Source organism: Rhineura floridana, chromosome 4 (assembly GCF_030035675.1).
Source record: "Rhineura floridana isolate rRhiFlo1 chromosome 4, rRhiFlo1.hap2, whole genome shotgun sequence".
In the NCBI taxonomy this organism is placed as follows: domain Eukaryota; kingdom Metazoa; phylum Chordata; class Lepidosauria; order Squamata; family Rhineuridae; genus Rhineura; species Rhineura floridana.
The window spans coordinates 96,883,520-97,846,020 of record NC_084483.1 but is presented as its reverse complement, the minus strand read 5'-3'; the positions used below and the strand labels follow the sequence as shown (position 1 = coordinate 97,846,020).

General features: G+C 41.5%; 1 protein-coding gene and 1 non-coding gene across 2 annotated transcripts; one reads left to right on the top strand and one right to left on the bottom strand.

Moving 5' to 3' along the window:
- Positions 1-17,463: 17,463 nt before the first annotated feature.
- Positions 17,464-866,254, bottom strand: NKAIN2 (sodium/potassium transporting ATPase interacting 2). The gene is made up of 7 exons (XM_061623744.1): positions 864,887-866,254; positions 459,469-459,606; positions 400,036-400,116; positions 171,499-171,699; positions 50,805-50,865; positions 26,203-26,284; positions 17,464-18,288 (listed from the first exon to the last, which is right to left on the bottom strand). Exons 1-7 carry the CDS (start codon positions 864,938-864,940, stop codon positions 18,279-18,281), a joined length of 627 nt encoding a protein of 208 aa, XP_061479728.1. The 5' UTR covers positions 864,941-866,254; the 3' UTR covers positions 17,464-18,278.
- Positions 105,280-105,398, top strand: LOC133384764 (5S ribosomal RNA). Its single transcript, XR_009762693.1, has one exon. It is a non-coding gene; the product is annotated as a 5S ribosomal RNA (ribosomal RNA).
- Positions 866,255-962,501: the final 96,247 nt, after the last annotated feature.

Here is a 962,501-nt window from a genome sequence, read left to right as displayed (position 1 = left end):
TGGAATACTCAGTGATTTTACTGCCTGTTGTAACAATGTAATGCACTATGCTAGATGTTGTATGATTTTTAATTGTATTTTTACAGACATGTTGTGGGCCACCTGAATGAAGCTCACGGGCAGCTGGTGCTCCATGGACCACAGTTTGGGAACTCATGCCCTAAACAACAGAGATACCAAGGACCCAGTCACTAATAATAGTAAGCAATCATTAAGGCAGAATCCAAGCAGATTTGCACAGGGTATGTTCTGTAGCCCAACTTTACATCCAACATATATGGGCCTGAGGTAGAATCTGGTCACCATAATTTTTAAAGCCCTCTCATAGGCAAAGACATGGAACTAACGTTGATACAAATCTTTCTGTTTAATCAGCATGGTACTGTGTGACGATCTGATGAGGAAATCAGATCCCAAGCCCCAGCTACTCAAAATGAAATGCATGTGGTAACCCTAGGTAGAGCTGCGAGGTAAGTGTTTACAAAGAGATGAATTAAATAATCAGAAGTGAATCCCAAATGCAAGAGCATTCTAATATCCTAGGTTATCAGCAGTAGCCATTTGATGGGAAATGTACTATAAATTATTGTTTTATTTCTTGTATCCTGCCCTTCCTCATGCAGAGTGTATCTGACCTGGATCTTAAATAAGTAAAGAAAACATTACCCTAATCCAACTATATGCATGCATGGCTGCTGGGACTTTGCATATGTAGCCATGGCCAGCAATAACCTAATCAGTTATTTTGGCTTACAAAATAGATGAATCTCTCCTCCTGTATATTTTGCAATCAAAATCAATGGAATATATATGCACGCTATTAATAAATGATGCTATGCTATGCATATGTATTTTGTTTCTAGGGACTGGTTTCTGATTATAAAATGGAATGACTAGATTAAACAAGTCACTAGTTTCATCTAAAGCAAAACGTTGAGGTGAAGTTGGAGAATTGTGCTCAGACAAAAATTCAAGGAATTTTGATAGAAGTAAAAAGTGTTTTGCTAAGGCTCATAATTTTTTTTAAAAAAGAAGTTGCTGCCAAGTTACAACTATGTTTTAAGGCAAGGTTTTGGGAGATTCCTGTTTAGGTGAAACATCGGAAGGATTTCATGACAAGCAAAGAGGTTCAAGAAGACTAGCAAAATTGATCAAGCCAGTAAGATGGACGGACCTAAAAGTAGCAACTTGAGGTAGAATCAGTAGAAGTTGATTACTGTCTCTATTTAAAATATGAGGCAAATAAAATCGTTATTTCAAAAGCAAATATAGCAAGATGAAGAAAAATTTTTTTTGTTTTGTTTCCATAGAAAATGAAATTGTAGGGGTATACATAGGGGGGATCATTTCAGAATCCATCTTGGTGGCTTGAATAGGGGCCCAGCTCAGTGGATCCTAGTTATGGCAGTTGAGGTCCCCTATATTAAGTCACTGGAATGTACTATCTCTAGTAGGAAGGCTGTTCCCTGCCCTCCCTGTACTAGGCAGCCAGGAAGAAAATCCTGGAAGACCTGCAGATGGCAGAGTTCAGGATATGAACATACACACCTTATAATTTAGAGATATTTCATAAGAACATAAGAGTAGTCTGCTGGATCAGGTTAGTAAACCATCTAGTCCAGCATACTGTTCTCAAAGTGGGCTACCAGATGCCAATGGAAGGCCTGCAAGCAGGACCTGAGCACAAGAGCATTCTCCCTTCCTGTGGTTTCCAGCAACTGGTATTTGGAAGCATACTGACTCCGACTATAATTTCCAACCATATAATTTCAGTAGCATTAAGAATTTGGTAATTTGAGGACTTGCCCTAAAATCACAAGATCCAGGCAATTCCAAAGACCTAGAACTTGGCACAACTTGGAGGCGCTGGAGAATAAAGCTGTTTGAAGCCATTCCTCTATTCTGTCTGTGGACCTAGAATCATTACACAGTGTCAGAAGTGCAGATTGAGTAGTGCACTGAATCAACTGGAAACAGTTTTCTGGACATACAGCTAGAAGCAAATGATACGTCTGGAGAAAGCAATAAGGCCTGTGTAGGTGCTATTGTTTAAATTCTTATAAACATGGACGTGTTATAATTGCCATCAAGCCTGCAGTTGTCAGGAGATATTACAGATAACAGGAAAAGGTTTAGACTTCTTTGAAAGAAAGGGCAGAATATTGTTGGAATGTATGAGGTTCAACTCCAACTTGTGGGTTGAGGCTGCATGGGGCTAAAGGCGTAGCTAGAGAAGAGACCTCTTGGTTGCTAGGCTATATCTGTCCTTTGATCTCCTGCTGTCTCTTCCTTCCTGCTAGACTGATATGCAAGGAATGTTGATCTCAGTTCCTTCCCTCCTTCCAGCAGTCTTTCTTCTTTCTCGAGAGGGGAGCAGACACCTTTCCTTTGTCTTTCCTCTCCTCCAAGCATGAGGGCAGACCTGGGATCAGAGTCTGCTGCTCCAAACATAGCTAGTTAGCTAGATCTAGAACTCTTTCCTATCAAACATGTACTTCCAGAATAAAGTAGTTATTTCTTATTTTAAAGCTTAAAGTCTCTGTCTGACTAATTTGCAGGGAATGTAGAATCTTAGCAAAGATTCAAACACACACACATAAGCTCGCTCAATACTCTCCGTTCCGCTACGCATCTCTGCAGGGTCCTACCTCCTATAAAGGTAGGGTCCAGCCTCCTATAAATATAAAGTTAATAAATAATTAACTCTACCTGGCAGCAGAAGAGGCTGGCTTAAAAATAGAGCACTGTTTGTGAGGTAGCCAGGATTCAGGAGTTTGGTGTCTGCCAAATTGCTTTCTGGTTAGTGGGGCACCATCTCCCAGTTAGTTGTGCTTCTCAAGCTGTACTTGGAAGCCACAGAACCTCTGAGCCAAATAGACACAGTTAACTAGCAAAGAGAAGAGGAATCACTGAATCAGTTTCTGGTAAGTTCCTTCTAGAGCTTTCCCAAAAGCAATGTGATTAAAAGTAAAATTGAGAGTGCTGGTAAAGTCTTTCCCTGGTTGGAAGGTAGAGCTGTCAATCACAAAGCAACACTCACTTTCTGCAGCCACTTCCTCCTCCTTTTGGCCTGGCCTTTTTTTGTATGAAGGGGAGCTTCAGGGAGGTATTAAATTGGGTCAGAAAAAAAAACACCCTTCTGAGGTGGTTCTGAAGTTTCTGTACTAACTTGCTTTGCCTTGGACTACTTTGGACTCAAGTTGCCTTGGATTCTGAGACACTACTAATATCTCAAAAGCAGGTTTTTCACCTCAGACCTGTGCCTTGTGTAAGGTCAATGCACAGCCTTCCAAATCAGCAGCAAATGTGAGCAGATTTGCCCTGTCCTCTAAGAAGATGATGTTTTCCAAATGTTTGTGAATGAAACTGTAAGAATAATGAAGAAAAATGACAGAATGCAAACTCTTGAAGACAGACTAAGCGGTATTTGGCTTTAGTAGGTAACTCCCAGCAGAACTCTTAAAATGATTTACTGGTTAATTGAATCAATCCATCATCTCTTGGTGAGAGCATAAATTTGCAGACTTTTTGGTGTGCAGCTCAGAGTTACATCTATAAAAGCACATCAGTGTAAAATGAAGTATGGAATGTATTTATCTAAAAGTACACATGTGCAGAGCTTGGAAAAGTTACTTTTTTGAACTACAACTCCCATCAGCCCCAGCCAGCATGGCCACTGGATTGGGCTGATGGGAGTTGTAGTTCAAAAAAGTAACTTTTCCAAGCTCTGCACATGTGTATAGTTTATTTTACACCAGATAGTGCATGATTCAATTATCTAACTGAAAAGCACTGTTGGCTATACCACCCTTCCATCAGTTCTTGCTGTGTAGGATTCTGAAGTGAGTGGACATAAGGAAATGTACCCCTGGGTTAAGAGTCTGAAATCAAGCCACTGATATTTTTTCTGGTCCGTAACAAGGTGGAATTTGGCAGGAGAACCTTTTTCTATTATGGCAATGTAGAGATCTTGTTGCTTTTCTGGCCAAGCCTGGTGTTTATTGTGCCTCTCCTCATTATTAATTGTGTTGTTTAGTTCTTATTAGTTTAGAAAATTAAGCTTCCCCTCTCACTTCTTTTTTATATCAATGTTTCCTTATGGCAGGGCTCACCAATGTGGTGCCCACAGGCAGGCCTTTGCCTGCAGAGGCCTTGCCTGGCACCCACAGGACTCCCTCACCTGCTGAAATTAGGCTCAAAAGAAGCATTCTATAGTAGCCAACAGAATAGGCGTGCTTGGTAACAATGTGTGTGTGAAGCCCATGACCAATGTCACCTAGGGGCCAAGTAGGGTGTTGACCGAGGGCCCAGGACCTCATGAAGGTCTACAGCGCCTTGGGGATATTGCCACAGACTCTGAGCTTCCTTTTAAAAAAATGTAAGCTGTTCCTTCCCTCTCCCAAGAGAAAAAAAAGAAGCAAAACCTGCCCTGTCTTTCAGTGTTTTCAGCCAGTGAGCAAGCTCAGAGTTATGACTGGTGAGTGGTTTTGGACACCAGGTGACAGGGGTCCTAAAGAGCTGCTGCTTCCAGTTTGCTATCCTGCCTCATTAGCTATTAGTTAGTATTAGTATTAACAGAACACGAATACAGAAGGTATTTTGTGCAAATACTATTACACAGCGTGTTGGTGGTTGTTAAAGACAACCACTGACACGGCAAATGCAAATAGACTAAAGTACAGGCGCTCATTAAAAATTCACTGTATAGTTAATTAACAGTACCACAATGTATATATGTCTATTCAGCAATAAGTATGTAATGGAGCTTTCTCCCAGGTAAATCAAATTTGGTATAGGACTGCAGCAGTCAGGCTAGATTAAGAACGGCTGAAGCCTTGAAACTGTACTAATTTACAGGGAGGGGCTCCTTCTTTGCTATTTTCCCCCCTCCCCCCAGTCACTGCTCTTGCGCCTGCAGCAGAAATCAATCAGGTGAAACTTTGTAACTGCTTGGTGAGGTTTACTCTCAGGTTATACGATTGCAGCCTCAATCATCATGGAGGAGGGGGATTTCACCAAAGTTTCTGCTTGTTATGTATACTATGTAGCTTTTAGCTACATAGTGTTGCTGTTAATATTAAATTTGGTTTCATTCTTGGTTTATTATTATTAATATTAGAATTTATACAGCCACCAATTCTGTATTTGCATAGCACTGGTGGTGGGATGGCAATTCTGAACAATGGCAGGCAGCAACAAAAAAGATATAGCAAGACATATAAAATAATTTTGAAAACAACGGGGAGGAGGAGGAGGAGGGAGTGTGGGCCCTCCAACCAAGGAGTGGGAATGGGAAATTTGGATCAAATCTAGAATAGCATGCTTAAACTGGCCACTTTTATTTTTGATGATGAAAATGCCCCTCCCCAACTTTTTATCTCCAAAAGGTACCGTTTATTGCTAATGGCAGCCACATATAGTTTAGCTACAGGAACCTGAGGTTCATCACTGCCTTTGCTCACTTCCTGAGATACTAGAAGGCCACGAAACATGGCAGATGAGCACCACTCAGCTTGAAGAATCACAAGTTGTGTAGGACTGAGTTATGCATGAAATTCTAAAATATCAAACGAGTTTAGTCAATCAGTGCTAGAGGCTGTATTGCCCCTGCAATAAATTCTGTAGTGGATTAAGTCATATTTTACATTTAAATTTGCTTTCTCTTTTTTAATGTTATAGCTCAGTATTGCCTATTTGAATAATTAGGAGGAGATTTGCTTGGTTGTAGGGGTTAGGATTTAGAATGGTTTTCTATAATTTTAATTAAACTATTAATATTCCATAGGAAGACTGGAAGACAGGAGTTTCAGATTTAGTGGTGAGACCCAATCTGGATATGTTGGAGGTCTTAGGACGTTCAAATAGTAGTATATTTTCAACCAAGGCCAGTTGCTCCCAGAATATTAAGAGACCAAGCTTAATCAGTTTATGCGGTTGAATTGGTTTCTTCTTACCTGTGAAATAATTCGTCTGAGACTATTATGAAGATGACCAGAGAAAGATAATAATTGTAATTCAAGTTCAATTTTGTCCTTTTCTTTCTTAGTTTTATTCACTTAAGCTCAAATGATGCCAATTCTATAACAAAACAAATACCTGCAGAGTTTTCATATTGACTGAAATGCTTCAATGATTGCAACATTTCTTTCAAGAAATTTTGCTAGAATATATTTCACCCCCCACTGTTTTATCTTGGGCAAACTGCAACATTCCTCATGTCGACTGGAGACTATTCTGTAGAATGGAGTTTTTTTTAGTGTAAATTTTGCAAAGTGTTGCTGTACTTCACATATTCACAGAAATAGAAACAAAAGAAAATGATTTCCTATAGGAAACTTCACTAAAATTGCAAAGTAAATCAAGCATATTTAAAGTGACCATCTGAACTATATCAACTGTCTTAATAATGTTGCTTCCTCCCGGCTAAAACAAGATCAGCACAGGACATATCTTCTTTCTATTATTTGGGCTGATTGCAGGTGTTGCCACCACTCACCATATGCTCCGAGACACACGTTACCAAATGCTTCCAAGCTACACAACAAGAGGATTGGACTGTGAAAGACCAGCCCAAATTGTGTTTGCATTTTGATAAATTTGTAGGGCAGTCCAATATCTCAGAGAGGAGGTCAAGTCTCCTGCTCCCCTGGTGCATTCACTATAGCTGCCCAATTTCCCTGCTTTTTAATCCAGGAGGTAAGAAATGGGATCCTGTGCAAGTTTGCTGAGAATGGATTGATCATTTGCATGCTTATTGAGTTCAGTGGGATTTACTCCCCTGCATTCATTCTTAGGATAGGTGAAACTAACTGCAGGGGATGGGGACAGGAGGAGGAGGAGGTAGAAGAGCAGAGGGGAGGAGGGGGATAGGAGCAGGCAGAAGGGGGAGGGGAGGAGGACAAGTTTTATAATTTGCATGTTTATTGAGTTCAGTGGGATTTACTCCCATGCAATCATGCTAAGGATAGGTAAAACTGACCAGGGGGGAGGGAGGGAGGGAGGGCTGGAGTGGGCAGGGGAGGAAGAAGGGGGAGGGGAGGGGAGGAGGAAGGGAGAGGAGAGGGAAAGGAGGGGGAAGGCAGGTCTGATCATTTGCATGCTTATTGAGTTCAATGGGATTTACTCCTATACAATCATGGTTAGTATAGGTTAAACTGACCATGGGGGAGAAGGGGGGAGCAGGAAGGGGCAGGAGCAGATTGGAGCGGGGCAAAGGAAGGGGGAGGGCAGAGCAGGGCAGGTTTGATCATTTGCATGCTTATAGAGTTCAATCGGATTTACTCCTGTGCAATCATTCTTAAGATAGGTAAAACTGACCATGGAGAGGAGGAAGGCGAGGGGGAAAGGGAAGGAGGGGATGGGATGGGGATGGGGAGGGAGGTGCAAAGGAAGGGGGAGGGAAAGGGCAAGAGGGAGGGGATAGGAGGGAGGAGAAAGGAGGGTGGGTTTGATCATTTGCATACTTTTTGAGTTCAGTGGGATTTATTTCTGTGCAATCATGTTTGAAAATGGAAATGGACTGCCTTCATAAGAACATAAGAATAGCCTGCTGGATCAGGCCAGTGGCCCATCTAGTCCAGCATCCTGTTCTCACACTGGCCAACCAGGTGCCTGGGGGAAGCCCGCAAGCAGGACCCGAGTGCAAGGACACTCTCCCCTCCTGAGGCTTCTGGCAACTGGTTTTCAGAAGCATGCTGCCTCTGACTAGGGTGGTAGAGCACAGCCATCATGGCTGGTAGCCATTGATAGCCCTGTCCTCCATGAATTTGTCTAATCTTCTTTTAAAGCCATCCAAGCTGGTGGCCATTACTGCATCTTGTGGGAGCAAATTCCGTAGTTTAACTATGCGCTGAGTAAAGAAGTACTTCCTGTTGTCTGTCCTGAATCTTCCAACATTCAGCTTCTTTGAATGTCCACGAGTTCTAGTATTATGAGAGAGGGAGAAGAACTTTTCTCTATCCACTTTCTCAATGCCATGCATAATTTTATACACTTCTATCATGTCTCCTCTGACCTGCCTTTTCTCTAAACTAAAAAGCCCCAAATGCTGCAACCTTTCCTCGTAAGGGAGTCGCTCCATCCCCTTGATCATTCTGGTTGCCCTCTTCTGAACCTTTTCCAACTCTATAATATCCTTTTTGAGATGAGGCGACCAGAACTGTAAACAGTATTCCAAATGTGGCCGCACCATAGATTTATACAACGGCATTATGATATCGGCTGTTTTATTTTCAATACCTTTCCTAATCATCCCTAGCATGGAATTTGCCTTTGTCACAGCTGCCGCACACTGGGTCGACATTTTCATCGTGCTGTCCACTACAACCCCGAGGTCTCTCTCCTGGTTGGTCACCGCCAGTTCAGACCCCATGAGCGTATATGTGAAATTCAGATTTTTTGCTCCAATATGCATAATTTTACACTTGTTTATATTGAATTGCATTTGCCATTTTTCCGCCCATTCACTCAGTTTGGAGAGGTCTTTTTGGAGCTCTTCGCAATCCCTTCGTCGATCCCGACTTATGGTGACCCTATGAATAGGGTTTTCAGGGTAAACGGTATTCAGAGGTGGTTTTACCACTGCCTTCCTCTGTGGATGAGAGGCAGTGACTGGCCCAAGGTCACCCAGTGAGCTTCATGGCTGTGTGGGGATTTGAACCCTGGTCTCCCAGGTCGTAGTGCAACACTGACCCGAAGGAGGAGCAGGGAGGGTAGGAGGAGGAGGAGGAGGGGATTGGGTGTGTGGGCACTGGGCAGAGGGGAAGCGCCTTTCCTTTTCAAAAGGAAAACATTGTGAACAGTATCATTGCTTTTCAGGGCTTACCTCACTTTTTTGTTCCACAGCAGGCACAATGTAGCCTCCCACCCAAATTTAAACTGAAGCTATCCCTGTCCACATCCACACCAGACCTTTATTTCACGTTGGAGAGTCATGGCTTCTCTCAAAGAAGTGTAGTTAGTGAAGGGTGCTGAGAGCTGCTAGGAGATGCTCTGTTCCCCTCACAGAGGTTTAATCAGAGTGGCTGACTGTTAAACTACTCTGGAGCTCTGTCAGTGGAATAGGAGTCTCTTCTCAACACCCTTCACAAACTGCACTTCCCAGGATTCTTTGGGGAAAACCATGACTGTCTCAAGTGAAATCAAAGTCTGGTGTGGGTGTAGCCTTGATTAGGCAAGTCAAGCAGCTGTGAGTCTGGCTTTCAGAACACTGACAGTTGATTCTTACTGAGCATGCCTGACACTATCATTCAGTCCAATGCTAATTTTCATAAATTAATTAAAAATCAGCCAGACATTTTTTAAACTTTTAAACTGCAGAAGATGAAGGTCAGAGTATGGGGCTAGGTCAGTAATAGGATTACAGGTCCTCTGTGAACATGGCTGGTTTTTAATGAATTTCAACAGGTTATGAGAACTCTGGCGAAGAGAAGTCCAAAAGGGCGCTGGGATTTTTTCCTCTCTTTTTAGACTTTGAACTCTCGATTCTCTCTGAGTGTTTTGTGTATCACCATGAAAATTTAGAGGGTTGTTAAGCAAGTGTTTCTGAGTTCAGGACAATAAATTTGGTAAGGTTTTGTTCTGAAATGAGCTTATGGGAAGCATCAGAATGGCATGGGGGATACTTTCAATTTAACATTCTCGTAGCTGTATAATGACACAAGCCTTTAGGATAGTGGCTATGGCCTTGTTCACATAGAACTTCCCAGTGCTTGTTCAGTGCTTTGCAATTGATTCACAAGTCACTTGATGACTTACCATGTGAACATGTGGCCTGCCTTTTGGACGTCATTCTATTTTGACAGCTGGTGATGTTATTAATTGAGGTATTTTATCTATGATGGTTGTTCTACATATGCAAGTCAACACTGTACTGTGAACTTGTTTTTAGTGTTCAGCTGCACACACATGATGCAAATACAGGGGAAAAGGTACTTTTCACAGCCAGTTTTGTGAATTCCACCACATATCCATGGCTACTGGGGCATTAACATGGGATTACAACAGGCATTGTTGGAAATGTGGGGAACAGGCAAGTAAAATTTGGAGAAATCTCTTGTACTCTTGTATGGACACAGTGCATATGATATATCTCCAACATTTTGTAGATGGATATAGGAAAAATGTTTGCAACACTCCTGTAATCACATCAGTGCCTGAGGTCCTCATTACATATTGCTTTTTTGCCCACTTGTTCTATATTTGTTTATTCTGCACAGTAGCCGGCCCTATGATTTAAAAACCTAGAGGTGGAGGTGGTTCATGCAGTTAATATACTAGAAAAATGTAAACATCCTACAACATATCACCAGTGGTTCAAAATAGACCCCAACAGGTACAGTGCACGAAGTGGGAGGCTATACATGCATGGTACCTTAGTATTCATGTATACGCGTATGGGCTAGAGACAAGAAGCATCCACTCCCTAGATTTAACTGCTAGAGACCCTGGGAGGGAGCTAAAGCCTGAAGAAAAACAATGGTAGCAACACACTAAGAGAAATATAAAGGCATAATTAAAAGGTAAACATAGGAACTTAATAGAGACAGTGATTTTCCAGAGACAGGAACCATAAAATATGGAATGTTACTGGTAAACAGGGACAATTGGAACATATGGCACGTAGGTCAGCTTTCCTACTACCTCCTCAAGTATTGAGATATTTAGATCATAAATAGGTAGCTTTGAATTATGATTATAGTGGTAGCAGCAAGCCATGTGTGTCATTTGTGGAAGTGCATCAGGATTCACTGCTACTTTGCCAAGAGATCAAGGATGCCCATCTGGCCACACCTTCATCTGAATCTCAACCCTTCCTCCAGAAATTCAGATCACGTGGACACTGATCCTTAGGGAAACAGCAGCTTCCTTAAATTATTATTTGGTCTTTCTCTAACAATTTTCCACTATTTTTTCCTTGGACTGTGCAATAAATGAATCTTTTAAAACTTAATATGAGAATACAGTATTAAAGTAAATATAATATTACTCCCTCTTAACAGGGTTTACTTAACGTAGTGGTTAACATTGCTGGTTATTGTAAACCTATCAGATGATTAAATTCACTGATGAGAAGACAAAATAAAAAAGACATATTCTAAATGACACAGAATCTATTACAGTCAGCCTTGTAAAAGGAGACTTGTAAGTGTCAGTATATAATGAAAATACCGGTTACCTATGACTGAATTAAAATGATGTCATGACCTGGCAATTTCTATCCAGTGCTGACACATGCATGTGGAGCACAGCTCAAAATTGCCTTCATGTAAATATAATAGGATTGTTCTTTTTTTGTACTTTTGCTCTTCTGAGAACTGCAATCTAGGAAACTTGTGAGAAGCAGCAGGAGTCCATAAAACACTTGGAAACCTGTATTTTTTCCATTTATTTTTTAAAATGCAAATTACACTAGTTAGTCAAAAAAACCACCTTTTGTTAAAAATACATTCAGAATTAACAAATGACTATAAGAAAAAAAAGGACATTTGGATTGTTAACACTTGCCTTCTGAATATTTGGATTTATAACAACAAAAAGCCCAGTCTAGAAAAATAACATTCTTTGCTGGATTTTGAGGAGGATACAGCTGTACAATTCAACAACAGTATTTCAGATATTCTCACACTACTGTGCTCTAAAACTCTTTCCATGGCAGATGTGACCATTAATTTATTCATTGTAGTAGTCAACAGTCCCAAAATTGTTTTGATGGTAGTGATTTAGCTGCAGTGTAAGCAAGTATGAAGGCCTAATATTGTGTGTGTGAATATATACATAGCAGCATTGTAAGTGCAGAATTTTCATCCCAATGCCTCAAAGTTCTTAGGTTTTGCTCAGAGCTCTCATAGTAGGGGAAGAGGCACTCTTAACCTTCTGTCCTCAAATGCTCATAGCAGAACTATAAGCCATGGTACCTGTAGATGACTATGGTCTTCAGCAACTTTTTCTTCTCACCTCAAGCAGTAGCAACCCCAGGCATATCTGCTGTCCCTCATGCCTAACCTCTAATGTGAGGAGATTTCTCTCTTCCCTGATCTCTTGCAAAAACAAAACAAAACAATACTCAGTCATTTTTCAATTCCACTTTCCCAGGGGCACTGCTAGAGGGAGCCTGAAATACACCTATACAAATTCAGGGAAACAAGCTCTTATCTAACAATATGCTGCTACAGGTGCTGTTGAAAGAGTGAGGGGAGCTCGACTGGGAGTCCCTTTTGTAAGAGCAGATAAAGTATTTCCCTTTTCTCATATCCTCTCTTTTATGTGTGCTTCTCCTTTCTGGACACTCACTGGCTGAGAACTGTTACTGTGTTGCACTCTTGGCAATCAGTGTTAATGCTGCTATAAGCAGTCCTGAATTCTTCTAAACTTGGTTATAAGCCTGAAAAGACCCTATGCAGTAGGGCCCGGCTTTACGGCGCTTTGTTCATGCGGTGGTTTTCAATTAGGGAAAGGCCCCACTCTTACAGCGCTTGTTCCGCTAATACGGCGGGTTTTTTTCTGTCGTGCGCCATTTTGATGTCATTTTCATGCGACGTGGCCCATTATAGTCTATGGGGCCCTGCTTTATGGCGATTTACGGCGGGGGCCTGGTCCCTAACCCGCCATATTAGCGGGGCCCTACTGTACCTTTCATGAAGGTTCTTGCAATAGTGTTGATAAAAACCCATGGGAAATAGGGGAACATACTTGCCTCTTCCCACTCAGCTTTGTTCCATAGCGGATGTTCAGTGTGTTTTTCAAACACACAGGGACATTTGGGGGTAGATGGGGGAGAACATTCTAGGAAAGATCCCTCATGCCTTTTATAATTTGCAGCAAGATGGCTGTTTCCTCGTGGATATAATACAGGCATAGCATTCAAAGGTAGAGAAGCACCTTAGTCCTAGAATGTGGAACATAACATAGACTGATCAAATGACACTGGTTAGCTAGCTCATATTTGCCAATTCTGAATTGAGCCACACACCTCACAAACATTTGCTGATAGGAAGTGTGAGCAAGCTTGGCGTTGGTACTCTCCCATATACATGATTATATGAACAATAAAAATATGCACAATTATTTTTAGTTTTATACAGTTTAGTAAGTGTGAACAAATATATATGTGTCAAACAATGGATCTTTCAAAAATTGTGTAGTTTATTATAACCACAATAGTCCAGGAGTCTGAGATATTGAAAGGCTTGCATTCAAGGGATCAAAACTCCACTCCAGACGTAGAAATCCACATACGTTTCCTGACTTTCTAACATGCTGTACCCATCCCCATAAGTGGAGATTTAATGTCAGTGAGATGTTACTCGACCAATCGTGCTGCTACACTGTCTACATGTAGGCCTATATATGGCCCATGTTCTTTAACCCACTGATGTGAAAAACAAGGTTAAGGATGCCATCTTTACGCATCATATTCCAGACTAATTTCTATCAAACTTTAAAAAGCAGTGAAATTGGGAAGCTATAGTGAATGCACCAGGGGAGCAGGAGACTTGACCTCCTCTCTGCAATATTGTACTGCCCCACAAATTTCTCAAAATGCAAACACAATTTGGGTTGGTCTTTCACAGTCCAATCCACTTCCTGTGTAGCTTGGAAGAATTTGGTAACGTGTCCCTCTGAGCATATGGTGAGTGGTGGCAACACCTGCCATCTCCGAAGATGGAGAATTACATTTTTGTATGTTTGTGGGTATTCTTCTTACTCTGCTTCTTTTCTGTGTTACTACTGTTTCTACAGAGAATCTAACAGAAAATTATATTTCTCTCATTATTCATCCTAGAAATCTGTGTCAAATTTATTTTTATTAATTTCAAAGCCTTTTTATTGGTCAGTGTCATATGATGGTGAAGACTGCCTTTTGTGTTTCAAACAGGAGGTTTTGCTCTTTTTCTATCTTGGGCGCATTGTTGAATCTGAAACTGCAGTTTGATGTAACATCAGACTGACTACAATATGTTGCTACTTAAGCAAAACTTAAGAAAAACAGACTTGGCCTGCCCAAGATGCATGTTTTCAGCCTGCTACGCTTAAACTACTCCACTTAAGGAAAGGTGGGCACAGTCAATGAAAAACATAGAGCACACCTATAATTTTGCTAGAATATTTGACCTCCCACTGTTTTATTTTGTGCAAACTGAGACACTCCTCATGTCCACAGTAAACTATTCTGCAGAATAGTCAGTGCCATTATTCCACAATTGTTTTTGGAGCTTTTTTTAGTGTAGCAAAGTGTTGCTGTACTTCACATATTCACAGAAACATAAGCAAAAAAAAAAAAGATTTACTATAGGAAACTTCACTAAAATTGCAAAGGAAATCAAACATATTTAAAGTGACTATCTGAACTATATCAACTGTTTTAATATTGTTGCTTCCTCCCTGCTAAAACAAGATCAGCACAGCACATGTCTTGTTTCTGTTATTTGGGCTGATTACAGGTGTTGCCACCACTCGCCATATGCTCAGAGACACATGTTACCAAATTCTTCCAAGGTACACATGAGCTGGATTGGACTGTGAAAGACCACCCCAAATTGTGTTTGCATTTTTACAGATGTTTAGGGCGGTACAATATCTCAGAGAAGAGGTCAGGTCTCCTGATCCCCCAGTGCATTCACTATAGCTGCCCAATTTCCCTGCTTCTTCAAGATTGATAGAAATATCTGTTGGCTATAGGTACATTCTTAAACTGCAAAGTTTTTTGCCTATTAGTGAATTTCTTTGCTTTTTAATCCGGGAGGTAAGAATTGGGATCCTGTGCAAGTTTGCTGAGAATGGATTGATCATTTGCATGCTTATTCAGTTCAGTAGGATTTACTCCCCTGCAGTCATGCTTAGGATAGGTGAAACTGACCACAGGGGATGGGGAGGGGAGGAGGGGAGCAAGCAGGAGGGGGAGGAGGGGGGCAGGTTTGATCATTTGCATGTTTATTGAGTTCAGTGGGATTTACTCCCATGCAATCATGCTTAGGATAGGTAAAACTGACCATGGGGAGGGAGGCCTGGAGTTGGCAGGGGAGGAGGAAGAAGGAAAAGGGGAGTAGAGGAGGAAGGGAGGAGGAAGAGAGAAGAGAGGGGTAGGAGGGGAAAAGCAGGTCTCATCATTTGCATGTTTACTCAGTTCAGTGGGATTTACTTGTGTGCTAGCATGGCTAGGATAGGTAAAACTGACCATGGGGGAGGAGGAGGAGGAGGGGGAGGGGAGAGTAAAGGGAAGGAGTAAGCAGGGGAGAGGTGAGCAAAAGAAGGGGGAAGGGGGAAGGGGGAAGGAAGGGTGAGGGAAGGGGCAAAAGGGAGGTGATGAGTGGGAGGGAGGAGGGGAGGGCAGGTTTGATCATTTGCATGTTTTCTGAGTTCAGTAGGATTTACTCCTGTGCAGTCATGCTTAGGATAGGTGAAACTGACCTGGGGGAAAAGCAGGAAGGGGAGGAGAAGGGCAGGAAGGGGGAGGGACAAGGAGGGAAGGAGATTGGATGGGTGTGGGCACTGGGCAGAGGGGAAGCCCCTTTCGTTTCCAAAAGAAAAACATTGTGAACAGTATCATTCTTTTTCAGGGTTTCCCTCACTTTTTTATTTGACAGCAGGCACATGTAGCCTCCCACCCAAATTTAAACCAAAATTGTCCCTGGTCGCATCCACACCAGACCATTATTTCACTTTAGATAGTCATGGCTTCTCCCAAAGAATCCTGGAAAGTGTAGTTAGTGAAGGGTGCTGAGAGTTGCTAGGAGATGCTCTCTTCCCCTCACAGAGGATCAATCAGAGTAGCTGACTGTTAAACTACTCTGGAGCTCTGTGAAGGGAATAGGAGTCTCCTGTTAGCAACACTTCCCAGGATTCTTTGGGGGAAGCCATGACTGTCTCAAGTGAAATAAAGGTCTGGTGTGGGTGTAGTCCTGATTAGGTAAGCCCATCAGCTGTGAGTCTGGCTTTTAGAACACTGACAGTTGGTTCTTACTGAGCATGCCCCGCCCTATCATTGAGTTCAATGCTAAATTTCATAAATTAATTGAAAATCAGCCAGGCATTTTTTAAACTTTTAAACTGCAGATGAAGGTCAGAGTATGGGGCTAGGTCAGTAATAGGATTACAGGTACTCTGTGAACATGGCTGATTTTTAATTAGTTTCAAGAAATTATGAGAACTGACAGAAAAAAGTCCAAAAGGGGTCTGTTTTTTCCTCTCTCTCTTTTTACACTTTGAACTCTCGATTCTCTCTGACTGTTTTGTGTATAACCATGAAAATTTAGAGGGTTATTAAGCAAGTGTTTCTGAGTTCAGGACTGTAAGTTTTGTAAGGTTTTGTTTTGAAATGAGTTTAGAATCAGAATGGCATGGGGGTATTTTTAATTTAACATTGCGGAATGCGAAAAATCCACGATGTCTATAGTATACAGTCACTCTTGTGGCTGTATAATACAATTATATAACTGCTTAAGATTAGGATGCTTGATCTTACATGCTTTACAATTCTAGAATTTACATAAGTTATCCACTGTGGTACATGAACTCCCTCATTATTGTACTGTATAGTTACACCCATTCCACCTACACTATTGTATCAATTCTACTTTACTTGCTTGAACCTGATCATTTATTTTTGTTTTTATAATTAATGTCTATTCTTTAAGCATCCATATTATTCTTTGTGACATATTACATCCATGCAAAGATACTTAAATATGAGGTGGAAAAGGGTGGGGAGAGAGGTGGACTGGTGTTTTTATAGGAACAGACTTTGAGAGTTATCATGGAGAATGATGGTTTTTATAGGCCATACAGAATGCAAATGTTTGGCAAGTGTAGAGAAAAGTTGCCTGAAGAAGACTTGGTGGACAATTTGCTCGTTTGAACAAGAACTTATGCTTATTGAGTACCTGGGGCTGAAACATCCATGTTAGTTTTAAACAAAGAAATGAGGGTAATTCAGGTAAAAAAAAAAAGCCTGAGCAAAACATCTCTTCCCAATGAAAAGCCACTGAAGTGGTTGAATATACAGCTCAAATTCAGAACAAAGACATTTCTAGGAGTCAAGAGTATTTCATAAAGACATTGACCTACTAGTAAAGTTTCCAAAGGCATCTTGTTGCCAACTACATAACAGCACAGCTTTTTTTTCAGCCACGATAATACAGGAAGTTAAGATATACATTCTAATACACAACAGATCCCCCAAATACCACAAAAAAGGTCTTCAAAAATGTTACCAACAGAACTAGTCCCACCCCAACTAAAAAACAGAACGAAACCCCGAAAGAAAGATCTTATATGCAGTAGGTTTTCCTTTTTTAAAAAAAGCTCACTTACATAAGATTTTCAACTGGAATTAAGTTATAAAAGGTAAACATAGTTAATACATACTCAGTTGGCCTCTGTTGATAGAAATATGCAGACATATCTGTCATTAGTAAAAGCCATATTTAGAGTGATTTACAAAAGCACCTAGAGTGCAGTAAATAAAAACAGTGTGGTTAAGGAGCACTGTTTTTGTTATTTCTTTACAGTTATTACTTTTAGTAAGAGTTTCTTTTTTCCTGGCATTTTCCAGTTCCCCAAAGAGCCCAGTTCTTTTAGAAGTATTTTAAAATGTTTGCATCCCAGCCAATCTGGAGGGTTTACAGTAAAGCATCTTTTCTCTGCCAGCGGGTGGTTTTCTTACACAGCCAACTCGGCAACTGCTGAGGAGCAGAGTCTATTACCTGACACAGCCTTAGAAATCTTTTACAATTAATGAACAGCATGGTTGAGCCTAAAGGAAGTTACTTCAGAAAGTCCACATTGAATTTCTCTGATGTGTAACTTAGGATAGGTTAAGGCAAGTATGTACTATACAGCCTTTAGGACAAACAACTTGCTGACTATTGTCTGTTCCAAGGTCATCATGGCATCCTTAGTGTTTATTGACTAAGAAGACACAGCTCCAGACAGAATATGAAAGACCCTCAGAAACAACCAAAATGGATAAGATACGTTTCCTAATTCAGAGGCAGGAGCTGCGGGTGGGGGGGAGAAAGTAGACGGTGGCCAGAAGATGGCACCACTGCTTCTCCTTCTGAACCTTCTGTATAAGAATTTGGAAAATCCAAAATGGGATAGAAGGGATCCTGTGGGCTCTACTTGTGGGAAAATGAGGCCTCTGTGTTTGAGCATTCTTGTTGAATTATATATTGAAACAGAAGAGTTAGGACTTCTTCATTCTTTTGCACCCACAGGAGGCCATGCTGGAATATGTTCTTTGACCAGTCCTTCAGCCCAACCACAGACTTTGCTTTTGTCTACTTCGACCTAAAAAAGGGAGAAAAAAAAGAAAAAAAACTTTGGCATCACAAATGGTATACTTATCAAGCACTTTTAAAGTGATGAGAAGAATCTTCTGTTTCTGCTATGTACACCATGTCCATACTCAGAGTATATGGTGTATACTCTAAAAAATACCTACTCTACTTTTGACAGTAGCAGCGAGAATACCAATCACAGGTTAGAGAGGGGGTGCCAACCATGAGTCTGGGGTCCATCTTTCCGCTCCACAATACTATCTAACAGGTGACTAGCATTGCTAGAGGCTGACAGCCTCACACACCCGTAATGTATTTATTAGGGAGAGAAGCCCCCCTCTCAACTCCCTACAGAACCCATGATAAGTGTGAGAGTGCTTCAGGTCTCCCCCATGCCATCTAAGCTCTATGAATCATTACCTGGATCCGAGTGGCTATAAATTTAAATGGAACCATAGGGCTCACCTTATATGTCTATGAGGGTGACTAGGACAACAGTGGCACTTGTTCTAAATCTTAGGGGTTCAGTAAACTATAAATCAAACAAAATCACTCTAGCATTGCTCCTCTGAGGACCTTGGGAGAAGAGAAAAATGCAAATGCAGTAAGTAAATAAATAAAGGAAGGAAGGAAGCAAAGCTGCTAGAATATCATGGTCTGTAGCAGGCTTCAGAAGTACAGCAGTTCTTCTATTGGGACGACAAGAACATCAATACAAACAATGGACTTAATATAAATGTCCAAATCATAGTACTGAATTGAAGGAAAAAATGACCCTAATGGCAAATAGCATGATTTTTACAAACAATATCTTGCAATATCAATCTGCTGCTTGGCTGTAACAACTTGAGTTTATGATGACCTTCGTGGCCAGCTTGAGTGTGACGTTTTGTTTGTTACCAATGCTGAATGGTTATTTATTAGGGGTTGAAGTTGTGTCGTACCATATATGTTATGATTATGTAGTTGGGAGTGAGTGGATGGAAGTAGTTTTATATCCCCCTGGGTGAGAGCCTGCTCTGGTATAGAACTGGGCCCCTCTCATGTGAGATATGGCAGAGGAGTATTCTGTGGGTGTGGGGCATGGGTCCTTTCGTGCTTCAGAGATGGGAAGAGTATCTTACATGTGTATGCTTGGTAGTGATTCTTTGTATGTGGGCTGTTATAACATTGCTGGGTGCATGCAATTGATGTATAAATGGTTTGAGGTACTGAATGATCGTAGTCATTGTATGGAATAGATGGTGAGTAGCTGTACAAGTATGTATTGTGTTGGTTGTTATTTATATTATACTGCCTTGTAACACCTTTGACTTTTATATTGTGTTTACGTATATGGATATCGTTCATGTATTTTGCTTTGTAAATTAATGGTTTTATTGTTCCTTGTGTATTCTATTGTAAGACGCTTTGAGATCTTTCAGAGAGTAAGCAGTCTATAAATGCATATGATGATTCAGTCAAGTCATCAAATCTACATCTTCCCGGTCTCAGGGATTCTGCTTCATAAAACAAACTGCATTCATTCATCCCATTGGCATTATACAGAAGGGAGATCACTCCATGGCTGAAAGACCTCAGAAAATGACAGGAAAATTCTTCTGTAATGCAGAGCTGTTCTTGAGCAATTTTTTCCAACCCATTGGGCAACTGATATTAAGTACGTACTGTTATCTGTTCTCTCTCTTTTTTAACCAGCATATTTATTGTGAAAAACTGAAGGAGTCTGGCTTTCTACTACCTATTTATGTATGTCTCCTTCAAATGATTTCCTATTCATGTAGCCTATTAGTTTATTCTGCAATTCAAATTATATTTGGCATGCATTTTTAATTATCCATGTTGCAACGTTATTGTTGGGGTTCAGCTATCTTTTACACTATGTGATGGGGAAATTTGTAGTTCGTTGGACTGCAGGTCCTTGAGTAAAATCAAAGAAACAGGCTTGCAGCAAAAAGGTAGGCCTTTATTGGATGACAAGTGTACACTTGGTCAGTCTCCCTCTGAGTGAGTGGAGACCTGCCCCATGGCACTGGTTGCCTGGGGTTTTTATACATTTCAGGACAAAGACTTTAGCATCTACCAATCAGGATTTAACACATCAGTATGACACAGTTTGACATAGGCATTGCAGTATTGCACAGGTATTTGCATAGGTACTGTACTTTCTGCATCATGTTCTTAGTGAATTTGGCAATGTTCAGTACTTCACATAAAAGTATACTTTCACAGTGAGCTAAGCACTCCAGCTAATGAGCTAAGCAATCTAGTGGCTGCAATTCTTTCTACGTCTTAGAGATACCGAGATGTTCAGCACAGAGTTATCAATTGTTTTGAATACAAGTAGTTCCAAACAAACCAGCACAGTCAGGGAAAACAGCTCCGAGAAGAAGAAAAAAGGTTTTGGCTGGCTGCTAAACTTATTAATTTTTAAATTAAACTATTAAAATGTTATAAACCATTATAAACCTTTATAGCTTTATAAAGGAATGTTTTTTGCTTATTCCATATTTTGGCTTCCTCTTTGCCATGTCAAGAACATTATAGTGTGACTGGATGAAAACAGGTTGTATCATCATAGAAGAATGCCATCGGACAATGCCTTGGGCATAAGCAGGGCTGGCAGTTGATCATGCATCAACACACAGAATTTTGCTTGAAGTTTGGCAGATTATGGCAGCTGGTATATAAACCCAAGAGGGATGGACTGCCTTCAAGTTAATCCTGACCTATGCCGACCCTATGAATAGGGTTTTCATGGTAAGCGGTATTCAGAGGGGGTTTACCATTGCCTCCCTCTGAGGCTAGTCCTCCTCAGCTGGCTAGGGCCTGCTCAGCTTGCTACAGCTGCACAAGCCAGCCCCTTCCTTGTCCCCAACTGCCAGCTGGGGGGCAACTGGTCTCCTTGGGACTATGCAGCTGCACAGGTGGCAGGGCACGTAACCCCTGAGCCACTCACTGTGGGTGTGATCTTTAGCTGGCCCTTGACACCCACGAGACACGACCAGGGATTTGAACTCACAGACTCTGGACTACCAGCCAGGCTCTCCTCCCCACTGTTCTATACCAGTTGTATATAAACCCAAAGAAGGGTAGAAAAAACTTCTAAATCCTTCAGAAATAAGATTAATAATGCTTGTAGCTTTCCCATACATTCTACTCAGGGAGAAATTTGTTTGGTCTGCATTTTTAAGTGAACTGACTTAATTCACTCCTCCTGGACTAACACATGTAGAGGACTATAGTTATCCTTTGGATTACATACTTCTTCAGTTTTGCAATATAGCCTCCATCATGGCTCAGGCTCATGTGAACCATCAGGGGGGCAGCTGATCTGGCCCCCTCCAGGCAGAGACTGACCTCCTCTTTCACTGGCCAGAACGTCACCTCCTCCCTCTCAGCCATCCATGTTCAGGGCTCCCTGAAGTGGCTGAACAGAGAGCAACTCTGACAAGGGGAATGGTCCCTCAACAGAGATGTTTTCCTCACCATCGCTCAGAAATGGGGGATGCCCTGAATCAATCTGTTTGCCTCTGTGAACAACACTCAGACCACACCCTTCATATCCAGATATCAGGACCTCAGAGCTCTGGATGTGGATGCCCTTTCAGCCCCTTGGCCACAGGGTCTCCTTTATGCCTTCCCACCTCTTCCCCTTCTCTCCAAGTTTCTCTGCAAGGTCAGGGCTCTCCAGGCTCAGGTGGTGGTGGTGGCCCACTACTGCCCACACCAACCATATTTCTCAGACCCTCTCAAGCTCAGCTCTTGTCCCCCGTGGCCTTTACCCTTTCACCCAGACCTTCTTGCTCAAAGGCCCCTTCTCCATCCCAACCCAGCCTGGTTCCGGCTTCACACCTAGAGACTGAGTGGGGCAATCAAGAGGGGGGGGACTGTCAGACAAGGTTATCACCTCAATATTGACTTCCCATCATAATCCCAACAACAGGATTGATAAACTCTCCTGGAGAGCCTTCCAGAGATGGCATTGGTGCAAGATGGTCTCAGAGGGGGAGATGAGTCTACGGTTCCAGATTTTCTACAAGAGGGCCTGGATCAGGGTCTGGCCCCCAACACCCTGAAATGCCAGGCAATTGCCCTAGGCAGTGTGCTTCACCCTGTTGAGGGTTCTTCCTTCGCAGCCCATCCGAAACTCAAATGTTTACTTTGAGAGGCTGCTCCTTGCCTCCCCAAGGATGTACCGTTTTCCCTCCTGGGACCTCCCCTCACTACTGAGGGCTTTGTTGCAGGCTCTCTTTGAGCCCATTTGATCCATTCCTCTCAGGGAACTCACCTTAAAGACTGTCTTCCTCATAGCTGTCACTCGGCTAGGAGGGTTGGAGAACTGGGAGCTCTCTCTGTCAGAGAAAAGCTCTGCACCTTCCATACTGACACAGTGGGTTTTGCACCCCGACCCTAGTTTTCTTCCCAAGGTTAACACTCCCTTCCACACTGGGAGCAAGTCATTGTCCTTCCAAATTTTTGTCGAAATCTGGTCCACCCAAGAGAAAAGAGGTGGCATAAGTTATGCATTAGCAGAACCCTTAAAATCTACCTCAGATGCACTGAAAATTTCTGATGCTCGAAGTCCTTGTCTCTTACAAACAGGGCACCCAGGGGTTGAAAGTCTCCAGGTCTACCATTAACTGCTGGGTGGGAGACTGTGGAGTTTCAGCCTACAAATCACAATCCCTTCCTCCTCAAGCAGGCATCATGGCCCATTCCATCAGGGAAGCATCCATTACATTGGCCTCCACTTGGGCTCAGCTGACCACTTTCATGAAACACTGTAAGATTGAGAAATACGCATCCTCTGAGGCTGGCTTCAGCAGGTGGGTGCTACAGAGGGTCTTAGCCTAGGTCCACCTCCTACCTGGGATGGGTTGATTACTGGTTCTGTACATCCGTTTGTGTGAGCTTCACTCCTTGATAACAGAAAATAGAAAGCTGGATCTATAGTGAAGTGTCCTTCTGGACACAGTTTGAGGGGGGGCACTTTTCCCCCTCAGGGGGTTTCACTCACCCAAAATCCTGGTCAGGTTAGTTACAGCCCCCCAGGACAATCCTGGTCCCATCTCCCTCTGTTTTTTCTTTGTGTTTTTTATCTGTTCTCTGAAGTTCTTTTACAACTGAAAGTGTTTTAAGGCCAGCTGCTTTTATTCACGGCTTTTTGACAACTTGAAGTAGATGGGAGGGTTTATTTGATTTCTGGCCCGGAGGCAATGTTTTTTTCTAAAGTTTGACCCTGCCTCCAGCAGAAGTTAACCCTTTATGTGTGCTCCACTTCCCACCTACTAGAAGGACACCTCATGGTAGGTCCAGCTTTCCGATTTACTACAGTTTGTTGTGTTTAGATGATGTGACAAGCTGTAGTTAATAATATTTTTTTAAAAGCTTAAGAACATAAGAAGAGTCCTGCTGGATCAGACTATAGGCCCATCTAAAATAAATAAATCTAGTCCAGTGTCCTGTTCTCATTGTGGCTAACCAGATGCCTATGGGAAGCCTATAAGCAGGGCATGAGTGCAACAGCACTCTCCCAACAGCTTCTGAACTCCTTGCAGCCATGAGGGGAAGTGCAAGCACACAAACTCAAGGCTCTCCTATTGTCATTCCCAACACAACCACAATTTATCATGACATCTGAATGCAGCCATTGTGCCCTTCATGCTTTACTAGAAATATCAACAGTTTCATTGCCTTCTGTATATACTGAAAACTCCTTCATGTCAGTGAGAAAGTACAGAAGCAAAACTGCACAGAATTTTAAATGTTCCTCCTGTGTTTCCTTGTTCTTAGCTACAAGCTTCAAAATTTATATTGACTTCTTTTGCCCTACAGCTTCAGCTTTCTTCCCAGCCAGTGTTTGTAAACTCTGTAAATGCAATCAGCTACTCTCAAAGCAGAGGACATAAAGAGAATGGGATAATATGTCAGCTAGAAGGCTCCATATGTTGATGGCAAGGTGTGCTATATGAAAGGAGAAATGGGATTAGAATTGTTCTGAGTATCTAGGAGCCACAGGAAGAAATAAAGTTTTGTAAGCGTACAACACTAACAAAAGGTAAAAAACACATTTCTTTGGGCACATAAGCTGTATTTTGAGAAAGCCACCATATTTCATAAATATTCTGACAGCTGAGCATAATAATAGGATTGCTGTTTGAGGTTTTCACCTTGGAGTAAATTAAGGCTGATTATGTACATTCATCAACAAAAAAGCTGCCGGTAGGGGGGAATCCTCAGGGATAATTGTTTGAAAGATGCTTACATGGAGATGGCCAAATGGAATCTCCATATGAGAAGTTCGCATACCTGTCAATTGCTGGAAATGGCAGTGAGACCTTCTGTGCATCTAGGCCAATCCATGTGCTAAAAATTTAAATCCAAGATTCCCTACCTGTATAACAACATGCCCTGTTTAAAGGGGTTTTGTTGAACATTCCCTATAAAATGCTAAAGTTTAATCATTTGCTGTTACTAAGCAAATGATTTAAAGGGATATATGCCCCCTTGCAATGTTTTCTTTCATTAATTGAAAGCTATAGTTAATTAGGCCTGTTTTAGAAGTGCTGCCTGGAGAATAAGGTTCGTAGCTTTGGTTACCCCTAGTGTACACTATCTAGCTCAGCCTTGTCTACACACACTTGCATTGGTTTTCTATGGTTTGAAACAGAGGTGTTGCCTAGCCCTATCTGGAGTTGCCTGGAATGGAAACTGGGACTGTATGCATGCAAAGCTTGTGCCTCTACCACTGAGTTACAGTCCCTCTCCTTCCTCCTGCCTGCAATAAAGCCACCCAAATTCCAAACTAACCCTCTGATCCAGGGCCCTATGTGCATTATCAGATGTATGTGATCTTCTCAATTTGCAGGGGGATGTGTCTGTACATCCTCCAACTGCTGAAGGGAATTATAGAACTTGGAAAGGGTGAACAGGAAGGGAGGAAACTCCACATATGCATTGGAACCTGCACTACTAACTTCTGGATCAAGGTGAGTACTCAAAAGCAAGTCCAGTTTATTTCAGTAGAATTTACTTTCATGTTAGTGCACTTACTATCACAGCTGCCCACCTGTTAGTTACCTGAAGTTACACTGGTAACAGATGACCCAAAGTAAAAAACAACAACAAAAAACCTCACCAACTTAAATTCCCGTTCATGATGGGGTGGCAGTAGTCTACCCAGGGTCGGCTCCAGGCATGCGGGGGCCCTTGGGCATCAGCTTGCCCTGGCCCCCCGGTAGGTGTGTGTGTGCACGCGCATGCCCCCCAGTCCCCCACACGGCCCCCCTACTTGTCTAGTCTTTACCATTGCCCTTAATGAAGATGGTGGCCACGGTTTCCCTAAGGGGAATGAAGCCTCCGCCACCATCTTTGTTGATGGCACAAGTGCGTGCTACGTGCGCACATCTCTGTCATCAACTAAGATGGCGGCAGCAGCTTCAGTACCTTAGGGAAGCTGTGGCCGCCATCTTCATTAAGGGCAATGCTAAAAAGCTGGCTGACAGGTAAGTGGGGGCATGGGGGGCACAGATCACAGAAGGGGAGTGGAGGGCCCCTTAGTGGCCCCTCAGGGGCTCCTGCAAGTCCGGGGCTCTCGGGCCAGTGCCCAACCTGGCCACCCTTTAGAACCGGCCCTGAGTCTACCTACCTTGCAGGGTTGTTGTTGGTTGGACTCAGCCCTGGTAAGAGAGGCACGGGTTGTGGCTGGCTGGGTTCAATTGCTCTAGGCTTGGGAGTTGACCCCCCGGTAAAAATTCTGAGCATTCTTGACTGGCAGTTTGGAGGGATGGCCTTGCAGGCCAAATTGGGGACAGTATGAGGCCTCATTTGGTCCGTGGGCTGGCGGTTCGCCACCTCTGATTTAAAGACAAACTCTAGCAATCTGGCAGTTCATAGGGTATCTTGCAAGTTAGGTACTCACATATACATAGGCTGTAGTTGTAAATGAGATGTCTTCTGTGGGCCTTGATAGCCGTAAGAGTCAAATCCACCTATGAAATCAACTGAAAAAGGAGGAAAATGCTTTCATTTTTGACATTCTTGGAAGAGAAAGGCATCATCATTTTAAAACAAGCTTCCACATAGATTACATTGGCTAACCTCCCCCTGTCCTTAATAGTTTATTAAAATGGTAGTGATTGATTGTGGAAAATGCAACAAAGTATAGAATCTGCAGGGTAATAGCAGATTTTCATCAGAATGCCAGTCACAGATTATAACGATTTATCTATACACCATTGCTCTTGTTGTCTCTGAGAAGTCCCCCTGACTGGAATGTATAAATTACACATTTATTGGAGGCTGTAAACCATTAATTTGCAACCTCCAAGTTTTAACTGGTTGTGATTATTGTGTCACATCTGCTGCCACACTGTGGTACTATGAGTAACAGATGAAAGTAAACTGATACTCTTTGGAAAATGTTCATGGACTTTACAAGAAACCCATAAATTCCCATCAGTACTGAAGATTGTCTTAGATGGACATCATTAAATTTTGTGTTTCCCAAGGGAGGAACTGCATTGTTTCTTTGTCCCAGCATACCTCTGTGGAAACAGTGAATTTAAATGCCACTTACGCTACTGGTTAATTTTAACATTTTGTGGCAATGAATTCCATTTGCCTTTGCATTGCATAAAGAAATGCTTCCTTTTGCTTTCCTTGACCTGCTTCCAGTCGATTGCTTTCGATATCCTGAGTATTAGCATTCTGAGAGATTCTGCATCAGAATGGTTAGGTTGGGTTTATTGAATTTATGAATCGGGACAACAAAAATGTCTTTGCCTGATGCCAAAATGATAATAAAGTTGGCACCAGATGGTCTTTCTTGAGGAGAAAGATGGGGAATTGCTACAGAAAACACATGTCCTGCTACCCTCTGGACCTTCCTCAAAGGTGGCATGCAGAGAAGGGCCTCAAATGCAGAAAGTCGGTCCTTTAGGTAAAGGAGTCTGTTTTAGGATGTTGTAGGTCTATGGGAGTTGAGCACAATAGAGCAGTTTCAGAAGGACTGATGCCAATGTATACAGATTTGCAATACAGTTCACCCCTGCCCTCTGTCATCCTGGCACACTCCTACTTAGCTTTTTCAGAATCTGTGGTGGTGACTGGATTGAGCTAAAAGTTGCTCATGGCTTTCTTCTTTTCTCTAAACCCCATGCCAATTGCTGTCCTTTCTGCTGGGCATTTTGTCCTGGCAGCACCTAAAAGGTCACTAAAAGTGTCATGCAGCTTCTAAATTCTGATAGCATTGGCATGATATTGAATAAATAAAGCTCACTGACTGGATGACTACAGATGCTCTAAATCCTAAACTGATATATCAAACACCCTGGAGATTTGCTTTTGATCTTGTAAGAGCATCACCACCACTTGGGGCTCTAATTACATTTCTTCTTCAGCAACAAAACTAAAAATGCAGAGGCATAATCCCACTGATGTGAAACATCAAAAGTTTAGATTCACTTCTTTCAAGGAGGCATGATCTTAAATCTCGTGTAGACCAGTCAAATATATTATTTCAATGCGACTTAACTCCTCTGTGTAGAGGATTGTACAATTAGTTTATCAGTAAGCGTGTACATTATTCAAGCATGCTAATGCCTACATATGTAAGTTGCCTCTGCCTATATCTATATTCATTCCTCCTTTGCAGATGGCAGCAGTAGTCTGGGTGCCCATTTTGATATTACACAGTGTCCTCAGACAACAGATAAGCTGGCAACTGCCCACTGCAGCCTTCTAGTTGGAGAAATACTTCACATCTGTTCCTTCCAGTCCAGCTGAAAGGAATAAAATATTATTTGATTGCAATGATCATTTGTTTGTTGTAATAAATATTAATGCAGTCACAGTGTCTTTAGAGAATTCATAATTACCCTGCCCATCTCAAAAGTTGGGGAAAACAAACTCATTTCTTTACAATTCTGCATATTTGACAGCCAGCCCTGAAAAATGGTGAAAATATGGATGAGACTGAGTTATCTGGAAAAAACTTGCTTCTGAGGTGTCAGAAATGACTGTATCACAGGGCTTATTTTGGATATTTGCCAGTGAGCCTTTACCACTACAGAAAGGGGGGAAAAGATGAAATTATGTTATCTATCTAAGGAACTTTGTAGTCTTTATATATACTTTCTCTACAGTTCAGTTCCTTCATTTAGGGTCTGCCTGGTGAGCTGCTAATGCCCCTAAGGGAAGAGAGCCACCTAATGCCACTGCTCATTTTCAAGCCACTGCACATACTCAGTAAAAGAAAAAGGCACGTTTCCCATGCAACAATTCAGTATGTATTCATGCAAATAGTAGCGCATGCACTGATTTTTGCTGAATTGTTTTTTTCCTGTAGTAGGTTCCTCGTGAGTAAACCAAAGCTATCTTCTAACCTCTGAAAATTATAAGAAACAGGGTGCAATAGCAGAAGCTGCTGGACAAAACCCTCCAGGAAAGATGCAGATCTGGTCCGTGCAACTTCATTAAAACATGCCTGTAAAGTTGGATATTGCTATTCAATTTAAATCTATACAAATGTTTGCAAAACCTTTTTTCACAAAGAATGGCAACTATCCTAAACAGAAGGGACTCCATTAGCACAGGTATAGTTGTGGGGCTTAAGAGGCTTCAAAAAGGGTAGTAGAGAGTCAGCTGGAAAAAAACAGACGGGCACACAGAAAGAAAGTGATATAGTGTAAAGTAGCACAATCATTCATCTCATTTTCAGCCAGGAACAACATGGTAGTGAATGCTAACAGAACTGAAAGAAATTGTAAGACTAGACTCATACATCACCCAGCCAGTGTGGAGGCTGCTGATTACTGTGCTCATGACAACACTCCACATGGTGGGATATAACATTGTATTGTTCTCACCGTCTGCATGGAACATCTCTAGGAGAGAACTGCCAGCAGCCACCATGGACATGTAGCATTTCTTTGACTAGGTGATTCATGTGGCTGATTCATGTGATAAGTACAATTCAAGTATGTCCTGTAGTGCAGAGGCTGCCAGGTGGAAGCATTTTTCATCAGCCTCTACATGGGGTAAGTAACATATGAATTGAACTTAAATATCCACCTCTGCAGCATAGTATTATATAGCCATGAGAGTGGCTGCATACTATAGCCAGCATGGATTTTTTACATTCCACCATGTTAAATTGAAAATACCCCCCATGCCGTTCTGCTGCTTCCCATAAGCTCATTTCAAAACAAAATCTTACAAAATGTATAGACCTGAACTCAGAAATGCTTGCTTAACAACCCTCTAAGTTTTCATGGTGATGCACAAAACACTCAGAAAACTGTCAGTTTAAAGTCCAAAACAAGAGTAAAAAAATCCAGAGCCCTGCTGGACTTTTTTCTGTCAGAGTTCTCATAATTTGTTGAAATTAATTAAAAATTAGCCATGTTCACAGAGTACCTGTAATCCTATTACAGTAGGGCCCTGCTTTTTGGCATTCCACTAATATGGCACCAGCGAGGCGATCAGCTGTAGCGCAGGAAGCTCCAGCTGCCACGCTCCAGCTGACAGCGATCAGCTCTAGCGCGCGATCAGCTGTACTGTACAGCTGATCGTGCACTATGTCCCACTTTACGGTGAGTTTCACTTTTCGGCAGGGGCCTGGAATGTATCCTGCTGTATAAGTGGGGCCCTACTGTACTGACTTTGCCCCATACTCTGACCTTCATCTTCTGCAGTTTAAAAGTTTTTCTGGCTGATTTTTAATTAATTTAAGAAAGTTAACCTTGGCATCTATGATAGCACAGGCATGCTCAGTAAAACCAACTGTTGGTGTTCTAAAAGCCAGACTTGCAGCTCTTTGGCTTAGCTAATCGGGGGCACACCCATACCACATATTTATTCCACATTAAACAGTCCTGGCTTCCCACAAAGAATCCTGGGAAGTGTAGTTTGTGAAGGGTGCTGAGAGGAGACTCCTATTTCCCTGACAGAGCTCCAAGAGCCAGAGTCGTTTAACAGTCAACCCCTCTTCCCAGAGATTTCTGGTGATTGTAGCTGTGTGAGGGGAATAGGGTGCCTCCAAGCAACTCTCAGCACCCTCTCACCCTAAGGAGGGGCCTTTCAGGGTCCACTCTGCGCCACAGGGGCCCTTGGTCCGACCTGGCTGCCCTCTGGCACTGGCCCTGACAAGGACCATTTCTCAGCCACCTTCAAATTTTCTATTTTGTTTCAGCTATATTTCTGGAATGAGGCAAAATTCTTTTGGGGGAAAGATAATCCAAGTGGCCACCATTTTCCTTCTCCAGAAAGTCTTGTTCTGTGGTCCTTTTGAATTTTAGGAAGTTCAGAATGGCTGCCACCATAAAACATGGCTCCTCCTTTATCGTTTACTTGGTGCTATCATTATACTGGCCAGCAGCTGAATATACACAGAAAAACTTTTAGAGTAGGTTGAATGTTCCTCTAGGTACTAATTTTATTTGAGAGGTGTGATATTATACCCTTCCAAAGAAAGAGCAGTGATTGAAGCAGGCTCATTAAAAATATAAAGTCACTGTGTGCAGTTCCAAGCAACGCTGTTTTAAAACCAAAAATACTAGGAAAAACCATTTTTTTAACTTGTGTAAAAATAAGAATGCCTTGCAAAAACCCAAAGATGCTTTTGTTCAAAGGCAAACCCAAAGGTTTAAAAGGCATCCCACACCCTCTTTTTTTTTTGGTGGGGAAAGGGGAATCAAAAATTGTTGCAACCACATTGCATATAGCATTCATAGTAGTAATTCATGTGGTAGCTTCATGGGAATCCCATTGCCCCATCAGTATTGGTATTTGTGTGATGGGGAAATGTAATTTCATGACCAAAGAAGTTTACCTGGGAAAAAAAACCTAATAAGCAACTGTACATTTTAGTTTGGAAAGTCCAGTAGTTGCTTTCTGCCTTAGATATCATCTGCATATCACTTCTTTTGAGGATCATTTGGAGCATATTCAGTTACCATAATCTGATCATGCCTAGACTTCAGACTGCACTGGCTTCCACTTGTCCACAGCAAGCAATACCTTTTGGGTCTTTAGTTTTCTAGAGCTACAAGTATGTTCAGTATTGCCCAAGCCTTCAGAAATGTTCATTAACACACAGCTACATGCAGAATCACTGGTCTATGAGGATGGAAAATTTATTTATTTATAAGTATTTATAAACTGCTTAATATTTTAGTCTAAAAAATATAATTAAACCATTAAAATTTAACCTAAAATCAATAAAAACAATATAAAACACTAAATCATATAAAAGCAAATAAAATAGAAATTAAGAGGATTCAACACATAAATAAGGATCCAATCTGATGGGTCAGGGAAAGCCTGGGCAAAAAGATGTCTTTACAAGACTTTTTAAGCAACTGATGCACGTATGGCAGATGGAAGCGCATTCTACAGTACAGGAGTAAGAGCAGAAAATGCCTGTTTTCAGGTCACCACCCTATGCTATTCTATAAGATCACTTAGGCCATTTGGGAAATTCTGCTGTCACAACTAGAATTTCCCTGGACTAAGCTATCCCTGTTCAGAAAGGGATAGTTGGCTACCAATCTAAGCTGATAATAGGTGCTCCTTGTTACAGAGGTCACCTGAGCCTCTAGTGACAGAGATGGATATAAGAGCACCCCCAAACTACACACCTGTTCCTTCAGAGGGAATGCAACCTCATCCAGAACCAGGGAACTCTTTATTTCCCGGACCTGCGAACCCACAAAGTCTCCATCTTACCAGGATTCATTCTCAGTTTGTTGGCCCACCACTGCATCCAGACACTGGTTGGAAACAGTCAACACCTGTCCTGGTTCAGTGTTATGGAGAAACAGACCAGGCTATCATCGGCATACCATACCTCAGATTTCCTAATGACTGCTCCTAGTGGCTTCATATACATATTAAACAGCATTGGGGAGAAAATAGTGCCCTGTGACCCCACAGCACAACTGATGGGGCAGACACATAATCCTCCAACACTGTTATTGGAACCTGGCGTCATAGGTAGGGGTGGAACCACTACAGCACTGTCCCACCAACTCCAAACCCATGGAGACGGTCCAGGAGAATAACATGGTCAACAGTATTGGAAGCTTCTGAGAGATCAAGAAAGAGCAACACATAGTTGCGCTCCCCTTGTTCATATCCCAAAGGTTATTCATCAGGGCAACCAAGGCCAATTCCATATAAAAGCTGGGCCTGAAGCCAGACTGAAATGGGTCAAGATAATCAGTTCCTCCCAAGAGTGTCTGCAGCAAGATTGCTACTACCCTCTTAGGTACTTTACCCCAAAATAAGTTATTTGTGACCAGGTGGTAATTGTCTGGGTCCAGGGAGGACTTATTCAGAAGTAGTTACACTACAGCCTCCAACTTTGTAGAAATACAAAGTATTATTAAGAGCCTGTAATGGATGCATAACGACCTCTGAGAGGAAATATGAAACATGCAAAAACATATATTATTCTATAATAATAATAATAATAAAATTTTATTTGTTAGTCGCCTATCTGTCCGAATTAACGGACACTCTAGGCGACTTACAGCAGCATAATAAAATACAATACACAATTCAACCACATTCATCAATTAAGCTAACATCAAAAACATTACTTAATACATCAAAAACTAATCTAGCTCGAAGTTCCTGTAGGCCTGCCTGAATAGCCAGGTCTTTAAAGCTCGGCGAAAACTCATCAGGGAGGAGGCATGTCGTAGGTCGTAGGGGAGAGAATTCCAGAGGGTGGGAGCCACTACCGAGAACACCCTCTCTCTGGTCCGCACCAGCCGAGCTGTTTTGACCGGTGGGACCGAGAGGAGATCCTGCGTGGCTGTTCTTGTAAGGCGGCTTAATTGGTGATACTGGAGGTGGTCCTTTAGATAAACCGGGCCGAAACCGTATAGGGTTTTAAAGGTCAATACCAACACCTTGAACTGGGCCCAGTAAACCACTGGTAGCCAGTGAAGATCTATCAACACCGGGGTGATATGTTCCCAGCGACGGCTGCATGTAATCAAGCGTGCCGCCGCATTCTGTACCAGCTGGAGTTTCCGGACCGTTTTCAGGGGTAACCCCACGTAGAGCGCATTACAATAGTCTAAGCGAGAAGAGACCAGGGCATGTATTACTCGTGGGAGTAGCTGTACAGGAAGGTAGGGTCGCAGCCTCTGTATCAGATGTAATTGATACCAAGCTGCCCGGCTCACTGCCAAAACCTGAGCCTCCATGGACAGCTGGGAGTCAAGAATGACCCCTAGGCTGTGGACCTGGTCCTTCAGGGGTAATCTCACCCCGTTAAACACCAAGTCGATGTCTCCCAACCTTCTCTTATCACCCACGAGCAACACCTTGGTCTTGTCGGGATTTAGCTTCAGCCTGTTCTCGCCCATCCATCCACTAACGGACTCCAGGCACTTGGACATGGTCTTCACAGCCAACTCTGGTGAGGACTTAAATGAGAGATAGAGCTGAGTGTCATCCGCATATTGGTGACACTGCAGCCCAAAACTCTTGATGATGGCTCCCAGCGGCTTCACATAGATGTTAAATAGCATGGGGGAGAGGATAGAACCCTGTGGCACTCCACAATTAAGAGGCCAAGGGTCTGAAACCTCATCCCCCAATGCCACCCGTTGGTACCTGCCTGAGAGATAGGAATGGAACCACCGTAAAACAGTGCCCCCCATTCCCAATCCCTCTAGGCGGCTTTACAAGATACCATGGTCAACGGTATCAAAAGCCGCTGAGAGATCCAGGAGGACGAGGAAGGTATATTCTCCCCTATCCAATGCCCTCCTCATATCATCTACCATCTCTTTCTAAATCAAGTTTCAGTTGAGCTAGGATATTTCTAGGATAATTTCCACTATAATTTGCCATTTTACACATGGGACATTCCTAAACTACTCCTGAAAGACTTTCACATTGCCAAAATGCTTCAAATAGGCTCGAAAAATCTGAAGGTTGACCCCAATCAGTGCCATCTAGAGAAATGCAATCAAGGTAGGATCATTGTGTCCCTAATAAAATAAGTTATTAGAGGGAGATTGCTTAGGCTAGTTTTTTACTAGGGGGGTAAAGGGATGGTGTGATGAGATAAAAAACCGCTATAAATGAAGGAAACCAGAAGGAGGAAAATTCTGAAGACCTAAAGTGAGAGAGCGCCTATAGCAATCATTTTTAAATTGTCTATATTCAGGGAACCATTCTCCTATTGACTTGGCTGCAGAGTTGCCCCAGACCATCTTATGTGTCACAGAGGATCCTGGGATATGTTCTAGGGTGCACATTCAATTCATAGAGGACACAGGATTGTTGGATGTCACTGTTGCCCATGTCAACTACAAGTGCTCTAGGAATGAACCAAACATCTTTCTAATGTTTCAGATTACAGGGCAAGATCAGATGCGAGTGCAGTAAGCTGTCTTTCCAGGAGGCTTGTCCACCATTACTGATTTCACTGAGTAACCCTACATACACTTTCCAGAAGCCCCAGAGTCTCCTAAACACAGTTTTAAAAACACTGGTTTAAGAAATGAAACAAAACAAGGCTTTGGTCCATCAAATAAAAGCAGAATTAAAATCAAATTTAAGAAAAAGTTGGAGAGATTATGGTCAAAGGGATACATTTTCATAATTACTAGTCCTGTAATAAAAGGAAGCAAGTGGTCAATGATTTTAGCACAAATCAAATCACTGTACTTGAGGATTCATTGATGGCTATGCAGACTGCAAAGATTTAACTATTCTTTCTGGCCCGCTCTGTGAGATCTTGTAGTTTGTCTGCTTATGGCAGTTAAAGCCTACAGTAGTCAAATGATGTTCTAAGGACCCATAGATAAAACCTGAGTGCTTAATTAATGTTTGGAGCAGCCATTTTATGGGAAAAACCTGACATGTTAGAAACTGGCTTCTTTAGAGAAGTGCAACCAGAGGCCTTTTTGGTACCTGGTTCACTTCTGCACATTTATAAGGGCCATGCAGAGAGTCAGTGAATATGTGTGGGTTGGAATAGAACGCAACTTGCTGCCATGATCCCACTGCCCCCTATGTACATTCCCTGCATGCACAATTATTATTATTATCTGAAATGTGCTCATGTGGAAGCATCTACAAATCTACAATAACATGAATTAAGCTTTAGGCAAAATATTTTCTGGTACAGCAGATGCTGTATTTGTTTTCTTGCATGGAGAAAAACATTTGTATAGTGTAAAAAAGAAACTACTCTTTTTGGGGTATATATCAGTTAATGCCTCTGTGCAATTTATCTATATCTATAATAATTTCTCAATCTATATATGCACACATGTAGTTTATGTAAACATTTTATCCTGCTCTGTCTACCAAAGTCCTGAGCAGCTTATATAACGGCAATAGAACAGCATCAAAGATAATAAAAACACACATAAAGGCTAAACATTAAAAAACAGAAAACATCAAAAACACTCTGAATAAGAATGGCTTTCAGTGCCTCTGAAGAATGTGAAGGTTCAAAAGAAGACAAATCTCAAAGATAAGTTGATTCCACAGGGTAAGGGGCCTTGCAAGGTTTCCCACCAGCCAAACCTCCTGAACCAAGGAGACTCTAATCAAAACATAAAAATGTTTAAAGGAATACATACTCTGGTTTGCTCCAGGGAGCCAGTAGGCCAATCTTCCTCCCATCATCGGGTATTCAGCTGTAAATTTTAGCAGGCCAAAACTCAGATGAGAGTTTAAGAAAAAAAGAATTGTGATTTTCTTTGCTAGGCAATGTATTTTTAAATAAATATTTAATAAAGAGTTGGATGCTACTGTAGCTGTTGCTAAACAGCATTAGCCCATTAAATAGTCAAAAGCTATTTTGGGGGTGGATGAAGGGTATGAAAAAGAAAGTGATATGTAGTGGGATATGCATAACTACCGTGACCACTGGGATCCCTGGGACTTCTGTCATCCTCTGGACTTGAACCCTAGTTATGGTGTCTAGGGCTACTGTAATGTAATGTTATCCAAAGGCTAGCTATGGTTTAGCAATCAGGAGTGGATCATGGAATTACATACTCTCCCTGCCTTCACTTCCACCAATCTTTCTCTTGCATGTGAATTATTTTTGCCTTCATCATCCCTGGTTTGGCATTACATCTGACCTTCGCTGAGCATGGCTAAGGATTCTTCTAAACTCCAGTTCAGAAATCCTGACTCACTCCTGATCTTTAGGCCAAAGTTAGCATTTGGTTATTGTTATGTTTGTACCAGATCGCAAAACAATATGAGGAAGAGCAACAGAAATGAATGAGGCAAATTAATCAGGTTAGCAAAATCTCCCAGTTACTACAATCTATTTCCTAAGACAAATATTCTGTTATTAGCTGAATCTACCATTTTTGTTTTTACAGGGCTTGAGTTTAACATTTATTTATTTCTAAAAGGGTTTTTCTTTAGCTGCTTGTGACATTTGCAGCTGTTAACTAGCTTGTTTCTACTGTAGATTCAACTACCATTTTTTAAAAAAAATCTTCATTTTAAAAATGTAGTAAGACCATATGACAAATGAAATAAAACAATAAAATTCATGATGGTCACAATCCCCCTTATCTGCAGTGATCAGGCACTGATTTTAAAAAGTATTCACTAATAGGCAAAAACCTTGTAGTTTAAAAATGTGCCTATAGCCCACAGATATTCACTAATAGGCAAAAAACCTTGCGGTTTAAGAACATACCTATAGCCCAGAGATATTTCTATCAAACTTTAAAAAGCAGGGAAATTGGGCAGCTATAGTGAATGCACCAGGGGAGCAGGACACCTGGCCTCTTCTCTGATATATTGTACTGCCCTACAAATTGGTCAAAGTGCAAACACAATTTGGGTTGGTCTTTCACAGTCCAATCCACTTGCTGTGTAGCTTGGAAGAATTTGGTAACGTGCCTCTGAGCATATGGGGAGTGGTGGCAACACCTACCATCTCCAAAGATGGAGAATTATATTTTTGTATGTTTGTTGGTGTTCTTCTTACTTTGCTTCTTTCCTGTGTTACTAATGTTTCTACACAGAATCTAATCTAGAAAATATTATTTCCCTCATTATTCATCCTAGAAATCTGTGTCAAATTTATTTTTATTAATTTCAAAGCCTTTTTATTGGTATATGTCATATGATGGTGAAGACAGCCTTTTGTGTTTCAAATTGGAGGTTATGTTCTTTTTTATTTGGGGTGCATTAACAGTTGAATCTGAAACTGCTGTTTAACGTAAAATCAGACTGATATATGTTGCTACTTCAGCAATGTTGGAAAAAAGAGGATGCAGGTTTTCAGCCTGCTATGTTTAAACCACTTCATTTAAGGCAAGGTGGGCATGGTCAAAAACATACAGCATACCTAGAATTTTGCTAGAATATATTTCACCTCCCACTGTCTGATCTTGTGCAAACCGAGACACTTGTCATGTCAATTGGAAACTATTCTGCAGAACAGTCAGTGCCATTATTCCACAATCGTTTTTGGAGCTTTTTTTTAGTGTTGCAAAGTGTTGCTGTACTTCACATATTCACAGAAACAGAAGCAAAAGAGAATGTTTTACTATAGGAAGCTTCACTAAAATTGCAAAGTAAATCAGACATATTTAAAGTGAGCATCTGAACTATGACAACTGTCTTAATAATGTTGCTTCCTCCTTGCTAAAAGAAGATCAGCACAGCACATGTCTTCTTTCTATTATTTGGGCTGATTGCAGGTGTTGCCACCACTCACCATATGCTCAGAGACACATGTTACCAAATTCTTCCAAGGTACACAGGAAGTGGATTGGACTGTGAAAGACCAACCCAAATTGTGTTTGCATTTTGACAAATTTGTAGGGCAGTCCAATATCTCAGAGAGGAGGTCAGGTCTCCTGCTCCCCTGGTGCATTCACTATAGCTGCCCAATTTTCCTGGTTTTTAAAGTTGGATAGAAATATCTGTGGGCTATAGGTACGTTCTTAAACTGCAAGGTTTTTTGCCTATTAGTGAATTTCTCTGCTTTTTAATCTGGGAGGTAAGAAATGGGATCCTGTGCAAGTTTGCCGAGAATGGACTGATCATTTGCATGCTTATTGAGTTCAGTGGGATTTACTCCCCTGCAATCATGCTTAGGATAGGTGAAACTGCCACAAGGGATAGGGAGGGGAGGAGGAGGAGGAAGGATCAGAGGAAGGGCAGAGGGGAGGAGGGGGAGGGAAGCAGGCAGAATGGGGAGGGGAGGAGAAGGACAGGTTTGATCATTTGCATGTTTATTGAGTTCAATGGGATTTACTGCCATACAGTCATGCTTAGGATAGGTAAAACTGACCAGGGGGGAAGGGAGGGAGGGATGGAGTGGGCCAGAGGAGAAGGAAGAAGGGAGGGGAGAAAGATGGGAGGGGAGAGGTGAAGGAAGTGAAAGGCAGGTTTGATCATTTGCATGCTTATTGAGTTCAATGGGATTTACTCCTATGCAATCATGGTTAGGATAGGTAAAACTGACCATGGGGGAGGAGGAGGGGAGAGGAGAGGGAAGAAGAAAGGGAGGGGAGAAGGGAAAGGAATGAGGGGGAGGGGAAAGGAGGGAACTGGCAGGGGAGGGGAGGGCAGGTTTGATCTCAACTCTGAATTCTCTCTCAATGTTTTGTGTATCACCATGAAAATTTAGAAAATCTAGAAAATTTAGTTGTTAAGCAAACATTTCTGAGTTCAGGACTATACATTTTGTAAGGTTTTGTTTTGAAATGAGCTTATGGGAAGGATCAGAATGGCATGGGGGTATTTTCAATTTAACATTGCGTAATGCGAAAATCTACACTGGCTATAGTATGCAACCCCTCTCGTGGCTGTATAATTCTGTTATGATGGTGAGATACCAAAATGGCAACGTTTCATCCATCAAAGCACTACTATTATTTAGACATATTTGAAACTCAGCCTTGACAGTTCCCTTAGGAGATGGTGATGGATGTTCAGGGAGTGATAGACCAGGGAATAAGGAAGAAGGAAAATTAACATATAGGAAGCTAGTGACAGCACCACTTTCAGTCTGTGATTCTATTTATTAATATTTTTTCATAGCACAACTATTCTCTTAGGGATTTCCTTAACATCAACTTTATTAGTTAGGAAGGCAGCAATCCATAACCAATTTTCTTTTCATGTTGTGCTTGTTCGGGTATTAAACCAGCCCCTTTGTTAAAAACATTTGCAATTAATCCCTCAAACAAAAGAAATGCAAATCTTACAGTCTCTCCAACCAAAACCCACCAACTCAAGGCCCTGATCGCCATCTATTATACACTAAAATGAATTGAAATTCTCAGTTTGAGCCTAACCTAATTTTCTATTGATAATAGGCATGGATTCCCAGAAGCCCTCCATGCATCTTGATAGTAACATCCTAATTTCCTTTCCTGGTAAATGTTTTAAATAAGATTTTAGCACCAAAGGAAATTAACCTTTAAATTGATTGTAATTATAAAATGCCACCGCTGATTTTGTTTTCAGCCTAATTGCTTGCTATTATTTAAATCAGCTGTACCTCAGCTGAGCTTTAAGTTTAGGTTTCTCACAATTATATAGTGCCAACCAATCAAGGTGTCTTTCTGTCTGTGATAAGGCTGGTCTATTTGGGGCTCTGCAAATATCAGGATGGGCAGAGCAATCTTAACCCAGATATTGGTTAGGTGTCTCTCTGCTGGCAAAAAAAAATCTGCAGGTGGGGCACCTATGTCTGCAAAGGAGGCCCCTGCTATGCCTATGGAAAGCTCCAGTGGTATACATCTCCCACCCGCTATGCTACTATTCACAGTAGTTAACATTAGGCCCTGTTAACAAAGCATTCTGGGGATGGACCAGGGATGATGTAGCCTTAGATCCACTGGATTTCTCACTTCTTCATTCATTCATTCATTCATTCATTCAGTCAGTCAGTCCATCTCCTGCTCTTCCTCCCAGTAGGAGCTTAGGGCACATTACTCCTCCACCTCCTTTCCCTACTGGTTCAAAGACTATATGGTTCACATTGCTTCTGATTTTGTATTGCTCTCTGGCACAGCTTGGAAAAGTTACTTTTTTAAACTACAACTCCCATCAGCCCCAGCCAGCATGCCCACTGGATTGGGCTGATGGGAGTTCTAGATCAAAAAAGTAACTTTTCCAAGCTGTGCTCTCTGGGCACTTCCAGACTGTCACTATCTTCATGTGGGATGCAAGCACACACTGGCAAATTCAGGCTGCACCATAACAGTTGATTGGGAGGTCTTGCACAACAAACCTATTTCCTCAAAAGACGTTCTGTGAGAAGGAAAGTGACAGAAAATGCACTGGAAAGTGCGGCTTAACACTTTGATACAACATTATCTAACCTCTCCAGAAACAAATCAGGATGAATGCTCATTAAGTAACCAACATCATCTAATCTCCCAAACAAATCAGGATGAATGCTCAACAAACAGTTTCTCTAGAAGCACCCTCTGTCTATGTCTCACTTGCTCACTCACAAGATACCTGCCACACCCCCATTCCATGTAGACAGGTGGGAGGCCCATCCCATAACCACCAGCATTGACTAGGATGCTCCCAGATGCTTCTCTATGGGGTTATTAATCTACTTGTCCCAGGCAGCTCCTGTACTCTCACAAACTCCATGACAGACAGTCTTGCAACTGGTGAAGGTACCATAAGGGGCTGCCCTACTGTTTGGTGGGCCACTGTCCAAGCCGCAGGGGCCCTGCTGGAGTCAGTGGTTGACAACCATACACATATGCTTTCCCCTTTCAGGATCCTCCATGCCATCACAGGCTGTTCAATAAAGACTATGACTTTGCCACATGTTTTTGTTGTTGCTAAAGACCCTTTCCCCCCACCCTAATGGGATGGGACTGTAAAGTAGGATGTGGAGCTTGATGGGCTAGGAGCAACAACCCCTTGCCCAGTCTGGCACCTACACAGGGTGTATGAGGTAGTCACTTGGGGATTGGGGGGAAAGGCTGAGGAGGAGTAATACTTCTTTCAGAGGTGCTACATAGCCTATCAGACAAAATGGGGATGGGGAGGAGGGAACTGGTCACCTGGATTGCCAGGAGGATGAGTGGACCAAAAAAGGGCAAATTGGCCCTTGCTGGGTGTGGGTATTGGCTCATGCAATGCTCCTCTAATTGGGTCAAGTGTGCCTGGGTGAGGAGTTATAGCCTGGATTCAAACCTGGGACCCCCTGCATGTAAAATGTTATTCTATCCATTAAGAAGTCACCCTGCATCTTCTGCACTCCTGGTGTTAAGGCTGGGGACGGCAGAAAGACAAATACCCCATGATGTGGAAGATAGCTGTTGCTGTGGCTGAGTTGTTAGGGAGCTGCTCTGTAGAACTTGCAGTGTAAGTTTGAATTCCCTGACACGTTTGTTTTTAAAAGCCAGGCATGCAACACATGGGTTGGGCTTCAAAAATGTACATGCATATGTTTGGTTTGGTTTTCCTATGCTTTTACTGCCTTAAGGAGCCATTTATAAGACCAAAATAATGTAAATGATACTCGTCTCAGAGCATTCTAATTTGTTAGACTGCAAATCCTGCATGATCTTGAATTATTCTGGCCACATGAAATGATACCAGAGAGAGGGAAATGTATGCCAAGGAGAAACATGGATCCAAATAACAAACTGCTTTTCTGACAATTTTGCTGTCTATTTCTATCTCTCTCTTTTGCATCCTAGTTTTACAGCTTTTAAAGAAAGAGTCCAATATTCATTGTTTATTCTCAACAATGCCCTACTGTCTGACTGACTGTGTAGAGCACTTTGCACGACCATTGTGTAGAAGTCTGGAATACCAGCCATGGAGGAGATCAAAGGCTCAAAAGAAGTGTGACATGAAAAGGTTAGGTAAATTTTCACAGCTTTGTATAAACACAAATAGCCCTATTTAGACAACTGATCCAGGGTGTGTGAGAAGGGAGGAGGATCACAGCAACAAGCTGCATATCTCACTCTACTGGGTTCAGAAGAATGTGAGAACCAACTGTATGGACATTAGGATTGTCTCCATGACTGAGGTCCCTGCTATATGCCCATTCTTACATATCGTTTGTGTGTTTATATTATTATTATTTTCATTTATGCTCCATTCTTCAACCAGCTCTCAGGGCAGCTTACAAAAAAGTTTAAATCACAATAAAACAAAACAAAAACAAAAATAGGACAAGAAAACAGCAGAATAAAAGTTTTCAGCAAAATAAAAAAACAAACACCAAACAGCATAAAAACAGAGTACAAAAATGTGGGATGATTTCAGATGGGTGTTTCTCATGCATGCAAGTTTTTTGCAATATCTATATGGTCTCATTGTCATGAAATTGTCAGACTGTATTTTTCTATATTTAATCCAGATTTACCCTTTCCAGGGAGGAAAAAACCCTGTTGCCAATTACCCATTTGTGATAGTTCAATGTTCTGTTTACAACATTAAGCTGCCATCTGGAAGCACTTTAAAAAGCCTGGGAAAAGAAAAAGATATTTGGTGCTAGACAAGCCTCCTTGGGAGAGCATTCCACAGTTGGGGTGCCACCATCAAGAAGACCCTTTCCCTTGTAGCCACCACTATGCTTCAGACAGCTTACATATTCTGCTCCCAAGCCACGAAAGGCTTTAAATGTAAACCCAGCATTTTAAATAGGTGAATGTTCCCATTCTCCTGAATGTGCATATGTCAGGAACAGAGCCTGCTGCCACAATCCCTCTCTCTGTTGCATGTGTTCACTCTCCCTGGATTATGTGAACAGTATGACATCAAAAACTATGTAAATATGTTATCCAGGTTCTGCTGATGTTTATTTGTTAATATATGTCCATATTTAGTAAGTAGAGACGGAAGGGGTAAATAGAATGTTGGGGAGTGAGTGTTTGGTGTGAATGTGGATGGGTATTGGATTTTCTGCTTGGAAGGAGGTGAAGGTTTGTGTTTAAAATTTCTGGAGGTTTTGTCAGTTAGAGAGTCAGTTGGTTTTATTCTGGGGCTTGGATAGTTAGATTAGGAATTGGGGTAGAGGGTGAAGGTTGGTCAGGGTAAGACTAAGATTTAGTTAGTGTAGTATAGGTATAGTGTTATATTGTGTCTGGAAGGTTCAAAATTATCATCTGAAAATAATAAAGTATCATTTTGTTTTTTATTCTATAATCATGCCTATGCTTGGTTATTGCATACCATAAATAAATATCAGGGAGGGGTGAATAAACTGTCTCTTGGCAAATACTATAAAGATGTTTCATTCTGAAACTGGTGGTAGCATTATAGCATAACGGTATCCCTTGAAGGAAAGGTTTGCCTCACATACAACCTAGTGATAACTATATCCACAATGGGTTTGGGGTATACAGAATAACCCAGAGATAAGGGTGGGATACTGTGGAGTGCCCAGCATGTGAGTGAAAATATTGCACACAAAGGTTGGGAAGTGTTGAACTGCCTCTATACATATGTAAAGGGTAGATTTTATTGTATGCAGAGGCAGACATTCCCCTCATCTGCTGCAGGGAGGCAAGGATAGGTGGATAGGGACGTCAGAAACAATGTGTGGGATACAGCTATCAGTTGCTAATTTAAAGATGGGGAAAAAGCCCTTGAATCTTCAGTGAAACATTAGAATGCACTGAATTTACAGCATAAATGCCACAATGATAAGATCTGCAATAAGTTAAAAATATTTGATAAATTCTGATGTCACATACCCAAGACCACAACTTCATAATAGCTATTAATCTTGAATAAGTGACATTCCTAGATCTTCACTCACGGTCACAAATATGGATTAAAGTGCATACTCATAAACATAGCCTGAAAGGCTGGAAGAAATTCAAGTAATTCACATTCTAACCCAGTACTGTAGTGACAAATTCAAAAGTGCAGGGTGCCTTCATGACAGTCACGCCACACCCCTCACTCGCTTGTTTGCTCTCTGTCATCATCTCCACACTCCTTAGTCCTTCCCACATGCACCTTCTCTTACAACAACAGACATCCCTAGGAGCCAATCAGCATGAAAGAGGAGTGTGTTAGCTACTGAGAGTAGTATTCTCAGTGGCTGACTCATCTCCTTTCATTCTGATCAGCTCCAATCAGCAGGAAATGACAAGGAAGCACACTAGAAATTCTTCTCACTCTTTCATGCTGATTGGCTAATAGGACACTGGAGACACAGGGACCCGGATAGGACCCTGCTCCTAAAAAAGTAAGGGGTCTAAGACCTCCTGAGACCCCGGATGACTACACCACTGTTCTAGCCACACTTTCACCCACTCTAATTGTAGTGTGTGAACAGTATGAAAATATATATAAATGGATATCCAAGAAATAGTGAGTATTCCCATCAACAGATCTTGGTATTCAGGGTCCTGAAATATGTTCAGGGAAAAAATTAGCAAGAAAATTCTTATCGATATAAACTAAACAAATTAGAAAATTTAAACATATATTTCTGCCTGATTTTCTACAATCTCCACTCCAAAGCAAGTCCTACTGATTGTAATGGGGCTTTCTCTCCAGTAAGTGAATTTAGCATTACAGTCTTTGGCTAGCTTCCAATCACCTTACTCAGAAGGAAGTTCTAGTATAACTCTTCAATTCCCAAGAAAACTTATCTAGAATTGTAACATTAAGCTGTGCTCCTACATACACACAGCTACTGGGAGTAAGCCCCAGTGGGACCTATGGGACAGGCATTTATTTATTTACAAAATTATTTTTTTATTAAGGCCCTTCACCACAACAGAGTGGTGTGTTCCTCAAAATTTGATTTTGTGGTAGAGATAGGAGATAGAAGCTACACAAAGCACAGGTCATGGTTTCTAACATGGTGACATTAATAGATTAGGCTTTTTTTGTTTATCCTTCAAAGAAAATAAAAGGAAGAAAGCAAAGGAAGTGATGTAGAACCACAAGAGATAACACAATATAGTGAAATGCAATGAAAACTGTAAATTGGATTCTGCCCCCCCTTCCAGCCAAATATCACTGCTTGAGAGAAATGAGCACATTCCCCCAAAGATGGAACTCTGAACACTGAAAGAAGACACTGTGCTGATAAGCAAGTATGGTGTTTCCTTGTCCAATCACATTGTGCTTCACTAGACCACCATGGCAGTGTCTTCTCTATACCAGGTTCTATATACCAGTCCTTCTTCCTTAGGCAGAGTAGAGCTCAGAGGACAAGAATTCAGTGAAACAGCAGAGTCTTTAATTGCATGTAACCTACAAATCCCACCGCGCCGTTGTTTTATTGATGACCCTCAAGAGCTTTTCACTGAGTAACTAAATATTTAATGATTTCCCCCCAAAAAAACAAATTGAATTGTTGCATTCTCCTGACATAAAGCTTGTATTATAGGAATCAAATTGCTAGAGTTTAAACTTATTAAATGAATATTTCAAAGTAATAGAATTATTGTGCAATTTTAAGAAAATGTAGCTCTAATAAGATTTCCAAAAAAACCAAACAAGATGCTTGGGAAAGATTATATCCCATGAAGGAAATATAGGTGTTGACATTTTAGTGGTTTGAAATTGCTGCAGTTAATAATCCCAATGACTTTAGAATAACAAATGCTTTATTATATCAAAATCAGCGAAGAGTGATGAAGAGGAAAAGGGAGCTGGCAACATAGACCTTGTATTTCCCATTCTTTTAATGGTTCTCTGTTATCTCTACTGCATGATTACTTCCACAGAATTTCTTTTTGTTATTTATATCCTATTTTGACAGCTTAGCTCCCTCTTGTTATTTTCTTTCCTCTTTCCCTGACCTTTCCTCCCTCCCTTGCTTCTATCATATTAGTCAGTTGAATCCTAACCCTAACCCTTAAAATAGCATTGGGGAACCTCCAGGCTGAGAACTTAATGAAGCTTGTCAGGCCTCTCCATTTGGTCTGCAGCATGGTTTGGCCCAAACCATACTCAACCTATCCATCACCTGACATCATATGGCATCAGACATGGAACAAGCAAACCCAAATTGAAAAGGTATAATCAAGAGTGCACTCTTCCTTTCCTGTTGCTGGTAGAATTCAGCATGTTTGAATTTGGCACCTTTTTTTTTTGCCCCACCTGCCAAAGTGGGCCATGGAGGGTGGAGCAGTTATGGATCTGGCCCACTGGCTGGATTAAGTTCCTCACTGCTGCCTTAAAACTTCCATTTGCTGTTGCATTTTCCAGTTTTGGTTCATGTAACTTGTTTTGTCTAAATGTTCACCCCAAAATGCCAGGTTTCCACAAATGCTTCCTAAGACAATTCTGGGGATTAATTTGAACGATTGACCCTTAAAACGACAATTTCAGTGCTAGAATGGCATGGTGATGTTGTAGCCCTCGGGATTACCTGATTCAGAAGATGAATTTGCCTAATCTGCAAAGTAATATAAATCAAAAACATTTCCCTTAGAAGTTCTTTTACTGTAGGTGTGGCTTACCTGTGACCCTGTTTTTGGACTCCAGTTCCCATCAGTCCCAAACAACATGATCAATGGCAAGAGATGATAGGAGCTGTAGTTCAACAACATTTGAAAAGCTATAAGTTAGCCATGGGATGTAAAATTAGGTTTCTGCACAAGGGTATGTGTGGATGTGTGTCTGGATACCAACTGCTGCATCCACGTCATCTAGTTATTATAGAGAAATGAAGGTAATGAAGAGATCCAACCTTGCAAACATCATATCAAGGCAAGCATGCAAGATGGTGCATATGTGCCCAGACAAGTCATACCCCTGATGTATTCTATTCTAGTTCTACTGGAAAATAAACCCTATGGATAGCAATAACTGAAAATATATTGGTTACCTGCCCTACACCTTTAAGACAGGTCAGAATGTAAATTGAAACAGACAAAGAAATCAATTCAGACTCTGCACACACTGGCATATTCTCTGCTCGTTAAAATATGATGTTTTATGTTAGATCCTGCACTACTGTTGAGAGTGAATTTCCTCAACACAAAGCCTAGGCTGCATACATAATGTGTGAGAGGAAAAGAGCAGCCTAAAGCAGTGGTGTAGTGATAAATTTTGAAGTTCAGGAATTCATCATGACAGCCTCCACAGCCATACCCCAAGGAAAGTCTAAAAATGCACACGGATATATGGATTCATTATTACATGCATACTCTCTCACACACGTGCATACACAATAAAGCAGCAGCAGTACATGGCATAACATCCAATGTATTAGGATGAGCATGACTGCAATCCTATGCATAGGTTTCTGGGAATAAGCTTCAGTAAACTCAGTGATGCCTACTTCTGACTGCAACTTGTGGAGTGCATTGAACTTTTACAAAGGTCTTCAGCTAGCTGAAACTCAACCTTTAGCTTTTAATTAGAAAGGCAAACGATCTTGCAAAGAAGTGTTACCATTTAAACTGATAGTTTGGATACTCGATCAAAGAAAAAGTAAGAAGTATCCAGACTGCTTCTCTATTTTCTTCTTTCTCTGACTTCCTCTGTGCTAATCTGTTACAAACAAACTTGAAAACCTCATTATCACCTCACTGACTCTAGAGCAAGGAGGATCCATCAACTACCATGGTGTTCTGGCAGATGATGCCATTACTCTTATTTTTTTAAAAAAAATAATCCTGGAACTATGGTTCCCTTCATTATCCCTCCATCACTGCACTCGTCTTAAGATTTGCATGTATTGTTGTTGTTATATGCCTTCAAGTCGATTACGACTTATGGCGAACCTATGAATCAGTGGAGAAATTGGAGGGAAAAATATCAATAATTTAAGATATGCATACTACTAGCAGAAACCAGTAATGATTTGAAATGAATGCTGATGAAAGTTAAAGAGGAAAGCACAAAAGCAGGACTACAGCTGAACGTCAAGAAGACTAAAGTAATGACAACAGAAGATCTATGTAACTTTAAAGTTGACAACGAGGACATTGAACTTGTCAAGGATTATCAATACCTTGGCACAGTCATTAACCAAAATGGAGACAAGAAATCAGAAGAAGACTAGGACTGGGGAGGGCAGCTATGAGAGAACTAGAAAAGGTTCTCAAATGCAAAGATGTATCACTGAACACTAAAGTCAGGATCATTCAGACCGTGGTATTCCCGATCTCTATGTATGGATGTGAAAAAAGCAGATAAGAGAAAAATCAACTCATTTGAAATGTGGTGCTTGAGGAGAGCTTTGCACATACCATGGACTGCAAAAAAGACAAATAATTGGGTGATAGAACAAATTAAACCAGAACTATCACTAGAAGCTAAAATGATGAAACAGATAATCGTATTTTGGACACATAATGAGAAGACATGATTCACTAGAAAAGATAATAATGCTGGGAAAAACAGAAGGGAATAGAAAAAGAGGAAGACCAAACAAAAGATGGATTGATTCCATAAATGAAGCCACAGACCTGAACTTACAAGATCTAAACAGGGTGGTTCATGACAGACACTCTTGGAGGTCGCTGATTCATAGGGTCGCCATAAGTCGTAATCGACTTGACAGCACATAACAACAACAATGAATCAGTGACCTCAAATAGCATCTATTATAAACCACCCTGTTCAGATCTTGTAAGTTCAGATGCATGTATGCTGTACCCAAATTTCATGCATTTTCCTTTATTCTTCTCAACATTTTTTATTTTAATGACAACAGGGAAAGAATTTTGGTTAGATAAAGTGAAACCCACTTGGGGTCTAATCCAGCTAAAGTTTCTTAAATTTCTCCTGTTGAAATCTGTGAAGTTTCATAGTGTTTATGTGTACCCATGGTTACTGAAATATTCTACAATAAATTTTATGTATTCAGGCCATAACTAGATGTCATGCTCAGTATGGGACTTCTGCTAAAAAGGGCAATTCCATGTCAATTTATTTTTCCCTTTTCTATAACATTTAAGCATACTCATCTATATCATGACATCATTACATTGTACTCCACATAAATGGCTGCTGTTGGCAGAGGTTGCAGAAACAACACGGTGTGCATGTAAACATTGGGGAGGAGAAGAGAACTCACTTGGAGCTTCCACTTTCTTGACCCCTATGTAAGACGTAAAGGCTGCTTTCAAACATCACAGTAAATCAGTTCATGGTTTACTGTATCCAAACCAATTGCACCTGCTTCACTCTACCCCATTTGTGCTGGGGAGAAACAAACCATAATCACTAGCTTAGTGTGTGCGAAAGAGGGATTGTGGTTTGTTTCATTCCAAACAAACCACAATGATAAAATAAGGTTTGTTCTTGGTTTACTACAGTAGGGCCCCGCTTTACGGCGCTTCGCTTTACAGTGATTTGCTAATGCAACGGCTTTCAATTAGGGAAAGTCCCCACATTAAGGCGCTTGTTCCGTTTTTACGGTGTTTTTTTTCCGTCGCGCACCATTTTGACATCATTTTCGCGTGACACCTCCCATTATCGTCAATGGGTTTTGCTTTATGGCGATTTCCGCTTTACGGTGGGGGTCCGGAACAGAACCCGCCGTATGAGTGGGGCCCTACTGTAATCATCATGTGCTTGAGCAAAACAAACCACAAGCTCTGGTTCAAACATAATGCTAAACCAGGGACTGTGGTTTGTTTTGACCCAATATGAGTGAAGAACAGCAAAGCAGGCATGATAAACCATTAATTCACATACAAATTCTGCCATCATCTACTTCTGCCCTTAGTAACATGTTTGCTAGGCTGGCACAAATGTTATAAGAAAGGAGCAAGTAAACTGTTTGCAATAGGACATGTAATTTTGATGTCTATGGTGTTTGTTTTTGTGTGGTTAAAATATTTAAATCTATTTATAATGTTTGTTTATTGATAAGTGTTCTTGTAATACAGGAGAAACTGGTCAGTGAAAATGTAAATAAATATAGATATACTGATGACAAGCTGAACCAAAACAATAGAAGTGATTATGTAAAAAGCAAGATCAAAAGAAAACAAAGTCACAGAATTGTATCTATGTAGTTCATTCCACTAAATGAATTGTGTCTATATAGTTCATTCTACCAACAGGGCTTAATGACACAGTTAACCAGGAGAAATTCAAGCATCTTAACCCTCCTCTTTGACTATTTTTTATTGTACACTGGAAGCATCACGAACTAACAAACTCTCTCTGGCTTCACCTCTCTACAACAAAATGATTGCAATCAATTCTTGCCCAAAGTGCTACAACAACCTTAATAGTCAGCATACAGTAGCTTTACTTACAGTATTAGTGGGGCAAAAATTAGTATTAATGAGGATCAATGAGAATTGTACTTGTGAAGTGTTTTTGGAGGAAGTTTTGTTTTGTAACATTTCATTTCAGAAAAAAATAATTGTTTTCTATAGCTACTTTTTTACCATTCCCACCATTTGCTCCAAACAGTTATGCCTTTCTAAGACCAAATATGGTAGGCACTACCCTCCCTCTGGCCTATTTCTGTTTTTACAGTGTGACAAAGTATTCAGAATGATATCGGAGTGGGATGAATGAGTGAGATGGATGATAAAAAAAATAGTTTCAACTGGCATGTAATAAACCTTTATTACTTACAGCTGTCCTCTTCTTCGGTGATACATTTCACAACATAACAGGCATAGATGAATCCTGCCAGCTTAAACAAAATGGAACAATATTAGATATACAGTAAAAGTGGCTAGAATTCTGAACAATGGTGTGTGCTTATAAGACAAAAATAATCTTCTCTGTATTTTGTTTGCTATGAAAATTGCAATTCTTTAACATTTTTGTATATTTGCAGCAATGACAAATATCCCTAATGGCTATATTGGTCTAAAAACTGTTTCATGAGTGGGATAGCTACATTGGATTTCACCCAATGGGTTGAATACAATAGCCCCCTTCCATTTGCAGAAGAGCTTTTGATCCAATGGATCCCTCCAGTAACAGAAGGGGAGATTATTTTTGCTGATCCTCCTACAGAAAATTAGTTCCAGAAGGTGTGGGGAACCTCCAGAACAGTGTGGAAGTTAGTGAGAGGGGGGATTGCAAGGGGATTAGGAGAAAATCACCTTCCCCCTTCCGTTAATAGAAGCCTCTGCTAGATGAAAGACTCTTCTGCGAAGAGAAAGGACTCCCATTCATGGAAGGCCAGCACTGGATGTAATCCCAACAGAAACATAACCTAAATTACAAGTGTGTGGACTCTGCATACTACAGCAACAAATGTGCACATACTATGTAAAAACTTGATTGTGAGGATCAGTAAGCCTCTCAAAATTGTTGATGTGACATAGTGAGATAACTGTGAATCACGGTGTTAAGTAGTTTAGTTTTTCATAGTGTAAATGTAAACCAAAGCCATTCCTTCAGTACATTTCTTCTGAATTACATGCATAACATGGCCAGAAATAGAAACATTATTTGAAGCTGTTCTGTACTTGTGCTGGAAGGGCACAAGACTTTAATCTATCATGGAGAATTCTGGACCTTGTCACCCTAAAAAAAAGAAAAAAAAAGAAAGATATAATACCTACTGGTGGCAAAAAGACATTAGAAATTTCTTTGCTGAAAATTTTCCCAGATTCATTTGCTATCATTAACAATAATTTTAAATGAAAGAAAAATGAAAAAATAGTTGGCAAAGCTTGGTAGAATATTATATGGATTATAAGATTTTGCTCCACCTATTACAGGGAGGAATGTGGTTTCTTGTGAATGAAAGACCATGTTGATCCATCCTTTTGTATTACTGAGATGAGAATGCACACAGTAAGAAGTTATTTGCACCTACATTTCTTTGTACTAAAATGAGTACCACTATTTATGTTTTCATCAGCACTTTATTGTGTGAGCATACTGACAATGATTCACTGTTCAAATGGAGCATTCTACAAGCAGGAGTTCTCCTATTCTCTTTGATACAAGGAGAGCTTCTTATGAGCAAGGTGGGTGTGTAACCAGGTTTACATCAAAATGGGACTCCCCTGCTCTTTTGGAGCTCTACATGTATATCACAGCTACTGGATTGGGCTGATCATTTTAATGGTGCATGATAGGAGAGCTGCATTTTGAATACAGTCCACCAGCTGAGTTCTGTAGAACAGTAGTTCCCAACCAGCATAAGGAGATTCACTGCTGTGGCTCAGCACAGCTTGTCAAGCATGCCTCAAAATAGATCCAATTATAATTGCTCACTGAAGCATCCTCTTCATTGCCATTTCTCAGCTGATCAGCCCTAGATGGGTGTACAGAGGCTGGTTGGCAAAGCAATGGCACTTTCTGACCTTTTTGGCCATTGTGCTGAAAATGTTCACATCTTTCTAACATAGCCATTGGCTAGAGTGCTAAATTAGTACAGCTGTGCAGTGAAAAGGGGTGGAAGACGTCTCCAAGCTCACTAGGCTGAAAAATATAAGAAACTGTTGTACAGTTTTAGGAATAATTTATTTATTATATTACTTAGCTCCAGCTAATGCAAATGTTAGGCCACAGAGTGTGCACTTAGCAGACCTGACATTCACAATTCCCACCTTCAACACTATCTGAATACAGATGTATCAAAAAGTGTACTATCACATCTGAGAGCTGATGATAGCAAGCAATAATAGGGAAAAGAATGCGAAGGAACTATAGCAATATACTGTCATATGAGTCAATTTTTCACAAACTCTGCATATGTTAGTTTATTAATATCCAAAGAGTATACAACTTTAACATAATGCACATCTAAATATGGGAGGGATTACACAAGGTATCCACCTGCCTCCTATATTAATATGCAAAATGGCTAGCATGAATCATTTATTTCAGCTCTTAGATGATGTAATTGTTGATTCAATCACTTCTGAGGCATGAAATGCAATAGTACATTTAGGTTACAGTAGGCCTTCTCACTAAGAGAAAACCTGCCTTCAGATATCCCTTCATGCCAATCACATTACAGACACAACATTGCCATTAAGTAATTACTGTTCACTATCAAGATGCACACCAGATGGTGGGAACAGGTATGGAAATGTGGCTTTCAAAACTGAGGGCCAGATTAGAGGCAAAGACAGCAAACCCATCTCTGTCCAATCACGTATATATCAGGAAATGTGAGCATGGATTCTGAAAGCGAAAGGGGCTCACAGGCAAGAGTGCTGAACCCTCCCTTCTTGCAGCTTACCTTCCCATACTCTACCCCCTTACGTCCTTTTTCATCAGCTGAGCTTCAATAACAGAAGCAAGCTCAGCTATGAGAAAAATGCTTGTGGGAGTAGGGACTGAGGTACTTTGCTTCAGTGTCATCCTGAACAGGCACTTTAGGCCTCGGCGCCAAAAGCTTCATCATGCAGGTGGCAAGGCAAAGCAGAAGGCTTATGCAGCATGACACAGAAAGCAAACTATAGTGTACTCTAGCTACCCTATTGGATTTCGGCTTACCTTCATTGCCTATGAGGTGTAAAGCCTCAGATGTGTGCAACCATCTTATTCTGAATCCTTTTGCATACACAGCCATAAAAAGCAGGCGCTTCTTGGTCATTCATTAGCCCTGGTGAGAACAAAAGCACCCTTCCAAAAGCAACACTGTTTTACTGGTAAATTAATTAGAGCTCGTTTACATGAGTCCATGCCCCCAAATCTGCTCACAGAGCCCCTTTTGCACTTCGTAGTTTTAGGCATTCATGGTCAAGATCAATCTGTATATGAGCTCCCATTTCATTTTTGCACATGGTACCCACCTCTAAGTTTTTACTTCGCTCCAGTGGCTGAGAAGCATGAGCCCAGGCAGCTTCCTTAAACACTGTACTGCAGAAAACCTATAATAACCCACCTTATTTTCTTTTATTCATCTTTTATTTGAGGTAATCCCTCACTTGAAGAAACAGAACTCTTAAAAGTTCTTCCCCATGAGACTGAGCTATTCCGCATTTGTGGGATTTTTCCTAGGATAGGTTGCTCTTGAAGAAAAAGCTTCCCTTCTTTGTCTCCTCTACCTTGTGCCCTTTTAGCAGTTGCTAGAAACCACAGGAGGGGAGACTGTTGCTGTGCTTCAGGTTCTGCGTGCAGGCTCCCCATAGGAATTTGGTTGGCCACTGAACGGAATGCTGGACTAGATGGGCCATTGGCCTCATCCAGCAGGCTCTTCTATGTTCTGACATAAGAACATAAGAAGAGCCTGCTGGATCAGGTCAGTGGCCCATCCAGTCCAGCATCCTGCTCTCACAGTGGCCAACCAGGTGCCTGGGGGAAGCCCGCAAGCAGGACCCGAGTGCAAGAACACTCTCCCCTCCTGAGGCTTCCTGCAACTGGTTTACAGAAACATACTACCTCTGACTAGGGTGGCAGAGCACAGCCATCATGGCTAGTAGCCATTGATAGCCCTGTCCTCCATGAATTTGTCTAATCTTCTTTTAAAGCCATCCAAGCTGGTGGCCATTACTGAGTCTTGTGGGAGCAAATTCCATAGTTAAACTATGTGCTGAGTAAAGAAGTACTTCCTTTTGTCTGTCCTGAATCTTCCAACATTCAGCTTCTTTGAATGTCCACGAGTTCTAGTATTATGAGAGAGGGAGAAGAACTTTTCTCTATCCACTTTCTCAATGTCATACATAATTTTATACACTTCTGTCATGTCTCCTCTGACCCGCCTTTTCTCTAAACCAAAAAGCCCCAAATGCTGCAACCTTTTCTCGTAAGGGAGTCGCTCCATCCCCTTGATCATTCTGGTTGCCCTCCTCTGAACCTTCTCCAACTCTATAATATCCTTTTTGAGATGAGGCGACCAGAACTGTACATGGTATTCCAAATGCGGCTGCACCATAGATTTATACAACGGCATTATGATATCGGCTGTTTTATCTTCAATACCTTTCCTAATTATCCCTAGCATGGAATCTGCCTTTTTCACAGCTGCTACACACTGGGTCGAAATTTTCATCGTGCTGTCCACTACAACCCCGAGGTCTGTCTCCTGGTCGGTCACCACCAGTTCAGACCCCATGAGCGTATATGTGAAATTCAGATTTTTTGCTCCAATATAAATAATTTTACACTTGTTTATACTGAATTGCATTTGCCATTTTTCCGCCCATTCACTCAGTTTGGAGAGGTCTTTTTGGAGCTCTTCGCAATTCCTTTTTGTTTTAACAACCCTGAACGATTTAGTATTGTCAGCAAACTTGGCCATTTGACTGCTCACTCCTAATTCTAGGTCATTAATGAACAAGTTGAAAAGTACAGGTCCCAATACCGATCCTTGAGAGACTCTACTTTCTACAGCCTTCCATTGGGAGAACTGTCCATTTATTCCTACTCTCTGCTTTCTGCTTCTTAACCAATTCCTTATCCACAAGAGGACCTCTCCTCTTATTCCATGACTGCTAAGCTTCCTCAGAAGTCTTTGGTGAGGTACCTTGTCAAACGCTTTTTGAAAGTCTAAGTACACTATGTTCACTGGATCACCTCTATCTATATGCTTGTTGACACTCTCAAAGAATTCTAATAGGTTACTGAGACAGGATTTTCTCTTGCAGAAGCCATGCTGGCTCTGCTTCAGCAAGGCTTGTTCTTCTATGTACTTAGTTAATCTAGCTTTAATAATACTTTCTACCAGTTTTCCGGTGACAGAAGTTAAGCTAACTGGCCTGTAATTTCGTTTGCCACTTTCCAGTCCTCAGGCACGGAGGAGGACCTGAGGGACAAGTTACATATTTTAGTTAGCAGATCAGCAATTTCACATTTGAGTTCTTTGAGAACTCTCGGGTGGATGCCATCCGGGCCCGGTGATTTGTCAGTTTTTATATTGTCTATTAAGCCTAGAACTTCCTCTCTCGTTACCACTATTTGTCTCAGTTCCTCAGAATCCCTTCCTGCAAATGTTAGTTCAGGTTCAGGAATCTGCCCTATATCTTCCACTGTGAAGACAGATGCAAAGAATTCATTTAGCTTCTCCGCAATGTCCTTATCGTCCTTTAGTACACCTTTGACTCCCTTATCATCCAAGGGTCCAATCGCTTCCCTAGATGGTCTCCTGCTTTGAATTCTATTTATAGAATTTTTTGTTGTTGATTTTTATGTTCTTAGCAATGTGCTCCTCAAATTCTTTTTAGCATCCCTTATTGTCTTCTTGCATTTCTTTTGCCAGAGTTTGTGTTCCTTTTTATTTTCTTCATTCGGACAAGACTTCCATTTTCTGAAGGAAGACTTTTTGCCTCTAAGAGCTTCCTTGACTTTGCTCATTAACCATGCTGGCATCTTCTTGGCCCTGGTGGTACCTTTTCTGATCTGCGGTATGCACTCCAGTTGAGCTTTGCCTACTCTCCATGTTTATTATTTTCCTTCAGTTTTAGGAACCTAAAGGGAATGCAAAGCCTTGTGGACACCTTTAAGCCACTCTTCTGCTTCTCCCACCAAACTGGGAGGGTTCACGGAGAAACAGGTTGCTTGCTTGGGAACCATACCATGCAGGGCTCAAGAAAGCCTGTGAAGGTATCCGTACCTTCAGTCTCCCATCATAACCTTGTTGTTTGTTGACAACAAGAGTCATGCTGTTATCTGAGGACCACAGTGTCTGATGCCCGAATCCTTGGAACTGCTGCCTCACCTGTGACCATGTTAATAAGATGTTTACCAACTTCTCCAAACCTTGGAGAAAGCAGTCCTGCTTCACGAAGTCCTACACAGTTGCTCAGAATCAGTCCTACACAGTTGTAGCAGAATCGGATGGGAATGAGAAAGTAGAGCTGGTAGAATGGACTGTACCATGTCAGATTGAACATGGAGGAATGTTGAATGCTCTCTTGCAATTAAAACCAAATGTCCTTCAGGTAGAAAACTAATACAGCATGGACCCGGCAGGGATATAATTTTTCTTCCCAATATATTTGTTTTACTTCCAGGGAATTTTACATAAGGAAAATGTTCAAAAAAGGCACTTCCCCACCTGAAAAATGAATTGGTGCAGTCCACTTTATCACCTCAGAATTGTACTACTTCATTCAGCTGCATGTTTAGACCAGACTTTAGCTAGGTTTCTAGGCAGTATTATTTTTGACCCTCTGGTTGCAAATCTGTCAAGTATTGTAGTATTTGTCTCTGAGGGCCAAACTAAATATTATAATGGTGATGTATGAATTCATCTTCACTTTTTTATATCTCCCCCCACCCCCTAATAGCAACTGTAGGGATCTCAATTTGGAATACAGTTTTTTAAAAGTCCTTTTCCCTATGCTGTTTCCTACTATAAAATCACCCTCCTCCAAGACATATGGACACATCTGAACTCTCTGGCCCCAATCCAAATCCTCCCACAGCTGCTACTGATTGAAAAAGCAAAGACAGTTCTCATCATGGAATTGGCAAGAGACATCTATTTCGCCCTTGAGGTATGTGCGTTTCTAGGCATGCAGATGTCTGAGATGAGAGTGAAGATTGGTTTCATAGTTGCCAATGTCACAAAGGCCCCAATGACTTGCTCAAGCAAGGAAATGGTGTTACTCCCCATGAAGACAGGAATATTTGGGGAGGGGGAAATAGCTTTCAGGTGAAAAATTGCAGGTTTCTCCAATATAGCCTTCTCTTTCAGGTAAGTATCCATCTCACATGCACCAATCCATGTGGACATAGAAGACAGAAAGATAGACTTGCTGATGTGTGGGACATTGTTATAGAGGATAGCATTTATATTCTTGGTTGTATCTTGATCAGTAATACCTAAACGTCTATATTACATCACAGCTAAATCCCACATTAATTTCAAACCTGTCTATAGGAAGGCTTTCCCATTAGCAGGGATGAGAATTCACTGCAGGAGCTAACATACATTGCAGCAAAGAACAGTGATATGTTATTGTCAGCAGGCCATCTCTGCCTTACTGCGCTATTATTCATTTTACTTACATGACAAAAAGATGAAGGGCTAACTGTTTGACCTATGTATGTGCAAACATTGGCTCTTTGATTTATGTTGGCAAATCACTGGATCGCACTTACAGCTCAACCGTCCCAAAAGAGGTCTAAAATTACAGAGATGAGGATATTCTTATTAACAGAGCTTGGCACAGTCCTGTTTCTTGCTGAAATGTCAAAAGTTAATATCTACTTAACTAGCCGACTCCCACATAGCACAGCAAACATACTGTAGCACAAATTGTACATACTGTTGATCTTCTAATTGTTTCCAATTGCATCACCTTAACTATTGTGAGAACTCATTAAATAAATTTCAGAGGGTGATCTTGCTGATTAACAGCATAACTTTATACTAGAAGTTATTCTTCTCTAAATATTAGGGCTATGATAAAACGGAAGGGGTATTTCACAAAAATGAAGCCTATTAATTTTGTGGATTGCAACTGGGAAGGTAAGAGTTTGTTTATTAAATTTGTTAGTCACTTTTCTTCACAAAAGTGAACTCAAAATGACCTACAGTCAATACAGAAATTAAAACCAATATAACAAACTTAAAGAAAACAAAAGCCCACCCCCTAAAAGAGGTTATAACATCAAGAGCCCTCCAAAAGCCTTCCAAAATTAGGAGCCAAATGCCTGGAAAAGAGAAATGTTTTTGCTTGGCACAGATAATGATGGCGCCAGGCATGCCTCTATGGGGAGAGCATTCCATAAGCAGAGACCACCAGTGAGAAGGCCCGCTCTCATGTTGCCACCCTCCACATCTCCCTTGGAGGGGGCACATGAAGAAGGGCTGAGATGCTGACCCAGGGTCTGGGTTGGTTCATATGGAGAGAGGTGGGCCTTGAGGTATTGGGGTCCTGAGCCAATAAGGTTTCATAGGTTAAAACCCAATACCAACCCAATACATGGGGCTGCCTTTGAAGACAATTCAGGAACTGCAGCTGGTACAGTCCCTGAATTGTCTTCAAAGGCAGCCCCATGTATGTGTTGTAGTAATCTGGCTTAGAGGTTACCAAGGCACAGACAACTGAAGTCAGGCTACCTCCGTCCAAATAGAATCATAGATGGGCCAACAGACAAAGCTCATGGAAGGCACTCCTCGCTGCTGAGGTCACTTGAGCCTCAAGCAACAGTAATGGATCCAGGAGTATCCCCAAGCTACACACCTGCTTCTTCAGAAGGAGCATAACCCCATCAAGAGCAGGCCACATCCCCTCCATCCAGTCCAGAGAACCACCCACTAACAGCACCTCAGTCTTGTCTGGATTGAGCTTCAGTTTATTGTCTCTCATCTAGTCAATTACTGAGGTACGTAAGGAGGTATGCATAAAATGGGGGTTTTATTCTCAGATTCATTTCAGTGGATCAGAGCATAAGAATCTATAGTATGGGTGACTCTATAATACAGGCCTTATGCTGATCCCAAGTCACGGGATGGTCAGAACTGGCTTGCTGATCTCAGGAAGATACATACCAACAGAATTAACAAATAATAAAGAAGGTTCAAAATTCCAGGTTTGCTCAGGAATAATCCCTTTAATTAAACAATGGTCTGTGCCCAGGTTAAAGCTCAAGTCAGCAAAAACCACACAAGATAAGGTTTTACACATATACAACTTCTCTGGAGGCTGCAAGTAAAGGTTTAACTCCAGGGCAGGTAGAACAATCAAGTTAAAGGATATTCTTTCATGTACTAAATTGCTGACTAGTATCGCCCCATTTCCAATTCACACTCAGTCCAATGAAGATTCAAAGTACATTAAACTTAGAATTTTGGGGGAGTTAGCAGCACCTCTCAGGGCTTCAACAACTCCCTCACTCTACACAGTGCACTCTAGGTTACATGGAACCACAAGAACTAAGGAAAGGTGAGATCTTTCAGGTCTACCGAAGGTTACAGTACTGGTGGAGCTTTGGCTCACAGGCTAGATACAAAAGTTCCATTCTGACCTAGAGTCTCGGTACATTCTTCAGAAAAGGTATATCCACCCCCAACTCCTGAGTTTCTTTCTCTTTTTCTCTCTGTATGAATTGGTTCAATTTTGAACATTATTATGTTTAGGGTCTCATAGAATAGAATAGTAGAGTTGGAAGGGGCCTATAAGTCCATCGAATCTCTCTGTCTGTCTTATGCTATCTGTAACGTTAGGGAACGGATGACTGGGTAAAGTTAGAAGCTGCTCACATTAATTGTAATTGTAAATGCTGTATTTTTCCTGTTTCCTCTTTCAATAAACCAACCTTTATTTTACTCTGTGTGTGTTTTATTGGGGTTAAGGGTAAGGTTAAACGTGTATAAGAGTGGTGTGTGGGTTTAATTCCAGCAAAAGGTTCCGCTACACTCTCAAGGGTGGCATTTGAGTTCCTAGTAGGTATACATGCATGTGGGGATTCACATGTACATGTGTAACAGGCAAGACATTCATCTAACACATTCACTGCCACACCTGGAAATGTAAAGAAGAAATAGAGCTGTGTGTCGTCAGCATATTGCTCCAATATGCTCCAAATCTCAGGATGACCTCACTCAGCGGTTTCATGTAGCTGTTAAATAGCATGGGGGATAAAACTGAACCCTGCAGAACTCAACACTGAAGGCTCCATGGGGCCAAATAATGCTCCCCAAGTACTACTCTCTGACAGTGACCATCCAAGTAGGACTGGAACTATTGCAAAGCAGTGCCATCCACTCCCAATTTGAACAGCCACTCCAGAAGAATGCCATGTTGATACTATTGAAAGCTGCTGAGAAATCAAGGAGGATTAATAGTTGTGTGTCGTCATCATATTGCTCCAATAAACTCCAAATTTCAGGATGACTTCACTCAGCAGTTTCATGTAGCTGTTAAATAGCATGGGGGATAAAACTGAACCCAACACTGACGGCTTCATGGGGCCGAATAATACTCCCCAAGCACCACTCTCTGACAGTGACCATTCACGTAGGACCAGGACCATTGCAAAGCAGTGCCATCCACCCCCAGCTCAGACAGCCACTCCAGAAGAATATCATGGTTGATAGTATCAAAAACCGCTGTGAGATCAAGGGGGATTAATAGGGACACACTCCCCCTATCTCTCTTGTGACATAGATCATCATACAGGGTGCCCAAGGCACTTTCTGTGCCCAAACTGGGTGTAAACCCCAATTGAAATGGGTCTAGAAAATTGGTTTCAACCAGGAGAACCTGGATCTGGCCTGCAACCACAAGTTCAAGAACTTTGCTCAAGAAGGGAATGTTAGCAACTGCCTGATAACTACTTAACATTTTCTGGATCCAGGGAGGGTTTCTTAAGGAGTGATCTTACCATTGCTTCTTTTGGCAGACATCTCGCAAGCAGGCATTAATTACCTCCCCAACCCAGCCAGCCGTCTCTTCCTTGCTAGTTTTTATCAGCCAATGAAGGGTAAGGGTCAAAGCACATGTGGTTGCCCAAATGGAGCCAAGCACCTTGTCCACATCCTCGAGCCCTACCAGCTGAAACTCATCCAACATAATGGGACTAGATGGTGTTCTGGACACCTCTTGAAGTTCATCTGCTCTAATGTTGTTATGTGCCTCCAAATCGACTACGACTTATGGCGACCCTATGAATCAGTGACCTCCAAGAGCATCTGTCATGAACCACCCTGTTCAGGTCTTGCAAGTTCAGGTCTGTGGCTTCCTTTATGGAATCAATCCATCTCTTGTTTGGCCTTCCTCTTTTTCTACTCCCTTCTGTTTTTCCCAGCATTATTATCTTTTCTAATGAATCATGTCTTCTCATTATGCGTCCAAAGTATGATAACCTCAGTTTCACCATTTTAGCTTCTAGTGATAGTTCTGGTTTAACTTGCTCTAACACCCAATTATTTGTCTTTTTCGCAGTCCATGGTATGCGCAAAGCTCTCCTCCAAAACCACATTTCAAATGAGCTGATTTTTCTTTTATCTGCTTTTTTCACTGTCCAACTTTCACATCCATACATAGAGATTGGGAATACCATGGTCTGAATGATCCTGACTTTGGTGTTCAGTGATACATCTTTGCATTTAAGGACTTTTTCTAGTTCTCTCATAGCTGCCCTCCCCAGTCCTAGCCTTCTTTTGATTTCTTCACTATTGTCTCCATTTTGGTTAATGACTGTGCCGAGGTATTGATCCTTGACAAGTTCAATGTCCTCATTGTCAACTGAAAAGTTACATAAATCTTCTGTCGTCATTACTTTAGTCTTTTTGACATTCAGCTGTAGTCCTGCTTTTGTGCTTTCCTCTTTAACTTTCATCAGCATTCGTTTCAAATCATTACTGGTTTCTGCTAGTAGTATGGTATTGTCTGCATATTTTAAAATATTGATGTTTCTCCCTCCGATTTTCACACCTCCTTCATCTTGGTCCAATCCTGCATTCTGCATGATATGTTCTGCATATAGATTAAATAAATAGGGTGATAAAATACACCCCTGTCTCACACCCTTTCCGATGGGGAACCAATCGGTTTCTCCATATTCTGTCCTTACAGTAGCCTCTTGTGCAGAGTATAGCTTGCGCATCAGGACAATGAGATGCTGTGGCACCTCCATTTCTTTTAAAGCATTCCATAGTTTTTCATCATCTACACAGTCAAAGGCTTTGCTGTAATCTATGAAACACAGGATGATTTTCTTCTGAAATTCCTTGGTCCGTTCCATTATCCAACGTATGTTTGCGATGTGATCTCTGGTGCCTCTTCCCTTTCTAAATCCAGCTTGGACGTCTGGCATTTCTCGCTCCATGTATGATAAGAATCATTATTGTAGAATCTTGAGCATTACTTGAGCATGGGATATTAAAGCAATAGTTCGATAATTACTGCAATTGCCTGGGATCCCCTTTCTTTGGAATTGGGATGTATATTGAACGCTTCCAGTTTGTGGGTCATTGTTTAGTTTTCCATATTTCTTGACAGATTCTTGTCAAAATTTGGACAGATTCAGTCTCAGTAGCTTGTAGCAGCTCTATTGGTATGACATCTATTCCTGGTGATTTGTTTCTTCCAAGTATTTTAAGAGTAGCTTTCACCTCGCATTCTAAAATTTCTGGTTCTTCATCATACGGTTCCTCCATGAATTAATCTGTCATCCTGGCATCTCTTTTATAGAGTTCTTCAGTGTATTGCTTCCATCTTCCTTTTATTTCATCTCGGTCAGTCAGTGTGTTCCCCTGTTGATTATTCAATGTCCCTGCTCTTGGTTTAAACTTCCCTTTCATTTCTCTAATCTTTTGGAACAGGGCTCTCGTTCTACCCTTTTTGTTGTCCTCTTCTATTTCTATACAGTAACTATTGTAATAGTTCTTTGTCCCTACGTACTAGTCTCTGTATTGTTGCATTTAGGGTTCTGACTGTGTTTCTATCTCCTTTTGCTTTTGCTTTCCTTCTCTCTTTAAACATTTTAAGAGTTTCTTCAGTCATCCATTGAGGTCTTCCTCTCTTTTTAACTAGAGGTATTGTCTTTTTGCATTCTTCCCTGATAATGTCTCTGACTTCACTCCACAGTTCTTCTGGTTCTCTGTCAACTAAGTTTAAAGCCTCAAAACTGTTCCTTATTAGATCTTTATATGCTTCTGGGATGTTATTTAAATTGTTTTTTGGCATTATGATTGCTTTGTTCTTCTTTAGCTTTACTCTGATTTCCGATATGACCAGTTCGTTATCTGTACCACAGTCTGCTCCTGGTCTTGTTTTCGCAGAAAGTATGGAAATTCTCCATCTTCAGCTACCAATTATATAATCAATTTGATTCCTATATTGACCATTTGGTGATGTCCATGTGTACAGCCATCTCTTCAGTTGCTCAAAAAATGTGGTTGCAAGAAACAAATTATTGGCTTCACAGAATTCAATAAGTCTTTCTTCTGCTTCATTTCTGTCTCCTAGGCCCCATTTCCCCACAATTCCTAATTCTCCTCTGTTCCCTACTTTTGCATTCCAGTCCCCCATGATTATCAGCACATGTTGTTTTGGTGTGTGATCAATTTCTTCCTGTACTTCTGCGTAAAATCTCTCCAATTCCTCTTCTCCTGTTTCGCATCGGAGCATAGCTTGGATGATGGTTATGTTGATAGGTTTCCCGTTTAATCTCATTGATATAACTTGCTCAGACCTTGCGTTGTAGCTCCTAATTGCTCTTGACACATCACTTCTCACTATTAAAGCAACCCCATTTCTTCTTAATTTCTCATTTCCTGCATAAAATATTTTGTAGTTGCCTGATTGAAAATGTCCCATTCCCGTCCATTTTAGTTCACTCACACCAAGTATTGTAATGTTGATGCATTCCATTTCTTGCTTGACAATTTCTAACCTTCCCTGGTTCATGCTTCTCACATTCCATGTTCCTATTGTGTGTGTCGTACAACTCCTGACTCTCCTTTCGCATCTGTGCGCATCAGCCAATGGGCTTCCTTTTGCCTTTGACCCAGCTGCATCATTAGTCACAGCGCTACTCGTACTTGTCATTTGTTCTTCCCCAGTAGCTCGTTGAGTGCCTTCTGACCTGGGGGGTCTCATCTTCCAGCACTATCTCATGTTGCTCTAATAGTGGAGTCAAATTCCCAGCAGATGGAAATAATTTTATCCTCAAAGTGTTTTGCAAACAATTCACAGCAAGGCACCATAGGTTTCACCACCTACTTTGAGCCAGATTGTAAAACATCCCACACTAACTGGAAAAGCTCTGCTGGACAACACAGTGGGGATGCAGTGGAAACAGCAAAGTATGCCTTCTTTGCCACCTTCACTGCCACTGAGTAGGCTCGATAATGAGCAGTTACTAGTGTTTGGTTACATTCATCTGGAGTTTTTCTCCACTTGCATTCAAGCTGTCTCCCAACTTGTTTCATTGCCCTAAGTTCTGGTGTGTACCAAGGAGCCAACTGGGTGGACTCTATCAAGTGGGAGAGGGAGCTCAGGAGCAATCATGTCAACTGCCCAGGCCATCTGGGTATTCCACAGATCAGTCAGGACTTCAATGGGGTGCCAGTCATATTAGCCGGGAAATCCTCCCGAGTCATCTGGAAACCAGCTAGATCCATCAGCCTCTGGGAGTGGACCACTCTAATACGCCTCCTGTCTCTGCAGATAGGAAAAGCTTCTGAAAGTCTAAACACCGTCTAAAAAGTCTAAAACTTAATCTTCCCCACGTGCAATTTGGCTTGAAAAAAACTTCTATAGCAAGCAGCTCCAAACAGGTGGTGAACAACAAAGGAAAGATTAGGAGAGTTTTAATTAAACTTTCCCCTCGAATTCCCCTTTTACCCTGACATTTTTTATGGGTGAATCTTCCATTCATTTTTCCCGAATTCACATGGATGCTGGTTTCTGTTGGGATAAGCAGTGGGCATGAAACAAACCCAGAAGTGGCTCACTGGGTGGGGCAGAGCTGCTACACTAGTTTCCTGGCAGATAGATCACTGTTGCTTACTGGGAGGGAAAGGTGCAACACAGCAGAGTGGTCAATGCAGTGCAAACTCACTGGCAAGAGTGCCAAATTGGATCCACTGGCATTTTTGCACTGCACTGATGTCCCCAACACCTTGTCAGTAAGCAACAGTGACTTATCCGGTGACCCACTTCTGGGTATGTTTCATGGCCTCTGCTTATCCCAACAGAAATCAGCATCCATGTGAATTTAGGACAAGTGCATTGAATAATCTCATTAAAAATGTGCTTCTGAACAAATGTCCCCAGTATTTTAACTACAGTATTTATCTAATTTGATGATTGAATCAACTCCTGTTTAAGGTTCACCTTGGCAACGTCACTTTCTCTAATCAGTTCAAACATAGTGATGGGCATTCAGTTGCTTTTCCAGAGGGAGTTTGGGCATGGAAAGGAGAAGCACTGACAGGTCAGCCCAGAGTATGAATTTGAAATATTTACATCTATAATGTTTTCATTGAGAAAGTGTATTTCAGCAATGTAGATCACCATGTTTGTGTGAATGTGTATTATGTCACAAGCCTTGAGTTACCTTTCAGATTCTGATAAAAAAGCACTATTAGAAATGAGATAATGAGTCTTTGGGGAAGGTGGAGAGAAGGACCCTATCTCTGCCTTAGAGAATTACCCTAAAGGTAGAAATGCTGCCATGGAAACACCTCTTCCTTTGAGAACTTTCCTGAAACCTCTGCTCTTTTTTTGTAGAATATAATGATTAGAAGAGATGGAATAAGGCATACTGCCTAGATTTAATCCATGTGTCCCAAGTTTTGAGAGAATCCAGACTTTACTGAGATGAAGTAAAAGAAAGGTTTACAGTGCAATCCTAACCATGTCTACTCAAAGGAAGTCCTATTGAATTCAGTGAGACTTACTCTCAGTTAAGTGGATTTAGGATTGCAGCCATAAGTCTATATTCAGCTAAGTCCTATTCAGAGGAGACCCAATGAAATTAAGGAACATAAATTAGTCACATTATTAATTTCACTGGGTCTACTCTGAGCAGGATTAGCATTGAACAACCATCCTTAGTTATATCTGGCCCAGAGATATAACTGACTATTCAGATAAACCACTTTATCATTTTCTCACGTACACACACATATTTGTCCTGCTTGTACACTTTTATTTATTAAATTTATATCCCGCCCTTCCTTCCGGTAGGAGTCCATTGCAGCACACAAAAACACTCTAAAATATCATAAAAACAGACATGTATACTAAAACAAAACATCTTTAAAAATATTAAAACAAAACATCTTTAAAAACATTTTTTAAAAAAAGCTTTAAAAACATCTTAAAAAGCAATTCCAACACAGACGCAGACTGGGATAAGGTCCCTACTTAAAAGGCTTGTTGAAAGAGGAAGGTCTTCAGTAGGCACCGAAAAGATAACAGACATGGCACCTGTCTAATATTTAAGGGGAGGGAATTCCAAAGGGTAGGTGCCACTACACTAAAGGTCTGCTTCCTATGTTGTGCGGAACGGATCTCCTCATAAGATGGTATTTGCTAGAGGCCCTCACCTGCAGAGTGTAGTGATTGTTGGGTATGTAAGGGTATATAAGTGAGTGGGTATATAAGGGGTAAGATGATCTTTCAGGTATCCTGGTCCCAAGCTGTATAGGGCTTTGTGCACCAAAACTAGAACCTTGAACCTAGCCTGGTAGCTAATGTGCAGCCAGTGCAATTCTTTCAGCAGCGGGGTGACCTGTTGGTGATACCCTGTCCCAGTGAGCAGTTGTGCCACTGGCATTTTGCACTAGCTACAGCTTCCGGACCAACCTCAAGGACAGCCCCACATAGACAGCATTATAGTAATCCAACCTGGAGGTTACACTTGACAAAGAGTGTAGCTAACGTTAGCTGCCACATTTTTTTTTTTTACAATAATTTTTATTCAAATTTTCATAAAACATACAAAACAAAATCATAAAACATTCAAAGACAAAAAACAAAACAAAACAAAAATGATTAAACAAAAAAATAAAATGTTGACTTCCCATTTGTCGCAGATCAAATCAGTTGTAGGTCTACAATATATAACAATCCTGTCTCTTAAATTATATTATAAAATCACTTTCCTCCAGTAGTTATCTTAATTAATCATCAAATCTCATAAACATTACTTTATTCTTTCCACAAAAAGTCAAAGAGAGGTTTCAATTCTTTAAGAAATATATCTATCAATTTTTCTCCAAATAAACATGTCGATTAATCCATCTCGTTAATAATAATAATAATCTTATTGTCATAACCATAGTCCAAATAAACATATCGATTAATCCATCTCATCAAAATCTGTTAGGTCCAATAATTTCAATAGCCGTTATTCCATTATCCATATTAATTCCATCTTCCATCTTCAATAGTCCTGTTAAGTCCAGTAATTTCAGTGTCCAATCTTCCATTATCAGTATTCCATAATAATCTTGCTGTCATAGCCATAGTCATATAATAAGAGTCTGATGGGAATTTCCTCTATCCCAAATATTTTCTTGCCATCAATTCTGAATAAGTTGCTGAAATATTGTTGTAAAGTCATATCTGTGTTCTTCTTTTTTACAAAATGCACTGGCTCATCTCTTGAGAGTTTTTCCATTGTCACATGGATTAGCTGCCACATTTTAGATTTACACTTTAATGTGTGAAAAGGCCAGCAGCGACTGCATGGTGGGGGCAGAAATTCTTACTGGGATGGAGAGGGGAATTGGTGAGGCAGCATAGAGCAAATGCACTGGTAGGAGCACCACAGTGTGTTTACTAGTGCATTTGTACCATGTTGACCTCATGGTTGCATCACCAGTCTCCCTCCTGGTAAACAGCAGCACTTGCTGGGAGATACCTTGCCATCCGCTGCTTGAAAACTCTAATAGAGAGTTCAAAGTCTAGAAGAATGAGAAATGATATATGGCATCCATTCCTTTAAAACAACTGAGGCTAAGAGCATGCCATAGGGATGCCACTGACAATAGACTCTTAATGGCCAATCATCCATGTCCCTACTGTTACATCTCAAATTACCAACAGAAGCTCCAGAGGATAGCAAAACAACAAAGGGATTTGTGGCACTAAAGCCTAACAAATTAATTATGGCGTAAACCAGGAATTGCCAGACTGGTACAACGGCACCCTCGAGGTCTTTCCCTGGCACACACAAAGCCTCTACATCTCCTTCCCTACTTAATGCCCCCTTGGTTATGAAATGCTGAAGATGGTTACCTTTTATTCCCTTTGAAAGTACAAGAACAGCAAGAGGTCAGTGCAGGTGGGCCCTGCCTGTTGTCACAACTTCACTGTCCTCCTCCATGCAATTACAAATGTATGGAGGGAACACCCAAACAGGACTAATGACAGAAGCAAATGCAAACAGAAACTGAGTTTCTGGTCCAGCTAAATTTCAGTAGAAAATTTTTTCATGATAAACAAATAGAACCCTATGAAAATCTGAAATATTATTTCCTGTACATATAATCTTACAGCATTGTAGAAGCTAAAAGTTTTCTTTAATCTAGTCTGATACTTCTGGAGTTGCCAAGGTCATCAAGTGCTGTGATCATACTAAAACAAAATCAATATTTATCAAAACACCATCTCGCTACTTCCCTTGACCTGCTTTATGGAGACAAATTGTTTTCATACACCGTCAGAGCTAGGGAGAGACTCTATATGAAAGCACATAATTCTTATATATGCTTTTATTTCCTTTTAATACTCAAACACTAGATTGATTATCAAAAGGAAGTAACTTCATTAAATCAGACAGTCAAGCCAAAGTATTGAGACAAACAAGAAAAGAGAAGATGAACAAAACAAGGAGGTTAGATGAAGGAGGCAAGTAAGAGGAAGCTGTGAAAATGAAGACGAATGACTTAGAGAATCTGGAAACAGGAACAGGCTTTGCTTTCTGTGAAGATGAATAATCTTCTTTAATAACTGTTCTTTGATGCACCACTTCAGAAAAAAAAGCCCAACCAAAAAAATATGAAACACCAACTGGTAACTCCACAAACTCTTATGTGGCTTTCTGTTGAAGTCTACAGTAAGGCTGTAGTGGTTTGTTTTCTGTCATCATGTAGTCTAGCAAAAGCATAGCAATGCTGGTTTGTTATTACAGGGTGGGTGGTGGAAATCCAGAAAAGAAGATTTTTTTAAAAAAAGAGCTATAACAAAAGCATGCTAACTTAATGCAATTGTATTGCTAATCTGATAGTGAATGTCATCTTTTGTATCTTTTCTGTAACTTTATAGAATAGTAGAGTTGGAAGGGGCCTATAAAGCCATCAAGTCCAACCCCCTGCTCAATGCAGAAATCCAAATCAAACCATTCCCGACAGATGGCTTTCCATCTGCCTCTTGAATGCCTCCAGTGTCGGAGAGCCCACTACCTCTCTAGGTAATTGGTTCCATTGTAGTATGGCTCTAACAGTTAGGAAGGTTTTTTTGATGTCCAGTCAAAATCTGGCTTCCTGCAACTTGAGCCCATTATTCCGTGTCCTGCACTCTGGGATGATTGAGAAGAGATCCCGGCCCTCCTCTGTGTGACAGCCTTTCATGTACTTGAAGAGTGCTATCATATCTCCCCTCAGTCTTCTCTTCTCCAGGCTAAGCATGCCCAGTTCTTTCAGTCTCTCCTCATAGGGCTTTGTTTCTAGTCCCCTGATCATCCTTGTTGTCCTCCTCTGAATCTATTCCAGTTTGTCTGCATCCTTCTTGAAGTGTGGAGATCAGAACTGGACGCAGTATTCAAGATGAGGCCTAACCAGTGCTGAACAGAGGGGAACTAATACTACACGCGATTTGGAAACTATACTTCTGTTAATGCAGCCTAATATAGTGTTTGCCTTTTTTGCAGCCACATCACACTGTTGACTCATATTCAGCTTGTGATCAACAACAATTCCAAGATCCTTCTCACATGTCATATGGCTGAGCCAAGTATCTCCATCTTATAACTGTGCATTTGGTTTCTTTTTCCTAAGTGTAGAACTTTGCATTTATCCCCATTGAATTTCATCCTGTTGTTTTCAGCCCAATGCTCCAGCCTATCAAGGTCCCTTTGAATTTTGTTTCTGTCTTCCACGGTATTAGCTGTGCCCCCCAATTTTGTATCATCTGCAAATTTGATAAGCATGCTCTGTACCTCCTCATCCAAGTTGTTAATAAAAATGTTGAAGAGCACTGGGCCCAGGACTGAGCCCTGTGGTACCCCACTCGTTACTTCCACCCAGTTTGAGAAGGAACCATTGTACAATGCTGAGAAACGACAGTATTAAGAAGTATATAAATTGTTGAAATAAATAAAATGCACATTTGAGGGGTTCTGCTGCCCTTTAACATTCCCTTCTCTATGTGTCAAATTACTCTTGTGAGCAATGTCTAAACCCATCCCAGGCCTGAATGTGTTTCTACAACTTAGGGGTTCCTCCTGACAGCTGCTTAATATTGCAAATGGATCACTGAGATATTGCAAATGGCTCATTGGCAAGAGGTCTCATATGCTTTTATATTACTGTTTTACTGATCTGAGGTTGTATTTCTGTTTTAATTGTATTGTTTGTTGCTTTTATGGTGTACTTAAAACACTTAGGGCACAATCTAACTTGTTGGATGCTGGAAGAAGCAGAGCTGGTGGAAGGGGCTGCCACATCCAACCTCCACTCAGGAGCTGCTGGAAGGGGAGGATGCTGGCTGCGCTGGCAGGGCTCAGCAGAAAGAAACAAAACATATTTCTTTCTGCCACCCCTTTTCCTGGCGTACTGGCTGCCAGGACTGAGGCCCACAAGATGAAGCTGAATAGTCTCAGGATGCCGTATAGTCCCCCTGCCCTCTGTTCTGCCCCTGACACCCCCCTGGAACACTCCTTTTTGGGGCCTTCTGCCAGCTCCACTTGCGCAGGTCTTGGTTGAGCTGGCTGTGCCTGGGTGGTGGCAGAGTTCCCTCTGTGGGTGGGGGACTTCTGGGTGGGGACTTCTGCCAGCGTAGCCTGGCGGTAGTGACACCCTTTCTACCCCTAACACAACTATGCCACATCCTGACGCCCATCAGCCCAGCATAACTACCAGGAGGATTATGCCCTTAGAGATAGAAATTCTATCAATATGAGTAAAATTTGATCCATTTTAAAGGGATGCAAAAGCTGTCACGCAATGACTTTTGTTTTCTAGCATTATCCCAGCCCTTCAAACCCACCCTCAATACAAGGAGGGCAAGGAGGATTGTGTCCAGTGACAATGCCCCCTACATGTTATGTGGAAGTTATGAAATGGATGGCGTACATAAGATCAGGAATCCCAAACATGCATTCAACAACATCCACATCTTCCATTGAATAACTGGAGGGCAGGGGCAGGGGCTGCATACTAGCTCTGTTCCCTCCTCAACATGTTAAATGTGCATTTCAAATGTCAGAGCAGGACTCATGTCCTTTGTAGAGCTCTTGCAGCTCCATGGTATACTCCGGAGCTGAGAGCAATGAAACAGCATAGGAGACGGCTGGAGTGCAGATGGAGGCGGACTCCTGACGGATGCAATCATGCACTGGTAAGTGCCTATACTAAGTTATACTCAGAGGCAATAAGGGCAGCAAAAAAGCAATATTTTGCTGCCACTATTAAAGCATCTATTTGCCGTCCAGCGGAGCTCTTTAAAGTTGTCCGTGGGCTATTGTCTTCTGGCCCTAGGGACTCGGTGGAATCCTCTGAGGCCCCCTGTAATGAATTTGCTAGGCACTTCCAGGATAAAATCTTTTGCATCCGTCAGGACTTAGACTCCAATATTACAGCAGTTGAATCGAATGAGGTATCCAGAGCACGGCCTTGTCCTGATTCTTTGGATGAGCTTCAGTTGGTACAGCTTGAGGACGTTGACAAGGTGCTTGGATTGGTGCGTGCAACCACTTCTAAGTTGGACCCTTGCCCCTCTTGGCTAATAAAAGCTAGCAGCCATGGAACAGCCGGCTGGGCCACGAAAGTGATAAATGCCTCATTGCGAGAGGGAGTGGTCACTAGCTGCCTGAAAGAGGCGGTGGTAAGACCACTTCTGAAGAAACTGTCCTTGGACCCAGAAAATATTAACAATTACAGGCTGGTAGCAAATGTCCCATTCCTGGGCAAGGTCCTCGAACGAGTGGTTGCCAGCCAGCTCCAGACACTCTTGGATGAAACCGATTATCTAGATCCATTTCAATAGGGTTTCAGGCCTGGTTTTGGTACGGAGACAGCCTTGGTCGCCCTGTATGATGACCTGTGTCGGGAGAAAGACAGGGGGAGTGTGACTCTGTTGATTCTCCTTGATCTCTCAGCGGCTTTTGATACCATCGACCATGGTATCCTTCTGGGGAGACTTGCTGATTTGGGAGTTGGTGGCACTGCTTGGCAGTGGTTCCGCTCCTACTTGGCGGGTCGTCTCCAGAAGGTAGTGCTTGGGGAGCACTGCTCGACACCCTGGGTACTCCAGTATGGGGTTCCACAGGGGTCAGTTTTGTCCCCCATGCTTTTTAACATCTATATGAAGCCCCTGGGTGCGGTCAGCAGGAGTTTTGGAGTGCGTTGCCATCAGTATGCTGATGACACACAGCTCTACTTCTCCTTTTCGTCTTTCTCGGGTGAGGCTGTCAATGTACTGAACCGTTGCCTGGCTGCGACAATGGACTGGATGAGAGCTAATAAACTGAGGCTTAATCCAGACAAGACCGAGATGCTGTTAGTGGGTGGTTCTCCCGACCGGATGGTGGATGTTCAACCTGTTCTGGATGGGGTTACACTCCCCCTGAAGGAGCAGGTTCGTAGTTTGGGAGTTCTTTTAGAACCTTCACTGGCACTTGAGGATCAAGTAGCCTCGGTGGCACGGAGTGCATTTTACCAACTTCGTTTGGTGGCCCAACTTCGCCCCTATCTGGATAGGGATGACCTCGCTTCAGTTGTCCATGCTCTGGTAACCTCTAAACTAGATTACTGCAATGCGCTCTACGTGGGGCTGCCTTTGAAGACGGTTCGGAAACTGCAGCTCATGCAAAATGCAGCGGCCAGATTGATAACGGGGACCAGGCGGTCCGAACATATAACACCGATTCTGGCCCGCTTGCATTGGGTGCCTATATGTTTCTGGGCCCGGTTCAAGGTGCTGGTTTTAACCTATAAAGCCTTATACGGCACGGGACCACGGTACCTAATGGAACGCCTCTCCCGATATGAACCTACCCGTACGCTACGCTTAGCATCGAAGACCCTCCTCCGGGTGCCTACTCAGAGGGAGGCTTGGAGGGTGGCGACAAGAAAGAGGGCCTTCTCAGTGGCGGCCCCCCGAATTATGGAATAGTCTTCCTGACAAGGTATGCCTGGTGCCGAAATTACTATCTTTTCGGCGCCAGGTTAAAACTTTCCTCTTTTCCCAGGCATTTTAGTATGTGTAAAAATGTTTATGTTTTAAATTTAAATTTTAAGCTTTTAAAAATTGTTTTAAATATGTGTTTCATTGTATTTTATTGTATTTTATGTTGATTGTTGTGAACCGCCCAGGGAGGTTCGGCTATGGGCGGTATATAAATTTAATAAAATGAAAAATGAAATGAAATGAAATGAAATGTCTAAGAGTGCAGATCACTGTTAGATGATATGGTACTGAGTACTGTGTCTACAAGATGTTGGAGGAATCCTTTATGATTTTATTTTAAAATACTACCTGAAGCAAATCTACAGAGGAGCCTGAGGCTGCTGGCAATACTACAGCTGGCCTTCTTATCCTCTTTGAATGTTGCCAGCACCCATGCTTAAGTCTAAACCATAGCTCTTGGCCCTACTCCCCGCCCCCTGATACAGACATCTGCAAAGAGGAAGCCTGACTGCAGAAAGGCTTCCGAGCTATCATGACCCTGTATAAAAGCTTCCTCTTTTAAGACATCCATATCAATTCATGGATGTCTTGGGGGTGGGAGTCATGACTCCATCCTCAAACTGATGACCTGGTCAAGTCTGGGGCTGCTATACCATTGGCTGAGAAACGCGACCAAATTCCAGATACTATTGAACCTGAGCCAGGCCCTCAGGGATGCCTTCCCCAGAGCCTGATTCACCTGAGGAGTCAAATATCACTCTCTCCCTGCCCAACAGTGAGAAGCACTCGCCTTCAGGCCAAGGGTTGGTCCTTTAATGATTCACACTCTTCTGACAGAGGAGCTTAGGAAGGATCGACTGGTTGGGGTGATTCAAAAGACCTCAGTTCACCTGCAGCCTCTGCTGAAGCTACTGACCTGCCTAGCTTCATGGATGTGGATAGATCAGAACAAGGGGGCTGGAAATGTGTGATGTCAGGAGCAGAACCAGGAGGTCCTACTTCCTATACACATGCCTAGCCTTACATGGGGACAGCATAGGGATACAGACCTCTGGATTTTGGCCGGAGACTCTGTTTTTTTGGGGGGGGTTCTCTCTGGGTCTCTGGGTGACTCACTTTCATCTCCTAACTTTCAGCTTTCATAAAAAAAAAAATCTAGGTGGTCCGGTTCCCAAGGTATACACCAAAAGTCAGCCCCCCCCCCAACAACTAGTTAGGTGCTCTAAATTCTGCTCTAATCCTGCCCTTTCAGGGTTTTAACCAATAAGAAGTCAGGATTGTGATTGACAATAGTGAGAGCTAAATGCATTTCAGGTTCTGAGAACAGTTTCCTTTTCCTATTTCCTTTCACATCAGGAATTTATAGCTTTCAGCAGCATAAAGAGTACTTTGTCTATGTAGGATTGGGAATTGCTTCTGAGTAAACATGCATAGGATTTTACTACAACAGAAGATCACAGAAGGATCATGGTAGGCATAAAAGTGTACATGTAAGGTTTTTTTAATTACTTGCAAAAATGGTATATTATACTTTTTATTTTTCAAATAATTTTTGAGCAGAAGTTTTAAGAAGTGTACATGCTTCAGTGTTATACTTTTCTAATTAAGGAGTCAAACAAAGTCTAAATTTTACAGGACTATGGAAGAGAGCAGCTTATTTGTCATTCATAACCTTCCCAATATGAACTTTTCCTGGGAGTAAAACTCAGAGCTTGGAAGATTACTTTTAAAAAGTAATAAATTACCATTATAGTTACATGGCCCAAAAAAGTAGTAATTACTGTTACAATTGCAATTGCTCTGAAAGCAACTGATTACTTTACTTTTCCTCCAAAGTAATCACTACAATTACATTTCAGTTACTTTTAAAAAAAAGTCTACAAGGTGCTGGCCTTGGCTGCTGCCTAAAACAACATTAAAAATAAACAAACACATACAGAGGTAGTAGAATAATTATTTTTATTCATAAGATAGCAATGGTGGTCTCTCCGCTGGTAAGGGTGGTGGGGAGGGAGGCTGAGGCCACTACTCAGATCTTTGCACGTCAAACCAAGTACAACCCCCCCACTCAGCCAGCCAGTATAATCTCTCTCAACCACCTCCCAGACCCTGATTTGCCACCAACTAAGGGACACTCACTCAAGCAAACATTTTCCCCTGAGATGCAAAAAAGTTAAAATACTGCAAATGCAGCACAGTAGCCAGAGAGGGTGGTGGAGGCCACTTTGTGTGCCATGTGCAAACACAGTATTCACACACACACACACACACACACACACACACACACACACACACACACACACACACACACACACACACACACACACACACACATGTTGACATCTTTCACCTCCACAGTTCTTTATCTCCATTCTGCTGCTGCCTCCTTCTCCTCCTTTATCCATGTTCTTGACCTCCAGATCCTTTTCCCCTCCACTCCATTATTCACCACCACTATCTCTTTTTTTAAATAATTATTTTCTCCACTCCACCCCGTCTCACTTGTTGCCTCCTACCCATCCACAGAGCATAAGGAAAGAGTGACACTGCACAGAAGCCCAGTTTGAGGCACAAGATTTTCATCTACAAATCAGAGGAGCAGAAGACTTCCCCTGCTCTCCCCCAAGTAATGCCCAAAAGTAACTCTGGAAACATTACAATTACTCCACAAAAGTAGTAAAATTACTCCTAGTTCTATTACAATCAAAATGTAAAGGAATTACTCACTTGTTCTTCAAAAAAGTAATGAATTACAAGTAATTAATTACTTGTAACTAGTTACTTTCAAGCTCTGGTAAAACTTCAGTGCTAATTCCACATACCTGGGAGCTAACCCCACTGAATTCAGTAGGACTTACTTTTGAGTAGACATGGTTAGGATTGTGCTGAAAATCAATGGGACTTTTGAGTGAACATAAAAAAGGATTGTGTTGTAAATCTTTCTCTCCCCCTCCCATTCTTTTTTTTTTAAGTAGTAAGGCAGGGCTTACTTAGGTGTCACTGCTTTTATTTGGCAAGAAACTAATAGCTATTTTTTTTAAAAAAATGTTCTGCAATGGCCAACTGGTTTTGACAATAAACTATTATATGGTTTGTATGTATTTTTACATCTCCAGTGAGTGTGTATATGGAATATTTCCCACAACCCTGTAAGGTAGAGTTGGAAACCAAGGCAGCTCACAACATGTAAAGCCATTTAAAATCCAATAACTGTAAAACAAATATAAAACAGTTGCAAAACAGCTTAAAGTGGCATGATTCTGAATTTTGGATTGGGTGAGTGAAGTTCCTTATCATTGAATGTCCTGTGCATGCTTCCCTGTCTGAGTGAGCCCCATTGAATACATTGGGACTTGCTTCTGAGTAAACATGCATAGGATTGCACTATAAATATCTTTACAGGTAGTGTAAATAATAAACATCTTTGACATTCATGCTTATATAAATATTTCTTCATAATATGTCTTGATATGTATCTGATTTCACACTATGGTTGTAATTATTTACAAATGTTTATTTCCTCTACATTTTAATTATGCCCTTCTTCCTTGGGGTAGTCATGGTCCCCCTTTTCACCCTCAGGGGCAGGTTAGGCTGAGATATGCTATGTAGCCCATGGTCACCAAGTAAACTTTACAGCTTATTTCCATTTTAATATTTAATTAAAATGATTTAATTCCTCTTCTCCCAGGCATTTTAGCATGTGTTTTTAAATTGCTTTTTAAAAATGTGTTTTTAAATTTGCATATTTGTTTTTAATGTTTTTAATTGTTGTAAACCGCCCAGAGAGGTTCGGCTATGGGGCGGTATACAAATGCAATAAATAAATAAATAAATTTATACGTAGGCAAAGTTTATGAAGTAATGGAGATCCACATAATACATTTAAAGCACATCCAATTTGCATTTAAAGCACATGACTTCCCCTAAAGAATCCTGGGAAGTGAAGTTTCCCCCTCACAGTTATAGTTCCTCCCACCCTTAACAAATGACAGTTCCCAGGATTCTGTAGTGGGATTCATGTGCTTCAAATGTATGTTGAATGTGCGTGAAATGCATGGTGTGGATCTGCCCTAGTATGCTGTGCATTCATTTAAAAGAACAATTTTAAAAGATGCATTTTTTAAAAGGGCTGTAGCTCAGTGGTAGGGCACATTCTTTGCATGCAAAGGTCCAAACTTCAATCTCTGGAAGAGACTATTGTTTGGAATCATGGAGAGCCAATGCTAGTCCATGTCATCAGTACTGAGCTAGATGGTACCAAATGGCCTGACTCAGTACAAAAGAGAAAAGAGACCCATGGGCCACATTGACTCCAAAATTTATTTATGTATTTTATTTACAACATTTATATACTGCTTTATTGTAAAAAACCTCAAAGTGGTTTATAGCAGGAATTAAATGTTGCGGATTGCGTGTGTAGGTCAGACGTGGTTTGAATCCAAAAGCCGTTTAGAACAGGAATAAGACAGGCCAGGCAAGTTTCATGTAAGAGTCTTTACTAGGCAAAGACATTAGAGACATCTTCCTCCATTGACATTTCTTCCCCCACACTCTGAGTTCCTGCCAGTTCCCAGCTTATCACACTCTCAGCCAGCCACTCTGACCTTGATTGTCTGGAACTCTGTTCTCACAGCTTAACCCTTCTGCTTCAGGTTTCTCTCTCTCTGCTAAAAACCTTGTCTGTGAGTCTCACAACCTGCGTCACTGACCAACAGCCCCCACCTGAGACTTACAGACTACAAAACTTCATGTTACAATTATTACATTTTCTACAACATTAACTTTTCATTACAAATACATTTCAGTACATGGTTTCTTACAGTTTCTATTTATTCAGTTCAGTTCAGTTTCTCTTTATTCTTTATTTACACAAGTTTCACAGATTCATGTTTGCTTTTATTTGATGATACATTTACATTTCTTTCTTCAACACAAAACTTCCACATTAGATCCATTGTTTCTTTATCTATTGGTCCCTCTTTTTCCCATTCTACTGGAATTTCATCTGTTTCATTATTCTGTTGTGTAACATTAAATGCAAATCTCTGAGGAGGTTGACCTTTCGTTTTTCTCTCTGATTTCCTGACCGTATCTATTTCCATTTCTTCTTCACTTTCAATTTTACTCGGACCAGCACCACTAGTACTAGGTATTTCTGTATCATGTGTTGTTATGTCTTCACTTCTCAGTCTTTTAACAGTACGTTTGCCACTACAAATTAAATCTTTTAATGCAGTTTTTAATGGAATTTGCTGCCCGAAAGGAATATCCGCAGCTTCCTGTTTGCTTTCACTCTCTAAAATCACTGTTTGATTGTCTCTCCAAGGTTTATCTATCACTTTTATGTTTCTGCTTAACACTACTTGTTGTTTCTCAGGCAACCAAACTCTATAATATGAATTCTGAAATCCCAAAATGCGTCCTGCCTGTGCTCTTGAGCCTAATTTACCATGTCTTCTTTGTTTTACTACATGTACCAAGCATTTTGTCCCAAAACGTTCTATGTGTTTCACCCTGGGTTTTCTTCCAGTCAGTTTCTCATAGGGAGACATGCCTATTGTTCTGTGCATTAGGCGGTTCTGAATATAAACAGTGTATAGAATACATTCACCCCAATAAGTGTTATTCATATCAGCATCTGCTAGCATTGCTCTCAATGAATCCTGCAATGACCGGTTCCTCCTCTCTGCCGTTCCGTTGGAGGATGGGCTGAAGGGAGCAGTTAGACTTTGAATTATCCCCTTCTTTTCCAAATATGTTTGAAATGAATTACTGGTAAATTCACCACCTCTATCTGATCTGATATTCTTGATAACAACCCCATGTTGTGTTTCCGTTCTCTGTATGAATGCCTTTAATTTCTCTTCTGCATCACTTTTCTTTTTCAATAAGAACACATGTGTAAATCTGGAAAAATCATCCACAATCACTAAATAAAACCTTGCTCCACCTTTTGAGCACTGAAAAGGTCCAGCTAAATCCACATGTATAAGCTGATAGGGTTCTGTAGTCGTGCTTTCACAGCTCTTATTTACTGGATTCACAGTCATTTTTGTTTTATAACATACCTCACACTCATCCACATGCTCACAGTGTTTTAACTTCAAATCTTGACTATATTTTGGGGTGTTTTGTATCTTTTGAAAATGGGCGTGTGCTAGTTTTCTGTGCCATTCATGGACACAATTATCATGTTTCTCTTTATTTACTGCTATCCAAGCACACATGTCTTTATCAAGCTTGCATTCAACTATAAACATATTGTTCTGTAATTTCCCTTGCATGCATATTTCACCATCTTTTCTCACAAAACATCTATCCCCTTCAAATGTAACTTTACAACCTATTTGAGCCAATTTTCTCACTGATAGAATGTTATATTTTAAACCAGAAATCAATAATACATCTGTTAAAATTCCCAAATTACTCATCTTCAGTGTTCCTCTCGCAGTAGCGTCCTGAGTTGATCCGTCAGCCAGATAAATCTTCTCCTGCGTCGGCTTTGAAGTGTAAAATAAACTAGAGTCTGTGATTAGGCAATTAGACGCTCCACTGTCAAGAAGCCATTTAGAGTTAATTAGTTTATTGCTCTCCTTAGAAACAAAGTTCACGCTTGCTCTCTGACTTTCAAAGTTTCTGTAATTCCTCTTCTTTAAACAATGTCTCTGTATATGACCACGTGATCCACAAAAATAACATGTTTTAGTCTCTTCCCTGCTTCTTTGATTTCGTTGTTTTTGTACAGACACAGTCTCAGCCTCTTTTAAGTCTATTTTCTTATTTTCTTGTCTCCTACACCACTCTTGTTGAAGTTTCTGTTCCACAAAGTCCAAAGTTAGAGTCCCATCAGGTTGACTTTCCAGACCAGCGACCAGCACGTCCCATTTTTGATCAAATGAAGATAACAGGAGATAAACCATCTGCAAGTCATTATGATGAACGCCTCGATCTTGCAGCTCTGCATTTAATCTACGAAATTCAGCCAAATGCTCTTCCATAGTCACATCATCTGTAAAACGCATCTGATATAGCTTCCGTGCTAAACACAGCCTGCTTCCCGCAGTTTGCTGTACATGCGCGGCTCTTAACCTTTCCCACATCTGATTAGCAGTCGGCTCATTACTCACCAGCAACAGTTGTGAATCTGATAGCCCCAGAGTAATAAAAGCCTTCGCTTTCTCGTCTTTCTTCAGCCACGCTGCTGAAGGAGCTGCCGGAGGGGGGTTTTCCACGACATCATTCAAATCCTCTTTAATCAGAACAGCTCTCATTCTCCATTTCCAGCTGGAGTAGTTTACAGCATTCAGCCTCTCCATCGGCATCCCGGAAGACAGATTTACAGCCATGTTGCCCACTCGTACTTGCCTCTTACTTGCGCTTTGTTTCTCTCTGCAACAACGCCACTTCACCAGCTCTCGAACCCGCTACCACGCCTCATAATCTGGGCCCATAACCCCTGTTGTGGATTGCGTGTGTAGGTCAGACGTGGTTTGAATCCAAAAGCCGTTTAGAACAGGAATAAGACAGGCCAGGCAAGTTTCATGTAAGAGTCTTTACTAGGCAAAGACATTAGAGACATCTTCCTCCATTGACATTTCTTCCCCCACACTCTGAGTTCCTGCCAGTTCCCAGCTTATCACACTCTCAGCCAGCCACTCTGACCTTGATTGTCTGGAACTCTGTTCTCACAGCTTAACCCTTCTGCTTCAGGTTTCTCTCTCTCTGCTAAAAACCTTGTCTGTGAGTCTCACAACCTGCGTCACTGACCAACATTAAAACACTAAAATTATTGGCAAAACCTGTTAAAGACAGGTATTTAAAACCATTCAAAATAATAAAACTAACAATGAGTTAAAAACAGATAAAAGATAATAGCTTCTACATGCCTGGGTAGGCTTGCTTAAACAAAAATATTTTTAGAAGGTGCCAAAAAGAGTACTGTGAAGGCGCCTGCTAATGTCAATAGGCAGGGAGATCCAAAGCATAGGTGCTGCTACATTACAGGACTGATTTCTTACAAGAGTAAAACAAGAACTATGTGGCACCCGTAACATGGAAAACACACCTTGAACTTGGCCTGCTGGCAAATCAGCAACCAGTACAGATTTCAGAGCAGAGGTATTATGATAGGGTCTCACTCATGTCAGCAGTCGTGTCACAGCATTCTGCGCTAACTGTAGCCCCGGGTCAGGTTGTGCTGCATGGGGATTTCTGTGAGCTTGGCTGACTGGCTACCAGGATTTTTTTAGTTTTAGTTTTTGGTTAGGAATTCTAACTGGTGGTAGGATGCTTAGTTTTCTGCCTTACTCATAGGAATCCTGTTGTGGTTGGTATGGTATTGCATTTAAGAAATCATCACTGTCTTTTGTTTTTCTTTTTCTATTTTCATTTCATTTACCTTTATCTTCATTCCCTTTCATCCATAGAAGAACAACAGTGGTTCCATGCACTCCACTCAATCTTCTTAAACCCACTGATGATGCACCTTGTTGTTTGTTTCTTGCCCAATAGCGGTAAAAGAGAATTCACACACTGGACAGCGTGGCTGCAATTGTTGCTCCCAACCTGCTGCCTATGAAGGTAGACTGAATCATGTGTGCTTTCTCTCTGTCAATTATATTCACTGGAATTGGGTTGGCTGATGAAGTGAGTTTATAGCAGCTCACAGGGGAGACAGAAAAGGGTAGAGAATCTTCTTACTCATTTCTCAAACCTCTGTCTGAAGTGATGGGTCAAATCCGTAAAGAAATTTGGATGTTATCCAGGCAGTGGGTTGCCAACCCTACTTGGATATGGATATCTTTGCAGAGGATCCTTACTCAAGCTTTACCAACAACACAACCCAAACTATATCTACTCAGAAGTAAGTCCTATTGAGTTCTATGGGGCTTAGTCTCTTAGTAAGTATGTTCAGAATTGCAGCCTTCAGGAGTATCCATCTTAACTCCCAAATGCTCCCTTCTAACAATCTCCACAACACTAGGCTCCTTTCTTCCTACAATGGCCTTCTGGTGACTGGCCTAGCCTGAGGGCACTTAAACCCTTTTTTCCAGAAGCTAGTTGGCTAGATTAAATGTTCCCTACCCAGGCTCCATCTTTTAGCTAAGATTTCTATCTTATTTTCCAATCAGAGAAATGTTTTTTTATGAATTGTATGCTCCAAGCAACTGTGGTTGATGCTTAATGTATCATGCTTAATGATGTCACCTGGACCCACTCCATGGCATCACTTGAACCCGCCCAATGGCATCACTCAGGCAAGCCCCATGACATCACTTGGGCCTGCCCCCCAAATCTCAGGGTTAGGGATGCTCTCCTGTTACTGCTTGACAGTGCTGGTAAAAAGGGTGCTGCTTGAGAGGGAACTTGCAATTGCTACTGCCACTCCTCTTCCAAAAGGCTGGGGAAGAGGATGTGCCATCACTGCCCTCCCCAGCATTTCTCTTTTGCTGCTATTAGTCTCCTTTGGAGGAGGGAAGAAAGAGCCAGCTGTAATTCCTCTAGTCTGGTAAGAGGACTTCTCCCCTCTGAACTGCATCTAAGCCAGGCTGTGAGGCTCTTTGGAGTGCAGCAAAAGGAGCACTTGGAGCTCTGTTGTCTCTTAGCTTTCTTTCTTTTTTGCTTTGTGCTTAGGTATGTAAATTAGATACTTTTTTTTTGCAATGTTAAACTTATTTTGTTTGTTAAATTGTTGGTTTTGTTCTATTTGAATTTATTCTTATGTTTTGTGCTTTGTATTTTGAATGCTTGTTGTAAGTCTCTTTGGGCACAGCTTGCTGTGGAAAAGTGGCATATATAAGTTTATTTATTTATAACTGTTGACCATTGAACTATACTGTCACTGAGTGTTTTTTTCCCATCAAGTCTGAAAGTGTGAAAATCTATAGCTAAGAGAAGTTATGTCTTTGCCCAGTCTGGGAACGGAGAGTCAAGGCCGTTGTCATGGCAACATCAAGATAGACTGGGAGAGTTCTAGCAGTTATCTGTGTTGAGCTGAGTCTTCTGCATATTGCCTCTGAACTGAGAGGTTGTCTTTTGTATTCACCTTTGGAGACAGATGTACCAGAAGGGGGGTGACTGAAGAATCTCTACATGTATTTACTCTTAAGCCTGTTGGCCTTAATGTCTTAATAAAGACTCTTAACTTAATCTAATGCATCTGAGAAGTTTCTTGCTCAACTTAACTCCAACGTAACGTATGCTGTTTCACGCAACAATGCACACACTTCAACAGGGTTATGGGCCCAGATCCACAGCGCGTTACACAGGAGTAACACAGGAGTAAGTTGCTGGTCTGAACGGCAGACAGAGATCCAGAGGGCAGATTGATCGATTGTGCCAGACAGAGGTGAGCAGGATGGCTGCTGTTAACATGTCTGGAAGCTTGCCGATGGAACGACTTAATGAAAAGAATTATGGCAGCTAGAAGCCAAGGATGCGGGCTTTGCTGATAAAAGAGGATTTATGGGACATTATAGATGGACCCCCTCCGGCGGTACTGACTTCGGCCTGGACGCGTAGAGATCAGAAGGCGCAGGCTTTTATACTTCTGGCTCTATCTGACTCTCAACTGCTACACGTTAGAGATGTTACAAATGCCAAACAGATGTGGGACGTGTTGGAGGCTCTTCATGTGCAACAGACTGCGGGATCTAGATTGTGTTTGGCACGGAAGCTGTATCAAATGCTCTTCACGGGTGAGTGCGACATGAGTGAGCATCTCACGGAATTCAGACGCCTGTTTGCTGAGCTGACAGACCGAGGCGTCGAACACTCTGAACTTCAGAAGACCTATTTGATCCTGGCTTCGTTCGATGGGACTTGGAATAATATGGTCATGGCTTTCGAAGCCATGCCTGACGGAGGTCTGAACGTTGCGTTTATTGAGGAAAAGCTGACCCAGGAATGGCAGCGGAGACAGGAGGCGAAAAGAGCCGAGCTGATGGAAGCTGTCAGAAGCACGGAGGAGAAACGTGCCGAACCGGAGGAGGCTGCCGAAAGCAAACAGGAAAACAAGCAGGAACAGCAGAGGCTGAAGGCTTGTTTTATTTGCGGAGATCAACGGCATCTACAGCGGGAATGTCCAGTCAAGCGAAACTCCAGGGACAGATGTACCAGAAGGGGGGTGACTGAAGAATCTCTACATGTATTTACTCTTAAGCCTGTTGGCCTTAATGTCTTAATAAAGACTCTTAACTTAATCTAATGCATCTGAGAAGTTTCTTGCTCAACTTAACTCCAACGTAACGTGTGCTGTTTCACGCAACAACGCGCACACTTCAACAATAACTATATTTGTATTCCACTATTTTGTTAAAAACATCAAAGCAGTTTACAAGTTAAAAACACAACACAACAACCAGCCAATAAAAACATTAAAAATACAATAAAAATAAAGGTCAACTTTTGAGAAAGGACAGCTTCTTAATTGTCTGCCTAAGCCTGTTGGAACAGAAAGGTTTTCAGCAGGTGTTTAAAAGTTAAAACAGAAGGCCCCTGCTGAATCTCTATTGGCAGAGCATTCCAGAGAACTGGGCCAATGACACTGAAGGCTCAATTTCATCTCCATGTTAAATGAGCCTCACCAACTCGGGGGACAACCAAGGCCGCTTCTGCAGATGATCAGGACTGAGCTGGGATATAAGGGCTAGGCGTTCCCTAAAATAAATAAACCTAATCCATCAATCTTCTCTTCTCCCTGTTCCATCCTCCCCAGCCCTGGCTTAGTGTGAGAGCTGCCAGAGCCTATTACTAAAACATTCACAGACATATTTACTGGGCCAAATGGAGCACATAACAGCTCACATCTCCAAACATGGCAAAAGTACCATGGAGGAGTGTTTTAAAATATAGATTGTGGTTCTACATAGGGAAGAATATAAAGGCAAGAAAACAGTGACTGTTCTGTCAGTTCTTCTCTGGTGTTTTGGAGACATAACCCTTCACAACTCCCTCTCCCAGCCTGGGTCTCTGGAAATGTTACAGAATAGTTTAATCATCCAGCTTTGGTATATAACTGCCTTGGGCAGCTTGAGATTTTCTTATCATTATGTCTCACTGTGTGTCACCTTTTCCAGACAGCTATAGGATTAGGATAAGAAAAATTGGTTCTTTATGCTACTGCAGATCTGACAAAACCACCTACTGCTCACAGGCCTCCAAATAAATGCCTAGCATTTTAAACAAACCCCACCAACCACCTGGATTAGATGAAACTGATGATTATAAATGCTAGGCACTTATTTGAAGGCCTGTGGATATAGAACATCTGCATATTCTGAGGACAATGGAGATTGTTTGCAGAGATATATTTGTGATGGTGGCAAAGAAAACCCAAAGCTTTCTGGTAAACAAAGACAAGCTTTCACAAACTCCTCTCTGCTGACTACAAACTCTTTCTCATGTAGGAAACCTGCATGGTGAGAGATTTGCATATAAATGATGGGTGCCTAGATATGAGTATTCTTTCATCTTAAAATAACAACAGCCTGGCATTGTGGCCACAGGAGGAGGTGAAGGAAAGATTTGTTTACACATTATTACCCACAGGTTCTTCTCCTGATTCAGGCTTCAGTAGTATATTTTTAAAGATGTCAGAAAGTATCCTGAAAAGGCATTATTGAAAATAACAGCACTTCAACAGTCCAATTTTTTTAAAAAAATCCTTTGTACTCTTGCAACTATTTCCAAAAATGTTGAAATAAACATAAATTGACTTTTGAGTAAATGGATTGGCACATGCTCACATGATTCTGTAGTGTGGCGATTATGTTCTGAAATTTTCAGAGGAGTTATTTGAAGCATGAAGATATTATTCAGAATACTAGCTTAAGACATACGAAACACTCCAATAAGATAATTAATGCTGATTTTCACACACAAAAGTAATCATACAAATCCATCCAAATTCTTGAAAAATGGAAATGGCCTGCTTTCAAGTCGAACCTGACTTATGGGGACCCTATGAATAGGGTTTTCATGGTAAGTGGTATTCAGAGGTGGTTTACCATTGCCTTCCTCTGAGGCTGAGAGGCAGTGATGGGCCCAAGGTCACCCAGTGAGCTTCATAGCTGTGTGGCGATTTGAACCCTGGTCTCCCAGTTCGTAGTCCAGCACTCTAACCACTATACCACACTGGCTCCAAATTCATTACAGGTCTTTAAAATGGTACCATGTGCATTGTAGGCTTATAGTTTTCTACTAAGAGTTTTGCGAAAGATTTAATGAGGAATGCTGATAATGAGGGTTTGATAAATATGTGACCTCTGAGACTGTTTTAAAGTTTTTTGAATGTTTTAAACATAATGGATTTAAGATACTATCTTATACTTTGATACTAATTCAATGCTAATATACTAATAAAGAGGCAGAAAAATCTGCTCTATCAATGGGACAATCTTCATTTTGTCATATTGTCACTTTTACATCATTCTCAAAATGGTCGCAGAATTTCTTTATAACATCAGATTTGGGGGATGTAAGGTTACATGTTGCTTCACCAGCACCCGTTAAAAAATTGCTGTCCCAAACAACTGTTTGAGTGGCTTCTGTAATTGGGCAGTCCTGGAGATGGGAGGAAGCACTAAAGTGTAAACATTGGCACTAGAATGCAGCTGGGGCTTTGTAGTCTTGTACAACTACACACAAGAAGCATTTAGCTAGTTAATGGTAATGTAGATAAATGTTTTCAACCTTGAGAAGAGGGTGGGAAGATCCTGGTTGGTGATTTTGAAGAGTGGGCAAAGAAGGATTAAGAAAGCCACTTTGCCACTCTCTGCTCACAATATGCCACTCCCCAAGCTGTTTTTTCATTTTTAAAAATAATAGGGCCTGTTTTCAGTGTAATGTGTAGTTAGCACTTCAGGAAAAGAGCTATTTTAGAAATCCACAGTCTCTGACACTTATAAAGACATAATGGAGAATCCCGTTGGTACTTACTATACCTGACAAGACAGTAATTTGTTTGTCAGGATGTATAATGTGGAATTGTTCTTTTGGAGGGCATTACCCTCAGAGTTTGGTGTGAGAGGACACCCTAAGGGTAAATGGTTGAAAGAGGCTATAGTCTCCTGGGAGATTAATGTGGCAAAGACTTTCAGCTGAGGAATCCAGCAACACTATATTACTGGCTGTGAGGATGACAAATTATAAAGACAGACAATTCTCAGAAAGGCCATGTCCTTAAAATCTGCATCATTCCAGCCGGTTAAGTGGACGAGTTATTTCTGACAGTTTATGAGTCTTGTTAATATGATGTGATGTCTGGGAAAGTGCCAGCTAGGAGGATCCAAGGAAGTTAAAATTAGACCTCAGCCTGTCAGACATCAGAGACCCATTTAACACCAAGTGCTTCAGCTGAGGCAGTTTTTTCTGCTGTGAACTAAATCAGCAATATTCAACCTGAAGCTCTTGGACTTTGTATATCTCCCCATAGTCCTGTAGGCACAATTATTTGTGAGCCAAAATTATATGAAAAAAAAATAATCCAAGTGCATTTAGATAATCTGCTCTTCTTGACTATAGTCTTGTTTCACTTAAAAATATACTCCAACTGATTTTAAATATACTGTTATGCAAGGTCATCAATGCAAGAGCCAGTTTAAGTTGGTCACTGTGCCTGCAGGAAGAAGGAGAACATCGCCACCAGGGAAGGAGAGCCTGCTGTTGCTGCTGCTGTTGGAACACCACCTCCACCACCCTTCCCAGTGGGACTGCTGCCTGGCAGATGTGCCTCCTGCAGGACCAGGTCCCAGGTACCCAGCCAGCTGTGACTAATTTCCATCACCTGTCCCTCTTTGGAGGGATACATAAGCCGGCTGGCTGAGGTGGCCTGGGAGACCCAGTGCCTGCAGGAAGAAGGAGAACATCGCCACCCAGGGAAGGAGAGCCTGCTGTTGCTGCTGCTGTTGGAACACCACCTCCACCACCCTTCCCAGTGGGACTGCTGCCTGGCAGATGTGCCTCCTGCAGGACCAGGTCCCGGGTACCCAGTCAGCTGTGACTAATTTCCATCACCTGTCCCTCTTTGGAGGGATACATAAGCCGGCTGGCTGAGGTGGCCTGGGAGACCCAGTGCCTGCAGGAAGAAGGAGAACATCGCCACCCAGGGAAGGAGAGCCTGCTGTTGCTGCTGCTGTTGGAACACCACCTCCACCACCCTTCCCAGTGGGACTGCTGCCTGGCAGATGTGCCTCCTGCAGGACCAGGTCCCGGGTACCCAGTCAGCTGTGACTAATTTCCATCACCTGTCCCTCTTTGGAGGGATACATAAGCCGGCTGGCTGAGGTGGCCTGGGAGACCCAGTGCCTGCAGGAAGAAGGAGAACATCGCCACCCAGGGAAGGAGAGCCTGCTGTTGCTGCTGCTGTTGGAACACCACCTCCACCACCCTTCCCAGTGGAACTGCTGCCTGGCAGATGTGCCTCCTGCAGGACCAGGTCCCAGGTACCCAGCCAGCTGTGACTAATTTCTATCACCTGTTCCTCTTTGGAGGGATACATAAGCCGGCTGGCTGAGGTGGCCTGGGAGACCCAGTGCCTGCAGGAAGAAGGAGAACATCGCCACCCAGGGAAGGAGAGCCTGCTGTTGCTGCTGCTGTTGGAACACCACCTCCACCACCCTTCCCAGTGGAACTGCTGCCTGGTAGATGTGCCTCCTGCAGGACCAGGTCCCAGGTACTCAGCCAGCTGTGACTAATTTCTATCACCTGTCCCTCTTTGGAGGGATACATAAGCCGGCTGGCTGAGGTGGCCTGGGAGACCCAGTGCCTGCAGGAAGAAGGAGAACATCGCCACCCAGGGAAGGAGAGCCTGCTGTTGCTGCTGCTGTTGGAACACCACCTCCACCACCCTTCCCAGTGGGACTGCTGCCTGGCAGATGTGCCTCCTGCAGGACCAGGTCCCGGGTACCCAGTCAGCTGTGACTAATTTCCATCACCTGTCCCTCTTTGGAGGGATACATAAGCCGGCTGGCTGAGGTGGCCTGGGAGACCCAGTGCCTGCAGGAAGAAGGAGAACATCGCCACCCAGGGAAGGAGAGCCTGCTGTTGCTGCTGCTGTTGGAACACCACCTCCACCACCCTTCCCAGTGGAACTGCTGCCTGGCAGATGTGCCTCCTGCAGGACCAGGTCCCAGGTACCCAGCCAGCTGTGACTAATTTCTATCACCTGTTCCTCTTTGGAGGGATACATAAGCCGGCTGGCTGAGGTGGCCTGGGAGACCCAGTGCCTGCAGGAAGAAGGAGAACATCGCCACCCAGGGAAGGAGAGCCTGCTGTTGCTGCTGCTGTTGGAACACCACCTCCACCACCCTTCCCAGTGGAACTGCTGCCTGGTAGATGTGCCTCCTGCAGGACCAGGTCCCAGGTACTCAGCCAGCTGTGACTAATTTCTATCACCTGTCCCTCTTTGGAGGGATACATAAGCCGGCTGGCTGAGGTGGCCTGGGTTTTTGTCTTTTGTTTTGTTTTTGTTTTGTTTTTGTTTTCTTTTGGGTGCCATTGGTTTTAGCTATGGGTGGGTTCGGTTTTGTTTTATATTGTAGTTCTTGGGTTTTTATGTAGTTTGTATGTTGTATTTTACTTTATCTTGTACGCCGCCTAGAGTGGCCGCTTGTGCGGCCAGATAGGCGGCCTAGAAATAAAATTTATTATTATTTATTATTATTATTTATTTAGGGAACCTTTCTCCAACCTAACCGATTGCACACCTTGGGGGTTTACTCATGTATGCTGATATTTCCTTCTTGTTTCATGGGCGTGTGTGTGCTATTTTGGTTCCAGTCCTGTTGGCACTCTACCACCTGAGTTTGATATTAGGGAACAATGATAAAAGAACATCACAGGAAAGAGGAGCTACTGTTATCTTATCCTGGATGTTCTCTTAGGGGGGAAAGACCTTGCACTAACGGAACCCATATCAAAGCAACCCAAATTAAGTTCTATCAGCCTCAAATACCTTTACCTACTAATTCCTCTGCAATTTCCTCTACATAATTGCTAACAGAGTTGTGTGCAAAAAGCAAATCTTAAAACAGCTGACAGCACTGAGCTATAATGAGATTTTATAATAGCTATTGAATGCACCTCAGAACATAGGAAGCTGCCTTATGCCAAGTCAGACCACTGGCCCATATTGCTCTGGAATGTCTACCCTGACTGGCACTGCCTCTTTCAGTCAGGGGTACTTTAGGCTGCACTTCTTGACTTCTTCCAGGGAATAAACCCCACTGAAGTCAGTGGGCCTTACTTCTGAGTAGACATGTAGAAGATGCATGTAAAGGAGAGGAAGGAGCAAGCAAGCATGCAAGTTCAAAAGCATTGTTTGGCCTATATCGGAATGCAAAGTTAACGTTAAACAGGAAGTGAACTGAACTACTAGTCTCTCACTCACCATTTATGAAGCATTCCTATTGGAAATCATAATGAGTTACTTTTGCAGATTCATGGCTTAGTCTTACGAGCCATGATGCAGAGGCAGAAGCTCATAAGATGCTGCATCGATAACCCGTTGCAGTTTGCGTTCCTGCAACAGTACTCCCTCCTGCCCTTAACCATTTCAGAGAAGCACTGCACATGGCACTTTGCCCTGAATTGGGATGGAACCTTTCCAGCTACATTGTTTGGAATTCCGTTGGGGTTTTGGTCTTCCAGGTACTGAGAAGGCCTGTGCCAATGTGCAGCAGCCAAATGTCGGCTTTTGGCTCTGCCTTGCTTCCCAGATGTCAAATACTTTGGTTCACTCCCCTATATAAGACCTCTAGGTGAGGACTCAGGGTATGTCTGCCCCATCCAATGTTGGTATAGGAGTGGCTTTTGCAGTTCATATGGAATACTATGCCTTATCATGAACATGCTGGTATTTCTGCTGAGGGTGTTGGCGTGTGTTGCAATAAAGTTAGTTTTCTACAAAAGGGGTACTAACCTTAGTGCAATGCCCCCTTACTATTGGATAGTATTGGACTTCATCCAACCCATCGCCTCAATTCTTTTCATCCAAATTTATTGGCACTTTCCCCTCTTTTCATAAAAAAATTAATGTGTGCAGAATCCATCCACCTATTGTTCAGTCTCCATTTCGTTCCTTCCCTCAGTTTTATAGAGATGTTCCTGCCCTTATTTATGTTTTAAATGGAGAAAGCCCAGGAAGGTTAATGATGTTACATATAGCTCAGCCAAAGCTGTTCCATTTTTACTGAGCATTTTTAGCACTGTTGGAAGAAAATGCTTCTCCTTCAGTACTCTTTGTGGAATTGTTCACTTAGGCTGGGATCTAAAGCATAGCTACAGGGAGTAAGTCCTATTGAATCACGGCTGCCCAAGGCATTTTGCTGCCTGAGTCAGAGCAAGCGGTCACTTCCCACCAAGCCAGGGCATGCAGTACCCAAAGCCAGCCAAGTTATTTTAGCATTTTGAGACAGAAAATCCCACAAGCACCTCTTGGTCTTTCCTGGGATTAAAAATACAACAGTTATAAATGTAGTAACTAACAACTTGCTGCTCTTTCATGACACCCAAAATCTGAAGCTACCTCACTCTGCCTAATTGTAGCGCTTGCCCTGTATTGAATTCAGTGGGATTTACTTCTAAGTAAACATGCTTAAGATTGCCCTAACTCTCATTGCTTTAAGTGATGCAGGCCAGAGATTCCCAAACTGTGGCCCATGGCAGGGATGGGGGAGAATATTTGGTAAATCTGATTTATTACCAGATTTTTATATAATCCAACAATCCACATTGTTTTTGGACTAGCATTGATTGCTTGTGGTTGAGGGTGGCTGTCATCTGCACTTTAAAAAAAAATCTGCTCCAAATGTTACATTATTGTATTTGTAATCAGCTTTCCTTTAAGCAGATGCATTCTTAAGTGGAACAAATACTTACAGCGTAAGCATTTTTGTTAGCAATTACCTTACTTTTTTTGCTGAAAAGAAAAGTGAATCGCAATTGCGCAAACAATTGAGAACAAAAAAATGGCAGATTGGTACTGCAAGCCGGGCTGTCAGCATTTAAATGGATAGGAACCAACTACCGAAGCCCATCCCTATGTCCGTGGACCACTAGTGATCCAAAGGCTTCATTCAGTTGGTCTGCAGCATGTCCACATGATATATTCAGATTGATTGGCCTTGGCAGACCACTTAATGATTCTTCTGCTTGTTATAGTAATTGTAATGCACTGTGCTACATGCGGTATTATTTTTAATTGTATTCTATCGATTCTTCTATTTCTTCTACTGTATTTTATTATATTGCAATATGAATTCTATGGAATGCGAATTGTAATACAATAAAATACAATATAAAGAATAAAAGAAGCAATAAAATACAATTAAAAGTCATACAGCATGTAGCGCAGTGCATTACAATTACTATAACAAGCAGAAGAATCATTAAGTGGTTCGCCAAGGCCATAAGCAATTTTCAAGCGGTCTGTTGGGAGGAAAGTTTGGGAACCACAGATGTAGGCAAATTTGACTGGCTGTGTTGCATTGTGACATCACTCAGCTTGTTTATTAAATTAATTTATCCCTTCACACAACCAAAGGGAGTCCCAAAGCTATATCCAAGAGAAGTAAAATATAAAATTGCATAATAAAATATCTAGAAAAACAATACACAGTACTCTGTTGTTAACTAACACAGCAATCCAAGTGCTGGGAAGCTGCTGGATGGGGGGGCTGGTGGAGGAGTAGCCGGCAGAATGCTCTGTGAGAACCTCCTCCCGCTTGGGAGTTGCCTGGCTGAATGCATTCTGAGCTGCGAGAACAAGTTGGGCAGCAAGCTCCAGCCCCAGCTCTGACAAACAGGACTCCCAGGGACTAAGCGCCCCCCTGTAGGCCTCAGTCGCAATTATATATATATAGTACTGTAATATATATATATTACTGGAGTTTGAAGGGGGATTGGGTCCCCTTCTGGGGTTCTGCCCCCACCACACCTCCGAAACGCCCCATTTTCAGGGCTTCTGCCAGCCCTCCATCTACTGGGCTGGCCATCCCTGGCAGAATCCCAGTGGCACCAGCAGGCTCCTGGCAGAGCCACATCTCTGGTGCAGTGGACTAAAATAGCAGCAGCAGGCAGGGAAGAAAAAAAATAAAAAAATAGTCAGCATACAGAATAGAAAAAAAGTGTGTATTAACAAAATCCATTTTTATAACAATTTCCATCCAAAATTATTAGTTTCTATAAAAAAGAAATCACAACAAAATTCTCAGTACAGCTAGAGTGTTAATATGCACCACTTTCTTTGTGTACTTTTTAATGTTTTATTGAACAGTTTTCATTTCTTTTGTACATGGTCTAACTTTCCACAACTGTGCCCCCTCATTCCTCCCTGTCTGAAACAAATAATAATTAAGCCTACCACCTCAAATCTCCGAGTAGCCTATAAATCACAAGAAGGAGAATACACTAGAGGTAAGAAGAAAAATGGTTAAGAAATGTCACGGACAGAAAAGGTGCTTTCTTGGGTGTATTCTAAGAATGAGTAAGTGGAAGGTAGCTCTGATGGCCACAGTTTTGTGAGTGTGCATGCATGCATATATTAAAATGTCTAAGTATGACCTTATTACAGCTGGAGTCATTGCTTTGGCTGAATCCAGGAGAAAAACGATAATTTAATTGGTAGAACATAAGAGAATGCAGTATGACACCACACAGTAGCGTCCAAGTCATGTAACCATCATTGAGAACAGAAAGTATGTGTAGTGGTGTTGAGCCCAGGGTTGATGGACCCAGTGTCCTTCCCGAGGAAGGAGGGGGAAGGCATGAGTTTCAGAAGCCTCAGCCGTTAGGTAGCATGGACGATCCAGCTGTTGTTGAGTCTAACCCCAACCTTGGGGAAGAGAGCGAGTCGCCTGCCCTACCAGTTCCCATGGCTGGTCCTGCCCCTCACTGGGACAGTGCTCAGCCCCCCAGCACTCCCACGGGACTGTTGGGGGATGCTCCTGAGAGAGCAGACACTCCTTCACCAAGCAGTATCTTAGAAACGCCCGATGCTTCCCTGCCCTCCGTTCCCCCGCCTGCCAATCAGGAACCTGTGCTTTCCGATGAGCCTTCGGAGGCTTGCCCCCCCTCACTGCGCTCACGACATCAGGAGAAGCAGACCGGGCAGAAGGGGGCATGTGTGCGATGGAGTGAGAGGTTATGCCCCAAGACCTCACCTATTTGAGGCTACCACGCCCGGAAGTGGGTGCTGAGTCAACTTTCTTCACAAGTTGCAGAGCATGTCTAGAGTGCAGTTAGGGATTGTAGTGAGTTAGCATAGGGGTTTTTATGAGGCGCGCAGCCTTTGATGTTCCATTACTTTAATAAAACAAGAATTGATTGCACCCACGTCTCCGACTGGTGGTTCTCGCTCTGAACTGGACAAGTGGCATGATAAGACTAAATGCCCTGCAAAGCCAAGCCATAAAGCTGCTAATGAGACTTGGCCCTCCAGATTGTTTGACATAGTGTGGAATCTGTTTCTGAAAGCTAGCAGAAAGATAGTTTAATGCAACAATTGAATTCATTCTCATGCAAAGGGAGGGTGAAAAGTCATAATTACTAGCCACTGGGATCTTGTTTACAGTCTGGAGAGCATCAAATACAAAAAGCACATTATGGATTTATCTGAAGCTGAAATGTGTCCAGAAATTCAATTCACAGCTGTATTTACTGAAAAGCTTTAGAAGACAGTCTGCAATGCCCTCCATTTCTAATATTCATTCTTAACACAACTGCTTACACTGTACAAATCTCTGTATCAATTTGGTGTATCTCAGTTCATTTCAAAGGGGAGAGCTTGCATGGTGGCTGCAGCTGTGGCCTCTAGGCAAGGGTTTTTAGCTTAATCACTTCCCTGACAAATATTCTAAACACAAAGAGTTGTTGATGTTTGGGAACACTGGAACACAGTTAGGATGATGAATACCACTTAAGGCTGCAGCAAGTACCCTTTATAGAACAGAACAAGAATCTCTTACCAGTACCCAACTTTTCACTAGCCATCAAGGTTTGTAACGATTTGCTGATTTTTAATAAGATTTTAATTTGCAGGAAGACTATACCATGCACTTCTGAGAGTTGAATTAGCTCTGAATCCACTTTTCACAGACATTCTGTGCATAAACCAACAACAAGATATTTTCCCCATTTTAGTTTAAACCTTAAACTAAGGTTATCGAGAAGTCCCCCCCCCCATGCCATCACCTCATGTTAAATTCTTGTCATGGACATAAATCATTATTTGGCACTATACCCTTCAAGCCACATCCATATGATTTTCTATTGCATGCTAGACAACACATTATGCTTTTTAAAAAAAACTTTTGCACAACTTACTTGCCATATACTGTAAACCCAGGCTGAAGAAAAGGGCATCTGGCATCCTGCTTCATAGGAAGCAACCTTATACTGAGTCATACTATTGGTCCATCTAGCTCAGTACTGTCTACTTTGACTGGCAGTGGCTCCCCAGTGTTTCATACAGGAAGTCTCTCCCAGGCCTACCTGGAGATGCCAGGGATTGAACCTGAGACCTTCTACATGCAAAACAGATACTCTATCACTGAGCTACAGATCTTCTAAGGATCTTGCTAGCCATATGCCTCTTAGAAGCTCAGAGGTAGGGCATGAAGACAACAGCCTTCCTCTGTTGTTTCTCTCCAGCAACTGCTACTCAAAGATACACTGCCTCTGAGCCTGGAGGTTCCATTTAGCTAATATGGTTAATAGCCATTGACAAGCCTGTCCTCCATGAATATTTATTTATTTATTTATTTATTATATTTCTATACCGCCCCATAGCCAAAGCTCTCTGGGCGGTTCACTACATATAACATCCAATATACAATTTAAAAACATATATTAAACTTAAAAATTATACCAAAAATACCTAAACATAATTAAACATATAAACAACTACAAAACTCAGTACTAAAATATTAAATGTAAAATGCATTAAATCGATTGAATATTAAGATGTTATGATGTTACGTAGTGTTCCTTTTGTAACTGTCATCTTAATATTCCACCTGCTTTGCTCAGGGCTTCAGGGATAGGATTCTCCTTGTTGACAAACTCCCTAATTTGAAACAACAGCTTATCTGCAATGATGATCCACTCAACAGAGAAACAGAGAACATGATCAAACCCTGCAACAAGCACAGAAGTCAACTCTGTCCCCGCGTCTACTCAGGCTAAAAGACTAGTGGGCCTATAATAATACCTTTCCTTTACCATCAGGTCCCAGGGCAGGTTGCAATCTAAACTTCTTAAATCCATCTAAACTTCTTTCAAAGCTATCAGCCATCAACATACAGTACTACCTCAGTTAACAAAGTAGATGTGTTCCTATACATTACTTCTTTAACAGAAACTTTGGTACCAGAAGTAGGAATAACATGGAAAAAATAGGGATAGGTTCCTACACCCCTTTATAGATGGTGGGGAATTTAAAGGGTGCCTACCCAGCACCCATCCCCTCCTGCTCCCCTCCTTCTCCTCCTCTGAATCGTATTGAATCCTTCTCTCCTGGGCCCAGGGAGAAAGCAAGAGATCTCTTTTAATACAAAGCAAACACTCATGCCTGTCAGTTTCACCCCTAGCAAAGCAAAGGCAGAGACTTAAGAACATAAGAACATAAGAAGAGCCTGCTGGATCAGGCCAGTGGCCCATCTAGTCCAGCATCCTGTTCTCACAGTGGCCAACCAGGGGCCTGGGGGAAGCCCGCAAGCAGGACCCGAGTGCAAGAACACTCTCCCCTCCTGAGGCTTCCAGCAACTGGTTTTCAGAAGCATGCTGCCTCTGACTAGGGTGGCAGAGCACAGCCATCACAGCTAGTAGCCATTGATAGCCCTGTCTTCCATGAATTTGTCTAATCTTCTTTTAAAGCCATCCAAGCTGGTGGCCATTACTGCATCTTGTGGGAGCAAATTCCATAGTTTAACTATGCGCTGAGTAAAGAAGTACTTCCTTTTGTCTGTCCTGAATCTTCCAACATTCAGCTTCTTTGAATGTCCACGAGTTCTAGTATTATGAGAGAGGGAGAAGAACTTTTCTCTATCCACTTTCTCAACGCCATGCATAATTTTATACACTTCTATCATGTCTTCTCTGACCCGCCTTTTCTCTAAACCAAAAAGCCCCAAATGCTGCAACCTTTCCTCGTAAGGGAGTCGCTCCATCCCCTTGATCATTCTGGTTGCCCTCTTCTGAACCTTTTCCAACTCTATAATATCCTTTTTGAGATGAGGCGACCAGAACTGTACACAGTATTCCAAATGCGGCCGCACCATAGATTTATACAACGGCATTATGATATCGGCTGTTTTATTTTCAATACCTTTCCTAATTATCGCTTGCATGGAATTTGCCTTTTTCACAGCTGCCGCACACTGGGTCGACATTTTCATCGCGCTGTCCACTACAACCCCGAGGTCTCTCTCCTGGTCGGTCACCGCCAGTTCAGACCCCATGAGCGTATATGTGAAATTCAGATTTTTTGCTCCAATATGCATAATTTTACACTTGTTTATATTGAATTGCATTTGCCATTTTTCTGCCCATTCACTCAGTTTGGAGAGGTCTTTTTGGAGCTCTTCGCAATCCCTTTTTGTTTTAACAATCCTGAACAATTTAGTGTCATCAGCAAACTTGGCCACTTCACTGCTCACTCCTAATTCTAGGTCATTAATGAACAAGTTGAAAAGTACAGGTCCCAATACCGATCCTTGAGGGACTCCACTTTCTACAGCCCTCCATTGGGAGAACTGTCCGTTTATTCCTACTCTCTGCTTTCTGCTTCTTAATCAATTCCTTATCCACAAGAGGACCTCTCCTCTTATTCCATGACTGCTAAGCTTCCTCAGAAGCCTTTGGTGAGGTACCTTGTCAAACGCTTTTTGAAAGTCTAAGTACACTATGTCCACTGGATCACCTCTATCTATATGCTTGTTGACACTCTCAAAGAATTCTAATAGGTTACTGAGACAGGACTTCCCCTTGCAGAAGCCATGCTGGCTCTGCTTCAGCAAGGCTTGTTCTTCTATGTGCTTAGTTAATCTAGCTTTAATAATACTTTCTACCAGTTTTCCAGGGACAGAAGTTAAGCTAACTGGGCTGTAATTTCCGGGATCCCCTCTGGATCCCTTTTTGAAGATTGGCGTTACATTTGCCACTTTCCATAAGAAAGCAAAGCTGGTCAGTTCCACCTTTAGAAAAGCCTTCCTTAAATGGAGCTTCATTCCTGGAGGACTGGTTAACTGAGGTATTACAGTACACTGCAACAATAAATTGCATACATGAACTATGTTATATGAAGAAGTTTTTTTTGTTCACCCTGGATTTATTGCCAATAAATTTCATTGGGTGACCCCACGGAGAACAGTCTGGAGTTTTCCAGAAAACATGGGAGTGCCCCAGCTGCGATATGGGAAAAGGTTTTGTGGTCAGAAGAGATCAAGATATAGCTTTTTGGCCAAAACTCAAAGTGCTATGTGTGGTGCAAACCTAACACTGCCCATGCCTCAAGACACACCATCCTTACAGCGAAGTATGGTGGTGGCAGCTTCATGCTGTGGGGATGCTTCTCATCAGCAAGGACTGGGCAACTTGTTAAAATGGAAGGAAGAATAGATGGAGCAAAATACAGGAAATTAGTGCAAGAGACCCTGCTTCAGTCCACTAAAAAACTGAAGCTTGGGAGGAAATTCAATATTCACCAGGACAATGATCCCAAGCACAAGGCCAAAGCAACACTGGAGTGGCTCAAGAACAAAAAGGTGAATGTCCCACAGTGGACCTGTCAAAGTCCTGTTCTTTGAAAATTGTGGTCCACAAGCAACGTCCAACCAACCTGACGACCTGAAGCAAATCTACCAAGAATGGGCCAAAATCCCTTTGACACTGTGTGCAAAACTGGTACATACCTACCCCAAAAGACTTAAAGCTGTCATTGCAGCAAAAGGTGGCTCAACCAAATATTAATGTGTGCGGGTTGAATGCAAACAATGTTTCCATTTTTTATGTTTCTTACAAACATTTCCCAACATAAAACCAAGGTCACCTTACAATAATTGATTCTGAGTTTCGGTGTTTCAAAATAAAATATCATACAGAATGAAATTACAATGTACCATTTGTAATTCAGTAATATGAGAGCATTGGTTTTGCAAGGCACTGTATGTAGCATCAGGAAACTCAAATCTGTTTCCAATCCACTCTATTTTTTTCTTTTTTTTACATTTTATTTCTTCTTTGCCATACAATATTTCTGATGCAACCTGTTATTCAGGTATAAATTAGAACTGTTAAATCTGAAGCTGTTTTCCTTCATTGATTATAATGGAGAATTAAAAATTATTATTTTTTAACTGTTTACAGAAGTGAGTGCAAATTGCAGGCAAAAGAGCTCCTCCAGAGTTGATTAAGCCTGCCAAATCACAGGTAGATCAATCCAGGGGATTTTGCACAGGAAACCTTTAATTTTTTTTTAAAAAAGGTATCTAACTTTTAAACATTTTCTGTCAGAATTTACACGGCCTCCCCTTTTTATGGGATGAAACCTGCCGGATTTGGAATGATAGATGCAGTGGATAATTGAGTTGGAAGGGCCTATAAGGCCATCAAGTCCAAACCCCTGCTCAATGCAGGAATCCGAATTAAAGCATACCTGACAGGTGACTGTCGAGCTGCTTCTTGAATGCCTCTAGTGTTGGAGAGCTCATCACTTCCCTAGGTAATTGGTTTCATTGTTGTACTGTTCTAACAGTTAGGCAGCTTTTTCCTGATATTCAGTTGAAATCTAGCTTCCTACAACTTGAGCCCATTATTCCGTGTCCTGCACTCTGGGATGATCAAGAAGAGATCCTGGCCCTCCTCTGTGTGGCAACCTTTCAAATATTTGAAGAGTGCTATCATATCTCCCCTCAATCTTCTCTTCTCCAGGCTAAACATGCCCACTTCTTTCAGTCTGTCTTCATAGGGCTTGGTTTTTAGTCCCCTGATCATCCTTGTTGCCCTCTTCTGAACCCGTTCTAGTTTGTATGTGTCCTTTTTAAAGTGCAGTGTCAAGAACTGGATGCAGTGCTCAAGATGAGGCCTAACCTTTGCCCAATAAAGGGGAACTAATACTTCATGAGTTTTAGAAACTATACTTCTGTCAATACAGTCTGAAATAGCATTTGCCTTTTTTGCAGCCACATTGCACTATTGGCTCATATTCAGCTTGTGATCAACAACAATCCCAAGATCCTTCTCGCATGTAGTATTGCTGAGCCAAGGATCCCCCATCTTATAACTGTGCATTTGGTTTCTTTTTCCTAGGTGTAGAACTTTGCATTTATCCCTGTTAAATGTTATTGTTTTCAGCCCAATGCTCCAGCCTCTCAAGATCCCTTTGAATTTTGTTTCTATTCTCCAGGGTATAAGCTATCGTTCCCAATTTTGTATAATCTGCAAATTTGATAAGGATTCCCTGCACCTCCTCATCCAAGTCATTAATAAAAATGTTGAACAGCACTGGGCCCAGGACTGAGCCATGCGGTACCCCACTCATTACCTCCCCCCAGTTTGAGAAGGAACCATTGATAAGCACTCTTTGAGCACAATTCTGCAGCTAACTGTGGATCCACCTGATAGTTGTTCCATCCAGCCCACATTTAGCTAGCTTGCTAATCATAATATCATGGGCACTTTGTTAAAAGCTTTGCTGAAGTTGAGATATATTATGTCCACAGCATACCCACAATTTACCAGGGAGGTTACCCAATCAAAAATGTGATAAGATTAGTCTGGCAGGATTTGTCCTTCATAAATCCATCACTGCATTGTTTTCCTGGTGCTTACAGACTGACTGCTTTATAATCTGCTCCAGAATTTTCCCAGGGATCAGTGTCAGACTGACTGGTCTGTAGTTCCCAGGTTCTTCCTTTTTGAAGATAGGGACAACATTAGCCCTCCTCCAGTCATCTGGCACTTCAACCATCCTCCACGATTTCACAAAGATAATAGACAGTGATTCTGACTCTAGGATGCAGTTCATCAGGCCCTGCAGATTTGAACTTGGGGATTAGGTATTCCTTGACCATTTTTCTATCAATCTCAAGCTGCGATCCTGCCCCTTCAACTTCACCTTTCCCAGGAGGGCCATAGACCTCTTTTGGGGAGAAGACTGGACCAAAGTAAGAATTGAGCATTTCTGCCTTTTCTTTGTCATCCATTATTTTGCCATCCTCATTGAGTAGCTTTACCACCATTTCTTTTCTCTGTTTTTTACTATGGAGATACCTGAATAAAGCTTTTTGTTGCATTTGGCATTTCTTGCTAATCTCAGCTCATTCTCTGCTTTAGTCTTTCTGACACAACAAGGATCTTCAACAAGGGCAGATGTTACCATTTTGGGGTGGATAAAATGGAAATCACTTAACCTTTGCTAGTGTTTTGTGAGCAATCAGCCTGAAAACTGGCAACATAATAGGCCCTGGTTAAGGGGGCAATACGAAACTTGAAATGAATAATACAAGTGTGAGCTTACATAAGGGAGAAGCAGGCTTAGCTAAGTAAGAAAAAAGTACCAGGCCTAGAAGGGGAGGGGATAAAGGTTTTTTAAAAATACTAATAATATTGGATAGCAAAAAATCAACATCACAGATAAATCTGTGGATAAAACTTGGAAAAAGCAAAGTAAAACTGGAGAAAAATTGGAAATGAATAACAAACAAACACATACATGCAGCAGTTGTGGAGGGGGGAAATTTGCACATAAAAAGAAGAGAAAAACAGAATGAAAAACAAATAAAATGGATATTGTTGGAAAACAGAAAGGGATTAGAAAACAAAGGAACAAATCACATGAAAAGCCCTATAACTGAGCTGGGGGCAGGCGAAGTGGAATGGCTCTATACTGAGCTCTCAGAAAGCTTGCAAATTAGAAACAAGCTAATACAAATGGGGTGGGGGGGTTAAAGAAAAATAGTGGAATGAAAATAAATTGGTTGAAGTATTGCTTGCTAGGAAACAGAAAGTGATTGGGAAGGACAACTAATAATCCACCGCTGTTGTAAATGCCCAGGTTTCGGGACTTCCCAGGAGGATCACTCCGCCTGTGCTTGCCTCTAGACGAGCTCTCGTCTCAGAGGAAGCTTTTTCAGTTTTAAAACCAGTCAGAAGAGTTTTTTTGACTGGGAAATTTTTCTCCCAGGCAAGGGAGAAACTTAGAGATTACCCACAGAAGTTCCGTGGTGTTTGTTGGACTGGAATTCATTGGAATCGCCTATGAAGGAAGGTAGCCAACAGCGTCGGACGGAGCCAGGGATTACAAACAGGCTCTAACTGATTAAACGAGACGTTTTTTTTTCTTCAAAGAAAAACGGAAATTAACAGGCAAGCATCCTCCTGTCTATTATCATCATTTTGTTATCGTTACTGCAAAAGAGATTTGTCAAAGAGTCAGCAACAAAGAAGCCCTGGCTGAGTTATAACTTTCTCTTTTACATACGGAATTAAGGAGGAAGAAAATCGAAATAGCCTATCTTTGTTTTTTATTGCAAAAAGCTGGCATGGAATTGAGCATTTTAAAGATATAAACGGATGAGAGGCATCTGATTTGAAGAGAAAATTTGCTTTATCTGATATTTGAGTATTATATGTCTGGGACTATTTTTTCTGGTCTACTTTTTTTTTTTGGTGAATCTGCTTATTCCTTATGCCACTAATCATTTGGACGCTGTGAACTAAATTTGTTTTGGACATATAAGAGATAAGGCAGTTCGTGCTGTCTAGAGGGTGATGTCATCTGGCTGGAAGATTAACTCATTTGTGACTGGAAAAGAAATAAACTGTTCTTTGCTTGAGAATAGTGACTATATTGGAATTGAAGGGGTTTTGTTCTTTTGGTTTTAAGAATGACAATCAAGAAGGTGGCTGAGACCCTGGATGTTCAGGAAGGGGTTCTCTCTCTAAATATGTTTCAGAAAATAATGAATGAGATTAAGCTAACGAAACAAGAGCTGGGACAGAACAGACAAGAGATGAAAATTGGATTTGGCAAAATGAGACAGGAGCTGAAAGAAATTCAGGATTCTATAACTGGACAAGAAAAAGAAGATGAAAGAAAGATCAAAGGGAAGGTTCAAGCCCTGGAGATTGGAATAGATTTATCAAATATGGACCTGGAAAAAGATTTGGATTATATGGTTGTGATGGATCCTAAAGACAAATATTACTGTTTGGAATTCAGCGCTGCCCCTGAAGGAATTGGTGAAGAGATTAGAGATAAAGATATCAACGACTCGAAAAAATTCCTGGATTGGAAGGATTTGATGGAACTTGAAAGTTTATAGAATAAATTCCAGATATGTGACAATGGAAAAACTCTCAAGAGATGTGTTAGTGCATTCTGTAAAAAAGAGGAACAGAGATACAACGTTACAACAACATTTCAGTAATACATTCAGAATTGATGGCAAGAAAATATTTGTGATGAAAGAAATCCCTATCAGACTCTTATTATATGACTATGGCAGCAAGACCAAGATTATTGGGTGTGTAAAGATGGAAGATGGAATCAATACTGATAATGGGAGAATGGGAGAAGAGCTATTGAAATTACTGGACTTAGTAGACCTGAAGAGATGGATTAATTGACATGTCTATTTGGAGAAAAATTGATGGATATATATCTCAAGGATTAGAAACTTCTCTTTGACTTTTTGTGGAAAGAATAAAATGATGTTAATGAGATTTGATACCAATTAAGATAACCACTGGAGGAAGGTGATTGTATAATTTTATTAAGAGACAGGTTTGTCATATATTATAGACTTATAGCTAATCTATGACAAATCGGAAGTCAATAGTTTTTATTGTAACAGTTATTAATTTGTTTTGTTTGTTTTGTTTTGTTTTTGAAAATTTGAATAAAAATTAATGATAAAAAATAAAAAATAAAAAAGTAAATGCCCAGGTTTCTACACAAAACTTGTAGAATAACAACTCCATAAAAAACAAACACTTGTTATTTACTTCAACATCCCTTCCCCTAATCAATGCCTTAGGAAAATGATTCACTCTGATTTAAATCCTAGACCTGTCCATAAAATGAAAGCTCTGCCCCTCCCCCTCTCCATTCCTCCCTGTTCAAACTCAGTGCGTTTCCGTAGTCAGCGTGTTTTTTTTAATGCAGAAATTGCTTTATTTTAAATGGCACAATGCAGTGTTTTGGTTTGTTTGTTTGTTTGGACACCTGTCAATAGAATAACTTGGGACTGTAGGGAGTCCCTGATAAGACTTGAGAGACTTTGTTAATGGCTCGATTTGATTGGGGCATTTGAAAACCTCACCAGAAGCACTCCTATTTGCCATGCAATTTGGACTGCATACAGAACCAATGCTATGGCCGTACTACCCTGAACACCCCTGATCTCATCTGATCTCGGAAGCTAAGTGGGGTCAGGCCTGGTTAGTACTTGGATGGGAGACCGCCTGGGAATACCGGGTGCCGTAGGCTTAGTGGAAGGCAATGGTAAACCACCTGTTATCACTATATCCTGAATCTCATTTGCTTTCTCAACATTATCCTTTCAAATGGATCTAGGCAGCTTGGAGATTAAAGGCACCACATGAATACAACTGAGTGAAAATTCCCATGTACTCACACCTGTAACCCTATGCATTTTGTTTGAAAACTCATGAGAATGATCAGTGGTGCTTCAGCTTTACATCAAACTTCTTGTAGTTCTAAACACATTTCAGGTAGTACAGTACTAAAATCACCCTCAGTCTCCTGCATTTATTTGCTGATATTGCAATTTTAAGATTGTGCTGTTAGGCTGTCATCTACAGTATTTTGAGAAATGTAGCCGATACATAATTTAGAAGCCAGTAGAATTTTGACTTCCACACTATTGATGCCATTCTGAAAATGGCATCAAGGTCGGGTTCTTCAGCTAGTTGAGCTTGAAAGAGCACTATTATCGACAATACAATGATAATATGTTCATGTTATGTCCATAATATTCCTAAATCATGTCCATTGGTCTGTTCAGAACACAGTTGAACTGGAATGTAATTAATTTTATGTAATTTTATACTACAGCTGGTATAGCACAGTGGGGAAGAGAGCCTGGCTGGGAGTCCAGAGTCTGTGAGTTCAAATCCCTGCTCGTGTCTCATGGGTGTCAAGGGCCAGCTAAAGATCACCCCCACAGCGAGTGGCTCAGGGGTTACATGCCCTGCCACCTGTGCAGCCGTGGGCAAGCTACATAGTCCCAAGGAGCCCAGTTGCCTCTCAGCTGGCAGTTGCAGACAAGGAAAGGGCTGGCTTATGCAGCTGTGGCAAGCTGAGCAGGCCTTAGCCAGCTGCGGAAGACTAGCCTCAGAGGGAGGCAATGGTAAACCCCTTCTGAATACCGCTTACCATGAAAACCCTATTCATAGGATAGCCATAAGTCGGGATCGACTTTTAGGCAGTCCATTTCCATTTTCCAATTTTATACTGATCCTATGCTTCCTGTGCTAGCTAATATGCATTTCAGAAGACATATACCAGCCAATGCAACAAGGTACAAAAATGTGGTGTTACATTTGGCATGGCAGGCATGGTTCTTTGACATTACAGGCAGTTGCATTAATACAATTACTGGCTTTGGATATTAGTAGGCCTTAATATGTGCCAAGGATGGTCATATCTCTGTCCTGGTATCTATACTGAATGGCAGGGTGCAACCCTTAATGCATTTTGTGTGCCACTGAAACACTAAAGAGTCTTCACAAATAAGATGGGCCCATTAAATGGTTCTTTCCTGCAAGATTATTCCATTATCCCAGGGTTTGATGCTGATTACTTTCATTACAGTTAAAAAAACTTCTCTTGGAGATATTTTTAATGAAGAGAAATGCATTAGAGTCTATAAAGTGACTTTTATTGGCAGGAAACTGTCTTCTTACATGTTCTTTAAAAACTCCCCCCCCTAAAAATCTTAAATTATCCATTTTTTTGCCAGGTTTTAAGGCTGTAATTGATCAGAGAATGGTATTTGCAGATAGTCTGGGATTCTCATGCATCTTTTAAAAATTAAGCACTGGGTATTAATTCTATTGAAGTCAATGGACTACATGTTTACCTGAAGGTTACTTGCCTTGCATAATTCCACAAAGATTCCTGAGTCTAAACAAATTAAATGGACTTATATGTTGTTAAATAACTGGAATGAAATAGCACAAACTTGTTTTACTAGGTGATAGAGCTGGTTTATACACAGGGATGGCAACCACAACACATATTCAATTTCAGACTGTTGACTGTTAGCTGTAATACAGATGCAATTGTTTTCTTTATAGTGCCATCATCATGATTCAGTTTATATTATAGTACCAGCAATCCTGTTTTAAATTCTAATATTTAATTATCAGTAAATTAATAAACAATTTCTCAGTTCTTAATATATAACATTGTCTCCTTGGGCTGCTTTCCTATTTCTTCTCTTTAATTGGGAAATATTTTGAGAACAAACAATGAAATTTAAGAATGTTATCCTTGTGAAAATCTGTCCCCGGCCATTTCCTTGTTAATGGGTTGATATGGCAAAATCACAGACTGTAAAGATGCAGGATGGCCAGCACAACACCTGATGCTTTTGACTGAATGAGAGTTGGCTGAGCCAAAAAGTCCTTAGTCCAAATATTTCCTTGGCTCAAACCCACTTGGTGGTCTGTCTTTTCTCCTCGGCCCGATATCTACAACACGGTGGTAACAAACTGCTCCCCCTCATAGGGATGTTGTAAGGCAGGCTGCAAAGCTCGTAATATGCCAATCTAAAGGATACCTGCAACTATCTCTATATCATGGCCTACCAAGTAATTGACAACCCTTTGCTTTTACAGTCTAAATCAGGCAGGAAAGAAAGGGGGTTTCCTGGGCACTTTGTGAGCGGCCATCTATGGCAGTGAGCTGCATTTGGCTTGGAGTGTCACACATTTGGGCTGGCCTATTTTAAGAATTACTGAGTTAATTCTTGTGAAATGTTTTGAACACCCTCATGCATGATGGTGGTGGTGATGATGATGATTCTGCTTATAAGTGAATCTGGTCACTTATAGTCAGAAAAGCAACTGATATATGATCTGTCAATATAAACCATGTTGATCCAAACGATGACCAACCTGGCATAGAAACAATTAAATCTGATTATCATAAATCCTTTCCAGTAATGATGGTAAAATTTATTCCACTATGAACCCAAATCTCTATGGGGCCAGCATGTGTCCTACTGTGCCAGGTGTTTGATATGTCTGATCCAATTTTCCTCTATTGTAAAACAGCTATCATTGGTTTAAGTGTTGATGTGATTAGTTGATTTGCTTCCTTGCTTGGCAGCTGTGTTCACAGGCTGTTGTCCAGCTTTATTTCCTCCTAAACCATTTCCCCTAGCAACAAAAATTGCACTATTATTAGATAAATGTAAGTATAACAGTGTTATTGTGATTTTACGTTCCTACCATTCGCGTGCTTTACAGTTCTGGCAATTTGAATGACAGGAGAAACTATAGCTGGGTGGTTAAAAATAAGCTTTCCATAGGTCATGATTTGAACTACATCTGAACTGCAGTAGATGTTCTTGTTTGGCATCACTTTCACCAATGAGATGGAGACAGAAGACCGTTTATAGCTGGACTGAGTAATTATTGACCTCTGCCTTAACAAAAGGAAAAGAGAGAAAGTAACCTTGTATTAGGGGGAACAGGAGACAGTCTGGGTGTTGATAGATATGTTTAAGCCGTCAACTGATGAAATAGTGAAAAAGGATTTACAGAAAGTTACAAGATAGAATATTGTCCAGTGATTATCTTAGGATGAATCTCAGTCAAATGTATTGTTCTGAAAGCAAAGAGGACACTGATTAGACTCAAGATAAAAGAGATTTATATTCATAGGGCAGGGTTGAGGAACCTATGGCCCTCCAGATGTTGGCCATTTCCAGATGACCTGCTTAATGAGCATGCAACAGGATTTGTTTGCACAGAGATTAGATGACATTTTGTCAAGCAGGTATTATCCCATACTTTCCAGTGTATTTTCCTAATGCTTTCCTTATTGCAAAAAGTCTGAACTTTCGGGCAAGTGGGTTTATTTTCCAAGACCTCCAAATCACATTTAATTGCACAGCCTGAATTTCCTGCTATGTGACCGAATCACACCTGAAAGCAGTGATAGCCCGGAAGCACCCGTTATTAGATTCCAACCGCCATAATCCATGATCATTGGCCGTGCTTCCTGGTGCTGATGGGAATGGAGTCCAACAGCATCTGGAGGGCCACAGGTTTATTTTTCTATTACAAGATTTTTGTCTTCACCAAAATGGGCACAGGGTAGTTTACAAAAAAATTAAGTAATATAAAACAAAGTACATAATAAGCACAAACATAAAACTTTGTCATAAATTACATAAAGACACACCTAGAGTGTCATAAAATGACTTAATATCAGCCTCTAAAAGCTTAACAAACAAGGGTGAGTTTTTACCTGGCATTTAAAACAATTTAAAGTTGTGGCTTTTGGTGTATTAAGATAGCCCCATGGTTGCCTTGAGTTGGCAATGTGGAGTTGTTATTATTAATTACATTTATATCTCACCATTCGTCTTAGTAGGAGCCAAGGGCGGCAAACAAAAACACTAAAAACAGTATAAAACATCATGAAAACAGACATTAAAATATATTAAAAGATCTTTAAAATCATATTTTTTAAAAATCTTAAAAATATCTTTTTAAAAAAAGCTTTAAAAACATATTTAAAAGCAATTCCAACACAGACTGGGATAAGGTCTCTACTTAAGAGGCTTATTGAAAGAGGAAGGTGGGAGCCGAAAAGATAACAGAGATGGCATCTGTCTAATATTTAAGGGGATGGAATTCCAAAGGGTAGGTTCCACTACACTAAAGATCCGCTTCCTAAGTTATGTGGGATGGACCTCCTGATAAGATGCTATCTGCAGGAGGCCCTCACCAGCAGAGCGCAGTGATCAACCGTGTATATAAGGGATACGATGGTCTTTCAGGTATCCTGGTCCCAAGCTGTATAGGGATTTGTACACCAAAACCAGAAGCTTTAACTTAGCCCAGTAGTTAATAGGCAGTTGACCTGGGCATGAATACTGAAGCTTCCCCAACCCCTTCATGGAGGGATTCTCCAGCATCACCTCTGAGACAACTCTGCCAGTTCAGTCACGGAGGCCATTGAGCAGTGGGGTGAAGGGTACACCAACAGCATCCCTATTCAGTCTCTTAGCCCCAACACCAAGAACAGATCCTCAAATCTAGTCACAGGACAGATCAGCTTCCTTGTGAGGATAGTGGTAGTTTTACGGATGAAAATAAGTGCTTCCCACCGCTCCAGCATGGACTGGAGCTACACTGAATTTCGTGGAGGGGGTGAGTAACCTGGAGAGCAAAGGTGTTCCCATCTCTGCTGCAGGGGATCATGTATCTCCTAAGGATATTTTGGATAGTTAAATTGTCAGCAGAGGCTTCTTCCATGTTCGCTCATCATCTAAAGTGGCCACAGGACCTTTGCAGTGATTGCCCCAGGCTATAGAATACCATCCCAAGTCCTCTTCCCTTTTGACATTCCAACATATCACATATACAATTTTGGAAAGCATTTGGAAATAATTGCTAGTATCTGCTGCTTTCTATATATTTAATTTAGCTGCTACTATTTATTGTTTTATTTTCATTTTGAATTATTTTCATTTTGTTAATGTTATGAGTTGTATAATGATTTTGTTTTGAAAAATATTCTAATATATAATAAGGGCACAAAACATTAACATTTATAGGAACTATAGTTGTGAAAACTTAGGTTTGCATATAGATAAGATTATGTTTACATCCCAACACTTAAGTAGTTCAGTCTAGGATAGGCACGAATCTCAGGGTAGCTCAGCATATGTATATGCATATATGTAAGTCCTCCCTCTGCAGTCCTGAATTTGTTTATACAATCATGATTAACAGATTATTTTCTCCCACTCTGTTCAGGCAAATTCAGTTTTGGATCATTTACAGGTCATTATGTACAGGCCAATCTGTATCAGGGCCATATCCAGGAATTTTATCCTAACAGGGCCCATGAAATAATTATGGGGCACAACACAATGCACACGGGACCATGAGACATTGCATGGTTATATGGGCATTGAAATAAGCCTGTGTGTGAAGTGCCTTGCATTGTGGCTAGTATGTGTGGTACATGTTAAAGAGAGAGAAATATAAAGAGAGAAATATAAAGACCTCTCAGCTACATCTATAGTTAAAAAGCTGAGCATATGCCCCACCACCACTACCCCAAGAGAAACTTCCACAGAATCCCCCCCGTGAAAGAGGCATAAAAAAAGCACTGTCTCTTTCACTAGGAGTGAAGAACTTTGGGAAAACAAGGGGCAAGGTTTGGCACAGCACTACTGAAACTACTTCCTAAAGATGACTAGCAGGTGCAGTATGTGAGGAGGAGTGCCACCACACATCTGGCCTACCAGCAGTGGAGTCACTACTGCTTACTAGGAGGTAGAGGGACAAGGTATCAGGGAGGCTGGTGCTGTATGGGGGTATTGCCAAAAGTGCTGAGTTTGTTCCTCCAGTGGGACTGTACAGCACTGACTTCCCTGCCACCTATCCCTACTAGTAAGTGGAAGCAACTCTGTTGCCCAGATGCCACACATGGATGGCACCACCTCTCCTCAAAGACCACTGCTGGTTACTAGGACTGCAGTGCAGCAACCAATAATCTGAGTGGATTACAATAGCACCTGAAAAAATGGTTTATGAGATTTGCGGAGCAGGTGGAGGGAAAGCAGACTAGTACAATTTGTCACTAATTTGCAAAGCTTTCTTAAAGACATGCATTTTATGCCTTGCTTTAGTTATTCTTGGCTTATCATTCAAAATTATACATCCTCTTTTTTACTATGAGAAAATCTTATAACAAGTCATTTTAAAATCAGCTGTAGCACTTGCCTCTGTGACTTCTTGCCATAGCAGAATACATAAGGCAAGAGAAGTATATTAAACTGAAACAAAAGAAAGGCACTCTCTGTGGCTCACTTGATATCTGCCTGGTTCCATGGTTCACTAACTTCTACCAACGCAGCGAAAAACTTAATCACAAAAGGGGTTTATGCCATTTTCAGAGCTACAAATGAAAAGTAATTGAGTTCATATGCTGTAGCAATGCAAATAAAAAAACACAACATCTCTTTTAATTGTAGCTAGCAGGCTAGGCTTGAGCTAAAGAGAAGAGAATGAAAATACAATAAATCTTAAAGCTGGAATTTGGATATATGACCAGTTCCCTGCCTGTTAAAAAGTCTGGTCATACACATTTAAAAAAGTAATTTAATTTAAACAAAATCAGTCTGAGCTGTGAATCCGAGATCTTAATTTGAAGTGGTTATTTCCCAGATCCTCTTAACTGAACCTTTGACACTAAGTGCAACTTGACTTACTCATAAAATGAACTTGGTCTCCCCCCCGTGTCACTTTCCTCACATTGTCACTAAAAACTAGTAAAATGTAGTTGTGATTCACTTCCACAGAATTTGTAATTTAGGAGAAAAAGTTCCAAATGGTTTCCAGTGGATGTTAACCAGTAAAAAGATTGCTTATATGCTTTGGGAGAACCTAATTTCTTCCTAGACTTTTTTCATAAAGAATAAACTTGAAAACATGCCTTCCCTTTTCTTTCTCATCTGCTTTACCATTAATCAGTAGTACCAAATACGCTAATTATTCTGAAAGATTCTGAAAAAGCCATTAAATAAACATAAAGGAATTAAAATGCAGTATCTCTTTTTAATTGCTTAATGGAGATAAAAGAGGAAGAAATATTACCGTGTTGAAACATTTAGTGGAATTTGTAATGCATACTATCTTTATTATGCGTGGCGTATTCAGAAAGGCATGAATATATGTTTAACCTTCAGCCTGACTTCTGGAGTCCATTTGGATCCCCAGGTGCACTTTTCATTGTGTAATTTACACATAGGTAGACATGCAGTGGTATCCTTCTAGGACATTGTCACAAACTGTCACCCATACAATGTACCCCCAAATTTCAGCCAGTTACCACTTACTGTTTCCTTCTGGAAACAAAAACAAAAAAAAACCACTGGGGCCCAAAAATACCTGAGAAGCCCTGGGTGCAAATTTATGCCTTTTATTGTTTAATTTACACATGAGTAGGCCTACAGGGTTGTCCTTCTAGGCCAATGTCACAAACTGTCACCCGTACAACGTCCCCAAATTTCAGCCAGTTATTACTTACCATTTACCTTCTGGAAGCGAAAATACTGGAGACCAAAAATACCCCAGTTTACTCAATATGCATGGAGAAGGAGCCAATGTATACTTTTTAGAAAAATTCTACCTCCCCTGAATAAATGTTATTTTGCCCAGGGTGCTTTGCTAGTGTCAAGCACACTTGTGGTGACAAAAAAAAAGGGGAGGGATCTTTGGGGTACAAAGTGACCCCATCCTTCCACTGATTCGGGTCCAAATACACCCCCAAGTTAGACATGTGTGATTTTTTTAACAGTCAGGATGAAGGTTAAAAGGCTGGTGGCTAATCTGTAGTTTAATTTAGTGATACATATATATGCATATATATATGCACTATATGAACAATTGAGTTATTATACCTTACTCATGGTGGACTAGTATGTATGTGTAAGCCTAATAGATGCCTCATGTGTCTTAATCCATTGATGATGACATCATAATATGCAAACATCCTAATGAGAAATGAGGCTCAAATATACTAATAACCCAATAAAAAGCTGTTGGGCAATATGAATCTACCACTGGGCTAGAGCAATGTCACAAACTATGCTCCAGTCCAGAGTTTTGCATAGGCTCCAATGAACACACAAATCCCTGTGTTAATACAGATAATTGATTCAACACAGACAACCAACGTGTACTGCACTGATCAGGCATTGACTTTCATCCACCTCCAGCTCTAAAGAAGACAGGAAATCTGTAGTCAGCCTACACAGAAACATTCAAGAGACAAACTTGCAAGCAAAACAAGAATAGAAACTTGGAGCTAATATGATGTATTTAAGTCAGCCTCTGACCCAATATTTATCATCACATTAGTTTGTGATGAGGGCCAGACAAACATTCATGTTATGAAACAATTGTGAGCAATCACCACTGCATGTACTTTCACCATATTCCTTCTTACTCTTTGTGTCACGTAGAATGAATGTTTCCAGAAATTAACTGATCTCAATCTGAGGAAAACTAGTGATTTAATCAATTTGGTAATGGAAATACTGTATGTGAGCGAACAGAAATTCAGCCCCAGAGTTTCATGATGGAGAGTTAGCCATGTGGTTGCCCATAAGAAGGTTAATATTCATACATGCAGAGCTAAGGCTTCAGTGTCACATTATTCTATTTATTTTTAAAACTGATATTTTCTGGAAAAGCGAATACTTTCTTTGGTCTTTCTTAGGACGTAACATACACAATTGCAGGTTAGACGGACAGACAGACTGGCAGATCATTCCAAGCCTTTTGAAATCCTTTCTGACACACAGCTTAGAAACATGCAAGAAGAAACAATTCAAACATTTTGAGGGGGCTTTGAAGGAAGCAGCCCTCTTGGATACCTAACAAAATGTGTGTGCTTTCAGCCTAATTCACTTTCATCACTTTGGCTACAGCTAAATTTGAATGGCTCTCTGGGCCTTATCAAGAAAGGAAAGGAAGACCAACTGACTGTCACTCTCTCTGTATAAAGAGATACAAACTTGTCAAATGCTAGATCAGGTAAGATCTCCCTGATGAGCTTACTGTATCAGAGTTAGGGGGAAAAATTCACTCAACCCCCCATTTTCACAGAGCAAAGGCAAAGGTTTTCTTTTGCTGTCTTGTTTTATGGCAGCATCTGACATACGGTTCTGGTGTTGCTCAATTACGCATTTCTCTTCCACGTCGCTTAGCTTTTTTCATTTCTTTGCCATCTGTAGGCTTTTAGCTCAAATTATGCTTTATTCATCTTTCCACAATCTCTTGTATTGTTAATTTTTATCTTGAGGGCTTCGCGGTGTGTGTGTTTATGCTATTATTTGTACAACACGAATATTTAAACAGTTCAAATCCAAGCTATACAGTAGCTATGGCTTGTTTCTAATGGCAGATAGTAATAATAATAATAATAATAATAATAAATTTAATTTTTGTGTCGCCTATCTGGCTGAAGCCACTCTAGGCGACGTACATATTGAAATTCAACAGTACAATATAAATACATAATAAAATACAGTGCAGTCAACAATAATCATTTTTAAAAGCAGCAATACAGAACAATTTAGGGCCATCAATAGACAATTTTAAAACAATCATAGAGAAATTAGCCCACCCCAGGGATCCCAAAGGCCTGTCCAAAGAGCCATGTTTTTAAGGCTCGACGAAATGTATCCAGGGAAGGGGCGTGGCGAAGATCGAACGGGAGGGAGTTCCATAGAGTGGGGGCCGCCACTGAAAATGCCCTCTCTCTAGTCCCCACCAACCTAGCTGTTTTCGTTGGTGGGATGGAGAGAAGGCCCTGTGTGGCTGATCTAGTCGGGCGGCTTAATTGGTGGTACTGGAGGTGCTCCTTCAGGTAAACTGGACCGAGACTGTATAAGGATTTAAAGGTTAACATCAACACCTTGAATTGGGCCCGGAAAACAACTGGAAGCCAATGTAGATGAAATAACACCAGCGTGATGTGATCATGGCGGCGGCTGTTTGTAAGCAAACGCGCCGCCGCATTCTGCACCAGTTGTAGTTTCCGGACCGTTTTCAAGGGTAACCCCACGTAGAGCGCATTGCAGTAGTCTAATCGAGAGGTGACCAGGGCATGTACTACCAGTGGGAGCTGATGAATAGGGAGTTAGGGTTGCAACCTCTGTATGAGGTGTAGTTGATACCAAGCTGCCCGGCTCACTGCCGAAATCTGAGCCTCCATGGACAGCTTGGAATCAAGAACAACCCCGAGGCTGCGGACCTGATCCTTCAGGGGTAGTCTCACCCCATTAAGATTTAGGTCAACAACATCCAACCTTCCCCTGTCACCCACAAGTAGCACCTCGGTCTTATCAGGATTGAGCTTCAGCCTGTTCCTTCCCATCCACCCACTCACGGATTCCAGGGACTTGGACAAGGTCTCTGCAGCCAACTCCGGTGAGGATTTAAAGGAGAGATAGAGCTGCGTGTCATCAGCATATTGGTGACACCGCAGCCCAAAACTCCTGATGATGGCTCCCAGCGGTTTTACATAGATGTTAAATAGCATGGGAGAGAGGATAGAACCCTGTGGCACTCCACAAGTGAGGGGCCAAGGGTCTGAAACCTCATCTCCCAATGCTACCTGTTGATGCCTGTCAGAGAGAAAGGAACGGAACCACTGTAAAACAGTGCCTCCTATTCCCAATCCCTTCAGATGATCTAACAGGATACCGTGGTCGACGGTATCGAAAGCCGCTGAGAGATCCAGGAGGACAAGAAAGGTGAATTCTCCCCTATCTAATGCCCTCCTCATATCATCCACCAGAGCGACCAAGGCTGTTTCAGTACCATGTCCAGTCCTGAAACCCGATTGGTATGGATCCAAATAATCCGTTTCATCCAAGTGTGCTGACAACTGGTTAGCCACCACTCGCTCAATGATCTTGCCCAAAAATGGCAAATTTGAAATGGGGCAAAAGTTGTTCAAGACTTGGGGATCCAAGGAGGACTTTTTTAGGATGGGTTTTATAATTGCCTCCTTGAGGGCCGGTGGCATTACACCCTCCTTCAAGGATGCATTTACCACCGCCCTGATCCCTTCGCCCAATTTCTCCTTGCAGTTCATAAAGAACCATGATGGGCAAGGATCAGTGAGACAGGTGGTAGGCTTCACCGTTGAAAGTACCTTGTCCACATCCTCAGAAGGAAGAAGCCGGAACCGATCCCACTGAACCGGATTGCAACTGGTCAACTCTGGATCCTCTACTGCATCCACAGCGTACGGAATCGAGTTCTTCAGGTGTTCGACTTTATCGGCAAAGTGCCTTGCCAATTTGTCACAGGAAGCCTTAGAATGCTCCAAGGGTTCCTGAGCGACTGGACCGACCAGGCTTCGGACCACTTGGAACAGCTTCCTGGGACAGCACTCTGCGGATGCAATACAGGCAGCAAAGAAATCCTTCTTTGTTGCCTTTATTGCCACCTGGTAGGCAGCTATTGATGCTCTAACCTGTGTCCGAACATCTTCAGAGCGGGATTTCCGCCACCGGCGTTCTAGTCGTCTCACCTCCTGTCTCAGACTTTGCAACCGGGGTGTATACCACGGTGCTGTCTGAGTTCTGTTCAGGGGGAGAGGACGTTTCGGAGCCACCCGGTCTAATGCCCTGGTGATTCCCTCGTTCCACTCCATCACCAGGGTTTCGACCGGACGACCTTCAGCAGGTTCCAATTCCCCCAGCGCAGTCAGGGATCCATCCGGATCCATCAGGCGCCTGGGGTGGACCATTCTAATAGGTCCTTTACCTCTGTGGAGGGTGTGTGGCATCGAGAAGTCAAAATTCACCAGATAGTGATCTGACCATGACACGGGGGTAAAAGAAATGGCCCCCAACTTCAGAACACTCCCCACCACTCCCAGGACAAATACAAGGTCAAGAGCATGACCGACTACATGGGTGGGCTCAGTGTTACTAAGGTGCAGTTCCCAGGAAGCCACGGTTTCCAGGAAATCCCGAGGGGCTCCAATGAGAGTGGTCTCAGCGTGTACGTTAAAATCCCCCAGTACTAACAGTTCTGGGGTCAACGTTCGCACATCCGAGACCACCTCCAGCACCTGGTGTTTTTTGTGTCACAGACCTGGCATTACATAGCAGCAGTCGAAGGTCGGTAGGAATCCTGCATCCCCCAGTTGACTTCTGGTTTTGGGCAGACCTAGAACAGGGGATGGGTATTACGCATCTATCCCCTGTTCTTCTGAATTGACGTGATTTGCCCCTAGCATCAATCCAGCGCCTGCCGCCCAATCTTGATATAACTTGGCCCCCATCCTTCTCTGTTCCATCCCCCCTTAGTTTACACGTGCCCCTATCCCTGCAGCCTAATGGACAGGCCTATCCTAAAACAATAATAAAAGCAAGACCCACCCTGTACACCCTGGAGACTACCAGCCACTCCTTTAAGACCGCAGTCAAAATAAAATAGTTTAAATCACAACTATCTACTTATATGTGCAAACAACTTATAAATGCAAACATACACACTCACTCACAACACACACTCATATGCACACTCACTCCTCCAATTCAGACCAACACGTCAGACACAGTCCTGCACTCTGTACATGCAAACGCCGGCTCTAGAATCTCTCTTCTTCCCACGGCAACGCCACCCTCGGGAATCCAGATGATAGTGGTGGCAAGGAGGCATGGGCCGCCAATAGAAGCATAGACCGCAACGGTGGGGACGGAAAAATACAGGCCGAGCAGCGGTAAAAAACACCAGCTGCAACAGGAAAAGAAGCTGCAGCTGCAACAGAGCACGAGCCACGACAGAAGACAAACACAGCAATAGCAGCAGCCGAGGGCACAGCCGCGGCGGTGGCGATGGAAAGCACAACCCGCGGCAAAAAAACGCCGCAGGCCGCAGCAGCGGCAGAGTAAAAACAAGCCGCCCAGTAACGACCAGCCACGGCCCCGACGAGCAGTAAAAGCGGCCCGAGCCACAACAAGGAAGAAAGCGGAGCCCAGCAGCGGCGGGACGAAGAGCACAGCAGCAACGACGACGAAGGGGACAAAGCACAAGACCACAGCACACAGCAGCAACAGAACAGCAGAGGCGACGTCAGCAGGCGACAGTTGCAGAACCCACATAAGCCGCAGCAGAAGCGACGTCAGCAGGCGACAGCAGGCAAGTAGGACCCACACAAGCCGCGGCAGAGAGCACAGCCGCAACAACGGCAGCAGAGGCACAGGCCGCAGCACAAGGCAGCACGACACCGGCAAGAAGGTAAAAGGCCTCGCTCATCCCCGGCTTCAATTTCTAAGTCTCCCGGTCCAAATCCAGCCGCTTTCGTCTACAGTCTACAGTCACTGCTCCAAATTTACCAGGGCAGAGGAGAAGTGGGTGACACCAAAAAACATTCATCCGCCCACATACTCCCACAAAAGCCCACGATGTTAGAGTAGATGTTAAAATAAATGTTAAAAGATGTTAAAAGTAAATAAATGGCAGGAGCTCCAGATGCAAGCTCCTCCACCTAAGCCGCCATCTTAGATAGACTGCCTTCATATCTCTACTGAAAAACTTACTTGAGTTTGCAACAGTCTGATTCATTTGTCAGCCTGGCAAATTCAATTATACATACAAATTATGACACTAAATTTATGTAATTTTTGAAAAGTGATAAATGAAGCACATCAAGGGAGAAACCCAAAAGAACTTGATACCAGACAACTAAAGAGTGATTGGTAAGGGGTATATTAATTAGAACTGGATGCACACAAGTGTATCTTTCTTTTTCACATCATCACAGCAAAATGGCACATTGCCTGGCTTGTCAGTATCTGAGAAAGAGCATGAGAAAATCCTCGTTCACAGACTTTCAGTTTGGTAGTTCTTGACCTGTTGCTGGCTTAAAGCTAATTTAAACCACCATGGTCTCGATGGCAGAAGGCACTAGGCATCTGAATGTATGTTTCCTGAATTACAATATATAATACTTGCCCTATTGGTACTGTATTGCTTTCATATTCCTTGACAATTTAACTGCCCCTAAAAGATAGGTCTGTAAGTACTACATGTCTTCTGAAGACCTGTAATATGGGAAAACCCAGTAAGCCTTCAGATTTATTTATTTATTTATTGAATCTATATCCTGCCCATCCTCCCAGAAGGATTGCTATGTCAATGGCTACAGGAAAGCAGCAAATGGGATAAAAGAAAGGGTTTAACTTCAGACTGAAGAGGGGGGCTAACAGGCAGTTTCTCAACATCAAAACAACAACAACAACCCAACCAATTGATGGGCCTACTGAAGTGTAAAAAAACTGAAGATAAGGAGAGCTAAATGATTTCATCCTGTGATTCCTGAGTCCATATCTAGTTTTTTTGTCTTCTTACTGCATTCTTCTTTCTAGATTATGTAGTTGCATCCCTAGAGGCAGCTACTTAGAAAGGATATCTGGCTCAGTTTTTAAATCACCACATTTAATTCATATTTTTCATTTTATATCTTGCCTTTTAAAAAGAAAAATCCAACTTGGCTAACATGATATAGTAAAATTGGTCTCAGCAAGCCTATAGAATGTATCTCACCCTCCTTGGCAGGGAAGTGATGTTGGCTGGTGATAGGCTCTGGAAGAGGAAAGACAGATTGGCTCCTTTTAATTATTTTTACACTGTTAATTTCCTTCTGAAAGCCTTAGTGCACTACAGAAATTCAGGGTTGCTTCTGGATGATACAAGCTGATTCTGGTGACCCATCCATACCCAAAGATATGAAAAAGTTGCTTCAGCACAACACAAAAATGTATGGTTGACTACCATATAAGGCAAGACTTGGAGAAGTACTGCTATATGTGTGTTTAATCCCTGAATACTCTGCTCAGTGTGTGTGTGTGCACTTGTGTGTGCACACAAGCACTGAGCAGTGTTCCTGGATTAAGATTTGCCTGATGAAGGAAAAGAAAAGCTCTTGCCCAGCAAAGCACATTAAAAAGCCCCACCTTGATTTAGAACCTTACACTAGTTTCATGGCTGATATGTCTTGACTGGTCACATTCACCTGTTTTGAGGGTTTGCAAACTTCGTCCCAGTGAGCATCTCTAAATCAAGAGCCAGTTGTCCAAGCTATTCTAAGATTGATGAAGACAAAATAAAGATGGGCAGCTGAGGTGAGGAAAAAATGCAATGAAAAATAGCAAGTTGGTTCAATTGCCTCCAGCCAGTATCAATCAATGCTACAAAAAGAGGTCAGTTTGTGCTTTCTTGCTCCCCCCCTCCAGAAGCTCCCCACACTTCCTATTTATTTACCAATTTTTCTTATTCATTGTATTCCAGGAGCTTCTGACTCAGATAATAAGACAAAATAGAGCATAATAGCAAAATAAGCAGTACAAGACTGTTGAAAACATAAAATGCTGTATATGTGCTGCAGTACCAAAGAAGTTCCTGTAGATTTACTGAAGTTGTGAAGGCTCAGAAGGCATTGAAGGAATGGAGTTCCACAGTTTTGGGTCAGCTACCAAAAAGGTAAAGGTAAAGGTGTCCCTGCACTTGTAGTGCGAGTCGTTTCCGACTCTTAGGGTGACGTCTTGCGACGTTTACTAGGCAGACCGTATATATGGGGAGGGATTGCCAGTTCCTTCCCCGGCCTTTCTTTACCCCCCAGCATATGCCGGGTACTCATTTTACCGACCACGTATGGATGGAAGGCTGAGTGGGCCTCGACCCCTTTTACTGGAGATTCGACTTCCTCCTCCCGTTGGAATCGAACTCCGGCCGTGAGCAGAGCTTCGGCTGCGTTACCGCTGCTTACCACTCTGCGGCACGGAGGGTCAGCTACCAAAGAATGGTAGAAAAAGAGAAAAAGAGGAAGGCCAAACAAGAATTATTGATTCCATAAAGGAAGCCACAGACCTGAACTTACAAGATCTGAACAGGGTGGTTCATGACAGATGCTCTTGGAGGTCACTGATTCATAGGGTCGCCATAAGTCGTAATCAGCTTGAAGGCACATAACAACAACAACAAACCAAAGAATGCTCTTGGTATGTGGAGTAGCCAAGGGGATAATTATTTTATTTATTTATTATATCCCGCCCTTCCTCCCAGTAGGAGCTTGTTAACACAAAAGACCACAAGGAAGAAGGTGGCCCCTGAAGTATCTGGAGCAAAAACAATTTAATGATTTATAGCTAAAACTGAATCCAAGATAACTGGGAAGTGGAGCACCTAGTCTGTCATGCCATCAGATTCTGAACATGACTGAAAGATTTTTGCAAACCTATGGTCAGGGGAAACTGGTAATCACCTACAAGTGAGTCAGCCTCAGCTGTATTATGTCAACAGCCTCTCTCATTCAGCTTCAATAAGTTCACATTAGTCAGAATATTAGTGTCTCCTTATTTTAGTCTGCCCAGAGGCAAAAAGCCACATGTATGATAAGCAATCACCATCACTATCCTTTAAAACCTCCCTGTCAGGAAAAAGAGAAACAGCCAAGAAAATGCTTGTCAGATTCCTTAAATGCAGCAGTAGCAGCAGCTCATAGTCAATGGTATTAAAAGGTTGAGATCAAGTAACTTCACAGTGAGCACAATTTTGCCTGTTGGTCTCTTGGAGATGATAATTGAGCAAGCTTGGATCAAGTGGAGTCTTAACAGCTTGTTGAGAGCTAAAGGTAGTCATGCTCATGTACAAAGATAATTTTAAAAAATTCAAAATGCAAAGTGCAAAATGTAGCTTTAGATATGTCAGTTTCACTGCACAATTTAACTCACAAATCTTACCAACAGATGAGTCTCCTGATTGGCTCAGGGACGTTTGTGGCATATGACTTTTTTTTTAATAAAAAAAACTGATTTCAAGTACCAAGGGGAAGAAGGAGACAGCAGTTACAGGGTGCCTGCTGCAGAAGGATTTGGGGAGTAAGGAAATCTGCTGCCAAATATGATAATCTCTCAGAATGAAACTTATTCTGGAGTGGATTCTGAATACAGAATTAACCCCAGTGTTGACTTCCTTGTGTGTTCTTTCTTTGGGAAGGGTTTAGGGAAGATGGGAAATAAGGGATAGGTCAGAACTATTTTGAACAGAAATAGTGGAAGATGATATGCCTACATAGTACAGCCTCTTATTCTGGAAAACTGCCAAGGCAAATAAATGCAAACTAAGGGTGTTACATAGAGTTAAACAATATAGCACTCACAAGACAACCTGCAAATTATATATTAGGAAGGGGTAGGGTGTGTGAATGTTGACGGGTGGAAGCCTGACAATGAACACCGTCTGCTGTCATCTCATCAGAGTCCTTGACTTTCCCAGTTTAAAAGCAAGGGCCTCCCAGTAGTCACTCAGGCGTCGCTGCTTCCTGCTTCAGAGACTCTGTCTCCTGGAAATAGCCTGTCAGGTCCCATCTGTTTTTTCTTTTGTGAAGTTGCCAGCCTCCTGAGAATGGGTCCTCCATTTCCATCTCCTTGCTGATGCTGGAAAACCAAAAGGGAATAACCCCTCCAATCTGCCAGAAATTGGTTTTCTGATATCAAGGACTTTGCCTCAGGGAGCTGCAATCTACAGTACTTAGATGAAAATTAGATTTGTAAGTACAGTGCTTTCCTTTGTTGTCTTCTTGCAAAAAACCCAGTGTTTGCCTGCTTCTTGCTGCAAGGGTTGAAAGAGCTTAAAGTGAAATAAACCATTAATAAGCAAAATTTCAAAAATAAATATGTATTATGACAGCTGGTATGGTTTGAAGGACAGAAGATAAGTAAACTTTCTCAGCACCTCCACCCTTCCCCAATTCAAATAAAAATGTTTGTTTAGGCCTCAAGTTTTGGGCATCACAATTAGTTGCTATTATACTTGTCAGAACCTTGTCAGAATCATGTGTCCCATTAGATATGGCATAGTCATTAATCAGGCAAAGCATTTCTTCTGATTGGTTTATCAGTCAAATGGCTGTGCCTTTACCCTAACTTTAGTGGCATAAATCTGTATTGTGCTTTAAAAATATGGAGGTAGAACTTTAATTAGGTGATTCAGCTTTTGGTTGTCTGCGCTGTTCTTTTGGTCCATGGTTTTCTACCCACTGCACGGCAGTGGCAGTCTTGGCCATATCAGTTATGCTGACTGACTGCTTGGCCTCTTTCAGCCACTTCCTATTGGGATCTCCACTCCGTCTTACAATGTTTCAACATGACATAATTCTTGGGCTCTTGCAACTGATCCCACCCAGGACCTTACACAAGTCAGCAATATTTATTATCAGGACAGTAATAGTATTTAGCATTGGGTAAAAGATGGCATATTCAAAGAAGAGATCTGCTGAAAGAGACCAAAAGCCTATCTCTTTTCACAATGGCCAGCCAGATGCCTCTGGGAAGCCGCAAGTGGACATGAGGGAACAGTGAAATCACAGAAACATAGGAAGCTGCTTTATACATCTAGCTGAGTATTGTTTATTTATTTATTTATTTATAGAATTTATTAGTCGCCCATCTGGCTGGCTGTCCAGCCATTCTGGGCGACGTACAACATAGGCATATAATACCTAGACATTGAAAATCTAAAAACAATGAAGATAAAATCTAGCCCACCCCAAAAGCCTGCCTGAAGAGCCAGGTCTTAGGACATTGTTTACACTGATTGGCAGCAGCTCTCCAGGACTGCAGACAGTGTTTCTCTGCCATACTTGGAGATGCCACAGATTGAACCTAGGACATTTTCCATGCAACAGTGAATGTTCTGCCATTGAGCTACAGCCCTTCCACAGCCAAGGTCAGATTAAGATAGTTGGGGGCCCTAGCAGAATCCCCAAATTTGTCCCCCCTCCCTCAAAAGAAACACATGAAATAAAGTACCACAATATAAATCTTGTCGTTTCTTAAAGACTAAAAAAAAATATGGTATAAACTTTTGTGGACTACAAAAAATACAATGAGCCTGTGGAGTTTCACAGTTCTCAGCAAAACATGAACAAAAACAATTATGCCAACCTTGATTCACAAAAGGAAAATACTTTGAGAATGTGCAGTTTCACATTTTAAACATCCTTAATATATTATTTTTGCTCACTTCCTGCCTTGGGCTAGTCACCAACTCTCACCCTAACTTCACATGGCTGTTTTGAAGATATAGAAGGAACTAGAAAATGACTGCAAACAGGGACTTAGTGCTCATATCATAGGCATCATGGAGAGAGACAGCAGGGCCGCACGCTCTTGCCCCACTCCCACTTTTGCACTCTGTGACGGTCCCTCCCTGACACTGTGGAGGTGTTGGGGAAAGGACGGCAGGGGAGGGGGTGATAAGCCTACCTACACCATGCTAAGTAAGGCCATGTGACTTTATTGGCCTCTGTAGAGTTTTATTACCACCAATCTGTTCTGAGAAGAATACTGTCCCCCAGCAGTGGGATTCCTCTGTAGAGTCAAAAGCTTTCAATAAAAGTAACCTTTCTGTTTACGTAATGTGAAGCCTTGATCCAACACACTATCATTTCTGGAGTGCCATCTCTGGGTATGTGTAAAAGTAGGTGTGTGTGTGTGTGTCCGTGAGAGAGAGAGAGAGAGAATAGACAACTCCTCATTCCCAAGGAGCTTGGAATCTAAGAAAGAAATACAGAAAACAGGGGAGAAAGGGAGGGAGACTACATTTCCAACAGAGCCATAGATCTTACCCAGATAATTTTTAGAAAAAAACATGATAAAGAGAGCAGTCATGGCAGCGAAATGTGACAATATCCTGAACTTGGTTAAGTGTCATCATTTCTAGGAAGGAGATAAGTCGAACTGAATTGAGAAGTTTATTATGCTTTCCTAGAGCACTGGGAACTGTTTTCCCTGTTGTGGCTTTTAACTATTTGTGTATTGAGTTCATATTCTCAAGAACATGGATCTAAATTTTATGTAAGTTTGAAGGTTCCTTCAAAAATGCCATCCAATCTGTTTATTATTTTATCTGTTGTCTATATCACTAGATAAGACTACAAATAGGTTAGGTTATTTTTTGTTGGGCTCTGCCTAGGGATGGTCAAGAATTCAGCTGAATACAGATGTAGCACCAGATTTTTCAATGCCCCGCATATTCATCTTTGCGGAGTGATCCTGTTTGCTCCAGACTTCAGCAGCTGTCCCCTGACACCAGATTTTTCAGCTTCAATATTCCCTTGAATATATATTTCTTTTTATTTTACTCACAGCACAGCAGTACAGTACTCTCGCTCTCTCTGTGCCACTCCCCCTCCATTCAAATAATCCAAGCTCCAAGTGGGGAGGAAGCAAGCCAAGCCTACAATAGCCTATCATAGCAGAAAACGAGGACTTAAAGGCACTCTCCTTTCAAAACATCAATAATTCCTTTCAAAATATAAATATTAATATTGACATTTTTGGGGAGGAAAAAAATCAGACTGGTAAAATAAATATTTGGTGGAGAAAGAATGAATTTGAATTGATACTGCTTGTTAAATTGACAAAATGCTTTTGAAGTGGAACTGGCCAATGGATCCCATCCCTAGCTCTGCCTGGTGTAGCACATTTAAAGTCTTTCTGACATTGTCCCTTAATTGTCTGGTAAGGTCAGAACTACATTGATCTTTCACTGTGACATGATTAATTAATGTATTTAGGTTCTTTGTTAAAGAAGCGGTCAATATTTATGTATCTTAGCTGATTAAATAGAACTTTCCAAATATTTGATCTCTCCTCGGTTTGGTTTACATATAACAATTATTTTAGACAGTTTCCAGGAAGGTGGAAGAAGACTTCAGGTAAGTACTTCATTATGAACACTGGACAGGGCAATTAATAACATATTTATGAATTTATTTAAAATTCAGCTCATTATCCACCTGTATTGGAAGATTTAGAATTTTAAAAAAATTCAGGGCAGTCTTTTGCATGTTTACTCAGAAATATGCCCCATTGTGTTCAAGAGGGTTTACTCCAGGAAACTGTATTTAGAACTGTTGACTTAAGTATCTGTTTGACTTCTTTAGAAGTAAATATTGGACTTCATTTCTTTTTTGTTCTATCAATTCAGCAACAGAAAATATTTTGACTATTTTGAATAGAAGGGCTTATAACAGAATACAGAATTCTACTGCATTTAAACCCTATGTATTACTTACTATGTTTGTATCCCACTTTTTAGACAATTATTGTTTCCTCCAACAGCTGACATCAATAAAAATAATAAAAAAAGAGAAGCCCTGACATGAAGCTTACAAACTAAAAAGACACAGAAGGGGAATTGAAGGGAAAGATCAGTCCTTCAAGGACAGAACAAAGTGGTGAACAATAAGAGGGCATTTATATAGTATAGTATAAATATAATATATATCCAGTTCAAGCCAGACTGATCTTTCCTTGCTGGTGTTGTACCTTAATAGCAGTTAGTGGCTCTTGTTCCTTTGGTAGATGGATGGGGCTAGAGTGTCCTGTTCAGACAACAGGGCATGTACTCTGCACATTCAATGAAAAAGCAGGGTGTCGGTAATGGGGAGCACTGCCTATGCAATGTATGTTTGTACATTCATAGGGACATTGCAAGCATACATTGTAACATGTGTATGATGGAAGATGGAGCCTGCTATTGTATGAACATTCAAACCCTGTTGTCTGAACAGGTCTTAAGAATCAGAGATTACAAAACTACTATTTTAGTTACTTTGGTAGCTGTTAATGTGCTGTTCTGGGCAGTTAAACCTAGAATACCCATCAAGTCCAATACAGCCCACCAGCCATGTATGGTAGCCTTCCTGAGGCTTGGTAAATTTCCTGGTACTCCAAACCCAGGGCATGCTACAATGTTTTACTTCTATTTGTAGATAACCATGGGGCTATGTAGAACCTCAATAGTGAAATTGCTAATCCTTGGCACTCCTTTCTCATATTATTTGGTAATAGTTTATACTAAGCATGAGATATAATCTACAAACAAAACTAGGAAGAGAAAAATATGTAAAAATGAGATAAAACACCCAAGGAAAATGTCTCCTCCCTTCCTCTAAGGGTGCTCAGAGCACTGCTCCTGGCCTAGCAAAATAAGGCTTAGACCATCATGCACCTCTGCCCAGGCACAGCATCTCCCAATGTTGTCTTCTAATTTATTAATTTATTTTTACTTCAGCTGCTTGGAGGAGGGGGCATAAAATGTTAGGGGCAGGGGAAGAGACCAGACCCATAGGTCTGTGTTTCTCCATTTCTGAACTGGAGGACTGATTAGGAGGATCATTTCTGAGTTCTGCTAGCTGAGCTGCAGCACTGCATGGCTCACACCTTACAACCAGACATTTATGCAGCTCTTTACTCTGGTGTGATACAGCCAAATCTTTGAGATTTTTAGGGAATCTGCTCATCATTCAGGCTTGAAAATCACACAGGATTCGCAAAATGACCTATAGTGATGTTGCTTCTGTTGTACCACTCAGGAGTATGTGATGTATGTGTTCCATAAAGACTGTGGAAAACCAGTGATTATTGAGTTAATCCAGCAGGAGAGAATAGCCAAGGCCAAGGGAGCAGATGTTTCTGGCAAGGTCTTGGTTTGTGTATATAACACTGGAGGGAAACCGAAACCAGTGGGGGGGGGTGCAGTAGAACGCTGAGAGAGGAGTGAGAGAGAGCTGGAATTCGTGTACAGAACAGGCTAGTGGAAATAAAGCCTCTTAAATCTTTCAACTGCCTTGGTTTGTCTGTTCTCTGGCTAACCTGATTCTAGTCTTTTTCTGGGCACTGTGCAACGCTACTTTCGCAGGACAACAGGGGTTATGGGCCCAGCCTGCACAGCCTAAAGCCCAGAATAAAGAAAGTTTCTAGCCGAAGGCAAGCCAGACAGAAGCCTGGAGACGTGGCCGTGTGTTGGAGAAGTGAGCAGCAGTGTGCTGAAGGATGGCTGTCGTGTTATCAGCCGGTATGCCTCTGGAACGGCTCACAGAGAAGAATTACGCCAGCTGGAGACTTCGTATGCAGGCATTCCTTACAAAAGAAGACCTCTGGGAGGTGATTGATGCAGCCCCACCGGCAGCTCCTCAACTTGCGTGGACAAGAAAAGACAAAAAGGCAAGAGCATATATTATTTTGGCAGTGTCAGACTCTCAGTTATTGTATATACAGAATGAAAATACAGCCAGACGCATGTGGACAGTATTGCATGGGGTTCATGTGAGACAAACAGCGGGAAGCAGAATATTTTTGGCGAGATGGCTTTATCAGATGAGACTGGCTGAAGGTAGCTCGATGTCTGAGCATCTGATGGAATTCAGGCGGCTGTTTGCAGAATTGCGGGAGAGGCAAGTGGAGTACACGGAGCTTCAAAGGGTGTACATAATCCTGTCATCACTGGATGAAAAGTGGGACTCTCTTGTAACGTCGATGGAAGCTATGCATGACGCAGATCTGACGGAACAGTATGTGACGGGCAAATTGCTTGAGGAGTGGGAACGCAGAAAAGAGGCCGAAAAGATGGAGCCAAAGGAGTCGAAGGGACATAAAGAAACGTACTTCAAAGACACAGGGAATAGACTGAAAGCCTGTTATTCCTGTGGTGCAAGAACTCATCTTCAGAGAGACTGTGCAGCCAAGCGGAGAGGCCGAGGCTTGCAGCAGTCAAGCGTGCGATTAGTGAGTGGACAGGCTCATAAATCTGAAAACACATTATGGGTGCTGGATAGTGGAGCGACCCATTGTTTAGTCACAGATAAGAACTTGTTTCATACCTTGAAAGCTGTGACGGAGACTGTAAGTTTGGCTGATGGATCTTCACGGGACGTTTTGGGATGTGGAACATTGAAATTATGTAAGCTACAAACAATAATTACAGATGTTTTGTATGTGCCTCAGTTAGAAAGCAATATATTGTCAGTTAAGAAGTTAAATGACATGGGATACGTTGTAACTTTTGCTAATGGGAAATGTATTGTGCAAAAGGGAAATGAGGTCTGTATGCAAGGGAATTTAAAAGATGCTTTATTTGTCATTCAAAGCGAACATGCAGGGTGTGCTACACTTAGGGCAAACAGACAAACACATGAAGGCTGTGTGCATAAATGGCACCGGAGCCTGGGACATGCTAACTATGAAACTATCATGAAAACACCAAAACACAGTGAGGATGTGGAGCTCAAGGAGTGTGGGCAGTTTGTTGACTGTGATGCGTGCAATGAAGCGAAAGCCACAGTAGCTCCAATAAACAAAGAAGCAAAACGCACTACAGACGCACCATATCAATTAATTCACATTGACTTGGCAGGTCCATTACAGAGTTCAAAGGGAGGTGCGAAGTATTTCATGGTTGTGGTGGATGACTTCACACGGTTTTGCAATGTTTATTTGCTTAAGAGCAAAGATGAGGCAGAGAAGAAACTGCGTTTGTTCATTGAGAAAGTGAAAGTGCAACATGGAGTCACTATTAAGCAAATACGCTCAGATCACGGGGGTGAATTCACAGGCATAGCGTTGAGTGAATATCTGGAGAGTAAAGGCATTAAGCAAAACTTTACTGCCCCATGTTCATCGGTTCAGGATGGGACCGCAAAGATGAGAAGTGAGTCATTGCAGGAGGCTACAAGAGCCATGCTTAATGACTCTGAACTGACAAACGCATTTTGAGAAAAATGCATCCTGTACGCTGCATACATACAAAACAGGTTGTTACACAGAGCCCTCGGTATGTCACCTTATGAGAAGCTGACAGGAAAGAAGCCAAGGTTGGCTCACATTGAGAGATTTGGGGCAAAGTGCTGGGTGCACGTACCTAAAGGAAAAAGGCAAGGTAAAATGGCCCCAAGAGCACAACAGGGACGTGTGCTTGGATTTCAAAATGCATTTTACAGAGTGTGGGTGCCTGAGCAAAGGCAGGTTGTGCTGAGCAGAAGCGTAAAGGTTCCAGATCAGGATTGGGAACAAAGCACAAATGTTGAATTGAATGGTTCACTAAATGCACACACACAACAGGAGGTGAAAGAAGATGAAATGCCTGGTATGAGTGGTGACACAGAGAGAGGTGTGCTTACTCAACCATTGAGACGTTCCGAGAGAGCTAATTTGGGGAGGCCTCCAGACAGATTTAAAGTAGAAAATGTCAGAGGCCAAGAATCCAACACAGACAAAGAAACTGATGGTGATACTCTGTACATGACATGTCTAAAACCTCGTGTGTGTAAATAAAGGAAACTGAAAATTGTAACTGATGTAAAAGCAGAATTGTAAAATGCAATGTATTGGATGAAATGTGCTGAGATGTATGTAAATGGAATTGTGGCCGTCTTTATGGAAGGTGGGAGCTGTTGTACCACTCAGGAGTATGTGATGTATGTGTTCCATAAAGACTGTGGAAAACCAGTGATTATTGAGTTAATCCAGCAGGAGAGAATAGCCAAGGCCAAGGGAGCAGATGTTTCTGGCAAGGTCTTGGTTTGTGTATATAACACTGGAGGGAAACCGAAACCAGTGGGGGGGGTGCAGTAGAACGCTGAGAGAGGAGTGAGAGAGAGCTGGAATTCGTGTACAGAACAGGCTAGTGGAAATAAAGCCTCTTAAATCTTTCAACTGCCTTGGTTTGTCTGTTCTCTGGCTAACCTGATTCTAGTCTTTTTCTGGGCACTGTGCAACGCTACTTTCGCAGGACAACAGCTTCCTCTCTTCTGCTCTGAGACTTTCTGACCTCTTGCTTCCTGAAGTACGACATGTGGTCTCGTTTTCTCTCACAGGTTCTGATCTTCTTTTGGGTGTGTCCAGAATACAGTCCAGCTCAGGGTCAGGATATTTCTCTGGCGCTTCCTCTGCTTGGAATCTGAGTTTTGTGAACATCTTACATTCCTCTATTTGGTTCTTCTTTGCCATATCACAAGGACTGGGAAAATGTGTTTGGCCACAGCATGGAGAAGTTCATCAGGAGGGCTTTAAATTGAATCCTAAGGGGGAGGGAGACATAAACTTGGTGGTAATGACTGATGAAGGCTTGTGCACAGTAACGGGAACAGAGAGATTGGGTGTAATAGAGACCAGTAGCAGTCCTCAGAAAAATGTAGTAAGGTAGCCAAGCCATAAATCATATGGTCTTCGATGCGATGCCTGTATACTAATGCGCAGAGCATGGGAAACAAGCAGGACGAACTTGAACTCTTAATACAGGAGGGCAATTACAACTTGATAGGTATAACTGAAACTTGGTGGGATGACTCCCATGACTGGAATACAGTAATTGAAGGATATAACTTGTTCAAAAAGAACAGAAGGAATAAAAAGGGAGGTGGAGTCACGCTATATGTTAAAAATATATATCCCTGTACCGAAATACAGGAAGATTAGCTTGGTAGTTCCACTGAGAGTATCTGAATTAAAATTAATGGGGCAAGTAATAAAAGGAATGTGGTGCTTGGAGTCTATTACTGACCACTCAATCAAGGAGAAGACGAGAATGTAACTTTTGAAAAGCAAATTGCCAATGTTTCAAGGAGGCATGATGTAGTAGTAATGGGGGACTTCAATCATCCCGATATCTGTTGGGAGACAAATTCTGCCAAATACGGCCCTTCCAAGAAATTTCTGACTTGTGTTGGAGATAACATTCTCCTACAGAAAGTGGAGAAAGCAACCAGAGGATCAGCTATCCTGGACTTGATTATAACCAACAGAGATGATTTGGTGGATAAAGTGGCAGTTACGGGAACTCTGGGGGAAAGTGACTACACCATACTTGAATTCTTGATTTTAACAGAAGCGAAAGCTGAGAGTAGCCATACGCACACCCTGGACTTCAGGGAAGCTGATTTTAATAAACTCAGAACAATTGTAAGTATGGTTCCATGGCAAGTCACCCTAATGAGAAAAGGAGTCCAAGATGGGTGGGAGTTTCTAAAAAACGTAATTCGAAAATCGTAATGGCAAGCAATTCCAACAAAGAAAAAAGGGGGGGAAACAACAGAAGAAGCCAATGTGGCTTCATAAAAAGCTTAGAGATGACCTGAAAACAAAAAGGACACATATAGGAAGTGGAAAGAAGGCCAGGCCACAAAGGAAGAGTACAGGCAGGTATTACAGAATTGCAGGGATGGTGTCAGGAAGACTAAAGCTGAGAATGAGCTGAGGTTAGCAAGGGATGCTAAACGCAACAAAAAAGCTTTCTTCAGGTATGTCCATAGTAAAAGACAGAGAAAAGAAAAGGTGGCACAGCTACTAAATGAGGATGGCAAAACGATAACAGATGACAAAGAAAAGGCAGAAGTCCTCAATTCCTACTTTGGCTCAGTCTTCTCCCAAAAAAGGATCAGTGACCCTCCCGGCAAACATGAAGTAGAAGGAGCAGGATTGGAGCTTGAGATTGATAGACAAATAGTCAAGGAATACCTAATCACTTTGAACGAGTTCAAATCGGCAGGGCCCGATAAACTGCATCCTAGAGTATTGAAGGAACTGGCTGAAGAACTCTCAGAACCACTGTCTATTATCTTTGTGAAATCATGGAGGATTGGTGAAGTGCCGGATGACTGGAGGAGAGCTAATGTTGTCCCTATCTTCAAAAAAGGCAAAAAGGAGGAACCGGGAAACTACAGACAAGTCAGCATAACATCAGTCCCTGGAAAAACTCTGGAGCAGATTATAAAGCAGTCATCCTGTAAGCACCTTGAAAACAATGCAGCGATTACGACTTCCGGGAAGGGTGACTTCGCTTGTGCCTGCTTTTGGGACGGGCTCCCGCCTCAAAAGAAGCTTATTCAGATATAAATCAGTCAGAACATTTTTTTTGACTGATGAAATTTCTCCCGGGCAGGGAGAAACGTAGAGATCAACCTTAAAAGCCTGTTTTTGCTGGGAGGACTGGATTTCATTAATTTATGAGATAAGGTCCAGCCAACAATGCCGGACGGACTTCCTAACAAGCTCTATCTGTTTAAGCGATACGTTTATCTTTTCTTTAAAGAGAGAACGGACTAACAGGCAAGCACCCTTCTTTCTATTATTTTTTTTTACTTGGTTTAAATTGTTGCAGCAAAAGGAGATTTGTCAGATTGATCGGCTTTGGACAACTTCTGGGTGAGCTATAACTCTTCTCTGTCATTCACGAAATTAACAGCTTATCTCTGTTTCTGTCGCAAAAAGCTGTCCTGGAAGTGCATTCTAAAGATATAAACAGAAGAGGGATTTCTATTCCTGATTTCTATTCCGAGGAATATTATATTGTCTGGGACTATTCTCTTTTTGGTCTATTTTATTTTGATGAATCTGCTTCTTCACGACGCCACTAACTGTTTTGATGCTGGGAACTAAATTTGTTTTGCATTCTTGAACATAGAGAGATAAGGCAGGCTGCTCTGTTTATACTGTGATGTCATCAAGCCTGGAATATTAACCCAATTGTTGCTGAAATAAGAAGTGGTTCTTCTTTATTTTTGTTTTGCTTTGTTTTCGTGGTTTTAAAAATGGCAATCAAGAAAGTGGCTGAGAATCTGGAAGTAACTATGTTTCAGAAAATAATGGATGAGATTGAGATAACGAAACAAACCCTGCGACAGGGTAGTAAGGAGCTGAAAATTGAACTGAGCAAAATGACGCAGGAGTTTAAAGAAATAGGGGATCCTGTGAGAGAGGAGAATGAGATCAGAGATGAGAAAAGAAAAAATAAAGGGAAGATACAAGCCCTGGAGATTGGAACAAATGTGGAATTGGAAAAAGATCTGGAGTTTATGGATTTTAGAAATAAAATCTACTGTTTGGAATTTAACGTTATCTCTGAAGAAATTAATGAAGATATTAGAGATAAAGTTATCAATGGCTTGGATAATCTTTTGGACTGGAATGATGTGATGGAGTTTGATATAGAGAAAATCTATGGAATTAACTGCAGCCATGTGACAATGGAAAAACTCTCAAGAGATGAGCCAGTGCATTTTGTAAAAAAGAAGAACAGAGATATGACTTTACAACAGTATTTCAGCAACTTATTCAGAATGGATGGCAAGAAAATATTTGGGATAGAGGAAATTCCCATCAGACTCTTATTATATGACTATGGCTACAACAGCAAGATTATTATGGAATACTGATAATGGAAGATTGGACACTGAAATTACTGGACTTAACAGGACTATTGAAGATGGAAGATGGAACTAATAGGGATAATGGAATAATGGCTATTGAAATTATTGAACCTAACAGATTTTGATGAGATGGATTAATCGAAATGTTTATTTGGACTATGGTTATGACAATAAGATTATTATAATTATTAACGAGATGGATTAATCGACATGTTTATTTGGAGAAAAATTGATAGATATATTTCTTAAAGAACTGAAACCTCTCTTTGACTTTTTGTGGAAAGAATAAAGTAATGTTTATGAGATTTGATGATTAATTAAGATAACTACTGGAGGAAAGTGATTTTATAATATGATTTAAGAGACAGGATTGTTATATATTGTAGACCTATAACTGATTTGATCTGTGACAAATGGGAAGACAATATTTTATTTTTTTTGTTTAATTATTTTTGTTTTGTTTTGTTTTTTGTCTTTGAATGTTTTATGATTTTGTTTTGTATGTTTTATGAAAATTTGAATAAAAATTATTGTAAAAAAAAAGAAGAAAACAATGCAGCGATTACTAGGAACCAAACTAATCTTATCTCATTTTTTGACCGGGTAACCTCCCTTGTAGACTGTGGGAACGCTGTGGACATAATATATCTTGACTTCAGCAAAGCTTTTGACAAAGTGCCCCATGATATTTTGATTAGCAAGCTAGCTAAATGGGGGCTGGATGGAACAACTATCAGGTGGATCCACAGTTGGCTCCAGAATCGTACTCAAAGAGTGCTTATCAACGGTTCCTTCTCAAACTGGGCAGAAGTAACAAGTGGGGTACCACAGGGCTCGGTCCTGGGCCCAGTGCTCTTCAACATTTTTATTAACAACTTGGATGAGGAGGAACAGAGCATGCTTATCAAATTTGCAGATGATACAAAATTGGGGGGCACAGCTAATACCGTGGAAGACAGAAACAAAATTCAAAGGGACCTTGACAGGCTGGAGCATTGGGCTGAAAACAACAGAATGAAATTCAACAGGGATAAATACAAAGTTCTACACTTAGGAAAAAGAAACCAAATGCACAGTTATAAGATGGGGGATATCTGGCTCAGCCATACGACATGTGAGAAGGATCTTGGAATTGTCGTTGATCACAAGTTCAATATGAGCCAACAGTGTGATGTGGCTGCAAAAAAGGCAAACGCTATATTAGGCTGCATTAACAGAAGTATAGTTTCCAAATCGTGTGAAGTCAGAGCTTGGAAGTAACTAGTTACAAGTAACGAATTACTTGTAATTCATTACTTTTTTGAGGAACAAGTGGGTAATTCCTTTACATTTTGATTGTAATAGAACTAGGAGTAATTTTACTACTTTTGTGGAGTAATTGTAATGTTTCCAGAGTTACTTTTGGGCATTACTTGGGGGGGAGCAGGGGAAGTCTTCTGCTCCTCTGATTTGTAGATGAAAATCATGTGCCTCAAACTGGGCTTCTGTGCAGTGTCACTCTTTCCTTATGCTCTGTGGATGGGTAGGAGGCGACGAGGGAGGAGGTAGAGAGTGAGATGGGGTGGAGTGGAGAAAACAATTATTTAAAAAAAGAGATAGTGGTGGTGAATAATGGAGTGGAGGGAAAAAGGATCTGGAGGTCAAGAACATGGATAAAGGAGGAGAAGGAGGCAGCAGCAGAATGGAGATAAAGAACTGTGGAGGTGAAAGATGTCAACATGTGTGTGTGTGTGTGTGTGTGTGTGTGTGTGTGTGTGTGTGTGTGTGAATACTGTGTTTGCACATGGCACACAAAGTGGCCTCCACCACCCTCTCTGGCTATTGTGCTGCATTTGCAGTATTTTAACTTCTTTGCATCTCAGGGGAAAATGTTTGCTTGAGTGAGTGTCCCTTAGTTGGTGCCAAATCAGGGTCTGGGAGGTGGTTAAGTGAGAGAGATTATGCTGGCTGGCTGAGTGGGGGGGTTGTACTTGGTTTGACGTGCAAAGATCTGAGTAGTGGCCTCAGCCTCCCTCCCCACCACCCTTACCAGCGGAGAGACCACCATTGCTATCTTATGAATGAAAATAATTATTCTACTACCTCTGTATGTGTTTGTTTATTTTTAATGTTGTTTTAGGCAGCAGCCAAGGCCAGCACCTTGTAGGCTTTTTTTTAAAGTAACTGAAATGTAGTAGTGATTACTTTGGAGGAAAAGTAAAGTAATCAGTTACTTTCAGAACAATTGTAATTGTAACAGTAATTACTACTTTTTTTGGGCCATGTAACTGTAACGGTAATTTATTACTTTTAAAAAGTAATCTTCCAAGCTCTGCGTGAAGTATTAGTTCCCCTCTATTCAGCACTGGTTAGGCCTCATCTTCAATACTGCATCCAGTTCTGGTCTCCGCACTTCAAGAAGGATGCAGACAAACTGGAACAGGTTCAGAGAAGGGTAACAAGGATGATCAGGGGACTGGAAACCAAGCCCTATGAGGAGAGACTGAAAGAACTGGGCATGTTTAGCCTAGACAAGAGAAGTCTGAGGGGAGATATGATAGCACTCTTCAAGTACATGAAAGGTTGTCTCATAGAGGAGGGCTGGGATCTTTTCTCGATTGTCCCAGAGTGCAGGACACGGAATAATGGACTCAAGTTGCAGGAAGCCAGATTTCGACTGGACATCAGGAAAAACCTCCTAATTGTTAGAGACATACAACAATGGAATCAATTACCTAGAGAGGTAGTGGGCTTTCCGACACTGGAGGCATTCAAGAAGCAGCTGGACAGCCATCTGTCGGGAATGGTTTGATTTGGATTCCTTCATTGAACAGGGGAGGTTCGACTTGATGGCCTTATAGGCCCTTTCCAACTCTATTATTCTATGATTCTATGTCTTTGAACTTCTTATGGGAGCACTTATAGTCTACATGGACTTTTAAAAAGTTCTTCTGGTTATCAGTTTATATTTCCTCAAAAGAAGATCCTGCTCTATGTTTTACTTTTCTCACCCGAAGGCAGAATAATGTTCACACTTCCAATCTGCCTTCAAGCAAAAAAGAGAGAGGATGAGGATTCTCACTGTTCTCCTTGTACTGCTCCTTGCCTATAGTATAGCTAGTGTGAACAAGCTTTTCATCTTGTTCACATTTATTGACTTCTGGCTTACTTGTGATTCCTCTTTTGCTTTTAATGCAGTTGCATAAACTATTGTTTGCATTTTCAGCAATTAATCACCAGAATAGGAATATTACTGTTGTGCAGTGCTATTGATTTTAATCATGCCAGATTTGAACTGGTGGCCTAGTTATGGAATATTCCATGTGGTCATTTTTCTGTCATGCAGAAATTTACACCATCATTTTCCTTCTCATATATTAAAATGCTCTGCTAGACACCTGTTTGTTTTCAACTGCAATGAGATTCTAAATAGAATGTCTCCCCCCCCCGGTATGATTCAACTGTTCTTTTGTATGGTCCCTCCTTCCCATCTGTTTGCCACTGGCAGGAAGAAATGTAAAGAAATACCACCTTGAATTGGGAGAGAGAAGTGTCTATCCTCATAGTCAAATATTATTGCTGCCAGATATCATCACAACAGCCTAAATCTTGTCTCAACATTTGCAGCTAAAGCAATTCAGCTGGGAAAATTAAAATGGTCAGAGATAAGATGGCAATATACAAAAGGAATACAGGGCTCTACTATCTTTAAGGAACCTATAAAAGAGGGAACTTAGGCAGGTGCAGCTTGTCTTGCAGAGGAGGGGAAAAAAAGCTCTCTTCTACATAAAGTTTGAGCTGCTCTAATTTGAACCTGATATCCTCATAGGAAACATGGTGAAAATGTGACCCTTTCCATAATGTTACTTTGTTTTTATATATTTTCAGTCAAGGTTCGTTATTCAGGGTCTCTGGAGGGACTCACAACTAAGGACTAATGTAAAGGGAAACAACCTGTAACACTCAAACATCAAGCAATATCCTGTCTTGATCATATATGTTGAGGTGGGGCGGCATTTAATTGACTTTTTGTTCTAGTGCTAGAGTTAACACTAGTGCAATGGGGTTTTCCCCCTCTGATCCCCTGTGTGTGTCCCACACCACTCCCAAATCTGCTCTGGAGGGCTGGTGGAACCCCCAGAACAGATTTCAGGGGCATGCGGGGAGAGGAGGAGAGTGTTCTGTTGCACAAGGAAAAATCCTTGCACAGCTGATGGAACAATCTGCTTAGTGCTACAGTGACTACAAGCTATGGATTATACATAAATGCCATAATAAAATAAACATTAGATTACTTAAAGTTCTCTCTTCCAGACTGCTGCCACAGAATCTCTTTTATGGGCTTCTCTCTAAGTTGCAGAAGTTCTCTTTTGCAGCTTAGTTTTGCTGGCTACAAAGAGGAAAAGTTGTTTTTGCTTTACTGATTGCCGTTTCAAAGCAGTCTTCCCAGAATAGCTCCATAAAAGAAAAGTAAACTTCCAAGTCCTGCTCCTATGAGTTCTGGGCTTTACAGAAAGGAGGTAGCCAGGCATTCCTCATCTAACCACCAGTTCCTGAGGATGAAATAATCTTCCTGTTGTTGGAAGTGGGGCAAGAGCAACTCCTGTTTGGGTTTTTTTGTTTGTATTCCAGAAGGAAAATAGAGTTAGGGTCTTCGAGTTGGCTAGGCTTGCCTACCTTTACCTGTGCTCTTCTCTACCTAACTTCCTTCCATTGTAAACTGATATGCTCAGGAAAACTGACCTGGCCCTTCTTCCTCTGTCTTTTTTGACTGTCCAAGTAGAGAGGAGACATATTTGTTTTTGCTCTCTCTCCTGAGCCATGAAGGCAATACCCACATCTGAGCATTGCACCTCCTACTTAGCTAGTTAGTTAGAAGTAGGTATGCCTTTCCTATCTGCTATGTATTTCTATAAATAAAGTCGCTTTTCTTATTTTACTAAGTCTTAAGTCTCAGTATCTAAATGCAGGGTAAACACCTGCTACTTAGGTAAATACACAGACTGGCACACATGCAGCTCAAACTCTGAGTATCTCTGCATACTTCCATGACAAAGGGCTATGGCAGCCCAGTAAGCTAAACTGAATTGCGAGTTGCGCCTGAAAGCTAAAAAGCCTAAGTACTGTGTGTGATTTTCAAAGAGATCAAAAAGGAGACTTTAGGTTAGAGAAAGAAAAGCAGAACAAAAGATAGGAAACCATAGCTGAAGAATAAATACTTAAGACAAGCATCCCAAGACTGGAGAATGACAATTATGCAATTTGGAGTCTTAGAATGATGGCACTTTTGGAAAGGGAGGCTCTGCATGGAGTCCTGACTGATCCTGAGCCCTCAGCAGCAGATGAAGCAACAACTGCCTCCTGGAAGCATAAGCATGCCAAAGTGAAGTCTCTTCTTATTTCTGCTTTATCAGATGAGGCACTAAATATTTGCATGGGCTGTAGGAATGCTAAAGAAAAATGAGAAAATCTTGAAAAAATATATGAGAAAATCTAAAAATCATATTTATTTATTTATTTTATTTTATTACATTTATATACCACCCCCTAGCTGAAGCTCTCTGGGTGGTTTACAGCAATTAAAAACATTAAAAACAAATATACAAATTTTAAAACACAAAAAACAATTTAAAAACACAAATTATTTTTTTTAAAAAACAATTTAAAAAAACATGCTAAAATGCCTGGGAGAAGAGGAAAGTCTTGACCTGGCACCAAAAAGATAACAGTGTTTGCGCCAGGCGCACCTCGTCAAAAAGATCATTCCATAATTTACGGGCCACCACTGAGAAAGCCCTCTCCCTTGTTGCCATCCTCCAAGCTTCCCTTAGAGTAGACACTCGGAGGAGGGCCTTAGTTGTTGAGCGTAGTGTATGGGTGGGTTCATGTCAGGGGAGGTGTTCCATCATGTACTGTGGTCCTAAGCCATGTAAGGCTTTATAGGTTAATACCACCACCTTTAATCGAGCTCGGAAATATACAGGCAGCCAATGTAAGCGGGCCAGAATCATGTGATGTTTCTCTATAAATTGCTGTACACACTGAGACAATCTGACAGAGAGGATCTGAATCCACATCTGGAGAGATTTACAAGTCTGCTCCGAGAATTGGAAAGATGCGGAAGATCTTTAGATGAACATTTGAAAAAAGTAATACTCCTGGCCTCTCTAAATGAACGCCATTATATCACGGCTTGCATACATCAACAGACAGATCAGAACGTGGATCAGATTATGGCATATCTGAAAGATCAGGACTATAAAGAGAGATAGGAACAAGCTATGTCTGAACAAGCAAATTCTACTGTGGGCAGAAACAGCTACCAAATACAGGATAGAGAGATGAGTCATGCCCCAAAGCCACAGCAGGGCACAGACAAACAAAGGAATAATTGCTTCAAATGCAAATCTCCAAATCATGTTCAAAGAGATTATCCTAGAAGGGAGACAGGAGAAAGAGTTGATTTTAAACAGAAGCAAGCTGAAAGAAAATCAAATAGCCAAACTAAAGTGAAGCATTCCAGTTACTATGTATCTAATGGAAAGAATGATGATTATAAAACCAGATTTTTAATTGATACTGGGGCTACTGCACATATGGTAAATAATAAAAATTTGTTTAAGAACTTTAGCCCTCATACACAGAATGTAATTACAGCATCAGGAGATGTTCTCAGGGAATAGGCACTGTGGAGCTACTTTGCAAAATGCCAGAGGGCGCCAGGGAGCTTGAACTGAAAAATTGCCTATTTGTTCCAGCATGTAAAGATAATTTAATAAGTGCCACTAAAATAATGCAGTTTGGAGGTGAACTGCGCTTATATAACAAAATTTGCCAAGTTTTAGATGGAGAAATTTGTCGTACTGCAAAATTGAAACATAGACTTTTGTATTTGGAATATTTTGAAACTATGCATGCAAATATAGCCAAAGAAACCTGTGATTCTCAATGTTTACATGTTTGTCATCGAAGAATGGGACATGGCAGCTTAGCCAGAATCAATGCTCTAGAGAAGGAAAATTTGGCTAGAGGCATTAAAATTGGACAGTGTAAATCCACAGAAAAATTTGAATGTTGTAAAGTGTGAAACCAAAATTTCCTAAGAAAAGTGAAAGGAAAATTACAAAACCTCTAGAATTAATTAACACTGATCTTTGTGGGCACATTAAAACACCATCACAGGGCAGAAATTTATACATGCTTTCATAGATGATTACTCAAGATATACTATAATGTACCTACTGAGAGAGAAAAGTCAAGTACTTCAAAAATTGAGGGACTATGTCAGAATTGTATCCAACAAATTTGGCAGAAAGTCACAAAGCATAAGATCTGACAATGGAGGAAAATTTGTGTCCAGGGCTATGCAATACTTTCTACATGAGGAAGGCATAGAGCACCAGACTACTGTTGTTTTTACTCCAGAATAAAATGGGGTTGTGGAACACATGAACTGGACTCTTGGACAAATGATTTGTTCCTTGTTGGAAAATGCACAGTTACCACAAAAGTACTGGGGGGAAGCAGCAGTTACTGCCACCTATCTGCAGAGCTGACTTCCGGCAGCTACAACCAACAAAACACCTTTCAAACTATGGCATGTTTAGACACCAAACGTGTCTCACCTTGTATTCGGCTGCAAGCCTTTGTACAGATCCTGAAACAAAAGAGGTCAATATTTGACAACACTGCCATGGAAGGAATATTCATTGGATATTCTTCAACACAGAAGGTATATTGAGTCATAAACCCCCAAACTGATGAAGTTGGAGTATACAGAGCTGTCCACTTTGATGAAGGAAAGTGTGCACACCAGCCAGAAAGGGCACCACACCAAACAGATGACAGTGCAATGGAAGAAGAAACTGAGCTATTCTTCCACAACAGAAGGGATCACAGTAATACACCAGCAGAGGGAGACAAGGAGTCTGAGCCAGAAGAGGCATCAGGGACAGAAGGGGCAGCTGAAGCACCAGCACCCAGATGCTCTGAACTCACCAACAAAGGTGTACCACCAGACAGACTTGCTTACCTCATGACAGATGAACTTCCAGAGCTAGAGACCAGGAAAGAGATTGAAGCCTTACCCAAAGCTGAAGCTGAGAAGTGGAGGCAGACAGCCACGGAAGAGCTGGAAGCTCTACACAAGAATAAAACTTGGACACTGACTAATAATAATAATAATAAATAATAAATTTAATTTCTTCGTCGCCTATCTGGCCAATGGCCACTCTAGGCGACTTACAAAATTATTAAAATACAATTAATAAAATACAGTAATACAATAAAAACAATAGATCTACAACAACAATATTAAAACTGGGTAGGAGGCATTACAATTATATCGATTAACCCTCCCCGGATACCCCGAAGGCCTGCTGAAAAAGCCAGGTCTTTAAGGCTTTCCGAAATACATTTAGGGAAAAGGCATGCCGGAGATCTTGTGGGAGGGAGTTCCAAAGAGTGGGGGCCGCCACTGAGAATGCCCTCTCTCTTGTACCCGCCAATCTGGCTGTTTTTGTTGGCGGGATTGAGAGAAGGCCCTGTGTGGCCGATCTTGTCGGGCGGCATAATTGGTGGCGTTGAAGGCGCTCCGTGAGATAAACTGGGCCAAAACCGTATAGGGATTTAAAGCTTCCTCAACGAAGAAAAGCTGTAGGATGGAAGAGGATATTCAAGAAAAAGTCAGATGCTGAAGGAAACGTTGAGAGATACAAGACAAGCCATTGGAAAATATATCAGCACTGTTACCAGGCCAGATGTGATGGCAGTAGTGGAATACTTGTGCAGAAAAACCAGCTCGCCAACTGAGAAGGACTGGGAACCAATCAAGAGAGTGGTGAGATATCTGAAGGGCACTGCTACCATGAAACTGAAGTTAATAGCTACCCGAGATCCCAAAGTAGTGGGATATGAAGATGCTGATTGGGCTGAAGACACTACAGATCGAAAATCCACCAGTGGAAACATCTTCCACTATGGAGATTCAGTGATCAGCTATGCAAATAAGAAACAAGAAACTGTAGCACTCTCTGCCACAGAAGCAGAGTATGTGTCAGCTTCTGAAGCTAGCAGACAGTTGACATGGCTACTTGAACTGTTCAAAGATTTAGGCATCTCTATACCTGGGCCTGTCGTGATGCATGAAGACAACCAAGGATGCATCAAACTCATGGAGTGAGAAGGGATGAGTTCACAAACCAAGCTCATAGATATGAAGCACCATTTCATTAGAGATACCTCCTGCAGAGGACTACTCAAGATGGAGTATTCTCCAGGAGAAGACATGACTGCCAACAGAAGACATGACTGCAGATGAAGGCGTTGGGCAAAGTAAGATACGGCAAGCTGTGAGACAAGATGGACCTCATGGGCTGAACCAAACACTCAGTGAGAAGGGGTGTTGGAAGTGGGGCAAGAGCAACTTCTGTTTGGGTTCTTTTGTTTGTATTCCAGAGTGAAGATAGAGTTAGGGTCCTCCAGCTGGCTAGGCTTGCTTACCTTTACCTGTGCTCTTTTCTACCTAACTTCCGTTGTAAACTGATATGCTCAGGAAAACTGACCTGCCCCTCCTTCCTTTGTCTTCTTCTTTGACTGTCCAAAGAGAGAGGAGACATCTTTGTTTTTCCTCTCTTTCCTGAGCCATGAGGGCAATACCCAAGTCTGGGCATTGTGCCTCTAACTTGGTTGGTTAGTTAGAACTAGGTTTGCCTTTCCTATCTACTATGTATTTCTATAAATAAAGTAGCTTTTCTTATTTTAGTAAGTCTTAAGTCTCAGTGATCTAAATGCCAGGTAAAATCCTGCTACTTAGGTAAATACACACACTGGCACACACACAGTTCAGATGCTGAGTATCTCTCTATATTTCCATAACACCTGTCTCCTTGCAGACACCTTGTCCATTTGGGCCCGGATGGTGAAAAGTGGGTATAAATGTTTTAAATAAATAAGTAAATAAAGGCAGCTGCTCCATACTTCAGCTCTCTACTGAGCATGTGCAGAAATATATCTCCATCATCGTAAAGTTACACATACACAAATGGGTTAAAAAGCAGCTAACTTCAACATATGCATCCTATAAGAAGGTGCCTGTTTGTTTTGGTTTAGTGGCTCTGACTGTATCCTTTCCACAGCCAACCACTTCTTCACTATGCATCCTCTAATTAAGGGATTCTTCACATACCATGCGGCAGAAAATGCATGTTTCTATGTTCTTCACATGTTATGTTGCAAGAAGCCCAAGCCAATCCCTGGTTTTCTGGCATGTGTAACCCACAGTGGTTGACAAATTGCATTTGCCTAATGCATATATTATATCAGTGCCACCTTAAAAATGTATTGTGTGAAATCACCCTAAAATTCAAGCTTGCCCCACCCCTCAGAGACTGATGTCCGAAAAGTAAGGAAAAACTATTTAAGACATTCAAAAAAGTCATCTGGGATTGTGAATATTCACAGCTGAATGTCAAGTGGTGTGAAAGCACGTAAGGGCCAATCCACATATCAAGCCTCTTTATACGTTCCATCAAATATAAGACACTTGCTATGTGGATTTTTTGGTCTTACTGTTTCTACATCAACAACAGTGGATAGGTGAAAAGGGCATATCCACAGGCAAGGCATTTACATGATTCAACAGAGCCACCATGTGCCATCCATGCTACATGGAAGGATTTCTTAGTGCCAGCCACATGCTGCAGTAACATATGGCAGAGAATATCATTCAGATGTCACAAAACAAGTGTGTGTGTGTGTGTGTAGGGTGGTGGTGGTGGAGGAGAGAGGATGACAAAGTTTTGGAGCATAGCTTGACAATGTGATACAAACACACACATATACATATATGGTGTCATTATGTTACTTAATTTCATCAGTTATTTAAAGCTTGCAATACCACATACTTGATATTCATAGTAATGTGGAGAAAGCTCCATATATATATGGAGAATCTTAACATAAAGAATTTAAAAGGTCCATTTTATGATGAAGTGTACAGACCTGGATATTCTAAATGGCACCCTAGACTAAAGCAGCTAATTGCTTTTTTCACAGCACAACTGTCTTAAGTGTTCACAATGCAAATGGGCTCATATAAAAAAAAATCCAAACACATCTATCTTTTCCTTCCAAGTCTGCTGGGGCGTATTTGACATGAGTGACGCTCGAAAAAAATAGAAATCACCTGCAGCCTATTCAAATTATAATCCAGGAAAGGCGGAGGAAACCCCACAATTATGGCAGTTTTAATCCATCTGCCTCTGTATATCCACTTCAATTCCAATCAGCTACTATGGTCACAGGTGTATTATTGTAGTAAAGGAGATGAAAAATTCTTTACCAAACAAACATTCCAAATAGTAAGATACCAATGTGTCTCAGCTAGCTTATCTCTGCAGCTTTAAAGGCATTTATTTGTCGGTAAACAAAATAAATTTAGGTCATATATTGCCATGTAGCACATCTCCAGTTCTGCATTGTGTTGGAAACTTGCTGAATGAAATCTAGGTTTGCTTCCAGGAGCCAATTTTGCATTATGCATTGCGTTTCAAATAAAGGTAATGCAACAGTGCAAGCCTGCAGTTTGTTAAAGAGCTTCTAGAGAAAGCATAAGTTCACAGTGAATAGCACAACCCATCAATATACAAGCAGCACATTTTCCTATCTGAAAAAGTGATTTTACCATTGCTAATAAAGCAATTTGCAATTAAAAGAACCCCTTTAATTTCACTGTAGTTTATATTTCAAATTTGAATTTGTCATACTGGGATATACTATTTAAAGTTATGTGGTTAAATTATACATATTATAAATAAGAGACTTAAGCACTTAAATGGTACCTACATGTGTTTGCCATATTGAATATTATTTACTGATTAAAATTAAATTTCAGTTAAATTTGCAGGCTCCTGAGATTTCCCAGGAAATGAAAAAGGGAAACATTACACATATCAGTGGGTAATGTATACTTTGACTTTATGTTAGAAGAAACTGGGTTTTCAATTTAATAGTTTGTTAGTTCTGCCACAAAGAGGGATATTGGATTTTTGGCACAATTCACTGAGAATTCCCCAGGCTGGGGAGTAATTTTTGTAAACATTTTAACCTCCAATGAAAAAGCACCACTGCTTTCATAAGTTCTTCAGGAGCTAAACATGCATTGGAGTGGGACATAAAAACACTCTGTGCTTTCCTGTGGATTATAATTCCCCTTTCTTTATCCCCGCCAACAGCATGCCTGTACCTCATGAGCCCACCCTTTTCGACTAGTGCAATATTTTCCAATTAGGACAGGGACTCTAGCATAATGTCTCTCAAGTATTATCTGCTGGTGTCTAATAGATTAAATCTGATTTATTAAATCAAATAGATTAAAGCACTGCTACTTGCCTAATTGGTGTAATTTGCACACAGTTATTCTGCTTGTGATGAATTTGCAGCATTAGGCTTTCCAGGGTTTCAGAATATTGGTTTTGTATTATTTGCCACATCACATCTTTCAATTCCTAGTGGTGATTCCTAAACAAGAGTCTTGTCCTGCTTATGTTTGCAGAACTCTGTGATTAATCCAGTGCATGTGTAACTGCATTTATTTAGTGCAACATCATTCATCCTTGTCTTTCCCTTCCCACCCTTATATCTGGTGTCACTCACTCTAGAAGACAGATTTCTCTCTTCCCTCTTCTGTTACCATGTCCTTCTGGAGACACTTACCTTGTCATTAAGACAAGAAAGTTGCTCCATAGTGTGCCTTTTTGGTTAAATGCTGTTTGTCACATTAGCAATGTACCATTGACAATTACTATAGTCATGTGATAATATGCCAACAATACCTGACTCTTTCAATAAACGTGGTTCAAACCTTAGAGTGCTTCTTAACTTAAGTACAAATTACAAAACTTTTGAAAGGATGATTTCTCTGACTGTATAACTTGATTTCAAAAGATCTGCTAAACCTTAACAGCCAGCTGAAAGTTAAAACTGCTTCTAAACCCATCCCCAGGAAAATTAATCCAGTCCTATCCCGTTCTGATTATGCAACCATAAAGGACATCAAGATTGAATGTGGTCTCTTATTACCAAGCATTCTGAACCTGGTGGTGGACCTTTTGATTAGCAAAGTGCCTGGGGAATAACAGAAATCCAATTGTAACTTTGCACTTCAGTCATCTTGGTGATTGGAGTTTCACACATTCACAACTTCCTTCTAGAACTGCAGCATATGGGTTGAACAGACTAAAGTGCTACTTTTCAGTTTACATTTTGAAGATACTGGATGACATCTGCATTCATCCAAGACATTTGTCCAGGTTTGCAGACATTGGAGTGATTCCTGTGCCTTTAGAAGGTCATGTAAGATTCAGTTCCAGTACTTATTTCATTTTGTTATGGTTAAAAGGCAGGACTAACTGTGTTAAGTCAGAACACTTATTCTTTTGAGAAATTATTGATGTTCTATTACCAACGTTGCTCAATATAACATATATGCAAGCATTTCAGACTAGCCTGATACTAAGCATTCTAGAATAAGAGGACGAAAAGGAACTATGATAAAATCACCTTCTTATTGCCTCTTGATTTTGAGTAACTCTTTATAGAATATAGAACACTCCAGCCAAATATAAAATTGATGCCTGAATACTGAAGCTTGAAAACTTTTGCAGTCACTGGATTTTACCTGGCTGATCTGTTTTTGTCACCACCTGGGTCTATTGCCAGATTCTTTCTAATGGATGGATGTTTGGATGGTTTTAGCCAGTGTGGTGCAGTGGTTAAGGTGTTGGACTACAACCTGGGAGACCAGGGTTCGAATCCCCACATATACATGAAGCTCACTGGGTGACCTTGGGCCAGTCATTGCCTCTCAGCCTCATGAAAACCCTATTCACAGGGTTGCCATAAGTCGAAATCGACTTGAAGGCAGTACATTTCCATTATTTTTTCTTCTGAGAATCAGGTAGCCTCACCAGCTAATACTGAAAATAACAAATGGCTTTTAAAGAGTCCCACCAATTGACACCCAGATTAATAAAAATAAAATAAAATAAACATGCTGTTTAAATCTTCAAGAGACTAAGTTATTTCCTGAAGCAGACATGGAGAGAGCAATTTATTAATCTTGGACAGGTCACAAGGCATTGGCTATATTGACAAGTGCTTTGTATGCAGGAGCAAAAAATCCTAATAATATATACAAAGTCAAATACAGACTTTTTAAAAAAATGAAAGCTTGTATACGTACTCTGAAAAGAACACTGGATTAGGATTTGTGACTCGTGTCATCCACTGGGGAAAGCAGGGGCTGCCAACCTGTGGCCTGATGGCTGCATGTAGCTCTTGGCCTGATTTCATGAGTTTCTTGGCCTAATCCCATGCAGGTGGGGAAATGGGAATCAGGAAGGGAGGGAGGGAGGGAGGGAGGGAGGGAGGGAGGAGGGGGGGAAATGTGAGGAAATCTGAAACGGATGGAGTGAAGGAAGGAGTAGAGGGTAAAAGCCCTCTGGGTGTAATCAGCTCAGACCTGTGGAAAGAGAATCAATCTCTTCTCCAGGAGCATACTGGGTGGGAAGAAGAAACCAAGAGAGAGAGAAAGGGGTGGCAGAAAAAGGGTGTCACTACCCACTTTTGTCTCCACTTGTTGATGGCATGCAAGTCCCCCCCTCCCGAAGCATCCAATGGAAAAGACAAAACAGGAGAACCAGTCTCAAAACTGCTGAGGTGCACTTTTTTATGGATGCTGACAGTGGCATGCAACCCCCAGCAGATTGCATCAGAGGGAATGTGGCCCTTGACAGGAAAAAAAAAATCCCCACTCTGGAATAGAGGGCCCAAATGCCCCTTCAGTTATGAACTCACTCGATGGACTTGAGCTGGTTCCACAACTTAAAATATTAGGTGGTTCTCCCTGAAAGCAGGCATAAATGCCATGATACCTTCTAGTCCAGATTTTTTATGTGAAGCACCTTCACAGCTTCCTGTCAATAAAGGATGCTTCCTACTGGAAGAATTTGCCCTAGAAAAGTTGCTTTTATTTTTGCATGAAAAGTATGCGAATGCACATGCTTCTAATCTATCTCACTTTGTGTAATGTGGTAGGAAGCCAACATTTGTGACAATTTCCTTTGCAGTAATATTTTGATTATTTTTTAACTTACTGAGCTTTTCTATGGCAAAGATCTGAAACATTAATAAAAATTGATAAAAAATAAAAATAAACAAAAGACTGAAAATGAGAGTATCTGGACTAGTGACAATACATTCTCTATCTGTAAAATGAAAATATTAACAATAAAGAATTGTTCCCAAAGCTGTTGTTATACCATAACAGCATAGCATAATGAAAGGACATTACCAAGGCACCAGAAAAGTGATTACTCGTGAGTGCCAAAGAAGGGTTAAATGGATGAGCTGTATAGGACAATAGGACAAAAGACTTCTTGTCTTTTTATGCCCTTCAGCCTTAAAAAAAATCATTATTGAAATTTTATCTATAGCTTTGTTCTCTCATCAATAGATACATATATATGCTAATATCCTGGATTTAAAAAATCAATCCACTGCTACCAGGAATATTGTTAGAAGATGCTTACATTCCACTATAGCACACATGCACTGTCACATTTCCTCTTCTGAAAACATATGGTATTATGTGCATAAAGACCACTCTGGAGATTTACTATAATTATGTTATGATGTGCTTATTGTTATGGATTCGACAGCCTTTCCTGCATTTCTACCTGCTTTGTTTGAGAACAGCTGCTCACTTCAAGCTGCCTGCCGCTGCCTGATTCTAGCAGCAGAGGCAGAATGAAGGAATGCCTGTGTGGGAAGGCAAAGTGACAAGAGAAAAGGCAGACTCTGGATGAAAATCTAGTAACTAGTTGATGAAAATTTACTGACGCTTGCAGCATTATTTCCCCCCCAGACAGTTCTTGAGAGCCTTTAACTGATAGTATTACTGTTGTCATAGTCATTAGTCAACTGTACCCAATTCCCACTTTTGTAGACATGAGAATGAGCTGACCCTCATGTAAAGCTGTCAGCATCCCCATGATATGTTATGGCTGTCCTGCCATAACTTCTAGGACGGGTGGGGAACTTTGGCCCTGCAAATGTTGCCGAACTACAACTCCCATCAGCCCCAGCAAGAATGGTCAGTGTTGTTAACTGTAACTGTGCTTTAGAATGCTTTTAACTGTTTTTTGAATGCTTTTCTTTTTGTTGTTGTTAAATTGTTTTGTTGATGTGTTTGTTGCCCTGGGCTCCTCCGGGAGGAAGGTTGGGATATAAATGCAATAAATAATAAAACAGTAATAATAATATTAACAATAATAATAATAATAATGACAGTAATAATAATTCTGGAGGGCCAAATGTTTCCCACCCCCAATCTAGAAGCATACAGCGCTTTGTTCAGCATCACATTGCACTTTATTCCCACCATCACCACCAGTGGCAGTCAATGATGTACAGCAGAGGTGGAGAAAATGGCAACTGTTTCATGTGGTACTAATTATTATTCCATGTAGTGATTGCCCCTAGGTGTCATAGCAAAACTCACCATGGGTGCATACCATTTTCAGCAGCATATTATGGTGGCTGTAAGGTAGAGCCGTTCTCTGTTATTTATTATATTTATATCCCACCTTTCCTCCAAGGAACTCAAAGTTCTATATGTGGTTCTTTACCCCAAGCATTTAATCGTCAACCCTGGTAGTTAGGTTAGACTGAAATAGAGTGACTCACCTAAGGTCACCACTGAGCTTCATTGTGGGATGGGAGTTTGAATCTTCATCTCCCAGCTCTTAGGTCCAGCCTTCTAACCACTACATTCAGAAGTGTCTCCCCTGATAGGGCAGTACTGCAACGCTAGCTTCCTGGAAGCGGTGTTGCTCTATTTACTGGGGGAGAGAGTGGGTGGGCCAAAGGCAGCAGGAAGGTTGATGTGGTGTGGCCGCAGCAGTGGGAGTGCCTCATTGGCTGTGCTGTTGTGCCTGCAGTGCGCCGTGCCAACCTCCCCCTGTCCCCAGTAAGTGGCACGAACCCTGCTGCTGGGAAGCTAGCATAGTGACTCTGCCCCAGCAGGCGAGCCGCTTCTGACTACACCACAACACTGTTGTTTTTCTTTCTTACTAGGATGGAGAAAAATTAAAAAGCGTGTCAGAAGGGCGTGTCCCATATTGATTGGATCCCAAATCATGTAAATGGAAGGAAGATTAGGCAAGAAGACTTTCCCATCTTTTCCTCCTGCTTCTAGCTCCATGTTTCCATAAAAACCTCTCTGGAGGTTCGGGGGACTCTCTTGAACAGAGACTACTGGAGGAGGGTCAAGCTTGCATGCGCAGCAGGCTGCTGTCCTATTTGGGGCAATTTCCTTCTCCCCCACCTCATTCCACACTTTTGACCCTCCAGAGAGGTGACACCCTGAGGGGGGTGACACCCACAGCCGCCCCACCCTGCGCCATTGCCCAGCAAAGGAGCTGAGAAGCGCTCCGGGTAGGTGCAGCCAACTCCTCCTCCGGAGGTCCGCACCCCCCCGGCACTCCCGCTAGTGACGCCGCTGGGCTACATTGGGAAGAAAGGGATATGAAAGTCCCCTGGCATGACCTTCCTTCCACTTGTGCTTTTTTTAACCTTCACAATGACCCTGTGTAGCAGGTGCAGTGGAGAGACAGTGAATGACCCAAAGTTAACCATGGCTGAGTTGGGATTTGAACTTCATTTTCTCTGTTCAAAGTCAAACACCCTATCTACTGTACAACCTTAGTTCATTTTTCTAATATGCATATCTATGAAGGAGTAGCCTGAATTGTTTGGTAAGAAGCCGAAAGGGAAAGCAAAGGCTGTGCAACTTTGGGGTTAATATTTCCACAAGGGGTTTCATCATATTAGATGCTCTAACTCTACCATTCTTATTCCCACTTACACTGCAGTCCTGAAACCACATGTTTGATCAGGAGTCCATTATTTACTCTCACCATCACCAAAACTACTTATTGTGTGGAATGCCTTCGAGACTGCTCCATAGCAAGTGGTTTTCTAATTGCATCTTAAACTTCCACAATTTTTAATCCATTGACTGCTATCCACAAAATTTGCACTTGAGTTTAATAAAGGCTTTCTCCAGAGAACCATAATTATTTTTGCTATCCATCATTCACTCTTTCCCTGCCCCCACCTCTATATAATACATGCAGTATCTATGTAATACATTCATAACATGTGTGACAAGGGGCAGCTTGGCACGTTATATAGGAAGCATGCCACATTGATGTATTAGTGGTTTGTAAACACCTAATTTTGGGAACTTTCATAGTAATGAGTGAATGCAGATCTAGTACATATTTATATGTGTGGATTCACTGTTCACACAAGTGTACCTGCATTTTCCAAAAAGCACAAAATGCAGGTGCACTTGCACATCCTTGTTTTTTGGGGGGCACTTCTTGTAGTGTGCAAAGATGCCAAAAGAAAACAAGGTTCTTTCTCTGGTTGCTGGAGGTGAGGAGTTGCAGTGGCACAGGGAACTTCCTGGTCTTTCTTAGACATGGACCAGCCAAAGTTAAGCATTCTATATCCTTTTTATTGAGAGAGTTAATCACATGCTTAAATGTTTCCAATAAAATCACCATGACTCAGGCTGCAAATCTGTACCCACTTATCTGGCAGTCAGCCCTACCGAACTCAATGGTACTCATGTCTTAGGAGACACAATTAAGATATTTAAATATCAGCAAATTCTAAAAGCATTGGACAAAATTAAGAAAATTATGCTCTAGAAGAAAGAAAGAAAGAAAGAAAGAAAGAAAGAAAGAAAGAAAGAAAGAAAGAAAGAAAGAAAGAAAGAAAGAAAGAAAGAAAGAAAGAAAGAAAGAGAAATCCAGATTGTAACCTGAGGTTAAATCTACATTTATAAGAAGATTTGTAATACAATCCAATGTACTCTTGCTTATGAGCAAATACCATGGAATCTGTGGTTAGGCAATAATTCTTAGATGAATCAAGGTGGGCAGGCAGTGCCCACCTTGATTCTGGTTGAACTGTTGCTGCATTACTCCCCCTGCTCCAAGGCAGGTTTTGGTATCTTGAGGCAGGAGGTGATGGCAGAGGAGAATGTGAGTGCTACAGAGGCTTGAATGTTCAACTGAACAGTTAGAAAGCTTCAGTCCTTTTCAAGGCAAACAAGAGGGTAATCCCTTCATTAAATGCTTTATGTCATGTCTCTGTAATCCACCCTCATAGCTAACTTCAAGAAAGCTCTGTTAATTATTTTCAGTCCACAACTGCTCTTTAATTTTGTCGCCAACACTCTTAGAACAGCCCAATGCTTTCAGTAAATCTCACTAAAAATCTGCATTAGGACTTCCTTTCAAGAATGGTAGGTACAAGTCAATCCAAGTGAAATGAAGTCCTGAGTTCCCATAGGTGGGTGCAAGGCACCATTCTGCAAGGTGCCTTTTCCAAGGGCCCTTGCGATATGCATGCCTTCCCTCCAAATACAGCCAATCCATCATTATGAAAGGCATTCTGCAAGTACATTATAATAATGATGGACTGCAACGTAAAATGCTAGCAATCTAGGATTAGTCTCCTGGAGCCCAGGGCATGGAATCCATTGCAAAACTGACAAAAGTGTTGAATTATTCCATACAGTTCTCATCAAACCCAATTCAAAATAAAAACTCCTTTGTAACAGATCAAGGGCAGGTTTCATATATGAAATTCTCTTTAAAAAGCAGGGACTTGTGGAGACTGAATAAATCAGACCTGATAAACAATATATAAACGTGTCTACATAAAGAGAAGTTCCTTTTCCAGCATTTCCTCCACTAATGATGTGTTCCTTAATATCACTGTGAAGCAGACTCTCAGTAATATAGTGTGTTCTGAGGCAATGTCACAGCAGCCTAAAGCTGAAGTCACTTCTTTGCTAATAAGACATGGCAGTGTTATTACAGTATCACTGTGTGGTGGCTCATACCATTCTTCCCTTGTACTAATTTCACTCATTCTTGACTGAAGGACTAGTCTTTCTGTGACACCTATCTATATCAGTTAGAATCAATTATATATATATTGACATAGCTAAGAGCTCCACCTTAATGAAATAAGGTGGTTTTTTCCCCTCTTAGCTATGCCCAGTGAGCCCAAACCTGATTATAAAAGATCTTGGTTCATTGAACCTGACAAATTATTGACAGTCTGTTGTTTCACAGAAAACCTTGGTAAGAAATTCTTCAAGATGAACTTTCACTTATAAGCTGCAGATATGTAATGCATACATCTTTCTTATAAACGTCAACATGAAAGTCACACATTTCAGCAGGTTGAGTGCCCAGGATATACAGATACACCTGTTGTTTGAAAACTTCTAGCAGTGTTTGATTGACAGAAGTATAATGAAAATTCCTTCTAGCAAAACAGAATTCTACAATCATCACACATTCTGTGCCTCCACTTTCACCATCTGGGTACTCTAGGTCTTTCTCCCTTTTGTGAAGAGTTAATAGAAAATGGGACCATAATGGCATTTGACAGAAACTTCAGGCAGCAGAGCTGAAGTTCTGACAAATCTGACTTTATTCTACTTTGCATAAAGCAAGAGTCAAGAATTACCCCAAAAGCAAGAAAAATGCAATGCAGTGAAATAGAAGAAATGCCCAGATAACTATGGACCTAGGCACCATCGATGACTAAAAACATGCTCCTGGTGCTTGGGCTTATTCTCCAGGTTTATTCTCCAGACAGCCTTATGGGGGCAGTTGTCTGTTTTACCTCTTCCTTCATGCTTAATCCCAGCCAGAGATTGGGGGAAAGGTCCCAAAGTTAGAGAGCCCTGGCACTTCTCATTTAGGTCTTGGGGAAGAAAAAAAACAGGTCAGAGGGGAGAAGAGTCATAAGCAAGAACAGAATCTCTCACTGGCCAGCTCAGGTCACACCCCTTCCTCCTTCCACACCAGCTTTAGAAGCTCTGGTTAGTTCCTTAGTTTGGGGGTGGATTGCACCCCTGCTTAAAACTGTGGATATAGCTTTTTGCTCTTATCAGAAGCCCCAGCAATGCTCCTAGAATCAGAGAGCTGGAAGGGACCTAAATCTTAACACGATCCAACAACTACAAGAAAACACTATCCACTCCCCCATTTAGCCCATAACGAATCAATCCATACTATGATGTCCATGCACTTGCCACTATCAGTGAACAGCTGCTTGTTGAAGTACAGAGACCTACATTCAGTGTCAGCTTGCTTGCCCTGTTTTTCCCCCCAATAAGAGCTGATTTGTCTTACTGATAAGATCTTATATTTGCATAACCTGCGTTTGACTTCAGGTCAATGAAAACTGAGTTGATTTGAATCTAAGATTCTTAAAAATCACCAGCTCTCCTAGAAATTGCTCTGCTCATATGAAAATAAGGTGATGCTTCTAAATCTAGGATCTGCGTGATTCTGAAGATAAAAAAGTGATGTATGAAATCCCTAAAATAATCTTTGTCTCATTCTCCAGATATGGACCTGTTTGATTAACCCATTTTTTAAAAAAATCTTGGTACTTGCAGTATCTCTGTTATTATTTCACAAGGCCTAAGAATTAGCCTAAGAATACTAGGACAAGAGCACAAGCAAAAAACTCTGACACGTAGGATTGGAGCACCAGATGATTTGAAGCAAGTAAGCCAAGCCATATGCTACAAAAAAGGCCACACACTTCCTTTGCCCCACTAATACAGTCACTAGCTAATTTAACCCAGGACAAAATTCTGTCTTGATTTCAAATATGTCCAGAGCAACTTCAATAGAATCATAGAGTGTAGAGCTGGAAGGAGATCAACCCCCTGCTCAATGCAGGAATCCAATCCGGAGCACGGCCTTGTCTTTCTTTATTGGACGAGTTTCAGTTGGTGCAGCTCGAGGAAGTGGACAAGGTGCTTGGAATGGTTCGGGCGACCACGTCTGTTCTGGATCCTTGCCCATCTTGGCTAGTGAAAGCTGGCAGGGCTGGAACCACCGGTTGGGCCAAGGAGGTGGTTAATGCCTCCTTGACGGAGGGAGTGGTCCCTGGTAACCTCAAGGAGGCAGTAGTGAGACCTCTTTTAAAGAAACCCTCCTTGGACCCAGATAATTTAAACAACTATAGACCGGTGGCAAATGTCCCTTTTTTGGGCAAGGTTTTGGAGCGGGTGGTTGCCAGCCAACTCCAGGCGCTCTTGGATGAAACCGATTATCTAGATCCGTTTCAATCCGGTTTCAGGCCCGGTTTTGGCACCGAAACAGCCTTGGTCGCCCTGTATGATGACCTGTGTCGGGAGAGGGACAGGGGGAGTGTTGATTCTCCTTGATCTCTCAGCGGCATTTGATACCATCGTCCATGGTATCCTTCTGAGGAGACTCGCGGAGTTGGGTGTCGGGGGCACTGCTTGGCAGTGGTTCCGCTCCTACTTCGCGGATCGTCACCAGAAGGTAGTGCTTGGGGAACATCACTCGACACCATGGACTCTCCATTGCGGAGTCCCTCAGGGGTCGGTTTTGTCCCCCATGCTTTTCAACATCTACATGCAGCCGCTGGGTGCAGTCATCAGGAGTTTTGGAGTGCGTTGCCATCAGTATGCTGATGACACGCAGCTCTATTTCTCCTTTTCATCTTCTTCAGGTGAGTCTGTTGATGTCCTGAACCGTTGCCTGACTGCGATAATGGACTGGATGAGAGCTAATAAACTGAGACTCAATCCAGACAAGACCGAGACATTGTTGGTGAATGCCTTCCCTGCTCAGATGGTGGATGTTAACCCTGTTCTGGATGGGGTTACACTCCCCCTGAAGGAACAGGTACGTAGTTTGGGGGTTCTTCTCGACTCTTCCCTGTGTCTCGAGGCCCAAGTGGCCTCGGTGGCACGGAATGCGTTTTACCATCTTCGTCTGGTAGCCCAACTATGCCCCTATCTGGACAGGGACGACCTCGCCTCCGTTGTTCACGCTCTGGTAACTTCAAGGTTAGATTACTGTAATGCGCTCTACGTAGGGCTGCCCTTGAAGACAATTCGGAAGCTTCAGCTGGTGCAGAACGCAGCTGCCAGACTACTGACGAGGACCAGTCGGTCTTCGCATATAACACCTGTCTTGGCACGTCTGCACTGGCTTCCTATTTGCTTCCGGGCGAGATTCAAGGTGCTGGTTCTTACCTATAAAGCCTTACACGGCGTGGGACCTCAATACCTTGTGGAACGCCTCTCTCGATACGAACCTACCCGTTCACTTCGTTCAGAATCTAAGGCCCTCCTCCGGGTACCAACCCATCGGGAAGCCCGGAGGGTGGTTACTAGATCTAGGGCCTTTTCTGTGGTGGCCCCTGAGTTGTGGAACAGCCTCCCCGAAGAGGTACGCCTGGCGCCTACACTTCTATCTTTTCGGCGCCAGGTAAAGACCTTTTTATGCTCCCAGGCATTTTAAATTTTCTTAACCATTTTAATCTTTTAATCCGTATTTTTAAATTTTTGTCGTATTGTGTTTTTGTAGTGGTTTTTGTTGTTGTTTGTTTGTATATGTTTTTATGATTTTTATTATGATACATTGTATTTTATCTTGTTTGTTCACCGCCCTGAGAGCTATTCTGCTAAGGGCGGTATATAAATTGAAATAATAAATAAATAAAATAAAATAAACTTAAAGCATACCCAACAGGTGGGTATCGAGATGCCTCTTGAAGACCTCCAGTGTTGGAGTGGTCATCACCTCCCTAGGTAATTGGTCCCATTGTCATACTGCTCTAACAGTTAGGAGGTTTTTTGCTGATGTTCAGTTGAAATCTGGCTTCCTGTAGCTTATCTATTATTTATTTATTTGATTTATATCCCACCCTTCCTTCCATTAGGATCCCAGGGCAGCAAACCAAAGCACTAAAAACACCTTAAAACTGTTTTACCACTCAGGAGTATGTGATGTATGTGTTCCATAAAGACTGTGGAAAACCAGTGATTATTGAGTTAATCCAGCAGGAGAGAATAGCCAAGGCCAAGGGAGCAGATGTTTCTGGCAAGGTCTTGGTTTGTGTATATAACACTGGAGGGAAACTGAAACCAGTGGGGCGGTGCAGTAGAACGCTGAGAGAGGAGTGAGAGAGAGCTGGAATTCGTGTACAGAACAGGCTAGTGGAAATAAAGCCTCTTAAATCTTTCAACTGCCTTGGTTTGTCTGTTCTCTGGCTAACCTGATTCTAGTCTTTTTCTGGGCACTGTGCAACGCTACTTTCGCAGGACAACAGGGGTTATAGGCCCAGCCAGCCCAGCCTGCACAGCCTAAAGCCCAGAATAAAGAAAGTTTCTAGCCGAAGGCAAGCCAGACAGAAGCCTGGAGACGTGGCCGTGTGTTGGAGAGGTGAGCAGCAGTGTGCTGAAGGATGGCTGTCGCGTTATCAGCCGGTATGCCTTTGGAACGGCTCACAGAGAAGAATTACGCCAGCTGGAGACTTCGTATGCAGGCGTTCCTTACAAAAGAAGACCTCTGGGAGGTGATTGATGCAGCCCCACCGGCAGCTCCTCAACTTGCGTGGACAAGAAAAGACAAAAAGGCAAGAGCATATATTATTTTGGCAGTGTCAGACTCTCAGTTATTGTATATACAGAATGAAAATACAGCCAGACGCATGTGGACAGTATTGCATGGGGTTCATGTGAGACAAACAGCGGGAAGCAGAATATTTTTGGTGAGATGGCTTTATCAGATGAGACTGGCTGAAGGTAGCTCGATGTCTGAGCATCTGATAGAATTCAGGCGGCTGTTTGCAGAATTGCGGGAGAGGCAAGTGGAGTACACGGAGCTTCAAAGGGTGTACATAATCCAGTCATCACTGGATGAAAAGTGGGACTCTCTTGTAACGTCGATGGAAGCCATGCGTGACGCAGATCTGACGGAATAGTATGTGACAGGCAAATTGCTTGAGGAGTGGGAACGCAGAAAAGAGGCCGAAAAGATGGAGCCAAAGGAGTCGAAGGGACATAAAGAAACGTACTTCAAAGACACAGGGAATAGACTGAAAGCCTGTTATTCCTGTGGTGCAAGAACTCATCTTCTGAGAGACTGTGCAGCCAAGCGGAGAGGCCGAGGCTTGCAGCAGTCAAGCGTGCGATTAGTGAGTGGACAGGCTCATAAATCTGAAAACACATTATGGGCGCTGGATAGTGGAGTGACCCATTGTTTAGTCACAGATAAGAACTTGTTTCATACCTTGAAAGCTGTGACGGAGACTGTAAGTTTGGCTGATGGATCTTCACGGGACGTTTTGGGACGTGGAACATTGAAATTATGTAAGCTACAAACAATAATTACAGATGTTTTGTATGTGCCTCAGTTAGAAAGCAATATATTGTCAGTTAAGAAGTTAAATGACATGGGATACGTTGTAACTTTTGCTAATGGGAAATGTACAGTGTAAAAGGGAAATGAGGTCTGTATGCAAGGGAATTTAAAAGATGCTTTATTTGTCATTCAAAGCGAACATGCAGGGTGTGCTACACTTAGGGCAAACAGACAAACACATGAAGGCTGTGTGCATAAATGGCACCGGGGCCTGGGTCATGCTAACTATGAAACTATCATGAAAACACCAAAACACAGTGAGGATGTGGAGCTCAAGGAGTGTGGGCAGTTTGTTGACTGTGATGCGTGCAATGAAGCGAAAGCCACAGTAGTTCCAATAAACAAAGAAGTGAAATGCACTACAGACGCACCATATCAATTAATTCACATTGACTTGGCAGGTCCATTACAGAGTTCAAAGGGAGGTGCGAAGTATTTCATGGTTGTGGTGGATGACTTCATATGGTTTTGCAATGTTTATTTGCTTAAGAGCAAAGACGAGGCAGAGAAGAAACTGTGTTTGTTCATTGAGAAAGTGAAAGTGCAACATGGAGTCACTATTAAGCAAATACGCTCAGATCATGGGGGTGAATTCACAGGCAAAGCGTTGTGTGAATATCTGGAGAGTAAAGGCATTGAGCAAAACTTTACTGCCCCATTTTCTCCGCATCAGAACGGGACTGCGGAGAGAAAAAACAGGTCATTGCAGGAGGCTACAAGAGCCATGCTTAATGACTCTGAACTGACAAACGCATTTTGGAGAAAATGCATCCTGTACGCTGCATACATACAAAACAGGTTGTTACACAGAGCCCTCGGTATGTCACCTTATGAGAAGCTGACAGGAAAGAAGCCAAGGTTGGCTCACATTGAGAGGTTTGGGGCAAAGTGCTGGGTGCACGTACCTAAAGGAAAAAGGCAAGGTAAAATGGCCCCAAGAGCACAACAGGGACGTGTGCTTGGATTTCAAAATGCATTTTACAGAGTGTGGGTGCCTGAGCAAAGGCAGGTTGTGCTGAGCAGAAGTGTAAAGGTTCCAGATCAGGATTGGGAACAAAGCACAAATGTTGAATTGAATGGTTCACTAAATGCACACACACAACAGGAGGTGAAAGAAGAAGATTACATGCCTGGTACTAGCAATGGTACAGGGGAGGCAGAGCCTCAAATACCATTAAAATATGCTTTAAATGAGCTCATTTGGGGAACACACAAAAAGAAGAAGTGAAAGGCTGAAGACCTGGGATAATGTTGATAAATATGTTCCTATCATGTATGTAACCTCGTTTGTGTAAATAAAGGAAACTGAAATTGTAACTGATGTAAAAGCAGAATTGTAAAACGCAATGTATTGGATGTAATGTGCTGAGATGTATGTAAAATGGAATTGTGGCCGTCTTTATGGAAGGTGGGGGCTGTTGTACCACTCAGGAGTATGTGATGTAGGTGTTCCATAAAGACTGTGGAAAACCAGTGATTACTGAGTTAATCCAGCAGGAGAGAATAGCCAAGGCCAAGGGAGCAGATGTTTCTGGCAAGGTCTTGGTTTGTGTATATAACACTGGAGGGAAACCGAAACCACTCTGTGGGGGGTGCAGTAGAACGCTGAGAGAGGAGTGAGAGAGAGCTGGAATTCGTGTACAGAACAGGCTAGTGGAAATAAAGCCTCTTAAATCTTTCAACTGCCTTGGTTTGTCTGTTCTCTGGCTAACCTGATTCTAGTCTTTTTCTGGGCACTGTGCAACGCTACTTTCGCAGGACAACAAAAAATCATAAAAACAGACTTTAAAATATATTAAAACAAAACATCCTTAAAAACATTAAAACAAAACACCTTTAAAAATATTCTTTTTTAAAAAAGCTTTAAAAACATCTTTAAAAACATATTAAAAAGCAATTCTAACACAGATGCAGACTGGGATAAGGTCTCTACTTAAAAGGCTTGTTGAAAGAGGCAAGCCTATTCAGTAGGCACCAAAAAGATAACAGAGATGGCACCTGTCTAATATTTAAGGGGAGGGAATTTCAAAGAGTAGGTGCCACTACACTAAAGGTCTGCTTCCTATGTTGTGCAGAATGGACCTCCTGAAAAGATGGTATCTGCAAGAGGCTCTCATCTGCAGAGCACAGTGATTGACTGGGTGTATAAGGGATAAGATGGTCTTTCAGGTATCCTGGCCCCAAGATGTATAGGGCTTTGTACACCAAACTATGTCTGAGTTTTTTCAGGACGGAAGCTACAAACGGAGGTTTAAAAAAGGTGTTGCAACAAAGCTATAATTTATATTGCCTCATCACAAATGTGGGAAACAATAATTAAGTTAGCACATCAGTGTTGCTTTCTCATATGTGCCCCACAGCGTCATCTAGATGCTGGAGGGGATATGCAGAGCTTGGAATGTACCACCACATGGGCTCAGGAATTTTGGAATGCTGATTTTGACTAAATTCAGTCGATTGTTTCTCAGCCCTTGAATAGGACCTCACGCCTGGCTTTATTAAACTTCTTCTGGGATGCTGGTATCAACACAAACACCAAATTTCTCATGGGTCATTTACTTATGGCTGCCAGGCTAACAATTGCAGCGCAGTGGAAGGACATGAAAGAGGTGACATTACATTACTGGAACCACAAAGTGTGCTACATCATCTTTATGGAAAAATTAACTTTGAAACATAGAGTCTTAGGTGGAATTTCCAAGTCTGATAAATGTATTTCTTTATGGTATTGATTTATTGTTTATGTCAACAACAACAAAAAAGGAATAATCAAAGCCCACTTTCTCATTATACCAGGATTTGGAATTCTTAATTTCCCTTTCCTTATCTCATATTATTGTGCCTGTTTTACAGTTGTACTTCTTCTTGAAGTGATGCACCATTTAAATACATACTTTTCTTGTACAATGCTGCCACCAGGATTCAGTTTCTGTTCAGGAACAGTTTATTTTGGTATTGGATATTTTATAAGGTGGTTTTCATTTTGTTTGCTTCACTTACATTGGACAGTATATATACTTACCTGTCTTTTTGAAAACCAATAAAATTATAGAGTGTTGCAGGAGTGTGTCCCCAACACATAACCCATATATCCCATATTCCTGTAAAGGTTGCATTCCGGCAGCGACATTCTACAAACTGACCTCTTTGCAGCTCCAGTCAGCTGCTGCTTCAGCACTATTTTTTGTTTGAAAATAGTCCTTCTAGTTACGATGATGTCATTATATAATGGCTATAGTCAATCAGATTTCACTCTGTGATGATAACCATAGTCAAACCAAGCTAATTTGTAATAAGGACAAATATGCCACTAAAGTTGCAGATGACTGATGCTTTCAACAGTAACAAACTATTTTGAAAAAGGTAAGTTTTTGCAGGACTTTGTGGAAATATATTAGGCTCTCTTTGCACACCAAAACTGCTGGGTCCCAAATACTCAGCTCATCCCTAAAATAAACAAATTATGCAGTCTGGAAAGGCAAGCATTTACTGTAAAGATCTAGAATAGCTAACTTGAATACAGGATTTGTTTTTTAACAAAAAGGAAAGTTAGTAATGGTATTATTATAATTCGTTTAATGTATTACATTAGTTTCAATGAAAGCAGAGAGAAATTGTGGTCGATACATAGCATGTTATATAGGAAGACACTCAGCAAGATCAATATGAAAATGTCCAGCCTTTGTATAAATTATTATGTTGGTTGTATTTAAGGTGTTAGTGATGATGTATTTACAGTATATGAAGAAAGGACGTTTGAATGTAATAGTATTACTGAATTATGCTTAGCAGCATGCAAAACACATGTAATTACATTTACATTTTTAGAAGAGAGCATCTGAAGGGCAGCAAATAAATAATAAACCTATTTCCTTGGTTCAATTAGCACAACTTAAGACTGTTCCTCTCAAATACTTTTGTTTATTTTATCCCTTGTAGAAGGTGTATGCACACTGGATACCTACTATGACATGAACTTGTGGCACAGAAAGGGACCCAATGGGTTTCAGTGCACAAATTACATAGAGACTCCACTGCCTCTTTCACAACTATGGTTTGGAGATAATTTTGGTTCAGTTTGTATTTTAATGCAAATCTGCCTAGTCTACATTTCCTGAAACAGTAAGTGAACTGAAATGCACTTTTCTGAATTTTGCAATGTAGTTGTCCAACCAAATAATATGTACAAAATGTACTTACAGGGCAAGGTTTACCAATATGGAATCCACAGGTACCAGCGTGTCCACCAGTACCTCCTATGGTGCCCATAAAAGGTCCCCGTAAATATCCCCTGAAAAATCCACAGTGCATGAGAGACAATGTTTGCTCTTCCAACTCGGTTCCTGTTTGTATTGGCTTGGCCTCTCTTACAAACTCATCCCCTTAGACATGCCCACATTTCATGGGATGCAAGGACTTGGGACCCACCCCCATTCTATTATGAACAGAGCATTAAAATGTGTATTTGAAAATAATAGACAAAAATGCATTATATTATGGGAATTAGCTTGTAAAAATATGCCTGTTACAAAGAACAATGTGTATGCAATGGACAAACAAAATGGGGACAAAGTGCACACATTTTTAAGCCTCTGTTTGTTCATCCTGTGAGTGCAGCATGCTATCATAAGGATATAGAAACTGTGTTACTGGATCGGACCAAGAGCAAACTAGCTCAACGTTCCATCGGCAGCCGGCTAGATGCCTCTAGCCATTGCCTGCTTGTTTCAAGCACATGATTCACAGAGGTAGACTGCCTCTGTAGATGGAGATAAGTGAGGTTCCAATTCAGTAGCACCTAATGCGGTGGGGTGGAACTATCCTCCTGACACTGCAGCTGACCTGGATGAGGATGAGGCAGCAGTGAGGCTGGGGCTGCACAGGAACACCCATGGGAGGACAGCATGGGCTCCACTTTTGCATCCACTCAGCCCCAACCTCACCACTGCCCTGTCCTGCCCCAGCCCTGTCCAGGTAAGCCATGGTGATGCCAGTATCAGGAAAGTGCCACAAGCTACTACTCTTCCATTTATATGGCATGTCTGATAGCCATTGACAGACCTATCTACCACAAGGGTCCTGTCTACATAAACAATTATAGCAATCACATAATCTAAACATATATTTTAAAAAATAATAATAATCTGGATTCTTTCACCATCATTGTTATCTAATGGTAATGACTGTTGTATCAGTTTCAGAGATAACTATTTTTGTACACATTTATTATGATCAGCAAGAAAAGGCTGAAATTAACAGTTATCCCTTTTATAACATTTTTGTTTTGACACTGTCAAAGACTGAAAAATAATTAAAGATTAATGGTACCAGGTTTCATGCAAAAATAAAAAGGAGATCGCAAAGTCTATGATGGAGATAAGGAGCTCTTGATAAGTTCTATATTGTACCTCTGAAGTATCCATATGATTATGCATTTTTACTGGTGCTAATAAATCACTGTTCTGATTTTATAGTTTTATTAAGTTTTGGAACTGTTAGTTGATTTGTTTGGTGATGTGTTATTCTCTTCTAGGTGGACTCAATATTCCTGAGCTTTGTTGGCATGTTTTAGAGCTAGGTATATTTAATCTTTTTTTTTTATAACTTGTGATTTATAACTGTAATTTATACCGGTGTCCTGGGTTCTTTGATGCTGCTATTTTTACTTAATTATATTCTTAATAAAGCTGCTTCATATTTACTGGTGTGTGTTCTTTCAGATAAGCCTTGGTACTAAATCCAGCATCCTGGTCTCTTGGGCTACCTGCTACTGAGTAATCTGTTTGCCTAGGCTCCAGGAAGCCGAGAGCCTGGCTTTTAGCTCTTGTTTCTTTGGAATCCCAGGGACATCCATTTTATTTAAGGCAGAGCTTGGAAGAGTTACTTTTTTAAACTACAACTCCCATCAGCTCCAGCCAGCACGGCCACTAGATTGGGCTGATGGAAGTTGTAGTTCAAAAAAGTAACTTTTCCAAGCTCTGATTTAAGGTATGGGAGTCACCTGGCCCGAACTGGTGGACAGAAGAAGTAATGGCAGAATTCTACCCTGCAGGGTGGGTTTTAGCCCTGGTAAATTGGCAAATGCTGTGTGCCTTAAAAAAAATGGTTCTTAGGTGTTTTTGATCCAGTGATCTTGATAGTGACTAGAAATGTACACATTATTCCAAGTGCTTTTATGATTTTTATTACAAAAGAACAATAGTCAACAAATTGCTACAGACATCATCCAGTAAAAGTTGTGGCTAAGGCTGTAATCATAAACATATTTAACAGCCCATTAACCTCTGTGGAACTTCCATCTAAATAAGCATGTCTAAATAAGTCTCACTGAAATTGATGGGATTTAGGCTGTAATCTTAACCTTGTTTGCCTAGGAGTAAGCCTCATTGAATTAAATGGGATTTACTTCAGAGTAGACATGGTTAGGACCAAAAGCACTTAACTTGATTTCAATGAAATTTCAGTGATGCTTTTTGCTGTATTATACATTTTGCGTTGTCTAGATTGTAAAGCTATTCTTAAGGACATGAAGAGTAAAGATAGATGGATAGAAGATATCCATGGAAACTGAGCTGGTAGAAACACTAGATGCAAATGAAAGAGGCAGCAGAAAAACTATCCAACAGACTATGTTGAATGATCCCACTCCCTCCACATATGAACAACCATGTGCAGAACACTGGAATCTTCACTGGATTCCAGTGTAACTCTCCCCACACATTTGTCATCATTGTTGGGCACGCCATTACTATGTCATCAATGCCGCAGTATGGCAGGAGGTGATACCAGGCTGCACCTCACTTGAACAATCAATTATGTTCATCTGCCTAGATCCCCAATGCACATCTTGCTGAGCTAAGCATATCTGTGTCTGATCAGGGCATGGAGTGTGACTGCCTGGGAAACACATAACTTGAGTTCCATGGCTAAAGAAAGGCAGGATATAAATTTAAGTAAGTAAGTAAAAAAAATGAAGGAGTGCTGGAAGGATTAGACTTAAAACAGGTAGGGCCAGCCCTGCCATTAGGTAAAGTGAGGTGGCTTCCTGAGGCAGCAGTTGTGGAGATGGGGAGTAGATGTTGGGAGGACAAACATGGCCTGTCCTGTGTCCTCAGATGCAGTGAAGGATAATGTTCTGTTTGTCAGTACTTTTTTATATAAAAAATAAGGTGCTGGTACTCATACCTTGATAAAAGTGCTGTGAATGCCAGCAGAAAATGGTTCCCGTGGTCAGCAAAAAAAAGAGGTGCTGGTACTCTGTACTAGTGAGTTCCATCATACACACAAAAACCACTGTCTATTGCCAATGATGAAGTAGGATTGAACGGCCTGTCCAATCAGCTTTTGTACATGGATAGGAGGGAGGGTGCCATCTTGCCCTTTGCCTTAGGCAGCAAAATGTGTTTGGCCGGCCCTGAAAATGGACCCACTGAGAAATGAGAGGAAGCTATCAGCATGCTCAGGGGGAATCCAGAAGTTTGCAGAAGGACAAATGAAATAATAATTCAGAAATTCTTAGCTCCCCTCCCCCAAAATGACAATTGAGCATGATCAATAGACACAGAATGTTGAGAATTAGCTGGAAAATAAAATGGAAAATAAAATATCTGGCTGCCACCCTGAACAGGAACACACCTGTTAGAAGGGATGATATGCTGCAACATTTTGCTGCAGGTCCCACTTGTTATTTTGTAATAGTGAGGTAGAACGTAGATTCTACAGCACTGTAGAATATAACAATTCAACTAAAATTTCACATTTAGGTTAAGGTTATCTCCTGAAGTCTTTTTCCAGTACACCACAGAAGTAATTTTTTGTTGTTGTAGAAATTAAGATTCCACGTTTCCAGTAATACCTATGTTACTGGAATGGATTTGTTGATTCCCCCCCCTCACATTTCTTGCCTAAGACTTCAAGGTTTTAGGGTATACTAAGCAAATAACATCTTAGCAGTCCTGCTCTGTTCTGCTTAGTTAGTACAGCTTCATACTGCAGGTGGTACACCACAGAGCTCTACATGAAAATGAAATACTGTGGTAAAATATACCACTGTATATTTTAAGTATATGTTTAAGTATATTTAACATATACTTAAAATATATGTTAAGTACCACCACAGAAAAATAGGAGGAATATAAAGCAAGCAAACGTGTTTACATGAGTAGTAGTTCCGAGATGACAACACTAATTTTCCTCAACCTTTGACTGAGCAAATGAGTCCCTGGACAGGGACATTCACTTTGCCTTGTTTTTAGCTTTACATAATCTTTCTCTCTATACAATAGCAGAGCCATTATGTTGAGTGGGCAGAATCAGTGCTGCTCAGGACTGGCTGCAATTACAGAGAACCAAGGCCTTCTTCAAAACTAGCCTCTCAATTCTAAGCCAGGCGCCTCTACCTGCACTTGGGCACTTTCCCCCAAGCCATCCCCAAGCCACAGCCTTTACTGCCTCTGCTCTGCACTCTCTTCAAGTACTTTTGGCAGGCTGGAATGTGTCCTTGAATTATAATAACATGTCATAACGTGCTTGCTTGTCTTACTGGAGAGATGTGTGTGTGTGTGTGTATAGACACCTTGACTTTTGGGTGTATGGAATGTAACCTACAGTTACGGATGCAAAGATCTGTCTGTTTCGGTTCTCTCAGTTTCTCATTTTTCTAATGTTAAATTCAGTTCTCTATATTTCTGCAGAAATCTGCACATTTTTTTTAAAAAAACATTCTCATGAAAATTCTCCACCATTTTAGCGCAAATTTCTCCAAAGACATTTTTGTAGGCAGTTGTGACAAAAGTACACATTTTTGCAAGCCATTTCTCATAATTTCATGCCTTTTTGCATGTTATTTTCACTCATGTATTCATTTTAAACACACTTTCCCCTAATATATGCATTTTTGTAAATGTTGTTTAGTTGGCAAACTCCATCCCAAAATTCTAATAAATGCGAATTTTGAAGGATGGCTATGTTTTGGTTCTCATGTTGTTTTGGAAACTGCGGATTTGATAAATTCTGCTTGAAATGGGAACTAAATCAAAATTCTCACCCATCCCTACCTACAGTACAAAGATAAGAGTTACATGTCTTTTTTGTCTCTGGCCCCACCTACCATTGGCAAGTGCCTTGTATGGTTGCTGATGAGGAAATGTGGCCTTTGGGTTGAAATAGATTCTCCACTTCTGTTCTAAGCCTATATTGTTTTGTGGCTATGCTGCTTGCAGAACCTGATGGCCTCATCAGCCTATTGTTATAGGTCTCTAAGCAGGAAGAAAGCTTCACTGTCTGCTTTGTGTGAACAGCCCTTCCTTAACAGCTGCTTGGCAATGATACAATGTGTACCCCTGTACCAGTACTCCTTGTGATGGGTGCTGCGATATATAGAGATTCATTAATGTCTCCCATCAGTGCCACAAAACTTAGAAGATTTGTTTGAATTGTTTGTGGTTTACATTTCCCCAATGTCAACAGATATTATTCTTCTGTCCCTCGCACATTTATCATAATCGTGGTTTGGTCTGCAGTTTCTCTGAAATCATATTTATAGAAGAACTTTATTAAATTATTCATAAGAAAACATATAAACTATATGTCATTTCTACAATACAACTTGATGCTTTGGAAAGCCCTGCTGGGTCAGACCCAAGGCCAATCTAGTTCAATATCCTGTTTCCCACCTGTAAATCTTCCTATAGATATTCTTATACTTTCCCTTATGTCACATTTCTGACAGAATTACTATACTATTAAATGATGATCTCATTGGGACAGGAATTGGCATTGTTTTACTAATTATTTCTTTAAAAACCTTCACAAGGTTATTTAACAAGGGGTAGTATCCTTTTAACACCCTTTAACATTTCTTTGTTCACACACTAAATGCTTAATGTGGGGTAGTACCCTTTAACACCCTTTAATTTTTCTGTTCACACAGCATGGAACAGTGTTTCTAATCAACATTAGCAACTAGGAGAACCTTTTATGAAAAACATAGATTTATTTAAGATTGTAAGAGTGCATCTGCTATGAAAGAGTGGAAGAGTTATAATTTAAATCAAGAAAATGTGCTTTTAGGTAATAGTGCTAACTGTGGGAAAAAGCATGGGATCCATACTCTTGGGAATGCACACTGGACATGAGGATACCTGCTGCCAAAGATTCTAGCTGTTAGATCTAGAATGCTCTGCGCAGCCTTTCCCCTATGTGTGTCTGTACAGAGACCACAAAGAGTAACTTTGAGAACACTCCCTCATGTATAGAATGAAGATTCTAACCTGGCCGCATCAGACCTAAAATGGAGTAATTAATTCCCAAAAAGATTGAATGACTTTATGGATACTCCTTATCTGTTCTTGAGCTCTCCTTGGTTCTTACAACAGTAGGGAACATGTAATATTAATCAGAATTTATGCACTGTTCATCTCTTTGAGATGCTGCAAGTTTAACACAATCATTCCCCCTCCTTCCCAGAACCCTCACTATGCGTTGAGAAATCCCTGTTAATTCTTTTATGGTCAGCATTTTATTTATATATGATTTATAATTATATATTTTTCTGTTGAGCATATTCTGTGACATAAATACAGTAACCCAATAAAGATCTGAGTAAAAAAATACATTGGGAAAACATACATGTGACTCTCCATTGTAGTTTGACCCTTCGGCTGTAATCCTATACATATTTACTAGGTAGTAAGTCCCAAACAATTCAAGTAAAACTAAGTAAACATGCATAGGATTGCACAAATAGGCTGCAAAGCTGGCACTGTGTATATGTACTTGTTACATACCTGGCAGATGTCAATTAACTGGCTAGTGAGTTGCAGTCATCTTCCTTGGTCACAATTTTGCAGTTGTGCACAAATGTTGTGTGGAATGTGTTCCTAGCACCCTCATGCCTGTATTCTAAGTCTATAACTCACAGTTATTCTGAGGCACATTGCTTAAAGTTGCATCTTCTACTGATATTAGAATATAATCCTTTAAAAATACCTTATGATCCCATACTGAAAACAGATGCTTGAAACTTAACTAGAGTTGCCAGGTTCAAGGCCTGAGACTGATCCTGTATCTTTAGGAGAAGAGAAAGTCAGCCAAGTGCAGGTGTTCTTGCAACACTGTAATGGGAAAAACCACAAAGTGGAATTCTCCCTTCCCCCTGCACAACTTTTAAAGATACAGAAGACCTCTTGAAGGCCGGACCTGGCAACCAAGAGGTCTTCTGTATCTTTAAAAGTTGTGCAGGGGAAGGGATAATTCCACCTTGTGTTTTTTCTCATTACAGTGTTTCAAGAACACCTGCACTTGGCTGACTTTCTCTTCTCTAAAGATACAGGATCAGGATCAGGCCCTGTGCCTGGCAACCCTAAACTTAACTATCACTTAAAACCTATTTATCTATAGATATATTGCACTCTGTTGGGATATACTACACCAAAAGGTGCGGTAAGAGGAGATAAGTGAATACTTACTGCAAGAATGATCTGTAAGGAACTGTGAGCCACTTCTATATATTGGTACTCAAGAACACACCCTGAGACAGTGATGTAGCGATGGTCCTCTGGTGCCCAGTCTGGGGCTGGGGTCACAGATGTCACTGTGCAGCCTGGCCCATTCTCCATCCACCAAGAACGGTGCATTGAGATATTGAAGGTCAGTATAAGATCTGTTTCCTGTCAAAAGGATAAAAAAATGAATTATGGGCCAAGGCTTAATGTTCTGATATAATTAGATGGAACTGGCATCTGGATCCATGTTTGAAAAGTATGAGAGCTGAAAGAAGTATGGATTTCAAAGTCTCATTCACTCTTGACACAAATTTCAACTGAACTGAATTGAACATCAGTTGCTGGGAATCACAAGTGGGAAGAGTGCTGTTGTGCTCATGTCCTGCTTGTGGGCTTCCCATAGGCATCTGGTTGGTCACTCTAAGAAAACAGTGGACCTTTGGCCTCATGAAAAAAGGCTCTTCTTTATGTTCTTAAAATGTATAGTACGCATGACATGATAATCACTCTTGTCATTTCCTCTTCTGCTTCCCTAAAAATGTTTATATGCACCTCTGTCCAATGATTTTCCTAACTGTTTGCGAGCCAACACTTATTGCTGAAAGCCATTTCCCAAGGCACCATGGCTGTCTCATTTATTTTCAGTGACAACAAAGCCTGCCACCAGCTGGCACCTTCAGTAGAAAGGAATATCTAGAGAAAGAGAATCAACACATATGCTCAGTTGTGCCAAGGAAAAGAAAAACTTCTCATCAGAAACAGTCTCTCTGAATGCAAATCATTCCCACATTTTTTTCAGACTATTTTTATCATTAACATGTATAACATTAAGTGAAGATTCTGAAATAAAAGACATCAATCAAGGGAACTTCAATGTAGCAGAAGACAGCACCCCTACTGTTGCCCTTCACACCCCCAAGTGATCAGCACTGTTGCCTGATTCCACTGATGACTGAAACTAGCTTTTACTCCCTGCAACATCTAACAAGCAATTGCTGCTGTCCATTCTAACAGCGCAGATCACCTTTTAGGTAGTACAAGTATGGTGAGGGCACAGCTTAGGCTCTACATATTAGTAAAAAAAAGAAACAGCTGGTACAAAAAACTCTGGGTTAATTTATTATTGTTCACATCTGTTATTTTAGAATATCAGCATTTACGATAAAAACTTCTATTACTTAAAACACAGCTGTGCATACCAGTGTTTTACATACCACTAATATAGGTGTTTCAAGATGAAATACCTCTGTTACTTAAAAAAACTGCTGAGCATACAACTGGCTGAATGCATTTTTTGTGGACTCTAAAAATGTTTACAATATGTTTACAATAATAATAAGGGACTTCTCCCGCCCTTCCTTGAGTAGTTGCCGTATGTTTTCTGTTTCACATCTGTGTTTCAAAGACTGCCAAGGAAACAGCTGCATTGAAGCAGTAGAACGTAACAGGAAATGTTGATACATGTTGGGCATGTCAATATTGTATTCTTTCTCGCATCTATGTTGAGGATGAATTTATAATCCCACATTCAACAAACAGTTGCTTCCTCTTCAGGACACAGAGCTACATCTGTGCAAATTTTGTTTATTGCCTATGAATATAGTGAAAGTTTTGTAAATCCTGATGATATTTGCAAGCCCTATTAATGAAAATGAATGCATTAACATACATTTAGCATACACCCAAGAGTGAGAAACGGGGGAGGGTGATGTACTAAAAATGCATCTTGCTTGGTATTCTTATGGGGACAGAAAATGAGTCTGGACAAGTTAGGTATGGATTTATTCCAGTGGAAAGGCACAGAGCTGGCTTCTTAAGAGAACTGTTTGCTTAGACAACTTCACAAGTAGCCTGTCCTTGAGAATTTAATAGGAGAAAAAAAATCTGATTGTCATTATATTCTCTTGATGGTCAAGTGGTAGTAAGAATTTCTGCTGAATTTAAAACACCAAAACAGTACATTAGAATATGTTCATATTTAAATTGTGTAAGACATATCTAGACATGCCTCTTCCCATGAATTTGAACTCAAACATTATAAATACATTTGAACTCAACATTATAAACACATGTGATCTGATGGTTTATTTTGGAAGCAGGGATGATTGAATCTGCCCATTTTGATTTCTCTCATTCTCATTTTTTCAAATCTTAAGTTCAGTCCTCCACATTAGTATACAATTAAAAAAAAAAACTTATCAAAAACTTAGTATGTATTTCTGTTAGTATGTAATTATCCCTAATATACACGTTTTTGCAAAGCAATTTCCCCTAATGTAACATTTGTGTGTTCTTTTTATTCATATATATCTATATCTCCACACTTTACCCTAGTATATGTATTGCTGCACACATTACCTAGCTGGAGAACTGCACTGCAAAATTTGGAGAAGTGTGCATTTTGAAGAATGGCTCTGCTTTGGTTTGCATAATGTTTTGGAAAGTGTGAATTAGGTAGGTTCACCTTTAAATGTGAACTTAATTGAATTTATCCTTGATCCCTGTTTGGAAGGCAATCTATAAAGAAAATGTGTCTTTTAGTTGCACATAAGAGACTGCGCAAGGCAGGATAAGGTGTTGGCAAACTGTATGGTTCAAAAATAGTGTGGAGATTATTCATCCCCCCCATACACTCCCCTCAGGCTCCAAGCAAGCCACAACCAAGCACCCCTCAGCTGAGACTAGACCATATAAAATTAGAACAGCTGAGACTAGATCATAACTTTATAGAAAAAGCATATGGGGTGAATTGCTAGACACTAGGAAAGGTATTTTTAAAAACCTACAAATATTGTAATGCCTTCATACAAATCTCTGATGCAATCTTGCATACAGTACTGTGTATGGTTGTGTTGTCCCACCTCAAAAAGAATATTGTACAGGTGGAAAAGGAGCAGATAAAGGCAACTAAAATGATGAGGGGCTAGGGTGAAGTGGAATTTTCCACTCTCAGGGGTCGCTGGTACTAGTATGTAAATAAGGTGGAAGGGGATGGATGTTGTGACAGGATGGGGCAGACAAAAGATGAGTATGTGCATTCATACTTCCTCTTAATGGAGAATTACCTGACGAATCACGGAGCCAGGTGGGAGCGGGAAACAGGTAAAGCCCCTTATTGGGTACCTTGGGACACATGACTGTACATTGTAAAATCTTATAAAAGACCCTCAATTTGGGGAAGAAGGCAGTCTTCCGCCATCGCACATGCTAGCAGGGACTCCTTACAATTGTAAGTATAATAAACAGATGTAAGCTTCAACCTGCCTCAGTGTTGTTTCCTGGACAAGGACTCCATTAAGGAGAAAATTCCACAACAAGGGCAACTCCCATGTGAGAAAAGCGACATTTGGACATTTTAGTTTAGAAAAAAGGTGTCAGGGAGACATGATCACAGTATATAAAATTATGCATGATGTGGAGAAAGTGGAAAGGAGAAGCTTTTGTCTCTCCTTCATAATCTCAGAACCTAGAATCATGCAGTAATGTTGAATGGTGTTGTGATGGGTATATGGTTCCTTCCAGGATCAGAGGCAGCATACCAGTTGCTAGGGCTGCTGGCACAAGTGCACTCTGCCGAGAAAACCAAAGTGGGTTTGAGGCAATAGGTGTAGGAACTACATCTCTCTGAAAGTTGGTTCCATGGAAGTAAGCAAAGCAATAATGGAAAAGATAATGCCCATCAGTTTTTCTACAGGAAGGTCACAGGTTCAATGGTCTTAGAAAAAGGCCTACACAGGAATGGCTTAGCAGCATACTGTTCTGTGACAGGGAAACCGTCAGGGTGCACATATGAAAATGCCCATGCAAGTGTATAGAGAACATTTCTGTATAGAATCATAGAATCACAGAGTTGGAAGGGGCCTTGTAGGCCATTGAGTCCAACCCCCTGCTCACAGCAGGAAATCCACAGCTACAGCATCTCCCGCAGATAGCTGTCCAGCCTCTGCTTGAAGACATCCAGCGAAGGGGATCCCACCACCTTCCTAGGCAGTCGGTTCCATTGCCGAACTGCCCTTACTGTCAAGAAGTTCCTTCTAATGTCCAATCTGAATCTACGTATAATGACAAAAAGCCTTGCATGCTCCACCACTTAACACAAAATTTAATGTATTTTCAGAAGGGCTAAGCTGAATTTTTTGTGAGTTTGAAGGTGGAATTTGCTTGTTAAATAACCAAAAAAGAAAAAAAGGTTTTGAACAGGCAAATGAGAGGAAAATGAAAGTGTTTTTGATTTTTGTGAGTCCTTCACAAAAGTACTGGAAAAGGCTCCAGGAATTCTAGTTTTCTGAACAGGAAAGCTCATGGGTCTAAGGGAACTATACAATCCCTGATAGGATTGCCAGGTGTCCGGTCTTCACCCAGAGACTCCAGTTTTTTGGGGGTCCTCTCCAGGTGAGTTACCTTAATCTCTGGACTCTTAGCTTTCATTTGTTTAAAAAATTAAGTTTCTAGGTGGTCTGGTTCAAGAGATATAAACCAAACTGTCAGCTTCCCCTCCCCCAACTTCTGTTAGTACCGGCTGCTTAATCCCTGCCCTTTCATGTTTTTAGCCAATAAGTGAAGTCAGGGTTGTGATTGACAAGATTTGTTGATCCCTCCAGGAAATAGCTAAACCCACAGTTTCCTTTTCCTGCTTGTCTCACTGCAGGATTTCAGTAAATATATAGCTTTCAGCAGCATCAAGGGTACTCTGTACAGGATTGGGACTTGCTTTTGAGTAAGCATGCATAGGATTGTACTACAACAGAAAATCATAGCAGGATCTTGGTAGGCATAAAAGTGTACATGCAGGGTTTTTTATTACTTGCAAAAATGGCATGTTATACATTTTATCTTTCAACTAATTTTTGAACAGAAATTTTAAAAAGTGTATATGCTGCAGTGTTACAAGTTTCAATCTTACTGGACTGTTGAAGAAGGCAGTTTGTATTAACCATAACCTGTTTTGAAAATCTTCCCAATACGAAGCTTTTCTGGGAGTAAAGCTGCAATGTTAATTCCACATACCTGGGAGCTAACTCCATTGAATTCAGTAGGGCTTACTTTTGAGTAGACATGTTTAGGATTGTGTTGAAAATCAGTGGGACTTTTGAGTGAAAACAGAAAAGGATTGTGTTGTAAATCTTTCTCTCCTCCTCCAATCCTTTTTTTAAGCAGTTAAGCAGGGCTTACTTAGGTGTCACTGCTTTTATTTGGCAGGAAACTAACAGCTTTTTTTTTTTTAAAAAAAAGTTCTGCAAATCCCAACTGGTTTTGACAATAAACTATTATATGGGGTGTATGTATTTTTACATTTCCAGTGTGTGTGTATATGGAATATTTCCAACAACCATGTGAGGTAGGACTGGAAACCAAGGCAGCTCACAAGAAATAAAGCCATTTAAAATCCAATAGGCATGAAACAAGCATAAAACAGTTGCAAATAGGGTTACCAGGCTCAGGGCCTGAGACTGTTCCTGTATGTTTAGGAGAAAAAGTCAGCCAAGTACAGGTGTTCTTGCAACACTTTAATGGGAAAAACCACAAGGTGGAATTCTCCCTTTCCCCTGCACAACTTTTAAAGATACAGAAGACCTCTTGGAGGCAGGGCCTGACAACCAAGAGGTCTTCTGTATCTTTAAAAGTTGTGCAGGGGGAAGGGAGAATTCCACCTTGTGGTTTTTCCCATTACAGTGTTGCAAGAACACCTGCACTTGGCTGACTTTCTCTTCTCCTAAACATACAGTATCAATCTCAGGTCCTGAACCTGGCAAGCTCAGTTGCAAAACAGCTTAATGTGGCATGATTCTGACTGTTGGATTGGTGAGTGAAGTTCCTTATTACTGAATTGCAGTCCTGTGCATGCTTCCCTGTCTGAGTAAGCCCTATTGACTACACTGGAACTTGCTTCTGAATAAACATGCATAGGATTGTACTATCAGCATATTTACAGGTTGTGTAAATAATAAACATCTTTGACATTCATACTTATATAAATATTTCTTCATACTCTGTCTTGATACGTGTCTGATTTCACGTTATAGTTCTAAATTATTATTTAGAAATTATTATTTCCTCTACATTGTAAGTGTGCCCTTCTTCATTGGGGTGGTTATTTATTTATTTATTTAATTTAATATATTTATAACCCGCTCTATTTCAGAAGAATTCAGAGCGGCGAACAGAAACTACCGTATATACATACAAAGTAAAATAACATAATAAAAACATAGTTATATGATTAGTACAACAACAGATTAAAATTTCTAAAACAATCTAAACATTACAATTAAAAGCGTGATGAAATAAAAACGTTTTGACCTGGCGGCGAAAAACTGCAAGAGAAGAGGAGAAGCATACCTTCATCGGTAGGGCATTCCAAAGTGTAGGGGCAACCACTGAAAAAGCTTTGTTTCTAGTACTCATCTGGTGGATTTGGGAGAATGGAGGGATCATAAGACCAGGGTCCGTAGAGGATCTCAGGAGCCGGGAGGGTTCATAAAAGGAAATACGATTCGACAGATAGAGAGGGCCCAAGCCGTGTAAGGCTTTAAAAGTTAAAACTAGTACCTTGAAGTGAGCCTGGTAGCAGATTGGTAGCCAGTGTAGCTGTTGTAAGAGTGGAGTTGTATGGGCTCGTAGGTCAGCTCCTGTTAGCATTCTGGCAGCTGCCCTTTGAACCAATTTAAGCTGCCGGGCTGTTCTCAAGGGAAGTCCTGTATAGAGCGTGTTGCAATAATCCAACCGGGATGTAACCAAGGCATGCGTTACTTTCGTTAGATCAGAAATCTCCAGAAACGGGCGCAGTTGGCGGACCAGTTTTAGCTGAGCAAAAGCACTTCTGGATACCGCCAAAACCTGGGCTTCCAAGGTCAAGGCCAAATCCAGAAGTACACCCAAACTGCGAACCTGGGTCTTCAGGGGGAGTGTAACCCCATCCAACACTGGTAAGTTCCCTATTTCTAGATCAGTCTTTCGACTAACTAGAAGCACTTCTGTTTTGTCTGGATTTAGTTTCAGCTTATTCAGCCTCATCCAGTTCATCACTGCAGTCAGGCACTGGTTTAGGGGCTGGACAGCTTCTTTAGCATCTGGAGGAAAGGAGAAATAAAGCTGAGTATCATCAGCATATTGATGGTATCGAACTCCAAACCTCTGGATGAGCTCTCCCAGCGGCTTCATATAGATGTTAAATAACATCAGAGATAACACTGAACCCTGTGGAACTCCGCATAGTAGTGGCCACGGGTCCGAACAGAAGTCGCCAAGTGAAACTCTCTGTGTTCTACCCTCCAGGAAGGAGCGGAGCCACTGCAAAACAGTACCTCGTAGTCCCATCCCGGTTATGATCCCCCTCTGTTGTTTTCACCCTGAGGGGCAGATTAGGCTGAGAGATGGTGAGTAGCCCATGGTCACCCAGTAAACTTTGTAGCTTATTTCCATGTTAAAATTTAATTAAAATGATTTAAATGCAGGCAAAGTTTATGAAGTAATGCAGATCCACACAATCCATTTAAAGCACATCCAACTTGCATTTAAAGCGCATGACTTCCCCCAAAGAATCCTGGGAAGTGTAGTTTCCCCCTCACAGTTATAGTTCCCACCACCCTTAACAAATGACAGTTCCCATGATTCTGTGGAGGGATTCATGTGCTTCAAATGTATGTTGAATGTGCTTTAAATGCATGGTGTGGAGTTGCCCGAGTATGCTGTGCATTCATTAGTGAATTGAAAAGAAAAAGATTAAAAGATACTTTTTTTAACAAGGCTGTAGCTCAGTGGTAGGGCACATGCTTTGCATGCAAAGGTTCAGAATTCAATCTCTGGAAGAGGCTATTGCCTGGAATCCTGGAGAGCCAATGCTAGTCCCTGTCATCAGTACTGAGCTTGTTGTTATGTGCCTTCAAGTCAATCACGACTTATGGCGACCCTATGTATCAGTGACCTTCAATAGCATCTGTTGTGAACCACCCTGTTCAGATCTTGTAAGTTCAGGTCTGTGGCTTCTTTTATGGAATCAATTCATCTCTTGTTTGGCCTTCCTCTTTTTCTACTCCCTTCTCTTGCCTGGAATCCTGGAGAGCAAATGCTAGTCCATGTCATCAGTACTGAGCTAGATGGTACCAAATGGCCTAAATTGGTATAAAAGAGGAAAGAGACCCAAGGGCAACAGTGACTCAGAAATTTATTTATTTATCTATTTTATTTACAACATTTATATACTGCTTTATTGTAAAAAAAACCCTCAAAGTGGTTTATAGAAGGAATTAAAACAATAAAATGATTGGCAAAAACTGTTGAAGAAAGGTATTTAAAAACTTTCAAAATAACAAAACTAACAATGAGTTAAAAACAGATAAAAAAACATAATAGCTTCTACATGCCTGGGTAAGCTTGCCTAAACAAAAATGTTTTTAGCTGGTGCCAAAATGAGTACAATGAAGACTCCTGCCTAATGTAAATAGGCAGGGAGTTCCAAAGTGTAGGTACTGCCACACTAAACGATTGATTTCTTACAAGAGCAGAACAAGTACTATGTGGAACCCGTAACATGGAGTGCGCACCTTGAACTTGGCCTGGTAGCAAATCAGCAACCAGTGCAGATTTCAGAGCAGAGTTTTTATGTGCTGATAGGGTCTCACTCATGTCAGCAATAGTGTCGCAGCATTCTGCACTAACTACAGCCCCTGGGTCAGGTTGTGCTGCATGGGAATTTCTGTGACCTTGGCTGAATGGCTACCAGGATTTTTTTAGTTTTGGTTAGTAATCCTGACTGGTTATGGGATGCTGAGTTTTCTGTCTTACAGGAATTGTGTTAGGGTTGGTATGGTATTGAGAGCCAGTGTGGTGTAGTGGTTAAGGTGTTGGACTATGACCTGGGAGACCAGGGTTCGAATCCCCACACAGGCATGAAGCTCATTGGGTGACCTTGGGCCAGTCACTTCCTCTCAGCCTCAGAGGTTGGCAATGGTAAACCCCCTCTGAATACTGCTTACCACAAAAACTCTATTCATGGGGTCGCCATAAGTCAGAATCGACTTGAAGGCAGTCCATTTCCATTTTGGTATGGTATTGCATTTTGGAAATCATCTCTGTCTTTTGTTTTTCTTTTTCTATTTGCATTTCATTTACCTTGACCTTACTTCCTTACATCCATAGAAGCAAAAACAGTGGTTCTATACGGTCAGCTCAACCCCCTTAAACCCACTGATGATGCACCTTGTTATTTGCATGACGGTTTGTTACTTGCCCAATAGTGGTAAAAGAGAATTCACATACTGGGAAGTGTGGCTTCAATTGCTGTTGTTCCCAGTCTATTGCCTGTGAAGGTAGACCAAACCATTTATGTTTTCTCTCTGTCAGTTATTACTCACTGGAATTGTGTTGGCTGTCAAAGTGAGTTTATAGCACCCCACAGAGTAGGGAGGAAAAAGCAGAGAATCTTCTTAACTCTTACTCAATTCTCAAACCTCTCTCTGCAGTGAATGGTCAAGTCTGTAAAGATGTTTGGAGCAGCAATGTTAAAAGGCAGGCAGGGCATTCCAGGCAAGGGGTTGCCAACCCTACTTGGATATGGGTATAACTGCAGAGGATCCCTAGTCAAGCCTTACCAACAGCACAATCCTAACAATATCTACTCAGAAGTAAGTCCTGTAGAGGTCTATGGGGCTTAGTCCCTTGGTAAGTGTGTTTAAAATTGCAGCCTTCAAGGTCATCCATCTTGAGTCCTGTGTGCTCCCATCTAACATCTCCACACTAGACTTTCTTCCTACAATGGCCTTCTGGTGACTGGCCTGGCCTGAGGACACTTAAACCCTTCTTGGCAGATGCAAGTAGGCTGGATTAAATGTTCCTTACCCAGGTTCTCTAAGCAGGTGAAAAGGAATGATCCTGTCACTTCAGAAGGACCTGGGAACACCCCCATCTTGCTAAGATTTCTGTCTTAATTTCCAATCAGAGAATTGTTTTTGTTTGAGTGGTATGCTCCAAGCAACTGTGGTTGATGCTTAATGTATCATGCTTAATGACTTCACTAGGGCACACCCCATGACATAACTAGCCCCCACTTGAAATCTCAGGGTTTGGGATGCTTCTAACCTGGCAACCTTAATCCCTGAGCTTGTCTGGCCAAATTTGATGAAGGTCCCTTATCCACATGAATACACCCTTTATATACGTGACATAGATGAGATTATTAGCAAGGCTGAGGGCAGGGGTGTTAAGCCATACATACTGTGGAGGGGAGAGGATACAAAGAGGACTGTATATAAAAGGATTTTGCCTAATTATTAGTTGTCTGCAGGGAGCTTCCTCAGACTTCATCAGACACCCTCAGAGATGGGTAACTGCAGAAGCTTCCTGTAAACTAGTTCAGGGACTACATGATTCTTAAAAGCAGTCTTCTGCACATTTTCTTCTAGTGTCCAGGAATTAAATAAAACTAGATTTCATTTCAGGGCACTGTTGAAAACATGCTGAAAAATGGATGTGCTTCTTAATAAGAGAAGCAAAGATGAGACTAAGAAGGCTGCTTCAGATCAGTTCTAATTTGCAGCCACAATATGCCAAGCTCATATCTCTCTACATGCCACAATTAATTTAACAATGTGAACCCTGCTCTTCCATTCAAAACTAGATTAACCATTTGGCAATTGTGCAATAGAGTGCTGGCTGAGCTAGACTAGGGCATGGATTGACATGTTGTTACAGAGAACATATCTTAGTGGAGAGAATCTCTCTTACTATCTCACATTGAACTCCCTTCAAATGCACAGCAGCATGGAATATGGTAGCTGGTCCCAGAACAGTGGTCATGGTCTACTTTAATGAATATGTAAAATACTAGTTGACTGTCCAGCATACAGACCTGCATTGCCACATTTTTGTCAGTCATCATTTCATTGTATTTGACTAATAGCCATGAGAAACCAAATGAGAAATATATATTACTCTAACAAAACAGTCCAATTTTTGTTACTGTAATATATGTTTCTCATTTGGTTTCTCATGGCTATTAGTCAAATACAATAAAATGATGCATTATCACATTTCCTACTCTATAATATAGGGGTGGGGAACCTTTTTTTCAGCCTGAAAACTGCATTTCCTTATATTTATTAATTATTTATTTAAAATATTTCTATCCCGCCCTCTACCCTACAATAGGGCACTCAGGGCGGCTACAATAAAATCACACACATACTGTATATAATAAAATACACAATAAAAACAGAAAACATTACAGTAAATTAAGATGATTAAAATACATAAAATGCATTATGCACATACACATACAAACATACATACATGTATATATGTGCATACACATATAAGAAAGTGAGAATAAAATAACTTAAAAGACAAAATAAAATATAAAAAGCTTAAAAAAGTGTCAGGCTGACCCATCAGTCCCAACCAAAGGCTCTCCGGAACAAAATAGTTTTTACAAGTTTCCAGAAGACCATCACGGAGGGAGCAAAGCGGGCTTCTTCAGGCAGGGAATTCCAAAGTCTGGGAGCCACAATTGAAAACGTGCTCTCCCACGTGCCTGTCAATCTAACTTCTTTCATTCCAGGCACGCAGAGGAGACCAGAGGCAGATAATCTTAAATCCAGGCTAGGAACATATGGACTTAAGTGGTCCCTTAAGTACACTGGTCCAAGGCCATTTAGGGCTTTAAAGGTCAAAAACAGCACTTTGAATTGGGCTCAGAAACAAATTGGGAGCCAGTGGAGTCGATAAAGCACAGGGGTGATATGCTTCCTGCACCGTGCTCCGGTTAACATTCTGGCTACTGCATTTTGGACCAACTGTAGTTTCCGAATCATTTTCAGAGGCAGCCCCACGCAGAGTGCATTACAGTAATCAAGCCTCAATGTCACCAATGCATGTGTCACTGTGGCCAAGTCAGCTGCTTCCAGGAACGGACGCAGCTGGTAGACCATTTTGAGATGGCTAAAAGCACCCCTGGCTACCGCAGCCACCTGATATTCCAGCAGCAGGGCAGGATCCAGGAGAACTCCCAGACTGCGGACCTGCTCTTTCAAGAGCGCAACCCCATTCAGAACAGGTTGCAACCCTATCCCTGGGGCAGTTTTACTCTTAGCCAGCAACACTTCTGTCTTGTCTGGATTAAGTTTCAGTTTGTTCACCCGCATCCAGCCCTTCACAGCCTCCATGCGGTTTAGGATGAGCAGTCCCACTTTGCCATCAGATGGAAGGGAGAGATAGAGCTGAGTGTCATCAGCATATTGATGGCATTGCACTCCAAATCTCCGGATGACTTCTCCCAGTGGTTTCATATAAATGTTAAAGAGCATGGGAGACAAAATGGAACCCTGAGGTACCCCGTAGGCCAACGGCCAGGTGGTCGAGCAGTAGTCTCCCAGCACCACTTTCTGGGTCCTGTCTGTTAGGTAGGAGTGGAGCCACTGTAGAACAGTGCCTCCTAGACCCTTCCCAGCAAGATGGCTCAGAAGGTTACCATGATCGATGGTATCAAAGGCTGCTGAGAGGTCCAGTAGCATCAACAGGGATGCACTCCCCCTGTCTGATGCCTGGTGTAGGTCATCAAGCAGGGCAACCAGGGCAGTCTCTGTCCCATGACCAGGCCAGAAGCCTGATTGAAAAGGGTCTAGATAATCTGATTCATCCAGGAAAACATGGAGTCAAGCGGCCACCCCCCTCTCAATCACCTTGCCAAGAAAGGGGAGATTAGAGACTGGCCAGAAGTTATTAAGATCCGCAGGATCTAATAAAGGCTTTTTAAAGAAAGGTTTAATCACAGCCTCCTTCAACAATGTTGGCATAGAGCCTTCCCTTAGGGAGGTGTTAATCAGATATGTCAACCAACCAGCTACTCTCAATCTGGCGTATTTAATTAGCCAGGATGGGCAAGGATCAAGTGAGCATGTAGTGGCCCTCATTTCTCCCAGAATCCTGTCCACATCCTCAGGCTTTACAAGCTGAAAAGTATCCATGGAAAAATGACCAGATGGAGCAACGGGGACATCTGGCACAACTGTAATTAACGAGGAGTCCAGGTCAATCTGAATGTGAGCAATTTTATCTGCGAAGTACCTCACAAACATTTCACAGTGTGCAGCTGATGGTTCAGAGTGTGCTGTTGGGCCAGATCCCAAAAGACCCCAGACCATTTGAAAAAGCATCACCGGATGGCACTGGGCAGAAGCAATGGTGGCAGAGAAGTAAGCTTTTTTCGCCACCATCACCACTACATGGTAGGCTCAAAAATGAGCTCTAACCAGTGTTCAGTCAAAGACAGATTGAGTTTTTCTCCATCATCGCTCTAGCTGTCGTCCCTACCATTTCATCAGGCCCAAGGTTTGAGTAAACCAAAGTGTATTACGGGCCTTCCCTGGTGGGAAAGGGCGCTTTGGAGCGATAGTGTCCACCGCCGGGTCACCTCTGTATTCCAGAGGTTGACCAGGGCTTCGGCAGTAGCGCCAGCTATGCTGGGAACATCCCCTAGAGCACTCAGGAAACCATCAAGATACATGAGTCTCTGGGGGCGGACCATCTTAATCAGCCCATCACTCCTGTGGGGGTTGTCAGGGGCACAAAGTCTAAACCTAAACCTAATCATTATAGGCAATGCTCCAGGGGCAACATGCCGGTGGTGAGCAGGGCCTCAAGCAAACGTGGGCAGAGCAACATATATTAATTTTACATGTTCTGTCGAGTTAGCTTATTTACACTCTCTCTCTCTCTCTCTCTCTCTCTCTCCTCTACCTTGGCTAGCAAGAAACATTATCAGAATTCAAGGTTACATTCTAGCCAGGTAAAAACACCCAAGGAGTGTGCAAGGCAGGGCTGGAGTGTGGTATGGCTTGATGAGAGTCGAGAGCACTAGGTAAAGAGCTGCATTTGGCTCCCATGCCAGGGGTTTCCTGTCTCTGCTATGGCAGATATCTGTTAGAGGGGACTGGCAGAACAGGGCCCGTTACTTCTACATACATATCTATAAATACACAAAAGAAAGTGGCTGTTCTTTAGTAAGAAGGGGATGTCTCCAAAATATACTTCAATTCACTAATAGGCAAAAACCTTGCGGTTTAAGAATGCACCTATAGCCAACAGATATTTATATCAAACTTTAAAAAGCAGGGAAATTGGGAGGCTATAGAAAATGCACCAGGGGAGCAGGAGACCTGACCTACTCTCTGAGATATTGTACCACCCTACAACCAGAGCTTGGAAAAGTTACTTTTTTGAACTACAACTTCCATCAGCCCAATCCAGTGTCCATGCTGGCTGGGGCTGATGGGAGTTGTAGTTCAAAAAAGTAACTTTTCCAAGCTCTGCCTACAACTTTGTCAAAATGCAAACACAATTTGGGGACTTCCCGGAAGGATTGCTCTACCTGTGGCTGCCTCTGAGAGAGCTCTGTCTCAGAGGAAGCTTTTTTCAGTTTAAAATCAGTCAAAAGGGAACTTTGACTGGTATAAATGTTCTCCCAGGCAAGGGTGAACCGAGAGATTATCCACAGAAACTTCATTTGGGCTGTCGGTGGCTGGAATCGATCAGGAATTCCCTGGGAAAGAAAGGCATACCTAGCAGCCGAGGACGGAGTTAGGACTTCCAGCAAGCTGGGCTGAAAAAAAGCGAGACTTTTTTCTTTTAAACGATCCACAACGGGCGAGCTTTCTTCTGTCTAATCTTATCATTTGGCTTAAATTATTACAGTAAAAGAGATTTGTTTAAGAATCCGAAATCAAGATACCTGGGTGAGTTACACTTCTCTCTTTTATACAATGAATTAAGGAGGAGGAAAGAAAATTTAAAAAGCTTATCTTATTTTTTATGGCAAAAAGCTGGCCTGAATTTGGAAACTATAAAGACTAAAACAGATGAGAGGCAACTTACCCGAAGAGAAAATCTGATCTAGATGATTATTTGATTGATATATGTCTGGGACTACTTTTTCTTGGACTACTTTCTTTAGATGAATCTGCTGTTCGTGTATGTTACTAATTGTTCGGCGCTGTGAACCAAATTTGTTTTGCATTCTTGGACGTGCGGGAGGTAAGAACTGTGCTGGACAGATGCTGTCAACAGGCCTGGAATATTAACTCCCTTATTGCTGGAAAAAGAAGCAAATTACTCTTTGCTTGGGAATTGTGGCTATATTGGAAATTTGAAGGGTTTTTTCTTCGGCTTTAAGAATGACAATCAAAGAAGTGGCAGAGACCCTGGATGTATCTCTGGAAGGGTTTTCCCCTCTGGATATGTTTCAGAAGATAATGGATGAGATTAAGATAACGAAACAAGAACTGGGACAGAGTAGACAAGAGATGGCAACTGAATTTGGTAAAGTGAAACAGGAGTTGAAAGAAATAAAGGATTATATGAGAAAAGGAGCAGATGGACAAGCAATAGAAGATGAAAAAGAAATTAAAGGGAAGGAGCAAATTCTGGAGATTGGATCAGATATATCAAATGTGGAATTGGAAAAAGATTTGGACTTTATGGCAAAAATTAAAGGGAGGATGCAAGTCCTGGAGATTGGAACAGATATATCAAGGGTGGAACTGGAAAAATATTTGGAGTTTGTGGATCCTGGAGATAAAGATTACTGTTTGGAATTCGGCGTTGTCCCTGGAGAAATTGATGAAGATATCAGAGATAAAGTTATCAATGCTTCGATGGAATTTCTGGACTGGAATGATTTGATGGAACTTGAAAAAGAGAAAATTTATAGAATTAATTCCAGATATGTGACAATGGAAAAACTCTCAAGAGATGTGCTAGTGCATTTCGTAAAAAAGAGGAACAGAGATATGACTTTACAACAATATTTCAGCAACACATTCAGAATTGACGGCAAGGAAATATTTGTGATGAAGGAAATTCCCATCAGACTCTTACTATATGACTATGACTATGACAGCAAGATTATTATGGGTACAAGGATGGAAGTTGGAAGATGGAATTAACACTGATAATGGAAAAATGGCTATTGAAATTACTGGACTTAGCAGACTTGATGAGATGGATTAATTGACATGTTTATTTGGAGAAAAATCGATGGATATATTTCTCAAGGAGTGGAAACCTCTCTTTGACTTTTTGCGGAAAGAATAAAGTGATGTTAATGCGATTTGATGATTAATTAAGATAACTACTGGAGGAAAGTGATTTTGTAATATATTAAGAGACAGGTTTGTTATATATCATAGACCTACAACTGATCTGCGACAAATCGGAAGTCAACATTTTATTTTTATTGTTTAATCTGTTTCTTTTTTTGTTTTGTTTTGTTTTGTGTTTGAAAATTTGAATAAAATTAATGGGAAAAAAATGCAAACACAATTTGGGTTGGTCTTCCACAGTCCAATCCACTTCCTGTTGCACTTGGAAGAATTTGGTAACATGTGCCTCTAAGAATATGGTGAGTGGTGGCAACACCTGCCATCTCCAAAGATGGAGAATTACATTTTTGTATGTTTGTTGGTGTTCTTCTTACTTTGCTTCTTTCCCGTGTTGCTAATGTTTCTACAGAGAATCTAAACTAGAAAATTTTATTTCTCTCATTATTCATCCTAGAATTTATTTTTATTAATTTCAAAGCCTTTTTATTGATCAATGTCATATGATGGTGAAGACAGCTTTTTGTGTTTCAAACTGGAGGTTATGCTCAATTTCTATTTTGGGTGCATTAACAGTTGAATCTGAAACTGCAATGTGATGTAATATCAGACTGATTACAATATGTTGCTACTTAAGCAATGACTGTAGCTGTTGGAAAAAACAAACTTCGCCTGCTCAAGATGCATGTTTTCAGCCTGCTATGCTTAAACTACTCCACTTAAGGAAAGGTGGGCACAGTCAATTAAAAACATAAAACACACCTAGAATTTTGCTAGAATATCTTTCACCTCCCACTGTTTTATCTTGTGCAAACTGAGATGCTCCTCATGTCCATTGGAAACTATTCTGCAGAACAGTCAGTGCCATTATTCCACAATTGTTTTTGGATCTTTTTTTAGTGTTGCAAAGTGTTGCTGTAGTTCACATATTCACACAAATGGAAGCAAAAGAAAATGATTTACTATAGGAAACTTCACTAAAATTGCAAAGTAAATCAAACACATTTAAAGTGACTATCTGAACTATATCAACTGTTAATATTGTTGCTTCCTCCCTGCTAAAACAAGATCAGCACAGCATATGTCTTGTTTCTGTTATTTGGGCTGATTGCAGGTGTTGCCAACACTCACCGTATGCTCACAGGCACATTACCAAATTCTTCCAAGCTACACAGCAAGTGGATTGGACTGTGAAAGACCAGCCCAAAATGTGTTTGCATTTTTACAAATTTGTAGGGCAGTACAATATCTCAGGGAGGAGTTCAGGTCTCCTGCTCCCCTGGTGCATTCACTATAGCTGCCCAATTTCCCTGATTTTTAAAGTTGGATAGAAATATTTGTTGGCTATAGGTACATTCTTAAACTGCAAGGTTTTTTTTTGCCTATTAGTGAATTTCTCTGCTTTTTAATCTGGAAGGTAAGAAATGGGATCCTGTGCAAGTTTGCTGAGAATGGATTGATAATTTGCATGCTTATTGAGTTCAGTGGGATTTACTCCCCTGCGATCATGTTTAGGATAGGTGAAACTGACCACAGGGGATGGGGAGGGGAGGAGGGGCATGGGAGCAGGCAGGAGGGGGAGGGCAGGTTTGATCATTTGCATGCTTATTGACTTCAGTGGGATTTACTCCTGTGGATTCAGGATAAGTAAAGCTGACCATGGGGAGGGAGGCCTGGAGTGGGCAGGGGAGGAGGAAGAAGGAAAAGGAGAGGAAGAAAGGAGGAGGAAGGGAGAGTAGAGGGGAAGGATTGGAAATCATTTGCAAGCTTATTGAGCTCAGTGGGATTTACTCCTGTGTACTGTAATCATGCTTCAAAATGAATTGGACTGCATTCAGGTAGATTCCAACTTATGGCGACCCTATGAATAGAATTTTCATGGTAAGTGGTATTCACAGGTGTTTTACCATTGCCTTCCTTTGAGGCTGAGAGGCAGTGACTGGCCCAAGGTCACCCAGTGAGCTTCATGGCTGTGTGGGGATTCGAACCCCGGTCTCCCAGGCTGTAGTCCTAGGATAGGTAAAACTGACCAAGGGAGAGGAGGGGGAGGGGGAGGGGAGGGGGAGGAGAAGGAGGTGAAAGGAGGGGATTGGAAGGGGATGAGGAGGAGAAGGGGGTGAAGGAAGGGGGAGGGAAGGGGCAAGAGGGAGGGGATAGGAGGTAGGAGGAGGGGAGGGCAGGTTTGATCATTTGCATGCTTTTTGAGTTCAGTGGGATTTACTCCTATACAGTGGTGCTTAGGATAGTTGAAACTGACCTGGGGGAGGGGCAGGAAGGGGAGGGGGAGGGGAGGAGATTGGATGGGTGGGCACAGGGCAGAGCACAAGCCCCTTTCCTTTTAAAGGAAAACATTGTGAACAGTATCATTCTTTTTCAGGGTTTTCCCCACATTTTTATTCTACAGCAGGCACATGTAGCCTCCCATCCAAATTTAAACCAAAACTGTCCCTGGCCACATCCACACCAGACCTTTATTTCCCTTTAGATAGTCATGGCTTCTCCCAAAGAATCCTTGGAAGTGTACTTAGTGAAGGGTGCTGAGAGTTGCTAGGAGATGCCGTGTTCCCCTCACAGAGCTTCAATCAGAGTGGCTGACTGTTAAACCCAGGGTTGGTTTTAAAGGGCGGCCAGGTGGGGCACTGGCCCGAGGGCCCATGGAGCTACTGAGGCCCCTGAGGGCCCCCCGAGGGGCCCCTCCATTCCCCTTCCACAATCCACAGCAGGAGCTGTGGATCATAGGACAGGGGAGCTTCCGAGTCACCCGCCATCCCCCTGCTTCACCTACCTTTCTCTCTGCTGTTTTTTGCAGTGTGCACAGGGTTGCCATCAATCAACACGGCGGCAGAGGTTTCCGTAAGGGGCTGAAGCCTCTGCCACCATCTTGGTTGATGGCAGCAATGCGCGCGTGTGTGTACCATCAACCAAGATGGTGGCAGAGGCTTCAGCCCCTTACAGAAACCTCAGCCGCTATCTTGACTGATGGCAACCCTGTATGCACAGTGCGCACAGCTGCAAAAAATAGCAGAGAAAGGTATGTGAAGTGGAGCGATAGCGGGCAGCTCGGAAGCTCCTGTCCTGTGATCCGCGCTCCTGCCGCAGATAGCGGAAGGGGAGCAGAGGGGTCCAGGGCAGGCTGGTGCCCAAGGGCCCCGGTATGCCTGGAGCTGGCCCTGGTTAAACCACTCTGGCCACTGGAGCTCTGTCAGAGGACTAGGAGCCTCCTCTCAGCACTCTTCACAAACTACACTCACCAGGATTTTTGGGGGGAAGCCATGACTGTCTCATGTGAAATCAAAGTCTGGTGTGGGTGTGGCCCCCTGATCATAGCAGCTGTGAGTCTGGCTTTTAGAACACTGACAGTTGGTTCTTACTGAGCATGCCTGACATTATCATTTAGATCAATGCAAAATTTCTTAATTAAAAATCAGCCAGGCATTTTTTTAAATTTTCAGCTGCAGAAGTTGAAGCCCAGAGTATGGGGCAAGGTCAGTAATAGGATTACAGGTACTCTGAAAATGGCTGATTTTAAATGAATTTCAACCGATTATGAGAACTCTTGACAGAAAAAAGTCCAAAAGGTATCTGTTTTTTCTCTCTCTGTCTTTACACTTTGAACTCTTAATTCTCTCTGACTGTTTTGTGTATCGCCATGAAAATTTAGAGGGTGTTAAGCAAGCATTTCTGAGTTCAGGACTGTAAGTTTTGTAAGGTTTCATTTTGAAATGAGCTTATGGGAAGCATCAGAATGGCATGAAGATGTATTTTTGATTTAACATTGCGGAATGTAAAAAATCGACGCTGACTAGTTTACAGCCTCATCCACTTCCTGTTTAATCCAACTCATGAATCTGTGATTTGGTGCATTTTTGATGGCCTTAGTTTTCTTATATGCAATGTGGCTAGCCAGGAACTGAGCAAAGAAAATAAGATATAAATAAACCTACAGATAGTTAAGTGAAATTTTTATAAAGTGTGTGCACTGGTTGCCTGGCTCCCTGCACTTGACATTTGCTTCAGTTAATATCTGAAATATCTTAACAACAGCCAAGGTGGCAAATTGCTTTGTAGCAAGGTTCCATTTCATAAATATTTTATAAAGAGTTAATAAATAATTGATAGAGGTTACAAGCATATTAAGGATAAAAATGTGCACTGTAGAATACTCTAGCGTATGACTTCCCAAACTCTGACTGACAGTGCATCCTGGGTGGACAAGAAGCAAGTGTGCAAAAGGAAAAGTCCCAGGAAACTTCCGTAGAAACAGATTGCTTCCCTGGCCACCAGAACCTTCACTATGACAACAGGCTAGGGAGAAAGCCAGTGTAGGAGTGTAGCCAATTGTGAGCACAGTGGGAATTTAGCACATTTATCTTCAGCCTATTTAAATGATGAAACTAAATTAAATTAAACGAAAGGAGAGGGTTTATATTCTTCATAGCGAACAGCTGCATGCACCTTTCTAAGAAAATCTTCCCAGTTTAAGAATGGCTGTTAGGTACATCAAAGCCATTATAAGCTGCCCATGGCTAAGAGCAAAGATCTGGCACTTTGAACTCTGCAAGCACAATATTTAAATTTTGTATTCACTAATATGTAGGCTGAGATTCTAGTCCTTGCATGCCCAGAAGGCATGTCTTGAAGACCTTTTTTCTTTGCTAATGTGATAGACAGACAAACTTCTTTGCTAATGTGATAAAGCTGATCCGTAAAAGCTCACTTCAATGTACTCACTTCAATTATTAGCACACAATGCTTTAGTATGTTTCTATAAATGTCTCAGAGTCACATTTCTGTATGAGTATATATGAGCACACACAGTCTAGTCCAAGCCAGCAAATTAATAAAGCAGAATTACTAATACAACACAAAACCAAAGGTTATTAAAGAATACCATATATTCTTCTACAATCTAGATACCTTAACACATAGATATAAAAGAATGACAATTTAAATCTCACCCACGGGGGCTCAGATAAGACTCAGCAACTAGGCAAACTGGCAGCAGCTTGACCAGCCCTATAAGGACTGATAAAAAACTGCATTTGTGATTTCCCTTTTATAGTCTCTCATCTAGATTATTTGATCTGGAACTGCATCACCTTTCTGTTCCCACAGTCTTTCCTCATAGACAAATTCTCACAGACTTTTCATAAACATTCTCATGGGACATTCTCACAAACAATCACCTTTCCATTCTCATAGATCTCTATCTTAGATCTCACCTAAGGTTACTATGGGACATCCAGAGAAACCTAATAAGGTATTCTTCCCGGTGTGTTCACTGTTTATAAGTGAGCCCAGACTTACTGATTTAAGAGCTACAGTCTTGGCTGTACACCCAGACTGCCGGGGGCGGGGGGGAGAATGGGTACAGGAATGCTTGTGTTTTCAAAATACAGTTTATTTAAACTCTGAAGAGGGCAAAACACTTTAACTCTATAGACTTATATAATACATACATTATTAAAATGGGCCTACTATAACCTCCAACTTTGCACCTTGAGGAATGGCATCAAGTAAGCAAAAATAATTATTCATTACATGATGTCAAATAACTGTATCATTGGCATAACTTGGCACATGGGTCTTCTGACAGATTCTTCACCTTCTCTGACATCCTCTGCTTCAGCTGTTTCAACAGACACAATCCAGTCCAAAAGGCTATCCTCTTCTGAATATAAAGCACTGAAAGTTATGATGTCATCTTGTTGCCAATCGGTCTGAGTGGTGACATTGCATGTAGCTGTTATCTGTGGAAATAGAAGCTGCAAGCTTCATAATTCAGCAGAATTTGTACATTTTCAGGGGTCCAATTAGGATTTCTTCTTAAGAATGGAGTTTCATATTCTTGTACATAATCAAATGCAAGGTTTGGGAAATTGCTCATATTAGTAATACACTGGCAATGGGGGTTCATATGGGCATGTCAGTACAGCGTTATGTATGGCATTTATTTTTGTGAAGGAAAATTCAGATGTGACTTCACTCATTACTTCATAAGGTGACCAGCCAGAATAGCAATCATGATGCAGCCCTTCACTGCATATTGCCATAGTAGTTAAGGACATAAAGGAATCTAGAACAATCACAATTTCCCCAATATTATATAGGTAAGCTTGCAGGTAGGAGGTATGAGTTGCATTCTCCATGCTATGCCATACTACCTCTCTTCCAGAGAGTTGAATCAACTGGACTATGACATTCACAGCTCAATCTCTATCTTCTGGTAATTCTATTCTGCTCAATGGAACCAGTCCCCTATTGTTTACAGGTAGAATGGGATTCTCATTGGTGATTAATCCTTGAATCCAGGGCCATTGTCTGTGATGAAGCAGGTACTCTGGACGTAAAGGGTACTCCTGCTAAATCAAGAAGAGAAAAATTAAAGTTTTGGCAAGAGTCTGACTTAATCAGGGCTCCTCCGTACCATCTCTTTACTATGATAAACTCTTTAATAACATTCATTCAGTATTTTTTGTCCATTGTGGTCTCTTGAACACTTGTTTGTAGTTAATAGTCTCTCCCATCGTCTGTCTCATCCCAGAATTTCCTGCATAGCTGGTTAGATTTATATCTCTTCAATCCTTTTTTTCTTGGTCATTTACATATTATTAAGTCATCGCATTCACTATGTACATGTTCAAAACTCATGTCTTACTATCACTGTTTCTTCTAATTGAATGACTTTGGACATGCAGACGCTGTTTACTAGCCTCAGCTTCATTTTCTGATAGATGATGGAGTTTCAGACTTCTTTTTACATTATCTATGGACACTCTTCTTTCTGCTCCTCTTTGGCCTTCAATTACCAGGGTTTGTGAATTGATGACTCTTATAATTGAGGAGATTTCCATCGAGGATGTAGAGCTAGACTCTTGGTAATTCTTCTTTTTTGAACTAATTCCCCTACTTTGGGAATCCAAATTGCAGGTTTTGCTGGTAGCTTTGTAGGCGTATCTTGTTCTTGTGACAATTCATATTTCAGCTTTGTCATCAAGACTAAGCGATCAGCTGAGGAAGCTGGTACTTCCACTGTCTGCTGGAAAGGAGTATTCATTTGTATATATTAAAAATATGGAGTTCTCCCTTCCTTGCTTCTAGGCAAATTATTCATTCCTAATTGCACATCTGGAATTAGGATGCACCACTTTTTAGGGCTATTGCCTAACAACTTACTAAGAGCACGTTTATCTCAAAGACCCTATGTTCCACTTTCCTTGAGCTCTGGGCATGAAAAGGTGCACTGAATTCCCATTTAATACGCTCCTCCTCTGCCCATTTCTGTACCACAGCAGAGGTGAAGCATGTTCCTTGATTTGAGTGCAAGGTTTGGGGAACTGCAAGCCTAATGAAATTGTTGAAAACTCTTATCATGGCATCAGCTGTTTGATGTCTAGTGGGGTACAACCACATAAAGCCAGAAAAATAATCTACACACTAACTCATGGACATGGTCATGTGATATTCGTAGGAGTTCAATATAATCTAAATATATTTTTTCTAGGGTTCTGTGGCTGGCTATATTTTCTATCCAAAAAGAGCTCAGGTTTTGCTCACCTTCAGCTCTCCAGGATTGGGCCATAAAACCTGTAAGAGCAGAGCTCCTTCCTCGTCATGTTTCCATTCACTCTGAGCCACCTGCATGCCTACAGACAGCTCTGTCTCCACTGTAATAACAACAGAGGATACTACACCAAAGGATTATCTACATGGGGGCATTTATTTTGGTAGCAAATAAACTTTTACCTTCAATATGGATTTGCACCATCCACAGTTCCTGCTCAATGTTAGCTGACAATCATTTTTTTCCCATTTACACAAGTAGGGAATTACTGTGGGAAGGATTAGTCTTGCTGTTTCCTTGTGGCCCTGCCTTCTAATTATACATTTCCACTTCCTCTGGTTGCTAGGTGACTGAGCATGCTCAGTCTGTTCTACCAGCTGTACTAGGTTCCTTTTGTTAAAAAAGTAGAAGTGCAAATATCTGTTTTCCCTGCCTATGGTAGGTAAAATACACCTGAAATACAAATCTTTCTTTGAGCAGTGTTACGTTTTTGCACACAAGTTAGGGGAAAAAGAAAATAAAGGCAGCAACATAAAAAAGGCCAGCAAAATTGAGGAGAGCAGCCAGACATTGCTTGTCAGCCCACAGGAAACAAAATGAAAGAAGGCAGGAGGAGATAGTGGGCGTGGAGAGGGGAATGATTGACACACCCACCAAAAAGCATTGGAGCAAAGCATCTGCAACCACTAAAGAAATGAAGTGGAGATGTATTTTCCTCTCCTTTTTGCATTATCAGTGGATTGGGTTACTACAGATTTACAGGGGGAAAACTGTGTGATAGCTTCTGTTTGCCGGTAACATCATGTGAACCATGCAGATTTAAAGGAGATGTGAATAGCACCAAACACACAGTAAATCACTGTGTAGATGAGCCCCAAGCCAGAAAGGCATGCCTCTGACAGTTGATGCAGAGGCCCTAATCTGGGTAGCTGCAGTTTTGATTGGAAAGGAATGCCACTCATAAATACTGTGCATATTGCACAAACTAGTACACATTTAACTTTCTTTAAAGTAAAAAAACCCCCCAATCTCTCTTTCCATCCATGATTCACTAGTTATAAACATAAACTTTGTAAAAAGCGACAACCACAAAGCCCTAAAACTGGGATCTGTAATGGTTCCTATCAGGCTCTGTCCAAACAGATTGGAGAAATATTGCAATTACTGTAGAAAGTAAAAAGTCAATGGAGGCTTAAAAATGCAGTGCCAAAAAGCTAACATTGTGAACATGTCATAATCATCTTCTGTGTTGCTGCTGAAGAATGACAACAGCCACCTAAATATTTATTGCCATTTAAGAAAAAAATAATAATCTTGAGCTTCCAACTGAATGTGATAAAATTCAAGGGCAGAGGCAAAGAATATAATGATTTTAAAATTTTAATGTGTCATTAAAATTAAAAAGACACATTTAAATGTGCCACATTTCCAAGTACAGTTCTGGATGCTGTATATTTTCATTTATGCAAATTGACAAAATGCTCATCCTAAACATTCAAATGACCAGATGTATGGATAAATACTTTTGATACTGTGTAGGGAATGACTGTCCCACCTAACTGGCCCTGATCCACAGATCATCATGTATGCATAGCTTATCCTCACAGCTTTGACAGTGGAAGTAATTAGAGGGGGAGGATGTGGTCTACATAAATTCCCTTACACCAGGCATGCGGACTGGCTTCAGTCTTGCATGGTCAACATTTCTTTCTTTTTTATTAGAATCACTGTGATTGGTCAATTTGTTTTTGTTTTTTTTACAAAGCAAGAATCCATACTCAGAATCTCTTAACAACGTAAGTGTGTTCAGTAGGTACAGGATCTTTTTTAAGAACATAAGAAGTGTTTTAGTGGATAGACCCATCCCACCTAGTCTAGTATTCTTTGCAAGTACACCAGCAACCAGCGAGCACTGGGAGATCCACTAGTGGACCACAATTTATGTTCTGCCCACCTCTCCCCCCCACAATCTAAATCTAATAATCTCTTCTGTGCAGTATGATATGAACTCTAGCTGTGTTGAAGTTCCATTATTTTAAATGATTCTGAACACATGGCTCTGAGACTGAGGTCTTTCAAGGTTACAAACCCTTTGTTCAATCCAGTGATTTCTTACTGATACAGGTGTTCTAATGCTCAGACATGCTGCTCTCTGTATTTCAATGGAAGGAGCAGATGCACACAAGAAGCAATCCATGTGCAGAAGAAATCCACATATGCACCACAGTAGATTCAGTGCTCTGTGTGAGAACATACAGGCCTGGTCCACCCTATGATCTAGGCAAACAACTTGACTGAACTATCTAGCACAGCTACAGTTGTGATGCCCACCTGGTGGCCACTCGGAAGCCTCTTCATATGTCCTGATGCAAAAAGTTTCAAAAATATAGTGGACCTTTGACCATAGTGGTTTGGACTAGGGATGGCAAGATCTGTCAATTTCAGTTCTCTCAGTTTCTCATTTTTCCAGTTATAAATTCAGTTCTCCACATTTCTGCAGCAATTTACAATTTTTTTCTTTAAAAAAAATCCTCACGAAAATTCTCCAGCATTTTGCGGCAGATTTCTCCTAATAAACACATTTTTGTAGGCAGTTTTGATTAATGTACACATTTTTGCACATCATTTTTATTATATAATGCGATTTTTGCAAGTTATTTTCACATATTCATTTTTATGCGCACTTTCCCCTAATATATATGCATTTTTGTATATTTTATATAACTATTTTGTATACATAGTTTGCTTATTTTTGTTGGCAACCTGCATCACAAAATTTGAGTAAGTGCAAATTTTGAAGGACGGCTGTGTTTTTTGGAAAGGGCAGATTGGATATATTCAGCTTGAATTCTGCACTTAATCAAAATTCCAGTACTCCACTCATCCTGAGATGTGAGGAGAAATTTGTTGTACAGGAGCAGCCATTTCAGCGCTCCTGTAGGCAGCGAATACAATGTAGCTTCACTAGAATGAATCCACAAACCCAGCCTGTTCCAGCTCTTTATGTGTCAGCTCTCTTAGATGAGGACTAGAAAGAAGTACACCCAAGCTCGCAACATTGTTAGAAAAGGGTAGCGATGGGAGAATATGTTGATTTTGGTTTTTCATTTTTCCAGTCTTAAGTTCAGTTCTCCACATTTCCACATCAGTTTGCTTTTTTAAAAAGTCTTCAAGAAAATTCATCAGCAATTTAGGGTGAATTCCTCCTATTTGACCCGTTTGTATTTAATTTTGCCTAATATACATAGTTTTGCAAATCCATTTCCCCAAATATAATGCATTTTAATGTTCTTCTCACTAATAAATGCATTTTTATGCACACTTTACCTTAATACATACATTTTTGTACACATTACTTGGCGTTGTGAAAGTCAGAGAACTCTGAACTCTGAATGACTGCTTTATTTTGGTTCATGGATTGTTTTGAAAAGTGCAAATTGGATTTGTTCACTTTTAATGCAAACTGAATTGAATTTGTCTCCCATCCCTAGTAAAGGGGCAGGGGCAGTGAACCTCGCCTCTGCCCTCTCTACCCATGAAGTACAACATCCAGAAACTGGTCTAGAAAGAAGTCTCAGTAGGTCATGCAGCTTATGGAAAGAGTTTGGGAAGTCCTCTCACCTTCCTTGCTCTAGTGGCCCAGCAGCTTCTGTCCAGCTTCTCCCCACTAAATGGTATGCTTCATGGTGCCTAAGGGGTTCCCTAATCTTTACAATGAAGCTTCTGAAGCAGCATTTTCTGCATCCCAGCTTTTTAATCCATGAAAGAAAAAGCTATTCAGCCACCAGCCCTCTCTCCCCAAGGTCCTTCCAGATACTTTTCAGCGCTAAAAGCAATGGACTTTAATAAGAATGACTTCCTGGAGAGATAGCTACAAACAGAACTCTGTATTTCTGAAGGCTGAATCAGTGATTGAAAACTTTATTTAAGTATCTGGCAGACAGCAGATTTACCATTCTAACTGTGGTGTCTGTGTCACTTTCTTAAATTAAGTTTTCAATAGCAGATTCGGCCTTGGGAAATACAGAAATGTGGTTGAACTGTCTCCTGGGGCTTCTTATAGTAAATTTTTTGTTTGTGTTTAGTGCTAATGCAGAATTAGAGGCACTGCTGTGTCAGAGAGCTGGAAGATCGATGCTTTTATTACTTTAAATTGGGAGGCTGGTCTTATTCAATAGGGCTCTGGGTGGGGAAAATGATACTGAGAGCTTCCTTCCTCCTTTCTTCATAGAGTTTGGAATACTGTAAAACATTAGGAAATGTGAACTCAAAGTAGCAGAATGAATAGTATACCACTGGTAATTTAGCAGAATGTGGTGAAATATAGATTTCTTGAAAAGAAGTTGCATTTCTCCTGTAAAGGAAATGTAACAGTCCAACAAGCAATGCCCAAGTATCATTGCTATGAAATTACTAAATAAATAAGAATGCTAACTTTCTGATACTGAATTTATACTATATTGCTAATAAATTAGCTCTTGCAGTGTGATATGTGCTTTATTTGTATCTAGTCCAGTCCAATTTCAAAACCACTTTCTGACTGGTTAGTTACCCTTCTCTTTACCCAAGTCCTAGTAAATACTGCTCAAGAAAGGGGCCTAACTGCACAAAAGCAAGGGACCTTTGGCCTTGCAGTAGCATATAAAAAGGAGGAGGACGTTCTGCCCAAACAATTTCAAGGGGAGCGAGGCAAGGCTTGGGAGACATGCAAGTGTGAAGCTAGTTCATTGCTTTCAAGTGGACTCTTGGTCCAAGAAGGAATGAGGGACAGCCAAAAAAAAAGTACATGAGAAAGGCAGTTGGCAAGGTCCCAGCGACAAGGATCCGAATTTATCAGACTTTGATGGAGAAAGTTCAGGAGATAAGGGGTCATCTCTGGAGGAGTCCTCAGGATGAGGCAGCTGGAAAATTAAGGCATACATCTGGCTCCCTTTCTGGGCCCTGTAGTGTTGGGAGGGGGGTTTGTGCTCACTGAGTGGGATTTATAGTCCAAAGATCCAAATAATCAACAGACATATGGCAATGACCCTAAAATCCTTAAGGGAAAGTATATGGAGATATTCTCCTACACACCAGAAGAGAGGAGGAGAAGGAAAATAGACTAAACTAAAGAATAATTCAGTCCCAGGAGAGGGAACCAATTTTCAGGAATTGGGAAACCTGATTGTTGGTCTTCAATGTCTATCAGGGAGTAGCCGCTTCAGCATACTTGGACAAAGCATGCCACCTTACAAAATACCTGAAAATTGTTTGAAGGGTATATAAGGTATTGGATTCTCAGACATCCCTACATTATGATGAGATATTCTGCTTCAGCACAGAGGGGGACCAGAAATTAGAGGAACTGCAATGTGACTCCAAAGCGTATGTTTTTCCAGAAATCCTCAGTCCCCGTTTCTGAACTCCAATACATTTTGGTCTGTTTTCTGTTAATTTAGCCAGAAAAAATAATAATTCTTACATCTTTGTGACATGTGCTTGGTTCCTTCCCAAGCCCCTCAAGGCCTCATAACCATTGCCACACACTCAGGATCCATTCCCCATCCCCTTGTTTTCTGCAACCTCATCAGCATCCAAGATCCCCTGAGTAACTCAATCCACTCACCACAGTACCATCCCATCCCTGAATTGTTTCCCAGTATGGAAAGCACATAAAGAGCTGAGGAAGTAGGATGGAGTGCTGATAAAAACACAGGAAGTGCAGAGGATAGGTGGTCCTTACCAGAGTGAAGGCTGCAACTGGAAGGGTGAGAGATATCACTGCAGGTATTCTGAACAATTAGGAGTTTGTTTTGGGTACATGAAGGGTTTCCACACAGAGAAGGGCTGGGATCTCTTCTTGATCGTCCCAGAGTGCAGGACACGGAATAATGGGCTCAAGTTGCAGGGAGCCAGATTTCGACTGAACATCAGGAAAAACTTCCTAACTGTTAGAGCCATACGACAATGGAATCAATTACCTAGAGAGGTAGTGGGCTGTCCGACACTGGAAACATTCAAGAGGCAGCTGGACAGCCATCTGTTGGGAATTCTTTGATTTGGATTCCTGCATTGAGCAGGGGGTTGGACCTGATGGCCTTATAGGCCCCTTCCAACTTATTCTATGATTCTATGACCTCCACTTCATAGCATTCTTATGTCAGTCCCTGTGGCAGGAGCTGTTGTTTCTATACCCCATAACAACACTTAAGCTTGTTTCATTTAGAGTATATGGTTAGGTTAGAGCAAGTACTACACTTTAAAACAGCTGTAAACATTTGCTGCTTTCCTGCCCACCAGGCGGCATTTCTTACTGGAACTAAGAGAAACATTTTTAGCCTGGTGTAATGCATACACGTGACAAGTTTAATATTTTTTAACCTAAACTGCACTATTTTAGGTGTACCAGCCTATTTAGGAAAAAGATAAATTTCAATAACGTTCACCCAAAAACATTCTTAATAGACAATAAGGTATATGAGATAACCTACATACAAAATGAATATAAATTATCTGTGTATGTGTAGAAATTCCATAGTGTTGGAAGCTCTGATATAACCTTCTGAAGCTAATTTATGTAATTTTACAATGTCCTTGATTGTTGGAAATATTATACATTATTCTCTACACAGGTTATGGACTCGTGTGCAAATTGAGAATTCACTGTGCTCTATATTACTTGAAACTCCCATCATCCATGGTCATTATGAGGCCACAGTGGGAAACTGTATCTATTATTCACACATCTGCTTTGATAGAATAACATCACGTTCATCTCTACTACTATGTTTATTTTATTTATTTATTGAATTTATTAGTCGCCCATCTGGCTGGTTATCCAGCCACTCTGGGCAACATACAATATAAAACATCCAAATACATTAAAACATTTAAAATCTCGAACTAGAATAATAAAACCTAACCCACCCCAAAAGCCTGCCTGAAGAGCCAGGTCTTTAAGGCCCGACGGAAGCCCATCATAGAGGGGGCATGACGGAGATCATTTGGTAGGGAGTTCCACAGGGTGGGGGCCACAACTGAAAAAGCCCTCTCCCTAGTCCTCACCAGTTTGGCTGTTTTAACTGATGGGATGGAGTAAAGGTCTTTTGAGGCTGATCTTGTTGGGTGGCATTGCTGATGATGCTGGAGGCACTCCTTCAGATAGACTGGGCCAAAATCATGTAGAGATTTAAAGGTCAAAATCAACACCTTGAATTGGGCCCGGTAAGCAACTGGTAACCAGTGCAACTCCTTCAGCACTGGAGTGATGTCTCACCGGCGGTTGCCTTTAATCAGGTGCGCCACCGCATTTTGTACCAGTTGCAACTTCCAGACTGTTTTCAAGGGTAGCCCCACATAGAGCGCATTACAGTAGTCTAGACGAGAGGAGACCAGGGCATGTACCACAGATGGGAGCAGATGATTGGGAAGGTAGGGGCGCAGCCTCCATATCAGATGGAGTTGATACAGTGCCCCGCGGCTCACAGCCGAGACCTGAACCTCCATGGACAGCTGGGAGTTGAGGATGACCCCCAGGCAGTGGACCTGCTCTCCCAGGGGCAATTGTATCCCACTGAGCACCAGGTCCAAATCCCCCAACCTCCCCTTGTCTCCCACAAACAGTACCTCAGTTTTGTCAGGGTTCAGCTTCAGCTTATTCCTTCCCATCCAGCCACTCACCGACTCCAGGCACTTGGACAGGGATTCTACAGCCACTCTCGGTGAAGATTTGAATGAGAGATAGAGCTGCATGTCATCTGCATATTGGTGACATTGCAGCCCAAATCTCCTGATGATGGCCCCCAGCGGCTTTATATAGATATTTAACAGCATCGGGGAGAGGATGGAACTCTGTGGCACCCCACAAGTGAGAGGCCAAGGGTCCAAAACCTCATCTCCTAATGCCACTCTCTGGTGCCTACCGAGAGGAAGGAATGAAACCACTGCCACACAGTGCCCCCCATGCCTAACCTCTCCAGGCGGTCCAGAAGGATACTGTGGTCAACAGTATCAAAAGCCACTGAGAGATCCAGGAGAACGAGGAAGGTGCATTCACCCCTATCCAACTCTCTCCTCATATCATCCACCAAGGTGACCAAGGCTGTTTCAGTTCCATGTCCAGGCCTGAAGCCTGACTGAAATGGATCCAGATAATCCATTTCCTCCAAATGCTTAAACTTGCCTAACAACCTTTGATCCCACCGTCAGTCTGTTACTCAAAGGTTTTCTTATTCCTTATGAATTTAAGCTGAAGCTTTCCAGCTCTGAGAGGTTATCCTTTCATTCAGTACATAAAGCTTTCCAAGCTTCTCAGCCAGTTATTTCATTAGATATGAATAAATTTGTATTGGCCATACACAATACTAAAAGGCTTAGCATGCTATGACCTGGCCTAGCTAACTTTGTCATCTAAACTATTAAGCTTTTATTTGGAAAGGCTGATAATGCCCCATCAGTATTCTGCTCAGAATGTAACGGAATAGTTGTTTTTTTGAGGCTCAGTTCTATAAAACATGTGAAATTAATCACAGATAATGGATCACATGGAGAAGAGAGAAAAATCTGTTTTCCTCTGTTACTGAACATTATTTTAAAAAATAGGAGGTGGCCAATAAGGCATCAAATGGGCTTTCCCTCTGTTCACCCTTTAATGTTTGTCAATGTTTTCCCTTCTTACTCATAATAAGTCATCTCAAAAGGTGGATGTAGTATGGGGAACTGTCACTCCTTTATACCATTAATCACTTCCTTTTGTGATTCATATAGCATTATCATTTCTGATGTCACCGTGCTGATTTCTCTCAAATGCACTTTGTTCTAATGGTTCTTGGAGAATGCCTTCAACAGATTTACTTTTTATCATTGGCATTATCAACATTTTGTCTTGTACTTGCAGTTACATTCTTTAAAAAACACCATATTTAGTGATATTTGATCATTTATTTGTTACAAAAATGTAAAATTGTACCTTGCGGAACGCCTCTTCCGATATGAACCGGCCCGTGCACTACGTTCTGCTACGAAGGCCCTCCTCCGGGTTCCAACTCACAGGGAGGCCTGGAGGGTGATGACAAGATCTAGGGCCTTCTCAGTGGTGGCCCCTGAACTATGGAACAGTCTCCCTGAGGAAGTACGCCTGGCGCCGACTCTGCTTTCCTTCCGGCGCCAGGTCAAAACCTTCCTATTCTCTGAAGCATTTTAAGTTACATTGATCTAATTTTAAAAATGTTTATTGTATTGTTGATTGTATTTTAATATTATTTTGTTATTCATTGTATTTTTATACTATTTTATGTTCACCGCCCAGAGAGCTATCGCTAGTCGGGCGGTATATAAATTTAATAAATAAATAAATAAATAAATAAAATAAAATTTAGGATCCAGCCAATGTGTGCACAAACGTTATAGGCAAATTATAGGGAAAGGAAGAGCTTTCTGTGGAATAGGGCCTATTACATTGCCTTGAGTACAAGGGCAATCTACATAAACTCAGCTAGTTTGGGCAATCTAAACATGTGAAGAGGCAGTTTTAGTATTCGTGACATATTGCCATCAGGGCCATAGTTTGCCTAATACAATGGAGGCTGTTCCACTACGGCTACTGGGGCACAGCCTCCCAAGGAGAACGTCAAGCAATGTTTTTAACCCCTCTCATCTAAAGGCCTCTCTCACAGACATTTTCTGTCAGTCTCCTATTCTCTGTGTCTTTGTTTTAAGGTGAAACTGACCAGCATGTGTCCCTGCTTTGCTATCAATAAACTGATAAGCCTTTGCCTTTGCTTTGTTAGGGTGAAACTGACAAGCCTGTGTGTTTGCTTTGTGTTAAAGCAATCTCTTGCTTTCTCCCAGGGCTAGGGAGGGAAGGATCCAATATAATTTAGAGGGAGAGGGGCAGGGAGAGGGTGCTGGGTAGGCACCCTTTTAAGTCCCTTTTGAAGCTGCCCCATGTTATTCCTGCCTCTGGTACCAAAGTTTTTGTTAAAGAAGTAATGTCCAGGAATGCTTCTACTTTGTTAACTGAGGAAGTACTGTATAGCTATGGCAAAGAGGTTCCTCTAAGCAGAACTATCATGTGACTTGAGAGGGTCTGCCTGTGTTTCGGCCCCAGCTGGGAAGGATCCCACTCCATCCGTTGTTAAGAAGGCTAAACAGTAGCTTCAGTATACAACTTAGTGGGACTGCCATGAAGTCCAGTCCTAGCATCCTGAGATGTTTCCTTGAAGACCACACCCGGACAGCCTTAACAAGGCCTCAGGACTGTGTTGGTTTTCTATTTCAAGGTGGATTCCATGGATCTCCTTTTCCCCATGTTATCCTCACAGCAATCCTGTGAGGTAGGTTATGCTGAGAAACAGTGACTGGCCAATGGTCACACAGTGAGTTTCATGGCTGATTTTAACCCTGCTTTCCCAGGTTCTAGTCCACTTAATATCCCTCTGCCTTATTCCACATTCTGGAAAAAACATGGAGAAGTTAATAAGCTGGGGAAGAGAAATCTTTTCCTATAGGTCTAGAAATGTATGAGGTCCCTTGTTAATACTCCTGTGTGACACCTTTAAGATGAACCAATTCAGGTTGCAATCCTACACATATGTATCAGGGAGCAACCCTCATGGAATTCAGTAGGCCTTATTCCTGAGTAATGGGCAGTTGTGGCATGAACCCACATTATAAACTGTGACAGCACTAACCCCTTCTGAACCAAGGTAAGAAACTAAGGTGCTAAGTATTTAAGCATCCACTGTTTCTTTACAAAGGAGGAAGACAGGGAGAGAACCAGAATAGGTGAGGGACATACAAATTTTCTCCCAACAGAGAAGCAACTGTGATAGCAGGGGTCTCTTCTGAGCCAAAGTAAGACACCTTACTGTTTAGCTAGGTGCTAACTGTTTATACAACTGCAATGCTTAAATGTCCATAGTATCTTTACAAGGAAGGGATGGGAAGAAAACCAGAACAACTTGGCCACGCCCCTGTGACCTCTCACTGATTAACGAAACAGGTTTTTATTTTACTAGCAAAATGTCTCGGCTTCTGCCTTCATTAGCAGCTAACATACAAATGCTGCTACCAAGGTGGCAGTTATAGAGCTTTGCAGATTGAATGCTCAGAGGGGCTTCATTTGCAGAAGCAAAGTAATGTTTGTACTGTTCTCCAAGTCAAGACCATGTGGTGCCAATGTGTCCAGGGAGTGTATCTAGAAGCTCTCCTTCTGAGGCAATGCTGTTGGATCTGTTATAGATTAGGATCCAGTGTTGCTTTCAAAACTGTCTATATGAATGAATAATTGGACTGGTTGATATGTTGCACTAAGCCGAGGTAAGCAATAACCCATGGCTTACCGTAAATGCTGTTATATTGCTGCCGCTTTGCTCTACCCTGTTGGGATCTGGTAAGCCAAGAACAAACCTTGCCTTCCACTCATGGTTTATTTGGAGAAAAACCAACCATCAGTGCTAGTTCACACATCATGCTAATGGGTTTATTTCTCCCAGCTCCAGGCAGGGCAGAGTAATTGAGAAGCATGCATTAGCACATTGCTCTCTGATAGTAAGCCATAAACCATGGCTAGGCTGTGTATATACCATACATTTAAACACAGCTTGGAAAAGTTACTTTTTTGAACTACAACTCCCATCAGACCCAGCCAGCATGGCCACTGGATTGGGCTGATGGGAGTTGTAGTTCAAAAAAAGTAACTTTTCCAAGCTCTGCATTTAAAGCAGATGACTTCCTCAAAACCATCACGGAGCTACAATTCCCATCGCCTGTAATAAACTACAGTTGCCAGGATTCTTTGGGAGAAGTAAAGCTGCTGCTGTTGTTGTTGTTGTTGTTGTTGTTGTTGCCCTTTACCTAGAGGTCCCAGGGTGGGTTGCAAAATTCCTAAAATAATGGCATTAAAAAAAATTAAAAACAACCTAAAACCTTTAAATGTATGGTGTGTATGAAGTCTTATTGTGACATGCAAGCCAGCCCATTACTGGATGTAGTTGTCTTGTAAAATGAATTCAACACTGAAATATGAGTTTTCATATAATAAGATCATAGTTCTTGGCAGGGGTAGGTGGATGGAACACAACTTATATGATATATTTTTGTTACTATGTATAGAAATTAGACATATAAACATTATCTCAATGATAGTGCTCCTATTATGTTTTATTGTTACAATTGTTTTTAATCTTTTTGTAGATTGGATTTTTCTTTGTAACTTACCTTTAGTTTTATTTTTATATTAAAAAGATAGAATACAAAATTCCAAATAAATAAATACTATAGATTTTCATTGATAAATGAACTCTAACGTTTTTGACTATCATCTTAGTGTTGCTCTACTTTTTCAGTCAAGGTAATCTTGCTGTAAGATCAGACACTTTCTTCAACTGCTCCAACCAGAAACCTCGTGTTTTGTTGGGACCAGTATGCTCAAGACTACCCCGGTATGTATGCATCTGTGTGTGTGTCCACAGATGTGTGGGTGTATCCAAAAGCTAGAGGGAGGTTTTCAGTGACAGAATGAGAAGTAGAAAGTGGCAACAGGGAGCACATTTTGCAGAAGATATTTGGGGCTGCTTTACTCTAAAGTTTACATGATCTTTTGCTGTAGATGATGAAATATACCGAATGATTTGCTTTTGTTAGAGAACCTTAGGAGTCTAGTGCCCTCTCCCCTTTATCATAGAAATCACATGCTTGACTTCTACCTCCTCAACTCTATCATTTACTTCAAGAAGAAACAGGTGAACTGTGAACTGCTAATTACAGGCTCCTTCTTGTAGGAAGAGTTGGATAGAAATTTAATAAATAAATAAATAAATACTCAAGACACTTTTCAAAACATGTCATTGTTTTGAAATTCAGATGAACTCTTTGATCATTAAAAAAAAGCAAGAAAGTTAGCAGGTGAAGTGTCCCTTGAAATGCTGTTCCTAGATACTACAGATTAAGATATTACTTTCTAGAAACTCACACATTACAAAGATGGGACAGGGAATATGCTTTTTAAAAAACCCAAAATCATGTATTTTTTAAAAAAGTAATGGAAATCCTAACTGACGTTTTGAAAATGAAATATCATATACATTTTCCTTGTAGTTTTTACTTGATTGTTAATTTCCATGTATAATTCATAGTTTGAATATTGTCTTCCTTAGAAAATCACTCCTTTCCCATTTCTAATTTGCTCAATCCTGCCTGGAAATCACATCTCCCGACAAGGGAACTTTTCCTATTTCCAATTATGTAGGGGTCTGCTGTGATTGCTCATTAGTGTGAATCCCATGAACCCAGAGGTCCTCTCTTATTTGTTTTTAACAGAACAATATTTTATTTTAGAACATTCCATCATACATCTCCCAATATTTTAAAGACCACCTGCAGAAAAACAAAACAGTGCAGAAATAACAAAAAAGGAGATGGATATTCCAACGATCTCTTCGAGTTTATTATGACTTTTCGTGTTTCAGCCTTGAGCCCTAGGACTGAAAGCAAGACTGGTGTAGAAACATGGTGAGAGATTAAGCCCTTCAGATAAAGGCAATTGTAGATAGTAGTTTTATTATTTAGCTGAATAAATGCTCATTGAAAAATGTTTTGAACAACAGATATGGAAATATAGCTCAAACTTTTATGGAAATAATTCACTTTTTCTGCTTACTTCTGTACTCAAATAGAATTCTCTAGTTCTGAATTTCATCACATGGCAAAGACCGCATCCTGCTTAACTGCTAATTATTCTTTTAAAATTTATTTAGACTAATTATTTTGCTTAGTGATTTAATAACAACAGCACTTAGCTCTTTGAATTAATTGCTGCCTTGAGGTATGAATTCATAACCATTGCAAACTCTATTTCTGCAGATGGCTACCACTGAATATATGTAGTGGAAGGACAATTCAGGACATTCAGCACAATCATGTTCTGCTGAAATCATTACATGTTATTTCTCTGTTTCACCTGGGTGTATGAAAACTATGTACCCTACTGACACCATTCACATTTTTGCCAGGAAAAATGCTACCTTTTGCAATCAATCAATCTTTATTGCCTAGCCATAGGCCATTGCAACACGTACAATAATTGGTCATGTATGCACAAATTCAAACATATGGCAAAAGATTTAATAAAATAAACAGATAAATAATTAAAAATTTAAAACCCGCTATACTACACTTGGGAGTTGAGCTATGTGTGCCACCCTTATATTTGCGCTGCGCAGGCAAAGAGCGCTACCCTATATGAAATTGTCAGATCTTTATCCTCCAAAAGAGAAACAACCAGCTCCTGCCGAGACCTTCCGGACCTCCCCGAGCCCATCAGTTCGCTCAGAAATTTGGCACGTGGATGAGCGTATAGAGGACAGTCTAGTAGATAGTGGGTGAGATCGTCCACTGCCTCTGTCCTGCAGATACATAAACGCTGGCTCTACGGGGTCTGGTTGTACCGGCCCGCCAAGACCGCATTTGACATTGACTGGAACCGGAGTGCAGTGAGTGCTTGCCTAAGCTTGGGTGCCAAGGGGTGGGCCAGATAGTTTGCCCTTTGATGGTCCTGTTTTATAGCTCCAAACCATCTAAAAGGTTTGGAGTTGATGATCGTCAGTCTGTCTAACCATTGACAGTGGAGGAAAATTGAATCTTTGAGGGCTGATCTATTACACAGAGCTGAAGCAGGTGGTAAGATGTGATATGAACGGTATATGCCAGAGATCTTGTCTCCCCAGAGCCTATCTCTGCGGGCCAGCTCTTCACATGATTTTAAAATGATCTTGGATTGGGAGTTTTTAGTTTGCTCCCAAAAGTTTAACAATGCACAATGGATATGAGCGCTGATGGGGAGGATACCTAGCTCAGCATGGAGTAATGCCGCTAGGATATTTGTCGGCAGACACAATAGTTTTTTGAGAAAACTGTTCTGGACAACCTCTAGATTACGGAGAAAAGTGCCCTCCCATCCCCAAACCGGCGCACCATAGAGGATCTGCAATACAACTTTGTTGTTATACATTTTCAGGGCCAGGGGGATAAGATTGCCTCCTGTTGACCTATGAAAGCTCAACACGGCGCCACAAGTTCTCATGGCAACTGCTTTAGTGTAGTCAATATGTTTTTTCCATGAGAGGGTGTCCTGAAAAAATAGGCCCAAGTATTTGAAGGAGCGGCATTGTTCGATTTGATGGCCATCCATTGTCCAGAGAAAGTTACGGAGCCTTCTGCCAAAAACCACAACTTTTGTTTTAGAGTAATTGATCTGAAAGCTTTCTTTTTGGCAGAAGGCACTGCATCTTGCAAGCAATCTCTTTAGTCCATTGCGCGTGATGGAAAGCAAGAGCATATCGTCTGCATACAGAAGCAGCGAGACTTTCCTATTCCCGACTGTTGGGGGAAAAAATTCTGAGCCCTCCAATGCGATGACTATATCATTTAGGTAAACGTTGAAAAGGAAGGGAGCTAGCACACATCCTTGCTTTACTCCCTTGTTAGAGACAATGGGGTCTGTCAGTGAGCCCATACGGGCTCACCTTTTGCAATAGATATTGTACATCAGAAGAAACACTAATTTGCACTATTAAACTCTGTATAATAAGAATGAAAGGCCAAATTAGACAATATAATAAATGCATGCATGTATTAAACAGGTCTTATGATTACCTTAGAGAAACAGCTGCAGGGGGTTCCATCAGGATTGGGGCTGCAAAGTATGGAGAATAACCTTTTCCTGCTGTGCCGCAACCCTGGTGAAAACTATTTCCCCTGAAGCTGCAATTTCAGTAAGCAGGGTAGGGGTGGGGAACTGCAACTGGAATCTATTAACTTATTTTTATTTATTAATTTATTAGATTTATATCCTGCTCTTCCTCCCAGTAGGAGCCCAGGGCGGGATAAATAGCTGCTATTTACTTCCAGGGCAAATAGCAGCTTGGGGGAAGAGAGGGTTTCCCCCCCCAACTCATCATGTGTCATGGTCCTAGTGTTGATGGGGCACCACTGTGGTTATTATTTTTAAAGTAAAAACCAGACACATTAAATCATACACATATTTAATGTGTCATCTAGTCTACGACCTGGTGCCATGAGAGTCTTCTGCTTAAATTAAACTGTTTAAGTGTCACATGACTTAAATGCTCTGCTTTATTGAATGACAGGTTCAAAAACTGAACGTTTATTGAAGTAAAATGTGTATTTGTAACACTAATTATATTTCTTTTGATGCTCCAAGCATAATATACATATAATATACATTTTTATGGAACTCTCAGAACATCAGGGCCTTTACAAATGCACTAGGGGTTCAAACTGCCAGATGTACTCATAAGATCAACTGAAATAATTTGCCCTATTCATATTTTGGTATCTGTGGTTTCTGAATGGATGAAGAGTCTAGCCTTGCACCCTCAGTGCCAAAGCATGCACTGGTCATGGTGCCAGCTAACGGACAATTGCATTAGTCTGAAGGGGCCTACATATACACAGATGAATGTGCAAAGGTCTTTGTCGAGAGCAGCCTTTCCCAACCTTTGAGTCCCCAGATGTTGCTGGACTACAATTCCCATCATTCCTGACCATTGGCCATGCTTCCTGGGGCTGATGGGAGCTGTAGTCCAACAACATCTGGGGACCCAAAGGTTGGGAAAGTCTGGTCTCGAGACATGGTGGATCAAGATTCCCATCCCTGTAGAAGAAGCCCATGTGTATAGGACCCCTTCAGACTGATTCTGAATGCCAATTGCCTGAGGGATATGACTGGTGCATATGTCAGGTTATAGGGGGCAGGGCTAGTCTACACATTTTTGACAGCCTTTTCATGCAGTTGGTACTCATTGCTACTGAATGCACGAATGGAGCTAATGACACACAATGCACAGTCTAGCAATTTCAGAACTGTAGCAGAGTCCACAGTTCTACATCCACTCCAATGCAGAAACACAGTACTTATGCAAGGGGGTTTCCCTGATCAGTCCAGTGGAGGACGCATATCTCCATGTTTCTGGAAATATGTAATGATAGATCTCTGTTGTTATCACTGGAGCATGTGTAGAAGGGTAACTCAAAGTGTACTAACATTTTTTGGAGAGTTGCTGCAGACTTCAAACATATTTTTGGAAAAAAAATCTTGTTTTTAATTTTTTTTTTAGTAATAGAAATAAGGGTGCAATGAAGAAAGTTGCGTGGATTTAAACATGATTTTCATTTTAAAAATATATCTTTAATTGGGGGCCACTGAGTTTGAATCAGATATTCTTTGTTTTTCCTGAGAAGCTTCTATGTGTATTCAGTGGTTGCATACTAAACTGTGCACCATGCTGTTCTCAACATGTCCTGCTCTTTGTAGACTGACAAGAGGCTCTGGTTTCTACAGTATGTTGATAAACTGCACTCTCTGTCTCCCTTGATCACATTGACAATTGTATTAACTTTCATGAGAATCTTCTCAAAGGCAAGGCATTGTTCTCAAGGAAGCCTGGACATCAAATTCATTGACAGTTACATTTTGCTTCAAAGCAGGTTTTGGGAATTTAAAGCTATTGCCAAAGTCCTCTTAAGCCAATCAATGAATACAACAAATGTCATCAATTGCAGTTTAAAGCTTCAAAGGAAAAAAAAACTTGACAGATGCAGTTGGTGCATTTTTATTATCAGGATAGCTATAAGTAATTACCTAATTTCCTCCCTGTGACTAGCAGGGTTTTGTTTGTTTTTTGCATTCACTCCCAATTATAATATAATTTTCCAAAGAATGTCAAACAAAAGAGAATATAGGAAAATTATAATATATTTTATAAGCATAAAGAATATAAACATGATCATGAATACATTTAGGCTAGAAATCAGATTATTTCCTACCCATCAGAAGAGTTAAAAATCTATAAGAAAGAATGCTAAAATAATTTTACAGGACAAAGGCTATGACTAAGCCAATGAGAAAGTCACAGAGAGAGGGAAGGAAGTTTAATAAATTTGAGAGGTAAATTTGAGCAGCTGGTTTTGGGTTTTTTCTTTTTGCCTCTCTAGGAACAATTAGTATTATTACTCACTGGCTTTAATCTTTTCAGTGAAGTTTTCAGGAAGCCCTGTAATGTGGGTGCATCCTTTGCCCCCCCAACTCCTATGCTATAACGAGCTTTCACTGTACATGGGAGAAGACTAAACTAGTTTTTCTTTCCCTGACAAACTAGCTTTTAATCATAGGAAAATTATTTTTACATGGGGAAACATGTAATGTGGGTTATAGAGGTACAGTTTGGGAAGTGCTATACCAGAAGCTGAGTCAGTTATGAGGGTCATTTGGTTGTTAGGGAAGCAAAAGGTAAATCACAAATATGTTGCCTTGCTATTTCGGCAACTCTTAGCTGTGTTTAATAATTTAGGTAAGTTATTTACTGAAGTATAACTTCATTTGCAGCTCCTCAAAATTCCCACCATTTTCATTTCATTCATTCATTGGCGATCACTCGTGCCCGAGTAAGATTGTCTTCCAAGATAAGGTCTTTAACAGTGGGTCCGTAAGTGACTGTGGAGGCCAATTCTGGATCCACACAGCATCCCACAGTGAGGATATAGGTTTCCAGATGGAAGATGGTCGCAATGAGGATTTGTTTGACATGCCTTCCACTTAGCTCATTTGTCCTGTTCGCCCTGTATTCGTGCTTCTTCGAAGTCCATAGCACCTTTGATATTAGCCAACCTCCATTTGGGACGTTTATGGGCCAAGACTTCCCAGTTCTCAATGCTCATGTTACCTTTTTTTAGATTCACTTTAAGAACATCTTTAAGAAACCTCTTTTGCTGTCCACCGATATTCCGTTTTCCATCCTTAAGTTGGGAGTAAAGTAGCTGCTTTGGAAGACAGTGATCAGGCATTCAAACAACATGGCCAGTCCAGCGAAGTTGATGTTGAAAGATCATTGTTTCAACACTGGTACTCTTTTGCTTCTTCCAAAATGCTAACATTAGTCTGTCTGTCTTCCCAAGTAATTTGCAGAATTGTCTGGAGGCAGCGTTGGTGGAATCTTTCAAGAAGTTGGGAGTGGCGTTTATAAATGGTCCATGTTTCACAGGCGTACAGTAAGGTTGGTAGTACAATGGCTTTGTAAATAAGCATTTTGGTCTCCCTGCGAATATCCCGATCCTCGAACACTCTATGCTTCATTTGGGAGAATGTGGCACTCGCAGAGCTCAGACGATGTTGAATTTCAGCATTGATGTCAGCTTTTACAGAGAGATGGCTGCCAAGATAGGGGAAGTGATCAACGTTCTCCAACGTCACACCATTAGGCTGGATTGATGGTGCTACAGAGGGACTAGTTTGCACCTGTTGATGAAGCACTTTGGTTCTTTTAATATTAAGTGGGAGCGCAAGCTTTCCATATGCTTCTGCAAAGACATTTAGGATAGTTTGAAGATCTTTCTCTGAATGTGCGGAGACTACGTTATCATCAGCATACTGAAGTTCTACGACAAAGGTTGACATAACCTTACTTTTTGCTTTCAGCCTACTGAGATTAAAAAGCTTTCCATCTGTTCAATATATGGTTTCCACATCAGTAGGAAGTTTCCTCTGAATAAGGTGTAGAATCATTGCAACGAAGATAGCAAATAAGGTCAGAGCAATGACACATCCCTGTTTTACGCCAGATCCAACTCTGAATGGATCGCTCTGAAAGCCATTGTTATCTAAAATTGTGTTGTCATGAAGGAGTCACAAAATATTCACAAATTTATCAGGGCATCCAATTTTCAGAAGGATGGTCCAGAGAGTGGTTCGATTCAAAGGCCTTAATCAGATCAATAAATGCCATATATAAAGGTCAATTCAGCTCCCGGCATTTTTCTTGAAGCTGTCGTGTAGTGAAGATCATGTCCACTGTCCCCCTGGAAGGGTGGAAACCATTTTGAGATTTGGAGAGGACATCCTCTGAGATCGGCAGGAGGCGATTTGCGAGGATACTTGCAAGGATTTTACTTGCAGTAGGAAGAAGAGAGATACCTTGATAGTTCCCACAATCTGTTCTATCACCCTTCTTAAAAAGGGTGATAATTATGGCATCCCTAAAGTCTTCCAGGTTCTCCTCCCTCATCCAGATTTTTTCGATGAGATTATGGTGTAAATTCAGGCCCACCTTCTTTAAAGACTTCAGCAGGAATCCCATCAGGTCCGCTAGCTTTGTTGTTCTTCATTTGATTGATGGCTTTACTGACTTCATCCAAATTAGGGGATACTGCAAGCTCATCTCTAGTTTGTTGTTGCGGAATTTGCGAGAAGACCTCACCAGTGTGGCGTTAAAAAAGCCCCGTGCATCATGAGCATCTGCAAAGTGCTGGATTTCTTGAGCTTTCTTTATCCACCAAGTGTTCTTAAATTCTCTAGTTCTTCTTTGGACCTCAGCCTTTGCATTGGCATAGTTTTTTTCTTAGCAGCACAGTTAATGTCTTTCTGGCATATCTGGAAGGCTTTCCTTTTCTTGTTGATGATATGTTCAATCTCACTATCATTCTCATCAAACCAATCCTGATGTTTCTTAGTTTGGTATCCAATAGTTTGTTCACATGCTGCAATAATGGATGTCTTCAGTTTAATCCAGTGTTCCTTGACATTTTCAGGGAGTTCCGTTGGTAGATGTTTCTTGAGAGTTGTTTGAAAGTAGGCTCGCTTAATAGGATCTTGAAGGGCATGGGTGTTCATTTTACGCCTTGGTTTTCTTCCTTGGAGCCTACGTTGAGGAACAATATTAATGGCCATAGTGGATTGAATTAATCGGTGTTCTGTCCAGCAATCATCAGCACTCGTCATGGCCCTGGTGAGGAGTACATCATGACGATCTCTGGCACGGACAATTAAGCAATCCAGGAGATGCCAGTGTTTTGACCTAGGGTGCTTCCATGATGTTTTAAATTTATTTTTCTGGCGAAAGAGTGTGTTTGTAATAATGAGATTATTGTCTGCACATTTAGTCAGAAGTAGAATTCCATTCAGGTTGCTATTGCCAACTCCTTCTTTCCCAATGGTTTCTGGCCATAAATCGAAATCACACCCAACTCTTGCACTGAAATCGCCCAAGAGGATAATATTATCCTCCTTTGGTATCTCTGTCCAGCTGGTTATAAATTTTTCCTTGATGTGTTCATCAGCATCTAATGTTGGTGCATAAGCACTTAGAATAGTTACCTGCTGGTTTTTGGCAAATTTTAGCTGGAGAGTTGAGAGTCGTTCATTAATGCCCGTAGGAACTTCTGAGAACAGCTTCACAAGATTATTTTTAAGAGCAAAGCCTACTCCATGTATTCGTCATTCTTGTTCAGGCAGTCCTTTCCAGAAGAAGGTATAACCTCCTTTTTCTTCCTTCAGTTGTCCTTTTCCTGCTCTTCGAGTTTCTTGGAGTGCTGCTGTCAATATTAAAATGTCTCAACTTCCTTGCGATTATGGCAGGCCTGCATTCAGGACATTCACTATCTGTATTGTCCAGCAATGTCCGTATATTCCATATTCCAAAGTTCAATTGTCTTTTGCAACCGCTAAGTGGTGACCCCACTGGATGTGGTAATCCAGTCAGGGAAAGAGATGAGGCAGACTATGTTTAGGGCACCTTTTCTAGCCCCCTCCCCATATGGGGTGAGCAGAGTGGATCCTGAATAGGACTGCTCAGTTGTGGATATAGCTGCTGAACTACTCAACTGCCTCGGTCCTTGAGCCAGGATGACAGTCTGTATCCACTGCCCACATGCCGGTCCATGACTAGGGGCTTCTGGATTTCCCAGTCCTGCCCCTGTCATCATTCGCCGATCGCCATGGGACTTTTGGTTTGGTTTGGTTGGAAGATGCCTGTGCGTGAATTTGTTTTATGTGTTGAGATCGGTGCACAACAATCAACACACAATCTTGACAGAAAAAGGCCTTGATCCAATGGCATGGATACCACGATGACTGGAAGTCTTTTATCTGCTGCAACCTTCATCCGCCTACACAGCCATTGTAACATACACATTGCCATCCTCTGCCTGTTCTGCCATTGAGGACATTCTTGAATCGTTCTTTGTCTGGTTTCTCTCCCTTGACCTTACTGCCATGTTTGACCCTGCTGGGAGTACATGACTCCCGACGGCATCGCTCATAGGGTTCATTGGAACACACCAGCCCACTCACCACTACAAGGTGACAATCCAGCGAGGGGTGGTGCATTGGTCAAAATTCCCACCAGTTCATGCTGATAAAGCATATTCTACAAACTCTCAATTCAAAACACTTTTAAACTTTAGAAAATGTGGCTAATTTGATTTCATAGAAGTAAAAATTAGTCTTTTCTTGACCAAGACCAGTGATTTTTTCCCCTCCTTCCTGTACCTCTAATTAATACCTGGCAGCAAAACAGATTGTCATAACTTGAAGCACTTTTGAGCAGCCAAAATGTTAGAATACTGAGGTTATGGACACACTTGCAGCTATAGTAGTTTCACTGTATCTCCACCTCTGTGTGAGACTCTGGGGACAGACGTCAATGATACTCCACCCCTTTTACTCAAAATCTGGGTTTTCTGAGGTCAGATGCATTTTCCTCCATGCTTCACACTGACTTCAAAACTGGTTAATCAACTCGTTGCGGGTTGTGTCCAATTGAAACACTTTGCAGCGTGCGGTCCTACAAAGTCTGACATCAGCAGTGGGGCTGGATGTATTTCAAACAATAAAGATGTCTGCAGCTGGATGCAGAGTCATTTCAAACCATCAGGGCCAGCCCCAGGCATGCCAGCGCCCTTGGGCATCAGCTTGCCCTGGGCCCTAATGTGTGCACACGTGTGTGTGTGTGTGCATGGCCCCCCATGCCCCCACATACCTGTCTCCACTCCCCTTCCCCCCACACCCCCACCTACCTGTCTCCGCTTCCCCTTGAGCTACAGGGGCCCCTCTGCTCACCTTCTGTGATCTGCGGCAACAGCTGCAGATCACAGGGCAGGAGCTTCCGCCTGCCCACCATTTCCCTCACCCCACCTACCTGTCTCCTGTCTTTTAGCATTGCTATTAACCAAGATGGCGGACACGGTTTCCCTAAGGGGATGAAGCCTCCGCCACCATCTTGGTTGATGGCATGCGTGCGTGCTATGCATGCACATCTCTGCCATCAACCAAGATGGCAGCAGGGGCTTCAGCACCTTAGGGAAACCTTGGCCGCCATCTTCATTAAGGGCAATGCTAAAAGGCAGGAGACAGGTAGGTGGAGTGAGGGAATGGAGGGCAGGCAGAAGCTCCTGCCCTGTGATCCGCAGCTGTTGCCGCGGATCATGGAAGGGGAGTAGAGGGGGCCCTTGGGCCAGTGCCCCACCTGGCCACCCTTTAGAACTGGCCCTGCAAACCTTACCCAGACAAAATGGTCCCGCTGCTTTTTAAGGAACTAGTGTGCATGTAGCCTAAGACGCCCCTCCCTCCCTCTTTCTCCAACAGCTAATATTATAAGCTTGAAAGTATAATGGTGGAATCCTGGAAATACACAGGATCTTTAAGTCAATTAACCTTCATGTCTTCAGATCCAATAATTTCCAAGGCCATCTCATGATTTTGGATGCTCAATATTAGTGGTGGATGGGGGGGGTCTAACGTGAATATGAGGGAAGAGTCTGTTGATCAGTTATGTGATTCATGAAAGTGCCTATCACTTGATAAAGGCAAAGTGGGCATGGCTGCTAAGTAAAATCACAATTGCTCACTGAAAGATAGGATACACAGCTATAAATATTCATGACCTAAGCTTCTCTCTCTCTCTCTCTCTCTCTCCCTCTCTCCCCCTCCAGCCTTCCTTTCAATTTACCACAGTCTAAACTCATGAAATGAGTTAATCACATGCACAACTCCATCATTAGTATACTTAAGGGCATGCTTGAACTTCTAGGCATGTACTTAAATCTTGTTTAATGTTTAGATTCCTTTCTAAACAGGTGATCCTAAGTACTAGATTTGCCAGGGAAGTTAACAGGTGGGATAAGGGTCAGAAATTCCAGTATGCTCCCTTTCCACTATTCCTTTATAATTGTTGAGATTAGACTAGCCCTTCTTGCCTATGAAAAAGAAAATCAGCTTAAATACAAGGGGGAAATCCCATTAGTTCCCTACAAAAACAAGGGATCTCTGACATTCTGTTGTTGTTGTTATGTGCCTTCAATTTGATTATGACTTACGGCGACCCTATGAATCAGTGACCTCCAATAGCATCTGCCGTGAACTGCCCTGTTCAGATCTTGTAAGTTCTTGTGGCTTCCTTTATGGAATCAATCCATCTCTTGATTGGTCTTCTCTTTTTCTACTCCCTTCTGTTTTTCCCAGCATTATTGTCTTTTCTAATGAAACATGTCTTCTCATGATGTGTCCAAAGTATGATCACCTCAGTTTCATTATTTTAGCTTCTAGTGATAGTTCTGGTTTAATTAGCAGTCCATGGTATCTGCAAAGCTCTCCTCCAACACCACATTTCAAATGATGATGTTTCTCTTATCCGCTTTTTTCACTGTCCAGCTTTCACATCCATACATAGAGATTGGGAATACCATGGTCTGAATGATCCTGACTTTAGTGTTCAGTGATATGTAGAACAACAGCCCTATTCCAAAAGATTAGAGAAATTAAAGGGAAATTCAAACCAAAGTAGGGATGTTGAATAATCAACAGGGGAACACACTAATTGACTGAGATGAAATAAAAGGAAGATGGAAGCAATACACTGAAGAACTATATAAAAGAGATGGAAGGATGACAGATTCATTCACGGAGGTACCGTATGATGACGGAGACACCGTATGAAGAACCAGAAATTTTAGAATGGGAAGTGAAAACTGCTCACATTTGACTTCAAAAGAGGAAACTTCACAAAAATGAGGGGATTGGTAAAAAGAAAGCTGAAAAACAAAGTCCAGAGGGTCACATCACTCGAAAATGCTTGGAAGTTGTTTCAAAACACTATATTAGAAGCTCAACTGGAGTGCATACCGCAGATCAGAAAAGGTACCGCCAAGGCCAAGAAGATGCCAGCATGGTTAACGAGCAAAGTCAAGGAAGCTCCTAGAGGCAAAAAGTCTTCCTTCAAAAAATGGAAGTCTTGTCCAAATGAAGAAAATAAAAAAGAACACAAACTGGCAAAAGAAATGCAAGAAGACAATAAGGGATGCTAAAAAAGAATTTGAGGAGCACATTGCTAAGAACATAAAAACCAACAACAAAAAAATCTATAAATACATTCAAAGCAGGAGACCATCTAGGGAGACAATTGGACCCTTGGATGATAAGGGAGTCAAAGGTGTACTAAAGAACGATAAGGAGATTGCAGAGAAGCTAAATGAATTCTTTGCATCTGTCTTCACAGTGGAAGATATAGGGCAGATCCCTGAACCTGAACTAACATTTGCAGGAAGGGATTCTGAGGAACTGAGACAAATAGTGGTAACGAGAGAGGAAGTTCTAAGCTTAATGGACAATATAAAAACTGACAAATCACCGGGCCCGGATGGTATCCACCCGAGAGTTCTCAAAGAACTCAAATGTGAAATTGCTGATCTGCTAACTAAAATATGTAACTTGTCCCTTGGGTCCTCCTCCGTGCCTGAGGACTGGAAAGTGGCAAATGTAACGCCAATCTTCAAAAAGGGATCCAGAGGGGATCCCGGAAATTACAGGCCAGTTAGCTTAACTTCTGTCCCTGGAAAACTGGTAGAAAGTATTATTAAAGCTAGATTAACTAAGCACACAGAAGAACAAGCCTTGCTGAAGCAGAGCCAGCATGGCTTCTGCAAGGGAAAGTCCTGTCTCAGTAACCTATTAGAATTCTTTGAGAGTGTCAACAAGCATACAGATAGAGGTGATCCAGTGGACATAGTGTACTTAGACTTTCAAAAAGCATTTGACAAGGTACCTCACCAAAGGCTTCTGAGGAAGCTTAGCAGTCATGGAATAAGAGGAGAGGTCCTCTTGTGGATAAGAAATTGGTTAAGAAGCAGAAAGCAGAGAGTAGGAATAAACGGACAGTTCTCCCAATGGAGGGCTGTAGAAAGTGGAGTCCCTCAAGGATCGGTATTGGGACCTGTACTTTTCAACTTGTTCATTAATGACCTAGAATTAGGAGTGAGCAGTGAAGTGGCCAAGTTTGCTGATGACACTAAATTGTTCAGGGTTGTTAAAACAAAAAGGGATTGTGAAGAGCTCCAAAAAGACCTCTCCAAACTGAGTGAATGGGCAGAAAAATGGCAAATGCAATTCAATATAAACAAGTGTAAAATTATGCATATTGGAGCAAAAAATCTGAATTTCACATATACGCTCATGGGGTCTGAACTGGCGGTGACCGACCAGGAGAGAGGCCTCGGGGTCGTAGTGGACAGCATGATGAAAATGTCGACCCAGTGTGCGGCAGCTGTGAAAAAGGCAAATTCCATGCTAGCGATATTTAGGAAAGGTATTGAAAATAAAACAGCCAATATCATAATGCCGTTGTATAAATCTATGCTGTGGCCGCATTTGGAATACTGTGTACAGTTCTGGTTGCCTCATCTCAAAAAGGATATTATAGAGTTGGAAAAGGTTCAGAAGAGGGCAACCAGAATGATCAAGGGGATGGAGCGACTCCCTTACGAGGAAAGGTTGCAGCATTTGGGGCTTTTTAGTTTAGAGAAAAGGCGGGTCAGAGGAGACATGATAGAAGTGTATAAAATTATGCATGGCATTGAGAAAGTGGATAGAGAAAAGTTCTTCTCCCTCTCTCATAATACTAGAACTCGTGGACATTCAAAGAAGCTGAATGTTGGAAGATTTAGGACAGACAAAAGGAAGTACTTGTTTACTCAGCGCATAGTTAAACTATGGAATTTGCTCCCACAAGATGCAGTAATGGCCACCAGCTTGGACGGCTTTAAAAGAAAATTAGACAAATTCATGGAGGACAGGGCTATCAATGGCTACTAGCCATGATGGCTGTGCTCTGCCACCCTAGTCAGAGGCAGCATGCTTCTGAAAACCAGTTGCCGGAAGCCTCAGGAGGGGAGAGTGTTCTTGCACTCGGGTCCTGCTTGCGGGCTTCCCCCAGGCCCCTGGTTGGCCACTGTGAGAACAGGATGCTGGACTAGATGGGCCACTGGCCTGATCCAGCAGGCTCTTCTTATGTTCTTATGTTCTTAATACTTGGAAGAAACAAATCATCAGGAACAGATGGCATACCAATAGAGTTGTTACAAGTTACTGAGACTGAATCTGTCCAAATTTTGACAAAAAAGTGTCAACAAATATGGAAAACTAAACAATGGCCCACAGACTGGAAGCATTCAATGTATATCCCAATTCTAAAGAAAGGGATCCCAGGGAATGCAGTAATTATTGAACTATTGCCTTAATATCCGATGCAAGTAAAATAATGCTCAAGATTCTACAACAAAGGCTCTTACCATATATGGAGCGAGAAATGCCAGATGTCTATGCTGGATTTAGAAAAGGAAGAGGTACCAGAGATCATTTTGCAAACATATGTTGGATAATGGAACGGACCAAGGAATTTCAGAAGAAATTCACCCTATGCTCTATAGATTATAGAAAGCCTTTGATTGTGTAGATCATGAAAAACGATGGAATACTTTAAAAGAAATGGGGGTGCCACAGCATCTGATTGTTCTGATGCGCAACCTATACTCTGGACAAGAGGCTACTGTAAGGACAGAATATGGAGAAACTGATTGGTTCCCAATTGGAAAGGGTGTGGGACAGGGGTGTATTTTCATAGAATAGTAGAGTTGGAAGGGGCCTATAAGGCCATCAAGTCAAACCCCTGCTCAATGCAGGAATCCAAATCAAAGCATTCCCAACAGATGGCTGTCCAACTGCCTCCTGAATGCCTCCAGTGTCAGAGAGCCCACTACCTCTCTAGGTAATTGGTTCCATTGTCGTATGGCTCTAACAGGAAATTTTTCCTGATGTTCAGTCAAAATCTGGCTTCCTGCAACTTGAACCCATTATTCCGTGTCCTGCACTCTGGGACGATCAAGAAGAGATCCCGGCCCTCCTCTGTCTACAACCTTTCATGTACTTGAAGAGTGCTATCATATCTCCCCATAGTCTTTTCTTCTGCAGGTCTTTTTATCACCCTATTTGGGATTGGACCAAGATGAAGGAGGTGTGAAAATTGGAGGGAGAAATATCAATAATAAGATATGCAGACGATAGCATACTACTAGCAGAAACCAGTAATGATTTGAAATGAATGCTGATGAAAGTTAAAGGGGAAAGCACAAACGCAGGACTACAGCTGAACATCAAGAAGACTGAAGTAATAACAGAAGATTTATGTAACTTTAAAGTTGACAATGAGGACATTGAACTTGTCAAGGATTATCAATATCTTGGCACAGTCATTAGCCAAAATGGAGACAATAGTCAAGAAATCAGAACAAGGCTAGGACTGGGGAGGGCAGCTATGAGAGAACTAGAAAAGGTCCTCAAATGCAAAGATGTATCACTGAACACTAAAGTCAGGATCATTCAGACCATGGTATTCCTGATCTCTATGTATGGATGTGAAAGTTGAACAGTGAAAAAAGCGGATAACAGAAACATCAACTCATTTGAAATGTGGTGTTGGAGGAGAGCTTTGCAGATACCATGGACCACGAAAAGACCAATAATTGGGTGTTAGAACAAATTAAACCAGAACTATCATTAGAAGCTAACATGATGAAACTGAGGTTATCATAGTTCGGACACATAATGAGAAGACCTGATTCACTAGAAAAGGCAATAATGCTGGGAAAAACAGCAGGGAGTAGAAAAAGAGGAAGGCCAACCAAGAGATGGATTGATTCCATAAAGGAAGCCACAGACCTGAATTTACAAGATCTGAACAGGGTGGTTTATAACAGATGCTACTGGAGGTCGCCATAAGTCATAATCGACTTGAAGGCACATAAGAACAACAGAGAGAAGACTGCCCAACAGAATGTGAACCACTGCTCTATCATATAGTTCATAATGGGTTAATATTCTACATTTTCTAGACCAATAGCACATTGCTTCTGTTTCCTTGCTCAAAAATAAATCAAAATGTTGATGCCTTCAGCCTTGATGAACAAAAGAACAAGTTATACAACTTATAACAAGCAGGCTTTTAGAAGGCACTTAAAGTGCAATGTTAGTATTAGCATAACAGTAAAAAATATTTAATAAGAAACCCATTTATTGTGGTAGAAGAATTTTTCCCCCTGAGGTTGATAAGCCCTGTCCGATGCTTCTGCCAAGAAAGGAAATGTTTTTCCAGTGGTTGCACAAACAGAATAAACCAGAGAAATAACATTATTTCAGATAAATGATCAATCTCTCCATAACCCTTGACACTCATTTCAAAGAAGATTTCTACTGGGGTACACTGGGAAGTCTGTCATGCATGTAATAGAATCAAAGAGGTCCATTATAGTTCCAAATTGGTATGATCTCTGTTTATCCCTGAACTCACTTTCTGTAGCAGCAGGTCCATGGCCAGAGTCCCGGTAGCCTTTAAAACCTGACAAACTGGTTTAAGACACCACTGAGAGATTTTTCTTCTTCCCGTGAATACTTTACTCCAGGTGGTCTTTTAGTCTACAAAACTTGAAAATGTTCATGTTACATTAGACTCAACAATGCTGAAGAAGAAATCAATTTTGACTTTGACTTTTATGACAATTCTACACCTTGTGTTCATTTAATCTGCACTTTCCAAGTCTCAATCCCAATCTACCTATACCTACTGTTACTAGTTTGGCACTTTGAATTTGAGACTCTTGGGCTCTTGGAATTTATAATGAACTCATTTAAACTAAAGATATTTATATATCTTCATGTCAAATTAGAGAGCCAGTGTGGTGTAGTGGTTAAGGTGTTGGACTACGACCTGGGAGACCAGGGTTCGAATCTCCACACAGCCATGAAGCTCTCTGGGTGACCTTGGGCCAGTCACTGCCCCTCAGCCTCAGAGGAAGGCAATGGCAAACCACTTCTGAATACTGCTTACCATGAAAACCCTATTCATGGGGTCACCATGTCGGAATCGACTTGAAGGCAGTACACTTACATTTTCACGTCAAATTGCACAGTAAAAATAAAACAGAAAATAATGAACTATGCTGTGAAACAGATACATTTTTAAGGCTGTCTCTGGAATCAGACAATTAGCTGTGGGAAAGCTGATGGAATGAGTATGTGGGCAGTTAGTGTATGATGACTATTCATGTGAATGCTCCAACCTCTCATTGTAAATTACCACCTGAGACATGTCAGAGCATCCACAAGCCATCATCACTATGCATGTAATGTAATGTAATATAGGATTTATAGTGTTGTCATCATCTCCACTGTTCCTCAGAAACTGCTGAAATAATTTCTGTAGAGCAGCAGTAGCCAATATGGTGACCTCCAGATATTGTTTGACTCCAGTTCCCATTAGCCCCAGCCAGCTTGACCAATGGTTGTGTTGATGTGGGTTGTAGTTCAACTACATCTGGAAGACATCATGCTGTCTACCCCTGCTGTAGAGTGATGGTGCACGTGGAAGTGATAATATTCAGAAGCAATCACAAAAGGGAAGTTTGGGGGCAGTTTTTTTGAGGTACATATATCTACTCTTCAAAGGCAAAAAAATGAAGTCTTGGTATATATAAGTAAGCTCTTGGATGTACCTAAAGCCTTTCTCTTTCTGACTTGAAAGCCTGCACAGTTTCATTACATTTACTTGGCCTAATAAAGGAATTGCTATGATGTGGATTTTGAAAGTTCTCTAGATTATGGTCCTAGGATTTGATGATTCTACAAAACCAGGGAGTCTTAAGGAAGAACAAAAGCCTTCTGCAACCTCCAAGTGGGATTACAGACATAATGACATTTCCCTTAAATATTTGATTCAGAGCAACCTACAGTTCATGATTTTTTTTATTTATCAGCTTTGAAATCTATTTCAGTTAGTTCAGCCTATGTGTTTGTTGTGGCAGATTTTTCATAGGGAGTGAAATTTTCACACATGGGCTTATTCAAACGAGTAACTCTCCCATGTGAAAATGAAGTGGTACAGTCCCCATGTGGTAACTATCACATCAATTAACTACTTTTGAATCTACCCTCAGAGAAACACAGAAGAATGATACACCTTTGAGACAATCGAGGCCTATCTACCTAATGACATGTTTAGCAATCACATAGCAGGTTTTTTAAATGAAATACTAGGCACCAGTAGTATTTAGACTCCCTCCCAGCTGCAGTAGTGGGAAAATTAATCCATCCCTCCATTAGGGTTGCCAGGTCGGAGCCATCCAAAAACCTGAGAAAATGGGGGTGGGCCCTAGTGATGTCACAGGGTGGGCCCTAGTGACGTCACAGGGCGGGCCCTAGTGATGTCATGGGGCGGGCCCTAGTGATGTCACGGGGCGGGCCCTAGTGATATCATTAAGCATGATACATTGTATCAACCACAGTTGCTTGGAGCATGCCATTCAAAAAAAATTCTCTGGATATTAAAATAGAAATCTTACCTAAAATAGGGTGTAAAATAAGGTCATTCTTTCTCACAAGCTTAGGGTGATGCAAAATGGAAATGGACTGCCTTCAAGTTGATCCCAGATAGGGTCTTCATGGTAAGCAGTATTCAGACAGAGGTGGTTTACTATTGCCTTCCTCTGAGTCTGAGAGGCAGTGACTGGCCCAAGGTCACCCAGTGAGCTTCATGGCTGTGTGGGGATTTGAACCCTGGTCTCCCAAGTCACAGTTCAACACCTTTAGGGAACATTTAATCTAGCTTCCTTGCTTCTGGCAAGAAGGGTTTACGTGCCCTCAGGCCAGGCCATTATTGGAAGAAAGGAGCCTAGTGTTGCAGAGATGTTAGATGGGAGCACAGATGGATGCTCCTGAAGGCAGCAATTATAAACATGCTTATTAAGGAACTAAGCCCCATAGAACTCAACAGGACTTACTTCTGAGTAGATAGTTTGGATTGTGCTGTTAGTAATGCTTGACTAGGGATCCTCTGCAAAGACATCCATATCCAAGCAGGGTTGACAACCCCCTGCCTGGAATGCCCTGCCCTTATCTTTTAATGTGGCTGCTCCAAACTTCTTTACAGATTTGACCCTTCACTTCAGAAAGAGGTCTGAGAAATGTGTAAGAGAAAGAAGATTCTCTACCCTTTCTGTCTACTCTGTGGGGTGCTATAAACTCACTTGGACAGCCAATCCAATTCCAGTGAGTAATAATTGACAGAGAAAAAACACCCATGGTTTGGTCTACCTTCACAGGCAGCAGCTTGGGAACAACAACTGCAGCCACACTTTCAAATATGTGAATTCTCTTTTACCATTAGTGGGCAAAAAACAAACCATCATGCAACCAACAAGGCACATCATCAATGGGTTTTAGGGGTTTAGTTGACCACATGGAACCACTGTTGTTGCTTCTATGGATGTAAGGGAGGAGGGTCAAAGGTACATGAAATGCAAACAGAAAATGAAAAAAGACAGTGATGCTTCCCTAAATGCAATACCATACCAACCACAGCAACACATACCAAAGGGTCAGCGTAACCCTTCAATTTCTAGGTAGAACTCTTACTAGGACATTAGGGACATTTCTTGGGAGGTGCAGTTCTGATGCCTTCTAGTTTACTTGCTTCTGGCAAGAAGGGTTTACGTGCCCTCAGACTTGGCCATTATTGGAAGAAAGGAGTTTAGTGTTGCAGAGATGTTAGATGGGAGCACAGATAGATGCCCCTGAAGGCAGCAACTGTAAACATGCTTATTAAGGAACTAAGCCCCATAGAACTCAATAGGACTTACTTCTGAGTAGATACGGTTGCAGCCATGTTAAGGACAAGGGAGGACATTCTAGGCATAACAGACAAATAATTGGGTGTCCGAACAAATTAAACCAGAACTATCACTAGAAGCTAAAATGATGAAACTGAGGTTATCATACTTTGGACACATAATGAGAAGACACGATTCACTAGAAAAGACAATAATGCTGGGAAAAACAGAAGGGAGTACAAAAAGAGGAAGGCCAAACAAGAGATGGATTGATTCCATAAAGGAAGCCACAGACCTGAACTCACAAGATCTGAACTAAATAGGACTTACTTCTGAGTAGATACGGTTGCAGCCATGTTAAGGACAAGGGAGGGCATTCTAGGCAAGCAGTTGGCAATCACAATTATACAATTATACAATTACCTCTAGTATTAAGGTAAAGGTAAAAATGTGACAGAAATAAAACCAATAGCACCAGGTTACAAACAATTTTTTTATTAACAAACACTATCTTTAAGAGAACAAAGGCAGGTTACATCACCAATCAATCTAGTCCCAACTAGAGTAGAGACCCACTGAAGCAATGAAATTGCAGCTGGTTTTAGACATTTATCTCTCTTACAAAAGAGAAGTGGATGACATCCAAGGGATGTTTTCAACCATTATAAACATTATAAACAGTATTACTCTTTATAAAAGAAAAACAGAAAGAATGAACAAAGTGCTTTCACTGTAGGAACTGGTGTTAAATAACTAAACAGGCTGAGTTTAGAATTTGTACTTCTCATTTGAAACACAAGCTTTAAGCAACCTTTGTTCTTCCTTCACATATTTAAAAAACTCAGCACAGTTCATGCCAAAGTTTAATTTGACACAAAGCTCTGCTTTAACAAGGGAAGGTAATATACGGTTCCTGTTGTCAGTCCATACATTGCCCATTAGTGAAAACGCTCTCTCCACGAAAGCATTGCTTACTGGGATGGCAAACACTGCACTGACAACCTTCACCAGAATTCTTGATCTGATGCTCTTTAGCAACTGCACCCATTTCTCATCCAGAGGAAGATCAGATGTTCTGACCTCAGGCACAAACTTTTTAACCAGGCAAAGTTCATCAAAAAGTCCATCAACAGCCGAAGCTCTCTGGGAGGTTTACAGTAACTAAAAACATTAAAAACAAATATACAAATTTAAAACACATCTTTTAAAAACAATTTAAAACACAATTTAAAAAATTTAAAACAATTTATAAGCAAAAGTTATTATTAGACAAAAATTACTAAAGAAATTGAATATGGTTTATCAACAATGAGCATTTGACAGCTTTTATAGTAGTGTCAATCTCACAATTAACCAGTATAGTTGTCTAAACAAGTCTACCTTCTGAGACTTTTGGAACTACATCATGCAAGAGACAAAAGTAGGGCACATACATTGACCATGGTGGGGGATGCTGAAGCTGAACTCAACATTACTCTTCATTTAACATGGATTCCACCTAGTTTGGAGTATGGTGAAACTCAGTGGGATCACATGGCAGGTAAGTAAACTGACTCCTTCCTTCCCTGGCCAATGAACAAATTGTTCAAGAAGCAGTGTATCATCATGTTTTGGGATGTTTTATTACAATGCCCAATACTAAGGTTGTAACCATATGTAACAACTACTTTTGAATAAAAGTGGAGAGGATTGAGGTGTATGTCATCCTATGTGCTAGCCTGCAGACTTAAATATGTACTTTTAACTCGCCAACAATTAACTTTAGACCAGAAAAAGATCGTTCAATTTACTTTTTTATGGTTAAAGTATGTAGAAACCGCAATTAAAAAATAAGAAAAAAAGGGGTGGGGGAATGTTGCCAAAGCCATATTGCTCTAATAAAATTATGGCTCTATAAAAATGCAGCTTTCAAACAGGCCAGTTTCTTTCTGTTTTGATAATATTGAACATCTGACAGCTGGTAGTACACATGCTGTCATCATTCAGGGTTTGCAGACAGCAACAGATAACAGAAAGCTTTTTTAAAAAAAAGAAGGGGAGAAGAAAACACAGACTATAGACTGTCTTGCAAAGTTTAATACATGAATTCAGATATGAAGCTAAAGTGGGGAATTCTACAGCCAGATTTAAATCTAACCTGGCAAGAAATAATTAAGTCCCTGGAGGATGGAAGCACTTAAAAACACACAGTAACACAAAGAGGAGAGAAGAACACAGGAGTCCTGCAGAAACAAATCCTTTCTGCCCTTAACTCTACTCTTCTTATGGCCCATGTATTTGTATGGAGGCAGCCCCGAGCTAACAAATCCCCAATTTTAGTTTAAGGCAAGGGTCAAGCACAGTAATACCCCAAGAAACATGCTTTCACCACCACGGCTCAGCCCAGAAATGAAGAAGTAAAGACAGTATCGCCGAGCATGTGCAAAGTTATTTCAATAAACAGCGCTTCAAGCACCTGAGATTAAGTTAAAGAGTTGCAGGTGCAAGAGTGTGACATCCAAACAGGCCCTCAAAGCCTTTCAGCACGCTTCCTTAACAGACGTACCAGAAGTGGGCCGGTCAGCCTACCTCCGAACTGGCTGGACTAAGGAGGAGGAGCTGGCCCAGCCTGCCCTCCACGGCTCCTGCTGAGGCTGAGCCTGCAGGCTGCCGCGTCGGCCCTGTCTCGGCAGCGGTTGCTAGGAGACGGGCGTCGCGGCTTGTCAGCCTCAGCAGGAGCCGTGGAGGGCAGGCTGGGCCGGCTCCTTTTTAGCCCCGGCCGCCGGCTTCACCCCTCCTGCTGTGGGCACCCCTGGGCGGCAGCGGCCGCGATGGGCCCCCCAGCAGCGCCAACAGCAGGAGGGGTGAAGCGGCCGGCCGTCCTTTCTGGAGCTGGAGAACCAGCTGGACTAAGGAGGAGGAGCCGCCCCGGCCTGCCCTCCACGGCTCCTGTGCTGAGGCTGCCAGGCAGGCCGCAAGCCGCATGGGATGGGCCCTGGCCCCCGTCTTGGCCGGGGCTAAGAGGGAGCCGGCCCAGCCTGGGCTCCACTGCCACCCCACCACTCGCCTCAGTCCACCCACGGCAGCGGCTGCGGCTGCGATCGCGATCCCCCCCCACCAGAGACTTCAGCAGCCTGAGCCCCAGGGCGGGGAACTGGCTCTGGGCCAGCCGGGGCTGAGAAAGACGGAGCCAGGCCGGCCCAGCCTAGCCTCCACTGCTGCCACCGCTCGCCTCCACCCACCCATGGGCCATCAGATCACCCTCACACGCCCGGGCCCTGGCCACCTGTATGTTCTCTCTGTGGGTGGTGGCGGGAGCGGGCAGGGGCTGCTGCTGGAGGACTCCCTCCCTCACTGTGTCGGCTGCTCAAGTCCTGCCTGTGGCCTGCCTGCCTGAAATTGTAAAGAGCGGAAGTCGGCCAGCCGCAGCCCAACGTATGCGTGGTCAATCGCGCATGCGTGGCTGAGGGGGCCAATAAAAAGCCAGAGATCCACCTTTTAAATTGAAGTATAGCCGGAGGCCGGACACGGCCCCCTTTTGCCGGACTCTCCGGCAGATTGCCGGAGACCTGGCAAGCCTACCCTCCATGGAGCAATCTGCATGAGGAAAAACCCTCCAATTGGCATGACTGAATGTTTTTCTCCTAATGTTAATTGAGTGGATGGCGGCGTTATTTTTATAGATACCGCAAAGGAGGATGGAAGGATTAAAGCTTCCCTGGGTTTCTGAGGGTTCTTGTGGACAATCTCCCTTCCTGCCATGCCTGTATTTAATTTTTTTAAAACCCATGTCATGATTGCTAATATATCCACAAACCACAAAGAGGGAAACAAATCCCTTTTAGAGTTCTCCCCAAAATCAACTTTAAAAGGTACCCAGCACAAAACTCCTGGACCAGTTTGTCTGAAGTTTCTTACATAATGGCACCTGTCTAATGTATGCTATTTACATGCAAATTGCCGACAAAACAAATAGGGGATATTAAGCAAAAAAAAGGTTGACCACCTTAAACTCTAAAGATTAGAACTCTAAAGACTTCCTTGCAGGAAAACTATTGCAGATATCCTTCTGTAATTTGGCAGTGTTCATCTCAGAATGGGCTACCATGCTTGCAAGTTCAATTTAATTCATCCAAAAATAACCTTGAAAAGGTTATAGATCATCCCTTAGAAAAAACCAAATTTTAAAGGTGTCCAGTAAAAAAAACCCTGAACCTATTTGTCTGTAATTTGGCAGATGTTATCCACCCCAGAAGGGCTATTATGCCAGCAAATTCCATCCACTTCTGTCAAAAGGGGGGGGAGTTATAGTCATTTTTGGATTTTCCCATAATAGTGAATAGGAGAGGATAAAGCTTGTTTTTCCAAATCGGGATTCAGAATAGGACACCATGCATATTGGAACAGCCTCTGAAGTGCTTTCCACTGTCACTGAAACAGGGTCCAATCTTGTGGATAGTGCACATTCCTAAGTATATATACAATCCTATATCCTCTTACTTGGGAGTAAAGTTCATTAAACTCAATAGCACTTATGTTTGAGTAAACATATATGGGATTGCACTGTAAATTGAACTACTTTCCCCAATACAGGAAACTTCACTAAGACTTTGTGAAGACAGAAAGGCTTATATGGGAGAGAGCGCTTGCTATCTCCAGGTTGTGCTCTAAAGAACATGATCAAGGACTCAATTTTACAAATTGTGAGGTTGCCTGAAAGTGGAGAGGGAAGCTGATATTAATCCAATTTCAGAACCAGGCTTTCATCTACAACACTACCAATTCACTACCTACCCATCAATAAAACAGTAGATAAATAAACACAACAGCAGAAGCTGAGTAGACCAGGTTTTTACTGAGTGGAGTTCTATATACATGGCAAAGCTATGTTTATGATTTGTTCTTGAGAGCTTTGAAGCACCATCATATAAAGCCCACAGGGAAGAGCCCTTTTGAGACGAAAACCCTCCAATAAACACAAGTCAATGCCATACCATTTCCCCCACTGACTCTATATTATCTTACCATGCTCGAATTATTCTCCATTTATAGACTGCACTCTTTAAGTTCACATATGTTAAAAGAGCTCTGGAATGAAACTGTTGACTTCAATGGAATTTCAGTGAGAATAAAATCATACAGGTCAGCTATTATAGTCATTATTCTTCTCTAGAGGAGTGTACAGCTTTCAGTCTCAGATGGGCCACCAAAGGGAACTGCAGAGGCCTGTTTCTTACCTATCACACCTCTGCATGCTCTGAAATCCAGATCTCAAGAAACCTGATCAACATGAAGAGGAAGAATGAATGGAGATGTGAAGTACAACAGGCCTCCCATGCCCTACAATACTTTGGTGTGCTGTTCTCATATGTACTTTCCAAGGGTGTGTGTGCGTGTGTGCATGTGTGTGGGGAAGAAATATTGCTATAATGTGCCATATGGGATTTTCACATTTATTTATTGGACTTGTAGTGGGCCAGCCCAGCTATTGGCTTGAAATATGCATAAAACGTGCTGAAATCATTTACATTTGCTTATAGTGGCTTAGCTTATAGCTTAGTACTACATAAGTGGCATAGAGGAAAAATGTTCTCTTTTGAAAATGGGCTTCACCCCTCCTTCTGAACAAAGTAAGTGTTTTGCATGAGAATGTTGATGTACAGAATAAGATAAGATGTCTAAGTAGTCAGCCAACACTCCAGCTGTTTAAGAGGAAGTTCCTTATATGGCAACGTTAAGTCAACTAGTTGTTGACACTGGTCATACTTGCCATCTCTAGGCAAAGGCAGGAGGAGGCAGCAACTGATAAAGCCATGGGAACATGCCTCCTCTTTGATAAAAAAGTATATAAATGGCCAGATTTTATTGTACTCATTACCCTTCAGCTCTGCTGGAGCGGGGGCCCAAAGAAAGCAGGAGAACCATCCATCTATTCCATCCATGACATCCGATGGGTGATGTATCATTACATGTATTTCCATGTAACTTTGTCTCTGTAATATGACTTAGAGTTTAGCTCAGTCTTCCTTCTATTGTAACTTGTTTTACAAGTAACAATAACAAGTAACGTTAAGATGTATTTTCAAAGTCTTATAGTTTGATGTTAAATATCCAGCAACTTATTTCATGCTGATATGTATTCCTGTTTTTCTGTTTCTACAATGATGGCTGCCATCTAGAATGCATTTTATTAGTTGTAACATACATGAGGAGGATTCTAGCCGCCATTCCTTCTGAGCAGGGGAGTCACGTAGACAGTAGTGAATAGAACTGCTGTAGCAGACTGAGTATGTGCCACAGAAACTGATATTGCAGGAATGCATAGAGGAGGGTAGCTAGTATGGGGGCAAAGCATCACAGTAGCATAGAATAATTGGATGAGACCATTGCTATGGCTATGACAAATGTAGGAGTATATACACGTCTGTACCCAACTGCCATTTTTTAGTCGAGTTTTGTACTTTGCTCCAGTAAAGCGCTTTGCTGAATAAATAACCTTAAAACAGGCTTTGGCTTCATTATTGAGTCTCCTCCAAAAAGAACCTTGTCATAAATTCCATGACATACAAGATATTAATAAATAGCATATAAAGACTATTGTGCTCCTCATTGCTGCACACACCTCATTTTTACCTCCCATATTTTGATTTCTGCAAGTAACCAATGGGGATGGAGAGCAAAAGATCTTTTCTAATATTAGGGAAGAATTTAATAAATATAAATATATTTATTTATTTATTTCATTTATACCCCAGCTTTCTTTTATCAAGAAACACAAGGCAACATACATACAGGTTCCCAGGCATTCTCCCATCCAGTCACTGACCAGACCCAGACCTGCTCAGCTTCAGCAAGGGGGTGGCCTCATGTGCTTTCAGAGCATAGCCTCTTTGAATGGAATTGCTATAGTTACATGCCTTCAGGAAAATATTTCCAGGAACCAGCTTAATAAAATAAAATAAATCTCAACGATTGCCTCAGATCATAAGAGGAGAAAGGGGGGAAATGCTGTTTCCTTCTTGGCACTTAATGAAGCTTTAACAGCCAGTCCCGAGTGTGTGAGACTTTGGTCGTAATCAGTAGCGTAGCACAGTGGCAAATTCAGAAGTGCAGGGTCCCTTCATGATTGTCACAACCACATCTCCTCCTTTTTGCTGCTGGGTTGAGAATGAGATCCTTCTTAATGCTTTCTCTCACAACAACAGATGTCCCTAGGAGCGAATACATGTGAAAGGAGAGTGTTAGCTATCGAAGAGAGTCTTCTCAGTGGCTGACTCACCTCCTTTCACTCTGATTGGTTCCAATTAGCAGGAAAGGCCAAAGAAGCATATTAGAGGATTCTTCTCAGCGACTAACATTCATGCCAATTGGCTCGTAGGTTGCTAGAGACATGGTTACCCTGCTGGGACCCTGCTCCCACCAAAAGTAAGGGTTCTAAGACCCCCTGAGACCCCAGACAACTACACCACTGGTCTTAATCTTGGAGGCATGGGTTCAAATCCCACAACTGCCATGCAATAATTGGGAGGGACTTGGCATGTTACTAGCTCTCAGTGCTGCTGCACTCATGGCCCGCTCACAGGCTTCCCATGGACATCTGCTTGGCTACTGTGAGAACTGGATGCTGGACCAGATGAGCCTTTGGTCTGATCCAGCAGGGTTCTTCTTATGTTTGTGTGTCCCCACAGGTGAAATGGAAGTAACAGTGACCTGCGTCACAGGACTGTTGTGAGAAAAATACTCTTATATTTAGAGGGTGGGCTATAAATTGAACTAAAAAGAAAAGTTTAATAAATGGAGGGCAATCCAGAGAAAGCTGAGTATGCAGAATGTCTCAATCCAGGTAAATCAGTTCTCCCTAATGATATACATCTGCACCCCAAGGGTCCACTCCATATTATACTCTATACACTCTACGCCATTCTAACCTATGACTACAACTTCCAGCATCCCTGACCATTGGCCACGCTGGCTGGGGCTGAGGGGAGTTCGAGTCCAATAACATCTGGAGGGCCCCAGGTTTGCCATCCTGCTCTACACCCAGTTCCAATATGCCCCTTGGATGAGGCACTTTGATCAGACAATTCCAGCTCACATATTACAACTCATATCATACACTCTTTCAATCCTCACGTTATCAAAGGTGTTTTCATTCATTCCTTATGACTATGCTGAACAACATTTAGAATTATTCAGTCCCTGAATCTTGAAGCGTTTGCATATTTCAAACCCTGAATAGTTCCCCCCTCTAAAGAGCACTGTAAAGACTAATACTGCAGTCAATTTGGAGTTTTCAAATTTGCTTGAAGTCAGATTCCTGTGTTTCTCCCATGTGAACAGCAAAGCTGTGCTGAATGTGCATTGGATCTTTCATAAGATTCCACATGGAAGTCACTGCATTTTATGAGACTATTTTATTTATTTATTTATTTATTGGATTTCTTAGTTGCCCATCTGGCTGGCTAACCAGTCACTCTGGGCGACGTACAAAATAAGCAAAATAGCATAAAATGACACATCAATACAATAACATTAAAATCCAAAAGCAATGATGTTAAAATCTAGCCCACCACAAAGGCCTGTCTGAAGAGCCAGGTCTTCACGGCCCGGCAGAAACTCATTGTAGAGGGATCCTGGCGGAGATCATTTGGAAGGGAGTTCCATAGGGTGGGGGCCACAATTGAAAAAGCCCTTTCTCTAGTCCTCACCAGTCTAACTGTTTTGACTGGTGAGATAGAGAGGTCTTTTGAGGCCAATCTTGTTAGGCGGCATAGCTGATGATGCTGGAGGCGCTCCTTCAGATAGGCTGGGCCAAAACCGTGTAGGGATTTAAAGGTCAAAACCAACACCTTGAACTGGGCCCGGCAAGCAACTGGTAGCCAGTGCAACTCTTTGAGCACTAGTAGTCACCTGTCACTATCCTTATTCCAAGCAGCAGCATGTTCCAGTCAGTTTGCTCCATAAAGATGTTTTTCCTTCTTTCATCATGCCTAAGCAGAAATGGATAGCTTGACCATAAAAAGGAAGAAAGAACATGCATGCTGCAAATGATGAAGAAAGGTTTTGGAGCTAGCCACATTTTTCAAGGCAAAATCTTATATTCTTTTGAACAAGACTGTTTTATCATTACTTACCCTTACAAAGTTAAGGTACTATTCATAATGGAAAAGGGTACCACAATCTGCTTTAAGGCACAATAAAATCCATTATCAAGAGCTTTTACAGCCATTCTGTCATCATAAACTAATCGTGAGGATTTTCACACTCAGCTGTTAACACAGGAAATCCAGCAATTATTAAGGTAAGGAAAATGAAGCTGAATGTTGGAAAATTCAGGACAGTCAAAAGAAAGTGCTTCTTCACACAGTGCATAGTTAAACTATGGAATTCAGTCCCCCAAGAGGCAGTGATGGCCACCAACTTGGATGGCTTTAAAAGAGAATTAGGCAAATTCATGGAGGAAAAGGCTATTGATGGCTACTAGGCATGATGACTATGCTTTGCATCCATAGTCAAAGGCTTCTGAATACCAGTTACTGGAAACTGCAGAAGGGAAGAGTGCTCTTGCACACAGGTCCTGCTTGTGGGCAGGGCTGGCCCCAGGCATGCCAGGGCCCTTGGGTACCAGCCTGCCCTGGGCCCCTCCGCTCCCCTTCTGCGATCTCTGGAAGCATCCACGGACCGCAAGACAGGAGCTTCCGCGCCGCCCGCCATCCCCCCGCTATCCCCATGCTTCATCTACCTTTCCGTTGTTTTTTGTGGCGCTCGCAGGTTTGCCATCAATCAAGATGGCGGCCGAAGTTTCTCTAAGGGGCTGAAGCTTCTGCCGCCATCTTGGTTGATGGCAGCAATGCGCGTGTGTGCACTGACTAGCATGCTTGCTGCCACTTATTGGATCAACCATTCAGGTGGTCCGTGACATGTCTGCACTACTACTACTACTACTACTACTGCTACTACTACTACTGCTACTGCTACTACTAATATCCTACCCTTCCTCCCAGTAGGAAGGCAAACAAAAAACTGAAACACTCTAAAACATCATAAAAACAGACATTAAAATATATTGAAACAAAACATCTTTAAAAGCATATTAAAAGAATACATATTTAAAAACATCTTTTTTTAAAAAAAGCAGTTCCAGCACAGATATAGACTGGGACAAGGTCTCTACTTAAAAGGCTTGTTGAAAGAGGCTAGCCTCTTCAGTAGGCACCAAAAAGATAACAGAGATGGCACCTGTCTAATATTTAAGGGGAGGGAATTCCAAAGGGTAGGTGCCACTACACTAAAAGTCTGTTTCCTATGTTGTGCAGAATGGACCTCCTGATAAGATGGTATCTGTAGGAGGCCCTCACCTGCAGCGCACAGTGATTGACTGGGTATATAAGGGATAAGACGATCTTTCAGGTATCCTGGTCCCAAGCCGTGTATGGCTTTGTACACCAAAACAAGAACTTAGCCCAGTAGCTAATGGGCAACCGGCGCAATTCTTTTAGCAGCAGGGTGACATGCTGGCAATGCCCTGCCCAAGTGAGAATATCAATATTCATATTGATTTTAATTGTATTTTAATTACTTTTTATTTGTTATAATGTATTATATCATATTACAGTTTGAATTCTGTGAAATACAAATTGTAATGCAATATTGCTACAACAGGCACAAACATCATTAAGTGGGTCTGCCAAGACAATCAGCAATTTTCAAGTGGTACATGGGAAAGAAAGTTTGGGAGCCACTGCTGTAGGTTGTTGCCATCTGACAGACAGCTGTGTCTGGCAGCTCGCCACATACTGTAGAGTTCCGGAAAAAAATGACACCCTGAAAAGAAAATCAGTCAAATGAGAAGGGTTTTCTGGATTCATGCAGTGAGCTTCTCTTATATCAGGCACATTGGTACAAACACCAGAATGATGCATTAAGAATCAGCATCTGAAGACTGTTCCTTGGCAGTTACCATTAAAGAAGTGACCCTCCACTTGCAGCAGCTCTTCCCTCAGGTATATTGTTGAGGTCTATATAAGTCATGTAAGTAATAAACAAAAAGAAGACCTTCTTATTTGAATTGCTTATGAAACCGTATCACGTTATGCTATAATTATTTACAAAAAAGGAACAATACAGCGATTCTTTACCATTTTTCTGTGAAAAAAGGTATTAAAATTATTACAATTACTTCCAATACTACATTTTTATATGTATTTGAAATTTCTTTATAATGGATATTTGAGCAGTTCATAAAACTATCCAAGCTTGTATCGGAAGTGGAAGATAAAGCTGATGTATTTATTATTTTGATGAATATTCCCACTTAATTTATTCGTAAGAAACTTCTACAGTCCTTTTGCAGGTTATTTACTGCTAATCTCTTGCTCAATAAAGTGAAAACAATTAGTACCGCTGACATCTATCATGAAGTACTAATTGTGAAAAATATTACTGAACATACATAATTACAATACTAATCCCTTAGAATATTAATGCTGTTATATTTTTTCAAGATCAATGCTGCATTTGTTTATCATATATTTCTAAGAATCACAATTCATCATTAGACAAACAGTTTTTGTATTTCCTCATAGCTAGCCCATAATATCATTAGTCAGTTGGAATTTGTGGAGGGATGTTATGTAATTAATATTGTGGTGGAGTCCCCATTAGCAGACATAATGGCAGATCCCACACAAAATATATTTCTTCTCTGCAGCTACAAACAACAGAGTTGTCTGAGCATATGCCAAAAACACCTTTAAAACAGAACAGAGCTGGTATACTATTTATTTATTATTTGATTTATATCCTACCCTTCCTCCCAGCAGGAGCCCAGGGCCGCAAACAAAGACAGTAGAAACACTTTAAAACATCATAAAAACAGACTTCAAAATACATTAAAACAAAACTTCTTTAAAAACATTTTTTAAAGGTTTGAAGACAACCTAAACAAGAAAAAAAAGTTTAAAACTTTTTAAAAGGTTTTAAAAAATATTAAAAAGCAATTCCAACAGGGACACAGAATGGAATAAGGTCTCGACTTAAAAGGCTTGTTGAAAGAGGAAGGTCTTCAACAGGCACTGAAAAGATAACAGAGATAGCACCTGTCTAATATTTAAGGGGAGGGAATTCCACAGGGTAGGTGCCGCCACACTAAAGGTCTATTTCCTATGTTGTGCAGAACGGACCTCCTGATAAGATGGTATCTGCAGGAGGCCCTCACCTGCAAAGCACAGTATCGACTGCATATATAAGGAGTAAGATGGTCTTTCAGGTATCCTGGTCCAAAGCTGTATAGGGCTTTGCACACCAAAAATAGAACCTTGAACTTGGCCTGGTAGCACATGGGCAGCCAGTGCAGTTCTTTCCGCAGTGGTGTGACATGTTGGTGATACCCTGCCCCAGTGAGCAGTCTCCAGACAAGAGACCTGCTCTTTCAGAGGGAGTACGACCCCATCCAAAGCAGGCAACTGACCACTTATCTGAACTCAGGAACCACCAACCCACAGTGCCTCCGTCTTGCTAGGATTCAGACTCAGTTTATTGGCCCTCATCCAGCCCACCATCGAATCCAGGCAGCAGTGCAGGGCTTGCATGGCCTCTCCCGATTCAGATGTTACAGAGAAATAGAGATGGGTATTGTCAGTGTACTGCTGACACCTCACCCCAAATCTCCTGATGACTGTTTCATTGCCTGTAGCTCACTGGTGTACCAAGGTGCAAACCGGGCTCCACAGTGCCGGAGAGGGCTCTTGGGGGCAACCTTGTCAAGAGCCTGACATGCCTCGCTGTTCCACAGCGTGACAAGGGTTTCAACAGAGTCACCTGCTCTATCTACTGGGAACTCGCCCAGGGCATTCAGGAATCCAGTAGATTCCGTTAGTTTCTGGGGTAGACCATCTTAATCTGTCCACCACCCGTGCAGGGAAGGATCAGAGCCACAAGTCTAAACTTCACCAGGAAGTGGTCTGACCATGACAATGGGGTGACATCCACCCCCTCATCTGCAGACCACCCCCTTCCTCCATCTGGAGCAAAAACCAAGTCGGGAGTGCGCCCTGCCCTATGAGTAGGGCCAGTGACAACTTGAGATAGCTCCATGGAGGCCATGAAGTCCCAAACTGGAACACTGGAGGCAGCCTCAGCATAGACATTGAAATCACCCAGGACTATTGTTCTGGGCTCCTCCAATACCACAGCTGAGATGGCCTCCGCCAGCTCAGTCAGAGAAGCTGCTGGGCAGTGGGATGGATGGTACACCAGCAAGAACCCTAGTTTCCTGTCTTCTTGGCCCAACACCAGGCGCAGGCCCTTACAGCCAGCTCCAAGACAGAGTGGTTTCCTTGTGACAGAGATGGAAGTTCTGTAGACCACAGCAACTCCTCCCCCCCCCGTCCTTGCAGCTTGTGCTGGTGTTGCACCGAGTATCCAGGTGGGCAAAGCTGGGTCAGATCAACTCCTCCCAGCTCACCCACCCAGGTCTCAGTAATGCACTCCAAATTGGCACCTTCATCCACGATCAAATTATGGATGAGTGTGGTCTTATTGTGTACCGATCTGGCATTAAACAACAACACACACAGTGTGTTAAATGTACAGTGGTTAAAAGCATGCACTCTGAGCAGGATTGGTCATGGGCTTGATGAGAGCCAATAAACTGAGTTTGAATCCCCCGAAAGATGGAAGTTCTGTGTTGGTGGTTCTTGGATCTGAGAATTAGGAGGTTGCCTGTATTGGATGGGGCTGTATTCTCTCTGAAGGAATAGATGTATAGACTGGGGGTACTTCTTGATTCAGCTTTCTCACTAGTTGTTCAAGTGGTGTCACTGAGGCTTTCAGACATGGAGCTTATTGCCTTACTTTAATGTATTAAAATGGTAGTGCTTCTGTCCTCATTTCTAAAATTCCTTTCATACTGAAGTACCTGTTGTGTTAAGGAACAGTAGCTTTTTCAGCCGATATACCGGTATTTCGCGCAACTGTCTTTCACACTACTGTAATGAACATCTTTGTTTTGTTCCTCACCTGTTATACACATGCACACTGTAGTTCTCGATTGCATAGGAGGTCTAAGATTTCATCCCCTCACCATGCAACCCCTTTCCCTTTAGCATCTGATATTTGTTGTTGTTGTATAGACACAAGAGTGTATGTGGGAAATGCTGCTGCTACCCACACCTACGCCTGAATACCGGTACAATTTTCCTCAGGCAAAGTGCAGTGTGAAAGCAGCCTGAGATGGAGTGACTATTTCCAGCTTCAGCTGGTTCACCAGCTACAGTCATTCCTAGGCTGCTTTCATACTGCACTTTATTCCATTATTCTGACGATTTCTCACCTGGTAATTTGCGCATTATATTTGACCTTTCACACGACATACAAGCTAGTTCCGGAAGTCTAGGGGAACATAGTGGAAGTTTAATGCGAATTTTTGTAATAAATAATACCAGCAATAATCCATTTGCAAGGCTGGGAACCCAGAAGGTGCACACTTTTTGAAATGAAAATTGAAACCATTATTCTGGCATAGGTGCGGGTAGCAGCAGCATTTCCCCCACACACTCCTGTGTCTATATAACTAACATAATTTAAAAAGTCAGATGTTAAAGCGAGAGGGCTTGCATGGCAATGGGATGAGATCTTAGACCTCCTACACAGTGGGGAACAGTGCATATGTGTATAATGGGTGAGGGACTAAAACAAGACGTTCATTGCAGCTGTGTGAAAGACCATTGCACGAAATGCCAATATATCGGCTGAAAAAGCTACTGTAACACAACAGGTACTGCAGTGTGAAAGGAATTTTAGAAATCGTGACAGAACTGCTACCTTTCTAATCTGTTAAACTAATGCAATCAGCTCCATGTGTGAAAGCAGCCCTAGACACAGATAACCTGGCCACAGTGCCCCACGCTTTGCTAACCTACCAGGTAGATTACTATAATGTGCTTTACATGGGGCTGCATTTGAACATGGTCTGGAAACTGCAACTGGTACCTAATGAGGGTGCCAGAGTTTTGACCGGTTCAAAGTATGTGAAATGCTCATCCTTTCCTTTTTCATCAAGGAAAACCACAATGTGGATACTAGAGCTGCAAGGTTAATCATCCATTTAATCATCTAAGCATTTAGTAGATTAATTGCTGAGAGCAAATTTTAAACAATGGGCCTGTAAGTTAAGGGGGGTATATTTAGACCTGTTACTGTAAAAGGAAAATTAATAAAAGATGGCCTTTCATTCTAGTAGTGAGTTTTTGTGTTTGCTTATTGAATTGTAAGTTTATTAAATTTTGTTCAATATCTCCAAAAGACATATATTGAGATCCTGGCAATATTTGAATTTAAAATATTAACCAGTTAATTAACATCAGTTAAAAACAGATGATTAGTCAACTAAAACCTCCTTAATTGGTTGAAAGTACTAATAAACACCACAGATATTCCTCAGTCATTATTTTGTGTAAAGTTCAAAATGAACTCTTTAAGCCCTTGTGCTTTTAAGATTTGCCCAGTGGCCTTTACATATATTTAGCCAGTCTTCCCTAATCATCCTAATATGACTCCATTCAAAATTTGCAAACTGTAACCATGAAGATAATGAAACTGAGGATTCTCTTGAATGGATTAATTTTTAACAAATGTTCTTGGTTCTGTGCCAGGCAGTTGTCATAAAGGGGAATCTCTTTCTAAGTCACATTTAGATGTGCTATGTATACATATGCCTATGTGTTAACTCTTCTGCTTCATCAGGGTACTAATACTGTGCCTTTGCAAGATGTGGAAAACATGACTGTAATAATAATTTATGGCACTTAGTTTTAGTTACCAACCACAGAACTATGGATCAAGCAGGATTTTTTAAATGCCCAGAAATTCACGACCGAATCTCTTCCCCGCACAAGACTGGTTAGGACATCCTCCTTGAGTGTTAGACCCCACTGATATAAGAACTTAAAATGATTCATCTTTAAGGTTTTTTTAAAAGGGATGCATACCTTATTTTGGAATATAAACAAATAAGCTGCATCTGATATAATTACATAATATCTTTTCCCTATTTAGTTGAAACTCAGTTTCTCAGGCATTTGCCTTGCTACAGAAGCAGCAGTCCCTTTAAGTCTTTGAAAAGAAGGCCAGCAGGTTGTTCATTCCTCCAATGCTGTCTTCAACTTTTAGCCCCCCATGTTTTTCAGCTGATCTCCAAACAATATCAAATTATTGATCTGCAGTGCAGTGACTGATCCAGAACTCTTCCTTTCCCACATCTTATTACTACTATTTTTTAGGACAGCTCTTGGGGCTGTGAGATGGCACAAACACTAAGCTTCTAGCTATTCCTTGTATGCCTGAGAGCTCTGATGGGGATACAGAGCTCCTATGGAAACTGTGGCTTCCCCATTCCCTTTGTTTTCTGGCAAAATTTTTCATGCACATCCTTGCGTGTGCACTTAGCTATCTATGAAGTGAATGAGATGCTCTTGTTCTCCTAGAACTATTGTGAAGCTTTGGATTGGACTCGTTGTTAGTCTACATGTTAGTCTAGTAGTGGTACCTTACAATTTCAGGCTAGCTTTGGGCCTGGGTTTGGGACAGAAAGACCCTTAGTTACCTTAGTAGATAATCAGGGCAGGTTCCAAAGGGTGGCCCTCCACTCCCCTTCTGTGATCCTGCGGATCAACAGACTCCTGGATCTACTGCTCCTTCTGAGAGCTGGGGACCCTGAAACTCATGCCTTCCCCCTTCCTGGCCTCCGCGGAGGAGCTGAGGCCCAACATCATCCCCCCTCCATGCATTAACCCTTCCCACCCCTGAAGTCGGGGCTTCTCTGGATACACTTCATGGAAGTCTCTCACCAAATCCGGGGCGTGCACATTTTCTGCTGTTTCCCACAAACGTTCCGATGGATCACAGCCCCTCCAATGGATCAGATACTGGAGGCGCCCACGGTGGTTTCTGGAATCCAAAACCTGTTCTACTTTGTATTCCTCTTCTCCGTCCACTAGCAGCGGAGGCACGGGCTCGACCTGTGGCCGATGTGGGTCGGGAGGAGAGTCCTTCGTCAGCAGCGACTGGTGGAACACCGGGTGCATCTTGAAAGTGGGGGGCAGAGAGAGTCTGTATGCCACTGGGTTAAACTGTGCTTCCACCTCAAAAGGCCCTACTCGTCGGTCCTGTAGCTTGCGACACCGGCTAGGCATAGGTAAATAGCGCATGGACACCGACACCTTGTCTCCCACTTGTATGGGGGCCCCCTCTTGTCTATGCTGATCTGCCTCTCGCTTGTAATTCACCTTAGCTCATTCCAGCTGTTTCTGGGGCAGCTGCTGCATAGTGTGAAGTTCTTGCATGAAGTCCTCGGCCGCTGGGACAGAGAGGTTGTTCTGAGGAGCAGGGAAAGCATGGGGATGGTAGCTGAAGTTGGCAAAGAAAGGGGTCTGTTGCGTGTGCGAGTGCACAGCATTGTTGTAAGCAAATTCCATCAAGGGCAGGTAGGACACCCAATTGTCTTGCTGGTACCCAATGTAACACCGTAAGTACTGTTCCAAAACAGCTTTCACCCTCTCAGTTTGCCCATCTGTCTGAGGATGGTGTGCGGAGGACAGTCTTAGTTCGCTTTGCAATAATCTCCACAGGGCTTGCCAAAAACGCGCAGTGAATTGGGTTCCTCTCTCTGAAACCAAGCTGTCTGGCAGTCTGTGCAGCCGATACACATGTTGCACATATAAATGGGCGGTGTCTTGCACGTTCGGGAGCCCAGTGCAGGGAATGAAGTGAGCCATCTTAGGGAAGGCATCCACCACCACCAAGACTGTGGTTTTCCCCTTAGAAAAAGGAAGATCTGTAATAAAGTCCATGGTGACCATCTGCCAGGGGTCCAATAGCGTGGGGAGGGGCTCCAACAGCCCTGCTGATTTCCTCGTGGTGTGTTTGGCTCTCAGGCAAGTGGGAACAAGATCAAACATAGTGTTCCACATCCTTCCTCACCTTGGGCCACCAGAATTCCCGGGTGATGGTTTGTATCATCTTAAAGACCCCAAAGTGGCCTGGTGTGGGAGAGTCATGGTATTGACGTAGAACTCTGGCCCTCAATTCCCCGGGGGGTATGTAAATGGCATCCTGATGGCACAGTATTTCTCCTTTCAATGTGAAGTCCATCTGCGCCCCTTCGGGCTGTGCGGTCAGGTCAGCCTGCTGCGCCTGGGTGAACGGATCCTGTTTCTGTTCCTCGCACAATTTAGCCTCCCAGAAGTCTTGACAGGCCCCAACTACTCCCTTCTTGGGAGGAATAACAAACTGTAGTGGCTTCGGGGCAGGGTTCCCCAAATATTCTGGTTTGTGGGATAGGGTGCCAGCCTGCTTATTCTGGGCTTGGGAAACGTAGTGGATTTTGAAATGGAAGCATGCAAAAAACTGGGCCCAGCGCACTTGCCGTTGACTGAGTTTTCGGGTGGTGTGTACACTCTTGAGGTTACGATGGTCCGTGCACACCTCGACTTCATGCTGCGCCCCCTCCAAATGATGTCTCCAGGCTTCAAAGGCATCCTTGATGGCTAACAGCTCCTTTTCCCACACGGTGTAGTTTTGTTCAGAGTCGGTTAACTTCCTTGAAAAGTAGGTGCATGGCTTCAGTCCACCCCCTCTCTGAGCCGGTTGCAAAAGGAGGCCTCTGATTGCTACATCCAAGGCGTCTGTCTCTACCACAAAATGGCGTGTGGGGTCTGCGTGCTGTAAAATGGGCTTGGTAGCAAACCTCCACTTCAGGCTCTCAAAGGCTTCCTGAGCCGCTTCTGTCCAACGGAAAGGTCCTGAGCCCTTCAGGCAGTCAGTGAGCGGTGCAGTCTGCTTGGAGTAGTTGGCTATAAAGCGATGATAGTAATTGGCAAACCCCAAAAAGCACTGTAAATCCTTCTTTGTCTTGGGAGGCTGCCAAGTGAGTATGTACCGAACCTTCTCAGGGTCCATCTCTACTCCCTCTGGGGAGACGCGATACCCCAGGAAGTCTAATGAGGTCAGGTCAAACCCACATTTCTCCAGCTTCGCATAGACGGTGCTCTCGCAGCTTCTGCAACACCAGGTGCACATGTGCGTCATGTTCTTTGGGGGTGTCTGAGTATATCAAGATATATCAAAATACACAATCATAAAATGGTGCACAAAGTCTCTGAAGATGTCATTCATGAAATTCTGGAAGACTTAAGGTGCGTCCGACAATCCAAATGGCATGACTAGATACTCATACTGCCCGTAACGGGTCTTGAAAGCAGTTTTCCACTTGTCCCCTTCTTTTATCCTCACCAAGTTATAAGCCCCTCTCAAGTCCAATTTCGTGTAAAGTTTTGCGGATTGCAACCACTCCAACATCTCCCTGATGAGCGGCAAGGGGTAACTGTTGGGGATCATGATCTGATTTAGGGCACGGTAATCATTACACAGGCATAGCTCCCCGCCTTTTTTCTTTTTTTTTTCAATTAATTTTTATTCAAATTTTCAAAACCAAAACAATACAAAAAGAAAAAACACAAATCCATAACTAATACAATAAAAAGAAAAATATATATTAAAAAAACTGACTTCTGATTTGTCGTAGTTCAGCTATAAGTCTATACTATATAACAAGCCTGTATCTTAATAGATTATAAAATCACCTTCCTCCAGCGATTATCTTAATTGGTTACAAATCTCATTAACATCATATCATTTTATTCTTCCACAAAAAGTCAAAGAGAAGTTTGCAATCCTTGAGATATATGTCCATCAATTTTTTTTCTAGATAAACATGTCAATTAATCCAACTCATCAAGTCTACTAAGTCCAGTAATTTCAAATCACTCTTCTTCCATTATCCGTATTGGTTCCATCTTCCATCTTCCATCTTTACGCGCCCAATAATCTTGCTGTCATAGTCATATAATAAGAGTCTGATAGGAATTTCCTTTTTCACAGATATTTTCTTGCCATCAATTCCGAACGTATCACTGAAGTATTGTTGCAAAGCCGCATCTCTGTTCCTCTTTTTTACACTAGCACATCTCTTGAAGATTTTTCCATTGACAAAAAACAGGGATTAATTCTGTTAGCTTTCTCCATTTCAAGTTCCATCAAATCCTTCCAGTCCAGGAATTTTTTTGAACCGATAATATCTTTATCTCCGATCTCTTCAATTCCTTCAGGGACAGCGCTGAGTGCCAAACCGTAATATTTGTCTCCAGGATCCATCACAGCCAGGAAATCCAAATCTTTTTCCATGTCCATATTTAATCCAATCTCCATAGTTTGAATCTTGCCTTTAATTTCTCTTTCATCCTTTTTTGGTTTTCCAGATCTATCTTTATTCTCCTTTCTCGTAGAATCCTGAATTTCTTTCAGCTCCTGTCTCATTTCGTCAAATTCAATTCTCAACGCTTGACTATTATTTCTCAGTTCTTGTTTTATTGAGTTAATCCCATTCATTATTTTCTGAAACATGTCTAAAGATAAAGTCCCTTCTTGTACATCCATGATCTTCTTAATTGTCATTCTTAAAGCCAAAGGAACAAAACTCCTTCAATTTTCAATGTCCCAAGCAAAGAGCAGTTTATTTCTTTATCCAGTTACAAAGGAGTTAATCTTTCAAACCAACTGGCATCACACTCTAGACAGCCCTTATCTCTTATATGCCCAGAAGTGCAAAAACAGCTTTAGTTCACAGCGTCCGAGTAACTAGTAGCAGAAAGAATGAGCAGATTCGTCAAAAAGAAAATAGATCAGAAAAAATAGTCCCAGACATATATTACACAAAAGTCTTATAAATCAAAAAGAAAACCCTCATCCGTTGTAATCTTTATAATGCTATTGTCCATGTCAGCTTTTTGCAATAAAAAAAGATAGGCTATTTTTATTTTCTTCCCCCTTAGTTCCGTGAGTAAAAAAGAAGGAAAGTTTTGACTCACCCAGGTTATCTTAATTGCTGGTTCTTTGACAAATCTCTTTAGCTGTATAGATAAGAAAGTGATAAGCGTAGACAGGAAAATGCTTGCCTGTTAGACCGTTTTTCTTTAAAGAAAAAAAAATGGGTCACTTATTCAGCTGAGCTTAGCTAGAAATCCTTGCTCCGTCCGAGCTGCTGGAAGACCTTCTTTCACAGACAATTTGACGAATTCCAGTCTCCAACAATCACAACAAAGCTGTGTGGGAAATCTCACGTTTCTTCCTTATCCAGAAGAAATTATCCCCTGTCAAAAAAGACCCTTCTGACTGGATTTAACTGAAAAAGTTTCATCCAAGACGGGAGCCCGTCTCAGAGGCTGCACAGGTGGAGGGATCCTCCTGGGAAAGTCACTCCCCACCTTTTTTCTTGACAAACAACAGAGGCACCCCAGCCGGGGACTGTGAAGGGCGGATGAAGCCTTTCTTCAGATTGGTGTCTAAAAACTCCCTCAATGCTGCCAACTCTGGCTCAGACAGAGAGTAAATCCGACTGGCTGGGATGCAAGCCCCAGGCATCAAACTGATGGCGCAATCATAGGGTCGGTGAGGAGGGAGCTGCTCTGCTTCCTTTTTGTCAAATACATCCCAAAACTCCTCATACTTAGCAGGTAAAGTTATTTCTTCTGAGGGAAGCACTCCTGCCAATGTCTCCGGTTTCTCCACGGGCTGGCAGTGTTGATGACAGTATTGAGAGGCAAAGGCCACCACCACTTCCTCCCAAAAAATCGTGGTATTGTGCTGGATTAACCAAGGCATTCCCAGCACCACTGGGAACCGAGGCAAGGATGCCACATAGAGTGACAGGCCTTCTCGATGCCCAGGGACGTCTACCTCTAACATCTCTGTTGCCCTGGTCATGCCGCCCGACTTCAGGGGCCGGCTATCTATGGTTTCCAAGGTTATTTGTATTCCCCCTGCTGCTCCGTTCTGGTCCATGTCATCTGCCATGGGAACAGAGTCAAGAAGGGATTGAGGCTGAGTCGAACTGTCCCATTCAGAGTGGGATCCACGAGGCTGAGACACAGGTGTAATTAATTCTTGTTTTATTAGAGTAATGGATACAACTAAAGCAGTACGTTTCATAGAGAGCACTAAACTAACTCACTAGAATTCCCTAGCTGCACTCTAGACATGCTCTGCAATGTATAAAGAAAGTTGACTCAGCAGCTCCTCCCCTGGATCCGCAGGTTTAAGTAGGGAAAGTCTTTAAGAACATAAGAACGTAAGAGGAGCCTGCTGGATCAGGCCAGTGGCCCATCTAGTCCAGCGTCCTGTTCTCACAGTGGCCAACCAGGTGCCTGGGGGAAGCCCGCAAGCAGGACCCGAGTGCAAGAACACTCTCTCCTCCTGAGGCTTCCGGCAACTGGTTTTCAGAAGCATGCTGCCTCTGACTAGGGTGGCACAGCACAGCCATCACGGCTAGTAGCCATTGATAACCCAGTCCTCCATGAATTGGTCTAATCTTCTTTTAAAGCCGTCCAAGCTGGTGGCCATTACTGCATCTTGTGGGAGCAAATTCCATAGTTTAACTATGCGCTGAGTAAAGAAGTACTTCCTTTTGTCTGTCCTGAATCTTCCAACATTCAGATTCTTTGAATGTCCACGAGTTCTAGTATTATGAGAGAGGGAGAAGAACTTTTCTGTATCCGCTTTCTCAATGCCATGCATAATTTTATACACTTCTATCATGTCTCCTCTGACCCGCCTTTTCTCTAAACTAAAAAGCCCCAAATGCTGCAACCTTTTCTCGTAAGGGAGTCGCTCCATCCCCTTGATCTTTCTGGTTGCCCTCTTCTGAACCTTTTCCAACTCTATGATATCCTTTTTGAGATGAGGCGACCAGAACTGTACACAGTATTCCAAATGCGGCCGCACCATAGATTTATACAACGGCATTATGATATCGGCTGTTTTATTTTCAATACCTTTCCTAATTATCGCTAGCATGGAATTTGCCTTTTTCACAGCTGCCGCACACTGGGTTGACATATTCATCGTGCTGTCCACTACAACCCCGAGGTCTCTCTCCTGGTCGGTCACCGCCAGTTCAGACCTCATGAGCGTGTATGTGAAATTAAGATTTTTTGCTCCAATATGCATAATTTTACATTTGTTGATATTGAATTGCATTTGCCATTTTTCCGCCCATTCACTCAGTTTGGAGAGATCTTTTTGGAGCTCTTCACAATCCCTTTTTGTTTTAACAACCCTGAACAATTTAGTGTCGTCAGCAAACTTGGCCACTTCACTGCTCACTCCTAATTCTAGGTCATTAATGAACAAGTTGAAAAGTACAGGTCCCAATACCGATCCTTGAGGGACTCCACTTTCTACAGCCCTCCATTGGGAGAACTGTCAGTTGATTCCTACTCTCTGCTTTCTGCTTCTTAACCAATTCCTTATCCACAAGAGGACCTCTCCTCTTATTCCATGACTGCTAAGCTTCCTCAGAAGTCTTTGGTGAGGTACCTTGTCAAACGCTTTTTGAAAGTCTAAGTACACTATGTCCACTGGATCACCTCTATCTATATGCTTGTTGATGTTGACGTGTGTGCGTTGTTGCGTGAAACAGCATACATTACGTTGGAGTTAAGTTGAGCAAGAAACTTCTTCAGAGCATTAGATCATGTTAAGAGTCTTTATTAAGACATTACGGCCAAAGGCTTAAGAGTAAAAACATGTAGAGTTTCTTCAGTCACCCCCCTTCTGGTACATCTCTCTCCAAAGGTAAACACAGAAGACAACCTCTCAGTTCAGAGGCAATACACAGAAGACTCAGCTTAACACAGATAGCTGCTAGAACTTTTCCCAGTCTATCGCGATGGTTACCATAGCAACGGCCTTGGCTGTCTGTTCCCAGACTGGGCAAAGACATAACTCCCCCTAGCTACAGTTTTTCAGACTTGATGGAAAACAGACTCAGTGACAGTGCGGTTCAATGGTCAACAATCTCCCTTTTTCCCATCATGTCTGTAACTCATTACAACAATAACAACAATACATTTCTCTAATACATATTACAATACAGCTTACATTGCAGTACAGTTCAGAACATCTCTGTACATTTAGCTAAAACTTTATTCAATCAAACTTTGGCTGAACACAAGTAAAATATAACGTTTCAGGATCCATTTCAACCTGTTTATGCATTCCAGGACTGGTCACCACCCCCACTGTGAATCTTTCAGCCGGTTTCAGGCACTAGGGCTTTTGCTCTCTCTGCCCCCCCATTTGTGCTTGTGCTTGGCACAGCGTGCCCAGGATTCTCCATTTCCTCAACCTTGCATTTCTTCGATCTACGTTTCCCACAAATGAGCTCATTTAACGCATCCCTGAGAGGAATATGTGTGCCCTCCACCTTTATGTCTGGATTTGGCTTAAATGTTTGTGATTGTGTGTCATCTGACCCTGTAAGAATGACTGTTTCCCTTTGATCCCAAGATTTTTTCTGAGATTTTAATGCTTCTGCTCAGAATTAACTGCTGTGTTTCTGGACACCAAACTCTGAAATATGCATTCTGAAATCCCAAACAAAACCTTGCTGCGCCCTCGGTGCAAGCTTGCCCCTCCTTTTTCCCTGTGGAATGTGGATCCAGCATCTTGCCCCGAATTTTTGAATGTGTTGTGTTTTCGGTTTTCTGCCAGTGATTTTCTCATAAGGAGACATTCCAAGAGCACTATGAAACACCCTGTTGTGAATATAATTCACATACAAAATCGCCTCTGCCCAGAAAGAATTCCCTAAACTGCAATCCATCAGCATGGCTCTCATTGCTTCCTGAAGCACCCTATTTTTTCTCTCAGCAGATCCGTTGGAAAACGGGCTGTAAGGAGCAGTGAAATTCTGGTTTATTCCCTTACTCTCGAGGAAGTCACCCAATGCTTTGCTTGTGAATTCCCCCCCCTGGTCTGAGTGTATTGCTTTCACAGTGACGCCATGTTGAGTTTTGATTCTCTTAATGAACAGTTTCAGCTTTTGCTCTGCTTCACTTTTCTGCTTCAGCAAAGAAAGATGAGTATATCTTGTAAAATCATCAACCAGTACCATAAAGAATCTCGCACCTCCTCGTGAAGCATTTATTGGCCCTGATAAATCAACATGAACTAGCTGGTAGGGAGCTGTTGTGGTTCTTTCAGCCTCCCGGTTTATTGGTGCAATAGTCATTTTAGCTTTATGACATGCATCACAATCCATTAACTGTCCACAATCTCTTAAATGCATGTCTTCACTGTACATTGGGGTTTTCTTAATCGTGTCAAAGTTTGCATGCCCCAGCCTTTGATGCCATTCATGGACGCAGCCTTGATGTGTGTGTACCTCAGCGTTTAACACAGCACACCCTGCTTGACTGCTCTTTATTACAAACTGTGAATCATTAAGGCTTCCCTGCAAACACACTTGATCTCCCCTCATTACATAACATTGGTCTTTGTGAAACGACTGAAAAATCACAACTCACCAGTTTTCTCACAGACAACATGTTATGATTCAGTTCTGGTACAAACAAACAATCTGGTACAAACAAACAAGTATTCCCAACTTGTCAAATCTCACCAGACCTCGGGCTTCCACAATCTTTTGCGATCCATCAGCTAGTTGCACAAAATCCTGCACGTCTTCTGAAGTGTAAAACAAACTTCTGTCTTTGATTAATATATGGCTCGCCCCGCTGTCAACAATCCAGTCAACAGGTCCTAAATCTTGAGACTTCTGTTTACAAACAAAGTTCACACTTCCCTGCTTCAAGCCTCCTTCCCTGGAGTTGCGCTTGACTGCACAATCTCTTTGAAAATGCCCACGAGCCCCACAGGCATAACAAGACTTCAGCCGCTGCTTGTAATCCTGTTTGCTTTCGACAGCCTCCTTGGCTCTCTGCGCCTTCTGCCTCCGCTGCCATTCCTGGGACAAATCCTGCAATGCGTCCCACATCTGTTTAGCCGACGGCTCATCTCTCACACACATCAGTTGAGAATCCGATAGAGCCAAGATTATAAACGCCTGCACCCTCTGATCTTTGCGCTTCCAGGCCGCGGTCAATACCGCCGGGGGTGGTCCATCTATAATGTCCCATAAATCCTCTTTTATCAGCAAAGCCCGCATCCTCGGCTTCCAGCTGCCATAATTCTTTTCCGTCAATCTTTCCATTGGCAAGCCTCCCCCAGACAGGTTTACAGCCATGTTGCTCACCTCTGTCTGGTACAATCAATCAAGCTGCCCTCTGGAACTCCGTCTGCCGTTCAGACCAGCAACATACTCCCGTGTAATGCGTTGTGGATCTGGGCCCATAACCCTGTTGACGTGTGTGCGTTGTTGCGTGAAACAGCATACATTACGTTGGAGTTAAGTTGAGCAAGAAACTTCTTCAGAGCATTAGATCATGTTAAGAGTCTTTATTAAGACATTACGGCCAAAGGCTTAAGAGTAAAAACATGTAGAGTTTCTTCAGTCACCCCCCTTCTGGTACATCTCTCTCCAAAGGTAAACACAGAAGACAACCTCTCAGTTCAGAGGCAATACACAGAAGACTCAGCTTAACACAGATAGCTGCTAGAACTTTTCCCAGTCTATCGCGATGGTTACCATAGCAACGGCCTTGGCTGTCCGTTCCCAGACTGGGCAAAGACATAACTCCCCCTAGCTACAGTTTTTCAGACTTGATGGAAAACAGACTCAGTGACAGTGCGGTTCAATGGTCAACAGTTGACACTCTCAAAGAATTCTAATAGGTTACTGAGACAGGACTTTCCCTTGCAGAAGCCATGCTGGCTCTGCTTCAGCAAGGCTTGTTCTTCTATGTGCTTAGTTAATCTAGCTTTAATAATACTTTCTACCAGTTTTCCAGGGACAGAAGTTAAGCTAACTGGCCTGTAATTTCTGGGATCCCCCCTGGATCCCTTTCTGAATATTGGCGTTACATTTGCCACTTTCCAGTCCTCAGGCACGGAGGAGGACCCGAGGGACAAGTTACATATTTTAGTTAGCAGATCAGCAATTTCACATTTGAGTTCTTTGAGAACTCTCGGGTGGATGCCATCCGGGCCCGGTGATTTGTCAGTTTTTATATTGTCCATTAAGCCTAGAACTTCCTCTCTCGTTAACACTATTTGTCTCAGTTCCTCAGAATCCCTTCCTGCAAATGTTAGTTCAGGTTCAGGGATCTGCCCTATATCTTCCACTGTGAAGACAGATGCAAAGAATTCATTTAGCTTCTCTGCAATCTCCTTATCGTTCTTTAGTACACCTTTGACTCCCTTATCATCCAAGGGTCCAATCACCTCCCTAGATGGTCTCCTGCTTTGAATGTATTTATAGAATTTTTTGTTGTTGGTTTTTATGTTCTTAGCAATGTGCTCCTCAAATTCTTTTTTAGCATCCCTTATTGTCTTCTTGCATTTCTTTTGCCAGAGTTTGTGTTCTTTTTTATTTTCTTCATTCGGACAAGACTTCCATTTTTTGAAGGAAGACTTTTTGCCTCTAAGAGCTTCCTTGACTTTGCTCGTTAACCATGCTGGCATCTTCTTGGCCTTGGCGGTACCTTTTCTGATCTGCGGTATGCACTCCAGTTGAGCTTCTAATATAGTGTTTTTAAATAACTTCCAAGCATTTTCGAGTGATGTGACCCTCTGGACTTCGTTTTTCAGCTTTCTTTTTACCAATCCCCTCATTTTTGTGAAGTTTCCTCTTTTGAAGTCAAATGTGACCGTGTTGGATTTTCTTGGCAATTGGCCATTTACATGTATGTTTAATTTAATAGCACTGTGGTCACTGCTCCCAATCGGTTCAACAACACTTACATCTCGCACCAGGTCCCGGTCCCCACTGAGGATTAAGTCCAGGGTTGCCGTCCCTCTGGTCGGTTCCATGACCAACTGGTCTAGAGAATAGTCATTTAGAATATCTAGAAACTTTGCTTCTTTGTCATGACTGGAACACATATGAGGCCAGTCTATGTCCGGGTAGTTGAAGTCACCCATTACTACCACATTCCCTAGTTTGGATGCTTCCTCAATTTCATATCTCATCTCAAGGTCTCCCTGAGCATTTTGATCAGGGGGACGATAGATCGTTCCCAGTATTAAGTCCCTCCTGGGGCATGGTATCACCACCCACAACGATTCTGTGGAGGAGTCTGCCTCTTTGGGGGTTTCGAGCTTGCTGGATTCAATGCCTTCTTTCACGTATAGAGCGACTCCGCCACCAATACGTCCTTCCCTGTCCTTCCGATATAGTTTATATCCAGGGATAACCGTATCCCACTGGTTTTCTCCATTCCACCAGGTCTCCGTTATGCTCACTATATCAATGCTCTCCTCTAAGACCAAGCACTCCAGTTCTCCCATCTTGGTTCGGAGGCTCCTAGCATTAGCGTACAGGCACTTGTAAGCAGTGTCTCTCTTCAAGTGTCTTTGGCACTTGTGGTTTGGCCTGTGGTAATTTTGCTCTTCTGAATTTATATCCTGTGCCCCTGCTCTCACAATGCCTACTTCTAGGCCTACCCCTTTTAACATTTCATCATTTCTTTGGTTTTTATCCCAGGGGGGAGGTTTATTCCGAATCGGACCTTTCTCAGCTCCTGTCGGGTTTCCCCCCTCAGTCAGTTTAAAAGCTGCTCTGCTACCTTTTTAATTTTAAGTGCCAGCAGTCTGGTTCCATTCTGGTTCAAGTGGAGCCCGTCCCTTTTGTACAGGCCCGGCTTGTCCCAAAATGTTCCCCAGTGCCTAACAAATCTAAACCCTTCCACCCGACACCATCGTCTCATCCACGCATTGAGACTGCAAAGCTGGGCCTGTCTGGCTGGTCCTGTGCATGGAACCGGTAGCATTTCAGAGAAAGCCACCTTGGAGGTCCTGGCTTTCAGCATCCTACCTAGCAACCTAAATTTTGCTTCCAGGACCTCACGGCTGCATTTCCCCATGTCGTTGGTGCCAACGTGCACCACGACCACTGACTCCTCCCCAGCACTGTCTACCAAACTATCTAAACGACGGGCGATATCCGCAACCTTCGCACCAGGCAGGCAAAACACCTTGCGGTCTACACGCCCATCACACACCCCACTGTCTATGTTCCTAATGATCAAATCACACACTACAAGGATCCCTCCACCCCCTGGAGATATATCCTCGGCACGAGAGGATAGCTGCTCATCCCCCAAGGAATGGGTCCCTTCTAAGGGATCGTTTCCCTCTTCCTCAGCTGGATGCTCTCCTTCCCCGAGACCATCGTTCTCCATGATAGCAGGAGAGCTATCATCGCTAGAGTGGGACACAGCTATAACGTCCCTGAAGGCCTCCTCCACACACCTCTCTGCCTCTCTCAGCTTTTCCAGGTCCTTGATCTTAATCTCTGACTCCTTCTCGAGTCCTGCCTCTGACCTGTCCGTTTCTTGTGATAATGAGCGTGGGGTGACGGGGGGCGGGCGTCCAATGGCTCTCTGAAAGGGCCTTGGCAACAGGCTCAGTGTCAGAGGGAGGTTGCTCTCCTGGAGCCTCCAGAGAACCGCTAGGCAGAGGAGGAGGGAGCGCGCCCTCCGGAGCAACTTCCAACAACTCCCATCTTGGTCTGGGGGGGGCATGCCCTTCTTCAGAGAGAGTGCCATCCGTGGGAACTGACCCTGGCTCCAACTCACTCCTACATCCCCTATCCTGCAGAGACTCAACAACTCCTGGATCTACCGCTCCTTCTGACAGCTGGGGACCCTGAAACTCATGCCTTCCCCCTTCCTGGCCCCCGCGGAGGAGCTGAGGCCCAACAGGTATCTTGTTTGACCCCTTGACCTTTAGCATGTGGTGTCTCCAGGCTCCAGTCTTGTTTTTTTTGCTCTTTACCACCTACATATAACCACTGGGAGAGAATCTTTATGGTTTCATTCTGAGGAGGCTGTAGAGCATGGGTGGAGAAACTGAGGCCCAGATACTGAATGTGGCCTTTCATGCCTCTTTATCTAGCCATCAGAACTCCCCCTACGCTACACACCCTCCTTGGATTTGCTCCATGCCCATCTTGATTGCTTATCCCTGGCTGAAATCAGAACTGAAATAATGACTCTTGTTTGCTTGGTTGGAGGATAGAGTGATGCACATGTGTTTAGAAATCTTCAACTTTTTTGTGGCTAGAGGATAGTTTACTGTGCAAAGGTAAAAGTTACATCAATTACCCCACCCACTTTTGCTTCTGGCTGTACCCACCACTGGCATGCATGCACTAGTTACAACTCGACTGGACCTACTGTAACACACGCTATGAAAACTACTTGGAAAGTTCAATTGATGCAGAATGTAGTTGTTGAAATCTTGACTAATACCAAAGGTTGAGACCAAGTGACCTCTTTATTGTAACAGTTACACTGGCTTGCCAATTTGTGTCTGAGTACAATGTAGTTTGGTTATTACCTTTAAAGCCCTAAAAAGCTTGGGACCAAGCTCCTTGAAGAACCTTCTCTCCCCATGTGAATCTGTCCATCCTTTAATCTCAGCTGATGTGGCCCTGCTATATAGGTCATTGACTACTGAGGCATGATTAGTGGCAACATGTGAGAGGGACTCGTATGTGGCAGTGCCCAGTATGTGGAACTTCCTGTCACAAGAGGTTAGAGCATCTACCTCTTTATTTCTGTTGTCAGCATTTGAAGACCTGCTTTTTTAATCTAGCCTTTGATTCTGTTGGTGTTCAAGTTTATTTATTTATTATTAGATTTATATCCATCTTTCCTCCAAGGGTGAGAGCCAGTGTGGTGTAGTGGTTAGAGTGTTGGACTATGACCTGGGAGACCAGGGTTCGAATCCCCACACAGCCATGAAGCTCACTGGGTGTCCTTGGGCCAGTCACTGCCCCTCAGCCTCAGAGGAAGGCAATAGTAAACCCCCTCTGAATACTGCTTACCATGAAAACCCTATTCATAGGGTCACCATAAGTCAGGATCGACTTGAAGGCAGACCATTTCCATTTTTTCCTCCAAGGAGCTGAAGGTGGCATACATGGTTCTCCTCCCTCTCCATTTTATCCTCACAACAACCCCATGAGGTAGGTTAGACTGCCAGACTATGATGGGCCCAAGGTCACTCAGCAATCCTCTTTAAAAAAAAAAAGCTGTTTCTAATATTGAGATAGAGAGCCAGTGTGGTGTAGTGGTTAGAGTGTTGGACTACGACCTGGGAGACCAGGGTTCGAATCCCCACACAGCCATGAAGCTCACTGGGTGTCCTTGGGCCAGTCACTGCCCCTCAGCCTCAGAGGAAGGCAATGGTAAACCCCCTCTGAATACCGCTTACCATGAAAACCCTATTCATAGGGTCGCCATAAGTCAGGATCAACTTGAAGGCAGTCCATTTCCATTTTCAATATTGACATATGATTCATTAGCTATTTATTTGTTTTAATGGCTGAATTACTGACTAGATTATTGTTTATATAAACTGTTTCGGGTTTTTGATAATTAAGAAGTATATACATTCAATTAAGTAATTAAATACCCTTTAAAACTGACAATGAGGACATTTATTTATTTATTTATTTATTGCACTTGTATACCACCCCATAGCCGAAGCTCTCTGGGCGGTTTACATTGACATTGAACTTGTCAAGAATTATCAATACCTCAGCACAGGAATTAGTCAAAATGGAGACAATAGTTAAGAAATCAGAAGAAGGCTAGGACTGGGGAGGGCAGCTATGAGAGAACTAGAAAAGGTCCTCAAATGCAAAGATGTATCACTGAACACTAAAGTCAGGATCATTCAGACCATGGTATTCCCGATCTCTATGTATGGATGTGAAAGTTGGACAGTGAAAAAAGCGGATTAAGAGAAAAATCTGCTCATTTGAAATGTGGTGTTAGAGGAGAGCTTTGCGGATACCATGGACTGTGAAAAAGACCAATAATTGAGTGTCAGATCAAATTAAACCAGAACTGTCACTAGAAGCTAAAATGATGAAATTGAGGTTATAATTACTTTGGACACATAATGAGAAGACCTGATTCACTAGAAAAGACAATAATGCTGGGAAAAACAGAGGGAGTAGAAAAAGAGGAAGGCCAACCAAGAGATGGATTGATTCCATAAAGGAAGCCACAGACCTGAACTTACAAGATCTGAACAGGGTGGTTCATACAGATGCTACTGGTGGTCGCTGATTCGTAGGGTTGCCATAAGTCGTAATCGACTTGAAGGCTCATAACAACAATTAAATACAATTATTGTTGTTTTTATTATTTGCTTTTTAATCTTTGGCAAGGTAGTTTGAGTGACTCCATTGGAAGGAAAAGGACAGAAATGTTTATTATAAATAAATAATTAAATTAAAAATAATGGAAAGAAGCTGTTGACGAGATAATGGATTAGATGTTTAGCACTCCTAAGACACCATCTACTAACAGAAAAGCTGAAGTAAAGCTTCCACATCATAAGTACATCAAAAGCAAATTATATAGCCAGCGTGGTTTTTTTGGATTCCGCAATGTTAAATTGAAAATACCCCATGCTATTCATAAGCTCATTTCAAAACAAAACCTTACAAAACTTATAGTCCTGAACTCAGAAACGCTTGCTTAACACACCTAGAATTTTGCCAGAATATATTTCACCTCCCACTGTTTTATCTTGTGCAAATTGAGACACTCCTCATGTCCACTGGAAAACTATTCTGCAGAACAGTCAGTGCCATTATTTCACAATTGTTTTTGGAGCTTATTTTTAGTGTTGCAAAGTGTTGCTGTAGTTCACATATTCACAGAAACAGAAGCAAAAGATAATGATTTCCTATAGGAAACTTCACTAAAATTGCAAAGTAAATCGAACATATTTAAAGTGACCATCTGAACTATATCAACTGTCTTAATACTGTTGCTTCCTCCCTGCTAAAACAAGATCAGCATAGCACATGTCTTGTTTCAGTTATTTGGGCTGATTGCAGGTGTTGCCACCATTCACCATATGCTCAGAGGCACATGTTACCAAATTTTTCCAAGCTACACAAGGAAGTGGATTGGACTGTGAAAGACCAACTCAAATTGTGTTTGCATTTTGGCAAATTTGTAGGGCAGTACAATATCTCAGAGAGGAGGTCAGGGCTCCTGCTCCCCTGGTGTGTTCACTATAACTGCCTAATTTCCCTGCTTGTTAAAGTTTGATAGAAATATCTGTTGGCTATGGGTACATTTTTAAACCGCAAGATTTTTTGCCTATTAGTGAATAGAATCCCGTTTGTCATGGCGGCCCCTCAGCAACCTAATTGCATGATGGATCCACCCAGGGGGAACTTCAAAGAGGTTAACACAAGTGTGATGGAGTCTCCTAGGAAACAGATGACACTATTGGTAAAATAGCTTTTATGTGCAACAATTGACCTCTGTGATTTCTGTCCAAAGCAAAGACGGTTGAAAATACATTTTTTAAAAAACAGAACATCCTTGTATCATTATTTTGAAGGAAAATTATTTCAGCAAAATATTGATATTTGAAACATTACAAAAAGTTATACCTTTAATATGTTTCTGAGAAATTAAAACAAAACAAAACACTACTCAATTCATATGAAGGAAAACATTTCATTTTTTTCTGCTTCTGTAGAAGGATTATTATTTAATTTGTACACAGGAGGATACTCTAAATTATATTCTGCGGATAGAGACAATACAATTTATAGCTCAGTTATATGGAACACTGAATTTCAAAATAAATGTTTAACTTTAAATGACTGATACACTTGCACAATGCCATGACCCACAGTATTTCATCAGCACTAAGGGATAACCCAGGGCACAGCATCCTTACTAAAGCTTGGGTAGGAACTGCCACAACAGGAATAACAGCTATTACGGGATGTAGCATAAACAGAGTTGGGTGCTGAAGGGATGAGAAAGTGGTGTGGTATGAGCAGGGTTGTTCCTGCGATGGCAGTGCCAACCTCAAGCCTCTGTGTGAATGGGTCATGACATGGCACAAGTATATCGATCAAACAGGAATGGCTTGAAATTATGGGTGTCTGCGAGGGAGTTGTTGCCTACCCAGGTGAGCTATACTCCCCTGATTCTGAGCGTTCATTTTCTTTCTTTTTTAATAATAATAAAAAAGTTTCTAGCATTTATACAACCCAAGATAGGAGGCAAAAAATACCGTGTCCATTCTCTCTTTCTTTATTTTGTGAGAAATTAGCCTGCTCCTGCCTTTTAGTCTTATTTATTTATTTATTTACTAAATTTGTATCCTGCCCTTCCTCCCAGAAGGAGCCCATGGCAGCAAACACAAACCCTAAAAGCACTTTAAAATATCTTAAAAACGAAAGACTTTAAAACGTATTATAGCAAAACATCTTTAGTAACATATCAAAACAAAACATCTTAAAAACATCTTTTTAAAACAACTTTAAAAACATTTTAAAAAGCAGTTCCAGCACAGACGCACAGAGATGGTGCCTGTATAATATTTAAAGGAAGGGAATTCCAAAGTGTTGGTGCCACAACACGAAAGATCCACTTCCTATGTTATGCAGAACACACCTCCTGTTAAGACAGTATCTGTAGGAGGCCATCACCTGCAGAGCACACTGATCAACTGGGTATAAAAGGGGTAAAATGATCTTTGAGGTATCTTGGTCCCAAGCTGCATAGGGCTTGTACACCAAAACCAAAATCTTGAATTTGGCCCAGAAGCTAATGTGCAGCCAGTGTAATTCTTTCAGCAGCGGGGTAACATGTTGGCGATACCCTGCCCCTGGGAGTAATCATGGTGCCACATTTTGCACCAGCTGCAGCTTCCAAACTAATCTAAAGGAGGTTCATCTTCATCTTCCCTAAAAAGGGAAGGTATTTGCAACCGGGCGGTAGTTGTCGCAAACAACTGGGTCCAGGGTGGACTTTTTCAGGAGTGATTGGATCACAGCCTCTTTCAGGACAGCTGGAACCACTCCCGCAACGATGCATTGAGCACACCCTGGATACACTAGGTCAAACCACCTCAGAAAGCTTTAATAAGCCAAGAAGGGCAAGGGTTGAGGGGACACGTTGCTAGCCACATCATGACAAGCACCTTGTCCACGTCATCAGTCAACATCAACTGAAACCATTCCCAAGAAGTTGCAGCAGATGTTGCACTGGACATCTCACTGGGGACTACAGTAGGTGTGGATGGGGCATCAAAATTGCTATGGAGGTGAGCAATTTTACCCTCAAAGTGCCTTGCAAACAATTCACAGTGGGCCTCTGAAGGGGCTATTTCCTGGCGCTGATGTCAACAGACCACTGACAATACAGAAAAACCCAACGGATGGCTACTTGGGGATGCGATGGTGGCAGAGAAGTGGGCCTTCTTTGCCGCCCTCACTGCTGCACAGTAGGCACAGTTTTACTCATGCCTGATCAGCCTCACAGCACATCTTTTGCCACTTGCACTCTAGCCGTCGTCCAGCCTGTTTCACTGCCCTTAGCTCATTGGTGTACCAAGGTGAAAGCTGGACTCCACAATGCCAGAGGGGGTACTTGGGGGAAACAGTGTATATGGGAAAATATCTCATAAGACATCATGATGTAATGAGGAAGTTTAAGGTAGCATGCCCCTGCATCCCAGCTAGGTGGGCCTTTTTGTGTGCTTTCTCACCCTGCCTATGTAGAATAAGCTTAGTTAGGTAACACAGATGAAGTAAGAGAGGCCCTTAACTGGCAAAAATACACAATGGATGCCAATTGCTTGTTAGTGAAGATGTTTCTCTCACTGCTAAAGCCTGGGAACTTGGCCTTCAAGGCAGGTGCAATGAATCATGCTACTACTAAGCCCAAGGAAACTGACCAACAGAACTGATAATGAAAGGCAGAAGTGTGAGACCCAAATTTAAAAAAAGTATAGCTAAAGTCACAGGTGCAAACTTGCACCCAGATCCAGGAGTTCTTTTGGGTATAAATAAGGCTCCCTAACTCCTGCTCTAAAAGCCTCAGCACAGACTGAGTCCTGCGAGGTGCTGTGTATGTATTGGCCAGCTGGGATCTCTCCCTTGTTGTTACTCAGGGCTTCCAACAACAGAAAGGAGACTGCCACAATTATGAAGAGGGAGAGGGGGCGGATGGCACGAACCTAAATAAGCTCGTATGCCCCGCCCCCTCTAGAAGCACGCCGTTACTGCGTCACCCCAGTCCGGCGCGCTTGCCCTCTCCAGGCATGGAGGCTCAGGCTTCACCCGGGCCGCAAACACGCCCTGCAACCCGGTAAGTCCCGGGTGCGAAGCGGGGCTGTGCTCAAGAGCTGCTTTTATCTGTTTATTGCCTTGCGTGCTGTGAAAAAACCAAATGCTCTCAATTAAAACATTGTAAATTTTCTTTTTTCCACAGGTCTGATCATTTCTTTGAAATAATCCTTGAACTTTCTTGCCTTTGGCAAAACATCGTGTCAAGAGCCTGACGACTCACTGTTCCACAGTATGACAAGGGCTTCAACAGGATCACCTGCTCTATATACTGGGAACTCCCCCAGGGCATTCAGGAATCCAGTGGATTCCATTAGTCTCTGGGAGCAGACCATCTTAATCCGTCTACTACCCCTGCAGGGGATGATCGGAGCTATAAGTTTAAACTTCACCAAGATGTGGTCTGACCATGACAATGAGGTGACATCTACCCCCCCATCTCCAGACCACCCCTTCCTCCATCTGGAGCAAAAACCAAGTCAAGGGTGTGCCCTATGTGTTGGGCCCGTGACAACTTGAGATAGCCCCATGGTCATCATGAAGGCCATGAAGTCCCGAGCCTGAACACTAGAAGCTGCCTCAGGATTGACATTGAAATCACCCAGGACTATTGTTCTGGGCTCCTCCAATACCACAACCTTGACCTAACATCAGGTGCAGGCCCGCACAGCCAGCTCTAAGACAGTGTGGTTTCCTGGTGACAGAGATGGAAGTTCTGTAGACCACAGCAATGATCATAAGATTGGAAGCCTGCAGCTTCAAATTTCTCCTAATATCCAACTCCATAAGATTAAATATTGCCAACACTGGAGTAGGTCTAAGTACACAGTATATCAATTTCACTTTCCCTGTCCAAATTTATTTTATTAGCAACATTTGTATACCTCCAAATAACTAATGTTCTCTGGGCAACAACATATTCCTTTTAGAACAGATTCCTTCAATGTATTTGTTTGAATTCAGGCAGAGAACAATGTGTGACATTTGGCACGATAACTCATAACTGTGTCTATAATTTGGCTCTTGTGTTCAGAATCAAGCTTTCTGATCCTTACCCAATGCCCCTGCTGCTGTTTTTTGAGCATTCACATTTTCTAAATTCATATATGCTCCAGTTTCATTTTCTTTTTGGTCTGCAAGAATAACACTAGTAGTACATATGCAATGAATGTTGCTTTATATACAAACCTTATTTGCAGATGACAGACTGGTACTTTAAAGGAGACGGTACTAGAATCACAATAATCAATTGCAAAGTTTATTAAGTGCTCCTGGTCTGCCAAACCAAAAGAGCCCAAAGGAAAGCCAAACTGCGTAAGTAAAACATATGATTTGTGATTACTAAAACGTAGCTGTGATAGTTCATGGAGTGGCTTGGGCTGGTTAAATCCTGTGCTTGGTAAGCATGGCAAGTCTGCTTTAGTATGTTGCCTGTCAGTTGCTCCTGACACTAGGTGTAATGTTTATTTTATAGGGTCCTTTGGAAGACAGCAAGAGATTTTAACCAGACTCTATTAGGAACTACCTACAGAGTGCTTCACTGTGCTACTCATTTCCATTCTGCTACTAAGCCAGTCAGATACGGTAGACCCTTCTTCAACATGCACAGACTGCAGCTAAAGATGTGTGAAGCAGCCCTAATCTCAGGCTTGGCTCAAAAACTATTTGGAGTTTTCATGTGAATGTTTTTTTTCACAGTCTTCTCTCCTGCAAGCATTCCCTCCATTTCTCCTTCTGCAAAAGGCAGGGGATGTTAGAGAACTCCAACGAAAATGGGAAAAGTGGAAATTGCTGTAGTTTGTATATTTCTCTGTAGTCAAGAACAGAAATCAGTCAAGTGAATACAATTGGTATTAATTCACATCACTGTTTTTATTAAATCTGATGTTTCCTTTACACTGAAATGAATGTAAATTACATATGTTATATAAGTTATGTTAAATAGTGGACAGCAAGACAAATAACATAGTATTTGGCAGAAACTGAATTGCAGTAGAACAGAAAGAATGCTGATTTTGATAAATGTATTTGCCTGTCTGAATAAAAACTGAAAATGACACTTTTTTATCATTAATTTTTATTCAAATTTTCAAAAACAAAACAAAACAAACAAAACAAATTAATAACTATTACAATAAAAACTATTGACTTCCGATTTGTCGTAGATTAGCTATAAGTCTATAATATATGACAAACCTGTCTCTTAATAAAATTATACAATCACCTTCCTCCAGTGGTTATCTTAATTGGTATCAAATCTCATTAACATCATGTTATTCTTTCCACAAAAAGTCAAAGAGAAGTTTCTAATCCTTGAGATATATATATCCATCAATTTTTCTCCAAATAGACATGTCAATTAATCCATCTCTTCAGGTCTACTAAGTCCAGTAATTTCAATAGCTCTTCTCCCATTCTCCCATTATCAGTATTGATTCCATCTTCCATCTTCGCACACCCAATGATCTTGGTCTTGCTGCCATAGTCATATAATAAGAGTCTGATAGGGATTTCTTTCATCACAGATATTTTCTTCCAATCAATTCTGAATGTATTACTGAAATGTTGTTGTAAAGTTGTATCTCTGTTCCTCTTTTTTACAGAATGCACTAACACATCTCTTGAGAGTTTTTCCATTGTCACATATCTGGAATCTATTCTATAAACTTTCTCTATTTCAAGTTCCATCAAATCCTTCCAATCCAGAAATTTTTTCGAGTCGTTGATATCTTTATCTCTAATCTCTTCACCAATTCCTTCAGGGACAGCGCTGAATTCCAAACAATAATATTTGTCTTTAGGATCCATCACAACCATAAAATCCAAATCCTTTTCCAGGTCCATATTTGATAAATCTATTCCAATCTCCAGGGCTTGAACCTTCCCTTTGATCTTTCTTTCATCTTCTTTTTCTTGTCCAGTTATAGAATCCTGAATTTCTTTCAGCTCCTGTCTCATTTTGCCAAATCCAATTTTCATCTCTTGTCTGTTCTGTCCCAGCTCTTGTTTCGTTAGCTTAATCTCATTCATTATTTTCTGAAACATATTTAGAGAGAGAACCCCTTCCTGAACATCCAGGGTCTCAGCCACCTTCTTGATTGTCATTTTTAAAACCAAAAGAACAAAACCCCTTCAATTCCAATATAGTCACTATTCTCAAGCAAAGAACAGTTTATTTCTTTTTCCAGTCACAAATGAGTTAATCTTCCAAGCCAGATGACATAACCCTCTAGACAGCACGAACTGCCTTATCTCTTATATGTCCAAAACAAATTTAGTTCACAGCGTCCAAATGATTAGTGGCATAAGGAATAAGCAGATTTGCCAAAAAAAAAAAAGTAGACCAGAAAAAATAGTCCCAGACATAAAATGCTCAAATATCAGATAAAGCAAATTTTCTCTTCAAATTAGATGCCTCTCATCCGTTTATATCTTTAAAATGCTCAATTCCATGCCAGCTTTTTGCAATAAAAAACAAAGATAGGCTATTTCGATTTTCTGCCTCCTTAATTCTGTATGTAAAAGAGAAAGTTATAACTCACCCAGGGCTTCTTTGTTGCTGACTCTTTGACAAATCTCTTTTGCAGTAACGATAACAAAATGATGATAATAGACAGGAGGATGCTTGCCTGTTAATTTCCGTTTTTCTTTGAAGAAAAAAAAAGTCTCGCTTAATCAGTTAGAGCCTGTTTGTAATCCCTGGCTCCGTCCGACGCTGTTGGCTACCTTCCTTCATAGGCGATTCCAATGAATTCCAGTCCAACAAACAAAACAAAGCTTATCTGTGGATAATCTCTTCGTTTCTCCCTTGCCTGGGAGAAATTTTTTTCCAGTCAAAAAATCTTCTGACTGGTTTTATAACTGAAAAAGCTTCCTCTGAGACGGGAGCTCGTCTCAAAGGATGCACAGGCGGAGCGATTCCTCCTGGGAAGTCTGAAAATTACACTTGTCAATTAAAACATCTAATTTCCATCTGGCATCATAGGATTTGAAAGCCCATGATCCTACCTGGAAATTATGTGGGTTCATGGGGCAATGTGTCAAGATCACAAGAATCATTTTCAGTTTTGAATAAGACAAGCAAATGTCTATCTGCAAGTCTTCCTCATCTGCAGCAGCTGCCTCCTTGTCCCCTGCAAAGAGAAGGAATTGTTGCTGGCAAAGCAAGGGGGTGATTAGCTGCAGAGGGCAAGTAACAGGGGTCAACCCCATTTCAAATTAGTCCCAGAGTTGATAAGCATTTTCAATCAATGGGAGTTAGATTTCACATGGAATTTTTTCAGGGTGTGTGGCAGAAAAATAAATACTCCAAATAAATACACACACATACATAACTAGCATCACAAAATAGGTCTACCATTTCTAGTAGACAGCTTTGGTGAGGCCTGGGTAGATTTGGACTCCAAGAAACTTGTATTCCTGGTCAACCTCTCCATTGTTTCTCAGTTCTTTCTATCCACAGCAGGGGTATGGGATATTTTTCTGGCTGGCAGGCCAGATTGTTATCTCCCTGATCCCTGACACTTCCCCCCACCTCCCTGAAAAATAACCCTGCATGTAACACTATTTCTTTGGCTGTATGCACCTGCTCCCTGTTGGGAACGGGGGTGCACAGCCAAACTGACCAGAATTTAACTCCATCACTTGATGAATGGGGGTTCAATCCTGCAGTATTGGCTGCAGGCACCTGTTCGCTGCTGAGAACAGGCATCCACAAGGCAATGCAGAATTGAACCCCATGGTCCCTCCCATCAGCTGTTGTCACAAATGATGTCAGCTGATTAGCAGGTGGGCATGGTTTGTGGAAAAAGGCCTCACGGGCCAAATTGGACCCTCTGGCATGCTAAGACTGGGTTCCCCACCCCTTATTTACAGTTAGACCTGGAATCAGAACAGCTCACCAATGAAACTCTCAGTTCTTTCCCTGACTTTTCACCCCTCCATCCCTTAATAAATTACACTGCTGCTATAATCAATGTCACAGTGTACTCCATATTTATCTTTAAAACCCCAAGATTTCAGGATAGCAGCATTAGATTACACTTCAAGCATTGTTATAAACTGCTCTAATACCACCACCACCCGTAAAATGAGTATAATAATACTGGGTTACTTTGCACAACTGATGTAACCCCCATTCTCTCATCAAGACTGCTCACTGGGGCAGAGTATTGACAACATGTCACCCCGTTGCTGAAAGAATTGCTCTGGCTACCTATTAGCTGCCGGGCTAAGTTCAAGGTTCTAGTTTCAGTGTACAAACACCTATACCACTTGGGACCAGGATACCTGAAAGATCATCTTATCCCTTATATACCCGGTCGATCACTGCGCTCTGCAAGTGAGGGCCTCCTGCAGATACCATCTTATCAGGAGGTCCGTTCTGCACAACGTAGGAAATGGATTTTTAGTGTAGTGGCACCTACCCTTTGGAATTCCCTCCCCTTAAATATTAGACAGGTGCCATCTGTTATCCTTTCGGCACCTATTGAAGACCTTCCTCTTTCAACAAGCCTTTTAAGTTGAGACTTTATCCCAGTCTCTGTCTGTGCTGGAATTGCTTTTTAATGTTTTTAAAGCTTTGTTTAAAAATGTTTTGAAATATGTTTTGTTTTAATATATTTTAAAGTCTGTTTTTATGATGTTTTAAAGTGTTTTTAGTGCCTTTGTTTCCCACCCTGGGCTCCTACTGGGAGAAAGGGTGGGATATAAATCTAATAAATAAATAACAAATCATTGCAAAAATAGTCTAGGCTAGGAACTGGAAAGCACAAACCAGTGCTTCAATTTGGGAATGGAAGTTTAAATGCTTGGATATTACTGGTATGGACAAACTTGCAAGTTTGATTTGGACAAGACAAGGAAAGGGAAATTCTGTATCACTAATGGAGCAATGGCCTCCCTTTGTAAATTAGTGAAACAGATACCATACAAATATGAAGTTGCAACATTATTTTGGAACAGAAACATATAAAAATGAGAATGGATCAATATTTAAGGTTTCGTAAATATATGTCATGAGCCCTGTGGAATGTTCCTGGAGTGATCAGGAAGAAGAAGAGATATACTGGGACCAGGAGAAGGGCCCAGTGGGTTGAAACACAAAGGTGCTGAAGCAGGTTTTAGCACTTTTGACAGTGACAGCTCCTGCCCCTTAGCTCCAGTTACAACAGAGGGAACACTGGCTGAAGAGGAACTAGCCCCTTCTCCTCCCCTCCCCTCCCTCTTCACCCAAGCTGCTGCACACACCTCCTCTAAAAAAGGAGGATCTTGAAGAGGTGCCACAACCACTGTCACCCTGGACATGCACACAGCTGTGCTGGCAGGCACAGATGGCCTCCACTTTTCCAACTAGGAGGAGTGCTTGCTTGTCCCATTCTGTGACTTCTTCCCAATGCACCATGAAAACTGAGAGGGTTGTTAAGCAAGCATTTCTGAGTTCAGGACTATGTGTTTTGTAAGATTTTGCTTTGAAATGAGCTTATAGGAAGCAACAGAATGACATGGGGGTATTTTCAATTTAACGCGGTGGAACGCAAAAAATCCATGCTGGCTATAGTATACAGCCACTCTCGTGGCTAATAATTTCCTTTTTAAAAAAACAACTTCTTCAATATAAGTGGAACAGTACATTTTCAATTATTAATTTACCAGACACCACAGCCAGGAAATTAGCAACAACTTTACTCTTCTACTGTATTAAAATGGATGGAACTCAACAATGCAACCTTAAGCTGGATTGTAGCCCTATACAAGAAGATTTACCTAAGAACAGGTAAATTAAGCCCTCATGAGCTGTATGATTGCTAACATATCTTGCCAGTATTTTGGAATCTTGTTGCCTTGTTACTTGTTTATTATTATTATTATTTATTACATTTATGATCTACCTTTCTGTCAATCTGTTGGAGCAGTCTGTAATTAAAATACATGATTTCAAAATAAAAAAGTGACGTGTAGGAAAGATGAAAATACTGTAAGCAAATTCAAGTACCAACCCTTACATAAGTTTTCTTCTCAGTTATAGTATGAAACAGAAGGATGATGCTTCATTTTTGCTAACATTGTCTATGTGCCATGCAATCAACCTTCTTTCCTAGGTAAAATGTTTAGAAAGATTAGGATTGTTTTTAATTTTAATTTTGCCTTTGCAAAGAAAATGAAGATATCCTAGCAAAAGCAATCAGGAAAAGGTGTCTTCAGCTCTTGTAGATATGTGTAGGCTTTGTCTCCCAGAAGTTATCTGGTATGTGTTTCACAACATGTCTAAGCACCTGTATAAATTGCTTCAATGGATTTCCACAGAAGCCCTGTGGTGAAACATTCTGCTTTTTAAAAGGCTGTTTCCTCAGAAATCAGAAGTTGTAATTCATATTCCTTTTGCAAAATGCTGTGCACATTTAATAAGGCAACATTTTAAAACCTCACAGAGTAAACAGAATCCTTATTTATTTATTTATTCAATTTATATACCGCCCCATAGCCAGAGCTCTCTGGGCGGTTTACAACAGGTAAAAAAAAAAAAACATCTGGCATACAATTAAAACCTCATATTAAGCAGTTTAAAATAAGTTAAAAATATCAAGAATTAAAACATAATTAAGCACATACTAAAATGCATATTAAACACTACTACTAAAATGCTGAAAATGCCTGGGAGAAGAGGAAGGTTTTTACCTGACGCCGAAAAGATAATAATGTTGGCTTAAGGTTGATTAGAATATGATTTAAGCACATTTTATGGCAATTCAGCTTAATTCCTTCCCCAGAAGTAGAGTAATAATTAAACAGGTTCATGTGAAATTTCATAAAACTAATTCCAGGCTCCCAATTGCAGCACATACCAATAGAGGAATTTTCCTTTCCCCCCCCCATGAAGCCTGAAACATTGTGTGTCATGTGATAATAAAGGACCTGACCTGGTGCCAGGTTCCAGATGTTCTGGTCTATATAATCTTTTGGTCTGCAAAACAGTTCATATTGGCAACCTGAAGGAAAGCCAAATAAAGGTGACAAGGTTTCAGTAGTTCTGCAATCATCATCCACGAGAGATTAGAAGTGGGCAGCTCTTCCTCCTCCTGCCCAGTTTGCATTGGATTGGGTTGGAAATTTGCTGAGCTACTTTCCAACAAATCAGGCAATAGCTTAGCTAATTTCTGGGCCAATGTGAGGCCCCAACACTCTCTTTCCACCCAGCCAGCCTCTTTCACTCAAACTCCACTTACTAGCTGGTGCTTCTATTGCAAGCCGCCACAAGGAGAAGGAAGAAAAGAGGATTCTCCCCCACTAGGATTGCCAGGCTCAGGGCCTGAGACTGATCTTGAATCTTTAGGAGAAGAGAAAGTCAGCCAAGTGCAGGTGTTCTTGCAACCCTCTTCACCCAAGCTGCTGCACACACCTCCTCTAAAAGAGGAGGATCTTGAAGAGGTGCCACAGCCACTGTCACCCTGGACATGCACATGGTTTTTCCCATTACAGTGTTGCAAGAACACCTGCACTTGGCTGACTTTTTCTTCTCCTAAAGATACAGGATCAGGCCCTGAGCCTGGCGACCCTATTCCCCACCTCTCTCTTTGCTGCCTGTATGGTGCATAGCAGACATAAAGGCCTGGTTTCCCTGGCGTATACAGATTTCTCAATGACTATGGCAGCGTCAGTAACCCTTGACAAAGTTAAATGCAGAGGGGTGTGTGTGTGTTCTGAGGATTCAACTCCTCCTGGTTTGCTGCTGTGCAATGTGCCAGGCACCAGAGAGGGTAAAGAGGGGGAGACCGCCCCCTTTCCTCTGCTAGTGACTGCTTGGTTCTTCCAGCGATGTCAGCCAAGTAAGTGGTATTTAAAGGGAAGAGGCTGGCTGAGTAGGAGGGGGAATCTGGTACTCCTTCCTGTGCATTTGCAATGTGCTGATCTCCCCACCCTCTCTCTCTCTCCTGGTAAGCAAAAGCCATCCAGAGTAGGGTTGCCAGGTTCAATCTCTGAGACTGATCCTGTATCTTTAGGAGAAAAGGAAGTCAGCCAAGTGCGGGTGTTCTTGCAACCCTGTAATGGGAAAAACCACCATGTGGAATTCTCCCTCCCCCCTGCACAACTTTTAAAGATACAAAAGACCTCTTGGTTGCCAGGCCCAGCCTCCAAGAGGTCTTCTGTATCTTTAAAAGTTGTCCAGGGGGGAGGGAGAATTCCACTTTGTGGTTTTTCCCATTACAGGGTTGCAAGAACACCTGCACTTGGCTGACTTTCTTTTCTCCTAACGATACAGGATCAGTCTCAGGGATTGAAACTGGCAACCCTAATCCAGAGGTCAGGTAAGCACCATAGCAACTGTTGCAGAGGAACATTTAAAATTCAGCTGGGGAAGTGATAGGAGTTTGTTAATACTTACTTTGTAATTGAAGCAAGCCCAGAATTTGCATTGCCAAGCCTGGGAAGTAGGAGCTCAGAAGCTCCTCTATATTTTCCCCTGGAAAACATTTTTAGCCTTCCTACAATACTATGAAGATTGAAATATTTCTGTTTGATATGCAGACATCCAAGGATCAGAAAACAATGTTCTGCTCTGGGTACAGGGAGATGAACACTTTTTTGTAGTCATGCAGGAACTTAATGAGTCTTCTGGTGCATTAATGGATTCCAGTAACTGTCCCTAATTTACAGGAAGCACTCATAAGTTCAATGAGTCATTAGCACAAAATAAAATCAGGTTATTTATGAGCCACATATAAGCACTAGCCTGGCTGTTGCAGTTGGAAGCTAAATTTGTATCTTATGTCACAATCATATGGGGCAGCAGTTCACATAAATCAGTGTAAGGATTTCCTAGCACCAGCATTAGAGAATAGGTTGGGAGCTTGGGCCAGCACTGGGGCCCAAACATGATCAGAACACTGCAGCATATTCCAGTCATCCTGGAAAATCTGCTACTTTCAGGGCTTACCCAGTTGTTAGTGATTGAACCATGGGCAGAGTAATCCAAACTACAGGAAACCAGGGTAATTTATGCTGGAGTAAATTATACTGATGTAATTTATCCCTATTGCAAACTCTGTTCAGGGGCGAGGCTACTGCTGGCTGATCTGGCCTGAGCCTGATAGAGGGAAAACAAGCCTTGAAAATAAGAGTTTGACTTACATCACCCTTTTTGCCAGTGTAACTTTCTCTGGGTTGCTAGGTCACATAGCCAAGATGAACAGCGTTTGGAATAGGGATTAGCCCTGTCCTACCCACATCACACCCCTTTTTTCAGTATTTACCCCAGCTGAGCCCCAGTTTTGCTGGAATGAGGGACTTCAGCCAGCTCTGCCAGAGATCCACCTATTCCAAACTCCACTCACTATTCCAAACTCTTGGGTTTGGATTGCTCCCCAAGTCCACCTGATGCTATGGCCTAATGATTTGCAGATTTACTTGGCTATGGGTTCTTGCTGCATGGCAGTGCAGTAGGCATGCAATTATGAGCAAAGGATTCATTTGCACCATTTCCCCCTTCTTTAAGGAGGAATCATGCAAACTGGGCCTGTGCACATATAGCTCTTGTCATACTCTAAGAGACTCCTCCTTGATGGAGTCTACAACAACCAGGTGTCTTCTGGGAGCACAATGGCCTTGCTAATGGCATTTACCACAAAAGCTAGGAAAATACATTAGTGTAAGTAAATGTTTAGGAGCCCCTGAAAAATCAAGTCAAGTTTCGATACTTCACAGTAAAATACTCAATATTAACTATTCAAATTTCAATTTGAAATTTAATTTAAAATTTTATATGTCCCCCTTTTCATGCTACCATATTAAATTATAGGCTTTAGAGAGAGCAACCTTACTTCTCTGAACTTTGCTGCTGAAAGGGATTGGGGTATCTGTCTGTCTGTCTGTCTGTCTGTCTGTCTGTCTGTCTGTCTGTCTGTCTGTCTGTCTGTCTGTCTGTCTGTCTGTCTATCTATCTATCTATCTATCTATCTATCTATCTATCTATCTATCTATCTATCTATCTATCTATCTATTAATTATTATTATTCCTGCCCTTCCTCCTAAAGTAGCCCAGGACAGCAAACACATAAACAATAAAACAAAACATCTTTAAAAAATCTAAAAACAATTGCAATAAAGATGTAGACTTTATCTCCACTTAAAAGGCTTATTGGAATAGGAAGATTTGCAGTAGACACCAGAATGACAGGTCCTGTCTAATATTTCATGGGAGGGAGTTCTAAAAGGTAGGTGCCACAGCACTAAAGACCCAATTCATATATTGTGCAGAACAGATATGTTGGGGTTGCCCATCTGTCCACTTCTGTCAGCCTCCATTGGCACAGCCCTTCACTGTAGAGGTCCCCGCTCCAGCTGCCGGATACACGGCAGGTGGAAAGTGGAAGCAAGCATAGAGAAAGGGGGTGGAGCAGAACCCACCATGGATCCAAAGCTGCTCTATTCTCCTGAGAGGAGCTCTGTCTGAGATCCTCAGCTACGCCAACCTGAAGCTGGCATAGTGATAAAAAAGCACACACCCTACCACCGTCCCATTTCTGGCCTGGCAGGTAAAGACAGCAGTGCTTGGGATATGGCAGTAGATTCTCCACATCACTCCCTCCCATCCTACTTAGGATTGTTCTGAGACCGCAAGAATCAAACAAAGTGATGCCCTGATACAGCATTAATAGTGCCAGCTTTATAGTAGTTGCCCTGCAATGTCCAATAAAAACCACCTAGGGACTAGGAACATGATTTTTATGTTGTCAGACCATCTTGCTCAGTCCTGTCTACGCTGATGGTAGTAATTCCAGGGTTTCAGACAAGAGTTTTCCCCCAGCCTTAGCTGGAGATACCAGAGACCAAACCAGGGATCTTTTGCATGCAGAACATATGCTGTGCCAGTGCCACTGACCTACAATCCTTAGTTGCCCCTTTTCCTCAGGGTGATTGTTTGTCCTCCTTTAGTCCCAGACTTGCATTTCTCTTCAAAATGGCTTCTACCATAGAGGCATCCATACATGCATGGGTGGCAAAATGGGGCAGGAGTATTTTTATTTGGGCCTTTGGCTCCAGCTAGAATGCTGCTATACACAAAAACACTCACAAAACCACAGGAAGCTAAAAATGCATATCTAAGTCCACCTGCCTTCATGGTCTTCAGTTCAAGATTTGAAGCTACATAGAAAGGGGAGGGGGACAATTTGGCATTTGTCTGAACATTTTGAAAGGTTAAGGCTTAGTACTGGCAGCAGCACAGAAGTGTTCTTTTCTTAAAACAGAACAGAAGTTGAACTCTTTTTAGTGCCACCAATTTCCCCCCATTCTGGATGGGAAATGGAAGCCACCTATTTTCCCCTAGGATGTCCTAGAAGTCCAAACACAGGTGGACAACCTGCAGCCTAGGGTCACATGTAATCTCCACCCTCAGTTTATGCTATTCCCAATGCCTCCTGAGGTTGTCTGTTTCTTCCATCACTTCATGACACTTAAAAAGTGTCTCCCCCTTTCTGTGTAGTTTCATATCAATTGGAATGGATAGTATTTTGTTTGATAAAAATTAATGGCTTTGAGGAAAATAAGTTTTTCCCGCTAGCTCCCTGAGGACAAATTGGTAGATTTTTGTGGTGTGTGTGTGTGTGTGTGAGCGCGCGTGCATACAGCACATTAAATCAGAAAAGAATTACTTTCAATTGCTTTCCAAAACAATCTGTTGTACTAAGAAAAAATGAAGCCCTCTATATATTTATTTGAGAGTAACCCCATCAAACTCAAGGGGGGGTACTTCTCAGTTGATCTGTATAGGATGGGAAAGTCTAATCTGAGGTAGAGATGTGAAGGCCTAGCAAAAAAACACAAAAAAAATCAGAAAAAAATGGAATGTTTCCCTCCCCCAATTTTTCCATTTCTCCCTGGATCTTCACATCTCTTCTCTGAAGGAGCTATGGTAAAAATGGAAGGCCAGTTTTTATTCTGGATTAATTAATCCATTAAACTTTAGTCTTTGGCTCAGCCCATCATCAGCTCTGGCTCTGCTCACTGTGAGCATACAGACCGTGAGATTACAATGATTACATTGTGTTCTTGACTGAAAAAGATTGTTCATCTCTGACCTAGAACAGCACCAGCAACTGGAAGGACTTTGGTCAGTGCTATAGCTACAGATGGTGGTGCTAACGTGAAGGCTTTTTAAGAAAACAACAAAAAACAAACAAGATCTCTGAACTACTGTCACTACCAATGGAAGTTCCCTGAATGACTCAGCAAATGAATGTTTCAGTTTGTGCACACACAAACACATTCCCTAGATGTAAATGGGGAGGAGGATTTTTGTACAGATTTTTTTATTATATGCATTTATAGCCTGCCCTTCACTAAGCAGCTCCAGCATTACATACAGCATAATGCAACAAATAAAGCTATGTAATGCTTATTATCATTAAGCCAACAATTTTAAAAAAATCTTAAATAGCAATCAAGGCTAACAGCAGAACTGCAATAAGCAACATTCAGATGTTGCATTGGTACTTTTCTTGGCAAACCATCTTTATAAAAGGATTGTGGCCCTGGGAGAGAAACTATACATATTTCTGGGTTCTAAATATATGGCCATCTTTCAGCTAAGAGAAAGGCTTTTGGCGTCGACTTTCTGAAATACAAGTACTCTGATGATAATATACTGCTTATTTGACCCAAGGTTTCTTTTTCCATTAGAAAACTACTTATTTTAAAAATATGCAAAAGAGCCATTTGTCTGAGCCAATTGTCTTTTAAATCAAAGAACCTACAGAGATGTGTCTGGAATGCCTACTGTAAACATTTTCCATTTTCTTTGCCTGTAGAGCCAGTGTAATATCTCCACAAAGCTAATGTAACATTGTGGTTTATGAAGTTGCCCTGGTACACTTCTTGGCATGTTACAGTCTATGGATTTGTTTTTCTGGTGCATCAAATAACAGGTGAAGCTCATATGACCTTTTTGCACACTAGTCTCGCTTTAAAAAACCAGTTTAGTTGTACAATGATCAACTTACTATTCTTAAGAACGAATCTTAAATATTTGAAAAGTTTCTGAAAATGTTATCTCCAAGTATGGTTCTGATGTCATAATAAGTACTCTGTGTTCAGAAGATCTGTGGAACCTGACTATGAGGACTGATTTATTAATGTCTGAAAGGTGGGGAACTTAATGATGGGGGCAGTCTGTCCAGACCAGACAGGAGTTATGTCAAGCAGTCCACTAGCAACTGTGCAACAGCTTAAAAGATAACTGGAATTTACCATATTCTGTTACCAAGAGCACAGATGGGTATTATATAAACCAGCCAAAGGGGAGTAGATAATTAGATTTGTGGCAGAGGGTCATAGCTCAATTGTAGAGCACCTGCTTTGTGCGCAAAAGGTCCCACGTTCAATCCTTGACATCTCTAGGAAGGACTGGAAAAGGTTTCTATTTGAAACTTTGAAGACCAACTGTCAGACAGTGTACCCAATACTGAACTGGATGGACCAATTGTCTAACTTGGTATAAGGCAACATCCTATGTTCCTGGGTGATATTCAGACAATTTCCCCCCTTAATTTGGATAGAAATATTCCTTTGGAATTCTATCAGCATTCAAACAGCTGAAGGGGCAACAGAACTGTATTGGCCTGTTGTCACTCTTCCTCCTCTTGAGGAGGAAGAAGTGGCATCACCACCACTCACCCATCATCATTCTGTCTCCAGCAATTGCTCCTGTCTTTGTAGAAAACCTGTTCATAATATCCTCCAGCAGTACCTAATTGTGGTGACAAAGAGCTGCAACAAATAAAGATGGTTTGGTAGAGAGGGAGGAAGAAGGTGGTGTCTTTCCTTTTCTTCCTCCTGAGACAAACTCAAGGCTGTGAACAGTAAACCAATAAGCATCTCTTGCCCTGCTGATTAGAATCCCCAAGAGCCAGAGGTGGTCTCCTATCCATGTTGAGAAATGAATGTCTAAACTGGACCTTTTATTCTAGAGACTGCTTTGGATTAATCTCCAAGAAGAAAGTTTACTTTTGAGCAATTTCCAGCTCAAGAGGAGGCTTTTCAGTTGCCACTTTGGGGTTCCAGTGTTACATTACAGCATTTCACTGTAAGATCAAATCCTCCAGGACTTATTCATTGACCCAACACAGCAAGAGGGCACAAACCCTTCCAGTTTAACAGGTTTCTAGCAAGGCATCATTCCGTTTATCACAAGCATAAACAGTGATGAATCATTTCCTGCATAGATTGCCTATTCATGCACTTGAAGAAGCAAATCCATACTAGGAGTGTGAAATTCACAGGATTTGTTACTGTGCATCTGCTGTATTGCCCCTATCCTGCCCCAGATTAAAATATTTTTGAGGCAGATATGTTTGAAACCTCAAGAGCTTGAAGCATCTGTTGGGAAAAAAATGTACTTTCAGCCCAAGCGTATTTAAATGACAATTATTTCAGGACAATGGTGATATTTCTGGCATCTTCTCCAGAAAGAAACAAATCGCCGGTTAATTCACTACTTTAAGGCATGCCAGTAGTATGGGAATCCTGCATTCAGTCTGTTATTATACTTAGTCAGGTCTCTATTTGAGTGCAGGCTCATCAGGACTGAGTCCCTCAATGTGTTTTCAGTATCATATAGCTAATAACTATTGATTTCAAGAAAACAGATGAAGCGTGATGGATGGAGAAGACTCTTTTTTCAGCATAGCAGGATAGATGACCACAATGGCTGGAATGGGAGAAGTAAAATGAAATCAAACAGAAAGAAGATGAGTTTATGGAAAGCAGAAATAGGATAGAGATACACTGTTGTGCAAGTTCCAGTACATCTCCACCTCTCTTTTATGAAAATGGGGGCATACAATGCTAGTCAATCTCTGCACCTTTTACATCCACTTGAGTGCATTTTTTAAAAATTCAGCTTCAGACAGATTTTGCAACTGATTGGTAGATCAACCCACTGCCACTCCTTGTATGGCCAATGGAAACACTTTTCTGTAGGCTCAGGCAGAGACAGTGATTGGCCCAACACTTTGTTGTGGGTGGTTCTGAACATTCTGAAGTTAGCAGTGGGGAAAGGAAGTATGTCCATCCAAGGGCAAAATTGTTTCAAAAGGCAGCTAGAAAAACCATTCGTGCTGCTTTTGAAGTGACTAGTGTGCCCGCAGCCATAGAGGAAAAGGTAAAGAAGTGAGATAGACACAGGTTGGGTGAAGCAAGCCTTAAGGAGTTTGAACCTGATGGTGAAAGAGAAACAGAGCGTAGAAACATACCCACTGTTCTGCTGGTTCCAGTGCGTCTCTACCTCTTTTTTCTGAACACAGGGGCACGACATTAGTCAAACCACACTCCCTTTTACTGTAAAACGCAGCATGAGCGGTTTTTTAAAAATCAGCTTCAAAGTTAGATTACTGCAATGCGCTCTACGTGGGGCTGCCTTTGAAGACAGTTTGGAAACTGCAGCTTGTGCAAATTCAGTGGCCAGATCGATAACGGACCAGATGGTTCGAACATATAAAACCGATTCTGGCCTGCTTGCATTGACTGCCTGGTATGTTTCTGAGCCCGATTCAAGGTGCTGATTTTAACCTATAAAGCCTTACACAGCTTGGGACCACAATGCCTGATGGAATGCCTCTCCCAACATGAACCCACCCGTACACTACATTCAACATCAAAGGTCCTCCTCCAGGTGCCTACTCTGAGGGAAGCTGGGAGGCTGGCAACCAAGGAGAGGGCCTTCTCAGTGGTGGCCCCCAAATTATGGAATGATCTCTTTGATGAGGTGTACCTGGTGCCAACACTGTTATCTTTTCGGCACCAGGTCAAGACTTTCCTCTTCTCCCAGGCATTTTTAAACAGCATTTTTTCACAGCATTTGAATAGCATGTGTTTTAACTTGTCTATCGGTTTTTAGGGGTTTTAATATGGTATGGTTTAAATTTGTATACAGTAGGGCCCCGCTTCCCGGCGCTTTGCTTCCCGGCATTCTGCTAATGCGGCGGCTTTCATTCCCTGTTTTAAAGCCGATTTTGCTGCTTTCGTGGCATTTTGCAGCATTTTCGCATAACGCGTCCCATTATACTCAATGGGGTTCCGCTTTACGGCAATTTCCACTTTACGGCGGGGGTCCGGAACGGAACCTGCTGTATAAGCGGGGTCTGCCTGTACTTGTTTTTAATGTTTTTAATTGTTGTAAATGGCCCAGAGAGCTTCGGCTATGAGGCAGTATAGAAATGCAATAAATAAATAAAGAGATTTTGCAACTGATCGGCAGATCAACCCATTCCCCCTCCAGGTGTGGCTAATGGAAACGCTTTGATCTGGCGACTAGTGTGTTCACAGCCAGAGTCAGTGCTGCTGAGACTTCCCAAGGAGCAACTATGATCAAAGTATATGTAGAAAGAGATGATGAAAGACCTCACATATGTAGAAAACTTCATCAAGAGTATGTGGCACAGCCCTCCTCAAATCCAATGAATGTTGGATTCACACGCTTTCCCCCCTTCAGCACCAATTCCTGTCACTATCTTTAGTTTTCTCTGTGGTGTTGCCCCACTATTATTTCCTAAAATATCCCTGCTTTCTTCCAACTCTAACCCCTTCAAGCTGCCCCGAAGTCTCCTGGGCTAATAAATAATTCTGTCCCTTGCTCCCCTTATGCCTACTTCTCCCCACCCCAAAACAATACATGGTGCCACCTCTCTCTTCCTTCGTATCCATCCTCAAAACCAGAGCTTGGAAAAGTTACTTTTTTGAACTACAACTCCCATCAGCCCAATCCAGTGGCCATGCTGGCTGGAGCTGATGGGAGTTGTAGTTCAAAAAAGTAACTTTTCCAAGCTCTGCTCAAAACTCACCTCTCCCATGGAGCTTTTACTTTAAGAAGACAACTGAATCAAAGCCAGGGGATGTGTAAAGAGCATCTGCACACATTCTTCTTCTGCTACTGATATTTCTGTCTTTGTTCTTTCATCCCTGCCTCTCTTCTCAATTCTCTGGGGTCTCCATAACTATAGACATTGGATTATAAGCTCCTGGCGGTAGGGTCTTGCCTGTTTTTCTTAGAAATTACTCTGAAAAACACTAGGTATTTGGTGCAAAATTATTAACAAACATTAACATATCTGGCTGCTAGCGATTGTAGGGTCAGCTCATGTATGTTTGTCTATGAAGTAGATATTGTTCAGGTGGGCAAGAACTCCTCCTCTTTCTCCTTAAACAAGAACAGAGCAGCAACAGGAGACTACTGACCTCACTCTGGTGAACTCAGTAGTGCCCAGTGATTGAACTATATAATGATAGTATTGTTGCGCGCCTCCCCCAATCTCCAAGTGGTGAGATTTCAGGGGGTCCCTGCGCCCATCCAGGGTTTGGTTTCCTTTGGGAAGAAGGTCAGCGGAGACTGCGGTGTCTTTATGAAATATGGTTTATTTATGTACACACATTCCAACCTGAGCTTAGGATGGAGGGGTTCAAGGCATCAGCAGTCTAATATCCAGCTTTTCCATCCAGGTGCAGGGGCATCCTATTGCCACGATGCAGGGAGCCAGCCTCTGCGCATGCCTGCAGCCCTAGTTCTCCAGTACACCCACTTTCAACTCCAAACCCACTTCTGCCCACCCAGGAGTGGGGGGGGAGAGACTCTCCTCCAGTAGAGTTTAAAATGACAAAAGGATCTTCCTAGCCCTTTCACCAGTTGCCAGGGCAATTAAACAGGCCCATTAACTACCTGGCCAGTCTATTTGATTAACAAAGGAGATTCATCTGGCTAGCAGAGCCAGCCTCCCAGGCATAGGATTCCAAATCAGAGGCTGGAAAGGTGACCCACAGAAATCATCCATTCCAGCCCCCCCCCCACGCTCATAACAGTATCTACACACAGTGTACAAGTGTCTTCCTTGGAAAACGGTCCATAAGCTTCAGTTAGTGCAGAATGTGGCAGCCCGCCTGATTAAAGGCAGCCACCAGCGGGATCATATCACCCCAGTCCTCAAGGAACTGCACTGGTTACCGGTGGTTGCCCAGGCCACATTCAAGGTCCTGGCCTTAACCTTTAAGGCCCTTTTTGAAGCCGGCCTCCATTTTCATCAGGGGCGCCGGCTAACAAGATCCTTCTTGAATGGTTCACTTCTTATTCCCCCATTAAGAGCAGCGAGACTGGTGAGGACCAGGTCCAGAGCCTTTTCAGTAGTGGCTGCCTCACTATGGAACTCGCTGCCAACCGACCTTCGCCAGGCCCCCTCCTTGTTCTGTTTCCGTCAGGCCTTGAAGACCTGGCTCTTTAACCAGGCATGGGAGTGGGGTTAGGTTGGCAGTGTGCAGCTTTGGGGGTGTTTTAACCTTTAATTTTTAGTGCTCTCTGTTTATGTTTTTATATTAACTGTATTTGTGTTTTGCTGTATGTCACCCAGAGTGGCAGACTAACCTCTGCCAAATGGGCATCTAATCAAATCTAATAAATAATAATAAATAATAATACAAGCAGGCTATGGGTTTTTTGACTTTTCCCTTATTATTTTGGTGCTTACAAGTATATTACACAGGTCACTCCTATCTTTCTCTCTGGTTGCATCCAATTTATTTTTCCAGTATATTTTATCTTGATTTTCTGCTATGGTAACGAGACAAAACCTGACACAGTAAAGTGAAAGTAGATATTATTTTATGGAAAAAAATGCCTTCCATGTTATATACATACATAAAATCCCACAATGTTGAAAAGGCTATATAAAAAATGCTTCCCTACTGCCTACTAGACAAAAATACTAGCTCAATAGCTCAAAAGCCTAAATGATGCATGAGTGAGACATTCGTGGACTTTCCATGAGTAATTGAAGACTTAAAGGTCCAATTCTGAAACTGTGGTATTTATAAGTCCAATATATTCCATATGTTCTTTTATTATTAACTCAGCTCTGTGACAGAAAAGGAGCATCTAGCTAAATCTAACAAGTCTTAAAGGGTACAAAGCCCAATGAAAGCCTCCATGTTCAATCCCTGGCGTCTCCCAGTTTGGGCTGGAAAAGAATCCTGTCTAAAGTCCTAAATGGACTAAAGGTCAAACTTGGTATAAAACAGCTTCCTTTGTTCCTAATTCTAAGACAGTGCATAAGCTAGAGTTTGCCAGCATGTTTTTTTTCCCCAGTGCCAGGGTTCAGTCTCAGAACCTATGAAGTGGGATGCTAATGTAAGTGCACAGACATTGCTTCTTCTGTTATACAGGGATAGATTCTAACTATCTAACAAGTAATTCTCCATGCCAAGGGAATGAAACATGTTCACTCCAGTCACTTTAATCAGGTCACTGTCCCAGGTGGAATCATTTGCCGCCCTGGGCTCCTGCTGGAAGGAAGGGCAGGGTATAAAATAAATAAATAAATAAATAAATAAATAAATAAATAAATAAATAAATAATATACAAAGGTGTTTCAGTGCATTTTATTAAGTTGAGTGCACAAATATTAATGATGGTAAATTTTCTCACATATTGGGTATTAAAATATGCCACTCATGTGCATTAGTTGGAAATACTTTGGCAGCTGGTAAGGAGTGTGCTCACGTGCAAGTAAGACTTGTGATACATTGTGCCAATTTGAAAGTGACCACAAGTCAGGGAAAGTTATATGCATATTTCAGTGCCATTGATTTGAATGGGAGGGAGCACAAGTTTAACTTCCAACTGAAATCAGTGAGGCTTAAGATGCTTATCTCTGGATGATTTGTATCTAGTGCTCAAGCTACAGACTTCTAGCTTGATCTCTTACAGCCATTTGGTAATGTGACTGCACCAGTTGTTTTTTCTATGCTTTAAATTTATATCCACTATTCAGTACTGGTGTAAGAATGTCATCACACTAGCACTCTTGTGTGCACGCACAGCCAGCTGTGGCTGAAAACTTGCCCTCCCTATCACCCTCTCTTCCTGCAAGTCCAGATTGGCAGGGCTTGTGAGAGCAGAAAAGAACTGTCAGGCATGCGAGCGAGTGGGTGAGAGAGGGTTGAATAGTTAGGTGGCCCGAGGGAAGGCAGCCATCACCGCTCCTGAGCTGGGAGGGAGCCAAGCTGAGGGGAAAGACTGAGGAAAGGTGTTGGCACTGCTGCCATTACCTTGTCAAGAAATGGGCAAGACAGGCAGGCATTCCCTGGACAAAAAGGGAATCATAGCACAGAGACTACCTCACCTAGCATCCCCTCCAGCAGTTCATTTCCCCTTCATCTAGCACAAGCAGGGCCTTGCCTGTTTTCCCTAGCCCTGCTGCAGTCCCCTTTCCCTTCCATTCTATATCACAAGCTGGGCTTCACCTGTTCCCCCATCACCACTGCAGCACCTTTCCTTTCAATTATATATCATCTTATATACATGGGCATGTGCAGAGGGGGCTGCAGGATAGAAACAACTGTGCACGCATGTGTGTGTATGTGTGTGCTCACGTGCATGAAAGAGAAGTACTAACTTGCATAAGCATATAGCCACCAATGTTGTTTCCCCTACTGGAAAATAAATTAGACATTTGAACATTTGAACTCCTTGCCTCAGAAGATGAAAAGCTTGAAGCAATAGCCTACCATTCTGCCAAACCTGCCAAAGTGCAGCTTTTTTTAAAAAAAGGGGAAAGTTTATTAATGTAGGAGGCAATGCAAATGTACTTTCAAAGACACTCCGACACACCACCTCCATTAAAATCAGTAGATGTTTGGCAACATTCCATGTAACACTCTGAAATTTGAGGAAGAAGGCCTTTAGCCATTATCTGCAATCAAATTTAGTTTGAAACCTTAATGTGAGACAGAAAATAGCATTTGGGACATTCTGTTTGCATAGCCCACTTCTACTGCAGGTGTCTAATTGGTAGCGATACAGGTTTCATTAGAATACACAGCAGGCCGTGAAACCATCTAAAATGCCATAGAAGATAAATGCATTTTGTTATCACCAACGATAATGGCAGGCTTTGGGAACTTCAGCTGTAATGCACTGCAGAGAACCCAAGCTGCTTCATGAGGTTCATACATGAGTATGGGAACATAGCAAAAGACAGACAGAAAAGAGACAGAAAAAGTTAGAGCAGAATAGAACAACAGAATAGGTGAAATATGGCAGCCTGTTTAGGGTGCTGAAATCCATCTTGAAAACCACGAGGTATATACGGTGGCCATATGTCCTATTTTACAGAGGACAATCCGTTAATTGAAAGGTTCCCCATTTCAAGTTGGGTTTAACTATAAAGAGCCAGAAGAACAGAGAGAAGGGATCTTGAAATGGCCTATGAACAATTGGCACCTAGACAGCAGGTTGAACAGGCAGGCAGGCCACCTGGTCACAGCGGTGAATCTGCTGTGGTAAGATGAATGGTATTTCTATTTAAATTATAGCAATAATTGCTAAATTTGTAGCTATACATATAAATTAGCAAATTCACATTTTATGCAAATCTGTCTCATCTTTTGTCCTCTTTTTTGCTAATGTTCTCTTTTTTGGTGAAGCGTAAGTGGCCACCCTACAGCCATGTACAGTGGGCCACACTTGTCATGAACTACTGCCAGTTCACATCAGGACTCAATTCCCAAGCCCAGGGCAATTGATCCTGGTCAGGCACAACTTGTGCCTCCCTTACCAGGGATGAGTAAACCAACAGCAACCCTGCAAAGTAAGTAGACTGCCACCACCCCTTATACCTGGTCACCCACTCTGGGCCAAGGAGAAACCCAAAGTGCCAGAAATAGACCTGCCAAGGATTCCAGAAGACAAGAGCAAAAGATACACTCCTTGTCTTGGAGGCTTCAGACAAAACACCCAAATATATGGGAGTCTGTGGCTAATTGACCAAGGTGCTGGATTTGTTGGAGTAAACAAATATTGCATGGTCACTTTAAGGGATATTTGGGGAATATCCCATGTACCTGTTTACCATTATGTAACTTCCTAATGGGTGAGGTTTAGTTACCTGACTTCCTCCTCCTTTGTCCAGGGGCATTTTTGAATATTCTCCATTGCTGATCTTCCTACCTTTGAGAGAGGCTGCATGGTACAGATGCTCTCTCTGAGCGCAGCCATTACTAAAGACCAAGATGGACTGAGACTATTTTTCTTTCATCTAAGGTATAGAGCCTATGTTCCTAACATATGAAAGGTCATAAGTAAATATTCTTTTCTTTTACCTAAAGGATTGTGTCTGTTGTTATTTATATACAAAAAGGTGGGGCTGGTTTATATTCTCATTCTGCTGCTTGTATTTTTACAACTCTGCTAAGAAATAGGACCAACCAAATTAGTTCCTATTTCTGTGTGCATTTTTATAATACCAAACAGGATTCAGAGCCAATTCCCCCTGAACTGAACACACACTGATAAATAAGAGGTAGCTTTATTAGAATAAAATATAAGTGCAAAAACTATAGCAGCAAAATAGTTCCTTAAACCAAACACCCCCAAGGGCTAGGTAAAATACAAAGAGTTACAGTCACAGATAAAAATAACAAAACTATCTAGCCTAATCTATACTTACAATAGAGGTAAACAGCAAAATAAGTTCATGGCTCTACATCTCCCCAGAGATGTATAGCTTGGATAGCAGATGGAACCCCAACATCAGGTAGCACCAAAGAACATTGGGGAACAAAGACCCAGAGTCTGGACCCTATTCTTATGGGAAAATGCCCAGCAATAGCCAGGAATTAATTAGCAACTCAGGGAGTTTTCTGATGATGAAATCTTCTGTAGCTTTCGTGCCTAATGGTCATGCACTCACCAACCTTCCCATGCCAGTTGGCCTTGAAGTACCTGTCTTGGACTGATAAGCAGGTGTTCTAGCTTACTATTTAATTAACTGAATTCAGCTGTGAGAACTGCTGTCTCATGGCCTCTCAGAGGCCCTAATTCAGGCAAGATGTATTCCCCCACAATTCCTTGCCACAGAACCATTTTGGAAACCAGGCATTCTTGACAGCACTGTGCTGGTGTTGCTATGTATAATGGGTGGGGAACTGGATTTGGCTCATCCTCCATGGGCCATTTTGACAAGTGAGTGGGACCAGCTACCTGTCATTGGATTCAAAGTTCAAGCTGCAACTGCAAAGGAAGATTCTTCTTTTTCATCTTTAGTCCTTCCTTGCACAGAGGCTAAGATTGGAGATAAGCCTCTTCTTGCTTTTTTTTAATGCCAAAGAGTCGACAGGGGCTTATCTCTGATCTTAGCACTAAGCACTCCAGCACTAAGATCGGAAATAAGATACCCCTTATCTCTATTCCTAGTAGGGTTGACAGGTTCAGGGCCTGATCCTGTATCTTTAGGAGAACAGAAAGTCAACCAAGTGCAGGTGTTCTTGCAACTCTGTAATGGGAAAAAACACAAGGTGGAATTCTTCCTTCCTCCTCCCCAACTTTTAAAGATACAGAAGACCTCTTGGAGGCCGGGCCTGGCAACCAAGAGGTTTTCTGTATCTTTAAAAGTTGTGGAGGGGGAAGGGAGAATTCCATTTTGTGGTTTTTCCCATTACAGTGTTGCAAGAACACCTGCACTTAGCTGACTTTCTCTTCTCCTAAAGATACAGGATCAGTCTCAGGCCCTGAACCTGGCAACCCTAATGCCTAGCACTTAATGCTCGGATTGGAGATAACAGATCTTTGTGCCTGATCTCATTTGACATCAGATGACTGACAGGTGGGAGTGATTTGTCCTAAATGGTCTTTGGGGCCAAATTTTGTGAGCCAGGGTTGACTCGCCAATGACTTATAATATGGGAGCTATCTATCCTCCCTCAAGCTATTTTCCTCTCTAATCCTCATCTTCACTTCCTTCTTCCTATTCTTCTTCAGTGTCTGCCCCTCCCCACTTTCTTTATGGCTGAATGTTCTCTAATAAAACAAAGCTTTTTTTTAAAAAAAATAAACCATTCATTTTAATAGACATGTCATTTGCAAGAATGAGTGTTTTGTATTAAGATTTTGTGCACCTTTTCCACGATCCAGAAAGATTATCTTAAATTCTCCTTACTTTGAGGTTTAGATCATGTACTAGGACAAAGGGAATGGAGAGGCTAAGAGAGCAATAAAACAATGTCTAAAACACAATGAAGTTACAAAAAGCCCCAATAAAGAGAAAAAACCACTATGCAACAGTTTCACAGTTTCTATAAATTAAAAATCTCAAGTACTCACAACTGTGGGATCTTCTGCTATACTGGTATTTGTGTCTCCATGGACACTCATATATACACACATATGCATAACACACACACTTTCTCTCTCTCACACACACACATGTAATATATACAGATAGTTTAGTAGAAATAGTAAATTTTTAATTTTAGATTTCATTTCTCTTTCTCCTTACCAGAAATTGTGGAATTTCAAGGATTCACTTAGCCTTACTAACAAAACCTGTTTCAAAGGACAATAGTGTTGCAGATATTTTGCCTGCCACAATGTGATTTCTTTCCCAACAGACAAGATTACATTGATGGATGCCCATCAGATGCTCTCTGGGTATTTTATGTATCTACTGGTAGACAGTTCCATTTGTCATAAGCAACTTCTTTCCATACCGCTAGGGAGTTCACTTACATTTCCAATCAACTAGTGTACTTGATGCTTTGCAGAAACTGTCCAGCCATTTACAAAGGTGAGACAAGGAGGTTTTTCAATGATATTTTAGGAAATGGAATGAAGAAACTGACAGTGACCCAATCTGATCCAATTCATTTCCAAGCACTGTGATCCCTGTGATCCATCTTGTGTTTCTGGATATTTGATGCAGGGAAAAAACAACTAAAGCCAAACATCTCATCAGTTATGGCTGGCAATCAGTTTAGAACTAATCACACAGGATTTGGATCAATCAATTACATTTGCATAACATTGAAAATGGGTAAAAATATTTTGGAAGCAAAAAACATATTTTGTTTCTAGATGGTGCACATATATGTCTCAACAAGCCTTTTCTTTGAAGAGGCATTCCTCCTGCATGTGAAAGAAATGAGAATGCCTCTTTTAAGATAGTGCTTGCCATCTGCAGCTTTATAAGTGTTTGTATTAAACCCATAATACTTAAATTTGTTACAAACTATTTAAAAAGTTATTGTTTGATAGCGAATGACTATATTTAGGCTGCAATCCTATACACACTTGAACTCAATGAATCTTAGTTCAGAGTATGGATGAGTGAATCCCACCTCACCATCCTGTGCATAAACTGAATTTCCACCTTTTGTTCCATGTCATATGCAAAAGTAGGATTTAGCTGGTCCTTTTCCCTGTGCAGCAAATTATAAGCTGTTTTTCCCACTGTTCATCACACTTACAGTTAGATGGGTTCATCACACTTCATTATGGAAGGAATCATGTCAAGCATGATTTAAGATTTTTAATCTCAATCAAACCTGTTTCTTTTGTTAAAGAGAGAACCTAGCACATTTTCAATTTGTTGGTAGAATGGGCCTTTTCATAAGGAGCGGGCCAGGCAGAAGTCATTTGTTTCCATAATAGCTCATGGTCAGATATGTCATTTGTAAATAGTAGCATATTATGGGTGAGGTGCCCCAATGAGGCTCAGCCTGTTGAGAGTTGTGAATCCCTTAAAAAAATTGATCTAAACCAGTCCTGTGATTTAATAGCTATAAAATTTGAATCCACAGCTTTGCTTGTTAAGTAGATGGCCTGGCATATTCTCTTTTGGGAGAGTGGATTTGTTGCCATAGTAGCTAATGGTCAGAAATGTTGTTCAGAAGCAGTAAGGTTAGCAGAATATATACGATGGGTGCTTCCAGACAATCTGTTTATTGAACATTTATTCTGATTTGTTTGCATGGAGATTAGACAACATTGGCTATTTAATAAGCATTTATTTTGATATTCTGCAGGGAGATTAGATGACATTGTGTCAAAGAAAGTGTTATTATACACTTTCCAATGCATTTTCCTGACACTTTTCTTCTTGTAAAAAGTCAGATCTTTTAGGAAAGCAGGCTTGTTACACAAGAACTCCCAATCACCTATAATTGTGCAATCTGAATTTGCTGTTATGTGATTGAATCCCACCCCAAAATAGTGACAGTCTGGAAGTGCCCCATGTCATTAAGTTACAAATTTTAAGAGTACTTTTTTCAGACTCCAAAACTACTCATAAATTCATCACAAAAACTGACAGAGCATATAAGACCAGGGGGGAGTAGTTCCAGGGTACACCTCAGGATGCTGGAACATCCAAAATTTGTGCATAAATGTCAAATTGGAGAATTTCTCTGATATAATGAATTTTGAGTAGACATGCATAGGACTGTAGTATAAGGTGATTATTGTTAATATATGTGAAGTGCTAGTTATGGAATGTGTCAGATTCTATTTTCATTATTCTCTCTCAAGTTGGCTGTCTCTCAAGTATGCTTTACAACTATAAAATACACCACTTAGACCCATTACTTAGCTGAGCTAGTTGTTTCTAAAATGGTTATGAGGACATTTCAACAGGAAGTACTCTTAGGAAACATTTATTTTCTCCAGCTGTCATGTTCCCCTTTATTTTCTTATAGCATTCTTTTATTATTTATTATTATTTTTTAAATTTATTCTCCACCTATGTGCAAAGCCTCTATGCAACTGACAATTAAAACAGAACATATAGTATCAAAAACATAAGTTAAAATACATATGTTTAACATAATCAAGCAACAATCAAGGACAAAACCCCACTTCAGCAGCACAAATCTAAACAAAACACAAAATCTCCACTGATTACGGGCCCCTCCTGTCAATGTTGGTCTGTAGCTCTCTTATAGTCCACCTTTGCCCTCTCTAACTGTTCCTTTAACAGCTGCTGCATTGCCTGGAGCTCTTGCACAAAGTCTTTGGCTGCCGGAACGGAGGGGCTGCCGTGTGGGGCAGTGAATGCTCGGGGTGGTATCCCAGGTTGGCAAAGAATGGAGTCTGTTGTGTGGTAGCGTGCACTGTGTTGTAAGCAAACTCCGCTAGAGGCAAAAAGGACACCCAGTTGTCCTGCTGGTAGCTGACATAACAGCGGAGATGTTGCTCTAACGTGGCATTCACTCTCTCAGTCTGACCGTCCATCTGCGGGTGATGAGACGATGACAGTCTTAGTTCGCTCTGCAGCAGTTGCCACAAGGCACGCCAAAACCAAGCTGTAAACTGAGTCCCTCGGTCCGAAACTGTCTGGGAGACCATGCAATCTGTACCCATGCTGCACATACAGTTGAGCTGTGTCTCGTGCGTTTGGGAGTCCTGTGCACGGAATGAAATGCGCCATTTTAGTAAAAACATCCACCACCACCACCACCACTGTTGTCTTCCCCTGTGAGGAGGGAAGGTCAGTGATGAAGTCCATAGTTACCATCTGCCAAGGACCCTGGGGGGTAGGGAGTGGCTCTAAGAGTCCTGCTGGCCATCCCGTGACGTGTTTAGGTCTGGCATAGGTGGGACAGGACTGGACATAGCGCTCCACCTCCTCCTTCATTCGGGGCCACCAAAACTCCCTGGTGACTGATTGCAAGGTTTTGAAGACTCCAAAGTGCCCAGCAGTGGGGGAGTCATGACACTGATGCAGGATCTTGGTTCTCATATCTTTGGGGGGCACTTACATGGCATCATTATGATACAGCATCCCTCCTTCAGCGTGCAGCCCTCTGCACTCCCAGTAGGCTGCTCCTCTAACTCTGAGTGCTTCTCCCGGACAAACGGATCTTGTTCTTGTGCCATCTGCAGATCCTCCACCCAGGAGTCCTGGCACACCCCTGCCACCATCTTTTCAAGGGGTATGATCAGTTGCGGTGGTCTCGGATTCTCCAGGTATTCTGGTTTGTGGGACAGGGCATCTGCCCGCTTATTCTGCACCTGAGGAATGTAATGGATCTTGAAGTGGAAGCGAGCAAAGAACTGCACCCAGCGCACCTGTCTCTGGTTTAGCTTACGGGCGGTGTGGAGGTTCCAATGGTCGGTGCACACCTCAATCTTGTGCTGTGCTCCTTCCAAAAGGTGTCACCAAGTTTCAAACACATCCCGAAAGACCAGCAACGCCTTTTCCCAAACAGTGTAATTTTGCTCTGAACTTGTCGACTTCTGTGAAAAGTAAGCGCATGGTCTCAGACCCCCCCTTGTGCTGGATGTAAAAGCACCGAGCCGATGGCCACATCTGACACATCTGTTTCCACCACAAAGGGGCGTGCTGGGTTTGTGTGTTGCAGTATGGGTTCCAAGGTGAACCGCACCTTCAGCTCCTTGAAGGCTCCTTGCGCAGAGTCAGTCCAGCGAAAGGGACTTGGCCCTTTCAGGCAGTCTGTGAGGGGTGCAGTCTTGTCAGAGTAGTTAGCAATGAACCAATGGTAGTAGTAGAAAGATGAAGGTCTTTCTTTGTTTTGGGCAGCTGCCACATGAGGACGCAGTGAACCTTGCCTGGGTCCACCTCCATCCCGGTGGGGGAAATGCGATACCCCAAAAAGTCTAGCATGGTCAGGTCAAAGCCGCACTTCTCCAGCTTGGCATAAAGATGATGTTCCCTGAGACGTTATAGCACTGCCCACATGTTTTTCTCGTGTTCCTCTGGGGAGTCTGAATATCTGAGGATACAATCTAGATACGCAATCATGAACTGGTCCAAATAGTTCCTAAATATGTCATTCATGAAGCTCTGGAAGACTCCTGGCGACTGGGATAGTCCGAAAGGCATGATCAAGTACTCAAACTGTCCATAACGTGTCTTGAACGCTGTCTTCTACTCATCCACCTCCTTGATTCGTACCAGATTGTAAGCTCCCCTCAAATCCAGCTTGGTATAAATTTGGCCAACTGCAGTCGCTCCAGCATCTTCATGATGAGCAGCAGGGGATAGCTGTTTGGTATGGTGATCTTATTCAACTCTCGATAATCATTACACGGGCATAGCTCTCCGTTCTTCTTCTTAACAAACAGCAAAGGGGCCCCAGCCGGGGACTGGGAGGGTCGAATGAAGCCACTCTTTAGGTTAGTTTCCAGGAATTCCCTTAGCAATGCCAGCTCCAGTTCTGACAAAGAGTAAATCCGCCCTGCAGGGATTTATGGTGCAGTCGTATGGTCGGTGGGGGCGCAACTGATCGGCTTCCTTTTCGTCAAACACACCCCAGTACTCCTCATACTTGTCCAGCAGAATGACTCCCTCCTGCAGTACAACTCCAGCCACAACATGGGGGGGTTCTTCTGTGGCTAGCAGTGCTGATGGCAATATCCCGAGGTAAACACCACCACTGCTTCATCCCAGAAAATTGTGGGGTTGTGCTGAACCAACCAGGGCATGCCCAGCACCACTGGAAAGTGAGGCAGGGAAGCCGTGTAGCATGACAGTCTCTCCATGTGTCTCGAGATTTCCATTTCTAGCATCTCCGTCACCCTGGTAACAGTTCCTGACTTTAAGGGTTGCCCATCAATGGTCTTGATGGACAAGGGCTGCTCAAGCATTTGGGTGGGCATGCCATGCTCCTGACCGAAATTCCAGTTCATAAAACTTGACAAAGCCCCACTTTGACTTTGCCCTGAAGGAACAGTCAGTCAAAGTGGCAGATGAAGGGTGGGTTGCGATGGGAGGGGTTGCTAGCGAGGCCACGGTGCCTGCTTTGCTCCCAACTCTTTGGCCTCTACGAGACCTGGGATTTGAAGTTTTCCTGCACAGGAGCTCTTTCTCTTTTGGAGGGGCATGCTCGGGCCAGGTGCCCCACTTTCCCACAGTACAGACATAATCCCTCCCTCCTGCACTTCTCCTTCTCCTCCTCCAACAAACATGGTCTAGCCCCTCCGATTTGCATGGGATCCACCCTGATGAAGTCAAGGTTCCCACACTAGGTGGGAAATGGATGTGGAGGAGAGGTGTGGGAGCCTGAGAATGCAGAAATTCCGCTCCAAACAGTGATCTTCTATCTAACTATCTGCAAACATAACTGGATCAGCTCTGCCAGGCTGCCGGGTGGGGAGGTGCGCACCAATTCATCCAGCATCTTCGGGCTAAGCCCATTCTGGTAGAAGTACATCAAAGCCGGGTCATTGTATTCCACCTCCTGGGCTAAGACGCGAAAGGAGTTAGTATAGGTCCCCATGGAGCACTTCCCATTTCAACGTTCCTAGCTGGCGGGCGATCGTCTCCTTATGCTGAGGGTCACGAAACATCTCGGTCATGGCTGCGACAAAGGCGGTATATTGTCCCAGGCCAAAAAAAAAAAAAAAGGACAGGGTCATTTCTTATAAGATACGGGGTAGCCCACTTGGCTGCTTCTCCTTCCAAGAGGCTGATGATAAACGCCACCTTCACATCATCATTCAGAAACTCGGCTTGACGTACACGTATATATAACACTGGGCAAGAAACATGGCAAACTGGTCACTCTGGCCACCACAGCAAGGAGGTAGTCCCACTGGCGCCTTGAGTCGGACGGGTGGCACGCCTCCAGTGCCGTGCCTCCTTGGGCAATCAGGGCTCTCTTGAGTTGGGGATTCTGGGTTACTGCCTGGGGATTCTGGACTTCGGCTTATAAGGCTTGGACTATTCCTTGAAGTCCCCCTTCGGGGCTGCCGCTAGTCTCCATGGTATCGGTCATGGGAGCATTGGTGAAGGGGGGTGATGGCTGATTCAAGCTGTCCTGCCCAGAGTCCGAGACACAAGACAGAGACAACGCTTGGTTTAATTCTCATTTTATTAGAGTGATGCTTACGTTCAAAGCAGTGTGCTTCATAAACCTGTCTACTCCAGCTCACTACGTTCCCTAGCTAAGCTACCTAATTAGTTTCTGCAGCATGTGGGGAGAGTTGAATTAGCACTGGAGCCTGGGCAGGCACCTGCTGAAGTAGGGAAGGTCTTCACCTGTAAATGATGGCTCCTCTGAAGTTCCATCCTCTCAAGGACCCTTTTCTCTCGCCATCTTGCTCTGAGTGAGGGGGGATGAGCCTCCGATGGCCCATCTGATAGTGGGACTTCGATAGGCAATGGCTTGACTTCAGGGAGCAGGAAGCTGGTTGGCTGTGAAGCATTTGAAGTGCCAGGTGGGGATTCCAGTGGGGGCATGGTCGGTGCACGAGAGGGGTCGTTTCCCCAGGCGAAGCAGGAACTGCCTCGATGGGGGGGCTTGCCAAGGGAGTCTGTGGGCTGACTGCTCTCTCCCTTCAACACTCCCACAGACCTTGTCCTCATCTGACTCCTCTCCCTGAGCTAAGTCCTAGTGCGCCTGGGGCGCAACAGATTTTTTAAAATGGTTGTTTGCCTGCTCCTCATAAACTGGCAAAATGAAAGAGGTTCCTTATGGTTCAGGTGTTCATTACAGTTCAGGATCTTGTAGATCCATTTGTTAAAAAAAATAAAAATTTAAAAAAGTAAATTCAATTTGTAATAATAATTGTTTGAATAAAATGTACTTTTAATAATAATAATAATAATAAATTTTATTTGTTGGTCGCCTATCTGTCCAGGTTAGTGGACACTCTAGGCGACTTACAATAATAGAGAGCAGTACATAATACAAAATAAAATACAAGCAAACACAATCATAATCAATTTAAAACCAATTTCTATTTAAAACCTTATAAAATTAATCCTCCCCAATCCCATAGGCCCGCCTGAATAGCCAGGTTTTTAAGGCTTGGCGAAAACCCATCAAATGTGATAATTTTATGCCAAACTAACTTGTACATAATAACATTTTATGTTCCTGAAGTAACAAAGTGATGTTCAATCTGTAAAAAGTGCATTTTTTAAATTTTTCTGAAAATTTCCTTTTTTTCTAGAAAAAAAGTTTTTTTCCCCATAGCCTCAAAATTTCTGGAAATTTTACATTTCTAGTTGGTAGTAAGGTGGGGAGCATCTGAACACATTATAAAAAGCTTCAGAGTCTTGCTTTGTATTGCCTTCCACCATAAGGTGCTGTTTTTGAACTACAAACTTGTAAGCATCTTGGGCTTTACATTATTTGATGGTATTTTAAGACAGACTCCTTATTGATCTGGTGGCTCATGATGGAACTTAGGGAAGAAGATATCACTAAAGTATATAAGGGCAGGAAACTTCCCTCCTGTCCTATCAGCTTTCCATGGTTGGAGAGTTTAATGCAACAAGTCGTTTTCCACCAGTATTCTGAAGAGGTACAGTTTCATGAGAATAGAACATGATTTCCCCCCACCCTGAATAGACTCTTTTTTTCAATTGTACCCATTCTTTCAGGTTAACAACCAATTACAATTAACTCATCCACAATAATCAAAAGAGCAATAATAACCCAAGTTCAACACCTTGCTGTGAACTAGATTGCTTAAAGTAGTGGGCCTTTTAAGAAATCCCTTAAAGGCATAAAGGACAGCATAATTGAAAACTGTATACGTTTTTAATTAAAATCAAGCTCCTAACATTTGTGATGAAATGCATATCTGAAGTTTTATGGTGGCATCTCTTTTATAAATTAAATGCAAGTGAAAATGTCACAAAGCAGAAATGTCTGCTGTGCTAAAGGTCTCAGATCAAAGATTAAGAATCACGATTCTTTATACTCAAAGAGATCAAAACATTTTTAATGAAATGACAAATAAGCCCTATTAATATATGCATTCTCCCCCTCTGATTTTTTTTCCTTCTCAAGCCCTGTAAGCTCAACTTTTTAGTAAACAAAAAAGTGAATTTTCCACTCCACATTAATTTCTCAGCTGTACCAGTTAGCTGCTAAAAGCAACAATGCTTTGTGCCACAGATCTCTAGATATTTAATTCAGACTCTGGAGTAAATGGCTGAGATTTTGGCCTTGATTTTAAACTAGAGCTGGACTGCATATTTGCCATGTTCAATAACTGTCCTATCAAAATATACCCTTTTGGAAGAGATCTGTTTGCTGACTATGTGGATCCTTATACTGAAACAACATTTTTGTTCAAATAAGCACCTGTAGAGCATCGGTTAGTACAGCATTTTTTCAGAACGTACTAGGTTTTCCATGCTCCAAAGACATCATGTGTCCTCCAATTGCAAGAGTGTATTATTCAAGAATTAATCAACGTCAGTATGATAAGACATTGGTAAATAGCATAACATATCCTTACAAGTAGGAAACATAGTGGTACGTTATATCAGGTGCTGGCAGACTTCAGTCTTGTTGAAACAATTTTCTGCACACATTCTGAACCTAGGAATTTGTTTTCAGTACCAGAACTGAACTGAGCTCTTTCAAACAAAGAGCTTTCTTCATCTCAGCAGTCTAACTTATGTTGGAAAAGTTGTTTTGTTTACAATTAAACCTTTGGGAGTCAGAAACGCTTCTTGATCTACGACAATTCATCAGAGATCTACTTGTTCATAATGATCTGCCTTCTGCTCAACTCTGCATTATATTATTATACTCATTAGTATCAGCAGATAAATCACATGGAGTGAGAGAGCAAATGGCATGCCATGTTTAAACCAGCATGCAACCACATCATGGTAATAGTGTTGTCTACTTTTCAAAATACAGCAAACATTTCAGATTAGTAGTGTGAATGTGGATTTATATCCACTAGCCATTGATCAGTCCTTACATTAGTAAAGTAAAACATCCTTGCATGGAACAGCTAGGGTAAGAAAGGGTTTTGTACCATATAGAGAAACCCTCACAGTCAACTAATGCAGAGAGAATGAAATAATGGAGGCCTGGGCTGGGAGAAACCACACTCTTCAAGCCTAATTTTTCCCCACCATGAATCTTCTTATAGTGAAAGGTGCAGGCCTTTCACTATCACCCTGAGTTCTTTTGGATTAGATAAATAAGATAAATAAAAGGATCATGATGAGAAGAGACTGGACTTTGAAGTGTTGGAGGCATTCAGCTCCTCCAGACTAGGGGAAGGTGCCAGTGAGGGTCACGACTTTGGCTCTATGGACCCTGGTGCTGTAAGATCTGGTTCAACAGGCTCTAACCAATTCAGGAGGCTCCTGATCATTAGCATCAGGTTTAGAGCCATGAAAACAGTTTGGCTCTGAGCCTCCAACTCAGTGTCCTGATCATTGCTGGACTCTGGGGTCATGACATCCCCTCTCTCATGGTGATGCCCGCATTTTGCTGCCCCAAGTTTCTTAGAGGAAGAGAGCACCTATGTAATGTTATATGATCTGGGGTTCCAGGACGAGCCCAAGATATTTTGCTGCCCCAGGCAAAGAACAAGCCCCCATTTCACATACAGAAACTGACCAGAGTGGCCACTGTCTTATTTCAGCACTGGTGGTGATAAGGCAGCATCCTCAGCCATACTTAGGGGCAGAAGGCTAGCTGAGATGGCAGAGGGCAGGTTATATGGCAAACACAGCTCTGTCCTCCAGAACCTCACCACCACTCTCTACTATGCCTGGTGCCTGATGGCTATAATGCAGCACTGCAGCTCTTGAAAAAGTCCACCCTTGACACATTCATTTGTTTGTGATAACTACCGCCCAGTTGCAAGTACTCCCTTTTTAGGGAAGGTGATCAAGAGGGCTGTGGTGCAACAATTGCAAGTGCTCTTGGCTGAAACAGATTATCTTGACCCATTGCAATCTGGGTTCAGACCTGGTTATGTGACAGAGTCGGTCTTGGTCACCCTGATGGAAGACCTTTATTGGGAGAAGGACAGGGGGAGTGTGACCCTGTTATTCTTACTTAATGTCTCAGTGGCTTTTGATACCATTGACCATAGTATCCTTCTGGGCTGACTTGGTGAGATGGGTATTGGAGGCACTGTTTTGCTGTGGTTCCAATCCTATCTCCAGGATCATTTTCAGAGAATAGCATTGGGTGATTATTTTTTGGCCCCCTGGCAGTTGTGCTGTGGGGTACCACAGGATACCATCTTGTTCCCAATGCTGTTTAACATCAATATGATGCCCCTTGGGTCATCAGGAGAGTTAAGGTATCACAGTATGCTGATGATACCCAGCTCTATTTCTCTATAACAACTGAATTGGGAGAGGCTGTGCACATCCTGGACCAATGCCTGGACTTGGTGGTGGGCTGGATGAGGTCTAATAAACTGTGTCTGAATCCTAGCAAGACAGAGGCGCTATAGGTTGCTGAATCCCCAGTTCGGATAATTGGTCAATTGCCTGCTTTGGATGGGGTTGTACTTCCTCTGAAATAGCAGGTTCATAGCCTGGGGGTGCTCCTGGATCCACCTTTGTTGCTAGGGGCCCAGGAGACCTCAGTGGCTAGGAGTGCCTTTTACCAGCTTGGCTGATAAAACAGCTGTGGCTGTTTCTGGACCGAGATAGCCTGACCATTGTTGTCCATGCACTGGTTCGATTACTGGCTGGATTATTGTAATGCACTCTATGCGCTCAAGCTGCAGTTGGTGCCAAATGCGTCTGCACAACTGCTCACTGGGACAAGGTATTGCCAACATGTTACCCAGCTGCTGAAAGAATTGCACTGGCTGCCCATTAGCTTCTGGACCAAGGTCAAGGTTCTGGTTCTGGTGTACAAATCCCTGTGCAGATTGACTTACCTGGAATATACTCAGTCAATCACTGCTCTCTGCAGGTGAGGGCCTCCTGCAGATATCATCTTATCAAGAGGTCCGCTCTGTACAACATAGAAAGTGAACCTTTAGTACTGTGGCACCGACACTTTGAAATTCCCTCTCCTTAAATATTAGACAGGCGTCATCTCTGTTATCTTTTTAGTGCTTATTGAAGACCTTCCTCTTTCAATAAGCCTTTCAAGCAGAGGCCTTATCCTGGTCTGCATCTGTCCTTGAATTGCTTTTGAAAATATTTTTAAGTTGTGTTTTCTAATAAGTTTTAAAGATGTTTTGTTTTTATGTTTTTAAGTCTTTTGTTTTTAAGATGTTTTAAAGTGCTTTTAGTGTTTTTGTTTGCCACCCCAGGCTCCTTCTGGAAGGAAGGGCAGGATATAAACTCAATAAAAATTTACATATATTCTTGTGCAGTGAAGTTTACTCTATGAGTTGCCCCATGGAAATAAAAATGATTGATCAGAAGCTAGCTTGCCTTCAAAGCAATTATAATCTTACAGTAAAGGTTGCCACAAAGACCAAAGACACCTTCATCTATCCTCTTATTCATGCTAAGGATAGCTCTACAAATGTAATTATTATGATGAAATAACCTTGCTTCCAAAGACCTAGGTTATTAGACATGATTGGGTTTGCATACGTAAATGCAATTATTTCCTGACTGAGCAGAAAGATGACCACAAACCAGAACTCAGTATATAGGTGCAAGAGAATTTTATTCATCTCTACTGTAATGGTGTATTTCTAAAAATATCAGCAAGATTCAAACTAGTAATAATAGTACAAGGGTGTATACACCATGAAGAGCTAGCTGTTAGCCAAGTGCCTTGGCAATGTTTCTGTTAGCCTAGACAGAAAATTTCACTTATCCAATGCCTCTATATATTCTTTCCTCTATTAGTGATCTTGCATGATTGAGTGCCTATCAATTTGGACATGAAATGGAGTCACACAAAAATAAGGGAGTGGTTTCCACATACTCAGGGAATTTTTTGAAGGAATGCAGTAATATAGAAGTTTGTAAATTAAAAGAAAAAGAGCATTAAACATTCCAAAATCAAATGGCTCAAGAATGAACAAAGAGTTTCCAGGGTTCAGATCATAAAGACAATAAAATACTAGAGCAACTCAAAGAATCCACAGTAAAACTGCATCTTCGAATGTTCCACAGAATTGGCTGTATAGGTTCTTTTCATGCAGGTAGGCATGGTTTGTCTTCTAGACCCTTAATATCTTTTTTACACCTGTTATAAATCTTTTCTAGCTTGCCAACATCCTTTCTGAATTCTTATGATGGACATAACTAAGCAAAATACTCAAAGTGTTCAGTGTTCCACAATAACTTGATGCTTTGTAAGAAATGACTGCTTTTGTCTAGAGACAAAAAGGCATCTGGATACCATCACCAATCTTATTAATTATCCCTGGGGGTGGTTTTCAAACCTGCCTTCAGAGAAACTTTCCCACATTGACTTTTACTATTTATTTATTTATATATAGTTTCATCTACATGCACAACACTTTACAAAGTAATGAAGAATATCTCCCTGGCCCAAAGAACTTTCATCTAAAATTCAACACAGGGAAAACAACAAAGGAACAGAAAGGAAGTGGGGGGTGGGGTCAAGAAGGGAAGAATATATGATTAATTACTTTGGCTTCATTGTGGTGGGGCACAGGAGCTAGGGGATGGTCCCAAAGACTTCAAGAAAAAGGTAGGCTGTCTGCCATGGAATTCGAGTGCACTGCAGAATGTATGTGGGCACATTTATTTATTTATTAATTGATAATTAATATGAAGCATAATCAGGATACTGTTTAGGCCTAGCTGACAGCCCAGATGCCCTATAATGCAGCCAGCTCTCCCCAGTTGCACATCTAACAGGGAAGGTTGGTAGTGGTTCACTAGCTGTCTTTCAGTTAAATGTATGCACCATGACTGGCCTTGTTGAGAAACCCCAGGGCTTCTTTGGAAACCAGAGTTCTAGCAGTTATGGTCAAATGCTCCTTTGATTTCTGATATACACTTCAAATGCCGTGAGAATGTGTTGCATTTTAAATGAATTGCATACTCTTGTATGCTTAGAGCACCATAAATGTGAAAAGATTTGCCCAAAGGTATATTTCTTTTATTTTTTAATGTGAACCAACAGCTGATAGAAGCATGTTGTCTTAAAAGGGTGAAATGCTACCTTTCACTGAATCCAGTTGCATAAATATTTTAGGAACATCATAAATGTTTGGGTAGCATGCTTCTGCACACGATAGCTTTAGTTGCTAAGCAAATACGTATAATTTGTATTTGAGCTATGGGAAAGAATTTATGTGCCCAATGGGGAACACAGCATAGGGAAGATGCAGCAGGATAAGTAAATGATATTTAACAAGTGACCAGCTCAGTGCTCCAGCTAATTTTGAACTTTCTTGTTTAAGTTCCTCAAGGGCATGCTTTAGCATTCAGTCTTAAGAAGCATTAGTAGAATCTCTTATTATTTCCGTCGGCAAGCATGTCCTGTCCAGAGTCACTTAGATAATCAATGTCAATTTATACTAGAGAGAAGTTGCACAAGCCTATGAATCCATTATGGAACCTGCTTTCAGAGAACAAAATTACAAAATTCAAAGCACGATATATAACCAATTTCTTTGTACCCAACTACTTGTGTTTTCATAAAACACAAGCTCCTACTGGGAGAAAGGGCAGGATATATAAATAAATAAATAAATAAATAGACAAGTGAAGACAGAATTTTCAGGCACCTAGAAACTTTTTGTAAGGTGGCACTTTAGTATATCATTATATGGACAAGAGAGAATATGATACAGAAAAATGATGCCTTAATTCTAGAAATATTTTGTCAGTTTTCCCCCTCTATTTGGGTAGGCTGCCTTTGAATCTTCTGATGCCATCAGGCTGGCTCAGAAATAGTGAGAAATGTAATGGACAAGGAATCAGACCCTCTGAAGAGGGGTCTGAACACACAGAGGATGGGCAAGGCTGGGGGCAGGAAAAATACAAGAGGACAGGAGTGGGAAGCAGGCTAACTAGAGGTTTGTGCATATTCATTCATGTAGTGGAAAACCATGGTGGAACTTTCCATCAGTAAATGGGCAGCTGATAATTGGCAATTCTCCTTTGCAGGTCCCTGTACCTCCATTTCCTTCAAAGGGCTGGGAGACTGGAATTGTGTGGGAAGTAGTGAGGGGGGGGGTGAAGAGAGGAAAAGGTATTGCTGAAGACTGACCAGAACCCTGTTCTGCTTATGCAAGGCTCCATTGGAACTAAAAGCCTTCCATCAGAGGATGAGTACTAACTGCATACAACCCACTGAGTTTAGTGTGACTTACTTCTGAAAAATTATATAGAATTGCAGCCTTATATTGTAGTTCAAAGACATGCTTCTTGGAGTAATCTCCATTGAACTCAATGGGGCTTACTTCTGAGTAGACAGGCATGGAATTGCACTGTTAGGGTACTTTCACATAATGTCTGTGTCTGTATTGGTCCTGATCATCCAGGTGGTCTGTATTGGCCCTGATGATCTAGGTGACAGATTGGGATCATCACCAGAGCCATGTAAATATAGTATTTGCTCTGATGTGTCTTGTATTTAATAAAAAAGGGCCCCCACTGTATCCAGATAGTGTACTGGGTCATATTGCCTATGGCTGATCCATTAAATAACCCAAGGCCTGTTGAAGGTCTTGCTGATTAGTTGCCAAATCTGCTGGGGTATAGCTGGCCAGAGCTGGTTTGGTAAGCAGCTTTCATAAAATAAATTGAAAGCATACTTAAATATGTTCCCCACTACAATCCAAAACTATATGCAAACACTACAGATGTTTGCAGAAATATTTACAGTGTGTAAAATCTGTTTAAACAGCAGAGACAACACTACATTAGCTTTGTATGTATATGAATTTTTGACATGGCTCACTTATGTGGATTATGTTGTCCACTCGACCTATGTAATTTACATTTCATTTGTGTACAAAGGAAAACACAACAGCAGCTTTCTCCTCTTCTCACCTGCTACTTAACATCCTTACATATCTATATACGATAAGCAATAAAAGGGTGAGGAGGTATTATTTGTTTTTCTAGGATTTTCCTTTTGTAAGTTACTTCAGTTGGAAAGTTGCCTGCACTTGACAGCTCCTTGTAGGACTGCAGTCTTTTTTTTAAAATGACATTTCTAGACTGCTTTTCAGCCCTTAACAAGGGCACCCAAAATGGTTTACAATACACTAGAACAATAAAATCGTTAAGCAGTTTAAAACATTGGGTTGGATTCACATTTAGTCATGCTTAGGCTAGATCTATTGAAATTCAATCAGACTCAAAGTTAAAAACATTAAATATAACTTATATTAAAAACAAAGAGTGCAGATAAATTTAAAATGTCAATATTCTAATTAAACACTAAAAAGTTTTTTACTGTCTGCCTAGAAGCCATCATATATGGAACTAACCTAATTTCTTTTGGGAGGGAATTCCATAACTGAGGTGTTGCCACAGAGAAGGTAGAGAGGTTCCCACCAACTGAATGTTCACAACCAAATACTCTCAACAGATGGCTACCATGTCAACAAATGTTAATGTGAAACCATGAAGTTTGGTTGTTTGCAAGTTATGGCAGCAGATGGCAATGCTCAGGACATAGTACATGAGTGGATGCAAATGTAATAAGTGATATCCGAGAGTGTTCACTCTCTTAGATTCACAGTGTGATTGCAATCCTTCCAGCATTTGGCCTTCTGTTGAGCATTTGCCCACAGAAGCTTCATTAGCTGCCTGGCTTCACAGGAACCTAAAAGTGTATTTCCTCTTCTTGCTGGCTGAGGAAGCAGATATTTATTTGGCTTCCTGCATCTTCATTAGTTATATCACTAAAGCCCACAACAGTCCAAATTGGTCTCCTATATTAGCATTAGCCACTTTTCTCTGCCCCTAGGTGAAGCTACTTTCAGATAAACATAGCCTCTCTCCACCAAGACAACAATGAGACAAATGTTGCACACACGGTGCTCTATAACACAAATAGTGCTCCATTAAACCATGCTCTGCAAATCAATCAGTCAGACAATGCTGCAGCACAGACCAAAGACAGACTACAAGGATCTTTGACTCTTACTTAGTAACATCAGAGCAAGAAGAATCTAACTATGAAATGAAAGAGTTGGGGACAGGAGATCATATCACAGAGCTCTTCTGAGTCAGTGGCCAGCAGCTATCATTGAAGTAAGGCTCAATCCCAAGAGTGAAAAGGTACACAAATATGTAGATACTGAAACAGACACAATGCCTTCTCGTGATTAATGCTTATATGACCAGTCAGGAGCAAGTAATATAAGCCCATCAAGAAGTGTTCCTTACAGGATGTAGACTACACAAACTTCTGTTTCTACAGCACCAGTACTGGATCTCTGGATACTTTTTTTTGTAGAAAGTTATATTGTACTTTGCCACCACTTTCAGCCAAATGCTTGTCCTATATCAGTATGCAATAATAAGGCTTTAGCACAGTAAAGAAGTATTAGATTCTTTTTTTAAAAAAGGTAACTGAAAGTTGCCTCAGTTCAGACAGTGAAACTTTTTATTTCAAACTTTTAGAAAAACTACAAAATTCTTCCAAGTGGAATAGCTGCAATTTTCTGAATAACCATATTTTTTACAAACATTATTAAAATATAATTAAATTAGTTTAGTGTCCTTGGGTCATTAAGAAAGCCAGTTTAGTACTGGCTTTCTTTTGCTACATAATACTTTAAAAAATGAAAATATAAAAATACTAATTCAGTGGTTGTGGTTACTTTTCAATTAAATTGAAAATACAATGTAACTTCAACAGTAGAAAGCAAGCAAGCAAGCAATTTTCTTACACCTGAAAAGGGGTGGGGACCCTCTTTTTGTTTTAAAATCTAGTGTACACAAAATACAAACTGCTTTTCACTCTACTTAATACAGTTTGTCCTGAAAGTTACAAACAAAAATTTAAAACAATTGTTGCGATGAGTAATCCAAGATTTGAGTCCGGCAGTACAATCCTGAAAATAACATTTATCTTCAAAGTAACAGAATCAATGTAACATAAACATGTTTAATATTGGCTGGAACATGCACATAGATTGTTAGGCTGGTTTTTATGTTACTCTGGCAGCAAACCATACCATCACTGCTCCTCCCTTCTGCTCTTGGGTAATGGCACACACAGCAGGAGTGCATGCTATGACTCCTTCCCATGCCAGAGTTGAAGCTAGTTGCCCAGGACTTGATGTTGGTGTGGAGATGAACCACAAAGTGGTGTCTTCTCACCTAATCTGGGGCATATGCCAGTTGCTGTAAAACTTAGAAGGGGAGAGTGCTCTTGTGCTCAGGTCCTGCTTGCAGGCTTCCCACAGGCAGCTAGTTGGTCACTGTGAGAACAAGATGCTAGAATAGATGGGCCATTGGCCTAATTCAACAGGATCTTCTTATGTTCTTATCTCACATTATCCTGGCAGTTTCACACTGCCAGGGCAACATAAATACCAGGCTTTGGAACGAAGGCAGCAAAAGCTTAATCTAGGTGTGCAATTTGTCTTAAGGCAGGGCAAGTATATATCACTTTCAATTTCTCTAGTGCTAACCATTTCTCTAGGTTCTTTATTCAAGTGACACAATCATGGAGTACCACTTCAGGCCACTTACCCTCTCTAGCCCCTTCCACCTGAAAAGAAGCTCCATCTGTCATTACTTCTCTAAGAATACTTTGTAAGTAAACATGCATACAATTAGAGTGATTCCCCCCCCATTCATTTCTGTGGGAACTGTTCCAATAGTTCCAGAAAAGTCTGTAAGAAAGCATATCTAATTACATTTAAATAAGTCCATCGAGAGTACTAAACATACCAGTCCCCAGACTGTTTGCAAATATTCAGCAAAAGACTAGGTCTTACTCCAGATTAGAGGAATGGAACAGTCTAAAAATCCTTGAAATACATTAGGAAAGCTGTGAAAGGATCCTGGCAGAGGCCATCCACTATGTTCTTCACCTCATCACCCACATTTGTTGATAGCCTGTTTGTACAAAACTAAGACTGCAATCTTAAACATGCTTACTAGGAAATATGTCGCACGGAACTCAGTAGGACTTGCTTCTGAGTAAATGCTCAGGATTGCTCTGCACAATAGATACACAAATCCTGTCATGTGGAAGCAAGTAAGGAATGGTGTGAGTATACATGTGTAAAGTCAGCATGGTGTGTATGAGAAAGAGTTCTTTGTCCCATTTTTAAAGTTAAACATTACCTTGATTTCAGTGTTAATGATCCCCATATATCCCCACTCCTATGTGTTTGTGCATTGAAAGGCATAACAATCTAAGTGCTTAGATTATGAGTATCACAAGGTGGTCAAGCACTGTGATGCAGTACTCAAGATGGATGGTCTTGCATCACTCACATAATATATATGCTTATTTAGAAAGTCAATTCTTGACTGGTTTGTTTTAACTGAGCTCCCAGAATAAAGACCTTTTGCCTCTGAAAAAGTCCCTGAGAGTTTATTTCTAATAGGCATTTGCCACAACCAAGCTATCATGTGATAGTTACAGTTATAACATCATAAACATCATCACATGAACTGATCCTGAAACTTTGTTTTACTGAGGAGGAAAAACAACACCATCTCACTGATTTTGATACTCCTCAAGACTAAATGTTTTGTGTCAGGAATATAGTCAGTATATAATATATTCTTGTTCAAGACCTTCCCAGCGGCAATTCTACTTCTGTTCCACTGAAGAGAAATCCCCCCCCCATTTTCAGTATCACCAAATGGCCAATATCAATCTGTGATGATGACATAAAAAACAACTGAAAGGCAAAATCTCAAGGTTGTTAGGAACGTTTATGTAAACAATGTTATTAAAGTAGTACCAAAAAATCATTTGAGAGCTGGAAGTTCAACCTTCATTCTGCATATGTATCTCTGCAGACAGATATAAAGATATAGATCTGATATTAATAACTTGGAGTGGAAAAAGAAAGGAAAAGTTGAGGATGGTGAAATTATTATTATTATTATTTTATTGACCCACATTTTCATATTAATACAAAATAGCTGGGGCAAAAAAAAGGGAATAACCTTGCAAGGAAATAACATGTTCCAGTCTGCTGGCATTCATTCTTTTCCTGACTTAAACATTGCTCAAAATCGTAACTCATGACCCAAAACTAAAAAATGTTGGTGAAGGTACATCAGCCCAATCAAAATGTCAGCATACAAACTGTGCTGTCTTATTAAAGACTTGAATTTTAACAGTGGATGAGACAGGTTAACAACAATGCCTGTTAAATGACTTCAAGCCATTTTAAAATGTGGGTATTTTAATACAGTGGATCTTCCTCAGTGATTCATATCTCCACACATTTTGGCTAACCCTGGTAGCCAACCAAGTGGCTCATCATTTTTGTTGTTTCCTTTATTCCTTATTACTAACAGATATAGATGTTATGGATGTGTAGCAACCATAAGATTTGCCTTGTATCTGTTTCTGTAGCAGCCCAGTCTACTACAGATCTGCTCTTTTTCATTTAGATCCGTTATTCCAGTCCAGAACTTACCTCTTAAATTTGAAGCTCTGTTTCACCTTATTGACTATAATGGGGAATTTAAAAATGACGATAACTTTTTTTTCCTTTTCACACATAGATGAAATTCGCAGGCATGGCTCCTCCTGAGTGGATTGAGCCTGCCAAATTTCAAGCTGTGTTTTTTATGCACAGATCCTTTAATTTAACTTTTTATGGAAAAATTCTCTACCCATACTATTTAACATCTACATGAAGCCACTGGGAGCTGTCATCAGAAGATTTGGAGTGATGTATTATCAATATGCTGATGACACCCAGCTCTATCTCTCTGTTCCATCTGAATTGAGAGAGGCAATTGAGGTGTTAGACTGGTGCTTGGAGGCAGTGATGGGCTGGATTTGGGCCAGTAAATTAAAACTGAATCCTGAAAAGACAGAAGTGTTACATTTCCTGAGTTCTCACATTTGGGGGGTGGGGAGATGCTCTGTTGTGGATGGGATTGCACTCCCCTAGAAGGAGCAGGTTCACAGCTTGGGGGCACTTCTGGATTCAGCACTGTCCCTGGAGGATCAGGTGGCCTCAGTGCAGGGCCAACTCCAGGCATGCTGGGGTCCTTGGGCATCAGCTTGACCTGGTCCCCCGGTGGGTGGGCGGGTGTGCGCACGTGCACATATGCATGCACGTGTGGCCCTCCCCATGCCCCCCCTACCTGTCTAGTCTTTACCATTGCCCTTAATGAAGATGGCGGCCACGGTTTCCCTAAGGGGAATGAAGCCTCTGCCTCCATCTTTGTTGATGGCACACGTGCATGCTACGCGTGCACATCTCTGCCATCAACTAAGATGGCGGCAGCGGCTTCAGTACCTTAGGGAAGCTGCGGCCGCCATCTTCATTATGGGCAATGCTAAAAAGCCGGCTGATAGGTAAGTGGGGGGTGTGGGGGTGCAGATTGCAGAAGGGGAGCAGAGGGCCCCTCAGGGGCTCCTGTAGCTCCAGGGCCCTCAGGCCAGTGCCCAACCTGGCCACCCTTTAGAACCTGCCCTGCCTCAGTGGCTAGGGGTTTTCCAGCTCTATCTGGTTCACCAGCTCCAGAGATGACTTGGGCATGGTATTCCATGCTCTGAAGTTAGAATCCAAACTTCTAGATTGGATTATTGCCATGTACTCTATGTGGGGCTGCCCCTGAAGACGACTCAGCTACATTACTGGCTGGGGTTGCGTTTAGAACTCATATAGCCACTGTTCTAAAACAGTCACATTGGTTGCCAATTTATTTTTAGGCCAAGGTCAGGGTGCTCACATTAGTTTTTTAAAGCCCTAAATGACTTAGGTTCCAAATATCTGAAATACCATCTTCCTTCCTTACTGACCCTCTCAGGTTGCTGGTGGCCTTCTTGGTAGTTCTGCTGCTCTCAGAAGCTGGGATCTGAGTGGCCCAGGAGAAAGCATTCTCTGCGGCAGCCCCTAAAATTATGGCAACTCCCTTCCCACAAAGGTGTGTCTGGCAGTGCTGAAGAAATAACTCTTTACCCTAGCTTTTGGTACCTGAGATGCATATTTTTAGGATCTGCACTATTTTAAGTTTGTGATTTTAAGTTGTTTTAAATTGTTTTTAACAATATAATTTATTAAAGGATATATTTTTAATTGCTTAACCAACCCTGGGGCCTCAGAGTGAAGGGCGGGATGACAGCAATAATGATAATGATATCTCTATATTACTAACATATATATGGAAACGTTAGGTTCTAACAGGTTTGGATGCATGACAAAGGCAGTCATTGCACTAATAGACCTATAATCAGAGAACCTATGAGATGAACATAAGGCACCCTATATTTGGCAATAAACAACCTTCACTTTTTAACTACATGCTAGATTTCCAAATCTAAAGGTTTTGGAGTTTTTTATTGCATAACTTCATATATTTCATATTGTTATATGAAAATAGGAAATAATTAGGCGATTGTCTTCATGATTTACCATTTCTCTATAAAACAGCCATCATAACTTTGGTAGGAAAGTCAAAAGACCCATACTGCCTAGTTAATATTATTGTTAAACTTAATTGTGGCAATGTCTATGGATTCAGTGCATATGCTTGTTAAACACACAAGAGAATTGGAAACAAGACAACACCGTAGGAGTCTTGGCTGACAGACAGGCAGTGAGCATTTTAACTAAATTAAATCTAATTTTTATCATTAAATCATTAAATTTCAGGAATCTATTATCACAGCATTACATCTTTTCGAGAATTCAGGAGAGAGTTTATTTTGATGTATTTGGCATTAATCATAATTTTCTATAAACACAAATGATAAACAACATAAGCTCGGTGGTGGCAATTTAATTTTAGGAAAATACTTTACCATATCTTCTTGTAATTAACCCAGGAACACAAATGTGCACCACCATCACTCCATGGGATGGCTCTCACTATTCAAAAGAAGCGTAGGAGAGATGAGACATATTTTGATGGGAACAACATTATTCTTATTTTCCTTTCAAAACCTTTCAAAAAGGCTACAGCAGAGAATTCATTGCTTACAGGATTTCAGATCTGTGCAGAAAAAGATTAAGCATGAGAATAAAACATGGTTTCTCAATATGTAGTGAAAATATACTGAAATGAAGTTTACGAGAACCTCAGGCCAGTTCACACGATTATGTGAGAACATGGGCACAGTTAATCTATATAGAACGTGACACATGGACACCCTAACAGAGATCTGTCCCAGCACAGCAGACATGTTTTTGGAAGAAATTGATCAGGTTTGCAGTACTCCAGATCATGAAATTATCACCAGAATAAATAAAGGTTGTCTTCTCATGGTTTGTAGAGATCAAAATGATGGGTTATGCTCAAGAAAAATATATTAATCTTATGACCTTTATTAAAGGTATGATCCATCCTCCTGCAGAAGCAACTATTCGGGTAGGAGCAACTATGGATGGATGTGGCAGTCTAGCAGAGCAATCCAAAAGATGACTAAGGGCTGGCTGAAACCTACTCTGCTAACACAGAGGAGGAGTGCCTAGTATGTTGGTGAAAAGTCTTGCTGTACTACCAGTGGTAGAGGTAGTTAAGCCCAAAACAGGGTACATTAGGGTAGAGGAACAGGACAGCTCCCTTATACCCACCCAACATGTCCATGGACCAGAACTGAAATGGATCAGGCAGTCAATGGGAGGGAAAAAAACTGTGAAAAGGAAGGAGAGAAAGAAGAAAAAGCTGTTCCATCTCCCATCATGGCTGCACTGGAGCACCAGGGTTTTTGATATGGCCCAGGAATCATCATGGAATCTCCCCTCCCCCCATTAAGACTGCAGCTTAAACCTGTTTTGTAGCACTTTTTAATAGGTTTAGTATTGTCTGCTCTGTTCTGATTGTGCAATAATGTGCAATTTTACCAAAATGTTAATACAAAATTCTTATTAAAAAATACTTATCAGGTGGTCCAAGGGTGCCTTTTAGTATCTTTTATATTTTTATTGTTATTCACAGGTCATACCACTGCAAGTGGTCCCCCCACAAATCATATTCTTTTGTTATTTCAACATTACAATTCGTAACAAATTAATTAAAAAAACAGAAAAGAAAAAATGTAAAAAGGAAAAGAAAAAATAAACAGAACTAAGTTAAATTAATCTGCAAACTATAAATTACAAACAGGAACAGGTAAAAACATAATTCCATGTACACAGACAGAAGATTTTTTCCATCTTATTCATTTAAAACGTTACAGGTGTGCTGAATTACCTTACCAATTTATTCCATGTATTCAGGGAATCAGTCTTTACAATTGATTATCTGACCTCATTTCTTATTTCCCTTTTGCATTTACCCAGTTACCACAAAGTTCTATTCATCTGTGCCATATTTCTACAGAGACGGAGGGTATTGGGTACCTGTCTGTATCATCATTTGTATAAGAAATAAAGTCCTGTCATATTGCTAAAAATTGATCTTGCATAGTTTGTCCCTTAGATGCCCTCAGCTTGTGTGATATTTTCTCTAGCAGAGCTCTTTGCCAGATCTTCTCATACCAGCAGTCTAAACTATGCAGATTGAATATCTTCCAATGCTTCACTTTCAGTGCCCTTGCAGATGTCAATACATATGTGACCAGCTCTTTATTTTTTATCTCTCTATCAGCACTGATGAACAGATTCAAAAGAGCCATATAAGGGAGAGAAATATTTTAATTATTAATGAAATTTTTGAAAAGACCTCCCAAAAGGTTTGATAGCTTTGGCTGCTGTTGGCACAAGTGTTCCTGCACACATTCAAAACAGGGGGTACAAGTACCCTGGAAGTGATGAGATAAGATGACGTGCTTTCCCTCCCAGCAACATTGTTTGGGGAAAAAGAGATGGATACATGGGGGCAGTTCCTCCCCCCTGGAATATTCTCCCTGAGACTTATAGCACTCTCCCAGGGATATTGTATGGGGACAAAGATGGCTGCAAGCTAGGCTTTCTAGCTGCTTGAAGTGGCTAACAACTGTAAAAAATGTAAAAAATTATTAAGAGACAGCCCTTGGACAATCATATAAAATATATTCAAGAGCAAATCCTGAAAGATTATATTCGGATCCATTAGTCAAGGAGGTGCAGATCAGGTGAGATCACTTCAGAATTTGAACTAAATGGATTCATCAAATACTACTGAGAAATTCTCATGAGAAACATGCAGATTGAGGCTCTGAGGGAAAAGGAATATCTGAAATTTCTTATCTATTTTTTTCTCCATGTCTTCCCACATTTTCTTCAGTTGTGACCACATTTCTGTTTGAAACTTCTTGAATTCATCTTTAAGATGAAGTCTTAAGTTTTCATCTGTCAGTTGCATAAATTCTAGCTTCTGGGTTTTCTTCTACATGGGTCCCCCCATTTTTCTAGTAAGTATTCTACTTCCTTGTTCTTCTTCCAATAATGTAAAAGAACTCATTTGTCCCCCCTTAGCTTTTCTAAAACAAACTTTCCCCATTTGTTTTGTCTTGAATTTCCATTTAGCTATCCCCCAGACTCAATTAGGAAACTTTACCTGATGTCTTCTTAACAAATATTCCACTTCATTTCCCCTTAATAATGCCAATTAAAAAATCATGTCCATTTGAATTTCTCCCATACCTTCTTATCTTGGTCAATTCTAACTGTCCTTTCCACATTCTTTCTAAGCTCTCAGTTTGCTTAATTAACTGAAGAAGAAAACAAATAAAAAGTCAAATGTATAATGCAACCAACTTGTCAATTAATCAGTTAGTAAGTTACATCTATTATCAGCTGATTCAGTTTTTTTTGTTTATATTATTAGATAGCAGAGAACAGCCAAAAACTAAAAGAAAATCCAGTTTCATACTTTTCAAAACAGTTCAGCTTAGTCCTTTTCAACACATTCACCATATCTTTACTTTCAAGTTATTCTGTTATCACCATTTAATCATAGTCTTAGAACTCACAGCTTTTCAAGTTTTTTTCCATCCCATTGTCCAAATATTCTCAAAGCTTTTAACTTAATGTACAATTTTTCATTGCCTATTGTTGAACCAAGACTCAAAGAAGAACTGTTTCATTCCTTGGTTCTGTCATGAACAGTTGGATCTATATGCAGTTGCTTCATGGAGGCCATGGAGAATGCTTGGCAGGATTGGGAGAATGGAGAGGGGTTTGTAGGTGTTATGGAGGGGGCTGGGGAAATCATGGGGGAAGTGCTTCCAGAAACTTCTGGCTACGTCCATGCCTAATGAGTAACCTTGCTGCACTTTGACAGAGTGAGAGGAATCTTCACTGGCACCCAGCCCAGACTTATCCTTTGAACAGATAGACTCTAATGAACTGACTGGACTCTTCCAGAGAGATAAGAATGAGGATTGTTTGTCAGAGCCTGAAATGCATTTCTCCAAGGTTGCACAGACTGGAGAAAAGATGGCTTCAGTTAAAGTAATTTGCATCGCTTCTCAGGAGAAGTCCTCCCGTCTCTTCTAAGACTGGAAAGAACTACATTTAGCTCGGCAAGTAAAGTGCCCAACCACCTCTCTTTTATTTGAGTGTCTGGGCATGATAAGGCCATTGTGACAACTCTCTGTTGCTGCTTGCATGCCCAGTTTGCACCTGTTCTGCATCCTGATATGCCTCATATGTTTTGATGTTTCATCCCGGTGCTCTGTTAGCCACCCTGCATTCCAGATTGGGGGAAGGGTAGGATACATAAAACATGTTTAAAAAAAATGTGGCAAATGACTGAACCAAAGCCAGCAGCCTTCACACTGAACTTTCTGGACTAACTCAACCCACCCAGGCTGGCCACTGGAGCCTCCGGGTGCTTCCTGTTCTAGCTGATTTTGCTCGATAAACTAGATCTTCCTGAGCTTGGGCTCACTACGAAGTAGCAAGTAGCAAACACTTAGCTCCCACTGCAGTACTTCTCCTCCCCAACCTGATGTTATTGTTATTGTTCTTATTATTGTTAGACTGCTTCAGAACACAAAGCTATTGAAGTGGTGTACAAGATAGAAAGAGAATAAAACACAAACACAAGCTCTAAAAACAATACAATCATTTCAACAAACTCTAAAAACAAAACAATTTCTCAGTTGCAAAACTGATAATACTAGAAATGACAGGACGCACAATTTATGGATTGTGCACAAGAGTTGGAAACATGATTTCAAAAATATGCAAAATTAATAGCTGGCAGAAAAGTGTAGCATATAATTATATGGAAAGTTACACAATATACCAAAACAAAGAGTTCATTTATTTCAACATTATTACTGTATTTAGATTTCTTACCTGTCCTTCACCATAAGGTCTCAGGGTGGGTTACAACAACAAAAACAGTATAATTTAAAACATAATAAAACCAACCAACCAGTATCTTTTGAGTTGGATTTGGGTGTTTTACTAGCTGGCATAGTTACATGCAATCACTGATCTAGTTATGAGGTCTTGTCCTTTATCTTTGGTCACTGAGAGAAGTTATTCTTGGGACAGATTGTTGGCAGCTGAAAAGAAAGAGGTTACCACAGCAGCAACTTCAGTAACTCCCTTCCAACTAGCATCCCTCTACAACCAACAGCCGTTTAGTGACCAGGAATCATACTGCTATAAGGCACATACAGTATAAGCATATTAGTGTAAGGAGCACCCAGTTACTAGGGGCTTACAGCTACTTAAACACAACTTCTGCAATAAGCAGTTAATGGACCGATCAGTTAAAACAACTGGTGTGTGGCAATGGAGCTGCTAGCCAGTTACTGAGAGATGAAAAGTGTTAGTTGGCCTGATAAAACCCAGAGGCCTTAAGGTGATAGAGAGAAACAGCTGTGGGATGAGTTACATAACTACATTTCATTACACTGTGAAATCTACCCACCCTCTTAATAATGCCATATGGAGAATCTATGGCATCCCCAGATGTTGCTGGATTGAAATGACTATCAGCCCCAGCCAGCATGGCCAATGGTCAGGAATTATGGAAACTGTAGTCCAGCAACATCTGGGAACCCAAAGGCTGGGAAAGGCTGATTATTACATATTGCGTTTGATTATCCAAACGTATCAGATTTGAAACTGGTACACTCTTATTCTATTTAGCATTGGGGAATAAGGGATGCCTCTGTGAAACTATCTTGTACTTTTTTCTGCTTTAGTATTTATTGCATTCTACTGTCTTATTTAAAGTGTTAAGCCAAATGTTCAGCCCAGGCCAGATCAACCGTATTCACAGTACCATCAGCATAAATTATGCATCTGACTACAGCTAATTAAATCCAAATTAACATCAGTGGAAATTATGGCTCTCTGCTGATTAAAGCATTCTAGTCAATTAATTGTATGAGTTTTAGGCTAAAATCCAGTATCACTTACCTGAGAGAAAGTCCAATTGAACTCAGTGGGACTTCCTTCTGAGTAGGCATGCATAGAATTATGCACTGCAATCCAAATCCCACAGCAGGGCTTAATGAAGCAGCAGAACTACCACCACATCCGAAGGCCTGCTGTTCATGCTGATCCAGGCGGTAGGTGGGGGCCAGGCCTGGAGATGGTGCAATGATAAGGCCCAGATTGGCCCAATGTGGTCAAGGGGCTGGCTCAAGTTCCAGTGGATTCAGACCAGCACATCTCTCCCCTGCCCCCAGCATGACCTGTTCAAAGTATAGTAGGTTGCTATAACTGACAATCAGCTAATAGCAAACCTCTTTGAAGGTGCACTATCAGTGCCGATCAGCTGTTGCAGCAAGCCCCTCTGAAGTCTATTTGCAGGCATGGTTTGGATTCAAACCATATCTGCAAATGGACACTTTTCTTCTCAGATATATGACATCAGGTGTGGGGCAGGTGCCCGTGGTTTGGAGAAAGCAGCCTTACAGCCAAATTGGAACCCATGATGGGCCAAATTAGGCCTGTGGGCCAGAGCTTCCCTACCCCTGATTTAACTGATTAGTCAATTAAATGTTGCAGCCCTACTTAAAATATATGGAACGACTACACATTGTCTGTCCAGCTTAAGGAACAACTTCTACAGAGGCTTTTGCTCTGCAAAATGCATATATGGTAAATTGTGGCTGGCAGTTATCCACTTGGTCACTAAATATTATAAATTGCAAAATGCAATGCTTCTCAATACAGGAGCAGCTTGCAAATATCTCACTTAGACTTGATAGGTTTGTAACAAGGTATGAACAACTTCTATGCATTATAATGAAGTAGAGCAAGAGACCTCAGAAGATGATTTGAATTGTGTCCAAAATATGGATATCTGTTTTCCTCTGCAATCTGCTTAATGCAGAATGTATTAGTAGCACAGCTCTGAACAGCGGGGCTTCCCTAATGAAGAAGGATAAAGCTGGCTTTCAGATTTTTTTTTAAAAAAATCCTAATTGGATTTACTACCTTTATCTATATTCAAACTGCTACTTATTTATTTTTAAATAACCCCATTCTGGCAACATTTTATGTACCCCAATGGCACAAGAGCAGATCAAATTCTACATTAACTGCCAGCTGTAGTACTGCCCTTTTTAGAAGAGCAAGAAACAGAATGAAACATGAGAAAACCTGATTTTTCCTTACTTTTCACAGTTATACAAACCCGTCAATAGATTATTACACACTCCCAATACTCTTCTTGGTAAATCATCCAGTGTCTTGCTATCATTTCACCCAAGCCCACAGCGCTGTTCATCAGATATTACAATATAGAGTCTTTCAAATATATCAGTGTGGAACCAGGTAGAGGATTAATATTCCCCAAACAGCGGATTTTATAGCAAACCTCTTTTAGCTAACCCAGGATTTGGAACCCTGTTGATTAATCTACTGTCAATAAATTCATAATCTCTGATACTTATCTGATAGTGCAATCCTATGTATGTGTTTATTCAGAAGTAAGTCCCAACATGTTCAACAGGGCTTACTCCTAGGTAAGAATGTTTAGGACTGCAACCTAAATCATTTTTTAGTGGTGCTTGTAAAATTCCCCTCCTTGATCCTTCTTCATAGATTTTGGGGTTCCAATCCAAATTACCTAATCCGATTTGCAGAGCAGCACTGAAGTATTAGTGATCTGCCATACTCTATTTTTGATTGCTGAATTTGTCCAGACTGCTTTACATGTGCAGTTTGCCAGTCTTCAGTCTTGATACTTTGATTAAATCATATCACAGAAGTGAATCTTCATATAATTTCATGATTGCATCAAGATTTCTTGCATTGTGGTTTAATTCACTCGTACAAGTGCAAGAACACATGGGTACTGATTAAATCACAATGTAAATAGGGATCCTTGAAGACATTGTGCAATGACAATCAAGATTCTTTTTTTCTTTCGCACTATGATTTAATGAATATGCATACACATTCACATTGTTGGTGTACACAGTAATGTGCCAGTAAAAGGCTTTGTACCTTGCTCCTTGAAGTTAGCCTTGTAGCTGATGGACAGCTAGCGCAAGTCTTTCAGTAGTGGCAATGTTATGCCTTGGGAGCAATCAAACTGCTGCATTTTGCACTAGCTGCAGCTCCTGGGTCAATCTCAGGGGCAGCACCTCATAGCAGCACTCCAATCTGGAGACCTCAGTCATCCATGACTAGATCATGGATGAGGGTGCTGATCTGGCATGCATCACCAAGACCAGGTTGGGCAGGTTGGGAGGAGCAGACCAGCTATGCCCACCCGGGTATTTGGTGCAGCATCAGCACAGGCTACAGAGATGGAGAGATTGTGGTGTAGTCCATGTAGTTGATGTAGTCCACAGGTCTACCATCTCAATCCCCAGGAAATTCCTCTGTCTTTAAGCTGGCTGTAGGGGCCTGTATCTGGTATACAGTAAACTAGGGTTGCTGCTGGTGTACTGTTCACCTTGCTCCCCAGTGACTTCTCTGACCAAGCTGGCAGACAGAGGAATGTTCATTCTGGGTGACTTCAGTATCATTGCTGAGATTGCATCTAGTGTGCTGGCTCAGGACCCACTGCCAGATTTTGCTTTGAATGGAATTCTACAGCATCTTTCCTTAAACTCTGGAAAGTATTTAATATGTATTTGTTTGCTTGCCTGACTATAATATTTGTATTCCAGCTTTCAGCATTTCACTACCAGGAAGGCTTACAGCCTGTAACAATAAAACCAAATAATAAATACAGTTTTAAAAAATCACTTTAAACTGCAAACAATAATAGCAGCAACATCAGATAGCATCAAGATAAAAAAAAATTAACAGATGGCCAGAATCCAAAAACAATATAATAAATTATTGTTTAATGCTTAGGCAAATAGGATGGTTTTGACCTGGAGCCTGAGAATTGGCAATTATGGTGCCATGAGAACTTATCTGGGGAGGATAGTCCACAATGAGAAACCACCATAGAAAAGTTATTTTCCTTGAATGACATTGGCCTAACTGTCAAAGGTGGGGTGGGGGCCACAAAAGAAGTGTCAGAAGAAGCTATTAAAATGTAAGCATGTTCATGTGGGATGTCTTTCTTACACTCCAGTCCCAGGCCATTAGTCAGAATGAGGCTTTTGAATTGTGCCCAGCAATACATTGAAAGACAGTGAAGAACCTGCCCTAATGTGTTCAGTTTGGCTGGATCCTGCCTTGCAATGGTTTTCTGTACTAACTGAAATTTTCAAACAGTCTTCAAGGTAGCCCCATCCATAATGCATTGCAGTAATCCAAACTTTATGTCATGGGGCTTCTGGTAGAACTCTATTTTATTATCATTGTGGCTGTTTCTTTGCCTTTTGACACACACTTCTAGTGACTTATGTCCTTGCCATCACCTAGACTGATAAATCACAGTGTCAACATCCATTTACTGTCTGCCAGTCATAGATTGGTATTCCTTACTCTCTCGGATTTGTTGCTATTTTCTTGCTATTTATCAGGCTGAAACTGATAAATTTAACATGAATGTTGACTTACTTGAAACAAAAGCATATAAAACACAATTGATTCATTTAAAAAAAAAGAAGGGGGAAAGGTTTAAATGTACTAATTGTGTACATGAAGTATTTGAAGGGGGGAACCATTAATGTAATGTTTGCATAGCTTGTATGAATAGATTTATTGTATTCTCAACAATGGTGCATTTGTTTAAATCTTCCTCAGGAACAGAAATGGCAAAATTTTCCAGGCATAATCATAATGACAAAACATGAAACGTTTTGAGCTCAACACAACTCTACCCCCTGTGTTTGCATGTCCTGCTGGATGACAATATTCATTCATTCATTTATCCTGGCAAGGTCTTGCTCACACAATTTGAGTACACATGAATGTGGTTTTAACTGTCTAAAGAAGAGAACCTGTAAATTTGCATAATTCTTTAAACACAACTTAGAAATACATCTATGAAATTAATTCTTACCTATCCAGACTCTTTGGAGGAGAAAGTGTAATTGGAAGAAATTTTATTAGCACTTCTGTTCAGTTGTTTGGTTAAAATAAATAAATAAATATCTCATCTTTACTTTTGTTATGTTTATATCCTGCCCCTTAAAGCAGCTCAGAGGTGCACATGTGGGATTCCCAGGCAGTTTTTCCTCTGCGATTCCCAGAGGTCATTGGAAAATAATAGGTGAGTGGTCCAATTAAGTCTACAAAAGTTTCTAGCCCACATCCTTTCCTATCAGCCTACACAATCACATTCCCTATGTTAACCACATGTGGCTCAAAAGAAATCAAAGTCACCATCTTCTGTAGTACTTTATTTCCTGGTCATGTGGGCATTGTTTTCACTCTTCACTGGCAACTAGACAAGTGGCTACCTTCACTTGGTGCAATATACACAATTTTAATTGTGTATTTGTTCTGTTTAATAGTTTTATATTGCCTGAATTAATTGATCTGATTATATGTCTGTGCAAGGTGTATTGAATATATATCAGCTCAATATATAGTTTCACCCCTCAATACAGAGATTTAGGAATCACACTTTAGTTGGTACTGCCCAAAGACTCATGTGGGCAGTGGTATCCCCTTCACAACACTTTGCTAACGGGATTATCCATCAAAGTTGTGTTTTCTGGATATAAAGGCATTTTAAAGTTAATAATGGAGAGAAGATATCCTTACTTTGGCGACGTAACTTTGAGTTGAAGTTTTACATTTCAGCTGAGAAAAACATAAAACCTGTAAGTTTTGAATTTTGTTATGAATTTTGGAAAATAACAGAATTTCATCCAAACTCTAAGAAGATTGCATTACAATAAATGTTAATACTAACTAGAGTAAATAATTCATTTGAATGAAGAGTCAATTAAACCAGGAAAAAAGTTCCTAGATACTGAATGGAGGTATGGAAGATGGGTGGAAAATAAAGGAAAACTTCTACGGGTGTAACTGACCTACAGTGAAGGATTCTTGATCCTTAAGGTTGGCCTATTTATTCATTTATTAAATTTGTATCCTGCTCTTCCTTCCAAAGTAAATTCCCCTATGCAAGAAAGCAGAGGAAAACCCTCTTTAAAATTTAAACAGACATCACGAAGGGATCTTTTCCCTTAGGATCACTTTACATGTAATGACTGTTGTAGTATAAAGTCTTCATGGGATGTCTTTACCCAAAGTTGGAGAATGCCGAAGCAGTCAGTTTCAGATGGCACCAAGAGGGGGATAATAGATGAAGCCAGGAAGTGGTGTCTGATGCACTAAGACTTTTTAAAATGTTGGTCCTAGCAGGGAACACTTCATTTCAGGGAGTAAAATATTTGTGGCTAGCACTGACATTACCATCGTATTTTCATAAGGGAGCCATATGTGTGAAGTAGCTTCCTCCCAAAGTTACTATGTCAGAGAAAGCACTTGAAAATCATCCTTTGAAAATAGTCTACAGCTAGGAGATGGCTCAGAATCATTTCTTGTTGGGTGAATTCTAAAATTGTGGCCATTGGGTTTTGTTTGTTCCCAGATTTCATGGAGTGAACTTTATTCCATCCAAGCCACCTTCTAACCATTGTTTTCTGTACAACACTGTCATAAAGTCTTATCCTTGGCCAGTTCAAAACTTCACAGGGTTCTGATGTGCACATGGAGTGAGTAAGGGCTTGATAGTTTGATGCCATCGGATGCTTTATGCATGTTGAGAGACTGTGCATGTGGAGTACTATTCACCACAGAACAGTGGAGCTCTAAATATACATTGGAATGCATGCATAATGAAGCTATGGAAACAGAGCGGCTCTCTACTAATATGTGAAGACGAAATTCAATAAAAAATGCAAAGGCTACTTGAATGATGAGATTTTACCATGACAGAAGAAATTAGCTGCTTAATTCAGGGCTTCACAATTATTCTTGGATGGACAGTTTTTAAAATTGTGCATTTCCAGCCTATCATGGCTTCAATAAAGGTTTTCATCCAGTTGAATAATAAATGCAGTGAAGGCAGCAGATTCAGTTTTGCTATCTGTAGATCCATATAATCACTCTTCAGGCATTTCTTTCCCTATCAGACAGGCTTCAGTCACCTTCATTTTCTCACATTTCCAGCTCAGAGCTTCAGGAGGAAGCTGTGCATGCCACTGTTAAAGGAATTGTTCAAGACTTCATCCATAAATTTCTCTTACAGAGCAAATCTCATCCTTGGAGACAACAAAAAAAGTAGAAACTAGGCACATATACAGTTTAATGCTGATGTTTGAAGTTATTTATATTTAAAAGTAACTGCTACAATAGAAGCAGGACATTTTTTCATGATATAAAAACAAATAATCAAAGGAAGAAAACTATATCAAGCACATATGAATATATCTGTGGGAAGAAACTAAACTGAAAGAAAAGGAATCTGGAAGTCTTGTTGAAAAATAATAATGCAGGGTGACCATTTCAAGAAAAAGTTTAATGAAATAACGGATATGACAGTACACCTACTGACCACAACTAGAATGAATGAATATAAAAATAGACATTTGTGCACGAGTGCTTGAGGCTTGGGGCAGATTCCAGCAGCACAGTCTGGTGGACACTGATGGGGTCCACATGTGCAGTGAAACAAGCCACAGGTTACACAGCAAGTCCAATAAATGTATTATACACATACGTCCACTATATTGCATTTGTATCATGCTGTGTTCATGATGAACTGAATCCAAGGTATTGTTAACTACCTGACATTGTGATCCTCACTGCTTTCTACTACAGAAATAGAACTTCAGTGGTTGGCCTGCAATATAGGTTATTTTCTCTACACAACACCATATTTATTTAACCATCTGCCATTCTCATCACAAGAATTTAATTCATTTTCATGGGTGATCACTCGTGACCAGGTAAGATTGTCTTCCAATATAAGGTCTTTAACAGTGGATGTGTAAGTGACTGTGGAGGCCAATCCTAGATCCTAGAATCATAGAATAGTAGCGTTGGAAGGGTCCTATAAGGCTATCATGTCCAACCCCCTGCTCAATGCAGGAATCCAAATCAGATCCACACAGCCTCCCACAGTGAAGGACATACGTTTCCAGATGGAAGACAGTCACAATGAGGATTTGCTTGACGTCTCTTTGGCCTTGTCTGTTTGCTTCTTCAAAGTCCATAGCACCTTTGGTAATAGCTGACCTTGAACTGGGATGCTAATGGGCCAAAACTTTTCAGTTCTCGATGCTCATGTTACCTTTTTTTAGATTAAGAACATCTTTTAACCTCTTTTGCTGTCCACCAATATTCTGTTTTCCATCCTTAAGTTGGGAGCAAAGAAGCTGCTTTGGAAGACGGTAAGAATTAACCAGTGCCAGAACTATTTAATGCTAACAAGCAGGCACAGTGACTATTTTTTAAAGTTTGCTACATTCCACTCCAAATGTATCTAGACTACCACTGAAGTGCTGGCTATTTTTTTTAATTATAGGTCCAGAAAAACTGGATTCATATCCCAAGTGAAACAGTAAAATTGATAAAATACTTCAAATGTGAAGGTCTGCTACTCAGTCCCAAAACTATAATATTCTAAACCAATTATATAGTCCAGTTCTATCACAAGTTTAACATCTGTGCATGGACACAAAAGTAAATCCCACTATAGTTAAAATGAAACCTACTCCCAAGTAAGTGTGCAGAAAGGCTGCAGCTGAAATGTTTTGTATTATTATATAGTTATAAAATAGATACTTAATTTTTTATTTTATTCTTCTAATTTTTGTGAGCTGCTCAGAGAATGCATGTCATTTGGCAGCCATAAGAGTATAGTGAATAAAAAACAAAATGAGCAGCAAATTCCACATTTCAAGCATTTTTCACAGCAAAAATAATACTGGGCCTTGATTTACATGACTTTCCAAAGGATTACTCATATTGGTATTTGAAATTATCAGTTCAAAAAGATTTTTTTTGTCCAGTTTTCATTTTGAATCAAAGAGCTCAGGTTATGTTGCTTCTGGATGCACCTGTATTTATTTGTTCTTGAAGGCTTGCATAACCTCCTGCCATTTGTCTTGTTAGATAAGCTGTTGAACAGCTACATTAGGATTCAAAAGCTATGTTTCAGAAGATATCACAAACCAAATTGGTCAATAAAGTGTATTAGAAGAAAGCCAAAAGTATCCTGCATGGTAGTATATGTATGTGCACAGGCTAAGATCCAAAGAACTATGTAACTCAAAGATGGGAAACCTCAGGCCCAGAGGTGAATTGCAGCCCTCTAGGCCACTCTGGCTGGTTCTTGGGACTCCCCCAACGCCACACACCCTCCCAAACCATACTCATCACCAGCCCTGATTTCCACCCTTCTTGAGTGTTTTTGTGCAGCATGTTCTTGAATTCTGACAATGCTTTTTGGATGGTGGATAGAGAGAGATGTGCAAATGTGAAGAAGCTACCTGAGTGTTCAAAGGTAAAATTAACATTTGTGAGTCTGCCCACTTTTCCCTCTGGCCCTGCCCACCACTGGCATGTGACCCTGGGAAGGTTGCCCAGAAAGGAATGTGGCCCTCAGGCTGAAAAGGTTTCCACACCTCTCAAGTAATTGCTAGTCAAAGGGGAAGAGACTATGTTTCCTGAACAGTTCACCCCAACCCATGTCTCATGGCAAACCTTTTTTCAAGTGGAAGGTAGTTTCAAAATGGTAGTCTTCTACTAAGAGTGAAAATAGTCATATCTAAAAAAGTCTTACTGGGTATGTATGCCTAAATTAGCTCTTTGGACCTAAACTTGCAATCTGTAATTTAAAAGGATCCCAGGTGTAGCCAATGTGGTATCCTCCCTGTCCACTGGCCATGCTGATTGGAGCTGATGGGAGCTGAAGTCTACCAACATCTGGAGGACACCACATTGGCTATACCTAGATTAATCTATTACATAAAGTAAATGGAGATGAGATTTTGCCTTTCTAGCCCTCATTGCAGATACCATTTCTAAAAGCATGTGTTTGCTTCTCTCTCTGGACAACTTCAGATGTGACAGAGAGGTGCCTTGCACATTCTTTTCCGATACTTCTCCATTACAGAAGAAATTAGGGTCTAGCATGAAGCCACCACTCCCTTATCGCAGTGCTCACAGAACAAAGTGGTACAAAGGAATACTATAAGGTCTCTCTCTCACTCTCTCACTCTCTCACTCTCTCACTCTCTCACTCTCTCACTCACTCACTCACTCACTCACTCACTCACTCACACACACACACACACACACACACACACACACACACACACACACACACACACACACACACACACACACACACACACCCTCTTTATTTACACGTACATACTTGATGACTTGAACTGAATGAAAGCCCCAGAGCAACCAGGTGCAGTAGCTGGGCAAACTGTGGACCAGGTGAGCTGTTTTTTCATCTCACCCCTGAGAGCTGCAAGCTGCAGGACTGCATCTTCAAAGCAGAGGAGAAGCTGCTGGCAACATTGCCAGAAGGAAAGCCCCCTCCCCCCCATGTCTGCTTCAGATTTTATCCAACAAGGTTTACCTCAGTGAGTGGAGGATTTAACTGCTAACCTACAGAGCAAGCAGGTGGGCAGCTGGATTGTCTGAGACTGCATAAGCTGTTTTTTCATCTGGCATCTGCTGCACTAGCAACAGGGAAGAAACAGCTAAGAACCTCACCAGCAGGATCCCCACTGCCTGTCTGCTTGACAGCTCATCCAGCAGTGATGGGGGAGGGGAGTTTAACTGCTGGGCTGATGCAGGTGGTGGTGTTCCTAGTGGTAGTGACCCCACAGGGGGTGTGGCCCCATTGAGGTGATACCCTTTGAGGGTCGTAGAAGGGCATGGACAACCCCTCTAACGCTGGAAGGTGTGAATCTGATTTTTGTGTTTGTGCTTTTCAGCGGGGACTGCGGTCAATAGGTGGCTGGTCTATATAGAGTGGGTTCAATCCACTGGTTGGTTGTCTTAATATTTGCCCTGAAGAGGGGCTATGGGAACATATGGGGAGAGTAAGGGGGCAATTACAGTGGTTATACGTGTGGGGAATATTGCTTTGGTGGGACTAGCTAGCTAAGGGGGATGCGGTTCAGGCAGTTAAAGGCTGTATTGTGTTCTGGTCTCTCCCTCAGCCAGAGGGAGCCAGCTCTTGGGCCTGCAGATGCTGCTTCTAAATGCCAGATTAGTTTCTAGTATGATCTCCCACACCCATAATCTGATATTGGATCTGATATGGGATATATAACTGAGACCTGCATAGGGAAGCAGAGAGGAGTTAGTCTCTACCACCTGCCCACCTGAGTACTGAGCTCAGTATTAGGACAGACTCAATGTTTGCTGGGTGGGGATCTCTCTGTACCCTATGGGAATTCATTTTTGCTCCAGGCTTCCTGTTTCACTGAGTACACGTCTACAGTATGTGTATCTTTTGTTGGGTAAGCAGGTGAGATTGGGGATTCTGCTGGTGTACTGTCCACCCTGCTGCCTAGCAATCCCCATGCCTATGATGATACTGGTGACTCAAGGATGCAGTGTCAAGGGCCCCTAGGCTGTTGGTCCTCTGGGATGCATCTTGCACAATTTTCCTATGAACTTCCTCTTCATCAGGGCCAGGGCCAGGGCCAGGCAGCAGCCAGGTTGTGCCATGGCTGGGGGCCCCTGTGTCCAGAGGGACCCTTGAAGGGCCTTCCTTAGGGTGGGAGGGTGGCGCTCCCATTCTGTGATCTGCAGCAGCATCAGGTCATGCATCCCAGCACTGCCACAGATCACAGAGGGGCAGCTCCAAGGCACCCCTCCAATACAAACAGTGCAGGCTTCAATAAGCCCACCTGCATGCCCCACCTACCTCTCCTGGCAGTGTAAATGCTGTGCATGCATGTCAGCCATCACCCAAGATGGTTGCAGGGGCTTCCCTAAGGGGCTGATGCCCCCGCCACCATCTTGATTCATGGCAGGCATGTGCTCTATGCTTGCATGTCATTTACATGACACGAGAGGCGGGTGGGGCACGCGGGCAGTCTTATTGACCCTGCACTTCCTGTATGGGGGGGTGTTGGGTTATGGCGCCACAGGCCCGGCGCAGGCTGGTGCCCAAGGGCCCAGTCATGCCTGGCACCAGCCCTGCCCTTTATAAACCATCCTGATCCAATGTAAGATATTAGAGCCAAATTAGATGCAATGATACAAATGTTGCTTTGGCCAAAAGTAACAACTACATGTCTACCTCCCCTCTCTGTAATGTCTAGGATAATTTATCTCAAAGCTCTAATGATACTCACAGAAGGGTTCTGTCAAGTGTCAGGGTTCAAAGAACGGGTAAAAGAATATATAAAGATGGTGATACATGATCTGATTTCAACTAATTCAATATATTTAGCTGGAAGTGGTTGATATGTTTTGAAAATTAATTGTATCATAATTTTGAAAAGCATGAAAAAGTACACATAACAGCTTCTAATTTATAGATTAAGATTCTACATTTCTTAGCAATAGATTCTCCTGGTAACTTTCACTGATCTTGGCAGTGGCCAAAGGGGAAAACCACCTTTTAGGATTTTGAAATGATTGTCATTGCTGAACAGAGACTGAGAAGACCAATTAAGCCTAATTGTAATAGATTATGAGCTGCTTGTTAATTCTAATGGGCCCCTGCTGCCTATCAGGTAATAACCCCAAAGTGCTGATCTAATTGTGGTTAAAACTTCAGGTGAGATTTAAAGTGACCCTGCATACAAAAGCCTGGTGTTCCTGCCATTTCCCTTTTATTAAACTTTTCAAATTTACATACACAATTAATTTTGTGGCAGTGTATGAAAGTATTAATATTAATATGGCTAACAAGGCTTGTCTTTTTACTGTATTATCAATTTTAATCCAAGCTGGGCTATTTCGGCTAAGATAGAAATATAGGAAGGATATTACAGGAGTTTGGGTGACCAGTAGTTCTTGCACATCAAGGCAAATCAGGACTGGCTTTAGGGGCTGGTGAACTGGGCGGTTGCCCAGGGCACCAAGTCTAAGTGGACGCCAAGCTGAGCTCAGTGGCTGTGTTTGTTTAATGTACTGTCTGCCGTGACCTAAGGTGGTAAGAAGGAAATGTCTGTAACATTTTTTCAAGGTTCTACACATCGTTTTGGTACTAACTACAAAAATGACCTTCAGCAGCTTCAAAATATGCTTCTTTTTCAATTCCTGCTTTGATGTCATTTGGTACAAATTAGTGGAACTCAGCTTCATTTTGAGGCAATGTGATCAAGCACAACACTTCAACACTATAAACACTCTAAGCACTATATAAATAATAATAAAATAAAGCCGTAAGCTGTAAAAGGTCAGCTGGATACCTTTTTATTTATACCTTTTATTATTTTTAAAGATAAAAATAATGGATATTCTACAATAAAGAATGCTTACCAAAAGATAGGAACAAAAACATTAAAAGAAAAACCTGTGATTGTTCTGCTATGTTGCACGGTGAACTGCCACTGTTCAGATTGTGGCTTTTTGAGGTTTGGTTTGACCGTGTGTGAAGGCATTCCTCAGCCCTGGCACTATTTATCCTGAGGCAAATAATCCATTTATGTACACATTGTAACTGTGTATAAAATGGAATATGGTTAGCAATGTTTACTTATTTGGAATAATTATATCTCACTTTAGAGGCCATCACAGTGGCTTACAAAAAACTTCCTCATAATAAAAATCACATCCAAGTTTGCTATTAGGGACTGAAAAATGATAGTGTTCCTATGATGTGAGGGTTATTCAGGAGACATTTCCTGCCTGTATCATTGATCTTCCTTGATGTTGCCCTTCAGCCTTTGTCTATTAGGCAGCAGAGCCTACTGATGCTTCTGAGGTTGTGGAGTGGGGCTCAGCCATAACAGAGGAAAGTCTTCCTTCATTGGCAGTTGGCAATTGCCAGGCAATTTTCCCCACTGATGTTCTCTGAGGCAACAGAGTGAGGTTGAGGAGGTGGATCTTGTTTATCCCATGCTGGAGATAATATCTGTTAAGTGCCTGTTACGCATGAAAATTATAATGCTTAATGGGTTGGTTGACAATTTGGCAAATGCTCTTATACAACTAGGATTTCTTTTGATCCCATCTCAGCAGTTTATAATGCTGAATGTATTTTTCTTCCCAATAGCTTAGTGAGACAGCCAATCCTGCTCTAGCTTTTTGGAAAAAGAGAAATGGAGGCATTGAAAAGTCGAAATTCACAGAGGATACTTCATACAGAGCATGGGAGTGGACACCAGATAATGTGACACTGGAGGCCCTTCTTTCATCTTTTAAACAGCACTCTCTTTTAGCTCAGATTGGCTTCTGCACAGTGTAGATTTTGAAGACATAATCAATGACTTTGCAGCAGCAAAGACAAAAAAAGGTCAATTGTAAGGAAAGGCTCCTGCTTTGTAGAACTCATTGTCATTTCATCTGATATTAGATACATACCCACAGTTTTTTTAAGCACCTACTTACATTTCTTTTTATTCTGGTATCTTCTAGTGTATAATCTGCCACTATTTTATTACTGCTGTTTTAGTAGTGGTTTTTCAGAATGGTGCATCATTCAGATAAGAATATGCATGTGTTGTGGTATACAAATACATCTGATAAAATACATAAATAAATATTAATTCAAAAAGAGGCTTTCTTTTTAAAAAAATGCATTTCTTTCTGGTGGAGGAGGGCGCTTTTGAGGAACTGCACCAGTTTTCCCAACCAACTTAATCTGCCCTTATGCACAGCAGAGAGGGAGAAAGAGAGGTATTGAAGCCCAAGAAGCAATCACGTCTTCTGGGAGAATAGACTCCAGGAGGTAAATATTGGTCTGGCTTAGATGTAACCCTAAAACACAGTTTAGCATTATTCATGCTATGTTGCTTAAGCCTCCCCTTTCCCCCTGTGCTAGGCAGGAGATCAGACGCATTCACTTCAGGGTTAAAATAATCAATTTGTCATCATGTTCTGTGGTTAAAGTTAGTTCCTGATGCAGGCTTGTTCCAATAAACTATATTTTAGCATTTAAACTAATCTCCATATCTGGGCTTGGGCATAACAGCAAACTGTGGTTACTTTAAAGCAGGAAGTGGATGCTTCCAGTCTCCCTTCCTGATTTGTGCTGAAGGAAAGGGAAGGTGGGGGAACATCTATGCCTGAGGCTATGGGCACACTAGTCTCTTCAAAAGCAGCCAGAATGGTTTTTTTGGCGGCGTTTTGAAGTGACTCGGCTGAGGTTGTCAGGTCAAAAACATCCCAAACCCTGAGATTGCAGGGGCTTGCCCTAGTGATGTCATGAGGGTGTGCCCTAGTGATGTCATAGGGGCAAGCCCTAGTGATGACACAGGGGGTGGGCCCTAGTGATGTCATAGGAGCGGGCCCTAGTGATGATATTAAGCATGTTATATTAAGCATCAACCACAGTTGCAAAAAAAATGTCTGATTAAAAATTAAGATAGAAATCTTAGCTAAATGAGGGTGTTTCCAGGTCCAGCTGAAGTGACAGGATCATTCCTTCTCACCTACTTAGAAAGGGTAAGGAACATTTAATCTAGGCGACTTGCTTCTGGCAAGAAGGGTTTAAGTGCTCTCAAGCCAGCCCAATCACCAGAAGGCAATTGCATGAAGAAATGTTAGATGGCATCATGCAGGAGTAAAGATGGAAGCCCTTGAAAGCTGCAATTCTAAACACACTTACTAAGGGACTAAGACCCATAGAACTCAACAGGAATTACTTCTGAGTAGATATGGTTAGGATTGTCCTGTTGGTAAGGTTTGACTAGGGATCCTCTGCAACGATATCCATATCAAAGCAGGGTTGGCAACCCCCTGCCTGGAATGTCCTGCCGCCTTTTAATGTTGCTGCTCCAAATTTCTTTACAGACTTGCCTCTTCACTGCAGAGAGAGGCTTGAGAAATGAGTAAGAGTTAAGAAGGTTCGCTACTCTTTCCTGCCTACTTTGTGGGCTGTATAAACTCACTTTGACAGCCAACACAATTCGAGTGAGTAATAATTGACAGAGAGAAAATACACATGGTTTGGTCTACCTTCACAGGCAGTAGAATGGGAACAGCAGCAACGGAAGCCACACTTCTCTTTTACCACTGTTGGGAAAGAAACAAATCATCATACAACCAATGAGGTGCATCATCAGTGGATTTAAGGGGGTTGAGCTGACCACATGGAACCACTGTTGTTGCTTCTATGGATGTAAGGGAGTAAGGTCAGAGGTAAATGAAATGCAAACAGAAAAAGAAAAACAAAAGACAGTGATGCTTTCCTAAATGCAATACCATACCAACCACAACAAGATTCCTATGAGTAAGGCAGACAACTCAGCTTCCCACAACCAGTCAGGATTCCTAACCACAAACCAAAACTAAAAAAATCCTGGCAGCCACTCAGCCAAGGTCATATAAATCCCCATGGAGCAAAACCTGACCCAGGGGTTGCAGTTACTGTAGAATGCTGTGGCAAGATTACTGACATGATTGAGACCCTATCAGCACATATTACCTCTGCTCTGAAATCTGCACTGGTTGCTGATTTGCTACCAGGCCAAGTTCAAGGTGTGTACTCCATGTTATGGGTTCCACATAGTACTTGTTCTGCTTTTATAAGAAATCAATCCTTTAGTGTGGCAGTACCTACGCTTTGGAACTCTATTTACATTAGGCAGGTGCCTTCTTTGTACGCATTTTGGCACCAGCTAAAAACATTTTTGTTTAGGCAAACCTACCCAGGCATGTAGAAGCTATTGTGTTTTTTATGTTTTTAACTCATTGTTAGTTTTATTTTTTGAATGTTTTTAAATACCTGTCTTTAACTGTTTTGCCAATAATTTTATTGTTTTATTTCCTTCTATAAACCACTTTGAGATTTTTTACCATAAAGTGGTATATAAATGTTGTAAAAAAATACATAAATAAATTTCAGACTCACTGTGACCTTTGGGTCTCTTTCCTCTTTTAGGCACAAAATAATCTGCCTTCATATAAGGTCATTTGGTACCATCTAGCTCAGTATTCCCCCTCTAGAATGCACACCTTAACATGGTGAGGAAGTTTGAGAGTGTTGAAGAAGCTGAGAGCAATGCCTTCAGGAGTCTAGACCAAGAGGCTAGACCCTTAGCAGGGGCACCCATGGCGGAATGGTCAAAGCTGAGACACCAGACTAAGATGCATCCACACTCAGAGGAAGGCAATGGTAAACCACCTCTGAATACCTCTTACCACAAAAACCCTATGAACACAGTCTTCAAAATGCATCAAGAGATATACTGGAAGATGAGATCCCCAGGTCAGAAGGCACTCACTGAGCTACTTAGGGAAGAACAAAGGATATGTACGAGTAGCACTGTGACTAATGATGCAGCTGGGTCAAAGCTGAAAGGAAGCCCAGAGGCTGATGTGCACAGATGCGAAAGGAGAGTCCAGAGCTGTACGACGCACACAATAGGAACATGGAATGTGAGAAGCATGAACCAGGGAAAGTTAGAAATTGTCAAGCAAGATATGGAACGTATCAACATTACAATACTTGGCGTGAGTGAATTAAAATGGACAGGAATGGGGGATTTTCAATGAGGCAACTAAAAAATATTTCATGCAGGAAAGGAAAAATTAAGAAGAAATGGAGTTGCTTTAATAGTGAGAAGGGGCGTAGCAAAAACAATTAAAAGCTATATATAACACAAGGTCTGAGCGAGTGATATCAATGAGATTAAACGGGAAACCTATTAACGTAACCATCATCCTAGTCTATGCTCCAATGGCAAATGCAGAAGAAGAGGAACTGGAGAGATTTTATGCAGAAGTACAGGAAGAAATTGATCATACACCAAAACAAGATTCTACAACAAAGGCTCTTACCATATATGGAGTGAGAAATGCCAGACGTCCAAGCTGGATTCAGAAAGGGAATAATAATAATAATAATAATAATTTAATTTGTGGGTCGCCTATCTGGCCAATGGCCACTCTAGGCGACGTACAATTTAACAACAATACATTACATCATAATAAAATACATCATAAAATACAATATAACAATAAAACAATAAAACAGTTCCAGTACAGAGTAGTAGGCTATTCGTCGTAAAAATTTAACCCTCCCCGTAAGTCCCAAAGGCCTGTCTGAAGAGCCAGGTCTTCAAAGCTTGGCGGAATACATTCAGGGAAGGGGCATGTCGAAGGTCATACGGGAGGGAGTTCCAGAGAGTGGGGGCCGCCACTGAAAATGCCCTCTCTCTTGTCCCCGCCAACCTAGCTGTTTTAGTTGGCGGGATTGAGAGAAGGTCCTGTGTGGCTGATCTTGTTGGGCGGCATGGTTGGTGGCGCTGGAGGCGCTCCATCAGATAAACTGGGCCGAGACTGTATAGGGATTTAAAGGTTAATACCAACACCTTGAATTGGGCCCGGAAAATAACTGGAAGCCAGTGTAGGTCGAACAACACTGGGATGATGTGTTCCCGGCGGCGACAGTTTGTAAGCAGTCAAGCTGCAGCATTCTGTATAAGTTGTAATTTCCGGACCATTTTCAAGGGTAACACCATGTAGAGCGCATTACAGTAATCCAACCGAGAGGTGACCAGGGCATGTACCACCAGTGGGAGCTGATGAGCAGGAAGGTACGGCTGCAGTCTACGAATGAGGTGCAATTGATACCAAGCTGCCCGGCTCACTGCCGAAATCTGAGCCTCCATGGACAGCTTGGAATCAAGAACAACCCCAAGGCTGCGGACCTGGTCCTTCAGGGGCAATTTCACCCCATCGAACACCAGGTCAACATCTCCCAACCTTCCCTTGTCTCCCACGAGTAGCACCTCAGTTTTATCAGGATTCAACTTCAGCCTGTTCCTTCCCATCCATCCACTCACGGATTCCAGGCATTTGGACATGGTCTCCACAGCAGACTCTGGTGAAGATTTAAACGAGAGATAGAGCTGAGTGTCATCCGCATATTGGTGACACTGCAGCCCAAATCTCCTGATGATTGTCCCCAGCGGCTTCATATAGATATTAAATAGCATGGGAGAGAGGATAGAGCCCTGTGGCACACCACAATTGAGAGGCCAAGGGTCTGAAACCTCCTCCCCCAATGCTACCTGTTGATGCCTGTCGGTACCAGAGATCATATCCAAAACGTACGTTGGATAATGGAATGGACCAAGGAATTTCAGAAGGAAATTACCCTGTGCTTTATAGATTACAGCAAAACCTTTGATTGTGTAGATCATGAAAAACTATGGAATGCTTTAAAAGAAATGGGGGTGCCACAGCATCTGATAGTCCAGATGCACAACCTATACTCTGCACAAGAGGCTACTGTAAGGACAGAATATGGAGAAACTGACTGGTTCCCAATTGGAAAGGGTGTGAGACAGGGGTGTATCTTATCACCCTATTTGTTTAATCTATACGCAGAACATATCATACGGAAACCAAGATGAAGGAGGTGTGAAAATTGGAGGGAGAAATATCAATAATTTAAGATATGCAGATGATACCATACTGCTAGCAGAGACCAGCAATGATTTGAAACGAATGCTGATGAAAGTTAAAGAGGAAAGGACAAAAGCAGGACTACAGCTGAATGACAAGAAGACTAAAGTAGTAACAGAAGATTTATGTAACTTTACAGTTGACAATGAGGACATTGAACTTGTCAAGGATTATCAAAACCTCGGCACAGTCATTAACCAAAATGGAGACAATAGTCAAGAAATCAGAAGAAGGCTAGGACTGGGGAGGGCAGCTATGAGAGAACTAGAAAAGATCCTCAAATGCAAAGATGTATCACTGAACACTAAAGTCAGGATCATTCAGACTATGGTATTCCCAATCCCTATGTATGGATGTGACACTTGGACAGTGAAAAAAAACGGATAAGAGAAAAATCAACTCATTCAAAATATGGTGTTGGGGGAGAGCTTTGCGCATATCATGGACTGTGAAAAAGACCAATAATTGGGTGTTAGAACAAATTTAACCAGAACTATCACTAGAAGCTAAAATGATGAAACTGAGGTTATCATACTTTGGACACATAATGAGAAGACATGATTCACTAGAAAAGACAATAATGCTGGGGAAAAACAGAAGAGAGTAGAAAAAGAGGAAGGGCAAACAAGAGACAGGTTGATTCCATAAAGGAAGCCACAGACCTGAACTTACAAGATCTGAACAGGGTGGTTCATGACAGATGGTCTTGGAGGTCACTGATTCATAGGGTTGCCATAAGTTGTGATTGACTTGAAGGCACATAACAACAAGAAGCTCAGTACTCATGACAGGGACTAGCATTGGCTCTCCAGGATTCCAGGCAATACCCTCTTCCAGAGATTGAATTCTGGACCTTTGCATGCAAAGCATGTGCCCTACCACGGAACTACATCCCTGTTTTAAAAAAGTATCTTTTAAATTTTTTCTTTTCAATTTACTAATAAATGCAAAGCATACTAGAGCAAATCTACACCATGCATTTAAAGCACATTCAATATACATTTGAAGTTCATGAATCCCACCACAGAATCATGGGAACTGTAGTTTGTTAAGGGTGGTGGGAACTATAACTGTGAGAGGGAAACTACACTTCCCATGATTCTTTGGGGGAAGTCATGAGCTTTAAATGCGAGTTGGATGTGCTTTAAATCTGTGGAACTGCATTACTTCATAAACTTTGCCTGCATATAAATAATTTTACTTAAGTCTTAAAATGGATATAAGCTACAAAGTTTACTGGGTGACCATGGGCTACGCACCATCTCTCAATGTAATATGCCCCTCAGGGTGAAAACAACATGGGGGACCATGACCACCCCAATGAAGAAGGGCACACTTAAAATATAGAGGAAATGATTGGAAACAATAATTTACAACCATAGTGTGAAATCATATATATATATATGAAGACATTGTATGAAGAAATATTTATATAAACATGAATGTCAAAGATGTTTATTATTTACACATGTAAAGCTATTTATAGTGCAATCCTATGCATGTTTACTCAGAAGCAAGTAGTAGTGTATTCAATGGGGCTTACTCAGACAAGGAAGCATGCACAGGACTGCAATTCAGTGAAAAGGAACTTCACTCACCCAATCCAAAATTCAGAATAATGCTACTTTAAGCTGTTTTGCAACTGTTTTACACTTGTTTTAGGGTTATTGGATTTTAAATGGCTTTATTTCTTGTTGTGAGCTGCCTTGGTTTCCAACCCCACCTCACAGGGTTGTTGGAAATATTCCATATACACACACACTGGAAATGTAAAAATACATGCACCAAATACAATAATATATTGTCAAAACCAGTTGGCCATTGCAGAACATTTTTTTTAAAATAAATGAGTATTAGTTTCCTGCCAAATAAAAGCAGTGACCCTGAAGTAAGCCCTATTTAACTGATTAAAAAAAGGATTAGAGGGAGAGAGCAAGATTTACAACACAATCCTTTTCTATGTTCACTCAAAAGTCCCATTGGTTTTCGGCACAATCCTAATTATATCTACTCAAAAGCAAGTCCTACTTAATTCAATGGAGTTCTCCTAGATATATGGAATTAGCATTGCAGCTTTACTCCCAGAAAAGCTTCATATTGGGAAGGTTTTCAAAAAGGTTATGAATAAGACAAATAAACTGCCCTATTCAACAGTTCAGTAAAATTTAAACTTGTTTGACTCCTTAATTAGAAAAGTATAACACTGCAGCATAAACACTTTTTAAAACTTCTGTTCAAAAATTATTTGAAAGATAAAATGTATAATATGCCATTTTTGCCAGTAATTAAAAACATCTTCTGTTGTAGTGCAGTTCTATGCATGCTTACTCAGAAACCAGTCCCAATCCTATATAGAGAAAGTACTTTTTATGCTACTGAAAACTATATATTTACTGAATTCCTGATGTGAGACAAGCAGGAAAAGGAAACTGTTCTCAGAGCTTGAAATCAGGTTTAGTTATTGCCTGGGGTCAACAAATCTTGTCAATTACAACCCTGACTTCACTTACTGGCTAAAAACCTGAAAAGGTAGGGATTAGAGCAGCCGGCACTAACAGAAGGTGCAGGGAGGGGGCTGACATTTTGGTTTATATCTTTTGAACCGGACCACCTAAAAACTTAATTTTTTTTTAAATGAAAGCTAGGAGTCCAGAGATTAAAGTGACTCACCCAGAGAGGACTCCCAAAAAACAGAGAAGTGGCAAAAACCGGAGACCTGGCAACCCTAGACTCTGCTCTCTGTTGGCCACACCTCCCTTCCCCACTGCTGACTTCAGACCTTTCAGGACTGCACACAGCGAAGCATTGGGCCAATCACTGTCTCTGCCTGAGCCTGCAGCAAAGCATTCCCACCGGCCACTTCTTGAAGGCAAATGGGTTGATCTACCAATGAATTACAAAACCTGCCTGAAGCTGAATTTTTTTTTAAAAACCTGAAGCTGGTCTGACCAGGTTTTACAGTAAAAAGAGGCAGGGTTTGACTAGCATTGTGTGCCCCCGATTTCAGAAAAGACAGGTGGAGATGCAATGGGGTAAGATTGCCCCTAAAAGACCAGGTTCGCAGCCTTGGGGTCATCCTTGACTCCCAGCTGTCCATGGAGGCTCAAATTTCTGCGGTGAGCCGGGCAGCTTGGTATCAATTACATCTTATACGAAGGCTGCGACTTTACCTTCCTGTTCATCTGCTCCCGCCGGTGGTACATGCCTTGGTCTCCTCTCGCTTGGATTACTGTAATGCGCTCTACGTGGGGTTACCCTTGAAAACGGTCCGGAAACCGCAACTAATACAGAATGCGGCGGCACGTTTAATTAAGAACAGCCATCGCTATGATCACATCACCCCAGTGTTGGTAGATCTACACTGGCTGCCAGTTGCTTACCGGGCCCAATTCAAGGTGTTGGTGATGACCTTTAAATCCCTATACGGTCTCGGCCCAGCTTATCTGAATGAGCGCCTCCAGTATCACCAATTATGCCGCCAAACAAGATCAGCCAAACAGGGCCTTCTCTCAGTTCCATCAGCTAAATCAGCTCGGCTGGTGAGGACTAGAGAGAGGGCATTTTCGGTGGTGGCCCCCACTCTCTGAAACTCCCTCCCGTTCGATCTTCGTCATGCCCCTTCCCTGAATGTTTTCTGCCAGGCCTTAAAGACCTGGCTCTTCAGGCAGGCCTATGGGATTTCTGTGGCGAGTTAGTTTTGCTGCTGCTGTTAATTATAATTCTTGGGTTTAACCTATTAATTATTGTGTTTAATTATTGTTATATTGTATTTTATTAATAGATTGTACGTCGCCTAGAGTGGCCATTTTTTGGCCAGATAGGCAACTCAGAAATAAAATTTTATTATTATTATTATTATTATTATTATTGGAATGAGCACAAGAGTAAGTGTGCCTCCACCCTGAGACTCAAGAGGATCTTTCACATAGTACCAAATTATGTTTAGTGCTGCAACCTTACTGAGCCATATGCTAAACAGACATATGACTCTGACTTCATCTGTTAAAAAACTCTAATACAAATCCAGTCTTATTTAGGTTCATTTAGGGTTGTGACTAATGCCTATATAAAAATGATCAGATTGCTTATGATTAATATATTTAAAAAATGTCTCTGACATCACCTGAGCATAGGTGATAATCATAGGAATCTGACTGGCAAAACATGGATTTTGAAGGCACCTGAAAATTTTTTAAAATATAAAAGATGTTAAAATATCAACCTAATGAGGTCATTCTGTTAATCAGTGGGAAGTCTAGAAATAGACTCTAGCTCTCCAATCTCTTTTGTGTTGAATTTATGATGAATGTGTGTTAATAGAAAGATTTTCTGAAATATTAGAGCAAGATTTTAAACCATCTACTTATGGGCTACTGGATCTCCTTTCTATGAATACATATAAGTGATTCATAAAAAGGGGGCCTTGTGCAATCATGCTTAAATTGCTACAGAGTGAAGCTGAAATTGCATAGAGAGATGCCATTATTTTACTTCAGTTTCCTTTTTTTTCCATGATGCATATTATTTTAACCTAACATCTATTCTGCTGCACAGTTGGGCAAAATCTATATTTTATGCATCATTACTGACTCTTCCATTGTCTTCCTAGGTGGCAGATTTACAAGCCTTGAGCAATCTGAAACATGTATAGCAGAAATTCTCAAACTCTGAGAAGCAGAAGAGCAATATAAAGCAGATATAAAGGGACACTGGGAGTGTGCATAGATTTTGATTAAAAATCTAAGCTAAAGCAGAGATATTCTGTACTCTTACTAGGGAGTAAGGCAGGTTGAACTCAGTGGCACGTCAGAGAACACATGGATAAAATTGATGATGAAAAATCGTAAAACCTCTTTAACAAGCATGAAAAACCCTGTTTCACACAGCTGACATTGACCAACTAAACACATCCCTACTCCAGCATATTAAGAGAGATTTCCCTGTGGTATGATGCATGGCTAGTGCATGCATGTATGAATACCAGCACATGGGTGAGGCCAAAGTATGGCCCTTATATCCCCAACATGATGTAATATCACACTACAGGGAAACATTTTTCACAGGTACATGTGAATGACATTTCTGTTAGCTACTAGGAGGCTTTACAAAATACAACACTAGTAGTGCAATCCAATAAATGTCTACTCAGATGTAAGCTCTACTGGGTTAAAAAAAAGCCATGTACTCCTTTTGCAAATGATATTTGGGGTCCTGTTATGGAAGAGCCTCAAAATCCCATATGCAGAAAGCCACACAAATAAAGGCAGACACACATAGGATGAAGCTAGGAAACAAAGCCATATATGTATTTTTCTAGGGTGCATTCTATAAAAGGATGTGCAGAGAACAGCAGCAGTCAATATTGGCAGAGATCTCTCTATGACAGCTGTGGGTCTGGTGGGTCATGGAAGGACCTCTCTTATCATTTCCCTAGAAAGTTAAGAAACTTTTGGATGCTTGTAATGGGATGTTGCTTTGTATGAAGCAAAGCTAAACCCTATTTCTGCTGTTGCAGATTATCCAAAACCTAGCCATGAAAAAAGATTTGTCATCTGTTATTTTGATCCATATTTTTCTATCCTTGGACATTTATTTAGTGATTTTTGAAAATGCAAGTCAGAAAAATGTTAAGGGTATGGTTTCCATGGTTATATCAAATAAAAGCACTTGCTAGTCCAAATACCGGTACATAATGCTAATAATCAATGGTAAGACCGAGCAGTACCATCCAACCCAAATTAAGTACTTTTAAATCTCATTCATTGATTTCAGGGGAAGAGAGTTAAACATAATACAGCTGAAATTAATGGGACTTAAAACTCCTTCTTTGGTTAGATGGTGCACATTAATTAAAATCCCTTATAATTATTAATTAGTTAAATATAGACCTTGTTCAATACTGTCAATACCTTTCTTTTAACTGGAACTGTTAATTTTTTCCTCCTTTGTCAAGTGAAATTTGGTGTTATTATTATTGTTGTTGTTGTTGTTATTTTATTTATATCCTGCCCTTCCTCCCAGCAAGAGCCCAGGGCAGCAAACTGAAACACCAAAACATTTCAAAACATCATAAAAAGACCTTAAAATACGTTAAAACAAAACAATGTTAAAAACATTTTTAAAAAAGCTTTAAAAACATCTTTTAAAAAAGGGTTAAATACATATTGTTAAATAAAACATATTAAAAGCAATTATAACACAGATGCAGACTGGGATAGGCTTCAACTTAAAAGGCTTGTTGAAAGAAGAAAGTCTACAAAAGGTGCCGAAAAGATAGCAGAGATGGCGCCTGCCTGATATTCAAGGGGAGGGAATTCCACAGGGCAGGTGCCACCACACTAAAGGTCCATTTCCTATGTTGTGCAGAATGGACCTCCTAATAAGATGGTATCTGCAGGAGGCCCTCACCTGCAGAGCGCAATGATCGACTGGGTATATAAGGGGTAAGACGGTCTTTCAGATATCCTGGTCCCGAGCTGTATAGGGCTTTGTACACCAAAACTAGAACCTTGAACTTGGCCTGGGAGCAAATGGGCAGCTAGTGCAAATCTTTCAGCAGCGGGGTGACATGTTGGTGATACCCTGCCCCAGTGAGCAGTCTCACTGCCACATTTTGCACCAGCTGCAGCTTCCGGACCAACCTCAAGGGCAGCCCCACATAGAGCGCGTTACAGTAATCCAGCCTGGGGTTACCAGTGCGTGGACAACAGTGGTCAGGCTATTCCTGTCCAGAAATGGCCACAGCTGTCTCACCAGCCGAAGCTGGTAAAAGGCACTCCTATCCATGGAGGTCACTTGGGCCTCTAGTGACAAAGATGGATCCAGGAGCACCCCCAGACTATGGACCTGCTCTTACAGAGGGAGTATGACCTCATCCAAAGCAGGCAACTGACCAATTATGTGAACTCGGGAACCACCAACCCACCCGCTTCCGTCTTGCTAGGATTCAGACTCAGTTTATTGGCCCTCATCCAGCCCACCACCGAGTCCAGGCAGAGGTCCAGGGCTTGCACAGCCTCTCCCAATTCAGATGTTATGGAGAAATAGAGCTGGGTATCGTCAGCATACTGCTGACACCTCGCCCCAAATCTCCTGATGATTGCTCCCAAGGGCTTCCTATAGATGTTAAACAGCATGGGGGAGAAGATGGTACCCTGCAGCACCCCACAGCACAACTGCCAGGGGGTCGACAGACAGTCACCCAATGCTATTCTCTGAGAGCAACCTTGGAGATAGGATCGGGATATTTCAGGATAATGTCTGTAAATTGACCATGTGCTTAAATTTTTTAAAAATAAAAAAATGAACATATGTACTCAGAAAAAAGGTGCTTCGAAGACTAGAATGGTATAGTTATACAGTTATAATTTAATAAGTAAACTGACTGGAAAATATTTGGGTTATTAAAAACGTATAAAAGATCAGGACACAAGTTCATATTGGTGATTTTCTTTCCCCTTAAGGCATGCTGAGTGATAATTTGAAAGCTTTTTATGTTCTTGAATTGCATTATACTCTGACCATATCAAAAGTATTTGTATATTTGTATATGAGCCTGTAAATATGTTTTTATTTTTGATTGCACTCCTGCTTTTCTGGTGTAGTGTTCATTAGATGCTAGTAACCTGTCAAATACTGATGGTGTAAATATTCATTTCAGATCACAGAAGAACTAGGCTGTAGGGAGAGATCATAGATCAGTGTTAGACCACATATTTTCCATACAGATGGCCCCAGGTTCAATTGCTTATATTTCTAGAACATTTTAAAAAGGATCAAGTACTAGTATATAAAGTGAATGACCTTGGCCAGAGACTCTGGAGAGCAGCAGCCAGTCAGAGTAGACAATACTGGGTACAACTACAGTTGGATAAAATTTTAGGCCCATCTTTTTTTGGCAGTTCATGTTGGACAAAATGAAAAAATGCCCCCCAAAACTGTAAGATGGCTGCATTTTTCCAAAAATATGTGGAGATGACATCTTACAAGGTGGCCAGGTGTTCTCCCCCTTTTTGGCACCTAAAGTTTTTTTGTAGCCGCTCTGTATCTACCTCTGAAATACCCTCCACATGCACTGCATGTATGCAGTGGTTCCCAAAAGGAGAGGGATTTTCAGCCTGCCTCTAGTCATGAGCAGATTGTAAATGGTTTTATTGTGTTATTGTAAATCCCCTGGAAAGTTTGCATTGAAGAGTAGTATTAAAATGTTTTAAATAAAACAATAAAAGTATACTAGATGGACTAATAGTCTCAGCTGATATAAAACAACTTAATAAGGATATTGTAAGAAATATGTGGCTATTCTACTACCAAAACCACCAGTACACTCTATTATCCTTTCCTCTGCAATGCCTGGTCATTAAGAATACATAATGGCATTGTGTTTTGAGTTTCCCTGCTCCTGCGAGCAGCAGCCAATAATGTAGTGATAGTAGGGAAGCTCAATGCATGACAATATCAGATCACATATTTTTATTGAAAGGTTTTTGCAAAACTTGCTATGGCTCTTCAGCAGTTAACATGTAGTGGATCATTTGCTAAGTAGGATTTGCATTTGGATAGGTGATTACACTGGAGTGCTCTCTACTATAGAATATCCTTCCCCTTGAGGAAGGGCTCTAACTCCATGGTAGAGAATCTGTTCTGCATGCAGAAAGTCTCAGGTTCAGTCCCCAGCATCACCAGGTAGGCAGAGCTTGGAAGTAATTCATCACAAGGAACAAATTACTTGTAATTCATTACTTTTTTGAAGAACAGCTGGGTAATTCCTTTATATTTTGATTGTAATAGGACTAGGAGTAATTATATTACTTTTGAGGAGTAATTGTGACATTTCCAGAATTACTTTTGGGCATTACTTGGGGGGGGGAGAAAGCAGGGGAAGTCTTCTGCTCCACTGATTTGTGGATGAAAATCATGTGCCTCAAATTGGGCTTCTGTGCAGCGTCGTTCTTCCCTCATGCTCTGTGGGTGGGTAGGAGGCAACGAGGGAAGAGGTGGAGAGCGAGACGGGGTGGAGTGGAGAAAACAATTGTTTAAAAAACTGGGTGGTGGTGGTGAAGAATGGAGTGGAGGGAAAAAGGAGCCGGAGGTCAAGAACATGGATAAAGGAGGAGAAGGAGGCAGCAGCAGAATGGAGATAAAGAACTGTGGAGGTGAAAGATGACAACGTGTCTCTGTGTGTGTTTGCATTTGGCACACAAAGTGGCCTCCACCACCCTCTCTGGCTACTGTGCTGCATTTGCAGCATTTTAATTTTTTTGCATCTCAGGGGAAAATGTTTGCTTGGGTGAGTGTCCCTTAATTGGTGGCAGGGCAGGGGCCGGGAGATGGTTAAGTGAGAGAGATTATGCTTGCTGGCTGAGGGGGGGTTGCACTTGGTTTTACGTGCAAAGATCTGAGTAGTGGCCTCAGCCTTCCTCCCCACCTCCCTTACCAGAGGAGAGACCACCATTGCTATCTTATGGATAAAAAGAATTATTCTACTACCTCTGTATGTGTGTGTTTATTTTTAATGTTGTTTTAGGCTACTTAGATGTGCAGCAGCCAAGGCCAGCACATTGTAGGCATTTTATTTTTAAAAGTAACTGAAATGTAATTGTAGTGATAACTTTTGAGAAAAAGCAATCAGTTACTTTCAGAGCAATTGTAATTGTAACAGTAATTACTGTTTTTGGGCCATGTAATTGTAACTGTAATTTATTACTTTTTAAAAGTAATCTTCCAAGCTCTGCAGGTACGGCTAGTAAAAGCTCCTGCCTAAAACCCTGGCAAGCTGCTGCCAGCTTCCTATCTTCCTAACACATTACAGGGATAGTTGGAAGAAAGTGATACATGGTTGCTATGAATGGCAACTGGAAATCTTGCAAAGCCTAGTCATGCCATTTGAAGCTTGCACAAATGAACTGACTCTCGTTCATTATTTATTTATACAATCCACTTTCACATAAATCTTCATATAACTCTAGGTGAAGAACCAACACAAAAGTGGGCATTTGCAGCACTCTGTATAAAATACATCAATAAAAAACAGAATCACCTATGAACACCTAATGCGCCTGTTATACTTTGTCATCAAGACCAGATAATTTGGAACTCCATAATCCTTATTTAAGACTGGGAGTATTTTAGCAGTATCCCTAATTGTAGCTCTTTCAGCTCTGAAAGAACCTCAGCTGCAAAACTAACACAATCAGGCTGCTGGCATCAGATTTGTAAAATAGAGACATTACACTGGGACACTTCTGGGTCAATGGAAATTCAACCAACACTGAAACCTGGATATGAAGTAGATAAATAACATGCACACTTTACACCTTACTTTACACCCATGTGATGCTGAATTACAGCCTAAACATATTGGATATATACTGTATGTGTGTGTTTGTTCAGGCAACAGTACTTGATCCCTGTATTGTATTAGGCTCCCCATCCAGCCTGTTTAAAATCATCACGACCTTTTTCTGTGTTGTGGACATTTGTTTCAGTTCATTCCAAATATTGTTCATGGAGCAATTTTGAACATAGACTGGAATGACTGAAGTAGCAAATTTGAGCCTCCCCAGAGAGAATGAAAGACCCTAGTTGTAAGCAATCCCATAGTGGAACCAGAAGTGCAAGAACCACAAAATTTCTCCCAGGGCCTAGAAGAGATTCTTAAACCCTTGTTTCCTGGCTGTTTAATCAAGTTATACACTAAGAAAAATATATACAGAAAACTTCATTCAACTTGAAAACATAAATTACACCTTTAGCTCCTCACTAGTGTTGAAGGAAATGTGGATTTCAGTTAAGAAAACCCAATAATGCAGAGAAGATTTAAATAAAAACCTATTTCCAGTAGAAGACTATGGTAACCAGTAGCATCAATTGTAACTGCAAACTGAGGTAAAGCAAAAGTCATTAGTTAATGTTTACTTTTAGTAAGAAGATAAAAAGAAAATGTTTTATTTCTGGCCAAAGCTTTATTTTTCTGCTTGACAAAGCAGTACATTTTAAACAACAGTCTGTTTTCTTTGGGAACACAGGTGGCTGCATTACTATATGCGTAATACTTCCTTGTGAAAAGGATAATGACAAATGAATTGGATGAAAGAAAAGAAAAAATCTATCAGATTGAGGATTCTTTTGTTTCATTCCACTAGAACTATAAATAAGAAGTATGCCACCAATGCACTGCCAAACAAACCAAGCAAAAGTGAAAACGCTAGAGAAAGCTTTGTGGTTTACAAGTGGCCTTTTTTCAAAGAGATTCAAGCTGACACAAAGGAAGCATTTCTCAGCAAATGAGAGGACACTCTCACTGTGTTCTTTCTGGGAAGGTTGTATCAAATATTCATGGTAGGCTCTTGTCTGTACAAATCTGGTTTGATGGAGTAATAGAGTTGGACTCACCTGGCACCAAAACTCAGCCGTTTTTGCTTCCCCCCAGACAATAAATTTGTGACTGTCAGGGGATGGGAGCTGATGGGAAATGATAGCCTTATTGAGCTGCCTTATGAACTGTGACTCATTTGTTCTAAAGATCCAGACTGATGGCCCTCACATTTCTTCCTTCCAGCAAAATTGAGCATAAATCCCTTTATCATTTTTCTTTGTGACAGTTTATCAGAATTCTGGAATTTTATAAGAAGTCATGGAGGGTGGCGACAAAAAAGATGACATGCAATCCTGTATTCCCAGAGTGCAGCCCCTGCCCATAAAACTTTGAGTAACACCATAAAAACGGTTCTCTCTACCATGTATTTATACGTGTTTCCACAAGGAAAGCTGCAGAAGACACCTCCTTCTAAGTACTGGGAACCAGCATTTGCCTTTTGGCTCTTTTATCTCGTTCCCACCTATTATCATGGCATGCACCTTGCATTATTAAGCAATAATTTAGTTCCAGTACTAACCATCTACAGAGCAGTATAATATGAGAGGAGGGGGGATCTTTTCTACTTCAAGAAGTTGGGATATAAACATGTTACAAATCCCACATATCTCTCCCCTCAGGTTTGTCACGTTTGTATGTTCATGGCACTTTACAGGAAGACTATCAAGCTAGCTGTGTGTGCACAAGCATGTATGCATGCATGCATTGGTGAAGGAGATGCCTCGAAGGTTATTTACTAGGGATCTCCTCTTCCAGACAGTAGCTAGTGCAGAACAGAGTTCACAGACAGGTCTGAACAGAACATGTTTTATTTAAAAACATTACACTTGAACAACTTGGAAGCACTTTTTTGAGCAAAGTGCTCAAGAAGGTAATGGCAGTCCAACTTCAGGCATGCTTGGAGGAGAATGACTATCTGGATCCTATCTGGAGTGACTATCATTTCAGCCTGGCTTTAGGCCCGGCCATTTATTTCTTTATTTATTGAATTTCTATCCTGCCCTTCCTCCCAAAATGAGCCCAGGGCGGCAAACTGGAGATAAAACATTAAAAACATGTATAAAACATGTTATGGCACTGAAACTGCCTTGGTCACCCTAGTTGATGTCATTTGTTGAAAGAGGGATGGGAAGGGCAACCCTGCTCATTCTTCTTGATTTCTTGGTGGCTTTTGATAGCATTGGTCATGCTATCCTAGAGTGGCTCAGGGGGCTGAGGGCACTTCAGTGGTTCTGCTCCAACCTACAGAGATGTTTCCAGAAAGTAGTTATGGAGCTTTTGTTCAATACAATGACAGCTTTCCTGTGGTGTCCTGCAAGGTTCCATCTTGTCCCCCATGCTATTTAACATCTATATGAAACTGCTGGGAGTGGTAATTAGTAGGTTTTGAGTGAAGTGTCACCAATGTGCATATGACACTCAGCTTTACCTCTCTGTGCCATCTGAATCAGGAGAGGCACTTCAGGTGCTAGATAGGTATCTAGAGGCAGTGATGGGCTGGATGTGGGCCAAAAACCTGAAACTGAATCTTGAAAAGACATATGTGTTATGTGTTCCAAGTTTTTGTCCAGGAAATGGGAAGACAGCCTTTTCTGGATGGGATTGCACTCCCTTGGAAAGAACAGTTTTGTGGTTTAGGGGTTCTCCTGGATCCAACATTGTCACTGGAGGCTCAGGTGGCCATGGTGGCTAGCAGTGCATATTTCCAGTTCCATCTGGTTAACAGCCTCTGCCCCTTTTGGATAGAGATGACTTGGCAACAGTACTCCATGCTCTGGTAACTTCTAGATTGGATTATAGCAAAGCCCTCTATGTGGGGGTCCAAAATGCAGCAGCCAGATGACTGGCTGAAGTTACTTTTAGAACTCATATAACCCCTGTTATAAAACACTGCATTGGTTGCAAGTTCATTTATGGGTTTAATTTAAGGTGCTCATTGTAGTGTTCAAAACTGACACCCTGTCTTCTTCTCTACAGCCCGCTCAAGTGCTATGATCAGCAGAGGGAGCCTTCTTGGTAGTTTTGCCACCCTCAGAAGTTTGGGAGGGTGGCCCAGGAGAGGGCTTTCTCTGGGGCAGCCCCTAAGTTGTAGAATCCCCTCCCTACAGAGGTACTTCTGGCTCCTTCACTGTACCATTTTCAGTGAATCCTAAAGACACACCTCTTTACCCTGGCCTTTAGCACTTGAGATGTCAGTTTTTAGGACTGGTGAATATAATGTGTTCTAATTGTTTTTGTACTGTATTTTAAATTTCTGTAACCTGCCCTGGGACCTACTGGTGAAGGGCAGGCAATATTAATATAATAGTAGTAGTTACAGTAGTATTAAATGACTTCGAAACAGAAGGGACAACACATGAAAATGTGACACTGCAATTCCATTCCCATTCAGCGTATGAAAAATGTATCACGTGCTATGGAAAGCTTCAAACACAGAATGTCAGTAAGTAATAGATTTAGGTCTCGATTAGCTATTAAGCATGATTCAAAGCTGGGACCCCAAATGGTGAGTAATAATCCAAGAGAGCCTGGGGTGAAGAGAGTGTCTGTTTTGCATCAAAGCATGCACAGAGTGCTAAAGGTAGTGCAAAACACAGAAGTTGACATGGTTGTTGCCTACAGGGGCTTACAATCTGAGACTGACAAAACAAAGGTGAAGGGAGTATGGAAGGCTTGACAATGGAATAATGAAGATTGGACAGAGGAGGGTTTAGTTGAAACTGAAAAGGTAAGGCTCTGAAAGTCTATTGAAGGCTTTGAAAAACAATTCGTAGCCCATGTTAAAGCAATGGGGAAAAAATGGATCGCATGATATTTACAATTTGAAAATTAAAGGAGATGGAGCTCTGTCTCCAAAGGGATCACAATCTAATTGTAATGCTGATAATATAATTGTGAAACATTCTATTATCATAATCAATTTATGGGTCTCAGAGTTTTTATATTGGGGAACAGAGATTTGTGTAATATTGCTGCTGTTTAAAATAGACAATAATGAGGTCCCCCTTGATATTGAACTCTGTAAAATCTCTCATGGCAATTTGTTTTTTGCTAACCAAAGATGAAGGGGCAATGCACATCATCAGCCAAGGAAATGCTAGGCACTCAATACAACAGAATTTTGATAGCATTTCCCTGAATAAAGAGCAGTTTGTATATGAAATAGGCTGTGAGCCGCTGACCTAACAGCAACAAAAAGAAACAATTTTAGAAGACAGGTTACACTAAACGCTTAAAGGAAATGACAGTGTGAGATACAACTGGCACGGAAATGAAGGAAATACAGATTCAGATTGACTTACTCTTTTACCATGTGTTATGCATTCTTAAGAGTTTGTAGTAGTGTTAAAGCAAAATAATATGCCTAGGCTGATTTCATACTCAAGCACAGAGATTATACTGTACTGCTTTGATCAATTGGCATTAAAAAGCCAACTCTGATAGAATGTCATTGTATTTTCAAAGAGATATTTGGTTTTTATGCTATGGCAGGCATGCTGGCATTGAATGATACACTTCGGCATTTGGGGAAGGGCTGTAGGTCAGTGATAACGCATCTGCTTTCCCTGCAGAAGGTCCCAGGTTCAGTCCCTAGCATCTCCAACTGGGAGAGAACCCTGTCTGAAACTTGGAAAGCCTCTGCCAGACATTGTAAATAATATTGAACTAGATGGATCAATGATCTGAGTATAAGAGAGTTTTCTATGTTATATGTTCCTAGGATGAAATAATGGCTAGTGAGCCAATGGTCATAAATATACTTTGTCCTGAAGCTTACACTCAAGAGTTTATTTGTGTTTGATATGGAGACTTTGAAGAACTGTTGAAGCCAACGGAAATCCCAGCCATGTAACTTAGCAGCTATGTCTTCTTCTGTGCTTCAGGACAGTTTTTAGGAGCATATATAATATATCTCAGTAATATCCTGACCTAATGGATTATTAAAGTGGAATTTTATAAAATAAAATTTGTGATTAATTAGAATGAAATGTTCAGTTGCAAACCAGGTCCATTTCGAGAAGCCAACTGCTGTGGTTTTGTAAAATAAAATGGAACAATGATTGTAGTTGGGAGTCAGCTAGTAGCTATAATTCGGCTACAAGAGAAAACATCTGCTTTTAGAAAGGTGGGAATGGATACATTCAGAGTCAACCCCACCCACATACTCAGTGTGAATTCTGCATTCAGGATACTCAAACTAAGCTATTTATTTTTAATTATTTTTCAATAAATCAGTCTATTTTACCTGAGGTTGTGAAAGCAGTAACGTATCTTACTAAGAGTAGATCCATTTAAATCAATGGTCTTACGTTGGTAATGACTGACTGTTTTCAATGGGTCTGCTCTGAGTATGACATAGTTGGACACCATCCACATATCTGACAGTCACCTCTAAAGATACCACCAAAAATAGTTCCTCTTGCTAGATTGCCAGGCTGCATGCAGAAAACAAGCATTTCCATTTATATGTACTGATCAAACAGGCTGCTCCCATTTTTTCTTCCTCTAGTTCTTTTGTCCCCTTGTCCTGCTGCCTACAGTAGGGCAAAAATGTTATTACAGGCAGAGAAGAAGGGACTGGCAGGAGAAGCCACAGATACAAAATCTTCTGTATGACTGATGCATTTAAAGGTTACTGCGTATTTCTGGATTGCAACCTGGCAACCCTATCTCCTGCAAATGTAATTTTACAAGCTCGAACCATATAACATGGCATCATCATATTGTAAGTATACCCATCTACATTTCATGTCGGCGTTGGGCATGAAGAGGAGCAAATAATCTTAGTAATGTGATGATGCAGCATCACGTTAGCTGATAGTGATCAGACATTATGACTGGCAAGAGAACATACCATAGGTATGCTATTTTGGGTGACATTCCACGCCATAATATATAGCAGGGGTGGGGAACTCTTTTGGCCTCAGTGGGCCAGATCCTTAATTCCCCCCACCCCTATGGGCAAACTTTGGCAGGTGGGCAAGGCAACCCACTTGTCAATCATCTGATGTCATAATGACATCAGGTAATTGACACTTGTCAAAGTCCTTGCACAGCACTTCCCGGACACCTGGGAACTTTGTTGGGCACTTTGAAAGCACTGTGCAAGGGATTTGCAAGCTGTATGTTTGGTGCAGGCTTGCACAGCATTTTGTGTTGTGTTTCCCAAATACCTGACAACCACATGTGGCATTTGGGCATGACTTGCCCAAAATGGCCTCGTGGGCCAAATGGGGAGCCCTGGTGGGACAAATTTATTTATTTATTATTTGTAGATTAGACCTGTATAGTCCCACTCAAAGCATGGAAGCAGGAGGTAATAGGATTACAATGCATAAATTGTGGAGGAATTTTCTAAGCCATAAATCTAAAAAAATCAATAAATATGTGTATCTGTGCCACATATGGTGAACAAATAGCCCTGCCTTTGAAGTTGTGGATGCTGGGAAGGGGCTTCTCCTCTGGAAAGTTAAACATACATTGCTAAATGTATTTATGGAATAAAACATACCTGGAGTGGCTTCTCTCTCTCTCTATATATATATATCTTTCTTCCACAGGGTTCACTCTGCAGTGTACACTGAGACAAGCAGAATTATATTTCCAGTCATAACTAGTCTGATTTTCTACTGTTCCTTTTATGTCTATTTCTGATAGAAGCATAAGAGCAGTTACTGTAGTTTCACTGCTTGTGAAAAGAAGACCCCAAAGGCCGAAAGAGATATCATAAAGAAGATGACAGCTGAATAGGATCAAGGCAGAGTTGTTTTGTAGCTTGTAGATGTACTGTTGGTGCTTTGTGAGTATCACAGTTTGGGATCAATGAAGCTGAATATAAAGCATCTGTACTAAAGTACTGAAATTCTGTTGCAGGTGGAAAACAATCTAATAAGGGGGAAAAGACTGACATTTATGAAGTTGAAAATAATGTGTTTCAAAGAAAGGCAGGCTTCTGAAGTGTTTTGAACATTTGGAGTAAAACTGGGGTCCTTGTGTCTGGGATGCTACTGTTGCAGTATTCAGGGATCTGCTACAATGTAGTTATCCAGGGCACAGCTTCCCAGGCATCTTAGTACCTGTGAGGTAAAGGAGGGAAGCATTACATGAAAGTCTCTAGAAATTCCATCACTGCTGCCTCCTCATTGTTTGGGAATAGGTGGCGAGGCAGAGTTTAGGAGTTAACAGGGAGGGGAGGCCCCTTTGCACACTCAGTGTCATTATCAAGAGCGTGACAGGATTTCTGAATTCAGAATTGGCTATGAAGCCAGGGACAAGTTATTTACATAGATAGCAAAATCATTAAATTCTGTGCTGTTTGTAAGGTTTTTTTTAATCTAGTGTGTTAACAGAGTTCATCTTTGCAGCTTTCCTGTGGTACAAATGACATGTTATGTGACACAACTTTAATTTATAAAGTACCCAAATTAAAAAAAATTACAAAAAAGACGCTAGTATAAACCCATTTCCAAATTCACTGCAGTAAAACAATAAACAGCAGCATGTCCAAAATACATATTTGTTAAAAGCCAATTGAAATAGGTGGGTTTTTTGAATACTACACTTGAAGGAGGCAACCCTACATCCCTTGGGAGGGAATTTCATAAAATGGGGACACTGTGAAGATGGCCCTGTCTCTGCCAGCCCACCAGGTCTTAAAGGTAGGTCAATAAGCAGAGGTTTCAAAGCCTTGAAGGACGGGCAGATTCACATGGAGTCAGGCAGTTTATTGAAAACTATTTATTTATGAATCATTGGAATATAAAATATAAAGATAATATTCAACCATAGACATTATTTTCACTGATGTAAGTCTGATTACACTGGTGTGTACATTTCAGTTGTAAATTAATATTATATTTTGATTTAGTTATAGGCTCATTATATGTTATAGTGACTTTTTGTATTTATATATTTGCATTTCCATAATAAAAATAAAAAGACAATTAGTCAGATAAACTGCTTTAATTCACTTAAACCCTAATTGGGACAGAGATTATATACAAAGGCTGTCTTTATTTTTTCAGTTCCATGTAACAAAAAAAGAGTTAATATCTGTGCCTATCTTGCCATTTCACAGTCATGGCAGAGACAGAAGCGGAAAGGGCACTCTGCCTGCGTCTTTCCTTCCCTACCCAATTAACAGTATGCAAATTAGATTACTGAAAAAGGTCAACAGCATTGGGGCAGTAATCTGGACTAGTGACTCATGCCAACAGAAGATAAATATGCAAATAATAATAAAGTAGGGGTGATGTTGGGGCGCATGACCAAGAAGCAAAAAGTGAAAAAGACAAACAAAAAGTCATTTAAAAAGGAATGACTATATCACTTTTTATGTCTATTAAATCACATGTTGAATTTATAAATAATGGGGAGAAATGTTGAACAGCAGATGAAAGTTTAAATGATTAACCCCTTTTCAAAATGTATTAAAATGTATCTGAATAGGCTATCATTTTTATGACTTGGGTTCTTTATAAGTTTATGTACAGCATGTCTTTTGCTCTATAGGAGAACACACTGAATAAAACCAAACATACAGCACAGGATTTAATTGCTGTGACATGTAAAATATGTTTGCTTGTTTATATCCTGCCCTTCCTCCCAAAGGGAAGTTGTCTGACTGCTTACAATCCCCCAAATATGCAACAATGTAATTGCTATCCATATAAAAAAATCCCACAATTAACACAAAGAGGTTAAAAGTTTAAATTGCAGAATGAACCCCCTCATAATATCTTATCACCTGCATCCTATCATTAAACAATGTATAAAATAGTGGTGTTTAAAAACCTCTTCATAGCGATCTGAGATCACACCAGCCTATAAATTTTAAATTGCTTTTTAAAAATATGTTTTTTAAATTTGTATATTTGTTTCTAATGTATTAATTGTTGTAAACCACCCAAAGAGCTTTGGCTATGGGGTGGTATATAAATGCAATAAATAAATAAATAAGTAAATAAATAAATCTTGTATCTTTTTTTGGAAGGTTCATAATTGGCTGGGAGAAATACAAAACACATGAAAATATCTTTAGATTTAGCTTTAAAAAGGTGTCAGGACTAAAGCACAGACACCTGTGATGAAATCTGCATCTGAGAAAGATCAGAATAATATCTAGTACAGGCTAAAAAGGGCACTCATTTGTTTATTATATATTTATTTATTAAATTTATATTTCGCCCTTTGTCCCAGATTGTGTTGCCTATATGCCTCCCCCTTGTCTGCACTCCAACCATTGGCTGAACTGTGGTTGTAAAATATATGAAAGAATCAGACATAAAATGCTGATAATTAGCACAGCTTTTCTGAGGGAAATGACAAGTCACATTGGCTGGGTAAAGCACCCTGAAAAGCACCCTGAAAAGACATAGGAAAAGAAGAACCAGCATACTGTGGGCAGAAGACGAAGAGTGGAGAACTAAAGGAAGGATGCTAGGAATCTAAGGATGCAGAGGGTAGCTGAATAGGAAGAGGATTCGGGAGTCAGGATTTATGTGAGCCCAGTAAAGGCACCCAGAAGATATAATGAATGAATGGAAGAAAGGACAACACACATTCAGTGGCCTGAGAAGGAAAAGGAAAGAGAGGGGGAAGGAGACACAGGACTGGGAAAAACCACCGAAAAAGAGTCAAGGAGTTGAGAAAAGGACAGAGTTGGGATCTTAGGCTGTGTACACACCATGCATGATTAAAGCACATGATTTTTCCCTGAAGAATTGTGGGAATGGTAGTTTGTTAAGAATGCTAGGAATTATAGCAGTGTGAGGGGTAAATTACAGTTTCCAACATTCTTTAGGGAAAGCAGTGTGCTTTAAATGTATCAGTGAAGTGATACAAGTGGCTAAGTGCCATAGATTGTTAAAGAGAAACTGGGTGTATCAGAAGGGCAAGGGAGGCAGACACAGCACAAGCCAAGCCCAAGTTCTGCTGGGATGAGCAAGTTTGGGATAGATGGATCTTGGGCTGCCCAGAATGAACTGGGTCTCAGCCAGAGGTATGCTGGCGTAACTCCCTCATCCCAGGTCAGTAAGGGATACAAGGCGTAACTCCCTCATCCCAGCTCAGTAAGGGATACAAGGCGTAACTCCCTCATCCCAGCTCAGTAAGGGATACAAGGCGTAACTCCCTCAACCCAGCTGAGCTAGGGCTATGCTGGCTCAGCCAGTGGAATTTAAGTCAGCAGAACTTATGCCAGAATACACTCCCCTCCAAAAGGGCGCTCCGGGGCTATGGCAGGAGCAGAATGGGGCAAAAAGAGACTTACACGTATCCCAAAGCTCTTTCAGCTCATCGATTTTGTACGTCGCCTAGAGTGGCCATTGGCGAGATAGGCGACACAGAAATTAAATTTATTATTTATTATTATTATTATCCATGTGACCTGCAATCCAGTGGATCTTATGCTGGCATAAAGGGAGGTGTAAATCAAACTGTTTAAAATGCTTGTTTTCCCTCTGCCAGGCTTGGGTTGGTTCAGCTGGCAGTAGCCTCACTCCTGAACGGAGTTTGGAATGGGGTAAATTATGTCGGTTTAACTTAAGCCAGCATAAATTCTACCAGTTTACTATAATTGGGATTGCTCTGCCCATTTCAAATATTGGTTTGAAATAAGGAGACACAATCTGCAGATCTCTAGAGTCAATGAGAAAATGTACATTTAGCCATAGCAGTCATGTGGGAAATCCGCTTAGACCTACAGCCAGTATACCAACCAAGCAGCAAAGGGTAAAGAAGGGATTTCGCCATACCTGTTTCTCCCCTGCTGACCAGCATGTCCTGTGTCTTGCCCAGATTGAGGACTGTAGGGGCTCTTTAGGTACTTTACGTGGGAGTATATGAATGTGTTCTGTTTGTGCATTTTAAAGAATGTATTGACTATTTCATGAAAAAATGGATTGAAGTGAAGACTTTAAAAATTCACAGGGTCTTAAGTTCTTAACAATAGCTGTTTCTCAAATGTTTGTACAAATCGTTTTAGGACTTCAGCCAATAGCAGTAAGAGAAGGTAAATTGTATAAATCATTAAAAATGTGTTGATTACAAAGCTACTCATAGAAATACAACATGCCGCTTTATCATGCAGTTCAAAAGAACTGAAAAATGTAACATCGATTGAAATATTGCCCTTTAAAGAATGAACAATTCTAGTAGTTCTTACTGCCATGGTTTCCGATATTAGTAATAAAGAAATATACTATGGCCCTAATACTCACCGGTGCATTCAGTAAACGCGCATTATCAGAGCCCATTTGTCCCTGCAACAACTGCCCCACCAATTCTGTCTAATAAGGTTCAAGATTCTTATCTCATTATTACATACAATATGAAGAGCTGCTGCTAGAATTAGGGCCTTTATTGCTATAACCCCAAACTTACAGGAATTTGTCTTTTTTGATTTTGCTTAGGAAGATTTTAAACTCTTCCTTTGTTGTTTGGTTTTGGCTCCTTATCAGGGATGTATTAAATTATTACTTATGACTTGTTTGGTAGGGTCTTTAAGGTATTTTTATTGGCAATTTTATATTTACATTCTTTGTATTTAGTATGTTGTGAACTGCTTTGAACTTCTGGAGGAACACAGCATGTACATCTTGAAATAAATGTAAAAAGTAAAGACAAAGATGTAAACACTGGTGAGTGTATAGATCTCTTTCATATACAAAGAGCTCCATTCATTTAAAGAGAGATATGGATCAGCTACTTCAGTTAAAATAACTGAATCGCTGCCCATTAGCTGCCAGGCCACGTTGAAGGTGTTGGTTTTAGTGTACAAAGCCCTATACAGCTTGGAATCAGGATACCTAAAAGATCGTCTTATTCCTTATATTCCCTATATTCCCAGATGATCACTGCGCTCTGCAGTTGAGGGCCTCCTGCAGATACCATCTTATCAGGAGGTCCTTTCCACACAACATTGGAAGCAGACTTGTAGTGTAGTGGCTCCTACCCTTTGGAATTCCCTCCTTAAATATTAGACAGGCACCACGTCTGTTATCTTTTTGGTGCCAACTGAAGACCTTCCTCGTTCAATAAGCCTTTTAAGTACAGACCTTATCTCAGTCTGTGTTTGTTTTGGAATTGATTTTTAAGATGTTTTTAAGTGCAGTCTTTTGTTACCTTACTTATCTTTCTTTCAAGGTGGCCAACTTTTTTTGTGAGCGTCCTTTCATTCAACAAATCATCTCTCCAATTGTCTGTATTTTGCAGCCCTCCTGGGTGCTCGCCTTTTGTGATATCTTGTCAGAACATCATCAGCTGGGCTTTTCTGCAAGCACAGAAAGGCGGGGAGGCTGCCTATTATACACATCACAGCTGTTCATTGTTTGTTTTCTAATGTGAAATCTTTTCACTTTCAAATAAATCAGTGTGAAAAGATTTTTCAAAAACTAAAAGAAAAGACTTCCCTTAAAAACAAAATCAGCAAAAGCACCAATCTTATGCATTTGATAATCAACCTCCCTGGCTTCCTGCACTTCAATTAAAGCTCAGAGACAGACTGTGTAAGGTAATTCCTCCCATGTGGCTTTTTTGGCTCAGAGGCAACAGAGTGCTCACAATGATAATATAAGATCAACACCCCCTCCCCAGTTCTAAAGAAATTCTAAAATTATTGTTTAAAATCATTGCTGAAAATGAGACAGAAGTCTGCTCCCACCAGCTGCACAACGCTGTGTCTAGGACTGTTGTTGCAGCTGGCCTGGCAGAGGGTGAACCAAGGCTGCCTAGCATGCACACACACACTGACATATGCATATGGGGGTGTGGTCACAGGCTTTCTCCCCAACCTTTATTATATCTTAATAAAACTGATACAGTGGCTTAGCTCACAAATTATTATGAACAAAATAAATCCAAAATAAAATGAAGCAAATCTCCCAAGATTCCAAGCACAGACAGATACAATGCCAAGCTCAAGTCACCATAATTCTCAAGCAACCAGCCCATTCATGGACATACTGTAACTAGTCAAAGCATTGTACAGTGAGGGGACCAACCAGCAGGAAAAAGCATACCAAACTGGAAACCCAACATATTCCATATTCCATGCCCCCTCTCCTCCACAGGAATGAAGGGTGTAGTTACACAAGCCAAAGGTGATTGTGCTATGAAGGAGACTTGTGATGTTCAGTCATGTTGTTGTTGTTATGTGCCTTCAAGTCGATTACGACTTATGGTGACCCTATGAATCAGCGACCTCCAAGAGCATCTGTCATGAACCACCCTGTCCAGATCTTGTAAGTTCAGGTCTGTGGCTTCCTTTATGGAATCAACCCATCTCTTGTTTGGCCTTCTTCTTTTTCTACTCCCTTCTTTCCCCCCCACCATTATTATCTTTTCTAATGAATCATGTCTTCTCATTATGTGTCCAAAGTATGATAACCTCAGTTTCATCATTTTAGCTTCTAGTGATAGTTCTGGTTTAATTTGTTCTAACATCCAATTATTGGTCTTTTTCGCAGTCCACGGTATCCACAAAGCTCTCCCCCAACACCACATTTCAAAGGAGTTGATTTTTCTCTTATCTGCTTTTTTCACTGTCCAACTTTCACATCCATACATAGAGATCGGGAATACCATGGTCTGAATGATCCTGACTTTGGTGTTCAGTGATACATCTTTGCATTTGAGGACCTTTTCTAGTTCTCTCACAGCTGCCCTCCCCAGTCCTAGCCTTCTTCTGATTTCTTGACTATTGTCTCCATTTTGGTTAATGACTGTGCCGAGGTATTGATAATCCTTGACAAGTTCAATGTCCTCATTGTCAACTGTAAAGTTACATAAACCTTCTGTTGTCATTACTTTAGTCTTTTTGACGTTCAGCTGTAGTCCTGCTTTTGTGCTTTCCTCTTTAACTTTCATCAGCATTCATTTCACATCATTACTGGTTTCTGCTAATAGTATGGTATCATCTGCATATCTTAAATTATTTATATTTCTCCCTCCAATTTTCACACCTCCTTCATCTTGGTCCAATCCTGCTTTCCGTATGATATGTTCTGCATATAGATTAAATAAATAGGGTGATTAAATACACCCCTGTCTAACACCCTTTCCGATGGGGAACCAATCGGTTTCTCCATATTCTGTCCTTACAGTAACATCTTGCCCAGATTATAGGTTGCACATCAGGAGAATCAGATGCTGTGGCACCCCCATTTCTTTTAAAGCATTCCATAGTTTTTCATGATCTACACAGTCAAAGGTTTTGCTGTAATCTATAAAGCACAGGGTGATTTTCTTCTGAAATTCCTTGGTCCGTTCCATTATCTAACGTATGTTTGCGATGTGATCTCTGGTGCCTCTTCCCTTTCTAAATCCAGCTTGGACGTCTGGCATTTCTTGCTCCATAGATGGCAAGAGCCTTTATTGTAGAATCTTGAGCATTACTTTACTAGCATGGGATATTAAGGCAATAGTTCGATAATTACTGCATTCCCTGGGATCCCCTGATGAAAGTCAGTTTCATCTAATTCCTCCTGCACCTAGACTGCTGTCCAAAATGTTCAGTTTTCCTTATTACCCTTTATTACCACATTCTTCCAAGCTACTCAGGAAGTGGATTGGACTGTGAACCACCAACTCAAATTGTGTTTGCATTTTTACAAATTTGTAGGGCAGTCCAAAATCTCAGAGAGGAGGTCAGGTCTCCTGCTCCCCTAGTGCATTCACTATAACTGCTCAATTTCCCTGCTTTTTAAAGTTGGATACAAATATCTGTCGGCTATAGGTACCGCAAGGTTTTTTGCCTATTAGTGAACTTCTCTACTTTTTAATCCAGGAGGTAAGAAATGGGATCCTGTGCAAGTTTGCTGAGAATGGATCGATCATTTGCATGCTTATTGAGTTCAGTGGGATTTACTCCCCTGCAATGCTTAGGACAGGTGAAAATGACCACAGCGAATGGGGAGGGGAGGAGGGAGGGAAGGAAGGGCAGAGGGGAGGAGGGGGATGGGAGCAAGCAGGAGGGGGAGGGGAGGAGAAGGACAGGTTTGATCATTTGCATGTTTATTCAGTTCAGTGGGATTTACTCCTGTGCAATCATGCTTAGAATAGATAAAACTGACCACAGGGGGGGAGGAGGAGAAGAAGGAGGGAGGGAGGGAGGGAGGGAAGGAGTGGACAGGGGAGGAGAAGGAAGGAAGAGGCGAGGGGAGGAAGGAGGAAGGACAGGAGAGCGGATGGAAGGGAAAGGCAGATCTGATCATTTGCATGCTTATTGAGTTCAATGGGATTTACTCTCATGCAGTCGTGTTTAGAATAGGTAAAACTGACCATGGGGGAGGAGGAGTGGAAGGCTAGAGGAGAGGGAAGGAGGAAGAGAGGGAAGGGGAAGGAGGAGGAGGGGGAAGGGGAGGGAGTGGCAAGAAGGAGGGGATAGAAGGGAGGGGGGCAGGTTTGATCTTTTGCATGCTTTTTGAGTTCAGTGGGATTTACTCCTGTGCAATCACGCTTAGGATAGGTGAAGCTGATCTGGGGGAGGGGAGGGGGAGGAGGAGGGCAGGAAGGGGAGGAGGAGGGGGAGGGGAAGAGATTGGGTGGGTGGGCACTAGGCAGAGGGCAAGCCCCTTTCCTTTTAAAAGGAAAACATTGTGAACAATATCATTCTTTTTCAGGGTTTCCCCCAACTTTTTATTCTACAGCAGGCACATGTAGCCTCCCACCCAAATTTAAACCAAAGCTGTCCCTGGCCACATTCACCCCAAACCTTTATTTCACTTCAGACCATCATGGCTTCTCCCAAAGGATCCTGAGAAGTGTAATTAGTAAAGGGTGCTGAGAGTTGCTAGGAGATGGTCCTGTTCCCCTCACCGAGCTTCAGTCAGAGAGGCTGACTGTTAAACCAATCTGGCCACTGAAGCTCTGTCAGGGGAATAGGAGTCTCCTCTCAGCACTCTTCACAAACTATACTTCCCAGGATTCTTTGGGGGAAGCTATGACTATCTAAAGTGAAATAAAGGTCTGGTGTGGGTGTGGCTTCCTGATTAGTCAAGCCAAGCAGCTGTGAGTCTAGCTTTTAGAACACTGACAGTTGGTTCTTACTGAGCATGCCTGGCCTTATCATTCACTCCAATGCTAAATTTCTTAAATTAATTAAAAATCAGCTTAGCATTTTTAAAAAACTTTTAAACTGCAGAAAATGAAGGTCAGAGTCTGGGGCAAGGTCAGTAATAGGATTACAGGTACTCTGTGAACACGGCTGATTTTTAATTAATTTCAACAGATTATGAGAACTGACAGAAAAAAGTCCAAAAGGGGTCTGTTTTCTCTCTCTCTTTTTACGCTTTGAACTCCAGATTCTCTCTGACTGTTTTGTGTATCACCATGAAAATTTAGAGAGTTGTTAAGCAAGCGTTTCTGAGTTCAGGACTATAAGTTTTGTAAGGTTTTGTTTTGAAATGAGCTTATGGGAAGCATCAGAATCGCATGGGGGTATTTTCAATTTAACATTGCAGAATGTTAAAAATCTACGTTGGCTATAGTATACATCCACTCTCATGGCTGTATAATGACCATATTTTCTCCCATTTCACATTCTTGGCAAGATCTGTAAAGGAGACTGCTTTATGAGGGATTGCCATACCTGAGATAGCAGACTTACTATGAATTAGATAATTGTAATTTGTACTGACTAGAGAAGAAAAAAACATGCTCACCACATGAAAGACAACTAAATTTATGACTTCGAGGAGTGTATCCTGAAGGTGTCGCCAAGAAGAAAAGCATGATTATTTTTGGTTGATTTTCCTTTTTTTTTCTCTTTACAGTCTTTCAGTACAGAGTGCATTTCTTGATACATTCATGTGTAGTAAGTTGGAAGCTGTCCAGGTGCATAGCAAACACCAAACTTTTAAGATAGCAGAAACATTTGGGATGGTGCCATGTAATTACTGCAGCTCTTTCTGTTATATTAAAATTAGATACATTAATGTAATCTTGAAGAGGGAGGGACTCATTGCTAACTAAATGAGCAGCAGTAATAGATTTCTCACTATTTGCAAGAGGAACAATGTTTGATCGCATATTTTGAAACCCTCTAGACTCGGGAGGAATAGTTGAGAGATTTGTTTGCAAGATTTGTATCATAAGGAAGAACTTCAAACTTTTTGCTACATTAACTTGTGAGTTTTGGTTCAAGAATTCATAGTTTTGCATTCCAGTTGAGGAAAGACACCACACCATGGTAGTGATGCCTCCTCCTCAGGTTAGGCTCATAATTGGCTCAGAAACCAGAAGAATTTCCCCCAGATTTAGAAAATAGCTTGGTTTATTCCGAGTTAGAGTTCCCCCATGCTCTGATGCAAGTCCGTTTGTCAACTGTCTGGTGAGCCTCTAAAACACTTCACCATTACTTCACCAGAAGCCACCTTCTTCCTCTCACCCAGGAACCTCTAAGCACCATCCTCACACTCACCCACCCCTCCCATCTGCTTACCTGTCTCCTTGGTCTGGTGATGGTCATAGGAGTAGGAGATCTTTACCTCCTCCCACCTTAGACATCTAGTGCTCTATTTTGCCACACATGAGAGGCAAGTACACCAGGGAAATGCAATTTTCTCAAGGGCTACTGAGAGCGGTAATCAATCTTGGAAAAACAATGTCTGCTTGCAAATGGCATGCTGCATAGCAGCATAAGAAGCACTGGAGGAGGCCATAGCCTACTGCCAGTAGGATACTGGCTGGTGGTTATGAGGCAGATTTCATATCCTGAAATTTGAAGAAGAGGTGCACAGGTATCTAATTTTAAAGTCAGCCTGGACTATTGCATGTATGCCAAATTTCAAGGTTCTAGCTACTGCAAAATTATCTTAACTATTTTGTTACTCCTGATCAATGAATGGGCAATGAATGAGTCAGTGAGGCTCGCTCTTCATGCTTATGGATAGTACAAGAAAATTAGAAGTCAGTGATGTTGCAGGCAGTGTTCAGGAGCAAGGCCTCAGTGGTGGTGCTCACCCTGTGGAATGCTCTTCCATGTGAGATATGTCAAGTACCCAACCTTGTGGCCCATTTGCACTATACTTTTAAAGCAATATCATATGATTTTAAAAAGTCACGGCTTTCCCCAAAGAATCCTGGGAACTGTAATTTGTTAAGGGTCCTGAGAATTTCCCAGAGTGGTTTAACAATCAATTCATGTTCCCAAGGAATTGTGGGAACTGTAGCCCTGTGAGGAAACAGGATCTCCCAATAACTCTCAGGACTCTTAACAAATGACAGCTCCCAGGATTCTTTGGGGGAAGTATGACTGTTTAAAGTGATATGGCTTTCAATACATAGTGCAGATTTGGCCTGTATGTCTTCAGAAATTTGGTTCAAACTAGCTTATTTCAGAAGCCAATGGGCTGAGTATTTTCTATTTTATGTTATAATTACTATTGTTCCCTTTGGGTGGGGGCAAGGTGATGAAACGTACTGCTTTATGAATTGCGAATGACTAATGACTAATACTTGGCATTTAATTGATTTCTGGCCTTGTTACGTTAACTGCTATTTTCCATGATTCTGGTATTATTTCTTTGTATGTCTTAAATAACTTTCAGCCATTTTATTGCTGTAAACTGCCTTGAGTGCTTTTCAGAAATGAGTGGGGTATATGGTTTAAAACGAAATAATCTAAATTTGAGGACTAGGACATTCTGTTTTACTGTTCAAAAACAGATTGGGTGAGTGTCCCTTAGTTGGTGGCAGGGCAGGGTCCAGGAGGTGGTTAAGTGAGAGAGATTATGCTTGGTGGCTGAGTGGGGGGGGGGTTGCACTTGGTTTGACGTGCAGAGATCTGAGCTGTGGCCCCTCCCTCCCTCCCCACCTCCCTTACCAGCGAAGAGACCACCATTGCTATCTTATGGGTAAAAAGAATTATTCTACTACCTCTGTGTGTGTTTATTTTTAATGTTGTTTTAGGCTACTTAGATGTGCAGCAGCCAAGGCCAGCACCTTGTACGCATTTTTTTAAAAAAGTAATTGAAATGTAATTGCCGTGATTACTTTCGAGAAAAAGTAAAGTAATCAGTTACTGTCAGAGCAAAGCAACGGTAATTTCTGCTTTTTGGACCATGTAATTGTAACTGTAATTTATTACTTTTTAAACGTAATCTTCCAAGCTGTGGTTATGCTCCCCACTATTAACTTTTGATCCAGACTGGGTGATTATGGAAATAAATAAATTCAGGATACCATGGGATGTAATGGCTAACTTAATCAAAATGACAAATGCAAGGCCAAATGTGAGTATATGCAATCCATAGCCAACTGAAACTAAAGGCAAAACTTCCAATGAGGTTAATCAAACAGGATTGTAGCCTGAATATATATAATACAATGTATTATATATCCACCAGCCCTATCATAATAATACTTTTAGTGATATAAAGTTGATTTTTTATTATATTAGTATAGAATCTGAGCCTCTGATTGTGTGTTCTTTTGCATGTAACCAATTTTGGTTACATTAGTAAGGCCAAGCTGCGGGTCTCATACATCATCTATTACACACTTCCATTTCTTTAGTATTTTCCAAAACATATCTTCAACAACCTGGGTTTCACTGAATAGATTTTACAAGCATGTAACTTAGGAAGAAATACTTTGATTGTACATATGATTGAAGCAGAATCTAGCAACTCAGGGCTCATTGCTAAAGCACAGAGAAACAGTAAGAAACAGTAAGAAAAAAGAACATAAAAGTATTTTTCCAGTAATGCACAGACAGCCTGTCTTTTGAGGAGCAACACCATCTTTCAAAACAAATCCACCCTTTCTACTTTGATTCAGAGCACATGTTCCTGGAGAGAAAAAGCCAGATTACTTCTTTACATCAATGGAAAGAGTATTTGCTACCTTTTAGTGAAAGTAAAGGCACAGCAAGGGTGGCGTATGTGGGAGGGGCTATATATAAAGTAGTATATCAATTTAATAAATAAATATATTTAGGGTGTGATCCTGTGTTTCCTGGGAGGACATCCTAGGGGGCCATAGGATTTTGTGGCTATCCCTCAGGCAGAGAGGCAGGTTCATGGATAGAGCAAGAGGTCTGCTCATTGAGGCCTCCTTGCTGCAACTGTAGAAAACTCTGGCTCCTCCTCTGCCATTAGTGAAAGTGTTGGGGTGTGTGTTGGGGGCAGATCAAATTCATGTCGGTGAAGGCTACCAGGGTCTACATTCTCCATCCACCTTTGGAGGCAGTATGCCTTTGAATACCAGTTGTTGGGAATCACAAGTGGAGAAAATGCTGTTGCACCCAGGTTCTGCTTGTGGGCTTCCCATGGACATCTGGTTAGCTATTGTGGGAACAGAGTGCTGGGCTAGATGGGCCATTGGCTTGATCCAGCAGGGCTTTTCTTATATTCTTATGATCAGGAGAGGCTTTGGATCTGCAGCCTTCCTGTCCCCCTGACACACCCCTTGGACAGGGAGGAAAGTATGCCACCTCTGGAGCTAGGGTACTGATTTTCCCTCTAGTTCCCTCTCCCCCTCTCCTGTTTGTGTGAGCCTAGCAGGGCTGTGGATTTGGTGATTCATTTACTCCAGCTCCTCCCTCCCTCATCTTGATAGGATTACTCGGTCCAGGTAGGCAATAAGCAATACAGGTGAGATTTAAATAGAAAGTAAAGTCTCTATTTTTTTCTATATTTCATATGGTTCACTCTGACACAATAAGTATAATTAGCAGATTTATCAAAGTCATCTTTTTTTGAATGAGGACTGAAAATATCTCATCAATATTATGCGAAATGCTAAGAAACCTGTCTCCAGCAACTATGGAGGAACAAGCCTGCAATAACAACAAAAAATCCTTTCCCTATTAGATACATTTTACAAAATGACTGAATAAAATTATTCTGGAGGCCCTGGAAGTATTTGAAAGTTGTTGATTAGAGTGCAGACTTAACAATGGGGTATTATTATCCTTAGTAAAAGTTTCGCTGCACTTTTCGAAGTGCTAATCTATGAATGAAAAGTCACATAACCTTTCATCTACATGGAAATGTATTCAGGAAGTCAGCAGTAATGGACTTTGGTATTGCTATGCATTTTCTAGTGCCGTGTGCATTATTTCTTATACAAAGGGACTTTCATGCCACTAAAAAAAGAGATTCACTGCAGATGCTTTATTCTTCTTTTGCATGTGTCAACTAGATTTCAAGCCTTCCAACAAATTACCAACAATTATAGCCAAGAAGCTGGCATTTCTTCCAAATGCAGCAGCCTTGAAATGTTGTAAATCTGTAGAGAAGGTGCCATTTTATTTCTACCATCATTAAACATCTTTTGTTCTGCCCAGCCAGAACAAAAACATGGAATAACCTACATGAAGTAAAGTGTCAAAAATGCAGCCAGAGCTGCACCAGATTACATTGTCTCCATTAAGTTCTAACATTAAGTGTTCATCACTCTAACTTTGTTATTCAAATGATAAAATATATTTTGTTTCTGTGAAAACAATTGCAATCAATTAAAACTTTTGCCCATTTATGTTTGATTTATTTAAAATGGATCTTTAACTATCCTTCTTAGGTCACACAGTCACTGGCAAGTCTGTACAGTCAAAATGTATACTTTTCAATAACAAATGACTCTGAGGGTCCAAATTAGCATCATTGGGGCATTAGGGCAGATTCTTGGTCCTTCTACCCCATCCCACCTAGCACTGTGTCACCATTTCGCTATAACGTATAGGGGAGCCCAAACGAACAACCAAATGACCCCAGGGTAAGTCACAAAGTTAGGGTCCATTTCAGTCACTTTCACAGCATGAATCCTACACATGATTTACGTAGACTGCTGAGGTAGCAGGGGCACAGAATCGGTCTGCTTGTCAGTTTTGTGCGAATCCTAACTTTTAATTTTGATGAAGAGTTAATAGCAGTTCCTTATTCAAGTCACATTGTGTATTACAAAAATTTGAAAGTAGGGCTGAGCTGAACTGCACCCAGTTTGGCACCCCATTCATAGCTGGTGAGCTGGAGGACATTTGATTGGTTTTCAGGGTAAAGCCAAAATATTACAAATTATTTTGAGACAGGAAAAGAATGTGGTTATAATAATAATAATAATAATAATTTAATTTATGTGTCGCCTATCTGGCCGATGGCCACTCTAGGCGACGTACAATTCAAATGCAATAATACATCACAATAAAATACACATAAAATACAAAATGACAGTGAAATAGTAACAGTTCAGAGTAATAGGCAATTAGTCCTAAAAATTAACCCTCCCCGGAAGTCCCAAAGGCCTGTCTGAAGAGCCAGGTCTTCAAGGCTTTGTGGAATACGTTCAGGGAAGGGGCATGCCGAAGATCGTATGGGAGGGAGTTCCAGAGAGTGGGGGCCACCACTGAAAATGCCCTCTCTCTAGTCCCCACCAACCTAGCTGTTTTAGTTGGTGGGACTGAGAGAAGGTCCTGAGTGGCTGATCTTGTCAGGCGGCATAATTGGTGGCGCTGGAGGCACTCCCCTTTCTTTCTTTCTTTCGCCCCCCCTTCTTTTTGAGAGTTTAAAAAACACCTCCTGGTGCTACTGCAGCGGTGGCAGTTCTCCCCTCCCACCCCCATGCCATTTGCCCTGGTGGTTAGCATCCCACAGCTAGCGTCATTCCATTCCACTACTAAGGCAAACTATGCTTTAACCAGTTCCTTTACCAGTTAGGGGGAAAAAAGAACTGTCGGCACTGTACCAGCAAGCAGTGTTTTAAAAAAGAAAGACATCTTGATTTGGACCCTAAGATCCTGCTCATAGATGAGGGGGTCACAAATTATCACCAACCCCCAACTATAGTCCCTGTGTTGTGTTGCACATCAGAATACCCTGTGTGTATTAATGAGTCACACTTGGGGTTATTTAATAGTGCACAGACTCGTGTGTGTGCGTGTGTGTGGATAGATAGATAGAAATGCATTTCCAACATGACTCCTTGCCTGAAGATCAGAAATGTCATCTAGAAAATACAAAGTCCCCCTAAATTAATTTTCTCACTCTTTTTGATTAGTTAAAGTGCCAATATCAAGCAAGTGGACAGCAAGAGCACATCTGTCTTTCCACAACATTTGCAAAATCATATATTGATTTGGGACTGAACTGCCAAGACATTTGCCTTTTCTAGTCTTGAGTGGACTGGGAAATAGCTAGGCATACTACATTAGGTTGATCATAAAACCAGTGAGTTGGAAGGAGATGGAGAGCAAGTTATAATTAAAGTGGTCTGCAATCACCCATGATTGCTTCTAACTGCACGCATGCTATTTTAATCACATTACGTTGAGTCAGGTAAATAAAGAGGTGGAATGACTAAGTAGTAAAAATCATACTGCAGTTTTGGCCACGTAACATATAGACGTTTCCTTTGTTCAATTTGGCTGTTCAGACATTTGGCAGCAAAATGATTCGTCATGGAATAATGGACAGATGACTAAGATTATACAGCCACAAGAGTGGCTGTATACTATAGTCAGCATGGATTTTTCACATTCCGCAAAAAGTTGAAAATACCCCCCATGCTATTCTGATGCTTCCCATAAGCTCATTTCAAAACAAACCTCAATCTCCTCCCCTCCCCCCCTCCTCCCCCATGGTCAGTTTTACCTATCCTAGGTCTACCACCTGGGAGACCAGGGTTCAAATTCCCACACAGCCTTGAAGCTCACTGGGTGACCTTGGGCCAGTCACTGCTTCTCAGCCTCAGAGGAAGGCAATGGTAAACCACCTCTGAATACCGCTTACCATGAAAACCCTATTCATAGGGTCGCCATAAGTCAGAATCTGTGAAATAGCAACCCAAATTGTGTTTGCATGCTGACAAGAGAGGAGGTCAGGTGTCCTGCTCCCCTGGTGCATTCACTATAGCTTCCCAATTTCCCTGCTTTTTAAAGTTTGATAGAAATATCTGTTGGCTATAGGTACGTTCTTAAACCACAAGATTTTTTGCCTATTAGTGAATACTTGTATGGCGTTTAATCCACATACCACACAATCTATCTCTCTTCCACAGTAAAATGCTGGTCTATATATGCTTTACACTGATTTGAATGAGGGTTCATTCAATCTAAGTCCTATGATACTAAATTACTTTGTTGCTGAATGCAGTACGGTAAGGTACAGTGTGCATTTATTTGAATGTCTTTACTTAGCCATATTGCATTTGCCAAAGGTGATTTACAAGAATACTGGCAACATTTAAACAAAAATGATGTATCAAATCATTCAAAACACAATGTAGCTGTGCAAAGCCCACAAAACCACCTAGGAAATAAGGAGAAATATTATGAAAAAGTGTATGAGACTTTTCTGTACAAAAAAATGCCTTGTTTTGTCTCTCAACAGTGAGCTGGACTTGATGCTGGTCTATGAATATCATTCCAACAAGGTGGAAACACTGCTGAAAAAGCCTTAGTATCTCATGTCTTGCTAAAATTATAAGCTAAGGATTCCAAGCTCACTTTTAAAAAACAGGAGGCATAATACAGGGAGAGATTTATTTGTTTATTTATTTATTAGATTTATATCCCACCCTTCCTCACAGTAGGAGATATATCCCTTAAAATATGCCACATATAAATGTACTAATTATAAAGTACTTCTCAAATGGAAAGAGATTTACAATTCTCATCTCTTGTAGCCTCATGATAATTCTGTCAGTATCCCCTTTTTACAGGCAAGGTTGACAGCAATTCTCCAAAAGCACCTATGCCCCAGGCCAGCAAGGCTGATGTTTGTACAGAAACTTGTGAATGGGGATTTGCTCATGCAAAATGAAATTCTGTGGATGGCTGAGAATGCTGGGAGAGTTCTAATTATCATATCTCTGCTTAATACATCAGGATATGAATAAGCCGTTTGCTTACACAATAAGCCCCTTTACTCCTCCCTCCATCCAACCCAAGATTAAACTATAAAGTCTCTCTCTGACTATAGGTTTTTGTTTAATTCAGAATACAAAATTATAGTTATTAACAAGCCAGAATATACATGAAATTCAAACTGTGGCTTATTCTGAAGTTGGTAACCATTATTTCCTGGTTTGGACAAAACAGGAAATTATGGTTAATGGAAGACTTCCTGGGTTTTTTTGCTTGTACCATGAAGGAGGAATGAATGGGCCATATACGTGAGCAAAAGCCTCATTCATATCTTGCCTTGTTAAGCCATGATGTATGATCATCCAAATGTGGTTTTGGAACTCGCATCCAGCCACAGGTGGCTTAGATTTCGGTTACTGTCAAATCTAACCTTCCTGATCATCATCTGGGTAACTAACCATAGATGGATATTTGTAAACACAGAGAAGCCAAAAATCTGTCCTACAAGGCTGTCTGAAGACAACTCATTTATTTATTCAATTTGTATCCTGTCCTTCCTCCCAAAGGAGCCCCAGGGCGGGATACAAATTGAATAAATATTTGGGTGGCTATGCATTTATTGTTTGGAGAAGCAAGATGTGCTCCTGAAGAACAGGCTTCACCAAGAATACATCTTACATTATTTTCCATATAACAGTGTATCACAATGCAAGCACCTCACGGATGTATCCAATGACATCGTCTCATTAGTGCAAGGACTTCTACTTGTGCAATAGGACTTCCTCTCTCTCTCTGCTCTCCCCGTGCACTCCTATGCCCCCCTGAATCTGTTCTGGTGGTTCCTCCCAACCTCCAGAGCATATCTGGGGGAGTACAGGGAGAGGAGGAGGAGAGGAACTCCTGTACTGGGGAAATAATGTTAGAAATTTCACATAATATGTTTAATGCAGAATATGCTTAATGTATGCTTTAGATGAGGCATACATTACAAATTGAGACAAAATCCAAAGAGCTAGTTTAAGTATTCCCAAAGGCCTGGGTATGCCCAGCAAGATTTTTGATATTGAATACACATGCCCACCACAATGTTGTATCACAATCTACTTTCGAAAGGCCATCAGTTTCAATGCAGGTTTCCAATGTGGTGCAGGGCAGAGGAGAGCTGGTGTTCAGAAAACATAGGCCCCAATCTTCCTTGGATACGCAGACCTAGCTGCAGTACACAGTCCTTTGGATGGAGAGTTCAAAGACTTTTTCCTTCTTGAATATGCCTGCCATGATGAGTATAAGGCTCACCTTTAAATTGACTGACAAGTTTCCTTCCTATCTAAGCCTTGCAAAGGTGGCTTGGCTCACAAAGTGCCTTGCACAAGGCACTTCTGCTTATGTGAGGCAATGATCCCAAATTACACTGAATTCTCCCTCTTGCTGCAGCCCCTGTGTCCCATTCCAGAAGGTCCTTTGACCCCCAGGAGTGTATTTATTTTCCAGACAGTGCAGCAAGCTATGGGGGGGGGCAAGGAAAGCTCTGTTGCATGAGTGGAGTTCCACTGGCACTTATCTGGATCCAGTCCTGTGTGCTTGGTTTTTAAAAGATTGCTTGTTTGCTTCCAAAGTGGAGTCTCAAAGTGGATATAATTGTTTTAAGTGTGCACTGATTTTGGTATTTCTGCAAAGAAAAATTATATTTAAGTATCAGTGTGAGTTGAATATTTGTAATAAATTACCCAACTCTGTATCAGAAATGTTCCATACACAGTTACAGTATATGGCCTCTACTAGCAAAAAAAAGTAATCCTTTACTAAGCACAATGGATCAATACCCAAATCAAACATCATAACCTATCATATTGATTGCGGGTAGATACTACTAATGGGGTAAAGTGTATAAAAGCAAAGCAATCTTAATCAGGAAATTAAGTTAAAATGAATCAAGGGAACATGGGCCAGATTTAAACCTCAAGATTTGTTGATGGGTTCAGAAATTTGAAAACTTAGACTGAACTGAAAAAAAAAGTTGTAAAGTTGTCAAACAAAAGTGTGAACTAAGTTCATATATAACAGAAACTCCTCGCCCCATCACTTCTTCTAATGGAAATATTTCATAGTACTATTGTTATCTATTCCACAAGCATCTCTGCATTTAGTTTTACCCCAGCAGCAGATGCAGTTACTGACGCCAGAAAGTTTGTCTTCAGAAATCTTAAGTTAGTTTTTGAGATGTTTTTAAGATGTTTTGATTGTTTTACTGCTCGTTGTTTGCCACTCTAGGCTTCTTTGGGAGGAAGGGTGGGATAGAAGAAGAAGAAGAAGAAGAAGAAGAAGAAGGAGAAGAAGAAGAAGAAGGAGAAGGAGAAGAAGAAGGAGAAGGAGAAGGAGAAGGAGAATGTTGTATCATTTTAAGAGTGCATAAATCTTCCAAACATACCTGGAAAAATGTTGCTGATATGACGCACTCATAGAAAAAGAAAGAAAGAAATTAGTGCAGGTATACTGTTGACATGCAATTGTTACCTCCTTTAAGACGTGCCTTCTTCCCAATTGAAAGTTATGATGCGATAAAAATATAACCACTTTGTGCAAGTGGAAACCTCCATCCAAGTTTAGCTGATTTCCCCTTTTTACTGGAGCACCCCTTGCCCATCTCATGCCACTCTGGAGGGTCCCTTTGGAATGACTTTTTTGAGTTAAGGAAGTGAGAAAGTTCCTGTATATGATAGTCTTTATGCTCATCCTTTCCGGGTACAGCCCATAAATTTTAACAAACAAACAAAAAATCTTTAAATATTGTGCTCCCCCATAAACTACTTTGATTTCACTTGTATTTGTATAAACTACTATTGTTTTGATACTGTCAATAATCAGCTTTGTTTTCCATTTTTTAAAAGTGAAGTTTTATCATTATTGCAAGTCATTTTTAAAGAAAGGTACCCCCTTCTTTAAGCTGACAATGAAAACGAGGAATGATTAAATGTACTAGAAAGATAGAAAAGGTGAGAAACACTACTGAATGCTACAGAAGTGAGACAATCCATAGTGCACACATTGGCAAAAATCACATTACCCAGGGATGCGCTGCAAGCCTAACCAGATTGTGTCTTGGACAATTCATCTTACGGTGGTGGGAAAGTGTATAATATTCCTAAGCTTTATACAGAACTGCAAAATGTACTCCAGCTTGCTTCTTGTGTTCAGTTCATATTATGCAATACTGTACAGTCCTCTTTTGTTCTGTTGTAACATATCAGTTAGGGACTACAGTAACAAAGTTTTGGGGTGGCAAATCTTAGTTCATATGATACCAAGAAGCAAACTTTTGAGTTTTCTCCATGCACTGTGAAACTGTCAGTTTTTGTTTTTTAAATTCTATTGCTTTGGTGTCCAGCACAGGTCATGTCAGAAAAGTTATCCTCTTGACTATACTTCTACGTCTGTTAGTGGTGCATTGCTTGCACAACTAACTAGAAAACCATAAACACAGGTAGAGGCAGAGTCTCTTTCAGCCTAACCTACCTCTCAGAACTCTTGCAAGAATAAAACAGGATGAAAACCCCCTGTATGTCACCATAAGAGATCTGAGAGAGAGAGAGAGAGAGAGAAACAGACAGACAGACAGACAGACAGACATAGTTAGCAGAGAGCTACTATACCTCTATAGTAAGAAATCTGTGAAGTAGGAAGGATGGAAATGTTTGGCTCACTGTGTGGCCAGAAGCAACACACAACTGACTGCTGACATAGTTAGAGCAGCCATGTTGGAAATTCAAAGCAGCTCCCACACATTAAGTGGCTGGGAGATTCACTGGTAAATCTGTGTTTCCTGAGTGAGATGTGAGTGTGGAATGCACACTGGTGCACTGATCATCTAAGGCTTTACTTTGTATTTACTTTATGTTACAAAGCTCACATATTTAATATTTTTCCATATAATTGAGGGATGTTATAACATACTGAAGTTACTCCAAGCTAAACAAACATATACATCACACACCACACCAGAATGCTTACTTTCCCTTCCTCCCCAAATTAACATGGCAGAACTTTAAGAGGATTACAGAAACTTATGAACTTTGAGCAGCCTGTACAGCAACCAAGAATCTTATTACTTGGATGTCCAAACAATGCTGCTCCCTGCCTTTAGTGGGGAACGGATTATCCCCTCCCATGTGATGTTGGAATGGTGATCATGTGGAGGGGCACACTGTCACCATCATGTGGGGATTTATAGGCAATTGGGGGGCAGTAGCACTATAAAACACATGGCTGCCACCCTCCCTCTCAGTCTTATACAGCATGGCAAACTACCTGCCCACCCACTGGACAGTATGAGCATTGGCTCTTTGGGAGGGTGGAGTAGGAATTTTTGGAGGATCCCTTAGTTGGCTGGGTGGTGATGTCTTTTTTCATTTATTCCATACTGCTTGCATTTATTTGTATGCATTTGACAAATTCAGTTATTTCATTGCTCATGGTTGCAAGTGCATGCACGTCATCTTTGAATGGTAAACACCTAGAGGATGAAGGTTGTTCCCAACTTGCCTCATTGCCCTCTGGCTCGAGGAGACATGGGAAGGAGCAGAGCTTGGAAAAGTTACTTTTTTGAACTACAACTCCCACCAGCCCAATCCAGTGGCCATGCTGGTTGGGGCTGATGGGAGTTGTAGTTTAAAAAAGTAACTTTTCCAAGCTCTGGGAAGGAGGCTGCCCTTGCGGAATGATTGACCAATCCCACTGAATGCCAGCAATGTATGTATAGAGTTCAGTGTCATGCAGAATTGTCATGAGAAAATTAATAAAGCAACATTAAAATTGATGTGTGCTGGCAAAGTTAGAAAAGCTTTTATATCAGAAGTATCCCTGGAAGCATAATGTTAATGACAAGCAGCCCAACCCACAATCCAGCATAGCTAAAATACTTGGCTTTAGGAGATTCATACTCTGATGCAAGAGTTGCTGGAGCCAATGCTATATCATATTTACACAGGTATTTCAGAGCTGTTAAGATAATGTTGTAGGTAAAGAAGCTCGAGCAAACATTTGGTGTTAATATCTTGAGGCAGTAAGCCATTTAACAACTCCAATACTAAATACACAATTTAAGAGACAGTCGAATTGAAACCACAGCTTCCAAATTGATTAAATTCAAGATATTTTGGACATTCAAAATTTCTTAAGCCTAATGCCTAGTTTGCCAAGCATTATTCAAATGTTTCAGAAGGAAACAGCTATGATTAAATATCCAAATATGAATAAATTCTATCTGACAATCAGGCTTTTAAATAATAGTTTTGCAAAAATCCAAACACAGGTGCAAAAACTGTGTAAGAATTTGAACTGTTAGCTACAGTTCTAATTATTTGTCAATGACACATGAATATGTAATTGGCTTGTAAACACTTCTAACGCTCTAATTAAAGCTGACTGAAACTGTCTGCTGAAGCTAGCACCATGTTGTTTTATGCCTGTAGAAATCCAGAAGGAAGTATTTTTCAACAATTGTAACATTTTACTTTAAATGCCAAACAAAACATAAGTGTTAAAATTCTTACAATTCTCCACTAATGCTAATTTTTTCCTTCTTGTGGAAAACTAAAATAAATTTCTGATGATATAGAAGTAGCATATGGTGAATGAACAATCTCTGATTATACACTTAGGTTGTACAAACCCTTAGGTTGTGGGAAGGTTGGGTGGAAAGAAGCAAAGGTCTGGCATCGTAAGATCAGATCTGGATTCACTTTTGTGCCTGCAGGGCCTCAGTCAAATCTCGGAGTTCTATTGCAGTATATTTAGGAGTATCACTGTGTTGGACTCTTTAAAAAATGGTGTCCACTCAAAACATATGCCAAAGGCTTCCCATAGGCATCTAGTTGGCCACTGTGAGAACAGGATGCTGGTCTAGATGGGCCATTGGCCTGGTCCAGCAGGCTCCTCTTATGTTCCACCACTTGGTGCACTTTCCAGAATGTCCATGGGAAGGTGTTATATCATGAGGTCCTCCCAATGACATTTCAGGAAAGATGCAGGCCAGGTAGGCTGACTGAGGAGTGCCCAACAGCATCACAAGGATTTTATAAAAAAAATCCTTCATGAAAACAATGAATATTATTATGAATATGCACACACATTTCTGTGTTCAGTATTCTCTTTGGCATGCAGACTGCTGGGTGAATTGCCTGCCTGATGTGAAGCTTGTGGATGTCATCCGTCATCTTGATAGCTTGATAAATTCTGCTGGGGAAGAGTCAGAAGAAATTTCCCAAAGTGGTTAATGACCAGAGTCAAAAAATCTATCAGAGACAAGTAAGCTTCCTGTAGAAAATAATTGTGAGGAAAATAAAAAGGAACACAAACTTTTGCAAAAATAAACATGCAAGCAGACAATAAGGGATGCTAAAAAAGAATTTGAGGAGCACGTTGCTAAAGACAAAGACCACACAAACAAATTCTTTAAATAAATTAGTAGCAGGAGACCAGCTAGGGAGGCAGTTGGACCTTTGGATGACAAGGAAGTCAAAGGTGTGCTAAAGAAGGATAAGCAGATTGCAAGGAAGCTGAATGATTTCTTTGCATTCATCTCCAGAAGATGACATAACTGGGATACAAATGAGAAACTTTTAATAATATAATTACAATACCACTCCATACAAATTTGAAAAGAAAGAAAATTCCTAACCTTAACCCACTGCCAGCAGTTCAAATTACTCTAGTGGTTGTGGGTTGATTAGGTCTGTCTAAATATATTTTTCTTGTGAGAGACACTAAAGTATAACTAAGGAATGTTTCAAGTTGTTATCTTTGCTTCTACGTCATGCGTTGCTTCTGAGGGACTACTGAGATTGCACTAGAGAGATGTTTAATTTCTGAAGAAGCTCCCATTGCAAAACAGGACCACAACAGAACCTGTAAAGATATACATTTACACCAAGGTTCATGTTTACATCTCTGTACACAGTGTTTCACATATTTGCATACAACATATTTTAATCTTGTTGCCTTATTGTGAGATTTTCATTAGTGTTTGCTATGATATTTCCTGGTTGTTTATTTTTTGTCATATTTTATAAATCCAACATTTGTGTATACATCATTTCTCCAGTTGTGTGCTTGTTACCATTAGTGTTTTTGATCTATATACAACAGGTGCCCCAGTTTGTGTTGTTGCCTGAATGAACTGTCATAGGAAGAGAGTCTGAGGAACTGAGGCAAATAGTAGTTACAAAAGAAGACGTTCTAGGCCTTATTAACAAAGTAAAAACAAAGTAAAAAAACTTGAGCACTGACCTGAGAGTTCTCAAAGAATTCAAATGTGAAAACACTGGTCTTCTAGTGAATACATGTAACTTGCCCTTAAGATCAGCCTCCATACCTGATGACTGGAAAGTGACTAATATAACACCAATTTTTAAAAAAGAGATCCAGCGGGATCTTGGAAACAAGAGGCATGTTAGCTTAACATCTGTTCCAGGAAACTGGTGGAAAGCATTGTTAAATATAGAATTACCAAGCATACAGAACAGCAAGTGTTGCTGAAACATAACCAGCATGTCTTCTGCAAGGGTATGTCCTGCCTCACTAACATATTAGAGTTCTTTGAGAGTGTCAGCAAACATATAGATAGAGGAGATCCAGTTCACACTGTGCACTTAGAGTGCACTTAAAGCTTTTCACAAAGTACCTCACCAAAGACTCCTGTGTCGGCTTAGCAGACATGGAATAAGTGGAGAGGTCCTCTTGTGGATCAGGAACTGATAAAAAAAATAGGAAGCAGAAATAAATGGACACTTCTCCTAATGGAGAGATGTTGAAAGTGCATTCTCCAAGGATCAGTAATGGGATCTGTGCTTTTTAACTTTTTCATAAATTATTTAGAGTTAGGGGTGAGCAGTGAGGCAGCCAAGTTTGCTGATGATACCAAATTGTTGGGTGTTAAAACAAACAAGCAAAAGGACTGTGAAGAACTTCAAAAGGATCTCTCCAGATTGGATGGCTGACTAGTAAAATGGCAAATGCAATTCAGTGTAAACAAGGGTAAAGTGATGCACAGAGGAGCAAAAACTGTCACAGATATGCTCATGAGATCTGAACTGGTGGAGACTAACCAGTAACAAGACCTTGGGATTATAGTGGATAACTCAATTTAGACGTTTACCTCATGTGTGGCAGCTGTGAAAGGGGGTTTCCATACTAGGGGCATTAGGAAAGGGACTGAAAATAAAACAAATATCACAATGCCATCATACAAATCTATGTTGTGACTGCGCTTGGAATATTGTGCACATTTCTGGTTGCTTCACCTCAAAAAAGATATTGTAGAGCTGGAAAAGGTTCAAAAAGGGGCAACCAAAATCACCAAGGGAATGGAGCAACTTTCCTATGAGGAATGTTTACAACATTTGGGGCTTTTTAGTGTAGAGAAAATGTCAGATGGGTATAAAAGTATGTATACTCTGGTGAAAGTGGAGACAATTCCCCCCCTCTCAATACTAGAATGCAAGGACATCCAGTGAAACTGAATGTTGGAAAATTCAGGATAATAAAAAAGTACTTCTTCACACAGCCCATAGGTAGAGTAGAGGCACACTTACTGCTGTGCCAGTTCCACCTCTCTTTACTGAAAACAGGAACACACAATGCTGGTTAAAGTCCACCCCTTTTTACTAAAAAAAACCTGGTTGGATGAGCTCGAGTGGTTTTTTTAAAATTCAATTTCAGCCAGATTTTGCAAGGGATTGGTAGATCAACCCATTGCCCTTTGAGGTATGGCCAATGGAAGTGCTTTGCTGTAGGCGCATGCAGAGACACTGAATGGCCCAAGACTTTGTTGTGGGAGGTCCCAAAAGATCTGAAATCAGCAGTGGGGAAGGGAGGTATATGCAGTCGAGGGCAGAGTCGCTTCAAAACGCAGCCAGAAAAACCATTCTCTGCTGCTTTTGAAGTGATTAGTGTGCACATGGAATTTATTCCCACAAGAGGTTGTGATGGCCACCAACTTGGATAGCTTTAAAAGAGGACAAATTCATGAAAGGTAAGGCAATCAATGGCTACTGGCCACAATGGCTATGGTCAGCCTCCACTTTCAGAGGCAGTATGCCTCTGAATACCAGTTGCTGGGAATTGTAAGAAATTGCAGGTGGGGAAAGTGATCTTCTGCTCAGGTTCTGCTTGAGCTTCTTATGGGCATCTTGTTGGCCACTGTGAGAACAACGTGCTAGAGTAAGTGGGCCTTCAGCCTGATTCAGCAGGGCTCTTCTTATGTTTTTATATTAAATACAAATATAACAAATCTTCCTAATCCAAATTTGGTATTTCAATCCAAAATAAAATATAAACTGGAATTTAAGAAAAAAAATACTGTTTGCATATATCTTTTGTGTGCTATCTCTGTTAATTTGTTCATACAAGCAGTTGTAATGCTTTAAATAACCATTCTCTAACCAATAGAATTGTAGAGTTTCCCAGTATCTGGCAATTCTTGTGGCAAATAAGAGATTAATAATCAAGCTTTCACACTCTTTGTTTAACACATTTTGCATACAATTTAGCAATTTATTTATGGTACCTAATTCTAATCTTACTCCTGTTATCTGTAGGACTATTTGAAACTTGCAAACAATAACTTTGAACTCTTGGCCAGCTCCATAAAAAGTGGAACAACACATGCATCTATTCTACCACACTTCCACCAATATATTGACATTGGTCTATATAGCTTAATAATTCTTCACGGATTACCTTCTAAGCAGAAATATAGCTTATTTCAATGAAGTACTAAGATAAAGCTTGTTGGATGACAAGCTAAGCTAAAAGGCCGAGAAAGAAGTAAAGTGGATGTGAGCTTGTCTCCAGGAGCCTGCACGTTCATATGGTCCTAATAAGTCAAAGTTTGGTTTATCATGATGTGTGAACAAGGCCATTCTGTTGCTCCAATATTTTCAAAAGATGTCAATTGCTTAAATTGTCTTATCCCTGATTCTTGTGTGATGCAATGTCTCACCTGTATTCATCCACCTAGTTTCCTACCAGATATTTTCTTGAAATGACTTCTAAGGTTGTGATTAAATCCTGGAATCCAAACAGTTGTTCTTTTCCCATTATTCTCATCTCTCCCTACCTTAGGCCCCATCACTACACATTTAATGCAGTGCTAGAGCCAGTGTTGCATAGTGGTTAGAGTGTTGGACTACAACCTGGGAGATCAGGGTTCAAATCCCCACACACAGCCATGAAGCTCCCTGGGTGACCTTGGGCCAGTCACTGCCTGTCAGCCTCAGAGGAAGGCAATGGTAAACCACCTCTGAATACTGCTTACCATGAAAACCCTACTCATAGGGTCCCCATAAGTCGGAATTGACTTGAAGGCAGTTCATTTGATTTTTTATATCCTTTAAACAGTCATGGTTTCCCTCAGGAAATCCTCAGGTGTGTTAAGGGTGCTGAGCTGTTAGGAGAGAGTGGTTTAACAATCAATCCCTCTTCATGTAGAACTCTGTGAATTATAGCTCTGTGAGGGGACTAAGGGTCTCTTATAAATTCTCTACATCTTTAACATACTGCAGTTCCTAGTATTCTTTGGGGAAAGCCATGATTGTTTAAAGTCTTGCATAACTTATTGTGTCTAATGGCTGAAACAAAAGGTGAAATCTCGGGGCTCATTTACTTATGTTTAATCCCTGTATCACTATCTGTCCCACAATAAATTTTGACCCAATTATTTAAAGAAAAACAAACATCAAGGAAGAGTTTCTAAAGAAGTTATTCTAAATTTTTGGGAAGAAAGGCAAGTAAGTGGGGATATGACAGAGATGTATAAAGTTATGCACAGTACAGAAAAAATTAATAGAGATAAATTGTTCTCCCTCTCTCACAATACAAGAATCTGGAATCATCCAATGAAGCCAATTCAGCACAGACTAAAGCAAGCACACAGCACACAGGTAATGTCTGAAATTTCACAGGATGTAGTGATGTCTGCCGACTTAAAAGAGCATTCGACAAATTCATGGAGGGTAAGGAAAATGCAAAACATAACAAATGTGAAAATCTGGTTCAAGCCTATGATATTTATATGACTCTCTATTTCATGCTGTCCATTTAATTTTTCATCTGCCAGATCAAAATATACTAGTGCTTATTGCACTTTCTCGCATTAGCATTTTATTTTTTAAAAAAGCATTCTGATCTTGTCCTTGATAATTAAAGCTCCAAAGCTTTTAAAGTTTTCAGATTGTTCAGAAGTAACAATGGGAACAAACCAGTAATCTTACCCATTTGATGATCTAACATTTTCTCACGAAATAGAGTAAATAACTAACATTAATATTGTATATTTAGTTTATCAATGTATTAATACAAGAGTACATTGTTGTGTTGTTATATTACACACCCCTCACCTGCAAGTTCCAGGGTGGGTTACAACAGTTTAAAATTCAATACTGAAAACAATTAAAACAAATTACAATCACAGGAATATAGTGAGTATATACATTTCAGGAGACCAAGGATATTTGTATGTTTGTTTAGCTTACCATGTTTCATAAGGTTATTCTGATACATAAGGTCACCAGATGTATTTGTGTGGTTAGAAACTGGCATATCTCCTGAAATGCACTAGATACAACAGTTGCACAAAACCACATGTGAATTTTCCTAGTGCATTTCATACCTGAAAGACTGCTCACATGGTAGGATATATGAATAACACACCATGCAAAAGCTTTCTTAAATAAGACACGATGAAAAAGTTCAGGATCAAAATGAGACTTAGAATTCTCATTTCCTTAAAAAATTGCAGATTTATTTGCTTTTGCCATACTGGGTGAATAAGCTTTCATATCTCAAGTAGAGAGGTATACTCTATTATAGCATGTGAGTGTTAAGCTCTATAATTAAATTGTCACAAATAAGATAAAGAGAAAATGCTATCCTCTTTCAGAGGCAAGAGGTTTAAGTTGTATGGAGAGGGTAGATATTGGAAACAGTTGGTTCATTAACTGGATGTCTATAAAACAGTAGAGTCACTTTCTTCATACTTCTAAAGGTTAGACAGCCAGGCGAAAGGTACACTCCAGGCACATCTTATTATAGGAGATCTGACTAAATAATTATTTCAATTTCTTCCAAGTATAGGACTCAAAGGAGCTTGTGGTATTCACTGAGTGGCCCAGAAAAACACTTAAAGCAACAGCCAATGAGAAATCTCTTGTGCAAGCTACAGTAATACACACACAGACAGAATGGGAGTTCAGTAACCCATTGTGCTCTTGTGCAAGTCCCATGTATTTCAAAAGGATTTGCAGAGCAGAATTTCCCAGTGGATTGTGTTCTTGATTCTTAAAAGTCAATACAAAATTAAAGTGATATTTCAGTAGTGTGGGAAGAGAGCCTAGTTTAAATATGTGAGAAAGAAACATTTCTTGTAATAGTCCCCAATTACTTCAAATTCATTCCTTATGGTATTTCAGAGAGCAAAACCCAAGAGTCATGCAATTATCATTATGTTCTTATTCCTGTAACAGGTTATATGTGCTAATTAAGAAAAACTAATTACATAGCATTCATAATCAGTTACCTAGCAAGCCTTTTCCCAAGCCTCCATTTCAAACAAATGCCTGATTATATCACAGCCCATCAATTTTTCCCTGCATTAAAAATACAATACACCCACACACAATGACCCACAAAGTAGCTAAAACAACAATAGCTTGGACTGTACATACCATCAGAACTTTGATTCTTTTTTATCAAAGTTCAGCAATTTCACTCAACTCTCTGTCTTGGAACTACTTTCTATGTACTCTTCTTGAATTAAGAGAGAGTATCAGTATCTTACAGCACTGAGAGGCAAAGCACACACAGACAGACCATAACAGTTACTTTGGGGAGGGGAAACAGCTGACTATCAAGCAGCTCCTCAACTGTGTATGCATAACGCTACATGGATTTGTACAGGGCCCAATTATAAAAAACTATTTGCAGTAAGTAGTAGAGCTGAGCCAAAATTTCTCAGAAGACATTTTTCTGAGAAAATGCCAGAACTTCCACCCTTTTCCCACCCCCCACCCCCTAGGGAAAAAAAAGCTACTTTGCAGAATATTCTCAATTTTTTTTTTAGTGGCAGACATTATTTTCTTCTTTCTGGAACAGCTCTAGATTGTGGAGAGTGCAAAATGATGGTCAGATTGTCAACACAGTTGCTGTTGCCAGCTGTAGCAGCAGCAGGGTTAAAAAAAAAGTATGGAAAAGGAAGAAGCTGAGTTACTGCTAATGGTGAGCTCCACTGGTGGCTGGTGCCCATGGGGACTGGTAAAATAGAAGGCAGGGAGATCAACCATAGGTTGAGCCAGAGCCAATGACAGGCAAGGTCAACTAATTCTAGCTTTGTTTCCATCCTCCTCCCTGCTGAGGACTACAAGGGAAACACTGACACTAAGGAGGAGGAGGAAGATGACAGGCAGGGCCACCTCTTGGCTTGGTGCGGTTGTCAGTAAGGAGGCAGGCAGGTGAGGGCTGGCTACCGGCAGACTGAGGTTGGTGAGCCAGTGTCCCATTTGTCCTAAGAATTGCTCTCCATTGTTGAGCCCCATTGTCCTCCAAAACCTTGGAGAATTTGTATTCCCTCTACAGAAATTGAGATTTCTTCCTTCACATCACTGCCTTGTTGATGAGCCTCAAGTGGTTAAACATTTTAGTGTTTCTCCCCCCTTGTCTGTACACTTGGGGGTGAGGACTCAGAAACAGGAAAATGATAGCTGGGATGTTTGCAAATTCCACCACTTTTGGATTTTCAATTATTGCTATTCTAACACATTAAAACAGAACTTGGCATGCAATGGGACTGAAAGCTTGCTTAATGAATCATCTGGAGGAACAGCAACCATGGCCAAATTAGACCCATCTGTCTCATAGCCTATGCCGTATAAATTAGGACAGTGTCAGCAGTATGAGACCAAACTTACCACAAAGAAAAGTCAGGTGAACAAAGTTACTGGTTGTCTCAGAATGGCTGAATTAGGCTGCAATCCAATGCACACTTATCTGGGAGTAGGTCCCATTGAACCCAATGGAGCTTTCTTCTGAGTAGACATGTACTGGATTGCAGCCTTAGTTATTTTAGGAGAAAAGGGCTTTGCTATACTGTTGCTTGTTGAAGAGCAACCTCTTAGTATGAAACAAACAATCAATTGCACTTCTGTTCAATTCAAAAGGAAACTTAATCAATGAAGTCCTACCATCAAAACACAGAATCCAATTTCTTTCCAAATAGGTGTTTGTGGTACCTTGGTAAGCAAATATAGTGCTACACTACTGCTACTGACACATGAAACAATTGCATACCCCTTAAATTAATCTCATTGAAATTGTAGGTGCAGATGATGAAAGGAGACATTAAGCCCAGTCTGGACTCTAGAACTGAATTCACAAAGATATGATAGTGTATGACAAAATGGAACAAAAGTGCATTTTAGCTGACTTTTCATGGTAACATAACAAAATAAGGAATGTTTGAGGAAAATAGTGTCCTGTGGGATCTGTCAATTCCCCTCCCCTCTTCATTTGACAACAAAACAAAGTTCTTGGCGATTCTGGAATTTCAAAGATATTTAAAGTGCAACCCTATGCATATCTATTGAAAATAAAGACTTATTGAGTTCAGTGATGTGGCAAATGGTTATAGAGGTCTGCATCTTAAGCCACCCACAAATATTCCATAGGCTGCCATTAAAAAGGAAAAACCTAATTACAATAGAGATGCTGTGCAGATAAGCAATTTAAAAGTTCACAGGGTGAGCTGAACAAGCTGTGTCATGTATATGAAACACTTTGTCCCTGAATGATGAAAGTTACTGATGCCTGCCAAGCACCTGCTCTGCAATAAACAGCTATTTTAGTGATGCTGCATAATTGCATGTGAACTTTACCAGGATTGCCAACATGACACCGGTTTAATATCTTGCAATGTATTACGTAATTATTTTATTACCCCCTTCAAGTATTAAAGTGGAGGCCCATTTTTCTATTTTGCAAGATGCATTAATCTACCCCTGTTCTGGTGTGTCTCCTGAAAGCCCAACCATACAGATGCAAGTTTGCTCTGGAAGAACCATGTATTTCTCATCCTCAGCATTTCTCTTAGGACAGCGTTTCCCAACTAGTGGGTCACCAGATGTTGTTGGACCACAATTCCCATCTTTCCTGACCATTGGCAATGCTGGCTGAGGCTGATGGGAGTTGTGGTCCAACAACATCTGGTGGCCCACTAGTTGGGAAAGGCTGTCTTAGGAGGAGTCTTAGTAAGGAGGGACATGGGTGATATCACCTCAATTTCAGTGATCATGGATAGACGGAGGTATACCTATGGGGAGGTGGTGCACTACCATAGAAGATGAAGGCAAGGCTATCTACACCTTGTTCCTCCCACTCCTCCCATGGACGGGTTCCTCATTGTTCATCTGCTGTGTTCACTGGCCTGTGTATGTTATTGTTTAATGCCATATCGGTACACAATGAGAACACCCTAAACCATGATTTTATCATGGATGAGGGTGCCGATTTGGTGTGCATTACTGAGACCTGGGTGGGTGAGCTGGGAGGAGTTCATCTGACCCAGTTTTGCCCACATGGATACTCGCTGCAACACCAGCACAGGTTGCAGGAACAGGGGCAGGGAGGAATTGCTGTAGTCTACAGAACTTCCATCTCTTTCATCAGGAAACCACTCTATCTCGGAGCTGGCTGTGAGGGCCAGCACCTGGTGTCAGGCCAATGACACAATAAACTAGGGTTGCTGGTGGTGTGCCGTCCACCCTACTGCCCAGCAGCTTCTCTGACCGAGCTAATGGAAGCCATCTTGGCTGTGGTATTGGAGAGCCCACAACAATAGTCTTGGGTGATTTCAATTTCCATGCTGAGGCTGCCGCTAGTGTTCTAGCTTGGGACTTCATGGCCTCCATGATGACCATGGGGCTGTCTCAAGTTGTCACTGGCCCGACTCATAGGGCAGGACACACCCTCAACTTGGTTTTCGCTCCAGATGCAGCAAGGAGTGTTCTGGAGATGGGGTGTGTGGATGTCACCCCATTGTCATGGTCAGACCGCTTCTGGTGAAGTTTAGATTACAGCTCCAATCCTCCTCCAATCCTCCCCTCCAGAGGTGATGGACAGATTAAGATGGTCTGTTCCTGGAGACTAATGGAATCCGCTGGATTCCTGAATGCCCTGGGGGAGTTCCCAGTAGATAGCGCAGGTGACCCTGTTGAAGCCCTTGTCACAATGTGTAAATATTGTATTTATATATTCCTGATTGCTTTATTTTATGTATACCGCCCAGAGAGCCCTTGGGCTTAGGGCGGTATATAAATAAAATAAAATAAATAAATAATAAATAAATTAACACTGTTGCCCCTGAGTGCCCTCTCCAGCATTGTGGAGCCCAGTTTGCACCTTGGAACACCAGTGAACTAAGGGCAATGAAATAGGCTGGATGATGGCTAGAACTCAACAGGCGAAATACGTTCTATGAGGCTGATCAATCACAAGCAAAACATAACTGTGCCTACCGTGTAGCAGTGAGGAAGAAGGCACACTTCTCTGCCACCATCACATCTTCAAGTAGCTGTCCAGTGGAGCATTTCCATATTGTCAGGGGTCTGTTGACATCAACTCCATGAAATGGCATTTTAGACCCTTCAAAGGTCCACTGTGGATTGTTAGCAAGGCACTTTGAGGGTAAAGTTGCTTGTCTCTGTAGCAATCTTGATGCCCCATCCACATCTACTGTAGTCCCCAGTGAGGTGTCCAGGGCAACGTCTGCTGCAACTTCTTGGGGTCAGTTTCAGTTGATGCAGCCTGATGACGTGGAAAAAGTGCTTGTGACAATGCGGGCAGCAATGTGTCCTCTCGACCTTTGCCCTTCTTGGCTTATTATAGTTGCTGAAGAGGTTTTACCGAGTGGATCTAGGGTGTGGTCAACATGTTGCAGGAGAGAGTGGTTTCAGCCACCCTGAAAGAGGTGGTGATTCAACCCCTCCTGAAAAAGCCCACCCTAGACCTATTGGTTTGTGGCAATTACTGCCTGATTGCAAATACCCCCTTTTTAGGGAAGGTGATTGAGAGGGTTGTGGTGCAGCAATTGCAAGTACTCTTGCATGAAACAGATTATCTTGACCCATCCCAGTCTGGGTTCAGGCCTGGTTATGGGACTGAATCGGCCTTGGTCGCTCTGATGGATGACCATTATTGGAAGAAGGACAGGGGGAGTGTGACCCTGTTACTCTTACTTGATATCTCAGCGGCTTTTGATACCATTGACCATGGTATCCTTCTGGGCCAACTTGATGAGATGAGTAATGGTGGCACTGTTTTACAGTGGTTCTGATTCTATCTCCAGAGTCATTTTCAGAGAATAGCATTGGGCGATTGCGTTTCGGCCCCTAGCAGTTGTGCTGTGGGGTGCTGCAGGGTACCATCTTGTCCCTAATGCTATTTAATATATATATGAAGTCCTTGGGAGCTGTCATCAGGAGATTTGGGGCGAGGTGTCAGCAGTACGCTGATGATACCCAGCTCTATTTCTCTGTAACATCTGAATTGAGAGAGGCCATGCAAGCCGTGGACTGGTGCCAGGATTCAGGGGTGGGCAGGATGAGGGCCAGTAAACTGAGTCTGAATCCTAGCAAGATGGAGGCACTGTGGGTTGGTGGTTCTCGAGTTCGGATAATTGGTCAGTTGCCTGCTTTTGATGGGGTTGTACTCCCTCTGAAACAACAGGTTTGTAGTCTGGGAGTGCTCCTGGATCCATCTAGAGGCCCATGTGGTCTCAGTGTCTAGGAGTGCCTTTTACCAGCTTCAGCTAGTAAGACAGCTGCAGCCATTTCTGGAATGGGATAGCCTGACCACGGTTGTTGATGCACTGGTAACCTCCAGAATGGATTACTGTAATGTGCTCTATGTGCGGTTGCCCTTGAGGTTGGTCCAGAAGTTGCAGCTGGTGCAAACTGAGGCAGCGTGACTGCTCACTGGGGCAGGATATTGCCAACATGTCAATCTGCTGCTGAAAGAATTGCACTGGCTGCCCATTAGCTAGCAGGCTAAGTTCAAGGTTCTTGTTTTGGTGTACAAAGGTGAAAGATTGCCTTGCCCCTTATATAACCAGTTGATTACTACAATCTGCAGGTGAGGGCCTCCTGCGGATACCATCTTATCAGGACAGCCTTTCCCAACCAGTGTGCCTCCCGATGTTGTTGGACCACAACTCCCATCAGCCTCAGCCATTGGCAATGCTGGCTGAGGCTGATGGGAGTTGTGGTCCAACAACATCGGGAGGCACACTGGTTGGGAAAGGCTGTATCAGGAGGTCCATTCTGCACAATATAGGAAGTGCACCTTTAGTGAGCTGGCACCTACCCTTTGGAATTCCCTCCCCTTAAATTAGACAGGCACCATCTCTGCTATTTTTTTGGCACCTACTGAAGACCTTCCTCTTTCAACAAGCCTTTTAAGTAGAGACCTTATCCCTGCATCTGTGTTGGAACTGCTTTTTAAGATGTTTTTAAACCTTTTTTTGGAAAAAAGATGTTTTTAAAGATGTTTTATTTTAATATATATTAAAGTCTATTTTTATGATGTTTTAGAATGTTTTTATTGGTTTTGTTTGCCACCCTACTGGGAGGAAGGGTGGGATATAAATTCAAATAAATAAACAAATAATCTATTTCTAGCTACTCTATAATTTTATTCATATCCAGACTGTTGGGAGTTATTGAAGACCTAGCAACCAGGAGTCAAACTGATCTGTGTAATGAATAGAGTTGACGAACTCTCCCAATATCACTTCAGATTAACTCTGAAATTATCTTGAATTTTGCAAAAAAAAAAAGAAAAAAAAGACCTGATGTAGTTTATGCACACCCTTTGAATGTAACAGATGGCCTGTATTCTCTCTTCCCTGCTAGTGATGCACTTCTAAATGTCAGGTTTAGTCAAGAGATTTATTTAGAAAAAAGGAGAAGATAAATTTCAGGCACATAAAAAGAAATAAAATAGCATTCTATGTACTAGATAGCTTTATTTGTTGCACTCTTAACCAACTCTCCCATGCTGATGGGTGGGGTAGGTCATCATATAGTCTCCTCTCCGCTGGCCTTCATCACTAAATTAATCTGCTGGCTTGCAGGGCTGTGTCATAGTGGAAGGGGAGCATTGGTGACTTGTGGAGGGAAGGGGTAGGGCCCTGGTAATCAGTTGGGGAATCAATGTGTGAGGGAAGGGGGGCCCTGGTGGCCCAGGGCAGAAGAGAAGGGGCAGCTCCAGGCAACCCCTGTGTGTGGCAGAAGCAGGTGGGCTTTGGTGACCTGGGTGGGGGAGGGAACACTTTGGCAATGATAGACAGGGTTGGCAAGTGAAGAGAGCAGGGGTGGCAGCCCCTAGTATATGTACATTATTAATGGTAAGTAGTGCTTGAAAATGAGTAAAATGAGTGAGAGGAAGTGAGTATTTGCATATTGTCAGGTTGGAGTGCTTGTGGCTTCAGATCCACTGGATGCAAAGTCCCACGGATCTTCTGTATGGTCTTGGACTGGAACCCTTAAGTTATGCCAGCCTGGAGCTGGTGAAGCTAATAAAAAGAAAAAGAAAAAAGGTCCCAACCTTTTGCCCTGTCAGCACAAACCAGTGGGAGTTGGGACATGGCAGACAATCCATAGGTCTGGTCAATCCCACAGCTCCCTGGCTAGGGTTAGGATTAATCTGCTTGATGATTAAATGCCGTAACCCAGGACCCTAGAGTCATCAGATTACACTTTTACAAAACCATTTCTTTTCTCAACCCTTTCTATATGCTTTGGAGCAAACAAAATCAATCAAGTTTACCAAACAGAGAGCAACCTGTTTTCTTATTCAGAGGAGGGGCTCCAATAATGTATCATCTTGTCATGATCCCATGTGGAGCAGAACCAATCACTAGCAATCTGCTTAAAGTTTTCCATTTAACAATGAATTAACAAGCAGATTATACAGCAAGAAGGCAGGAACAGAATTAATGAACAGAGTCTGACACTTTATTAGGTCATGTGGAAAGCCATTCTCAATATTTGATTTACTGTAGGTAACTCCTCTTGGGCTTATACCCCAAACTCCAGATGTAAGCACATTTCTGAAGTGTTCCAAAATCTTTTGCAATATCAGGGCTGAATTTTGGGGATTGTGGTTAAACTGTATTGGAAGTTAAGCAGCAATATGTTTTTGGCTGTTTCAAAGTGAAATTCAAGGAGGGGCAGTTTCCTCTTTTATTGTTATCCACCCTATGATGGTGGACAGGGATGGGCATCATTACATTTAAATAAATAAAATAAAATCTAGCCCAAAACTTCCAGTGCAGGCTGCTGTGTGCCCAACCATTTCTAACAGACCATGAATACAATTTCCCCTCTATTCCATCCCCTTTAACTTCTCATTGCCATATGAATTATTAGTCGAGAGTACAAAAAATGGAAGTGTTCATGAAAGCTTGCCCAAATATGCTGTATCTACAGTAATAGAGAATTTAATTTTGTAATCAATTCTATTCTAACTGGTAGAGATGCTGAGGTTAAAAAAATCGGTGCAAACCAATTTATCTGGAACCACAAGCATGCTTAATAGTATCTACCCATGAAACTACCTTCAATATAACCCTACACTGTTGGATGCCAGCACTATTTTCAATTTTCATTTGTTAGATATATGATCAACCATGTCAAATCTGCCCTGAGTAACAGAAGTTGGGAAAAAAAATGAAGTCATTTACTTAAAACATTTTGATAGCTATTTGTCCAAAAAATCCTGGTCAGATTTCATGTTCAAAGGCATATACGTCTGAAGTTAACTGGATGCTTTGAGAAGAAAACTAATTTAATTTCCCTGTTATCTTAACAGAACATCTGTTAAACCAATATCCAAGGAAGGTAATATGTTTAAAATTAAATATCCTGCAGGTAGCCTTATTAGAACACATGCAACACTGAAATTTAATTGCTAACGACTCCATTACAAATGTGAATCACAACAATTTAATTATTTCTTTGATGGATATAAACTAATAAGGCACGAATACATCTCTAGTGCCAAATCACCCTTGTAGCTAATATGGAAGGATTAATACACTGAGCAAATCACTGCTTTGTCATGTTAAAAATTAATTTCTTACCTTTTACACATTATGAAACACTTAGTATTTTAACTAGTGTGTTAAAATCCTTTTGAAATGTCACATTTAACTGACTCATTACTGAAAATTTAATATCAGGGAGCCAGAGGTGGTATCTTAGGTATTTCCGTGGTCCTCAATGCATGCTGTGTATGAGAACCTCAACTGTGAACTGTAATTTCCATTTTGCAGCTGAGTAACTGGTACCATGGACCTAAGAAAAAGAACTTGGAAGTCTGGCCCATGGAGATAATTAAATTTTACAAGTATGTGCAGGATTTTAACTGGGCAGATTAGTCTTATACATTGGTTTTATATGTGGTACTGTAAATAATGACCACCACCACTGCAACTAAAGTGTATCCAATGTTTAGATTAGGGCAGAAAAAAAGTTAACTAAAGTATGTCAAGAACACCTGATATCTAAAATGGCTTTGAAGGAAAGAATTGTGGGGGATGACATCTTGTCTGGGATGGGGCCTCTGAGAGGCATGACTTTGCAGTTTCCACAGCTGAAGTTAATTAATTAGGCCCAAGCAAGAACACCTGCTTATCAGTGGAGACTGGTATTCAAGGCCGCCTGGCCTGGGAAGGTTGGGGAGTACGTGACAGTTGGGTGCAAAAATTCCAGAAATATTTCTTCATCATCTGAAAGCCCCCTGGCTAATTAATTCCTGACTGTTGCTGGGCATTTTCCTGTAAGAATAGGATTCAGACCTTAGGTTTTTGTTGCCCATTGTTCCCTGTGGTTGCTTATGCTACCATCTTCCATTCACTATCCAGGCTATACATCTCTGTATACATCTGGGAAGATGTGGAACCATGAAGCTATTTTGCTGTTTACCTCTTCGTAAGTATAGACTAGGCTAGACAGTTTTGTTATTTTGTTATTTTGTTTTGTGACTGTAACTCTCTGTATTTTACCTAGCCCTCAGGGGTGTGGGTTTTAAGGAAGCATTTTGCTGCTGTAATTGTGCACTTATATTTTATTTAATAAAGCTACTTCTTATTTACCAATGTGTGTTCATTGCAGGAGAGGATTTCCCTCTGAATCTAGCACCTTGGCCATTTGACCACGGACTACTGTAGGGAAGGAGAAAGGGAGGGGAGAGGGGAGCAGAAGGAAGGGGAGGGGAAGGAGGGGCTTGGAGGGGGAGGGGTAAAGAAAGGGGAGGGGAGGGCAGGTTTGATCATTTGCATGCTTATTGAGTTCAATGGGCTTACTCCTGTGCAATCATGCTTAAAACTGACCATGGGAAGGAGGAGGAGAAGGGGGAGGGGGAAGGAGGAGGAGAAGGGGGAGGGGGAAGGAGGGGATTGGAAGTGGATGGGGAGGGGGAGGGGATTGGAGGGGGAGGAGGAGGGAGGGGATTGGAAGGGGATGGGGATGTGGAGGGAGGAGCAAAGGAAGGGGGAGGGAAGGGGCAAGAGGGAGGGGATAGGAGGGAGGGTGGGTTTGATCATTTGCATACTTTTTGAGTTTAATGGGATTTATTTCTGTGCAATCATGGTTAGGATAAGTGAAACTGACAAGGGGGAGGGGCAGGGACGGAAGGAGGAGGGGGAGGAGAGGAGATTGGGTGGGTGGGCACTGGGTAGAGGGGAAGCCCCTTTCCTTTCCAAAAGGAAAACACTGTGAACAGTATCATTCTTTTCAGCGTTTCTCCCACCTTTTTATTCTATAGCAGGCACATGTAGCCTCCCACCCAAATTTTAACAAAAGCTGTCACTGGTCACCTCCACACCAGACCTTTATTTCACTTTAGACAGTCATGACCAAGAGAGTTGATAGGAGACACCCTGTTCCCCTCACAGAGCTTCAATCAGAGCAGCTGATTGCTAAACCACTCTGGCCTCTGGAGCTCAGTCAAGGGAATAGGAGTCTCCTCTCAGCACCCTTCACAAACTACACTTCCCAGGATTCTTTGGGGGAAGCCATGACTGTCTGAAGTGAAATAAAGGTTTGTGTGAGTGTGGCCCCCTGATTAGGCAAGCAGCTGTGAGTCTGGCTTTTAGAACACTGACAGTTGGTTCTTACTGAGCATGCCTGACATTATCATTCAGTTCAATGCAAAATTTCTTAATTAATTAAGTGTGGCGGCACCTATCCTGTGGAATTCCCTCCCCTTGAATATTAGACAGGTGTCATCTCTATTATATTTCTGGCGCCTATTGAAGACTTTCCTCTTTCAACAAACCTTTTAAGTTGAGAGCTATCCTAGTCTGTGTCTGTGTTGGAATTGCTTTTAATATGTTCTTAAACCTTTCTTTTTAAAAATGTTTTTAATCTTAGAAGTTCTGAAAGCTTTTTTTAAGTAAGGTTTTTGAAGATGTTTTGTTTTAACCTTTGTTTTAAAAGGTTTTTTTATTATGTTTTAATGTTTTTGGTGCTTTTGTTTGCAGCCCTGGGCTCCTGCTGGGAGGAAGGGTGGGATATAATCATCATCATCATCAGCCAGGCATTTTTTAACTTTTAAAAAGCAGAAGATGAAGGTCAGAGTACGGGGCAGGTAAGTAATAGGATTACAGATACTCTGTGAAAATGTCTGATTTTTAATGAATTTCAACAGATTATGAGAACTCTGACAGAAAAAAGTTCAAAAGGGATCTGGGGTTTTCCCCCTCTCTTTTTAGACTTTGAACTCTCTATTCTCTCTGACTGTTTTGTGTATCACCATGAAAATTGAGAGGGTTGTTAAGCAAGCGATTCTGAGTTCAGGACTGTACGTTTTGTAAGGTTTTGTTTTGAAATGAGCTTATGGGAAGCATCAGAATGGCATGGGGTCTTTTGAATTCAACATTGCGGAATGCAAAAAATCCATGCTGACTGTAGTATGCAGCCACTCTCGTGGCTGTATAATATCCAGGGCCATTTAATTTAACATTGGGCTAGAGGAGGAGGAAGAAAAGCTCCTTACTTTTCCTTCTGCTTCCAGCTGCAGGCCTCCAGTATGTTGCTCAATGAGTTACCTCAACATAGAAAACTCACAGAGCAATCCTATGGTAGTTTATAGCACTGTGTGAATTTAATCAGTCTTGGAACTTCAGGACTATAAGTTTTGTAAGTTTTTGTTTTGAAATGAGCTTATGGGAAGCATCAAAATAGCATGGGGGTATTTTCAATTTAACATTGCGGAATGCAAAAAATCTACGCTGGGTATAGCGGATGTATAATTCTTGTTCTCTCTACCCCCCCTCTGTTTGATAGTATACCCACCTTTACCCCAATTATGGCAGCAGCAGAGATATTGCTCTGAAACAGTCTGCACATGAATCTAGAAATGGAAAATCTCTACTTAGTTTTCATTAAATCCTGTGATAAACTCACATGGTGGAGAAGCAAACTTAAGTCTGGTTCACACATCACAGTGAGCCAAACTGTGGCTCACCCGGACTCTGTGAATGTGCTGTGAGGAGCATTCCGGCCGCCATTCCTCCTAGGCAGGGGAGTCACCTAGACAATAGTGAATGGAACTGCTGTAGCAGACTGCACATGTGCCAAGGATACTGATATCACAGGAATGCATAGAGGAAGGTGCCTAGTATGGGGGTAGAGCATCACAGTAGCATAGAACAATTGGATGAGACCGTTGCTATGGCTATGATGAATGTAGGGGTATATATATGTCTGTACCCAGCTGTCATTTTAGTCGAGTTATGTACTTTGCTCCAGTGAAGTGCTTCACTGAATAAACAACCTTAAAAAAGGCTTTGGCTTCTTCACTGAGTCTCCCACAAAACAGAACCCATCATAAATTCCACAACAGCTGGCTCCCAGAAAGGAGCTGACACCCACTTTGTCCCTGATCTTTCTAATGCGGTGCAGCTGGAATTCTCCTTAACCATGAGCTGTGGGAAAGGTTTGTCCTATGGTCAACCCTGGGTTTGGAAGACATGCTAAGCCAAACCTTGGCTTAGCTGTCACGCCACACTGTGATAAAAGGACTGGGAAGGAGGAAAACAAGTTTGAGCTCTTCTCTGGGAGCTATCACATGGTCCTGGTAAGCCATAGTTTGGGTTACCGTGATGTGCAAATAAGACCTTAGAACATGCAGCCAACCACATGTTAGGCTTTGTGGGATGGTCACATGGGGTCATCTTAGTGGTGAGGAGAGAGCACCGTTGAAGGGGAAGCTGTGGCTGTTTTTTTTTTTTATTTAAATGTAAGCCCCTCAGTTCAGCCCTCTAGAGCAAAGCATGTAACCTTCATATATGAAGAAAAAACAGGGGTTTCTGAATTATGGAACAGTGCTATCTAGAGAAGTTGGGTGTTCAGAATTTTCTGGATACCTCAGCAATCTCTTCATTTTATGCTACAGAAAGGAAAATGCTAAACTCCCACCTCCCAAACCTTTCTTCCCAATTGTAGATGTGTATTAACTGAAGGCATTCTGTGCTCAAGGGCATATTATTCTTTCATATATTCCAGAACTTTGCACTGGCTCGGGTGGCCATATGTCACATTTAAATAATGTCCAGATTCAAAAAAAGGGGAAACAAGCAAAAAGAATGTCTCACGGTAACTCCCTGTTCAACAAATGTAAGTATTCTCTGGTACCATAATATTTGCCTTGACATTTAGTATCTCAAAGTATTTGTCTCTTTGGAGTAATTGTTTATTTTACAGTTTATCCTCACTGTCTTGCTACTTGCTATCTTTAATATGGGGAAAATGAGAGAAAAAATGTACAATAAAATTAAAACAATGTAAAAGATTATTGAAAGAAGCAAATATCCTGAAGTCTGAACTATACATTTGAAGCTGGTTTGGTGTGTGGGGGGAGGGGGTTGCAAATCAGAGCATAGTATATATGTTTTAAGCCACTTTCACTATCTGAGCATTGTTAGGAGACTGTCACAAAGCTCTAATTGCCAGAGTGGTTTAACAGTCAATCCCTCTTCCCATGGAACTCTGGGAATTGTAACTCTGTGAAGGGGACAGGGATGTCCTAACAACTGTCAGGAGCCTTAACAAACTACACTTTCCAGAATTCTTTGGGGGAAGCCATGACTGTTTAAAGTGGTATGATACTCCATTAAATGTTTAGTGTAGATGGGACCTAGATTGATAGTTCAAACTGATAGATGAGAGAAGAAATGGGCTAAGAGAAGAGGACTAGAAGGAGGAGGGTAGTGTGATGAATGTGGGTGCCAAGAGCAATGATACATCTGTCATATTCACATTCAACACTCTGAGGTTGCAATCCTATACCCTGTGAGCAGTAGTAGATGGCATGGTGGGGCAGCAGCACTCACGTGACCTCCCATCTGTCAGATTGCTGCTGCTTACTGGGAGGTAACTGGCAAGTTTGATGGGAAATTTGACATGGTGCAAATGCACCAGTGGAGCTAATCTTGTGCTGCTGACAGTGTGTTTACACCTTGCTGACCTCGCCACTGTCTTGCTCCTTCCCCTCTACCCAGTAAACAGCAGCAATGTGACTAACCGGAGGTCAGGGAAGTACTGCTGCCCCACTACGGTGTCTGCTACTGGCTGGGAGTAAGCCTCACTAAACTCAATGGAATTTACTTTGGGGTAGATCTTTATAGGCTTGCACTGTGAAAAAAAAAACTTATCTCCAGGCTTAGAATCTTTTGGAGTCCAACAGTCTAGATAGGTGTGGTTTTCTTTCATGCCTCTCTTGATAACAATGCAAGGTTTAATGCATAAAATTTTTAGTTAACCTTGTGTTCCAGTGTAACACTGCTAGCTTTTCCTTCTGTGGCAACACTTTTAAGTCACCTTTTTTAAAGATAATAATTGGAAAATTAAAATTTCATGCAAATATCCTGTGTTGCTTTGTGGCTCTTTGCAGCAAGGGCACCAGATGTACCGCCAGTAACCTGAGTTTATGAATTAGAAATAATTTCTATCTTTTAAAAAAAAAAAAAATAGAAAATTAGTCTGGTTCTGCTAAGTAGGGCAGACATATGACTAACGAAGTGGCAACATACTGACCAGCATAATATTACTTAACAGTATCTGTGTAACAGGATATGCTTTTGTCCTTTTTGTCACCAGGCTACATGATCATAATAATTTTGACAGGCTGTAAAAGCCATGCTGTCATAGGGAAGACATTAACAGTGACACAATGACATGAAGTCTTCTGAGTCCACTGCCAAATTTCAAACCATGTATCTGTCCCACACTATAATGTGATGTGAACAGCTCTGCTAGGCTCTTCACTGGCAGTTCTTTAACTGCTTCAATCTTATGAGGAGGTGGTAATCTCATCGTTCTGAATACCTCATTATCATTATCAAGACTCTTTTCACTTCAGTAAAAAGGAGCTGTAAAATGTGACATGACCTCTGAGACAAGAGAGGGGGGAGGGAGGGAGCCATTAGTAAACTTCCTCAAAGAAAATACACCAGTAGATTGAAATATGTTGTTGGAATCTTGATATCATTACAGAAAACTAGTTGTACATAGAAAAGAGAAGTAAGCCTCAAAACTTACCTCCCCCCAACAAATATCTTATGCGCAGAAAACCATATATTATAGTCATATACAACAAAGTATACCCAGCTGGGCAATTATTAAACTGTAATTTTAACTTAGCAATTCCTAAACCCATCTTGTGGAAGACTATCTCTTATGGTTTACAACCTCAACCATGTCCCTTGTGTAAGATAATGCTTAGCCTCATGCTTCCCTAAAGGTTATTTTTTATTCTCTATTTAGAGATAATTCAATGCATTATCTTTTTTTAAAAAAAGATTCAATCTTCCTTTCCCAGCAGGAGTATATACTCAGGAGTACCATTACACATTTGATGCCAGTCATATTTATTCTCAGCTGAAAAGTCAAGAAATGCAAAGAATTCAATATGAGACCATCTAGCAGATGCTGTTCTAGATGAAATTCACAGTTTATCTTGTTACTGACCTGAATATATTTTACAGCATGCACACTAGAGTTTCATAGCCAAGATGGCTGCTGGTCTACACCTTGGTCAAAATATTTTGTGAGTTTTTAGATTTTCTTCAGATCAATTCTACTCCCTGGAAGAAATAGATGCACTAACTGTACATTGTTTTTAAGAGATTGGTAGAAATGTACTAAGCCATAGGAATTCAGATTTAGACTCCACTGTTTTTTGTAGCAAAGAACCAACCTTGGTTTCTGTTAGTGGTTTGTTTGGAATGAAACAAGCCTGGATTCAAACTACAAAACAAGCCAAACCATGGCTCCTTTCCCTGCAGCATGGCAGCAACAGGAGTGAGAGAGGTGTCCACAAGTTTAGCAGTGTTCAGCACACTGCTTGTTCACGTTAAACAATAGTTTATTTTAACTATGGTTTAATATGACATGTCAACTAAGCCAGTATGTTTATTTAAAACATACATTTAAACTAATGTATAAGCAATTGCAAAACACAACACAACACAAACATTTAAGTTTTCATTATTATATTTTCTTGCAAAGTATTGGATTTGTGAAGTACTGGATTTTGTCAAAATCAATAATTATGATAAGACATCATGTAAACTGAGATGTAAGTAGAAGATACCTAAGGAAGCAGGTGTTTATGTTCTCCAATAAAATTCGAGTAGGGAAATAAAGAAAAACAAGACTTTCCCCATCCTTACTCAGCACGGTTCCACTTGTGTGACAAGTCCACTTAAATCTCATACAGCATAAGATACATCCAAAACACTTATCCCTATAAATTTGCTTTCTATCACAGACTAACCATATCATTACAATAATCCTACCAAGGAAAAAACTAGAAAATACTACAGATGTCTTGGGCTCTCATTAAATTAGCAAAACTATTTTGTTGTGGATTTTTTTTTACATTACATTTGCAGCTCTTGATCCAGAAAAGTAGATGACTACATAATATTGAATACTAATGTATTTACCCTTTAGCAAACTATCAGTTTTGATATTAAAAAGCATGGAATTCCTATTATATGAAAGTATAAAATCAACCGAAATTTCTCATTTAACACAGTCACCATTAAAATAAACCCAAAACCTCACAGACATACACTATTTCTCTAATTCTTTAGGACATGAACAGTTAAGGCACATAGTTTATACATCATTCCCAAGCTGATTTCCTCATTTAAGAAATGGCAGAAGTTTAAATAGATACAGGACAACTTCCTCAGAACTGGCATGAGTTAACATCAGATGGCTTAGATATATCAGATGGCAAATTACCTTTGATAGGTCCCCAGCCTCCAAGTAGAAGCAGATAACAAATATGTTCCATGTAATCCAGAGGACTAACCAGACAGCGTACTGTAAAAAAAAAGGAAAGGGAATAATACATTATTAATTCCAGTATCTGTTGTGTTTAAATAAAGCTTAAACTGTACATCTGAAAAACAGTAACACACCAGCATTCTAAATGCATTAAGGCTATGCGAAGGAGTTTTGCACATGGAAGAAAATCTTCCAGTTCCACTTGGGAAAAACTAGTTATAGCTGCTGATTTCAGAAATCTTGCAAAGCTATTATCATTCCTTGTTACACAGAAAGGCAAAACGTGGCAAGAGTATATTGTAGTGTATACATAAGGTGAGGATTTCAGTATTAGTAACAAAGAAGTTCTATATTTTTAGGTGTCATAACTGTAGATAAATACTAGAAATCCTAAACCTCTCTGATACAAGTGCAGAAATTCAGAAACTAGGTCAATGGAGTTTCTAAAATTGTAAGAAGGACAGAGGGGCAGCACAGCTTTCCATACTCCTTATAACCCTTCTCCTCCTCTCCATCATTTCATCTATATTCATGTCCCAACCTTCTATGCACGCCTTTCCATTTCTTTGCTGGAGTCCTTGACAAAACAAACAAAAATTCCAAAACAATCTCTGATATTTCTACAAAACTAAATTAAGAAAAATAACTTTATGTTAATGTGTCTCATTTTCACAATAATTAAAATGATTATACAGGCCCATTATATCACTTATGTCAAAAATTGTTTTCCAGACTACTATAAACACAACCATAAGGCTATGTTTCCTCATTTTATTGTTTTGTAAATATTCTTTGTTGTTCTAGCCATGTTAAACACTGTGTCTGTGTTTCAGTTATTCAGTGCTACTATATTCCATTTTGTTTAATTTTATATACTGTCATAATTAAAATGTTTTTATTAGTTTGATAGCTCATATTTCTAAGGTTATTACAGTGCTTTTGTTTTAGACTATCTTCCATATATTGACATCCTTTTTCATCATAATAAATTGCTGTGTATGCCATATGTTAGATTCCTAAAGCAACCTTCTCACTAAAGAGAGGGGAAATATAATTGGATCCCAACTCCCAGTGGATGAAACTCTGTTTGCTGGAGAAAGGGGGAGGTTTGCTGGAGAAAGGGGGAGGTGGTTTTTGCCTTTCCTCTCTGTCCCCCCCCCCCAGCTGCTTAAAAGGCCTTCTGGAACAGCATGCGTATGTGTGGAGCTGGGGGCTGTTAGGGGAAGCTGAAATTTGTAAAAATCACCTCCCACTTTCTGCAGTGGGAGCTTCTGCTGGATTTCAGGCAATTCTGGATCCAACCCATTGCGTTTTGATAAGAATAGCTGTTCTTGTTCTACAATTGAATGAAACCATAATTTAATTTTTATGGCATTCCACTGTTGTCATAGTTTTTTTTTTACTCGACCACAGGCTTTTGTTTTGTCTGACCCCAACAAACTGTGGTTAACCTTAACTATGGCTTGTTTGAAACAGGCCACCTTCAAACCATGAGTTATGAAACTGGGTTGTTTCAACAAACCACAGTTAAGATTAGCATCCTGTCCCTAAACTGTGGTTAAAGTGAAGTTAATCAAAACAGAAGCAAAAGTTTCAAACCTCCACAATGAGAATGCACCAGAGAAGGGAGGGGGGAGTACACGATCCCAAGGCTTGGTGCAGCTCATTCCCACAATGATAAAACATGGTTAATGTTATGTCTGAAGTGGATCATGTTGCGGGAACAATCTGCATGGAAATTTCATAGACTGTACGCATAGCTCACTACTATTCTACAGAATGTAGCATTGGTATCCCATAGCAGGGAGTATAGTTTTAAGTATAATGACCACAACTTTTCATTTAGCTATAGCTTCACAGATAAAACTGACAAGTAGTGAGGCTAGGGTCCTATTTCTGACAACCCACACATCACCAGAATGCTTGGCTCAGTTCAGCCCAGGGTGCTGAGTTGTGTTGTGAAGTCAGGAAGCAGCCACAGCTGTCTATATCCCACCCTTCCACCCAGTAGCAGCCCAGAGGTGCTAACGGACCCTGTCTGTACCCTGAAGTAATTAATTAATGCATGGACTCTGTAATTGTTTGATTGGATCTGACATGCAATGTTTTTCTTTCTAAGAGAACAGTAATTAAAATGGTTCATAAACTTGGAGAGCTACATCCCTCCTCCTCCTCCCTTGTAAGGTAGGCCAGTATTATTATCTATAAGGCCTTCTGATTAATCCTTCACTAAGACAAGATTTGAACCAAAATTCCTGGTTCATAACCACCACGGTGAGCCACTAAATTACACCAGCTTCAATGTGCTGCCTTAAATCATGTGATTACTGAATGTAATTATTTCAAAAACAAATACAGCCTCATTACGAATTCTCAGATACTGTAGCTATGCCAAATTTGGCATATCTTCAAACTCTGGAATACAGACATTTAAATACCTCTTCAGCTTCATGCTTGAACTAATCATTTTGGAAACTTAACACTGAAGGTCTGTGATAAGACAATGAAAAAATCCCATTGGTACTTCCAATTTCTAATTACAGCTACATTTTAGAAGAGATCTTCAAAGTGTTAGCATTCTCTCTCCCCCAACCCCGCTACTCTTTTCTGGGAATATTAGAAAACTACATTATCTCACAGCCATCACCACATAAATTACAAGACCCACAAATCAACATGGCCTTTACAGAATTAGGGTTGCAGTCCCCGTCCCCAAAAGGCATCCTGTATCTTTCAGAGACACATAGAAAGGATAGGTTCGATGGATGTGTGGATGAAGTGACAAGAGGAGCAGAATTTGTTCTTCTATTAAATTTGTAAAGGAAAAGGAATCTTCTTAAAGTCTGGTAACCCCACAGAGAATATTTTTCTTGTACAATATGCACCTATGAAAAAGTCAACATCTTGTCAATGAAGTGGCTGGTACCAGAAATATGTTGTAAATTGCCATGTACATTGATACTGCTGCACAGATTAATAAACTATATAGCAGGAGGAAATTCTGTGGAATACTTGCTGATGATCATTAAGCAGCTCAGTCCATCAAAATGAAGTGAAAAATCTATAGGAAGGAAGGGATATCTAAACGCCAGGAATATATGAGACTCAATTTGATATTAATTTACTAGAAATTGAAAATGTTCAACATTTACATAATTATTCATGACTATTAATTCTTGTATTCAGTTCTGGTCACCTCACCTCAAGGATATTGCAGAGTTGGAAAAGGTTCAGAAAGGGCCAACCAAAATGATTAAGGGGGTGGAGCAACTCACCTATGAGGAAAGGCCGCAGCAAAGGCAAGTAAGAGGTGACATGATTCAATGGCATGGAGAATATGGCTAGAGAAAGGTTTTTCTCCCTCTCTCATAACACTAGAACCCTGGGTCATCCAATGAAGATGAATGTTGGAAGATTCAGGACAGACAACAAAAAGTACTTCTTCACATAATGCACAGTTAAACTATGGAATTCACCCACAAGAAACAGTAATGCCCACTAACTAATGGCTTTGAAATATTAGACAAATTCTTGGAGGATTAGGCTATCAGTGGCTACTAGCCATGATGGCTATGCTCTGCCTCCAGAATCAGAAGCGGTATGCTTCTGAATGCCAGTTAATGGAAATCACGGGAGGGAAAGCACTCTTGTGCTCAGGTCCTGCTTGTGGGCTTCCCACAGTCATCTGGTTGGCCACTGTGTGAACAGGATGCTAGACTAGATGGGCTTGGTCCAGCAGTCTCTTCTGATGTTCTAAGTGGATAGGGGTGATACAAAATTGTGTGCTTAGACTTTCACAATGTTTTTGATTAAGTCACTTGGATAATTCCATGGAAATGTCAAACTGCAGATCTATTTTTCATTTTCATATATAGTTAACATGATCTATATCATGTTAACTATAATTTCCCAAAGTTTCATTCTGTGGCTATACTTTTTCAAAATGGTATTTTACATGTGAGTAAAACAGCCAGAAGCGAGGCATGCAAACTCACTCAGAATTTCTGTATTTTCCCCTAATCTTCAGTTAAAGACCTCTTGTGTAGTAGGGCATACTCTAGACTTGGTTTTTGCAACTGGACATGGAGATGGTGATCTGAATGTGGGGGGCCTTACATTAGTCCATCTGTCATGGACAGATCACTGCTTGCTGAGGTTTAGACTTACAGCAGCCTTTCCGCTCTACAAGGGTGGGGGCCCTCCTCCAGGTGCCTACTGGGAGGGATGTTGGGAGTCTGGCAACAAGGGAGAGGGCCTTCTCAGTGGTGGCCCCCAAATTATGGAATTATCTTATTGACGAGATGCGCCTGGCGCCAACACTGTAATCTTTTTGGTGCCAGGTCAAGACTTTCCTTTTCTCCCAGGCATTTTAGCATGTGTTTTTAAATTGCTTTTTAAAAATGTGTTTTTAAATTTGTATATTTGTTTTTAATGTTTTTAATTGTTGTAAATTGCCCAGAGAGCTTCAGCTATGGGGTGGAATACAAATGCAATAAATAAATAAATAAATAAATAAATAGACAATAGGTTAATGATTTGTTATTGTATTGATAGTTTTGCTTTCTCATTTGGTAAACTGTGAAGAAATTTTATCTTAGTAAGAAATCAAATGATCTTAGGATAATAAAACGTATGTTGTATGGATGGATGAATTATGTTGGTCACAAAAAGACCATACTTTTCCCTCCCTTAGCAAAGGAAAATTCTGTAATTTTTAACTTTATTCTCTTGAGGTTGTTAGCATTAAGAAAATGTGATGAGATATTTATTTATTTATTAGATTTATATCCTGTCCTTCCTTCCAGTAGGACCCCAAGATGGCAAACAAAAACAATAAAACACTCTAAAGCATAATAAAAACAGACTTTAAAATGTGTTAAAGCAAAGCATATTAAAACATATTAAAATATTTTAAAACATATTTTAACAAAGCTTTAAAAACATCTTAAAAAGCAATTCCAACACAGATGCAGACTGGGATGAGGTCTCTACTTAAAAGGCTTGTTGAAAGAGGAAGGTCTTCAATTGGCACTGAAAAGATAATAGAGATGGTGCCTGTCTAATTTTTAAGGGGAGGGAATTCCGAAGTGTCAGTGCCACAACACTACAGGTTTGCTTCCTATGTTGTACGGAACAGAACTTCTGATAAGATGGTATCTGCAGGAGGCCCTCACCTGCAGAGCGCAGTGATCAACTGGGTATATAAGGGGTAAGACAATCTTTCAGGTATCCTGGTCCCAAGCTGTATAGCGCTTTGTACACCAAAACTAGAACCTTGAACATAACCCAGTAGCTAATGGGCAGCCAATGAAATTATTTCAGCAGTGGGGTGACATGTTGGTGATACCTTGCCCCAGTGAGCAGTTGCGCCACCACATTTTGCACCAGCTGTAGCTTCCAGACCAACCCGAAAGGCAGATCCATGTAGATATTACCTGAAGTGTTTTACATACAACAGTTCTTGTGACCAACAGAACACCAAATGTGCAACTTGCATGACACAAATGTATGTGATATATGTCACAAACCCCAATTTTGTATACTATCATTTTATTTCTGTGTTGGGCATTATTCTCTCTCCTCTTTAGTTAAATTTAACTTATTTCTTATTTGTATTGTTTTGTATCGATTCGTTCTTTGTATTGTTTGACATTATGATTATTTTTCATTATAATTACTTTCCTTTTTCATCAAGCCTTTTAAGTTGAGACCTGTCCCAGTCTGCATCTGTTAGAATTGCTTTTTAATATGTTTTTAACCCTTTTTTAAAAGATGTTTTTAAAGCTTTTTTTTAAAAAAAATGTTTTTAACATTATTTTGTTTTAATGTATTTTAAGGTCTGTTTTTATGATGTTTTAAAGTGTTTTTAGCACTTCTGTTTGCTGCCCTGGGCTCCTGCTGGGAGGAAGGGCAGGATATACATCAAATAATAAATAAATAAATAAAATTTTGATTGTTATTATTTTTTGTACTGTTATATGTTGTGAGCCACTTTGGGCAAAATTTAGTGAGTAGGTGGCATAGAAATAAACTGACAATGACCAGTCACCATATGCTCAGAGGCACATGTTACCAAATTCTTCCAAGCTACAAAGGAATTGGATTGGACTGTGAAAGACCAACCCAAATTGTGTTTCCATTTTGACAAAGTTATAGGGCAGTATACTATCTCAGAGAGGCCAGATCTCCTGCTCCCTTGGTGCATTCACCATAGCTGCCCAATTTCCCTGCTTTTTAAAGTTTGTTAGAAATATCTGTGGGCTATAGGTACATTCTTAAACCGCAAGGGTTTTTTTTGCCTATTATTTATTTATTTATTATTTAATTTGCATCCCACCCTTCCTCCCAGCAGGAGCCCAGCGCGGCAATCAAAACGCTAAAAACACTTTAAAACATCATAAAAACAGAACTTAAAACACATTAAAACAAAACAGTGTTAAAACATTTAAAAAAAACAACTTTGAAAAGGGTTTAAAACATTATTAAAAAACATATTAAGCAATTCTAACACAGACGGAGAGTGGGATAGGTCTCAACCTAAAAGGCTTGTTGAAAGAGGAAAGTCTTCAAAAGGCGCCGAAAAGATAGCAGAGATGGCGCCTGCCTAATATTCAAAGGGAGGGAATTCCACAGGGTAGATGCTGCCACACTAAAGGTCTGCTTCCTATATTATGCATAATGAACCTCCTGATAAGATATCTGCAGGAGGCCCTCACCTGCAGAGTGCAGTGATCGACTGGGTATATAAGGGGTAAGACAGTCTTTCAGGTATCCTGGTCCTGAGCTGTATAGGGCTTTGTACACCAAAACTAGAACCTTGAACTTGGCCCGGTAGCAAATGGGCAGCCAGTGCAATTCTTTCAGCAGCGGGGTGACATGTTGGCGATACCTTGCCCCAGTCAGCAGTCTCGCTGCCGCATTTTGCACCAGCTGCAGCTTCCGGACCAACCTCAAGGGTAGCCCCACATAGAGCGCATTACAGTAATCCAGCCTGGAGGTTACCAGTGCATGGACAACAGTGGTCAGGCTATCCCGGTTCAGAAACGACCACAGCTGTCTCATCAGCCAAAGCTGGTAAAAGGCACTCCTAGCCACTGAGGTCACCTGGGCCTCTAGTGACAAAGATGGATCCAGGAGTACTCCCAGGCTATGGACCTGCTCTTTCAGAGGGAGTACAACCCCATCCAAAGCAGGCAACTGACCAATCCGAACTCGGGAACCACCAACCCACAGCACCTCCGTCTTGCTAGGATTCAGACTCAGTTTATTGGCCCTCATCCAGCCCAGCACCGAGTCCAGGTAGCGGTCCAGGGCTTGCACGGCCTCTCCCAATTAAGATGTTATGGAGAAATACAGCTGGGTATCATCAGCATACTGCTGACACCTCACCCCAAAGCTCCTGATGACTGCTCCCAAGGGCTTCATATAGATGTTAAACAGCATGGGGGACAAGATGGTACCCTGCGGCACCCCACAGCACAGCTGCCAGAGGGCCGAAAGACAGTCACCCAATGCTATTCTCTGAGAGCGACCCTGGAGATAGGATCAGAACCACTGTAAAACAGTGCCTCCAATACCCAGCTCACCAAGTCGGCCCAGAAGGATACCATTATATCAAAAGCCGCTGAGAGATCAAGTAGGAATAACAGAGTCGCACTCCCCTTGTCCTTCTCCCGATAAAGGTCATCCATCAGGGTGACCAAGGCCGATTCAGTCCCATAACCAGGCCTGAACCCAGACTGGGATGGGTCAAGATAATCTGTTTCATGCAAGAGTACTTGCAGTTGCTGCACCACAACCCTCTCAATCACCTACCCCAAGAAGGGGGTATTTGCAACCGGTCGGTAGTTGTCCAGGGTGGGCTTTTTCAGGAGTGGTCGGATCACCGCCTCTTTCAAGGCGGCTGGAACCACTCCGTCCCACAATGATGCATTGACCACACCCTGGATTCACTCAGTCAGACCCCCTTGGCAAGCTTTAATAAGCCAAGAAGGGCAAGGGTCGAGAGGACACGTTGCTGGCCACATCATTGCAAGCACCTTGTCCACATCATCAGGCCGCATCAACTGAAACCGTTCCCATGAAGTTGCGGCAGACGTTGCACTGGACACCTCATTGGGGACTACAGTAGATGTGGATGGGGCATCAAGACTGCTACAGCGGCGAGCAACTTTACCCTCAAAGTGCCTTGCAAACAATTCACAGTGGGCCTCCAAAGGGTCTAAGACTCAATTTCTTGGAGTTGATGTCAACAGACCCCTGACAATACGGAAAAGCTCCACTGGACAGCTACTTGAGGATGCTATGGAGGCAGAGAAGTGGGCCTTCTTCGGCGCCCTCACTGCCACACAGTAGGCACGGTTATGATGTTTTACTCGTGCCCGATCAGCCTCACAGCATGTCTTTTGCCACTTGCACTCTAACCAACGTCCAGCCTATTTCATTTCCCTTAGCTCACTGGTGTACCAAGGTACAAGCCGGGCTCCACAGTGCCGGAGAGGGCACTCGGGGGCAACAGTGTCGAGAGCCCAATGCGCCTCGCTGTTCCACAGTATGAGAAGGGCGTCAACAGGGTCACCTGCTCTATCTACTGGGAACTCCCCCAGGGCATTCAGGGATCCAGTGGATTCCATTAGGCTCTGGGGGTGGACCATCTTAATCTGTCCACCACCCCTGCAGGATCGGAGCCATAAGTCTAAACTTCACCAGGAAGTGGTCTGACCATGACAATGGGGTGACATCCACCCCCTATCTGCAGACCACCCCTTCCTCCATCTGGAACAAAAACCAAGTCGAGGGTGTGCCCTGCCCTATGTGTTGGGCCAATAACAACTTGAGACAGCCCTATGGTCATCATGGAGGCCATGAAGTCCCAAGCCAGAACACTAGAGGCAGCCTCAGCATGGACATTGAAATCACCCAGCACTGTCGTTCTAGGCTCCTCCAATGCCACAACTGAGATTACCTCCACCAGCTCAGTCAGCTCAGGGTGCACGGTACACCAGCAGCAACCCTAGTTTACTGTCTCCTCAGCTGAACACCAGGTGCAGGCCCTCACAGCCAGCTCCAAGACAGAGTGGTTTCCTGGTGACAGAGATGGAAGTTCTGTAGACCACAGCAACTCCTCCCCCCCATCCCTGCAGCCTGTGCTGGTGCTGCACCAAGTATCCAGGTGGGTAAAATTGGGTCAGATCAAGTCCTCCAAGCTCACCCACCCAGGTTTCTGTAATGCACACCAAATCGGCACCTGCATCCACAATCAAGTCATGGATGAGAGTGGTCTTATTATGTACTGATCTGGCATTAAACAACAACATACACAGGCCAGTGGGCACAGCAGATGAGCAGCGAGGAACCCATCCATGAGAGCAGCAAGGAACAAGGCGCAGATAGCCTTGCCCTCATCTTCTATGGTAATTCACCACATCCCCATGGCTATACTTCCCTCTGCCCGTAATCACTGAAATTGGGGTGGAATCACCCATGTTCCTCCGTACTAAGACTCCTCCTAAATACCTAATATGGGCCCAACACGAACCCACCAAAAAAGCCTGCCGGAGCGTATTATCCCAGTAGGCCTCTGCAAGGATTCAGAACAGTCACACCCATTCAAACTTTTTCACACAGGGCACATCTACTCCCCCTCCTGTCTCACACCAGGGAGGGCCAGCCTTCTGCCAGTTACAGACTCTCACTCTGAAGGCATCTGGCGACTTTCTCCTCTCATTCAGTTCACTGCACAGGCTCCCACCCTGTGCAGGAACTACACATGCACCACACGCCCTTCCCACCACCAGTCTCCTCTAGACTGATTTAAAAGAGAACACATTAAAAAACAAGAAAAAGTAATAGAAGGGGTAGTGCGCTCGCTGTCGGGACTCCCTAAGGGGTTCCCCAAGGGCAGCTGGGCTTTTATGCCTCCTGGCCCAGCCAGCAGCTGTTGCAAGAGGCTGCGAGATTAACTGCAGCCTCTCTCTGGAGCAATGGCCAGGCAGGGGGTCCCAGTCCTTGCAGCACTTACCAGGGACTTCAGCTGTCTGGACAGACAGCGACCCAAAGGAGCTAGTAGCAAGCACCCAGATGCCAGATACTCACTCCCAGGGCAGGTCTTCTTCAGTCCCTTAGTGCTGCAGCAAATATGTTATTACTTTTAGAAGAAAGATAAATTATATGTTAATATGTTTAATAGTTAGATAACGTTTTAGGTTAATTATCAATAAACATTAACCTGGGTATGGTTTAGAAAAGTGTTGTATTGATATTTCTTTACTAGACTTTTATTCCCTTTCTTGAAGCATGTACAAATTTCCACCAGTTTTCCCTCAGATGTATCAAGGAAGCAGACCCATCTACGTAGGCTGAAGGAAGGGTCATCTAGAGATACAATAATGCACCTCAAGTGCTGAAGGTCTCTTGCCTTGCATGAGGGAAGAGTACAATCCTGTAAAAGACTGGAGGCTGTCTTGAACACAAATTAATTTTTCACATAATTTAGATCAAATATCACCAATACAGGGAATAATGCCCTTATGGGAAATATGATTGTCCTGAAAGAAAGCACAGAAGCAGAAACATTCGCTGAAGCACTGGTGTCAGTTGGCAACTTTGTGATTGCTGAGTTTGCGACAAGGAAATTGAAAAGACAATTTACTGGCAAAACTTTGTCATGAAAATTTGTTGTGAAAACAAAATTTCATGTGAAATGTGTTTCATGATCATTAATATTAAATCCTCTTCTTAAAAAAAGGGGACTTTTGTCTTCCCTGAAAATGATAATAAATGTTTGGTTGAAACAAAACAAATAATTAGGATGTTGCCATGGCCAAGTGTAAAATCCCATGGGCATGGCAGCTTCCCACATGAACCTGATGCTGACCTGCAACTTGTGAATACATAGTAAAGTGTCATATGCATAGTGACTTGCTTTGGAAGCAATTATTTGTGGGTGTCTTTCAATGAATTATCACATTATGTTGGTGACATTATGTTGGTCACAGGTCATTTGCCGGAAAACCTTTTTTCCCACAGTTTCCAATAAACATTACCATATGTTTGACACTTGTCCATAAAACATTTAACTCTACATACATTGTCTCAGCTGAATTTTATTATTATTATTCATCCGTTTATAGAATACAATATTCCAAACTACAGACAAATTCTTGAGGTTGAAAAACTGTTATATTGATCACATCTTTTAAAACACAACAAAAAGAAAGAAAAGAAATTTAAACTACCTGATTATTTTTGTGGGGAAGTTCAATCCAGTTAACAAATAGTTTAATGTTAATTAGAGTTCAAATAATATTAGCTAAAACACAAAATATTATGTAAAGAAGCTTACAAATGACATGTTGGCCTCTACAGAATTACCTCCTTATTAAAAACTTAGCAGCCCTCTTAAAGATCAGTAATTGGTTAAACAACAGGAAGCAGAGAGTAGGAATAAATAAACAGTTCTCACAATGGAGGGATGTAAGGTTCCTCAAGGATCAGCATTGACACCGCTGCTTTTAAACTTATTCATAAATGACCTAAAGGTTGGTAAAAACAAATGAGGATTTTGAGGAGCTCCAAAAGAATCTCTACAAATTGGGGGAATGTGCATTAAAATGGCAAATGCAGTTCAATGTAAGCAAGTATAAAGTGGTGCTCATGGGGGCATTTTTGTTGTTGCTGCTATGTTCACATACATACTGAGTCTGAACTGGTGATGACTGACTAAGGAACAGGCAGTCTTGGAGATACGGCAGACAGCTCAAATAAAATTTCAACCCAGTGTATGGCAGCTGTGAGAAAGGTGAATTCCACATTATGAATCATTATGAAAGAGATTGAAAAAAACCCTGTCCTTATCTTAATGCTGTTATATAAACATATGGTGCTACAACACCTGGAAAACTATGTTGCTCAATTCAAAAAGGATGTTGAAGGGCTGGAAGGTGCAGAAAGGGCAACCAATGTGATCAAGGGACGGAAGCAGCTCCCTTACTTTGAAAGGTTACAACACTTGGAGTTTCTTAATTTGGAAAAAAAAAGTTGTATAAAATTACCTATGATATAGAGAAAGTGGACAACCAGATGTTTTTATCCCTCTCTAATAATATCAGAATCTGGGATCATCCAGTGAAGCTAAATGTTGGAAGATGCAGGATAGACACAATTAAATACTTCTTAACACAGTGAACAATTGAACTTGCTACCACAAGATGTGGAGATGGCCACCAACTTTGCTAGCTTTAAATGGGGATTATGTTGGATAAGACAATCACTAGCTGCTACTCATGATGGCTGTGCGCTGCCATCACTGTTGGAGACAGTATGCCTCTGAATAACAGCTGCTGGGGAGCACAAGTGTGGAGTGTGCTGTTGTGCTCATGTTCAGCTTCTGGACTTTTCATAGGCATCTGTTTGGCTACTTTAAGGACAAGATGCTCAACTAGGTGGGCCTTTGGAATGATCTACCATGAGCAGAGCCGGCTCCAGGAATGTCGGGGCCCTTGGGAATCAGCTTGCCCTGGGCCCCGGCATGTGTGCGTGTTTGCGTTCGCACGCGCACGCAGCCCACCCCCATCTACCTGTCTCCTGTCTTTTACTATTGCCATTAACCAAGATGGTGGCTGCAGTTTCCCTAAGGGGATGAAGCCTCTGCCGCCATCTTTGTTGATGGCACGCATGCGTGCTACGCACTCGCATCTGTGCCATCAACTAAGATGGCGGCAGGGGCTTCAGTACTTTAGGGAAACAGCAGCCGCCATCTTTGTTAAGGGCAACGGTAAAAGACAGCAGACAGGTAAGTGGGGAGATGTGGGGGGGCACGGATCATGGAAGGGGAGCGGGGGGCAGCTGAGGAGGCCCCTGTAGCTCCAGGGGCCATCAGGCCAGTGCCAAACGTGGCTGCCCTTTAGAACCGGCCCTGACCACAAGTTTTCTTACGTTCTTATGAATTAGAAAATGGAAAGGTAGCAGTTCAGTGAGTGTTCACTAGGGTTTAAATTTGTCTGCCTCTACTCAGAGATTTCATTTAAGTAGATACGTGGCAGGGTGTGTGTGTGAAATGTGAAGAACTGTAGTTCACATGTGTAAATACCAGCAGCATTTTTAAAAAGGTAAAAATTGGAGCAGTGCATTACCAAGGGAACACAAAATACAGATTGCCATGTAAATAAAGATACTTGGAGTGTATGATACTCATCATGTGAAAGGTAATAGCTAAGATCTGAAACGCTTATTGTCCCCTAGTGTGGCTCTTATTCTTGGGCAAATTATTTAATACAAAACAACAATCCATTGGTGACTGATTGTGTCATAATGCATAATAGCTTGTTTATGCATCCAGGGTTTCATGGGATAACTGCAATTATGTCAACAATGTCACCATCAAATTGTGTTTATTGTTCCTATATTTTTTTAAAATGCTGATATTAGGACCATTATGCTCAAGTGAAGGCTGGCAACATTAGACAGAAGTGTTTTAGGTGTCTCAAAAGATTGTTTTCTTAGAAGTAAACACTTACAAATTCCCTCAGTATGAAAGAAGACATGCAAAAGTGGTTGCAGTATCATACTGATTCATGCCAAGTAATTGTGATAATCCAGTACACCTTTTTGTCCTGTTTCTTTTACTGTTTTTATCACTATAGTTCAACTATTATATGTTAGATCCTTATAAATAGGATACTCAAGCCTAATACTCAAGAGTGTAAGGCAGGAAAAGATTTAAGAGATGTGTCACCAGTTGAAAACATTGACTACAATACTATCAAATTCAGCATATACACAAGTGGATGGTTGCTGAGAAAACCCAACACAGTCATTTTAAACTGAAGTGAGAAATAGACTCAGAGATGAGAAATTTGGTTAAAGGGCAGCTTGGAGGTATCAGGACTGAAGCACGGCCGGATTATCCATTAGGCTTAGTAGGCTGAAGCCTAGGGGCCTGGAGCTCTTGGGGGTCCACGATCCGCGGAAGCAGGACAGGAGCCGCAGATCGCGGGACAAGAGCTTCCAAACCGCCCGCCATCCCCCCTGCTTCACTTACCTTTTTCTTTGCTGTTTTTTGCAGTTTGCCATCAATCAAGATGGCGGCCGAGGTTTTCCTAAGGGGCTAAAGCCTCTGCCGCCGTCTTGGTTGATGGCACGCATGCATGCTACATGCACACATTGCTGCCATCAACCAAGATGGTAGCAGAGGCTTCAGCCCCTTAGGGAAACCTTGGCCGCCATCTTGATTGATGGCAAACCTGTGTGCGCCGTGCGTGCAGCTGCAAAAAAAGCGGAAAGGTAGGTGAAGCGAGGGGATGGGATGGGATGGCAGGCAGCTCAGAATCAACCTAGGGGCCCTCCTCAGCTTAATCTGGCCCTGGACTGAAGAGGGTCCTGAACCTGGAGAAAGTCAGGCTAGGATTCAGTAGACATTCTACCACTGAGCATGAAGAGAGATAATACGACCATGTTAGGTAGAAAACCCTGAGCCTAAACCTCTTTTGCAGAAACTGAACCAAAGTTGCAAAGCACGCTGGAACACAGATAGGAAGGGGAAAGCAAATACTCTAAATATCATTTCTGTCCATGAGAATCTGGCCTCAGAGGTGCCTGTTAGTCTGCAACAATGTTCTCAGAAGATAATAAACTGGAGCTGTCCTTGAGTGTTTTATTCTCACAGCACTTGATGTATATTTACCCCCATGTATCTTCTTTTATAATTAAGGCTTTGTATTTCTTCACAAATTCCTTCTGACTACTCCTTCGGAGGTTTAGTAACAGAACCTTGTAGTTTCATTAATGTACGACCTTCTCAGGGCCATATGTGTTTCTTGTATATATGTTCCCATGTTTATGACCGCTAGAAGTGTCAGTTATTTCCCTCATCCCTACTCTTATCTCACAATGTATTACTCAAGGGCTCCCGAGATTCGAGGGAGGAACGTCCTGGCTTTTGAATTGTAGCAAGGATCTGTTTCTTGTCTCTGACGTTGTCAATAATGTTATGTTACATTTCGTTTGTTGCCCTTTTACTCCTGAAACCTATATATTGATTCTGCTTACAATAAAGGGGGCCTTCAATCTTGCCTGGCTGATGTGCCTGTGTAGGACTGAGGTCGCTTTTGATCAAGAGCTGTGTGTGTGTGTGTCTTATTTGATACTTGGCAGAAACCACAGGGGCTCATCTGGTCCTCCTCCGCCCGCACTTACACCCGGGGTATTGAGGTGAGCTTTACACTGCTTTGCAGGTGCTACAAGTCACCCTAACAACCAGCAAGACCTAAAAAAAGATTCATGAGCTTCAGCAGGTTAGCACAATCCATGCAACAAGGCCTTGCTTTTGCTTTGCTTTTCTAGATTCAGCTTGTTGCTGTTCCCTTCCCTTAGTTCATCTCACCTCTTTGTCCTGGCCTACCCAGTTAGAATCGGACTCAGAATCACTGAAGTGTATTTCTCTGTTATGTTTAATGCAAAATTTAACACTGCTTACAGATAACGCAGGTCTCTGCAGCATTACAAGAGATTACTAGGCATGGCTACTCAACTGCGAAGATGTCGCAGCAACTTGACATGCCTCCTGAGACTACTTAAGTAGGCTTGGGGCAGGATCAATACTTGTGCAGGACTTGTCTTTTGGATCAGGACTGTGCAAGGAAGTCGCACAGTTGGGGAAATGACCTCTGTCTGTTTACTTTACACCTGCACAGCTGCTGGCACTTCCTTGGTGATGGGGGAGGAAACATCAGCCAGTTCTTCCTCAGTCTCTTCCAGTTTTGCTTCCTGCTTCTCCTTTCCTGGAGGCAGTGCTGGGGGCAGCTCAGGAAGACTGGTGGATTCCAGAGGTGTGGTGGAAGGAGTCTTGTTAGCCAGTTTAACAGCAGCTAGCGGCTCAGGGTAGGGCTGTCACTGACCAAACTACTGAAGTCTTCTCTGGTTTCAGCCCCCTCCCGCTGTAGACCACTAGGGCCCTACCCAGGATCCCAGTACTCCTCCAGCTCACTTTGCTAGAGTTCTCTATGGGGCTCATGACACTCACCTCTCTCTTACCTTCACCTATTCTGTGTATTCATTAAGGGGCCAGCAGTCTCAAACCAGGGATTCCATCAGTCTGGAAGTGAGTGATGTCTTTGTGACACCATTGCAGCTGGTAGATTTCAACTCAGCAGGGATCAGGTGACACAAGGACCCAATAGTCTCCCACCCAGTTGCTAGACTACCTGCTGAACCTTCTGTTTACCTCCGAGCCACTAGCCCAGAACACTCTTGTCTTTGTCTCACATTAGCAGCTCGGTCTTTTTTGTTTTCCAAGATCTTCCTTTCCGCTCACTTGGTAGGAGACATGAGGCCATTATAAAATAAAAGTAAAGTCCACAGATTATAAATGGCATGAATGAGACCCCTCCAAAAGGATGGAAGTGTGAATAAAAACAGTGGTGTCAAAAAGGCAGAGGCTGTAAAAGGCTTTCTTCCCAAATGAAGAAAACAGAACAAACTGTGGACATTAATGCAATGGGGAGACGATAACGATGATGACAACTTCAACAACAACAACAACATTAGAAGCAGAAAATCAGACACTGAAGGACGTAGGCTGGCAACTGAGAGAGTTATGTTATTTAGGATGTGAAGGACAAAAATACAAGTTAATTATCATTTTTTAAGAAGCAACACTTCCTTTGGTTTTATGTAGATGAAAATCACATTAATATCAAAATATGTGTCTTGCAGAAAAGTTACACTTGGAATATGGAAATACTATATACATATTCCTGGCTCAATCCTTGCCTGTTGTTATTCTGGCTAGGATAACAGCAAAAAAAAAAATTTTTTTTTTTAAAAAATCTTAATTTGGTGCTTGAGAACACTAGGTCTCAGTCTCAAGAGAATTTGCTGGAATTTCTCCAGAGTTTGTAAAGAAGAAAAAACCCCAAAGGACACAGTTCTTTCTTACATTCTCAGCCAATGAGCTACCATATTGGAAAAGAATGCAGAGGATTTGTTATGAAAATCTTAGTGGTAGTAAAAGGAGAAAGCACCAGCTAAACCCAGCACTGGTACATTCCTCTCTTTCTTGCACAGCAGAGCTGTTATAGGAATTGATCTTATGAAGCTCTGTTGGAGTAAGAGATACCAGCTGGTTCACAGGAAACCCAGAGACTGATGAAAACATGCGCTACTGAAAGCTGATAATAAAGATGTTGGATAGGGATCAAGTCAGTTGTTTTTGCACAAATTGCCAGAAAGAGGATCATGTCCCAGCTGCAGTGGCCCAAGTTATTTTTATTTTAATTTAAAATATTTAGAAATATTTAAAATAAGTATACAATATGCACTAAAAGTAATGAAGTTAGAATAGTAGTACAACACTAGACAATGATCAGCAGACAATAATTTAAAAATTCACTCAAAAAAAGGTTGCATAAATAAATGTATTGAGCATGTCTGTCTTATCTTGTGCCAAGCTGCACCAATGCATAATAAACAGACCCATAGATTCAGGATACCACTCATAAGAAGAGAACTAGTTTTATCATTATAAATCCAAGATAAAATGTTTGAAAAAACAGATTTTTTAAAATAAACAATAAGAGCTGGCTCAGCAGGTTTCTTTCTAGATATTTCTTTTTAGGTTCAATGCTTTTAAAGAAATGGTTTCAAAGCCTTCTGGCTGGCAGCCCTGATATGTGAGGAAGCAAGCCTGTTTGAAAATAACCTGCTCAAAATGAAGCCTGCATTCCATCTCCCATGACTACAGAGAAAAGTTTACCTGTGGTTTTGCAAAATATGAATGTCCATCATTAAACGAGCTCTGCATTGAAAAATGCAGAGCCATCTGCAAAGACAGTCAGAAAAATCTCTACTGTGCTATGAAGATGAAGCAGCCAGACCCAATGAACTCCTATATACTAGGGATCTGGCATATCAGCACTGCTCAGCAGGAAGTTTAAAAAGATTTTAAGACTAGGCTCAGTCAATTATTCAGTCAATTTACTATTGATTGAATAATATTCAGTCAATAGTAATTTTGGTTACCATTTAACCTGTGGAAATGCCTCTGAGACAATTTAGCAGATCAAATTCCCAATGTTAAACCTTCTTTATTTTTACTTTACTCCCCAGGTCTACTTAAAAACAAACAAAACCCACCTCCATTTTTTTTCATTGTTTGAAAATTTAATCCAGAGCAAGCCTGGCATTTCTGCAACTACAGATGCATAAGCTTAGACACTGGTTAGGAAACCTGCCATCAGCATTTACACTTGATGCGCATACATTGTCTTTTGGCTCTGCACATTCATGTCCATCTGCTTTGATGGCCCGGTGCCCACTCATCAATCAGTTGGAGTATTCAACTGAGTCTTAGTGCCAAGTAATGGCCTTTGACAGGCAGCATCCATTACCTTGCCAGGTCTTTTGCAGGAAGTAGTGCTTTTCCTGACAAGCCTGAAGCACAAGTGCACTGTGTTTCTCAACCTCTCCAGGAACAAATTGATGCACCAGTTTATGTTAGCACAGTAAAATAAAGATCCCATTGAGGAGAAGAACAATATAATGCTAATGAAGCATCTACCGGTGACACACAAAAGGTGGACAAATATTTATTTATTTATTTATTATTTGATTTATATCCGGCCCTTCCTCCCAGCAGGAGCCCAGGGCGGCAAACAGAAGAGCTAAAAACACTTTAAAACATCATAAAAACAGACCTTAAAATGCATTAAAACAAAACAACATTAAAACATTTTTTAAAAAGCTTTAAAAACGTATTTTTAAAAGGGTTAAAAACATTATTTAAAAAACATATTAACAAGCAATTCTAACACAATTTAGCAATTCTAAATAATAGAACAAACCTTATGAATAAGGTGTTGAAAAGAAAAATGTTTTTGATGCTGTAACACCAGCCTTTCCCAATATTTGGGTCCCCAGATGTTGCTGAACTACAATTCCCATAATTCCTGACCATCGGCCATGGAAGTTGATAGAAGTTGATAGAAGTTGTTGTGCAACAACATCTGGGGACCCAAAGACTGGGAAAAGCTGGTGATACAGAATGAAGCTCCATTCAACCCAATGGGACTTATGCACAAAATAAAATAAAATAAAAATAAAGGATTGGACTATGTGTTCCCGGATATTCCACAACTCTGTCAATATGCATCCTGCTATCAGCTGAACTGGCTGGGTGTTTTACAGGTGCACAAGACTAATGATAATAAAGAAGTTGTTCAGTGATGGAGGCCCATCACTGGTTCTCAAGTGAAGTTAAGAGCAAGCAGGAAAAGTGGTAGATGGTAAAGATAGACTTCTGTTGATTGCTACATATTTGGGTTCTTTCTTTCTGATAAAGCATTTCTGCATTAGTTGTGCAAGAAGATGAGATGTTGAACTGACACACTCAGATTGTGTCCATCATGCTGGGCAAGGCCTTGGGGAGGAAGATTGTGCAGCACCCAGCAGTTTTGGCTGGATCTGGGAGCAGCATCCAAATGTTTTAGGAGAGTTTGGTGCTTTGAAGGTGACCCTTCAAAAGTTCTTTTCATCTTATTTATAGCTTTTAAAAACAAAATGTTGAGGGGGGGATAACCTTACCACTTATTTTTCTGGCAATTGGCTGGAAAACAACCTCCCTCTCTCAATATAAACAGTTATTGGGGGGGGAGAACCACAGATATCAGATCTACACCTGAAGTGGTCCTAATAAAAAACTGTCACAATTTGGTTTAAAAGTTGCAAATGGCCACTTTTTAAAAACAAATCTTTGCCACAGAAGCCACTGACAGCCAATCCTTTTTGCTACATTAGCCCTTTATTCTCTCAATATGATCCCTTCCTTTTGAATTTTATTTATAGTTAATGTTTAAAATATGAATATATTTAAAACTACCATCCAGATTGTAACTTATTTTTACTGGTTTTCTAATACATTATTATTATATATTATTATTTCATTGATGAATTGCTTCCTATGAAGTATCTAGAAGCAATTTCACAATATAATAAAAACATATCTAAAACCACTGCATATATAAAAACAATTTCAAATCCAATAAAGATACCCACTGGGATAGAAATCTCCATTTAGAAGGCCTGTTGAAAGAAGAATGACTTCAACAGGCATTGAAAAGATCACAGATTACCTGTTTGTAACGCGTGAAAGTTCCAAAGAGTAGGTACTCCCATATTAAAGGCTTGATTTGTGTAGAATAGACTTCCTGATCAGATGGTATCTGCTTAATGTCCTCTCCTGCAGAAGTCAGTGATCAGTTGAGTATATAAGGAATGAGAATTTTAGGTGTCTGGTGGTCCCAAGCTGTATAGGGCTTTGTACACCAGTACCACCCCTTGAACTTAGCCAGTAGGTTGTAGCTTCTATCTGCTCCCATTAATATTTGTATACAATTTGGGTTATTATCAGCTGACAGCAAGGCTTCCATCAGTGAAATGGGGAGAAAAGCAATTTTCAGCATTTCTTCCTTCCCCCTACGGTTCCTATCCCCCCTTCAAATCTGTTCTGGAAGGTCTCCCTCTGGATCAGATTTGGTGTGTGTGTGTGTGCGTGTGAAGGCTACCAGGGGGAGGGGGAATTACTAATTTCTTTCAAGTCCCACTGATGGAAGCTTTACCATCAGCTGAGCAACACTGTTGGATACAACGCTATTGGTGTATGGCAATATACATTTCCATAGCAGCAAATGATTACACTGAGGATGAGGCACTGGATGAGAGAAATAAGGTATGTGTCCTTTATTTTCTCTTGCTCATACTGTAAACTCATTTTTTATGAATACCTTCTTATTTTCTTCGGGTAATGTCCTTTTAAAAGAAAAATCTATAGCCTTATCTTTAAACTCCTTTTGCTTTGTGTGGCAAATGCCTGAGCAAATTTGATGGCTTTATTGATTCATTTGTAAGCACCACAATCATACAAAAGTGGCAGATTTTCCCCCACAGCAATTCAGAAGAACAAATTAGTGGTAGCCTTCCTTTGCCAGAATTCCTACCAGAGGGTGCAAGGATTTCCCTTGAGACTTAATAGTCACCCCATTCTGAACCTAGGGTTTGGTTTCGGCATTTGTTTTATGGACAAATATTAATTGCTCTTCTAATGGACACCATTGATGGGGGCTTAATGATGTTAAGAAGCAAAGGATTTCAACACATATTTCTAAAACAGTCAGGCTCAGCTTAGAAAAAAACATGATTTCACACTTAAACATGCTTAAGTCCTATAGATCCCATAGAGGAATATGAGACTGTTTCCACAGTAAATCCATAAACTGACAGAGTTCTGATTTAAGCATCTTACTTCACTGATTAGCGACTCACCTCATTTACTTACATTTCTTTCAAGAATTAAAATGGAAAGCATTTTAGTACTGTGCTTTCCATGTCAATATTTGAAAGATATTTAGAAAAGTAGCCAAACTGGCCACAGATTTTCATCTCTATGTCAGGTGCTAATCTGAGAATCAGTGACAGCCAAACTTACTTTTTTTAAAATGTGATTTTTATCTTGTAAGTTCACATAATTTGCCATTCTGTAGTTGTCCCCCCCACACACACACACCTGGAATAAAGACTTGAGACAGGGACTGGTTAAAGTTATATTTACTGAAAAATAACACAAAGAAGACTTGCGCCAAACCAAACAGAAGTGTGGGCAGACATAACCTGTACTAGCATGCAGAAACTCTCTAGCTTGCTGCTAAGGGTCAAACCACCCCAGAGCAACCACCCAAGCTGTGGTGAAGGGAATCCAAACCATCTTCCCATAAAGGGAAGCCGCAGGTGTACGGCCTGAGAGGTGCCAGCTACCACTGCTGTTCAGCATTCAGCACCTGCCAGGCCCCTAAAACACCACACCAAGCAGCCTCCCATGCTGGTCAACATTAGTGGCTGGTTAGTGGAGTGCCCTCCCTCCAACATGCCTCAGGGAGCTGGCCAGTATCTAAAGCTCTCGCCTGCCTGCGCTAAATGCCAAATAAACTAAACAGCAAAATTAAGCCTGATCCCACCGTAAGCAAATCAAATTCAGAGCAGTGTGAAGTAGGTGAAAGGAGGAGCACCCCAAATTAGCGTGTTTTCAAGAACAAAAATCCTACTCAGCCCAATTATGATAACTGGCTAAGCTCACACTGCTCAGCAATGGGAAGGAGGGATGCCATTGAAAGAAGAGGACCCCTAGGAAGGCCAAGCTTTTATTGTCCATGAGTCTATTGGCCCTAAAGGCCACGTGGTGAGGAGTGAAAAGCCCCCACCCCTCAGAAGGAAGCCACATGAGCCCCCCTTCCTTACTGGGTGGAGCAAAGCCACCCCAATTAATGGTTGGGAGCAACCCTCTTTAACTGGCATGGGCAGCCCTGGCAATGGGGGAGAGGGGTCTTTAAATGTTTGCTCCCTGCTATGGTCCTGATCCAGATCAGGCCCCCTGTACCTGCTATTTGCACTGCAGGGAGCGAGGGAACTGATAAAATACTGAAAAAAATACAAGTTACATGTGGTTATGGAGACGGATTTTTGGCCACAATATATTCTTTAATTGTCTGATTGCACAATACTTCTCTGTATTGTTTTCAGTTTCAACTTACTATACTATACTATACTATACTAAAAAGCCGCAATCAATTACAACACCCTATGGCAAACAAATCAAATATTTTGTCAGTTTATTAAATCAATAGCTGTTACATAGGGAAAAATATGTTTTCATGGATTATCCAGTATTGTAACTTCCACAAAATATTTTAGTAATTGTCAGCTGTACACAAAGGAAGGTACTGGAAATAAAAAGCAACAATAGGAAACAGAGGTAACAGAAGAGAAAATACACAAATAAATACAATTGGTAATAGAATGGATGTGGTTGAAAAAAAGGAAGATGTTATAAGCCAAATCACTTTCACATTTTGCTGACTTAAGAATTTATAAGACACTTACACTAACATAATGTAGCAGCAACTACTGTGATTAGATTGGATATGGCATACAGGCCAAAGATTGAAATATTTGGTCATGGAGAATTTGCATAAATGAACACTGGGAAGTAAGACTCCTCCTTTGCCAAGATTTTGATACATATGCTAGGGACCAAGGGGGTGGGGGCATGCTGTGCTAATGTTCAAGGGATAAAGCCATGATTCATTTTCTAATTCCAAGCTGGCTTCTTTCATGAAAACTAATTTCACTTGAAGGAACCAGCAAATGCATTTATTCCATCAGTTTTGCACTCACAATGTCACACAGTCCTAGGACACCAGTAATTTCATGCTGGATAAACAAAACATTTGCTGTATTTTAGACACCATTTATTCATTCACGCTATGCCTGACTCTAGGGTTGCCAGGTTAATGGCCTGAGACTGATCCTGTATCTTTAGGAGAAGAGAAAGTCAGCCAAGTGCAGGTGTTCTTGCAACACTGTAATGAGAAAAACCACAAGGTGGAATTCTCCCTTACCCCTGCACAACTTTTAAAGATACAGAAGACCTCTTGGAGGCCTGGCCTGACAACCAAGAGGTCTTCTGTATCTTTAAAAGTTGTGCAGGGGGAAGGGAGAATTCCGCCTTGTGGTTTTTCTCATTATAGTGTTGCAAGAACACCTGCACTTGGCTGACTTTCTCTTCTCCTAAAGATACAGAATCAGTCTCAGGCCATGAACCTGGCAACCCTACCCAACTCATATGACTGTGGCCTACTTTAAAACTGAGATGAATTTTGCAAAATCTTAAATGCATCCTATTAAACCATATAAATCTATTCAAAGCTAGAAATCTAGGATGAAGTATAAATGGAACAGAACTGTAGTAAATTTGTGTGTAGATTTAAAGTGCTGTGAACATTTACAGCAGTCTGTGTTGTACTTTTTGTTGTTGAAAGAAAAGGCAATTGAATCTATCATTATGATTAACATACATATGCATTCTTGGGAGTTTTCAGAAAACAACCTGTTATTTAGAAACTGGATTAGTGTCAGTTACTGCATAAATTTAAAAACACTACACACACCTAAAAAGCTTTACAGTCAAGTAAAGTCTCTCTGGGAGAGGGGGAGACACAATGCATTTCTCAGTCTTCTGAATACACCAGTACTGTGCTTCCTATGGAATCTCTGCTAGCAGGAGTTGGATCTCCAGTTGGATCTCCAGGAGTTGGATCTCCAGGGGATAGGTGCAGTTTGGCTACCACAGAAATAGTGTCTTTAGATGCAATTCCTCAGAAGTAAATGCTAGTCATTCACTTACAATGAAGTGAAGTAAGCATAGGGGCGTGCTCAGAGGCAGTGAAAGTGATCTCATCTGAACAGTATCCCTGAATATAAGAGGCTAAGATGAGGTAGAACAATCAAGCCCATCTCTGGGAAAACCCCATTCCCCTACTTCCTTTAGCCATAGCAAACAACAGCCCTCAGTTGCCCTTCTTCAGATAGAGATGGAGATGGAGGCTGGCAGTATCTTTGCAGAGGCGACAGTAGGTTTGAGAATTGAGCCCTGCAAATAGCTTCTGCATACCCTGATAATTTTTTGGCTATACTGGCATTTGATCAAGACAAATCATTGAACCAAAAGGCATTGGAAACTACAATTATATCCATTCCAGTGGCAATGGATGATCATGAGCATCCTTAAACTCATCCAGGTCGTAAGGATGTTCCTAGTAATTAGCTTATTCTTTCCTATCTTTCTTGAAAAACTAATAAAACTTATAATTTCCTTCTAATGCAAGCAGTTTGGGGAATACAACAGATAGAAACCTGACTATGTATTGATATTTGAAAGCTAGAGCCACAGATGGAATATGTGCACTGATTAGTAGAAAGAAGGGGATAGGGGAACAGAAGTAATTATATAGGGTGAGAAATAAATTCACTAATAAGCAAAAAAACCATTGCAGTTTAAGAATGTACCTATAGCCCACAGATATTTCTATCAAACTTTAAAAAGCAGGGAAATTGGGAAGCTATAGTGTATTGTATTGTATTGGTTTATTGCGGTCAAAGACCCAAGAAATATAAACGTTCACCAGTAATACAGCAACTATAAAAACATTATAAGTCATTAGTACACATATACACTTTAAAACGGGGAAGATTTTCTTAGCCTCTGCAATAGATTAAAAAATTTGGCAACAGATTGTGTCGATATCTTATCAACGTCTGACATGAGGTAATGCAAATACCAATTGGAGGACCTACCGGGGAAACGGTTAATAATAGGAAAGATAAGTCTAGATCATTCTGCGTCATACAAGTTACAATGGAGCAAAGTGTGGGCAAGGGATTCAATCTCAGTAAAAATACAAGGACAAAGGCGCTTCGCCAATGGAATACCTTGAAAGCGACCTTCAAGAATAGCAGAGGGGAAACAACTGAATCTTGCTCTAGAGAATCCCAGAGGTAGTTAAGTTTGCCAAATAGGCAGCATGGTTGGGAAAAGAGAAATTCAAGCCTAACGACAAAGGAGAACAAGTGATGTTGGCCCTTGATCTAGAGTATTGGAGATCAATATCTTTGATACGTTGTTCTATGGTGTGCTTGGCTAAGGATGGATCCATAACAGATAGAAAGTCTATTGAAAGGCCAAGCATCTTTAATTTATTCTGAAAGTTCTTTGACCAAGAACTGGTAAAAGGGTCTTTCCATAGAAGATGTAAATAACCCTTCAAAGGATCAGCATAAATTACTTTAATCCAATACCTAAAGGCCATAAGCCACGCCATGCATTCAGTGGAGTGGAGCCCAGCCTCAAGACGGAGAGCAGCAACAGATGCACAGCGGGGCATACCAAAAATAGATCTCAGAAAGCGAGATAAAACTGATTCCACCTTGGGATTAAAGCCCGGGGCCCAGATCGGAACTCTGTATAAAAGCTGAGAAAAGATTTTGTATTTTGTATTGCAGCAGGGACGTATTGCCCACCCGTGGTAAAAAAACAACAGAGTATAGCCTTGGAGGTGTTCAAGGCAATTTGAACCGCAGAGGAAATATGGGCAGTCCAAGAGAGTGTTGCCTGAAATATAACTCCCAGATATTTAAACTGCCTGACTTGATCGATAGAATGACCCTTAATGATCCAAGGGTGTATAGAGGTCCGGCGAGAAAATACCATGATCTTAGATTTAAGAAAATTGATAGTTAATCTTTTTTCTGAGCAATAGCTCATGAAAGCATGAAGAAGCCATTTTAAGCCGATATTCGATAAAGACATTAAAACGGCATCGTCAGCATATAGTAGCAAGGGACATAAAATTCTGGCTAATTTGGGAGGGTGAAAATTATCAGAGAAACAACAATTACTCAAGTCATTAAGAAAGAGGTTAAAAAGTGTTGGAGCCAGGATACAACCCTGACATACACCCCTAGAGGCCAGAATGGGATTAGTCAGATTTCCGTCAGCGCCACAACGAATGCGGACAGAGGTACGATGATATAGGCAACTGATAAGAAAAAGCAATCTCTTATCTATGGTGGAATGATATAATTTGGACCAAAGTTTTGTTTTCGGAACAGAATCAAAGGCCGCTTTAAGGTCCATAAAGGCGACTGATAAACCGTTGCCGAAAGAGGAAGAATACTTCTCGGCTAAATGTGATAGTATTAAACAGTGATCAGTCGGAGATTTACCCTTTCTAAACCCGGCCTGCTCGTTGCTCAATATGTTTTCTTCCTCAATCCATGCTAGGAGCCTGAGATTAAGAAAGATAGCATATAATTTACCCACAATAGATAAAAGACTAATAGGCCTATAATTAGCGGGTTCGCTCCTGTCGCCTTTCTTATAGGCAGGGATAATTACAGCCTCAAGCCACTTGGAGGGAATTTGGCCGGAGTGGTTAATGTGAGAAAATAAATTGGCTAATAGAGGAACCCACCAATCAATGTGCGTTTTTAACATTTCAGAAGGGAAGGCATCAATGCCCGGGGCTTTGCCTGTCTTAAGGTTGTTAATCAAGGAGATAATCTCCGACGACGACACAGGAGGCCAAGAGGGAAAAGAGGCAAAATCTACAGATGACAAGGGACACATTAGGGGACCATCATCGTCAGAGAACAAGGCAGAAAAGTGCCGTTCCCAAATAGCAGGGGAAATATTACAGTGAGAAAATGAATGGGAACCGAGAGCATCGGTCACTAAAGACCAAAATAGTTGGGTATTATTATTGAGGGAAGCACTAATTAGGGACTCCCAGCTGTTATAGAGAGATAATCTCTTCTTAGAGGAAAGTAATTGCTTGTATTTCCTTTTAGTAGTAAAATATTGAGGTGGAAGTGTGGGAAGATTCTCTAATCTATAGTACTTATAGATCAATCTGAGTTGGTTTTTTGCCTCAAAACAATCCTTGTCAAACCAACGGGAAGTAGCAGGCCTAACTTCAGCAATAGAAAGGTTAGGGTTAGACATTAGAACCTCATATAAGGCAGAAGATAATGACGAGTAATCGGCTAAAACAACAGAGGCATCGGAGGAAGCACCAAAGGTAACATCCAAAATTCGAGATCTAAAAGCAGCGGCAACGGGGGAAGTAAAGAAGCGGGCTACCTTATGTGAGGAAGCAATAGACCAGTGTGTCCTCTTATACAGTAGGGCCCCGCTCATACAGCGGGTTCCTTCCAGACCCCCGCTGTAAAGCGAAAACTGCTGTAAAGCGGATCCCATTGACTTACATTGACCAAAATGGCGCCCAGTGGCAAAAAAACGCCGTAAAAGCGGAACAAGCGCTGTAAAGTGGGGCCTTTCTACAATTCACAACCGCTGTATTAGCAGAACGCTGTAAAGCGAAGTGCTGTAAAGCAGGGCCCTACTGTACCTGGGGGAAAGGGCCTTAGTTGCAAAATGCGGGTAGGCAGCAAAATGGCCGGGTTTGGCTAATGACAATGTAAAGTTTAAGGGGAAATGATCACTATCGAATTTATCCGCTATTGTAAAATCAGAGGACCAAGAAATCAGGGGGTAAGAAATTAGAATATAATCAATCACACTGCAGCCAAGGGAGGAGGTGAATGTGAATTCTGCACTGTTACGTAATTCTACATGACAGTTTAAAACCAGGAGATTAAGTCTAGCAACAAACTGAGTCAGACAAATTCCGGCATAATTTACTCTAAGATCTTTAGAGGACCTTTGATAGCTGGGTGTATAATTATAAGAGTTAAGAACGCCCCATAGGGGCGAGTTTAAAGGGGCATTGTTATTTGGACCAATTCTTGCGTTAAAATCCCTGGGAATAATGATGTTTGCCCTGGGATGTGAGGAGATAAGATCTAAAATAAATGTCTCCAAAGTATCCCAGGACAGTTCTATGTCCTTCTTAGAGACCGCAGGGGGAATATAAACATTGATCAATAAGAAGGAAACAGATTAGAATTTCAATAGGCCCGCAAGAGCAAAGTTAGTACAAATGCCCAGCACCGTGAAATTTGCACGGAGGGAAGTGGATATAAAAATTGTTAAACCAGCCCTGGGTCTGCCCCTATGAGTAGCAGGCACAGCGAATAGCTCACTTGTGACATATCCATTCAGGTGGATGCTATTAGTGGACCATGTTTCCTGGAGGCAAATCACCTCGTGCTTCTTGAGGAACTCCAAGAGGTCCAAAGAAAATATCTTTGAGGCGATATTCCACTAAATGATCTTAAATGAATCCTGGGGAGTATCTATGCTACCTTGAGGGGCCCATAAAGCATCAGCGCATGGCCCAGGAAGTGAATCAGGAGGGGGAGTTGAGACGGAGATTGTCATTCCAACACAGTAATCTGATTAAGATCCCCTTCTATGTCCACAAACACAGAGCCTGCTCCCCCCATGAAACCAGTCACCAAGGGCTGGATAGTCTCGGGAGGGGGGGGCTTCACAAGGGGGTGACCCAATTGTGGACTGGACTGTGAAAGACCAACCCAAATTGTGTTTGCATTTTCACAAATTTGTAGGGCAGTACAATATCTCAGAGTGGAGGTCAGGTCTCCTGCTCCCCTGGTGCATTCACTATAGCTCCCCAATTTCTCTGCTTTTAAAATTTGATAGAAATATCTGTGGGCTATAGGTACATTCCTAAACTGCAAGTTTTTTTTGCCTATTAGTGAATTTCTCTACTTTTTAACCCAGGAGGTAAGAAATGGGATCCTGTGCAAGTTTGCTGAGAATGGACTGATCATTTGCATGCTTATTGAGTTCAGTGGGATTTACTCTCCTGCAATCATGCTTAGGATAAGTGAAACTGACCACAGGGGGATGGGGAGGAGGAGGAAGAGGAGGGAGGGGAGGAAAGGCAGAAGGGAGGACTGGGATGGGAGCAGGCAGGAGGCGAAGAGGAGGAGAAGGACAGGTTTTATCATTTGCATGTTTATTGAGTTCAGTTTACTCCCGTGCAATCATGCTTAGGATAGGTAAAACTGACCGGCGGGGAGGGCTGCAGTGGGCAGGAGAGGAGGAAGAATGAAGATGGGAGGGGAGGAGGAAGGGAGCGGAAAGGAGAAGGAGGGCAAAGGCAGGTCTGATTTGCATGCTTATTGAGTTAAATGGGATTTACTCCTGTGCAATCATGGTTAGGATAGGTAAAACTAACCATGGGGGAGGAGGAGGGGGAAGGGGTAGGAGCGGATTGGAGGTGGGAAAAGGAAGGGGGAGGGGAGGTTTGATCATTTGCATGCTTATAGAGTTCAATGGTATTTACTCCCATGCAATCATGCTTAAGATAGGTAAAACTGTCCATGGGGAGGAGGAAGGGGAGGGGGAGGAGGGGGAGGGAAAGAAGGGAATTGGAAGGGGATGGGGATGGGGAGGGAGGGGCAAAGGAAGGGGGAGGGAAGAGGCATGAGGGAGGAGATAGGAGGGAAGAGAAGGGAGGGTGGGTTTGATCATTTGCATACTTTTTCAGTTCAATTGGATTTATTTCCGTGTAATCATGTTTAAAAATGGAAATTGACTGCCTTCAAGTCGATCCTGACTTATGACGACCCTATGAATTGGGTTTTCATGGTAAACTCTTTTTCAGAGGTGGTTTTACCATTGCCTTCATCTGAGGCTGAGAGGCAGTGACTGGCCCAAGGTAAGCCAGTGAGCTTCATGGCTGTGTGGGGATTCAAACCCTGATCTCCTAGGTCATAGTCCAACACTGACCTGGGGGAGGGCCAGGGAGGGTAGGAGGAGGGGAGGAGATTGGGCGGGTGGGCACTGGGCAGTGGGGAAGCCCCTTTCCTTTCCAAAAGGAAAACATTGTGAACAGTATCATTCTTTTCAGCATTTCCCCCACCTTTTTATTCTACAGCAGGCACATGTAGCCTCCCACCCAATTTTAAAGCAAAGCTGTCCCTGGCCACATCCACACCAGGCCTTTATTTCACTTTGGACAGTCATGTCTTCTCTCAAAGAATCCTGGGAAGTGTACTTAGTGAAGGGTGCTGAGAGTTGCTAGGAGATGTCCTTTTCCTCTCACAGAGCTTCAATCAGAGTGGCTGACTGTTAAACCACTCTGGCCACTGGAGTTTTGTCAGGGGAATACAAGTCTCCTCTCAGCACCCTTCACAAACTACACTTCCCAGGATTCTTTGGGGGAAGCCATGACTGTCTCATGTGAAATCAAAATCTGGTGTGGGTGTGGCCTTCTGATTAGGCAAGCCAAGCAGCTGTGGGTCTGGCTTTTAGAACACTGATAGTTGGTTCTTACTGAGCATGCCTGACACTATCATTCAGTTCAATGCAAAATTTGTTAAATTAATTAAAAATCAGCCAGGCATTTTTTAAACTTTTAAACTGCAGAAGATGAAAGTCAGAGTATGGGGTGAGGTCAGTAATAGGATTACAGGTACTCTGTGAACATGGCTGATTTTTAATGAATTTCAACAGATTATGAGAACTCTGACAGAGAAAACTCCAAAAGAGCTCTGGTTTTTTCTCTCTCTTTTTAGACTTTGAACTCTCCATTCTCTCTGACTGTTTTGTGTATCACCATGGAAATGCAGAGGGTTGTTAAGCAAGCATTTCTGGGTTCAGGACTATAAGTTTTGTAAGGTTTTGTTTTAAAACGAGCTTATGGGAAGGATCAGAATGGCATGCGGGGTATTTTCAATGTAACATTGCGTGATGTGAAAAATCCACACTGGCTGTAGTATACAGCCACTCTTGTGGCTGTATAATATAACTGGTAGCAAGAAAATCAATAAAAATTGCTGGATAGAAAAGAATCCATACAGGTAAAGATAATTTTGGGTAAGATGGGTTAATAATATGATGTTGCTTTTAAACATTCAGGCTCAGTTTAACAAGTACACAGATTTATTTATTCTGTAAATTGATATAATGATCTGAGTACTAGAGAACTGCAGTTTCTTTGGTATGGAGTGGAAAATAAATGAATTTTAAGCCCAACCATTCCTGAATATATCAGATAACAGATTTCTAAAGCTGACACAAAACAATCCTGTGTTTGTCTGACTAAGCTCTCAAATCAGACAAAGTTTAGGCAGTATTCTGCTCTGCTGGGGAATCAAGAAAAAGGTCATGTCCAGTCAGGCAAGCAGGTCAAAGCAAGACTTTTTAAGCAAATCAGGATCCTGGGCAGCTCCTAGTGGACACTACTGCCTGAGTTTTTGTCTTATGTAGGCTGGTGTAGCCTGTTCTGCAGTTGCCTCACCTCTAGAAGGAGCTGATTGAGCTGACTTAAAGGCCCCTCCTCTGGATCTAGAGACACTGTGGAAGAGATGGGAATGTTATTGGAGCTCATTCTCTGAGTCCGAGGAAGGTTGGAGAACTATGTTCGCGGACTGAGATGGCCCTGGGGGGAGGGATTGCTGACAGTCACTCCAAAACGGAACAGTCTGTATGCCCTCCCTGTCTGTATCTTCCTTGGTGTAGTGTAAGAGGCTGGGGATTCGGGAGACGCGACGGGTCCTTATGACTAGTGACTAGTAATAATCACATTGTAGTCCTGACTATAGCTTCATGGGGTGGCTTACAAAGGGTCTTTGTCCATGCTTCAGCTGACGAGCATAAGAATAGTCCTGCTGAATCAGAGCAACGTTCCTACTTCCCACAATTGTCAATGTTTCACAGGGCCCCAAGTAAACCTCTCTGAATGTTGTTACCCAGAAGCTTCAGGACTCTTGGTTCCTGGGTTCAGAGCTTAAGTTCAAGGTTGCTTGAAGATTAGCCTTTTGCCTAACTTTCTCTGAGCTTAGTTCTCAGGATGGATTAAAAAACACAGAATCACATTTTATTTTATTTTAGGTCAGCTGCTTAGCTGTTGATAAAAAGCTCTCCTCGTCAATCATGCAAATGTTGACACAAAAATTGAAATTCACAAACATTTGGCTCAGCTCTACACATTTCCTCACAAACTTGTCTTTCAGAAGAGGAAGTCCTATGTGGGATTTTGTTCTGGCAAGAATTAAAGATATGTTCTGCAAAATTGTTCTGAGAATAAACCTGGACCAACTAATCATGTGTTAATCCAATTAGATTTAATTTGCAGGGCAGCTGGAATAAGAACTGCAACTCAGGCAATTTATATTATAAAGAGGGCCTGCAGGGTGCCAATGTTGGAAAGATCTTGCCTCAGGGCAGGGGGAACTTTATCGTGTAGACCTTGTAGTTTTTCCCCGTTGCTAAGATCTTTTCTTTTTTAAAAAACACAACTGGTGGACTGTCCCACTGTAATGCCAGCCAACAGGCTTTTAAAATATGAATTGCTATCTGGGAGATATTTGAGTTTTCAGCAAGCTGAAAGCAAGCACTTAATTGCAGTTAAAAGGTGTGAAATTAGCCTGCAATTCTCCAAATGGTGTCTGTATGTGTAATTTATCACCTACTTATAGAGGTGACAGTGTTAAAAAAAACCACATGCAAATTATAAAACTACAAGGTCCAAGTTTTTAAAACTAGGCCTTCATCTTCAAACGTGAACATACATTTAAACAACATTAACAACAAAAAAGATCTAAGGGTCTGTGATTTAGGTTATCTCCAGACTGTCAGTATTTTGTGCACCCTGTACAACTAGATCTGAGGCTGGGGAGCAATGATTGAACACAGGAAGGACTCTATGGGTTAAACCAAAGTCACAGTGTACATCCTCGGTTGGTATGGCATAAGGCAAGGATCTGTTTATTACACAGTCTGTTTTCTGGTTGACTCATCCCCCAACCTGCCTGCTGGGGCTACTGTGTGGGAGTTGCCAAGCTCTTAAGGCCCACCATGGTGCATGTGTTCCTGTGTATCCTGCCAGAAAGCTGGGGCATGTTAGAGGTGGCCCCAGCCCCATCAAGACCTTCAAGTGCCAACACCAAGACCACTTTTGGAGTTCCCAGTTAGTTATTGATTTCGACCAAAACCTTTCTCCATCATGGCTGTGACTATAACAACTAGAAAAAAATGCCTAAACTGTGTGAGATTGGGAGCAGACACAGCAGATACAATTCAATTCATGTGCTACATGTTCAGTGAACATATGACTGCTGTGTCAACAAGGTTTACGTCTAGTGAGATTTTTTTCATTAACCTACTTATTTGGACCTTAATTTGGGCCTTATTCAAAAAGGTTAAGCACTTTTATGACCCCCACTAATTGACAGGAGAGATAATGTGACTTAGCAGTCACAACTTAGGAAAATGTTAGCAAGCATGATGGGGGGAAGAAGAGTCAATGTATTGAAAGATACAAGCAATGGGTTTGATCCTAATAAGAAATTCTAAGTTCAGTCGATTCAAAGGAGGAGTAAAGAATGAATATATGGAAATTATAAGTGCCGAAAGTTAAAAGAATTACCTTTATTATTACATTTTCAATCAGTTATTATTGACTGTTTTCTTACCCATTAGGATTCACATGATTTTTTCTAAATTTTGTAGATTATGCACGCACAGATAAATCCAAAATCCAGTGGTCAATGTCTCCACAGTTTGGTGAAGTCAGTGTAGAAAACACCATGTCTATAGTATACTACTAAAAATTGCACCAAGATGAGCCTTCAACTATACTGCTTAGAGGATTTTTTTTAATTAAGTGGTCTAGAAATGTTCTTAAAAATAATATTTCACCCAAATCCTATAATTTAAAGTTTATTGTTCTTATTTTGGGTTAAAGGTGGACACATGTGATCAAAATCTGACATGATTTCAATCTAAAGGGACAAGTTCCCCCCTCCAAATGCGTAAGCGTGGACATGAGTTATTGATATTAGCCACCACATGCACACGTCACTATTTTGTGTACAAGGAGATGCATGGAATTTCCTCCACAAATCTAGTTCCATGCACTTTGTACACAGAGTCGTGTACATCCATGGCTTTCCACTTTCCTCTTTCAACAAGCCTTTTAGGTTGAGACCTATCCCAGTCTGCATCTGTGTTAGAATTGCTTAATATGTTTTTAAATAATGTTTTTAACCCTTTTTTTTACAGTTTTTTTAAAAAATGTTTTTCATGCTGTTTTGTTTTAATGTATTTTAAGATCTGTTTTTATGATGTTTTAAAGTGTATTTAGTGGTTTGTTTGCCACCCTGGGCTCCTGCTGGGAGGAAGGGTGGGATACATAATAATAATAATAATAATAATAATAATAATAATAATAATAATAATAATAATAATAATAATAATAATAATAATAATAATAATAATAATAATAATAATAACAACAACAACAACAACAACAACAACAGCCATATAATACTGTTGCATGCCTCCCCAATCCCTGAGAGGTGAGATTTCCAGGGGTCCCTGGCTCACCCTGGGTTTGGTTTCCTTGGGAAGAAGGTCAGTGGATACTGTGGTGTCTTTATGAAATATGGTTTATTTATTTACACACATTCCAACCTGAGCTTAGGATGGAGGGCTTCAAGGCATCAGCAGTCCAATATCCAGCTTTTCCATCAGGGTTACAGGAGGCATCCTAAAGCCGTGGTGCAGAGAGCCAGTCTCTCTCCATGCATCCAGTTCCAGCTTTTTTCCAACACAACTCCAAGCACAAGCCTCTCCTAGGCCCCAGGAGGGGGGGAGGCTCTGCTGAAGAGTTCCAATGACAAAAGGATCTTCCTGGCCCATTCACCAGCTGCTGTGCACCTGATAGATCCGAGTTCCTACTCATAGGGAAGCTTGGAGGATGGCAACGCGGAAAAGAGCCTTTTCTGTGGTGGCCCCCGAACTGTGGAACGATCTCCCAGAGGAAATACGCCTGGCGCTATCGTTAATATCTTTTCGGCGCCAGGTTAAAACTTTTCTTTTCACCCAGGCTTTTTAATTAATTATGTTTAGTATACGCTGACATTGTTTTAATTTTTAATAATTTTTAACTTTTTTTATATGTTTTATATTGATACATGTCTTGTACTTTGATATTTCTTGTCTTGTGAACTGCCCAGAGAGCTTCGGCTATGGGGCGGTCTATCAGCTTAATGAAATAAATAAATAAATAAATAAATAACAAACCTGGCCACTCCATTAGCTTAACAAAAGAAACTCATCTGACCAGCAGAGCAAATTCTTCACCCCAAAGCACAGGATTCCAAATCCGAGGCTCCAAGGGGATTCATAGAAATTATCAATTTCAACCCCCAAACTCACAACAATACTATTTGTTCACATGTGCAAAAAGTGCAGGTCATGAATTCCTTCTCCGCACCCCAGGCCAGAGTTTGGAAAAGTTACTTTTTTGAACTACAACTCCCATCAGCCCAATCCAGTGGCCATGTTGGCTGGGGCTGATGGGAGTTGTAGTTCAAAAAAGTAACTTTTCCAAGCTCTGCCCCAGGCACAGCATCATGAAATAGGGTATGTTTCGCAGCTCGGGGTTGAAGCCCCAGCCGCCATCATGTCTAAGGGCAGACATGGCCATGTGGTGCACAGCACACTGAGCCTGGCCGCATAGGGGGTAGGGTGGCTATTTAAGCACATGCCACCAACACTCCTTGCTCTTTGACCTGCAACACCCTTTGCTATGGTGTGGTTAATTTGGTTGCTTCAGGGGGGTTAGCCCACCTCCTCATGTTGGCAGGTGGGTTTTTTGCCCACACCACACTGTGGTGGTGGGAGGGAACCACGTTAGGCATGGTGTCTCTGTCTTAATAGGTTGCTTTAGTCAATTTGGCTAACCTGGCATTCATTTAATGGGGTCAATTTGGCTACCTTGGTGTTTGGTTTATAGGTTCCCCTGGTCACTTTGGCAGGAAGGTGTGGGAGGGAAAGCAGGTATGGACAGCTAGGCAAGCCCCTTAGGCATCTTTGGAGGTGACTGGTGGCTCTGGAGGCCTGCAGGTCAGGGCTATAGGGCCCGGGGGCAGGGTATAGGCCACCACTGAGGCCAGCTTACCTCATCTGCCTGGAGTTCTGGGGCGCAGGAAGGCCTCCCTACTCATCTTCTGGGTGTGACTTGGGTAAGGGGTAGGCAGAATGGCTTGCCCTTGCCCTGGCAGTGGTTGCTTGTCCTATAGCAGTAGTCTGGCATTTTAGCACATAGCCATTTCCCACATACATTTTTCCTCTGTAGGTTTAGTTTAGTTTAAAGTTTTAGCAAAGTGGCTCTTAGTTCAACCCAGCTCTTGGTGTCTGTGTCTTATTTCAACTCTCAGCTGCAGACAGATATTAGGAGAGATTCCCAAACTCCAATCTGCAATTTTGTGACTAGACTCTGAACCTTGGTACTTTAACAATGATAAACTCAAAACCATAGCCAAACTTTTCTTATTTGGAGAAAGACTATGCAAAGTTTTTCACTAGTGCTCATTATTTCCTAAAGGAATACGGCATCAGATAAATTGACAAGGTATAAAACTGGAATCTGGTGAATGTTTTCAAGCAAATCATAAGCTGTCTCTCTTATCTGCACATATATTGGTTTAATTATGCTTTCTTTGGAATATCACAAAGAACAGAATTTCAATTCCAAATGTTAACATTTCTAGACAGATATGACTTCCACTTTTCTCACTGACAGCCACAAGACATACACAACTGTCAGGAGCAGGCTATTTTGGGCAGATAGAATAACAGAGGTTTCTACTGTATATATGAATATTTCATCTATACCTCATTAACAGTTAAAATATGATCAATATCCTGGTGAATTCTCATATCGCCCTCCTGTTTCTTGTGCCAGGACAAGAGCCTTGGAGAAACAAGAAAATATATAAGTTCTCAATATAAAATGCTTCTTCATACATTGTTTTTCCAAGTGTAGTACTAGCATGATGTAACAATCATATAGGTACACGAATCAGACAGCCATGATTCTCTGCAGGTCCCTGTCAAGTAGACACTTGTGGCAAAGCCAATTTGCTGCCAAGCAATTTGTGGAAGTAGCCCTGAGACACAGTGCAATTGCAGGGACCATAACTCAGAGGTAGAGTATGTGTCTCTCCAAGCTTCAGTCTCTGGCATCTTCAGTTAAAAAGATTAGATAGCAAGTGATGTGACTGACCTCTGCCTAAGTCAGTGCTAGTCAGAGCAGACAGTATTAGGACAGATGGGCAATAAATTTTCCTTGGCATAAAACAGCTTTCGAAATTACTCCTATGCCATGCTACCAGGAACAGAAGACACTACTGATGAAATGCAAGGCAATACCCAGTAAAAAATGATTGGGAGCAGCATGTTGGCAGGGAAATGATTAGAAGTCAAGAGGAACAAGTAACGCTGGAGTTCAAGTTTATCTGAGTCACATATTGGTGTGGCCTGTGCGTGAGTGTGTCCTTAACTTTTATTCATGATGCCCTCAAATGTCAATATTATTCAGTGGTCACTCTATGTGTAAGTGGGACTTGTCGAAGGAGAGAGTCAAAATCTGGCTCTCCCAGATTTCACTAGGGGTCCCTGCCATAACAAGAAGTGTCAAGTTACAAGTTCCCTTCCCACCTTTAAACTTTCTGTGAAACTGATACATTGTATTGCCCAGACAGATACAGTTTTCTCGGAAGAAATGCAAAGTGTTAGTAGCTTGTTGCTACTGCCTGAAAGAAACAAGCAAATGGAAGTATGTGGGGAAGAGGAAACAGGAGTGTTGCATGCCGTATTGTAAATATTTCAGGTCAATGCAGTAGCCGTTGGAGTGGGATCAGAACAGGTAACAGGTGTCCATGCTACTATGTGCAAAACAGCCTGGGAATAGTTTTCCAAATGGGGCAAAAGAATATAGTACAAGAAACTATGGAATAGTAATCAAAACTGGATAGCAAGCAATAGGCTTAGCTTATTTATGTGACCAATATGTGATAGGATCCATATTGCAGAAGCTCTCTTTTGAGGGTTCAAAACTTGGTTTTGATTAAATATAGCAGGCACTGAAATACTGATGAAATAAAAAAATACTTGTACAGATTATATCTTGTATTTGTAACCTCAGAAGACTTTTTCATACCATTTCTTCTTCTTTTAACCTGAGTTAATCTCCATTTATGTTATATTATCATCTCTCTTGGCGATCACTTGTGACCAAGTAAGATTGTCTTCTAAAATATAATCTTTAACAATGGATCCGTCTGAATCTGTATCCACCGCCGATGTGCCAGACCATGACTAGGGGCTTCTGGATTTCACAGTCTTGCCCCCGTCGCCATTTGCCAATTGCCATGGGACTTTTGTTATGGAAGACGCCTGTGCATGAATTTGTTTTATGTGGGGAGATAGGCGCACCACGATCAACACACAACCTTGACAGAAAAAGGCTTTGATCCAATGGCATGGGTACCATGGCGATTGGAAGTTCTTTATCTGCTGCAGCCTTCATCCGCCTTCACAGCCATTGTAACATACACATTGTTATCCTCCGCCTGTTCTGTCGTTGAGGACTTTCTTGGATTGTTCTTTGTCTGGTTCCTCTCCCTTGACCTTACCGCCATGGGTGACCCTGCTGGGAGTACATGACTCCCAACGGCATCGCTCACAGGGTTCATTGGAACACGCAAGCCCACTCACCACTACAAGGTGACAATCCAGTGAGGGGTATATTATCATAGTCTAATAATAACAGCAGTAATAGTAGCAACAGTAATAGCATTATTAACAGTGATGAAATGTGTGCCCAGTACCCAAAGGCCTTCCAGGCACATGTACTTAATTAAAATATAGATAATGTTCAATTAATTCAAAACTAAAGAAGTAAAAGAGATTAAAACCAAGTAAAAGTTCAAAAACAGAGTCTCGGTCGTGCATATTAGCACAAATTTGTGCCCTTAACTGTGATGGACCAGAGTAAGCCACAATTTTCAAAGATCGCTGGTGATTCAGTCCAGGAGGGTCTTTTTATGGACTGCTGAAGCCTGAGAATCCAGTCCAAACCACAATGTTAGCCATAGCATGGAGCCTTTATAATTCTGACCAAAATAAATCACAGTATTTCAATACCGAAACCCTCACTCTGGCCTGCTACTGTTCAGCTGAGCTGTTATATATAATGACCGTTAGGGAGTTCATTGTACATTGAGAGTAGTAGCCATGGAAGCTTCAGACCTGATCCACATAGGACAGACATCTCTTAGGAAGTTGCTGTGTATAGTGTTCTCAACTAACCTATGCTAGGTCACTATGAAATACTTACTGTATCTCAGCAGTAAACAGTGACAACTGAGAAACTGCTGAGTTGCATTTCATGGTTATTATCCTGGGAATCACAAGAAACTAACTTAATATTGTTGCACTATTGTCATTTTTATGGTTAATATGTACTTTAGATAGAAGAGCTCTGTGTGTCCCTAATTTCGTTGTTTGCTGGGGTAGTGATGGAAACTAGAATGACCATGGGCTGGGTCCTGAACTGGGCCAATACCATGCTGTCACCGCCTATATTCTCCTCTTCCCTTTAAATGTATTTCTGATTTTATGAAGATGTAAAATAACTGTAAGATAGCCACAGTATAATGTAGCAATGTGTTGTCTGTGGGCACAAATATACTGCACATCCAGCTCATGCACAAATACACTGTTGTCTCCCTATCACCATTTTCTCTCCATCTCACTACCTGGGGCCATTTATCACAGCTGCTCCTCACAGGAACATTTGGGAGCAAAACAGGAAATAAGTTTAGGTGAGATTTGGCTGTGTGGCCTGATTAAGATTCCTTTTGTTGTTGACCTACACAAATTCCTGAGGTAGGGTGCAGGTCTCACAACTGATGTGGCATTGTGTGGAAATGCTGGTGGTATAAACCAATAGGAAGAGGGTTGAGGGAATGTGCACATATGACCAGCTATGTTGCTTGTGATAATCACAGTTCCTTTCTGATGTGATTGTAGTATGCAGTAGTTATGCCTCCAACCCATGTGGAAGCACCTGTTTCAAAACAGACAACCGTTCTATGTAATCCTTGCAAGCTCACAACCCTGCTGCTACATATTCTCCCATGGACAATCACAAAGGAGCAAAGAACAAAACCAAACCAAATCTGAAACAGGCCTCTATGTGTATGTGTATACGGTATATACATAGATATGTATTGGAGCCATCAGTGACACCTTAAGCAGCAGTTTGATGTGACTATACTGTAGTAACACAAAATAAAAAAGGCAGATGCAGATGAAGGGCCATATGTTGGAAAGCCTTGATTGGCTTCCAGCACTTGCTCACTGCATGTTTTATATTTGCTACAGGAAACACTGACAAAGCAGAAAACATGATTGCCATGCGATATACAACTGACTCTAAAGTAGGAATGTCAGAAGGCATCATTTCCCATTTTGCCTGTATTTGTTGCATGCAGCACTGTTGCCATTCTGCTGCAGTTTATCTTACACCCCATACTATGTCATCATCATCAAGCTTTATTGCCTAGCCATGGGCCATTGCAACATACATAAACAAACATTCAAGACGTACTTTAAAAACAGTAAATAAATATAATAAAAACATGGAACAATACAACTCAAGTTGGTTATCTTTAACCCCTCTAGGAAGTACTCAACAGTTTTTCTGACTGCTTTGCCCGTATCTTTTGTGCCGCAAGGGCAAAAAGGGCAACCCTATGGGTAACCGAGAAGTCCTTAGCTGCTAAGAGGAAGGCTATGGTGTCCTGCAAAGGCCTCCCTTGTGGCAATGACAGCCAATCGCTCAAAAATTTGGTCCGTGGATGGGAGTATAAAGGGCATTCTAACAGATAGTGGGGTAAATCCTCGACCACCCCAGAGCCACAAATGCAGAGTTGCTGATTCCATGGGACCTGTTTATAGCGTCCAGCCATCACGGCAGTTGGCATTGTCTGGAACCGCAATGCGGTAAAAGCCTGCCTAAGATTAGGTGACATAGGATAGGCCAAATAGGTCGTCCATTGATGGTCCTGTTTTATTAACCCAAACCACCTAGAGAATTTGGAATTTATTATAACCAATCTATCTAACCAGCAGCAGTGCCCAAAAATTACTTCTTTCAGCTGTACTTTGTCATGTACGAATGAGTCAAGTGGAGAGATATGATAAGAATGATATAATTCAGTTACTCTGTCATGCCAGAATTTATCCATAAAGCCTGAGTTACATGCTTTCAGCAATGGTTTATATTGGGGATTTTCCAATGATTCCCAAAATTTAAGCAGGGCGCAATGAATATAGGCCCTGATTGGGGAAACACCTAGCTCAGCACGGACTAATGCCACTGGGGTACCAATAGGCAAATGCAGAAGTTTTTTCAAAAAACCATTTTGAACAGCCTCAAGAGTGAGAAGCAACGGGCTCTCCCATCCCCAGACTGGAGCGCCATGTAAAATCTGTGGGAGAACTTTACTTTCATAAATTTTCAGCGCAGGGGGAATAAGGTTGCCTCCTGTTGTCCTGTAAAAGCTCAATAAAGCTCCACATGCTCTAAGTGCAGCAGCTTTAGAGTGGGCAATATGTTTTTTCCATGAGAGGTTATCCTGAAAAAGAATACCCAGGTATTTAAAAAAGCGGCATTGCTCAATTGGGTGTCCGTCCATTGACCAGGAAAAATTGCAGCGCCTCTGGCCGAAAACCATAACTTTTGTTTTGGAATAATTGATTTGCAGTTTTTCTTTTGTACAATAGGTGCTGCATTTCGTAAGTAATCTCCTTAAGCCATTGCGCATCATGGAGAGTAAGATCATATCATCTGCATATAAGAGTATCGGGACCTTCCTTTTCCCTAATGCAGGGGGAAGAAATTCAGGGCCCGTCAGTTCGGTGACTATATTATTCAAATATAAATTAAAAAGAATAGGGGCTAACAAACATCCCTGCTTTACTCCCTTGTTAACAGCAATAGGATCTGTTACGGAGCCTGAATTTCCCACCCTAACTCTTGCATTGTTATCAGTATGCAATTCTCTAATGAGGAATAAGAGTCGTCTATCAATGTTGGTTTTAGCTAATTTGTCCCACAGCATTGATCTATCGATAGAGTCAAAAGCCGCTGCCAAATCTATAAATGCAGCGTAGAGATGTTTCGTTGGGCCTAGCATGCATTGTCTTGCAATGAGATAAAGAGTTATGCAGTAATCTATAGTGCATTGCCCTTTCCGAAAGCCCGCTTGTTCAGGGAAGATGATTTGATTTGTGGCTTCCCATTCTTCTATTTTCAATAGAAGATATTTAGAATATAACTTAGCACCTGTGTCAAGGAGGCTAATAGGCCGATAATTACTTGGATCTTGCCTCTCTCCCTTCTTATATATAGGAACGATGATACTCTGTTTTCAGCCTTCTGGAAAAATGCCAGTATTGTTTAGTTGTGTAAACAGTTTAGCTAAAATGGGGGCCCACGAATCTGGAAAGTTTTTAAATATCTCCGGCGGCAACATGTCCTCGCCCGGTGCTTTACCCATGCTCAGGGCAGATATAAGTGACTTGATTTGTGGAACTGTGATTGGAGGCCAAGCGGGGAGGGAAGGCTCAGGGAAAAAAAGGGAAGCCTCAGAAGTTACAGAGAGGGGCATATAAAGTTTACTAAAATATGCATGCCAGACTTCAGCAGAAATCTGGTTAGGGCTGAGGGGTCTAGTTGTTTGCAGCCCTTTGGCCACTATTTCCCAAAAAAGGCGGTCATTTTTCTCTGTCACCACCTGGTCTAATTGCTGCCATTTGGACATAGCATACTGGTCCTTTTTCCATTTTATTAGAAGCTTATAAGAGGAGCGCATTGACACTATGTTATTTGTCTAAATGTCTACTACAGCTAAATTACATAACTTACATGATTTACTAAAAATTAACTAAAATTACTAAAGTAATCATGTAAATTACATAGGTTACTTGGTCATTATGTTTCTCAATCCCATTCATTTCAATGAAAAAGAAACACAATGCAAATGGGGTGTGTGTGTAATCAATTATGCCTAGTTTGCAGACTGAAAGCCACAACAACATTGAATACTGATCATATTCACTGCATTCATTTCCATTCCAGACATGGGACGAATAAGTGAACATTGGCAATTTCTGCTCCCATTTATGTTTTTATCTGAATTCTGAAGCCCTATTCTAAGGCCATTGGGTTCAACAGATCTCATCCAACAAATTCTGTGTGCGCGCATGGCGGTTCTAACCTTCTTTTTGAGTAGCAACTGCTCTTTAGTGCAAGGCAACCTTCAGCCCTCTAGTTGGAGTATTGGACTCCAACTCCCATCAATCTCAGAGAGCATGGTCAATGATCAGGGATGATGGGAGCTGGAATCCAACAACATCTGGAGGGTCACAGGTTCCCCAGCCCTGCTTTAGTGCATCAGAAGCCAATCTGATAATTCCTCCCTGCTGCCCAAGTTTCATGAGAAGCTCCCAATGTAACATGGGCGAATGGTGGTTATAAAGGGTAAAATTAAAAGGCATATCTTTGGTACCAGGAATTACCTGGGACCCGACTGGTGTCCAGGTGAGCTCCCGGGGGGAGGTGGAAGTCCATGCATCAAGAAGAGTCTTGGCACTGGCGTAGGGAGGGGGATGAAGAAGGACTCCACAGCAAGCCACAGTGTGCTGCCTGGCTCTTGCAAGAGCAGGGCTTACGAGCAGACCAGAGGGCAGAACTAACCTCCATCAGGTCCACCTGTGGCCTATTTAAAGAGTTCTGCCCCATCCTCCGCAGCCAATTCAGGTGAAGACTTTGAACATCAGTAGAACTGAAATCACTTCAGAACTGCTGACAAAGAGCCCAAATGAAGCTAAGGAAGAGTGTGAAGATTGGTGGTGGCTTTGGGGGAGGCAGCAACAGCTACAGCAGTCGCGATGCTGACAAGAGCAATGAGGGGACGATGCCCTCACTAGAGGTGGCAAGGATAGCAGTGCTGACAGGGGAGTGAGTGGTGCCAAGTACATTGGCCTGCTTAGTACACCAGCACTGGGGGTGTGCCTGACTTCAGGGGATGTGGTAGGGTGACAGCAAAATCAGCCCTGGGGAGGAAGCATGTCCCACAAACAAACAAACAAATAAATAGATAAATAAATAAAAGTTTAAAAATCAGGTATTTGGGGCAGGTAGGCATCCCGTTCCTGCGGGTCAGCATGCAGGCAACCAGTACATGTAGTGGCGGCCAATTTGAGGTCACTCTCTGAGAGCTGATAGTCTTTTGAGCCTTCCCTCCCCCTTTACTTTTGTACTCAGAAGGAGAGTTGGGCTTGCTACCAAGATGGCCCAGTTTCTGCCCCAGAATTATAGTGAAGGGAACTGAAACTTAGGGAGAGTCAGCTCTTTCCCATTATTTCCTAGGCCTCTTCCCAAGTGAATTAGTTCTCAGCCACGTGCCTGCAGGGACCAAGGCTCATTCAAGATGGGTGGTTTTGCTAAAGCACATCAGGGTATTTAGTCTTATCGATATCACCAACTATTTTGCTTTCTCCTTCTTAATTATACTATCTAGACATGCCATATGCAAAAGGCCACCAGGGCCAGGTGCATGCAGCCTCCTTTCCCACCTTGCACCAGAGAGAGGGGGCAGAGAGCCAACAAGCAGCTGGCCAAGCCCCCTGCAGCCAGTGTTTGACAGGCTCCTGTTCAGGCACCCACAGATTGTCACCTTACTGCAGTATATGCCCAGATCCTAGCCAACTGGCAGATCAGATGGATCGTTTGGAGGCTGCAAGCCTAAACACCCAGGCCCCACTACTTCAGAAGGCATGACAGAAATGGTCTTGTAGGGAGATGACGTTGCCAGGTGAGAGAAATTCCAGTGATGGACGGCTAGCACAAAGACTCAGGAAAACAAAGGAAAGGATGGCAGGCCAAGAAGGCAGCTCGAGGTAAGATTCCTAGGAAGCTGGCTGTTTGGAAATAGCAGGAGGATACAGACAGTGAGAGAACAGGTGAGTACTTGTAGCCTGATGAGAGGTCCCCTGCCCCTCCAAAGAGATATTGGGAAACAGCTACCAAGGCCCAGGGCTTGCCAGGTTGGCCTCTTCATAGGTGGAGGAGGGTTTTCTGTGGGTAGGGGGAAAGGGGCCAAGCAAGGTTTGGGATTCTGAAAACCAGAGGAGGCAGCAACCTCCACACACATAGATTCAGAAAATCCACCAGGATTCCATCTTCCCTGGAAAATCAGGGAGCACATACTGGATGGATATCATGTAGACTTATTCTCCCTACTGCACCCTGAGAAAGAGGAGGTAATGGGGAAAAAGAACAAAAAGAATGATAGGGAGGGCGAGATTGACTGCACATTTGCTACACAGTTTTCGCTGGGGCTGTTGCTTCCACATATCCTGAACATGGATGGCACCTAATGAAGCATAGTCTTTAGGGCCCAGACTAGCCCAGGAGATGTTGTGGCCATCAAATACATGGTTTTTTTGCCATAGGGCATCTAACAATCCCAGAACCCCCTGGGACCTCAGGAATGGAGACATGCTGTTAGGGCCCCAAATTTTAAAAAAATGACACACCGAAGCCCCACAAAGGTGGCACAAAATAGGGACCTTTTTTCCTCATATGCTGGGAATACAATCAGGGCAAATGCCCCACTGTAAATTCTCACACAACATATCTGTCAAAAACAACAAACTGTACTGCCAAGATGGAGTCCATCTATCCAAAGCTGGAACAGAATTCTAGTGGGGTGACATTCATGGGGCCCTATCCACTTTCTTGTCTCATTTATCTGCCTCACTCTCAAGTGCACATTACGCCTGAGTCTGCAAGTAAATTTTGCCATTGTCATTTTTTGGCAACCATGTAACCCTGATTCTGATCTCCCAATCTCCAGAAAAGACTACCACCACCCCCAACTTCCAGACTTTCCTGGGGACCCCTTTGTCTGCTTCAACCAGTGTCTTTCCACCAATCAGTTATCTGTGGCTTGTGGCATATGCCTCTCAAAACAGCATTAGTACTTCATACATTAGAGAACATAAATCTCTTTTAAGAGGCCAAAAAGATAGCTCACAACCATAGCTACTACTATAACTTTGCTTTCATTAAGAACTTTGATTTCAAACCTTTGGGAGGAAGGGCAGGATATAAATTTAATAATAAATAACACATTTCACTTTATGAAATACCATTAGGGACACTTCCAATTTTTTCCTGGGATTTTGGAATTCCAAATTGCATCTTCTTGATTCCACAATATAATCCAATGTGTTAGGAATCCTCCATAGTTTTATTATTTACAAAAACTGTAGACAACACTGTGCATCTGAAATTTGACCCAGTTTTCAGTCCTTTCTATTCACTGAGTGAAACCCAATAGTGCTGTTTCACTTGAGGCTTGTGATACCATGGAGGAGGTGAAGGTTGTCCACTAACACAAGAAAAGGAGAGATCATTTTCTTTCCTTCTGACTGCAACTCCCTGTGCATCCCAAAAAATCTGTTCCGGGGACGACGACCCTCTAGAACAGTGTGCAAGGTAGCATGGGGACTGAAGGAAGAAGGGGAAATCAGAAAATCACCTCCCAGCTTGTGATGTTAGTGGATGTTTCTGCTAGGATCAAATGCTATTCTGCTCCCCCCCCCCGCCATTACAAATGTATTGGTGCACACTAATGAAGCATTGCAACAATAAATAAATAAATAAATAAAATCTTGATGTGACTGTATGAGTATATCAAGATTAATTTTGTACAATGTTTTTCCAATATCCATGTGTACTCTGGTTCTTCCTAAAATACTGCAAAAAGGTAAACTTGATATGATTGGGCACTGATTTGGTTGTTTCGTGTTATATTTCCTTTGGGGAGGGCAACAGTTACTTTTATCCTAGCTAACATATTACCTACCAACACCCTGTTTTATCTTTTCACACATTTTCTCAAGTGATTTAATACACAGTGACTTTATCATGCCAATATGGACAAAATCTGCACCTTTGGAATGACAATGGCATGCAAAAGTGGACCTGATGCTGTATACTTAAACATTTATTGTGTATGTTTATTGCCTCTGGGATCACATTTTACAGACCTTTAATTATATTGTATTTTATTTACTGCATATATTGTAGGGCCTATTCTACAGATACGTTACCTGGGAGTAAGCACTACTGTACTCAGTGGAGCTTATTTCTGGGTAAACATTTATAGAAATACATTGTTAAACATTCATGTATTTCATTGATATCATAGAATTTAGAAGGTTTTCTGAGGAAGGGTTAAATTAATTAATATACAGTGATGATTGCTGCAGAATAAGGAGGGAAAAGTAAAAAACTTTGTGGATGAACATGCTGCAGTAGATTCAACAGCGTTTCTGGTTTTTAGTAAGTTTACTATAAATTTTCTGAGTAAAATATAGAGGTGACAAAACTTCAGTACTTAACTTGAATTCCATTACTGTCAAATTGTGATAGGAGCACTAATATAAATGGCAAATTAGAGCATAGCTGAATTATTAGTACTCTTGTATCTCATTTTATCTCATTTGTATGTATGCATGATGTACCTCAACAAAAGCATGCCTCAGCATCAGTTTACATAATCTAATGTCAGACATTAGAAATATATGATCTCTTCCACTTCAAGAGACAGGAAAGAAAAAATCCTGGCCATTCAAGAACATAGCAGAAGAACCTTCTTGGTATCTACAGCAACAACAGATTTTACAGTTGTATATTACTTCATAGAATCATAGAATAGTAGAGTTGGAAGGGGCCTATAGGGCCATCAAGTCCAACCCCCTGCTCAATGCAGGAATCCAAATCAAAGCATTCCCAACAGATGGCTGTCCAGCTGCCTCTTGAATGCTTCCAGTGTCGCAGAGCCACTACCTCTCTAGGTAATTGGTTCCATTGTCATATGGCTCTAACAGTTAGGAAGTTTTTTCTGATGTCCAGTCGAAATCTGGCTTTCTGTAACTTGAGCCCATTATTCCGTGTCCTGCACTCTGGGATGATCAAGAAGACTTAAGGATGAACGTTTTTAAAATATGAACTTAAATGAAAACAGATTTGATATGTAACACACAGAAGAAAGATTTCTCATTGTACACTTACTGGTGATGATAACCCTGTAAATGAGAAACATTTATGTAGTTGGAAAGACAGCATTATCCCCTGTGATCGCTACTGGCGATCACTGGGAATGGGTACTCTGTTCTTATTATATAAACATTTGGGCTTTGCATAGAATACTTAATCTCTCTTACATTTCATGGGCTTTTGGCTGTATTCTTCTCTCTCTCTCTCTTTGTTTATGTATATGTATATATATATCTGTCAAGACAAGACAACACTTTATGCATCTGGCACTGTGCTGTGGACCATTAAAAAATATGACACAATAAATCTATTTAAGGTGCCACAAGACTATTTGCTTGATTGCTGAAATATGTTACATATGCATCTTTCAGATGTCATTTCAAATAGCCATTATCAGTTCTGGTGAAACAAATTGAAGTTTTCATACTAACACACAGCATTGCTTAAAATGTGAAACTTTAAAAATCCTTAATTCCTAAAAGGAGGACAATCAACATATTTATCCTATATATATTCATTTATTTCATATGTTTGTATGCTTTCATTTAAAAAAAAAGATCACAAAGCAGTTTCTAGAAAAAAATCAAGCAGAGTTCACTCTGATTTAAAACTGCTTTGCCCCATGGCATTCAGGTTCACAGAGAGTAAGTTATTGCAGCTGCAAGCCATCTAACACATTAAGGGTGATATCCAACTAAGACATACTCAGAGTAGGTCGACTAATTCCAATGGGTCTATTTTGAGTATGACTAATATCAGAGATCCTCCTGACTCATTTTCCTTCAGTAATACTATATGAAGTATTCACTTGCTGAATGCTTACTGCAGGGACAAATATCGTCCTCCAGACCTCTCTGCTTTACTATCCCTTTGCTCCAGGTCATACCCATCACTGGTCCTTCTCTGTGTCCTCCTCACATGCTTTTGCCTGGCGGGAATGTGCTCCTACTGGGAGGAAGGGGGGGATATACAGCTCGAGGATGTGGACAAGGTGCTTGGACAGGTGCGGGCGACCACTTCTGCTCTGGATCCTTGCCCCTCGTGGCTAATAAAAGCTAGCAGGAATGGAACAGCTGGTTGGGCCAAGGAGGTGATTAATGCCTCTTTACGAGAGGGAGTGGTCCCACTCTGCCTGAAACAGGCGGTGGTGAGACTGCTTCTAAAAAAGCCCTCCTTGGACCCCGATAATTTCAACAACTATAGACCGGTAGCAAATGTTCCATTTCTGGGCAAGGTTCTAGAGCGCATGGTCGCTCACCAACTCCAGGCTCTCTTGGATGAAACTGATTATCTGGATCCATTTCAATCGGGCTTTTGGCCGGGGTTTGGTACAGAAACAGCCTTGGTCGCCCTGTATGATGACCTCTGTCGGGAGAAAGACAGAGGGAGTGTAACTCTGTTGGTTCTCCTTGATCTTTCGGCGGCTTTTGATACCATTGAACATGGTATCCTTCTGGGGCGACTCACGAATTTAGGAGTTGGAGGCACTGCTTGGCAGTGGCTGCACTCCTATCTTGGGAATCGTCTCCAGAAGGTGATGCTTGGGGAGCATTACTCGAGTCCCTGGGTACTCCAATATGGGGTCCCGCAGGGTTCAGTTCTGTCCCCCATGCTCTTTAATATCTATATGAAGCTGCTGGGTGAGGTCATCAGGAGTTTTGGAGTGCGTTTTCAGCAATATGCTGATGATACGCAGCTCTGTTTCTCCTTCTCATCTTCTTCAGGTGAGGCTGTCAATGTACTGAACCGCTGCCTGGCCGCGATAATGGATGAGAGCTAATAAACTGAAACTCAATCCTGACAAGACTGAGATGCTGTTGGTGGTGGGGCTCTCTGCCCAGATGGTTGATGTCAGACCTGCCCTGGATGGGGTTACACTCCCCCTAAAGGAGCAGGTCTGTAGTTTGGGGGTCTTATTAGATCCGCTCCTGTCACTTGAGGCCCAGGTAGCCTCGGTGGCACGGAATGCGTTCTACCAGCTTCGGCTGGTAGCCCAACTATGACCCTATCTGGACAGGGAGAACCTCACCTGAGTTATTCACGCTCTGGTAACCTCTAGATTGGATTACTGTAATGCACTCTACGTAGGGTTACCTTTGAAGACGATTCGGAAACTTCAGCTAGTGCAGAATGCTGCGGCCAGAGTTCTTACTTGGACGAAGAAATTTGACCATATAACACCTATTCTGGCCCAACTGCACTGGCTACCAATATGTTTCCGGGCCAGATTCAAAGTGTTGGTTCTTACCTATAAAGCCCTTAACGGCATCGGACTGCAATATCTGATGGAACGCCTCTCTCGCTATGTACCTACCCGTTCACTGCGCTCGACGACCAAGGCCCTTCTCCGGGTCCCAACTCATAGGGAGGCCTGGAGAACAGCAACTAGATCTAGGGCCTTTTCAATGGTGGCCCCCGAATTATGGAATGCCCTCCCAGATGAGATACGCCTGGCGCCTTCTTTGTTATCCTTTCGGCACCAGGTAAAAACCTACCTCTTTGCCCAGGCATTTTAAGCTTAATTTTAATTTTAAACTTAAACTGTAATTGTAATTTTTATTTTAATTTGTATTCTAATTTTGTTTTTAAATATGTTTTTATAATTGTATACTGTAATCCACACTTGTTTGTATTTTAAATGTGGTTTTATCTTGTTGTACACCGCCCTGAGAGCTTGTTGCTATAGGGCGGTTTAAAAGTGCAATTAAATAAATAAATAAATAAATAAATATACTGCAAATTGAATAAATAAATATGAACTGTGATAATGCCTATTGCTTGCTTGGGAGATATGTGCAGAATCTCTGTGTGCAGAAACCTCTGACTTCACCCTGGCTGGAATGTAGCCCACTGGACAAAGGTAAGAGCCACACCCACTGCTCTTCCCACTTTTCCCTCTGTCGCTGCCCACCACTGGCATGCGGCCCCCATGGGAAAGGTTGCTCACAAAGGAATGTGGACCTTCAGCTGAAATATATTTTCCACCACTAGATTACTCAATGTAACAGAAGAACAAGACAAGTCTGCCCCCACCAGGCACACAATGATGTATCTGGGAATGTTGTTGTGGCTGGCCAGGGAGTGGACGAAATGAAGCTGCCTAGCATGCATGTGCACACACTCGCATCTGGAGCCATGGCCACTGGCTTTACTGGGGCTCTATGTGGCTTCTTTGGCCGTTATTTTACATGCATCCAGCCCACACTTTGTTCCAGTATAGGACTTCTAGTTGCTTTGGGGCCAAGTAGGATATTTGTTTTTTGCCTGCCTGCAAATTAGTTGAACTGGGCAGATATTTTCCCTCACACTCTGTACTGGATTCAGTGGGCAAGGGGTCTGGGCTGGCTGGAGTTAAATAGGTTAATTTGGTTGCATGGTTAATTTGGTCACAGTGTTGGCATGAAAGGTGGGGGAAAGGTTAATGCTAGATAAAGGAACAGATGAGCACCCTTAGACACCTTTGAAGCTGAAGGGTGTTTCTGGAGGCCAGCTGCTCTGGTTTGTGAGGCCCATAGCTTAGATGTGCAATGTTCTTAAGGCTCCCCGGCTGCACTTGCTTGGAGTTGTGGGGCCCCAGGAGGGGGTGGAGCAAGAAGGCCTTACCATAAGGTAGAACCTAGGGTTTGGCCTATACTTTACCATGGTTCTGGGGATGGGCAGAATTAAGTTGAGGTAAAAGTTAGCTTCCCACACTTCTCATTTTCCCTGCAGATGTTATTTACAAAATATGGTCCTTGTGCAAGCCATCACTTCTGTTCCACCTCTTTATTCCCCAGGTCCAGTTGCAAAAGTATTTGATATGTGTTCTTGTAGTAATGGTTACTTTATCAGATGCATGAAGAACATTGCAAATGTATTAAGAATTAATGCTATGACAAATGTCAACAATGTTAACATTTACCAATATTTCTTAGGAAATTAGAAAAGCAGTGGTACATTCTGATTACCAGTAAACTTCATGATAGCCAAGTGCCATCGGCTAATAAATTTCATTCTCATTTCCCAGTGAAGGATGACATATACAATGGCTGATTGGTAAGTGACCAAAACAGACCTGACATTTGCATTCAGTAAGTGACCTAATTTCCTCCTGATTTCCATCACACCTCAATAAATTTACCAGGCCATGCTGAGAAATGTCCAGAATTATGAAAATGATGAATGATTGTTTTTGCACATTTTCTTGTGCATAACTATATTTCTCTAATTTATTTTTATATACTAATTAAAATTAGTATATAATTCAAAAAACCAATACAAACAACAATCCAAAAACTAATACAAACAAACAATCGCTGGAATAAATAATATTTTATTTCCCTATACAAACTTTGACCAGAAGGAACAGATTAAATCTAAATATATCTCCTCCTATGAAGATTTTAGCCAAAGTAATCTCTGTAGCTAACTCATCACATTGATGAGTTATACAGATTATGTATGGAAGCTTATGGGCAAACAAATATTGCTCTAATTTGGTTACAGAACAGATATTAATTTCTTAATATAAAGAGGATTTGGAAGCTTGAAATTGTTTAGCTGTCTTCAAATAAAGGAAATGATGAATACTGCAATGGATGCAAAATGCTATAAAGAGTTTTAAAATCCATAATTGACTGCCTTTTTACCCTATCTAAATAAGGGAGTGACAAGATCCAATTTTAGTAGTAGTCCTCCTTTACTTTTTCATTATAGTTTTTAAAAATACATAATCATGGAACTTGCAAAGATAAAAACCATGCTCCAGTAAAGATGTTTAGGGAAAAACTATTCTTGTGTCAAAGACTCTACAAAGTGCCTCTTTGGTAGGTATTTATAACACCTGAATATCTGCTGAATTCACAGAACAAAAGATGCTGCTTCACTGAGATCCTTATTACCTTAAGTTTGAAATTTATTTATTCTCTGCCATTAAGCTTATCTGACAAGAATGTGTGGTAGCCTTATCATTTGGACCTGCACATAGACAATAACCCATAAAACAAATCTCAGAATAAATAGCACAATTGACAGGTAAACTATGGAAATGGTGAGATACTGAAATTGTGGAACCTCTTTACTGCTGCATTTTACAACCATGCATGTTGTTTATCTTGCTTTTCAGTGTCAGCTGTAAAATGTTTCTTTCTTGGTAATAGCATTCATGACAACAAGGATGGCTTGAAAAAAGTAATTTGCTATTTTCCTGCAAGCCACCAGGAAGGTGAAGAACACGTTGAAACAATGAGCACTGAAAGTGATCATAACAACAAGATTTACAGGGAATTCAGTGCATAAGTTCATGGGGGAAAGGCTGATAGCACAAAACAGCCTTTAGAAGAAAGTTAAAGCAAGTAAGCCACTGCTTTCATATTCTTGCTGTGGGCTGTGGTCAGCCACTGGTTGATAGGGCTGGGAGGGAATTTTACTCACAGTTACAATTGGCCTAAGCACTGTTCAGTTTTCACCATTACCACAGCAATAAAGAGTTTATTGTTCTTATGCTAATTTTGTTACAACTTTATGTGGTGGGGGACATTGGGCAGCATCCATAGTCTAATAGTAGAACCTCCATAAACAGTCTTGGTGGGGCCACCCAAAGGCTTCGGCTTCAGTTCAGGGGTTGTGGCTGGCTGCCACATAACCAGACTGCAGACAGGGCCACTGGAGAGGTCCCCACCATTGTGGGCCCATGAGCTTGTCAACTCTCTCTCACTGCCCAGCAAGTAGGCTAGGAACAGAGACATTAGCCAGCAAGTAGGCTGACCAATGACAGAATCCTTCACCAATGCCACACCAAAATCTGATAAGCTGCAACTAGTAACTTTGTGGTCATGTTTAACTCACTACTGGTCTCAGGGTGTTTGTTGTCCCCCTGGACCACTCGTTCCTCTGCGCATGGAGCACAAATAAACATTTTAAGCTGTGAACTGTGTTGCAGCATTCAGAAAAAGATGAAATCCAATGGATAGTTTCAATCTACATGTTAGTCTGAAAAGTGCACATCAGGTTAGTTCATGTCGGAATTCACAAACACTGGATTTCTCAAGCATACAGTTGTACAGTCTCACACACACTGAGCTGCATAATAAGGACCTGTGGGAAAATGTTTTGTGTGTCATTTTCTGTGAAGGGATCCTATAAAATCATACACACCAGCAGGCTAATCCTCTACAACATTGCTGTCTGCTGGAAGGCAGAAGTCCACTGTAGCTTAAAGGATCCTTAGGTTGGGATGGGGTAGGGGGTGTGAAAGGTAAAAGTAGGAGCACAGTTGTTTAAATTTGGGCTTATTGTACTTTTATGTTTGCAGACTGTCAAGAGAGCTATGCTGTATGAGCAGCACATAAAAAAGTCTTGCTATTGAATTGTGGTCCAGAACCTTAGGCCCTGTTCAGGGCGCTGACCCTGCTCCAGCACAAGGCTGGCTTCAGCGGCCCAGGGCCTGGTTCCATCATCTCATTTGGGCTGTTGTCCCTCAGATATAGCTTTGCATCAGGACATTGATGGATTTTACCTAGAGCATCCACAAAGCTAGTGGGCAAGAAGAGTTTGGTATAGAACCACTGGCTGTTTGATAAATCTGTGAAGCCAGTGGGAAAGTCAACACAATTTCTGCCCCACCTTCTACCCCCCCCTTTAAATGATGTGATGGCAGTCTTTCCCACAGCTTAAAGGATCCTGAGTAAGGTGGATTTTCTTCAAAGTATGTGCACCTAATGAAGCATTCCACCTCATCATTTTTCCTTCTATCAATGCACCTAATTTCTCCCCATCAGATGCCTAGCCTCTGAGACTCCCCACAGTCAAAGCTCTAGTTTGTTTTCCTTCAGCCTTCCTGGCAGGCTGTGGACTTGCATTGGTTGGCTTCTCTCTGTTGCTAACATTTGTTGGCAGCCTGGTCTCCATGTGTTTGGAGACTTTTTAAAAATCATTATTTCTTTTAACATACCTAAGAGTTCCCTCCGGTGGTGGTGGGGAGAAACCAACCTCTTGTCCTCTCCAAAGACTCATCTTTGCATCCAGTGCATCTTCACACCCATTTTACTAATAAGAGTAATAATTATCAGTTTCTAACATTGTGTTTCTTTGTCACATTTGTTTTGGTTTTACTTTTCCTTCATATTTCTGTGTACAATTAGATTGGAAGTAGCCTCAGGTTTGTCTCTTCTTCCTCAGACTTTCCTCCACTTTCTCTTATGACATCCAGTAATATTTAAATATATATATATGTATTAATACAAAACCTGGCAACCAATTTCAAGGGAAGAGGTAAATATTTTTTTCCTCTCTCTCTCTCTCCCATTGAAAGAAACAGAACTAAAAGTCATAAACTTTTAACTCAATTTTGCTTCTTCTCTAACATAATCCCATGCCCTCTTGCCCACAGGAATATTTCCCCCCTCATCTCAAAAGCCAATTCATTATACAACACAAGCTACAAAAATGTAACTAGTATAATCCAGCAATATTAAAAACTGGTTACTCACTGAAAGCTTAATTGATTTTTAAAGCTTAATTGGCAAGTAAGGATGACGCCAAGTAGAAATCTACATAATTAAATCAATAAATAATGAACTCATTTCCTATTTGAAAGGAGATAAACAAGATATACTGAAAACAGACAGAGAAGATATAAATAAAACCACAAAATGAAACAAAAAAACCCCCTCAATCCTAAAACATTTACTAGAATAAAATCTCACTGATTTAAGCAAAGGTGCCAAGAATCTGTGTTTAGGATTGCAGCTTAAAGCTGATTATGACAATACCATTTTATCCTACAAATTCATATTACCTACTGAAACTCAAGCAGGGGTTTTCATAGCATTGTATAAGATCTGTTCTGATACCAGTGATGGGACTGGAGTCCTTCAACTGATAATATAGTACCATAACTTGTAGGATCAGACTCTTCTGTTCTCAAAGGTAAGTACTATACCCCATATATCTTTGATCCCAGTTGATATGTCTATTGGGTTTGCATTGATTTTATATATGTATTGTTTAAATTGTTTTATATATGCAATTGTTTTATCTATTTTTATAGATGTAGTTGTTCTTTGCCTGGTTTCATTGTATTGTAAATTGCTTTGGGATGCCTCATGGGAAGCGATTCATAAATGAAATAAATAAATAGCTTGAACAATGTTACTAGGAATTAAGAAGTCAACAGTTTGCCCCTTTCTGAAACCAGCTTCAAGTCAGTGTTACTGAGCTATTTTACCAGGTAAAATACTTTGAGAGGGATTTGTGCCAGGGAAGGGAAGAGTTGCCAACAGAAAATAGTAAAACTGCTGTTTTGTTAATACTAGCTTCCTGCTAACTATGGCTATGTAAGCACTAAGAAAACATATTCATATTCATTGTGGGTACTCTATAGATGTGTTCTAATGAATGTATGTAGGTCTGGTGTGGCATCTGCTACCACAGTGCCATTTCCTTGGCATACATTTATTTTTACCCAGCATGAAAATATGAAGTGGGCAGATGTGTGAGATACTGAGGTGTAAGCAACCTGCAGCTCTAAGCAAAGAGACTTGACATTTTCAGGGTTCATTACCAAAAATTAAGAGAACTTAACCTGCTGCATGAAAAATAGGGATTTTCTTTTCATTACATTGGTTAGATGAAGAACACCAAAGAGAGCATTTCAGGCCAGAAGAATGATTTCTTTATCCTTGAGTGACAATGCTTGTAATCTGTGAATCACCCACATAGTTCATTGATCTGTGCTTTATCCAGTACAAAGTGCTATATATTCAGTACAGAAGGAGATTGCTTGTAAAAATGTTGAAAACCCACAAGTCACAGCAATGTTATTTCATTGGACTGATTCTAAAGAATGAAGAAAAGAAGGTTCTTCATAGATGTTAGGGGGATTTCTAGCTTGATTTTTTTGAGGTGGCGAGAGGATCGTGAATAATGTGTTGTATTAACCTTTATAAACCTGAAAGGCTCTAAAATAATGACAGCAACAAGCTGTTGGTGTTTTTTTTTTTTTTAAGGATTAGGACTTTATGATGCTTTAAAAATTAATCTGCATGTTAAGTAAGCTAGTTCGGACAAATGTTATAGATATGTGCAAAAAAGGGAATAGGATTATACTCTACTGTCTTGCCCTTGGGAGGCATCCCTGTCTATGGGCCACACATGGCATAATATTTGCATGCAGCCTATGCACCAAGGCCAGAATCATGGCCAATTCCCCAAATGTATATGGGATGTTAATTACATTTGGGACTACATTTGTTGGGTTTTTCATATTAGCCTCTATGAAAACATGGATAATCACAAGTATATGTCTGGTGGGCCATGAAGTAGGACTGCAAGACTGGTGGGCAGGATCCCACTTCTCCCCTATGTATAGGTGGTAAATACATCCACATTAACCCAAAGAACAGTTCTTGACTTGAGGTCTTGAAATTCCTATTAAAAAGACATGCCAGGAATTAAGAGGTCAGGGATTGATTAAGTTTGCAACGTAGGAAGGTCAGGAGGAGTTTGCACTATGAGGAGCTCAGGTTCTCTTGCATTTTACATAAAAAGGCTGCAGTCCTAACCCCACTTACCTGGAAGTAAGCCCCTATGAAATCAGTGGGACTTACTTATGAACAGGCATGGTTAGAACTGCTGCTATAGTATTTTTCAAATTCAGAATTCAGTATACCTAGAACTGCTTCATTATGGGGATTTTCTCCAAAATATTTATGTTGGCTGTCAACATGGCACCTGCAGGCACACATGCATATGCAGAGGCCTTCCCTTGTACCCACAGGGTCTCCTTCCCCCCTGAAATTAGGCTTGAAAGAAGCCTTTAACTGATGTACAGCTTGTCCTCTCAAGTCTAATTGTGGTATGGTGGTGATTTGTGGGATTACAGCTGGGGAGGGGAGAGTTGTGGTGTGCATGTGGTGCCCACAATACTTGCTCCAGCTTGCAAATGTTCCCAAAGGTCCAAAAAGGTTGGAAACCACCAATCTATCTGAGATGGCAGTTGCAGAATTCCAACATGGAAGACTTATCTACAATCTATCATGGCTCTTTGTGGACAAACAAAGCTCTTAGAGGATGATAACCAGCCCAAAGCAGCTATCATATTGATTGACCAACCAGGTAAACAGCAGTTAGCAAAGTCTTGGCTTGTGTTCTGTTTTTATTGCCTAATCATCACATAGCATTCTTTAATGGCTGCTGATAGATTCTTTTTCACCATGCTTCACTATAGCTCATCACTTTTTTCTTCTTTGGATCCCCCATCAGCTTTGACTCCTATCTGATTTTTTACTTGGACTAAGATTTGTCACTAGCTTACTGCTCTGTGTTCTGCAGTCCTATGCCTAGTTCCTTGGGAGTAAGTCCCATTAAAAATGCAGAGGATCAGAGTGCAAATATTTTTTTCTCTTCCCCATATATACCTCAACCTTAAATATTTGCTATGGCCATGTTCAGCAAGATACCTCTGTTGTTTGATTATTTTTTATGTTTAATCTATTTTAGAAGCAAGGAGAGAGCCAAATTGTCTTCCTGCCAGTGGCGTCACTAGGGTTGGTGTCACCCGGTGCGGCCTGCAGCGCCTTCTCCCTGAGACTGTGAGTGATCGCACCCGCATGGCCAAACGACAGAGCCCGGGAGCGCGCCGCCGCTTCCACCTTCTAACAGCCGAGGAAGGCAGCTGGTGCGGCACGCGAAGGCTCTCGGTGCCTAGGCAGTGCCTGGGTGGTGGTGGCTCTGGGTGTCATCCCTGTCTGGTGGTGTCACCCGGTGCGGCCCGCACCTGCCGCACCGCCGTAGTGACGCCTCTGCTTCCTGCTTCTTCTATACAAACAACAGCACAAATAATTTAAATTTTCAGATTCGTAGCAATAAATAAGGAAGCAAAGACTATTTATATCTTCCCATTCCCTTTAAAAAACCTGTAAATTTAAATGTGTTTAAAACAATTTGCTATATTTACTAAGTATACTGAAACACTGTTTTTACTTCAAATCCAAAAAGAAAACTGATACATCTTTAAATTTCTCCCCACTCCCAGGTTGGTTGGTTGGTTTTATACCATACATGGCAAATACAGTGTCAAGGATACAAGGTGAATAGTACTTACTCCTGTTATGTAGCGAGGTCTATACTGGATGGTTCCAAATAAGCCAAGTATGACTATAATAATGTGTACAAAATTTGCCAGGATTGGTGCCCACTGATAACCAAGGAAATCAAATATTTGTCTCTCCAGCACACATACCTAGGATTAAACAGCAACAATGATTTGATTAGAATAGCTCAAGGAAAAAAAAATAGAGACTTAGGAGAACATTGCCCTCCTCTTCAGTACCACTATTAGAAACTTTGCCTCACTAGATACATAATTCAGGCAGCAGGAATAAAAACGGGATGACTTTGCAACTCGTTTTGTTTTATTAAAAACAGCATTTCCATGACAGTCCATTGACTTAAATTCAGCTAGCTGAAATATACAGATGGGCAATTCTGCCAAAACACAAATCCCCATTCAAGGAGATGCTGCTGAAGCAGGAACAGCACTACTATGTTTGTTGCTTATTGCTAATAGATTTGTTATCAGCAACTGTTTTGGAAATCCAAGGCAGGTTAAAGTCACAGCTACCCCTGTCTTTCCCATTCAAACATGTATCATTTGTGCTGCCTCTTCCCATCTCTTATCCTTTAGTCCCGATGCATTACTACAAAATTTCTAAGAGCCAATTTATATTTAGGAATTGTTTAACAGGGCTGCCGGCATAATACAATGTAACAGCTAACAGAGGAAGGAAATGGTTTTATAATTCTTACTTGTGTGCAAATCAACTCTTTCGGAGACACTTTCCATCCTATGTTTTCTTACCCATGCTTGAAAAAACTAGGGATGGTAATTCAATACTGGTCCTACTCAGAGTAGACCCACTGAAATTAATAGACATGACTAAGTTAGAGTCATTAATTTCAAGGGTGAGTACGACTTAGCTGACTATAACCCTAGAGATGGGACCAAGGATTAAATCTATGCCAGGCTGGTTCATGACAGGAACGAACTAAAATCTGTTCCATCCCATTTCCATGTGGGTTTTTAAGGATAAGTATTTCAAGTATACACACTTTAAAATCCACACAGTTTTATCGTAAAAATTAAGGGGGAAAAACAGTTATAAGGTGGTCCGAGATATTGTTGTTTACAAGGTGATCTGAGGGCTCTTGTATGTCTTATTATGTTGTTTTTTTAAAAGTAATTTCATCTGCCTAAAAGTGGTTAGCCTAAGAGTGGTTCCTGCTGCCATGCACATTGAAATCAACATAGTAAGTCCTGCTGGGAGCAATAGGATCTGATTATATACCATCCCTCTCAAAGGGAATTTTCCATATTTTACATATATTTTAGGAGTTTTACATACATTTTACTTATTTTATATTCAATTATCCCTTTGAGTCTTGGGGGGAATTGAATGTAAAGTAGGTAAAATGTATATAATATACATCCATTTACATCACTGAGACAAAAATAAATTCTTTTTTAGAGATGTTGTCTTTCCATAAGCACTTTTCTTATGGAGATCAGATGATTGCCAAGATAATTGCTGCATGATAGAACTAAGGATGAGGGGGAAATTCCATTCAGTTTGCATTTAAAAGCAAACCTACTTAATTCACACTTTCAATAAAATAAAATAAAATACACAAACTGAAAGAAAGCCATTCTTGAGCATTTGCACTTTGATGCAGTTTGCAATGTGGTTCTCCATCCAAGTAATGTGTACAAAAATACATATACAAGGACAAAGTTTATATATTAGTGAAAATAACATACAAAAATTATATTAGGGGAAATTGCTTTGCAAAAATGTGTACATTAGGGTAAATTTGGACTAAAATGCTGATCAGCATTTCATGAGGACTTTTTTTAAAAAACAATTCAAACTGATGTGGAAATATTGCAGTGAAGACTGACAAAATACAAAACTGAGATAAAGCAAAACTGACAGATTGCCCATCCCTAGGTAGAAATGTTTCATTGAGACATATGCCCTTGAAACGGTATCAAACTCTGGAAGAAGCCAGAAACGGTTTTTCTAAATCAAACACTGTTTAACATATATCAGGATAGAACAATCAAGCCCCACCTCCATAATGGACATCATCACCAGTGGGAGCTATAGGTCAACTATGAAGAGACATCATAATGGGCTAAATTACCTATAACTTTAATTGCTTCGCCAGGTAATGATCCTGTTCCTAGGAAACTATATAATGACTGCATCAGTACTATCACTAGAGGTTCACAAACCAAGAACACTTACTGATGCGCAGTGGGCTGGTACAGAGGGAACTCAGCACTCTGTCCCTTCTTTGCCAGACTATTGCATTTCGATGCTTCACAGAAGCAGAGCGTGCTCCATTTGTTTTCTGCTGCTTTGCATGGAAGGGGACCTCAAGCATGAGCAGAAAAGGAGAAATAATAGGCTTCTACCTAGGAAAGGACCATGTCAATAACATCCCTTCTTGTGTTGAACTGCTCTGCATGGGAAGAGCTGCTTGTCCATGGTGAATAACAGAAAACAATGTATGTGTGTAGAAAAAATGGGGTTGAAGGTCTACTCAAGGAAAGCCATGTTTCCCGTCCCAATTTTGTTCATAAAATCAAGGAGGTCTGTTCACTTATTTGAGCAGCCCAACTCCATTGCTTACGACACCCCAGCCTTTCAGGTAAGGTTGAACTGAGAAAGAACTCATCCAGTTTCCTATATGACCTATATGGGTATTATACTTCCCATGTTCATCAACATGGTAGCAAGATGTGAGGCCACACTGTGTACCCTGACCCCAGCACTGCATGCATCCCTAGAGATGTTCATATGAGCACAGATATGGGAAAGGTGAAGGAAGCACATGACATCAGGACCTACTTACTGTGATCCCACTCTGTGCTCTCTCTTGATAAACATGGGAGCTATCTTGTGGCAGGATTTGGACAGAGGCCTCTCCAATTGCAACATTCTATCAGCTATAGTTCAACTTATTTCAAGTGGATTTTTAGTGAATGATCAAGGGGTTTTTGACAAGGGGTTTTTCAAAGGTTCTTAAGAAAAGTAGTATGGGGAAAATCATTTCAGAGATAGTCACTTGAACATTATGGGGACAGGTAACGTGAGGATAAATCTAACTGACTGCCATGTTTGCGCATTACTTTTTAATGGTAAAGGGTTAAGTAGGGTTACCACTGGGCTAGTAGTGTAGATAAACCTGAACATCACCTAGAGAATTTGAGTATATAATTTTTATACTCAGCATATGGGGATTCATTTACAAGGGATATAAATTCATTTATGATGGATTTATATTTCAGTTTTGAACAGGACATGCCACACTACCATTAACAGTAAGCTCTTCAAAGTACCTCTGCAAGAATGGGCAGGAGTGGGGTGGGGAGAAACACTACTTGGTCCATTTATTTATAATTTTATTAGTAAGATTTATATCTGTTCCAATATCACAAGTGATCTCAGGGTAGGTTACAAAAGTGTATAATACACACAAAGCAAAATATACTGTTATGTTCATTCATTTGTCCCATCTCTAATCCCTATGGTTATGAGTCTAAAATCTCTGAAAGGCTTTGAGGAAAAGTTCAACTGACATCTAAAAACCATCATAGTAGGTGCCTGCTAGTCTACCACATGTTCAGGGAAGAGTGTTCTAAACCAGGGAGCCATTGCCTAGAAGGCTCTCTGGGGAGCAGTAGATCCTCTGACCTCACTTAATGATGATGTTACAATTAAGGGGACCTCCCCAATTAATCACAAAGCCTTTGCTGGAGAGTATGGGAAGAGGTGCTCCTTCCTGGTTATTATACATAACATATACTAGCACAGATATTTTAGGAGACTGCACTACATGAGGTGGCACTGCTAATTATATGGAAAGCACAAAACTGGGAAAGCAGTGATGGCAGGCAAGAACAAAAACAAAACACCTCCAGGTGCTTGAAATGAAATTTATTCCAGGCCCAACACATATAGGAACAAATCTTTCCTTGTGGGCCCATTTTAGCAGCAATTCTGTGACTCCTGTGGATTCCATGAGTTGAGCTGAGAGAGAGGTGCTCTTGATGATGATGATTTTCTAATAATCTTGAGGAAACACAGAGATGGGGTACACACACCCCTGCCCTTCCCAAAGGGTGCTCTTGCTTCAGACTAAATAAAAACAGTTTCATGTGATACTTCTGGACTCTATTCCAGAGCGCAGAATGTGGGCAAGATAGATTCAGCAGGATCCTGATAAGGATCAGTCCCCTCAAGAAGTATTTATTGGTTATGTCCTTGCATGTCTTTCTAAATTAAAATAAAATCAGTAAACAAAATTAATTATTTTGATGATACTTAATCTCAGGCCCCAAAATTAACTTTTAAATTACCTAAGGTGCATGCATGACATAAACATCGAATTCAGTTGATCCATTCTCTCTGATGAGGATAATAGACACATTCACAGCATATTTCTGGCCAAACTTTTGTATTTAAGAAGTAACAGCTTTCCCTCTCTCCCCTTCTTTCTTTGAACTTTGTTTCTGCTCTGAATTTAGAGCCAAACTACATGATCAGCAATATACTTGATGTTTGTTGCTTCACTATGACTACAATCATATGCATTAGGGTTGCCAGGTTTCCGGATTTCACCCAGAGACTCTGGTTTTTGGGGCTCCTCTCTGGGTTTTGGGGGGAGTCATCCCAATCCCCGGACTTTTAGCTTTCATTTTTTTTAAAAAAAATAGTTTTTAGGTAGCCTGGTTTAAGAAATATACACCAAAATGTCAGCCGTACCCCCTCTGCAACATCTGCTAGTACTTGCTGCTCTAATCTCGACCCTTTCAGGTTTTTAGCCAGTAAGTGAAGTCAGGGTTGTGAATGACAAGGGATCTGTTGACTTCCAGGCAATACCAAAAGCCCACTGCAAATTCTGACAACAGTTTTGTTTTCCTGCTTGTCTGCACATCAGGAAGTCAGTAAGTTTATAGTTTTCAGCAACATCAAGAGCACTTTGTCTGTGCAGAAGATCTGAATACATTGGGACTTGCTTCTGAGTAAACATGCATAGGATTGCACTAGAATAGACTATCACAGGATCTTGGTAGGCATGCGCTCACTTTTCTGGGAGTAAACCTGTAATGCTAGTCCCACTCCCACATAGCTGGGAGTAAACCCCACTGAATTCAATAGGGCTTATTTTTGAGTAGACATGGCTAGGATTGTGCTGTAAATCAGTGGGACTTTTGAGTGAACATAGCAAAGGATTGTGTTGTAAATCTTTCTCTCCCCCTCCAATCATTTTAAAGCAATTAGGCAGAGCTTACTTAGGTGCTACTGCTGTTATTTGGTGGGAAACTAATCCTGATTTCCCCCCCCCCCAAAAAAATATGTTTTGCAATGACCAACTGTTTTTGACAAAAAACTATTACATGCGGTGTATATATTTTTACATCTCCAGTGTGTGTGTGTATGGAACCTTTCCAACAACCCTGTGAGGTTCAGTTGGAACCCAAGGCAGCTCACAACAACAAATAAATCCATTTAAAGTCCAATAAATATAAAAGTATAAAAGCAGTTGCAGAACAGCTTGAAGTGGCATGATTCTGAATCTTGGGTTGGGGGTGTGAAGTTCCTTTTCACTTGAAGTTGTAGTCCTGTGCATTCATCCCTGTTTGAACAATACATTGAATACATTGACACTTGCTTCTGAGTAAACAAGCATAGGATTGCACTTGAATAGCTTTACAGGTTGTGTAAATAATAGACATCTTTGACAGTCATGCTTACCTAAATATTCATACTATGTCGCCATATGTATCTGATTTCACACTATGGTTGTACATTATTATCATATAGCCATGACAGTGGATGCATACTATAGCCAGTGTGGATTTTTCACATTCCGCAATGTTAAATTGAAAATACCCCATGTCATTCCGATCCTTCCCATAAGCTCATTTCAAAACAAAACCTTGCAAAACTTATGGTCCTGAACCCAGAAATGCTTGTTTAACAACACTCTTTTCACAATTTTCATGGCGATACACAAAACAGTCAGAGATAATTGAGAGTTCAAAGTCTAAAAAGAGGAGAAAAAACCCAGACTCCTTTTGGACTTTTTTCTGTCAGAGTTCTCATAATCTGTTGAAATTCATTAAAAATCAGCCATGTTCACAGAGTACCTGAAATCCTGTTAATGACCTTGCCCCATACTCTGACCTTCATCTTCCGCAGTTTAAAAGTTTAAAAAATGCCTGGCTGATTTTTAATTAATTTAAGAAATTTTGGCTTGAACCCAATTATAACATCAGGCATGCTCAGTAAGAACCAGCTGTCAGTAATGCCAGACTCACAGCTGCTGGGCTTTCCTACTCAGGGGGCCACACCCACACCAGACTGATTTCAGTGAGACAGTCATGGCTTCCCTCAAAGAATCCTGAGAAGTGTAGTTTGTGAAGGGTGCTGAGAGGAGACTCCTATTCCCCTGACAGAGCTCCAGTGGCCAGACTGATTTAGCAGTCAGCCACTCTGATTGAAGGTCTGTGAGGGGAACAGCGAGTCTCCTAGCAACTATCAGCACCCTTCACTAACCACACTCCCCAGGATTCTTTGAGAGAAGCCATGACTGTCCAAAGTGAAACAAAGGCCTGGTGTGGATATCACCAGGGACAGCTTTGGTTTAAATTTGTGTGGGAGGCTACATGTGCCTGCTGTAGAATAAAAAGGTGGGGGAAACGCTGAAAAGCAATGATACTGTTCAAAATGTTTTCCTTTTGGAAAGGAAAGGGGCTTCCCTTCTGCCCAGTGCCCACCCACCCAATCTCCTCCCCTCCCCCTCCCCTCCCCCAGGTCATTGTTGGACTATGACCTGGGAGATCAGAGTTTGAATCCCCACACAGCCATGAAGCTCACTGGGTGGCCTTGGGCCAGTCACTGTCTCTCAGCCTCAGAGGAAGGCAATGGTAAAACCACGTCTGAATAAAATTTACCATTAAAACCCTATTCAAAAGGTTGCCATAAGTCCAGTCGACTTGAAGGCACTCCATTTCCATTTTCAAACATGATTGCACAGAAATAAATCCCATTGATCTAAAAACGTATACAAATGATCAAACCCTCCCTCCCTTCTCCTTCCTCCTATCCCCTGCCTCTTGCCCCTTCCCTCCCCCTTCCTTTGCCCCTCTTTCCCCATCCCTATCTCCTTCCAATCCCCTCCTTCCCCTCCCTTTCCTCCTCCCCATGGTCAGTTTTACCTATCTTAAGCATGATTGCACAGAAGTAAATGCCATTGAACTCTATAAGCATGCAAATGATCAAACCTGCCCTCCCCTCCCCCTTCCTTTGCCTCCCTCCAATATGCTCCTTCCCTTTCCCCCTCCCCCTCCCTCTCCCCCATGGTCAGTTTTTCCTAGACTAACCATGATTGCATAGGTGTAAATCCCATTGAACTCAATAACCATGCAAATGATCAGACCTGCTTTTCCCCTCCTTCCCCTCTCCTCTCCCTTCCTCCTCCCCTGCCCACTCTAGCTCTGCCTTCCTCCACCTCCTGGTCAGTTTCACCTATCTTAAGCATGATTGCAAGGGAGTAAATCCCACTGAACTCAAGCATGCAAATGATCAATCCATTCTCAGCAAACTTGCACAGGATCCCATTGCTTACCTCCTGGATTAAAAAGCAGGGAAGTTCACTAATAGGCAACAAACCTTGCGGTTTAAGAATGTACCTATAGCCAACAGATATTTCTATCAAACTTTAAAAAGCATGGAAATTGGGCAGCTATAGTGAATACAACAGAGGAGCAAGGGACCTGGCCTCTCTGAGATATTGTACTGCCCTACAAATTTGTAAAAATGCAAACACAATTTGGGTTGGTCTTTCACAGTCCAATCCATTTGCTGTGTAGTTTGGAAAAATTTGGTAACATGTGCCTCTGAGCATATGGGGAGTGGTGGCTACACCTGCAATCAGCCCAAATAATAGAAACATGTGCTGTGCTGATCTTGTTTTAGTAGGGAGGAAGCCACATTATTAAGACAGTTGATATAGTTCAGATGGTCACTTTGAATATGTCTGATTTACTTTGCAATTTTAGTGAAGTTTCCTATAGTAAATCATTTTCTTTTGTTTCTATTTCTGTGAATATGTGAAGTACAGCAACGCTTTGCAAAATTTACACTAAAAAAACCTCGAAACATAGTTGTGGAATAATGGCACTGACTTCTGCAGAATAGTCTCCAGTGGACCTCAGGAGTGTCTCAATTTGCACAAGATAAAACGGTGGGAGGTGAAATATATTCTAGCAAAATTCTAGATGTGCTCTCTGTTTTTAATTGATTGTGCCCACCTTGCCTTGTTTTCACTCTGAGGGGCAGATTAGGCAGAGATATTATGAGTAGCCCATGGCCTCCAAGTAAAGTTTGTAGCTGATTTCCCTTTTAAAAAATTAATTAAAATGATTTGTATGCAGGCAAATTGTATGAAGTAATGCAGATCAATCCACATTTAAAGCACATGCAAGTCGCATGTAAAGTGTATGACTTCCCCCAAAGAATCCTGCGAAGTATAGTTTCCCCCTCACAGTTATAGTTCCTACCACCCTTAACAAACTACAGTTCCCATGATTTTGTGGTGGAATTCATGTGCTTCAAATGTATGTTGAATGTGCTTTAAATGCATGGTGTGGATCTGCCCTAGGTATGATGTGCATTCATTAGTGAACTGAAAAGAATAATTTTTAAATATACATTTCTAAACAGGGGAAGGGCTGTAGCTCAGTGGTAGGATACATGCTTTACATGCAAAGGTCCAAAATTCAATATCTGTAAAAGACTATTGCATGGAGTCCTGGAGAGCCAATGCTAGTTCATGTCCTCAGTACTGAGCTATGCGGTACCAAATGGCCTGAGTCTATATAAGGCAGATTCCTCTATTCCTAAAAGGGGAAAGGGACCCAAGGGCCACAGTGACTCTGAAAATTATTTATGTATTATACTTACAACTTTTATATACTGCTTTATTGTAAAAAACCTCAAAGGGGCTTGCAGAAGGAATTAAAACAATAACATTAATGGCAAAAACAGTGAAAGACAGCTATTTAAAAACATTCAAAAAATAAACCAACAATGTTAAAAACAGATAAAAGTATAATAGCTTCTACATGCCTGGGTAGGGTTGACTAGACAATAAATGTTTTTAGCAGGTGCTGAAAATAGTACAATGAAGGTGCCTGGCTAATGTCAGTAGACAGGGAGTTCCAAAATATAGATGCTGCCACGTTAAAGGATCAATTTTTTACAAGAGCAGAACAAGTACTATGTGGCACTCATAACAGGGAATGCGCACCTTGAAGTTGGCCTGGTAGCAAAGTGACAATCAATGCAGATTTCGGAGCAGTGGTGTTATGTGCTGACAGGGTCTCGCTCATGTCAGCAATCATGCCACAGTATTCTGCACTAACTGCAGCCGCTGGATCAGGTTGTGCTGCATGAGGATTTCTGTGATCTTGGCTGATTGGCCGCCAGGTTTTTTTAGTTTTGGTTCTGGTTAGGAACCCTGACTGGTTGTGGGATGCTGAGTTTTCTGCCTTATCATAGGAATCTTGTTGTGGTTGGTGTGGTATTGTATTTAGGAAATCATTACTGTCTTTTGCTTTTCTTTTTCTATTTGCATCTCATTGTTGTAAACCGCCCAGAGAGCTTCGGCTATGGGGCGGTATACAAACGCAATAAATAAATAAATAAATAAATTCTGACCTCACTCCCTTACATTCATAGAAGCTATAATAGTGGTTCCATGTGCTCAGTTCAACCTCCTTAAACCCACTGATAATATATCTTGTTGTGTGTATGACAGTTTGTTTCTTGCCCGGTAGTGGTAAAAGAGAATTCACAGGCTGGGAAGTGCGGTTTCAACTGCTGTTGTTCCCAAGCTACTGTCTGTGAAAGTAGACCAAACCATGTTTTCTCTCTGTCAATTATTACTCGCTGGAATTGGGTTGGCAGTCAAAGTGAGTTTATAGCAGCCCACAGGGTAGGCAGGAAAGGACAGAGAATCTTCTTAACTCTTACTCATTTCTCAAACCTCTCTCTGCAGTGAAGGGTCAAGCCTGTAAAGAAGTTTGGAGCAATCATGTTAAAAGGCAGGGGCAGGGCATTCCAGGCAGGGGGCTGTTAACCCTTCTTAAATATGGATTTTTTGCAGCGGATCCCTAGTCAAGCCTTACCAAAGCACAGTCCAAACCATATCTACTCAGAAGTAAGTCCTGCTGAGGTCTATGGGGCTTAGTCCCTTAGTAAATGTGCTTAGAATTTCAGCCTTCAGGGGCATCTGTCTTTACTCCTGAGTGCTCCCATATAACATCTCCACAACACTAGGCTCCCTTCTTCCTACAATGGCCTTCTGGTGACTGGCTGGCCTGAGGGCACTTAAAGAAAGAAGCAAGTAGGCTAGATTAAATGTTTCCTACCCAGGCTCCCTAAGCAGGTGAGAAGGAATGATCTTGTCACTTCAGCTGGACCTGGGAACACATTCATTTAGCTAAGATTTCTATCTTAATTTCCAATCAGATAAATGTTTTTGTTTGAGTGGTATCTTCCAAACAACTGCGGTTGATGCTTAATGCATTTATTTATTTATTACATTTATACCCCGTCTTTCTTTTCATCATAGAAACCCAAGGTGGTCTACATATGTTTCCCAGGTGGTCTCCCATCCAGGCACTGACCAGACCTAACCCTGCTTAGCTTCAGCATGTGCCTTGAGACCATAGCCTGGGACATAAGCATGTATCATGCTTAATTATACCACTAGGGCCCACCCGCATAACATCACTAGGGCCTGCCCCTGAAATCTCAGGGTTTCGGATGCTTCTGACTTGGTAACCTTAGTATGCATGCTTATCTGGCAGCATATGATATTGAACTCAGTGGGGTCTACATTTGAGTAGATGTGGATGATTTGCACTGTGGATGATTTGCACTGCAGGTACAGAATCAAATGTCTGAAGGCTGTCCATATAGAATGAGCATTTACAGACTAACACGGCATTGAGAAGAGTTTCAGCTGAGCCTTCTCCCTAACACAGTAGTTACGCATGTAAGAAGAGGTTTATTATTGTAGTTTGGTATCAGGGAGCAATAAAACCTTCAGTCCTACACTGACAGTCTGATGGGGTGTATTGTTACAACTGATCATCATGTGAGCTTGCTGATGGTTTATTTCAGCTCTTACACATATTTTTAAATTGTTTTAAATTGTTTTTATATTGTTTTAAATTTTAAAACTGTGTTTTAAGTTGTTTTTAAAATATGTCTTTTAAATTGTATATTTGTTTTAATGTTTTTGATTGCTGTAAACTGCCCAGACAGCTTCGGCTATGGGGCTCACTGTGATGTGTGAACCAGACTTAAGTTTGATTCTCCACCATGTGAGTTTATCACAGGATTTAATGAAAACTAAGTAGAGATTTTCCATTTCTAGATTCATGTGCAGACTGTTTCAGAGCAATATCTCTGCTGCTGCCGTAATTGGGGTAAAGGTGGGTATACTATCAAACAGAGGGGGGGTAGAGAGAACAAGAATTATACATCCGCTATACCCAGCGTAGATTTTTTGCATTCCGCAATGTTAAATTGAAAATACCCCCATGCCATTCTGATGCTTCCCATAAGCTCAATTCAAAACAAACCCTTGCAATACTTAATAGTCCTGAACTCAGAAACTCTTGCTTAACAAATCTTTAAATTTTCATGGCAATACACAAAACAGTAAGAGAGAATAGAGAGTTCAAAGTGTAAAATGAGAGAAAAAACCAGACCCCTTTTGGACTTTTCTGTGGCAGAGTTCTCTTAATCTGTTGAAATTAATTAAAAATCAGCCATTTTCAGAGTACCTGTAACCCTATTACTGATCTTGCCCCATACTCTGACCTTCATCTTCTGCATTTTAAAAGTTTTAAAAATGCCTGGCTGATTTTTAATTAAGTTAGGAAATTTAGCACTTAACTGAATGATAGTGTCGGGCATGCTCAGTAAGAGCCAACTGTCAGTGTTCTAAAAGAGAGACTCACAGCTGCTTGGATTGCGTAATCAGGGGGCCACAACCGCACCAGACCTTTATTTCACATTAGACAGCCATGGCTTCCCCCAAGGAATCCTGGGAAGTGTAGTTTGTGAAGGGTGCTGAGAGGAGACTCCCATTCCCCTGACAGAGCTCCAGTGGCCAGAGGGGCTTAAAAGTCAGCTAACTGAAGCTCTGTGAGGGGGACAGGGCCTCTCCTAGCAACTCTCAGCACCCTTCACTAACTACACCTCCCAGGATTCTTTGAGAGAAGCCATGACTGTCCAAAGTGAAATAAAGGTCTGGTGTGGATGTGGTCAGGGACAGCTTCGGCTTAAATTTGTGTGGGAGGCTACATGTGCCTGCTGTCGAATAAAAAGGTGGAGGAAACCCTGAAAAAGAATGATACTATTCACAATGTTTTCCTTCCCCTCTGCCCAGTACCCACCCATCTAATCTCCTCTCCTCCCCCACCCTTCCCCTCCCCTTCCTGCCCTCCTCCTCCCTTCCTGCCCCTCCCCCAGGTCTGTTTCACCTATCCTAAGCATGATTGCACAGGAGTAAATCCCACTGAACTCAATAAACATGCAAATGATCAAACCTGCCCTTTTCTCCTCCCTCTTGCCCCTCCCCTCCCCTCCCTTCCCCCATCCCCTTCCAATTCCCTCCTTCTCCTCCCCCTCCCATCCCCCCATGGTCAGTTTTACCTATCCTTGGACTACAACCTGGGAGACCAGGGTTCGAATCCCCACATAGCCATGAAGCTCACTGGGTGACCTTGGGCCATTCAATGCCTCTCAGCCTCAGAGGAAGGCAATGGTAAACCGCCTCTGAATACCACTTACCATGAAAACCCTATTCATAGGGTCACCATAAGTTGGAATCAACTTGAAGGCAGTCCATTTCATTTTCAAGCATGATTGCATGGAAGTAATCCCACTGAACTCAATAAGCATGCAAATGATCAGACCTGCCTTTCCCCTCCTTCCCCTCTCCTCTCCCTTCCTCCTCTCCTCCCCTCTTTCTTCTTCCTCCCCCCCTGCCCACTCCGTCCCCATGGTCAGTTTTCCCTATTTTAAGCATGATTGCAAGGGAGTAAATCCCACTGAACTCAATAAGCGTGCAAATAATCAATCCATTCTCAGCAAACTTGCACAGGATCCCATTTCTTACCTCCCGGATTAAAAAGCAGAGAAATTCACTAATAGGCAAAAAACCTTGTGGTTTAAGAACATTTCTATAGCCCACAGATATTTCTATCAAACTTTAAAAAGCAGGGAAATTGGGCAGCTATAGTGAATGCAGCAGGGGAGCCTTACAAAGAATTTGGTAACCTGTGTCTCTGAGCATATGGTGAGTGGTGGCAACACCTGCAATCAGCCCAAATAACAGAAACAAGACATGTGCTGTGCTGATCTTGTTTTAGCAGGGAGGAAGCAACAATATTAAGGTACAGTTGATAATAGTTCAGATTTAAATATGTTTGATTTAGTTCACTTTAAATATGTTTGATTTAGTTTGCAATTTTAATGAAGTTTCCTATAGGAAATCATTTTCTTTTGCTTCTGTTTCTGTGAATATATGAAGTACAGCCACACTTTGCAACACTAAAAAATGCTCCAAAAACAATTGTGGAATAATGGCATTGACTGTTCTGCAGAATAGTTTCCAATGGACATGAGGAGTGTCTCAGGTTGCACAAGATAAAACTGTGGGAGGTGAAATATATATTCTAGCAAAATTCAGGGTGTGGTCTATGTTTTTAATTGACCATGTCCACCTTTCCTTAAGTGGAATAGTTTAAGCATAGCAGGCTGAAAACATGCATTTTGGGCCACCCAAGATTGTTTTTTCCTTAAGTAGCAACATATTGTAATCACTCTGATTTTACATCAAACTGCAGTTTCAGATTCATCTGTTAATGCACCCAAAATAGAAATAGAGCATAACCTCCAGTTTGAAACACAAAAGGCTGCCTTTACCATCATATGATATTGATCAATAAAATGTCTTTGAAATTAATAAAAATAAAATTATCACAGATTTCTAGGATGAATAATGAGGGAAATATGATTTTCTAGGTTAGATTCTCTGTAGAAACAATAGTAAGACAGAAAAGAAGCAAAGTAAGAAGAACACCAACAAACATACAAAAATGTAATTCTCCTTCTTTGGAGATGGCAGGTGTTGCTACCACTCACTATATGCTCAGAGGGACAGGTTACCAAATTCTTCCAAGCTACACAGCAAGTGGATTGGACTGTGAAAGAGTAACCCAAATTGTGTTTGCATTTTGACAAATTTGTAGAGCAGTACAATATCTCAGAGAGGAGGCCAGGTCTCCTGCTCCCCTGGTGCATTCATTATAGCTACCCAATTCCCTGCTTTTTAAAGTTTGATAGAAATAGCTGTTGGCTATAGGTACGTCCTTAAACTGCAAGGTTTTTTTGCCTATTAGTGAATATATATTTGTAAATTATAATTAATCTAATATTTGATTAGAAAATGAATAAATACCTGGATTATTTATTTGTACAGGAGAGCAGAACAGTAACTTTACCATTAGCATGTCATGTGCTCCTGTGATATGAATTATACATACCTAACAATAATGAAAAATATACAAAGTCGTTGCCAGAAACTGGGGATATTTCCTGCTTTTTATTCACTTGGCATCACATCTGAACATCCAAACTGGTATTTGTCTCTACAAAAATAATCTGCTTTATATATGTCTATAACAACATTAATTACAGTCATATAGTCATCTCAACAAGATGAAGATCTATGGGTTGGTGGTTCTTGGGTCTAGGAATTGGGGAAATGGTCTATTCTAGCTGGTGTTGCACTCCCCTTGAAGGAACAGGTATGTAGCTTGGGGTACTTCTTGATCCAATATTGTTAGTGGAGATCCAAGTGGTATCAGTGGCATGGTTTGCCTATTTCCAGCCCTGGGTGGTTCATCGGCTATGGCTGTTCTTGGGCCTTGACAGCCTTGAAACAGTAATCCATGCCTCTGGTAACCTTCTAATTGTGTTACTGTAATGTACTCTATTTGGGCTACCCATTAAGATGGTTCAGAAACTCGCACTAGGCTGTCAGAATACTGAACAGTTCAGTGAATCAGAATTGTGTAGGATCAATTCTGAAGAACCTGCAATAGTTGTCTACATGCTACTGGGCCCAATTCAAGATGCTAATGTTAACCTATAAAACCGTAAATGAATTGGAGCTCAAATACTTGGAGTACTGATATCTGCAGGGAAAGCTCTTCTCACCCCACTGTAGGGGATGCTCTTTATGCAGTGACATGAGAGAGGGCCTTTGCTGTGGTGGTACCCTCTTTGTGGAATTCACTTCTCTCTGATATATGACTGACATTGTCATTTTTCATCTTTCAACACTGGTTAGTCACACTTGTTCGCTGAGGCTTTTGGAAAGGGCTGACCTGAGATGGTTGGCTTAAAATGGGTTATTTGTCTGTTTGCTGTAGCAGAGGTTTCTAAACTCTGCCTCCCCCCATGGAACACTCTGAGTCTTCGTGGATCACTTAATGATTTTTCTGCCTGTTGTAGCAATTGTAAGTTCATAGAATTCAGATTGTAATACCATCAAATACAATATAAGAAATAAAATGATGCAATAACAAATACAAATAAAATCAATGTGAATATTCAGTATGATGGATGTGCCATCTCCCACCTTCATCCACAAATTCATAGACGTGCTGTGGACCACCTGAATGAAGCCTGTGGACCTCTGGTGGTCCATGGACCACAGTTTGGGAACCCCTGTGCTATAGTGCTGTGTTCTGCTATTGTAGATTTTAAATGAACATGTTAATTATTTTTATGTGAATTTTTATTGTTGTAACCTGTCCTGAAGTCATGAACTGATAAAGGCAATAAATAAATAAATAAATAATAGCTGTTTCAACTTCAATGATCCCTTTGCTAGTTCAGAAAAATATTTGTGATGCTAGAGATTTGAGAGTTTAGGCTCCTTTACCTTTTGTTGAGCTTTCTGTGTACTTACACAGTGCTATAATACAAAAATAAATTTAATTAGTAATGCCCTATAGCATATCAACATGTAAAACAGAAATACTACATGATATGTTTCTATGTTGTTGTAATATATTTTAAAGGCTGTTTTATTAGACTGTTTTAGAGTGTTTTCAGTGCTTTTGTTTGCTACCCTGAGCTACTACTGGGAGGAAGGGCAGGATATAAATTAAATAAATAAATAGATGTTATATTGCTGAGTAGTAGTAGTGTTGCTGTAATAAGAAAAATCGAGAGTTAGTTGCTGTGTTGATAATCTGTGATACTCTCTTGTGAAAAAAAGTTGTAATTCTAAATTATTTGCTGTGGTCAAGGCAAATTCTGACGTGTGTTGATGATGTTAGGTGAGTACAATCCAGTTTACTCAGTTTACTTCTGAGTAAACATACATAGGTTTGCACTATAGGGGTGAGAGCAAGCAAAAGATGCATTCCTCAATAGCCATTTTCTTCAGAACGGACATAATCCGTGCACTAAGGTATCCAGGAAAATCCAGATGATGTCACCAACAGGCGATTGGAAGTATTTTAATCTACACTGGCTACTTCTATTCTCATCATGTTCTGCAAAGTAGTGTTTCTCTCCTTACTGCCAACACTGTTTTTCTTTTTAAAAAATCAAATGATTTCTTGCATTAAAACCAAAGTGCACATTTAAAATAACAAGGAAGTCTTCACACTTTTGTTTTGCTTGGAATGGTTATGGTTGATGCAGTAATATGCAGCCCACTTTTGTGTTTACCACAGATGTGCACACTTTGAGATGGTAATTGGAAATACAGTGTTACAAGGAACAACAGTGAGACCCAATCTCAGGTGACTGCAGAAGAGCAATATTGCAGCAGCGCTGAAGAGCTACAGTGTGGTAGAAGCATATCTTCTAAGTCTGGTGAAAGTGATTTCAAGCATAACTTTCTGTCCTGGCCCCAAAATATTTCACATTTACCAAATGTGTGTCAAACCAACCCCCCCAGCTACACTACATTTTAAAATGTAGATCCCTCTTCACTCTAAAGTGGAATTGGAATCCTGGATTATAGTAACTGCAAAAGGTCTCTGGTTTAGCATGACAAAAGGGTTTCTGAAGTCCAGTTGATGTCGACTATATAATTAAGCACGGGCAAGTGCAGCACAGCACATACATTGATGGAAGCTTAAGGTGTTTTACTTCTATTGCATTTAAGGGAACATTGAGTTTTTGAAAGCTGACAGCTCTTGTGAAATTCCCTGAAATTTTTATTCTGCATTACTTGCCCTCATTCAAATACCTGCCCCCTTATGTTCTGTGCTTCCAAAGTTAGATTTGCTACTAAAGAGACACAACTAGCCGAATAGGCACAACAGCACTGTATAACATCCCCTACCCCAAATATCATGAACTTTAGCCCACTATAAATCCATGATCTTTTGAATATCCATATACCATGCTTGAGCTAGGATAGAGACACTAGGATGGCAACACACTTATTAGGACCATAAATGTCAGATTTTATGAGCTGTTTTTTCAGTGTAACATCTCTTTGTTCAAAAAGGGCAATATATGAGCATACGACAGCCTCCCTGCATGTATCTCTTTGCTGGATTTTGCCATGCATTTGCAAAAGAATGGTACTTGCAAGAGGGAAAACCACTCCACATCCTGCACACAGGGCTGCACATGCAGTGGTCTGTGCTGGATTGGTTCTGTGCAGGCATCTCCTAAACAATGGTCTGAATAGCCAACTCTGACAGTGATGGTCACGTCTTTGTGTGTGCGTACATTCCCATAAGTCATCTGCAATGTCTAGCCAGACTCTGTGCAATCATCTGTTCAGCTGATATTATATATCTTGCCTGCTGCTAGACATGATGGGTTTTTTTATCAGTGTCCGTAGGATAAGACTAGAAGAACAGCTTAAATGTATACACTGTCAATCATTTTCAACCACATCCTGCTAAGATATAAGAAAAAACAGAGGAGACTATAATATATCTGTTTAGCTTGTATCATAACTTTGTCCCTTGGCAGAAAATCCAAGCAAGTCCAGTGAAACAAGAGCTTATAATGCTGTCACAAATCACAGTTTTCCATACTACATTTGCCTTCTAATCCTCACTCTCTCCGCCCTCCGATTTGGTTTCTTTGCTTCAGTGCACACAGCAATTCCCCTTGGAAGCAGCAAATGCTGTAATGTAGTGCTGCTGCAAGCTATTATCCAGAAGAATCCTGCCCCTGCCAAACAACTGCCATAATTCAAGTGGCACTTGCCAGGGTACTAACACAGAGACGTTCCCATTTCCCCACTCACTCCTTTTATCTCATATCCTATCTGTTCCAATAGGGTTATCACCTTGCTGGGTTGATGAGGTCCAAAAAACTCAACAGTAATTATTAAGCTGGCAGAATGGGATGCAGCCAACAATCCAGTGGCAGGAATTTAAATGCCGCCTGTCCAAAATAGCAGAATCTGCTAATTTGTTATGCTGAATATTTTGTTGTATGTAATAATCATGAGCCTTGTCACAGGCTATGAAAGGCAAATTAAATTGCCTGAATCTGACTCGTCCACAGTGCTTATCAGAAAAAAAGTGAGCTGAAAATTTCGGGTTAGTTGCTTAAATGTGTCCATTTTGAGTACTCTGGCTTGTTAGCTAATGACCCTCTTTCAGTGGTAAGAAGCAATTATCTATGCAATCATGACCTGCAAAAAGCTAGGTGTTTACAATTGTTTTTGACCCATTTAGCATGGATTAATCTAGGAGAAGAAAGCTATGAGGGAAATCTAATGCTTCATTTAAGTTCATAAGCAACAGAAATGCTCAGCAGTTGGTAGCAATATAAAAATACCCTGAATGTTGTTGGGATTTTTTGCTGACATGACTGTATCAATGAGAATGCTACATTATGCATGCTAGCTAATTTGAACACATTTCTAACATACATTCTTCATGACAAGATTAAAACAAAACCTATCAGTTTTTTAAAAAAACTTCAGCCTTTAATGATCTAAATGAGGAAACCTACAATTCAGTGTTCTGTCCCAGATTTCAGATGTTTCATTGAGAAGGAGGACAGGTTCCATATAGCCCTGGACAAATAATGGCTATCTTGAAGGATGCAGAGCTGAAAGGTCCAAGCATCATGAGTTAGGAGCCACCAGGACTAGAAGGCGGAAGCTTCAAAGTTTGGCAACACTAACAGCTGCAGAAAAAAGGCTGGATTAATTGTATTATCTCCTGTAGCTTCCTATCTTCATCCTCCTAGGCCTTCCCTGGTTCCCCTTGGCCTTGCCATAAATGTTTCCAGGCCACTCTGGCTCTTTGCACAGGGAACATCCTCATCTGAATGGTTCTCTAGGTGCTTTCCAAGTACCTATTTTTCACGGTTTTCCTGCCTAGTGTTCCATTCTCCCTCTGCCTGCTGCCTGCTGTCAGTTCTGTCATTGCACTTGTCTCTGATGAGCTCCAGTCTCATTCCACTGATACTTCTTCCTCCAGTCTCCTGCATTCCTAGTTGCCCATGTCCCAACACTGACAAAATGCTGGAGGCTATAATTACGATAGACAGATTTTAAATTGCATATGTGGAACACATCAGTGATATTCTTAGATTTGCCCATCTTAGGTTTGCCCTCTAATACTCAGAGGTTTACTGTTTGTCCAGCCCTTAACTTCTGTGGAACACAGACTCATGCCTGGATTGAGAGTGTTCCGCTTCCTAGCAGGTCTAGTTATCCCTATTGATTTTTAATAGGTTTTAGGCACTGAAGCACTGTGTGTTTGCCATTGACAATCTATTCAAGAATCAATTAAGTTAATTGAGTCAGGTCACAAAACTAACTCAATGGTAGAGCCTGGAGGAAAACCTATTTCTGAGACTAAGCTGCAGAAAAGCTGCAATGGTGTGACTTTCTACGAAATAAAACCCAGTTTATTCACTCTATTTCCTACACATGAAAGTGCTGGATTATTAGTCATGTTCTGAGTCAAGTCAAGTTTTATTCAGCTTACTCTAGGACACAGCTTTCCTAGTGTATTAATTATAAATCTGTGCAGGTTATACATCAACACAAAGTCTAAGAGATCATGCTATCACAAACTACTGCCATGTAAGCAGCATAGAGATAAAACCACACATAGAGCCAGTGTAGACATATTGAGTGGTCTATCTGGAGAAAAAGAAACTATGACCCTGGGTTTGAATGTCATCCTAAACCAAACCACGACTTAGCTCATGGCAATGCAGCAGCAGCAGGATTGGAGCAAAGTGGCAACAATTTCTTCTCCGGGACACAAACATTTGTGCTAAGCCATAGTTTAGCTTAGCGTTATGTGCAAAACAGCTCAATCTCTGCCTCTTCACTATGATTATACTGGGAACCAGCCATGAGGACTAAAGTTACCAGGTCTCCGTTTTTTGGCCGGAGTCTCTGGTTTTTGGGGGCCCCCTCCAGCTCTCCGGCTAGCACCCCTTAATCTCCAGACTCTCAGCTTCAATTAAAAAAAAAATTAAGTTTCTAGGTGGTCTGGTTCCCAAGATATACACCAAAACGTCAGCTGCCCCCCCACAACTGTTTAATCTATTTAACTGATACGACACTGAAGTTGGTTCCTAGTTCCCAGTTCCTTATTTGCTTGAAAGTTCAAAACACTAATAAAGAAGAGTTGACAACTACAGCAACTTCAAAACAAACTTAACATGTCTCTGAACCCCAAAATATATGTTGGGGTACCCTGTATGATATATCACTGTGATCGGGGGACTCTCCCTGACAAGAATAACAATACATTTATGCAATCAAAATCATCAGGCTTCTGATATTATCATAAATACATAATGATGTCATAAAATCATAAAAAATAAGTAACTGGGGGTGCCCACCCCAAACTCTGCTCTGGGACAGGACAAATATACCCCAGGAAAGGGGAGGGTGTCCTCTATGAGATACCACTGTGTCCCGCCTGGCCCAGAGCTTCTGCTGGGCACAGAGCACGGAGGAGGGCATCTATGTAAAATCAAAGCAGACCAAAACATACAGGAAAAAATAAGTAACTGGGGGTGCCCACCCCAAAATCTGCTCTGGGCCAGGACAAATCATATACCCCAGGAAAGGGGAGGGCGTCCTCTATGAGATGCCACTGCGTCCTGCCTGGCCCAGAGCTTCTGCTGGGGGCAGGGCACAGAGGAGGACATCTATGCAAAATCAAAATGGACAAAAACATGTAGAAAAAAATAAGTAACTGGGGGTGCCCACCCCAAAATCTGCTCTGGGCCAGGACAAATCATATACCCCAGGAAAGGGGAGGGTGTCCTCTATGAGATGCCACTGTGTCCCACCTGGCCCACAGCTTCTGCTGGGCACAGGGCACAGAGGAGGGCATCTATGCAAAATCAAAGCAGACCAAAACATACAGGAAAAAATAAGTAACGGGGGGTGCCCACCCCAAAATCTGCTCTGGGACAGGACAAATCATATATCCCAGGAAAGGGGAGGGTGTCCTCTATAAGATGCCACTGTGTCCCGCCTGGCCCAGAGCTTCTGCTGGGCGCAGGGGAAGGATGAGGGCATCTATGCAGACAGAAAGGGTAGAGAATCTTCTTACTCTTACTCATTTCTCAGACCTCTTTCTGAAGCGAAGGGTCAAATCTGTAAAGACGTTTGGAATAGCCATATTAAAAGATAAGGGCAGGGCATTCCAGGCAGGGGGTTGCCAACCCTGCTTCGATATGGATGTCTTTGCAGAGGATCCCTAGTCAAGCTTTACCAACAGCACAATCCAAACTATATCTACTCAGAAGTAAGTCCTGTTGAGTTCTATGGGGGCTTAGTCCCTTAGTACATGTGTTTAGAATTGCAGCCTTCAGGGGCATCCATCTTTACTCCCGAATGCTCCCATCTAACATCTCCACAACACTAGGCTCCTTTCTTCCTACAGTGGCCTTCTGGTGACTGGCCTGGCCTGAAGGCACTTAAGCCCTTCTTGCCGAAAGCAAGTAGGCTAGATTAAATGTTCCCTACCCAGGCTCCTTTAGCTAAAATGTCTAGCTTAATTTCCAATCAGATATTTTTTTTAATTGTACGCTCCAAGCAACTGTGGTTGATGCTTAATATAATCACTCGGGCCCGCCCCGTGACATCACTCGGGCCTGCCCCGTGACATCACTTGGGTCCGCCCCTAAAATCTCAGGTTTTGGGATGCTTCTGACCTGGCAACCCTAATGAGGACACACTCACCTCCTCCCACCTTCTCTCCCAGAATTAAGGGAAATATCAGCACCATCCTTAGTGATGCTTAATGCTAACCAAAATTCTTGTTTAATTCCTGTTTTCTAGCATGGTTTGATTATAGTTTCAATAATTATTTCAATATCACAGTGCACTGTGGGTAGGGTTGACATATTCCAGTTCCATAAAGCAGGGAAGGCTAATTTGTATATTATGCAAATTATTTGTTAATTATGCAAATTAAGTACATTAATGGTTTCATTGTCCACTTGTTTTGTTTTTGTGCCTAGTAACTGCCACCAAAAACTTGGAGTATGTTAACTTACATTTTCAGCCTTAAATCCCCAATCTCTAGTTTCCAACACTATGGAATATTTGTATTTATGAAGAGGATTTATATTCTCAGTGGGGCAGACTGAAACACTGTTAGAGTAGATGAATGCACCATCATGCCTATGGCATATCATGCACAGTTCTTTGGGTGTCCTAATACTAGCATGTCAACAGTTTTCAATGCTGTTATGTTTTTTTCTATTATCTTTAATTTTTTATAAGTGTTATTCCAATAAAAATAATTTCCACATAGAGCTTTGAATTAGTTTGAATATAATGCTGAAACCACATTAAGTGCACTCAATTAATTTTTTTCCTAATCAAATATTTCAGTTCAAATACTTGTGGCTATTGGGACATAAAATTAACATGGGGTAATTTGAAGTACTAAATTTGAATCTAATAAGCATGCTAAATCAGATCATACTCTAGTTAGGGCAACAGACAATTTTCCTGAAAACCCATGTCAGTGCTTAAATGACAGGGACCACTGAAGAGCTTATTTTGTCCCAGGCTCACCCCAGAACCTCTCTCACTGCTGCTAGGACACTATCCTGTACTACGTGAAATAATAAAGAGAGTAATGTCTGAGCATGTGAAAAGTGTCTCTAGTACACTGCTTGTCACATACCAGATCAGGAAGAGGGGAAACACAGCCTTCTTTGATAAAGGCTGGATCTTGATGGAGACTTGAGTGCTGGCACATCTTTTTTTTAAAGAATACTGTGAATTCTAGAGACTTAGCAAGGTGTGCTACCATTAGACAGGGCAGCTTATAGTGAGAGTTATCCATCCAGCCATTTTCTGCCTTCCATGAATAATCGTGGTGGTGTTCCCTGAAGGAGCTAAAGCCCTACCCCACATTTTTCTCCAAGAACATGACATAGCCGTGAGAACAGCAAAGATCTCAGCCACTGCCAGGGGGCAGACATGTAGCATCAACAGGAAAAAATACCACATAATGTTAGTTGCTGTGTATGTGAATATGTATATGTATGTACACATACACCCATACATTCATGTCTGGGGAGGAAAGGAAGTAGGGTGATCTTTGGTGCGGAGATACCTGCCAATAATTTTGAATATGTATAAAAATGACTTTTTAGCTTTTCCTGAATTGCTGAATACAGACTCTGTCAGGCAACAGGTGAGTAAGGTTGCATTCCAGTGCAACTTTACTTGGGAGTATACACCATTTAGCGGGGTGGGGGCAGGGCCAAAAAATGAAAATACCAATATCTCAACCTTTTCTACAGAGAACTTTGCTTTTATATCTTGTATTTATTCAAGGGAGGTAGTGTTTGGGAGATTCAAACCATTTATATTACATTCTCCCTGATGGCAGGCAAACACTCCCATTGCATTCACCACTTACAACACACACTCTAAAACACAAAGGCAATTGAGATGAAGGCTGCTTCTCTTTGCTGACTCAGCCAGAAAGTGAGAGTCTCTGGATAAGGGTCGGAGATGCACCTATTGATCAAGTGAGTATGTTCAGTTTTCTAAACTGCCTATACAGCAGGTAGGCAGATTAAAATTCTTTATTTTCCCAGGACATCTGTGGTGTCCCTCATTGACTAAGAACAATGGAAGGCAGGAGTAAGTTGATTTCTCACAAAATGACTGGGTAGAAATCTTCCTCCACATTTTGCCTTGTATCTCTGGATCTACAAGGACTAGAGACATTTTTTTTTAAATGAAAGCCTGGCCACGTAATGGTCTAAGTAAGCACTGGGTAACATGGCTAGAATCCTAGTAAAATTCTACTAACAGGGTAATATGGAAACCCTAATTGTGGGACCCATTTTCTGTGGTTTTATTTAACAGTGCCATTATATCATTTAAAGGCCTGGGGACATGCAGGCTAAGTCAGTGATGCAGGCCCTTCAAACCTGATGGTTGCTAGGTTATTGCATGTGCGCATGATGCTGCTGCATGAGGTTAAGCAACCTCATATATGTGCTTTTAAAATGTCTCCAGTGTGAATGCATTGTTTTAATTGGTCTTCTCAAAAGCAGAGCACTAAACACCAAAGCACCATGAAAAGTAAATACCTAAAATTCAGTGTCAGTCCAGAAAATAAATCACAAAAGTGTGCCATCACAAAGTCATGTCAGCTTGATGAAGCATTATGGAAGTCAGAGCACCAGAAGAGGAATGCTTCTTGGCATTTTGAAATGTGCAGTCTGAGGAGAAAGGTTATTGTCTGCAAATCTTGGATACTAACAAAATTGGAAAGGCAGATGGAAAATTCCATGGAGTGCTTCACAGCCACTTGCCACCCTCTAAAAGTTGTCAGTAATGAAACTACTGCTTATTAAGTTTCAGGATGAAAGACTAGTGGATGAGTGGGCTGCTTTAGGGTCATGATGCATATGTAGTGGATAAAGTGCAATAGAATTACAAATGGCATTTTAGAAAGGTTCATCATTATACTGTAGTAAAACAACTCGTCATTACTTAGCTTTTATGTTAAGAATTCTGCAGAGTAGGACCTTAGCCTAGCAACCACGTGAGATCATCTATACATTAATTGTCTATCATACATATTCTACAGTCTGGGACCATTCTAAATTTCCACATGGTTATCATTCCTTTATAATATCACACAGCACAACCCTGTTTCCCAGCAGCACGGGCATCTCAAACGATGGCAGCCTTTAAAGCAGCCGTGATTCCTCCCCCTCCCAAGCCTTTAGCTGTCAGGTTGTTTACACATTAGGTTTTATATTTGGGGCACAGGCTGGGCCAGAGGAAATAAGACAAACGGTGTACATTCTGAAGTTTAAACAAAGCAGAATGTAGTATTATTAGAACAAAGGTATATAGGCTTAAAGAGGTATTTTGAATTCACACAACTCATAACCTATAAAGTGTAGAGTTAAGAAATCCATATTGTCATTTTTTTTGTTAATTCAAGAAAACACAAATACAATAATTCAAGAAAAAACAAATACATTCTTGGCAAACACCTCACTCATATGTTCTTTAGCTGTGAAATGTGGATATTGCAGCCCAGTCCAGAATGGGAGTATAGCATTGTGATGGCTCAATATTGTATTATCTCTAGAAGATTCCCACCTTTATATTAACTCATATAGGATCCCAACCAGTTACACCTTATATATTGAAGGTATCTGCTTTTGTTATTCTGTTAATCTCTGCTGTCATCATTACTGCCAAATATTCACCTATTTACCTGTTTTTTCACAGTAGCTGGATTTATGTCATGGGATGAACACACCAGGGCACTTAATTTTAGAAGTCAAATATTTATTTATTAAACATATTTATAATATCATATACTAGGATTATTTTTGGTTAGATATTAAATGATATTTTATTTGCTTTAAAATGTTATAGTTTCTTTAAAAAGGAATCTATTTTCTTGTTCTTTTCCCTATTCTAAGCCAATAGCTCTTATCTTCCTCTCCACAGTAAATACAGGCTTTTACAGAGGACTTAAACCAAAGTTTTCCCTCACCAGGGACTTGCTGCGTCTTGTGGACAACTATCAACAGCTGACAATCTAGGTTCAGCTGTGCTTGAGGACTCCTGGCTGGAGTCTTCCTCTCCCTGCAGACTTCTCAGCTTTAGCCTTCTTGGTTTCATTTCAGCCCTGATGTCCTAACTTCTTCTTCCTCAAACTGCCATCACCTGCTGCCACGAGGACCTTTCATCTCTCAGCTTTACCCCCACCCTACCTTAAAGTTCCTCTTCTAACTGCAGACTGACTCTTACAGTGCTGTGTCTACCTTTTTTATTCTTAGCAGCCACTACCCACACAAATAGGGTTGCCAGGTTCAAGGCCTAAGACTGATCCTGTATCTTTAGGAGAAGAGAAAGTCTGCCAAGTGCAGGTGGTCTTGCAACCCTGTAATGGGAAAAACCACAAGGTGGAATTCTCTCTTCCCCCTGCACAACTTTTAAAGATACAAAAGACTTCTTGGAGGCTTGGCCTGGCTTTTTCAAGTTTTCAAGTTTTTAATAACTTTCGCCCAATTTCGAATTTACCATTCTTGGGCAAGGTCATTGAGCGAGTGGTGGCCAATCAGTTGTCGACACACTTGGATGAAACGGATTACTTAGATCCATACCAATCGGGCTTCAGGACTGGTCACGGAACTGAAACAGCCTTGGTCGCTCTGGTAGATGATATGAGGAGGGCATTAGATAGGGGAGAATTCACCTTCCTTGTCCTCCTCGATCTCTCAGCGGCTTTTGATACTGTCGACCACAGTATCCTCTTATATTGCCTAGAGGGATTGGGAATAGGAGGCACCGTATTACGGTGGTTCCGTTCCTTTCTCTCTGATAGGTACCAACAGGTGGCATTGGGGGAGGAGGTTTCAGACCCTTGGCCTCTCAATTGTGGTGTGCCACAGGGTTCTATCCTCTCTCCCATGCTATTTAACATCTATATGAAGCCGCTGGGGGCGATCATCAGGAGATTTGGGCTGCAGTGTCACCAATATGCGGATGACACTCAGCTCTATCTCTCGTTTAAATCTTCGCCAGAGTTGGCTGTGGAAACCTTGTCCAAGTGCCTGGAGTCCGTGAGTGGATGGATGGGAAGAAATAGGCTGACACTGAACCCCGACAAGACCAAGGTACTGCTCGTGGGGGACAAGAGAAGGTTGGGAACTGTTGACCTGAAGTTCAATGGGGTCAGTTTACCCCTAAAGGACCAAGTCCGCAGCCTCGGGGTTGTACTTGATTCCAAGCTGTCCATGGAGGCTCAGATTTCAGCTGTGAGCCGGGCAGCTTGGTATCAACTACACCTTGTACGTAGGCTGCAACTCTACCTTCCTGTTCATCAGCTCCCACTGGTAGTGCATGCCCTGGTCACCTCTCGATTAGATTACTGTAATGCACTCTATGTGGGGTTACCCTTGAAAACGGTCCAGAAACTACAACTTATACAAAATGCGGTGGCTCGACTACTCACAAACAGTCATCGCCGGGAACACATCACGCCAGTGTTGTTCGATCTACACTGGCTTCCAGTTGTTTTCCGGGCCCAATTCAAGGTGTTGGTATTAACCTTTAAATCTCTATACGGTCTCGGCCCAGTTTATCTAAAGGAGCGCCTACAACGCCACCAATCATACCGCCTAACAAGATCGGCCACACAAGGCCTTCTCTCAGTCCCGCCAACCAAAGCAGCTAGATTGGCGGGTACTAGAGAGAGGGCCTTTTCAGTGGCGGCTCCCACCCTCTGGAACTCCCTCCCACGAGATCTTCGGCACATCTCTTCCCTGAATATGTTCCGCAAGGCCTTAAAGACCTGGCTCTTTCGATAGGCTTTGGGGATTTCTGGGGAGGCTTAATATTTTTTGTTTACATGCCTCCTATTATGTATTGTTTGTTTTATAATTTATACTATTACACTGTATTTTTGTATTGTATTTTGCTATATTTATTGTATGTACGTCGCCTAGAGTGGCCACTGGCCAGATAGGCGACACATAAATTAAATTTATTATTATTATTATTTATTTTGTATCTTTAAAAGTTGTGCAGGGGGAAGGGAGAATTCCACCTTGTGGTTTTTCCCATTACAGGGTTGCAAGAACACCTGCACTTGGCTAAAGATCTCTTAAAGATACAGGATCAGTCTCAGGCCTCGAACCTGGCAATCCTACACACAAAAACTATACTCTGACAATCCAATAGCTCATTTGTCTTTAAACAAGGGACCAATGAGTTCAAACCAAATGTCCACTAAAGGACCTGTCACAGCCTGACCTTTTTGATGTCGCCATCACATATGAAAACAATGGTCCTTAATGTCAACTAATGTAATGGATAACCTCACAAAGTCACCTATCTGGAATCAAAGCATATAAAGTAGTAATAAAGTTCTAAATACGTTTCTCCTCTTCCTCCTCACTGAGTAAACATGGTCATCACTCCTGCCCCCTCAGTTTTGGGATTAGGATGCAGAGTGGCAAGGAATGGTTGTGACCCATCACCTCTTTTTTCCCCTAAGAAACCACTGTGGGCTAAAGCCAAAAATGTTTTGGCTTGGGACATTTTAGTTGCTCAGGGTTGATACAATCAGCAAGTAAAGATGGGGGCAGGAGCATTATAGAAGTGATTCAGGTAATATAAACTTATTGGTTAGTGTCCAAGACTTTGTGTGAACCAGGGCAATTCAGATCCTTCCTTCTTTACATACCTAAAAAAGGCACCCTTGGAAGTTGGGGTACCCTCTGGAGTGGCATCTGATGCAATACAAGGAGTTTGACAAGGAAGATTTTCATTCTGCATTCAAGAGAAAGTACTTTAGGTACTCATCTATGGTTTTTTGAATCCTGGCCATTGGCTCTAAATACCAGGAAGAACTTAATGCATTCAAGAGAAAGTACTTTAGGCACACATCTAGGGTTTTTTGGATCCCAGCCATTGGCTCTAAATATCCATTTGCTCTTCCATATTCATCAATAAAAAAAAAACCTTTCCAGACTTTTTAGTTTCTTCAACATCTCTCACAAGCAGAAACATAAATATTAAAATGATTTGCTTTGCTGGGAGCCACACCAAGACTTGAAGGTTTAGTAAAGCTGCGACTTATTCTACAACGTCTTCAATTATTCTAACTGAGATTCCTGGCCTTTGTAGTAAACAGAAGGCACAAAAGATAAGTGATGTCTCTCCATCTGTTTCCTTAATAAATGCCCTCTGCTACAAAGAACTGGTGTGCAGGCAGAAAAATAGGACTCACTATCAAGCCTCACACTCCATGCCACCAGAGAACCAAGCTGTGTTTTGATAAGGATTTCCTAGACAATGTGACAGAATTCTACCTCCTTCTCACAGGTACCATAGGTATCTGAAATACAATGTTCCAGCCAGATAATGAAAACAAATAACATTTAATTGGTAGTTGTACTTCTTTTTTTAAATCCCTTTTTTAAAAAATAAATCCTTTCTGGATACATTTGAAAACACAGTGCTGTGCTATTTCCTAAAGCTTCAAATGAGAGTTAAGCAAGAAAGGGAAAATGCCCTTCTGAATATTAGGGTAAATGTAAAACAACCTTCAGTCAGCAATCAGAAAATTCAAGTGTGATTACTGTGATGCAACACTCAAGGTCTATTATTAGGTGTCTCTCTCAGTAGTTCTGCCTCCACCCCCACCCCTCAAAACCAACTGCTGTAGGAAATCTTGAAATGTATTCACATTTCAGAGAGGCCAGCAGATCCATAACTAACTGCATATTTGTTCTGGTAAGATTAGAAAAGATGTTCTGTTATAGATAAAGGCTTATTTCTTAAAATGGTTTCCCAAGAAAATTGATAATTTTCCTCCTTTTGCTGTCACACTCACATGGTGGTGTTTAATACTAGAAAATGTTCTGGTTGCTCCTGGAGAAAATCCTTGGCTAAAGCTATTCCATATCTAGAAATGTGTGCGTGTGTTAATACCTAGCATTTCTTCTTCAGAATCATTTTATTGTATTTGACTAAAAGCCATCACAACCCGAAAGAATATATAAGTATACAAAAATAAGGTACAAGCAAATTCAATTTAACGAGTCCCCTGTTCAGTCCACTGCGATTGCATTCAAGGTATTTGCCCAAATATGTTTTCCTGCCTTAGCAAACAGGGCTATTTTATATGTAACATATGGGTCGCAATCTGACAGTAACCAACAAACTTTCACATAAGGGATCTCGCCCTGTAAAGCTGTCAAAATCTGACCCAGGAATCTCTCTCTGGGGGTCTGATATAGGTGGCAAAATAGTAGGTAGTGAGGGATATCCTCTACCTCTCCCCCACCACAGACACAGAGCCGTAGGTTTCTTGGAATTCGCCTATATCTTCCATCCAAAACGGACCAGGGCATAGTTTGAAAACATAATTCTGTAAATGCAACTCTCAGGGAGGAGAAAGTGAGCATTTGTAAGTATTGGGCTCTTTTGTGGTTTGATTTCAACCAACCATACCAATGGGAGAAATTTGATAATTTAATTAGGTCTAGATCCTGTTTGTTATCCAGCCTGTATAACCAGTCTCTCAGTTTATTTTTAAATCCGGGGATAATGAAAAAGTCCAATGGGAGGTTTTTAGAAATCAGTAGCTCTTGGCATGACTTAACCCAACCGCCCTTTCTCCATTGCTCTCTCAGGCATAGCTTAGGGAGACGGTCTTCTGTCATATCCAGAACCCTCTTGTAATATAGAAGGGCTGCCTTCTGTGCCCTAGCTTTGACCGAAACCATGCCTGTCTCAGTCCTGATGAATGGGCTGGGGTCCCTGGAGGTACTGCCAGTAGGTATCTCAAAAATTTGTTTTAGCAAACTTCCAGCTCCTTCAGGTTATTCTGCCTTATTCCCCAAATCTCAATACCATATTGGATTTGGGGAACCACCTTCCCAAGGAACACTTTCAGTACAGGGTTAACCAGCCTGCCTCCCCTGGAATAAAAAAAATTGAGGATAGCTCGAGTAGTTCTCTGCGCTGTCATTTTGACATTCTGTAGTTGGGTGATCCAAGAAAGTTTCTCATCAAAATATACTCCCAGATACTTAAAGAAGGAAACCTGTTCTGTCTTATTACCACCTAAAATCCAGTTGCTCTTGGGGGGACATCTGCCAAAAACCATCACTTTAGATTTAACATAATTGATTACAAGACGTTCTTTTATACAGTAATCATGGAGTTTTCCCAAGCTTCTCTTCAGCCCAATTTTGTTCAAAGATAGCAATACCAAGTCATCTGCATATATTAGTATAGCAGTTTTGCGGATGCCTATTGAGGGGGATATGTCAAAATGTAAAAAGGTGAGTGGTGCTTATATTGGCAAGTCACATTAGATCTTACCTGCTTTTAAAAAACTGAACAGGATACACACAAATAAGGTTAGCAGCTACGTAATAGTAAATAAACAAGGTCACAGAACTCACCTCTAAACTTTTGCTACCCATTTTTGAGTTGGCATTGCGTCATCCTGCAATGTTTGGTCAAGCATGGATGATCAAGGCAAAATTCGTCATGAAATTTGGTGAGTCCTCCCTACATTTCACTGCTTAATTGTAGAAATCGGCAGAAAAGCTAATAATCTTAACTTCCACCAAGTATAGATCACATTCTTCCATAACATGCTTGTAATGTCCTCCAAGCTAAAGGGTTTATATGTAGCATATTAACTATGCAACAGTGTTGTAGGCTGGGAATGTGGGAGCAGCCACAGCTCAGTGGCAACCACACTGTCCCAAGTAAATGGGGCCTCAGTTATAGTTAATGAATTACAGCTATAGTTACAGTTTCACACTCATATGATGGTGACCTTCAAGTACAGCCCAGCACATCAGCCATAATCCTTTATAATTAAATGAAGTATGACCCTCTTATACAAGTAACTATTAAGCTCTTTTATCAGGGCTGGCGCCAGGCATGACTGGGCCCTTGGGCACCAGCCTGTTCTGGGCTAGTGGTGCCTGCCCGCCTGTCCCAGCTACCTCTTATGTTGCTGTGAATGCTGTGCGCACTGTGTGGACATGCCTACCATCAACCATGATGGCGGCGGGGATGTCAGCCCCTTAGGGAAGCCCCTGCCACCATCTTAGTTGACAGTAGGCATGGGCGTGCAGCACATATGACATTCACAGCAATGGAAGAGGTAGGTGGGGCATGTGTGCAGGCTTATTGAAGCCCACACTATCTGTATGAGGGGGTGCCTGGGAGCTCACTCTCCTTGATCTGCAGCAGGGTTGGAAGCCACTGCCACAGATCACAGAACAGGAGCACTACCCTCTCACCCTAAGGACCACAGGGGGCCTCAGCAAGGGCACGACCTGGCCACCCTCTGGCACTGGCACTGTCATTTATTTATTTACTTACTTACTTACTTACTTACTTACTTACTTACTTACTTACTTACTTACTTACTTACTTACTTACTAGAAACTTCCCAAAGTGCTTAAAACTGCATGGTCAGGCTATACTTTGTGTTCTAAAGATAGTTCGCAAAGTTCTGGAAGATTTGGTGTTTGGGGCTTTGGAAAAGTAAATCCAAAGCTTCTCTCTCTATTTCCCCCCCGGAAGGCTGGGAGGCAGGAAACCTGTGCAATAGGGCTCAGAAACTCCAAGCAGCTGGACAGACATGGCTTTAGCAAAGTTTTACTGTCTAAATATCAAAAGAAGCTTAATGGCAGCAAGCTCTGAGCAAGTGCTATATTCCAGTCATGAAAGTGTTCAACTTTTACAGGGTGTATGGGGAACGATGTTTGTGTTTAACTGCTACTTTGTACGGGAATACGGGAATAGTCTATTCAATGAAATGTCTTTATCTTGTAATAGATTTTATCCATGCAGAACACTTTTAAGTGTGATCTGCTTACTTTTAAGTATGTTTACTTTCATTAAACGAACTTTATTTGGCATTTTTTCCCCTTGCACTACAACCAAAGCTTCACTGGTAAATGATTTTCTTCTGAGACTATAAATGACAATAATGGTGATGTGTGGTGGAGATTGCTTTGGAAATATTCAGGGCCTTCATGGAAACTCCATTAGGACATGGAGAAATTTGGGGAAACAGATTTGAAATCAGGAGTGCCAATTCCAATCTGGAAATGTTAGAACCACAAATTTCACAAAAAACATTCACTTTTATATTTATTTTTATATCTAAGACATTTTATCTCAATCTTCCAACAATCAGTTGAACCCTAGAGCAGAGATGGGTAGAAGGTAGACTGTGATTCATTGGTGGGAATGGGCCATTTTCTAATGGAACAGTTACTGCTTGCTGGTTGCTGAGTTTCTAACAGTAAATGCTAAACAAAGTGTATATTGATCTATTCCTGAAAGGCAAGAGTATATATTCAGAATCACTTATTAGTTAGACCTTACATGTTAAGCGACCCTAAAAATGTACTCTTGTTTTGTAAATAGAAGATCCCACAGGTCACAGGGATTCTACTCACATAAAAAGTAGAGCAAGACTAAATTCAGCTTACCTCTGCTGTAGAACCCAAAATATAGATAGGAGCAGCCAGGTTCTTAATGGGGACGGGTCACCAGTGGCAGCCACCCCAATGATATCCCTTGATGCATATTTCTACTTTTTTCATATAAATGAATCACATTTGTTTTTACTGGAAAGGTGCTAAAACTGAGGACAAGGTTGCAATGAGGGGAAAAAGGTGTCCACCATCCAGAGACCACCACCACCGAGAACACTGTGGGGAATACCAATAGGAACAACATTAGCACTCCTCATTCTTAGGCACTTGCCAGGGCCCCAGAACCACTAGTGATGCAAGCCCTGGGATCTCCTTTAAACATTTTGAACTCCTCTCTTCTGGAGCTCCACACTGTCACCACGAGGCAACAGGCATACTCTCCATTTTAATTTACCACAATGTCCCTACATAAGGTTGATCTTGAGCACTGTGGGAAATTAAAATGGAAGTTAGATAGCCACCTGGTGCTACTTGGTGTGCTATTGCTTCCTGCCACATCCAGGTAAGCCCTTTCAAATCTGGAACTACCCCTAATATCAGTGTCACTTTATGTCTTTTGAAGGCTGCTGGAAAACTGTAGGGGATGATCAGTATGTTTATTTCCACTCCTTTGTCCCTCATGCTTCCAAAACCCTGTCAGGAACTAGAGAAGGGAGGGCGGACAGCTATGCAAAGTATTCTGATCACATTTTCTACCTTGGACAGGGTGTTCTTTTGCTCTTTCTCAGTGCCTAATAGCCAGAGTCAGTTTGAAGCAATTGAGAAGGATCTCATGTGGGACAGCAAGTCTGGCCCTACCTTTGTTTACCTGAAACAGCTGCCCCTCCCTATCTCACCATCCCATTAATCACTGAGGTTGTTGGGGGCAGGGGTTGGTAAAGGAAGGGATTAAGCTAGACTGGGGAAGATGATGTGGTTAAGCAAAGGATTGGAACACACACACACTCTCTCTGTTCCATCATCTATTGAGAGGAATGGTCCAGATTTTAGTAACCAAACATGACGTTTCCAAATTCCAGTTCCTTTTTTAAAAAAAAAAATCAGACACAGACACAACCCTACAAAGAAGCTGTTCTTATATAAACAGGTTTGGATACCTGTTACATAGTGTCTTAACTGAAGTTATTTTATAAAGATGAATTGTATGAGTTTGAGTTAGTTACATTTATAATATTTGAAAAAGATGCCCAATGGTACCTTATAAATACACTGAAGATAATAATTTTAAAATAAACTATTCAGCCTCCTTAGAAAATACATCCCTATGGAGGAAGAATTTCTCAAAAATTACTGGTGATTTTCCAGACAACACTGCCCCAGAGGTATGTTTGCAGATATTCAAGAAAAGTTTAGCTTAGTTCCTTGTAGGAATAATGAAATAAATGGCACTGCAATGGGTCAGAATGAATAATATCACCCAACTTTTTTTTAAGCTACTGTTATCTATGCTGAGAGGGCCAACATTAATTCAGTACAAAAGCTAAGATACCAAGCAGGTTTCATCAATCAAAAAGTAATGAAAGCTAAAGAACATGCCACCCAGTAACTGCATCAATGGTACACATTATGATATTTTATCTTACTAGAAAGTAATTTTATTAGATACATATTTCACAAAGAAAATGAGAGTTTAAAATAGATGTACAAAAGATTCATACCTCCGAAGATAAATATTATCTCATAACTATTACATTAATATAGCTTGGCAAAGGACCAGATATTTTTCTCTGCAGAAGACAGAAAGATTTAAATACAGACTAACACAAGAGACGACAATTGTTTCTGCTGCAGCACAATTTACTACACATAATTCTGATGCAATCCTGTTGACTTTGGTAGTGCTTACTCCAGGGTAAATGATAAAGTGCAGTTGACTGGTAAGGGTTTGTGATCCATGACAATGGCGGAAGGCCTATGTTCTGATTCACTATACTAATGGCCAGAATTGGGTATAAAGACTATTACATTATCACAACGTTGTGAGATCTGCAGCATTCTAAAGCCCTCTTTAAGCATTAGCCCAGATATTTCCTATCTCCATACATTGGTTGCAGGTCTGAAGGGCTAGTTGCCTCACCATGCTGGCCACTCACACAGCATATGCAGGTTTGCCTTTTAAAAATCACCTACATACTTTGTAGCACCGTCATTACTAAAATGGAGCTTGCTTCTGCTGCTCTGCTGCTAAACACTTTTACAAATGAATAAACCCCATTTTATTGTAGAAAAGAATATAAAGAATAATAAAATGAGCATCTGTAACCATGTACATACCTGCTCAGCCCCAGACTCTCAATTTAAAAAATAGGAATAAAGGATGCTGCACAAATTACTCTCAGCCCTAGTGGGCTCAGCATGCCTATGCTGGCCTAGGTGCTAATGCTGAGCCTTTTACTGCTTCCACCATCAGTTGCTACTCTCTGGTTGATCATTTGGGGTCCCCTCTAGGCTATGGGGCCCTAGTCTTTGGCCCTGACGTCCAGCCCCAGCTGTGCCACTGCTTATGCCAAACAGTTACCTTCTCTCTAAATGCCTCTTCTCCAGACATCTAACCGCCTGAGAACCAGCTTCCAAACAGTGAACTGCCAGTGGGGTCTGTGTTCTCTTCCTCTTCACCTCCTGGATTCTGTTAAGGAGGAAAGGGCCTCCTTCCTGACAAAGGCCAATCTCCCAGACCTGCCTGATCAGTTTATTATAAACACACAAAAATATGCATTTACATTATTTCATTAAGTGTTTTGAGATTTTTTTTTTGAAAAATATAGATAACATATTAACATGGAAATGGAGCAGATTGGAACTATGGTCAATAGTATGCAAAAGTATGCAGACTAGAAATAGATCCATCCATCTCTATTGGTTGTATACAAGTGTAGCTAGCTACCCAACATGTGGAGATCAGGGGGCAGAGTTGGGTGGGCATGTGATGTTGAGGTTGGGGCCAATAGTGTGGCCCCACTCCATCTTATTTATTTAGTCCTTTACATAGCGGATGTGTGAATAAGGCTTAAAGATCCTCGCTGTTCAATCGCCATTATGGCACATATATCACACAAAGCTTTAAGTGACAGTGTGATGGGCAGAAAAGGGGGATAGAGGGAGCACAGAAAGTCTCAAGCAGGCTAATCTGTTCACCATCCTGAAAACATTTTTGCCACCATAGACACACCTATATTAGCTGATAGGGGAACAAGCACTGGGGACCCAACCCTTGTTAATGGAGATGATTATCAAAGTGGATCCACTGCTGCCATGAAATGGAAGGGCAAGACACCAAGGAAAAAGTGATAGTTTTCCAGACAAATTAACACTTAATGCAGCCCATCTAAAAACCAGTGGAGAACAAATTCTATACACTGTGAAATACACCCCAGTACGTATATTTTGCACTAGTTTTAACTTCAAATATATTATTATGATTCTGGAAATATTTATATTTTTTATTTACATCTAAAGCAAAAACAAGTTTGTTTTGGTTGAAAAAGGAATATACAATACCATTTGTATCATTATCAACTTCAATTTTTATCTTCTTTTTTCTTCACTTTATGGTTTTGAAAGTAGGCAGGGTCAGCTCTTGAAACATAATACTTTCATAAAATATGAATGTTGAAAGTTAATATATATTTTACATATTATATGTGGAAAAGCAACATAATTTGTGTGGCACTCAGCCTTTTTTACCCGTAAAGTAATATTCACAGTTAAATGATTCTTAATATTTAGTGCAGTAACGTAATTGTGTGTCAATTTAAAATGCTTATTAAATGAGAAATTCTGGACCCTTTCTACACATTAATCAGTATGCTAAGATAGCGCATCAGAGTGCATGGACATGATGTTAGGTATTTACTAGCGCTGGAGAGGTTGGTTTTAGGGCTTAAATGAAACAGCATACACTGCATTAGGGCAAAAAACAAACAACAGACCCTCAAAATCCATCGCCATAGTTCCTAGGCGACAGAAACAACCTTTTTATGGCACATAACTAATCTATACTTCTGTCATAATTTGATTAAAATATAAGCATGTGAGTATTTTAAGCATGCACACTTTCAGCAACTGAAGGGATTGGGAAGGGAAAAGCAACATATGAACTAGAATGGTGATTGTGAAGATATTTAGGAAGGAAAAGAGTAATGTGAAGTCATTCCCAGGTATAAACCACTAAGAAGAAAAGTCTGAAGGCAACCAGAGCAAGGGGTCTTAAATCAATTATCAAATAGTCTGCAAAATCCATTAACCCCCTGATCTGTAACATATATGACCTGAAGGAACAGGATTGTAATACCTGGTAGGGAAGATGAAAGGCTGGCTGCTAAGGAAAATATGGGTATGGGGCAATGTCTAATCTCATTTACGGCTAAGGGACACAGAAGATTAGGGGACAGTGATTATACTCCCAGTCAGCTGAATGTTGGAACCTGGAGACTATCCTCTGTCAGTTACTTGATATTCACTTAGCCTCTTTTGAAGCATTATGGAAGGTGGGAAGGGATATGTAACACTTAAGTCCTATGTAGTACTATGACTATGAATGAAACATGCGCATAAGGATTCAGGCTACAGTGACCATAGTATCTCTCTCTCTCTCTCTCTTACATACACACCACACTCATCCAAACCCATATACAAACATGCACCCAATTTATCCATCGCATACCACACACACACCACACCATGCAATCCATTTATCCATCCTCTGTTCATTCATTCTTTCTCTCTAACACACAGCCCTCAGCCCCACCTACATATTCAAACACAAACATCCATCCCTGTCTCGTCTCTCCTCCTCCAGGTCAATTAGGCTTGCGGGGGGGGAGCTTCCAATGGCCTAATTGCTGTGTTGGGGTGATTTTCAGGGGATAGCAGCATGCAGGGAGGGTTCATCCTTCCATCCCCAGCAGCCCCTCCCCCCAATCTCCCTGTGTGGCAATAGGATTAGGAAAAATGGTCAAATTTTGAACAAAACACCTTCCGCAGTCTAACTGCTGCACAGGAAGTCAGAGGTTCCCCATTTCTGCTGTACAGTATGTCACACAGACTGGGCTTTCTCTGCTTTCCTACCAAATGATCCTCAGGTGTGTGTGTGCAAATCAGCAGCACAGAAACCACAAGCTAAGAGAAGGCCAGTGACATCATCAACCTATGTACTTGTCTAAAGATTTTTGCTCAGACTTTACAAGGCCCACAGAATGCTTCACCCAATTCAGGTGGAATCCAGCTGGAATGTGAAAAACAAATACATTACTAGATTTAGATCCTGCCCCACCTCTAGTTCATAATGTAAAATTATAACAATTGCAATTGTTATTCTTACTTGATCTCTCAGTGGCTTTTGATACCATTGACAATGGTATTCTTCTGGGCTGACTTGGTGAGATGGGTATCGGAGGCACTGTTTTACAGTGGTTCCGATCGTATCTCCAAGGTTGTTCTCAGAGAATAGTGTTGGGCGACTGTCTTTTGGCCTCCTGGCAGTTGTGCTGAGGGGTGTTCCAGGGTACCATCTTGTCCCCCAGGGTACCATCTTGTCCCCCATGCTATTAAGTATCTATATGAAGCCCTTGGGAGCGGTCATCAGGAGATTTGGGGTGAGGTGGATACCCAGCTCTATTTCTCCATAACATCTGAATCGGGAGAGGCCATGCAAGCCCTGGACCACTGCCTGGACTCAGTGGTGGGCTGGATGAGGGCCAATAAGCTGAGTCTGAATCCTAGCAAGATGGAGGCACTGTGGGTTGGTGGTTCCTGAGTTCAGATAATTCGTTAGTTGCCTGCTTTGGATGGGGTTGTACTCCCTCTGAAAGAGCAGGTTCATTGTCTGGGGGTGCTCCTGGATCCATTTTTGTTGCTAGAGGCCCAGGTGACCTCAGTAGCTAGGAGTGCCTTTTATGAGCTTTGGCTGGTAAGACAGCTGCAGCGGTTTCTGGACTGGGATAGCCTGACCACTGTTGTCCACACACTGGTAACCTCCAGGGTTGATTTCTATAATGCACTTTATGTGGGGCTGCCCTTGAAGTTGGTTTGGAAGGTGCACTGGTGCAAAATGAGGCAGTGAGACTGCTCACTGGGGCAGGGTATCATCAACGTGTCACCCTGCTGCTGAAAGAATTCCACTGGCTGCCCATTTGCTACTGGACCAAGTTCAAGGTTCTAGTTTTGGTGTACAAAGCCCTATACAGCTTGGGACCAGGATACCTGAAAGACCATTTTATCCCTTATATACCCAGTTGATCACTGCGCTCTGCAGGTGAGGGCCTCCTGCAGATACCATCTTATCAGGAACTCCGTTCTGCACAACATAGGAAATGGACCTTTAGTGTGGCAGCACCTACCCTGTGGAATTCCCTCACCTTAAATATAAGACAGGCACCATCTCTGTTATCTTTTCGGCGCCTATTGAAGACCTTCCTCTTTCAACAAATCTTTTAAGTTGAGACCTATCCCAGTCTGTGTCTGTGTTGGAATTGCTTTTTAATATGTTCTTACACTGTTTTTTAAAAATGTTTTTAATCTTAGATGATGTTTTGAAAGCTTTTTTTAAGAAACGTTTTTAAAGATGTTTCGCTTTAATATGTTTTAAAGTTTGTTTTTATGATGTTTTAAAGTTTTTAGTGCTTTTCTTTGCCGCCCTGGTCTCCTGCTGGGAGGAAGGGCAGGATATAAATAAAATAATAAATAAATAAATAAATAAGTGAGGAATAGCAAGGGATATATTTTTATTTTAATAGAGGACATGAGGGTTCTTCTTCACCTCTAGTTCATCATCATCATCATCATTGCAAGCGAGGAATAGCAGGGAGGAATTTTTGTTTTAATAGAGCACATGCAGTGCTCCCTATGGAGCAAGACTCCCCATTGTTCTCTTCTACTAGTTTATAAATGCAGGGGGAGATTTTTAAGGATAAGGGAGCACTTCCCCTCACAGAAACAAAAAGGACTTCAGGGATCCATCTCACCATTAATGAAAAGTCCATTAATATAGCTGGCCCATAGTGTGCCCAGTATATGGTCAACAGACTGGAAACTGGTTATCTGAGGTCCAAACTGCATGTTATCTGGGAGACATGCATGTTTCCCCCTTTTTTGGGCAAAGACCAGCCAGCTGTGTGTGTTAACCTTTCATAAGGAAACCTGCGTAGGATAAAACATGAAACATGCCTACTGCTACTGCTGCATTTCCTTCAATAATAAATAAATTAAATGTAGATCTAATGTTACAATGAGAGCCAGTGTGGCGTAGTGGTTAAAGTGTCGGACTACAACCTGGGAGACCAGGGTTTGAATCCCCACATAGCCATGAAGCTCACTGGGTGACCTTGGGCCAGTCACTGCCTCTCAGCCTCATGAAAACCCTATTCATAGGGTCGCCATAAGTCAGAATCGACTTGAAGGCAGTACATTTACATTTTATGTAACAATGCAGTTTGGTCTAATATTTGATGTCACAGTATTCTAAATTTTCTCCCAAATGCTGTTTTTTTTATATCCAGCCTCTATGACTTTTAATTGGTGATGGGGGCAAATTTGCCACTAAGTGCACTGATGGCTGTTGGATTGTCAGTATGAGCTGACAGCATGTATTGGTATTGTATTTCTTTCTCTCTCTCTCTTCTGTTAAATTTTACACTAAATAAATAAATCTAGGTGAGTTTAAATATGAACTTGTCCATTTCAGAAAGCATCACCCCTTTTTAAGCTCAGCCAACAGCTCTTTCAGTTCTTATCCCAGCTCCACATGAAACCTGCCCCTACTCCTGCCAGTAGCCAGCCTTTCCTTTCAGTTTCCTCCTCCCAAACATAATCAACAACAACTTGTCTTTGATAACAAGTGGTGGTAGACTTGCTAGAGGGGGGAGCCCTTTTGAGGTTTGTATTTATTTCAGTTTCCAAATTCAACTCATGGTGCAGAGAAAGCTACAGTTCATGCATCCCGCAAAAGCAGGAAATGATGGCTGGGAACTGGGGATATGTCATTTCCTCGCATTTAGTTCAGTAGGCAGAGAAAAAGTTAAACTGCATGCTCACTGGCAGGAACTGACACACTTATGTATGCTCAATAGCATTGTTTCCAGACTAAGGAGACAGGGCCAGCGCCAGGCATGCCAGGGCCCTTGGGCACCAGCCTGCCCCAGGACATGTACGCCCCACCTACCTACCTTTCCCTTGGTGAATGCTGCCTGTGCATGCATGCCTACCATCAACCAAGATGGTGGTTCAGGCTTCCCTAAGGGGCTGACGCCTCTGCCGCCATCTTGGTTAATGGCAGGCTTGCGCCCACAGCACAACCAGCATTTACGTCAAAGGCAAGGTAGGTGGGGCATGCAAGTGGGTGTTGTGGGCCTCCACAGCAGTAGGGGGGTACCTGGGAGTTCCCTCTTGCGATCCGCAGCAGTGTCGGGAGCCGACGCTGCTGCAGATCGTAGAGGGGAGTGCAACCGACCCACCCTAAGGAGGGGCCATTCAGGGGGCCCTTGGCCAGGGCCCGACCTGACTGTCCCCTGTCACCGGCCCTGTAAGGAGATTCTAGAAAAGCCTGATCTTTCCCCTTCTCAAACCTTTCGGATTGGGAAGAAGGCAGGACACTTGGAGGGAGTTCATGCTTCGCCCAGCTGATGTTTTTTTCAAAAGCATTGCCCATGCCTCTCCCCGAAAGTGAGCTGAGGGGACTTAACCAACCAAATACAGCCCATAAACCTGCCAGTCTCTGTCAACCTTACTGTTTTGCAGACCCAGGCAGGCAACAAATGCAGGAGATTTACCTGTAAGTTGCTGAATTCAGTCTGATGAGTCACCTATGTCATGTTATGTATCTGTATTATTTGTTATCCCTTTAAGTGTTGTTGCCTTAAAGAAACTATTATTTAAAACAACAACAGTCCACATTTACCCATGCTGCAAGAGATGAGAATATAGTATTAAAAATAAGAGTTAAATGTGTCTACTCTCCATAAATAACTTTGCCAATTGGATCATTATCTTTTAAAAACATGTTTTTGTAGCTCTGCTCTTTTCCCACCATAATTTAAAATTCTATTCATTTCCAGGATTACTTATTTTCTTGGAGTCAAACATTCAATCAAAATGAATATTCAACAAAATGTTCAACCAGAAAATTAAATCCAACCTTAACAATCCAAGGGCACTTGTAATTTATGGACCACTGGCTGTTATAATTAAAAATATTTTAAAATGAACTAGAAAATTACTTAACTGTGAGAACAGCAACTGAACGTGTTTCCTAGCTACTTCCCTAATCTATCTAAATTAAAAACATCAGCAACACCACTGATGGGACTCCAGACTCAAGACAGTTAATAAAATCTGCTACTCTTTTGATATTAAGAACATCTTCTCTTTGTCATTTTAAGACCACCCATTTACACAAAAGCTAGATTTTTTATTTGCAGAACTAAGGGATGAACTATTGTATATTTCATCTTCCCATCATCCCTAGGTTCAAGATGAAACCTGCAAAACACCTCAATAGCATATCTGTTGCCTCTTCTCATGTTCTGCCTTAAAACTGTGGCTAAATGTGGACTCTATCAATGGCTCCAGCATCCTTTTTCCTCCCCCATCTAGCCTGATGAAGAATTCTGGAGAACCTAAAACTTGCAGACTGCACACTATTTTGTATCATTTTGGTTGGCCTAATAAGTATATTGCCCTTATGTGGATTTTGGAACAGTAATCCTGTTGGGTGCCACAAGCCAACTCACCTTGCCCCAAAATTCCCACTAGTAGAGCCTGGCTGGTCAAGAAGAGTCTGGCAGGTCAACTCTAAGGAGATGAACCTTGGTTGGTCAAAAGTTGCAGCTTACAGGAAACACCATGTTCATCTGTCTACAGCTATTGTGTATGCTTACATGTCTACTGTCAGTACACAAGGCCACCTATACATATAAGGCCCCACATATCAACACAATCTATACTAAGGCTGCAGCACATTGAGAAAGTAATATATAACCTACATACAGAGCAGATACCTTAAGACAGTGTGCCAAATCCAGTTTCCTGAGTCATTTAGCTGACTACTGTTAAAATTAGACTGTTGGACTCAATGGAGAAAAGTAACTGTAACAATTTGTGGAACTAAGTGAGAGAGTCAGGAAATCAGGCAGGAGGAGAAGCCAGTGACACAGAGGAAAAATACAGATTGAGGGAACACACCCTCAACCAGAAGTAACTCAACACACATAAGCAAGAAGTTAGTGCAGGAGAGTAGCAGGGCAAGAGAAAGTGTGTATATTTTGAAACGGTAATTAGCTGAGGGGTTCCCAAACTGTGGTCTATGGACCACCAGTAGTCTGCAAGCTTCATTCAGGTGGTCTACAGCATGTCTGCTCTAAATATTCATACTGATTTTTTAATTGTATTTTATTGCTTCTTTTATTTCTTATATTGCATTTTACTGCATTACAAATTGAATTCTATGGAATGCAAATTGTAATTCAATAAATACAATATAAGAAATAAAAGAAGCAATAAAATATAATTAAATAGCATACAGCATCTAGCACAGCACATTACAATTGATACAACAGGCAGGAAAATCATTAAGTGGTCCACCAAGACATTCAGCAATTTTCAAGTGGTCGGGGGGGGGAGTTGGGGAACCACTGAACATGCTTATGTCCACAAACTGAGTACAAGGCAGAAGTGGGATGTGAATCCTAAAACAACATACTAATCATTTGATCACAACCAGAACACCAATTTCATAGAGACAATCCAGATTATTTACAATAGTGGTAGAGAATCTCTAGCCCATGGGCATAATTAAGCCTCCCCATTTGTCCTCTGAAGCCCTTTTGGCCAAGCTACACTCACCTGTTCCTACACCAAATGTCATATATAATGCCCAGTGTGGGGCAGATAAAAATGCAACTGGACCAAATGAGGTGTTGTGGGCAAAGTCCAATGCACAATGCATTTAAGTGCTGACTGATCAGTGGGGCTTGCACAGTACCGTGCACGGTGATTTGGAAGCTGTGATGATCAGCTGATTGCCAGGGTTTCGCTGCCTAATGCTATAGAGACACAGGTCACCTGACATCATCACCATGACATCAGGTGATTGACAGATGGATGATCATGTCTACCTGTCAAACGGAGTTGCTCTACCAGCTGGATCCAGATTGCCATCCCTGATTTCGATCAAAAGAAGACCCTTGCTGCATTAGACCAAAGGCCTATCTAGTTCAACACTCTGTTTGCCACGGGGCCAGTCAGGTGCCTTGGGGAAGCTGACAAGCAGGATATGAGGGCAATGGCCATCTCTCACTGTTGTTCCCCAACATCTGAAGGTAGCACATAGCCATCATAACTAGCAGCCATTGAGAGCCTTATTCTTCATGAATATGTTGAATCCTCTTAAAGCCATCTATAATAATTTCTCACAAAGATTCCATCCCAAATAAATTCGCCTTCAATTTATTTGTCCCAAATTAATTTTTCTCCCAAATATGCCCCCCCCCGCTCCTTATGAAAAAAGAAAGAATTCAGTTTTTTGTCAGCAAAGCAGTCAGGCAGCAAGGTCAGATTTCTCTTACTGTTAGTCTCTTCCACTTGCAATGAAGCGGCCTGCATGAGTGGAGGAAGTTGCAGGTTCCCCAGAGGTGAGTGAACAATAGGGGTGTAATCTGAAAAAAGGTAGACAGTCCCTCAGCAGCCAGCCCCACTACAGTGCCACTGATGGAAAGCTGGGCTCCTCTATTCACCCCTCCCCAAGACCTGGTAGCTTCAAAGTGCAGGTGCTCTAAAGCAACAGGTAGGGGCACAGCAGGGAGCAAACCAGAACACTGGCACTGAAGCCTTAGCTCACTAGTGCCATCTCGAGGGCAAACACCAACAAAAACACAATTAAAAAAACCCTTTACATTAATTTGAATTTTTCAAAATGAGATTGGCACACTGGAATATCCATAGCAGATTAATTACTGAGTACAATACTTCATTTTAAATCATTTTTAATCTGCTAATCAGTGACTGTTGTGAGTATATATTAGGGTAGTGTTTCAACTCTCTGTACTTCCAGAAATACAAGGTGATATGGGTGATTTGGGTGAGGTTTTCACATTCCCAAATCAGATTGTGCCATTAACAAGGCATCTAAAGTCAGATCAGAGATTCCCTAAAGTCCCAGGTCACCCTGTAGATTCAGATTTTTAAAACGACCACTGCATTTTTTTAAAAAAAAAGTGAAACCAAGCTGATATCAAGTGGAAGGGGGTATCTTTCATTTTGATGGACAGGTCTACGTTTTAATCACAATTAATTATTTTCCAAAGATGCTCCAATCACACTGATTCAGCAGAGGCACACTGAGGTAAATATTTAAAAGTGTTTACATGGATCTATGCACCTCCAAGACAAACCAATGAAAATATCTTTCTCTCGGGGAGAAGAGTACATATCCCAAAAAATCTGTGGTGGGGGACAGAAGTCCCCCCAGCAACAACCCTTGGGTAACAGGGTCCTTGCTGTGAGTGTGCATATGATCCTTCCCTCACACTAGTCTTTCCTGGGGATTGATGCTGTTTTTCTACCACCACCCCTTTCTCTATGTAAGTCAACCAAGAGTTTTTTTCTCTCTCTCTCAAGGAGAAGAGGCTGTATCCCCCCAAATCAGTGAAGGCTCAGAAGCCCATCTCTCCAATGGCTCTTGGAGTAACAGGGTCCTTGCTTGTGGGTGACATTTTCCCCACTTCAGTCATTCCTGAGAATCCATGCTCTTTTTCCAGCCCATCTCCCTATGATTCCTATTGTAACCATCCCAAAAGTTTTCCCCATGTGGGAGAACCACTACAGCTATCATTCTGAAATTTGGCAGGCTAAGGGTCACCATAAGTTGCAGTCGACTTGGAGGCACATAACAAACAACAACAACATTCTCAGAAGGGGTGACCATGCCTGCATATTGCATCCAATTCTAGCGGAAAATAAAGTAGACTTTTCTTTTTAAAAATATTTAAAGGGGCCTGCACTAAAACCCCTGAAATTATCTGCCTACAATTTGGCAGCATTAATCCACTTGCAGACGATGGGACTGCTATGGCTGCAAAGTTGATCCACTTCTGTGAAAAGGTGGAAAAAGTTATAGCCATTTTTAGATTCCCCATTATAGTGAATTGGGAGGGGAACAGAGCTTGATTTTTTAACAGATCTTGTTCAGTCCCAGATAATGGAAATTGGAAAGGTACAGAGCAGGTCGAAAGCAGATCAGGCTGCTTCCCAGACCTACAGATACAAGTCAAATCTTGTGGCCAGTGCACACCCCTAGTATATATATTTATCCAATGGAATTCGCTTCCATAGGATACTGGAATGGCCACTAATATAAAAAGCATCTGATAATATACACTAAGGATATATCTCACTTGGAAAAAAACTAGCCATGAAAACCAGAAGAAGAAAAAAATCTGTTCATAGATAGTGTGCCTCTAGGAACCAGATGCTTCGGACTTAACAACAAACATCGCCATCGTGCTCTGTTTGCATTGCAATCTACCTCGTGGCATATAGCTGATTCCTGCTGAATGACAGAATTATGAACTAGAGGGACCAGTGGACTGATCCTAATTGACAGGATTGTTCTTCTCAATACTGTGTGGCTTACACAATAATTTTAACTATGTGTGTTAACATATTTGCCTGAAATATTGGTCTAATAATTCTATTGTACGGGTGTAATGCTGCCCTTAGCATACCAGCCTGGTATTCCTCATCCTAAGAACATTTTCCTAGCTCAGTTAATCTTAAAACCAAGCCATAGAGGGCTAATTGAGTCAGAAAGAGGAGATGCTTAAAGCCCTTTGCACAGATTTCACATGCCAAAATCCATTTCTAGTATGTATTTATTGAATAATATTGAATTGCTCACACATTCACAAATACCAGGAAAGCTGTGCATGGATAACTTGAAAATGAAGCTGAATTCATTGAATAATTTGCTCATTGCAGCAAATAAGGAGTTATCATGAACTGTAACACTTTCATTAAGATTACACATTACTTGAAAGAAATGAAAACAATGCTAATGAAAAGATATTTTACTATGATGCAGTTTGTTGATATTTAGTACATGAATATGCAACCCTGCTATAGTGAATATTCTTTCTGTTGGCTTTTGTAGAAAGAAGGAACTGATGTCATATGCTAACAAATGATATGATGTTATACGTCTGGAATTTACTTTCCAGAAAGGTTTGTGTGTGATAACTATTGTGCCATGATTCAGATATCATGTTCAATGACTGCCAGACTACAGTTTGGCAATTAGTAGTGCCCTGGAGGCTCATAGACTGCTTTCCTTCACTCTCCCATTTCCAGCTAGCAATCACCACATAGTTCACCATGATATCTGAATGCTGCAACTATGCTATCAAACCAGAGAAGGAAACTAGTATAAACTACGGTTAGGAGTAAATGTGCTTATGCCTGCAACCATTACAGTAAACCATACTTATTGCCTAAAAGGAGAAGAGTGGGAGGAAAGTGCTACAATCCTGCAAGGCACTCCCCATTTCCAAACCACTGAGCATGACATCCAAGCTAGGGGTGTGTGTACACTTGTATGTAAAAAGAACTTCAAAGCAAGGTTTTTTTTTACATTCCTCCCTTAAATCACCCAGATAGGACTCCAAAGGACCATTTCTGCCCTGAAGGAAGACCTCATAACCTAAAGCATTGCCAGCAGAGATTTTTTGTCTACTTTTTCCTTGAAAGTCTTAGAGGAAGATAGTCTGAACTTCTCCAAGGACCTGTCCAAGGTGCTGAAACCTATCCCCAGCTATCCCTGGCATTGAAATCAATAGGGAATCTAGCTTGTATAGGAGTTTTGTGGGATAGATGCACAAACTAAAGCAAGAGTGGCTAAGCTGTGATCCTCCAGGTGTTGCTAGGCTACAGCTCCCATAATCTATGACCATTGGCTATAGAGACTGAGAATGATGGGAGCTGGAATCTAACAACATCTGGAGGGCCACAGTTAAGCCATGCCTGGACAAGAGCATTCATGGAGCTTTGTAGCAGAGAAAGTATATAAGGATAGTTTCAGTATCCATTCTTTTTATATTAATGTAATCTGAGCTTTGCATGGCATGCTATTTTAAAGATGTGATTAGTCTTAGGAAATGCACTTGCAGAAAGTTACTTTCTCTTTAGAATTCTGCCTTATTGATAGCATGTGACGATATTAGCAATTGGTTCTATAACAAATTCCAATTTGAATATTTCTTGCAACAGGAGTTACTGCAGTATCCCTGGTGTGTCAGAATTGTTGCTAAGAACTGATCGTTTTAATTTTTTATGTTTGTTTTCATATTTTGAAAATTCAGAAAAAGTCTCGTAGTAATGAGTAGATTTTGAACCTTTTTACTAGGGTTTTTTTTAAAAAAAGGTTTGGGTGTTTCATTTTCTGGAATTTATTTTCAACTGGGTTTTGTCAGACACATTTTGATATAGATATGCTATACACATTTTGATACAGATACACTATATTTTAAAAATTGACAGTATACTTTAGACAAAGAAACTTGATACCTTCTAATGGTTTAACATGAGTTTATGAGAATATAGCTCACTCTATTTTATTTTGTACCAATTATTATTTTTCTTATTTATGTTATTCTGTGCATTTACACAATAAATGATAAATGACCCCCCCCCCCGGTTTCACAATAAACATTATTTTGGAGTTTCCTCATGTGAAAGCAAACACACAAAGGGTAAGTGGGAATGTGCTGCCAACCTCTGCTTTCTCCAGTGTGCCATGCATATGTAATTTAGCATCCTCCTTCAGTTTGAGAGTGAAGCTCTGAAGCAGGGAACCTTCTTTAGTTAAGAATGCTCCTCACACAATTTAGAAACCTGCACAACCAGGGCTTTAAAGAATGCAAGCAGTCTCCATGAGTTGAAGCAGTTCCCCACTTTAAACCTTACCCTCAAACTCGTGGAGGGAACTAAACTCTGTGTAAATGAATGCCCCCAAAGGACTCTTGAGGAGTAAATATATTTCCCTGGCTCAGATAGCAGATTCACTGGGAGCACTCTACCAGTAGTTTCCAAGTTCCCCCTCCCAGCCCACTGGAAAATTGCTAAGGGTCTTGGTATGTATGTATGTATGGATTGATTGATTGCACTTGTATACCGCCCCATAGCCAAGCTCTCTGGGCGGTTTACAGCAATCAAAAACATTAAAACAAATATACAATTTAAAACACATATTTTAAAAACAATTTAAAACACAATTTTAAAATTTAAAACAATATAAAAACAATTTAAAACACATGCTAAAATGCCTGGGAGAAGAGGAAAGTCTTGACCTGGTGCCGAAAAAATAACAATGTTGGCACCAGGCACACCTCGTCAACAACATCATTCCATAATTTGGGGGCCACCACTGAGAAGGCCCTCTCCCTTGTTGCCACCCTCCGAGCTTCTCTTGGAGTAGGCACCCGGAGGAGGGCCTTTGATCTTGACCGTAATGTATGGGTGGGTTCGTATCGGGAGAGGCGTTCCATCAGGTATCGTGGTCCCAAGCCATGTAAGGCTTTATAGGTCAAAACCAGCACCTTGAATTGAGCTCGGAAACATACAGGCAGCCACTTAATGATTTTTTTGCCCATCGTAGCAATTGTAAAGCACTGTGCCAGATGCTGTATGATTTTTAACTGTATTTTTACAGACATGCCACGAACCACCTAAATGAATTTCATGGACCACTGGTTGGCAACCCCTGCTTTAGACCCTTTATATTTGTTTAGAGGAACCTGCCCTGACTTTGCCTGGACTTGACCTGCCTGACTTGACCTACCCAGAAGAAATTTGGACTGACTTTGTCCACTTGCCCTGCAAGCCTAAAACCCAGTAGAACAGGATATGTTCACCCCTTCAGGCTCTTCTCCGTGTATTCAGTGTATGTGCATATAACAGGGACAGCAGGCTCCAGCTCTACCATATGAGCACTGGCTTGCACAAAACCATACTGCAAATGGGTAAACGAACATGCATACTACATGAGCAGTCAGTTCCCCCGCCCCAACTATGGGCATTCACTGTGCAAACAGTACAAATGTATGAGAAGAGCTTTTGAGTTCAAGACTTGGAGACTAAGATAGTCCATCAGTTCTAGACAAACAGTAATGATAATACAGGCCAAAGCTTTGTGGAAATAAGCTCAAAGAATTCAACCAAATTCTACAGCACATAAACTGGCTTTAAAGAGTAAATGTGTTCATGTATTTAATTACACTTCATTTACTGTTTTGAAAGTATTTTATTATTAAGCAATCTAAATAAATTGCTCACATAGCATTGATTAGAAAGTTCACAGGTTGAGCAAGCATTACTGCCAAGCCAGAACTAAGGATGGAGTTGAAATTCTTGATAATATAACAAATGGCATCACTACTCCTGCAGTGATCGGTCGCATGAACTTCTACTTGAACTCATGCTTTCTAGAAACCAAAACAGAGATACAAGAAGCTTCTTTCTCTATTCTCAGTTGCATAAAAAATATGGATAAAAATATTAGCACTGAAAATTTTAATTCTTGAAAAAAAATTGGACCACCCAATCAAAAATTACCAGACATCCAATGGAAAACTAGTGTTTGGGAGAATGTGAAGAGCAACAAGCATTGAAGGCCTTCTTGGAATGTTCCCTATAATGCAGCATACAGTGTGTAGAGAGAAATGAATGCCCTTTAACTTTGTGTGCGCATACTGTTCTTGCTGCTTGGTCAAAATGGAATTAAAGCTCATACAGTAAAGAGGTCTAAGCATTTTATGCTTTTTCACAAATGCAGCTGTTTGCTTTTATTCCAACTTTTCAAGCACTGCGCTAGCTAACAAGTAGCAGTTACCTGAACAGTGGTCGCCACATATAGCATAGTGGGGAGGAGAGCCTGGCTGGGAGGCCAGAGTCTGTGAGTTCAAATCCCTGCTCGTGTCTCCTGGGTGTCAAGGGCCAACTAAAAATGCGGCAGCCAGGCTGTTGACGAGGACCAATCGGTCTGCGTATATAACACCTGTCCTGGCTCGCTTGCACTGGCTACCTATTTGTTTCCGAGCTAGATTCAAGGTGCTGGTGTTGACCTATAAAGCCTTACACGGTGTGGGACCGCAATACCTTGTGGAACGCCTCTCCCGCTATGAACCTACCCGTTCACTTCGTTCAGTATCTAAGGCCCTCCTCTGGGTACCAACTCACCAGGATGCCCGGAGGACTGTTACTAGATCTAGGGCCTTTTCTGTGGTGGCCCCCGAATTATGGAACAGCTTACCGGAGGAAATACGCCTGGCGCCTACGGTTCTTTCTTTTAGGCGCCAGGTTAAGACCTGGCTATACTCCCAGGCATTTTAATGTTTAATGCTTTATGTTTAATGTTTTTAGTTTAATGTGTTCCTTTGTTACTGATTTTATTCTATATTGTATTTTAATCTCGTTTTGTACACCGCCCAGAGAGCTATTAGCTATGGGCGGTCTAGAAATGAAAATAAATAAAATAAAAAATAAATAAATAAAGATCACCCCCACAGGGAGTGGCTCAGGGGTTACGTGCCCTGCCACCTGTGCAGCTGTGGGCAAGCTGCATAGCCCCAAGGAGCCCAGTCGCCGCCCGGCTGGCAGTTGTGGACAAGGAAGGGGCTGGCTTGTGCAGCCGTGGCAAGCTGAGCAGGCCCTAGCCGGCTGGGGAGGACTAGCCTCAGAGGGAGGCAATGGTAAACCCACTCTGAATACTGCTTACCATGAAAATCCTATGAATACAACAACAAAAAATGGATTCATAGGGTTGCCATAAGTCGGAATCGACTTGAAGGCATATAGCAACAACTTATCTGCTATGTGCCTGATCTACATGCTGCAGAAGTCAGAAAGCTAGCTTCTTTCAGCTCTATGCTTTTGAGGTTTGTATGTATGTGCTTCATTTTCATTACACTGATTGGAAAATAGCAGTCCTAATAAAACAATTCCAAACAGAGAAGTGAGATGGAAAAGAGTGGCACAAATAATACTGGATCACATGCATTCTATCATATACATACAACATTTTAAAACTCAGAAGAAAACAAACACAGGTTGCATTAAGGCCCTTATCAATGAAATCATATCCTGCTTTGAAGCTAAACTGTTAATTGACTTGGGGAAGAGGATTTCTTGGCAGGAGCATGCATATGTAAGAAAAGCCACAGAGATTCAATTTATGATATGGTAAGGCTGCTCTCCTTTGCACCTGATTACACTAGTTTAATCCCTGTTCCAGAAGGTGCAATGTCATTTGGGAACACTACCTATATTAACTTCATACCAATGATTGTAGGAAATTCAGTCTTGGCCAAGTCATTTAACAGCCTAAACTCTGCCTCTCTCAGTAGAAACATTACAATGCCACATTATTTTGACAACAGTTAGGATCCCCCCAACAAAATAATTCAGGGTATCCTTGGTGGGTGGGTGAGCATGTGCGCATGCATGTATGTGTGCTACTTGAGTGTAACAGAGTTGAAAAAACGAGTGTTGCCATTATCAAAGACAGGACTCGTGATCTAGCTTGGGTCTTTCTTAATGTTTATTAAGTTTTTGAACATTTAAAAATGTACCAAACCTGCATACAAGCCAATGGAGCATGAGGCTTCTGCTTGGAACTGAGTGTTTAATTTGGCCTGGGAAGAGGTCTAAGGGGGCAGTTTAAGTAGCTAGACCTTTGGTGGAATCCATGAGGTATGGAGGATTTTTGACTGAGAATCCTAACTAGCCTCAGCCCTATGATTAATACTGAACTCCACTGCAGGGCTGTCATAAACTACTCTCTCTCAGCCCACACCTCCAAACAGCAGTAGGGGTTTAACAGTGAAATAAACTGCAGGGTTCTAGTACAGTTTTGTCTCAGCCCAGCCTGCCATGTGGGGATAAAAGCAATGGATAGCATTGCAGGGTTGTTACTGCGCTGCTGAGGCATACGATGTGGGCATGTCCAGTGATATTTTCTCTTTGGTCTGAAGTTCTTGTCTGTATCAATGCTATATTGGTGAAATCCTTGATATTTGCAGGTATCCATGCACTTTTATATTATATTCCTGTAGTATGGGGATTACCAGCAGGACAAGAGCCTGCTGGATCAGGCCAGTGGCCCATCTAGTCCAGCATCCTGCTCTCACAGTGGCCAACCAGGTGCCTTTATATTAACCAATAGGCTTATATTTTGAACCTAGAAGGATAAACACTCACTGTCTATTACATGATTATCTGCAGACTTTACCATCCTTGCTACATTTGAATGAATTTCTTATAAACACCAACTTTGTGTTGGTGCCTGTTAGGACAACTGGGTGTCATATATCTATTTTTATATTTAAAATAAGATAGATGTATAAATGGTTATTGCATTTTTAATGCAAGCTGATGGGTTCTCTCTCTTTCCTTTCCTTTCCCTTTTTCTTCTTTCTTTGTTAAATTTCCAATAAAAATCCATAAAAAACATTGCAGGATTGTTGTAAACTACTATTTTGGCTTCAGCCCAAATATCTGGACAACAGTGTAGGACTGTTGTAAATCTCTCAGATCCTGACATATGATATGCAATGTAAACTACACTGCAGGGCTGTCCTAAATCATTCTCTCTTGTAGCCACAATCCATTCCACCCAGCAATATTGAGACAATTGACTGCATTTGATCTGGAATTGGCATTAGCAGGGTTATTTTTTAAAAAACGTTTACCCTAAGTAAGAACTGAGTTATGAAGAAAAGGAACTCTTCTCTTTGGTGTACCTTTAGGGGGTTTTGGGAGCAAAGTACAGCGTACATACTTGTTCCTAATTCCAGCTTCTCTTACCTGCCTAAGAGCAATGCTTCACCCTCCCTAGGAGTTTTTTGGGGGAGGGGAGGGAAATTGACTTCTTTTTTAATTTGTGGCATGACAGAAAATGACAACCTCCATTTAAAGAATCATAGCTTATTTTAAGAACAGGAGCAATTTAAGAATGTATGTTTTATGTTGTGCGTCGCCCAGAGTGGCTGGAGAACCAGCCAGATGGGCGACTAATAAATTAAAGAAAGAAAGAAAGAAAGAAAGAAAGAAAGAAAGAAAGAAAGAAAGAAAGAAAGAAAGAAAGAAAGAAAGAAAGAAAGAAAGAAAGAAAGAAAGAATAGGACCCCATGAAAAATTCAGTAAATAAGCAGGGCCAATGCACAACAAATGCCTCACCTGGTAGAGCCCCCAAAAGTCTGCTCATTCAAGACTTTCCTTGACTGAGGGTGGATTTTTCATTATTACAATCACTCTGTAATTATTTATTTATTTTATTTTATTTATTTTGTAGCATTTATATACCGCCCATAGCAAGTAGCTCTCAAGGCGGTAAACAGAATAGGATAAAATACATACATCATAATAATAAAATCACAAAACATATAAGACACAATGAAAACAAAATACAATTAAACAAAATATAAGATGATAAAAGGATTAGTATTACAAGATTAAAAAGATAAAAAGATTAAAATGATTAAAATGCCTGGGAGCATAAGAAGGTCTTTACCTAGCGCCGGAAAGATAATAATGTAGGCGCCAGGCGTACCTCTTCGGGGAGGCTATTCCACAACTCGGGGGCCACCACAGAAAAGGCCCTAGATCTAGTAACCACCCTCCGGGCTTCACGATGGGTTGGTACCCGGAGGAGGGCCTTAGATGCTGAACGAAGTGAGCGGGTAGGTTCATAGCGGGAGAGGCGTTCCACCAGGTATTGCGGTCCCACGCCATGTAAGGCTTTATAGGTCATAACCAGCACCTTGAATCTCGCCCGGAAGCAAATAGGTAGCCAGTGCAGGCGAGCCAGAACAGGAGTTATGTGCGAAGACCGACTGGTCCTCGTCAATAGTCTTAAGTGATCCTGAAAAAATCACCCTGTGTAATAACATGACCCTTGAAGAGTTAAATATTAGAACTTTGTATTATGGGCTCCATGCCTTGGCCTTTCCTTTGCTCTGCTTTTCAGTTTCAGTTGTATTCTCTACCTAGGCAGGGATAAAGAAGCATGTTTGCTTGCCTGCTGTAAGAAGTAAGCTTTTTAACTCTCAAGTTATTATGATGAGTTGAGCAGGATTGGGTACTTTTTGGTAAAGGGTGAAATAAAGGTATAACTTAAAGTGATCTGAAAAATGGCTACTCTAAATTACCCTTTACTCTTAAAGCACTCACTATACTCATAATCATAGTGGCCTTTTTTTTCTTGTGTACTTGATGGCAAAAGATGTAAGCAGCCCTAGGAGAATAGAATTTTTTGCTGTGTACACTACATTTAGCTAGCTATTTAGCTGGCCATCTGGACTGTAACTAGGGCCTAATTTCTGATGTTCCCAATATGTGCACCTCAGCAAGAGGCATTTGCAAGGTTTCTGGACAGAAAAATCAAACCAGCAACCAGAAAAAAATCCATCATTGCTTTCCACAATTAGTTTCCAATTGCTTAGTTAGTCCCTTATATAGCAGCCAGTTAAAAAAGTTTTCTCTTGATTGACTAACTGGAAGGAAAATCTAAAGGTCAGGAACAAGTCTAGAAGGAGAGATCCTGAAGGAGGTGTTAAAAACACACCCTAAAATATTTGTTTTCTTTCTGCCCTTCCTAAACTTGTACCATGGACACATTTGCTTTTTGGGTGGAATCTAAAATGGAAATACCTAATGCAGTATCAAAGCCAAGCTCAGGAGCTCACTGTCATTACCAAAGTAGTTCAGTTCATGAAAAATCAGAGCACAGGGACAGACCACAGGTGAAAGAGGACTGTAGCTATAGGCAAAGTTGAGCTTTTGAGTCTGACTTCCTGGGGATCTCTCAAAAAAGGGTGAGACAATTCAACAGATTAAATTCATGTAAGTTAACACACTCTCTGGATGGAGGAGGAGTGAGAGGGAAGGTCACTGTCTTTCTCTTCCCCTGGCCTGACACTCATGTCCATTCACCAGTGAATGGTGGAGTAGGATTGGCTAGACTATGCACATCTCCCTTCAAATGCCCCACCTAGAAATGTGGCTGCCCCACCTATAGGGCTACCTCCCTCCCCACCTGAAGCATTCCATGCCCTCTGAGCATGCTCAGTCTTCATTGAGCTGTTTCTTTCTAAAGTTCTTTTTCACTTCCTGTTTGTGTGTGGTCATTGCTGTTTCAACTATGAAAATGTGGGACTCTTATCTGAAAATTGGAAACAGAACATAATAATGCTATTTATTTCTGCAGTGCCATCAGTGTATACAGTGCTTTACAGAGTCTTTAATGCGAAAACTAGTCAAGTTCTTTGATCCTGAAGAGCCTACAACCTTGATAATTTATCTCTCCCAAAGTCACAAACAAATCTTAGAGACTTCTTGCCCTTATAGAAAAGGCTGGCAATTATTCCTATAACTCAAATTACATAAAAAGTTATAAGAGAGAAAAACAGAGGTTTGGAATTGAAAACCTACAAATAGTCTATTTGGAAAGCTATATCATTATAAATATTTAAATTTGTTTATTACACAGTAACTTTTGCTTCATCTGGATGGACTGTCATACTGAAAAGACACATTCTTTAAATTATATTTTAAAAAGCACTGTCACTTATGATTATACATCCAGCAAGACACACATCCTCAGCATTTCAATGATACCTTAAATTTCAGTGACTTCTGCCATATTAATAGGTTTCATGATAAGGTCAAACACTTGAGTTACACAGAAAAGATAGGTCTTTATAATAATATTTTTTTAAAAGAATCAAAATCTCTCACACAAAAAATGTAAAATATGTAACATTCCTTTTGCTGTAATTATTCTAACACTGTAGATAAAAGAAACTCTCTTCTCCTACAGCAAGGGCTGTAATTTCCTTTTATTCATCTGTAATCTCTTTGATTCAGATTCTACTACAACACATTCATATACGATATATCCCACAATTTGTCCCAATTATTTAATTGATGTGGGCAGACTGAGAGTCATATACCAAGTAACATGTTAACTATTAGGGCAGTGACTGACTTTTGCCCAGCTCCTTGTGAATGTCTTCTAAGTTGTAATTTCTCAACATCTAAGGCAGGGGTTGTCAACATGGTACCCTCTTGATGTTGTCGAACTGCAACTCCCATCATTCCTGACCAATAGCAATGGTGGCTGATGTTGGTGGCAACTGCAGCCCAACAACACCAAAGGACACTATGCTGCCTACCCCTGATAAGGGCGATTTTACAAACGAATATACATAATTTAATGTTGCACTACTTGATTGACTCCAGTGTCAGCTGTAGCTTTTAAGCTGGAGTTTCATGCAGGATACTTTCAGTGGGTCCATTTAAAATGGTATTTGGAGGCATACTACCTCCTATACTGGAGGTTGTACACAGCCATTGCATCCAGTAGTTATTGATAGCTTATCCTCCATGTATTTATTTAATCTCCTTTTAAAGCCATCCAAGTTGGTGGCTCTCACTACAAACTGTGGTAATGGATTCTGTAGTTTAAATGTGTGAAGTGCAAGTACTTTCTTTTGTCTGTCCTGAGTCTTCCAACATTCAGCTTCATTGGATGATCCTGGTTATCATGAGAGAGGGAGAAAACCTTTTGTCATGAGCCCCATTGAGAACTCTTGGCAGAACTGATCCAAGGAAGTGGTGGTCTGGGATCCATACTGCCTGTCTATGTTAGTGGTATCCCCTTCTGGGTTGCTGTCCTGGCCTACCCTGTTGGAATCAGACTTGGAGCCACCCTGAGCTTTTTCCTGTTGTCTTTAATGTGAACCTTAGCACCAAAATGTTTCATAGATTAGCTTACAGATAATCAGGTCTCTGTGATAATACAGGAGAATACTAGCCATGGGCTCCTGCCGGGAGGAAGGGTGGGATATAAATCAAATAATAAATAAATAAATAAACAAAATAAATACTCAAGTGAAGACATTGTTGCAGCACTCTGACACGCCTTCTGAGACCACATAAATAGGGTCAGGGAGGGCTCACTACTTCAATGGCAAGTGTTTCTTAGATCAGGAATAGGCAAGCAAGTGGGCGCTCTGTCGCATGGGCAGGGGGACAACTTCATTCTGCTCGTGCCTGTGCATCCACCAGCATGTACTTGGTGACTGGGAGAAGACACATTGGCCAGTTCTTCCCCAGTCCCCTTTCCTGGTCTTGCCACCTGTTTCTCCCTTTGGGGAGGTGGAGCTGACCTAGAAGGGCCAATGGGCTCTGGAGGCATGGTGGGAGGAGACTTGCCAGCTGGCCCTGCCTCATCAATAGCTGCCAGCAGCATGAGGGTACGGTTGTCACTGACCAGACCTCTGAAGTCTTCTCTGGTTTCAGTACCCCCCTTCTGCAGACCACTAGGACCCTCCCTAGGATACCACTCCTCCACCTCCACACTTTGCCAAGAGTTATCTGTGGGACCTATGACAGTTACATGGACTCCCCCATCCTGTGTAGACTGTATACAATACTGCAGGCTTCCCCCAATATCTTCTGCCCTAGCCTCAGCTATGTGACTTAAAATGTCTTCACTTCAGTAGTGAGCTGGGGTGATGAAGCATCCTGATATTGCCAGTGCCCAAGAATCTAAATCAGAATCTACCTCCTCATGAAATTCTAAATGTATAAATGAGGAACTCTTTATCATTTGCCTTCTGGTTCCAATAACCTTTGAGCACAGTGCCCTCCAGTTTTTAAGCTTATCTCTAAAGCTGTGAGCAACAGAAAGAAATTTAGCTTTCCTTTTCTTTAAAAGAGAGAGTTAAAAAGAAAATTGAAATGATCAGTGTTATACCATAAGTATGTTGGTAGCTTTACTTGGGTTATAGGATGAATGTAGCCACCTCTGCAGAGTTATAGTTATTAAAAAAAAAGGTTTTATATCTGCTATGATCATTCTCCCCAGTCCCCACAGAGCCAGTATAGAATGGGACGTAAACACTGGCTTGCAAAACCTTACAATAAGGAGAGCTGGATACATCACATCTATTCACCATAATTGTGCTCAAGTGCATTTATCATTTTTTTCTTAAGCTGAACCTAATCTAATTGCTTTCTACGAATAGCCCTATATACAATGCAATGATTTTACATCTTTGTGAGCTAGTATACTGGAGACAAGGGGTTGTATCTAACTAAGTCATTGCACAAATGGAAAAACTTCTGCTCATGCAATGGAACTACCCCTCCCTCTCTTCCCTCAATGTACCACCCTAGTTCTGCTCTTGGGGTTCCCCTAACCCTCCACAGCAAATTGGAGGTCAATGTGGGACAGATGGGGGAGGAGAAAGAGGGTAATTTCCATTGTACAAGTAGAAGTCATTCTGTTCTGACAATATCTTAACTGGATTCAGCTGAAGGAGGACCCTGCTTTTAAGGGTTATATTTTGTATAAAAATGCATGTTGCAGAGGCTAGTACAACTTTATGCACTGTCTATTTCTATCAAATAGACCTTTAAATAATTTTAAAGTCGGTGGCTTGGATCCAACAATGCCCTGTTCTGCCAGGAGCAAAAAGGCATTTTTCCCTGCTCATGATGTTCCTCACTAATAACAGCTGCAAATTCACCTCTCCTGCCACAGGCCTGTACAACATATTCCAGCATCATTCTATGTCTTTTGGAGAATCAGGGTGTTTTGTTGGGAAGGAGGGACAGGAAGGGCCCATTGTGCGTGCAGTGCTCCACTTTACTTCTTTTGATCCAACATAGTATGAAGAACTCTGCACATATTCCTATCCATCTTAAAATTATTTCTAATCGAAAGATTCTGTTTCTTACATTTAGAGTTAGTGCATTACATACTTACAGTAATTACTATCACTGCAGCAATAAACCATGGATATTAAAATAAAATTAAAGCAACAGCAACAACCTTGCCACAAATCAACATATTATTACCACAGATCAGCGTATGATTTTTTGGAAATGTTGGAACTGGAAATTTTTCTGAAGATTTATTGCAATCTTCCAATGGATTACCTTCAAATAAGTTCAGATAATTGGGTTGGATCCAGATCTCCCTGAAGTGGAATTCCACTAACTGGAGGCTGCTGCAAGTGCAAAGTGGAGAGGTAGGTTTTGGCAATTATTTCTTTCCCTGCAGGTTTTGCAAAAATCTGTGCTGGAGGACTGGAAAACCTCTGGAACAGTGCAGGAGGTGGTTAAAAGAAAGAGGGGGTTGCCTTTCACTAGCTGGAGCCTCAATTAATGCAGCAGGAGCCTCGCATGGATTGGAGTCCTGTTCATGGAAGGAGGTATCTGGAACCATCTCTTTATTTAGAAGTCTAAATATAAGGTATTGTTATGCAGAAAAGCCTTTGGCCTTTTAGATTAATCTGCAGGCTGTAGTGTTCAGATTTTAACTATTTGGGTTTTATTCCTTGATTTTTAATGCTCTGACCTTTGCATTGGTTTTTACTTATTTATGTTCTATTGTTTTTATTGTGTTTTAAATACATTGCTATCTGCCTTTAGTGCCATTGGTAGAAAGGCTGGATATAAATTGTAATGATAAATAAATAAATAATAAACAATAATAAATAGCATATACTTCCCTTATATTGCTTAAATTGATTATTCCCCCCACAGAAAATATGCCCCACTGTCATTAAGCAGGCTGAAGCACCCACAGTTGCCGTCCTTATTAGTGAAGTCTGACAATCATCCATTGTAACCAGAGACCTTGTTTTCATTTTGAGATTATTGCTATTATGGTTCAATTTGTATGAACTGAAGGAGGGGGATAACCCTGGGCATTTTTCTAAAAAAGGATCAGTGTTCTTCAACACTTCAAGGTCAATAATATAAAAATGAGCAAATATGTGCACAATTCTATGATCACAGAGTAGAATTCACTGTGATGCCTTGTAATAAGAGCAAAAGTGTATGATTTGCCATATTCTTATCACTATCATTATTTCTTCATATCATTAATAGCCTCTTTTAATGCAAGTCCAACTACAGTCGTTTAACTATGATAGTGACATAGTTAGGTAAATTCATGAAGTGACTAGCTTCATAGTCATTCCACTAAACCATAAGAAATCACAACTGGCCACTGGAGAATGGGTTTCAGGACTGTCACTTAAAGAATTTCTCAAATCCAAAACAGCCCTATCAATCACAAAACCACAGGAACAAATAGCAACAAACAAGGTCAGTGCCTGAAGCAACACTTATTAGTTGTTCAGGATAAGGGCCCAGATGTATGTGTTATGGATGGTGAGTGACAGGAAAGCAGTGAAGAGCGAAAAGAATGGATGAGTGGAGTGGCTCCTAAAGCACTGAATACTCACTTTAAAAAAAAATACAATTATAATGGGCTATATAGTACAGCAATTTCAACTGAAAATCAAAAGCTTTGAACAAAATATTAATACTTCTACTGCAGTATATACAGTATATGTAGAACACATACTAAAACATTAAAACAGTTAAAAATATTCTAAAGCATAATTACAATGAAAAACATTCTAAAACACAGTTTAAAATATTCTAAAACACAGCTAAAACATAAGGCAAATTCATGATGTAATTGTTATGAAGCCTTTCTCCAGATGTGATATACAGAGTGCTTTTTGAAAAAGGATGCCTTGCAGATGATGAGCTATGTGTTAAATCAAATATGTCAGAATATGTCAGAATGATTTCTAGAAGTTACTTTAGTATGCTGGGGCACTACTCATAATGCCCTCCCTGATTGTGTGTAGACTGTGGCCAACGTACCATATGTCCAACAAATGGCTATGCATTGTGCAAAACCTGTTTGGACATAACACCCTTAATTTTTAAAGCCTCCTGTGCATCTTACAATGAAACTGGCAACCTGACCCCACTAATGATTTCAGTTGTGGTTGAAGCTGTGGCCATTGTGGCTAAGTCAATCATTTAGCTCTCCCATGTCTGCCAGATAAACCTTTCACTATCAGTATTTTAAAAAGCTATATTATTCTGCCAGGTCCTAGCCTCCTCAAACAGCCCTATCTGAGCAGGTGTGCCTGCTCAGATCTTTGTTTGGACAATGACTCCTGAAAACCAATAGCTGCCGAGAAGATAATTGCTGCATCCTTGTGACTGAGACTTCATGTTCATTATGGTGTATACTAAAACACTGAAAAGTTTACATTACATCAAAATTCTAGTGGGGATTTTGAAATTGCACAATTTGCTCTGGGCACCAACTAGAAGAACTAAGGCAGCTTTTCACTGTTACGCTAAAGGCCTTCAGTTATTTTTCGAACAGCTGCAGAAAGACTTCTGCCCCAGATGAACCTGGCATTTTGACATGGTGTAAAGGCAAAAAAAATTCTGGCAGTCATCTCGATGTAACCGAGGAGCTTTAGTGTGGCATGCCCCATTGCTCCTGTTCCATAATTCTTGTCTCATATTCTATTCTATTATTTGATTTATATCCTGCCCTTCCGCCCAGCAGGAGCCCAGGATGGCAAACAAAAGCACCAAAAACATCCCCAAACATCATAAAAACAGACTTTACATAAAACCAAACATCTATAAAAACATTTTTTTAAAGCTTTCAAAACATCTTTTTTTTAAAAAAAGGTTAAAAACATTTTTAAAAAAAGGTTTAAAAACATATTAAAAAGCAATTCCAACACAGACTGGGATAATGTCTCAACTTAAAAGGCTTGTTGAAAGAGGAAGGCCTTCAGCAGGCGCCAAAAAGATAACAGAGATGGTGCTTGTCTAATATATAAGGGGACAATTCTACAGGGTAGGTGCTGCCATACTAAAGGTCCATTTCGTATGTTGTGCAGAACAGACTTCCTGATAAGATGGTATCTGCAGGAGGCCCTCACCTGCAGCGCATAGTGATCAACTGGGTATATAAGGGATAAGATGATCTTTCAGGTATCCTGGTCCCAAGCTATACAGGGCTTTGTACACCAAAACTAGAACCTTGAACCTGGCCCGGTAGCACATGGGCAGCCAGTGCAATTCTTTCAGCAGTGGAGTGACATGTTGGTGATATCCTGCCCCAGTGAGCAGTCTCGCTGCTGCACTTTGCACCAGCTGCAGCTTCTGGACCAACCTCAAGGGCAGCCCCACATAGAGTGCATTACAGTAATCCACTCTGGAGTTTACCAGTGTGTGGACAACAGTGGTCAGGCTATTCCTGTCCAGAAACGGCCACAGCTGTCTTACCAGCCAAATCTGGTAAAAGGCATTCCTAACCACTGAGGTCACCTAGGCCTCTAGCAACAAAGATGGATCCAGGAGCACCCCCAGACTACGGGTGCGCTTTCAGAGGGAGTACGACCCCATCCAAAGCAGGCAACTGAGCTATTATCCAAACTCGGGAACCACCAGCCCACAGTGCCTCCATCTTGCTAGGATTCATCCAACCCACCACTGAGTCTAGGCAGTGATCCAGGGCTTGCATGGCCTCTCCCGACTCAGATGTTACAGAGAAATAGAACTGGTTATCGTCAGTGTACTGCTGACACCTCACCCCAAATCTCCTGATGACCGCTCCCCAGGGCTTCATATAGACGTTTAACAGCATGGGGAACAAGATGGTACACTGCAGCACCCCAGAGCACAACTGCCAAGGGGCCAAAAGACAATCACCCAATGCTATTATCTGAAAATGATTCTGGAGATAGGATTGGAACCACTATAAAGCAGTGCCTCCAATACCCATCTCACCAAGTCGGCCCAGAAGGATACCATGGTCAATGGTATCAAAAGCCGCTGAGAGATCAAGTAAGAGTAACATGGTTGCACTCCCCCTGTACTTCTCCTGATAAAGGTAATCCATCAGGGCAACCAAGGCCAATTCAGTCCCATAACCAGGCCTGAACCCACACTAGGATGGGTCAAGATAATCTGCTTCATCCTAGAGTACTTGCAATTGCTGTGCCACAACCCTCTCAGCCACCTTCCCTAAGAAGGGGGTATTTGCAACCAGTCGGTAATTGTCGCAAACCAATGGGTCCAGGGTGGGCTTTTTCAGGAGCGGTCGGATCATTGCCTCTTACAGGGCAGCTGGAACCACTCCCTCCCACAATGATGCGTTGACCATACCCTGGATCCGCTCGGTCAAACCCTCTCGGCAAGCTTTAATAAACCAAGAAGGGCAAGAGTCGAGAGGACATGTTGCTGGCCACATCATCACAAGCACCTTGTCTACATTATCAGGCCGCATCAACTGAAACCATTCCCAGGAATTTGCAGAAGACATTGCACTGGACACCTCATTGGGAACTACAGTAGATGTGGATGGGGCATCAAGGCTGCTACGGAGGTGAGCAACTTTATCCTCAAAGTGCCTTGCAAACAATTCACAGTGGGCCTCTGAAGGGTCTAAAACTCAGTTTCCTGGAGTTGATGTCAACAACCCCTGACAATATGGAAAAGCTCCACTGGAGGATACGATGGAGGCAGAGAAGTGGGCCTTTTTCACCGCCCTCGCCACCACATAGTAGGCACAGTTATGTTTTACTCATGCCTGATCAGCCTCACAGCACGTCTTTCACCACTTGCGCTCTAGCCATCATTTGGCTTGCTTCATTGCCTTTTGCTCACTGGTGTATGAAGGTGCAAACTGGGCTCCACAATGCAGTCTCCACACAGTCAGAGAAGCTGCCGGGCAGCAACCCTAGTTTCTTGTCTCCTTGGCCCGACACCAGGTGCAGGCCCTCACAGCCAGTTCCAAGCCAGAGTGATTTCCTGGTGATAGAGATGGAAGTTCTGTAGACCACCGCAACTCCTCCCCACAGTCCCTGCAGCCTGTGCTAGTGTTGTATCAAGTAGCCAGGTGGGCAAAGCTGGGTCAGATCAACTCCTGGAATTTATGGGGTGCTTATTGCGTTTGCAAACTGCTTGCCTAGTACCGAAGTCTGAAATGTTGTGTTTATAGCAGTAAGCCCAAATTGTAGGCTTCTGATGCTGTTTAGGATGAAAAGCTGGGAAAAGAAGTTTGTTTCACTCTGCCTAGAACAGCAGAAGTCAGGACAAGGCAATTTTATTAGTCAAAACAAGTAAGAGAAAGAAGGCTTTCACGCACTGAGAGGAAGGGAGAAAGTCCTCCCAGCTGCATTCTCAGCTCTGGTGAGCACAGCTCCACAGCCACTGTAAGATAAACAACCTTCAGAAGTATGAGTTCTAAAGACACTTGCCCCTGGGAATGATAAAAATCTCACAGGTATAGGTGCCACGTGTGCCCTCTCCCAGAGGGTCTTTTGGGTATAAATAAAGGACCCTCAATCTGGGAAGATAAGCCTTACCACTGGCACTGGCCTGCATGCAAAGAACTGTGCGGTGTAAATCTAAACAGGGCCATAAGGGATCTCTCCTGCTGTTTGGGGTTTCTACAAGGAAAAGGAGAATGTAAGGTTAGCTCTGTGCTCATCATTAATTGCTGTGAGTGTTTTAGGGCCTGCTTGTCCCAACTAATAGTTTTTGCTTTAATAAAGCACTACAGTTTCCTTTTTCACAAGTGTGTTTCATGGTCATTCAGGTCTTGAACTTTCTTGCCTCAGGGAAGGGAAAAAACCTTTGGCAAAACACATGGGTTCCAGCTGAACTGGAATTCTACACTATCCCTAGCTTGGAGCTAATAATTTGAGATACATATTTTAATCTCAAAATATCAAATGGAGCAAGGGTGGGGTGGGGGGGTAGATATTCTACATGGTTGTCAAGAAACCAGGAACCAAGGTATTCCTAAAGTTAGTTAGAACACAAATACTTATTTTGTTAGGATTGCTAACTCACAGTAGGTCCAATGAGGTTGTATTTCCCCCCAGAATAGAATGAAATTAATATAAGTTGTTTTTTTCCCAGAACAGAAGGAATTTAATATATCCTTCTACAATGGAAGTTAGAAGAATCTCAGTTATATCATCTGAGAAAGATTCTCAAAATAGGAGAAAAGCCTTCTATGGCATTATCCTACCAAGGAAGGAATGCTTTATCAGTTCTGTTCAACCTTAAATATCTTAAAGCAAGGGAGGTATTTCTTTTTTGGTGGGAATGTAAGATATGGCACAGACCAAGACAATGGCCTAAACCTGGGCCTCCTTGTTTATGAACGCAAACAGCTAAACAAAAGAGTTAAAATATAAAATATTATATATATAAACGTAATTGTGATTAACCAAACAGAGGTTTTTATTATATTAACAAAACGTTTCAGCTTCCGCCTTCATCAGCTGCTAACATACAAATGTTGTTACCAAGGTGGCAGTTATAGAGCTTTGAGGATGGAATGCTCAGAGGGGCTTCCTTTGCAGAAGCTAAGTAGTGGTGGTACTGTCCTCCAGGTTCAGGCCATGTGGTGCCAATGTGTCCAGACAGTATATCCAAAAGTTCTCCCTTTTGGTCAATGCTGCTGGATCTGCTGGCATCTCTATCGCTGTTATGGAAAAGTCCAACAGGCTGTGACCCTCGATGTTAAAATGCTTTGCAATTGGTTGCTCCACTTTTTTTGTCAAGATTGCCCACTTGTGGTTCCTGAAGCGCGTGCGTAGGTCAGTTGTGGTCTTTCCTACATATTGGATATGACATCCTGGTCTTTTGCACTCGATGATGTAAACTATATTGCAGGACCTGCAGGTGATGTCCTGTTTGATGTAATATGTCCTGCCTGTCCTAGTGCTTGTAAAAGTGGCTGTCTCCCTGAGGTACACACAGGTGATACAGCATTTGGAGTGACAAGGATGAGACCCTGGATTGGTGATAGGTGGCTTAAGCACAGCTCTCACCAACAGTCTGCACAAATTAGGAGGTTGGTGAAATGCTATAACAGGAGGCCTGCTGATGGCTCTCGCAAGATGTTCAGAGTTTGCCAGCAATGGGTAGCTCTCCCTGATTGCTCGGTGATAGTTAGGAGATGCTGGATGGAAATCTACCACAAATGGAATCCGTTGCTCTCTGCCCTTTGACACCTCAGTATGATTGAGGAGGTTTTCTCTGGACAGAATGGAGGCTCGGTGGATGTTGCAATTGATAATATGTGGAGAATATCCTCTTCGAAGAAGGTGTTCTTTAAGTTCAATGATCCTTCTCTGGTATTTATCTTCAGTGTTGCAAATAAGTTTGATTCTCAGAGCTAAGCTATACACAATTTTCTTCTTTATATGCCTAGGATGGCAGGATTTCCAGTTTAAATAGATGTGGGCATCAGTGGGTTTGCTGTAGAGATCAGTGGCTATTTTGTTGTTTTCAATGGTGAGAAAGACATTCAGAAAAGGGATGCGCGGATTGTTATTTGTACTATTAAATGTAAACTTAACAGAGGGATGGATAGAGTTGATGTAATTTTTAAATTGTTCCAAACTCTCTTTACCATTCGTCCAGACCATAAAGATGTCGTCAATGTATCGCCACCATATAAGTGGTTTGCTGAGTGCCTTTTTGAGGATCTCCTGTTCCAGTTTACCCATAAAGAGATTCACATTTATTTATTTATTTATTTAATTACATTTCTAGACCGCCCTATAGCAGAAAGCTCTCAGGGCGGTGTACAACAAATAAAATCACAATTAAAATATGAGCAAGTGTGGAAAAAAATATATATATAGTACAATTATAAAACATTAATAAAATTGCCATGCAACTCCCCATAGCTGTGCCTTGTAGTTGCAGGTAGTGTTCTCCATTGAATGTAAAGTTGTTGTTTATATATATAAATGGTTTTTAAATTATTATATTGCTCCCTCTGATAGTGAACTCAGCATGTGAAGGCAGACAGAACTGTATTCAAAACCAGGCTGCTGAGAAAAAAGTGAGGGTATCAGACAGAATCCCATGCTTTGCAGAAGTGTAAGATAATCTTTTGGGGGTAAAACCCTAAGGGAGAAACCTCCAGTAAACAACCCAATGAGAACAGCACACACTTAGGGCTCATCCAGATGACTGTAAATGTGCGACACGCTCACTATGTGTGTTCATTATTTTTCGGTCGTCCAAATGACGTCTCGTGCTGTTACGCATTTTTGCAGGTTAAATCCTCTCCTTGCAATACCGACAAAAATGCGATTTGCTGTTTAAAATCGGGAATCATCCACTGTGCCTTCAGGAGTTAGGATGCAATACTGCAGACTTTACAGCGGATGGGCAGTTCTTGGGCGTTTCCCCTTGCCCCTTCTCCTCATTCCAGCCAATCACGTATCTGCACTTTTGCACATGTGCAAGAATAAGCCCGGGAAAATTGAACCAATCATCGCAATGGTGGGATGTTGGGGGGGGTCTGCAACTACTGCGCAGATGCATTTTATTTTTTGCCAGCCTGCAAACTGGGCAGCCGCTCTGGGTGAGATCTGCAATGCACAGCAAGTGAGAAAGGGGTGGTGGTCGGTTTCAGCCTGCCTCTGGAAAGCTTTGTCAATTTCATTGTACTCGCTGGGGTTTTTGCTTCAAATCAGAAAAGCATACATTCCTTTAAGTGTAATATCGCAAATACAAAGAAGAAAAGGTTTGCTGGTCGGTTTCAAGCCTGTTCCAGAAAGCTTTGTCAATTTCATTCTCAGTGGGAAGGAAAGGGAGAAGGAGGGGGGGTTGACACGTTTCTTGCTTTTTTGGAGAAATAAGTGCAATTGCCAGCGTGTGTATCTCCTTAAATATCAATAAAGGCAGAAAAGCATACATTCCTTTAAGTGTAATATCGCAAACACAAACAAGGCAGGCGTGAAACCAACCAGCAGCCTTTCCTTCCGAGGCGAGAACTTTACAGCCATATTGTGCTTCGTTGCAAAGGGGGAGAGGAGCATATGTAATTTTTTTGCTGACCAATTGGTTGATAGGGGGAGCTTTTAGAGGCGGAGCTTGGAAAAAGCGAAAATAATGTAGGGGTCTTTCTGCTGCGGGTGCGGGTGAGGGTGCAAAAAAGCATTTTTTTAATTGGGAAAGAGCGAACTAAAAGGCAAAGTGAGGACTATCAGATGACAAACCGAATATGGAAACCGTGGATTATCCCGCTCCGTTTGGATAAGCCCTTAGTGGTAACAGAAGTCTAGGACTGCAATCCTAAATCCACGTACCTAGGAGTAAACTTTATTTATGTCAATGAGACTTACTTCTGAGTACACATGTATGGGATTGCAGTCAGTGCCTGCCTGTTGTTGGGGGAAGGGAAGAACATAAAAGGTAGAGGATGAAATGGAATGTAGTATTCTGGGAGATGCCATTGCTGGCAGGCTGGCATCATGAGCAAGAGCATATGTTGTTGCTGGTCCCACTTATTTCTTTCTACAAGGGTTTTAACAAATGCTATTTGGCTCCTCTTACTTTCCAAATAAATAAATAAATTGTAAACAGCTTCTTGAGATTTCAGAGAGAGAACAGATGAGTCCTTGATCTCCAATTGTAAAACTATATGGGTCTCTGAGGTAAACAAACAAAAACATATATAATAGCCCTTCCTTGAGATTTGTTCTTATTATAGTTGATTTAATGAGCTATGTTTCTCAGTTTTTCATTAAATCTCAAAACAGAAAGGGTAATACGTGACTTGAGAGTTCACCAAAAGACTGCAGCCTAATTAGTTCAGCACATATTCCCTCCCTATCTGCAGACAATTGGCTTAATTCAATGGTTTTGCTCCTTATCCCTTGCTCAGCCTAATTGGAGGCATTCTTGCTGTCAGAACGGGGTCTAAGTTCTATCTTTTTCTGGTTTTCCACAATTCTTAACCTACTGATATAAATCTTCACCAAACACTGTAAGGTCCTGCAAGTGTGTGTGTGTGTGTTAAGAGAGAGAGAGAGAGAGAGAGAGAGAGAGAGAATGCATGTGTGCGTACATGTACACACAAACATACAAACACACACAATAGTATGATACAGCACTGACCAAATCTGACATTCTGCAGTCATTGCATGAGTGTCAATACCTACATAAACATATCTACAATCAATAAGTTATATTGTGAAGTCACATGCACGCATAATCTAAATTAAAAAATCCATTTGGAACTATTTTTCTTGTATGTAAATGTATGTATTTAATCAAATTAATTGAATCATAAAATGTATATGATTCATCAACTAAGACTGCAATCCTATCCAGTGTACATAACTAATTTATACAATGTATGGAATTAGCTGATTAATCATATGGCTACATTAGTATACACACTACAAATATTGGGTGCAATGTAGCGTAAGTGAAGCAGCTTTAAGTCGTATAATTGATTTCAAAGGAACTATTAATCATGTCCGTATGACATCAGTCCTACTAAAGTTTTCCTGGCAATAAGTTCCACTATAGACATGTAAACACTGTAAAATTTCTTTAGGTCACATTCACACTATGTAATTACTTCACTATTATTCCACTTTAAACAGCCATGGCTTCCTACAAAGAATCCTTGGAAGTGTAGTTTGTGAAGACTCCTATTCTCACAGAGTTACACTTCGCAGAGCGGTTTAACAGTCAGTCCCTCTTGCCAGAGAACTCCTGGAACTGTAGCTCTATGAAGGGGAATAGAGATAGCGTAACAACTCTCAGCACCCTTGAACTACACTTACCAGGATTGTTTGTGGGAAGCCATGACCGTTTAAAGTGGAATAAATATATGGTGTGAATGTGGCCAGTATTTGGTGACAGCCCTAAAAGTAACATACTAAAAATCAGCATAGTCTAGTTGACAAAGAACTGCATTTAGGTGTGGAAGAACAGGGCCTACTTCTGCCATGGAGTTCATTTTGTGGCCCTGAGTCAGTTATTGAATGTGTTATCCCTAACCCTATACTCTGTGCTTATTTTACAGATTCTGTGTGTGTGTGTGTGTGTGTGTGTGTGTGTGTGTGTGTGTGTGTGTGTGTGAATTCAAGTGTGTGTTGGTCTGTCTCGTCTGCCTCACTACCTCATGGAGAGTATCTTCAGGCGGGTAACCCACTCTGGCATTTTTCCAGCTATTGTCTGCTAGATACAGGCTTAAGCTTCCAATTCAGGTTGTTACTGCATTAATATTATGGTCCAGTTCTTTAATTAATACCTTGAGTGGAGGCATTCAATCACTCTTGTTACTTGCTATAAACAGTGTAAGCTGTATATACACACAGAAAGCACTTGGGTTAGGGCTGTTCATTCATTTTGGAATGAATGAAATAGGGTAGTGCAAAAAGTCCTCCAGAAGCAAATTCATGGAGATGAGAAGGGGGAAGTAGAAGAAAATGGGGTGGAGAAAAAAAGTGATGTGGTGTTTGGGCACTTTTGCAAGTGGGGGACTTACTTTTTAAGGCCATTGAGTTCAACCCCCTGCTCAATGCAGGAATCATACTTAAAGCATACCCAGTAGGTGGCTGTCCAGCTGCCTCTTGAATGCCTCCACTGTTGGAGAAACCATCACCTCCCTAGGTAAGTGGTTGCATTATCATACCGCTGTAACAGCTAGGAAGTTTTTCCTGATGTTCAGACGAAATCTAGCTTCCTGTAACTTCAGTACACTATTTCGTGTCCTGTACTCTGGGATGATCGAGGAGATCCTGGCCCTCCTCTGTGTAACAAGCTTTCAAGTACTTGAAGAGTGATATCTCCCCTCAATCTTTCTCTTCTCAGGACTAAACATATCCCGTTCTTTCAGTCTCTGCTCATAGGGCTTCAATTCCAGTCCCTTGATCATACTTGTTGGTTGTTGCCCTCCTCTAAACCTCTTCCAGTTTGTCTGCATCTTTCTGGAAGTGCAGTGTCTAAAACTGGATGCGGTACTCATGATGAGGCCTAACCAGCTCATATTAGTACAATGGAATTCCTTAATCTCTCAAATAAGGGTGGCACTGACTATGATATATTTTTGGCAGCAATTAAAAACTCGCCTATTCACCAAGGACTTTGGATGAGTTGCTGCTGCGAGTTTGCCGTTATGAAATTGTACTGTTTTTACTGCTGGTTTTTTTTTGTGTGTGTGTTATGTTTGTATTTTAGGAATTTGACCATCTTGTAACCCATTCCGGGATGCATTTTTGGTAATGAAAAGAAAGCTATAAATATTTTAAATAAATATGACAATTGTTTTTTCAAAGCATTTGCCTTTTGTGAAATAACATCTGTTTTTCCCCTAGGGAAATCTCCTCTGTTGTAAATTATACAGAAGCATTAGTACATATAGGTTTATAGAACATAACTTGTATTCACAAATTGATTCATTAATTTACAGTTTAGTTTCCACAACCATACTATATCAATGAGATGTAATGGCTAAATATACTATCAGGAAAAAAGGTTAACAACCAATTAAAACACTGCCTTTTAACCAGTTACTCAATTCAATTTAAATAATGGTGCACATTACCTAAATTCTCAATATACATTTCAGTTCACATATTGAGAGATAACTAAAAATTAAATGAAATAATCTATCAGAGTTAGAAGGAAACACTGTCTCAAATATTTTCTTTTTCATACCTGCCTACAGTAACATACCAGAACAAAAATTACCTAAAAGAGCATAAAAAGGAAAAAAAAATTCTCAATCCCATTAATTTTTTCCAGACTTATTAACTTATTTACAGTGCAATCCTATATATGTCTACTCAGACATAAGCTCCATGAAGCTGAATGGAACTTAATCCGAGAAAAATTTGTAGACTGAGTTAACTTATCAATCAGTTGAAACAGTTCTTATGCTGAAGTTAACAGCCACCCTCAACTTGCATACTTAACCTGCCACACACATCTGCCCAAACACTGCTTATTTCCATAAACAAATCCCAGTTTACATTCCAGTCTTAATGTATAAATTCTGGGGATATAATTTGTACACTGTTATCTATGAAATATCCTCCGTCTCCTTCCAGGCACTTTGCCCAGAACTGCCTCTAGCTTATTTTGTTCACTCAGGTGCCCAGTGCAATCACATTTCTCATCTGCTAAAAGTGGTGCAGTAGAGTAGCTTCCCCCTTCCTCTAGCATGCTTATTTCCCCTTCCCATTCTTTTTCAAAGCTAGCTACCATAGTACACATGATATTATACAGCAATGTTAAGAATAACCCATTTTTAACTCTTAATGGTAAATGCTGGTTTTTTTGTTTTTTTTACCTAACCATGGTTAGCGACAGGGCTTTTTTGTGTGTGACAGTACTCACTGGTATGGAAGTACCAGCATAGCACTTCTTTTTTGCTGCCAGCTATTTTGCCAGCTGGCACCCACGGTACTTTTGCCAGGGTATGAGTACTGGCACCTCTCTTTTAAAAAAAAAAAACCCTAAAAGGCACTGTTTAGCAATATCAGTTATTGGGAAACTGGGGACTTTATACTGAGCCAAAATGTGTCAATCACAATTGTTTCAATAGTTCATCTTTTGCCAACAATAGCTGTATATTCAGCCCTAATGCTTGGGTACTTATTATGCCCTTGTTTGGAATAGTGCTGCACACCAACCCAGAAAGAAGAAGTAACACCCTTAGGTTTGTTGACTGCAGCAAAATATAAAGATTCTTCACTGAAAAACCATTTTGCAAACTTGTACAAAGCACAAGACGAACATCCAGGTTTACACAGGGTTTTTTAAAATTAGGAATGTGTTACATTTTTATTTTTCTCAATTTGCTCAGAAATTAGCAGCTGCCACAAATAGAATCAGAAGATATAGGTGCTAGTATCTAAGCTGCAAGTTAAGGAAAGTGTCTGTAGTTCCTAAATTACCACCTTCAACAAAAGATACCTAATTTCCTTAACTGCTCTTCACTACAATGATCCTTATTAAGAGTTATTATTATACTAACTTCATTTTTGGCCTAGAGTCTGCCTTATAGCAGTACATCTTCAATATCAGTTATCTTAGTACTGCAGTTCTTCACAACACAAAAGCATATATTTTTTTAATCTTTAAAAGAACTGTTCACAAAGGAAAAAAGAGACAGAGCAGTTCACAAAGGAAATAGTGGGAGGGAGGGACGGAAGAACATTATTTGGTTTTCAGGTTCAGGGCTTCAAGAAAGGCACAACACCAAATCCAGATTCACCATAAAGTAGCCTTATATTTTACTCAGAAATAAGTTCCACTGTTCCAATGGGGCATACTCTCTAGTAAGAACGATCAGGATTGCAGCCATAACTTCCTCCAAGCAGTGATTATTAGGGTTGCACCCCTAATAATTTGATTTTGATGTTTTCTTCTAAATTAGCAGATCTGACACAGCCAAATACTTCTTTTAAAATAATCATTAAATGAATATGTGCGTTGTTTCAATGCTGTTTGTTGCCCTTCTTTCTGTCCCCCCCCTCCATTTTCTTTCTGGTTGCTTGTCCTCACTTTCTCTGTCCTTGGCCTCATTTGCTCACACTGTCCTTTAACAATGATCTGTTGCGGCAACCCACATGATTTTGTTTACTATGGGCAGCCAGGATGTTATGGCATCTGATGCAGCACTGAGACAGTGACAAACATCATGTGGGTTGCTACAGCCAATCACATTAAACAGAGGTTGAAGATAAATGAAGAAAAATTGGCAGATAAAATAGGAAACAGCAGAGTTTTATTTACAGTAAGTATGAAACTGGGGAGTGCTATTTTGAGACTCATGAAAACAAACATATAATGAGTTTAGTAGTTTCGGCACTGTTCTTGTGACATATATTTATTTTATTCAATTTGTATACTGCTTTTGTGCACAAAGCTCTCAAAGCGGCTCACAACACAATAGGAAAATTGCATATCAATATACCGTATATTCCGGCATATAAGACGACCCCCAACTTTTTCAGTTAAAATATAGAGTTTGGGATATACTCGCCGTATAAGACTACCCCTGCTTATGACATGCAGGTACTTAGCAGGAAAACTGTCACTTATAAACTTATAAATATTAATATTTGGATTGTCCAGTTTTGTTTTTGTGCCTAGGAATTACCACCAAAAACTGGGGAAAGATGTGAGAAATCTTTTTTTTAAAAGCAACATTAAATGCCTAGACTCTAGTTTCCAACACTATGGAGTATTTATTGACTGATTAAGAGAATTTATATCCTGCCCTTTTGCTGTTAAAAACAGAGCTCAGCACAGCTTACAAATATAGTAAAAACAATAAAAATACACAATCAGAGAAAAACAAGCCAAAATGTCAGGAAAAGGAGTCTTTCACACCACATGCTCAGTTCTAAATACTGTTGCAGCAAGTTTTACAAGTTCCTCCAGTATTCCACTGGTGCAGGCACTCAGACATTCAAAGTACTGTATGTTTCTTAGGTTTTATAAAAGCAGAGCTTTGCTTAACTCAAAATTTCTTCTCCCTTTGATAACCACATCTACACAGGTTCCACCTCCATACTCAAAATGAAACTGAGCCTGGAAGTGTACAACAACCCCACACATACCTTGCTAATTCGATTATCAATGCCAGGATGTCTGTCTTATCGACTACTCTCCTGCTCCCCCCCCCCCACACACACACACCGGGCATCATGAAAGACCCAGTCCTGGGCTCAGAAAGAAAATAAATATCTGGTCCTCTTCAAAGTATTGATAAGCCTCTTGTTTTAATTGAAATAATAATTATAAATTCTTGTTCTTATCACTAATGGGAGTTAATTATCTTGCATATGCTGCTGTTGCTTCTACGGCTGTAACAGAGTGAGGTTAAAGATAAGTGAAATGCAAATAGGAAAAAAAACACAGAAGGCAGTAACACTTTCCTAAATGTAATACCATACCAACCACAACAAGATTCCTATAAGGCAAAAAACTAAGCATCTCACAACCAGTCAGGATTCCTAACCAAAAACCAAAAATATGATAAATGAAGAAATATTTATATAAGCATAACTATCAAATATATTTATTATTTACACAAACTGTAAAGATATTTATAGTGCAATCCTAAATTTATTTATTCAGAAGCAAGTCCCAGTGTATTCAATGGGGCTTACTCAAACAGGGACAGAAATGCAACCTCAAGTGATAAGCAACTTCATTCACACAACCCAAAATTCCGAATCATGCCACTTTACACTGTTTTGCAACTGTTTATACTTGTTTTTATGGTTATTGGATTTTAAATGGCTTTATTTCTTGTTGTGAGCTGCCTTGGTTTCCAACCCTACCTCACAGGGGTGTTGGAAAGACTCCATACAAACACGCACACACTGCAGATGTATAAATACATACAGCCCATATAATAGTTTATTGTCAAACTAATTGGTCATTGCAGAAAAATCAGTATTAGTTTTTTAAAAATCAGTATTAGTTTCCTACAGAATAAAAACTGCAATACCTAAGTAAGCCCTGCCTACTTGCTTTAAAATAGGACTGGGGGAGGGGGGCAGAAAGAGAACACAAACACAATTCTTTTTTACATTCACTCCAAAGTCCCATTGATTTTCAGCACATTCATAATCATGTCTACTCAAAAGTAATTCCTACTGAATTCAATAGGATTTACTCTGGACATATGGGATTAGCACTGTTTTTACCCCCAAAAGCAACTATTGGGAAGGTTTTCAAAACACTGCCCAGGATCTGACTCCTACACACAACAGGGGGAAAAACTGAAATGTATATACCTACCCAATTTATGAGATTTTCAGATAAACAGGAGGGGAAACCACCATTTTCTGGCCTCGCAATTGCAGACACTGCCACCAAACAAACACTTCACTGATTGGCTGAAATCCTGAACGGGCGGGGTTAAAGCTACGAAGTGCTATACAGTAGTTTAAAAAAAGATTTAACCGGGGGGGGTGCCTGACGTTTTTATATATACCTCGAGAACCACACCACCTAGAAACTTAATTTTTTTTTTAAATGAAAGCTGAGAATCCGGGCCACCTAAGGGGCTAGCCGGGCACCAGGTGGCATGCTTAGAATCCGGGTAAAACCCGGCTATCCGGGCAATATGGCAACCCTAATAAGACGACACCCGGCGTACAAGACGACCCCCGACTTTGGAGAAGATTTTCCAGGGTTAAAAAGTCGTCTTATACGCCGGAATATACGGTAACATTATAAAAACTATCCAATGTCCCCTCAAACACAATATAACAATTCAAACAAAAATTCATGTTAATAATATAAATGTTATAATATTTAAAATACATTATAAAATAAGTTATCAAGACATGTGAACCAGAGTCAGACATGTAAAACATTTTCAGTACAGTAAAATATCGACCAAAATATTAGCAGCAGCCAGTTCTTCAGAAATACTGAATACTGGACACAGCAAGCAGATTTCTTCAAACCTGAGGCAAAATGTTTTTCTTGGTGTAAAGACCAGTGTTATCAGGCAGTGAGAGAGTGTTCCAGGAGAGCAACAGCATGCAGGCAGGGCTGGGTTAATAGCTCAGCTGCCCAGCTGAGTGGTTCCAGCTGCTGCTTCCCACCCAACAAGCCTCCTATGCACACTTCCAGGGGAAGTTCTCTTGAACTCAGTGGGACTTGCTTCTGCAAAGCCATGCACTGGATTGCAATGATAAGGTATTTCGGTTCTGTGAGATCCTTAGTGTTGTAAGTCAGCAAAGTTGCACATGAGTCAGCAAAAGTGCCACTGTAGGTTTCTACATCCTGAGGTTGATAGGCATGTGTTCAAATTTCATATAGGGCAAATTTGTCTGTACCATTCTTAAGGTATAGGCTGCATCACGTTCTAGAAACACAATTTCTTTTTCTAGTGCCAGAGATGTAGCCATGTTAGTCAGTTGCAGCAAAACCAGCAAAGAATTGTGTGACACTTGGGCTAACACATTTATTATGGCACAACAGTCCACTTCATCAGAGGTGTGAAAGGTTAACCTGAGTTAAGGGTAGGGATGGGGAGGAATTCATTCCGTCTGTTTTTCACAGCAGACCAACCCAATTAACAATCCTGAACTTCCTTGCAGAGCAAATTCCAGTTGGAGTATGCTCTTGACTTATCCTATGTAGTTTCAGTCCCCAAAAATGTGCACAAAACATTTACATATAAGAAACTGCATTAACAGGTATACTTAGAGGATAATGCATTGAAAACAATTGAAATACATTGAGAAAGGCATATCTTATGGAAAGAGTACATACAAAATCTGTACATAATGTGTACAATTTGTACGCATATGTTTTTCTGTGATGTTTTGAAAACTGTAAACACACACACCAACACTGGGGTGGGCCTATGATTGCACAAAAGTGAAAATGACATGGAATGGACTTAAGTAGGTCCATCCTTTCTTAGTTGCAGGGATATATACCCACATGGTTGAGGAGAAAGAAAAAATAAAAAACAAACAAACCCAGAATTAATTATATAATTAATAGTTGTAATTCACTATTAATTATATAATTAATAGTTGTAATTCACAAAATTGTTACTGTTTGCATATATTAATTTCCATGAGAGCAGTTGTCTTTACTGTTCCATTTTGGGCCTGATTCAGATACTTAGTGTATGCATGAAGTCTCAATCCTTCTTAGCGTGGACTGAGGTGATGGAATGTAAAACAAACAATGTATATACAACAACCACATCTGATAATTTGTTTACCATATTCATGGCACATTCTGGGTAATGGTAAAAAACAGCCAGCCATAAGAAAACTGGTTGTGTGAACGGGACCTAAGTCAGGAGAGAGCAGAACTAGATCTACCACTCCCATAATGAACAAAGGAGAAAATAAAATTTTCATTATGTGTCAGGCTCAAGGGAGTTGTATCCAGTACTAGTTCTACTCAGAGTAGATCCATTGAACATAATTAACTTACTTAGGTCTATTGATTTCAGTGGGTCTATTCTTCATGTAACTTGGTCGACTACAACCCATCAGTCCTGTTCACATTAATGGTGTTTAAGATCTTCTAAGGCTTTTATTCGCTGCTTAGTTTTGCGGGTTTTTTAATACTATTGTTTTTCTATGCTGCCTTATACAGTCTAAAATCTGTGTAAAATGTGTAAGAAAGGAAGAATAAGAAAGGTTAATCTTGTCTTGCATGCCAGATGCCCTGCGGACTGGAGAAAATGGGTGATAGCCACCCCCTGTTATTTGTTCCCAACACCTGGCAATTCAGAGGTTGGAGATCAGTCAACAAGCAACTAGCAGCACTTTTCTGTGTTTAGCAACATTCTGGGTCTCACCCAGACTTTGAGAGCTCATATAAAAGAATCCTAAGAAGAAAAAGTGCATGTTTTTAAAGTATCAGAAGCATTAAACAAGATGTTAGACTAGCAGGACAGTAAAAAAAAAATGACTATAATGAAACTAGTAGAGCTTGGCAGCATTGGTTGCTTAAGCTCTTTTCCACTTTTGCTCTTTATCACTGCTCATTTGTTAACGAGGTCAATATTGTTACAGTTTCTTTCGCTTCAGATGCAGCAGAGAAAACATTTCTATGAATCTAAATCTCTTCTCTGATCCTTTTAAATATAATCTCCTCCCCTCCCAAGTAGTTTCTGCTTATTTTCTGTTTTGTCCTAAACCCTTTGGTCTAGCATCATCATAACTGTACTGGTTAATTTTTAGCACATAAAAGTATGTTACTATTTACCCCATTTATCCTCATCACTATATGAGATTTAAGTTACGATGACAGATAATAGGATCTGGACATGCAATGAACTGAATCTCAGTCTCCAACCCCCAATATTCAATTCACAGTATTAAAACCCTAGACAATTCAATTCATTTTAAGTATTGCTTCACACTACCAGAAGGAATCCTGAGGTGAACCACAAGGACAACATACAAAATGCACAATAAAAATCTTTTAGAACAAAACAAATATACTAAAAGTATTCATCCACAAAATTCATGTAACAACATACAATAACTACCTCACTCACATAAGGATGACCACCAAAAATAAAAAACCAAAAGCAACACTATAATTCTCAGGACTCAGTTCCTATTTAGCTTAGAATATATAATAGCTCTTTTATTTGTGCCTATGAGAGCCAGTGTGGCATAATGGTTAAGGTGTTGGACTACAACCTGGGAGACCAGGGTTCGAATCCCCACACAGCCATGAAGCTCACTGAGTGACCTTGGGCCAGTCACTGCCTCTGAGTCTCATGAAAACCCTATTCATAGGGTCGCCATAAGTCGGAATCAACTTGAAGGCAGTACATAAGGATGGTCTTGCAGCAGTGATCATGGACTAGCAATGGTCGAGAATTGCGATTCAGGACCTGTCCATACGACTGTATAATTTGCAATGTTATTACTTTGTGTGCTCATTAATTTACTGTCGTCCATATGACATTGCAAGCTAATACGGATTTTTGCATTCACAAATCCACATTAGAAATACCACTCAAAAATTTATTTCCTTTCCTTTATCGATAATAAATCCCATTAGTGTCCGTGTGCTCGGAAGCAAATCCGCAGACTTTCATGCAATAGGCGGTCCATGAACGTTCCTCTGTCATATGCCAAGCCCCCTGTTTCCTTCCTTACTAATAGCCAGTTGCATTTCCAGTATTGAAGCTGTCCATGGAGGCTCAGGTTTCGGCAGTGAGTCGGGCAGCTTGGTATCAATTACATCTGATACAACGGCTGCGGCCCTACCTTCCCATATATCTACTCCCACAGGTGGTACATGCCCTGGTCTCCTCTCGCTTGGACTATTGTAATGCGCTCTATGTGGGGTTACCCTTGAAAACGGTCTGGAAGCTACAACTGGGACAGAATGCGGCGGCACGCTTGATTAAGCATAGCCGCCGCTGGGATCACATCACTCCGGTGTTGTTAGATCTACACTGGTTACCAGTGGCTTACCGAGCCCAATTCAAGGTGTTGGTGTTGACCTTTAAAACCCTATACAGTTCCGGCCCAGTTTATCTGAAGGACCGCCTCCAGTATCACCAAATAGGCCGCCTTACAAGATCAGCCACGCAGGATTTTCTCTCGGTCCCACCAGTCAAAACAGCTAGGCTGGTGCGGACCAGAGAGAGAGCGTTCTCAGTGGTGGCCCCCACCCTCTGGAATTCTCTCCCCTACGATCTCCGACATGCCTCCTCCCTGTTGAGTTTTCGCCGAGCCTTAAAGACCTGGCTATTCAGGCAGGCCTATAAGAATGTTGGGGTGGAGTAGTTTTTTGTATCTTTTAATTGCTGTTTTTGTGATGTTAGATTGATTGTTGAATATGTTGTTTTTATATTGTATTTTAAAATGTTATGTAAGTCGCCTAGAGTGTTTGTTCAGTCAAACAGATAGGCGACTAACAAATAAAATTTATTTATTATTATTTATTATTGAAGTTGGATCCACCCTCCATCCACGGCTCCTCCTTCTTCCTTAGAGTTCATTCCTGCTTCTGGTATTGAACTGGGGTACTTCCTCCTTTTGGCTTCTGTAACTGTATTGCATTTAAAAAAACCACTACTATTTTGTGATCAAATGTAAAATCAAATGTTTAAAGAATAATTTTTTCCACTTGTGATATTACACAAACATTGAAAACACGGAGTGTAAAGGAAGAGGTTTTTAACTAAGCTTGCTTGGGCTGATTAGAGGGAAAGCGGGGGAGAAGAGCTAGCTCTAATACTTTAATGTGGCATTGGTCTTGCAGTTGATCCAGCAGCAGGCAAAGCTGGATGGGAGGGGAAGCCAAACATACCAAACAGCAAAGCAGCCAGATCTCATTCTCTCTCTCTCTCTCTTGTGTGTGTGTGTGTTTGTAAGTGCATGCACTGTAAGTTGTGTTCTTTTCATCAAGCCTGAAACTGACTAGTCTGGGTCTTCCCTTTGCTAACTTGAAACTGAATAACAGATGATCTCTTGCTTTCTCCCATGGTGGGCAGTGGAGGATCTAATACAATTTGGGAGGAAGAGGCATGAAGAGGAGCTTTGATGGGTGCACTGGGCAGAAGGAAAGCCCTTTCAAAACAGTAACAGGAGATAGTGGGAAACAATCAAACACAGAAAGAGATTTGCCTCTCAGTTCAACAAATTCAGTGGAATTGGGAGCAATCAGTGGCTCCCATCCTTACTATGCACTATGTTATATGTAACAGCCCAGACCTTTATTTTGCTTGCACTTGGGGATGTGGTCCATTAACTTTGCCCTTTTGCACATCCACAAACCTATACATGCATGGGAAATAAAAAAGACATATGTTTGTGTGCTCTTCCAATTATTATTATTATTATTATTATTATTATTATTAAATCTATTAGTTGCCCATCTGGCTGGTTATCCAGCCACTCTGGACGACGTACAAAATAAAATGTACAAATACATTAAACATTAAAAATCTGAAGCAATAATAGTAAAAACCTAGCCCACTCCAAAAGCCTGCCTAAACAGCCAGGTCTTCAAGGCTCGGCGGAAGCTCATCATAGAGGGGGCAAGGCGGAGATCATTTGGGAGGGAGTTCCACAGGGTGGGGGCCACAATTGAAAAAGCCCTCTCCCTAGTCCTCACCAGTCTGGCTGTTTTAACTGGTGGGATGGAGAGAAGGTCTTTTGAGGCTGATCTTGTTGGGCGGCATAGCTGATGATGCTGAAGGAGCTCCTTCAGATAGACTGGGCCGAAACCGTGTAGGGATTTAAAGGTCAAAACCAACAACTTGAATTGGGCCCAGCAAAGCATGTGAAAAGCAAATGACCATTATGGACTGATCACTGGAAAGGGGAAGACTTAGGATAGTGGCCAATACTAAAGCAATTTAAACCAAAAAAAGGCCTACACATATGAATACTTGAAAATTGGGTTTTCACAATATAAATCCGACCACAGATAAGACTTGTAAGGATCTTGAGGCCACCAACCAAATATGGAAAATGTGGGTTTTGCAGTTAGGTATGGATGGGCTCTCAGTTCACATTTCAAGCCGAATCTATCAAATTTGCACTTCCTGAAACAATTTTATTTATTTATTTGATTTATATCCTGCCCTTCCTCCCAGCAGGACTGAAACACAGCCATCCTTTAAAATTCATAATTATTCAAATTTTGCAATGTAGTTCACCAAGCAATATTTACAAAAATGTATATATTAGGGGAAAGTATGCATAAAAATGAACATATGAATGAGAACAACATGCAAAAATGCATTGTATGACAAGAAATGTGGAACTCCCTCCCCTTGAATATTAGGCAGGTGCCATCTCTGCTATCTTTTTGGCGCCTTTTGAAGACTTTCCTCTTTCAACAAGCCTTTTAGGTTGAGACCTATCTCAGTCTGCATCTGTGTCAGAATTGTTTAATATGTTTTTTAATAATATTTTTAACCCTTTTTAAAATTGTTTTTAACGCTGTTTTGTATTCATGTATTTTAAGATCTGTTTTTATGAAGTTTTAAAGTTTTTTGGTGCTTTGTTTGCCGCCCTGGGCTCCTGCTGGGAGGAAGGGTGGGATACAAATTAAATAAATAAATAAATAAGAAATGGCTTGCAAAAATGTGTACATTAGTCAAAACTACAAAAATGTATTTATTCACACTAAAATGCTGGAGAATTTTCATGGAGATTTTCAGACACAAAAATTCGATAATTGCTGCAGGAATGTGAAGCACTGAATCCAAGATTGGAAAAATGAGAAACTGAGAGAACCAAAGCCGACAGATCTTTCCATCCCTATCTTGGACTCAGTCTTAGTTCCCACTGCGGTAGTAAGCTTATGTCCTGAGGTACCACTTCAGACTGCAAGTGGAGACAGAGATAAAGGAATGCTCCCTCATGGAAAAGCTTCCCACACACAGGTGACTCTGTGTTCTGGGTTCTTGCTTACCATGACTGATTAGATATAGGTAGAAGAGATTGGGGGAGTCAAATACCTTCCTGAGTGAAGATGAAGGATGAATAGTTCATGAACTATTGAAAAAGGCTTTGCTCTATGTGTATTACATGGGCAATTTTGGCCTATTTGCAACTTAAGATTTTTGGAAAAGTTAGCTTCTGGAGAGAGTATATGTTCTACACCTGAGATTAGCTGATGAGACTCTTTTGTACTCTGTATCCTCTGACCCTATGACCATGGAATAAGAAAGAGACCATACTAAATTTCTAATAAAGCTCTGAAAGTAGAAATACATCTTCTTTGTATTTAACACACACGCGCACACACACACACTTTTGTTTCTTCTTCACTTTTAGAAATCCATACTCCATTTCGTTTTGTCCAAATGTAATTCTAGAAGCTTCCCCAGATGGTTAATCTTTATAGCAATACTTTGATTGAAAAACTTCATTCATTGATATAGATCAATTATAACTTTCTCAGGGATCACGTGAATGATATGGCTGCCAAGTAAGCTTGATGCAGCTTCTATCGATTATTAGACATCTTTTATTTCTTATAAATTATTGCTCTAGCCATCATTTTTCTTCTATAGTTCTATACCAATCTTCATTTCTGTTCATAGGATGAAACATTAAGTATCAGATTTTTTCAGAGCTTGGAAGATTACTTTTAAAAAGTAATAAATTACAGTTACAATTACTTGGCCCAAAAAAGTAGTAATTACCGTTACAATTACAATTGCTCTGAAAGTAACTGATTACTTTACTTTTTCTCAAAAGTAATCACTACAATTACATTTCAGTTACTTTTTTAAAAAAACTCCTACAAGGTGCTGGCCTTGGCTGCTGCACATCTAAGAAGCCTAAAACAATATTAAAAATAAACACACACACACAGGGGGTAGTAGAATAAAAAAATTTATCCATAAGATTAACATAATGGCATAACAGAATCTCACATCCCCCCAAGCAATGAAGATACCCCAACTCTTGAAATCAAATTTTACACTTGAAATGCTTTTATAATATGTTTGTTATGTCTCAAAAGAACAAGATGCTCAAAGAGCATGTCAGACAAGGAATGTCTTTTTACAGTCATTACGTTGCCACCAGTACTGAACAGGCGTTCTACTGCGGCGCTTGAAGGCATGCCTGTGTTGTGCTGCAAAAAACACTGCAGCACACGTGGAAAGCCATGGAGTGATGACACTTCCCTGCTGGGAGACCTCAGGTACCTCACCAGTTCCTCCTCAGCAGTGTCCACTGCTGACTTCTTGCCCTGGGGCAGAAAGTTAAAGAAGTCATCTTCTAAGTCATCTCCTTCCTGGTCTTTATCTGAAGACTGATCACTGTCCTCATTAAGTACACCCATCTTTATTTCAGCTTTCAACAAGGCTTCCATTGTGTATCTAAGAAAGAGAGAGGATATGTTAACACATATATGTTAGGAAACCATCATCTGCTCTTCATTTCCTGATGCTTGTCATGTCCCCTGGTTCAGGGTCCAGCCTGAGCCTGTGGATGATGACATGGAAGGTAGGAAGGTGACCAAGTCACCACACTCATGGGGCAGCACAGCAGACCCTTAAGGATTACCTGCAGCAACCCAAGGTTGTGATGAGGAGCCCCAGGAAGAAAAGGACCAGCCCCTGCCTACCACCTTAAGCCCTCTGATGCCTCCCTTGAGACAACATTTCCCTTGGAGTAATCCACCCAAAGGGCTTCCCTAATGTTCTTACTTGTTGGTATGGGTGGCGGCCTGACACGATTCCAGCCCATCTAGTTTGAAGCGAGGGTGTAGGCAGGCTGCCACAAGAAGCCTCTTGTCCTCCCAGATAGCTGCAAATCGCTTTCTTAGGGCTTCGCGCACACCTCTCAGCAGCTGAAAACAGTATGTGTACCTCTCAGGTTTGTTTTCCAGTCCTTCTAACTTGCGGTCCAGATTGCAGAGCGTTGGTAGCAAATACCCCATGAACATGCCGTTCTCCCGTTGCAGGATATCTAGGGACTGGGCTAGAGGCTCCATAATCTCTGTGTATTCCTGTACCACTTCAATCTCAGCAGCTGTGATCCTGGACAAGGAGCAGCGGTCCATTATGGTGTGCATTTTTAGTGGCACAGTTGACAGGAGCTCATGTAGTTGCTTCAACGCATCAAAGGTGGAATTCCACCTGGTCTTATTCGGTACCTTCAGATACACACCACACTGCGCATGGATATACTCAGCAATCTGGGCTGACTGGTTCTGCTTGGACCACAACTTGCTGCACTTTCCCATCAAGGAACGAAACTGTTTATTGAAAGGACCAAAAAGACTACTTTTGGAGGAGTCAGAAAGCATGGCCTCTATGTCTTGTGTTGCCACAAGGTTGAGGGTGTGGCTAGCACATCTCTGGTGTGGTGGTAAAACAAAATCCTCTCCTGAGTCTGCAGCTTCTTCCTCTGCCTCAGGTCCTGTGTCCAGGATCTCACAGATAGGCACAAACTCCACCTCAGCCTCCTCCTCCTCCTGGTTATCACCATCATCGTCACTGGTGCCTGCAGCTTCCACTGGTTCTTTGGCCATGAAAACTCTGAACGCTTTCACAAAGTTGGAGCCATTGTCTGTAGTAGTGCACATAACTTTGTTGTGGATCCTGTACTGCACATGTACATCATGCAGTGCTTTTGAAAGGACATTGTATGTATGGCGCCCCTTCAGACGCTTACAAGCCAAGGCCCCGACCTCACGTTTCAGGGTAGTTGGGTTGATCCAGTGGGCTGTTACCCCAAAGTAACTCTTCTTGCCATTGGTCCAACAATCTGCAGTGGTTGCTATATATGCCACAGCACCCATTCGGTTTGCAAGAGTTTCTCTCATGTGGCATGCTCTCTTCTCAATTCTGTCTCTCAGAGTCTTGGCACATATGATGGTGAGATCTTTGGGGAGTCCAATGCGAACCAGATTAATGAATGATGGTTTGTCCACAGTCTGAAGTGGTAATGTCTCCTCTACAATGAAATCAATGATTCTCCTGTCGAGATTGCTCTGGGTGACAGGCTCCCTGCCAGATCCCCACCTCTCAAGGGTTGTCTGCTGCTGCTTCAGCATTTTGGGAGGAGGGGTGTCATGCATTGGTTCAGGAAGGCCACGTCTCCTTGCCTTTATTGCTTCTTCAATTGCTCTCAGCTTCTCAGGGTGTGCCCTCTGAGGAAGAAGAACAAAGCATGAATCCAAGAAAAAATGGAAGAGGAACTTCACAATTTAAACATAAATAGACAATGGACACTCTTTGAGGACCGGCTTACCTCAAAATGTTTCTTCACATTGGATGAGGAGGAAACAGCTGATCTCAGATTTTTGATCCTTGGAAGGCAGTAATTGCATCGTACAACAACATTTTTCCCACTCTGGCTCACAAATGTACAAGCTTTCTCAAAGCCAAACCATGGTACTTGCTGTTCTGCAGATGTGGCTGTGGGCAACTGGCACTGCTTCATGCCCTCCTCCTCCTCATGCACAGGGCCTCCTTTCTGAACCTCACTTTCTAGTTTTGCCTCCTCAGGATCAACAAGCTGTGACTCAAGTGGCCGCACTAACTGACTGCTGCTCTCAGCAGCAAAACCTGCAACAGGCGTCTCTGTAATAAACAAGAGATAATGCGCCTATATGGGTGAACGTCAGCTGTGATGTGCCCCCATCTCTTCCCCATGCTGCAAGATCCCCCAGTCAGAGTGGAAGTAAGCAGGTCGATAGCACAATGAAAAGATATCCTATTTGCATCATTTTTGCTCACTTAATAACCCTGCCTGGGCCAGTCTAACCTACTATCTCACAGGGTTGTTGTGAGAACAAAATGAGACTAGGGTTCAAATCCCCACATAGCCATGAAGCTCACTGGGTGACCTTGGGCCAGTCACTGCCTCTCAGCCTCATGAAAACCCTATTCATAGGGTCACCATAAGTTGGAATCAACTTGAAGGCGGTACATATATTTTTTATTTTGAATATGATTATGATAATAAATATGCAGCATTTCAAATTAATTATGTATGAGAAGCATTCCATGCCAAGCTTGGAAAACCAAGGATGAGGTATAAAATGTAGACAAAAATACTTTTGACAAAATGCCGTTTATCTTTTATATCTATATCTATAATTGGAAATACAGCTGAATGATGTATGTAAAGTATTTTTTCTTTCCCTTTTCTTTTTTATTAATATTTTAGTACTACTGCTAAAGTTCTGATGAAAGAATAAAGCATTCATTAGCCAAATTCAAATGATTAGAACACATCACATAAATTCCACTGAAGTTGGAGTTTTTGCCATAGAAAATGAAAAAAACATATAACCTATGATAGCCCAATAGACAATCAGAACTAATATAAAACCCTATTGCTTCTCATTTGCAAATCTTGCAAGATCTAAGGTAACTCTAGATCATGTGAGTTCAGGTGATGCATGTTATGTACATTTGTATAGATATTAGCAGAGATTGTCAACAGTCTATCTCTCTCTGGGACTGGGAATCTCTCTCTTTCTCACAGAACATGAGTTTGAGAGCTGGGGGACTGAGAGGAGGAGCTGCAAGGACCCTACTTCCCACCTCATCTCTGCCAAGAACAAAAAAATCAGCCTTAAGCCATTCATTATATGCCTAATGATTTATTATTATTATTATTATTATTATTATTATTATTATTATTACTGAGACAGTTTTTGTCCCACATACAATTCAGTCTTGTGATTAAACAGGACAAAAATACAAATAAAAAGAAAGATGGAGTTCAAATAAATATACAATAAAAAGCTAGCTGGCATTTTAAAAGGCAGGAGTGCTCTGTCTGGATAAATACAGCACACAGCTATGCATAGGAACAAGGGGGAGAGTTCAAAAAGGGGGGGAAGGAAGTGAAGTAGGCCAGAGTTTGGAAAAGTTACTTTTTTGAACTACAGCTCCCATCAGCCTAATCCAGTGGCCATGTTGCCTAGGGCTGATGGGAGTTGTAGTTCAAAAAAGTAACTTTTCCAAGCTCTGATAGTTTCAGAAGTGCCTTGTGATTGATGGAGGGGGCGGCAATGAGGCAAGGAGAGGCAGTGGGGGGGCAGAAGGGGGGGTGGGGGGGGAAATGCCACGGGGGCGGAAGGGGCCGCGGGGGGGCACACACACACACACACACACAAATCATCATCACTCACCTCTACAGCTCTTCGCCATTCTGCTGCTGCCTTCTCCTCCATTGTCCTTGCCCTGGCTTTTTCCTCCGGCGTCCATTTTTTCCTCTCAGATGCTAGCAGGCCCTGCCTATTCACCTCTTCCCTCGTGCCTCCTAACACAGATCACGAGGGAAGAGACAGTCTGCGCAGAGGTCCAATCAGTGTGAGGCACATGTCTTGTGTTAACCAATCACAGCCAGGAGCTGACTTCCCCTTGTTCCCACCCCCAAGTAACGTCCAACCTAACGTGGAAACGTTAAAGTTGCAGCTGAAAAGTAGGGAAATTACTAGTCGTTCCGTTACTTGCCAAATGTAATGGAATTACCCATTCGTTATTTAAAATTGTAACGAATTACAAGTAACTCATTAAAAATAACGAGTTACTTCCAAGCTCTGGATTTTTTAAAACCAGAACTATGCAATTCAGAATATTTGGAGAAGCTAATACAGAAGCAGATGTTATGTCAACAGCATCCTTGATCTCTTTCTCTCACAGACAAATCTATATGACCTGTCTATACAGAGGGCTCACAGCAGGCTCCATGTACATAGAAAGAGTAGATATTATATCTCACATACCTCATAATCTCACATATTGACTCAGTCAATGGCAGCTTTCCTTAGTGACCTCCAGATGTTTTGGACTACAATTCCCATAAGCCCCAGCCAGTACAATTAATGGGAAGGCAGTGTAAGAATTAAAAAGAAAACTAAGAAATTAAGAAAATGTAATGTAAGAAATTGTCTGAAATCTTGCTGAGATGCTGCCAGCTAATTGGACCAATGGTCTGACTCAGTATAAGGTAGCTTCTGATGGTAAATGTTAACAAAATCCCTTTATTGTCATAATCATCCCTATTGTCTAAAGCTGTTATTATGTTACAAAGGAAACTAAAGCCATCACATAGATAAAGCCAGTTCTTCTCCAGTTTGGAAAGCTGTGGCAAACCAAACCTTGAGATAATAAGGCCAGTGACAGGAAAGATGTGGCATTAAGTGTGGTGAAACCTTTTGAAACTGATCAGCTTGAGCACACCGTGGCCTTTATTAGCCATGAATCCCTATGAATACATAAAACCCAGCTTGCAAAATTTTGTTAGCATTGTGGAAACTTTGTTGGCTTTCAAATATTCAGATGTTTTGCCACAGAAGGAAGTTCCAGATTTGCTTTGAATTTCACTTTGCAAAAAATCCTGTGGCAAGTGAATAATTGGTAAGCCTCTTTGAAGATATTCACTTCAAAATTCAATGTAGGTGAAATTTTGGTGGCAACTTTCCCTTTAATCATTGCAAAATCAAGTTTCAACATAGCAATATGTTGGGCCCTATTGGGATTCTGAGTCAGGAGACAAGCTACCATGCCCTATACTGAGCTCAGAGAGAATGAAGACTAACAACAACAACAATATCCTAACTGGCTTAGATCCTAATTTGCTCTTCCATTTGCACTGTCTCTCCTGTCTAATCCTCTCCCCCCCGTAACATACGCTACAGCATTCCCAAGGCCCCTCAAACCTTAGGAACAGATTTTGAGCAGGTATAGGGGGTGCAGAGGAAGGAAGAATATAAGCCCTATTACATTGACACAACTCTGTTCCATTCATGTAACAGCCTTGTATGCATTATATACCCATTAACGCTATTATTCATGCACTGGATGCTACTGTTTACCATACAAATATGTCACACTAGCAATGAAAAAATATCTGCACATATCTTAAAAGTTGTGAACATCATTATCATATGAATTGAAATACTAATAGAAAATTAAAGGTCAGAGCACTTGGACCTTAAGTACCCCATGAGCTCCATTCTCTTCAATGGACCTCTATTCTCTCTACAGGCAGCTGCAGTAACTCTTCCATGTGGCAAACTGGAGCGATTATATTCACAAAGTATAACTGATGAGGGCTCATAAGAGGACTCTCCATTGTAGAAATCCATTCCCCAGAAGTTTAATAAAGCCTAAGCCTGGTTTTCTTCTGAAAACAGGGCATGAACTTTTAAAGCATTTAGTGACCAGCAGGGCCAGTGCCAGGCATGACTGGCCCCTTGCGCACCAGCCTGCCCCAGGCCTGCAGCACCATAGCCCAACCCCCCCATACAGATGGTGTGGGGCCAAAAAGCCTGCCCACAGGTCCCACCTACATCTCCTGTCCCTGTGAATTATGTGCACGCTGCACTTGCACGCCTGCCATCAACCAAGATGGCAACAGGGGTGTCAGCCCTTTAGGGAAGCCTCCACTGCCATCTTGGTTGATGGCAGGCATGCATGCACAACACACACGTCATTCACAGGGACAGGAAGGGAAGGTGGGGTGGGTCGGTGGGCTTATTGAAGCCCACACTGACTGTATTGGCGGGTGCCAGGGAGTTCCCTCTTCGCGATGCACAGCAAGGTTGGGAGCCGACTCTGCCGTGAATTGTGGAATGGAAGTGTTACCCTCCCACCCTAAAGAACAGACCTTCAGGGGCCCCTCTGGACTGCAGAGACCCTTGGCCAGGGCCCAACCTAGCCGCCTTCTCCCACCGGCCCTGGTGGTCAGAACTTTTTTTAAAGGTGTTTGGAGAGGAGGCAGATGACAGTTTATAAGACTGTGCCTGTTATCGGAAGTCTGAGTATGTTTTGCACACACACAGAAGTGCCATCTTTTAAACTTCACAACTGTATTTTAAAGTTATTTTATATACAAATTATGTTTTTTATATATGTTAACATATATGGCAGGAGTGGTGAACCTTTTTCAGTCCCAATGGCCATGTTCCCTTGCTTGCAAGCTTCCATGGGCCATATGCCTATGATGGGTGGAACCAGAGGCAAAAAGTAGGTGGAGGTAAGGGCAAACAGTGATGGAGCAGCAGGCATGACTTTTACCTTTATTCAGTGGGCTATATATCAGCAATGAAAAAGTCTGAGGTTTCTTCACACACTCCCATATACACATCTCCATCCAGGTAAGCAAGAGGCATTATTATAGATCAAGGACACATTGCCAGGCAAAAGGACTTGTGGAATATGCAGAAATGTGGCCTGTGAAGAAGGAAGGTGGCCTACAGAAGAGTCCTGAGGGCTAAAAAGAGAAGTATTCAGCCCTTGGGCTGAGGGCTCCCCATCCCAATATATATATGAATGAAAACGGTTTTGCTCTGGCACATATTATATGATTCTTGACCAACAGAAGGTGCAGTTTCAGCAGTAATTACTAATGCATCTATTGAATTATTGGACAAGAACATTTATTTGAGATTCCTCAACAAGGCTATATGAGGGTTATGAGACTGTAGAGGAGGGAGAGGATTACTTAGCTATGAAGACATTAATGGAAATGGGAGGTCTGGCCTAATGGGTTAAGCAATAACAACAACAACAAGATAAGTATATAGCATGGCACAGGGGGTATTGCTTCCCTTTGGGAAGTTAATAAGAAAGTGCAAAAATTAAATTCCATCAAAATTATCCCAGCTTTATAATTTTATTTTTGAATCATTTTTGAACCAATTAGGCAACAGAAATAGGCTGAATATTCAATATGTCACTGACTGGATTGATTGCTCATATTATTCACTACCCACTCACAATTTCAAAGTGTGGTTTGCTGTGCATTTCCTGACAATATACATCATGTGGGATTGGTTCCTAAGAAGTTTCACATTGGGATTGATCTGGAACTGATGTCGGTAGCTCAGAAGTACCCTTTGCCCTTTTTTCAAATAAATCAACTGGAGGGCTTTCCTCAGGATCAAGGACATTGAATAATAGACCGCTCTGAGACCTTTCTACACATGAAAGTACAAATACAGCCCCATTTCACCTTTGCTAGCCAGTGAAGATGACAATATTAATGGCACCATTAGCCAGGCCCTGCATATCAGTTGCCTCAAAAGAAGCTAACACTTACTGGCATCATCATTCAAGGAGAACAAAGCAAACAGAAGAAAAATAAGGACAAAAGGAGGATCAATGAGAATACTCCCTTACTACCCAAGGAGACACTGAAAGAAAGAGGACCTCTGCACACTTGGAGGCAGGGTGATTCCAATGTGTTGCATGTCATCTGTGACTTAGATCCTGAAGGGTAGAAGCAATCATGGAAAAAAGTGATTGTGTAGCTGTTCTGTGAGAGAACACCTTGAGGGCCCTACCAGCAAAGTAAGGTATAAGTAGTAGATGCATTTGTCATGGATGTAGCATCTCTGCTGTTTAGTATAAAAGTAAAGGGCACTTAAACAAAAACTAAACATAAAGGCTAGGAACAGGTGAACTGTGATTTTTTTCCCCCTTTGGGTCTTTTGTCCTTTAGAGCTGTGCGTTCTGGAAGCCTTATTCTGTACTGTATTTCCCTTCCCATCCTACACTCCTGATGGACTGGGATTAAAGACTGCATTGCTTATTCATACTGAATTTTAGAAGTCCAGAGTCTTTTCCACTCCCTCCATGACTCTCTACTTCTTTCATCCTTTCTAGCCTTTGCAGTAGGCCTAACTTTCACATTGGATGTGCTGGCCACATTGGACCAGGTCAGTCTTCTTGTCTGGTGGCAACATCTGAGAATTCCCAAATGTCACTCCAGGCATGATGGGTAGTTTGTGGAAAGGCCTCAGTTCACACGATCATAGAGATGCCGTTCTAATTAATTCTAAGCATTCTTTCCTGCTGCTAGCTGAATTGAAAACACAGTGACAATCTGCTTTTACTGTTTCTTAATCTTTAATGTGAGAAAGGCAGAGGATGTCATAATATCTCCAGCAGGATTGAAGGAGAGTAAATTGTTGATATTGTTCTTCCTCCTTGTTTCATTTTATTCTTTGATTTTTTCTATAACAGAAGTTATGACATACACAGCACCATTGTTAACAACTACAGAATACTGTAAGAATCAGCAGCTGGAGAATCCAGACCAAATCACATCCTCTGACAAATACAAGCTGGTCCTCTGGCTTACAACCCTAAAGCAAAAAGAGGTATACAGAGAGAGTAGCATCTGCAGCTATATCGCTTGCCATAGGTTAACTGTAGGAACAGGCAGTGGGGGTCTTGCTCATTACCTTCTATCCCCTCCTCCATTTGCTCTTAGGAAATCAGTTGTGGACCAAATCTTTATTGGAAGAAAATGGCTGCTAAGTAACACTAGTGGAGTTGCCAGATGATGCTCCATTACTCTTTAAACATCCATAGCAGAGAGAAGCCTCCTTGACCAAATAGATATGCCACAAGAAGATATATCCCCTGACAATATATGGATGTGAGAAAAATAAAAGTGTTGAGAGAACAGTGTGGTGTTGTCAGTGAATTTAAGGACATTCAACTTGTTGTGACACTCTTGGACAAGAGTTATGACATTCTTGTTATGGCACTCTTGATGTGGCCAGCTCTAGACTCCACATGGTGACTGGATTCGCCACCTTGTAACTGAACAGCCATTTTTCATATTTAAGGAAAAGCTGTATGTATCCAAACAATGATAGTTGTATTGTGGCCACTAGCATAGTTTGCTCGTTCTTTTGATTCCTTCCTATTTGATGGCCTTTATATGGGAGGCAGGTTGAAAAGCCAAATGAAAATTCAATTCTTTCTGCACTTCCTCCAGGGTTTTCCCTTACATTTTGACTGAATTTACTTTCTCTTTTAGCAATGAACAGTAGCAGGTGATTTGATCTTTTTATGGCTATATTTTTTTCATTCATGGCATAAGAGCCTAGAGCTCATGCAAGTCTTTTTATGTATTATAAATCAAAATAAATAATAAAAAATAAAAAATAATAACAGCAAATGAGGCACTTTCTGCATTCCATGTTTTCATTTCAGTGGCAGAGGGAAAGCATTAAAGTATTTTTAAAAAACAAATGGTTACAGGTATCCATTTCACAACTATCATGAAACCAAATACAATCATTTAAAAGTCCTTTAAAGGTTCATACTGTATAACAGCAGGTTTTAAAAATAAAGATTTCAATGAACCTGTAAAGATTTCATTGAATACTGTATTTATATGCTCATTGGGAAACTTACACATACTGGATGTGCAGGCTTCTGAACATCTCTTCTCCTCAAGCCATACTAAAATGTAATTGACACTGAACAAGTTGTATGTGAATTGCCATGACTAATACAGAGAAGTGTATGTAAATACTCTGACATGCAGCAGTTTATTTTCCTTTTTTGAGCAGCAGTTCTTCACACTGCATTGGAGGAGGCTTTCGATTCTTCCTTCATGTACTATATATTTTGGAAAGTTGTTTGCTATGCATTTGACACCTCTAAGTAAGATATAGTAATCAAATTGTGAATGTGGATAATTTTGGATAAAGGAGCAGGTATTTGTGTATGTTTGGGTACAATTAGATGCCATTTTGAATCAATATGATAGACTGAACCTTTCAAAACTGTACTGATTTTAACCACTAATTTCTAAAGTGCACTGATTTGTTGATTTCTTAGAATTCCAGAGCAATGCCAGGTATAAGGCTGCTAAAGGGCAACCAGTAGACTGAGGGCATTGTTTCCCCAGTACTGCTGATATTACTACATTCAAACAATATTACTAGTTCAGTATGATGTTGTAGTCATTGTGCTATGTCAGGCCCAGCTGCTGCCATGATCAGGAGGGGAAAGACAAAAACAGTGACAAGGTATGAAAAGGGCCAAGTGTAGCCAGCACAAGGACAACATGAGCAGAGTATCCTAGGTCAGGGGTGGGCAGACTTTACCCTTCTCAGAACTAAACTAAAGGTACCTCTGAGCACATTCTTTGGAGCCTAGGAATTTGTTTTCAGTATCAGAACTAAACAGCCCTTTCACACAAAAGTCTACTCCTGGTTAGTTGCCTTCATTTCAGCAGCCTAGTTTAAGTTTAAGCCTAATTATTTTTAAACAACAGAGAGCCAGAAACCTTTGCTGACCTACTGCAGATCACCCAGAGACATATCAATATTAGATCCTGAGCTACCATCCCTGCCCTAGTTGCTGACACCAATCAACAAGCTCACCCGGATGCTTTTAATAGATGACTGACCTATAAGTGCTCTGCCATGTTATTGGTGTAGCTAATCTCCTTTTACTTTTCTTCTTTAGCCATAACTGAGTATTGTCACTCAGGTTGAATCCCCCTCCTGACAATTCTCAGGTCCCAGGTTCAGGATCTGCATCAGACTAGATATCTAGCAGCCCAACACTTCTAACAGCAGTCAGACTGCTCTTTCAACCAGTTTCTGTAAAACAGTATCTCAAAGGCTATATTCATTGTTGGTTTTCCTAGAGCCATAACGTTGTTTCAGGCTGTTTTCATGGGATTTGGAGATGTGAATATGGGGAAATCTGTTCCTCCTAGGATCCTGGTATCAAAATTTGACTTTACATTATGGAACTATTAGGAGGAGGGTTTCACTGCCTGCCCCCCACTACAAATTCATTTTTTTTATTGTTTGGATTTGCTTGACCTAGTATTTCAAGCCCACCCAGGATCAATAGACCTTGTGCTTCTGTGCAGTGTTCCCAGTGTCTTGCAGTTACAGTGAGTTACAGTGAAAAATGCCACTCTTGGAGGATTTACAATAATTCAGGAAAACCGTTTAACTGAAAATCAAAACTCTTGCTGGATCATTGATTTTACACGAGTCTACATCATTATTGTTTCTGACAAGCTGGTCTGTGTGTTCTTATTGAATTTGTGTGGCTGCTCAATAATTCTGCATTACTATGCTGAAGTTCTTACATATATAATAGACATGTTAAACATCTTTAAAAGCCTTAAATGACTCAATACAGAAACTTGTATTTGCTAACCATCCGACTCCAGACGAATTTATTCAGCACCTGGGATCGCAGGCTATTCCTCTGTTAGAAGAGGAACAATCCTTGCAGCACTCATTCGCTCTCTTACCCAAGACAGAAAGGGATGAAAACAGGTTGGTCCAACTCTCTCTTCATCTTTCAGTCATCCACGAACAGTTAGAAAAGGCCCAGCCCAGCCCACGAGAAGGAGACAAGGGGACAGAGGATAGGATGGAACTACACCTTTCAAACTCCTCCCATCTGACTCAGCTGCAACAAAGAACTGTTATCCCCTTTGCTGAGCTCCACCTAAGCCCAACGCAGAGCTTGATGCCTACAGTCTTAGACCAGAAGTGTCCTACAGCCTTGATTACGTCACCTGTATTATCTGGTACTGATTGACATCTTAGACTTTTGTCTTGGAACATCATGGGGTGGAATAACAAAGTTAAGGAAGATGAGTTAATTTCCTTTCTAAATCAGTGTAAGATCATCTGTTTGCAGGAAACCTGGGTAACGGAGGAAACTTCAATACTCCTTCCAGGTTTTCGAGCCTTCCCACTTCCAGCATTTAAACTTAATTACAATGGCAGAGGTAGTGGACATCTACGTATTCAGTCCAATCTGTGAGCATTATGTACAGGCTGTAAGGTAACTGGTTCCATGTTTGGAGCTATTATTATTATAAACATCTATTTTCCTCCCCTCAAGGCTAAGATACTAACTCCAGGCTGTGTTTGGGATCACCTCGCAGAATTTCTGACAACTTTGGAACACCAATTTCCTGCTTATAAATTAATTCTCTGTGGGGATTTCAACGCTAGGCTGGGACCTGGCTGTAGGCAATTGAAGAAAAACTGTAAGTGATCCATTTCTAAGGCTGGAAATACAGAACATATGCAACCTCTCTCCTTCAGTAAAGGTCCATGCTGCTCCCAGACTATTATCTGGGATGGGTCAGAGGCTTTTGGTTACCGGTTCGCTTTTTGGCTTAACTGAAGTTGCTGTTCTTTAAAGGATGGATGTGAAATCTGCACCTCCTCCCAGATGTTGGACTACAGTTCCCATCATTCCTGACCACTGGACATGCTGGCTTCTCTGCAGCCCAAAATCTGAAGCATCATAGGTTTTCCAAACTTCAAAAGGTATAAAAGCCAAACTTATTTCACTACCATCTCAAAATAGTCAGGTTCTACATAAAACCTATTTAAATATAATGTTTGAGAAAACATTTTTTTCTTTCTTCTGCTGTCCCTTATTTTAAAGCATGGTGTCCTGACTATTCCTTATTTTGAGGTCACTGTGCTCCATTTGGAAGTGTTGCAGGAACGGAAAAAATGTGCAAAAAAATCAATTTATTTAAAAGCATTTCTAAATTCCTTAATTTTTTTAAAAAAACCCTCAAAGCAGTGTTCACTATGCACAATATAAAAACAATATCCATTAAAACAAAAAATATAACCAGAAACCAATAAAACAATTAAAACATACAAAATCATATAAAAAGAGATTTGGGGGATTCATACACGTAAATCAGGGTCCAGTCTTATGGGTCAGGGAAAGCTAGGGAAAAGGCACCAGTTTAAAACAGTCACAGCCTCTCCTTGATTCAGATGTAACTGAGATATAGAGCTGGGTGTCATCAACACATTAATAACAACATGCTGCAAAGTTCTTCATGACTGCCCCTCATGGTTTCATGTATATATTAAACAGCATTGAGAATAAAATAGTGCCCTGCAACACCCACAGCATAACTGCCAGGGAGTGGAGACATAATCTCCCAATGCTATTCTCTGAACCTGACCTGTAGGTAGGAGCGGAACCACTACAACACTATGCCACCAACACCAAACTCATATAGTCCAGGATGATACAGTGGTCCACAGTATTGAAAGCTGGTGAGAGATCAAGCAAGAGCAACAAGGTTGCCCTCTCCCAAAGGAGGTTATTCTTTAGGCTGATTCCATCCAATAACTGGGCCTGAACCCAGACTGAAATGGGTCAAGATAATCAGTTTCTTCCAATAGTGTCTGCAGCTGGACTGCCACCACCCTCTCAAGCACCTTACCCAAAAAGAAGTGGTTGTACTACTACTACTACTACTACTATTACTACTACTATTACTACTACTACTGTTATTGGGTCACAACAATTTAAAATGCACCATTAATTTTTTTTTAAAAAAAATAGTGACCAGGCATCAAGTACCTCAGGATCCAAGGAGGGCTTCTTTAAGAGCGGCCATTCTACCTCCTCCTTCAAAGTATCAGGAAGCACCACCCTTCCATGCACAGATGCATTAACCACTCCCTGAATCTACCCAGCCAACCCCCTTCAGCTAGCTCAAATTGGCAATGATGGACAAGGGTCAACATCTTGCGGGCTAAGCCACTGCAAGTACCTTGTGCACATCCTCACACCTCATCAACTGAAAGCAATCCCAAAGGATTGGGCAAGATATTGTGTTGGGCACTTCACCTGTCTCTGCAATAAGAGTAGCATTCAACTCAATATGGAGATGATTTTATCCTCAAAGTGCCAGGCAAACGTGTCGCTGCAGGTCTCCAACGGTCCAGGTTTCAACAGTTCCCTCACCACATGGGAAACCTCTGCTGTCTGCCTACTTAAGAATGTGGTGGAGGCAACAAAGTAGGCCTTCTTTGCTGCATTCAGCACTACACAGTAGGCACAGTAGGCTCTTTATCAGAAAGATTACACACACAGTCTGGTAAATGAATCCCAAATCTACCAATCAGCTGTTTGAAGGGGAAAGGAAAGGAGCACTGACTGCATCCATCTTCCAGTTCCATAGAAGCCTAATTTTTTTAACAAGTTATGCATGCACAGCCACAGTTGCTGAACTGGCTGGAGAACTGGGAGCCAACACCCATTGTTATGCCCGTTCCAACTAGGAACATGCTTGCATCCATGTATGTATTTTCCTTAGCTCGATCAGTTATTTTATGATTTTGAACTGTTTTTAGTCAACTAAGTTTTTTTTAAAAAAAATTGATTGCCACAATAAATGTATTTTAAAAGCAGCAATAACAGAAACTTTCCCCATGAAACTTTTCATGAAATCCTTCTTTCAAACACTCCTAGACAAACTCAATCTTACAACAACCAACTTAGCTCAAGTACAAATAAGAAACAGCAGCTTAAGATCTCTTGACAATTATGAGTAGCTTGATGTTCTCCATCCATTTTTTAAAAAAATTAAGTACATGGAAAGCTTGTACTTTCTCCTTCTACATTTCAACAGCTGCTTCACAAAAGCAAATATGCTTATTTGAATAATTATAGAGATCGTACTCCATTGTTTTGCTATAACAGCAATTTGTACAACCGGTAAAAAAAAAGAGAGGCATTAACCAGCAAAATGTTTTATCAGTCTTTCCATAAAGTGTTTCCTTTGCTAACCATGTGAACTGAAGAATCATGAGTCAGCACTTGGTTTTACCTATTGGCTACATCCCCAGGGTCCTGCTACTGGCACATATTTGCTTTTACCATCCATTACCTCAGTATTATTCATTGGAATCACCATTGTGGCCTGAGCCAAGCTCATAGAATTGAACAAGACAGCCTGCCAATGGCCACTTGCACCAACCCTTTTCTAACAGTACTGAGAACCCACCCAGACCTAATACAAGTGAACTCAGAACCACTGATACTTCTGCAACTGTATTACCACCACTGGGCAGCTGCCCCATTTATCCTCTGCTTCCCCTGATAATTAGTGAAATAAAAGGTATGCTGTCTACAAGCAACAATCAATGAAGTGGAGTAGAGGTGGACTGGAGAAACTTGCATTTGCCAGATGTGGGATACAGTCAGCTGTCAAAGATGAACTAGGAGCCAGAAGTTGAACCAGTGACTTAGAGGCAGGGAACAAGCAAGAATCTAAACCAAGGAGGTGGCCAGAGGTCAGAACTAAGGGAACAAGCTGGAGCAGTCAGGAGCAAGCTAGAAGTCAGGCCTGAAGTGTAACCTGAAGAACACACAGGAACTCCCCATAGCCAAGAAGACCTTGTTGATTAGGTAGCCCCTTTATAGTCTTTCATGTCTTGGAGGCTCCAGTAGCCAGCTTGGGTGGGCAGGACCACCCTGAGGGACCTCAACTGCCTAGGCAGAAACTGTCTGTGGTGGTATTCAATGCTAGTTTTACTCAGAGTAGGCCAATTGAAGTAAACAGACATGACTAACTTTGGTTCACTAATTGCAATGGGTCTACCCTGGATAGGACTTAGTCAAATACAACTCAGAAGCTACACCCTGCAGCTGTATGGTTTATCACACAGCACAGCTAGCACACAGATGTGAAGGTTTCCAGGTTCTGGGAGCTCCTGCCTGTGGTCTGTAGACCTGTGTTCACCCATCTAAATTAAATTAAACCAATTCTGGCCCACTTGCATTGGCTGCCTGCAAGTTTCCGAGCTCGATTCAAGGTGCTGGTTTTAACCTATAAAGCCTTACACAGCTTAGGATCACAATACCTGATGAAAAGCCTCTCCTGACACGAACCCACCCATACACTCCGCTCAACATCAAAGGCCTTTCTCCGGGTGCCTACTCTGAGGGAAGCTGGGAGTCTGGCAACAAGGGAAAGGGCCTTCTCAGTGGTGGCCCCCAAATTATGGAATGATCTCCCTGACGAGGTGCGCCTGGCACCAACACTGTTATCTTTTTGGCACCAGGTCAAGACGTCCCTCTTCTCCCAGGCATTTTAGCATGTGTTTTTAAATGGCTTTTTAAAAATGTGTTTTTAAATTTGTATATTTGTTTTTAATGTTTTTAATTGTTGTAAACCGCCCAGAGAGCATCGGCTATGGGGTGGTATACAAATGCAATAAATAAATAAACTATGTTTCTGCTTGTGAGAGATGCTGAAGAAACTAAAAAATCTGGAAAGGTTTTTTGTTTGTTTTTAATTGATGAATATTATTTTAATTTTTTTATTTATTAAATTTATTAGTAGTCCATCTGGCTGGCAATCCAGCCACTCTGGGCGACGTACAAAATTAAAACATAGAGTTACATTAAAATATTAAAATCTCAACCAATACTAGTAACACCTAACCCACCCCAAAAGCCTGTTTGAAGAGCTAGGTCTTCAAGGCCCGGCAAAAGCTCATCATAGAGGAGGCATGACAGAGATCATTTGGGAGGGAATTCCACAGAGTGGGGGCCACAATTGAGAAAGCCCTCTCTCTAGTCCTCACCAGTCTAGCTGTTTTAACTGCTGCGATGGAGAGAAGGTCTTTCGAGGCTGATCTAGTTGAACGGCATCGCTGATGATGCTGGAGGCACTCCTTCAGATAGACTGGGCCAAAACTGTGCAGGGTTTTAAAGGTCAAAACCAACACGTTGAATTGGGCTTGGAAAATAACTGGTAACTAGTGCAACTCCTTCAGCACTGGAGTGATGTGATCTCACCGGCGGCTGCCTTTAATCAGGCGAGCCGCCGCATTCTGTACCAGTTGCAGTTTCCGGACTGTTTTCAAGGGTAACCCCATGTAGAGCACATTACAGTAGTCTAGACGAGAGGAGACCAGGGCATGTACCACCGATGGGAGCAGATGGTTGGGAAGGTAGGGGCACAGCCTCCGTATGAGATGGAGTTGATACACTGCTGCCTGGCTCACAGCCAAAACCTGAGCCTCCATGGACAGCTGGGAGTCAAGAATGACCCCCAGGCTGCGGACCTGGTATTTCAGGGGCAATTGTACCCCAATGAGTACCAGGTCAACATCCCCCAGCCTTCTCTTGTCTCCCACGAACAGTACCTCGGTATTGTCAGGGTTCAGTTTCAGCTTATTCCTTCCCATCCAGTCACTCACCGACTCCAGGCACTTGGACAGGGTTTCTACAGCCAACCTCGGTGAAGATTTAAATGAGAGAAAGAGCTGCATGTCATCTGCATACTGATGACATTGCAGCCCAAATCTCCTAATGATAGCCGCCAGCGGCTTTATATAGATGTTAAACAGCATCGGGGAGAGGATGGAGCCCTGTGGCACCCCAGAAGCGAGAGACCAAGGATCCAAAACCTCATCCCCCAGTGCCACTCTCTGGTATCTCCCAGAGAGGAAGGAGCAGAACCACTGTAATACAGTTTCCCCTATGTCTAACCTCTCCAGGAGGTCCAGGAGGATACCGTGGTCAATGGTATCAAAAGCCACTGAGAGGTCCAGAAGGACAAGGAAGGTGCATTCACTCCTATCCAACGCCCTCCTCATATCATCTACCAAGGCAACCAAGGCCGTTTCAGTCCCATGTCCCGGCCTGAAGCCTGATTGAAATGGATCCAGATAAGCCGCTTCCTCCAAGTGTGCTTGTAACTGGTTCACCACCACCCGCTCAACCGCCTTGCCCAGAAATTGTAAATTTGAAACTGTTTAGAGAGTATTGCCACCACTCACCAAATGCTCAGAGGCTAGGGTTGCCATATTCCAGTTCCACAAATCCGGGCAGTCTAATTTGCATATTATGCAAATTATTTGCATATCATTTGCATATTATGCAAATTATTTGCATATTAATATTTGGATTGTCCAGTTGTTTTGTTCTTGTGCCTAGGAATTACCACCAAATACTGGGGAAAGATGTGAGAAATCTTTTTTAAAAAAGCAACATTTTCAGCCTTAAATGCCTAGACTCTAGTTTCCAACACTCTGGAGTATTGATTGATTGATTAAGAGGATTTATATCCTGCCCTTCTGCTGTTAAAAACAGAGCTCAGCACAGCTTACAAATATAATAAAAATACACAATCAATATAAAAACATAATAAAAACACAAAATAGCAACAAACATAAAGTAAGTCAGGGCAGCAGTATGGTTAACCATTACATATACGATATATTTCAGAGATGTGGTGGGTGGAGAAAAACAAGAAGCCAAAATGTTAGGAAAAGCAGTCTTTCACACCACATGCTCAGTTCTAAATACTGTTGCAGCAAGTTTTACAAGTTTCTCCAGTATTCCATATAGTACTTGTTCTGCTCTTGTAAGAAATCAGTCCTGTAAAGTGGCAGCATTTTGGATATTCTGTTCATAGGGTTTTTGTGGTAAGAGGTATTCAGAGGTGGTTTACCATTGCCTTCCTCATACTTTGGACACATACCATACTTTGGACACATAATGAGAAGACATGATTCACTAGAAAAGACAATGCAGAAAAACAGAAGGGAGTAGAAAAAGAGGAAGACCAAACAAAAGATGGATTGATTCCATAAAGGAAGCCAAAGACCTGAACTTACAAGATCTGAGCAGGGTAGTTCATGACAGATGCTATTGGAGGTCACTGATTCATAGGGTCGCCATAAGTCAAAATTGACTTGAAGGCACATAACAACAACAATGAAGTGGCAGCACCTACGCTTTGGAACTCCTTGCCTATTGACATTAGGCAGACGCCTCTTTTCAGCACCTGCTAAAATCAGTTTTCTTGAGGCAAGCCTCTCCAGGCATGTGGAAGCTATTGTGTTTTTAAATCTGTTTTTAACTCATTGTTGGTTTTATTATTTTGAATGTTTTTAAGTATCTGTCCTTAACGCTTTTGCCAATAATTTTATTGTTTTAATTCTTTCTGTAAACCGCTCTGAGATTTTTTACAATAAAGCGGTATATAAATGTTGTAAATAAAAATACATATATAAATGTTGGAGTCACTGTGGCCCTTGAGTCTCTTCCCACTTTTAGGAACCAAGGAATCTGCCTTATACTGATTCAGGCCATTTCGTACCATGGTTTCTTAAATGCAACACCATACCAACCACAACAAGATTCCTATGAGTAAGGCAGAAAACTAAGCATCTCACAACCAGTCAGGATTCCTAACTAAAAACATGATAAATGAAGAAATATTTATATAAGCATGACTATCAAATATATTTATTATTTACACAAACTGTAAAGATATTTATAGTGCAATCCTAGGTTTATTTATTCAGAAGCAAGTCCCAGTGTATTCAGTGGGGCTTACTCAAACAGGGACAGAAATGCAACCTCAAGTGCTTTGCAACTGTTTATACTTGTTTCTATGGTTACTGGATTTTAAATGGCTTTATTTCTTGTTGTGAGCTGCCTTGGTTTCCAACCCTACCTCACACGGTTGTTGGAAACACTCCATACACGCACACACACACACACACACTGCAGATGTAAAAATACATACAGCCCATATAATAGTTTATTGTCAAACCAGTTGGTCATTGCAGAAAAATCAGTATTAGTTTTTAAAAAATCAGTATTAGTTTCCTACAAAATAAAAACTGTAATACCTAAGTAAACCCTGCCTACTTGCTTTAAAATAGGACTGGAGGAGGGGGACAGAAAGAGTTAGAACACAAACACAATTCTTTTTTACATTCACTCCAAAGTCCCATTGATTTTCAGCACATTCATAACCATGTCTACTCAAAAGTAAGTCCTATTGAATTCAATGGGATTTACTCTGGGCATATGGGATTAGCATTGCTTTTACAAAAGCAAGTATTGGGAAGGTTTTCAAAACACTGCCCAGGATCTGACTCCTGCACACAAGAGGAAAAAAAACTGAAATGTATATACTTACCCAATTTATGAGATTTTCAGATAAACAGGGGGGGGGACCACCATTTTCTGGCATTGCAATGAGGTTTTCTAGACACTGCCTCAGGTCAACCAAATGCAACCCTGGCTTCACTGATTGGCTGCAATCCTGAATGGGCGGGGTTAAAGCTACAAAGTGCTATACAGTACTGTTTAAAGAAAGATTTAACAGTCAGGGGGGTGGCTGACATTATTATGTATATCTCGAGAACTGGACCACCTAGAAACTTATTTTTAAAAAAAATTAAAGCTGAGAATCCGGGCCACCTAAGGGGCTAAACAGGCGCCGGGTGGCATGCAAAGAATCCGGGTAAAACCCGACTAACCGGGCAATATGGCAACCCTATCAGAGGCACATGTTACCAAATTCTTCTAAGCTATACAGGAAGTGGATTGGACTGTGAAAGACCAACCCAAATTGTGTTTGCATTTTTACAAATTTGTAGGGGAGTACAATATCTCAGAGAGGCCAGGTCCCCTGCTCCCCTGGTGCATTCACTATAGCTGCCCAATCTCCCTGCTTTAAAAGTTTGATAGAAATATCTGTTGGCTATAGGTACATTCTTAAACTGCAAGGTTTGTTGCCTATTAATGAATTTCTCTGCTTTTTAATCTGGGAGGTAAGAAATGGGATCCTGTGCAAGTTTGCTGAGAATGGGTTGATCATGTGCATGCTTATTGAGTTCAGTGGGATTTACTCTCTTGCAATCATGCTTATGTTAGGTGAAACTGACCACAGGGGATGGAGAGGGGAGGAGGGGGAGAGGAGGAGGGGGAGGGCAGGTTTGATCATTTGCATGTTTATTGAGTTCAGTGGGATTTACTCCCATGCAATCATGCTTACGATAGGCAAAACTGACTGGGGGGGATGGAAGCCTGAATTGGGCAAGGGAGGAGAGAAAGAAGGGAGGAGGAAGGGAGGGGAAGGAGGAGGAGGGGAAAGGCAGGTCTGATCGTTTGCATGTTTATTGAGTTCAGTGGGATTTACTCCTGTGTAATCATGGCTAGTATAGGTAAAACTGACCATGAGGGAGGAGCAGGGGGAGCGGAGAGTAGAGGGAAGGAGAAAGGGGGTAGAGGGGAGGAGGAGTGGGAAGGGAAAGGAGGGGATTGGAAGGGAGAAGGAAAGGGGAGGGAATGGGCAAAAGGGAGGGCAGGGCAGGTTTGATCATTTGCATGCTTATTGTGTTCAATGGGATTTACTCCTGTGCAATCATGTTTGAAAATGAAAATGGACTGCCTTTAAGTCGATTCCGACTTATGGCGACCCTATGAATAGGGTTTTCATGGTAAGCGATATTCAGAGGTTTACCATTGCCTTCCTCTTAGGCTGAGAGGCAGTGACTGGCCCAAGGTCAGCGAGTGAGCTTCATGGCTGTGTGGGGATTTGAACCCTGGTCTCACAGGTTGTAGTCCTAGGATAGGTAAAACTCACCATGGGGGAGGAGGAGGGGAGGGGGAGGAGGAGGAGGAGGAAGGAGGGGATGGGGAAGGGAGGAGGGAATAAGGGGGAGGGAAGGGGCAAGAGGGACGGGATAGGAGGGAGGATGAGGGGAGGGCAGGTTTGATCATTTGCATGCTTTTTGAGTTCAGTGGGATTTATTCCTGAGCATGATTGATAGGTGAAACTGACCTGGGGGAAGGGAAAGGGAGGAAGGGGAGGAGATTGGGTGGGTAGGTGGGTAGGTGGGTAGGCACAGGGCAGAGGGGAAGCCCCTTTCCTTTCCAAAAGGAAAACATTGTGAACTGTATCATTCTTTTTCAGGGTTTTCCCCACCTTGTTATTCTACAGCAGGCACATGTAGCCTCCCACCCAAATTTAAACCAAAACTGTCCTGGCCACATCCACACCAGACCTTTATTTCACTTTAGAGAGTGATGGCTTCTCCCAAAGAATCCTTGGACGTGTTGTTAGTGAAGGGTGCTGAGAGTTGCTAGGAGATGCCCTGTTCCACTCACGGAGCTTTAATCACAGCCGCTGACTGTTAAACCAATCTGGCCACTGGAGCTCCATCAGGGGAATAGGAGCCTCCTCCCAGTATCCTTCACAAACTATAGTTCCCAGGATTCTTTGGGGGAAGCCATGACTGTCTAAAGTGAAATAAAGGCCTGGCATGGGTTTGGCCCCCTGATTGGGCAAGCCCAGCAGCTGTGAGTCTGGCTTTTAGAACAGTGACAGTTGGTTCTTACTAAGCATGCCCAACATTATCATTAGGTCAATGCTAAATTTCTTAAATTAATTAATAATCAGCCAGACATTTTTTTAACTTTTAAACTGCAGAAGATAAAGGTCGGCATATGGAGCAAGGTCAGTAATAGGATTACAGGTACTCTGTGAACATGGCTGATTTTTAATTAATTTCAACAAATTATGAGAACTCTGAGAGAAAAAAGTCCAAAAGGGTTCTGGTTTTTTTCTTTCTCTTTTTACACTTTGAACTCTCTATTCTCTCTGACTGTTTTGTGTATCGCCATGAAAATTGAGACTGTTGTTAACCAAGCAATTCTGAGTTCAGGACTATAAGTTTTGTAAGGTTTTGTTTTGAAATGAGCTTATGGGAAGCATCAGAATGTCATGGGGTCTTTTGAATTCAACATTGCGGAATGCAAAAAATCCATGCTGGCTGTAGTATGCAGCCACTCTCGTGGCTGTATAATATCCAGGGCCATTTAATTTAACATTGGGCTAGAGGAGGAGGAAGAAAAGCTCCTTACTTTTCCTTCTGCTCCAGCTGCATGCCTCCAGTATGTTGCTCAATGAGTTATCTCAACATAGAGAACTCACAGAGCAATCCTATGGTAGTTTATAGCACTATGTGAATTTAATCAGTCTTGGAACTTCCCATGCTAAGTGGAGAGATAGCAGAAAGACCAAAGGTTTGCAGTGGAGAGGAAAAGACAAGTAGAGGGCAATCAGGAACAGAAATCCTTATCTGCATTGGCTATGAACATCTTGCAGGTAATGACATCCTCTCACATTATAGTGAAATTCTAGTTGTTGCTAATGTGCTTATAACGGGAATAAGCATTCTGGTCAACGTAGGTTTTATATTCACATTATAAAGCTGGTTGAAAACAACATTACTTTAAGCTTTATGTGTGAAAATGCTGAAAGATTAGTGCTTGCACACTCTGCATAAGACAAACTATTTTAGAGTTTGGTTCAGTTTGTGGAGTGAGGCTGGACATATCAGACACCACTTACAGGATAATTTGGGAACAATTATGAAGTGAAGAATTGGTACACACACACACACACACACACAGAGAAAGAGAGAGAGAGAGAGAGAGAGAGAGAGAGAGAGAGAGAGAGAGAGAGAGAGTTCTGATATAATCTGTTAATGAGAAAATAGCCTTAGTTGAGACTGCCATTAGTATACAGATATGCAAACAGTAGACTACAACCGTCAAGTGAACAAGCAACTTTAATGTGCAGGATTTAAGATGAAACACAGAAGGTTGTAAAGAGGACGAAATCCCACATTCTCAGAAGTGCCAAGCCAGAATCATTCAATGATATGCCACTTCATTAGAGGATTACTTCCAAGAACCTATCATATCTCAAAATATACACCACAGAAGAAAGAAAATCCTGTGAAATTATAGAGGTAAACATACCTCTTATGGATCTAAAGTTCATGAGGGTCTGTAAATCAGAACACTTATGTAAACACGGTGAAAAATCATCATTATTGGATATCCTCTGCAAGGCAGTTTAAAGTGGATTCGATGCATCCCATGTGTGCATGTTTTTCACGTAGTCCACACAATGTTGTCCTCATCCAAGTGGCAGCCCATACTTTCCCTGAATTTAATCCAGACTTTCCTGAGTTGCAGGTAATTGGTAAGTTAAAACAACAACATAAAATGCATGTTACCCAACTGTGGGTGTACTGAAGGGCATTGTGTGTGTGGTGAAGTTTTGCTGGGTGCCATCTGTCACCATACACCCTATTTCCATTGGTAAGGCATTCCTTGGTGGGCTGCTAGTGGGGCCCAGCATGACACCCATATTCTTTTAATATTTTAACCTGCTGTTTTTGTGCAAGCCTGATATATCAGAAAATTTGTATCTCAAAAATTGGCCATGTATACAGGTAATTTGTGCACGCATGTCCACATCAGACCTCAGGTTTTCCAAACTCAGTAGATGGAGAAGTACTAACTGAAGGGAGGTGCAACAACATCAGCAAATTGAAAGTACTTATATGTGTACAGAAGCGCACAAAACCACACACAGAAAAACTGGATCTGTGTGATCCATGTGCACATTAACATTCTTGTCTGTGTACACAGCCCAAGTCACTTTTGTTTTCTAAGTTATAGAGAAGCAAAGTTAGAAACACAAGGCCTGACATTTAAACGTTAAACCAAATTATTTATCACAGTCACGCTCAGGTACAAAATCTACACAAAAATGGTGTGTCAGGTGAATAATATAGTATAGCATAATATAGTATTAAACAAGCAACCTTCTTACTTCATGATCATGGAGGAGATTGACGAAATCAAGGGATTTAGCTGTTTTATTCTAATGTGAAAAATAAGACTCATTAAGAATCTTCAAGGGTGTTTATCAAACTCTCCCTGTCTTGATGCCTCCAATCCACATTGGTTAGCAGCAGGATATATATAAAGAATAAATTGCTGGGAATTATAACACAGGAAAGGAAGAGATAAAGCAAAAGATGGCTTTCAAAAAGATTTATGAAAATCATATCTTCCACAATAATAATGAAGTGTGTGTGTGTTATGTATGTATGTGCATGCCACACACATTCTCAGTGTGTGTGGCATATTATAACATTTAAGTCCCATGGTATGGACTGAAGGAACATAAGACTACTTTGCTAAAGCTAAGCAGGTACGGGTCAGGACAGGACCTGGATGGATGGCTGCCTGGGAACCACATGCACACCATCTTGGGTTCCATGAGTCAGAATAAAAATGATAAAAATGTTTATTGCTAGTTTGGTATCAGTGAAGGCCAAGGTTGCAATGATGACAGCAAGTGATGACCTTTACTGTTGCCAGGAACAGGAATAAAAACAGGGAAGAGTTAATAATCACACAATTCAATGGTTCGCTTTCTATTAATTTTTCTTCCATTTTATCTGCAATGCTTAGTTTTTTATCTATAAAATACAGCTTCACTAATCTTTTGAGCTACAGTTACACTGGCTTTACATTGTTTGGTTTCATTGGGGTAAAAGGCTGGGGAGTGGGTACAGGGTTGCAACTTGACAGCAGGATAAAAACAAAAGGCAGGTGGTAGTAGAATAAAGAACTTTTTAAAATTGTCTGTAAAATAGAAAAGGTGGGGCTGGAACGTAGATTCATCAGCAGGGCCTGTAGCAGCTTGCATTAGTTAAAGCCAATAGGTGAAAGTCACAGGTTGATAGGTCTCTATGTGGGCACATTCACCATGAGAATGGGACCTTTCCCCTTCTTGGGCATTGTTTATAAATGGTGGTTGGTAAGTGCAAAACACCTTTCTGTCTACGTCTACCACTGCATAACACTGGGGAGCCAAAATGGAAGACACACTACCAAGTACTTTACTACTGATCTTGTGGACGATACTGTTTTGCTCCCAATTCCCCATTGGTAGGGACTTTAAAAGAGCATTTCATGGCCATTTTATTCTCCATGGGAGAGCATATTGGCATTTCAGAGCTTCTTTGCAAAAATACCTTCTTATACTTTCAAGGGTTATGAATGAACTGAAAGGAAGTAGCAGCCAGAACCATAACAACAATGGTTACATTCACACCATACATTTATTTTTCCACTTTAAACAGTCATGGCTATCCCCAAAGAATCCTGGGAAGTGTAGTTTGTAAAGAGTGCTGAGAGTTGTTAGGAGACCACTATCCCCCTTATAAAGCTACAATTCCCAGAGTTCCCTGGGAAAAAAGGGACTGACTTAAACCACTCTGGGTTGCATTCAGATATGTGGTTTATTGCATTAGTTTGACTGATTATAACGGCAGCACTTCTGTCCTGATTTCTAACATCCCTTTCACACTGCTGTGAAAGATCAAATAAAATGCAGAAATTATCAGGTACAGAAACAGTGGGAAAACAGAATAAACTGCTGTCTGAATGCAGCCTGGCAATTGTAGCTCTGTGAGGAAAATAGGAGTCTCCTAAGAAGTCTCAGCATCCTTCACAAATTACATTTTTTGGGAGGTAGCCATTAAAGTAGAATGTTGTGAATGTGGCCTGTGCCAGTGAAAGATTCTGCAGGCAATAGAGAGGATAAGATGTGTATACCGTGGAAAATTAGGGTGTGGTGGGCAGTGCTGCTAAAGTTACAGTACATATTTTTAGAAGCAGTATTTATATGCTCAATCTCTTCCCTAATGTTTATACACCTCTCTTCCATGCGACAGGCACAGTTAACACCTGAAAAGAGAAGTATTTATGCCGTTTGCTATATAGAAGCAGAATGAAAAGAAATCATATTCCATAACTTTGTCCTTTAACTTATCCATGGCTCATACTAACATAACCTTGAGTCTTTCTTACAAATCAATTTCTTCCCGTATCAAGCATTTACTTATATAGAAATTGGACCAGGCACATGCCCTATTACCAAAGAAACATACTTTTAAAAAAAGATATTGTTAAATTCTAGTTGGGCAGTCAGGAGCCTTGGGCAGTCAGCTATTACACAAGAAAACAAATCATTAAGATTAGCAGTGGCTAGTGTGGTGGAACAGAGCTGCAAAGCTACCCTCCTGACACTGACACCCAATGCTGCATCCATACAGCCCCTGTCCTTGCCACTGCCTTGCCCCACCCCAACCCCATTCAGGTAAGCTGTCGTGATGATGGTGTCAGGTAGGTGACTCTGCAAGTATGTCCCACCACACCAGCTGCTTCTGTTTAAGCTCTAATGGACGTCACTGAATATTTGATGTGGTATGTGATAGCAGGATTTAAGAAATAAAAAACAGTAGCTGAAGATAAGAACTAGCAGAGAAGTTCTTTGTAGCAACTGCAGAAATTCCCTGCAATATACAATAACAATAATTTCATAAATGTTTTTTTTCCCATGTCTGTCCAAAAAGTACTTTAGACCAGTGTAATATCCATTATATCTGCTGGGCTTGCCTGACTGTGAAAGTCCCTTTTGCCATGGATGATAGAAATTCTGACAGGTTTTGTCAGCAAGTAAAAACATTTTTATTCTCCCTAGCATTTGGGGTAAATCGGTTATTGCTGCTTATTGAAGGTGGTTTTTTTTTCCTGCTGTGTTTTATCGAGTGGGATTTTTAAAATTTGTTGCTTTTAATTAATGTACATTTTATGTGACTGTACATTTTGTAACATGTTGGAAACTACCCTGGGACGACTATGATATGATGCATAGCAGTCTACAAATTTGACAAACAAATAAAAAATAAAAATTTAAAAAATTACATGAAGGTCTGCCATTCTGGGGAAAAAATTTTTATTCCCTTGGAATAAGGGACTTTTAGGCACACAACTATACTATTCTTTAAACAGAATTTGATCCAATAGCGAAGTAAAAGTGGAAGACTCCCTTTAGAATTCAAGATGGCATGTATATTACTCAAGCCTAATTCCAGGCATGTTCAAGAGCCATGAGGACACATATTAAAGAATCAACAAGTGATACCTACTATTTAACTCAAAAAAAGTGTAAAAGGAGGTCAACAGGGTTAATACCATCCAGCACCTACACTGCAGTAAACTGGTGTCATGTGTCACTGCTAAAAACACTTTCTATCGATTGATTCTACTGAGAAAAGGGCATGAAAGTAATAAGACAGATTTGAGTGCCTGAAAGCTGAGAAACGCAACATGCTATGAAAAAGTAATTTGGGTTGGGACAATAACAGAAATAAAAGCAACTTGATTTATGTTACAGGTCAATGGCCTGGAAATGTGCAATAAAACTACATACCACATTTTTAAAAATGTTAGCTTTTGCTGTATTTAATTGGAGAAGAATAAACTATACTTTCCTCACAGAACAGAAGCAAGAATGAATTTAGACCAAAATAATAACCCACAGAGTAACTGGATTTTATTTCTGTTGCTTGCATATGACAAGAAATAAGCCTCAGAAGCATTTGAAAATGTGCTAGACAAACAACAAAACAGTATCATCTACATTCCAGTATTTATTTATAGGTCCAATGTATCTGCACATTTCTGGATTTGGTGAGAATGTGCACTGATATTGTTTCCACTGCTGCAGCTTCTGTGCTAATTCAGTCTTCTCCATAAGTAAACAGTGCTGAGTTGGTATAGAATGGTGGCAATGTGAGCAATAGAAATGAAAATTCTTGGTTCAAATCTCAGCTCAGCCAACAACTCCCTGGATGTCATTGTGGAAAGTTGTCTTTCAGTTCTGCACCTGTGATATGTGAAAAATACTGGCAATACAGTAGGGCCCCACCCATACGGTGGGTTACGTTCCGGACCCCTGCTGAAAAGCGGAACTCATTGAATAGAATGGCACGCGACGCCCAAAAACCGCCGTAAAAGCGGAAAAAGCACTGTATGAGTGGGGCTTTAGTCTAATTGCGTCTAATTGAGACTGCCTCATTAGCAAAGCGCTGTAAACCGGGGCCCTACTGTAGTCGTGTTAGCACTAGCTTTAAACACTTAAGGATAGTATTACTACTACTAGGGACTCTGCCCCTGCTTGCTTCACGTGCCAACCCCCTGCTCACCAAAGCTACTGTTCCCCTCAGGCCACCAAAGTCCCCTCCCCCTTCCTGACCCCACATGGTTTGTGTAAGCTCTCCCCCTTCCCCCCCCACAGGTCACCAGACCCCCTCCCTTCTTCCTCCCGGGTTGCCAGACCTCCCCTCCCTTCTCTCCCATACAGATCACCAGACCTCTTCTCCCTTCTCCATCCACATGGGTCACCAAATCTACCCTTCTTTCTCCTCCCCCACTGGTTGCCAGACTTCTCCCTCCTTCTCTCCCCCACTGGTTGCCAGACCTTCTCTCCTTACTCCCCCCCATGGGTTGCCAGACCTTCCTTCCCACCCACCTGTTGAGGACCAGACCTAGGCTGCAGCTACTGAGCTTTGGGCCTCTCCTGCTCCTGACACTGTTGCCAAGCGCCTGGCTGATGCTACGGCCACCTAGCAACAAGTCTCTCCCACTCTTGGCACCACTGCTGAGTGCCTGGTTGCTGCTGCCACCTAGCAACAAACCTCTCCTGCTCCTGGTGCCGCAGCCTAGTGCCACACTTTTCTGGCTCTCAATGTCACTGTCAAGTGCCAGGCCACTGCCTAGCCCCAGGCATCTCCTAATCCCAGTACCACAGCCTAGCACCAGACCTCTCCCTCCTCTGGTGCCCTGGCCTAGCACCGGTCCTCTCCCATTCTGGTGCCGCAGCCTAGCATCAGGCCACTTCCATTCCTAGCACTGCATGGCAGGCCGTGCATGGGCGCCACCTTCCCAACAACATCTTTTTTTTGTTAGATGCTTTGCCATCATGCTTACACTCCACACTGTGTGACGTCAAGATGACGTGATAGCATAACGTCTTACAAAAATGTAATATAGATTACTACTAGTAATAATGATGATAGTTTTTTTCTTAGAGTGCTGCTATAATACTAATTGTATGTAGCATTGCTAATATGTGAAGTAAATTGTACAAAGTGATACTGGTCAAGTAAACAGTTTTACATGGCCATTTTGAGGTGGTGAGATGCGGTTTCATGGACTAAGCTTTTCTTTCTTCTTATTCTTTCTGATTTTCACACAACCACAAAGCCCTTTTTTAAAACAATGAATCAGTGATGTACTAAAATATGATTATGTTATGTGCAGTTTAAATCAGACCCTGGGCACATGGTGAAGCGATCTTAAAGCCTTCACTATACATCCAAGAGTATAAAGTCAGATTGCATCTAGCAAGGATGTGCAGCAGCCCTCTGCTGGGATAAAATAAAAAGGCATATTGGATGATTTGTGGCGATTTTACTCCACCCTGAATCAAACCGCAATGTCAACAAAGTGCCTTAAATTGGAACAGTGCCCCCACAAAGCCTCATGTTGCTCTGTTACTCTACTTTTCTGTTCGCTATATCTTTAAGTTTCTCTAGGACCATGGGCTGTGCAAGTGAGGCTGTCCAGAATACTGCTTACAGAGTACTGAAGAGCTCTGGGTGTTTGCTTTTCTTAAAGCAGAGCAGTAGAGCATTTTTTAAAAAAGTTAGAAGCTTCTTTTAAATTTTTATTTTATTATTTGTTAAAATTGCCTGCTGTTCTGCTTGGAAAAATATTCTCTTGAACTCTTCACAGACAGCATTATGTACATCCTTCTCTTGTAATGCCTATCAGAGGACATCCTCTCCCTCCAGCATGGATCAGATAGCTAAGCCAGCTGGTGTGAAGCTGCTAACATTTAAAAAGTGGATTTTTTGAGTTTTAGTTGGCCTGAAAAAAATATTGCCCTAATATGGATTAAGGAGAAAAGTGAAGGTATTAGTTCCCCCACAAAAGCTCTTGGACCAATTTGTCTACAATTTAGCAGGCTTAATCCACTTTGGAGTGACTCATGTGTCTTTCATCTGCTTTTGCCAAAAGGGAAAAAACTGTAACCACCTTAAAATTTCCCATAAGAGTGAATGAGGAACACAGAACTTCTTTTTCTACAGAGTGGCTTGGAACCCAAATCACATATTGAAGCAGACGGAGTAACTCAGAAACAGATCGGATTTTCTTTTAAATACAGACAAATCTTGAAGCCTGGGCACATCCTTAGTATCTACTCAGGTTACTTCTCACTTCTCACTAAAAAAAGTTGTGTGGATGAGTTCATACAAAAAGAAGGAACCTGGGAACTACAGACCACTTAGCCTGACATCAATCCCTGGGGAAATTATGGAGCAAATTGTAAAGCGGTCAGTCTGTAAGCACCATGAGAACCACCATGCAGGCCAGCTCCAGACACTCTTGGATGAGACCAATTATCTGGATCCATTCAGTCGAGTTTCAGGCCTAGTTTTGGCATGGAAACAGCCTTGGTCACCCTGTATGATGACCTCTGTCGGGAGAGAGACAGGGGGAGCGTGACTCTGTTGATTCTCCTTGATCTCTCAGCAGCTTTCGATACCATCGACCATGGTATCCTTCTGGGAAGACTGGCTGAGTTGGGAGTGGGAGGGACTGCATGGCGGTGGTTCCGCTCCTACTTGGCAAGTCAGTTCCAGAAGGTGGCCTTTGGGAACATTGCTCGGCACCCTGGACTCTCCAGTATGGGGTTCCACAGGGATCAGTTCTGTCTCCCATGCTGTTCAACATCTACATGAAACTGTTGGGTGTGGTCATCCGGAGTTTTGGAGTGTGTTGCCATTAGTATGCTGATCACATGCAGCTCTATTTCTCTTTTTCATCTTCTTCAGGTGAGGCTGTCAATGTGCTGAACCAGTGCCTGGCTGTGACAATGGACTGGAAGAGGGCTAATAAACTGAGACTCAATCCAGACAAGACTGAGATGGTGCTAGTGGGTGGTTCTTCTGACTGGATGGTGGATGTCCAACCTGTCCTGGATGTGGTTGCACCTCCCCTTGAAGGAGCAGGTTCATAGCGTGGGGGTTCTCCTAGAACCATCTCTGTCACTTGAGGCTTAGGTAGCCTCAGTGACACGGAGTGCCTTCTACCAACTTCGGTTGGTGGCCCAGCTACACCCCAATCTGGACAGGGATAACCTGGCTTCAGTTGTCCGTGCTCTGGTAACCTCCAAGTTAAATTACTGCAATGCACTCTACATGGGGCTGCCTTTGAAGATGGTTTGGAAGCTGCAGCTTGTGCAAAATGCAGCAGGCAGATTGGTAACAGGGACCAGACGGTTCAAACATCCACTTGCATTGTCTGCCTGTATATTTCCGAGCTCAATTCAAGGTGCTGGTTTTAACCTATAAAGCCTTACATGGCTTGGGACCACAATACCTGATGGAACGCCTCTCCCGACACAAACCCACCCGTACACTCCGCTCAACATCCAAGGCTCTCCTCCGGGTGCCTACTATGAGGGAAGCTGGGAGTCTGGCAACAAGGGAGAGGGCCTTCTCAGTGGTGACCCCCAAATTATGGAATGATCTCTCTGACGAGGTGTGCCTGGTGCCAACACTGTTATCTTTTCAGCGCCAAGTCAAGACGTTCCTCTTCTCCCAGGCATTTTAGCATGTTTTTAATTGCTTTTTAAAAATGTGTTTTTAAATTTGTATATTTGTTTTTAATGTTTTTAATTGTTGTAAACTGCCCAGAGAGCTTCAGCTATGGGGCGGTATATAAATGCAATAAATAAATAAATAAATCTCATTTTTTTGATCAGGTAACCTCCTGGTAGATTGTGGGAATGCTGTGGACATAATATATCTCAACTTCAGCAAAGCTTTTGACAAAGTGACCCATGATAGTCTGATTAGCAAGCTAGCTAAATGTGGGCTGGATGTTACAACTATCAGGTGGATCCACAGTTGGCTACAGAATCATACTCAAAGAGTGCTTACCAGTGGTCCCTTCTCAAAGTGGGGGGAGGTTAAGCGTAGGGCTCAGTCCTGGGCCCAGTGCTCTTCAACATTTTTATTAATGACTTGGATGAGGAGGTGCAGGGAATGCTTATCAAATTTGCAGATGATACAAAATTGGGAGGCATAACTAATGCTCTGGAGGAGAGAAACAAAATTCAAAGTGATCTTGATAGGCTGGAGCATTGGACTGAAAATAACAGAATGAAATTTAACAGGGATAACTTCCTGTTAGAGCAGTACGATAATGGAACTAATTACTTAATGGTGGGCTTTCCACCTCTGGAGGCATTCAAGAGGCAGCTGGACAGCCACTGGTTTAATCTGGATTCCTGCATTGAGCAGGGGGTTGGACTCAATCACCTTATAGGCCTCTTCCAACTCTACTATTGTATGATTCAACAACAGGTGACATAAGTGATAACTTGATAGGCAATTTCACCCATGCCAGCTAAAACACCTCAGACAACTTTCATATAATCTTTTCAGCTATAAGTCAAGGAATACATTGTGGTGTTTCAGATATGTTTGACTCACCCCTGTCTAGAACACAAAGTTGGATCAGGTTCCATAGATTGCTGGTGTCAGTCAACTAAGACTGATGTAGGGAACTTGCCCATCTGAGTCAGTGGTGGATTTATGGTCTGCGGGCCCATATGCACAACCCTTTTGGATGCCCTATTCATTCACCTTTCTATACATACAATAAAGATACAAGATTCTCATCATGCTGTAGTTTGCACAGATAGTGTTGTGAACGACAGCATAACTATAGGTATGTGTGAGAGTTATGCCTCTGGGACGGGGAGGAATCTGGAGAGGAGGAGGAAATGGGGAGGTGCAGGTGAAAGTGCGTGGGACTAAAAGGAGCATTTGTAGTGCTCATGAGAAGCAAGAGAGGGCATTTGAAGGAATATGGGAGGGAGGGGGTATATCCTGGAGAGAGGTCATGTCTGTGGTAAATGACTGGGTGGAGTTTAAGGGAAGGTCTGGGGGAGACGAAGGCTGTGTGTGTATGTGTGAGAGAGGGGGAGTTATGTCCCTGGTGACAGAAGGGGGGAACTGGAGGGGAAGAGGAATTGGGAAGGGAGAGATTAAAGTGCCTGGGGTAAAGGAGAAGTTTGCAGTGCTGGGGAGGAGCAAGAGGGGTCATTTGGAGAAATGAGGCAGAATATGAAATGAAGGAAGGTAGTTCTTAGGTTAATTTGGAAAGGGAGGAAGTAGATATATCTGTGATAGCTGAGACAAGGTTGCAGGAAATGGGGCAGAGTAGGATTAAAGGGGCCTTTATGGAAGGAGACGAGGGGGAAGCAAACAGTTGTCTGTGTTTGTATGAAGTGTATGTGAAGGAAGTGGGGGAGGAGAGGTAGCTGTGCGATAGCAGAGAGGGCTGGTGGGAGTCAAAGGGGAGCTAGAACCACAGTTGGTTCCTTGAAGGGGTGGGGGAGGCAAGAGAAGGAGGCATGGGTGCAAAGATAAAAATGGATGTGCAAAGAGGATGTCAAAAAGGGGGGCTCAGCACTTGAACGAGGTGGAAAGGGGAAGGTTTAAGGGGTTGCCATGGGAAGGAGTGGAGGAGGTTGGTGAATGAAGTGAGCAAAGGGGCAGTGTCCCTTTATTATTATGACATTATTAAACAACCATTACCCTTTAATTGGGGAGTAAGAGAAATGAACAGTGGGAACAACCCACAGACTAAAATACTAGAATTCAACAATCACAATATATTGTTTGTGGTCACATTTCAAATATTATACAGCCACGAGAGTGACTTTATACTATAGTCAGCATGGATTTTTCGCATTCTGCAATGTTAAATTGAAAATACCTTCTGTGCCATTCTGATGCTTCCCATAAGCTCATTTCAAAACAAACCCTTGCAATACTTAATAGTCCTGAACTCAGAAACTCTTGCTTAACAAACCTTTAAATTTTCATGGCAATACACAAAACAGTAACAGAGAATAGAGAGTTCAAAGTGTAAAATGAGAGAAAAAACCAGACCCCTTTTGGACTTTTCTGTGGCAGAGTTCTCTTAATCTGCTGAAATTAATTAAAAATCAGCCATTATCACAGAGTATCTGTAATCCTATTACTGACCTTGCCCCATACTCTGACCTTCATCTTCTGCAGTTTAAAAGTTAAAAAGTGCCTGGCTGATTTTTAATTAATTTAAGAAATTTAGCATTGAACTGAATGATAATGTCGGGCATGTTCAGTAAGAACCAACTGTTAGTGTTCTAAAAGCCAGAGTCACCGCTGCTGGGCTTACCTAATCAGGGGGCCACAACCATACCAGGCCTTTATTTCACTTTAGACAGCCAGGGCTTCCCCCAAAGAATCCTGGGAAGTGTAGTTTGTGAAGGATACTGAGAGGAGACTCCTATTCCCCTGACAGAGCTCCAGTGGCCAGAAAGCTCAACAGACAGTTGCTCTTATTGTAGCTCTGTGAGGGGAATAGAGCGTTTCCTAGCAACTCTCAGCACCCTTCACTAACGACACTTTCCAGGAATAGAAAGAATAGGGAAAAAATCTGGGGAAAATCTGAAAAAGAATGATACTGTTCAAAATGTTTTCCTTTAGGAAAGGAAAGGGGCTTCCCCTCTGCCCAGTAAATCTCCTCCCATCTGCCTTCCTCCTCCCCCTCCCTGCCCCTCCCTCAGGTCAGTTTCACCTATCCTAAGCATGATTGCACAGGAATAAATCCCATTGAACTCAAAAAACATGCAAATGTTTAAACCTGATCTCACCTCCTCCTCCTCCCTCTTATCCCCTCCCTCTTGCCCCTCCCCCTTCCTTCACCACTCCCTTTCCCTTCCCAAGCCCTTCCAACACCCACCTTCCCCCCTCATCCTTCCCCTCCCCTCCTCTCCACCCCCCTCCTTGTCCCCCTCCCCCATGGTCAGGTTTACCTATCCTAAGCATGATTGCACAGGAGTAAATCCCCACTGAACACAATAAGCATGCAAATGATTAAACCTGTCCTCTCCTCCTACTTCCCTCCCATCACCTCCCTTTTGCCCCTTCCCTACCCCTTCCCCCAACTCTTCCAATCTCCTCCTTTCCCATTCCCCTCCTTCTGCTCCCCTCTTCCCCTTCTTCCTTCCCTCTACTCTCCCCTCCCCTTCCTCCTGCCCCACGGTCAGTTTTACCTATCCTAGACATGATTGCATGGGAGTAAATCCCAGTGAATATGCATATGATCAAACTTGCCCTTCTCCCCCTCCTGCCTGCTCCCATCCTCCTCCTCTCCTCCCTATCCCCTGTGGTCAGTTTCACCTATCCTAAGCATTGCAGGGGAGTGCAATTAAATTGCAGAAGAGTGCATCCCACTGAACTCAACAAGCATGCACATGATCAATCCATTCTCAGCAAACTTGCACAGGATCCCATTTCTTACCTCCTGGATTAAAAAGCAGAGAAATTTACTAGGAGGCAAAAAACCTTGCAGTTTAAGATCATACCTATAGCCAACAAATATTTCTACCAAATTTTAAAAAGCAGGGAAATTGGGCAGCTATAGTGAATGCAGCAGGGGAGCAGGAGACCTGACCTCCTCTCTGAGATATTGAGCTGCCTGACAAATTTGTGAAAATGCAAACACAATTTGGGTTGGTCTTTCACAGTCCAATCCACTTCCTATGTAGCTTGGAACAATTTGGTAACATGTGCCTCTCAGTCATGGGACTCATCTGTGGCAAACCTTGCCTACTCTCCACTTTGGTGGCATCATACATCACAAGAAGCAAACCTAAAGCACAATCCACAATGACGGCACAGATAATCTCAGAATTGCACCTCTATATGACCTAACCAGCATAACCTTTGGGTTGCAGAAAGATCCTAGAGGGTTACATTGCACTTAGCCTCCACTCTATGGTGTCCCTCTGAAATTTTGGTTCTGTGACCCAATAAACAAGGATGACCCTTTCCCTCATCAGTCCATCAATGAGAAACATCTGAAATTGTAGGGCAAATAGCACCATTGGGTGACAGCATTTCACTCAATAGTACATGCTGACCTCAATTATTTGTGTTGGATACCAGCAGACATGCTTTCATAAGTTGTCACTGGGAATGGACTAAAGTCATAAACCAGCCATTAGAAGGTGAGAAGATCTTGTTTCTGCTATTGGATCAGCGACCTAGAGAAGAAACGTTTTAAATTCAACATCTTGAGTTTCCTGAGTCATTTGGTCCCTTAAGCTCTGTTCTTCTAATAAAGAAGAAAGAACTACTATTGACTTCTGTACCCTCACATAAAATTCACTATGTCCAGATTCACTTCTCGGAACTAAAAGGAAATACTGCCAACATTTTAAAATACTAGCTTTAGAAGAGTACAAATCCCAAACCTAATATGGTAGAATTCCCACTCTGACCATAGGTAACACATTTTTTGAAGGACACTTCTTTTATTTCCAGTTTAATGATAAAGTACCAAACAAAAAGTACAGAAAGCAATTCTGACAACAGCCTAAGCTCTATTCATGTGTTCAGAATAATAAGTGAGAGCATGTCAGTTCCACCTGTAGCATCCCCACATGTGCTCACACTCCACCTCTGACCTGTCCTGAAGGACCTAAGGGATATCATAAGTGCACTTGGCTGCACACGCTTATGAGCCCATAAATTGGAATGCTGATAAGGTAGACCTTCTGGTCGCAAGGAGGTTTGTAAGCACATTCAACCAAATGCATTTACAAGCCTTCTTTAAACCTTCCTTAATGCAGGATGAATCCCAGTTTAAGTCTTTATTATTTATTTATTTTATTATTTCAATTTATATACCGCCCTTAGCGAAATAGCTCTCAGCCTTGTTTTGCTTGCTTGCCCAGAGCTGTAGCTATTGGAATAAGAACCCTCTTCAGGTGTTCTCTTAACCCAGGAAATTTCAGAACCTTGGAAAATAGGATTTCTAAAATACACAGGGAGTCTCTCCACTTTGCACAGTTCATGGAAGGTTACAATAATGATGACTGAGGTGTGAAGCTAGCACATTCATCCCCCAGACAATAGAGTCTTGTGGTATCTTAAAGACTAACACATTTATTATAGTATTTGTGGACTACATTCCACTTCATCAGATGCTTGAAGTATTATTCTGAGTTGCAGGTATATGTACAAATAGTTGGGGGGGGGGCAGAAGGCAGCCCTGTAGCCAGGGTGGGACAAATTGGTGCATCCCCCTAAAATTGTTCTCCCTCTACCAGGATTTGTTTGGAAAACTGTCTTTTTAATTTGTGATATGACAGACAATGATAGCCTCTATCTAAAGAATAGCGAAAAAAATGAAACGGACTACCTTTAAGTCAATTCCGACTTATGGGTGACCCTATGAATAGGGTTTTCATGGTAAGCGGTATTCAGAGGGGGTTTACCATTGCCTTCCTCTGAGGCTGAGAGGCAGTGACTGGCCCAAGGTCACCCAGGGAGCTTCATGGCTGTGTGGGGATTCGAAACCTGGACTCCCAGGTCATAGTCCAACACCTTAACCACTACACCACACTGCTTCTCTAAAGAATGGCAGCTTGTTCTAAAAAGCAATTTAAGGATAGGATCCTCTGAATAATTCAGTGAATAAGGCAGGGCAAGTACACAACAAAAGCAGGCCCGGCACCACAGGGCAGCCAGGTTGGGCACTGGCCGAGGTCTCCTGGGGCTATCCGAGGTCCCCCGTGGCTGAGGCTAGGAGAGTGGAGCTCCCGCTCCGTGATCCCTATCAGCATCAATTCGTGGGGCATGATGACAAATCGCGACTGGATGGTGGCACAGAGTGTGGAGCAGGAGCTTTACTCTCCCAAGCAACACAACCCCCACATGTGCAGCCAGCATGCACTTAATTATGCCTGTAGCCCCACCTCTTGTGTCTCTGCATCAGCATGCTATGCATGCATGCCTACCATCACCCAAGATGGCAGGCATGTGCACTGACATGGCAACACAAGAAGTGGAGCAACCAGGCATATTTAAGCAATGCACAGGGGGCAGGGGCCGCTGCGGTCTGGTGCCCAAGGGCATGCTGTGGTCTAATGCCAACCCTGAACAAAAGCCTCATCTGGAAGAGCCCCCAAAATCTACTCACTCAAGACTTTACCTGACTGATGGTGGATTTTTCATGATTATATTCACCCTATAATTACTTAAATGATCCTGAAAAAACAGCCAGTATTAGAGGCTAGAATTAGACTCCACCCCTTGGACTTTCCTTTGCTTTTCAGTTTCAGTTTTAATTGTGTTTTCTACCCAGTCAGCAATAAAGATGCATCTTTGGCTGCCTGAAGTAAGAAGTAAGCATCTTTGCTTGCTTGCATTTATGATGAGTAGAGCAGGATTGGGTGCTTATTGCCAGAGGGTGAAATAAAGAGATAACTTAAAAGTGATCTGAAAAATGGCTACTTGTTTAAAGCACTCACTATACTCACAATCATAGTGGCTATTTTTTTCTTCATTTTCTTAAGTATGTGCTGGCAAAGGATGAAAACAGCCCTAGACGAATAGAAACACTGCCATGCATGCTACAGTTAGCTGGCTGACTGGCTACTTAGGCTGTAACTCCAGCCTAATTTCTGATTTTCTGAATGTGTGCAGCTTGGCATAGGCCTTTGCAGGGTTCTGGACAGAAAAATCAACCCAGCAACCCATAAAAAAATCCAAATGCTTTCCACAATTAGTTTCCAGTTGTTTAGTTACTCCCTTATACAGCAACCAGTTAAAATATTTTCCCTTGATGGTCCAACAGGAAGGAAAATCTAAAGGTCAGGAACAAGACTAGAAGGAGGGACCTTAAAGGAGAAGTTAACAAACATACTTAAGGGTATTTATTTTCTCTCTGTCCTTTTCTATGGCGAGTTTGTTTTTTGGGTGGAATCTAAAACTGAGATCCAGAATCAAAGCCAAGCTGAGGAGCTCACTGTCATTACCAAAATAGTTCAGTTCATGCAAAATCAGAACCCAGGGATAGACCACAGGTGAAAGATGACTGTAGATATAGGCAAAGTCAAACGTCTGAGTTTGGTATTCCTGGGGATCTCTCAAAAAGAGTGAGACAATTCAACCAATTAAATTTCATTCATGTAAATCAGGGTCACCAGTCCACCACTCATGAGTGCCAGCAAGTCAGTCTCTGGCTCTCCTAAAAAGAAAATTAGGGAACAAAATGTGCAAGTATTCTTCTAAGTGATTTATGTAAATGAGTCAGCCTGGCTGCTCCTGCTTCTCAGTGTTATTAGTCAATGTGTGTAGTTAGAACTGTGATTGATAAATTAGTTGCTTAGACCCAGGAATAGCAATCCCTGGGTCCTAGTTTTCCTCTCCCTTGTGGTGCACTTTTCCTGCTCCTGCTTTGTTTCTCGTCCTTGCAATTTCCATAGTTTGCCCTTCTTTTTTCCCTAACAACCAGGATACATCTTTCCTGTGCTGGGTTCAGCTAAGATCAGATAGTGCCTACAAATTATTTTCTGCAAATACTATTACACAATAAGTGTGGGTGAATGCTAAAGAACCCCCCTCCCCCCAAAAGAAAAATGTGAAAAATTTGCAAAGAGGCTTTCGTGTGTCTTTTGCTTTGCAGGAGTTAATTAAAGACCAGGGACTTGTTAAGAATTTACTGTATACAGTAGTTAACTTGCGTGTCTGCTCAGAAGTAAGTCTCTTTGTGTTTAATGGGGCTTATTTCCAGTAAGTTGGTACAGGATGGCAGCCTAAACTTTGGTTTAGAGTTGGTATTGGGGGAAAAACAGGGTTCTTGTACCTTTAACAGCTGTATGGCAGGCAGAAATTCAACCAGTCAAGCCTTTTCTAGTATGGAGATACAATTATGGGAAAAGCTTCACCATGATTACTCTCTAAGTTTGTGTTATGCCATGCCCCATAATAGCCATTCTGTGTTATACCATGCCCCCATGGCAGCCATTTTGTGACTGGTGCCCCCAACACTCTCTCAAAATATGAAATGTACCCTCTGGTTCAAAAAAGTGACCCCTCTTTAAGTTGGTGACCCCTCTTTAAGTTAACTCATTCTCTGCATGGAGAAAGTAAGGGGAAAGGTCATTGCCTTTTCATTCCCCTGGCCTGGCCTGGCCCTCAAATCCTCTCCACCTAAGTGGAGTGGGGGTGGGGGTATTGGCTAGAAGTATGCACCTCCTCCACAAAATGACCCACCCAGCAGCCCCACCTAACAAAGAAGGCGGGGAATTGTAATCAGTGAAGTCAGAAGGAAATGAAATGCAGAAAAGTTCAAATTGTGGTAGTTACAAAAAGCACCAATTAATATGGTGAGCACACAGCATACCAAATGGCGACAAATGCCCATAACATATAAACCATAATGCCCATAACATATAAACAGTCTTTCTTACGCACTAGATTTCAATCTCTTCTTTCACAGTCTATGCTTTCACGTTAGGGTTGCCAGGTCAGAAGCATCCCAAACCCTGATATTTTGGGGGCGGGTCCAAGTGACGTCATGGGACGGGTCCAAGTGACGTCACGGGACGGGTCCAAGTGACGTCACGGGACGGGTCCAAGTGATGTCACAGGGTGGGTCCAAGTGACATCATGGGGCAGGTCCAAGTGATGTCATTAAGCATGATACATTAAGCATCAACCACAGTTGCTTGGCGCATACAATTCATACAAAAACATTTATCTGATTGGAAATTAAGATAGAAATCTTAGCTAAAAGATGGAGCCTGGGTGGGGAACATTTAATCTAGCCAATTCGCTTCTGGCAAAAAGGGTTCAAGTGCCCTCAGGCCAGGCCAGGCCAGGCCAGTCACCAGAAGGCCATTGTAGGAAGAAAGGAGCCTAGCGTTGTGGAGATGTTAGATGGGAGCACTCAGGATTAAAGATGGATGCCCCCAAAGAGCTGCAATTCTAAACACACTTACTAAGGGACTAAGCTCCAGAGAACTCAATAGGACTTACTTTTCAGTAGATATGGTTTAGATTGTGTTGTTGGTAAAGCTTGACAAGGGATCCTCTGCAATGATATCCATATCCAAGTAGGGTTGGCAACCCCCTGCAAGGAATGCCCTGCCCCTACCTTTTAACATCCAAATTTCTTTACAGATTTGACCCTTCACTTCAGAAAGAGGTCTGAGTAATGAGTAAGAAGATTCTCTACCCTGTTCTATCTCCCCTGTGGGCTGCTATAAACTCACTTTATCAGTCAACCCAATTCCAGTGAATATAATTGACAGAGAGAAAGCACACATGATTTGCTCTACCTTCATATGGAGCAGCTTAGGAACAACACCAATTGCAGCCACGCTGCCCAGTATGTGAATTCTCTTTTACCACTATTGGACCAGAAACAAACAACAAGGTGAATCATCAGTGGGTTTAAGAAGGTTGAGCAGAGCGCATGGAACCACTGTTGTTGCTTCTATGGATGAAAGGGAGTGAGGATAAAGGTAAATGAAATGCAAATAGAAAAAGAAGAACAAAAGACAGTGATGATTTCTTAAATGCAATACCATACCAACCACAACAAGATTCCTATGAGTAAGGCAGAAAACTAAGCATCTCACAACCAGTCAGGATTCCTAACCAAAAACCAAAAATATGATAAATGAAGAAATATTTGTATAAGCATGACTATCAAATATATTTATTATTTACACAAACTGTAAAGATATTTATAGCGCAATCCTAGGTTTATTTATTCAGAAGCAAGTCCCTGTGTATTCAGTGGGGCTTACTCAAACAGGGACAGAACTGCAACCTCAAGCGATAAGCAACTTCATTCACGCAACCCAAAATTCAGGACCATGCCACTTTAAACTGTTTTGCAACTGTTCATACTTGTTTTTATGGTTATTGGATTTTAAAGGGATTTATTTCTTATTGTGAGGTGCCTTTGTTTCCAGACTGCAACCCTACCTCACAGGGTTGTTGGAAAGATTCCCATATACACACACACACATTGGAGATATAAAAATACATACACCCCATATAATAGTTTATTGTCAAAACCAGTTGATCATTGCAGAACATTAAAAAAAATCAGTATTAGTTTCCAACATAATAAAAACAGTAATACCTAAGTAAACCCTGCCTAATTGCTTTAAAAATAGATTGAAGGGGCAGAGAAAGATATACAACACAAACACAATTCTTTCCTATGTTCACTCAAAAATCCCATCAATTATTATTATTATTATTATTATTATTATTATTATTATTATTATTATTATTATTATTTATTTATTACATTTGTATACCGCCCCACAGCCGAAGCTCTCTTGGCGGTTTACAACAATTAAAAACATTAAAAACAAGTATACAAATTTAAACCATCAAAACCCATAAAAACAGATAAGCAAGTTAAAAACACATGTTATTCAAATGCTGTTAAAATGCCTGGGAGAATGTCTGACTCCTACACACAGGAGAGAAAAAGACTGAAAGCTTACTTATTCAATCTGAGAGATGTTCAGAAAAGCAGGAAAAAGCGCATTTCTGAGCCTTGGGCCAGTCACTTCCTGTCAGCCTCAGAGGAAGACAATGGTAAACCCCAGAGCTTGGAAAAGTTACTTTCTTAAACTACAACTCCCATCAGCCCCAGCCAGCATGGCCACTATCATTCCTTGTCAATCACAACTCTGATTTCTTATTGGCTAAAAACCTGAAAGGGCAGGGATTAGAGTAGAACTTACAGCAACCAAGACATCGTGTGGGGGGCTGACGTTTTGGTGTGTATCTCTGGAACCAGACCACCTAGAAGCTTAATTTTTTAAAAAAATGAAAGCTGAAAGTGCGGAGATTAAGGTGAGTTAGCCGGAGGGGATCCCAAAAAACCGGAGTCTCAGGCTGAAAAATGGAGATCTGGCAACCCTATTTCACTTCACCACTGATTAGAGTGGCTATAACCTCACAAAATGAGCAATGGAAAGCTATTTACTTAGTTCCCATTACTATGTTGTTTCCCAGAGCAATGACTAACATAAGTCTGTTCTACTTTGAGTTGCGAAGTGGGTAACATGGCTGGGATTACATTTTTAATGGCCTGAATTAATGTCAGGATATCATGCTATTCAATGTATGTAAAATAATTAAAATATCCCAACTTACTTACCATTAAATAATTGCCTAGAGAGAAAAGACCTATAACTATTTATTTATTTTATATATAGATTATACCACCTTTCAAAACAAAAACATTTCAAGGATTAAAAAATACAATAAATACAGCAGCAACAGATTTACTGTAAAGTCAGCACATTAATATTAAGAGTCAACAAAGACCTGGGAGAGGTGTTGGAATGGGAGACAACATTGCCTGTAGTTAGTTACCTGAACCTGTGGGGGGTGTTAGACAGGAAAAATAATCTTTGAGTTCTTCGCACTGTTTCTGTTGTGACTTTGTTTGTTTTGTGTTTTAATGAGCCTCTCTTCCTCCTCCTTCTCAGACCAAACCCTCTCCTTCTCCATCCATGTGTAAGGACGTGCCATCCTTTTTAAATTGTTTTTTTAAGTGTTTTTAAATTTGTATATTTGTTTTTAATGTAATTAACAATAATAATAATCCTGAGCTCCCACTCACAGATATGGTTTTGTATACTAGAAGTAAATAAACCTTTAACTCTCTTTCTCAGCTTTACCAGTGGTCTTAACAGACTATTTTGTTGCAACTGCTGTGTAACTCTGTGAACGTCCAATAAAAGGCTATAAGTTTTTAGCAAGCACCAAAGGCCAAGAACAGTAGACACTTATCCCATAGGAAATGTTGTGCCATAGGCTGGGCACCACAACAAATAAGGCCCTCATCTTAATTATTTCAAGATGAATCTCTGTATGCCTCAGAACAACCTGGGTCTTGTTTGAAAATTTTAGTGGCCAGACAGGTCAATTCTTACTTATTTATTTATTATTTGATTTATATCCCGCCCTTCCTCCCAGAAGGAGCCCAGGGCGGCAATTATTGTAAAAAATTTCTTGTAAAAGTTGCTCATGGTAAGCTGTCCCAGTCAGCAGCCTAGCCCCTGCATTTTGCACTAGCTGCAGCTTCCAGACCAGCCTTCTGGGCAGCCCCACATAGAGCACTTTACAATATTTCATAATTTTTCAAAATATTTTTAGGTTAGGATTCTGGTGAATCACCAAGTGAAGCTCCATAAATTCAGGTCAGCTAATGAGAACAATTCTTTATGTGTCTTGCTGTTTAAACTACTTGCATAGGTACTGGAATGGACAGAATATGAGCCTGGAGCATGTTTGGAAGTCTAAGAAACTATCACAGGCATGAAAAAATAGCCATTTCACAGAACTGGTGATCCTCGGAAACCTGCTCAAAACAGCAGGCAAAAAACACCCCCATCAAATAAAATTCAGACCAAACAAAGCAGGCAGACCCCCCCCATACACACAAAGGTAAATTACCCCCATCCACCACACAAAAGTAAAAGCAGGCAAAACAACTAAAATAGAAAAGCAGGTAGGGACCACCCTCACCACTCAGTCACACTGGAAAAAGGGAGGTAAGCTAGCACTTCACTTTCCAGGTGGCCTCGTGCTGCTCATGATATTTAAGGGGGGGAAATTGGAAGAGGCCTTAGTAGGCACAGGGTGTGTGTGCTTGAGGATGCCATGAGGATCCCAGGTTTAAAGAATACTTTTAATTGATCTTAGTGATCAACAATGGGGTATGATTAAAACAGGCAATCTTCAAGGCTACTATTTTGCCTTTAGAAATATAGGAATCTTTCTGATTATTGATAAAAAGAGTTGATTTGGGGCCACTTTAGAATAAACAAATGTAGCTGCTATCATTAAAAGCAGTGCTGTCATGCATTAGAGAAGTAAACAGTGTACCAATCAATGCAAACTCACTTCAACACATGCCAGGAAGGCAGAGGAAGTAGCATCCACCAGCTTTACCAATTTTACTGAAGTGTACAATCCAGAGACAGTATCTGTCAGAATTAGGATAGTTCCTTTACCTGATTGTACAGCACAGAGTAAATGTATTAAGGCTAGTATTCTTCCATTAGAATTCATGATTTCTGGGATTTAATCAATACTTGAAGATACAGGAAATGTGCACTGATTGTTGAAATTTTTCCACTGACAGAAAAGGGTTTATAGATCACATCTGCAAGCAGCAGGCCTGTTTGCATAGTTAGGAGAGACCTATAACACTTTATTTTTAGAAGCATAGAAGCTCCCATCCTGGGAAGCAATAATCATTTACCAATGAAGTCAATTTAGTTCTGCAAAAGATTTATGGATGCAGAGATAGAGTGAATGGATGAGAAGCAAAACCCTTCCATGATGCCATTACAAGGTACGGTATGAATATGATGCTAATGCACTCACACTGCACTTCAATTATACTGTCCAAATCTAATTTCAAGGGACCACCTGTGCTTTTAAAGGTCCTTAAGAGTGTAGGATATATTGCCCATCTGCTAGATATTTTTCAGTAGTTCTTTTGTACTATCCTAATACATAGTTGGCATTAAGGGGATTTTATACAATTTACATTTAATACATTTTATATATGCATACACTTTGTCCATAAATAATCAAACCAGCAAGCCTTGAACTTTCACGATGCAAAAGTTGTCAGTGAGCCAGATCTTGCTCCTAAGCTATTGTTGGTGAGGAAAATGTAAAATGATGAAAGAAGATATACTGTTGTGAAAAGATGTTTGTTTTAACATGCCCTTCTGTGTCTTCTATGTTCCATATTATGTTCCATATCATTCCTTTCTTTGTTAGTTTACTGGTAGCAGCATTCTCTCATCCCTGTCACACATACTTTAAAGAAATTACCACTATACATTTACACAGTGCACTTAATGACAATGGTACTTATTGGTTAAAGAGAGACCATTCCCACTCACCCCAATAGCAGGAACTGTTTTGTGCATACCAGGCTGAATCCTTGCTTGTTTTGGGAGACCCACTTTGGAATGGGGTAGAAGGATGTACGTGCATAAGAGCTTGGAAGAATACTTTTTAAAAGTAATACATTACAGTTACAATTACATGGCCCAAAAAAGTAGGAATTACTGCTACAATTACAATTGCTTTGAAACTGATTACTTTTTCTCAAAAGTAATCACTACAATTACATTTCAGTTACTTTTTAAAAAAATGCCTACAAGGTGCTGGCCTTGGCTGCCGCACATCTAAGTAGCCTAAAACAACATTAAAAATAAACACACACATACAGAGGTAGTAGAATAATTCTTTTTATCCATAAGATAGCCATGGTGGTCTCTCCGCTGGTAAGGGAGGTGGGGAGGGAGGCAAAGGCCACTACTCAGACCTTTGCATGTCAAACCAAGTGCCACCCCCCCCACTAAGGGGATTTTATACGATTTACATTTAATACATTTTATATATGCATACACTTTGTCCATAAATAATCAAACCTGGTAAGAGAGGTGGGGAGGGAGGCAGAGGCCACTACTCAGATCTTTGCATGTCAAACCAAGTGCCACCCCCCCTCAGCCAGCAAGCATAATCTCTCTCACTTAACCACCTCCTGGACCCTGCCCTGCCACCAACTAAGGGACACTCACCCAAGCAAACATTTTCCCGAGATGCAAAAAAGTTAAAATACTGCAAATGCAGCACAGTAGCCAGAGAGGGTGGTGGCCACTTTGTGTGCAAACACAGTATTCACTCACTCACTCACACACACACACATTGTCATCTTTCACCTCCACAGTTCTTTATCTCCATTCTGCTGCTGCCTCCTTCTCCTCCTTTATCCATGTTCTTGCCCTCCGGCTCCTTTCTCCCTTGATTTTTCTCCACCTCTGTTCATTTTTTTAAACAACTGTTTTCTCCATTCCACCCCATCTTGCTCTCCTCCACTTCATCCCTCGTCACTTCCTACCCACCCACAGAACACAAGGGAAGAGCGAGGCTGCACAGAAGCCCAGTTTGAGGCACATGATTTTCATCAACAAATCAGAGGAGCAGAAGACTTCCCCTGCTCCTCCCCCAAAGTAATGCCCAAAAGTAATGCTGGAAACATTACAATTACTCCATAAAAATAATAAAAGTACTCCTAGTTGTATTACAATCAAAATGTAAAGGAATTACCTACTCGTTCTTCAAAAAAGTAATGAATTGCAAGTAATTTGCTACTTGTAATGAATTACTTTCAAGCTCTGCATAAGATATGCAGAAGGATGCATGTGCATAAGAGCCCGTTCACATACAGTGACAGAGGGACATGGGGCTGTAGACTTGCAACCTCCTCTGAAACCTCTGTTAAGTTGCCATTTTAAGAGAGAGAGTTCTGTTGGTAAGGAATAGCAAGGAAGGAGATCATTCAGTGAATAAGAGGGAGTGTAAAATTTGGAGTAAATATTGGCAACAGAGTTCAAAGAGAAATTTTCATACACAGCAATACAGAAGCAGGAGAACCAGATGTTGGGATACAATAAAGACTTAAGACAAAGAAAATATTGTTGAAAATAAATATGAAGGGTGGAGGAAACAAAAATACTTAAAAAGGCACAAAGATGAGGAGCTTATGGTAACTGAAAAGGAGAGAGTTAAACTGAGAAAGGGATTTCAACCTAATAAAGAGGACAGAGAAGGGGACTGCTGTAAATGTGGTCAAGGCTTGAAACAGTGATGTGGAATTCCCTGGTAGGCACCAGACTGAAATATCTCCAGTTCATCTGGGATCAAGAAAAACTTCTTCTGAGGAACTCTTCCCAGCTCTGATGTTAGTGACACATCTATGTTCAATTAACTGACCTATATTGGGAATTAGATTACCTGACACCACAGATATTTCACGGTATATTGATAATATGATTCTAGTAAAGTCCGAATTTGAATTTCTGGTATTAAGAATCAAACAAATTGTTTTTAATATAGAATCATTGAGTTAGAAGGGGCCTATAAACCCATGGAGTCCAACCCCTTGCTCAATGCAGGAATCCAAGTGAAAGCATACCCAACAGGTGCCTGTCCAGCTGCCTCTTGAATGCCTCCATAGTTGGAGAGCCCACCACCTCCCTAGGTAATTGGTTCCATTGTTGTACTGCTCTAACAGTCAGGAAGTTTTTCCTATTGTTCAGCCAAAATCTGACTTCCTGTAACTTAAGGCCATTATTTCGTGTCCTGCATTCTGGGATGATCGAGAGAGATCCTGGCCCTCCTCTGTGTGGCAACCTTTCAAGTACTTGAAGAATGCTATCATATTTTCTCCCAGTCTTTTCTTCTCAAGGCTAAACATGCCCAGTTCTTTCAGTCTCTCCTCATAGAGCTTTGTTTCCAGTCGCCTGATCATCCTCGCTGCCATTGTCTGAACCTGTTCCAGTTTCTCTGCATCCTTCTTTTAAAGTGTGGTGTCCAGAACTGGAAACAATACTCAAGATGAGGCCTAACAAGTGCCTAATAGAGGGGAACCAATACTACATGCGATTTGGAAACCATACTTCTGTTAATGCAACCTAAAATAGTATGTGCCTTTTTTGAAGCCACATCACACTGTTGGCACATATTCAGCTTGTGATCAACAACAATCCCAAGATCCTTCTCGCATGTACTGTTGGTGAGCCAAGTATCCCCCATCTTATAACTGTGCATTTGGTTTCTTTTTCCTAAGTGTAGAACTTTGCATTTATTCCTCTTAAATTTCATTCTGTTGTCTTCAGCCCAATGCTCCAGCCTATCAATATCCCTTTGAATTTTGTTTCTGTCTTCCAAGGTATTAGCTACTCTTCCCAATTTTGTATCATCTGCAAATTTGATAAGCATTCCCTGCAGCTCCTCATCCAAGTAATTAATAAAAATGTTGAAGAGCACCGGACCCAGGACCAAGCCCTGCGGTACCCCGCTCGTTACCTCCCCCCACTTTGAGAAAGAATCATTGATAAGCACTCTTTGAGTACGACTCTGTAGCCAACTGTGGATCCACCTGATAGTTGTTCCATCCAGCCCACATTCAGCTAGCTTGCTAATCAGAATATCATGGGGCACTTTGTCAAAAGCTTTGCTGAAGTCAAGATATATTATTTATTTATTTATATCCTGCCCTTCCTCCCAGCAGGAGCCCAGGACGGCAAACAAAAGCACTAAAAATACTTTAAAACATAAAAACAGATATTAAAATACATTGAAACAAAATAACTTTAAAAACTTTTTTTTAAAAGTTTTGAAGATTTTTTTTAAAAGGTTAGAAAACATACTGGGTTTAAAAAAAAAAAAAGGTTTAAAAGCATATTAAAAAGCAATTCCAACAAGGAAGCAGACTGGGATAAGGTCTCAACTTAAAAGGCATGTTGAAAGAGGAAGGTATTCAATCGGTGCCGAAAAGATAACAGAGATGGTACCTGTGTAATATTTAAGGGGAGGGAGTTCCACAGGGTAGGTGCTGCCACAGTAAAGGTCCCTTTCCTATGTTGTGCAGAACGGACCTCCTGATAAGATGGTATCTGCAGGAGGCCCTCACCTGCAGCGTGCAGTGATCGACTGGGTATATAAGGGATAAGATGGTCTTTCAGGTATCCTGGCCCCAAACTGTATAGGGCTTTGTACACCAAAACTAGAACCTTGAACTTGGGCCGGTAGCAAATGGGCAGCCAGTGCCATTCTTTCAGTAGTGGGGTGACATGTTGGTGATATCCTGCCCCAGTGAGCAGTCTCACCACCGCATTTTGCACCAGCTGCAACTTCCGGACCAACCTCAAGGGCAGCCCCACATAGAGTCCATTACAGTAATCCAGCCTGGAGGTTATGAGTGCGCGGACAACAGTGGTCAGGCTATCCCAGTCCAGAAATGGCCATAGCTGTCTTACCAGCTGAAGCTGGTAAAAGGCACTCCTAGCCTTTTGAAGTCACCCATTGTTACTGCATCGTGCCTCCTCGAAACATTGGCAGTTTGCTTTGCAGAAGTTACATCCTCGACTTCTCCTTGATTGATTGGTCTGTAGTAGACTCCAACCATCATGTTCCTTTTATTCCTTGCCCCATTTATTTTAATCCAGATATTCTCGGTGGAGCTACCAAGCTCATCCTCCTGTATTTCTGTGCAGGGATATATATTTTTAACATATAGTGCGACTACACCTCCCTTTCTATTCCTTCTGTTCTTTTTGAACAAGTTATATCCTTCAATATTAATGTTAATATACATTAAATATATTAATGAAACATTCAGCAAAGGAAATAAGATAATCTCTCTGTTAATAAGTCAAGCCTTTTGTTTGTTATGTCTTACATGTAATTTCAGATGTGTTACATGCTTAAGACTGCAATTCTATATTGGGAATTCCTGGGAATAAGCTCCACCAAAGTTAGTAGGGCTCACATCTGAGAAGACCTGCATAGGATTGCACTGGAAAGCATTAACAACAACACTGCCTGCCAATTATACCTTTAAAATCCTTGTAAAACATGCCCCATTTAAAAATCCCAAGAGATATCTGTGTGTGAGAGCATGCATAATTATATAGACACACACACACACTAAATTCTGCTCATCATTTGCGAAAATGCAAACCATATACTAAATGCCTCTCAAAATGTGGTTTCTGTTATCAATAAATAATGAAAATAATAAATTCGATTTTAGAAATGCACCTTAAGTCCAGAGGTATATATACATATTTAAAACATTTGCAATAAATAATTAATTAAAATAAATAAATAAAAGAGAAGATCAAAACCTCAAGGAGAACACATGCTAATATGGTTTATCAGAATTGATCTTATACTGGGAAATAGATGCTGTTGCTGCTACTGCTACTTTTTTTAAACTATGCTACTAACTACTACTACTACTAACACCACCACCACCACCATTTAGGTACCATCCCATCAAGGTACCAAGTTAAAAACAAATAACTGAGATACAAATGGATCTTCAGGTGACATTTTATAATTGACAAGGGTATCTGTATAGCTGTAGGCAATTTAAAACATTCCAAACGGAAAGTCCATAAAGAGAAAACTAATGTGAGAAAAAAGTAATATGACGTTTGAAGAGTGTGAGAGAATGCAATAGTTTGCACATAAAAACTGATCAAGTAGTTCTTGAGATATTTACAGATAAAGCATATAATGTAGTGGCCATTTTGATGACATCATCACAGCTAGATGTAATCTTTTCCAGGAGTGTGTCCTGGCTGATTTTCAAAGTACAATACATTTGGAGCTAGTAGCCAGAAGGAAAATATTCTTAGACTATTTGCTGCTAAAAGTGTACACTGATTATTTTTGAATGCAATCACTTGAATGGTAGGTTCTCTTAATCTAACATAGCGTATTTCCCCCATAATGCTACATCCCATAAAATTTAACATTTGGTATGTTAAAAATCTTCCATATTTTTGCTATAAATTTTGAAGCAACTAACCTATACTGAATTAAATCTTGATCTTCACCTCTGACATATCTGGGATATTACCACATAATAAAACTTTGAAAGTATCTGGTAATACACAGCCAATAATAACCTGAATAATTTGTAAGACTTCAGCCAGCAGGACATCACAGTTTATTCTGTATTCAAGTCAGATTGTGGTGAGGTACTACAGTATACAGTTCTCATACTTTATCTATAGGTATGGCTGAATTTCAGCAATTGTTTACAAATCATTCTATAAAGAATTTATATTACAATAGAACTATACTACAGTGTCTTGCAAAAGTAATCAGACCCCTGACCAATGCTCTCATATTACTAAATTACAAATGGTACATTGTAATGTCATTCTGTATGATATTTTATTTTGAAAGTGAAACTCAACATCAATTATTGTAAGGTGACATTGGTTTTATGTTGGGAAATGTTTGTAAGAAACATAAAAAACTGAAACATGCTGTTTGCATTCAACCCCCGCACATTAATATTTGGTAGAGCCACCTTTCACTGCAATAACAACTTTAAGTCTTTTGGGGTAGGTATGTATTAGCTTTGCACACAGTGTCAGAGGGATTTTGGCCCATTCTTCTTGGCAGATTCGCTCCAAGTCGTCCAGATTGGTTGGATGTCACTTGTGGACTGCAATTTTCAAAGAGTGCCACAGATTCTCAATTGGATTGAGATCAGGACTTTGACTGGGCCACTGTAGGACATTCACCTTTTTGTTCTTGAGCCACTCCAATGTTACTATGTGCTTGGGATAATTGTCCAGGTGAAAAGTGAATTTCCTCCCAAGCTTCAGTTTTTTAGTGGACTGAAGCAGGTTTTCTTGCAGTATTTCCCTGTATTTTGCTGTATTTTGAGTGTTTCAAAATAAATTATCATACAGAACGAAACTGCACTTGAGTACTTTTGCAAGGGTCTGAATATTATTGTATTGTATAAACCTGTTAATTATCCATGCACACATATCTGAAGAAAAAAAACCCAGTCTCGGTAATTCAAAACTAGTAAGGATTAGCTCCTGCCAGTGTGGCGTAGTGGTTAGAGTGTTGGACTATAACCTGGGAGACCATGATTCGAATCCCCACACAGCCATGAAGTGCACTGGGTGACTTTGAGCCAGTCACTGCCTCTCAGCCTCAGAGGTAGGCAATGGTAAACTACCTCTGAATACCGCTTACCATGAAAACCCTATTCATAGGGTCGCCATAAGTCAGAATCTACATTTTTTTAAAAAAGAACGTCAGGTTTCTAATTTAAAACATGTTCTGTGCTTGTATTCAAATTAACAATTTTATTTGTGTGTCAAATTCCAGGTAGAGGCCCTGACTAGAATTTCTCCATACACAGAAGATGGAACATTCTGTATTTACATGCTGTAAATGTGTATATCATCATCATCATCATCATCTATTACCCACCCTTCTCCCAAAGGTCCCAGGGTGGGTTACAATAATTTTAAAATACAGCATTAAAAACAACCTAAAATCACAAAATATACTTCTCAGGTGTCAAAGGCCAGGGTAAAGAGGTACATCTTCAGCAACTTACTGTACAGTGAGGTCACAAGATGACCTCAGTGGGGAGGGAGTTCCACAACTTAGGGGCACAACAGAGAATGCCTTCTCCTGGGCCACCCCCGCAAGATTCCAAGGGTGGTGGGACTACCAAAAGTGCCCCTCTGCTGATATCAATAGTCAAGAGGGTGTATAGGGAAGGAGCTGGTCATTCATATTTGGCACTGATATATTTTAATGGATACAGCTTTTAGCGTCTGCACAACCCAACATGGTTCTGCACAGGGAATACCACCAGAACAATGCAAACTGGGATATGTAAGGCTGCTGAGTTGCAGACACAACAGTTAAAGAGGCAGGGCCATGATCTCATTTTAGAGCTCAAGCAACATTTTCAGTTGTTAGCCTGCCTGAAACCCGTTTCAAGTGAATTATTATCCTTTTTCCTTTATCATTCTGTCTGAATGGCATGTGACCGACAGGGTTAGGTTTTGCCGTTTCCCATCATTAGCCAATCCTGCAGGTGGAATGTTCAGAACAGAAAAATAGGGAACTGTCTGGGGAGTTGAGATTGCAGTTGTAAAATGAAATTTGCGAGAGTTAAAATTAGTTTGGGTTGGAATTAAAGGTAGAGAAGGGAAAAGGCAGGAATGAGAAATGTTATGAGGTAGTAGGAAAGGGGAAAGGTTAAAAAGGGGGGGGAATGAGAGACAGGGTTAGGGAAAGGATGAATCTGTAACACTGTAGCCATCATGTTTATGTGCCAGCTATCCATGCTTGTCCTAAACAAGTCCTTGTTTTAAAATAAAAGTTTTCCTCTTTGCTTTATCATACTGTCTGGATCTTGTTAATGCTAGGATTTAACAAGTTTTAAAAATAATACTGGGACCCATATAGACTTGGCCACAGACACAAAGACATATTGGGACATACACTCTCAACATTTATATTTTTGTCGTTATGTGCCTTCAAGTCGATTAAGACTTATGGTGACCCTATGAATGAGTGACTTCCAAGAGCATCTGTCAGGAACCACCCTGTTCAGATCTTGTAAGTTCAGGTCTGTGACTTCCTCTATGGAATCAATTCATCTCTTGTTTGGCCTTCCTCTTTATATAACTGCACCTATTTTGGGCAGTCACCTCATGGGCTGTCAGTAACCTAGGAGAGGCTACAGAAGACAGGTGAGATGGAGAATATAATTAGTGGAGGGGACCGGTTGTACTCACTTTGGGCTTGGAAAAGGGTTGTCATGTATCACTGCTTTGGCTTGCCTACAGTTATTTCTTCTGGCCAAAACAGGAGGACACAAAAGGCTTAGATTCTACAGAAGCCTGAGTGGGGAAGTCATCTGGGCTGGAAGAAGAGAGCCTTAAAAGGCAGTTGTGCACCCTTCAAGTCAGCTAGTTAATTTCACAGTGGTAACCTACCTATCCACCCATCTCTCAAGGGAGTATGGGATTAGCCATCTCCCATTAGGGGACTGAGTAGGATTTTTTGTAGAGTGCTTACCATGATTGGCCAAGGGATTTCCCCCCTTTTTTTGCCTACACCATACAGTATCCTCTATAATCATGTATGTGGTTGTATCATTTGGACTGATTAGCATGTCCCACTGGCCAGTGAGGGGAAACAGAACAGGCAGCCTTGGTGAGCACCAAGACACCTGCATGATAAAGGGGCACTGCCAATTGGCTCAAGAGGTTTCATCCATCTGAGAGGTGGAGTAATCAGATGTTTTCTCAGTTTAGACAAGGAATGGCACAGATCAGCTAACCTACTGATCTGATGCTTAGAACCAGGGGAGACAGTAGAAGATGTTCCCAGCTGTCTCTAATTAGTATTCCCACATGGATTGTGTTAGTAAATCCTTTTTGTTGTTGTTGCACATCCTTGTGTTAATGAAGCTGGGGGTTTAACCCCATACATGGTTTCATGTCTTTTTTTCATAAATTCGGATTAGCAAAGGATTGTTATTAAAAAGTAGATGTTCAATTTGCACAAAGAATCTAAGCACCATTTGATGATTATTGGATATCTGCCTTACACTATTCACCTTTTATTCAAATGTAATGACTACTAATTTGGCATCAATGCAGCATAAATGCTTCCTATTTTGGAGTGCACCATATGGGTTTTGTATTCTCAGAAAACAAGGAAAAGCAATAGCTATGTGTCTATTTCCAAGGTCACATGCACTTCCATAAACATTACATTGCAGTGTTGAGGGGGATGACTAATTAAATAAAACATAAATGAATCTATAATGAAGCATTAAGCAAATAAAGTAAAACAGCTTTGCCAGTTGCTGAATGCATTTCGACCAAACTGCAACATCGCATAGAAGTCTAAAACAGAAAAAAGTGTCTGCCTCTTACCCTTTTTAAAGAAGATAGTTGAACTGTGGGTTTACAGTTTACAGGTTTAAATTCAATTCAGTTTGCATTTGAAGACAATTTATCAAATCTGCACTTTCTGAAACAACATGAGAACAAAAACACAGCCGTCCTTTGAAATTTGCACTTATTTGAATTTTGAAATGCAGTTCTCCAACTAAGCAATCTTTTCAAAAATGCATACATTAGGGGAATGCACATAAAAATGAATATATTAGTGAAAATAAAATACAAAAACACATTATGTTAGGAGAAATTGCTTGTAAAACTGTGTACGTTTGTCAATATTTCATACAAGAATGTATTTAGTAGGAGAAATTAGCTCTAAAATGCTGGAGAACTTTCATGAGGATTTAAAAACAATTGTAACTTTAAACAATTTAAAAACAATTTGGAGAACCAAATTTAAGACGGGAATAATGAGAATCTGAGAGCACTGAAAGTGACAAATCCTTCTATCCCTAGTTTATAGGACAATAGCCTTAATTGAAATGTAGCACATGAAGCCACCAGAGTCTTTTCTTCCCCCCTCTCTTTCTCTCACAGAGCACTAGTTCCATACAAGCCAGTAAATTCAAATATTGCAGCCACGTACTTGGTTCTCATACTATACCAAAACCTCCTTTCCACTTAATGTGTAAAGTGAGGAAAACATGTAGATTATGTACATTAAAAAATCTTGCAGAACTGTTACATTATATTTTAAGAGGAATCCCCCAGCTCCACAAGAGTTCAAGGTTCTTCAGTCTATTTTTCTCAAACATATCTAATACTTTACCCCGCTATTCCACTCTGAAGGCAACTGGGGAAGAGAATAGGAAGTACACCCTGGACTTCCAAATGGAAGCTTGTCAACACAAACATGGAAGTCCTTGCTTTACTGGCATCGCTGAGGACCAATAAATGTTCTGTCCTCATTTTAAACCTGGTGTAGGGAAGATGGAGAACGCCTTGCTGTTGAAGCAACACCATGTGTGTTAATAGATGCTTTTATTCTCATGCAAACATTTTCATGTCTTTTTGAGCCCCTCCACACAAAATAATAACCAAAAATTGGGTCTTTTTTTTTTTGGAGGGTGCAAAAGAGTTATAAAACTACTGTTATGGATTGACGGCTGAGATAGATGATTTCTTTGTGCCCCTTTCAAGCTTGTAATCTTGCATCTGAAGTTGGAATATGCAAGCAAGAAACTTGCTCTACTAGTCAGGCTAGTTTCCTTTGTTAAGCTAGTCTGTGAGTTAATGGACTTATTGAATGATCAATCTGCATATCCAAAGACAGCTATTAGAACTGTTTCCTGGGGAGAGGCCCTCCTTCCTCCATCACTTGGCTGTAGCCACCCCCTTCCTGCAGCCAAGGAGAAGTTTGTTGTGTTTTTATTCTATGCTGGGGAGAACCTGGGAACTGGAGACGGACTGAGACTCTTGCTTGCTCTCTGTACCTATGGGTAATGGGTAGCAAGATCTGATGGATTGATAATGCTGTGAACCCTCCATCTTAAACTCAGATTGGAATGTGTGTAAATAAAAACCACATATCCTATAAGACACCATAGTCTCTGCTGACCTTCTTTCCAAGGAAACTAAGCGCAGGGTAAGCACAGGAACCCCTGGAAGTCTCGCACTGCTCGGATATTGGGGTGTCGCGCAACACTACTTTTCCCTTTTCAGTTCAGCTCAGATTCTGAAGCTACAATTATTTATATATTTAATTTGTTAGTCACCTCATACCTAGTGGTATCTAGGTGACTTACAACACATTTTGAAAACATACAATATAAAACAAATTTAAAAACATACAATATACAAAATTTAAAACCCAAACAAAAAGGACTAAGGCAGCATACTAAAGGCCTAAGTAAAAAGGAAGGTATTTGCCTAGTGACGAAAAATGGATAGAGAAGGCACCAGGCATACCTCCCTGGGGAGAGCATTCAACAGCTAGGGGGGCACCACTGTAAAGGCCTGTTCTCATGTTGTCACCCTCCAAGCCTCTTGTGGAGGGGACACATGAAGAAGGGCCTCAGATGATGAACACAGGGTCCGGGTTGGTTCATACATGGAGAGGCGGTCCTTGAAATATGACACATTAATTATGTCAGTGCCTCATAAGTATCTCAGATAACAGTAGAAAAAGGGGAACTAAGTTAATGATGTAGAATATGTGGTATTAACTTTAGATAACTGACTTAGCAAAAATTATTCTATCACTATAGATAAAAGATTCAGAACAAAAGGAAATGTATGATTATACAAGCGAAGCAGCAAAAATGGCTAAGTATGCATCCTTGCATTCTCCCTACAAAATTTTGAAAAGTTATAAAATATTCAAACTACCTTGCACAGTGATCACTTGGTACCTTCGACACCTTTATTTTATTTTATTTTTGGTCACCACGATTGTGCTTGGCACTAACTAAGTATCTTGAGGGGAAAAAACTTATTCAGAGGAGATAGAATTTTTCTGAGCCATGTATGTTGGCTCCTTCTCCATGCATATTGAGTAAATTGGGGTCTTTTTGAACTCCAGTGGTTTTTTGTTTGTTTGTTTCCAGAAGGAAAATGTAAAGTGGTAACGTATTTATTTTATTTATTTATTATTTGATTTCTATCCCACCCTTCCTCCCAGCAGGAGCCCAGGGAGGCAAACCAATACACTAAACACTTTAAAACATCATCCAAACAAACTTTAAAACACATTAAAACAAAATATCTTTAAAAATGTTTCTTAACAAAAGATTTCAAAACATGTAAGATTGAAAACATTTTTTAAAAGTTTAAGAACATATTAAAAAGCAATTCCAACACAATTGGAATTGTGGAATTGTTCAGCAATTCCAGCTTGCTGAAATTTGGGGACATTGTACGGGTGACAGTTTGTGAAAATGTCCTAGGACAAGCCTGTAGGTCTACTCATGTGTAAGTTACACAATAAAAGGCAGAAATATGACACTGGGGCTTTTTGCTGGGGTATTTTTTGATCCCAGTGGGTTTTTCCCCAGAAAGAAAACAGTAAGAGGCAACAGACTGAAATTTGGGGATGTTGTATAGGTTAAAATTTGTAACAAAACCTAGAAGGACACCCCTGTGGATCTATGTATGTGTAAATTACACAATGAAAAGTGCACCTGGGGTCCAAATGTACCCCAGACGTCAGGATGAGGGCTAGACTTGTGCTAAGAACCCCTTGAAGCCAGTAAGAATTTGCATTGCCCAGTCTCTCAGCTCACAAGATGATCTTTCAGCATCTAATTATAATGATATGAGGGCAAATATAATTCACAAATGTAAAACTGATGCATATTGGGGCAAAAAATCTTAATTTCACATATATGCTCATGGGGTCTGAACTGGTGGAGAGTGACCAGGAATGAGATCCTGGTATCTTAGTGGATAGCTTGATGAAGATGTTGACCCAGTGTGTGTCAGCTATAAAATGGCAAATTCCATCGTGGAAATCATTAGGAAAGGTAATGATAATAAAACTGCTGATATTATAATGCTGTTATAACGATCTATAGTGCAACTGCATGTGGAATCTTGTGTATAGTTCTGGTCACCTAATCTAAAAAAAATAGAGTTGGAAAAGTTTCAGAAAATGGTGACCAAAATGATCAAGGAGACAGAGCAACTACCTCATGAGGAAAAAATGTGCATTTGGGGCTTTTTAGTTTAGAGAAAAGGCAAGTAAGAGGTGACATGATAGAAATATACACAATTATGCATGGCATGGAGAAACTGGATAAAGAAAAGTTTTTCTCCCTCTCATAATACTAGAACTTGGGGACATCCAATGAAGTTAAATGTTGGAAGATTCAGTGCAGACAAGAGAAAATCCTTCTTTATGCAGCGCATAGTTAGCATAGTTAAATTATGGAATTTGTTCTCATAAGAGGCAGTGACGGCCACCAATTTGGATGACTTTAAAAGAGGATTAGACAAATATATGACTATCAATGGCTACTAGCTATGATGCCTATGCTCTGCCTCCATGGTCGGATACCATATGCTTCTGAGTACTAGCTGCTGGAAACCACAGGAGAGAGTTCCCATAGGCATCTGATTGGCTACTGTGAGAACAGGATGCTGGACTAGATGGTCTATTGGCACAACCCAGCTGGGTCTTCTTACATTTTTATGTTCTTACGTTTGTTTGGAAAATGCTGGACATTCAAGTCCTTATGCCTCTGTGGAAAAATTCCCCCACACAAGGTGCCTAACAGGATTTTCTGCAATCAGTACACTCTATGTAGATTGACCCTCCCATCCACCTCACAAGAGAGAACACAATTTTTTATAGAATGTTCAGATGCTTTATGTCATATTAGGGTTGCCAGGTGTCTGGTTTCCACCCAGAGACTCTGGATTGTTGGGGTCCTCTCTGGACCTCCAGGTGACTCAGCTTAATCTCTGGACTCTCATCTTTCATTTTTTTAAAAAAAATTAAGTTTCTAGGTGGTCTGGTTCATGAGATATACACCAAAGTCTCAGTCCAAACGCAGCTTCTGTGAAATGATCTCTTAGCTGGCAGCTCTAACCCTGCCCTTTCAGGTTTGTAGCCAATAAGTGAAGTCAGGGTTATGATTGACAAGGAATTTGTTGACCCCCCAGGCAGTACTTAGACCCCACTGCAAATCCAGAAAACTGTTGTTTTTTCCTGCTTATCAGAAAATCTCATAAATTAAGTATATAGCTTTCAGCAGTACCAAAAGTCTTTTTTTCACTTGTCTGTAGGAGTCAAACAAGTTTTTCCTCAGCTGTTGAAAAGGGCAATGTTTTGAAAACCTTCGCAATATGAAGCTTTAATCCAATACTTGCTTTTCTGGGAATAAAGCTGCAATGCTAATCCCACATACCCGGAGTAAACCCCACTGAATTCAATAGGGCTTACTTTTGACTGGACATGGTTAGGATTCTGCTGTACATTAATGAGACTTTTAAGTGAACATAGCAAAGGGCTGTGCTTGTGTTGTAGATTTCCCCCCCTCAAATCATATTTTTAAAGCAATTAGGCAGCGATTACATAGGTATCACTGCTTTTATTATGTAGGAAACTAATATTGATTTTTTTAAAAAAAATGTTCTGCAATGACCAATTGGTTTTGACAATAAACTATTATATGGGGTCTATGTATTTTTACATCTCCAGTGTGTGTGTGTATATATGGAGTCTTCCCAACAACCCTGTGAGGTAGGATTGCCGATTGAAAACCAAGGCAGCTCACAACAAGAAATAAATCCCTTTAAAATCCAATAACCATAAAAAGTATAAACAATTGCAAAACAGTTTAAAGTGGCATGATTCTGAATTTTGGGTTGGGTGTGTGTTCCTTATCACTTGAGGCTGCAGATTTGTGCACGCTTCCCTGTTTGAGTAAGTTCCATTGAATACATTGGGACTTGCTTCTGAGTAAACATCATAAGATTGCACTACATATATTTTTACAGGTTGTGTAAATAATAAACATCTTTGACATCATGCTTATATAAATATTTCTTCATACTATGTCCTGATAAGTATTTGATTTCACACACTGATTGTACATTATTACTTCCTCTACATTTTCAGTGTGCCCTTCTTCCTTTGGTGGTCATGGTTCCCCTCTGCTGTTTTCATCCTGAGCGGCACATTAGGCTGAGAGATGGTGAGTAGCCCATGGTCACCCAGTAAACTTTATAGATCATTTCCATTTTAAACAATTAATTAAAATGATTTACATGCATGTTTATTAAGTAGATCCACACATTCAAAGCACATCCAACTCACATTTAAAGTGCATGACTTCACCTAAAGAATCCTGGGAAGTGTCATTTCCCCCTCACAGTTATTGTTCCCACTACCCTTAACAAACTACAGTTCCTATGATTCTGTGGTGGGATTCATGTAGAGATGTAAAATTTCTGGAAATGTTGAAGCCATGGAAAAAAACCACCATTTTTTTCAGGGTTTTTTTCAGAAAAAAATTGAAATTTTCAGAAAAATTGAAAGTCATTTTGTTACTTCAGGAACATAAAATGTAATTATGTACAAGTTGGTTTGGCATAAAATTATCACATTTGGTATATTAAAAGTTCATTTTATTCAAACAATTATTACAAATTGAATTTACTTTTTTTAAATTTTTACTTTTTTGTAACAAATGGAACTACAAGATCCTGAATTGAAAGGAACCTCCTTTGTTTTGCCAGTTTATAAGGAGCAGGCAAAAAGCAACAGAAGAAACCGTCAACATTATTAACAAAGAAAATTATGTCTCCACTAGTCCTCCACAGTGTCAAGCAGACATAAAGCATCAATTCCCATAAAAAGAACTGAGAAAAGGGGGGGGGACAAAGACTCATTGAACCATTTTATTCATCATGCTAATATAAAACATTCCATAATCCATTTTTTTCTATTTTTCCAATTTTTTGGAAAATAACAAAAAACAGCTTTGGAAAAAATGGATAAAAACACATCCCCCCCAAAAAAAATTTCCATTTTTTTCCCAGGCCTTCACACCTCTAGATTCATGTGCTTCAAATGTGTGTTGAATGTGCTTTAAATTAATGGTGTGGATCTACCCTAGGTATGCTGTGCAGTCAATTAGTGAATTGAAAAGAACAATTTTAAAAAATACTTCTTTAAACAGGGAAAGGGCTGTAGCTCAGTGGCAGGGCATATGTGTTGCATGCAAAGGTCCAAAATTTAATTTCTGGAAAAGACTATTGCCTGGAATCCTAGAGAGCCAATGCTAATCCATATCATCAGTACTGAGCTAGATGGTACAAAATGACCTGACTCCAGGCAGATTCTTTTGTGCCTAAAAGAAGAAAGAGACCCAGGGTCACAGTGAGTCTGAAATTTATTTATGTATTTTATTTACAACATTTATATACCACTTTGTTGTAAAAAATCTCCTAGCAGTTTACAGAAGGAATTAAAACAATAAAATTATTGGCAAAAACAGTTAAAAGACAGGTATCTAAAAACATTCCAAATAATAAAACCAACAATGAGTTAAAACCCTATGTGATATAAGCAATTGTACTCTCTTGTGCAGGTGGGGTGTACAATCCAAAAATAAATCAGGAGCCACCCACAAATAATAAAATGTCTCTCAAAGGAAGTGTCAAGAAGTGAAACTTCTCTGAAATTTTATTTAGGAAATTCTTATTTTCTGCCTGCCATACAACTGTTAAAAGGCACAAGAGTCCTGCTCTCCCTGTATGCAAACCCTAAGCCATGCAAGGAACTCAACTTGAGTTGTCAACCAATTATAGTACAGTAGGTCTTGTATAAAATGATCTTAGGCTGCAATACTACATTCAGTGCAAGACCAGGCATGATATTTCAGAAGGGGGGAAAGGTCAAAAGAGATTTATGATTAACAGCAACCAAGGTTCAGATGCCCATGCTGGGATAAGTTCTATATTAAAGTGCTAAAAAGCAAGCAGTGTGTTCTCAGAGCATTTCTTGTGGTTATTTATTATTTATGTCAGAATAGCTAAAGCAGTGTTGTCAGGTAAGGGTAAAACACACCCTTCCCCCCCTTTTTAAGCAAAAAGGCTTTGAGGCTTTGATATGACTACACCCATCCAACTGTTTATATCAGTTGCAACAACATATCTCCAAGAATCTCCCTATTTCCTCTTATGGGTAGCAAAGCAATTAATCACCATGTTGATGCTACAATCAACTCAACAGCCTCCCCCAGTTGCATTTCCATACAAACACCCAAAACACCAAGTTACTAGATAACAACACTGGACTACATTGCAGGGTTGTCATATACCAAGGTTTCTCAGCCTCCCTTCAGCAATATTAGTACAGCAATACTAATTGCTACTTTGCAGAGCTGGTGTAACCCATCCTTTCCCAACCAAAATACTGCCCTCGATGCAATATGTATATATGAATAATGGATTTTATTTGCATTAGCAGGGTAATATATTTAATGTTTACAGCTTCAGAAATAAATGGCATTTTTGTATGAAATTAAAAGAGAATTTTTAAAGCCCTGGACTTATTTGTCTGCAATGTGGCAGGTTTCTTACTTAGATTCACCAGAGAAATGACTTATAAAATAGTGAATCCTTTTTTTAAAAAAGGAATGCTTTAAAAAGTGGATCCATTTCTAAATTGCCCCCACAGTAAAGGCTGTCCTTGCAGGAAAGAAGCTATCCTTCCAAAAGTTGCCAAGAATCATCCCCTCAGAAGGGCTTACTACACCTAGACATTTTATCCAAGAAATAAAAGTTATAGAGCCTTCTTTTTTCAAAAACAGCAAACAAACCCAAAACTTTAAAAGGTATCCAACACCTACTTGCCTGTAATTTGGCATACTTTATCTAATCTGGAGGGGCTACTCTACCTGCAAATTTCATTCAAGTCTGTAGAAAAAAGTTATAGCATTAAAAAAAATCCCCATAATAATGGATGGGGGAGGCACAATCTTTGTTTTTACCTAATTGGAATTTGGCTTTGGACCCCAAACCAAATCAGACAGCTTCCAAGTCGGTTTGGCCTGAATTGGCCTGTTCTCGAAAATCGTGTGGTCAGTGTACACACCCTTAGTTTTAGCAGATGTGTTTGGCAACATCAAAGTATTTATTTGGGGGGTTATTGAAGAATATCAGAAGATTTCCTTGTTTAGATTAATTGGTTTGATATTTTGTAGTCCTTTGATTTTTTTAAAAATATTTGTCAAGGCACATTGTATTGGTTGTGGTGTTAACTTATTTCTTTTCATTGGACAGATGTTGCCCTTTAGTGTTTCCTGAAAAGTTTGCACCTTACTTTTTATTTATTTGTATGGTGTCTGGGGAAGAGGTTGCCATTTAACCTACCTATTCATACATACAGGAGATTTGGATGATGATAATCCACCCTTCACCCCAAGATTCAAACACATAATTAAAAAGTTAAAAACAACCTAAACAACATCACAGAAAATAGGATGGGTCCTAAAAATATGCATCTCAGGTGTTGAAGGCCAGGGTAAAGAGGCACATCTTCAGCATTCGTCGGAAGTTGTACAGTGACGTTGTCAGAAGCACCTTGGTGGGGAGGGAGTTCCACAGCTTAGCAGCTGCCACAGAGAATGCCCTCTCTCAGGCCACCCCCCTGAACTTCTGAGGGTAGCAGAACTACCAAAAGGGCCCCGTCTGCTGACACCTCAACACCAGAGAGGGTCTGCAGGGAAGGAGGTGGTCTTTTAGATATTTGAGACCTAGTCATTTAGGGCTTTAAACACTAACATGAACACCTGAACTGGCCTGGAAACGAACTGGCAACCAATGTAGTTGTAACAGGGGTTATAGGAGTTCGAACCCCAGCCAGTAATCTGGCTGCTGCATTTTGGAAAAAAAGGGGGGCAAAAACCAAGATGCTAGAAAAGTAGGAATTTATTGTGTGTTTAAACATGTTTATGTAAGTAAATTTGTCCCTGCTGTTTTATTTATAGCCCCTGATGAAGGCCTGAAAATCAACAGGCTGAAACGCGTTGCCCCCCTTTTTTCTTGGTTTGGATGCTAGCCTCTTCCTGTTGCTGCATTTTGGTCCAGTTGAAGTTTCCGAGTCGTCTTCAAGGGCAGCTCCATGTAGAGTGCATTGCAACAATCCAATCTAGAAGTTACCAGAACATGGTGCACTGTGGCCAAATCTTAGAAAGGGGCTAAAGATGGCGAACGAGCTGAAACTGGAAAAAGGCATTCCTAGCCACTGGACTCCTGAACCTCCAGTGACAATGTTGGATCAAGGAATACCCCCAGGCTGTGGACCTGCTTCTCAAGGAAAGAGCAACCCCATCCAGAACAGGACGTCTTCCCACCTCCTGAACATGAGAACTCTGGACACACAACACTTCTGTCTTTTCAGGATTTAGCCTTAATTTATTGGCCCACATCATCCATCACTGTCCCCAAGCACCAGTTCAATACCTCAGCTTCCTCTCCTGATTCAAATGGAATAGAGCAGTAGAGGTAGGGGTCATCTACATATTGAAGGCACCAAATCTCCTGATGACAGCTCCCAGTGTCTTCATATACAGTGGATGTTAAATAGCATGGGGGCCAAGATGGAACCCTGCGCAACACCACAAGATAATTCCCATGGTGCTGAACAGTAGCTTCCCATAACTACTTTTTGGAAGTGGCTCTGGAGGAATGAGCAGAACCACTAAAGCACAATGACTCCAATCCCCATCTCCTTGAGATGTTCCAGAAAGATACTGTGGTCAACAGTATCAACAGCTGCTGAGAGATCAAGGAGAACGAGCAGGATCACATTCCTCCATCTCTCCTGACAAATGTCGTAAACCAGAGTGACAAGTGGCAACACAAGAAAGGTCCTTTTCAGTGGTGGCCCCCTGATTGTGGAATGATCTCCTCAGGAGGGACGCCTGGCACCATCTATAGGTGCCAGGCAAAGACCTTTCTCTACACCTAGGTTTTTGGCCCTTAATGACTTCTTTTACTGAGGCAGGAGTTGTGTACGCGCCCTTTATTTGTATTGATTATGTTTTAATTTGGTTTTTTATTTGATTTTTAATTGTGAGGTGTTTTCAGGCTTTATGGATTCTGTTATTTTTAATTGGTTATGTAATTCACTTTGGGTCACCTGGTGAGAAATGTGACATCATCATCATCATAATTTCCCTCACTAAGAATATACAGACTTATAGCACAATCCTAACTATTTCTAATGAAAAGTAAGTCCTACTGAATTCAGTGGGGCTTACGGGTAAAGGAAGGCTGGATTGCAGTCTTACAATTGTTTTGTGGCTCAGCCTAGAAAGTTCTCATAACTTTGAATATGAAATAAATAATTGGCAAAACTGCTTTAGATTACTCTATGCTTGTGCTTAGTTCTTTTCAGAAATTATTGTGGGTAGTACAATTCTACTTTTATCTTTAATTTTCTCAATATAATCAGGGCTGGACTAAGATAATAAAAATAATAGATTAATAATATTCCCTCCTACATACTCAAAACTCACTCATCCCAAAGCAACAGTGTGTGTCAAATAACATTTAAAATAAGTATTATGAAAGACAAATACCATCAAGGCTTACAAAGGGACAGCTTCTTCAAAAATGTTCAGGTATTCCTTAACACCATAGCAACTAAAAATATAAATCACAGGTAGCAAGAGAAAATTCATTTCTACCTATCTTCTTTGCCTATTCAAGAGCTGTTCTGGCTAAAATCTGCAATTAGTGCAGGAGGAGCCTGGCCATATTACAGAAAAAGGTAAAAAAGTCAGTAATTTGCAAATTATCAACTCTGTACATCCCAAACAGATGGTTTCAAAAGATTCAATTCCAGGCAAAAAAACCTCAGAAACCAGTATTGGTAATGAGCTCTGAACTGCAGTTTCTATGCCAAATGAATACTAATATGGCTTTATGATTGCTTCATGATCATCCAGATCCACCTATTTACCATGGCCAACCTTGACCATCTTGTCACATAATATACTTTCCCAAAGCTGTGTGGGTTACATAGGAGATCAGCAGCTGGGAAAGCCTAATTTACCTCAGTACTTCATACCTAGAGGAAGACAAGTTACCAACCAACATCTCATCACCTTTGGATGCTTATCTAAACTATTCCTCAATGGTGGATTCAGACAACCTTCTTTTCAACAATTTACTAATTTCAGATGTAGTTCTAACCCTGCCCTTGTTCAAATGAAGACCATCAAATATTAGGAGATATAAGTGGCAGCCAATTGTATATGTTTTCCTTTTATAATGGGTTGCTGGAGTGCTTGACACTGCTGACCATTAGGAGAGCTTTCATGGAAATATTTTGGTTACCTAAAAGCTGTATATTTAGCCAAAACCCCCAAAACAGCAAACATTCATCACAGACCTATCTTGAATTAAAGAAAATGCTTTGTGTTACCACACAATGAACTACAACTGTTGATGTAAACACAAGCAGGGCCTCCTCTATAGATCAAGGCCCAGATTGGCTAGGGTTGCCATATTGCCTAGTTAGCTGGGTTTTAAGTGATAAATGCAATGGGAGTGTCTGCCTGCCATCATGGAGGATGGAATAAAGGGGTATGAATCCACCAAACGCTCCTTCCCCTGAACAAATACAAGATATAAAAGCAAACCTCTCTGTAGAAAAGGCTGAGGTATTAGTGTTGCATTTTTCAGCCCTGCCTCCACCCTGTTACTTGGTGCTTACTCCCAAGTAAATTTGCATTGGAATGCAGCCTCACTCATCCTGTTGCCTGGCAGATCCTCTGTTCAGCAATTCAGAAAAGGTTGGAAACTATTTTTAATTCATATCCTGCTTCAAAATGACTGGCAGGCATCTCCCCACCAAAGATCACACTATTTCATTGCCTCTCCAGGGATATATAGTGGGGGGGGTTAACCTTTCCACTTCTTAAGACCAATAGGAATAGGACCCTGTCTAATGCTAGCACCTCCTGCCAGATCTCTAAAATTCACTGCACTTTTTTAAAAAGTGGTGCCAGCACTGAAGTCTCCATCAAGTTCCAGCCTTTATCATAGAAAGTTGCATCTCCCCTCTCCCTGACCTGGCATGTGAGAATCAGTGTACTAAAGTCACTGACATACTCACATGCTTAGGCACTACTCTGTTTAGATAAGATGATTTACTAAACTAATATTAAAATCTTGGTTTCGATCTGCATTACAATTTGCAGTGGTGTGTTCATTTCACACTGTTGGTACAGGCAACGTCTCAGTCTCAATACTGCTTTTAATTTATGCTTTGATGACTTTTTGTTTTATACTGGATTTTTACATTGCTGCATTGACTTGTTTTATGTTTGTTTCTATCTTGTGTTTCTATTATGTTTTTAGAATGATTGTATATTTTTATTGTTTTTGTTTGTAAGCTGCCCTGAGCTCCTTTTTTAACTGTGAAAGGGCAGGATATAAAGCCTCTTATTAATAAATATTCCATAGTGTTGGAAACTAGAGTCTAGGCATTTAAGACTGCAAATGTAAGTTTTTTTTAAAAAAAATCCTCACATCCTCACCCACTGTTTGGTGGTAATTACTAGGCACAAAAACAAAACAACAGGACAATGTAACCTTTAATATGCATAATTTGCATAATTAGTAAATAATTTGCATAATATTCAAATTAGCATGCCTGGATTTGTGGGACTAGAATATGGCAACCCTAAGATTGGCAGAAAATGGGAGAAGCCCTCCTTCAAGTATTTGGGTTCCAAGCCATGTGGAGGTTGACACACCAAGCTCAGCACCTTAAATTGGACCTGGTAGCAAACAGGAGGCCAGTGCAGCTCCTTAAGGGTCAGAGAAATATGATCCCATTTTGTGTCACCAGCAAGTTGGCAGCCACATTCTACACCAGCTGCAGCTTCCAGAGGACATTACAATATCCAGACCATGTACTAGTGTATCTCAACTATCCTGGTCCAGGAAAGGCCAGAGCTGGTGAACCAGCTGGAGCTGGGAATATGTACTCCTAGCCACCAAAACCTCCTGGGCCTCAAGGACCAGTGATGGCTCTAGGAGCACCCCGAGCTACATACCTATTTGTACAAACACTTATGTTTGCTAGACACTATAATAATAACAATAATAATGGATTATAACTTGCTTGTATCCTAGATGTGGTGGCCTAAGAACTTCATTCCCCCTCTAACATGTAAATTTTCAAGTTGATTTCAGGAGACACTGTATCTGAAAAATTGTTATACATAAATGATTATGTTTAGTTGCAAATACACCCACTGGAAAGGAAATATTGACTTTTACGGAACAACTTAAAGTATATACCAGTGCCTTTAATAGCAATCATAGTCTATGGGATTTAATTTACTTGTAAAGTAAACAAGTGTTCTGAGAGCAGAAACAAAAGATGCAGGTGATACGTAGATATCTTTACTTGTGACAAAAACATATCAACCATATCTAAGGTTAACAGGTAGCCTAGGAAAGCTACAGTGAGTACAGCCAGATTCTAGCAATAGAAAGAGTTCTTCAAAATCAATATGACCATTTAAAATAAAAGAGTGGGATCACCCAATAACTAGTTGAGAGTCAAGTGGTCATGACACAAGATGATGTTCTGTGACAAAGATGGGGAACCTGTGCCCCTATGGAGTTCTTCAAATCAATACGACCATTTAAAATAAAGAGAAGACTTTATCTGAAACATTGTCTGGGAAAGTTGACAATCTCTCACCCCACCCCCATATTCTCTATTGTGCTGCAGTTCTTAGCCAAGCAAATGGGATGGGGATAATTTGGTCATAGGATAAAACCGCTTCTTATTTCACAAGAATTACAGATTTGGGAAAGAAAGAAAGAAAGAAAGAAAGAAAGAAAGAAAGAAAGAAAGAAAGAAAGAAAGAAAGAAAGAAAGAAAGAAAGAAAAAGAAATGCATTTAGGGAAAAATATTTCATGTAACTCCAGTGAAGATGAATCATGGCTTCACTTTGCCCTCAGTGTCAACAAGGTTTTTGATGTCATTTGTGAGAGGCTAATACATGGTTTCTCTGGCTGTGCTCCACTCTTGTAATATAATTTCCCAGAATGTGCTCAAGAGAGGCTTGTGGCTGGCATATCAGGGTTATTGCAGGTCAGAAAGGAAGAGGATTGTGCTTGCTGACCCAGCTGAGTGAGACTGAAAAGTGCCATCCCTTTTCTGTACCTGGCTCTAGACAGCGCTGTTAATCTTTGATTCCCATGAATATTTCATTCACATCACAGTTTCCTAGCCATAAGCCTTGTGATATACCTGCTTGAACATAAATGGAATCATGACAGAGACAACGTTCCACAAAACAATCAGAGCAGAATGGGTAAGAAAGCAAAATAGGTTTTAAGTAAATTTCAGTTTTCCTCAAGTGAAAGCATCAGGAAAACTTTCAGTATGCCAAGACACTAGCTGATACTATCAATTTATTGCTTTGTTAAAAACAAGAATGGGAATAAACCTTTACACAGATTTTTTTCTGCTCACAGGCATTTTGCTAATAAATCCTCAACATGGCTCTGTACAGTGGGTAAAACAAGCATATTTTTCATTTCAGAAGGAAAATAAGACACAGAGGATTTGACTCTGGACATTCAGCTAAATGATGGATGGAAGTGGCTTGGGTAAGGCAAGGGTATACTGGACATTTTTTCAGGTAATTGGAAGTACTTATTTAGTACCATCCAGTCCCCACAGTTTACGCAGCAGATGGTGCTCAGCCTGTAGCAGTCCCTGCTCCCTGTACCTTGTAGAGGGAATTGGTCCCAGCCAGGGATTTCTATTTCATTTTCTTTATTATTTTCCCCTGAATTTTGGGTTTACTTTTGAAGTGCAAAAATGGGAGCATAGCAAATACACTTCTGTATCCTGATTGTAATCTATACCTCATGTGCAGTGAAGAAAATGGAAGGCAGTGTGGAGATTACACACTTTGGATCTTCATGGAACACTGCTGTAAGCAAGCTGCAGACTTAACAAGATTTTGTTATCATAACCAAAGGCAGGGAAGAAAGGCATAAGATTTGGTACAGAGAACAAAGTCTGAGCAACAATCTGTCTCTGAAATAGTTGCTCAGTCAAAGGAAACATGGCAGGAAGTCCCATTTCAAAAGAGAGGGATCACCCAGGAACCATTTGAGTCACTAACAGTGACATAAGATGATGTCCTATGGCATAGATGGGAAACATGTGGCCCTCCAGATGTTGCTGAACTATAGTTCCCATCCTCTCTTACCACCGGCCGTGAGGGTTGGGGCTGATGGGAGCTGGAGTCCAACAACATCTGAAGGGCCACAGGTTCTCCATCCCTGTACTATGCTTAAGCTCTCTGTACTGGCGAACCAGATATACACACCACACTCAGTGCAGGCTAAGAACCAGAAATGGTGTGAAAAATCCTTACATAATACATGAACAGAAGCAATAGCACACATCTCACAGAACATTATGGTCTAATGCTAGCCAGCTGGATTACAGCTAAGAAGTTGTAATTATGTTGACAGCTTCCTGGGGTTTACAATGCTTAATGCCTGTTGTCCTCTCCAAGCTTGTTTAAATTGTGAGTGGCTTTTTAAAAATAATAATAAGGCAATACATCTTACTAAAAGATGCTCCACCAGACCTCCCCACCCCATGTCCCTCATGATGCTGATGGACATCCTATCTGCAACCACTAGGATTAGACTCACTAAGCATAAATACCATTTGGTTCCACCAACACCTGATGAAGACATTGCATTTATGCCAATAAATTAATTTCACAGAACTGAGATCACACAGAGAAAATGTTATCACAGAATCAATGCAGTTCATTCTGAAATGTTTCGTGCTTCAGTTCATGGCTTCAGCGTTTATTCAAGCAGCCAACTAACATTATCTGTTCTACTTTAGTGACATTTACACTTTCTCTTCATTTGCACAGATGCCCATTTTAATGGGACTACAGTTCATATTCCTTTTACACTTCAAAGGTAGGCACTACCAACCGATTAGCCAACCGATTTCTCAGGGTAAGAGAATATTTCTTTTCTCAGAGATTGTCGTAGTTAAAGTATCTGTTGCTACAATGAAGGAGATTTTAGCCAGAGTGCTCTTGTGTAGAAGAATTGGATAAACATTCAAACGAGAACCTTGACAAGTCACATTACCTTAAATGTTTTTAAACTGGTGCTTTTTAAAAATCAGTTAACAAACGTAAAACAAACTAAAAGCACACTTAGGCTTAGCTCTATCTCAGCACTAAAACGCAGATGGAATCGCTGCAGATAGTGACCCTGATATCCTGACTTGGCTATCTAGATTGGAGTTTCTCCCAATGCCTCCCTGGAACCACTCTGGCAAAGACAGGCCCCACAGCAGAGGTGTTCAGATGAACATCCCTCATGTTTTGAGCAGGGACCAGAGTTAACCCCAGCAAGCATGAGAAGGGGATATATACAGAGATAATTACCCCACAAAGTTGGAGAACTTGGGCCAATCAATCTCCTCTTTGCATGAAGGAGCTTTACATTCAAGATGGAATGATTTGTCAATTTTGGTTCTCTGAGTTTCTCATTTTTCTAATCTTAAAATCGGTTCTCCACATTTCTGCAGCATGAAAATTCCCCAGCATTTTAGCGTGAATTATTCCTAATAAATACAGTTTTAACTAATGTTTAATAAGCAATTTATCCTAATATAATGCACCTTTGTATATTATTTTCACCAATATATTCATTTTGTGCACACTTTCCCCTAATATATGCATTTTTGTAAACATTGCTTGGATGCTGATCTGCACTGCAAAATTTTGATAAGTGTGACTTTCCAAGGATGGGTGTGGTTTGGTTCTCATATAGTTTTGGAAAGTGCAAATTTGATAAATTTGGCTTTAAATGAAAACTAATTTTCCCCCATCCCTACTTTACATGCATGGTACATGTTTGGTACATGCTTGCAACCCCTCCTTACTTGCTGAATGAGTAGTCAGCATGATGCATGACTAGCTTGTCCTCCTCATGCAGTCTTTTAAGGCATGAAGGGATTCATCTCTCTCAAGCAGAGACAACTCAGTAGCACAATCTAGACAACAACCTCCTCTACTATCATGGAGTGTAGCTATTATTGAGGGGGCACAGATAAAACTGAGTGAAATTGCACTCAGGGGGGGACTTTTTTGGCCAGACACTTTGAAAGTACACATTTTTTGCCATATTGACAAATGCTGTCATAGACTGTGAATGCTGGATTACTTGTAGCTGTGGTACAGCTATACCACAAGTAATCCTGTTTTTTGTGTTTGAAATTAAACTTTTAAAAGATTAGTTGCCATTGGCTGCATCTTACATTAAGAATTTATTAGTGTTTTAATTATTTATTAATTTAGAATGTGGAAGCATTATGAAAACTTGAAGGGGGGGGAACATAACCAGCTGGAGGAAAACAGGTTGCAATCTTCTCAGTGGAATTAAAAAATGCCAGGTGCCGGAATCAGGCAAATTAAGCTTACAGATTGTGAGAGCATCTTCCATGCCGCAGCAGAGTTTCAATCAGCACATATTCTTCCACCTTCGGAGGAGATGACAGGAGTAGCAGGTCTGGGAACCAAAAATGAGCAAGAGAGCCTTTCACTGCCTGTTTACCAATTTTCCCTGCCAAAAAAGTTGCTCCTTCCAGTAAATCCAGATGAAACGTGTCTCCTCAGCTATATAATATCTTTTAGTGATAACAAATTATTTTAGAGGACAGGTAGTAATGAGAAACTAACCTGTGCTTTATCAACAACAGAGCCAAATATGCTAATACTACACTCAGAAGAAGGCTTTGTCCATTGTGGACAGAGTGTAATATTCTATTAAGAAACTAATGCAAAACTAGACATTGAGATGCAGACAGCAAAACTGATAACTGATTAGATAAAGAATTTTTTCATGTTTTGATTTTAGCTTGTCTCCATTTTTTTTAAGCACAGAAACAAGATTGCTGGATCTGAACTAGAAAAATCTGGGTCCAGATTGTAGCCATGGATTTACCCGCTCCACACCTGACAGGTCATATGTCATGCTAGTGATATTAATCAGGTGAGCAGTGAGCATGGCTGAGGAAGAACAGCCTCACTCCTGTGAGGCCTATATTGTCCCAACAGGCTGCAGGTTCCCCATGCCTGGCTTTTGGAGAATTCACAGTCTTTGGAGATAGCTAGGTCCTAAGCCATGCAGGACTTTAAAGTTAAACACCAGCATTTTGAACTGAGCCTAAAAAGGAATCAGGAAGGCATTGAAATTGTTTCAAAATAGTATATAATATAATCCCCACTACTGGTCCCTGTTAATAATAATAATAAATTTAATTTTTGTGTCGCCTATCTGGCCAGAGCCGCTCTAGGCGACATACACATTAAAATTCAATAAAATACAATATAATACAAAATAGAATACAATGCAGTCAAGCATTATTAGTTATTATTATTAACATTATTGTTATTAGTCAAGCAGCTTAATTCTGAACTAAGGTAAGGCTTCCTGAATGTCTTCAAAAACAGCCCCAAGAAGAGCTCATAGCATATCTAACACAAAGTTACTAGAACGGATAACTGAGGCCAGGCCATCTCTATCCAGGAGACACTGAAGACAGTATAATAGCTGACAAAAGGCACTCTGCCCCATTGAGACCACTGAGCATTCAGGGACAATGATGGATCAAATAAGCATTCTGAAAACTATGCCTCTGATTCTTCTGGGAGAATCCAATCATTTCTGGAGGTGATTGAAAACCATCTCCCACTTGTATCAGAACATCTTAAGGCAGGAGTGGTGAACTGGATCCAGCTGGTGGACTGGATGCAGATATCCCCATCCCCTTAGACCTCTTTGACAAATGCGTGGGGCTACCCACTTGTCAATTACATTATGTCACCATGGTGTAAAGTGATGCGTTTCTCTTTGCAGACTGCTTTAAATTCAAGCCAGTCTTCAAATGAAAAATGTTCTCTTGAACAGATTGGCTATACTCAGGAGCTCAAATCAGAGATCCTAAGGGGAACCGATCCCAGGGCAAATTTAAAAGGTGCCAAATGCATGCCCCATATACAGAGGAATAATTAGGAGAATGCTGAGGCTCCTAATTGATCTTTTGCAGCCATGGCTTTACCTGTGCCACACTTGACTTTATACAAGTCATATATCATACAGGTAGGCATGTAAGCATGGCTGAGGAAAAACAGCCTCATGGACCAAATTCTCAAATTTCAGAGCATTCAAAGTCTTTTTTTTAAAAAAAAAATAAGCATTTTCTAATGAGATCCAAATAGACTTTGATCTGGTGAAGTCTTCTAATAAGCATTTAGGCCATTGACAACAAAGTCCAAAAAAGCAGTATTAGCTAAATTGACCACAGTGGGGAGGAGAGCCTGGCTGGGAGTCCAGAGTCTGTGAGTTCAAATCCCCGCTCATGTCTCCTAATAATAATAATAATAAATTTAATTTTTGTGTCGCCTATCTGGCCGAAGCCACTCTAGGCGACGTACAAACTAAAATTCAGTAAATTACAATACAATACAGATAAAATACAATAAAATCAGAACGATCATTAATCACAGCAGCATGAAATCAGTTAGGGCGATCAATAGATAATAAAATATCCCAAAAAAGTTAGCCCTCCACGGAATTCCTGAAGGCCTGTCCAAAAAGCCAAGTTTTTAATGCCCGGCGAAATATATCCAGGGAAGGGGCATGGCAAAGATCGAATGGGAGGGAGTTCCAGAGAGTGGGGGCCGCCACTGAAAATGCCCTCTCTCTAGTCCCTACCAACCTAGCTGTTTTCGTTGGTGGGACTGAGAGAAGGCCCTGTGTGGCTGATCTGGTTGGGCGGCTTAATTTGTGGTACTGGAGGCGCTCCTTCAGATAAACTGGGCCGAGACCGTATAGGGATTTAAAGGTTAATACCAACACCTTGAATTGGGCCCGGAAAACAACTGGCAGCCAATGTAGGTGAAATAATACTGGCGTGATGTGATCACGGCGGCGGCTGTTTGTAAGCAACCGAGCCGCCGCATTCTGCACCAGTTGTAGTTTCCGGACCGTTTTCAAGGGTAACCCCACGTAGAGCGCATTGCAGTAGTCTAATTGAGAGGTGACCAGGGCGTGTACCACCAGTGGGAGCTGATGAATAGGGAGGTAGGGTTGCAGCCTCCGTATGAGATGTAATTGGTACCAAGCTGCCCGGCTCACTGCCGAAATCTGAGCCTCCATGGACAGCTTGGAATCAAGAACCACCCCGAGGCTGCGGACCTGATCTTTCAGGGGTAAACTCACCCCATTAAACTGTAGGTCAACAGCACCCAACCTCCCCCTGTCACCCACAAGTAGCACCTCGGTCTTATCAGGATTGAGCTTCAGTCTGTTCCTTCCCATCCATCCACTCATGGATTCCAGGCACTTGGACAAGGTCTCCACAGCCATCTCTGGTGAAGATTTAAAGGAGAGATAGAGCTGCGTGTCATCTGCATATTGATGACATCGCAGCCCAAAACTCCTGATGATAGCTCCCAGCGGCTTTACATAGATGTTAAATAGCATGGGAGAGAGGATAGAACCCTGTGGCACTCTGCATGTGAAGGGCCAAGGGTCTGAAACCTCATCTCCCAATGCTACCTGTTGATGCCTGTCAGAGAGAAAGGAACGGAACCACTGCAAAACAGTGCCTCCTATTCCCAATCCTTCCAGGCGATCCAACAAGATACCGTGGTCAGTATCAAAAGCCGCCGAGAGATCCAGGAGGACAAGAAAGGTGGATTCTCCCCCGTCTAATGCCCTCCTCATATCATCCACCAGAGCGACCAAGGCTGTTTCAGTACTATGTCCAGTCCTGAAACCCGATTGGTATGGATCCAAATAATCCATTTCATCCAAGTGTGCTGCCAACTGGCCAGCCACCACTCGCTCAATGATCTTCCCCAAAAATGGCAGATTTGAAATGGGGCGAAAGTTGTTCAAGACTTTGGGATCCAAGGAGGCCTTTTTCAAAATAGGTTTTATAATTGCCTCCTTGAGGGCTGGTGGCAAAACACCCTCCTTCAAGGATGCATTTACCACCGCCCTGATCTCTTCGCCTAATTTCTCCCTACATTTCATAAGAAACCATGATGTGCAAGGATCAATCAGACAGGTGGTAGGCTTTACCGTTGAAAGCACCTTGTCCACATCCTCAGAAGGGAGAGACTGGAACCGATCCCACAGAACCGGACTGCAATTGGTCAACTCTGGATCCCCCACTGCATACACAGTGTACGGAATCGAGTTCTTCAGGTGTTCGACTTTATCAGCAAAGTGCTTTGCCAATTTGTCACAGGAAGCCTTAGAATGTTCCAAGGGTTCCTGAGCAACTGGACCGACCAGGCTTCGGACCACTTGGAACAGCTTCCTGGGACAGCACTCTGCGGATGCAATAGAGGCAGCAAAGAAATCCTTCTTTGTTGCCCTCACTGCCACCTGGTAGGCAGCTATTGCTGCTCTAACCAGGGTCCAAGCATCTTCAGAACGGGATTTTCGCCACCGGCGCTCTAGTCGTCTCACCTCCTGCCTCAGACTACGCAACCAGGGTGTATACCACGGAGCCGTCTGAGTCCTATTCAGGGGGAGAGGACGTTTCGGAGCCACCCAGTCTAATGACCTGGTGATTCCCTCATTCCACTCCATCACCAGGGTTTCGACCAGGCGACCTTCAGCAGGTTCCAATTCCCCCAGCGCAGTCAGGAATCCCTCTGGATCCATCAGGCGCCTAGGGCGGACCATTCTAATAGGTCCTTTACCCCTGCGGAGGGAGTGTGGCATTGAGATGTCAAAATTCACCAGATAGTGATCTGACCATGACACGGGGGTAAAAGAAATAGCCTCCAACTTCAGAACACTTCCTACCGCTCCCAGGACAAATACAAGGTCGAGAGCATGACCGGCTACATGGGTGGGCTCAGTATTATTAAGGTGCAGTTCCCAGGAAGCCATGGTTTCCAGGAAATCCCGAGGGGCTCCACTGAGGGTGGTCTCAGCATGCACGTTGAAATCCCCCAGTACTAAAAGCTCTGGGGTCAACGCTCGTACATCCGAGACCACCTCGAGCACCTCGGACAGGGAATCTGCCGTGCAGCGGGGCGGGCGGTACACGAGCAAGATCCCCAAACTGCCCTTCGAGCCCAACCTCCAGTACATGCAATCAACAACCTTGGTCCTTGGGAGCGGAGGCCTGGTGAAAATCAAAGACTCCCGGTAGATGACTGCCACTCCCCCTCCCCGCTTACCTACCCTCGGTTGCTGTGCATAATAGAAACCCGGCAGACACATGGCCTTAAGGATGGGAGCTGAGGCCTCGTCCAGCCAGGTCTCCATGATACACGCCAGGTCCTGGGTGTAAAGGACGAGCTAAAAGATCACCCCCACAGTGAGTGGCTCAGGGGTTATGTTCCCTGCCACCTGTGCAGCCGTGGGCAAATTGCATAGTCCCAAGGAGCCCAGTTGCCACCCAGCTGGCAGTTGCGGACAAGAAAGGGGCTGGCTTGTGCAGCTGTGGCAAGCTGAGCAGGCCCTAGCCAGCTGGGGAGGACTAGCCTCAGAGGGAGGCAATGGTAAACCCCCTCTGAATACTGCTTACCATGAAAACCCTATTCATAGCGTAGCCATAAGTTGGGATCGACTTGAAGGCAGTTCATTTCCATTTTTTTTCAAGCTTTTTGTTTTTTTTTTAATAAAAATATCCACCTGAAATGAAGTTATACATCACTTTTCATAAACACCTATGCTCAATTAAATAATGGCAATACAAATTTACTGAATACTGTGATGTCCCTGTATATATAATACTGTAAATATGGTAAGTGCGGGTTTATTAGAGTATATGTGGTAAGTAGACTGAGTGAGAGGGGGGAGTACATGGGTTGGAATGTTGAAGAATGTTGTATGATGATTGGCTGAGCGTTTGAGTGTCTGAAGGTATAAATGAGAGGATGACAGTTCGGTTGGGTTGGTTGGTTCGGAGGGTTGGTTGGTTTTGGTGAGGGTTGTTGGGTGGATTGGATTAGGTGAGTAGTGAGGCAGGATATTGATGACTAAGAAACATAAAGAGTAACACATCTTATGAAACCACATGCTTGTTGACAAACCTTTAAGTAATCTTGTTATTTCCTCTGTATATAAATAAATATATAATGGTTTACCAAAACGCCTGATCCTTGGCTGGGTTTACACAGACCAGAAGGGTGGGCAGGGTATATACCAAGGTTGGGAAACAGTATCAATGGTGGCAGAGGTGAAGAGATAGTGTAACATCATCAGGTATCCAGAGCAACCCACGGCTGTAATCTTTATCGGCGCAAAGATACAGGGGGGTTGAGGCCTGTAAGTACACCCAGACACAACATAGCAATAAGCCAGGAGGAGACAAAGGCACAGTCTCAAGGCACTATTGTTTATAGGGAGTGTTTGGTGGTGCTGCCTAGCAGTCGGATCATGAGAGATCTTTGCTAGAGCTGGTGAGAGATTGTTAAGAGAGAGCAGGACCCTGAGGTGGGACCATGACAAGACAGTGACCACAGGTGGGATCCTGACAGATACCATAAGAGAAATGAAGTTATATTTTTAGAAAAGTGTCAAATGTTCCTGATCTAATACAAAGGAGATTAGTACATGACATTAAAGCGGAAGGAGGACTACAGCACTAATATATCACCTTAGTTTCCTGCTGTCAAACAGATTAACAAGGAGTCAGAGCAATAACTTATTCATGCAAACATGCTTATTTACTTCATTAGATAAATGCTTGGTGTATTCAGGGCTTTATTTTCCTCTGGCAATCAGCATTAAGTGCTGCTGATTCTTTTTAAATGACCTTGCCATTGGGTCCATAAAGTATCCCATGAAAGCAATTGCATCCAAGGAACCCTAGACATTGGAAATGTATTTTGCCATATATGTATTTTGCCATACGTAGACATGCTAATTTTGGCAACCGATTTTTCAACCTCTAAACCAGCCATTATGGCAGCACATCCTACAGTGCCCAAAGGGACTGTGAATTTAATGCTTAATACAGTGCTGCTTGCTGGAAAAGATGATCACTTCCTATTATTTTCCAAAGGAAGAGAATAAAAATGAAGTCCTCGGAGAGCTGTTTACAATATTACTGATAAACACCTTCAAAGAGAGAAAGCACTTAGACATAAATGTGATATCCCTGTAAAATGCAATAATCTGCAATTTTGAAACAGTATTATATAATTCTATGTAGCACTGCCTAAGGAAAGACTGGTTTACAACATGTACGACTGGACATCAGGAAAAACATCCTAACTGTTAGAGCCATACGGCAATGGAACCAATTACCTAGAGAGGTAGTGGGCTCTCCGACACTGGAGGCATTCAAGAGGCAGCTGGACAGCCATCTGTCGGAAATGCTTTGATTTGGATTCCAGCATTGAGCAGGGGGTTGGATTCGATGGCCTTATAGGTCCCTTCCAACTCTACTTTTCTATGATTCTATATTGATTCTTCGAACACTGGCACCTTGCTCTTTAACTTATGGATACCAATAGTGACGACATCGAAACTTGTAATAACCTAGTTTGGTGTTTGAATTTGCCCAGCTCATAATGCTCTGCTGCAGTATTTCCCCCAGAAGTTATTTCCAGCTCAGAATGTCAGATGTGCAGGATTTCAGATCATGTATCTCATGACCCTGCTGGGTCTTTGTACCTGCTGGCCATGTCCCCTATACTGGAGACACATCTACACAGATGAGTCTGCATGTAGATCAGGTTTCCCTCTACAGCAGGAGTAGCAATGTGGTGCCTTCAAGATGTTTGACTACCACTCCCATCAGCCCCCATCCAACATAATCTGGAAGGTGCCATATTGGCTACCTCTGCTCTACAGACATGGCATCAATGTGTGTCTGTGTGTCTGTCTGGGTGTGGAGTGAGTCTAGCAGTGACATGATGATGGAGCAGGACCAGTGAGCATGCCTCCACTCTCTCTCTTGCATAATCACATGAGGAAGAATGTCCAAATAGGGGTTCTGTATGAAGGTGATACACATGAACATGAGATGAAATTTTCACACATCTGTTATCTATATACACTTTATGCATGCAGAGATACAAGAAAGGTGCCCAACCCTGAAGTGAACAGGGTAGCCTTTGTGTGATAGTGTCCTGAGGATGCCAGAGGTTCCAAGTTTATAGAAAATGATAGGCTGAGGAACATATATATTTTTATTATGTATGTATGTATTTATTTATTCTTTGATTTCTATCCCGCCCTTCCTCCCAAGCAGGAGCCCAGGGCAGCAAACAAAAGCACCCAAACACTTCAAAACATCATAAAAACAGACTTTAAAATACATGAAAACAAAACATCTTTAAAAAAAGTTTTAAAAAAGCTTTCAAGACTTTTTTTTTAAAAAAGGTTTAAAAACATATTAAAAAGCAATTCCAACACAGACGCAGACTGGGTTAAGGTCTCAAAAGGCTTGTTGAAAGAGGAAGGTCTTCAACAGGTGATGATAAGATAACAGAGATGGCACCTGTCTAATATTTAAGGGAAGGGAATTCCACAGGGTAGGTGCCGCCACACTAAAGGTCCATTTCCTATGTTGTGCAGAACAGACCTCCTGATAAGATGGTATCTGCAGGAGGCCCTCAACTGCAGAGCACAGTGATCGACTGGGTATATAAGGGGTAAGACGGTCTTTCAGGTATCCTGGTCCCAAGCTGTATAGGGCTTTATAAACCAAGACTAGAACCTTGAACTTGGCCCGGTAGCAAATAGGCAGCCAGTGCAATTTTTTCAGCAGTGGGGTGACATGTTGGCAATACTCTGCCCCAGTGAGCAGTCTCACTGCCACATTTTGCACCAGCTGCAGGTTCCGGACCAACCTCAAGGGCAACCCAACATAGAGTGCATTACAGTAATCAAGCCTAGAGATTACCAGTGCATAGGCAACAGTGGTCAGGCTATCCCAGTCCAGAAATGGCCACAGCTGTCTTACCAGCTGAAGCTGGTAAAAAGCACTCCTACCCACTGAGGTCACCTGGGCCTCTAGCAACAAAGATGGATCCAGGAGCACCCCGAGACTATGAACTTGCTCTTTCAGAGGGAGTACAACCCCATCCAAAGCAGGCAACTGACCAATTATCTGAACTTGGAAACCACTAGCCCACAGTGCCTCCATCTTGCTAGGATTCAGACTCAGTTTATTGGCCCTCATCCAGCCCACCACCGAGTCCAGGCAGCGGTTCAGGGCTTACACGGCCTCTCCCAATTCAGATATTACAGAGAAATAGAGCTGGGTATCATCAGTGTACTGCTGACACCTCGCCCCAAATCTTCTGATGACCGCTCCCAAGGACTTCATATAGATGTTAAACAGCATGGGGGACAAGATGGTACCCTGTGGCACCCCACAGCACAACTGCCAGGGGGGTCAAAAGACAATCACCCAATGTTATTCTCTGAAAATAACCTTGGAGATAGCATTGGAACCACTGTAAAACAGTGCCTCCAATACTTATCTCACCAAGTCAGCCCAGAAGGATACCAGAAGGTCAATGGTATCAAAAGCCACTGAGAGATCAAGGAAGAGTAACAGGGTCGCACTCCCCCTGTCCTCCCGATAAAGGTCATCCATCAGGGCATCCAAGGCCAATTTAGTCCCATAACCAGGCCTGAACCCAGACTGGAATGGGTCAGGATAATCTGTTTCATCCAAGAGTACTTGGAAATGCTGTGCCACAACCCTCTCAATCACCTTCCCTAAGAAGGGGGTATTTGCTACCGGTTGGTAATTGTCACAGACCAATGGGTTCAGGAGCGGTTGGATCACTGCCTCTTTCAGGGCGGCTGGAACCACTCCCTCCCACAATGATGCATTGACCACACCCTGGATCCACTCAGTCAAAACCCTTCGGCGAGCTTTAATAAGCCAAGAAGGGCAAGGGTCAAGAGGACAAGTTGCTGGCCGCATCTTCGCAAGCACCTTGTCTATGTCATCAGGCCGCATCGAATGAAACCATTCCCAAGAAGCTGGAGCAGACGTTGCACTGGACACCTCATTGGGGACTACAGTAGACATGGAGGGGGCATCAAGACTGCTATGGAGGCGAGCAACTTTACCCTCAAAGTGCCTTGCAAACAATGCACAGTGGGCCTCCGAAAAGTCTAAAACTCCATTTCCTGATGTCAACAGACCCCTGACAATACGGAATAGCTCCACCGGACAGCTACTTGAGGATGCGATGGAAGCAGAGAAGTGGGCCTTCTTTACTGCCCTCATCACCACACAGTAGGCACAGTTATGATGTTTTACTCATGCCCAATCAGCCTCAAAGCACGTCTTTTGCCACTTGTCCTTTAGCCGTCATCCAGCCTGTCCATTTTGTAGTACTGCGATGTGGCTTAATATGCAGTCACAAATATTGTTTCATTTTATTTATGAAATGTATAACCCCACTTCATTATAGAGTCTCAAAATGGGTTACAACAAAAGAAACTACATAAAGCTACATAAAATATTTACACACATCCAACATGCCTAATTTAAAATTCAGTATAAAGATTCTTCCATCATACACATTCAGTGACACAGGTTAAGGTTGTTCCTGGTAGTCTACCTGATGTTAAAACTAATCAATTTCTCAATGTAGCCTGGGGGGGAGTGTTATACAACTGGGGTGCTACAAACAAGAAGACTCTAGTCAGAATTCCAAGAAAAAGGCCTCCATAAAGGATCCCAACTCACTGGCAGGGCAGTGTAGACTGGACAACATAATTCTGATTGTTTTCCAAGTCATTAAAAGGTTTACACTTCAAAGTCAGCACCATGAATTGGGCTCAGTAGCAAAGAGGCAGCCAGTGCAAATCCTTAAGAACTGGTGTCATATGGTGCTGTGCAGCATTTGAACAATCAACATCTGCACAGCTATATTCTGCAGTAGCTGCAATTTCTGAACTGTGTTCAAGTATAGCCCCATGTAAAGCATGTTACAATAGTCAATCTGGGAAATTACTTTGGTATATATCACTCTGATCAAACTATCCCTCTTACTAACTGATCACCTAATTCCCAGACCCTTAAGTAGCACCTCTGTTTTGCCAGGATTTACCTTCAGTTTATTAGCCCTCATCCAGCTCATTACTATCTCCTGACACTGATCAAATATCTCCATAGCTTCATCCGATTCCGAACGAAAGGAGAGATGAAGCTGAATATAATCTCTGCATATTAATGACTCCCTACCCAAATCCCTGATGTCGACTCCAACAGTAATTGATGTTAGCCTGAAGCACAAGATAGGCCCCTTCAAGACCTGATAGAACAGCTACCACAGGAGGGGACCAAGCAGTCCTTTATTACTACTTTCTGGAACCAGTTCTGTAAGAAGGGGCAGAACCATAATACTGTGCCTGAGACTCTCAACCTACAGAGCAGTCAAGGGATATACCAGTGGAGGCCCCTCAGAAAGGCTAAGTGGGGCAATGCCCACCCTAAATCTCCAAACCTATAGCCCAGTCCCTTCTCTGTTCCTTACATTCATATTCGATACATTACCTCACATTTTAGAGATGCTCTGCACTTAGGGTTGCCAGGTTCTTGGTCTGAGACCTGTATTTTTAGGAGAAGGTCAGCCAACTGCCGGTGTTCTTGCAACTCTGTAATGAGAAAAACCACAAGGTGGAATTCTCCCTTCCCTCTGCACAACTGTTAAAGATACAGAAGACCTCTTGGTTGCCTGGCCCAGCCTCCAAGAGGTCTTCTGTATCTTTAAAAGTTGTGAAGGGAGGAGGGAGAATTCCACTTTGTGGTTTTTACCATTACGGAGTTGCAAGAACAACTGCACTTGGCTGACTTTCTCTTCTCCTAAAGATACAGGATCAGTCTCAGGCCATGGACCTGGCAACCCTATCTGGACTTGTTTCTGTCCATATTCTCTTCTGGCCAATCATATCTGGATAGCACAACCAATCACAATCATTGCTATGATCCCACCCCTGTCTCCAGGGGTAAATTTCTAGTAGGAGCAACTTAGGAAGGACAAGGGTTTCCTAAGTACCTTGAGGAACTCCACTTTGATTTTATTTCCCATAGAATAAGCTCTAACCAATCAGGGGGAGTTCCTCAGAAATATATTGGGAGTCTGCCAGTCTTCACTGGCTTTTAACTGAGTTTGTGTTGCTATTCCCTTGCTATTGCAAGCAGTGGGCTAAAGCAGCAGGAAGCACAATTCTTTCTCTGCAGCCAGCTTTTGAAAGTAGCAGCAAAATTTCTGGGTGAGTTCAGTTGATGGTGTAGAGTAGGTGGTTGTTTGTTTGTTGTTGCATGGGGAGCAAGGGGGAAAACTGCATAGTGGCAATGGGGGGTATGCTTTGGTCCTGATGGGCCTTCTGCTGACTGTTGGAGAGGGAGTGAGGGGAGGAGGATGGCAGTGGCAAGGGGGGTAGGCCTTGGTTGTGGCCTTGCTGGGCCTTTTGCTGACTGTTTGAGGGCAAGGGGAGGGGCGGGGGAGAGAAAAGCAGGACCCAAATGGATTGCTGTGTGTGGAGATTGATGTTTTGTATCTAACCAGATGTAGCTTGAAAGAAAAAAAGTAGCCACTGTGTTCTCTCTCCCTCCCTCTGTGTGTGTGTGTGTCAGCAGGCAGAAAGAGAGAGTTGTTTAAAAGAGTTTCTACTGTTGTCCATGGCTGAGTGGGGATCTTCCAGATCCTAGTCCAATGCTCTTACCATTGCGTTTATACACATATAAATGCTCATTTTGTTGCATTGATAATGTTATCAGGATTGCCAGGCTCAGGGCCTGAGACTGATCCTGTATCTTTAGGAGAAGAGAAAGTCAGCCAAGTGCAGGTGTTCTGGCAACACTGTGATGGGAAAAACCACAAGGTGGGATTCTCCCTTCCCCCTGCACAACTTTTAAAGATACAGAAGACCTCTTGGTTGCCAGACTTGGCAAGTCAAGGGTATCAAAGTCATTGAAAGGCTAATCCAGGAGAAATAGCAGAGTTGCACTCTCCCCTTCTCCTGCAAGCCTTCCCACATGGAAGTATTCACACCACTACTGGACCCATCCAGTGATCTCACAAGCCAACATGGGCAAGGATTGAGAGTACATTTTGTTTTCTATGGTCTATGGTTTTTTTTTTTTTTTTTTGCAACACAGTTACTTTAACATGAAATTATGCTACTTCAATGTTATATTACTTCAGTATATGGTTTGATTTTTATGCTAAACTCAGATGAGCCACATAACCTGCCCATATACCCAATTACTTCAAGGTTGCTTAGGTATTTATCCCTAGAAGCTTTTGTTTTGTTTTGTTTTCAAGGAAAGCATATGATCTTTTAACAAGCAATGAAGGCAAACAAAAAAAACCTACCTACCAATACAAATTTAGATCTCTCTTATATACAGAAGCATGGATTTGTACAATTTGACCTATAACATGGATTTGTACAATTTGATCTATAACATGTTTAGGGAAAGAGACATTTTGGGCTTACTTCCCTTCACTACTGCACAAATTATATTGTTACATTTTACAAAAACCTAAAACAGTTTTTTTTTCAAAAGAAGAAATATCTCTTAGGCTGCAATCCAGTACACACTTACCTGGAAGTAAGTCCCATTGAACCCTACCTTCTGAGTAGACATGTATTGGATTGCACTTAATTGTAAAATCTGTTGCTTTTTAGTTCCACAGCAGCTTTAGCAAAAGCACAGTAACAAGACTGCCAATGCAAAATTGCATTTCAATTCATTAGTTTAAAATTAATGAAACAGTTTAATTAAATGAAAAGTATATCCTTAAAGTAAGATGTCTCACAACTCTAAAGATAACACAATGCCATCTTCTTTTTTAAAGAAATCTGCTACCCTTGCTCTGGAGTTTAAATGTACTATATTAAGCAAAATCCTTTAAAACCTAAACAAGTAAATTGTAGGAAAGCAGTGTGGCGCTCCAGTTTCCTTTAAAGATCCCTTGACATTCCCAATGCTATCAAGAGAGAATAGGAGACTGATGCGGTAACATGCAGGGGCAAAGTCAGACTCTTCACCTTACTAAGGATAAAAAACTTTCTATCCTTGAAGAATATTCAGTAAAATGTGATGGGGTGCCACAGTCTACCTTTGGGTACACCTGGACTAATTTCTCCAGTATGGAATGTCTCACCCCAATAAGAGGTGAATCCAGATGTTCCTCTGAATTTAGACCTGGAACAGTATTGCCTCATGTTGGTCCCTCTCACACACACACAAAATTGTGGGAGGAGAGAATAGCTCTGTTTGCTGAACCCAATTCTGAACTTGGCCTAGAAGAGTTCAGCCATCACTAACACAGACTGTAAAACCCTTTAGCAAAATTAGAAGAGCTACATGATGATGATGATAATGATGATGTCACTTTTGTGACAAGGTGACTAAAAGTGACTTGCATAACCAATTAAAAACAGAATCCTGAAATCCTAAAAACACCTCTGACAATTAAAAACCAATTAAAACAAACACAATCGGTACAAATAAGGGCAGGTATACAAGTCCCATCCCACTAAAAGAGGTCACCAGGGCCAAAGGCCTGGGTGTGGAGTACAGAAGTGCTAGAATTCTGCCCAATTCAGATTTGATACGGAACATTCCATCAAAGCCCAATGAGGAGAGACTGAAAGAACTAGGCATGTTGAGCCTTGAGAAGAGAAGACTGAGGGGAGATATGACAGCACTCTTCAAGTACTTGAAAGGTCATCACACAGAGCAGGGCCAGGATTTCTTCTTGATCATTCCAAAATGCAGGGCATGGAATAATGACCTCAATTTACAGGAAGCCAGATTTTGGCTGGACATCAGGAAAAACTTTAACTGTTAGAGTGGTACGACAATGGAACCAATTACCTGGGAAGGTGGTGGGCTCTCCATCACTGGAGGCATTCAAGAGGCAGCTGGACAGCCAGCTGTTTGGGTATGCTTTAACTTGGATTGAGCAGAGGGTTGGATTCAATGGCCTTATAGGCCCCTTCCAACTCTACTATTCTAAGATTCTATAATCTGCTTATTCTCTATAATTGTGGATAGGATTTTTATGTAGTGATTTTCTGCAGCTATTTTTGACATTTTTTTAAAAAAATCTGCCTTTAAAACATTGATATTAAGAATGATAATTTTATACATATTTCCTCTGAAAATATCAATATTACTATCCATGTTATTGGAGAGGGGGGAAAATAGACCAGTAAATGCAGCAGCCAGTGGGCAAAGGACAAACTCAAATCAATACCAGCCTGTTAGGTCAATGGAATGCTTTTGAACCAACACTGGCCAATGGATTCCATCCCTAGTCTAGAGGAAGGTCTTTGCCTGGTGCTTAAATATGGATAAAGATGGCACCAGTCATGCATCCCTGGGCAGAGTGTTCCACAGCCAGTGGTCCGTATAGAAACAGCCCTTCCTTGTGTTGCCACTCTTGGCACCTCCCTCTGAGGGGGCACATGAAGAAGAACATCCAATGATGATTGCAGGGTCTACTTTAGTTCATATGGGGAGAGGTGGTCCTGAGCCACCTAAGGCTTTATAGGTCAAAACTAGGAATGGAATCTGCCTATCACTGATTCACTGCCAAACTGCTCCGTGCCTGCTTACCCCAGAAACATGCAAAAGGAGGAGACAGGAGGGAGAGGAGGGAGTCCTGGGTGCAATGACAGAGTGGGGGCCTTGACAACAGCCTCCCCAGTGAGCCAGACTATGGAAGAGGAAGTGCCGCACTGTGGAGCAAGTGACAGGTTACAGGCTGGGATGGGTGAAAAATGTACTTAATTCCAACTATTGGGGGTTGGAATTAAGTGGATTTTCCATCCTGTTGCCTGCCTTGCAGTGTCCTGTCCTCTTCTTCCTCCTCCTCCTCCTGGCTCTGCTGGGAAGGCTGTAGCTGTGGCCTTCACTCTATCATTCAGCTCATCTCCTGTTTCCTCCTTCTCCGTGGTGCGGGAATGGGAGAGACTCGGCTGCCATCAGGGGAGGCTGTTTCCACTTGCCTTGCCCCACCCTCCAGCCTTCAAAATGGAGCTGCCTCAGGAGAAGGACTATGAGGGGAGACTCTGTTGCCATCAGGGGAGGCTGCTTCCACCTGCCTTGCCCCACCTTCAAACGCAGCTTCTTTAGGGGGACTTTCTGATCTTCAGGTTGGGCTGTGTGGGTTGGGGGATAGCTTCTACTTTGTTGTTTAGTTTTATTGCTTGTTTTTTGATGTTTATATACTTTTATGTTTGATGTTTATATGCCTTTATTTTGTACGTCGCTCAGAGTGGCTGGGTTTCTAGCTAGATGGGCAACTAATAAATCAAATAAATAAATAAATAAATAAAATGGGCAGGCATGGAGCAGATTGGCAACAAATTGGCTGTAGCTGCATATTCCATCCCTTGACCTTCCATTCAACGGGAGCATGGCGACCCCAAGCAATGGCTGTTATTGCCAATGCTCAAAGGAGTATGAAGGCACTTCTTTCCTTCTATTACAGTAAAGGAGGCCAATACCTTCCGTCAGCCATACAGGTTTTTGTCGCAAAAGTCATTCCACAGCTGCTATATGGTGCACAAGTCTGTACTTATGATAAGTATGCCCCCCTTGAAACAGTACAAAACAAATTTCTACGATCCATACTGGCTGTCCCATGCTGTGTTCCCAACCATGTTCTACGACCAGAGGTTGGGCTTGCTACAATAGAATCCCGTATCTGGATGTGTAAAATTAAACTATGGCTAAATATGATGTTTGCTCCAGTGGGTTTGGCCCCTTACATTTTATCAGATGCTTCCCAGTCTAAATGGAAAGAGTTGATAAATGCTAAGATATCAAGTCTAGGGTTCTCCACTACTATGATCTCCAATCTGGGTTATGCAAAAGCTAAAGAGAACTTTCTCCAACGGATTCTTGACATTGACCTGCAGGGCCAATTGATGCGGGTTACAAAATCCAGATTTAATGCAAGGCCATTATACCTGCCCACTACTTAGTGACTCTGACCACCCCCAAATTTTGAAAAGCCTTTACACTAGCCAGGTTTAACACCCTACCCTCGGCACTCCTGGAGTGTAGATACAAAAAGATACCTTATGACGAGAGAATATGTCCATGCGGTGATGGGGCAGTAGAATCGGTGGAACATGTGTTGCTACACTGTTTATTCTACCGCGACCTTAGATCCCAGTTAATCATCCCTATCTTACAAAACATCCCTGGCAGAAATGAGGCTTTTTATACAGATTTCCTACTATCCGATCAGTCCCCCCAGATATCAGCCAAGGTAGCTAGCTTTTGTGCCGCCGCTATTCATTGTAGAAGAACTCTGTTAAGGTGAGGGTTATGTGCTGACATAGACCTGGTTTTTATGAGACTCTGACTGTCCTATGCTGTTTTATTGTAAATTTTTACTTTCTTTTAATGATGTATATATCTATGTTGGTCTATGACTGCAATAAAACTTATTCATTCATTCATTCATATTCCACCCCTAGCCAAAACCAGCACTTTGAATTGAGCCTGGTAACTAATTAATAGCTAGCACAATCATGCCAGAATTGATGTTATATGTTGGAACTGATTTATCCTAGTCAACAATATAGCCACTGGATTCTGCACCAGCTGAAGTTTCCAAACTATTTTCAAAGGCAGCCCCACATATAATGCATTGCAGTAGTCCAACCTAGAGGTTATCAGAGTATAGACAATAGAAGTTAGGGTGTCCCTGTCCAGATAGTGGTGCAGCTGGGCCACCAGCTAAAGCTGATGGAAAGCACTTGCGCCACCGAGGCCATTTGAGCCTCAAGTGACAGTAATAGACCAAGGACTACCCCCAAGCTACATGCCTGCTCCTTCAGAGGGAGTGTGACCACATCCAGAGCAGGCCCCATCCCATCCATCCAGTCTAGGAAACCAAACACTAACATTGTCTGTGTTATCTGGATTAAGTTTCAATTTATTGGCTCTCATCCAGTCAGTTACTGAGGCAAGACGATGATCTAGCACATCCACTGCCACACCAGCAGTTGTAAAGGAGAAGCAGAGCTGTGTGTCATCAGCATATTGCTGACAACGTACTCCAAACTCCAGATGATCCCACTCAGTGGTTTCATGTATATATTAAATAGCATGAGGGATAAGATAGAACCCTGCGGAACCCCTCAGTGAAGGTACCACTGAACTGAATAAGATTCCCCAAGCATCACCATTTGAGGACAACCATCCAAGTAGGACAGGAACCACTGGAAAGCAGTACCACCCACCCCCAACTCAGACAACCGTTCCAGGAGAATACCATGGTCAACAGTATTGAAAACCACTGAGAGATCAAGCAGAATTAACAGGGACAACACCCCTGTCACTCTCCCAACATAGGTCATTATACAGGGTGACCAAGGCAGTTTCTGTGCCAAAACTGGGCGTAAAACCCAATCGAAATGGTTCTATACAATCGGTTTCATCCAAGAGAACTTGAATCTGATCCGCAACCATACACTCAAGAACCTTGCCCCCCAAGGGCAGATTAGCAATTGGTTGATAATTACTTAGATTTTCTGAATCCAGGGAGGGTTTTTTAAGGAGTGGTCTTATCACTACCTCCTTTAGACAGGCAGGAACCATCCCCTCTCACAAGGAGGCATTAATCACCTCCCTGGCCCAGCTGGAGGTCCCTACTGTAGTTTTTATCAGCCATGAGGAGCAAGAGCAAAATGTTTTCCTGGACAGAACCAAAAACCTTATACATGTCCTTGAGCCTTGACTAAAACTCATCCAACACAACAGGACAAGACAGTGTTCTGGACACTCTTGAGATTCATCTGCTACAACTGTGGGATTAAAGTCCTGGCTGGGAAAGCAATGCCTGTAATTTGCATGTACAGTGCAATCAATGTTTTTCAATCAGTGCAATCAATGTTCCGTTTTTGGCAGAAAGTGTCTTAGATTTGCAGCAGGATGAAGATCATCATTTATTTTTATTTTTATTTTTTGGTCAAGGGGGAAAAGTGATAACTGTATGAGTAAGTTCTTGTGCAACACTGGAAACATCTGTAGTTCAGACCATAACATGCTTCTTTCTCAACTGGAATGTTCCACAGTTTTAAGCTACAAAGTAAAAATAAGTTTTTTTCTAAGTATGTACATACAATAATGTTTCAGATATGCACACATATTTAAACTATAGCAGAGCTTAATTGCTATAGCTATTCCACCAGCATATGGGAAAGTAGAAATATATCCATGAAAGTGAAAGTTTTGTATATCCCTAATAAAGCATCCAACCTTAAGCATTGTCTGTTAACATTTGCAGCTTTTTAAAAAGGTGTTGATGTTGTGCAAAATGTTAAAAATGTTAAAAAATGCATTTTAAGATAAAACAGCTTTTCAAAACCACTTTTAAAATGTTGTCAGTAATCCTACCCAATGAATAAGACATGCTGATCTCACCATGTTACTTTTGTGTCAAGCCTTTGCTAGGAATTTGGAAACTGACAGCAGTCTGTGTTACCATCTGGTCTCTGATGATGTGTCTTGAATGTTTCCTCTAAACAATAGGCTTTATCATCCCCAAATTTAGAAAGAATTTATTTTAGCAGATTTTGTGCTTTTGAAAACTGCATGCACATGAACACACACATTAACTATGCTTAACAGGCTCACTCACATGACCATTCAATTCAATGCACCTGGCAAAAGAATACCCAGGCTTCACTGCCCAGGGAAAGGGAGGGGGAGAAATGTTAAGATGTTATGTCATATATTATTGAAATTTTTAAACATGTTAAAATGTGATTGAAATCTATGACTACAGAAAATTATGTTTGTACCTAGACAGGAATAGAAGCTAAGAGTTCATGTCAGTTAACTTGCAGTCTATCTATTTGATAGATTGCAGAGAGCTTAAGGGCGGTCATATGTTCGTTTAGGAATGGACATATTTATTGAAATGGGAATGTGACAGAAGCAAAGGTTGTAGATGTCACCTGACATAAATAGTGTTTAAACTTATTTTATAAGTGTCCAAATACTGACGGGCTATAAAATCCATGATTCAGAAAGAGGAAGGACGTAGGTTAATGGCTTCCTTTATACAATCTCTAAATTCTGGAAAGTGAAATGACCTAGACAATTGTGCATTTTTTTACATTTAGTTTATCGTTTCAGTTTGAGGAACAGCACAAACATGAACGGACAGTAAACCTTTCAGGTGAAACACTGGGGTTTTTTTGTGTGTGTGTTAAAATGTGTGACCTTGAATGTGAATGGAAACATTTTTGAAACAAATTATGTCTAATTTTTTTAATGATTGAACCATACCTTCTTTACATTTCATGGCATTTGTGATTTCTCCTAAGCACAGTGAACAAAAGTCATTGTGAGGGGTGTCATGAGAGGGAAGAGGCTGACATTTACAGCAGTGCTTGAACAATTTCAGTAGAATTATTTATCAGGCAGCACAGACTTTGATGTTTACAAACATTATCTTCTTATATGCGTTAAGTATTATCTACAATAACAGAGAATCCACTCCTTTAAACCTGGAAGGAGCTTTTCAAAATCCTTCCACAGACACCAGCCAGCAGGCAGTACTAAAGGTAGATTACTTGGCAATGAAGAAAGGGGATTCTTTCTGGATTTAGGTTAATTGGCTGATGGGAAGCTATTGCAATGACTTTTTTAAAGCCAACTGTGAAGATCAAGAGTCTGGCCTCACAAATGTTTGAGACAGACCCCCTTCACCTAAGGCTATTCTTACACGCAGCTACTATTTTCAAGCTTCTCACCCTAAAGCCGCTTTAGAGGAACAGCTGCAGCACTGGTGGACTGGAGAAGACCTGCCCTGGGAGTGACTACCTGAGCATCTGGGTGCTTGCTTGCTTGCTTCTCTGGGTTGCTGTCTCTTCTGACAGGTGAAGTCCCTGGTAAGTGCTGCAAGGACTGGGACCCCCTGCCTGACCCTGACTCGAGAGAGAGGCTGCAGTCAATCTGGCAACCTCTTGCATCAGCTCCTGGCTGGGTCAAGGGGCATAAAAGCTTAGCTGCCCTTAGGTGGTGGGTCTTCCGCTGGTAGCATCACCCTTTGAGGAACCCCTTAGGGAGTTCTGTGGGCATGGGCACTACCTCATTCTATTTTTTAAAAAAGCAATCTGGAGGAGATTGGTAGTGGAGATTGGTAGTAGTTCCTGTGCAGGGTGAGAGCCTGTGCAGTGAACTCAATGATAGGAGAAAGTCTCCAGATGCCTTCAGAGTGAGTGTGTGTAACTGGCAGAAGGCTGGCCCACCCTGGGTGTGAGATGGGGGGGAGTAGATGTGCCCTGTGTGAAAAATATAGTGAGTGGGTCTGACTGTTCGCAATTCTTTGAGAGACCTACTGGGATAATTGGTTTAAGTAGGTTTTGTTGGTGGGCTCTTGGTGGGTTCATGTGAGGCATTTAGGATGAGTCTTAGTAAGGAGGAACATGGATGATGCTACCCCAATTTCAGTGATCATGGGTAGAGCGAGGTATAGCCATGGGGAGGTGGTGAACTACCATAGAAGATGAGGGCAAGGCTATCTGTGCCTTGTTCCTCACTTCCACTCCTCTCATGGACGGGTTCCTTGTTGCTCATCTGCTGTGCCCACTGGTCTGTGTGTTTAATGCCAGATTGGTACACAATAAGACCACACTCATCCATGATTTGATGATGGATGGAGGTGCTGATTTGGTGTGCATTACTGACACCTGGGTAGGTCAGCTGGAAGGAGTTGATCTGACCCATCTTTGACCACCTGGATACTCGGTGGCAAAGGCTGCAGGGATGGGGGAGGAGTTGCTGTGGTCTACAGAACTTCCATCTCTGTCACCAGGAAACCACTCTGTCTTGGAGCTGGCTGTGAGGGCCTGCACTTGGTGTCGGGCAAAGGATACAGGAAACTAGAGTTGCTGTTGGTGTACCATCAACCGTGCTGCCTGGCAGCTTCTCTGACCAAGCTGGCGGAGACCGTCTCAGCTGTGGTATTGGAGAAGACCAGAACGATAGTTCTATGTGACTTCAATGTCCATGCTGAGGCTGCCTCTAGTGTTCCGGCTCCGGACTTTTTCAGGAGAAGGAGGGGGAGTGCAATCCTGTTATTCATACTTGATATCTTGGTAGCTTTTGATACCATTGACCATAGTATCCTTCTGGGCTGACTTGGTGAGATGGGTATTGGAGGCACTGTGTTACAGTGCTTCCTGTCCTATCTTCAGGGTCATTTTCAGAGAATAGCAGTGGGCAATTGTATTTCAGTCCCCTGGCGGTTGTGCTGTGGGGTTCTGCCCAGTACCATCTTGTCCCCCATGCTGTTTAACATCTATATGTAGCCCTTGGGAGTGGTCATCAGGAGATTTGAGGCAAGGTATCAGCAGTATGCTGATGATAGCCAGCTCTATTTTTCTGTAACATCTGAATCAGGAGAGGCCGTGCAAGCCCTGGACCAGTGCCTGGACTCTATGCTGGGCTGGATGAGGGCCAGTAAACTGAGTCTGAATCCTAGCAAGACAGAGACGCTGTGGGTTAGTGGTTCCCAAGTTTGGAAAATTTGTCAGTTGCCTGCTTTGGATGGGGTCGTACTCCCTCTGAAAGAGCAGGTCCGTAGTCTGGGGGTGCTCCTGGATCCATCTTTGTCACTAGAGGCCCAGGTGACCTTAGTGGGTAGGAGTGTCTTTACCAGCTTTGGCTGGTAAGACAGCTACAGCCGTTTCTGGACAGCGATAGCCTTACCACTGTTGTCAATGCACTGGTAACCTCCACACTGGATTATTGTAATGCGCTGTATGTGGGGCTACCCTTGAGGTTGTTTTTGAAGGAAACATCTGCAACAACAGAATTGGATGGAATTTGCAGATGACTGCCCATTTCGAGGCATAGAATGGTAGAGTTAGAAGGGGCCTGTAAGGCCATCATGACCAACCCCCTGATCCATGCAGGAATTGAAGTTAAACCATATGCAACAGGTAGCTGCCTCTTGAATGCCTCCAGTGTCAGAGAGCCCACTCCCTAGGTAAATAATCTTGAGTTGGGCTATCCCTGCGAAGTAGTGCAACATTTTTCATTACTGAAGTTGTTTTAAATAATCAGAAATTGTATTTTAATTACCATTTAATTATAGAATTCATTTTAACAGAATCTTTATTGAAACTGTTTTTATTGTATATTTGTAAACTACCTTGAGGCCCCTTATTGAGCTATGTTGCAGGCTATAAACAGGATACACACTGCAGATAATAAAATGTTAATCTGTTTTAATATTGATAAATGTTCCTTCCTTCCCCTTCCTCCCTACTGTATTTAGCTTTGACACAGAACAGGTCCTACAGCACTTCTGGGAGATGCTCAAAGTTGGTCATGGGCAGGTTTCTGGATAAGCAAGTTTCATAACTGGGAGACAGCCACTGGCAATGTCTTTATGTCTGCACTTGATGCAAAGATATTAAAAGGAAAACCTTTGTCAATGGCCAATCATGGCCATCCTATCCCTAATCATAACAAGGAAACCCAGCATGTCTATGCCTAGTGGAAATAGCAATATCTATTTGAGGGATAGTTTTCATGTTGTTGTAGTAGGAAAAAATGCACCAGTTTTTTTTGTCAAACATCTAAAGCAGTGCAGATTTGGTTTGCTAATTGCTAGTGACATCTGATTTAATTAGCAAAAGGAGAACCTTCAACTTCTCCCCAAAAACCCGAAGTAGATTGAAAATGGCATGTAAAACTACAGCTTTTTCTCACTGTGAACAGGCCAGATTGGCCTATTTGTCATGAGCAAGTAGGTGCACATGTAATCACTGTAAGTGGGATAGTCCTTGTACCAGCTCTAAGATGCATGAACAATGGACAGACACCTGGTGTAGACAGACACCTAGACATTTTGCCCAATATCTGTTTGATTTGTCCACTTCTAATACCTTGACTACCCTGATAGCAGTGCGCCCCTCAGCTAATTTTTTGTCTGTTTTGATTCAAGGAGTTAGAATTCTGGGAATGCACCATAATATGGTACTACAGAGTATCCTCAACAGAAGTTCACAAAACAATACATTGGGAATGAACATGTCTAGAAGGGCCAGCTTAGGAACAGAACAATACTACAGTTTTTCCCCACTTATCTGTGAACAAAAGATAGCATATCTCCATCACACCAGTTCCACAGCCACTGAAGCACCTAATATTAAATAAATAAATATTAGGCAGGGTGTGTAAATCAGCCATCTAAACAACTCACAAGACTAATAATCATGGCCTAGACAGAGCTTCCATGTGAGAAATAGATACATTAGTGTGAGTAGTGCCTAAAGCAATCCAATAAATGTGTGATCCATCTGTACTGAGCATAAATGAGGTTTATTCTTGTGCTGTAGGGTTAAATGTGTGTCTAATTCAAAAATGACACAACTTCAGTCAGTTATTATTAACATAACATGGATCCAATCTATGTCAGCTGCCTGGAAGGTTTGTTCTTGAATGGAGCTCATTCTTCACTATTTCCTGTGCTATTTATTTATTTTATAACTTTCCAGCATTTGAGCTTTTAAAGGAAATTCTGTAATTGATAAAAACTGATTAGATTGCTCTAAATGTCATCTGAGTATGACAGTGTTTGTGGTCTTTGCCTATGAAAGTTTACTCTTGCCTTCTAAATATTCTTCTAGTACTCCGTCAAGGTCCATCTGCAAACATTGTGAATAGATATTCTTAATGGCTACAAAACCTCTTTGTAGACCTGTTTCTTCCTAGCCACTGTTAGACTCAGCCAATATGATTAAAGAGAGTTGCACAGAGTGGAGAAGGAATTCTACTCTTGTTAGTGATTATGAATGTAAGAGCAGTGGCATGACACTTAGGAATGGTTAATCTGGAAAAAAGAGGTTACATTGAATCTCTTTTGCCATTTCTTTACCCATTCACCCAGTTTGGAGAGATTCTTTTGGAGCTCTTTGCAGTCTACCTTGCTTTTCATCTCCCCCATCCTCAATTTGGTGTCATCCACTAACTTGGCTTCCTTGAACTGTTGGATAGTCTGCCAGTATATGAAGCTGTTTTATACTGAGGGCTCATCTAGACGACTGTAAAATGTGTGACATGATCGCTTTGTGTTTTCGTTATTTTTCGGTCGTCCATATGATGCCGTGCGCTTTTGCACATTTTCACATGATTAAATCCGCTCCTGCAATACCGCAAATCATGCAATTTGCTTTTTTAAACTGGGACTCATCCGCTGTGCCTTCAGGCGCTCGGATACAATACCGCGGACTTTACAGCTGTGGGCATTTGATGGGCGGTTCTTGGGCGGTTCCCCATATCCCTTCCCTTATTCTCAGCCAATCACGTATTTCCACTGTTGCGCATGTGCGCGAATGTCTGGGGAAAGCCCGGGAAAAAGGAACCTATCAGAGCAATGGTGTGGTGTTGCCCCCCCCCTGCAACTTCTACTGTGCAGATGCAAAAAAGTGCATTTGTGCAGAAGCAGCAACAGCGGTTAATTTTTAGCCAGCCTGCAAACTGGGCAGCCGTTCAGGGTGAGATCTGCAATTGTGGTTGTTTGGAAACTTTTTCAAGGGAGAACATATTTATCTTTGCCTAACCTCCACCTCCCACCCCTCACCCCCCACATCAAATGCCCTTCTTGAATGTATTGGTCTTTGCTTCCAGGCATCCAGAGTCGAGGGAGAGGGGGGGAGAAGAGAAATAGAGGTTTTCCTCTTGGATTACAGACACTCACGCACCCTTAGTCAATTTTGCTTTCCTGCCTGCAAGGCTACTCTCTTTGAGTCTTATCAATTTCAACCACAGCCTGAAGGTTCTCCGCAGCCCAGCTGAGCTGAAAAGCATACAGTTGCTTTTGCGAAATATCGCAAATACAAGCAAAAAACCCACAGGAATTATTTGCATATAAGTGGTTTGCTAGAGCGTCTCAGCCACCCGCAACCATAGAGACTGGTGGTCTACCTTCCTAGACATGACACATTGTTACTTGCTGTTCTAGAGAAATAAGTGGAATTGCAATCATATGTATCTCCAGAAACGTTAAAGGTAGAAAAGCATACAGTCAGTTTTGCGAAATATCGCAAATACAAACAAACAAAAATACAGGATAGACATATAAGTGGTTTGCATGTTTCTTTTATCAGAGGGAACACTGCAAAGCCTGTGCTGGTTGCTTCAGCGCAGATTGACACAGCAGCATGCGGGGCTGTTTGCCCGCATTCCCTGCCCGAGCCAAGAGTGGCCACCCATGGGGGGGGCTGTTTGCTTCCCTCAGGGGCAGCATTCCTGCCGCCGAGCTGCATAACAGTCCAGGGCTGAACCCTGCAGTGAAAGAGCCCAAGGGTTATGGGGGGATTTGCCCGGCGATTACAAGCGCTGATCCCTTGCACTGCCCACAATCCCCCTGGATGGTCAGGGGCACCTGGAGACACACACCCAGCCGGCGCTGCTCCAGAGTCATGAGCAACAAGGAACTCCATTATAGCCACTACTACCAAACCATCAGGAAATTCAAACTTTTGCGCTCGTACATTCAAGCGTATGCAACTTGTTGTGCTTTGTTGCAAAGGGGGAGAGTAGTATATGTCATATTTTTGCGGACCAATTGGCTGATGGGGGGAGTGTTATGGGCGGAGCTGGGAAAAAGCAAGAAGAAGTACGGGTCCTCTTGCTGTGTGTGTGGGCACAAAAAAGTGGGGTTTTTTATTGGGAAAGAGCGAACAAATAGGCAAAGTGAGGACTGTCAGATGATGAACTGGATATGGAAAACGTGGATTATCCTGCTCCGTTTGGATGAGCCCTGAGTCAGACCAGTGGTCAACACCAACTGGCAGTGGCTCTCCAGGGCTTCAAACGGGCTTCTCCCAACCCTACTTGGAAATGCTTGGGATTGAACCTGGGACCTTCTGTGTGTAAAGCAGATGCTCCACCACTGAGCTGTAGACTTTCCCCAATGTAAACTAAAAATGCATTTGTTCACCCAAGCATACTGAGTCTGAGTGGCATCTGGCTGGCCTCCTGAAGATTTTGTTGTATTTTAATTTGTTGATTTAATTGAAATTGTATTGTATTCCTTTGAACCACCTTGGTATTATTGATTAAGGATAATATTTTAAATAAATACAAATTTATTTATCCCTATTTAGGCTTGGACTTGGAAAAAAAACTCAGCAAAGTTCCTAACACTGCCATGCTCGAATGCTAATGTTTGTTAATCAGAAAGGTACTGCACTGTGTTCCTAATGAAGGGAAAACCCCACCATGGTCACTTGATAAAGACCATGGTGCATATAAGCCACACCAAGAGTGGTGGCGGATAGAAGATTTTTAAGTTTAATCACTTGCAGTCCTCTCTCCATATCTGCAAAACAGTGGCCTTTTTACTTTGAAAACGAATGCCTGTGTAACCCCTATGGGTTATATTGGTTTGGTCCAGTGGGTGGAGAAATCTTATGGAAGGATTGTATTAAGGAGTTGAGTACAAACCGTGAGGAAGCTGAAGAGAAAAGGAGCTGTTAATGCCAGGGAGTAAGGACTAGGCCCTTGTCACCTTGAATTAGGTAATGGGGTTTTACAATTATGTGTGTAAAGGGGAGGGAAGAGTAAATTAATTCTTTTGTGGCTTTATGTATTTGAATTTAAATTATATGTTATTTAGGGCTTTGAAGTTTGCAATTGGAAAATTCTGAATTTTCTCTACTGGACTTTCTGCAAGCAACTTCTTCATTTATGTCTTGCTGAATGCATTGGACTTTGGGAATTATTATGTTAAGAAGATATATGATATATTCTGTTGGCATACATGGTGTTATGTTCCTTTCAGTTATTGTTTAAATATATATATATATATATAACAAACATTGTAATTGTGTTTGCAGTATTCGTTTCAACGAGCCCCATAGGACCCAAGAAAGAGGTACACCTGCACTCCCCAGAACTATTTATTCTAGCATGTTCACTGAATCCATAAGACTACTTGATGCAAATGCATCTACATAAACAAGATGTATATAGCACAGGAAACTACTGGGGCTCCTTTTATGTCTTCCAGGCTACTTTCTAATTAGTTGCAATTATTTACTGTAAGAAAATTACATCTAATGTAATTATACTAAAATGACTCAAAACCACCCCACCATTATGAAGAAAACACAGGTACTATTATTTTTATCTGGAATAGAAGCAGAGCCTTGAAGAATCCTCACATCTTCTCTCATCCTATATCACCAAGTACATAAATAACTGACAAGTATGGTTGGATTGCTCAGGAAAGTACAGCTTTAACACACCAGAGTTTTCTGGCATCTCCATTTTAGCATGCAGTTAAAGTATGCTTAGGGCTTATTTACAGGATATAGGAGATGCTGAAAAGTGAAACATTTTTCTTTCACAGCCAATCACAATGTTATATTATAGGCATGATATAAGCATGTTTGTACTTTAGCTACCCAGTTTTGGCACTGTGTTCTATGTAGGGGTGGGGCAGATGTTTGAAAGTGGGAAGCTCAAAAGCAAAGCCTGGCAAAGTCCCCTGTGAGGTTGACCTAGGGATGGGGGAGAAATTTGATTCAGTTTGCATTTAAAGGAAACTTGCCTAATTGACATTTTTTTGAAACAAATGAGCTGAAACACAGCCATCCTTTAAAATTTGAACTTTTCTGAATTTTGTAGTGCAATTCTCCAGCCAAGTAACATGTACAGAAATGTATATACTGGGGTACAGCATCCATAACATAAAAATGATCATATTAATGAAAATAACATACAAAATTGCATTATTTTGGGGGAAATTCTTTTGCAAAATTGTGTATATTAGGAAGAATTGTGTACAAACATGGGTATATTAGAAGAAATCCACAATAAAATGCTGATGAATTTTCATAAGGAATTTTTTTTAATGCAAACTGTTGTGAATATGTGGAGAACTGAAGACTGGCAAAATGAGAACCTAAGAGAAACTGAATTTGACAGATTCACCCATCTTTAACTTGAAAAACTTGAATTGGGCTTTCACACCCAGAGCTTTTATTTGCCGTCAGGGGATCAATGGTGGCTTGCAAGCCCCACATAACCATGGGAATCCTTTGCCACCTGTTACCCTTCCCCCCACACACATAACCTTTCTCAAGGCTCTGGAAAAGGGAGATGATTACACAGAAGTGGGAGCAGAAGCTAAACTGGCTTACTTGAGAAGCAAAAATATGCCAAGAAAGCTGGCAACAAAAGAGGATCAAAGAGTTTCAGCCATAAGTTTTCTCAGCTGCTGATATTGGCTGAACAATGTTAGCCACTGCAGTGCTCTCCAGAAGTTGATGGACTACAACTACCATCAGCTCCAGCCACCATAGCCAATTGTCAGGGATGAGGGGAGCTGTACTCCAACATTATTGGAGTACATTTGATTGCTGTAAACCGCCCAGAGAGCTTCGGCTATGGGGCAGTATACAAGTGCAATAAATAAATAAATAAATAATTATCTGGAGGGCACCACATTAGCTACCCCTCAGCTAGAATATCTTGCTAGTCACTACACAAGCATTTTTATATTCAGAGAAATCCCAATATTCTTATAGCACATTGAATATCTGGTTGTGTGAAGAGGCAGCTATACATTCAGGGCATAAAAAAACCAGGAGCATTTTCTCTTTCCCCTGCCCACAACATCCAGACGTTTAGCACAGACATTTGAGAAAGTGCCCCTGTGTTTAAGTGGCTGTTCATACAATGCAATCTCATGTATATTTACTCAGAGGTCTGACTGAGTTCAGTTGGACTTTTCCTCTAGCAAGTGTGCAGACACTATGACAGATTTATACTGAAACCAGAGCTTGGAAAAGTTACTTTTTTGAACTACAACTCCCATCAGCCCCAGCCAGCACAGCCACTGGATTGGGCTGATGGGAGTTGTAGTTCAAAAAAGTAACTTTTCCAAGCTCTGGAAAAGACAAATAATGTTCATTCACAGGCGTGTCCTCAGATACTGAAAGTTGAAAGTTTTAAAAAGTCATTGGGTTATATGACTAAAATGAAGGACAAGAAGAGTTCAAAAAAGTTAAAACACAGTGGGTGACATGTAGGCAGTTCAGTAATATCAGCAAACAAAATTTCAGCAGTCTGTATTCCACAGTTCATATTTTGGTACAATGACTATCCTGAAACTTGTCTGAAATTGCTGTCTGGAGCCACTGTGCTGCCCCACAACAGCGCCCACATTGAGATGGTTGGGCCGCCATTTCCTGGCTGCCTCTACAAGACCTTACTGGAAATATCACATGTCGTGGCTTTTGTAGCTGATGCCTCAATGGATGCTGTCCAATCCTTGGCTAGTTCATTTGCTGAGCATGTCATCTCTAGAAGAATCCTTTGGCTCTGCCACTGGGATGCGGATGCCTCTTTCATTTCTAACATGGCTTTAGAGTCCTCTGCAGGGGGGGACTATTCAGTGGCACTGCTTTTCAGGATGTCTTAGTGGAATCCAAATATAAGAAGTCTTCTGTTCATAAGATGCCAGAAGATCTTAACAAGCTTACTTTTAGAATCAGTCCTTTTGCTTCTCTAGGCGGGGGGGGGGGGAGGGAAAAAATCTTCAGTCCTCCTGTCCCTCCTGGAATAGACAGCACTCTGGTGCCAAAGGTCAACGGCAATATACCAACTAGTTTGTTCCCTCCAGCCAGTTCAGGAACAACAGACATCAGTTTTGATGTCACTCCACTGCCTGTGGGAGAGTGTCTCACCAGCTTCTCCAACAAATGGTGGGGCGTTACATCAGAATGTTGGGTCTTGGAGACCCTCAGGCATGGCCTTCAACTGGAACTGAGCTCTCAGCCCCATCACTTCTTCCTCCCTTCGCCCATATCCTCCGATCCCTCCAAAGTAGAGTGAGTCTGGAATGGGCAGAGCAAAGCCAGAGGAAATGCTGGTTTAGGACTGTAGCAGTCCTGATGTGCAAATTGGTTATCTGACCTGGGAATAGGGACCTTTGTCAAAACTGTCTGCAAAAATGTGTTTATTTGGAGAAATTCACACTAAAATGGTGGAGAATTTTCATGAGGATTTTTTTAAAAAAGCAGATTGCTGCAGAAAAGTAGAGGACTGAATTTAACATTAGAAAAGTGAGAAACTGAGAGAACCAAAATTGACAGATTTTTCCATCCCTACTAATAAAGAAAAAGCACACAATCTCACATAATCAGTAAATAAAGACAGAAGCTTTGTACTGCTGAAAATTGTCAATTTCATTAAGCTTGAACATCATTAGTTACACTTGCAGTGGCATAGTAATAGAGGGGAAGCTGTTTAGTGAGGCTAATATTGGACACGTTCATTTTTTAAAAAGATGGATCTAGATGTCTTCCCAGGTTATACATCTGCCCAATCAATTAACTAGCATACACTGAGCTGACTTTTCTCTGACTTCTTCTGCAAGTGTACTTCTGTCAACAAACAATAACATAATAGTTTGCAAACCATTACAAAAGTAAATTAGCAACCAAAGTCAATCAGTTTCTCTCTCTCTGTTATATAGATATAATGTGTATGTGCATGCATGCGTGCATGTATACTTTCTCCCCAATCTTGTCCCTACACATGGTGAGAAAACATATTTCTATCCTGCTGGACATTTATGTGTGAGCCTAATGTCTAAATAGGTTGCATGCATTACAAGAAAATCAAATACATGTAGGCCCAAATCATGTCATTGGTTCCTTGAGGGAAGTGATTGTGCTTTTCAGGCCAATGCATGTACTCTCTAGTCAAACATTACAACCGTGTGGCTGTTTCGCACAAGAAAAAGAAATCTCTCTCTTCTACCACATGTGGATCAGGAAAAAGGCCAGGGGAAAACCAGGGGAACAGAGCTCCAGGCTTTTTCAGAGAAGGACTGATGATTTCATCTGCCAGAGTGCTGGGTAATTGACAGACCTTCCTAGCTTTGGCAAGTGAATGAGGTGATAATAAAGCTTTTAAGGTTATTTCTGACATATAATATATTTCTGATATATTATCCAGCTGAGGTTGGATACTTTGTTTTTCTTTGATGGAGTTCTAACTTCATGTTAACAAGTTTGAATAATAATACTTCTTTACAATATTATTTGCATTTCAGATTAAAAGGAAAGGTTACATTTCAGTTAGCTAAAGATCTTTTGTTAAAATACAAGATTTTAGTAATGCACCTGAATCTATGCAGTCAGACCTAAGCACCACTGAGCGCAATGAAGCTTACTCACAAGAACCTATGCACAGAATTGCAGTCAGGTATTATAATATGCTCTGCTGCTTTTTGGTGTGTGTGTATTTTATATATTGTATTAACACAGTTGCCTGCATTTTTGGACTTTCCTTGTGGTCTTGGTTCTTTTATAGGAGCTGTTATGATGATCCCCTGCATTTCAGAAGCTACCACTACACCACTGGTGAAGAGATTTCTGATCTGGGCCACAATGAAAAACAGAGTAAGGGTGAAATCCAATTCCCCAACCCTCTGGAACAGATTTTTGGGGTGGGGGCTTCAGGAGGAAGGAAAGTAACATTCAATTGTGTGAACAGAAGTTTGTTTTCATGTATGGATTTCACCCCAAGAACTTACATGGTGGGAAATTCAAAATACTGTTAGGTGTAATAAGACCTCATTTCCTTTGTTGCTGCTGTATGTTGCGTTAGGCCTAGCTGTTGTTCTTTATGCCACTCATTGGATTGCAAAGAATGGTACAACTGGGCTTGCATTTCACAACTAGCACCTGTTGCTTTATCCTGATGTCACAAGGCGAATCTTTTATGCATGCGCTCTCTCTCTCTCTCAATATACATAAATATATGAGGGACAGATAAATAAAAATGATTCACTAGAGCCAGTGTGGTATAGTGGTGTAGTGGTTAAGGTGTTGGACTATGACCTGGGAGACCAGGGTTGGAATCCCCACATAGCCATGAAGCTCACTGGGTGACCTTGGGCCAGTCACTGCCTCTCAGCTTCAGATGAAGGCACTGGTAAACCCCTTCTGAATTCCTCTTACCATGAAAACCGTATTCATAGGGTTGCCATAAGTCAGAATCAACTTGAAGGCAGTCCATGTCATACATGTTGTGGGAGGAAACTCCAATTGGTACATGCAAAAACCATGGTGCATCTGCAGTAAGTCTTTTAATCCAGGGAATTATGTTTAATAGTACCTCTGTTAACTGGTTTCTTGTGTATTTTTCCATCAGTGGAAACCCAGTAATGACAAATTATTTCTAAGAAAACCCCTTTAGTTGGAACAGGTATCATTTGTATTTCTACTTCTACTATGAATTTGTTTAGTGCGTGCATACAATGTTCAATATGTTACAGTGGATGGAGAACTGATAAGGTCTGCCCCTGAGCACTTACAATCTGTAACACAGAGACAAGACTGGTGTGCAGGAGCCACTGGGGCTTTTTATGTGGGGAATGCTCATCAATGCTCAATCCCATGAAGGCACCTTTAGTTGTTTATTTGTATTTTTCAAGGTGCAAGTCATATAACTTTTTACTTTGTGGAGGTGTAGCAGCTGTTACTTAGGCTAAGCACTTATTTGTTGGCACAGAGAATCTTAGGACTGAAGTATAAATCAAGCATTTTACCAGGCTACATCCAAACACTTGTACCAGCTGCCCACAACATGCTGCCTCTTTTTGCAATGTTGTAAAAGTGATTTGCAAACTACATTCTAAGAACTTATTGTTGGAATGGAAATTTATTAAAGACTCAAAGAGATGGCAGCAAAAGGAAACTGAAAAGACATTTTGAAATTGAGACAAAGAACATTTTCAGCTCAGAAACTGCCCTTCATGATTCAGATCTGTAGATGTGCATGTGCCAACTCAAGTTACCACTACACATTGACAATATTAGCATTATCCAAAAGTGAAATTGTATATAACATGAACAGAAAATAGGTATAATTTTCTCTTTTAGCACATGTTGCATTTTAAAATCAAAATTCACTCAAAACAAAGACCTGGCCTCTCCATGGGTTTGATTGGGACTGTTTCAGTATGCTTTACAAGGCACTTTATATAGTTAGGTTGTTGCCTCTCTAAAATGACTGAGTTTGGCAAATGCCCTCTTTAGCTGGAGGGCATTCAAATATATTTGCTAGCAAAGGGGTTAATGGATTCAGCCTTTGAAAAATGTACTTCTTTAAATGCTTATAATATGATGGATAGTTAACTGCATGCACATTGGTAAACAGAGGTGAAAAACAAATTAATTGGAAGGTGTAGAGTTTATTGTTTGCTTGCCATTTGATAGATGGATCTCATTATTTTCCTTGGGTAGACAAAGCCATAACAGTTTCCTGAGAAAGGAGACGTGGCAGCTCCAGGAAACTGCTTACAGATGGACAGCCAGCAGGCTAAAAATATTACTTCTGTCCACCTCATCAATAAACCGGCTCCATGTAGAATGGCAATTATTCTTTTCCTGCTTGGGCTGCCTTTATGAGGCATAAAGACTGTTATTGATAATAGAAGGATGTACAACAAAATATATACAGTAACGCAAATTCATTTGCTATGGTAAATCTATATTGGGTAGCTGTGCAGCCTTTTATGCCATTATTTAAGATGGCAGCATGCACTTGTCAATGTCCAAGGGGATTATGCTGATCCTGTATTTTGTTACTACCCTATTAATGATACAGATTTATTATTTGCCTATATTTAGATACCATATGTTCTACATGAAAAAAGCACCACTGTCGTTCCAACATCCTCATTAACATCAACATTTAAGTGGTACAAAGAGAAACCTTTATAAACTTTGTTTTTTGATGCAAACAGGGAATAGTTGCGCAAAGAGTTTGAGCGTTTGTTTTCACAGAACTGAAAGTTTAAACTACTGAATGAAGATAAATCTATAAAATTAGTGGCACATAATGTGGATGCACAGAACAAGTCATAGAATGACTTTTATTGCACTAGCTAGTTTTGGGGGGGAAACAGCTGAATTGCAATTTTTTATTTATCTACTTCTATGGTGTGTGCATCATCTCTGTGTGGAGACTGAATTACAAGGTTAATCTGGCTGATTTGGGGGTCTCCACTCCCCCCCCAAGATGAAATGCCGTCATTACTAACCCAGTCATATTGGGGGGCCCATAAAGCACAGAGATTTTGCCAGCTCTTTGTTTCCTATATAATATCTCTATGTTTCTCTTTGGCAATGATGGGGAACCTTTGGCCTTCTAGATGTTGATGAGCTACAACTTCCATCATCCCTAGCAAGCACGGCCAATGGCCAGGGATGATGGGAGTTGTAGTTCAGCACAGGGCCACTGACAGATGGGTAGAAGGGGTCCATTTCTACCTGGCCCATTTTTAAAAAGTAAGTTTCTAAGTGCTCTAGATCAAAATTATACACCAAAATGTGAACTGGTCCCATCCTGCAACGTCTGTGAAATGAGCTAGCCGGCTGCTCCAATCCCTGTCTTTTCATGTTTTTAACCAATGAGTTAAGTCAGAGCTGTGATTGCCAAGGGATTTGTTGAATACCAAACAATAGCTAGAAACTCTTGCAAGAGTTGCCTTTTCCTGTTGGTCTTCGCATATTGGTTCATGGTGCGCATTTGCACATCTCTTGAGTTGAGTAAGTTTATAGTTTTCAGCAGCAGCAAGTGTACCTGCCCACCCACTTTTCTCTCTCTGTGCACATCCAACATGAGGTCCAAAATAGAAGATCAAAGAATCACACACAGCACAGTAAACATTTTCACTAAATTCACAGTAAAAAATTTCAGTGATGAAGATAACAGTGCACATGCAGACCTTTTTTTAATTATTTGCAAAAATTGCACATTATACATTTTATCTATCAAATAACAAAAAATCCATTCTGCAGTGATCAACAGGTTTTGACAATAAACTATTATAGGGTGTGTATGTATTTTTACATCTCCAGTGTATGTGTATGGGGTCTTTCCAACAACTCTGTGAGGTAGGTTAGGCTGAGATTTGGTTCAGTCAAGCTGCAAATGCTTAGAGTATTTGTATGTGTGATGGCAAGCTTTTTTGTTGATATTTTCCTGTCAAAATCAGAACAGTGGGATGCTGCTGTTAAAGCAGTTGGGGGGTGTTGGCTTTGAGCATGTTTTTCCCTCATGGCATGGTCTCTGAATATGACATGATATATTTATTTATATCACCCTTTCTCCCAGAAGGCGCACAGGACAGCATGATATATTTGCACCTTGCTTTTCTTCCTGGGTCCTCCCTCCCCCCCCTTAATCTTTACAACAACCCTGTGATGTAGGTTAGGCTAAGAGTTGGTTCAGTCAAGCTGCACATTCTTGGAGAATATGTGTGTGTGTGTGTTGGCAAGTTGTTGTTTTGGTAATTTGCTATAAAATATGGAACTGTGGAATGTTACGGGGAGCTGCCTTTGTGCATGTTTTTCCCCTTGATGCATGGTTTGTGAATATGACATGATATATTTGCACTTCATTTTTAATCCTGGGTCCTCCCTCTCCTTTTTATTTTTGCAACAATTCTGTAAGGTAAATAAGACTGCGAGTTGGTTCTGCCATCAAAGTTGTGAATCTGCACATACTTTGAGTATGCTTTGTCTGTTGTTACCAGGAATTCAAAAATAACTGTTCATATTGGTAATATATGTATCTAAGCAGCAGTTCTTGTCAACAGCTTGCCAGTAAATGAGGGTGGATGGAAATATAGGGGCCCCAATCGACATACAGTGTACCAGGTCCAGAAAATCCTGTTGGTACCTCTGATTCAGCAACATCTGGAGGGACATTTCCCCACTCCTGCTCTAGCTTCATGGGCTTTTCAAGAAGTGAGGCTGTTGAAAATGTTGCCTGAGGAAGTCTGGATTGTCTTTTGTTAAAGAAGTGGAAGATTTCTTAAAAATTGAAGCTAAAAATTTCGTTAACACTTTCAAAGAATGCTACATTGTACTGCTTCAACAAGAAAAACAACTCTTCAGAACTCTGCAGGCAGCATTCTAGACAGCCTCACATTGTAAGACCTATTAGAGACCTATAAAGCTTATTGGAGGTTACACACAGCTACCAGAAAGAAAAACTAGTGTGAAGTTGCAACATTTTTAACAAATGCACAGGCAAGAATGTATACAATTCAGCCACCTCTTAATCATTTTAAGGTAAGAAAGAGACAACCCCCTTATCCCCATAGAGGATTATGAAAGGAACTGAATCCCTTTTACTTTCACAAAAAGCCCCTGGACCTATTTGTCTGCAATCTGACATGCATATCTGGAGAGGTGCCTGTGCCTGTAAATTTCATTCGCTTTGGTCAAAAGAGGGAAGTGTATAGACATTTTTGGATTTTAGTGAAAGAGGAAACACAGGGCTTTGTTTTATACAATATGGCTCACATCTGAAAACACAGACTGAAGTGGAGAGTGCACAGAGTGACTGCACACACACACACAATTATGTATTTAGACTTATATTTTTAGTCAGCCTTAAGTCTACAGTACAAAACATTTTTAAAAGAATTAAATAAAGAGATGTTATACATCCAGGCTGTCATCTGGCTAATTTTGATGCTTTTAGGAATGTTAATTGTGTAAAGGTAAAAGTTATATAGGCCTGCTAGAGACAACATAAAGTAACAGTTGGGGCTGTGCACACAACATAGAAGTTAGCTTCATTTAACAAAACTACTTTTTTTTAATAAACACAAATAGGATTGGGCTGTAGGAATAACTACCTCATAAGAGTTTTTTTTTCCATCTCCAATATTAGGAGAACAATGAAGATGCAATAATAAAACAATATATAGCCAAACCTAAAATTAAATTTGGGTTGTAGCATAGGAATTTGAAGCGGAGAATACTCATGAGAATTTGGTTTGCAAGCTACTCTTTAAACACATGGAACTTTAAAAGCTTTTTCTCAGAAGCCATCACAGCCAGCATCCGGATCTCTGCTATGTTAGGCAGCATACAGTTGTACTTGATTATAAGTGTCACCTTTCAGAAAGGGCCTTTAGAAGACAGAAGATATTTCACTTGGCCCACATAGTGGGCCTCTCCCCTGCTTCAAATAAAGCATATTCCTATAAGAACCCTTACTGAATTTTGGCCCATATCTTCCTAGGAATCTGCATACTGCCTAACAAAATGGAGATACCAATGAGACTACTACGGAGACTACTATGGATCATATTACTGGATATGACATAACCTACTTTTTCTTATATCATGGATGGTATCCAGAACATTCAGATGACCAGCATCACATTAATATAAGTACTAATTACATAGGGTTCACACATTGTGCTATGCAGTATATTTGACCTCAGACAGCCAAACAATATTAGATCTGCGAATTCTGCCCTATTAATATTTCTTATGTGAGAAGGATAAACAATGTATAATATATCTTACAGCCAGTTTTTTTTTTAAAAAAACCTGTGGTTGTCATGAAACCATTTGAAGAATTGAATCATATGTGGTTGGCTGTGGGGCAGAGCACTAGATCAGGCTCTTAGCTTCCCTAGCGTTGATCACTTCTGCAACTGTACTGTTATCTTTTTGAAAAAATCCCCTTCCCAGGCTGACTCAGCTTCCACAGTGACCCACAATATATTTCACAACCAATGGAAGATGCAGGACACTAAATATAGCCAGTTTTGGTCACACATCTTTCGAACACCACTATCCATGTCAGTGGGCAATCTATTTAAAGAAAAAGAGATAAAACTGTGGAATTGTATAACCTACCAATTTCCGAGGTCCTGTATTTGTGACTACTGATATGCAAGGTTGACCTGATATTTGTCAATATCTCCAGCCTTAGTGAATCCCAACTTTCCCCACCAAAATCTTTAATCATCTTTGTAAAAGTAGATGCAATTTTGAACTGAATATTTGTTTCTGCCCTTCTTTTATTACAGGTTGACAGATGGACAAGTCTTTTCCAACACTGTAATTTGTTCATCTAGTTATACTGAAAATAATATGTAATTGAAATGAACTGTAAATACATAGGAAAAGGAAGCCTTACCTCATAAGACTACAATCCTATACACACTTAATTGGGAATAGGTCACATTGAGTTTTACTTACTTCTGAATACATACACATAGGACAGGGCTCCAAAATTATCAGAAAGACTTCACTTCTATTTCCACTATCAGGAATATTCTGTTGCTTCATGATTTAGCTCAGCAGTCATATGCCAAATATGCACCTGGCCAAGGACCAACCTGGATTTCATGGAAACAGATTGGATCTTCTGTATTTGTAATTGGCTATCATTGAGGCCCGAATTCATACAGGGACTTCAGGGCTGGAATGGTGATTAACAATTTTCTTCCATGACATTTTCCTGATCAAAATAAGCACCTCTGAAACTGCTATAAGCCTCACAAAACATACCTGAATATGACTTGCCCCATGGGGCAATTAGTTTATGGTGGGTATACAGCTGGATTGAGAAAATGCATTGGCGTGAAATTAACTTTTTAAAACATGTGGGGGATGTCATAACAGATCTCTTGTCACTTCATCCACACCCTGAAAATAATTGATTTCTCCCCCCCCCAAAAAAAACTACCAAGATCAAATTCCAACTCTACTATTCTATGATTCTATGATTTATTACAGGGTGATCCTAAAACAGACCATGCAATTTTTGCCAGTTATCATTATATTTTACAATCAATAAGTATATTTCATATATATGCGGCCCAAAATGGCACTTGATGACAACACTAACTAGGTGTCATTTAATGAACACTGTAGTGTATCTAGGATGCACACCTTAACATGGTGAGGGGGGTTGAGAGTGTTGAAGAAGCTGAGAGCAATGCCGTCAGGAATCTAGACAAAGAGATTAGACTCCTAGCAGGGGCACCCAAGGCATTCAGACTAAGATGCATCCAAACTCAGAGGAAGGCAGTGGTAAACCACCTCTGAATACCTCTTACCATGAAAACCCTATGAACCCTCTGCAAAATACGTATTTTATTTAACCTGGAAAATAAAAAATTGACACACAGACACACCTCTGCCATTCCAATTAATCAAATCAAGACCAGTCCCTTCCTATTAAAAGCTTCAGGTGTAAGTTTTCAGCAATACTGTTTTATTTACAATCCACAATCCTTATCTTTAATGAGAAAGCCAGCAAGGTCTCCCTCAAAAACCTGTACTACCCATAAATTGACATCATTTTGCCTGAACATTCCTTGTGTCACCCCATGTCCTTCTTCTCTTCCTTAAGGATGGCTAGGTTTTATGAGACAACTTGTCTCCTTGCCAGTAATACCTAGCATCTCTACTATTCTCTACACCTACTTTTGTATACTGCGGTAGATGAATGGCTTGGGCTCAGTGCTGATAAATAGTAGCAAACTACATTTAATTTTATGCACTTCCTTAGCCACTTCCATTATTCTTTCCAGCTGAAGGTGAATTATTTAGATGAGAGCAAAGACTCCTTCCTTTAAGTTTATTTGCATACATGTGATCAAGAGTTAGTGTTCTGGGCCTGTGAGGAAATTTCCTGAGAGATCCCTAATCACAGTTAGAAATATATTCTAATGAAAATCTATTCATCTCATAGTCCCAACATTAAAAATGTATCACTTTTTACCTTAGGAAGTAATAAAACCATAAACTTTTCTAAATAAGATGGATTCTGTAGAAGAGACCTGAAACCTGTCTTATAAAAAGCAGACTATATTCAATTTATGATGTGATTATTCTGCATAATCACCTATTTGGTTTACTTATGGTTCCTTCATAAATAAACTCTTTAGTAAAGACAACCTATTGTTATACCTCAGCACATTAATTTCACTGCTTATGCTCTTTAATTCATTATTTGGGTAGCAGTAAATCATTTTGACTATGCCACTGAAATAATTTTCGGACTACACGGCAAGAGGTGCAAGAGGAACACACTCATAATTTGGGAGATTATTTTTAAAATACTCATTTCATTTTGCAACCACCTACTTTAAGTGCTAGGGGTCAGCACTGGAACATAAGAAGCAACAATACAAGATATATTCCTCATTCACACCCAAACATCTAAGATTAGGAATCACAATTCCCAGGATACTCTACTGGTAGGCTCATTCCAAACAATAGTTGTGTTTGCATATCACACAAAGCCTTGCTTTGTTTTAACCATTTTTTTAACAAACCACAAATTGTCTCAGATGAGCAGACAAGCCATAGCCTGGTTTACTTTCCAGCTTTTCTTGCTTCAGGTTGGGGTGAGGTGGCCAAATAAAACATTATAAACAAGGCTGTTGGGTTTAAAAAGAACATATCATTACAAAAAAAAAAAGAGCTGTATTTCAAGCTATGTTTAGTCAGCTACAATGGATTTCCATCTTTCAAACAAGTCACACACTGGTTAAACAAGCCATGGCTTAGAAGCCATGGCTAACAACGCAATATTAACCAGTTAAACACTGCAAAGCTATAAAAGTCAACTGGAAAACCTAATTTTGATGTTTCCTATTTTGGCTAGAGTTGCTACCTTTTTTGTGATTGACGTGTGCCTTTAACAGCTTTATGGCAGGCAAAAGTTTTAACAGATGCATAATTGTGTATCTCCCTCCCCACAGAGGAGCATTTAGCATCTTCATTGTACAATATTCATGATATGCTGAAGACACACCTCTTTACCTTGATTTTGACATTTAAAGCATCTTGTTTTGTAGAACCCACATCTTTTGCTGAATATATACTGTTTTGCAACACTGAAGATAAATACCAGAGAAGGATCACTGAACTCAAAGAACACCTTCTTTTAAGAGGATATCCTTTACATATTATCGATTACAACATCCACCAAGCCTCCATTCTGTCCAGAGAAAACCTCTTCCATCATACTGAGGTGTCAAAGAGCACAGAGCAACGGATTCCATTTGTGGTAGATTTCCATCCAGCATCTCCTATCACCGAGCAATCAGGGAGAGCTACCCATTGATGGCAAACTCTGAACATCTTGCAAGAGCCATCAACAGGCCTCCTGTTGTAGCATTTCGCCAGCCTCCTAATTTGCGCAGACTGTTAGTGAGAGCTGTGCTTAAGCCACCTATCAGCAATCCAGGGTCTCATCCTTCACACTCCAAAGGCTGTATCACCTGTGTGGACCTCAGGAAGACAGCTACTTTTACAAGCACTAGGACAGGCAGGACCTATTACATCCAACAGAACATCACCTGCAGGTCCTGCAATATAATTTATGTCATTGAATGCAAAAGACCAGGATGTCATATCCAATATGTAGGTAAAACCACAACTAACCTACGCACATGCTTCAGAAACAACAAATCGGCAATCTTAACAAAAAAAGTGGAGCAACCAGTTGCAAAACATTTCAGCATGGATGGTCACAGTCTGTTGGACTTTTCTATAACAGCGATAGAGATGCCAATGGATCCAGCAGCATTAACTAAAAGGAAGAACTTTTGGATATACGCTCTGGACACATTGGCACCACATGGCCTGAACCTGGAGGACAGTATCACCACTACTTAGCTTCTGCAAATGAAGCCCCTCTGAGCATTCCATCCTCAAAGCTCTATAACTGCCACCTTGGTAACAGCATTTGTATGTTAGCAGCTGATGAAGGTGGAAGCTGAAACGTTTTGTTAATAACAACGTCTGTTTTGTTAATCACAGTTACGTTCATATATTTCATTCATTGGCAATCACTTGTGGCCGAGTAAGATTGTCTTCCAGGGTAAGGTCTTTAACAGTGGGTCCAAAAGTGACTGTGGACACCAATTCTGGATCCACACAGTGAGGACATAGGTTTCCAAATGGAAGATGGTCACGATGAGGATTTGCTTGATGTGCCTTCCGCTTAGCTCATTTGTCCCTTTCGCCCTGTACTCGTGCTTCTTCAAAGTCCATAGCACTTTTAATAATGGCCGACCTCCAATTGCTTCCCAGTTCTCGATGCTTATGTTACATTTTTTTAGATTAGCTTTGAGAACATCTTTAAAACTCTTTTGCTGTCCATGGATATTCCTTTTTCCATCCTTAAGTTGGGAGTAAAGTAGCTGCTTTGGAAGATGGTTATCAGGCATTTGGACAACATGGCTGGTCCAGTGAAGTTGATGTTGGAGGATCATTGTTTCAACACTGGTGGTCTTTGCTTCTTCCAATACGCTAACATTAGTCCGCCTATCTTCCCAAGTAATTTGCAGAATTTTCCGGAGGCAGCATTGGTGGAATCTTTCAAGAAGTTGGGAGTGGCGTTTATAGATGGTCCATGTTTCAGAACCGTACAGTAAGGTCGGTAGTACAATGGCTTTGTAAATAAGCATTTTGGTCTCCCTGCGAATATCCCTACGCTTCATTCAGGAGAATGCAGCACTCGCAGAGCTCAGACAATGCTGAATTTCAGCGTCGATGTCAGCTTTTACAGAGAGATGGCTGCCAAGGTAAGAAAAGTGATCGACATTCTCCAGCGTTGCACCATTAAGCTGGATTAATGGTGCTTCAGAGGGATTGGTTCGCACCTGCTGATGAAGCACTTTGGTTTTTTTAATGTTAAGCGAGAGGCCAAGCTTTTCATATGCTTCTGCAAAGACATTTAGGATAGTTTGAAGATCTTCCTCTGAATGTGCGGAGACTACATTATCATCGGCATATCGAAGTTCTATGACAGAGGTTGTAATTACCTTACTTTTTGCTTTCAGCCTACTGAGATTAAAAGGCTTTTCATCTGCTCAATATGTGATTTCCACGCCAGTGGGAAGTTTCCCCTCAACAAGGTGTAGAATCATGGTGATGAAAATAGCAAATAAGGTCAGAGCAATGACACATCCCTGTTTGACGCCTGATCCCACTTTGAATGAATCACTTTGAGAGCCATTGTCATCCAAAATTGTTGCTCTTGTGTTGTCATGGAGGAGTCACAAAATATTCACAAATTTATCAGGGCATCCAATTTTCAGAAGGATGGTCCAGAGAACTGTTCGATTTACAGTATCAAAGGCCTTAGTCAGATCAACAAACACCATATACAGAGGTCGGTTTTGCTCCCTGCATTTTTCTTGAAGCTGTCGTACAATGAAGATCATGTCCACTGTCCCCCTGGAAGGGTGGAAACCATTTTGGGATTCAAGGAGGATGTCTTCTGAGATAGGTAGGAGGCGATTTGTGAGGATCCTTGCAAGGATTTTACCTGCGGTAGCTAGAAAAGAGATGCCTCGGTAGTTCCCACAATCTGTTCTATCACCCTTCTTGAAAAGAGTGATAATTATGGCATCCCTAAAGTCTTCTGGGATCTCCTCCCTCATCCAGATTTTTCCGTGAGCTTATGAAGTTGTTGTGTAAATTCAGGCCCATCTTCTTTAAAGACTTCAGCAGGAATCCCATCAGGTCTGCTAGCTTTGTTGTTCTTCATTTGAACAATGGCTTTACTGACTTCATCCAAATTAGGGGATACTGCAAGATCGTCTCTAGTTTGTTGTTGTGGGATTTGCGAGAAGACCGCATCAGCCACAATGGAATTACAATTAAGGAGGTCGTGGTAATGCTCTTTCCAATGCAGTGCAATAGACTCTTTGTCCTTTAGAAGTTTGGTACCATCTATTGAACATAAGGGATTTGTAACATCATTTGTTGGTCCGTAGATGGCATTGAAAAAGACCCATGCATCATGAGCATCTGCAAAATGCTGGATTTCTTGAGCTTTCTTTATCCACCAGGCGTTCTTAGGTTCTCTAGTTCTTCTTTGGACCTCAGCCTGTGCACTGGCATAGATTTTTTTCTTAGCAGCACAGTTAATGTCTTTTTGCCATATCTGGAAGGCTTTCCTTTTCTTGTCAATGATATGTGCAATCTCGCTATCATTCTCATCAAACCAGTCCTGATGTTTCTTAGTTAGGTATCCAATAGTTTGTTCACATGCTGCAATAATGGAAGTCTTCAGTTTAATCCAGTGTTCCTCAACGTTTTCAGGGAGTTCTGTAGGTAGATGTTTCTTGAGAGTTGTTTGAAAGCAAGCTCGCTTAATAGGATCTTGAAGGGCGTGGATGTTCATTTTATGCCTTGGTTTTCTTCCTTGGAGCCTACATTGAGGAACAATATTAATGGCTATAGTGGATTGAATTAATCGGTGATCTGTCCAGCAGTCATCGGCACTCGTCATGGCTCTGGTGAGGAGTACATCATGATGATCTCTGGCATGGACAGTTACGTAATCCAGGAGATGCCAGTGCTTCGACCGAGGGTGCTTCCATGATGTTTTAAATTTATTTTTCTGCCGAAAGTGTGTGTTTCTAATAACAAGATTATGTTCTGCACATTTAGTCAGAAGTAGAATTCCATTCAGGTTGCTATTGCCAACTCCTTCTTTCCCAATGGTTTCTGGCCATAAATCAAGGTCACACCCAACTCTTGCACTGAAATCACCCAGGAGGATAATTTTATCCTCTTTACGTATCTCTGATAAGATGGTGTCCAGCTGGGTATAAAAATTTTCCTTGATGTCTTCATCAGCATCTAATGTTGGTGCATAAGCACTTACAATAGTTACCTGCTGGTTTTTGGCGAGTTTTAATTGGAGAGTTGAGAGTCGTTCATTAATGCCAATAGGAACCTCTAACAAGAGCTTCACAAGATTATTTTTAAGAGCAAAGCCTACTCCATGTATTCGTCATTCTTGTTCAGGCAGTCCTTTCCAGAAGAAGGTGTAACCTCCTTTATCTTCCTTCAATTGTTCCTCTTCTGCTCTTCGAGTTTCTTGGAGTGCTGCTATGTCAATATTAAATCGTCTCAACTCCCTCGCGATGATGGCAGTCCTGCGTTCAGGATGTCCACTATCTGTATTGTCCAGCAATGTCCATATATTCCACATTCCAAAGTCCTTTTGTCTTTTGCTACCGCTAAGTGGTGACCCCACTGGACGTGGTAATCCAGTCAGAGAGAGAGATGAGGCAGACTATGTTTAGGGCACCTTTTCTAGCCCCCTCCCCATATGGGGAGAGCAGAGTGGATCCTGAATAGAACTGCTCAGTTGTGGATACAGCTGCTGAACTACTCAACTGCCTCGGTCCTTGAGCCAGGATGACTGAGTCTGTATCCACCACTCATATGCCGGTCCATGACTAGGGGCTTCCGGATTTCACAGTCCTGCCCCTGTTGCCATTCGCCGATCGCCATGGGACTTTTGGTTTGGTTTGGTTTGGTTGGAAGATGCCTGTGCGTGGATTTGTTTTATGTGGGGAGATCGGCGCACAATGATCAACACACAATCTTGACAGAAAAAGGCTTTGATCCAATGGCATGGATACCACAACGATTGTAAGTCTTTTATCTGCTGCAGCCTTCATCCGCCTTCACAGCCATTGTAACATATACATTGTTATCCTCCGCCTGTTCTGCTGTTGAGGAATTTCTTGGATCGTTCTTTGTCTGGTTTCTCTCCCTTGACCTTACCGCCATGGGTGACCCTGCTGGGAGTACATGACTCCCAACAGCATTGCTCACAGGGTTCATTGGAACACACAAGCCCACTCACCACTGCAAGGTGACGATCCAGCGAGGGGTGTGTGTATATATATTGTAACAGTTTTTTTTCAATTGTATGCTACATTCTTGTAACGTGTCCTGCAACCTTATGGTAAAAGACAGGTAAGAATTCTTATAACTAAATAAAATAGATAAATCATTGGATTTTCACCCTGAGAAAATCTATACTTGTCAAATTTATTTATTTTATTAATGAGAGACCTTGTAAAATAAATTATCTAGGCATTGTAGAAAGATTAAAAGAATGACAACAATAAACTATATACAATAAAACACACACACATACTCTTAAGCTCAGGAGACAGCCAACAAAAATAAATAAATATAAAACCAGCACAATAAAATACCAAATACTGCAGATCACTATCAGGTGCAAACACTAAAACCACCATCATGCCACAGTCACTTAAAATCAGATCTTAAAAAGGTCTAGGAAAACAGAAAAGTCTTAAACTGGCATTAAAAAAGATAAGGTGAGTTTCATTCTCCTATAATGTAGATCTCACAGGAACAGATTCTTTTGACACAGAAAAGCTGACAATGACAACCCTAATTCTGGCTACTAGAAAGCCTAGACCTATTACTGTGAAATAAAATAAGCAGTGAATCATTCTTATCCAGGGTTCAAGGAAAGCTGCATCAGCATTGAGAAAGAATAAATGACTAAATGACAGATTAAAATGTGTACTGCTTTGTTTCAGGATCAACAAAACATTGGCAACAGGTCGCCAGAGAAAGCACTAAAAATAAACGTCAGCAGAAAATAAAATCCACAAAGAGTCCTGTATTATATACACAATATGAAGCACTTAAACTCCGAAACTGGAGGTGTTTGCAAAACTCACAGCAGGTTCCTGGGATCCTGTCTTGGTTCATTTTACCATCAGACCCATATCCTCTCTGAAGTCTGTGCCCATTCTAGACTGATCCATTGTGATTTTCGCTGTTCCCCTGCTACAATTCTTTCCCACCACCCCCTTCCTCAAATATGACAAGAGTCAAGACAGTGTCATCAGGGTGGGCTTGCAGGACTACCAGTCCTCCCTGATGCCCTCTAAACTTTAGTGAATATGGAAGTGAAGATGTGGAGGCAGCTATTGGTGAGCATGGCAAAAAAAAGCTCTCTAGAACCTGTTAACATTGCTGTCATGTTTGCAAACAAGGTGAAGCCTAAAACTCTTGGCGTTCAGAACTGGACAAATTTCATATCAGACATCAAGCAAATTAATATCATACTAAATGATTTCCCATTCTGAGTCATATGAAAGGAGGCCTACTCATCACTACTTATTTTCCCTGGAAACCAGATCATTTGATGTAAATGTAAGTTAAATGATATCTCTAACAGATGGCCAAATAGATATTTTAATACATTAGTATGCTAGCTATAATGCACATTATATTTTACCTATGGGTATATTTCCTATACACATTTCCTTTACCTGTTGTGTTTTCAGTGTGATGTTCAAACTACAGATGTTTAAACCCAGATCTGCCCCAAGAATGTAGAAAGGTGGACCAGAGCCACTTACATGAGAATCACATTTAAGAAGGCCCATGCCTTTAAAGGAGCAGGGGGGTACTACTGGACCTGCCTCTGAGATCAGTTCCCTGGCCTCAACCCCCAATGTCCATGAGCATGGAAGTCATGGGCTGGAGAAACTGACATGCATAGACTTCTACAAAGCTGGAACTACAATTGCACAGTATTCCAATTTTCATAGAAGTATATTCACATAGACGGCTTGAGTATAGATGGAGACGAACTCCTGGTGGATGCAATTACACACTGGTAAGTGCCTATGGTAAGCTGTATTTAGGGGCAGTGAGGGCAGAAAAAAAAAACAATATTTTGCTGCCACTATCAAACCATCAATCTGCCGCCCAGCGGAGCTCTTCAGAATTGTCAGGGGGCTATTACATGCTGGCCCCAAGGACATGGTAGAACCATTTGAGGCCCGCTTTAATGAATTTGCTAGGTACTTCCAGAATAAAATGTTCAGCATCCGCCAGGACTTAAACTCCAGTGTTTTAGCAGGTGAATCAAGCAGGGTATCCAGAGCACACCCTTGTCCCAATTTCTTGGATGAGTTTCAGTTGGTACAGTTTGAGGACGTTGACAAGGTGCTTGGACAGGTTCGTGCAACCACTTCTGTGCTGGATCCTTGCCCTTCTTGGCTAATAAAAGCTAGCAGGGATGGAATAGTCGGCTGGGCCAGAGAAATTATTAATGCCTCTCTGCAAGACGGGGTGGTCCCTGGCTGCCTAAAAGAGGCAGTAGTGAGACCACTCCTGAAGAAACCCTCCCTGGACCCAGAAAATCTTAATAACTATAGGCCGTTAGCAAATGTTCCATTCCTGGGCAAGGTCCTTGAACGAGTGGTGGCAGGCCAGCTCCAGACACTCTTGGATGAGACCGATTATCTGGATCCATTTCAGTCGGGTTTCAGGCCTGGTTTTGGCATGGAAACAGCCTTGGTCGCCCTGTATGATGACCTCTGTTGGGAGAGAGACAGGGGGAGTTTGACTCCATTGATTCTCTTTGATCTCTCACCGGCTTTCAATACCATCGACCATGGTATCCTTCTGGGAAGAGTGGCTGAGTTGGGAGTGGGAGGGACTGCATGGCGGTGGTTCAGCTCCTACTTGGCGGGTCAGCTCCAGAAGGTGGTGCTTGGGGAGCATTGTTCAGCACCCTGGACTCTCCAGTATGGGGTTCCACAGGGATCAGTTCTGTCCCCCATGCTGTTCAACATCTACATGAAACTGTAGGGTGCGGTCATCCGGAGTTTTGGAGTGCGCTGTCATCAGTATGCTGATGACATGCAGCTCTATTTCTCCTTTTCATCTTCTTCAGGTGAGGCTGTCAATGTGCTGAACCAGTGCCTGGCTGTGAAAATGGACTGGATGAGGGCTAATAAACTGAGGCTCAATCCAGACAAGACTGAGATGCTGCTAGTGGGTGGTTCTTCTGACTGGATGGTGGATGTCCAAACTGTCCTGGATGTGGTTGCACTCCCCCTGAAGGAGCAGGTCCATAGCGTGGTCCTAGAACCATCTCTGTCACTTGAGGCTTAGGTAGCACGGAGTGCCTTCTACCAACTTCAGTTGGTGGCCCAGCTATGCCCCTATCTGGACAGGGATAACCTGGCTTCAGTTGTCCATGCTCTGGTAACCTCCAAGTTAGATTACTGCAATGCACTCTACGTGGGGCTGCCTTTGAAGATGGTTTGGAAGCTGCAGCTTGTGCAAAATGCAGCAGCCAGATTGGTAATAGGGAGCATACGGTTCGAACATATAAAACCGATTCTGGCCCGCTTGCACTGGCTGCCTGTATGTTTCCGAGCTCGATTCAAGGTGCTGGTTTTAATCTATAAAGCCTTATATGGCTTAGGACCACAATACCTGATGGACCGCCTCTCCCGACATGAACCCACCCGTACACTACGCTCAACATCAAAGGCCCTCCTCCGGGTACCTTCTTGGAGGGAAGCTGGGAGTCTGGCAACAAAGGCGAGGGCCTTCTCAGTGCTGGCCCCCAAATTATGGAATGAACTACATGATGAGGTGCACCTGGCACCAACACTGTTATCTTTTCGGCGCCAGGTCAAGACTTTCCTCTTCTCCCAGGCATTTTAGCATGTGTTTTTAAATGGCTTTTTAAAGTTGTGTTTTTAAATTGTTTTTTGTGTTTTAAAATTTGTATATTTGTTTTTAATTGCTGTAAACTGCCCAGAGAGCTTCGGCTATGGGGCTGTATATAAATGTAATAAATAAATAGCTCCTTGGCTAGGTTCTCCACACTCATTGTGTGGATGCCAGAGGGCAGAGAGCTATGTAACATCAGGAGTAGAACCTGTCCCTTTCAACACAATGACCCCTTCTTGTGAAGGGTACTCAGAAGATACCTCCAGCTTTGGCTAGGCTATCCCATACCACAGGGCCATCAAAGACCAACTGGCCAAGGAGGAGAGGGAAGGAGGGAAGCAGGTGAAGAAGACAACCTGAGGCACCTGCTCCTGCTTTGGGTGTACTGGGTGTTGGAACTGTTTGATTGATTGTTTAAAAAGTATAATTAATAGATTTATTACATATTATGAATGTTTTAATTTGCTTTAGAGACTCTGGTCAAAAAGCAGGATACAGATCTGCTAAATAACTAAATAAGACGGGGGAGGCAATCCCACAGATTACTTCACTGTAATCATTTTTGCAATGTCACTTTTTCCACAGTTGTCCAATGGAAACAAAAGCACCTAGGAGAGGCACGTATTTTTTTCTTATTGAAATCAGACCTCTGTCTTTTTTTATATGGCTGAAGGTAATCTAGAAAAGTATTCATCCACATGGTCACTTCAGCCATTTAAAACGTTAAATATTGTACCTTTACTAGTACAGTAAACTGAACTAGTGAATTAGGTTCTGAAAACTATATATCAGCTTTGATTTATTTAAAAATCAAACTGTAATTGGGTAAACTGTAATTCAGTGAAATAAGATAACACTATAATCACTCTTGCCATGAAAGAACCACTTAGCCTCATTTTTAACCCCTCAACTACACAAAGCTTACTAGGTTACGATCTCTGTCCCCCGGTAAGTATTATGCTCTTCTTATCCATGATGCTTGCAGTGATTTTTTAGACAAAGACAGACTTGAATGTTTAAAAAAGATGAAAATATGAGCATTCTGTATAGTAGCTGCTAGTCTTGACACTCTAAATGACTTTTCCTAGAAATAAAAAAATTGGCACAATAATTGTTTGCATTAAATACATCTTTCAGATGAACCACTAGGATCACGCTTGCTCCCTATGGTCATTATAATTATCAATTCATATATATACCTTTTGGCCTAAATCTTTGCAAGCATACTAGTTTTAGGCAGCAATCATATGCAGCACACGTGCGGGGGGTGTAAGCCCAATAAAACATAGTGGGGCTTACCTCTGAGTAAATGTGTGCAAGATTGCACTATTAAGTAACTATGCATGAACCCTATAGGTAGAAGTATATTTTTACTTCTGTTTTCCTGGCTTTGAGCAGGGCTTTTCTGCAATCAAATCAAATCAGATAAAAATGTGATTGCCTATTTAAATTTCAGGTGGTTTCTATTTTACTGTTGATTTCTTCAGTTAGTATTTTGGATGTTTTTGAGCTCACACACTTCATTCACAGCTGTATCACATCAAAGTTTTGTAACCCTAAGGCTACATGATGCAACTGTCACAGGTTACAATTTGTCATCAAGCCTCATGGGAATATGAACAATTTAATACTGAAATACTGTGTGAGAGTGCAGATGTCAGCGGATATCTTGTTTGTGTAGGCCCACCTTGTAAACAGATTAGCTGAAAACAAAGCTAACATAAGCATGGCTGTTATAAGGACTGCATTCAGAGTATCTTGAAGAGAAAATTTTAAAGAGGGGTTCATGTACCTTCTACTTAAATGAGATACTAACATGAATCCACCCTTAGTAGATGGAGTTAGTTTAGGAGGCTACAAATGGAAGTATGAACTGTGGAAAGAAAGCAGATAAAAACCATATGAATAAAGGCTGGAAAAATCATCTGCTTATGTAACTTATTATCTGCATAGGTAATTCTAAAATGTAATTGAGAAAGAATATAAAAACTGATTCATGCATTGGATGCAGCCATACATAATAATGACCAATACTCACATTTAACAATATAATTCCATATACACATAACAGTAAGCACTGCCAGTTTACTAATTAGTCATATATTTTAGAATATGTGAAATATTTTCGGTGTGAACATTTACAATGCTATGCAATTAGAATAAATTAATATGGATGCACAATCATTCAGCTTAATTTATAAATATGCAAATTATTGATAAAAGTCTTACATAAATTCCTATTTCAATTCTGTATTGTGAAAAAAGAAGTGTTTTAACAGTTTTTGTACACACCCAAGAAGCTAATGAAAGCAAATGAAACACCCTTCTGCTGTCAAGTTTTTGAAGTAAACACAAAATCTATCACCCACCAGATAGGGTTGCCAGGTTCAGGGCCTGAGAATGATCCTGTATCTTTAGGAGAAGAGAAAGTCAGTCAAATGCAGGTGTTCTTCCAACACTGCAATGGGAAAAACCACAGGGTGGAATGCTCCCTTCCCCCTGCACAACTTTTGAAGATGCAGAAGACCTTTTGGAGGCTGGGCCTGGCAACCAAGAGGTCTTCTGTAGGGTTTCCAGGTCAGAAGCATCCCAAAACCTGAGATTTTAGGAGCGGACCCAAGTGATGTCATGGGGTGGGCCCGAGTGATGTCATGGGGTGAGGCCGAGCATGATACATTAAGCATCAATCACAGTTGCTTGGAGCATACAATTAAAAAAAATCTGACTGGAAATTAAGCTAGACATCTTATCTAAAAGATGGAGCCTGGGCCTTATCTCATAAATTAATGAAATCCAGTCCTCCCAGCAAAAACAGGCTTTTGAGGTTGATCTCTACGTTTCTCCCTGCCCGGGAGAAATTTCATCAGTCAAAAAAAAATGTTCTGACTGATTTATATCTGAATAAGCTTCTTTTGAGGCGGGACGGACTTCCGAACAAGCTCTATCTGTTTAATGCGATACGTTTATCTTTTCTTTAAAGAGAGAACGGACTAACAGGCAAGCACCCTTCTTTCTATTATTTTTTTTACTTGGTTTAAATTGTTGCAACAAAAGGAGATTTGTCAGATTGATCGGCTTTGGACAACTTCTGGGTGAGCTATAACTCTTCTCTGTTATTCACGAAATTAACAGCTTAGCTCTGTTTCTGTCGCAAAAAGCTGTCCTGGAAGTGCATTCTAAAGATATAAACAGAAGAGGGATTTCTATTCCTGATTTCTATTCCGAGGAACATTATATTGTCTGGGACTATTCTCTTTTTGGTCTATTTTATTTTGACGAATCTGCTTCTTCACAACGCCACCAACTGTTTTGATGCTGGGAACTAAATTTGTTTTGCATTCTTGAACATAGAGAGATAAGCAGGCTGCTCTGTTTATACTGTGATGTCATCAAGCCTGGAATATTAACCCAATTGTTGCTGAAATAAGAAGTGGTTCTTCTTTATTTTTGTTTTGCTCTGTTTTCGTGGTTTTAAAAAAAATGGCAATCAAGAAAGTGGCTGAGAATCTGGAAGTAATTATGTTTCAGAAAATAATGGATGAGATTGAGATAACGAAACAAACCCTGCGACAGGGCAGTAAGGAGCTGAAAATTGAACTGAGCAAAATGATGCAGGAGCTTAAAGAAATAGGGGATCCTGTGAGAGAGGAGAATGAGATCAGAGATGAGAAAAGAAAAAATAAAGGGAAGATACAAGCCCTGGAGATTGGAACAAATGTGGAATTGGAAAAAGATCTGGAGTTTATGGATTTTAGAAATAAAATCTACTGTTTGGAATTTAACGTTATCTCTGAAGAAATTAATGAAGATATTAGAGATAAAGTTATCAATGGCTTGGATAATCTTCTGGACTGGAATGATGTGATGGAGCTTGATATAGAGAAAATCTATGGAATTAACTGCAGCCATGTGACAATGGAAAAACTCTTAAGAGATGAGCCAGTGCATTTTGTAAAAAAGAAGAACACAGATATGACTTTACAACAGTATTTCAGCAACTTATTCAGAATGGATGGCAAGAAAATATTTGGGATAGAGGAAATTCCCATCAGACTCTTATTATATGACTATGGCTACAACAGCAAGATTATTATGGAATACTGATAATGGAAGATTGGACACTGAAATTACTGGACTTAACAGGACTATTGAAGATGGAAGATGGAACTAATAGGGATAATGGAATAATGGCTATTGAAATTATTGGACCTAACAGATTCTGATGAGATGGATTAATCGAAATGTTTATTTGGACTATGGTTATGACAATAAGATTATTATAATTATTAACGAGATGGATTAATTGAAATGTTTAATTGGAGAAAAATTGATAGATATATTTCTTAAAGAATTGAAACTTCTCTTTGACTTTTTGTGGAAAGAATAAAGTAATGTTTATGAGATTTGATGATTAACTAAGATAACTGCTGGAGGAAAGTGATTTTATAATATGATTTAAGAGACAGGATTGTTATATATTGTAGACCTATAACTGATTTGATATGTGACAAATGGGAAGTCAACATTTTTTTTTTAATCATTTTTGTTTTGTTTTGTTTTTTGTCTTTGAATGTTTTATGATTTTGTTTTCTATGTTTTATGAAAATTTGAATAAAAATTATTGTAAAAAAAAAATAAAAGATGGAGCCTGGGTAGGGAACATTTAATCTAGCCTACTTGCTTTCGGCAAGAAGGGTTTAAGTGCCGCCAGGCCAGGCCAGTCACCAGAAGGCCACTGTAGGAAGAAAGGAGCCTTGTGTTGTGGAGATGTTAGATGGGAGCATTCGGGAGTAAAGATGGATGCCTCTGAAGCCTGCAATTCTAAACACATGTACTAAGGGACTAAGCCCCCATAGAACTCAACAGGACTTACTTCTGAGTAGATATAGTTTGGATTGTGCTGTTGGTAAAGCTTGACTAGGGATCCTCTGCAAAGACATCCATATCCAAGCAGGGTTGGCAACCCCCTGCCTGAAATGCCCTGCCCTTATATTTTAAAGTGGCTGCTCCAAACTTCTTTACAGATTTGACCCTTCACTTCAGAAAGAGGTTTGAGAAATGAGTAAGAGTAAGAAGATTCTCTACCTTTTCTGTCTGCATAGATGCCCTCATCCTTCTCCTGTGCCCAGCAGAAGCTCTGGGCCAGGCGGGACGCAGTGGCATCTCATAGAGGACACCCCCCCTTTCATGGGGTATATGATTTGTCCTGTCCCACAGCAGATTTTGGGGTGGGCACCCCCAGTTACTTATTTTTTATGATTTTATGACATCATTATATATTTATGATAATATCAGAAGCCTGATATTTTGATTGAATAAATGTATTGTTATTCTTGACGGGGAGAGGCCCCCAGTCACAGTGTTATATCATACAGGGTACCCCAACATATATTTTGGGGTTCAGAGACATGTTAAGTTTGTTTTGAAGTTGCTGTAGCTGTCAACTCTTCTTCTTTTTTAGTGTTTTGAACGTTCAAGCAAATAAGGAACTGGGAACTAGGAACCAACTTCAGCATCATATCAGTTAAATAGATTAAACAGTCGCGGGGCAGCTGACATTTTGGTGTATATCTCAGGAACCAGACCACCTAGAAACTTAATTTTTTTTTAAATTGAAGCTGAGAGTCCGGAGATTAAGGGGTGCTAGCCGGAGAGCTGGAGGGACCCCCATAAAACCAGAGACTCTGGCCAAAAAATGGAGACCTGGTAACCCTAGTCTTCTGTATCTTTAAAAGTTGTGCAGGGGGGAAGAAGAATTCCACCGTGTGGTTTTACCATTACAGAATTGCAAGAACACCTGCACTTGGCTGACTTTCTCTTCTCCTAAAGATTCAGGATCAGTCTCAGGCCCTGAACCTGGCAACCCTACCACCAGAAGATGCCTAGTCTTTTTGGACCCCTCATGTATTCAGTCCTTTAAATGTACAAACCTCTGTGTTATTTTCAGTGGGTAAATGACGCTAACAGTATAATTCACTCAGCAGCACTCTTTCTATGCAGCTTCAATTAAACAGTATTGCAGTGGCAAATTTAGAAGTGTAGGATCCCTTCATGATAATCATACTACGTTCCCTCACAGCCCTCACAGTCACATCCCCTTCTAAGATTATGCTGGCTTCTAAGATTATTTTATTTATTTATATATTGAATTTATATACTACCCCTACTCCCGCAGGAGCCCAGGGAAGCAATACAATAAAATTATATTTTATTCAATAAAAATTAGCTTTCTGCGATTAATATATGAGTTGTTTGGACACCAGGAAGCCCTGGGGTCCCAAAGAGCTGCTGTTTCCCCTCCCTTTCACTTAGCTAGTGGTTTCTGTCTCCATTTGAGATCAGGTACTCCTTATAAGTTATTTTCTGCAGATTCTACTACACAGTAAATGTGGGTGGTTTAAAAAATCCCTACTCAGAGAAGCAAGTCTTTATGTTTAATGGGGCTTACTCCCAGGTAAATGGCTACAGGCAGTACTGCCCCTAGGCACCGGGAAGCGCGGGGCCTGGGGCAACCAGTGGCATACCAAGGGGGGTAGTCCACCCCAGGTGCAGGCAGTAAGGGGGTGCATTGTCTGTAGAGGCTCCAACCCACCCTAACCTAGCCGCCTAAAGCCCCTCGATCCTTCTGCGGTCATGTGCACTCTGAAATGCCATTGAACACTGCCGGGCCATACTCCAGACGGAGTAGGCCGTGCACAAACTATTTCGAGGGCAGGAATGGATGGGTGGAAGGGCCACGGCTGGGGGGTGGATTAGATGAGGAACGGAGCTACCATAGGCTGCTCACCCAGCACTCCTTTCCGGCACTTCAAATTAACCCCTGAGTGACTCATTTCTTTTTGTCTCCGCTCCTCCTCCCTCTCCCTCTTTCCATATGCAGCAGGGCCACTGCTTCTCCTACCCTTCAGGTTGTCAATCTCTTGTATCTGTTCCTGACTGTTGTTCCACCCAGCCAGGCACCCACAAAAAACTTTAAAGCCAGAGCATTCTCCCAAGGAGTACTTACCTGATTTAGAGGACCCCCCCCCATATATCCCTGGATGCCTAAGGCTAGGAGTATGGAAAGAAAGATTCATCTCCCCGATTTATTCTCTCCCCTTTTTTCAAATGTAACTTTCAAAGCTGGGGGGGGATACTATTTTTATTAACCTTTTTAATGCTGTGAGCCTGAAACCCCATCGACAGGAGTCCCACGGAACTCAGTTGGAGTTTCTTCTGAGTAAGCCTGCATGTGCTGGAGCTGCACGCATATTCAGCAAACACTAAATCCCACTGCACTCAGATAGATTTAGGCTGCAGTCCTTTACCCACTTACCTGGGACTCAGTGGGATTTTCTTCTGAGCTGACAGAACAGAGTTGGATATTATTTTTGAGTCCCAGGTAAGTGGGTAAAGTTTTTATTGTGTTTTTGATGGTTTTTATTATAGGGGTTTTTTTGTTGCAAGATGCTTTGATTTTTTTAAAAATGAGATAGCGGTACACAAGTATGTTTACAAATTAATAAATTGGAACGTGGGAAGCTGCCTCATACTGAGTCAGACCACTGGTCCATCTAGCTCAGTGTTGTCTACACTGACTGGAAGCAGCTCTCCAGGGTTTCAGGCAGGGGAAGTTCAACTGGGGCTTAAACCTGGGACCTTCTGCAGGTAAGGCAGGTGCTTTGTTACTGAGCTACAGCCTTTCCCCATAGTTAGTCGCTTTGCAAACAGATGATCAGCACAACAACACTGCAATCCTATACACATGTGAGTAAACATGTAAGATTGTGCCTGCCGAAGTGCTAGTCCAAGGCTGAAAATCTAAGTACAATTACTTTTTGCTTCCAGACAGGGACTTAGTATCACAAATGGGTGCAGCCCCCTAACAAGCTGTATGGGTGGTAACTCTGCTAAACTTAATCCAATAGTAACTACATTTGTGTTCAATGGCACTTACTCCCTGGTAAGGCTGGACACAAAATTATAGCTTAACTGTGCAATACTGTGCACATTTCACATAGAGACAAAGTGCCAACTGAGCTCGTTGGGAGGGGGTATGACTGGCTAATGAGAGTTTGTCTTTAAGGTGGTGTGTGTGTGTGTGAACCTGGTATCCTCCAGATGTTGTGGAACTCCAGCTCCCATCAGCCCCCCCAACCAATGCTCCAGAGGGCCAAAGGTTAGCAATCCTTATTTTCAAGTGTCACAAAAGTCTTTGTTTCAAGGGAATTGGGCAGCAGTGCAGTGGCAAATTCAGAATTGCAGGGTCCCTTCATGACAGTCACGCCACTCCCTCTTCTAAGATTATACAGTCTTCTAAGATCATATAATAAAATGAGCATTCAGTCTCTTACTTTGTTTGGAGTTCTATTGAGCAATGAATGCAGGATGAGGGTATGTCTCTGAGGTTCAGCGAGATCACTATATATTGCATATTTTCTTCTATCACTTCCGGTCATACAAAAAAATATCAGTGAATATAGTACTCAAAAAAGCTGTGAGGTTAACACCCATATAGCTTTCACCTTGTATCCCTAAGATATAACCTTGCACATCATTAAAACTGCCCTTCTCCAAGATGTTCAAGGTGGTGAACATAGTTCTTTCCCCCTCCACATTCTATCCTCACAATAACCCTGTGAGGTAGGTCAGGCTGAGAATGACTGGTCCAAGGTCACCCAGTGACAATCCATCCGCCAGTGAGAATTTCTGGACTAAGCATGAGGGTGGGTATGCCCTCTCCCACATTGGCTGGTGGGGAATGGTGGCTTCTTTACCATGGGAGAAACCTTACTTGTGACAGAGAGAATACAAGTCAACTGGAACTAAGGTTTATGTCAAAGACTGATAGGAGATAAAGTGGTTTAAGGTGGGGAACAAGTTGCGAAGAAACAAAGACAACATAGGGTGATCTCAAATTAAGGTGGTAAACCAGGGGTGGCTAACTTATGGCCCTCCAGATATGGCTGGACTACAACTCTCATCACCCTTGACTATTGGCCATGCTAGCTTGGATTGATGGGAGTTGGAGTCAAACAACATCTGGAGGCCACAGATCCCCCTAGCTTGTGGTAAATCTTTATATGGGGAGTAGTACTACATCTGACTTCAGATGGGTGCTTACAGGTTCCAAGCCTAACTTTCTCCCTCCCTGATATGCACAGGGATTTTAAAATTAATTATTATTTTTTGTATGGAGGATCACTCAATCATGTGAGCCCACCCCATCTGTGGTTATTATTATTGCTGATTGAAAATAATTTTGTTGTATAGAGAAGGGGGGTGTTAAAAAATGATCCGCTCTGGGTGTCAACTACGCTAGGTACGGCACTGTTGCCAACCCACCTTGCACTTTTGCTGAGCACGCACTGCCTCCTCCTGCAACTGCCTTGAGTCTCTGCGGGCACTATGAAAAAGCTTCCGCACTTGTTGGCTCACTTTTATTCCCTAGGCCTACAGCGGGAATTTCCCAGCACTTTCAGAATGAAACTAGAAGCACCTTATTCCCATCAGCTCTGGGAACAGACGTCCGGAAACTCCTGGAGGGAGTGGAGGACCCAGAGTGTCGACAACTAAAACGTAAGTACCACTGCATCTCCTTTTTTCTTAATTCATTTTTTGTTAATGTTGTGATAATTTCATTTTAATTTTGTAGATCTATCATAATTTATTATTTTAGATATTTATAATGAATGCAAGTCAAGATCGAGATAAAAACAGAAAATACGAAAGTGCTGCTCATGGGGGGCCCCCAACTATGCTTTTGCCCTGGGCCCCGCACATGCTCAGGGCGGGCCTGGCTACAGGATTATAGTCTAGACTTTCTTGTGAGGAAGGGGCAGAGAAGGGTTCATGATGAGAGGACCCCTGTACAACCTGGGGTTAAGCACACTTGAATACAACTGGGAGTTATGCATGCATCTAAATACACAATAACACACAATAATCATGCCAGATTGGTTGAAGCCTGGAGGTGTACTAAGGGCAGCAAGGGGGAGAAAAAAATGTCAGTTCCTTCATAAAGATGCATCATTTTGGTTATCGGAAGCCAAAATTTGGTGCTTATGATACAAGTACTGTGTCCCCCTTTGCAGCCATTTTACACCTCCTTCTATATATTCACAACAAGCCTATGAGATAGGTTGGGCCCAAGGACACCAAATGAGCTTCATGGATGAGTGGGGATTTCAAATCCTTTTTGCAAGAAAAAGAAAAAAATGCTGTAGTTATTATGAAGTATAAATAAATAACTAAAACAAATAAATTAGTGCTTAATTTTTAACTATTTAAATCTTAAATTTACCCCAGCATGAGCATCTGAACAGAATTGCTATAAATCTTAAATCACTTTCAACACCCTCCATCTTTACAATGCCTGATCGTGCACTGAATGTAGCATTGCTAGGCTGACATCAGCAGCTGAAAGACCTACAGTAACTCCACTCATAATTCCACTGCCCCCCAACAGAAACATCCAGATTCACACCCAGCTATATGGAACTACATACACACACTTTCCCCTCCCACAACATATTTTTCTCTCTTTCCCTCCCTAACTCCTCGGTTTGGGCTGAAACAAAACCACATTCCCCCTTTTTGCTTTTTTTTTTTTTGAAGAGAGAGAGTTAGCAATACATTTTCTCTTGCTGCTTCAAAAGAGTAACTTACGAACCCGAGAAGACATCTAGTTACTGCTTTGGAATGGAGCTCCCCTCCCACCAAAAAAGGATCAGTCACATGGGATTTCATTTACATTGTCAAGACTTTTCTGAAAATCTTCCTACAGTTGTTATTGAGATACACACTTACCTGGTACTAAGTCCCAGTGAACACAGTGGGATTTACTTCTGAGTATACATGCATAGGAATGGGCTGTAAGGAGGCAACTCAAGGCACATACATACATACATACATACATACATACATTTATTATATAGCCACAAGAGTGGCTGTATACTATAGCCAGCGTGGATTTTTCACATTCCGCAATGTTAAATTGAAAATACCCCCCATGCCATTCTGATCCTTCCCATAAGCTCATTTCAGAACAAAACCTTACAAATAGGGTTGCCAGGTTCATGGCCTGAGACTGATCCTGTATCTTTAGGAGAAGAGAAAGTCAGCCAAGTGCAGGTGTTCTTGCAACTCTGTAATGGGAAAAACCACAAAGTGGAATTCTCCCTCCCCCCTGCACAACTTTTAAAGATACAGAAGACCTCTTGGAGGCCGGGCCTGGCAACCAGGTACGTGTTATCAAATTCTTCCAAGCTACACAGCAAGTGGATTGGACTGTGAAAGACTACCCCAAATTGTGTTTGCATTTTGACAAATATGCAGGGCAGTACATTATCTCAGAGAGGAGGTCAGGTCTCACTACAGCTGCCCAATTTCCCTGCTTTTTAAAGTTTGACAGAAATATCTATGGGCTATTGGTAAGTTCTTAAGCTACAAGGTTTTTTTTGCCTATTAGTGAATTATATATATATATATCCTGCCCTTTCTCCCAGTAGGAGCTCAGGGCAGCAAACCAAAACACTAAAAACACTCTAAAACATCATAAAAACAGACCTTGAAATGTATTAAAACAAAACATCTTTTTTAAAAAGGCTTTAAAAAGATATTCAAAAACTGAAGATGAGGAGAGACTGAAAGAACTGGGCATGTTTAGCCTGGAGAAGAGAAGACTGAGGGGAGATATGATAGCACTCTTCAAGTACATGAAAGGTTGTCGCATAGAGAAGGGCTGGGATCTCTTCTCGATCATCCCAGAGTGCAGGACACGGAATAATGGGCTCAAGCTGCAGGAAGCCAGATTTCGACTGGACATCAGGAAAAACTTCCTAACTGTTAGAGCCATACAACAGTGGAATCAATTATGTAGAGAGGTAGTGGGCTCTCCCATACTGGAGGCATTCAAGAGGCAGCTGGACAGCCATCTGTCGGGAGTGCTTTGATTTGGATTTCTGCATTGAGCAGGGGGTTGGACTTGATGGCCTTATAGGCCCCTTCCAACTCTACTATTCTATGATTCTATGATTCTATAACCAATTCCAACACAGACACAGACTGGGATACGGTCTCCACATAAAAGGCTTATTAAAAGAGGAAGGACTTCAGTAGGTGCCAAAAAAATAACAGAGATGGTGTCTGTCTAATATTTAAGGGGAGGGAATTCCAAAGGTAGGTGCCACTACACTAAAAGTCCGCTTCCTATGTTGTGCAGAACGGACCTCCTCATAAGATGGTATCTGCAGGAGGCCCTCACCTGCACAGCACAGTAATCAACTGGGTATACAAGGAATACGATGGTATTTCAGGTATCCTGGTCCCAAGCTGTACAAGACTTTGTACACCCAAACCAGAAACTTGAACTTAGTCTGGTAGCTAATGGGCAGCCAATGCAATTCTTTCAGCAGTGGGATAACATGCTGGCCATACCCTGCCCCAGTGAGCAGTCTTGCCACCACAATTTGCACCAGCTGCAGCTTCCGGACCAACCTCAAGGGGAGCCCCACATAGAGTGCATTACAGTAATCCAGACTGGAGGTCACCAGTGCGTGTACAACAGTGGTCAGGCTATCCCAGTCCAGAAACGGCTGCAGCTGTCTTACCAGCCAAAGCTGGTAAAAGGCAGTCCTAGCCACGGAGGTCACCTGGGCCTCTAGCAACAAAGATGAATCCAGGAACACCCCCAAACTTCAAACCTGCTCTTTCAGAGAGAGTACAACCCCAACCAAAGCAGGCAATTGACCAATTATTCAAACTCAGGGACTATCAACCCACAGTGCCTCTGTCTTGCTAGGATTCAAACTGTTTATTGGCCCTCATCCAGCCCACCACCAAGTTCAGGCAGTTGCACAGCCTCTCCCAGTTCAGACATTACAGAGAAATAGATCTGGGTATTATCAGTGTACTGATGACATCTCACCCCAAATCTCCTGATGATCACTCTCAAGGGCTTCACATAGACGTTTAACAGCATGGGGAACAAGATGCTACCCTGTAGCACCCCACAGCACAACTGCCAGGGGGGCGAAAGACAATTGCCCAGCGCTATTCTCGGAAAGCAACCCTGGAAATAGGATCAGAACCAATGTAAAACAGTGCCTTCAGTACCCATCTTACTAAGTCATCCCAGAAGCATACCATGGTCAATGGTATTAAAAGCCGTCGAGAAATCAAGTAATAAGAATAACAGGGCTGCACTCCCCTTGCCCTTCTCCCGATAAAGGTCATCCATCAGGGTGACCAAGACTGATTCAGGCCTGAACCTAGACTGGAATGGTCAAGATAATTTTCATCCAGGAGTACTTGTAATTGCTATGCTACAACCCTCGCAATCACCTTCCCTAAAAAGGGGGTATTTGCGACTGGATGGTAGTTGTCACAGGGTCCAGGGTGGGCTTTTTCAGGAGTGGTCGGATCACTACCTCTTTCAGTGTGGCTGGAACCACTCCATCCCACAATGATGTATTGATCACACCCTAGATGCACTCAATTAAATCCCCTCAGTAGGCTTTAATAAGTCAAGAAGGGCAAGGGTCGAGAGGACAAATTACTGGTCGCATCATCGCAAGCACCTTGTCCATGTCATCAGGCTGCATCAACTGAAACCGACCCCAAGAAGTTGCAGCAGACGTTGCACTGGACACCTCACTGGGGACTACACTAGATGTAAATGGAGCATCAAGATTGCTGCAGAGGCAAGGAACTTTACCCTCAAAGTACCTGGCAAACAATTCATAGTGGGCCTCCAAAGGGTCTAAAACTCCATTTCCTGGAGTTGATGTCAACAGACCCCTGACAATACAGAAAACCTCCCCTGGATGGCTACTTGAGGATGCGATGGTGGTAGAGAAGTGGGCATTTTTTGCTGTCCTCACTGCAGTGATAATAAGAAAGTAAGTACCTGGGCTTGGCTGTGCACCCTCCTCTCTCTGTAAACGTCTATCTCTCAGGTCCTCCTGACTCTCTCTTCCCCACAACAACAAACGGTGGGAGTCAGTCACCTCGCTGGATTCAAGGCCTGTCTCCCCCAAGGCAACCAGGAAATGGGGTAGCTTTTGAAAGCATGGGCACTTGGCACTTGGGAATTGTGCAACTTGATTGGCTATAGAGACAGAGGGACTTTAGGAGGGAGCTGGGAGGGGGCTGCCTGCCAAAAAAAATTAATGGGACTGCATTCTGAGGCATCACCCTGCAAATACACACCTGAAAATAAATGTTGTTTTTTAGGGCCAGTGCTATGGCTGAAACAACCCTTTGCCATGTTAATTTTCAGCCTGCATTTTCAAAAGGGCGGGAGTGAGGTCGGAGGTGGCTAAAATCGAAGGGTTTATCCACACGGGAGTATTTTTTACTTCCATTTTCACTTTTCACCATCCACAGTAAGGGTTGAATTCCAGCTGCAAACACTCTGTTTTCTATTTACACTGGAATCAATCAGATTAGGTAGGGATTGATTGTTGCAGAGGAGCCGAAAGCTGCTTCTCACCAATCAGGAAACAAAATGAAGGGAGGAGGAGGGAGTGAGCGTGGAGATGGGGACGATTGACACACCCACCTAAAAGCATCGGAGCAAAGCACCTACATGGAGGAGCAAAGTGCAGTCGAGAAGGTTTTTTCATTCCTTTTCATATTATCAGAGGATTGGGCTAGTACAGATTTACAGGGGCAAAACTGCTTTTATTTGCCAGTAACGTCATGTAAACCATGTAAATTATAAGGAGATGTGAGTAGCACCAAACACACACTAAACCACTGTGTAGAGGAGCCCCAAAGCAGCCTTCCAAGCCTCTCAGTCTGGCCTACAGGACTTTTCCCAGGCCACACTTCCTCCTCCGGTATATCTTCTAATTGCCTGATTTGCACATTCCTTGAATGTTTTTGCCTGGCTGGAATGTGTCCTTGAACTTCTCTTGCTTCCCTGGATAGAGGTGAAGCAGTATGTAAAAACTAGCCTACTATACAAAAGGTAAAATTTACATCCATTGCTCTGCCCAATACTGCCATGTGGCCACCAGAAGGTTGCCCAGAAGAATGGCTCTCAGGCTGGAAAACATTCCCCACCCCTGGGCAGTGAGGAAATAGACAGAGGAAAAGAGAACAGGGATAAGAGAAACAGGGTGAAACAGATTGAGGCAAACTGGCAGACATCTCCTGCCTGGTTGTTTCTGTTTCTTTGGGCTATAATAGAAGCCCAACCCACTAAAAAAAACCCCAGTGGCTACCACCAGCTTAGTGAGAATCTAGCCAGTCTAGACTAAAGGCTATCTAGTCTAGCATCCTATTATCAGAGTGGCCAATCAGATGCCTATGGGATGTTCACAAGCAGGATATGAACACAACAGCTCTCTCCCCAGCAACTGGTATTCAGAGGCATACCACCTGCAATACTGGAGGTAGGTGCACAGCTATCGTGACTAGTAGCCATTGATAGTCTTATTCTCCAATGCATTTATTTTAACCCCTTTTATAGCCTTCAGAGTTGGTGGCCATCATTATCTCTTGTCAGAGTGAATTCCATAAACTTATGTCCATAACATAGTTAGTGTTCTGTGAAGAAGTGCTTTCTCTTGTCTGTCTTGAATCTTCCAACTTTTAGCCTCAAGTTCAAGTATTATGAGAGTGCAAGAAGAACATCTTGTCCACTTTCCCCATACCATGCGTAATTTTATACACATCTGTCATGTTCCCTTTGCATGGCTTTTTTTCTAAATTAAAAAGACCCAAATGTTGTAACCTATCCACATAGGGGAGCTGCTCCATCCCCTTTGATCATTTTGGTTGCTCTTTTGTACCTTTTCCAGTTTTACTATATTGTTTTTAAAGTGCAGTGACCAGAACTGTACACAGTATTCCAAGTGTGCAGTTGCAGCATGGATTTGTATAAGGGTGTTATGATATTGGCAGTTTCTTTCCTGGTCAGTCACCTCATTAGTATATATGTGAAGTTAATTAAAAAAAAATTGCTCCATTGTACATCATTTTACACTTGCTGACATTGAATTGTATTTTCCCATTCACCCAATTTTGATATGTCCTTTTGGAGCTCCTTACAATCCTTTTTTTTCTTCTCAATACCCTGAACAATGTGGTGTTATCAGCAAACTTGGACATCTCACTGCTCACCCCTATGATCTGGGAAGCAAACCTTCCTTAATGACATGACTGGCATAACATGCATGAGCAAAGGGGAAAGCCAAAAGGCCCAGATGGCAGCTTTAAAAATATATATTTTTAAGGAAATCAGTTTAAAAGTTTTTTTTAAAAAAAAATTAAAAATGGCAGACACATGAAAATAGAATATACCATATTTCTAAGGCATTTTCCATCACTGTCTGGAGAGATGTGAACTAGACAGGGTCCCTTAACTGCATACGGTTCACCTTGTTCTCAAAAAAAGACAAGCACATGGTCTCAGAACAAAGAGAAACAGAAGCTGGAAGTCAATTCATGTTGAAACGTCCTACAACTAAACACTTCAGACAAAAAGGCAATGAAAAAGCACTTTCTGAATTTGCTGTCTTTAATAGATAAAGTGGTATTTTGGTTCTCATATAGTTTCGGAAAGTGTGAATTTGATAGATTTGGCTTGAAATGTGAAAACAGAATTTCTGACCCTATTCTGCACACAAAGCCCACTAATGTTTGGGACCAACCACTATTACAGAAATATAAAAGAGAAGGTAGGTCCTCATAACATATAGCAGGAAGTATGAATATTTATTTCACTGTGACTTGTTTTCTTTGAACCTGCCAGTTCTTGCATGTGAAATGCCATCAATACCATGACAAGAAAAATGATTATTTATAATGTAAGCTTTATTCACGGACTGTATACATGAAAATTCAGTATCACAAAGGTATGACTCTCCAATTAGTGAATTCCATTCACTAATGGAAGTAGTGAGATCATTCTACAGAGCCTTCGCATATGAATGCTTCTCCAAATAATATGTCAAATTTGAGCACTGTTATTGACTGCTATAGTCTTCTGGGTCTTATGCTGAAACTGGCTATCTATGAAATCTGTGCTGACCAGTTTTCCCTTAAGAATGCCATTTGATAACAGAAATGAAACTTTGATCACCAAGATGCACTTTGATAGTGCATCTGTTGAATTTAATACTGAGTAGCAAAATGGTTTATAAAATTTAGCTGATGGCAAAAAGAGAATACAAGAAGAAAAATATATGAAAGCTTCTCTCCTCAAAAGCTAATCATTCCAAGGCTTTCATTAGCCATTAAAAAGATTCCTTTGAAACAGATGAGAAATGGGCTTGATGATGGTGATTGCTATGGGGTACAGATTATATCCTAGTTTTTATGAACAGGCAACATAGAGAATTAAGTTTACTGCTGTTACAGTTGTAAAAAGGGTTGCTTGTAAAGAACCAAACAGTATACAGTAATGTAAAACAGATTATCAGAGAAATTGATAATTTAGCTTGTCAAATAAGAGTATAAGTATATTTTAGATGTAGACACAGAAGGAGATAAAAGGGTTGGCTTCTAAAAGATGACATTTTCATAGTTTTTGCTGCTATTGAATTGTTGAGCTGAAAACAGAATTACTTAAGGGTAACACAAAACACAGGTTGGAGTCTGGGAATCACTGTCAGATAAGTCTGGCATACAAAAGCTACAATTCATTCAGGAATTAAATGTAGGAACTGGAGCACTGAAACGTAAACATACAAATGCGCAGGATATAGCTATTTTTAGCAATGTGTCATTGCAACACCCACCAGTGAAAAGCAGACTTGCCCTGATTTTAAGATAGTTTGTTCTTATTATTATATATTGCCATCAACATACACGGTACTTTACAAAGGAACAAAAAAAAGTAGATTCCTGATCCAACAATTACAATCCAAATCTAAATCACAGATCGGGGGTGGGGGAGAAAAGTGGAAAAGACAAAGAGATGACTACAATTAAATGGATTTAGGGTTTCTTTCATTTAGGGATGAAGATTAAGGGGTTAAACCAAAGCCTTCATTGGAAGAAATGAGCTGTAAGCAAAAGAATGAAATAGGAAAAAGGTGGCACCTTGTTCTGTGAGGTAATTCAAAGCACAGAATTAGTATTTTTTATTATTATTATTAACATCAGCACAATCTGTCAGCTAATTATTGATATACTCAGTGATGAGTTGTTGTACCACTGATTTTATGGCAACAGCAACAGCACCATCATATGACAACTGCTATGGCCCATGCTTAACACTGAAATTTCTCCCCATGCATATTTTACTGTGCAATAAATGGAAGCGTTATATGTTAACCTCTTTTCAATCAGTTCCCAGCTGAAGAAATCCAAGCCCACCCATGCCTTATCAACACATCATAAACGTTGACGCCATTAGTACAAGGGTCACCAGGCGCACATAGGGTAGCTTCTATGGTGCCTGTGAAAGGTCTCTGTAAATATTTCCACAAAAATCCACAACATGAGAGTCTGTTTGCTGTTCCTGCTCAGGTCCTCTTTGTGCTGGCTCAGCCTTCCCTATGTTGAATGCATCACATTCCCACGTTTCATTGGATGCCAGGACTGGGCACGCACCCTCCCTTCTGTTCTGAACTAAGGAGAGGTGCAAAGAGCGTTCTGTGAACGACCATGGTGGTGGCTGATGTACGTGCTTTTTTCCACTGATTGAGAGGAGGCTGGGAAAGGAGCATGTACACACCATTTCTTTGCCTCTTTTTGTGTAGCAACTATTTTGTGTTATTCCATGCACCATGGCAGTAATTTTGTGGCTGGCACCCACAACACTTTCTAAAAATTCCAAATATTCCCACTGGCCCCTTCCCTTAGTACCTGTAATTTATAAAGCATTTCTGCTTTATCTGCACTGCCCTTGATGTTTTAGTAACAACTTTGCATTCTGCTGCACTTATCATCAAACACTGCATTTAAATGTCATACATTTCTTAACATTCTCTTTTAACCCTCATCTAAACATCTTTTTCTCTTTTGTTTTCACTTAAAAATTGAACATCAAATGTGGTTTCTTTTCTTTAAACAACAATTCTTTCTCTGCTATACTTCTGATATTACAAAATAGCTGTCAAGTGGATGTCTTGAATGGATCTGTGCCCTTCCTGATATTGTGCAAGACAAAAAAAGAATATCTGCAGAATATCATTTAATTAATTACAACACCACTCAAATATCGGAATATATGAGTCACTGACAGCAGCCTTAAAATACAGTATTTAGTAATAGTTCAAGCAAACAAACATAGAAAAGCCCTAGATTATTATTGCATAGCAGGTGTCTATAGCAAATAAAAAGAGCATTATTTTTGTTTTCTTGCCATTAACTGAGCCAACTGGCTCAGACGGTATTAGCAATCCAAAACAAGAAAATGAAAGAAGCCATTTCACAATAAACCTAAGCATGTAGTTGCATTATTCCCGTTTCCTTAACAACCTGCCAACATCCATGACCCAAGAAAATTCCCAACTGAGTTGCTGATCCAGATGTTTAATAATTCAGAGGTCTGTTTCCCTCTTTGGGTGGAATGACATTTGTCACTAATGAATGAACCACCAGCAAACAGCTCTCTGTCCTCAATCTTAATGTGCCAAGTGTGATGTGATGTCAGCTTTGTTAAATTAACTAAATTACCTCAGATGCCTTTCAATCAAATAACATTGAGAACAAAGGATAAAACACATCACTTACACAAAGCTATTTCTTGCTTGCTTTAAAAAAACCGCTGTTTCTCAGAAGCAAGTTCTCAAAGAAAAATTAGTTAAGGTACAAATAGAATGGTTTATTAGTAGTTATAAATGGAATGGTTTGTTATAAGCAGAAGCCAGTTAAATTCTATTTAAAATTGTGCCATGTAATGCTAAAGCTGCAAAATAGCTAACCAAGGCACTGATGGATGGCTTATTCTATTCTGATGGATGGCTTATTCTATTAGACTACAGGCACGACTCTAGGAATATTCCAGAGGTTACATAATATCATACCACTGCACAGGAATTTTCTGCTTACTAGCACTCTGCCTATCTCTCATCTCATTGTGTGCTAGCTCATTCAGAAAACACAGGAGTATGCACAATACCTATCAAAATCCCTAAGAACTAAAATGAATGCATGAATTTATGTATTCACCATTTAATAAACCAATACTAAAAATGCCATTTACCACAGGACAATATATTTGAGATTTATAATCACAAGCACTAAGACTCATTTTGCCACTTCTCCAGCCCCCAGTGGTTCTCCACCGAGAATGGATACCATGCAACCTTTTTTTTTAACACTTCTGTGTCTGATGTTCAATAAAATTGTTGTTACCACTTGCAAAACAATATCGGCAGCTAAGCACACCTGGGTCAAGGAACCTCAGATCAAAGGAGAAGAAGAAATTACCACAGAGCCTGCAGGAACCTGGCATTTCACACACAGCCTACAGCAGAGTCAAGATGGCTTCCCCTGTGCCACTTTATCCAAATGGCTTTTTTTTCCAAGGGGGAGAGGATTTAACTATTCCCATACTCCCAGTTTAACAATGTAATATAGGAGGAAGCTTTTGTGCCAGTGGCCTATGTGTCAAGGCAACTTTACCAATAGGCATATCCAATTGTGTAAGCAATTTATGAGTTTCTAAGGCTTAGAGAGTAGTATGAAGAGCAGCAACAGGAGAGTGACAGCCACACTCTATGTGAGTCTATGGTGAGAATCATTTTATGAACCAGGAAGATGCCACCGATGCCTCCCTACTTAATTAAAAGGGTCAGGTCAAAACTATACCTCGGAGATACACCTTTTCACCCAAATCTTGCAAGTGCTATTTCTAGGGGTGGGTTTTTTTTCCCCTTTTGAGCTTTTTTCAGTCTAGCTGGAATGAGAGTGGATTTGGCCAAGTCAACAGGGTAGTGTTAATCAGTATTTCCTGACAACATTTCAGAAGGCTGATGGAACTTGGACAAAATCACACCCCTAAGGCAGGAGGCAACAAAAATGGTAAAGTAATCCCTTTTCTTGCTATCAACCATTTGTGTCAACAGACAAGAACTAAGTAAGAGAGTGGAAGGGTCCTCTCTTTTGCTCTTTTCAGTGGAATGTTCTTGGGTATGATTCACAAATGCAGGTAGGATACAGGTATGTGATGTAAGGATCTCCTGGCTTAGATGAATTTTAAACAGCAGTCATATTCGCACTGCTTTAATTCTGATGCTTCTGGATTTAGTAATATACCCAATCTCCTCTAGGCTTCCCATTGTTATACTACTCCATTGTTTAGATATAGTACTCCATTGTTTATAAGACTAGAACAAGGGCCCTGAAACATTTAGGTTACCACAAGGAGGAAGTGGCTCATGCTTCCTCCTTGTGATCACCTACAAAAAAAGTTATGGGTGGACAGGAAATGGGAAGTGGGATAGGATTCCACATTGGTACTCCAGTGTTTCCAACCAATCGGAACCTTGAAAAAATGTAAATCATATAAAATATACTGCACTGGACAGTAGTTAGTTTGATACATTTGTTGTTGTTTGAGAAATTAGATGCGGTGGGGCTTCTGATTCTAATATATCAGTGACAAAAGGTTTGCCTTGGAAAGTGGGTAGACTCCCATTGATGAATGAGAATCAGCGTGCATCACCGAGCAGCAATACATACGAAAAGCAGAAATAAAGCATGGAACTACTTTCAAATAGAAGGTGTGGCTCCACCTAGGAAAAAAAAACTTTAATAGGAAAAATTGTGGTATTAAAAGAAGGAGGACCAAATAAACTTAAAGTGCAATGAAATAAGCCCTGGCAGTCATATTCAGTTTGGAGTTAGGTTAAATCCTAAGGAGAGGTGCTGTATCTCTTATAGGCAGGAATATGTCCTTACTATATGACCTACAGAATAACATAAACATAGTTTTGGAAAAACTCTAAAGCACAGGTGAGTTATTATTCTACTGCGCTGTACAGTAACTATAATTTCTTTGGGTACTCTTTAAAGAAGAAGTTGCTAGATCTATTTTCCATGTTTTACTTTTTTTGTAGACAACTTAAAACTGAGATTAATTTAAAAATCATTAAATTTAAAATCTGCTTTCTATTTAAATGACTCTTTATCACTATCAGCAGGGGAAAGTACCAAGCCTAGAACAGAAATTTAGCCAAGTATGTAAAAATGCAGCTAATTATAATTCTCCTTTTGACAGCTACCATTTACTTGTATTCCTTCGGTTGCACAGCTGGTGCTAGACATTTGTAAAAGAGTGGGAATACTAAACTCTGTGTCCAAGATTTCAGCAAAAACGAGTTGCAAAATGTGAATACTTCTCAAGGGAACAAGTAGCATCTTCAAGTAAGGTGAAAGTGATTCACAAGACACTCTAACACCTAGGCCTAAAAAAGGACGGCACCTATTTTACTACTCCATTGCCACCTCTTTCATTCATATAAAGTAAGCCAGCTGAACAATATTCTCACAAGTCGATAATCATAAGGTATTACAATCTTTTAGAACAAATGGCCTATGTTCAAATATAAAATACTATTCTTAACATTTCTAACACAAATATCTAACTGATGGCAGTGCTCTGGCATTTTGCCAGGCTGAGTCTGCCCTGCTCTTTTCCAAATCATGTAACTGCTCTCCGTTCTTTCATTTTGCTTCGAAGAAAATCTGCTGCAGTTTCTTTATATTGTGCCATTTTTCTCATTCTAATTTTAAAATAAATTGCTTCCATAAGCAACTTATTGGCATCACTCAAGGATTTATATTGATTCCAAATCATTACTCATGTCCAATTCTACAGGCCAAGTTTTAACCAATCTCAGTCCCCTGAGCCTCATCACACTTTTATTTTTTATACCTGAAACAACTGAAAGCTGTTGTCACTCTCTCTGTTCATCCCAGAAGGATCTGCATGCACCTACTAAGGATGGAGGAGAAATTTGGTTCTGTTCATATTTTAATATTAAACTATCTCATTTGTGCTTGCCGAAACAATACATGAATCAAAACTAGCTTTTGAAATTCATACTTATCCACATTTTGTAATGCAGTTCTCCAACCGAAAAAGTGCACAAAAATGTGTATATCATGGAAAGTGTACATAAAAGTGCACATATGTGTAGAAGTAACATACAAAACTGTATTAGGGGAAATTGCTTGCACAAATGTGTATATTACTCATAGATTACCAGTGCATGGACAACAGCGGTCAGGTTATCCACACCTGTCTTGCCAGCCAAAGCTGGTAAAAGGCACTCCTAGCCACTGAGGTCACTTGGGGCTCTAGCAATAAAAATGGATCCAGGAGCACCCCCAGACTACAAACCTCTTTCAGAGGGTGCGTGGATCCATCCAAAGCAGGTCAATGACCAATTATCTGGAACTGCCTCTATCTTGCTAGGATCCAGAGTTAGCTTATTGGCCCTCATCCAGACCACCATTGAGTCCAGGTATCAGTCCAGGGCTTGCACAGCCTCTCTCAATTGAGGCATTACTGAGAAATAGAGCTGGGTATCATCAGCATACAGCTGACACTCTGCTCCAAATATCCTAATGACTGCTCCCAACAGCTTCATGTAGACAGTTAAACAATATTGTAGACAAGATGGTACCCTGAAGCACCCCACAGCACAGCTTTCAGGGGGCCGAAAGACAATCATCCCAAACTACTTTTTGAAACTGACCCTGAAAATTGGATTGGAACCATTGTAGAACAGTGCCTCTAATATCCATCTCACCAAGTTAGCTCAGGATACAATGGTCAATCATATCAGAAGCCACTGAGAGATCAAGCAAGCATAACAAGGTGCACTCCCTCTGTCCTCCCAATAAAGGCCATCCATCAGGGGAACCAAGGCCAGTTCAGTCTCATAACCAGGCCTGAACCTAGATTGAATTGGGTCAGGATAATCCGTTTCATCCAAGAGCACTTGCAGTTGTTATACCACAACCGTCTCAATCACCAGGGTGGGTGCCAGGAATGACTGGTCCCTTGGGCACCAGCCTGCCCTGGGACCATGGCAACAAAGCCCAACCTCCCCCATATTATTTATTTATTTATTGCACTTGTATACCGCCCCATAGCCGAAGCTCTCTGGGGGGTTTACAGCAATCAAAAACATTAAAAAAAATATACAATTTAAAACACATATTTTAAAAACAATTTAAAACACAATTTTAAAACTTAAAACAATATAAAAACTATACAGGCGGAGGAAGCCCCACCGCCATCTTGGTTGATGGCAGGCATGTGTGTGCAGCACATATGTCATTCACAGGGACAGGAGAGGGAGGTGGGATGTGCGTGCAGGCTTATTGAAGCCCACACTGATTGTATTGGGGGGGTGCCTGAGAGCTCTGTCTCCACGATCCACAGTAGGATCGGGAGCTGATGCTGAGGTGGATCATGAAACAGCAGCACTACCCTCCCATCGTAAGAAGGAGCCCTTGGGGGGCCTCTCTGGGCCACAGGGGCTCCAGGCCAGGGCCCTACCTAGCCACCCTCTGGTGCTGGCCCTGTCAATCACAGTCCCTAAAAAGGGGGTATTTGCAACCAGGCAGTAGCCAAACCAATGGGTCCAGGGTGGGCTTTTTCAGGAGCAGTCAGATCACCACCTCTCTTTGGGCAGCTGGGACCACTCTCTCCCACAATGATGCATTGACCACACCCTGGATCCACTCGGTCATCCTCCCTCAGCAAGCTTTAATAAGCCAAGAAGGGCAAGGGTCAAGGAGACATGTTGCTGGCTACATCATCACAAACACCTTATCTATGTCATCAGGCTGCAACAACTGAAACTGATCCCAAGAAGTTGCAGCAGAAGTTGCACTGGACACCTAATTGGGAACGACAGTGAATGTGGATGTGGTGTCAAGATTGCTACAGAAGTGAGCAACTTTACCCTCAAAGTGCCTTGCAAACAATTCACAGTGGGCTTCCCTAACAGTCCAAAACTGCATTTCCTGGAGTAAACATTCCCAGAGAATGCAAGAAAGTTCCACTGGATGGATAGTTGAGGATGTGATGGAGGCAGAGAAGTGGGCCTTCTTTGTCACTCTGACCACTACACAGTAGGGACGGTTATATTGTTTTGCCCATGCCTGGTCAGCCTCACAGAACGTCTTTCGCCACGTAGACTCTAGCTGTTGTCCAGCCTGTTTCATCAACCTTAGTTTACTGGTGTATGAAGGTGCAATGCCAGAGAGGGTAGTCGGGCAACAGCATCAAGAGCCTGATGCGTCTCATTGTTCCACAGTGTGACAAGCGTTTCAACAGGGTCACCTGCTCTATCTACTGGAACCCCCCTCCCCCTGACATTCAGGAATCCATTGGATTCCATTAGTCTCCAGGGGCAAACCATCTTGATCTGTCCAATACCCCTGCAGGGGGATACTAGAGCTGTAATTGCAAATTTCACCAGGAAGTGATTTGATCATGACAACAGGGTAACAGCCACCCCCCCATCTCCAGATCACCCCTTCTTCTATCTGGAGCAAAAACCAAATTGAGGGTGTGCCCTGCCCTATGTGTCAGACGACTGACAACTTGAGAAAGCCCCATGGTTGTCATGGAGGCCATGGAATCCCAAGCTGGAACACTAGAGGCAGACTCAACATGGATATTAAAATCTTTCAGGGCTATAGTTCTTGGCTCCTCTAATGCCACAGCTGAGACTGTCTCTGCTAACTCGGTCAAAGAAGCTACTGGGCAGCAGCATGGATGCTATACCAGTAGCGACCTTAGTTTACTGTCTCCTTGACCCGACACCAGATACAGGCCCTCACAGCCAGTTCCAAGACAAAGTGGTTTCCTGGTGATAGAGATATAAATTCTATAGACCACAGCAAGACCCCCAACCTTTCCCTGCAGCCTGTGCTGATGTTGCACTGAGTATCCTGATAAGCAAAGCTGATTGGTGCCCTCATCCCAACCAAATCATGAATGAGTGTGGTCCTTTGAGTGCTGGTCTTGCACACACAAGCCAATGGGCACAGCAGAGGAGCAACCAGGAACCCATCCATGGGACGACTGGGAGTGAGGAACAAGGCATAGGTAGCCTTGTCCTCATCTTTCATGGTAACGTATCACCTCCCCATGGTTCCTCATGACACCTGGGATGAGTGACCCACCCATTCCAGGGAATATAATTTGCTTTAAGTGTTTTTAATACTCAATATTAAACTGTTGTAACCTGCCCTGAGACCTGCTAATGAAGGGCAGCTAATTAATTTCTTCTTCATCATCATCATCTAAACCTTTTCTATCTACCTCTTAAACAAATACAAGCTTGCAGCCCTAGCAGAAACCAAGTTATTTTAATATTTGTCCTTAACAGTATGAACAAGTTATGGTTTAACTTATATTGTAGCTGTACAGTGCAGTGGCTGCTTCTACTGTTGGTCTGTCCTATCTGATATCAGGGGTAAGCAATCTGTTGCAGCCAAAGGGCTACATTTCCTTGTGGGCAACCTTCTGAGGGCCTCAAGGTAGTAGTGTATATACAACATCCAAATGCTGTTACCAAGGTGGCAGTCATAGAGCTCAGAATGCTCAGAGGGTTTTCATTTGCAGAAGCTAAGTAATGTGTGAACTGTCTTCCAGGTTAAGGCCATGTGGTGCCAATGTGTCCAGAGCGTATATCCAAAAGTTCTTCCTTTTAGTCAATGGTGCTGGATCTGTTGGCATCTCTATCACTGTTATAGAAAAGTCGAGCAGGCTGTGACCCTCAATGTTGAAATGTTTTGCAACTGGTTGCTCCACTTTTTTTTGTTAAGATTGCCGATTTGTGGTTTCTGAAGTGTGTGTGTAGATCAGTTGTGGTTTTTCCTATGTATTGGATATGACATGCTGGTCTTTTCCATTCAATGATGTAAATTATATCGCAGGACCTGCAGGTGATGTTCTGTTTGATGTAATATGTCCTGCCTGTCCTAGTGCTTGTAAAAGTGGCTGTCTCCCTGAGGTACACACAGGTGATACAGTGTTTGGAATGACAAGGATGAGACCCTGGATTGGTGATAGGTGGCTTAAGCACAGCTCTCACTAACAGTATGCGCAAATTAGGAAGTTGGAGAAATGCTATAACAGGAGGCCTGCTGATGGCTCTAGCAAGATGTTCAGAGTTTTCCAGCAATGGGTAGCTCTCCCTGATTGCTCGGTGATAGTTAGAAGATGCTGGATGGAAATCTACCACAACTGGAATCCGTTGCTCTCTGCTCTTTGACACCTCAGCATGATGGAGGAGGTTTTCTCTGGACAGAATGGAAGCTCGGTGGATGTTGCAATCAATAATATGTGGAGGATATTCTCTTAGAAGAAGGTGTTCTTTAAGTTCACTTGTCCTTCTCTGGTATTTATCTTCAGTATTGCAAATAAGTTTGATTCTCAGAGCTAAGCTATACACAATGTTTTTCTTTACAGGCATACCCCGCTTAACGTCGCTTCACTTAACATCGCCTCGCTATAACGTACATGCTCCATATGCCTGTATTTCTCCAGAAACGCAGCGCAGCAGCAGAGGCTTAAGCACGTGGGGGTGGAAACAGACGTGATTGCGCCACCGGAAATCAGCTGGGAGGCGCGATTGCGATTAGCTGGGAGGCGTGGCAGCGCAGCAGCAGAGGCTTTAGCTCGGGGCTTTGAGGGTCCGCATGAAGGAGAGGTAAAAAAAGTTTTACTGTAAAAGGTAGTGCTTCACTTTAAGGACATTTTCGGTTTACGTACTCGCTCTGGTCCCATTGAGTATGTTAATGCGAGGTATTACTGTATATGCTTAGGATGGCAGGATTTCCAGTTTAAATAGGTGTGGGCATCAGTGGATTTGCTGTAGAGATCAGTGGCTATTTTGTTGTTTTCAATTGTGAGAAGAGTTAGAAAGGAAAGCAGAGCAGAGATAGAAAAGATGGCTGAAGTAACTTTGCTGGAGAGACGTGTTCCAAGGCTTGAAAAGGATAACTTCAATCTGTGGGATTTAAGATTCAGAGCCCTGCTTGGCGGAGAGGGTCTGGAAGGAATCCTGACTGAAAGAAAGCCCACGGCTGAGGATGAAGATGCAACAGCTTCATGGATACGTAAGCATGCTAAAGTAAAAGCTCTGCTTATATCTGCTCTATCAGACCAAGCACTGCATCTGTGCACAGGCTGCAACAGTGTTAGACAGATGTATGAAAAGTTGCAAAAAGTCTATAATGAGAAAACAAAGAGCCATTTCTTATTTCTGTACAAAAAGTTGTTTGAAAGAAACTAATGAAAAGGGGCAGTCTTTATGATCCTGGTTAAGAGAGCTTAAAAGCAAAGCCTTTTTCATATCCTCTTCTAAACATTTTTCACATCTTTCGCTTACCTGCCCCTCCTCCTTCTGCCCTTTCCATTCCTTTGTCCTCTGGCTGACCAGGAGAGAGGAGACTCCCTTTGTCTCTCTCTCTCTGAGCATGGGGCTGACTCCTATGCCTGGGAGTTATGCCTCCAACTTAGCTAGTTAGTTAGAACTAGGTATGCCTTTTCTATCTACTATGTATTTCTCGAAATAAAGTAGCTTTTCTTATTTTACTAAGTCTCCAGTCTCAGTGATGCTGATGCAGGGTAAAAGCCTGCTTCTTTAGGCAAACGCACGCACACGCTGGCACACTCGCATTTCAACATCTGCTGTTACTCTCTGCTGCTATGGTGCTGCTGTGGTGCTGCTTTTAAATGAAATTAAGCAACACAACTACACACAGCGCAACAAGAAGGACATCCAGAAAAGGGATGTGCGGATTGTCATTTATACTATTAAATGTAAACTTAATAGATGGATGGATAGAGTTGATGTAATTTTTAAATTGTTCTAAACTCTCTTTACCATTTGTCCAGACCATAAAGATGTCATCAATGTATCACCACCATATAAGTGGTTTGCTGATGGCCTTTTTGAGGATCTCTTGTTCCAGTTTACCCATAAAGAGATTCGTATAAGATACAGCCATGCGAGTCCCCATAGCTGTGCCTTGTAGTTGCAGGTAGTGTTCTCCATTGAACGTAAAGTTGTTGCAAGTCAGCACTAGATAAGCTAAAGTTGTGAGAACCTCTGTTGGAGGATTGTTCGTATCTCTGGTGTTAAGGAACTCATTTAAAGCCTGAATCCCATCATTATGTGGTATATTGGTGTAAAGAGATGTAACATCTAAAGTAGCTAGTATCTATCTATCTATCTATCTATCTATCTATCTATCTATCTATCTATCTATCTATCTATCTATCTATCTATCTATCTATCTATCTATACACATAGTTGTATTATGGCGACCCTATGAATCAGCGACCTCCAAGAGCATCTGTCGTGAACCACCCTGTTCAGATCTTGTAAGTTCAGGTGACTTCCTTTATGGAATCAATCCATCTCTTGGTTGGCCTTCCTCTTTTTCTACTCCCTTTTGTTTTTCCCAGCATCATTGCCTTTTCTAGTGAATTTTGTCTTCTCATTATGTGTCCAAAGTTTCATCACTTTAGCTTCTAATGATAGTTCTGGTTTAACTTGTTCTAACACCCAATTATTTGTCTTTTTCGCAGTCCATGGTATGCATAAAGCTCTCCTCCAACACGACATTTCAAATGAGTTAATTTTTCTCTTACCCACTTTTTTCACTGTCCAGCTTTCACATCCATACATAGAGATCGGGAATACCATCTCTATCGGGAATACCAATAATGATCCTGACTTTAGCATTCAGTGATACATCTTTGCATTTGAGGACCTTTTCTAGTTCTCTCATAGCTGCCTTACTCAGTCCTAGCCTTCTTCTGATTTCTTGACTATTGTCTCCATTTCGGTTAATGACTGTGCCAAGGTATTGATAGTCCTTGATGGGTTCAGTGTCTTCATTGTCAACTTTAAAGTTACATAAATCTTCTGTTGTCATTACTTTAGTCTTTTTGATGTTCAGCTGTAGTCCTGCTTTTGTGCTTTCCTCTTTAACTTTCACCAGCATTCGTTTTAAATCATTACTGGTTTCTGCTAGTATGGTATCATCTGCATATCTTAAATTATTGATATTTCTCCGTCCAATATTCACACCACCTTCATCTTGGTCCAATCCCGCTTTCCGTATGATATTTTTTGTGTATAGATTATTCAAATAGGGTGATAAAATACACCTTTGTTTCACACCCTTTCCGATGGGGAACCAATCAGTTTCTCCATATTCTGTCCTTACAGTAGCCTCTTGTGCAGAGTATACGTTGTGTATCAGGACAATCAGATGCTGTGGCACCTGAATTTCTTTTAAAGCATTCCATAGTTTATCATGATGTCCACAGTCAAAGGCTTTGCTGTAATTTATAAAGCACAGGGTGATTTTCTTCTGAAATTCCTTGCTCCAACGTATGTTTGCAATATGATCTCTGGTTCCTCTTCCCTTTCTAAATCCAGCTTGGACATCTGGCATTTCTCACTCCATATACGGTAAGAGCCTTTGTTGTAGAATCTTGAGCATTACTTTACTTGCATGGGATATTAAGGCAATAGTTCAATAATTACTGCATTCCCTGGGATCCCCTTTCTTTGGAATTGGGATATATATGGAATGCTTCCAGTCTGCGGGCCATTGTTTTCTTTCCCATATTTCTTGACAGATTTTTGTCAAAATTTGGAGATTCAGTCTCCGTAGCTTGTAGCAACTCTATTGGTATGCCATCTGTTTCTGGTGATTTGTTTCTTCCAAGTATTTTAAGAGCAGCTTTCACCTCACATTCTAGAATTTCTGGTTCTTCATCATATGGTTCCTCCGTGAATGAATCTGTCATCCTGGCATCTCTTTTATAGAGTTCTTCGGTGTATTGCTTTCATCTTCTTTTTATTTCATCTCTGTCAGTCAGTGTGTTCCCCTGTTGATTATTCAACATCCCTACTCTCGGTTTAAATTTTCCTTTCATTTCTTTAATCTTTTGGAATAGGGCTCTTGTTCTTCCCTTTTTGTTGTCTTCCTCTATTTCTATACAATAACTATTGTAATAGTTCTCTTTGTCCCTCATGCTAGTAGCTGTATTGTTGCATTTAGGGTTCTGACCGTGTTTCTATCTCCTTTTGCTTGTTGCTTTCCATCCAGGAAAGACAGAGACATTATCGCAGTTCAAAGGTACCTTCCAACCAGGCAAAATTACTCAAGGAGGGCACAGAACAGAGCTAGTGAGAGACATGATCTATGGGAAATCCTGAGGGCTGGATAGACAATCCTGAGGGCTGGATAGACAATCCTGAAGGACTACATTCAGTCTGTGGACCTGAGGTTCCTACCTCTGGCCAATATGGCAGGTGTCATAGCTGTGGAATATAACAAGATAGATAACAGTTTATTGCTCACAGCCCAAAGACCACCGCAAATACATATCAAAAGTTCATCCGGACAATACAAATTCCACCGGCGCAAAATTAAAAGAAAACACAGATAAGTCATGAAAAGGAATACATACTTAATATAAACAATTTTAAACAGATAAAAGATGAGACTGTTTTAAAACGTTTGCTCTTATTTTCACCGCAGCGACAGCAAACTTAGCGATTTGACACATAATAAAATTATCGTTTCCCACTAATAAGAAACAAACTTGCTCAAGTAAGGGCCTATCCTTTATATGGTTGCTGATAGGGGATAAAAATTTGATCCGTGGCTCATTATAAAGGGGGCAACTCAGTATATAATGGGAAATATCCTCCACTTCCCCTAAGTTGCACAAGCAGCAACGGAGATGTAACGGAATACGTCTATATCTCCCATCCAAGAGCGCCGAAGGTATTGTCTGGAAACGCAGGGTGGTAAACGCAGTTCTTAGCCATGGCAGATCTAAGGAAGAGAGGTAAGGCTCCAATAGAGAGTTAGTTTTATACATAGGAAACCAATATGAGAAGGAGGATTGGGTAGCGGCCACCAAGTCCCACCTTTTAGCATGGGCAAATATTCTGTCTCTCAGCCGAGCCTTTGCACTAGCTGAGACATAAGTTGGGGCAGATTCAATGCTAATCCCATAGAACGCTAAAATCCCTTTGGTCCTACTCAACCAGTTATTGTCCCCTGAATTTCAAAGTTGCTCAAGAAAACATTTCTTTGGCAACCTAGAGTCATCCATAGCCACTAATCTTAGCCAGTAAGAGGCAAGGGCCGCATGGGCCAATGCTTCTAAGGGCTGTAACCCAGTATCCAGTCTCATAAAGACCGTCGGGGTCCCGTTTGGTAGGGCCAGGATCCTTCGCATAAAGGCGTTTTGAAGTTTCTCTAAAGATGGTATCTTCACATAGCCCCAAATCTCAGCACCATAAAGTAACATAGGGGTAAGTTTCTTTTGGAAAACATCAATCGCAGGGGGAACTAACCTTCCGCCTTTAAATTGAAAAAAGTGGAAAAGTAGTTGCATGGAGTAAAAAGACTTTAAGTTTGTTGCTGAAACATGGGGATTCCAGGAGAGGGGAGCAGTAAAGGTAAGACCCAGATAACGGAATTGGCGTTGCTGTTGGATGGTCCTTCCGTTTAATTTCCAGACATGTTGCTTGATCTTCTTACCAAAAACCACTACAACCGTTTTGGAGTAGTTAATGGAAAGCTGTTCCTTCTGACAGAAGGAACCAAGGGTGCGCAGTAATCTCCTCATGCCGACTAGGGTAGTAGAAATCAACGCTAAATCGTCGGCATAGAGGAGTACTGATAGCCTTACATCTAAGATCGAGGGAGAAAAAAAATCTGGTCCAGCCAGAACATCAACAATGCTGTTTACGTATAAATTAAAAAGCAACGCCAAAAGGCACCCCTGCCGTACACCTCTCCTTATAGGTACTGATTCAGAAAGAAACCCGTGCGCACCAACTCTGACTCTAAGGGATGTGTTATGGTGGAATAATTGAAGCAAGCAAAGGAGACGGCGATCGATATTTGTAGAGGCCAGTTTTTGCCAAAGTCTCGCTCTATCAATTAAGTCGAATGCCGAAGAAAAGTCCACAAACGTTACAAACAGCTCTCTTCTCTTACGGAGAGCATATTTCTGGACTAAATGAGCAAGAGTAAAACAATGGTCTAAAGTAGACTTACCCTTCTCAAAACCCGCTTGCTCCTCTGCAATGCTCTTGTTTTCATGGGCCCAATGCTGTAGTTTCCCTAGTAAATATCTAGCGTACAATTTTGCAGCGATATCAATAAGACTAATGGGTCTATAGTTTTTGGGGTCAGCTTTGGATCCCTTTTTGTGAATCGGAATCACAATACTTTCCGTCCAGCCCTTAGGGATAATGCCAAACTGATTTATAAAGGTAAATAGTTTAGCAAAAATAGGAGCCCACCAATCTGGGGCAGCTTTAAAAAGTTCAGCAGGGATCATATCCTGTCCCGGAGCTTTCTTAAGAGGTAATGCATTAATCAACAAAGAAACTTCATGCGGACTCACAGGAGTCCATTCTTTACAAGCCCACAAGGCCACTTCCACTGTACTAAAAGGGGTTTCCAATGAAGGGGCCACTGCAAAAAGATCCCTAAAATGTTGACACCATTGAGAAGGAATAATTTGGTTGTCTATTGTAGAATAATCCCCTTTTAACCCTCGAGAAATCAGGGCCCAAAATTTAGTGGAGTTGCGATCAGCCAAAGAGTGGGTCAAATCCAACCATTGTTGGCGGGCAAAATATACTTTCTTTTTGCGCAACAGATTTTTGTACATCCTACAAAGAGAAATAAAGCGACTAAAGTTATCAGAGGAATCAACTTTTCTCAAGGATCTAATGGCGCTAGCTAACAACCTTTTAAGTTGCGCACATTGACTATCAAACCAACCATACTGCCTCTTGGCGTGGGGTCGAGAAGAAGATACCAGAGGTCTCAAGACCTCAATAAGGTCCTCATATAAAGGAATATAATAATGCAGTCCAGTGGTCAGACAGGAGATTACAAGCAATGGCAGCTGGAACCACAATCCCTGAACCTAGCTTGTAAATAGATTTCACAAACTGGGGTCTTTCCAGAAGCTACGTGTATAGCCCTTTTGGTCCTTGTATCTATTTACAGGTTACAAAATATCTATGAACGTCAAAGCAACCCTTTTTTCATTTCATTTAACATTGACTTCACAGATTCTCACTTTTTTCTGACCTTGCAGATGAAATTGCTGTGTAGTATATCAATAGCAAATGAAGTTCTAATATATAGATAAATTATTGTGATAAATTACATTTACTGTTTCCTTCCTGTCTAGCGACTTCCTAATGGGCTTTAAATGTCAAACCACTGGATCCAGATAAGCCTACAACACCATCCATTTCCTTTTAGATATTTTCAGAAGTGTTGGAGCCAAGAGTACTTGCTTACTTGCAAACTGATGCAGATATGCAGAGAAGTAAACTTAAGGTTGGAAAAATGAAAAATTGAGAGAAACCAAAATTGACAAGATTTGACCATCCCTAGCTACAACACCATCTAGTGATAAGACTTATTATGCTAGCAAATAAGTGTTTGGGATGGAGTGAACTGATGTAAGCTTTCAAATAAAACATTGACCCAGGATTTCAGCAGCTTTACACAGATGCTGCTGGACCAGTCATTTTATGCAGTGGACCAATTAGGACATAACACTAAGCCAAACCATGGCTAAGTGTGAACACAAACATGTGTAGGTACTCAAAGCAAAAGTCACAGCTGCTTCCCTCCTCTCCTTTTTCTCCTGCTGCCATGCTACCCATAGCTAAGCCATAGTTTGACTTAGTGTTACATCTGAACCTGGGCTTGTGGTTTGTCTCCATCAGAGAAACCATGAGTGGTAAGCCAAGAATAAATTTTGGCTACAGCTTATGGTGTGTCAGGAGTCAGACAAAACATGACCCCAAGTTCAGATGTAACTCTAAGTCAAAACATGGTTTAGCTCAGGGTAGCATAGTGATAGCAGCAGGCCCAGGGGAGCAGTGAAGTGACCACAATTTTTGCTGAGATTACCACACTCTTGTGTGTTCATGATTAACCATGGTTTGGTTTAATGTTACATGCAAACTAGGCCAGTATTATGCAGTTTCATATGTTTATAGATTAAATACTAAAATGTATTTCCCTTAAAAATCCCACCACCACATACAGATTCCATTTGCAAAGCTTATTCTGATTTTCCAAATCTTAAGATTTATGCAGCCAGATTAGTTAAGAATCCTATGGCAGTTCAAGGCTGGAAATCTTTAAATATTTGAGAAACTCCACACTTCTTCAGTCATTTTTTATTATTCTTGAAAAAGTACCTCAGGGATACAAGTATACTGTGGGTCTCCACAGCTCATTTAATGCTATCAAAAGAACATCATGTAGGGAAAAGCAAGGAAGGGTTAACAGGCTTCACACCCTAGCTGAAATGGCTGCTGAGTAGCCTCCCTAAGGCTGTGGTTGGTGACACTGACTCCCTGCAGGGAACAGAATGTCAAGTGATCCCAGCAACGACTGGAAAGTTAAATTAAGGGAAGTGTTTCATCAGGATTCTGCAAGGGGCCTCAACTAGCTACATGGAAACAGAACAAAATGGAACATAAGACAGGGTTCCTATGCTCATTTAAAGAGACATTTTTCTAGTTGCATAGAAAATTTCAGTGAGGATCCTAGGAAATTCTCTTATGATCCTTGTGATGGTACCAACATGCTGGCATTTTACAGTGCCAAACTTCTACTTTGGGGATCTGGGAGACTAGGGGTTAGATTTTCACTCACTAGGCAACCTGGACCAGTCATTGTCTCTCAGTCTAATCCACCTCATAGGGTTGTTGTGAAGATAAAATGGGGGGACAGAACCATGTAGATACCTTGAATTCCTTGGAGAAAAGGTGATATATAAATGTAATAGTAATAATAATAAAAAATAATATTTGAAATCCTTAACACATCCTTCTAACGCAAGCTCTTCTCACATTAGGTGGAGCATTTATCTATCTTTATACTTCTGTTCCATCTAAATCAGAAGAGGCAGCTGAGGTGCTGGACTGATGCTTGGAGGTGGTGATGGGCTGCATGTGGACCAATACATTGAAGCTGAATCCTGAACAGACAGACGTGTTATGTGTTCCAAGTCCAGGAGAGAGGGAGGTGGCCAGTTCTGGACAATGTTGCATGCCCATGGAAGGAGTAGGTTCTCTTAGCAGTTCCACTGCCCTCAGAAGTCCAGGGCCTAGCAGCCCTGCAGAGGGCATTTTCTGTGGCACCCCCTAAGCTGTGGAATTTCTTTCCCACAGGAGATGCCAAAAGATGTGTTTTACATCTTCATTATGTAGCTTTCATTGGATGCTGAATATAAGCTTTTTTATCCTGGCCTTTGACACCCAGTATTAGGGATGGTGTGAGAATTTCAATTCAGTTCACACTTCAGGACGAATCTATCAAATTTGCAATTTCCAAAACAATATAAGAACCAAAATACAGCCAACCTTAGAAATTTGCATCTATTTGAATTTTGTGATGTAGTTCGCTATCCAAGAAATATTTATAAAAATGTATATATTAGGGGAAAGTGTGCATAAAAATGAATAGAAGTAAAAATAATGTGCTAAAATACATTATATGGTGACAAATGGCTTGCATAAATGTGTACATTAGTCAAAACTGCTTACAAAAATGTGTTTATTAAGAAAGGTTTGCACTAAAATGCTGGAGAATTTTTATGAGGATTTGTTTTTTTGATAAAAACAAAAAAAATTGCAGAAATGTTAAGATTGGAAAAATGAGAAACAGAGAGAACCAGAACTGACAGATTTTCCCATTCCTACCCAGTATACATATTTTAGGACCCACCCTATTCTCTTGACTGTAATTTGTTCCAACTAATTTTAATTGTATTTTTAAATAGTTGTAATCCACCCTGGGACCTCATAGAGAAGGGAAAGTATAGAAAATAATCACAATCTCTCTTGTCTAGTAGAGGCATTTAACTCACTGCTTATAGCACAACTTCAGAAATATGAAGTAAAAAATATTTAGACGATGATCAACACTAAGCACCTGGTTGCTTATTAACCCACACAGTCTCCTGTATTGAAGGGACTTTGTAGGTAACATTATCTACCTTCATTATATACCAGAATGGCTAGTATACACCTCTGTTTATGCTGTTCAAGGTATTTTGGATCTTTTGAGAAGGAATAACTAGTAATGTTGCAAAACAAGATTTTGGATTTCTGAGAGACTTTTGCATTAGATGAGATTTTAAAGTGGTACTGAGAAACTATTCACCCAGTTTTTCTAGGGCTCTCATATTGAGAGACTTTGAATTGTCACAACAGGAGTCCCCTTGAAATTCACGGCTGGAAATTACTAAATTAAATTTTATATAAAACACTAGAGAGGTTTGGAGTTGGAAAAAAACCTTTGACAGATACCCAACCATTGCAAAATAACCGCAGAGAACATGGTTGCTGCTATATGTCTCCATGCATGAGAATATTTGTAAAATGAAACATTATGGGGTCAAGCCTGCCTGGAAGCCACGCCTCTTGCTGTGAAGTTGTTACTTTAATGTCATATGCTTACTTGCCGGTTGCAGTTAATATGGGCTGAAAGGAACATGCCCAAAGGGATTCCATCCTTATGGGATTCACATGTTCAGTATTACGCTCCTGATAAGAGCCAATTGAGTTTAATATCAACAGTTTATACAAATTTTCACCTTTCACAAATGCACCGCCCACAATAGAGTTCCTTGCATATGAGTAAACTGCATATAACTTAAGATGAAAGAATTTAGTATCATATGATGTCAGGTGATTTAAAAACCTCAAAGGAAGAATCAGGAGCGCACTTAGCAAGGTGTCTTTGCCTGAGCTTTAATTGAAGCACAGGAAGCTGGCTGTTCTGACTATTGAATGTCTGAAGTTGGTGCACTTGCTGATTTTGTTTTTAAGGGAAATCTTTCTTTTAATTTTTAAAAAAATCTACACTGATTTCCTCTAAAGTATAAAGACTACACTTAAAAATGAACAGTTTCTAGGTATGGAGTAAGCATCTATGCTTACAAGAAAGCCCGCTTACAAGAGTGCAGACCACTGGAGAGCTCATTTACAGAATGAAAGACTCACACACGGCCTTTTCTGCCTCAAATATAAGACTCACAACAAAAATGCTGCACCCCACAAAAATTTTGTCTCCTCTTTGATAATTTCTGAATGGAATCTCTCTTATTTTTAATTGATGGAGAATGGTAAAAAAAGGCAAAAAATGTTTAGTGCAGTGTAAGTAAAGGGAAAGATACTAATTTTATGCAAGTATAATTCAGGGAGAGAGGAGCCATAAAATACTCACAGGCTCCATATTTGAACAAGTTACAAGACAGGGCAGTAATGTATTAAGAAAAAATTTAGGAACCTTTTAAATTTTGTCTTTCTCGTTCTTTATACTACAGAGGAGAATGGTAGTCCTTCAACGATACCTTCAACAAAATAACACTAAGGACAAAATAATCCATGGAAAACTTAATATTGTGGAACATGTCAACAGGATTTAAAGACTAACTTGCAAGATGAATAGCGTTCAGGACAATGACCATCAGCTTTCAGCTATAATAATTCATGTTACCAAATTCTTCCAAGCTACACATCAAGTAGATTGGACTGTGAAAGACCAACCCAAATTGTGTTTGCATTTTGACAAATTTGTAGGGCAGTCCAATATCTCAGACAGGTCAGGTCTCCTGCTCACCTGGTGCATTCACTATAGCTGCCCAATTTCCCTGCTTTTTAAAGTTTGATAGAAATATCTGTGGGCTATAGGTACATTCTTAAACCGCATGGTTTTTTTGCCTATTAGTAAATTTCCCTGCTTTTTAATCCGGGAGGTAAGAAATGGGATCCTGTCCAAGTTTGCTGAGAATGGATTGATCATTTGCATGATCACTGTTCAGTGGGATTTACTCCCCTGCAATCATGCTTAGGATACGTGAAACTGACCACAGGGGATGGTGTTGAGCCTCTGCTCCCCCACGAGGGCCAGGGAGGGGGAAGACATGAGTTTCAGGTTTCCCAGCTGTCAGAAGGCATGGAAGACCCAAGAGTTGTTGAGTCTCAGCAAGACCTTGGGAGGGGGAGTGAGGTTGAATCCGGGCCAGTTCCCATGGATGGCGCAGTCTCCGAAGAGGAGAGTGCACTGCCCCCAGACAGGTCGGATGAGCCGTTGGAAGATGTTCCGGAGCGCACGTTGACTCCCCCTTTACCAAGTGGCTCTCGGGATACTTCAAGGACGTCACTGCCCCATGACCTTGAGCCAGTTGCTAAGGAGACGGTTCTTTCGGATGAGCTGTTGCAAGCGTGCCCCCCGTCACCCCGCTCTCGACACCGTGAGAAGCGGATGGGACAGAGGCAGGACTTGCGAAGGAGTCAGAGATTACGATCTAAAACTTTCCCTACTTAAGACTGCAGCTCTCTGGCTTGAGCTGCTGAGTCAACTTTCTTCACACATTGCAGAGCATGTCTAGAGTGCAGTTAGGGAATTCTAGTGAGCTAGCTTAGAGGTTTCTATGAAGCGCACTGCCTTTGATGTATCCATTACTTTAATAAAACAAGATTTAATTGCACCTGCGTCTCATGCTCGTGAATCCCGCTCTGAACAGGACAGATGGGGAGGGGAGGAGGAGAGAGGGGAGGAAACGCAGAGGGGAGGAGTGGGATGGGAGCAGGGAGGAGGGGGAGGGGAGCAGGAGGACGGATTTGGTTTATTGAATTCAGTGCGATTTACTCCCATGCAATCATGCTTAGGATAGGTAATTTCTTAAATTAATTAAAAATCAGCCAGGCATTTTTTAATTTTTAAACTGCAGAAGATGAAGGTCAGAGTATGAGGCAAGGTCAGTATTAGGATTACAGATATTCTGTGAACATGCCTGATGACTATTATTAATGAATTTCAACAGATTATGAGAACTCTGAGAGAAAAAAGTTCAAAAGGCCTCTGGGGTTTCTCTCTCTTTTTATACTTTGAACTCTCTATTCTCTCTGACTCTTTTGTGTATCACCATGAAAATTGAGAGTGTTGTTAAGCAAGCATTTCAGAGCTCAGCAGTATAAGTTTTGTATGGTTTTGTTTTGAAATGAGTTTATGGGAAGCATCAGAATGGCATGGGGGTATTTTCAATGTAACATTGCCGAATGTGAAAAATCCTATACAGCCACTCTTGTGGCTGTATAATATCTGCTAACACAGCTTGTGTGTACTTCGGAAAAGGGAAAGGAGAAGGATCTGGTGAAATACAAGCAAAATACTAGTTATGTTTAACAAGCTCATAGCAGGCAGAGACAGCGCAACAGCGTCCTTTTGTAAAATATTGTGCTTCATACTCAAGTCATGAGATGTGTTGCATATTTCACACCTTAGAACTCTTCTATGATTCAGTTTGGGTTTTCTATAAAATTGGAGAATGTAACAGTGTGTTGGCATTCCTTGCTTCTTTGTAACATCTGCATCAGCTCATAGATGGGTGAAACATGTCATTTTTTGAATCTATACATTTTCTGAATTATTACATATTTGCTATGTTGGACTACTGGCTGTCTTAGTCAATTTAAAGTGTTTTTTTCAAAGGCTTCACTTTTGGAGAATATATATCTGGTAAGCATAATCTGTATCCAGTTGCGCCTAGAGGTGGGAGAGAAATTTGGTTTGGTTCACAATTCAATGTGAACCTATCTAATTCACATTTCCTGAAACAATATGCAAACTGAAATGCAGCAATCCTTCAAAATATGCACTTTTTTCTAATTGTGCAGTGAAGTTCTTCATCCATAATTGTACAAAAATGTGTATATTAAGGAAAATGTACATAATGTTTTATATTATATGAGTGAAAATAACATACAAAAATACAAAAATGCATCATGTGAGCGGAAATTGCTTGTAAAATGTGTATATTGGGGTAAGAGCGTGCTACATGCTGACAAATTTTCTTAACAATTTTTATTTTAAAAACTGAAAAAATGATGTGGAAATCTCGTGAGCTGAAGACTGGAAAAATGAGAAACAGAGAAACTGAAACTGACAGATTTGTCCATTCCAAACGCAAGCACTCTGAATGGACTATGTACCATCCCCATAAGTCCTCCTCCCTCCTCCTCCACTCTTTTTGTGGACTAACAGAAATATTGCTACAGGTCTGCAGTGAAAGTGGTGATAGAACAATATTAATAAACTTGTTTAGTTGCCAATACTTGCATGGAGCTCGAATTCAATAGTCAGGGATCAACAGACAACATAGTCTATTAATAATACAGTCTGATTACAAATATCCCACTCTGTTCCCTATATTTGTGGTATAAAATTCATAAAATGCTGCTAAAACGTTTTGTAAACCAATTGCTTTAAAATTTAGTAGGCATAGTATGCTTGTAGGCTGAACAGGACAAAAACAGACATACCTGTGAAAAACAAATATATATTTACTTCCTTGCAGTTTCAAGAAAAGAGACTGTAGAAGAATGAACACCTTAATACTTTAAATCAGAAGTCAGTTTTATTGCTTCAGACAAAGACATAGCAAAAAAGCGCCCTTAAAAGGTCATTCCCTTAGAAGCTTCCCGAGTATTTTCTCTGACAGAATATGGGAAACAATGTTTTTCTGCTTAGAAATTGATGAGGATTTGTTCTGACTCCACTATTTGCAGTATATTCTAACAGGGAAAAGCTTTTCTAGATGTGTGACAAACAGAGATTAGTGTTAACTGTTGTAAAATGTTAATGCAGAAATAAACACTGAAAGGTTATGCAGTACTCTTCTATAACTTCAATTATTAAAACTATATAACATTGGAAATAACATTGAGGAAGCAGGAAACACTAAGGCAGTGGTCACCAATTTTTTTGGACCAGGGGCACATTTGGATTTTTGAGAGAGTGCCATGGAAACCACTCACAAAATGGCTGTTCCAAGGTGTGGCCTTTCATAACATGGAACCATCATGCATGTAGCAGGAAAATAACCCACCCTGTCACTGGCTCCCCCACCCCAAACAGTGCCAGGTGGCTCCATTAGGCTCCTTCATCAAGCACTACCACCACCACAAAGAAGGCACCTGTTTAACCACCACCAGACTCGAGCTGTGTTCTGAACATAAGAGAAGAAGAGAATCCAATCTAGCAATCCAATCATGTTTAAAGGGGTGTGTTCAACCTGAAAGGCAGCATAGCTAGCCAGAAGGAAGACAGAGCAATCGATCAGTAATAGTGTCCTGCTGATTGAGGATTTAAGCAGGATTTTCCTGAAACCTACCATAAAGACTATAGGAGGTACTGGGGGTGCACTGGTGCCCATTAATGCCATATTGGTGACCCCCACATTAAGGGCTGCAGACAATAATGTCCTTTCATTTGCAGAAGCTCTTTTGATCTAGTGGAGGCCTCTGCTAATAGGTTTCCTACTGAACCCCTGCCCACGGAGCTCCTCCATCTACTCTGGAGTGTTGGGGGATTATTGGAAATTTATGCCAGATCAAATGTCCTTCTGCAGGACTAGATGCAACGTAATGCTAAGGGTCTTTTTTTTCTTTGGAACATCTCTGCGGAATAATTAGCAACAAGTAACAAAACTATAAATACAAATAAATTATCTGTGGGACAGGATTAGGATTAGGGCAGGGTCTGGGAAGTGGTTGAGAGAGAGAGATTATGCTTGCTGGCTGTGTGTGGGGGTTGCACTTGGTTTGATGAGCAAAGCTCTGAGCAATGGTCTCTGTCTCCCTCCCTCCCTCCCTCACCAGCAGAGAGACCACCACTGCTATCTTATGGATAAAAAGAATTATTCTACTTCCTCTGTGTGCGTGTGTGTGCTTATTTTTAATGGTGTTTTAGGCTACTTAAGTGTGCAGCAGCCAAGGCCAACACCTTGTAAGCATTCTAGTTTTTTTTTTTTTTTAAGTAACCTAACTGTAATGGTAGTTATTACTTTTGCGTAACAGTAATCAATTCCTCTCAGAACCATTGTAATTGTATTGGTAATTTATTCCTTTTTAGGGCCATGTAACAGTAATTGTAATTTATTCCTTTTTAAAAATAATCTTCCAAGGTCTGTTTCTTTCTTACAAAGGGCAAAATGAGGACTTTACTTGAACAAAGTAGGTTTCTAGCATAATCCTTTACTTTCAGCAGAACAAGGTATTGTTGTTTTTCTCTCTTGTAGCTTCAAATAGAACTACCATAATTTGATTACTTTAACCCACTTTAGTGTTCTCAGTTGGGACTTTAAATCTCAGCCATTGCTGGAAACTCCAAGCAGAATGCAATCAGTTCAAAGCTCGCTATAATGCAAGTGTACTCACTTTTTCACCTATGGTGAGCCTGAAAATGCATAGCACAAGTCCTCTTGGACTCACAGTTCATACTGATGGAGATGTGTTTTATTCAAAAAGCCTCACATTGTTTAATTCTGTTCTGTTAGCATAATTCCCCACCCCAACCCGCACACAAACTTTAAGGATCAAAATCTCTGTCTTTTCTGCAATATCAGCAAAGTATTATACATCAAAACCTAGTTCAGGAAGTATGACGATATTTACATGCACAGATACATATATCTGAGGAAGCATAACTTTTCTGAAAATCCTTTTCTAAGAGTTGAGGGCTCTCATAAATAAGGTGAGAAGAGATTAGGAGAGATACTGGTGTAGAGAAGAATCTCCCCCAATTGGGCAGGGGCCCTCCTACCTTCCAGAGAGGCTTTTGAGGGAGTGCAGGTGGTTGCAGGGGAGATGAAGAAACAAGAAGCATTCATTCCATGAAATTTCTTAAGTGTCCTTAGCAGATGTACATGATGCTATGGAGAGTGGCCATTATGAGTTTTGGAGCAGAATGTCATCAGTACACCGATGACATGCATCTCTATTTCTCCATAATATCTGCATCAGGAGAGGCTGGACCAGGGCCTGATTACAGTGATGGACTGGATGAGGGCCAATAAACTGAGTATGAATCCAAGGAAGATGCAGGCTCTGTGGTTCTTGTGTCTGGAAGAGAGAACAAATGCCTGTTTTGGATGGGGTTGCACTCCTTCTGAAAGAGCAAGTATGTAGCTTGGATACATATTGGTCATTAGAGACCCAAATGACCTATGAGACGAGGAATTCCTTTTACCAGCTTCACCTGGCATGTCAGATACAGACGTTTTTGGATCAGGATAGCCCAGCCACTGTAGTCCATTCATTAGTAACCTTGAATCTGAACTACTGCAATACACTCTGTGTGGGGTTGCCTTTGAGCCAGCTATTGAAGAATGCAGCAGTTTGACTGCTGATGGGGACAGACAGCTGACATGTGACACCTCTGCTAAAACTTCTGCACTGGTTGCCTATATACTATCAGGCCAGGTTCAAGATTCTTGTATTAATATACAATCTGAACAACCTGGGTCCAGAATACCTTAAGATCACCTGAGTCCTTAGTTGTCCCTTGTGTTTCAGAAACCATCTGGATTCAACAAAAAGTTAGCATCACTGGTCCAATGCTGTGAATTACTTTTTTAGCAGAGATTTGACAGGCATGCTCACTTGAAGACCTTTTTTTATGCCAACAAAGCACTCTTGTGGTTTCCCATAGAGGGTCCTGGGTCCTGTGGTTTGTTGGGGGTACTGGGAACTGCAGCTCTTTGAGGGGTCTCCTAACAGCTCCCAGCATCCTGGATAGACTGTAGTTCCTGGGGTTCTTGGTGGGGGAGGGGGCATGCTGTTGAAGTGGTGTGGGAGTGCTTGGGATATGTAGCATGGATGTGACCCTAGGTAGCTTGGGGGTTATGAAGAATTTCTGTATGGCTTATTTTTATGTACCCTGCTTAGAAATGCTAATGATTAAGCAGTACAGAAATGCCTTAGCTAAAAATAAATATTCAATTGTATAAAATTTTCTTAAGATGAACCAATCCTTGTTTATATGGTATTTTACATTTTATTGTATTTGCGTTCAATTTCCCTCCTCAGCTAAGCAGTCCTCACAGCCATATTCAAATGATGTGCCCTTTGCGTCAGATCTTTAAAGGTATATGGCATCCAGTATAAGGGATGGTATAATCCCAAAATAATTTTGTTGCAAATTCTTCTCCTGAATTTCTGGCACTGAGCAGAGTTACAGTAACCCTCATGCATTTTGGTTCTGTGAAATTATAGGCCTTCCGCAACCCTAGTCTTGCATCTAATCAATCTCCAAAATAATTTTTAAAAATAATTTCTATAAGCTTTCCCTTTTGTAGGATTTCCATATGCCTCATAATTAGACATGTCAGGCTTACCTGGTTCAAAGTACAAATTTTTCCATGGCATAATATTCTGGTTCATTACAACCTGAAGGCTATTTTCCTGAAACATTCTGCTTCCCCTGTAAATGTAAACTGAGCATATACAAGTCAACAAGGAGCCTGGAAATGTGTATCTTTCCTTAGTATTTAGTAGGGATTTATGCACCATGACTACTACATAGCACACATCTTTGTGCTTTTGCTATGAGTATCTTACCAGCATCACAGGTACGACTTGTAGCTTTTAAAATATCTGACATCCCTATTACATGTGTCAGGCCCTGGCTCTTGGCATGTTGCCTTTTCAGTTTTTCAGGCACTACTTGGGATGCTGCCACCAATGCCAAATAGATTTTTGATGGAAAGAAGGAGACTTTAAGGCAATGTTTCAGTTCCACCACATTTTTGTTTATTAGAGTTGTGCATTGGATTCAGCCAAGGCCTGAGTCCTGAGTCCTGAACCAAATCGGGCTATTTCAGTGGATTCTAGGTGTCAGTCGAGTTGGGTTGAGAGACACTTCCAGACTGCTGCAGGTCGGCTTGAGCAGCCCAGAGTGATCTGGAGCTGTTAGGCAGGAAGGCGAGTCAGGAAAACTTGCCAAAAGGCCGAGACCTACTTCTTCCTGGGAAAAGGTAAGAGTCTGATGCTGCCCGACTCTCTTTCCTGTCTTAAGGAAGCATCTTCTGTGCAGGGAAGCTGCTTGTGAAGCAGCATGATGAACAATCAGTGACTCCACGCAACAGCTCTTGAGCAGACGTATCAATTCTGAGCAGTGCAGAGTGCTACTTTGCATGCGGCTTCCCTGCAGCCGCTTGTGAAGGAGCACCCCACAGAATTGAACCACCTTGCTTTTGGTTGGGAGGTGGGGGGAAGGAGCCGTATGATTATTTTACTTGTTATTTTCATTTATAACAATATTTGTATACCACTATTTCATTTTAAAACATCAAAGTGGTTTACATCAAGTTAAAAAAAGAAAAGAAAACCCATACAATAAAAACCATAACAAAATACAATAAAAACAACTATTGCAAAAAGACAATAGTCTTAATAGGTTTTTCTTTTTTAAAAAAAATTAGTTAAACATTAGCCCGACACCAAAACTAATTTGGGACCGGATCCAGGGTAGAACAGATGGTTTTCGGTCAGCCTCTGGGAAGTTGGCCTGATTGGGACCATGGAGTGGATTGGGAGGGCTATGCACAACCCTACTATTTATATCTTCTGGATTATGCCCCAGTTTCCAAATTTCAGAACTGGGATAGGAAAAATAAAAGCTATTTTTCAATTTATTTTGGAAAATAGCTCATATTGGCCAATATGACTATTATTAATCTCAGTAAGTTCTTCCATTGGTCCTAATAGGCTTCTACAGCCCAACCTACCAGCCTCCACCCAAATCTGAACTTGCCTACCACCTCTTACAAAAAGATCCTCTACCTGTGATCTGATCCTTCCTTAAGTCTGCATTAAAACCAGAGTAAGCTTTCTGCATAGTTACAGTATCTTGTACAGAAGTGATCAGAATAAAGAAGGGGGCTCTAGCCCTTTTCCTATGCAGCAACAGAAAACAAAGGTTGTTTCTATCTGCTGATGAAGCATAAATAATGCCCCCATAAACAGGCACCTTAAACAACCACCTTGTGTTGCCTACCATTAAGCTATTTTAATGTTGGTAGATGACAAATAATAAAAAAATAAGCCACTGCAGAGATTGTGAGTGCATAGTGCTAAATAAATGGGGCAAATTGTTTTACTGTTAGATAAGAGTTAAACTCAAAACCTTTATCTGTGAAAAGGATACTACTGAGTGTAAACACACATAACATACAGTGAGAGCTCTGGACAGGCTGGCTCTTTAAAACATCCCTCATCTGTGTACTCAAAGAATTCATTATTTTTATTCCCCTTAGTTCCTGCAACCTTTTCAGGTTTTAAGGGCTTATCTAAATGGAACACCTCCCTTTTGCATGAAAAGGTCACTGGAGTTTTATTTGCACCAAAACAGACTTCTACATTTCTTAAAAGCAGCATGGAATCTTCAAGGAATTAGAGATTATATTCATGCTGTGGAGAGTCCCATAATGGAACACTAAAAATTCATACAGTTTGTCCTGAGGAACTAACACAGTTTTCATTTTAAGGCACTGCATGCTCCAGTATTCAAACCCAGTGGTCTACTCTATTAAATCCATTAGCAGCTGTTGTGGCTAGCTGTTTTGGCAACTGTATTATGTGAAAAGGTGGGGGGAGATCCATTAATGAATTCTAGGATTTTTGTGGGGGTTTCGTCACAATTTTGACACATTTTATACAGCAGCATATTGCTGCCATTTATCATTCTGCGAGTTTTTCTGAAGAACTTCAAACACATTAAATCAAACTTAACCCAGCCATCAACTATAGACTAGTAGAATCTACTTTCATCAATGCTGTTAATATTAGGGAAGTTCTACTTTTGAAGGGTGGGGGTGCTTTTAAATTACTTGATACCAGGGTTGTAGCTGTCCAGGATCTCGAGGAGTCTTAGTTTTTTGTGAGGAGGGTTCCAGAAGGGTCCTGATCAGCATGAAAGCCAATCAGCATGTAAGGGGAGTGTGTTAGCCACTGAGAAAAGTCTTCTACCATGCTTCTTTGTCCTTCCCTGCTGATGGGAGCCAAAAGAGTGAAAGGAGATGAGTCAGCCAATGAGAAGACTCTTCTCAGTAGCTAACACTCTCCTCTTTCATGCTCATTGGCTCCTAGAGATGTCTGTTGTTGTGGGAGAAGGGATTAACAAGGATCTCATTCTCAACCCAGAGCAACAACAACAACAAAACACGGCGGGGGGGACTGACTATCATGAAGGTACCCTGCACTTCTGAATTTGCCAGTGCACTACTGCTCCAAGTTACATTATATATTTAATCTACCTATACGTTTTAAACAATCACCCAGCTGATAACATTACTAAACATTTAAACATTTAAAGAGACATTTGAGGAGGTAATAATTATTAAGAACTTACTTTGAAGTAAACATGGATAACACTGAGCTGCAAAAAAATACACACTATATCATAAAACTAATGTAAAGCATTATCTTTACATAATATTGTATATACTTATTCAGTATTCTAATTTGTTTTGCTTAAAGTGTCACCAGTGATGGGTGATGCCCACTGGGACTGGTAAGGTGGAAGGCAGGGAGACTATTAGTAGGTGGAGCAAGAGCCAATCACAGGCAGAACCACTCTCAGATAGACTACAGCCACTTACTCCCTAGGAAAAAATCTATTTCAAACGGGATTATCCTGCTTGACCCCTCTATATTGTTAATATGGGAGAGTCTATTAAGACTGATACAGTTTGGCTGGTTCAGGCAGTCTGCCAAAAATCTGCCAAAAAAACAGCAGCAGCTGCACTATTCTGGTAGTCTACATTTTTTGGGGATCAGAGGCCAGGGTCCTCCTGTGCTTGAAGCATGAGAATGCATAATGAGGATAATAAATATGTCCAAGTGCCTTCATGGGATTAATGAGAGAAAGGCCATATTACCAGCCCCACACTAGCAATGGACACACTACTCACTACTAGGCTTCCATGTGATCAGAACTCCCAATTGTGCTGGGGTTCTAATCAAATGAAAGCCTGTGCATGAACACCTGCTTCTGGATAGGCTCTTCCAATGGATACAGTCCATATCAATGTATGGCTGTCTGGGAGTAGAGCCAGCAGGATAGCAATCATATGATGCTCCCTTCATGCATTTCACATCTTAATGGAGTCTTAGTTCGCTAGGTTTGGTCCAAGCTTGAGAACATGAGTTCCCTGCTTCAAACTCTGGCCTGTTAAAAGATAGATAGCCAGGATACTGCTCCAAAACAATATGTTGGTATGTATCCTAACTGTCTTTCCATGAACAGAACAGAACAGAACAGAACTCATGCTCACAGAATGGGGTGTTAATTCATCCCCCTTCCAATACTGCAACAGTGGCTAGAAATGTTCATCTAGAATAGTCTTCCTCTTCTTTTTTCAGTCAACAGGACATTCAGTATAAAAGGCAGAAACTGGGGGAAGTCAGGATGCATTCCTACTACATGCTCCTTATACTAGGTGAGCAACAGCACCTCTGCTTTCATTCATATAATAAAATTATATATCTATGTAAAGAGTATACTTTCCTTCTATCTAATATGCAGATGGCACCTCACATAAATTAGCACACATCATTTTGAAAGAGATTATGAGAGTGTACACAAAGGGCTATGGAGAACTCCCACAGGGATGGCCATATGTTCTGCTTCATGTTAGAACTTATCTGAATATCTTGGATAATTGGATCACTCTAAAGAATGCTTCAGCCATTTTAAAGCACAGATAATCCGTATCTCCAGTGTGATAGCCAGTTAATTTCAGATCCCTTAAAGGCGAATGAATCCTATGGATTTATAGGCTCTTCCTATTGGAACTGAAGTATATTTGACTTCCTTCTAAGCAGGATTTTGATACTAATTACAAATGGACCTTTGACTGTATGAAGGATGAGTTGTTGCCTCCTTAAGCACAATGTTGCAAAACAGAACAGCAAGCCAAGTAAGAAATAGGTAAAAAGGAATATATATTGGACCAACACTGGAAAAAAGTGGAGGAATATCTATACAGTATATGTGGTGTGTGTGTGTGTATAATTCAAAGCAGGGGTCTGGTTACTTTTGCAGGGCACTGTGTGTGTGTGTGTATTTCAAAGCATATGAGCCAAAACCTTCATTGAACAAACTGATATCCAAAATGCTGAAATCAGCCTTTCTAGTTACACAAAACTTTTCTTCAGGCAATATTATTCAAAGCTCTTCTTTTTAAAAAAGGAGTCTGTTACATGCTGTGTGTGTGTATTTCCTTCAACAAGAATTAGCAGTAGAGCCACCACATTATATTGTTCAAATAACCTGTGTGAACAACCTGGATCAACATACACTTTAACTCCTTAAGCAAACATACACTGGTGGAATTGATTTACCTCAAAGTGTTTCCATGTCCCTATTTACGTGCTCAGAAGAATGTGCAATGGCTTAAACTCAGGAGAGGAAGCTGAGCACACCCACTCCATGTTGCATGGAAAGGTCTGAAAAGGGCTTCTAAGTGTGTTCAGCTAAACATGCTTATAAACAGTGGCATAGTGGCAAATTCAGAAGTGCAGGGACCCTTTATGATGGTCACATCCCTCACAGCCACTTCCCCTTCTAAGACTGTACAATAAAATGAGCTTTCAGTCTCTTACTTTGTTTATTTTCTCCTAATGATGTATTGCGACAATCAGTGCAGATTTTCATCTGTTGCCTTTGAGCTAGATCTACGAATTTCTGTGCACGTACATGAGCAAATTTACTAAGATGATGTAAGGTAAGAAACTTCCTTTGCAAAGTTTTCCTTCTTGGATGCCATATTCAGACTAAAGGTGAGTGTGTTAGCTACTGAGAGGAGTCTTTTCAACCTGCTTGACTCCAATCAGCAGAAAAGGACAATGAAGACACAGGGAACCTGCTCCCAAAAAAGTAAGGGGTTTAAGACCCCCTAGGACCCTGGACAACTACATCCTTACTTAGCATACATAATTATACAGCCACCAGAGTGGCTGTATACTATAGCCAGCATGGATTTTTCACATTCCGCAATGTTAAATTGAAAATACCCCCATGCCATTCTGATGCTTCCCATAAGCTCATTTCAAAATAAAACCTTACAAAACTTATAGTCCTGAACTCAGAAATGCTTCCTTAACAACCTCTCAATTTTCATGGCGATACACAAGAGTCAGAGAGAATAGAGAGTTCAAAGTATAAAAAGAGAGAAAATCCAGAGCCCTTTTGCACTGTTTTCTCTCAGAGTTCTCATACTCTGTTGAAATTCATTAAAAATCAGCCATGTTCACAGAGTACCTGTAATCCTAATACTAGCCTTGCCCCAGACTCTGACCTTCATCCTATGCAGTTTAAAAGTTAAAAAAATGCCTGGCTGATTTTTAATTAATTTAAGAAATTTTGGCGTGAAGCCAATGATAACGCGGGGCATGCTCAGTAAGAACCAACTGTCAGTGTTCTAAAAGCCTCACAGCTGCTGGGCTTGGCTAATCAGGGGGCCATACCCACACCAGACTTTGATTTCACATGAGACAGTCATGGCTTCCCTCAAAGAATCCTGGGAAGTGTAGTTTGTGAAGGGTGCTGAGAGGAGACTCCTGTTCCACTGAGAGAGCTCCAGTGGCCAGACTGGTTTAACAGTCAGCCACTTGGATTGAAGGTCTGTGAAGGAAATAGGGCATCTCCTAGCAACTCTCAGCACCCTTCACTAACTACACTTCCCAGGATTCTTTGAGACAAGCCACTGTCCAAAGTGAAATAAAGGCCTGGTGTGGATGTGGCCAGGGACAGCTTTGGTTTAAATTTGGGTGTGAGGCTACATGTGCCTGCTGTAGAATAAAAAGGTAGGGCAAATGCTGAAATCTATGATACTGTTCACAATGTTTTCCTTTTGGAAAGGAAAGTAGCTTCCCTTCTGCCCAGTGCCCACCCACACAATCTCTCCCCCTCCCCTCCCTGCCCCTCCCCCAGGCCAGTGTTGGACTACGACCTGTGAGACCAGGGTTCAAACCCCCACACAGCCATGAAGCTCACTGGGTGACCTTGGGCCAGTCACTGCCTCTCAGCCTCAGAGGAAGGCAATAGTAAAACCACCTCTGTATACCGTTTACCATGAAAACCCTATTCATAGGGTCAACATAAGTCAGATCAACTTGAAGGCAGTCTATCTCCATTTTGAAACATGATTGCACAGAAATAAATCCCATTGAACTCAAAAAGTATGCAAACGATCAAACCCACCCTCCCTTCTCCTCCCTCCTATCCCCTCCCTCTTGCCCCTTCCCTCCCCCTTCCTTTGCTCCTCCCTCCCCATCCCCTTCCAATCCCTTCTTTTAAAAGCAGGGAAATTGGGCAGCTATAGCGAATGCACCAGGGAGCAGGAGACCTGACCTCCTCTGTGAGATATTGTACTGTCCTACACATTTGTCAAAATGCAAACACCATTTGGGTTGGTCTTTCACAGTCCAATCCACTTGCTGTGTAGCTTGGAAGAATTTGGTAACATGTGCCTCTGAGCATATGGTGAGTTGTGGCAACACCTGCAATCAGCTCAAATAATAGAAAGAAGACATGCTGTGCTGATCTTGTTTTAGCAGGGAGGAAGCAACATTATTAAGACAGTTGATATAGTTCAGATGGTCCCTTTAAATATGTCTGATTTACTTTGGAATTTTAGTGACGTTTCCTACAGGAAATCATTTTCTTTTGTTTCTATTTCTGTGAATATGTGAAGTACAGCAACTCTTTGCAAAATTTATACTAAAAAAACTCCAAACATAATTGTGGAATAATGGCTCTGACTTCTGCAGAATAGTCTCCAGTGGACCTCAGGAGTGTCTCAATTTGCACAAGATAAAACAGTGGGAGGTGAAATATATTCTAGCAAAATTCTAGGTGTGCTCTATATTTTTACTTGACCATGCCCACCTTGCCTTAAATGAAGTGGCTTAAACACAGCAGGCTGAAAACATGCATCCTCTTTTTTCCAACAGCTAAGAGTCATTGCTGAAGTAGCAACATATTGTAATCATCTGATTTAACATCAAACTGCAGTTTCAGATTCAACTATTAATGCACCCAAAATAGTAATAGAACATAACCTCCAATTTGAAACACAAAAGGCTGTCTTCCCAATCATATGACATTGACCAATAAAAAGGTGTTGAAATTAATAAAAATAAATTTGACACAGATTTCTGGGATGAATAATGAGGGAAATACAATTTTCTAGTTTAGATTCTCTGTAGAAACATTAGTAACACAGGAAAGAAGCAAAGTAAGAAGAACACCAACAAACATACAAAAATATCATTCTCTATCTTTGGAGATGGCAGGTGTTGCCACCACTCATATGCTCAGAGGCACATGTTACCAAATTCTTCCAAGCTACACAGCAAGTGGATTGGACTGTGACAGACCAACCCAAATGGTGTTTGGATTTTGACAAATGTGTAGGGCAGTACAATATCTCACAGAGGAGGTCAGGTCTCCTGCTCCCCTGGTGCATTCACTATAGCTGCCCAATTTCCCTGCTTTTTAAAGTTTGATAGAAATATCTGTGGGCTATAGGTACATTCTTAAACCGCAAGGTTGTTTGCCTATTAGTGAATCAACCTTCCTTCAATCAGTGCTATCAGCTTTATCACTTCCCCTACCCAGTTTAAGCCCTCGCACATTTTTTGAATGCATCCTTCTGTGCACATTTGTCGACATCTCTACTTTTTAAAAGTAAAGAACAGTGCAACAACTAACTCCATCCAAGCCCCAGGCTATGTTGCTAACAACCTTCTAAGGCCAAGCATGACCACAGAATCATAAGACTCATTACTGACGTTCCTTTTAACTAGGCATCCAACAGCGCTATTCTATCACATGTAGCCAGGTTAGGATTCAGCAGCATGTTCCTATGCTTATTTGAGACATTAGGTTATCAATTCTGTCCTGTGTCTGTCTCTATCTTCTTAAGTAGAAGTGAATAAGATTTTAACATTAGGAAATTTAAAAAACCCTTTCCTGATATTCTCACCAACTGTATTAAGAAAGCAAAAAGAAAAAGTCAAAGATTTCAGTTTTCTAATGTACCCTCTGATTATATTATTGTTTCTACTTTAAAAGGATGCAGGAACAACAAAAACACACTTTTTTGTGTGTGAGGGAGGTTCACAATACATAACGTCCCTATATCAGCATGCATGAGAGCGACACAATATATGGTGGACCTATACCCTGGATGAGCAATGGTGACTCTCAAAACAAGGCTTCATCTCCATGTAATTAGTTACCAATTGCTTGACTGGTCTAGTGCCTCTGATTCTACACCAAGAGCCATTTGGCCATTTTCTTTACTGTGAGGATTTCAAACTGTTACTACTGATTTATACAACTTCCTTTGATATACTCCCCATAGATGGCTGAGTAAAACACTACAATACATATGTATTAACCTTGGAGAATGTAATCTGGCATTAGGGTTGCCAACTGTCTGGTTTTTGCCTAGAGACTCTGGATTTTTGGGGTGTTCTCCATGTGAGTCTCCAGACTCTAAGCTTCCATAAAAAAGGGGGTTCTAGGTGATTTGGTTCCCGAGATATACACCAAAATGTCACCCCCCCACCCCCACCAACTTCATTTAAAAGAGCTCATAGCTGGCTAATCCTGCCCTTTCAGGTTTGCATCCAATAAGTGAAGTCAGGGTTGTGATTGACAAGGCAGTATCTAGAGCCCTTTGCAACCCAGAAAACTTTTATCTGCTTATGTGAAAATCTCATCAATTGAAAAAGTACATAGCTTTCAGTCTTTTTCTCTCTTGTGTACAGGAGTCAAACAACTTTAAATTTTCCTAGGCTGTTGAAGAGGGCACTGTTCTGAAAACCTTCTCAATATGAAGCTTTAATCCAGTACTTGCTTTTCTGGGAGTAAAGCTGCAATGTAAATCCCACATACCCAAACCCCATTGAATTCAATAGGACTTACTTTTGAGTAGGCATGGTTAGGATTGTGCGGTAAACTGTGAGTGAACATAGCAAAGGATTGTGTTTGCATTATAAATCTTTCTCTCCCCTCCAACCCTATTTTAAAGCAATTAGGCAGGGCTTACACAGGTATCAACTGCTTTTATTATGTAGGGAATTAATACTGATTTTATTTTTTAAAAATGTTCTGCAACAACCAACTGGTTTTGACAATAAACTATTATATGGGATGTATGTATTTTTACATCTCCAGTGTGTGTGTGTGTGTATGGAGTCTTTCCAACAACCCTGTGAGGTAGGATTGCAGAGTGGAAACCAAGGCAGCTCACAATAATAAATAAATCCCTTTAAAATCCAGTAACCATAAAAACAAGTATAAACAGTTGCAAAACAGATTAAAGTGGCATGATTCTGAATTTTGGGCTGGGTGAATGAAGTTCCCTATCATTTGAGGTTGCAGTTCTCTGCACGCTTCAGTGTTTGAGTAAGCCCCACTGAATACATTGAAACTTGCTTCTGAGTAAGCAAATGTAGGACTGCACTCTAAATATCTTTACAGGTTGTGTAAATAATAAACATATTTGATAGTCATGCTTATATAAGTATTTTTTCATATTATGTCCCAATAAGTATCTGATTTTACACTATGGTTGTACACTATTACTTCCTTTTCAGTGTGCCCTTCTTCCTTGGGGTGTTCATGGTTCCCCTCTGTTGTTTTCATTCTGAGGGGCAGATTAGGTTGAGAGATGGTGAGTAGCTCATGGTCACCCAGTAAACTTTATAGCTCATGTCCATTTAAAAAAATTAATTAGAATGATTTACATGCAGGCAAATTTTAATAGTAGATCCACACAATACATTTAAAGCACATCCAACTTGCATTTAAAGCTCGTGACTTCCCCTAAAGAATCCTGGGAAGTGTAGTTTTTTAAAAAAATTAAAACTTCTTTTAAAAATTTTTAAATTGTGTTCACAAATTGATTTTTGTGTTTTAAAATTTGTATATTTGTTTTTATTGTTTTTAATTGCTGTAAACTGCCCAGAGAGCTTCGGCTATGGGGCAGTATATAAATGTAATAAATAAATAAATAGTTTCCCCCTCATAGTTATAGTTCCCACCACCCTTACCAAACTATAGTTCCTATGATTCTGTGGTGGGATTCATGTGCTTCAAATATGTGCTGAATGTGCTTTAAATGAATGGTGTGGATCTGCACTAGGTATGATATGCATTCATTAGTGAATTGAAAAGAACAATTCTAAAAGATTTTTTTTTAAAGGGTTGTTGCTCAGTGGTAGGGCATATGCTTTGCATGCAAAGGTCCAAAATTCAATTTCTGGAAAAGACTATTGCCTGTAATCCTGGAGAGCCAATGCTAGTCCATGTCATCAGTACTCAGCTAAATGGCATCAAATGGCCTGAGCAGGTATGATGCAGATTCCTTTGTTTCTAAAAATGGAAAGAGACCCAAGGGCCACAGTGAATCTAACATTTATTTATGTATTTTAATTACAACATTCATATACCACTTTATTGTAAAAAATCTCAAAGCAGTTTACAGAAAGAATTAAAACAATAAAATTATTGGCAAAAAAGTTAAAGACAGGTATTTAAAAATATTCTAAATAATAAAACCACAATGAGTTAAAAACAGATAAAAACATAATAGCTTCTACATGCCTGGGTAGGCTTGCTTAAACAAAAAATGTTTTAGCAGCTGCTGAAAAAAGAAGCGTGCAGAGAACTGCAACCTCAAATGATAGGGAACTTCATTCACCCAGCCCAAAATTCAGAATCATGCCACTTTAAACTGTTTTGCAACTGTTTATACTTGTTTTTATGGTTACTGGATTTTAAAGGGATTTATTTATTATTGTGAGCTGCCTTGGTTTCCACTCTGCAATCCTACCTCACAGGGTTGTTGGAAAGACTCCATACACACACACACACACTGGAGATGTGACCTTGGCTGACTAGCTGTCAGGATTTTTTTAGTTTTGGTTTTTGGTTAGGAATCCTGACTGGTTGTGAAGGCACCTGCTAATGTCAATAGGCAGGGAGTGCCAAAGTGCAGGTGCTGCCACACTAAAGGATTGATTTCTTACAAGAGCAGAGCAAGTACTATGTGGCACCTGTAACCTGGAAAGTACACCTTGAACTTGGCCTGGTAGAAAATCAGCAACCAGTACAGATTTCAGAGCAGAGGAATTATGTGCCAATAGGGTCTCACTCATGACAGCAATTGTGCTGCAGCATTCTGCACTAACTGCAGCCCTCAGGTCAGGTTGTGCTGCATGGGGATTTCTGTGACCTTGGCTGACTAGCTGTCAGGATTTTTTTAGTTTTGGTTTTTGGTTAGGAATCCTGACTGGTTGTGATATACTAAGTTTTCTGCCCTACTCATAGGAATTTTGTTGTGGTTGGTATGGTATTGCATTTAGGAAATCATCACTGTCTTTTGTTTTTCTGTTTGCATTTCATTTACCTTTAACCTCACTCCCTTACATCCATAGAAGAAACAACAGTGGTTCTATGCACTCTGCTCAACCCCCTTAAATCCACTGATGATGGTTTGTTTCTTGCCCAATATTGGTAAAAGAGAATTCACATACTGGGCACTGTGACTGCAATTGTTGTTCCCAAGCTGCTGCCTATGAAGGTAGACCAAACCATGTGTGTTTTCTCTCTGTCAATTATATTCACTGGAATTGGGCTGGCTGTCAAAGTTTGTTTATAACAGCCAACAGGGAGACAGAAAAGAGTAGAGAATCTTCTTACTCTTGCTCATTTCTCAGACCTCTTTCTGAAGTGAAGGGTCAAATCTGTAAAGAAATTTGGAGCAGCCATGTTAAAATGTAGGAGCAAAGCATTCCAGGCAGGAGGTTGCCAACCCTACTTGGATATGGATATCTTTGCAGAGGATCCCTGGTCAAGCTTTACCAACAACACAATCCTAACCATATCTACTGAGAAGTAAGTCCTATTGAGTTCTATGGGGACTTAGTCCCTTAGTACGTGTGTTTAGAACTGCAGCCTTCAAGGGCACCCAACTTTAATCCTTAGTGCTCCCATCTAACATCTCCACAACACTAGGCTCCTTTCTTCTTACAGTGACCTTCTAGTGACTGGCCTGGCCTGATGGCACTTAAAACCCTTTTTCCCAGAAGCAAGTTAGCTACATTAAATGTTCTTTACCCAGGCTCCATTAGCTAAGATTTCTATCTTAATTTCCAATCAGAGAAATGTTTTTTTAATTGTATGTTCCAAGCACCTGTGGTTGATAATGATATCACTCAGGCCCACCCTCATGACATCATTCAGACATGATCCATGACATCACGAGGGCCCACCCCCAAAATCTCAGGGTTTGGGATGCTTCTGACTTGGCAACCCTATCTGGCATTGATCAGTGTTTGGTCTGGATCTTCTGAGGTGTAAATGTTACTGTTCAGTCATCAATTCAGGAGCAACTTAAACTACTAAACTAGTATGTTGAGAGTGAAAGCAGAACAGGCCTATGCAGAGTATGGCACCTGGTTTGCAATATAACTAATATGTACACTTATTTATATATTTTATTTATTATTTGATTTATATCCTGCCCTTCCTCCCAATAGGAGCCCAGGGTGGCAAACAACAGCATTAAAAACACTTTAAAACATCACAAAAACAGACTTTAAAATATATTAAAACAAAACATGTTAAAAACATTTTTTTTAAAAGCTTTAAAAGCATCTTTTAAAAAAGACTTAAAAACACCTATTTTTAAAAAAAATAATGTTTAAAAACATATTAAAAAGCAATTCCAATGCAGACTGGGATAAGATCTCAACTTAAAAGGCTTGTTGAAAGAGGAAGGTTTTTAGTAGGTGCCGAAAAGTTATAATATTTAAGGGGATGAAATTCCAAAGGGTAGGTGCCACTACACTAAAGGTCCATTTTCTATGTTGTGCAGAATGGACCTCCTGATAAAATGTTATAATAATAATAAAATAAATTTAATTTCTGTGTCGCCTATCTGGCCAAAGACCACTCTAGGCGACGTACAAAACAGTTAAAACACAATGAGATAAAATACAATAATACAATAAAAAACAGTATGAGAATAATACAGCAGCAACAATATTAAAACAGGGTAGGAGGCATTTCAGTCACAGTAATTAACCCTCCCCGGAGATCCCAAAGGCCTGTTGAAAGAGCCAGGTCTTTAAGGCTTTATGGAATACATTTAGGGAAGAGGCGTGCCGGAGATCTTGTGGGAGGGAGTTCCAGAGAGTGGGGGCCGCCACTGAGAATGCCCTCTCTCTAGTACCCGCCAATTTAGCTGTTTTTGTCGGCGGGATTGAGAGAAGGCCTTGAGTGGCTGATTTTGTCGGGCGGCATAATTGGTGGCGTTGAAGGCGCTCCGTAAGATAAACTGGGCCGAGACCATATAGGGATTTAAAGGTTAATACCAACACCTTGAATTGGGCCCGGAAAACAACTGGAAGCCAGTGTAGATCGAACAACACTGGTGTGATGTGTTCCCGGCGGCGACTATTCGTAAGTAGTCGAGCCGCCGCATTTTGTATAAGTTGTAATTTCCGGACCGTTTTCAAGGGTAACCCCACGTAGAGCACATTACTTATACTTTATTAGTCATCTTCACAGTTACCAAACATAATGCTGATTTCACTTAAAATCTTACAGGGATATGGGACTTCCGGGAAGGGTGACTTCGCTTGTGCCTGCTTTTCGAGACGAGCTCTCGTCTCAGAAGAAGTTTTTTCAGCGTAAATCAGTCAGAACATTCTTTTTGACTGATGAAGATTTTCTCTCGGGAAGGGAGAAACATAGAGATTAACCATAAAAGCCTGTTTTTGTTTGGGAGGACTGGATCTCATTAATTTATGAGAGAAGGTTCAGCCAGCAATGCCGGAGGACGTCCATCACGCTCTAGCTGAATAAACGACACGTTTATCTTTTCTTTAAAGAAGAACGGACTTAAACAAGCAAGCACCCTTCTTTCTACATTTTTTTTTCATTTGGTTAATCGCTGAAAACAGAGATTTGTCAATGAATCAGCTATAAAGATCTTCTGGGTGAGTTAAAAATTTTCTCCTTTATTCACGAAACTAAGGAGGAGAAAAATTGAAAAAAGCCTATCTTAGTTTTTATTGCAAAAAGCTGGCCTGGAGGTGCATTTTGAAGATATAAACGGAGGAGGGATTTCTATTTTGAGGAGGGAAAAAAAATAAATAAATTTGATTTATGAACTTTGGAGCATTATACGTTTGGGATTATTTTCTTTTTGGTCTATTTCTTTTTGACGAATCTGCTTGTTCACGACGCCACTAACCCTTTTGAAGCTGGGAACTGGATTTGTTTTGTATTCCTGAACATGAGAGATAAGGCAGGCTGTACTGTCTACATTGTGACTTCATCGAGCCTGGAATATTAACCCAATTGTGACTGAAATAATTTTTGTTTTTGTGGTTCTAAGAATGGCAATCAGGAAAGGGGCTGAGACCATGGAAGAAATCATGTTTCAGAAAATAATGGATGAGATTGAGATAACGAAACAAATCTGGAGACAGGGTAGACAGAAGATGAAAAATGAATTTAGCAAAATGACACAGGAGTTTAAAGAAATAGTGGATTCTGTGAGAGAGGAGGCTCTGGAGACTGGAACAAATGTAGTATTGGAAAAAGATCTGGAGTCTACGGATACAAGAAACAAAGCTTACTGCTTGGAACTTAATGTTGTCTCTGAAGAAATTAATGAAGATAATAGAGATAAAGTTATCAATGTCTTGGATAATTTTTTGGACTGGAATGATGTGATGGAGTTTGACATAGAAAAAATCTATGGAATTGGCTACAGATATGGGACAATGGAAAAATTCTTAAGAGATGAGCCAGTGCATTTTGTAAAAAAGAAGAGCAGAGATGTGACTTTACAACAATATCTCAACAACATATTCAGAATTGATGGCAAGAAAAGATTTGTGATGAGGGAGATTCCCATCAGACTCTTATTATATGACTATGGCTATGACAGCAAGATTAATATGGGATACTGATAATGGAAGAATGGATACTGAAAATACTGGACTGAACAGGACTATTGAAGATGGAAGATGGAATCAATATTGATATTGGAAGAATGGCTATTGAAATCATTGGATCAAACTGGTTTGACGAGATGGATTAATCTATATGTTTATTTGGACTATGGCTATGATAACAAGATTATTACGGGATACTGATAATGGAAGAATGGCTATTGAAATTATTGGACTTAATAGGATTATCGATAATGGAAGAATGGTTACTGAAATTATTGGACTTAACAGGATTATTGAAGATGGAAGATGGAATTAATATTGATAATGGAAAAATGGCTATTGAAATTATTGGATCTAGTGGATTTGAATGAGATGGATTGGTCGACATGTTTATCTGGAGAAAAATTGAAAGATATATCTTTCAAGGAATTGAAATCTCTCTTTGACTTTTTGTGGGAAGAATAAAGTAATGTTTATGAGATTTGATGAATAGTTAAGATAGCTACTGGAGGAAAGTGATTTTATAACATAATTTAGGAGACAGGATTGTTATATATTGTAGACTTATAGCTGATCTGCGATAAATCGGAAGTCAACATTTTATTTTATTGTTTAATAATTTTTGTTTTGTTTTGTTTTTTGTCTTTAAAAATTTGAATAAAAATTAATGGAAAAAAAATCTTACACGGATATGAAGGGATGAATCTTCAGTGCCAATGAACCTGTGAATTTTACTCATGTTTGAACTTCCCGCTTCTTGCCTGTCCCCAGAAACATTCAGGGTCTATTCCCATGGCTGTCTCAGCAACTAGCAACTGCTAGTTGGAGGCGGGGGAGGCTGCAAAACGAACCCAGTTTTGTGTATTCTGCAATTTTCTTGTTGTTACTTATGTATTTCAATTGGTATTGTAATTCAACCTAGGAATTTATTTGAAAGGGGAGATATAAACAGAACAGTACTCAAATGGCATCTTGAAATTCTTCTCTGGGCAGTCAAGCTGATGTGAGGACCACTTCACCAAATTTAGCCAGGGGAGGAGTAATTCTCTAAATATTTTTTGGGAGTGGTGTTTATCTTTAACAGTGACAGTAGTACAGCTTCTTTATTCCTAAATGTTTTTTTCCTCTACCACAACTGGAAGCAGCAGCAACTGTACTGGGTGCTTGGCCACCATTTTGCATCCTCCACAGTGCCGCAGACCTAGAGTTGTTCCGAGTCATTGTGACAGGAAAATGGGGGTCACACACACACACACACACAAAATGGTAGATAATATTTGGAGAAGATTCTGCAAAGTGGCCTTTTTATAAGCGGGTGAAAAAAATAGGAATCTCAGCAATGTTTTAAGAATTTTTCTCAGAAAAATGCCTTCTGAGAAATCTCAACTCATTTCTAGATATATATCCCTATAATTAATATGCCAAAACCACATGCCAGATCAAGCAATTAGCTTGGGTTACACCATCACAAGAGTGTAAATTGTTATGGAACATGCTACTCTGTCCTGCAAAGTGAAACAATTGCTTTTTTTAAAATTTTGTAGAGCTTGAAAGTTGAAGGGGTTTTGCCTAATAGGCTTTGATAGCAGTTAGCTATCCTGAGCCCTGGAATGTCAATAGACATTCTTCCTGAGCAGGGACTGAAGAAAATAATTTCAGTGTTCAACCCTGAACTTTTCCAGACTTTTTTAGATGACTGATGGTAAGAAGTTTTTAAGGCTTCTATGGCTTCTGGGGAGAGATCCTGCTGTAAAGACTAGTATTGTCCCTCTCCCCAAATCAACATATATATAAGGACCTAAACAAATACTATGGAGCACAACATAAGATTCCTTACAACAGGAGTTGTAAACATTTTTGGGCCAGAGGGCACATTTCAAATTTTGAGAGAGTGCCATGGGCACCAGTCACAAAATGGCTTCAGTGGGGCATGTCATAACACAAAATTAGAGAATAGTCATGGTGAAGATTGCCTAATTGTATTTCCATTCTAGAAAAAGCTTGACCTGCTGAATTTCTGCCTGCTATATAGCAATTAAAGGCACAAGAACCCTGCTTTCCCCAATTTATTATTTATTTATTTATTGCATTTGTATAACGCCCCATAACCAAAGCTCTCTGGGTGGTTTACAACAATTAAAAACATTAAAAACAAATACACAAATTTAAAACACATTTTTAAAAAGCATTTTAAAAACGCATGCTAAAATGCCTGGGAGAAGAGGAAAGTCTTGACCTGGCACCAAAAAGATAACAGTGTTGGCGCCTGGCACACCTCATCAGGGAGATCATTCCATAATTTGGGGGCCACCACTGAGAAGGCCCTCTCCCTTGTTGCCAGTCTCCCAGCTTCCCTCGGAGTAGGCACCCGGAGGAGAGCCTTGGATGATGAGCGTAGTGTATGGGTGGCTTCATGTACACGTGGGTTCGTGTACGAGAGGCGTTCCATCAGGTATTGTGGTCCTAAGCCGACCCAATGCCAACAAAGGTTCATAGGCACATAGGAAGCTGCCTTATACAGAATCAGACTATTGGTCCATCTAGCTCAGTATTGTCTACATTGACTGGCATTGGCTCTCCAGGATTTAAGGAAGGGATCTCTCCCAGCCCTACCTGGAAATGCTAGGGATTGGACCTGGGATCTTCTGCATGCAGATGCTCTACCACTGGGCTATGGCCCTTTCCCCAAAAAGTAAGGAAGGACCACAACATAGTAACATAGAAAGCTGCCTTATACCAAGTCAATCCATTGGTTCATCTGTACTGATTGGCAGTGGCTCTCCAGGGTTTCTAGCAGGGGACATTCCCAGACCAACCTAGAGATGCTGGAGACTGAACCTGGGACCTTCTGCATGGAAAGCAGATGCTCTACCACTATGCAATGGCCCTTCCTCCCTGCATAACCCTAAACCAAACCCTAGGCTACCATCCTATACCCACTTACCTAGAGGTAAGCCCCATTAAACACAGACAGGCTTACTTCTGAGTAGGCATCCATTTATATCATTGTATCATAAATTAACTATAGAGAGAATGCTTAATGCCTGGTCTGTTGTTCCTGAAAGTTCTCATAGTTGCCTGGGGGGGGGGAGGGGTTGTTTAGCATTCACCCACACTTACTTGTAGTACTATTTGCAAAAAAAAAAAAATCTAGGCACTACTTGATCTTAGGCAAATCCAACATGGGAAAGATGTGTCCAAGTTGCCAGCGAAAAAGGAAGGGCAAGCTATGGAGATCCCAAGGACCAGAATAAATGACAGAAGCAAGAAAAGCGCACTAAAAAGGAGGGCAAAATAGCAGGTCTTTAGGACTCCAGGGATTCCTATTGCCTGGTGTCCAAACAACTCACATATCAGTCACAGCCCTGACTTCACTTATTTGTTAATAACACTGACAGGCAGAAGCAGACAGGCTGGCTCATTTCACATAAATGGTTTAGAAGGGTACTTGCACATTTTGCTCCATAACTTTTCTTCTAGGAGGACTCGAGATGTACCTTTTAAAGCAAGCAAGCTCGCTCAGATTTTGAGCTACCTGCTGGAGGTATCACTGACAGCCTTCGTGAGCATCTGACCCCTTGCCTTACAAGACAACTGGTTACATGGCGGTTCCATCTGGAACATCCAGCCATCCACACTTGATAAATGTATATGCATGTGAAGTCTTCTCCATGTTGTATGCTTAACACTTGCTCTACTCTAGCAACTTTAGCAATGCATGGCAGTTTCTATTATTTTAAAGTGTGATGCCAATACGTTTTACTATTTATTGGCACCATAGCTTCAGCAAAGCCATTTCTACCAACATCCCCAGACAAATGTGTTTTCTATTAGTAATGTACACTGAAAACTAATTCCCAAAGATTGAGGTTAAGTCAAGCTAACATGGAAAACAATAATGCTATCTGGCATGCATGACCTTTTTGATTAAAACAACTTGTCTCCTTTTCAAAAGACAGCTATTACATCTCATTAACTGCTCAACACACTCACTGTCCTTCGAAGTGCCATACTATACAATTCTTGGCTTTTTTACTGGTAGTATTTTGGCTTTTATCTTGAAGTTGATATGATAGGAATGGCATATTATAAATCATTAATGGCAGTTCAGGATTTAAGAACACAGGAGACACACTTCTTTACTGATGGAGCTACACCTTTCTAATCTTTCCCCTTTCTAGCCTCTTCCCCAGAGCCCCCCCACCTGCTGGAACTCACACAAACACATGCTCCTTTCTCCCACCCCATTTACTTTGCACCAAATCACAAGGTCACTTTGTATCTCATACTGTGCAGCCCATGAGCATTTTTCATTTACTCTCAGAATCCAGTTGATGTGGGTAGTTACATCCAAATCCAGAACTGGAAGATACATTACATTCTCCGGCTCCAATTCCTCATGGTCAGTGGGGTTGTCAATGTGACACCCACGGTGCACATTCACATACAGAGGCCTTCTGTAGCACCCTTAGGGTCCCTTCCCCCTGCTAAAATTATGCTTGAAAAAAGAATTATATTGCAGCCAATAGAATAGGTTGTGATATGTGCTTGGTTGTAATGTATGTATGTGTGATGCCCATTACAGTTTCTCTGGTTTGCAAATGGGCCCAAAAATGTTGGTGACCCCTGCTATATAGAGTTGAAGACCTGGTTTGCTGATCATACAAAAGCAAAAGGTCAGCCTATTAGTAAAATGTATGACCAATCCAGAATGTCAATATTTCTAGAAACAGAGCTGGAAGGGACCTCAAAATATCATCTAGTCCAACCTTCTGCTGATGCAGAAAATTCACAGCTACAGCATCTTTGGTGGCCATACAGCCTTTGGTTAACAACCTCCAATGAAAGAGAGTTCATTACCTTCTTAAGCATTATTGAACAGTTTGTACCATCAGGTAATTCTTCCTAACCTTTAGTTGAAATCTCCTTTTTTGTTGTTTGAATCCATTGGATCCATTGGTTCAGGTCCTCCTCTCGGGAGCAACAGAAAACAAATTTGATCTATCTTCTATGTGACAGGTTTTCAAGTATTTTAAGATACAGTTACCATATTATCTCTTAATGATCTCTTCTCCAGGCTAAATATACCCAATTCCTGCAGCATTTCCTCACATGTCTTATTCTCAAGGCCATTCACCATCTTTGTCATCCTCTCGGGACATGATTGAGTTTCTAAATAATCTTCTTAAACTGCACTGTGCAACCCTGCACAACCTGAAGCTAGCAAGCAAATAGCAGCATTTGAGAGGAGTTTTTTCAGCAGTAAAGAGAGGAAGGGATTAAATTCCACTGCCGCCGCCCCTCCTCATAATCCCAGTGCAAATCACACAGCTGCTTTTTTGAAAGAAAGAGGACAGTTGTAAGCATGCACTTTATATCGTGTGCCTAAGATAGACTCTGTAGAAGTTTTCTCTTTTCTGCATATTTGTTTTCATTTCATTAAAAAAAATCAAGGTAGGTCTGATTTCTTAAAATTTCAGACTATAGCCTTTTCAGTCTTAATCAAGTAAAACATCTACCACAGAATTTTACTATACAACTGTTAGTAATTTATTCAAAGCAAATTGCCTATCATCACAGTTGTGTATAGTACAGTTATTTAAAACAAAACAACATTAAAGGAATAGCAATGAACAGTAAAAATGTATTTTCTGTGAACCAGATAAGGTAGAGGAGGAAATCCCACATTTAGCATATAGGGATGCACAAATGGTATTCCTGTACTCCACACACATTCCTGGGGGTGGGTAGGTGGGAATTGTACCATTATCTCTTTCAGCATTGATCACTCTTTTTAAAAGGCACATATGCTTTCCTCCTTCATAATATCACTACTGCTACTACAACTACTATTTATTTTGAACAACAACTTTGTGGAACTGGCTTCCCTATACATGGATCTATTAAAAATTACAGACTTGGCTATTGTACTTGGCTATTGTGTGTATAAAATATGCACACAACATACTACCAATCTGGTTTTTACTTAAATGACTTAATTATGTATCATCGAGTCAACTTTTTTCCCTTCCCTATTTGTTACGTACATGAGAGCTGTTTGCAAACTGTTGCTTTCCTCGGAAAGTTCATCATGAATAACGAGCAACTGATTCTCAAATAAGTTTCTCAATTAAGGAGAAGAAAACCATACTTATTCATAACACCCAGGGCTGACCTAAGACATATTGACATTTTTTTTAATTGTTTTAAAATTTTTAAATTGTGTTTTAAATTGCTTTTAAAAGATGTGTTTTTAAATTTGTATATTTGTTTTTAATGATTTTAGTTACTGTAAACCGCCCAGAGAGCTTCGGCTAAGGGGCTGTATACAAATACAATAAATAAATAAATAAACAAATATTGCTGCCTGAGGTGAAGGACAGAATTGCTTCTTCCCCATTCCACATGCAGAAGCCAACTAAGTGATAATTTATTGTTACTTCAACACTTACAATCAGGCAGCGTCCTCCACTGCACCAAAGGGTGCTGAACAGGCCACGTGATTCACACAGATCTGCCTGTTCTGACCTTTAGCATTTCCCAACTGAGACAGCTGCCTGGTTCTACCTAACAGCAGGGCCAGCTCCAACAATATCCCTAGAACTGTCAGAGGTGACAGGGTTGATCTGTTATTATGTGCCTGCATGTATGAGTATGAGCTTGGAAAAGTTACTTTTTTGAACTACAACTCCCATCAGCCCAATCCAGTGGCCATGCTGGCTGGGGCTGATGGGAGTTGTAGTTCAAAAATGTAACTTTTCCAAGCTCTGTATGCTTGAGACAATCTTCCAGAGCAGCCCAGAGCTTAAAGCTTTTCCTTTTCCTTTTCCTTGAGCTTTTCCTCAATGTAATGGGATTCAAAAGCAACCTTATAAATAAGGCATTTATATGGTTAATTGTGGCAAATAAAAAATAAAGGCAGAGGTCCCATAAAAAATAAAGGCTCTTCTCTCTTGTCTGCTGGGGAAAAAAGTGCCTCAAATGTACTGTAGCAGGGTCAGCAACATGTTGTCTCTGAGTTTAAGATACACACAATCAGTCTCAGCTAAGAATGGAATGAAATTATATGTGTTTTAGCAGACTAAGTCTTTCCACTTTGCCTATCTCTACCCAGGTATGATGTCAATATTTCTAACACTTTATATTTTGTGTACCTGCTTTTATATCCTGGGTCAGGAAATCTACGCACCTCAAATTCTGATATTTGGTGGTATCATAATATTTTTCTTTCACTATAGCACATTTTTATCAACAACATGCGCAGAACAGTTTGTCAAATAGTTTTATTTTGAGAAACACAAAACAATGAAGTTCCGGTTGTCTTTTCATAGCACAGCTGCAGCATTCTGCTAAAAGATATGATCAGTATGCTGAAAACTTACAATTTTCAGTTGTTCTCTCCAATCATGCTTCTTTCGTGCCATCTTAGAGAAAACTTTGCTAAGACAGAAGCAACTAAGTAAATCCAATGCCCAGATATTTAAACAGTATTATAATTAGAATGACTGGAAGTAACATTTATAACAAAATATTTTCCAGAAAATAATAGCACTTTAATTATAAATACTTCGGGATACAGATCAAGTTTAATGTCATGTTTGCATAATATAAAATGTATTCTAGCACTGATGAGAAATGACAAAAACAACCATCCTGTGTTTCACCCAAGTGTTGCATGATAACGTATATAAAACATTGCACATAAGATCCAGAGTAAAAGGTTTTGTCTTTATTATATTTTTACTGACACGCAAAACTACACTTCTATGATTTCTGTCACTCATCATTTTCTGAAGCATTCATCTTTCATACTGACATTTTCCAAACTTGGCCTCTGCCTGAGGTGAAGTTTGCACCAAGATAAGAAAGTTCACCCATTTTGAGCACTTGAAGACTGGGAGAAAAAAAAAATCACCCACCTCCTCACAATTCTTTTGACTTGGATCTGATATATAGCAAAAAAAGAAAAGAAAAGGATGACACTGATGCAGTTTGCATTGTTGGTTATCTTTTGAAGTGATGTGGAGAAATATGTCAGCCTACATTTCACCACACAGCACCTAATGTAGACGCTTTTTAGGATTTCCTTTTTAAAACCAGCCAGATGGAGCACCAAGATAAGGAGCCGACATATGATTATGCCTTCAAAATACAATACAACTCTAAGCCACTACTCTCATCACTCCTTCCCTTGCCTTCTTGCTCAAGGAGAAAACCAACACCAATCCTTTGCACCACCCAATCATTCAGATGTCATTTTTCCTCTCTCATGGCCAAGACAGCGTCTCACCTAGGAGTAGTTCAGACTATCCAGGTTTCCCAAACTTCTAATTTTAGGCCCAGAAAGTTTAGGAAGGGAGGTACAATGGTACAGTGGCTGCCAATCTAACCTCCTGATTCATATTATAGTTTTAAGACCAGGTTGCAGAATGGGTATTGGGTATCTTAGCAACATCATGTTATTGTGTTGAAAAGTAGGTGCCAACAGGAAGCTACTGGCAGTCCCGGAGCAAAGTGAGGTGAATGTCCAAAGAATGCTGACTTTTGTATTAGATTTGGATATTATTATTATTTTATTGCTGCTGCTGCTGCTCAGAAGTTGCATTTCCTCTCCTATTTCTAGCTCAAAAAAGGAGGACAATAAAAAGCTGTCACTTTGTATTAATCATGGCTTTATTGCTTTATGTATATTGGAAAAAATCCCTGACTGAATACTTTATTATTGCTCAAACACTTCCTGCCCACAGCCATGACAATCTATTATTTATCTCCATGTACTGGGAAAGAATTTGTGTCCACTCCCCACAATCTCTAACAGCTAACTTAATATTATTTTAAATAGACATTTTAAAAACCACTGAATGTTTGATGACTGCTAGGCTTGTGTTAGTAAATCAAGACAAGAGTTTCTTATCTCAGGATAGAACCTCTGTACCTGTCAATAGGAGGGAAAGGAAGTACAGAAATATCCACCACTGATGATGTCATTCCAAATCAATTTTTTTCCATAGATGTTCAGATGGCTCCCTCTTAGCACAAGCAGGAGCAACAAACATGATCCCTGGTTTAGTATTGCCCAAACCTTGGATGATTACTTTTTAAAAGGAATGAATTATCATTACAATTACAATTGTTCTGAAAGGAATTGATTACCATTAACTCAAAAGTAATCACTACAATGACAATTAGGTTACTTCTTTAAAAAAAAGGTGCTGGCCCCTTAAGTAGCCTAAAACAACATTAAAAATAAACACATGCACACAGAGGTAGTAGAATAATTCTTTTTATCCATAAGATAGCAGTGGCGGTCTCTCCACTGGTAAGGAGGTGGGGAGGGAGGCAGAGACCACTGCTCAGAGCTTTGCACGTCAGATCAAGTGCAACCTCCCACCAGGGCCGGTGCTATCATTAGGCCAACAAGGCAGCAGCCTAGGGCGCAGACCTCAGAGGGGCACAGTACTGACCTTTGAGGGGCACAGTTTTATACAGATTAGTTTTTTTAACCCTTGTCAAAATGCAACTGACAATTTATATTTTTTATTTTAAGATAAATACCACAACAGTGCTATGGAATATAATTAATTATCAAGTCTTATGAAAAAATTCTATGTTCTATTTTTTATTTATCCTTTTTGCTTATCCTTATGCCGCCACAAGGAGTACTTCTCTTCATACTACAACAAAAACTCCTGGATAATGTACCTAATGTTTCTGTTGCTCTAAGTTTCCTTCTCACACTTCCAGTGTCAGTGGAAAGTGGTGAATGCAGTTTCTCAAAGCTCAAACTTTTAAAAACTTACATATCCTCAACAATGTTGAAAAAAAGGGACTAGTTGGCTTGGCAACTATATCAATTGAACATGCCCAAGCATCAGCACTTGACCTGAAGGAATTGGTGATAAAATTGCAAAGGAAAAGGCATGCAAAATGAGATTTTGATGTGCCTGAAACTGAAACTTTTAAGAGACTTAAATTTTAACATCACAATTCACAAGATTATTTAAAATGATTTGTGTGCTAAAAGATTTTCTTTTGTATTTGAGAAAGATAATCAAAGATTGTTGTATTACTTATTCTTGCAATTTAAAATAAATTTAGCAGTTTCAAGTTTTGTGCTTTTCATTTTTTCTACTAGACATCTGTTTTTGAAAATTGAAGTTAGCAATTTTGGGGAGGGGGTGCAAGTAGTTAGCCTTGCCTAGGGCGCAAAATAGCCTGGCACCGGCACTACCTCCCACACAAACACACTCAGCCAGCAAGTGCCATCTCTCAATCACTTCCCGGACCCTGCCCTGCCACCAACTAAGGCACACTCACCCAAGCAAACATTTTCCCCTTGGCAACAAAAAAATTAAAACACTGCAAATGTAGCACATTAGCCAGGGTAGCAGAGACCACTTTGCACGCCCAATGCAAACACATTATTAACTACACACACGTCATCATCTCTCACCTGCACGGTTTCTCTCCATTCTGCTGCTGCCTCCTTCTCCTCCTTCATTCACGTCCTTGCTCTCTGGCTCCTTTTCCCCTCCATTCCATTCTTCTCCACCACTGTCCATTTTTTCAACAATTGTTTTCTCCACTCCACCCCTGTCTGGCTCTCCACTTCCTCCCTCGTCACCTCTTAAACACCCACAGAGCATGAGGGAAGAGTGACACTGCAGAGTTTGAGGCACATGATTTTCATCCATGAATCAGACTTCCCCTGCTTCTCCCCCAGTAATGCCCAAAAGTAATGCTGCAAACATTACAGTTACTCCTCAAAAGTAATAAAATTACTCCTTGTTCTATTACAATCAAAATGTAAAGAAATTACCCACTTGTTATTCACAAAAGTAATCAATTACAAGTAATTCATTTTTTGTAACTAATTACTTCCATGCTCTGGTATTGCCTCTGAAGCTTGGATTGTGGTTTCCTTTGCTCCAAACAAGTCACGATATGAAGCCAAGGGTTGTTCTTGGCTTTCCGAGCATGGTTTCTGGGTTCCAGTCACACTAGGAAGGGAACAAACTAGGAGCAATCTGCATGTTCACAGTAAACTGTTAATTAACAATTAACCATTTACCATGATATGTGAATGCTACCATTATCTGGACATGAATAAAGATTTTTTTAACATAACAAGCACTATAGGGTTTGATATATTGTGATGTGGCTACAGTTAAAAACAATACTGTTAAGGACTACAGATTGCAACTGTATTATTATGACTTTGGCCTGTTTAATTACTGTTAATAGATTTATCACTTTGATTTTGTCTAAATTGCTGCCTTATGGGGGCAAGGGATTTAAATGAAAACATTAATGTTCCTTAACAGCTCAGAATTCTTCTCCAGTCTTGAAATATACCACTTATCAAAGTCTGAAAAAGTTACACCCTCCAGCTAGATAGAGGAAGCAAACTGTAGGCTTAATTGACATACAAAATGAGCACACACACACCCCTATAGGAACATGAGCTGTGAATTGGCTGATACTGTAGCACTTTAGTGAATAAGGCCTATTCCTGTGATTCACCTACAGGATTAGCAGATTTTCTGGCTGCCACAGCAGTGTCTATTTGCTTCCAAAAAAGCTGTGCTTGTATATTTGTAAATAAAGCAAATATTGCAGATATCACATGTCTCTGATCTGTTCATCCAAATAAAAAGTAATCCAGTAATTGTTTTTGAAACTTCTTACCATTTGTGTAAGAGGAGAGTATGTAAAAATATGCAAGTTATCACCACATGAAGTAAATGGGAATGTCTCCATTCCAGTGTAAGATACATGAAATATATGGTACCAGCATGAAAATTTTCAATATGTTAATTGCTAGGTAATATAAATGGTAAATATGGTCTTAGAATATTCTGGCCAATAAAAATTCTAATCTCTGAACAAACTGGAGATATATTTTTGTACTGATGAACAATAACTTGCATACAGAGAAAAAATAAATGTACCTATTCACATTCTTCATTACAGAATCCCAGGCAAATGGTATTATTTACGGATAGCTATTTCTTGCTGTCAGCATATTGTAAATGTAAAAATATGAAGTAAGAATTTTTTCTTCATGTTTTAATCTACTCTCCTGATAAACAATTATGGCTAAATAAACATGTGGACTTTCAGAGATATTTTCGTGCTTTGAGATACTGTTCCTTGGATTGAATGAATAAATTTACACCTAATTTTGGGATTCCTTCCTCCCACTTCTAAACTTTGCAATTATTTAAAGTTGACTTTCAGAGCAAAAGAATTTGTAAATTTTCAATGAATAGAAATGGCTTCTGAAAATGGCCTGGCTTTCTTATTTCTTCCACTTGCTGATTGCTGGATGTTTTCTTTCCAATAGGCTATCTATTTAAAGATCATGGCCTTGAAAGAGGCGGTGGTAAGGCTACTCCGAAAGAAACCAACCCTGGAACCCTTGGACTAGAATAACTATCAACCAGTCACAAATACCCCCTTCTTGGGGAAGATGGTGGAGAGGGTAGTGGTGTGGCAGCTGCAAGCATTCTTGGTTAACACAGATTATCCAGATCCATTCCAATCTAGGTTCAGGCCTGGCCATGGAATTGAGTCAGCCTTGATGGTCCAGATGGATGACCTCTATAGAGAGTGGGACAGGGGAGTGTGACCTTGTTCCTGCTTCTCAATCTCTTTGCAGCTTTCATGGAATGGGAATTGGGGATACCATGTTATGGTCATTCCAGTCCTACCTACAGGACCAAGTCCAGAGAGTAGTATTGGGTAATCACCCAATACTTTTTGTCCCCCTGGCAGTTGGACTATGGAGTGCTGCATGGTACCATCTTATCCCCAATGCTATTTAATATATATATGAAGCCACTGGAAGCTGTCAAACGCAGGGGTCCACAGATGCATGCAGCTAATTAACAGATGCCAGACCATAAATCTGCCAGGCAAGAGGAACCAGGGGGCCACCCAGCATTACCATTTGGGGAGCACCGGAGGAGGCAGAGAAGTCCATAAGGGAGTCCAAATGTCCAGAAACCAAGAGATCCGATCAGTAAGAACAGGGTTCAAGGCATGGGTCTAACAGGAGAGCTGTAGTAATGTCTACAGCAAGGCTTTACGTTGACTCTAGCAAGGGGTCTCCCTTTCCTTATGAGCTTCCCATCAGCATCTTGTTGGCCACAGTGAGAACAGCATGCTGGACTAGATGGGCCTTTGATCTGATCCAGCACCACACTATTATGTTCTTATGACTGGTGGGAGTTGGAGATAAACAAGATCTGGAAGCACACAGATTCCGCCATCACTGCCTTAAAGATACTCATGATTAATACATTTCCAGTACTAAAGACTTGATTGTATAATTCACTGAGCTGGAAAAATAAGAGCATATTCTAGAGAAAGTTAGGACAAACCTAAGTTCCACTGGGATTTGTGAGATTAAAGAACTGAAGTCCCATTAATTTAAATGATTAATTTACACAATATTATCTGACCTATAGCCAAAGCATTGAGCATATTGAATACAACAAATCTTATGTATCTTATATAAAAAATGGAATGTTATGATGGCAATGCAGGCATTCAAAGTTATTTCTCCTTTCTCTTCCATCCGTTTTCATTATTTTCTTCTCAAGTTCATATAACCTGTTATTTCTACTCTCTCATTTTTTTGGTCACTCTTTTCAACCCTTTTCAGTCAGGATTTGCTCTGTACATTCAACTGAAAAAGCAGTCAGCCTTCACTTTCAAATAATCTTCAGGCCAAATTTAAAGACATCATCTCTGTTCTTCTTAGGTTTGGTTGTCTCATGGTTTCAGGTGTAACTCACCTGCCACTCTATTATTACTGTGTATTATTTATCAGCACCTAAAATATGATAGGCATATTCAGGCTCCTCTTCTTCATCCACTGAGCTTGTAATATTTCATTCTGTATCACTTTTATGCCAACAAATTTCATCGATATTGATTGAATCATAGCTTCCCTTCTTCTGTGGTTTTCTTATCTCTTCCCCTGGTTGTCTTAAAACAGCAGTTTCTCTAAAATCAAGCTGCTGTTGTTGTTTCTTTCCTTTCTTCTTATCTTTCTCTTCTCTTTTTCTCAATAAAAATCAATAGAGATGAAAATACATTCTACAAGCTCTCAATATTGATGCTAGAACTGATTTATCTATTTATTTCCCCCTCTTTCTTTACTAAATCTAACCACTTCCATCTTCATATTTTCAAAGTCCATTATTTTCCCTATTCTCAGATTAGTATTATTTCTTGCGTTGTTTTGCATTTTTCTTTCTTAGCCCACACACCTCAATTCCTAAGAGTCTTCTGTGCACCTACTTTACATTGATAAACATTATAAGCTAGATAAAAGTCTCATCCATTTAACCAAAATGTCAATGTTTTAAATTACAACAAGCAGTTACTATTAAATGGAAAAGTGATTGATATCTAGTCTTCCAAAATAATGTTGACTATTACATTCATATATATCCCACTGCCTCCAGTCGCACTTCTCACAAGGTGATTGAAAGCCCTGTTGCTTCTCAGTGATGCCACATTGAACACAACAAGGTTTCCACATTTAGAATTGACATGGAGGGGCATTTTCTGATTTTTATATTTTGCAAAAAATCTCAATCTATTGAGCCCAATTATAATTTATAATATAATATAATTTATAATTTATAATTATAATATAAGTATTATGATACAAATATAGCCACAATAATTCTAACTTAAAGTACAAATATAAGTACTCTGAATTAACATAATTAAGAGTTAACATGGCCAGACCTAAATATATTAAGATATCCTTACTTGATTCAGCAATTTGCTGTGAGAAGCCCTCAGATACAGCGTACAACCCAGTGAAATAATGGGATATTCTACCATACTCTTTTAATTCCTGGAAAAGAGTGAATTAAGAGAACCCATAATTCACAACATCATATTTAATTTCTTTTCCTGTTTATTAGACTTCCAGAGGTAACATTGTCCTAGAAACACTGACAAAAAGTATATTACAATATTTCCCAGACTAGACCTGGATTTCTGGCAAACCTAAGGTAAAAAAAAAGAAAAGAATTTTCCTTTTTTAATGTTAACACAAACACAATGCAAACTACACTATAAATCAAAAGGAAACTGGAATAATTAAGTTTAAATCTGTGTGTGGAGCTGAACAGTAGTTCAATATTAACACTAAAATATACAAGTAAAATAAGAGTATCAGGAGAAAAATTACAGTTAGGCAGAAACACATAAGATTAGTTACCTGCAACAAAACCATCAGCAGCTGAATGAGTAAGTGCTGTAAAACTGGAATAAATGCTGTAAACACTTGAATCTTACATAAAATAATTGATCAGGAATTAACTCCTAATATAAGTATTAGCTCTCTTGCTAGGGAGGAAGCAGGATTTGTTTTTATGTAAAGGAATGCATGCAAGAAATTTTAGAACATGACATTATCATTTCAAATTCAGATATTATTAATCTTCCAAAATTCATCTTAATTTATCTCTGTTTCACAGTCAGATTTATGGAATGAAATTGAATATTATAAAGTCAAAATTCAGGCTAAAGATGCATGTAATGCACAAAAGCCATGCACATGCTTTGGTTAATGCAGTCAATTCAAAGTCTTTTGGTAGATTTCAAACTCCATTTCACAGCACCAGGAAGACGTTTGAACTAACTTACCTGGTTAAAAATCTCAATGCAGAGTTCAGACAAAAGTCATTTTAAAAAGCTTCTCTGTCAAAAATAGAGGTTATGGGGTGAAGAACAAAAAGTTTCATAACCCCCCTCATAACTTTTTCACCACGACCTGTTTCATGATCCTGGGCAGTTGTGGTGATCATGTTCCTTGTATGACAGACATTATATATCTTTTTCCAGCAAGACTCTAGAGTGAGGTCAGATAGCACTACCCTCATTCTGATTTAGCTAAATGATGATGCCATGTCATAATGTGGTGCTGCTAGAAAGCCAAATCAGAGAAAGGGTAATGCTTCCGCTCCCACTCTGGAGCCTTGTGGGAGAAAATGGCACCTGCTACAGTCAAATTAATTCCCACTTCATCCTGGCATGCACCTTTATCCCCGATAAAAACATAACGTAAGAACAGCTTGCTGGATCAGGGCAGTGGACCATGTAGTTTGCCATCCTGTTCTCACAGTGGCCAAACTAGATGCCCATGGGAAGCCCACAAGCAGAAACTGAACACAAGAGCACCCCATGGTTTCCAGCAACTGGTATTAAGAAACATACTGTCTCTACCTGTGAAGGCAGAGTATAGCCATTGTGGCTAGTAGCCTTGGGTAGCCTTATCCTCCATGAATTTGTCTAATCCTCTTTTAAAGCCATCCAAGTTGCTGGCCATCACTACCTCCTCTGGGAGCCAGTTCCATGGCTTAACTATGCACTGTGGGAAGTACTTTCTTTTATCTGTCCTGATTCTTCCAGCATTCAGCTTCATTGGATGTCCACAAATTCTAGTATTATGTAAAAAGGTAAAGGTGTCCCCGCACTAATAGTGCGAGTCATTTCCGAGTCTTAGGGTGACGTCTTGCAACGTTTACTAGGCAGACCGTATATATGGGGTGGGATTGCCAATCCTTCCCTGGCCTTTCTTTACCCCCCAGCATATTCCGGGTACTCATTTTACCAACCACGGATGAGTGGACCTTGACCCCTTTTACCGGAGATTCGACTTCCTCCTTCCATTGGAATCGAACTCCGGCTGTGAGCAGAGCTTTGGCTGCGTTACCGCCGCTTACCACTCTGCGCCACGGAGGGTCATCTAGTATTATGAGAGAGGGAGAAAAACTTCTTTCTATCCAGTCTCTCTATGCCATGCATAATTTTATGAACGTTTATCATGTCACTTGTTACTCACCTTTTCTCTAAACTAAAAAGCCTCAAATGCTGCAACCTTTCCTCATAGGGGAGTCGCTCTATCCCCTTGATCATCTTGGTTGCCCTTTTTTAAACCTTTTCCAATTCTACAATATCTTTTGAAGTGAGGCAACCAGAACTGTACACAGTATTCAAAATGTGGTTGAACTATAGATTTGTATAATGGTATTATGATCAGCAGTTTTATTTTCAATACCTTTCCTAATGATCCCTAGTGAGTTTGCCATTGTCATAGCTGCTGCACACTGAGTCGACATCTTCACTGAGCTATCCACTACAGCTTTAACGTTCCTTGTCAGTCACTGCCAGTTCAGACCCCATGAGCGTATATGTGAAATTACGAGCTTTTGCACCAACATGCTTAACTTTACATTTGCTTGCATTAAATTACATTTGCTATTTTATTGCCCATTCACTCAGTTTGGAGAGATTCTTTTGGAGCTCTTCACAAGCTTTTTGTTTTAATGGCCCTGAGCAATTTAGTATTATCAGCAAAACTGGCCACCTCACTACTCACCCCTAACTATAGAGCATTTATAGACAAGTTAAAAAGCAAAGGTCCCAATACTGACCCTTTGGGGATTCCACTTTCTACATCCCTCCATTGGGAGAACTTTTCATTATGCCTACATTCAGCCTCCTGCTGTTTAACCAGTTCCTGATCCACAAGAGGACTTCTCTTATTCCATGACTGCTAAGCTTACTCAGAAGACTTTGGAGATTAAAATAATTAATATCTCCTCCCTTCATATGAAGTTAGGGAGGGGATTTTGGATTAGCCCTAGCCCCTTGCAGATACATACCACTTTATTCCACATAAATAACACAGTTTTGGGAGTAAACCAGTGGGTGAAGGAAGCCACATTGGGGCATGTGTCAAGGGAGTGATGGGGGAAGGGTGGGAGGCCAATGTATAGCGAGGCTGGGCGGCAGATGCTGGTGGGGAGCTAGGGGCAGGCCATGTCAGAGAAGAGGAACCAGGAAGAGATGCATAATATCTGTCCCTCGTTCCGGGCCTGTCCAGAGCCAACAGACAGCTAGGGGTGGCCAGTCTCCATACTCTGACCTTCGATTACTGCTGTGCAATGCCAGGTCTGTAGCCCAAAAAACATCCCTCATCCATGATATGATTTTGGATGAGGGGGCGGACCTGGCATGTATTACGGAAACCTGGCTGGATGATGCAGCTGCTCCTATCTTGACTGCCATGTGCCCGGCTGGGTTTTCGTATGCACAGCAGCCGAGGGTCGGTAGTCGGGGAGGGGGAGTGGCGGTTATTTATCGAAAGTCTTTGGTTTTCACCAGACCTCCTCTCTGTGAGACCAGGGTGGCAGATTGCATGTACTGGAGGTTGGGCCCAAAGGGCAGTTTAGGGATTCTGCTCGTGTACTGTCCACCTCGCTGCACGGCGGACTCCCTGGCTGAGGTGCTAGAAGTGGTCTCGGATGTATGGGCGCAGTCCCCAAACCTTTTAGTATTGGGGGACTTCAATGTGCATTCGGAGGCCACTCTCACTGGGGCACCTCGGGACTTCTTGGAAACCATGGCTTCCTGGGAGCTGCACCTTATTTCTATGGGGCCCACCCATGTAGCCGGGCATGCACTTGACCTTGTGTTTGTCTCGGGAGAGGAGGGAAGTGATCTGAAAATTGGGAATACTTCCATCATACCCCTGTCATGGTCAGACCACTATTTGGTGAAGGTAGACTTTTCGATGCCACAAACCCTCCGTGGGGGTGGAGGACCCATTAAGATGGTCCGCCCCAGGCGTTTGATGGATCCTGATGGATTCCTGAACGCACTTGGGGATTTGGAGCAGGCACACAGCCACTCGGCTGATGCCCTGGTGGAAGGTTGGAATACCGCAATCACCGGAGCATTAGACTGGGTGGCTCCGAAACGCCCTCTCCCCCTGAATAGAACTCAGACGGCACTGTGGTTTACCCCACGGTTGCGAATTCTGAGGCGGGAGGTGAGACGGCTAGAGCGCCAGTGGCGGAAGTCTCGCTCTGATGACGATCGAACACATGTTAGAGCTGCGGCGGCAACCTATCATGTGGCAATAAGGGCAGCAAAAAGAGATTTTTATGCTGCCTCTATTGCATCTGCGGAGTGCTGTCCCAGGAGACTGTTCAAAGTGGTCCGGAGCCTGGTCGGTCCAGTTGCTTCGGAACCGATGGAACATGATAAGGACACCTGTGACGAATTTGCAAAACACTTCAAGGAGAAAATCAATCGTATCAAAAGTGCTATTCCGTACGTTGTGGATACAGTGAGTGAGCCAGAGGTGACCAGTGCTGCTCTGGTGGTGTGGGATAGGTTCCAGCTTCTTCCTTCTGATGAAGTGGACAAGGTGCTTTCAACCTTAAAGCCAACCACCTGCTTACTTGATCCTTGCCCATCATGGCTCATTATGAGCTGTAAAGATAAACTGGGCAAGGTGATCAAGCTGGTGGTAAATGCTTCACTTGAACAGGGAGTAATGCCATCAGCGCTCAAGGAGGCAATAATAAAACCACTCTTAAAGAAGTCCTCCTTGGACCCTCGAGATTTGAATAACTTCCGCCCAGTTTCAAACTTGCCATTCTTAGGCAAGGCAATTGAGCGGGTGATGGCAAAGCAGTTGCAAGCGCACTTGGAGGAAGCAGATTATCTGGATCCATTTCAATCGGGTTTCAGGCCTGGACATGGGACTGAAACAGCATTGGTCGCCTTGGTAGATGATATGAGGAGGGCATGGGATAGGGGCGAAGGCACCTTCCTTGTCCTCCTCGATCTCTCAGCGGCTTTTGATACCGTTGACCACGGTATCCTCTTGGACCGCCTGGAGAGGTTAGGCGTGGGAGGCACTGTATTGCAGTGGTTCCACTCCTTCCTCTCCGGTAGGTACCAAAGAGTAGCATTGGAGGAGGAGGTTTCGGACCCTTGGCCTCTCACTTGCGGGGTGCCACAGGGTTCCATCCTCTCTCCGATGTTGTTTAACATCTATATTAAGCCGCTGGGGGCGATCATCAGGAGATTTGGGCTGCAGTGTCATCAGTATGCGGATGACATGCAGCTCTATCTCTCATTTAAATCTTCACCAAGGTTGGCTGTAGAAACCCTGTCCAAGTGCCTGGAGTCGGTGAGTGGCTGGATGGGGAGGAATAAGCTGAAACTGAATCCAGACAAAACCGGGGTACTGTTTGTGGGAGACAAGGGAAGGTTGGGGGATATAGACCTGGTGCTCAATGGGGTTTGTTTGCCCCTAAAAGACCAGGTCTGCAGCCTAGGGGTCATCCTTGATTCCCAGCTGTCCATGGAGGCTCAGGTTTTGGCTGTGAGCCAGGCGGCACTGTATCAACTCCATCTGATACGGAGGCTGCGCCCCTACCTTCCCAACCATCTGCTCCCACCAGTAGTACATGCCCTGGTCACCTCTCGCCTAGACTACTGTAATGCGCTCTACGTGGGGTTACCCTTGAAAACGGTCTGGAAGTTGCAACTGGTACAGAATGCAGCGGCTCATCTGATCAAAGGCAGCCGCCGGCAGGACCATATTACTCCAGTGTTAATGGAGTTGCACTGGATACTGGTTGCTTACCGAGCCCAATTCAAGGTGTTGGTTTTAACCTTTAAATCCCTATACGGTTTTGGACCAGTCTATCTGAAGGAGTGCCTCCAGCATCGGCAGGGATGCCGCTCAACAAGATCAGCCTCAGAAGACCTTCTCTCAATCCCACCGGTTAAAACAGCTAGGCTGGTGAGGACCAGAGGGAGAGCCTTTTCAATAGTGGCCCCCACCCTATGGAACTCTCTCCCAAATGATCTCCACCATGCCCCTTCTATGATGAGCTTCCGCTGGACTTTGAAGATTTGGCTTTTCCGGCAGGCCTTTGGAATGGGTTAAGTTTTACTGTTGGGTTCTTAAATTTTAATTTTTAATGTTTAATGTATTTTATCTTGTACGTCGCCCAGAGTGGCTGGTCAACCAGCCAGATGGGCGACTAATAAATATAATAATAATAATAATAATAATAATAATTTAAACATTGAGAAACATGTACTAGTTTTCCAATAAAAAAAGAGGTCAAGGCAGTCACATGAAGTAGCTGACTTTCATTCTACATCCTCCTGTGGAATGGTGGAAGTTCATTATTTGATGTCAAACAAGAAAGATGCTTTAGCATTAGACACATTCTTCTTTTTAATTAGTGATCATTTTGTTCAGAATTTAAAACTAATAACCAAGTCAAAATGGAGGGCCTTAAATATAACTACATAACTATGTAACCCCACTTCCCTTTAGGAAGGTTCTATTCTTCATGTTGACTTTAATACACATGATCATCACTATAAAAATTAATGAATCTGCCCTTAAAGAATCTAAAGGTATTAGTCAGAAATATATTGTATGTAAGCAGGGCCAATCTGAAACTGTAAATTGGGTTTACCATGCCCATTAGCAAGATAGATGGAACTAATAAGTTTGGACTGAGTTTTCTGTTTGATGTCATATCAAGTATAGCCAATGATTCTTGTGTGTGTAAAGGTACTCACCAGTATGAAGTACCATCACTTCTTTTTGGCAGCCATTTTGCACTGATATTCATGACACTTTTATCAAGAAAGGAGTACCAGCACCTCATTTTTTACCAAGCAAGCTCAATAAACAATGTGTGAAGGGATTTAGTTTTCGTAATCCTCTACATCTTTTAGAATGCAATACAAGTGATTACGCTCAAAAGACAGAAAATTCAATAGTTAAGTTTTCATGGCTAGGCATGACTTCAGGAGTATACTCATCCCTTTACAATATACAGTTACATTTAATAATGCAATACAAATCTACAGCTGTGGTTAGAAGATTGAAAATATTTGATGTTTCCCCATGACTTTTACTGGCTATGTATACTGTTATAAAAGAAATTAATATCAGCTATTTCAAGCTTTTCTGTATGTTCTATGATATTATTCCTCCCAAGACATACAGGTCTAAATATCATTGAATGAAATTTGTTAGCATCATTAAATTCTTGTATTATTTGCAGCGCTCTGAGTTACCAAGTAAGTATGGGCTATTTGATTTTAAAACTTCTTAAGCAGCGAGTACATCACATGTTTAATGAATGTAAGATGCCATCATTTCATGCTTTTGGGATCAACTCCAGTTATAAATAGATGCAAAAATAAATTCCAGGTCAAGATAAAAAAAGTTGTTTTAAAAAAGAAAGAAAAAGAAAAGACACCACATATCATTCAACAAGCATCCCTCTTACCCATACGGTTTGTCTACATTATGTTCATACAAAAATATAACAAGGAAGGACATCATCAGATACAACAACAACAACATTTTATTGCGGTCAACCAACCATTAAAAAGTTCACAATTGGATAAATACATAATAAAATCAGAAGAACAAAGGTCAGGATTTAAGGGCTAACAATCATTGAATGTCTAAGAGTTATTAATCATCAGGTATAACAGGAAACAAACCATCTAACTTTCTTATGGTTTACTATCTTCTTGCCTCACTCATATGCAACTTTATTCCCAAACCAAACACATTCCTCAGTTTGACAACTGTAAATTTATTCCACTTAAAATTTCTAGGGAAATTGGTATACAAGAAGCCTAAGGAACATCACAGTGGGAGCCCATTTAGAATACTGTGGTGGTTAGCAAACAGTAATAATAAAATAAAGAAAATTCCAAAGGCCAGCAACATTGGCTCTGCCCATTGCCTCACTCCTGTATATGGTTGCATCTTCTTCCTTAATTTGAACAACACTGAAGCTTTGGAAGAATGTTTCCATCAGGTCCCCTTCTACTCTGGCAAAGACTCTGTGGCTGTTCACACAGGGTTACAGAGCCCTGTCGAAACCCTGGTTGAACTGTGGAATACAGAAATGACCCAGGTGGTTGACATGATTGCTCCTGAGCGCCCTCTCCTGTGTAGAGCTCATACGGCTCCATGGTATACCCCAGAGCTGAGAGCGATGAAACAATATAGGAGACGGCTTGAGCGCAGATGGAGACGAACTCCTAGTGGATGCAGTTACACTGGTAAGTGCCTATGGTAAGCTGTATTTAGGGGCAGTGAGGGCAGCAAAAAATAAATATTTTGCTGCCACTATCAAATCATCAATCTGCAGCCCAGTGGAGCTCTTCAGAATTGTCTGGGGGCTATGACATACTGGCCCCAAGGACATGGTAAAACCATCTGAGGCCCACTTTAATGAATTTGCTAGGCACTTTCAGGATAAAATCTTTAGCATCTGCCAGGACTTACACTCCAGTGTTATAGCAGGTAAATCACGCAGGGTATCCAGAGCACAACCTTGTCCCGATTTCTTGGATGAGTTTCAGTTGGTGCAGCTTGAGGACGTTGACAAGGTGCTTGGACAGGTTTGTGCAACCACTTCTGTGCTGGATCCTTGCCCTTCTTGGCTAACAAAAGGACATGAGAAGGTGAGAAGGACATGCCAGGTAAGGGGAACGCGGTCCAGACATGTTGTGGCTGTGCCTTGTTCCGGTCCTTCCCACACCCGCAAGGTCGTTGGTAGTCCTATCAGCCAACTCTCAGATCTCCAGTTGCTGTTATTAAATGCCAGATCGGTATATAATAAAACCTCCCTCGTCCACGATTTGATTGTGGATGAGGCAGCCGATCTGGCATGTATAACCGAGACCTGGGTAGGTGAGCAGGGAGGAGTTGGTCTCTCTCAGCTCTGCCCACCGGGGTACTTGGTTCAGCATCATGGTAGATCTGAGGGTCGGGGAGGTGGGGTTGCTGTCGTCTATAAGAGTTCCATCTCACTCACCAAGCACCATGTTCATTCAGTTACTGGCCTGGAGTGTTTGCACCTTGTGTTGGGCCAGAGGGACAGGCTGGGAATCCTTTTGGTGTACCGCCCACCTTGCTGCCCAATGGCTTCCCTAACTGAGCTGGCGGAAGTGGTCTCGGATATATTGTTGAGGTCCCCCAGACTAATAGTACTGGGGGATTTCAACATTCACGCCGAGACCACTTTGTCTGGCGCGGCTCAGGACTTCATGGCTTCCATGACAGCCATGGGGCTGTCTCAATATGTTAGTGGTTCAACACATGTATCGGGGCACACTCTAGACCTTGTTTTTGCTACTGAGCATGGGGAAAGTGATCTGGATGTGGGGAGTTTTACAACACTCCCTTTGTCATGGACAGACCACTGCTTGCTGAAGTTTAGACTTTCAGTAACCTCTTCCCTCTGCAAGGGTGGGGGACCTATTAAAATGGTCCGCCCCCGGAGACTAATGGATCCTGAAGGTTTTCAAAGGGCTCTGGGGGATTTTCCGGCTGATAGGACTGGCGCTCCTGCTGAAGCCCTGGTCGCTCTGTGGAATACGGAGATGACCCGGGCTGTAAACACGATCGCTCCTGCATGCCCTCTCCTGTGTAGAGCTCATACAGCTCCATGGTATACTCCGGAGCTGAGAGCGATGAAGCAAGATAGGAGGAGGCTTGAGCGGAAATGGAGACGAACTCCCAACGGATACAATTATGCGCTGGTTAGTGCTTCGACTAAGCTCTATGTAGGAGCAGTGAAGGCAGCTAAAAAACATCATTTTGCTGCCACTATTAAATCATCTCTTTGCCGCCCAGCGGAGCTCTTTCGAGTTGTCCGGGGTCTTCTCCATTCAAACCCTCCGGACATGGTGGAATCATCGGAGGCCCGCTGTAATCAGTTTGCCGATCACTTCCAGAATAAGATCTCATGTATCCGCCGGGACCTAGACTCTCAAGTTATAGCAGTAGATCCTAGTGAGATGTCCGGAGCACAGTCTTGTCCTGTTTTGTTGGATGAGCTTCAGTTGGTTCAACTCGAGGACGTGGACAAGGTGCTTGGACAGGTACGTGCCACCACTTCGGTACTGGATCCTTGCCCCTCCTGGCTGATAAAAACTAGTAGGAATGGAACAGGTAGCTGGGCCAAGGAAGTGATAAATGCCTCTTTACGAGAGGGAGTGGTCCCGGGCTGTCTGAAAGAGGCAGTGGTGAGACCACTCCTGAAAAAGCCTTCCTTGGACCCAGACAATTTTAACAGCTACAGGCCAGTGGCGAATGTTCCATTCCTGGGCAAGGTCTTGGAACGGGTGGTTGCTGGCCAGCTCCAGGCGCTATTGGATGAAACTGATTATCTAGATCCATTTCAATCGGGTTTTAGGCCCGGTTTTGGCACTGAGACAGCCTTGGTCGCCCTGTACGATGACCTATGTCGGGAAAGAGACAGAGGGAGTGTAACTCTGTTGATTCTCCTTGATCTCTCAGCGGCTTTTGATACCATCGACCATGGTATCCTTCTGGAGAGGCTCGCGGAGTTGGGAGTTGGAGGTACTGCTTGGCAGTGGTTCCGCTCCTACTTGGCGGGTCGTCTCCAGAAGGTAGTGCTTGGGGAACATTGCTCGACACCGCGGGCTCTCCAATATGGGGTCCCGCAGGGGTCAGTTTTGTCCCCCCTGCTTTTTAATATCTACATGAAGCCGTTGGGAGAGGTCATCAGGAGTTTTGGAGTGCGTTGTCATCAGTATGCTGATGACACGCAGCTCTACTTCTCCTTTACATCTTCTTCAGGTGAGGCTGTCGATTTGCTGAACCGTTGCCTTGCCTCGACAATGGACTGGATGAGAGTTAACAAACTGAAGCTCAATCCAGACAAGACTGAGATGCTGTTGGTGGACGGGTTCTCTGATCGGATGGTGGATATATACCCTGTCCTGGACGGGGTTACACTCCCCCTAAAGGACCGGGTTCGTAGTCTGGGAGTCTTTTTAGACTCTTCCCTCTCACTTGAGGCTCAAGTAGCCTCGGTGCTTAGGAATGCGTTTTACCAACTTCGGTTGGTAGCCCAGCTACGTCCCTATTTGAGTAAAGAGGACCTTACATCAGTGGTACATGCTCTGGTAACCTCACGTTTGGATTACTGTAATGCGCTTTACGTAGGGCTACCTTTGAAGACAGTTCGGAAGCTACAACTAGTGCAAAATGCGGCGGCCAGATTGCTGACAAGGACCAAGCGGTCCGAGCATATAACACCTGTTCTGGCCAGCTTGCACTGGTTGCCAATATGTTTCCGGGCTAGATTCAAAGTGTTGGTATTAACCTATAAAGCCTTATACGGTGCGGGACCACGATACCTTGCGGAACGCCTCTTCCGATATGAACCGGCCCGTGCACTACGTTCTGCTATGAAGGCCCTCCTCTGGGTTCCAACTCACAGGGAGGCCCGGAGGGTGATGACAAGATCTAGGGCCTTCTCAGTGGTGGCCCCCGAACTATGGAACAGTCTCCCTGAGGAAGTACGCCTGGCGCCGACTCTGCTCTCCTTCCGGCGCCAGGTCAAAACCTTCCTATTCTCTGAAGCATTTTAAGTTACACTGATTTAATTTTAAAAATGTTTATTGTATTGGATTGTTGATTGTATTTTAGTATTATTTTGTTATTCATTGTATTTTTATGCTATTTTATGTTCACCGCCCAGAGAGCTATTGCTAGTCGGGCGGTATATAAATTTAATAAATAATAATAATAAATAATAATAATAAAAGCTAGCAGGGATGGAACAGCCGGCTGAGCCAGGGAAGTGATTAATGCCTCTCTGCGAGAGGGGGTGGTCCCTGCCTGCCTGAAAGAGGCAGCAGTGAGAACACTCCTGAAGAGACCCTCCCTGGACCCAGAAAACCTTAATAACTATAGGCCGTTAGCAAATGTTCCATTCCTGGGCAAGGTCCTTGAACGAGTGGTGGCAGGCCAGCTCCAGACACTCTTGGATGAGACCGATTATCTGGATCCATTTCAGTCGAGTTTCAGGCCTGGTTTTGGCATGGAAACAGCCTTGGTCGCCCTGTACGATGACATTTGTCGGGAGAGAGACAGGGAGAGTGTGACTCTGTTGATTCTCCTTGATCTCTCAGCAGCTTTTGATACCATCGACAATGGTATCCTTCTAGGAAGACTTGCTCAGTTGGGAGTGGGAGGGACTGCATGGCAGTGGTTCCGCTTCTACTTGGCAGGTCAGCTCCAGAAAGTGGTGCTTGGGGAACATTGCTCAGCACCCTGGACTCTCCAGTATGGGGTTCCACAGGGGTCAGTTCTGTCCCCCATGCTGAAACCATTGGGTGCAGTCATCTGGAGCTTTGGAGTGCATTGTTATCAGTATGCTGATGACACACAGCTCTATTTCTCCTTTTCATGTTCTTCAGGTGAGGCTGTCAATGTGCTGAACCAGTGCCTGGCTGCAACAATGGACTGGATGAGGGCTAATAAACTGAGGCTCAATCCAGACAAGACTGAGATGCTGCTAGTGGGTGGTTCTTCTGGCCGGATGGTGTATGTCCAAACTGTCGTGGATGGGGTTGCACTCCCCTTGAAGGAGCAGGTTTGTAGCTTGGGGGTTCTCCTAGAACCATCTCTGTCACTTGAGGCTCAGGTAGTCTCGGTGGCATGGAGTGCCTTCTACCAAGTTCATTTGGTGGCCCAGCTACGCCCCTATCTGGACAGGGATAACCTCGCTTCAATCTATGTTGTGCATCGCCCTGAGAGCCTTTTGGCTGTGGGTGGTATAGAAATCGAAATAAATAAAATAAATAAAATAAATTGCCCATGCTCTGGTAACCTCCAAGCTAGATTACTGCAATGCGCTCTACATGGGGATGCCTTTGAAGACAGTTCGGAAGCTGCAGCTTGTGCAAAATGCAGCGGCCAGATTGGTAGCAGGGACCAGACGGTTTGAACACATAAAACCAATTCTGGCCCGCTTGCATTGGCTGCCTGTATGTTTCCGAGCCCGATTCAAGGTGCTGGTTTTAACCTATAAAGCCTTACACGGCTTAGGACCACAATACCTGATGGACCACCTCTCTCAACATCAACCCACCTGTACACTATGCTCAACATCAAAGGCCCTACTCTGAGGGAAGGTGGAAGTCTGACAACAAGTGGTTGTCACCTTCTCAGTGGTGGGCCCCAAATTATGGAATGGTCTTCTTGACAAGGTGCTCCTGGTGCCAACACTGTTAGCTTTCCGGCGCCAGGTCAAGACTTTCCTCTTCTCCCAGGCATTTTAGCATGTGTTTTTAATTTTTTTAAAATTGTGTTTTTAAATTGTTTTTTGTGTTTTAAAATTTGTATATTTGTTTTTATTGTTTTTAATTGCTGTAAACTGCCCAGAGAGCTTCAGCTATATGGCGGTATATAAATGTAATAAATAAATAAATAATACATATTAAAGGGCGGCATATATATATTTCAAAGCCCTTTTGTCATTAGACACACTAACAGCCTGAGTAAATTTCTGCTATGTTATTGTTATCCTGCTGCTATTGACTTGCACTGAAGTATAGAACTCATAAAAGGGTTTGAATCTCTTCTAATGTATCTTTTTATACCTATTATTTAAACTTTCAATTTAAAAAGGAAAATACTGATCTTGCCACTGTAGGCAGCTAAATCTAGAGACAGGACAATTCACAGTGTGAACAGGAATGGTTCACAGCAATCTAACTTTGTGAAAAGTTTCAGGGTTGTTTCTATTCTGACAGAAAATAAAAGGTTAGGGATTTATATTGTGCAGGCCTGTACAGCAGATAGATGCGTTCATAGAAGCCCCAGCAATATTGTTATAGCAGCACCGACAGTAACAATAGTCAGAAAATGCTCTGAAAGGTATAGAGCTATTAAGCATGGTTAAAAGTTCCTGCCATCAAGCAACTCCATCCACATCTAATATTGGGCCTCTACGGATCGGACTATAACTGTTTCAGAAGAATAAAGCAAGAAGTGCATATATACATGTATAATAAATAACTCAAAATGAGTAAGGACAGGTGCAGATTATAAGTCATCACATCTTTGTTTTGGGCCAGAAAAACAGAATGGGGGTTAATGTACCATCCACCCACTGCACTACAACCTCCCTAACTGAGCTGGCAGAGGTAATCTTGGATATGGTGTTGGAGAACCCTTTCATGGTGGTGGTAGCAAGGTTTATTCTAAGCTTTTTTCCCTACTGCACAAGCAGCCAGCACACTGCCCACCCTCAGACCAATCAAGTAATTTGTCCCATAACATACTATAATCAGGCCTTTCTTTTTTTTTACAGTACTCACCAGTATGGAATACCTGCACCTCTTTTTCTGCTGCCCATGCCAGCCATTTTGTGCACTCACCGTACTCTGCCAATATATGAGTACTGGCACCTCATTTTACACAAAAAGCACTGACTAGTAATATAAGGTTATGAAGATTTGAAAGGAACCAGTATTTATAACCTCCTATCCCCTCCCTCTTGCCTCTTCCCTCCCCTTCCCCTTCCCCTTCCAATCCCCTCCTTCCCCCTCCTCCTTACCTCTCCACTCCCTTCTTCCTTCCTTCCCTCTCCTCTCCTCTCCCCTCCCCCTGCTCCCCCCTGATTAATTTTACCTATCTTAAGCATGATCGCATGGGAGTAAATCCCACTGAACTCAATAAGAATGCAAATTATCAAACCTGCCCTCCCCTCTTCCTCCCTCCCACCACCTGCCTTTTGCCCCTCCCAATCCCCTCCTTGCTCCTCATCCTTCTTCCTTTTCCCTGTCCCCTCCCTTCCCTCTCCTCTCCCCTCCCCCCCATGGTCAGTTTTACCTATCCTAATCATGATCGCATGGGAGTAAAACCCACAGAACTCACTAAGTATGCAAATGATCACACCTGCCCTCCTCCTCTGGTCCCCTTCATGCCTGCTCCCATCCCCCTCCTCCCCTCTGCCCTTCCTACTCCCTTCCTCCTTCTCCTCTACCCCTGTTCTTCCTCCTCCGCCCCTCCCCATCCTCCATGGTCAGTTTCACCTATCCTAAGCACTGCAGGGGATTAAATCCCAGTGAACTCAGTAAGCAGGCAAATTATCAATCCATTCTCAGCAAACATGCACAGGATCCCATTTCTTACCTCCTGGATTAAAAAGCAGAGAAATTCACTAATAGGCAGAAAAAACCCTTGCAGTTAAAGCCAAAAGATATTTCTACCGAACTTTAAAAAGCAGGGGAAATGGGCAGCTATAGCGAATGCACCAGGGGAGCATGAGACCTGACCTCCTGTCTGAGATATTGTACTGCCCTACACATTTGTAAAAATGCAAACACAATTTGGGTTGGTCTTTCACAGACCAATCCACTTGCTGTGTAGCTTGGAAGAATTTGGTAACATGTGCCTCTGAGCATATGGTGAGTGATGGTAACACCTGCCATCAGCCCGAATAACATAAGCAAGACATGTAGTGTGCTGATCTTGTTTCACCAGGAAGGAAGCAACAATATTAACACAGTTAATATAGTTCAAATACAGGCATACCCTGCTTTAATGTTCGCAATGGGACCGGAGAGTATACTTAAAGCGAAAATAAACATTAAGTGAAGCAATTGTCTTCACTTGTAGTGCATGCAATCACCACTAGATGGCAGCAGCGTTATGCCAATAAAGTATACGTTATTGCAAAGCACGCGAACGTTAAGCGGGTTATGGGGACGAATGGAGCATGTACGTTATAGCGAGGCAACGTTAAGCAGGCCAACGTTAAGCGGGGTATGCCTGTAGTCACTTTAAATATGTATGATTTACTTTGCAATTTTAGTGAAGTTTCCTATAGGAAATCATTTTCTTTTGCTTCTGTTTCTGTGAATATGTGAAGTACAGCAATATTTTGCATCGTTGTTATGTGCCTTCAAGTCGATTTTGGCTTATGGTGACCCTATGAATTAGTAACCTCCAACAGCATCTGTTATAAACCACCCTGTTCAGATGTTGTAAGTTCAGATCTGTGGTTTCCTTTATGGAATCAATCCATCTCTTGTTTGGTCTTTCTCTTTTTCTACTCCCTTATGTTTTTCCCAGCATTATTGTCTTTTCTAGTGCATCAGGTCTTCTCATTATGTGTCCAAAGTATGATAACCTCAGTTTCATCATTTTAGTTTCTAGTGATAGTTCTAGTTAAATTTGTTCTAACACTCAATTATTTGTCTTTTTCACAGTCCATGGTATGCGCAAAGCTCTCCTCCAACACCACATTTCAAATGAGCTGATTTTTCTCTTATCCACTTTTTTCACTGTCCAACTTTCACATCCATACATTTGTTGTTGTTATGTGCCTCCAAGTCGACTGCGACTTATGGCGACCCTATGAATCAGCGACCTCCAAGACCATCTGTCACAAACCACCCTGTTCAGATCTTGTAAGTTCAGGTCTGTGGCTTCCTTTATGGAATCAATCCATCTCTTGTTTGGCCTTCATCTTTTTCTACTCCCTTCTGTTTTTCCCAGCATTATTGTCTTTTCTAGTGAATCATGTCCTCATGATATGTCCAAAGTATGATAACCTCAGTTTCATCGTTTTAGCTTCTAGTGATAGTTCTGGTTTAATTTGTTCTAACACCCAATCATTGGTCTTTTTTGCAGTCCATGGTATCTGCAAAGCTCTCCTCCAACACCACATTTCAAATGAGTTGATTTTTCTCTTGTCCGCTTTTTTCACTGTCCAACTTTCACATCCATACATAGAGATCAGGAATACCAACTGCTTGGTAACTGTTAATGCACCCAAAATAGAAACAGAACATAACCTCCAGTTTGAAACACAAAAGGCTGTTCTTACCATCATATGACATTGACTAATAAAAAGGCTTTGAAATTAATAACAATAAATTTGACACAGATTTCTAGAATGAATAATGAGAGAAATATAATTTTCTAGGTTAGATTCTCTGTAGAAACAGTAGTAACACAGAAAAGAAGCAAAGTAAAAAGAATACCAACAAACATACAAAAATGTAATTCTCCATCTTTGGAGATGGCAAGTGTTGCCACCACTCACCATAAGCTCAGAGGCAAAGGTTAGCAAATTCTTCCAAGCTACACAGAAAATGGATTGGACTGTGAAAGACCCACACAAATTGTGTTTACATTTTTACAAATGTGTAGGGCAGTGCAATATCTCAGAAAGGAGGTCAGGTCTCCTGCTCCCCTGGTGCATTCACTATAGCTGCCCAATTTCCCCTGCTTTTTAAAGTTTGATAGAAATATTTGTTGGCTACAGATACGTGAATAATAAAATAGAGTGAGTGTCCTGGCTCCCAACCAAACAAGCCTCAGGCCTAGAAGACTGGATTTTTCTACATGAAGCTTTATTCAAGAAGTCAATACAGAAACACAGCATCACACTCTAGGCATTGTCAGGTCCCAGCAAAGGGAGTCCTCATCAGAGGAAGACCAGGAGATTCCGGTCTTAGATCCAGCCCTGGCTCAGGCTCCATTTGAGGATGAGGGCTCAGGTTCCCATAACAAGGCCCAGGATGGGCCATCTGCACTCAGGGCAAGTTCAGCCTCTGACACTGAAGCTGAACAGCCCCCAAGCCCAAGGAAGAGGTGTCGCTTCAGATGCCAGATGGAGACCTGGGCCATCCAAAGGAATTCCCAACTACAGGCCCAGACTCATTGGGAGTAAAGGTCTAGCTGCAGGTGATTAATGAGAGTCAGCTGGGTTTGGGGTGTGATTCAGCAGCTCCAGCATAAAAACCCCAGTGCTAGGCTGGAAGAGCACCTGGAAGAAAAGATTGCCTGTAGACCCCAGACCTGTGTCTTGCCTTGCCCTTTACCTGTATTGCTTATAGATTGTTTGGCTTCTGACCCTGGAGAGCTCAGACTCCTCTGTCACCGATTCTTGCCTGACCTCTTTGGCTTTGAGGTAGACTGTGAACTCTGACTTTGGACTGACCCTGGATACTGAGTTTATGCTGCCCTCATTTGTGTTTCTGCTAGGGAGCATCTCACCTCCTTAAAGGGCCCAGTGAGAACAGCACAAGCATGAATCAGAATACTGGAACATCTTTCAGGGTAACAAACAGTCTAGGCTTATCTCAGGAACAAAGCATGGAGGCGACAGTGAAGAGTTGCTGCAACAGCACTAAACAGGCATTACCAAATGTTTATATCAGAGAGGGGTGGGCATACTTCTACAGGTTAATTCTAGGCCTTTCTTGCTTTTGCTATAAGGTGAAGTACCTTTTAGGAGCTAAAAGCATCTTCTGAAGTAGCCTCTTACCTATTCTCCCTGACCTTGGCAAAAGCATAAACTCTGGCTCAGAATGACTGCTTTCACTTTGTTCTCTCAGCAGTTCATTGAGTTTTAATTGTTACACAGCTAAATCTGGGCTGAGTGCTCAGGCAGATTCATCACTAGACAATTCAGGAGAAAGGAGTAGTTCTGGGCTTTTTCTCAGTGATTCTATTAGCAAGCACAGACATTTCTGAAGTCCTTTCCAGAGTAATGGCATCCCCCTCCCCAAGATATGTACCCCACTCTTCATCCTCCCACTCTTGCCAAAGGTTCTCCTTTGGGTCCATGACAGTAGGTCCTAAAAATATATGTCTCAGGTGTCAAAGGCCAGGGTAAAGAGATGTGCCTTTAGCATTTGCCTAAAACTGTATAATGAAGGTGCCCACCACACCTCATCGAGGCAGGAGTTCCACAACTTAGGGGCCATCACAGAGAATGCCCTCTCCTGGGCCATCCCCCAGAGTTTCTGAGTGGTGGAATTACCAAGAGGGCCCCCTCTGCTGATCTCAACACCTAACAGGGTTTGTAGGGAAGGAAGAGGCCTTTCAGATATTGGGGATTTAAGTTGTTTAGGGCTCTAAACACTAACATGAGCACCTTGAACTGGGCCCAGAAACTAACTGGCAACCAATGCAGCTGTTTCAAAACATGGGCTATATGAGATCTAATTTGAACCCCAGCTAATAATCTGGTGCGTTTTGGACCAGTTGAAATTTCTGAGTCATCTTCAAGGGCAGCCCCAAGTAGAGTGCATTGCAATAATCCAATCTGAAAGTTACCAGACCATGGAGTACTGTAGCCAAGTCATCCCTGTCCAAAAGGAGGTGAAGCTGGCCAACCAGCTGGAGCTGGAGAAAGGCCAAGGTCAGCTGAGCTTCCAGTAACAATGTTGGATCCAGGAAAACCCCCAAGCTATGGACCTGCTTCCTCCAAGGGAGTGAAACTCCATCCAGAACAGGCCATTTCCCTACCTCCCAGACATGAAAACTCTGGACACATAACACCTTTGTCTTTTCAGAATTTAGCCTCAGTTTGTTGGCCCACATCCAGCCATCACTACCTCCAAACACCAGTCCAGCACCTCAACTGCCTCTCCCAATTCACATGGAAGAGAGAGAGTTGGGTATCATCGCTCCGAATCTCCTGATGATAGTTCCTAGTGGTTTCGTATAGATGTTAAATAGCATGGGGAACAAGGTGGGACCCTGAGGGGGCACCACAGAACAGTTCCCATGGTGCCAAACAGTAGCCTCCCATAACCCCTTTTTGGAAGCAGCCCTGGAAGTATGAGCAGAACCACGGAAGCGCAGTGTCCCCAATCCCCACCTCCTTGAGACATTCTAGAAGGATACCATGGTCAACAGTGTCAAAAGCTGCTGAGAGATCAAGGAGAAGGAGTAGGGACGCATTCTCCCTATCTTTCCCAACAGATGCCATCAAGCAGGGCGATGAAGGCAGTTTCTGTGCCATGTCCAGGGCTGAAGCCAAACTGAAATTGATCCAAGTAACTAGTTTTCCTAGAAGCATGCTTGAAGCTGGACTGCCACCACTCTCTTGAGCACCTTGCCTAAAAACACTCCTGGGTGCAGGAAGGTCCTCTTCAGGAGGGGATGCACCACCACCTCCTTTAAGGCAGATGGTACCTCCCCATCCTCCAGTGAAGCATTAATCACTCCCTGGACCCACTCAGTCAACCCCCTATAGCTAGCTCTAAAAAGCGAAGATGGGCAAGGGTAAAGAGGGCAAGTGGTCAGCCACCCTTCTTCAAGCAGCTTGTCCACAGGCCACAATAATTAAAACTGATCCAGTACAGATGGAACAAACAGTGCTCCATTGTACTTGCTGTAAATGTGGCATCAAACTCTGTCAAAATCTGAGCGATTTTGTCCCTAAAGTGTCTCCCAAAGTTTTTACAGCAGGCCTCTGAGAGTGTCAGAGCAACACTTTCTTGGCCAGATGACAAAAGCCCATTCACCACTCAGAAAAGCTCTGCTGGACAGCTACTTGCAGATACAACAGTGGTTGAGAAGTAAGCTTTCTTCACTACTTGGTAAGCACGATTGTGCAATCTGGTGTTGATCAGATGTGGACCAAAATTTACGCCACCTGCGCTCCATCCACCGATCTTCTGGTTTCATCGCATGCAGGTCACTGAAATACCTCGACACAGTCATTAACCAAAATGGAGACAATAGTCAAGAAATCAGAACAATGCTAGTACTGGGGAAGACAGCTATGAGAGAGCTAGAAAAGGTCCTCAAATGCAAAGATTATCACTGAACACTAAAGTCAGGATCATTCAGACCATGGTATTCCTGATCTCTATGTATGGATGTATGGGCCTGTGGCCCACCACATGTTGCTGGACAACTTGTATCATCCCTGACCATTGCCCATTCTGGCTTGGGCTGATTGGAATTAAAGTCTAGCATCTGGAGGGCCACAGATTTTACATCATGCCCTAGAGCTATCACCAGACTTTCAATCTTTTATCACCTGAAACTGTGCAGTTGGAACTGTTCCATTTCTCTAGCACACAGGCTACATTCAGCCATGGGGTTTATTGCATTTGTTTATTGATGGCTTTAAAGGGATATTAGACAAATCCAGTATGTCTTGGAAGACCAGTTGCTGCGAATCACCCTGAGAACAGGATGGTGGGCTAGATAAGCTTTTGGTCAGATTCATCAGGGCTCCAGTTTTTATATGGCAATAGCTATGCTTTTTCCATACAATTTCCTCTGAGAACAAGGGAATCTTATCAAGTCCCACGGCTCCCAGGGAGCCTGTGTTCAAAGAGCACAGTGGTGAGGTGCCCCAGATGCTAGCCAATCTTGGCTGTGGGCAGCTGGATGGCCTGTTTTAGAGCTACTACCAGACAGAGGTAGCACTGCAGCCCTCGCATGGTTTGCAAAGGCACCCTTAAGACTGCAGATTCTGAAGCAGACTCGTGATCCAATCTGGATCATGATCTACCTAGATCAAATCAGGTGAGTCTGCATTGGAATCGGAGGTTTGCTGCTTCCTTCCTCATCCCTACCTTGCATTTAAGGTCACAGATCTACTATAGCTATCATGTCACTTAATTTGGCCTTTGGTTAAACACACGCACAAAACAAATTGTGACAAATTATTGTGCAGCAAGACTGCATGTGAACATCATTAAAACATCTCACAAAAGGACCTTAATGCAGCGTTACATACATACAAGCACATCAGGATTGCCAAAGCAAAACTAAAACAACAGTGTTTTATGAATGCATCTGTGCATATAAGAGGGGAAAACCTGTGCAAGGTCTTCAATTCTGAGATTTATATATAAATTCACCTAGATAAACAGATATTCAGGAAAGGTGGGATACAGATCTGAGCAAACAAAAAGAAGAGAAAACAGAAAATCTGCTCATCCCTAACTTCTAAATATGTATATATGTGTGTATGTGTGTGTGCATGCCCATTCACATGCTTATCTGATTATAAAGGGGGAACATATTTCATTTACTCATGCTTTCCCAGACACAGCAGAGGTTTTGTTATCTGATTTGTGATGGTTTTAACTTGTATCATATTATCTTATGCTGATATTATCATGTACATTGCTACAGGAAGATTTTCCCCTTTGATATGTAGTGTATAAATTTATAAAATAATACAAGGTTTCTGTTGGACTACATACAGGAGATTTGCTCATAAGATTGACCATTGAGATTCAATTTTTTATAGGCAGAGAATTGCACACTAGGTCCAATGATTTATTAAGTAACCTACTATTCAAACACCAGCTAAAATAGAGAGGGACTGAGTTTGTTGCATAGTGACTGTAAAATGTGAAAGTACTACTAGAAGAGCCAAGCTGCAACTTCAGTCTAAACCAAGGCTGGTTTCATTATATACCGTTTTCACTGTGTAGATGATAACTTGTAGCCAAAGGATGGAAAGCAAAACATAACGTTGCCACCCTGGGCTCCTGCTGGGAGGAAGGGTGGGATATAAATCAAATAATAAATAAATAAATAAAATGTTATCTCACTTTAATAGCCTATTCATTCCAACTTGCTGCAGAGTTTTAAAAGATACACAAACATTTCTTGACAACTAAATTCACAGTATTTATAGTGCTACATGTGCTAGTTTTGCCCCAGGGATACTTTTACAGGAAAGTTTATAGAGGGCAGAGAGGCATGTAGGAAGTTTAGAAAATATGCCATAACTGAACCTTCAGATTTCAACTCTAGCCTGACGTGAGTTTTAGAACTCTGGCTTCCATGTGCTCACATGGAAATCAGCTGTGCTACATACTTATCAATAAACACCTTCAGTTAGAGGCTTGTGAATTAGTTATGTAAATCACCATTTGTTGTATTCTGCATTTTAATTCACCACCACCACGTGTAAATGTACCTGTAATTCAGACTAATACTTCATGCATTTACGAAGCAGATACTAGTCCACAAAAACGTATGCTACAATAAAATTGTTAGTCCTTAAGGTGCCACACCAAAATTCTTTGTACTTTTAACCTTTTTGAGTTATTTGTGAGTGTCAATAATCAAGCAGTACAGATGCAGACACCTTAACGTGGTGAGGGGGTTTGAGAGTGTCAAAGAAGCTGAGAGCAATGCCGTCAGGAGTCTAGACCAGGAGGCTAGACTCCTGGAAGGGTCACCCAAGGAGGAATGGTCAAAGCTGAGACACCAGACTAAGATGCATCCAGACTCAGAGGAAGGCAAGGGTAAACCACCTCTGAATATCTCTTATCACAAAAACCCTATGAACAGAGTATCCAAAATGCAACACGAGATAGTGCTGGAAGATGAGACCCTCAGGTCAGATGACATTCGCTGAGCTACTGGGGAAGAACAACGAACAAGTACAAGTAGTGCTGTGACTAATGACACCACTGGGTCAAAGCCGAATGGAAGCCCAGAGGCTGATGTGCACAGATGCGAAAGCAGAGTCTTGAGTTGTACAATGTACACAATAGGATCATAGAATGTGAGAAGCATGAACCAGGGAAAGTTAGAAATTGTCAAGCAGGAAATGGAACGCATCAACATTACAATACTTGGTGTGAGTGAATTACAATGGACGGGAATGGGACATTTTCAGTCAGGCAACTACAAAATATTTTATGAAGGAAATGAAAAATTAAGAAGAAATGGGGTTGCTTTAATAGTCAGAAGTGACATAGCAAAAACAATTAAGAGCTGTAACACAACGTCTGAGCAAGTGATATCAATGAGATTAAACGGGAAACCTATTAACATAACCAACATCCAAGTCTATGCTCCAACAGCAAATGGAGAAGAGGAGGAATTAGAGAGATTTTACGCAGAAGTAGAGGAAGAAATTTATCACACACCAAAACAAGATGTGCTGATAATCATGGGGGACTGGAAAAGTAGCAAACAGAGAAGAGCTAGGAATTGTGGGGAAATGGTCCTTAGGATATAGAAATGGAGCAGGAGAAAGACTTATTGAATTCTGTGAAGCCAATAATATGTTTCTTGCGAATACATTTTTTGAGCAACCAAAAAGATGATGGTACATGTGGACATACCGAAAGGTCAATATAGGAATCAAATTGACTATATTATTGGTAGCACAAGATGGAAAAGTTCCATACTTTCTGCAAAAACAAGATCAGGAGCAGACTGCAGTACAGATCATGAACTGGTCATATTGAAAATCAGAGTAAAGCTAACGAACAACAACAAAGCAATCATAATGCCAAAATACAATTTAAATAACATCCCAGAAGAATATAAAGATCAAAAAGGAACAGATTTAAGGTTTTAAACTTAGTTGAGAGAGAACCAGAAGAGCTATGGAGTGAAGTCAGAGACGTTGTCAGGGAAGAATGTAAAATGGCAATACCTCTAGTTAAAAAGAGAGAAAGACCTCAATGGATGACTGATGAAACTCTTAAAATGGTAAAACAAAGAAGGAAAGCAAAAGCAAAAGGAGATAGAAACATGGTTAGGACCCTAAATGCAATAATACAGCGACTAGCACGTAAGGACAAAGAGATTACAATAATACAAGAAATAGAAGAGGACAACAAAAAAGGTAGAACAAGAGCCCTATTCCAGAAGGTTAGAGTAATTAAAGAGAAATTTAAACCAAGAGTAATGATGTTGAATAATCAACAGGGGAACACAATGACTGGCCGAGATGAAATAAAAGGAAGATGGAAACAATGCATGAAAAATTATGGAATACTTTAAAAAAAATGGGGGTGCCAGAGCATCTGATTGTCCTGATGAGCAACCTATACTCTGGACAAGAGGCTACTGTAAGGACAGAATATGGAGAAACTGATTGGTTCCCCATCAGAAAGGGTATGAGACAGGGGTGTATTTTATCACCCTATTTGTTTAATCTATATGCAGAACATATCATATGGAAAGCAGGATTAGACCAAGATGAAGGAGGTGTGAAAATTGGAATGAGAAATATCAATAATTTTACATACGCAGACGATACCATACTACTAACAGAAACTAGTAATGATTTGAAACGAATGCTGATGAAAGTTAAAGAGTAAGGTACAAAATCAGGATTACAGCTGAATGTCAAGAAGACTAAAGTAATGACAACAGAAGATTTATGTAATTTAAAGTTGACGAGGACATTGAACTTGACAAGGATTATCAATACCTAGGCACAGTCATTAACCAAAATGGAGACAATAGCCAAGAAATAAGAAGAAGGCTAGGATTGGCGGGGCAGCAGTGAGAGAACTAGAAAAGATCCTCAAATGCAAAGATGTATCACTGAACACTAAAGTCAGGATCATTCAGACCATGGTATTTCCGATCTCTTTGTATGGATGTGAAAGTTGGGCAGTGAAAAAAGCGGGTATGAGAAAAATCAACTCATTTGAAATATGATGTTGGAGGAGAGCTTTGTGGATACCATGGACTGCAAAAAAGACAAATAATTGGGTGTCAGAACAAATTGAACCAGAGCTATCACTAGAAGCTAAAATGATGAAACTGAGGTTATATTTTGAACACATAATGAAAAGACATGATTTGCTAGAAAAGGCAATAATGCTGGGAAAAAGAAGGGAATAGAAAAAGAGGAAGACCAAACAAGAGATGGATTGATTCCATAAAGGAAGCCACAGACCTGAACTTACAAGATCTGAACAGGGTGGATCGTGACATATGCTCTTGGAGGTCGCTGATTCATAGGGTCGCCATAAGTCATAATCGACATAAGGCACTTAAGAACAACAGAGATGGGGGTGAATTTTGGCATTTTCGGATTTGTTACTCAATTATGTCAGAATCTGTAAGTCCTGTATGTCTTTGGATCAGGTTTGACTAATGCTTGCGAATGTCAGTGACACTGGCTTTTTTAAAAAAACAAAAACAAATCTGTGGCTAATTTGACATCGTTATTAATGTAAACACGTTTGCTCTGAAGTGCTGCAATGTGTACTCCTTTGAAGTTCTGTCTCAATGAGGGGATCACAATCCCCATTAAAATCTTTGGTCAGCACTGCAGTAATCTGAGGCAAGAGGCAGAATTGACAGGTTGTCCTGCCCAGAGCCCAAGACACAAGATGGAGATGAGGCTTGGTTTAATTCTCGCATTATTAGAGTGATGCTTACGTCCAAAGCAGTGTGCTTCATAAACCTGTCTACTCCAGCTCACTGCGTTCCCTAGCTAAGCTACCTAATTAGTCTCCGCAGTGTGTGGGGAGAGTTGAATCAGCACTGGAGCCTGGGCGGGCACCTGCTTAAGTAGGGAAGGTCTTCGCCTGTAAATGATGGCTCCTCCGAAGTTCCACCTTCTCAAGGACCCTTTTCTCACGTCGTCATGCATTGGGTGAGGAGGGCCAAGCCTCCAATGGCCCATCTGACAGTGGGGCTTTGATAGGCGATGGCTCGACTTCAGGGAGTGGGAAGCTGGTTGGCTGGGAAGCGTTTGAAGTGCCAGGCGGGGATTCCTGTGGGGGTGTTCTTGGCACATGCAAGGGGTCGCTTCCCAACAGCTCAGGCAGGGGGCTCGCAGGCAGAGCAGGAACTGCCTTGATGGGGGGGCTGGCTGAGGGAGTCTGCGGGCTGACTGCACTCTCCCTTCCTTCAACGCTCCCAGGGAACTCATCCTCATCTGACTCCTCTCCCTGAGCTAACTCCTAGTGCGCCTGGGGTGCAATATCATCCCCCCTCCATGCACCATCTCCCCCCACCCCCTGGGCTTGGGCTTTTCCAGGTAAGCATCATGGAACTCCCTCACCAAGCCTGGTACATGAACGTCGTCGGCTGATTCCCATGAACGCTCTGTCTGGTCGTATCCCTTCCAAATATTGAAGCCACCCTCAGCGCTTCCGCGAGTCCAAAATCTGCTCCACTTCATATTCCTCTTGTCCATTCACTGTGATGGGGGGCGGAGGCACCTCTGGCATTCTGTGGGGGTCCGGGGGGTGTTCCCGAGTAAGCAGGGAGAGATGAAACACTGGGTGTATCTTGAAGGAAGGAGGCAGCCTCAGACGAAAAGCCACTGGATCGATCTGAGCCTCCACCTCAAAGGGCTCCACCGTTCAATCTTCTAACTTTTGGTAGCGCTCTCAGCAGGTAACGCATGGCAGCCACACCCTGTCTCCCACATGGATTACGGGCCCCTCATGTCGATGTTGGTCTGTAGCTCTCTTATAGTCAACTTTTGCCCTCTCTAATTGTTCCTTTAACAGCTGCTGCATTGCCTGGAGTTCTTGCACAAAGTCTTCGGCTGCCGAAACAGAGGGGCTGTCGTGTTGGGTGGAGAACGTTTGGGGTGTTAACCCAGGTTGGCAAAGAATGGAGTCTGTTGTGTGGTAGAGTGCACTGCGTTGTTGTAAGCAAACTCCACTAGAGACAAAAAGGACACCCAGTTGTCCTGCTGGTAGTTGACATAACAGCAGAGATATTGCTCTAATGTGGCATTAACTCTCTCAGTCTGACCTTCAGTCTGTGGGTAATGAAATGACAACAGTCTTACTTTGCTCTGCAGCAGTTGCCACAAGGCGTGCCAAAACCGAGCCATAAACTGTGTCCCTCAGTCTGAAACTAAACTATCTGGGAAGCCATGCAATCTGTACACATGCTGCACATACAGTTGAGCCATGTCTCATGCGTTTGGGAGTCCCGTGCATGAAATGAAATGCGGGATTTTAGTAAAAGCATCCATCACCACCAACACTGTTGTTTTCCCCTGTGAGGAGGGAAGGTCAGTGATGAAGTCCATAGTTACCACCTGCCAAGGACCATTGGGGGGTAGGGAGTGGCTCTAAGAGTCCTGCTGGCCGTCCTGTGATGTGTTTAGCTCTGGCACAGATGGAGCAGAACTGGATGTAGCGTTCCACCTCCCACTTCATCTGGAGCCACCAAAACTCCCTAGCAACTGATTGCAAGGTTTTGAAGACTCCAAAGTGCCCAGCAGTGGGGGAGTTGTGACACTGATGCAGGACCTTGGCTCTCATGTCTCCAGGGGGCACATACATGGCATCATGATGATACAGCACCCCCTCTTCCGCATGTAGCCCTCTGCACTCCCAGTAGGCTGCTCCTCTAACTCTGAGCGCTTCTCCTGGAAAACCAATCTTGTTCTTGCGCCATCCACAGATCCTCCACCCAGGAGTCCTGGCACACCCCTGCCACTATCTTTTCAAGGGGTATGATCACTTGTGGCAGTCTCGGAGTCAGATTCTCCAGGTATTCCGGTTTGCGGGACAGGGCATCTGCCCGCTTATTTTGCACCTGACGAATGTAATGGACCTTGAAGTGGAAGCAAGTGAAGAACTGTGCCCAGCGCACCTGTCTCTGATTCAGCTTACGAGCGGTGTGGAGGCTCTCCAGGTTCTGATGGTCGGTGTGCACCTCAATCTTGTGCTGTGCTCCTTCCAAAAGGTGTCGCCAAGTTTCAAACACATCCTGAATGGTCAGCGACTCCCTTACGAGGAAAGGTTGCAGCATTTGGGGCTTTTTAGTTTAGAGAAAAGGCGGGTCAGAGGAAACATGATAGAAGTGTATAAAATTATGCATGGCATTGAGAAAGTGGATAGAGAAAAGTTCTTCTCCCTCTCTCGTAATACTAGAACTCGTGGACATTCAAAGAAGCTGAATGTTGGAAGATTCAGGACAGACAAAAGGAAGTACTTCTTTACTCAGCGCATAGTTAAACTATGGAATTTGCTCCCACAAGATGCAGTAATGGCCACCAGCTTGGATGGCTTTAAAAGAAGATTAGACAAATTCATGGAGGACAGGGCTATCAATGGCTACTAGCCATGATGGCTGTGCTGTGCCACCCTAGTCAGAGGCAGCATGCTTCTGAAAACCAGTTGCCAGAAGCCTCAGGAGGGGAGAGTGTTCTTGCACTCGGGTCCTGCTTGCGGGCTTCCCCCAGGCACCTGGTTGGCCACTGTGAGAACAGGATGCTGGACTAGATGGGCCACTGGCCTGATCCAGCAGGCTCTTCTTATGTTCTTATGTCCTTTTCACACATGGTGTCATTTTGCTTTGAACTTGTCAACTTCTGCAAAAAGTAAGTGCATGGTCTCAGACCCTCCCCCCCCCTTGCTGGTTGTAAAAGCACCGCGCCGATGGCCATGTCTGACGCCTCCGTCTCCACCACAAAGGGGCATGCTGGGTTTGCGTGTTGCAGTATGGGTTCCGAGGCGAACCACACCTTCAGCTCTTCAAAGGCTCCTTCCGCGGTGTGAGTCCAGCGAAAGGGACCCTGCCCTTTCAGGCAGTCTGTGAGGGGTGCAGTCTTGTCAGAGTAATCAGCAACCAATGTTAGTAGTTGATGAACCCCAGGAATCGCTGAAGGTCTTTCTTTGTTTTGGGCGGCTGCCACATGAGGACTCAGTGAACCTTGCCTGGGTCCATCTCCACTCTGGTTGGGGAAATGCGATACCCCAAAAACTCCAGCATGGTCAGTCAAAGCCACATTTCTCCAGCTTGGCAATAAAGACAATGTTCCCTGAGACGTTGTAGCACTGCCCGTATGTGTTACTCGTGTTCCACTGAGGAGTCCGAATATATGAGGATATCATCCAGGTACACAATCATGAACCAGTCCAAATAGTCCCTAAATATGTCATTCATGAAGCTCTGGAAGACTCCTGGCGACTGGGATAGTCCGAAAGGCAAGACCAAGTACTCAAACTGTACATAACGTGTCTTGAATGCTGTCTTCCACTCATCCCCCTCCTTGATTCATACCAGATTGTAAGCTCCCCTCAATCCAGCTTGGTATAAATCTTGGCTGACCATAATCGCTCCAGCATCTCTGTGATGAGTGGCAGGGGGTAGCTGTTGGGAATGGTGATCTTATTCAACTCTCGGTAATTGGTACATGGGTGTAGCTCTCCATTCTTCTTCTTAACAAACAGCAAAGGGACTCTGGATGGAGACTGGGAGGGTCGAATGAATCCTCTCTTTAGGTTAGTTTCCGTGAATTCCCTTAGCACCCTTCCTTCAACGCTCCCAGGGACCTTGTCTTCATCTGACTCCTCTCCCTGAGCTAACTCCTGGTGCACCTGGGGCGCAACACAGGTGATGATCTGCCTAATTTAAATTTGAATAGAAAACCCAAGAGACCATTGGTAGAAAGATCGCTAACAGTAATTTCATTAGCTATTACAAGCAGAACGGAAACAGCAAAAAAAAAATGGGGGCAAGGAAATGTTGCAGATCGGCACTACAAGTCAGTTGTGAAAACCAAAACACAGACCAGAACCAAAGAGCATGCAGATAGGGATGATGCAGAAGACCAACTTCAAGGTCAGCCTAAAGCCCTCCATCACAGGTAGTCAAAAGCATCTGGAGGGCACCAGGCTGGGGAAGGCTGCAGTAGATAAGGTACTTGAACTTTCAAATACCTCCTGATAAAGTACTACCCCAAGACTACTCAATAAGCTGTGATAAGAAAATAGGCCCTTGTATTGATCAGTAACTGATTAAAAAGCAGGAAGCAGACAGCAGGAATAATTTGGACATTTCCCACAATGCAGGAATGTAAGAGGTGGGAGTCCCTCAAGCAGCAATGCTTTTTAACTTGTTCATAAGTGAAAAGGATCTTCCCAATTGAATGAATGGGCAATAAAATGTCAAATGTACAGGTAGAAACTGGGGCAAAAATCCTAACTTCACACATATACTAATGGGATCTAGTGGTGACCAACAAGGAAAGAGATCTTTGGAATCATGCTGGATAGCTCAATGAAAATGTTGGCCCTGTGTGGAGCAGCTATGGAAAAGGTGAGCTCCATGTTAGGGATCTTTGGGAAAGGGACTGAAAATAAAGCTGCTACTTTCATAATGCCATTATACAAATGTATGTTGTGACCATACTTTGAATACTGTGTATAGTTCTGGTCACCACACCTCAAAAAGGACTGGAAAAGGTTCAGAAAATGGCAACTAAAATGATCAAGTGTCTGGAGCAACTGCTCTTATAAGGACCTTTTACAATAATTGAGGCTGTTTAATGTAGAAAAGTTTGGATATGGGGCATGATATAAGTGTATGAAATTATACGCAGTGTGGAGAAAGAAGATGGGGAGAAGTTTTTCTCCCTCTGTCATAATAGTAAAACCCAAGGCCAACCAATGAAGCTGAATGTTGGAAGATTCAGAACAGGAAAAAGTACTTCTTGACCCATAGCACTCCCACAAGATACAATGATGGCCATCCAGTTGATGACTTTAAAAGGAGATTAGACAAATTCATGGAAGTTAAGGCTAGCAATGGCTACTAGCTATGATAGATATATTACCTCCCATTTCAGAAGCAGTATGTCTCTGAATACTAGTTGCTGCAGTTCATGGGCAGGAGAATGCTATTGTATACATACCCTGCTTGTGTGTTTCACATAGACATCTGGGTTGGCCATCACCACAAGAGAATGCTGAACTAGATAGGCCTTTAGTCTGACCCAGCAGGGCTCTTATATTATTCTCTCAAAGTAATTTTGGGAGTGGCTTGTAATGCCAAACTATAAAGGCATTGTGATATGAAACAATATATTTGTTTTAAACTGTTTTAATTTTAAATTGTTGTAACCTACCCTGCGATCTTAGGGTGAAGGGAGGGTAATAAATTAAAATTTATTATCATTATTATTATTCCAATGCAGAAGAACTTAAAGCTCTTTGGATCCTGACCCATTCCAACAGCATTCGAGGCCATAAACTGAACTGCTTGCACCATAATGCCATTGGCACCAAATTCACACAAATCCAAGCACTGTGGAAAAAGAAGTTTGTGTCTGATTAAAAGAGTGTTAGAAATGTAATGCTTAATTATGTTGATAAGCAAAGATGGAACATTTACCTTAACAATAATAGGATTACCGGAAGCTGTCATATACTCAGTCTAATCATATGTCTGCCTAGCTCAGTTCCATCTTTGCTAGGGGTAGCCAGTGTGGTGCCCTCCAAATGTTGATGGATTACAGCTCCCATCTCCCTTTCCAATGGTTGTGCTGGCTGGGGCTGATGGGAGTTGGTGCCCAACGACCTCTAGAGGAGCTGCACTGGATGGCCCTGGTTTATATTGAGTGCCATCAGCTTTCCAGGATTTCAGACAGGATTCTTTTCTAACTGGAGATGCCAGGGATCACCCCTAATACCCAAGGACCCACAGTTGTTCTTGCTGTGCTCTGATGGCTGAAAATTCTTGGCAAAGCAATAGCAAACTTCTGTTTTGTTGTGCATGGAAAGAATGCATTCTAAAATGGGAATTGCTGGAGCATTTTTAATACAGAACAAGGGGACAAAGCCTCTCAAAACTCAATATATCAGATCACCTAAGATGGTATCAAACAAAGTCAGAATATGAATAAGTATGAATTAACTCCACTGATTTAAATGGATCTCCTCTGAGTATGACTTAGGCAGATACCACCCTAACACTTAGTAGCTTGGCTTTGTTTTGGCAATATATTAATGCAGATCACCTTCACAACTGAAAAAATTAAAATGAGGCTTGAAGTTCATTTTTAAATAATTAACCACACAAACTTCCTCCTTCTAAGCAATATTTATAAATAAATATTTAAATATAACAGGCTACATACTGCTATGTTTTAAGATTATGTAATAAGTGCTAAAGCAAGTAGGCAGTACACTTTTTAAAATCCAATCAATTGTGTAACACCTTTTCAGAGCTCATCATTTTAAGATCTTAACTCAGCCATTAGACACCAACAGACAGCTACCCTCTCCACTGAATCACACTGTATAATGGCATAATAGTTACTTTAAAACAAGGCATGTTGTTTTGCAAAGTTCTGTGGCTGCTAACTATAATGTATATGCATGCAATTCTATAAAACCATATGATTAGGGTGACAAAACTCAATGAACACTAAATCGGCAAGGCTCTTAGTAATGTGATATAAATATCAGAGTTTATTAACAGTCTACAGACCTTCAAACACCAAAAATATTTTTCCATGTAGTGTTAAAAAAGTTAAACATCAGGACTACTCTAAAAGACATTCCTGGAGCAATCTTTCATCTCTCTATAAAAAAACTATATGCTAATGTATATGTATAGATGTAAATTTAGAAACTGCTATAATTTAAAAAGAAATACATCTCACCATAGTTGGAAAGACTGTGAGATGATGACCTTTGTGACTGTTTACTCTAATGTCCAGAGTCTGTCTATTGACAGCCAGCTTCAATGTCCCTGATTTCCCTTTTTATGGTTATTTTACTTTAAACCAGCCCTTTTGGACAGAAGACTGTCTTTTAGCAGCCCTTCAAATAGATGACCACCTTCTGTAATGTACAACACCTGGCCACCCTATCTCCATCTCACGTATGCTGTGACAGGCTTTCCAATTATAGTACCAGCTGCTTATTTTAACAGAGCTAATAAATTGGTATACCATTTCCTTTGAGATACACAGAAGCCATGTTTCTGCTTGCATGACATAGGAAGTTGCCTCATACCGAGTCTGACTATTGGCCCATCTACTTCAGTATTGTCCCCACAGACTGACAGTATTGTCCAAACTCACTCCAAGACAGGAGTTTTTCAGAACTCTGGAGGTGCCAGGGGTTCAATCTTAACCCTTCTGAATACAAATACTGAGCAATGGCTCTTCTCCAAAGGAAAGGGAGGACTAATGCTGGAGACTGATGATCTTCCAAAAAAAGAGAGTGAAGCTCGATGTTGCACCCCAGGAGCAAAGGGAGTTAGATCAGGGAGAGGAGTCAGATGAGGATGAGGTCCCTCAGGGCATTGAAGGGGGGGGACTTTGCCAGCCCACAGACTTCCTTGGCCAGCACCCCCATTGAGGCAATTCCCGCCCCATCTGTGAGTTCCCCGCCTGAGCCATTGGGAAGTGACCCTTCGTGTGTGCCAACCCCACCCACTCAGGAATCCCCCCCAGCACTTCAAATGCTTCCCTGCCAACCAGCCCCACTGTTGGATGGGCCATCGGAGGCTCCCCTCCCTCTCCCCCTGCAAGAAGGCACAAGAAGAGGGACTTTCAGAGGGTGAAACTTCAGAGGAGCTGTCGTTTATAGGCAAAGACCTTCCCTACTTAAGCAGGTGCCCACCCAGGCTGTAGTGCTGAGTCAACTCTCTGCACACACTGCAGAGACTGGTTAGGTAGACTAGTTAGAGAAAGTAGTGAGTCAGAGTAGACAGGTTTATGAAGCGCACTGTTTTGGATGTAACCATCACACTAATAAAATGAGAATTAAACCAAACCTTGTCTCCATCTCATGTTTTGGATGCTGGGCAGGACACCCATACCCAGGAGTTTAAACTCTTTTCTTATATCTGAGGCAGGTAGGGTCAGGTTATGAGATGCCCAGCATGAGTGAGGTTGCATGTACATGTCATACACATTTAGAACATTTCACAAATCGTATTAAAATTAATACAAACCTATCAATCAGTACAATTTATTATATAAGTGTTGTTATTGCCATTTAATCCCCCAACCCCCACTTTCCATTCCTTTCAATACTGTTTTTATAATTTCAACCTTCTCTAAAAATTCCACATCAGTAAGGAATTTGGATTTTGTTGTGAATCTCTTACATATTCAACCTCAATCATACCTCCAAATACATAACCAGGGAGGAAGCAAACTTTCCCAATCTCTGCTTTCAACTTGTTCTATATCCCAATACATAAAAGCAATAATAGCTGTTTCGTTTCCATTTTCTGCAAAGAGGAGACATTTTCCCAGTGTCATCATTTACACTGAATTCTATGGCTGAGTTTCCTCTCTTTCAATATAAAAGAATGCCTAACCCTCCCACAGCCAATGTCGGTATTGCTTTCTTTATGAACCACATGATACACAGTCATTTATGTACAGGCTGAAAATGAATGTGGTATATTATTTTATACTATTTTATAACAGAAAAGCTGTTAGCTTTTTAAGAAAGAAAAAACCAACTGTGCACCAATGACAGCGCATGCCCAGCCATATAAACATATGCTATAAAACAGTCAATCTTATTGTCAGCCTTGTTATCAGTGTGTCACACTCAGCTTCCCAGATATTCAGATTTGGAAATATCATGAAACTGTATGATGTCCAGTTAGTTGCTATTTTTGCCTCTCCAAAAGAGGAGATGTTGACAAGTATTAGAAATGTGTAGCTGACCCAACAACAGTTGTAAAGGTCCAGGAGGGGGCGCAATCAAGAATGTATGGTCTGAGAAATAAGCAAACATCAGCACTTTTGAAAAATTAATAAGAGTGTTTATGCAAGTAGAGATTTAACTTTTAAATAAAACACCAAAGTATGAGCCTGTCATCCTCTCTGCTTCTCAAAGCTCCTATTGTGCATGAAATAAAAACCTAATGCCAGATTAGTTATTGACAGAGCCAGTACAAATTTGTTCCATGTCAATTTATCTTCTGGAATTTGATGTAGTACTCTGGAATTATAAAATGCAGAACCTCCACTCAAATATGCTTTTCATCAGTGATGTGCGCCTGATAAGGTTTTGCATTTAAAACTCTTTAAAAGAAAGGATTTTTTTCTACTTTGCTATGAAATTTTCATACAGCATTCTTGAAATTGTAAATTAATGCACAGTGCTAGATGCTGTATGATTTTTACTGTATTTTTATCACTGCTTTTATTTCTTATATATTGTATTTTGTTGTATTATTGCCTAGAATTCAAATTGTAATACAATATAATGCAATATAAGAAATAAAAGGATAAAATACAATTAAAATCAATATGAGTATTTACTGTGATGGATGTGCCATCTGCCATCCTCAAACAGAAATCCACAGACATGTTGCAGACTATCTGAATGAAGATTGTGGACCACTGGTGGTCTATGGACCACAATTTGGAAGCCCTTGGCCTAGAGAACCCCACTCCTTCACTGCATCACTGAACTGACTGTAAGGCCTAAGAGCACACACTTCCTTTGGAATAGCTGGACCTTGGGTGAAGGTGGGATATGTTGAATTACAATATATTTTGTAATGTTCTGTTTGTTGCCAATCTCTTGTTGATTCACTGTTGTTCGCTAGCTGAATAGCTATAATAGCTTGCACATGTCTTAGGAATGTGAGTGTGGAGAAAGACTGCTACTCAGACATCTTAAACCGGAATCCCAGATTTCCTAGGTGGGGGCCTGAGCCAGAATTTAATGTAAGAAAACAATATCATCTAGACATTCAACCGGGTCTTGGCTGCCAACCCAAGGTTTATAAAGGTAACTATGGGCTCCAGCAAAATGCAAATTCCTGATCAGACCCACACATTGGTTGGGATGTTGCAGATCTGATGTGAATTCACATCAGAATGTGATTTTGTTGAATTCCTTCCCCATCCCTAGTCAGATGTTATTTTTGATTTACATCTAAAACCCATGGGCACAATAAGCAAGGATAGCTAAAATGGTGCCTACCAGTTGTTGCTGGATTCCCATCCTATCCTATCTGCCACAGTCAGCATAGCCAATGGTCAGGGATGATGGGAGATCATTGGGGGGGGGGCTACATTGGCAACACCTGTTCTAACAAAGGGCTTAAATCCAATTGAAATGAGTGGTACATACACAGAACAGAGCTTCAATGGATTCCAATGGGGCTCAAAAACAATTTTCTCTGGTTTGTTGTCAACGTTAACTCCATGGGGCAGAGGCAACATGTCTTCACAGAGGCACATTTATTATCTGACTGTGCTATTTAATTGAAAGCAGATGAATGCTATGCAACATAGCAATCCATGATTTGCTAAGAATTTTGCAAACCTAGGAAAACTAAAAAAGCCAAAATTTATTAATTCATTTACTCTCTCAGCAACAATAATTACATATACACATCTGAGCTCCAAAGAGCTTCATGGTTATCAACTCCCTGCAAGAGCACAGAATTGTTATTAAAAGCTGTTCTGATCAACAGCAGGGATTGGAGCCACCTAAAAAAATGGGCCAAAGTAGAGTCAATTCCATGAATGCAATTAGCATGCATTTTTGTTGGTGTAAATAGCAGCCACACATGTGCAGCCTCAGGAGTTTTAGGAGTTTTCTCTCTCTGTCACAGTCCCAACAAAAGTCCCCTCTCTGAAGCTGCTATTTGCATTTCTTACTCATGTTGGGTTAGGTCTCAGTCCTTGGGTTTGGCTAAAGGAAAACTGTGAAACAGGGTCCACTCCAGGTTCACATTCAAAAAACAACACCAAGCAACAACAAGGAGAGTCCAAAAGCAGAGTCAAGGTGAAATTGAGGTAAAACAAAAGACAGCAGTCCTAAGTCAAACTCAATCCAAATGCAGAGAAGTGGTGCAACTAGGAACATCATTCAGAAGGCAAGAAAAAGGTAGAGAGATTTGAGCAGTAAAGAGCTAAAAGGTAAATGTTGTTCTAGCAACTAGCAAATCTCAGTTGACGGTTTATATAGTCTGGCTTCCCAGATCATGCTCCAAACTACTCACAGGTACTTGAGTCTGCTTTCCAGAAACCATTTATTATTGAGGAGTGCTGTTATTCACAAGGAGCCATTTACTTTTTAGCATGGTGACTCTGGGGTCTCAAGTATGTGCTCCTTCACTGACCAATTGCCTGAGCCTGAACCTTGTGGAGCCAACACTCTTAAAAGCTGGGAAGTGGTTCAACCTCCCCCTCCAACACAGATAGAAGGTTCCTCTGCCGCAGGTAAGACAGGGATTTACCCTAAGGATATTTCCAGGGCATTCTCCATCTCACATTCCCTGAAGGCAGGCCTGGTGATGTCTTAGTGGCTCTGACTGCTCTCCTGGGTCTCTTGACTCTGAGAGGTCTTAATCCTTGTTGGAGTCACCAGGGGTTGGTACAGGGCTCAGTATGGCAGTGTCAAACAGCAGTTTCAGTGAGAAGATTTTTGTCAGTACTCTTTCAAGGAGAGAAATAATTAAATTTCCCCTCCCCATAGTCCTGAGGCTGCTCAGACTTTCCTGTGGCTATTATTTACATAAAAGCCTAGCATGTTAATTGCACTTATGCAATTAATGCCCAATCTTGTCTGGCTCTAATGCATTCAAATACTTTTCTAATCTGATCTCAAAGCCCTTTTAGTGATGGAAAATGCATTATGCTCTTTCTGTGAACACACTGCTCTATCACTCTTCCTAATGTCCATCTTAAGTATTTTAGCTATGTTCGAAACTATTTTTTGTTTTGTACACTGCAGGCAAGGACAGCAACTGATATGTGCCCTCCTTAATAGATCCCTTCATGCACTTGACCAAATTTGTGCCACAAAATACTGTAGCATCATACAAGGAGACAGATCTGGGTATACTAGGAACTTTATGCTATACTGAAATTGACTGAAGTTGTGCCAAAGTGCATTTAATGTCACTCTAATATTTCTAGAGGTCTTATGCAACAGAACAAATGAGTACATTGAAGTTTACCATCAGCATGCACAGTGAGAGGAGGGAAAAATGAAACATATTTTACTGTACTGAATTGGAAAAAGAGAGATTGATGCACTTATCACCATCTTGCATCTGACATACAAAAGCAATGGTTTGATATCCAAGGAACTATTCCAACATTCTGTACGTAGTATCCTCTGTACTGATAGATGAGGAATGATTTTTTTAAATCACTGTGTTTCACTACCTCTATGGACTTGCTTGTGGGAGGTATCGAAAGAAGTTTTTCCGTTATCACAAGGATTTTAGTTTGTACAACAGAACTTCCCCTCTCTCTCCTCTTTCCCTGCACACACTCACCAAATATGCTCTGGAGGTTTGGGGGAATCCCCTGAATAGATTTAGGGGACACACACAGGGAAGAGAGAGGAAAGGGCAGCTACACTGCACAGCCAGAAGTCCTTGCGCTAATTGAACTACTTTGTTGGATATTGCCCTGTGTCATTTGGATAGTAGGTAAACAGAGTCCAGTCTTCCCTCAACACACACACACTCTCTCTCACACACACACACAATTTATCAGATCACAGATAAAAAAATTGTAGGAATGCTCTTTTCTCTGGTCTACACACTTCAGTAATTTAAGCACTTCTTTCTCCCTGCTAACTGTACTCATGATGTAATGGCACTACTGACAAATGTGCTCAGGACCAGAGACAGGTGTTTTCTTGTGGACATTAATATATGCATATCTAGCATGTTTTTTTTTAATTTCTGCTTCCAACATCAACAGAATATCTATTGTATTTTTATGATGTTCTATGAGAACAGACACGTATTGGCCATATTGTAGGAATCATATATGCAAAACAAGTGAAAGGACCTAACTTTCCCTCACTATGTTAAGGCATTACAGAATACAGCATGCAAGTAACTTATTGTTTCCATTGGCATCCCCCCCAAAAAACTTATCAAATATTGTTATTAAAATACATAATACTGACAATCTGTTTGGTGTTGCTAATTCATTTCACTGTGGAACATACTTATCAGCAGAAAACAATGTTCACAATTTTATCCTGAAACCAGATATTCATTTACACAAGCTTCACTAGATTAGAGGATGCAGAACCTGTACAAGTGATTTCAAACATCCATCATTTTAATTGGAATCGAAACAAAACATGATTTCCTCCTGCAAACACTAAGTCAGTGAACGGAAGGAGAGACACAATGATGATACATATTCTCATAAGCCTAGCGGTTCAATGCTGGAATAGTGCAACAGTATACCAGTCCTTTCCCCTCTGCCCTTAAAGGAGCTCAGGGCTAAGGTACTACAGAAGCATCCTGAATCTACAGCAAAATCTATACATATCATAGAACACTCCAGAAGAAATAATGGCTCAGTCCGTTTGAAACCACAAGATCACAAAATCAGAGCAAAACATAACTGAAAGTACCCCAGGAATGAATTTCTGGCATGTTAGAACAATACACTAGATCCAATAGTATGAGATAGGTGTTCAGTTTGCATGTCTATCAAACTTCACACAGCTTGGTTCATCGTTTATAGTAAAGAAACCAGGAAATAATGTGACCCATGAAAATAGTCTGAACGGCAAGGGTGCATCTGTTGCTGCCACTCTTGATATCCCAGTTGCACAGAGATCACGAAATGCTAAGCTAGTTCTAATTCAACTATTAACATAGGAACATAGGAAGCTAACTCATACCAAGTCAGACCATTGGTCTATCAAGCTCAGTATTGTCTACTATGACTGGCAGCAGCTCTTTAGGGTTTTAGTCTGCTGTTGTTTCATCTTCCTTGAAGAAGTTACCTAAGGAATATTACTCATTATATTATCTTACTCAAATATATTGGGTCCTAATCACACATTACACGGAACATATGGAGTAAGTGGAATTTCATGTGTTGCCTGTCACTACTTCTGACTTTCACACATTCAGCTTCACCTCTGCATAGAACTGATATGTGTACAGTTTCTACATGTGTAGGCTCTGTACAAACCTTAACCTGAATGCTTAATACTTTAGGGCTGGTAGTGAGGACAGTGTAACAGCAATTTCACTCCTCCCATGTGTTCAGCACAACTTGTCAATAGGGCAAAAGTGATCCAGAAAAGTATGAAAGCAGGAACAAAAAAACAGAGCAAGTGCATAACTGTGGATGCAAATATTGATTTCTATGAGGCCTAGAAGTGCTAACTTTCTCTGGATTGAACACACAATAGCTGTTTCTAGAGACTTGAAGGGGTTTTTTTCCTGGAGGGCTCACTGAATTGCTAACTAATTGCATTCACGCTATTTGCCATATCATCAAAAAGGAACTTTTTATGGCTGGATGCAAATGGATTAAAATCAATTAAAGAGATGAGTAAAAAAAAATCCATGTTTTTTTATTTTGTCTGACAGCTGTTTTCTGAATCCCACAGAGACTGCATATGAAACAGATAATCTCCTCTGAATACACCAATTGTATTTGTTACCTCTTTTATAGCAGGCCCATTACATAAAAGTGAAGCAGTTCAAAGTGACAGCTAAAATTCTCCCCCTCGTGCCTCAAGACATCTCTAGAAATTGCAGAGTCTACTATTTGCATTTCCATTCCAAGACACAACTGAGCTCATTAAAACTAAAGTCTGGTACTAAATTAAAGGGTGATGTAAATTGGCTTAAGCTAGAAGCCTCATACTGTCACAGAAGCCATAGAGGACACACTAGTCAGGAAGCCAGACAAGAACCTTAGGCAACATGCACACTAGTTGTTTCAAAAACAATGAGAGCATTTTGTCTGGCTGTGGTGTGAAATGTATTTACCCATGGCTGGGCACATCTCCCTTCCCCATTGCTGATGACAGACCTTTTAGGATGGCCCACAGCAAGAGTTGGGCCAATCACTGCCACAATTTCAGCTTACAGCAAAGCACTTCCATTGGACACAGCTGGAGTGGCAACAGTGTTGATGGCCAATCGGCTTTAAAGTCTGTGTGAAGCTGACTCGGAGGTAAAACACACTTGATCTTGAATTTCCCAGGTTTTGAAGTAAAAAGGGGCAGAGTTAGACTAATGTTTCAGTAAACAGTGGTGGAGATGCACTAAAACCAGCACAAACACAAGTGTGTCTTCAAGTCTTAGTCTCTCTCTTAAACAAGAGCAGAACAGCAATAGAAACTCCTGACTCCACCCAGATACAACTAAATCCAGTGCCACTCTGTAACTAAAGTAATGACCTAATCCACACACACCAAGTATTTGTTGTAAAAACTGTGCAAAAAGAGAGCAAAGATCTGAGAAAAATGTAGCTACAGAACTCTGTGCCCTCCATTATTTGCTGTTTTTTAACCTCTTGCAACAGTACCATGATGTAACTATTTATATAAAATCCACCTATAGCATTTTAAGATATTTAATGCAGCCACACTACCATTTACCTTACCTATGATCCCCTGAGCTGCAAGAAGGCACCTCTGCCACTGGACTCTGATGGCTGGTACATAGATTCCTCGGAGGATTAAGAGACCCCTGAGGAGAGATCCCAACAGCTGGAAACCCAATTACCCTGAAGGAGTCAATGGCTGCAGCAAGAGGATCACCACTGAGAAGTCCCTTGCATCGGCACTGACCTCGGCTCAAATGCATGCACAGAGGAAGGCTTTTGATGTAGCTCTTAACAATCAGGCAGGCAATACTTCACATTATATCTACGGTAGCCCAATAATCTATTTCCTCAGTTCTCAGACACCTCACTTAACTAAGGCTAGAATCCAATATTGTTGTTGTTGTTGTTATGTGCCTTCAAGTCAATTATGACTTATGGTGACCCTATGAATCAGTGACCTTCAATATTAGTTGATCCAATTACCTTCCTGTAAATTCTATTGATTCTAATAGATTACATACTTGTGGGATGGATTGAAGCCTGTGGTCATGATGCAAGTCAGCAACTTGCTCATTGCTAGACAAGGAAGGAAAAAGAATGGGAAAGTATATCTTTCTTGCTACAGATGGAATTGAGAGCCCTCTGCCCCATTATAATCCATGGCATTTTTACCCACTAAGAGCCCTCATAAGCACGAAATATTATTATGTATTAGGTATCAATGTATCAATACCATTATGTATAATCATAAGAATACTGTTCGAGAGCCTCTAGGAGGAACAGTCTTATATGAAGACTCAGGAAATGGAATTTGCACAGCAGCCAATGTTCCAGACAGTCTGCCAAGTTGGTAGTGAACAGAGATGAGGATGGCTGAAACTGATAAGCAGACAGAATGTCCTTTCTGGGACATCTGCAAGGTCACAGAGGGGGCTGAAGTGTGTCTGGATTGATTCACCATAGTCCAAGTCACAACCACATGACAGTCTGAGTCGTGACCACATACAGTCATGTGTCAGATAACAGAAAACTACAAATTAGTAGAAACTACCACAGCAAGATACCTCTGCTTCTAAGCCTGGTTGAAGACTCTGCTGCTGCTGCCACCAACATTCCAAAAGTGAGATAATGCAATTTCTTTCTGGATAAGACAGTGGAGGATAGCCTTAAGACATATTTATTTATTTATTGCATTTATATACCGCCTCACAGCCGAAGCTCTCTGGGAGGTTTACAACAATTAAAAACAAGTATACACATTTAAACCATACCAAATTAAAACCCATAAAAACCGATAGGCAAATTAAAACACATGCTATCCAAATGCTGTTAAAAATGCCTGGGAGAAGAGGTAAGTCTTGACCTGGCGCCGAAAATATAACAGTGTTGGCGCCAGGCACACATCATTAGGGACATCATTCCATAATTTGGGGCCCACCATGAGAGGGCTCTCTCCCTTGTTGCCAGACTCCCAGCTTCCCTCACAGTAGGCACCCAGAGGAGGGCCTTTGATGTTTGATGTGTACGGGTGGGTTCGTGTCGGGAGAGGCGTTGCATCAGGTATTGTGGTCCTAAGCTGTGTAAGGCTTTATAGGTTAAAACCAGCACCTTGAATCGGGCTTGGAAACATACAGGCAGCCAATGCAAGTGGGCCAGAATCGGTTTTATATGTTCAAACCATCTGGTCTCTGTTACCAATCTGGCCACTGCATTTTGCACAAGCTGCAGTTTCCGAACTGTCTTCAAAGGCAACCCCACGTAGAGCGCATTGCAGTAATCTAATCTGGAGTTTACCAGAGCATGGACAACTGAAGCCAGGTTATCCCTGTCCAGATAGGGGCGTAGCTGGGCCACCAACCAAAGCTGGTAGAAGGCACTCCATGCCACCGAGGCTACCTGAGCCTCAAGTGACAGAGATGGTTCTAGAAGAACCCCCAAGCTATGAACCTGCTCCTTCAGGGGGAGTGCAGCCCCTTCCAGGACAGGTTGGACATCCACCATCCAGCCAGAAGAACCACCCACTAGCAGCATCTCAGTCTTGTCTGGATTGAGCCTCAGTTTATTAGCCCTCATCCAGTCCATTGTCGCAGCCAGGCACCGGTTCAGCACATTGACAGCTTCACCTGAAGAGGATGAGAAGGAGAAATAGAGCTGCGTGTGATCAGCATACTGATGGCAACACACTCCAAAACTCCGGATAACCGCACCCAACAGTTTCATGTAGATGCTGAACAGCACGGGGGACAGAACTGACCCCTGTGGAACCCCATACTGGAGAATCCACGGGGTCAAGCAATATTCCCCAAGCACCACCTTCTGGAACCGACCCGCCAAGTAGGAGCAGAACCACTGCCATGCAGTCCCTCCCACTCTCAGCTCAGCCAATCGTCCCAGAAGGATACCATTGTCGATGCTATTGAAAGCCACTGAGAGATCAAGAAGAATCAACAGATTCACACTCCCCCTGTCTCTCTCCCAACAGATGTCATCATACAGGGCAACCAAGGCTGCTTCCATGCCAAAACCAGGCCTGAAACCCGACTCAAATGCAATGTAACTTGTTAGATTCTGACTTACTGGCTAAGACCAACTATGTGCATTCATATAAAATGTTAAGTGTTATGATGTTTAAGAAGTGTTAAAATGTTTAAGAAATAAATGTTAAAAATACTCTGCTGGGGGGGAGGAAACAACAAACTTACTCAAACTGACACAAGCCTCAGAAAGTTTGTCTTATCTCTAATCAGAAATACAATAAAAATGCACTTGAACTTCAAACAATGGCAGCCTTAATGTTTTAGTCTCAGGAATGCTTATCAGTAGTTTGTCTTCTAACTGGAACTAGTTTGCACCAATGAAACCCAAACCTATTCTGAATAAATAGATTATACATATTGTATACATCTGTTTGGCTTTGCTCCAGTTTGATTTAATTGGAATATTTTGATTTTACAGATTTTTCAGGATTGTGCCACAGACTGCATTAGTAAAGAACAAGCAAAATCAGGGGAAAACTGTAAAGCAAATCTTGAAAAGTTTTGCTCAAGGTCTCATTGTCCTATCTTTCAAGAGGCATTAACCTGCCTATTTTAAAGATTTCAAATTTTCCCATTATTGTTAGAAACTTCATTTTTAAAAACGCATCTTTTTCCAGATTTCATATCTATCACTAGCTCAGGAATTGTGGAATACAGATTATTCTCATTCTTTCTGGCTAGTGAGGGGCTAATGTAGAACGACAACGGGGGGAAGGTAAGCACAACTAAAATGGTCAGCCAGTAGTAACCACTTTATCTTCCTCCCTTCCCTTGACACATGACACTATTGCCATGCATTATCTTTTGAAATATTCCTTTCTTACAATGTAACACTATGTAATTGACCATTCTAACCATATTATACAGAAAAATATAGCTGATGTAATGGATTATACAGCCACATAAGGGACTGTATACTATAGCCAGCGTGGATTTTTCGCATTCCACAATGTTAAATTGAAAATACCCCAATGCCATTCTGATGCTTTCCGTAAACTCATTTCAAAACAAAACCTTACATAACTTGTAGTCATGAACTCAGAAATGCTTGCTTAACAACCCTCTAAATTTTCATGGTGATACACAAAACAGTCAGAGAGAATTGAGAGTTCAAGGTGTAAAAAGAGAGAGAAAAGCCAGACCCCTTTTGGACTTTTTTCTGTCAGAGTTCTTATAATTTGTTGAAATTCATTAAAAATCAGCCATGTTCACAGAGTACCTGTAATCCTAATACTGACCTTGCCCCATACTATGACCTTCATATTTTGCAGTTTAAAAGTTCAAAAAATGCCTGGCTGATTTTTTAATGAATTTAAGAAATTTAGCATTACAGTCAAGGATAAGCCCAGGCATACTCAGTAAGAACCAACTGCCACTGTTCTAAAAGCCAGACTCACAGCTGCTGGGCTTGCCTAATCAAGGGGCCACACCCAGGCAAGGCCTTTATTTCACTTTAGACAGTCATGGCTTCCCCCAAAGAATACTGGGAAGTGTAGTTTGTGAAGGGTGCTGAGAGTTGCTCTGATTGAATGTGTGTGAGGGGAATAGAGTGTCTCATAGCAACTCTCAGCACCCTTCACTAACTACACTTCCCAGGATTCCTTGGGAGAAGCCATGAGTGTCTGAAGTGAATTAAAGGTCTGGTGTGGATGTGGCCAGGGACAGCTTTGGTTTAAATTTGGGTGGGACACAACATGTGCCTGCTGTAGAACAGATAGGGGAAACACTGAAAAAAATGATAGTGTTCACAATGTTTTCCTTTTGGAAAGAAAAGGGGCTTCCCCTCTGCCAAGTGCTTACCCACCCACCCAATATCATCCTGTCCCCCTCCCTCCCCCCTGGTCAGTTTCACTTATCCTAACCATGATTGCACAAGAGTAAATCCCACTGAACTCAAAAAACATGCAAATGATCAAACCTGCTCTCCTATTCCCTCTTGCCCCTTCTCCCTTTCCTTTGCCCTCCCCGCCCCCTCCAATCCTCTCCTTCCTCCTCCTTCCTCTGCCCTCCCCCTCTTCCTCCCCCCCAGTCAGTTTTACCTATCTTAAGCATGATTGCATGGGAGTAAATCCCACTGAACTCAATAAGCATGCCAATGACCAGATTTGCCTTTCCCCGCCTTCCCTTCCTTTTCCCTTCTCCCTCCTCTCCCCTCTTCCTTCTTCCTCCTCCCCTGCCCACAGATTTCTAGGATGAATAATAAGAGAAACATGATTTTCTAGGTTAGATTCTCTGTGGAAACAGTAGCAACACAGGAAAGAAGCAAAGTAAGAAGAACACCAACAAACATATAAAAATGTAATTCTCCATCTCTGAAGATGGCAGGTATTGCCACCACCCACCATATGCTCAGAGGCAGAGGTTACCAGATTGTTCCAAACAACATTGGAAGTGGATTGGACTGTGAAAGACCAACCCAAATTGTCTTCGCAGTTTTACAAATTTGTAGGGCAGTACAATATCTCACAGAGGAGGTCAGGTCTCCTGCTCCTCTGGTGCATTTGCTATAGCTGCCCAATTTCCCTGCTTTTTAAAGTTTGATAGAAATATCTGTTTGCTATAGGTACGTTCTTAAACCACAAGGTTTTTTTGCCTGTTAGTGAATAGTTATTAGAATGTCTGTATCAAGACACTTGCATGTGCTTACATCTATGATTACACTTATGCTTTATCATGCATTTTTAGAGTTAGCTGCTTATGTTAAACCCAGTGAATGAGTGTGGAGTGAAAGTTTTTCTTTCTAGGAATGATGCTGAAAATGTGGGAGAGCAAATGGCAGATGTGAAGGCCAACTGATTCAGAAGAGGATACAGAAGAACCAAGTGCCAACCTGGGCCGCTTTGATGGATAGCAAAAGGACACAATGCTCCTCACATCAATAACACCTATCAATAAGACCCAGGGTAGTAGGGTCTCCATGATTAATAACACAGAGAGGAAACTGTTTATCATTTTATGGTTTAAGATGTTCCATTGTTCAGTAGTTGTGGAACTGAGAGCACCTTTCCACATCTACATCATTAAGCCCATTGAAGACTTCTGAAGATCCTGAGATCTTAAGAACACCCCGAACCTAGCAGCACTTTGGATGAGTACCCACAGCAGAAACCTCATTGGTTTTAGTGTTTATTGTTTATGATTATTTTTAATTATGTTTTTATTTATTTTTAAATTTTATTGTCTTTGTATGTTATAGGCCACCTTGATGTATTTCTATGAAAAGTGCAGCTTATAAATACTTAAATAAATAAACCTTGAGACAGCACTGCACAGGGCCATTTCCCGGTCTCATCTAACATTCTGCTCTTTCTGGCCAATTGAGCTGCGTATTTGTCAGTATGCTTACTTAGGGATTTAGTTTCTCATTGTGCATAGCTCAGTTCCTCTCAGAGTGACTCACAGCACTCACTGCTGTGTTCTAACTGGGTATTTTAATAAAACTTGTAACTATTTCTTTACAATATTTGTGTATGACTGAACTTCCTCTGGCTTGATCCCCACCCTGATCTGGTCAGCCAGTGCTCAGGTCCTAAGAGCAGAGATAGATTCCCACAGCAATACTTAGACACTCGTAACACCTTTTCCTTGATATGCTCCTGACTCCATCTTCATCTTTTCCAACCTCACTAAACTGTGTGTATGCAAGCAAACAGAGGGCCTTTCACATGCCTGTCTTCCTCCCTCCTCTCTCAAGTTCTTTTAAAAGACTCCTCCTTTGCCTTGCTACTTCATTTTATCATTTCCTTCCATCAATCCCTCTCAGCATTCAAAGAAGTGCAAAAAGCATGGTCTGGCCTGCTTCTGTTAGCCTTGGTATGACGTGTGTGAAGTAATTATCACCTCTAGTCTACTATGCATAGATTTGTAAACTGGAAGATAATTGGCACTCTATTTTTCTTTCATCTTGTTGACATGCCACAACTATCCAACACTGGGTGCAGGAGAGTGATTAAATTAAATGCAGTCTAGTAATGCATTTGCAAGGCTTCTATAGCCCTCAATAAGGTTTTATCGTCCGTCTGCTAGTTAAAAAAATGACAGCAGATCCTTTAAGACAGGGATTGGCAGACTTCAAGTATGTGAGATCTACTGTTATTCACCAACCAAAATCAGGTGCAGAATAGTGGCTGGAGAAGTGTGGCAAAGCCAGATGTAAAATGGTGTGGGGAAAATTACCTACAGGAGCACTCATGAGTAGGGTTGCCAGGTTCAGGGCCTGAGACTGATCCTGTATCTTCAGGAGAAGAGAAAGTGAGCCAAGTGCAGGTGTTCTTGCAACACTGTAATGGGAAAAACCACAAGGTGTAATTCTCCCTTCCCCCTGCACAACTTTTAAAGATACAGAAAACCTCTTGGAGGCCGGCAACCAAGAGGTCTACTACTGTGGGGGAGGAGGGAGGCACGGGACTGTGGGGCTTTGGGCCATACCTACCTTGGGGGAGGATGGAGGAGTACCTGCCTTGGGGAAGGAGAGTGGGTAGTAGGCCTAAAAGGGCTGGCATTCACCTAAAACTGGGTTGCACAGGTTAAGGGGTTTAGGAAGTTGGCAGATTAGCACAGTTATTTTGGGTGCCAGAGTTGATTTGGAAGTGGTTAACATGGCACCAAAAAGGTTCTTGGAGGTAAAAAGGGTAAGGGTAAAGCCCCAAAGCAGCCTGCTAAGGTTCCCATTAGGCATAGGGTGGCAGAGGACTCTGCTTCAGAGGAGGAGGATGGCCCTAATACTAGGAGTATTTTGGCAAGGTTGGCGCTATGGAGAGGGCAGAGGGCAAGAAGCCTGCAAAGCTGAGGAAGATCTCTGCTAAGCAAATGTTGTTGGATGTCGCAGCATGCCTGGATGTGCTAGAAGCGTCAACAAGCAAAGCTACTCCTCCAGCTGAAAGGCCAGTTGAGGAAGAGCAACAGCAACCGGAGAGGAGACCACCACAGCCACCAGGAAACCCCACTGCAGGTGAGGCCAATGTACCTACACAACCGTGGGGATGGCCGGCTTCAGGCCAGCCTCCCCCATGGGGTTGGCTGTATTGGGGAGGTACAGGGCCATCCTAATGTACAGGTATGGAAAATGTGCCAAGGGAAGGACAGAGACCATCAGGGGGGCATACAACGACTGAACAGCAGCTACTTACACCTACAACAGTTAGTGCAGGTACACAGACAGGAGGAGAGGAAAAGCGAGTGGAGAAGGCAGGTGTTGAAGTTAAGGATGCATATGCAGAGGTGAGGGATACAGACATCCCATATGGCAGGGCCTCTAGTTGCCTCCAGCAACAAAGGAGAAGATATAGGAGGGAGAGTTTGTGGATGTTTTCTCCCTACTTTTTGGAGAACTGGAGCAAGTGGATAAAAACACAGGGGAACAAAGGGAGAAAGAAAGGAAGAAAGTGGATAGGAATTGGTCTGATTGGTTGGCAGGATTCCTAACTTATGCGGGGGTGGTATTAGAAAAACAGCCCAATAAAGGGGCTGTGTTCATGAAATACATTGATATTGTATTTAGAGCATATAATTAATTCATGGGTGGAGCCTTGTTGGCTTATGATAAGGCCTTAGAATGCAGGTAGCTTTTGACTCCAGTTTGAGATGGGACAGGCAGGAGTCAGAATTGTGGCTACAATTCATGTCCGGAGCAAAGGCGGTATCTGGGGATAGGTCAGATAGTGGTCTTCTGGTATCTAAGTTACAGGCTACCAGCACAGCCCGTGGAATCAAGGGACAGGTGGTTCAACCCTGCTTGCTCTGTTGGGAGTACAGCTCCCGTGGACATTGTGCTAGGAACCCATGCCGCTTCAGGCATGAATGCTCCATTTTGGGGGGGCTCACCCATTCGCCGGTTGCCCCAGGGGCAGGAACTTCAGGCTCGCAAGGGATAGCCAAGGAAGGAAACCAGGGGCAGCTGGCCCTGCTCAAAGCTAGGGGCCCCAGTCCCATTGAGTTATCAGTTTTGAATAGATTGTTAAAGAACTATCCCAGGTCAGGGGATAGGCGTTATCTGTTGGAAGGTTTTAAGGAACGGTTTAGGATACCCTATTAGGGGCCAAGGGTTTCTTGTTTTAATAAGAATTTGAAATCAGTTGAAGGGATGCAATGGGTAATTAGAGATAAGATAAATAAGGAAGTGCAAGCAGGTAGAGTGCTAGGCCCATTCTCTTCCCCACCTTTGCCAATGCTGCGCACATCTCCTCTGTTTGTGGTTCCAAAAAAGGAGCCAGGGAAATTTAGGTGCACCACCTGTTTTATCCAAACAGCGATTCTGTGAATGACTACATTCTGGAAGAGTTATGTTCATTTTGCTACATGTCTTTTGACACTGCAGTGAAGGTGGTACGTAGGTGTGGGCACGGGGCACAGATGGGGAAGTGCAACATCAAGTCGGCCTTCCGCTTCCTTGCAGTTCAAAGGATTTGGATTTATTAAGCCTTTATTATGAAGGGCAGCATTACGTTGATAGGGCCCTTCCTATGGGTTGATCTATATCTTGTGCTGTGTTTGAGTGTTTCAGTTCATTCTTGAAGTGGGCTGTGAGGAGGTGGACAGGATCTGATGAGATAGTGCACAACTTAGCTGATTTTATGTTTGTTGGGTGTAAAGGCTCGGGTGCATGTGCGCATTTGATGAAGGAATTTAGCAGAGCTTGGAAAAGTTACTTTTTTGAACTACAACTCCCATCAGCCCAATCTAGTGGCCATGCTGGCTGGGGCTGATGGGAGTTGTAGTTCAAAAAAGTAACTTTTCCAAGCTCTGGAATTTAGTGAGATGGCTAAGGAGCTGGGGGTGCCTTTGGCTCCAGAGAAGATGGAGGGGCCTAATTCCCTTCTGACCTTTTTAGGGATAGAATTAGATACAGTTATGCAGTGTTCCCAGTTGCCAAAGGATAAATTGCCATCATTGAGGAATAAGATTCAACTGGTACAGTCAGCGAAGAAAGTTACATTGAGGGAATTACAGGAATTAGTAGGATCACTTAACTTTGCATGTCGTGTAGTGGCCCCAGGCAGAGCATTTATCAGATGCCTTTGTGATGCCATGAGGGGTTTGAGGGTACCATATAATAGATGGAGGGTGACAGCTGAGATCCGTTTGGATCTCGGTGTTCTGCTGGAAATTTTGGATCATTTCAATGGGGTTTCATTTTGGAGAGATGACCTGTTGTTAGAAGCTGAGTTACAAGTGTCATCAGATGCAGCAGGCGCATGTGGCTTTGGAGTTATTTTAAGGGAAAGGTGGTGTACTGCACAGTGGCCTGTATTCTGGCATCAGGAAGGGATGAGTCGGGATTTAACTTTCCTAGAGTTCTTTCCCATTGTAGTGGCTGTATACTAGTGGCCAAAGGTCCTTGCAAATATAGTGGTACACTTCTGGTGTGACAATCAGGCCACAGCCCAAGTGATCAATACACTAACATCCCAAAATTCCAGGGTTATGGCATTGGCTAGGGCCTTCACGCTGCAGTGCCTGCAGTTCAATATTTTCAGGGAACGACATGTGCCAGGTTTGGATAAGGGCATAGCTGACGCCTTGTCATGTGGTCAGATGGACAGGTTTAGAAAGTTAGCTTTCTGGGCTCAGGAGCATCCGGACCCAATGCCAGCGGAGCTGTGGAAGATTAGAGGAGTGAAGCTGAGAGAGCCATGAGGTTGGCCATTGCACCCAGTACTCGAACAGCCTATGACAGGGCAGGTAAGGAATTTCCAGAATTTAGAGCAGGTAAGGAGTGGCCACAGGCATGGCCCACTGAAATGGACCAGCTGATGGAGTACAGTGTATGCTTGTGGGCGCGAGGATTATCTGTAGGCACAATAAAAGGCAAGTTGGTGCGTTTAGCTTTTATAGCTAAGATGAAAGGGGTACAAGATACTTCAGTAGATTTCCGCATTAAGAAAATGATGGAGGGGTGGTTGAGGGAGCGCTCCAGGACACAGGATCAGAGGGCACCCATCTCACCAAGTTTACTTAGGGGGATGAGGCAACAGTGGAATAAATTATGCACTACATCATATGAGGCTGCATTATTTGATGCAGCTGCATTGACAGCCTTTTTTGGAGCATTTAGAATAGGGGAATTGGTAGCAGGTTCAAGAGCTGACCTGTCAGATCAGGCACTGCAGTTCAAGGATATTTCATTCAGAGGCCAGGGGGTACAGCTTCAAATTTGACGGTCCAAGACAGATCAGAAAAGGAGGGGATCTGTGGTGGTTTTGGGGCCATCTACAGAAGGAGACATATGTCCAGTAAAGGTGCTGAAACAATATGGGGCATACAGGGGAGATGCCCCAGGATACCTTTTTTGCCATGAGGATGGCCGGCCACTGACCAAGTTTCAATTTTGGGCCATTACTAAGAGGGCCCTGGTAGACCTGGGTGTGAGTCCCACCAATTTTGGTACCCACTCATTTCGGATTGGGGCAGCTTCAACAGCTGCACAGGCTGGTATGCCACCACGTGTCATTCAGAGCATCGGCAGATGGAAGTCAGCAGCCTATAAGGCTTATGTTTGGCCCATGAAGGGCGGGAAAGCACAGAGGTAATAGGCCTAACATTTACTATATTGTTCCTTCTCTTGCAGGTGGCTGGGATGGAGGTGAATGCTTTCGGGTTCTCATTGCCAGCCACAGTATGATATTCTGGGCCAGTCATAGGGCACGGTGCTCTAGGCTGGGGACCCAGCTGGGATGCAGCCAGATGGCAGTGGCCCAATGGTTGGACCTGAGAGGGTTAACTTGGGATAGGCTTTTCCCTCTTCTCTTCCACCAGGGTGAGGTCAGATTAATGCCACAAATTATACACACTGGTGGCAATGACCTCGGTCTGTGGAAAGGAAAGGCCCTCATTCAACAGGTGTTGAGGGATTTGGAATCAATAAGGCAAAGATGGCCTGGGATGATTATTTTATGGTCTAATATTTTGCCTGACAAGTTTGGAGGGGTGATGGGAATCCTAGGGCATTAGATAAGGCGGGCAGGAAAGTTAATAGAGAACTCAGGTTGGCATTGCTGAAAGTGGGTGATGGAATAATTCCTCATCCAGAGATCAAGCATTATAGGGAAGAGCTCTATAGAGATGATGGTGTTCACCTTTTCGATTTAGGGAATGACATTTTCTTAGAAGACCTGCATAGGGGATTGAAGGAGGCCATTTGGGCCAGGTGGGGGAAGAAGGACTAAGTTGAGACTTGTCCTCCTGTAGCAGGTGTGTGCGGGAAAGGGAAGAGGGGAGTACAAGCGGTGAGCACCCCGATGCACTTTTCAGGTGAACAGTTATCCCAGAAACTTGTGCACAGGGCTGTGGGACCTTGTGGGGCAGGGTATGGACACTATTGAGGTTAACCTGTGCCACTCACCTGGAGTTATGGGGCTTTAGGGGTGTGTGAATCAGGAAGACCTTCCTCCACACCTGAAGGGTGTGGCAGGGGGAAAGAGCTGGAAGCATGGCCAGCTTGACTCCCTGCGGGGTAGGCTCGCCCAGGCATGACAGGCTTAGGAGCCTGACAGGGATTAATGGATTTCCCACACGTTTCAATTCCCTATTTTAGAAGTCAGAGATTTATACGTTCTTGAGTTTATATGTTCTTAAGTTCTTTAGTTGTAGTTAATAAAGTGGCCCTAGTTTACCCCATACATGTGTCTGGCTTGTTTATTTCCCGCCTCCTTCCGCAATCAATGAATAGTTAACTAACAGTACAATAGTATAAATGTCTAGTCAGTGGTAAGTTTTGGTGGGACTTACTTTCAGATAAATAGATACAGGATGGTAGTCTAGGTTTTAGTTTAGAGTTGGCATTGGGGAAACTGGGTTTTTCAACACCTTTAACAACTGTATGGCAGGCACTAATTCAACAGATTGCACCTTTTCTAGTATAAAAATAGAATTACAGGAAGAGTTTCACTACTAATTTTGTGTTATGCCATGCCCTGATGGTAGCCATTTCGTGACAGGTGCCCCCAGCACTCTCCCACAATTTGATATGGGCCCTCTAGTCCAAAAAGGCTGGTGACCCCGTTCAACTCAATCCCACTTCTATTAAGATAAAATTCCTTAATTCAGATTTTTGTACAGTTGGTATAGCTTTTCTTAGCAAGATGTTCTAGTTCTGTGTGCTTAATTGTAATGGGAAGCAGGAATATATAGCTTAAATTAAAATTTGATTATTTTTCTGAAGGAGAAAACACAGAGGTGGGAAAAAATCAACTAGCATTGATGATTACAGAGAATTGTGGCATACAAGCTCTGAATTTAGATCTAGGGAAGGGATAATTTTTTTCTCACCAGATAAAGGCACTTCATCTGCAAAAAGAACTGGAGGAATAATATGCTGTACTTCCAGCCAAAAGGCTTGATACACTGCTGCCCAAATCTTTTCATTTTAGCAATCCACCAAGTGTGAATGCAATAATTTATTAAGCCTTCAAAAGGAAGTCCAGACATCTCCCACTATTAACCTCCTGATCTCAACTTCTGGATAAGAGAAGCACCATATCAACCATCCTGCTGCTTCCCATTCTGTAACTCAGAGAGATTTAGTACCTGTGCTCACTTGGAAGAGCCTTTAGTGTCACACATGAAACTGCAGAAAATCAATATAATCTGCATTAAATACATGGTCTCCCTGAAGTGACAGGGTACTTTTTAATGATCTCCTGCTGAGCATTTTGTTTGTTCCTTGCTGAAATGTTGCATCAGAGCCAGACTTTTTTTGTTGTTCCTGAAGAAGGAGGCCTTATTTCTGCCAGGTTAAGTTCTTTTTTAACTTGCACAGGATTTCTTAACATTTTAAGCCAGCTCCACCTCTGCTGCTAGAAAAGAGTCTAGAAGAGGGATTCCCCTCCCCCAAACCCCAAAGAGCTACATTTCTCAGTGGGGGAAGAGAAGGAATTAAGATTAAAAACCTGTGGGTAGGGCCATATATGGCACCTAGCATAGCAACAGGATATGTAATAAATGAATACTTCTGCATCTATTTCCCTTAATAAGTGTTACATATGCAAGAAAGTCAAGAAAGAAAACTAAATATAAATAAACTAAACAAAGTGTTATTATTATTATTATTTATTAGATTTATATCCCACCCTTTCTCCCAGTAGGAGCCCACGGTGGCAAACAAAAGCAGTAAAAACACTTAAAACACATCATAAAAACAGACTTTAAAATATATTAAAACAAAACAACCATTAAAATATATATTAACACAAAACATCTTTAAAAACATTTTTAAAACCTTCAAAAACATCTATTTTTTAAAAAAGGTTGAAAACATATTAAAAACAATTACAACACAGATGCAGACTGGGATAAGGTTTCTACTTAAAAGCTTGTTGAAAGAGGAAGATCTTCAGTAGGCGCCGAAAAGATAACCAAGATGGTGCCTGTTGAGACTTAATTAAATGATCAGATTAAGTGTCTATCATAAAATAAATTGTACTTATGAAAACATTTGTGATGTTTGGACACGTGTAGCATATTATTTTTCAGGAATCTCTGGAGGAATGATTATTTGATAGAAATAACTTATCTGGATTTAATATAAATTAGTCATTAAAAGATTTCTATTTATATTTTTGGCATGCTTTCTATATCTCATTCAAAACAAGACACAATTATTTTATAAGTAAATAAATGATGAAGAAAACATTTTTACATGTTTACATTTATGAATTGACCAAGTCAAATATCCTTGCATTTATTTTAGAGACATGTTCTCCTTGTTATGTGCCCTCAAGTCGACTACGACCCTATGAATCAGTGATCTCCAACACCATCTGTCATGAACATCCCTGTTCAGATCTTGTAAGTTCAGGTCTGTGGCTTCCTTTATGGAATCAATCCATCTCTTGTTTGGCCTTCCTCTTTTTCTACTCCCTTCTGTTTTTCCCAGCATTATTGTCTTTTCTAGTGAATTGTGTCTTCTCATTATGTGTCCAAAGGATGATAACCTCAGTTTCATCATTTTAGCTTCTAATGGTAGTTCTGGTTTAATTTGTTTTAACACCCAATTATTTGCCTTTTTCACAGTCCATGGTATCCACAAAGGTCTCCTCCAACACCACATTTCAAATGAGTTGATTTTTCTCTTATCTGCTTTTTTCACTGTCCAACTTTCACATCCATACATAGAGATCGGGAATACCATGGTCTGAATGATCCTGACTTTAGCGTTCAGTGATACATCTTTGCATTTGAGGACCTTTTCTAGTTCTCTCGTAGCTGCCCTCCCCAGTCCTAGCCTTCTTCTGATTTCTTCACTATTGTCTCCATTTTGGTTAATGACTGTGCCGAGGTATTGATAATCCTTCACAAGTTCAATGTCCTCGCTGTCAGCTTTAAAGTTACATAAGTCGTCTGTTGTCATTACTTAAGTCTTTTTGACGTTCAGCTGTAGTCCTGCTTTTGTGCTTTCCTCTTTAACTTTCATCAGCATTCGTTTCAAATCATTACTGGTTTCTGCTAGTAGTATGGTATCGTCTGCATATCTTACAGTATTGATGTTTCTCCCTCCAATTTTCACACATACTTCATTTTGGTCCAATCCTGCTTTCCGTATGATATGTTCTGTGTATAGATTAAATAAATAGGGTGATAAAATACACCCCTGTCTCACACCCTTTCCGATGGGGATCCAATCGGTTTTTGCATATTCTGTCCTTACAGTAGCCTCTTGTCCAGAGTATAGGTCGCGCATCAGGACAATCAGATGCTGTGGCATCCCCCATTTCTTTTAAAGCATTCCATAGTTTTTCCTGATCTACAGAGCCAGAGGCTTTGCTGTAATAAAGCACAGGGTGATTTTCTTCTGAAATGTCTTGCTCCGTTCCATTATCCAACGTATGTTGGCGATATGATCTCTGTTGCCTCTTCCCTTTCTAAATCCAGCTTGGACATCTGGCATTTCTCACTCCATATATGGTAACAGCCTTTGTTGTAGAATCTTGAGCATTACTTTACTTGCATGGGATATTAAGGCAATAGTTCGATAATTACTGCATTCCCTGGGATCCCCTTTCTTTGGAATTGGGATGTATATTGAACGTTTCCAGTCTGTGGGCCATTGTTTTGTTTTCCATATTTCTTGACAGATTTTTGTCAAAATCTGGCCAGATTCAGTCTCAATAGATTGCAGCAACTCTATTGGTATGCAATCTGTTCCTGGTGATTTGTTTCTTCCAAGTATTTTAAGAGCACCTTTCACCTCACATTCTAAAATTTCTGGTTCTTCATGATAAGGTTCCTCCATGAATGAATCTGTCATCCTGGCATCTCTTTTACAGAGTTCTTCAGTGTATTGCTTCCATCTTCCTTTTATTTCATCTTGGTCAGTCATTGTGTTCCCCTGTTGATTATTCAACATCCCTACTCTTGGTTTAAATGTCCCTTTCATTTCTCTAATCTTTTGGAATAGGGCTCTTGTTCTACCCTTTTTGTTGTCCTCTTCTATTTCTATACAATGACTATTGTAATAGTTCTCTTTATCCCTATGTACTAGTGGCTGTATTATTGCATTTAGGGTTCTGACCGTGTTTCTATCTCCTTTTACTTTTGCTTTCCTTCTCTCTTTAACCATTTTAAGAGTTTCTTCCATCATCCATTGAGGTCTTTCTCTCTTTTTAACTAAAAGTGTTGTCTTTTTGCATTCTTCCCTGATAATGTCTCTGACTTCACATCATAGTTCTTCTGGTTCTCTATCAAGTAAGTTTAAAGCCTCAAACCTGTTCCTTATTTGATCTTTATATTCTTCTGGAATGTTATTGAAATTGTATTTTGGCATTATGATTGCTTTGCTCTTCTTCTTTAGCTTTACTCTGATTTTCGATACGACCAGTTCATGATCTGTACCGCAGTCTGCTCCTGGTCTCATTTTCGCAGAAAGTATGGAAATTCTCCATCTTCCACTACCAATTATATATAATCAATTTGATTCCTATATTGACCATTTGGTGATGTCCACATGTAACAGTCGTCTTTTCGATTGCTCAAAAAATGTGTTTGCAAGAAACAAATTATTGGCTTCACAGAATTCAATAAGTCTTTCTCCTGCTTGATTTCTATCTCCTAAGCCCCATTTTCCCACAATTCCTAGTTCTTCTCTGTTCCCTGCTTTTGCATTCCAGTCCCCCATGATTATCAGCACATCTTGTTTTGGTGTGTGATCAATTTCTTCCTCTACGTCTGCGTAAAATCTCTCTAATTCCTCCTCTTCTCCATTTGCTGTTGAAGCATAGACTTGGATGATGGTTATGTAAATAGGTTGTCCCTTTAATCTCATTGATATCACTTTTTCAGACCTTGCATAATAACTCCTAATTGCTTTTGCTACATCATGTCTCACTATTAAAGCAACCCCATTTCTTCTTAATTTCTCATTTCCCACATAAAATATTTTGTAGTTGCCTGACTGAAAATGTCCCATTCCTGTCCATTTTAATTCACTCATGCCAAGTATTATAGAATGTATTGTAGAATGAGGAATGTAGAATGAATATATGGTATTGTGAATTGTATCTAGTTGAAATACTAGAATTTTGTTTCAAAGAGATTCTGTTTCCTTTTTATTTGAGTTTTTAAATATATAATTACAAACATTACCTACTATTTATTACAAACAGTTCCTATGTTAATCTTGATATTTATATCATTAAGATGTCTATCAAGGCAGATTTCCCTGTATGATGTCAATTCCAATAAACAAAAGGAGTCCAATTCATTGCAATGACTCTATTGAGTGAATTCTACCATTCCATGATTCATGTTATTTTGTTTAATACTATTAAATATCACACTTTTCTCTTCTGTTGACCCATTGGACATATGCAATCCATTTTCCACACCTTTGCAATCAAACCTAATGTGTTTTTATGTGTTGAATGAACCGTGTATGCAAGTTCTAATAAAAGATTAGCCGGATATATATTGTATATGTTCATATAAATAAAAATGTTGTATATATCTGAGATTCTCCTTCATGGAAACCAAATTAAAAAACTCAGAATTACGCTTCATATAGCATACAAAGCATATTTGGCAGTTTTTTTCTGCTTTCCTAATAGCTTCCTCTTCCTACCTATTTGTCTCATATGCTCGTTATTAACTCGTAAACATTTATGTACCTTTCCCCTAGGTTGAATCCCATTATTTTTATTTTTGCTCTCTATTTCTATTATCATTGGTGTTCACAACACTTGTAGGTTTGTATGTTCTGACAAAATAGACTGTTCACCATTTTTAATCATTAATAAAGACAATGTCCCAAATTTCCTTATGTCTTATTTTTTCTTCCTCTAACAGCCAGAAGATTAATCATACTAGGGAAACTATACCTTTATGAGAGACCACATGATAAAAAACCACTTTCTTTTGAAGAATACCACATAGACTGAAGCGCACCCTTGTACAAGAGGGGATTTGCTTCCCACAGGCTCAGTTCAGCACAACACACCAAGGAAGCTTAGGTATGGTTAGGCATGATGACCAAATTGTCAGTGCATGCTTTGCAAATAGTTGACAAACTATAATCAGAAAGTTTGGTGCAATGTCCAAACTGACAAATCACAGTTACAGCTGTGACTTTATCGCTGTGGACTGCAGTTTGGGTCTAGGTGATATCACAGCAATAGATACACATCTCAGTACAGGAGTAACAGCCAATATAGTAGCACTAGCAAATGCGCCTGCAGATACTGATCCCAGAGCAGCAGATGCAGCAGCTAGAATTAGATCAAGGTATGCATGGACAGCAGTAGCAACTTCAGCAGCTTCACAAGCATCCAGACCCACAGTTCCATCAAGCTTCTTTTGGTTGAGAAGCAAGTTGAGGTCATGGAAGTATAGTTAAGTTCTAGGTAAAGTGCAAAGGCTGAGGTCCAACAAAGAACTAGTGAACTTAAGAACACCCGGTGGATAAAGAAATCTCAAGAAATCCAGCATTTTGCAAATCCTCATGATATACGGGACTTTTTTAATGCCACAATGGCCATCTATGGACCAACAAATTATGGTACGAATCCCTTACGTTCAGTGGATGGTACCAAACTTCTTAAGGATAAAGAGTCTATTGCACTGCGTTGGAAAGAGCATTGCCACAACTTCCATAATCATAACTATATTGTGGCTGGTGAGATCTTCTTGCAAATTCTGCAATAACAAACTAGAAACGAGCATGCACTATCACCTAATTTGGATGAAGTCAGTAAAGCCATTACTCAAATGAAGAACAACAAAGCGAGTCAGAAAAGGTCAGGGGGCTGCAGCAACGCATAGACACCCTGCAACTTATCAGAGAAGATGAGGACTTCCTCGATAGAACACAAGAGGAATTAAGGGAGCGACACAAAGTACAGGAAGAAAGCGACAAGGAAGAAGAGGACTGCAACAGCAACAAATCCCCATGGAGGACTGTCACTGTAAGGGCAAGGAAAAACAGGAGGGATTCAGAACTGCTGCAACTAACAAATCGCTTTCAGCGTCTCTTGGCAGACAGCACCTCTGAAGAGCCTCAACAAACTCACCTGCATCAAGCGCCACTGGCTGCAAAGGAAGACTCCACACCCCAGAAGAAGGAAGCTGATGCAACCACCGCTCGCGGCAAAAAGAGGAGGGTGCTGGTGGTTGGAGACTCGTTGCTCAGGGGGGTAGAGGCACCGGTATGCCAGCCGGACAAACTGAATCGGCAAGTCTGTTGTCTCCCTGGGGCATGCATCCGGGACGTCACTGACAACCTGCCGAGGCTCATTGGGAACCAAGATAGGTACCCCTTTCTCCTCATCCATGTGGGCACAAACGAAACGGCCAGAAACACCTTGCAACAGATCACCTCAGACTATGAGGCTCTGGGTAGGAAGGTCAAGGATTTTGGGGCGCAGGTGGTCTTCTCGTCAATTCTTCCCATGAAGGATAGAGGACTACAAAGGGAAAGGAAGATACTGCAGGTCAACGACTGGATACACAGATGGTGTCGATGGGAGAGGTTTGGATTCTGCGACCATGGTCTAAGCTTCTTGGAGGGGGGACTTTTGGCAAGAGATGGGCTGCACCTCACGAGGACTGGGAAGAATCTCTTTGGCAGAAGTATGGCAAAACTCATCAAGAGGGCTTTAAACTAAAGCCTCTGGGGGATGGAGATGATAGCTTAAATACCGATCCAAAGACAGCGGGTTGTAAACGCAACGATTTGAAGGGTACAGGAGACACTGGGAGAGAGACAGGGATGCACGGCAAAGCTCATGGTATATTAACGGAGGAATCCAATCAGGACAGAAGAGACTTCTGGTGTCTATATACCAACACGCGGAGCTTGGGAAACAAGCAAGAGGAGCTTGAAGTCTTAGTGCATCAAGGCAAATATGACTTCATAGGGATAACAGAGACTTGGTGGGATGACTCCCATGATTGGAATATAGCCATTCAAGGATATAAACTCTACAGAAAGAATAGAAGTAACAGAAAAGGAGGGGGAGTAGCGTTACACGGCAAAGACAAATACACCTCTATGGAAATCCAAGAGAGTGAACAAAGTAGTCCGGTAGAGACCATTTGGGTAAAAATAAATGGAGAAACAAATAAAACCTACATGGTAGTAGGTGTCTACTACAGACCCCCTGGCCAAGAAGAGGTGGTAGACGAGCCCTTTCTCAAACAAATCTCTGAAATCTCAAGGAGGCAAAAAGTAATAGTGATGGGGGACTTCAACTACCCGGATATCTGCTGGGAGACAAACTCTGCGAAGCACAAAGCCTCCAACAAATTCCTGATGGGCCTTGCTGATAATTTCCTCTTTCAAAAAGTAGAAGAAGGAACAAGGGGATCAGCAATCCTGGACCTGATCTTAACTAACACGGACGAATTGGTCACGGGAATTAAAGTGGTCGGTACCTTGGGGGAAAGTGACCACGTAATGCTGGAATTCGTGATTCTGGGGAAAGCCAAAGAAGAATATAGTCAAATATGGACCTTGGATTTCAGGAAAGCCGATTTTAGCAAGCTCAGGGAAATGATGGGTAGGATCCCGTGGCTAGATAGACTAAAGAAAAAAGGAGCCCAAGAAGCATGGGAGTTCATGAAGAACGTATTACAAAAAGCGCAATTGCAAACAATTCCAAAGAGGAAGAAAAACGGAAGACATCGGAAGAAGCCAATGTGGCTACACGGAAGACTGGTGGAGGAGGTAAAAATAAAAAAGAGCATTTATAAAGAATGGAAGGAAGGACGCATCACCAAGGAAGAGTACTGACGAGCGGCTCGGGCTTGCAGGAATAGCGTAAGGAAAGCTAAAACCCAGAATGAGCTGAGGCTGGTGAGGGAAGTGAGGAACAACAAAAAGGGGTTTTTCAGATATGTTCAAAGCAAGAGAAAGACCAAGGAAACGGTGGGACTGCTGCTCAATGAGGATGGCAAAATGTTGACAGATAACAAGGAAAAGGCAGAACTGCTCAACGCATATTTTGCCTCCGTTTTCTCCCAAAAAGTGAACAGTGTGCAACCTTGCATCGGTAGCAATCTCAGTAAGGGGTCAGGATTGCAGTTCAAGATTGATAAGGAGATAGTCAGGAAATACCTAGTTAACCTAAATGAGTTCAAATCTCCAGGGCCTGATGAACTGCATCCCAGAGTATTGAAGGAACTTGCTGATGTACTCTCAGAACCTCTTGCCATCATCTTTGAGAAATCCTGGAGAACGGGAGAGGTGCCGGAGGATTGGAGACAGGCAAACGTTGTCCCGCTCTTTAAAAAGGGTAAAAAAGAAGATCCGGGGAATTACAGGCTGGTCAGTCTGACTTCAATACCGGGAAAGATATTAGAACAGATAATAAAAGAGTCCATTGGCAACTATCTAGATGACAATGCTGTGATTAGTAGGACCCAGCATGGGTTTGTCAAGAAAAAATCCTGTCAAACTAATCTCATCTCTTTTTTTGATCGGGTCACTAGCTTAGTAGATGGTGGAAATGCTGTAGATGTCATCTACCTAGATTTCAGCAAAGCGTTTGACAAAGTCCCCCATGACCTTTTGATTAGCAAACTGGTCAAATGCGGACTAGATGGAAATACTGCCAGGTGGATTCACAACTGGTTGGAAAACCGTACTCAAAGAGTGGTCGTCGGTGGCTCTGCTTCGGACTGGAAGGAGGTTTCGAGTGGAGTACCACAGGGTTCTGTCCTGGGGCCGATACTCTTCAACATTTTTATCAATGACTTAGATGATGGGGTGGAGGGAAGCCTTATGAAGTTTGAGGATGATACGAAACTGGGAGGGATAGCTAACACAATGGAAGACAGGAATAAAATCCAAAGGGACCTGGATAGACTAGAAAATTGGGCTGAAATTAATAAAATGACATTCAATAAAGACAAATGCAAGATTCTGCATTTAGGCCACAAAAACAAAATGCACGGGTACAGGATGGGAAATACCCGGCTTAGCAGTAGTGCGTGTGAGAAGGACCTTGGAATAGTAGTGGATCGTAAGTTGAACATGACCCAGCAGTGTGATGCTGCGGCAAAAAAGGCAAACGCGGTTTTGGGCTGCATAAACAGAGCTATAGTTTCCAGGTCAAGGGAAGTAATAGTCCCACTATATTCTGCATTAGTCAGGCCTCATCTGGAATACTGTGTTCAGTTCTGGGCGCCTCATTTTAAGAAAGATATAGACAAGTTAGAGCGGGTTCAGAAGAGGGCGACGAGGATGATAGCCGGTATGGAGAACAAGTCTTATGAGGAAAGGTTGAAGGAACTTAGCATGTTCAGTCTGGTGAAGAGAAGGCTGAGGGGTGACATGATTGCACTCTTTAAGTACCTGAAGGGCTGTCACATAGAGGGTACAGATTTGTTCTCTGCTGCCCCAGAGGGTAGGACTAGGTCTAATGATTTTAAGTTGCAGGAGCGTAGATTCAGATTGGACATTAGAAGGAACTTCTTGACAATAAAGGCAGTTTGGCAATGGAACCAACTGCCTAGGCAGGTGGTGGGATCCCCTTCACTGGATGTCTTCAAGCAGAGGCTGGACAGCTATCTCCAGGAGATGCTCTAGCTATGGATTTCCTGCTGTAAGCAGGGGGTTGGACTCGATGGCCTACAAGGCCCCTTCCAACTCTATGATTCTATGATTCTAGTGGGCCTGATGGGATTCCTTCTGAAGTATTTAAAGAAGGTGGGCCTGAACTTACACAACTTCATAAGTGCATCAAAGAGATCTGGATGAGGGAGATCCTGAAAGATTTTAGGGACACCATAATTATCACTCTTTTTAAGAAGGGTGATAGAACAGAGTGTGGGAATTATTGAGGCATCTCTCTTCTTGCTACTGCAGGTAAAATCCTTGCAAGGATCCTCGCAAATTGCCTCCTACCAATCTCAGCAGATATCCTCCCCAAATCCCAAAATTGTTTCTGCCCTTCCAGGGGGACAGTGAACATGATCTTCACTGCACAACAGCTTCAAGAAAAATGCAGGGAGTAAAACTGACCTTTATATATGGCATTTATTGATCTGACTAAGGCCTTTGATACTGTGAATCGAACCACTCTCTGGATCATCCTTCTGAAAACTGGATGCCCTGATAAATTTGTGAATATTTTGCGACTCCTTCATGACAACATGACGGTGACAATTTTGGATAACAATGGCTTTCAGAGTGATCCATTCAGACTCGGATCAGGTGTAAAACAGCGATGCGTCATTGCTCTGACATTATTTGCTATTTTCATTGCTATGATTCTACACCTTATTGAGGGAAACTTCCTACTGGTGTGGAAATCATATATCAAACAGATGAAAAGCTTTTTTATCTCAGTAGGCTGAAAGCAAAAAGTAAGGTAATTATGACCTCTGTCGCAGAACTTCAGTATGCTGATGATAATGTAGTCTCCACATATTCAGAGAAAGATCTTCATTTGCAGAAGCACATGGAAAGCTTGGGCTCTCACTTAATATAAAAAAAACCAAAGTGCTTCATCAATAAGTGCAAACTAGTCCCTCTGTAGCACCATCAATCCAGATTAATGGTGTGACGCTGGAGAATGTCGATCACTTTTCTTATCTTGGCAGCCATCTCTTTGTAAAAGCTGACATCAACGTTGAAATCAACATTGTCTGAACTCTGCGAGTGCTGCATTCTCCTGAATGAAGCATAGAGTGTTCGAGGATCGGGATATTTGCAGGGAGACCAAAATACTTATTTACAATGCTTTGTACTACCAACCTTACTGTACGCCTGTGAAACATGGACCATTTATAAATGCCATTCCCAACTTCTTGAAAGATTCCACCAACGCTAAGTCCAAAAATTCTGCAATTTACTTGGGAAGATAGACGGACTAATGTTAGCGTTTTGGTAGAAGCAAAGACCACCATTGTTGAAATAATGATCCTTCAGCATCAGCTTCACAGGACTGGCCATGTTGTTTGAATGCCTGATTACTGTCTTCCAAAGCAGCTACTTTACTCCCAACTTAAGGATGGAAAACAGAATATCGGTGGACAGCAAGAGAGGTTTAAAGATGTTCTTAAAGATAATCTAAAAAAATGCAACATGAGCATCAAGAACTGGGAGGTTTTGGCCCACGAGCATCCCAACTGGAGGTCGGCTATTATTAAAGGTGCTATGGACTTTGAAGAAGCAAAAGTACAGGGTGAAAGGGACAAACGAGCTAAGCAGAAGGCATGTCAAGCAAATCCTCATCGTGACCATCTTCCATCTGGAAACCTATGTCCTCATTGTGGGAGTCTTTGAAGATCTAGGATTGGCCTCCACAGTCACTTACGGACCCACTGTTAAAGACCTTATCCAAATGAAGGCAAATTTTAAGCTCAAGATAACACTCTTGAGCTCCAAAGCTCAAGGAGCTGAGAAAGGCGGTGGAGGTGGGCATTCCCAAGGTGCTAGTGGAGTGTTTTTTTCCCTGCCAAGAATTCTGGAACTAGTAGCCCCAGTCCCGTTACTAGGAAGGAAAGATGCTCCAGCAGGGTCCTGGAAGAGCTCATCCCTTCTTGTCTGTCTCCTTTCCATGTCCCAAGATAAATTGGCTTGGTGTAGGGACAAGGATCCTGTGGTGGCAGCACTCACAGGATCATGACAAGCAGGACCCTGTTCACCTTCTTACCTTGATCCTGCTTATGAGGTAGGCACAGGCAGCTGTCATTGCCCCTAAGCACAAAGTAGATGTGTGGTGAACCTTTGCTCTTATATAATGCCAACAGTGAATGTTTCAAACTTCATACAGAAATTTAAAACATTTTCAGGTTTTGAATTTAAACATTTGTATTTTGACTTTTAAGCAAAAAAGGCCTTATTTTCATTTCAATCCAAGTTTCATTACTGATGCACGCAAATGCCAAAATTCGGAAATCTTTCCTCTTTCAACAAGCCTTTTAAATTAAGACCTATCCCAGTCTGCGTCTGTGTTGGAATTGCTTTTAATATGTTTTTTAAAAATCATTTTTTCCTAAACAATGTTTTTAACCCTTTTTATTTAAGATGTTTTTAAAGCTTTTTTAAAGAATGTTTTTAAAGTAGTTTTGTTTTAATGTATTTTAAGGTCTGTTTTATGATGTTTTAAAGTGTTTTTACTGCTTTTGTTTGCCGCCCTGCGCTCCTGCTGGGAAGAAGGGCGGGATATAAAGTAAATAATAAATAAATAAATCTAAGCATGAATACTTACTCAGAATTCAAATGTTTCAGACAGTCAAATCTGAACAAATTTTGAAGTACAAATTTTGAGATAAAGATTTCTTCAATTTCTCAACAAGATTATTTGAATTTTTATTTATATTTAAATATACTCTTTGGTTAGTATCTGATAGTCATACTCAGAGCAGCCCCTTTAAAATTAGTGGGTGGCATTCAACTAAATAATAGTGTTAGCACAATGAGGTGTTTCCCCCTCTCATCCCGTCTGTGCTGTCCCCAAATCTGCTCTGGCATCATGTGGTGGGAGGAGAGGAGGAGAATATTCTGTTGTGCAATGAGAAATCCTTGTCCTGATAGAACTAGAGACTTAGCAGTATGTTGAACACAACCCAATGGACTTAAATAGTCACTTTCACCAAGTTAGTCAGAAACATCCTCTGCCTCAAAATAATATAACGCCTCCCCCCCCACACACACACAAAAGCCAATGCTTTAGATCAGAACGCTAAGTTATAGCTAGTGTCTGACAGGTGGAAAAAGTTAATTAGAGGAGAAAACAAAGATCACAGAAGCTCAAATCCTCATTTCTCACTCAATAATAAGATGAATTTGATCTATACAGCAGCCTCCTGTGCCAGTTAGTGTTCATGGTACTTTTATATAAAAGTACTGCAATAAAATACAATAAAATTAGCCACTGAAGCTCTTTTTAAAAAAACAAAACTTTTTTATTAACAGAAAATGGGAGGGGAAAGGGAAAAGTAACACTTAACAGCACTAAAAAGGGGCACGTTAAATAGAGTTGAAACATTAGAAAGCAGCCTATAGCTATGTGGAGAATAGCATTCTACCCCAGTGTTGGAGACACAGGAGGCCTGTTCCATACTGAATCTGGCACCTTCCTAGGACAAGCAGCACCTGTATATAGGCATGAATTCAAGTCAACTGAATAATAATAATAATAATAATAATTTTATTTGTTAGTCGCCTATCTGTCCGAATTAACGGACACTCTAGGCGACTTACAGCAAACATAATAAAATACAGTATACAATCAAAAAAGGCACAAGGTAGTCTAAAACATCAATTAATACATTATAAAAACTCATCCACCCCGAGGATTCTGTAGGCCTGCCTGAATAGCCAGGTCTTTAAGGCTCGGCGAAAACCCATCAGGGAGGAGGCATGTCAGAGATCCAAAGGAAGAGAATTCCAGAGAGTGGGGGCCACAACCGAAAATGCCCTCTCTCTGGTCCGCACCAGCCTAGCTGTTTTGGCTGGTGGGACCGAGAGAAGGTCCTGTGTGGCTGATCTTGTTAGGCGGCCTAATTGGTGATGCTGGAGGCGTTCCTTCAGATAAACTGGGCCGAAACCGTATAGGGTTTTAAAGGTCAAAACCAACACCTTGAATTGGGCCCGGTAAACAACTGGTAACCAGTGCAGATCTCTTAACACTGGGGTGATATGATCCCAGCGGCGACAATGTGTGATCAAACGAGCCGCCGCATTCTGTACCAGCTGCAATTTCCGGACCGTTTTCATGGGTAACCCCACATAGAGTGCATTACAGTAGTCTAAGCGAGAGGAGACCAGGGCATGTATCACTCGTGGGAGCAGATGCACAGGAAGGTAGGGTCGCAGCCTCCGTATCAGATGCAATTGATACCAAGCTGCCCAGCTCACTGCTGAAACCTGAGCCTCCATGGACAGCTGGGAGTCAAGAATGACCCCTAGGCTGCGGAGCTGGTCCTTCAGGGGTAATCTCACCCCATTCAGCACCAAGTCGATATCTCCCAGCCTTCTTTTGTCACCCACGATCAACACCTCGGTCTTGTCAGGGTTCAGCTTCAGTCTGTTCTCGCCCATCCATCCACTTACGGCCTCCAGGCACTTGGACATGGTGTTCACAGCCAACTCTGGTGAGGACTTAAATGAGAGATAAGAGCTGAGTGTCATCCGCATACTGGTGACACTGCAGCCCAAAACTCCTGATGATGGCACCCAGCAGCTTCACACAGATGTTGAATAGCATGGGGGAGAGGATAGAACCCTGTGGCACTCCACAATTAAGAGGCCAAGGGTCTGAAACCTCATCCCCCAATGCCACCCGTTGGTACCTGCCTGAGAGATAGGAATGGAACCACTGTAAAACAGTGTCCCCCATTCCCAAACTCTTCAGGTGGTTTAGCAGGATACTGTGGTCAATGGTATCGAAAGCCGCTGAGAGATCCAGGAGGACGAGGAAGGTATGTTCTCCCCTATCTAACCCCCTCCTCATATCATCCACCAGAGCGACCAAGGCTGTTTCAGTTCCATGCCCAGTCCTGAAGCCCGATTGGAATGGATCTAGATAATCCGCTTCATCCAAGTGTGTTTGTAACTGTTTGGCCAATATAATCTATTCAACTGTATTGTGAACATGACCATTCTTCAGTGCATCCTTCATTTCCTTTACTGTGGTCCAAGGATTTGTCTTGGCCTCATCAGAGAACTTCTCTTGTTCTGCTAAAATTTATTTTTGAACTACTATGCTGCTTTAGCAATTTCTGTACTTTTTCACTGCATCAGGTTTATTTTATTTTATTTCATTACAGTTTTGGTATCAGATAATGTCTCACCTGTCATTGTTGGCTGTTTGAGAGACTGCAAATGTTAATGCCTAAAGGAATATTTTCCCAACTTGCTAAAAATACTGCATTTCAAAATGACATCTTTACAATTTAAGAAATTCAAAGAGACTTCCTGGAGAACAGAACTAAGTACTATTGAGAGGCAAAACATGAGAGTACAGAAAGACTTCTTGGAGGACCTTTTGTGGTGTCTCACTGGAGATGGCTGCATAAAGGGTGTCCCAAACAGCCAATATAACCTATATTAAATATAATATTTGAAAGACAAGTACCTTTCCCTATTTTGATAGCAAAAACAAAAGTAACAAAATTATTGTTATGGAAAAAGAGGTCAATCAGTTTTAAAAAATTGTTAATTGGTTGTTATCAATTATTTTATACACTTTTTTCTTAACCTATTTTCAAGCACCAACACTATTGTGGTATTAAATACTGCTTTACACTGGATTAAAAAAATAATACTTTCCCATTTTAGTAGCATTCATGAATCTCCCTCACCAAACAAATGATCGGAGGGAGGGATATCTTTCCTCACTATTTTATTTATTTATTTAAAATATTTCTATCCCCCCCCCTTCTACCCTATAATAGGGCACTCAGGGCGGCTTACAAAAATAAAATCAAACATGTACATAATAAAACTGTAAACAGTAAAATCACAAAAACATTAAAATGAATTTAAAATACATAAAATACAAAATACATAAAATACTATACATACACACACACACACATACACATATACTAAAGGGACTACAAAGGTAAAATTTCATGCAGAAGGCATAAAATCAGTGTCAGGATCTACCTTCAATCCCTCCCAAAGGCTCTCCGGAACAAGATCATTTTCAGAAGTCTCCGGAAAACCAACAGGGAGGGAGCAGAGTGAACTTCTTGGGGTAGAGTATTCCAAAGCTTGGGGGCCACAGCTGAAAAAGCTCTCTCCCACGTGCCTGTCAGTCTAAGGTCTTTCAGTCCAGGCATGTAGAGGAGACCAGAGGCAGATGATCTTAAATCCCGGGCAGGTACACATGGGCGTAAGCGGTCCCTCAGGTACATTGGTCCAAGGCCATTAAGGCTTTAAAGGTCAGAACCAGCACTTTGAATTGGGCCCAGAAACAAATTGGGAGCCAGTGGAGTCGATAAAGTACAGGGGTAATATGCTCCCTACGCCACGCTCCAGTTAACATTCTGGCTGCTGCATTTTGAACCAACTGCAATTTCTGGACCATTTTCAAAAGCAGCCCCACATAGAGTGTGTTACAGTAATCAAGCCTGGATGTCACCAATGCATGTGTCACTGTGGCCAAGTCAACTGCCTCCAGGAACAGACGCAGCTGGTAGACCACTTTGAGTTGGCCAAAAGCACTCCTGGCTACTGCAGCCACCTGATATTCAAGCAGCAGGGCAGGATCCAGGAGGACTCCCAAACTGCAAACCTGCTCCTTCAAGGGGAGTGCAACCCCATCCAGAACAGGTTGCAACCCTGTCCCTGATGCAGTTATTCCCTTGACCAGCAGTACTTCCGTCTTGTCTGGATTAACTTTCAGTTTGTTAGCCCACATCCAGCCCTTCACAGCCTCCAGGTACCGGTTTAGGATGAGCACTCCCTCCCTGCAATCAGGTGGAAGGGAGAGACAGAGCTGAGTGTCATCAGCATATTGATGACATTGTACTCCTAATCTCCTGATGACCTCTCCCAGCAGTTTCATATAAATGTTAAAGAGCATGGGAGACAGAATGGAACCCTGTGGTACCCCACAGGCCAAAGGTCTCCCAGCACCACTTTCAGGGTCCTGTCTGTCAGGTAGGACCGAAGCCACTGTAAAACAGTGCCCCCCAATCCCTTCCCAGCTAGACAGCCCAGAAGGATACCATGGTCGATCGTATCTAAGGCCACCAAGAGGTCCAGCAGCACCAACAGGGATGCACTCCTCCTGTCTGATGCCCAGCGTAGGTCATCAAGCAGGGCGACCAAGGCAGTCTCTGTCCCATGGCCAGGCCTGTAGCCTGATTGAAAAGGGTCTAGATAGTCCGATTCATCCAGAAAAACTTGGAGCTGAGCAGCCACTACCTTCTCAGTCACCTTGCCTAGAAAGGGGAGATTAGAGACTGGGCAGAAGTTGTTAGGATCCACAGAGTCTAATGAAGGTTTTTTCAACAAAGGTCTTATCACAGCTTCCTTCAACAATGTTGGCATCAAACCTTCCCTTAGGGAGGTGTTAATTAAATATGCCAACCAGTCAGCCACTCCCCCTCTGGCAGGTTTGATTAACCAGGATGGGCAAGGGTCAAGGGAACAAGTAGTGGCCCTCAATTCTCCCAGAATCCTGTCCACATCCTCAGGTTTACAAGCTGAAAAGTATCAATAGAAAAATGACAAGAGGAAGCTTCGGGGACATCTGGCACAACTGTAGTTAATGAGGAGTTCAAGTCAGTCCGAATACAAGGAATTTTATCTGCAAAGTGCCTCGCAAACATGTCACAGCGAGTGACTGAGGACTCAGAGTTTAATGTAGGGCCTGAGCCCAAAAGTCCCCGGACCACCCAGAAAAGCATCACTGTGGCCATCACTGCCACATGATAGACTCGAAAATGGGCTCTAGCCTGTGATTGATTGGAAGAGGACTGAGTTTTTCTCCATCATCACTCTAGCCATCATCCCTACCATTTCATCAGGCCCAAGGTTTGAGTAAACCAAGGTGTATTATGGGCCTTCCCTGGTGGGAGAGGGCACTTTGGAGCAATAGTGTCCACCGCCTGGGTCACCTCCATATTCCAGAGATTGACCAGGGCTTCGGCAGTATTGCCAGCCACGCTGGGAATATCCCCCAGAGCATTCTGGAAGCCTTCTGGATCCATGAGTCTCCAGGGGTGGACCATCTTAATTGGCCCTTCACCCCTGCAAAGGTTACCGGGGGCACAAAGTCTAAACCTTGTCAGGTGGTGATCTGTCCATGACAACGGAGTCACTAAGAACCCCTCCACCCTCAGATCACCTTCTTCCTGTCCCAAACAGAACACAAGATCAAGTGTGTGTCCTACCACATGCGTTGGTCCAGATGATATTAGAGACAGCCCCATGGTTGTCATGGCAGCCATGAAGTCCTGAGCCGGACCTGTGAGTCTAACCTCAGCATGTATGTTGAAGTCTCCCAGGACCATCAACCTGGGGAACTGCAACACCAATGCCGAGACCAGCTCCACAAGTTCAGGGAGGGAGACTGTTGGGCAGCGGGGTGGATGGTACACCAACAGAATCCTCACTCTGTCTCCCTGACCCAACGTCAGGCACACATACTCAAAGCTGGAAGTGTTAGGGACAGGGTACCTGACAGGGGAGATAGATTCCCTGCAGACAATTGCGACCTCACCTCCCGGTCCCCTGGATCTAGGCTGCTGGAGTGCCACAAAACCTGGTGGGCAGAGCTGGGAGAAACCTACTCCGCCTTGGTCACTTATCCAGGTTTTGGTAATACAAGCAAGGTCAGCGCATTCATCCAGGATTAAGTCCTGAATTACAGTGGTTTTATTAGTCACTGACCTTGAATTCATCAGCAGGACAGTAAGATCCAGGGAGTTCCCAGCATAGCTACCAGTGTCCCGAGGGTTGGAAGGGGGACCAGAAGGGATGCAAGCACGAAGATGTCTTATATCCCTTCTGTAATGGCCAATCTGCCTCCCACCGCTATTACATCCCCTGTCCAATATTACCTCAATGGTGGGCCCCCGACTACTCCTACCCCGGCACATATTAAAAGAAACCTGACACCGGGGGGGAAGCCTTGTCTAGAGGTGGCTCCTATAAAAGGGATCTCTCTTCCACACCCTCAAGCAGTTGTCGTCACTAAAGTATGGGGATAATTTTTTCTTCATTTGTGTTATATACCTTAAATATAGCGTTATATGTTGATATACAATTAATTATTCCAAAGGCTTGAAGATATTTGAGGAAAATTACCGTAGTTTTTAAGATTATACTTTATAAACAATGTATTAGACAGAATAACCTTGTCCCATTTTGCAATCATTATCTTGACTTCATGGTCACATCTTCAACTGAACTGCCTGAAGATGGCATTGATTGTACTTATAAAAACAAAACTACACACATACTCCATCAAATACCATGCAATTTAAAAAAACTTCAGTATCCTAAACCTAACCTGTCTTCCATAGTAAGGCTATAGTAAGACAACACAAAGTTATGGGGACTTATTTATTTATTTATTAGATTTATATCCCACCCTTCCTCCCAGTAGGAGCCTATTTTAATATATAGCTTTCAGGACTATGTCCCACCTTCTAAAGACACAGCTTAATTTCTAAACAGAGATGGCAGCATCTAAAGCAGTCTGGAGATCATATCAGATTACCAGTTGATTTCTTCACCACCATTGTGGACTCCACAAACCCTGCTTTTTAATCCTAAATATACGGACAGATTATATCTGTGGAATGAAAAGTAGTCTGCACGTACTCAGAAATACCTTTATTTAGAGTTGTCATACATACTCCAGAGACACATGCCTTATACTGCAAACATTGTTGTTGCCATAAATTAAATCATGCAGTTATTAATGAAGACTGTCTCAGTTAAGAGATACTGATGATGTTCTAGAGGACCCAGGCATTTTAAAGAAGGGAAAAGATTCCATTGAAACATGGCCTATACTTTAAAATGAGAAAATTGTCTACCTAAACATCAATATTTTATTTAATTTCTGCAGGAAGTGGAAGAATCCATTATTTCATCAAACCATGTAGAAAATGCATATTAGAAATCCTCTGGGAAAAGGAACAATATTTGATCCTAAGAGAGAAAAATAAAATCATCCCAATGTTCATTCATCTCAGCAACAGCTATACACCATAGCGAAATAATGTCAAAGTAATTGTCACTTATGCTATTTCTCTACTGACTGTTAGCTGACACAGCTGTCTTGAGCTTTCAGCTGTTCTGGGGCTGAACATGAAGGTTGATTGTGGGTGGAAACCAAGTCAACACCTGCACCATTATCTTCTCCAACACACCATTACAAGTAATTGAGGTCATGAACAGTACAAACTCGATTACTATATTTTGGCACATTCAAAATATTCATATAATATGTCTACATTTTAAAATAGATCTTGTTTGTGGAGTACCGTATATGTACAACAGTTAAGCCAGTGGGGTTTTTATTTTTATTTTGTATAAGTAGAATTCAGATAGTAGGATTTCTACACCATTGTGCAATATTCTATAAAAACGCAAAAAGTGTATTTTGTAAATTGGTTCTGTGCTGTTGATTGATTTGGGTAAGAGTACTATGCTAGCATATATAGCTGCAATGCCAGCAAAATGTAATAATATTCATTGCGGCAGAGGGGCGAAATAAGACACAGACACAGCAGTTTGGGTTGAACAAAGGGCCACTTTATTAACTATAACAAAAAAACCTTTTTAAGTGACCTGCAGAGGGAAAACTTAAGTGCGGGAGCTGTCTATAAGCAAGTAGCTTGCTATGCAGTTCTTGGGTGACAAGCCCCTGCTTACCCCTTACCCCAGCCACACCCTGTAGGTGAGTAGGGGGGCCTTCCCCCATCACCACCCCCCAGGGCCATAAAATTCTGGGTGGATGAGGTAATTTGGCCCCAGAAGCAGCCCATATCCTGTCCTCAAGCCGTAAAATTCTAATAGACAGGCCTCTGGAACCACCAATCACCTCCAAAGGTGCCTAAGGGGGCCACCTAGCTGTCCTTACCTACTTCCCTTCCCGCACCTTACCACCACAAAAGGGGGGACAAATCTCTGTTTAGTCCCCCTTTACCCCACTGCCAAGAAGCACCTCTCACAGACACCTCTGCAGGTCTCCCTAGAAGACGTTGTTCCCTGCATCCAACAGGTGAACGCCATCAGCCCTATAAAGCTCAACCCTAGAATGCTGTATGTGGGGATTCAGAACAGCTGACCCCCCCGTTCTCAAGAAGAGCCAACAGAATCCACCAGTTGACCTTCTCCGTGCCCGATCAATCCCCTTCGGGTCCCATACACCATGCCACACTCTGCATGGGAGAATGTCTGACCACAGCAGACGTACCACAGGCCAGCGTTGCCTTGTCAACTGCATGTCCTCACATGCCTACCAAATGAGGGCCTTGCCCTTAAGTAACCGAGACCATTGCTGACTGAAGCTCAATCCAGACAAGACTGAGACGCTGTTGGTGAGTGCCTTCTCTGCTCAGATGGTGGATGCTCATCCTGTTCTTGATGGGGTTACACTCCCCTTGAAGGAACAGGTTCGTAGCTTGGGAGTTCTTTTCGATCCTTCCCTGTCTCTTGAGGCCCAGGTGGCCTCGGTGGCACGGAATGCTTTTTACCATCTTCGATTGGTAGCCCAGCTACGTCCCTATCTGGGCAGTGACGACCTCGCTTCAGTTGTTCATGCTCTGGTAACTTCTAGATTGGACTACTGCAACGCGCTCTACGTGGGGCTGCCCTTGAAGACTGTTCGGAAACTACAGCTAGTCCAGAATGCAGCGGCCAGATTGTTGACGCGGACCAGAAGGTCCGCTCATATAACACCTGTTCTGGCCCGTCTGCACTGGCTTCCTATTTGTTTCCGGGCTAGATTCAAAGTGCTGGTTTTGACCTATAAAGCCCTACACGGCATGGGACCGCAATACCTGGTGGAACGCCTCTCCCAATATGAACCTACCCGTACACTACACTCAAGATCTAAGGCCCTCCTCCGAGTACCATCCCATCGAGAGGCTCGGAGGGTGATGACTAGAACCAGGGCCTTTTCAGTAGTGGCCCCCGAACTGTGGAACAGTCTCCCTGATGAGGTGCGCCTGGCGCCAACGCTACTATCTTTTCGGCGCCAGGTGAAAACCTTTTTATACTCCCAGGCATTTTAAAGTGTATTTTAAACAGCATTTCCATATTTTGGATGTTGTTTGGTTCGTTATTGTTTGTTTGTTTGTTTTTTTATTATTTATTGTATTTATTGTATTTATATATTGTGCTTGTTTTTATCTTTTTGTACACCGCCCAGAGAGCCTTCGGGCTTAGGGCGGTATATAAATTAAACTAAATAAATAAATAAAATAAATAAAATAAATTGCTGCCTCCCAAACTGCATGTCCTTACATGCCTGCCATCTGAGGGCCTTGCCTCAAGTAACCACATGCGGAACCATCCGCACTGAACCATGCTGGAACAACGTGGGTAGGAGCCCATCCCAGTGCATACTCTGTCGACCCAGCCACCGAACCGTGGCCCACCATCTGAGGCCCAGCTGTGAACCAACGTGAGCTTGCTGCCCCAAGGCCAGCCCATAAGATCATGCCAGGGCTGCAGAGTAGGCTGCTCATCTGCTCTATCCCCATCCAGCAACCTGCCAAAACAGAAACAATTGTGAACGTTGGGTCCTGGACCTCCAGGCTCGCCCCAGGGGTGAATGTATTCTATATGCCCCATACTTCCACCTTCCGATGGCCTGCACCTGCGTTTATGAAGACCCAAGATACACTGTACCAGGTAAGCAATTCCACTACTGTATGTGTAACTCAAATTCTGGAGGAGTGTTGGAGAGATTGTTATTTTCTCCTGTGGGTTCTTTGCTGGGGGTCCATGAATAAAATTGAAGACACAGGCTTATTGCAAAAAGGTAGGCCTTTATTTCTGGTACAAGCATATGCAGGGACAGCCCATCAGAAATCTGAGAGGGACTGTGCACAGATGTTTTATAGGATACTATTACAACATGTGACAATGATTTAACCAATCCTCCAAGTTCTTTGTAATAGTTCTTCCCTCTTGAAATATTTCCAACAAACCAGATAACTTTATTAAAATGAATACATGCATATTCATACCTCCCAACTCCCATTGTGTTCATTGATGTCAGTCTGTCCCCTTTTGCTGATATGACCACTATTCAACTGTCATATATTACTGATGATTCTGTACTATGCATTTCATTCCCATCATGGTTTTTCTGATCAGCCTAGCTGGGAAGGAACATCTACAGGACACTATGGTATCTCTAGGACATAACGGCATGTTCCTCTAGACAATACCATGATGCAGGGCCAATTTTTGGTTCACATAGAGTGACTGGAAATTCCATGTGAGAATTCCTCTTATTACCTTGCTATAAGAAAAAGATGTGAGTAAGGGGAAAGAAATCCATTTTTCCTTCATTTATTTTCAAGGACCCATATTGCCTGGGGCCAGGACCCCTTAGGGGTTCTCCATCAGGAGCATGTCCCTGAAACCCCCATGGGGTCCGCTCGAAGGTCTTGTGACACTAAACCGAACTTTGTGTGGGGAGATCTCTCCTCATGAATATCAGACAACCATGCCTGGAGCCTCAGGTATCCAAGAACACTATAACGCCCTCACAGGGCAGGTGTCCAGTCCTGGAGCAGGATAAATGATGGTGTGACCCTTGCACCACCGGTCTGCCTGAAAACTAACCTCAGCCACAGGCTCGTAGGGAAAAGTCTGACCTGGCACCAGCAACCCCTGCCCCCTCCAAAAGGCTCCAAATAAGTGTGAGGACCGCTGCATGCAACTACTGAACTTCAAAGGGTGAGGACCACCGGGCACCTCCCTGACTAATATTCCCATGTGGGGATGAGAATCAGGAGTATGTGGGTGTTGCCCCGCCCCGCCGGCCAGTACATGACATATCCAGAGCTTGGAAGTAACTAGTTACAAGTAACGAATGACTTGTAATTTAATACTTTTTTGAGTAACGAGTGGGTAACTTCATTACATTTTGCAAGTAATAGAACGAGTAGTAACTTCATTACTTTTGAGGAGTAATTGTAATGTTTCCAGCATTACTTTTGTGCATTACTTGGGGGGGAGCAAGGGAAGTCTTCTGCTCCTCTGATCTGTGAATAAAAATCATGAGCTTCAAATTGGGCTTCTGAAAAAAGAGGATGCATATTTTCAGCCTGCTATGGTTAAACCACTTCATTTAAGGCAAGGTGGGCATGGTCAAGTAAAAATATAGAGCACACCTAGAATTTTGCTAGAATATTTTTCACCTCCCACTGTTTAATCTTGTGCAAATTGAGACACTCGTGAGGTCCACTGGAGACTATTCTGCAGAAGTCAGTACGATTAGTCCACAATTATGTTTGGAGTTTTTTTAATGAAAATTTTGCAAAGTGTTGCTGTACTTCACATATTCAGAAATAGAAACAAAATAAAATGATTTCCTATAGGAAACTTCACTAAAATTTCAAAGTAAATCAGACATATTTAAAGTGACCATCTGAACTATATCAACTGTCTTAATAATGTTGCTTCCTCCCTGCTAAAACAAGATCAGCACAGCAAATGTCTTCCTTCTATTATTGAGCTGATTGCAGGTGTTGCCACCATTCACCATATGCTCAGAGGCACGTTACCAAATTCTTCCAAGCTACACAGCAAGAGGATTGGACTCAATCACCAACCCAAATGGTGTTTGCATTTTGACAAATTTGTAGAACAGTACAATATCTCAGAGAGGACGTCAGGTCTCCTGCTCCCCTGGTGCATTCACTATAGCTGCCCAATTTCCCTGCTTTTTAAAGTTTGATAGAAATATCTGTGGGCTATAGGTACATTCTTAAATCGCAAGGTTTTTTTGCCTATTAGTGAATTTCCCTGCTTTTTAATCCGAGAGGTAAGAAATTGGATCCTGTGCAAGCTTCCTGAGAATGGATTGATCATTTGCATGCTTATAGAGTTCAGCGGGATTTACTCCCCTGCAATCATGCTTAGGATAGGCGAAACTGACCACAGGGGATGGGGCGGGGAGGAGGAGGAGGGAGGGGAGGAAAGGCAGAGGAGAGGACAGAAATGGGAGCAGGCAGGAGGGGGAGGGGAGGAGAAAGACAGGTTTGATCATTTGCATGTTTATTGAGTTCAGTGCGATTTACTCTCATGCAATTATGCTTAGGATAGGTAAAACTGACAGGGGGAGGGAGGGAGGGCTAGAGTGGGCAGGGGAAGAGGAGGAGGGGAGGGGAGGGGAGGAGGAAGGGAGAGGAGAGGGGAAGGAGGGGGAAAGCAGGTCTGATCATTTACATGCTTATTGAGTTCAATGGGATTTACTCCTATGCAATCATGGTTAGGATAGGAAAAACTGACCATGGGGGAGGGGGAGGGGGAGGGGGAAGGAGTGTATTGGAGGGGGCAAAGGAAGAGGGAGGGGAGGGCAGGTTTGATCATTTGCATTATTATAGAGTTCAATGGTATATGCTTCTGTGCAATCATGTTTAAGATACGTAAAACTGCCTATGGGGAGGAGGGAGGGGAAAGGGGGGATTGGAAGGGGATGGGAAGGGAGGGGCAAAGGAAGTGGGAGGGAAGGGGCAAGAGGGAGGGGACAGGAGGGAGAAGGGAAGGTGGGTTTGTTCTAGGGTTGCCAGGCTCAGGGGCTGATAATGATTCTGTATCTTTAAGAGAAGAAAAAATTCAGCCACGTACAGGTTTTCTTGCAACACTGTAATGGGAAAAAACACAAGGTGAAATTTTCCCTTCCTCCTGCACAACTTTTAAAGATACAGAAGACCTCTTAGAGGCTGGGTCTGGCAACCCTAGTTTGATCATTTGCATACTTTTTGAGTTCAGTGGGATTTATTTCTGTGCAATCATGTTTGAAAATGGAAATTGACTGCCTTCAAGTCGTCCGAACTTATGGCGACCCTTTGAATAGGGTTTTCATGGTAAATGGTATTCAGAGGTGGTACCATTGCCTTTCTCTGAGGCTGAGAGTAAGTAACTGGCCCAAGGTCACCCAGTGAGCTTCATGGCTGTGTGGGAATTTGGACCCTGGTCTCCCAGGTCGTAGTCCAACACTGACCCAGGGGAGGGGCGGAGAGAAGGAGGAGAGGAGATTGGGTGGGTGGGCACTGGGCAGAGAGGAAAACCCTTTCCTTTCCAAAAGGAAAACATTGTCAACATTATCATTGCTTTTCAGCATTTCCCTCACCTTTTTATTCTACAGCAGGCACATGTAGCCTCCCACACAAATTTAAATCAAAGCTGTCCCTGGCCACACCCGCACCATGCCTTTATTTCACTTTGGACAGTCATGGCTTCTCTCAAAGAATCCTGGGAAGTGTAGTTAGTGAAGGGTGCTGAGAGTTGCTAGGAGATGCCCTGTTTCCCTCTGTCAGCTCTGCACTGAGACAGCAGTGCCGGTGGGGGCTGGAAATTCCTGGGTAGTTATCAGGGCGGGAAAGTCCTTAGCTGGGAGTCTGGTCGTAAATCTGCCAGGCTAACGAGGATGAACCATGATAGGGGCAAGGCCCATCGTAAGCTTATGTGCCAAGCCAGAAGTCCAGAAGCGAGGTCAGTAGAGGTCCGGGTTCAATTGCCAAGGGGTCAGTCCAAGATAAGATTCAGGGAAACTAGAAACACACGAAGCCACGCCTGACGTTGTAGTCAGCAACAAGCTGAAGCCAAGGTTTGACTTTTAAGGAGCAGGTTTGTCAGCAAGTGTGAGCCATCAGCAATTTGGCCTTAAGTGGACAGGCCTGCCCCACTTCTGCCTGACCTTCTGCTGTCTACGTTCTGCAGGTGAGGGGGGAGTATCCTGTTCACTGTCTGCGTCTGGCTGAAGGGCTTCAGCTGTGTCTGGGGTGCTCTGCAGCTGAGGGGGAGAAGGAGCTGGGTTCTCAGGAGTTTCCTCCGTTTCTCCTTCTGGGTCTGCTGCTTCTGGGTCTGCTGCGTCTGGGTCTGCTGCTGTTACTCCCGAGTCATCCTCGTCTGATGAGTCCTCTGACAGGGCCATGACACCCTCACAGACCTTCAATTCGAGTGGCTGACTGTTAAACCAGTCTGGCCACTGGAGCTCTGTGAGGGGAATAGGAATCTCCTCTCAGCACCCTTCACAAACTACACTTCCCAGGATTCTCTGAGGGAAGCCATGACTGTCTCACGTGAAATCAATGTCTGGTGTGGGTGTGCCCCCCTGATTAGCCAAGCCCAGCAGCTGCGAGGCTTTTAGAACACTGACAGTTGGTTCTTACTGAGCATGCCCGATGTTATCATAGGCTTCCAGCCAAAATGTATTAAATTAATTAAAAATCAGCTAGGCTTTTTTTTTTAACTTTTAAACTGCAGAAGATGAAGGTCAGAGTATGGGGCAAGGTCAGTATTAGGATTACAGGTACTCTGTGAACATGGCTGATTTTTAATTAATTTCAACAGATTATGAGAACTCTGAAAGAAAAAAGTCCAAAAGGGCGATGGGTTTTCTCTCTCTCTTTTTAGACTTTGAACTCTCGATTCTCTCTGACTGTTTTGTGTATCGCCATGAAAATTTAGAGGGTTGTTAAGCAAGCGTTTCTGAGTTCAGAACTGTAAGTTTGGTAAGGTTTTATTTTGAAATGAGCTGATGGGAAGCCTCAGAATGGCATGGGGGATATTTTCCATTTAACATTGCGGAATGTGAAAAATCCACGCTGGCTATAGTATACAACCACTCTCATGGCTGTATAATTAGTAATATCTTTTCTTATACATATATATATATATAAGCTGAATGAGATGTATCTATGTGAAGCATTTTTCTCTTTCCCGTTTCTTTTTATTTTAGTACTACTTTGTAGTTTTCTTTTCCTTAATAAAGATTATTTTACAAAATATTATTAATAATGGTAATTAATTAATTCTGCACAAGCCTCTACGAACTATTACAAAATTGCCTATAGTGGAGGGGCATGGATGGGTTGAAATGGGTTTGCTTTGGAACTTTGGAAGGGAGGAACTATACGGAGCAAATTTCCCCTGCCAGCAACTAAGGCATATGTGGGGCTCACCTGCCCAAGCAACCATTATTAGTATGTGGGAAGCAGGCTGGCTAGCTAACTAGCAGTGGTGGTCTCTCCACTGGCAAGGGAGGAGGGGTGGGAGGCAGAGTCCAAACCAAGTGCAAAACACACATACACTCAGCGAGCAAGTGTCATCTCTCTCACTCAACTACCTCCTGTACCCTGCCATACCACCAACTAAGGCACAACCACCGAAGCAAACATTTTGCCCTGGGGAGCAAAAACATTTAAACACTGCAAATGCAGCAAAGTAGCCAGGGAGGTCAGCGGAGGCAGCTTCACATGCAAAGTGCAAAGAACGTATTAACACACACACACGTTGTCATCTCTCACCTCCACAGTTCTTCACCACCATTCCGCTGCTGCCTCCTTCTTCTCCTGCTTCATTTATGTCCTTGCCCGTGTGGAGGAATTCACTCGGAGGCAATATGACACCCTCAATCACGCAAAGGAGAGACAATGAGATCCAACACTATGTGCCGTCTTTCGGCAACATATGTTCACCACTGTTCTTTCAGACTCTTTCGTACACACACACATACACTCTAAATCAGGGGGACCAGAGATCCTTCGGATCAAAAGGCTTTTCAGATCAGAACAGGAAAAAGGTTGAAATCTGCTTAAATAATATAGAGATATCTCTTACCACGTCACATCCCACCGTTTGTCCTGGGGAGCTGCCATGACTTCCCAAATGAGATTTTAAGTGGATCTCTTACCATGGTTTGCACACTTTAGGGAAGGACGGAGGCTCTGCCAGTGCTGCGACAATAGTCCAAGTCATGTGGAGACAGCCCACTTCTACCACCAAATTCTGTGAAGGAATTCACTTGGAGGCAATTTGAACCAAAGCAGATTGCAAGTTTATTCAAAACATATATATAGCTTGAGACCCAAGCAGAAAACTGCAACTGACTCTGACTCACTAGAAAATGGCGCAGGTCTTTAAGGAACAGAAACTTCAGAAGATACAACTTTCACATTTGGAGCATGCATAAACACAGGAAATTCCTTTAGTTCAAAGCATCCTTATTATCTATAAATTGCTACGACATTTGCTAGGGAGTTGCTGGGACATTTGTTAGGGAGTACTTGCTAACTAGGGATGTAACGCGTTCAAGCTGGTTATACTGTCATAAATAATACACTTCAAGGGCATACAAGAAATTACAAAAACATGCTTGCTCAGCTGATTTCCCACACTTTGCAATTTTACATTCTCCAGACATTCTCAGGCAGAACCAATTCTATCAGATACCCAGAATCCTCTGCATCCTGGTTATTTATTTCCACATCCTCCAGCTGCTTTCTCCCTGCACCCCATTCTTCTCCACCACCATCCATTTTGAAACAATTTTATTTTTTCTGTACACTCCACCACCATCTTGCTCTCCACCTCCTCCCTTGTTGCCTCCTAAGCACCCACAGAATACAAGGAAAGAGCAACTCTGCGCAGACACCCAGTTTGAGGCACATGACTTTCATCCATGAATCAAAGGAGCAGAAGACTTCCCCTGCTCCCCCCCCCCAGTAATGCCCAACAGTAATACTGGAAATGTTACAATTGCACCTCAAATAATAAAATTACTCTTTGTTCTGTTACAATCAAACTGTAAAGAAATAACCCACTCATTCCTCAAAAAAGTAATAAATTACAAGCAGTTCATTTTTCCTAATGAATAACTTCTGTTGGGTTAAAATGAATTATGGAAGAAATAAAGTTGATTTTGGTTTATTTGCCCCTAACCAGACCCCCATCCCAGGAAGCTTTGCAGGAACTTCAGCTGGAGTCCCCCTGATTGGGGCCCCATTAACCCTAGCAGAATTCCTTTCATTCCCAAGCATTAAGGCTGCCCAGGAGCTAGAGGGGGGGGCTGGTATTGAGTGGTTCATTGAACAGTAAAGTATGTATAAGCAATACAGCCAAGGTAAACGGCGGCATGATTTGCACACACCCCATTTACCCTACAAACCAGAATAGCTGGGGCCTTTGGAATGGGACTCATTTCTTTGCTAATTCTACATGGATCACCACATGGCAGACTCTATTGAGCCTCACTACATCAGAACACCGCTTGTTTTCCTTTCTCTCTAACCTCTATGTGTTAATGGGAATTTGTTTGCTTATAGCATGTTGTTGCTGTATTCAATGTTTGCCCAATCTTATGCAGTTGCTTTCTACATGCATTTTTGATTGTATCGCCAAATGTAATAACTAAAGGAGCCCCACTTTGACTGAAATGGCACTTAGGTCCATCTGGGACCAAAACAACAAATTGGATGCAGCTTACTGATTGATCTAGGGGATCAATCAGTGCTGAGAGGGGGGAATTGTTGGGTTAAAATGAATTATGGAAGAAATAAATTTGATTTCGGTTTATTTGCCCCTAACCAGACCCCCATCCCAGGAAGCTTTGCAGAAACAACTTTGGTTTAAAATGTTAACTGAACTCAGCTTTTCACATGCTCGTTGAGCTTTAACAGATAGGTGTCAAAGGATGGAAGCCTTTGTTCCCACATGAATGTGTTTTGCATTTGTTTATACTCTGTCTCTGTTTTAGTGCCCTGTTCCTGGTTGTTTCAGATCTCTGGCTCCAGTCTTATCTCAAGGCTGTGCACAGTCTGCAAATTCTGATTTACAAAGGGGCAGCATGCCCCGGGCAATTTCACTCATCTCCCCCTGCTCTCCTTCTCCCCCTTCCCTGACCTTTATGCCACCGTGTCATTTCTTTATGTTTTATGGAGTTCATCCCCCTGGCCTGTAGTCCCTCCTCGAGGGCATATATTCTGAACCCCTTTCAATGAACGTGGTTCCCATTTCTGGAAGGCATCTGCTGGACAGGTTGGGTCCCCTTTGTCAAAGGTTCTTTGTTGTCATTTATTTCCTGGGTCTCTGGCAGTGGGTTCATGCGACTCAGCTCCGCACTCTTCCCGGGGTGAACGTGAGGTGAGTAAGGTTTAAAGGACAGCTCAGAATTTTAGTTTTGACCTAACACTTCCAAGAACAATAACTTCTGGCTACACATAAAAGCAAGAATGTAATATATAGGATGTATTTTTATGCTGATGATTGTAATAGATCCTTCGCATCTAGGAGTAAATTGACAAATTAGCTAAGGAAACATTACTTACACTACAACATAAAATTAAAGAGGAAGAGCTGCAGAACATAATGCTGAATTGTTACTCCTAATTTGTGCTTCTACAGCTGACTTCAGAATACATAACAATAGGCTAAAGCCACCATTGTGGTCCATCTGTGGATTATAGCACAAAAGGAAGAGAGGGCAAGATGAGTCCTGGGTATCTGCTCACCTTGCCAAACTCCTTCAACAGCATTTTTAACTCAGAGGACAGAACTGTTGCCACATACAGTGGGAAGGAAGCCAAGCTAAGCCCATTATGCTGATCTCTCAATAATAATACATTTTTATTCCACCCTTCCTCCTAGGAGCTCAGGATAGGGTGGTAATATATCCTACATTGTGTTGGAATAAGCAAACTTGCATGTTTCCCCTGTAAAAAGGGAGATGTTCCTTCTAACTAATATTTGGGGAATATCTCTATGTACCTGTTTACAGTGATGTAACTTCCTAAAGGGTGGAGTTACCTGGGTTTCTCTTCCTTTCTGAAGGGATTAAGATTCCTGCATATTCTTCATTATCCTTTAGCGGAGGCAGCATGGTAGATGCTCTTCCAGGAGCATCATCGCCAAAGTCTGAATGGACTCGTACTTTTTCCATGTAAGCTGGAGCCTATGTTTCCTGAACATATGAAAGGTCGTGAGTAAATATTCTTTATCTCTTTTTACCTAAGAAGACTGTGTCTGTGAGTTATGTGACTAACCAGCATGTCTGAGGGAAAGGTGGGCTGGTTTATTCTCAAAATCCACTGTTGTTACTAAATATTTCTGCTAGAAAATAGGACTACATAATGTTCCTAATTTTTCATTGGTTTTAAAAGAAAAAAAACACAAACAATTTACAAAGGACAGTTCTCAATTTTAAGGTGCCCTTTGTTTCCACGATCCTAGTCCAACACTCTAACCACTGTATCCTTTTTGTTCTTTATGTATTTCACTATGGAGCTAGTCTGCAGGACAAAAGCCTAGCCTGGCCCATAGTTCACCTTCCCTCCCTCCCTCCGTAAAATAATCAACTAAAAAAATCAGTTTCTGAATATTATCTTACCTCTGAACTCCCTCTATGAGTTTCCCTGTCCAAGCATGTACTGGTAAGAATTGCACAGAAGTAAAAATTATACCAGGAGTGGCTTTTTGGGGGTGTCATTTTTCTGCCTAACTTAAAAAATACAGGTTATTCTCTCCATTTTGGACCTGCTCACCTGATTTGCTTATCTTTTGTAGCCTGTGAATCTCTATCTTCTAAAACTGTCCAGCCTGTCCAATCACCTCCTTTACTTATTTCCTTTGCTGTTCTATTTTTGAAAACAGCAGAAGAAATAAAGCAAATGAAGCTTTCCTTATCACTTTAACTCATGCTAGGAAAAGCTTCACCTGCTTAATTTATTTATCTTAAACTGATGTTAAAGGTAAGAAAAATTGATATAGTCTTGGAGGTGGGGGAGAGAAATAAAACAATTCTCCTTACCTGTCCATGGCTCAGAGCCTCTCATGTTCCTAGTGTCCCTACATAGGGTTGCCACATCTCTGGTTTTTGCCCAGAGACTCTGGATTTTGAGGATCCTCTCCAGGTCTCTGGGTGAGTCACCTTAATCTCTGGACTGTTAGCCTTCATTTAAAAAAAATAAGTTTTTAGGTGCTCTGGTATAAACCAAAATATCAGCTCCCCCATCCCACAACTTCTGTTAGTATGGCCTGCTCTAATCCCTGCCCTTTCAGGTTTTTAGCCAACAAGTGAAGTCAGGGTTGTGATTGACAAGATTTGTTGATCCCCAGACAATATCTAAACCCCATTTCAAATGCTGAGAACAGTTTCCTTTTCCTGCTTGTCTCACATCAAAGTTTGTATAGCTTTCAACAGCATAAAGAGTGCAGGATTGGGACTTGCTTCTAAGTAAACATGCATAGGATTGCACTACAACAAAAGATCAGAGCAGGGTTTTTTGAATTAGTTGCCAAAAATGGCACATTATACATTTTATCTGTCAAATAATTTTTGAACAGAAATTTTGAAAAATGTACATGCTGCAGTGTTATACATTTCTAATTACGGAGTCAAACAAGTTTAAATTTTGCTGGACTGTTAAAGAGGGCAATTTATTTGTCTAATTCATAGCCTATTTTGAAAACCTTCCCAATATGAAGCTTTTCTGGGAATAAAGCTGCAATACTAATTTCACATACCTGGGAATTAACCCCATTGAATTCAGTAGGACTGTGCTGAAAATCAGTGAGACATAGAAAGGGATTGTATTGTAAATCTTTCTCTTTCCCTCCAATCCTTTTTTTAAAGCAGTTAGGCAGGCCGCTTACTTAGGTATCACTGTTTTTATTTAGCAGGAAACTAATACTTTTTTAAAAAAAATGTTCTGTAATGGGCAACTGGTTTTGAGAATAAACTATTATATGGGGTGTATGCTTTTTAACATCTCCAGTCTGTGTGTATATGGAATATTTCCAACAACCCTGTAAGGTAGGGTTGGAAACCAAGGCAGCTCACAACAAGAAATAAAGCCATTTAAAATCCAATAACCAAAAAACAAGTATAAAACAATTGCAAAATAGCTTAAAGTGGCATAATTCTGAGATCTGGATTTGGTGAGTGAAGTTCCTTATCACTGAATTGCAGTCCTCTGCATGCTTCCCTGTCTGAGTAAGCCCCATTGAATACATTGGGACTTACTTCTGAGTAAACGTGCATAGGATTGCACTATAAATATCTTCACAGGTTGTGTAAATAATAAACATCTTTGACAGTTGTTCTTATATAAATATTTCTTCATATAATGTCTTGATATGTATCTGATTTCACATTATGGTTGTAAATTACTATTTCCTCTTCTTCCTTGGGGTGATCATGGTCCCCCTCTGTTGTTTTCACTCTGAGGGGCAGATTAGGCTGAAAGATGGTGCATAGCCCATGGTCACCCAGTAAACTTTGTAGCTTATTTCCATTTTAAAATTTAATTTAAATGATTTATATGCAGGCAAAGTTTATGAAGTAATGCAGATCCACATAATGCATTTAAAGCAATTGACTTCCCCCAAAGAATTCTGGGAAGTGTAGTTGCCCCCTCACAGTTATAGTTCCCACTACCCTTAACAAACTAAAGCTCCCAGGATTCTGTAGTGGGATTCATGTGCTTCAAATGTATGTTCAATGTGCTTTAAATGCATGGTTTGGATCTGCCCCAGTATGCTTTGCATTCATTAGTGAATTGAAAAGAACTATTTTAAAAGATAGTTTTTTAAACAAGGGAAGGGCTGTAGTTCAGTGGTAGGGCACATGCTTTGCATGCAAAGGTCCAAAATTCAATTTTTGGAAAAGACTATTGCCTGGAATCCTGGACAGCCAATGCTAGTCCATGTCATCAGTACTGAGCTAGATGGTACCAAATGGCCTGACATGGTATAAGGCAGATTCCTTTGTACCTAAAAGAGGAAAGAGATCCAAGGGTCACAGTGACTCTGAAATTTATTTATGTATTTCATTTACAACATTTATATACCACTTTACTGTAAAAAACCTCAACGTGGTTTATAGAAGGAACTAAAACAATAAAATTATTGGCAATGCCAGTTAAAGAAAGGTATTTAAAAACTTTCAAAATAATAAAACCATCAATGAGTTAAAAACAGATAAAAAACATAATACCTACTACATGTCTGGGTAGACTTGCCTAAACTGAAATGTTTTTAGCCGGTGCCAAAATGAGTATAATGAAGACTCCTGCCTAATGTCAATAGGCAGGGAGTTCCAAAGCATAGGTACTGCCAAACTAAAGGATCGATTTCTTACAAGAGCAGAACAAGTACTATGTGGAACCCATAACATGGAAAGCACACCTTGAACTTGGCCTGGTAGCAAATCAACAACCACTGCAGGTTTCAGAGCAGAGGCAATATGTACTGATAGGGTTTCATGTGAGCAATCATGCTGAAGCATTCTGCACTAACTGCAGCCCCCAGGTCAGATTGTGCTGCATGGGGATTTCTGTGACGTTGGCTGACTGGCTGCCAGGATTTTTTTTCCTTTTGGTTAAGAATGTTGACTGGTTGTGGGATGCTGAGTTTTCTGTCTTACTCATACTAATCTTGTTGTGGTTGGTATGGTATTGCATTTAGGAAATCATCACTGTCTTTTGTTTTTCTTTTTCTATTTGCATTTTATTATGATGGTTTGTTTCTTGCCCAATAGTGGTAAAGGAGAATTCACATACTGGGAAGTGTGACCAGCTGCTGTTGTTCCCAATCTACTTCCTGTGAAGGTAGACCAAACCATGTGTGTTTTCTCTCTGTTAATTATTACTCCCTGGAATTGGGTTGGCTGTCAAAGTGAATTTATAGCAGCCCACAGAGCAGGCATGAAACAGTAGAGAATCTTCTTAACTCTTACTCTTTTCTCAAACCTCTCTCCAAAGAAGGATGAAGTCTGTAAAGAAGTTTGGAGCAGCCACATTAAAGGGAAGAGGCAGGGCATTCCAGGCAGGGGGTTGCCAACCCTGCTTTGATACGGGTATCATTGCAGAGGATCCCTAGTCAAGCCTTACCAATAGCACAGTCCTAACAATATCTACTCAGAAGTAAGTCCTGTTGAGTTCTACAGGGCTTAGTCCCTTAGTAAGTGTGTTTATAAATGCACCCTTCAGTGGCATTCATCTTTACTCCTGAGTGTTCCCATCTAACGTCTCCATAACACTAGGCTTTCTTCCTACAATGGCCTTCTGGTGACTGGCCTGGCCTGAGGGCACTTAAACCCTTCTTGCCAGAAGCAAGTAGGCTGGATTAAATGTTCCTTACCCAGGCTCTCTAAGCAGGTTTGAAGGAATTATCCCTTTACTTCAGCTGGACCTGGAACCACCCTCTTTTAGCTAAGATTTCTATCTTAATTTCCAATCAGATAATTTGTTTTATTTGTGTGGTATGCTCCAAGCAACTGTGGTTGATGCTTAATGCATCATGCTTAATGACATCACTAGGGCCCACCCCTGAAATCTCAAGGTTTGGGGTGCTTCTGACCTGGCACCCTATCCCTACAGGATTGCTGAATTTGCCTATAGTGGGATTCCTATGCCTTTAAAAAGCTGCATGATAGAAAGGAGCACAACAGCTGCAGCTTTTCCCAGCATAGAGATGCTGAAGCTGCTATATTTCTCCCACTCAAGCTTTTGTAGGAAATAAGCTGCTTGATAAGGAGAATTGCTATGCATATCCTCAGTGCTTCAGCCACAAGAAAAAATCCTGCAATGTATCCATCCTTGAATCATCAGTTAAATCAGATATGTCTGCTTTTAACTACTTAGTAATGTCAGTCCCATAAGTCCTGTCACTTTTGCTTTGCACATAAATTTGCTTTGGCACATGGGTGCAGCTGACAACACTTCAGAGAGATTAAATGCAGTTATTGAAAACAAGTTTTGATCTTCTTGCACTAAAGCCACACATAGGAATACAACTGTACTCTTCATAGTCCTTACACCCTTGCCTTTCAAGTGGAAATGATAAATATCATTACACTTACACATCTTTACTTCTAATGATAGCAGACACATGGAGCATGAGCTCATTCATTTGGAGCTTTCTTCATGCCCAAGACCTCTGTGACAAAATTGGTCTAAAAGGAAACCTAGATCCATATCTCTTTAGAGTGCACTATAGAAGTCCAAGTTCTCCCTTCACCTGAAAAAAATCATGCCTCCTTTAATCTCATTCTCCAAAAGAGTACAGTTCAGGCACAGGTCAAAAAATCAGCTGCTGCAATAATTCCTAAAAAGATCCCCCCCCCGTAACATAAACATGCAAGATAGACCTTAACCTCTCAGAACCTTATTTGCCCTTTCTTTGCATTACAGTTATTTTTTTATAATTCAAGCACTATATATCTTGCAGCTCCAAATTCAATCCGCTGTCCAATGGATAGTGGATTCATCTGATCCAACACTGTCCAACTGGGTATCATGCAGCATCAACAAGACTGGAGGGATGGGGGAAAGCTCACATCACAGTCCATAGGGAATCTATCTCCCTCCCCAGGAGGTCTTTCTGTTGATTATCTAGACCCATACCAATCTGAAATCACATCTGGTTTGGGGACTTAATCAGCCTTGGCATCTCTCATCTAGGGCAGGAGAGGCACTCAGTGCCTGAATGCAGTAGTGGTTTGGATGAGGTTCAACAAACTGTGGTTGAATCCTGATTAGGCTGAGGCACTATGGGTGAGTGGTACATGGATCTTGTAGATTGCCTGTTATGGATGGTGTCACACTACCACTAAAAGACTAAGTGCATAGTTCAAGAATACTCTTGGATCCAGCACTGTCTTTGGAGGTGCAAGTGGCCTCCATGGAGAGGATGCTTATACTTACTTTGTACTAACTTTGGTTGGTGCACCAACTGCTACTGTGCCTGGACAGGGATTATTTTGCCACAATGACCCATGCACTGGTACTCTCAAGGTTACACTACTGCAATGCACTCTATATCGGACTTCCTTTGACATTGGCTCAGAAGCTGTAGATAGTGCAGAATACTGTAGTGTATTTACTATGTGGGAGCACTTTTCAAATGTATACAATAGCTGGTGCTGAAAGAGCTATACTGGTTATATGCTATCAAACTAAGTTTAAGGTACTTCAATGAATTAACATACAAAACCCTAAACAGCTTAAAGCTGAAATGCTTGAAAGAACACCTTCTCCATTACAGACCTGCCTATACTCTGGATCTGACAGGAATCTCCTTTTAGACATGCACCATCCTGAAATTAGATATGCAGTGATATGGGAAATGGCAATGTCCCAGTCTTTGGACAAATCTCCTTGCGGTTTGAGAGAAGTATCACTTTCCATGGCATATACATATATTTCCTTTGTCACACTGTCACATCTGATCAAATACATTTTATAGATTTTTGAAACAATATAAAAACCAGCAATACCCACTTTCCAGAGGCTTAAGTGAATTGTGTCTATACATCACAAGCAACAATTCTGTTTTCAAAGTGCCTCTATACTCTGCATTGGTGGGAGTGGGAGTGTCCTTCTTTTCCAGACTTAGTTCATTGAAGGCTCAAACATTAACTTCTCTGATACAAGATAAGATTCCTGATAAAACCAAGGTTACCACACTATAGGTATTTCAAATGTTTAAAAAAGTATTTAAAATGCTGTTCCATGTAAAATATTACTATTAACATGAATGCAAACATTCCCCAGTAACATTTCCCACACCCTGCTCATTCAGCCTTTGTCAAGTTTTGAATCAGTCCATGGGACATGAAAGAAAGGCCCTCCGCTCCCCTTCCGTGATCCGCACCCCCTTACGCCCCCCACTTACCTGTCAGTTGGCTTTTTAGCATTGCCCTTAATGAAGATGGCGGCCGCAGCTTCCCTAAGGTACTGAAGCCGCTGCCACCATCTTAGTTGATGGCAGAGATGTGCGTGCATAGCACGCATGTGTGCCATCAACAAAGATGGCGGCGGAGGCTTCATTCTCCTTAAGGAAATCGCAGCCGCCATCTTCATTAAGGGAAATGGTAAAGAATAGACAGGTAGGGGGGCACGCATGGGGGGCTGTGTGTGCGTGCGTACACACGTGTGCACGCACACCCACCCACCCCCTGGGAGGCCAGGGCAAGCTGATGCCCAAGGGCCGCCGCATGCCTGGAGCCAGCCCTGGTTACATCTGCCCAGTTTGAAAAGGAACCATTGATAAGCACTCTTTGAGTATGATTTGGAGCCAACTGTGGATCCACCTGATAGTTGTTCCATCCAGCCCACATTTAGGTAGCTTGCTAATCAGAATATCGTGGGGCACTTTGTCAAAAGCTTTGCTGAAGTTGAGATATATTATGTCCACAGCATTCCCACAGTCTACAAGGGAGGTTATCTGATCAAAAAATGAGATGAGATTAGTTTGGCAGGATTTGTTCTTCATAAATCCATGTTGGCTCCTAGTAATCACTGTATTGTTTTCAAGGTGCTTACAGACTGACTGCTTTATAATCTGCTCCAGAGTTTTTCCAGGGATTGATGTTAAACTGACTGGTCTGTAGTTCCCCGGTTCCTCCTTTTTGCCTTTTTTGAAGATAGGGACATTAGCTCTCCTCCAGTCATCCGGCACTTCACCAGTCCTCCATGATTTCACAAAGATAATAGACAGCGGTTCTGAGAGTTCTTCAGCCAGTTCCTTCAATACTCTAGGATACATCCCTAATTTCAGCATGATTTGAACATTTTATTACAAAGATTACATAATTATCCTCTCCCACTAATTATACAATAGGTATTTTCACTGTAGTCTACCAAATTCTATGACACTCATGTAACCATCCACAGCATAGTGGCAAATTCAAATCTCTGATCTCTATCCAATAAGAAGCACTCCTGATTAGGTAGGAATTAACATCTGCATTCAGTCAAGCAGGAAAAGGCAGGTGGAAAAAAGTTGGTTTTGTACTGTTGATTTATGCATTAAATATAAAACCATCTATAAAACTTTATTCAACCTTCCACATAAATCCACATGAATAAAGCCAACCTGTTATAAGCCAATTAAAGATTTCACTGTGAAATCACTACTAATACTTTTATTGTATATTTAAGTCATAACAAGTTGTGATCATATTGGGAAAAGTCACATGTTTACATTTAAGTAGGCCAGTGGGCTACCAAAATACCAATTTAACATCCCACCATTAATTACAGTTTATTTCATAGGATGACTATTTTTAGATACAGATTCCTTTATAACCTGTAAGTTAGAAGTTGACTGTGTTGAATAGTTCAAAGTACAGTAAGACTGAAACAATGTTTACATTAGCACCCTCCAACCTGGTGCCCTGCAGATGTTTTTGTCTACATTCCCACCAATTTTGACCATTGGCCACACTGGCTGGGGATGATGGGAGCTGGAGTTCAAAACATTTAAAGGTTACCAGACTGAGGAACACTGGCTTAAGCCTAGTATCTTCTACTATGGATCTGTTTACCCTTTCCACTCTCTTGCTGTTAGCACATATTCACACTGAACAAGCAAGGAGGTGGAAGAGAGAGTGCACAAGCACCATTGGCAAATAGAACAAAACGAAAAAAGTCCACTAACTATGCAGATACATATGGAAGAGATTGATGGGACTATGAAATTAATTACTAACCACATCTGAGGGAAGATCCCATAAAGTTCCATGACACTCATGTAACCAACCACAGCACAGTGGCAAATTCAAATGTGCAGCGTCCTTTCATGATAGTTACAATCACACCCCCTTCTAAAACTATACAACCTTCTAAGATTATAGAATAATCTGGTCAGGCTTGAATACTGCTTTCTGCTTCTCTATGACTGTCATCATTTGATTGTGCTTTATCACTGACAGATATTGCTTGAAGTACTGAATTCAATGTCTACACATTTGTCTCCTGTTAAGAACATAAGAACATAAGAAGAGCCTGCTGGATCAGGCCAGTGGCCCATCTAGTCCAGCATCCTGTTCTCACAGTGGCCAACCAGGTGCCTGGGGGAAGCCCGCAAGCAGGACCCGAGTGCAAGAACACTCTCCCCTCCTGAGGCTTCCGGCAACTGGTTTTCAGAAGCATGCTGCCTCTGACTAGGGTGGCACAGCACAGCCATCACGGCTAGTAGCCATTGATAGCCCTGTCCTCCATGAATTTGTCTAATCTTCTTTTAAAGCCGTCCAAGCTGGTGGTCATTACTGCATCTTGTGGGAGCAAATTCCATAGTTTAACTATGCGCTGAGTAAAGAAGTACTTCCTTTTGTCTGTCCTGAATCTTCCAACATTCAGCTTCTTTGAATGTCCATGAGTTCTAGTGTTATGAGAGAGGGAGAAGAACTTTTCTCTATCCACTTTCTCAATGCCATGCATAATTTTATACACTTCTATCATGTCTCCTCTGACCCGCCTTTTCTCTAAACTAAAAAGCCCCAAAGGCTGCAACCTTTCCTCGTAAGGGTCGCTCCATCCCCTTGATCATTCTGGTTGCCCTCTTCTGAACCTTTTCCAACTCTATAATATCCTTTTTGAGATGAGGCGACCAGAACTGTACACAGTATTCCAAATGCGGCCGCACCATAGATTTATACAACGGCATTATGATATCGGCTGTTTTATTTTCAATACCTTTCCTAATTATCGCTAGCATGGAATTTGCCTTTTACACAGCTGCCGCACACTGGGTCGACATTTTCATCGTGCTGTCCACTACAACCCCGAGGTCTCTCTCCTGGTCAGTCACCGCCAGTTCAGACCCCATGAGCGTATATGTGAAATTAAGATTTTTTGCTCCAATATGCATAATTTTACACTTGTTTATATTGAATTGCATTTGCCATTTTTCCGCCCATTCACTCAGTTTGGAGAGGTCTTTTTGGAGCTCTTCGCAATCCCTTTTTGTTTTAACAACCCTGAACAATTTAGTGTCATCAGCAAACTTGGCCACTTCACTGCTCACTCCTAATTCTAGGTCATTAATGAACAAGTTGAAAAGTACAGGTCCCAATACCGATCCTTGAGGGACTCCACTTTCTACAGCCCTCCATTGGGAAAACTGTCCGTTTATTCCTACTCTCTGCTTTCTGCTTCTTAACCAATTCCTTATCCACAAGAGGACCTCTCCTCTTATTCCATGACTGCTAAGCTTCCTCAGAAGCCTTTGGTGAGGTACCTTGTCAAACGCTTTTTGAAAGTCTAAGTACACTATGTCCACTGGATCACCTCTATCTATATGCTTGTTGACACTCTCAAAGAATTCTAATAGGTTACTGAGACAGGACTTTCCCTTGCAGAAGCCATGCTGGCTCTGCTTCAGCAAGGCTTGTTCTTCTATGTGCTTAGTTAATCTAGCTTTAATCATACTTTCTACCAGTTTTCCAGGGACAGAAGTTAAGCTAACTGGCCTGTAATTTCCGGGATCCCCTCTGGATCCCTTTTTGAAGATTGGCGTTACATTTGCCACTTTCCAGTCCTCAGGCACGGAGGAGGACCCAAGGGACAAGTTACATATTTTAGTTAGCAGATCAGCAATTTCACCTTTGAGTTCTTTGAGAACTCTAGGGTGGATGCCATCCGGGCCCGGTGATTTGTCAGTTTTTATATTGTCCATTAAGCTTAGAACTTCCTCTCTCGTTACCACTATTTGTCTCAGTTCCTCAGAATCCCTTCCTGCAAATGTTAGTTCAGGTTCAGGGATCTGCCCTATATCTTCCACTGTGAAGACAGATGCAAAGAATTCATTTAGCTTCTCTGCAATCTCCTTATCGTTCTTTAGTACACCTTTGACTCCCTTATCATCCAAGGGTCCAATTGTCTCCCTAGATGGTCTCCCGCTTTGAATGTATTTATAGAATTTTTTGTTGTTGGTTTTTATGTTCTTAGCAATGTGCTCCTCAAATTCTTTTTTAGCATCCCTTATTGTCTTCTTGCATTTCTTTTGCCAGAGTTTGTGTTCTTTTTTATTTTCTTCATTTGGACAAGACTTCCATTTTTTGAAGGAAGACTTTTTGCCTCTAAGAGCTTCCTTGACTTTGCTCGTTAACCATGCTGGCATCTTCTTGGCCCTGGCGGTACCTTTTCTGATCTGCGGTATGCACTCCAGTTGAGCTTCTAATATAGTGTTTTTAAACAACTTCCAAGCATTTTCGAGTGATGTGACCCTCTGGACTTTGTTTTTCAGCTTTCTTTTTACCAATTCCCTCATTTTTGTGAAGTTTCCTCTTTTGAAGTCAAATGTGACCGTGTTGGATTTTCTTGGCAATTGGCCAGTTACATGTATGTTAAATTTAATAGCACTGTGGTCACTGCTCCCAATCGGTTCAACAACACTTACATCTCGTATCAGGTCCCGGTCCCCACTGAGGATTAAGTCCAGGGTTGCCGTCCCTCTGGTCGGTTCCATGACCAACTGGTCTAGGGAATAGTCATTTAGAATATCTAGAAACTTTGCTTCTTTGTCATGACTGGAACACATATGCAGCCAGTCTATGTCCGGGTAGTTGAAGTCACCCATTACTACCACATTTCCTAGTTTGGATGCTTCCTCAATTTCATATCTCATCTCAAGGTCTCCCTGAGCATATTGATCAGGGGGACGATAGATCATTCCCAGTATTAAGTCCCTCCTGGGGCATGGTATCACCACCCACAACGTTTCTGTGGAGGAGTCTGCCTCTTTTGGGGTTTCGAGCTTGCTGGATTCAATGCCTTCTTTCACGTATAGAGCGACTCCGCCACCAATACGTCCTTCCCTGTCCTTCCGATATAGTTTATATCCAGGGATAACCGTATCCCACTGGTTTTCTCCATTCCACCAGGTCTCCGTTATGCTCACTATATCAATGCTCTCCTCTAAGACCAAGCACTCCAGTTCTCCCATCTTGGTTCGCAGGCTCCTAGCATTAGCGTACAGGCACTTGTAAGCAGTGTCTCTCTTCAAGTGTCTTTGGCACTTGTGGTTAGGCCTGGGTAATTTTGCTCTTCTGAATTTATATCCTGTGCCCCTGCTCTCACAATGCCTACTTCTAGGCCTACCCCTTTTACAGTCTGCTACCAAACTGTTTGATGATATAGATGGGATGCTACCATCAGGATTCATTGTCTCTTCTTCTGCAGTTACAGAATTCTCACTCTCCAAACCTTGGCATTTTGAAGTAGGAACTCATAGGAATTCCTATCACTCTGACTGGCTCAATCAGCAGGAAACAACAAGGAAGCAAGTTAAAAGACTCTTCTCAGTGGCTAACACATTCTCCTTTCATTCTGATTGGCTTATATGATGCTAGAGATATAGGGACCCTGCAGGGACCTGGCTCCCAAAAATGTAGGGAGTCTAAGATCCCCTGAAACTCTAGACAACTACACCTGAGTCCACACCACACTTCAAACCTAATGGCAATGATCTTCAAACGACATATAATGTGTAAGTACTTCTAATTGTAGTTGTAAGCTGCTTTCCACATGGCTATTTGGGAGCAGAGAGGCAGCAGAAGAGCATAACCCTTTTCCTAACCACAATTTTACCCACTCTAAATTGTCATCTCCCCTTAACCCCCCATCAAAAAAGCAAGTTTTAAATGTGTAAAATACATATTTAAAACCCAAAGGAAGCTGCTTGAGAGATTTGGAGCAAGGAATTGGTAGAAAGGGAAAGGGTTAAGTGCCCTCTTCTCACCTACCCCACCTTTCTGCCACCAGTCACCTAGAGGAGAAGCAGCTTTTTCTCTTTTAAAGGGACCACTGAGGTGCCATTACCAGCATTTTTTTGCAGTATGTTGTTTTTTTCTAAGACCAGGCAAGACATTAATATAAGAGGAGAGTGGGGAAGGAAGACAGAATGTTTCCAAGTTAAAGACAAAAAGAAGGAAAAAGGAACTTGAGTGTTTCCTTATAGGAAAGTATGTTACAATTCAGAAATATGTATGTAGCTCTGAACATTTACTATTTCATTCTAGAGCAGCAGCAGCTGAACCATTTTTCAGGTATTGGTTCTTACACTGAAAAATATGAATACATCTAACATTTTGGATTTCTTTCCTCCTACACATGAAACTTACTGAATTTCAACTGAATGAAATAAATCATCTTTACTTCTTGACCTTTCAAAAGGTGTTTGAAATCTTTTGAAACCACCTTTTATCTTGATCAACAAAAACATTCCAGGAATTCAATAGGATGCATTCTTAACATACCAAATTTATTTATTCTTTAGTTTTAATGTTGTTTCATTGCTGAGTTGTACTGCTCCAGGGATGAGAGAAAGGGCTTGTATTGAGCTTCTTGCAGTCAGGCTCCACTGCTTTCCCTCCCATGCCACAGGCACTCTGGTTTCTCTGCAATATGCAGGTCTGAGGCTCAAGGGCTAGGGATGGAAAGATCTGTCAATTTCAGTTCTCTCAGTTTCTCACTTTTCTAATGTTAAATTCAGCCCTTTACATTTCTGCAACAATCTGCAATTTTTTTAAAAAAAAATCCTCATAAAATTCTCCACCATTTTAGTGCAAATTTCTCCAAATAAACACATTTTTGTAGGCAGTTGACAAAGGTACAGTTTTGCAAGCCATTTCTCATCATGTCTTTTTTCATGTTGCATGTTATTTTCACTCATATATTTATTCATTTTTATGCACACTTTCCCCTAATATATGAATTTTTATAAATATTGTTCAGTTGGCGAACTTCATCCCAAAATTCTAATAAATGCAAATTTCAAAGGATGGCAGTGTTTCGGTTCTCATATTGTTTTGGAAAGTGCGAATTTGATAAATTCTGTGTGAAATGTGCACTGAATCAAAATTCTCACCCATTCCTATCAAGGGCACCATCTAAACTGAAATACCAGTCTGCCAGAATATTGTAGGCTGAACCTACTGAGCCAGATATGATCCATCAAGCCCTATTGATCCTTGACTTCCGGGAAGGGTGACTTCGCTTGTGCCTGCTTTTGAGACGGGCTCCCGCCTCAAAAGAAGCTTATTCAGATATAAATCAGTCAGAACATTTTTTTTTGACTGATGAAATTTCTCCCGGGCAGGGAGAAACGTAGAGATCAACCTCAAAAGCCTGTTTTTGTTGGGAGGACTGGATTTCATTAATTTATGAGAAAAGGTCCAGCCAGCAATGCCAGACGGACTTCCGAACAAGCTCTATCTGATTAATGCGATACGTTTATCTTTTCTTCAAAGAGAAAACGGACTAACAGGCAAGCACCCTTCTTTCTATTATTTTTTTTACTTGGTTTAAATTGTTGCAGCAAAAAGATTTGTCAAATGAATCAGCTTTAAAGAACTTCTGGGTGAGCTATAACTCTTCTCTGTTATTCACGAAATTAACAGCTTATCTCTGTTTCTATTGCAAAAAGCTGTCCTGGAAGTGCATTCTAAAGATATAAACAGAAGAGGGATTTCTATTCCGAGGAACATTATATTGTCTGGGACTATTCTCTTTTTGGTCTATTTTATTTTGACGAATCTGCTTCTTCACGACGCCACTAACTGTTTTGATGCTGGGAACTAAATTTGTTTTGTATTCTTGAACATAGAGAGATAAGGCAGGCTGCTCTGTTTATACTGTGATGTCATCAAGCCTGGAATATTAACCCAATTGTTGCTGAAATAAGAAGTGGTTCTTCTTTATTTTTGTTTTGTTTTGTTTTGGTGGTTTTAAAAATGGCAATCAAGAAAGTGGCTGAGAATCTGGAAGTAATTATGTTTCAGAAAATAATGGATGAGATTGAGATAACGAAATAAACCCTGCGACAGGGCAGTAAGGAGCTGAAAATTGAACTGAGCAAAATGACGCAGGAGCTTAAAGAAATAGGGGATCCTGTGAGAGAGGAGAATGAGATCAGAGATGAGAAAAGAAAAAATAAAGGGAAGATACAAGCCCTGGAGATTGGAACAAATGTGGAATTGGAAAAAGATCTGGAGTTTATGGATATTAGAAATAAAATCTACTGTTTGGAATTTAACGTTATCTCTGAAGAAATTAATGAAGATATTAGAGATAAAGTTATCAATGGCTTGGATAATCTTCTGGACTGGAATGACGTGATGGAGCTTGATATAGAGAAAATCTATGGAATTAACTGCAGCCATGTGACAATGGAAAAATTCTCAAGAGATGAGCCAGTGCATTTTGTAAAAAAGAAGAACACAGATATGACTTTACAACAATATTTCAGCAACTTATTCAGAATTGATGGCAAGAAAATATTTGGGATAGAGGAAATTCCCATCAGACTCTTATTATATGACTATGGCTATGACAGCAAGATTATTATGGAATACTGATAATGGAAGATTGGACACTGAAATTACTGGACTTAACAGGACTATTGAAGATGGAAGATGGAATTAATATGGATAATGGAATAATGGCTATTGAAATTATTGGACCTAACAGATTTTGATGAGATGGATTAATCGATATGTTTATTTGGACTATGGTTATGACAATAAGATTATTATTATTATTAACGAGATGGATTAATCAACATGTTTATTTGGAGAAAAATTGATAGATATATTTCTTAAAGAATTGAAACCTCTCTTTGACTTTTTGTGGAAAGAATAAAGTATAATATTGTGGAAAGAATAAAGAATAATGTTTATGAGATTTGATGATTAATTAAGATAACTACTGGAGGAAAGTGATTTTATAATATAATTTAAGAGACAGGATTGTTATATATTGTAGACCTATAACTGATTTGATCTGCGACAAATGGGAAGTCAACATTTTATTTTTTTGTTTAATCATTTTTGTTTTGTTTTGTTTTTTGTCTTTGAATGTTTTATGATTTTGTTTTGTATGTTTTATGAAAATTTGAATAAAAATTATTGTAAAAAAAAAAAAGCCCTATTGATCCTTGGCCTCAGCCCTTGCTCCTCAATCTGGGCAACTTATATCTAGTGTGACTATGCTTAATACAACATGGAGTTACATTATGGAATGTGCAATAGCTGCAACGTAAAAGGGAATTAGATAAATTCATGGAAGATAAAGCTCTCAATGGCTACTAGTCAAAATGGCTGAATATTACAGCTACCATGCCTCCAAATACCAGTCAATGGGGGAACAGCAGCAGTTGATGAAGTTTGCATTTTATGTCCTGCTAGTAGGCTCAAGGCCACTCAGGGAAAATGGATATTGAACTAGATGGGTCTTTGGTATGATCCAGCATGAGTCTTCTTATGCTATGTTCTCTGTCTAGCTCCTGTTACTGTATATTTTCCCATTTCCTGCATAGTTCCCATTTCCAGCCAGATCCAGACAGCTCTGGGGGACACTGAATTTTCTGGATCAATTTCAATCAGCGTTTAGGTGCAGATTTAGCACTGAGACTGCCCTGCACAATGATTCATCTCAGGAAGGAGGCAGGTATAGTGTGACCATGTTGATGATCTCTCAGCAGTTTTAGACGCCTTCAACCATGGTGTCCTTATGGAGTGGTGATCTGGGAATGGAATACTGCTTTGCATTGGTTCTGGTCTTACATAGATGGTTCACTCCAGATATTGGTGGGGGGTGTTGAGCCTTTGATGTGGGGTTCTGCAGGGTTTGATCTCATCTCTGGTGCTATTGAACATATACACAAAACCACTGAGTGGGGCCAATGGGAGTTTTGGAGTTTGTTTGCCATTAGTATACTGATGACATGTACATCTATTTGTCCTTCTCATCTCAAACAGGCATGAATGCGCTGAACCAATGCCTGACTGTGGTAATGACTGGATGATGGCTGACAAACTGAAGCTCAACCCAGGCAAGACAGATATGCTGTTAGTGGGGCATTCAACCAATTCTGGATTTAATTGCATGCCTGTTGAAGGATCAGGTTCATAGCTTGGAGTACTCCTTGATCCATTATTGTCACTGGAGGTACAAGTGACGTGTGTGATGTGGAGTGCCTTCTATCAGCTTTGGCTGGTGGCCAAGTTATATTCCAATCTGCTTGGGCATAACCTGACATTTGTAGTACATGCTCTGGTAACCTCCCAGATAGGGATGGGGGAAAATTCAATTCAGTTCATATTTAAATGTGACTCTTCCTAATTTGTACTTTCCAAAACAGTATGTGAACCAAAAGACAACTGTCCTTCAAAATTTGTACTTCTTCCGATTTTATAGTGCAGTTCTCCAGCTAAGTAATGCTGGAAATATGCATATACTGGAGTAAAGTGTGCACAGAAATGCATATGGTCAAGAAAATAGCATGCAAAAATGCATTATATTAGGGAAAATTCCTTTGCAATGTGTATATTAGCAGAAAATTCCTAATGCATATAAACTGATGTTGAAATGTGGAGAACTGAAAGACTAGAAAATGAGAAACTGAAAGAAACCAAAATTGAGATTCACCCATCCCTACTCCCAGCTACTTTACTGCAATGTGTTGGGGGGAGGGGTTGCCATTGAAGCCACCTTGGAACCTGCAGCCGATGTAGAACTCAGAAACCAGATTGCTAACGGGGACCAGACAGTCCAAAGACATTACATCAATTCTGAACATTTTAGTGGTGCCCACCTATTTGTGAAATGCTCACCTGGCACCTACATATTTTTGGTGACAGGCAAAGACTTTTCCTCTTCTCCCAGACATTTGATTAACATTTCTGTTATCTCCATGGGTCTTTAAACTACCTACTTTCTTGGTGATGGGGGAAGTGGGGTTTAGTCTATGATTAAGAATTAGTCACAAAATGTTTTAGTGCTTTTTAAAATCTTTTTTATATTTTGCGTTGTATATTTTGTATTGTAAAACCCTTTCATGCTTTTTTTTAGTAGATGCCTACAAATGAAAATGTTATTATTATTTAAAAAAAACATATCTGCTTCTGGAAAACACTATATCATGACATAGCATGATAGCACTGGGGGGCTTTTTGTGGCAGAGATGTAGTCATCAGCCAGTGGCTACAGAGAAATCTGCTACCATTGCTGTCTACAGTAGGTTTCACACATATCTGAATTTTGCCCCAGAAGCTCACTGAAAGCACCAAAGATTCCACCATTGTTGCCATCTGCAAATGCAGCAGCAAAAATGTGGAGGTATTTTGCCCCTGCCATAGCTTACTTCACAGTTTGGCCATAAATCTGGATTACTCTGCTGTGACATCTCACACTTAGTAGCTTATCAGGGACAGGGAATATAATCAATGTCATCCCTTTTCAAAATGCAATCAACTTTCCCCTATATCTGGTTGATTGTAGATGGAAGCAAGGATGCTGGAGGCTCCACTGAAATATTCATTACCCAGTTGTAGGAGTGATCCTGTCCTACCAAACAACTGTAGTTTGACTATATTATCAAATTTGTGTTGCAAATTTCTGAACCGACATAGATGGTATGCAGCATATGACCATGTTTTGGAAAACTATAGAATTTCATGGCAATATTTCAATGGAGCCTCTAATATACTAATATACTAATACTAGTATACTAATATAATATATAAAGCATCTGTCTTATGTCCTTCCCTGTGGTTAAGGAATTGTTCTTTAAAATGGGAGGTTTGATTTTAGATGCAAAAGGGAGGCAGCATAATACCCAGTGGTAAGCTTTGCCTTGTAACGATCAGTTGAATATCACCCTGTGGTGGTACTTGAATTCCCAGGTCCTAGTTTCTACTGCAATGCTCTGAGTCATCAAGCAGCTCCATATTCGTCACTGTGAGCCTCTTTTTGTAGGTTCAGCTCTTTCTAGTCAATGGACAGCTCTCTGCTGAAAAACAGAACTCATTCCCTTCATCCAGACACCAAATGCAACTGAGTTGTATGGAATGTTCTGATAAGTGTTCATCTGTGACCACTCAGCAATTCTTCAACCATTCTCTTGGGGAACCCATGCACCCCTTCTGCCCACTGGAACTAGCTGGGTGTTTGAACGAGAATGGCACACCTTTCTTCACTGGGTGGCCTGTGACCCTGGTCACTTTCCTGGCAAAAGGGTGGCTATGATGCAAGCTGCCTGCGTTTGTGCTACTAAGGAAATTAATCTCCTGTCTCCAAACAGCACCAGATTTTGTAGTTATAGATGTGTCATAGTGATCTGCAGTGAATAAATCAACGTGGTTTCTTTCTGACTTCCTGATTACATTGTTTGTGGAAGGCATGTGTATACAGGATTAGGCCAGTAAGGGCGTAATCCAGGCTTAGGGGAGTTGGATGTGGCAGTCCCAGCTCCACCAGCAGAAGCCCCTTGCCCTGACTCATCCATGGTGGAGCCAGGACCCTGCCAACTCAGCCGGAGGTCTGCCAGCGAAGCCTGCACCTCAATGACGTGTCCATTTCTGCAATAAAACATGGACCAAAGCTATGTGACATGTGAAACTGCCTGGACTGTGTCTCTCACATGAATACACAATATTGAGGTTCCTATGTTCTCCCCGTTGCCCATTGGCTATTCAGAGTCCTTATATGTCAGAGTCCTTATATGTCAGAATACAATTTCACAACAGCAGTCATCTGAACAGGCAGGCTAAGGTTGGAGCTTCCACCCAAGACTTCTTGGGGCTTGGGAGACATCAGGAAAGCAAATGGTAGTTCAACAGTGGATTGTCTTTCTTAAAATATTTATTCTTTAAATATTTGTTTTTTATTTATACAAATTACAAATATGTCTGGCCTCAGCCAGTAGATCAGAATCATATAAGTTAGGATCAAGTCCTGACTGGTTACAAGCACATAATGGCATACACAATGCTTACAGTGCCCTCAGCCAGTAGTTCAAGATTATACACTTGGCCTTAACCAATATGTATCTTATTCATTATAGCTCAAGGTTATATATCAGGCTTATGCTTTAGTATACATTGTAGTATACAGTTAATATATCTTAAAGTATAATGTTTTATTAGTTCATTCTTATACATTATACAGTTAACATATCTTAAAGTATAATGTTCTATTAGTTCATTCTTATACATTATACAGTTAACATATCTTAAAGTATAATGTTCTGTTAGTTTAATCTTATACATTATACAAGTTACATTGCAATATGTGTGAAATTATATTGAAAAGAATCAACATCAAACAAGTTACAATCCCTATTAGTACATTTCCTTACATTCCCTATTAGTACATTTCCTTACATTTCTATCTCTTATCCAGAAAGAAATGGAGTTACTTTACCCATGGTGTAGAAGCAGATATATGTCTATCAGCAGCAGCAAGCATAGCAGCAATGTGTCTTCGACCAAGTCTCCAGAGAGTCCAGCCCCTTACTGTCTAAACTTTCCTCATTTTATAGGAGCGTTTCAAAGTCAACTGCTTATTAGCTGCTGCCTTTCCCCAGCATCTCTCCAGAGAGACAGCAAGCGGGACCAGCTGTATAGTATAAGGAGATCTGCATACTTGGACATATAATATTCTATGCCTTAGGATTAATACATACATTTTAAGGACCCTCAGAGAGGAAATTTAAATACATTAAACATGGGGTCAGCCCATTCAATCATAGTGCCTGTCCATATCTCAAATCATGGTCATGCTAACACTGCATAAGTCGCTGAGGCGATTCCATTAAATGAGGCATCAATTGCATAGAATACCAGGTGGGGAAAATTTTCTAACATCTCTGGTAACACATTAATTGGGCCTAAAAGAGCATTTTGAAAAGCTTAGCATGAAATAACTGAAAAAGATTAACTAACATAATTCTCTTCCTTGCGTTTGCTCTCCTTGTTCTATTATATTATATTACACCAATAGTCCACCTAGCCCAGTGCTGTCTGGTTTACTTAGTGGTGACTCTCCAGCATCACAAGGAGGGATCTTTCGCACCACAGCTACCTGTCCCCTCCCTCCTTTTTTTTCTAAAAAAAAATGAGATCTCAGGGACTGAACTTAGGATCTTCAGCAAAGCATATTGTATTCTTTACCACTGGCCTATGGTCTCTCTCCCATTATTTTTATATTACCACAATTTATATGCAAAACAGGGGATGTGTGGAAAAGGTAAATATGTTTTTTTTAAAAGGACACTTAGAGATGCAGGATATGTGTGCACATTTTACCTGGAACCTTCTTAGAGTTGTAAATTGATAAACACTTCTCATAAATTATGGATGAACTGAAATAAAAAAATTATTAAAAATGCATAAGTGTGATACATGTAGAAACAGTACTATTTACTATGTATGTTTATGTTTTAGTGAGTATAAAGATAGACAATTTCATTTTCCCAGCATCATTTTCACCAACAAAATGTCAAAGAACATGTTCCTATATTTCTATGGAATAGGCCAGATTTTGAATAGAGTTTGTTCGAAACCAGTTATAGGAGACCTCTTCATCCAGATTGAGAACCCGTAAATTAATACTAAGAGCTGCCCAATTCATGCGTACTTGGAGTTAAATGGAGAACAGAGTGAAACTGCTATCTGTTTAAGCTAGTGCCAGTTGAACTTCTCTTCATAGAGTTGTGACTTTTAGTATTATAACCTGCTTTATTTTTGTTAGATTTAATATACCACCTTTTTTAAAAAAATCAAAGCATAAAACATAAGCACAATAAGACAAAACAAAACAGCAATAAAATACATTCACTAATAGGCAAAAAAATACCTTGTGGTTTAAGAATGTACCTATAGCAAACAGACATTACTATCAAACTTTAAAAAGCAGGGAAATTGGGCAGGTATAGTGAATGCACCAGGGGAGCAGGGGATCTGACCTCCTCTCTGAGATACTGTACTGCCCTACACATTTGTAAAAATTCAAACACAATTTGGGTTGGTCTTTCACAGTCCAATCCTCTTCCTGTGCAGCTTGGAAGAATTTGGTAACATGTGCCCCTGAGCATATGGGGAGTGGTGGCAACACCTGCAATCAGCCCAAATAACAGAAACAAGGCATGTGCTGTGCTGATCTTGTTTTAGCAGGGAGGAAGCAACAATATTAAGACAGTTAATATAGTTCAGATAGTCACTTTAAATATGTATGATTTACTTTGCCATTTTAGTAACGTTTCCTATCGTAAATTATTTTCTTTTGCTTCTGTTTCTGTGAATATGTGAAGTACAGCAACACTTTGCATAATTTACATTAAAAAAAACCTCCAAAAACAAATTGTGGATTAATGGCACTGAATATTTTGCAGAATAGTCTCCAGCGAACATGAGGAGTGTGCACAAGATAAAACAGTGTGAGGTGAAATATATTCTAGCTAATTTGTAGGTGTGGTCTGTTTTTAATTGACCATGCCTAAAATTCCTTAAGTGGTTTAAGCATAGCAGGTTGAACTAGGGTTGCCAGGTCGGAAGCATCCCAAAACCTGAGATGTCATGGGGCGGGCCCTAGTGATGTCACGGGGAGGGCCCTAGTGATGTCACGGGGTGGGCCCTAGTGATGTCATAAAGCATGATACATTACGTATCAACCACAGTTGCTTGGAGCATACCATTCAAACAAAAAAAATGCCTTTCCTGTCCAAAACACCTCTCGACTTCTGTGCAAGAACCCAGTGAATTCTTTGCAAACTTTAAGAGATGGACACCTAGGGATATTGGGAGGGGTATGTGTGTGTGTGGGAGAGAGAGGGGGGGGGTTCCCTCAAGGACAGATCTGTCCTGTTTACTTGCCGCCATGGGCTCCTGCTGGGAGGAAGGGCGGGATATAATAATAATAATAATAATAATAATAATAAATGAACATAAACACTAGCTCCACCAAATAATATAAATTAATGAATTATTTAAATCACTCATTGCATCTTAGAGGAATACAGGAGCATGAAATATGGTCTATCCAGATAATAAATCCAATCTCTTGCACAAATACCTAGAAGTTCAGATTTGATGAAGATCAAAGTACTGCAGGAATTATTTTAGGTAACTGTGATAATCCTTAGGAGAAATAGTTCTTCCCCTATACACACCATGTTGTACATTCCCATTACCCTCTGCTTACGCCAATAACATTTTTCTAAATCCTGTGATGTTAAAATCTAAAGCTCTCCTATAAAATTTTACATTTTATAAATGATATATTATTCATTTATTTACTGTTCACGACCCCCTCTGGATTACTTCGCGGCTCCCCTGGGGGTCCTGGCCCCCAGGTTGGGAACCACTGCACTAGAGGCCTAAACCCAAGTATGGAACACATCTCTTCTAGTCTAGCACCGGAAAGCACACCAGGGCAGTTGTTCCACAGAGTCTACAAACCTATAATTATAGATATGCCATGCATTAATTAGTGCATGGTGTGTGCACATCACCAGCGGCATCTTAAGGCAAAAGGAGGGGCCATGTACCTGAGCCTCAGTGTATGAGGTACAGTCAATGAAGGGGGGGCAGAGGGAGCTGCCTGCCACCAAGTCAAACCATTGGGTACATCTATCTCTGTACTGCCTACACTGACTGGCAGCAGCTCTCCTGCGTTTCAGGCACGGAATCTTCCCAAGCCCCGCCTGGAGATGAACCTGGGACCTTCTACATGTGAAGCAGGTGCTCTGCCCACTCAGCCATAGTCCTTCCCCAGGGAGTGTGGGGAGTTCCGGAGGGGGGAGAGGATGTCAGGGGTGGCTCAAGGCATGTTTGAGGGAGAAGGGAAACTGGGGGAAGGGGACTCTTTTGGCAGGAGCACAAACTGAAGTCAACCTGCAAGAAGGTGTGGCATGAGGGGGTGCCCACCTGCATTGACCCAAGTGTGCGAGGAGGGTTTGGTTCAGTTTTGTTTTTTGGGACGGGGGGCCGATAGACTGTAGCACACATGCATGCCATCAACCAAGATGGCCGCAGAGGCTTCAGCCCCTTAGAAAAACCTCGGCCACCATCTTGATTGATGGCAAACCAGGTGTGTGCTGCAAAAAACAGCAAAGAGAAAGGTAAGTAGAGCGGGGGAATGGCGGGGGCTTGGGATCTCCTGCTCTGTGGCCAGCCCTGCTTGGTGACCATGCCACACCATGCCAAAAACCAGAGATCCAGGGACAGGGGGTGTGGTCTGGCCGGGGAGCCAGAAAACACCCTGAAGCCGGAGACTCCGGCTGAAAACCAGAGATCTGGTAACTCTAGGTTGAACACATGCATCCTGAGCAGGCCAAGTTTGTTTGGTTTTCCAACAGCTAGATTCATTGCTTAAGTAGCAACATATTGTAATCAGTGTGATTTTACATCAAAGGTGCAGTTTTAGATTTAACTGTTAATGCACCAAAAACAAATAGAATATAACCTCCAGTTTGAAACACAAAAGGCTGTCTTCACCATCATATGATATTAACTAATAAAAAGGCTTTGAAATTAATAAAAATAAATCTGACACAGATTTCTAGGATGAATAATGAAATATAACTTTCTAAGGAGGGGGAGAGGAGATTGGATAGGTAGGCACTGGGCAAAGGGAAAGCCCTTTCCTTTCCAAAAGGAAAACATTGTGAACATTATTTTTTGGGGTTTCCCCCACCTTTTTATTCTACAGCAGACATATATAGTCTCCTACCCAAATTTAAACCAAAGCTGTCCCTGGCCCCATTCACGCCAGATATTTATTCCACTTCCACTTTAAACAGCCATGGCTTCACCCAAAGAATCCTTGGAAGTGTAGTTTGTGAAAGGTGCTAACAGTTAGGAGACACCCTATTCTCTTCACAGAGCTACAATCTCCAGAACTCTCTGGGAAGAGGGGCTGACTGTTAAACCACTCTGGCCATTGGAGCTCTTTGAGGGGAATAGGAGTCTCCTAACAACTCTCAGCACCCTTCACAAACTATACTTCCAGGATTCTTTGGGAGAAGCCATGACTGTTTAAAGTGGAATAAATATCTGGCATGGGTGTGGCCCCCTTATTAGCCAAGCCAAAGAGCTGAGAGTCTGGCTTTTAGAACACTGACAGTTGTTTCTTACTGAGCATGCCTGCGCTATCATAGACTCCAATATTTATTTTCTTAAATTAATTAAAAATCAGCCATGCATTTTTTAAAATTTTAAACCGCAGAAGATGAAGGTCAGAGTATGGTGCAAGGACATGTACTCTGTGAAAATGGCTGATCTTTTGCGGGGGTCATCAATCATTTTGACAGGAGGTGATCTACTTATACTACTGAGACCACTAACAGAAAAAAATCCAACAGCAGTCTGGATTATTTTACTCTCGATTTAGACTTTGGACTCTGGATTCTTTCATGTATCACCATGAAAATGTATTGGTTTGTTAAGCAACAGTTCCTGAGTTTAGGACTATAAATTTTATAAAAAAATTTGTTTTGAAATGAACTTATGGAAAGCCACAAAATAGCATGGGAAGTATTTTCAATTTAACATGGCGGAATGTGAAAAATCAGTGCTGGCTGTAGTAAAACAGCTGCTCTCGTGGCTGTATAATTACATGGTAAGCTTGAAAAACATGATAAAAATTTATTTCTATTCTACCACTGATCACCTATCTAATATCTAAAAGATACACCTATCAAAAAGAGGTGTATCCTTTCCTAAACACAGACATTGTAAGAAAGGCACAAGTCCTGTCTAAGCTCACATATTTTCATCATTCATTAGTATGGGGATTATGAGCCAGGCTGCAACAGCCAAACATAACAGAAAACAGAGCTCACATATATAGTCATTCATACCTACACACATACATACATATATGTCAGGATTAGAGATGTCAGATAAGTAGGAATTAATAGGTATGTTGTCGTTTTAAATACAGACATTCCTTGAACTTTTAAAAAATAACGATGGTTTCAGAACGTTCATTACATTACAACACACATAATTTAGAATCTATATTTTAAAACCAACTAATAATTTAATAGGTTTAGTATTGAACAGAATTTTAGTATCCAAACATAAAGGCTAAGGGTAATATTTAATGCTAGCCCCACTGAAGTTAATGGACATGACTAACTTAGGTTTATTAATTTCATTGGGTTTACTCTGAGTAGAAAATAGTTGAATATTTTCAACCTGAGAGCCAAACTACTGCTTTGAAGAGCCAAACTACTGCTTTGAAAAGTCCAAAGGCACACAGTGCACTTTATTTTATTACTGTTTCCTTAAAAAAAACCAGATATAAGCAAATTTCACAAATTGCTTCTGAAACTTTCCTCACTTTCATAAACAGGTTGCCACATGGCACATTGCTTGTGAAACTTTAGCCCAACAACCTAATTGGGCACACAGAATTAGCTGCATGATTCTTGGACCTTAGCCTAGATACTTCAGCAAAAAAATAGTTATAAATTTCCAAAAGGGTTATAGGCTTACAAAGAGATCTGTCATGGAGAACACATCCAGAAAACCATTCTGTTGACCTGCTTTTCTGACCTTGACAGCCACAAAACCTGAAAGGGAGCTTTGTGAAACCTAATGGAAACACTCCAGATTGTGGCATTTGATATATAATTGCCTACTGAAACATATGAGGGTTAACTGTACAGAAGCACTGCTTGGTAAAGTAATAATGGGTCTTACTCATCACAGCAATATTCCACAGATTTCTGTGAAAACTTTACAAGATAGCACAGCCTTTCTCAATCTGGCACCTTCTAGATATTGTTGGAGTCCAACTCCCATCAGCTCCAGTCAAGAGGGCCAATGATCAAGGCTTATGTGACTTGTACTTCAAAACATCTTGAAGGGCACCAGGTTGGGATTGGTTGTATTAGAGAAATCTCTCTAAATCTTAGAACCCAAGATGAATGTCTCCATATTGAACAGGCAAAGTCTTATTACTATTGGGAAAACCAAAGCACAAAAATGTTCTTTAGACTACAATCCTATGCACAGTTACCTAGAATTAAGTCCCTTGAAAATCTGAAAATTGCACTTTTATTCTATCTGTACAAAAAAAAAACAATACCTTGATAACCTATAAACTTCTTATATTTGTAACCATGTGCAGCCTCTAAGTCTCATGAAGTAAATAATTATCAATATACTGAATTTAATTTCAAGAACAGAATGTAGTCTTAATTTTATTCTTCCCTCCAAGGAATTTCTTCATTGTCAGATATTCTTTGAAATTTCTCTTTTGCAATGCAGACAACTCAACAAGCATGATTTGCTCTCTTACGTAAGAGATATCAAAAGCAAACAAACTATTTTAATGTCCTTTATACAACAGTTTCCAGCACTTCTTCATAATACAAGGAACAGCACAGATAGGAGCTTTAAAATGGAATTTATCAACTAAGATTAGGGCTGCAACTCTCAACTCACTACTACAGAATAAACACCACTGAAGAGAGTCAGACTACTGAGTAAACATGCATGGGGCTGTGTGGTGTGTCTTTTAATGGTCAGTATTTTTGGTGTTGGCTCATGGGCTGTCACACACACACCCCATCTCAGCCACATGAAGACAGAGTGATTTCCTCCCCCCCCCAAAAAAAATTCTGCAACATGCAACTTAGCCATGAAGAAGCCATTTCTGGCCATGCAGAAATTATGGAGACCTAGTAAGGGCTCTCTCACTCATGGCTCCTCACTTGTAGAATTCCTCATTGACATCCGTTCATCACTTGCTGAAAACACATCTATCTATTCTATATGAAGGTTAAAAAGATGGTTGTACTTCTGTTTGTTGTCTTGTGACTATGTATTATGCTGATGATTATTATTCTTATTATAGTGTGGTTTTATTGCTGAGGATTTATTTTTATATTTTATTGTCAAATGTTCACTTCCCTGAGAACTTGTTGAAGGACAGTCTACAAATATAATAATAAATAACAATGATAATAATTAATGAAAAGCTCTAAAGATGGTAAAGACGGTCTTGTTTGTTTGAACCTTAGGGAAGATGTAGAGATTTTATGGAAAGTATACAATCAGAAAAGGCTCCTGATATTGCTCCACAGGCAACATCACCTCTGACCTAGACAGTTCAATCTCACCAGATTATCAGGAAAATTATTTGACTATGAAGCATAGCCTTTTCTTGGACAGCATCACTCATTTTACCAAACTAGGCCACTTTACATAAATATATGATCTAGTATAAAGCTGGTTTAATCTATCATTGAGGCATGGACAGTCTCAAAGTTTCTCATGTGAACTATGACAATATTATAATGTCTCATATAAAAGACACTATGAACCTCTATGAACAATTCTACGCTTGTGACAGATAAAAATGAACGAAGAGATTGTGCCCTTCAAGCCAAAAATAGGTTATGTCATAACCCTTGTACAACTGGCCTCTAAGACATACTTGTTGTGTAGAGAATAATGTTCCATTCTATGTGCTTAAATGTGTCATTGTTTTACAATTTATGCAATACGGACAATTAAAAGCACTATAAAATATTAATACTAGTACTGTCTCCTCCGCAGATTAGACGCCTCTGACAAGATTCCTAAATTGCACGAACTTAATATTTGTTAAGTTACATAGAGATTGGAAATACCATGGTCTGAATGATCCTGACTTTAGTGTTCAGTGATACATCTTTGCATTTGAGGACCTTTTCTAGTTCTCTCATAGCTGCCCTCCCCAGTCCTAGCCTGATTTCTTGACTATTGTCTCCATTTTGGTTAATAACTGTCCCAAGGTATTGGTAATCCCTGACAAGTTCAATGTCCTCGTTGTCAGCTTTAAAGTTACATAAGTCTTCTGTTGTCATTACTTTAGTCTTCTTGACGTTCAGCTGTAGTTCTGCTTTTGTGCTTTCTTCTTTAACTTTCATCAGCATTTGTTTTAAATCATTACTGGTTTCTGCTAGTAGTGTGGTCTTGTCTGCATGTCTTAAATTATTGATATTTCTCCCTCCAATTTTCACACCTCCTTCATCTTGGTCCAATCCCACTTTCCGTATGATATGTTCTGCATATAGATTAAACAAATAGGGTCATAAAATACACCTCTGTCTCACACCCTTTCTGATGGGGAACCAATCGGTTTCTCCATACTCTGTCCTTACAGTAGCCTCTTGTCCAGAGTATAGGTTGCGCATCAGGACAATCAGATGCTGTGGCACCCCCATTGCTTTTAAAGCATTCCATAGTTTTTCATGATCTACACAGTCAAAGGCTTTGCTATAATCTATAAAGCACAGAGTCATTCTCTTCTGAAATTTCTTGGTCCGTTCCATTATCCAACATATGTTTGCATTATGATCTCTAAAGCAAAGAAATATGCCATAAAATATGTTCAGATAGCACATATTTCAGATATGCAATCTTTCTCAGAACACTCTGCATCTGTGTTAGAATTGCTGTTAATATATGTTTTTTTATGATATGTTTTTAACCCTTTTTAAAGATGTTTTTAAAGCTTTTTTTAAAAAATGTTTTTAACGTTGTTTTGTTTTAATGTATTTTAAGGTCTGTTTTTATAATGTTTTAAAGTGTTTTTAGCGTTTCCGTTTGCTGCCCTGGGCTCCTGCTGACAGGAAGGGTGGGATATAAATTTAACAATAAATAAATAAACATTTTGTGTGAAGTAAGTTATGTATGTAGCACCTTCCAATGGTATGGAGGAAGCAGGCTCAATACGGGAATAGTCAGGCACCCAGATAAACAAAAGTGCTATTACCCAGAGGCAGAGTTTCATAGGGCTATACATGGGTCATACAATGAATTCTGGTAAACAGTGCTGCCGCAGGAGCACAGGAAGCTGCCTTACACTGTCAGTCCATTGGTCCTCATAACTCAATATAATCTACACCAGGAATTAGGAATATGTGGGTCTCCAGATGTTGCTGGATTCTACTTCTCATCATCCTTAACCATTGGCCATGCTGGCTGGGGCTGATGGGAGTTGGAATCCAACAACATCGCAAGTGCCCATCCTTTCAGTTTCAGTCTACACTAACAGTTCTCCAGGGCTTTTCCCAGTCCTTCCTGGAGATGCCGGGGGCTGAACGCATGACCTTGCGGATGCCAAACATGTGCTCTACCACTGAGTCACAGCACTTTCCATTTCTGCCAATTGGCCAGGAAAAATAACTGCTGTTCTGCCTCTAACAGCAGAATTATTTCAGAAGATCAGCTGTTCAAGATTTTCAGAACACATAGACCAGGAATGGGGAACCTTTGACTCTCCAGATATTACTGAACTTTAACCATCTGTCCCAGCAAGCATGGGTCAATGGTCAGGGATGATGGGAGTTGTAGTTCAGCAATATCAGGACAGACAAAAGTTCCCCACCCCTGATGTAGACAAACATTATTACCATTTAATGCCTGCATAACAAGCTGCTGTTAAAGGCATCAATACAGAGGCTACTTGAAAAATTGATACCCCTGCCAGCAAATATAGGTTTCATTGATATAACTATAGATGAGGATCCTTTAATTGGCTTATAACAACTTTGCAAATGGACTCATGAAAGTTACTATCTCAAAATTTTTACTGATCCACCTGCCCAAATAATTTTTGGTCCGTCCCCTCCCCCACCAACCTGTAAGAAGATTTCAATAGTTGTAAAATGTATCCCAACCTAATCATCTAGAGCTAAGTTTTCATCTTCAAATTAACTACTTTGCTACTTACAAGACTGACACAGGAATCACAGTCATTTTGCTAAAGACTATTACTTCCAAGCCTACTGTTACATAAGAGTTTTCAAAGAACTGCATTCACAAATGTGTACAAAAAGTAATTGCAGAAAACTCCAAGGTACTCAGCACTTTGGACAGCTCTTTTAACATTCATACTAAAACCCAGAGCGGATTCACTGTCCCACTGACTGTAAACAATTTTGTGGGGTCTTGCCCTAAAGAAATAAATTTATTGCAATCAACTTCATTTCAAGAAAGCTACAAAATTCTTCTAAATCAAAATGAGAACAATCCCCCAACAGTTCACCCAAGGACATAAAATTAGGAAGGTTAGGTGACCTTTGACACCAGGGAAGAAATTTATTAATAATACATAAGCTTTTCAGGCAGCCCATTCTTGTACCCATAAGATTCTTGCAAATTTTGTGGTAACTATAGGTATCAACAGAAATAGTCATTATGGTTTTATAAGTGAAAGACACAAAAATGATATCTAAGGAAATTATAGAACAGTAGTTATTTTCATCTTAACGCCACCAAGAATCTAAAGATGTTGACATTACTAGACCAGGTTTTCCCCTCCCATCACCACTTGGCTGGGATTTTTTTCCCATCAATCCATGCTCCTATTATGTAGAGTAGTATCATATGAAGAAGACTAAAATGTATTCAGCAAACTGTATTTGGAGTATGCCAAATATGAGACAACTTGAGAACTATGTGAACTTACAATATTGTGTGCTCTGCATTCAGGTAGATCCCACTATGGCGTGCAAGACTAGGGGTATCAGGCAGTATGTTGCATTGCCGTAGTCTTGAGTGAAAAGGTAAAATAACAACATCTCATATTATATCCTGGTTCACAATATCAACTCTCTTTAGGAGAAGCCTTTCACTTTAACAACTTTGGGAAATTAAGAGCATTTGGGAATCATTTTAATATACTAATTTAATTAATTGTATCAGCTATCAGTAAGATAGGCTTATTACCTTCCATTATTTTCCACATAGGCTTCAGAAGAAAATGAGCTGTCGCAAATGGTTTTCCATGATACACACGAAGGCATGTAGGTATGTATGAATAAGAAAATGGTGAAAAGAACAGCATGTAACCAAGAAAAGCATGCGTTATTATACTTCAACAATTTAAAAATATTCTGCAGTGCATGACTGTGTTTCCCATCCTACCATGACAACGAAAGTGGGGGGGGATACTTTATTTCTTATACCATCTGTTTACCTCCACAGCAATTTCTTATATATTCTGAAGTGAACAGTTCACTTTGCCTCCATGCTATGCATAAAACATAAAATAAAGATTGACTGCAATCCTATACTGCAGTGATGGGGAATTTATGATTATCCATATATTTATGGCCTTCAAATCCCATAAGTCTCAGCCAGCATGACTAATGGTCAAGGAAGACGGGAGTTGGAGTCCAGCAACATCTGGAGAATGACAGGTTCCCCACATCTGCTATACAGAGTTGTTCGTAAGTTTGCCACACTGTCTTCAGTGAGCCATACGTCTGAGCAAACATATGCATCAAACTTTAAAATATCTTTCCCCCCCTTTGTTTTACAAATGATTTGTATAGAATTTATGCTTAAACCTGGTGTTATTTTTGGCAGGATTTTATTTTTCCAATAAAATGAGTATGAATTGACAGCAATATTAGTGGAAGGAATACAAAGATCATCTAGATGAAGCCTCCACCATAAACTTTCACATGCAACCTGCACACAAGTCACATAATAAGACTCTTACAGTTTAATTCCTATAATCAAGACTGTATTGTGCCTACCCAGTAGCTGATAAGCACAGCAGAAAGGCCCACAAGATTGCTGCTGTCCAATCCCATGCCAGTGAAGGGCTATTCCACACATTACATGGCAGCAATACCACTAAGTGTACTTTCAACAAGGAGCTGCAGCCAGTCATGAGTCTCACATGAGGACATCTGTATACAGTGTATTTGTCATATTCACACTTTACAACAACTTCCCCACTCTAATATGAACCCACATGTGGCATCTTGCACACTGAAATCCATCATACTGCTACGGCTACTTCAAATGAGTGAGCAAATGCATTTTGAAGGCAATGCATAACAAGAGAAATTGGGGAAAAACATTCAATCCTCTTCACTGAGAACCAATTGCAGTTCCTAATTTCATCAGATCCAGCACTGCCCTCATAAGCTTTATTTAGAGTGAACGAAACATTCCTCAATAATTTTCCATGTTCATGGAATCTGCTTCAACACTTTGACATATATGTTACATATATACCTATCTTGGACTATAAAATAATTAAACCATCCAGGCTGTCATCATGTCCTGTATTTTGTTTCACATAAGCCCAATCCATTTTTTTCATGGATCAGTGCCATGTAATATTTATATTTGATTCATTCTAGGGCCCAACAGAACTAACATAATAATGGCAAGGCATATTTCATATGCTCCAGTATTAGGGGGGGGGTGTATTTTCAGTCTTACAATCTACATTCCTTCACAGACCCCCCAGAAAAGATAAATGTACATCTATGTGCCTTTTGCCATTTCACTTCCAAGCAACTGTTGATATAGAAATATAAATCAAACTGCAGCATGCATTGGATGTCATTGCCGATACTTTTAAATATATCATTGTTTCTAAGTTGGGCCAAGACAACAAGGGGTACATACCCTGCAATATTAGACACTGGAGACAGCCAACAGGAGAGAGTTGTTGCTCTCTTCATACCCAGTTTATGAAGTTCCCAGCAGCATTTATCTAACCATTGCTGGAAACAAGATGCAGGACCAGGTGAATCTTTGGTCCGATCCAACTGATCAGTTTCTGTATTCTGACCTTTGGCATTTAAATCATAAAAGTATTTTTCTATTTAGCCTTGGGAAAAGCCTTCAGTGATAGTGTTAAAGGTCCTACAAACAGCTTACATTCCAAAAATGTCAATTTATGGTACACTTATATTTAACAGGGCGGGGTCCCTCCCTTCCAAGAACTTGCACATGAATAAATCAAACACACAGGATCAGATACTTCTGTGAAGAACAGGATTTAGACAAGCAGAATGCTTCCTACTACACACACACACAGATGATACATTCATTGAAATGTATATAAAGATCACAGATATGTACGCTCTACAACCAGCAATAAATCTTTCCCATGTACTGATTTTGGTCCCAGAACTCTAGTATAACTCTCCCATGCAGTCTTCTTAAGCACCTGTCTTTTGGGGAAATTGGAAGGATGTACTCTTCCCTCCCTCTTCAAGGTTAACTGCTTTAAATCCCACTGAGTTCAGTGGGATTTACTCATGGGTTAAGCATGTATACGATTTCACCCTTAAGGCCCCATCCCACATCCTGTTCCACCAAAGACGACTCATTCAAGGAACATTCAGAAATGTGGCATCTTCAGAGGCTGACAGATTAACTGAAACAGTAACAGCAACATCCTTCCACTCTCCTGCCAGGGTGTTCAGAAAAACTGTATCTGTGAGCTCAAACACAACACGGACACTGCAACAGATTTTCTAGGTAGCATCTCATCTTCTATATGTGGTCACTGTAGAGTTTACTTTTTGCTTGGAAACAATATAATTCTTTGAGCACTTGCCATATATTTAAAAACAATAAGTATCCTGCTGAATTCATACACGACCATTGCCACTTTACCTGCTTATCTTGAATCAAGTTAATAATCATGACTAAAACAGTATTCATCCCCCTTAATTAAGGAAACTCAAAGTCTCAACCTCACACCTTCCTTAAAATGAGTTAACTTTCATCCCTCACTGCAAAGCTACATGCCTCTCATCAGCTATTCCATCCATGGCAATTACCTGGGAACAGTCTTCCTTTCAAAAACCACTCAGTCTTTCAAAGCTCCCAAATCTCTTTGAGTTGGTCGGCCTTCAAGAAGAAAGGGGAATCAACTTTTAACGGACTATGGAAGTTTACTGAAAACTATATCCCACTCGCTTCAATGAAAGTGACTCCAAAATAAATAAGTATAGAGTTGTAGCCTGAAGAAAGTTTACCCCATGACCACGTGAATTTCATTTGCGGAGTCCCTAGTACAACACTAGGGCTGCAATCTAATACATGTCTACTCAGAAGTAAGTTCCATTACTCCCAGGAAGTGTGTATTGCCAGCGAGTAAGCTCCACTGAAAACAATGGTGCTTACTTCTGAGTAGCCATGTACTGAATTCACTGTTAAAACCCATTCTTCTAGCCTCTTCTTCTCCCAGGAACGCCAAACACTAATCTTAGATTTGGCCTTTCTTTCTTGTATTTTATTTTATTGAAGACACTATTTAAACAGGGGGGGGGGGTTAAGAAAGAGACTCACGTACCAGTTGCATGCCACAGATAAATATCAGCGTACACCTGCCGCTGCAATAACCCATTTTTTTGGTCCGAGACCCCTCGCTACAGCGCCGCTGTCCCACGCAGAGCCCGGCCGTATCCAATCAGATGCCGGGAGAAGCTAAGCAAGCCTGAACAGGACTCAGGGGGCTCCTGCCTGCAGCCGCCGCCGCCACCGGCGCGTCCCGAGAAGCGACAGGCATTAGGACCGCGTTCCCAGCACCCCCAGCACCGACAGCAATCGCCTTTGCAGTTTTCACTCCCTTTGTGCAAAGATGCCTCCGCCGACAGCGGCGCGGGAGGGAATGGTGTCCCGGAAGCCAGGGAGAGCCGCGGCAGTTCCCAGAGGCATTCGGCGGCCTTCCCAAGTTTGCCACCCGCCTGGGCTCAGCCCTTCAGCCATCCAGCCACGCGGGAAAAGAGAGAGAGGCAAGCAAGGAGCTCAGCTCATTCTTGGAGGCTGGAGTGTTTTGCACCCCTCTCCTCCTCACAGCACTCCTCGTTCGTTTCCCCTCAGGCAGCCGCAGAAAAGCCTCTTCTCAGAGCTCGGCCAGGTATTCCCCTTGCAAAAGCTTCAGTTCCCTCCATTCAATGGCAGAGAGAGCGATTATTCCCAATGCAGCACAGCAACATAAGCAGGAAGATGGGAGCTGGCGGTGGCTGCCGCTGCCCAGAAGCCTGACAGGCGCTGTCTCTCAATGTAAGCAGGGCGACGGCTGCCACCACTGTAGCTTCCTGCTCCAACTCCGCTTAGAGAACGCGGGGCGGGGGTGGTGAGAGAAAGCAGAAGAGGAGGGTTTCCCAATCCCCTTACGACTTTGGCTCGGCGGCTTTAGACCCACGGGTTATCTCCCTTGTCCTAGGCAGGCAGGCGCGCGCACACCGACACAACCTCCATCACGCTTTCGGGTTCTCTCCCTGTTCTCTCCCTTGTAATACACCCAGCCCCGCCAGCGTCGCTGAGGAAACAACGAACTTGAGGGAGAGGGGGAGACTGCCTGTGTTCTAGTGCTTTTGAATGGAGCTTCACGCAAGAGGGGTGGAGGAGAGAGAGGAGGAGGAGAAGGTTTGAGAGACGGCCACAGACAGGCAGTGGCTTCTTCTCTAGGCTTGCCGCCCCAGCAACTGCCGGCATGTGGACGGTAGAAAGGCTCTGCGTAAGCCGCCCGCCCCACCCACCGACCGACCCACAGGTCGCACGCGCCTTGTCTCCCGGTGCATGTGAGGACGCTGCTATGGTTCTGACCGGCCTCCCCGTCTAGGGGCGCGGGCGGGGGCTGCCTCTGGAGGAAGATGCGGATAAAAGGTAGATGGCTGGGTGAGCAGCACAGAATTCTCTGCTGCCGCCTGCTGGGCCTTGGTTGAAGAAGACGCCATGGCGCGCGCGCGCGCGCGCGCACACACACACACACACACACACACACACACACACACACACACACACACACACACACACACACACATATGCGCTCAGAGAATAACCAGCAGCAAACCTTCCCACAGACTTCCAACTTTTTTAAAAAAGAAAATTGAATAAGCACAAATCTGCTATACTTGACCTCCAGCGCCTAACAGCAGAAAATGGATGTAGTTTTGAGTAAGGAAAGGGGTTCTTAATAAGGGTTGTGGGGTGAAGCTTTCCCCAGTGTTCACCTGTGAAAGGTCTGCTTACCATTAGGGATGGAATTCTAACTCAAGAAGGAAGGTCCCCGCAGATGATAGGAGGTACCCAACACATGGTGTCAAATTTTGTGGCTCCTTGCCCCTTGAATTCCAACCATCTGCACGCAGCTGCCACAGACACTGCTTATTTCTAAGTTTATTTCTAGGGAGGACATAAGAACATAAGAACATAAGAAGAGCCTGCTGAATCAGGCCAGTGGCCCATCTAGTCCAGCATCCTGTTCTCACAGTGGCCAACCAGGTGCCTGGGGGAAGCCCGCAAGCACGACCCGAGTGCAAGAACACTCTCCCCTCCTGAGGCTTCCGGCAACTGGTTTTCAGAAGCATGCTGCCTCTGACTAGGGTGGCAGAGCACAGCCATCATGGCTAGTAGCCATTGATAGCCCTGTCCTCCATGAATTTGTCTAATCTTCTTTTAAAGCCATCCAAGCTGGTGGCCATTACTGCATCTTGTGGGAGCAAATTCCATAGTTTAACTATGCGCTGAGTAAAGAAGTACTTCCTTTTGTCTGTCCTGAATCTTCCAACATTCAGCTTCTTTGAATGTCCACGAGTTCTAGTGTTATGAGAGAGGGAGAAGAACTTTTCTCTATCCACTTTCTCAATGCCATGCATAATTTTATACACTTCTATCATGTCTCCTCTGACCCGCCTTTTCTCTAAACTAAAAAGCCCCAAATGCTGCAACCTTTCCTCATAAGGGAGTCGCTCCATCCCCTTGATCATTCTGGTTGCCCTCTTCTGAACCTTTTCCAACTCTATAATATCCTTTTTGAGATGAGGCGACCAGAACTGTACACAGTATTCCAAATGCGGCCGCACCATAGATTTATACAACGGCATTATGATGTCGGCTGTTTTATTTTCAATACCTTTCCTAATTATCGCTAGCATGGAATTTGCCTTTTTCACAGCTGCCGCACACTGGGTCGACATTTTCATCGTGCTGTCCACTACAACCCTGAGGTCTGTCTCCTGGTCGGTCACCGCCAGTTCAGACCCCATGAGCGTATATGTGAAATTAAGATTTTTTTTGGAGAGTGGAAGGATAGCCGTATTCAGAGAATAAGAAGCCATTTTTGGAGGCTGTGATAGACAGGCCAGTCACTTTGAACTTTTGTTTTTTAAAAAAGAAAAAGAATGAAATTTCAGGGAAGGCCTGATGGAACACCTCTGCTGATACGAACCCACCCGTACACTACGCTCAACATCCAAGGCCCTCCTCCAGGTGCCTACTCCGAGGGAAGCTGGGAGTCTGGCAACAAAGGAGAGGGCCTTCTCAGTGGTGGCCCTCAAATTATGCAATGATCTACCTGACGAGGTGCACCTGGTGCCAACACTGTTATCTTTTCAGTGCCAGGTCAAGACTTTCCTCTTCTCCCAGGCATTTTAGCATGTGTTTTTAAATTGTTTAAAATTTTTAAATTGTGTTTTAAAAGATGTGTTTTAAATGTGTATATTTGTTTTAATGTTTTTAGTTACTGTAAACGGTCCAGAGAGCTTCAGCTATGGGGCGGTATATAAATACTATAAATAAATAAATAAAGGCATTCCTCCACAAATGAGATTTTTTCAGAGTCAGCTGCAAATTAATTGATGACAATTGCTTTAAAGGGATATTTGACAAATTAATGGAGGATATTATATATTTATTTTTTCATTTATGAATTGCTTCCTATGAAACATCTTGAAGGAATAATATCAACAATTAAAAAATGGGAGAGGATCCTACAGCTGCTTACATAAAATCAACACCATATATAACTAAATAGAACCTCAACTTTTCTCTACCCACTTTCTCAATGCCATGCATAATTTTATACACTTCTATCATGTCTCCTCTGACCCGCCTTTTCTCTAAACTAAAAAGCCCCAAATGCTGCAACCTTTCCTCATAAGGGAGTCACTCCATCCCCTTGATCATCCTGGTTGCCCTCTTCTGAACCTTTTCCAACTCTATAATATCCATTTTGAGATGAGGCAACCAGAACTGTGCACAGTATTCCAAATGCGGCCGCACCATAGATTTATACAACGACATTATGATATCGGCTGCTTTATTTTCAATACCTTTCCTAATTATCCCTAGCATGGAATTTGCCTTTTTCACAGCTGCCGCACACTGGGTCGAAATTTTCATCGTGCTGTCCACTACAACCCCGAGGTCTCTCTCCTGGTCGGTCACCGCCAGTTCAGACCCCATGAGCGTATATGTGAAATTCAGATTTTTACATTAAATGCACTGATATGCAATGGAGCAGGTCACATGGTTCACTTGTGCATAAGTGCACACATAATATCTTGAAAAACCAACCCACAGAAAAATACCTGGAATAGGTTAAAGGAACTATGTGTTTCTTTTTTTTTTTTACAATAATTTTTATTCAAATTTTCATAAAACATAGAAAACAAAATCATAAAACATTCAAGGACAAAAAACAAAACAAAAAAAATGATTAAACAAAAAAAAATAAAATGTTGACTTCCCATTTGTCACATATCAAATCAGTTATAGGTCTACAATATATAACAATCCTGTCTCTTAAATCATATTATAAAATCACTTTCCTCCAGTAGTTATCTTAATTAATCATCAAATCTCATAAATATTACTTTATTCTTTCCACAAAAAGTCAAAGAGAGGTTTCAATTCTTTAAGAAATATATCTATCAATTTTTCTCCAAATAAACATGTCAATTAATCCATCTCATTAATAATTATAATAATCTTACTGTCATAACCATAGTCCAAATAAACATTTCGATTAATCCATCTCATCAGAATCTGTTAGGTCCAATAATTTCAATAGCCATTATTCCATTATCCCTATTAGTTCCATCTTCCATGTTCAATAGTCCTGTTAAGTCCAGTAATTTCAGTGTCCAATCTTCCATTATCAGTATTCCATAATAATCTTGCTGTTGTAGCCATAGTCATATAATAAGAGTCTGATGGGAATTTCCTCTATCCCAAATATTTTCTTGCCATCCATTCTGAATAAGTTGCTGAAATACTGTTGTAAAGTCATATCTGTGTTCTTCTTTTTTACAAAATGCACTGGCTCATCTCTTAAGAGTTTTTCCATTGTCACATGGCTGCAGTTAATTCCATAGATTTTCTCTATATCAAGCTCCATCACATCATTCCAGTCCAGAAGATTATCCAAGCCATTGATAACTTTATCTCTAATATCTTCATTAATTTCTTCAGAGATAACGTTAAATTCCAAACAGTAGATTTTATTTCTAAAATCCATAAACTCCAGATCTTTTTCCAATTCCACATTTGTTCCAATCTCCAGGGCTTGTATCTTCCCTTTATTTTTTCTTTTCTCATCTCTGATCTCATTCTCCTCTCTCACAGGATCCCCTATTTCTTTAAGCTCCTGCGTCATTTTGCTCAGTTCAATTTTCAGCTCCTTACTGCCCTGTCGCAGGGTTTGTTTCGTTATCTCAATCTCATCCATTATTTTCTGGAACATAATTACTTCCAGATTCTCAGCCACTTTCTTGATTGCCATTTTTTTAAAACCACGAAAACAGAGCAAAACAAAAATAAAGAAGAACCACTTCTTATTTCAGCAACAATTGGGTTAATATTCCAGGCTTGATGACATCACAGTATAAACAGAGCAGCCTGCTTATCTCTCTATGTTCAAGAATGCAAAACAAATTTAGTTCCCAGCATCAAAACAGTTAGTGGCGTCGTGAAGAAGCAGATTCGTCAAAATAAAATAGACCAAAAAGAGAGTAGTCCCAGACAATATAATGTTCCTCGGAATAGAAATCAGGAATAGAAATCCCTCTTCTGTTTATATCTTTAGAATGCACTTCCAGGACAGCTTTTTGCGACAGAAACAGAGATAAGCTGTTAATTTCGTGAATGACAGAGAAGAGTTATAGCTCACCCAGAAGTTGTCCAAAGCCGATCAATCTGACAAATCTCCTTTTGTTGCGACAATTTAAACCAAGTAAAAAAAATAATAGAAAGAAGGGTGCTTGCCTGTTAGTCCGTTCTCTCTTTAAAGAAAAGATAAACGTATCGCATTAAACAGATAGAGCTTGTTTGGAAGTCCGTCCGGCATTGTTGGCTGGACCTTATCTCATAAATTAATGAAATCCGGTCCTCCCAACAAAAACAGGCTTTTGAGGTTGATCTCTACGTTTCTCCCTGCCCGGGAGAAATTTCATCAGTCAAAAAAAAAATGTTCTGACTGATTTATATCTGAATAAGCTTCTTTTGAGGCGGGAGCCCGTCTCAAAAGCAGGCACAAGCGAAGTCACCCTTCCCGGAAGTCAGGAACTATGTGTTTCTTTTTGCCTTGGCAGGTTTTTTTTAAAAAAATAATAATAAACATTGAAACCAGTAGGGAAAATTACCCACACCAGCTCCAGGTTGATGTAGGTAATGGACCCATTCAAGAAATCTCTCAAGGGGCTGGAGGGGCTTTGGATCCAGCAAATCCAAGGCCGCCTCTGCCGTGCTCCTGGAATGTCCTATTTGGGGACCTAATGCCAGCTTTCCATGGGCATAGTGGGGGTCTCTATGATGGAAGTTTTCCATTACCTGCTGGCAGAGCTCCATAAATGGAGATCTAATTCAGCCCATCCTAAACCACCAGATCTGGGGCTTAGGCTTTCTCTGTTAACTCTGCTCTAAACCAAAGTTTGTTTTTTAAATGAATTAATTTATAGATGTCAAATGAAAGCAAAGAAAATCACAGAACCTCGATGGCCTTTGCTCACTTTTTACCTTTCCTTTTCTTATAGAGATGAGATATGTGTTCATAATGGCAGTCATGCAAATGTGAGCATTCCTGCTCAAATTATAAAGATGTTGCTTGCTTAAGCTCCTGCCCTCCACACCAAGGAGTAAAAACTCATATTGGGGCAGAGGGCTCTTTTGAAGAAGGGAGAGATCTGCCAGTCCTTTCTTTCCTTAACTGTATGGAAAGTCGGGGTGCTGAAATGGAACTTTCAGAAGGACCTGATTAATTTTCAGGGTAAGGAGTCCTCTGTTTACCCACCTTTAATCACTTTAGCAATATATTTGTTTGTTTGTTCATATTTCATTTGTACTTAGCAAAACAATAAATGAACCAAAATGCAGTTATCCTTCAAAATTCCCACGCTTCTCCAAATTTTGTGATGCAGTTTTCCAGCAAAATAAAATGTACATATTAGGGGGAAGTGATATATTCATGAAAACATACAAAAATCAATTATATTAAGGGTAAATTGCTTAGAAACATATATGCATTAGGCAAAATTGCATGCAAAATATGTGGATATTTGGAGAAATACGCAGTAAAACAATGATACATTTATGTGAGGAGTTTTTTTAAAATGTGGGAAGGGATGCAGAAATGTGGCAAACTAAACTTCAGATTGGAAAAATGAGAAATTGGAATAGACAGATTCTTCCATTCCTAGTTCCAGGCCAGCCAGCCCATTTCCTTTGTTCTTGCCACCTTCTCTCCCCACCCTTGCCGTATCTTCAGCTCTCTGCCCTGCAGTCATTCCATCCATATGTCTTCCTCCTTTTATTCCACTTGTCAGTGCCCCCTTTGTGCTCATATTCTCTTGGCCTTTTCAGGCAACTCTCCTTTAGGCTGCTCTCTTCTGTCTTTCCTGCCCTCTACTGAAGATTTTTTCTTTTCTTCCCTGTTTCACCAAGGCATGACAGGAATTCATGACACCTTACTTAACAGGAAATTCAACACATCATTGACCTACTGCTTAATCACAATAGGAAGGCTTTTCCTATATTTTCATTGAAAAGATTAGAACCAATACTATGTAAGCTTACAAAAAAATGTGGTTAAAGACCATGCCAAGATGTCAGCCCAAAGCAAGCACCGTTCAGGCAGTTGAAATGAATTGCATTTTGCAGCGTGAGCTATTAAAGTCTGCAGTCTTTAATGCAGAATACTAGATTTACAATGGCCAAGAGGGAGTTTTGCACAGCAACACAAATAATTCAGGCATGTCTCACACCTGTCTATATATCTTGATTCCTGGGTAGGCAATCCATGATAGATACCTGCCTACATATCCATTTTAATGTGAATCATAACTTGTTTGGCAATTTATTGCATAAAGCATCATGTTTAATGGAACACCATATTTCTTTCTAAGACACTTGCAAATATCATAGACCTTACCATGGGCAGGATCCAGAGTTTCTTCTGGAACCTCCTTGTTTCCTGAACATTTTTTTAGAGGGTTGGGGAACCTTCCAGAACAAAGTGGGAGGTGGTGCAGGGGAGAGGGGAATCAGGGGAAATCACTTCCCCCACTTCCTCGAGCAGAAACCTCCTCTGAATTTCAGTCACTTCCATGAATGGAAGGAATCCTTTTGTTCATGAAAGGTACACTCTGGGTACAACCCTACTGTCTATCTGTATCTCTGTCTATTGTTACTATTACATGAGGGTTAAAATCAGTGATGAGGAAATTTGATTAAAATATCATGAAAAAGTCATGGAAATTCACATTTATATTACTAGCAACTCTGTTTAGATACATTCTGTTATATTATTGTGTTCAGCTATGCACTCATGTATGACTGTAATAGTCTTAAATTATCTTTGAACCTCATTGCTATCATGAAGACTGTGTCAAATGCCTTTTTCCTCGTCCTGAAGGATTTCAAGGCTTGATTGCCCAAATGACAGTTTACTTATTTTACTGTCACATACTTTTGTGAAATGCCATAACAAGTTGATTACAGGGTTCACATTTTGCATAGTGACAAAATCATCTGTCATATAATAGTCTGATGTCTCAGATCTATTTAACTGAATAACAGCTCCTGCTGAAAAAATAATGATATTCAGTGCATTAAAATGGCTTTATAAATATGGAAGTTCCTTATGCAATGCTTTGTTTAACTAAAGAGCAAGACGTATTAAATGCTGCTTTCCCAATAAATCAGCCATAGATTGATGGAAAACACACAAACACACACACAATAAACACCTGTACCTTATAAAAGGAGATGCACTGTGCCCTGGTGAGAAACCAAACTGCAAAACAGAAGGTTGACTTTTGTTCATAGGAAGCAGGTGAGAGAAATTCCGGCATTTACATCAACATACAACACCTATTTGGTTCTGACAATTGCAAACATGATGAAGACCTTTTGTCCTCTTCAACATCACTGATACTTAAACTACTTAGCTCAGCCTTTCCCAACCAGTGTGCCTCCAGATGTTGTTGGACCACAACTCCCATCAGACTCAGCCAGCATTGCCAATGGTCAGGAAAGATGGGAATTGTGGTCCAACAACATCTGGAGGCACACTGGTTGGGAAAGGCTGAGTCTTAGCTGGTAATGTGCAAGAATAGAGATCTATTGCTCTGTTCACCCACCTTCTATGGGAAACAGGCAACAACAAAAAATCTTGTTTGTGGCTCTTTATCATGAGTGGATTGATATAGTAATTGAGATGGTAGCATTTGGCTGATAAATTGCAACACTGCTTGACAGTGGGTGGATTGTGGGGTTCTTTTTTTAAAAAAAGTGTGATTTGCTCTATCCTAGGATTCAAGGAGGGTTACAATTACAATTAAAGGACTAAGGAAGCCCATCTGGTTGGATGGCATTTACACTGCTGGAAGCGCCACAGTGCATCCACATAAATGTCTTGCTGACAGACAGGATACTAAACCCTCTTGTTTCCTGATACCCTGATGAGGGGAAATTATGCCAGACCTGGGGCTGGTGTCGTAATTTCCCTCCTACTGGAATCAATGGGAGAGAAAATGAAAACAAAATACGCTTACCTCCTGCCTTGGTTGCAGTGGGGCAGCAGGGCTGTGGGTCTGGTTGTTTGTTCTGCCAAGGAATCTCTCTCTCACTCTCTCACTCACACACTTTCCCAGTAATATATAAAGAGCTCCCAAACATCCAGAATATTTTGCAGCCATCTAGAAGACAACTGACAGCTCTAATAGAGTGTGTGCTAGAAGGGAAGGATATTATCTTTTAAAACTTCTAGCCAGAGGGTGTGTGGGTGCTATCTTTGTTCTCCTATGATAAACTTATTTGGATTCATTGTGGCACAGATAATTGGGAGGCATGATTTCTGAATCCTTAATGGTTGATAAGATTATTATAGGAAGATGCAGCTTCTGACATGTGTCAGGGTTGCACTTTGATATACTTAATACACGATAAAGACATGGGTCACATCCACACCATACATTTAAAGCATATTTAGTGCATATTTAAAGCACATGGCTTCAACCAAAGAATCCTGGGAACTGTAATGTGTTAAAGGTTGTGGTAATTGTAGCTCTGTGAAGGGTAAACTATAATTCCCAGGATTCTTTGGGGGAAGCCATGTGCTTTAAATACATGGTGTCGATGTGAACATGGATAGAGGTTATTATTTCAAATCCGTAGCTTATCAGAATGTATATATTTGAAACAAATTATAGGACAGGCTTTGTTTGTCAATTTGAGATGTACATCTACCTATTACATACAATCAAGATACATACAATCAAATTCAATGCATTCATGCTAATAATCATCTGACATTACAATAAAAAATAACAAATTACCTGTGCCCATTCTAGTTTTGAAGACCAATTTGTCGACTGTAATACTTTGCCAGCGTTTGACCAGCCTGGCATCAATTGAAGGATGTTTCTTTCCTTTCTGTTGTTAGGTTAAAACATAAGAACATAAGAACATAAGAAGAGCCTGCTGGATCAGGCCAGTGGCCCATCTAGTCCAGCATCCTGTTCTCACAGTGGCCAACCAGGTGCCTGGGGGAAGCCCGCAAGCAGGACCCGAGTGCAAGAACACTCTCCCCTCCTGAGGCTTCCAGCAACTGGTTTTCAGAAGCATGCTGCCTCTGACTAGGGTGGCAGAGCACAGCCATCACAGCTAGTAGCCATTGATAGCCCTGTCCTCCATGAATTTGTCTAATCTTCTTTTAAAGCCATCCAAGCTGGTGGCCATTACTGCATCTTGTGGGAGCAAATTCCATAGTTTAACTATGCGCTGAGTAAAGAAGTACTTCCTTTTGTCTGTCCTGAATCTTCCAACATTCAGCTTCTTTGAATGTCCACGAGTTCTAGTATTATGAGAGAGGGAGAAGAACTTTTCTCTATCCACTTTCTCAGTGCCATGCATAATTTTATACACTTCTATCATGTCTCCTCTGACCCGCCTTTTCTCTAAACTAAAAAGCCCCAAAAAGCCAGTTTCTTGATGGTCACCCAGTTTTTAAAAAATATTCATTTCCTTAGTTTGAGTTAACAGTAAATCTGAACATCTCATCCTTCTTCTATACTTATGAAAAATATAGGGGCTGCACCCCTGCTTGCTCCACTCACCAATCCCCCTGCCACTCCCCCCACATTAACCCCCTAGAGCTTCCCCTTCCCACCCATGCAACTCTAATCTCCCTTTTCGCCTTCCCAACCCCATTTCTGAAATAATTTCTATTCTGCAGCCTCAAGTTGCTCCCCAGGTTTCACCTTCACCCCATGTCCATGCCTCCTCCCCATCTCTTTGTGCAACCCTCCCGACTATCCCCACAGTAACCTCCTGCATCTTCCTCTTCCCACACATTGCAACTACTAAGCACTCTTTTCACCTTCTGCCCAGTTACGAAGCCACCATCCTCTCCTATTCTGCAGCTCTTTTTGTACCTCCACATTCATATTCACTCCCATTCCCTTGCCTCCTACTCCCTCCTTTTTGCAACCTCCCTTTGCACCACCATTTTCACCTTTACCCTCTTTCCTTCCTCTTCCTCCTCCACCTTTTCTCAATATTCCTTGCAGATAGACCACCCCCATTTCAATACCCTGATATCACATTCACCTCCTTTTCCCCTACCTCTTCCTCCTTTTTTCCGCTCTCTGTTTCACAAAGACCACTCCCATTTCCCTGCCTCCTCTCTCCAGTTTGCAGCTTCCTTTGCACACACACACCATGATGACATATTTTACTGTATCTCTAAGATGAATGGAATCTTAAGAGCAAGCCTGTCAGATAGCTTGTTCAGTTAGAGAAGGTTAAGTTCAATGGATGGATGTTGTACATATATGGGTGTTTCTTTGTTAATAAAACACCTGTTCTAAATTACTAAATGGGTCCATAACTGAAATATATTGTGTGAAGGTTTTATGGAATATTTGAAGGCCGTTCATCTTTTATCTCTCTCACGTAAGTCAGCTGAGGAATGGAAGAAGTAGTTTGAGTACAGCAAGAAAGGAGGGACATTGAAAAGGAAAAAATGCTGTTTTAAGTTATGACATAAGTTTAAGTAAAGTGGGGTGGAGCAACATTGAGAGAAAAATCGTGCTTTTCAACAACAGCAGAAGTTTGAGTAAAGCAGCCATGTAGGAACACTGAGAGGAAAATGGCAATTTTAAACAACAGCAGAGTAAAGCATGGATGGAAGGACACCGAGATAAAAAAATGGTGGTTTAAAACAAGGTTTGAGTAAAGCTAGCAGGGAGTTGGGAAAGGCTCTGCTGTGTTAGCTTTTTGGCGTTAGCTTTTGTGTTACATCCTTCTCCTATTTCTCCTTGTTAAAACTTGTTTTAAAAACCCCCTAAATGTTTCTCTCTTCTCAACCTATTCATACGTCTCCTGTTGTTTTAAACCACCACTTTTCTCAGTGTCCCTCCCTTCTTGCTACCAAACCATGCCCACTGCTGTTGTGCAACCTGCCTTCTCTTTTGCTCCCCCACCTTGCTCTAATATCTTGCATGTCCAGGATTGTGATGAGGCGCTACAAATCCTCCAATGGGAGTTGCGCTCTGACTTCATGCAAATCCAGCATTGTGAAGTAGCACTACAAATCCTCCAATGGTGTTTTATTGTATTATTCTTCATTCATAACTTTTTGATTGTGAGCCACTTTGGGAGGACTTCTAGGACTTCTGCAGAAAAGTAGAATGTGAAATCCTGGTCAAAACTGGAAAAGCAGTCATAATAGCAGCAAAAAGTATGACATGGGATCTGGTAGTAGCAATTAATAGAGAAATTGATTACACATGCCAAGTAATCCATAGTTCACTAGTAGGTTACCTGTTTAGCTTGACAAGATGAGGAAAGCACAATCCTCATCTTCACTCAGAAGGAATTCCTGGTTTGTTAAGTGGGACATTTCTGTGGCAGTGTGCACAGAATTTTGTCCTGAGTTTATTTCCACAGTCCAATAGTATTGTGAATTATTTTCCTGTTCTGAAGCTACATGTCTGCTGATTTGGAAGTAAAGGTGCTATGGCAATTGCTGCTTTTCTCATTAATAGCTAAAATTTCATGATCATATCTTGCGTTTTACAAATCCTCCTTTACAGTGTCACATGCATAAATGGCAGTTGCTTTGTTTCATAATTTTTATTCTACCTTGTTATAACTATGAAGGTTTTCTGGTCTCAGGGTTTTGAACCAGAGTCTGCCCAGGTTCTGCAGCACCTCCCACTGGAGCTGTTTGCATACACACTGAATTACATCTTGGCCCTTTTGCTCTCCCTTTTCCAAACAAAACTCAAGCATTAGCACTCATAGTGCACATGTTGTTGTTATGTGCCTTCAAGTCAATTACAACTTATGGTGACCCCATGAAACAGTGACCTCCAATAGCATCTGTTATAAACCACCCTGTTCAGATCTTGTAAGTTCAGATCTGTGGCTTCCTTTATGGAATCAATCCATCTCTTGTTTGGCCTTCCTCTTTTTCTACTCCCTTCTGTTTTCCCCAGCATAATTGTCTTTTCTAGTGAATCCTGTCTTCTCATTATGTGTCCAAAGTATGATAACTTCAGTGTCATCATTTTAGCTTCTATTGATAATTCTGGTTTAATTTGTTCTAACACCCAATTATTTGTCTTTTTTGCAGTTCGTGGTATGCGCAAAGCTCTCCTACAACACCACATTTCAAATGACACAGTGCACTAGTCACAATAAATCTAGCCAGACCTTCTCAGTATACATATGGTGGGACGCTCTCCTGTGCTCTTTTTGTGAATGTGATGATGGAACTGTCCCAGGTCCTGCAAAGAGTCAATCCCATACCTAGAGCCCTATAGTCCTGCTACCTATCTGAAACATACTGCTGCTTACAACCCTACTTGTGCCTATTTATTAGGGACTTGTGATACCTGCATACCAGTAAGTGGTCTAGGTAGGGCAGTGGCTTTGCTCCAGGCAGGGAGGGGGGGGTGAAGGCCGTTAAGTGGGTGAGGCGGTGGTGACCTGGGCAGATGGGAAACTGGTAAGGTTTGTGAGTGCTGGGAGAGGGAAACAGTTTGTGAATGCCTTTGTGTGGGGGGGAGTGGGAGTGCCTGGGGAGTGGTGTTTGGAAGTGCTTGGGCTCTGTGTGTGTGTGTGTGTGTGTTTGGGAGTACCTGGCGTACCTGGCGTGTGTGTTTAGGGTTGTCTGAGTTGTGTGTGTTTAGGGGTGACTGCTGTGTGTGTGTGTGTGTTTGGGGATGGGGGCTTGGTGAGGAAAGTGAGCAGGGGGCTCTGCCCTCCTATATATACTTTAAATATGATTGTCTGGAAAGCCTCTAATATTAAAAAAGTTTCAATACGGCATAGCAGTCATACCCTCATCCTGTAAACCACTTCACAGTACTTCAGTTGTGTGGCTAGAGGCAGGTATTCTGTACATGCCTAAAGACATCATTTTTATCATTACTATACCTGCTCCATGGTCGAGCCAATGGGTCTTGGGATGAAGACTTAGTGCAAATTAACTATTTTGCTATTAATTTTTACCATACATAGTCTTACACAGCTGCAAAAATAAATTTTGGGTGGTTCTATTTTGCTTGTCATTTTATAAATGAATATGACATATATCTTTTCCCTTTCCATCCTCAGGGCTAAATGTTCCCCAGTTTTACTGATCTAAGCACTTTGTGAAAGAAAACACTTAAAAGCTTTACCATTTTGCTGTCAAAAGTTGATGATCTATCTTGACCCTCTAGGGGAAGTTAGCCGTCTTAAAAGGATGCCAGTGGATGTATTATAAGCACTCTTCTTGATAAAAAAGGCTATCTATCTATTATTCTTGCCAATTCTCTAATAAAATGTATGACACAGGAAATGGATTGAAGCATTGGCCATTGATGGTTTTGATATTGCCAACATCTTTAAGCATCCTTTGGTTAAGTGGCTTTTGAATATAATCACTGCAATTTATATGGATAAACGGAATTCATTGTGGGAACTAAGCTACCAAATAGTACCAGATGGTCCATCTCTCTCTCTGCTAGAGCCTGGCTCCATGCAACGTTCATAATGCTTATTTGGGATACTATACCTGTCCCTGGCAACAACCTCTGGTGTTTGCAGCACCAAGGACCCATTTTCTAATCAACATGCAATCATTTCAACCACAGTGGCTCCATATCCCTGTTTGTGTCTGGCCATTCCTAATTTTCTGGCAAACATGAAGGTCTGAGCATAGAGATTGTGATGAAGGACCAACTTTACTATAGTAATTATTTACTGAGGTTTAGCCAGTGCATTATTAGTAAGATAAGCAGGACAGATTCACATTTATTTGTTTGCAATTTTATTTCTTTGCAACATCCATAGATCATTTCCCAAATAAAATAAGTGGACAATACAATTAAAAACATTAATAATGAACTAAAATGGGATAATCTAAAACCAATAAAGAGAAAAGAAGTTTTAAAGAGCAGCAAAAATTCAAGTTAAATTCTGTTAAAAGAGGTCTTTGTTAATTAAAAAATAAAACTTGCCAGTGGAAGGAAGCCAACGAATGAGCCTTATAGATGTCACTGCATAGACTGTTTTAGGTGTAGGTGTTGCTACTAAACCACCCCGCATCATATTCAGCCAGATTTAATTTCATACACAAACGTTTTGCCTCATGGCCTGATGGCACTGGGGGGAGGAGTCCAGATGACCTCCCCACCAAGTATTGAAAGAATACGTAAGTGAGCCACTGACATTGCCAGTGGGCATAACCCCACTATCTGCATGTTCAACTGGCTTGTGAAAGGGCTCTTTTCACATGTTGACAAAATGCACATACAGCAGGAGGACATGTCACTACTATGCATATCAGCTGCAGGGGGCAGGACTAGCCCATATGGTCTTGCAACCCCCTTATCCATTCTCTCAGTGCATGAGGGGATATCCGCAATTTCCCTGTAGAGACTCATATTCCCAGGTGTAGAAAAAGATTGTCAAAATGCCTGTCTTAATAGGTGAGCATTACAACCCCAATGTTTCTTTTCTCCTCCTTTCTCTAGTGTCGGTAGTGTCACTCTGGCAGCAGGGCAGGGCAAGGAGGAAGTCTTTCCCCACTTTCCTCTTTGTCACCAGGCCTCCAGGAGCCCCTGAGAGATGCTACTCCCCAAAGGGACACTGTTTAGTAGTCTGTGGAACAACTACATTTTACCAGAGACTACTGGGGGCTTCTGTCCCATCCTCCTCCTCACTTGCTGCCAGAGCACTGTGGCACTGGCCCTGTAAAGACGTATCCTTTTCTCCAGGCTTTCTCTGACCCGACCCATAAGGCGGCATCCTGTTTTATGTGTCTGAGTCCCCTAAATTCCTGTTTTATTTGTTGATACATGTTGTTGCTGTTGTTATTATTTTATTAATTGCCTTCTACATCAGGTGATGTTCAATAAAAACAGCAACAAAACAAAACAAATACAAAATAGACACCCATGATAAAAGACTCATTCATCCAGTTGGGAAGCCCATCGGAACAAAATTTTCTGGAAACAAATGAAGACATTTTTGTTTTAATGAGCTTTCTCTGCTGGAGGAATGGGTCTCTGCCATGAGTGTCTATTATGTATTGGTTTGGTTTTTTTAAATATATTGGCTATTTTTGTCTGGGTGTGTAACTGTTTTCTGCTGTTTTTATTGTACATTGCTTTGTGTAGAAGCACTGACAGTGGGTGCCTGTTTATACTGCTGTTTTGTTGGTTCTAGGTTGTATTTCTGTTTTAGTGATATAGTTTGTTTTTATACTGAACACTACTTAGAGATTGTCAAAATATTAAAATTTTAAGCTTTTAAGTAACTAACTAACTGGGAGGGAGCTGACGGGTGGAGGAGGGCTCACCAGAGGAAAAAATATATAAGCCACAGTATTTCACAATTTGGGGGGAGATAGCCAAGGAGAATTCACCCATCTCTAGTCAGGGAATAGGAAGGCCCATATAAGAGTAGGCATTTCCTAAGTTATATGACATTTTCCCCTACTGCAGTGTTTTCCTTTTATTGCCCTTTGTTGAGAGCCAGTGCAATTGGATCTTATTGAATTTCCAGGCTTCTATACAAAAGGAAGCCTCAAAAATCAAGTTCTCTCTGCAAGTTGATGGATAAAATAAATTACTTTGTTGTGTGAATTCATCCTTGGATAAGGGAAGATGAGCATGATACTTTCTTAACATTTTAGATTGTGATGCTTCATTTATCTGTTTTCTTGTAGCTCTGGGCATATTTTCCGAGCCGCCTTTCTCTAGTGAATTTAATTCAGTAATATTTGCCACCCAGACAGTGCTAGGCTCCTGTTTTTCCATAGCAGAGGAAGCAGAAAGTGGGCAAAGACATGGTTTATTAATCATAATCATATCCTTTCAACTACACAAGTTAGAACAGTTCAGCAACAACAGATAGAAGAGAGAGCCTTAGTTTATTATAGGTAGAACCTAGCAGTAAAGTACTTTTTCTTTCAGTAAAGCAAAATACAGATGGGAAGAATCAGTGTGACTCAGAAATGTTCGGAAGAAAAGAATGACTCCAGGCTTCATTGTTTACTCACCATTTCTTGGGCTTTGGGTTATGTATTAAAGCTTAATATCACACTTACACTTTCAATTTGTTCTGCATTCTTTCTTTTATTTTCTTCTCTTTTAAGAAATACACCACATGGAGAACCAAGCTGGCAATTTTATATGAAAGGACTGTTTTTATAGCTTAACAATTTAATTAATCTCCCATGGGACATTTTTGCATTGCAGAATTGTATGCAATTGTAGGAATTCTAGGCTGAATGGATTTTGTATCATTGCAAACTCAAATTACAAGTGAATGATTAAAACAGTGAACCGGGAAGTGCCATGTTAAATTTCATCCTTGCCACAAACTCACTATCAAGACTTAGGGACTGCAGCAGGTGGTGTGGTGCTATGACAGGCAGTAGCTGACTGTTGCTGACTTACAACTGAAGGGGAGGGGACATAACATCCTTTGTAGTTGGTATCAAAAGGTGGAATCAAGGGGTGGCTGGGTCAGCACTGTTCAGTTATGCAACCACTGACTAGCCTGCAGGGCTCAACATGGGCCATTGGCATCATTGGCCCATGCCTACAATGGACACTGGAGAGCAGACAACAATCACACACAACTATTTTTTATTGCATGTATTTATTAAATTTATATCCCACCCTTCATCCCAAAGGTATTGGTATTGAATTGGCCCCATCCTTCCATCATCTTCTGTGCCCACCAGTAAGTATGTTGGACCCCTTTAACTTCCCCTTCAGATACCCTTCCTGCTGCACAACTGCACCAGCTGCTTCTGCTCTCAGCTCCAAAACTCCACCCACATCTGAAATAAGGGGATAATAATATCTATGTACATATCTTTGAATGCTTTGAATGTTCCTCCATTCTTCAGGTGCCAGATTGTTTTTCTGTTTTGTCTTCCAGTCTGGTGGCGCTATTATTCAATGCAGTCATTCAGGATTTGATCTTGGATGAGGGAGCCAACCTGACATGTATTACTGAGATCTAGGTGGGCAAACTGGGTGGGGTGGATCTAATCCAGCTGTGCAGCACCAACCTAGACTGGGGGTGGGCAGAGGGGAGTTGCTGTGATCCATTAAGTTTCCATCTCCCTCAGCAGGAAACCTGTTTGCTCTATGGGAGACTTCAAGTGGTTCCACCTGATGTTGGGCTATTGAGACAGATTGCAGATGCTACTGGTGTACCACCCACCCTACTGTCTAGCAGCCTCCATAACATAGCTGTCAGAGGTGGCATTGGAGGTGGCACTGGGAAACCACAGGGGGACTTCAACACACACAGCAAGGCCACCTCAGATGGGATGGATTAGGACTTCATGGCCTCTCTGATAACCATGGGGCTTTCTCAGTTTGTCATCATCTCTTAATGGAATCAGAGAGATTCCAGAATTCTCAGGGAGGAGGGTTCCAGTCAATAGAACTGGCAATCCTGCCAAGGCTTGCTGTGGAATGGTGAGATGAATTGGTTCATTGACATAATCACTTGAAGTGCCCTCACTGAGACCCTGCAGAGCCTGCTCTGCTCCCTGGTATTCTGGGTTTACAGGCAATGAAACTGAGTTAGATGATGATTAAAGCAGAAATGGTGCAAGCCTCACTGCCAAGATGACAGAACATGCACTAGAGCATAGGACTGTTCCTATTGTGTGGCAGTGAATGAGGGCAAAAGAAGGCATACTCCATTGCATTCATGAGTAGCATCCAGTTTTCCAAAGTGGTCTGTGGTTTATTAACAACATAGGGTGTTGGAAATCTCTGAGGCCTGGTGTGACAGTTTTGCTAGGCACTTTGAGGACAAAGTTGTTCACTCCTGTGCTGACTTGGACACTATTATTGCTACAGGTCTGGTTGAGGCATCCAGTGCATCATCTAGTCTGAATTTATGGGCTCGAGAGTACCTTTTTCCAGCTCTGGCTGGTGCATCAACTATGACCACTCCTGGACAGGGATAGCCTGGCCATGATGAATCATGTAAGGATGGGGAACAAAGGTTGGTGCCTTTTAGACTACATTCTATCAAACTGAGAGGTGGTTCTTTCTGAGTTAATTTATTGCTATCTAGTGCTGGTCCCGGTTCGATTTTTTCCTCGAGAAAAAAAATGATATTTTTATCATTATTTCTAACAAAAGAAATAAGAGTGGGTGCTTGCCCATCCACTCAATCGCCCCTTCATCCCTCCTCCTTTGCCTGAGAGCCTTTTAACGTGTGTATGTGTATGCATACACACACATGCACAGAGAGAGAGGGGGGGGAGAGAAAGAGAGGGGAGGAGAGAGGCTGCCTTCTCAGCCTGCAACTGTACATACTTACTTGGAAGTCAGTTCCATTGAACTCGGTGGGCGTACATGTGAGTAGGCATGCCAAGTATGGAAATGGAAATGGACTGCCTTCAAGTCAATTCCGACTTATGGTGACCCTATGAATAGAGTTTTCATGGTAAGCGGTATTTAGAGCGGGTTTGCCATTGCCTTCCTCTGAGGCTGAGAGGCAGTGACTGGCCCAAGGTCACCCAGTGAGCTTCATGGCTGTGTGGGGATTCGAACCCTGGTCTCCCAGGTCGTAGTCCAAGACCTTAACCACTACACCACACTGGCCAACTATAGGATTACACTAAAAATACTCTAGGGGATTCTCTCTCTCTCTTTCCCGGCCTCTCCTTTGTTTGCCTTTCATTCTATCTCTCTCTCTCCCACCCACCCAATCCCCCCTTCACCTTCCTATTTGATCCTTGTGGAAGAAAGTGCTAGTCAGTTTCACAGGCTGTTAGCAAACAGGGAGGCAGACACAGGCTGAAAGACAGACTAGTCAGTTTTGCTTCATGTTATATTCTATGAACAGAAAAAACAGCAATAATCCTGTTTGGGAAACAGCTGCAGATGCTGGTAGAATTCTAGATTGGTCTGCCAGAGTTATGTGTGAATTATTGGGAATCAGGTGTCAACTTTGAGTTTAGCAGAATCCTTGCCTATCCTTAGATACCTATGTGTTGGTAATCTCAGAACTGGATTACTGCAGTGTGGGCTATGTGGGGCTGCCCTTAAATTTGGTCTTGAAGTTGTAGCTTGTGGTTGAGTTGGCTACCATGCACATGTGACACAATTGTTCAAAGAGCAACATTGGCTATCAATTTGCCACTGGACTAAGATTAATGTTTTGTTACTGACTATAAAGCCAGTTTTGGCTTTGCCACAGCTGCAGAAGTCTTATCTGGTTACAACCAGTGGGACGGCCTTTTCTGTTGAGGCACCAATCTTGAGGAATAATCTCCCCCTGAAATAAGGCAGGCACCAACCTTGCTGAGTTTTCAGCACCTCCTGAAAACATATTTGTTTGCCCAGGTCAATGCTGATCATTAATACCAATGCAATTGGGTATTGGCTGGCCACAGTGTCTGGCTGTATTTATTGGATTTTAATTTTCTCTTTTTACTGATGTAAATCACCTTGGGAGTTTTTTTTTTTAAGTAAAGGATGGTATAAAAATACTTTAAGTGAATAAATAAAATAATGTTCTATTGAACTGTAAGAACACAAAGTATCTAATATTATTACCGCTATCACAATGTCCCAGTTTTCTGTGAGTTTATTTGTATGCCTGCGGTTTGTTCACCTCTCCTTCTAAATTTCATTCATGAGTTAGATGGGAGAAGTGCAGTCAGAAACTTAGAGAGAGAGGAAAGTAGGTAGTAGACAGTGTTTGGGTAACCTAAACCTTTTCACCTGGAGAGAGCCCCACAAATTTTCCTTCCTCCTAGGAATTGCATGGGGAAATATTGTGGCTTTCTCCTTCTCTAGGGAGACACCAGTGATATCCTGATGTTAGCAGCCATTGATCAATCCTCACCCTCCTCTCAGACATTTCTGTATACCCAGTAACCAGAACAGGGGGCAAAGGAGCAAATAATGACTTTGGGGATACAGAGGGGGCCAACAACCTGCATAGCTATTGCATATATGTCCCCACCATTTGGTTAGTATTTTGTTGATTTGTTATTGTCCTAACTGCAAGGGTGGTAGTTCAATCAAACAAGATTAGACTGGTCCAAACTACAGACACAACACAAATCTTAGAAGAAATAGCTATCTTGAAAATGTGGGAGGGGGATTAATATCATGAAAGAACAATTGTTTTTAAAAATTATAACACAGCTTGCCACCTGCTTGGTAGATGACAAAAAAGAGTATTACAAATACTGTATATCTTTATTCCATGGAGTATTTAAGTTTGCAAAACCACTGGGAGAAGAGACCACAGAAACTTCCCCAGTAATGAGCATTTTAATATGTCTTCCTAAAGCTTTCTAAATAATGCAGTGGCATAATATTTAGTTGTTAGACATGATCATTATTTTCCAATAAAACAGAACATTTTTTCAGCTGCCATATAAAATGTCTTTAGTCATTAGTTGTCTTCAAGCCCATTTCTTGTAACATGCATCAGTTTAACATGATGTAAAAATCCAGAGCATCTCAGGAGAGGCAGAGAGATGGAACATTATTTCATCTCTGTCACTTCAGAAATGATTTTGCACCTACCAGACTGAGTAACAAGTTTTCACATACTTATGACCTATTAACAATGCAATCCTATACCTGTCTCCTCAGAAGCAAACCTCATTGAGTTCAATGGGATTTACTCCCAGGTCAGTGAGTTGCCATTTCCGTTTTATCATTCTCTGCTCTAATTCTCAGATGAGATGAGCAACCCCTATCCGGGCTGTTGCACATCATCCTTCAAATGGGGGCTGATGTGATGGAATTCTCCCCCTTAAAAAATCCTTCCACACAGAAGACATGCTGCTACTGGAATGTAAAACAAACTACTTAACATAGTGCAACTCTAATGACAACTAAAGGGTCATAGCTCAATGGCAGAGCACATAGTTTGCATGTAAAAGGTCCCAGGTTCAATTCCTAGCATCTTCAGCCTAGGAATGTCTCTTGTCTGAGATCTGGAGGGCCACTGCCAGTCAGTGTCAACAGTAGTGAACTATAGTGTAGCTTCCCATCTCCAAATAACTGTTGCTAGAAATTTCTGTTATCTGCAGGCTTTGTCAAGATTTGTTGTTGTTGTTATATGCCTCCAAGTTGACTACGACTTATGGCGACCCTATATGTAACCATTTATGAAAATCTCCGTAGATCAGCCTTGTTCTTTGGGCTAGGCATCTCAGCTATAGCTCCACCAAGTTGTAACCTGTCTTTCATTAAATCTAGCTAATATATTTCTGACCTGGCAAATTTGCATTTTTCTTTATTCAGACACCTCTCTAGAATTCCCTTTAAACTCTCATTATGTTCTTGTCTGGCCTTTTTTCTATCATGATATCCTCAACAAAACATGTACCATCAAGATACCGTTAAGTCTCTCAAATGTCATTTGGATAATCTGGAACTGAAGAGATACTGAATGGCTATCTTGTAAAGCTATACCTGCCAAAATGTGTACAGAGCCTGGAACTTTATCTCCCAATGAGGGCTGGCACCAGGCATGACTGGGCCCTTGGTCATATTGATTGATGGCAAGCATGCGCACAGTACGGTCAGCATTCACCCAATGAGAGAGGTAGGTGGGGCATGCAGGTGGGCGTTGCAAGCCTGTACAGTTGTGGGGGGGGCCCTGGGAGTTCCCTCTCTGCGATCTGCGGCAGGGTTGGGAGCCAACACTGCCACGGATCATAGAATGAGAGTGCTACCCACCCACCCTAAGGAGGGGCCCTTCAGGGGCCCTCAGCCAGGGTCTGACTTGGCTGCCCTCTGTGACCAGGCATGCTCCCAACTAACTTTGCTAAAATCCACTACTGACACTGGGAACTGTAATTGTTCTTCTGTTAAGTCATTAGTGGTTTCTTCTGTGGCATACAGTTGAAAATGTTATCTTAGAATTGCTTTTTTCATATTTCTTGGTTCCAAAAATATTCTTATCTGGCCTCTGCTGGACTTGTCAAATACAACTGTTGGACTGACCCATGCCACAGGGTTTTCTGCCTTGATGATCGCCTTCATTTTGATTCAGTTCCTTTTGAACTCTACCCCTTAGTATCACTAGGACCTTCAAAGGTGATCTTCAGAGTAGATACCTGAGGATTTCTTTTTATGGAGCATTGCTCTGGTAAGCAACCTAGGCTTTAAAACACATCTCTATATTACATTACAATTATCTTTTGTGTCTGATGAATTTTTTGCACCAAAGTTATGTTCGTTATGAACAGTGGACCATGTACAGCTTGTATATTAACATCTGTTACCTGGAATTTTATCTGAGATACCTGGTCTTTATACCTTCAATTCAGATTAGTCTTGGGCAAACCCTGCTGCCCACTTTTGCAAAAGTCCTTCCTCTCTGCAAGAGAAGTTTTTCCCCTTGCCTCTTTTGCTTGCAGGCCACTTTGATTTGTATCCACACACTCTCAAATTGCTGGACACCCCCCGCCTGAAAGATTCAGCACAGCACTAATTAAAATTATGTTTTCTAAAGCTTGCAGTATTTTTCCTCTTTATGTTATGAATTTGATATTTGAATGTTGAAGTCATTCAGGTAGCAATTTGTTGGACATTTTAAAGAAGTTGTTTCCCTCGGTAAATTTTGAAACTCATTGTTTTGTGCTAATTTTTGAGATGATCTACATACCTTTCACCTTCCAGAGTTGAAGAATTCACTGTACCAATGAAGAAGCAGGTGGGGTTTCATCTCTTTCAACCCATGTAAATACATCTTTGCCTTCAGCCTTACCCCCAATGATGAATCTGGTCCTAGTTTCATATTCCGGTTTGGAAGAAGCCTTTAAACCACAAGTTTCCTGGTCTGGATGTTTCAGGAAACTTTGTGCACACACCTCAGAATGAAAACACAAGAGAAATACAGCATCAAGAAAGGGCCAAACCATTACTAATTACAAGGCTTTGCAATGAGCAGCAACTTGTACAACTTCATTAATGACCTCAGTGTAGTTCTCTCCAACTTAAGGTGAGAGTTTGAAAGGTATGATTTCCATTGTCAGACTCAGATAGTCAACTTCACCCTGGCTCAAAGCATTGGATCAGTTCAGGAACTGATCTTTATTTCTGATTGCCAGCCAGCCTTAAGGTGTTCAAAGAAGGCCCATGATCATATCCTCCAAGCTGGTGAGTTTCAGATGAGATAATACTGCCAGGACTAAAAGGTAGCTTCTCTCCCCTGCCAGTGCCCCGGCAGTTGGTTGGCACAGGTTAGTTACATATGCACCCTTCACCCTTAAGATGACCCAAGGTGCTCACCAGAGGGTAGCCAAGTATTTAGATCCTCCCATCCTGCACTGGGCCTGCCCAATGTGACCAATAAGCTACGTGAAAACTGCTAAAATTGCAGACCATCACTTCACTAACTGCCAACAATATGGAGTAGCAAAAAATGTGTAGCCTTGGGTTAATACAGGCAATACCCCCCAAATTCCCACATTGCTAAATCTTGGGTGGGCATCTGCCACATGCTAACTATTGCTGTTCAGGGAAAGCATCTTTTTTATAAGGCACATCACTTCTTCATTGGCTTGCAAGCATCACACAGAGATGCTAGCTAGCTTCTGCCTCCTGCCTATCCTGGGACAGGTGGGACAAATCTGCCCCTTCTAGTAGTTGCACGTGGGGGAACAGCAATGATTTAAGAAATTTTGTTGAAGCCAAGCACAAGAAGTGGGGCAGTAAGAAGAGGGCTAGAGAAGAAGTGGGTAGGCACATGGCTCATTCCCATGAAAAATGGTTTATCAGACCAAGATCATGGGGTTGAATCCAGCTAAGTCATTGTGCTAATGGAATGACTTCTGCTTGTGCAATGGAACTTCCCTTCCCTCTCCTCCCTGTGTGTGCCTCCTACACAATCCCCAAATCTGCTCCAGAGGGTTGGAGAAAACCCCCAAAGGTTTGGGAGAGTATGGGGGGCATGCAGGGGGATGAGAGGGGGGAGCTCCAGTGCGTGAATGGAGGTCATTCTGTGATAACAATGACTTAGTTGGATATAACCCATGATTTTGACCTGGGCCTATGAGCAGCAATCCTGCTTTCAAATCATCTTCATCTCTAAGAAACAATTGTCTGCTTCCAGCCTAAGTTTTCTGCTTTTCTTCCTATTCTTATATATTCTAGTTTGGCTTTCTTCCAACACCTATTTCTCCCTTGAAGTATAGTGAGACTTCTAAAGTTGTGCTAGTTATTTGCATTTAATATTTTGATGCTGTTAGTAAATTCAAGATTAACTCATTTTAGAGGTTTTAATGGACAGACCTATTGTTGTGTTGCGCGCCTTCCCAATCTCCGAGCGGTGAGATTTCAGGGGTCCCTGTGCTTGTCCTGGGCTTGGTTTCCTTTGGGAAGAAGGTCAGCAGAGACTGTGGTGTCTTTATGAAATATGGTTTATTTATTCATTTACACACATTCCAACCTGAGCTTAGGATGGAGGGATTCAAGGCATCAGTAGTCCAATATCCAGCTTTCCCATCAGTGTTACAGGAGGCATCCTAAAGCCATGGTGCAGAGAGACAGCCTCTCTGCCTGCCTTCAGTTCCCAGGCATTCTCCGAAAACTCTACCCACACTCAAAGCACAAACCTCTGCCAGCCGCCAGGAGGGGGAGGAAGGCTCTCCTGCAAGGTTTCAATGACAAAAGGATCTTCCTGGCCCATTCACCAGTTGCTAGGCACCTGAAAGACCCATTAGCAAACTGGCCACTCTATTAGCTTAACAAAAGAAACTCATCTGACTAGCAGAGCCAGCCCCTCACCCCAAGGCACAGGATTCCAAATCAGAGGCTAGAAAGGGACTCACAGGGATCATCCATTCCAACCCCCAAACTCACAACACTACTCCCCTCCCTGAAAAGTTCTGTCCCAGACCTGCAAACAAACAACAGAATCACAGCTTTTCGTAGAAAGAAATAACAAGTGCAGGCTAGTAAGACATTGAAATATACATCATTAAAAGCATTGTCATAGAAATACAGTTGCATTCCCACACAAGTACAAAAACAATCCATTCCTTTACAGCATGTTTTCAAATAACTGCTCTCTCTTTAGGCTTCCTCTTCTTTCTTGGAGCCCCCAGTCAGTTCTGCATCCAAACAGCTTACCCAGTCCTCATAGCTTGGCAGTGGCCAAGATACTGAGTTGCTGACATGTTTAAGCAATATTACAGCCTCAGTACTGCAGCTCCTTTGTCCTGCCTTGTGCCACTGCAGCACAGCAGCCCTCAAACACACATGCACATTTTCCCCTTGCTCCCCCAAACAGTTGTACACACACCCACAATCTAACAGACACAGAATAGTAAATCTTAAACATTAAAACCTTATTGCAAAAACCTATCAACATAATTCCTAAAAAATCATTAAACAGCTCATATCCCCACAAGCATGCAAAAAGCACAAATCAACAGCATTTCAAAAGGCAATACTAAAACCATCAGAAGAATTACTACAGCAAATGAGTACACAGTCCCATAAGCACAACCCCCATCCCCAAACCATGCAGTTGCTCTCATGGCCCTTTGTCTTGGGGCTTCATGGAGTTCCCAGTCCAAGCTGATCCCTTCTGCTGCCTGCAGGGGGTTGGGACTCCTCTCCAGGAACAGATTTGTTTCCTCATCAGCACATGGCAGACTGTAGCCATTTTCCTCCCACTCTCTGCTCTGGGAAAAAGTCTTTAAGCCAGTCCACTTGATCTCCTGCCCCAAACTCCAAATCAAAGTTCTGCCACAAGTCTTTATCTGGGGACATCTTCTTCAGGACTAGCTGGCCTAGCCCACCCAGGTTGGCAGAAAGAAATCTTCTCTGTTCTCCCTCACCATTTCCAATGTGAATCATGGGCCCAAACAGAGGCAGGTAACCCTCCCAGTGTCTCTTGCCCTCCAAACCCACAGGGTGCTGGGTGCCTCTTGTGACGCCCTTCCTTGGCTCTCCCTGTCAGGTTCCTACCTGCTTGTGACTACTACCTTTCACTAGGCACCACCAGGGACTCCACTAGTCCGGACTGTCCTTTTTATGGTTTCTCTCTCCGCTCTAACACAGATCTCACTAGATCCCTCTGCTAGGCAGCACCACCAGTCACGTCCTATAACCAATGTTCCCAGAGACTTTGCCTGAGCCTCTCTCTATCTGGTTACTTTTGTGACTCCGTGCTTATGCTGTTCCCAACCCCTTTGTATCTATATAGATAACTCATATAACTCTGGGTTGCGCTGGATACTTGTAATGTTATTATTCTTCTCTTCACCGCTGCCACCATTCGTTACTGTTTCCCTTCAGCCTTGGTAATTACCTTGCCCTCCCTTCTGGTCTGTGAAAACCCCAGCCAAGGATCAGGCCTTTGGTAAACCAAAATAGTATTTATTAAATATCAGAAATAACAAGATTACTTTTATAATGGTACATAAGCATATGGTTTCATCTATTCCTGTGATACTTGTCTTATTATTAACTAGAACTCCAATTCCCTCTTTCTCCACACTCTCCTAACATCCACCACCAAACACCTTCTTCCTCTCACATCCACCAACTGACACCCACCCAGATTCAACTGTCATTCTTCTATTTATACTCCCAGCCATTCAAACGCTCAGCCAATCATCCAGCATTCTACTGCTCATCTACTCCCCCCTCCTCTTTCACTCCACTTACCATATATCTTCTATACAAACAGCACTTACCATATTTACATTAATACAGGAACATCACATTCCCCACCCCTTAAAAATAACAGCAAAGTATTATTCCTGCTCTAGGATTCATATGTCGCGTTAACAATAAAACCAAGTCTTTATGGGGAAAATGTCTTTTTTGTTCCTACTTCTGGGTCACGTCACTGCAGTCCCGGCCACCTGCCTTGAAAGTCCATTGGCCAATACATTGTCCTTGCCTTTTATGAACTTGAAGTCCACTTGATAGTCTTGTAGAGCCCAGGACCACCTCTGCAGCATAGTGTTATGATTTTTCATAGTCTGTAACCATAACAAGGCCCGATGATCCGTCGTCACCGTAAATCTTCATCCCCACACGTATGGGCGCAACTTGCTCAGTCCCCATACAACCGCTAGGCACTCCTTTTGGACTGACGAATAATTCTTCTCCCTCGATGTCAGCTTGCGACTAAGATACGCCACTGGATGTCTGGTGCCTCCTCTCTCCTGCAGCAAGACGACTCCCAGCGCGAGGTCCGATGCATCCGTAGCCACGATGAATGGTTGCTCATAATCTGGTGCTATTAATATAGGTCCTTGGCACAAGGCTTTCTTCAGAAGATCAAAAGCCTTTTGACATTCATCCGTCCATACCACATGCTCAGCACACTTTTTCTTTGTCAGCTCATGCAAGGGGGTTGCGATTTCCCCAAAATCTTTCACAAACTCTCGGTAAAACCCAGCCACACCTAAAAATGCCCTAACTTGTTTCTTGGTTAAGGGGATAGGCCACGATTGTATTGCCTCAACTTTGTTCCATAAGGGGGTTATTTTCCCACTCCCCACCTTATGTCCTAAATAGATTACTTCATTCATCCCAAACTGGCATTTTGTAGCTTTTATAGTTAGTCCTGCTTTCCTTAATGCCTCTAATACTGCCGTCAGGTGTTGGACATGCTCAGGCACTGACTTGCTGAAAATGGCCACGTCATCTATATAGGCCACTGCAAAATCTGACATGCCTCGCAACACAGTATTAATTAGCCTCTGAAACGAACTTGGTGAGTTCCTTAGTCCCATGGGTAAAGTCACAAACTCATATAACCCATCTGGTGTACTGAAGGCAGTTTTGGCTCTGGATTGCTCGTCTAGTTCCATCTGCCAAAATCGTTTACAGAGATCTGTCGTAGAGATAATGGTTGCTGTCCCCAATAACTCTAACATTGCATCCACCCTAGGCATAGGATACGCATCTGGGACAGTAATTTTATTGATTAAACGATAATCAATACAAAATCTTGTGGTTCCATCTTTTTTTGGAACCAGCACAATACTTGAGGCCCAGGGACTGATGGATTCCCTGATCACTCCTAGTTCCAGCATGTCTTCAACCTCCTTTTTAATTTCACTCAAAACTTTCCCATTCACATGGTACGGAACAGATCTGATTGGGGCATGATTTCCAGTATCAATGGAATGTCTGGCTATACTGGTTCGGCCAGGTTTATTGCTAAAGAAATCTCCATAATTTTTCAAAACTCTCAGAATCTCTTCTTTTACTTCTTCCTTCACCTCCTCCGACCATCCAATTAATCTACCCCTCCTTTGGCTTTGCTTTCCTGTACCAAATCTGGAAGTTCAGGCCCACTTCCCTCAGGGAATAAGGTAACTTGCAACACCTTTGCATCCCTGGTGTGATAAGGTTTCAACACATTTACATGAACCACTTTGTGCTTTTTTAATTGGCCTGTGGTTATTACATACGTCACTGTGTCAAGCTTTTCCCTTATGGTATATGGTCTCTCCCAGTTGGCCTGTAATTTATCGTGTTTCCTGGGTATGAATGCCATAACCATATCTCGCACATCATACACACGTTCCCTGGCTGTTCTGTCATACCAGTAACTTTGCTTCTGCTGAGCTTGACTCAAATTCTCTTTCACAACTTCCATCATTGATGTTAATTTGTTGCGGAAGTCTAATACAAAATCAACTACAGATGTTTTGTACTCTCCCAGGGTTCCTTCCCATGAATTTTTTAACAGTTCCAAAGGTCCCCTCACTTTTCTAGTAAACATCAGTTCAAAGGGTGAGAAGCCTGTTGACTCCTGAGGGACTTCTCTGTACGCAAATAAGAAGCACCCCAAACGTTCATCCCAGTCTTGTGGGTGATCTTGAATATAAGTTCTTATCATGCCCTTCAGAACCCCATTGAATCTCTCAGTCAATCCATTAGTGGCTGGATGGTAAGTGGTTGTCTTTAAATGTTTTAGACCACAACACTTCCACATACATTGCATCACTTCTCCCATGAATACACTGCCTTGATCCGTCAGCACTTCATGAGGGAAACCCAGTCTCATAAAGATTTTTAACAAAGCCTCTGCCACTACAGGGGCTTCTACGGATCTTAATGCTTCCGTGTCTGGGTACCTGGTGGCAAAACCCACCACCACCAATAGATATTTCTTGCCATGCCTTATGGGTTTGGAAAAAGGGCCCACCAAATCTATTCCCACTCTATAAAAGGGTTGTCCTATTATAGGAAGGGGCTTTAAGGGTGCCTTAGTCTTTACTCCACTTTTCCCCACCTTTTGGCATATGTTACAAGATAAACAATATTATTTTACATCTTTAGAGATATTTGGCCAATAATAGTGTGCAGCCAATCTCTTCTTGGTCTTCTTTATTCCAAGATGCCCTGCACATGGGACATCATGGGCTATATCTAGCAATCTGGTTCTGTATTTGCTAGGTACTATCAATTGCTTCACTGGTTCGCATTCATTCTCTCTCTCAGCAGGCATCCACAGTCTATATAAAATCCCATTCTCACACACAATTTGACTCCTCAGTTTGTCCGTAAAGGGAATCTTTTGCGTAAGGGCTTGGTCCTTCATCTGCTTCAGACTTGTATTCCTATTCAGCTCTTCCCTGAACTGCTCTGCCTCTTCACTAGAGACCATTTGATACAAGTTGTCTCTTTCAGCAGGCCTTCCAGGGGTTGCTATGGCGACCTTAGGCTCGATAACAGGTTCTACCCTGTTTTCCTCAGCCTCTTTTAACATGGCTTCTGTTTCTTTGCCAAGTTGTCATCTGGTCACCACATATATTTTTCCTTGTGCCCCCATTACATCTCTTCCCAGTATCACTGGTTCTTGTTGTTGGGCATTAATGCCTACTTTATATTTTTCCTCCCTACCTCTCCACTTTATTCTTATTAGGGCCATGGGTATGCTTTCTGGTTCACCCCTCACTCCTTGGATAGTCATCGTTTCCTGAGGTAATATTTCCTCAGATTTTATTAAATCTGGCCTCAGTAACATCTGAGCGGCACCAGTATCAAGCAATGCCCAATAATTTGCCCCTTGCACACTCACTTCTTCTCTTAGACTCGAATCAAAGTCTTTTACTTCTGTCCAGTTTATCTGGCAGAACTGAACCTTTTTCGTTTCCAGCTCTTTTGGTTCTGTTTTCACTGCCCTTCCCTGAGCAGGATTACCAATGGGGTTGGCAACCTCACATTGAAAATGTAGGTGCCCCGGTCTACCACATTTATAGCATAATTTCTCCTCCCTTTTAGGGTACACAGATCCACTCTGGTGTGTCCTGTGCCCTTCAGATTTTATTGGAGGACTCACTCGCTGTGGTACTACATCCTTTCTGCCACCATTATATGGTCTGGGTTTAAACTCTTTTGATGTTTTCCCCACCCAGCCAGTTCTATTGGAGGCAAAGTGATCCGCCATCTCTGCGGCCTCCTGCACAGATGTACGGGAACGGTCTTTGACCAGGAGCCTTATTTCTGGTGGTAACTGATGGAATAATTGATCCAGTATCATGAGGCTTTTCACCTCTTCCACTGACTGAGCTTTGGCACTACTCATCCACTTTCCAAATATATCCATCAACTTTGCTCCTAGTTCAACAAAAGACCTCCCTGCTTGGATCTGACAGTTTCGGAATAACTTTCTAAAATAGTCAGGTCCCAGTCTGAATCTTTTGTATACTGCCTCTTTAAACTCGGCATATGTGACGGGCTTGTCTGAGGGGAAATATTGGTATACCTCTGCCAATTCCCCTTTGATCAGGTTTGATAAATATTGCATATATTTATCCTCCGGTAGCCCCCACATTTGAGCTGCCTTTTCAAAGGTGCTGAGGTAAATTTGTGGATCTTGTCCTGGCTCAAACACTGCAAAATCTGTTGGTGTAACCTTTATCTTTGTTTCATTTCTGTCCTTTCTTGTTTCATCAGAATGAAACTTCTCTCTTTCAAACTTTAACTTTTCCACCTGTATTTCAGCATCCACTCTCATTCTCTCAAATTCCAACTCCTGCTGTTTTTCCTTCTCATCTGTTTCAAAGACCCTCTGCTTGTCTTTTTCCTCAGCCTCCCATCTTAACTTCTCTCTCAAATACTCTATATAAGCGGGATTGCTTGAATACCCTTCCGGGGTCTCTTCCCTGACAGGTTGCTTTTGCTGGACAGTTGTAAATGCTATTAGTGCTACCTGCAATTCATCTACCCCTTTACCCTCGTGAGGTAAATTGAATGTTATGCACTTCTCCACCAGCTCCTCTCTTTTCATCTTTATATATTCAGCCATGGTGTTGGAGTTCACTCACTCTTTGCCACACATTCTTTGCCAGTCACTCTCACAAGTAATCTTTATTTGTTATTTCTTTTTGCCACACCACTTTTAGGGACTCTCTTTTGTTCGTATCCCTGGTATTTAATAGGGTAAAATTGCCCCTGAAGGACCAGGTCCACAGCCTTGGGGTGATCCTTGATTCCAAGCTGTCCATGGAGGCTCAGGTTTCATCGGAGTGCCGGGCAGCTTGGGGTCAATTGCGTCTCATACGAAGACTGCAACCCTACCTTCCTGTCCACCAGCTCCCACTTGTAGTACACGCTCTGGTCACCTCTCGTTTAGACTACTGCAATGCGCTCTACATGGGGTTGCCCTTGAAAACAGTCCGGAAATTACAGCTGGTACAAAATACAGCGGCTCGTCTACTTACGAACACCCGCCGTTATGATCATATTACCCCAGTGCTGTACAATCTACACTGGCTTCCAGTTATTTTCCGGGCTCAATTCAAGGTGTTGGTATTAACCTATAAATCCCTGTACAGTTTCGGCCCAGTATACCTGATGGAGCGCCTCCAATGTCATAAATTGTGCCGCCCTACAAGATCTGCCACTCAGGGCCTCCTCTCAGTCCCGTCAACTAAAGTGATTGGGTTGGTGAGGACTCGGGAGAGGGCCTTCTCTGTGGCAGCCCCCACGATTTGGAACTCCCTCCCAATAGATCTTCGACATGCCCCTTCCTTATATATATTTCGCCGAGGCCTGAAGACTTGGCTTTTCCATCAGGCCTTTATGAACTTGAGACTTCTAAGGTGAACTAGCTTCAGAATTGTATTACTGACAACTCTACTAAATATTGTAATTTTGCATTGTGCTGTACTGGTTATATTGTTTTTATTGTATCATATTTTACCATGTATTTTATTGTGCTTTATTGTACACTGCCTAGAGTGGCCATTGGCCAGATAGGCGGCCTATAAATTAAAGTTTATTTATTAATTATTTATTTATAAAGTCACAAACCACTTTGAAACTTGCTAATGTTGTAAATTATATGTTAATGCTTCAAAGTTAAGTGCCAATTATATTTTGAATTGTTTTTCTCTGTTTTAATATTTCAAATACAATGAGAGTTTTCATATCCTATCATTACTTCTTTACTCAGCTAAAAGTCTTTTAATACTTCCTTGCCTTTCTGGAAGATTTTTTTTAAAGTGTTTTTTCCTCACTTAAGCTTTCTGGACAGGAATAGGAATTCAGAATGTGTCTTTTTAATGTTCATGTAAGTAGATTTTTCCACAGATGATCATTGGTTTATAATGTGCATTGTTTGTCAGACAACATGTGTTTAAAAGCAACCCTCCCCAACAAACTTGATAATTACAAAAATATTGGGTGTAAATAATGTGATGGATGCATATTTTGATTTATATGTAGCATTAGAGTAACCCTTTAACAAAATCTTCCCCAAGTTAATTCAAATTGGTGTAGATCTGAAAATAATGACTGTCACATGACTTGAAATCCAGTTTAATTACTGTAAACAAAGGGTAATGATAAATTGAAATGAGGAAATGGCACTGGAGTCAGTGATAGGTCAATCTTCTTTAACATCTTCATTAACAATATAGAAGTGGGAGTAGAAGATTGGGATGCTAATGAAATCACAAAATTTAGTAATTTAAAACACCCAGAGACCAGAATATTGGCATGATTGTTATTTATCTTGGAGAAATGGCTGTTAATCAGAAATTCAGAATAATAATACAGAATAATATAGGTTTTTGGTAGAAGGGACTTGCCCCCATCCCAATAGAATTAAAGGGATAATTATCAGACTTCATAATTTCATTTTATCAAAACAATTCTCACAAGTATGGACATTCCTACAAAAGTTTTGGAAGACCACAAGAATATTAGCTCCACCTCATCACAGGCATGATTGATTGCCCTGCCATCATGCTTGTGAGAAGGAAAACCAACACTTGTATAGGCTTTTCACATTACAAGCAAGTGCATTTCCTTATCAGCAAATATATTTGAATTTATGGAACCCTGATAGTGGGGTACAAAATGAATTTATAATGTGATACTAAAGATGTCATTTATTTTCCAAGGCAGCTCCTGTAATCATATTTTTATAAAAATCAAACCATAGTTATAATTAAACAATAAAACTATAAATGACAACTAGAGGGCAAAAATGAATAAGCACAAAGAGTTAGTAGAAATAAAATTTTATTTAGCCAATTTCCTCAAATGCTATAATAAAATCAAATCACTGGGTCTGGATGGCATCCACCCAGAGTTCTCAGAGCTGAAATGTGAAATTGCTGATCTTCTAACAAAAATATGCAACTTGTCCCTCAGATCAACCTCCATACCTGAAGACTGGAAAGTGGCCAATGTAACGCCAATTTTAAAAAAGGGATTGGGGGGGGCTGGAGATTACAGGCTGGTTATCATCTGTCCCAGGAAAACTGGTGGAAAGTATTATTTAAATAAAATAACTAAGCATATAGAAGAGCCAGCCTTGCTGAAGTAGAGCTAGTATGGCTTCGGCAAGGGTAAGTCTTGTTTCATCAACCTATTAGAGTTCTTTGACAGTGTCAACAAGCATATAGATAGAGGTGATCCGGTTGACATAGTGTACTTGGACTTTCAAAAAGCTTTCAACAAGGTAGCTCACCAAAGACTCCTGAGTAAGTTAGCAGTCATGGAATAAGAGGAGAGGTCCTATTGTGGATCAGGAACAGGTTATGAAACAGAAAACAGAAAGCAGGAATAAATGGACAGTTCTCCCAATGGAAATGGAAATGGATTGCCTTCAAGTCGATCCTGACTTATGGCGACCCTATGAATAGGGTTTTCATAGTAAGTGGTATTCAGAGGTGGTTTACCATTGCCTTCCTCTGAGGCTGAGAGACAGTGACTGGCCCAAGGTTGCCCAGTGAGCTTCATGGCTGTGAGGATGTAGAAAATGGAGTCCCCCAAGGATTGGTACTGGACCTGTGCTTTTTAACTTGTTCATAAACCATTCAGAGTTGGGGGTGAGTAGCGACGTGGCCAAGTTTGCTGATGATACTAAGTTGTTCAGGGTCATTAAAACAAAAAGAGATTGTGAAGAGCCTCAAAAGAACCTCTTCAAACTCAGTGAAAAGGCAGTAAAATTGCAAATGCAATTCAATGTGAGCAAGTGCATAGTTAAGCTAGGGACCTTGTTCTCAAAGGAGGCAGTGATGGCCACCAACTTGGAGGGCTTTAAAAGAGGATTAGACAAATTCATGGAGGATAAGGCTATCCAAGGCTACTAGCCATGGTGGCTGTGCTCTGCCTTCTCAGATGGAGGCAGTGTGCTTCTGAATACCAGTTGCTGGAAACCACAGGAGGGAAGAATGTTCTTGTGCTCAGGTTGTGGTTGCAGATTTCATCTGGTTGGCTACTGTGAGAACAGGATGCTGGACTAGTTGAGCCATTGGCCTGATCCATAATGCAGTGGATTGGGGTGTGTGTATCTAACTGTATTTATGGTGGCCGGTAAGATCAGCTTGTGATGGCAACCATTCGACAATGGGGTGTCATGTTGCTCCTGGGGTAAAAACTTTTATTGCAAGGCACTTAAGAAGGCTTCATTTTAATGAGGATTTGGAAAAGTAGGTAGAACATCTTCATCCTTACTCTGCTACTTTAAAATTACTTAAAACGTTTAGGAAAAGAGGCATAGCACACTAGAGCAAGACGTACAAATTTGATAATTTGCATGACATACATCTCTCATTGTATATATGTTGGGGCAATGTGAGTTAAGCAGTTGATGTGCATAACAATCAGCCATTGTGCATATTTACCACACCACATGAAGAATGTGCACATAATCTGTTCATGAGGAAGGGACTGTGCACATTTCCTAGTCAATATGCATGATTTCCAACAGGCCATGGGGAATGTGCATATCTCAACGGCATGTAGTACAATTTCTGGGCAATATGCATACTCTCGAAGACACAGGCCCGTTGCTTCTATGTGTAGTTCAGAAGAGGGCTACCTTTTTCCCCACAGTGTCTACTTTTATGTAATTTGGGGTGTCGTCTCCCACCAACCAGCTGACCAGCAGGGAAAAGACTGTTGCTGCATCCTCCTACTTGCTTTCTCCCACTGTTCAGCTCTTCCCTGTTGATCTGCTAAGCAACATGGGCAGAGCTTTAACCCTTCAATTCCCTGCTTTAACTTCTTCCTGCACCCTCCATCTGCTGCTCAGCTGATTGGCATAGAATACTTGGGCAACAGGATAAAGGAGGCTGCAGCCACTCGAATGTGCAGAGAGGCTTCAGGATTATAGGGGAAAGGTTTAACTTCTCCCCTCCCCAGAAACCTCTCCCCCTCATGCTCAGGTGGTAGTTATGGAAAGGCTGAGCAGTGAGGGGAGAGAGGCTGAAGCCGTACTGTAGTGTATCTCTGCAAGGATCTCCATGTACAAGGAGGCTTAGTGTGATATGCCCATGGTCCCTTTCCCATAATTCATGCCTCATACCCTTAATTTATGGGATGCTTATTGCTTTGCACACGGCCATTGCATAGTTTTGGAGTCTGGAGAGCTTAAAGCACAGATTTTCTGACATTGTTTAAGCAGTTTTTCCACTCTGCCTATGTTTAAAAGCAGAGCTTGAGAAAAGTTGTTAAATAACCCAAACAATGAGCTTGTCTCACACTCCTGCTTCTCCAGGTGGGCTTGTTTATGGCTTTCCCAAGCTGAGAAGGGACAATGAGCTTAATTGGTTTCCAAATGTTTTCACCCTGCTTACATAAACAAGTCAGAGAAGGACTCTTGTTAATCAAAATAAAGCAGCTTGATGTACCAAATTCAGGGTCAGGAGAGATAAAAGTCACCTGTGTAAGAACTCAGCAACCTGGATGCTGGGAAGAGAATGATCTAATAGGTATAAGGTGCTCCCTCCCAGAGGGTCTTTTGGGTATAAATACAGGACCCCTAGATCAGGGAGGTAAGCATTAACATGCCTCAACACCAGTTTGAAGAGAAACCAGCTTGAATAGAGAAGGAGCTGTAACTCCTCCCAGACAAGAAATTCCTTGCTCTGGCTGTTCAAAGGCTTCCAGCCAGTGAGGCGAATGTAAGATAAGGGCAATGGCAGGGGGAGGAAGGGACCCATTAGCCATCAGCTTCATTTTATTGTTTTATTGCCTGCTAACGCCAGCCAACACTGTTTAGCTTTGTTTTAATAAATCATTTAACTTCTTCACCACCAGAGTGTTCATTGCCTTTTGAAATTTCAAACTAATTTGTCTCTTGCCTGCCAGGCTAGGCATTTGGCAATACACATACCATTTTTTCCTTGCTGTGAAACTGATTAGCAAGAGAGGGCACCACAAGTCATGTTAAATTGGAAAGTGAGCTGCCCAATGTCTGAACTAGCAATAGAAACAAAGGGCATATTCCTTAGAGAGTATACACATTGCCCAGAGAATAAACAAAATGTAGCCAAGCTAAGCAAATTATCCTAGGCCTGTTGGAGGTTATGCAAAATACTCAGGGAATGTACAACATGTTGTTGAGATATGCGCATTCCCCAAGGCATGTTGAAGAGTATGTGTATTGACCAGAAAATGTGCCCAATTCACTCTTCATGGACTATTTATGTGCAAATTTCTCCATAAATGTGCATGGTGAATGTGCATAATAGCCAGTTGTTATGCATATTAACCACTCAGTTGACAATACCTCAACATATATATCTCATATATTCAGAGCTTGGAAAAGTTAATTTTTTGAACTACAACTCCTATCAGCCCCAGCCAGCATGGCCACTGGATTGGGCTGATGGGAGTTGTAGTTCAAAAAAGTAACTTTTCCAAGCTCTGCATATATTCATGAGGAAACCTCAAAGATCCCTTAATGATTAATCTGCATGCCCTTGCCCTTGCCCTTTCTTGCTGAACTGTGCCCACAAAGGGTGACTGACAGATATTTATAGAAATGGAGTCAAACTAGCATGAGTAGGTTTACAGCTGACTGTCAACTTGCACTGATGTAGAACTGTATAGAGATTTTGACAGTAGTATGTTGCCAAAGAGTAACCTCTGGCTAAGTAGGGACTGCAGAACAGAATGACTTATGTGCCTGTTGGTTAACATGTGTGGTACTAAACTAGCCCTAGTAGCAACTAGAGTTACAAGATGCAATGGAAGGCAGAGTTCCTGCTCCTTGAAAAGCTGTTTGCCCCTGGAAGTAGTAGACAAAGCGTATTGCCACTGTGGGAAGGGTGAGAAAAGTGGTATCTTCCAGCTTCCCATCTTAGTCCCTCAGGCACTATCAGTTACAGCTAGGGAAGAGGGATCCTCTGGCCTGTGGGCCTAATGAGGCTCAGAGGGGTCTCAATTTGCCCCATTAAGCTGTTTCCCCCAAACAACACCCACCTGCTCCACGTCTGATGTCATATATGACGTCAGCTGTGGACTAGTAAGGAAGTGGATACAAAGGAATAATCAGGAACTTAAAGTGAACTCCCAATTGTTCCTTTGAAAGCGGGGATTGCTGACTTGGATTCCAGGTGTTTTTGCTGCTTCAGTTTTGCTTGCTCCTGGCTTTCTTCTGGTCCTTAGTACACTTTTTACTCCAGTTGCCCAATTAAATTGCCTAAGAGCCAGATAAAGATGCTGAGAGGAATATTCTGTTATAGACAGAACATCATAGTGATGCATTGCCTTGATCTTAGCATTTTACAAAAAAGAATACCTGGTGGATAGAATGGAAGGAAATAATCCTTAATGAAAGGATGTATATCTTTTGGTCATCAGATCAACCAATTCTTTGCTTACTTTTTTTCAGTTTGATTTGAAGAAATCTAATTTTAATTTAACTTTTCCCCAAGCCATATCATTTAGGCTGCAACCCTATATCCACTTTCTTAGGACTATTATTGAACTCAATGAGACTTGCTTTTGAGTAGAAATGCATAGAATTGCACTACCACTAGTAGCAGTCAAGCAGTGGAAGTAGCAGGACTCCTGTATGGGACTGTAGACCCGTCAGTGTAAATGATACTTTATAGCAGGATTAGGGAACCTCTGGCCTGTGGCAGGTTGCCATCCAGTTTGTGGACTGGCCAACTTCATCCCATCCCTCAGCCCTGCCCCCTCCAAGCAGGGGCATCACTACCGGGGTGCGGAGGGTGTGGCCCGCACCCGGGTGTCACCATAAAGGTGGTGACACCCAGAGCCGCCCCGTGTCATTGCCCGGCAAGGCTGCTCCAACTCCTCCTCAGAGGTGGGCGGGCGAGACCGGGAGCAGCATCGGCGGGGCGAGGGAGGCGCGCTGGCGTTCCCAGGCCTTCTCTGGCTGGGTGCCCCTCTGGTGCGCACCCTCCCAGGGGCATGGATGGGGTGGCTGGCCTTGAGTGCATGCACACGCAAGCCCAGCCACCTCGTCCATGCCCCTGGAGGGCGCGCACCGGAGGTCCGCACCCCCCCGCACTCCCGCTAGTGACGCCACTGCCTCCAAGCCAGTGATAAAGGGAGATATCATTCTCACAGAATATCAAAAAAGGACTCTTGCATTAGACAGGGATGGGAGGGGCAACAGTGTGGGGGAGGATGAAGGGAAATACAAGGAAATAAACCAGCAGAGAGAAAGTACAATAGAAGAGGCAAGAGTATTAAGGGACCAGTTGTTCAGACTTGTTTCATCATTGCATGTGAAAGTATTCTTGGCCACAGGACTGTTGGTGCTATGGGTTTTCTGAGCTGTTGAACACAGCAGTAATGCCTTGAGAGTAGAAAATTATATTATCTAAATATATTACTAAAGAATGTAGTTATGTGAGCTCTGCTAGCAAAGTTTAGGGAGGGAAAAAACCAACTTGGATGTGGATGTGGTTTTATAGCACTCAGATTGCAAAAGCTGCTGAAATTGAATTTAAGCTTGAACAGATAACTCCATAAGTAAATAAGTTATGCTGTAATGGTCCATTAACATAGAACAATATGTTGCCTTTTAGATAACTTTCATTTTCCTAATTAGAAAATTGCAGGCATATGAAATTCTTCAGAGTGACATCAACATACATTTTGTTTATAGTCACTTCTTTGAACGCAGCTTGGATTTGGCCCTATTAAGCTGTTCGGAAACTACAGCAGTCACATCACACATATTATCTGTCTGCTTGAATACAAAGTGCAGACGCCACAATCCAATACTAGTTTCAATTCCTCTGTTACTTTTGTTCTCCCACTTTTTACAACAGATAGCTACACCCTTGAAAACTTATTGTTGAAAGCATTGGAAGTTTTAACCAGGGAATGTTCTCCCTGTAAATGACCAAAGACAGACAGCTATATATTTCTCAGATAAAGAGAGCAGTAGATATCAGTAGCTGCTCTCTAGAGATCCCAATTTTTACAGCCTCATTAGCAGGGTCTTAATTAGATGTCAAGCAGGTTAGAATTGACTTCTTAAGCTGAAGTGAAAGGCAGTGAAGGGCAACTGATCTGCTCTCAAAATGTCACTTTCCTAACTCATATGATATTCCAGTTAAAAAAGATTGAGATTGTGGTTGCCAGGAAAGAGACGGACAACAGTCTTGGTATATAATTGGCCAAAACTTTTATTCAAATACCTACAGGCATATTAGTTCAAATATATAAACAAATAGCAGTGGTTATTTGTTAACTCACTATCCAGACTCTTATTTGCCCAGGAACTGTCTTTCCATGCCATGTCTATGGTGAAGCCCTGTGTGGGGTCATACAATTTGGGTAAGGCAGGTCCCATCCCCTGCATTTGCTCAAAATCTGTGGGGTGATCCCCAGCGCTGGCCCCTGGCCCATGTACAGTTCCAATTCTCCAGGGTTTGGGATACAAGTCTTTCCCAGCTCTATCTGGAGATGCCAGGGATTGAAACTGAGGCTTTCTGCATACAATGCAGATGTTCTGCAACTGAATAATAGAATCATATAACAGTATGGTTGGAAGGGGCCTATAAGGCCATCAAGTCCAACCCCCTGCTCAATGTAGGAATAAGCTACAGCCCTTCCTCACAGTCACTTTCACTGCAATCTGCATGATCTTGGTGCCCTTTTTTGAATTATTGTGACATAAATGACAGTGGCCATACTGACAGCTCCAGGGTGGAGGTATCAGTTTATAGAAACCCAGTTTCTACTTATTGGCCTGCTTCACACATGCAAGAGTGCAGGCTCCTGGAAAGGAGATCACAACAACTTCACTCCTCCTTGGTCGTTTTGAGGCTAACTTACGGCTTGGCTTAGTGTGTCATCAGCTCTCCCAGACAAACCACACGCTGTAATCCAAGGACAAATCTTGGTTACAGCTCATGGTTAGCTCAGCATGATATAGCAGCAAAATGAACAGGGAGGAGCCACCACTCACCATATGCTCGAGGCACATACCAAATTCTTCCAAGCTACACAGCAAGTGGATTGGACTGTGAAAGACCAACCCAAATTGTGTTTGCATTTTGACAACTTTGTAGGGCAGTACAATATCTCAGAGAGGAGTTCAGGTCTCCTGCTCCCCTGGTGCATTCAGTGTAGCTGCCCAATTTCCCTGCTTTTTAAAGTTTGGTAGAAATATCTGTGGGCTATAGGTACATTCTTAAACCGCAAGGTTTTTTGCCTATTAGTGATTCTATCTTGGGTGCATTAACAGTTGGATCTGAGACTGCAGTTTGATGTGAAGTCAGACTGATTACATGTTGCTACTTAAGCAATGACTCTAGCTGTTGGAAAAAACAAGGTTGGCCTGTCCAAGATGCATGTTTTTAGTCTGCTATGCATAAACTACTCCACTTAAGGAAAGGTGGGCATGGTTAATTAAAAACATAGAACACACCTAGAATTTTGCTAGAATATATTTCACCTCTAACCTGATGCCTATGGCATCCTGCAGCTGTTCTGTGGAGGCAGAACATAACCATCAGGGTTAGTAGCCATTAATAACCCTGTCCTTCCTGAATTTGTCTAATCCTCTTTTAAAGCCATCCAAGTTAGCAGCCATCATCACCTTTTGTGGGAGCAAATTCCATAGTTTAACTATATGCTGTGTGAAGAAGTACTTTATTTTGTCTGTCCCAAATCCTCCAGCATCCAGCTTCATTGGATGTGTCTTTGTCTTGCCTCTGCACCCCCAATGTCCATGTGTTAGCGATAAGCCTATAAGTATCCACTTTCCTCATGCAAAGGTCCATCCCTCATGGACATCTGCATGGACCTCAGGGGACCTTTGGAGAGGGCTAGCATTAACAGTGTATACCCACTGCTACTTGACCATGTGGTACCCCTTCACACATATAAGGCATGAAGGAGGCTTTATAGACATAGGACTTATTGGACTGAAAGGACTATCCAATGGTCCAATTCAGTCCTTCCAGAGGCAATGTGCTGCCAACATTAAAGTAACATTATGCTAAGATGATAAAATTACTGTGCTATCATGTTTCTATTTTCTTTATGTGATGTCAGTGCAAGGGATTTATTAGTGATCCTATCCTCACCCAGTGAGTGTTGCTGAGGACATGACTGCATGAAGAACTTCTTCATTATTCCGTTGGCAGAAGTGGCTGGCCTTTGAATAGCACAAAAGAAAGTAGATGTACAGGACTAAAAAAAATAAGAGCTCATTCCACAAAGACTGATGCCATCCGTGAGCTAACATAGGGATATTATTTCCCTGTCTCATTTTTATTTTTCTTGTATATAGATAGTATATTGCTATAATCAGTTGCTTTTATAGTCAGGAGTCATGGCAACTAGTCTCTTGCTTGTTTGGGAGCACATTCCACAGTCTGCAAAGTACTGAGGTTTTCTTCTTTCATATTTATCAAATACCACAATCACAATTATGTAGCAACCAGATGAAGGTATTAGGTGGAAGGAGTGGGCCACAGCCATATATGGAGTCCTGACATATTTTGTATGTATCTCTTACTTTAATGCAATGTAGGATGTACATTGCTCCAGTAATTTGTATGGAAAGACATTGCTCCAGTATCACTTTATGGTGTGCAATCTACTTTGATGTTTGGGCAGTACCAATGGAACTGGTATAGAATTTTATAAAAGTTCTAGTGACCAGATCTAGAGTTTTTTTCCCTTGGCTAGTCCAGTAATACCAGTCTTTTAATTATAAATATTACCCAAATGCTTAATTGCCATGATGCTGAGGATGCTAGTTAATTTATTATGGGAAGATTTCTTTCAATCCATTGGATCTACCAAGAATAGAAACAACTCTCCTCTATCTGCTGGATTTGAGAGCTAGATGGCTCTTCTTTCCTGTTCATTATTTCTACTCCTTTATTCAAGCACAATTGCTCTTACTAAGGGGGTGTGCAATGGTTAATTTACTTTTGTGGGCCTCTTTTACTATTGTATTGTGTTGTGGTGCGCTTGCAGAAAGGAAGATGTTTACAAGAAACCAGGATTATATTTTCATACTGGCTACATCCAGGTTCTTCCCATTGGGATGCCCCTTCTGTCCCTTTAAAATATAGGTACACTTGTCACCAAATTTAAATATTCTCTAGTGAATTTTTTTTGGCATTCTGATTTTTTTCTGAAAAAGGGACTTCCAATGCATTATCTCCTAACTCCCCCCACACCCCTTTTTCATGCTGGTTCAGTCCCAAACAGCAACAGCATTAACCTCTCTTCCCCCCCCCTTCAAAAATAGCCCTTCTTCCTAGTGGTGATGTAATCACACAGGCAAACAGATCTGCCTCTGTGACATTACTGGGCGGAAAAAAGATAATTCAGAGTGAAGATAGCACTTCTCTAATAGACGTTGCCCTCACTCGGAACCAGCCATGTTTAGCCTCAGTGATTTGTGTGATAATGTCAGTATTAAGAGATTGAAGGATTATTTCCTGAGAAGATGAGCACTGCTGCCACTGTAAAAATGCTTGGGGTGTGTGCGGGGGGTAAGCATCTGCAACATTTTTTCATTTTGTAATTCCATTCATTTTGTTACTAAACACCTCATTATTTTGTTACTCATTTGATACATTCCCCTTTCCCCCATTATACATTCATTAGGTGTGCATTATTTCATTTATTCACATTCATTTTCATCTTTTGTGGCAGTGAAGCTGATTTTGGCAGTTGACTCCTGGCGGTCACTATTTTATTTTTTCAGAAGGTCTCAGACATTGTGTTAATTCAGGGCATTCTCAACAAATAATAAAAGGCAGCCCCAGCTGGCAGTCTCCATCTCATTCCAGAATTCACCATGTCTAGGGCAATCTGGGAAATTAACATGGCAGCTGCAAGAATGCAACTGTCAAGAGAACCTGTGCTGTCATTGCATAATGAAACCCTCCTCTAATGACTGATAAATTAGTATGAATACAATAATGCAATGAACTGCATTCATACCCACTCACTAAACATGGCATTTGTTTTGGTACAAAAGCAAATTGAACTGAATGTCCTCATTCAGTTCACCTTTTTATTCATTATAAAACAAATGCATGCTCATAATTGTGTGTGTGGGGTATATGAATGTGTAAAAGGATGCTGGTGTATCTTAACATAAAAAAAGTAAAAAGGCTCAAAAGATTTATAAAATGAGGCTTGCATTTTGCAGGGGGAGAAAATATTTGTGACCCCCAAAAAGAGAATTTGGATCAGCCTAGTTGTGCAGGATCCTCATCTTTACATTTTTTTCCTATTTCCTCCCCCTGCTTGTGATAATTTAGCAGTATCATGTAGGTTTATGCACTTATTTAATGCTTTTCAATGGATAAAAATATAGTTTTAGTCAGATTCTTTTAATTTATAATAAAATGTATGCATTATAAGCATCTCATTCAATTTTAGCATTATGTTGACATTAAAACACACCAAAGATTGTTAATGGAACTCAGACTCTGGATTTTTGGGGTCCTCTCCGGGTCTCCGGGTGAGTCATCTTAATCTCCAGACTCTCAGCTTTCATTTTTTTAAAAATTAAGTTTTTAGGTGGTCTGGTTCAACAGACAGACAGACACCAAAACGTCAGCTGCCCCGTCCCCCAGCAACTTCTGTTAAATGACTTCTAGCTGGCTGCTCTAACCCTGCCTTTTCAGGTTTGTAGCCAATAAGTGAAGTCATGTTTGTGATTTGTTGACCTCCAGGCAGTGCCTAGACCCTATTGCAAGGCCAGAAAGCTGTTGATTTTTCCTGTTTATCTGAAAATCTCATAAATTGAGTAAGTATATAGTTTTCAGTCTTTTTCTCTCTTATGTTCAGGAGTCAAACAAGTTTAAATTTTCCTGGGCTGTTGAAGATGGTGGTGTTTTGAAAACCTTCCCAATATGAAACTTTAGTTGAATACTTGCTTTTCTGGGAGTAAAGCTGCAATGCTAATCCCACATAACCAGAGTAAGCCCCATTCAGTTCAATAGAACTTACTTTTGAGTAGTCATGGTTAGGATTGTGCTGTAAATTAATGGGACTTTTGAGTGAACATAGCAAAGGATTGTGCTTGTGTTATAAACCTTTCTCTTCCCCTCCAATCCTATTTTTAAAGCAATTAGGCAAGGTTTACATAGGTATCACTGCTTTTATTATGTAGGAAACTAATTCTAATTTTATTTTTTTTAAAAAAAAAAAATCTGCAATGACCAAATGGTTTTGACAATAAACTATTATATGGGGTGTATATATTTTTACATCTCCAGTGTGTGTGCATACATATGGAATCTCTCCAACAACCCTGCGAGGTAGGGTTGCTAAATGGAAACCAAGGCAGTTCACAATAAGAAATAAATCTCTTTAAAATCCTATAACCAAAAAAAACCAAGTATAAACAGTTGCAAAACATCTTAAAGTGGCATGATTCAGAATTTTGGGTTGGGTGAGTGAAGTTCCTTGACACTTGAGGTGGCAGTTCTGTGCACGCTTCCCTGTTTAAGTAAACTGCATTGAATACATCGGGACTTACTTCTGAGTAAACAAACATAGGATTGCATTATATTTACAGGTTGTGTAAATAGTAAACATCTGACAGTCATGCTTATATAAATATTTCTTCATACTATGTCCCAATAAGTATTTGATTTCACACTATGGTCGTACATGATTACTTCCTCTACATTTTCAGTGTGCCCTTCTTCTCTGAGGTGTTCATGGTTCCCCTCTGTTGTTTTCATCCTGAGGGGCAGATAGGCTGAGAGATGGTGAGTACCCTATGGTCACCCAGTAAAATTTTATAGCTCATTTCCATTTTAAAAAATTAATTAAAATGATTTACAGACAGGCAAAGTTTATTAAGTAGATCCACACAATACATTTAAAGCACATTCAACTCACAATTAAAGATCATGACTTCTGCTAAAGCATCCTGGGAAGTCTAGTTTCCCCCTCACAGTTATAGTTCCCACCATCCTTAGCAAACTACAGTTCCCATGATTCTGTGGTGGGATTCATTTGCTTCAAATGTGTGTTTAATGTGCTTTAAATGAATGTTGTGGATTTGCCCTAGGAATGATATGCATTCATTAGTGAAATGAAAGGAAGAATTTTAAAAGATACTTTTTTAAACGGGAAGGGTTGTAGCTCTGTGGTAGGGCATATCCTTTGCATCCAAAAGTCCAAAATCCAATCTCTGGAAAAGACTATTGCATGGAATCTTGCAGAGCCAACACTAGTCCATGTCCTCAGTACTGAGCTAGATGGTACCAAATGGCTTGAGTTGATATAAGGCAGATCTCTTTGTTCCTAAAAGTGGAAAGAGTCCCAAGGGCCACATTGACTCCAAAATTTATTTGTCTTTTATTTACAACGTTTACACAGTTTACAGAAGGAATTAAACAATAAGATTATCGGCAAAAATAGTGAAAGACAGGTGTTTAAAACATTCAGATAATAAGACCAGTTAAAAACAGATAAAAAACACAATAACTTATACATGCCTGGGTAGGCTTGCCTAAAAAAAATGTTTTTAGCAGGTGCTGAAAAGAGTACGATGAAGGTGTCTGCCTAATGTCAATAGACAGAAAGTTCCAAAGCATAGGGGCTGCCACACTGAAGGACTGATTTCTTACAAAAGCAGAACAATGACTATGTGGTACCCATAACATGGAAAGCACGCCTTGAACTTGGCCTGGTAGCAAATCAGCAACCAGTGCAGATTTCAGAGCAGAGATATTTTGTGCTGATAGGGTCTCACTCACATCAGCAATCGTGCCACAGCATTCTGCATTAACTACAGCCCCTGGGTCAGGTTGTGCTGCATGGGGATTTCTGTGATCTTGGCTGACTGGCTGCCAGGATTTTTTTGTTTTTGTTTTTGGTTAGGAATCCTGACTGGGTGTGGGATACTGAGTTTTCTGCCTTACTCATAGGCATCTTGTTGTGGTTGGTATGGTATTGCATTTAGGAAACTATCACCGTCTTTTTCTTTTTCTGTTTGAATTTAATTTACTTTTAACCTCACTCCCTTACATCCACAGAAGTATCAACAGTGTTTCGATGTGCTCAGCTCATCCCCCTTAAACTCACTGATGATGAACCTTGTTGGTTGCATGACGGTTTGTTTCTCGCCCAGTAGTGGTAAAAGAGAATTCACATACTGGGAAGTATGGCTGCAATTGTTGTTTCTAAGCTGCTGCCCGTGAAGGTAGACCAAACCATGTGTCTTGTCTCTCTGTCAATTATTACTCACTGGAATTGGGTTGGCTGTCAAAGTAAGTTTATAGCTGTCCACAGGTTAGACAGAAAAGGGTAGAGAATCTTCTTACTCTTACACATTTCTCAGACCTCTGTCTGAAGTGAAGGATCAAATGTGTAAAGAAGTTTTGAGCAACCATGTTAAAAGGTAGTGGCAGAGCATTCCAGGCTGTGGGTTGCCAACCTTGCTTGGATATGGATGTCTTTGCAGGGGATCCCTAGTCAAGCTTTAACAACAGCACAATCCAAACTATTATCTACTCAGAAGTAAGTCCTACTATGGGGCTTAAGTCCCTTAGTAGGTGTGTTTAGAATTGCACCTTTCAGGGGCATCCATCTTTACTCCTGAGTGCTCCCATTTAACATCTCCATAACACTAGGTTTCTTTCTTCCTATAATGACCTTCTGGTGACTGGGCTTGTCTGAGGGCACTTAAACCCTTCTTGCAAGAAGCAAGTAGATTAGATTAAATGTTCCCTACCCAGGCTCTATCTTTTAGCTAAGATTTCTATCTTAATTTCCAATCAGAGAAATTGTTTGAATTTTATGCTCCAAGCAACTGCGGTTGATGCTTAATGTATCATGCTTAATGACATCACTCAGGCCTGGCCCCATGATATCACTAGGGCACGCCCTAGTGAAATCTCAGGGTTTGGGATGCTTCTGATGTGGCAATTCTATTTGTGAATCCCAACTGCCAACAACTCTGTGAGCTGTTGAAAAGCTGAGACATGAAACTCTAAAAGCTAGAATTTATAATACCAGCTCAGGATAATTTAAGTAGGATTACTGGACTGTTGCAATACATACAAAAAGGATACATTTTTAAAATAATAAGAGGGATCAAAAGGTCTGTTGGTTTAAAAAAGAAAACAAAGTGATGGGCATTCAAAAACATGTATGAAAAAGAAAAGGGAGGAGCCCAGAATGCCAAAAAATGGGAAAGTCAAAAACTGTATCTTCAAAATAATATTTATTGTATAAACAATATTAGAATATGCCCAACGCGTTTCAGCCCAATCAGGGCTTTCATCAACTATGAAACCAACTATGTTGGTTCCCATAAGTGTTTGCAGTTAATTTGCTTTAATATAAGAAAAATTTTCCAGAACTAATCAATATCCCCTGATGAAAGCCCTGATTGGGCTGAAACGCGTTGGGCATATTCTAATATTGTTTATACAATAAATATTATTTTGAAGATACAGTTTTTGACTTTCCCATTTTTTGGCATTCTGGGCTCCTCCCTGTTGGTTTAAAGCCACAGTTTAAAGAACGTCTACCTAAATATTAGTATCCTTTTTGAAAACATTAACTATCCATCCTCCATTTCATGGTTTTCAAACTAATTTGGGAGAATTCTTTATGCATTTTCAGTACTCGGTGAAAAAGGAACCAGTTTTGACAAGAATACACATTAGTCTCTTCTTATTTCCTACATGGTTTTTAGTTATTTGGAGTAAATCATCCCTATACTGTTGCTGGGAATGAAAAGAAGAATTTCTTGTATGGCTTCTTGAGCCTTCACAGAAAACAATGTGGGCCAACTAACAGTTCTGATCATTTTGAATAACACTTCCACAAATGCTTACACAATTCTGGACATTCTCCACTGTAATAGGTCATGCTCCATGTTATATTGAATATGACTTGTTGGCACAGCCATGTCTCACTGTCAGTGTCCCTCCCTTGATCCTTGTTACTCTGTTGGAAGCATGTCCCTTTCAGTATCCCCAGCTGACAGCATGTGTTGTTGTTTTTAAAGATTTATTAGTCTTCAACTGATTGCTAGAAGCCATTGTGTGATATCTGTCAAATTAATAGGGGCTCTTATCTAGACACTGTGTCTAACCTACCAGTTCTAGAAATGTACACTCTTTTTTAAAAAAGTTGGTTATATCATAGAATGTCTGCTTCAGTAGTGTTGTGGCAAATCAGTAGTACAGGATCTCTTCATGATAATTGTACTAAACCCTCCTACAGCCACACCTCCTTCTAAGTTTATACAACCTACCAAGATTATACTATAAAATTAAATTTCAGTCTCTTTGTTTGGAATACTTTTCTTTAGTGATGCATTATGTGATCAATGTGGATCTTCATGTGTTGCCTTTCAGCTGGATCTACTATTTTTTGGGCATGTACATGGGCAAATGTACTAAGATGCTAAGGTAAGGAAATTCCTTTGCTGCATTTCCCTTCTTGGTTGTCATACTAAGACTCAGAGTAACTGCATTCAGGCAGAGCTTATGAGTTTTAGAAGGAAACTTAAGCATGGACATTCCTGCTCCTCACCTCTAGTGTTGGCTGCACCACACACACATACAGCCACATACACTGTCTCTGTTAGACATATTCATTTGCATTTCACCTTATCATGCATGACACATACACATACAACATCATTAAAAGCTGAAACACCATCATACGCACAAACACACACACACACATCCCCCCCAATATATTTTTTCTCTCATTCCCTCCTCCCCTACTACCCCTGACTTTGGGCTGGAACAACACCCTTCTCTCTTTTGCTGCTGGGCTGAGAATAAGATCCTTGTAAACAAACAAATTGGAGGCTGTGCAGCAGAGAGATTCATCTTCAGCACAAGTTTTCCCCTACCTCCTTTTCTACTTTCCCTTGCTTACTCTTTCTTGTTGTCTCCACACTCCTCAGTCCTTCCCACGCACACCTTCTCCCACAACAACAGGTGTCCCTAGGTGCCAATCAGCACGAGTATGTTAACAACAGCAGTGTGTTAACTACTGAGAAGAGTCTTCTCAGTGGCTGACTCATCTCCTTTCACTTTGCTTGGTCCCAATCATCAGGATAGAGTGCTGGAGACATAGAGACCCTGCTGGGACCCTCTTCAAAAAAAGAAAGGGGTCTATTACATATCTGGTCTGCTTCATATAACTTTCTTTTCTGTCTCCATAAATTTCCATCATGATACAGGCACTTCAGACTCTGAATTTCCAAAGGCAGCCTCCATTTTATTGAAATAAGCCATAGTGCTCAGTGAAGTCCAGCTTCATTTATTTTTTTACAGAAAACAAATTAGAAGGGAACCCATGAAAATTCACAGATGAAATGGAGGGAGGATTACACTCAGACCAAGCACATCCTCAGCACCCAATTCTCCTTCTCCTTCAGGTCCTTTGGGCAGCAAAGGAGCATTTCCCTTTCTTCACCAAAAGAAAGCTTGTTGTCTGGTGGCTCCAGGGAACCAGTAGGTGAGAGAGCCCTCAGGAGACCAGTGCCATGTCTCTAGAGATCTCTGATGTGACAAGTTGGCCAGGCAATAAAATCACTCATCTCTATGTGATAAAAATCACTTGTCTCTATGTTGAGTTGAATGCTAACATTTTTAGTTAGCCAGGTGCTGTGTCCTACATAAGATCTGGTCCTATCTTGTGGGACTGGCCGCATATGTGTTCCAGTCATGACAAAGAAGCAACATTTCTAGATATTCTAAATGGCTATTCCCTAGACCAGTTGGTCATGGAACCGACCAGAGGGACGGCAACCCTGGACTTAATCCTCAGTGGGGACCGGGACCTGGTGCGAGATGTAAGTGTTGTTGAACCGACTGGGAGCAGTGACCATAGTGCTATTAAAACCAACAACAAAAAATTCTATAAATACATTCAAAGCAGGAGACCATCTAGGCAGGCGATTGGACCCTTGGATGATAAGGGAGTCAAAGGTGTACTAAAGAACAATAAGGAGATTGCAGAGAAGCTAAATGAATTCTTTGCATCTGTCTTCACAGTGGAAGATATAGGGCAGATCCCTGAACCTGAACTAACATTTGCAGGAAGGGATTCTGAGGAACTGAGACAAATAGTGGTAACGAGAGAGGAAGTTCTAGGCTTAATGGACAATATAAAAACTGACAAATCACCGGGCCCGGATGGCATCCACCCAAGAGTTCTCAAAGAACTCAAATGTGAAATTGCTGATCTCCTAACTAAAATATGTAACTTGTCCCTCGGGTCCTCCTCCGTGCCTGAGGACTGGAAAGTGGCAAATGTAACGCCAATCTTCAAAAAGGGATCCAGAGGGGATCCCGGAAATTACAGGCCAGTTAGCTTAACTTCTGTCCCTGGAAAACTGGTAGAAAGTATGATTAAAGCTAGATTAACTAAGCACATAGAAGAACAAGCCTTGCTGAAGCAGAGCCAGCATGGCTTCTGCAAGGGAAAGTCCTGTCTCAGTAACCTATTAGAATTCTTTGAGAGTGTCAACAAGCATATAGATAGAGGTGATCCAGTGGACATAGTGTACTTAGACTTTCAAAAAGCGTTTGACAAGGTACCTCACCAAAGACTTCTGAGGAAGCTTAGCAGTCATGGAATAAGAGGAGAGGTCCTCTTGTGGATAAGGAATTGGTTAAGAAGCAGAAAGCAGAGAGTAGGAATAAACGGACAGTTCTCCCAATGGAGGGCTGTAGAAAGTGGAGTCCCTCAAGGATCAGTACTGGGACCTGTACTTTTCAACTTGTTCATTAATGACCTAGAATTAGGAGTGAGCAGTGAAGTGGCTAAGTTTGCTGACGACACTAAATTGTTCAGGGTTGTTAAAACAAAAAGGATTGCGAAGAGCTCCAAAAAGACCTCTCCAAACTGAGTGAATGGGCGGAAAAATGGCAAATGCAATTCAATATAAACAAGTGTAAAATTATGCATATTGGAGCAAAAACTCTTAATTTCACATATACGCTTATGGGGTCTGAACTGGCAGTGACCAACCAGGAGAGAGACCTCGGGGTTGTAGTGGACAGCACGATGAAAATGTCGACCCAGTGTGTGGCAGCTGTGAAAAAGGCAAATTCCATGCTAGGGATAATTAGGAAAGGTATTGAAAATAAAACAGCTGATATCATAATGCCATTGTATAAATCTATGGTTGTCAGGATGCAGGATTGGGACCCTGGCACTTCAGACAAGGAGGAGGAGATCATTTTCCCAGAGTTGTGTGAAGAAGGGGAGGGAGGCCTTGAAACTCCAGCAGACACAGATACAGACTCTGCTCAGGAATTTCCCACACTCACCCCCCTTCCCGAGCCAGAGCTGTTGGAACAAGAAGGAGGGGGACTTCAACTCCCTCATCAGCCAGAGAAAAGCCCGCCTGATGGGCATGACGTTCACCCCCCTCTTTCCCCAATACCAGAGGTAGAATCTTCAGAAGGGGAGGGGGCAGAACTTCCCCCTTCACCACGAACCCGGAGAAAACAAAAACGAGCAAAGGGGAGAGAGAGGTGGGGCGGGGAAGAGAGCACCCTAAGGCGGAGTGAGAGAATTCGCGCCAGAAAGCCCCCTTTATAAGGCAAGGGGGGGCTGGGATTCCTTGTTCTGTCAACTCTCTTGCATGTCGCTGGACACATGTATTGTGTTCCTTCATGAGAAGGCGCAGCCTCTGTTTGGATATTACTCTAATAAAGACTGAACTGCTTTCACAACCTGGTCTGGTTTCTGAGTCCAGTCCCGGACACGACAATGGTGCAGCCGCATTTGGAATGCTGTGTACAGTTCTGGTCGCCTCATCTCAAAAAGGATATTATAGAGTTGGAAAAGGTTCAGAAGAGGGCAACCAGAATGATCAAGGGGATGGAGCGACTCCCTTACGAGGAAAGGTTGCAGCATTTGGGGCTTTTTAGTTTAGAGAAAAGGCGGGTCAGAGGAGGCATGATAGAAGTGTATAAAATTATGCATGGCATTGAGAAAGTGGATAGAAAAAAGTTCTTCTCCCTCTCTCATAATACTAGAACTCGTGGACATTCAAAGAAGCTGAATGTTGGAAGATTCAGGACAGACAAAAGGAAGTACTTCTTTACTGGCGCATAGTTGAACTATGGAATTTGCTCCCACAAGATGCAGCAATGGCCACCAGCTTGGATGGCTTTAAAAGAAGATTAGACAAATTCATGGAGGTCAGGGCTATCAATGGCTACTAGCCATGATGGCTGTGCTGTGCCACCCTAGTCAGAGGCAGCATGCTTCTGAAAACCAGTTCCCGGAAGCCTCAGGAGGGGAGAGTGTTCTTGCACTCGGGTCCTGCTTGCGGGCTTCCCCCAGGCACCTGGTTGGCCACTGTGAGAACAGGATGCTGGACTAGGTGGGCCACTGGCCTGATCCAGCAGGCTCTTCTTATGTTCTTATGTTGACTGGTTTCACTTGATGAGACATGGGGACGTGGACATGGTGCTTGCAGTGCTTTGACATACAACATGTTCCCTCATTCCTTGCTTTCATATAGGTTATTTGAACTTGCTGAGGGGGATTGGCCTAGTGGGCCCAGGAAGTGGTTAGTGCATCTTTGCATGGGGGAGTGGCACCTTGAAGAAGGCAGTAGTGCAGTCACTCCTAAAGAAGTCCTCCCCTTAGGTACTTGGCATTACTGCCCAGTCATAAATACCCCGTTTTTGGATAAGGTGTTTGAGACAATGGTGGCAGTCCAGCTAAATATCTTGACCCATTTCACTCTGGGTTCAGGCCCAGTTTTGGGACAGAATTGGCCTTGGTCACCCTGATGGATGACCTTCAGAAGAGGGACAGGGGGAGTGTGACCTTACTGCTCTTGTTTGATCTCTCAGCAGTTTCTACACTATCCTCTTAGACCATCATCATCAGTTGGGAGTTGGTGGCACTGTGTTGCAATGGTTTTACTCCTGCCTACAGGGCTAGGTTCAGAGAACAGTGTTATGTGTCTGCCCCATGGAAGTCATTCTGTGTGGTGTCACAGGGCACTATTTCTCCACTCCCCATGCTATTTAATATCTATGAGAAGCTGCTAAAATGGATATTAGGAGATTTGGGGAATGGTGTTATGCTGATGACACTCGGTTCTATTTCTGTTATATCTGAATCAGGAGAGGTGGTACCTGGATGAGGGCCAACAAACTGAGACTGGATCCTGGTAAGATGAAGACTCTGTAGGTGAGTGGCTCCTGGGTCCAAGAATTTTAGAGTTCATCAGTTCTGAATGGGGCTGCATTCCGTCTGAAGAAACAGCTACACAGTTTGGGGGGTATTCCTAGATCCATGTCACTGGAGGCTCTGTGGTGAGGAGTGCCTCTTATCATCTTAGGACGGCACACCAGTTATGCCCTTTCCTGGGGAGGAATAGTTTGGCTGTGTTTCATGTGTTAGTATCCTCACAATTGGACATGTAGGTCTTCCCTTGGGATTGGTCCAGAAATTGCAGCTGGTACACAATACTGCAGCGAGGTTGTTGAGTGGGTCACCTGGACATGCACATATTACACCTGTGCTGGGGACAGCCAATCAGCTACCGGGCCATGTTCAAGGCATTGTTGTTAACATATAATGCACTGAAAAACATGGGACTAGGTTACCTGAAAGGCCACCTGCCCCTGTAAGAATACTTACATCATCTGGGGAAATTCTGCTTATGGTACCATACCCTATAGAATATCATAAGGTGGTGACCCATTAACAAGCATTTTCTGCTATTGCCCCTGTACTGTGGCATGGCCTTCCCTCTGCCATACATGACGCAGCAAACATTGTTGCTTCTTGTAAAGACTTTTTTTTGCCCAGACATTCTTTGTTTTGTGTTTGAATTCCCTGAATTCCTATTTAATTTGTTTTGTGTTGTATTTTTATTTTAATTATATTGCCTCTAAGAGGTACAGTATGTACAGCTCTTTAAAATATTAAGTGGTTTATAGATCCTTTTAAATAAATAAATGAAATCAAGGGTTCAGTACCCCTCTCTTCTCCCATTTCTAGCACGATAAAATCTAGATAGCTATTTCATAATATGTAGTAAGCGCCCCTCTTAATGTGAATTTAAAAAATCAGTGTCAGATGTTCACAGAATAACAAACAAAACAGAAATATGACATTTTCAAATGAGAGATTCAATAAAATGCTTTTATAGTATCCCTTAAATGTCATATTTCGGATTTGTCTTTTGATACATAGAATCATAGAATAGTAGAGTTGGAAGGATTGGGATGGATAGCTAATACCCTGGAAGACAGAAATAACATTCAAAGGGACCTTGATAGGCTGGAGCATTGGGCTGAAAACAACAGAATGAAATTTAACAGGGATAAGTGCAAAGTTCTACACCTAGGAAAAAGAAACCAGTTATAAGAAGGAGGATACTTGGCTCATCAACTATGTGAATTTTTGAATATGAATATGAGCCAACAGTGCAATGTGGCTGCAAAAAGGCAAATGCTATTTTAGTCTGCATTAACAGAAGTATCATTTCCAAATCGCGTGAAGTATTAGTTCCCCTCTATTCAGTACATTTTGAGTACTGTGTCCAGTTCTGGACACTGCACTTTAAGAAGGATGCAGACAAACTGGAATAGGTTGAGAGGAAGGCAACAAGGATGACCCGGGGATGGAAACAAAGCCCTGTGAGGAGGGACTGAAAAAACTGGGCATGTTCAGCCTTGAGAAGAGAAGACTGAGGAAAGATATGATAGCACTCTTCAAGTACTTGCAAGGCTGTCACACAGAGGAGGGCCAGGAATATCCCAGAGTGCAGGACATGGAATAATGGGCTCAAGTTACAGGAAGCCAGATTTTGGCTGAATCTCAGAAAAATCTTCTTAACAGTTAGAGCTGTACAACAATGGAACCAATTACCTAGGGAGGTTGTGGGCTCTCCAACACTAGAGAGAACTCTTCCGTCTTTCATTTTCTAAATCAACCACATAACATGACACCATGTTATGACATAGATTCCTTGATTTTATCATGGTAGGACTGTGGGTTGGGCATTTAACATTTAATCTGGTTAGCATGCACTGATGCTGTTTTGGGACCAGCTTTCTGTGTCCACTATCAAAACCAGATCACTAATCATATGCAAAAGTATTCATGCAACCAAATGGACCAGCCAAACAGACATATGATGGTAGGACATGTCTGTTAAGTTTCCTCTCCTACCCTATAACATATAGTTAAGGAAATATAACATCATTACTTCATGCATTTCCTTGCCCAGTCCATATTATTGGCTGCTGGAGGAGGCATGTCCAGGGAAGCATGCTTCATGATCTTTCCTACACATTATGGGGAGTGCAGGAAGACCTTAACATGAAGTTCCTGTTTTCAATGGTTCTGTTGCATTTAGTAGTTCAATTTCATTTTAGCTTCTTCTGCTTACCTGTGGATACGTGAAAGGGGTAAAATGAAAGCATGTGTTGATATCCTAGGTCAGAAAATGAGGCTGTGGTGGTTAATTTTGAGAACAATGGCTCCCTATTCCTAAACACAACCCGTCTATTGTATGTGATCATCCCATGTTCAAAAGCAGGTCCTGAAATGTTGCCAGATCCCCAGGGCTTAACATTTATCTTCTACACCTCAGTGTATCAGAAATTCATAACTCATAGTCATTCATGAAGTAAGGGGCAAAATAACATTGGGAAAGGAGTCTTTTGTCCCCTTTTATCATTCTGCTTAATACGCAGTAGAAGTGTTTCTCTTTGACTAAATTACAAACAAAGATTTGGTAAGGATTAACATCAGATCCTCTGAGCATTTGTGATATTCAATTAAAATGCATTGAGTAATAATAAGCAAACAGTATATGCAGCAAAAGGCTAATTGGAAACCTGGCTGTTAGAATGACAAATTGTTCTTCTGCTTTTGATTCATACATCATTATATATCAATAAGGACTAATTTGTGAAATGTCTTGTACCCTTTGATTGACACAAATTAATGGCTAGCTGTTGTCTCACGAAATAAGACAATCACATCTGTCTCAAGGGTAAAAGAGTCAACATTATGCAACCTCTAAGTACAGTTTCCTTTGATATTTAGATCTGCAGGGAAATATGCTTTTGCCCTATATACTTAATTTAGATTACCAAACTCTCTCTGAGAATATGTGCTAGCAAGGCACATATTCATGTTTTTTAAAATCATTAATCTCTGTATATATAATTATTCTGAAACAAAAATCCCCTTATTAGGAACATAGATTGACAGTACAGTGATCCCCATTGGTTTGCTATGCAAATATCCTCATATTAGGAGTATACAGACATGCTGCTGCTGCCATACCTTACCTGTTTTACTTGGTTGAAAATTCTAAATGTTTAGCTAGTAGTAACTTCAATTTTAGACTTCACTGTGTTTCATTATAAAGGTATAGCAATGGTTCCAGATTTTTGTTAGGTGGTAGGTGCCAGAGTATCCACCTTTTGATAAGATGCCTAAATGTTTGCATGATGTAATGAAGCTGAAAAAATATTATCATGATATATATTCCTCCTATGACTGTTGAACATAGGACCTGGCTGGGTATTGTTAAAAGCAATTACTAATGCATCTATAGCCAGTATTGTTGGAATGCGTGTAGACTGATTGGTTCATATTTTTACCTTTGGTGAGAATGTCTAACAGTGCAAAAGTTCGGCAACATGGTTATTAATTATTGCCAAGAATTTCTTCACTTAAGACTGCAAGTAACTCCTAAAGCTATGCTTTTTCATAACTTTGAACCTAACAATTCTGGATTCCTGCATGAATACCTTCTTAATCAATTGTATACAGCAGCAACGTCATATATAGCATGTATTTGGAAGCTTCCCCAAGCAACCTTCTAAAAAGCAGTGGACTGACCTCCTTTGTACAAAGTTATTCAGCAAGTGCAACAAAGAAGAAAATTCTTTTAAAAAAAAGATATGATGGTGCCACAGTTACTGTTTATCATATCTCCTATGTGGAACACTTTCAAGCTTCTATCATTTTTCAATCAATATATATTCACTAATAGGCAACAAAGCTGTTTAAGAATGTACCTATAGCCAACAGATATTTCTATCAAACTTTAAAAAGCAGGAAAATTGGGCAGCTATACTGAATGCACCGGGGGAGCAGGAGACCTGACCTCCTCTCTGAGATATTGGACTGCCCTACAAATTTGTCAAAATGCAAACACCATTTGGGTTGGTCTTTCACAGTCCAATCCACTCCCTGTGTAGCTTGGAAGACAAACCCAAATTTTGTTGGCATTTTAACAAATTTGTAGGGGAGGGGAGGGGCAAGAGGGAGGGAATAGGAGGGAGGAGAGGGAGGATCATGAACATGTGTTCAATGGGATTTATTTCTGTGCAATCATGTTTGAAAACGGAAATGGACTGCCTTCAAGTCGATCTCAACTTATGGCGACCCTATGAATAGGGTTTTCATGGTAAATGGTATTGAGTGGTGGTTTTACCACTGCTTTCCTTTGAGGCTGACAGACAGTGACTGGCCCAAGGTCACCCAGTGAGCTTTATGGCTGTGTAGGGATTCATAGTCCAACAACAGGTCATAGTCCAACACTGACCTGGGGAAGGGGCAGGGAGGGTAGGAGGAGGGAAGGAGATTGGGTGGGTGGGCACTGGGCAGAGGGGAAGCCCCTTTCCTTTCCAAAAGGAAAACATTGTGAACAGTATCATTGCTTTTCAGCATTTCCCCCACCTTTTTATTCTACAGCAAGCACATGTTGTCTCCCACCCAAATTTATACCAAAGCTGTCCCTGGCCATGTCCACACCAGGCCTTTATTTCACTTTGGACAGTCATGGTTTCTGTCAAAGAATCCTGAGAAGTGTAGTTAGTGAAGGGTGCTGACAGTTGCTAGGAGATGCCCTGTTCCCCTAACAGACCTTCAATCAGAGCAGCTGACTGTTAAACCAGTCTGGCCACTGGAGCTCTGTCAGGGGAATAGGAGTATCTTCTCACCACCCTTATCTATCTAATCTATCTATCTATCTATCTATCTATCTATCTATCTATCTATCTATCTATCTATCTATCTATCTATCTATCTATCTATCTATCTATCTATCTATCTATCTATCTATCTATCTATCTATCTATCTTCTATCTTCTATCTTCTATCTTCTATCTTCTATCTTCTATCTAATCTATCTATCTATCTCATTTATTTATATACCGCCCCATAGCCAAAGCTCTCTGGGCGGTTTACCCTTCACAAACTACACTTCCTAGGATTTTCTGAGGGAAGCCATGACTGTCTCACATGAAATCAAAGTCTGGTGTGGGTGTGGCCCCCTGATTAAGCAAGCCCAGCAGCTGTGAATCTGGCTTTTAGAACACTGACAGTTGGTTCTTACTGAGCATGCCTAACGTTCAATGCAAAATTTATTAAATTAATTAAAAAAATCAGCCAGACATTTTTGAACTTTTAAATGGCAGAAAATGAAGGTCAGAGTATGGGGCAAGGTCAGTATTAGGATTACAGGTACTCTGTGAACATGGCTGATTTTTAATGAATTTCAACAGATTATGAGAACTCTGACTGAAAAAAGTCCAAAAGGGCTCCTGGGTTTTTTCCCTCTCTCTTTAGACTTCAAACTCTCGATTCTTTCTCACTGTTTTGTTTATCACCTTGAAGACTGAGAGCATTGTTAAGCAAGCGTTTCTGAGTTCAGGACTATAAGTTTTGTAAGGTTTTGTTTTGAAATGAGCTTATGGGAAGCATCAGAATGGCATAGCGGGTATTTTCCATTTAACATTGCGGAATGTGAAAAATCCACGCTGGCTATAGTATACAGCCACTCTTGTGGCTGTATAATCACTTCTGTCCCAATTTCTAAAATCCTTTCACACTGCAGAACCTGGCATTTCATGTAAATGTCTTTCACATGGTTGCAATGAACATTGTCGTGTTTTTGCCTCTCATCCAGTATAAACATGCACACTGGGTTCCCCACTGTGTGGGAGATCTAAGATCTCATCCTGTCGCTATGCAGCCCCTCTCCCTTTAGCATCTGACCTTTTTTTTTTAGTTGTATAGACACAGGGGTGTGTGTGGGAAATGCTGCTGATACCCACGCTTAAGTCAGAACGTTGGTACAATTTTCATGAGGCAAATAAACCTGCATGCCTAAAGGGTGGGAGCGCACTGCATGCTGGGATGCCTGTCATGTGAGTGACTACAGCTAGTGAAAAACTCCAGTGATTTTCCAGGTTCCCAATCTTGCAACTGGATTGTTTCTGGTATTATCACAAAAATTAGCATTGTATAGAATACACATCCATTTCTTTCTGTTTTCAAGCTTGCAATACTTTTTTCCAAATAATGATTTCAATGAGGCCATTCATTCTTGTTTTTATTAAAAAGTAAGAAATGCACATTTAGATTTAGCATAAATCTGATAGATGGGGAAATGAGATCACCTTTAGCCTTCCCAAAAGAAGTAGAAGGGAAGAGATTAGCATAGCATACAAGTGTCCTGAATCTGAAATTCTGATTGGAATAAAACTCTCCTTTGAAATCTGAATAAAATAAGAAGCAGTTGGGGGCATTCACAATATGTATTTGTTTAATTCAACTAGACAAATATATTTGTAAATCTTATTGGCCAAAAAAAGCTGTGCTGCAGTATCATGCCTCTAAGAAATGGTTGTGTCATAAACCCTAAAATGCTTTAAAGCATCTTGAGTGCTTCCAGTGTGAATCCAACAAATGCAGGTTTCCATGGTGATTAGCAAAAAATAAAAAAGAGTAAAAGGGCCAGGAACTTCATTTCATGGTAATTGCTGCATATTTGCAGCTGAAGTGTGCCTTTTTGTCACAACCTGAGCCTTTGAGATCATAATCACAGACATAGATCTCAATCTCCTGATGACATCTATCATACAATACAATACAAGACAATGCCTGGTTTTGTTTTGTGGATTCAGGAAGCAATGTGATTTTTTTTAAAGTGCTTCTTTTGTTCTTTTTCTTCAGTACAATTTTATATGTCATGTCTAATGCTGCAGTACATACCTTGACTCCATTCCCATTCTGAAAGCAACTTACCGTTAGCTTAATGCTGGGCTACCCAGCAGAGTTCGACCGGATCTGTATAACAGCCATTCGGTTAATCACTTTTTGGCAAATAAGAATCTCCTCCACTAGGGAAGCCTTTGCAAATTGGAAGGAACTTGATTCTTAATTGTTGCTACTGCTGTTTGGGTTGTTGAGCTGAGCTATACATTCTTTTCATAGGTATGTGGGGGGGGTACAGGCAGTCTAATGACATTTGTGGGCTTAAAATCACAGTTAAGCTATGTCAGGATTGCTCCACTACAAGTTATCTATAACTTTACAATCTCAAACTTGTGTTTGTTTTGCAAAGTTAAGATCCCCTCCCATTTTCTGTGTTTCTTGCTCACCTCAACTAAAAAAAAAGTTGCTGTTTTCATTTGCCCCCCACACCCGCAAAGAAGACTCATAAGATGCAGAGACTGGAATAAAAGTTATATTTATTAACATCTTGGAGGAGCTGCAGACCAAATTAACTGAATTCAGAAAGTACGGGCAGGTGAGGATTTCATCTAATTCTGATAGGGAAACACCCCTCCAGCCCCCTGCACATGTGATACAACCACAGACTGTGGCTCCCCAGCAAAATGGAAGAAATTACTCCCACCTTGCTAGGTGAGCCTTGTGTATGAACCTAACATGCATACCCAGGCCCAGCTGTACCAGCATTCACCCCAAAATTGCTTGTCAATTCAAAAGGACCCACCAGGCAAAATTCACTGTCAGGTCCCCAAAGGGTGCCCTTAACCCAATAATATGTCAGTATACCTACTGTTTTTTCTTCTCAACTTCCTCACCTGGCTGGACTCCAGTATGTCCCCAAAGGGCAACCAAACCAAACCACTTTCAAAGGCCAATTGAATTTATCCCAACAATGAGAAGAAGGCAAAAAAGGAAGACTCCTTTGCTCAAACAAAGAATACCACTCACACACAAAACCTACTTAGCCCCTTCAGCAGGTGACTAGCGAAGCCTACACTGCATGTAGGGAAGGAGGGCACAGCAAAAATGCAAAAAGAAAGGTTTGGAAGAGGAGCTGGCCTATAAGCCGCACTCTAACTCCCTCCCAAATAGCCATCAGGCTATCATATGGCCCTCCCTTCAGCCCCCTCTCTTTGGGAGACAACCTCCCAAATCCTCTTTGAAGAAGGGAGAGGTGAGGGCAAACCTGCCCCCACTTCAAGAGCAGGAATGATATTCTCTCTTCAACTTGATAATATTGGTCTCATTCTCTTTTGGACCCCTCTCCTGATCTGGCATCATATTATCTCCTTCATTCTATCTGCTCACAATTATGATGTCTGCATTTCATATTTTAACTGGGGATGGGGAGGAATCTGATGAATGTGGTTTCCAAAGCAGACTCACCTGATCCAATCCACCCAGACCAATGTGTGGATCAGATCCAGGGTCCATTTAGGAATTTGCACATTGCCAGATTCCTTGTATCTGATTGATATTACGAGGTGGTCTGAGGTCTGCCTCTCTCTTGTCTTGTAATTTTGAAAAAGGTGTTTCCAGCCATGCCTAGTAAAGGTACTGGCTAGCACACAGGGCTGCTGCCACTACACATCTTGAAAACCCTATTGCAAATCCCGTTGGGAGCAATAGGACTTGATGATGCACCATCGCTCTCAGAGAGATTGGGGGGGGGGACATGGCTGCCACCATAGATCTTCTCTAGGTGCCTGGAAGTATCTTTTTTAAAATTAGAAGAGATGAGTGGGGCAGCCACCTTGGGTATCTGTAAAGCTGCTTTCAGACATGGGGCTTATTGCATTAATTTAACAGATTAAAATGGTAGCGCTTCTGTCCTGATTTCTAAAATTCCTTTCACACTGCAGAACCTGTGGTGTTAAGGAACAGTAGCTTTTTCACCTGATATACTGGCATTTTGCGCAAATGCCTTTCACATGGTTGCAACATCTTGTTTTAGTCCCTCACCTGTTATACACATGCACACTATAATTCCCCACTATGTAGGGGGTCTAAGATCTCATCCTGTCGCCATGCAACCCCTCTCTCTTTAGCATCTGACACATATATATATTTGTCAGGCAAAAAAAATGCACCTAAAGGGTAGGAATGCACTGCATGCTGGGATGCCAGTCACATGAGCAGCTGGAGCTAGTGAAAACCTACCATAATTTTCCAGATTCCCAAGCTTGCAAATGGATTGTTTCTGGTATCATTTATCATGAAATATTGCACTAAACTTGCACTATATTCCATGAGAATTCCAGAACTAGCTTGTACATGGTATGAAAGATCAAGTATAATGTGTAAATCACCAGGTAAGAACTTGTCAGAATAATGGAATAAAGTACAGTGTGAAAGCAGCCTAAGAAGGAGCAGTTGAGACTTCAGACCAGCTTGTAAGAAATTATGAAATGCTTATTTCCAAAATAGGTATTTTCTCTGCAAGTTTTTGCAGGTTTTTCAACATCCCCCCTCCCCAAACCCACATGGGACCAGGATGGGATGGACTTTTTTTCTCCGTTAAGCACATCCCTGCTTTTAAATCTCTGCTCAAAACTTGCTAGGCTGGCTTATTTTTCTCCAAATCAAAATTAAGCTTGCCTGCAAAAAAGAAGTTTTTCCTGAGTATTTTTAGTAGGATAGATCAGGAGTTTCCAAACTGTCATCTGTGAGCTTCATTCAGGTGGTCCACGGCATTGTATTTTTATTGCTTCTTTTTTTCTTATATGGTCTTCTATTGTATTACAAACTGAATTCTATGGAATGCAAATTGTAATACAATAAAATACAATACAAGAAATAAAAGAAGCAATAAAATAAAAAATACAGCATTTCTCACAGTGCATTACAATTGCTACAACAGACAGAAAAATCATTAAGCAGTCCAAGACCATCCATGATTTTCAAGCGGTCTGTGAGGAAAAAAAGGTTTGGGAACTACTGGCATAGATCGTTACATTTCTGTATGGGACTGTGAACTGTACTCATCAGAGGGAATATCCTTGCTAGCGACTGTTTACATACTTGTTGCCTTCTGGAAGGACTTCTGCACATTGCAGCTTTGCAGGACAAGGGGTGCTTGCTGGACAGGAAAATCACTTTCTTGGGCCCTGTGGGGAACTCCTGGTGGATTGATCAGGAGGGGGGAGGAGGAGGAGGAGGAGGAGGGGATCCTAGAGAGGGGCCCAGTGGACTGCTGTGGGAGGGGCTGAGAAGGCTTTAGCAGTTTAAAAGGTGAAAACTCCACCCCTGTAGTTCCAGTTACAACTGAAGAAGCACTGTCTGGCATTGAGCTGGCCCCTGTCCTGCCCCTCAGCCCTGCTTTGTCACCTGAGCCACCACTTGCGCCTCTTCCTGAGGAGGAGGAATTGGAGGCTCAACCAGAGGCAGTATTAGAGGAAGATCTGACTGAAGGGCTGCTGCTGCCAAGGATGCACCGGCTGATGTGCAGGCGCCAGCAGATAGCAGCAGCTTTCCAACCTGTTCGTAGGAGTGCTCCATTGCTCTTGCAGCCTCATTCAGAAAAACCTTCCCCATGCAAATAGAAAGCCTGCCCTGACCCTATTTAAAAGGTCTCCAGGTGCGTGTCTAATTGCTGCAATAACATCTTTGCTTGAGTAGCCATGCCTAGTTATGTTGAATAGAGACACAGAGTCCTGTATAATCTGTAAACTGATCTATGAAATGTTCTAAGCTGAGATTTCACATTAAACATAATGGAGAAAAACTTACCAGTGAGTCTGAATCTCAGTCCAATGGGGTTGGCCAGGACATTTAGCTAAGGAAGCACTGGTAACATCAGAGTTTAAGGCTGCCTACACATTATGCATTTGAAGCACATGATTTCTCCAATGACTCCTGGGAACTATAGTTTACCCTTTAAAGTGCTACAACTCCCAGCCCCCTTAATAAACTACTGCTCCTAGTATTCTTTGGGGGAAGTCATGTAGTTTGGGGGGAGTCATACACTTTAAATGTGCCTTAAATGTATGGTGCATACACAGTAGGGTTGCCAGGCTGTGGTTGCCGGGCTCAGGGCCTGAGAATGATTCTGTATCTTTAAGAGACTTCTGTATCTTTAAGAAGCTTTTGTACCTTTAAGAGAAGAAAAGAGAAAATTCAGCCAAGTGCAGGTTTTCTTGCTACATTGTAATGAGAAAAACCACAAGGTGAAATTCTCCCTTCCCCCTGCACAACTTTTAAAGATACAGAAGACCTCTTGGAGCAGCCTTTCCCAACCAGTGTGCCTCCGATGTTGTTGGACCACAACTCCCATCAGCCTCAGCCAGCATTGCCAATGGTCAGGAAAGATGGGAATTGTGGTCCAACAACATCTAGAAGCACACTGGTTGGGAAAGGCTGTCTTGGAGGCTGGGCCTGGCAACCAAGAGGTCTTCTGTATCTTTAAAAGTTGTACAGGGGGAAGGGAGAATTACACCTTGTGGTTTTTCCCATTACAATGTTGCAAGAAAACCTGCACTTGGCTGTATTTTCTTTTCTCTTAAAGATACAGAATCATTCTCAGGCCCTGAGCCCGGCAACCACAGCCAAAGATGTAGATTCCTAGTTTGGTCCAGATCTTCTTGTAGGGTTACTCAAGGAATTTGGAGTATTCTCTGTTCTGAAGTGAACATATCTGATCCACACCTCCAAGATTTATGTGTGGGTTGGAATGTGGTTCTTTTTGGGATCCACACCCACAATGAATGAATTTTGTGGGTGATCTTGAGTACAGGTAATAGCCACCTAAAGCTGGAACATATAGTTGCTGCAATGCCTTGTTATGGGTGGTATAAAAATTGAATTAAATAAAAATAAATAATAAATATTGAAAATGGGGGCACACAAATGCTTCTGGGAGTGGCAGAATGTGACATCATACTGCCTCCCTTGAGGACTTTGTATGGAATAAAAGATGGCTGCCACCATGGACCCATTTTAACACATGCAGCAGGAATCAAGCTTTCTAGTTGGTCCAGGCAGAAATCACCTGTTAAAAGGGGGAGGGGAAAGCTAAAAACCATTGCCCAGTCCATTCCATAAGTACTTTTTAAAATAATAACTTGTGTGGATTTTGAAAGAAATAATAATAATCTAGGGCTAAATCCAACATAATGTGAATGAACCTCAGCTTGCATGATGGGACCTCCTCTGACCTTGCAGACCCCTGCTCTGTCCAAAATGTGCTCAGGAGGATCCCCTTCCCTCTGGAACAGGTTTGGATGGTACACAGAGGGCTGAGGAAAGGAAGTGAAAGTCCCATTTCACAAGGAGAAATCCAGGCTGCTCATGCACAGATACCACTGGATTCAACCCCTATACAATAAATGCAGTTATGGGACAAAATTATGGGATCAAATTTATGGGATCAAATGCAAAGCTTAGACCAAGGCTGGGGAAACTTAGGTCCTCTAGATGTTGTTGGACTACAAATCCCATCATCCCTGAGCATTAGCTATGCTGGCCAATCTATGGAAGTTGGAATACAGCAATATCTGGATGGTCACAGTTTCCCCAGGACTGGCTCAAACTTATCTCTTCACCCCTACTTTCTTGTAAGTGCAGGCAAGATCCATCTCAAGATAGTTTTGCAAGGGTTTTCTTAACTTCCTAAACAGACACTCTGCATAGCCCCAGCAGTTATCTGATTGGCAGCTTAGAACACTGACATTCTTGTGGTATAAGAACAGAAAATCAGTGTCAGGGGCTATGCAGAGACATTCTTGTGGTATAAGAACAGAAAATAAGATCCTCCGTGGTGCAGAGTGGTAAGCGGTGGTAATGCAGCCAAAGCTCTGCTCACGGCCGGAGTTCGATTCCAACGGAAGGAGGAAGTTGAATCTTCAGTAAAAGGGGTCGAGGTCCACTCAGCCTTCCATCCATCCGTGGTCGGTAAAATGAGTACCTGGCATATGTTGGGGGGTAAAGAAAGGCCGGGGAAGGAACTGGCAATCCCACCCCATATATACGGTCTGCCTAGTAAACGTCGCAAGACATCACTCTAAGAGTCGCAAATGACTCGCACTACAAGTGTGGGGACACCTTTACCTTTTTTTAAGAACAGAAAATATGCCTGTCACAGTTGGACTTGGCTCCATATTTCAATAAAACCACTAGTAGCCATAGTTTAGTCAAATTATTCACTAATTAGATAATGGTTCTGTTAATCACTCAGTTTCAGAAGCAGTAAGGATGCCTGGGGGTTTAAACCAATTAATTTTGCAGGAAAAGGTAGCAGGTGTAACAAAGTGAAAGACTTAAATTAGGGGGTGTCTCATTATCCAGTATGTGAGTATTTTACCTTAATATATGGAGTTACTATTTTTTCTTACAAGCCATAAGAATAAATTCATTGTTTAAAGTAGAGTGGGGAATTGGATCCAGAATCCATATCCAGAACTGCCTCCCCATAGGCCACATTTGACAGATGGGTAGGACCACCCACCTATCAATCACCTGACTTCAAGTGACATCAGAGGATTCAACTTTAAAGGAAGAACTGGGAGCACACTCCTAAGTGCACTCCTGATTCTTCCTTTGCATGATCTTTGCAGCCACACGCCTTGAATTCAAGCCATGGCTGCAAAGATTCCTGTCAAAAGTGGGCTTGCCTTCAGTGCTAGATTTAAATTCCCCTTTCACCAGGGTTTGGCTCCAGTTGAGAACACCGATTTGGAACTCCTGATTCAAGCTGATCCCAGTGTGACTTGCATTTTGTACCAAATTTTAAAGGCACTCAATACAAGCCCTGCTTGCAGAGAAACAACTGGGAGCAGTCTTAGGCTCCTGATTGTTCCTTTGCAGTGATGATTTTACCTGCCACACACTTGATGTCACATATGAAGTAATATGTGGGGCAGGTGGTTATGGCTGGGGAAAACTGGTCTTGTGGGCCAAATTAGAATCCCTGGTGGGCCTCATTTAGTCTACAGGCCAGAGGTTCCCCATTCCAGGTTTTAAAAAAAGAAACAACAGATATACCCATTTTTGATTTGGTTCTGTAATTGCAGCTCAGTCCCTTGCACATCTAGACAACTTATGAAACAATTCCCTTTGAAATAAATGATTCACTATGGGACATTGTGGGATATTAAAAAGCAGACTTCTCCTTGACTCAGCCATCCTCGTTAGCAGAACCAACAGAAGCATTAGCACTAAGGATGCTATGTGATAGTGCCGGACCTGATTCTGGTACCTCTGATCCATAGAGGTTGTTGCATTCCTGCTTCACTTCTTTCACTATCTCTAGCCCTGTTTATTCATTGCCCATCTGTAAAGCACTCATGTGTTGTAACAGGACAGGGTCCATCCCCATCCTAATGTTGACTCTCTGGGCTAGCCCCACTTTTACTTAACATGCTTTGAGTGTGGGTGTCTGAAAAGGAACCCCTATGAAGTTGTGCTGATTGTATAGGCAGGAAACCCCTAGCAAACTGTTTGGGTGTTCTAGTCATGTGGAGCCCCTATGTGTGAGCAGATGCTCACATGCTGGGGTTCCTTTTCAATGGGTGAACAATAGGGAGCAGGGCTAGCCCAGGGATGTGATATCAGGGGTCAACAAGAGCACAGCCCTGCTCCTGCTTCAGCACATGAAAGCCCTGCCTATGAATAACATGCAAACAGAACTTCTGCTATCAAAATTATGACACATGGTACCAATGCTGGCTTGCTATGCAGGTAATATGGCAACCAAGAGTGGAGAATCCAGCCCTTTTCTGAGTTCTAAACAGAACTCAGGAGAAAGCAACCAACCTAGTGGTTCTAAGAAAACTACATTGTGCTATGGCTGAGCAATATCATGCCACTATATGAAGCAAGATTCTCATTATAGCTGCCACAAAGGCATCCAGAATAATTAACAGCTGTCCTTTGAATGTATAGTATCGATGTGGTTGACCAGTGGCAAAATGGTGAACTTTTTTCTCAAAGTCCCAATGAGCTGTTCAAGGACAGAATGATGACCCATAGCTGCATTTGTAATAATAAGAAAAGACTAACAGGAAAGGCTTTTCTTGTATGTACTGTATATTAAATCAAAATAAAAGAGCGCAAGGATGCAATTCTATACCCACTTACCTAGGAGTAAGCCCCATTGAACTCAATGGGACTTTTCTGAGGATACATGTGTAGGAGTGTACTGTAAGGCTGCACACTCATTAAGAATCAACTTCCATTAAATTCAGTATGAATTATTTTCAAGTAAACATTCATAGGTATAGGCAGTAGCCTTGTGCATGATTTGATCTAAAATGTGAGGTAATCAAAGGTAAAATATATTTTAAGGGCTTCAATAAAGCCAGCTTGACCTTGTGTCTGTAATACCGCTCATTTTGCAGACCTTCCTAGGTGTTCACCTTCCTGAATCCCTTTGCCTGCATCTTACAGTTATAAAACGCAAAAGGAATGCAAAGCTAAAGCTGCACTATTTGTTTTTACACTATTTATAGCTAAGATTAGAGACCACTGAAAAGGCCCAGGAGAATTATTATCATGTTGTAATAGCTGCCATGTTGGTATTTTATTACTTAATTATTTTTTCTCCTTTCTGATATTTAAATTGAGGGAGCTTTTTTGAAGCTTATGTTTTAATGTTTTTTTAATAAACCTTGGAGCGGGAGAAACTTGCCAGGTTTCCATATATTTTGTGTTGTATTATACAGATTAATAGTGTATGAGAATAAGAGAGCAAAAACATGGATTTGACCATGATCCACTAAAAAACTGACTCGCTCCCACCAATAGCCCAATTTACTAAAAGGGTGAAAATGCTGGCAGAGAAGGGAAGGGCTTAAGCAAAGCATAATCTCGCACACCAGTGTATCAGTAGAGTTGTTTCCGGCCTGTGAGGCGGTTATTCACAGGAGCAAGACGATTCTTCCTCTTCCGCTCGTCTTCCCCACACCTTCAGATGCCAAAGAGTTGGACCTGCTGTAGAAGTCAGTTACTATGCTAGTCCCATCCATCAGTCTGTGAAGCCTGCTCTTGTTTTCTCTCTTTAATACTGTCCCCTCAACAAACCCAAACACAGAACCAGCTCATACACAGTGCAAATAAATCCAAGGTGAATTATCTTAAAGGCACTGAAGTATTTGGCTGGCTGCTCAGCTTTTGTCCCTTGAAGGCAGGGATGGGGAACCTGTGGCCTTCTTCACATGTTGTAAGACTACAACTCTCATGATCCCTGAGCACTGGCCATGCTGACTGGGGCTGATGGGAGTTGACTCCAATAACACCTGACGGAGCACCAATTTCCCTATCCCTAGTTTAAGGGGCATACAAACGTACATCAGAAGAAGTCACCATCTCTTTCTCCTCGCATGGATAAGTCCAGCTGGTTTTGGACAGATGTACACATCAGCAATTTCAGTGAAGATTTTTGCCGACCCCCCAAAAGCCTCTCCCTCATGCCTGTTTTTTACCCCTGTCAATATTGCTCATATATGGAACAAAGCAGAAAGCTTCTGTCTTTCCACGTTCAGGTTGATTATGATTATGTCCAATTCAAAGATGATGCAAAGTTGGCTAATATTTATCATGGGACATTATGTGCTGTCAGCTTCTCATTTAAACTCAGCCCTCAGCAACTATGCATGTAGCATTACTATACCACCTTGGTCCCATAGATTCTTGGTGTGCTAATGCTACAAACATTGTGACTGATTTAAATGTAAAGTTGGCTGCATGGAATGTCACACAGTTCAGTAATTTTCACGTACCCCCCCCCCAAATTTAAATTGGCCCTTCCTGGATTCACATAAGGTGCCTTCTAGTGAACAGTAATGGAATCCCTCACTTAAAATGTATTCTGATGCTGGCTCCCATTGCTACATCTCAGTTCAGTCCATAAGAATGTAAGAACATAAGAAGAGCCCTGCTAGGTCAGGCCAAAGACCCATCTAGTCCAGTGTCCTCTTCTCATAGCGGCCAATCATATCCCTCAGGGAAGCCTGCAAAGAGGACATAGCTGCCTTTGACTTTGGGGACTTTGGGCCAAAAAGTCATATATAAATCAACCATAACATAATTCCCACTTTAATATGCTCACAGCTTATTTGCTGATTAGCAGTGGCAAACATATTGATTTCTGTCACAGAGCTGGAGTCCCCTGTAGGATCTTTCTGCCATTAACTCCCAGAAGGAATATAACAATAATCTTCTATAATCCTAAACTCTGCCACAGTTTCCTTAGGTAGTATTAGACGTAATCTGCAAGAACCTAGTTGAGCTGGATCTGCAATGCTAGGAATGCCAGTTACGTGGCCTTCTCCAAGAATTTCAAGCTTATTCTAAATATGTGTGATCACTGCAGTTGAGTCTAATTGCGTGCATGCATAGCAGGAAGCCACAACTGGTGGTGGTGTATTACCACATGTAGATGTCAAACATATATGCCCATTTGTCAGAGTGGAGTGGCTACAGGTGTCATGCACATTTCTACAAGGAACCAAGGGAAATTGCATATTCTGTGAAATGGCCATCAGCTATCCTGTGATGCAGGCTAATGTTGCTTTTACATCTCAAAGAAAATCCTGCAATGAGTGAAGATAACTTTTCTTGTATGTTTGTTGTTTCCAACTTTTGTTTCTAGAACTTTATGGCAAAATCTCTTGCCACGCATTCCAGCATTTCATACTCTTAAGTTCTGCTTTCTCTTCTCAACTCTACCCCTCTACCCTCAAAGAAAATAGGAAACAGATATAAATAATTGATGCTAAGGGTTTGAAGCTCTGGAAACCAAAAGGCAAAGGGTTGTGACATTCTTCCTTATTCATGCCCTTCCAGCATCTTCCAGACCCTGTGACTGAACATCTGGTAGCCATAAGAAAATGCAAAATTAATTGCTCACTGTATAAACAGTAAACAAATTTCTTTAACTTGAAAAAAACCTACCAACAGAATATTTCCAAAATGCTTTCAGACATTTTGATGCAGAACATTAGATTTATGTTATGTACATATTCACTATCAGTGACATACTATTCAGATAAAATCAGCATTTGAAATGGGAAGGAAAAATATACTTTAGGGATGTTTGGCCCTTGCCCATATGTATTTTCTGAATTTCACAAGTGTAAGTTCCTCTTTGTCAACAGTCTTAAAATTGGTTTTCTTTAATGGAAGTGCAGATGGAGGCTGCAGCAGCTCCTTCCAAATTTAATTCCCATTGCTATCCTGTTATCGCATTTTCCACTGATACCGCCCACTGTTTTCTAAAAGTACACTCTCAACAACAATCTGCCTGTATTACAGTTTAAGAAATTTCCTTCATTAACCTCTCTCCAATGTTATTTCTAGCAACAACTGTCTTGATGTTTGTAATTGCTTCCCTCCCTCCCTTCCTTCACGGTGCCTGTAAAGTGAAATGCCAATTTTGTAATTACTGATATGCTGAAATAATTATTTCTTAGCCCCCCTTACACTTGTGCTGCTTCTAAACCCCTAAGTGTCCACTTCTTAAACTCTTGAGGATTCATAAATAACTACATAACTTGAATTGTTAACCAAGGCTCAGGAGAAGCACACACATAATAGCCATTAGCACCAAGTAGAGATGCTTGACTGCTTAGTTATGCTTGCTTAAATTATTGTAAATAATTTCACTAGCACTTTTCAGTGTACAAACAGCTTTACATTATGTATATTTCCTTCCTCCTCACAAGCCTGTGAGGTAGATTGCATTTATACTCTACAAATTAACTTCACAGATAAACTAAGATTTTAATCTGAGTCCTCTGCATTGCTTATAGTCTGCATCACATCACTTAATCTTGCTTGAGATTTACTGGCCACAAAAAAAACCACTGCCACTTTTCTAACCAAATACATGCTGCACTGAATTCTCATATATTTTTTGTGTCAGAGGGCCCTATATGAAGGCCCTTCATTTTTTTTCTTTTATCAATTCTTAATTTTATTAATAAAATACAGTAACAGTACAAACAATAGCATAGCCAGTACTTGATCAAGCACTAAAACTTTTCCATCAGGTATCTGTCAACCTATGTACCTTAGCCAGCAGCCCAGAATGTCTTCCCACAATGATCCATGAGGGGCTGATGGCTTCTTTTGTGTGCTTCAGGCATTACCTTTAAGTGTAGAGTAGGGATGTATAAATCTGTCAGTTTCAGTTGCTCTTTCATTTCCTCATTTTCCCCATCTGAAGTTCAGTTTGCCATATTTTTGCATCAGTCTATTTCTTTTAAGTCCTCGTGAAAATTCATCAGCAAATTCCTCCTAACACGCAAATTTCTATGCAGTTCTGCCTCTTATACTTGTCTTTGCAAAGCAATTTTCCCTAATATAATGCATTTTAATATTTTCTTCATCAATGCATACTGTACCCTAGTATATGCATTTTTGCACACATTACTTGATTGGAGAACTGCGCTGCAAAATTCAGAGAAGTGTGAATTCTGAAGGATGGCTGTGTTTCAGTTCCCGTTGTTTCAGAACGTGTGGGTTAGGTAGGTTCACCTTTAAAAGCAAATGGAATTGAATTTCTCCCTTATCCCTGTTGTAAAAGAAACACATATGGGGGCCTCATGGACATGAGTGTGCTAGTTCCACCACTTTGTTTTTATTTTCACTACCCTCCATAAGCTCTGAAGCAAAGTGACTTCTGTAGTCTTGGGGGCTCCCTCTACATTTTAAAACTATGGCAAAGTAGGGTTTTAAAATGTGTGTGGTGTCTCCACAAGGATAGGAGACTCCCTACTTCAGACTGTCACCCTCGACAAGTTGGAAAGTGACAGGAACAATGACAAGGGGGGGCAGAGCTAGCTCCTCTAGATGGGGAATCCGCCAATATTGCCAGATTATCAGTTGGGAATCCTCCTCTCAAATCCATAACATTATCTTGTTTTGTTCATAACCCTGGTTAACCTGTGTGTGTGCTGGGGACTCCCACAATCTTAATATTCTCTTGTACCCCTCCTGTGTCTCTGACAGTTAGGTATGGAAGGATTTGTCACCTCTGGCTCTCTTCGTTTCTCATTTTTCTAATCTTAAATTCCATTTTCCACACTTCTGCACCAATTCACAATTTTGTTTTAAATCCTCATGAAAATTCTTCAGTATTTTAGTCCAAATTGCTCCTAATAAACACTTTTTTGTATGAAGTTTTGACTAACATACACATTATTGCAAGCAGTTTTCCTAATATAATGCATTTTGCATGTTTCTTTTCACTAATATATCCATTTTTATTCACACTTTCCCCAATATATGCATTTTTATAAACATTGTTTGGTTGGAAAACTGCATTGCAAAATTCAGATAAGTGCGAATTTTGAAGAATAGCTGTGTTTCAGTTCTCATTGTTTCAAAAAGTGTGAATTTGACAGAATTGTCTTTAAATGCAAACTAAATCAAATTTCTCCCCCATCACTACTTACAATGAAATCCTAATCCTGTCTACAAACAAGTTAGCTCTATTAAATTCAGTGAGACTTATTTCCAGGGGTTAGGATTGCAGCCTAAGGCAATAGCAATCATGGGCACATCAGATGCCCCTCTGCAGGAGAGCCTTTGGTGCCCCCCTTTGTGGTCAGCTTTGCAGAGCCACCCAGAGGGTTTATGGGGCCCAGTGCAGGTGCAATGTTGGAGGCCCTGCTGCTGCCCCTTCAAGGATCCATGAACGTGTGTACAAAACTAGGGGGCACATGTGAGAATTACTGCATGCACAGACTACATGCTCACCTGTAGTTCCTCCTTGACCTGGGATCAAGCAGAATGATAGGTATGCTTCATAAGGGATAATGGAATAGGGACTGGGTTGTGCTTCTCCTGAGTGCCTCCTCCAAATTCCAAACCCCTTCTGGCAGAGTTTATTTCTGCTTCCTGGGGTTCAGTCTCACAGGTATTCAGTCTCACAGGTATTCAAGTTCTGGCCTGCTGCTGGCCTTCCCCACTACTCACTCACTCAGAATTCCTCCCTCAAGGCCAGGCCTCACACCACTCCTACACCTTTGTGGTAACTGCCACATAAAATTACTCTCCAGTGGCACCTTGCCTAAAAATCTTTGGAAGCTATCATTCACTCACCCACTACTTGAACTCTTTTCCCAGTAGTCCTGGAGTTCTTTCTGTAACAAGAACAGGCTGCCTACTCTGCCACAGAATCTCTTAAAGCCTTCCCTGTTCTTTCTCTCCTTTCTGTAACCAGAGCTAATTGGCTTGGGCCAATCATAACACTGCCTGACCAATCTTATCTCTATCACTGCCCAGACATAAAGGAAGAATTTACCTTATTATGATTAGTTTAGACTACCTTACAGCTGGACTGCCTAGCTAATAAACATGTTCCTCCCTTCCAGCCTCCCAAGAATGAATTTTATAGCTAGCTTAAGTCTCACATTGGCATATATTCTGGTTTATACAGAACTATGTAAAATATTTACTTCATCATGGCTGGGAAGAAGTCCCATTATGTCACAATTACATGTTGAGATTTAGTGTTACCTTGCATTCTAATATACTATTTCTTCTTTTTATGAACATTTTAAACAAAATATCAAGAATTCTGGTGAGCAATATGGCAGGGTAAGGGTAAGGGCCAATTGTACACACAGGAACTGAGGCAGAGGGTCCCTTGCTTTGTCAGGGCCTGAGGTAAATTGTCCCAGCTGTCCCCCCCAGAAGCCATGCAGTTTTGCTGTGTTACCATGTTGTATGGCTTGTGAAGGGTTGCAAAACATAGCAGTGTGGCAGACCCTGCAATTCCCAGGCTGTTCCCAGCAATGTCTATGAAAAGAGTGAGCTACCTCTTATTTGCTGCTCTCCTGCTCCAGTTCTATGATCTCAATGAAGTCTTTGTCATGTGGTGTGGGTGGCTCTCAAAGGATGACTCTCATGGAATTGTATGCCTCATGGAACTGTAGGCCTATTTTCTTTATTATGTTCAGCACATACACAAAATGGCTTCTGCTGCAAGTTCTCCTCCCTGAGCTCCAGCACTCCCTCCTCAGCTATTACAGGTTTTACTTTTAATATTTTTTTGTTTTGTAGCAGTTCATGTATTTTGGTAAGCATTCTTTATTTTAGAATATCCATTATCTTTATTTTAAAAATGATAAAGGCTGCTGTCACACATGGAGCTGATTGCGTTAGTTTAATGGATTAAAAAGGAAGCGCTTCTGTCCTGATTTCTAAAAACCCCTTTCACACTGCAGTACCTGTTGCACCAAGGAACAGCAGGTTTTGCAGCTGATAGACCAGCATTTCGCGCAACGGTCTTTCACACAGCTCCAATGAACACAGCTTTGTCTTCATCCCTCTCCCTTTTCACATGCTTCAGAGTTTTTCTCCTCCCCCTTTGTTTTAGAGAGTTTGGTATATTTTCCCCCATCTTGGCTTTCAGGGCTCACAATGGCAGCACCTGCTATCATGGCCACCGGGAGCTTGTGGAGGCAGCTCCCCTTACCATCACTGTTTATTTTGGGATTCACAGCCGCGGCCCTGAGGAGCTGGCCTTACCCTTGCTCTTATGCATACCTGAGCTTGCGGTTGCAGCTCCGGTCGATGGTGGGGTGGGGAAGCACCACATAACGCACCTCCCTTCACCCTTCTTTGGCCCTAGTCGTTTGGTGGTGGCAGCGCCTGTTAACTCGGCTCGTCTAGAGCTAGCAGCTGCAGCTGAGGATCAGCTCCTGCTCATTTTCCCCTTCTGTTTTTAAGGCAGCTCCTGCTCATTTCCCCCCTTTATTCCACACAGCATGCTGGGATGCCTGTCACGTGAGCAACTGTAACTAGCAAAAAACTCCCGCAATGTTCCATGTTCCCAGCCTTGTTAACGGATTATTTCTGGTATAATTTGTCATGGAAATTAGCGCTAAACTTCCACTACATTCCACCAGAATTCTGGAGCTACCTGGTATGTCGTGTGAAAGGTCAAATATAATGCGGAAATTAACAGGTAAGAAACTGTCAAAATAACGGAATAAAGTGCAGTGTGAAAGCACCCAAAGAAAAGTTACAGATAAAAAGGTACCCCGCTAAGCTCTTATAGCTATGGCTAATTTATTTATGTAGTGCTTATAGTGTTTATAATATTTGAAGTGCTAACTGCTTTGTAATGTTGCCTCAGAGTAAAGCTGTGTTCCACTGATTTTTCCCTAGCACAAATAACATCAAAGTCAAATATGTTAAAGCTGACTGAAGGAAGATCATTTTTGTAGTTAGTACCCAAACAATCTATAGAGCCTTGGGGGGAAAAAGGTTACAGACACTTGCTTTTTTCTACCCTAGCTCACTGCAGACAGTACATTAAAGAAAACACAGCCACTGAGCTCAGCTAGGAGCTTCCCTCACCTCAGTGCCCAGGCAACCTCCGAGCTCATCCACCCCTAAGGCTGGCCCTGCCCTTCCATACTAAACACAATTTAAATAGCTGCAGGGTTTCACCCCTGCTACATTCCAGAAACACTCACCTTTTCCCATTTCCTCACTGGCACTGGCCCAGGGAGAAAGAAGGAAGCCCCTTTCCTGACATGCCGCTGAAGGGTGTGGATGGGAGGTGAAAATAAAAATTCTGCATGCATTTGGGCAAAACATCTCACTCACATTCTTGCATCTCACTTATTGGCAATTTATTGTTTCCCACTCTGCCAGATTATGTGTTGTACCGAGCAATCCTCAGTGCTTTGCATGCTAGGCAAAGGGTTCTGTGCAAAGGGCCTTAATTTCCAAACACAGGTGAGGATTTTCACACTACTGGGAGCTGCCCAACTCAGGAGCAGAAAGAATTAAGGAAGGGGAAGGGAAGAGCCACTGCTGAGGGAAAGGGGAGAATCAAAGGGGTGTGGCTAACAGACAGGAAAGGGACACCCAAGGAAGGGGGAGGAGTGGTGTGTAGGGGAGAAGGAAAGGAGAAAACAGAGAGGTCAGCCAGAAAATGGGTAGTGTTTAAACAGGAAGAAATAAGGGGATAAAGACCTCAACAAGGAAAGAAGAGGGAAAGCCCATGCAGCTCAGTTACATCATTAATTAGCAGTGTTGCCCATTTCCTGACTGGAAAGCTCTCCACCTGGGAGAAGTACAAATCTTCTGGAAAATTAAGAGTGTTTCATTAGTTTATATTTTAGTTTTCATCTTCTGTTTCCCCTCTAAATCTAAGAGGACTTCTGCATAAAGGAAAAACCCAGGGAGCTGAAGAAGCATTATGGGAACTTTCTTCCTAGCCATTCACATTGTAACATGCTCCATAGAATCTCTGTAGCTGTGGAATATCTTTGTCCTTCAAATGTGCCTTGATCTAAGCTAGCGTTGCCGGGTCAGAAGCATCCCAAACCCTGAGATTTCAGGGTCTGAGTGATGTCACAGGGACAGGTCGTACTGATGTCACGGGGTGGGCTGTAGTGATGTCATGGGGTGAGCCCAAGTGATGTCACAGGGGCAGGCCCTAGTGGTGTCAAAAGAAAACTTAGCTACAAGATAGAGCCTGGGTAGGGAACATTTAATCTAGCCTACTTGCTTCTCGCAAGAAGGGTTTAAGTGCCCTCAGGCCACGCCAGTCGCAAGAAGGCCATTGTAGGAAGAAAGGAACCTAGTGTTGTGGATAAGTTAGATAGGAGTACTCAGGAGTAAAGATGGACGCCCCTGAAGGCTGCAAATCTAAACACATTTACCAAGGCCCATAGAACTCAATAGGACTTACTTCTGAGTAGATATGGTTTAGATTGTGCTGTTGGTAAAGCTTGACTAGGGATCCTCTGCAGAGATCCTCCAGGCAGGGTCGGCAACTTCATGCCTGGAATGCCCTGCTCCTACCTTTTTACATGGCTACTCCAAACTTCTTTACACATTTGACCCTTCACTTCAGAAAGAGGTCTGAGAAATAAGTAAGTGTAAGAATATGCTCTACCCTTTTCTGTCTACTTTGTGGGCTGCTATAAACTCACTTTGACAGCCAATCCAATTCCAGAGAATAATAATTGACAGAGAGAAAACACAAATGGTTTGATCTACCTTCACAGACAACAGCCTGGGAACAACAACAATTGCAGCAACACTTCCTAGTATGTGAGTTCTCTTGACATGTTCCAGTCATGACAAAGAAGCAAAGTTTCTAGATATTCTAAATGACTATTCCCTAGACCAGTTGGTCATGGAACCGACCAGAGGGACGGCAACCCTGGACTTAATCCTCAGTGGGGACCGGGACCTGGTGCGAGATGTAAGTGTTGTTGAACCGACTGGGAGCAGTGACCATAGTGCTATTAAAACCAACAACAAAAAATTCTATAAATACATTCAAAGCAGGAGACCATCTAGGCAGGCGATTGGACCCTTGGATGATAAGGGAGTCAAAGGTGTACTAAAGAACAATAAGGAGATTGCAGAGAAGCTAAATGAATTCTTTGCATCTGTCTTCACAGTGGAAGATATAGGGCAGATCCCTGAACCTGAACTAACATTTGCAGGAAGGGATTCTGAGGAACTGAGACAAATAGTGGTAACGAGAGAGGAAGTTCTAGGCTTAATGGACAATATAAAAACTGACAAATCACCGGGCCCGGATGGCATCCACCCAAGAGTTCTCAAAGAACTCAAATGTGAAATTGCTGATCTCCTAACTAAAATATGTAACTTGTCCCTCGGGTCCTCCTCCGTGCCTGAGGACTGGAAAGTGGCAAATGTAACGCCAATCTTCAAAAAGGGATCCAGAGGGGATCCCGGAAATTACAGGCCAGTTAGCTTAACTTCTGTCCCTGGAAAACTGGTAGAAAGTATGATTAAAGCTAGATTAACTAAGCACATAGAAGAACAAGCCTTGCTGAAGCAGAGCCAGCATGGCTTCTGCAAGGGAAAGTCCTGTCTCAGTAACCTATTAGAATTCTTTGAGAGTGTCAACAAGCATATAGATAGAGGTGATCCAGTGGACATAGTGTACTTAGACTTTCAAAAAGCGTTTGACAAGGTACCTCACCAAAGGCTTCTGAGGAAGCTTAGCAGTCATGGAATAAGAGGAGAGGTCCTCTTGTGGATAAGGAATTGGTTAAGAAGCAGAAAGCAGAGAGTAGGAATAAACGGACAGTTTTCCCAATGGAGGGCTGTAGAAAGTGGAGTCCCTCAAGGATCAGTATTGGGACCTGTACTTTTCAACTTGTTCATTAATGACCTAGAATTAGGAGTGAGCAGTGAAGTGGCCAAGTTTGCTGACGACACTAAATTGTTCAGGGTTGTTAAAACAAAAAGGGATTGCGAAGAGCTCCAAAAAGACCTCTCCAAACTGAGTGAATGGGCAGAAAAATGGCAAATGCAATTCAATATCAACAAGTGTAAAATTATGCATATTGGAGCAAAAAATCTTAATTTCACATATACGCTCATGGGGTCTGAACTGGCGGTGACCGACCAGGAGAGAGACCTCGGGGTTGTAGTGGACAGCACGATGAAAATGTCGACCCAGTGTGCAGCAGCTCTGAAAAAGGCAAATTCCATGCTAGGGATAATTAGGAAAGGTATTGAAAATAAAACAGCCGATATCATAATGCCGTTGTATAAATCTATGGTGCGGCCGCATTTGGAATACTGTGTACAGTTCTGGTCGCCTCATCTCAAAAAGGATATTATAGAGTTGGAAAAGGTTCAGAAGAGGGCAACCAGAATGATCAAGGGGATGGAGCGACTCCCTTACGAGGGAAGGTTGCAGCCTTTGGGGCTTTTTAGTTTAGAGAAAAGGCGGGTCAGAGGAGACATGATAGAAGTGTATAAAATTATGCATGGCATTGAGAAAGTGGATAGAGAAAAGTTCTTCTCCCTCTCTCATAATACTAGAACTCGTGGACATTCAAAGAAGCTGAATGTTGGAAGATTCAGGACAGACAAAAGGAAGTACTTCTTTACTCAGTGCATAGTTAAACTATGGAATTTGCTCCCACAAGATGCAGTAATGGCCACCAGCTTGGATGGCTTTAAAATAAGATTAGACCAATTCATGGAGGACAGGGCTATCAATGGCTACTAGCTGTGATGGCTGTGCTCTGCCACCCTAGTCAGAGGCAGCATGCTTCTGAAAACCAGTTGCTGGAAGCCTCAGGAGGGGAGAGTGTTCTTGCACTCGGGTCCTGCTTGCGGGCTTACCCCAGGCACCTGGTTGGCCACTGTGAGAACAGGATGCTGGACTAGAGGGGCCACTGGCCTGATCCAGCAGGCTCTTCTTATGTTCTTATGTTCTTATGTTCTTTTACCACTATTGGGCAAGAAACAAACTGTCATGCAACCAACAAGGTGCATCATCAGTGGGTTTAAGGGGGTTGAGCTGATCTCATAGAACCACTATTGTTGCTTCTATGGCTGTAAGGCAGTGACGTTAAAGGTAAATGAAATGCAAACAGAAAAATAAAAAGGAAAAACAAAAAGTGATGATTTCCTAAATGCAATACTATACCAACCACAACAAAATTCCAGTGAGTAAGGCAGAAAAATCAGCATCCCACAACCAGTCAGGATTCCTAACCAAAAGCCAAAACGAAGAAAAATCCTGGCAGCCACTCAGCCAAGGTCACAGAAATCCCCATGCAGCACAACCTGACCCAGATGCTGCAGTTAATACAGAATTCTGTGGCACAATTGCTGATGTGAGTGAGACCCTATCAGCACAAAATATCTCTGCTCTGAAATCTGCACAGGTTGCTGATTTGCTATCAGGACTGCACAGGTTGCTGATTTGCTATCAAGTTCAAGGTGTGCTTTCCATGTTATGGGTGCTGCATAGTACTTGTTCTGCTCTTGTAAGGAATCAGTCTTTTAGTGTGGAAGCACCTATGCTTTGGAACTCCCTGCCTATTGACATTAGGCAGACACCTTCATTGTACTCTTTTCAGCACCTGTTAAAAACATTTTTGTTTAAGCAAGCCTACCCACGCAGGTAGAATTTGATCTGTTTAACTGTGATTTTTATCTGTTTTTGTTGGTTTTATTATTTAGAATGTTTTTAAATACCTGTCTTTAATGTTTTTGCCAATAATTTTATTGTTTTAATTTTTTCTGTAAACCGCTTAGATTTTTTACAATAAAGTGGTATACAAATCTTGTAAATAAAATGCATATTAAATTTTGGAGTCACTGTGGCCCTTGGGTCTCTTTTCACTTTTAGGAAGAAAGGAATCTACCTTGTACAGACTCAGGCCATTTGATACCATCTAGTTCAGTACTGATGACATGCTCTAGCATTGGCTCTCCAGGATTCAAGGCAATAGTCTTTTCCAGAAATTGAATGTTGGACCTTTGCATGCAAACCATATGCCCTGCGACTGAGATACAGCCTTTTTCCTGTTTAAAAAAGTATCTTTTAGAAATTATTCTTTTCAATTCACTAATGAATGTATAGCATATCTAGAGCAGATCCACATCGTTCATTTAAGCACATTAAACACACATTTGAAGCAGATAAATCCCACTACAGAATCATGGGAAATGTAGTTTGTTAAGAGTAGTGGGAACAATAACTGTGAGGGAGAAACTATACTTCCCAGGATTCTTTAGGGGAAGTCGTTCACTTAAAATGCAAGTTGGATGTGCTTTAAATGTATTGTGTGGATCTACTTAATAAACTTTGCCTGCATGTAAATCATTTTAATTACTTTTTAAAAATAGAAATGAGTTATAAAGTTTACTGGGTGACCATGGGCTACTCAGCCTAATCTGCCCCTCAGAATGAAAACAGCTGAGAGGAACCATGACCACCCCAAGGAAGAAAGGCACATTTAAAATGTAGAAGAAGTAATAATTTACTACCATAGTGTGAAATCAAATACCTATTGGGACATAGTATGAAGAAATATTTATATAAGCATGACTGTCAAAGGTGTTTATTATTTACACAACGTGTAAAGATATTTGTAGTGCAATCCTATGATTATTTACTCAGAAGCAAGTCCCAATGTATTCAATGGGACTTACTCAAACAAGGAAGCATGAACAGAACTGTAGCCTCAAGTGATAAGGAATTCACCCAACCCAAAATTCAAATATCATATTACTTTAAGCTGGTTTGCAACTGTTTATACTTTGTGTGGTTACTGGATTTTAAAGGGATTTATTTCTTGTTGTGAGCTGCCTTGGTTTCCTACCTAACAGGGTTGTTGGGAAGACTACACACACACATATGCACTAATTTATTGTCAAAACCAGTTGGTAATTGCAGAACATTTTTTTAAAAAAATAACATCAGTATTAGTTTGCTACATAATAAGAGCAGTGATATCTATGTAAACTCTGCTCTAAAAATAGGATTGGAGAGGGAGAGAAAGATTTACAATACAAGCACAATCCTTTGCTATGTTCACTCAAAAGTTCCATTAATTTACAGCAGAATCCTAACCGTGTCTACTCAAAAGTAGATCCTGTAAAATTCAGTGGGGTTTAATCTGGGTATGTGGGATTAGCATTGCAGCTTTACTCCCAGAAAAGCAAGCATTGGATTAAAGCTTCATATTGGGAAGGTTTTCAAAACAGTGCTATCTTCAACAGCGCAGGAAAATTTAAACTTGACTCCTACACACAACAGAAAAAAAGACTTTTGGTACTGCTGCAAGGTATATACTTACTCAATTTATGTGATTTTCAGATAAACAGCTGTCAGGCCCAGGATGTGACTCAGGAACCAGACCAACGGCTGTAGTTAATTCGTGTTTTATTAGGGTAATGTCCAAACAAAGACTGCGTTTTCTCATGAAGCAATACAGGGATACAGGTCCTGCGGCATTGGGAGAAAGTTGACAGAGCAAGGGACTTCTTCCCACCTGTTCTTTAAGAAGGGGCCAAACGGGCACGCAATCTTTCGCTCCTCCTTAACTGCCCCTCAGGTACTGCCCGCCTTCCCCCCCTTCTCTCCTGTCTTTTCAGCTGTCTGCGTGTGCGCGGTGAGGGGGGAAGCATCACCCCCTCCTCTTCTGAAGTTTCCGATTCCAGGATGGGGGTTAGGGGAGGGGCTGATGGTAAACTGCCTCCCCGTTTTTCGGCTGTGAGCAGCCCTCCCTCTTTCCTCTCTTGTTCTGAGCCTGAAAGAGGGGGAGGCGTGAGAATGTCCAGGGAGGGCTCAGGCTCCCCGTTGCTAAGCGACCTTATCACTGGCAGTTCCTCTGTTTCGTCTTCGCTCCAAAGGGGGGAAGTTCCTCCCCCTTCCCTCTGCCATCCATCCGAATACTCTTCTCCCAACTCTCCGGGATCCAGCTCCCCGGGATTGGGACCCCAGCTCTGCCTTCCGACACCATCCCCCCTCCCAGGCTGTGCCCCCCTCCCCTTCTCTGGCTTGGGATGGTGGGGAAAACATTGATGGAAAAGTTTTACCAATTCTGGAGCATGCACATCAGCTGCATCTTCCCATGATCTGTCAGCCACCCCATAGCCTTTCCAGTGAATCAAGTACTGCAGCTTGTGGCGTCTGATCCTGGAATCTAAGATCTCCTCAACTTCAAACTCAAGCTGCTCATTTACCAGGAGTGGAGCTCCGGGAGGTTCCTCCGGCCGTAACTCACTGGGAGGGGCGGCTTTCGTTAAGAGGGATCGATGGAACACAGGATGTATTTTAAACGTGTCAGGCAGCCTCAGTCGGTACGCCACGGGATTGATTTGAGTTTCTATTTCGAAAGGACCCACCCTCTTGTCTTGTAATTTTCTACATTTGCCCGGCATCTGGAGGAAGCGGGTGGACAGCCATACCTGGTCTCCCGGTTGAAGGGGGGGGCCCTCCTTCCTGTGCAGGTCAGCAACTCGCTTGTACTCCATTTTGGCTTCGTTTAACTGCTGTTTCAGTGTCTGTTGCGCCGCTTGCAATTCCTTAAGGAAGTTCTCAGCTGCCGGTACCAGCATTCCTTCTGAGCTGCTTGGAAAGACTTTAGGATGGAATCCATAATTAGCGAAGAACGGGGTTTGTTGAGTGCTGGAGTGCAGAGAATTGTTGTAGGCGAACTCTGCAAAGTGCAAATATGATACCCAGTCAGTCTGTTGATAGGACACATAACTTCGTAAATATCTTTCCAAAACAGCGTTCAAGCGTTCCGTCTGCCCATCTGTCTGGGGGTGATGGGCGGAGGAGAGTTTTAATTCCATCTGCAACTGTTTCCACATTGCTCTCCAAAATTTGGCTGTGAACTGAGTTCCTCGGTCTGAGACTACGCTGTTTGGCAATCCATGCAGCCGGTAGACTTCTTTGATGAATAACTTGGCCGTTTCTTTAGCCTCTAAGGCCCCTGCACAAGGAAGAAAGTGTGCCATTTTGGTAAGTAGATCCACCACTACTAAGATGGCTGTCATTCCTTGGGACTTGGGTAGATCAGTTATAAAATCCATGGAGAGGTCCTTCCAGGGTTCGTGTGGGACAGGCAACGGTTGTAACAGTCCTGCTGGTGTCCCTGTTTGTGTTTTTGTCCGCAGACAGACAGAGCAGGACTTTACATAACTCTCAATATCCCGACGCATTTTAGGCCACCAGAAGTCCTTGGCCATGTTCTGAATGGTCTTGTAAATCCCAAAGTGTCCCGCTGTGATGGAATCATGACACTGGCGTAGGATTCTGAGCCTTAATTCCCCTTCTGGCACATATCTGGCGGTTTTGAACCATAACAGTCCATTTCTCCAGTGAAAGGTTACTTCTGAGTCTTGACGTTGTCCTGTCTCCTGCTGATATTTTAGCATGTCTGCATCTTCTTGTTGTGCCTTTTTGAGTTCCTCTTCCCATGAAGGCTGGCATACTCCTAACGTTAATTTCTCTGGCGGGATTACGTACTGAGGCTGGTCCTCGGATTCACTTTCTTTGTATTGTGGCTGTCTGGATAAGGCATCCGCTCTCTGGTTTTTGGCTTGGGCATGGTAAGTAATCTGGAAGTTAAACCTAGTGAAGAACTGGGACCATCTTATCTGTCTCTGGTTCAGCTTTCTGGCGGTTTGGAGGCTTTCAAGATTCTTGTGTCGGAGCGCACTTCAATTCGATGTGAGGTCCCCTCTAGGTATTGTCTCCAGTTTTCAAAAGAGTCCTTGATGGCCAGCAGCTCCTTCTCCCAAACTGTGTAGTTCTTCTCTGCAGGCTTTAACTTCCGAGAGAAGTACGCACAGGGGTGCAGCTCCTTCCCTTCTTGGTCTAATTGTAGCAGGACCCCCCCGATGGCAAAATCTGAAGCATCTGCTTCCACTACGAAAGGGCGGTTCGGATCAGCAAAGCGCAGAATGGGCTCAGTAGCAAACCTTCTCTTCAGCTCCTCAAAGGCCTCGGTGGCGTTCTCTGTCCATTGAAACTTCTTCTTCCCCCTTAAACAGTCAGTCAGAGGAGCTGTTAATTTGGAAAACCCTGGAATGAACTTTCTGTAATAATTGGCAAACCCCCAAAACCGTTGTACATCCTTTTTGGTGACAGGTTGGCCCCAGTCCAATATGCAGCTTACTTTCCCTGGGTCCATCTCCACGCCTTCCGCTGAGATTCGATATCCAAGGAAGTCTAGCGACTTGAGGTCAAATCCACATTTCTCTAATTTAGCATACAGGTGATTTTCTCTCAGTCTCTTCAACACCGTCTTCACATGCTGGTCGTGGTCTTCCTGGTTCTTTGAGAACACCAGGATATCATCTAAGTAACAGATTACATACGTGTCCAACAAGTCTCTAAACACGTCGTTCATGAATTTTTGAAAAATTCCTGGACTTCCACAAAGCCCGAACGGCATGACCAGGTATTCATACTGTCCGTAAGCGGTCAAGAATCCTGTATTCCATTCATCTCCCTCCTTCATTCTGATCAGATTATACGCTCCTCTCAAATCCAACTTCGTGAAGATTTTTGCAGAGCGCAGTCGGTCCAGCAACTCTGAGATCAGGGGCAGCAGGTAGCTGTTGGGGATGGTGATCTGGTTCAATGCGCGATAGTCGTTACAGGGTCTGAGTTCCCCCCCTTCTTTTTCACAAACAATAGTGGCGCTCCAGCAGGGGATTGTGAGGGGCGTATGAATCCTCGCCTCAGGTTTTTATCCAGGAATTCTTCAGGGCCTCCCTCTCATTCTCTGTGAGAGAGTAGATTCTCCCTGATGGGATGCTGGCTCCTGGCACTAGGTCAATCACACAGTCGTAAGGGCGGTGGGGGGGTAAAGTCTCTGCCTCTTTTTCATCAAACACATCTTTGAATTCTTCATACTTTGGCAGCAGGGTCACTTGCTCGATCTCTTGCACTGCCCCCGCTAGGGTGTTCTTGATCCCTTCAGGTTGACAGTTCTCCTGGCAATACTGTGAGGTGAACCACACCACCGCCTCCTTCCAACTTATTTTGGGTTCATGCTTTGCTAGCCAGGGCATTCCCAGAATCACCTCAAAGTTCGAGAGATCTGACACGTATAGCGAAATGAACTCTTCGTGCCCAGGGATTTGAAGTTTCACTTCCTCCGTGGCTTGTGTCACCCCTCCTGACTTCAGGGGTCTCCCATCGATAGTCTCCACAGCTAGGGGAGCGTCCAGTTTCCACCGGGATATTCCATGACGCTTGACTAACTTTGCATCAATAAAATTTGTGGAGGCTCCACTGTCAATTAAGGCAGTGGAATTAACCACCACTCCTCTGGAAGTTGTAATCCGAATAGGCAGGACCAACACCCCCTTTGAGGGAGGTTGGATCATTGGGGGGCCTTTATACAACGCTGCCCCCAGTCCACCGGGTGGACTGGGTGTTCTAGTTTCCCGACGGCTCGGCTTTCCCCCCTTTCAGTCCACAGTCTCTGGCCACATGGCCCGGCTTTGAACAATAAAAGCATAAACGTTCCCGGTGTCATCTTTCCTTTTCTTCTTCCGACAGTCTTGGCCTAGCCCCTCTCTGTCCCTCAGTTGCATTACCTGCCATCCCTGCAGTGGGAAGGGTCTTGTTGCGGGATGCCGAGGCTGAGTATCTCGGGACCTCCTGCTTCCTTTCCAGGCGCCTTCCTTCCATCCGGTGATCTATCTGTAGGCATAGCCGGATGAGCCCTGGTAGGTCAGCGGGGGGGGGAGGTCCTGGCCAACTCATCCAGGATTTCAGCATTTAATCCACTCCGGTACATAAACATCAGGGCGGCGTCATTGTAACCAGTTTCCTGGGACAGAATTTTAAAAGCGTTAGTGTACTCGGAAACAGTCCCTTTAGCTTGCTTCAGAGCGCCTAGTTGCCGCGCTACTGTTTCAGCCCTTTGCGGGTCTTGAAACATCTCGGTCATCTCCTGTATAAATCCTCTGTACCTTCCTAAGACAGTATCCTTTCTCACGAGATACGGAGTCACCCATTTTGCAGCTTCTCCCTCCAGGAGGCTAATCACGAAAGCTACTTTAGCCCCATCGTCTGGAAATTCCGTGTGCCTGACATCCAGATATAACTCACATTGAGCCACGAAGGTTGCCAACTGATCACTTTGTCCCGCGTATTTTGGGGGCAATCTAATGGGAACCTTTACTACGGCAGCTGGAGGGGCTGTTCGCATCTGGTCTATCGTGGCCTTCAAGGTTTGATTATCCGTCTTCAGCACCTTGACTGCTGCTAGCAGGGCTTGAACATCCGTCTGCAAATCAGCTACCTTAGTCCTCAAGAGTTCCACTTCTTCCGTCTCAGAAGTGGGGTTCGTCCCCCCCGCTGCTCCCTTTGACATCTTGTCCCAGTCAAGTGAAGAGAGCGTTGAGGGTGATTTAGGTGGCTCTGTCAAGCTGTCAGGCCCAGGATGTGACTCAGGAACCAGACCAACGGCTGTAGTTAATTCGTGTTTTATTAGGGTAATGTCCAAACAAAGACTGCGTTTTCTCATGAAGCAATACAGGGATACAGGTCCTGCAGCATTGGGAGAAAGTTGACAGAGCAAGGGACTTCTTCCCGCCTGTTCTTTAAGATGTTAAACTGCCTCCCTGCTTTTCGGCTGTGAGCAGCCCTCCCTCTTTCCCCTCTTGCTCTGAGCCTGAAAGAGGGGGAGGCGTGAGAATGTCCAGGGAGGGCTCAGGCTCCCCGTTGCTAAGCGACCTTATCACTGGCAGTTCCTCTGTTTTGTCTTCGCTCCAAAGGGGGGAAGTTCCTCCCCCTTCCCTCTGCCATCCATCCGAATATTCTTCTCCCAACTCTCCGGGATCCAGCTCCCCGGGATTGGGACCCCAGCTCTGCCTTCCGACAACAGGGGACAACAACGGTTTTCTATATTTGCAGTGCAGTCTAGACACTGCCTGGAGGCCCAGAAATCCCTTGTCAATCACAATCCTGACTTCATTTATTGCCTACAAACCTGAAAAGGTGGGGTTAGAGCAGCCAGCTAAGAGATAATTACACTGAAGTTGCAGAGGTGTGTGCGGCTGATGTTTTGGTGTATATCTTGTGAAGCAGACCATGTAGAAACTTAATTTTTTAAAAAAATGAAAGCTGAGAGTCTGGAGACCCAGAGAGGACCCCAAAAATCCAGAGTCTCCAGCTGAAAAGTGGACATCTAGTAACCCTAATCTTAGCTAATTTGGGTACAGAGGTTAAACGAGCCATATAAGCATGCACAAGCTGAGACCCAGTAAGGCAAATACCATTCATCTATCAGGGGGCTCAATTTTTTTTAAAAAAATAGAGAGCTGTTTTTGCTGTTTGCCTGAGCCTGCAAAAGGCCTCTGGATTGCACTTGGTAGGGCTTCATGCATGATGGGTATGCTGAACTTTGGTGGATCACAAATTGTCCAGGCTGGGAGTAGGAAGCTGGGCTTTTTAGTTGTCCATTGATTTTCACTTGGCTTTAATGATATCTGTTTGGACTTACGTTATTGTGGGATGTGGCATACACTTGAACTGAGAAATTATAAATAAAATAAGCTCAGTTACCCATGCTGTTGAATATGTTTGCACATCTTAAAACAATGTGTTGCTCTGAAAGGGCATCCATCATTTAAAAATGACATATTAAACAATAAACCTTGGTGAGCTAGCCCCACACCACCACTTCTGGTTACACTTCCTTTCCACACACAGTTGTGCTACCCAGCAGCTTTGCGCAAGACTTCTGCAATGATTTGCCACCAACTATGTCTTTCGTATAGAAATAACCCAGACAGCTGTTTTGATAAAATAATCAGAGCTGGATCATAACTTTGCATTGCACCTAGTGTAAAAGAGCCTGTTCAGTGGCTCACAGGATCATGCCATAATTTTCAAATAATGTTTTGCAATCAAAGTAATGACTCAATTACTTTGAGACTAAACTAGGATTACTTGTGGTCAGTGCTTTCTTTTTTGTAAAAAATGAGGAGCCTGTACTCATATCTTACCAAAAGTGTGTGTCAGCACAAAATGGCTGCAGTGGGCTACAAGAAAGAGGTGCTGGTACTCAGTACCGGTGAGTACTGGGGAAAAAAAGTCCTGCTTGTGGTCCAATAGCTGGAGGAAGAGTTGGTTGGAACTCCTTGTTTTCTAGACATTTTGGTGGACCCAGCTTTAGTCTCTAGAACAGCCTTTCCCAACCAATGTGCCTCCAGATGTTTATTTATTATTTATTTATTTATTGTGCTTTTATACCGCCCTTTAGCAATAAGCTCACAGGGCGGTGTACAACAATAAAAACAGGTTAAAATACAAGTGAGTATAAATAAAATGCACTATAAAACATATGTGAAAACAAGATTGCAACAAAAAAAATTAAAATTAACATTTGAAATTTAAAATTTAAATTTAAAAAGCCTGGGCAAAGAGGTAGGTGTTTATCTGGCGCCGAAAAGATAACAAAGAAGGCACCAGGTGTATCTCGTCAGGGAGGCCATTCCATAATTCGGGGGCCACTACTGAGAAGGCCCTAGTTCTAGTTATTGCTCTCCGGGCCTCGCTATGCGTTGGAACCCGGAGAAGGGCCTTCGACGTCAAGCGCAGCGAATGGGTAGGTACATAGCAGGAGAGGCGTTCCGCCAGGTATTGCGGTCCGATGCCGTTAAGGGCTTTATAAGTAAGAACCAACACTTTGAATCTGGCCCGGAAACATATTGGTAGCCAGTGCAGTTGGGCCAGAATAGGTGTTATATGGTCAAATTTCTTTGTCCCAGTAAGAACTCTGGCCGCAGCATTCTGCACCAGCTGAAGTTTCTGAACCGTCTTCAAAGGTAGCCCTACGTAGAGTGCATTACAGTAATCCAATCTAGAGGTTACCAGAGCATGGATAACTGTGGCGAGGTTCTCCCTGTCCAGGTAGGGTCATAGTTGGGCCACCAGCCGAAGCTGGTAGAACGCATTCCATGTCACCAAGGCTACCTGAGCCTCCAGTGACAGGAGCGGATCTAATAAGACCCCCAAACTACGGACCTGCTCCTTTAGGGGGAGTGTAACCCCGTCTAGGGCAGGTCGGACATAAACCATCTGGGCAGAGAGCCCCTCCACCAACAGCATCTCAGTCTTGTCAGGATTGAGTCTCAGTTTGTTAGCTCTCATCCAGTCCATTATCGCGGCCAGGCAGCGGTGTAGTACATCAACAGCCTCACCTGAAGAAGATGAAAAGGAGAAGTAGAGTTGCGTATCATCAGCATATTGCTGGAAACGCACTCCAAATCTCCTGATGACCTCACCCAGCAGCTTCATATAGATATTAAAGAGCATGGGGGACAGAACTGAACCCTGCAGGACCCCATATTGGAGTACCCAGGGATTCGAGTAATGCTCCCCAAGCACCAACTTCTGGAGATGATTCTCGAGATAGGAGCGCAGCCGCTGCCAAGCAGTGCCTCCAACTCCCAAATCCGCAAGACGCCCCAGAAGGATACCATGGTCGATGGTATCAAAAGCCGCTGAGAGATCCAGGAGAACCAACATAGTTACACTCCCTCTGTCTTTCTCCCGGCACAGGTCATCATACAGGGCGACCAAGGCTGTTTCTGTACCAAACCCCGGCCGAAAGCCCGATTGAAATGGATCTAGATAATCAGTTTCATCCAAGAGAGCCTGGAGCTGGCGAGCGACCACACGCTCTAAAACCTTGCCCAGGACCACAACTCCCATCAGCCTCAGCCAGCATTGCCAATGGTCAGGAAAGATGGGAGTTGTGGTCCAACAACATCTGGTTGGGAAAGGCTGCTCTAGAACTTCATCAAAGGTTTGTTGTTTTGGAATCTGGAATCCAGGATGAATGCCCTAGTTCCTACTGGCAAACATTCCAAAGGGTTCTGGAGACTTCCCTAATGCTTCCCAACATTTCTTCATATTTAGATCCAGTGGACAGAATTAAGGTAATATTAGGACTGCTTTGTGATGCACTTTCTGAAATGCTTATTATTCCATTTTGCTTTATACACTAGAATACGACTACTGATAAAATTTATAAAAATAAATGTTTGCCACTTCTGACAGGGATGGGTATGGTTAACCCACTGCTTATGAAAAGCTATTCTTTATAGGATTGTTAGGCACTATCTTTCTGAAATGCATGCATTCAAGAGCAGAATCCTGTCACTGAAAACCAGATTGGAGGCTGAACCACTGCTAGTCCTGATTCATATCAAGCTTTGCAGGAAGGTTTCCTGAAACGGTGGCCTTTTTTAATGACTTTAGATAATGTGAAGAGCAGTAATAATAGAAACTCTATAAAAAGAAGCTATGTACAGAATCTATATGGAAATATATGACTAATATTCCAAAGCTATATATAGCGGCTGTTAGAGATATGAAGGATTTGCTTAACAAGACTGGGAAATCCATGTTATCTCCTGGAAGCTGGTTATAGTTCTGAGTTTGTTCCTAATTTCACAGTAAGCCCTGAAATGCAGAATTGTGTGTGTAATCCAGTGCAAAGTCAAGCTAAGGTATAGGCAAAAATAATTACTTCCATTTGCTGCTTTCCTTTCTCTATTAACTTTTACATATATTGATTTTTCAACAGGGTCTGGAAATGATGGGTCATATTTACATCACAAATTTCAGTTTAACCTGTTTAATAGTAGCTCTTTCTCACCAGGGGGACCCAGGAATTGCAGCTCTGTGAGGTGGGCTGCAGTTTCTGACAGATTTCAAAGCACTTGCACCAAACAGTAGTTTCTTGTGAAAATATCCCTTTACATTTGGAAAGTTCATGCAAGTATATACAAATCATAAGAGCATTTGAATTAATCCTCTATAATCAACCAGTAAAAACATAGTAAATATATTTTTCACTGCTTGAGCAACAGTCATTTGAATGAAAAGCAAATAGGGTTTTGTGAGGCTGAACGTATTTATTGATTCATTGATTGATTATTATATTTATATCCTGCTCTTCCTCCCAGAAGGAGCCAAGGGTGGCAAACAAAAGCACTAAAAACACTTCTAAAATATCATAAAAACAGACTTTAAAACATATTAAAACAAAACATCCCAAAAAAACATATTAAAACACAACATCTTTAACATCTTTTTAAAAAAAGCTTTAGAAACATCTTTTTTAAAAAAGCTTTAAAAATGTATTAAAAAGTAATTCTAGCACAAACGCAGACTGGGATAAGGTCTTTACTTAAAAGGCTTGTTGAAAGAGGAAGATCTTCAGTTGGCACCAAAAAGATAACAGAGATGGTGGCAGTTCCAAAGTGTAGGTGCCACTACACTAAAGGTCTGCTTCCTATGTTGTGCGGAACGTACCTTCTGATAAGCTGGTATCGGCAGGAGGCCCCCACCTGCAGAGCGCAGTGATCAACTGGGTACATAAGGGGCAAGACAATCTTTCAGGTATCCTGGTCCCAAGCTGTACAGGGCTTTGTAGACCAAAACTAGCACCTTGAACATAGCAGAGGACACATTTAATATAACTGATTGGAGAATAATTTCGTCCACATACTTTCAATGAAAGGTTCGCATTCTTTCTGTCTCTCCCCCCCCCATATTTTCTACAATATGTTATTGTTTCTTCAAGGAGAGTTCCCAGGAAGCCCAGACCTGCTCTGCTCCCAGATCATATTGAGAGTTTTTTCTGGAAGTGGTTGCTCTCCAAAGCAGGCAAGAGTTTACGTAGACAGAACTATGTAACTACATTATAAAAATGCTACCTTTAAGAACTACAACCTGAACTTGCTTTTTCCGTCCTTCATACCATTCAGACTGTAAGCCTAAATTGGTTTTGGTTTTGGTAATCTGTGCTGGCTAAATCCACTATTTGGCTGAAGACAGGAGACAATGCTATGAATGAATGAATGAATGAATGAATGAATGAATGAATGATGCAGTGGATATCTGCTAGGTTTGATTTCCACTACAGACATTATTGGTGCAGCAAGTATCCCAGACCATCTTTATGTTGAATCTGGATGTGAAAGTTCCTGCGCATCTTGGTCACAGGAGAAAATGTGAGATGCAGTTGAAAATATAACACCTTATACAAGTTTGAAGAATTGTACACAACGTTTCCTCCTCTAGGATGCACACCTTAACGTGGTGCGGGGGTTTGGGAGTGTTGAAGAAGCTAAGAGCAATGCTATCAGGAGCCTAAACCAAGAGGCTAGACTCCTAGTAGGAGCACCCAAGGCAGAATGGTCAAAGCTGAGACACCAGATTAAGATGCATCCAGATGCAGATGAAGGCAATGGTAAACCATCTCTGAATACCTCTTACCATGAAAACCCTATGAACAGAGTATCTAAAATGCAACACAAGATAGTGCTGGAAGATGAGCCCCCCCAGGTCAGATGGCACTTACTGAGCTACTGGGGAAGAAAATGGACAAGTACGAGTAGCGCTGTGGCTAATGACACCACTGGGTCAAAGCCAAATGGAAGCCCAGGGGCTGGTGTGCACAGATGCGAAAGGAGAGTCTAGAGTTGTACGACATACACAATAGGAACATGGAATGTGAGAAGCATGAACCAGGGAAAGTTAGAAATTGTCAAGCAAGAAATGGAACGTATCAACATTACTGTACTTAGTGTAAGTGAATTAAAATGGACAGGAATGGGACACTACAGACTACAAAATATTTTAGGCAGGAAATGAGAAATTAAGAAGAAACGGGGTTGCCTTAATAGTCAGAAGTGATGTAGCAAAAGCAATTAGCAGCTATGATAATCGTGGGAGACTGGAATGCAAAAGCAGGTAACAAAGAATAACTAGAAATTGTGGGAAAATGGGGCTTAGGAAATAGAAATGAAGCAGGAGAAAGACACTGAATTCTGTGAAGCCAATAATTTGTTTTTTGAGAACACATTTTTTGAGCAACCGGAAAGACGACTGTACACATGGACATCACCAAATGGTCAGTATAGGAATCAAATTGATTATATAATTGGTAGCAGAAGATGGAGAAGTTCCATACTTTCTGCAAAACCAAGACCAGGAGCAGAATGAAGTCCAGATCATGAACTGGTAATATCAAAAAACAGAGTAACGGTAAAGAAGAAGAACAAAACAATCATTATGCCAAAATACAATTTAAATAATATCCCAGAAGCATATAAAGATCAAATAAGGAACAGATTTGAGGCTTTAAACTTACCTGACACAACCAGAACTATGGAGTGAAGTCAGAGACATTATCAGGGAAGAATGCAAAAGGACAATATCTCTAGTTAAAAAGAGAGAAAGCCCTCAATGGATGACTGATGAAACTCTTAAATGGTTAAAGAGAGAAGGAAAGCAAAAGCAAAAGGAGACAGAAACATGGTTAGAACCCCTAAATGCAATAATAAAGCGACTAGTACAAAGGGACAAAGAGAATTTTTACAATAGTTATTGTATAGAAATAGAAGAGGACAGGAAAAAAGGTAGAACAAGAGCCCTATTCCAAAAGATTAGAGAAATGAAAGGGAAACGTAAACCAAGAGTAGGGATGTTGCATAATCAACAGGGGAACACACTGACTGATCGAGATGAAATAAAAGGAAGATGGAAGAAATACACTGAAGAACTCTACAAAAGAGATGCAAGGATGACAGATTCATTCATGGAGGAACTGTATGATGAAGGACCAGAAATTTTAGAATGTGAGGTGAAAGGTGCTCTTAAAATACTTGCAAGAAACAAAATCACCAGGAACAGATGGCATACCAATAGAGTTGCTACAAGCTACTGAGACTGAATCTGTCCAAATTTTGACAAAAATTTATCAACAAATATGGAAAAGAAAACAATGGCCCACAGACTGGAAGTGTTCAGTATACATCCCAATTCCAAAGAAAGGGAATCCAAAGGAATGCAGTAATTATTGAACTATTGCCTTGATATCCTATGCAAGTAAAGTAATGCTCAAGATTCTACAACAAAGGCTCTTACCACATATAAAGCAAGAAATATCAGATATCCAAGCTGGATTTAGAAAGGGAAGAGGTACCAGAGATCATATCGCAAACATACATCAGATCATGGAACGGAACAAGGAATTTCAGAAGGAAATCGCCCTGTGATTTATAGATGACACCAAAGCATTTGATTGTGTAGAATAAGAAAAACTATGGAACGCTTTAAAAGAAATGGGAGTGCCACAGCATCCGATTGTCCTGATGCACAACCTATACAGTAGGGCCACGCTT

Coding starts and splice junctions, on each gene's coding strand:
- NKAIN2 (XM_061623744.1), bottom strand. CDS start 864,940: ATGGGTTATTGCAGCGGCAGGTGTACGCTGATATTTATCTGTGGCATG. Junction 459,607..864,886: donor TTATCTGTGGCATGCAACTG/GTACGTGAGTCT, acceptor GTTTAATCCTAG/GTATGTGTGCTGGAGAGACA. Junction 50,866..171,498: donor CCTTACAGATCATTCTTGCA/GTAAGTATTCAC, acceptor ATTTTGTTTAAG/CTGGCAGGATTCATCTATGC.